Consider the following 1153433-nt stretch of genomic DNA (forward strand, 5'->3'; position numbering starts at 1 on the left):
ATATTCAATTTGCAACCTGATGGAGGTCAGTATAGATGGACTAATAGAATGATGCTATGCCCAAAAGATTTTACTTCACTAGGTGCAGTAAAAAAATTGGTATTCTATACACAGGTGGTATATCTTGCAACACAGATAGGCTACTCCACTGACTAACACACTCTGCAATAGGCCAAAAAGGATTAGCTTTGCTAGATTCAGCCAAATGCTGTGAAAAAAACTTGCACAGCACTGGCACAGACCTGCCTGGCAAAAACTGATAGGAACTGATGTAACCTAGTCCTGAAAAGGACTCCAATTACAATTAGTCTTTACTCCCACAATCTATCTATTTAAGAGCACAGACCTGCCTGATAAAAGTCGTAGGAAATGCTGTAACCTAGTCCTTAAAAGGACTGCAATCACAACTATTCCCTACTCCCAAGCTATCTGTAGATTTGTGCGAAAATTGGCTTGAAATTAACAAGGTATAGCGCACACAGCAACAGCGGTGCCGTCTAACACGCAGCTGCAGCAGTGAGAAAATGGTGGCGACGGGGAAAATGGCTTGGTCATATAGGGCAAGGACATGTGACATACACTGCCAATGACACATGCCCTTGCTTGTGTGAAAAAAAGCACTTCGCTCCGTGTGTGCGCTGCTGATAGGCTGACAGATTGCACCTCCCCACTGTAAATGCGGGAAAGAGAAAAAAAAAATGGAGATCTTCATTGTTCCTGCAGAGATCCATCCCCTGCCCCTCCCCCCACCCCGCTGTACACTCAAACTGCGTATTAACATTAATTTTCATCATTACTGAGAAAAAATCCAGTTATGATTTTGGTGCACGAACAGTTATCGAACATAACCTCGAACAGCCGAATTTTTCTCAAATTGTTCGTGTTCGCCGAACGGCTCGAACACCGCCCAAAACAGCTCGAATTTGAGATTGGCGAACAGTTCGAGTAGAACAACGCTCATCTCTATCTCTGAGCTCATTGGGCAGTTCCTTTGAGCTCATGATTCTCATTTGGTGTGACATGCACTGTGAGCTGTGAGGTCTTATATAGACAGGTGTGTGCCTTTCCAAATCAAGTCCTATCAGTTTATTTAAACACAGCTGGACTCCAATGAAGGAGTAGAACCATCTCAAGGAGGATCACAAGGAAATGGACAGCATGTGACTTAAATATGAGTGACTGAGCAAAGGGTCTGAATACTTATGACCATGTGATATTTCAGTTTTTATTTTTTAATAAATATGCAAAAATGTCTAAATTTCTGTTTGTTTTTCAGTTAAGATGGGGTGCAGAGTGTACTTTCATGAGAAAAAAATGAACTTTTTAGAATTTACCAAATGGCTGCAATGAAACAAAGAGTGAACATTTTAAAGGGGTCTAAATACTTTCTGTACCCACTGTAATTCCACATGTGTTAATTCATAGTTTTGATGCCTTCAGTGTGAATGTACAATTTTCAAAGTCATGAAAATACAGAAAGATCTTTAAATGAGAAGGTGTGTCCAAACTTTTGGTCTGTACTGTAAATGGGATTTTGAATAAGGAAGGCTATCACTCCATTTTGCAACGCCATGCCATACCCTGTGGACAGCGCTTGATTGGAGCCAATTTCATCCTACAACAGGACAATGACCCAAAGCACACCTCCAAATTATGCATGAACTATTTAGGAAAGAAGCAGGCAGCTGGTATTCTATCTGTAATGGAGTGGCCAGCGCAGTCACCAGATCTCAACCCCATTGAGCTGTAGTGGGAGCAGCTTGACCGTATGGTACGCAAAAAGTGCCCATCAAGCCAATCCAACTTGTGCGAGGGGCTTCAGGAAGCATAGGGGGAAATTTCTCAAGATTACCTCAGCAAATTAACAGCTAGAAGCCAAAGGTCTGCAATGCTGGAATTGCTGCAAAGGGAGTATTCTGTGACGAAAGCAAAGTTTGAAGGAGAAAATTATTCTTTCAAATAAAAATCATTATTATTACCTTGTCAATGTCTGGACTATATTTTCTAATCATTTTGCAACTCATTTGATGAATAAAAGTTTGGGTTTTCATGGAAAACACAAAATTGTCTGGGTGACCCCAAACTTTTGAACGGTAGTGTATATATATACATATATATGTGTGTGTGTGTAGTAATATGGACGGTTAAGATGAAAACATTTTTTAAATATGTTGCACATATAAGCTCAAATTAAACAATAAGCTATTTTCTAATGATATGTCCCCTTTAATAGTTTCATGTCTTTACCAATATGGTCAAATAAATTTGCACTTCAAATTGACTTTTTTTAATTGAGGTACAAGGTCTTGAATGTATTTAAGAGAGGAAACATTACTCATGCACAATTACTTCTTGCATGTTTGGTGTTTCTCTTTTTATCTACTTGTGTTGAATATATCATATGCAGACGTAACCCAATTCCCATTTATTTGTGCGTGACTATCTGGTGCCCTTTATTTAATAATGAAACTACAAACATATGTGGATCAGTTCTGGTAAGTATTCATATTGAACTTATGTAACATATATGACATTCCCTTGGCAGATTTACCATTACATTGCGAAATCTGAGAACTTATTGTGCAGTCCAATCATGCATTTTTTCTTGAATACATGAATATTATTTATATTAAATGCTGTGTTATTTTTCCAAAAACTCATTTAGAGACCATTCTTGATATCATTACATATAATGTTTGCTCGTAAACCAAAATGTAGATGTAAACATCTATCAAAATCTAATAAAGTTCAATAATTATAGGACCATGCAAAAATTTACATTTGTAAGTTTGCAAAGCGCCTATAAACTTGCCCAAAACTATGATGATAATGCCTAAAAATGGTGTTTATAGACTTGATGCGAGCAAGCTGAAATGTTTGGTTACATTATTAAAAGGAACCTGTCACCTGATAAAAACGCTATTAACCTGCAGATATGGGGATAATCTGCAGATTAATAGCATTGTGAACCTGCCTGGAGCCTGCACTTAGACCCACGTTACTGGGAGGAAATTAAATTTATTACTCCTGGCAGCGTTTGGTTTCAGTCACTGGGTCGGCGCCGGGCGGGTTCAGTGACTGGTCTGTGTATAGTGCCCCTGGCACTGACTGACAGCTGGCCCTTATACTGAGCTACTGTCATTCAGTGCTGGGGGCGTGGTTACAGCCTCCGGTATCTATACACAGAGAGGTGACTGAACCCGCGCCGGCACCACCCCCGTGACTTAAACTGGAATGCTGCCGGGGGGGGGAATAAAGTTCATTTCCTGCCAGCAGTGTGGGTTTAAGTGCAGGCGCCGGGTTGCCCCACAATTCTATTAACCTGCAGATTAACCCCACATCTGCAGTTTAATAGAATTTTTTCAGGTCATAGGTTCCCTTTAACTGTACGTGGATTATTTTATCATAGACTTTCATGCACCTGCGGTGATCACCATTGCTGTCCGACGCTGTTGCTTTGTTCCTCTAGGAGGCACTGACAGTTGAGGGGACGGTGTGTTGATTTGTGTTGGGCAGTGTGTTCACTGCCCATCACACTTAGTTGACAACTCCTCTGGGGATGAAGTTCACTTCTGTCCTTCTGGGCAGCATGTCCAGTGCCCAGCTAATAAGGTTACTATAGTTAAATGTGCAAATTATGAATCTGCTGCCTATCAAGTCACTGGGGCTGGTCAGCAGATCAATAGCAGGATGGGCTTAGTGGTCAATTTGGGAACATTTGCCTGGTGTTGCATTGTAATATTATCCTGGTGTACTTATTATTATTTGACCCCGGTATCTGACCTGGGTATATTTCACATTTAATCTGCTGGGCAATCCTTAGATTTCATTCTGGACGTTATCCTGAACTCTCTAACTACAGCCTTTGCCTTACTTCACTTCATGACCTCCAAGTCGTGATCCTAGCTGTCCCCTGTCTATGTACCTGGTTTTAATTTTGTCGGTAAATACCAAGGAGCTCTTGGAACTTTGTAAGTGAAATAACAAGCTCCAAGACTGTCCATTGATGACTTTATCAGTAGACGGATTCCTAACATATTGGTGGCCTATTGATAGAACACTTTTGTTAGCTAAATTGAAGAAGGAATGGTTTGAGGAAGGTACAGTTAGGTCCATATATATTTGGACAGAGACAACATTTTTCTAATTTTGGTTCTAGACATTACCACAATGAATTTTAAACAAAACAATTCAGATGCAGTTGAAGTTCAGACTTTCAGCTTTCATTTGTGGGTATCCACATTAAAATTGGATGAAGGGTTTAGGAGCTTCAGCTCCTTAACATGTGCCACCCTGTTTTTAAAGGGACCAAAAGTAATTGGACAATTGACTCCAAGACTATTTCATGGACAGGTGTGGGCAATCCCTTCGTTATGTCATTCTCAATTAAGCAGATAAAAGGCCTGGAGTTGATTTGAGATGTGGTACTTGCATTTGGAAGGTTTTGCGTTAAGTAAACATGCGGTCAAAGGAGCTCTCCATGCAGGTGAAACAAGTCATCCTTAAGCTGCAAAAACAGAAAAAACCCATCCGAGAAATTGCTACAATATTAGGAGTGGCAAAATCTACAGTTTGGTACATCCTGAGAAAGAAAGAAAGCACTGGTGAACTCATCAATGCAAAAAGACCTGGGTGCCCACGGAAGACAACAGTGGTGGATGATTGCAGAATAATCTCCATGGTGAAGAGAAACCCCTTCACAACAGCCAACCAAGTGAACAACACTCTCCAGGAGGTAGGCGTATCAATATCCAAATCTACCATAAAGAGAAGACTGCACGAAAGTAAATACAGAGGGTTCACTGCACGGTGCAAGCCACTCATAGGCATCAGGAATAAAAAGGCTAGACTGGACTTTGCTAAAAAAACATCAAAAACAGCCAGCACAGTTCTGGAAGAACAATCTTTGGACAGATGAAACCAAGATCAACCTCTACCAGAATGATGGAAAGAGAAAAGTATGGCGAAGGCGTGGTACAGCTCATGATCTAAAGCATACCACATCATCTGTAAAACACGGCGGAGGCAGTGTGATGGCTTGGGCATGCATGGCTGCCAGTGGCACTGGGTCACTAGTGTTTATTGATGATGTGACACAGGACAGAAGCAGCCGAATGAATTCTAATGTATTCAGAGCCATACTGTGTGCTCTGATCCAGCCAAATGCAGCCAAACTGATTGGTCGTCGTTTCATACTACAGATGGACAATGACCCAAAACATAAAGCCAAACCAACCCAGGAGTTTATTAAAGCAAAGAAGTGGAATATTCTTGAATGGCCAAGTCAGTCACCTGATATCAACCCAATTGAGCATGCATTTCACTTGTTAAAGACTAAACTTCATACAGAAAGGCCCACAAACAAACAGCAACTGAAAACCACCGCAGTGAAGGCCTGGCAGAGCATTAAAAAGAAGGAAACACAGTGTCTGGTGATGTCCATGAGTTCAAGACTTCAGGCAGTTATTGCCAACAAAGGGTTTTCAACCAAGTACTAGAAATGAACATTTTATTTACAATTATTTAATCTGTCCAATTACTTTTGGTCCCTTTAAAAACAGGGTGGCACATGTTAAGGAGCTGAAACTCCTAAACCCTTCATCCAATTTTAATGTGGATACCCTCAAATGAAAGCTGAAAGTCTGAACTTCAACTGCATCTGAATTGTTTTGTTTAAAATTCATTGTGGTAATGTCTAGAACCAAAATTAGAAAAATGTTTTCTCTGTCCAAATATATATGGACCTAACTGTATCTTGACAATTCTTCTGTTGGCTCTACCTGGCTTTCTCAGAAGGTTACATGGACAACTATTATAGTCATGAGCCATCCATACACCGACCTGGAGGAAACCAAGACAAAATGGAATGGCTCTAACCTAGCGTCACTGCCACTTTATTCTAGTAGTTGGCTGGGGTTACCGTGGCTGGACTCCTAATGACTGCAGATTGGTGGCATATCCTACTAATAAGTCACCAATTTCTACACTGATATAACTCCTTCAGTGATAATGGAAGCTATCTAAGCTTAATGATCTAGAATTTAGTATATTATCCTGCTCTTGAAATTAGGGATTTCAGATTTGTCAGACCATGAAAAAGTTTGAAACTGGTTCTTCCATTATTATTTAAAGTCAACTATATAGCAGAACCTTGCATTAGGTTGCTAAACACTGGTTTGGCAGGACATTGCGTGCCCTGTCATGAACAATAAGGTAGTTGACCATGGAGAATATGTGTTATATTTTGTAAGAAACACAAGCTTGAGGAATTGGTTTTCATAAAACAGACAGAATGGCCCTGTGTGCTCTTAGAATTAGATTTAATACTTGAGACTTAATCAGATTTCATATTGTAATTTCTCTACAGCATTCTATAAAATGTTATTTTGTTTACAGTTCTACTATGTTTACAGAAAATTATTTCTGATATTTTATTTATACTCAATGCAAAAATTACAAAAGAAAACAGCTGCAAAAATGAAGTAAGAAGAGACCGCACACTAATCTATGTTATGATTAGTAATCCGCTTGTTTCTATACTCTACAATTCCGCAGGAAAAGTTTAAATGTTTCTGTACTGTATAAATTCATATTGTTTACCAGTTGAAAATGTAGCATTCTTAGCAGAAGTCTCTATTTAGTTGTAAAAAATTTTGGAGGCCAGCAAACTCATTTAGTACTTATGATGGGTGGCAGGCACAGCAGCTGAATGGACATCAACAAAGTTGAAGGTACATAATAGAGAAGGAAAGGTGGTAGAAAATTGTATGCAGATCACTCCTAGTATAATGATGGAAGGATAAGGCGGAATAGACCAAAAGAAAATCATATAGCTATAACTTTACATTTCTTGAACATAGAAGATGGTGCTCAATGAGGGGTGGTTTCATGTTTTGTAGTGGCACTCAGTCACCTTACTAGGCGTTTAGACCTTGCTGCATGAAAATGCCTAGGTCATGGTCCCAATAGTTATATCCAACTGAAGTCAACTACACAAAGAGCCTGGTAAGGACACATACAACAGGCAATGGACAGGATCAGAACCAGAATATAAATTAAGAACTGTAGCACATTTAAGACTGGAATCAGAGAATGATGATGCCATTAATTTTACCAAGCGCTTGAAGCAAAATCACTTAGCCAACATCTATTCTTCCCGACCGACTCTGTGGGGAGCACCATTGACACCTCTGACACGATAATTTCTCCTATAAGAACAAATGATCCTGCTTTTTCCACTGTCATTCTATGATCCACTTTCTCCCCAATATTGTTGACACACCCACATGCACTTAAAATAGCTGTCTGTCTAGCCAAAGTCAATGGGTTTGGCTTGCTTTGCTCTAATGTGTATGGACCTTTATGAAGAAACCAGGAGGATACAACCAAGAGCCTAAATGAATAGCCAAGCCAAAGAAAACACAGGACAAGAAGACACCCCATGTACAGTATATGAGTGGAAAAATGTTAAAGGTGAAAGGAATTTTCATCATTTCATTCTTATTTTTCAATTAAAGAAGCACTCCTCCTCCCATCAAAGTTTTTATCCTCTTAATATATTGCAATCATCATATTATATAGCACTGTGCACTTACAGTTGCTCATTTTGCCTTTCTACCCAGCTAATTCTTCTATTTTCTCTGCACTATGTAGAAACAGGAAGTCTCTTGTCCCTCCATTCCCCTCTTCAACTCCTGACCCAGCTTTGCCAGGAACTTTTGCAGTGACTCATGAGTCATACAGAGAAAAATGTACATCCTGATACTACATAGAGCTTAGAAGGATTCAGCTAGTCGGTTTTAATCATGTGATGTTATAGACCTAATGGAAAAGAGAACAATTAGCTGGGTAGAAAGGCAAAATGAGCAATTGCAAGTACACAATGCAATATAATATGATGATTGCACTATACTAATAGGATAAACATTTTGATGAGAGGAGGAGTGCTTCTTTAAACTTTACAATAAAGAAATCAACTTTAAAATTTTTTTTTTTAAGAAATTCACAAATGTAATACATTCAATTTGCAAAAAATAAAGAAGATTGAATCTATACTCCCATCTGTCATTATAACATAAAGTAAGTTACACACCAGTTTGATGGCAGATTGTGTCATTTTTGGCACATTCGAATGTACAGTATGGGATGACACTCTTTTTTTTGGCGGGGAAATGTCTAATCCAAAATCTCTCAAATAGCTGGGGTATGTTGTATATGAAAAATACCCTTCTTTAAATGATCCAACATCCATGCAAGCGCAGTGGTTCTTAAGTTATAATGTGCAATAAATCCTACAGCACCTCATTTTTTGTGAGCCCTCGCGGACAGGGTCTCCTCTCCTCCTGTACCAGTCGCTGACTTGTATTGTTCAAGATTATTGTAATTGTTTTTGCTATGTATACCACCTTTTCACATGTAAAGCGGAATGGAATAAATGGCGCTATAATAGTAAATAATAATAATAATGATAATTTTTTGTGTGCTCATAACATTGAGAACTTAAAGGGAACCTGTCACCTGATTTGTGCTGCTCAAACATCAGGGAGAATGACTCAAAGCCTTACTGCTCGATTGCAGCCATGTATAAACACCTGACTGTTTAACTGAAAATATACCTTAAAGATCTGTCTGGGGACCATAGGCAAACACAAGACTAGTACGGCTTCGCCCCCAACCATATTTTCCCAGTGCTGATAGAGGTAATTAAGAGGTCTCTCCCATAGCAAAAAAACCTGTCAATCACCTGCAGCAGCACTGGAAAATGCCGACCATGGGTGGAGCCGGACTGGTCTTATCTCTGCCTATGGTCCACGGTCGGATCTTCAAAGAATATTTTCTCTGAAACGCTGGAGTATTTTAGAGAAAAATATACCTGGCTGCAATCTTGCGGCCACGCTCTGATTCATGCTGTCCGCATTTTCGGTAGCATAAATCAGGTAACAGGTTGCCTTTAAGAAACGAAAGCTATAACAAAAATATTTTTTCATGTACATGTAAAGCACCACTCCAGCGTTTTTTTTTATTGCACCACTGGACACTGCAGTGGTTGTTTAAATGTAATTCCCCTGCCCCCTGTTTCATACTAACCTGCTGCCGCCTTCATCCTCTTCCAGCATCGCTCCCGTCGGTCTCCGGCGAAAAGTGACCTGTCAACAGCTCCAGTGTTTCATCGAGGTCTCTGGAGGTCACTTTTCAATTCATCTCTATGAGAGATTCATTCTGGCTCTCATAGACTTGTACTGAGCTCTTGTGATGTAAATTCTGACTTCCAGGGAGTCAGAAGTTAAGGGTGCAAGATAGTGCCGCAGGACTGGAGTGTCATCGGTAAAAGGTGAAGCTGCCGGTAGGTGAGTATGGGAATGGGTATAAGGGGCTTACATTTAAAGCGCCACTCCAGCGCTGAGAACCCCCCCCCCCACCCGCTGGAGTGGGGCTTTAATAGCTTTTAATATAGTATTCCTGTGATTTCCCCCTGAGGAGTTGGAAAGTCTCTAGTGTCAGTCACTCTTGGGCTCACCTCTGTACACTTTAAAAAATATAGTCAAAACCTCAAAAGAATCTAATCTGCTTTCAAGATATGTAATAATCTAAAGCAATGGGATAATCTATGTGTGAGTGCAGGAATTTTTTTTTTACATTTAATGATCTACTTTCCCATGAAACCTACAACCTCATCAATAAACTAAAGTAGGAAAAGGGGTGCTTCAAAGAAATCGGAACCGATTGTGATAACCATCTGCAAACGGTAGTTTATACAATTATTCCTTTAATCAGATTTAAACCATATCCAAGTTGAAGATCAAAGAGAAGCTGTTCCTACAAAACTAAAATCTTCCTGCCGTGATATAAGTTGATATTTCTACAAGAAAAAAAAAGAACATACATACCAGGAGGTAATTATACATTACACTTCGGCACATGTAGGCAAGTGTATGAACTGATCAAATACTGGAAACCTGGGGTTTTCGTTGGTGACACAATGATTGAGAATACAAATAGAAAACATCTCAAAAATAAAATATATAGTGAAAGGATGGAACAAGCATATAACATGTATGGAGTAGAGACCCTCATTTTCCATACAACATACAATGGATTTCTAGGTTCAGAACTTGGCAGACTAAATTCTGTTCTGGTAAGAGAGTGTTTTAAAGATTAGAGACAAAGAATTGCTCCAAATAGCCAAAGTCTTAGGTGCACTCAGCCATAAATTCATGAAAATAGGCACTGGGTAAATCTCTCTCTTCTGTAGAGTGTAAGCTCTTATGGCCAGGGTTGTCCTCCCTCTCATGTAGAATATAAGCTCTTATGGTCATCAAGGTCCTCTCTTTCTCCTATACAGTGTAAGGTCTTATGGCAACATTTATTTGCCACAAATCAAATTTTTGAGGAATTAGTATTTCAAAAGATTCGTTCATATTTAATCCCAGGTAATGTCACTTGTGTTTCTAATCCTGGGTCCAGAAATATTTTGTCATCTTCTTGGAAAACAGAAGATCCAAGAAGCATCAGCGACTCTTCGGAAATTATTACTATTGAAAACACCACTCTTTATTATGGAAGTAGAAAAATGTATATGTTATGATTATGAATAAAACTTCAAGTAATGAAAATAGGAAAAGTCATAGCCTTACCGTAACTTTTTGATTCAGGTTATGCTGTAGAGCCCAGGGGGGGAATGGGGAGTACTCGGCGCCCGGGCCTTGTTACGGCCTGACCCTAGGGGATGTCGCGGTTGTCGGCTCCCGGGGCCGTACCCTGGGCCTCTCTTTTAAAAGGGTGGATGATTATATTATTAAGTTCGTGACTCCACCTGTGGTATCTGGTGAGGATCACCAGCGCTGTGGCAGCCCACTGAGGCCGGTGTTAAGGCAGCTTCCGTGGTATAGCTCCCCACAGGTGGAGCTAGGCCTCAGGGCAGGGGGATTTAAGGATGCAGGACAGATGGGACCCAGCCGGGTCAGAGCAAGAACAGGGACAGACACGATAGTCACTTCAGTACCTTTTACTGATGGAAATTCAGGCACGTCCCGGAGCACTGTAGGGTGAAGGGTGCCTATCAGGATCCTCCCCAGTGAGTCGGTGTAGGGCCTCCTGTTTCTTGTCTTTGTGTGGTAAGTTTCTGACCTGCCTGGAGCTAGGCCTAACCTGGTTTCTGTACTGCACTGGCTGACTTTGTGGTAGGGCCTTCTGTTGGAGCACGCGCTCCCAGCTTGCGGGGCCTCCGTGACACCTGGCTCTGATACTTATCAGCTCTTAGGTGATCCTGGGACTTGAAGTCTTCCAGGAATTCCTGTTATGTCCTACTGGGTCCTAGAGATCCCGGTAAGCTCGGACCCGGTGTCCGGTATATGCTTTCTGGGGTGAGCTTGTACAGCTCCTCTGCCCCCAATGCTACTCACTTTCCACTCGCCTTCGGCCATGCTCGGGCCCTCACTAGGCTATACACACTAGCGGCAGCTTGCCGCGCTTCACCGATCCTATGGCGCCGGCACACCTTGAGCTCTAACTGAGCTACAACTGCGTCTGGACTGGGCTCCACTGCAGGCTATCCTCTCTCAGACTTGACTCTCTGTAGACTCCAGACTAGACTGAGCTCGACTCTGTATTCAGGTCTGTACTTGCTGAACTCTCCAGAGGAACTGACTGCCTAGCTCCACCGTCCCTATTTATATCCCTAACGGGCTTCCTCTGATGGTCTGACGTGGAAGGTGGAGGTGTGTGTATGCTGTGGGGGGCCTCTTGTGGAGGAATCCGTTAAGGCACCCCTCTAGGATCTGTGGCTCCAAGCACAGATGGGCGCCACAATGCTACCTGAACCTAAACATATAGTGTAATGTAGCACTTGCAATGGTAGATCTGTGATTGGCTGTATATTAGTATATTGCACCAATGAGCTACTACCATTATATAAAGAAGCAGAGAAAGGGAGGCAAGTGAGGCAACAAACATTGCCTTGACAAAGGTATTTAGATACCGGCTTAAGATAGTAAAGTGAAAATCAAGTAACAATTTCCCTGGATGACGAAAAGCTTTGTTATAACTGTGCAGATAGTATAGTACATTGTAGTACATCTTCCTGCTTGGAAATTGTATTTCCACTGCCCTTGTACCAGTAAAATGCACAGTAGTAAGTGAGTGCTACTTTGAAATTATTTGTTTTTTTCATGATAATATTTTTTAATAATAATGCAGTGTCTGTACACCTTAAATGAGAGGCCAAACTCTGCATGGTTTCTTTTTTCAGGTGTTTGCTACTATATTTTAGGCCCTCTTCACTTGTCCGTGTTTCTGGTACGTGTGGCATCCATATTCATATGTACCGGAGACATATACACATGCGCACGCAGAAGGTTGTGTCCCGAATGATCAGAAACTCCGTGGCCTAGCCCAAGATGCTGTGTACTTGGTTGTCCTCACTGAGTCGGCTCATGTGAAGCCAAACAACACGTCCCAGAGTCACCAACAACAGATCGAGTCGCTTCGCTTTATCCAAACTTTTCCCAAGGATCAGCACTTCCTTTTGCCTCTGGTTTAGTCTTTGCCTCACTCCAACTGCCTTCTACTAGCCAAATCATATATTACATCACAAATCTATAACAATACAGTAAACTATGATTAACTCTTACCCTTATATTAGTAATGGAGAGATGTCTATTAGTGATCTCACTGCTCAAGATGCTCAGCGCTTGTCGAGTATTTCCGGGGTTGCTCGGCGGGAGCCCGGGTCCCCTCCCTGCATGTTTGGTGCTCTTTACAGAGCCAATGAACATGCAGGGATTGTCTTCCACTCACTGTAATTCCGCATCCATGTTGGTTGTGGCATTACAGTGATTGGCTGGCCGCACAGCGTCATCAGGTCTATATCAGACTTAGTGCCGCCGTACTCGTCACATTTACTCCGGAATCTGACAGTGTAGGGAGAGATGCTGCTGAGCTAGGGAGAGATTTGCTTGTTTCTAGTTAGTGTAGGCATACCAAACTAGATTAGAGTCACATATCCATCTCAACAAACAGTCCTTCTGAGGACTAATCCATCTGCATAGATATCAGGCAGGCAGTGTATATAGGCAGGCTGGCAGTGTATATAGCAGACTGCAGTACATATAGTACAAGAGGCTCCATTACAGTTTTGTCTGCTGCTGCTGTTAGATATTTCTAGAAATAGGCCCAGGTCTCAGGGGCCAGGAATAATTTTTTTTGGATCTTAATCCTCATTATTTGCTTAAAAAGCAATCCAGAGAACACCATTTTTCTGCGCCATTTGCTTGTTGGCACTGCAGAATACAGCCAGGTCCTTTCCATATTACAGCGCTAAAAATCCAGCTATTTAAAACTGTGGTTTGTCCGTCAAACGAATCACATATAATTGCGCTGAAAATACTGCCATTTCTGGCCTCCATTAAAAATTTGTTTCAGTGTGTCAGTGAAGCAATTGACACCAGTTTGCTGTTCAAAACAGTTACCTACAGGCCAGCTACTTAAAACTGTGTTTTCTCCGTCACACGGATCACATATACGTTTTCAGGAAATACTGCCGTTACTGACCTCGATTAAACATTTGTTTCAGTGTGTTAGTGAAACTATTGACACCAGTTTTCTGTTCAAAATAGTTACCTACAGGCCAGCTATTTAAAACTGTTTTCTCCGTCACACGGATCACATATACGTTTTCAGAAAATACTGCAATTTCTGGCCTCCATTAAAAATTTGTTTCAGTGTGTCAGTGAAGCTCTTGACACCAGTTTGCTGTTCAAAATAGTTACCTACACTCCAGCTATTTAAAACTGTGGTTTGTCCGTCATACGGATCACATATAAGTTCGCTCAAAATTCAGCCATTTGCAGTGAGCGTGGAAGATATTCTTCTCCATTTAAAATGGGCAAAGCACATGGCAAGGGATGGGGAACTGGACGTGATGGTGATGGTGATGGTGCATGCAGAGGCCGAGGCCGTGGGCAAGCTGAAATTGTGCCACAACAAATACCCACATCTTCTCGCTCGACTTTCCTGTCCCAATAATTAGGGGACCGCAGAACACCACTAATGAACACAGAGCAGTGTGAAATGGTTATTGGTTGAATAGCAGATAATGCTTCCAGTCACTTAGCCATCACCACCACCCTGTTTTCCACACGGTCAAGTCTCAGTAGCCGTGAGTCTGGACCGCATATTCCTCACCCTGAACCTCCTTCCACCCACCATGCAGAGTGCTCAGAGACAACTGATTCCACACTTGGACACTCTGAAGAGCTGTTCACTTTTCCATTTATAGATTTGGGCCTCTCTCCCGGTCCAGTTGAAGCGGGGAAAGAGGAGATTGCATGTAGCGATACCCAAATATTTGAGCAGCCATGGTCACACAAAGGCGACGGTGGGAAAGTGTCACAAGTAGTGTTGAGCATTCCGATACTGAAATATCGGGTATCCGCCGATATTCGCGGTATCGGAATTCCGATACTTAATTCCGATACTTTTACAATATCGAATACCGGAATCGGAAGTTCCCATAATGCCTGCGCTCTGCAGTGTCTCTGAAGGATGACAAGCTGGATGGCAACGCTCAGCTGCGATCCAGCCTGTCATCAGAATGCCATCCCAGCGTGAGAGAATTCTTCTGATTGTTTAAAAGCCGGCGGGCGGCAAAAAGCCGGCGGGCGGTAAAAAGCCGCCGGCTTTCAAACAATCACACAGCCCCATACTGCTTCCCCGCAGCCTCCCACCCTGATCCTCCGCTCCCCTCGCCACCTCCCATCCCGATCGTAAGTTAGGACCGGGCGGGGAGCACAGCACTAAGGAGCGGGGAGCGAAGGACCCGAGTGGGGAAACCGGCAGTGAAAAGACTTCACCGCCGGATTTCCCGTTCTGTGCTGTGCTTTCCCGCCGGTTATTTCAAATGAACAGCTGAGGTATCAGGTGATGCCGATCAGCTGTTCATTTGAAGTCGCCGCGGTGCCCTCAGAGGGTTCATGTGAGTTCATGCTTGACTGCATTGCATGAACTCACATGAACTTTCCCACAGCCGCACAGGTCAGCCTCACCTCCCAGATGATCAGACCCATCATGATTGGTGTGTGTGGGTGTCTGTGCGATGTGTGCGGGTGTGCGCGGTGTCTGTGTGATGTGTGCGGGTGTGCGCGGTGTCTGTGCGATGTGTGCGGGTGTGCGCGGTGTCTGTGCGATGTGTGCGGGTGTGTGCGGGTGTGCGCGGTGTCTGTGCGATGTCTGGGGGTGTGTGCGTGCAGGCAAACATAGGCCGATGTGACCCTACTACTCCCATCGGCCTATGTCTGTCCCCCGTCCACTCGTGCCAGCAGGATCAGCTCGATCGGAGGAGTAGTTCCCATCAGCCTGATCATGCTATTTAAATTGCCCTACTGTGTCCCCAATAAATTTTAAATACATGTCATTGGTGGCCAGTGGTTACCTACAATAAATTAGTTTATACATTACCTGTCCCTGCCGATCGCCACCTAAAATACAGTAAAAAATAAAAAACTACACCTATACTCACCTAGACACCTAATTCCCCGAAGCCATCGATCTCCTGTAATAAAATGTAAAATAATAAACCACAACCTTATCCTTACCCCTCCGTAGTAGTCCACGAGTGTCCCACGAAGATCTCCAGTTTAGAGCAGCCACATAGAATGTGACCGCTCTGAACCGCCGCCGCCGCTAGAATGCCGGGGCCGTAAAGCAGCTCCGTCATTGCATAAGCGGGTTCACCGGAGTTCAGGCAGCGCTGCTCCGGTTAGCTGCTTTACGGCCCTGCTGTACCGTGAGAAATTCCCACGGTACAGCAGTGCCATAAAGGAGGTCTCCGGAGCAGCGCTGACTGAATGCACTCCGGTGACCTCAGTCAGGGGCTCCCGCTGCCGGGAGCGGACGAGTTCCCGGCAGTGTGAGCTTACAGCAGCAATGACAGCTGTCACATCTCCAGATGTGACAGCTGTGCATGGGAGATCAGCACAGGAACATGGACAGGTAACTATTTTTTTTTTAGTAAACTAAGAATTAAATAAAATTGTGTGTTTTATTTCAAATAAATTATTTTTTTCTGGGTGTAGTGTGTTTTTTCTTTTTAACACTTTGTAGGTTAGTAATGGGGGTGTCTTATAGACGCCCATCATTACTAACCTTGGCTTCATGGCAGCTGGCACTGACATGAACCCCACCACTATTACCCCCTGCCACTGCACCAGGGCAGCGTGGAAGAGCGAGGCTAAGTGCCAGAATTGGCGCATCCTATGGATGCGCCATTTCTGGGGCGGCTGACGGCTGGTGTTTCTAGCCTGGGAGGGGGCCAATATTCATGGCACCCTTCCTGGGCTATTAATATCAGCCCCCAGCTGTCTGTCTAGCCTTTGCTAGCAATTAAAATAGGGGGGACCCCACGTCATTTTTTGGGGGGGTCTCCCATTTTAATAGCTAGTAAAGGCTAGGTATTCAGCTGGGGGCTGATATTAGTAGCCTGGGAATCTCCGTGGGTATTACCCCCTTCCCAGGCTTCAAACATCTGCCCCAGCCGTCTGCTTAACCTCCGCTAGAGACTAAAATTATGGGGGATCCCACGCCAATTTTATTTTTAATAAATCCTTTATTTTAACACTAAATGACACTTGAGGGGTTAATAAAGAAGCAGTCCCTAAATTATTATTTATTTTTTAATTAATTTTTCCCAAAAATTTTGACGTGGTCTTTGCCATATTTTTGTATGCCAGCCAGGTACAGCATCCAGGAACGGGCTGCCCCCAACCCCCAGCTGCCTATTTGTACCTGGCCGGACACAACAATATAGGGAAGCCCTTTTTTTTTAATTATTTCATGAAATAATTAAAAAAAAATTGACGTGGGGCTTCGCCCTGTTTTTGTGTCCAGCCAGGTACAACTAGGCAGCTGGGGGCTGGAATCCGCAGCGCTGGGAGGCCCAAGCTTTCTGGGCCACCCCCGCTGCAAATTGCAGTCCGCAGCCACCCCAGAAAATGGCGCGTTCATAGAAGCGCCATCTTCTGGCGCTGTACCCAACTCATCCAGGGCCCTGGTGTGGTGGCTCACTGGGTAATAAAGGGGTTATGGCTAGCTTGGCATTATCAGCTGGCCCTAAGCCCGAAATTCATGGGGTCACGCCAATATTAGACATGACCACCATGAATTTCTAGTAAAGTATTTAAAAAAAACACAACACCCAGAAAAAAGTCCTTTAATTGAAATAAACACACAATTCTTTATTGTTCTAAATTAAACCATACTTACCATCACGCCCATTCCAGCTGAAGCCAACGATCTCCTGCAATAAAAGAAAAATAATAAAGCAACATCATACTTACCTTTCCATGGTTCCCACGACAGCTTCAGCTCTGCTACATCGAGATGACAGGCTGGACCGCAGCAGAACGCTGCCATTCAGCCTGTCATCCCGCAGACTGAGAAGCGCAGGCATGCTTGCGCTCCTCAGTGTCTCTCTGTGATGGCATCCAGATGAGCCGAGGTCATGTCCAATGAACTCGGCTCACCTCATGCACGTCACTGACAGCGTGGGAAAATTCTCCTGCACTCAGCGCTTCAGCGTGAGAATTCTCCCACGCTGTCAGTGACGTGCATGAAGTTAGCTGAGTTCATTGGACATGAACTCACCTCATGCACGTCACTGACAGCGTGGGAAAATTCTCACTCTGAAGCGCTGAGTGCAGGAGAATTTTCCCACGCTGTCAGTGACGTGCATGAGGTGAGTTCATTGTCGGCTCATCTGGATGCCGTCACAGCCAGACACTGAGGAGCGCAAGCATGCCTGCGCTTCTCAGTGTCTGCGGGATGACAGGCTGGATGGCAGCGTTCTGCTGCGGTCCAGCCTGTCATCTCGATGTAGCAGAGCTGAAGCTGTCTTGGGAACCATGGAAAGGTAAGGATGATGTTGCTTTATTATTTTTCTTTTATTGCAGGAGATCGTTGGCTTCAGCTGGAATGGGCGTGATGGTAAGTATGGTTTAATTTAGAACAATAAAGAATTGTGTGTTTATTTCAATTAAAGGACTTTATTCTGGGTGTTTGTGTATTTTTTTAACTTTGACTATGGGGTTAGTAATGGGGATGTCTTATAGATGCCTCTCCATTACTAACCTGGGCTTGATGTCAGCTGGCATTATAAGCTGACATCAACCCCAGCCCTATTACCCCACTGCCACCGCTACAGGGCAGTGGGAAGAGCGAGGCTAAGTGCCAGAATTGGCACATCCTATGGATGCGCCATTTCTGGGGCAGCTGACGGCTGGTGTTTCTAGCCTGGGAGGGGGCCAATATTCATGGCACCCTTCCTGGGCTATTAATGTCAGCCCCCAGCTGTCTGCCTAGCCTTTGCTAGCTATTAAATTAGGGGGGACCCCACGTCATTTTTTTGGGGGGTCCCCCATTTTAATAGCTAGTAAATGCTAGGTATTCAGCTGGGGGCTGATATTAGTAGCCTGGGAAGCTCCGTGGGTATTACTCCCTTCCCAGGCTTCAAACATCTGCCCCAGCTGTCTGCTTAACCTCCGCTAGAGACTAAAATTAGGGGGAACCCCACGCCAATTTTTTTTTAAATAAATCCTTTATTTTAACACTAAATGACAAGTACAGTAATCAACACTGTCACTGTACTTCATATATATGTGACTGACATGTTTCTATCTATCTAATCTATGTATGATGCTCTATTCATTCTGTTATAAATTGTCGGGTACCGCTGCTGAATTGCCGGCCGGCTTTTTTAAAGAGACGGTGCATGAAAACACTATTATTTTTTTTAATAAATCCTTTACACTAAATGACAAGTACAGTAAGCAACACTGTCACTGTACTTCATATATATGTGACTGACATGTTTCTATCTATCTAATCTATGTGTGATGTTCTATTCTTTCTGTTGTAAATTGTCGGGTACCGGTGTATGCCGCTGATGAATTGCCGGCTTTTCGTGTAATACATTCTACGTTATTCTTAGTTGTTTTACTTCATGTAGAATTAACCTACAAGGAAAGAAAGGGTTTATTTTCATTCCAATATTTGTGTCCCATTGACTTGCATTGGTTTCCGGTATCGGAATCGGCGATATCCGATACTTTTTGGGTATCGGTCCGATCCAATCCGATACGATATTTCCTGATATCGGAAGGTATCGCTCAACACTAGTCACAAGAGGTGAACGATGATGAGACACAATTGCTAGAAAGTCAGGAGGAAGACCAGGGTGCGGAAGTAGAAGACCAGGTGGTGGATGATATAGTAACTGACCCAACCTGGCAGGAGAACATGCAGAGGGGGGAGGGAGGCAGAGCAACCTAACAGGCAGGAAGAAGCAGTGCGGTGGCCGCAGACAGAAGGCAGACAACCGTTCCCCGTAACACCAACATGAAGGAAGTTGCCAGTACAACTGTTAGGTCTTCCCGAGTCTGGTTGCTTTTAAAGATTCTGCTGATAACCCCAAAAATGCCATTTGCACCACCTGCCAGGCCAGCATCAGCAAGGGTGGAAAAACGACCAGCCTGACCACCAGCATGATCAGGCACATGGCAGCAAAGCACCCGACTTTGTGGGCTGAACCCCAGGGTCAAGGAACAGGGTCTGCAGGTGGCACCACTGCTTCTTCCTCTGTTGTGCCTGCAAGCCAATCCCCTGTCCATGGTGTATGCAAAGATGCCTCCTGCCTTGCACCTGTCATTGCACACTCTCAAGTAGCAGCATCAGGAAGCACATCCACGTCCTTGTCCCAGCGCAGCGTTCAGTTGTCCATACCCAAGTCCTTGGAACGCAAGCGCAAATACGCAGTCAACTCCCCACTGACCACACTACTAAATTCCCACATTTCTCGACTGCTTGACTAGAAATGTTGCCTTTTAGACCGGTGGAGACAGAAGCATTCTGCAACCTAATGACGGCGTCTTTTTCTCGGTACTCGGTCCCTAGCCGCCACTATTTCTCCCGGTGTGCCGTCCTCGCATTACACAAGCACGTGTCCCAAAACATTAGCCGTGCCTTCAACAATGGATTTACCGGGAAAGTCCACCTAACCACGGACACGTGGACAAGTGCTTGTGGGTGGGGACGGAAGAGCTTGCTGACGGCACACTGGGTTAACATAGTGGAAGCCAGGACCCAGTCGGATCTTGGGACGGAACATGTCCTCCCGACGTCAAGGATAGCAGGCCCTAGGTCAATCAGGGTTACCCCCACAGTCTACAGCTCCTGCACCTCCTCCTCCTCAGCCTCCTCCTCCTCTTCAGCCTCCGTCTCAGATATCACCACATCAGTTACAAGCTGGAAGCACTGCAGTACTGCCTCAGCCAAGCGGCAACAGGCTGTGCAGAAGCTAATATGCTTAGGTGACAAACCACACAATGCTGAAGAGTTGTGGACAGCACTGAAAGAGCAGGCAGACCTGTGGCTCACACCACTGAACCTACAGCCAGGCATGGTCGTGTGTGACAATGTTGTTAAAGTACGCCGCCTGTGTCCCCATTTTAGAAAGTCACCTACATCTTCCACCGCCCTTGCTGTGTTTCAGCAGCGTTTGCAGCTTCTGTCTCACAGACTGGTGTGTGATGTCCCCACGCGTTGGAACTCTACACTGCAGATGTTGGGAAGGATTTGTGAGCAGAAGATGGCAGTTTTTGAGTACCAGCATCAACAAGGCCGTCAGTATTCAGTTCAGACTCCACACATAAGACCTCAGAAGTGGACATGGATGTCAGACATATGTACCATCCTCCAAAACTTTGAGGACTCCACCAAGATGGTGAGCGGTGATGACACCATAATTAGCATCACCATACCACTTCTCTGTCTTCTGAAATGCTCTCTGCTCACAATCAAAGAGGATGCATTGCACGCGGAGCATGAAGAGATGGAGCAAGGAACCATACAGGGTGATTACACACAGCCCAGCCTCATCTCATCCTAACGTGGATTGAGTGAGAATGAGGAAGAGGAGGAGGAGAAGGAGGAAGAACAGGAGCTAGTTTCATGCACTATAGACGGTACTACCTGCACAACTCTCATACCGTCTGTTCAGCGTGGATGGCCTGAGGACAGAGAGGAGGAAGAGGAGAGCATGGTCACTTGTCCTCTTGGTAAGGACACAGAAATCTTGCCTGTTAGCAGTACTGCACACATGGCTGAGTTTATGTTACGCTGCCTTTCCCATGACTCTCGCGTTCTCAAAATTTTGGGTGACAGTCACTACTGGTTGGTGACACTTCTAGACCCACGTTACAAGGAGAACTTTATATCTCTTATTCCTGAGGCGGGAAGGTCTACAAAAATGGGGCAGTACCAGAAGGCCCTTGTTGCACAACTATTAAAAAAATTCCCATCGGAAAACGCTGGCGGCAGAGGTCATAGTTCGTTGGACAACTAAGGACTACAGGCGAGAGAGACACAACTCCAGTCCAGCCGAGTCAGGGGAACACTGTCAAAGTTCTGAGAATTTTCTCAGCCCCTCCCATCACACAGGCCTGAGGCGCGTTGTACTCTCATAAGGAGTGCAAAGTTTGGGAAGATGCTGAGGGAGTACCTTGCCGACTGTACGAACGTCCTCCGTGATTCCTCTGTGCCTTATAATTATTAAGTATCCAAGGTGGATACGTGGAATGAACTGGCTCTCTACACCTTGGAGGTCCTGGCCTATCCTGCTGCTAGCGTTTTATCAGAGCGGGTTTTTATTGTCACTGATGGAATTATAACTGATAAGCGCATCCGCCTGTCAACTGAAAATGCTGACAGGCTGACTCTTATAAAAATGAACAAGGGCTGGATTGGACCAGACTTTTTAACCCCACCAAATCGTAACATAAGCTCAAATCCAGTGTCTTTTTTGGGAGGTGTATTTCCATGCACTTTTTCACACCCACACATGGGTTTACGCTTCCTGATTTTGGATGTTTTCTCTTGTCCTCCTCCTGCTCCTCATCCTCCACCACCATATCTCCAGGGTGACTGTGGTCCGTGATGCAACACCCACATAATTTTTTTAAGAGGGTCTTCATGATGCCCGTAAAAAAAAATGTTTATACAGTATGTTCATGTATACCCACCAGGGGTAAATGTTTGTCAAACCATACACTTAGTGCATGGGCATTACAAGTATAGGAGACCCGCTCCTTTCTAATGGGAACATTTTTTATGATGCCCTCCCCCACGTCTCTTCCAAGAGTCATTTGAGTGCCTCCCAATTTTTGGCAGCCCTTGCAATCACTGCATAGGCCAACACTATGGGAAACCCATTTCCAAATAATATGAACATTTTTTCATGAGGCCCTCTACGTCTCTTTCATGGGGCATTGGAGTGCCTCGCAATTTTTGGCAGCTTTTGCATTCACTGCATAGGCAAACACTATGGGAGACCCACTTCCTAATAATGAGAAAATTGTTTTTAGGAGGCTCTCCGACCTCTACGTCTATTCCAAGGGGAATTGGAGTGCCTCACAATTTTTGGCAGCCGTTGCTTCACTGCATAGGCAAACAGTATGGGAGACCCTCTCTTTTCTAGTGGGAATTTGTCATTACTGTGGCCCTGCTCTATGTGTCTTTAATTTGTTAGTGGGATTTTTCCTAAATTTTGTCAGCCGTTGGACTCACTGCATACATTATAACTGTATAGCACACCCGCTCCTTTGTAATGGAATCATGTCATTACTGTGGCCCTGCTCTATGTGTCTTTAAATTGTTATTGGGCTTTTTCCCTAATTTTGGCAGCCCTTGTAGTCACGGCATGAGCATTACCACTATAGGAGACCCGCTCCTTTATAATGGGAACATTTTTTTACTGAGACCCTCCTCAATGTCTCTTCAAAGGGGTATTGGGTTGCGTTCGAATTTTTGGCAGCCCTTGCAGTCACTGCATACGCAATAACAGTATAGGAGACCCATTCGCTAATAATGGGAACAACAAAGCATAGCCAGCTGATGACTCTCTAACAATAGCGAGGGCCGATTGCTTGCCCTTCAAAAATAGTAAGGGCCTCCTGATGGCCCTATAAATATAGGCTTTGTGACTTTCAGAGTCCCTCTATCATAAATGAAACAGGATATGTCTCATGATGTGTCACACACCACATGGCCAGATAAGGTTGTAAAATGTTAAAAATACATTTCCCAGTGAATGCATTTGTCTTAAAAAATAACGTAAAAATAAAAAACAGTAGGATCTTTCTTTAGTATAAAAAACAGAGTCACCAATTTAACCTCAATGTAATCACATTGTTCAGCTCCTGCACCTCATCCTCCATCTCCGAAATGACCACATCAGTCACGAGCTGAAAGCACTGCAGCACTGCCTTGGCCAAGCGGCAACAGGCTGTGCTGAAGATAGCATGCTTAATGTTTAGGTGACAAACCACACAGCGCTGCAGAGTTGTGGAAAGCTGTAACACAGCAGTCTGATCTGTGGCTATCACCACTGAACATACAGCCAGGCATGGTCGGTTGTGACAATGGGCGGAACCTGGTGACGGAGAAATGACAGCCAGAGTAGATACGGTTTCCCTCTATGCCAGTCCTTTCACCGAGCTAAAGAATATGGCTGTGGTGAAATACAACTCCCACTGAGAAGCTGTTTCAGATTGAAAAACATTGTGCCCACCAGAGGATTTGATTCTGAGGGCTCACCTTTCTCCCCCGCTCAAGAGCCCCATAGCAGCTGCAAAGTTTGCGCTATCATGAACTCTTCTGATGTAGAAGCCAGGGCACACCAGAGGATTCTCTGTTGGGACTGTCCAACCCTGCCAAGAAGCAGTCCTGGCTAAGAAAAGTGTGTGGAAAGGTTCCCGGACACTCTATGGCTGCTTTTTCAGTGAGGTGGAAACCCACGCAAACACGGGGAGAACATACAAAATCCTTGCAGATGTTGTATTTGAACCCAGGATCCCAGCGCTTCAAGGCTTCAGTGCTAACAGCTGATCCAATGTGCTGCCGTTCACGGTCTGATATCTAACAGGCTGGAGAAACTTGCACCTATCTTCAGCTCCTTTGTGAGAAACTAATGTATTTTGGCAGCCACTCAGTCTACCAAATAAAATTCCTGAGAAGGAAATTGGGGGTGGCTTTGCTACTGGTACTGGGGGCAGTGCTCATACCATGGCGTCGTACCATAGTTTACTGGAAATATTCCAGGCTAGTGGGAGGCAAGCAGATTCCCACAGAAAAGTACCAGCAGTAATGTTCAGAGACCCAAGGTTGTAGAAGGCGAAGACAATACCAGGAGAAATAGTGGTAGCTGGAGACCGAGTATGGACTCGCTGCCATGAGGTTGTGGACAGCTTCCACCTCCACAAGCCTAAAAGGCCACATTTCAAGTGCAAGCAGCTGCCCAGAAATCTGGCAGTTTAGTATTGTGGCCGGCGGGTGGCTGCATACTTGCGCTTGCATTCCAAGTAACAGAAAACTAAGCAGATGGTGGACTCTATCATCATCATGGCCTCACCTCGACACTATGGACTCTCCTGAAGGAGAAGCCAGGGCCCACCGGAGGAGTCTCCAGTTCTCTTGTGGGCCCGTCCAACCCTGCCGAGAAGCAGCCCTGGCTAAGAAAAGTGTGTGGGAAGGTTCCCGGACACACTATGGCTGCTTTTTTAATGTGGATTGGACGTGCTTATGCATGTTATTTCTCAAACCGCATTGCAGATCAGGCCATTACCCAACTCTGTAGTCATGAAATTAAAGGTGCAAAGAAAGATGTTTGTGTGTCGAAGCACCACCGACAAGTGCAAGCTGATGTTGGACAGGCTGCCATTGCTTCTGCAACAAGCTGCATTAGAGGACTTCCTGGGAGAAATGACACCCAGAGTAAATACAGTTTCCCTCTATGCCAGTCTTTTCACCGAGCTAAAGAATATGGCTGTGGTGAAATACAACTCTCACTGAGAAGCAGTGTCAGACTGAAAAACATTAGGCCCACCAGATGATTTGATTCTGAGGGCCCACCTTTCTCCCCCGCTCAAGAGCCCCATAGCAGCTGCAAAGTTTGTGCCTATCATGAACTCTCCTGATGGAGAAGCCAGGGCCCACCCAACCCTGCTGAGAAGCAGCCTTGGTTAAGAAAAGTGTGTGGGAAGGTTCCCGGACACTCCATGGCTGCATTTCTAATGTAGACTGGCTCCGTACTGTCCCTGGCCACATTCACTTGTCCATGTGTTTGTGGTTAGGCAGTCCTTCCCAGTAAGTAAACTGGGGAGGGCACGGGTAATGTTGTAGGACCCGTGCTTGTGGAAGGTGGAGAAGACATTGGGACAAATAGTGGCGGCTGGGGGCCGAGTATGGATACCCGGTCACCGCCGCCATAAGGTTGTAGACTGCTTCCTCCTCCATGAGCCTAAAAGGCCACATTTCAAGTGCAAGCAGCTATCAAAAATTTGGCAGTACAGTATTGCAGCCTGTGGGTGGGTGGCTGGCTGGCTGGCTGCATACTTGCGCTTGCATTCCAAGGAATGGGGTAGGGACAACTGAACGCTGCACTGGGACAAGGAAGTGGACGGTGATTGTTGTAAGTTTGCAATGACAGGTGCATTGCGGTAGGCATCTTCACATGCGCCAAGGATCACTTATGATGGGCACACTTTTCGACAGTGACCTGGGAGTCAGAGATGCTTCCAGGGGTCTTCCCCATGCTGTTCCCATGTATTTACAGGACTCTATGCATGTGTCTGATGATGTGTCACACACCACATGGCCAGATAAGGTTGTAAAATGTTAAAATGACATTTCCCAGTGAATGCATTTGTCTTGGTTGAAAGCAATGCAAAAGTGCAAAAACGCATCAAAAGCGCTACGTGTGAACATAGCCCAAGGTATGGAGGAGCATTTTTGTTTTTGTATATTTATTTTGCCTTATATACAAGTCATTACCCTGGAAAGGATGTGCCTTAACATATTTCCCAGGAAAATCCATTTTGGTTTAGTTTTTGTATGTTTTATTGTGAGTCCGTAAAAGTGGTGTAATACTCTGACAATGTTGTTGACAGCAGTAACCTGGGAGTCAGAAATGCTTCCAGGGGTCTTCCCCATGCTGTTCCCATGTCATTTGAGCACTGTTCCCATCGATTTGGGGAATTTTTAGACCCTCTGCAGACCGCCGGGGGAAGCCGCCTGAAAAATGCTCGAGCTTCCCATAGACTTACATTGGGCTCGTTGCTTGGGTCGAGCACCTGAGCATTCCAATTTGCTCGACCCGAACATCGAGCACCCGAGCATTTTAGTGCTCGCCCATCACTAATCTCTATCAAACTCCCCCATTATTAACCTAGTACTAAAAAAACCCACAGAAACAAAAAAATACAGTACTTTATTTGAATAAACATTTTCCCACACTTTCCCTGGTTCACCAATTTATTAATAAAAAAAAAAAACATGCAGGTCCAACGTAGTCCTGGGTATCTGACGTAGTCTAGAGAATCCAATGTAGTCTACAAATGTAAACCTGAAAAACATAAACAGAGAGGAATAAAAACAAGACACTGTCTCTGGTTCATTAATTTATAAAAAAAAAGTTCCTACGCAGGTCCGATGTAGTCGAGTGATTCCCACAACGTTTCTTGAATCCATCCCTAGCGACTGTGAATAGCAGTAATGCTATTTACAGTCGCCAGGTCTCGCTGAGCCCAACATGAGCCAGTGACTCTGACTCTGACTGAACCGGCCTTAAAATGACTGCTGATCTGCTTTATGAAGCCAATCGGAAGTCACTTAAATAGCCTGTTTAGTCAGGATGTGACCTCACTTTCCTGTGCACAGAATGATCGTTAATATGATGATCCTGTATACATAGAAAAACATTGTTCTCAGCCACATATGTGTACACAGGACAATATGTTGCTGAGAACAATTTTCACCCCCAAAATGGCAATTAATCTGCATATGACGCGCCCCTGGGCCTGTGTCGCGCTGCGTTGCGCACGCGGGAGCTTACCCGGAGCCGGATCTGTTGAGGGTTGTAGTCTCGTGGCGGTGATCCGGTCCGTGCCCAGGGAGTCAGACTAAGTGGCGCTGTTTTAGCGGTAGATGTTGGACGACTACGCCACCCGTTGAGTGCAGCCAGGGAGCTGCTGCTGCAGGGCAGACCGCTGAGGCCGGTGGTAGGATTGTGCAGCGTGATAGTATAACCCCCAACGGGAGGGGTATGGCCTCAGGGCAGCCGACGTGGATGATGGGGGTAGCAGGAACCACTCGGAGACGGTACTGTGTAGTTCAGGGTCTTTACTGGTGACAAAGATAGACCCTCCCGGAGTACTGGCTAGCGATTGGGGCCTGGTCAGTCCTTGGGCAGATGGGATCTCCCCTGGCCAGGCGGAGTTGTAGGCCTCCCAAACTAACGATACTCTTCTGGCTACCTTGCTAGAGGCGGGTATAAGTAGCCCACGTCCCTGAGTGTACCGTGTGGTGCTCACCCGTATGGCCGGTGACTCGGGGCCTTCGGGTTTCTGGGCCAGAGGACCTGCAATCCCCTGCCGGTCGGTTTCTGCTGCTGGATAGGAGTTAGTCCCCACAGCCTCGGACTCCGGGTCCGGTGATAACTTCTCAGTCAGGGCGAGCTCTGCAGCTGCCAGCCCCTGACTCCTTGTAACACTGCTCCCACAGAGCTCCTGTTGTTTCTTCCTATATTTGCTTCTTTTCTCTGCTTCTTCTCTACTCACTCACCCTGCCTCAGCCCTAGGTTTATATAGGGGAAGTTCTTCCCCTCCCAGGACTGGGCAGGAGGTGTGGCATGCATAGGATCCCTGACCAAGAGACCTCCCACCTGCTCTCAGACATAACATTGCTGTTACTGTGGAAAACCAGACCCCTGGGGTGCCACATTCCCCCCTAGTGAAATTTAGTACTCCGGGACTAAACATATTTTAGAAAAACATAACAAGATATAACAATAACAATAAAGAAACACATAAAGGTGGTCACGGCATGTCCGTAACCGGGTGCAGTCTTTGAAGAAAGCAAGGTGTCCATTTCACCAAAACAGGGAGACGTAACCAGGTAGGGGTCTGTCCTGCCCCGAGTCCTTAACAGTCTTTAGTCCGTCCTGGGTTACGCTCCAACTATGTACAAAGGATTCCCGGTAAATCCACCAAGGACTCCTAAAAATAACTAGAAACACATAATTATACACAAGCAACAATAAACAGGTAACCACAAATAAAACAATTTATACACTTCAAATCCTCCAACGTGCGGGTAACTGGCCCCTAGTGGCCCTAGTGGACCTACGGAGCTGACTGTCTGGCCCTGAACTACAGGGTGTAGGAGCTGTTAAGGGTAAACTGGGCAGCGGTCTACGGGCCCTTTGGCTCACTAGGGATATGGCAGGCTCACTGCAAGCAGAGGGTTGATCCTCCTGGTCTGCTGGTGTGGGGTCTTCTGCCTCCTGGACCGGCTGTTCTTCCAGCTCTACCTGTTGCTCCGTAGGTGCTTGGGATGCTGGTTGGAGGAAGGTGAGTACGGGTACCACAACTGCACCATTGACTTGAGTCCAAGACTGAGGGAAGTCTCCGAGCACAGTACTAACCATATCTTCCCTTTCCTCTACGGGTCGATGGTCTTCTTGTTCCTCTTCAGGGTTCCGTAACTGTTCAGGACACTTCTTCAGGTGATCCCGGGATACAATGGCTGTGGTCTCCCCTCCGTCTTTACTGATGGTACAGACCTTCGGGTTGTCGTGGCTTGAGGGCAGTACGGTGTACGGGTCCTTCTCCCACTGGTCGTCCAACTTGTGGAGCCGTCTTTTTCTCTTCAAGACCTGCTCTCCGGGTACCAGGGGAACAGCGGGAGCATATGTAGCACCCTGAGGATCTGGCTGCTACAGGGGTATTGCACCTCAACCCAGAGGTGTGATATTCCACTCCCGGGTAAGGATGGAGTGTGGAACTGAGCTCGGTAGGCTGCATGCACTACACACATCCCATTTCCGAGGAGCAGACCAACGGTACTCCCACTTAGAAATGTGCAGGTACGACCGAGTCTGTTCCTGGCTGGAGTGGGAGGGGGGTGGTACATCCCAAGTAGTGTAGGGGCAGATAGGGGGAGCAGCCTGGGTAAAGTTAGGAGCTCATTGGGTGCTGGTCACCTGAGCTCACACATAGAGGGAGTATTTAAGGTGGGCACCATCTAAGATCAGGGTCAGTCTTTGCAGAGGAGTCAGATTGCCACGGTCAGTCAGTCAGTCAGTCAGTCTGTCAGAGTATAACCTGAAGAGCAGAGCAGAGCAGAAGAGCAGCTCCAAGCCCCAGAGAGAGTGAGAGAGGAGAGTCAGAAGGACCCAGAGAAAAAGAAAGGACTCTGAGAACCCAAATTCAATCCCCGGGTGAAGAGTCGGCAATAGGGAACCGGATCCCAAGCTGGTGGGGGCAAAAGCACACCCTAGCCAGAGACCGGAGGCCGTGGGCAGCGTCTGCCACGGCCACCCACCACATCCACCCCGAAGGCAGACCACGTGGAGGGTCAGGGAACCCAAGGCCAAGGGTCTCCCAACAGAAGGCCCGAGGGAGCTGGACCTAGGTGGATCACTAGTGGGGACGGCCAGAGGAAAGGACAGAAGGAGAGCTCAGGGTCACGCTCCGGACTTGCTTGGGGGTTGGCTGGATCCAAGACCTGGTGGACGCAGCACGGCTCGGGTGGTCACTTGAAGCTGGAGTGACCGGAACATCAGCAGTGAGTAAATACCCTAAACTGCACAACCCGACTCGGTCTTCATTTAACATCTATGCTGCACCACCACAACCCCCATCCTCTGCACCTGACCCCCTGAGGCTATACCCCACCCGTTGGGGGTTATACCATCAAAAGCTGCACCAACACCATCAGCCTCAGCGGACCCTGCTGCAGCGGCGGCCATAGTGACCGCAATACAACGGGTGGCGTAGTCGACATTAAGAACTTAATAACATCTGTAGGACTGCCACATACAACTGAGTTTGACACCCTGGGCACGGACCGGGTCACAGCCACTCGGAAGACTACAACCCCCATCTGATCCGGCTCCGGGTATTCCCCTAAAGAATATGGCCCAGGGGGCGCGTCAACTTTTGGCGTAGTCGGCAGGATTACGTGCCCGCAACACCCGGGTACTGCGTGCCTGAAGAGAAGAACGAGTTTACCTCAAAAAGAAGTCTCCTGCCGGTTCCGGAGGGTCCCCGCCATCGGACTCCATCACAGATCGATTCCCGCCGGTTGTCCGCCATTAACAGCTTTTTCCCGCCATCTGCAGAGTTTCCCGCCACTGGGAAGCGGTTCCCGCCATTTCCAAAGGTTTCCCGCCTTGGAAGAGCGGACGCCATTATGGGCGTGCCAGAGGGTGGTGAGAGGCCGCCTCCCATCGTGGGCCAGGACCGAAAATGGCGCCAAAAGTGGAAACCGCCCCCACCAACAGAGACTGTGATGCTAGAGGTGTCTGTCAGCGTGAAAGAACTGCCCCTGGAGCTGACAGTCACCAAGTGGCCCCGGGACCGCCCTCGGGGGGGGAGGAGACGAAAGGAGAGAGCAAAGATGGGTGTCGCTTGGAGGAGTCTGGAGAGAGCGCACCCGGAGGCAAGAAGCCTGGAGAAGAGTATCGGAGGAGCTTACCCGGAGATGGCGAGAAAGCAGAGCAGCACCGGCCCGTTGGCCAGGAGCCTGCTAGAAACGGAGGAGGAAGAGCAGAGCAGCACCGGCCCACTGGCCAGGAGCCTGCTGGAGACAACGGAAGGAGAGCAGAGCAGCACCGACCCGTTGGTCAGGAGCCTGCTGGAAACAACGACCCCACTAGGCCTAGTGGAGGTCCTAGCACAGCTTCCCCGAGACCGGGAGTGTGCACAGACCGCTCTGGAGGGCCTCGCAAGGAGGATGGCCCGGGTGCAGCGAGAGACGTTGGCGGAGTGGAGCCGTGAGATGGCCCAGCAGACCGAGACCTGTCAGCGGAGCACGCCACCCAAGACGAGGAGACAGACCGCCTCTGAGGATGGCGCGGGAGGATTGAAGGCCGGAGACGGCGCCGAGAAGGGAGCCGAACGAGTAGAGGCAGGTAAAGGGGACGTCTATACCCCAAACCGGGAAACCGCGTACCTGCCCCAGCTCCCCGTCGCAGAGCCCGAAGTCTATCCTGCCGTGCCCGTCGCTGCAACGTCACCGCCGCAGACTAGGCCTCAAACGGGAGCCGCGACCCCTGTGACGTCACACGCCTCGACCCCGAGCGTGACCAAGCAGGAAGTACCACCAGCCTGGTCGCAAGGCCTAGTACCCCCGGGCGCCGCAATACCAACAGCGCCCCCTACCTCCGCGGAGCCCCCGGCCTGGTCGCAGGGCCAAGTAGCCCAGGGCGCCGCCGTCCTTACGGTGCCCTTCACCTTCCAGATACCCCAGGCCTGGCCGCAAGGCCCGGGCAACCCGGGCGCTAACACCACCGCGCCCATAAGACCAAGAGTGCCGCATCTGGGAGAGGACCTGTTCACCCAACACACGTGCCCGGATGGGCAGCCTTTCATCTGGCCCCAGAAATATCATGAACTGGAACGGCAGAGGAAGGCTGGGGCCATGTGTGCACCCCTGATCCCGGCTCCAAAGCCCGTAAAGAGGATCTCGCCCCCGCTGGCAGAAGCGCAGTTTGAGTGGGACCCCACCGGAGAAGATCTCATGGGGTTCACTCAGGAGACCCGGGCAGCTGCAGCGGAGCGTGCTGAGTGCTGCCGCCAACAGCTCGAGGTCTTCGAGAGGGAGCGGAGAGAGAGGCGGGTCCGGGAACAGCAAGCTCAAATAAGGAGTGCGGAGCAGAAGAGCCGGGCCAGGAGAGACCCCCGTGCAGCGCATAGTCCCCGCACCACCGGGACTGTGATTAAGTTTAACATGCAGCATGGGTGGGGCTTCATCCGAGACCACCGCACCCCAGGTGACGTCTTTGTAACCAGGAGAGACGTTGAATCCCACCTACCGGAGGGACACAGAGGTCGTGACCTTTACATCGGGGACGAGGTCACCTTCACCCGGCACAAGTGTGCCAAAGGACCTTACGCCCTCCATGTGCATCGCCTGACGGAGGAAGAGCTGCGGTGTGAGGAGGAAGAACAAGAGGACCCGGACGGGTCTGAAACTAGAGTTAAAGGAAACCATAAAGAAAGAGCAGGAGGACGTCGTCGTTAAGTACAGCGGAGTAGAAGCTGTATATAGTTGCCCGTCGGGGCACAGTGAACTGTTGCTAATGTAGTCCCCGTTGGGACCAGAGAATTGAACTGTTTACCCGTTTAACCCTTAAATCCCACTGACCGAGGACTGAGAGCGGTCATTCCTCCCTAATACCTGGCCGAGGACTGAGAGCGGCCACCTTCCCTTTTGTATATAGTTGCGCGTCCTAAAGCGCCCCCCTACCGGTTTTATAGGAAAACCATTTTTTCAAGAAAAGACTGTCGCACTTTACCCGGTCACGCGTTGCACAGTGACCGGAGGAGGAGCAAGAAGCGAGGAAAAGTCTACAAGAATGTTTTATATAAAAAAGTTTTATTGATATATATATATATATAATGTTTTCTATGATGTTTTATTATGATGTTTATGCAAAAATTGTATGTTTTGGTGTTTTGTTCTTACAGCCCGAGGACGTGCTGTGATTTACCAGGGGGGAATGTAGCACCCTGAGGATCCGGCTGCTACAGGGGTATTGCACCTCAACCCAGAGGTGTGATATTCCACTCCCTGGTAAGGATGGAGTGTGGAACTGAGCTCGGTAGGCTGCATGCACTACACACATCCCATTTCCGAGGAGCAGACCAACGGTACTCCCACTTAGAAATGTGCAGGTACGACCGAGTCTGTTCCTGGCTGGAGTGGGAGGGGGGTGGTACATCCCAAGTAGTGTAGGGGCAGATAGGGGGAGCAGCCTGGGTAAAGTTAGGAGCTCATTGGGTGCTGGTCACCTGAGCTCACACATAGAGGGAGTATTTAAGGTGGGCACCATCTAAGATCAGGGTCAGTCTTTGCAGAGGAGTCAGATTGCCACGGTCAGTCAGTCAGTCAGTCAGTCTGTCAGAGTATAACCTGAAGAGCAGAGCAGAGCAGAAGAGCAGCTCCAAGCCCCAGAGAGAGTGAGAGAGGAGAGTCAGAAGGACCCAGAGAAAAAGAAAGGACTCTGAGAACCCAAATTCAATCCCCGGGTGAAGAGTCGGCAATAGGGAACCGGATCCCAAGCTGGTGGGGGCAAAAGCACACCCTAGCCAGAGACCGGAGGCCGTGGGCAGCGTCTGCCACGGCCACCCACCACATCCACCCCGAAGGCAGACCACGTGGAGGGTCAGGGAACCCAAGGCCAAGGGTCTCCCAACAGAAGGCCCGAGGGAGCTGGACCTAGGTGGATCACTAGTGGGGACGGCCAGAGGAAAGGACAGAAGGAGAGCTCAGGGTCACGCTCCGGACTTGCTTGGGGGTTGGCTGGATCCAGGACCTGGTGGACGCAGCACGGCTCGGGTGGTCACTTGAAGCTGGAGTGACCGGAACATCAGCAGTGAGTAAATACCCTAAACTGCACAACCCGACTCGGTCTTCATTTAACATCTATGCTGCATCACCACAACCCCCATCCTCTGCACCTGACCCCCTGAGGCTATACCCCACCCGTTGGGGGTTATACCATCAAAAGCTGCACCAACACCATCAGCCTCAGCGGACCCTGCTGCAGCGGCGGCCATAGTGACCGCAATACAACGGGTGGCGTAGTCGACATTAAGAACTTAATAACATCTGTAGGACTGCCACATACAACTGAGTTTGACACCCTGGGCACGGACCGGGTCACAGCCACTCGGAAGACTACAACCCCCATCTGATCCGGCTCCGGGTATTCCCCTAAAGAATATGGCCCAGGGGGCGCGTCACATACTGGTTGTAAGTTTTCTCTTGTCTTTCCCTAGCCTGACAGAGACTTCGCTCCACGCTCTCCTGTACTCTCCGGTACTGCTGCTGCCTCTCTGTGTCCCAGTCTGCTTCTGGTGAAGTGTCCTCGGGTGTCAGGACTCCCATTTCCAGGTCAACAGGTAACTTACCAGGTCTCGCCCTCATTAGGTAAGCCGGGGTACAGTTGGTGGAACCTACCGGGATGTGGTTGTATAGGTCCACCAGATCGGGCAGCTTCTCAGGCCACAGACTGCGTTCTTCCAGGGGCAACGTTTTCAGAAGATCCATTACCACCTGGTTCATTTTCTCACAAAGTCCATTAGTTTGCGGATGATAGGGTGTCGTCCTTATCTTCCGGCAGCCATACAGAGTGCAGAATTCTTGGAAGACCTCCGCTTCAAAGGCAGGTCCCTGGTCTGTCAACACTTGGTCCGGGTACCCGTGTGGACGGCAGAAATGCTGCTGGAAGGCTCTAGCTGCTGTTCGAGCTGTTAAGTCCTTGACGGGGACGACAACCAAGAACCGGGAGTAGTGATCCACGATGGTTAGTGCGTAGACGTAGCCACTTCTGCTTGGGGTCAGTTTTACATGATCCAAGGCTACCAGTTCCAACGGCTGCCGGGTGACGATGGACTGCAGGGGAGTCTTCTGGCTGGCACGGTCCTTCCTTCTTAGGTTGCACGGGCCACAGTCTCTGCACCACCTCTCGATGGTTCCCCTCATGCCTACCCAGTGGAACCGCTCGCGCAGCAGGAACTCCAGCTTCTTCCATCCGAAGTGTCCAGCCCCGTCGTGGTATGCCTCCATCACCATGGCTGCGTCTCTTCGTGGCACCACTACTTGCCAGATTAGTTCATGCGTCCGGGAGTTAACCATTCTGCGGCACAACTTCCCCTTGTAAAGGAACAGTCGACTCTTCTCAGCCCACAGTTGCTTGGCTTCCTCCGGAGCGTCTGGGTCAAGGCGAGCCTCTGGCCGAGTCAGCATCTCCTTCACCAGTCGGACGGCAGGGTCACTGTCTTGCGTTTCCTCCCAGTTGTAGTGAGGCAAGGGGTTAAACGTAGCGGCTTGCTTACTCCTTACCCAGTGGGAATACTGGATAGTCCCATGCCGGTGGAAAGCGGGGAGTTCGACTTCTTCCAGTCCCTCTGGATCTTCTCCTACATCCGGTAGGTTTGGCATCCTGGACAGGGCGTCCGCGTTGATATTGGAGCGTCCTGCCCGGTATTTGATGGTGAACTCGTAGTTGGACAGGCGGGCCATCCATCTCTGCTCTAGGGCACCGAGTCTTGCCGTGTCCAGGTGTGTCAACCGGTTGTTATCCGTGTACACGACGAACCGGGAAGAAGCGAGGTAGTGCTTAAAGCGTTCGGTGACTGCCCACACCACTGCCAGGAACTCTAGCTTAAATGAGCTGTAGTTCTCAGGGTTTCTCTCGGTGGGTCGCAGTTTTTGGCTGGCGTAAGCGATTACTCGTTCTTTCCCCTGCTGGATCCCCGTGCTCCTAGTCCGATGTTACTTGCGTCGGTGTAGAGGATAAAGGGCTGGCTGTAATCTGGGTACGCCAGGATTTCATCCCCCGTGAGGGCCATCTTCAGCTGGCGGAAGGACTCCTCTTCCAACTTCTCCCATCTGAAGGGCGGCTTCTGGTTCTTGGCCTTCCGGGACTGGCCTATCAGGAGGTCCTGCATAGGAGCTGCCTTTTTGGTGAAACCGGGGATGAACCTGCGGTAGTAGCCTACCAACCCGAGGAACTGCCGCACTTCCTTTACACTGGAGGGACTTGGCCATTCCTTAATTGCGGTGATCTTATCAGGGTCGGGAGCCACTCCGTCAGCGCTCACCACGTGTCCCAGGTACTGCACCTTTGGTTTCAGGAGGTGACACTTGGAGGGTTTCACCTTTAGGCCGTAGCTTGCCAGAGCTTCGAACACTTCCGCCAGGTGTTTCAGGTGGTCCTCATAAGTCTTAGAATATACGATGACATCGTCCAGGTACAACAGGACCGTCTCGAAGTTTCTATGGCCCAGACAGCACTCCATTAATCGTTGGAAGGTTCCTGGTGCGTTGCAGAGTCCGAACGGCATGCAGGTAAACTCGCTAAGTCCCATCGGGGTGGTGAATGCGGTCTTCTCCCGGTCCGCCTCTGCTACAGGAACCTGCCAGTACCCACTAGTGAGATCCAAGGTAGAGAAGAAGTTAGCAGATCTTAAAGCAGCCAAAGACTCCTCTATCCTTGGTAAGGGGTACGCATCCTTGTGTGTGATACGGTTGATTTTCCGGTAATCTACACACATCCTCATGGTGTTGTCTTTCTTTTTGACTAAGACTAGTGGAGCTGCCCAGGGGCTACAGCTATCCCTGATCACCCCAGCCTCCTTCATGTCTCTAAGCATCCCCTTGGCGTGTTGGTAGTGTGCAGGGGGTACGGGTCGATACCTCTCTTTTATGGGAGGATGGTCTCCCGTGGGGATGTGGTGTTCTACCCCCTTGACTCGCCCGAAGTCTAACGGGTGTTTACTAAACACTCTCTCGTACTCTTGAACCACCCGATAGACTCCCTGTTTCTGATGTGAGGGAGTGGAGTCAGTACCCAAATGTAGTTGCTGACACCAGTCCTCCATTGTTTTCTTAGAGCCGTTACCTTCCTCCGGGTGAGATGGAGGCAAGGGTTCCACAGATTGTATAGCATTTTGGTTAATGGTATATAATTTGGCTAGCGTGGCATACCGGGGCAGGTACACTTCCCTCTTCCCGATATTGATTATGCGAACGGGCACCCTCCCATGGCGTACATTAACCACCCCCCGTGCTGTCAAGATGGTGGGCCTACTGTCTGAGTAAACTGGTTCTACCATTGCCTGGTAATCTCTACCTCTCAGACCAATAGCTGCCCGGCACCAAATCATCATTTCACTTTTTGGGGGCATGGCAATAGGGAAAGGGTCACACATTCTCACGCTACCAATCTCACCGCCGGAGAGTTCCACCTGTTGCCGTCGCATCAGTGCCCGGATCTCTTTTTGGAGCACTCGCTGCTCGCCGGAGCTGGCGTTCTTGGCAACCTGCTGTAAAAGGAAAATCACCTCTGCAAGACAATTTTCAATTACTTTAGTTCCTAGAGTTATCTTTGGGTGACTCTCGTGTTTGTCAATGTCTACAATGATCAGTCCCTGTGCTGCCAGTTCAACTCTACCAATTTTAATGGTCACCTCTTTAAATCCGATCTGTGGCACGGGCTGACCATTGCTGGCGATGATACTCAAGTCGTCGTCAGGGTAGCGGGTAATATCCGAGTCATTCCAGTACTGCTTGAAGAGCACGTACGGGATGGTGGTGACCTGTGACCCGGTGTCCAGTAGGGCACTCATAGGAATGCCATCCAGTACCACAGGCAAGACTGGACGTCCTCCCACATATTTGTCGCGCCAGTTCGATGGGCCTGATGATCTTTTTCCTAGGGGTTGGCCCTCTACCCTAGGTTGTGCCAGTTTAAAGGACAGTACCTTGCCATATGTCCGGGTTGATTACAGCGGCGGCAGATGGGTCGTCCGTCCTCGTTGTATCGGTCGCTGGGTCTTCCTCTGGCTGGTGGGGTCCTCCTTGGTCGACGCCACGGGATGTCCTCCGGTCCGGATGCCAGCTGGATCTTCCCTGGAGTGGAAACCTGTAAAGACTGCACAGTTCGGGTTAGCGCAGCAACGCTTTTAGCTAGCTCTTGGACCTGATGGTGCAGGTCTGGAGCCGAGTCATTGTTCAAAGCCTGCGCATCAGCTCCCACAGGCCCTGCCGACAAGGGCGCCGCCTCCTGGTGGGAGGTGGTAGTGGGGCGTCTGTGGGTCACAATGCCACCTGGTGCCGGTTCTCGGAGCACCCGGATGGCTCTGTCCTTGAACTGTGCAAATCCCAGATGAGGGTCCTGTAAGGCCATTGCCCGCAACTGGGTTCGGTGGGCATTGCAATATAAACCCTCTATAAATTGTTCAGTTAACAGCCTGTCCTCATCTCCCACGCCGTCAGGGTCGGTCTGCTTAATGGCTCTCAGGGCCTCTTGTAGGTTCAGGGGATAGTCCCTTATACTCTCATGTGCCCGCTGTTTGCACCCGTAGAATCTAAGCTTGATCTCGGCTGAGGTGCGGGTATCAAAGGTGTCCCTCAGCCGGGTTAGTATCCCTGCGACAGTCCTCCCCCCAGGTGGCCAGGACTTTACCTCCCTTTTGGCTGCCCCGGTTAATTGGGCCACCAGGATGCTTACTTTTTGCTCTTCTGTGAGGGGGTACACCTGGAAGAGGCTATCCAGTTTTTCTCTAAAGTCCTGCGGGGTATGTGACTCCCCTGAGTACTGGGGTAGCCAGGCTGCCCCCGGGATATAGGGCATGGTGAAAGGCATGACCGCAACAGCGGTGGCGCTGGCGGGGGTTGGAGCGGTGAAGCTCTCCTCCGTATCCGACATCCTTCTCCCCCCTAGTGGACCGTGGCCTACCTTGCGATGATCCTCTTCCGTAGGCCGAGGCTCCGCAGTGGATCGTCAGGGTTGAGTACCTTCCGTCGCGCTCCTGTGACGTCGGCGTCTGCTGGGCTCCTTCCAGGACCTTACGCAACGTCCGGACGTGAGGCGGGGCTTCAGTTCTCGCGCATTTTCGGAGTCCACGCCCCTCTTCTTCCCGCGCGGCGTCCTCAAGATGGCGTCCAATGGCGGGAAAACTCCACGGATGGCGGGAAGAAGGCCGAAGATGGCGCCGGATGGCGGGAAAACTCCACCGATGGCGGGAAGAAAGCGGAAGATGGCGTCGGATGGCGGGAATCTTCACCACGGGTAAGTTTTAACAGTCTTTTTCAGGCACGCAGTACCCGGTGGTTGCGGGCACGAGATCCTGCCGACTACGCCAAAAGTTGACGCGCCCCTGGGCCTGTGTCGCGCTGCGTTGCACACGCGGGAGCTTACCCGGAGCCGGATCTGTTGAGGGTTGTAGTCTCGTGGCGGTGATCCGGTCCGTGCCCAGGGAGTCAGACTAAGTGGCGCTGTTTTAGCGGTAGATGTTGGACGACTACGCCACCCGTTGAGTGCAGCCAGGGAGCTGCTGCTGCAGGGCAGACCGCTGAGGCCGGTGGTAGGATTGTGCAGCGTGATAGTATAACCCCCAACGGGAGGGGTATGGCCTCAGGGCAGCCGACGTGGATGATGGGGGTAGCAGGAACCACTCGGAGACAGTACTGTGTAGTTCAGGGTCTTTACTGGTGACAAAGATAGACCCTCCCGGAGTACTGGCTAGCGATTGGGGCCTGGTCAGTCCTTGGGCAGATGGGATCTCCCCTGGCCAGGCGGAGTTGTAGGCCTCCCAAACTAACGATACTCTTCTGGCTACCTTGCTAGAGGCGGGTATAAGTAGCCCACGTCCCTGAGTGTACCGTGTGGTGCTCACCCGTATGGCCGGTGACTCGGGGCCTTCGGGTTTCTGGGCCAGAGGACCTGCAATCCCCTGCCGGTCGGTTTCTGCTGCTGGATAGGAGTTAGTCCCCACAGCCTCGGACTCCGGGTCCGGTGATAACTTCTCAGTCAGGGCGAGCTCTGCAGCTGCCAGCCCCTGACTCCTTGTAACGCTGCTCCCACAGAGCTCCTGTTGTTTCTTCCTATATTTGCTTCTTTTCTCTGCTTCTTCTCTACTCACTCACCCTGCCTCAGCCCTAGGTTTATATAGGGGAAGTTCTTCCCCTCCCAGGACTGGGCAGGAGGTGTGGCATGCATAGGATCCCTGACCAAGAGACCTCCCACCTGCTCTCAGACATAACATTGCTGTTACTGTGGAAAACCAGACCCCTGGGGTGCCACACATACACATTTATATAGGGGACGTAGCCCAGGCATATAGATTTTTAACTTAATATTTTTTTTTTATGCAAATGAGGGCACTTTTGTGCACCCTTGGTGTACCATTTCACCATCCTATTTGCATATTAAAACCAGTCTCTTGTTTTATTTGACAGAGGTCCTTTGATAAGAGTAAATGCTTTCTAAAATCACTTTGCCTTTCCGCGCTTTTGCCCTGACACTGGAGGAACATGGTCGTGCTCCAAGTGTCAGTGTGGACACGCACACAATGTGATTGCAGGCAAGTTCTGATGCCTGATTGCTGCTTGTTTTTGGAGCAGGAGTGCAGATGAACAACCTCTTCTCCATTCAGCCCTCGTCTCAAGATCGGTGGGGATCACGGTGGTCGGACCCCCAGCAATAAGAAAATTATTCCCTTTCCTGTGAATAGGGAACAACTTTCAAACTAGAGACATCAGCTTTAAAGAGTATCTAAACTTTTGGGATATTTTTATATGTTTTATGCCTAATGTGAGTAGATCGTTGGGTCACACGGTTCTGAGGCCCCCACCAGTTGCTAAGCAAAGACCACATAGAAGACCGCTGCTCAGGAGACAGGAGAGCAGTGAGTAGAAAGTTATAGTCCTGTTTCCTGAGCTGTGCACTTCTGAGAGGTCTTTAGAGCAATCGGTAGGGGTCTCAGGTCCCACCCCATGATGCCTCTTCTCCATACTGAGCCCTTTTCAGACTCACACCAATCTGCTTAGAAAAAATGGGCCTAAAACATATAAAATATCTTCCAAAATTCAAGTTACTCTTTATATTGTAAGGCAGCGCTTGTCATCATCCTGGGGGATACTCGCTGCAGCGCATCAAAAAAAGCACACCAGCCACGACTTTGCGGTGTTTCACAGTCCAACAATTTATTGTCTTATCATAAACTGCTGATCACACAGCCCATCTTAGTGCTCACTGGCATATTACACGCATAATGTCCACAAGCCCAAGTGGCACACCGGCCCACTTGGCTCTAATTACAGCCTTCCGCAAGGTAATACTAACACAATGTCCAGGTAAGTGTCCATAACACAAGAGTATTACCTTTGCTGGTTTACGGCTGCTTCAGTCCATTTGGTTCCGCCCGATAGGGGTTTCTAGCCTTCTGGCCCTCCAAGGCTTACTGGCATCTAGTTACACTCAGATCCAGGCTTCACCCTCCAGGAGTCCTCTTAGCCTCTGGCCCTCCAAGGCTTACTGGCATCTCTCTCACTCAGATCCAGGCTTCACCCTCCAGGAGTCCACCAGGCTTCACCAGGCCTCACCAGGCCTCACACGAGCGGTGTTCCCTCACACACAGGAAACAGCCTCATGTCTCTCACACGGTGTCCGCACACGGGTAACAGGAAACACGCCTGTCACACCCCTTGCACCTCTACACACTTGTCTCAAATCACCAGGGTTTTTATATCCTGTAGAAACATCCACAGGACCTGTGCTTATCTCACAGTCACGTGTCCATACCTTCTGTGAGCAAAAAGGACCTGTGTGATGTCACAGTCATGTGACCAGTCAGCTGAGGGGGAGGAAATAGCCTAAACTGACATACTAGATCATTATAGCAATGCCGCTGCACCACTTATTCCCCCCCTCTGTTCAAACCTGTGGGGTTGAACACATAATATACACAACAGTTTATAACCCACAGTTCACACAGAGACCATGCACTTGACCCTTACGTTGTCCAGCCCCTGGAACATTATTCATTGACATTAGCCCATTCCTTAGGGACCTCCCATCTGTCAATGTCACTGACTTTGTCAGGTCACCTTTCCGGGTCGTAACCTTGTCAGGTCTCCCCCGCTCCCAGCGGTCAGTCGAAACCCTGTCAGGTCTCCCCCGCTCCCAGCGGTCAGTCAAAACCCTGTCAGGTCTCCCCCGCTCCCAGCGGTCAATACGGCAGTGCGACTCACATGTCCTTGTACCTAAGGTCCGGTTCGACTCCATATTGTCCAGTCCTCTATTGGGTCGTTTGTATGGGCCACCCAAACCTGAGTTACTGGAGGTCTCACTACCTCTAAACCCACGCCCACTACGCTCAGGACATCTTGAAGGGTCCCTAACTTCAGGTGTTCTGTTATCTAGGGGCCCCCTACTCTGTCGGGTCCCACCATTTCCAGACGGCTGCCATCCTCTACTGCTCAGATGATGCTGTCCATCTACTCGCAGTCTAGCGAGATTCAATTGTTCCACCTCTCGCAGGTAGGTCACTCGGTACTCCACCAGCATGCTCATATATGCAAGACTTTCTTCCGTTCCTATAGCATAGAATGAGACCATGCCGTCTTCATCCGGTATCCAGTCCTGACGATCATGTGGACTGCTTACTTTCACCACACCAGACTTCTTGACCATCATCTGCATGGCTAGACCATTTCTCCCAACGAGCTTGCTCACCAGAACATGAGGCATCCGGATGACCTCTTCCCGCAGACTGTGAGCTTTTCTCGTCAGCTCCAGTTGTCTGGTGGCTTGTTCCGTCTTCAACCGGAGAAACCGCTTCGTGCGAACACATCGCCAATGTATGTCACTTAGGATCGCCACCAGCTGTTTAGCTTCTGAGGTCGAGTACACCTTACAGGCTCCCACTGCCTTCTTAAACTGGTCATGCACGGACTCACTGGTGCATTCTTCCGTCAAATCCTCAGGTACATCTATGAGGCATTTGTACCGAGCTGTTTCGGTCTCACCAGTGGTCTCCAAACAATCATTTGTTGACACTCTCTTAACTCTCCTCAGGTCCACCTTCTCCTGGTCTAAGGGAGTGAGTGTCCCTTGTTTGCCTTTTTCCTTCTCCCAGGAGGCCTCGTTCACTGAGTGACACTCTATCATGCGACCTTTGAGCCCGGAACCTTCTTCCTCTAGTTCCGCCACTCTCCTCTCAGCGGCCCGTCTCTGAAGCTCTTCCTGCTTCAACTGCTCCTTCAACAGTAGAGTTCCCTCAGACCTCTCTGTCTACAATGCGCCCACTCGGCTCTCTACAGCCAGTCTCTCAAGCTTCTCTTGCTTTCACTGGGCTTGTAGCAACTCCTTGAGCTCCTTGATCTCGGCTCCGACATCCACCGAATCCTCCGAGCCCACATCACTCGAGGAGGTATCTGCTTCATACCTCCCATCACCAGCGGTCAACTCCTGGCCCTGGTCTGTGGCTTTTCCGATGGACTCCTCCATCTTCTCTCGCTCAGCTTCCATCTTGCTGACTGTTTCCTTAAGGTACGTCTCCGCCTTCTGGAGAGTATCACAGGACATCTGTAGCTCCTTCACCTGAGCTTCCAGATCTAGGGTCTTTCCCCGGAGATCATCATTCTCCTCATGGATATCTTGCAGAGTGGTCTCAACCACTTGGCGCTCTTGCTCTGCATCCGCCTTATCCTCCTCTAGTTTTTCTTTAACTTTGAGGAGATCCTCATAATCTCTCTTAATCCGTTGTAGTTCCTCATTGAACTTTCCATACCTCTTTTCTGCCTCATGGTCATGAGCAGACACTTCAATTTTTATTGCCTCTTTCAGGGTGGATAGCTCCTGGTCTCGCTGGTACAGAGAGTCCTCCAGCCGCTCCTTCTCCTTGCATTAGAGGCTTTACTTGGTCCTGGAACTGCTGCAGCTCCCTCATGAGTTCATCATACTCCTTTTTAGATTTACACAGTTCCTGGTTGAACTGTTCGCGCAGTCGTTCTAGCTCCTGATCACGTCCAGAAACACCATCCTGCCGCGCCTCGCAAAACCTCTTCCTTGATTTTGCGGCGGTCCTCCTTAATTGCATGGAACATCTCCTTCCACTGGACAACTTCCTCGTTGCTTCCCTTTAGATCTTGCTCTAAGTTCTTCACAACCTGGTATACCCTCTGCCGTTCAGACTCCAGGCTCCGCTGGTCTGAGGACACGTTCTCCAGGTCTGTCACCTCCTCTTCTGCCTCTGAAGGAGGATCCACCCTTGTAACAACAGCACACAGCATTACATCTCCTTTATTTTCATTTTCAGCCAAGACTACCGGAGCAACCTTTTTGTGGCCCTTGCGCCGTCTACGAGATGAGGACTTTCTCCCCTCATCTAGCCCCTCCAGACTGACCTCTCCTTCTACTTGCGTAGTGTCACCATCAGCTATGGGGTCTGTGTCACTCCCCATAGTGTCGTGGTCCAATAAGTCACCTCCCACCTTGACGTCAACCCCCTCCACTGGAGTCACCCCGTTATTAACGGTCACATGGTCATTTTTAGGAGGTGCCAACCCACAATCATCAACAATTTCCAGTTTTCTACACTCTACGCTCTTGTGAAAATCCGCCCCTTTTTAGACTCCGCCCCCTTTTTAACAACCACACCGGCAGGGTAATTTTTACAAGAAAAATTAACAGTAGTCTTAGGACTCAGTTCACCACAGCTCTTACCACCTCCCCGGGCACTTTGGGACAACACTGGCGCCCCCGGAGAGTTCACAGAATGGTCCACTGCCGCCATTCCACATGGTGCCACCAGCTCCTGCGATTCCCGCACCATGTCCTGCAAAAGTCTCTCAAATACCTGATCCAGTCCCAACCGGTCCCTCAATCGCTCAACAGCTCCAAACACATCTGCTGCTTTGCTCACAGCCATCACGGTACACTGTTCACACTTCAACTTCACCGCTCTCCCCGAAAAATTTTCGTGGCCCCGCCGAGCCACCGCAAAACAAGTTTGAGAGCGACGCCGATCTTCGCAACCCCGCCGAGTTGCAGCCATATGCTTTAACTTTGTGAGCCCCGCCAAGCCACAGCAAACCAGGTTTGAGTGCGACGCCAATCTTCGCAACCCCGCCGAGTTGCAGCCAGATGCTTTATCCACACTCGTCGTCCTGCCCCGTTGCCTCTAGCCACCGGACTGCAGTTGCCCGCACTCTCAAACCACATGTAAGGCAGCGCTTGTCATCATCCTGGGGGATACTCGCTGCAGCGCATCAAAAAAAGCACACCAGCCACGACTTTGCGGTGTTTCACAGTCCGACAGTTTATTGTCTCATCATAAACTGCTGATCACACAGCCCATCTTAGTGCTCACTGGCATATTACACGCATAATGTCCACGAGCTCAAGTGGCAGACCGGCCCACTTGGCTCTAATTACAGCCTTCCGCAAGGTAATACTAACACAATGTCCAGGTAAGTGTCCATAACACAAGAGTATTAACTTTGCTGGCTTACGGCTGCTTCAGTCCATTTGGTTCCGCCCGATAGGGGTTTCTAGCCTTCTGGCCCTCCAAGGCTTACTGGCATCTAGTTACACTCAGATCCAGGCTTCACCCTCCAGGAGTCCTCTTAGCCTCTGGCCCTCGAAGGCTTACTGGCATCTCTCTCACTCAGATCCAGGCTTCACCCTCCAGGAGTCCACCAGGCTTCACCAGGCCTCACCAGGCCTCACACGAGCGGTGTTCCCTCACACACAGGGAACAGCCTCATGTCTCTCACACGGTGTCCGCACACGGGTAACAGGAATCACGCCTGTCATACCCCTTGCACCTCTACACACTTGTCTCAAATCACCAGGGTTTTTATATCCTGTAGAAACAGCCACAGGACCTGTGCTTATCTCACAGTCACGTGTCCATACCTTCTGTGAGCAAAAAGGACCTGTGTGATGTCACAGTCATGTGACCAGTCAGCTGAGGGGGAGGAAATAGCCTAAACAAACATACTAGATCATTATAGCAATGCCGCTGCACCACAATATGTTTAATAAAGCTACTGCCTAGTTCCAAGCAGTACTGTGGTTCCTGTATAGTCTGCAGTCTGATGATGGCTGGTAACAGCAACTTCAAGCATCTCCTTATCATTATTAAGGACATTCTGGGAGTTGTAGGTTAATGCGATACAATTATATATGGGACTGACCTGACACTACATTTGATTGCTGTACTAAGCTTGGCAATGTATTCATGTATTGATGGAGGTTCTGGTGATGTATTACTGTACTGATGGTGGTTCTGGTGATGTATTCCTGTACTGACGGTGGCTTTTGTGATGTATTACTGTACTAATGGAGGTTGTGGTGATGTTTTACTTTACTGATGGTGGTTGTGGTGATGTATTACTCTGCTGACAGTGGTTGTGGTGATTTATTACTGTACTGATGGAGGTTGTGGTGATGTATTACTGTACTGACAGGGGCTATGGTTATGTATTACTGTACTGATGGAGGTTGTAGTGTCGTATTACTGTGCTGATATTAGTTGTGGTGATGAAATACTGTACTGGTGGAAGTTGTGGTGATGTATTACTGTACTAATGATGGTTGTGGTGATGTATTACTGCACTGATGGAGGGTCTGGTGATGTATTACTGTACTGATAGTGGTTCTGTTGATCTATTACTGTACTGACGATGGTTGTGGTGATGCAGTTGTGTAGATGTTGTAATCTTTAGTTTATCAGACTTGATACTAAAACATTATAAGGTAAGTGTGCTGGACTAAAAATACAGCTGTCTGAATGTCTGTCAGCTGAACAGTTAATTGCCTAAAGCACCCATAAACTATAGACAGCTGTCTGTTCATTTGGCCAGCAGCTATCTCGTCTGGCTCTCCCATATGCAGAAGCGCTCATTCTGCTGAGCGCGCCTGTGTTTTCTAAGTGAGCTGCTGCTAGACATCTCTGGCAGCAGCTTATCACTTAGAGAAGAAAAGCACCTTCAGTCTGAAAACGGACATGCTGGATCCTTATCTCCCCCAAAAATCATCAGGCAGAGGCCTCCATACATATTAGACTTCAGCAGAACCTGTTGATATTGGCAGGTTTAGCCAAATTTAGTGTAATGTGTATGGATGGGGGTCTTAACTACCATCTGAAGGGTATGGGCACCTTCAGGGTATGTGCACGTTTGTTAGACGTCTGCGAATGCCTTGAGTTTTTCACACAGAATATGCTTTTTTCTTCTTTTTGGTCGTTTTTTCTGGCATCTTTTAGTTTTTGTAATTTTTTTCCTAGTAAGCGGCTTCCAAGTAGGAGCCACCCATATAATGGATCAGTCACTTATTTTTAAACTGCTTTTTGTAGTAGAAAACCTGAAGCCGTTAACAAAACCCTCAAAAGACTGAGCATATAAACAGCAAGTCGTTTTTACATTGTAGTGCATGAATTCATTCTTTTTAGCACTTACTTAGTGCTTTTTCAGGTGGGTTACGGAATGAATCTGTCTGAAAAAGATGCTGTGTGTTCATACCCCAGTCTGACTGATCAGTTGAGGGCATGACCACTTAAAGTGCCTAGGGCAGCATGAATGCCAAATACAGCCCTGGATATATGGTTATTACTAGCGATTAGCGAACAATGTGTTTTACATATCATTTTACTGCAATCGAGATTTTATGACTACAGCTGAATTGGATTCTGGACTGTCTGTTGCTATTGTTTTCCCTAAGTAGAAATAGAATGGGTACAAAGAAGGGTGAGAAAGGTTATTCAGGGACTGGGTGGATTGCAGTACTAAGGAAGGTTATTAAACTTCGGGTTATTCAATTTGGAAAAAACGAAGACTTTTGGGTGAACTAATCACTATGTACAAGTGTATGAAAGGACAGTACAGAGATCTGTGTAATTATCTGTTAACATTTAGGCTTGTAGTGATGACAAAGGACAATTGTCTACATCTAAAAGAAAGAAGGGTTACATCATCATCACCACCACAAATGGTGATTCTTTACTGCTAAACCAGTGAGACTAAGGAATTGTCTGCCACAGGATATTGGGATGGTTCATTCATATTTCAAGTACAGAAAGATTTTTTACCCTAATAAGAGACAGTTAGCATTCACCTCATAGTGGTTTTTGCCTTCTTTTGGATCAACACTTGAAATTAGCCAATTTTTGTGAGTGGAATTTTATTTTCCTCAAAGTATACAAAAATTCAGATTCTCAGTGTAGCATTGGCGTCTCTGCCTCCTGCCCGGCAGAGACGCTGTCCCCCTTACCGCCTCGGTCCTGCCTCGGCATCTTCCGGCCTCCCTGCAGCTGCTGCTGGTGCACGCAGCTTCTCTGGCTCTGTGCTTAGGGCGCGCGCTTTCTCCCTCTTAAAGGGACCGCGCGCGCCGTCCTAAAAAGTCCCCGGCCAATGGCCGGAGGACTTCCCCTATAAAAGGCACCTCCTCCAATATGGAGGTGCCCGTGCAAGGTTGTTGCTTTGTGATTCTTACTTTGCTTTAGCCAGGTCCTCTGCAAGTCAGTCCTGTCCACCAATCTGATCTTCTGTTCAGTCCGCTTGCCTGACTTCTCGTCTTCAGCCCTACAGTCTGTCTACAGTCCAGTCCGCCATTCTGTCTATGGGCTCTGCCCGCCTGCTTACCTGGGAGCTCCTGCCTGTTACCTGCCGTGCCTGCCAGCCCACTTACCTGAAGTACCTGCCTGTTACCTGTCGTGCCTGCCAGCCCGCTAACCTGGAAGCACCTGCCTGTTACCTGCCGTGCCTGCCAGGCCGCTTACCTGGAAGCACCTGCCTGTTACCTGCCATGCCTGTCTGCCCGCTTACCTGGAAGCACCAGCCAGCTACCTGTTGTGCCGCCAGCTTGCCTACCCGGAACACTCACCTGACTATCTGCCTAATCAGCCTGCTTGTCTACCCGGACCACCCGTCAGCCTGCCAGCCGAAGCTCATCTGCTGTACCGGTCAGTTCCTGCCTTCTGACCCGTGGGAGTCATCTGCTCTCATACAAGGTCGGTCCCAGAGTGGCACCTGGTCCCTCTGCTCGGTTCCTCCCTGGTTCACGGAGTCGATGGGCCACCATGCGACCTTGGTCGGACCGAGTTGATACTTAGTCACGCCCCTCTGGCCCCTCCTTGCACCGCAGAACAGAGGTTCCACCACCCGGATCCGTAACACTTAGAATATGGATTTTTTCACATTTTTTTCACAGAGTGAATTCAGTAACATGGCAGAAAGTCGAGGCCTTTATTTCGCTGAATCATAGACTACCAGGCAAATAGTTTAAAAAAATAATAATACTCACCATATCGTTTACCTGTCCCATCTTTTCCGCAGCCTTCTGCTCTGTCTTCTGTGCCTCTTCTTTTTCTCTTTTTTTCTCCTTCCCTATATCATGGATTCTCTTCAGCCTCTTTATTCCAGGCTAAGACTATTTGCAGGACTAGGCCTCTGATGTTCTGGCGAAGTGCACATTGTGACGACACAACATTACAACGCGTGTTGCACTAGTAATGGCATGGCGCACTGAGACGTCGGAGACCTAGTCATACTGGATGTCTTGGCCTGAAGTGAAGAGGCTGAAGAGGATCCTCGAGATGGGGAAAAATTAAAAAGAAGAGATACTACTGGATATAATACTGGTACCTATTACCTCCATAAAAAAAAAAATACGCTCAGTCCAACCATTCTTTATTTATTGGAGAGATGAGAAAATAATTGTCCTTTGCTAAACTGGTTGTAAAGGCTAAACTCACAAGTCTGTGAAATATGGACTGTGTTTGTACTACAATGCCCAGCCCGCCTGGTGGGTCAGCTGAGATCAGGATACCCCCAGCAGTCAGCCCCAGTATTATAATCTGTGTTTCATGGATGTGTGAATGTGGCATAACATTAGTTGTATCAATAATATTCAAGTAAAGATATAAGAATCATGTGTAATAATAAAGAACGAATGCTAAGGTTCCATTTAAAAAAAAAAAAATTGCTGAAAGTTATATATATATTTTTTTGTGTGAATTTTATCAAAGTAGCAAAAATGACATATAGAATAATTTTCTCATTGTAATACCTGTTCAGTAAATTACTTTCCCAAAACAAATATTATTTAGAGCAAAAATCAACAAAAATACTTGAGCTTGAAAAGTTTAAAGTTTGTTTTTTGAACATCTTAATCCATTGTTTATCTAAGCAAAGGGATGTTTCACTGCCAAATGGGAACTCACAATACTTGGCGGATGACTCCTAATATGGATTGCCAATATTTATTTACAAGTGCTGAGAAAAGCTGAGAGAAAGCAGGAGGAGGAGAAACGTTGCTTAAATATGTGGATAACTTGGATGAGGCGCTAGTTTATACAGTTCTATAGTGCAGTCTAGTGTTGAGCCACCCCCGTAGTGTTCGAGTTCGGTTCGGTTCGTCGAACACCCGTGTGTTCGCCGAACTGTTCGTCGAACTGTTCGTTGAACACCTTCGAACACCGTTAAAACCAATGGCAGGCAAACAAAAACACATAGAAACACATAGAAAACACCTTCAAAGGTGTCCAAAAGCTGACAAACTGCTCAGAAGACATAACTAACACATGGAAAAGTGACAAGTACATATAGTCATGCGAAAATAAAAGAGGTGGAGGAGTAAAAGGAGGGGGAGACACAGATATAGGCATGTCATGCCCTTCTAAAATCCAAAAAGTGAGAAGCCGACACGGCCAGTCCGCTCCTGCCCGTACCACCTCCGTGTCGCCGGGTTTGTGCCAGAGCCGCGGTGAACCCTGATGGCCAGCCCCCCTCTCCCAATACTGGTGCCTGTCCGCTGGTGGGTCGAGCGAGCCCCCCTGTGGTGGAGGCAGCTCTAAGCTTTTTAATTTAAATTGTCTCTCTAATTTGAATGAATACACTTTAAATCCATTTACAAGGATCTATTGGAGGGCAAGTCTCATGCCAGCAGCCGCGTAATTCCAGCTCCAGTAGCGTCCACTAAAGCTGCTGCAGTTAAAAAGCTTTTATAAGGATCGAGCTCGGCTGTCCACCGCAAGGCATCCTACTGCCAGTCCCAGCCCCTATGCCTTGGGGTGCCTCCTGATGCTCTTCACTGAGTATCCCATGGTCCCGAAGCATTTCCTTTGAAAAAATTAAGTGTCTAAACTACAGGTGGTGTAGCTTGCTTAACAGCCGGGATAATCCGCTGACTAGCAGACACTGCTACTAGGCACAAAGTATTTCCTGGGCTAGATGCAGTTAAAAATTTGTAATTAGATACTCTCGTTGGATGCTGAGAAAGCATTCCATAGAGTCTCCTGGCACGCCATATATGATTCTCTTAAAAAGCTTGGGGTAGGGGTCTAGGGGACCCTTTTATAGCCAAAATCACGGCCCTGTATCACAATACGTCACCTAGGCTGAAGATAAATGGAACTGTAGCACCCTGAGGGCTCGGTTGCTACAGAGGTATTGCACCTCACCCAGAGGTGTGATATCTCACTCTCAGGTAAGGATGGAGTGTGGATCAGGACCCGACACCTGCATGCATTACACCACATTGCCGTGGGGCAGGGCGACCAATATGCCTCTGAGATGGGCACGACAGTCCCTGTCCCTGGCTGGAGTGGGGGGAGGGAACACTGAGGAAGGGGAACCCTGTAGTGCAGGAGCAGGGAGGAAGCAGTTCCTGTGTGCATTGAGAAGGGAGTATAAAAGGTGGGCACCATCTTAGTTCAGTGCAGAGAAGTCTGAGCAGAAGTGGCAGGGAGCAGGGGCTCTGCATGAGCTCTGCTCCGGAGGCGGGCCTAGTAACAGAGGCCCAGGCCTGGAAGAGGGAGAAGGAAGGAAGAGGAGCGGAGAAGGCTACAGGAACGAGGAATGAAGGGATCCCAGGGGTGCGGACGGGCGAGTCGCCACCGCACGCCCGAATCCACCTGCGTGGAGGGGTCAGGCCAAAGGGGGAGACCGGTCCCCGAAACTAGTGGAGGCAGGAAACGACCCTCAGCTAGAAACCGGAGGCTGTGACATTTTATGTGGCGCAGCAACTCGCTACACCCGCTAGGAAGGCACCACATAGGGTCAGGGAAACTGGCGCCAAGTTTACCAAGAGGAGGCCCGAGGCAGCCGGACAGAAGGGTTGGTAAGAAAGGCCAGACAAAGGACACAAAAAGGGGGTCCTGTGAAGCGCTCCAAAGTTATCTGGGAGTTGTCTGAGCCCCTCACCTGGTGAGCACAGTACGACGTGGGCAGCCGTTACCTGCAGACGTGGTCTGGATAATAAGAACTGTGAGTAAAGGCCCTGGACTGCATCACTGACTCCGTGTCGTTACTGCTGCTGCCCTGCACCATCACCCCCATCCTCCGCATACACTGCCCTGAGGCTATACTCCTCCCGTGGGGAGTTATGCTACGCTCTGCTGCACCCACATCACCAGCCTCAGCGGTCTGCCCTGCAGCGGCGGTTCACTCTGACCGCAATCCACGGGTGGCGTAGTCGGACATTTAAACATCAAAACCACATAAATAGTTCCGCCACTGGTTTGACCACCCTGAGCCACGGAACCGGGTCGCCGCCACGAAGACTACAACCACCAGCATCCACCAAAAAGGGTCCGGCTCCGGGTGTCCCAAGGCCCAGGGGGTGCATCAGAACATTTTCATCAACTTTCACAATCACCAATGGGACAAGGCAGGGATGTCCTCTGTCCCCTCTCTTATACATCCTAGTGACGGAGCACCTGCTCTCATCAATTCGCCATAACCCCAATATTAGGTGGATTGAGGTGGGAGGCACCGAGTACAAGTGCTCTCTATTTGCTGATGATGTCCTAGTATATATCACTCAATCACAAATATCCATCCATGCTGTTATGGCTAAAATAGATCACTTTGTTACATGGTCAAATTTTAAAATCAATGCAGCGAAGTCTGAGGCCCTCGATGTCTCCCTCCCCAAATTCATATAGGATTCCATCCAGTCCAACTTTCCCTTTGCCTGGCCCTCACAGGGTATCAAATACTTAGGAATTCCTATTCATAGAGACCTCTCCCATCTATGTTATCTTAATTTTGGGCCCTTTATTGAACAACTCCATACAGACCACGGTTGGCAAGTTAGAACTGTAAGATTCACTACGTGAACCACTGGTGTTTTGTGGAAAAGCACATGTACACTGCGTTCCAAATTATTATGCAAAAAGTGTTTAGGAGTGATAAGGGAAGAATTTGTTTGTTTGTCAGTTAAACTCATTGATGGTGATGTGTGTCAGGGCTTTTTATATCACTGTAAGCAATTGCAGACACCTGTGCTAATTAGTTTGGCAGGTGTGTCCAATGAAAGGCAAGACTACTTAAGAAGGCTGTCTCACATTATTAAGCAGCCTACATTTTCTGCCAAAATGGGAAAGAAAAAGGATGTGTCGGCTGCTGAGAAGCAACAAATTGTGGAGTGTTTAGGTCAAGGCATGACTACAATCAACATTGTGCGATGATCAGGATGAAGTGTCTTGGCAATCAAGAAGTATGTAGCTGATTCACAGTACACACGTGTGCGTGCTGATAAGGGCAAATTGAGGACTCTTTCCTACAGGCAATTACGTCAGGTTGAAAGAGCAGCGGCAAAAAAGCCTTGTCATAGCAGCAGACAAGTTTTTGAAGCTGCTTGTGCCACCAACGTCCCCCGAACAACAAGATGCAGGTTCCTTCAGAGGTTTGCAGCTGTGCATACGCCATCCTGTCGACCTCCTCTATCCACTTCACACAAGCAGAAACGGCTCCAGTGGGCCAAACATTACATGAAGACTGATTTCAAAACTGTTTTGTTCACGGATGAGTGCCTTGCAGCGCTCGATGGTCCAGATGGATGGAGTGGAGGATGGCTGGTTGATGGACACCCCACGCAAACACGGCTACAGCGCCAACAAGGAGGAGGTGGAGTAATGTTTTGGGCTGGAATCATGGGGAGAGAGATTGTCGGCCCCTTTAGGATCCCTGAAGGCGCTAAAGATGAACTCCATAATGTATGTGGATTTTCTCAAACAGCAGTTCCTGCCATGGTTCAAGAAGAAGAACCGTGTATTTCACAGCAAGATCATTTTTCTGCATGATAATGCACCATCTCATGCTGCACATAAAACATCTGCATCTCTGGCTGATATGGGCATAAAAGGGGACAAACTTATGGTGTGACCCCCATGCTCCCCTGACCTGTACCCCATTCAGAACCTTTGGAGCATCATTAAAAGGAGTGTCTATGATGGCGGGAGGCAGTTCACATCTAAGCAACAGCTCTGGGAGGGTATTCTGTCCTCATGCAAAACAATTGAAGCAGAAACCATCCAAAACCTGACAAATTCAATGGACGAGAGAGTTCAGAAGCTCCTTTCGAACAAGGGGTCCTATGTGAAAATGTAACATCACCTAGAATAAAGTTTTGAGTTGAAAACTGTTTGATTTCAGTTTCTAACAACCTGCTAATGCTTATAATTTCAAAAATGACCATTTTTTTGGTCTTTATTAAAATGAAAAGGTTGATCGAAAAGTTTGGGGGATCTAAGAGTGTGGCAACCCAGTAGTCATGATTACTTCGAATTCTGACAATATGAGGGTCATGCTGCAGGTAGTGCAGCAAGAAGGCACTTATGTGTCTTGCGCATCTCGGAGCCCCAAAATTATTTTCCGGGCTAGATGCAGCTAAAAATTATTATTAATTTTAAATCTGGTGAAGCTTTACTATAGATGGCCTAATAGGATCAGTGCTGCACACTGCTACAAAGCCCAAATTATTTTCCAGTCAAGATACAGATAAACATGATTAGTAATTTTAAATCTGGTGGAGCTTATTATAGATGGCCTAATAGAATCAGTGCTGCACACTGCTACAAAGCCCAAATTATTTTCCAGCCAAGATACAGATAAACATGATTAGTAATTTGAAAGCTTAAAACGGTTGGTAGGGTGATTTTAACCAATCATCAAGCTTTTACTCTCCCCAGGATGACACAGGGGTAGAAAAGTCGTTTCGGATCCATGATTTGTTCATCTTTATGAACGTGAGTCTGTCTACATTATCAGTGGAGAGCCGCGTGCGCTTATCTGTCAGCACACCACCAGCAGCGCTGAACACACGTTCAGACAGAACGCTGGCTGCGGGGCATGACAAGATCTCCAAGGCGTAAGTGGCTAGCTCCGGCCATTTATCCAGATTGGAAGCCCAAAAAGAGCAAGGGTCCAGTGACACAGTCGTTGCTTCAATGTTTACTTGGAGATACTCCTGTACCATCGTCTCTAGGCGTTGACTATGTGTCAGATTTCTTGTCTCCTGTGGCCTTGCAAAGGATGGGCTAAAAAAGTGGTGAAATGATTCCGCAAAATTGATGTTACCAGCAGATACTGTGGTTCTGTTACGGTTTGAGTGCTGAACACTTGACGGTCCCACGGTTGGCAAGTTGGAACTGTGAGATTCACTACGTGCACCACTGGTATTTTGTGGAAAAGCACATGTAAGATTCTGCAACAGTCTCTGCTGATACTCCTGCATGCGTGCATCCCTTTCTATGGCAGGAATAATTTCTGCAAATTTACTTTTGTACCGGGGATCTAACAGTGTGGCAACCCAGTAGTCAGGATTATTTCTAATTCTCACAATTCGAGGGTCATGTTGCAGGTAGTGCAGCAAGAAGGCACTCATGTGTGTTGCGCATCCAGGAGCACCAAGTCCCTGTTGTGTTGGTGGCGAGGTAACAATCATGCTTCCTTCCTCTGTCCTCTCCCCCCAACCTCGCACAACAGAAATGTGATCAAGGTCTCCCTCATCTGATGAGTCTTCCATCAGTTCGTCCTCCACTTCTTCCTGGGCTCCTGCACCTTCCTCACTAGTTTGGCTGCTACCATGCGCCCTGGTAAAACCATCTCCCCCACCCTCACATGCCTGCCGCCTTGGTGCTGCCGACCGTCTGGACCTTGCAGATGTTAGCCCTTCCGCATACAACTCCTCCTCCTCTACTTCCTCCACCTCCTCTTGTGCCACCACCTGACTCCGAATTCTGTTTAACATGTGCTCCAGCATGTAAATCACCGGAATAGTCATGCTGATAATGGCATCGTCAGCACTAAACATCTTCGTCGCCATTTCAAAACTGTGCAGAAGGGTGCATAGGTCCCTGATCTGAGACCACTCCTCCAGCGTGATTTGCCCCACCTCTGAATCTCGTTGGCCCAGGCTATACGTCAGAACGTATTGCACCAGGGCTTGTCGGTGCTGCCACAGTCGCTGCAACATGTGCAGAGTTGAATTCCACCGGGTAGGCACATCGCATTTTAGCCGGTGAAGTGGCAGGCCCAACGACTTCTGTAGAGATGTAAGTCGCTGAGCTGCGGGATGCGAATGGCGGAAGTGAGCACACAGCGACCGTGCCCTCTGCAGAAGGCCATCTAGTCTGGGATAGTGGGCTAAAAATTGCTGGACAACCAGGTTCAACACTTGAGCCATACAAGGCACGTGTGTGACATTGCCCCGGCGAAGGGCCGCACCCAGGTTTGCAGCATTGTCGCACACGGCCTTCCCTGGTTTCAGGTCCAGTGGAGACAACCATTCATGAAATTGGTTCTCCAGAGCTGACCACAACTCCTCAGCTGTGTGACTCACATTTCCCAGACATTTCAATGTAAAAACCGCCTGATGACGTTGAGCCCTACTGCCAGCATAGTAAGGAGGTGTGCAGGATCCCTTCTGCGCAGTTAGAAAGCTTGTGGCATGACCAGACAGGCTTTGGGTGCAGGTGGAAGACCGAGAGGAGGTTGAGGAGGCAGAAGCAGTGGAGGAACTTTGACATAAAGAGGATTGACGCACAACTCGTGGGGATGGCAAGACTTGGACAGCAGCCCCTTGTCCTGCTGTCACCATAGTTACCCAGTGCCCAGTCAGCGACATGTAACGCCCCTGTCCATGCCTACTCGTCCAAGTGTCTGTGGTGAAATGCACCCTGTCACACACAGAGTTTCTCAAAGAAGCGGTGATGTTGTGTGCGACATGCTGGTGGAGCGCAGGCACAACTTTCTTTGAGAAGTAGTGCCGACTGGGCATCTGGTACTGGGGCACTGCGACGGACATAAGGTCTCGAAAATCCTCTGTGTCCACCAGGCGGAAAGGCAGCATTTCTGTAGCCAAGAGCTTGCAGATGGTGAAATTCAACCTCTTAGCTTTCTCATGGCTAGGAGGAAATGGTCTTTTACTTGTCCACATCTGAGGGACCGAGGGCTGGCTATTGTGCTTAGACGGGGTTGATAAGGGTGTCCCCGGCAAACTGCCGGTCTGTGAGGAAGATGCAGGCGGACATGTTAGGTTGCCTTGATCCAAAGGTGGTGCTATCGATGTCGGACAGCGCTCAACACCAGCTGGTGTTACCACCTCCAAAGAAAATGATGACCTGCCAATCACGCTGGCTGTTGCGGGTAAAGAGGTGGCAGGTCTGCGCCCCAAAACAGGTGTGACTGCTGTCCCCCCAGTCACAGAGGATGAAGAGGCCGCGGATGCACAAGATATGGCAGACGGTGGTTGGCCCGGCCGGCTAGGCCGCATTGTAGCACACTGAGCTTCCCACTGCAACTTATGCTTCATGTCCATGTGCCGGTTCATGCATGAAGTACTCAAACTATGTATTTTTTGGCCTCTACTTAGCTTTTGCTGACAAATGTTACAGATAACACAAGTTGGGTCATCTTTATCGATCTGAAAAAATGCCCAGGCTATGCAAGGCTTAGCACCCATGCGACCTGAAGAGCCACCACGACTTGTGGTGAGAGGCAGAGTTGTGTTTGAGGATGCAGTTGTTGACGTGCTTCCAGTACTACGTCTCTGTCCAGGAAGGCGCAACCTGACCTCGTCGTCACTAGCATCTTCCTCCACCTCCTCTGCTGACCTCATCTCTTGGCTGACTGTGGGTTGACAGTAAGTGGGATCTCCAACCTCATCATCATCACCCTGTGCGTTATCACACCCGTCGTCCTCAGAGCCAACCTGTTCCTGCCCTGACAAAAAACTAAAGTTGTCGCTCCAATCAGGTATTTGAGTCTTATCATCGTCTTCCTCATTGTTTCCACCAACAGGAGTTACAGTTTGGGAATGAGGGTCTACATTATGGTCAGAACCTTCTGCGTCTGGTCCTGGATCCGACTCATAAAGATTCTGGGCATCAGTCCAGATCATTTCCTCGTCTGGATTCACAGAAGCACTGGAGTCGACCTCTGATTCCCAGGCTATAGTATGAGTAAACAGCTCTGCAGACTCAACCATCTGTTCTACCTCATACTCAGACGGGCAGCTGGAGATTTGGGAGCTGTGAGGAAGCAAGTGCGATTGGGGTGACACCTTTGAGGACTGGAGTATTTGTGATGTTGAAGTTGATGTGGAGGAGAGCCCACTTAAAGGAGCACTTGATATCCGTTGAAGCACCTGCTGTTTTTGTGCCTCATCTGGAATTTGTAGCGATTGGCGTGGCCGTAAGAAAGGGATCTTATCACATTGTCCGCTAAAAGAAGTAGACATTTTAGTTTGGCTGGAAGATGGTCTTTCTTCTGCAGGTGTTACTGTTGCTTTAACACCTACCCCACGGACACAACCTTTTCTCCCCTTCCCAACATGCCTATTCCCCTTTCCACCAGCAGCAGGCCTTTTTCCACTCATTTTGGTGGTTAACTAATTCACAACTCTGGAGTTGTTTGCACAAAAAAACAATGGATGGGAACCGAGCAGAGCTGAGTGGCCAAACTGTGGTATTAGGCCAAAACTATTGGCTGGGTTAGATGCAGAAAAAAATTATATTCAATTTGCAACCTGATGGAGGTCTGTATAGATGGATTAATAGAACAATTCCCACACACAGCTAGAAGCCCAATATTTTTTCAGAGGTAGATGCAGAAAAAAATATATTCAGTTTGCAACCTGATGGAGGTCTGTATAGATGGATTAATAGAACAAGTCCCACACACAGCTAGAAGCCCAATATTTTTTCAGAGGTAGATGCAGAAAAAAATATATTCAGTTTGCAACCTGATGGAGGTCTGTATAGATGGATTAATAGAACAAGTCCCACACACAGCTAGAAGCCCAATATTTTTTCAGAGGTAGATGCAGAAAAAATTATATTCAATTTGCAACCTGATGGAGGTCTGTATAGATGGATTAATAGAACAAGTCCCACACACAGCTAGAAGCCCAATATTTTTTCAGAGGTAGATGCAGAAAAAAATATATTCAGTTTGCAACCTGATGGAGGTCTGTATAGATGGATTAATAGAACAAGTCCCACACACAGCTAGAAGCCCAATATTTTTTCAGAGGTAGATGCAGAAAAAAATATATTCAGTTTGCAACCTGATGGAGGTCTGTATAGATGGATTAATAGAACAAGTCCCACACACAGCTAGAAGCCCAATATTTTTTCAGAGGTAGATGCAGAAAAAAATATATTCAGTTTGCAACCTGATGGAGGTCTGTATAGATGGATTAATAGAACAAGTCCCACACACAGCTAGAAGCCCAATATTTTTTCAGAGGTAGATGCAGAAAAAAATATATTCAGTTTGCAACCTGATGGAGGTCTGTATAGATGGATTAATAGAACAAGTCCCACACACAGCTAGAAGCCCAATATTTTTTCAGAGGTAGATGCAGAAAAAAATATATTCAGTTTGCAACCTGATGGAGGTCTGTATAGATGGATTAATAGAACAAGTCCCACACACAGCTAGAAGCCCAATATTTTTTCAGAGGTAGATGCAGAAAAAAATATATTCAGTTTGCAACCTGATGGAGGTCTGTATAGATGGATTAATAGAACAAGTCCCACACACAGCTAGAAGCCCAATATTTTTTCAGAGGTAGATGCAGAAAAAAATATATTCAGTTTGCAACCTGATGGAGGTCAGTATAGATGGACTAATACAACAAGTCCCACACACAGCTAGAAGCCCAATATTTTTTCAGAGGTAGATGCAGAAAAAAATATATTCAGTTTGCAACCTGATGGAGGTCAGTATAGATGGACTAATGCAACAAGTCCCACACACAGCTAGAAGCCCAATATTTTTTCAGAGGTAGATGCAGAAAAAAATATATTCAGTTTGCAACCTGATGGAGGTCTGTATAGATGGATTAATAGAACAAGTCCCACACACAGCTAGAAGTCCAATATTTTTTCAGAGCTAGATGCAGAAAAAAATTATATTCAATTTGCAACCTGATGGAGGTCAGTATAGATGGACTAATAGAATGATGCTATGCCCAAAAGATTTTACTTCACTAGGTGCAGTAAAAAAATTGGTATTCTATACACAGGTGGTATATCTTGCAACACAGATAGGCTACTCCACTGACTAACACACTCTGCAATAGGCCAGAAAGGATTAGCTTTGCTAGATTCAGCCAAATGCTGTGAAAAAAACTTGCACAGCACTGGCACAGACCTGCCTGGCAAAAACTGATAGGAACTGATGTAACCTAGTCCTGAAAAGGACTCCAATTACAATTAGTCTTTACTCCCACAATCTATCTATTTAAGAGCACAGACCTGCCTGATAAAAGTCGTAGGAAATGCTGTAACCTAGTCCTTAAAAGGACTGCAATCACAACTATTCCCTACTCCCAAGCTATCTGTAGATTTGTGCGAAAATTGGCTTGAAATTAACAAGGTATAGCGCACACAGCAACAGCGGTGCCGTCTAACATGCAGCTGCAGCAGTGAGAAAATGGTGGCGACGGGGAAAATGGCTTGGTCTTATAGGGCAAGGACATGTGACATACACTGCCAATGACACATGCCCTTGCTTGTGTGAAAAAAAGCACTTCGCTCCGTGTGTGCGCTGCTGATAGGCTGACAGATTGCACCTCCCCACTGCAAATGCGGGAAAGAGAAAAAAAAATGGAGATCTTCATTGTTCCTGCAGAGATCCATCCCCTGCCCCTCCCCCCACCCCGCTGTACACTCAAACTGCGTATTAACATTAATTTTCATCATTACTGAGAAAAAATCCAGTTATGATTTTGGTGCACGAACAGTTATCGAACATAACCTCGAACAGCCGAATTTTTCTCAAATTGTTCGTGTTCGCCGAACGGCTCGAACACCGCCCAAAACAGCTCGAATTTGAGATTGGCGAACAGTTCGAGTAGAACAACGCTCATCTCTAGTGCAGTCCAATACTATCACATTTTTACTCCTTTAGATCTTTTCTTCTGAAAAAATATTTCCTAAAATATTTGACCTCAAAAACTGTTGCCACTGCTCTCTATCATCAGTACCTTGAACACTGTACTGTTTTACAGTCATTAGCACAATAGTTATTTAGGTGTAGAGGATTTTCTGTCCAGACACTGTACTATTTGATTAGTTTTGAACTCTTATTGGTGGTTGAACCTCAAAATCTGGGCAAGCACTAAAATGCTCCAATGTTCGTTACTTGTAACAAGATTTTCGTAATGCTAGAGTGCTCGACTCAAGTAAAGAGCATAATGGATGCCAATGGGAAGTGAGTATTTTTCCAGCAGACCCTACCAGGAGGTCTGAAGGGGGCCATAAAATCACTGAAATGGATTTAAACATGGCTGAAATGGAATGGGAACAGCATGGGGAAGACCCCTGGATGCATATCTGACTCCCAGGTAACTGCTGTCAACAATGTTGTCAAAGTATTACGCAACTTTTACGGACTGACAATAAACATACAAAGCCGAAGGCTTTTACAGGAAAAGATTTTAAGAAACATTCTTGCCTGTGTAATGATCTCTCACTGTATTTCCCTGTCACTTTTAGCAGTAGATAGCCATAAAGGGTACCAGAGTTCACAGGCCCCAGGTCTACCGACAGCTGTGAGGCCCAGAAACCTTAAGGTTACTGGAATTCCCAGCTGCTGCAACACCTGGAGGCTGTGAACTCTGGTAACCTTAGTTCATAACCTCCAGGTGTCCCAGCAGCTGTGAACTCCAGAAACCTTAAAGCCTCCCTGCTGTGTGCACATGTTGCGTTTTTTTTACCTGCGTTTTTGAACAGCAATGAATGCTGTTTAAATCTAGTTGAAAAAAAAGGAAAAAAGGCTTAGTTATAGAGATAGATAGATAGATAGATAGATACAGAGAGATAGGGAAATAGCTGGCAGATATTAGGCAGCTTTCTAGGAACAAATAAATATATTAAAAAAAAGGCGTGGGTTCCACCCTATTGTTAATAATCAGCTAAGGGAAAGCAGACAGCTACAGGCTTGTATTTTCAGGCTGGGGAGGCCCACAGTTTTGGGCCCTCCCCAGCCTAAAAATACACACCTGCAGTCACTCCAGAAATGGCGCATCATATTTGATGTGCCAATCATAGAGCTTAGCCTCGGCTTTTTACGATTGCCTTGGAGCGATGGCAATCGGGGTAATTCTTTTTGGGGTTGTTGTCAGCAGCTGCCACTGATACCAAGCTCAGGGGTTAGTAATGGGGAGGCATCAGTCAGACACCCCCATTCCCAGCCTCGTGAGTAAAAAGAAAGAAAACCCACACAGAGAAAAGTCCTTTATTTAAAAAAAAAAATTACACTCCAAGAAAAATCTCCTCTTTCACCAATTTATTACCCAAAAATCACTCCCCCGCAGGTCCTCTGATGTAATCCAAATCGAGGTCCCATGATGATCCTCGATTCTGCTAGATCCAGCGGCTGTGTCAGGAAGGTTACCGGTCATGCTGAGGGCAGCGTAGGAACTGACATCTGTGACCAGCGGTAACCTTCGTGACATCACCCCTTATCCCAGTGGCAGGCTCTTTCACTACCCTCAGTGTGAGAACTGGTAGCGGCTGCTTCAGCTTTATTCTGTGCACGATGCTTCATATGCTGCGGACATCGGAGTGGTGATCGTGGTGCCGTGGACTACGTCAGACCTGCGTGAGACCTTTACTTTCTAATAAATGTGTAAATAAGGGGATTTGTCAGGGATTGTTTTTTAAATAAAGGACTTTTGTGTGTCTTTATTTGTTTTTAAATAATTCATCTGCCAGTTAAGCAGATGTAAATACTTAATGAATATTTACTGCTTCACCCGCCCATCTCTTGGCGTGGAGAGATTGGCGGAGAAAAGCAGTGAATAGTAATTTTATCCTCTGATTTCAGAAGTCAGTGGACTGAGCATCGGGACCCCGGGTCTTAGATAGGCTCAATGACGCGATGTGGCCGGCCAATCACAGTAATGTCAGTAGCCAACTTGGCAACTGCATTACACTGTATGGCAGGCAATCCCCCCATGTTGATTGGCTGTCTAACAGCTGTGAAACATGTGGGACAGGGACACAAGCATTGTGTTCGAGTACCCCCGATACTCGGCCGAGTAATGAGCAAGCCCAAGCACCCTAATACATTTTCAAAATTTCAAGAATACTGCCACATGTCCAAATAAGTAGATGTTACTATTTTAATAAATTGGTGATAAACTTTTGGATAATGGATTGCTTGTTTTTTTTATAGCATAGAGTACTGTCTGTTGGTTTAGTTCATCCGCATTGTATTCATCCCAGTGGTTTTTTCATTAATGAGGGATGCACTGTGGATTCTCTTTCTGTATGTTCATGTTGACTAAAATTTAAACTATCATCACAAAATGACCTATTGATTAACCCCTTTCTGACATGTGCCGTCCTTGTACCGCACATGTTGTGTCTCTCCCTTTGGTGCAGGCTCCAGCTATGAGCCCGCACCTTTCCGGGGACATGACAGCTGATCTGCTGTCATGTGCTCCTAACAGCTGTGGATTGAATCGCAATCCACCCACGGCTGTTAACATGTTAAATGCTGCTGTCAATCTCTGACAGCGGCATTTAACATGGCCACGGCAGAAGGACGTCACAAGCACAAGTCCCGCCCATCGTCACCCGTGTCACATGACCGTGGGTCACCGATGGGTTGGCATGACAACCCGGGATCAACAGGAGACCCCTGCGGTTGTCATTGCCAGGATGCTATGAGCACCGCCCCAGCGGTCGGCGCTCATAGCAAGTGGACATTGCTGCTACACACAGGCGATCAGATGATCACAACTTCTAGTCTCCCATGGAGACTATAATAGAAGAAGATGTGCACTCAGCTGTAGATAAGGTGCTGGCTGAATGGGATACTCTCCTCAGGTAAATATATAGATAACAACCGCACTCAGGGTAATTTGCAAAAAGTGGAACAGTTTATTCAAAATATTTTACATTCACCACACCGTAGTCATGATACTATGACCCCCACATTTTGGAGCCAATTTAGGTCTGTAGCCCACACTATTTATTATACATGCCTTCATGTATTTTAGGGAATATTCCTACCTCTCCTCTGACTCTACCCTCTCCCCAATATATACTTGCTACATTAATATTCTGGTAATCATTGCCATCTCTGTAAATATGTGTATATTTAATCTCATGTAATATACTGTATAGCACACATCTGTATGATTTTTTTATGTGACTAATGTATTTATATTTTTCTTGTAATGATGTTTGAGAAAGACCATTTCTGGTCGAAACGTCACGACATATTGCTTTAAGCTCCTTTTTTTCTCTACGGTGTGGTGAATGTAAAATATTTTGAATAAACTGTTCCACTTTTTGCAAATTACCCTGAGCGTGGTTATTATCTATATATTCCCATGGAGACTATTACAGCAAGTGCAAAGTGAAAAAAAAAGGCACGGATCTTGGAAAATGGCAATTTTTTTTTTTTTACAAACTTTGGATTTTTTTTTCACCACTTAAATAAAAAAGGACCTATACACTTTTTTTGCAATTTCACTGCACTTGGAATTTTTTTCCCGTTTTCCAGTACACTATATGGTAAAGTCAATGGTGTTGTTCAAAAGTACGACTTGTCCCGCAAAAAATAAACCCTTACATGGCCATATTGACCAAAAAATAAAAAATGTCTCTGGAAAGAAGGGGAGCAAAAAATGAAAGCGCAAAAACGAAAAAAAAAATGGCACAGGGGTGATGAAGGGGTTAAATTAGGTTTTTGTGTTTTCTTTTAGGAAATAAGACATGTACATTAGCCATATTAGTTGGATCCTGACCCTATTGTTTGTTGAAGTGTCTTATGTGTATGTACAAAGGGCATTGTGAAAGGAAGTCAGTTGTGGCATCACCTATTGTGATTGGTAAATCCTGTGTTAGAGACGTTACCTGTCATTCTAATCCAGCATCTACTGATAAAAAAAATCCTATAAACTCTTCCTGAAAGGACAGGAAGTTAGGGTCTAAAAAAGCCCCAGTGGATAAAGTGAAAATTGTAAGATTAATAATTTTATCATTTTATTTTCTTTAAAAGATAGTTTTGAAAAAAAAAATTGCTGACATTTAAAAAAAAAAAAAAAAAAAATACATGCAACACAAAAACTTGATTTAAACAATAGGTAATTTTCTGATGACAGCTTCTTTTTAAATTAGTGGCTGTTAGATAGTAAAATGGAATGGCTTCTGAAATTTTGGACTTCTGGGTTTTCATTTTAAAGATACGGAGCTGAATACAATAATGGAATACATTGCAATGTGTTCAAAGGTTTAATTTTGAACTCTTTTTTTCAGCTTTCCTTGAGATCCATTAGAAAATCTTATACCATTTTTTACACAAGACCAAACCAGATATGTGTGAATGCAGCCATACTGGAAATACATGAAAGTAATAGTAATCGGTTGGATGTCGTAGCAGCAGGGCATTATAAGGAGGCCAGCATGGCAACACAAAATGACATTAGCCCAATCTCTGATGCTTCAGTAGTTTGGGCAGTGTGGGCAAGTTTTTTGTGAATTGAATCTTAAAATGTTCGAATTCAGGTGAAACTGCGAATTTCAGGAAATTAAACATGATCCTCATGGATCGATCCGCTCATTTCTATTTTATTGCTACAATTTTCCTGAATCGCTGTAAATAGACTCATTTTGATATTTACATTTTTGCATTGCAAATGCATTGTGTGAATACAGCTTTAAAATGAATTTTCTTCATTCAATAAAAAAAGTGATATTTGGTTTACACTTTTGCTGTACTGTACTAGACTAATACATATAACCAACCATGGTCTCTCATGCCTGGAAAGCCCCAAAATTATTCAAAACTTATATTTTTGTTCCTAGAATACATTTTTTCCAAATGTTTCATCATTTGCTTTACAGTTTTTAATTATTATGTTCCACGACTGCTTGGAGTTTTTTAGATTCTCAAAACTTTTGTCACATATTTACAACGTGCCGTAATATTTCGCTGCATTTTTTTTTTTAAATGGAGTGAAAGTTGATTGACCATAGAAAGCAACCTTTCATGGTTTTTCACTTAATTACCATTTTCTTGGACAAAATTTAGTGCAGAAGGAAAATATTTCCCTATGGTACGATGTGCCAGACTAAATATACTGACCCATAATTGAATCCTAGGGGAGGAAGCCACATGTTCAAAATAAATAATCACCTGTAGGAGCAAAAGCAGAACTTGTCAGGTATTCATTACCTATGTACTTATAAGTATATGACCTCCCCCTTGTCTGCTGCAACTCAGATGTGAAAATTTACGTGGTAAATGTGCTATTAATTATGAAAATGTGCTGCTTCGCTAATGTATAAATTTCAGATTTTTTTAGTAGGTGTAAAATCACCAGTGTAGTACAGTAGATGTAAAGTCAAGGAAAATGTCCCACTTGGACACTAATCTGCGATGTGGATATTGAATCTGTAGCATGTCAACTTGTCTCACTATAAGTGTGAAACGTGTAAGACACCAAAGTAAAGAAAAAAATGAAACAAACAGCAGAAATGACCAGGGCCTGACAGTGGAGACACAGCCACAGTACAAAAAATGTAAAATGCAAAAATCAAACCAAGCTATATGTGTCCATCTATCATCAAGGCTGTGATATAATATACAAGTGACAGATAATATAATTATTAAATATATATACACAGTTAATTAAATAAAAAACAACAACAAATAAATACATTGAATTAGATCCCTGTAGATATCCCCATTCCCTGGGCTACCCATCGCCCAGAGACTCAAGTTCAAGACCCTAACCCTGGCATACAAAGCCATCCACAACGTGTCTTCCCCATACATCTGTGACCTAGTCTCCCGGTACATACCTACAGGGGTGGATTAAGAGTAGCAAGGGCCCCGGGCAGTTTAGAAGGTGCGGCCCCCCACACACACACCTGATGTATCACATGTCACATGATCCCCTGTGATAGATCCTGTGATAGTTCACGTGAAATAAATTTGCCACAATATTAATTATAATAATTTCTTTTAGGCTGTGTGCCCACTATGCGTTTAAGCAATTCCGCTGCAGAAACGCTTAAAAAACTCTTGGTAGAAGGTCTGCCATGTTCCCCAATGATAATCCGCATGTGCTGTGCACATGCTGCGGAAATTTCCGCTGCGGATTATCATTGCGGAAAAATCCACAGCATTACCAATTATTTTGCGGAAGCTCGGCGTTTTCGCTGCCATTGACTTGCATTGGAACCCATGTAATCCGCATCACTGCATCTGTACATGCGGATTTCACGAGTTTCAATGTGCGGATGGTACCCGGGTCTGGAGAAGAGGAGACTCTCCTCCAGACCCAGGTACCATAGAACCTGTAAAAAAAGAATAGAATAAAAAATAAATATCATACTTACCTTCTCATGGCCCCCGGTGTCTTTATCCGATGCGTCCTGGCTTGCCGGCTGCTCACGATGGTCTGAAAAGGACCTGCCGTGATGTCAATTAGTCATGTGACGGGTCACGCGACCGCTGACGTCGGCAGACCATCAGAAGGTAATTATATATTTATTTTTTACTATTCTTTTACGGTCACACTATATAAATCCATGTTGGTTGCATGGATTTATATAGTGTGACCAAGTTGTCAAGCACTTTCCAAGTGATGCTAAAATCGCTTGGAAAACTCTTGACAACCCACATGCGGAAATGCATGTGAAGAACGCTTCACTTCCCCTTGTCCCTGGCAGGAAAACGCATGTACAATCCACATGCGTTTTTTCTGCCAGGGAGATGCAGAAATGCTCAAAAAAAATCCGGAGCATTTCTGCATCGTGGGCACATAGCCTTACATTAATTGTATGACTCAATATTGAGCACACGGCGGGAGGCCGCACGGCGCCATCTATACACAGCGGGAGGCCTCACGTAGCCATCTATACACGGAGGGAGGCCGCACGGTGCCATCTATACACAGCGGGGGGCCGCACGGCGCCATCAATACACAGCAGGAGGCCGCACATAGCCATCTATACACAGCAGGAGACCACACGTAGCCATCTATACACGGCGGGAGGCCACACGGCGCCATCTATACACAGCGGGAGGCCGCACGTAGCCATCTATACACGGAGGGAGGCCGCACGGCGCCATCTATACACAGCGGGGGGCCGCACGGCGCCATCAATACACAGCAGGAGGCCGCACATAGCCATCTATACACAGCAGGAGACCACATGTAGCCATATATACACAGCGGGAGGCCACACGTAGCCATCAATACACAGCAGGGGGCCGCACGTAGCCATCTGTACACAGCAGGAGGCCACACGGCGCCATCTATACACAGCGGGAGGCCACACGGCGCCATCTACACACAGTGGGAGGCCACACGGCGCCATCTATACACAGCAGGAGGCCGCACGGCGCCATCTATACACAGCGGGAGGCCGCACAGCCCCCCCAGAGACAGCGGGAGGCCACACACAGTCACGCACACACAAACATATACAGACATATACATACACACATTTGAAACACAAAAATACATATAAACAGACATCACACAATGATATCAGCCTGCACACACACACACACACTCACTCAATCACACATACACACACTCACTCTCACACATACACACTCTCTCACACACACACACTCTCTCACACACACACACTGACACACACAAACTCACCATCCCCCGGCTCGGCTGCAGTCCTCCTGCTCCTCTTCGGTGCAGCACTGCAGGCCGGGCGCGCACTGCGTGATGTCTCAGTTAGGAGACACGGCCACGCACAGGGCTGTGTCTCCTAGCAGTGACGCGACCGGACCAGCACAGGGAAGTTAACAGCTGCAGTGCTTGTCCGGCCAGAGAAGAAGCAGCGTCCGTGCGCCGCTGCTGGGGGAGCGGTCCGGGGGCCCCCCCACCACTGTCTGCCAGTATGTGCCATGGCGTCGCACATATAATGAGGGCAATCTGGCCCGAGGCCCCTGCGGTAGCCCATATTGCCCTCATTATAATCCGCCTATGCATATCTACATGCAACCTCCGATCCTGTAAAAAACTACTTCTTTCTGTATATTTTTTCTATCGAGGACTTCTCAAAGTATCAATATCACGATATTCTTATAAAAAATGTATTGATTTATTCTCGGGTTGTCCATTAAAAAGAATGATTGCAGAAGGTACATACAATAATTAGTTACAAAGTGATTGTCCATTTGTCCATAATTCCATAATTAGCTTAATTGTTTAGATTCACCCATCTTTTCCTGGGATTCTGGCTGGTAGATTGCATCTGTCTGTGTCCAGCACGTGTGTCAGGATGAACATCCGCAGCATGTTCATTAATTCTTGACTTGCATTAGAACGCGCCAATACCGCAAGACTGCATTTGTACTTGTGTTATTGGCGCGTTCTAATGTGCGCATGGTACCCGGGTGTGGAGGAGAGGAGAGTCTCCTCCACACCCAGGTACCATTAAAAAGCTGTAAAAACAAGAATAAAATAAAAAATAAGATATATTCACCTTCCGACGGCCCCCGGTCTCCTTCCCTCTGCTTGCGTGCAAGACTGAAGGACCTTCGGTGACGTCACAGTCATGTGACCGCAGGCCCTTCAGCGCAGTGTCTCGCGATATTCCGGCAGCCAGGAACAAGCCAGGAACAAACGCGGCAGCACACACCGGGCCATCGGAGGGTAAGTATAGCTTTATTTTTTTATTTTTAAACATTCTTTTACGGTCACACTATATAAATCCATGCCGGTTGCATGGATTTATATAGTGTGACCTAGTTGTCAAGCACTTTCCAGGTGATGCTAAAATCGCCTGGAAAGCGCTTGTCAATCCGCATGCGGAAACGCATGTGGAAACGCATGTGAATCCGCATGTATTCTGCAGGAAAAATGCATGTACAATCCGCATGCATTTTTTCTGCCAGAGAGATGCAGAAATGAGGCAGAAATTTTCTGCCTCATTTCTGCATCATGGGCACATACCCTAAAGCTACTTTAGTTATAAAGCTCAAACATTTCATGCACAGAAGAATTAATTAATAAGTGTTACACATAATATAGTTCAACTAGTTATATTGTTATTATTTTAAAATGTTATACACATAAACCATGCAATTTTTTCCAACTTCCTGTGTGAATAAAGAAATAAATCCATTTTAGAGTTGTTTGATCAAATCCTACTTTGGAATAAAAACTCTAAGGAAATATAAAAAATAAAATTAAATATCAAATTCATACAGAAACAGAATTATTTAAATATCTTATACATATATTTGTTCTAATGTAATTCAAAATGTTGCTATTTAATTTATATATGAGGTTCTAATTTAGCAATTAATTAATTTTTTAAAATTATATGACTATAAATACATATATTTATATATACACATATACATACACTGTATATATATATACAGCCATACACAATCTCAACTTAAACAAGCATAATATATGAATCTAAAGAAACTATGCAATTATACAATTTTACTGTATAAGATTATAAATAACTAATGATACACTGTATAACACTTTGATGCAACATATAATTACAATTTTTTCTTAGCCACTCCCTAAACCAAATCTTCTGTTTCTGTCAAAAATCTCCAGAAAAGCTCTATTTAGAAAAGACAGCTTTCTATCCTACAAAAGCTCAGATAACTGCCTGTTTTTCAGTCTACATTCCATGACGTCACTCTCAGCTGGTCGTCTCACCTGCCTCTGTCCGTCAATTTTGTCCATTTTCTTTTTTAGAGATTCACAGTTCTGACTGAGTGTTACCTCTTTCTGTGAAGAAATTTACTTTTGAATCATCTCATATGACTTATATGAAATCTTCTGCGCATTTCATAGATTTCATTTCAAGGATGACTCATTGGCTTTTCGTAAGATTTCTTTTCTGGTTTTACAAATTTAGCTTGATTTATTTTCTTTTCACTATTTTCATGTTTTCTAACAAACTGTGCACATTCAAATAAAGACTGTTTTTGTGACGCAATAACTCGAGATACTGGATTTAAGAATTTGAATTTTTGTACAAAAGTTGTTATCATTTGTTGTAATTTTCCATTTTTGATGAGCGCTTTGTACAACCGTTCAAATATGGGCATGAATGTATATGTACATTCTTTCCTACCCATTCTTAATTTTTGCAAATCATCTATGTTGAGGAAATCCTTTGTGGCACAATAAATCAAATATTTTAATCTGTCCGAATCATTTTTCCATTCATTAGGAGAGTCATTTTCACAGGGCATTAAATTTAAGCATCTGGAAAATGTCACAGGAATCCACATTTTAAATAATTGATTCCTCTCCTCATTGGATAGATTAAACTTATCAGAAAAGCTCTCAAATATCTCTGAATTTCTACAGACATCGATTTTGACATCATATTTTGGCATGATTTTGTATAATTTTAGCAAATTTTTCCTCACTTTAATTTGAAGTTGGGCCTCAGTAGTTTCTAAATTTTCCGCTATTTTTAGTGGCCCTTGTACGTCAACTCCTCCTACGTCACTCATGTCTCCGCCCACATCACATAATATGTCAGTTTCTCGTATGTCACTCCCATGTCAGTTTTTTGCATGTCTGTCTCTTTGTCAGACCCAAGGTCACCTTCAGTTACAGACATGTGTCTTACTTCTTGCTCAATTTCCACATTACAGTCAGAATCAGTATCACCATTTGACACTATTTCTACCCTATTGTCCTTCTTAGACCTCTCAAGCACCAGATGATGAAATACATGTATCAAATGTAGAATATTCCTCAATTTGTGTTTGTCTCTATTTACCAATTTAGAAGTTAACTGTAAATTCTGCAATTCACATTCTCTATATAAACTAAGCCACAAAATATCTAAGTCATTTCCTTCATTAACTCTGAAGTTAATCTAACTTTGTTTATCAAAAGAAGAAATTATATCCATATTTTGCTTACCTTCAGATTTCTTACCTTTTGATGATCAGCACGTCTTATCCTCAGTTTGTCTGATCTGATCCTTGTAGTACCTCTGGTGCCTGTCAGTCCATCTGTAGAATAGATCAGTCCTCAATCTGTAGATTCTTTCTGATTCTTGTGACAAAGTTAGTGGATTTCCTGACACGTGAACAACAGCTGTTCAGCTCGTCTCTTCTCTCCCCTCTTTGTTCAAGAAGGAAATTCACTTAAAAACACGAAAAATCAGGACTGGTTAAGGCTCGCCAATGTAAAAAAATACTTCTTTCTGTATATCTTTTCTATCGAGGACATCTCAAAGTATCAATATCACGATATTCTTATAAAAAATGTATCGATTTATTCTCGGGTTGTCCATTAAAAAGAATGATTGCAGAAGGTACATACAATAATTGGTTACAAAGTGATTGTCCATTTGTCCATAATTAGCTTAATTGTTGAGATTCACCCAACTTTTCCTGGGATTCTGACTGGTAGATTGCATCTGTCTGTGTCCAGCACATGTGTCAGGATGACACCATGTGTCTGTTGGGCCTACATCAGCAGCTGGTTTACACACAGCCCCTCGTCCTGTGTCCTGTGGAATGGCAAGCTTGCCCCCCCTTAATCTAACATGGGCTTTTATAGCACTTGTCAATCCGCATATGGTAGTGAACTAAAAATACACACACAAATAGCGCATGTCAGCTAAAAACCCTAACACGATGGCTGATGCAATCTGCATGGTACAGAATTCAGAATTCAGAATAAAATGAATATCCATAATTAATATTTAACAGATCCTCACAAGATCTCCTTCTCTACTCCCCTCTTATCTCCTCTTCCCACAATCACATACAAGATTTCTCCCGTGCATCTGGAACTCTCTACCCCAACATATCAGACTCTCGCCTTCCTGTGGAAACCTTTAAAAGGAACCTGAAGTTTCACCTCTTCCAACAAACCTACAACCTACAGTAACCCTCGCTCCACCATACCGCTGCATGACCAGCTCTACCCCCACCTACTGTATCCTCACCCATCCCTTGTAGATTGTAAGCCCCAAGGGCAGGGTCCTCTTCCCTCTGTACCAGTCTATCATTGTTAGTTTTTTTTACTGTAAGCAGGGCCGGCCCGAACGTATAGGCGAACTAGGCGGCCGCCTAGGGCGCTGACCCTAAGGGGGCGCCAGAGACAAAATAGAAAAAATTATAAAAAATCTTTTCAAAAGGCAAAAATTTTTAGGGATGGAAAGAAAAGTGTACATACATTTTTTTACCATAAATTTAAAAGAAAAACCGTTGAGCTTCAATTTACACACGGAAAGGAGGTGCTAAACTACAGACGTGAATCGTTTGCATCGTCTGCTGACAGGTGTTTGATCCCGCGCGTTTATTTTGCTCCTAAGTTTTCAAATGTTGGCAAAGCAAACAACCAAAAATGCACACACTACACTAAGGGGGCACCCGAGAGAAAAAAATACGTATACTTAAAAGGTAGGTGTACCATATGGCCTATTTATACGTAGTTTGGACTTTAGGTACTAGGTACTAGTTGGCGATTATATTGATAGATGTCATCAGCAGTCAATGTGGCTAGTGGGAGGAGTCTGTTTTGACGCATTGGCGTAGACTGCCTGGACTGCCAGTCAGGCCAGCTAAGGCAAGGGAGATAGTATCTACGTTTTTTGCATATCGGCGGGCGCGATTATAATATTTTCGAGGTATGTCTCTACTGTTTGCATGCTTTATCATGTGAGCCATTGCTGTTATTTTGTATGTTCATTAGATTCATTGTTCCATGAGGTTTCATGAATGCAAATAGAAAATAGGAGGTTTTTAGTAAATTTTTGGCCTAGGTTCTAAAGTGTTAGGCGCTGCGAGGTAGGTATATTGTTTTGATATTCAAAAATATTGGAAACATTGGAAATTGTTAAAGAAATTTGTGTTTTTTGTCTTAAAAGTAAAATCGTATTATATAATGTTCAGATAACAATTTTAATCGGCGCGTTAACTTTTAGGTAAATGCTGTGTGTTGTAACGAGTCATGGCTGATAAGAAGAAAAAACTTTTGGGGTTTCAGAACCGTAAAAGAAAAGCTGAGGAGGAGAAATCACTTTCAAAAATCAAAGGGTCATTTTTAAAATATCTAAGCAATAGAAATGAAGACGCGGAATTCCAAACGTTGGAACAACAGGCTTCTGTTGCCTCGGAAATATCGAATGTGGAAATAGAATTTGTTTCTCATGCTGAAAATAGTGAACTACAACCATCAATATCTGGTGGTAGATCTGATCAAAGTACCAGTACTGACATGGAGGCTGGTACATCTATAGAAATACTACGCAAAGAAAATTCGGACGATCCCGCTACGTGGACCGTAATCAATGATGACTTACGCCTAGATGTAGTAAAACTCGGCCCCACACAAGTTAAAGATTTCGATTTTCCTTTGGACACTAATCGTAGAAAATTTTCTTGTGTTCACTATAAACGTCATCTTGTCAATGGTGAAAGTCTTGAACGAATTGGCTAACGTATTCTATTCAGAAAAATTCAGTTTTTTGTTTTTGCTGCACGTTGTTTCCAGACTCATCACTTCAACTAGGAATCATCAAACGCTCAGCCTTAGGTACTGATGGTGTAAATGACTGGAAAAACATATCTGCTATTTTAACCAGCCACGAAAAAAGCAAAGATCACATGATTAGCTTTCAAAAATGGAAGGAACTCGAAAATAGACTTAAGATGAACAAGACCATTGACGAAGAACACTTACGCAAAATTGAAGAGCAAGAAAAATACTGGCATCAAATTTTAGAAAGGTTGATAGCTCTAGTGAGGGTACTAGGTACGCAAAAACTTAGCATTCCGTGGATCAAATGATGCATTGTTTGCATCTAATAATGGGAACTTTTTGAAATTTGTGGAGTATTTGGCTATGTTCGATCCCGTCATGTGTGAGCACATTCGGAAAATCCGGGACAAAGAGATTCATGCACATTATTTGGGAAAAACAATACAGAATGAGATGATTCAACTGCTAAGTAATGGTATTCAGGAAAAGATTCTTGACGATGTCAAAACTGCAAAATACTTTTCTGTAGTGCTGGATTGTACTTCTGACGTGTCTCATGTTGAACAAATGACTATCATTGTTCGGTTTGTTTCCACATCAGATGACAAAAAGTTTGAAATTAAAGAGCACTTCTTGGGATTCATTCCTGTTTCTGATACAACTGGAGGTGGTTTGACAGCCGCTGTCTTGAACAAATTTGAAGAACTGTCGCTCTCTGTGGACAACTTATGAGGGCAATGCTACGACAATGGGAGCAACATGAAGGGAAAAAACATTGGACTACAAAGACGAATTTTGGACATAAACCCACGTGCATTCTTTGTGCCTTGCAGCTCCCATTCTCTAAACTTAGTCGTCAACGATGCCGCTAAATGTTGTTTTGGAGCGACAACTTTTTTCCTGTTAGTTCAAAATCTCTACGTATTTTTCTCTTCATCAACTCAGCGTTGGGAAGTACTCGTGCGTCATTTGCCATCTCTGACTCTAAAACCTCTAAGTGAAACAAGGTGGGAAAGTAGAATTGATGCTCTGGCCCCCCTCAGTTACCAATTGAGCGAAGTCCATGATTCCCTAATGGACATAGCAGAAAATATTAGTCTCACAGGAAGCTCTGGAAATGTCTCCCGGCTAGAAGCTCAAGGTCTTTCTAAACAAGTTGGAACCTTTTCTTTTGTTACATCTGTTCTAGTATGGTTCAACATTTTGTACGAAATCAATTTGACAAGTAAGTTACTTCAATCACAAGAATTCGATTTAGCTGCAGCTTCTCAACACCTTGACAAAACAAAGAAATATCTGCAATCATTAAGAAGCGATGAAGAGTTTGAGAAGCTGTTAGTTGATGCGAGGGAAATCGCAGAAGAGCTTGGCATACCAGCTAATTTTGAGTCAAGTTCTGCGCCAAAACGTTTAACGAAAAAAAACAGACAGTTCTCTTATGAAGGGAAAGATGAGCCCATAAGAGATGAGAAACAGAGTTTCAAAATTAACCTTTATTTTGCGATCTTAGATACTACTATAAATTCAGTTGATGAGCAGTTCACTCAGCTGAAAGAAATGGAATTGAAATTTGGATTTTTGTACCACATCCGTTCACTTGAGGGAAAACCAAGCAAATTTGTTCTGTATAAGTGTAAAGCTCTGGAAAAGTCTCTTACACACAATGAAGTAAAAGACATCGATGCCATAGAGCTATGTGGTGAACTGCAGGCAATGTCAAGACGTGTTCCAGAAGATTCATCACCAAAAGACGTTCTTGAACTTTTGCTTAAATCTGACTTGAAAGAAAGTGTCCCCAACCTGGTGGTGGCTCTAAGAATTCTTTTGACTCTGCCAGTGTCCGTGGCCTCAGGAGAGAGAAGCTTCTCAAAACTAAAGCTAATTAAAACATATTTAAGGGCAAATATGATGCAAGAGAGGTTGGTTGGGTTGGCAACAATTTCGATAGAATCTGAAGTTGCTAAACAAATTAATCTCGGTGACTTAGTGTCATCCTTTTAAAAAAAAAAGGCAAGGAAACAAAAATTTTAATTACCTATGGTCGTTTTTGTTTTGTGTTATTGATTACTTTGTATATATTTGTCCTATACAACTTCTCAGAAGATTAAAGAGTTAGGAGAGAGTTAATTAATCATTGTTGTTGTGGTTTATTTTGCTCCTAAATTTATATCCCAAGTTTTCATCTACTGCCAAGAATAGTAGGGGCGCAACAAAATAGTTTCGCCCAGGGCGCCGTAATCTCTCGGGCCGGCCCTGTGGGGCCGTGGCCTAAGTGTGCAAACAGCATATGAGTGGACACACGAGGACTACTCAAACCGTTTAAGCTGTGTATGGGAAGGAGCCAAACTGAATTCTTGCCCCATATGCTGGAAAACCTAGAGCCGCCTCTGATATTTATATTTCTATACTGTCCACATAGCCTATCTGTCTACCTGTACATTAATTAATACTAAAGGCCATATTTTTTTCAACTTTATTCTTTGGTTACTTTGTGACATGAAGCTGCTTTTTTGTAGCTGCACTGCTGCAATTTCAGGATAAAAATATATACACCTGTCTGGTGCCAATGCTTCAGTAAAGGCCTGACAGCTATAAATTTATAGCATATTTTATGATTAAACTATGTATTGGTATACAGTATATAGAAACTGCAGCAAAATTCTTTCTTTTCTGCATAATTAAAATTCTATGTATGTACTGAAATGTCGCCTACAAAAAATACAATTCATTCTTTCTTTTTTTGAACAATCATTTTTATTAAAGGTTTTAACATTTGGATAAAGCATGAGTACAAACATTTCACATCAAAGCTTTACATGAATACTCAAAAATAGAAAATCCCCCCTACCCTTCTCCCCTCCCAAAATGCAGCAGTTTACAGCAATTTATGCAATTTAAGTAATGTATAACGTCCTCCATACCTGAAAACAACTCATTCTATATTGTATAATATTAATTATTTTTATGCATAAATTGCTGAATATTTATTATTTGTTGCAGTAAATTTTTTATTAGTAATTATTATACTTGGAAGTTTGGCTTATTGACTCCACGGACCTGGTTACGACAGTTACTCTTTATTTCATGAATCAATAGTACATATAAAATTAAGCAAACCTGTTATATGCCTTATCAGAGAAATTGATCTTTCACTTTCAATTCATTGGTAAAATCTAAGTGAGGACACATTACTTACACAGGAGATGACAGTTGGTGCTTTTAAAATTCTATGAAAAGGGGAGGGGACTGAAGCTAGATCTAATGCCAGTTCTCCTGAAATCACAGTTACAGTTCTCCATAGAACTTCATGAGCACCAACTGTCATCTCCTATCTCAGTAATGGGAAAGTCTGTCTTCACTGAAGACAAATTTTTACCTGTGAATTGAGAATTTTGAGAATGAATTATCAGTCCAGGTGGAGAATGAAACAGATTTCTCTGATAACATAAATAACAAAATGTTTTATTTTCTCATGTGAACTATTGATTAATGAAAAGAAAATCAAAACGACGGTTACTCTGTAAATGTCACAGAATTACTAGTCCTCTCCTCCACTTTTAGCCCAGGTTTAGATCATTTAATGGCAAACGTGAAAGCAATACTCTTCTGTATGTAACCCCACCCATCAGACATATATGATGTATAGCACTCGTATGCCATAAATGTCAATAACATTCCATTAAATGCAAAGGGATATTAATCAATTTGAATTTTTTTTAATTAAGAATTGCATGGAAGGATGAAGAGATGTTCTTAGAGAGGCCTTCTTGTTCTGCAGATGTTTCTTTCTGGTCAGAAGAAGTCCTTCCACACAGGTGCAGCTTTGATGGTGGACATGCTGCACTCTCTTCAGGGCACTACACGTGGTGTTTTTCTGCCTTTGCGATGTTTATGGTGCCCTGTTGACAGCCTGCAAATATGCAGCTTTGTCTGATGGTGCGGGCAGCCCTGGAAAATCCACGCCGGCAGGATGATATCAGACGGCGGAAGATGGAACCTATGAGAGGAGACATAACTAATGTAAATAATGGGACTCAATATTAGAGAATACTACTATAGTGTCACTGTGAGAGGACAGTAGAAGAATCTTTTCCATACAGAGCTATGGGGTCATTGTCAGTCATTATACATGTGACAATCCCACTACGGACAGAGAACATCTGCTCCATATGACTTCTTTCCATGGACTGACATCATACAACATGGAGCTTATGTTCACACTTACCTCTTCTACGTTCTCCCGCTTCTGACGTGCTGTTTTTAGCAGTGCAACATTTCTTGTCACTATCAGATTTAGAAGAAGATTCTTTCTGCCTGTTTGGTGGAAGAAAAACATAAATTACAAGTAAAAACCATACAAAAGGGAAGGACACCTGCACATTTGGATAACATGGAGGGGATGCCGTGCTCAAGAATGCATAGGTGGTAGTTGGATGTCACAGGCAAGTCTGGGTGCCTTGAAAGTTAAGGATGGAAACTGCAGACTGGAGACTTAGCTTCTAGAGGACTGGAGGTTCAAAGGTATATCCTTGGTTAGTTGGAACCCTGAGACAGCACTGGAGTTTTAAATGGACAGAGGCTGCGTGTAGGCTAGACCCAGGTACATTAGTAAAGAGATACCTGGCTTGCAAGGCTTGGGCACAACTTGTGCATGGAAGTGAGCTGAGGGCGAAAGGTAGCTAAAAATGGAGGGCCCCATTCCTACTTGCTGTATCACTGTAACGTTTCTCACAAGACATGTGCCTGCAGTCGTGAATGCAAAGTGTGTACCTCCATGTAAAGCAGAACTTCTGGAGGACAACTACCATATTACCTGCTGTATATACATTTAATCTTTTCAAGCAATTAACAGTTCATTTTTACATCCTAGTGTGCTTCATTCCATACTAAAATGCTGATTCCCGGTTTGCTGTGCCATCTAGTGACCCATTTCACTAGTGTAATCTACTTACATGTCTGAGTGTTTTGCACTGTCTCGGGAATACTCTGGAGGTGACTTGGGTTCCTCATTGTTTATCATCCTCGTATTGGTAGAACAGAACTAAAATACACAGAAAAAAAATATAAAATGTATTTAATTATAAAACAGCTTTTAATTATAGGTGTCAGAGAAAAATTAAAGTCCCTAAAGACATCTCCAAATAGAGAATGTTATCCCCCCCCAAGTTGAAGATATAGGATTAATTATAGCTGGGGAAGAGAGAAACAAATTATAATTGGGGAAGTGAGAGAGCTGACACTTCAACCTCCATTGAAGTATGGACTTCCTGCACTGACCAGGTAATTGCAATATGAGGTTTAATCTGTAAAAAAGACACAAAGATTGAGATTTGTTTACAGAGAGGTGGAGAAGTATCCTTTCCAGGCTAGAGATTCCTTTGATCAAAGCACGGTTCTGAGACATTTTGGAGAGAGTAGTCAGTGAAGAATAATGGGGTTTGCATTGATCCGGTATTTATGGGAGACATATTTTCCACATTGTATCAAAGGAACAAACTTAATGCATTCACTCACATCACCGTGATTCTATTCTAACCCCTCCAACTTAATATCAGCCTGATGGATGGTGCCATCCATGTCATGTTTCATCTGTGTAGGCACGTAAAATCGCGATAACAAGCATGACGACAATATCTACTGAATGGTACCTTCCAGGGGTGAAGATATCCAGTAAGTTAGGGATCTCATAAAATTCTGAAAGACCTAGCACATCCCACAACCAGTCCCCACATGAGTTCACCAAGGGGAGGTATATGGGCGTAACCTTGATCTAATATAAAGCAGAATTGGGGTGTCTGTCATTGTCATTCTGGAAGACATAGTTCACTGTCAGAGTGTTCCCTTTTCCCAATTGGAGTGCTTCCCTCCATAAAATTGGCCTGTATGATTGGTGGTGGCAACCAGTAGTTCCCTTTGTTATTCTGGAGTTGACAGTGACCGTACCCAGGCATATATATATATTCTATTTGTAGGAATCGGAGGTGTATATACCATATGCTTACTGTGAGTTCACCAATAACTGGCCTAGTAGAGGAAGCAATCGCGGCCTTGGCCTTCACTCGTCAGTCAATTGTGCAATTGCCCTGATGATTGGAGGCAGCGAGGTTACGTCTCCCTGACAAACTAGTGGCAGCGGTGGGATCTGTGTGATTTCTCCGGTGTCATCTGTGAAAAAACTGGTATGCGCGGTGGGATATTTGTGACCCCTCCACCTTCCCCAGCTATTATGCCTGACAAATGATCTATGGATCTGTGTGAACCCCTCTCACTCCCCCGGCTGTTATCTTTGATAATAGGTTTTATGGATCTTATCTGTCACAAACTTACTTTAGAAAACTTCTGGGAGGTTGAAACAAAGTTTTTGCCTTCTGGCCAGTCAATGTCCGTAATCATGTCCCACCTATATGAATCCGAATGTTTGTGTCTCCAAGTACGAGCTACAAAATACAAGTGTTGTCAAAGATCATTAGTATAACACAGACAGTCGCCATTTTATTCCTAATAATTATGGAAACTAATTGTCTTGTCTTTCATTTTATGTGAAAACAGCAGTATTCTGCAGATGATGTCTCATTCCACTTACTCTCAAAGTATTTGGTGTCCTCTACAGATTCAAGATCAGGAACGAACAGCGCCTTCTGACTTAGAAGATTGTCAAAGTCTAAGTCATGCAGGAATGGATGCATCTTAATCTCATTTGCTCCTCCTGGAAAAAGAAGACAATAAATAGAGTTATAGACATTGTCAGATAGCCGGCTCCATATCGGAAAAGTTTATGTTAATCTGAAATGAAGATGTTACAGAGCCAAAGTGAAGGAAACATACTGAAAGACATAGCATGAAGAATGGGGAATGAGCAAGCTGATAGAGTAGAGAACCTCAGTGCTGATCGTTATGAACTTAATGGTTTGTTTGGTCACAGGGGTGTAATAAGTCATTATTAATACTATTATATACATTACCTGTCCCAAGTCTATATGTTGGATTTTTTCTAAGCAACTCAGTGATGAGGTCCCGAGCTTCAGGTGGAGGAGCGGAATTATTAAAATCCCAAATTACATCATCTGTTATATAAAAAGCAAATATTAGAGAAAATTATAAAAAACCTTTTACCAATTTAACCAAATAACAATGACATCACATAGAATTTAGATTATTTTACTTACCACGGACAATAATGCAGTAAGTGTCATATATGGAATTCCCATTAAATGGTACATATCCTAGAAGAAATTTATATAGGGTGACTCCAACTGACCACCAGTCAGCAGGCCTTCCATATCCATTCTGTAAGATGACTTCTGGGGACATGTAATAAGGGGTGCCAGCAATCTGGAAAGCAAAAGAAGAATAAGTTGATAATCAATGAAAATAGTTGTGACAAATAACATCAGTTGGAACGTTTTCTAGATCAGAAAATAGAGGAGAAATAGATGAGATCAGTAAAGAATAAGTTCCTGGAAGTAAAGCCAACCTCTTTATTACGGAACTCCCTGGTGATGTCCCCAGTTGGGGCCTTGTAGATCTCTGATGTTGGTCTCATGAGGCCAAGTTTGGAAAGGCCAAAATCGCTAACTTTAATATGACCAGTTGCCGTTATCAGGAGGCTGTGAAAAAAAAAGATGGTGTTAGCCACTAGTAATAACCTATGGACTTTATGACAATCTCTAATTGTATTCTCCTTTTTTATACTACAAGGGTCACTTACTTGTCAGGCTTCAGGTCTCTGTGCACCACACCATAGCTATGAAGGTATTCCACCGCGAGAACTGTTTCGGCAATGTATAAACGGGCCAAGGGGACAGGTAAAGGCCCTTGTTTGTTGATAAGACTGCCACAGTCTCCTTCTACAGCAGAAAGCAAAGGGAGAGGGTTTGTTACAATGTAAATTACACTTGATGAGTGTGAATGAGAATTAGGCGGAAACTTTTGAGATATACTGTACAATGTAAAGCATACACTGTATACTGCAGAGTGACCCTATACGAGAAGACAGAGCCAGGCCTCATCTGCAAAGCCTCTTATTTATTTCTCTGTGAAAGTGCTCCAGACCAGGGCTGGATATAGATACGATGGATATGACCTACCTGGTGCATATTCCATGACCATGCACAGATGACGTTTAGTTGGAAAGGAGCAAAACATGGAGGCCACAAAGGGACAATCGGAGAATGTTAGGATGTCCCTCTCTAGAAAGGCCGCTTCCATAACTACTGGATCACTCACAGTCCGCTTGTCCAGTTTCTTCATAGCGAATGTCTGGTTTGTCTCTCTGTGACGCACTAAGTGGACGGCTCTGGAGAAGAAGAAAATCCATAACTTATAAGATTTATAAGAAAGTGTCTATAAACCTCATCAAATAGTCTTCTGTATTAGTGGTTAAAGCTAAATGTACGGCCAACACTAGGAATCCATGAAATAACACTACGTAAATGATCACCGATGGTAGAAGAACCTCCCATAGGTGATCATTTACGTAGTGTTATTTCATGGATCCATGTCACATGTCCATGTCACATCATGGATAACCGTCATATCCTAACTGACCTGAATAGCCACAATTAGATGTGGACAGTGATGCTGACTCATAATTTTTCTATGATAATATTGTACAAGTAGGGTAAAGAGATAGAGGCATTTTCATAAGGAGCCCTAGGAAAAATGTACATTATGCCAAAAAAAACTCACCCAAAAGATCCACTGCTGATCAGTTTGATTGGTGTATAGTCGAACTTACAAGGATCTCTCCCCGAGTTCAATGATCCGATCACGGCCTAGAAATAATAAAAAATTATGTTAAGACATAGAAACTGTGGGAAAATAAAAGTTTCTCCTCTGTATTATGTCCCTGCTGATCGCACTGCAGCAGATGTAGAAGACGTGATACAAGCCGGACCCTCCACAGACATTATGGATATCCTCCATAAACAGACATATACTGCAGGAGATGATAAGGGACATCACACAGAGGAGACAGGAATAATAATGTCATCACACATATAATAAGTCTGATCTACATAAGAACATTGTCATATGGGGTATAATATTACATGTGTAATTCATACCCCGTTATCTGATGATACATAGACGTCTCCTCTGATACTTACACTGGTAGATTCGTGGGTCTCTGGTGTCTCACATATTCCACCATCAGTAATTGCCGGAACAGTTGTTTCTAAAATAAAGATAAAATCATCAAGAGTCTATATCAGTACTTATTATATAACACATCCATATAATGAAGGAAATGACAAGACCTCTATAAATGATATAATACTAGGTATATGGTGTACTGCACATACATTTATGGCACATCCAAAGATAGATATACTGGTCCATGAATGTGGGATTGTTCAGGATCTGATTAAATCTTAAACAATTCCGTAACTGAACACCTATGAGACTCTTTCTACATTTTGGAGCTGAGAAGAGCCCAGAGGAGAGAAGCAGAATTACATGCACCCTCTCCATTATAGTCTATAGGGGGTTAAAGAGCCTCATGCAGAGGATGGAGAGTAAATTTGCATATTCTCTGACATTCTCAAAAATATCTCGATATTTGAATATAAAAAATCAAGATGATTGGCTTACCTCCTATCAGATTAGGGTTTAGCCCCCTCTGACTGGTATTAGGGTCAGGGATAGATAGGTCTTGCCCCTCTTTGGAGTCACCTTCTGATGTTTCCTGATGGATATAATATGCACTATTAGTATAACATTTCACAAATACTAAATTAATACATACATAAGGGGCAGGTAGGACTTGCTGGATAATTTCAGTATTGAGCGGACTATCCACAGCCGATCCCTGCAGTAAATCCACATTCATATATAAAGGACTTGTAAACACAACTGTTCTCTAATAACTTCTATTGTCAGATTTGCAGCATTTAGAAGAAGGAAGATTGTGATAATCAAGAAAGACATACTCAGAAAAAACCCTCTATCGCTGAGTACAGACTGTCATCACAGAGGATGGAGCCACAGGGACAGGCTGTCATAAAATATCCTGTGCCCGCCTGGAGCTGACAGGGAGGCCTCTGTCATCATAAATCTGAGCTTCTCCTATATGACTGGTAATCTGGAGAAGATCAGACAACAGGGACACGAGATATAGAAGATGGTGGATCCTTACCAGGCGCTCCAGTGAGTGGGCCGGAAGATCCAATACATGCAGGACTTCTTTGGCCAGTTGTTTAAAAAAGGCCAATTCTCCGCTTAAGGATTTTTCTTCAGCCTATAGAAATGGAAATAAATAGAAAAGGAAAATCATGAGGGAAAGTGCAGAACGGAGGTCGTCATTTGGGTCACCATTTTACTCCTATCTGCAGCTACAAATACTACATATCCAGGTATTTGGGTATATATTATATTGGAATCTACCTAAAAAACTATTTTAATGTAAACAAACTTTTGTTACATTATTATTATAGATTATTATTACTATTTTTATACTGTCTGTAAAGATTGCCTGCTATTTATCTACTGTACTAATATTCTGATATTCTGCTGTAAATGCTCAAGATATTCAGAAGTAATTCAGTTTATCACTAATTACATAGCTAAACAATGAAAACAATGACACCGGGGTATTACTGTGACACTAGGGGTGTAAACACTTGTATGTAAGTGGTTGTGGTGATGTCATAATAGCAGTGATTCCATGATGAAATCTTAGCGTGACATCTCACATTAAAAGGAAATTACCTAACAATAGTTAAGGTGGCAATTCCATAGGCTGATCATCAGATACTGGAACATAAGAAAGAGCTATGGATACTTTGCTCTACTGGTCAATGGGGAATTTTTATGCTCTAAGATAAATTATTAATATATATTATGCACAATAAAAATCCTAATTATGTATTTATAAGAAATCTGAATTCAGGTGCTAAAAAAGTATCTTTACTGAAGGACCAGAGCCAGACTGGGAATGAGATCCAGCCCCGACATCTGAATCACGCCAGCACATGCTACATCCCTACACCCACTTCCAAATATAGGGATCTCAATTACAAATATGACCATGCCTGACATTGGAGAAAATCTAAATTAATTATTGGTACTAAGTATTAATATCAATCATACCACTATGTTAGTGTAACCAACTAGGCATTTTAATAATAATAATAATAATAATAATAATAATACCAATAATGATATTATACTAGTAATAATAATAATAATTTGTGCAGATTGCCTGCTATTTACCTGTTGTACTAATGTCCTGATGTTCTGCTGTAAATGCTGAAGGTATTCAGAAGTAATACGACCTTGGTGATATTTGGTCAGGCAGTCCTTTACTAGTTCCCTCACCAGCCGGTAAGTGAAGCTGAGGACGCCATCGGGTAGTGGTAGCACAATGTCAGGGCTATAGGTGGTAAAAATACCCTGGAGTTGTGCCAACATCTCAAGTTTGTCTGGAGGAATTCCAGACATTGCAATCAAATGCGCAGTCAGTATATCACTAATTAAATAGCTAAACACTGAAAACAATGACACCGGGGTATCAAAGTGACTCTAGGGGTGTAAACACTAGTACAAGTAGAGGTGGGGAATTATGATGTCACAATAGCTGTGATGTCATGATGGAATATTGCGATGGAATCTTAACTGGTCATCTCACCTTAAAAGGAAGTTGCCAGCAATAGTTAAAGAGTAACCATAGTTTTAATTTTTATTTTATAAATCGATATATATATATATTATACAGTAGCCTTTTATTGTGGCCAGCCTAAGACACACCTGTGCCATAATCATGTTGTCTAATCAGCATCTTGATATGCCACACCTGTCAGGGCCGGCTCCAGATTTTCATTTTGGCAAAATAGTCTCAGTGGGCCCCTTTAACACATACCACGATTCATGATGTACAGATACAGCAGAGAATATATATATAGTACAATGCCAAAGATTTCACTTACTTCTTCCATTACATGAGTGATATCTATTGTAAATTCTACAATAGCTCAGAAACCAGCGAATCCTCACAGCTCATAGTGCAGACCAGACAGTATAGTCCTTGATACAGTATTATGGGCACCACACAGTCCTCCATACAGTATTATGGGCACCACATAGTCCTCCATACAGTATAATGAGACCCATATAATGCTCCATACAGTATAATGAGCCCCAACTACTGCTTCATACAAAATAATGAGCCCTATATACTGCTTCATACAGTATAATGAGCCCCATATATTGCTCCATACAGTATAATGAGCCCCATATAATGCTCTATGCAGAATAATGGAACCCATATAATGCTCCATAAAGAATAATGAGCCCCATATAATGCTGTATAAAGAATAATGGGCCCCATATACTGTTCTGCTTCTTCCTTTCACACACTTATTACTATGCGGCCTACTGACTCACTGTATCCAGGAACTAACTCTCTCTTACTCCCAAACACTCCCACCTAACTGTTAAAGAGGTATTCCCATCTTCCATAATAATATTAGCAAATGCCTCCAGTTACAAATGTAGTATAGTTTTTCTGATAAGCTATGTCTCTTACTCCATGTGCAGGACATTTCAGTAGTTTCAGTATTCATGGTTTTGACCACTAACAATTAACTGTCACTACATGAGAGGTCATAACAATGGATAACTCTACTGCAATGCCTTGCACATGAGGTAAGTGACATAGTGAATCAGAAGAACTTTACTACATTTCTAATTGGAGGTATTTGCTAATATTACTACTACACCTTCTACATATTGGGATAGGTTCTTAGAGAAGGGAATACTGCTTTAACTTTTCTGTGTCCTGCTTCTACACTATTAGGGTTCGCACACAGGACCGTATAACACGGCTGAGTGCTATAAAACATCTCATAGTACTGAGACCAGTGTTATTCTATTGGGCAGCTCAGATCTGCGATTATTTTGCTCCTATTTTGTGTGCATACCAACTTATACTACAGTTAATTTTTTTCGGATGTTTCAGGTTTCCTCATTTAGTGCAGGTAAGGGTTTGGCCTCCCTTTCTTCGAGCAGGAGATAACATTTATATAGCTTCCCATTTGTCGGGTAGTACGTTTTTAATACTAGAGGTTAGGACCATCCCGATTATGTTACACTTTAACGCTGGTGGGATGGCTTTAAGGCTATGTGTGCACGTTCAGTATTTGACTGCAGAAATTTCTGCAAGGTTTCTGCAGCTCTTGGCAGCAAAAACACTGTGGCAAAAACGTGTGTTTTGACGCGATTTTGGAGCGTTTTTGATGCAATCTTTTTATGCGTTTTTTAGGCATTTTTGTACAGCAATGAATGCTTTTTGGAGCTAAATAAAGATATTTGAAAAAAGAACGTGGGATATCGCTTTAACCCCTGGATTACCATCGGACCTGGGGTGAGTATATTGGTTAATTTAAATGATTAAAGAATGTGTCTGTTTTATTTCAAATAAAGTGTTTTATTCTCAGTGTTTTATTCTCGGTCAAAATCTGCAGCGGATACTATATAGTGGAGGCCACTAAGCATGCATCTGAAGCTGCAGATCACCCACGGACATTGACATGCAGCACATCTTTCAGGACCCCAGCATGTCAATTTCTCTTGCAGAGTCGCTAGTCTCCGCAACAGAAATTTGATTATTAGAATGTATTGAATGCGGTAAATCAGCATGGTTCAGTGAACACATGCGGATTTACCTGCGTTCGATAGAACGCAGTGTTTTGGATGCAGAAAAAATATGCTGTGTCCAAAGTGCTGCTACATCCGGATCGTGGGCACATACCCTTAATTTAAAAAAATGGGGTGGGCTTCCATGTCATTTTCATAACCAGCAGAGGGAAAGCCAACCACTGGGGACTGATATTACTAGCCAGAGAAGGGGCCATTAGCCAAAAATGTTCCCTGGCTATTAATCACAGCCAACAGCTGTTTGCTTAGTCTTTAAAAGCTAGAATACAGGGGGACCCCAGAAAAAAATTGAAGTAGGGTCCCCTTATAAAATCTAACCAGGAAAGGCTAGGCAGACAGCTGCAGGCTGATATTTATAGCCAGGGAAGGGGCCATGGATAACAGTGTTATATAGTCATAAGCGAGCACTAGAATGCTCGGGTACTCGTTGCTCGAGTCAAGCAAATTGGAATACTCGAGTGCTCAACCCGAGCAACGAGCCCAATGTAAGTCTATGGGAAACTCAAGCATTTTTACGGCGGCCCCCGGAGGTCTGCAGGGGGCCTAAGCATGGTGAAGACCCCTGGAAGCATCTCTGACTTCCTGGTCACTGCTGTGAACAATTTTGTCAGAGTATTACCCCACTTATACGGGCTCACAATAAAATATACATACAAAAACGAAACCAAAATGGATTTTCCTGAGAAAAATGTTAAGAAACATCCTTTCCAGGGTAATGACTTGTACTTAAGGGAAAATAAGTAACTAAAAACAAAAATGATCCTCCACACCTTGGGCTTTGTTCACACGTAGCATTTTTTATGCGTTTTTACACTTTTGCATTGCTTTCAAAGGTAAAAAATACATTTACCAGTAAATATCATTTTAACATTTTACTGCCTTATCTTCCCATGTGGTGTGTGAGACATGATCAGACACATCCTGTTTCATTTATGAAGGAAAAGTCACAAAGCCTATTTTCATAAGGTCATCAGGCGGCCCTTACTATTTTTAAAGGGCCAGCTGTCGGCCCTCACTATCGTTAGAGGGCTATCAGCCGGCTATGCTTTGTTGTTTTCATTATTAAAGAGTGGGTCTCCTATACTGTTATTGCATATGCAGTGACTGCAAGGGCTGCCAAATATTTGGACGCACCCCAATACCCCTTTGAAGAGACATAGATGAGGGCCTCAGAAAAAAAAAATTCCCATTATAAGGGAGTGGGTCTCCTATAGTGGTAATGCCCATGCAGTGACTGCAAGGGCTGCCTAAATTTGTGAAATACCCTAATACAAATTTGAAGACACATAGAGGTGGGCCTCAGTAATGACATGTTCCAATTAGAAAGGAGGGGTTCTACTATACAGTTATTGCGTATGCAGTGACTGCAACGGCTGCCTAAATGTAGGAAAAACCTCAATACCAATTTAAAGACACATAGAGGAGGGCCTCTGTAACAACATGTTCTCATTAGAAAGGAGCAGAATTTCTATACAGTTATTGTGTATGCAGTGACTGCAAGGGCTGCCAAAAACTTAGACGCACTCCAATGTCCCTTGGAAGAGAAGTAGAGGAGGGCCTCATTAAAAAAAATGTTCCCATTATAAAGGAGCGAATCTACTATACTGTTCTTACATATGCAGTGACTAAGAGCTGCCAAAAACTTGGACGCACTCCAATGCCCCTTGGAAGAGACGTAGAGGAGGGCCTCATAAAAAAATCTTCCCATTGTAAAGGAGCTGGCCTCCTATATTGTTCTTGCGTATGCAGTGACTGCAAGGTCTGCCGAAAATTTGGACGCACTCCAATGCCCCTTGGAAGAGACGTAGAGGAGGGCCTCATTAAAAAAAATTCCCATTTTAAAGGAGCCGGTCTCCCATACTTGTAATGGCCATGCACTAAGTGCATGGGCTGAAAAACATTTACCCCTGGGGGGTATACATGAACATAGTGTATAACAAACATTTCCTACGGGCATCATAAACAACCTTAAAAAAAATTATGTGGGTGTTGCATCACGGTCACCCAGGTGATATGGTGGTGGAGGATGAGGATGAGGAGAAGGAGGAAGACAACAGCAAATAGACAAAATCAGGAAGCGTATACCCATGTCTGGGTGTGAAGAGGTGCATGGGAATAGACCTCCCAAAAAAAAGACACTGGATTTGAGTTTATGTTCCTCTGCTATCATTCGGTGGTGTTGAGAAGTCTGGCCCAATCCAGCCCTTGTTCATTTTTATGAGTCAGCCTATTATCATTTTTAGTTGACAGGCGGATGCTCCTATCAGTTATAATTCCCCCAGCGGCACTAAAAACCTGCTCTGACAAAACGTTAGCGGCAGGGCAGGACCTTCAAGGCATAGAGAGCCAGTTCATGCCACATGTCCAGCTTGGATACCTAACAATTATAAGGCACAGAGGAATCACGTAGGACGTTGGCACGGTCGGCAGGGTACTCTTTCAGCATCTTCGTAAAATTATCCCTCCTTGTGAGAAAATCCCGCTCATCAGGGGCTGTGCGATGGGAGGGTCTGAGAAAACTGTCCCAGACCTTTGACAGTGTTCCCCTGCCTCTGCTGGATTGTATTTGTGTCTCACTCGCCTGTATTCCTTGGTGGTCCAAGGAACTGTGACCTCTGCCTCCAGTGTTTTCATATGAGAATTTTTTAATAATTCCGCAACAAGGGCCTTCTGGTACTGCCCCATTTTATTAGACCTGTCCGCCGCGGGAATAAGAGATAGAAAGGTCTTCATTAGCGTGAGTCTAGAAGTGTCACCAACCAGTAATGACTGTCACCCAAATTTGGAGAACACGATGGTCACGGGAAAGGCAGCGTAACATAAACTCAGCCATGTGTGCTAGACATGGCAAGACTTTCGTGTCATCACCAAGAGGATGACTGAACATGCTCTCCTCCTAATCTCCCTCTTCCCTCTCCACAGACCATCCAAGCTGAACAGACGGTATGACAGTTGTGTGGGTAGTACCGCCTATAGCGCAGAAAACTAGTTCCTATTCTTCCTCCTCCTCTTCCTCATTGTCACCCAATCCATGTTGGGAAGAGATGAGGCTGGGCCATGGGGAATCACCCTGTATGGTTCCTTGCTCCATCTCATCATGCTCCGCCTGCAATGCCTCCTCTTTAATTGTGAGCAGCGATCATTTCAGAAGGCAGAAAAGCGGGATGGTGATGCTAATTATGGCATCAACGCCGCACACCATCTTGGTGGAGTCCTCAAAGTTTTGGAGGACGGCACAGATGTCTGACATCCATGCCCACTCCTGAGGTCTTGTCTTATGTGCAGCTCACAAATCCTTCCCAACATATGCAACATTAAGTTCCAAGACATGGGGACATCGTACACCAGTCTGTGAGCTGGAAACTGCAAACGTTGCTGAAGCACGGCAAGGGTGGCAGAAGTTGTAGCTGACTTTCTAAAATGGGCACACACGTGGTGTACTTTGACAAGCAAATCCAGCAGATCCAGGTAGGTTTTGAGAAGCCGCTTAACCACGAGGTTGAGCTCATGGGCCAGGCATGGTACGTGTGTGAGCTCGCCTCGCTTCAAAGCTGCCAACAGGTTCCGGCCATTGTCACACACCACTATGCTTGGCTGTAGGTTCAGATCTGCCTGCTCTTTCAGAGCTGTCCACAACTCTTCAGCGGTGTGCGGTTTGTCACCTAAGCATATTAGCTTCAGCACAGCCTGTTGATGCTTGGCCGAGGCAGTGCTGCAGTGGTTACAGCTTCCGATTGATGTGGTCATTTCGGAGATGAAGGCTGAAGAAGAGGAGGTGCAGGAACTATAGAATGTGGGGGCAACCCCGATTGACCCAGGATCCCAAATCCTCGGCGTCGGGAGGACGTGTGCCATCCCAAGGTCCGACTGGGTCCTGGCTTCCACTATGTTAACCCAGTGTGCCGTCAGCGAGATGCACCGACCCTGACCACAAGCACTTGTCCACGTGTCCGTGGTTAGATGGACTTTCCCAGTAACTGCGTTGTTGAGGGCATGGGTAATGTTCTGTGACACGTGCTTGTGTAATGCAGGGACGGCACATCGGGAGAAATAGTGGCGGCTGGGGATCGAGTACTGAGGGATGGCTTCCGCCATCAGATTGGGGAAAGCTTCCGTCTTCACAAGCCTAAAAGGCAACATTTTGAGCCCAAGCATTCGCGAAATGTGAGTTTAATATTGTGGCCTCTGGGGCGTTCGCTGCGTATTTGTGCTTGCGCTCCAGGGACTGGAGTAGGGAGAACTGAACGCTGCGCTGGGACAAGGACGTGGACGTGGATGCTGATGGTGGTGGCTGCGAGTGTGCAATGACAGGTGCAGCTCATCTTTGCATCTTTGCATGAGCCATGAACAGGTGATTGGCGTGCACGTACAACAGCAGAGCAAGCAGTGGTGTCACCCGCAGACACTGTTTTTGGACCCTGGCGTTCGGCCCACCTAGTCGGGAGCTTTGCTATCATGTGCCTGAGCATGCTGTTGGTGGTCAGGCTGCTAGTTTTGCTACCCCTGCTGATGTTGGCCTGCCAGATGGTGCAAATGGCCTTTTTGGGGTTATCTGCAGAGTCTATAAAAAAGAACCAGACTCGGGAAGACCTAACAGGTGTAGTCGCAACTTCCATTGTGTTGGTGTTCCGGGGAACGGTTTCCCACCTGGTGTCTGTGGGCACCACACTGCTTGTTCCTTTCTGTTGTGGTGCTAGGCCTCCCTCCCCCCGTGTGACCGTGGCTGCTCAAATATTTGGGCATCGCTACATGCGATCTCCTCTTGCCCCGCTTCAAGCTGGCCAGGCGAGAGGCTCGAAGAATCTATAAATGGAAAAGTTAACAGTTCTTCGAAGTGTCCAAGTGTGGGATCAGTTGTCTCCGGGCACTCGGCATGGTGGGAGGAAGGAGGATCAGGGTGAGGAATATGCAGTCCAGATTCACAGCTACTGAGACTTGACAGTGTGGAAGGCAGGGTGGTGGCGGTGGTGGCATAGTAACTGGAAGCATTGTCTGCTATCCAACCAACAACCTTTTGACACTGCTCTGGTTTCAATAGTGGTGTGCTGCGGTCCCCTAGTAATTGGGACAGTAGGGTCAGTCGACAAGATGTGGGTGTTTGTTGTGGCACAATTTCAGCTTGCCTATTGCTTCGGCCTTGACCTCTGCATGCACCATCACCATCACATCCCTTTCCCCGTCCCTTGCCACGCGCCTTGCCTATTTTAAATGGAGGATAATACACACTGCTGCAAACTGTAACTGGAGGACAATATTTTCCACGGTTGCTACAAATGGCTGGATTTGTACCGCAGTTATATGTGATACGTCTGATGGACGCCCACAGTTTTAAATAGCGGGCTTGTAGTTTCCTATTATTCACAGCGACCACGTGTAAATAGCTTCACTGACACACTGCTACAAACTGTAAATGGAGGACAATATTTTCCACAGTCACTATAAATGGCTGGATTTGTACCGCAGTTATATTTGATACGTCTGACGGACAACCACGATTTTAAATAGCGGGCTTGTAGTTTCCTATTATTCACAGTGACCACGTGTGAATGACTTTACTGACATACTGCTACAAATTGTAAATGAAGAATAATATTTTCCACGTTCACTACAAATTTCTGAATTTTTATTGCTGTAATATGGGATCACGTCTGATGATGGAAAAGATCTGGCTATATTCTGCAGTGCTAACATGCAAATGGAGCAGTAAAATGTTGGACACTATTACTTTTTTTAGAAAATAATCAGGATTAAGACAAAAAAATTAGCCCTTGCCCCTGATATCTGGGGCTATGTCTATAGATATCTGTATCAGCAGGAGCAGACAGAACGTTCAATGGACCCTCTTGTGCTGTATACACTGTCACAATCCCTGCCTGCCTAACTCCTGCTATCACCACTGAATATATGCAGCTGAATTAGTCCTCAGAAGGCATGTTAGTTCAGATGGATATATATATATATATACAGTGCATTGTGAAAGTATTTGTCCCCCTTGAACTTTTCTACCTTTTGCCACATTTCTGGCTTCAAACATAAAGATATAAAATTCTATTTTTTTGGGAAGAATCAACAACAAGTGGGACACAATCGTGAAGTGGAACAAAATTTATTGGCTATTTTAAACTTTTATAACAAATTAAAAACTGAAAAGCAGGGCATGCAATATTATTCGGCCCCCTTGAGTTAATATTTTGTAGCGCCACCTTTTGCTATGATTACAGCTGCAAGTCGCTTGGGGTATGTCTCTATCAGTTTTGCACATCGAGAGGCTGAAATTCTTGCCCATTCTTCCTTGCAAACAGCTCGAGCTCATTGAGGTTGGATGGAGTGTGTTTGTGAACAGCAGTTTTCAGCTCTTTCCTCAGATTCTCTATTGGATTCAGGTCTGGACTTTGACTTGGCCATTCTAACACCTGGATACGTTTATTTTTGAACCATTCCATTGTAGATTTTGCTTTATGTGTGGGATCATTGTCTTGTTGGAAGATAAATGTCCGTCCCAGTCTCAGGTCTTTTGCAGACTCCAACAAATTTTCTTCCAGAATGATACTGTATTTGGCTGAATCCATCTTTCCATCAATTTTAACCATCTTCCCTGTCCCTGCTGAATAAAAACAGGCCCAAACCATGATGCTGCCACCACCATGTTTGACAGTGCGGATGGTGTTTTGAGGGTGATGAGCTGTGTTGCTTTTACGCCAAACATATCGTTTTGCATTGTGGCCAAAAAGTTCGATTTTGGTTTCATCTGACCAGAGCACCTTATTCCACATGTTTGGTGTGTCTCCCAGGTTGCTTGTGGCAAACTTCAAACCAGACTTTTTATGAATATCTTTGAGAAATGGCTTTATTCCTGCCACTCTTTCATAAAGACCAGATTTTTGCAGTGTACGACTGATTGTTGTGCTATGGACGGACTTTCCCACCTCAGCTGTAGATCTCTGCAGTTCATCCAGAGTGATCATGGGCCTTTTGGCTGCATCTCTGATCAGTCTTCTCCTTGTTCGAGATGAAAGTTTAGAGGGACGGCCGGGTCTTGGTAGATTTGCAGTGGTCTGATACTCCTTCCATTTCAATATGATCGCTTGCACAGTGCTCCTTGAGATGTTTAAAACTTGGGAAATCTTTTTGCATCCAAATCCGGCTTTAAACTTCACCACAACAGTATCTCTGACCTGCCTGGTGTGTTCTTTGGTCTTCATGATGCTCTCTGCACATGAAATAGAAACCTGAGACTATCACAGAGCAGGTGCATTTGTCGGAGACTTGATTACACACAGGTGGATTCTATTTATCATTACCAGTTATTTAGGACAACATTGGATGATTCAGAGATGCTCGCTGAATTTCTGGAGTCAGTTTGCTGCACTGAAAGTAAAGGGGCTGAATAATATTGCATGCCCCATTTTTCAGTTTTTAATTTGTTAAAAAAATTTTAAATATCCAATAAATTTCATTCCACTTCACGATTGTGTCCCACTTGTTGTTGATTCTTCCCAAAAAAATTAGAATTTTATATCTTTATGTTTGAAGCCAGAAATGTGGCAAAGGGTAGAAAAGTTCAAGGGGGCCAAATACTTTCACAATGCACTGTATACTGGAGTTCCTATATCTATATATTTTGGAGCGCTTTTCACTGTTTTCATTAACAATAAAGAACATGGAAGAGTCCAGGAGCCATTTGGTGAGCTGCATATCCTGCTACATGTTCACAGACTTGCCAGTGGAAAAGCCAAACTTCACATGCCAGAAATGCAAGCTTGTGTCCCTGTTGGAGGAAAAGTTGCGATATCTAGAAGAGAGGTTAACTACCTTGAAAATCATTAAGGAAGGTGAAGAGTTCTTAGACAGAGCAGAATTATCTCTTCATGATACAGAAAGAGAAGAAATTCGAACTGCACCTGACAAAACAGAGGAATGGAAGCATGTGACTCAGAGAAGCAGGAGGATCGAGAGGCAGTCAGCACCCATACTGCTCAGACCAGTACCAGGCTCTCACGCAGAAGAATCATGCAGAAATACAGCTAGATAAGACTTTGCCCACAATGAATAACCTTGTAAGCCCTCAGAATCCTCCTGGATGGAGAAAGCAAATTCTTATCCTCTCTTGCTGACAACTTTATCTTCCAAAAGGTAGGGGAGAAAACAAGGGGATCTGCTGCTTTGGATCTAATCCTTATAAACAGGGAGGAAATGGTTGAGGAGGTACAAGTGGCTGGGACCCTAGGAGGCAGCGATCACGCTATTATAGAATTTTGGATAACTAGAGAAGGAAGACATGTGAAGACTCAAACTTCAAGGTTAGATTTCAGAAAGGCAGATTTTAAGCGACTCAGAAAGAGAATAGGAGTGATCCAATGGCTGGATGTCCTTAAGGACAAAAATGTCCAGGAAGGATGGGAAATTTTTAAAAATGAGATTCTCAAAGCACAATCGTTAACAATCCCGAAAAGTAGGAAGAATGGGAAGCATTTAAGGAAACCAGGATGGATGAACACGGAACTTAAACACATGCTAAAAAGAAAAAAATAAATGTTTATCAAATGGATCAACTGATCTTCACTGTCCTATTAAAGGAATAGAAGAATCCAGGTTATCTGTAAACAGAAAGACTGTGAGGAAATATTTAGCTAACATAAATGAGTTCAAGTCTCCAGGTCCAGATGAATTACACCCCAGAGTACTGAAGGAGATCATAGAAGAAATTTTAGAACCACTCTCCATAATCTTTGAAAATTCTTGGAGAACAGGAGAAGTCCCTGAAGACTGGAGAAGAGCAAATGTTGTTCCTATCTTCAAAAGGGGGAAGAAGGTGGACCCAGGGCACTATAGGGCGGTGAGTCTGACTTCTATACCAGGAAAGATCTTTGAACAAATTATTAAACAACATGTATGTAAGTACCTGGATAAGAATGAAGTGATTAACCAGAGTCAGCATGGGTTTGTAACTAACAAGTCAGACTAACTTAATTTCCTACTATGACAGAATCACTGACTGGGTGGCTCAGGGAAATGCTGTAGATATAGTATATCTTGACTACAGCAAAGCATTTGACAAAGTATCTCACACCATCCTTATTGAAAAAATGACCAAGTATGGAATGGACAAGGCATCTGTTAGGTGGATTCATAACTGGCTTAGTGATCGGACTCAAAGACTGGTCGTAAATGGCTTTGTCAATGTATTTTAAAAAATACATTGACAAACTGGAGCAAGTTCAGAGAAGAGCGACCAGAATGGTGACTGGTCTGCAAACCATGTCCTATGAGGAACGGTTACAGGATTTGGGAATGTTTAGTTTGCAAAAAAGAAGACTGAGAGGAGACTTAATAGCTGTTTACAAATATCTCAAGGGCTGTCACATTGTAGAAGGATCATATTTATTCTCATTTGCACAAGGAAAGACTAGAAGCAATGGGATGAAACTGAATGGAAGGAGACACAGATTAGATATTAGAAAAAACTTTTTGACAGTTAGGGTGATCAATGAGTGTAACAGGCTGCCACGAGAGGTGGTGAGTTCTCCTTCAATGGACGTCTTCAAACAGAGGCTGGACAGACATCTGTCTGAGATGATTTAGTGAATCCTGCTTTGAGCAGGGGGTTGGACCAGATGACCCAGGAGGTCCCCTCCAACTCTACCATTCTATGATTCTATCTAACTATTACACCGCCAGTTATGTCCCTCAAACAGCAGCACCTCTCCCTACTCTGCCTGTCTGAAGGTTGACTCATTGACTTGAATTGAGTTAGTCAAATATGAAGCAAAAATCCCAGCAAATCCGCAAATATTTTTATACCTGCATTTTTGCTGCTAATTTGACTGACTCAATTGAAGTCAATGGGTGAAAAATGCTGCAAAAACGCACAAAGAATTGACATGCTGCAGATTTAAACGCAACTACAATCCAGTAGGAAAATTCCTGATTATGTGCACAGCACTTCAGGATTGTCATTGCAATAGCTGGCACAATGATTCCCTAGCGTTTTTGGCCCATTTCCGAGCGGAACAAAAAGCTGCGAAAACGCACCAAAAATGCACAGTGTGCACATAGCCTTACACTTTTTTAATCAAAAATGGTGTTTACTAAGTACCCTATGTTATTTATATGCACTGTTGCTTTTATTTATTTACTTACAGCAGGGTATATGTTTTTTTTGTTTCTGTCTTGGGTTTTTTAGGATTATAAACATGGTATAAACATGGTAAGCCCTAGTTTCTCATGTTAAGGACATAATGGAAATTGTAGGTTCATGTGATAAAATTGTATATGAGGCTGACATTACAATTGAATGCTGTAGAAACTTGGTGCTGTATTCCTGTACCGATGGTGGTTCTGGTGCTGTATTCCTGCACTGACGGTGGTTCTGGTGCTGTAGTCCTGTACTGATGAGGCTTTTGGTATGTAGTCCTGTACTGATGGGGCGTTTAGTGATTTAGTTCTGTACTGATGCGGCCTTTGGTGATGTAGTCATGTACTGATGGGGCTTTTGGTGATGTAGTCCTGTATTGATGGGGCTTTTGGTGATGTAGTCCTGTATTGATGGGGCTTTTGGTGATGTAGTCCTGTACTGATGGGGCTTCTGGTGATGTAGTCCAGTACAGTTAAGGGTTTTATTGATGTACAGTACAGACCAAAAGTTTGGACACACCTTCTCATTTAAAGATTTTTCTGTATTTTCATGACTATGAAAATTGTACATTCACACTGAAGGCATCAAAACTATGAATTAACACATGTGGAATTATATACTTAACAAAAAAGTGTGAAACAACTGAAAATATGTCTTATATTCTAGGTTCTTCAAAGTAGCCACCTTTTGCTTTGATGACTGCTTTGCACATTTTTGGCATTCTCTTGATGAGCTTCAAGAGGTAGTCACCGGAAATGGTCTTCCAACAATCATGAAGGAGTTCCCAGAGATGCTTAGCACTTGCTGGCCCTTTTCCCTTCACTCTGAGGTCCAGCTCACCCCAAACCATTTTGATTGGGTTCAGGTCTGGTGACTGTGGAGGCCAGGTCATCTGGCGTAGCACCCTATCACTCTCCTCCTTGGTCAAATAGCCCTTACACAGCCTGGAGGTGTGTTTAGGGTCATTGTCCTGTTGAAAAATAAATGATGGTCCAACTAAACGCAAACCGGATGGAATAGCATGCCGCTGCAACATGTTGTGGTAGCCATGCTGGTTCAGTATGCCTTCAATTTTGAATAAATCCCCAACAGTGTCACCAGCAAAGCACCCCCACACCATCACACCTCCTCCTCCTCCATGCTTAACGGTCGGAACCAGGCATGTAGAGTCCATCCGTTCACCTTTTCTGCATCGCATAAAGACACAATGGTTGGAACCAAAGATCTCAAATTTGGACTCATCAGACCAAAGCACAGATTTCCACTGGTCTAATGTCCATTCCTTGTGTTCTTTAGCCGAAACAAGTCTCTTCTGCTTGTTGCCTGTCCTTAGCAGTGGTTTCCTAGCAGCTATTTTACCATGAAGGCCTGCTGCACAAAGTCTCCTCTTAACAATCATTTCTTAAAGTAATGATGGCCACTTGTTTTTCTTTACTTAGCTGATTTTTTTTGCCATAATACAAATTATAACAGTCTATTCAGTAGGACTATCAGCTGTGTATCCACCCGACTTCTGCACAACACAACTGATGGTCCCAACCCCATTTATAAGGCAAGAAATCCCACTTATTAAACCTGACAGGGCACACCTGTGATGTGAAAACCATTTCTGGTGACTACCTCTTGAAGCTCATCAAGATAATGCCAAGAGTGTGCAAAGCAGTCATCAAAGCAAAAGGTGGCTACTTTGAAGAACCTAGAATATAAGACATATTTTCAGTTGTTTCACACCTTTTTGTTAAGTATATAATTCCACATGTGCTAATTCATAGTTTTGATGCCTTCAGTGTGAATGTACAATTTTCAAAGTCATGAAAATACAGAAAAATCTTTAAATGAGAAGGTGTGTCCAAACTTTTGGTCTGTATTGTATTTCTGTACTGCTGGTAGATCTGGTGATGCATTTCTGCACTGATTGTAGTTCTGGTAATGTATAAATGTGCTTGTCATCGCTACATAATGTGAGACGTTCTGAGACGTTGTGTCTGTTTCAAATTAATTTGTAAAATTCAAATATGTGCACAGAAGAACCATATCTGATACATTGAGCATCAGGGCAGATCTGTTTTTATTACATCATCGGTCAAGGTTTTATAGTTTGTTAATAGTCATACATGGTAACAATATAATTGGCTCAGCTTATCTCTACATATGTGCTGGCATTAGCATACATACATCTCATTGGCTAAGGGTAATTCTGTCTATACCCCAGTTTTGGATTTTAGGAATCTCTCACTTTCTAGTTCCGTTTCTTCCTTATATTTTCTCTGAGTCGCTAGACAAAGACATTCCAAAGACTCCTTATCTCACACACATACTGAGTCAAACTCCATTCTGGTAAGCAGAAGATACACGTGCAAAAATAAAAATGGAGTCAGGATAGATAAAGTAACTCCTGCTCTCACAATACTGTTATTTGTTCTGATCCTGTACACATATAATAATCCATAACTTGTGAGATTACAGGGCCATGTAAATAAAGTTATAAAGAGAAGTCAGCTCACCACTCATGGGTTGATTCAGGTGCATGGAACTCCATTCTGATCCCATCGTGGACGAATGGTAGAAAAAGGAAAAAATAGATCCAGCTCCCGATTTAAAAATTAGCTAAATTTTATAGAAACAAGCTAAAATAGCATGACACTTGGCTGGTTAACAAGCTGGAGATAAGAGAAAAAAAGTGACTTGTTTCGCCCGCAACCGCGGTCTCTTTCTCAAGCTCCCGAGTTGTAAAATAGACTTCCAGGAGAAGTCAGTGTTAGGAGTTCAGGTCCGGTACGTACCCCAAACTTTACAGCTCAGGTTCGCTCATCTCTAGTCACTAGCTTCTCTTCCTGCCTCTCTGAGTGAAGTAGGGGCTGCAGGTTTTCACTGAACATTGAGGGAATTATGAAGAGCAGCTCGTCGGCACATGACCATAAGACCACGACCCCCACTCCTGTGAAAAAATACTGACAGAATACTGAACAAATACTGATACTGGGGCCGCAGGGCCGGCCCGAACATATAGGCGAACTAGGTGGCCGCCTTGGGCGCCGACCCTAAGGGGGCGCCAGAGAAAAAATAGAAAAAATTATAAAAAATCTTTTCAAAAGGCAAAAAGTTTTAGGGATGGAAAGAAAAGTGTACATAAATTTTTTTACCATAAATTTAAAAGAAAAACCGTTGAGCTTCAATTTACGCACGGAAAGTAGGCGCTAAACTACGGACGTGAGTCGTTTGCATCGTCTGCTGACAGGTGTTTGATCCTGCGCGTTTATTTTGCTCCTAAGTTTTCAAATGTTGGCAAAGCAAACACCCAAAAATGCACACACTACACTAACGGGGCGCCCGAGAGAAAAAAAATACGTATACTTAAAAGGTAGGTGTACCATATGGCCTATTTATACGTAGTTTGGACTTTAGGTACTAGGTACTAGTTGGCGATTATATTGATAGATGTCATCAGCAGTCGATGTGGCTAGTGGGAGGAGTCTGTTTAGACGCATTGGCGTAGACTGTCTGGACTGCCAGTCAGGCCAGCTAAGGCAAGGGAGATAGTATCTACATTTTTTGCATATTGGCGCGCGCGATTATAATATTTTCGAGGTATGTCTCTACTGTTTGCATGCTTTATCATGTGAGCCATTGCTGTTATTTTGTATATTCATTAGATTCATTGTTCCATCAGGTTTCATGAATGCAAATAGAAAATAGGAGGTTTTTAGTAGTGTTGAGCCACCCCCGTAGTGTTCGAGTTCGGTTCGGTTCGTCGAACACCCGTGTGTTCGCCGAACTGTTCGTCGAACTGTTCGTCGAACACCTTCGAACACCGTTAAAACCAATGGCAGGCAAACAAAAACACATAGAAACACATAGAAAACACCTTCAAAGGTGTCCAAAAGCTGACAAACTGCTCAGAAGACACAACTAACACATGGAAAAGTGACAAGTACATATAGTCATGCGAAAAGAAAAGAGGTGGAGGAGTAAAAGGAGGGGGAGACACAGATATAGGCATGTCATGCCCTTCTAAAATCCAAAAAGTGAGAAGCCGAGACGGCCAGTCCGCTCCTGCCCGTGCCACCTCCGTGTCGCCGGGTTTGTGCCAGAGCCGCGGTGAACCCTGACGGCCAGCCCCCCTCTCCCAATACTGGTGCCTGTCCGCTGGTGGGTCGAGAGAGCCCCCCTGTGGTGGAGGCAGCTCTAAGCTTTTTAATTTAAATTGTCCCTCTAATTTGAATGAATACACTTTAAATCCATTTACAAGGATCTATTGGAGGGCAAGTCTCATGCCAGCAGCCGCGTAATTCCAGCTCCAGTAGCGTCCACTAAAGCTGCTGCAGTTAAAAAGCTTTTATAAGGATCGAGCTCGGCTGTCCACCGCAAGGCATCCTAGTGCCAGTCCCAGCCCCTATGCCTTGGGGTGCCTCCTGATGCTCTTCACTAAGTATCCCGTGGTCCCGAAGCATTTCCTTTGAAAAAATTAAGTGTCCAAACTACAGGTGGTGTAGCTTGCTTAACAGCCGGGATAATCCGCTGACTAGCAGACACTGCTACTAGGCACAAAGTATTTCCTGGGCTAGATGCAGTTAAAAATTTGTAAGTAGATACTCTCGTTGGATGCTGAGAAAGCATTCCATAGAGTCTCCTGGCACGCCATATATGATTCTCTTAAAAAGCTTGGGGTAGGGGTCTAGGGGACCCTTTTATAGCCAAAATCACGGCCCTGTATCACAATACGTCACCTAGGCTGAAGATAAATGGAACTGTAGCACCGAGGGCTCGGTTGCTACAGACGTATTGCACCTCACCCAGAGGTGTGATATCTCACTCTCAGATAAGGATGGAGTGTGGATCAGGACCCGACACCTGCATGCATTACACCACATTGCCGTGGGGCAGGGCGACCAATATGCCCCTGAGATGGGCACGACAGTCCCTGTCCCTGGCTGGAGTGGGGGGAGGGAACACTGAGGAAGGGGAACCCTGCAGTGCAGGAGCAGGGAGGAAGCAGTTCCTGGGTGCATTGAGAAGGGAGTATAAAAGGTGGGCACCATCTTAGTTCAGTGCAGAGAAGTCTGAGCAGAAGTGGCAGGGAGCAGGGGCTCTGCATGAGCTCTGCTCCGGAGGCGGGCCTAGTAACAGAGGCCCAGGCCTGCAAGAGGGAGAAGGAAGGAAGAGGAGCGGAGAAGGCTCCAGGAACGAGGAATGAAGGGATCCCAGGGGTGCGGACGGGCGAGTCGCCACCGCACGCCCGAATCCACCTGCGTGGAGGGGTCAGGCCAAAGGGGGAGACCGGTCCCCGAACTAGTGGAGGCAGGAAACGACCCTCAGCTAGAAACCGGAGGCTCTGACATTTTATGTGGCGCAGCCCCTTGCTCCACCCGCTAGGAAGGCACCACATAGGGTCAGGGAAACTGGCGCCAAGTTTACCAAGAGGAGGCCCGAGGCAGCCGGACAGAAGTGTTGGTAAGAAAGGCCAGACAAAGGACACACAAAGGGGGTCCTGTGAAGCGCTCCAAAGTTATCTGGGAGTTGTCTGAGCCCCTCACCTGGTGAGCACAGTACGACGTGGGCAGCCGTTACCTGCAGACGTGGTCTGGATAATAAGAACTGTGAGTAAAGGACCTGAACTGCATCACTGACTCCGTGTCGTTACTGCTGCTGCCCTGCACCATCACCCCCATCCTCCGCATACACTGCCCTGAGGCTATACTCCTCCCGTGGGGAGTTATGCTACGCTCTGCTGCACCCACAACACCAGCCTTAGCGGTCTGCCCTGTAGCGGCGGTTCACTCTGACCGCAATCCACGGGTGGCGTAGTCGGACATTTAAACATCAAAACCACATAAATAGTTCCGCCACTGGTTTGACCGCCCTGAGCCACGGAACCGGATCGCCGCCACGAAGACTACAACCACCAGCATCCACCAAAAAGGGTCCGGCTCCGGGTGTCCCAAGGCCCAGGGGGTGCGTCAGAACATTTTCATCACCTTTCACAATCACCAATGGGACAAGGCAGGGATGTCCTCTGTCCCCTCTCTTATACATCCTAGTGACGGAGCACCTGCTCTCATCAATTCGCCATAACCCCAATATTAGGTGGATTGAGGTGGGAGGCACCGAGTACAAGTGCTCTCTATTTGCTGATGATGTCCTAGTATATATCACTCAATCACATATATCCATCCCTGCTGTTATGGCTGAAATAGATCACTTTGTTACATGGTAAAATTTTAAAATCAATGCAGCGAAGTCTGAGGCCCTCGATGTCTCCCTCCCTAAATCCATATAGGATTCCATCCAGTCCAACTTTCCCTTTGCCTGGCCCTCACAGGGTATCAAATACTTAGGAATTCCTATTCATAGAGACCTCTCCCATCTATGTTATCTTAATTTTGGGTCCTTTATTGAACAATTCCATACAGACCACGGTTGGCAAGTTAGAACTGTAAGATTCACTACGTGAACCACTGGTGTTTTGTGGAAAAGCACATGTACACCGCGTTCCAAATTATTATGCAAAAAGTGTTTAGGAGTGATAAGGGAAGAATTTTTTTGTTTGTCAGTTAAACTCATTGATGGTGATGTGTGTCAGGGCTCTTTATATCACTGTAAGCAATTGCAGACACCTGTGCTAATTAGTTTGGCAGGTGTGTCCAATGAAAGGCAAGACTACTTAAGAAGGCTCTCTCACATTATTAAGCAGCCTACATTTTCTGCCAAAATGGGAAAGAAAAAGGATGTGTCGGCTGCTGAGAAGCAACAAATTGTGGAGTGTTTAGGTCAAGGCATGACTACAATCAACATTGTGCGATGATCAGGATGAAGTGTCTTGGCAATCAAGAAGTATGTAGCTGATTCACAGTACACACGTGTGCGTGCTGATAAGGGCAAATTGAGGACTCTTTCCTACAGGCAATTACGTCAGGTTGAAAGAGCAGTGGCAAAAAAGCCTTGTCATAGCAGCAGACAAGTTTTTGAAGCTGCTTGTGCCTCCAACGTCCCCCGAACAACAAGATGCAGGGTCCTTCAGAGGTTTGCAGCTGTGCATACGCCATCCTGTCGACCTCCTCTATCCACTTCACACAAGCAGAAACGGCTCCAGTGGGCCAAACATTACATGAAGACTGATTTCAAAACTGTTTTGTTCACGGATGAGTGCCGTGCAGCGCTCGATGGTCCAGATGAATGGAGTGGAGGATGGCTGGTTGATGGACACCCCACGCAAACACGGCTACAGCGCCAACAAGGAGGAGGTGGAGTAATGTTTTGGGCTGGAATCATGGGGAGAGAGATTGTCGGCCCCTTTAGGATCCCTGAAGGCGCTAAAGATGAACTCCATAATGTATGTGGATTTTCTCAAACAGCACTTCCTGCCATGGTTCAAGAAGAAGAACCGTGTATTTCACAGCAAGATCATTTTTCTGCATGATAATGCACCATCTCATGCTGCACATAAAACATCTGCATCTCTGGCTGATATGGGCATAAAAGGGGACAAACTTATGGTGTGACCCCCATGCTCCCCTGACCTCTACCCCATTCAGAACCTTTGGAGCATCATTAAAAGTAGTGTCTTTGATGGCGGGAGGCAGTTCACATCTAAGCAACAGCTCTGGGAGGGTATTCTGTCCTCATGCAAAACAATTGAAGCAGAAACCATCCAAAACCTGACAAATTCAATGGACGAGAGAGTTCAGAAGCTCCTTTCGAACAAGGGGTCCTATGTGAAAATGTAACATCACCTAGAATAAAGTTTTGAGTTGAAAACTGTTTGATTTCAGTTTCTAACAACCTGCTAATGCTTATAATTTCAAAAATGACCATTTTTTTGGTCTTTATTAAAATGAAAAGGTTGATCGAAAAGTTTGGGGGATCTAAGAGTGTGGCAACCCAGTAGTCATGATTACTTCGAATTCTGACAATATGAGGGTCATGCTGCAGGTAGTGCAGCAAGAAGGCACTTATGTGTCTTGCGCATCTCGGAGCCCCAAAATTATTTTCCGGGCTAGATGCAGCTAAAAATTATTTTTAATTTTAAATCTGGTGAAGCTTATTATCGATGGCCTAATAGGATCAGTGCTGCACACTGCTACAAAGCCCAAATTATTTTCCAGTCAAGATACAGATAAACATGATTAGTAATTTGAAAGCTTAAAACGGTTGGTAGGGTGATTTTAACCAATCATCAAGCTTTTACTCTCCCCAGGATGACACAGGGGTAGAAAAGTCGTTTCGGATCCATGATTTGTTCATCTTTATGAACGTGAGTCTGTCTACATTATCAGTGGAGAGCCGCGTGCGCTTATCTGTCAGCACACCACCAGCAGCGCTGAACACACGTTCAGACAGAACGCTGGCTGCGGGGCATGACAAGATCTCCAAGGCGTAAGTGGCTAGCTCCGGCCATTTATCCAGATTGGAAGCCCAAAAAGAGCAAGGGTCCAGTGACACAGTCGTGGCTTCAATGTTTACTTGGAGATACTCCTGTACCATCGTCTCTAGGCGTTGACTATGTGTCAGACTTCTTGTCTCCTGTGGCCTTGCAAAGGATGGGCTAAAAAAGTGGTGAAATGATTCCGCAAAATTGATGTTACCAGCAGATACTGTGGTTCTGTTACGGTTTGAGTGCTGAACACTTGACGGTCCCACGGTTGGCAAGTTGGAACTGTGAGATTCACTACGTGCACCACTGGTATTTTGTGGAAAAGCACATGTAAGATTCTGCAACAGTCTCTGCTGATACTCCTGCATGCGTGCATCCCTTTCTATGGCAGGAATAATTTCTGCAAATTTACTTTTGTACCGGGGATCTAACAGTGTGGCAACCCAGTAGTCAGGATTATTTCTAATTCTCACAATTCGAGGGTCATGTTGCAGGTAGTGCAGCAAGAAGGCACTCATGTGTGTTGCGCATCCAGGAGCACCAAGTCCCTGTTGTGTTGGTGGCGAGGTAACAATCATGCTTCCTTCCTCTGTCCTCTCCCCCCAACCTCGCACAACAGAAATGTGATCAAGGTCTCCCTCATCTGACGAGTCTTCCATCAGTTCGTCCTCCACTTCTTCCTGGGCTCCTGCACCTTCCTCACTAGTTTGGCTGCTACCATGCGCCCTGGTAAAATCATCTCCCCCACCCTCACATGCCTGCCGCCCTGGTGCTGCCGACCGTCTGGACCTTGCAGATGTTAGCCCTTCCGCATACAACTCCTCCTCCTCTACTTCCTCCACCTCCTCTTGTGCCACCACCTGACTCCGAATTCTGTTTAACATGTGCTCCAGCATGTAAATCACCGGAATAGTCATGCTGATAATGGCATCGTCAGCACTAAACATCTTCGTCGCCATTTCAAAACTGTGCAGAAGGGTGCATAGGTCCCTGATCTGAGACCACTCCTCCAGCGTGATTTGCCCCACCTCTGAATCTCGTTGGCCCAGGCTATACGTCAGAACGTATTGCACCAGGGCTTGTCGGTGCTGCCACAGTCGCTGCAACATGTGCAGAGTTGAATTCCACCGGGTAGGCACATCGCATTTTAGCCGGTGAAGTGGCAGGCCCAACGACTTCTGTAGAGATGTAAGTCGCTGAGCTGCGGGATGCGAACGGCGGAAGTGAGCACACAGCGACCGTGCCCTCTGCAGAAGGCCATCTAGTCTGGGATAGTGGGCTAAAAATTGCTGGACAACCAGGTTCAACACGTGAGCCATACAAGGCACGTGTGTGACATTGCCCCGGCGAAGGGCCGCACCCAGGTTTGCAGCATTGTCGCACACGGCCTTCCCTGGTTTCAGGTCCAGTGGAGACAACCATTCATGAAATTGGTTCTCCAGAGCTGACCACAACTCCTCAGCTGTGTGACTCACATTTCCCAGACATTTCAATGTAAAAACCGCCTGATGACGTTGAGCCCTACTGCCAGCATAGTAAGGAGGTGTGCAGGATCCCTTCTGCGCAGTTAGAAAGCTTGTGGCATGACCAGACAGGCTTTGGGTGCAGGTGGAAGACCGAGAGGAGGTTGAGGAGGCAGAAGCAGTGGAGGAAAAATGACATAAAGAGGATTGACGCACAACTCGTGGGGACGGCAAGACTTGGACAGCAGCCCCTTGTCCTGCTGTCACCATAGTTACCCAGTGCCCAGTCAGCGACATGTAACGCCCCTGTCCATGCCTACTCGTCCAAGTGTCTGTGGTGAAATGCACCCTGTCACACACAGAGTTTCTCAAAGAAGCGGTGATGTTGTGTGCGACATGCTGGTGGAGCGCAGGCACACCTTTCTTTGAGAAGTAGTGCCGACTGGGCATCTGGTACTGGGGCACTGCGACCGACATAAGGTCTCGAAAATCCTCTGTGTCCACCAGGCGGAAAGGCAGCATTTCTGTAGCCAAGAGCTTGCAGATGGTGAAATTCAACCTCTTAGCTTTCTCATGGCTAGGAGGAAATGGTCTTTTACTTGTCCACATCTGAGGGACCGAGGGCTGGCTATTGTGCTTAGACGGGGTTGATAAGGGTGTCCCCGGCAAACTGCCGGTCTGTGAGGAAGATGCAGGCGGACATGTTAGGTTGCCTTGATCCAAAGGTGGTGCTATCGATGTCGGACAGCGCTCAAGACCAGCTGGTGTTACCACCTCCAAAGAAAATGATGACCTGCCAATCACGCTGGCTGTTGCGGGTAAAGAGGTGGCAGGTCTGGGCCCCAAAACAGGTGTGACTGCTGTCCCCCCAGTCACAGAGGATGAAGAGGCCGCGGATGCACAAGATATGGCAGACGGTGGTTGGCCCGGCCGGCTAGACTGCATTGTAGCACACTGAGCTTCCCACTGCAACTTATGCTTCATGTCCATGTGCCGGTTCATGCATGAAGTACTCAAACTATGTATTTTTTGGCCTCTACTTAGCTTTTGCTGACAAATGTTACAGATAACACGAGTTGGGTCATCTTTATCGATCTGAAAAAATGCCCAGGCTATGCAAGGCTTAGCACCCATGCGACCTGAAGAGCCACCACGACTTGTGGTGAGAGGCAGAGTTGTGTTTGAGGATGCAGTTGTTGACGTGCTTCCAGTACTACGTCTCTGTCCAGGAAGGCGCAACCTGACCTCGTCGTCACTAGCATCTTCCTCCACCTCCTCTGCTGACCTCATCTCTTGGCTGACTGTGGGTTGACAGTAAGTGGGATCTCCGACCTCATCATCATCACCCTGTGCGTTATCACACCCGTCGTCCTCAGAGCCAACCTGTTCCTGCCCTGACAAAAAACTAAAGTTGTCGCTCCAATCAGGTATTTGAGTCTTATCATCGTCTTCCTCATTGTCTCCACCAACAGGAGTTACAGTTTGGGAATGAGGGTCTACATTATGGTCAGAACCTTCTGCGTCTGGTCCTGGATCCGACTCATAAAGATTCTGGGCATCAGTGCAGATCATTTCCTCGTCTGGATTCACAGAAGCGCTGGAGTCGACCTCTGATTCCCAGGCTATAGTATGAGTAAACAGCTCTGCAGACTCAACCATCTGTTCTACCTCATACTCAGACGGGCAGCTGGAGATTTGGGAGCTGTGAGGAAGCAAGTGCGATTTGGGTGACACCTTTGAGGACTGGAGTATTTGTGATGTTGAAGTTGATGTGGAGGAGAGCCCACTTAAAGGAGCACTTGATATCCGTTGAAGCACCTGCTGTTTTTGTGCCTCATCTGGAATTTGTAGCGATTGGCGTGGCCGTAAGAAAGGGATCTTATCACATTGTCCGCTAAAAGAAGTACACATTTTAGTTTGGCTGGAAGATGGTCTTTCTTCTGCACCTACCCCACGGACACAACCTTTTTTCCCCTTCCCAACACGCCTATTCCCCTTTCCACCAGCAGCAGGCCTTTTTCCACTCATTTTGGTGGTTAACTAATTCACAACTCTGGAGTTGTTTGCACAAAAAAACAATGGATGGGAACCGAGCAGAGCTGAGTGGCCAAACTGTGGTATTAGGCCAAAACTATTGGCTGGGTTAGATGCAGAAAAAAATTATTTTTAATTTGCAACCTGATGGAGGTCAGTATAGATGGACTAATAGACCAAGTCCCACACACCGCTAGAAGCACAAATATTTTTTCAGAGCTAGATGCAGAAAATTTTTTTATTCAATTTGCAACCTGATGGAGGTCAGTATAGATGGACTAATAGACCAAGTCCCACACACTGCTAGAAGCCCAAATATTTTTTCAGAGCTAGATGCAGAAAAAAATTATTTTTAATTTGCAACCGGATGGAGGTCAGTATAGATGGACTAATAGACCAAGTCCCACACACCGCTAGAAGCCCAAATATTTTTTCAGAGCTAGATGCAGAAAAAAATTATTTTTAATTTGCAACCTGATGGAGGTCAGTATAGATGGACTAATAGACCAAGTCCCACACACCGCTAGAAGCCCAAATATTTTTTCAGAGCTAGATGCAGAAAAAAATTATATTCAATTTGCAACCTGCTGGAGGTCAGTATAGAAGGACTAATAGAACAAGTCCCACACACTGCTAGAAGCCCAAATATTTTTTCAGAGCTAAATGAAGAAAAAAATTATTTTTAATTTGCAACCCGATGGAGGTCAGTATAGATGGACTAATAGAACAAGTCCCACACGCTGCTAGAAGCCCAAATATTTTTTCAGAGATAAATGAAGAAAAAAATTATTTTTAATTTGCAACCTGATGGAGGTCAGTATAGATGGACTAATAGACCAAGTCCCACACACTGCTAGAAGCCCAAATATTTTTTCAGAGCTAGATGCAGAAAAAAATTATTTTTAATTTGCAACCTGATGGAGGTCAGTATAGATGGACTAATAGACCAAGTCCCACACACCGCTAGAAGCCCAAATATTTTTTCAGAGCTAGATGCAGAAAAAAATTATATTCAATTTGCAACCTGCTGGAGGTCAGTATAGAAGGACTAATAGAACAAGTCCCACACACTGCTAGAAGCCCAAATATTTTTTCAGAGCTAAATGAAGAAAAAAATTATTTTTAATTTGCAACCCGATGGAGGTCAGTATAGATGGACTAATAGAACAAGTCCCACACGCTGCTAGAAGCCCAAATATTTTTTCAGAGATAAATGAAGAAAAAAATTATTTTTAATTTGCAACCTGATGGAGGTCAGTATAGATGGACTAATAGACCAAGTCCCACACACTGCTAGAAGCCCAAATATTTTTTCAGAGCTAGATGCAGAAAAAAATTATTTTTAATTTGCAACCTGATGGAGGTCAGTATAGATGGACTAATAGACCAAGTCCCACACACCGCTAGAAGCCCAAATATTTTTTCAGAGCTAGATGCAGAAAAAAATTATATTCAATTTGCAACCTGCTGGAGGTCAGTATAGAAGGACTAATAGAACAAGTCCCACACACTGCTAGAAGCCCAAATATTTTTTCAGAGCTAAATGAAGAAAAAAATTATTTTTAATTTGCAACCTGATGGAGGTCAGTATAGATGGACTAATAGACCAAGTCCCACACACTGCTAGAAACCCAAATATTTTTTCAGAGCTAGATGCAGAAAAAAATTATATTCAGTTTGCAACCTGATGGAGGTCAGTATAGATGGACTAATAGAATGATGCTATGCCCAAAAGATTTTACTTCACTAGGTGCAGTAAAAAAATTGGTATTCTATACACAGGTGGTATATCTTGCAACACAGATAGGCTACTCCACTGACTAACACACTCTGCAATAGGCCAAAAAGGATTAGCTTTGCTAGATTCAGCCAAATGCTGTGAAAAAAACTTGCACAGCACTGGCACAGACCTGCCTGGCAAAAACTGATAGGAACTGATGTAACCTAGTCCTGAAAAGGACTCCAATTACAATTAGTCTTTACTCCCACAATCTATCTATTTAAGAGCACAGACCTGCCTGATAAAAGTCGTAGGAAATGCTGTAACCTAGTCCTTAAAAGGACTGCAATCACAACTATTCCCTACTCCCAAGCTATCTGTATATTTGTGCGAAAATTGGCTTGAAATTAACAAGGTATAGCGCACACAGCAACAGCGGTGCCGTCTAACACGCAGCTGCAGCAGTGAGAAAATGGTGGCGACGGGGAAAATGGCTTGGTCTTATAGGGCAAGGACATGTGACATACACTGCCAATCACACATGCCCTTGCTTGTGTGAAAAAAAGCACTTCGCTCCGTGTGTGCGCTGCTGATAGGCTGACAGATTGCACCTCCCCACTGCAAATGCGGGAAAGAGAAAAAAAAATGGAGATCTTCATTGTTCCTGCAGAGATCCATCCCCTGCCCCTCCCCCCGCCCCGCTGTACATTCAAACTGTGTATTAACATTAATTTTCATCATTACTGAGAAAAAATCCAGTTATGATTTTGGTGCACGAACAGTTATCGAACATAACCTCGAACAGCCGAATTTTTCTCAAATTGTTCGTGTTCGCCGACCGGCTCGAACACCGCCCAAAACAGCTCGAATTTGAGATTGGCGAACAGTTCGAGTAGAACAACGCTCATCTCTAGTTTTTAGTAAATTTTTGGCCTAGGTTCTAAAGTGTTAGGTGCTGCGAGGTAGGTATATTGTTTTGATATTCAAAAATATTGGAAACATTGGAAATTGTTAAAGAAATTTGTGGTTTTTGTCTTAAAAGTAAAATCGTATTATATAATGTTCAGATAACAATTTTAATCGTCGCGTTAACTTTTAGGTAAATACTGTGTGTTGTAACGAGTCATGGCTGATAAGAAGAAAAAACTTTTGGGGTTTCAGAACCGTAAAAGAAAAGCTGAGGAGGAGAAATCACTTTCAAAAATCAAAGGGTCATTTTTAAAATATCTAAGCAATAGAAATGAAGACGCGGAATTCCAAACGTTGGAACAACAGGCTTCTGTTGCCTCGGAAATATCGAATGTGGAAATAGAATTTGTTTCTCATGCTGAAAATAGTGAACTACAACCATCAATATCTGGTGGTAGATCTGATCTAAGTACCAGTACTGACATGGAGGCTGGTACATCTATAGAAATACTACGCAAAGACAATTCGGACGATCCCGCTACGTGGACCGTAATCAATGATGACTTACGCCTAGATGTAGTAAAACTCGGCCCCACACAAGTTAAAGATTTCGATTTTCCTTTGGACACTAATCGTAGAAAATTTTCTTGTGTTCACTATAAACGTCGTCTTGTCAATGGTGAAAGTCTTGAACGCAATTGGCTAACGTATTCTATTTAGAAAAATTCAGTTTTTTGTTTTTGCTGCATGTTGTTTCCAGACTCATCACTTCAACTAGGAATCATCAAACGCTCAGCCTTAGGTACTGATGGTGTAAATGACTGGAAAAACATATCTTCTATTTTAGCCAGCCACAAAAAAAGCAAAGATCACATGATTAGCTTTCAAAAATGGAAGGAACTCGAAAATAGACTTAAGATGAACAAGACCATTGACGAAGAACACTTCCGCAAAATTGAAGAGCAAGAAAAATACTGGCATCAAATTTTAGAAAGGTTGATAGCTCTAGTGAGGGTACTAGGTACGCAAAAACTTAGCATTCCGTGGATCAAATGATGCATTGTTTGCATCTAATAATGGGAACTTTTTGAAATTTGTGGAGTATTTGGCTATGTTCGATCCCGTCATGTGTGAGCACATTCGGAAAATCCGGGACAAAGAGATTCATGCACATTATTTGGGAAAAACAATACAGAATGAGATGATTCAACTGCTAAGTAATGGTATTCAGGAAAAGATTCTTGACGATTTCAAAACTGCAAAATACTTTTCTGTAGTGCTGGATTGTACTTCTGACGTGTCTCATGTTGAACAAATGACTATCATTGTTCGGTTTGTTTCCACATCAGAAGACAAAAAGTTTGAAATTAAAGAGCACTTCTTGGGATTCATTCCTGTTTCTGATACAACTGGAGGTGGTTTGACAGCCGCTGTCTTGAACACATTTGAAGAACTGTCACTCTCTGTGGACAACTTATGAGGGCAAGGCTACGACAATGGGAGCAACATGAAGGGAAAAAACATTGGACTACAAAGACGAATTTTGGACATAAACCCACGTGCATTCTTTGTGCCTTGCAGCTCCCATTCTCTAAACTTAGTCGTCAACGATGCTACTAAATGTTGTTTTGGAGCGACAACTTTTTTCCTGTTAGTTCAAAATCTCTACGTATTTTTCTCTTTGTCAACTCAGCGTTGGGAAGTACTCGTGCGTCATTTGCCATCTCTGACTCTAAAACCTCTAAGCGAAACAAGGTGGGAAAGTAGAATTGATGCTCTGGCCCCCCTCCGTTACCAATTGAGCGAAGTCCATGATTCCCTAATGGACATAGCAGAAAATATTAGTCTCACAGGAAGCTCTGGAAATGTCTCCCGGCTAGAAGGTCAAGGTCTTTCTAAACAAGTTGGAACCTTTTCTTTTGTTACATCTGTTCTAGTATGGTTCAACATTTTGTACGAAATCAATTTGACAAGTAAGTTACTTCAATCACAAGAATTCGATTTAGCTGCAGCTTCTCAACACCTTGACAAAACAAAGAAATATCTGCAATCATTAAGAAGCGATGAAGAGTTTGAGAAGCTGTTAGTTGATGCGAGGGAAATCGCAGAAGAGCTTGGCATACCAGCTAATTTTGAGTCAAGTTCTGCGCCAAAACGTTTAACAAAAAAAAACAGACAGTTCTCTTATGAAGGGAAAGATGAGCCCATAAGAGATGAGAAACAGAGTTTCAAAATTAACCTTTACTTTGCGATCTTAGATACTGCTATAAATTCAGTTGATGAGCGGTTCACTCAGCTGAAAGAAATGGAATTGAAATTTGGATTTTTGTACCACATCCGTTCACTTGAGGGAAAACCAAGCAAATTTGTTCTGTATAAGTGTAAAGCTCTGGAAAAGTCTCTTACACACAATGAAGTAAAAGACATCGATGCCATAGAGCTATGTGGTGAACTGCAGGCAATGTCAAGACGTGTTCCAGAAGATTCATCACCAAAAGACGTTCTTGAACTTTTGCTTAAATCTGACTTGAAAGAAAGTGTCCCCAACCTGGTGGTGGCTCTAAGAATTCTTTTGACTCTGCCTGTGTCCGTGGCCTCAGGAGAGAGAAGCTTCTCAAAACTAAAGCTAATTAAAACATATTTAAGGGCAAATATGATGCAAGAGAGGTTGGTTGGGTTGGCAACAATTTCGATAGAATCTGAAGTTGCTAAACAAATTAATCTCGGTGACTTAGTGTCATCCTTTAAAAAAAAAAAGGCAAGGAAACAAAAATTTTAATTACCTATGGTCGTTTTTGTTTTGTGTTATTGATTACTTTGTATATATTTGTCCTATACAACTTCTCAGAAGATTAAAGAGTTAGGAGAGAGTTAATTAATCATTGTTGTTGTGGTTTATTTTGCTCCTAAATTTATATCCCAAGTTTTCATCTACTGCCAAGAATAGTAGGGGCGCAACAAAATAGTTTCGCCCAGGGCGCCGTAATCTCTCGGGCCGGCCCTGTGGGGCCGTGGCCTAAGTGTGCAAACAGCATATGAGTGGACACACGAGGACTACTCAAACCGTTTAAGCTGTGTATGGGAAGGAGCCAAACTGAATTCTTGCCCCATATGCTGGAAAACCTAGAGCCGCCTCTGATATTTATATTTCTATACTGTCCACATAGCCTATCTGTCTACCTGTACATTAATTAATACTAAAGGCCATATTTTTTTCAACTTTTTTCTTTGGTTACTTTGTGACATGAAGCTGCTTTTTTGTAGCTGCACTGCTGCAATTTCAGGATAAAAATATATACACCTGTCTGGTGCCAATGCTTCAGTAAAGGCCTGACAGCTATAAATTTATAGCATATTTTATGATTAAACTATGTATTGGTATACAGTATATAGAAACTGCAGCAAAATTCTTTCTTTTCTGCATAATTAAAATTATAATATAGACAATTCTATGTATGTACTGAAATGTCGCCTACAAAAAATACAATTCATTCTTTTTTTTTTTGAACAATCATTTTTATTAAAGGTTTTAACATTTGGATAAAGCATGAGTACAAACATTTCACATCAAAGCTTTACATGAATACACAAAAATAGAAAATCCCCCCTACCCTTCTCCCCTCCCAAAATGCAGCAGTTTACAGCAATTTATGCAATTTAAGTAATGTATAACGTCCTCCATACCTGAAAACAACTCATTCTATATTGTATAATATTAATTATTTTTATGCATAAATTGCTGAATATTTATTATTTGTTGCAGTAAATTTTTTATTAGTAATTATTATACTTGGAAGTTTGGCTTACTGACTCCACGGACCTGGTTACGACAGTTACTCTTTATTTCATGAATCAATAGTACATATAAAATTAAGCAAACCTGTTATATGCCTTATCAGAGAAATTGATCTTTCACTTTCAATTCATTGGTAAAATCTAAGTGAGGACACATTACTTACACAGGAGATGACAGTTGGTGCTTTTAAAATTCTATGAAAAGGGGAGGGGACTGAAGCTAGATCTAATGCCAGTTCTCCTGAAATCACAGTTACAGTTCTCCATAGAACTTCATGAGCACCAACTGTCATCTCCTATCTCAGTAATGGGAAAGTCTGTCTTCACTGAAGACAAATTTTTACCTGTGAATTGAGAATTTTGAGAATGAATTATCAGTCCAGGTGGAGAATGAAACAGATTTCTCTGATAACATAAATAACAAAATGTTTTATTTTCTCATGTGAACTATTGATTAATGAAAAGAAAATCAAAACGACGGTTACTCTGTAAATGTCACAGAATTACTAGTCCTCTCCTCCACTTTTAGCCCAGGTTTAGATCATTTAATGGCAAACGTGAAAGCAATACTCTTCTGTATGTAACCCCACCCATCAGACATATATGATGTATAGCACTCATATGCCATAAATGTCAATAACATTCCATTAAATGCAAAGGGATATTAATCAATTTGAATTTTTTTTAATTAAGAATTGCATGGAAGGATGAAGAGATGTTCTTAGAGAGGCCTTCTTGTTCTGCAGATGTTTCTTTCTGGTCAGAAGAAGTCCTTCCACACAGGTGCAGCTTTGATGGTGGACATGCTGCACTCTCTTCAGGGCACTACACGTGGTGTTTTTCTGCCCTTGCGATGTTTATGGTGCCCTGTTGACAGCCTGCAAATATGCAGCTTTGTCTGATGGTGCGGGCAGCCCTGGAAAATCCACGCCGGCAGGATGATATCAGACGGCGGAAGATGGAACCTATGAGAGGAGACATAACTAATGTAAATAATGGGACTCAATATTAGAGAATACTACTATAGTGTCACTGTGAGAGAACAGTAGAAGAATCTTTTCCATACAGAGCTATGGGGTCATTGTCAGTCATTATACATGTGACAATCCCACTACGGACAGAGAACATCTGCTCCATATGACTTCTTTCCATGGACTGACATCATACAACATGGAGCTTATGTTCACACTTACCTCTTCTACGTTCTCCCGCTTCTGACGTGCTGTTTTTAGCAGTGCAACATTTCTTGTCACTATCAGATTTAGAAGAAGATTCTTTCTGCCTGTTTGGTGGAAGAAAAACATAAATTACAAGTAAAAACCATACAAAAGGGAAGGACACCTGCACATTTGGATAACATGGAGGGGATGCCGTGCTCAAGAATGCATAGGTGGTAGTTGGATGTCACAGGCAAGTCTGGGTGCCTTGAAAGTTAAGGATGGAAACTGCAGACTGGAGACTTAGCTTCTAGAGGACTGGAGGTTCAAGGGTATATCCTTGGTTAGTTGGAACCCTGAGACAGCACTGGAGTTTTAAATGGACAGAGGCTGCGTGTAGGCTAGACCCAGGTACATTAGTAAAGAGATACCTGGCTTGCAAGGCTTGGGCACAACTTGTGCATGGAAGTGAGCTGAGGGCGAAAGGTAGCTAAAAATGGAGGGCCCCATTCCTACTTGCTGTATCACTGTAACGTTTCTCACAAGACATGTGCCTGCAGTCGTGAATGTAAAGTGTGTACCTCCATGTAAAGCAGAACTTCTGGAGGACAACTACCATATTACCTGCTGTATATACATTTAATCTTTTCAAGCAATTAACAGTTCATTTTTACATCCTAGTGTGCTTCATTCCATACTAAAATGCTGATTCCCGGTTTGCTGTGCCATCTAGTGACCCATTTCACTAGTGTAATCTACTTACATGTCTGAGTGTTTTGCACTGTCTCGGGAATACTCTGGAGGTGACTTGGGTTCCTCATTGTTTATCATCCTCGTATTGGTAGAACAGAACTAAAATACACAGAAAAAAATATAAAATGTATTTAATTATAAAACAGCTTTTAATTATAGGTGTCAGAGAAAAATTAAAGTCCCTAAAGACATCTCCAAATAGAGAATGTTATCCCCCCCAAGTTGAAGATATAGGATTAATTATAGCTGGGGAAGAGAGAAACAAATTATAATTGGGGAAGTGAGAGAGCTGACACTTCAACCTCCATTGAAGTATGGACCTCCTGCACTGACCAGGTAATTGCAATATGAGGTTTAATCTGTAAAAAAGACACAAAGATTGAGATTTGTTTACAGAGAGGTGGAGAAGTATCCTTTCCAGGCTAGAGATTCCTTTGATCAAAGCACGGTTCTGAGACATTTTGGAGAGAGTAGTCAGTGAAGAATAATGGGGTTTGCATTGATCCGGTATTTATGGGAGACATATTTTCCACATTGTATCAAAGGAACAAACTTAATGCATTCACTCACATCACCGTGATTCTATTCTAACCCCTCCAACTTAATATCAGCCTGATGGATGGTGCCATCCATGTCATGTTTCATCTGTGTAGGCACGTAAAATCGCGATAACAAGCATGACGACAATATCTACTGAATGGTACCTTCCAGGGGTGAAGATATCCAGTAAGTTAGGGATCTCATAAAATTCTGAAAGACCTAGCACATCCCACAACCAGTCCCCACATGAGTTCACCAAGGGGAGGTATATGGGCGTAACCTTGATCTAATATAAAGCAGAATTGGTGTGTCTGTCATTGTCATTCTGGAAGACATAGTTCACTGTCAGAGTGTTCCCTTTTCCCAATTGGAGTGCTTCCCTCCATAAAATTGGCCTGTATGATTGGTGGTGGCAACCAGTAGTTCCCTTTGTTATTCTGGAGTTGACAGTGACCGTACCCAGGCATATATATATATTCTATTTGTAGGAATCGGAGGTGTATATACCATATGCTTACTGTGAGTTCACCAATAACTGGCCTAGTAGAGGAAGCAATCGCGGCCTTGGCCTTCACTCGTCAGTCAATTGTGCAATTGCCCTGACGATTGGAGGCAGTGAGGTTACGTCTCCCTGACAAACTAGTGGCAGCGGTGGGATCTGTGTGATTTCTCCGGTGTCATCTGTGAAAAAACTGGTATGCGCGGTGGGATATTTGTGACCCCTCCACCTTCCCCAGCTATTATGCCTGACAAATGATCTATGGATCTGTGTGAACCCCTCTCACTCCCCCGGCTGTTATCTTTGATAATAGGTTTTATGGATCTTATCTGTCACAAACTTACTTTAGAAAACTTCTGGGAGGTTGAAACAAAGTTTTTGCCTTCTGGCCAGTCAATGTCCGTAATCATGTCCCACCTATATGAATCCGAATGTTTGTGTCTCCAAGTACGAGCTACAAAATACAAGTGTTGTCAAAGATCATTAGTATAACACAGACAGTCGCCATTTTATTCCTAATAATTATGGAAACTAATTGTCTTGTCTTTCATTTTATGTGAAAACAGCAGTATTCTGCAGATGATGTCTCATTCCACTTACTCTCAAAGTATTTGGTGTCCTCTACAGATTCAAGATCAGGAACGAACAGCGCCTTCTGACTTAGAAGATTGTCAAAGTCTAAGTCATGCAGGAATGGATGCATCTTAATCTCATTTGCTCCTCCTGGAAAAAGAAGACAATAAATAGAGTTATAGACATTGTCAGATAGCCGGCTCCATATCGGAAAAGTTTATGTTAATCTGAAATGAAGATGTTACAGAGCCAAAGTGAAGGAAACATACTGAAAGACATAGCATGAAGAATGGGGAATGAGCAAGCTGATAGAGTAGAGAACCTCAGTGCTGATCGTTATGAACTTAATGGTTTGTTTGGTCACAGGGGTGTAATAAGTCATTATTAATACTATTATATACATTACCTGTCCCAAGTCTATATGTTGGATTTTTTCTAAGCAACTCAGTGATGAGGTCCCGAGCTTCAGGTGGAGGAGCGGAATTATTAAAATCCCAAATTACATCATCTGTTATATAAAAAGCAAATATTAGAGAAAATTATAAAAAACCTTTTACCAATTTAACCAAATAACAATGACATCACATAGAATTTAGATTATTTTACTTACCACGGACAATAATGCAGTAAGTGTCATATATGGAATTCCCATTAAATGGTACATATCCTAGAAGAAATTTATATAGGGTGACTCCAACTGACCACCAGTCAGCAGGCCTTCCATATCCATTCTGTAAGATGACTTCTGGGGCCATGTAATAAGGGGTGCCAGCAATCTGGAAAGCAAAAGAAGAATAAGTTGATAATCAATGAAAATAGTTGTGACAAATAACATCAGTTGGAACGTTTTCTAGATCAGAAAATAGAGGAGAAATAGATGAGATCAGTAAAGAATAAGTTCCTGGAAGTAAAGCCAACCTCTTTATTACGGAACTCCCTGGTGATGTCCTCAGTTGGGGCCTTGAAGATCTCTGATGTTGGTCTCATGAGGCCAAGTTTGGAAAGGCCAAAATCGCTAACTTTAATATGACCAGTTGCCGTTATCAGGAGGCTGTGAAAAAAAAAGATGGTGTTAGCCACTAGTAATAACCTATGGACTTTATGACAATCTCTAATTGTATTCTCCTTTTTTATACTACAAGGGTCACTTACTTGTCAGGCTTCAGGTCTCTGTGCACCACACCATAGCTATGAAGGTATTCCACCGCGAGAACTGTTTCGGCAATGTATAAACGGGCCAAGGCGACAGGTAAAGGCCCTTGTTTGTTGATAAGACTGCCACAGTCTCCTCCTACAGCAGAAAGCAAAGGGAGAGGGTTTGTTACAATGTAAATTACACTTGATGAGTGTGAATGAGAATTAGGCGGAAACTTTTGAGATATACTGTACAATGTAAAGCATACACTGTATACTGCAGAGTGACCCTATACGAGAAGACAGAGCCAGGCCTCATCTGCAAAGCCTCTTATTTATTTCTCTGTGAAAGTGCTCCAGACCAGGGCTGGATATAGATACGATGGATATGACCTACCTGGTGCATATTCCATGACCATGCACAGATGACGTTTAGTTGGAAAGGAGCAAAACATGGAGGCCACAAAGGGACAATCGGAGAATGTTAGGATGTCCCTCTCTAGAAAGGCCGCTTCCATAACTACTGGATCACTCACAGTCCGCTTGTCCAGTTTCTTCATAGCGAATGTCTGGTTTGTCTCTCTGTGACGCACTAAGTGGACGGCTCTGGAGAAGAAGAAAATCCATAACTTATAAGATTTATAAGAAAGTGTCTATAAACCTCATCAAATAGTCTTCTGTATTAGTGGTTAAAGCTAAATGTACGGCCAACACTAGGAATCCATGAAATAACACTACGTAAATGATCACCGATGGTAGAAGAACCTCCCATAGGTGATCATTTACGTAGTGTTATTTCATGGATCCATGTCACATGTCCATGTCACATCATGGATAACCGTCATATCCTAACTGACCTGAATAGCCACAATTAGATGTGGACAGTGATGCTGACTCATAATTTTTCTATGATAATATTGTACAAGTAGGGTAAAGAGATAGAGGCATTTTCATAAGGAGCCCTAGGAAAAATGTACATTATGCCAAAAAAACCTCACCCAAAAGATCCACTGCTGATCAGTTTGATTGGTGTATAGTCGAACTTACAAGGATCTCTCCCCGAGTTCAATGATCCGATCACGGCCTAGAAATAATAAAAAATTATGTTAAGACATAGAAACTGTGGGAAAATAAAAGTTTCTCCTCTGTATTATGTCCCTGCTGATCGCACTGCAGCAGATGTAGAAGACGTGATACAAGCCGGACCCTCCACAGACATTATGGATATCCTCCATAAACAGACATATACTGCAGGAGATGATAAGGGACATCACACAGAGGAGACAGGAATAATAATGTCATCACACATATAATAAGTCTGATCTACATAAGAACATTGTCATATGGGGTATAATATTACATGTGTAATTCATACCCCGTTATCTGATGATACATAGACGTCTCCTCTGATACTTACACTGGTAGATTCGTGGGTCTCTGGTGTCTCACATATTCCACCATCAGTAATTGCCGGAACAGTTGTTTCTAAAATAAAGATAAAATCATCAAGAGTCTATATCAGTACTTATTATATAACACATCCATATAATGAAGGAAATGACAAGACCTCTATAAATGATATAATACTAGGTATATGGTGTACTGCACATACATTTATGGCACATCCATAGATAGATATACTGGTCCATGAATGTGGGATTGTTCAGGATCTGATTAAATCTTAAACAATTCCGTAACTGAACACCTATGAGACTCTTTCTACATTTTGGAGCTGAGAAGAGCCCAGAGGAGAGAAGCAGAATTACATGCACCCTCTCCATTATAGTCTATAGGGGGTTAAAGAGCCTCATGCAGAGGATGGAGAGTAAATTTGCATATTCTCTGACATTCTCAAAAATATCTCGATATTTGAATATAAAAAATAAAGATGATCGGCTTACCTCCTATCAGATTAGGGTTTAGCCCCCTCTGACTGGTATTAGGGTCAGGGATAGATAGGTCTTGCCCCTCTTTGGAGTCACCTTCTGATGTTTCCTGATGGATATAATATGCACTATTAGTATAACATTTCACAAATACTAAATTAATACATACATAAGGGGCAGGTAGGACTTGCTGGATAATTTCAGTATTGAGCGGACTATCCACAGCCGATCCCTGCAGTAAATCCACATTCATATATAAAGGACTTGTAAACACAACTGTTCTCTAATAACTTCTATTGTCAGATTTGCAGCATTTAGAAGAAGGAAGATTGTGATAATCAAGAAAGACATACTCAGAAAAAACCCTCTATCGCTGAGTACAGACTGTCATCACAGAGGATGGAGCCACAGGGACAGGCTGTCATAAAATATCCTGTGCCCGCCTGGAGCTGACAGGGAGGCCTCTGTCATCATAAATCTGAGCTTCTCCTATATGACTGGTAATCTGGAGAAGATCAGACAACAGGGACACGAGATATAGAAGATGGTGGATCCTTACCAGGCGCTCCAGTGAGTGGGCCGGAAGATCCAATACATGCAGGACTTCTTTGGCCAGTTGTTTAAAAAAGGCCAATTCTCCGCTTAAGGATTTTTCTTCAGCCTATAGAAATGGAAATAAATAGAAAAGGAAAATCATGAGGGAAAGTGCAGAACGGAGGTCGTCATTTGGGTCACCATTTTACTCCTATCTGCAGCTACAAATACTACATATCCAGGTATTTGGGTATATATTATATTGGAATCTACCTAAAAAACTATTTTAATGTAAACAAACTTTTGTTACATTATTATTATAGGTTATTATTACTATTTTTATACTGTCTGTAAAGATTATCGACATCCACAAATTCCCTCATCCATGCGTCCTCTGCTCATTCTGCCTCTACCATTGGTGCCGTCCCGGTGGGACAATTCCTGAGGATGAGGCGCATATGCTCGACTGACTCTCAATTTGAGATTCAGTCAGCTGATCTCACTCGACGGTTTCAAGAACGGGGATACAGTAATAGATGCATCCGCCGTGGCTATAGGAGGGCGAGGGTCACCTCTCGCAATCAATTACTGTATTCAGCTTCCCTTGGTAGGAAGAGAGACACGGGGAGGATCCGCTACATTTCCACCTTCAATCATGAGTGGGGGGAGATGCGGCGGATCCTCTCCAAACATTGGGGTGTTCTTGGTGCGGAGCCCTCCCTACGCAATCTTCTGGGGGAATATCCACTCATGACACCCAGGAAAGCCAATAACCTTGGTGACATGTTGACACGGAGTCATTACATTCCCCCACCAACTAATCCATTCGGGTCCCGTGGACCTAGACTTGGTTTTTTTCCCTGCGGCCGCTGTCTGGCCTGCGCCAATGCCGTGCGCTCTGTTTCCTTCTCCTCATCCGATGGCTCCCGTGACTACCAAATCCGTCACTTTATATCTTGTGCTTCAACTAAAGTAATCTATTACGCAACTTGTGCTTGCAATTTAATTTATATTGGACTCACTACGAGGGAGCTACGGGTGAGGATACGGGAACATGTGCGCGACATTGGTGCCACTAAGACGGTGGCCGATCTACGGGAATTAAAAACTATCCCACGTCACTTTCATCAAAAACATAATTGTGACCCTAAATCTTTGAAGGTGCGTGGAATTGATGTTCTACACCTCGGCTCTCGTGGCGGTGATTGGACTAAAATCCTTGGCCAAAAAGAAACTAAATGGATTATACGTCTGAAAACCATGTCTCCTTTAGGTCTTAACGAGACACTCAGTTTCGCTCCTTTTTTGTGATATGAATTTTCTATGGATCGTTCTCCGCCTCAGATGTTATGCTATTATACTTTATTTTATTATTATTTTTGTGGCCCTCCTTTTCTTTGTTTCTAATAATTGTTGTTTTTTGCTTTTAACATCACTTGGTGTGTGCTTTTCACCCTATTTACTTTATTTTCTTCTTATTTTTATTTTCGCCAAGATACAATCCATAAAAGAAAACAATTTGTGACCCACGTGTTGACCAAGCTGGATCTTATGGGACTGATGTTATGCATCGGAATTTGGATGCCTGCCATATATGTGACAGCACTGTTTGTTCTAATACAACTTCTACATTGGATTGAATCATTTCATGTTGTATTTTGTTGCACTATACTCGTGATGTATGATGCCTCTCCCCTTCTGCTCTGGTCCCTGTTTATTTCCCGTGGTTCGCTTTCTCTTTGCTAGTGGCAATCTCCATTTTTGTGCTCAGTTTGCGGTGCGCATGCGCCGGAGGCACGCCGTTCTCGGCCCGGGCACGGCCGTCTTGCTCCTCGCCACGTACTTCCGGGGCACATACCAGGTGCTTCCGCTATGTGCGTTGCCAGGTGACGGACGCTGCCCGAGCCGACGATGCCTGGCGTCCGGCGCATGCGCCGCTCGGCGCTGATCACTTCCGGACTTCCGGTCACGTGGCCTACGATGCGGTCACGTGACCTGTTACCAACCTTTAAAAAGGTCCTGATCTTTTACCCATCTATGCCTCTTGAGAAAGCCCTCTATCCAGGGGCGAAACGCGCGTCGAGGCTCCAATTAGGGCCACCTGGTATCTCTGTCTCTCCTGGTCCTTGGCCTGTCTCTTACTTTTATCTATTATTGCGTTTGGTAAGCGACATCTGATATTTACATTGACACTGCATACTTACCCGTACACTTGTATGGAGCGGTGCATTTGCATGGTGTGTCTTATTTCCTTTGGTGCTTGCCCCCTTTTCCTCTTTTTTCCTGAGGAAATTTTTTTCAAAGTATATATATCCTGTATTCATATGACTATGTGCTGCACTTTGTAATCTATTACTACTTCATGTCGCCACTTGTCGTGGCCCTTTTTATATTTGATATCTAATAAAGCTATACTGTTTTTATGCCCATATGTACTCTGTTTCTCCTATTATTATGTCTGTAAAGATTGCCTGCTATTTATCTACTGTACTAATATTCTGATATTCTGCTGTAAATGCTCAAGATATTCAGAAGTAATTCAGTTTATCACTAATTACATAGCTAAACAATGAAAACAATGACACCGGGGTATTACTGTGACACTAGGGGTGTAAACACTTGTATGTAAGTGGTTGTGGTGATGTCATAATAGCAGTGATTCCATGATGAAATCTTAGCGTGACATCTCGCATTAAAAGGAAATTACCTAGCAATAGTTAAGGTGGCAATTCCATAGGCTGATCATCAGATACTGGAACATAAGAAAGAGCTATGGATACTTTGCTCTACTGGTCAATGGGGAATTTTTATGCTCTAAGATAAATTATTAATATATATTATGCACAATAAAAATCCTAATTATGTATTTATAAGAAATCTGAATTCAGGTGCTAAAAAAGTATCTTTACTGAAGGACCAGAGCCAGACTGGGAATGAGATCCAGCCCCGACATCTGAATCACGCCAGCACATGCTACATCCCTACACCCACTTCCAAATATAGGGATCTCAATTACAAATATGACCATGCCTGACATTGGAGAAAATCTAAATTAATTATTGGTACTAAGTATTAATATCAATCATACCACTATGTTAGTGTAACCAACTAGGCATTTTAATAATAATAATAATAATAATAATAATAATAATACCAATAATGATATTATACTAGTAATAATAATAATAATTTGTGCAGATTGCCTGCTATTTACCTGTTGTACTAATGTCCTGATGTTCTGCTGTAAATGCTGAAGGTATTCAGAAGTAATACGACCTTGGTGATATTTGGTCAGGCAGTCCTTTACTAGTTCCCTCACCAGCCGGTAAGTGAAGCTGAGGACGCCATCGGGTAGTGGTAGCACAATGTCAGGGCTATAGGTGGTAAAAATACCCTGGAGTTGTGCCAACATCTCAAGTTTGTCTGGAGGAATTCCAGACATTGCAATCAAATGCGCAGTCAGTATATCACTAATTAAATAGCTAAACACTGAAAACAATGACACCGGGGTATCAAAGTGACTCTAGGGGTGTCAACACTAGTACAAGTAGAGGTGGGGAATTATGATGTCACAATAGCTGTGATGTCATGATGGAATATTGCGATGGAATCTTAACTGGTCACCTCACCTTAAAAGGAAGTTGCCAGCAATAGTTAAAGAGTAACCATAGTTTTAATTTTTATTTTATAAATCGATATATATATATATTATACAGTAGCCTTTTATTGTGGCCAGCCTAAGACACACCTGTGCCATAATCATGTTGTCTAATCAGCATCTTGATATGCCACACCTGTCAGGGCCGGCTCCAGATTTTCATTTTGGCAAAATAGTCTCAGTGGGCCCCTTTAACACATACCACGATTCATGATGTACAGATACAGCAGAGAATATATATATAGTACAATGCCAAAGATTTCACTTACTTCTTCCATTACATGAGTGATATCTATTGTAAATTCTACAATAGCTCAGAAACCAGCGAATCCTCACAGCTCATAGTGCAGACCAGACAGTATAGTCCTCGATACAGTATTATGGGCACCACACAGTCCTCCATACAGTATTATGGGCACCACATAGTCCTCCATACAGTATAATGAGACCCATATAATGCTCCATACAGTATAATGAGCCCCAACTACTGCTTCATACAAAATAATGAGCCCTATATACTGCTTCATACAGTATAATGAGCCCCATATATTGCTCCATACAGTATAATGAGCCCCATATAATGCTCTATGCAGAATAATGGAACCCATATAATGCTCCATAAAGAATAATGAGCCCCATATAATGCTGTATAAAGAATAATGGGCCCCATATACTGTTCTGCTTCTTCCTTTCACACACTTATTACTATGCGGCCTACTGACTCACTGTATCCAGGAACTAACTCTCTCTTACTCCCAAACACTCCCACCTAACTGTTAAAGAGGTATTCCCATCTTCCATAATAATATTAGCAAATGCCTCCAGTTACAAATGTAGTATAGTTTTTCTGATAAGCTATGTCTCTTACTCCATGTGCAGGACATTTCAGTAGTTTCAGTATTCATGGTTTTGACCACTAACAATTAACTGTCACTACATGAGAGGTCATAACAATGGATAACTCTACTGCAATGCCTTGCACATGAGGTAAGTGACATAGTGAATCAGAAGAACTTTACTACATTTCTAATTGGAGGTATTTGCTAATATTACTACTACACCTTCTACATATTGGGATAGGTTCTTAGAGAAGGGAATACTGCTTTAACTTTTCTGTGTCCTGCTTCTACACTATTAGGGTTCGCACACAGGACCGTATAACACTGCTGAGTGCTATAAAACATCTCATAGTACTGAGACCAGTGTTATTCTATTGGGCAGCTCAGATCTGCGATTATTTTGCTCCTATTTTGTGTGCATACCAACTTATACTACAGTTAATTTTTTTCGGATGTTTCAGGTTTCCTCATTTAGTGCAGGTAAGGGTTTGGCCTCCCTTTCTTCGAGCAGGAGATAACATTTATATAGCTTCCCATTTGTCGGGTAGTACGTTTTTAATACTAGAGGTTAGGACCATCCCGATTATGTTACACTTTAACGCTGGTGGGATGGCTTTAAGGCTATGTGTGCACGTTCAGTATTTGACTGCAGAAATTTCTGCAAGGTTTCTGCAGCTCTTGGCAGCAAAAACACTGTGGCAAAAACGTGCGTTTTGACGCGATTTTGGAGCGTTTTTGATGCAATCTTTTTATGCGTTTTTTAGGCATTTTTGTACAGCAATGAATGCTTTTTGGAGCTCAATAAAGATATTTGAAAAAAGAACGTGGGATATCGCTTTAACCCCTGGATTACCATCGGACCTGGGGTGAGTATATTGGTTAATTTAAATGATTAAAGAATGTGTCTGTTTTATTTCAAATAAAGTGTTTTATTCTCAGTGTTTTATTCTCGGTCAAAATCTGCAGCGGATACTAGATAGTGGAGGCCACTAAGCATGCATCTGAAGCTGCAGATCACCCACGGACATTGACATGCAGCACATCTTTCAGGACCCCAGCATGTCAATTTCTCTTGCAGAGTCGCTAGTCTCCGCAACAGAAATTTGATTATTAGAATGTATTGAATGCGGTAAATCAGCATGGTTCAGTGAACACATGCGGATTTACCTGCGTTCGATAGAACGCAGTGTTTTGGATGCAGAAAAAATATGCTGTGTCCAAAGTGCTGCTACATCCGGATCGTGGGCACATACCCTTAATTTAAAAAAATGGGGTGGGCTTCCATGTCATTTTCATAACCAGCAGAGGGAAAGCCAACCACTGGGGACTGATATTACTAGCCAGAGAAGGGGCCATTAGCCAAAAATGTTCCCTGGCTATTAATCACAGCCAACAGCTGTTTGCTTAGTCTTTAAAAGCTAGAATACAGGGGGACCCCAGAAAAAAATTGAAGTAGGGTCCCCTTATAAAATCTAACCAGCAAAGGCTAGGCAGACAGCTGCAGGCTGATATTTATAGCCAGGGAAGGGGCCATGGATAACAGTGTTATATAGTCATAAGCGAGCACTAAAATGCTCGGGTACTCGTTGCTCGAGTCAAGCAAATTGGAATACTCGAGTGCTCAACCCGAGCAACGAGCCCAATGTAAGTCTATGGGAAACTCAAGCATTTTTACGGCAGCCCCCGGAGGTCTGCAGGAGGCCTAAGCATGGTGAAGACCCCTGGAAGCATCTCTGACTTCCTGGTCACTGCTGTGAACAATTTTGTCAGAGTATTACCCCACTTATACGGGCTCACAATAAAATATACATACAAAAACGAAACCAAAATGGATTTTCCTGAGAAAAATGTTAAGAAACATCCTTTCCAGGGTAATGACTTGTACTTAAGGGAAAATAAATAACTAAAAACAAAAATGATCCTCCACACCTTGGGCTTTGTTCACACGTAGCATTTTTTATGCGTTTTTACACTTTTGCATTGCTTTCAAAGGTAAAAAATACATTTACCAGTAAATATCATTTTAACATTTTACTGCCTTATCTTCCCATGTGGTGTGTGAGACATGATCAGACACATCCTGTTTCATTTATGAAGGAAAAGTCACAAAGCCTATTTTCATAAGGTCATCAGGCGGCCCTTACTATTTTTAAAGGGCCAGCTGTCGGCCCTCACTATCGTTAGAGGGCTATCAGCCGGCTATGCTTTGTTGTTTTCATTATTAAAGAGTGGGTCTCCTATACTGTTATTGCATATGCAGTGACTGCAAGGGCTGCCAAAAATTTGGACGCACCCCAATACCCCTTTGAAGAGACATAGATGAGGGCCTCAGAAAAAAAAAATTCCCATTATAAGGGAGTGGGTCTCCTATAGTGGTAATGCCCATGCAGTGACTGCAAGGGCTGCCTAAATTTGTGAAATACCCTAATACAAATTTGAAGACACATAGAGGTGGGCCTCAGTAATGACATGTTCCAATTAGAAAGGAGGGGTTCTACTATACAGTTATTGCGTATGCAGTGACTGCAACGGCTGCCTAAATGTAGGAAAAACCTCAATACCAATTTAAAGACACATAGAGGAGGGCCTCTGTAACAACATGTTCTCATTAGAAAGGAGCAGAATTTCTATACAGTTATTGTGTATGCAGTGACTGCAAGGGCTGCCAAAAACTTAGACGCACTCCAATGTCCCTTGGAAGAGAAGTAGAGGAGGGCCTCATTAAAAAAAATGTTCCCATTATAAAGGAGCGAATCTACTATACTGTTCTTACATATGCAGTGACTAAGAGCTGCCAAAAACTTGGACGCACTCCAATGCCCCTTGGAAGAGACGTAGAGGAGGGCCTCATAAAAAAATCTTCCCATTGTAAAGGAGCTGGCCTCCTATATTGTTCTTGCGTATGCAGTGACTGCAAGGTCTGCCGAAAATTTGGACGCACTCCAATGCCCCTTGGAAGAGACGTAGAGGAGGGCCTCATTAAAAAAAATTCCCATTTTAAAGGAGCCGGTCTCCCATACTTGTAATGGCCATGCACTAAGTGCATGGGCTGAAAAACATTTACCCCTGGGGGGTATACATGAACATAGTGTATAACAAACATTTCCTACGGGCATCATAAACAACCTTAAAAAAAATTATGTGGGTGTTGCATCACGGTCACCCAGGTGATATGGTGGTGGAGGATGAGGATGAGGAGAAGGAGGAAGACAACAGCAAATAGACAAAATCAGGAAGCGTATACCCATGTCTGGGTGTGAAGAGGTGCATGGGAATAGACCTCCCAAAAAAAAGACACTGGATTTGAGTTTATGTTCCTCTGCTATCATTCGGTGGTGTTGAGAAGTCTGGCTCAATCCAGCCCTTGTTCATTTTTATGAGTCAGCCTATTATCATTTTTAGTTGACAGGCGGATGCGCCTATCAGTTATAATTCCCCCAGCGGCACTAAAAACCTGCTCTGACAAAACGTTAGCGGCAGGGCAGGACCTTCAAGGCATAGAGAGCCAGTTCATGCCACATGTCCAGCTTGGATACCTAACAATTATAAGGCACAGAGGAATCACGTAGGACGTTGGCACGGTCGGCAGGGTACTCTTTCAGCATCTTCGTAAAATTATCCCTCCTTGTGAGAAAATCCCGCTCATCAGGGGCTGTGCGATGGGAGGGTCTGAGAAAACTGTCCCAGACCTTTGACAGTGTTCCCCTGCCTCTGCTGGATTGTATTTGTGTCTCACTCACCTGTATTCCTTGGTGGTCCAAGGAACTGTGACCTCTGCCTCCAGCGTTTTCATATGAGAATTTTTTAATAATTCCGCAACAAGGGCCTTCTGGTACTGCCCAATTTTATTAGACCTGTCCGCCGCGGGAATAAGAGATAGAAAGGTCTTCATTAGCGTGAGTCTAGAAGTGTCACCAACCAGTAATGACTGTCACCCAAATTTGGAGAACACGATGGTCACGGGAAAGGCAGCATAACATAAACTCAGCCATGTGTGCTAGACATGGCAAGACTTTCGTGTCATCACCAAGAGGATGACTGAACATGCTCTCCTCCTAATCTCCCTCTTCCCTCTCCACAGACCATCCAAGCTGAACAGACGGTATGACAGTTGTGTGGGTAGTACCGCCTATAGCGCAGAAAACTAGTTCCTATTCTTCCTCCTCCTCTTCCTCATTGTCACCCAATCCATGTTGGGAAGAGATGAGGCTGGGCCATGGGGAATCACCCTGTATGGTTCCTTGCTCCATCTCATCATGCTCCGCCTGCAATGCCTCCTCTTTAATTGTGAGCAGCGATCATTTCAGAAGGCAGAAAAGCGGGATGGTGATGCTAATTATGGCATCAACGCCGCACACCATCTTGGTGGAGTCCTCAAAGTTTTGGAGGACGGCACAGATGTCTGACATCCATGCCCACTCCTGAGGTCTTGTCTTATGTGCAGCTCACAAATCCTTCCCAACATATGCAACATTAAGTTCCAAGACATGGGGACATCGTACACCAGTCTGTGAGCTGGAAACTGCAAACGTTGCTGAAGCACGGCAAGGGCGGCAGAAGTTGTAGCTGACTTTCTAAAATGGGCACACACGTGGTGTACTTTGACAAGCAAATCCAGCAGATCCAGGTAGGTTTTGAGAAGCCGCTTAACCACGAGGTTGAGCTCATGGGCCAGGCATGGTACGTGTGTGAGCTCGCCTCGCTTCAGAGCTGCCAACAGGTTCCGGCCATTGTCACACACCACTATGCTTGGCTGTAGGTTCAGATCTGCCTGCTCTTTCAGAGCTGTCCACAACTCTTCAGCGGTGTGCTGTTTGTCACCTAAGCATATTAGCTTCAGCACAGCCTGTTGATGCTTGGCCGAGGCAGTGCTGCAGTGGTTATAGCTTTCGATTGATGTGGTCATTTCGGAGATGAAGGCTGAAGAAGAGGAGGTGCAGGAACTATAGAATGTGGGGGCAACCCCGATTGACCCAGGATCCCAAATCCTCGGCGTCGGGAGGACGTGTGCCATCCCAAGGTCCGACTGGGTCCTGGCTTCCACTATGTTAACCCAGTGTGCCGTCAGCGAGATGCACCGTCCCTGACCACAAGCACTTGTCCACGTGTCCGTGGTTAGATGGACTTTCCCAGTAACTGCGTTGTTGAGGGCATGGGTAATGTTCTGGGACACGTGCTTGTGTAATGCAGGGACGGCACATCGGGAGAAATAGTGGCGGCTGGGGATCGAGTACTGAGGGACGGCTTCCGCCATCAGATTGGGGAAAGCTTCCGTCTCCACAAGCCTAAAAGGCAACATTTTGAGCCCAAGCATTCGCGAAATGTGAGTTTAATATTGTGGCCTCTGGGGCGTTCGCTGCGTATTTGTGCTTGCGCTCCAGGGACTGGAGTAGGGAGAACTGAACGCTGCGCTGGGACAAGGACGTGGACGTGGATGCTGATGGTGGTGGCTGCGAGTGTGCAATGACAGGTGCAGCTCATCTTTGCATCTTTGCATGAGCCATGAACAGGTGATTGGCGTGCACGTACAACAGCAGAGCAAGCAGTGGTGTCACCCGCAGACACTGTTTTTGGACCCTGGCGTTCGGCCCACCTAGGTCGGGAGCTTTGCTATCATGTGCCTGAGCATGCTGTTGGTGGTCAGGCTGCTAGTTTTGCTACCCCTGCTGATGTTGGCCTGCCAGATGGTGCAAATGGCCTTTTTGGGGTTATCTGCAGAGTCTATAAAAAAGAACCAGACTCGGGAAGACCTAACAGGTGTAGTCGCAACTTCCATTGTGTTGGTGTTCCGGGGAACGGTTTCCCACCTGGTGTCTGTGGGCACCACACTGCTTGTTCCTTTCTGTTGTGGTGCTAGGCCTCCCTCCCCCCGTGTGACCGTGGCTGCTCAAATATTTGGGCATCGCTACATGCGATCTCCTCTTGCCCCGCTTCAAGCTGGCCAGGCGAGAGGCTCGAAGAATCTATAAATGGAAAAGTTAACAGTTCTTCGAAGTGTCCAAGTGTGGGATCAGTTGTCTCCGGGCACTCGGCATGGTGGGAGGAAGGAGGATCAGGGTGAGGAATATGCAGTCCAGATTCACAGCTACTGAGACTTGACAGTGTGGAAGGCAGGGTGGTGGCGGTGGTGGCATAGTAACTGGAAGCATTGTCTGCTATCCAACCAACAACCTTTTGACACTGCTCTGGTTTCAATAGTGGTGTGCTGCGGTCCCCTAGTAATTGGGACAGTAGGGTCAGTCGACAAGATGTGGGTGTTTGTTGTGGCACAATTTCAGCTTGCCTATTGCTTCGGCCTTGACCTCTGCATGCACCATCACCATCACATCCCTTTCCCCGTCCCTTGCCACACGCCTTGCCTATTTTAAATGGAGGATAATACACACTGCTGCAAACTGTAACTGGAGGACAATATTTTCCACGGTTGCTACAAATGGCTGGATTTGTACCGCAGTTATATGTGATACGTCTGACGGACGCCCACAGTTTTAAATAGCGGGCTTGTAGTTTCCTATTATTCACAGCGACCACGTGTAAATAGCTTCACTGACACACTGCTACAAACTGTAAATGGAGGACAATATTTTCCACAGTCACTATAAATGGCTGGATTTGTACCGCAGTTATATTTGATACGTCTGACGGACAACCACGATTTTAAATAGCGGGCTTGTAGTTTCCTATTATTCACAGTGACCACGTGTGAATGACTTTACTGACACACTGCTACAAATTGTAAATGAAGAATAATATTTTCCACGTTCACTACAAATTTCTGAATTTTTATTGCTGTAATATGGGATGACGTCTGATGATGGAAAAGATCTGGCTATATTCTGCAGTGCTAACATGCAAATGGAGCAGTAAAATGTTGGACACTATTACTTTTTTAGAAAATAATCAGGATTAAGACAAAAAAAATTAGCCCTTGCCCCTGATATCTGGGGCTATGTCTATAGATATCTGTATCAGCAGGAGCAGACAGAACGTTCAATGGACCCTCTTGTGCTGTATACACTGTCACAATCCCTGCCTGCCTAACTCCTGCTATCACCACTGAATATATGCAGCTGAATTAGTCCTCAGAAGGCATGTTAGTTCAGATGGATATATATATATACAGTGCATTGTGAAAGTATTTGGCCCCCTTGAACTTTTCTACCTTTTGCCACATTTCTGGCTTCAAACATAAAGATATAAAATTCTATTTTTTTGGGAAGAATCAACAACAAGTGGGACACAATCGTGAAGTGGAACAAAATTTATTGGCTATTTTAAACTTTTATAACAAATTAAAAACTGAAAAGCAGGGCATGCAATATTATTCGGCCCCCTTGAGTTAATATTTTGTAGCGCCACCTTTTGCTATGATTACAGCTGCAAGTCGCTTGGGGTATGTCTCTATCAGTTTTTCACATCGAGAGGCTGAAATTCTTGCCCATTCTTCCTTGCAAAACAGCTCGAGCTCATTGAGGTTGGATGGAGTGCGTTTGTGAACAGCAGTTTTCAGCTCTTTCCTCAGATTCTCTATTGGATTCAGGTCTGGACTTTGACTTGGCCATTCTAACACCTGGATACGTTTATTTTTGAACCATTCCATTGTAGATTTTGCTTTATGTGTGGGATCATTGTCTTGTTGGAAGATAAATGTCCGTCCCAGTTTCAGGTCTTTTGCAGACTCCAACAAATTTTCTTCCAGAATGATCCTGTATTTGGCTGAATCCATCTTTCCATCAATTTTAACCATCTTCCCTGTCCCTGCTGAAGAAAAACAGGCCCAAACCATGATGCTGCCACCACCATGTTTGACAGTGCGGATGGTGTTTTGAGGGTGATGAGCTGTGTTGCTTTTACGCCAAACATATCGTTTTGCATTGTGGCCAAAAAGTTCGATTTTGGTTTCATCTGACCAGAGCACCTTATTCCACATGTTTGGTGTGTCTCCCAGGTTGCTTGTGGCAAACTTCAAACCAGACTTTTTATGGATATCTTTGAGAAATGGCTTTATTCCTGCCACTCTTTCATAAAGACCAGATTTTTGCAGTGTACGACTGATTGTTGTCCTATGGACGGACTTTCCCACCTCAGCTGTAGATCTCTGCAGTTCATCCAGAGTGATCATGGGCCTTTTGGCTGCATCTCTGATCAGTCTTCTCCTTGTTCGAGATGAAAGTTTAGAGGGACGGCCGGGTCTTGGTAGATTTGCAGTGGTCTGATACTCCTTCCATTTCAATATGATCGCTTGCACAGTGCTCCTTGAGATGTTTAAAACTTGGGAAATCTTTTTGCATCCAAATCCGGCTTTAAACTTCACCACAACAGTATCTCTGACCTGCCTGGTGTGTTCTTTGGTCTTCATGATGCTCTCTGCACATGAAATAGAAACCTGAGACTATCACAGAGCAGGTGCATTTGTCGGAGACTTGATTACACACAGGTGGATTCTATTTATCATAACCAGTCATTTAGGACAACATTGGATGATTCAGAAATGCTCGCTGAATTTCTGGAGTCAGTTTGCTGCACTGAAAGTAAAGGGGCTGAATAATATTGCATGCCCCATTTTTCAGTGGCCTGCTGATGTTGGCCTGCCAGATGGTGCAAATGGCCTTTTTGGGGTTATCTGCAGAGTCTATAAAAAAGAACCAGACTCGGGAAGACCTAACAGGTGTAGTCGCAACTTCCATTGTGTTGGTGTTCCGGGGAACGGTTTCCCACCTGGTGTCTGTGGGCACCACACTGCTTGTTCCTTTCTGTTGTGGTGCTAGGCCTCCCTCCCCCCGTGTGACCGTGGCTGCTCAAATATTTGGGCATCGCTACATGCGATCTCCTCTTGCCCCGCTTCAAGCTGGCCAGGCGAGAGGCTCGAAGAATCTATAAATGGAAAAGTTAACAGTTCTTCGAAGTGTCCAAGTGTGGGATCAGTTGTCTCCGGGCACTCGGCATGGTGGGAGGAAGGAGGATCAGGGTGAGGAATAGGCAGTCCAGATTCACAGCTACTGAGACTTGACAGTGTGGAAGGCAGGGTGGTGGCGGTGGTGGCATAGTAACTGGAAGCATTGTCTGCTATCCAACCAACAACCTTTTGACACTGCTCTGGTTTCAATAGTGGTGTGCTGCGGTCCCCTAGTAATTGGGACAGTAGGGTCAGTCGACAAGATGTGGGTGTTTGTTGTGGCACAATTTCAGCTTGCCTATTGCTTCGGCCTTGACCTCTGCATGCACCATCACCATCACATCCCTTTCCCCGTCCCTTGCCACGCGCCTTGCCTATTTTAAATGGAGGATAATACACACTGCTGCAAACTGTAACTGGAGGACAATATTTTCCACGGTTGCTACAAATGGCTGGATTTGTACCGCAGTTATATGTGATACGTCTGACGGACGCCCACAGTTTTAAATAGCGGGCTTGTAGTTTCCTATTATTCACAGCGACCACGTGTAAATAGCTTCACTGACACACTGCTACAAACTGTAAATGGAGGACAATATTTTCCACAGTCACTATAAATGGCTGGATTTGTACCGCAGTTATATTTGATACGTCTGACGGACAACCACAATTTTAAATAGCGGGCTTGTAGTTTCCTATTATTCACAGTGACCACGTGTGAATGACTTTACTGACACACTGCTACAAATTGTAAATGAAGAATAATATTTTCCACGTTCACTACAAATTTCTGAATTTTTATTGCTGTAATATGGGATCACGTCTGATGATGGAAAAGATCTGGCTATATTCTGCAGTGCTAACATGCAAATGGAGCAGTAAAATGTTGGACACTATTACTTTTTTAGAAAATAATCAGGATTAAGACAAAAAAAATTAGCCCTTGCCCCTGATATCTGGGGCTATGTCTATAGATATCTGTATCAGCAGGAGCAGACAGAACGTTCAATGGACCCTCTTGTGCTGTATACACTGTCACAATCCCTGCCTGCCTAACTCCTGCTATCACCACTGAATATATGCAGCTGAATTAGTCCTCAGAAGGCATGTTAGTTCAGATGGATATATATATATACAGTGCATTGTGAAAGTATTTGGCCCCCTTGAACTTTTCTACCTTTTGCCACATTTCTGGCTTCAAACATAAAGATATAAAATTCTATTTTTTTGGGAAGAATCAACAACAAGTGGGACACAATCGTGAAGTGGAACAAAATTTATTGGCTATTTTAAACTTTTATAACAAATTAAAAACTGAAAAGCAGGGCATGCAATATTATTCGGCCCCCTTGAGTTAATATTTTGTAGCGCCACCTTTTGCTATGATTACAGCTGCAAGTCGCTTGGGGTATGTCTCTATCAGTTTTGCACATCGAGAGGCTGAAATTCTTGCCCATTCTTCCTTGCAAAACAGCTCGAGCTCATTGAGGTTGGATGGAGTGCGTTTGTGAACAGCAGTTTTCAGCTCTTTCCTCAGATTCTCTATTGGATTCAGGTCTGGACTTTGACTTGGCCATTCTAACACCTGGATACGTTTATTTTTGAACCATTCCATTGTAGATTTTGCTTTATGTGTGGGATCATTGTCTTGTTGGAAGATAAATGTCCGTCCCAGTCTCAGGTCTTTTGCAGACTCCAACAAATTTTCTTCCAGAATGATCCTGTATTTGGCTGAATCCATCTTTCCATCAATTTTAACCATCTTCCCTGTCCCTGCTGAAGAAAAACAGGCCCAAACCATGATGCTGCCACCACCATGTTTGACAGTGCGGATGGTGTTTTGAGGGTGATGAGCTGTGTTGCTTTTACGCCAAACATATCGTTTTGCATTGTGGCCAAAAAGTTCGATTTTGGTTTCATCTGACCAGAGCACCTTATTCCACATGTTTGGTGTGTCTCCCAGGTTGCTTGTGGCAAACTTCAAACCAGACTTTTTATGGATATCTTTGAGAAATGGCTTTATTCCTGCCACTCTTTCATAAAGACCAGATTTTTGCAGTGTACGACTGATTGTTGTCCTATGGACGGACTTTCCCACCTCAGCTGTAGATCTCTGCAGTTCATCCAGAGTGATCATGGGCCTTTTGGCTGCATCTCTGATCAGTCTTCTCCTTGTTCGAGATGAAAGTTTAGAGGGACGGCCGGGTCTTGGTAGATTTGCAGTGGTCTGATACTCCTTCCATTTCAATATGATCGCTTGCACAGTGCTCCTTGAGATGTTTAAAACTTGGGAAATCTTTTTGCATCCAAATCCGGCTTTAAACTTCACCACAACAGTATCTCTGACCTGCCTGGTGTGTTCTTTGGTCTTCATGATGCTCTCTGCACATGAAATAGAAACCTGAGACTATCACAGAGCAGGTGCATTTGTCGGAGACTTGATTACACACAGGTGGATTCTATTTATCATAACCAGTCATTTAGGACAACATTGGATGATTCAGAGATGCTCGCTGAATTTCTGGAGTCAGTTTGCTGCACTGAAAGTAAAGGGGCTGAATAATATTGCATGCCCCATTTTTCAGTTTTTAATTTGTTAAAAAAATTTAAAATATCCAATAAATTTCATTCCACTTCACGATTGTGTCCCACTTGTTGTTGATTCTTCCCAAAAAAATTAGAATTTTATATCTTTATGTTTGAAGCCAGAAATGTGGCAAAGGGTAGAAAAGTTCAAGGGGGCCAAATACTTTCACAATGCACTGTATACTGGAGTTCCTATATCTATATATTTTGGAACGCTTTTCACTCTTTTCATTAACAATAAAGAACATGGAAGAGTCCAGGAGCCATTTGGTGAGCTGCATATCCTGCTACATGTTCACAGACTTGCCAGTGGAAAAGCCAAACTTCACATGCCAGAAATGCAAGCTTGTGTCCCTGTTGGAGGAAAAGTTGCGATATCTAGAAGAGAGGTTAACTACCTTGAAAATCATTAAGGAAGGTGAAGAGTTCTTAGACAGAGCAGAATTATCTCTTCATGATACAGAAAGAGAAGAAATTCGAACTGCACCTGACAAAACAGAGGAATGGAAGCATGTGACTCAGAGAAGCGGGAGGATCGAGAGGCAGTCAGCACCCATACTGCTCAGACCAGTACCAGGCTCTCACGCAGGAGAACCATGAAGAAATACAGCTAGATAAGACTTTGCCCACAATGAATAACCTTGTAAGCCCTCAGAATCCTCCTGGATGGAGAAAGCAAATTCTTATCCTCTCTTGCTGACAACTTTATCTTCCAAAAGGTAGGGGAGAAAACAAGGGGATCTGCTGCTTTGGATCTAATCCTTATAAACAGGGAGGAAATGGTTGAGGAGGTACAAGTGGCTGGGACCCTAGGAGGCAGCGATCACGCTATTATAGAATTTTGGATAACTAGAGAAGGAAGACATGTGAAGACTCAAACTTCAAGGTTAGATTTCAGAAAGGCAGATTTTAAGCGACTCAGAAAGAGAATAGGAGTGATCCAATGGCTGGATGTCCTTAAGGACAAAAATGTCCAGGAAGGATGGGAAATTTTTAAAAATGAGATTCTCAAAGCACAATCGTTAACAATCCCGAAAAGTAGGAAGAATGGGAAGCATTTAAGGAAACCAGGATGGATGAACACGGAACTTAAACACATGCTAAAAAGAAAAAAATAAATGTTTATCAAATGGATCAACTGATCTTCACTGTCCTATTAAAGGAATAGAAGAATCCAGGTTATCTGTAAACAGAAAGACTGTGAGGGAATATTTAGCTAACATAAATGAGTTCAAGTCTCCAGGTCCAGATGAATTACACCCCAGAGTACTGAAGGAGATCATAGAAGAAATTTTAGAACCACTCTCCATAATCTTTGAAAATTCTTGGAGAACATGAGAAGTCCCTGAAGACTGGAGAAGAGCAAATGTTGTTCCTATCTTCAAAAGGGGGAAGAAGGTGGACCCAGGGCACAATAGGGCGGTGAGTCTGACTTCTATACCAGGAAAGATCTTTGAACAAATTATTAAACAACATGTATGTAAGTACCTGGATAAGAATGAAGTGATTAACCAGAGTCAGCATGGGTTTGTAACTAACAAGTCAGACTAACTTAATTTCCTACTATGACAGAATCACTGACTGGGTGGCTCAGGGAAATGCTGTAGATATAGTATATCTTGACTACAGCAAAGCATTTGACAAAGTATCTCACACCATCCTTATTGAAAAAATGACCAAGTATGGAATGGACAAGGCATCTGTTAGGTGGATTCATAACTGGCTTAGTGATCGGACTCAAAGACTGGTCGTAAATGGCTTTGTCAATGTATTTTAAAAAATACATTGACAAACTGGAGCAAGTTCAGAGAAGAGCGACCAGAATGGTGACTGGTCTGCAAACCATGTCCTATGAGGAACGGTTACAGGATTTGGGAATGTTTAGCTTGCAAAAAAGAAGACTGAGAGGAGACTTAATAGCTGTTTACAAATATCTCAAGGGCTGTCACATTGTAGAAGGATCATATTTATTCTCATTTGCACAAGGAAAGACTAGAAGCAATGGGATGAAACTGAATGGGAGGAGACACAGATTAGATATTAGAAAAAACTTTTTGACAGTTAGGGTGATCAATGAGTGTAACAGGCTGCCACGAGAGGTGGTGAGTTCTCCTTCAATGGACGTCTTCAAACAGAGGCTGGACAGACATCTGTCTGAGATGATTTAGTGAATCCTGCTTTGAGCAGGGGGTTGGACCAGATGACCCAGGAGGTCCCCTCCAACTCTACCATTCTATGATTCTATCTAACTATTACACCGCCAGTTATGTCCCTCAAACAGCAGCACCTCTCCCTACTCTGCCTGTCTGAAGGTTGACTCATTGACTTGAATTGAGTTAGTCAAATATGAAGCAAAAATCCCAGCAAATCCGCAAATATTTTTATACCTGCATTTTTGCTGCTAATTTGACTGACTCAATTGAAGTCAATGGGTGAAAAATGCTGCAAAAACGCACAAAGAATTGACATGCTGCAGATTTAAACGCAACTACAATCCAGTAGGAAAATTCCTGATTATGTGCACAGCACTTCAGGATTGTCATTGCAATAGCTGGCACAATGATTCCCTAGCGTTTTTGGCCCATTTCCGAGCGGAACAAAAAGCTGCGAAAATGCACCAAAAATGCACAGTGTGCACATAGCCTTACACTTTTTTAATCAAAAATGGTGTTTACTAAGTACCCTATGTTATTTATATGCACTGTTGCTTTTATTTATTTACTTACAGCAGGGCATATGTTTTTTTTGTTTCTGTCTTGGGTTTTTTAGGATTATAAACATGGTATAAACATGGTAAGCCCTAGTTTTTCATGTTAAGGACATAATGGAAATTGTAGGTTCATGTGATAAAATTGTATATGAGGCTGACATTACAATTGAATGCTGTAGAAACTTGGTGCTGTATTCCTGTACCGATGGTGGTTCTGGTGCAGTATTCCTGCACTGACGGTGGTTCTGGTGCTGTAGTCCTGTACTGATGAGGCTTTTGGTATGTAGTCCTGTACTGATGGGGCGTTTAGTGATTTAGTTCTGTACTGATGCGGCCTTTGGTGATGTAGTCATGTACTGATGGGGCTTTTGGTGATGTAGTCCTGCACTGATGGGGCTTTTGGTGATGTAGTCCTGTATTGATGGGGCTTTTGGTGATGTAGTCCTGTATTGATGGGGCTTTTGGTGATGTAGTCCTGTACTGATGGGGCTTCTGGTGATGTAGTCCAGTACAGTTAAGGGTTTTATTGATGTACAGTACAGACCAAAAGTTTGGACACACCTTCTCATTTAAAGATTTTTCTGTATTTTCATGACTATGAAAATTGTACATTCACACTGAAGGCATCAAAACTATGAATTAACACATGTGGAATTATATACTTAACAAAAAAGTGTGAAACAACTGAAAATATGTCTTATATTCTAGGTTCTTCAAAGTAGCCACCTTTTGCTTTGATGACTGCTTTGCACATTTTTGGCATTCTCTTGATGAGCTTCAAGAGGTAGTCACCGGAAATGGTCTTCCAACAATCATGAAGGAGTTCCCAGAGATGCTTAGCACTTGCTGGCCCTTTTCCCTTCACTCTGAGGTCCAGCTCACCCCAAACCATTTTGATTGGGTTCAGGTCTGGTGACTGTGGAGGCCAGGTCATCTGGCGTAGCACCCCATCACTCTACTCCTTGGTCAAATAGCCCTTACACAGCCTGGAGGTGTGTTTAGGGTCATTGTCCTGTTGAAAAATAAATGATGGTCCAACTAAACGCAAACCGGATGGAATAGCATGCCGCTGCAACATGTTGTGGTAGCCATGCTGGTTCAGTATGCCTTCAATTTTGAATAAATCCCCAACAGTGTCACCAGCAAAGCACCCCCACACCATCACACCTCCTCCTCCTCCATGCTTAACGGTCGGAACCAGGCATGTAGAGTCCATCCGTTCACCTTTTCTGCATCGCACAAAGACACAATGGTTGGAACCAAAGATCTCAAATTTGGACTCATCAGACCAAAGCACAGATTTCCACTGGTCTAATGTCCATTCCTTGTGTTCTTTAGCCGAAACAAGTCTCTTCTGCTTGTTGCCTGTCCTTAGCAGTGGTTTCCTAGCAGCTATTTTACCATGAAGTCCTGCTGCACAAAGTCTCCTCTTAACAATCATTTCTTAAAGTAATGATGGCCACTTGTTTTTCTTTACTTAGCTGCTTTTTTTTTGCCATAATACAAATTCTAACAGTCTATTCAGTAGGACTATCAGCTGTGTATCCACCCGACTTCTGCACAACACAACTGATGGTCCCAACCCCATTTATAAGGCAAGAAATCCCACTTATTAAACCTGACAGGGCACACCTGTGATGTGAAAACCATTTCTGGTGACTACCTCTTGAAGCTCATCAAGATAATGCCAAGAGTGTGCAAAGCAGTCATCAAAGCAAAAGGTGGCTACTTTGAAGAACCTAGAATATAAGACATATTTTCAGTTGTTTCACACCTTTTTGTTAAGTATATAATTCCACATGTGCTAATTCATAGTTTTGATGCCTTCAGTGTGAATGTACAATTTTCAAAGTCATGAAAATACAGAAAAATCTTTAAATGAGAAGGTGTGTCCAAACTTTTGGTCTGTATTGTATTTCTGTACTGCTGGTAGTTCTGGTGATGCATTTCTGCACTGATTGTAGTTCTGGTAATGTATAAATGTGCTTGTCATCGCTACATAATGTGAGACGTTCTGAGACGTTGTGTCTGTTTCAAATTAATTTGTAAAATTCAAATATGTGCACAGAAGAACCATATCTGATACATTGAGCATCAGGGCAGATCTGTTTTTATTACATCATCGGTCAAGGTTTTATAGTTTGTTAATAGTCATACATGGTAACAATATAATTGGCTCAGCTTATCTCTACATATGTGCTGGCATTAGCATACATACATCTCATTGGCTAAGGGTAATTCTGTCTATACCCCAGTTTTGGATTTTAGGAATCTCTCACTTTCTAGTTCCGTTTCTTCCTTATATTTTCTCTGAGTCGCTAGACAAAGACATTCCAAAGACTCCTTATCTCACACACATACTGAGTCAAACTCCATTCTAGTAAGCAGAAGATACACGTGCAAAAATAAAAATGGAGTCAGGATAGATAAAGTAACTCCTGCTCTCACAATACTGTTATTTGTTCTGATCCTGTACACATATAATAATCCATAACTTGTGAGATTACAGGGCCATGTAAATAAAGTTATAAAGAGAAGTCAGCTCACCACTCATGGGTTGATTCAGGTGCATGGAACTCCATTCTGATCCCATCGTGGACGAATGGTAGAAAAAGGAAAAAATAGATCCAGCTCCCGATTTAAAAATTAGCTAAATTTTATAGAAACAAGCTAAAATAGCATGACACTTGGCTGGTTAACAAGCTGGAGATAAGAGAAAAAAAGTGACTTGTTTCGCCCGCAACCGCGGTCTCTTTCTCAAGCTCCCGAGTTGTAAAATAGACTTCCAGGAGAAGTCAGTGTTAGGAGTTCAGGTCCGGTACGTACCCCAAACTTTACAGCTCAGGTTCGCTCATCTCTAGTCACTAGCTTCTCTTCCTGCCTCTCTGAGTGAAGTAGGGGCTGCAGGTTTTCACTGAACATTGAGGGAATTATGAAGAGCAGCTCGTCGGCACATGACCATAAGACCACGGCCCCCACTCCTGTGAAAAAATACTGACAGAATACTGAACAAATACTGATACTGGGGCCGCAGGGCCGGCCCGAACATATAGGCGAACTAGGTGGCCGCCTTGGGCGCTGACCCTAAGGGGGCGCCAGAGAAAAAATAGAAAAAATTATAAAAAATCTTTTCAAAAGGCAAAAAGTTTTAGGGATGGAAAGAAAAGTGTACATAAATTTTTTTACCATAAATTTAAAAGAAAAACCGTTGAGCTTCAATTTACGCACGGAAAGTAGGCGCTAAACTACGGACGTGAGTCGTTTGCATCGTCTGCTGACAGGTGTTTGATCCTGCGCGTTTATTTTGCTCCTAAGTTTTCAAATGTTGGCAAAGCAAACACCCAAAAATGCACACACTACACTAAGGGGGCGCCCGAGAGAAAAAAAATACGTATACTTAAAAGGTAGGTGTACCATATGGCCTATTTATACGTAGTTTGGACTTTAGGTACTAGGTACTAGTTGGCGATTATATTGATAGATGTCATCAGCAGTCGATGTGGCTAGTGGGAGGAGTCTGTTTAGACGCATTGGCGTAGACTGTCTGGACTGCCAGTTAGGCCAGCTAAGGCAAGGGAGATAGTATCTACATTTTTTGCATATTGGCGCGCGCGATTATAATATTTTCGAGGTATGTCTCTACTGTTTGCATGCTTTATCATGTGAGCCATTGCTGTTATTTTGTATATTCATTAGATTCATTGTTCCATGAGGTTTCATGAATGCAAATAGAAAATAGGAGGTTTTTAGTAAATTTTTGGCCTAGGTTCTAAAGTGTTAGGCGCTGCGAGGTAGGTATATTGTTTTGATATTCAAAAATATTGGAAACATTGGAAATTGTTAAAGAAATTTGTGGTTTTTGTCTTAAAAGTAAAATCGTATTATATAATGTTCAGATAACAATTTTAATCGTCGCGTTAACTTTTAGGTAAATGCTGTGTGTTGTAACGAGTCATGGCTGATAAGAAGAAAAAACTTTTGGGGTTTCAGAACCGTAAAAGAAAAACTGAGGAGGAGAAATCACTTTCAAAAATCAAAGGGTCATTTTTAAAATATCTAAGCAATAGAAATGAAGACGTGGAATTTCAAACGTTGGAACAACAGGCTTCTGTTGCCTCGGAAATATCGAATGTGGAAATAGAATTTGTTTCTCATGCTGAAAATAGTGAACTACAACCATCAATATCTGGTGGTAGATCTGATCAAAGTACCAGTACTGACATGGAGGCTGGTACATCTATAGATATACTACGCAAGGACAATTCGGACGATCCCGCTACGTGGACCGTAATCAATGATGACTTACGCCTAGATGTAGTAAAACTCGGCCCCACACAAGTTAAAGATTTCGATTTTCCTTTGGACACTAATCGTAGAAAATTTTCTTGTGTTCACTATAAACGTCGTCTTGTCAATGGTGAAAGTCTTGAACGCAATTGGCTAACGTATTCTATTTAGAAAAATTCAGTTTTTTGTTTTTGCTGCATGTTGTTTCTAGACTCATCACTTCAACTAGGAATCATCAAACGCTCAGCCTTAGGTACTGATGGTGTAAATGACTGGAAAAACATATCTTCTATTTTAGCCAGCCACAAAAAAAGCAAAGATCACATGATTAGCTTTCAAAAATGGAAGGAACTCGAAAATAGACTTAAGATGAACAAGACCATTGATGAAGAACACTTCCGCAAAATTGAAGAGCAAGAAAAATACTGGCATCAAATTTTAGAAAGGTTGATAGCTCTAGTGAGGGTACTAGGTACGCAAAAACTTAGCATTCCGTGGATCAAATGATGCATTGTTTGCATCTAATAATGGGAACTTTTTGAAATTTGTGGAGTATTTGGCTATGTTCGATCCCGTCATGTGTGAGCACATTCGGAAAATCCGGGACAAAGAGATTCATGCACATTATTTGGGAAAAACAATACAGAATGAGATGATTCAACTGCTAAGTAATGGTATTCAGGAAAAGATTCTTGACGATGTCAAAACTGCAAAATACTTTTCTGTAGTGCTGGATTGTACTTCTGACGTGTCTCATGTTGAACAAATGACTATCATTGTTCGGTTTGTTTCCACATCAGATGAAAAAAGTTTGAAATTAAAGAGCACTTCTTGGGATTCATTCCTGTTTCTGATACAACTGGAGGTGGTTTGACAGCCGCTGTCTTGAACACATTTGAAGAACTGTCACTCTCTGTGGACAACTTATGAGGGCAAGGCTACGACAATGGGAGCAACATGAAGGGAAAAAACATTGGACTACAAAGACGAATTTTGGACATAAACCCACGTGCATTCTTTGTGCCTTGCAGCTCCCATACTCTAAACTTAGTCGTCAACGATGCTACTAAATGTTGTTTTGGAGCGACAACTTTTTTCCTGTTAGTTCAAAATCTCTACGTATTTTTCTCTTCGTCAACTCAGCGTTGGGAAGTACTCGTGCGTCATTTGCCATCTCTGACTCTAAAACCTCTAAGCGAAACAAGGTGGGAAAGTAGAATTGATGCTCTGGCCCCCCTCCGTTACCAATTGAGCGAAGTCCATGATTCCCTAATGGACATAGCAGAAAATATTAGTCTCACAGGAAGCTCTGGAAATGTCTCCCGGCTAGAAAGTCAAGGTCTTGCTAAACAAGTTGGAACCTTTTCTTTTGTTACATCTGTTCTAGTATGGTTCAACATTTTGTACGAAATCAATTTGACAAGTAAGTTACTTCAATCACAAGAATTCGATTTAGCTGCAGCTTCTCAACACCTTGACAAAACAAAGAAATATCTGCAATCATTAAGAAGCGATGAAGAGTTTGAGAAGCTGTTAGTTGATGCGAGGGAAATCGCAGAAGAGCTTGGCATACCAGTTAATTTTGAGTCAAGTTCTGCGCCAAAACGTTTAACGAAAAAAAACAGACAGTTCTCTTATGAAGGGAAAGATGAGCCCATAAGAGATGAGAAACAGAGTTTCAAAATTAACCTTTACTTTGCGATCTTAGATACTGCTATAAATTCAGTTGATGAGCGGTTCACTCAGCTGAAAGAAATGGAATTAAAATTTGGATTTTTGTACCACATCCGTTCACTTGAGGGAAAACCAAGCAAATTTGTTCTGCATAAGTGTAAAGCTCTGGAAAAGTCTCTTACACACAATGAAGTAAAAGACATCGATGCCATAGAGATATGTGGTGAACTGCAGGCAATGTCAAGACGTGTTCCAGAAGATTCATCACCAAAAGACGTTCTTGAACTTTTGCTTAAATCTGACTTGAAAGAAAGTGTACCCAACCTGGTGGTGGCTCTAAGAATTCTTTTGACTCTGCCTGTGTCCGTGGCCTCAGGAGAGAGAAGCTTCTCAAAACTAAAGCTAATTAAAACATATTTAAGGGCAAATATGATGCAAGAGAGGTTGGTTGGGTTGGCAACAATTTCGATAGAATCTGAAGTTGCTAAACAAATTAATCTCGGTGACTTAGTGTCATCCTTTTAAAAAAAAAAGGCAAGGAAACAAAAATTTTAATTACCTATGGTCGTTTTTGTTTTGTGTTATTGATTACTTTGTATATATTTGTCCTATACAACTTCTCAGAAGAGTAAAGAGTTAGGAGAGAGTTAATTAATCATTGTTGTTGTGGTTTATTTTGCTCCTAAATTTATATCCCAAGTTTTCATCTACTGCCAAGAATAGTAGGGGCGCAACAAAATAGTTTCGCCCAGGGCGCCGTAATCTCTCGGGCCGGCCCTGTGGGGCCGTGGCCTAAGTGTGCAAACAGCATATGAGTGGACACACGAGGACTACTCAAACCGTTTAAGCTGTGTATGGGAAGGAGCCAAACTGAATTCTTGCCCCATATGCTGGAAAACCTAGAGCCGCCTCTGATATTTATATTTCTATACTGTCCACATAGCCTATCTGTCTACCTGTACATTAATTAATACTAAAGGCCATATTTTTTTCAACTTTTTTCTTTGGTTACTTTGTGACATGAAGCTGCTTTTTTGTAGCTGCACTGCTGCAATTTCAGGATAAAAATATATACACCTGTCTGGTGCCAATGCTTCAGTAAAGGCCTGACAGCTATAAATTTATAGCATATTTTATGATTAAACTATGTATTGGTATACAGTATATAGAAACTGCAGCAAAATTCTTTCTTTTCTGCATAATTAAAATTATAATATAGACAATTCTATGTATGTACTGAAATGTCGCCTACAAAAAATACAATTCATTCTTTTTTTTTTTGAACAATCATTTTTATTAAAGGTTTTAACATTTGGATAAAGCATGAGTACAAACATTTCACATCAAAGCTTTACATGAATACTCAAAAATAGAAAATCCCCCTTACCCTTCTCCCCTCCCAAAATGCAGCAGTTTACAGCAATTTATGCAATTTAAGTAATGTATAACGTCCTCCATACCTGAAAACAACTCATTCTATATTGTATAATATTAATTATTTTTATGCATAAATTGCTGAATATTTATTATTTGTTGCAGTAAATTTTTTATTAGTAATTATTATACTTGGAAGTTTGGCTTATTGACTCCACGGACCTGGTTACGACAGTTACTCTTTATTTCATGAATCAATAGTACATATAAAATTAAGCAAACCTGTTATATGCCTTATCAGAGAAATTGATCTTTCACTTTCAATTCATTGGTAAAATCTAAGTGAGGACACATTACTTACACAGGAGATGACAGTTGGTGCTTTTAAAATTCTATGAAAAGGGGAGGGGACTGAAGCTAGATCTAATGCCAGTTCTCCTGAAATCACAGTTACAGTTCTCCATAGAACTTCATGAGCACCAACTGTCATCTCCTATCTCAGTAATGGGAAAGTCTGTCTTCACTGAAGACAAATTTTTACCTGTGAATTGAGAATTTTGAGAATGAATTATCAGTCCAGGTGGAGAATGAAACAGATTTCTCTGATAACATAAATAACAAAATGTTTTATTTTCTCATGTGAACTATTGATTAATGAAAAGAAAATCAAAACGACGGTTACTCTGTAAATGTCACAGAATTACTAGTCCTCTCCTCCACTTTTAGCCCAGGTTTAGATCATTTAATGGCAAACGTGAAAGCAATACTCTTCTGTATGTAACCCCACCCATCAGACATATATGATGTATAGCACTCGTATGCCATAAATGTCAATAACATTCCATTAAATGCAAAGGGATATTAATCAATTTGAATTTTTTTTAATTAAGAATTGCATGGAAGGATGAAGAGATGTTCTTAGAGAGGCCTTCTTGTTCTGCAGATGTTTCTTTCTGGTCAGAAGAAGTCCTTCCACACAGGTGCAGCTTTGATGGTGGACATGCTGCACTCTCTTCAGGGCACTACACGTGGTGTTTTTCTGCCCTTGCGATGTTTATGGTGCCCTGTTGACAGCCTGCAAATATGCAGCTTTGTCTGATGGTGCGGGCAGCCCTGGAAAATCCACGCCGGCAGGATGATATCAGACGGCGGAAGATGGAACCTATGAGAGGAGACATAACTAATGTAAATAATGGGACTCAATATTAGAGAATACTACTATAGTGTCACTGTGAGAGGACAGTAGAAGAATCTTTTCCATACAGAGCTATGGGGTCATTGTCAGTCATTATACATGTGACAATCCCACTACGGACAGAGAACATCTGCTCCATATGACTTCTTTCCATGGACTGACATCATACAACATGGAGCTTATGTTCACACTTACCTCTTCTACGTTCTCCCGCTTCTGACGTGCTGTTTTTAGCAGTGCAACATTTCTTGTCACTATCAGATTTAGAAGAAGATTCTTTCTGCCTGTTTGGTGGAAGAAAAACATAAATTACAAGTAAAAACCATACAAAAGGGAAGGACACCTGCACATTTGGATAACATGGAGGGGATGCCGTGCTCAAGAATGCATAGGTGGTAGTTGGATGTCACAGGCAAGTCTGGGTGCCTTGAAAGTTAAGGATGGAAACTGCAGACTGGAGACTTAGCTTCTAGAGGACTGGAGGTTCAAGGGTATATCCTTGGTTAGTTGGAACCCTGAGACAGCACTGGAGTTTTAAATGGACAGAGGCTGCGTGTAGGCTAGACCCAGGTACATTAGTAAAGAGATACCTGGCTTGCAAGGCTTGGGCACAACTTGTGCATGGAAGTGAGCTGAGGGCGAAAGGTAGCTAAAAATGGAGGGCCCCATTCCTACTTGCTGTATCACTGTAACGTTTCTCACAAGACATGTGCCTGCAGTCGTGAATGTAAAGTGTGTACCTCCATGTAAAGCAGAACTTCTGGAGGACAACTACCATATTACCTGCTGTATATACATTTAATCTTTTTCAAGCAATTAACAGTTCATTTTTACATCCTAGTGTGCTTCATTCCATACTAAAATGCTGATTCCCGGTTTGCTGTGCCATCTAGTGACCCATTTCACTAGTGTAATCTACTTACATGTCTGAGTGTTTTGCACTGTCTCGGGAATACTCTGGAGGTGACTTGGGTTCCTCATTGTTTATCATCCTCGTATTGGTAGAACAGAACTAAAATACACAGAAAAAAAATATAAAATGTATTTAATTATAAAACAGCTTTTAATTATAGGTGTCAGAGAAAAATTAAAGTCCCTAAAGACATCTCCAAATAGAGAATGTTATCCCCCCCAAGTTGAAGATATAGGATTAATTATAGCTGGGGAAGAGAGAAACAAATTATAATTGGGGAAGTGAGAGAGCTGACACTTCAACCTCCATTGAAGTATGGACCTCCTGCACTGACCAGGTAATTGCAATATGAGGTTTAATCTGTAAAAAAGACACAAAGATTGAGATTTGTTTACAGAGAGGTGGAGAAGTATCCTTTCCAGGCTAGAGATTCCTTTGATCAAAGCACGGTTCTGAGACATTTTGGAGAGAGTAGTCAGTCAAGAATAATGGGGTTTGCATTGATCCGGTATTTATGGGAGACATATTTTCCACATTGTATCAAAGGAACAAACTTAATGCATTCACTCACATCACCGTGATTCTATTCTAACCCACATCCCACAACCAGTCCCCACATGAGTTCACCAAGGGGAGGTATATGGGCGTAACCTTGATCTAATATAAAGCAGAATTGGGGTGTCTGTCATTGTCATTCTGGAAGACATAGTTCACTGTCAGAGTGTTCCCTTTTCCCAATTGGAGTGCTTCCCTCCATAAAATTGGCCTGTATGATTGGTGGTGGCAACCAGTAGTTCCCTTTGTTATTCTGGAGTTGACAGTGACCGTACCCAGGCATATATATATATTCTATTTGTAGGAATCGGAGGTGTATATACCATATGCTTACTGTGAGTTCACCAATAACTGGCCTAGTAGAGGAAGCAATCGCGACTTTGGCCTTCACTCGTCAGTCAATTGTGCAATTGCCCTGACGATTGGAGGCAGCGAGGTTACGTCTCCCTGACAAACTAGTGGCAGCGGTGGGATCTGTGTGATTTCTCCGGTGTCATCTGTGAAAAAACTGGTATGCGCGGTGGGATATTTGTGACCCCTCCACCTTCCCCAGCTATTATGCCTGACAAATGATCTATGGATCTGTGTGAACCCCTCTCACTCCCCCGGCTGTTATCTTTGATAATAGGTTTTATGGATCTTATCTGTCACAAACTTACTTTAGAAAACTTCTGGGAGGTTGAAACAAAGTTTTTGCCTTCTGGCCAGTCAATGTCCGTAATCATGTCCCACCTATATGAATCCGAATGTTTGTGTCTCCAAATACGAGCTACAAAATACAAGTGTTGTCAAAGATCATTAGTATAACACAGACAGTCGCCATTTTATTCCTAATAATTATGGAAACTAATTGTCTTGTCTTTCATTTTATGTGAAAACAGCAGTATTCTGCAGATGATGTCTCATTCCACTTACTCTCAAAGTATTTGGTGTCCTCTACAGATTCAAGATCAGGAACGAACAGCGCCTTCTGACTTAGAAGATTGTCAAAGTCTAAGTCTGCAGGAATGGATGCATCTTAATCTCATTTGCTCCTCCTGGAAAAAGAAGACAATAAATAGAGTTATAGACATTGTCAGATAGCCGGCTCCATATCGGAAAAGTTTATGTTAATCTGAAATGAAGATGTTACAGAGCCAAAGTGAAGGAAACATACTGAAAGACATAGCATGAAGAATGGGGAATGAGCAAGCTGATAGAGTAGAGAACCTCAGTGCTGATCGTTATGAACTTAATGGTTTGTTTGGTCACAGGGGTGTAATAAGTCATTATTAATACTATTATATACATTACCTGTCCCAAGTCTATATGTTGGATTTTTTCTAAGCAACTCAGTGATGAGGTCCCGAGCTTCAGGTGGAGGAGCGGAATTATTAAAATCCCAAATTACATCATCTGTTATATAAAAAGCAAATATTAGAGAAAATTATAAAAAACCTTTTACCAATTCAACCAAATAACAATGACATCACATAGAATTTAGATTATTTTACTTACCACGGACAATAATGCAGTAAGTGTCATATATGGAATTCCCATTAAATGGTACATATCCTAGAAGAAATTTATATAGGGTGACTCCAACTGACCACCAGTCAGCAGGCCTTCCATATCCATTCTGTAAGATGACTTCTGGGGCCATGTAATAAGGGGTGCCAGCAATCTGGAAAGCAAAAGAAGAATAAGTTGATAATCAATGAAAATAGTTGTGACAAATAACATCAGTTGGAACGTTTTCTAGATCAGAAAATAGAGGAGAAATAGATGAGATCAGTAAAGAATAAGTTCCTGGAAGTAAAGCCAACCTCTTTATTACGGAACTCCCTGGTGATGTCCTCAGTTGGGGCCTTGTAGATCTCTGATGTTGGTCTCATGAGGCCAAGTTTGGAAAGGCCAAAATCGCTAACTTTAATATGACCAGTTGCCGTTATCAGGAGGCTGTGAAAAAAAAAGATGGTGTTAGCCACTAGTAATAACCTATGGACTTTATGACAATCTCTAATTGTATTCTCCTTTTTTATACTACAAGGGTCACTTACTTGTCAGGCTTCAGGTCTCTGTGCACCACACCATAGCTATGAAGGTATTCCACCGCGAGAACTGTTTCGGCAATGTATAAACGGGCCAAGGGGACAGGTAAAGGCCCTTGTTTGTTGATAAGACTGCCACAGTCTCCTCCTACAGCAGAAAGCAAAGGGAGAGGGTTTGTTACAATGTAAATTACACTTGATGAGTGTGAATGAGAATTAGGCGGAAACTTTTGAGGTATACTGTACAATGTAAAGCATACACTGTATACTGCAGAGTGACCCTATACGAGAAGACAGAGCCAGGCCTCATCTGCAAAGCCTCTTATTTATTTCTCTGTGAAAGTGCTCCAGACCAGGGCTGGATATAGATACGATGGATATGACCTACCTGGTGCATATTCCATGACCATGCACAGATGACGTTTAGTTGGAAAGGAGCAAAACATGGAGGCCACAAAGGGACAATCGGAGAAAGTTAGGATGTCCCTCTCTAGAAAGGCCGCTTCCATAACTACTGGATCACTCACAGTCCGCTTGTCCAGTTTCTTCATAGCGAATGTCTGGTTTGTCTCTCTGTGACGCACTAAGTGGACGGCTCTGGAGAAGAAGAAAATCCATAACTTATAAGATTTATAAGAAAGTGTCTATAAACCTCATCAAATAGTCTTCTGTATTAGTGGTTAAAGCTAAATGTACGGCCAACACTAGGAATCCATGAAATAACACTACGTAAATGATCACCGATGGTAGAAGAACCTCCCATAGGTGATCATTTACGTAGTGTTATTTCATGGATCCATGTCACATGTCCATGTCACATCATGGATAACCGTCATATCCTAACTGACCTGAATAGCCACAATTAGATGTGGACAGTGATGCTGACTCATAATTTTTCTATGATAATATTGTACAAGTAGGGTAAAGAGATAGAGGCATTTTCATAAGGAGCCCTAGGAAAAATGTACATTATGCCAAAAAAACCTCACCCAAAAGATCCACTGCTGATCAGTTTGATTGGTGTATAGTCGAACTTACAAGGATCTCTCCCCGAGTTCAATGATCCGATCACGGCCTAGAAATAATAAAAAATTATGTTAAGACATAGAAATTGTGGGAAAATAAAAGTTTCTCCTCTGTATTATGTCCCTGCTGATCGCACTGCAGCAGATGTAGAAGACGTGATACAAGCCGGACCCTCCACAGACATTATGGATATCCTCCATAAAGAGACATATACTGCAGGAGATGATAAGGGACATCACACAGAGGAGACAGGAATAATAATGTCATCACACATATAATAAGTCTGATCTACATAAGAACATTGTCATATGGGGTATAATATTACATGTGTAATTCATACCCCGTTATCTGATGATACATAGACGTCTCCTCTGATACTTACACTGGTAGATTCGTGGGTCTCTGGTGTCTCACATATTCCACCATCAGTAATTGCCGGAACAGTTGTTTCTAAAATAAAGATAAAATCATCAAGAGTCTATATCAGTACTTATTATATAACACATCCATATAATGAAGGAAATGACAAGACCTCTATAAATGATATAATACTAGGTATATGGTGTACTGCACATACATTTATGGCACATCCATAGATAGATATACTGGTCCATGAATGTGGGATTGTTCAGGATCTGATTAAATCTTAAACAATTCCGTAACTGAACACCTATGAGACTCTTTCTACATTTTGGAGCTGAGAAGAGCCCAGAGGAGAGAAGCAGAATTACATGCACCCTCTCCATTATAGTCTATAGGGGGTTAAAGAGCCTCATGCAGAGGATGGAGAGTAAATTTGCATATTCTCTGACATTCTCAAAAATATCTCGATATTTGAATATAAAAAATAAAGATGATTGGCTTACCTCCTATCAGATTAGGGTTTAGCCCCCTCTGACTGGTATTAGGGTCAGGGATAGATAGGTCTTGCCCCTCTTTGGAGACACCTTCTGATGTTTCCTGATGGATATAATATGCACTATTAGTATAACATTTCACAAATACTAAATTAATACATACATAAGGGGCAGGTAGGACTTGCTGGATAATTTCAGTATTGAGCGGACTATCCACAGCCGATCCCTGCAGTAAATCCACATTCATATATAAAGGACTTGTAAACACAACTGTTCTCTAATAACTTCTATTGTCAGATTTGCAGCATTTAGAAGAAGGAAGATTGTGATAATCAAGAAAGACATACTCAGAAAAAACCCTCTATCGCTGAGTACAGACTGTCATCACAGAGGATGGAGCCACAGGGACAGGCTGTCATAAAATATCCTGTGCCCGCCTGGAGCTGACAGGGAGGCCTCTGTCATCATAAATCTGAGCTTCTCCTATATGACTGGTAATCTGGAGAAGATCAGACAACAGGGACACGAGATATAGAAGATGGTGGATCCTTACCAGGCGCTCCAGTGAGTGGGCCGGAAGATCCAATACATGCAGGACTTCTTTGGCCAGTTGTTTAAAAAAGGCCAATTCTCCGCTTAAGGATTTTTCTTCAGCCTATAGAAATGGAAATAAATAGAAAAGGAAAATCATGAGGGAAAGTGCAGAACGGAGGTCGTCATTTGGGTCACCATTTTACTCCTATCTGCAGCTACAAATACTACATATCCAGGTATTTGGGTATATATTATATTGGAAACTACCTAAAAAACTATTTTAATGTAAACAAACTTTTGTTACATTATTATTATAGATTATTATTACTATTTTTATACTGTCTGTAAAGATTATCGACATCCACAAATTCCCTCATCCATGCGTCCTCTGCTCATTCTGCCTCTACCATTGGTGCCGTCCCGGTGGGACAATTCCTGAGGATGAGGCGCATATGCTCGACTGACTCTCAATTTGAGATTCAGTCAGCTGATCTCACTCGACGGTTTCAAGAACGGGGATACAGTAATAGATGCATCCGCCGTGGCTATAGGAGGGCGAGGGTCACCTCTCGCAATCAATTACTGTATTCAGCTTCCCTTGGTAGGAAGAGAGACACGGGGAGGATCCGCTACATTTCCACCTTCAATCATGAGTGGGGGGAGATGCGGCGGATCCTCTCCAAACATTGGGGTGTTCTTGGTGCGGAGCCCTCCCTACGCAATCTTCTGGGGGAATATCCACTCATGACACCCAGGAAAGCCAATAACCTTGGTGACATGTTGACACGGAGTCATTACATTCCCCCACCAACTAATCCATTCGGGTCCCGTGGACCTAGACTTGTTTTTTTTCCCTGCGGCCGCTGTCTGGCCTGCGCCAATGCCGTGCGCTCTGTTTCCTTCTCCTCATCCGATGGCTCCCGTGACTACCAAATCCGTCACTTTATATCTTGTGCTTCAACTAAAGTAATCTATTACGCAACTTGTGCTTGCAATTTAATTTATATTGGACTCACTACGAGGGAGCTACGGGTGAGGATACGGGAACATGTGCGCGACATTGGTGCCGCTAAGACGGTGGCCAATCTACGGGAATTAAAAACTATCCCACGTCACTTTCATCAAAAACATAATTGTGACCCTAAATCTTTGAAGGTGCGTGGAATTGATGTTCTACACCTCGGCTCTCGTGGCGGTGATTGGACTAAAATCCTTGGCCAAAAAGAAACTAAATGGATTATACGTCTGAAAACCATGTCTCCTTTAGGTCTTAACGAGACACTCAGTTTCGCTCCTTTTTTGTGATATGAATTTTCTATGGATCGTTCTCCGCCTCAGATGTTATGCTATTATACTTTATTTTATTATTATTTTTGTGGCCCTCCTTTTCTTTGTTTCTAATAATTGTTGTTTTTTGCTTTTAACATCACTTGGTGTGTGCTTTTCACCCTATTTACTTTATTTTCTTCTTATTTTTATTTTCGCCAAGATACAATCCATAAAAGAAAAAAATTTGTGACCCACGTGTTGACCAAGCTGGATCTTATGGGACTGATGTTATGCATCGGAATTTGGATGCCTGCCATATATGTGACAGCACTGTTTGTTCTAATACAACTTCTACATTGGATTGAATCATTTCATGTTGTATTTTGTTGCACTATACTCGTGATGTATGATGCCTCTCCCCTTCTGCTCTGGTCCCTGTTTATTTCCCGTGGTTCGCTTTCTCTTTGCTAGTGGCAATCTCCATTTTTGTGCTCAGTTTGCGGTGCGCATGCGCCGGAGGCACGCCGTTCTCGGCCCGGGCACGGCCGTCTTGCTCCTCGCCACGTACTTCCGGGGCACATACCAGGTGCTTCCGCTATGTGCGTTGCCAGGTGACGGACGCTGCCCGAGCCGACGATGCCTGGCGTCCGGCGCATGCACCGCTCGGCGCTGATCACTTCCGGACTTCCGGTCACGTGGCCTACGATGCGGTCACGTGACCTGTTACCAACCTTTAAAAAGGTCCTGATCTTTTACCCATCTATGTCTCTTGAGAAAGCCCTCTATCCAGGGGCGAAACGCGCGTCGAGGCTCCAATTAGGGCCACCTGGTATCTCTGTCTCTCCTGGTCCTTGGCCTGTCTCTTACTTTTATCTATTATTGCGTTTGGTAAGCGACATCTGATATTTACATTGACACTGCATACTTACCCGTACACTTGTATGGAGCGGTGCATTTGCATGGTGTGTCTTATTTCCTTTGGTGCTTGCCCCCTTTTCCTCTTTTTTCCTGAGGAAATTTTTTTCAAAGTATATATATCCTGTATTCATATGACTATGTGCTGCACTTTGTAATCTATTACTACTTCATGTCGCCACTTGTCGTGGCCCTTTTTATATTTGATATCTAATAAAGCTATACTGTTTTTATGCCCATATGTACTCTGTTTCTCCTATTATTATGTCTGTAAAGATTGCCTGCTATTTATCTACTGTACTAATATTCTGATATTCTGCTGTAAATGCTCAAGATATTCAGAAGTAATTCAGTTTATCACTAATTACATAGCTAAACAATGAAAACAATGACACCGGGGTATTACTGTGACACTAGGGGTGTAAACACTTGTATGTAAGTGGTTGTGGTGATGTCATAATAGCAGTGATTCCATGATGAAATCTTAGCGTGACATCTCACATTAAAAGGAAATTACCTAGCAATAGTTAAGGTGGCAATTCCATAGGCTGATCATCAGATACTGGAACATAAGAAAGAGCTATGGATACTTTGCTCTACTGGTCAATGGGGAATTTTTATGCTCTAAGATAAATTATTAATATATATTATGCACAATAAAAATCCTAATTATGTATTTATAAGAAATCTGAATTCAGGTGCTAAAAAAGTATCTTTACTGAAGGACCAGAGCCAGACTGGGAATGAGATCCAGCCCCGACATCTGAATCACGCCAGCACATGCTACATCCCTACACCCACTTCCAAATATAGGGATCTCAATTACAAATATGACCATGCCTGACATTGGAGAAAATCTAAATTAATTATTGGTACTAAGTATTAATATCAATCATACCACTATGTTAGTGTAACCAACTAGGCATTTTAATAATAATAATAATAATAATAATAATAATAATAATAATAATACCAATAATGATATTATACTAGTAATAATAATAATAATTTGTGCAGATTGCCTGCTATTTACCTGTTGTACTAATGTCCTGATGTTCTGCTGTAAATGCTGAAGGTATTCAGAAGTAATACGACCTTGGTGATATTTGGTCAGGCAGTCCTTTACTAGTTCCCTCACCAGCCGGTAAGTGAAGCTGAGGACGCCATCGGGTAGTGGTAGCACAATGTCAGGGCTATAGGTGGTAAAAATACCCTGGAGTTGTGCCAACATCTCAAGTTTGTCTGGAGGAATTCCAGACATTGCAATCAAATGCGCAGTCAGTATATCACTAATTAAATAGCTAAACACTGAAAACAATGACACCGGGGTATCAAAGTGACTCTAGGGGTGTAAACACTAGTACAAGTAGAGGTGGGGAATTATGATGTCACAATAGCTGTGATGTCATGATGGAATATTGCGATGGAATCTTAACTGGTCATCTCACCTTAAAAGGAAGTTGCCAGCAATAGTTAAAGAGTAACCATAGTTTTAATTTTTATTTTATAAATCGATATATATATATATTATACAGTAGCCTTTTATTGTGGCCAGCCTAAGACACACCTGTGCCATAATCATGTTGTCTAATCAGCATCTTGATATGCCACACCTGTCAGGGCCGGCTCCAGATTTTCATTTTGGCAAAATAGTCTCAGTGGGCCCCTTTAACACATACCACGATTCATGATGTACAGATACAGCAGAGAATATATATATAGTACAATGCCAAAGATTTCACTTACTTCTTCCATTACATGAGTGATATCTATTGTAAATTCTACAATAGCTCAGAAACCAGCGAATCCTCACAGCTCATAGTGCAGACCAGACAGTATAGTCCTCGATACAGTATTATGGGCACCACACAGTCCTCCATACAGTATTATGGGCACCACATAGTCCTCCATACAGTATAATGAGACCCATATAATGCTCCATACAGTATAATGAGCCCCAACTACTGCTTCATACAAAATAATGAGCCCTATATACTGCTTCATACAGTATAATGAGCCCCATATATTGCTCCATACAGTATAATGAGCCCCATATAATGCTCTATGCAGAATAATGGAACCCATATAATGCTCCATAAAGAATAATGAGCCCCATATAATGCTGTATAAAGAATAATGGGCCCCATATACTGTTCTGCTTCTTCCTTTCACACACTTATTACTATGCGGCCTACTGACTCACTGTATCCAGGAACTAACTCTCTCTTACTCCCAAACACTCCCACCTAACTGTTAAAGAGGTATTCCCATCTTCCATAATAATATTAGCAAATGCCTCCAGTTACAAATGTAGTATAGTTTTTCTGATAAGCTATGTCTCTTACTCCATGTGCAGGACATTTCAGTAGTTTCAGTATTCATGGTTTTGACCACTAACAATTAACTGTCACTACATGAGAGGTCATAACAATGGATAACTCTACTGCAATGCCTTGCACATGAGGTAAGTGACATAGTGAATCAGAAGAACTTTACTACATTTCTAATTGGAGGTATTTGCTAATATTACTACTACACCTTCTACATATTGGGATAGGTTCTTAGAGAAGGGAATACTGCTCTAACTTTTCTGTGTCCTGCTTCTACACTATTAGGGTTCGCACACAGGACCGTATAACACTGCTGAGTGCTATAAAACATCTCATAGTACTGAGACCAGTGTTATTCTATTGGGCAGCTCAGATCTGCGATTATTTTGCTCCTATTTTGTGTGCATACCAACTTATACTACAGTTAATTTTTTTCGGATGTTTCAGGTTTCCTCATTTAGTGCAGGTAAGGGTTTGGCCTCCCTTTCTTCGAGCAGGAGATAACATTTATATAGCTTCCCATTTGTCGGGTAGTACGTTTTTAATACTAGAGGTTAGGACCATCCCGATTATGTTACACTTTAACGCTGGTGGGATGGCTTTAAGGCTATGTGTGCACGTTCAGTATTTGACTGCAGAAATTTCTGCAAGGTTTCTGCAGCTCTTGGCAGCAAAAACACTGTGGCAAAAACGTGCGTTTTGACGCGATTTTGGAGCGTTTTTGATGCAATCTTTTTATGCGTTTTTTAGGCAGTTTTGTACAGCAATGAATGCATTTTGGAGCTCAATAAAGATATTTGAAAAAAGAACGTGGGATATCGCTTTAACCCCTGGATTACCATCGGACCTTGGGTGAGTATATTGGTTAATTTAAATGATTAAAGAATGTGTCTGTTTTATTTCAAATAAAGTGTTTTATTCTCAGTGTTTTATTCTCGGTCAAAATCTGCAGCGGATACTAGATAGTGGAGGCCACTAAGCATGCATCTGAAGCTGCAGATCACCCACGGACATTGACATGCAGCACATCTTTCAGGACCCCAGCATGTCAATTTCTCTTGCAGAGTCGCTAGTCTCCGCAACAGAAATTTGATTATTAGAATGTATTGAATGCGGTAAATCAGCATGGTTCAGTGAACACATGCGGATTTACCTGCGTTCGATAGAACGCAGTGTTTTGGATGCAGGAAAAATATGCTGTGTCCAAAGTGCTGCTACATCCGGATCGTGGGCACATACCCTTAATTTAAAAAAATGGGGTGGGCTTCCATGTCATTTTCATAACCAGCAGAGGGAAAGCCAACCACTGGGGACTGATATTACTAGCCAGAGAAGGGGCCATTAGCCAAAAATGTTCCCTGGCTATTAATCACAGCCAACAGCTGTTTGCTTAGTCTTTAAAAGCTAGAATACAGGGGGACCCCAGAAAAAAATTGAAGTAGGGTCCCCTTATAAAATCTAACCAGCAAAGGCTAGGCAGACAGCTGCAGGCTGATATTTATAGCCAGGGAAGGGGCCATGGATAACAGTGTTATATAGTCATAAGCGAGCACTAAAATGCTCGGGTACTCGTTGCTCGAGTCAAGCAAATTGGAATACTCGAGTGCTCAACCCGAGCAACGAGCCCAATGTAAGTCTATGGGAAACTCAAGCATTTTTACGGCGGCCCCCGGAGGTCTGCAGGAGGCCTAAGCATGGTGAAGACCCCTGGAAGCATCTCTGACTTCCTGGTCACTGCTGTGAACAATTTTGTCAGAGTATTACCCCACTTATACGGGCTCACAATAAAATATACATACAAAAACGAAACCAAAATGGATTTTCCTGAGAAAAATGTTAAGAAACATCCTTTCCAGGGTAATGACTTGTACTTAAGGGAAAATAAATAACTAAAAACAAAAATGATCCTCCACACCTTGGGCTTTGTTCACACGTAGCATTTTTTATGCGTTTTTACACTTTTGCATTGCTTTCAAAGGTAAAAAATACATTTACCAGTAAATATCATTTTAACATTTTACTGCCTTATCTTCCCATGTGGTGTGTGAGACATGATCAGACACATCCTGTTTCATTTATGAAGGAAAAGTCACAAAGCCTATTTTCATAAGGTCATCAGGCGGCCCTTACTATTTTTAAAGGGCCAGCTGTCGGCCCTCACTATCGTTAGAGGGCTATCAGCCGGCTATGCTTTGTTGTTTTCATTATTAAAGAGTGGGTCTCCTATACTGTTATTGCATATGCAGTGACTGCAAGGGCTGCCAAAAATTTGGACGCACCCCAATACCCCTTTGAAGAGACATAGATGAGGGCCTCAGAAAAAAAAAAATTCCCATTATAAGGGAGTGGGTCTCCTATAGTGGTAATGCCCATGCAGTGACTGCAAGGGCTGCCTAAATTTGTGAAATACCCTAATACAAATTTGAAGACACATAGAGGTGGGCCTCAGTAATGACATGTTCCAATTAGAAAGGAGGGTTTCTACTATACAGTTATTGCGTATGCAGTGACTGCAACGGCTGCCTAAATGTAGGAAAAACCTCAATACCAATTTAAAGACACATAGAGGAGGGCCTCTGTAACAACATGTTCTCATTAGAAAGGAGCAGAATTTCTATACAGTTATTGTGTATGCAGTGACTGCAAGGGCTGCCAAAAACTTAGACGCACTCCAATGTCCCTTGGAAGAGAAGTAGAGGAGGGCCTCATTAAAAAAAATGTTCCCATTATAAAGGAGCGAATCTACTATACTGTTCTTACATATGCAGTGACTAAGAGCTGCCAAAAACTTGGACGCACTCCAATGCCCCTTGGAAGAGACGTAGAGGAGGGCCTCATAAAAAAATCTTCCCATTGTAAAGGAGCTGGCCTCCTATATTGTTCTTGCGTATGCAGTGACTGCAAGGTCTGCCGAAAATTTGGACGCACTCCAATGCCCCTTGGAAGAGACGTAGAGGAGGGCCTCATTAAAAAAAATTCCCATTTTAAAGGAGCCGTTCTCCCATACTTGTAATGGCCATGCACTAAGTGCATGGGCTGAAAAACATTTACCCCTGGGGGGTATACATGAACATAGTGTATAACAAACATTTCCTACGGGCATCATAAACAACCTTAAAAAAAATTATGTGGGTGTTGCATCACGGTCACCCAGGTGATATGGTGGTGGAGGATGAGGATGAGGAGAAGGAGGAAGACAACAGCAAATAGACAAAATCAGGAAGCGTATACCCATGTCTGGGTGTGAAGAGGTGCATGGGAATAGACCTCCCAAAAAAAAGACACTGGATTTGAGTTTATGTTCCTCTGCTATCATTCGGTGGTGTTGAGAAGTCTGGCCCAATCCAGCCCTTGTTCATTTTTATGAGTCAGCCTATTATCATTTTTAGTTGACAGGCGGATGCGCCTATCAGTTATAATTCCCCCAGCGGCACTAAAAACCTGCTCTGACAAAACGTTAGCGGCAGGGCAGGACCTTCAAGGCATAGAGAGCCAGTTCATGCCACATGTCCAGCTTGGATACCTAACAATTATAAGGCACAGAGGAATCACGTAGGACGTTGGCACGGTCGGCAGGGTACTCTTTCAGCATCTTCGTAAAATTATCCCTCCTTGTGAGAAAATCCCGCTCATCAGGGGCTGTGCGATGGGAGGGTCTGAGAAAACTGTCCCAGACCTTTGACAGTGTTCCCCTGCCTCTGCTGGATTGTATTTGTGTCTCACTCGCCTGTATTCCTTGGTGGTCCAAGGAACTGTGACCTCTGCCTCCAGCGTTTTCATATGAGAATTTTTTAATAATTCCGCAACAAGGGCCTTCTGGTACTGCCCCATTTTATTAGACCTGTCCGCCGCGGGAATAAGAGATAGAAAGGTCTTCATTAGCGTGAGTCTAGAAGTGTCACCAACCAGTAATGACTGTCACCCAAATTTGGAGAACACGGTGGTCACGGCAAAGGCAGCGTAACATAAACTCAGCCATGTGTGCTAGACATGGCAAGACTTTCGTGTCATCACCAAGAGGATGACTGAACATGCTCTCCTCCTAATCTCCCTCTTCCCTCTCCACAGACCATCCAAGCTGAACAGACGGTATGACAGTTGTGTGGGTAGTACCGCCTATAGCGCAGAAAACTAGTTCCTATTCTTCCTCCTCCTCTTCCTCATTGTCACCCAATCCATGTTGGGAAGAGATGAGGCTGGGCCATGGGGAATCACCCTGTATGGTTCCTTGCTCCATCTCATCATGCTCCGCCTGCAATGCCTCCTCTTTAATTGTGAGCAGCGATCATTTCAGAAGGCAGAAAAGCGGGATGGTGATGCTAATTATGGCATCAACGCCGCACACCATCTTGGTGGAGTCCTCAAAGTTTTGGAGGACGGCACAGATGTCTGACATCCATGCCCACTCCTGAGGTCTTGTCTTATGAGAAAGCTCACAAATCCTTCCCAACATATGCAACATTAAGTTCCAAGACATGGGGACATCGTACACCAGTCTGTGAGCTGGAAACTGCAAACGTTGCTGAAGCACGGCAAGGGCGGCAGAAGTTGTAGCTGACTTTCTAAAATGGGCACACACGTGGTGTACTTTGACAAGCAAATCCAGCAGATCCAGGTAGGTTTTGAGAAGCCGCTTAACCACGAGGTTGAGCTCATGGGCCAGGCATGGTACGTGTGTGAGCTCGCCTCGCTTCAGAGCTGCCAACAGGTTCCGGCCATTGTCACACACCACTATGCTTGGCTGTAGGTTCAGATCTGCCTGCTCTTTCAGAGCTGTCCACAACTCTTCAGCGGTGTGCGGTTTGTCACCTAAGCATATTAGCTTCAGCACAGCCTGTTGATGCTTGGCCGAGGCAGTGCTGCAATGGTTACAGCTTCCGATTGATGTGGTCATTTCGGAGATGAAGGCTGAAGAAGAGGAGGTGCAGGAACTATAGAATGTGGGGGCAACCCCGATTGACCCAGGATCCCAAATCCTCGGCGTCGGGAGGACGTGTGCCATCCCAAGGTCCGACTGGGTCCTGGCTTCCACTATGTTAACCCAGTGTGCCGTCAGCGAGATGCACCGTCCCTGACCACAAGCACTTGTCCACGTGTCCGTGGTTAGATGGACTTTCCCAGTAACTGCGTTGTTGAGGGCATGGGTAATGTTCTGGGACACGTGCTTGTGTAATGCAGGGACGGCACATCGGGAGAAATAGTGGCGGCTGGGGATCGAGTACTGAGGGACGGCTTCCGCCATCAGATTGGGGAAAGCTTCCGTCTCCACAAGCCTAAAAGGCAACATTTTGAGCCCAAGCATTCGCGAAATGTGAGTTTAATATTGTGGCCTCCGGGGCGTTCGCTGCGTATTTGTGCTTGCGCTCCAGGGACTGGAGTAGGGAGAACTGAACGCTGCGCTGGGACAAGGACGTGGACGTGGATGCTGATGGTGGTGGCTGCGAGTGTGCAATGACAGGTGCAGCTCATCTTTGCATCTTTGCATGAGCCATGAACAGGTGATTGGCGTGCACGTACAACAGCAGAGCAAGCAGTGGTGTCACCCGCAGACACTGTTTTTGGACCCTGGCGTTCGGCCCACCTAGTCGGGAGCTTTGCTATCATGTGCCTGAGCATGCTGTTGGTGGTCAGGCTGCTAGTTTTGCTACCCCTGCTGATGTTGGCCTGCCAGATGGTGCAAATGGCCTTTTTGGGGTTATCTGCAGAGTCTATAAAAAAGAACCAGACTCGGGAAGACCTAACAGGTGTAGTCGCAACTTCCATTGTGTTGGTGTTCCGGGGAACGGTTTCCCACCTGGTGTCTGTGGGCACCACACTGCTTGTTCCTTTCTGTTGTGGTGCTAGGCCTCCCTCCCCCCATGTGACCGTGGCTGCTCAAATATTTGGGCATCGCTACATGCGATCTCCTCTTGCCCCGCTTCAAGCTGGCCAGGCGAGAGGCTCGAAGAATCTATAAATGGAAAAGTTAACAGTTCTTCGAAGTGTCCAAGTGTGGGATCAGTTGTCTCCGGGCACTCGGCATGGTGGGAGGAAGGAGGATCAGGGTGAGGAATATGCAGTCCAGATTCACAGCTACTGAGACTTGACAGTGTGGAAGGCAGGGTGGTGGCGGTGGTGGCATAGTAACTGGAAGCATTGTCTGCTATCCAACCAACAACCTTTTGACACTGCTCTGGTTTCAATAGTGGTGTGCTGCCGTCCCCTAGTAATTGGGACAGTAGGGGCAGTCGACAAGATGTGGGTGTTTGTTGTGGCACAATTTCAGCTTGCCTATTGCTTCGGCCTTGACCTCTGCATGCACCATCACCATCACATCCCTTTCCCCGTCCCTTGCCACGCGCCTTGCCTATTTTAAATGGAGGATAATACACACTGCTGCAAACTGTAACTGGAGGACAATATTTTCCACGGTTGCTACAAATGGCTGGATTTGTACCGCAGTTATATGTGATACGTCTGATGGACGCCCACAGTTTTAAATAGCGGGCTTGTAGTTTCCTATTATTCACAGCGACCACGTGTAAATAGCTTCACTGACACACTGCTACAAACTGTAAATGGAGGACAATATTTTCCACAGTCACTATAAATGGCTGGATTTGTACCGCAGTTATATTTGATACGTCTGACGGACAACCACGATTTTAAATAGCGGGCTTGTAGTTTCCTATTATTCACAGTGACCACGTGTGAATGACTTTACTGACACACTGCTACAAATTGTAAATGAAGAATAATATTTTCCACGTTCACTACAAATTTCTGAATTTTTATTGCTGTAATATGGGATCACGTCTGATGATGGAAAAGATCTGGCTATATTCTGCAGTGCTAACATGCAAATGGAGCAGTAAAATGTTGGACACTATTACTTTTTTAGAAAATAATCAGGATTAAGACAAAAAAATTAGCCCTTGCCCCTGATATCTGGGGCTATGTCTATAGATATCTGTATCAGCAGGAGCAGACAGAACGTTCAATGGACCCTCTTGTGCTGTATACACTGTCACAATCCCTGCCTGCCTAACTCCTGCTATCACCACTGAATATATGCAGCTGAATTAGTCCTCATAAGGCATGTTAGTTCAGATGGATATATATATATACAGTGCATTGTGAAAGTATTTGGCCCCCTTGAACTTTTCTACCTTTTGCCACATTTCTGGCTTCAAACATAAAGATATAAAATTCTATTTTTTTGGGAAGAATCAACAACAAGTGGGACACAATCGTGAAGTGGAACAAAATTTATTGGCTATTTTAATCTTTTATAACAAATTAAAAACTGAAAAGCAGGGCATGCAATATTATTCGGCCCCCTTGAGTTAATATTTTGTAGCGCCACCTTTTGCTATGATTACAGCTGCAAGTCGCTTGGGGTATGTCTCTATCAGTTTTGCACATCGAGAGGCTGATATTCTTGCCCATTCTTCCTTGCAAAACAGCTCGAGCTCATTGAGGTTGGATGGAGTGCGTTTGTGAACAGCAGTTTTCAGCTCTTTCCTCAGATTTTCTATTGGATTCAGGTCTGGACTTTGACTTGGCCATTCTAACACCTGGATACGTTTATTTTTGAACCATTCCATTGTAGATTTTGCTTTATGTGTGGGATCATTGTCTTGTTGGAAGATAAATGTCCGTCCCAGTCTCAGGTCTTTTGCAGACTCCAACAAATTTTCTTCCAGAATGATCCTGTATTTGGCTGAATCCATCTTTCCATCAATTTTAACCATCTTCCCTGTCCCTGCTGAAGAAAAACAGGCCCAAACCATGATGCTGCCACCACCATGTTTGACAGTGCGGATGGTGTTTTGAGGGTGATGAGCTGTGTTGCTTTTACGCCAAACATATCGTTTTGCATTGTGGCCAAAAAGTTCGATTTTGGTTTCATCTGACCAGAGCACCTTATTCCACATGTTTGGTGTGTCTCCCAGGTTGCTTGTGGCAAACTTCAAACCAGACTTTTTATGGATATCTTTGAGAAATGGCTTTATTCCTGCCACTCTTTCATAAAGACCAGATTTTTGCAGTGTACGACTGATTGTTGTCCTATGGACGGACTTTCCCACCTCAGCTGTAGATCTCTGCAGTTCATCCAGAGTGATCATGGGCCTTTTGGCTGCATCTCTGATCAGTCTTCTCCTTGTTCGAGATGAAAGTTTAGAGGGACGGCCGGGTCTTGGTAGATTTGCAGTGGTCTGATACTCCTTCCATTTCAATATGATCGCTTGCACAGTGCTCCTTGAGATGTTTAAAACTTGGGAAATCTTTTTGCATCCAAATCCGGCTTTAAACTTCACCACAACAGTATCTCTGACCTGCCTGGTGTGTTCTTTGGTCTTCATGATGCTCTCTGCACATGAAATAGAAACCTGAGACTATCACAGAGCAGGTGCATTTGTCGGAGACTTGATTACACACAGGTGGATTCTATTTATCATAACCAGTCATTTAGGACAACATTGGATGATTCAGAGATGCTCGCTGAATTTCTGGAGTCAGTTTGCTGCACTGAAAGTAAAGGGGCTGAATAATATTGCATGCCCCATTTTTCAGTTTTTAATTTGTTAAAAAAATTTAAAATATCCAATAAATTTCATTCCACTTCACGATTGTGTCCCACTTGTTGTTGATTCTTCCCAAAAAAATTAGAATTTTATATCTTTATGTTTGAAGCCAGAAATGTGGCAAAGGGTAGAAAAGTTCAAGGGGGCCAAATACTTTCACAATGCACTGTATACTGGAGTTCCTATATCTATATATTTTGGAGCGCTTTTCACTGTTTTCATTAACAATAAAGAACATGGAAGAGTCCAGGAGCCATTTGGTGAGCTGCATATCCTGCTACATGTTCACAGACTTGCCAGTGGAAAAGCCAAACTTCACATGCCAGAAATGCAAGCTTGTGTCCCTGTTGGAGGAAAAGTTGCGATATCTAGAAGAGAGGTTAACTACCTTGAAAATCATTAAGGAAGGTGAAGAGTTCTTAGACAGAGCAGAATTATCTCTTCATGATACAGAAAGAGAAGAAATTCGAACTGCACCTGACAAAACAGAGGAATGGAAGCATGTGACTCAGAGAAGCAGGAGGATCGAGAGGCAGTCAGCACCCATACTGCTCAGACCAGTACCAGGCTCTCACGCAGGAGAACCATGAAGAAATACAGCTAGATAAGACTTTGCCCACAATGAATAACCTTGTAAGCCCTCAGAATCCTCCTGGATGGAGAAAGCAAATTCTTATCCTCTCTTGCTGACAACTTTATCTTCCAAAAGGTAGGGGAGAAAACAAGGGGATCTGCTGCTTTGGATCTAATCCTTATAAACAGGGAGGAAATGGTTGAGGAGGTACAAGTGGCTGGGACCCTAGGAGGCAGCGATCACGCTATTATAGAATTTTGGATAACTAGAGAAGGAAGACATGTGAAGACTCAAACTTCAAGGTTAGATTTCAGAAAGGCAGATTTTAAGCGACTCAGAAAGAGAATAGGAGTGATCCAATGGCTGGATGTCCTTAAGGACAAAAATGTCCAGGAAGGATGGGAAATTTTTAAAAATGAGATTCTCAAAGCACAATCGTTAACAATCCCGAAAAGTAGGAAGAATGGGAAGCATTTAAGGAAACCAGGATGGATGAACACGGAACTTAAACACATGCTAAAAAGAAAAAAACAAATGGATCAACTGATCTTCACTGTCCTATTAAAGGAATAGAAGAATCCAGGTTATCTGTAAACAGAAAGACTGTGAGGGAATATTTAGCTAACATAAATGAGTTCAAGTCTCCAGGTCCAGATGAATTACACCCCAGAGTACTGAAGGAGATCATAGAAGAAATTTTAGAACCACTCTCCATAATCTTTGAAAATTCTTGGAGAACAGGAGAAGTCCCTGAAGACTGGAGAAGAGCAAATGTTGTTCCTATCTTCAAAAGGGGGAAGAAGGTGGACCCAGGGCACTATAGGGCGGTGAGTCTGACTTCTATACCAGGAAAGATCTTTGAACAAATTATTAAACAACATGTATGTAAGTACCTGGATAAGAATGAAGTGATTAACCAGAGTCAGCATGGGTTTGTAACTAACAAGTCAGACTAACTTAATTTCCTACTATGACAGAATCACTGACTGGGTGGCTCAGGGAAATGCTGTAGATATAGTATATCTTGACTACAGCAAAGCATTTGACAAAGTATCTCACACCATCCTTATTGAAAAAATGACCAAGTATGGAATGGACAAGGCATCTGTTAGGTGGATTCATAACTGGCTTAGTGATCGGACTCAAAGACTGGTCGTAAATGGCTTTGTCAATGTATTTTAAAAAATACATTGACAAACTGGAGCAAGTTCAGAGAAGAGCGACCAGAATGGTGACTGGTCTGCAAACCATGTCCTATGAGGAACGGTTACAGGATTTGGGAATGTTTAGCTTGCAAAAAAGAAGACTGAGAGGAGACTTAATAGCTGTTTACAAATATCTCAAGGGCTGTCACATTGTAGAAGGATCATATTTATTCTCATTTGCACAAGGAAAGACTAGAAGCAATGGGATGAAACTGAATGGGAGGAGACACAGATTAGATATTAGAAAAAACTTTTTGACAGTTAGGGTGATCAATGAGTGTAACAGGCTGCCACGAGAGGTGGTGAGTTCTCCTTCAATGGACGTCTTCAAACAGAGGCTGGACAGACATCTGTCTGAGATGATTTAGTGAATCCTGCTTTGAGCAGGGGGTTGGACCAGATGACCCAGGAGGTCCCCTCCAACTCTACCATTCTATGATTCTATCTAACTATTACACCGCCAGTTATGTCCCTCAAACAGCAGCACCTCTCCCTACTCTGCCTGTCTGAAGGTTGACTCATTGACTTGAATTGAGTTAGTCAAATATGAAGCAAAAATCCCAGCAAATCCGCAAATATTTTTATACCTGCATTTTTGCTGCTAATTTGACTGACTCAATTGAAGTCAATGGGTGAAAAATGCTGCAAAAACGCACAAAGAATTGACATGCTGCAGATTTAAACGCAACTACAATCCAGTAGGAAAATTCCTGATTATGTGCACAGCACTTCAGGATTGTCATTGCAATAGCTGGCACAATGATTCCCTAGCGTTTTTGGCCCATTTCCGAGCGGAACAAAAAGCTGCGAAAATGCACCAAAAATGCACAGTGTGCACATAGCCTTACACTTTTTTAATCAAAAATGGTGTTTACTAAGTACCCTATGTTATTTATATGCACTGTTGCTTTTATTTATTTACTTACAGCAGGGTATATGTTTTTTTTGTTTCTGTCTTGGGTTTTTTAGGATTATAAACATGGTATAAACATGGTAAGCCCTAGTTTTTCATGTTAAGGACATAATGGAAATTGTAGGTTCATGTGATAAAATTGTATATGAGGCTGACATTACAATTGAATGCTGTAGAAACTTGGTGCTGTATTCCTGTACCGATGGTGGTTCTGGTGCTGTATTCCTGCACTGACGGTGGTTCTGGTGCTGTAGTCCTGTACTGATGAGGCTTTTGGTATGTAGTCCTGTACTGATGGGGCGTTTAGTGATTTAGTTCTGTACTGATGCGGCCTTTGGTGATGTAGTCATGTACTGATGGGGCTTTTGGTGATGTAGTCCTGCACTGATGGGGCTTTTGGTGATGTAGTCCTGTATTGATGGGGCTTTTGGTGATGTAGTCCTGTATTGATGGGGCTTTTGGTGATGTAGTCCTGTACTGATGGGGCTTCTGGTGATGTAGTCCAGTACAGTTAAGGGTTTTATTGATGTACAGTACAGACCAAAAGTTTGGACACACCTTCTCATTTAAAGATTTTTCTGTATTTTCATGACTATGAAAATTGTACATTCACACTGAAGGCATCAAAACTATGAATTAACACATGTGGAATTATATACTTAACAAAAAAGTGTGAAACAACTGAAAATATGTCTTATATTCTAGGTTCTTCAAAGTAGCCACCTTTTGCTTTGATGACTGCTTTGCACATTTTTGGCATTCTCTTGATGAGCTTCAAGAGGTAGTCACCGGAAATGGTCTTCCAACAATCATGAAGGAGTTCCCAGAGATGCTTAGCACTTGCTGGCCCTTTTGCCTTCACTCTGAGGTCCAGCTCACCCCAAACCATTTTGATTGGGTTCAGGTCTGGTGACTGTGGAGGCCAGGTCATCTGGCGTAGCACCCCATCACTCTACTCCTTGGTCAAATAGCCCTTACACAGCCTGGAGGTGTGTTTAGGGTCATTGTCCTGTTGAAAAATAAATGATGGTCCAGCTAAACGCAAACCGGATGGAATAGCATGCCGCTGCAACATGTTGTGGTAGCCATGCTGGTTCAGTATGCCTTCAATTTTGAATAAATCCCCAACAGTGTCACCAGCAAAGCACCCCCACACCATCACACCTCCTCCTCCTCCATGCTTAACGGTCGGAACCAGGCATGTAGAGTCCATCCGTTCACCTTTTCTGCATCGCACAAAGACACAATGGTTGGAACCAAAGATCTCAAATTTGGACTCATCAGACCAAAGCACAGATTTCCACTGGTCTAATGTCCATTCCTTGTGTTCTTTAGCCGAAACAAGTCTCTTCTGCTTGTTGCCTGTCCTTAGCAGTGGTTTCCTAGCAGCTATTTTACCATGAAGGCCTGCTGCACAAAGTCTCCTCTTAACAATCATTTCTTAAAGTAATGATGGCCACTTGTTTTTCTTTACTTAGCTGCTTTTTTTTTGCCATAATACAAATTCTAACAGTCTATTCAGTAGGACTATCAGCTGTGTATCCACCCGACTTCTGCACAACACAACTGATGGTCCCAACCCCATTTATAAGGCAAGAAATCCCACTTATTAAACCTGACAGGGCACACCTGTGATGTGAAAACCATTTCTGGTGACTACCTCTTGAAGCTCATCAAGATAATGCCAAGAGTGTGCAAAGCAGTCATCAAAGCAAAAGGTGGCTACTTTGAAGAACCTAGAATATAAGACATATTTTCAGTTGTTTCACACCTTTTTGTTAAGTATATAATTCCACATGTGCTAATTCATAGTTTTGATGCCTTCAGTGTGAATGTACAATTTTCAAAGTCATGAAAATACAGAAAAATCTTTAAATGAGAAGGTGTGTCCAAACTTTTGGTCTGTATTGTATTTCTGTACTGCTGGTAGTTCTGGTGATGCATTTCTGCACTGATTGTAGTTCTGGTAATGTATAAATGTGCTTGTCATCGCTACATAATGTGAGACGTTCTGAGACGTTGTGTCTGTTTCAAATTAATTTGTAAAATTCAAATATGTGCACAGAAGAACCATATCTGATACATTGAGCATCAGGGCAGATCTGTTTTTATTACATCATCGGTCAAGGTTTTATAGTTTGTTAATAGTCATACATGGTAACAATATAATTGGCTCAGCTTATCTCTACATATGTGCTGGCATTAGCATACATACATCTCATTGGCTAAGAGTAATTCTGTCTATACCCCAGTTTTGGATTTTAGGAGTCGCTAGACAAAGACATTCCAAAGACTCCTTATCTCACACACATACTGAGTCAAACTCCATTCTGGTAAGCAGAAGATACACGTGCAAAAATAAAAATGGAGTCAGGATAGATAAAGTAACTCCTGCTCTCACAATACTGTTATTTGTTCTGATCCTGTACACATATAATAATCCATAACTTGTGAGATTACAGGGCCATGTAAATAAAGTTATAAAGAGAAGTCAGCTCACCACTCATGGGTTGATTCAGGTGCATGGAACTCCATTCTGATCCCATCGTGGACGAATGGTAGAAAAAGGAAAAAATAGATCCAGCTCCCGATTTAAAAATTAGCTAAATTTTATAGAAACAAGCTAAAATAGCATGACACTTGGCTGGTTAACAAGCTGGAGATAAGAGAAAAAAAGTGATTTGTTTCGCCCGCAACCGCGGTCTCTTTCTCAAGCTCCCGAGTTGTAAAATAGACTTCCAGGAGAAGTCAGTGTTAGGAGTTCAGGTCCGGTACGTACCCCAAACTTTACAGCTCAGGTTCGCTCATCTCTAGTCACTAGCTTCTCTTCCTGCCTCTCTGAGTGAAGTAGGGGCTGCAGGTTTTCACTGAACATTGAGGGAATTATGAAGAGCAGCTCGTCGGCACATGACCATAAGACCACGGCCCCCACTCCTGTGAAAAAATACTGACAGAATACTGAACAAATACTGATACTGGGGCCGCAGGGCCGGCCCGAACATATAGGCGAACTAGGTGGCCGCCTTGGGCGCCGACCCTAAGGGGGCGCCAGAGAAAAAATAGAAAAAATTATAAAAAATCTTTTCAAAAGGCAAAAAGTTTTAGGGATGGAAAGAAAAGTGTACATAAATTTTTTTACCATAAATTTAAAAGAAAAACCGTTGAGCTTCAATTTACGCACGGAAAGTAGGCGCTAAACTACGGACGTGAGTCGTTTGCATCGTCTGCTGACAGGTGTTTGATCCTGCGCGTTTATTTTGCTCCTAAGTTTTCAAATGTTGGCAAAGCAAACACCCAAAAATGCACACACTACACTAAGGGGGCGCCCGAGAGAAAAAAAATACGTATACTTAAAAGGTAGGTGTACCATATGGCCTATTTATACGTAGTTTGGACTTTAGGTACTAGGTACTAGTTGGCGATTATATTGATAGATGTCATCAGCAGTCGATGTGGCTAGTGGGAGGAGTCTGTTTAGACGCATTGGCGTAGACTGTCTGGACTGCCAGTCAGGCCAGCTAAGGCAAGGGAGATAGTATCTACATTTTTTGCATATTGGCGCGCGCGATTATAATATTTTCGAGGTATGTCTCTACTGTTTGCATGCTTTATCATGTGAGCCATTGCTGTTATTTTGTATATTCATTAGATTCATTGTTCCATGAGGTTTCATGAATGCAAATAGAAAATAGGAGGTTTTTAGTAAATTTTTGGCCTAGGTTCTAAAGTGTTAGGCGCTGCGAGGTAGGTATATTGTTTTGATATTCAAAAATATTGGAAACATTGGAAATTGTTAAAGAAATTTGTGGTTTTTGTTTTAAAAGTAAAATCGTATTATATAATGTTCAGATAACAATTTTAATCGTCGCATTAACTTTTAGGTAAATGCTGTGTGTTGTAACGAGTCATGGCTGATAAGAAGAAAAAACTTTTGGGGTTTCAGAACCGTAAAAGAAAAACTGAGGAGGAGAAATCACTTTCAAAAATCAAAGGGTCATTTTTAAAATATCTAAGCAATAGAAATGAAGACGCGGAATTCCAAACGTTGGAACAACAGGCTTCTGTTGCCTCGGAAATATCGAATGTGGAAATAGAATTTGTTTCTCATGCTGAAAATAGTGAACTACAACCATCAATATCTGGTGGTAGATCTGATCAAAGTACCAGTACTGACATGGAGGCTGGTACATCTATAGAAATACTACGCAAAGACAATTCGGACGATCCCGCTACGTGGACCGTAATCAATGATGACTTACGCCTAGATGTAGTAAAACTCGGCCCCACACAAGTTAAAGATTTCGATTTTCCTTTGGACACTAATCGTAGAAAATTTTCTTGTGTTCACTATAAACGTCGTCTTGTCAATGGTGAAAGTCTTGAACGCAATTGGCTAACGTATTCTATTCAGAAAAATTCAGTTTTTTGTTTTTGCTGCATGTTGTTTCTAGACTCATCACTTCAACTAGGAATCATCAAACGCTCAGCCTTAGGTACTGATGGTGTAAATGACTGGAAAAACATATCTTCTATTTTAGCCAGCCACAAAAAAAGCAAAGATCACATGATTAGCTTTCAAAAATGGAAGGAACTCGAAAATAGACTTAAGATGAACAAGACCATTGACGAAGAACACTTCCGCAAAATTGAAGAGCAAGAAAAATACTGGCATCAAATTTTAGAAAGGTTGATAGCTCTAGTGAGGGTACTAGGTACGCAAAAACTTAGCATTCCGTGGATCAAATGATGCATTGTTTGCATCTAATAATGGGAACTTTTTGAAATTTGTGGAGTATTTGGCTATGTTCGATCCCGTCATGTGTGAGCACATTCGGAAAATCCGGGACAAAGAGATTCATGCACATTATTTGGGAAAAACAATACAGAATGAGATGATTCAACTGCTAAGTAATGGTATTCAGGAAAAGATTCTTGACGATGTCAAAACTGCAAAATACTTTTCTGTAGTGCTGGATTGTACTTCTGACGTGTCTCATGTTGAACAAATGACTATCATTGTTCGGTTTGTTTCCACATCAGATGAAAAAAGTTTGAAATTAAAGAGCACTTCTTGGGATTCATTCCTGTTTCTGATACAACTGGAGGTGGTTTGACAGCCGCTGTCTTGAACACATTTGAAGAACTGTCACTCTCTGTGGACAACTTATGAGGGCAAGGCTACGACAATGGGAGCAACATGAAGGGAAAAAACATTGGACTACAAAGACGAATTTTGGACATAAACCCACGTGCATTCTTTGTGCCTTGCAGCTCCCATTCTCTAAACTTAGTCGTCAACGATGCTACTAAATGTTGTTTTGGAGCGACAACTTTTTTCCTGTTAGTTCAAAATCTCTACGTATTTTTCTCTTCGTCAACTCAGCGTTGGGAAGTACTCGTGCGTCATTTGCCATCTCTGACTCTAAAACCTCTAAGCGAAACAAGGTGGGAAAGTAGAATTGATGCTCTGGCCCCCCTCCGTTACCAATTGAGCGAAGTCCATGATTCCCTAATGGACATAGCAGAAAATATTAGTCTCACAGGAAGCTCTGGAAATGTCTCCCGGCTAGAAAGTCAAGGTCTTGCTAAACAAGTTGGAACCTTTTCTTTTGTTACATCTGTTCTAGTATGGTTCAACATTTTGTACGAAATCAATTTGACAAGTAAGTTACTTCAATCACAAGAATTCGATTTAGCTGCAGCTTCTCAACACCTTGACAAAACAAAGAAATATCTGCAATCATTAAGAAGCGATGAAGAGTTTGAGAAGCTGTTAGTTGATGCGAGGGAAATCGCAGAAGAGCTTGGCATACCAGCTAATTTTGAGTCAAGTTCTGCGCCAAAACGTTTAACGAAAAAAAACAGACAGTTCTCTTATGAAGGGAAAGATGAGCCCATAAGAGATGAGAAACAGAGTTTCAAAATTAACCTTTACTTTGCGATCTTAGATACTGCTATAAATTCAGTTGATGAGCGGTTCACTCAGCTGAAAGAAATGGAATTGAAATTTGGATTTTTGTACCACATCCGTTCACTTGAGGGAAAACCAAGCAAATTTGTTCTGTATAAGTGTAAAGCTCTGGAAAAGTCTCTTACACACAATGAAGTAAAAGACATCGATGCCATAGAGCTATGTGGTGAACTGCAGGCAATGTCAAGACTAGAGATGAGCGGTGTTCGACTAGAACTGTTCGCCAATCTCAAATTCGAGCTGTTTTGGGCGGTGTTCGAGTTGTTCGACGAACCCGAACGATTTGCAAAAAATCCGGCTGTTCGAGGTTATGTTCGATAACTGTTCGTGCACCAAAAGCGTGTCCTGCATGTCTGGCGCTATTTAGAGCACCAATCATGCAGGGATTGTCTGCCACTCACTGTAATGCCACAGCCATGGTGGTTGTGGCATTACAGTGATTGCCCAAATCGATGGGAACAGTGCTCACAGTGAAACATGAAAAGCCGGCAATTCAGCAGCGGCATACACCGGTACCCGACAATTTAGAACAGAAAGAATAGAGAATCACACATAGATTAGATAGATAGAAACATGTCAGTCACACATATAAGAAGCACAGTGACAGTGTTGCTTACTGTACTTGTCATTTAGTGTAAAGGATTTATCAAAAAAAATAATAGTGTTTTCATGCACCGTCTCTTTAAAAAAGCCGGCCGGCAATTCAGCATCTGTACCCGACAATTTATAATAGAAAGAATAGAGCATCACACATAGATTAGATAGATAGAAACATGTCAGCCACATATATAAGAAGTACAGTGACAGTGTTGCTTACTGTACTTGTCATTTAGTGTAAAGGATTTATTAAAAAATATAATAGTGTTTTCGTGCACCGTCTCTTTAAAAAAGCCGGCCGGCAATTCAGCAGCGGTACCCGACAATTTAGAATAGAAGGAATAGAGAATCACACATAGATTAGATAGATAGAAACATGTCAGCCACATATATACGAAGTACAGTGACAGTGTTGCTTACTGTACTTGTCATTTAGTGTAAAGGATTTATTAAAAAATATAATAGTGTTTTCGTGCACCGTCTCTTTAAAAAAGCCGGCCGGCAATTCAGCAGCGGTACCCGACAATTTATAACAGACAGAATAGAGCTTCACACATAGATTAGATAGATAGAAACATGTCAGTCACATATATATGAAGTACTGTGACAGTGTTGCTTACTGTACTTGTCATTTACTGCAAAGGATTTATTAAAAAAAATAATAGTGTTTTCATGCACCGTCTCTTTAAAAAAGCCGGCCGGCAATTCAGCATCTATACCCGACAATTTATAACAGACAGAATAGAGCTTCACACATAGATTAGATAGATAGAAACATGTCAGTCACATATATAATAAGTACAGTGACAGTGTTGGTTACTGTACTTGTCATTTAGTATTAAAATAAAGGATTTATTATTAAAAAAAATTGGCGTGGGGTTCCCCGTAATTTTAGTCTCTAGCGGAGGTTAAGCAGACAGCTGGGGCAGATGTTTGAAGCCTGGGAAGGGGGTAATACCCACGGAGCTTCCCAAACTACTAATATCAGCCCCCAGCTGAATACCTAGCCTTTACTAGCTATTAAAATGGGGGACCCCCCAAAAAAATGACGTGGGGTCCCCCCTAATTTAATAGCTAGCAAAGGCTAGGCAGACAGCTGGGGGCTGATATTAATAGCCCAGGAAGGGAACCATGAATATTGGCCCCCTCCCAGGCTAGAAACACCAGCCCTCAGCCGCCCCAGAAATGGCGCATCCATAGGATGCGCCAATTCTGGCACTTAGCCTCGCTCTTCCACGCTGCCCTGGTGCGGTGGCAGGGGGTAATAGGGTTGGGGTTGATGTCAGCTTATAATGCCAGCTGACATCAAGCCCAGGTTAGTAATGGAGAGGCGTCTATAAGACACCCCCATTACTAACCCCATAGTCAAAGTTAAAAGAAAACACAAACACCCAGAATAAAGTCCTTTAATTGAAATAAAGACACATTCCTTTATTGTTCTAAATTAAACCATACTTACCGTCACGCCCATTCCAGCTGAAGCCAACGATCTCCTGCAATAAAAGAAAAATAATAAAGCAACCTCATCCTTACCTTTCCACGGTTCCCACGACAGCTTCAGCTCTGCTACATCGAGATAACAGGCTGGACCGCAGCAGAACGCTGCCATCCAGCCTGTCATCCCGCAGACACTGAGAAGCGCAGGCATGCTTGCGCTCTGCAGTGTCTGGCTGTGACGGCATAAAGATGAGACGAGTTCATGTCCAATGAACTCGGCGCACCTCATGCACGTCACTGACAGCGTGGGAGAATTCTCCTGCACTCAGCACTTCAGCGTGAGAATTCTCCCACGCTGTCAGTGACGTGCATGAGGTCAGCTGAGTTCATTGGACATGAATGAGCTCACCTCATGCACGTCACTGACAGCGTGGGAGAATTCTCACGCTGTAGCGCTGAGTGCAGGAGAATTTTCCCACGCTGTCAGTGACGTGCATGAGGTGAGCTGAGATCATTGGACATGAATGAGCTCACCTCATGCACGTCACTGACAGCGTGGGAAAATTCTCCTGCACTCAGCGCTTCAGCGTGAGAATTTTCCCACGCTGTCAGTGAAGTGCATGAGGTGAGCTCATTCATGTCCAATGAACTCAGCTGACCTCATGTACGTCACTGACAGCGTGGGAGAATTTTCACGCTGAAGTGCTGAGTGCAGGAGAATTCTCCCACGCTGCCAGTGACGTGCATGAGGTGCGCCGAGTTCATTGGACATGAGCTTGTCTCATCTTTATGCCGTCACAGCGAGACACTGAGGAGCGCAAGCATGCCTGCGCTTCTGAGTGTCCGCGGGATGACAGGCTGGATGGCAGCGTTCTGCTGCGGTCCAGCCTGTCATCTCGATGTAGCAGAGCTGAAGCTGTCGTGGGAACCATGGAAAGGTAAGGATGAGGTTGCTTTATTATTTTACTTTTATTGCAGAAGACATTGGCTTCAGCTGGAATGGGCGTGACGGTAAGTATGGTTTAATTTAGAACAATAAAGAATTGTGTGTTTATTTCAATTAAAGGACTTTATTCTGGGTGTTGTGTTTTTTTAAATACTTTACTAGAAATTCATGGTGGTCATGTCTAATATTGGCGTGACCCCATGAATTTCGGGCTTAGGGCCAGCTGATAATGCCAAGCTGGCCTTAACCCCTTTATTACCCAGTGAGCCACCGCACCAGGGCCCTGGATGAGTTGGGTACAGCGCCAGAAGATGGCGCTTCTATGAACGCGCCATTTTCCGGGGCGGCTGCGGACTGCAATATGCAGCGGGTGGGGTCCAGAAAGCTTGGGCCTCCCTGCGCTGCAGATTCCAGCCCCCAGCTGCCTAGTTGTACCTGGCTGGGCACAAAAATAGGGCGAAGCCCCACGCATTTTTTTTTAAAATTATTTCATGAAATTCATGGAATAATTAAGAAAAAAAGGGCTTCCCTATATTGTTGTGTCCAACCAGGTACAAATAGGCAGCTGGTGGTTGGGGGCAGCCCGTCCCTGCCTGCTGTACCTGGCTGGACACAAATATAGTGCGAAGCCCCACGTCAATTTTTTTTTAATTATTTCATGAAATAATTTTTAAAAAAAAGGGCTTCCCTATATTGTTGTGTCTGGCCAGGTACAAATAGGCAGCTGGTGGTTGGGGGCAGCCCGTTCCTGCCTGCTGTACCTGACTGGACACAAATATAGGGCGAAGCCCCACGTCAATTTTTTTTAAATTATTTCAGGAAATTCATGAAATAATGAAAAAAAAATTGATGTGGGGCTTCGCCCTATATTTGTGTCCAGTCAGGTACAGCAGGCAGGAACGGGCTGCTCCCAACCACCAGCTGCCTATTTGTACCTAGCCGGACACAACAATATAGGGAAGCCCTTTTTTTCTTAATTATTCCATGAATTTCATGAATTTAAAAAAAAAATACGTGGAGCTTCGCCCTATTTTTGTGTCCAGCCAGGTACAACTAGGCAGCTGGGGGCTGGAATCTGCAGCGCAGGGAGGCCCAAGCTTTCTGGGCCCCACCCGCTGCAAATTGCAGTCCGCAGCCGCCCCGGAAAATGGCGCGTTCATAGAAGCGCCATCTTCTGGCGCTGTACCCAACTCATCCAGGGCCCTGGTGCGGTGGCTCACTGGGTAATAAAGGGGTTAAGGCCAGCTTGGCATTATCAGCTGGCCCTAAGCCCGAAATTCATGGGGTCACGCCAATATTAGACATGACCACCATGAATTTCTAGTAAAGTATTTAAAAAAAACACAACACCCAGAAAAAAGTCCTTTAATTGAAATAAACACACAATTCTTTATTGTTCTAAATTAAACCATACTTACCATCACGCCCATTCCAGCTGAAGCCAACGATCTCCTGAAATAAAAGAAAAATAATAAAGCAACATCATCCTTACCTTTCCATGGCTCCCACGACAGCTTCAGCTCTGCTACATCGAGATGACAGGCTGGACCGCAGCAGAACGCTGCCATCCAGCCTGTCATCCCGCAGACACTGAGAAGCACAGGCATGCTTGCGCTACTCAGTGTCTGGCTGTGACGGCATCCAGATGAGCCGAGGTCATGTCCAATGAACTCGGCTCACCTCATGCACGTCACTGACAGCGTGGGAAAATTCTCACGCTGAAGCGCTGAGTGCAGGAGAATTTTCCCACGCTGTCAGTGACGTACATGAGGTGAGCCGAGTTCATTGTCGGCTCATCTGGATGCCGTCACAGTCAGACACTGAGGAGCGCAAGCATGCCTGCGCTTCTCAGTGTGTGCGGCATGGCAAGCTGGATGGCAGCGTTCTGCTGCGGTCCAGCCTGTCATCTCGATGTAGCAGAGCTGGAGCTGTCCTGGGAACCATGGAAAGGTAAGGATGAGGTTGCTTTATTATTTTTCTTTTATTGCAGGAGATCGTTGGCTTCAGCTGGAATGGGCGTGATGGTAAGTATGGTTTAATTTAGAACAATAAAGAATTGTGTCTTTATTTCAATTAAAGGACTTTATTCTGGGTGTTTGTGTTTTTTTTTTAACTTTGACTATGGGGTTAGTAATGGGGGTGTCTTATAGACGCCTCTCCATTACTAACCTGGGCTTGATGTCAGCTGGCATTATAAGCTGACATCAACCCCAACCCTATTACCCCCTGCCACCGCACCAGGGCAGCGTGGAAGAGCGAGGCTAAGTGCCAGAATTGGCGCATCCTATGGATGCGCCATTTCTGGGGCGGCTGAGGGCTGGTGTTTCTAGCCTGGGAGGGGGCCAATATTCATGGCTCCCTTCCTGGGCTATTAATATCAGCCCCCAGCTGTCTGCCTAGCCTTTGCTAGCTATTAAATTAGGGGGGACCCCACGTCATTTTTTTGGGGGGGTCCTCCATTTTAATAGCTAGTAAAGGCTAGGTATTCAGCTGGGGGCTGAAATTAGTAGCCTGGGAAGCTCCGTGGGTATTACCCCCTTCCCAGGCTTCAAACATCTGCCCCAGCTGTCTGCTTAACCTCCGCTAGAGACTAAAATTACGGGGAACCCCACGCCAATTTTTTTTAATAATAAATCCTTTATTTTAATACTAAATGACAAGTACAGTAACCAACACTGTCACTGTACTTATTATATATGTGACTGACATGTTTCTATCTATCTAATCTATGTGTGAAGCTCTATTCTGTCTGTTATAAATTGTCGGGTACAGATGCTGAATTGCCGGCCGGCTTTTTTAAAGAGACGGTGCATGAAAACACTATTATTTTTTTTAATAAATCCTTTGCAGTAAATGACAAGTACAGTAAGCAACACTGTCACAGTACTTCATATATATGTGACTGACATATTTCTATCTATCTAATCTATGTGTGAAGCTCTATTCTGTCTGTTATAAATTGTCGGGTACCGCTGCTGAATTGCCGGCCGGCTTTTTTAAAGAGACGGTGCACGAAAACACTATTATATTTTTTAATAAATCCTTTACACTAAATGACAAGTACAGTAAGCAACACTGTCACTGTACTTCGTATATATGTGGCTGACATGTTTCTATCTATCTAATCTATGTGTGATTCTCTATTCCTTCTATTCTAAATTGTCTGGTACAGATGCTGAATTGCCAGCCGGCTTTTTTAAAGAGACGGTGCATGAAAACACTATTATTTTTTTAAATAAATTCTTTGCAGTAAATGACAAGTACAGTAAGCAACACTGTCACAGTACTTCATATATATGTGACTGACATGTTTCTATCTATCTAATCTATGTGTGAAGCTCTATTCTGTCTGTTATAAATTGTCGGGTACCGCTGCTGAATTGCCGGCCGGCTTTTTTAAAGAGACGGTGCACGAAAACACTATTATATTTTTTAATAAATCCTTTACACTAAATGACAAGTACAGTAAGCAACACTGTCACTGTACTTCATATATATGTGACTGACATGTTTCTATCTATCTAATCTATGTGTGATGCTCTATTCCTTCATGTCTAAATTGTCGGGTACCGGTGTATGCCGCTGCTGAATTGCCGGCTGTTTTTTTTAAAGAAAGCGTCTTCTGAGCAGTTTGTCAGCTTTTGGACACCTTTGAAGGTGTTTTCTATGTGTTCCTATGTGTTTTTGTTTGCCTGCCATTGGTTTTAACGGTGTTCGACGGTGTTCTAAGGTGTTCGACGAACAGTTCGACGAACAGTTCCTCGAACATCCCGGTGTTCGACGAACCGAACCGAACCCGAACACTACGGGGGTGGCTCAACACTAGTCAAGACGTGCTCCAGAAGATTCATCACCAAAAGACGTTCTTGAACTTTTGCTTAAATCTGACTTGAAAGAAAGTGTCCCCAACCTGGTGGTGGCTCTAAGAATTCTTTTGACTCTGCCTGTGTCCGTGGCCTCAGGAGAGAGAAGCTTCTCAAAACTAAAGCTAATTAAAACATATTTAAGGGCAAATATGATGCAAGAGAGGTTGGTTGGGTTGGCAACAATTTCGATAGAATCTGAAGTTGCTAAACAAATTAATCTCGGTGACTTAGTGTCATCCTTTTAAAAAAAAAAGGCAAGGAAACAAAAATTTTAATTACCTATGGTCGTTTTTGTTTTGTGTTATTGATTACTTTGTATATATTTGTCCTATACAACTTCTCAGAAGAGTAAAGAGTTAGGAGAGAGTTAATTAATCATTGTTGTTGTGGTTTATTTTGCTCCTAAATTTATATCCCAAGTTTTCATCTACTGCCAAGAATAGTAGGGGCGCAACAAAATAGTTTCGCCCAGGGCGCCGTAATCTCTCGGGCCGGCCCTGTGGGGCCGTGGCCTAAGTGTGCAAACAGCATATGAGTGGACACACGAGGACTACTCAAACTGTTTAAGCTGTGTATGGGAAGGAGCCAAACTGAATTCTTGCCCCATATGCTGGAAAACCTAGAGCCGCCTCTGATATTTATATTTCTATACTGTCCACATAGCCTATCTGTCTACCTGTACATTAATTAATACTAAAGGCCATATTTTTTTCAACTTTTTTCTTTGGTTACTTTGTGACATGAAGCTGCTTTTTTGTAGCTGCACTGCTGCAATTTCAGGATAAAAATATATACACCTGTCTGGTGCCAATGCTTCAGTAAAGGCCTGACAGCTATAAATTTATAGCATATTTTATGATTAAACTATGTATTGGTATACAGTATATAGAAACTGCAGCAAAATTCTTTCTTTTCTGCATAATTAAAATTATAATATAGACAATTCTATGTATGTACTGAAATGTCGCCTACAAAAAATACAATTCATTCTTTTTTTTTTTGAACAATCATTTTTATTAAAGGTTTTAACATTTGGATAAAGCATGAGTACAAACATTTCACATCAAAGCTTTACATGAATACTCAAAGATAGAAAATCCCCCCTACCCTTCTCCCCTCCCAAAATGCAGCAGTTTACAGCAATTTATGCAATTTAAGTAATGTATAACGTCCTCCATACCTGAAAACAACTCATTCTATATTGTATAATATTAATTATTTTTATGCATAAATTGCTGAATATTTATTATTTGTTGCAGTAAATTTTTTATTAGTAATTATTATGCTTGGAAGTTTGGCTTATTGACTCCACGGACCTGGTTACGACAGTTACTCTTTATTTCATGAATCAAAAGTACATATAAAATTAAGCAAACCTGTTATATGCCTTATCAGAGAAATTGATCTTTCACTTTCAATTCATTGGTAAAATCTAAGTGAGGACACATTACTTACACAGGAGATGACAGTTGGTGCTTTTAAAATTCTATGAAAAGGGGAGGGGACTGAAGCTAGATCTAATGCCAGTTCTCCTGAAATCACAGTTACAGTTCTCCATAGAACTTCATGAGCACCAACTGTCATCTCCTATCTCAGTAATGGGAAAGTCTGTCTTCACTGAAGACAAATTTTTACCTGTGAATTGAGAATTTTGAGAATGAATTATCAGTCCAGGTGGAGAATGAAACAGATTTCTCTGATAACATAAATAACAAAATGTTTTATTTTCTCATGTGAACTATTGATTAATGAAAAGAAAATCAAAACGACGGTTACTCTGTAAATGTCACAGAATTACTAGTCCTCTCCTCCACTTTTAGCCCAGGTTTAGATCATTTAATGGCAAACGTGAAAGCAATACTCTTCTGTATGTAACCCCACCCATCAGACATATATGATGTATAACACTCATATGCCATAAATGTCAATAACATTCCATTAAATGCAAAGGGATATTAATCAATTTGAATTTTTTTTAATTAAGAATTGCATGTAAGGATGAAGAGATGTTCTTAGAGAGGCCTTCTTGTTCTGCAGATGTTTCTTTCTGGTCAGAAGAAGTCCTTCCACACAGGTGCAGCTTTGATGGTGGACATGCTGCACTCTCTTCAGGGCACTACACGTGGTGTTTTTCTGCCCTTGCGATGTTTATGGTGCCCTGTTGACAGCCTGCAAATATGCAGCTTTGTCTGATGGTGCGGGCAGCCCTGGAAAATCCACGCCGGCAGGATGATATCAGACGGCAGAAGATGGAACCTATGAGAGGAGACATAACTAATGTAAATAATGGGACTCAATATTAGAGAATACTTGTAACATACCTGGCGGCGTCCTTGCATAGTGGTCCATCTCCCACTGTGCAAGAGCGCGCACTTGATCTCCTGTCCAGAATGTCTCTCTGGCTTCCCTCCATGCTGTCTGTTTGTGTCTGTTTCTGCTGCTTAAGGGCGGCGCCCGATCACTTCCTGCTTTTTGTACCTGCTGTGGGTCACACCCCTTGTGCGTCCTCAGCCTATTGCTGTCTGTCACCTGGTATATAGCTCAGCTGCGCCCATCTATCCCTGCCTGAGCATAGTGTTTCTTTCAGTGTGTGCTTGCACTCTGAAGGTGCCAGGTCCCGTTCTGTGTTCTCTTTTCTGCCTATCCTGGAGGCTGTATTTCCAGGCCTGTCTGAACACGCTCCTAGCCTGTTCCTCCTGCCTTCTAAGGGCCGATTACCTAGACCTGTTCCTGTATCTTGTCTGACCTGTCTGAACACGCTCCTAGCCTGTTCCTCCTGCCTTCTAGGGGCCGATTACCTAGACCTGTTCCTGTATCTTGTCTGACCTGTCTGAACACGCTCCTAGCCTGTTCCTCCTGCCTTCTAGGGGCCGATTACCTAGACCTGTTCCTGTATCTTGTCTGACCTGTCTGAACACGCTCCTAGCCTGTTCCTCTCGCCTTCTAGGGGCTGATTTCCTAGACCCGCTTCTGTATCTTGTCTGTCCTGTCTGAACACGCTCCTTGCCTGTTCGTCCTGCCTCTCTGGGGGCCGTATTCCCAGACCCGCTCCTGTATCCCTCTGCAGTGTCGGTCTCCTCCGTACACTCAGTTCCAGTCTGAACTCTCTCCTATCCTTTACCTGTTTTGCCTCTATGTCCGTTCCCTTCCTTTTTCTGCAGAGTCTGAACTCGTACCTAACTCCTGCTTGTTGTCTCTGTACTCCCGTTTGTGAGTTTGTGGTCCACTCGCTACTTCACTGCAAGTACCCTGTGGGTGTCTGGCTCTGCCTTTCCCTTCCTGTCTGTTCCGTGTGAACAGAGCCCTGTCCCCCCTACTCAGCCTAGCCTGCTCTGACTCCTTTGCCCGCTGCTCCGGCAGTCCTGTCCTGCCCTGCTTCTGCCCGCTGCTCCGGCAGTCCTGTCCTGCCCTGCTTCTGCCCGCTGCTCCGGCAGTCCTGTCCTGCCCTGCTTCTGCCCGCTGCTCCGGCAGTCCTGTCCTGCCCTGCTTCTGCCCGCTGCTCCGGCAGTCCTGTCCTGCCCTGCTTCTGCCCGCTGCTCCGGCAGTCCTGTCCTGCCCTGCTTCTGTCCGCTGCTCCGGCAGTCCTGTCCTGCCCTGCTTCTGTCCGCTGCTCCGGCAGTCCTGTCCTGCCCTGCTTCTGTCCGCTGCTCCGGCAGTCCTGTCCTGCCCTGCTTCTGCCCGCTGCTCCGGCAGTCCTGTCCTGCCCTGCTTGTGCTCGCTGCTCCTGCAGCCCTGTCCTGCTCTGTTCTTGCCCACCGCTTCGGGCGTTCCCTCTCTGCTGTGGTTGTCTACCGCATCTGCGGTTCTGTGACCCAGTCTGTACTGGGTCTTAACCTTTCTGTGCTCCAGCCCGTCCTTTCGGCCAGTACCTCCCTGCCTGCATACTCGCCTGTATCCACCCATCTGCATACCTGCCGTGTTTGCTTATATCCACCAGTCTGTGCCAGCCTAACCTGCCTGTTCCTGAGTCCCAGTGTGTACTGGGTCCTATCCCGCCTGTGTTCCTACCTGCTAGTGCCTCCCTGTCTGCACTCTAGCTGTGCTTGCCTGTACCCCTCTACCTGTATTGTTCCTGAGTCCCAGTGTGTACTGGGTCCTATCCCGCCTGTGTTCCTACCTGCTAGTGCCTCCCTGTCTGCACTCTAGCTGCGCTTGCCTTTACCCGCCTGCCTGCATACCAGTCGTGCCTGCCTATACCCTCCAGCCTGTGCGCCAGCCTAACCAGCCTGATCCAGTAATCCCTGTGTGGGTCAACCCCCGTGTCCGGAGTTTGACCTGGAGTAGCACCTGGTCCCTCTGCCCGGTTTCTCCCTGGTGCACTGGCGTCGTATGCCGTCGTGCCATCTTGGTCGGATCGGCCAGATACTTAGTCACGCCCCTCCAGGCACTCTCCGGTTCATGGTCCAGTGGAATCACTACAATCACACGCACACGCCGCTCAGCCCGGGCGTGTGCATAACAGCATGCTCAGGCCATGGTTCCCGTTGAGCCCCACGGCCTTCGCTCTCTGAGAAGTTTTCCAGCGAATACATGCATTAAAATAAATAAATAAATATATTTTTTTTTTCCTTTAGCTGAGTTCCAGGCGAATTACGCACCCGTCCAGATGGATCTATCTGCTCTCGTTCCCGCGGATCCGCTACGTTATTATGGGGATCCTAGACAAAGTCGTGCATTTGTGGAGCAATGCATGCTACACTTCAAGTTCTACCCTCTATGTTTTCCCACCGATCGGGTTAAGGTGGCATTCATTATGTCTTACCTGGCGGGTGATGCCTTGGAATGGATCAACCCCCTATATGAAACACAGGATCCGATCCTCCTGGACCTAATGGCCTTCCTGGTGGCCTTTCTAATGGTCTTCGATGATCCTAACCCGGAGGCTCCTGCTGAAGCTTCACTTCCCTATATCCCGGAGCAGCCCCAATGGGTAATGTGTGTGGGTAGCGCAATAGTCCTCCAGCCCAATGAGACTACTGCCCACCCAGAATCCTCACAGGGTGACTACGCTTTCCGGAATACTTCTCCCAACCTCAAGAGGCAGTCCAGACGTGCTAGACGTAGAGGCAAGCCATCACGCCAGGGTCTGTCCTCCCTGAGACCTCCTGACCCCAACCTTGAAGTCCCTACTGAAGCTTCATCTCCCTGTATGCCGGAGAAGCCCCAACGGGTAATGTGCGTGGGTAGTGCACCAGTTCTCCTGCCCGAAGAGACTTCTGCCCATCCAGACTCCACACAGGAGAACTTCCTGCACCCGGCATCAGATGCTTCACCCACTTTAACCGGTGTGCATGTCCAAGGATGCTCCAAAGCTGTGGTTACCTCAGAGTCTGTGCACCTCTACTACCTGGCGGAGGACCCCCTGTTGCCTCCTGAATCCTCCGGGATACCACTCGATGACAAATGGAGAGAGAATTCTCTACACCCGGTACTCGATACTTTGTCCGCTTCGTCCTGTGAGCCTGACAATGGGTACCCCAAAGTGGTAGTTACCCCCGAGTCTCTACACCCCTCCGACCAGGCGGAGGACCTCCAGTTGTCTCCTGAACCCTTCGGGGTGCTACCTGGTAGCGAAAGGACAGAGACTCTCCTATACTCTGTACCTGATACCTCGCTCGCTTCGTCCAGTGAGTCCAACCTAGTGTACTCTGAAGCAGTGGTTACTCCCGAGTCTCTACACTCCTCTGACCAGGCGGAGGACCTCCAGTTGTCTCCAGAACCCTTCGGGGTGCCACCTGGTGGTAAATGGACAGAGACTTTCCTATATCCTGGATCTGATACCTCGCTTGCTTCGTCCAGTGAGTCCGACCTAGTGTACTCTGAAGCAGAGGTTACCCGTGAGTCTCTACACCCCTCTGACCAGGCGGAGGACCGCCAGTTGTCTCCAGAACCCTTCGGGGTGCCACCTGGTGGAGAATGGACAGAGACTTTCCTATACTCGGTACCCGATACCTCGCCTGCTTCGTCCAGTGAGTCCGACCTAGTGTACTCTGAAGCAGATGTTTTCTCTGAGCCTCTGCACTCTTCTGACCCGGCGGAGGACCTCCAGTTGTTTCCTGAATCCTCCGGGGTACCACCAGAAAACAAAGAGACAGTGACTTTTCCTCATTATGTACCTGATAACCCGTCTATTTCTTCCTGTGAGCTTGTCAAGATGTACCTCGAAGCAGAGATTACCCCCAAGTCTCTGTCCCCCTCCAACCCGGTGGAGGACTTCCAGTTGTCTCCTGTACCCTCTGGGGTGCCACCTGAAAATATGTGGAGAGAGACTTCCTTGTGTGCTGTTCCTGGTACTCCACCCGTTTCGTCTGTTGCTATGGGTGGCTGGATGGGAGGTAGCATCCTAGCTACCCAGAGGAGACCAGTTTTTCCGGTGGACAGTGGAAGTGATCTCTTCGAAGTGAAGAATTGGCCCTCGAATTCCCTGCGGAAGATTCTGGCAGGCCTGAAGAAGAGGGGGCGTAAGGGGGGGGGTACTGTAACATACCTGGCGGCGTCCTTGCATAGTGGTCCATCTCCCACTGTGCAAGAGCGCGCACTTGATCTCCTGTCCAGAATGTCTCTCTGGCTTCCCTCCATGCTGTCTGTTTGTGTCTGTTTCTGCTGCTTAAGGGCGGCGCCCGATCACTTCCTGCTTTTTGTACCTGCTGTGGGTCACACCCCTTGTGCGTCCTCAGCCTATTGCTGTCTGTCACCTGGTATATAGCTCAGCTGCGCCCATCTATCCCTGCCTGAGCATAGTGTTTCTTTCAGTGTGTGCTTGCACTCTGAAGGTGCCAGGTCCCGTTCTGTGTTCTCTTTTCTGCCTATCCTGGAGGCTGTATTTCCAGGCCTGTCTGAACACGCTCCTAGCCTGTTCCTCCTGCCTTCTAAGGGCCGATTACCTAGACCTGTTCCTGTATCTTGTCTGACCTGTCTGAACACGCTCCTAGCCTGTTCCTCCTGCCTTCTAGGGGCCGATTACCTAGACCTGTTCCTGTATCTTGTCTGACCTGTCTGAACACGCTCCTAGCCTGTTCCTCCTGCCTTCTAGGGGCCGATTACCTAGACCTGTTCCTGTATCTTGTCTGACCTGTCTGAACACGCTCCTAGCCTGTTCCTCTCGCCTTCTAGGGGCTGATTTCCTAGACCCGCTTCTGTATCTTGTCTGTCCTGTCTGAACACGCTCCTTGCCTGTTCGTCCTGCCTCTCTGGGGGCCATATTCCCAGACCCGCTCCTGTATCCCTCTGCAGTGTCGGTCTCCTCCGTACACTCAGTTCCAGTCTGAACTCTCTCCTATCCTTTACCTGTTTTGCCTCTATGTCCGTTCCCTTCCTTTTTCTGCAGAGTCTGAACTCGTACCTAACTCCTGCTTGTTGTCTCTGTACTCCCGTTTGTGAGTTTGTGGTCCACTCGCTACTTCACTGCAAGTACCCTGTGGGTGTCTGGCTCTGCCTTTCCCTTCCTGTCTGTTCCGTGTGAACAGAGCCCTGTCCCCCCTACTCAGCCTAGCCTGCTCTGACTCCTTTGCCCGCTGCTCCGGCAGTCCTGTCCTGCCCTGCTTCTGCCCGCTGCTCCGGCAGTCCTGTCCTGCCCTGCTTCTGCCCGCTGCTCCGGCAGTCCTGTCCTGCCCTGCTTCTGCCCGCTGCTCCGGCAGTCCTGTCCTGCCCTGCTTCTGCCCGCTGCTCCGGCAGTCCTGTCCTGCCCTGCTTCTGCCCGCTGCTCCGGCAGTCCTGTCCTGCCCTGCTTCTGTCCGCTGCTCCGGCAGTCCTGTCCTGCCCTGCTTCTGTCCGCTGCTCCGGCAGTCCTGTCCTGCCCTGCTTCTGTCCGCTGCTCCGGCAGTCCTGTCCTGCCCTGCTTCTGCCCGCTGCTCCGGCAGTCCTGTCCTGCCCTGCTTGTGCTCGCTGCTCCTGCAGCCCTGTCCTGCTCTGTTCTTGCCCACCGCTTCGGGCGTTCCCTCTCTGCTGTGGTTGTCTACCGCATCTGCGGTTCTGTGACCCAGTCTGTACTGGGTCTTAACCTTTCTGTGCTCCAGCCCGTCCTTTCGGCCAGTACCTCCCTGCCTGCATACTCGCCTGTATCCACCCATCTGCATACCTGCCGTGTTTGCTTATATCCACCAGTCTGTGCCAGCCTAACCTGCCTGTTCCTGAGTCCCAGTGTGTACTGGGTCCTATCCCGCCTGTGTTCCTACCTGCTAGTGCCTCCCTGTCTGCACTCTAGCTGTGCTTGCCTGTACCCCTCTACCTGTATTGTTCCTGAGTCCCAGTGTGTACTGGGTCCTATCCCGCCTGTGTTCCTACCTGCTAGTGCCTCCCTGTCTGCACTCTAGCTGCGCTTGCCTTTACCCGCCTGCCTGCATACCAGTCGTGCCTGCCTATACCCTCCAGCCTGTGCGCCAGCCTAACCAGCCTGATCCAGTAATCCCTGTGTGGGTCAACCCCCGTGTCCGGAGTTTGACCTGGAGTAGCACCTGGTCCCTCTGCCCGGTTTCTCCCTGGTGCACTGGCGTCGTATGCCGTCGTGCCATCTTGGTCGGATCGGCCAGATACTTAGTCACGCCCCTCCAGGCACTCTCCGGTTCATGGTCCAGTGGAATCACTACAATCACACGCACACGCCGCTCAGCCCGGGCGTGTGCATAACAATACTACTATAGTGTCACTGTGAGAGGACAGTAGAAGAATCTTTTCCATACAGAGCTATGGGGTCATTGTCAGTCATTATACATGTGACAATCCCACTACGGACAGAGAACTTCTGCTCCATATGACTTCTTTCCATGGACTGACATCATACAACATGGAGCTTATGTTCACACTTACCTCTTCTACGTTCTCCCGCTTCTGACGTGCTGTTTTTAGCAGTGCAACATTTCTTGTCACTATCAGATTTAGAAGAAGATTCTTTCTGCCTGTTTGGAGGAAGAAAAACATAAATTACAAGTAAAAACCATACAAAAGGGAAGGACACCTGCACATTTGGATAACATGGAGGGGATGCCGTGCTCAAGAATGCATAGGTGGTAGTTGGATGTCACAGGCAAGTCTGGGTGCCTTGAAAGTTAAGGATGGAAACTGCAGACTGGAGACTTAGCTTCTAGAGGACTGGAGGTTCAAAGGTATATCCTTGGTTAGTTGGAACCCTGAGACAGCACTGGAGTTTTAAATGGACAGAGGCTGCGTGTAGGCTAGACCCAGGTACATTAGTAAAGAGATACCTGGCTTGCAAGGCTTGGGCACAACTTGTGCATGGAAGTGAGCTGAGGGCGAAAGGTAGCTAAAAATGGAGGGCCCCATTCCTACTTGCTGTATCACTGTAACGTTTCTCACAAGACATGTGCCTGCAGTCGTGAATGTAAAGTGTGTACCTCCATGTAAAGCAGAACTTCTGGAGGACAACTACCATATTACCTGCTGTATATACATTTAATCTTTTCAAGCAATTAACAGTTCATTTTTACATCCTAGTGTGCTTCATTCCATACTAAAATGCTGATTCCCGGTTTGCTGTGCCATCTAGTGACCCATTTCACTAGTGTAATCTACTTACATGTCTGAGTGTTTTGCACTGTCTCGGGAATACTCTGGAGGTGACTTGGGTTCCTCATTGTTTATCATCCTCGTATTGGTAGAACAGAACTAAAATACACAGAAAAAAAATATAAAATGTATTTAATTATAAAACAGCTTTTAATTATAGGTGTCAGAGAAAAATTAAAGTCCCTAAAGACATCTCCAAATAGAGAATGTTATCCCCCCCAAGTTGAAGATATAGGATTAATTATAGCTGGGGAAGAGAGAAACAAATTATAATTGGGGAAGTGAGAGAGCTGACACTTCAACTCCATTGAAGTATGGACCTCCTGCACTGACCAGGTAATTGCAATATGAGGTTTAATCTGTAAAAAAGACACAAAGATTGAGATTTGTTTACAGAGAGGTGGAGAAGTATCCTTTCCAGGCTAGAGATTCCTTTGATCAAAGCACGGTTCTGAGACATTTTGGAGAGAGTAGTCAGTGAAGAATAATGGGGTTTGCATTGATCCGGTATTTATGGGAGACATATTTTCCACATTGTATCAAAGGAACAAACTTAATGCATTCACTCACATCACCGTGATTCTATTCTAACCCCTCCAACTTAATATCAGCCTGATGGATGGTGCCATCCATGTCATGTTTCATCTGTGTAGGCATGTAAAATCGCGATAACAAGCATGACGACAATATCTACTGAATGGTACCTTCCAGGGGTGAAGATATCCAGTAAGTTAGGGATCTCATAAAATTCTGAAAGACCTAGCACATCCCACAACCAGTCCCCACATGAGTTCACCAAGGGGAGGTATATGGGCGTAACCTTGATCTAATATAAAGCAGAATTGGGGTGTCTGTCATTGTCATTCTGGAAGACATAGTTCACTGTCAGAGTGTTCCCTTTTCCCAATTGGAGTGCTTCCCTTCATAAATTGGCCTGTATGATTGGTGGTGGCAACCAGTAGTTCCCTTTGTTATTCTGGAGTTGACAGTGACCGTACCCAGGCATATATATATTCTATTTGTAGGAATCGGAGGTGTATATACCATATGCTTACTGTGAGTTCACCAATAACTGGCCTAGTAGAGGAAGCAATCGCGGCCTTGGCCTTCACTCGTCAGTCAATTGTGCAATTGCCCTGACGATTGGAGGCAGCGAGGTTACGTCTCCCTGACAAACTAGTGGCAGCGGTGGGATCTGTGTGATTTCTCCGGTGTCATCTGTGAAAAAACTGGTATGCGCGGTGGGATATTTGTGACCCCTCCACCTTCCCCAGCTATTATGCCTGACAAACGACCTATGGATCTGTGTGAACCCCTCTCACTCCCCCGGCTGTTATCTTTGATAATAGGTTTTATGGATCTTATCTGTCACAAACTTACTTTAGAAAACTTCTGGGAGGTTGAAACAAAGTTTTTGCCTTCTGGCCAGTCAATGTCCGTAATCATGTCCCACCTATATGAATCCGAATGTTTGTGTCTCCAAGTACGAGCTACAAAATACAAGTGTTGTCAAAGATCATTAGTATAACACAGACAGTCGCCATTTTATTCCTAATAATTATGGAAACTAATTGTCTTGTCTTTCATTTTACGTGAAAACAGCAGTATTCTGCAGATGATGTCTCATTCCACTTACTCTCAAAGTATTTGGTGTCCTCTACAGATTCAAGATCAGGAACGAACAGCGCCTTCTGACTTAGAAGATTGTCAAAGTCTAAGTCATGCAGGAATGGATGCATCTTAATCTCATTTGCTCCTCCTGGAAAAAGAAGACAATAAATAGAGTTATAGACATTGTCAGATAGCCGGCTCCATATCGGAAAAGTTTATGTTAATCTGAAATGAAGATGTTACAGAGCCAAAGTGAAGGAAACATACTGAAAGACATAGCATGAAGAATGGGGAATGAGCAAGCTGATAGAGTAGAGAACCTCAGTGCTGATCGTTATGAACTTAATGGTTTGTTTGGTCACAGGGGTGTAATAAGTCATTATTAATACTATTATATACATTACCTGTCCCAAGTCTATATGTTGGATTTTTTCTAAGCAACTCAGTGATGAGGTCCCGAGCTTCAGGTGGAGGAGCGGAATTATTAAAATCCCAAATTACATCATCTGTTATATAAAAAGCAAATATTAGAGAAAATTATAAAAAACCTTTTACCAATTCAACCAAATAACAATGACATCACATAGAATTTAGATTATTTTACTTACCACGGACAATAATGCAGTAAGTGTCATATATGGAATTCCCATTAAATGGTACATATCCTAGAAGAAATTTATATAGGGTGACTCCAACTGACCACCAGTCAGCAGGTCTTCCATATCCATTCTGTAAGATGACTTCTGGGGCCATGTAATAAGGGGTGCCAGCAATCTGGAAAGCAAAAGAAGAATAAGTTGATAATCAATGAAAATAGTTGTGACAAATAACATCAGTTGGAACGTTTTCTAGATCAGAAAATAGAGGAGAAATAGATGAGATCAGTAAAGAATAAGTTCCTGGAAGTAAAGCCAACCTCTTTATTACGGAACTCCCTGGTGATGTCCTCAGTTGGGGCCTTGTAGATCTCTGATGTTGGTCTCATGAGGCCAAGTTTGGAAAGGCCAAAATCGCTAACTTTAATATGACCAGTTGCCGTTATCAGGAGGCTGTGAAAAAAAAAGATGGTGTTAGCCACTAGTAATAACCTATGGACTTTATGACAATCTCTAATTGTATTCTCCTTTTTTATACTACAAGGGTCACTTACTTGTCAGGCTTCAGGTCTCTGTGCACCACACCATAGCTATGAAGGTATTCCACCGCGAGAACTGTTTCGGCAATGTATAAACGGGCCAAGGCGACAGGTAAAGGCCCTTGTTTGTTGATAAGACTGCCACAGTCTCCTCCTACAGCAGAAAGCAAAGGGAGAGGGTTTGTTACAATGTAAATTACACTTGATGAGTGTGAATGAGAATTAGGCGGAAACTTTTGAGATATACTGTACAATGTAAAGCATACACTGTATACTGCAGAGTGACCCTATACGAGAAGACAGAGCCAGGCCTCATCTGCAAAGCCTCTTATTTATTTCTCTGTGAAAGTGCTCCAGACCAGGGCTGGATATAGATACGATGGATATGACCTACCTGGTGCATATTCCATGACCATGCACAGATGACGTTTAGTTGGAAAGGAGCAAAACATGGAGGCCACAAAGGGACAATCGGAGAATGTTAGGATGTCCCTCTCTAGAAAGGCCGCTTCCATAACTACTGGATCACTCACAGTCCGCTTGTCCAGTTTCTTCATAGCGAATGTCTGGTTTGTCTCTCTGTGACGCACTAAGTGGACGGCTCTGGAGAAGAAGAAAATCCATAACTTATAAGATTTATAAGAAAGTGTCTATAAACCTCATCAAATAGTCTTCTGTATTAGTGGTTAAAGCTAAATGTACGGCCAACACTAGGAATCCATGAAATAACACTACGTAAATGATCACCGATGGTAGAAGAACCTCCCATAGGTGATCATTTACGTAGTGTTATTTCATGGATCCATGTCACATGTCCATGTCACATCATGGATAACCGTCATATCCTAACTGACCTGAATAGCCACAATTAGATGTGGACAGTGATGCTGACTCATAATTTTTCTATGATAATATTGTACAAGTAGGGTAAAGAGATAGAGGCATTTTCATAAGGAGCCCTAGGAAAAATGTACATTATGCCAAAAAAAACTCACCCAAAAGATCCACTGCTGATCAGTTTGATTGGTGTATAGTCAAACTTACAAGGATCTCTCCCCGAGTTCAATGATCCGATCACGGCCTAGAAATAATAAAAAATTATGTTAAGACATAGAAACTGTGGGAAAATAAAAGTTTCTCCTCTGTATTATGTCCCTGCTGATCGCACTGCAGCAGATGTAGAAGACGTGATACAAGCCGGACCCTTCACAGACATTATGGATATCCTCCATAAACAGACATATACTGCAGGAGATGATAAGGGACATCACACAGAGGAGACAGGAATAATAATGTCATCACACATATAATAAGTCTGATCTACATAAGAACATTGTCATATGGGGTATAATATTACATGTGTAATTCATACCCCGTTATCTGATGATACATAGACGTCTCCTCTGATACTTACACTGGTAGATTCGTGGGTCTCTGGTGTCTCACATATTCCACCATCAGTAATTGCCGGAACAGTTGTTTCTAAAATAAAGATAAAATCATCAAGAGTCTATATCAGTACTTATTATATAACACATCCATATAATGAAGGAAATGACAAGACCTCTATAAATGATATAATACTAGGTATATGGTGTACTGCACATACATTTATGGCACATCCATAGATAGATATACTGGTCCATGAATGTGGGATTGTTCAGGATCTGATTAAATCTTAAACAATTCCGTAACTGAACACCTATGAGACTCTTTCTACATTTTGGAGCTGAGAAGAGCCCAGAGGAGAGAAGCAGAATTACATGCACCCTCTCCATTATAGTCTATAGGGGGTTAAAGAGCCTCATGCAGAGGATGGAGAGTAAATTTGCATATTCTCTGACATTCTCAAAAATATCTCGATATTTGAATATAAAAAATAAAGATGATTGGCTTACCTCCTATCAGATTAGGGTTTAGCCCCCTCTGACTGGTATTAGGGTCAGGGATAGATAGGTCTTGCCCCTCTTTGGAGTCACCTTCTGATGTTTCCTGATGGATATAATATGCACTATTAGTATAACATTTCACAAATACTAAATTAATACATACATAAGGGGCAGGTAGGACTTGCTGGATAATTTCAGTATTGAGCGGACTATCCACAGCCGATCCCTGCAGTAAATCCACATTCATATATAAAGGACTTGTAAACACAACTGTTCTCTAATAACTTCTATTGTCAGATTTGCAGCATTTAGAAGAAGGAAGATTGTGATAATCAAGAAAGACATACTCAGAAAAAACCCTCTATCGCTGAGTACAGACTGTCATCACAGAGGATGGAGCCACAGGGACAGGCTGTCATAAAATATCCTGTGCCCGCCTGGAGCTGACAGGGAGGCCTCTGTCATCATAAATCTGAGCTTCTCCTATATGACTGGTAATCTGGAGAAGATCAGACAACAGGGACACGAGATATAGAAGATGGTGGATCCTTACCAGGCGCTCCAGTGAGTGGGCCGGAAGATCCAATACATGCAGGACTTCTTTGGCCAGTTGTTTAAAAAAGGCCAATTCTCCGCTTAAGGATTTTTCTTCAGCCTATAGAAATGGAAATAAATAGAAAAGGAAAATCATGAGGGAAAGTGCAGAACGGAGGTCGTCATTTGGGTCACCATTTTACTCCTATCTGCAGCTACAAATACTACATATCCAGGTATTTGGGTATATATTATATTGGAATCTACCTAAAAAACTATTTTAATGTAAACAAACTTTTGTTACATTATTATTATAGATTATTATTACTATTTTTATACTGTCTGTAAAGATTGCCTGCTATTTATCTACTGTACTAATATTCTGATATTCTGCTGTAAATGCTCAAGATATTCAGAAGTAATTCAGTTTATCACTAATTACATAGCTAAACAATGAAAACAATGACACCGGGGTATTACTGTGACACTAGGGGTGTAAACACTTGTATGTAAGTGGTTGTGGTGATGTCATAATAGCAGTGATTCCATGATGAAATCTTAGCGTGACATCTCACATTAAAAGGAAATTACCTAGCAATAGTTAAGGTGGCAATTCCATAGGCTGATCATCAGATACTGGAACATAAGAAAGAGCTATGGATACTTTGCTCTACTGGTCAATGGGGAATTTTTATGCTCTAAGATAAATTATTAATATATATTATGCACAATAAAAATCCTAATTATGTATTTATAAGAAATCTGAATTCAGGTGCTAAAAAAGTATCTTTACTGAAGGACCAGAGCCAGACTGGGAATGAGATCCAGCCCCGACATCTGAATCACGCCAGCACATGCTACATCCCTACACCCACTTCCAAATATAGGGATCTCAATTACAAATATGACCATGCCTGACATTGGAGAAAATCTAAATTAATTATTGGTACTAAGTATTAATATCAATCATACCACTATGTTAGTGTAACCAACTAGGCATTTTAATAATAATAATAATAATAATAATAATACCAATAATGATATTATACTAGTAATAATAATAATAATTTGTGCAGATTGCCTGCTATTTACCTGTTGTACTAATGTCCTGATGTTCTGCTGTAAATGCTGAAGGTATTCAGAAGTAATACGACCTTGGTGATATTTGGTCAGGCAGTCCTTTACTAGTTCCCTCACCAGCCGGTAAGTGAAGCTGAGGACGCCATCGGGTAGTGGTAGCACAATGTCAGGGCTATAGGTGGTAAAAATACCCTGGAGTTGTGCCAACATCTCAAGTTTGTCTGGAGGAATTCCAGACATTGCAATCAAATGCGCAGTCAGTATATCACTAATTAAATAGCTAAACACTGAAAACAATGACACCGGGGTATCAAAGTGACTCTAGGGGTGTAAACACTAGTACAAGTAGAGGTGGGGAATTATGATGTCACAATAGCTGTGATGTCATGATGGAATATTGCGATGGAATCTTAACTGGTCATCTCACCTTAAAAGGAAGTTGCCAGCAATAGTTAAAGAGTAACCATAGTTTTAATTTTTATTTTATAAATCGATATATATATATATTATACAGTAGCCTTTTATTGTGGCCAGCCTAAGACACACCTGTGCCATAATCATGTTGTCTAATCAGCATCTTGATATGCCACACCTGTCAGGGCCGGCTCCAGATTTTCATTTTGGCAAAATAGTCTCAGTGGGCCCCTTTAACACATACCACGATTCATGATGTACAGATACAGCAGAGAATATATATATAGTACAATGCCAAAGATTTCACTTACTTCTTCCATTACATGAGTGATATCTATTGTAAATTCTACAATAGCTCAGAAACCAGCGAATCCTCACAGCTCATAGTGCAGACCAGACAGTATAGTCCTCGATACAGTATTATGGGCACCACACAGTCCTCCATACAGTATTATGGGCACCACATAGTCCTCCATACAGTATAATGAGACCCATATAATGCTCCATACAGTATAATGAGCCCCAACTACTGCTTCATACAAAATAATGAGCCCTATATACTGCTTCATACAGTATAATGAGCCCCATATATTGCTCCATACAGTATAATGAGCCCCATATAATGCTCTATGCAGAATAATGGAACCCATATAATGCTCCATAAAGAATAATGAGCCCCATATAATGCTGTATAAAGAATAATGGGCCCCATATACTGTTCTGCTTCTTCCTTTCACACACTTATTACTATGCGGCCTACTGACTCACTGTATCCAGGAACTAACTCTCTCTTACTCCCAAACACTCCCACCTAACTGTTAAAGAGGTATTCCCATCTTCCATAATAATATTAGCAAATGCCTCCAGTTACAAATGTAGTATAGTTTTTCTGATAAGCTATGTCTCTTACTCGATGTGCAGGACATTTCAGTAGTTTCAGTATTCATGGTTTTGACCACTAACAATTAACTGTCACTACATGAGAGGTCATAACAATGGATAACTCTACTGCAATGCCTTGCACATGAGGTAAGTGACATAGTGAATCAGAAGAACTTTACTACATTTCTAATTGGAGGTATTTGCTAATATTACTACTACACCTTCTACATATTGGGATAGGTTCTTAGAGAAGGGAATACTGCTTTAACTTTTCTGTGTCCTGCTTCTACACTATTAGGGTTCGCACACAGGACCGTATAACACGGCTGAGTGCTATAAAACATCTCATAGTACTGAGACCAGTGTTATTCTATTGGGCAGCTCAGATCTGCGATTATTTTGCTCCTATTTTGTGTGCATACCAACTTATACTACAGTTAATTTTTTTCGGATGTTTCAGGTTTCCTCATTTAGTGCAGGTAAGGGTTTGGCCTCCCTTTCTTTGAGCAGGAGATAACATTTATATAGCTTCCCATTTGTCGGGTAGTACGTTTTTAATACTAGAGGTTAGGACCATCCCGATTATGTTACACTTTAACGCTGGTGGGATGGCTTTAAGGCTATGTGTGCACGTTCAGTATTTGACTGCAGAAATTTCTGCAAGGTTTCTGCAGCTCTTGGCAGCAAAAACACTGTGGCAAAAACGTGCGTTTTGACGCGATTTTGGAGCGTTTTTGATGCAATCTTTTTATGCGTTTTTTAGGCATTTTTGTACAGCAATGAATGCTTTTTGGAGCTAAATAAAGATATTTGAAAAAAGAACGTGGGATATCGCTTTAACCCCTGGATTACCATCGGACCTGGGGTGAGTATATTGGTTAATTTAAATGATTAAAGAATGTGTCTGTTTTATTTCAAATAAAGTGTTTTATTCTCAGTGTTTTATTCTCGGTCAAAATCTGCAGCGGATACTAGATAGTGGAGGCCACTAAGCATGCATCTGAAGCTGCAGATCACCCACGGACATTGACATGCAGCACATCTTTCAGGACCCCAGCATGTCAATTTCTCTTGCAGAGTCGCTAGTCTCCGCAACAGAAATTTGATTATTAGAATGTATTGAATGCGGTAAATCAGCATGGTTCAGTGAACACATGCGGATTTACCTGCGTTCGATAGAACGCAGTGTTTTGGATGCAGAAAAATTATGCTGTGTCCAAAGTGCTGCTACATCCGGATCGTGGGCACATACCCTTAATTTAAAAAAATGGGGTGGGCTTCCATGTCATTTTCATAACCAGCAGAGGGAAAGCCAACCACTGGGGACTGATATTACTAGCCAGAGAAGGGGCCATTAGCCAAAAATGTTCCCTGGCTATTAATCACAGCCAACAGCTGTTTGCTTAGTCTTTAAAAGCTAGAATACAGGGGGACCCCAGAAAAAAATTGACGTAGGGTCCCCTTATAAAATCTAACCAGCAAAGGCTAGGCAGACAGCTGCAGGCTGATATTTATAGCCAGGGAAGGGGGCATGGATAACAGTGTTATATAGTCATAAACGAGCACTAAAATGCTCGGGTACTCGTTGCTCGAGTCAAGCAAATTGGAATACTCGAGTGCTCAACCCGAGCAACGAGCCCAATGTAAGTCTATGGGAAACTCAAGCATTTTTACGGCGGCCCCCGGAGGTCTGCAGGGGGCCTAAGCATGGTGAAGACCCCTGGAAGCATCTCTGACTTCCTGGTCACTGCTGTGAACAATTTTGTCAGAGTATTACCCCACTTATACGGGCTCACAATAAAATATACATACAAAAACGAAACCAAAATGGATTTTCCTGAGAAAAATGTCAAGAAACATCCTTTCCAGGGTAATGACTTGTACTTAAGGGAAAATAAATAACTAAAAACAAAAATGATCCTCCACACCTTGGGCTTTGTTCACACGTAGCATTTTTTATGCGTTTTTACACTTTTGCATTGCTTTCAAAGGTAAAAATACATTTACCAGTAAATATCATTTTAACATTTTACTGCCTTATCTTCCCATGTGGTGTGTGAGACATGATCAGACACATCCTGTTTCATTTATGAAGGAAAAGTCACAAAGCCTATTTTCATAAGGTCATCAGGCGGCCCTTACTATTTTTAAAGGGCCAGCTGTCGGCCCTCACTATCGTTAGAGGGCTATCAGCCGGCTATGCTTTGTTGTTTTCATTATTAAAGAGTGGGTCTCCTATACTGTTATTGCATATGCAGTGACTGCAAGGGCTGCCAAAAATTTGGACGCACCCCAATACCCCTTTGAAGAGACATAGATGAGGGCCTCAGAAAAAAAAAAATTCCCATTATAAGGGAGTGGGTCTCCTATAGTGGTAATGCCCATGCAGTGACTGCAAGGGCTGCCTAAATTTGTGAAATACCCTAATACAAATTTGAAGGCACATAGAGGTGGGCCTCAGTAATGACATGTTCCAATTAGAAAGGAGGGGTTCTACTATACAGTTATTGCGTATGCAGTGACTGCAACGGCTGCCTAAATGTAGGAAAAACCTCAATACCAATTTAAAGACACATAGAGGAGGGCCTCTGTAACAACATGTTCTCATTAGAAAGGAGCAGAATTTCTATACAGTTATTGTGTATGCAGTGACTGCAAGGGCTGCCAAAAACTTAGACGCACTCCAATGTCCCTTGGAAGAGAAGTAGAGGAGGGCCTCATTAAAAAAAATGTTCCCATTATAAAGGAGCGAATCTACTATACTGTTCTTACATATGCAGTGACTAAGAGCTGCCAAAAACTTGGACGCACTCCAATGCCCCTTGGAAGAGACGTAGAGGAGGGCCTCATAAAAAAATCTTCCCATTGTAAAGGAGCTGGCCTCCTATATTGTTCTTGCGTATGCAGTGACTGCAAGGTCTGCCGAAAATTTGGACGCACTCCAATGCCCCTTGGAAGAGACGTAGAGGAGGGCCTCATTAAAAAAAATTCCCATTTTAAAGGAGCCGGTCTCCCATACTTGTAATGGCCATGCACTAAGTGCATGGGCTGAAAAACATTTACCCCTGGGGGGTATACATGAACATAGTGTATAACAAACATTTCCTACGGGCATCATAAACAACCTTAAAAAAAATTATGTGGGTGTTGCATCACGGTCACCCAGGTGATATGGTGGTGGAGGATGAGGATGAGGATAAGGAGGAAGACAACAGCAAATAGACAAAATCAGGAAGCGTATACCCATGTCTGGGTGTGAAGAGGTGCATGGGAATAGACCTCCCAAAAAAAAGACACTGGATTTGAGTTTATGTTCCTCTGCTATCATTCGGTGGTGTTGAGAAGTCTGGCCCAATCCAGCCCTTGTTCATTTTTATGAGTCAGCCTATTATCATTTTTAGTTGACAGGCGGATGCGCCTATCAGTTATAATTCCCCCAGCGGCACTAAAAACCTGCTCTGACAAAACGTTAGCGGCATAGCAGGACCTTCAAGGCATAGAGAGCCAGTTCATGCCACATGTCCAGCTTGGATACCTAACAATTATAAGGCACAGAGGAATCACGTAGGACGTTGGCACGGTCGGCAGGGTACTCTTTCAGCATCTTCGTAAAATTATCCCTCCTTGTGAGAAAATCCCGCTCATCAGGGGCTGTGCGATGGGAGGGTCTGAGAAAACTGTCCCAGACCTTTGACAGTGTTCCCCTGCCTCTGCTGGATTGTATTTGTGTCTCACTCGCCTGTATTCCTTGGTGGTCCAAGGAACTGTGACCTCTGCCTCCAGCGTTTTTATATGAGAATTTTTTAATAATTCCGCAACAAGGGCCTTCTGGTACTGCCCCATTTTATTAGACCTGTCCGCCGCGGGAATAAGAGATAGAAAGGTCTTCATTAGCGTGAGTCTAGAAGTGTCACCAACCAGTAATGACTGTCACCCAAATTTGGAGACCACGATGGTCACGGGAAAGGCAGCGTAACATAAACTCAGCCATGTGTGCTAGACATGGCAAGACTTTCGTGTCATCACCAAGAGGATGACTGAACATGCTCTCCTCCTAATCTACCTCTTCCCTCTCCACAGACCATCCAAGCTGAACAGACGGTATGACAGTTGTGTGGGTAGTACCGCCTATAGCGCAGAAAACTAGTTCCTATTCTTCCTCCTCCTCTTCCTCATTGTCACCCAATCCATGTTGGGAAGAGATGAGGCTGGGCCATGGGGAATCACCCTGTATGGTTCCTTGCTCCATCTCATCATGCTCCGCCTGCAATGCCTCCTCTTTAATTGTGAGCAGCGATCATTTCAGAAGGCAGAGAAGCGGGATGGTGATGCTAATTATGGCATCAACGCCGCACACCATCTTGGTGGAGTCCTCAAAGTTTTGGAGGACGGCACAGATGTCTGACATCCATGCCCACTCCTGAGGTCTTGTCTTATGTGCAGCTCACAAATCCTTCCCAACATATGCAACATTAAGTTCCAAGACATGGGGACATCGTACACCAGTCTGTGAGCTGGAAACTGCAAACGTTGCTGAAGCACGGCAAGGGCGGCAGAAGTTGTAGCTGACTTTCTAAAATGGGCACACACGTGGTGTACTTTGACAAGCAAATCCAGCAGATCCAGGTAGGTTTTGAGAAGCCGCTTAACCACGAGGTTGAGCTCATGGGCCAGGCATGGTACGTGTGTGAGCTCGCCTCGCTTCAGAGCTGCCAACAGGTTCCGGCCATTGTCACACACCACTATGCTTGGCTGTAGGTTCAGATCTGCCTGCTCTTTCAGAGCTGTCCACAACTCTTCAGCGGTGTGCGGTTTGTCACCTAAGCATATTAGCTTCAGCACAGCCTGTTGATGCTTGGCCGAGGCAGTGCTGCAGTGGTTACAGCTTCCGATTGATGTGGTCATTTCGGAGATGAAGGCTGAAGAAGAGGAGGTGCAGGAACTATAGAATGTGGGGGCAACCCCGATTGACCCAGGATCCCAAATCCTCGGCGTCGGGAGGACGTGTGCCATCCCAAGGTCCGACTGGGTCCTGGCTTCCACTATGTTAACCCAGTGTGCCGTCTTCGAGATGCACCGTCCCTGACCACAAGCACTTGTCCACGTGTCCGTGGTTAGATGGACTTTCCCAGTAACTGCGTTGTTGAGGGCATGGGTAATGTTCTGGGACACGTGCTTGTGTAATGCAGGGACGGCACATCGGGAGAAATAGTGGCGGCTGGGGATCGAGTACTGAGGGACGGCTTCCGCCATCAGATTGGGGAAAGCTTCCGTCTCCACAAGCCTAAAAGGCAACATTTTGAGCCTAAGCATTCGCGAAATGTGAGTTTAATATTGTGGCCTCTGGGGCGTTCGCTGCGTATTTGTGCTTGCGCTCCAGGGACTGGAGTAGGGAGAACTGAACGCTGCGCTGGGACAAGGACGTGGACGTGGATGCTGATGGTGGTGGCTGCGAGTGTGCAATGACAGGTGCAGCTCATCTTTGCATCTTTGCATGAGCCATGAACAGGTGATTGGCGTGCACGTACAACAGCAGAGCAAGCAGTGGTGTCACCCGCAGACACTGTTTTTGGACCCTGGCGTTCGGCCCACCTAGTCGGGAGCTTTGCTATCATGTGCCTGAGCATGCTGTTGGTGGTCAGGCTGCTAGTTTTGCTACCCCTGCTGATGTTGGCCTGCCAGATGGTGCAAATGGCCTTTTTGGGGTTATCTGCAGGGTCTATAAAAAAGAACCAGACTCGGGAAGACCTAACAGGTGTAGTCGCAACTTCCATTGTGTTGGTGTTCCGGGGAACGGTTTCCCACCTGGTGTCTGTGGGCACCACACTGCTTGTTCCTTTCTGTTGTGGTGCTAGGCCTCCCTCCCCCCGTTTGACCGTGGCTGCTCAAATATTTGGGCATCGCTACATGCGATCTCCTCTTGCCCCGCTTCAAGCTGGCCAGGCGAGAGGCTCGAAGAATCTATAAATGGAAAAGTTAACAGTTCTTCGAAGTGTCCAAGTGTGGGATCAGTTGTCTCCGGGCACTCGGCATGGTGGGAGGAAGGAGGATCAGGGTGAGGAATATGCAGTCCAGATTCACAGCTACTGAGACTTGACAGTGTGGAAGGCAGGGTGGTGGCGGTGGTGGCATAGTAACTGGAAGCATTGTCTGCTATCCAACCAACAACCTTTTGACACTGCTCTGGTTTCAATAGTGGTGTGCTGCGGTCCCCTAGTAATTGGGACAGTAGGGTCAGTCGACAAGATGTGGGTGTTTGTTGTGGCACAATTTCAGCTTGCCTATTGCTTCGGCCTTGACCTCTGCATGCACCATCACCATCACATCCCTTTCCCCGTCCCTTGCCACGCGCCTTGCCTATTTTAAATGGAGGATAATACACACTGCTGCAAACTGTAACTGGAGGACAATATTTTCCACGGTTGCTACAAATGGCTGGATTTGTATCGCAGTTATATGTGATACGTCTGACGGACGCCCACAGTTTTAAATAGCGGGCTTGTAGTTTCCTATTATTCACAGCGACCACGTGTAAATAGCTTCACTGACACACTGCTACAAACTGTAAATGGAGGACAATATTTTCCACAGTCACTATAAATGGCTGGATTTGTACCGCAGTTATATTTGATACGTCTGACGGACAACCACGATTTTAAATAGCGGGCTTGTAGTTTCCTATTATTCACAGTGACCACGTGTGAAAGACTTTACTGACACACTGCTACAAATTGTAAATGAAGAATAATATTTTCCACGTTCACTACAAATTTCTGAATTTTTATTGCTGTAATATGGGATCACGTCTGATGATGGAAAAGATCTGGCTATATTCTGCAGTGCTAACATGCAAATGGAGCAGTAAAATGTTGGACACTATTACTTTTTTAGAAAATAATCAGGATTAAGACAAAAAAAATTAGCCCTTGCCCCTGATATCTGGGGCTATGTCTATAGATATCTGTATCAGCAGGAGCAGACAGAATGTTCAATGGACCCTCTTGTGCTGTATACACTGTCACAATCCCTGCCTGCCTAACTCCTGCTATCACCACTGAATATATGCAGCTGAATTAGTCCTCAGAACGCATGTTAGTTCAGATGGATATATATATATACAGTGCATTGTGAAAGTATTTGGCCCCCTTGAACTTTTCTACCTTTTGCCACATTTCTGGCTTCAAACATAAAGATATAAAATTCTATTTTTTTGGGAAGAATCAACAACAAGTGGGACACAATCGTGAAGTGGAACGAAATTTATTGGCTATTTTAAACTTTTATAACAAATTAAAAACTGAAAAGCAGGGCATGCAATATTATTCGGCCCCCTTGAGTTAATATTTTGTAGCGCCACCTTTTGCTATGATTACAGCTGCAAGTCGCTTGGGGTATGTCTCTATCAGTTTTGCACATCGAGAGGCTGAAATTCTTGCCCATTCTTCCTTGCAAAACAGCTCGAGCTCATTGTGGTTGGATGGAGTGCGTTTGTGAACAGCAGTTTTCAGCTCTTTCCTCAGATTCTCTATTGGATTCAGGTCTGGACTGTGACTTGGCCATTCTAACACCTGGATACGTTTATTTTTGAACCATTCCATTGTAGATTTTGCTTTATGTGTGGGATCATTGTCTTGTTGGAAGATAAATGTCCGTCCCAGTCTCAGGTCTTTTGCAGACTCCAACAAATTTTCTTCCAGAATGATCCTGTATTTGGCTGAATCCATCTTTCCATCAATTTTAACCATCTTCCCTGTCCCTGCTGAAGAAAAACAGGCCCAAACCATGATGCTGCCACCACCATGTTTGACAGTGCGGATGGTGTTTTGAGGGTGATGAGCTGTGTTGCTTTTACGCCAAACATATCGTTTTGCATTGTGGCCAAAAAGTTCGATTTTGGTTTCATCTGACCAGAGCACCTTATTCCACATGTTTGGTGTGTCTCCCAGGTTGCTTGTGGCAAACTTCAAACCAGACTTTTTATGGATATCTTTGAGAAATGGCTTTTTTCCTGCCACTCTTTCATAAAGACCAGATTTTTGCAGTGTACGACTGATTGTTGTCCTATGGACGGACTTTCCCACCTCAGCTGTAGATCTCTGCAGTTCATCCAGAGTGATCATGGGCCTTTTGGCTGCATCTCTGATCAGTCTTCTCCTTGTTCGAGATGAAAGTTTAGAGGGACGGCCGGGTCTTGGTAGATTTGCAGTGGTCTGATACTCCTTCCATTTCAATATGATCGCTTGCACAGTGCTCCTTGAGATGTTTAAAACTTGGGAAATCTTTTTGCATCCAAATCCGGCTTTAAACTTCACCACAACAGTATCTCTGACCTGCCTGGTGTGTTCTTTGGTCTTCATGATGCTCTCTGCACATGAAATAGAAACCTGAGACTATCACAGAGCAGGTGCATTTGTCGGAGACTTGATTACACACAGGTGGATTCTATTTATCATTACCAGTCATTTAGGACAACATTGGATGATTCAGAGATGCTCGCTGAATTTCTGGAGTCAGTTTGCTGCACTGAAAGTAAAGGGGCTGAATAATATTGCATGCCCCATTTTTCAGTTTTTAATTTGTTAAAAAAATGTAAAATATCCAATAAATTTCATTCCACTTCACGATTGTGTCCCACTTGTTGTTGATTCTTCCCCAAAAAATTAGAATTTTATATCTTTATGTTTGAAGCCAGAAATGTGGCAAAGGGTAGAAAAGTTCAAGGGGGCCAAATACTTTCACAATGCACTGTATACTGGAGTTCCTATATCTATATATTTTGGAGCGCTTTTCACTGTTTTCATTAACAATAAAGAACATGGAAGAGTCCAGGAGCCATTTGGTGAGCTGCATATCCTGCTACATGTTCACAGACTTGCCAGTGGAAAAGCCAAACTTCACATGCCAGAAATGCAAGTGTGGCACCCCAGGGGTCTGGTTTTCCACAGTAATGTAATGTTATGTCTGAGAGCAGGTGGGAGGTCCTTTGGTCAGGGATCCTGTGCATGCCACACCTCCTGCCCAGTCTTGGGAGGGGAAGAACTTCCCCTGTATAAACCCAGGGCTGAGGCAGGGTGAGGAGACAAGGAGAGTGGAGACAAGAAGCAGCATAGGAAACAGCAGAGTTACAAGGAGTCAGGGGCTGGCAGCTGCAGAGCTCGCCCTGACTAAGAAGATTCTTTACCGGACCCGGAGTCCGAGGCTGTGGGGACTAACTCCTACCCAGCAGCAGAATCCGTCAGGCAGGGGATTTCAGGTCCTCTGGCCCAGAAGCCCGAAGGCACGGTCACACGCGTGGGACCAGCACCGCCATCGTGGAGCGGAAGCCATTAGAAGGCCCCGAGTCACCGGCCATACGGGTGAGCACCACACGGTACACTCAGGGACGTGGGCTACTTACATCAGCTTCTAGCAAGGTAGCCAGAAGAGTACAGTCAGTTTGGGAGGCCTACAACTACGCCTGGCCAGGGGAGATCCCATCTGCTCAAAGACTGACCAGGCCCCGTTTGCTAGCAAGTACTCCGGGAGGGTCTGTCGTTGTTACCAGTAAAGACCCTGAACTACACCGTACCGTCTCTGAGTGGTTCCTGCTACCCCCATCATCCACGTCGGCTGCCCTGAGGCCATACCCCTCCCGTTGGGGGTTATACTATCACGCTGCACAATCCTACCACCGGTCTCAGCGGTCTGCCCTGCAGCAGCAGCTTCCTGGCTGCACTCAACGGGTGGCGTAGTCATCAACTATTTACTACTAATAGACTGCCGTCTAGTTTGACTCCCTGGGCACGGACCGGGTCACCGCCACGAGACTACAACCCTCCACTGATCCGGCTCCGGGTAGGCTCCCGCGTGCGCAACGCAGCGCGACACAGGCCCAGGGGCGCGTCACAAGCTTGTGACCATTTGGTGAGCTGCATATCCTGCTACATGTTCACAGACTTGCCAGTGGAAAAGCCAAACTTCACATGCCAGAAATGCAAGCTTGTGTCCCTGTTGGAGGAAAAGTTGCGATATCTAGAAGAGAGGTTAACTACCTTGAAAATCATTAAGGAAGGTGAAGAGTTCTTAGACAGAGCAGAATTATCTCTTCATGATACAGAAAGAGAAGAAATTCGAGCTGCACCTGACAAAACAGAGGAATGGAAGCATGTGACTCAGAGAAGCAGGAGGATCGAGAGGCAGTCAGCACCCATACTGCTCAGACCAGTACCAGGCTCTCACGCAGGAGAACCATGAAGAAATACAGCTAAATAAGACTTTGCCCACAATGAATAACCTTGTAAGCCCTCAGAATCCTCCTGGATGGAGAAAGCAAATTCTTATCCTCTCTTGCTGACAACTTTATCTTCCAAAAGGTAGGGGAGAAAACAAGTGGATCTGCTGCTTTGGATCTAATCCTTATAAACAGGGAGGAAATGGTTGAGGAGGTACAAGTGGCTGGGACACTAGGAGGCAGCGATCACGCTATTATAGAATTTTGGATAACTAGAGAAGGAAGACATGTGAAGACTCAAACTTCAAGGTTAGATTTCAGAAAGGCAGATTTTAAGCGACTCAGAAAGAGAATAGGAGTGATCCAATGGCTGGATGTCCTTAAGGACAAAAATGTCCAGGAAGGATGGGAAATTTTTAAAAATGAGATTCTCAAAGCACAATCGTTAACAATCCCGAAAAGTAGGAAGAATGGGAAGCATTTAAGGAAACCAGGATGGATGAACACGGAACTTAAACACATGCTAAAAAGAAAAAAATAAATGTTTATCAAATGGATCAACTGATCTTCACTGTCCTATTAAAGGAATAGAAGAATCCAGGTTATCTGTAAACAGAAAGACTGTGAGGGAATATTTAGCTAACATAAATGAGTTCAAGTCTCCAGGTCCAGATGAATTACACCCCAGAGTACTGAAGGAGATCATAGAAGAAATTTTAGAACCACTCTCCATAATCTTTGAAAATTCTTGGAGAACAGAAGTCCCTGAAGACTGGAGAAGAGCAAATGTTGTTCCTATCTTCAAAAGGGGGAAGAAGGTGGACCCAGGGCACTATAGGGCGGTGAGTCTGACTTCTATACCAGGAAAGATCTTTGAACAAATTATTAAATAGCATGTATGTAAGTACCTGGATAAGAATGAAGTGATTAACCAGAGTCAGCATGGGTTTGTAACTAACAAGTCAGACTAACTTAATTTCCTACTATGACAGAATCACTGACTGGGTGGCTCAGGGAAATGCTGTAGATATAGTATATCTTGACTACAGCAAAGCATTTGACAAAGTATCTCACACCATCCTTATTGAAAAAATGACCAAGTATGGAATGGACAAGGCATCTGTTAGGTGGATTCATAACTGGCTTAGTGATCGGACTCAAAGACTGGTCGTAAATGGCTTTGTCAATGTATTTTAAAAAATACATTGACAAACTGGAGCAAGTTCAGAGAAGAGCGACCAGAATGGTGACTGGTCTGCAAACCATGTCCTATGAGGAACGGTTACAGGATTTGGGAATGTTTAGCTTGCAAAAAAGAAGACTGAGAGGAGACTTAATAGCTGTTTACAAATATCTCAAGGGCTGTCACATTGTAGAAGGATCATATTTATTCTCATTTGCACAAGGAAAGACTAGAAGCAATGGGATGAAACTGAATGGGAGGAGACACAGATTAGATATTAGAAAAAACTTTTTGACAGTTAGGGTGATCAATGAGTGTAACAGGCTGCCACGAGAGGTGGTGAGTTCTCCTTCAATGGACGTCTTCAAACAGAGGCTGGACAGACATCTGTCTGAGATGATTTAGTGAATCCTGCTTTGAGCAGGGGGTTGGACCAGATGACCCAGGAGGTCCCCTCCAACTCTACCATTCTATGATTCTATCTAACTATTACACCGCCAGTTATGTCCCTCAAACAGCAGCACCTCTCCCTACTCTGCCTGTCTGAAGGTTGACTCATTGACTTGAATTGAGTTAGTCAAATATGAAGCAAAAATCCCAGCAAATCCGCAAATATTTTTATACCTGCATTTTTGCTGCTAATTTGACTGACTCAATTGAAGTCAATGGGTGAAAAATGCTGCAAAAACGCACAAAGAATTGACATGCTGCAGATTTAAACGCAACTACAATCCAGTAGGAAAATTCCTGATTATGTGCACAGCACTTCAGGATTGTCATTGCAATAGCTGGCACAATGATTCCCTAGCGTTTTTGGCCCATTTCCGAGCGGAACAAAAAGCTGCGAAAATGCACCAAAAATGCACAGTGTGCACATAGCCTTACACTTTTTTAATCAAAAATGGTGTTTACTAAGTACCCTATGTTATTTATATGCACTGTTGCTTTTATTTATTTACTTACAGCAGGGTATATGTTTTTTTTGTTTCTGTCTTGGGTTTTTTAGGATTATAAACATGGTATAAACATGGTAAGCCCTAGTTTTTCATGTTAAGGACATAATGGAAATTGTAGGTTCATGTGATAAAATTGTATATGAGGCTGACATTACAATTGAATGCTGTAGAAACTTGGTGCTGTATTCCTGTACCGATGGTGGTTCTGGTGCTGTATTCCTGCACTGACGGTGGTTCTGGTGCTGTAGTCCTGTACTGATGAGGCTTTTGGTATGTAGTCCTGTACTGATGGGGCGTTTAGTGATTTAGTTCTGTACTGATGCGGCCTTTGGTGATGTAGTCATGTACTGATGGGGCTTTTGGTGATGTAGTCCTGCACTGATGGGGCTTTTGGTGATGTAGTCCTGTATTGATGGGGCTTTTGGTGATGTAGTCCTGTATTGATGGGGCTTTTGGTGATGTAGTCCTGTACTGATGGGGCTTCTGGTGATGTAGTCCAGTACAGTTAAGGGTTTTATTGATGTACAGTACAGACCAAAAGTTTGGACACACCTTCTCATTTAAAGATTTTTCTGTATTTTCATGACTATGAAAATTGTACATTCACACTGAAGGCATCAAAACTATGAATTAACACATGTGGAATTATATACTTAACAAAAAAGTGTGAAACAACTGAAAATATGTCTTATATTCTAGGTTCTTCAAAGTAGCCACCTTTTGCTTTGATGACTGCTTTGCACATTTTTGGCATTCTCTTGATGAGCTTCAAGAGGTAGTCACCGGAAATGGTCTTCCAACAATCATGAAGGAGTTCCCAGAGATGCTTAGCACTTGCTGGCCCTTTTGCCTTCACTCTGAGGTCCAGCTCACCCCAAACCATTTTGATTGGGTTCAGGTCTGGTGACTGTGGAGGCCAGGTCATCTGGCGTAGCACCCCATCACTCTCCTCCTTGGTCAAATAGCCCTTACACAGCCTGGAGGTGTGTTTAGGGTCATTGTCCTGTTGAAAAATAAATGATGGTCCAACTAAACGCAAACCGGATGGAATAGCATGCCGCTGCAACATGTTGTGGTAGCCATGCTGGTTCAGTATGCCTTCAATTTTGAATAAATCCCCAACAGTGTCACCAGCAAAGCACCCCCACACCATCACACCTCCTCCTCCTCCATGCTTAACGGTCGGAACCAGGCATGTAGAGTCCATCCGTTCACCTTTTCTGCATCGCACAAAGACACAATGGTTGGAACCAAAGATCTCAAATTTGGACTCATCAGACCAAAGCACAGATTTCCACTGGTCTAATGTCCATTCCTTGTGTTCTTTAGCCGAAACAAGTCTCTTCTGCTTGTTGCCTGTCCTTAGCAGGGGTTTCCTAGCAGCTATTTTACCATGAAGGCCTGCTGCACAAAGTCTCCTCTTAACAATCATTTCTTAAAGTAATGATGGCCACTTGTTTTTCTTTACTTAGCTGCTTTTTTTTTGCCATAATACAAATTCTAACAGTCTATTCAGTAGGACTATCAGCTGTGTATCCACCCGACTTCTGCACAACACAACTGATGGTCCCAACCCCATTTATAAGGCAAGAAATCCCACTTATTAAACCTGACAGGGCACACCTGTGATGTGAAAACCATTTCTGGTGACTACCTCTTGAAGCTCATCAAGATAATGCCAAGAGTGTGCAAAGCAGTCATCAAAGCAAAAGGTGGCTACTTTGAATAACCTAGAATATAAGACATATTTTCAGTTGTTTCACACCTTTTTGTTAAGTATATAATTCCACATGTGCTAATTCATAGTTTTGATGCCTTCAGTGTGAATGTACAATTTTCAAAGTCATGAAAATACAGAAAAATCTTTAAATGAGAAGGTGTGTCCAAACTTTTGGTCTGTATTGTATTTCTGTACTGCTGGTAGTTCTGGTGATGCATTTCTGCACTGATTGTAGTTCTGGTAATGTATAAATGTGCTTGTCATCGCTACATAATGTGAGAGGTTCTGAGACGTTGTGTCTGTTTCAAATTAATTTGTAAAATTCAAATATGTGCACAGAAGAACCATATCTGATACATTGAGCATCAGGGCAGATCTGTTTTTATTACATCATCGGTCAAGGTTTTATAGTTTGTTAATAGTCATACATGGTAACAATATAATTGGCTCAGCTTATCTCTACATATGTGCTGGCATTAGCATACATACATCTCATTGGCTAAGGGTAATTCTGTCTATACCCCAGTTTTGGATTTTAGGAATCTCTCACTTTCTAGTTCCGTTTCTTCCTTATATTTTCTCTGAGTCGCTAGACAAAGACATTCCAAAGACTCCTTATCTCACACACATACTGAGTCAAACTCCATTCTGGTAAGCAGAAGATACACGTGCAAAAATAAAAATGGAGTCAGGATAGATAAAGTAACTCCTGCTCTCACAATACTGTTATTTGTTCTGATCCTGTACACATATAATAATCCATAACTTGTGAGATTACAGGGCCATGTAAATAAAGTTATAAAGAGAAGTCAGCTCACCACTCATGGGTTGATTCAGGTGCATGGAACTCCATTCTGATCCCATCGTGGACGAATGGTAGAAAAAGGAAAAAATAGATCCAGCTCCCGATTTAAAAATTAGCTAAATTTTATAGAAACAAGCTAAAATAGCATGACACTTGGCTGGTTAACAAGCTGGAGATAAGAGAAAAAAAGTGACTTGTTTCGCCCGCAACCGCGGTCTCTTTCTCAAGCTCCCGAGTTGTAAAATAGACTTCCAGGAGAAGTCAGTGTTAGGAGTTCAGGTCCGGTACGTACCCCAAACTTTACAGCTCAGGTTCGCTCATCTCTAGTCACTAGCTTCTCTTCCTGCCTCTCTGAGTGAAGTAGGGGCTGCAGGTTTTCACTGAACATTGAGGGAATTATGAAGAGCAGCTCGTCGGCACATGACCATAAGACCACGGCCCCCACTCCTGTGAAAAATACTGACAGAATACTGAACAAATACTGATACTGGGGCCGCAGGGCCGGCCCGAACATATAGGCGAACTAGGTGGCCGCCTTGGGCGCCGACCCTAAGGGGGCGCCAGAGAAAAAATAGAAAAAATTATAAAAAATCTTTTCAAAAGGCAAAAAGTTTTAGGGATGGAAAGAAAAGTGTACATAAATTTTTTTACCATAAATTTAAAAGAAAAACCATTGAGCTTCAATTTACGCACGGAAAGTAGGCGCTAAACTACGGACGTGAGTCGTTTGCATCGTCTGCTGACAGGTGTTTGATCCTGCGCGTTTATTTTGCTCCTAAGTTTTCAAATGTTGGCAAAGCAAACACCCAAAAATGCACACACTACACTAAGGGGGCGCCCGAGAGAAAAAAAATACGTATACTTAAAAGGTAGGTGTACCATATGGCCTATTTATACGTAGTTTGGACTTTAGGTACTAGGTACTAGTTGGCGATTATATTGATAGATGTCATCAGCAGTCGATGTGGCTAGTGGGAGGAGTCTGTTTAGACGCATTGGCGTAGACTGCCTGGACTGCCAGTCAGGCCAGCTAAGGCAAGGGAGATAGTATCTACATTTTTTGCATATTGGCGCGCGCAATTATAATATTTTCGAGGTATGTCTCTACTGTTTGCATGCTTTATCATTTGAGCCATTGCTGTTATTTTGTATATTCATTAGATTCATTGTTCCATGAGGTTTCATGAATGCAAATAGAAAATAGGAGGTTTTTAGTAAATTTTTGGCCTAGGTTCTAAAGTGTTAGGCGCTGCGAGGTAGGTATATTGTTTTGATATTCAAAAATATTGGAAACATTGGAAATTGTTAAAGAAATTTGTGGTTTTTGTCTTAAAAGTAAAATCGTATTATATAATGTTCAGATAACAATTTTAATCGTCGCGTTAACTTTTAGGTAAATGCTGTGTGTTGTAACGAGTCATGGCTGATAAGAAGAAAAAACTTTTGGGGTTTCAGAACCGTAAAAGAAAAGCTGAGGAGGAGAAATCACTTTCAAAAATCAAAGGGTCATTTTTAAAATATCTAAGCAATAGAAATGAAGACGCGGAATTCCAAACGTTGGAACAACAGGCGTCTGTTGCCTCGGAAATATCGAATGTGGAAATAGAATTTGTTTCTCATGCTGAAAATAGTGAACTACAACCATCAATATCTGGTGGTAGATTTGATCAAAGTACCAGTACTGACATGGAGGCTGGTACATCTATAGAAATACTACGCAAAGACAATTCGGACGATCCCGCTACGTGGACCGTAATCAATGATGACTTACGCCTAGATGTAGTAAAACTCGGCCCCACACAAGTTAAAGATTTCGATTTTCCTTTGGACACTAATCGTAGAAAATTTTCTTGTGTTCACTATAAACGTCGTCTTGTCAATGGTGAAAGTCTTGAACGCAATTGGCTAACGTATTCTATTCGGAAAAATTCAGTTTTTTGTTTTTGCTGCACGTTGTTTCCAGACTCATCACTTCAACTAGGAATCATCAAACGCTCAGCCTTAGGTACTGATGGTGTAAATGACTGGAAAAACATATCTTCTATTTTAGCCAGCCACAAAAAAAGCAAAGATCACATGATTAGCTTTCAAAAATGGAAGGAACTCGAAAATAGACTTAAGATGAACAAGACCATTGACGAAGAACACTTCCGCAAAATTGAAAAGCAAGAAAAATACTGGCATCAAATTTTAGAAAGGTTGATAGCTCTAGTGAGGGTACTAGGTACGCAAAAACTTAGCATTCCGTGGATCAAATGATGCATTGTTTGCATCTAATAATGGGAACTTTTTGAAATTTGTGGAGTATTTGGCTATGTTCGATCCCGTCATGTGTGAGCACATTCGGAAAATCCGGGACAAAGAGATTCATGCACATTATTTGGGAAAAACAATACAGAATGAGATGATTCAACTGCTAAGTAATGGTATTCAGGAAAAGATTCTTGACGATGTCAAAACTGCAAAATACTTTTCTGTAGTGCTGGATTGTACTTCTGACGTGTCTCATGTTGAACAAATGACTATCATTGTTCGGTTTGTTTCCACATCAGATGAAAAAAGTTTGAAATTAAAGAGCACTTCTTGGGATTCATTCCTGTTTCTGATACAACTGGAGGAGGTTTGACAGCCGCTGTCTTGAACACATTTGAAGAACTGTCGCTCTCTGTGGACAACTTATGAGGGCAAGGCTACGACAATGGGAGCAACATGAAGGGAAAAAACATTGGACTACAAAGACGAATTTTGGACATAAACCCACGTGCATTCTTTGTGCCTTGCAGCTCCCATTCTCTAAACTTAGTCGTCAACGATGCTACTAAATGTTGTTTTGGAGCGACAACTTTTTTCCTGTTAGTTCAAAATCTCTACGTATTTTTCTCTTCGTCAACTCAGCGTTGGGAAGTACTCGTGCGTCATTTGCCATCTCTGACTCTAAAACCTCTAAGCGAAACAAGGTGGGAAAGTAGAATTGATGCTCTGGCCCCCCTCCGTTACCAATTGAGCGAAGTCCATGATTCCCTAATGGACATAGCAGAAAATATTAGTCTCACAGGAAGCTCTGGAAATGTCTCCCGGCTAGAAGGTCAAGGTCTTGCTAAACAAGTTGGAACCTTTTCTTTTGTTACATCTGTTCTAGTATGGTTCAACATTTTGTACGAAATCAATTTGACAAGTAAGTTACTTCAATCACAAGAATTCGATTTAGCTGCAGCTTCTCAACACCTTGACAAAACAAAGAAATATCTGCAATCATTAAGAAGCGATGAAGAGTTTGAGAAGCTGTTAGTTGATGCGAGGGAAATCGCAGAAGAGCTTGGCATACCAGCTAATTTTGAGTCAAGTTCTGCGCCAAAACGTTTAACGAAAAAAAACAGACAGTTCTCTTATGAAGGGAAAGATGAGCCCATAAGAGATGAGAAACAGAGTTTCAAAATTAACCTTTACTTTGCGATCTTAGATACTGCTATAAATTCAGTTGATGAGCGGTTCACTCAGCTGAAAGAAATGGAATTGAAATTTGGATTTTTGTACCACATCCGTTCACTTGAGGGAAAACCAAGCAAATTTGTTCTGTATAAGTGTAAAGCTCTGGAAAAGTCTCTTACACACAATGAAGTAAAAGACATCGATGCCATAGAGCTATGTGGTGAACTGCAGGCAATGTCAAGACGTGTTCCAGAAGATTCATCACCAAAAGACGTTCTTGAACTTTTGCTTAAATCTGACTTGAAAGAAAGTGTCCCCAACCTGGTGGTGGCTCTAAGAATTCTTTTGACTCTGCCTGTGTCCGTGGCCTCAGGAGAGAGAAGCTTCTCAAAACCAAAGCTAATTAAAACATATTTAAGGGCAAATATGATGCAAGAGAGGTTGGTTGGGTTGGCAACAATTTCGATAGAATCTGAAGTTGCTAAACAAATTAATCTTGGTGACTTAGTGTCATCCTTTTAAAAAAAAAGGCAAGGAAACAAAAATTTTAATTACCTATGGTCGTTTTTGTTTTGTGTTATTGATTACTTTGTATATATTTGTCCTATACAACTTCTCAGAAGATTAAAGATTTAGGAGAGAGTTAATTAATCATTGTTGTTGTGGTTTATTTTGCTCCTAAATTTATATCCCAAGTTTTCATCTACTGCCAAGAATAGTAGGGGCGCAACAAAATAGTTTCGCCCAGGGCGCCGTAATCTCTCGGGCCGGCCCTGTGGGGCCGTGGCCTAAGTGTGCAAACAGCATATGAGTGGACACACGAGGACTACTCAAACCGTTTAAGCTGTGTATGGGAAGGAGCCAAACTGAATTCTTGCCCCATATGCTGGAAAACCTAGAGCCGCCTCTGATATTTATATTTCTATACTGTCCACATAGCCTATCTGTCTACCTGTACATTAATTAATACTAAAGGCCATATTTTTTTCAACTTTTTTCTTTGGTTACTTTGTGACATGAAGCTGCTTTTTTGTAGCTGCACTGCTGCAATTTCAGGATAAAAATATATACACCTGTCTGATGCCAATGCTTCAGTAAAGGCCTGACAGCTATAAATTTATAGCATATTTTATGATTAAACTATGTATTGGTATACAGTATATAGAAACTGCAGCAAAATTCTTTCTTTTCTGCATAATTAAAATTATAATATAGACAATTCTATGTATGTACTGAAATGTCGCCTACAAAAAATACAATTCATTCTTTTTTTTTTTGAACAATCATTTTTATTAAAGGTTTTAACATTTGGATAAAGCATGAGTACAAACATTTCACATCAAAGCTTTACATGAATACTCAAAAATAGAAAATCCCCCCTACCCTTCTCCCCTCCCAAAATGCAGCAGTTTACAGCAATTTATGCAATTTAAGTAATGTATAACGTCCTCCATACCTGAAAACAACTCATTCTATATTGTATAATATTAATTATTTTTATGCATAAATTGCTGAATATTTATTATTTGTTGCAGTAAATTTTTTATTAGTAATTATTATACTTGGAAGTTTGGCTTATTGACTCCACGGACCTGGTTACGACAGTTACTCTTTATTTCATGAATCAATAGTACATATAAAATTAAGCAAACCTGTTATATGCCTTATCAGAGAAATTGATCTTTCACTTTCAATTCATTGGTAAAATCTAAGTGAGGACACATTACTTACACAGGAGATGACAGTTGGTGCTTTTAAAATTCTATGAAAAGGGGAGGGGACTGAAGCTAGATCTAATGCCAGTTCTCCTGAAATCACAGTTACAGTTCTCCATAGAACTTCATGAGCACCAACTGTCATCTCCTATCTCAGTAATGGGAAAGTCTGTCTTCACTGAAGACAAATTTTTACCTGTGAATTGAGAATTTTGAGAATGAATTATCAGTCCAGGTGGAGAATGAAACAGATTTCTCTGATAACATAAATAACAAAATGTTTTATTTTCTCATGTGAACTATTGATTAATGAAAAGAAAATCAAAACGACGGTTACTCTGTAAATGTCACAGAATTACTAGTCCTCTCCTCCACTTTTAGCCCAGGTTTAGATCATTTAATGGCAAACGTGAAAGCAATACTCTTCTGTATGTAACCCCACCCATCAGACATATATGATGTATAGCACTCGTATGCCATAAATGTCAATAACATTCCATTAAATGCAAAGGGATATTAATCAATTTGAATTTTTTTTAATTAAGAATTGCATGGAAGGATGAAGAGATGTTCTTAGAGAGGCCTTCTTGTTCTGCAGATGTTTCTTCCTGGTCAGAAGAAGTCCTTCCACACAGGTGCAGCTTTGATGGTGGACATGCTGCACTCTCTTCAGGGCACTACACGTGGTGTTTTTCTGCCTTTGCGATGTTTATGGTGCCCTGTTGACAGCCTGCAAATATGCAGCTTTGTCTGATGGTGCGGGCAGCCCTGGAAAATCCACGCCGGCAGGATGATATCAGACGGCGTAAGATGGAACCTATGAGAGGAGACATAACTAATGTAAATAATGGGACTCAATATTAGAGAATACTACTATAGTGTCACTGTGAGAGGACAGTAGAAGAATCTTTTCCATACAGAGCTATGGGGTCATTGTCAGTCATTATACATGTGACAATCCCACTACGGACAGAGAACATCTGCTCCATATGACTTCTTTCCATGGACTGACATCATACAACATGGAGCTTATGTTCACACTTACCTCTTCTACGTTCTCCCGCTTCTGACGTGCTGTTTTTAGCAGTGCAACATTTCTTGTCACTATCAGATTTAGAAGAAGATTCTTTCTGCCTGTTTGGTGGAAGAAAAACATAAATTACAAGTAAAAACCATACAAAAGGGAAGGACACCTGCACATTTGGATAACATGGAGGGGATGCCGTGCTCAAGAATGCATAGGTGGTAGTTGGATGTCACAGGCAAGTCTGGGTGCCTTGAAAGTTAAGGATGGAAACTGCAGACTGGAGACTTAGCTTCTAGAGGACTGGAGGTTCAAAGGTATATCCTTGGTTAGTTGGAACCCTGAGACAGCACTGGAGTTTTAAATGGACAGAGGCTGCGTGTAGGCTAGACCCAGGTACATTAGTAAAGAGATACCTGGCTTGCAAGGCTTGGGCACAACTTGTGCATGGAAGTGAGCTGAGGGCGAAAGGTAGTTAAAATGGAGGGCCCCATTCCTACTTGCTGTATCACTGTAACGTTTCTCACAAGACATGTGCCTGCAGTCGTGAATGTAAAGTGTGTACCTCCATGTAAAGCAGAACTTCTGGAGGACAACTACCATATTACCTGCTGTATATACATTTAATCTTTTCAAGCAATTAACAGTTCATTTTTACATCCTAGTGTGCTTCATTCCATACTAAAATGCTGATTCCCGGTTTGCTGTGCCATCTAGTGACCCATTTCACTAGTGTAATCTACTTACATGTCTGAGTGTTTTGCACTGTCTCGGGAATACTCTGGAGGTGACTTGGGTTCCTCATTGTTTATCATCCTTGTATTGGTAGAACAGAACTAAAATACACAGAAAAAAAATATAAAATGTATTTAATTATAAAACAGCTTTTAATTATAGGTGTCAGAGAAAAATTAAAGTCCCTAAAGACATCTCCAAATAGAGAATGTTATCCCCCCCAAGTTGAAGATATAGGATTAATTATAGCTGGGGAAGAGAGAAACAAATTATAATTGGGGAAGTGAGAGAGCTGACACTTCAACCTCCATTGAAGTATGGACTTCCTGCACTGACCAGGTAATTGCAATATGAGGTTTAATCTGTAAAAAAGACACAAAGATTGAGATTTGTTTACAGAGAGGTGGAGAAGTATCCTTTCCAGGCTAGAGATTCCTTTGATCAAAGCACGGTTCTGAGACATTTTGGAGAGAGTAGTCAGTGAAGAATAATGGGGTTTGCATTGATCCGGTATTTATGGGAGACATATTTTCCACATTGTATCAAAGGAACAAACTTAATGCATTCACTCACATCACCGTGATTCTATTCTAACCCCTCCAACTTAATATCAGCCTGATGGATGGTGCCATCCATGTCATGTTTCATCTGTGTAGGCACGTAAAATCGCGATAACAAGCATGACGACAATATCTACTGAATGGTACCTTCCAGGGGTGAAGATATCCAGTAAGTTAGGGATCTCATAAAATTCTGAAAGACCTAGCACATCCCACAACCAGTCCCCACATGAGTTCACCAAGGGGAGGTATATGGGCGTAACCTTGATCTAATATAAAGCAGAATTGGGGTGTCTGTCATTGTCATTCTGGAAGACATAGTTCACTGTCAGAGTGTTCCCTTTTCCCAATTGGAGTGCTTCCCTCCATAAAATTGGCCTGTATGATTGGTTGTGGCAACCAGTAGTTCCCTTTGTAATTCTGGAGTTGACAGTGACCGTACCCAGGCATATATATATATTCTATTTGTAGGAATCGGAGGTGTATATACCATATGCTTACTGTGAGTTCACCAATAACTGGCCTAGTAGAGGAAGCAATCGCGGCCTTGGCCTTCACTCGTCAGTCAATTGTGCAATTGCCCTGACGATTGGAGGCAGCGAGGTTACGTCTCCCTGACAAACTAGTGGCAGCGGTGGGATCTGTGTGATTTCTCCGGTGTCATCTGTGAAAAAACTGGTATGCGCGGTGGGATATTTGTGACCCCTCCACCTTCCCCAGCTATTATGCCTGACAAATGATCTATGGATCTGTGTGAACCCCTCTCACTCCCCCGGCTGTTATCTTTGATAATAGGTTTTATGGATCTTATCTGTCACAAACTTACTTTAGAAAACTTCTGGGAGGTTGAAACAAAGTTTTTGCCTTCTGGCCAGTCAATGTCCGTAATCATGTCCCACCTATATGAATCCGAATGTTTGTGTCTCCAAGTACGAGCTACAAAATACAAGTGTTGTCAAAGATCATTAGTATAACACAGACAGTCGCCATTTTATTCCTAATAATTATGGAAACTAATTGTCTTGTCTTTCATTTTACGTGAAAACAGCAGTATTCTGCAGATGATGTCTCATTCCACTTACTCTCAAAGTATTTGGTGTCCTCTACAGATTCAAGATCAGGAACGAACAGCGCCTTCTGACTTAGAAGATTGTCAAAGTCTAAGTCATGCAGGAATGGATGCATCTTAATCTCATTTGCTCCTCCTGGAAAAAGAAGACAATAAATAGAGTTATAGACATTGTCAGATAGCCGGCTCCATATCGGAAAAGTTTATGTTAATCTGAAATGAAGATGTTACAGAGCCAAAGTGAAGGAAACATACTGAAAGACATAGCATGAAGAATGGGGAATGAGCAAGCTGATAGAGTAGAGAACCTCAGTGCTGATCGTTATGAACTTAATGGTTTGTTTGGTCACAGGGGTGTAATAAGTCATTATTAATACTATTATATACATTACCTGTCCCAAGTCTATATGTTGGATTTTTTCTAAGCAACTCAGTGATGAGGTCCCGAGCTTCAGGTGGAGGAGCGGAATTATTAAAATCCCAAATTACATCATCTGTTATATAAAAAGCAAATATTAGAGAAAATTATAAAAAACCTTTTACCAATTTAACCAAATAACAATGACATCACATAGAATTTAGATTATTTTACTTACCACGGACAATAATGCAGTAAGTGTCATATATGGAATTCCCATTAAATGGTACATATCCTAGAAGAAATTTATATAGGGTGACTCCAACTGACCACCAGTCAGCAGGCCTTCCATATCCATTCTCTAAGATGACTTCTGGGGCCATGTAATAAGGGGTGCCAGCAATCTGGAAAGCAAAAGAAGAATAAGTTGATAATCAATGAAAATAGTTGTGACAAATAACATCAGTTGGAACGTTTTCTAGATCAGAAAATAGAGGAGAAATAGATGAGATCAGTAAAGAATAAGTTCCTGGAAGTAAAGCCAACCTCTTTATTACGGAACTCCCTGGTGATGTCCTCAGTTGGGGCCTTGTAGATCTCTGATGTTGGTCTCATGAGGCCAAGTTTGGAAAGGCCAAAATCGCTAACTTTAATATGACCAGTTGCCGTTATCAGGAGGCTGTGAAAAAAAAAGATGGTGTTAGCCACTAGTAATAACCTATGGACTTTATGACAATCTCTAATTGTATTCTCCTTTTTTATACTACAAGGGTCACTTACTTGTCAGGCTTCAGGTCTCTGTGCACCACACCATAGCTATGAAGGTATTCCACCGCGAGAACTGTTTCGGCAATGTATAAACGGGCCAAGGGGACAGGTAAAGGCCCTTGTTTGTTGATAAGACTGCCACAGTCTCCTCCTACAGCAGAAAGCAAAGGGAGAGGGTTTGTTACAATGTAAATTACACTTGATGAGTGTGAATGAGAATTAGGCGGAAACTTTTGAGATATACTGTACAATGTAAAGCATACACTGTATACTGCAGAGTGACCCTATACGAGAAGACAGAGCCAGGCCTCATCTGCAAAGCCTCTTATTTATTTCTCTGTGAAAGTGCTCCAGACCAGGGCTGGATATAGATACGATGGATATGACCTACCTGGTGCATATTCCATGACCATGCACAGATGACGTTTAGTTGGAAAGGAGCAAAACATGGAGGCCACAAAGGGACAATCGGAGAATGTTAGGATGTCCCTCTCTAGAAAGGCCGCTTCCATAACTACTGGATCACTCACAGTCCGCTTGTCCAGTTTCTTCATAGCGAATGTCTGGTTTGTCTCTCTGTGACGCACTAAGTGGACGGCTCTGGAGAAGAAGAAAATCCATAACTTATAAGATTTATAAGAAAGTGTCTATAAACCTCATCAAATAGTCTTCTGTATTAGTGGTTAAAGCTAAATGTACGGCCAACACTAGGAATCCATGAAATAACACTACGTAAATGATCACCGATGGTAGAAGAACCTCCCATAGGTGATCATTTACGTAGTGTTATTTCATGGATCCATGTCACATGTCCATGTCACATCATGGATAACCGTCATATCCTAACTGACCTGAATAGCCACAATTAGATGTGGACAGTGATGCTGACTCATAATTTTTCTATGATAATATTGTACAAGTAGGGTAAAGAGATAGAGGCATTTTCATAAGGAGCCCTAGGAAAAATGTACATTATGCCAAAAAAAACTCACCCAAAAGATCCACTGCTGATCAGTTTGATTGGTGTATAGTCGAACTTACAAGGATCTCTCCCCGAGTTCAATGATCCGATCACGGCCTAGAAATAATAAAAAATTATGTTAAGACATAGAAACTGTGGGAAAATAAAAGTTTCTCCTCTGTATTATGTCCCTGCTGATCGCACTGCAGCAGATGTAGAAGACGTGATACAAGCCGGACCCTCCACAGACATTATGGATATCCTCCATAAACAGACATATACTGCAGGAGATGATAAGGGACATCACACAGAGGAGACAGGAATAATAATGTCATCACACATATAATAAGTCTGATCTACATAAGAACATTGTCATATGGGGTATAATATTACATGTGTAATTCATACCCCGTTATCTGATGATACATAGACGTCTCCTCTGATACTTACACTGGTAGATTCGTGGGTCTCTGGTGTCTCACATATTCCACCATCAGTAATTGCCGGAACAGTTGTTTCTAAAATAAAGATAAAATCATCAAGAGTCTATATCAGTACTTATTATATAACACATCCATATAATGAAGGAAATGACAAGACCTCTATAAATGATATAATACTAGGTATATGGTGTTCTGCACATACATTTATGGCACATCCATAGATAGATATACTGGTCCATGAATGTGGGATTGTTCAGGATCTGATTAAATCTTAAACAATTCCGTAACTGAACACCTATGAGACTCTTTCTACATTTTGGAGCTGAGAAGAGCCCAGAGGAGAGAAGCAGAATTACATGCACCCTCTCCATTATAGTCTATAGGGGGTTAAAGAGCCTCATGCAGAGGATGGAGAGTAAATTTGCATATTCTCTGACATTCTCAAAAATATCTCGATATTTGAATATAAAAAATAAAGATGATCGGCTTACCTCCTATCAGATTAGGGTTTAGCCCCCTCTGACTGGTATTAGGGTCAGGGATAGATAGGTCTTGCCCCTCTTTGGAGTCACCTTCTGATGTTTCCTGATGGATATAATATGCACTATTAGTATAACATTTCACAAATACTAAATTAATACATACATAAGGGGCAGGTAGGACTTGCTGGATAATTTCAGTATTGAGCGGACTATCCACAGCCGATCCCTGCAGTAAATCCACATTCATATATAAAGGACTTGTAAACACAACTGTTCTCTAATAACTTCTATTGTCAGATTTGCAGCATTTAGAAGAAGGAAGATTGTGATAATCAAGAAAGACATACTCAGAAAAAACCCTCTATCGCTGAGTACAGACTGTCATCACAGAGGATGGAGCCACAGGGACAGGCTGTCATAAAATATCCTGTGCCCGCCTGGAGCTGACAGGGAGGCCTCTGTCATCATAAATCTGAGCTTCTCCTATATGACTGGTAATCTGGAGAAGATCAGACAACAGGGACACGAGATATAGAAGATGGTGGATCCTTACCAGGCGCTCCAGTGAGTGGGCCGGAAGATCCAATACATGCAGGACTTCTTTGGCCAGTTGTTTAAAAAAGGCCAATTCTCCGCTTAAGGATTTTTCTTCAGCCTATAGAAATGGAAATAAATAGAAAAGGAAAATCATGAGGGAAAGTGCAGAACGGAGGTCATCATTTGGGTCACCATTTTACTCCTATCTGCAGCTACAAATACTACATATCCAGGTATTTGGGTATATATTATATTGGAATCTACCTAAAAAACTATTTTAATGTAAACAAACTTTTGTTACATTATTATTATAGATTATTATTACTATTTTTATACTGTCTGTAAAGATTGCCTGCTATTTATCTACTGTACTAATATTCTGATATTCTGCTGTAAATGCTCAAGATATTCAGAAGTAATTCAGTTTATCACTAATTACATAGCTAAACAATGAAAACAATGACACCGGGGTATTACTGTGACACTAGGGGTGTAAACACTTGTATGTAAGTGGTTGTGGTGATGTCATAATAGCAGTGATTCCATGATGAAATCTTAGCGTGACATCTCACATTAAAAGGAAATTACCTAGCAATAGTTAAGGTGGCAATTCCATAGGCTGATCATCAGATACTGGAACATAAGAAAGAGCTATGGATACTTTGCTCTACTGGTCAATGGGGAATTTTTATGCTCTAAGATAAATTATTAATATATATTATGCACAATAAAAATCCTAATTATGTATTTATAAGAAATCTGAATTCAGGTGCTAAAAAAGTATCTTTACTGAAGGACCAGAGCCAGACTGGGAATGAGATCCAGCCCCGACATCTGAATCACGCCAGCACATGCTACATCCCTACACCCACTTCCAAATATAGGGATCTCAATTACAAATATGACCATGCCTGACATTGGAGAAAATCTAAATTAATTATTGGTACTAAGTATTAATATCAATCATACCACTATGTTAGTGTAACCAACTAGGCATTTTAATAATAATAATAATAATAATAATAATAATAATAATAATAATAATAATACCAATAATGATATTATACTAGTAATAATAATAATAATTTGTGCAGATTGCCTGCTATTTACCTGTTGTACTAATGTCCTGATGTTCTGCTGTAAATGCTGAAGGTATTCAGAAGTAATACGACCTTGGTGATATTTGGTCAGGCAGTCCTTTACTAGTTCCCTCACCAGCCGGTAAGTGAAGCTGAGGACGCCATCGGGTAGTGGTAGCACAATGTCAGGGCTATAGGTGGTAAAAATACCCTGGAGTTGTGCCAACATCTCAAGTTTGTCTGGAGGAATTCCAGACATTGCAATCAAATGCGCAGTCAGTATATCACTAATTAAATAGCTAAACACTGAAAACAATGACACCGGGGTATCAAAGTGACTCTAGGGGTGTAAACACTAGTACAAGTAGAGGTGGGGAATTATGATGTCACAATAGCTGTGATGTCATGATGGAATATTGCGATGGAATCTTAACTGGTCATCTCACCTTAAAAGGAAGTTGCCAGCAATAGTTAAAGAGTAACCATAGTTTTAATTTTTATTTTATAAATCGATATATATATATATTATACAGTAGCCTTTTATTGTGGCCAGCCTAAGACACACCTGTGCCATAATCATGTTGTCTAATCACCATCTTGATATGCCACACCTGTCAGGGCCGGCTCCAGATTTTCATTTTGGCAAAATAGTCTCAGTGGGCCCCTTTAACACATACCACGATTCATGATGTACAGATACAGCAGAGAATATATATATAGTACAATGCCAAAGATTTCACTTACTTCTTCCATTACATGAGTGATATCTATTGTAAATTCTACAATAGCTCAGAAACCAGCGAATCCTCACAGCTCATAGTGCAGACCAGACAGTATAGTCCTCGATACAGTATTATGGGCACCACACAGTCCTCCATACAGTATTATGGGCACCACATAGTCCTCCATACAGTATAATGAGACCCATATAATGCTCCATACAGTATAATGAGCCCCAACTACTGCTTCATACAAAATAATGAGCCCTATATACTGCTTCATACAGTATAATGAGCCCCAGATATTGCTCCATACAGTATAATGAGCCCCATATAATGCTCTATGCAGAATAATGGAACCCATATAATGCTCCATAAAGAATAATGAGCCCCATATAATGCTGTATAAAGAATAATGGGCCCCATATACTGTTCTGCTTCTTCCTTTCACACACTTATTACTATGCGGCCTACTGACTCACTGTATCCAGGAACTAACTCTCTCTTACTCCCACACACTCCCACCTAACTGTTAAAGAGGTATTCCCATCTTCCATAATAATATTAGCAAATGCCTCCAGTTACAAATGTAGTATAGTTTTTCTGATAAGCTATGTCTCTTACTCCATGTGCAGGACATTTCAGTAGTTTCAGTATTCATGGTTTTGACCACTAACAATTAACTGTCACTACATGAGAGGTCATAACAATGGATAACTCTACTGCAATGCCTTGCACATGAGGTAAGTGACATAGTGAATCAGAAGAACTTTACTACATTTCTAATTGGAGGTATTTGCTAATAATACTACTACACCTTCTACATATTGGGATAGGTTCTTAGAGAAGGGAATACTGCTTTAACTTTTCTGTGTCCTGCTTCTACACTATTAGGGTTCGCACACAGGACCGTATAACACGGCTGAGTGCTATAAAACATCTCATAGTACTGAGACCAGTGTTATTCTATTGGGCAGCTCAGATCTGCAATTATTTTGCTCCTATTTTGTGTGCATACCAACTTATACTACAGTTAATTTTTTTCGGATGTTTCAGGTTTCCTCATTTAGTGCAGGTAAGGGTTTGGCCTCCCTTTCTTCGAGCAGGAGATAACATTTATATAGCTTCCCATTTGTCGGGTAGTACGTTTTTAATACTAGAGGTTAGGACCATCCCGATTATGTTACACTTTAACGCTGGTGGGATGGCTTTAAGGCTATGTGTGCACGTTCAGTATTTGACTGCAGAAATTTCTGCAAGGTTTCTGCAGCTCTTGGCAGCAAAAACACTGTGACAAAAACGTGCGTTTTGACGCGATTTTGGAGCGTTTTTGATGCAATCTTTTTATGCGTTTTTTAGGCATTTTTGTACAGCAATGAATGCTTTTTGGAGCTAAATAAAGATATTTGAAAAAAGAACGTGGGATATCGCTTTAACCCCTGGATTACCATCGGACCTGGGGTGAGTATATTGGTTAATTTAAATGATTAAAGAATGTGTCTGTTTTATTTCAAATAAAGTGTTTTATTCTCAGTGTTTTATTCTCGGTCAAAATCTGCAGCGGATACTAGATAGTGGAGGCCACTAAGCATGCATCTGAAGCTGCAGATCACCCACGGACATTGACATGCAGCACATCTTTCAGGACCCCAGCATGTCAATTTCTCTTGCAGAGTCGCTAGTCTCCGCAACAGAAATTTGATTATTAGAATGTATTGAATGCGGTAAATCAGCATGGTTCAGTGAACACATGCGGATTTACCTGCGTTCGATAGAACGCAGTGTTTTGGATGCAGAAAAAATATGCTGTGTCCAAAGTGCTGCTACATCCGGATCGTGGGCACATACCCTTAATTTAAAAAAATGGGGTGGGCTTCCATGTCATTTTCATAACCAGCAGAGGGAAAGCCAACCACTGGGGACTGATATTAATAGCCAGAGAAGGGGCCATTAGCCAAAAATGTTCCCTGGCTATTAATCACAGCCAACAGCTGTTTGCTTAGTCTTTAAAAGCTAGAATACAGGGGGACCCCAGAAAAAAATTGAAGTAGGGTCCCCTTATAAAATCTAACCAGCAAAGGCTAGGCAGACAGCTGCAGGCTGATATTTATAGCCAGGGAAGGGGCCATGGATAACAGTGTTATATAGTCATAAACGAGCACTAAAATGCTCGGGTACTCGTTGCTCGAGTCAAGCAAATTGGAATACTCGAGTGCTCAACCCGAGCAACGAGCCCAATGTAAGTCTATGGGAAACTCAAGCATTTTTACGGCGGCCCCCGGAGGTCTGCAGGGGGCCTAAGCATGGTGAAGACCCCTGGAAGCATCTCTGACTTCCTGGTCACTGCTGTGAACAATTTTGTCAGAGTATTACCCCACTTATACGGGCTCACAATAAAATATACATACAAAAACGAAACCAAAATGGATTTTCCTGAGAAAAATGTTAAGAAACATCCTTTCCAGGGTAATGACTTGTACTTAAGGGAAAATAAATAACTAAAAACAAAAATGATCCTCCACACCTTGGGCTTTGTTCACACGTAGCATTTTTTATGCGTTTTTACACTTTTGCATTGCTTTCAAAGGTAAAAAATACATTTACCAGTAAATATCATTTTAACATTTTACTGTCTTATCTTCCCATGTGGTGTGTGAGACATGATCAGACACATCCTGTTTCATTTATGAAGGAAAAGTCACAAAGCCTATTTTCATAAGGTCATCAGGCGGCCCTTACTATTTTTAAAGGGCCAGCTGTCGGCCCTCACTATCGTTAGAGGGCTATCAGCCGGCTATGCTTTGTTGTTTTCATTATTAAAGAGTGGGTCTCCTATACTGTTATTGCATATGCAGTGACTGCAAGGGCTGCCAAAAATTTGGACGCACCCCAATACCCCTTTGAAGAGACATAGATGAGGGCCTCAGAAAAAAAAAAATTCCCATTATAAGGGAGTGGGTCTCCTATAGTGGTAATGCCCATGCAGTGACTGCAAGGGCTGCCTAAATTTGTGAAATACCGTAAATACAAATTTGAAGACACATAGAGGTGGGCCTCAGTAATGACATGTTCCAATTAGAAAGGAGGGGTTCTACTATACAGTTATTGCGTATGCAGTGACTGCAACGGCTGCCTAAATGTAGGAAAAACCTCAATACCAATTTAAAGACACATAGAGGAGGGCCTCTGTAACAACATGTTCTCATTAGAAAGGAGCAGAATTTCTATACAGTTATTGTGTATGCAGTGACTGCAAGGGCTGCCAAAAACTTAGACGCACTCCAATGTCCCTTGGAAGAGAAGTAGAGGAGGGCCTCATTAAAAAAAATGTTCCCATTATAAAGGAGCGAATCTACTATACTGTTCTTACATATGCAGTGACTAAGAGCTGCCAAAAACTTGGACGCACTCCAATGCCCCTTGGAAGAGACGTAGAGGAGGGCCTCATAAAAAAATCTTCCCATTGTAAAGGAGCTGGCCTCCTATATTGTTCTTGCGTATGCAGTGACTGCAAGGTCTGCCGAAAATTTGGACGCACTCCAATGCCCCTTGGAAGAGACGTAGAGGAGGGCCTCATTAAAAAAAATTCCCATTTTAAAGGAGCCGGTCTCCCATACTTGTAATGGCCATGCACTAAGTGCATGGGCTGAAAAACATTTACCCCTGGGGGGTATACATGAACATAGTGTATAACAAACATTTCCTACGGGCATCATAAACAACCTTAAAAAAAATTATGTGGGTGTTGCATCACGGTCACCCAGGTGATATGGTGGTGGAGGATGAGGATGAGGAGAAGGAGGAAGACAACAGCAAATAGACAAAATCAGGAAGCGTATACCCATGTCTGGGTGTGAAGAGGTGCATGGGAATAGACCTCCAAAAAAAAAGACACTGGATTTGAGTTTATGTTCCTCTGCTATCATTCGGTGGTGTTGAGAAGTCTGGCCCAATCCAGCCCTTGTTCATTTTTATGAGTCAGCCTATTATCATTTTTAGTTGACAGGCGGATGCGCCTATCAGTTATAATTCCCCCAGCGGCACTAAAAACCTGCTCTGACAAAACGTTAGCGGCAGGGCAGGACCTTCAAGGCATAGAGAGCCAGTTCATGCCACATGTCCAGCTTGGATACCTAACAATTATAAGGCACAGAGGAATCACGTAGGACGTTGGCACGGTCGGCAGGGTACTCTTTCAGCATCTTCGTAAAATTATCCCTCCTTGTGAGAAAATCCCGCTCATCAGGGGCTGTGCGATGGGAGGGTCTGAGAAAACTGTCCCAGACCTTTGACAGTGTTCCCCTGCCTCTGCTGGATTGTATTTGTGTCTCACTCGCCTGTATTCCTTGGTGGTCCAAGGAACTGTGACCTCTGCCTCCAGCGTTTTCATATGAGAATTTTTTAATAATTCCGCAACAAGGGCCTTCTGGTACTGCCCCATTTTATTAGACCTGTCCGCCGCGGGAATAAGAGATAGAAAGGTCTTCATTAGCGTGAGTCTAGAAGTGTCACCAACCAGTAATGACTGTCACCCAAATTTGGAGAACACGATGGTCACGGGAAAGGCAGCGTAACATAAACTCAGCCATGTGTGCTAGACATGGCAAGACTTTCGTGTCATCACCAAGAGGATGACTGAACATGCTCTCCTCCTAATCTCCCTCTTCCCTCTCCACAGACCATCCAAGCTGAACAGACGGTATGACAGTTGTGTGGGTAGTACTGCCTATAGCGCAGAAAACTAGTTCCTATTCTTCCTCCTCCTCTTCCTCATTGTCACCCAATCCATGTTGGGAAGAGATGAGGCTGGGCCATGGGGAATCACCCTGTATGGTTCCTTGCTCCATCTCATCATGCTCCGCCTGCAATGCCTCCTCTTTAATTCTGAGCAGCGATCATTTCAGAAGGCAGAAAAGCGGGATGGTGATGCTAATTATGGCATCAACGCCGCACACCATCTTGGTGGAGTCCTCAAAGTTTTGGAGGACGGCACAGATGTCTGACATCCATGCCCACTCCTGAGGTCTTGTCTTATGTGCAGCTCACAAATCCTTCCCAACATATGCAACATTAAGTTCCAAGACATGGGGACATCGTACACCAGTCTGTGAGCTGGAAACTGCAAACGTTGCTGAAGCACGGCAAGGGTGGCAGAAGTTGTAGCTGACTTTCTAAAATGGGCACACACGTGGTGTACTTTGACAAGCAAATCCAGCAGATCCAGGTAGGTTTTGAGAAGCCGCTTAACCACGAGGTTGAGCTCATGGGCCAGGCATGGTACGTGTGTGAGCTCGCCTCGCTTCAGAGCTGCCAACAGGTTCTGGCCATTGTCACACACCACTATGCTTGGCTGTAGGTTCAGATCTGCCTGCTCTTTCAGAGCTGTCCACAACTCTTCAGCGGTGTGCGGTTTGTCACCTAAGCATATTAGCTTCAGCACAGCCTGTTGATGCTTGGCCGAGGCAGCGCTGCAGTGGTTACAGCTTCCGATTGATGTGGTCATTTCGGAGATGAAGGCTGAAGAAGAGGAGGTGCAGGAACTATAGAATGTGGGGGCAACCCCGATTGACCCAGGATCCCAAATCCTCGGCGTCGGGAGGACGTGTGCCATCCCAAGGTCCGACTGGGTCCTGGCTTCCACTATGTTAACCCAGTGTGCCGTCAGCGAGATGCACCATCCCTGACCACAAGCACTTGTCCACGTGTCCGTGGTTAGATGGACTTTCCCAGTAACTGCGTTGTTGAGGGCATGGGTAATGTTCTGGGACACGTGCTTGTGTAATGCAGGGACGGCACATCGGGAGAAATAGTGGCGGCTGGGGATCGAGTACTGAGGGACGGCTTCCGCCATCAGATTGGGGAAAGCTTCCGTCTCCACAAGCCTAAAAGGCAACATTTTGAGCCCAAGCATTCGCGAAATGTGAGTTTAATATTGTGGCCTCTGGGGCGTTCGCTGCGTATTTGTGCTTGCGCTCCAGGGACTGGAGTAGGGAGAACTGAACGCTGCGCTGGGACAAGGACGTGGACGTGGATGCTGATGGTGGTGGCTGCGAGTGTGCAATGACAGGTGCAGCTCATCTTTGCATCTTTGCATGAGCCATGAACAGGTGATTGGCGTGCACGTACAACAGCAGAGCAAGCAGTGGTGTCACCCGCAGACACTGTTTTTGGACCCTGGCGTTCGGCCCACCTAGTCGGGAGCTTTGCTATCATGTGCCTGAGCATGCTGTTGGTGGTCAGGCTGCTAGTTTTGCTACCCCTGCTGATGTTGGCCTGCCAGATGGTGCAAATGGCCTTTTTGGGGTTATCTGCAGAGTCTATAAAAAAGAACCAGACTCGGGAAGACCTAACAGGTGTAGTCGCAACTTCCATTGTGTTGGTGTTCCGGTGAACGGTTTCCCACCTGGTGTCTGTGGGCACCACACTGCTTGTTCCTTTCTGTTGTGGTGCTAGGCCTCCCTCCCCCCGTGTGACCGTGGCTGCTCAAATATTTGGGCATCGCTACATGCGATCTCCTCTTGCCCCGCTTCAAGCTGGCCAGGCGAGAGGCTCGAAGAATCTATAAATGGAAAAGTTAACAGTTCTTCGAAGTGTCCAAGTGTGGGATCAGTTGTCTCCGGGCACTCGGCATGGTGGGAGGAAGGAGGATCAGTGTGAGGAATATGCAGTCCAGATTCACAGCTACTGAGACTTGACAGTGTGGAAGGCAGGGTGGTGGCGGTGGTGGCATAGTAACTGGAAGCATTGTCTGCTATCCAACCAACAACCTTTTGACACTGCTCTGGTTTCAATAGTGGTGTGCTGCGGTCCCCTAGTAATTGGGACAGTAGGGTCAGTCGACAAGATGTGGGTGTTTGTTGTGGCACAATTTCAGCTTGCCTATTGCTTCGGCCTTGACCTCTGCATGCACCATCACCATCACATCCCTTTCCCCGTCCCTTGCCACGCGCCTTGCCTATTTTAAATGGAGGATAATACACACTGCTGCAAACTGTAACTGGAGGACAATATTTTCCACGGTTGCTACAAATGGCTGGATTTGTATCGCAGTTATATGTGATACGTCTGACGGACGCCCACAGTTTTAAATAGCGGGCTTGTAGTTTCCTATTATTCACAGCGACCACGTGTAAATAGCTTCACTGACACACTGCTACAAACTGTAAATGGAGGACAATATTTTCCACAGTCACTATAAATGGCTGGATTTGTACCGCAGTTATATTTGATACGTCTGACGGACAACCACGATTTTAAATAGCGGGCTTGTAGTTTCCTATTATTCACAGTGACCACGTGTGAATGACTTTACTGACACACTGCTACAAATTGTAAATGAAGAATAATATTTTCCACGTTCACTACAAATTTCTGAATTTTTATTGCTGTAATATGGGATCACGTCTGATGATGGAAAAGATCTGGCTATATTCTGCAGTGCTAACATGCAAATGGAGCAGTAAAATGTTGGACACTATTACTTTTTTTAGAAAATAATCAGGATTAAGACAAAAAAAATTAGCCCTTGCCCCTGATATCTGGGGCTATGTCTATAGATATCTGTATCAGCACGAGCAGACAGAACGTTCAATGGACCCTCTTGTGCTGTATACACTGTCACAATCCCTGCCTGCCTAACTCCTGCTATCACCACTGAATATATGCAGCTGAATTAGTCCTCAGAAGGCATGTTAGTTCAGATGGATATATATATATATATACAGTGCATTGTGAAAGTATTTGTCCCCCTTGAACTTTTCTACCTTTTGCCACATTTCTGGCTTCAAACATAAAGATATAAAATTCTATTTTTTTGGGAAGAATCAACAACAAGTGGGACACAATCGTGAAGTGGAACAAAATTTATTGGCTATTTTAAACTTTTATAACAAATTAAAAACTGAAAAGCAGGGCATGCAATATTATTCGGCCCCCTTGAGTTAATATTTTGTAGCGCCACCTTTTGCTATGATTACAGCTGCAAGTCGCTTGGGGTATGTCTCTGTCAGTTTTGCACATCGAGAGGCTGAAATTCTTGCCCATTCTTCCTTGCAAACAGCTCGAGCTCATTGAGGTTGGATGGAGTGCGTTTGTGAACAGCAGTTTTCAGCTCTTTCCTCAGATTCTCTATTGGATTCAGGTCTGGACTTTGACTTGGCCATTCTAACACCTGGATACGTTTATTTTTGAACCATTCCATTGTAGATTTTGCTTTATGTGTGGGATCATTGTCTTGTTGGAAGATAAATGTCCGTCCCAGTCTCAGGTCTTTTGCAGACTCCAACAAATTTTCTTCCAGAATGATACTGTATTTGGCTGAATCCATCTTTCCATCAATTTTAACCATCTTCCCTGTCCCTGCTGAAGAAAAACAGGCCCAAACCATGATGCTGCCACCACCATGTTTGACAGTGCGGATGGTGTTTTGAGGGTGATGAGCTGTGTTGCTTTTACGCCAAACATATCGTTTTGCATTGTGGCCAAAAAGTTCGATTTTGGTTTCATCTGACCAGAGCACCTTATTCCACATGTTTGGTGTGTCTCCCAGGTTGCTTGTGGCAAACTTCAAACCAGACTTTTTATGGATATCTTTGAGAAATGGCTTTATTCCTGCCACTCTTTCATAAAGACCAGATTTTTGCAGTGTACGACTGATTGTTGTCCTATGGACGGACTTTCCCACCTCAGCTGTAGATCTCTGCAGTTCATCCAGAGTGATCATGGGCCTTTTGGCTGCATCTCTGATCAGTCTTCTCCTTGTTCGAGATGAAAGTTTAGAGGGACGGCCGGGTCTTGGTAGATTTGCAGTGGTCTGATACTCCTTCCATTTCAATATGATCGCTTGCACAGTGCTCCTTGAGATGTTTAAAACTTGGGAAATCTTTTTGCATCCGAATCCGGCTTTAAACTTCACCACAACAGTATCTCTGACCTGCCTGGTGTGTTCTTTGGTCTTCATGATGCTCTCTGCACATGAAATAGAAACCTGAGACTATCACAGAGCAGGTGCATTTGTCGGAGACTTGATTACACACAGGTGGATTCTATTTATCATAACCAGTCATTTAGGACAACATTGGATGATTCAGAGATGCTCGCTGAATTTCTGGAGTCAGTTTGCTGCACTGAAAGTAAAGGGGCTGAATAATATTGCATGCCCCATTTTTCAGTTTTTAATTTGTTAAAAAAATTTAAAATATCCAATAAATTTCATTCCACTTCACGATTGTGTCCCACTTGTTGTTGATTCTTCCCAAAAAAATTAGAATTTTATATCTTTATGTTTGAAGCCAGAAATGTGGCAAAGGGTAGAAAAGTTCAAGGGGGCCAAATACTTTCACAATGCACTGTATACTGGAGTTCCTATATCTATATATTTTGGAGCGCTTTTCACTGTTTTCATTAACAATAAAGAACATGGAAGAGTCCAGGAGCCATTTGGTGAGCTGCATATCCTGCTACATGTTCACAGACTTGCCAGTGGAAAAGCCAAACTTCACATGCCAGAAATGCAAGCTTGTGTCCCTGTTGGAGGAAAAGTTGCGATATCTAGAAGAGAGGTTAACTACCTTGAAAATCATTAAGGAAGGTGAAGAGTTCTTAGACAGAGCAGAATTATCTCTTCATGATACAGAAAGAGAAGAAATTCGAACTGCACCTGACAAAACAGAGGAATGGAAGCATGTGACTCAGAGAAGCAGGAGGATCGAGAGGCAGTCAGCACCCATACTGCTCAGACCAGTACCAGGCTCTCACGCAGGAGAACCATGAAGAAATACAGCTAGATAAGACTTTGCCCACAATGAATAACCTTGTAAGCCCTCAGAATCCTCCTGGATGGAGAAAGCAAATTCTTATCCTCTCTTGCTGACAACTTTATCTTCCAAAAGGTAGGGGAGAAAACAAGGGGATCTGCTGCTTTGGATCTAATCTTTATAAACAGGGAGGAAATGGTTGAGGAGGTACAAGTGGCTGGGACCCTAGGAGGCAGCGATCACGCTATTATAGAATTTTGGATAACTAGAGAAGGAAGACATGTGAAGACTCAAACTTCAAGGTTAGATTTCAGAAAGGCAGATTTTAAGCGACTCAGAAAGAGAATAGGAGTGATCCAATGGCTGGATGTCCTTAAGGACAAAAATGTCCAGGAAGGATGGGAAATTTTTAAAAATGAGATTCTCAAAGCACAATCGTTAACAATCCCGAAAAGTAGGAAGAATGGGAAGCATTTAAGGAAACCAGGATGGATGAACACGGAACTTAAACACATGCTAAAAAGAAAAAAATAAATGTTTATCAAATGGATCAACTGATCTTCACTGTCCTATTAAAGGAATAGAAGAATCCAGGTTATCTGTAAACAGAAAGACTGTGAGGGAATATTTAGCTAACATAAATGAGTTCAAGTCTCCAGGTCCAGATGAATTACACCCCAGAGTACTGAAGGAGATCATAGAAGAAATTTTAGAACCACTCTCCATAATCTTTGAAAATTCTTGGAGAACAGGAGAAGTCCCTGAAGACTGGAGAAGAGCAAATGTTGTTCCTATCTTCAAAAGGGGGAAGAAGGTGGACCCAGGGCACTATAGGGCGGTGAGTCTGACTTCTATACCAGGAAAGATCTTTGAACAAATTATTAAACAACATGTATGTAAGTACCTGGATAAGAATGAAGTGATTAACCAGAGTCAGCATGGGTTTGTAACTAACAAGTCAGACTAACTTAATTTCCTACTATGACAGAATCACTGACTGGGTGGCTCAGGGAAATGCTGTAGATATAGTATATCTTGACTACAGCAAAGCATTTGACAAAGTATCTCACACCATCCTTATTGAAAAAATGACCAAGTATGGAATGGACAAGGCATCTGTTAGGTGGATTCATAACTGGCTTAGTGATCGGACTCAAAGACTGGTCGTAAATGGCTTTGTCAATGTATTTTAAAAAATACATTGACAAACTGGAGCAAGTTCAGAGAAGAGCGACCAGAATGGTGACTGGTCTGCAAACCATGTCCTATGAGGAACGGTTACAGGATTTGGGAATGTTTAGCTTGCAAAAAAGAAGACTGAGAGGAGACTTAATAGCTGTTTACAAATATCTCAAGGGCTGTCACATTGTAGAAGGATCATATTTATTCTCATTTGCACAAGAAAAGACTAGAAGCAATGGGATGAAACTGAATGGGAGGAGACACAGATTAGATATTAGAAAAAACTTTTTGACAGTTAGGGTGATCAATGAGTGTAACAGGCTGCCACGAGAGGTGGTGAGTTCTCCTTCAATGGACGTCTTCAAACAGAGGCTGGACAGACATCTGTCTGAGATGATTTAGTGAATCCTGCTTTGAGCAGGGGGTTGGACCAGATGACCCAGGAGGTCCCCTCCAACTCTACCATTCTATGATTCTATCTAACTATTACACCGCCAGTTATGTCCCTCAAACAGCAGCACCTCTCCCTACTCTGCCTGTCTGAAGGTTGACTCATTGACTTGAATTGAGTTAGTCAAATATGAAGCAAAAATCCCAGCAAATCCGCAAATATTTTTATACCTGCATTTTTGCTGCTAATTTGACTGACTCAATTGAAGTCAATGGGTGAAAAATGCTGCAAAAACGCACAAAGAATTGACATGCTGCAGATTTAAACGCAACTACAATCCAGTAGGAAAATTCCTGATTATGTGCACAGCACTTCAGGATTGTCATTGCAATAGCTGGCACAATGATTCCCTAGCGTTTTTGGCCCATTTCCGAGCGGAACAAAAAGCTGCGAAAACGCACCAAAAATGCACAGTGTGCACATAGCCTTACACTTTTTTAATCAAAAATGGTGTTTACTAAGTACCCTATGTTATTTATATGCACTGTTGCTTTTATTTATTTACTTACAGCAGGGCATATGTTTTTTTTGTTTCTGTCTTGGGTTTTTTAGGATTATAAACATGGTATAAACCTGGTAAGCCCTAGTTTTTCATGTTAAGGACATAATGGAAATTGTAGGTTCATGTGATAAAATTGTATATGAGGCTGACATTACAATTGAATGCTGTAGAAACTTGGTGCTGTATTCCTGTACCGATGGTGGTTCTGGTGCTGTATTCCTGCATTGATGGTGGTTCTGGTGCTGTAGTCCTGTACTGATGAGGCTTTTGGTATGTAGTCCTGTACTGATGGGGCGTTTAGTGATTTAGTTCTGTACTGATGCGGCCTTTGGTGATGTAGTCATGTACTGATGGGGCTTTTGGTGATGTAGTCCTGCACTGATGGGGCTTTTGGTGATGTAGTCCTGTATTGATGGGGCTTTTGGTGATGTAGTCCTGTATTGATGGGGCTTTTGGTGATGTAGTCCTGTACTGATGGGGCTTCTGGTGATGTAGTCCAGTACAGTTAAGGGTTTTATTGATGTACAGTACAGACCAAAAGTTTGGACACACCTTCTCATTTAAAGATTTTTCTGTATTTTCATGACTATGAAAATTGTACATTCACACTGAAGGCATCAAAACTATGAATTAACACATGTGGAATTATATACTTAACAAAAAAGTGTGAAACAACTGAAAATATGTCTTATATTCTAGGTTCTTCAAAGTAGCCACCTTTTGCTTTGATGACTGCTTTGCACATTTTTGGCATTCTCTTGATGAGCTTTAAGAGGTAGTCACCGGAAATGGTCTTCCAACAATCATGAAGGAGTTCCCAGAGATGCTTAGCACTTGCTGGCCCTTTTGCCTTCACTCTGAGGTCCAGCTCACCCCAAACCATTTTGATTGGGTTCAGGTCTGGTGACTGTGGAGGCCAGGTCATCTGGCGTAGCACCCCATCACTCTCCTCCTTGGTCAAATAGCCCTTACACAGCCTGGAGGTGTGTTTAGGGTCATTGTCCTGTTGAAAAATAAATGATGGTCCAACTAAGCGCAAACCGGATGGAATAGCACGCCGCTGCAACATGTTGTGGTAGCCATGCTGGTTCAGTATGCCTTCAATTTTGAATAAATCCCCAACAGTGTCACCAGCAAAGCACCCCCACACCATCACACCTCCTCCTCCTCCATGCTTAACGGTCGGAACCAGGCATGTAGAGTCCATCCGTTCACCTTTTCTGCATCGCACAAAGACACAATGGTTGGAACCAAAGATCTCAAATTTGGACTCATCAGACCAAAGCACAGATTTCCACTGGTCTAATGTCCATTCCTTGTGTTCTTTAGCCGAAACAAGTCTCTTCTGCTTGTTGCCTGTCCTTAGCAGTGGTTTCCTAGCAGCTATTTTACCATGAAGGCCTGCTGCACAAAGTCTCCTCTTAACAATCATTTCTTAAAGTAATGATGGCCACTTGTTTTTCTTTACTTAGCTGCTTTTTTTTTGCCATAATACAAATTCTAACAGTCTATTCAGTAGGACTATCAGCTGTGTATCCACCCGACTTCTGCACAACACAACTGATGGTCCCAACCCCATTTATAAGGCAAGAAATCCCACTTATTAAACCTGACAGGGCACACCTGTGATGTGAAAACCATTTCTGGTGACTACCTCTTGAAGCTCATCAAGATAATGCCAAGAGTGTGCAAAGAAGTCATCAAAGCAAAAGGTGGCTACTTTGAAGAACCTAGAATATAAGACATATTTTCAGTTGTTTCACACCTTTTTGTTAAGTATATAATTCCACATGTGCTAATTCATAGTTTTGATGCCTTCAGTGTGAATGTACAATTTTCAAAGTCATGAAAATACAGAAAAATCTTTAAATGAGAAGGTGTGTCCAAACTTTTGGTCTGTATTGTATTTCTGTACTGCTGGTAGTTCTGGTGATGCATTTCTGCACTGATTGTAGTTCTGGTAATGTATAAATGTGCTTGTCATCGCTACATAATGTGAGACGTTCTGAGACGTTGTGTCTGTTTCAAATTAATTTGTAAAATTCAAATATGTGCACAGAAGAACCATATCTGATACATTGAGCATCAGGGCAGATCATTTTTTATTACATCATCGGTCAAGGTTTTATAGTTTGTTAATAGTCATACATGGTAACAATATAATTGGCTCAGCTTATCTCTACATATGTGCTGGCATTAGCATACATACATCTCATTGGCTAAGGGTAATTCTGTCTATACCCCAGTTTTGGATTTTAGGAATCTCTCACTTTCTAGTTCCGTTTCTTCCTTATATTTTCTCTGAGTCGCTAGACAAAGACATTCCAAAGACTCCTTATCTCACACACATACTGAGTCAAACTCCATTCTGGTAAGCAGAAGATACACGTGCAAAAATAAAAATGGAGTCAGGATAGATAAAGTAACTCCTGCTCTCACAATACTGTTATTTGTTCTGATCCTGTACACATATAATAATCCATAACTTGTGAGATTACAGGGCCATGTAAATAAAGTTATAAAGAGAAGTCAGCTCACCACTCATGGGTTGATTCAGGTGCATGGAACTCCATTCTGATCCCATCGTGGACGAATGGTAGAAAAAGGAAAAAATAGATCCAGCTCCCGATTTAAAAATTAGCTAAATTTTATAGAAACAAGCTAAAATAGCATGACACTTGGCTGGTTAACAAGCTGGAGATAAGAGAAAAAAAGTGACTTGTTTCGCCCGCAACCGCGGTCTCTTTCTCAAGCTCCCGAGTTGTAAAATAGACTTCCAGGAGAAGTCAGTGTTAGGAGTTCAGGTCCGGTACGTACCCCAAACTTTACAGCTCAGGTTCGCTAATCTCTAGTCACTAGCTTCTCTTCCTGCCTCTCTGAGTGAAGTAGGGGCTGCAGGTTTTCACTGAACATTGAGGGAATTATGAAGAGCAGCTCGTCGGCACATGACCATAAGACCACGGCCCCCACTCCTGTGAAAAAATACTGACAGAATACTGAACAAATACTGATACTGGGGCCGCAGGGCCGGCCCGAACATATAGGCGAACTAGGTGGCCGCCTTGGGCGCCGACCCTAAGGGGGCGCCAGAGAAAAAATAGAAAAAATTATAAAAAATCTTTTCAAAAGGCAAAAAGTTTTAGGGATGGAAAGAAAAGTGTACATAAATTTTTTTACCATAAATTTAAAAGAAAAACCGTTGAGCTTCAATTTACGCACGGAAAGTAGGCGCTAAACTACGGACGTGAGTCGTTTGCATCGTCTGCTGACAGGTGTTTGATCCTGCGCGTTTATTTTGCTCCTAAGTTTTCAAATGTTGGCAAAGCAAACACCCAAAAATGCACACACTACACTAAGGGGGCGCCCGAGAGAAAAAAAATACGTATACTTAAAAGGTAGGTGTACCATATGGCCTATTTATACGTAGTTTGGACTTTAGGTACTAGGTACTAGTTGGCGATTATATTGATAGATGTCATCAGCAGTCGATGTGGCTAGTGGGAGGAGTCTGTTTAGACGCATTGGCGTAGACTGTCTGGACTGCCAGTCAGGCCAGCTAAGGCAAGGGAGATAGTATCTACATTTGTTGCATATTGGCGCGCGCGATTATAATATTTTCGAGGTATGTCTCTACTGTTTGCATGCTTTATCATGTGAGCCATTGCTGTTATTTTGTATATTCATTAGATTCATTGTTCCATGAGGTTTCATGAATGCAAATAGAAAATAGGAGGTTTTTAGTAAATTTTTGGCCTAGGTTCTAAAGTGTTAGGCGCTGCGAGGTAGGTATATTGTTTTGATATTCAAAAATATTGGAAACATTGGAAATTGTTAAAGAAATTTGTGGTTTTTGTCTTAAAAGTAAAATCGTATTATATAATGTTCAGATAACAATTTTAATCGTCGCGTTAACTTTTAGGTAAATGCTGTGTGTTGTAACGAGTCATGGCTGATAAGAAGAAAAAACTTTTGGGGTTTCAGAACCGTAAAAGAAAAACTGAGGAGGAGAAATCACTTTCAAAAATCAAAGGGTCATTTTTAAAATATCTAAGCAATAGAAATGAAGACGCGGAATTCCAAACGTTGGAACAACAGGCTTCTGTTGCCTCGGAAATATCGAATGTGGAAATAGAATTTGTTTCTCATGCTGAAAATAGTGAACTACAAACATCAATATCTGGTGGTAGATCTGATCAAAGTACCAGTACTGACATGGAGGCTGGTACATCTATAGATATACTACGCAAAGACAATTCGGACGATCCCGCTACGTGGACCGTAATCAATGATGACTTACGCCTAGATGTAGTAAAACTCGGCCCCACACAAGTTAAAGATTTCGATTTTCCTTTGGACACTAATCGTAGAAAATTTTCTTGTGTTCACTATAAACGTCGTCTTGTCAATGGTGAAAGTCTTGAACGCAATTGGCTAACGTATTCTATTCAGAAAAATTCAGTTTTTTGTTTTTGCTGCATGTTGTTTCTAGACTCATCACTTCAACTAGGAATCATAAAACGCTCAGCCTTAGGTACTGATGGTGTAAATGACTGGAAAAACATATCTTCTATTTTAGCCAGCCACAAAAAAAGCAAAGATCACATGATTAGCTTTCAAAAATGGAAGGAACTCGAAAATAGACTTAAGATGAACAAGACCATTGACGAAGAACACTTCCGCAAAATTGAAGAGCAAGAAAAATACTGGCATCAAATTTTAGAAAGGTTGATAGCTCTAGTGAGGGTACTAGGTACGCAAAAACTTAGCATTCCGTGGATCAAATGATGCATTGTTTGCATCTAATAATGGGAACTTTTTGAAATTTGTGGAGTATTTGGCTATGTTCGATCCCGTCATGTGTGAGCACATTCGGAAAATCCGGGACAAAGAGATTCATGCACATTATTTGGGAAAAACAATACAGAATGAGATGATTCAACTGCTAAGTAATGGTATTCAGGAAAAGATTCTTGACGATGTCAAAACTGCAAAATACTTTTCTGTAGTGCTGGATTGTACTTCTGACGTGTCTCATGTTGAACAAATGACTATCATTGTTCGGTTTGTTTCCACATCAGATGACAAAAAGTTTGAAATTAAAGAGCACTTCTTGGGATTCATTCCTGTTTCTGATACAACTGGAGGTGGCTTGACAGCCGCTGTCTTGACACATTTGAAGAACTGTCACTCTCTGTGGACAACTTATGAGGGCAAGGCTACGACAATGGGAGCAACATGAAGGGAAAAAACATTGGACTACAAAGACGAATTTTGGACATAAACCCACGTGCATTCTTTGTGCCTTGCAGCTCCCATTCTCTAAACTTAGTCGTCAACGATGCTACTAAATGTTGTTTTGGAGTGACAACTTTTTTCCTGTTAGTTCAAAATCTCTACGTATTTTTCTCTTCGTCAACTCAGCGTTGGGAAGTACTCGTGCGTCATTTGCCATCTCTGACTCTAAAACCTCTAAGCGAAACAAGGTGGGAAAGTAGAATTGATGCTCTGGCCCCCCTACGTTACCAATTGAGCGAAGTCCATGATTCCCTAATGGACATAGCAGAAAATATTAGTCTCACAGGAAGCTCTGGAAATGTCTCCCGGCTAGAAAGTCAAGGTCTTGCTAAACAAGTTGGAACCTTTTCTTTTGTTACATCTGTTCTAGTATGGTTCAACATTTTGTACGAAATCAATTTGACAAGTAAGTTACTTCAATCACAAGAATTCGATTTAGCTGCAGCTTCTCAACACCTTGACAAAACAAAGAAATATCTGCAATCATTAAGAAGCGATGAAGAGTTTGAGAAGCTGTTAGTTGATGCGAGGGAAATCGCAGAAGAGCTTGGCATACCAGCTAATTTTGAGTCAAGTTCTGCGCCAAAACGTTTAACGAAAAAAAACAGACAGTTCTCTTATGAAGGGAAAGATGAGCCCATAAGAGATGAGAAACAGAGTTTCAAAATTAACCTTTACTTTGCGATCTTAGATACTGCTATAAATTCAGTTGATGAGCGGTTCACTCAGCTGAAAGAAATGGAATTGAAATTTGGATTTTTGTACCACATCCGTTCACTTGAGGGAAAACCAAGCAAATTTGTTCTGTATAAGTGTAAAGCTCTGGAAAAGTCTCTTACACACAATGAAGTAAAAGACATCGATGCCATAGAGCTATGTGGTGAACTGCAGGCAATGTCAAGACGTGTTCCAGAAGATTCATCACCAAAAGACGTTCTTGAACTTTTGCTTAAATCTGACTTGAAAGAAAGTGTCCCCAACCTGGTGGTGGCTCTAAGAATTCTTTTGACTCTGCCTGTGTCTGTGGCCTCAGGAGAGAGAAGCTTCTCAAAACTAAAGCTAATTAAAACATATTTAAGGGCAAATATGATGCAAGAGAGGTTGGTTGGGTTGGCAACAATTTCGATAGAATCTGAAGTTGCTAAACAAATTAATCTCGGTGACTTAGTGTCATCCTTTAAAAAAAAAAAGGCAAGGAAACAAAAATTTTAATTACCTATGGTCGTTTTTGTTTTGTGTTATTGATTACTTTGTATATATTTGTCCTATACAACTTCTCAGAAGATTAAAGAGTTAGGAGAGAGTTAATTAATCATTTTTGTTGTGGTTTATTTTGCTCCTAAATTTATATCCCAAGTTTTCATCTACTGCCAAGAATAGTAGGGGCGCAACAAAATAGTTTCGCCCAGGGCGCCGTAATCTCTCGGGCCGGCCCTGTGGGGCCGTGGCCTAAGTGTGCAAACAGCATATGAGTGGACACACGAGGACTACTCAAACCGTTTAAGCTGTGTATGGGAAGGAGCCAAACTGAATTCTTGCCCCATATGCTGGAAAACCTAGAGCCGCCTCTGATATTTATATTTCTATACTGTCCACATAGCCTATCTGTCTACCTGTACATTAATTAATACTAAAGGCCATATTTTTTTCAACTTTTTTCTTTGGTTACTTTGTGACATGAAGCTGCTTTTTTGTAGCTGCACTGCTGCAATTTCAGGATAAAAATATATACACCTGTCTGATGCCAATGCTTCAGTAAAGGCCTGACAGCTATAAATTTATAGCATATTTTATGATTAAACTATGTATTGGTATACAGTATATAGAAACTGCAGCAAAATTCTTTCTTTTCTGCATAATTAAAATTATAATATAGACAATTCTATGTATGTACTGAAATGTCGCCTACAAAAAATACAATTCATTCTTTTTTTTTTTGAACAATCATTTTTATTAAAGGTTTTAACATTTGGATAAAGCATGAGTACAAACATTTCACATCAAAGCTTTACATGAATACTCAAAGATAGAAAATCCCCCCTACCCTTCTCCCCTCCCAAAATGCAGCAGTTTACAGCAATTTATGCAATTTAAGTAATGTATAACGTCCTCCATACCTGAAAACAACTCATTCCATATTGTATAATATTAATTATTTTTATGCATAAATTGCTGAATATTTATTATTTGTTGCAGTAAATTTTTTATTAGTAATTATTATACTTGGAAGTTTGGCTTATTGACTCCACGGACCTGGTTACGACAGTTACTCTTTATTTCATGAATCAAAAGTACATATAAAATTAAGCAAACCTGTTATATGCCTTATCAGAGAAATTGATCTTTCACTTTCAATTCATTGGTAAAATCTAAGTGAGGACACATTACTTACACAGGAGATGACAGTTGGTGCTTTTAAAATTCTATGAAAAGGGGAGGGGACTGAAGCTAGATCTAATGCCAGTTCTCCTGAAATCACAGTTACAGTTCTCCATAGAACTTCATGAGCTCCAACTGTCATCTCCTATCTCAGTAATGGGAAAGTCTGTCTTCACTGAAGACAAATTTTTACCTGTGAATTGAGAATTTTGAGAATGAATTATCAGTCCAGGTGGAGAATGAAACAGATTTCTCTGATAACATAAATAACAAAATGTTTTATTTTCTCATGTGAACTATTGATTAATGAAAAGAAAATCAAAACGACGGTTACTCTGTAAATGTCACAGAATTACTAGTCCTCTCCTCCACTTTTAGCCCAGGTTTAGATCATTTAATGGCAAACGTGAAAGCAATACTCTTCTGTATGTAACCCCACCCATCAGACATATATGATGTATAGCACTCGTATGCCACAAATGTCAATAACATTCCATTAAATGCAAAGGGATATTAATCAATTTGAATTTTTTTTAATTAAGAATTGCATGGAAGGATGAAGAGATGTTCTTAGAGAGGCCTTCTTGTTCTGCAGATGTTTCTTTCTGGTCAGAAGAAGTCCTTCCACACAGGTGCAGCTTTGATGGTGGACATGCTGCACTCTCTTCAGGGCACTACACGTGGTGTTTTTCTGCCCTTGCGATGTTTATGGTGCCCTGTTGACAGCCTGCAAATATGCAGCTTTGTCTGATGGTGCGGGCAGCCCTGGAAAATCCACGCCGGCAGGATGATATCAGACGGCGGAAGATGGAACCTATGAGAGGAGACATAACTAATGTAAATAATGGGACTCAATATTAGAGAATACTACTATAGTGTCACTGTGAGAGGACAGTAGAAGAATCTTTTCCATACAGAGCTATGGGGTCATTGTCAGTCATTATACATGTGACAATCCCACTACGGACAGAGAACATCTGCTCCATATGACTTCTTTCCATGGACTGACATCATACAACATGGAGCTTATGTTCACACTTACCTCTTCTACGTTCTCCCGCTTCTGACGTGCTGTTTTTAGCAGTGCAACATTTCTTGTCACTATCAGATTTAGAAGAAGATTCTTTCTGCCTGTTTGGTGGAAGAAAAACATAAATTACAAGTAAAAACCATACAAAAGGGAAGGACACCTGCACATTTGGATAGCATGGAGGGGATGCCGTGCTCAAGAATGCATAGGTGGTAGTTGGATGTCACAGGCAAGTCTGGGTGCCTTGAAAGTTAAGGATGGAAACTGCAGACTGGAGACTTAGCTTCTAGAGGACTGGAGGTTCAAAGGTATATCCTTGGTTAGTTGGAACCCTGAGACAGCACTGGAGTTTTAAATGGACAGAGGCTGCGTGTAGGCTAGACCCAGGTACATTAGTAAAGAGATACCTGGCTTGCAAGGCTTGGGCACAACTTGTGCATGGAAGTGAGCTGAGGGCGAAAGGTAGCTAAAAATGGAGGGCCCCATTCCTACTTGCTGTATCACTGTAACGTTTCTCACAAGACATGTGCCTGCAGTCGTGAATGTAAAGTGTGTACCTCCATGTAAAGCAGAACTTCTGGAGGACAACTACCATATTACCTGCTGTATATACATTTAATCTTTTCAAGCAATTAACAGTTCATTTTTACATCCTAGTGTGCTTCATTCCATACTAAAATGCTGATTCCCGGTTTGCTGTGCCATCTAGTGACCCATTTCACTAGTGTAATCTACTTACATGTCTGAGTGTTTTGCACTGTCTCGGGAATACTCTGGAGGTGACTTGGGTTCCTCATTGTTTATCATCCTCGTATTGGTAGAACAGAACTAAAATACACAGAAAAAAAATATAAAATGTATTTAATTATAAAACAGCTTTTAATTATAGGTGTCAGAGAAAAATTAAAGTCCCTAAAGACATCTCCAAATAGAGAATGTTATCCCCCCCCAAGTTGAAGATATAGGATTAATTATAGCTGGGGAAGAGAGAAACAAATTATAATTGGGGAAGTGAGAGAGCTGACACTTCAACTCCATTGAAGTATGGACCTCCTGCACTGACCAGGTAATTGCAATATGAGGTTTAATCTGTAAAAAAGACACAAAGATTGAGATTTGTTTACAGAGAGGTGGAGAAGTATCCTTTCCAGGCTAGAGATTCCTTTGATCAAAGCACGGTTCTGAGACATTTTGGAGAGAGTAGTCAGTGAAGAATAATGGGGTTTGCATTGATCCGGTATTTATGGGAGACATATTTTCCACATTGTATCAAAGGAACAAACTTAATGCATTCACTCACATCACCGTGATTCTATTCTAACCCCTCCAACTTAATATCAGCCTGATGGATGGTGCCATCCATGTCATGTTTCATCTGTGTAGGCACGTAAAATCGCGATAACAAGCATGACGACAATATCTACTGAATGGTACCTTCCAGGGGTGAAGATATCCAGTAAGTTAGGGATCTCATAAAATTCTGAAAGACCTAGCACATCCCACAACCAGTCCCCACATGAGTTCACCAAGGGGAGGTATATGGGCGTAACCTTGATCTAATATAAAGCAGAATTGGGGTGTCTGTCATTGTCATTCTGGAAGACATAGTTCACTGTCAGAGTGTTCCCTTTTCCCAATTGGAGTGCTTCCCTTCATAAATTGGCCTGTATGATTGGTGGTGGCAACCAGTAGTTCCCTTTGTTATTCTGGAGTTGACAGTGACCGTACCCAGGCATATATATATTCTATTTGTAGGAATCGGAGGTGTATATACCATATGCTTACTGTGAGTTCACCAATAACTGGCCTAGTAGAGGAAGCAATCGCGGCCTTGGCCTTCACTCGTCAGTCAATTGTGCAATTGCCCTGACGATTGGAGGCAGCGAGGTTACGTCTCCCTGACAAACTAGTGGCAGCGGTGGGATCTGTGTGATTTCTCCGGTGTCATCTGTGAAAAAACTGGTATGCGCGGTGGGATATTTGTGACCCCTCCACCTTCCCCAGCTATTATGCCTGACAAACGATCTATGGATCTGTGTGAACCCCTCTCACTCCCCCGGCTGTTATCTTTGATAATAGGTTTTATGGATCTTATCTGTCACAAACTTACTTTAGAAAACTTCTGGGAGGTTGAAACAAAGTTTTTGCCTTCTGGCCAGTCAATGTCCGTAATCATGTCCCACCTATATGAATCCGAATGTTTGTGTCTCCAAGTACGAGCTACAAAATACAAGTGTTGTCAAAGATCATTAGTATAACACAGACAGTCGCCATTTTATTCCTAATAATTATGGAAACTAATTGTCTTGTCTTTCATTTTACGTGAAAACAGCAGTATTCTGCAGATGATGTCTCATTCCACTTACTCTCAAAGTATTTGGTGTCCTCTACAGATTCAAGATCAGGAACGAACAGCGCCTTCTGACTTAGAAGATTGTCAAAGTCTAAGTCATGCAGGAATGGATGCATCTTAATCTCATTTGCTCCTCCTGGAAAAAGAAGACAATAAATAGAGTTATAGACATTGTCAGATAGCCGGCTCCATATCGGAAAAGTTTATGTTAATCTGAAATGAAGATGTTACAGAGCCAAAGTGAAGGAAACATACTGAAAGACATAGCATGAAGAATGGGGAATGAGCAAGCTGATAGAGTAGAGAACCTCAGTGCTGATCGTTATGAACTTAATGGTTTGTTTGGTCACAGGGGTGTAATAAGTCATTATTAATACTATTATATACATTACCTGTCCCAAGTCTATATGTTGGATTTTTTCTAAGCAACTCAGTGATGAGGTCCCGAGCTTCAGGAGGAGGAGCGGAATTATTAAAATCCCAAATTACATCATCTGTTATATAAAAAGCAAATATTAGAGAAAATTATAAAAAACCTTTCACCAATTCAACCAAATAACAATGACATCACATAGAATTTAGATTATTTTACTTACCACGGACAATAATGCAGTAAGTGTCATATATGGAATTCCCATTAAATGGTACATATCCTAGAAGAAATTTATATAGGGTGACTCCAACTGACCACCAGTCAGCAGGCCTTCCATATCCATTCTGTAAGATGACTTCTGGGGCCATGTAATAAGGGGTGCCAGCAATCTGGAAAGCAAAAGAAGAATAAGTTGATAATCAATGAAAATAGTTGTGACAAATAACATCAGTTGGAACGTTTTCTAGATCAGAAAATAGAGGAGAAATAGATGAGATCAGTAAAGAATAAGTTCCTGGAAGTAAAGCCAACCTCTTTATTACGGAACTCCCTGGTGATGTCCTCAGTTGGGGCCTTGTAGATCTCTGATGTTGGTCTCATGAGGCCAAGTTTGGAAAGGCCAAAATCGCTAACTTTAATATGACCAGTTGCCGTTATCAGGAGGCTGTGAAAAAAAAAGATGGTGTTAGCCACTAGTAATAACCTATGGACTTTATGACAATCTCTAATTGTATTCTCCTTTTTTATACTACAAGGGTCACTTACTTGTCAGGCTTCAGGTCTCTGTGCACCACACCATAGCTATGAAGGTATTCCACCGCGAGAACTGTTTCGGCAATGTATAAACGGGCCAAGGGGACAGGTAAAGGCCCTTGTTTGTTGATAAGACTGCCACAGTCTCCTCCTACAGCAGAAAGCAAAGGGAGAGGGTTTGTTACAATGTAAATTACACTTGATGAGTGTGAATGAGAATTAGGCGGAAACTTTTGAGATATACTGTACAATGTAAAGCATACACTGTATACTGCAGAGTGACCCTATATGAGAAGACAGAGCCAGGCCTCATCTGCAAAGCCTCTTATTTATTTCTCTGTGAAAGTGCTCCAGACCAGGGCTGGATATAGATACCATGGATATGACCTACCTGGTGCATATTCCATGACCATGCACAGATGACGTTTAGTTGGAAAGGAGCAAAACATGGAGGCCACAAAGGGACAATCGGAGAATGTTAGGATGTCCCTCTCTAGAAAGGCCGCTTCCATAACTACTGGATCACTCACAGTCCACTTGTCCAGTTTCTTCATAGCGAATGTCTGGTTTGTCTCTCTGTGACGCACTAAGTGGACGGCTCTGGAGAAGAAGAAAATCCATAACTTATAAGATTTATAAGAAAGTGTCTATAAACCTCATCAAATAGTCTTCTGTATTAGTGGTTAAAGCTAAATGTACGGCCAACACTAGGAATCCATGAAATAACACTACGTAAATGATCACCGATGGTAGAAGAACCTCCCATAGGTGATCATTTACGTAGTGTTATTTCATGGATCCATGTCACATGTCCATGTCACATCATGGATAACCGTCATATCCTAACTGACCTGAATAGCCACAATTAGATGTGGACAGTGATGCTGACTCATAATTTTTCTATGATAATATTGTACAAGTAGGGTAAAGAGATAGAGGCATTTTCATAAGGAGCCCTAGGAAAAATGTACATTATGCCAAAAAAAACTCACCCAAAAGATCCACTGCTGATCAGTTTGATTGGTGTATAGTCGAACTTACAAGGATCTCTCCCCGAGTTCAATGATCCGATCACGGCCTAGAAATAATAAAAAATTATGTTAAGACATAGAAACTGTGGGAAAATAAAAGTTTCTCCTCTGTATTATGTCCCTGCTGATCGCACTGCAGCAGATGTAGAAGACGTGATACAAGCCGGACCCTCCACAGACATTATGGATATCCTCCATAAACAGACATATACTGCAGGAGATGATAAGGGACATCACACAGAGGAGACAGGAATAATAATGTCATCACACATATAATAAGTCTGATCTACATAAGAACATTGTCATATGGGGTATAATATTACATGTGTAATTCATACCCCGTTATCTGATGATACATAGACGTCTCCTCTGATACTTACACTGGTAGATTCGTGGGTCTCTGGTGTCTCACATATTCCACCATCAGTAATTGCCGGAACAGTTGTTTCTAAAATAAAGATAAAATCATCAAGAGTCTATATCAGTACTTATTATATAACACATCCCTATAATGAAGGAAATGACAAGACCTCTATAAATGATATAATACTAGGTATATGGTGTACTGCACATACATTTATGGCACATCCATAGATAGATATACTGGTCCATGAATGTGGGATTGTTCAGGATCTGATTAAACCTTAAACAATTCCGTAACTGAACACCTATGAGACTCTTTCTACATTTTGGAGCTGAGAAGAGCCCAGAGGAGAGAAGCAGAATTACATGCACCCTCTCCATTATAGTCTATAGGGGGTTAAAGAGCCTCATGCAGAGGATGGAGAGTAAATTTGCATATTCTCTGACATTCTCAAAAATATCTCGATATTTGAATATAAAAAATAAAGATGATTGGCTTACCTCCTATCAGATTAGGGTTTAGCCCCCTCTGACTGGTATTAGGGTCAGGGATAGATAGGTCTTGCCCCTCTTTGGAGTCACCTTCTGATGTTTCCTGATGGATATAATATGCACTATTAGTATAACATTTCACAAATACTAAATTAATACATACATAAGGGGCAGGTAGGACTTGCTGGATAATTTCAGTATTGAGCGGACTATCCACAGCCGATCCCTGCAGTAAATCCACATTCATATATAAAGGACTTGTAAACACAACTGTTCTCTAATAACTTCTATTGTCAGATTTGCAGCATTTAGAAGAAGGAAGATTGTGATAATCAAGAAAGACATACTCAGAAAAAACCCTCTATCGCTGAGTACAGACTGTCATCACAGAGGATGGAGCCACAGGGACAGGCTGTCATAAAATATCCTGTGCCCGCCTGGAGCTGACAGGGAGGCCTCTGTCATCATAAATCTGAGCTTCTCCTATATGACTGGTAATCTGGAGAAGATCAGACAACAGGGACACGAGATATAGAAGATGGTGGATCCTTACCAGGCGCTCCAGTGAGTGGGCCGGAAGATCCAATACATGCAGGACTTCTTTGGCCAGTTGTTTAAAAAAGGCCAATTCTCCGCTTAAGGATTTTTCTTCAGCCTATAGAAATGGAAATAAATAGAAAAGGAAAATCATGAGGGAAAGTGCAGAACGGAGGTCGTCATTTGGGTCACCATTTTACTCCTATCTGCAGCTACAAATACTACATATCCAGGTATTTGGGTATATATTATATTGGAATCTACCTAAAAAACTATTATAATGTAAACAAACTTTTGTTACATTATTATTATAGATTATTATTACTATTTTTATACTGTCTGTAAAGATTGCCTGCTATTTATCTACTGTACTAATATTCTGATATTCTGCTGTAAATGCTCAAGATATTCAGAAGTAATTCAGTTTATCACTAATTACATAGTTAAACAATGAAAACAATGACACCGGGGTATTACTGTGACACTAGGGGTGTAAACACTTGTATGTAAGTGGTTGTGGTGATGTCATAATAGCAGTGATTCCATGATGAAATCTTAGCGTGACATCTCACATTAAAAGGAAATTACCTAGCAATAGTTAAGGTGGCAATTCCATAGGCTGATCATCAGATACTGGAACATAAGAAAGAGCTATGGATACTTTGCTCTACTGGTCAATGGGGAATTTTTATGCTCTAAGATAAATTATTAATATATATTATGCACAATAAAAATCCTAATTATGTATTTATAAGAAATCTGAATTCAGGTGCTAAAAAAGTATCTTTACTGAAGGACCAGAGCCAGACTGGGAATGAGATCCAGCCCCGACATCTGAATCACGCCAGCACATGCTACATCCCTACACCCACTTCCAAATATAGGGATCTCAATTACAAATATGACCATGCCTGACATTGGAGAAAATCTAAATTAATTATTGGTACTAAGTATTAATATCAATCATACCACTATGTTAGTGTAACCAACTAGGCATTTTAATAATAATAATAATAATAATAATAATAATAATAATAATAATACCAATAATGATATTATACTAGTAATAATAATAATAATTTGTGCAGATTGCATGCTATTTACCTGTTGTACTAATGTCCTGATGTTCTGCTGTAAGTGCTGAAGGTATTCAGAAGTAATACGACCTTGGTGATATTTGGTCAGGCAGTCCTTTACTAGTTCCCTCACCAGCCGGTAAGTGAAGCTGAGGACGCCATCGGGTAGTGGTAGCACAATGTCAGGGCTATAGGTGGTAAAAATACCCTGGAGTTGTGCCAACATCTCAAGTTTGTCTGGAGGAATTCCAGACATTGCAATCAAATGCGCAGTCAGTATATCACTAATTAAATAGCTAAACACTGAAAACAATGACACCGGGGTATCAAAGTGACTCTAGGGGTGTAAACACTAGTACAAGTAGAGGTGGGGAATTATGATGTCACAATAGCTGTGATGTCATGATGGAATATTGCGATGGAATCTTAACTGGTCATCTCACCTTAAAAGGAAGTTGCCAGCAATAGTTAAAGAGTAACCATAGTTTTAATTTTTATTTTATAAATCGATATATATATATATTATACAGTAGCCTTTTATTGTGGCCAGCCTAAGACACACCTGTGCCATAATCATGTTGTCTAATCAGCATCTTGATATGCCACACCTGTCAGGGCCGGCTCCAGATTTTCATTTTGGCAAAATAGTCTCAGTGGGCCCCTTTAACACATACCACGATTCATGATGTACAGATACAGCAGAGAATATATATATAGTACAATGCCAAAGATTTCACTTACTTCTTCCATTACATGAGTGATATCTATTGTAAATTCTACAATAGCTCAGAAACCAGCGAATCCTCACAGCTCATAGTGCAGACCAGACAGTATAGTCCTCGATACAGTATTATGGGCACCACACAGTCCTCCATACAGTATTATGGGCACCACATAGTCCTCCATACAGTATAATGAGACCCATATAATGCTTCATACAGTATAATGAGCCCCAACTACTGCTTCATACAAAATAATGAGCCCTATATACTGCTTCATACAGTATAATGAGCCCCATATATTGCTCCATACAGTATAATGAGCCCCATATAATGCTCTATGCAGAATAATGGAACCCATATAATGCTCCATAAAGAATAATGAGCCCCATATAATGCTGTATAAAGAATAATGGGCCCCATATACTGTTCTGCTTCTTCCTTTCACACACTTATTACTATGCGGCCTACTGACTCACTGTATCCAGGAACTAACTCTCTCTTACTCCCAAACACTCCCACCTAACTGTTAAAGAGGTATTCCCATCTTCCATAATAATATTAGCAAATGCCTCCAGTTACAAATGTAGTATAGTTTTTCTGATAAGCTATGTCTCTTACTCCATGTGCAGGACATTTCAGTAGTTTCAGTATTCATGGTTTTGACCACTAACAATTAACTGTCACTACATGAGAGGTCATAACAATGGATAACTCTACTGCAATGCCTTGCACATGAGGTAAGTGACATAGTGAATCAGAAGAACTTTACTACATTTCTAATTGGAGGTATTTGCTAATATTACTACTACACCTTCTACATATTGGGATAGGTTCTTAGAGAAGGGAATACTGCTTTAACTTTTCTGTGTCCTGCTTCTACACTATTAGGGTTCGCACACAGGACCGTATAACACGGCTGAGTGCTATAAAACATCTCATAGTACTGAGACCAGTGTTATTCTATTGGGCAGCTCAGATCTGCGATTATTTTGCTCCTATTTTGTGTGCATACCAACTTATACTACAGTTAATTTTTTTCGGATGTTTCAGGTTTCCTCATTTAGTGCAGGTTAGGGTTTGGCCTCCCTTTCTTTGAGCAGGAGATAACATTTATATAGCTTCCCATTTGTCGGGTAGTACGTTTTTAATACTAGAGGTTAGGACCATCCCGATTATGTTACACTTTAACGCTGGTGGGATGGCTTTAAGGCTATGTGTGCATGTTCAGTATTTGACTGCAGAAATTTCTGCAAGGTTTCTGCAGCTCTTGGCAGCAAAAACACTGTGGCAAAAACGTGCGTTTTGACGCGATTTTGGAGCGTTTTGATGAAATCTTTTTATGCGTTTTTTAGGCATTTTTGTACAGCAATGAATGCTTTTTGGAGCTAAATAAAGATATTTGAAAAAAGAATGTGGGATATCGCTTTAACCCCTGGATTACCATCGGACCTGGGGTGAGTATATTGGTTAATTTAAATGATTAAAGAATGTGTCTGTTTTATTTCAAATAAAGTGTTTTATTCTCAGTGTTTTATTCTCGGTCAAAATCTGCAGCAGATACTAGATAGTGGAGGCCACTAAGCATGCATCTGAAGCTGCAGATCACCCACGGACATTGACATGCAGCACATCTTTCAGGACCCCAGCATGTCAATTTCTCTTGCAGAGTCGCTAGTTTCCGCAACAGAAATTTGATTATTAGAATGTATTGAATGCGGTAAATCAGCATGGTTCAGTGAACACATGCGGATTTACCTGCGTTCGATAGAACGCAGTGTTTTGGATGCAGAAAAAATATGCTGTGTCCAAAGTGCTGCTACATCCGGATCGTGGGCACATACCCTTAATTTAAAAAAATGGGGTGGGCTTCCATGTCATTTTCATAACCAGCAGAGGGAAAGCCAACCACTGGGGACTGATATTACTAGCCAGAGAAGGGGCCATTAGCCAAAAATGTTCCCTGGCTATTAATCACAGCCAACAGCTGTTTGCTTAGTCTTTAAAAGCTAGAATACAGGGGGACCCCAGAAAAAAATTGACGTAGGGTCCCCTTATAAAATCTAACCAGCAAAGGCTAGGCAGACAGCTGCAGGCTGATATTTATAGCCAGGGAAGGGGCCATGGATAACAGTGTTATATAGTCATAAGCGAGCACTAAAATGCTCGGGTACTCGTTGCTCGAGTCAAGCAAATTGGAATACTCGAGTGCTCAACCCGAGCAACGAGCCCAATGTAAGTCTATGGGAAACTCAAGCATTTTTACGGCGGCCCCCGGAGGTCTGCAGGGGGCCTAAGCATGGTGAAGACCCCTGGAAGCATCTCTGACTTCCTGGTCACTGCTGTGAACAATTTTGTCAGAGTATTACCCCACTTATACGGGCTCACAATAAAATATACATACAAAAACGAAACCAAAATGGATTTTCCTGAGAAAAATGTTAAGAAACATCCTTTCCAGGGTAATGACTTGTACTTAAGGGAAAATAAATAACTAAAAACAAAAATGATCCTCCACACCTTGGGCTTTGTTCACACGTAGCATTTTTTATGCGTTTTTACACTTTTGCATTGCTTTCAAAGGTAAAAAATACATTTACCAGTAAATATCATTTTAACATTTTACTGCCTTATCTTCCCATGTGGTGTGTGAGACATGATCAGACACATCCTGTTTCATTTATGAAGGAAAAGTCACAAAGCCTATTTTCATAAGGTCATCAGGCGGCCCTTACTATTTTTAAAGGGCCAGCTGTCGGCCCTCACTATCGTTAGAGGGCTATCAGCCGGCTATGCTTTGTTGTTTTCATTATTAAAGAGTGGGTCTCCTATACTGTTATTGCATATGCAGTGACTGCAAGGGCTGCCAAAAATTTGGACGCACCCCAATACCCCTTTGAAGAGACATAGATGAGGGCCTCAGAAAAAAAAAAATTCCCATTATAAGGGAGTGGGTCTCCTATAGTGGTAATGCCCATGCAGTGACTGCAAGGGCTGCCTAAATTTGTGAAATACCCTAATACAAATTTGAAGACACATAGAGGTGGGCCTCAGTAATGACATGTTCCAATTAGAAAGGAGGGGTTCTACTATACAGTTATTGCGTATGCAGTGACTGCAACGGCTGCCTAAATGTAGGAAAAACCTCAATACCAATTTAAAGACACATAGAGGAGGGCCTCTGTAACAACATGTTCTCATTAGAAAGGAGCAGAATTTCTATACAGTTATTGTGTATGCAGTGACTGCAAGGGCTGCCAAAAACTTAGACGCACTCCAATGTCCCTTGGAAGAGAAGTAGAGGAGGGCCTCATTAAAAAAAATGTTCCCATTATAAAGGAGCGAATCTACTATACTGTTCTTACATATTCAATACCAATTTAAAGACACATAGAGGAGGGCCTCTGTAACAACATGTTCTCATTAGAAAGGAGCAGAATTTCTATACAGTTATTGTGTATGCAGTGACTGCAAGAGCTGCCAAAAACTTGGACGCACTCCAATGCCCCTTGGAAGAGACGTAGAGGAGGGCCTCATAAAAAAATCTTCCCATTGTAAAGGAGCTGGCCTCCTATATTGTTCTTGCGTATGCAGTGACTGCAAGGTCTGCCGAAAATTTGGACGCACTCCAATGCCCCTTGGAAGAGACGTAGAGGAGGGCCTCATTAAAAAAATTCCCATTTTAAAGGAGCCGGTCTCCCATACTTGTAATGGCCATGCACTAAGTGCATGGGCTGAAAAACATTTACCCCTGGGGGGTATACATGAACATAGTGTATAACAAACATTTCCTACGGGCATCATAAACAACCTTAAAAAAAATTATGTGGGTGTTGCATCACGGTCACCCAGGTGATATGGTGGTGGAGGATGAGGATGAGGAGAAGGAGGAAGACAACAGCAAATAGACAAAATCAGGAAGCGTATACCCATGTCTGGGTGTGAAGAGGTGCATGGGAATAGACCTCCCAAAAAAAAGACACTGGATTTGAGTTTATGTTCCTCTGCTATCATTCGGTGGTGTTGAGAAGTCTGGCCCAATCCAGCCCTTGTTCATTTTTATGAGTCAGCCTATTATCATTTTTAGTTGACAGGCGGATGCGCCTATCAGTTATAATTCCCCCAGCGGCACTAAAAACCTGCTCTGACAAAATGTTAGCGGCAGGGCAGGACCTTCAAGGCATAGAGAGCCAGTTCATGCCACATGTCCAGCTTGGATACCTAACAATTATAAGGCACAGAGGAATCACGTAGGACGTTGGCACAGTCGGCAGGGTACTCTTTCAGCATCTTCGTAAAATTATCCCTCCTTGTGAGAAAATCCCGCTCATCAGGGGCTGTGTGATGGGAGGGTCTGAGAAAACTGTCCCAGACCTTTGACAGTGTTCCCCTGCCTCTGCTGGATTGTATTTGTGTCTCACTCGCCTGTATTCCTTGGTGGTCCAAGGAACTGTGACCTCTGCCTCCAGCGTTTTCATATGAGAATTTTTTAATAATTCCGCAACAAGGGCCTTCTGGTACTGCCCCATTTTATTAGACCTGTCCGCCGCGGGAATAAGAGATAGAAAGGTCTTCATTAGCGTGAGTCTAGAAGTGTCACCAACCAGTAATGACTGTCACCCAAAATTTGGAGAACACGATGGTCACGGGAAAGGCAGCGTAACATAAACTCAGCCATGTGTGCTAGACATGGCAAGACTTTCGTGTCATCACCAAGAGGATGACTGAACATGCTCTCCTCCTAATCTCCCTCTTCCCTCTCCACAGACCATCTAAGCTGAACAGATGGTATGACAGTTGTGTGGGTAGTACCGCCTATAGCGCAGAAAACTAGTTCCTATTCTTCCTCCTCCTCCTCCTCATTGTCACCCAATCCATGTTGGGAAGAGATGAGGCTGGGCCATGGGGAATCACCCTGTATGGTTCCTTGCTCCATCTCATCATGCTCCGCCTGCAATGCCTCCTCTTTAATTGTGAGCAGCGATAATTTCAGAAGGCAGAGAAGCGGAATGGTGATGCTAATTATGGCATCAACGCCGCACACCATCTTGGTGGAGTCCTCAAAGTTTTGGAGGACGGCACAGATGTCTGACATCCATGCCCACTCCTGAGGTCTTGTCTTATGTGCAGCTCACAAATCCTTCCCAACATATGCAACATTAAGTTCCAAGACATGGGGACATCGTACACCAGTCTGTGAGCTGGAAACTGCAAACGTTGCTGAAGCACGGCAAGGGCGGCAGAAGTTGTAGCTGACTTTCTAAAATGGGCACACACGTGGTGTACTTTGACAAGCAAATCCAGCAGATCCAGGTAGGTTTTGAGAAGCCGCTTAACCACGAGGTTGAGCTCATGGGCCAGGCATGGTACGTGTGTGAGCTCGCCTCGCTTCAGAGCTGCCAACAGGTTCCGGCCATTGTCACACACCACTATGCTTGGCTGTAGGTTCAGATCTGCCTGCTCTTTCAGAGCTGTCCACAACTCTTCAGCGGTGTGCGGTTTGTCACCTAAGCATATTAGCTTCAGCACAGCCTGTTGATGCTTGGCCGAGGCAGTGCTGCAGTGGTTACAGCTTCCGATTGATGTGGTCATTTCGGAGATGAAGGCTGAAGAAGAGGAGGTGCAGGAACTATAGAATGTGGGGGCAACCCCGATTGACCCAGGATCCCAAATCCTCGGCGTCGGGAGGACGTGTGCCATCCCAAGGTCCGACTTGGTCCTGGCTTCCACTATGTTAACCCAGTGTGCCGTCAGCGAGATGCACCGTCCCTGACCACAAGCACTTGTCCACGTGTCCGTGGTTAGATGGACTTTCCCAGTAACTGCGTTGTTGAGGGCATGGGTAATGTTCTGGGACACGTGCTTGTGTAATGCAGGGACGGCACATCGGGAGAAATAGTGGCGGCTGGGGATCGAGTACTGAGGGACGGCTTCCGCCATCAGATTGGGGAAAGCTTCCGTCTCCACAAGCCTAAAAGGCAACATTTTGAGCCTAAGCATTCGCGAAATGTGAGTTTAATATTGTGGCCTCTGGGGCGTTCGCTGCGTATTTGTGCTTGCGTTCCAGGGACTGGAGTAGGGAGAACTGAACGCTGCGCTGGGACAAGGACGTGGACGTGGATGCTGATGGTGGTGGCTGCGAGTGTGCAATGACAGGTGCAGCTCATCTTTGCATCTTTGCATGAGCCATGAACAGGTGATTGGCGTGCACGTACAACAGCAGAGCAAGCAGTGGTGTCACCCGCAGACACTGTTTTTGGACCCTGGCGTTCGGCCCACCTAGTCGGGAGCTTTGCTATCATGTGCCTGAGCATGCTGTTGGTGGTCAGGCTGCTAGTTTTGCTACCCCTGCTGATGTTGGCCTGCCAGATGGTGCAAATGGCCTTTTTGGGGTTATCTGCAGGGTCTATAAAAAAGAACCAGACTCGGGAAGACCTAACAGGTGTAGTCGCAACTTCCATTGTGTTGGTATTCCGGGGAACGGTTTCCCACCTGGTGTCTGTGGGCACCACACTGCTTGTTCCTTTCTGTTGTGGTGCTAGGCCTCCCTCCCCCCGTTTGACTGTGGCTGCTCAAATATTTGGGCATCGCTACATGCGATCTCCTCTTGCCCCGCTTCAAGCTGGCCAGGCGAGAGGCTCGAAGAATCTATAAATGGAAAAGTTAACAGTTCTTCGAAGTGTCCAAGTGTGGGATCAGTTGTCTCCGGGCACTCGGCATGGTGGGAGGAAGGAGGATCAGGGTGAGGAATATGCAGTCCAGATTCACAGCTACTGAGACTTGACAGTGTGGAAGGCAGGGTGGTGGCGGTGGTGGCATAGTAACTGGAAGCATTGTCTGCTATCCAACCAACAACCTTTTGACACTGCTCTGGTTTCAATAGTGGTGTGCTGCGGTCCCCTAGTAATTGGGACAGTAGGGTCAGTCGACAAGATGTGGGTGTTTGTTGTGGCACAATTTCAGCTTGCCTATTGCTTCGGCCTTGACCTCTGCATGCACCATCACCATCACATCCCTTTCCCCGTCCCTTGCCACGCGCCTTGCCTATTTTAAATGGAGGATAATACACACTGCTGCATACTGTAACTGGAGGACAATATTTTCCACGGTTGCTACAAATGGCTGGATTTGTATCGCAGTTATATGTGATACGTCTGACGGACGCCCACAATTTTAAATAGCGGGCTTGTAGTTTCCTATTATTCACAGCGACCACGTGTAAATAGCTTCACTGACACACTGCTACAAACTGTAAATGGAGGACAATATTTTCCACAGTCACTATAAATGGCTGGATTTGTACCGCAGTTATATTTGATACGTCTGACGGACAACCACGATTTTAAATAGCGGGCTTGTAGTTTCCTATTATTCACAGTGACCACGTGTGAAAGACTTTACTGACACACTGCTACAAATTGTAAATGAAGAATAATATTTTCCACGTTCACTACAAATTTCTGAATTTTTATTGCTGTATTATGGGATCACGTCTGATGATGGAAAAGATCTGGCTATATTCTGCAGTGCTAACATGCAAATGGAGCAGTAAAATGTTGGACACTATTACTTTTTTAGAAAATAATCAGGATTAAGACAAAAAAAATTAGCCCTTGCCCCTGATATCTGGGGCTATGTCTATAGATATCTGTATCAGCAGGAGCAGACAGAATGTTCAATGGACCCTCTTGTGCTGTATACACTGTCACAATCCCTGCCTGCCTAACTCCTGCTATCACCACTGAATATATGCAGCTGAATTAGTCCTCAGAACGCATGTTAGTTCAGATGGATATATATATATACAGTGCATTGTGAAAGTATTTGGCCCCCTTGAACTTTTCTACCTTTTGCCACATTTCTGGCTTCAAACATAAAGATATAAAATTCTATTTTTTTGGGAAGAATCAACAACAAGTGGGACACAATCGTGAAGTGGAACGAAATTTATTGGCTATTTTAAACTTTTATAACAAATTAAAAACTGAAAAGCAGGGCATGCAATATTATTCGGCCCCCTTGAGTTAATATTTTGTAGCGCCACCTTTTGCTATGATTACAGCTGCAAGTCGCTTGGGGTATGTCTCTATCAGTTTTGCACATCGAGAGGCTGAAATTCTTGCCCATTCTTCCTTGCAAAACAGCTCGAGCTCATTGTGGTTGGATGGAGTGCGTTTGTGAACAGCAGTTTTCAGCTCTTTCCTCAGATTCTCTATTGGATTCAGGTCTGGACTTTGACTTGGCCATTCTAACACCTGGATACGTTTATTTTTGAACCATTCCATTGTAGATTTTGCTTTATGTGTGGGATCATTGTCTTGTTGGAAGATAAATGTCCGTCCCAGTCTCAGGTCTTTTGCAGACTCCAACAAATTTTCTTCCAGAATGATCCTGTATTTGGCTGAATCCATCTTTCCATCAATTTTAACCATCTTCCCTGTCCCTGCTGAAGAAAAACAGGCCCAAACCATGATGCTGCCACCACCATGTTTGACAGTGCGGATGGTGTTTTGAGGGTGATGAGCTGTGTTGCTTTTACGCCAAACATATCGTTTTGCATTGTGGCCAAAAAGTTCGATTTTGGTTTCATCTGACCAGAGCACCTTATTCTACATGTTTGGTGTGTCTCCCAGGTTGCTTGTGGCAAACTTCAAACCAGACTTTTTATGGATATCTTTGAGAAGTGGCTTTTTTCCTGCCACTCTTTCATAAAGACCAGATTTTTGCAGTGTACGACTGATTGTTGTCCTATGGACGGACTTTCCCACCTCAGCTGTAGATCTCTGCAGTTCATCCAGAGTGATCATGGGCCTTTTGGCTGCATCTCTGATCAGTCTTCTCCTTGTTCGAGATGAAAGTTTAGAGGGACGGCCGGGTCTTGGTAGATTTGCAGTGGTCTGATACTCCTTCCATTTCAATATGATCGCTTGCACAGTGCTCCTTGAGATGTTTAAAACTTGGGAAATCTTTTTGCATCCAAATCCGGCTTTAAACTTCACCACAACAGTATCTCTGACCTGCCTGGTGTGTTCTTTGGTCTTCATGATGCTCTCTGCACATGAAATAGAAACCTGAGACTATCACAGAGCAGGTGCATTTGTCGGAGACTTGATTACACACAGGTGGATTCTATTTATCATTACCAGTCATTTAGGACAACATTGGATGATTCAGAGATGCTCGCTGAATTTCTGGAGTCAGTTTGCTGCACTGAAAGTAAAGGGGCTGAATAATATTGCATGCCCCATTTTTCAGTTTTTAATTTGTTAAAAAAATGTAAAATATCCAATAAATTTCATTCCACTTCACGATTGTGTCCCACTTGTTGTTGATTCTTCCCCAAAATATTAGAATTTTATATCTTTATGTTTGAAGCCAGAAATGTGGCAAAGGGTAGAAAAGTTCAAGGGGGCCAAATACTTTCACAATGCACTGTATACTGGAGTTCCTATATCTATATATTTTGGAGCGCTTTTCACTGTTTTCATTAACAATAAAGAACATGGAAGAGTCCAGGAGCCATTTGGTGAGCTGCATATCCTGCTACATGTTCACAGACTTGCCAGTGGAAAAGCCAAACTTCACATGCCAGAAATGCAAGCTTGTGTCCCTGTTGGAGGAAAAGTTGCGATATCTAGAAGAGAGGTTAACTACCTTGAAAATCATTAAGGAAGGTGAAGAGTTCTTAGACAGAGCAGAATTATCTCTTCATGATACAGAAAGAGAAGAAATTCGAGCTGCACCTGACAAAACAGAGGAATGGAAGCATGTGACTCAGAGAAGCAGGAGGATCGAGAGGCAGTCAGCACCCATACTGCTCAGACCAGTACCAGGCTCTCACGCAGGAGAACCATGAAGAAATACAGCTAAATAAGACTTTGCCCACAATGAATAACCTTGTAAGCCCTCAGAATCCTCCTGGATGGAGAAAGCAAATTCTTATCCTCTCTTGCTGACAACTTTATCTTCCAAAAGGTAGGGGAGAAAACAAGGGGATCTGCTGCTTTGGATCTAATCCTTATAAACAGGGAGGAAATGGTTGAGGAGGTACAAGTGGCTGGGACACTAGGAGGCAGCGATCACGCTATTATAGAATTTTGGATAACTAGAGAAGGAAGACATGTGAAGACTCAAACTTCAAGGTTAGATTTCAGAAAGGCAGATTTTAAGCGACTCAGAAAGAGAATAGGAGTGATCCAATGGCTGGATGTCCTTAAGGACAAAAATGTCCAGGAAGGATGGGAAATTTTTAAAAATGAGATTCTCAAAGCACAATCGTTAACAATCCCGAAAAGTAGGAAGAATGGGAAGCATTTAAGGAAACCAGGATGGATGAACACGGAACTTAAACACATGCTAAAAAGAAAAAAATAAATGTTTATCAAATGGATCAACTGATCTTCACTGTCCTATTAAAGGAATAGAAGAATCCAGGTTATCTGTAAACAGAAAGACTGTGAGGGAATATTTAGCTAACATAAATGAGTTCAAGTCTCCAGGTCCAGATGAATTACACCCCAGAGTACTGAAGGAGATCATAGAAGAAATTTTAGAACCACTCTCCATAATCTTTGAAAATTCTTGGAGAACAGAAGTCCCTGAAGACTGGAGAAGAGCAAATGTTGTTCCTATCTTCAAAAGGGGGAAGAAGGTGGACCCAGGGCACTATAGGGCGGTGAGTCTGACTTCTATACCAGGAAAGATCTTTGAACAAATTATTAAACAACATGTATGTAAGTACCTGGATAAGAATGAAGTGATTAACCAGAGTCAGCATGGGTTTGTAACTAACAAGTCAGACTAACTTAATTTCCTACTATGACAGAATCACTGACTGGGTGGCTCAGGGAAATGCTGTAGATATAGTATATCTTGACTACAGCAAAGCATTTGACAAAGTATCTCACACCATCCTTATTGAAAAAATGACCAAGTATGGAATGGACAAGGCATCTGTTAGGTGGATTCATAACTGGCTTAGTGATCGGACTCAAAGACTGGTCGTAAATGGCTTTGTCAATGTATTTTAAAAAATACATTGACAAACTGGAGCAAGTTCAGAGAAGAGCGACCAGAATGGTGACTGGTCTGCAAACCATGTCCTATGAGGAACGGTTACAGGATTTGGGAATGTTTAGCTTGCAAAAAAGAAGACTGAGAGGAGACTTAATAGCTGTTTACAAATATCTCAAGGGCTGTCACATTGTAGAAGGATCATATTTATTCTCATTTGCACAAGGAAAGACTAGAAGCAATGGGATGAAACTGAATGGGAGGAGACACAGATTAGATATTAGAAAAAACTTTTTGACAGTTAGGGTGATCAATGAGTGTAACAGGCTGCCACGAGAGGTGGTGAGTTCCCCTTCAATGGACGTCTTCAAACAGAGGCTGGACAGACATCTGTCTGAGATGATTTAGTGAATCCTGCTTTGAGCAGGGGGTTGGACCAGATGACCCAGGAGGTCCCCTCCAACTCTACCATTCTATGATTCTATCTAACTATTACACCGCCAGTTATGTCCCTCAAACAGCAGCACCTCTCCCTACTCTGCCTGTCTGAAGGTTGACTCATTGACTTGAATTGAGTTAGTCAAATATGAAGCAAAAATCCCAGCAAATCCGCAAATATTTTTATACCTGCATTTTTGCTGCTAATTTGACTGACTCAATTGAAGTCAATGGGTGAAAAATGCTGCAAAAACGCACAAAGAATTGACATGCTGCAGATTTAAACGCAACTACAATCCAGTAGGAAAATTCCTGATTATGTGCACAGCACTTCAGGATTGTCATTGCAATAGCTGGCACAATGATTCCCTAGCGTTTTTGGCCCATTTCCGAGCGGAACAAAAAGCTGCGAAAACGCACCAAAAATGCACAGTGTGCACATAGCCTTACACTTTTTTAATCAAAAATGGTGTTTACTAAGTACCCTATGTTATTTATATGCACTGTTGCTTTTATTTATTTACTTACAGCAGGGTATATGTTTTTTTTGTTTCTGTCTTGGGTTTTTTAGGATTATAAACATGGTATAAACATGGTAAGCCCTAGTTTTTCATGTTAAGGACATAATGGAAATTGTAGGTTCATGTGATAAAATTGTATATGAGGCTGACATTACAATTGAATGCTGTAGAAACTTGGTGCTGTATTCCTGTACCGATGGTGGTTCTGGTGCTGTATTCCTGCACTGACGGTGGTTCTGGTGCTGTAGTCCTGTACTGATGAGGCTTTTGGTATGTAGTCCTGTACTGATGGGGCATTTAGTGATTTAGTTCTGTACTGATGCGGCCTTTGGTGATGTAGTCATGTACTGATGGGGCTTTTGGTGATGTAGTCCTGCACTGATGGGGCTTTTGGTGATGTAGTCCTGTATTGATGGGGCTTTTGGTGATGTAGTCCTGTATTGATGGGGCTTTTGGTGATGTAGTCCTGTACTGATGGGGCTTCTGGTGATGTAGTCCAGTACAGTTAAGGGTTTTATTGATGTACAGTACAGACCAAAAGTTTGGACACACCTTCTCATTTAAAGATTTTTCTGTATTTTCATGACTATGAAAATTGTACATTCACACTGAAGGCATCAAAACTATGAATTAACACATGTGGAATTATATACTTAACAAAAAAGTGTGAAACAACTGAAAATATGTCTTATATTCTAGGTTCTTCAAAGTAGCCACCTTTTGCTTTGATGACTGCTTTGCACATTTTTGGCATTCTCTTGATGAGCTTCAAGAGGTAGTCACCGGAAATGGTCTTCCAACAATCATGAAGGAGTTCCCAGAGATGCTTAGCACTTGCTGGCCCTTTTGCCTTCACTCTGAGGTCCAGCTCACCCCAAACCATTTTGATTGGGTTCAGGTCTGGTGACTGTGGAGGCCAGGTCATCTGGCGTAGCACCCCATCACTCTCCTCCTTGGTCAAATAGCCCTTACACAGCCTGGAGGTGTGTTTAGGGTCATTGTCCTGTTGAAAAATAAATGATGGTCCAACTAAACGCAAACCGGATGGAATGGCATGCCGCTGCAACATGTTGTGGTAGCCATGCTGGTTCAGTATGCCTTCAATTTTGAATAAATCCCCAACAGTGTCACCAGCAAAGCACCCCCACACCATCACACCTCCTCCTCCTCCATGCTTAACGGTCGGAACCAGGCATGTAGAGTCCATCCGTTCACCTTTTCTGCATCGCACAAAGACACAATGGTTGGAACCAAAGATCTCAAATTTGGACTCATCAGACCAAAGCACTGATTTCCACTGGTCTAATGTCCATTTCTTGTGTTCTTTAGCCGAAACAAGTCTCTTCTGCTTGTTGCCTGTCCTTAGCAGGGGTTTCCTAGCAGCTATTTTACCATGAAGGCCTGCTGCACAAAGTCTCCTCTTAACAATCATTTCTTAAAGTAATGATGGCCACTTGTTTTTCTTTACTTAGCTGCTTTTTTTTGCCATAATACAAATTCTAACAGTCTATTCAGTAGGACTATCAGCTGTGTATCCACCCGACTTCTGCACAACACAACTGATGGTCCCAACCCCATTTATAAGGCAAGAAATCCCACTTATTAAACCTGACAGGGCACACCTGTGATGTGAAAACCATTTCTGGTGACTACCTCTTGAAGCTCATCAAGATAATGCCAAGAGTGTGCAAAGCAGTCATCAAAGCAAAAGGTGGCTACTTTGAATAACCTAGAATATAAGACATATTTTCAGTTGTTTCACACCTTTTTGTTAAGTATATAATTCCACATGTGTTAATTCATAGTTTTGATGCCTTCAGTGTGAATGTACAATTTTCAAAGTCATGAAAATACAGAAAAATCTTTAAATGAGAAGGTGTGTCCAAACTTTTGGTCTGTATTGTATTTCTGTACTGCTGGTAGTTCTGGTGATGCATTTCTGCACTGATTGTAGTTCTGGTAATGTATAAATGTGCTTGTCATCGCTACATAATGTGAGACGTTCTGAGACGTTGTGTCTGTTTCAAATTAATTTGTAAAATTCAAATATGTGCACAGAAGAACCATATCTGATACATTGAGCATCAGGGCAGATCTGTTTTTATTACATCATCGGTCAAGGTTTTATAGTTTGTTAATAGTCATACATGGTAACAATATAATTGGCTCAGCTTATCTCTACATATGTGCTGGCATTAGCATACATACATCTCATTGGCTAAGGGTAATTCTGTCTATACCCCAGTTTTGGATTTTAGGAATCTCTCACTTTCTAGTTCCGTTTCTTCCTTATATTTTCTCTGAGTCGCTAGACAAAGACATTCCAAAGACTCCTTATCTCACACACATACTGAGTCAAACTCCATTCTGGTAAGCAGAAGATACACGTGCAAAAATAAAAATGGAGTCAGGATAGATAAAGTAACTCCTGCTCTCACAATACTGTTATTTGTTCTGATCCTGTACACATATAATAATCCATAACTTGTGAGATTACAGGGCCATGTAAATAAAGTTATAAAGAGAAGTCAGCTCACCACTCATGGGTTGATTCAGGTGCATGGAACTCCATTCTGATCCTATCGTGGACGAATGGTAGAAAAAGGAAAAAATAGATCCAGCTCCCGATTTAAAAATTAGCTAAATTTTATAGAAACAAGCTAAAATAGCATGACACTTGGCTGGTTAACAAGCTGGAGATAAGAGAAAAAAAGTGACTTGTTTCGCCCGCAACCGCGGTGTCTTTCTCAAGCTCCCGAGTTGTAAAATAGACTTCCAGGAGAAGTCAGTGTTAGGAGTTCAGGTCCGGTACGTACCCCAAACTTTACAGCTCAGGTTCGCTCATCTCTAGTCACTAGCTTCTCTTCCTGCCTCTCTGAGTGAAGTAGGGGCTGCAGGTTTTCACTGAACATTGAGGGAATTATGAAGAGCAGCTCGTCGGCACATGACCATAAGACCACGGCACCCACTCCTGTGAAAAAATACTGACAGAATACTGAACAAATACTGATACTGGGGCCGCAGGGCCGGCCCGAACATATAGGCGAACTAGGTGGCCGCCTTGGGCGCCGACCCTAAGGGGGCGCCAGAGAAAAAATAGAAAAAATTATAAAAAATCTTTTTAAAAGGCAAAAAGTTTTAGGGATGGAAAGAAAAGTGTACATAAATTTTTTTACCATAAATTTAAAAGAAAAACCATTGAGCTTCAATTTACGCACGGAAAGTAGGCGCTAAACTACGGACGTGAGTCGTTTGCATCGTCTGCTGACAGGTGTTTGATCCTGCGCGTTTATTTTGCTCCTAAGTTTTCAAATGTTGGCAAAGCAAACACCCAAAAATGCACACACTACACTAAGGGGGCGCCCGAGAGAAAAAAAATACGTATACTTAAAAGGTAGGTGTACCATATGGGCTATTTATACGTAGTTTGGACTTTAGGTACTAGGTACTAGTTGGAGATTATATTGATAGATGTCATCAGCAGTCGATGTGGCTAGTGGGAGGAGTCTGTTTAGACGCATTGGCGTAGACTACCTGGACTGCCAGTCAGGCCAGCTAAGGCAAGGGAGATAGTATCTACATTTTTTGCATATTGGCGCGCGCAATTATAATATTTTCGAGGTATGTCTCTACTGTTTGCATGCTTTATCATGTGAGCCATTGCTGTTATTTTGTATATTCATTAGATTCATTGTTCCATGAGGTTTCATGAATGCAAATAGAAAATAGGAGGTTTTTAGTAAATTTTTGGCCTAGGTTCTAAAGTGTTAGGCGCTGCGAGGTAGGTATATTGTTTTGATATTCAAAAATATTGGAAACATTGGAAATTGTTAAAGAAATTTGTGGTTTTTGTCTTAAAAGTAAAATCGTATTATATAATGTTCAGATAACAATTTTAATCGTCGCGTTAACTTTTAGGTAAATGCTGTGTGTTGTAACGAGTCATGGCTGATAAGAAGAAAAAACTTTTGGGGTTTCAGAACCGTAAAAGAAAAGCTGAGGAGGAGAAATCACTTTCAAAAATCAAAGGGTCATTTTTAAAATATCTAAGCAATAGAAATGAAGACGCGGAATTCCAAACGTTGGAACAACAGGCGTCTGTTGCCTCGGAAATATCGAATGTGGAAATAGAATTTGTTTCTCATGCTGAAAATAGTGAACTACAACCATCAATATCTGGTGGTAGATTTGATCAAAGTACCAGTACTGACATGGAGGCTGGTACATCTATAGAAATACTACGCAAAGACAATTCGGACGATCCCGCTACGTGGACCGTAATCAATGATGACTTACGCCTAGATGTAGTAAAACTCGGCCCCACACAAGTTAAAGATTTCGATTTTCCTTTGGACACTAATCGTAGAAAATTTTCTTGTGTTCACTATAAACGTCGTCTTGTCAATGGTGAAAGTCTTGAACGCAATTGGCTAACGTATTCTATTCGGAAAAATTCAGTTTTTTGTTTTTGCTGCACGTTGTTTCCAGACTCATCACTTCAACTAGGAATCATCAAACGCTCAGCCTTAGGTACTGATGGTGTAAATGAGTGGAAAAACATATCTTCTATTTTAGCCAGCCACAAAAAAAGCAAAGATCACATGATTAGCTTTCAAAAATGGAAGGAACTCGAAAATAGACTTAAGATGAACAAGACCATTGACGAAGAACACTTCCGCAAAATTGAAGAGCAAGAAAAATACTGGCATCAAATTTTAGAAAGGTTGATAGCTCTAGTGAGGGTACTAGGTACGCAAAAACCTAGCATTCCGTGAATCAAATGATGCATTGTTTGCATCTAATAATGGGAACTTTTTGAAATTTGTGGAGTATTTGGCTATGTTCGATCCCGTCATGTGTGAGCACATTCGGAAAATCCGGGACAAAGAGATTCATGCACATTATTTGGGAAAAACAATACAGAATGAGATGATTCAACTGCTAAGTAATGGTATTCAGGAAAAGATTCTTGACGATGTCAAAACTGCAAAATACTTTTCTGTAGTGCTGGATTGTACTTCTGACGTGTCTCATGTTGAACAAATGACTATCATTGTTCGGTTTGTTTCCACATCAGATGACAAAAAGTTTGAAATTAAAGAGCACTTCTTGGGATTCATTCCTGTTTCTGATACAACTGGAGGAGGTTTGACAGCCGCTGTCTTGAACACATTTGAAGAACTGTCACTCTCTGTGGACAACTTATGAGGGCAAGGCTACGACAATGGGAGCAACATGAAGGGAAAAAACATTGGACTACAAAGACGAATTTTGGACATAAACCCACGTGCATTCTTTGTGCCTTGCAGCTCCCATTCTCTAAACTTAGTCGTCAACGATGCTACTAAATGTTGTTTTGGAGCGACAACTTTTTTCCTGTTAGTTCAAAATCTCTACGTATTTTTCTCTTCGTCAACTCAGCGTTGGGAAGTACTCGTGCGTCATTTGCCATCTCTGACTCTAAAACCTCTAAGCGAAACAAGGTGGGAAAGTAGAATTGATGCTCTGGCCCCCCTCCGTTACCAATTGAGCGAAGTCCATGATTCCCTAATGGACATAGCAGAAAATATTAGTCTCACAGGAAGCTCTGGAAATGTCTCCCGGCTAGAAGGTCAAGGTCTTGCTAAACAAGTTGGAACCTTTTCTTTTGTTACATCTGTTCTAGTATGGTTCAACATTTTGTACGAAATCAATTTGACAAGTAAGTTACTTCAATCACAAGAATTCGATTTAGCTGCAGCTTCTCAACACCTTGACAAAACAAAGAAATATCTGCAATCATTAAGAAGCGATGAAGAGTTTGAGAAGCTGTTAGTTGATGCGAGGGAAATCGCAGAAGAGCTTGGCATACCAGCTAATTTTGAGTCAAGTTCTGCGCCAAAACGTTTAACGAAAAAAAACAGACAGTTCTCTTATGAAGGGAAAGATGAGCCCATAAGAGATGAGAAACAGAGTTTCAAAATTAACCTTTACTTTGCGATCTTAGATACTGCTATAAATTCAGTAGATGAGCGGTTCACTCAGCTGAAAGAAATGGAATTGAAATTTGGATTTTTGTACCACATCCGTTCACTTGAGGGAAAACCAAGCAAATTTGTTCTGTATAAGTGTAAAGCTCTGGAAAAGTCTCTTACACACAATGAAGTAAAAGACATCGATGCCATAGAGCTATGTGGTGAACTGCAGGCAATGTCAAGACGTGTTCCAGAAGATTCATCACCAAAAGACGTTCTTGAACTTTTGCTTAAATCTGACTTGAAAGAAAGTGTCCCCAACCTGGTGGTGGCTCTAAGAATTCTTTTGACTCTGCCTGTGTCCGTGGCCTCAGGAGAGAGAAGCTTCTCAAAACTAAAGCTAATTAAAACATATTTAAGGGCAAATATGATGCAAGAGAGGTTGGTTGGGTTGGCAACAATTTCGATAGAATCTGAAGTTGCTAAACAAATTAATCTTGGTGACTTAGTGTCATCCTTTTAAAAAAAAAAGGCAAGGAAACAAAAATTTTAATTACCTATGGTCGTTTTTGTTTTGTGTTATTGATTACTTTGTATATATTTGTCCTATACAACTTCTCAGAAGATTAAAGAGTTAGGAGAGAGTTAATTAATCATTGTTGTTGTGGTTTATTTTGCTCCTAAATTTATATCCCAAGTTTTCATCTACTGCCAAGAATAGTAGGGGCGCAACAAAATAGTTTCGCCCAGGGCGCCGTAATCTCTCGGGCCGGCCCTGTGGGGCCGTGGCCTAAGTGTGCAAACAGCATATGAGTGGACACACGAGGACTACTCAAACCGTTTAAGCTGTGTATGGGAAGGAGCCAAACTGAATTCTTGCCCCATATGCTGGAAAACCTAGAGCCGCCTCTGATATTTATATTTCTATACTGTCCACATAGCCTATCTGTCTACCTGTACATTAATTAATACTAAAGGCCATATTTTTTTCAACTTTTTTCTTTGGTTACTTTGTGACATGAAGCTGCTTTTTTGTAGCTGCACTGCTGCAATTTCAGGATAAAAATATATACACCTGTCTGGTGCCAATGCTTCAGTAAAGGCCTGACAGCTATAAATTTATAGCATATTTTATGATTAAACTATGTATTGGTATACAGTATATAGAAACTGCAGCAAAATTCTTTCTTTTCTGCATAATTAAAATTATAATATAGACAATTCTATGTATGTACTGAAATGTCGCCTACAAAAAATACAATTCATTCTTTTTTTTTTTGAACAATCATTTTTATTAAAGGTTTTAACATTTGGATAAAGCATGAGTACAAACATTTCACATCAAAGCTTTACATGAATACTCAAAAATAGAAAATCCCCCCTACCCTTCTCCCCTCCCAAAATGCAGCAGTTTACAGCAATTTATGCAATTTAAGTAATGTATAACGTCCTCCATACCTGAAAACAAAAGTACATATAAAATTAAGCAAACCTGTTATATGCCTTATCAGAGAAATTGATCTTTCACTTTCAATTCATTGGTAAAATCTAAGTGAGGACACATTACTTACACAGGAGATGACAGTTGGTGCTTTTAAAATTCTATGAAAAGGGGAGGGGACTGAAGCTAGATCTAATGCCAGTTCTCCTGAAATCACAGTTACAGTTCTCCATAGAACTTCATGAGCACCAACTGTCATCTCCTATCTCAGTAATGGGAAAGTCTGTCTTCACTGAAGACAAATTTTTACCTGTGAATTGAGAATTTTGAGAATGAATTATCAGTCCAGTTGGAGAATGAAACAGATTTCTCTGATAACATAAATAACAAAATGTTTTATTTTTTCATGTGAACTATTGATTAATGAAAAGAAAATCAAAACGACGGTTACTCTGTAAATGTCACAGAATTACTTGTCCTCTCCTCCACTTTTAGCCCAGGTTTAGATCATTTAATGGCAAACGTGAAAGCAATACTCTTCTGTATGTAACCGCACCCATCAGACATATATGATGTATAGCACTCGTATGCCATAAATGTCAATAACATTCCATTAAATGCAAAGGGATATTAATCAATTTGAATTTTTTTTAATTAAGAATTGCATGGAAGGATGAAGAGATGTTCTTAGAGAGGCCTTCTTGTTCTGCAGATGTTTCTTCCTGGTCAGAAGAAGTCCTTCCACACAGGTGCAGCTTTGATGGTGGACATGCTGCACTCTCTTCAGGGCACTACACGTGGTGTTTTTCTGCCCTTGCGATGTTTATGGTGCCCTGTTGACAGCCTGCAAATATGCAGCTTTGTCTGATGGTGCGGGCAGCCCTGGAAAATCCACGCCGGCAGGATGATATCAGACGGCGGAAGATGGAACCTATGAGAGGAGACATAACTAATGTAAATAATGGGACTCAATATTAGAGAATACTACTATAGTGTCACTGTGAGAGGACAGTAGAAGAATCTTTTCCATACAGAGCTATGGGGTCATTGTCAGTCATTATACATGTGACAATCCCACTACGGACAGAGAACATCTGCTCCATATGACTTCTTTCCATGGACTGACATCATACAACATGGAGCTTATGTTCACACTTACCTCTTCTACGTTCTCCCGCTTCTGACGTGCTGTTTTTAGCAGTGCAACATTTCTTGTCACTATCAGATTTAGAAGAAGATTCTTTCTGCCTGTTTGGTGGAAGAAAAACATAAATTACAAGTAAAAACCATACAAAAGGGAAGGACACCTGCACATTTGGATAACATGGAGGGGATGCCGTGCTCAAGAATGCATAGGTGGTAGTTGGATGTCACAGGCAAGTCTGGGTGCCTTGAAAGTTAAGGATGGAAACTGCAGACTGGAGACTTAGCTTCTAGAGGACTGGAGGTTCAAGGGTATATCCTTGGTTAGTTGGAACCCTGAGACAGCACTGGAGTTTTAAATGGACAGAGGCTGCGTGTAGGCTAGACCCAGGTACATTAGTAAAGAGATACCTGGCTTGCAAGGCTTGGGCACAACTTGTGCATGGAAGTGAGCTGAGGGCGAAAGGTAGTTAAAATGGAGGGCCCCATTCCTACTTGCTGTATCACTGTAACGTTTCTCACAAGACATGTGCCTGCAGTCGTGAATGTAAAGTGTGTACCTCCATGAAAAGCAGAACTTCTGGAGGACAACTACCATATTACCTGCTGTATATACATTTAATCTTTTCAAGCAATTAACAGTTCATTTTTACATCCTAGTGTGCTTCATTCCATACTAAAATGCTGATTCCCGGTTTGCTGTGCCATCTAGTGACCCATTTCACTAGTGTAATCTACTTACATGTCTGAGTGTTTTGCACTGTCTCGGGAATACTCTGGAGGTGACTTGGGTTCCTCATTGTTTATCATCCTCGTATTGGTAGAACAGAACTAAAATACACAGAAAAAAAATATAAAATGTATTTAATTATAAAACAGCTTTTAATTATAGGTGTCAGAGAAAAATTAAAGTCCCTAAAGACATCTCCAAATAGAGAATGTTATCCCCCCCAAGTTGAAGATATAGGATTAATTATAGCTGGGGAAGAGAGAAACAAATTCTAATTCGGGAAGTGAGAGAGCTGACACTTCAACCTCCATTGAAGTATGGACTTCCTGCACTGACCAGGTAATTGCAATATGAGGTTTAATCTGTAAAAAAGACACAAAGATTGAGATTTGTTTACAGAGAGGTGGAGAAGTATCCTTTCCAGGCTAGAGATTCCTTTGATCAAAGCACGGTTCTGAGACATTTTGGAGAGAGTAGTCAGTGAAGAATAATGGGGTTTGCATTGATCCGGTATTTATGGGAGACATATTTTCCACATTGTATCAAAGGAACAAACTTAATTTATTCACTCACATCACCGTGATTCTATTCTAACCCCTCCAACTTAATATCAGCCTGATGGATGGTGCCATCCATGTCATGTTTCATCTGTGTAGCCACTTAAAATCGCGATAACAAGCATGACGACAATATCTACTGAATGGTACCTTCCAGGGGTGAAGATATCCAGTAAGTTAGGGATCTCATAAAATTCTGAAAGACCTAGCATATCCCACAACCAGTCCCCACATGAGTTCACCAAGGGGAGGTATATGGGCGTAACCTTGATCTAATATAAAGCAGAATTGGGGTGTCTGTCATTGTCATTCTGGAAGACATAGTTCACTGTCAGAGTGTTCCCTTTTCCCAATTGGAGTGCTTCCCTCCATAAAATTGGCCTGTATGATTGGTGGTGGCAACCAGTAGTTCCCTTTGTAATTCTGGAGTTGACAGTGACCGTACCCAGGCATATATATATATTCTATTTGTAGGAATCGGAGGTGTATATACCATATGCTTACTGTGAGTTCACCAATAACTGGCCTAGTAGAGGAAGCAATCGCGGCCTTGGCCTTCACTCGTCAGTCAATTGTGCAATTGCCCTGACGATTGGAGGCAGCGAGGTTACGTCTCCCTGACAAACTAGTGGCAGCGGTGGGATCTGTGTGATTTCTCCGGTGTCATCTGTGAAAAAACTGGTATGCGCGGTGGGATATTTGTGACCCCTCCACCTTCCCCAGCTATTATGCCTGACAAATGATCTATGGATCTGTGTGAACCCCTCTCACTCCCCCGGCTGTTATCTTTGATAATAGGTTTTATGGATCTTATCTGTCACAAACTTACTTTAGAAAACTTCTGGGAGGTTGAAACAAAGTTTTTGCCTTCTGGCCAGTCAATGTCCGTAATCATGTCCCACCTATATGAATCCGAATGTTTGTGTCTCCAAGTACGAGCTACAAAATACAAGTGTTGTCAAAGATCATTAGTATAACACAGACAGTCGCCATTTTATTCCTAATAATTATGGAAACTAATTGTCTTGTCTTTCATTTTACGTGAAAACAGCAGTATTCTGCAGATGATGTCTCATTCCACTTACTCTCAAAGTATTTGGTGTCCTCTACAGATTCAAGATCAGGAACGAACAGCGCCTTCTGACTTAGAAGATTGTCAAAGTCTAAGTCATGCAGGAATGGATGCATCTTAATCTCATTTGCTCCTCCTGGAAAAAGAAGACAATAAATAGAGTTATAGACATTGTCAGATAGCCGGCTCCATATCGGAAAAGTTTATGTTAATCTGAAATGAAGATGTTACAGAGCCAAAGTGAAGGAAACATACTGAAAGACATAGCATGAAGAATGGGGAATGAGCAAGCTGATAGAGTAGAGAACCTCAGTGCTGATCGTTATGAACTTAATGGTTTGTTTGGTCACAGGGGTGTAATAAGTCATTATTAATACTATTATATACATTACCTGTCCCAAGTCTATATGTTGGATTTTTTCTAAGCAACTCAGTGATGAGGTCCCGAGCTTCAGGTGGAGGAGCGGAATTATTAAAATCCCAAATTACATCATCTGTTATATAAAAAGCAAATATTAGAGAAAATTATAAAAAACCTTTTACCAATTTAACCAAATAACAATGACATCACATAGAATTTAGATTATTTTACTTACCACGGACAATAATGCAGTAAGTGTCATATATGGAATTCCCATTAAATGGTACATATCCTAGAAGAAATTTATATAGGGTGACTCCAACTGACCACCAGTCAGCAGGCCTTCCATATCCATTCTGTAAGATGACTTCTGGGGCCATGTAATAAGGGGTGCCAGCAATCTGGAAAGCAAAAGAAGAATAAGTTGATAATCAATGAAAATAGTTGTGACAAATAACATCAGTTGGAACGTTTTCTAGATCAGAAAATAGAGGAGAAATAGATGAGATCAGTAAAGAATAAGTTCCTGGAAGTAAAGCCAACCTCTTTATTACGGAACTCCCTGGTGATGTCCTCAGTTGGGGCCTTGTAGATCTCTGATGTTGGTCTCATGAGGCCAAGTTTGGAAAGGCCAAAATCGCTAACTTTAATATGACCAGTTGCCGTTATCAGGAGGCTGTGAAAAAAAAAGATGGTGTTAGCCACTAGTAATAACCTATGGACTTTATGACAATCTCTAATTGTATTCTCCTTTTTTATACTACAAGGGTCACTTACTTGTCAGGCTTCAGGTCTCTGTGCACCACACCATAGCTATGAAGGTATTCCACCGCGAGAACTGTTTCGGCAATGTATAAACGGGCCAAGGGGACAGGTAAAGGCCCTTGTTTGTTGATAAGACTGCCACAGTCTCCTCCTACAGCAGAAAGCAAAGGGAGAGGGTTTGTTACAATGTAAATTACACTTGATGAGTGTGAATGAGAATTAGGCGGAAACTTTTGAGATATACTGTACAATGTAAAGCATACACTGTATACTGCAGAGTGACCCTATACGAGAAGACAGAGCCAGGCCTCATCTGCAAAGCCTCTTATTTATTTCTCTGTGAAAGTGCTCCAGACCAGGGCTGGATATAGATACGATGGATATGACCTACCTGGTGCATATTCCATGACCATGCACAGATGACGTTTAGTTGGAAAGGAGCAAAACATGGAGGCCACAAAGGGACAATCGGAGAATGTTAGGATGTCCCTCTCTAGAAAGGCCGCTTCCATAACTACTGGATCACTCACAGTCCGCTTGTCCAGTTTCTTCATAGCGAATGTCTGGTTTGTCTCTCTGTGACGCACTAAGTGGACGGCTCTGGAGAAGAAGAAAATCCATAACTTATAAGATTTATAAGAAAGTGTCTATAAACCTCATCAAATAGTCTTCTGTATTAGTGGTTAAAGCTAAATGTACGGCCAACACTAGGAATCCATGAAATAACACTACGTAAATGATCACCGATGGTAGAAGAACCTCCCATAGGTGATCATTTACGTAGTGTTATTTCATGGATCCATGTCACATGTCCATGTCACATCATGGATAACCGTCATATCCTAACTGACCTGAATAGCCACAATTAGATGTGGACAGTGATGCTGACTCATAATTTTTCTATGATAATATTGTACAAGTAGGGTAAAGAGATAGAGGCATTTTCATAAGGAGCCCTAGGAAAAATGTACATTATGCCAAAAAAACCTCACCCAAAAGATCCACTGCTGATCAGTTTGATTGGTGTATAGTCGAACTTACAAGGATCTCTCCCCGAGTTCAATGATCCGATCACGGCCTAGAAATAATAAAAAATTATGTTAAGACATAGAAACTGTGGGAAAATAAAAGTTTCTCCTCTGTATTATGTCCCTGCTGATCGCACTGCAGCAGATGTAGAAGACGTGATACAAGCCGGACCCTCCACAGACATTATGGATATCCTCCATAAACAGACATATACTGCAGGAGATGATAAGGGACATCACACAGAGGAGACAGGAATAATAATGTCATCACACATATAATAAGTCTGATCTACATAAGAACATTGTCATATGGGGTATAATATTACATGTGTAATTCATACCCCGTTATCTGATGATACATAGACGTCTCCTCTGATACTTACACTGGTAGATTCGTGGGTCTCTGGTGTCTCACATATTCCACCATCAGTAATTGCCGGAACAGTTGTTTCTAAAATAAAGATAAAATCATCAAGAGTCTATATCAGTACTTATTATATAACACATCCATATAATGAAGGAAATGACAAGACCTCTATAAATGATATAATACTAGGTATATGGTGTTCTGCACATACATTTATGGCACATCCATAATACTGGTCCATGAATGTGGGATTGTTCAGGATCTGATTAAATCTTAAACAATTCCGTAACTGAACACCTATGAGACTCTTTCTACATTTTGGAGCTGAGAAGAGCCCAGAGGAGAGAAGCAGAATTACATGCACCCTCTCCATTATAGTCTATAGGGGGTTAAAGAGCCTCATGCAGAGGATGGAGAGTAAATTTGCATATTCTCTGACATTCTCAAAAATATCTCGATATTTGAATATAAAAAATAAAGATGATTGGCTTACCTCCTATCAGATTAGGGTTTAGCCCCCTCTGACTGGTATTAGGGTCAGGGATAGATAGGTCTTGCCCCTCTTTGGAGTCACCTTCTGATGTTTCCTGATGGATATAATATGCACTATTAGTATAACATTTCACAAATACTAAATTAATACATACATAAGGGGCAGGTAGGACTTGCTGGATAATTTCAGTATTGAGCGGACTATCCACAGCCGATCCCTGCAGTAAATCCACATTCATATATAAAGGACTTGTAAACACAACTGTTCTCTAATAACTTCTATTGTCAGATTTGCAGCATTTAGAAGAAGGAAGATTGTGATAATCAAGAAAGACATACTCAGAAAAAACCCTCTATCGCTGAGTACAGACTGTCATCACAGAGGATGGAGCCACAGGGACAGGCTGTCATAAAATATCCTGTGCCCGCCTGGAGCTGACAGGGAGGCCTCTGTCATCATAAATCTGAGCTTCTCCTATATGACTGGTAATCTGGAGAAGATCAGACAACAGGGACACGAGATATAGAAGATGGTGGATCCTTACCAGGCGCTCCAGTGAGTGGGCCGGAAGATCCAATACATGCAGGACTTCTTTGGCCAGTTGTTTAAAAAAGGCCAATTCTCCGCTTAAGGATTTTTCTTCAGCCTATAGAAATGGAAATAAATAGAAAAGGAAAATCATGAGGGAAAGTGCAGAACGGAGGTCGTCATTTGGGTCACCATTTTACTCCTATCTGCAGCTACAAATACTACATATCCAGGTATTTGGGTATATATTATATTGGAATCTACCTAAAAAACTATTTTAATGTAAACAAACTTTTGTTACATTATTATTATAGATTATTATTACTATTTTTATACTGTCTGTAAAGATTGCCTGCTATTTATCTACTGTACTAATATTCTGATATTCTGCTGTAAATGCTCAAGATATTCAGAAGTAATTCAGTTTATCACTAATTACATAGCTAAACAATGAAAACAATGACACCGGGGTATTACTGTGACACTAGGGGTGTAAACACTTGTATGTAAGTGGTTGTGGTGATGTCATAATAGCAGTGATTCCATGATGAAATCTTAGCGTGACATCTCACATTAAAAGGAAATTACCTAGCAATAGTTAAGGTGGCAATTCCATAGGCTGATCATCAGATACTGGAACATAAGAAAGAGCTATGGATACTTTGCTCTACTGGTCAATGGGGAATTTTTATGCTCTAAGATAAATTATTAATATATATTATGCACAATAAAAATCCTAATTATGTATTTATAAGAAATCTGAATTCAGGTGCTAAAAAAGTATCTTTACTGAAGGACCAGAGCCAGACTGGGAATGAGATCCAGCCCCGACATCTGAATCACGCCAGCACATGCTACATCCCTACACCCACTTCCAAATATAGGGATCTCAATTACAAATATGACCATGCCTGACATTGGAGAAAATCTAAATTAATTATTGGTACTAAGTATTAATATCAATCATACCACTATGTTAGTGTAACCAACTAGGCATTTTAATAATAATAATAATAATAATAATAATACCAATAATGATATTATACTAGTAATAATAATAATAATTTGTGCAGATTGCCTGCTATTTACCTGTTGTACTAATGTCCTGATGTTCTGCTGTAAGTGCTGAAGGTATTCAGAAGTAATACGACCTTGGTGATATTTGGTCAGGCAGTCCTTTACTAGTTCCCTCACCAGCCGGTAAGTGAAGCTGAGGACGCCATCGGGTAGTGGTAGCACAATGTCAGGGCTATAGGTGGTAAAAATACCCTGGAGTTGTGCCAACATCTCAAGTTTGTCTGGAGGAATTCCAGACATTGCAATCAAATGCGCAGTCAGTATATCACTAATTAAATAGCTAAACACTGAAAACAATGACACCGGGGTATCAAAGTGACTCTAGGGGTGTAAACACTAGTACAAGTAGAGGTGGGGAATTATGATGTCACAATAGCTGTGATGTCATGATGGAATATTGCGATGGAATCTTAACTGGTCATCTCACCTTAAAAGGAAGTTGCCAGCAATAGTTAAAGAGTAACCATAGTTTTAATTTTTATTTTATAAATCGATATATATATATATTATACAGTAGCCTTTTATTGTGGCCAGCCTAAGACACACCTGTGCCATAATCATGTTGTCTAATCAGCATCTTGATATGCCACACCTGTCAGGGCCGGCTCCAGATTTTCATTTTGGCAAAATAGTCTCAGTGGGCCCCTTTAACACATACCACGATTCATGATGTACAGATACAGCAGAGAATATATATATAGTACAATGCCAAAGATTTCACTTACTTCTTCCATTACATGAGTGATATCTATTGTAAATTCTACAATAGCTCAGAAACCAGCGAATCCTCACAGCTCATAGTGCAGACCAGACAGTATAGTCCTCGATACAGTATTATGGGCACCACACAGTCCTCCATACAGTATTATGGGCACCACATAGTCCTCCATACAGTATAATGAGACCCATATAATGCTCCATACAGTATAATGAGCCCCAACTACTGCTTCATACAAAATAATGAGCCCTATATACTGCTTCATACAGTATAATGAGCCCCATATATTGCTCCATACAGTATAATGAGCCCCATATAATGCTCTATGCAGAATAATGGAACCCATATAATGCTCCATAAAGAATAATGAGCCCCATATAATGATGTATAAAGAATAATGGGCCCCATATACTGTTCTGCTTCTTCCTTTCACACACTTATTACTATGCGGCCTACTGACTCACTGTATCCAGGAACTAACTCTCTCTTACTCCCAAACACTCCCACCTAACTGTTAAAGAGGTATTCCCATCTTCCATAATAATATTAGCAAATGCCTCCAGTTACAAATGTAGTATAGTTTTTCTGATAAGCTATGTCTCTTACTCCATGTGCAGGACATTTCAGTAGTTTCAGTATTCATGGTTTTGACCACTAACAATTAACTGTCACTACATGAGAGGTCATAACAATGGATAACTCTACTGCAATGCCTTGCACATGAGGTAAGTGACATAGTGAATCAGAAGAACTTTACTACATTTCTAATTGGAGGTATTTGCTAATATTACTACTACACCTTCTACATATTGGGATAGGTTCTTAGAGAAGGGAATACTGCTTTAACTTTTCTGTGTCCTGCTTCTACACTATTAGGGTTCGCACACAGGACCGTATAACACGGCTGAGTGCTATAAAACATCTCATAGTACTGAGACCAGTGTTATTCTATTGGGCAGCTCAGATCTGCGATTATTTTGCTCCTATTTTGTGTGCATACCAACTTATACTACAGTTAATTTTTTTCGGATGTTTCAGGTTTCCTCATTTAGTGCAGGTAAGGGTTTGGCCTCCCTTTCTTCGAGCAGGAGATAACATTTATATAGCTTCCCATTTGTCGGGTAGTACGTTTTTAATACTAGAGGTTAGGACCATCCCGATTATGTTACACTTTAACGCTGGTGGGATGGCTTTAAGGCTATGTGTGCACGTTCAGTATTTGACTGCAGAAATTTCTGCAAGGTTTCTGCAGCTCTTGGCAGCAAAAACACTGTGACAAAAACGTGCGTTTTGACGCGATTTTGGAGCGTTTTTGATGCAATCTTTTTATGCGTTTTTTAGGCATTTTTGTACAGCAATGAATGCTTTTTGGAGCTAAATAAAGATATTTGAAAAAAGAACGTGGGATATCGCTTTAACCCCTGGATTACCATCGGACCTGGGGTGAGTATATTGGTTAATTTAAATGATTAAAGAATGTGTCTGTTTTATTTCAAATAAAGTGTTTTATTCTCAGTGTTTTATTCTCGGTCAAAATCTGCAGCGGATACTAGATAGTGGAGGTCACTAAGCATGCATCTGAAGCTGCAGATCACCCACGGACATTGACATGCAGCACATCTTTCAGGACCCCAGCATGTCAATTTCTCTTGCAGAGTCGCTAGTCTCCGCAACAGAAATTTGATTATTAGAATGTATTGAATGCGGTAAATCAGCATGGTTCAGTGAACACATGCGGATTTACCTGCGTTCAATAGAACGCAGTGTTTTGGATGCAGAAAAAATATGCTGTGTCCAAAGTGCTGCTACATCCGGATCGTGGGCACATACCCTTAATTTAAAAAAATGGGGTGGGCTTCCATGTCATTTTCATAACCAGCAGAGGGAAAGCCAACCACTGGGGACTGATATTACTAGCCAGAGAAGGGGCCTTTAGCCAGAAATGTTCCCTGGCTATTAATCACAGCCAACAGCTGTTTGCTTAGTCTTTAAAAGCTAGAATACAGGGGGACCCCAGAAAAAAATTGAAGTAGGGTCCCCTTATAAAATCTAACCAGCAAAGGCTAGGCAGACAGCTGCAGGCTGATATTTATAGCCAGGGAAGGGGCCATGGATAACAGTGTTATATAGTCATAAGCGAGCACTAAAATGCTCGGGTACTCGTTGCTCGAGTCAAGCAAATTGGAATACTCGAGTGCTCAACCCGAGCAACGAGCCCAATGTAAGTCTATGGGAAACTCAAGCATTTTTACGGCGGCCCCCGGAGGTCTGCAGGGGGCCTAAGCATGGTGAAGACCCCTGGAAGCATCTCTGACTTCCTGGTCACTGCTGTGAACAATTTTGTCAGAGTATTACCCCACTTATACGGGCTCACAATAAAATATACATACAAAAACGAAACCAAAATGGATTTTCCTGAGAAAAATGTTAAGAAACATCCTTTCCAGGGTAATGACTTGTACTTAAGGGAAAATAAATAACTAAAAACAAAAATGATCCTCCACACCTTGGGCTTTGTTCACACGTAGCATTTTTTATGCGTTTTTACACTTTTGCATTGCTTTCAAAGGTAAAAAATACATTTACCAGTAAATATCATTTTAACATTTTACTGCCTTATCTTCCCATGTGGTGTGTGAGACATGATCAGACACATCCTGTTTCATTTATGAAGGAAAAGTCACAAAGCCTATTTTCATAAGGTCATCAGGCGGCCCTTACTATTTTTAAAGGGCCAGCTGTCGGCCCTCACTATCGTTAGAGGGCTATCAGCCGGCTATGCTTTGTTGTTTTCATTATTAAAGAGTGGGTCTCCTATACTGTTATTGCATATGCAGTGACTGCAAGGGCTGCAAAAAATTTGGACGCACCCCAATACCCCTTTGAAGAGACATAGATGAGGGCCTCAGAAAAAAAAAAATTCCCATTATAAGGGAGTGGGTCTCCTATAGTGGTAATGCCCATGCAGTGACTGCAAGGGCTGCCTAAATTTGTGAAATACCCTAATACAAATTTGAAGACACATAGAGGTGGGCCTCAGTAATGACATGTTCCAATTAGAAAGGAGGGGTTCTACTATACAGTTATTGCGTATGCAGTGACTGCAACGGCTGCCTAAATGTAGGAAAAACCTCAATACCAATTTAAAGACACATAGAGGAGGGCCTCTGTAACAACATGTTCTCATTAGAAAGGAGCAGAATTTCTATACAGTTATTGTGTATGCAGTGACTGCAAGGGCTGCCAAAAACTTAGACGCACTCCAATGTCCCTTGGAAGAGAAGTAGAGGAGGGCCTCATTAAAAAAAATGTTCCCATTATAAAGGAGCGAATCTACTATACTGTTCTTACATATGCAGTGACTAAGAGCTGCCAAAAACTTGGACGCACTCCAATGCCCCTTGGAAGAGACGTAGAGGAGGGCCTCATAAAAAAATCTTCCCATTGTAAAGGAGCTGGCCTCCTATATTGTTCTTGCGTATGCAGTGACTGCAAGGTCTGCCGAAAATTTGGACGCACTCCAATGCCCCTTGGAAGAGACGTAGAGGAGGGCCTCATTAAAAAAAATTCCCATTTTAAAGGAGCCGGTCTCCCATACTTGTAATGGCCATGCACTAAGTGCATGGGCTGAAAAACATTTACCCCTGGGGGGTATACATGAACATAGTGTATAACAAACATTTCCTACGGGCATCATAAACAACCTTAAAAAAAATTATGTGGGTGTTGCATCACGGTCACCCAGGTGATATGGTGGTGGAGGATGAGGATGAGGATAAGGAGGAAGACAACAGCAAATAGACAAAATCAGGAAGCGTATACCCATGTCTGGGTGTGAAGAGGTGCATGGGAATAGACCTCCCAAAAAAAAGACACTGGATTTGAGTTTATGTTCCTCTGCTATCATTCGGTGGTGTTGAGAAGTCTGGCCCAATCCAGCCCTTGTTCATTTTTATGAGTCAGCCTATTATCATTTTTAGTTGACAGGCGGATGCGCCTATCAGTTATAATTCCCCGAGCGGCACTAAAAACCTGCTCTGACAAAACGTTAGCGGCAGGGCAGGACCTTCAAGGCATAGAGAGCCAGTTCATGCCACATGTCCAGCTTGGATACCTAACAATTATAAGGCACAGAGGAATCACGTAGGACGTTGGCACGGTCGGCAGGGTACTCTTTCAGCATCTTCGTAAAATTATCCCTCCTTGTGAGAAAATCCCGCTCATCAGGGGCTGTGCGATGGGAGGGTCTGAGAAAACTGTCCCAGACCTTTGACAGTGTTCCCCTGCCTCTGCTGGATTGTATTTGTGTCTCACTCGCCTGTATTCCTTGGTGGTCCAAGGAACTGTGACCTCTGCCTCCAGCGTTTTCATATGAGAATTTTTTAATAATTCCGCAACAAGGGCCTTCTGGTACTGCCCCATTTTATTAGACCTGTCCGCCGCGGGAATAAGAGATAGAAAGGTCTTCATTAGCGTGAGTCTAGAAGTGTCACCAACCAGTAATGACTGTCACCCAAATTTGGAGAACACGATGGTCACGGGAAAGGCAGCGTAACATAAACTCAGCCATGTGTGCTAGACATGGCAAGACTTTCGTGTCATCACCAAGAGGATGACTGAACATGCTCTCCTCCTAATCTCCCTCTTCCCTCTCCACAGACCATCCAAGCTGAACAGACGGTATGACAGTTGTGTGGGTAGTACCGCCTATAGCGCAGAAAACTAGTTCCTATTCTTCCTCCTCCTCTTCCTCATTGTCACCCAATCCATGTTGGGAAGAGATGAGGCTGGGCCATGGGGAATCACCCTGTATGGTTCCTTGCTCCATCTCATCATGCTCCGCCTGCAATGCCTCCTCTTTAATTGTGAGCAGCGATCATTTCAGAAGGCAGAAAAGCGGGATGGTGATGCTAATTATGGCATCAACGCCGCACACCATCTTGGTGGAGTCCTCAAAGTTTTGGAGGACGGCACAGATGTCTGACATCCATGCCCACTCCTGAGGTCTTGTCTTATGTGCAGCTCACAAATCCTTCCCAACATATGCAACATTAAGTTCCAAGACATGGGGACATCGTACACCAGTCTGTGAGCTGGAAACTGCAAACGTTGCTGAAGCACGGCAAGGGCGGCAGAAGTTGTAGCTGACTTTCTAAAATGGGCACACACGTGGTGTACTTTGACAAGCAAATCCAGCAGATCCAGGTAGGTTTTGAGAAGCCGCTTAACCACGAGGTTGAGCTCATGGGCCAGGCATGGTACGTGTGTGAGCTCGCCTCGCTTCAGAGCTGCCAACAGGTTCTGGCCATTGTCACACACCACTATGCTTGGCTGTAGGTTCAGATCTGCCTGCTCTTTCAGAGCTGTCCACAACTCTTCAGCGGTGTGCGGTTTGTCACCTAAGCATATTAGCTTCAGCACAGCCTGTTGATGCTTGGCCGAGGCAGTGCTGCAGTGGTTACAGCTTCCGATTGATGTGGTCATTTCGGAGATGAAGGCTGAAGAAGAGGAGGTGCAGGAACTATAGAATGTGGGGGCAACCCCGATTGACCCAGGATCCCAAATCCTCGGCGTCGGGAGGACGTGTGCCATCCCAAGGTCCGACTGGGTCCTGGCTTCCACTATGTTAACCCAGTGTGCCGTCAGCGAGATGCACCGTCCCTGACCACAAGCACTTGTCCACGTGTCCGTGGTTAGATGGACTTTCCCAGTAACTGCGTTGTTGAGGGCATGGGTAATGTTCTGGGACACGTGCTTGTGTAATGCAGGGACGGCACATCGGGAGAAATAGTGGCGGCTGGGGATCGAGTACTGAGGGACGGCTTCCGCCATCAGATTGGGGAAAGCTTCCGTCTCCACAAGCCTAAAAGGCAACATTTTGAGCCCAAGCATTCGCGAAATGTGAGTTTAATATTGTGGCCTCTGGGGCGTTCGCTGCGTATTTGTGCTTGCGCTCCAGGGACTGGAGTAGGGAGAACTGAACGCTGCGCTGGGACAAGGACGTGGACGTGGATGCTGATGGTGGTGGCTGCGAGTGTGCAATGACAGGTGCAGCTCATCTTTGCATCTTTGCATGAGCCATGAACAGGTGATTGGCGTGCACGTACAACAGCAGAGCAAGCAGTGGTGTCACCCGCAGACACTGTTTTTGGACCCTGGCGTTCGGCCCACCTAGTCGGGAGCTTTGCTATCATGTGCCTGAGCATGCTGTTGGTGGTCAGGCTGCTAGTTTTGCTACCCCTGCTGATGTTGGCCTGCCAGATGGTGCAAATGGCCTTTTTGGGGTTATCTGCAGAGTCTATAAAAAAGAACCAGACTCGGGAAGACCTAACAGGTGTAGTCGCAACTTCCATTGTGTTGGTGTTCCGGGGAACGGTTTCCCACCTGGTGTCTGTGGGCACCACACTGCTTGTTCCTTTCTGTTGTGGTGCTAGGCCTCCCTCCCCCCGTGTGACCGTGGCTGCTCAAATATTTGGGCATCGCTACATGCGATCTCCTCTTGCCCCGCTTCAAGCTGGCCAGGCGAGAGGCTCGAAGAATCTATAAATGGAAAAGTTAACAGTTCTTCGAAGTGTCCAAGTGTGGGATCAGTTGTCTCCGGGCACTCGGCATGGTGGGAGGAAGGAGGATCAGGGTGAGGAATATGCAGTCCAGATTCACAGCTACTGAGACTTGACAGTGTGGAAGGCAGGGTGGTGGCGGTGGTGGCATAGTAACTGGAAGCATTGTCTGCTATCCAACCAACAACCTTTTGACACTGCTCTGGTTTCAATAGTGGTGTGCTGCGGTCCCCTAGTAATTGGGACAGTAGGGTCAGTCGACAAGATGTGGGTGTTTGTTGTGGCACAATTTCAGCTTGCCTATTGCTTCGGCCTTGACCTCTGCATGCACCATCACCATCACATCCCTTTCCCCGTCCCTTGCCACGCGCCTTGCCTATTTTAAATGGAGGATAATACACACTGCTGCAAACTGTAACTGGAGGACAATATTTTCCACGGTTGCTACAAATGGCTGGATTTGTATCGCAGTTATATGTGATACGTCTGACGGACGCCCACAGTTTTAAATAGCGGGCTTGTAGTTTCCTATTATTCACAGCGACCACGTGTAAATAGCTTCACTGACACACTGCTACAAACTGTAAATGGAGGACAATATTTTCCACAGTCACTATAAATGGCTGGATTTGTACCGCAGTTATATTTGATACGTCTGACGGACAACCACGATTTTAAATAGCGGGCTTGTAGTTTCCTATTATTCACAGTGACCACGTGTGAATGACTTTACTGACACACTGCTACAAATTGTAAATGAAGAATAATATTTTCCACGTTCACTACAAATTTCTGAATTTTTATTGCTGTAATATGGGATCACGTCTGATGATGGAAAAGATCTGGCTATATTCTGCAGTGCTAACATGCAAATGGAGCAGTAAAATGTTGGACACTACTACTTTTTTTAGAAAATAATCAGGATTAAGACAAAAAAAATTAGCCCTTGCCCCTGATATCTGGGGCTATGTCTATAGATATCTGTATCAGCAGGAGCAGACAGAACGTTCAATGGACCCTCTTGTGCTGTATACACTGTCACAATCCCTGCCTGCCTAACTCCTGCTATCACCACTGAATATATGCAGCTGAATTAGTCCTCAGAAGGCATGTTAGTTCAGATGGATATATATATATATACAGTGCACTGTGAAAGTATTTGTCCCCCTTGAACTTTTCTACCTTTTGCCACATTTCTGGCTTCAAACATAAAGATATAAAATTCTATTTTTTTGGGAAGAATCAACAACAAGTGGGACACAATCGTGAAGTGGAACAAAATTTATTGGCTATTTTAAACTTTTATAACAAATTAAAAACTGAAAAGCAGGGCATGCAATATTATTCGGCCCCCTTGAGTTAATATTTTGTAGCGCCACCTTTTGCTATGATTACAGCTGCAAGTCGCTTGGGGTATGTCTCTATCAGTTTTGCACATCGAGAGGCTGAAATTCTTGCCCATTCTTCCTTGCAAACAGCTCGAGCTCATTGAGGTTGGATGGAGTGCGTTTGTGAACAGCAGTTTTCAGCTCTTTCCTCAGATTCTCTATTGGATTCAGGTCTGGACTTTGACTTGGCCATTCTAACACCTGGATACGTTTATTTTTGAACCATTCCATTGTAGATTTTGCTTTATGTGTGGGATCATTGTCTTGTTGGAAGATAAATGTCCGTCCCAGTCTCAGGTCTTTTGCAGACTCCAACAAATTTTCTTCCAGAATGATACTGTATTTGGCTGAATCCATCTTTCCATCAATTTTAACCATCTTCCCTGTCCCTGCTGAAGAAAAACAGGCCCAAACCATGATGCTGCCACCACCATGTTTGACAGTGCGGATGGTGTTTTGAGGGTGATGAGCTGTGTTGCTTTTACGCCAAACATATCGTTTTGCATTGTGGCCAAAAAGTTCGATTTTGGTTTCATCTGACCAGAGCACCTTATTCCACATGTTTGGTGTGTCTCCCAGGTTGCTTGTGGCAAACTTCAAACCAGACTTTTTATGGATATCTTTGAGAAATGGCTTTATTCCTGCCACTCTTTCATAAAGACCAGATTTTTGCAGTGTACGACTGATTGTTGTCCTATGGACGGACTTTCCCACCTCAGCTGTAGATCTCTGCAGTTCATCCAGAGTGATCATGGGCCTTTTGGCTGCATCTCTGATCAGTCTTCTCCTTGTTCGAGATGAAAGTTTAGAGGGACGGCCGGGTCTTGGTAGATTTGCAGTGGTCTGATACTCCTTCCATTTCAATATGATCGCTTGCACAGTGCTCCTTGAGATGTTTAAAACTTGGGAAATCTTTTTGCATCCGAATCCGGCTTTAAACTTCACCACAACAGTATCTCTGACCTGCCTGGTGTGTTCTTTGGTCTTCATGATGCTCTCTGCACATGAAATAGAAACCTGAGACTATCACAGAGCAGGTGCATTTGTCGGAGACTTGATTACACACAGGTGGATTCTATTTATCATAACCAGTCATTTAGGACAACATTGAATGATTCAGAGATGCTCGCTGAATTTCTGGAGTCAGTTTGCTGCACTGAAAGTAAAGGGGCTGAATAATATTGCATGCCCCATTTTTCAGTTTTTAATTTGTTAAAAAAAAATTAAAATATCCAATAAATTTCATTCCACTTCACGATTGTGTCCCACTTGTTGTTGATTCTTCCCAAAAAAATTAGAATTTTATATCTTTATGTTTGAAGCCAGAAATGTGGCAAAGGGTAGAAAAGTTCAAGGGGGCCAAATACTTTCACAATGCACTGTATACTGGAGTTCCTATATCTATATATTTTGGAGCGCTTTTCACTGTTTTCATTAACAATAAAGAACATGGAAGAGTCCAGGAGCCATTTGGTGAGCTGCATATCCTGCTACATGTTCACAGACTTGCCAGTGGAAAAGCCAAACTTCACATGCCAGAAATGCAAGCTTGTGTCCCTGTTGGAGGAAAAGTTGCGATATCTAGAAGAGAGGTTAACTACCTTGAAAATCATTAAGGAAGGTGAAGAGTTCTTAGACAGAGCAGAATTATCTCTTCATGATACAGAAAGAGAAGAAATTCGAACTGCACCTGACAAAACAGAGGAATGGAAGCATGTGACTCAGAGAAGCAGGAGGATCGAGAGGCAGTCAGCACCCATACTGCTCAGACCAGTACCAGGCTCTCACGCAGGAGAACCATGAAGAAATACAGCTAGATAAGACTTTGCCCACAATGAATAACCTTGTAAGCCCTTAGAATCCTCCTGGATGGAGAAAGCAAATTCTTATCCTCTCTTGCTGACAACTTTATCTTCCAAAAGGTAGGGGAGAAAACAAGGGGATCTGCTGCTTTGGATCTAATCCTTATAAACAGGGAGGAAATGGTTGAGGAGGTACAAGTGGCTGGGACCCTAGGAGGCAGCGATCACGCTATTATAGAATTTTGGATAACTAGAGAAGGAAGACATGTGAAGACTCAAACTTCAAGGTTAGATTTCAGAAAGGCAGATTTTAAGCGACTCAGAAAGAGAATAGGAGTGATCCAATGGCTGGATGTCCTTAAGGACAAAAATGTCCAGGAAGGATGGGAAATTTTTAAAAATGAGATTCTCAAAGCACAATCGTTAACAATCCCGAAAAGTAGGAAGAATGGGAAGCATTTAAGGAAACCAGGATGGATGAACACGGAACTTAAACACATGCTAAAAAGAAAAAAATAAATGTTTATCAAATGGATCAACTGATCTTCACTGTCCTATTAAAGGAATAGAAGAATCCAGGTTATCTGTAAACAGAAAGACTGTGAGGGAATATTTAGCTAACATAAATGAGTTCAAGTCTCCAGTACTGAAGGAGATCATAGAAGAAATTTTAGAACCACTCTCCATAATCTTTGAAAATTCTTGGAGAACAGGAGAAGTCCCTGAAGACTGGAGAAGAGCAAATGTTGTTCCTATCTTCAAAAGGGGGAAGAAGGTGGACCCAGGGCACTATAGGGCGGTGAGTCTGACTTCTATACCAGGAAAGATCTTTGAACAAATTATTAAACAACATGTATGTAAGTACCTGGATAAGAATGAAGTGATTAACCAGAGTCAGCATGGGTTTGTAACTAACAAGTCAGACTAACTTAATTTCCTACTATGACAGAATCACTGACTGGGTGGCTCAGGGAAATGCTGTAGATATAGTATATCTTGACTACAGCAAAGCATTTGACAAAGTATCTCACACCATCCTTATTGAAAAAATGACCAAGTATGGAATGGACAAGGCATCTGTTAGGTGGATTCATAACTGGCTTAGTGATCGGACTCAAAGACTGGTCGTAAATGGCTTTGTCAATGTATTTTAAAAAATACATTGACAAACTGGAGCAAGTTCAGAGAAGAGCGACCAGAATGGTGACTGGTCTGCAAACCATGTCCTATGAGGAACGGTTACAGGATTTGGGAATGTTTAGCTTGCAAAAAAGAAGACTGAGAGGAGACTTAATAGCTGTTTACAAATATCTCAAGGGCTGTCACATTGTAGAAGGATCATATTTATTCTCATTTGCACAAGGAAAGACTAGAAGCAATGGGATGAAACTGAATGGGAGGAGACACAGATTAGATATTAGAAAAAACTTTTTGACAGTTAGGGTGATCAATGAGTGTAACAGGCTGCCACGAGAGGTGGTGAGTTCTCCTTCAATGGACGTCTTCAAACAGAGGCTGGACAGACATCTGTCTGAGATGATTTAGTGAATCCTGCTTTGAGCAGGGGGTTGGACCAGATGACCCAGGAGGTCCCCTCCAACTCTACCATTCTATGATTCTATCTAACTATTACACCGCCAGTTATGTCCCTCAAACAGCAGCACCTCTCCCTACTCTGCCTGTCTGAAGGTTGACTCATTGACTTGAATTGAGTTAGTCAAATATGAAGCAAAAATCCCAGCAAATCCGCAAATATTTTTATACCTGCATTTTTGCTGCTAATTTGACTGACTCAATTGAAGTCAATGGGTGAAAAATGCTGCAAAAACGCACAAAGAATTGACATGCTGCAGATTTAAACGCAACTACAATCCAGTAGGAAAATTCCTGATTATGTGCACAGCACTTCAGGATTGTCATTGCAATAGCTGGCACAATGATTCCCTAGCGTTTTTGGCCCATTTCCGAGCGGAACAAAAAGCTGCGAAAACGCACCAAAAATGCACAGTGTGCACATAGCCTTACACTTTTTTAATCAAAAATGGTGTTTACTAAGTACCCTATGTTATTTATATGCACTGTTGCTTTTATTTATTTACTTACAGCAGGGCATATGTTTTTTTTGTTTCTGTCTTGGGTTTTTTAGGATTATAAACATGGTATAAACCTGGTAAGCCCTAGTTTTTCATGTTAAGGACATAATGGAAATTGTAGGTTCATGTGATAAAATTGTATATGAGGCTGACATTACAATTGAATGCTGTAGAAACTTGGTGCTGTATTCCTGTACCGATGGTGGTTCTGGTGCTGTATTCCTGCACTGATGGTGGTTCTGGTGCTGTAGTCCTGTACTGATGAGGCTTTTGGTATGTAGTCCTGTACTGATGGGGCGTTTAGTGATTTAGTTCTGTACTGATGCGGCCTTTGGTGATGTAGTCATGTACTGATGGGGCTTTTGGTGATGTAGTCCTGCACTGATGGGGCTTTTGGTGATGTAGTCCTGTATTGATGGGGCTTTTGGTGATGTAGTCCTGTATTGATGGGGCTTTTGGTGATGTAGTCCTGTACTGATGGGGCTTCTGGTGATGTAGTCCAGTACAGTTAAGGGTTTTATTGATGTACAGTACAGACCAAAAGTTTGGACACACCTTCTCATTTAAAGATTTTTCTGTATTTTCATGACTATGAAAATTGTACATTCACACTGAAGGCATCAAAACTATGAATTAACACATGTGGAATTATATACTTAACAAAAAAGTGTGAAACAACTGAAAATATGTCTTATATTCTAGGTTCTTCAAAGTAGCCACCTTTTGCTTTGATGACTGCTTTGCACATTTTTGGCATTCTCTTGATGAGCTTCAAGAGGTAGTCACCGGAAATGGTCTTCCAACAATCATGAAGGAGTTCCCAGAGATGCTTAGCACTTGCTGGCCCTTTTGCCTTCACTCTGAGGTCCAGCTCACCCCAAACCATTTTGATTGGGTTCAGGTCTGGTGACTGTGGAGGCCAGGTCATCTGGCGTAGCACCCCATCACTCTCCTCCTTGGTCAAATAGCCCTTACACAGCCTGGAGGTGTGTTTAGGGTCATTGTCCTGTTGAAAAATAAATTATGGTCCAACTAAGCGCAAACCGGATGGAATAGCACGCCGCTGCAACATGTTGTGGTAGCCATGCTGGTTCAGTATGCCTTCAATTTTGAATAAATCCCCAACAGTGTCACCAGCAAAGCACCCCCACACCATCACACCTCCTCCTCCTCCATGCTTAACGGTCGGAACCAGGCATGTAGAGTCCATCCGTTCACCTTTTCTGCATCGCACAAAGACACAATGGTTGGAACCAAAGATCTCAAATTTGGACTCATCAGACCAAAGCACAGATTTCCACTGGTCTAATGTCCATTCCTTGTGTTCTTTAGCCGAAACAAGTCTCTTCTGCTTGTTGCCTGTCCTTAGCAGTGGTTTCCTAGCAGCTATTTTACCATGAAGGCCTGCTGCACAAAGTCTCCTCTTAACAATCATTTCTTAAAGTAATGATGGCCACTTGTTTTTCTTTACTTAGCTGCTTTTTTTTTGCCATAATACAAATTCTAACAGTCTATTCAGTAGGACTATCAGCTGTGTATCCACCCGACTTCTGCACAACACAACTGATGGTCCCAACCCCATTTATAAGGCAAGAAATCCCACTTATTAAACCTGACAGGGCACACCTGTGATGTGAAAACCATTTCTGGTGACTACCTCTTGAAGCTCATCAAGATAATGCCAAGAGTGTGCAAAGAAGTCATCAAAGCAAAAGGTGGCTACTTTGAAGAACCTAGAATATAAGACATATTTTCAGTTGTTTCACACCTTTTTGTTAAGTATATAATTCCACATGTGCTAATTCATAGTTTTGATGCCTTCAGTGTGAATGTACAATTTTCAAAGTCATGAAAATACAGAAAAATCTTTAAATGAGAAGGTGTGTCCAAACTTTTGGTCTGTATTGTATTTCTGTACTGCTGGTAGTTCTGGTGATGCATTTCTGCACTGATTGTAGTTCTGGTAATGTATAAATGTGCTTGTCATCGCTACATAATGTGAGACGTTCTGAGACGTTGTGTCTGTTTCAAATTAATTTGTAAAATTCAAATATGTGCACAGAAGAACCATATCTGATACATTGAGCATCAGGGCAGATCATTTTTTATTACATCATCGGTCAAGGTTTTATAGTTTGTTAATAGTCATACATGGTAACAATATAATTGGCTCAGCTTATCTCTACATATGTGCTGGCATTAGCATACATACATCTCATTGGCTAAGGGTAATTCTGTCTATACCCCAGTTTTGGATTTTAGGAATCTCTCACTTTCTAGTTCCGTTTCTTCCTTATATTTTCTCTGAGTCGCTAGACAAAGACATTCCAAAGACTCCTTATCTCACACACATACTGAGTCAAACTCCATTCTGGTAAGCAGAAGATACACGTGCAAAAATAAAAATGGAGTCAGGATAGATAAAGTAACTCCTGCTCTCACAATACTGTTATTTGTTCTGATCCTGTACACATATAATAATCCATAACTTGTGAGATTACAGGGCCATGTAAATAAAGTTATAAAGAGAAGTCAGCTCACCACTCATGGGTTGATTCAGGTGCATGGAACTCCATTCTGATCCCATCGTGGACGAATGGTAGAAAAAGGAAAAAATAGATCCAGCTCCCGATTTAAAAATTAGCTAAATTTTATAGAAACAAGCTAAAATAGCATGACACTTGGCTGGTTAACAAGCTGGAGATAAGAGAAAAAAAGTGACTTGTTTCGCCCGCAACCGCGGTCTCTTTCTCAAGCTCCCGAGTTGTAAAATAGACTTCCAGGAGAAGTCAGTGTTAGGAGTTCAGGTCCGGTACGTACCCCAAACTTTACAGCTCAGGTTCGCTCATCTCTAGTCACTAGCTTCTCTTCCTGCCTCTCTGAGTGAAGTAGGGGCTGCAGGTTTTCACTGAACATTGAGGGAATTATGAAGAGCAGCTCGTCGGCACATGACCATAACACCACGGCCCCCACTCCTGTGAAAAAATACTGACAGAATACTGAACAAATACTGATACTGGGGCCGCAGGGCCGGCCCGAACATATAGGCGAACTAGGTGGCCGCCTTGGGCGCCGACCCTAAGGGGGCGCCAGAGAAAAAATAGAAAAAATTATAAAAAATCTTTTCAAAAGGCAAAAAGTTTTAGGGATGGAAAGAAAAGTGTACATAAATTTTTTTACCATAAATTTAAAAGAAAAACCGTTGAGCTTCAATTTACGCACGGAAAGTAGGCGCTAAACTACGGACGTGAGTCGTTTGCATCGTCTGCTGACAGGTGTTTGATCCTGCGCGTTTATTTTGCTCCTAAGTTTTCAAATGTTGGCAAAGCAAACACCCAAAAATGCACACACTACACTAAGGGGGCGCCCGAGAGAAAAAAAATACGTATACTTAAAAGGTAGGTGTACCATATGGCCTATTTATACGTAGTTTGGACTTTAGGTACTAGGTACTAGTTGGCGATTATATTTATAGATGTCATCAGCAGTCGATGTGGCTAGTGGGAGGAGTCTGTTTAGACGCATTGGCGTAGACTGTCTGGACTGCCAGTCAGGCCAGCTAAGGCAAGGGAGATAGTATCTACATTTGTTGCATATTGGCGCGCGCGATTATAATATTTTCGAGGTATGTCTCTACTGTTTGCATGGTTTATCATGTGAGCCATTGCTGTTATTTTGTATATTCATTAGATTCATTGTTCCATGAGGTTTCATGAATGCAAATAGAAAATAGGAGGTTTTTAGTAAATTTTTGGCCTAGGTTCTAAAGTGTTAGGCGCTGCGAGGTAGGTATATTGTTTTGATATTCAAAAATATTGGAAACATTGGAAATTGTTAAAGAAATTTGTGGTTTTTGTCTTAAAAGTAAAATCGTATTATATAATGTTCAGATAACAATTTTAATCGTCGCGTTAACTTTTAGGTAAATGCTGTGTGTTGTAACGAGTCATGGCTGATAAGAAGAAAAAACTTTTGGGGTTTCAGAACCGTAAAAGAAAAACTGAGGAGGAGAAATCACTTTCAAAAATCAAAGGGTCATTTTTAAAATATCTAAGCAATAGAAATGAAGACGCGGAATTCCAAACGTTGGAACAACAGGCTTCTGTTGCCTCGGAAATATCGAATGTGGAAATAGAATTTGTTTCTCATGCTGAAAATAGTGAACTACAAACATCAATATCTGGTGGTAGATCTGATCAAAGTACCAGTACTGACATGGAGGCTGGTACATCTATAGAAATACTACGCAAAGACAATTCGGACGATCCCGCTACGTGGACCGTAATCAATGATGACTTACGCCTAGATGTAGTAAAACTCGGCCCCACACAAGTTAAAGATTTCGATTTTCCTTTGGACACTAATCGTAGAAAATTTTCTTGTGTTCACTATAAACGTCGTCTTGTCAATGGTGAAAGTCTTGAACGCAATTGGCTAACGTATTCTATTCAGAAAAATTCAGTTTTTTGTTTTTGCTGCATGTTGTTTCTAGACTCATCACTTCAACTAGGAATCATAAAACGCTCAGCCTTAGGTACTGATGGTGTAAATGACTGGAAAAACATATCTTCTATTTTAGCCAGCCACAAAAAAGCAAAGATCACATGATTAGCTTTCAAAAATGGAAGGAACTCGAAAATAGACTTAAGATGAACAAGACCATTGACGAAGAACACTTCCGCAAAATTGAAGAGCAAGAAAAATACTGGCATCAAATTTTAGAAAGGTTGATAGCTCTAGTGAGGGTACTAGGAACGCAAAAACTTAGCATTCCGTGGATCAAATGATGCATTGTTTGCATCTAATAATGGGAACTTTTTGAAATTTGTGGAGTATTTGGCTATGTTCGATCCCGTCATGTGTGAGCACATTCGGAAAATCCGGGACAAAGAGATTCATGCACATTATTTGGGAAAAACAATACAGAATGAGATGATTCAACTGCTAAGTAATGGTATTCAGGAAAAGATTCTTGACGATGTCAAAACTGCAAAATACTTTTCTGTAGTGCTGGATTGTACTTCTGACGTGTCTCATGTTGAACAAATGACTATCATTGTTCGGTTTGTTTCCACATCAGATGACAAAAAGTTTGAAATTAAAGAGCACTTCTTGGGATTCATTCCTGTTTCTGATACAACTGGAGGTGGTTTGACAGCCGCTGTCTTGACACATTTGAAGAACTGTCACTCTCTGTGGACAACTTATGAGGGCAAGGCTACAACAATGGGAGCAACATGAAGGGAAAAAACATTGGACTACAAAGACGAATTTTGGACATAAACCCACGTGCATTCTTTGTGCCTTGCAGCTCCCATTCTCTAAACTTAGTCGTCAACGATGCTACTAAATGTTGTTTTGGAGCGACAACTTTTTTCCTGTTAGTTCAAAATCTCTACGTATTTTTCTCTTCGTCAACTCAGCGTTGGGAAGTACTCGTGCGTCATTTGCCATCTCTGACTCTAAAACCTCTAAGTGAAACAAGGTGGGAAAGTAGAATTGATGCTCTGGCCCCCCTCAGTTACCAATTGAGCGAAGTCCATGATTCCCTAATGGACATAGCAGAAAATATTAGTCTCACAGGAAGCTCTGGAAATGTCTCCCGGCTAGAAGCTCAAGGTCTTGCTAAACAAGTTGGAACCTTTTCTTTTGTTACATCTGTTCTAGTATGGTTCAACATTTTGTACGAAATCAATTTGACAAGTAAGTTACTTCAATCACAAGAATTCGATTTAGCTGCAGCTTCTCAACACCTTGACAAAACAAAGAAATATCTGCAATCATTAAGAAGCGATGAAGAGTTTGAGAAGCTGTTAGTTGATGCGAGGGAAATCGCAGAAGAGCTTGGCATACCAGCTAATTTTGAGTCAAGTTCTGCGCCAAAACGTTTAACGAAAAAAAACAGACAGTTCTCTTATGAAGGGAAAGATGAGCCCATAAGAGATGAGAAACAGAGTTTCAAAATTAACCTTTATTTTGCGATCTTAGATACTACTATAAATTCAGTTGATGAGCAGTTCACTCAGCTGAAAGAAATGGAATTGAAATTTGGATTTTTGTACCACATCCGTTCACTTGAGGGAAAACCAAGCAAATTTGTTCTGTATAAGTGTAAAGCTCTGGAAAAGTCTCTTACACACAATGAAGTAAAAGACATCGATGCCATAGAGCTATGTGGTGAACTGCAGGCAATGTCAAGACGTGTTCCAGAAGATTCATCACCAAAAGACGTTCTTGAACTTTTGCTTAAATCTGACTTGAAAGAAAGTGTCCCCAACCTGGTGGTGGCTCTAAGAATTCTTTTGACTCTGCCAGTGTCCGTGGCCTCAGGAGAGAGAAGCTTCTCAAAACTAAAGCTAATTAAAACATATTTAAGGGCAAATATGATGCAAGAGAGGTTGGTTGGGTTGGCAACAATTTCGATAGAATCTGAAGTTGCTAAACAAATTAATCTCGGTGACTTAGTGTCATCCTTTTAAAAAAAAAAGGCAAGGAAACAAAAATTTTAATTACCTATGGTCGTTTTTGTTTTGTGTTATTGATTACTTTGTATATATTTGTCCTATACAACTTCTCAGAAGATTAAAGAGTTAGGAGAGAGTTAATTAATCATTGTTGTTGTGGTTTATTTTGCTCCTAAATTTATATCCCAAGTTTTCATCTACTGCCAAGAATAGTAGGGGCGCAACAAAATAGTTTCGCCCAGGGCGCCGTAATCTCTCGGGCCGGCCCTGTGGGGCCGTGGCCTAAGTGTGCAAACAGCATATGAGTGGACACACGAGGACTACTCAAACCGTTTAAGCTGTGTATGGGAAGGAGCCAAACTGAATTCTTGCCCCATATGCTGGAAAACCTAGAGCCGCCTCTGATATTTATATTTCTATACTGTCCACATAGCCTATCTGTCTACCTGTACATTAATTAATACTAAAGGCCATATTTTTTTCAACTTTATTCTTTGGTTACTTTGTGACATGAAGCTGCTTTTTTGTAGCTGCACTGCTGCAATTTCAGGATAAAAATATATACACCTGTCTGATGCCAATGCTTCAGTAAAGGCCTGACAGCTATAAATTTATAGCATATTTTATGATTAAACTATGTATTGGTATACAGTATATAGAAACTGCAGCAAAATTCTTTCTTTTCTGCATAATTAAAATTCTATGTATGTACTGAAATGTCGCCTACAAAAAATACAATTCATTCTTTCTTTTTTTGAACAATCATTTTTATTAAAGGTTTTAACATTTGGATAAAGCATGAGTACAAACATTTCACATCAAAGCTTTACATGAATACTCAAAAATAGAAAATCCCCCCTACCCTTCTCCCCTCCCAAAATGCAGCAGTTTACAGCAATTTATGCAATTTAAGTAATGTATAACGTCCTCCATACCTGAAAACAACTCATTCTATATTGTATAATATTAATTATTTTTATGCATAAATTGCTGAATATTTATTATTTGTTGCAGTAAATTTTTTATTAGTAATTATTATACTTGGAAGTTTGGCTTATTGACTCCACGGACCTGGTTACGACAGTTACTCTTTATTTCATGAATCAATAGTACATATAAAATTAAGCAAACCTGTTATATGCCTTATCAGAGAAATTGATCTTTCACTTTCAATTCATTGGTAAAATCTAAGTGAGGACACATTACTTACACAGGAGATGACAGTTGGTGCTTTTAAAATTCTATGAAAAGGGGAGGGGACTGAAGCTAGATCTAATGCCAGTTCTCCTGAAATCACAGTTACAGTTCTCCATAGAACTTCATGAGCACCAACTGTCATCTCCTATCTCAGTAATGGGAAAGTCTGTCTTCACTGAAGACAAATTTTTACCTGTGAATTGAGAATTTTGAGAATGAATTATCAGTCCAGGTGGAGAATGAAACAGATTTCTCTGATAACATAAATAACAAAATGTTTTATTTTCTCATGTGAACTATTGATTAATGAAAAGAAAATCAAAACGACGGTTACTCTGTAAATGTCACAGAATTACTAGTCCTCTCCTCCACTTTTAGCCCAGGTTTAGATCATTTAATGGCAAACGTGAAAGCAATACTCTTCTGTATGTAACCCCACCCATCAGACATATATGATGTATAGCACTCGTATGCCATAAATGTCAATAACATTCCATTAAATGCAAAGGGATATTAATCAATTTGAATTTTTTTTAATTAAGAATTGCATGGAAGGATGAAGAGATGTTCTTAGAGAGGCCTTCTTGTTCTGCAGATGTTTCTTTCTGGTCAGAAGAAGTCCTTCCACACAGGTGCAGCTTTGATGGTGGACATGCTGCACTCTCTTCAGGGCACTACACGTGGTGTTTTTCTGCCCTTGCGATGTTTATGGTGCCCTGTTGACAGCCTGCAAATATGCAGCTTTGTCTGATGGTGCGGGCAGCCCTGGAAAATCCACGCCGGCAGGATGATATCAGACGGCGGAAGATGGAACCTATGAGAGGAGACATAACTAATGTAAATAATGGGACTCAATATTAGAGAATACTACTATAGTGTCACTGTGAGAGGACAGTAGAAGAATCTTTTCCATACAGAGCTATGGGGTCATTGTCAGTCATTATACATGTGACAATCCCACTACGGACAGAGAACATCTGCTCCATATGACTTCTTTCCATGGACTGACATCATACAACATGGAGCTTATGTTCACACTTACCTCTTCTACGTTCTCCCGCTTCTGACGTGCTGTTTTTAGCAGTGCAACATTTCTTGTCACTATCAGATTTAGAAGAAGATTCTTTCTGCCTGTTTGGTGGAAGAAAAACATAAATTACAAGTAAAAACCATACAAAAGGGAAGGACACCTGCACATTTGGATAACATGGAGGGGATGCCGTGCTCAAGAATGCATAGGTGGTAGTTGGATGTCACAGGCAAGTCTGGGTGCCTTGAAAGTTAAGGATGGAAACTGCAGACTGGAGACTTAGCTTCTAGAGGACTGGAGGTTCAAAGGTATATCCTTGGTTAGTTGGAACCCTGAGACAGCACTGGAGTTTTAAATGGACAGAGGCTGCGTGTAGGCTAGACCCAGGTACATTAGTAAAGAGATACCTGGCTTGCAAGGCTTGGGCACAACTTGTGCATGGAAGTGAGCTGAGGGCGAAAGGTAGCTAAAAATGGAGGGCCCCATTCCTACTTGCTGTATCACTGTAACGTTTCTCACAAGACATGTGCCTGCAGTCGTGAATGCAAAGTGTGTACCTCCATGTAAAGCAGAACTTCTGGAGGACAACTACCATATTACCTGCTGTATATACATTTAATCTTTTCAAGCAATTAACAGTTCATTTTTACATCCTAGTGTGCTTCATTCCATACTAAAATGCTGATTCCCGGTTTGCTGTGCCATCTAGTGACCCATTTCACTAGTGTAATCTACTTACATGTCTGAGTGTTTTGCACTGTCTCGGGAATACTCTGGAGGTGACTTGGGTTCCTCATTGTTTATCATCCTCGTATTGGTAGAACAGAACTAAAATACACAGAAAAAAAATATAAAATGTATTTAATTATAAAACAGCTTTTAATTATAGGTGTCAGAGAAAAATTAAAGTCCCTAAAGACATCTCCAAATAGAGAATGTTATCCCCCCCCAAGTTGAAGATATAGGATTAATTATAGCTGGGGAAGAGAGAAACAAATTATAATTGGGGAAGTGAGAGAGCTGACACTTCAACCTCCATTGAAGTATGGACTTCCTGCACTGACCAGGTAATTGCAATATGAGGTTTAATCTGTAAAAAAGACACAAAGATTGAGATTTGTTTACAGAGAGGTGGAGAAGTATCCTTTCCAGGCTAGAGATTCCTTTGATCAAAGCACGGTTCTGAGATATTTTGGAGAGAGTAGTCAGTGAAGAATAATGGGGTTTGCATTGATCCGGTATTTATGGGAGACATATTTTCCACATTGTATCAAAGGAACAAACTTAATGCATTCACTCACATCACCGTGATTCTATTCTAACCCCTCCAACTTAATATCAGCCTGATGGATGGTGCCATCCATGTCATGTTTCATCTGTGTAGGCACGTAAAATCGCGATAACAAGCATGACGACAATATCTACTGAATGGTACCTTCCAGGGGTGAAGATATCCAGTAAGTTAGGGATCTCATAAAATTCTGAAAGACCTAGCACATCCCACAACCAGTCCCCACATGAGTTCACCAAGGGGAGGTATATGGGCGTAACCTTGATCTAATATAAAGCAGAATTGGGGTGTCTGTCATTGTCATTCTGGAAGACATAGTTCACTGTCAGAGTGTTCCCTTTTCCCAATTGGAGTGCTTCCCTCCATAAAATTGGCCTGTATGATTGGTGGTGGCAACCAGTAGTTCCCTTTGTTATTCTGGAGTTGACAGTGACCGTACCCAGGCATATATATATATTCTATTTGTAGGAATCGGAGGTGTATATACCATATGCTTACTGTGAGTTCACCAATAACTGGCCTAGTAGAGGAAGCAATCGCGGCCTTGGCCTTCACTCGTCAGTCAATTGTGCAATTGCCCTGACGATTGGAGGCAGCGAGGTTACGTCTCCCTGACAAACTAGTGGCAGCGGTGGGATCTGTGTGATTTCTCCGGTGTCATCTGTGAAAAAACTGGTATGCGCGGTGGGATATTTGTGACCCCTCCACCTTCCCCAGCTATTATGCCTGACAAATGATCTATGGATCTGTGTGAACCCCTCTCACTCCCCCGGCTGTTATCTTTGATAATAGGTTTTATGGATCTTATCTGTCACAAACTTACTTTAGAAAACTTCTGGGAGGTTGAAACAAAGTTTTTGCCTTCTGGCCAGTCAATGTCCGTAATCATGTCCCACCTATATGAATCCGAATGTTTGTGTCTCCAAGTACGAGCTACAAAATACAAGTGTTGTCAAAGATCATTAGTATAACACAGACAGTCGCCATTTTATTCCTAATAATTATGGAAACTAATTGTCTTGTCTTTCATTTTATGTGAAAACAGCAGTATTCTGCAGATGATGTCTCATTCCACTTACTCTCAAAGTATTTGGTGTCCTCTACAGATTCAAGATCAGGAACGAACAGCGCCTTCTGACTTAGAAGATTGTCAAAGTCTAAGTCATGCAGGAATGGATGCATCTTAATCTCATTTGCTCCTCCTGGAAAAAGAAGACAATAAATAGAGTTATAGACATTGTCAGATAGCCGGCTCCATATCGGAAAAGTTTATGTTAATCTGAAATGAAGATGTTACAGAGCCAAAGTGAAGGAAACATACTGAAAGACATAGCATGAAGAATGGGGAATGAGCAAGCTGATAGAGTAGAGAACCTCAGTGCTGATCGTTATGAACTTAATGGTTTGTTTGGTCACAGGGGTGTAATAAGTCATTATTAATACTATTATATACATTACCTGTCCCAAGTCTATATGTTGGATTTTTTCTAAGCAACTCAGTGATGAGGTCCCGAGCTTCAGGTGGAGGAGCGGAATTATTAAAATCCCAAATTACATCATCTGTTATATAAAAAGCAAATATTAGAGAAAATTATAAAAAACCTTTTACCAATTTAACCAAATAACAATGACATCACATAGAATTTAGATTATTTTACTTACCACGGACAATAATGCAGTAAGTGTCATATATGGAATTCCCATTAAATGGTACATATCCTAGAAGAAATTTATATAGGGTGACTCCAACTGACCACCAGTCAGCAGGCCTTCCATATCCATTCTGTAAGATGACTTCTGGGGCCATGTAATAAGGGGTGCCAGCAATCTGGAAAGCAAAAGAAGAATAAGTTGATAATCAATGAAAATAGTTGTGACAAATAACATCAGTTGGAACGTTTTCTAGATCAGAAAATAGAGGAGAAATAGATGAGATCAGTAAAGAATAAGTTCCTGGAAGTAAAGCCAACCTCTTTATTACGGAACTCCCTGGTGATGTCCCCAGTTGGGGCCTTGTAGATCTCTGATGTTGGTCTCATGAGGCCAAGTTTGGAAAGGCCAAAATCGCTAACTTTAATATGACCAGTTGCCGTTATCAGGAGGCTGTGAAAAAAAAAGATGGTGTTAGCCACTAGTAATAACCTATGGACTTTATGACAATCTCTAATTGTATTCTCCTTTTTTATACTACAAGGGTCACTTACTTGTCAGGCTTCAGGTCTCTGTGCACCACACCATAGCTATGAAGGTATTCCACCGCGAGAACTGTTTCGGCAATGTATAAACGGGCCAAGGGGACAGGTAAAGGCCCTTGTTTGTTGATAAGACTGCCACAGTCTCCTTCTACAGCAGAAAGCAAAGGGAGAGGGTTTGTTACAATGTAAATTACACTTGATGAGTGTGAATGAGAATTAGGCGGAAACTTTTGAGATATACTGTACAATGTAAAGCATACACTGTATACTGCAGAGTGACCCTATACGAGAAGACAGAGCCAGGCCTCATCTGCAAAGCCTCTTATTTATTTCTCTGTGAAAGTGCTCCAGACCAGGGCTGGATATAGATACGATGGATATGACCTACCTGGTGCATATTCCATGACCATGCACAGATGACGTTTAGTTGGAAAGGAGCAAAACATGGAGGCCACAAAGGGACAATCGGAGAATGTTAGGATGTCCCTCTCTAGAAAGGCCGCTTCCATAACTACTGGATCACTCACAGTCCGCTTGTCCAGTTTCTTCATAGCGAATGTCTGGTTTGTCTCTCTGTGACGCACTAAGTGGACGGCTCTGGAGAAGAAGAAAATCCATAACTTATAAGATTTATAAGAAAGTGTCTATAAACCTCATCAAATAGTCTTCTGTATTAGTGGTTAAAGCTAAATGTACGGCCAACACTAGGAATCCATGAAATAACACTACGTAAATGATCACCGATGGTAGAAGAACCTCCCATAGGTGATCATTTACGTAGTGTTATTTCATGGATCCATGTCACATGTCCATGTCACATCATGGATAACCGTCATATCCTAACTGACCTGAATAGCCACAATTAGATGTGGACAGTGATGCTGACTCATAATTTTTCTATGATAATATTGTACAAGTAGGGTAAAGAGATAGAGGCATTTTCATAAGGAGCCCTAGGAAAAATGTACATTATGCCAAAAAAAACTCACCCAAAAGATCCACTGCTGATCAGTTTGATTGGTGTATAGTCGAACTTACAAGGATCTCTCCCCGAGTTCAATGATCCGATCACGGCCTAGAAATAATAAAAAATTATGTTAAGACATAGAAACTGTGGGAAAATAAAAGTTTCTCCTCTGTATTATGTCCCTGCTGATCGCACTGCAGCAGATGTAGAAGACGTGATACAAGCCGGACCCTCCACAGACATTATGGATATCCTCCATAAACAGACATATACTGCAGGAGATGATAAGGGACATCACACAGAGGAGACAGGAATAATAATGTCATCACACATATAATAAGTCTGATCTACATAAGAACATTGTCATATGGGGTATAATATTACATGTGTAATTCATACCCCGTTATCTGATGATACATAGACGTCTCCTCTGATACTTACACTGGTAGATTCGTGGGTCTCTGGTGTCTCACATATTCCACCATCAGTAATTGCCGGAACAGTTGTTTCTAAAATAAAGATAAAATCATCAAGAGTCTATATCAGTACTTATTATATAACACATCCATATAATGAAGGAAATGACAAGACCTCTATAAATGATATAATACTAGGTATATGGTGTACTGCACATACATTTATGGCACATCCATAGATAGATATACTGGTCCATGAATGTGGGATTGTTCAGGATCTGATTAAATCTTAAACAATTCCGTAACTGAACACCTATGAGACTCTTTCTACATTTTGGAGCTGAGAAGAGCCCAGAGGAGAGAAGCAGAATTACATGCACCCTCTCCATTATAGTCTATAGGGGGTTAAAGAGCCTCATGCAGAGGATGGAGAGTAAATTTGCATATTCTCTGACATTCTCAAAAATATCTCGATATTTGAATATAAAAAATAAAGATGATTGGCTTACCTCCTATCAGATTAGGGTTTAGCCCCCTCTGACTGGTATTAGGGTCAGGGATAGATAGGTCTTGCCCCTCTTTGGAGTCACCTTCTGATGTTTCCTGATGGATATAATATGCACTATTAGTATAACATTTCACAAATACTAAATTAATACATACATAAGGGGCAGGTAGGACTTGCTGGATAATTTCAGTATTGAGCGGACTATCCACAGCCGATCCCTGCAGTAAATCCACATTCATATATAAAGGACTTGTAAACACAACTGTTCTCTAATAACTTCTATTGTCAGATTTGCAGCATTTAGAAGAAGGAAGATTGTGATAATCAAGAAAGACATACTCAGAAAAAACCCTCTATCGCTGAGTACAGACTGTCATCACAGAGGATGGAGCCACAGGGACAGGCTGTCATAAAATATCCTGTGCCCGCCTGGAGCTGACAGGGAGGCCTCTGTCATCATAAATCTGAGCTTCTCCTATATGACTGGTAATCTGGAGAAGATCAGACAACAGGGACACGAGATATAGAAGATGGTGGATCCTTACCAGGCGCTCCAGTGAGTGGGCCGGAAGATCCAATACATGCAGGACTTCTTTGGCCAGTTGTTTAAAAAAGGCCAATTCTCCGCTTAAGGATTTTTCTTCAGCCTATAGAAATGGAAATAAATAGAAAAGGAAAATCATGAGGGAAAGTGCAGAACGGAGGTCGTCATTTGGGTCACCATTTTACTCCTATCTGCAGCTACAAATACTACATATCCAGGTATTTGGGTATATATTATATTGGAATCTACCTAAAAAACTATTTTAATGTAAACAAACTTTTGTTACATTATTATTATAGATTATTATTACTATTTTTATACTGTCTGTAAAGATTGCCTGCTATTTATCTACTGTACTAATATTCTGATATTCTGCTGTAAATGCTCAAGATATTCAGAAGTAATTCAGTTTATCACTAATTACATAGCTAAACAATGAAAACAATGACACCGGGGTATTACTGTGACACTAGGGGTGTAAACACTTGTATGTAAGTGGTTGTGGTGATGTCATAATAGCAGTGATTCCATGATGAAATCTTAGCGTGACATCTCACATTAAAAGGAAATTACCTAACAATAGTTAAGGTGGCAATTCCATAGGCTGATCATCAGATACTGGAACATAAGAAAGAGCTATGGATACTTTGCTCTACTGGTCAATGGGGAATTTTTATGCTCTAAGATAAATTATTAATATATATTATGCACAATAAAAATCCTAATTATGTATTTATAAGAAATCTGAATTCAGGTGCTAAAAAAGTATCTTTACTGAAGGACCAGAGCCAGACTGGGAATGAGATCCAGCCCCGACATCTGAATCACGCCAGCACATGCTACATCCCTACACCCACTTCCAAATATAGGGATCTCAATTACAAATATGACCATGCCTGACATTGGAGAAAATCTAAATTAATTATTGGTACTAAGTATTAATATCAATCATACCACTATGTTAGTGTAACCAACTAGGCATTTTAATAATAATAATAATAATAATAATAATAATACCAATAATGATATTATACTAGTAATAATAATAATAATTTGTGCAGATTGCCTGCTATTTACCTGTTGTACTAATGTCCTGATGTTCTGCTGTAAATGCTGAAGGTATTCAGAAGTAATACGACCTTGGTGATATTTGGTCAGGCAGTCCTTTACTAGTTCCCTCACCAGCCGGTAAGTGAAGCTGAGGACGCCATCGGGTAGTGGTAGCACAATGTCAGGGCTATAGGTGGTAAAAATACCCTGGAGTTGTGCCAACATCTCAAGTTTGTCTGGAGGAATTCCAGACATTGCAATCAAATGCGCAGTCAGTATATCACTAATTAAATAGCTAAACACTGAAAACAATGACACCGGGGTATCAAAGTGACTCTAGGGGTGTAAACACTAGTACAAGTAGAGGTGGGGAATTATGATGTCACAATAGCTGTGATGTCATGATGGAATATTGCGATGGAATCTTAACTGGTCATCTCACCTTAAAAGGAAGTTGCCAGCAATAGTTAAAGAGTAACCATAGTTTTAATTTTTATTTTATAAATCGATATATATATATATTATACAGTAGCCTTTTATTGTGGCCAGCCTAAGACACACCTGTGCCATAATCATGTTGTCTAATCAGCATCTTGATATGCCACACCTGTCAGGGCCGGCTCCAGATTTTCATTTTGGCAAAATAGTCTCAGTGGGCCCCTTTAACACATACCACGATTCATGATGTACAGATACAGCAGAGAATATATATATAGTACAATGCCAAAGATTTCACTTACTTCTTCCATTACATGAGTGATATCTATTGTAAATTCTACAATAGCTCAGAAACCAGCGAATCCTCACAGCTCATAGTGCAGACCAGACAGTATAGTCCTCGATACAGTATTATGGGCACCACACAGTCCTCCATACAGTATTATGGGCACCACATAGTCCTCCATACAGTATAATGAGACCCATATAATGCTCCATACAGTATAATGAGCCCCAACTACTGCTTCATACAAAATAATGAGCCCTATATACTGCTTCATACAGTATAATGAGCCCCATATATTGCTCCATACAGTATAATGAGCCCCATATAATGCTCTATGCAGAATAATGGAACCCATATAATGCTCCATAAAGAATAATGAGCCCCATATAATGCTGTATAAAGAATAATGGGCCCCATATACTGTTCTGCTTCTTCCTTTCACACACTTATTACTATGCGGCCTACTGACTCACTGTATCCAGGAACTAACTCTCTCTTACTCCCAAACACTCCCACCTAACTGTTAAAGAGGTATTCCCATCTTCCATAATAATATTAGCAAATGCCTCCAGTTACAAATGTAGTATAGTTTTTCTGATAAGCTATGTCTCTTACTCCATGTGCAGGACATTTCAGTAGTTTCAGTATTCATGGTTTTGACCACTAACAATTAACTGTCACTACATGAGAGGTCATAACAATGGATAACTCTACTGCAATGCCTTGCACATGAGGTAAGTGACATAGTGAATCAGAAGAACTTTACTACATTTCTAATTGGAGGTATTTGCTAATATTACTACTACACCTTCTACATATTGGGATAGGTTCTTAGAGAAGGGAATACTGCTTTAACTTTTCTGTGTCCTGCTTCTACACTATTAGGGTTCGCACACAGGACCGTATAACACGGCTGAGTGCTATAAAACATCTCATAGTACTGAGACCAGTGTTATTCTATTGGGCAGCTCAGATCTGCGATTATTTTGCTCCTATTTTGTGTGCATACCAACTTATACTACAGTTAATTTTTTTCGGATGTTTCAGGTTTCCTCATTTAGTGCAGGTAAGGGTTTGGCCTCCCTTTCTTCGAGCAGGAGATAACATTTATATAGCTTCCCATTTGTCGGGTAGTACGTTTTTAATACTAGAGGTTAGGACCATCCCGATTATGTTACACTTTAACGCTGGTGGGATGGCTTTAAGGCTATGTGTGCACGTTCAGTATTTGACTGCAGAAATTTCTGCAAGGTTTCTGCAGCTCTTGGCAGCAAAAACACTGTGGCAAAAACGTGCGTTTTGACGCGATTTTGGAGCGTTTTTGATGCAATCTTTTTATGCGTTTTTTAGGCATTTTTGTACAGCAATGAATGCTTTTTGGAGCTAAATAAAGATATTTGAAAAAAGAACGTGGGATATCGCTTTAACCCCTGGATTACCATCGGACCTGGGGTGAGTATATTGGTTAATTTAAATGATTAAAGAATGTGTCTGTTTTATTTCAAATAAAGTGTTTTATTCTCAGTGTTTTATTCTCGGTCAAAATCTGCAGCGGATACTATATAGTGGAGGCCACTAAGCATGCATCTGAAGCTGCAGATCACCCACGGACATTGACATGCAGCACATCTTTCAGGACCCCAGCATGTCAATTTCTCTTGCAGAGTCGCTAGTCTCCGCAACAGAAATTTGATTATTAGAATGTATTGAATGCGGTAAATCAGCATGGTTCAGTGAACACATGCGGATTTACCTGCGTTCGATAGAACGCAGTGTTTTGGATGCAGAAAAAATATGCTGTGTCCAAAGTGCTGCTACATCCGGATCGTGGGCACATACCCTTAATTTAAAAAAATGGGGTGGGCTTCCATGTCATTTTCATAACCAGCAGAGGGAAAGCCAACCACTGGGGACTGATATTACTAGCCAGAGAAGGGGCCATTAGCCAAAAATGTTCCCTGGCTATTAATCACAGCCAACAGCTGTTTGCTTAGTCTTTAAAAGCTAGAATACAGGGGGACCCCAGAAAAAAATTGAAGTAGGGTCCCCTTATAAAATCTAACCAGGAAAGGCTAGGCAGACAGCTGCAGGCTGATATTTATAGCCAGGGAAGGGGCCATGGATAACAGTGTTATATAGTCATAAGCGAGCACTAGAATGCTCGGGTACTCGTTGCTCGAGTCAAGCAAATTGGAATACTCGAGTGCTCAACCCGAGCAACGAGCCCAATGTAAGTCTATGGGAAACTCAAGCATTTTTACGGCGGCCCCCGGAGGTCTGCAGGGGGCCTAAGCATGGTGAAGACCCCTGGAAGCATCTCTGACTTCCTGGTCACTGCTGTGAACAATTTTGTCAGAGTATTACCCCACTTATACGGGCTCACAATAAAATATACATACAAAAACGAAACCAAAATGGATTTTCCTGAGAAAAATGTTAAGAAACATCCTTTCCAGGGTAATGACTTGTACTTAAGGGAAAATAAGTAACTAAAAACAAAAATGATCCTCCACACCTTGGGCTTTGTTCACACGTAGCATTTTTTATGCGTTTTTACACTTTTGCATTGCTTTCAAAGGTAAAAAATACATTTACCAGTAAATATCATTTTAACATTTTACTGCCTTATCTTCCCATGTGGTGTGTGAGACATGATCAGACACATCCTGTTTCATTTATGAAGGAAAAGTCACAAAGCCTATTTTCATAAGGTCATCAGGCGGCCCTTACTATTTTTAAAGGGCCAGCTGTCGGCCCTCACTATCGTTAGAGGGCTATCAGCCGGCTATGCTTTGTTGTTTTCATTATTAAAGAGTGGGTCTCCTATACTGTTATTGCATATGCAGTGACTGCAAGGGCTGCCAAATATTTGGATGCACCCCAATACCCCTTTGAAGAGACATAGATGAGGGCCTCAGAAAAAAAAAATTCCCATTATAAGGGAGTGGGTCTCCTATAGTGGTAATGCCCATGCAGTGACTGCAAGGGCTGCCTAAATTTGTGAAATACCCTAATACAAATTTGAAGACACATAGAGGTGGGCCTCAGTAATGACATGTTCCAATTAGAAAGGAGGGGTTCTACTATACAGTTATTGCGTATGCAGTGACTGCAACGGCTGCCTAAATGTAGGAAAAACCTCAATACCAATTTAAAGACACATAGAGGAGGGCCTCTGTAACAACATGTTCTCATTAGAAAGGAGCAGAATTTCTATACAGTTATTGTGTATGCAGTGACTGCAAGGGCTGCCAAAAACTTAGACGCACTCCAATGTCCCTTGGAAGAGAAGTAGAGGAGGGCCTCATTAAAAAAAATGTTCCCATTATAAAGGAGCGAATCTACTATACTGTTCTTACATATGCAGTGACTAAGAGCTGCCAAAAACTTGGACGCACTCCAATGCCCCTTGGAAGAGACGTAGAGGAGGGCCTCATAAAAAAATCTTCCCATTGTAAAGGAGCTGGCCTCCTATATTGTTCTTGCGTATGCAGTGACTGCAAGGTCTGCCGAAAATTTGGACGCACTCCAATGCCCCTTGGAAGAGACGTAGAGGAGGGCCTCATTAAAAAAAATTCCCATTTTAAAGGAGCCGGTCTCCCATACTTGTAATGGCCATGCACTAAGTGCATGGGCTGAAAAACATTTACCCCTGGGGGGTATACATGAACATAGTGTATAACAAACATTTCCTACGGGCATCATAAACAACCTTAAAAAAAATTATGTGGGTGTTGCATCACGGTCACCCAGGTGATATGGTGGTGGAGGATGAGGATGAGGAGAAGGAGGAAGACAACAGCAAATAGACAAAATCAGGAAGCGTATACCCATGTCTGGGTGTGAAGAGGTGCATGGGAATAGACCTCCCAAAAAAAAGACACTGGATTTGAGTTTATGTTCCTCTGCTATCATTCGGTGGTGTTGAGAAGTCTGGCCCAATCCAGCCCTTGTTCATTTTTATGAGTCAGCCTATTATCATTTTTAGTTGACAGGCGGATGCTCCTATCAGTTATAATTCCCCCAGCGGCACTAAAAACCTGCTCTGACAAAACGTTAGCGGCAGGGCAGGACCTTCAAGGCATAGAGAGCCAGTTCATGCCACATGTCCAGCTTGGATACCTAACAATTATAAGGCACAGAGGAATCACGTAGGACGTTGGCACGGTCGGCAGGGTACTCTTTCAGCATCTTCGTAAAATTATCCCTCCTTGTGAGAAAATCCCGCTCATCAGGGGCTGTGCGATGGGAGGGTCTGAGAAAACTGTCCCAGACCTTTGACAGTGTTCCCCTGCCTCTGCTGGATTGTATTTGTGTCTCACTCGCCTGTATTCCTTGGTGGTCCAAGGAACTGTGACCTCTGCCTCCAGTGTTTTCATATGAGAATTTTTTAATAATTCCGCAACAAGGGCCTTCTGGTACTGCCCCATTTTATTAGACCTGTCCGCCGCGGGAATAAGAGATAGAAAGGTCTTCATTAGCGTGAGTCTAGAAGTGTCACCAACCAGTAATGACTGTCACCCAAATTTGGAGAACACGATGGTCACGGGAAAGGCAGCGTAACATAAACTCAGCCATGTGTGCTAGACATGGCAAGACTTTCGTGTCATCACCAAGAGGATGACTGAACATGCTCTCCTCCTAATCTCCCTCTTCCCTCTCCACAGACCATCCAAGCTGAACAGACGGTATGACAGTTGTGTGGGTAGTACCGCCTATAGCGCAGAAAACTAGTTCCTATTCTTCCTCCTCCTCTTCCTCATTGTCACCCAATCCATGTTGGGAAGAGATGAGGCTGGGCCATGGGGAATCACCCTGTATGGTTCCTTGCTCCATCTCATCATGCTCCGCCTGCAATGCCTCCTCTTTAATTGTGAGCAGCGATCATTTCAGAAGGCAGAAAAGCGGGATGGTGATGCTAATTATGGCATCAACGCCGCACACCATCTTGGTGGAGTCCTCAAAGTTTTGGAGGACGGCACAGATGTCTGACATCCATGCCCACTCCTGAGGTCTTGTCTTATGTGCAGCTCACAAATCCTTCCCAACATATGCAACATTAAGTTCCAAGACATGGGGACATCGTACACCAGTCTGTGAGCTGGAAACTGCAAACGTTGCTGAAGCACGGCAAGGGTGGCAGAAGTTGTAGCTGACTTTCTAAAATGGGCACACACGTGGTGTACTTTGACAAGCAAATCCAGCAGATCCAGGTAGGTTTTGAGAAGCCGCTTAACCACGAGGTTGAGCTCATGGGCCAGGCATGGTACGTGTGTGAGCTCGCCTCGCTTCAGAGCTGCCAACAGGTTCCGGCCATTGTCACACACCACTATGCTTGGCTGTAGGTTCAGATCTGCCTGCTCTTTCAGAGCTGTCCACAACTCTTCAGCGGTGTGCGGTTTGTCACCTAAGCATATTAGCTTCAGCACAGCCTGTTGATGCTTGGCCGAGGCAGTGCTGCAGTGGTTACAGCTTCCGATTGATGTGGTCATTTCGGAGATGAAGGCTGAAGAAGAGGAGGTGCAGGAACTATAGAATGTGGGGGCAACCCCGATTGACCCAGGATCCCAAATCCTCGGCGTCGGGAGGACGTGTGCCATCCCAAGGTCCGACTGGGTCCTGGCTTCCACTATGTTAACCCAGTGTGCCGTCAGCGAGATGCACCGACCCTGACCACAAGCACTTGTCCACGTGTCCGTGGTTAGATGGACTTTCCCAGTAACTGCGTTGTTGAGGGCATGGGTAATGTTCTGGGACACGTGCTTGTGTAATGCAGGGACGGCACATCGGGAGAAATAGTGGCGGCTGGGGATCGAGTACTGAGGGATGGCTTCCGCCATCAGATTGGGGAAAGCTTCCGTCTTCACAAGCCTAAAAGGCAACATTTTGAGCCCAAGCATTCGCGAAATGTGAGTTTAATATTGTGGCCTCTGGGGCGTTCGCTGCGTATTTGTGCTTGCGCTCCAGGGACTGGAGTAGGGAGAACTGAACGCTGCGCTGGGACAAGGACGTGGACGTGGATGCTGATGGTGGTGGCTGCGAGTGTGCAATGACAGGTGCAGCTCATCTTTGCATCTTTGCATGAGCCATGAACAGGTGATTGGCGTGCACGTACAACAGCAGAGCAAGCAGTGGTGTCACCCGCAGACACTGTTTTTGGACCCTGGCGTTCGGCCCACCTAGTCGGGAGCTTTGCTATCATGTGCCTGAGCATGCTGTTGGTGGTCAGGCTGCTAGTTTTGCTACCCCTGCTGATGTTGGCCTGCCAGATGGTGCAAATGGCCTTTTTGGGGTTATCTGCAGAGTCTATAAAAAAGAACCAGACTCGGGAAGACCTAACAGGTGTAGTCGCAACTTCCATTGTGTTGGTGTTCCGGGGAACGGTTTCCCACCTGGTGTCTGTGGGCACCACACTGCTTGTTCCTTTCTGTTGTGGTGCTAGGCCTCCCTCCCCCCGTGTGACCGTGGCTGCTCAAATATTTGGGCATCGCTACATGCGATCTCCTCTTGCCCCGCTTCAAGCTGGCCAGGCGAGAGGCTCGAAGAATCTATAAATGGAAAAGTTAACAGTTCTTCGAAGTGTCCAAGTGTGGGATCAGTTGTCTCCGGGCACTCGGCATGGTGGGAGGAAGGAGGATCAGGGTGAGGAATATGCAGTCCAGATTCACAGCTACTGAGACTTGACAGTGTGGAAGGCAGGGTGGTGGCGGTGGTGGCATAGTAACTGGAAGCATTGTCTGCTATCCAACCAACAACCTTTTGACACTGCTCTGGTTTCAATAGTGGTGTGCTGCGGTCCCCTAGTAATTGGGACAGTAGGGTCAGTCGACAAGATGTGGGTGTTTGTTGTGGCACAATTTCAGCTTGCCTATTGCTTCAGCCTTGACCTCTGCATGCACCATCACCATCACATCCCTTTCCCCGTCCCTTGCCACGCGCCTTGCCTATTTTAAATGGAGGATAATACACACTGCTGCAAACTGTAACTGGAGGACAATATTTTCCACGGTTGCTACAAATGGCTGGATTTGTACCGCAGTTATATGTGATACGTCTGATGGACGCCCACAGTTTTAAATAGCGGGCTTGTAGTTTCCTATTATTCACAGCGACCACGTGTAAATAGCTTCACTGACACACTGCTACAAACTGTAAATGGAGGACAATATTTTCCACAGTCACTATAAATGGCTGGATTTGTACCGCAGTTATATTTGATACGTCTGACGGACAACCACGATTTTAAATAGCGGGCTTGTAGTTTCCTATTATTCACAGTGACCACGTGTGAATGACTTTACTGACATACTGCTACAAATTGTAAATGAAGAATAATATTTTCCACGTTCACTACAAATTTCTGAATTTTTATTGCTGTAATATGGGATCACGTCTGATGATGGAAAAGATCTGGCTATATTCTGCAGTGCTAACATGCAAATGGAGCAGTAAAATGTTGGACACTATTACTTTTTTTAGAAAATAATCAGGATTAAGACAAAAAAATTAGCCCTTGCCCCTGATATCTGGGGCTATGTCTATAGATATCTGTATCAGCAGGAGCAGACAGAACGTTCAATGGACCCTCTTGTGCTGTATACACTGTCACAATCCCTGCCTGCCTAACTCCTGCTATCACCACTGAATATATGCAGCTGAATTAGTCCTCAGAAGGCATGTTAGTTCAGATGGATATATATATATATATACAGTGCATTGTGAAAGTATTTGTCCCCCTTGAACTTTTCTACCTTTTGCCACATTTCTGGCTTCAAACATAAAGATATAAAATTCTATTTTTTTGGGAAGAATCAACAACAAGTGGGACACAATCGTGAAGTGGAACAAAATTTATTGGCTATTTTAAACTTTTATAACAAATTAAAAACTGAAAAGCAGGGCATGCAATATTATTCGGCCCCCTTGAGTTAATATTTTGTAGCGCCACCTTTTGCTATGATTACAGCTGCAAGTCGCTTGGGGTATGTCTCTATCAGTTTTGCACATCGAGAGGCTGAAATTCTTGCCCATTCTTCCTTGCAAACAGCTCGAGCTCATTGAGGTTGGATGGAGTGTGTTTGTGAACAGCAGTTTTCAGCTCTTTCCTCAGATTCTCTATTGGATTCAGGTCTGGACTTTGACTTGGCCATTCTAACACCTGGATACGTTTATTTTTGAACCATTCCATTGTAGATTTTGCTTTATGTGTGGGATCATTGTCTTGTTGGAAGATAAATGTCCGTCCCAGTCTCAGGTCTTTTGCAGACTCCAACAAATTTTCTTCCAGAATGATACTGTATTTGGCTGAATCCATCTTTCCATCAATTTTAACCATCTTCCCTGTCCCTGCTGAATAAAAACAGGCCCAAACCATGATGCTGCCACCACCATGTTTGACAGTGCGGATGGTGTTTTGAGGGTGATGAGCTGTGTTGCTTTTACGCCAAACATATCGTTTTGCATTGTGGCCAAAAAGTTCGATTTTGGTTTCATCTGACCAGAGCACCTTATTCCACATGTTTGGTGTGTCTCCCAGGTTGCTTGTGGCAAACTTCAAACCAGACTTTTTATGAATATCTTTGAGAAATGGCTTTATTCCTGCCACTCTTTCATAAAGACCAGATTTTTGCAGTGTACGACTGATTGTTGTGCTATGGACGGACTTTCCCACCTCAGCTGTAGATCTCTGCAGTTCATCCAGAGTGATCATGGGCCTTTTGGCTGCATCTCTGATCAGTCTTCTCCTTGTTCGAGATGAAAGTTTAGAGGGACGGCCGGGTCTTGGTAGATTTGCAGTGGTCTGATACTCCTTCCATTTCAATATGATCGCTTGCACAGTGCTCCTTGAGATGTTTAAAACTTGGGAAATCTTTTTGCATCCAAATCCGGCTTTAAACTTCACCACAACAGTATCTCTGACCTGCCTGGTGTGTTCTTTGGTCTTCATGATGCTCTCTGCACATGAAATAGAAACCTGAGACTATCACAGAGCAGGTGCATTTGTCGGAGACTTGATTACACACAGGTGGATTCTATTTATCATTACCAGTTATTTAGGACAACATTGGATGATTCAGAGATGCTCGCTGAATTTCTGGAGTCAGTTTGCTGCACTGAAAGTAAAGGGGCTGAATAATATTGCATGCCCCATTTTTCAGTTTTTAATTTGTTAAAAAATTTTTAAATATCCAATAAATTTCATTCCACTTCACGATTGTGTCCCACTTGTTGTTGATTCTTCCCAAAAAAATTAGAATTTTATATCTTTATGTTTGAAGCCAGAAATGTGGCAAAGGGTAGAAAAGTTCAAGGGGGCCAAATACTTTCACAATGCACTGTATACTGGAGTTCCTATATCTATATATTTTGGAGCGCTTTTCACTGTTTTCATTAACAATAAAGAACATGGAAGAGTCCAGGAGCCATTTGGTGAGCTGCATATCCTGCTACATGTTCACAGACTTGCCAGTGGAAAAGCCAAACTTCACATGCCAGAAATGCAAGCTTGTGTCCCTGTTGGAGGAAAAGTTGCGATATCTAGAAGAGAGGTTAACTACCTTGAAAATCATTAAGGAAGGTGAAGAGTTCTTAGACAGAGCAGAATTATCTCTTCATGATACAGAAAGAGAAGAAATTCGAACTGCACCTGACAAAACAGAGGAATGGAAGCATGTGACTCAGAGAAGCAGGAGGATCGAGAGGCAGTCAGCACCCATACTGCTCAGACCAGTACCAGGCTCTCACGCAGAAGAATCATGCAGAAATACAGCTAGATAAGACTTTGCCCACAATGAATAACCTTGTAAGCCCTCAGAATCCTCCTGGATGGAGAAAGCAAATTCTTATCCTCTCTTGCTGACAACTTTATCTTCCAAAAGGTAGGGGAGAAAACAAGGGGATCTGCTGCTTTGGATCTAATCCTTATAAACAGGGAGGAAATGGTTGAGGAGGTACAAGTGGCTGGGACCCTAGGAGGCAGCGATCACGCTATTATAGAATTTTGGATAACTAGAGAAGGAAGACATGTGAAGACTCAAACTTCAAGGTTAGATTTCAGAAAGGCAGATTTTAAGCGACTCAGAAAGAGAATAGGAGTGATCCAATGGCTGGATGTCCTTAAGGACAAAAATGTCCAGGAAGGATGGGAAATTTTTAAAAATGAGATTCTCAAAGCACAATCGTTAACAATCCCGAAAAGTAGGAAGAATGGGAAGCATTTAAGGAAACCAGGATGGATGAACACGGAACTTAAACACATGCTAAAAAGAAAAAAATAAATGTTTATCAAATGGATCAACTGATCTTCACTGTCCTATTAAAGGAATAGAAGAATCCAGGTTATCTGTAAACAGAAAGACTGTGAGGAAATATTTAGCTAACATAAATGAGTTCAAGTCTCCAGGTCCAGATGAATTACACCCCAGAGTACTGAAGGAGATCATAGAAGAAATTTTAGAACCACTCTCCATAATCTTTGAAAATTCTTGGAGAACAGGAGAAGTCCCTGAAGACTGGAGAAGAGCAAATGTTGTTCCTATCTTCAAAAGGGGGAAGAAGGTGGACCCAGGGCACTATAGGGCGGTGAGTCTGACTTCTATACCAGGAAAGATCTTTGAACAAATTATTAAACAACATGTATGTAAGTACCTGGATAAGAATGAAGTGATTAACCAGAGTCAGCATGGGTTTGTAACTAACAAGTCAGACTAACTTAATTTCCTACTATGACAGAATCACTGACTGGGTGGCTCAGGGAAATGCTGTAGATATAGTATATCTTGACTACAGCAAAGCATTTGACAAAGTATCTCACACCATCCTTATTGAAAAAATGACCAAGTATGGAATGGACAAGGCATCTGTTAGGTGGATTCATAACTGGCTTAGTGATCGGACTCAAAGACTGGTCGTAAATGGCTTTGTCAATGTATTTTAAAAAATACATTGACAAACTGGAGCAAGTTCAGAGAAGAGCGACCAGAATGGTGACTGGTCTGCAAACCATGTCCTATGAGGAACGGTTACAGGATTTGGGAATGTTTAGTTTGCAAAAAAGAAGACTGAGAGGAGACTTAATAGCTGTTTACAAATATCTCAAGGGCTGTCACATTGTAGAAGGATCATATTTATTCTCATTTGCACAAGGAAAGACTAGAAGCAATGGGATGAAACTGAATGGAAGGAGACACAGATTAGATATTAGAAAAAACTTTTTGACAGTTAGGGTGATCAATGAGTGTAACAGGCTGCCACGAGAGGTGGTGAGTTCTCCTTCAATGGACGTCTTCAAACAGAGGCTGGACAGACATCTGTCTGAGATGATTTAGTGAATCCTGCTTTGAGCAGGGGGTTGGACCAGATGACCCAGGAGGTCCCCTCCAACTCTACCATTCTATGATTCTATCTAACTATTACACCGCCAGTTATGTCCCTCAAACAGCAGCACCTCTCCCTACTCTGCCTGTCTGAAGGTTGACTCATTGACTTGAATTGAGTTAGTCAAATATGAAGCAAAAATCCCAGCAAATCCGCAAATATTTTTATACCTGCATTTTTGCTGCTAATTTGACTGACTCAATTGAAGTCAATGGGTGAAAAATGCTGCAAAAACGCACAAAGAATTGACATGCTGCAGATTTAAACGCAACTACAATCCAGTAGGAAAATTCCTGATTATGTGCACAGCACTTCAGGATTGTCATTGCAATAGCTGGCACAATGATTCCCTAGCGTTTTTGGCCCATTTCCGAGCGGAACAAAAAGCTGCGAAAACGCACCAAAAATGCACAGTGTGCACATAGCCTTACACTTTTTTAATCAAAAATGGTGTTTACTAAGTACCCTATGTTATTTATATGCACTGTTGCTTTTATTTATTTACTTACAGCAGGGTATATGTTTTTTTTGTTTCTGTCTTGGGTTTTTTAGGATTATAAACATGGTATAAACATGGTAAGCCCTAGTTTCTCATGTTAAGGACATAATGGAAATTGTAGGTTCATGTGATAAAATTGTATATGAGGCTGACATTACAATTGAATGCTGTAGAAACTTGGTGCTGTATTCCTGTACCGATGGTGGTTCTGGTGCTGTATTCCTGCACTGACGGTGGTTCTGGTGCTGTAGTCCTGTACTGATGAGGCTTTTGGTATGTAGTCCTGTACTGATGGGGCGTTTAGTGATTTAGTTCTGTACTGATGCGGCCTTTGGTGATGTAGTCATGTACTGATGGGGCTTTTGGTGATGTAGTCCTGTATTGATGGGGCTTTTGGTGATGTAGTCCTGTATTGATGGGGCTTTTGGTGATGTAGTCCTGTACTGATGGGGCTTCTGGTGATGTAGTCCAGTACAGTTAAGGGTTTTATTGATGTACAGTACAGACCAAAAGTTTGGACACACCTTCTCATTTAAAGATTTTTCTGTATTTTCATGACTATGAAAATTGTACATTCACACTGAAGGCATCAAAACTATGAATTAACACATGTGGAATTATATACTTAACAAAAAAGTGTGAAACAACTGAAAATATGTCTTATATTCTAGGTTCTTCAAAGTAGCCACCTTTTGCTTTGATGACTGCTTTGCACATTTTTGGCATTCTCTTGATGAGCTTCAAGAGGTAGTCACCGGAAATGGTCTTCCAACAATCATGAAGGAGTTCCCAGAGATGCTTAGCACTTGCTGGCCCTTTTCCCTTCACTCTGAGGTCCAGCTCACCCCAAACCATTTTGATTGGGTTCAGGTCTGGTGACTGTGGAGGCCAGGTCATCTGGCGTAGCACCCTATCACTCTCCTCCTTGGTCAAATAGCCCTTACACAGCCTGGAGGTGTGTTTAGGGTCATTGTCCTGTTGAAAAATAAATGATGGTCCAACTAAACGCAAACCGGATGGAATAGCATGCCGCTGCAACATGTTGTGGTAGCCATGCTGGTTCAGTATGCCTTCAATTTTGAATAAATCCCCAACAGTGTCACCAGCAAAGCACCCCCACACCATCACACCTCCTCCTCCTCCATGCTTAACGGTCGGAACCAGGCATGTAGAGTCCATCCGTTCACCTTTTCTGCATCGCACAAAGACACAATGGTTGGAACCAAAGATCTCAAATTTGGACTCATCAGACCAAAGCACAGATTTCCACTGGTCTAATGTCCATTCCTTGTGTTCTTTAGCCGAAACAAGTCTCTTCTGCTTGTTGCCTGTCCTTAGCAGTGGTTTCCTAGCAGCTATTTTACCATGAAGGCCTGCTGCACAAAGTCTCCTCTTAACAATCATTTCTTAAAGTAATGATGGCCACTTGTTTTTCTTTACTTAGCTGATTTTTTTTGCCATAATACAAATTATAACAGTCTATTCAGTAGGACTATCAGCTGTGTATCCACCCGACTTCTGCACAACACAACTGATGGTCCCAACCCCATTTATAAGGCAAGAAATCCCACTTATTAAACCTGACAGGGCACACCTGTGATGTGAAAACCATTTCTGGTGACTACCTCTTGAAGCTCATCAAGATAATGCCAAGAGTGTGCAAAGCAGTCATCAAAGCAAAAGGTGGCTACTTTGAAGAACCTAGAATATAAGACATATTTTCAGTTGTTTCACACCTTTTTGTTAAGTATATAATTCCACATGTGCTAATTCATAGTTTTGATGCCTTCAGTGTGAATGTACAATTTTCAAAGTCATGAAAATACAGAAAAATCTTTAAATGAGAAGGTGTGTCCAAACTTTTGGTCTGTATTGTATTTCTGTACTGCTGGTAGATCTGGTGATGCATTTCTGCACTGATTGTAGTTCTGGTAATGTATAAATGTGCTTGTCATCGCTACATAATGTGAGACGTTCTGAGACGTTGTGTCTGTTTCAAATTAATTTGTAAAATTCAAATATGTGCACAGAAGAACCATATCTGATACATTGAGCATCAGGGCAGATCTGTTTTTATTACATCATCGGTCAAGGTTTTATAGTTTGTTAATAGTCATACATGGTAACAATATAATTGGCTCAGCTTATCTCTACATATGTGCTGGCATTAGCATACATACATCTCATTGGCTAAGGGTAATTCTGTCTATACCCCAGTTTTGGATTTTAGGAATCTCTCACTTTCTAGTTCCGTTTCTTCCTTATATTTTCTCTGAGTCGCTAGACAAAGACATTCCAAAGACTCCTTATCTCACACACATACTGAGTCAAACTCCATTCTGGTAAGCAGAAGATACACGTGCAAAAATAAAAATGGAGTCAGGATAGATAAAGTAACTCCTGCTCTCACAATACTGTTATTTGTTCTGATCCTGTACACATATAATAATCCATAACTTGTGAGATTACAGGGCCATGTAAATAAAGTTATAAAGAGAAGTCAGCTCACCACTCATGGGTTGATTCAGGTGCATGGAACTCCATTCTGATCCCATCGTGGACGAATGGTAGAAAAAGGAAAAAATAGATCCAGCTCCCGATTTAAAAATTAGCTAAATTTTATAGAAACAAGCTAAAATAGCATGACACTTGGCTGGTTAACAAGCTGGAGATAAGAGAAAAAAAGTGACTTGTTTCGCCCGCAACCGCGGTCTCTTTCTCAAGCTCCCGAGTTGTAAAATAGACTTCCAGGAGAAGTCAGTGTTAGGAGTTCAGGTCCGGTACGTACCCCAAACTTTACAGCTCAGGTTCGCTCATCTCTAGTCACTAGCTTCTCTTCCTGCCTCTCTGAGTGAAGTAGGGGCTGCAGGTTTTCACTGAACATTGAGGGAATTATGAAGAGCAGCTCGTCGGCACATGACCATAAGACCACGACCCCCACTCCTGTGAAAAAATACTGACAGAATACTGAACAAATACTGATACTGGGGCCGCAGGGCCGGCCCGAACATATAGGCGAACTAGGTGGCCGCCTTGGGCGCCGACCCTAAGGGGGCGCCAGAGAAAAAATAGAAAAAATTATAAAAAATCTTTTCAAAAGGCAAAAAGTTTTAGGGATGGAAAGAAAAGTGTACATAAATTTTTTTACCATAAATTTAAAAGAAAAACCGTTGAGCTTCAATTTACGCACGGAAAGTAGGCGCTAAACTACGGACGTGAGTCGTTTGCATCGTCTGCTGACAGGTGTTTGATCCTGCGCGTTTATTTTGCTCCTAAGTTTTCAAATGTTGGCAAAGCAAACACCCAAAAATGCACACACTACACTAACGGGGCGCCCGAGAGAAAAAAAATACGTATACTTAAAAGGTAGGTGTACCATATGGCCTATTTATACGTAGTTTGGACTTTAGGTACTAGGTACTAGTTGGCGATTATATTGATAGATGTCATCAGCAGTCGATGTGGCTAGTGGGAGGAGTCTGTTTAGACGCATTGGCGTAGACTGTCTGGACTGCCAGTCAGGCCAGCTAAGGCAAGGGAGATAGTATCTACATTTTTTGCATATTGGCGCGCGCGATTATAATATTTTCGAGGTATGTCTCTACTGTTTGCATGCTTTATCATGTGAGCCATTGCTGTTATTTTGTATATTCATTAGATTCATTGTTCCATCAGGTTTCATGAATGCAAATAGAAAATAGGAGGTTTTTAGTAGTGTTGAGCCACCCCCGTAGTGTTCGAGTTCGGTTCGGTTCGTCGAACACCCGTGTGTTCGCCGAACTGTTCGTCGAACTGTTCGTCGAACACCTTCGAACACCGTTAAAACCAATGGCAGGCAAACAAAAACACATAGAAACACATAGAAAACACCTTCAAAGGTGTCCAAAAGCTGACAAACTGCTCAGAAGACACAACTAACACATGGAAAAGTGACAAGTACATATAGTCATGCGAAAAGAAAAGAGGTGGAGGAGTAAAAGGAGGGGGAGACACAGATATAGGCATGTCATGCCCTTCTAAAATCCAAAAAGTGAGAAGCCGAGACGGCCAGTCCGCTCCTGCCCGTGCCACCTCCGTGTCGCCGGGTTTGTGCCAGAGCCGCGGTGAACCCTGACGGCCAGCCCCCCTCTCCCAATACTGGTGCCTGTCCGCTGGTGGGTCGAGAGAGCCCCCCTGTGGTGGAGGCAGCTCTAAGCTTTTTAATTTAAATTGTCCCTCTAATTTGAATGAATACACTTTAAATCCATTTACAAGGATCTATTGGAGGGCAAGTCTCATGCCAGCAGCCGCGTAATTCCAGCTCCAGTAGCGTCCACTAAAGCTGCTGCAGTTAAAAAGCTTTTATAAGGATCGAGCTCGGCTGTCCACCGCAAGGCATCCTAGTGCCAGTCCCAGCCCCTATGCCTTGGGGTGCCTCCTGATGCTCTTCACTAAGTATCCCGTGGTCCCGAAGCATTTCCTTTGAAAAAATTAAGTGTCCAAACTACAGGTGGTGTAGCTTGCTTAACAGCCGGGATAATCCGCTGACTAGCAGACACTGCTACTAGGCACAAAGTATTTCCTGGGCTAGATGCAGTTAAAAATTTGTAAGTAGATACTCTCGTTGGATGCTGAGAAAGCATTCCATAGAGTCTCCTGGCACGCCATATATGATTCTCTTAAAAAGCTTGGGGTAGGGGTCTAGGGGACCCTTTTATAGCCAAAATCACGGCCCTGTATCACAATACGTCACCTAGGCTGAAGATAAATGGAACTGTAGCACCGAGGGCTCGGTTGCTACAGACGTATTGCACCTCACCCAGAGGTGTGATATCTCACTCTCAGATAAGGATGGAGTGTGGATCAGGACCCGACACCTGCATGCATTACACCACATTGCCGTGGGGCAGGGCGACCAATATGCCCCTGAGATGGGCACGACAGTCCCTGTCCCTGGCTGGAGTGGGGGGAGGGAACACTGAGGAAGGGGAACCCTGCAGTGCAGGAGCAGGGAGGAAGCAGTTCCTGGGTGCATTGAGAAGGGAGTATAAAAGGTGGGCACCATCTTAGTTCAGTGCAGAGAAGTCTGAGCAGAAGTGGCAGGGAGCAGGGGCTCTGCATGAGCTCTGCTCCGGAGGCGGGCCTAGTAACAGAGGCCCAGGCCTGCAAGAGGGAGAAGGAAGGAAGAGGAGCGGAGAAGGCTCCAGGAACGAGGAATGAAGGGATCCCAGGGGTGCGGACGGGCGAGTCGCCACCGCACGCCCGAATCCACCTGCGTGGAGGGGTCAGGCCAAAGGGGGAGACCGGTCCCCGAACTAGTGGAGGCAGGAAACGACCCTCAGCTAGAAACCGGAGGCTCTGACATTTTATGTGGCGCAGCCCCTTGCTCCACCCGCTAGGAAGGCACCACATAGGGTCAGGGAAACTGGCGCCAAGTTTACCAAGAGGAGGCCCGAGGCAGCCGGACAGAAGTGTTGGTAAGAAAGGCCAGACAAAGGACACACAAAGGGGGTCCTGTGAAGCGCTCCAAAGTTATCTGGGAGTTGTCTGAGCCCCTCACCTGGTGAGCACAGTACGACGTGGGCAGCCGTTACCTGCAGACGTGGTCTGGATAATAAGAACTGTGAGTAAAGGACCTGAACTGCATCACTGACTCCGTGTCGTTACTGCTGCTGCCCTGCACCATCACCCCCATCCTCCGCATACACTGCCCTGAGGCTATACTCCTCCCGTGGGGAGTTATGCTACGCTCTGCTGCACCCACAACACCAGCCTTAGCGGTCTGCCCTGTAGCGGCGGTTCACTCTGACCGCAATCCACGGGTGGCGTAGTCGGACATTTAAACATCAAAACCACATAAATAGTTCCGCCACTGGTTTGACCGCCCTGAGCCACGGAACCGGATCGCCGCCACGAAGACTACAACCACCAGCATCCACCAAAAAGGGTCCGGCTCCGGGTGTCCCAAGGCCCAGGGGGTGCGTCAGAACATTTTCATCACCTTTCACAATCACCAATGGGACAAGGCAGGGATGTCCTCTGTCCCCTCTCTTATACATCCTAGTGACGGAGCACCTGCTCTCATCAATTCGCCATAACCCCAATATTAGGTGGATTGAGGTGGGAGGCACCGAGTACAAGTGCTCTCTATTTGCTGATGATGTCCTAGTATATATCACTCAATCACATATATCCATCCCTGCTGTTATGGCTGAAATAGATCACTTTGTTACATGGTAAAATTTTAAAATCAATGCAGCGAAGTCTGAGGCCCTCGATGTCTCCCTCCCTAAATCCATATAGGATTCCATCCAGTCCAACTTTCCCTTTGCCTGGCCCTCACAGGGTATCAAATACTTAGGAATTCCTATTCATAGAGACCTCTCCCATCTATGTTATCTTAATTTTGGGTCCTTTATTGAACAATTCCATACAGACCACGGTTGGCAAGTTAGAACTGTAAGATTCACTACGTGAACCACTGGTGTTTTGTGGAAAAGCACATGTACACCGCGTTCCAAATTATTATGCAAAAAGTGTTTAGGAGTGATAAGGGAAGAATTTTTTTGTTTGTCAGTTAAACTCATTGATGGTGATGTGTGTCAGGGCTCTTTATATCACTGTAAGCAATTGCAGACACCTGTGCTAATTAGTTTGGCAGGTGTGTCCAATGAAAGGCAAGACTACTTAAGAAGGCTCTCTCACATTATTAAGCAGCCTACATTTTCTGCCAAAATGGGAAAGAAAAAGGATGTGTCGGCTGCTGAGAAGCAACAAATTGTGGAGTGTTTAGGTCAAGGCATGACTACAATCAACATTGTGCGATGATCAGGATGAAGTGTCTTGGCAATCAAGAAGTATGTAGCTGATTCACAGTACACACGTGTGCGTGCTGATAAGGGCAAATTGAGGACTCTTTCCTACAGGCAATTACGTCAGGTTGAAAGAGCAGTGGCAAAAAAGCCTTGTCATAGCAGCAGACAAGTTTTTGAAGCTGCTTGTGCCTCCAACGTCCCCCGAACAACAAGATGCAGGGTCCTTCAGAGGTTTGCAGCTGTGCATACGCCATCCTGTCGACCTCCTCTATCCACTTCACACAAGCAGAAACGGCTCCAGTGGGCCAAACATTACATGAAGACTGATTTCAAAACTGTTTTGTTCACGGATGAGTGCCGTGCAGCGCTCGATGGTCCAGATGAATGGAGTGGAGGATGGCTGGTTGATGGACACCCCACGCAAACACGGCTACAGCGCCAACAAGGAGGAGGTGGAGTAATGTTTTGGGCTGGAATCATGGGGAGAGAGATTGTCGGCCCCTTTAGGATCCCTGAAGGCGCTAAAGATGAACTCCATAATGTATGTGGATTTTCTCAAACAGCACTTCCTGCCATGGTTCAAGAAGAAGAACCGTGTATTTCACAGCAAGATCATTTTTCTGCATGATAATGCACCATCTCATGCTGCACATAAAACATCTGCATCTCTGGCTGATATGGGCATAAAAGGGGACAAACTTATGGTGTGACCCCCATGCTCCCCTGACCTCTACCCCATTCAGAACCTTTGGAGCATCATTAAAAGGAGTGTCTATGATGGCGGGAGGCAGTTCACATCTAAGCAACAGCTCTGGGAGGGTATTCTGTCCTCATGCAAAACAATTGAAGCAGAAACCATCCAAAACCTGACAAATTCAATGGACGAGAGAGTTCAGAAGCTCCTTTCGAACAAGGGGTCCTATGTGAAAATGTAACATCACCTAGAATAAAGTTTTGAGTTGAAAACTGTTTGATTTCAGTTTCTAACAACCTGCTAATGCTTATAATTTCAAAAATGACCATTTTTTTGGTCTTTATTAAAATGAAAAGGTTGATCGAAAAGTTTGGGGGATCTAAGAGTGTGGCAACCCAGTAGTCATGATTACTTCGAATTCTGACAATATGAGGGTCATGCTGCAGGTAGTGCAGCAAGAAGGCACTTATGTGTCTTGCGCATCTCGGAGCCCCAAAATTATTTTCCGGGCTAGATGCAGCTAAAAATTATTTTTAATTTTAAATCTGGTGAAGCTTATTATAGATGGCCTAATAGGATCAGTGCTGCACACTGCTACAAAGCCCAAATTATTTTCCAGTCAAGATACAGATAAACATGATTAGTAATTTGAAAGCTTAAAACGGTTGGTAGGGTGATTTTAACCAATCATCAAGCTTTTACTCTCCCCAGGATGACACAGGGGTAGAAAAGTCGTTTCGGATCCATGATTTGTTCATCTTTATGAACGTGAGTCTGTCTACATTATCAGTGGAGAGCCGCGTGCGCTTATCTGTCAGCACACCACCAGCAGCGCTGAACACACGTTCAGACAGAACGCTGGCTGCGGGGCATGACAAGATCTCCAAGGCGTAAGTGGCTAGCTCCGGCCATTTATCCAGATTGGAAGCCCAAAAAGAGCAAGGGTCCAGTGACACAGTCGTGGCTTCAATGTTTACTTGGAGATACTCCTGTACCATCGTCTCTAGGCGTTGACTATGTGTCAGACTTCTTGTCTCCTGTGGCCTTGCAAAGGATGGGCTAAAAAAGTGGTGAAATGATTCCGCAAAATTGATGTTACCAGCAGATACTGTGGTTCTGTTACGGTTTGAGTGCTGAACACTTGACGGTCCCACGGTTGGCAAGTTGGAACTGTGAGATTCACTACGTGCACCACTGGTATTTTGTGGAAAAGCACATGTAAGATTCTGCAACAGTCTCTGCTGATACTCCTGCATGCGTGCATCCCTTTCTATGGCAGGAATAATTTCTGCAAATTTACTTTTGTACCGGGGATCTAACAGTGTGGCAACCCAGTAGTCAGGATTATTTCTAATTCTCACAATTCGAGGGTCATGTTGCAGGTAGTGCAGCAAGAAGGCACTCATGTGTGTTGCGCATCCAGGAGCACCAAGTCCCTGTTGTGTTGGTGGCGAGGTAACAATCATGCTTCCTTCCTCTGTCCTCTCCCCCCAACCTCGCACAACAGAAATGTGATCAAGGTCTCCCTCATCTGATGAGTCTTCCATCAGTTCGTCCTCCACTTCTTCCTGGGCTCCTGCACCTTCCTCACTAGTTTGGCTGCTACCATGCGCCCTGGTAAAATCATCTCCCCCACCCTCACATGCCTGCCGCCCTGGTGCTGCCGACCGTCTGGACCTTGCAGATGTTAGCCCTTCCGCATACAACTCCTCCTCCTCTACTTCCTCCACCTCCTCTTGTGCCACCACCTGACTCCGAATTCTGTTTAACATGTGCTCCAGCATGTAAATCACCGGAATAGTCATGCTGATAATGGCATCGTCAGCACTAAACATCTTCGTCGCCATTTCAAAACTGTGCAGAAGGGTGCATAGGTCCCTGATCTGAGACCACTCCTCCAGCGTGATTTGCCCCACCTCTGAATCTCGTTGGCCCAGGCTATACGTCAGAACGTATTGCACCAGGGCTTGTCGGTGCTGCCACAGTCGCTGCAACATGTGCAGAGTTGAATTCCACCGGGTAGGCACATCGCATTTTAGCCGGTGAAGTGGCAGGCCCAACGACTTCTGTAGAGATGTAAGTCGCTGAGCTGCGGGATGCGAACGGCGGAAGTGAGCACACAGCGACCGTGCCCTCTGCAGAAGGCCATCTAGTCTGGGATAGTGGGCTAAAAATTGCTGGACAACCAGGTTCAACACGTGAGCCATACAAGGCACGTGTGTGACATTGCCCCGGCGAAGGGCCGCACCCAGGTTTGCAGCATTGTCGCACACGGCCTTCCCTGGTTTCAGGTCCAGTGGAGACAACCATTCATGAAATTGGTTCTCCAGAGCTGACCACAACTCCTCAGCTGTGTGACTCACATTTCCCAGACATTTCAATGTAAAAACCGCCTGATGACGTTGAGCCCTACTGCCAGCATAGTAAGGAGGTGTGCAGGATCCCTTCTGCGCAGTTAGAAAGCTTGTGGCATGACCAGACAGGCTTTGGGTGCAGGTGGAAGACCGAGAGGAGGTTGAGGAGGCAGAAGCAGTGGAGGAAAAATGACATAAAGAGGATTGACGCACAACTCGTGGGGACGGCAAGACTTGGACAGCAGCCCCTTGTCCTGCTGTCACCATAGTTACCCAGTGCCCAGTCAGCGACATGTAACGCCCCTGTCCATGCCTACTCGTCCAAGTGTCTGTGGTGAAATGCACCCTGTCACACACAGAGTTTCTCAAAGAAGCGGTGATGTTGTGTGCGACATGCTGGTGGAGCGCAGGCACACCTTTCTTTGAGAAGTAGTGCCGACTGGGCATCTGGTACTGGGGCACTGCGACCGACATAAGGTCTCGAAAATCCTCTGTGTCCACCAGGCGGAAAGGCAGCATTTCTGTAGCCAAGAGCTTGCAGATGGTGAAATTCAACCTCTTAGCTTTCTCATGGCTAGGAGGAAATGGTCTTTTACTTGTCCACATCTGAGGGACCGAGGGCTGGCTATTGTGCTTAGACGGGGTTGATAAGGGTGTCCCCGGCAAACTGCCGGTCTGTGAGGAAGATGCAGGCGGACATGTTAGGTTGCCTTGATCCAAAGGTGGTGCTATCGATGTCGGACAGCGCTCAAGACCAGCTGGTGTTACCACCTCCAAAGAAAATGATGACCTGCCAATCACGCTGGCTGTTGCGGGTAAAGAGGTGGCAGGTCTGGGCCCCAAAACAGGTGTGACTGCTGTCCCCCCAGTCACAGAGGATGAAGAGGCCGCGGATGCACAAGATATGGCAGACGGTGGTTGGCCCGGCCGGCTAGACTGCATTGTAGCACACTGAGCTTCCCACTGCAACTTATGCTTCATGTCCATGTGCCGGTTCATGCATGAAGTACTCAAACTATGTATTTTTTGGCCTCTACTTAGCTTTTGCTGACAAATGTTACAGATAACACGAGTTGGGTCATCTTTATCGATCTGAAAAAATGCCCAGGCTATGCAAGGCTTAGCACCCATGCGACCTGAAGAGCCACCACGACTTGTGGTGAGAGGCAGAGTTGTGTTTGAGGATGCAGTTGTTGACGTGCTTCCAGTACTACGTCTCTGTCCAGGAAGGCGCAACCTGACCTCGTCGTCACTAGCATCTTCCTCCACCTCCTCTGCTGACCTCATCTCTTGGCTGACTGTGGGTTGACAGTAAGTGGGATCTCCGACCTCATCATCATCACCCTGTGCGTTATCACACCCGTCGTCCTCAGAGCCAACCTGTTCCTGCCCTGACAAAAAACTAAAGTTGTCGCTCCAATCAGGTATTTGAGTCTTATCATCGTCTTCCTCATTGTCTCCACCAACAGGAGTTACAGTTTGGGAATGAGGGTCTACATTATGGTCAGAACCTTCTGCGTCTGGTCCTGGATCCGACTCATAAAGATTCTGGGCATCAGTGCAGATCATTTCCTCGTCTGGATTCACAGAAGCGCTGGAGTCGACCTCTGATTCCCAGGCTATAGTATGAGTAAACAGCTCTGCAGACTCAACCATCTGTTCTACCTCATACTCAGACGGGCAGCTGGAGATTTGGGAGCTGTGAGGAAGCAAGTGCGATTTGGGTGACACCTTTGAGGACTGGAGTATTTGTGATGTTGAAGTTGATGTGGAGGAGAGCCCACTTAAAGGAGCACTTGATATCCGTTGAAGCACCTGCTGTTTTTGTGCCTCATCTGGAATTTGTAGCGATTGGCGTGGCCGTAAGAAAGGGATCTTATCACATTGTCCGCTAAAAGAAGTACACATTTTAGTTTGGCTGGAAGATGGTCTTTCTTCTGCACCTACCCCACGGACACAACCTTTTTTCCCCTTCCCAACACGCCTATTCCCCTTTCCACCAGCAGCAGGCCTTTTTCCACTCATTTTGGTGGTTAACTAATTCACAACTCTGGAGTTGTTTGCACAAAAAAACAATGGATGGGAACCGAGCAGAGCTGAGTGGCCAAACTGTGGTATTAGGCCAAAACTATTGGCTGGGTTAGATGCAGAAAAAAATTATTTTTAATTTGCAACCTGATGGAGGTCAGTATAGATGGACTAATAGACCAAGTCCCACACACCGCTAGAAGCACAAATATTTTTTCAGAGCTAGATGCAGAAAATTTTTTTATTCAATTTGCAACCTGATGGAGGTCAGTATAGATGGACTAATAGACCAAGTCCCACACACTGCTAGAAGCCCAAATATTTTTTCAGAGCTAGATGCAGAAAAAAATTATTTTTAATTTGCAACCGGATGGAGGTCAGTATAGATGGACTAATAGACCAAGTCCCACACACCGCTAGAAGCCCAAATATTTTTTCAGAGCTAGATGCAGAAAAAAATTATTTTTAATTTGCAACCTGATGGAGGTCAGTATAGATGGACTAATAGACCAAGTCCCACACACCGCTAGAAGCCCAAATATTTTTTCAGAGCTAGATGCAGAAAAAAATTATATTCAATTTGCAACCTGCTGGAGGTCAGTATAGAAGGACTAATAGAACAAGTCCCACACACTGCTAGAAGCCCAAATATTTTTTCAGAGCTAAATGAAGAAAAAAATTATTTTTAATTTGCAACCCGATGGAGGTCAGTATAGATGGACTAATAGAACAAGTCCCACACGCTGCTAGAAGCCCAAATATTTTTTCAGAGATAAATGAAGAAAAAAATTATTTTTAATTTGCAACCTGATGGAGGTCAGTATAGATGGACTAATAGACCAAGTCCCACACACTGCTAGAAGCCCAAATATTTTTTCAGAGCTAGATGCAGAAAAAAATTATTTTTAATTTGCAACCTGATGGAGGTCAGTATAGATGGACTAATAGACCAAGTCCCACACACCGCTAGAAGCCCAAATATTTTTTCAGAGCTAGATGCAGAAAAAAATTATATTCAATTTGCAACCTGCTGGAGGTCAGTATAGAAGGACTAATAGAACAAGTCCCACACACTGCTAGAAGCCCAAATATTTTTTCAGAGCTAAATGAAGAAAAAAATTATTTTTAATTTGCAACCTGATGGAGGTCAGTATAGATGGACTAATAGACCAAGTCCCACACACTGCTAGAAACCCAAATATTTTTTCAGAGCTAGATGCAGAAAAAAATTATATTCAGTTTGCAACCTGATGGAGGTCAGTATAGATGGACTAATAGAATGATGCTATGCCCAAAAGATTTTACTTCACTAGGTGCAGTAAAAAAATTGGTATTCTATACACAGGTGGTATATCTTGCAACACAGATAGGCTACTCCACTGACTAACACACTCTGCAATAGGCCAAAAAGGATTAGCTTTGCTAGATTCAGCCAAATGCTGTGAAAAAAACTTGCACAGCACTGGCACAGACCTGCCTGGCAAAAACTGATAGGAACTGATGTAACCTAGTCCTGAAAAGGACTCCAATTACAATTAGTCTTTACTCCCACAATCTATCTATTTAAGAGCACAGACCTGCCTGATAAAAGTCGTAGGAAATGCTGTAACCTAGTCCTTAAAAGGACTGCAATCACAACTATTCCCTACTCCCAAGCTATCTGTATATTTGTGCGAAAATTGGCTTGAAATTAACAAGGTATAGCGCACACAGCAACAGCGGTGCCGTCTAACACGCAGCTGCAGCAGTGAGAAAATGGTGGCGACGGGGAAAATGGCTTGGTCTTATAGGGCAAGGACATGTGACATACACTGCCAATCACACATGCCCTTGCTTGTGTGAAAAAAAGCACTTCGCTCCGTGTGTGCGCTGCTGATAGGCTGACAGATTGCACCTCCCCACTGCAAATGCGGGAAAGAGAAAAAAAAATGGAGATCTTCATTGTTCCTGCAGAGATCCATCCCCTGCCCCTCCCCCCGCCCCGCTGTACATTCAAACTGTGTATTAACATTAATTTTCATCATTACTGAGAAAAAATCCAGTTATGATTTTGGTGCACGAACAGTTATCGAACATAACCTCGAACAGCCGAATTTTTCTCAAATTGTTCGTGTTCGCCGACCGGCTCGAACACCGCCCAAAACAGCTCGAATTTGAGATTGGCGAACAGTTCGAGTAGAACAACGCTCATCTCTAGTTTTTAGTAAATTTTTGGCCTAGGTTCTAAAGTGTTAGGTGCTGCGAGGTAGGTATATTGTTTTGATATTCAAAAATATTGGAAACATTGGAAATTGTTAAAGAAATTTGTGGTTTTTGTCTTAAAAGTAAAATCGTATTATATAATGTTCAGATAACAATTTTAATCGTCGCGTTAACTTTTAGGTAAATACTGTGTGTTGTAACGAGTCATGGCTGATAAGAAGAAAAAACTTTTGGGGTTTCAGAACCGTAAAAGAAAAGCTGAGGAGGAGAAATCACTTTCAAAAATCAAAGGGTCATTTTTAAAATATCTAAGCAATAGAAATGAAGACGCGGAATTCCAAACGTTGGAACAACAGGCTTCTGTTGCCTCGGAAATATCGAATGTGGAAATAGAATTTGTTTCTCATGCTGAAAATAGTGAACTACAACCATCAATATCTGGTGGTAGATCTGATCTAAGTACCAGTACTGACATGGAGGCTGGTACATCTATAGAAATACTACGCAAAGACAATTCGGACGATCCCGCTACGTGGACCGTAATCAATGATGACTTACGCCTAGATGTAGTAAAACTCGGCCCCACACAAGTTAAAGATTTCGATTTTCCTTTGGACACTAATCGTAGAAAATTTTCTTGTGTTCACTATAAACGTCGTCTTGTCAATGGTGAAAGTCTTGAACGCAATTGGCTAACGTATTCTATTTAGAAAAATTCAGTTTTTTGTTTTTGCTGCATGTTGTTTCCAGACTCATCACTTCAACTAGGAATCATCAAACGCTCAGCCTTAGGTACTGATGGTGTAAATGACTGGAAAAACATATCTTCTATTTTAGCCAGCCACAAAAAAAGCAAAGATCACATGATTAGCTTTCAAAAATGGAAGGAACTCGAAAATAGACTTAAGATGAACAAGACCATTGACGAAGAACACTTCCGCAAAATTGAAGAGCAAGAAAAATACTGGCATCAAATTTTAGAAAGGTTGATAGCTCTAGTGAGGGTACTAGGTACGCAAAAACTTAGCATTCCGTGGATCAAATGATGCATTGTTTGCATCTAATAATGGGAACTTTTTGAAATTTGTGGAGTATTTGGCTATGTTCGATCCCGTCATGTGTGAGCACATTCGGAAAATCCGGGACAAAGAGATTCATGCACATTATTTGGGAAAAACAATACAGAATGAGATGATTCAACTGCTAAGTAATGGTATTCAGGAAAAGATTCTTGACGATTTCAAAACTGCAAAATACTTTTCTGTAGTGCTGGATTGTACTTCTGACGTGTCTCATGTTGAACAAATGACTATCATTGTTCGGTTTGTTTCCACATCAGAAGACAAAAAGTTTGAAATTAAAGAGCACTTCTTGGGATTCATTCCTGTTTCTGATACAACTGGAGGTGGTTTGACAGCCGCTGTCTTGAACACATTTGAAGAACTGTCACTCTCTGTGGACAACTTATGAGGGCAAGGCTACGACAATGGGAGCAACATGAAGGGAAAAAACATTGGACTACAAAGACGAATTTTGGACATAAACCCACGTGCATTCTTTGTGCCTTGCAGCTCCCATTCTCTAAACTTAGTCGTCAACGATGCTACTAAATGTTGTTTTGGAGCGACAACTTTTTTCCTGTTAGTTCAAAATCTCTACGTATTTTTCTCTTTGTCAACTCAGCGTTGGGAAGTACTCGTGCGTCATTTGCCATCTCTGACTCTAAAACCTCTAAGCGAAACAAGGTGGGAAAGTAGAATTGATGCTCTGGCCCCCCTCCGTTACCAATTGAGCGAAGTCCATGATTCCCTAATGGACATAGCAGAAAATATTAGTCTCACAGGAAGCTCTGGAAATGTCTCCCGGCTAGAAGGTCAAGGTCTTTCTAAACAAGTTGGAACCTTTTCTTTTGTTACATCTGTTCTAGTATGGTTCAACATTTTGTACGAAATCAATTTGACAAGTAAGTTACTTCAATCACAAGAATTCGATTTAGCTGCAGCTTCTCAACACCTTGACAAAACAAAGAAATATCTGCAATCATTAAGAAGCGATGAAGAGTTTGAGAAGCTGTTAGTTGATGCGAGGGAAATCGCAGAAGAGCTTGGCATACCAGCTAATTTTGAGTCAAGTTCTGCGCCAAAACGTTTAACAAAAAAAAACAGACAGTTCTCTTATGAAGGGAAAGATGAGCCCATAAGAGATGAGAAACAGAGTTTCAAAATTAACCTTTACTTTGCGATCTTAGATACTGCTATAAATTCAGTTGATGAGCGGTTCACTCAGCTGAAAGAAATGGAATTGAAATTTGGATTTTTGTACCACATCCGTTCACTTGAGGGAAAACCAAGCAAATTTGTTCTGTATAAGTGTAAAGCTCTGGAAAAGTCTCTTACACACAATGAAGTAAAAGACATCGATGCCATAGAGCTATGTGGTGAACTGCAGGCAATGTCAAGACGTGTTCCAGAAGATTCATCACCAAAAGACGTTCTTGAACTTTTGCTTAAATCTGACTTGAAAGAAAGTGTCCCCAACCTGGTGGTGGCTCTAAGAATTCTTTTGACTCTGCCTGTGTCCGTGGCCTCAGGAGAGAGAAGCTTCTCAAAACTAAAGCTAATTAAAACATATTTAAGGGCAAATATGATGCAAGAGAGGTTGGTTGGGTTGGCAACAATTTCGATAGAATCTGAAGTTGCTAAACAAATTAATCTCGGTGACTTAGTGTCATCCTTTAAAAAAAAAAAGGCAAGGAAACAAAAATTTTAATTACCTATGGTCGTTTTTGTTTTGTGTTATTGATTACTTTGTATATATTTGTCCTATACAACTTCTCAGAAGATTAAAGAGTTAGGAGAGAGTTAATTAATCATTGTTGTTGTGGTTTATTTTGCTCCTAAATTTATATCCCAAGTTTTCATCTACTGCCAAGAATAGTAGGGGCGCAACAAAATAGTTTCGCCCAGGGCGCCGTAATCTCTCGGGCCGGCCCTGTGGGGCCGTGGCCTAAGTGTGCAAACAGCATATGAGTGGACACACGAGGACTACTCAAACCGTTTAAGCTGTGTATGGGAAGGAGCCAAACTGAATTCTTGCCCCATATGCTGGAAAACCTAGAGCCGCCTCTGATATTTATATTTCTATACTGTCCACATAGCCTATCTGTCTACCTGTACATTAATTAATACTAAAGGCCATATTTTTTTCAACTTTTTTCTTTGGTTACTTTGTGACATGAAGCTGCTTTTTTGTAGCTGCACTGCTGCAATTTCAGGATAAAAATATATACACCTGTCTGGTGCCAATGCTTCAGTAAAGGCCTGACAGCTATAAATTTATAGCATATTTTATGATTAAACTATGTATTGGTATACAGTATATAGAAACTGCAGCAAAATTCTTTCTTTTCTGCATAATTAAAATTATAATATAGACAATTCTATGTATGTACTGAAATGTCGCCTACAAAAAATACAACTCATTCTTTTTTTTTTTGAACAATCATTTTTATTAAAGGTTTTAACATTTGGATAAAGCATGAGTACAAACATTTCACATCAAAGCTTTACATGAATACACAAAAATAGAAAATCCCCCCTACCCTTCTCCCCTCCCAAAATGCAGCAGTTTACAGCAATTTATGCAATTTAAGTAATGTATAACGTCCTCCATACCTGAAAACAACTCATTCTATATTGTATAATATTAATTATTTTTATGCATAAATTGCTGAATATTTATTATTTGTTGCAGTAAATTTTTTATTAGTAATTATTATACTTGGAAGTTTGGCTTACTGACTCCACGGACCTGGTTACGACAGTTACTCTTTATTTCATGAATCAATAGTACATATAAAATTAAGCAAACCTGTTATATGCCTTATCAGAGAAATTGATCTTTCACTTTCAATTCATTGGTAAAATCTAAGTGAGGACACATTACTTACACAGGAGATGACAGTTGGTGCTTTTAAAATTCTATGAAAAGGGGAGGGGACTGAAGCTAGATCTAATGCCAGTTCTCCTGAAATCACAGTTACAGTTCTCCATAGAACTTCTTGAGCACCAACTGTCATCTCCTATCTCAGTAATGGGAAAGTCTGTCTTCACTGAAGACAAATTTTTACCTGTGAATTGAGAATTTTGAGAATGAATTATCAGTCCAGGTGGAGAATGAAACAGATTTCTCTGATAACATAAATAACAAAATGTTTTATTTTCTCATGTGAACTATTGATTAATGAAAAGAAAATCAAAACGACGGTTACTCTGTAAATGTCACAGAATTACTAGTCCTCTCCTCCACTTTTAGCCCAGGTTTAGATCATTTAATGGCAAACGTGAAAGCAATACTCTTCTGTATGTAACCCCACCCATCAGACATACATGATGTATAGCACTCATATGCCATAAATGTCAATAACATTCCATTAAATGCAAAGGGATATTAATCAATTTGAATTTTTTTTAATTAAGAATTGCATGGAAGGATGAAGAGATGTTCTTAGAGAGGCCTTCTTGTTCTGCAGATGTTTCTTTCTGGTCAGAAGAAGTCCTTCCACACAGGTGCAGCTTTGATGGTGGACATGCTGCACTCTCTTCAGGGCACTACACGTGGTGTTTTTCTGCCCTTGCGATGTTTATGGTGCCCTGTTGACAGCCTGCAAATATGCAGCTTTGTCTGATGGTGCGGGCAGCCCTGGAAAATCCACGCCGGCAGGATGATATCAGACGGCGTAAGATGGAACCTATGAGAGGAGACATAACTAATGTAAATAATGGGACTCAATATTAGAGAATACTACTATAGTGTCACTGTGAGAGGACAGTAGAAGAATCTTTTCCATACAGAGCTATGGGGTCATTGTCAGTGACAATCCCACTACGGACAGAGAACATCTGCTCCATATGACTTCTTTCCATGGACTGACATCATACAACATGGAGCTTATGTTCACACTTACCTCTTCTACGTTCTCCCGCTTCTGTCGTGCTGTTTTTAGCAGTGCAACATTTCTTGTCACTATCAGATTTAGAAGAAGATTCTTTCTGCCTGTTTGGTGGAAGAAAAACATAAATTACAAGTAAAAACCATACAAAAGGGAAGGACACCTGCACATTTGGATAACATGGAGGGGATGCCGTGCTCAAGAATGCATAGGTGGTAGTTGGATGTCACAGGCAAGTCTGGGTGCCTTGAAAGTTAAGGATGGAAACTGCAGACTGGAGACTTAGCTTCTAGAGGACTGGAGGTTCAAGGGTATATCCTTGGTTAGTTGGAACCCTGAGACAGCACTGGAGTTTTAAATGGACAGAGGCTGCGTGTAGGCTAGACCCAGGTACATTAGTAAAGAGATACCTGGCTTGCAAGGCTTGGGCACAACTTGTGCATGGAAGTGAGCTGAGGGCGAAAGGTAGCTAAAAATGGAGGGCCCCATTCCTACTTGCTGTATCACTGTAACGTTTCTCACAAGACATGTGCCTGCAGTCGTGAATGTAAAGTGTGTACCTCCATGTAAAGCAGAACTTCTGGAGGACAACTACCATATTACCTGCTGTATATACATTTAATCTTTTCAAGCAATTAACAGTTCATTTTTACATCCTAGTGTGCTTCATTCCATACTAAAATGCTGATTCCCGGTTTGCTGTGCCATCTAGTGACCCATTTCACTAGTGTAATCTACTTACATGTCTGAGTGTTTTGCACTGTCTCGGGAATACTCTGGAGGTGACTTGGGTTCCTCATTGTTTATCATCCTCGTATTGGTAGAACAGAACTAAAATACACAGAAAAAAATATAAAATGTATTTAATTATAAAACAGCTTTTAATTATAGGTGTCAGAGAAAAATTAAAGTCCCTAAAGACATCTCCAAATAGAGAATGTTATCCCCCCCAAGTTGAAGATATAGGATTAATTATAGCTGGGGAAGAGAGAAACAAATTATAATTGGGGAAGTGAGAGAGCTGACACTTCAACCTCCATTGAAGTATGGACCTCCTGCACTGACCAGGTAATTGCAATATGAGGTTTAATCTGTAAAAAAGACACAAAGATTGAGATTTGTTTACAGAGAGGTGGAGAAGTATCCTTTCCAGGCTAGAGATTCCTTTGATCAAAGCACGGTTCTGAGACATTTTGGAGAGAGTAGTCAGTGAAGAATAATGGGGTTTGCATTGATCCGGTATTTATGGGAGACATATTTTCCACATTGTATCAAAGGAACAAACTTAATGCATTCACTCACATCACCGTGATTCTATTCTAACCCCTCCAACTTAATATCAGCCTGATGGATGGTGCCATCCATGTCATGTTTCATCTGTGTAGGCACGTAAAATCGCGATAACAAGCATGACGACAATATCTACTGAATGGTACCTTCCAGGGGTGAAGATATCCAGTAAGTTAGGGATCTCATAAAATTCTGAAAGACCTAGCACATCCCACAACCAGTCCCCACATGAGTTCACCAAGGGGAGGTATATGGGCGTAACCTTGATCTAATATAAAGCAGAATTGGTGTGTCTGTCATTGTCATTCTGGAAGACATAGTTCACTGTCAGAGTGTTCCCTTTTCCCAATTGGAGTGCTTCCCTCCATAAAATTGGCCTGTATGATTGGTGGTGGCAACCAGTAGTTCCCTTTGTTATTCTGGAGTTGACAGTGACCGTACCCAGGCATATATATATATTCTATTTGTAGGAATCGGAGGTGTATATACCATATGCTTACTGTGAGTTCACCAATAACTTGCCTAGTAGAGGAAGCAATCGCGGCCTTGGCCTTCACTCGTCAGTCAATTGTGCAATTGCCCTGACGATTGGAGGCAGTGAGGTTACGTCTCCCTGACAAACTAGTGGCAGCGGTGGGATCTGTGTGATTTCTCCGGTGTCATCTGTGAAAAAACTGGTATGCGCGGTGGGATATTTGTGACCCCTCCACCTTCCCCAGCTATTATGCCTGACAAATGATCTATGGATCTGTGTGAACCCCTCTCACTCCCCCGGCTGTTATCTTTGATAATAGGTTTTATGGATCTTATCTGTCACAAACTTACTTTAGAAAACTTCTGGGAGGTTGAAACAAAGTTTTTGCCTTCTGGCCAGTCAATGTCCGTAATCATGTCCCACCTATATGAATCCGAATGTTTGTGTCTCCAAGTACGAGCTACAAAATACAAGTGTTGTCAAAGATCATTAGTATAACACAGACAGTCGCCATTTTATTCCTAATAATTATGGAAACTAATTGTCTTGTCTTTCATTTTATGTGAAAACAGCAGTATTCTGCAGATGATGTCTCATTCCACTTACTCTCAAAGTATTTGGTGTCCTCTACAGATTCAAGATCAGGAACGAACAGCGCCTTCTGACTTAGAAGATTGTCAAAGTCTAAGTCATGCAGGAATGGATGCATCTTAATCTCATTTGCTCCTCCTGGAAAAAGAAGACAATAAATAGAGTTATAGACATTGTCAGATAGCCGGCTCCATATCGGAAAAGTTTATGTTAATCTGAAATGAAGATGTTACAGAGCCAAAGTGAAGGAAACATACTGAAAGACATAGCATGAAGAATGGGGAATGAGCAAGCTGATAGAGTAGAGAACCTCAGTGCTGATCGTTATGAACTTAATGGTTTGTTTGGTCACAGGGGTGTAATAAGTCATTATTAATACTATTATATACATTACCTGTCCCAAGTCTATATGTTGGATTTTTTCTAAGCAACTCAGTGATGAGGTCCCGAGCTTCAGGTGGAGGAGCGGAATTATTAAAATCCCAAATTACATCATCTGTTATATAAAAAGCAAATATTAGAGAAAATTATAAAAAACCTTTTACCAATTTAACCAAATAACAATGACATCACATAGAATTTAGATTATTTTACTTACCACGGACAATAATGCAGTAAGTGTCATATATGGAATTCCCATTAAATGGTACATATCCTAGAAGAAATTTATATAGGGTGACTCCAACTGACCACCAGTCAGCAGGCCTTCCATATCCATTCTGTAAGATGACTTCTGGGGCCATGTAATAAGGGGTGCCAGCAATCTGGAAAGCAAAAGAAGAATAAGTTGATAATCAATGAAAATAGTTGTGACAAATAACATCAGTTGGAACGTTTTCTAGATCAGAAAATAGAGGAGAAATAGATGAGATCAGTAAAGAATAAGTTCCTGGAAGTAAAGCCAACCTCTTTATTACGGAACTCCCTGGTGATGTCCTCAGTTGGGGCCTTGTAGATCTCTGATGTTGGTCTCATGAGGCCAAGTTTGGAAAGGCCAAAATCGCTAACTTTAATATGACCAGTTGCCGTTATCAGGAGGCTGTGAAAAAAAAAGATGGTGTTAGCCACTAGTAATAACCTATGGACTTTATGACAATCTCTAATTGTATTCTCCTTTTTTATACTACAAGGGTCACTTACTTGTCAGGCTTCAGGTCTCTGTGCACCACACCATAGCTATGAAGGTATTCCACCGCGAGAACTGTTTCGGCAATGTATAAACGGGCCAAGGGGACAGGTAAAGGCCCTTGTTTGTTGATAAGACTGCCACAGTCTCCTCCTACAGCAGAAAGCAAAGGGAGAGGGTTTGTTACAATGTAAATTACACTTGATGAGTGTGAATGAGAATTAGGCGGAAACTTTTGAGATATACTGTACAATGTAAAGCATACACTGTATACTGCAGAGTGACCCTATACGAGAAGACAGAGCCAGGCCTCATCTGCAAAGCCTCTTATTTATTTCTCTGTGAAAGTGCTCCAGACCAGGGCTGGATATAGATACGATGGATATGACCTACCTGGTGCATATTCCATGACCATGCACAGATGACGTTTAGTTGGAAAGGAGCAAAACATGGAGGCCACAAAGGGACAATCGGAGAATGTTAGGATGTCCCTCTCTAGAAAGGCCGCTTCCATAACTACTGGATCACTCACAGTCCGCTTGTCCAGTTTCTTCATAGCGAATGTCTGGTTTGTCTCTCTGTGACGCACTAAGTGGACGGCTCTGGAGAAGAAGAAAATCCATAACTTATAAGATTTATAAGAAAGTGTCTATAAACCTCATCAAATAGTCTTCTGTATTAGTGGTTAAAGCTAAATGTACGGCCAACACTAGGAATCCATGAAATAACACTACGTAAATGATCACCGATGGTAGAAGAACCTCCCATAGGTGATCATTTACGTAGTGTTATTTCATGGATCCATGTCACATGTCCATGTCACATCATGGATAACCGTCATATCCTAACTGACCTGAATAGCCACAATTAGATGTGGACAGTGATGCTGACTCATAATTTTTCTATGATAATATTGTACAAGTAGGGTAAAGAGATAGAGGCATTTTCATAAGGAGCCCTAGGAAAAATGTACATTATGCCAAAAAAACCTCACCCAAAAGATCCACTGCTGATCAGTTTGATTGGTGTATAGTCGAACTTACAAGGATCTCTCCCCGAGTTCAATGATCCGATCACGGCCTAGAAATAATAAAAAATTATGTTAAGACATAGAAACTGTGGGAAAATAAAAGTTTCTCCTCTGTATTATGTCCCTGCTGATCGCACTGCAGCAGATGTAGAAGACGTGATACAAGCCGGACCCTCCACAGACATTATGGATATCCTCCATAAACAGACATATACTGCAGGAGATGATAAGGGACATCACACAGAGGAGACAGGAATAATAATGTCATCACACATATAATAAGTCTGATCTACATAAGAACATTGTCATATGGGGTATAATATTACATGTGTAATTCATACCCCGTTATCTGATGATACATAGACGTCTCCTCTGATACTTACACTGGTAGATTCGTGGGTCTCTGGTGTCTCACATATTCCACCATCAGTAATTGCCGGAACAGTTGTTTCTAAAATAAAGATAAAATCATCAAGAGTCTATATCAGTACTTATTATATAACACATCCATATAATGAAGGAAATGACAAGACCTCTATAAATGATATAATACTAGGTATATGGTGTACTGCACATACATTTATGGCACATCCATAGATAGATATACTGGTCCATGAATGTGGGATTGTTCAGGATCTGATTAAATCTTAAACAATTCCGTAACTGAACACCTATGAGACTCTTTCTACATTTTGGAGCTGAGAAGAGCCCAGAGGAGAGAAGCAGAATTACATGCACCCTCTCCATTATAGTCTATAGGGGGTTAAAGAGCCTCATGCAGAGGATGGAGAGTAAATTTGCATATTCTCTGACATTCTCAAAAATATCTCGATATTTGAATATAAAAAATAAAGATGATCGGCTTACCTCCTATCAGATTAGGGTTTAGCCCCCTCTGACTGGTATTAGGGTCAGGGATAGATAGGTCTTGCCCCTCTTTGGAGTCACCTTCTGATGTTTCCTGATGGATATAATATGCACTATTAGTATAACATTTCACAAATACTAAATTAATACATACATAAGGGGCAGGTAGGACTTGCTGGATAATTTCAGTATTGAGCGGACTATCCACAGCCGATCCCTGCAGTAAATCCACATTCATATATAAAGGACTTGTAAACACAACTGTTCTCTAATAACTTCTATTGTCAGATTTGCAGCATTTAGAAGAAGGAAGATTGTGATAATCAAGAAAGACATACTCAGAAAAAACCCTCTATCGCTGAGTACAGACTGTCATCACAGAGGATGGAGCCACAGGGACAGGCTGTCATAAAATATCCTGTGCCCGCCTGGAGCTGACAGGGAGGCCTCTGTCATCATAAATCTGAGCTTCTCCTATATGACTGGTAATCTGGAGAAGATCAGACAACAGGGACACGAGATATAGAAGATGGTGGATCCTTACCAGGCGCTCCAGTGAGTGGGCCGGAAGATCCAATACATGCAGGACTTCTTTGGCCAGTTGTTTAAAAAAGGCCAATTCTCCGCTTAAGGATTTTTCTTCAGCCTATAGAAATGGAAATAAATAGAAAAGGAAAATCATGAGGGAAAGTGCAGAACGGAGGTCGTCATTTGGGTCACCATTTTACTCCTATCTGCAGCTACAAATACTACATATCCAGGTATTTGGGTATATATTATATTGGAATCTACCTAAAAAACTATTTTAATGTAAACAAACTTTTGTTACATTATTATTATAGATTATTATTACTATTTTTATACTGTCTGTAAAGATTATCGACATCCACAAATTCCCTCATCCATGCGTCCTCTGCTCATTCTGCCTCTACCATTGGTGCCGTCCCGGTGGGACAATTCCTGAGGATGAGGCGCATATGCTCGACTGACTCTCAATTTGAGATTCAGTCAGCTGATCTCACTCGACGGTTTCAAGAACGGGGATACAGTAATAGATGCATCCGCCGTGGCTATAGGAGGGCGAGGGTCACCTCTCGCAATCAATTACTGTATTCAGCTTCCCTTGGTAGGAAGAGAGACACGGGGAGGATCCGCTACATTTCCACCTTCAATCATGAGTGGGGGGAGATGCGGCGGATCCTCTCCAAACATTGGGGTGTTCTTGGTGCGGAGCCCTCCCTACGCAATCTTCTGGGGGAATATCCACTCATGACACCCAGGAAAGCCAATAACCTTGGTGACATGTTGACACGGAGTCATTACATTCCCCCACCAACTAATCCATTCGGGTCCCGTGGACCTAGACTTGGTTTTTTTCCCTGCGGCCGCTGTCTGGCCTGCGCCAATGCCGTGCGCTCTGTTTCCTTCTCCTCATCCGATGGCTCCCGTGACTACCAAATCCGTCACTTTATATCTTGTGCTTCAACTAAAGTAATCTATTACGCAACTTGTGCTTGCAATTTAATTTATATTGGACTCACTACGAGGGAGCTACGGGTGAGGATACGGGAACATGTGCGCGACATTGGTGCCACTAAGACGGTGGCCGATCTACGGGAATTAAAAACTATCCCACGTCACTTTCATCAAAAACATAATTGTGACCCTAAATCTTTGAAGGTGCGTGGAATTGATGTTCTACACCTCGGCTCTCGTGGCGGTGATTGGACTAAAATCCTTGGCCAAAAAGAAACTAAATGGATTATACGTCTGAAAACCATGTCTCCTTTAGGTCTTAACGAGACACTCAGTTTCGCTCCTTTTTTGTGATATGAATTTTCTATGGATCGTTCTCCGCCTCAGATGTTATGCTATTATACTTTATTTTATTATTATTTTTGTGGCCCTCCTTTTCTTTGTTTCTAATAATTGTTGTTTTTTGCTTTTAACATCACTTGGTGTGTGCTTTTCACCCTATTTACTTTATTTTCTTCTTATTTTTATTTTCGCCAAGATACAATCCATAAAAGAAAACAATTTGTGACCCACGTGTTGACCAAGCTGGATCTTATGGGACTGATGTTATGCATCGGAATTTGGATGCCTGCCATATATGTGACAGCACTGTTTGTTCTAATACAACTTCTACATTGGATTGAATCATTTCATGTTGTATTTTGTTGCACTATACTCGTGATGTATGATGCCTCTCCCCTTCTGCTCTGGTCCCTGTTTATTTCCCGTGGTTCGCTTTCTCTTTGCTAGTGGCAATCTCCATTTTTGTGCTCAGTTTGCGGTGCGCATGCGCCGGAGGCACGACGTTCTCGGCCCGGGCACGGCCGTCTTGCTCCTCGCCACGTACTTCCGGGGCACATACCAGGTGCTTCCGCTATGTGCGTTGCCAGGTGACGGACGCTGCCCGAGCCGACGATGCCTGGCGTCCGGCGCATGCGCCGCTCGGCGCTGATCACTTCCGGACTTCCGGTCACGTGGCCTACGATGCGGTCACGTGACCTGTTACCAACCTTTAAAAAGGTCCTGATCTTTTACCCATCTATGCCTCTTGAGAAAGCCCTCTATCCAGGGGCGAAACGCGCGTCGAGGCTCCAATTAGGGCCACCTGGTATCTCTGTCTCTCCTGGTCCTTGGCCTGTCTCTTACTTTTATCTATTATTGCGTTTGGTAAGCGACATCTGATATTTACATTGACACTGCATACTTACCCGTACACTTGTATGGAGCGGTGCATTTGCATGGTGTGTCTTATTTCCTTTGGTGCTTGCCCCCTTTTCCTCTTTTTTCCTGAGGAAATTTTTTTCAAAGTATATATATCCTGTATTCATATGACTATGTGCTGCACTTTGTAATCTATTACTACTTCATGTCGCCACTTGTCGTGGCCCTTTTTATATTTGATATCTAATAAAGCTATACTGTTTTTATGCCCATATGTACTCTGTTTCTCCTATTATTATGTCTGTAAAGATTGCCTGCTATTTATCTACTGTACTAATATTCTGATATTCTGCTGTAAATGCTCAAGATATTCAGAAGTAATTCAGTTTATCACTAATTACATAGCTAAACAATGAAAACAATGACACCGGGGTATTACTGTGACACTAGGGGTGTAAACACTTGTATGTAAGTGGTTGTGGTGATGTCATAATAGCAGTGATTCCATGATGAAATCTTAGCGTGACATCTCGCATTAAAAGGAAATTACCTAGCAATAGTTAAGGTGGCAATTCCATAGGCTGATCATCAGATACTGGAACATAAGAAAGAGCTATGGATACTTTGCTCTACTGGTCAATGGGGAATTTTTATGCTCTAAGATAAATTATTAATATATATTATGCACAATAAAAATCCTAATTATGTATTTATAAGAAATCTGAATTCAGGTGCTAAAAAAGTATCTTTACTGAAGGACCAGAGCCAGACTGGGAATGAGATCCAGCCCCGACATCTGAATCACGCCAGCACATGCTACATCCCTACACCCACTTCCAAATATAGGGATCTCAATTACAAATATGACCATGCCTGACATTGGAGAAAATCTAAATTAATTATTGGTACTAAGTATTAATATCAATCATACCACTATGTTAGTGTAACCAACTAGGCATTTTAATAATAATAATAATAATAATAATAATAATAATACCAATAATGATATTATACTAGTAATAATAATAATAATTTGTTCAGATTGCCTGCTATTTACCTGTTGTACTAATGTCCTGATGTTCTGCTGTAAATGCTGAAGGTATTCAGAAGTAATACGACCTTGGTGATATTTGGTCAGGCAGTCCTTTACTAGTTCCCTCACCAGCCGGTAAGTGAAGCTGAGGACGCCATCGGGTAGTGGTAGCACAATGTCAGGGCTATAGGTGGTAAAAATACCCTGGAGTTGTGCCAACATCTCAAGTTTGTCTGGAGGAATTCCAGACATTGCAATCAAATGCACAGTCAGTATATCACTAATTAAATAGCTAAACACTGAAAACAATGACACCGGGGTATCAAAGTGACTCTAGGGGTGTCAACACTAGTACAAGTAGAGGTGGGGAATTATGATGTCACAATAGCTGTGATGTCATGATGGAATATTGCGATGGAATCTTAACTGGTCACCTCACCTTAAAAGGAAGTTGCCAGCAATAGTTAAAGAGTAACCATAGTTTTAATTTTTATTTTATAAATCGATATATATATATATTATACAGTAGCCTTTTATTGTGGCCAGCCTAAGACACACCTGTGCCATAATCATGTTGTCTAATCAGCATCTTGATATGCCACACCTGTCAGGGCCGGCTCCAGATTTTCATTTTGGCAAAATAGTCTCAGTGGGCCCCTTTAACACATACCACGATTCATGATGTACAGATACAGCAGAGAATATATATATAGTACAATGCCAAAGATTTCACTTACTTCTTCCATTACATGAGTGATATCTATTGTAAATTCTACAATAGCTCAGAAACCAGCGAATCCTCACAGCTCATAGTGCAGACCAGACAGTATAGTCCTCGATACAGTATTATGGGCACCACACAGTCCTCCATACAGTATTATGGGCACCACATAGTCCTCCATACAGTATAATGAGACCCATATAATGCTCCATACAGTATAATGAGCCCCAACTACTGCTTCATACAAAATAATGAGCCCTATATACTGCTTCATACAGTATAATGAGCCCCATATATTGCTCCATACAGTATAATGAGCCCCATATAATGCTCTATGCAGAATAATGGAACCCATATAATGCTCCATAAAGAATAATGAGCCCCATATAATGCTGTATAAAGAATAATGGGCCCCATATACTGTTCTGCTTCTTCCTTTCACACACTTATTACTATGCGGCCTACTGACTCACTGTATCCAGGAACTAACTCTCTCTTACTCCCAAACACTCCCACCTAACTGTTAAAGAGGTATTCCCATCTTCCATAATAATATTAGCAAATGCCTCCAGTTACAAATGTAGTATAGTTTTTCTGATAAGCTATGTCTCTTACTCCATGTGCAGGACATTTCAGTAGTTTCAGTATTCATGGTTTTGACCACTAACAATTAACTGTCACTACATGAGAGGTCATAACAATGGATAACTCTACTGCAATGCCTTGCACATGAGGTAAGTGACATAGTGAATCAGAAGAACTTTACTACATTTCTAATTGGAGGTATTTGCTAATATTACTACTACACCTTCTACATATTGGGATAGGTTCTTAGAGAAGGGAATACTGCTTTAACTTTTCTGTGTCCTGCTTCTACACTATTAGGGTTCGCACACAGGACCGTATAACACTGCTGAGTGCTATAAAACATCTCATAGTACTGAGACCAGTGTTATTCTATTGGGCAGCTCAGATCTGCGATTATTTTGCTCCTATTTTGTGTGCATACCAACTTATACTACAGTTAATTTTTTTCGGATGTTTCAGGTTTCCTCATTTAGTGCAGGTAAGGGTTTGGCCTCCCTTTCTTCGAGCAGGAGATAACATTTATATAGCTTCCCATTTGTCGGGTAGTACGTTTTTAATACTAGAGGTTAGGACCATCCCGATTATGTTACACTTTAACGCTGGTGGGATGGCTTTAAGGCTATGTGTGCACGTTCAGTATTTGACTGCAGAAATTTCTGCAAGGTTTCTGCAGCTCTTGGCAGCAAAAACACTGTGGCAAAAACGTGCGTTTTGACGCGATTTTGGAGCGTTTTTGATGCAATCTTTTTATGCGTTTTTTAGGCATTTTTGTACAGCAATGAATGCTTTTTGGAGCTCAATAAAGATATTTGAAAAAAGAACGTGGGATATCGCTTTAACCCCTGGATTACCATCGGACCTGGGGTGAGTATATTGGTTAATTTAAATGATTAAAGAATGTGTCTGTTTTATTTCAAATAAAGTGTTTTATTCTCAGTGTTTTATTCTCGGTCAAAATCTGCAGCGGATACTAGATAGTGGAGGCCACTAAGCATGCATCTGAAGCTGCAGATCACCCACGGACATTGACATGCAGCACATCTTTCAGGACCCCAGCATGTCAATTTCTCTTGCAGAGTCGCTAGTCTCCGCAACAGAAATTTGATTATTAGAATGTATTGAATGCGGTAAATCAGCATGGTTCAGTGAACACATGCGGATTTACCTGCGTTCGATAGAACGCAGTGTTTTGGATGCAGAAAAAATATGCTGTGTCCAAAGTGCTGCTACATCCGGATCGTGGGCACATACCCTTAATTTAAAAAAATGGGGTGGGCTTCCATGTCATTTTCATAACCAGCAGAGGGAAAGCCAACCACTGGGGACTGATATTACTAGCCAGAGAAGGGGCCATTAGCCAAAAATGTTCCCTGGCTATTAATCACAGCCAACAGCTGTTTGCTTAGTCTTTAAAAGCTAGAATACAGGGGGACCCCAGAAAAAAATTGAAGTAGGGTCCCCTTATAAAATCTAACCAGCAAAGGCTAGGCAGACAGCTGCAGGCTGATATTTATAGCCAGGGAAGGGGCCATGGATAACAGTGTTATATAGTCATAAGCGAGCACTAAAATGCTCGGGTACTCGTTGCTCGAGTCAAGCAAATTGGAATACTCGAGTGCTCAACCCGAGCAACGAGCCCAATGTAAGTCTATGGGAAACTCAAGCATTTTTACGGCAGCCCCCGGAGGTCTGCAGGAGGCCTAAGCATGGTGAAGACCCCTGGAAGCATCTCTGACTTCCTGGTCACTGCTGTGAACAATTTTGTCAGAGTATTACCCCACTTATACGGGCTCACAATAAAATATACATACAAAAACGAAACCAAAATGGATTTTCCTGAGAAAAATGTTAAGAAACATCCTTTCCAGGGTAATGACTTGTACTTAAGGGAAAATAAATAACTAAAAACAAAAATGATCCTCCACACCTTGGGCTTTGTTCACACGTAGCATTTTTTATGCGTTTTTACACTTTTGCATTGCTTTCAAAGGTAAAAAATACATTTACCAGTAAATATCATTTTAACATTTTACTGCCTTATCTTCCCATGTGGTGTGTGAGACATGATCAGACACATCCTGTTTCATTTATGAAGGAAAAGTCACAAAGCCTATTTTCATAAGGTCATCAGGCGGCCCTTACTATTTTTAAAGGGCCAGCTGTCGGCCCTCACTATCGTTAGAGGGCTATCAGCCGGCTATGCTTTGTTGTTTTCATTATTAAAGAGTGGGTCTCCTATACTGTTATTGCATATGCAGTGACTGCAAGGGCTGCCAAAAATTTGGACGCACCCCAATACCCCTTTGAAGAGACATAGATGAGGGCCTCAGAAAAAAAAAATTCCCATTATAAGGGAGTGGGTCTCCTATAGTGGTAATGCCCATGCAGTGACTGCAAGGGCTGCCTAAATTTGTGAAATACCCTAATACAAATTTGAAGACACATAGAGGTGGGCCTCAGTAATGACATGTTCCAATTAGAAAGGAGGGGTTCTACTATACAGTTATTGCGTATGCAGTGACTGCAACGGCTGCCTAAATGTAGGAAAAACCTCAATACCAATTTAAAGACACATAGAGGAGGGCCTCTGTAACAACATGTTCTCATTAGAAAGGAGCAGAATTTCTATACAGTTATTGTGTATGCAGTGACTGCAAGGGCTGCCAAAAACTTAGACGCACTCCAATGTCCCTTGGAAGAGAAGTAGAGGAGGGCCTCATTAAAAAAAATGTTCCCATTATAAAGGAGCGAATCTACTATACTGTTCTTACATATGCAGTGACTAAGAGCTGCCAAAAACTTGGACGCACTCCAATGCCCCTTGGAAGAGACGTAGAGGAGGGCCTCATAAAAAAATCTTCCCATTGTAAAGGAGCTGGCCTCCTATATTGTTCTTGCGTATGCAGTGACTGCAAGGTCTGCCGAAAATTTGGACGCACTCCAATGCCCCTTGGAAGAGACGTAGAGGAGGGCCTCATTAAAAAAAATTCCCATTTTAAAGGAGCCGGTCTCCCATACTTGTAATGGCCATGCACTAAGTGCATGGGCTGAAAAACATTTACCCCTGGGGGGTATACATGAACATAGTGTATAACAAACATTTCCTACGGGCATCATAAACAACCTTAAAAAAAATTATGTGGGTGTTGCATCACGGTCACCCAGGTGATATGGTGGTGGAGGATGAGGATGAGGAGAAGGAGGAAGACAACAGCAAATAGACAAAATCAGGAAGCGTATACCCATGTCTGGGTGTGAAGAGGTGCATGGGAATAGACCTCCCAAAAAAAAGACACTGGATTTGAGTTTATGTTCCTCTGCTATCATTCGGTGGTGTTGAGAAGTCTGGCTCAATCCAGCCCTTGTTCATTTTTATGAGTCAGCCTATTATCATTTTTAGTTGACAGGCGGATGCGCCTATCAGTTATAATTCCCCCAGCGGCACTAAAAACCTGCTCTGACAAAACGTTAGCGGCAGGGCAGGACCTTCAAGGCATAGAGAGCCAGTTCATGCCACATGTCCAGCTTGGATACCTAACAATTATAAGGCACAGAGGAATCACGTAGGACGTTGGCACGGTCGGCAGGGTACTCTTTCAGCATCTTCGTAAAATTATCCCTCCTTGTGAGAAAATCCCGCTCATCAGGGGCTGTGCGATGGGAGGGTCTGAGAAAACTGTCCCAGACCTTTGACAGTGTTCCCCTGCCTCTGCTGGATTGTATTTGTGTCTCACTCACCTGTATTCCTTGGTGGTCCAAGGAACTGTGACCTCTGCCTCCAGCGTTTTCATATGAGAATTTTTTAATAATTCCGCAACAAGGGCCTTCTGGTACTGCCCAATTTTATTAGACCTGTCCGCCGCGGGAATAAGAGATAGAAAGGTCTTCATTAGCGTGAGTCTAGAAGTGTCACCAACCAGTAATGACTGTCACCCAAATTTGGAGAACACGATGGTCACGGGAAAGGCAGCATAACATAAACTCAGCCATGTGTGCTAGACATGGCAAGACTTTCGTGTCATCACCAAGAGGATGACTGAACATGCTCTCCTCCTAATCTCCCTCTTCCCTCTCCACAGACCATCCAAGCTGAACAGACGGTATGACAGTTGTGTGGGTAGTACCGCCTATAGCGCAGAAAACTAGTTCCTATTCTTCCTCCTCCTCTTCCTCATTGTCACCCAATCCATGTTGGGAAGAGATGAGGCTGGGCCATGGGGAATCACCCTGTATGGTTCCTTGCTCCATCTCATCATGCTCCGCCTGCAATGCCTCCTCTTTAATTGTGAGCAGCGATCATTTCAGAAGGCAGAAAAGCGGGATGGTGATGCTAATTATGGCATCAACGCCGCACACCATCTTGGTGGAGTCCTCAAAGTTTTGGAGGACGGCACAGATGTCTGACATCCATGCCCACTCCTGAGGTCTTGTCTTATGTGCAGCTCACAAATCCTTCCCAACATATGCAACATTAAGTTCCAAGACATGGGGACATCGTACACCAGTCTGTGAGCTGGAAACTGCAAACGTTGCTGAAGCACGGCAAGGGCGGCAGAAGTTGTAGCTGACTTTCTAAAATGGGCACACACGTGGTGTACTTTGACAAGCAAATCCAGCAGATCCAGGTAGGTTTTGAGAAGCCGCTTAACCACGAGGTTGAGCTCATGGGCCAGGCATGGTACGTGTGTGAGCTCGCCTCGCTTCAGAGCTGCCAACAGGTTCCGGCCATTGTCACACACCACTATGCTTGGCTGTAGGTTCAGATCTGCCTGCTCTTTCAGAGCTGTCCACAACTCTTCAGCGGTGTGCGGTTTGTCACCTAAGCATATTAGCTTCAGCACAGCCTGTTGATGCTTGGCCGAGGCAGTGCTGCAGTGGTTATAGCTTCCGATTGATGTGGTCATTTCGGAGATGAAGGCTGAAGAAGAGGAGGTGCAGGAACTATAGAATGTGGGGGCAACCCCGATTGACCCAGGATCCCAAATCCTCGGCGTCGGGAGGACGTGTGCCATCCCAAGGTCCGACTGGGTCCTGGCTTCCACTATGTTAACCCAGTGTGCCGTCAGCGAGATGCACCGTCCCTGACCACAAGCACTTGTCCACGTGTCCGTGGTTAGATGGACTTTCCCAGTAACTGCGTTGTTGAGGGCATGGGTAATGTTCTGGGACACGTGCTTGTGTAATGCAGGGACGGCACATCGGGAGAAATAGTGGCGGCTGGGGATCGAGTACTGAGGGACGGCTTCCGCCATCAGATTGGGGAAAGCTTCCGTCTCCACAAGCCTAAAAGGCAACATTTTGAGCCCAAGCATTCGCGAAATGTGAGTTTAATATTGTGGCCTCTGGGGCGTTCGCTGCGTATTTGTGCTTGCGCTCCAGGGACTGGAGTAGGGAGAACTGAACGCTGCGCTGGGACAAGGACGTGGACGTGGATGCTGATGGTGGTGGCTGCGAGTGTGCAATGACAGGTGCAGCTCATCTTTGCATCTTTGCATGAGCCATGAACAGGTGATTGGCGTGCACGTACAACAGCAGAGCAAGCAGTGGTGTCACCCGCAGACACTGTTTTTGGACCCTGGCGTTCGGCCCACCTAGGTCGGGAGCTTTGCTATCATGTGCCTGAGCATGCTGTTGGTGGTCAGGCTGCTAGTTTTGCTACCCCTGCTGATGTTGGCCTGCCAGATGGTGCAAATGGCCTTTTTGGGGTTATCTGCAGAGTCTATAAAAAAGAACCAGACTCGGGAAGACCTAACAGGTGTAGTCGCAACTTCCATTGTGTTGGTGTTCCGGGGAACGGTTTCCCACCTGGTGTCTGTGGGCACCACACTGCTTGTTCCTTTCTGTTGTGGTGCTAGGCCTCCCTCCCCCCGTGTGACCGTGGCTGCTCAAATATTTGGGCATCGCTACATGCGATCTCCTCTTGCCCCGCTTCAAGCTGGCCAGGCGAGAGGCTCGAAGAATCTATAAATGGAAAAGTTAACAGTTCTTCGAAGTGTCCAAGTGTGGGATCAGTTGTCTCCGGGCACTCGGCATGGTGGGAGGAAGGAGGATCAGGGTGAGGAATAGGCAGTCCAGATTCACAGCTACTGAGACTTGACAGTGTGGAAGGCAGGGTGGTGGCGGTGGTGGCATAGTAACTGGAAGCATTGTCTGCTATCCAACCAACAACCTTTTGACACTGCTCTGGTTTCAATAGTGGTGTGCTGCGGTCCCCTAGTAATTGGGACAGTAGGGTCAGTCGACAAGATGTGGGTGTTTGTTGTGGCACAATTTCAGCTTGCCTATTGCTTCGGCCTTGACCTCTGCATGCACCATCACCATCACATCCCTTTCCCCGTCCCTTGCCACGCGCCTTGCCTATTTTAAATGGAGGATAATACACACTGCTGCAAACTGTAACTGGAGGACAATATTTTCCACGGTTGCTACAAATGGCTGGATTTGTACCGCAGTTATATGTGATACGTCTGACGGACGCCCACAGTTTTAAATAGCGGGCTTGTAGTTTCCTATTATTCACAGCGACCACGTGTAAATAGCTTCACTGACACACTGCTACAAACTGTAAATGGAGGACAATATTTTCCACAGTCACTATAAATGGCTGGATTTGTACCGCAGTTTTATTTGATACGTCTGACGGACAACCACAATTTTAAATAGCGGGCTTGTAGTTTCCTATTATTCACAGTGACCACGTGTGAATGACTTTACTGACACACTGCTACAAATTGTAAATGAAGAATAATATTTTCCACGTTCACTACAAATTTCTGAATTTTTATTGCTGTAATATGGGATCACGTCTGATGATGGAAAAGATCTGGCTATATTCTGCAGTGCTAACATGCAAATGGAGCAGTAAAATGTTGGACACTATTACTTTTTTAGAAAATAATCAGGATTAAGACAAAAAAAATTAGCCCTTGCCCCTGATATCTGGGGCTATGTCTATAGATATCTGTATCAGCAGGAGCAGACAGAACGTTCAATGGACCCTCTTGTGCTGTATACACTGTCACAATCCCTGCCTGCCTAACTCCTGCTATCACCACTGAATATATGCAGCTGAATTAGTCCTCAGAAGGCATGTTAGTTCAGATGGATATATATATATACAGTGCATTGTGAAAGTATTTGGCCCCCTTGAACTTTTCTACCTTTTGCCACATTTCTGGCTTCAAACATAAAGATATAAAATTCTATTTTTTTGGGAAGAATCAACAACAAGTGGGACACAATCGTGAAGTGGAACAAAATTTATTGGCTATTTTAAACTTTTATAAAAAATTAAAAACTGAAAAGCAGGGCATGCAATATTATTCGGCCCCCTTGAGTTAATATTTTGTAGCGCCACCTTTTGCTATGATTACAGCTGCAAGTCGCTTGGGGTATGTCTCTATCAGTTTTGCACATCGAGAGGCTGAAATTCTTGCCCATTCTTCCTTGCAAAACAGCTCGAGCTCATTGAGGTTGGATGGAGTGCGTTTGTGAACAGCAGTTTTCAGCTCTTTCCTCAGATTCTCTATTGGATTCAGGTCTGGACTTTGACTTGGCCATTCTAACACCTGGATACGTTTATTTTTGAACCATTCCATTGTAGATTTTGCTTTATGTGTGGGATCATTGTCTTGTTGGAAGATAAATGTCCGTCCCAGTCTCAGGTCTTTTGCAGACTCCAACAAATTTTCTTCCAGAATGATCCTGTATTTGGCTGAATCCATCTTTCCATCAATTTTAACCATCTTCCCTGTCCCTGCTGAAGAAAAACAGGCCCAAACCATGATGCTGCCACCACCATGTTTGACAGTGCGGATGGTGTTTTGAGGGTGATGAGCTGTGTTGCTTTTACGCCAAACATATCGTTTTGCATTGTGGCCAAAAAGTTCGATTTTGGTTTCATCTGACCAGAGCACCTTATTCCACATGTTTGGTGTGTCTCCCAGGTTGCTTGTGGCAAACTTCAAACCAGACTTTTTATGGATATCTTTGAGAAATGGCTTTATTCCTGCCACTCTTTCATAAAGACCAGATTTTTGCAGTGTACGACTGATTGTTGTCCTATGGACGGACTTTCCCACCTCAGCTGTAGATCTCTGCAGTTCATCCAGAGTGATCATGGGCCTTTTGGCTGCATCTCTGATCAGTCTTCTCCTTGTTCGAGATGAAAGTTTAGAGGGACGGCCGGGTCTTGGTAGATTTGCAGTGGTCTGATACTCCTTCCATTTCAATATGATCGCTTGCACAGTGCTCCTTGAGATTTTTAAAACTTGGGAAATCTTTTTGCATCCAAATCCGGCTTTAAACTTCACCACAACAGTATCTCTGACCTGCCTGGTGTGTTCTTTGGTCTTCATGATGCTCTCTGCACATGAAATAGAAACCTGAGACTATCACAGAGCAGGTGCATTTGTCGGAGACTTGATTACACACAGGTGGATTCTATTTATCATAACCAGTCATTTAGGACAACATTGGATGATTCAGAGATGCTCGCTGAATTTCTGGAGTCAGTTTGCTGCACTGAAAGTAAAGGGGCTGAATAATATTGCCTGCCCCATTTTTCAGTTTTTAATTTGTTAAAAAAATTTAAAATATCCAATAAATTTCATTCCACTTCACGATTGTGTCCCACTTGTTGTTGATTCTTCCCAAAAAAATTAGAATTTTATATCTTTATGTTTGAAGCCAGAAATGTGGCAAAGGGTAGAAAAGTTCAAGGGGGCCAAATACTTTCACAATGCACTGTATACTGGAGTTCCTATATCTATATATTTTGGAACGCTTTTCACTCTTTTCATTAACAATAAAGAACATGGAAGAGTCCAGGAGCCATTTGGTGAGCTGCATATCCTGCTACATGTTCACAGACTTGCCAGTGGAAAAGCCAAACTTCACATGCCAGAAATGCAAGCTTGTGTCCCTGTTGGAGGAAAAGTTGCGATATCTAGAAGAGAGGTTAACTACCTTGAAAATCATTAAGGAAGGTGAAGAGTTCTTAGACAGAGCAGAATTATCTCTTCATGATACAGAAAGAGAAGAAATTCGAACTGCACCTGACAAAACAGAGGAATGGAAGCATGTGACTCAGAGAAGCGGGAGGATCGAGAGGCAGTCAGCACCCATACTGCTCAGACCAGTACCAGGCTCTCACGCAGGAGAACCATGAAGAAATACAGCTAGATAAGACTTTGCCCACAATGAATAACCTTGTAAGCCCTCAGAATCCTCCTGGATGGAGAAAGCAAATTCTTATCCTCTCTTGCTGACAACTTTATCTTCCAAAAGGTAGGGGAGAAAACAAGGGGATCTGCTGCTTTGGATCTAATCCTTATAAACAGGGAGGAAATGGTTGAGGAGGTACAAGTGGCTGGGACCCTAGGAGGCAGCGATCACGCTATTATAGAATTTTGGATAACTAGAGAAGGAAGACATGTGAAGACTCAAACTTCAAGGTTAGATTTCAGAAAGGCAGATTTTAAGCGACTCAGAAAGAGAATAGGAGTGATCCAATGGCTGGATGTCCTTAAGGACAAAAATGTCCAGGAAGGATGGGAAATTTTTAAAAATGAGATTCTCAAAGCACAATCGTTAACAATCCCGAAAAGTAGGAAGAATGGGAAGCATTTAAGGAAACCAGGATGGATGAACACGGAACTTAAACACATGCTAAAAAGAAAAAAATAAATGTTTATCAAATGGATCAACTGATCTTCACTGTCCTATTAAAGGAATAGAAGAATCCAGGTTATCTGTAAACAGAAAGACTGTGAGGGAATATTTAGCTAACATAAATGAGTTCAAGTCTCCAGGTCCAGATGAATTACACCCCAGAGTACTGAAGGAGATCATAGAAGAAATTTTAGAACCACTCTCCATAATCTTTGAAAATTCTTGGAGAACATGAGAAGTCCCTGAAGACTGGAGAAGAGCAAATGTTGTTCCTATCTTCAAAAGGGGGAAGAAGGTGGACCCAGGGCACTATAGGGCGGTGAGTCTGACTTCTATACCAGGAAAGATCTTTGAACAAATTATTAAACAACATGTATGTAAGTACCTGGATAAGAATGAAGTGATTAACCAGAGTCAGCATTTGTTTGTAACTAACAAGTCAGACTAACTTAATTTCCTACTATGACAGAATCACTGACTGGGTGGCTCAGGGAAATGCTGTAGATATAGTATATCTTGACTACAGCAAAGCATTTGACAAAGTATCTCACACCATCCTTATTGAAAAAATGACCAAGTATGGAATGGACAAGGCATCTGTTAGGTGGATTCATAACTGGCTTAGTGATCGGACTCAAAGACTGGTCGTAAATGGCTTTGTCAATGTATTTTAAAAAATACATTGACAAACTGGAGCAAGTTCAGAGAAGAGCGACCAGAATGGTGACTGGTCTGCAAACCATGTCCTATGAGGAACGGTTACAGGATTTGGGAATGTTTAGCTTGCAAAAAAGAAGACTGAGAGGAGACTTAATAGCTGTTTACAAATATCTCAAGGGCTGTCACATTGTAGAAGGATCATATTTATTCTCATTTGCACAAGGAAAGACTAGAAGCAATGGGATGAAACTGAATGGGAGGAGACACAGATTAGATATTAGAAAAAACTTTTTGACAGTTAGGGTGATCAATGAGTGTAACAGGCTGCCACGAGAGGTGGTGAGTTCTCCTTCAATGGACGTCTTCAAACAGAGGCTGGACAGACATCTGTCTGAGATGATTTAGTGAATCCTGCTTTGAGCAGGGGGTTGGACCAGATGACCCAGGAGGTCCCCTCCAACTCTACCATTCTATGATTCTATCTAACTATTACACCGCCAGTTATGTCCCTCAAACAGCAGCACCTCTCCCTACTCTGCCTGTCTGAAGGTTGACTCATTGACTTGAATTGAGTTAGTCAAATATGAAGCAAAAATCCCAGCAAATCCGCAAATATTTTTATACCTGCATTTTTGCTGCTAATTTGACTGACTCAATTGAAGTCAATGGGTGAAAAATGCTGCAAAAACGCACAAAGAATTGACATGCTGCAGATTTAAACGCAACTACAATCCAGTAGGAAAATTCCTGATTATGTGCACAGCACTTCAGGATTGTCATTGCAATAGCTGGCACAATGATTCCCTAGCGTTTTTGGCCCATTTCCGAGCGGAACAAAAAGCTGCGAAAATGCACCAAAAATGCACAGTGTGCACATAGCCTTACACTTTTTTAATCAAAAATGGTGTTTACTAAGTACCCTATGTTATTTATATGCACTGTTGCTTTTATTTATTTACTTACAGCAGGGCATATGTTTTTTTTGTTTCTGTCTTGGGTTTTTTAGGATTATAAACATGGTATAAACATGGTAAGCCCTAGTTTTTCATGTTAAGGACATAATGGAAATTGTAGGTTCATGTGATAAAATTGTATATGAGGCTGACATTACAATTGAATGCTGTAGAAACTTGGTGCTGTATTCCTGTACCGATGGTGGTTCTGGTGCTGTATTCCTGCACTGACGGTGGTTCTGGTGCTGTAGTCCTGTACTGATGAGGCTTTTGGTATGTAGTCCTGTACTGATGGGGCGTTTAGTGATTTAGTTCTGTACTGATGCGGCCTTTGGTGATGTAGTCATGTACTGATGGGGCTTTTGGTGATGTAGTCCTGCACTGATGGGGCTTTTGGTGATGTAGTCCTGTATTGATGGGGCTTTTGGTGATGTAGTCCTGTATTGATGGGGCTTTTGGTGATGTAGTCCTGTACTGATGGGGCTTCTGGTGATGTAGTCCAGTACAGTTAAGGGTTTTATTGATGTACAGTACAGACCAAAAGTTTGGACACACCTTCTCATTTAAAGATTTTTCTGTATTTTCATGACTATGAAAATTGTACATTCACACTGAAGGCATCAAAACTATGAATTAACACATGTGGAATTATATACTTAACAAAAAAGTGTGAAACAACTGAAAATATGTCTTATATTCTAGGTTCTTCAAAGTAGCCACCTTTTGCTTTGATGACTGCTTTGCACATTTTTGGCATTCTCTTGATGAGCTTCAAGAGGTAGTCACCTGAAATGGTCTTCCAACAATCATGAAGGAGTTCCCAGAGATGCTTAGCACTTGCTGGCCCTTTTCCCTTCACTCTGAGGTCCAGCTCACCCCAAACCATTTTGATTGGGTTCAGGTCTGGTGACTGTGGAGGCCAGGTCATCTGGCGTAGCACCCCATCACTCTACTCCTTGGTCAAATAGCCCTTACACAGCCTGGAGGTGTGTTTAGGGTCATTGTCCTGTTGAAAAATAAATGATGGTCCAACTAAACGCAAACCGGATGGAATAGCATGCCGCTGCAACATGTTGTGGTAGCCATGCTGGTTCAGTATGCCTTCAATTTTGAATAAATCCCCAACAGTGTCACCAGCAAAGCACCCCCACACCATCACACCTCCTCCTCCTCCATGCTTAACGGTCGGAACCAGGCATGTAGAGTCCATCCGTTCACCTTTTCTGCATCGCACAAAGACACAATGGTTGGAACCAAAGATCTCAAATTTGGACTCATCAGACCAAAGCACAGATTTCCACTGGTCTAATGTCCATTCCTTGTGTTCTTTAGCCGAAACAAGTCTCTTCTGCTTGTTGCCTGTCCTTAGCAGTGGTTTCCTAGCAGCTATTTTACCATGAAGTCCTGCTGCACAAAGTCTCCTCTTAACAATCATTTCTTAAAGTAATGATGGCCACTTGTTTTTCTTTACTTAGCTGCTTTTTTTTTGCCATAATACAAATTCTAACAGTCTATTCAGTAGGACTATCAGCTGTGTATCCACCCGACTTCTGCACAACACAACTCATGGTCCCAACCCCATTTATAAGGCAAGAAATCCCACTTATTAAACCTGACAGGGCACACCTGTGATGTGAAAACCATTTCTGGTGACTACCTCTTGAAGCTCATCAAGATAATGCCAAGAGTGTGCAAAGCAGTCATCAAAGCAAAAGGTGGCTACTTTGAAGAACCTAGAATATAAGACATATTTTCAGTTGTTTCACACCTTTTTGTTAAGTATATAATTCCACATGTGCTAATTCATAGTTTTGATGCCTTCAGTGTGAATGTACAATTTTCAAAGTCATGAAAATACAGAAAAATCTTTAAATGAGAAGGTGTGTCCAAACTTTTGGTCTGTATTGTATTTCTGTACTGCTGGTAGTTCTGGTGATGCATTTCTGCACTGATTGTAGTTCTGGTAATGTATAAATGTGCTTGTCATCGCTACATAATGTGAGACGTTCTGAGACGTTGTGTCTGTTTCAAATTAATTTGTAAAATTCAAATATGTGCACAGAAGAACCATATCTGATACATTGAGCATCAGGGCAGATCTGTTTTTATTACATCATCGGTCAAGGTTTTATAGTTTGTTAATAGTCATACATTGTAACAATATAATTGGCTCAGCTTATCTCTACATATGTGCTGGCATTAGCATACATACATCTCATTGGCTAAGGGTAATTCTGTCTATACCCCAGTTTTGGATTTTAGGAATCTCTCACTTTCTAGTTCCGTTTCTTCCTTATATTTTCTCTGAGTCGCTAGACAAAGACATTCCAAAGACTCCTTATCTCACACACATACTGAGTCAAACTCCATTCTAGTAAGCAGAAGATACACGTGCAAAAATAAAAATGGAGTCAGGATAGATAAAGTAACTCCTGCTCTCACAATACTGTTATTTGTTCTGATCCTGTACACATATAATAATCCATAACTTGTGAGATTACAGGGCCATGTAAATAAAGTTATAAAGAGAAGTCAGCTCACCACTCATGGGTTGATTCAGGTGCATGGAACTCCATTCTGATCCCATCGTGGACGAATGGTAGAAAAAGGAAAAAATAGATCCAGCTCCCGATTTAAAAATTAGCTAAATTTTATAGAAACAAGCTAAAATAGCATGACACTTGGCTGGTTAACAAGCTGGAGATAAGAGAAAAAAAGTGACTTGTTTCGCCCGCAACCGCGGTCTCTTTCTCAAGCTCCCGAGTTGTAAAATAGACTTCCAGGAGAAGTCAGTGTTAGGAGTTCAGGTCCGGTACGTACCCCAAACTTTACAGCTCAGGTTCGCTCATCTCTAGTCACTAGCTTCTCTTCCTGCCTCTCTGAGTGAAGTAGGGGCTGCAGGTTTTCACTGAACATTGAGGGAATTATGAAGAGCAGCTCGTCGGCACATGACCATAAGACCACGGCCCCCACTCCTGTGAAAAAATACTGACAGAATACTGAACAAATACTGATACTGGGGCCGCAGGGCCGGCCCGAACATATAGGCGAACTAGGTGGCCGCCTTGGGCGCTGACCCTAAGGGGGCGCCAGAGAAAAAATAGAAAAAATTATAAAAAATCTTTTCAAAAGGCAAAAAGTTTTAGGGATGGAAAGAAAAGTGTACATAAATTTTTTTACCATAAATTTAAAAGAAAAACCGTTGAGCTTCAATTTACGCACGGAAAGTAGGCGCTAAACTACGGACGTGAGTCGTTTGCATCGTCTGCTGACAGGTGTTTGATCCTGCGCGTTTATTTTGCTCCTAAGTTTTCAAATGTTGGCAAAGCAAACACCCAAAAATGCACACACTACACTAAGGGGGCGCCCGAGAGAAAAAAAATACGTATACTTAAAAGGTAGGTGTACCATATGGCCTATTTATACGTAGTTTGGACTTTAGGTACTAGGTACTAGTTGGCGATTATATTGATAGATGTCATCAGCAGTCGATGTGGCTAGTGGGAGGAGTCTGTTTAGACGCATTGGCGTAGACTGTCTGGACTGCCAGTTAGGCCAGCTAAGGCAAGGGAGATAGTATCTACATTTTTTGCATATTGGCGCGCGCGATTATAATATTTTCGAGGTATGTCTCTACTGTTTGCATGCTTTATCATGTGAGCCATTGCTGTTATTTTGTATATTCATTAGATTCATTGTTCCATGAGGTTTCATGAATGCAAATAGAAAATAGGAGGTTTTTAGTAAATTTTTGGCCTAGGTTCTAAAGTGTTAGGCGCTGCGAGGTAGGTATATTGTTTTGATATTCAAAAATATTGGAAACATTGGAAATTGTTAAAGAAATTTGTGGTTTTTGTCTTAAAAGTAAAATCGTATTATATAATGTTCAGATAACAATTTTAATCGTCGCGTTAACTTTTAGGTAAATGCTGTGTGTTGTAACGAGTCATGGCTGATAAGAAGAAAAAACTTTTGGGGTTTCAGAACCGTAAAAGAAAAACTGAGGAGGAGAAATCACTTTCAAAAATCAAAGGGTCATTTTTAAAATATCTAAGCAATAGAAATGAAGACGTGGAATTTCAAACGTTGGAACAACAGGCTTCTGTTGCCTCGGAAATATCGAATGTGGAAATAGAATTTGTTTCTCATGCTGAAAATAGTGAACTACAACCATCAATATCTGGTGGTAGATCTGATCAAAGTACCAGTACTGACATGGAGGCTGGTACATCTATAGATATACTACGCAAGGACAATTCGGACGATCCCGCTACGTGGACCGTAATCAATGATGACTTACGCCTAGATGTAGTAAAACTCGGCCCCACACAAGTTAAAGATTTCGATTTTCCTTTGGACACTAATCGTAGAAAATTTTCTTGTGTTCACTATAAACGTCGTCTTGTCAATGGTGAAAGTCTTGAACGCAATTGGCTAACGTATTCTATTTAGAAAAATTCAGTTTTTTGTTTTTGCTGCATGTTGTTTCTAGACTCATCACTTCAACTAGGAATCATCAAACGCTCAGCCTTAGGTACTGATGGTGTAAATGACTGGAAAAACATATCTTCTATTTTAGCCAGCCACAAAAAAAGCAAAGATCACATGATTAGCTTTCAAAAATGGAAGGAACTCGAAAATAGACTTAAGATGAACAAGACCATTGATGAAGAACACTTCCGCAAAATTGAAGAGCAAGAAAAATACTGGCATCAAATTTTAGAAAGGTTGATAGCTCTAGTGAGGGTACTAGGTACGCAAAAACTTAGCATTCCGTGGATCAAATGATGCATTGTTTGCATCTAATAATGGGAACTTTTTGAAATTTGTGGAGTATTTGGCTATGTTCGATCCCGTCATGTGTGAGCACATTCGGAAAATCCGGGACAAAGAGATTCATGCACATTATTTGGGAAAAACAATACAGAATGAGATGATTCAACTGCTAAGTAATGGTATTCAGGAAAAGATTCTTGACGATGTCAAAACTGCAAAATACTTTTCTGTAGTGCTGGATTGTACTTCTGACGTGTCTCATGTTGAACAAATGACTATCATTGTTCGGTTTGTTTCCACATCAGAAGACAAAAAGTTTGAAATTAAAGAGCACTTCTTGGGATTCATTCTTGTTTCTGATACAACTGGAGGTGGTTTGACAGCCGCTGTCTTGAACACATTTGAAGAACTGTCACTCTCTGTGGACAACTTATGAGGGCAAGGCTACGACAATGGGAGCAACATGAAGGGAAAAAACATTGGACTACAAAGACGAATTTTGGACATAAACCCACGTGCATTCTTTGTGCCTTGCAGCTCCCATACTCTAAACTTAGTCGTCAACGATGCTACTAAATGTTGTTTTGGAGCGACAACTTTTTTCCTGTTAGTTCAAAATCTCTACGTATTTTTCTCTTCGTCAACTCAGCGTTGGGAAGTACTCGTGCGTCATTTGCCATCTCTGACTCTAAAACCTCTAAGCGAAACAAGGTGGGAAAGTAGAATTGATGCTCTGGCCCCCCTCCGTTACCAATTGAGCGAAGTCCATGATTCCCTAATGGACATAGCAGAAAATATTAGTCTCACAGGAAGCTCTGGAAATGTCTCCCGGCTAGAAAGTCAAGGTCTTGCTAAACAAGTTGGAACCTTTTCTTTTGTTACATCTGTTCTAGTATGGTTCAACATTTTGTACGAAATCAATTTGACAAGTAAGTTACTTCAATCACAAGAATTCGATTTAGCTGCAGCTTCTCAACACCTTGACAAAACAAAGAAATATCTGCAATCATTAAGAAGCGATGAAGAGTTTGAGAAGCTGTTAGTTGATGCGAGGGAAATCGCAGAAGAGCTTGGCATACCAGTTAATTTTGAGTCAAGTTCTGCGCCAAAACGTTTAACGAAAAAAAACAGACAGTTCTCTTATGAAGGGAAAGATGAGCCCATAAGAGATGAGAAACAGAGTTTCAAAATTAACCTTTACTTTGCGATCTTAGATACTGCTATAAATTTAGTTGATGAGCGGTTCACTCAGCTGAAAGAAATGGAATTGAAATTTGGATTTTTGTACCACATCCGTTCACTTGAGGGAAAACCAAGCAAATTTGTTCTGCATAAGTGTAAAGCTCTGGAAAAGTCTCTTACACACAATGAAGTAAAAGACATCGATGCCATAGAGATATGTGGTGAACTGCAGGCAATGTCAAGACGTGTTCCAGAAGATTCATCACCAAAAGACGTTCTTGAACTTTTGCTTAAATCTGACTTGAAAGAAAGTGTACCCAACCTGGTGGTGGCTCTAAGAATTCTTTTGACTCTGCCTGTGTCCGTGGCCTCAGGAGAGAGAAGCTTCTCAAAACTAAAGCTAATTAAAACATATTTAAGGGCAAATATGATGCAAGAGAGGTTGGTTGGGTTGGCAACAATTTCGATAGAATCTGAAGTTGCTAAACAAATTAATCTCGGTGACTTAGTGTCATCCTTTTAAAAAAAAAAGGCAAGGAAACAAAAATTTTAATTACCTATGGTCGTTTTTGTTTTGTGTTATTGATTACTTTGTATATATTTGTCCTATACAACTTCTCAGAAGAGTAAAGAGTTAGGAGAGAGTTAATTAATCATTGTTGTTGTGGTTTATTTTGCTCCTAAATTTATATCCCAAGTTTTCATCTACTGCCAAGAATAGTAGGGGCGCAACAAAATAGTTTCGCCCAGGGCGCCGTAATCTCTCGGGCCGGCCCTGTGGGGCCGTGGCCTAAGTGTGCAAACAGCATATGAGTGGACACACGAGGACTACTCAAACCGTTTAAGCTGTGTATGGGAAGGAGCCAAACTGAATTCTTGCCCCATATGCTGGAAAACCTAGAGCCGCCTCTGATATTTATATTTCTATACTGTCCACATAGCCTATCTGTCTACCTGTACATTAATTAATACTAAAGGCCATATTTTTTTCAACTTTTTTCTTTGGTTACTTTGTGACATGAAGCTGCTTTTTTGTAGCTGCACTGCTGCAATTTCAGGATAAAAATATATACACCTGTCTGGTGCCAATGCTTCAGTAAAGGCCTGACAGCTATAAATTTATAGCATATTTTATGATTAAACTATGTATTGGTATACAGTATATAGAAACTGCAGCAAAATTCTTTCTTTTCTGCATAATTAAAATTATAATATAGACAATTCTATGTATGTACTGAAATGTCGCCTACAAAAAATACAATTCATTCTTTTTTTTTTTGAACAATCATTTTTATTAAAGGTTTTAACATTTGGATAAAGCATGAGTACAAACATTTCACATCAAAGCTTTACATGAATACTCAAAAATAGAAAATCCCCCTTACCCTTCTCCCCTCCCAAAATGCAGCAGTTTACAGCAATTTATGCAATTTAAGTAATGTATAACGTCCTCCATACCTGAAAACAACTCATTCTATATTGTATAATATTAATTATTTTTATGCATAAATTGCTGAATATTTATTATTTGTTGCAGTAAATTTTTTATTAGTAATTATTATACTTGGAAGTTTGGCTTATTGACTCCACGGACCTGGTTACGACAGTTACTCTTTATTTCATGAATCAATAGTACATATAAAATTAAGCAAACCTGTTATATGCCTTATCAGAGAAATTGATCTTTCACTTTCAATTCATTGGTAAAATCTAAGTGAGGACACATTACTTACACAGGAGATGACAGTTGGTGCTTTTAAAATTCTATGAAAAGGGGAGGGGACTGAAGCTAGATCTAATGCCAGTTCTCCTGAAATCACAGTTACAGTTCTCCATAGAACTTCATGAGCACCAACTGTCATCTCCTATCTCAGTAATGGGAAAGTCTGTCTTCACTGAAGACAAATTTTTACCTGTGAATTGAGAATTTTGAGAATGAATTATCAGTCCAGGTGGAGAATGAAACAGATTTCTCTGATAACATAAATAACAAAATGTTTTATTTTCTCATGTGAACTATTGATTAATGAAAAGAAAATCAAAACGACGGTTACTCTGTAAATGTCACAGAATTACTAGTCCTCTCCTCCACTTTTAGCCCAGGTTTAGATCATTTAATGGCAAACGTGAAAGCAATACTCTTCTGTATGTAACCCCACCCATCAGACATATATGATGTATAGCACTCGTATGCCATAAATGTCAATAACATTCCATTAAATGCAAAGGGATATTAATCAATTTGAATTTTTTTTAATTAAGAATTGCATGGAAGGATGAAGAGATGTTCTTAGAGAGGCCTTCTTGTTCTGCAGATGTTTCTTTCTGGTCAGAAGAAGTCCTTCCACACAGGTGCAGCTTTGATGGTGGACATGCTGCACTCTCTTCAGGGCACTACACGTGGTGTTTTTCTGCCCTTGCGATGTTTATGGTGCCCTGTTGACAGCCTGCAAATATGCAGCTTTGTCTGATGGTGCGGGCAGCCCTGGAAAATCCACGCCGGCAGGATGATATCAGACGGCGGAAGATGGAACCTATGAGAGGAGACATAACTAATGTAAATAATGGGACTCAATATTAGAGAATACTACTATAGTGTCACTGTGAGAGGACAGTAGAAGAATCTTTTCCATACAGAGCTATGGGGTCATTGTCAGTCATTATACATGTGACAATCCCACTACGGACAGAGAACATCTGCTCCATATGACTTCTTTCCATGGACTGACATCATACAACATGGAGCTTATGTTCACACTTACCTCTTCTACGTTCTCCCGCTTCTGACGTGCTGTTTTTAGCAGTGCAACATTTCTTGTCACTATCAGATTTAGAAGAAGATTCTTTCTGCCTGTTTGGTGGAAGAAAAACATAAATTACAAGTAAAAACCATACAAAAGGGAAGGACACCTGCACATTTGGATAACATGGAGGGGATGCCGTGCTCAAGAATGCATAGGTGGTAGTTGGATGTCACAGGCAAGTCTGGGTGCCTTGAAAGTTAAGGATGGAAACTGCAGACTGGAGACTTAGCTTCTAGAGGACTGGAGGTTCAAGGGTATATCCTTGGTTAGTTGGAACCCTGAGACAGCACTGGAGTTTTAAATGGACAGAGGCTGCGTGTAGGCTAGACCCAGGTACATTAGTAAAGAGATACCTGGCTTGCAAGGCTTGGGCACAACTTGTGCATGGAAGTGAGCTGAGGGCGAAAGGTAGCTAAAAATGGAGGGCCCCATTCCTACTTGCTGTATCACTGTAACGTTTCTCACAAGACATGTGCCTGCAGTCGTGAATGTAAAGTGTGTACCTCCATGTAAAGCAGAACTTCTGGAGGACAACTACCATATTACCTGCTGTATATACATTTAATCTTTTTCAAGCAATTAACAGTTCATTTTTACATCCTAGTGTGCTTCATTCCATACTAAAATGCTGATTCCCGGTTTGCTGTGCCATCTAGTGACCCATTTCACTAGTGTAATCTACTTACATGTCTGAGTGTTTTGCACTGTCTCGGGAATACTCTGGAGGTGACTTGGGTTCCTCATTGTTTATCATCCTCGTATTGGTAGAACAGAACTAAAATACACAGAAAAAAAATATAAAATGTATTTAATTATAAAACAGCTTTTAATTATAGGTGTCAGAGAAAAATTAAAGTCCCTAAAGACATCTCCAAATAGAGAATGTTATCCCCCCCAAGTTGAAGATATAGGATTAATTATAGCTGGGGAAGAGAGAAACAAATTATAATTGGGGAAGTGAGAGAGCTGACACTTCAACCTCCATTGAAGTATGGACCTCCTGCACTGACCAGGTAATTGCAATATGAGGTTTAATCTGTAAAAAAGACACAAAGATTGAGATTTGTTTACAGAGAGGTGGAGAAGTATCCTTTCCAGGCTAGAGATTCCTTTGATCAAAGCACGGTTCTGAGACATTTTGGAGAGAGTAGTCAGTCAAGAATAATGGGGTTTGCATTGATCCGGTATTTATGGGAGACATATTTTCCACATTGTATCAAAGGAACAAACTTAATGCATTCACTCACATCACCGTGATTCTATTCTAACCCACATCCCACAACCAGTCCCCACATGAGTTCACCAAGGGGAGGTATATGGGCGTAACCTTGATCTAATATAAAGCAGAATTGGGGTGTCTGTCATTGTCATTCTGGAAGACATAGTTCACTGTCAGAGTGTTCCCTTTTCCCAATTGGAGTGCTTCCCTCCATAAAATTGGCCTGTATGATTGGTGGTGGCAACCAGTAGTTCCCTTTGTTATTCTGGAGTTGACAGTGACCGTACCCAGGCATATATATATATTCTATTTGTAGGAATCGGAGGTGTATATACCATATGCTTACTGTGAGTTCACCAATAACTGGCCTAGTAGAGGAAGCAATCGCGACTTTGGCCTTCACTCGTCAGTCAATTGTGCAATTGCCCTGACGATTGGAGGCAGCGAGGTTACGTCTCCCTGACAAACTAGTGGCAGCGGTGGGATCTGTGTGATTTCTCCGGTGTCATCTGTGAAAAAACTGGTATGCGCGGTGGGATATTTGTGACCCCTCCACCTTCCCCAGCTATTATGCCTGACAAATGATCTATGGATCTGTGTGAACCCCTCTCACTCCCCCGGCTGTTATCTTTGATAATAGGTTTTATGGATCTTATCTGTCACAAACTTACTTTAGAAAACTTCTGGGAGGTTGAAACAAAGTTTTTGCCTTCTGGCCAGTCAATGTCCGTAATCATGTCCCACCTATATGAATCCGAATGTTTGTGTCTCCAAATACGAGCTACAAAATACAAGTGTTGTCAAAGATCATTAGTATAACACAGACAGTCGCCATTTTATTCCTAATAATTATGGAAACTAATTGTCTTGTCTTTCATTTTATGTGAAAACAGCAGTATTCTGCAGATGATGTCTCATTCCACTTACTCTCAAAGTATTTGGTGTCCTCTACAGATTCAAGATCAGGAACGAACAGCGCCTTCTGACTTAGAAGATTGTCAAAGTCTAAGTCTGCAGGAATGGATGCATCTTAATCTCATTTGCTCCTCCTGGAAAAAGAAGACAATAAATAGAGTTATAGACATTGTCAGATAGCCGGCTCCATATCGGAAAAGTTTATGTTAATCTGAAATGAAGATGTTACAGAGCCAAAGTGAAGGAAACATACTGAAAGACATAGCATGAAGAATGGGGAATGAGCAAGCTGATAGAGTAGAGAACCTCAGTGCTGATCGTTATGAACTTAATGGTTTGTTTGGTCACAGGGGTGTAATAAGTCATTATTAATACTATTATATACATTACCTGTCCCAAGTCTATATGTTGGATTTTTTCTAAGCAACTCAGTGATGAGGTCCCGAGCTTCAGGTGGAGGAGCGGAATTATTAAAATCCCAAATTACATCATCTGTTATATAAAAAGCAAATATTAGAGAAAATTATAAAAAACCTTTTACCAATTCAACCAAATAACAATGACATCACATAGAATTTAGATTATTTTACTTACCACGGACAATAATGCAGTAAGTGTCATATATGGAATTCCCATTAAATGGTACATATCCTAGAAGAAATTTATATAGGGTGACTCCAACTGACCACCAGTCAGCAGGCCTTCCATATCCATTCTGTAAGATGACTTCTGGGGCCATGTAATAAGGGGTGCCAGCAATCTGGAAAGCAAAAGAAGAATAAGTTGATAATCAATGAAAATAGTTGTGACAAATAACATCAGTTGGAACGTTTTCTAGATCAGAAAATAGAGGAGAAATAGATGAGATCAGTAAAGAATAAGTTCCTGGAAGTAAAGCCAACCTCTTTATTACGGAACTCCCTGGTGATGTCCTCAGTTGGGGCCTTGTAGATCTCTGATGTTGGTCTCATGAGGCCAAGTTTGGAAAGGCCAAAATCGCTAACTTTAATATGACCAGTTGCCGTTATCAGGAGGCTGTGAAAAAAAAAGATGGTGTTAGCCACTAGTAATAACCTATGGACTTTATGACAATCTCTAATTGTATTCTCCTTTTTTATACTACAAGGGTCACTTACTTGTCAGGCTTCAGGTCTCTGTGCACCACACCATAGCTATGAAGGTATTCCACCGCGAGAACTGTTTCGGCAATGTATAAACGGGCCAAGGGGACAGGTAAAGGCCCTTGTTTGTTGATAAGACTGCCACAGTCTCCTCCTACAGCAGAAAGCAAAGGGAGAGGGTTTGTTACAATGTAAATTACACTTGATGAGTGTGAATGAGAATTAGGCGGAAACTTTTGAGGTATACTGTACAATGTAAAGCATACACTGTATACTGCAGAGTGACCCTATACGAGAAGACAGAGCCAGGCCTCATCTGCAAAGCCTCTTATTTATTTCTCTGTGAAAGTGCTCCAGACCAGGGCTGGATATAGATACGATGGATATGACCTACCTGGTGCATATTCCATGACCATGCACAGATGACGTTTAGTTGGAAAGGAGCAAAACATGGAGGCCACAAAGGGACAATCGGAGAAAGTTAGGATGTCCCTCTCTAGAAAGGCCGCTTCCATAACTACTGGATCACTCACAGTCCGCTTGTCCAGTTTCTTCATAGCGAATGTCTGGTTTGTCTCTCTGTGACGCACTAAGTGGACGGCTCTGGAGAAGAAGAAAATCCATAACTTATAAGATTTATAAGAAAGTGTCTATAAACCTCATCAAATAGTCTTCTGTATTAGTGGTTAAAGCTAAATGTACGGCCAACACTAGGAATCCATGAAATAACACTACGTAAATGATCACCGATGGTAGAAGAACCTCCCATAGGTGATCATTTACGTAGTGTTATTTCATGGATCCATGTCACATGTCCATGTCACATCATGGATAACCGTCATATCCTAACTGACCTGAATAGCCACAATTAGATGTGGACAGTGATGCTGACTCATAATTTTTCTATGATAATATTGTACAAGTAGGGTAAAGAGATAGAGGCATTTTCATAAGGAGCCCTAGGAAAAATGTACATTATGCCAAAAAAACCTCACCCAAAAGATCCACTGCTGATCAGTTTGATTGGTGTATAGTCGAACTTACAAGGATCTCTCCCCGAGTTCAATGATCCGATCACGGCCTAGAAATAATAAAAAATTATGTTAAGACATAGAAATTGTGGGAAAATAAAAGTTTCTCCTCTGTATTATGTCCCTGCTGATCGCACTGCAGCAGATGTAGAAGACGTGATACAAGCCGGACCCTCCACAGACATTATGGATATCCTCCATAAAGAGACATATACTGCAGGAGATGATAAGGGACATCACACAGAGGAGACAGGAATAATAATGTCATCACACATATAATAAGTCTGATCTACATAAGAACATTGTCATATGGGGTATAATATTACATGTGTAATTCATACCCCGTTATCTGATGATACATAGACGTCTCCTCTGATACTTACACTGGTAGATTCGTGGGTCTCTGGTGTCTCACATATTCCACCATCAGTAATTGCCGGAACAGTTGTTTCTAAAATAAAGATAAAATCATCAAGAGTCTATATCAGTACTTATTATATAACACATCCATATAATGAAGGAAATGACAAGACCTCTATAAATGATATAATACTAGGTATATGGTGTACTGCACATACATTTATGGCACATCCATAGATAGATATACTGGTCCATGAATGTGGGATTGTTCAGGATCTGATTAAATCTTAAACAATTCCGTAACTGAACACCTATGAGACTCTTTCTACATTTTGGAGCTGAGAAGAGCCCAGAGGAGAGAAGCAGAATTACATGCACCCTCTCCATTATAGTCTATAGGGGGTTAAAGAGCCTCATGCAGAGGATGGAGAGTAAATTTGCATATTCTCTGACATTCTCAAAAATATCTCGATATTTGAATATAAAAAATAAAGATGATTGGCTTACCTCCTATCAGATTAGGGTTTAGCCCCCTCTGACTGGTATTAGGGTCAGGGATAGATAGGTCTTGCCCCTCTTTGGAGACACCTTCTGATGTTTCCTGATGGATATAATATGCACTATTAGTATAACATTTCACAAATACTAAATTAATACATACATAAGGGGCAGGTAGGACTTGCTGGATAATTTCAGTATTGAGCGGACTATCCACAGCCGATCCCTGCAGTAAATCCACATTCATATATAAAGGACTTGTAAACACAACTGTTCTCTAATAACTTCTATTGTCAGATTTGCAGCATTTAGAAGAAGGAAGATTGTGATAATCAAGAAAGACATACTCAGAAAAAACCCTCTATCGCTGAGTACAGACTGTCATCACAGAGGATGGAGCCACAGGGACAGGCTGTCATAAAATATCCTGTGCCCGCCTGGAGCTGACAGGGAGGCCTCTGTCATCATAAATCTGAGCTTCTCCTATATGACTGGTAATCTGGAGAAGATCAGACAACAGGGACACGAGATATAGAAGATGGTGGATCCTTACCAGGCGCTCCAGTGAGTGGGCCGGAAGATCCAATACATGCAGGACTTCTTTGGCCAGTTGTTTAAAAAAGGCCAATTCTCCGCTTAAGGATTTTTCTTCAGCCTATAGAAATGGAAATAAATAGAAAAGGAAAATCATGAGGGAAAGTGCAGAACGGAGGTCGTCATTTGGGTCACCATTTTACTCCTATCTGCAGCTACAAATACTACATATCCAGGTATTTGGGTATATATTATATTGGAATCTACCTAAAAAACTATTTTAATGTAAACAAACTTTTGTTACATTATTATTATAGATTATTATTACTATTTTTATACTGTCTGTAAAGATTATCGACATCCACAAATTCCCTCATCCATGCGTCCTCTGCTCATTCTGCCTCTACCATTGGTGCCGTCCCGGTGGGACAATTCCTGAGGATGAGGCGCATATGCTCGACTGACTCTCAATTTGAGATTCAGTCAGCTGATCTCACTCGACGGTTTCAAGAACGGGGATACAGTAATAGATGCATCCGCCGTGGCTATAGGAGGGCGAGGGTCACCTCTCGCAATCAATTACTGTATTCAGCTTCCCTTGGTAGGAAGAGAGACACGGGGAGGATCCGCTACATTTCCACCTTCAATCATGAGTGGGGGGAGATGCGGCGGATCCTCTCCAAACATTGGGGTGTTCTTGGTGCGGAGCCCTCCCTACGCAATCTTCTGGGGGAATATCCACTCATGACACCCAGGAAAGCCAATAACCTTGGTGACATGTTGACACGGAGTCATTACATTCCCCCACCAACTAATCCATTCGGGTCCCGTGGACCTAGACTTGTTTTTTTTCCCTGCGGCCGCTGTCTGGCCTGCGCCAATGCCGTGCGCTCTGTTTCCTTCTCCTCATCCGATGGCTCCCGTGACTACCAAATCCGTCACTTTATATCTTGTGCTTCAACTAAAGTAATCTATTACGCAACTTGTGCTTGCAATTTAATTTATATTGGACTCACTACGAGGGAGCTACGGGTGAGGATACGGGAACATGTGCGCGACATTGGTGCCGCTAAGACGGTGGCCAATCTACGGGAATTAAAAACTATCCCACGTCACTTTCATCAAAAACATAATTGTGACCCTAAATCTTTGAAGGTGCGTGGAATTGATGTTCTACACCTCGGCTCTCGTGGCGGTGATTGGACTAAAATCCTTGGCCAAAAAGAAACTAAATGGATTATACGTCTGAAAACCATGTCTCCTTTAGGTCTTAACGAGACACTCAGTTTCGCTCCTTTTTTGTGATATGAATTTTCTATGGATCGTTCTCCGCCTCAGATGTTATGCTATTATACTTTATTTTATTATTATTTTTGTGGCCCTCCTTTTCTTTGTTTCTAATAATTGTTGTTTTTTGCTTTTAACATCACTTGGTGTGTGCTTTTCACCCTATTTACTTTATTTTCTTCTTATTTTTATTTTCGCCAAGATACAATCCATAAAAGAAAAAAATTTGTGACCCACGTGTTGACCAAGCTGGATCTTATGGGACTGATGTTATGCATCGGAATTTGGATGCCTGCCATATATGTGACAGCACTGTTTGTTCTAATACAACTTCTACATTGGATTGAATCATTTCATGTTGTATTTTGTTGCACTATACTCGTGATGTATGATGCCTCTCCCCTTCTGCTCTGGTCCCTGTTTATTTCCCGTGGTTCGCTTTCTCTTTGCTAGTGGCAATCTCCATTTTTGTGCTCAGTTTGCGGTGCGCATGCGCCGGAGGCACGCCGTTCTCGGCCCGGGCACGGCCGTCTTGCTCCTCGCCACGTACTTCCGGGGCACATACCAGGTGCTTCCGCTATGTGCGTTGCCAGGTGACGGACGCTGCCCGAGCCGACGATGCCTGGCGTCCGGCGCATGCACCGCTCGGCGCTGATCACTTCCGGACTTCCGGTCACGTGGCCTACGATGCGGTCACGTGACCTGTTACCAACCTTTAAAAAGGTCCTGATCTTTTACCCATCTATGTCTCTTGAGAAAGCCCTCTATCCAGGGGCGAAACGCGCGTCGAGGCTCCAATTAGGGCCACCTGGTATCTCTGTCTCTCCTGGTCCTTGGCTTGTCTCTTACTTTTATCTATTATTGCGTTTGGTAAGCGACATCTGATATTTACATTGACACTGCATACTTACCCGTACACTTGTATGGAGCGGTGCATTTGCATGGTGTGTCTTATTTCCTTTGGTGCTTGCCCCCTTTTCCTCTTTTTTCCTGAGGAAATTTTTTTCAAAGTATATATATCCTGTATTCATATGACTATGTGCTGCACTTTGTAATCTATTACTACTTCATGTCGCCACTTGTCGTGGCCCTTTTTATATTTGATATCTAATAAAGCTATACTGTTTTTATGCCCATATGTACTCTGTTTCTCCTATTATTATGTCTGTAAAGATTGCCTGCTATTTATCTACTGTACTAATATTCTGATATTCTGCTGTAAATGCTCAAGATATTCAGAAGTAATTCAGTTTATCACTAATTACATAGCTAAACAATGAAAACAATGACACCGGGGTATTACTGTGACACTAGGGGTGTAAACACTTGTATGTAAGTGGTTGTGGTGATGTCATAATAGCAGTGATTCCATGATGAAATCTTAGCGTGACATCTCACATTAAAAGGAAATTACCTAGCAATAGTTAAGGTGGCAATTCCATAGGCTGATCATCAGATACTGGAACATAAGAAAGAGCTATGGATACTTTGCTCTACTGGTCAATGGGGAATTTTTATGCTCTAAGATAAATTATTAATATATATTATGCACAATAAAAATCCTAATTATGTATTTATAAGAAATCTGAATTCAGGTGCTAAAAAAGTATCTTTACTGAAGGACCAGAGCCAGACTGGGAATGAGATCCAGCCCCGACATCTGAATCACGCCAGCACATGCTACATCCCTACACCCACTTCCAAATATAGGGATCTCAATTACAAATATGACCATGCCTGACATTGGAGAAAATCTAAATTAATTATTGGTACTAAGTATTAATATCAATCATACCACTATGTTAGTGTAACCAACTAGGCATTTTAATAATAATAATAATAATAATAATAATAATAATAATACCAATAATGATATTATACTAGTAATAATAATAATAATTTGTGCAGATTGCCTGCTATTTACCTGTTGTACTAATGTCCTGATGTTCTGCTGTAAATGCTGAAGGTATTCAGAAGTAATACGACCTTGGTGATATTTGGTCAGGCAGTCCTTTACTAGTTCCCTCACCAGCCGGTAAGTGAAGCTGAGGACGCCATCGGGTAGTGGTAGCACAATGTCAGGGCTATAGGTGGTAAAAATACCCTGGAGTTGTGCCAACATCTCAAGTTTGTCTGGAGGAATTCCAGACATTGCAATCAAATGCGCAGTCAGTATATCACTAATTAAATAGCTAAACACTGAAAACAATGACACCGGGGTATCAAAGTGACTCTAGGGGTGTAAACACTAGTACAAGTAGAGGTGGGGAATTATGATGTCACAATAGCTGTGATGTCATGATGGAATATTGCGATGGAATCTTAACTGGTCATCTCACCTTAAAAGGAAGTTGCCAGCAATAGTTAAAGAGTAACCATAGTTTTAATTTTTATTTTATAAATCGATATATATATATATTATACAGTAGCCTTTTATTGTGGCCAGCCTAAGACACACCTGTGCCATAATCATGTTGTCTAATCAGCATCTTGATATGCCACACCTGTCAGGGCCGGCTCCAGATTTTCATTTTGGCAAAATAGTCTCAGTGGGCCCCTTTAACACATACCACGATTCATGATGTACAGATACAGCAGAGAATATATATATAGTACAATGCCAAAGATTTCACTTACTTCTTCCATTACATGAGTGATATCTATTGTAAATTCTACAATAGCTCAGAAACCAGCGAATCCTCACAGCTCATAGTGCAGACCAGACAGTATAGTCCTCGATACAGTATTATGGGCACCACACAGTCCTCCATACAGTATTATGGGCACCACATAGTCCTCCATACAGTATAATGAGACCCATATAATGCTCCATACAGTATAATGAGCCCCAACTACTGCTTCATACAAAATAATGAGCCCTATATACTGCTTCATACAGTATAATGAGCCCCATATATTGCTCCATACAGTATAATGAGCCCCATATAATGCTCTATGCAGAATAATGGAACCCATATAATGCTCCATAAAGAATAATGAGCCCCATATAATGCTGTATAAAGAATAATGGGCCCCATATACTGTTCTGCTTCTTCCTTTCACACACTTATTACTATGCGGCCTACTGACTCACTGTATCCAGGAACTAACTCTCTCTTACTCCCTAACACTCCCACCTAACTGTTAAAGAGGTATTCCCATCTTCCATAATAATATTAGCAAATGCCTCCAGTTACAAATGTAGTATAGTTTTTCTGATAAGCTATGTCTCTTACTCCATGTGCAGGACATTTCAGTAGTTTCAGTATTCATGGTTTTGACCACTAACAATTAACTGTCACTACATGAGAGGTCATAACAATGGATAACTCTACTGCAATGCCTTGCACATGAGGTAAGTGACATAGTGAATCAGAAGAACTTTACTACATTTCTAATTGGAGGTATTTGCTAATATTACTACTACACCTTCTACATATTGGGATAGGTTCTTAGAGAAGGGAATACTGCTCTAACTTTTCTGTGTCCTGCTTCTACACTATTAGGGTTCGCACACAGGACCGTATAACACTGCTGAGTGCTATAAAACATCTCATAGTACTGAGACCAGTGTTATTCTATTGGGCAGCTCAGATCTGCGATTATTTTGCTCCTATTTTGTGTGCATACCAACTTATACTACAGTTAATTTTTTTCGGATGTTTCAGGTTTCCTCATTTAGTGCAGGTAAGGGTTTGGCCTCCCTTTCTTCGAGCAGGAGATAACATTTATATAGCTTCCCATTTGTCGGGTAGTACGTTTTTAATACTAGAGGTTAGGACCATCCCGATTATGTTACACTTTAACGCTGGTGGGATGGCTTTAAGGCTATGTGTGCACGTTCAGTATTTGACTGCAGAAATTTCTGCAAGGTTTCTGCAGCTCTTGGCAGCAAAAACACTGTGGCAAAAACGTGCGTTTTGACGCGATTTTGGAGCGTTTTTGATGCAATCTTTTTATGCGTTTTTTAGGCAGTTTTGTACAGCAATGAATGCATTTTGGAGCTCAATAAAGATATTTGAAAAAAGAACGTGGGATATCGCTTTAACCCCTGGATTACCATCGGACCTTGGGTGAGTATATTGGTTAATTTAAATGATTAAAGAATGTGTCTGTTTTATTTCAAATAAAGTGTTTTATTCTCAGTGTTTTATTCTCGGTCAAAATCTGCAGCGGATACTAGATAGTGGAGGCCACTAAGCATGCATCTGAAGCTGCAGATCACCCACGGACATTGACATGCAGCACATCTTTCAGGACCCCAGCATGTCAATTTCTCTTGCAGAGTCGCTAGTCTCCGCAACAGAAATTTGATTATTAGAATGTATTGAATGCGGTAAATCAGCATGGTTCAGTGAACACATGCGGATTTACCTGCGTTCGATAGAACGCAGTGTTTTGGATGCAGGAAAAATATGCTGTGTCCAAAGTGCTGCTACATCCGGATCGTGGGCACATACCCTTAATTTAAAAAAATGGGGTGGGCTTCCATGTCATTTTCATAACCAGCAGAGGGAAAGCCAACCACTGGGGACTGATATTACTAGCCAGAGAAGGGGCCATTAGCCAAAAATGTTCCCTGGCTATTAATCACAGCCAACAGCTGTTTGCTTAGTCTTTAAAAGCTAGAATACAGGGGGACCCCAGAAAAAAATTGAAGTAGGGTCCCCTTATAAAATCTAACTAGCAAAGGCTAGGCAGACAGCTGCAGGCTGATATTTATAGCCAGGGAAGGGGCCATGGATAACAGTGTTATATAGTCATAAGCGAGCACTAAAATGCTCGGGTACTCGTTGCTCGAGTCAAGCAAATTGGAATACTCGAGTGCTCAACCCGAGCAACGAGCCCAATGTAAGTCTATGGGAAACTCAAGCATTTTTACGGCGGCCCCCGGAGGTCTGCAGGAGGCCTAAGCATGGTGAAGACCCCTGGAAGCATCTCTGACTTCCTGGTCACTGCTGTGAACAATTTTGTCAGAGTATTACCCCACTTATACGGGCTCACAATAAAATATACATACAAAAACGAAACCAAAATGGATTTTCCTGAGAAAAATGTTAAGAAACATCCTTTCCAGGGTAATGACTTGTACTTAAGGGAAAATAAATAACTAAAAACAAAAATGATCCTCCACACCTTGGGCTTTGTTCACACGTAGCATTTTTTATGCGTTTTTACACTTTTGCATTGCTTTCAAAGGTAAAAAATACATTTACCAGTAAATATCATTTTAACATTTTACTGCCTTATCTTCCCATGTGGTGTGTGAGACATGATCAGACACATCCTGTTTCATTTATGAAGGAAAAGTCACAAAGCCTATTTTCATAAGGTCATCAGGCGGCCCTTACTATTTTTAAAGGGCCAGCTGTCGGCCCTCACTATCGTTAGAGGGCTATCAGCCGGCTATGCTTTGTTGTTTTCATTATTAAAGAGTGGGTCTCCTATACTGTTATTGCATATGCAGTGACTGCAAGGGCTGCCAAAAATTTGGACGCACCCCAATACCCCTTTGAAGAGACATAGATGAGGGCCTCAGAAAAAAAAAAATTCCCATTATAAGGGAGTGGGTCTCCTATAGTGGTAATGCCCATGCAGTGACTGCAAGGGCTGCCTAAATTTGTGAAATACCCTAATACAAATTTGAAGACACATAGAGGTGGGCCTCAGTAATGACATGTTCCAATTAGAAAGGAGGGTTTCTACTATACAGTTATTGCGTATGCAGTGACTGCAACGGCTGCCTAAATGTAGGAAAAACCTCAATACCAATTTAAAGACACATAGAGGAGGGCCTCTGTAACAACATGTTCTCATTAGAAAGGAGCAGAATTTCTATACAGTTATTGTGTATGCAGTGACTGCAAGGGCTGCCAAAAACTTAGACGCACTCCAATGTCCCTTGGAAGAGAAGTAGAGGAGGGCCTCATTAAAAAAAATGTTCCCATTATAAAGGAGCGAATCTACTATACTGTTCTTACATATGCAGTGACTAAGAGCTGCCAAAAACTTGGACGCACTCCAATGCCCCTTGGAAGAGACGTAGAGGAGGGCCTCATAAAAAAATCTTCCCATTGTAAAGGAGCTGGCCTCCTATATTGTTCTTGCGTATGCAGTGACTGCAAGGTCTGCCGAAAATTTGGACGCACTCCAATGCCCCTTGGAAGAGACGTAGAGGAGGGCCTCATTAAAAAAAATTCCCATTTTAAAGGAGCCGTTCTCCCATACTTGTAATGGCCATGCACTAAGTGCATGGGCTGAAAAACATTTACCCCTGGGGGGTATACATGAACATAGTGTATAACAAACATTTCCTACGGGCATCATAAACAACCTTAAAAAAAATTATGTGGGTGTTGCATCACGGTCACCCAGGTGATATGGTGGTGGAGGATGAGGATGAGGAGAAGGAGGAAGACAACAGCAAATAGACAAAATCAGGAAGCGTATACCCATGTCTGGGTGTGAAGAGGTGCATGGGAATAGACCTCCCAAAAAAAAGACACTGGATTTGAGTTTATGTTCCTCTGCTATCATTCGGTGGTGTTGAGAAGTCTGGCCCAATCCAGCCCTTGTTCATTTTTATGAGTCAGCCTATTATCATTTTTAGTTGACAGGCGGATGCGCCTATCAGTTATAATTCCCCCAGCGGCACTAAAAACCTGCTCTGACAAAACGTTAGCGGCATAGCAGGACCTTCAAGGCATAGAGAGCCAGTTCATGCCACATGTCCAGCTTGGATACCTAACAATTATAAGGCACAGAGGAATCACGTAGGACGTTGGCACGGTCGGCAGGGTACTCTTTCAGCATCTTCGTAAAATTATCCCTCCTTGTGAGAAAATCCCGCTCATCAGGGGCTGTGCGATGGGAGGGTCTGAGAAAACTGTCCCAGACCTTTGACAGTGTTCCCCTGCCTCTGCTGGATTGTATTTGTGTCTCACTCGCCTGTATTCCTTGGTGGTCCAAGGAACTGTGACCTCTGCCTCCAGCGTTTTCATATGAGAATTTTTTAATAATTCCGCAACAAGGGCCTTCTGGTACTGCCCCATTTTATTAGACCTGTCCGCCGCGGGAATAAGAGATAGAAAGGTCTTCATTAGCGTGAGTCTAGAAGTGTCACCAACCAGTAATGACTGTCACCCAAATTTGGAGAACACGGTGGTCACGGCAAAGGCAGCGTAACATAAACTCAGCCATGTGTGCTAGACATGGCAAGACTTTCGTGTCATCACCAAGAGGATGACTGAACATGCTCTCCTCCTAATCTCCCTCTTCCCTCTCCACAGACCATCCAAGCTGAACAGACGGTATGACAGTTGTGTGGGTAGTACCGCCTATAGCGCAGAAAACTAGTTCCTATTCTTCCTCCTCCTCTTCCTCATTGTCACCCAATCCATGTTGGGAAGAGATGAGGCTGGGCCATGGGGAATCACCCTGTATGGTTCCTTGCTCCATCTCATCATGCTCCGCCTGCAATGCCTCCTCTTTAATTGTGAGCAGCGATCATTTCAGAAGGCAGAAAAGCGGGATGGTGATGCTAATTATGGCATCAACGCCGCACACCATCTTGGTGGAGTCCTCAAAGTTTTGGAGGACGGCACAGATGTCTGACATCCATGCCCACTCCTGAGGTCTTGTCTTATGAGAAAGCTCACAAATCCTTCCCAACATATGCAACATTAAGTTCCAAGACATGGGGACATCGTACACCAGTCTGTGAGCTGGAAACTGCAAACGTTGCTGAAGCACGGCAAGGGCGGCAGAAGTTGTAGCTGACTTTCTAAAATGGGCACACACGTGGTGTACTTTGACAAGCAAATCCAGCAGATCCAGGTAGGTTTTGAGAAGCCGCTTAACCACGAGGTTGAGCTCATGGGCCAGGCATGGTACGTGTGTGAGCTCGCCTCGCTTCAGAGCTGCCAACAGGTTCCGGCCATTGTCACACACCACTATGCTTGGCTGTAGGTTCAGATCTGCCTGCTCTTTCAGAGCTGTCCACAACTCTTCAGCGGTGTGCGGTTTGTCACCTAAGCATATTAGCTTCAGCACAGCCTGTTGATGCTTGGCCGAGGCAGTGCTGCAATGGTTACAGCTTCCGATTGATGTGGTCATTTCGGAGATGAAGGCTGAAGAAGAGGAGGTGCAGGAACTATAGAATGTGGGGGCAACCCCGATTGACCCAGGATCCCAAATCCTCGGCGTCGGGAGGACGTGTGCCATCCCAAGGTCCGACTGGGTCCTGGCTTCCACTATGTTAACCCAGTGTGCCGTCAGCGAGATGCACCGTCCCTGACCACAAGCACTTGTCCACGTGTCCGTGGTTAGATGGACTTTCCCAGTAACTGCGTTGTTGAGGGCATGGGTAATGTTCTGGGACACGTGCTTGTGTAATGCAGGGACGGCACATCGGGAGAAATAGTGGCGGCTGGGGATCGAGTACTGAGGGACGGCTTCCGCCATCAGATTGGGGAAAGCTTCCGTCTCCACAAGCCTAAAAGGCAACATTTTGAGCCCAAGCATTCGCGAAATGTGAGTTTAATATTGTGGCCTCCGGGGCGTTCGCTGCGTATTTGTGCTTGCGCTCCAGGGACTGGAGTAGGGAGAACTGAACGCTGCGCTGGGACAAGGACGTGGACGTGGATGCTGATGGTGGTGGCTGCGAGTGTGCAATGACAGGTGCAGCTCATCTTTGCATCTTTGCATGAGCCATGAACAGGTGATTGGCGTGCACGTACAACAGCAGAGCAAGCAGTGGTGTCACCCGCAGACACTGTTTTTGGACCCTGGCGTTCGGCCCACCTAGTCGGGAGCTTTGCTATCATGTGCCTGAGCATGCTGTTGGTGGTCAGGCTGCTAGTTTTGCTACCCCTGCTGATGTTGGCCTGCCAGATGGTGCAAATGGCCTTTTTGGGGTTATCTGCAGAGTCTATAAAAAAGAACCAGACTCGGGAAGACCTAACAGGTGTAGTCGCAACTTCCATTGTGTTGGTGTTCCGGGGAACGGTTTCCCACCTGGTGTCTGTGGGCACCACACTGCTTGTTCCTTTCTGTTGTGGTGCTAGGCCTCCCTCCCCCCATGTGACCGTGGCTGCTCAAATATTTGGGCATCGCTACATGCGATCTCCTCTTGCCCCGCTTCAAGCTGGCCAGGCGAGAGGCTCGAAGAATCTATAAATGGAAAAGTTAACAGTTCTTCGAAGTGTCCAAGTGTGGGATCAGTTGTCTCCGGGCACTCGGCATGGTGGGAGGAAGGAGGATCAGGGTGAGGAATATGCAGTCCAGATTCACAGCTACTGAGACTTGACAGTGTGGAAGGCAGGGTGGTGGCGGTGGTGGCATAGTAACTGGAAGCATTGTCTGCTATCCAACCAACAACCTTTTGACACTGCTCTGGTTTCAATAGTGGTGTGCTGCCGTCCCCTAGTAATTGGGACAGTAGGGGCAGTCGACAAGATGTGGGTGTTTGTTGTGGCACAATTTCAGCTTGCCTATTGCTTCGGCCTTGACCTCTGCATGCACCATCACCATCACATCCCTTTCCCCGTCCCTTGCCACGCGCCTTGCCTATTTTAAATGGAGGATAATACACACTGCTGCAAACTGTAACTGGAGGACAATATTTTCCACGGTTGCTACAAATGGCTGGATTTGTACCGCAGTTATATGTGATACGTCTGATGGACGCCCACAGTTTTAAATAGCGGGCTTGTAGTTTCCTATTATTCACAGCGACCACGTGTAAATAGCTTCACTGACACACTGCTACAAACTGTAAATGGAGGACAATATTTTCCACAGTCACTATAAATGGCTGGATTTGTACCGCAGTTATATTTGATACGTCTGACGGACAACCACGATTTTAAATAGCGGGCTTGTAGTTTCCTATTATTCACAGTGACCACGTGTGAATGACTTTACTGACACACTGCTACAAATTGTAAATGAAGAATAATATTTTCCACGTTCACTACAAATTTCTGAATTTTTATTGCTGTAATATGGGATCACGTCTGATGATGGAAAAGATCTGGCTATATTCTGCAGTGCTAACATGCAAATGGAGCAGTAAAATGTTGGACACTATTACTTTTTTAGAAAATAATCAGGATTAAGACAAAAAAATTAGCCCTTGCCCCTGATATCTGGGGCTATGTCTATAGATATCTGTATCAGCAGGAGCAGACAGAACGTTCAATGGACCCTCTTGTGCTGTATACACTGTCACAATCCCTGCCTGCCTAACTCCTGCTATCACCACTGAATATATGCAGCTGAATTAGTCCTCATAAGGCATGTTAGTTCAGATGGATATATATATATACAGTGCATTGTGAAAGTATTTGGCCCCCTTGAACTTTTCTACCTTTTGCCACATTTCTGGCTTCAAACATAAAGATATAAAATTCTATTTTTTTGGGAAGAATCAACAACAAGTGGGACACAATCGTGAAGTGGAACAAAATTTATTGGCTATTTTAATCTTTTATAACAAATTAAAAACTGAAAAGCAGGGCATGCAATATTATTCGGCCCCCTTGAGTTAATATTTTGTAGCGCCACCTTTTGCTATGATTACAGCTGCAAGTCGCTTGGGGTATGTCTCTATCAGTTTTGCACATCGAGAGGCTGATATTCTTGCCCATTCTTCCTTGCAAAACAGCTCGAGCTCATTGAGGTTGGATGGAGTGCGTTTGTGAACAGCAGTTTTCAGCTCTTTCCTCAGATTCTCTATTGGATTCAGGTCTGGACTTTGACTTGGCCATTCTAACACCTGGATACGTTTATTTTTGAACCATTCCATTGTAGATTTTGCTTTATGTGTGGGATCATTGTCTTGTTGGAAGATAAATGTCCGTCCCAGTCTCAGGTCTTTTGCAGACTCCAACAAATTTTCTTCCAGAATGATCCTGTATTTGGCTGAATCCATCTTTCCATCAATTTTAACCATCTTCCCTGTCCCTGCTGAAGAAAAACAGGCCCAAACCATGATGCTGCCACCACCATGTTTGACAGTGCGGATGGTGTTTTGAGGGTGATGAGCTGTGTTGCTTTTACGCCAAACATATCGTTTTGCATTGTGGCCAAAAAGTTCGATTTTGGTTTCATCTGACCAGAGCACCTTATTCCACATGTTTGGTGTGTCTCCCAGGTTGCTTGTGGCAAACTTCAAACCAGACTTTTTATGGATATCTTTGAGAAATGGCTTTATTCCTGCCACTCTTTCATAAAGACCAGATTTTTGCAGTGTACGACTGATTGTTGTCCTATGGACGGACTTTCCCACCTCAGCTGTAGATCTCTGCAGTTCATCCAGAGTGATCATGGGCCTTTTGGCTGCATCTCTGATCAGTCTTCTCCTTGTTCGAGATGAAAGTTTAGAGGGACGGCCGGGTCTTGGTAGATTTGCAGTGGTCTGATACTCCTTCCATTTCAATATGATCGCTTGCACAGTGCTCCTTGAGATGTTTAAAACTTGGGAAATCTTTTTGCATCCAAATCCGGCTTTAAACTTCACCACAACAGTATCTCTGACCTGCCTGGTGTGTTCTTTGGTCTTCATGATGCTCTCTGCACATGAAATAGAAACCTGAGACTATCACAGAGCAGGTGCATTTGTCGGAGACTTGATTACACACAGGTGGATTCTATTTATCATAACCAGTCATTTAGGACAACATTGGATGATTCAGAGATGCTCGCTGAATTTCTGGAGTCAGTTTGCTGCACTGAAAGTAAAGGGGCTGAATAATATTGCATGCCCCATTTTTCAGTTTTTAATTTGTTAAAAAAATTTAAAATATCCAATAAATTTCATTCCACTTCACGATTGTGTCCCACTTGTTGTTGATTCTTCCCAAAAAAATTAGAATTTTATATCTTTATGTTTGAAGCCAGAAATGTGGCAAAGGGTAGAAAAGTTCAAGGGGGCCAAATACTTTCACAATGCACTGTATACTGGAGTTCCTATATCTATATATTTTGGAGCGCTTTTCACTGTTTTCATTAACAATAAAGAACATGGAAGAGTCCAGGAGCCATTTGGTGAGCTGCATATCCTGCTACATGTTCACAGACTTGCCAGTGGAAAAGCCAAACTTCACATGCCAGAAATGCAAGCTTGTGTCCCTGTTGGAGGAAAAGTTGCGATATCTAGAAGAGAGGTTAACTACCTTGAAAATCATTAAGGAAGGTGAAGAGTTCTTAGACAGAGCAGAATTATCTCTTCATGATACAGAAAGAGAAGAAATTCGAACTGCACCTGACAAAACAGAGGAATGGAAGCATGTGACTCAGAGAAGCAGGAGGATCGAGAGGCAGTCAGCACCCATACTGCTCAGACCAGTACCAGGCTCTCACGCAGGAGAACCATGAAGAAATACAGCTAGATAAGACTTTGCCCACAATGAATAACCTTGTAAGCCCTCAGAATCCTCCTGGATGGAGAAAGCAAATTCTTATCCTCTCTTGCTGACAACTTTATCTTCCAAAAGGTAGGGGAGAAAACAAGGGGATCTGCTGCTTTGGATCTAATCCTTATAAACAGGGAGGAAATGGTTGAGGAGGTACAAGTGGCTGGGACCCTAGGAGGCAGCGATCACGCTATTATAGAATTTTGGATAACTAGAGAAGGAAGACATGTGAAGACTCAAACTTCAAGGTTAGATTTCAGAAAGGCAGATTTTAAGCGACTCAGAAAGAGAATAGGAGTGATCCAATGGCTGGATGTCCTTAAGGACAAAAATGTCCAGGAAGGATGGGAAATTTTTAAAAATGAGATTCTCAAAGCACAATCGTTAACAATCCCGAAAAGTAGGAAGAATGGGAAGCATTTAAGGAAACCAGGATGGATGAACACGGAACTTAAACACATGCTAAAAAGAAAAAAACAAATGGATCAACTGATCTTCACTGTCCTATTAAAGGAATAGAAGAATCCAGGTTATCTGTAAACAGAAAGACTGTGAGGGAATATTTAGCTAACATAAATGAGTTCAAGTCTCCAGGTCCAGATGAATTACACCCCAGAGTACTGAAGGAGATCATAGAAGAAATTTTAGAACCACTCTCCATAATCTTTGAAAATTCTTGGAGAACAGGAGAAGTCCCTGAAGACTGGAGAAGAGCAAATGTTGTTCCTATCTTCAAAAGGGGGAAGAAGGTGGACCCAGGGCACTATAGGGCGGTGAGTCTGACTTCTATACCAGGAAAGATCTTTGAACAAATTATTAAACAACATGTATGTAAGTACCTGGATAAGAATGAAGTGATTAACCAGAGTCAGCATGGGTTTGTAACTAACAAGTCAGACTAACTTAATTTCCTACTATGACAGAATCACTGACTGGGTGGCTCAGGGAAATGCTGTAGATATAGTATATCTTGACTACAGCAAAGCATTTGACAAAGTATCTCACACCATCCTTATTGAAAAAATGACCAAGTATGGAATGGACAAGGCATCTGTTAGGTGGATTCATAACTGGCTTAGTGATCGGACTCAAAGACTGGTCGTAAATGGCTTTGTCAATGTATTTTAAAAAATACATTGACAAACTGGAGCAAGTTCAGAGAAGAGCGACCAGAATGGTGACTGGTCTGCAAACCATGTCCTATGAGGAACGGTTACAGGATTTGGGAATGTTTAGCTTGCAAAAAAGAAGACTGAGAGGAGACTTAATAGCTGTTTACAAATATCTCAAGGGCTGTCACATTGTAGAAGGATCATATTTATTCTCATTTGCACAAGGAAAGACTAGAAGCAATGGGATGAAACTGAATGGGAGGAGACACAGATTAGATATTAGAAAAAACTTTTTGACAGTTAGGGTGATCAATGAGTGTAACAGGCTGCCACGAGAGGTGGTGAGTTCTCCTTCAATGGACGTCTTCAAACAGAGGCTGGACAGACATCTGTCTGAGATGATTTAGTGAATCCTGCTTTGAGCAGGGGGTTGGACCAGATGACCCAGGAGGTCCCCTCCAACTCTACCATTCTATGATTCTATCTAACTATTACACCGCCAGTTATGTCCCTCAAACAGCAGCACCTCTCCCTACTCTGCCTGTCTGAAGGTTGACTCATTGACTTGAATTGAGTTAGTCAAATATGAAGCAAAAATCCCAGCAAATCCGCAAATATTTTTATACCTGCATTTTTGCTGCTAATTTGACTGACTCAATTGAAGTCAATGGGTGAAAAATGCTGCAAAAACGCACAAAGAATTGACATGCTGCAGATTTAAACGCAACTACAATCCAGTAGGAAAATTCCTGATTATGTGCACAGCACTTCAGGATTGTCATTGCAATAGCTGGCACAATGATTCCCTAGCGTTTTTGGCCCATTTCCGAGCGGAACAAAAAGCTGCGAAAATGCACCAAAAATGCACAGTGTGCACATAGCCTTACACTTTTTTAATCAAAAATGGTGTTTACTAAGTACCCTATGTTATTTATATGCACTGTTGCTTTTATTTATTTACTTACAGCAGGGTATATGTTTTTTTTGTTTCTGTCTTGGGTTTTTTAGGATTATAAACATGGTATAAACATGGTAAGCCCTAGTTTTTCATGTTAAGGACATAATGGAAATTGTAGGTTCATGTGATAAAATTGTATATGAGGCTGACATTACAATTTGAATGCTGTAGAAACTTGGTGCTGTATTCCTGTACCGATGGTGGTTCTGGTGCTGTATTCCTGCACTGACGGTGGTTCTGGTGCTGTAGTCCTGTACTGATGAGGCTTTTGGTATGTAGTCCTGTACTGATGGGGCGTTTAGTGATTTAGTTCTGTACTGATGCGGCCTTTGGTGATGTAGTCATGTACTGATGGGGCTTTTGGTGATGTAGTCCTGCACTGATGGGGCTTTTGGTGATGTAGTCCTGTATTGATGGGGCTTTTGGTGATGTAGTCCTGTATTGATGGGGCTTTTGGTGATGTAGTCCTGTACTGATGGGGCTTCTGGTGATGTAGTCCAGTACAGTTAAGGGTTTTATTGATGTACAGTACAGACCAAAAGTTTGGACACACCTTCTCATTTAAAGATTTTTCTGTATTTTCATGACTATGAAAATTGTACATTCACACTGAAGGCATCAAAACTATGAATTAACACATGTGGAATTATATACTTAACAAAAAAGTGTGAAACAACTGAAAATATGTCTTATATTCTAGGTTCTTCAAAGTAGCCACCTTTTGCTTTGATGACTGCTTTGCACATTTTTGGCATTCTCTTGATGAGCTTCAAGAGGTAGTCACCGGAAATGGTCTTCCAACAATCATGAAGGAGTTCCCAGAGATGCTTAGCACTTGCTGGCCCTTTTGCCTTCACTCTGAGGTCCAGCTCACCCCAAACCATTTTGATTGGGTTCAGGTCTGGTGACTGTGGAGGCCAGGTCATCTGGCGTAGCACCCCATCACTCTACTCCTTGGTCAAATAGCCCTTACACAGCCTGGAGGTGTGTTTAGGGTCATTGTCCTGTTGAAAAATAAATGATGGTCCAGCTAAACGCAAACCGGATGGAATAGCATGCCGCTGCAACATGTTGTGGTAGCCATGCTGGTTCAGTATGCCTTCAATTTTGAATAAATCCCCAACAGTGTCACCAGCAAAGCACCCCCACACCATCACACCTCCTCCTCCTCCATGCTTAACGGTCGGAACCAGGCATGTAGAGTCCATCCGTTCACCTTTTCTGCATCGCACAAAGACACAATGGTTGGAACCAAAGATCTCAAATTTGGACTCATCAGACCAAAGCACAGATTTCCACTGGTCTAATGTCCATTCCTTGTGTTCTTTAGCCGAAACAAGTCTCTTCTGCTTGTTGCCTGTCCTTAGCAGTGGTTTCCTAGCAGCTATTTTACCATGAAGGCCTGCTGCACAAAGTCTCCTCTTAACAATCATTTCTTAAAGTAATGATGGCCACTTGTTTTTCTTTACTTAGCTGCTTTTTTTTTGCCATAATACAAATTCTAACAGTCTATTCAGTAGGACTATCAGCTGTGTATCCACCCGACTTCTGCACAACACAACTGATGGTCCCAACCCCATTTATAAGGCAAGAAATCCCACTTATTAAACCTGACAGGGCACACCTGTGATGTGAAAACCATTTCTGGTGACTACCTCTTGAAGCTCATCAAGATAATGCCAAGAGTGTGCAAAGCAGTCATCAAAGCAAAAGGTGGCTACTTTGAAGAACCTAGAATATAAGACATATTTTCAGTTGTTTCACACCTTTTTGTTAAGTATATAATTCCACATGTGCTAATTCATAGTTTTGATGCCTTCAGTGTGAATGTACAATTTTCAAAGTCATGAAAATACAGAAAAATCTTTAAATGAGAAGGTGTGTCCAAACTTTTGGTCTGTATTGTATTTCTGTACTGCTGGTAGTTCTGGTGATGCATTTCTGCACTGATTGTAGTTCTGGTAATGTATAAATGTGCTTGTCATCGCTACATAATGTGAGACGTTCTGAGACGTTGTGTCTGTTTCAAATTAATTTGTAAAATTCAAATATGTGCACAGAAGAACCATATCTGATACATTGAGCATCAGGGCAGATCTGTTTTTATTACATCATCGGTCAAGGTTTTATAGTTTGTTAATAGTCATACATGGTAACAATATAATTGGCTCAGCTTATCTCTACATATGTGCTGGCATTAGCATACATACATCTCATTGGCTAAGAGTAATTCTGTCTATACCCCAGTTTTGGATTTTAGGAGTCGCTAGACAAAGACATTCCAAAGACTCCTTATCTCACACACATACTGAGTCAAACTCCATTCTGGTAAGCAGAAGATACACGTGCAAAAATAAAAATGGAGTCAGGATAGATAAAGTAACTCCTGCTCTCACAATACTGTTATTTGTTCTGATCCTGTACACATATAATAATCCATAACTTGTGAGATTACAGGGCCATGTAAATAAAGTTATAAAGAGAAGTCAGCTCACCACTCATGGGTTGATTCAGGTGCATGGAACTCCATTCTGATCCCATCGTGGACGAATGGTAGAAAAAGGAAAAAATAGATCCAGCTCCCGATTTAAAAATTAGCTAAATTTTATAGAAACAAGCTAAAATAGCATGACACTTGGCTGGTTAACAAGCTGGAGATAAGAGAAAAAAAGTGACTTGTTTCGCCCGCAACCGCGGTCTCTTTCTCAAGCTCCCGAGTTGTAAAATAGACTTCCAGGAGAAGTCAGTGTTAGGAGTTCAGGTCCGGTACGTACCCCAAACTTTACAGCTCAGGTTCGCTCATCTCTAGTCACTAGCTTCTCTTCCTGCCTCTCTGAGTGAAGTAGGGGCTGCAGGTTTTCACTGAACATTGAGGGAATTATGAAGAGCAGCTCGTCGGCACATGACCATAAGACCACGGCCCCCACTCCTGTGAAAAAATACTGACAGAATACTGAACAAATACTGATACTGGGGCCGCAGGGCCGGCCCGAACATATAGGCGAACTAGGTGGCCGCCTTGGGCGCCGACCCTAAGGGGGCGCCAGAGAAAAAATAGAAAAAATTATAAAAAATCTTTTCAAAAGGCAAAAAGTTTTAGGGATGGAAAGAAAAGTGTACATAAATTTTTTTACCATAAATTTAAAAGAAAAACCGTTGAGCTTCAATTTACGCACGGAAAGTAGGCGCTAAACTACGGACGTGAGTCGTTTGCATCGTCTGCTGACAGGTGTTTGATCCTGCGCGTTTATTTTGCTCCTAAGTTTTCAAATGTTGGCAAAGCAAACACCCAAAAATGCACACACTACACTAAGGGGGCGCCCGAGAGAAAAAAAATACGTATACTTAAAAGGTAGGTGTACCATATGGCCTATTTATACGTAGTTTGGACTTTAGGTACTAGGTACTAGTTGGCGATTATATTGATAGATGTCATCAGCAGTCGATGTGGCTAGTGGGAGGAGTCTGTTTAGACGCATTGGCGTAGACTGTCTGGACTGCCAGTCAGGCCAGCTAAGGCAAGGGAGATAGTATCTACATTTTTTGCATATTGGCGCGCGCGATTATAATATTTTCGAGGTATGTCTCTACTGTTTGCATGCTTTATCATGTGAGCCATTGCTGTTATTTTGTATATTCATTAGATTCATTGTTCCATGAGGTTTCATGAATGCAAATAGAAAATAGGAGGTTTTTAGTAAATTTTTGGCCTAGGTTCTAAAGTGTTAGGCGCTGCGAGGTAGGTATATTGTTTTGATATTCAAAAATATTGGAAACATTGGAAATTGTTAAAGAAATTTGTGGTTTTTGTCTTAAAAGTAAAATCGTATTATATAATGTTCAGATAACAATTTTAATCGTCGCATTAACTTTTAGGTAAATGCTGTGTGTTGTAACGAGTCATGGCTGATAAGAAGAAAAAACTTTTGGGGTTTCAGAACCGTAAAAGAAAAACTGAGGAGGAGAAATCACTTTCAAAAATCAAAGGGTCATTTTTAAAATATCTAAGCAATAGAAATGAAGACGCGGAATTCCAAACGTTGGAACAACAGGCTTCTGTTGCCTCGGAAATATCGAATGTGGAAATAGAATTTGTTTCTCATGCTGAAAATAGTGAACTACAACCATCAATATCTGGTGGTAGATCTGATCAAAGTACCAGTACTGACATGGAGGCTGGTACATCTATAGAAATACTACGCAAAGACAATTCGGACGATCCCGCTACGTGGACCGTAATCAATGATGACTTACGCCTAGATGTAGTAAAACTCGGCCCCACACAAGTTAAAGATTTCGATTTTCCTTTGGACACTAATCGTAGAAAATTTTCTTGTGTTCACTATAAACGTCGTCTTGTCAATGGTGAAAGTCTTGAACGCAATTGGCTAACGTATTCTATTCAGAAAAATTCAGTTTTTTGTTTTTGCTGCATGTTGTTTCTAGACTCATCACTTCAACTAGGAATCATCAAACGCTCAGCCTTAGGTACTGATGGTGTAAATGACTGGAAAAACATATCTTCTATTTTAGCCAGCCACAAAAAAAGCAAAGATCACATGATTAGCTTTCAAAAATGGAAGGAACTCGAAAATAGACTTAAGATGAACAAGACCATTGACGAAGAACACTTCCGCAAAATTGAAGAGCAAGAAAAATACTGGCATCAAATTTTAGAAAGGTTGATAGCTCTAGTGAGGGTACTAGGTACGCAAAAACTTAGCATTCCGTGGATCAAATGATGCATTGTTTGCATCTAATAATGGGAACTTTTTGAAATTTGTGGAGTATTTGGCTATGTTCGATCCCGTCATGTGTGAGCACATTCGGAAAATCCGGGACAAAGAGATTCATGCACATTATTTGGGAAAAACAATACAGAATGAGATGATTCAACTGCTAAGTAATGGTATTCAGGAAAAGATTCTTGACGATGTCAAAACTGCAAAATACTTTTCTGTAGTGCTGGATTGTACTTCTGACGTGTCTCATGTTGAACAAATGACTATCATTGTTCGGTTTGTTTCCACATCAGATGAAAAAAGTTTGAAATTAAAGAGCACTTCTTGGGATTCATTCCTGTTTCTGATACAACTGGAGGTGGTTTGACAGCCGCTGTCTTGAACACATTTGAAGAACTGTCACTCTCTGTGGACAACTTATGAGGGCAAGGCTACGACAATGGGAGCAACATGAAGGGAAAAAACATTGGACTACAAAGACGAATTTTGGACATAAACCCACGTGCATTCTTTGTGCCTTGCAGCTCCCATTCTCTAAACTTAGTCGTCAACGATGCTACTAAATGTTGTTTTGGAGCGACAACTTTTTTCCTGTTAGTTCAAAATCTCTACGTATTTTTCTCTTCGTCAACTCAGCGTTGGGAAGTACTCGTGCGTCATTTGCCATCTCTGACTCTAAAACCTCTAAGCGAAACAAGGTGGGAAAGTAGAATTGATGCTCTGGCCCCCCTCCGTTACCAATTGAGCGAAGTCCATGATTCCCTAATGGACATAGCAGAAAATATTAGTCTCACAGGAAGCTCTGGAAATGTCTCCCGGCTAGAAAGTCAAGGTCTTGCTAAACAAGTTGGAACCTTTTGTTACATCTGTTCTAGTATGGTTCAACATTTTGTACGAAATCAATTTGACAAGTAAGTTACTTCAATCACAAGAATTCGATTTAGCTGCAGCTTCTCAACACCTTGACAAAACAAAGAAATATCTGCAATCATTAAGAAGCGATGAAGAGTTTGAGAAGCTGTTAGTTGATGCGAGGGAAATCGCAGAAGAGCTTGGCATACCAGCTAATTTTGAGTCAAGTTCTGCGCCAAAACGTTTAACGAAAAAAAACAGACAGTTCTCTTATGAAGGGAAAGATGAGCCCATAAGAGATGAGAAACAGAGTTTCAAAATTAACCTTTACTTTGCGATCTTAGATACTGCTATAAATTCAGTTGATGAGCGGTTCACTCAGCTGAAAGAAATGGAATTGAAATTTGGATTTTTGTACCACATCCGTTCACTTGAGGGAAAACCAAGCAAATTTGTTCTGTATAAGTGTAAAGCTCTGGAAAAGTCTCTTACACACAATGAAGTAAAAGACATCGATGCCATAGAGCTATGTGGTGAACTGCAGGCAATGTCAAGACTAGAGATGAGCGGTGTTCGACTAGAACTGTTCGCCAATCTCAAATTCGAGCTGTTTTGGGCGGTGTTCGAGTTGTTCGACGAACCCGAACGATTTGCAAAAAATCCGGCTGTTCGAGGTTATGTTCGATAACTGTTCGTGCACCAAAAGCGTGTCCTGCATGTCTGGCGCTATTTAGAGCACCAATCATGCAGGGATTGTCTGCCACTCACTGTAATGCCACAGCCATGGTGGTTGTGGCATTACAGTGATTGCCCAAATCGATGGGAACAGTGCTCACAGTGAAACATGAAAAGCCGGCAATTCAGCAGCGGCATACACCGGTACCCGACAATTTAGAACAGAAAGAATAGAGAATCACACATAGATTAGATAGATAGAAACATGTCAGTCACACATATAAGAAGCACAGTGACAGTGTTGCTTACTGTACTTGTCATTTAGTGTAAAGGATTTATCAAAAAAAATAATAGTGTTTTCATGCACCGTCTCTTTAAAAAAGCCGGCCAGCAATTCAGCATCTGTACCCGACAATTTATAATAGAAAGAATAGAGCATCACACATAGATTAGATAGATAGAAACATGTCAGCCACATATATAAGAAGTACAGTGACAGTGTTGCTTACTGTACTTGTCATTTAGTGTAAAGGATTTATTAAAAAATATAATAGTGTTTTCGTGCACCGTCTCTTTAAAAAAGCCGGCCGGCAATTCAGCAGCGGTACCCGACAATTTAGAATAGAAGGAATAGAGAATCACACATAGATTAGATAGATAGAAACATGTCAGCCACATATATACGAAGTACAGTGACAGTGTTGCTTACTGTACTTGTCATTTAGTGTAAAGGATTTATTAAAAAATATAATAGTGTTTTCGTGCACCGTCTCTTTAAAAAAGCCGGCCGGCAATTCAGCAGCGGTACCCGACAATTTATAACAGACAGAATAGAGCTTCACACATAGATTAGATAGATAGAAACATGTCAGTCACATATATATGAAGTACTGTGACAGTGTTGCTTACTGTACTTGTCATTTACTGCAAAGGATTTATTAAAAAAAATAATAGTGTTTTCATGCACCGTCTCTTTAAAAAAGCCGGCCGGCAATTCAGCATCTATACCCGACAATTTATAACAGACAGAATAGAGCTTCACACATAGATTAGATAGATAGAAACATGTCAGTCACATATATAATAAGTACAGTGACAGTGTTGGTTACTGTACTTGTCATTTAGTATTAAAATAAAGGATTTATTATTAAAAAAAATTGGCGTGGGGTTCCCCGTAATTTTAGTCTCTAGCGGAGGTTAAGCAGACAGCTGGGGCAGATGTTTGAAGCCTGGGAAGGGGGTAATACCCACGGAGCTTCCCAAACTACTAATATCAGCCCCCAGCTGAATACCTAGCCTTTACTAGCTATTAAAATGGGGGACCCCCCAAAAAAATGACGTGGGGTCCCCCCTAATTTAATAGCTAGCAAAGGCTAGGCAGACAGCTGGGGGCTGATATTAATAGCCCAGGAAGGGAACCATGAATATTGGCCCCCTCCCAGGCTAGAAACACCAGCCGTCAGCCGCCCCAGAAATGGCGCATCCATAGGATGCGCCAATTCTGGCACTTAGCCTCGCTCTTCCACGCTGCCCTGGTGCGGTGGCAGGGGGTAATAGGGTTGGGGTTGATGTCAGCTTATAATGCCAGCTGACATCAAGCCCAGGTTAGTAATGGAGAGGCGTCTATAAGACACCCCCATTACTAACCCCATAGTCAAAGTTAAAAGAAAACACAAACACCCAGAATAAAGTCCTTTAATTGAAATAAAGACACATTCCTTTATTGTTCTAAATTAAACCATACTTACCGTCACGCCCATTCCAGCTGAAGCCAACGATCTCCTGCAATAAAAGAAAAATAATAAAGCAACCTCATCCTTACCTTTCCACGGTTCCCACGACAGCTTCAGCTCTGCTACATCGAGATAACAGGCTGGACCGCAGCAGAACGCTGCCATCCAGCCTGTCATCCCGCAGACACTGAGAAGCGCAGGCATGCTTGCGCTCTGCAGTGTCTGGCTGTGACGGCATAAAGATGAGACGAGTTCATGTCCAATGAACTCGGCGCACCTCATGCACGTCACTGACAGCGTGGGAGAATTCTCCTGCACTCAGCACTTCAGCGTGAGAATTCTCCCACGCTGTCAGTGACGTGCATGAGGTCAGCTGAGTTCATTGGACATGAATGAGCTCACCTCATGCACGTCACTGACAGCGTGGGAGAATTCTCACGCTGTAGCGCTGAGTGCAGGAGAATTTTCCCACGCTGTCAGTGACGTGCATGAGGTGAGCTGAGATCATTGGACATGAATGAGCTCACCTCATGCACGTCACTGACAGCGTGGGAAAATTCTCCTGCACTCAGCGCTTCAGCGTGAGAATTTTCCCACGCTGTCAGTGAAGTGCATGAGGTGAGCTCATTCATGTCCAATGAACTCAGCTGACCTCATGTACGTCACTGACAGCGTGGGAGAATTTTCACGCTGAAGTGCTGAGTGCAGGAGAATTCTCCCACGCTGCCAGTGACGTGCATGAGGTGCGCCGAGTTCATTGGACATGAGCTTGTCTCATCTTTATGCCGTCACAGCGAGACACTGAGGAGCGCAAGCATGCCTGCGCTTCTGAGTGTCCGCGGGATGACAGGCTGGATGGCAGCGTTCTGCTGCGGTCCAGCCTGTCATCTCGATGTAGCAGAGCTGAAGCTGTCGTGGGAACCATGGAAAGGTAAGGATGAGGTTGCTTTATTATTTTACTTTTATTGCAGAAGACATTGGCTTCAGCTGGAATGGGCGTGACGGTAAGTATGGTTTAATTTAGAACAATAAAGAATTGTGTGTTTATTTCAATTAAAGGACTTTATTCTGGGTGTTGTGTTTTTTTAAATACTTTACTAGAAATTCATGGTGGTCATGTCTAATATTGGCGTGACCCCATGAATTTCGGGCTTAGGGCCAGCTGATAATGCCAAGCTGGCCTTAACCCCTTTATTACCCAGTGAGCCACCGCACCAGGGCCCTGGATGAGTTGGGTACAGCGCCAGAAGATGGCGCTTCTATGAACGCGCCATTTTCCGGGGCGGCTGCGGACTGCAATATGCAGCGGGTGGGGTCCAGAAAGCTTGGGCCTCCCTGCGCTGCAGATTCCAGCCCCCAGCTGCCTAGTTGTACCTGGCTGGGCACAAAAATAGGGCGAAGCCCCACGCATTTTTTTTTAAAATTATTTCATGAAATTCATGGAATAATTAAGAAAAAAAGGGCTTCCCTATATTGTTGTGTCCAACCAGGTACAAATAGGCAGCTGGTGGTTGGGGGCAGCCCGTCCCTGCCTGCTGTACCTGGCTGGACACAAATATAGTGCGAAGCCCCACGTCAATTTTTTTTTAATTATTTCATGAAATAATTTTTAAAAAAAAGGGCTTCCCTATATTGTTGTGTCTGGCCAGGTACAAATAGGCAGCTGGTGGTTGGGGGCAGCCCGTTCCTGCCTGCTGTACCTGACTGGACACAAATATAGGGCGAAGCCCCACGTCAATTTTTTTTAAATTATTTCAGGAAATTCATGAAATAATGAAAAAAAAATTGATGTGGGGCTTCGCCCTATATTTGTGTCCAGTCAGGTACAGCAGGCAGGAACGGGCTGCTCCCAACCACCAGCTGCCTATTTGTACCTAGCCGGACACAACAATATAGGGAAGCCCTTTTTTTCTTAATTATTCCATGAATTTCATGAATTTAAAAAAAAAATACGTGGAGCTTCGCCCTATTTTTGTGTCCAGCCAGGTACAACTAGGCAGCTGGGGGCTGGAATCTGCAGCGCAGGGAGGCCCAAGCTTTCTGGGCCCCACCCGCTGCAAATTGCAGTCCGCAGCCGCCCCGGAAAATGGCGCGTTCATAGAAGCGCCATCTTCTGGCGCTGTACCCAACTCATCCAGGGCCCTGGTGCGGTGGCTCACTGGGTAATAAAGGGGTTAAGGCCAGCTTGGCATTATCAGCTGGCCCTAAGCCCGAAATTCATGGGGTCACGCCAATATTAGACATGACCACCATGAATTTCTAGTAAAGTATTTAAAAAAAACACAACACCCAGAAAAAAGTCCTTTAATTGAAATAAACACACAATTCTTTATTGTTCTAAATTAAACCATACTTACCATCACGCCCATTCCAGCTGAAGCCAACGATCTCCTGAAATAAAAGAAAAATAATAAAGCAACATCATCCTTACCTTTCCATGGCTCCCACGACAGCTTCAGCTCTGCTACATCGAGATGACAGGCTGGACCGCAGCAGAACGCTGCCATCCAGCCTGTCATCCCGCAGACACTGAGAAGCGCAGGCATGCTTGCGCTACTCAGTGTCTGGCTGTGACGGCATCCAGATGAGCCGAGGTCATGTCCAATGAACTCGGCTCACCTCATGCACGTCACTGACAGCGTGGGAAAATTCTCACGCTGAAGCGCTGAGTGCAGGAGAATTTTCCCACGCTGTCAGTGACGTACATGAGGTGAGCCGAGTTCATTGTCGGCTCATCTGGATGCCGTCACAGTCAGACACTGAGGAGCGCAAGCATGCCTGCGCTTCTCAGTGTGTGCGGCATGGCAAGCTGGATGGCAGCGTTCTGCTGCGGTCCAGCCTGTCATCTCGATGTAGCAGAGCTGGAGCTGTCCTGGGAACCATGGAAAGGTAAGGATGAGGTTGCTTTATTATTTTTCTTTTATTGCAGGAGATCGTTGGCTTCAGCTGGAATGGGCGTGATGGTAAGTATGGTTTAATTTAGAACAATAAAGAATTGTGTCTTTATTTCAATTAAAGGACTTTATTCTGGGTGTTTGTGTTTTTTTTTTAACTTTGACTATGGGGTTAGTAATGGGGGTGTCTTATAGACGCCTCTCCATTACTAACCTGGGCTTGATGTCAGCTGGCATTATAAGCTGACATCAACCCCAACCCTATTACCCCCTGCCACCGCACCAGGGCAGCGTGGAAGAGCGAGGCTAAGTGCCAGAATTGGCGCATCCTATGGATGCGCCATTTCTGGGGCGGCTGAGGGCTGGTGTTTCTAGCCTGGGAGGGGGCCAATATTCATGGCTCCCTTCCTGGGCTATTAATATCAGCCCCCAGCTGTCTGCCTAGCCTTTGCTAGCTATTAAATTAGGGGGGACCCCACGTCATTTTTTTGGGGGGGTCCTCCATTTTAATAGCTAGTAAAGGCTAGGTATTCAGCTGGGGGCTGAAATTAGTAGCCTGGGAAGCTCCGTGGGTATTACCCCCTTCCCAGGCTTCAAACATCTGCCCCAGCTGTCTGCTTAACCTCCGCTAGAGACTAAAATTACGGGGAACCCCACGCCAATTTTTTTTAATAATAAATCCTTTATTTTAATACTAAATGACAAGTACAGTAACCAACACTGTCACTGTACTTATTATATATGTGACTGACATGTTTCTATCTATCTAATCTATGTGTGAAGCTCTATTCTGTCTGTTATAAATTGTCGGGTACAGATGCTGAATTGCCGGCCGGCTTTTTTAAAGAGACGGTGCATGAAAACACTATTATTTTTTTTAATAAATCCTTTGCAGTAAATGACAAGTACAGTAAGCAACACTGTCACAGTACTTCATATATATGTGACTGACATATTTCTATCTATCTAATCTATGTGTGAAGCTCTATTCTGTCTGTTATAAATTGTCGGGTACCGCTGCTGAATTGCCGGCCGGCTTTTTTAAAGAGACGGTGCACGAAAACACTATTATATTTTTTAATAAATCCTTTACACTAAATGACAAGTACAGTAAGCAACACTGTCACTGTACTTCGTATATATGTGGCTGACATGTTTCTATCTATCTAATCTATGTGTGATTCTCTATTCCTTCTATTCTAAATTGTCTGGTACAGATGCTGAATTGCCAGCCGGCTTTTTTAAAGAGACGGTGCATGAAAACACTATTATTTTTTTAAATAAATTCTTTGCAGTAAATGACAAGTACAGTAAGCAACACTGTCACAGTACTTCATATATATGTGACTGACATGTTTCTATCTATCTAATCTATGTGTGAAGCTCTATTCTGTCTGTTATAAATTGTCGGGTACCGCTGCTGAATTGCCGGCCGGCTTTTTTAAAGAGACGGTGCACGAAAACACTATTATATTTTTTAATAAATCCTTTACACTAAATGACAAGTACAGTAAGCAACACTGTCACTGTACTTCATATATATGTGACTGACATGTTTCTATCTATCTAATCTATGTGTGATGCTCTATTCCTTCATGTCTAAATTGTCGGGTACCGGTGTATGCCGCTGCTGAATTGCCGGCTGTTTTTTTTAAAGAAAGCGTCTTCTGAGCAGTTTGTCAGCTTTTGGACACCTTTGAAGGTGTTTTCTATGTGTTCCTATGTGTTTTTGTTTGCCTGCCATTGGTTTTAACGGTGTTCGACGGTGTTCTAAGGTGTTCGACGAACAGTTCGACGAACAGTTCCTCGAACATCCCGGTGTTCGACGAACCGAACCGAACCCGAACACTACGGGGGTGGCTCAACACTAGTCAAGACGTGCTCCAGAAGATTCATCACCAAAAGACGTTCTTGAACTTTTGCTTAAATCTGACTTGAAAGAAAGTGTCCCCAACCTGGTGGTGGCTCTAAGAATTCTTTTGACTCTGCCTGTGTCCGTGGCCTCAGGAGAGAGAAGCTTCTCAAAACTAAAGCTAATTAAAACATATTTAAGGGCAAATATGATGCAAGAGAGGTTGGTTGGGTTGGCAACAATTTCGATAGAATCTGAAGTTGCTAAACAAATTAATCTCGGTGACTTAGTGTCATCCTTTTAAAAAAAAAAGGCAAGGAAACAAAAATTTTAATTACCTATGGTCGTTTTTGTTTTGTGTTATTGATTACTTTGTATATATTTGTCCTATACAACTTCTCAGAAGAGTAAAGAGTTAGGAGAGAGTTAATTAATCATTGTTGTTGTGGTTTATTTTGCTCCTAAATTTATATCCCAAGTTTTCATCTACTGCCAAGAATAGTAGGGGCGCAACAAAATAGTTTCGCCCAGGGCGCCGTAATCTCTCGGGCCGGCCCTGTGGGGCCGTGGCCTAAGTGTGCAAACAGCATATGAGTGGACACACGAGGACTACTCAAACTGTTTAAGCTGTGTATGGGAAGGAGCCAAACTGAATTCTTGCCCCATATGCTGGAAAACCTAGAGCCGCCTCTGATATTTATATTTCTATACTGTCCACATAGCCTATCTGTCTACCTGTACATTAATTAATACTAAAGGCCATATTTTTTTCAACTTTTTTCTTTGGTTACTTTGTGACATGAAGCTGCTTTTTTGTAGCTGCACTGCTGCAATTTCAGGATAAAAATATATACACCTGTCTGGTGCCAATGCTTCAGTAAAGGCCTGACAGCTATAAATTTATAGCATATTTTATGATTAAACTATGTATTGGTATACAGTATATAGAAACTGCAGCAAAATTCTTTCTTTTCTGCATAATTAAAATTATAATATAGACAATTCTATGTATGTACTGAAATGTCGCCTACAAAAAATACAATTCATTCTTTTTTTTTTTGAACAATCATTTTTATTAAAGGTTTTAACATTTGGATAAAGCATGAGTACAAACATTTCACATCAAAGCTTTACATGAATACTCAAAGATAGAAAATCCCCCCTACCCTTCTCCCCTCCCAAAATGCAGCAGTTTACAGCAATTTATGCAATTTAAGTAATGTATAACGTCCTCCATACCTGAAAACAACTCATTCTATATTGTATAATATTAATTATTTTTATGCATAAATTGCTGAATATTTATTATTTGTTGCAGTAAATTTTTTATTAGTAATTATTATGCTTGGAAGTTTGGCTTATTGACTCCACGGACCTGGTTACGACAGTTACTCTTTATTTCATGAATCAAAAGTACATATAAAATTAAGCAAACCTGTTATATGCCTTATCAGAGAAATTGATCTTTCACTTTCAATTCATTGGTAAAATCTAAGTGAGGACACATTACTTACACAGGAGATGACAGTTGGTGCTTTTAAAATTCTATGAAAAGGGGAGGGGACTGAAGCTAGATCTAATGCCAGTTCTCCTGAAATCACAGTTACAGTTCTCCATAGAACTTCATGAGCACCAACTGTCATCTCCTATCTCAGTAATGGGAAAGTCTGTCTTCACTGAAGACAAATTTTTACCTGTGAATTGAGAATTTTGAGAATGAATTATCAGTCCAGGTGGAGAATGAAACAGATTTCTCTGATAACATAAATAACAAAATGTTTTATTTTCTCATGTGAACTATTGATTAATGAAAAGAAAATCAAAACGACGGTTACTCTGTAAATGTCACAGAATTACTAGTCCTCTCCTCCACTTTTAGCCCAGGTTTAGATCATTTAATGGCAAACGTGAAAGCAATACTCTTCTGTATGTAACCCCACCCATCAGACATATATGATGTATAGCACTCATATGCCATAAATGTCAATAACATTCCATTAAATGCAAAGGGATATTAATCAATTTGAATTTTTTTTAATTAAGAATTGCATGTAAGGATGAAGAGATGTTCTTAGAGAGGCCTTCTTGTTCTGCAGATGTTTCTTTCTGGTCAGAAGAAGTCCTTCCACACAGGTGCAGCTTTGATGGTGGACATGCTGCACTCTCTTCAGGGCACTACACGTGGTGTTTTTCTGCCCTTGCGATGTTTATGGTGCCCTGTTGACAGCCTGCAAATATGCAGCTTTGTCTGATGGTGCGGGCAGCCCTGGAAAATCCACGCCGGCAGGATGATATCAGACGGCAGAAGATGAAACCTATGAGAGGAGACATAACTAATGTAAATAATGGGACTCAATATTAGAGAATACTTGTAACATACCTGGCGGCGTCCTTGCATAGTGGTCCATCTCCCACTGTGCAAGAGCGCGCACTTGATCTCCTGTCCAGAATGTCTCTCTGGCTTCCCTCCATGCTGTCTGTTTGTGTCTGTTTCTGCTGCTTAAGGGCGGCGCCCGATCACTTCCTGCTTTTTGTACCTGCTGTGGGTCACACCCCTTGTGCGTCCTCAGCCTATTGCTGTCTGTCACCTGGTATATAGCTCAGCTGCGCCCATCTATCCCTGCCTGAGCATAGTGTTTCTTTCAGTGTGTGCTTGCACTCTGAAGGTGCCAGGTCCCGTTCTGTGTTCTCTTTTCTGCCTATCCTGGAGGCTGTATTTCCAGGCCTGTCTGAACACGCTCCTAGCCTGTTCCTCCTGCCTTCTAAGGGCCGATTACCTAGACCTGTTCCTGTATCTTGTCTGACCTGTCTGAACACGCTCCTAGCCTGTTCCTCCTGCCTTCTAGGGGCCGATTACCTAGACCTGTTCCTGTATCTTGTCTGACCTGTCTGAACACGCTCCTAGCCTGTTCCTCCTGCCTTCTAGGGGCCGATTACCTAGACCTGTTCCTGTATCTTGTCTGACCTGTCTGAACACGCTCCTAGCCTGTTCCTCTCGCCTTCTAGGGGCTGATTTCCTAGACCCGCTTCTGTATCTTGTCTGTCCTGTCTGAACACGCTCCTTGCCTGTTCGTCCTGCCTCTCTGGGGGCCGTATTCCCAGACCCGCTCCTGTATCCCTCTGCAGTGTCGGTCTCCTCCGTACACTCAGTTCCAGTCTGAACTCTCTCCTATCCTTTACCTGTTTTGCCTCTATGTCCGTTCCCTTCCTTTTTCTGCAGAGTCTGAACTCGTACCTAACTCCTGCTTGTTGTCTCTGTACTCCCGTTTGTGAGTTTGTGGTCCACTCGCTACTTCACTGCAAGTACCCTGTGGGTGTCTGGCTCTGCCTTTCCCTTCCTGTCTGTTCCGTGTGAACAGAGCCCTGTCCCCCCTACTCAGCCTAGCCTGCTCTGACTCCTTTGCCCGCTGCTCCGGCAGTCCTGTCCTGCCCTGCTTCTGCCCGCTGCTCCGGCAGTCCTGTCCTGCCCTGCTTCTGCCCGCTGCTCCGGCAGTCCTGTCCTGCCCTGCTTCTGCCCGCTGCTCCGGCAGTCCTGTCCTGCCCTGCTTCTGCCCGCTGCTCCGGCAGTCCTGTCCTGCCCTGCTTCTGCCCGCTGCTCCGGCAGTCCTGTCCTGCCCTGCTTCTGTCCGCTGCTCCGGCAGTCCTGTCCTGCCCTGCTTCTGTCCGCTGCTCCGGCAGTCCTGTCCTGCCCTGCTTCTGTCCGCTGCTCCGGCAGTCCTGTCCTGCCCTGCTTCTGCCCGCTGCTCCGGCAGTCCTGTCCTGCCCTGCTTGTGCTCGCTGCTCCTGCAGCCCTGTCCTGCTCTGTTCTTGCCCACCGCTTCGGGCGTTCCCTCTCTGCTGTGGTTGTCTACCGCATCTGCGGTTCTGTGACCCAGTCTGTACTGGGTCTTAACCTTTCTGTGCTCCAGCCCGTCCTTTCGGCCAGTACCTCCCTGCCTGCATACTCGCCTGTATCCACCCATCTGCATACCTGCCGTGTTTGCTTATATCCACCAGTCTGTGCCAGCCTAACCTGCCTGTTCCTGAGTCCCAGTGTGTACTGGGTCCTATCCCGCCTGTGTTCCTACCTGCTAGTGCCTCCCTGTCTGCACTCTAGCTGTGCTTGCCTGTACCCCTCTACCTGTATTGTTCCTGAGTCCCAGTGTGTACTGGGTCCTATCCCGCCTGTGTTCCTACCTGCTAGTGCCTCCCTGTCTGCACTCTAGCTGCGCTTGCCTTTACCCGCCTGCCTGCATACCAGTCGTGCCTGCCTATACCCTCCAGCCTGTGCGCCAGCCTAACCAGCCTGATCCAGTAATCCCTGTGTGGGTCAACCCCCGTGTCCGGAGTTTGACCTGGAGTAGCACCTGGTCCCTCTGCCCGGTTTCTCCCTGGTGCACTGGCGTCGTATGCCGTCGTGCCATCTTGGTCGGATCGGCCAGATACTTAGTCACGCCCCTCCAGGCACTCTCCGGTTCATGGTCCAGTGGAATCACTACAATCACACGCACACGCCGCTCAGCCCGGGCGTGTGCATAACAGCATGCTCAGGCCATGGTTCCCGTTGAGCCCCACGGCCTTCGCTCTCTGAGAAGTTTTCCAGCGAATACATGCATTAAAATAAATAAATAAATATTTTTTTTTTTTTCCTTTAGCTGAGTTCCAGGCGAATTACGCACCCGTCCAGATGGATCTATCTGCTCTTGTTCCCGCGGATCCGCTACGTTATTATGGGGATCCTAGACAAAGTCGTGCATTTGTGGAGCAATGCATGCTACACTTCAAGTTCTACCCTCTATGTTTTCCCACCGATCGGGTTAAGGTGGCATTCATTATGTCTTACCTGGCGGGTGATGCCTTGGAATGGATCAACCCCCTATATGAAACACAGGATCCGATCCTCCTGGACCTAATGGCCTTCCTGGTGGCCTTTCTAATGGTCTTCGATGATCCTAACCCGGAGGCTCCTGCTGAAGCTTCACTTCCCTATATCCCGGAGCAGCCCCAATGGGTAATGTGTGTGGGTAGCGCAATAGTCCTCCAGCCCAATGAGACTACTGCCCACCCAGAATCCTCACAGGGTGACTACGCTTTCCGGAATACTTCTCCCAACCTCAAGAGGCAGTCCAGACGTGCTAGACGTAGAGGCAAGCCATCACGCCAGGGTCTGTCCTCCCTGAGACCTCCTGACCCCAACCTTGAAGTCCCTACTGAAGCTTCATCTCCCTGTATGCCGGAGAAGCCCCAACGGGTAATGTGCGTGGGTAGTGCACCAGTTCTCCTGCCCGAAGAGACTTCTGCCCATCCAGACTCCACACAGGAGAACTTCCTGCACCCGGCATCAGATGCTTCACCCACTTTAACCGGTGTGCATGTCCAAGGATGCTCCAAAGCTGTGGTTACCTCAGAGTCTGTGCACCTCTACTACCTGGCGGAGGACCCCCTGTTGCCTCCTGAATCCTCCGGGATACCACTCGATGACAAATGGAGAGAGAATTCTCTACACCCGGTACTCGATACTTTGTCCGCTTCGTCCTGTGAGCCTGACAATGGGTACCCCAAAGTGGTAGTTACCCCCGAGTCTCTACACCCCTCCGACCAGGCGGAGGACCTCCAGTTGTCTCCTGAACCCTTCGGGGTGCTACCTGGTAGCGAAAGGACAGAGACTCTCCTATACTCTGTACCTGATACCTCGCTCGCTTCGTCCAGTGAGTCCAACCTAGTGTACTCTGAAGCAGTGGTTACTCCCGAGTCTCTACACTCCTCTGACCAGGCGGAGGACCTCCAGTTGTCTCCAGAACCCTTCGGGGTGCCACCTGGTGGTAAATGGACAGAGACTTTCCTATATCCTGGATCTGATACCTCGCTTGCTTCGTCCAGTGAGTCCGACCTAGTGTACTCTGAAGCAGAGGTTACCCGTGAGTCTCTACACCCCTCTGACCAGGCGGAGGACCGCCAGTTGTCTCCAGAACCCTTCGGGGTGCCACCTGGTGGAGAATGGACAGAGACTTTCCTATACTCGGTACCCGATACCTCGCCTGCTTCGTCCAGTGAGTCCGACCTAGTGTACTCTGAAGCAGATGTTTTCTCTGAGCCTCTGCACTCTTCTGACCCGGCGGAGGACCTCCAGTTGTTTCCTGAATCCTCCGGGGTACCACCAGAAAACAAAGAGACAGTGACTTTTCCTCATTATGTACCTGATAACCCGTCTATTTCTTCCTGTGAGCTTGTCAAGATGTACCTCGAAGCAGAGATTACCCCCAAGTCTCTGTCCCCCTCCAACCCGGTGGAGGACTTCCAGTTGTCTCCTGTACCCTCTGGGGTGCCACCTGAAAATATGTGGAGAGAGACTTCCTTGTGTGCTGTTCCTGGTACTCCACCCGTTTCGTCTGTTGCTATGGGTGGCTGGATGGGAGGTAGCATCCTAGCTACCCAGAGGAGACCAGTTTTTCCGGTGGACAGTGGAAGTGATCTCTTCGAAGTGAAGAATTGGCCCTCGAATTCCCTGCGGAAGATTCTGGCAGGCCTGAAGAAGAGGGGGCGTAAGGGGGGGGGTACTGTAACATACCTGGCGGCGTCCTTGCATAGTGGTCCATCTCCCACTGTGCAAGAGCGCGCACTTGATCTCCTGTCCAGAATGTCTCTCTGGCTTCCCTCCATGCTGTCTGTTTGTGTCTGTTTCTGCTGCTTAAGGGCGGCGCCCGATCACTTCCTGCTTTTTGTACCTGCTGTGGGTCACACCCCTTGTGCGTCCTCAGCCTATTGCTGTCTGTCACCTGGTATATAGCTCAGCTGCGCCCATCTATCCCTGCCTGAGCATAGTGTTTCTTTCAGTGTGTGCTTGCACTCTGAAGGTGCCAGGTCCCGTTCTGTGTTCTCTTTTCTGCCTATCCTGGAGGCTGTATTTCCAGGCCTGTCTGAACACGCTCCTAGCCTGTTCCTCCTGCCTTCTAAGGGCCGATTACCTAGACCTGTTCCTGTATCTTGTCTGACCTGTCTGAACACGCTCCTAGCCTGTTCCTCCTGCCTTCTAGGGGCCGATTACCTAGACCTGTTCCTGTATCTTGTCTGACCTGTCTGAACACGCTCCTAGCCTGTTCCTCCTGCCTTCTAGGGGCCGATTACCTAGACCTGTTCCTGTATCTTGTCTGACCTGTCTGAACACGCTCCTAGCCTGTTCCTCTCGCCTTCTAGGGGCTGATTTCCTAGACCCGCTTCTGTATCTTGTCTGTCCTGTCTGAACACGCTCCTTGCCTGTTCGTCCTGCCTCTCTGGGGGCCATATTCCCAGACCCGCTCCTGTATCCCTCTGCAGTGTCGGTCTCCTCCGTACACTCAGTTCCAGTCTGAACTCTCTCCTATCCTTTACCTGTTTTGCCTCTATGTCCGTTCCCTTCCTTTTTCTGCAGAGTCTGAACTCGTACCTAACTCCTGCTTGTTGTCTCTGTACTCCCGTTTGTGAGTTTGTGGTCCACTCGCTACTTCACTGCAAGTACCCTGTGGGTGTCTGGCTCTGCCTTTCCCTTCCTGTCTGTTCCGTGTGAACAGAGCCCTGTCCTCCCTACTCAGCCTAGCCTGCTCTGACTCCTTTGCCCGCTGCTCCGGCAGTCCTGTCCTGCCCTGCTTCTGCCCGCTGCTCCGGCAGTCCTGTCCTGCCCTGCTTCTGCCCGCTGCTCCGGCAGTCCTGTCCTGCCCTGCTTCTGCCCGCTGCTCCGGCAGTCCTGTCCTGCCCTGCTTCTGCCCGCTGCTCCGGCAGTCCTGTCCTGCCCTGCTTCTGCCCGCTGCTCCGGTAGTCCTGTCCTGCCCTGCTTCTGTCCGCTGCTCCGGCAGTCCTGTCCTGCCCTGCTTCTGTCCGCTGCTCCGGCAGTCCTGTCCTGCCCTGCTTCTGTCCGCTGCTCCGGCAGTCCTGTCCTGCCCTGCTTCTGCCCGCTGCTCCGGCAGTCCTGTCCTGCCCTGCTTGTGCTCGCTGCTCCTGCAGCCCTGTCCTGCTCTGTTCTTGCCCACCGCTTCGGGCGTTCCCTCTCTGCTGTGGTTGTCTACCGCATCTGCGGTTCTGTGACCCAGTCTGTACTGGGTCTTAACCTTTCTGTGCTCCAGCCCGTCCTTTCGGCCAGTACCTCCCTGCCTGCATACTCGCCTGTATCCACCCATCTGCATACCTGCCGTGTTTGCTTATATCCACCAGTCTGTGCCAGCCTAACCTGCCTGTTCCTGAGTCCCAGTGTGTACTGGGTCCTATCCCGCCTGTGTTCCTACCTGCTAGTGCCTCCCTGTCTGCACTCTAGCTGTGCTTGCCTGTACCCCTCTACCTGTATTGTTCCTGAGTCCCAGTGTGTACTGGGTCCTATCCCGCCTGTGTTCCTACCTGCTAGTGCCTCCCTGTCTGCACTCTAGCTGCGCTTGCCTTTACCCGCCTGCCTGCATACCAGTCGTGCCTGCCTATACCCTCCAGCCTGTGCGCCAGCCTAACCAGCCTGATCCAGTAATCCCTGTGTGGGTCAACCCCCGTGTCCGGAGTTTGACCTGGAGTAGCACCTGGTCCCTCTGCCCGGTTTCTCCCTGGTGCACTGGCGTCGTATGCCGTCGTGCCATCTTGGTCGGATCGGCCAGATACTTAGTCACGCCCCTCCAGGCACTCTCCGGTTCATGGTCCAGTGGAATCACTACAATCACACGCACACGCCGCTCAGCCCGGGCGTGTGCATAACAATACTACTATAGTGTCACTGTGAGAGGACAGTAGAAGAATCTTTTCCATACAGAGCTATGGGGTCATTGTCAGTCATTATACATGTGACAATCCCACTACGGACAGAGAACATCTGCTCCATATGACTTCTTTCCATGGACTGACATCATACAACATGGAGCTTATGTTCACACTTACCTCTTCTACGTTCTCCCGCTTCTGACGTGCTGTTTTTAGCAGTGCAACATTTCTTGTCACTATCAGATTTAGAAGAAGATTCTTTCTGCCTGTTTGGAGGAAGAAAAACATAAATTACAAGTAAAAACCATACAAAAGGGAAGGACACCTGCACATTTGGATAACATGGAGGGGATGCCGTGCTCAAGAATGCATAGGTGGTAGTTGGATGTCACAGGCAAGTCTGGGTGCCTTGAAAGTTAAGGATGGAAACTGCAGACTGGAGACTTAGCTTCTAGAGGACTGGAGGTTCAAAGGTATATCCTTGGTTAGTTGGAACCCTGAGACAGCACTGGAGTTTTAAATGGACAGAGGCTGCGTGTAGGCTAGACCCAGGTACATTAGTAAAGAGATACCTGGCTTGCAAGGCTTGGGCACAACTTGTGCATGGAAGTGAGCTGAGGGCGAAAGGTAGCTAAAAATGGAGGGCCCCATTCCTACTTGCTGTATCACTGTAACGTTTCTCACAAGACATGTGCCTGCAGTCGTGAATGTAAAGTGTGTACCTCCATGTAAAGCAGAACTTCTGGAGGACAACTACCATATTACCTGCTGTATATACATTTAATCTTTTCAAGCAATTAACAGTTCATTTTTACATCCTAGTGTGCTTCATTCCATACTAAAATGCTGATTCCCGGTTTGCTGTGCCATCTAGTGACCCATTTCACTAGTGTAATCTACTTACATGTCTGAGTGTTTTGCACTGTCTCGGGAATACTCTGGAGGTGACTTGGGTTCCTCATTGTTTATCATCCTCGTATTGGTAGAACAGAACTAAAATACACAGAAAAAAAATATAAAATGTATTTAATTATAAAACAGCTTTTAATTATAGGTGTCAGAGAAAAATTAAAGTCCCTAAAGACATCTCCAAATAGAGAATGTTATCCCCCCCAAGTTGAAGATATAGGATTAATTATAGCTGGGGAAGAGAGAAACAAATTATAATTGGGGAAGTGAGAGAGCTGACACTTCAACTCCATTGAAGTATGGACCTCCTGCACTGACCAGGTAATTGCAATATGAGGTTTAATCTGTAAAAAAGACACAAAGATTGAGATTTGTTTACAGAGAGGTGGAGAAGTATCCTTTCCAGGCTAGAGATTCCTTTGATCAAAGCACGGTTCTGAGACATTTTGGAGAGAGTAGTCAGTGAAGAATAATGGGGTTTGCATTGATCCGGTATTTATGGGAGACATATTTTCCACATTGTATCAAAGGAACAAACTTAATGCATTCACTCACATCACCGTGATTCTATTCTAACCCCTCCAACTTAATATCAGCCTGATGGATGGTGCCATCCATGTCATGTTTCATCTGTGTAGGCATGTAAAATCGCGATAACAAGCATGACGACAATATCTACTGAATGGTACCTTCCAGGGGTGAAGATATCCAGTAAGTTAGGGATCTCATAAAATTCTGAAAGACCTAGCACATCCCACAACCAGTCCCCACATGAGTTCACCAAGGGGAGGTATATGGGCGTAACCTTGATCTAATATAAAGCAGAATTGGGGTGTCTGTCATTGTCATTCTGGAAGACATAGTTCACTGTCAGAGTGTTCCCTTTTCCCAATTGGAGTGCTTCCCTTCATAAATTGGCCTGTATGATTGGTGGTGGCAACCAGTAGTTCCCTTTGTTATTCTGGAGTTGACAGTGACCGTACCCAGGCATATATATATTCTATTTGTAGGAATCGGAGGTGTATATACCATATGCTTACTGTGAGTTCACCAATAACTGGCCTAGTAGAGGAAGCAATCGCGGCCTTGGCCTTCACTCGTCAGTCAATTGTGCAATTGCCCTGACGATTGGAGGCAGCGAGGTTACGTCTCCCTGACAAACTAGTGGCAGCGGTGGGATCTGTGTGATTTCTCCGGTGTCATCTGTGAAAAAACTGGTATGCGCGGTGGGATATTTGTGACCCCTCCACCTTCCCCAGCTATTATGCCTGACAAACGACCTATGGATCTGTGTGAACCCCTCTCACTCCCCCGGCTGTTATCTTTGATAATAGGTTTTATGGATCTTATCTGTCACAAACTTACTTTAGAAAACTTCTGGGAGGTTGAAACAAAGTTTTTGCCTTCTGGCCAGTCAATGTCCGTAATCATGTCCCACCTATATGAATCCGAATGTTTGTGTCTCCAAGTACGAGCTACAAAATACAAGTGTTGTCAAAGATCATTAGTATAACACAGACAGTCGCCATTTTATTCCTAATAATTATGGAAACTAATTGTCTTGTCTTTCATTTTACGTGAAAACAGCAGTATTCTGCAGATGATGTCTCATTCCACTTACTCTCAAAGTATTTGGTGTCCTCTACAGATTCAAGATCAGGAACGAACAGCGCCTTCTGACTTAGAAGATTGTCAAAGTCTAAGTCATGCAGGAATGGATGCATCTTAATCTCATTTGCTCCTCCTGGAAAAAGAAGACAATAAATAGAGTTATAGACATTGTCAGATAGCCGGCTCCATATCGGAAAAGTTTATGTTAATCTGAAATGAAGATGTTACAGAGCCAAAGTGAAGGAAACATACTGAAAGACATAGCATGAAGAATGGGGAATGAGCAAGCTGATAGAGTAGAGAACCTCAGTGCTGATCGTTATGAACTTAATGGTTTGTTTGGTCACAGGGGTGTAATAAGTCATTATTAATACTATTATATACATTACCTGTCCCAAGTCTATATGTTGGATTTTTTCTAAGCAACTCAGTGATGAGGTCCCGAGCTTCAGGTGGAGGAGCGGAATTATTAAAATCCCAAATTACATCATCTGTTATATAAAAAGCAAATATTAGAGAAAATTATAAAAAACCTTTTACCAATTCAACCAAATAACAATGACATCACATAGAATTTAGATTATTTTACTTACCACGGACAATAATGCAGTAAGTGTCATATATGGAATTCCCATTAAATGGTACATATCCTAGAAGAAATTTATATAGGGTGACTCCAACTGACCACCAGTCAGCAGGTCTTCCATATCCATTCTGTAAGATGACTTCTGGGGCCATGTAATAAGGGGTGCCAGCAATCTGGAAAGCAAAAGAAGAATAAGTTGATAATCAATGAAAATAGTTGTGACAAATAACATCAGTTGGAACGTTTTCTAGATCAGAAAATAGAGGAGAAATAGATGAGATCAGTAAAGAATAAGTTCCTGGAAGTAAAGCCAACCTCTTTATTACGGAACTCCCTGGTGATGTCCTCAGTTGGGGCCTTGTAGATCTCTGATGTTGGTCTCATGAGGCCAAGTTTGGAAAGGCCAAAATCGCTAACTTTAATATGACCAGTTGCCGTTATCAGGAGGCTGTGAAAAAAAAAGATGGTGTTAGCCACTAGTAATAACCTATGGACTTTATGACAATCTCTAATTGTATTCTCCTTTTTTATACTACAAGGGTCACTTACTTGTCAGGCTTCAGGTCTCTGTGCACCACACCATAGCTATGAAGGTATTCCACCGCGAGAACTGTTTCGGCAATGTATAAACGGGCCAAGGCGACAGGTAAAGGCCCTTGTTTGTTGATAAGACTGCCACAGTCTCCTCCTACAGCAGAAAGCAAAGGGAGAGGGTTTGTTACAATGTAAATTACACTTGATGAGTGTGAATGAGAATTAGGCGGAAACTTTTGAGATATACTGTACAATGTAAAGCATACACTGTATACTGCAGAGTGACCCTATACGAGAAGACAGAGCCAGGCCTCATCTGCAAAGCCTCTTATTTATTTCTCTGTGAAAGTGCTCCAGACCAGGGCTGGATATAGATACGATGGATATGACCTACCTGGTGCATATTCCATGACCATGCACAGATGACGTTTAGTTGGAAAGGAGCAAAACATGGAGGCCACAAAGGGACAATCGGAGAATGTTAGGATGTCCCTCTCTAGAAAGGCCGCTTCCATAACTACTGGATCACTCACAGTCCGCTTGTCCAGTTTCTTCATAGCGAATGTCTGGTTTGTCTCTCTGTGACGCACTAAGTGGACGGCTCTGGAGAAGAAGAAAATCCATAACTTATAAGATTTATAAGAAAGTGTCTATAAACCTCATCAAATAGTCTTCTGTATTAGTGGTTAAAGCTAAATGTACGGCCAACACTAGGAATCCATGAAATAACACTACGTAAATGATCACCGATGGTAGAAGAACCTCCCATAGGTGATCATTTACGTAGTGTTATTTCATGGATCCATGTCACATGTCCATGTCACATCATGGATAACCGTCATATCCTAACTGACCTGAATAGCCACAATTAGATGTGGACAGTGATGCTGACTCATAATTTTTCTATGATAATATTGTACAAGTAGGGTAAAGAGATAGAGGCATTTTCATAAGGAGCCCTAGGAAAAATGTACATTATGCCAAAAAAAACTCACCCAAAAGATCCACTGCTGATCAGTTTGATTGGTGTATAGTCGAACTTACAAGGATCTCTCCCCGAGTTCAATGATCCGATCACGGCCTAGAAATAATAAAAAATTATGTTAAGACATAGAAACTGTGGGAAAATAAAAGTTTCTCCTCTGTATTATGTCCCTGCTGATCGCACTGCAGCAGATGTAGAAGACGTGATACAAGCCGGACCCTTCACAGACATTATGGATATCCTCCATAAACAGACATATACTGCAGGAGATGATAAGGGACATCACACAGAGGAGACAGGAATAATAATGTCATCACACATATAATAAGTCTGATCTACATAAGAACATTGTCATATGGGGTATAATATTACATGTGTAATTCATACCCCGTTATCTGATGATACATAGACGTCTCCTCTGATACTTACACTGGTAGATTCGTGGGTCTCTGGTGTCTCACATATTCCACCATCAGTAATTGCCGGAACAGTTGTTTCTAAAATAAAGATAAAATCATCAAGAGTCTATATCAGTACTTATTATATAACACATCCATATAATGAAGGAAATGACAAGACCTCTATAAATGATATAATACTAGGTATATGGTGTACTGCACATACATTTATGGCACATCCATAGATAGATATACTGGTCCATGAATGTGGGATTGTTCAGGATCTGATTAAATCTTAAACAATTCCGTAACTGAACACCTATGAGACTCTTTCTACATTTTGGAGCTGAGAAGAGCCCAGAGGAGAGAAGCAGAATTACATGCACCCTCTCCATTATAGTCTATAGGGGGTTAAAGAGCCTCATGCAGAGGATGGAGAGTAAATTTGCATATTCTCTGACATTCTCAAAAATATCTCGATATTTGAATATAAAAAATAAAGATGATTGGCTTACCTCCTATCAGATTAGGGTTTAGCCCCCTCTGACTGGTATTAGGGTCAGGGATAGATAGGTCTTGCCCCTCTTTGGAGTCACCTTCTGATGTTTCCTGATGGATATAATATGCACTATTAGTATAACATTTCACAAATACTAAATTAATACATACATAAGGGGCAGGTAGGACTTGCTGGATAATTTCAGTATTGAGCGGACTATCCACAGCCGATCCCTGCAGTAAATCCACATTCATATATAAAGGACTTGTAAACACAACTGTTCTCTAATAACTTCTATTGTCAGATTTGCAGCATTTAGAAGAAGGAAGATTGTGATAATCAAGAAAGACATACTCAGAAAAAACCCTCTATCGCTGAGTACAGACTGTCATCACAGAGGATGGAGCCACAGGGACAGGCTGTCATAAAATATCCTGTGCCCGCCTGGAGCTGACAGGGAGGCCTCTGTCATCATAAATCTGAGCTTCTCCTATATGACTGGTAATCTGGAGAAGATCAGACAACAGGGACACGAGATATAGAAGATGGTGGATCCTTACCAGGCGCTCCAGTGAGTGGGCCGGAAGATCCAATACATGCAGGACTTCTTTGGCCAGTTGTTTAAAAAAGGCCAATTCTCCGCTTAAGGATTTTTCTTCAGCCTATAGAAATGGAAATAAATAGAAAAGGAAAATCATGAGGGAAAGTGCAGAACGGAGGTCGTCATTTGGGTCACCATTTTACTCCTATCTGCAGCTACAAATACTACATATCCAGGTATTTGGGTATATATTATATTGGAATCTACCTAAAAAACTATTTTAATGTAAACAAACTTTTGTTACATTATTATTATAGATTATTATTACTATTTTTATACTGTCTGTAAAGATTGCCTGCTATTTATCTACTGTACTAATATTCTGATATTCTGCTGTAAATGCTCAAGATATTCAGAAGTAATTCAGTTTATCACTAATTACATAGCTAAACAATGAAAACAATGACACCGGGGTATTACTGTGACACTAGGGGTGTAAACACTTGTATGTAAGTGATTGTGGTGATGTCATAATAGCAGTGATTCCATGATGAAATCTTAGCGTGACATCTCACATTAAAAGGAAATTACCTAGCAATAGTTAAGGTGGCAATTCCATAGGCTGATCATCAGATACTGGAACATAAGAAAGAGCTATGGATACTTTGCTCTACTGGTCAATGGGGAATTTTTATGCTCTAAGATAAATTATTAATATATATTATGCACAATAAAAATCCTAATTATGTATTTATAAGAAATCTGAATTCAGGTGCTAAAAAAGTATCTTTACTGAAGGACCAGAGCCAGACTGGGAATGAGATCCAGCCCCGACATCTGAATCACGCCAGCACATGCTACATCCCTACACCCACTTCCAAATATAGGGATCTCAATTACAAATATGACCATGCCTGACATTGGAGAAAATCTAAATTAATTATTGGTACTAAGTATTAATATCAATCATACCACTATGTTAGTGTAACCAACTAGGCATTTTAATAATAATAATAATAATAATAATAATAATAATAATACCAATAATGATATTATACTAGTAATAATAATAATAATTTGTGCAGATTGCCTGCTATTTACCTGTTGTACTAATGTCCTGATGTTCTGCTGTAAATGCTGAAGGTATTCAGAAGTAATACGACCTTGGTGATATTTGGTCAGGCAGTCCTTTACTAGTTCCCTCACCAGCCGGTAAGTGAAGCTGAGGACGCCATCGGGTAGTGGTAGCACAATGTCAGGGCTATAGGTGGTAAAAATACCCTGGAGTTGTGCCAACATCTCAAGTTTGTCTGGAGGAATTCCAGACATTGCAATCAAATGCGCAGTCAGTATATCACTAATTAAATAGCTAAACACTGAAAACAATGACACCGGGGTATCAAAGTGACTCTAGGGGTGTAAACACTAGTACAAGTAGAGGTGGGGAATTATGATGTCACAATAGCTGTGATGTCATGATGGAATATTGCGATGGAATCTTAACTGGTCATCTCACCTTAAAAGGAAGTTGCCAGCAATAGTTAAAGAGTAACCATAGTTTTAATTTTTATTTTATAAATCGATATATATATATATTATACAGTAGCCTTTTATTGTGGCCAGCCTAAGACACACCTGTGCCATAATCATGTTGTCTAATCAGCATCTTGATATGCCACACCTGTCAGGGCCGGCTCCAGATTTTCATTTTGGCAAAATAGTCTCAGTGGGCCCCTTTAACACATACCACGATTCATGATGTACAGATACAGCAGAGAATATATATATAGTACAATGCCAAAGATTTCACTTACTTCTTCCATTACATGAGTGATATCTATTGTAAATTCTACAATAGCTCAGAAACCAGCGAATCCTCACAGCTCATAGTGCAGACCAGACAGTATAGTCCTCGATACAGTATTATGGGCACCACACAGTCCTCCATACAGTATTATGGGCACCACATAGTCCTCCATACAGTATAATGAGACCCATATAATGCTCCATACAGTATAATGAGCCCCAACTACTGCTTCATACAAAATAATGAGCCCTATATACTGCTTCATACAGTATAATGAGCCCCATATATTGCTCCATACAGTATAATGAGCCCCATATAATGCTCTATGCAGAATAATGGAACCCATATAATGCTCCATAAAGAATAATGAGCCCCATATAATGCTGTATAAAGAATAATGGGCCCCATATACTGTTCTGCTTCTTCCTTTCACACACTTATTACTATGCGGCCTACTGACTCACTGTATCCAGGAACTAACTCTCTCTTACTCCCAAACACTCCCACCTAACTGTTAAAGAGGTATTCCCATCTTCCATAATAATATTAGCAAATGCCTCCAGTTACAAATGTAGTATAGTTTTTCTGATAAGCTATGTCTCTTACTCGATGTGCAGGACATTTCAGTAGTTTCAGTATTCATGGTTTTGACCACTAACAATTAACTGTCACTACATGAGAGGTCATAACAATGGATAACTCTACTGCAATGCCTTGCACATGAGGTAAGTGACATAGTGAATCAGAAGAACTTTACTACATTTCTAATTGGAGGTATTTGCTAATATTACTACTACACCTTCTACATATTGGGATAGGTTCTTAGAGAAGGGAATACTGCTTTAACTTTTCTGTGTCCTGCTTCTACACTATTAGGGTTCGCACACAGGACCGTATAACACGGCTGAGTGCTATAAAACATCTCATAGTACTGAGACCAGTGTTATTCTATTGGGCAGCTCAGATCTGCGATTATTTTGCTCCTATTTTGTGTGCATACCAACTTATACTACAGTTAATTTTTTTCGGATGTTTCAGGTTTCCTCATTTAGTGCAGGTAAGGGTTTGGCCTCCCTTTCTTTGAGCAGGAGATAACATTTATATAGCTTCCCATTTGTCGGGTAGTACGTTTTTAATACTAGAGGTTAGGACCATCCCGATTATGTTACACTTTAACGCTGGTGGGATGGCTTTAAGGCTATGTGTGCACGTTCAGTATTTGACTGCAGAAATTTCTGCAAGGTTTCTGCAGCTCTTGGCAGCAAAAACACTGTGGCAAAAACGTGCGTTTTGACGCGATTTTGGAGCGTTTTTGATGCAATCTTTTTATGCGTTTTTTAGGCATTTTTGTACAGCAATGAATGCTTTTTGGAGCTAAATAAAGATATTTGAAAAAAGAACGTGGGATATCGCTTTAACCCCTGGATTACCATCGGACCTGGGGTGAGTATATTGGTTAATTTAAATGATTAAAGAATGTGTCTGTTTTATTTCAAATAAAGTGTTTTATTCTCAGTGTTTTATTCTCGGTCAAAATCTGCAGCGGATACTAGATAGTGGAGGCCACTAAGCATGCATCTGAAGCTGCAGATCACCCACGGACATTGACATGCAGCACATCTTTCAGGACCCCAGCATGTCAATTTCTCTTGCAGAGTCGCTAGTCTCCGCAACAGAAATTTGATTATTAGAATGTATTGAATGCGGTAAATCAGCATGGTTCAGTGAACACATGCGGATTTACCTGCGTTCGATAGAACGCAGTGTTTTGGATGCAGAAAAATTATGCTGTGTCCAAAGTGCTGCTACATCCGGATCGTGGGCACATACCCTTAATTTAAAAAAATGGGGTGGGCTTCCATGTCATTTTCATAACCAGCAGAGGGAAAGCCAACCACTGGGGACTGATATTACTAGCCAGAGAAGGGGCCATTAGCCAAAAATGTTCCCTGGCTATTAATCACAGCCAACAGCTGTTTGCTTAGTCTTTAAAAGCTAGAATACAGGGGGACCCCAGAAAAAAATTGACGTAGGGTCCCCTTATAAAATCTAACCAGCAAAGGCTAGGCAGACAGCTGCAGGCTGATATTTATAGCCAGGGAAGGGGCCATGGATAACAGTGTTATATAGTCATAAACGAGCACTAAAATGCTCGGGTACTCGTTGCTCGAGTCAAGCAAATTGGAATACTCGAGTGCTCAACCCGAGCAACGAGCCCAATGTAAGTCTATGGGAAACTCAAGCATTTTTACGGCGGCCCCCGGAGGTCTGCAGGGGGCCTAAGCATGGTGAAGACCCCTGGAAGCATCTCTGACTTCCTGGTCACTGCTGTGAACAATTTTGTCAGAGTATTACCCCACTTATACGGGCTCACAATAAAATATACATACAAAAACGAAACCAAAATGGATTTTCCTGAGAAAAATGTCAAGAAACATCCTTTCCAGGGTAATGACTTGTACTTAAGGGAAAATAAATAACTAAAAACAAAAATGATCCTCCACACCTTGGGCTTTGTTCACACGTAGCATTTTTTATGCGTTTTTACACTTTTGCATTGCTTTCAAAGGTAAAAATACATTTACCAGTAAATATCATTTTAACATTTTACTGCCTTATCTTCCCATGTGGTGTGTGAGACATGATCAGACACATCCTGTTTCATTTATGAAGGAAAAGTCACAAAGCCTATTTTCATAAGGTCATCAGGCGGCCCTTACTATTTTTAAAGGGCCAGCTGTCGGCCCTCACTATCGTTAGAGGGCTATCAGCCGGCTATGCTTTGTTGTTTTCATTATTAAAGAGTGGGTCTCCTATACTGTTATTGCATATGCAGTGACTGCAAGGGCTGCCAAAAATTTGGACGCACCCCAATACCCCTTTGAAGAGACATAGATGAGGGCCTCAGAAAAAAAAAAATTCCCATTATAAGGGAGTGGGTCTCCTATAGTGGTAATGCCCATGCAGTGACTGCAAGGGCTGCCTAAATTTGTGAAATACCCTAATACAAATTTGAAGGCACATAGAGGTGGGCCTCAGTAATGACATGTTCCAATTAGAAAGGAGGGGTTCTACTATACAGTTATTGCGTATGCAGTGACTGCAACGGCTGCCTAAATGTAGGAAAAACCTCAATACCAATTTAAAGACACATAGAGGAGGGCCTCTGTAACAACATGTTCTCATTAGAAAGGAGCAGAATTTCTATACAGTTATTGTGTATGCAGTGACTGCAAGGGCTGCCAAAAACTTAGACGCACTCCAATGTCCCTTGGAAGAGAAGTAGAGGAGGGCCTCATTAAAAAAAATGTTCCCATTATAAAGGAGCGAATCTACTATACTGTTCTTACATATGCAGTGACTAAGAGCTGCCAAAAACTTGGACGCACTCCAATGCCCCTTGGAAGAGACGTAGAGGAGGGCCTCATAAAAAAATCTTCCCATTGTAAAGGAGCTGGCCTCCTATATTGTTCTTGCGTATGCAGTGACTGCAAGGTCTGCCGAAAATTTGGACGCACTCCAATGCCCCTTGGAAGAGACGTAGAGGAGGGCCTCATTAAAAAAAATTCCCATTTTAAAGGAGCCGGTCTCCCATACTTGTAATGGCCATGCACTAAGTGCATGGGCTGAAAAACATTTACCCCTGGGGGGTATACATGAACATAGTGTATAACAAACATTTCCTACGGGCATCATAAACAACCTTAAAAAAAATTATGTGGGTGTTGCATCACGGTCACCCAGGTGATATGGTGGTGGAGGATGAGGATGAGGATAAGGAGGAAGACAACAGCAAATAGACAAAATCAGGAAGCGTATACCCATGTCTGGGTGTGAAGAGGTGCATGGGAATAGACCTCCCAAAAAAAAGACACTGGATTTGAGTTTATGTTCCTCTGCTATCATTCGGTGGTGTTGAGAAGTCTGGCCCAATCCAGCCCTTGTTCATTTTTATGAGTCAGCCTATTATCATTTTTAGTTGACAGGCGGATGCGCCTATCAGTTATAATTCCCCCAGCGGCACTAAAAACCTGCTCTGACAAAACGTTAGCGGCATAGCAGGACCTTCAAGGCATAGAGAGCCAGTTCATGCCACATGTCCAGCTTGGATACCTAACAATTATAAGGCACAGAGGAATCACGTAGGACGTTGGCACGGTCGGCAGGGTACTCTTTCAGCATCTTCGTAAAATTATCCCTCCTTGTGAGAAAATCCCGCTCATCAGGGGCTGTGCGATGGGAGGGTCTGAGAAAACTGTCCCAGACCTTTGACAGTGTTCCCCTGCCTCTGCTGGATTGTATTTGTGTCTCACTCGCCTGTATTCCTTGGTGGTCCAAGGAACTGTGACCTCTGCCTCCAGCGTTTTTATATGAGAATTTTTTAATAATTCCGCAACAAGGGCCTTCTGGTACTGCCCCATTTTATTAGACCTGTCCGCCGCGGGAATAAGAGATAGAAAGGTCTTCATTAGCGTGAGTCTAGAAGTGTCACCAACCAGTAATGACTGTCACCCAAATTTGGAGACCACGATGGTCACGGGAAAGGCAGCGTAACATAAACTCAGCCATGTGTGCTAGACATGGCAAGACTTTCGTGTCATCACCAAGAGGATGACTGAACATGCTCTCCTCCTAATCTACCTCTTCCCTCTCCACAGACCATCCAAGCTGAACAGACGGTATGACAGTTGTGTGGGTAGTACCGCCTATAGCGCAGAAAACTAGTTCCTATTCTTCCTCCTCCTCTTCCTCATTGTCACCCAATCCATGTTGGGAAGAGATGAGGCTGGGCCATGGGGAATCACCCTGTATGGTTCCTTGCTCCATCTCATCATGCTCCGCCTGCAATGCCTCCTCTTTAATTGTGAGCAGCGATCATTTCAGAAGGCAGAGAAGCGGGATGGTGATGCTAATTATGGCATCAACGCCGCACACCATCTTGGTGGAGTCCTCAAAGTTTTGGAGGACGGCACAGATGTCTGACATCCATGCCCACTCCTGAGGTCTTGTCTTATGTGCAGCTCACAAATCCTTCCCAACATATGCAACATTAAGTTCCAAGACATGGGGACATCGTACACCAGTCTGTGAGCTGGAAACTGCAAACGTTGCTGAAGCACGGCAAGGGCGGCAGAAGTTGTAGCTGACTTTCTAAAATGGGCACACACGTGGTGTACTTTGACAAGCAAATCCAGCAGATCCAGGTAGGTTTTGAGAAGCCGCTTAACCACGAGGTTGAGCTCATGGGCCAGGCATGGTACGTGTGTGAGCTCGCCTCGCTTCAGAGCTGCCAACAGGTTCCGGCCATTGTCACACACCACTATGCTTGGCTGTAGGTTCAGATCTGCCTGCTCTTTCAGAGCTGTCCACAACTCTTCAGCGGTGTGCGGTTTGTCACCTAAGCATATTAGCTTCAGCACAGCCTGTTGATGCTTGGCCGAGGCAGTGCTGCAGTGGTTACAGCTTCCGATTGATGTGGTCATTTCGGAGATGAAGGCTGAAGAAGAGGAGGTGCAGGAACTATAGAATGTGGGGGCAACCCCGATTGACCCAGGATCCCAAATCCTCGGCGTCGGGAGGACGTGTGCCATCCCAAGGTCCGACTGGGTCCTGGCTTCCACTATGTTAACCCAGTGTGCCGTCTTCGAGATGCACCGTCCCTGACCACAAGCACTTGTCCACGTGTCCGTGGTTAGATGGACTTTCCCAGTAACTGCGTTGTTGAGGGCATGGGTAATGTTCTGGGACACGTGCTTGTGTAATGCAGGGACGGCACATCGGGAGAAATAGTGGCGGCTGGGGATCGAGTACTGAGGGACGGCTTCCGCCATCAGATTGGGGAAAGCTTCCGTCTCCACAAGCCTAAAAGGCAACATTTTGAGCCTAAGCATTCGCGAAATGTGAGTTTAATATTGTGGCCTCTGGGGCGTTCGCTGCGTATTTGTGCTTGCGCTCCAGGGACTGGAGTAGGGAGAACTGAACGCTGCGCTGGGACAAGGACGTGGACGTGGATGCTGATGGCGGTGGCTGCGAGTGTGCAATGACAGGTGCAGCTCATCTTTGCATCTTTGCATGAGCCATGAACAGGTGATTGGCGTGCACGTACAACAGCAGAGCAAGCAGTGGTGTCACCCGCAGACACTGTTTTTGGACCCTGGCGTTCGGCCCACCTAGTCGGGAGCTTTGCTATCATGTGCCTGAGCATGCTGTTGGTGGTCAGGCTGCTAGTTTTGCTACCCCTGCTGATGTTGGCCTGCCAGATGGTGCAAATGGCCTTTTTGGGGTTATCTGCAGGGTCTATAAAAAAGAACCAGACTCGGGAAGACCTAACAGGTGTAGTCGCAACTTCCATTGTGTTGGTGTTCCGGGGAACGGTTTCCCACCTGGTGTCTGTGGGCACCACACTGCTTGTTCCTTTCTGTTGTGGTGCTAGGCCTCCCTCCCCCCGTTTGACCGTGGCTGCTCAAATATTTGGGCATCGCTACATGCGATCTCCTCTTGCCCCGCTTCAAGCTGGCCAGGCGAGAGGCTCGAAGAATCTATAAATGGAAAAGTTAACAGTTCTTCGAAGTGTCCAAGTGTGGGATCAGTTGTCTCCGGGCACTCGGCATGGTGGGAGGAAGGAGGATCAGGGTGAGGAATATGCAGTCCAGATTCACAGCTACTGAGACTTGACAGTGTGGAAGGCAGGGTGGTGGCGGTGGTGGCATAGTAACTGGAAGCATTGTCTGCTATCCAACCAACAACCTTTTGACACTGCTCTGGTTTCAATAGTGGTGTGCTGCGGTCCCCTAGTAATTGGGACAGTAGGGTCAGTCGACAAGATGTGGGTGTTTGTTGTGGCACAATTTCAGCTTGCCTATTGCTTCGGCCTTGACCTCTGCATGCACCATCACCATCACATCCCTTTCCCCGTCCCTTGCCACGCGCCTTGCCTATTTTAAATGGAGGATAATACACACTGCTGCAAACTGTAACTGGAGGACAATATTTTCCACGGTTGCTACAAATGGCTGGATTTGTATCGCAGTTATATGTGATACGTCTGACGGACGCCCACAGTTTTAAATAGCGGGCTTGTAGTTTCCTATTATTCACAGCGACCACGTGTAAATAGCTTCACTGACACACTGCTACAAACTGTAAATGGAGGACAATATTTTCCACAGTCACTATAAATGGCTGGATTTGTACCGCAGTTATATTTGATACGTCTGACGGACAACCACGATTTTAAATAGCGGGCTTGTAGTTTCCTATTATTCACAGTGACCACGTGTGAAAGACTTTACTGACACACTGCTACAAATTGTAAATGAAGAATAATATTTTCCACGTTCACTACAAATTTCTGAATTTTTATTGCTGTAATATGGGATCACGTCTGATGATGGAAAAGATCTGGCTATATTCTGCAGTGCTAACATGCAAATGGAGCAGTAAAATGTTGGACACTATTACTTTTTTAGAAAATAATCAGGATTAAGACAAAAAAAATTAGCCCTTGCCCCTGATATCTGGGGCTATGTCTATAGATATCTGTATCAGCAGGAGCAGACAGAATGTTCAATGGACCCTCTTGTGCTGTATACACTGTCACAATCCCTGCCTGCCTAACTCCTGCTATCACCACTGAATATATGCAGCTGAATTAGTCCTCAGAACGCATGTTAGTTCAGATGGATATATATATATACAGTGCATTGTGAAAGTATTTGGCCCCCTTGAACTTTTCTACCTTTTGCCACATTTCTGGCTTCAAACATAAAGATATAAAATTCTATTTTTTTGGGAAGAATCAACAACAAGTGGGACACAATCGTGAAGTGGAACGAAATTTATTGGCTATTTTAAACTTTTATAACAAATTAAAAACTGAAAAGCAGGGCATGCAATATTATTCGGCCCCCTTGAGTTAATATTTTGTAGCGCCACCTTTTGCTATGATTACAGCTGCAAGTCGCTTGGGGTATGTCTCTATCAGTTTTGCACATCGAGAGGCTGAAATTCTTGCCCATTCTTCCTTGCAAAACAGCTCGAGCTCATTGTGGTTGGATGGAGTGCGTTTGTGAACAGCAGTTTTCAGCTCTTTCCTCAGATTCTCTATTGGATTCAGGTCTGGACTGTGACTTGGCCATTCTAACACCTGGATACGTTTATTTTTGAACCATTCCATTGTAGATTTTGCTTTATGTGTGGGATCATTGTCTTGTTGGAAGATAAATGTCCGTCCCAGTCTCAGGTCTTTTGCAGACTCCAACAAATTTTCTTCCAGAATGATCCTGTATTTGGCTGAATCCATCTTTCCATCAATTTTAACCATCTTCCCTGTCCCTGCTGAAGAAAAACAGGCCCAAACCATGATGCTGCCACCACCATGTTTGACAGTGCGGATGGTGTTTTGAGGGTGATGAGCTGTGTTGCTTTTACGCCAAACATATCGTTTTGCATTGTGGCCAAAAAGTTCGATTTTGGTTTCATCTGACCAGAGCACCTTATTCCACATGTTTGGTGTGTCTCCCAGGTTGCTTGTGGCAAACTTCAAACCAGACTTTTTATGGATATCTTTGAGAAATGGCTTTTTTCCTGCCACTCTTTCATAAAGACCAGATTTTTGCAGTGTACGACTGATTGTTGTCCTATGGACGGACTTTCCCACCTCAGCTGTAGATCTCTGCAGTTCATCCAGAGTGATCATGGGCCTTTTGGCTGCATCTCTGATCAGTCTTCTCCTTGTTCGAGATGAAAGTTTAGAGGGACGGCCGGGTCTTGGTAGATTTGCAGTGGTCTGATACTCCTTCCATTTCAATATGATCGCTTGCACAGTGCTCCTTGAGATGTTTAAAACTTGGGAAATCTTTTTGCATCCAAATCCGGCTTTAAACTTCACCACAACAGTATCTCTGACCTGCCTGGTGTGTTCTTTGGTCTTCATGATGCTCTCTGCACATGAAATAGAAACCTGAGACTATCACAGAGCAGGTGCATTTGTCGGAGACTTGATTACACACAGGTGGATTCTATTTATCATTACCAGTCATTTAGGACAACATTGGATGATTCAGAGATGCTCGCTGAATTTCTGGAGTCAGTTTGCTGCACTGAAAGTAAAGGGGCTGAATAATATTGCATGCCCCATTTTTCAGTTTTTAATTTGTTAAAAAAATGTAAAATATCCAATAAATTTCATTCCACTTCACGATTGTGTCCCACTTGTTGTTGATTCTTCCCCAAAAAATTAGAATTTTATATCTTTATGTTTGAAGCCAGAAATGTGGCAAAGGGTAGAAAAGTTCAAGGGGGCCAAATACTTTCACAATGCACTGTATACTGGAGTTCCTATATCTATATATTTTGGAGCGCTTTTCACTGTTTTCATTAACAATAAAGAACATGGAAGAGTCCAGGAGCCATTTGGTGAGCTGCATATCCTGCTACATGTTCACAGACTTGCCAGTGGAAAAGCCAAACTTCACATGCCAGAAATGCAAGTGTGGCACCCCAGGGGTCTGGTTTTCCACAGTAATGTAATGTTATGTCTGAGAGCAGGTGGGAGGTCCTTTGGTCAGGGATCCTGTGCATGCCACACCTCCTGCCCAGTCTTGGGAGGGGAAGAACTTCCCCTGTATAAACCCAGGGCTGAGGCAGGGTGAGGAGACAAGGAGAGTGGAGACAAGAAGCAGCATAGGAAACAGCAGAGTTACAAGGAGTCAGGGGCTGGCAGCTGCAGAGCTCGCCCTGACTAAGAAGATTCTTTACCGGACCCGGAGTCCGAGGCTGTGGGGACTAACTCCTACCCAGCAGCAGAATCCGTCAGGCAGGGGATTTCAGGTCCTCTGGCCCAGAAGCCCGAAGGCACGGTCACACGCGTGGGACCAGCACCGCCATCGTGGAGCGGAAGCCATTAGAAGGCCCCGAGTCACCGGCCATACGGGTGAGCACCACACGGTACACTCAGGGACGTGGGCTACTTACATCAGCTTCTAGCAAGGTAGCCAGAAGAGTACAGTCAGTTTGGGAGGCCTACAACTACGCCTGGCCAGGGGAGATCCCATCTGCTCAAAGACTGACCAGGCCCCGTTTGCTAGCAAGTACTCCGGGAGGGTCTGTCGTTGTTACCAGTAAAGACCCTGAACTACACCGTACCGTCTCTGAGTGGTTCCTGCTACCCCCATCATCCACGTCGGCTGCCCTGAGGCCATACCCCTCCCGTTGGGGGTTATACTATCACGCTGCACAATCCTACCACCGGCCTCAGCGGTCTGCCCTGCAGCAGCAGCTTCCTGGCTGCACTCAACGGGTGGCGTAGTCATCAACTATTTACTACTAATAGACTGCCGTCTAGTTTGACTCCCTGGGCACGGACCGGGTCACCGCCACGAGACTACAACCCTCCACTGATCCGGCTCCGGGTAGGCTCCCGCATGCGCAACGCAGCGCGACACAGGCCCAGGGGCGCGTCAACTTTGGCGTAGTCGGCAGGATCTCGTGCCCGCAACCACCGGGTACTGCGTGCCTGAAAAGCAAAGACTGTTCAAACTTACCAGTGGTGAAGATTCCCGCTATCCGTGGAGGTTTCCCGCCATCCGGCGCCATCTTCTACCTTCTTCCCGCCATCCGCGAAGTTTTCCCGCCATCCGGCGCCATCTTCGACCTTCTTCCCGCCATCCGTGGAGTTTTCCCGCCATTGGACGCCATCTTGAGGACGCCGCGCGGGAAGAAGAGGGGCGTGGACTCCGAAAGCGCGCGAGAACTGAAGCCCCGCCTCACGTCCGGACGTTGCGTAAGGTCCTGGAAGGAGCCCAGCAGACGCCGACGTCACCGGAGCGCGACGGAAGGTCCTCAACCCTGACGATCCACTGCGGAGCCGCGGCCTACGGAACACGATCATCGCAAGGTAGGCCACGGTCCACTAGGGGGGAGGAAGATGTCGGATACTGAGGAGAGCTTCACTGCCTCAACCCCCGCCAGCGCCACCGCTGCTGCAGTTATGCCCTTCACCATGCCCTATATCCCGGGAGCAGCTTGGCTACCCCAGTACTCAGGGGAGTCACATACCCTGCATGACTTTAGAGAAAAGCTGGATAGCCTCTTCCAGGTGTACCCCCTCACAGAAGAGCAAAAAGTGAGCATCCTGGTGGCCCAACTAACCGGGGCAGCCAAAAGGGAAGTAAAATCCTGGCCACCTGGGAGGAAGACTGTCGCAGGGATACTAACCCGGCTGAAGGACACCTTTGATACCCGCACCTCAGCCGAGATTAAGCTTAGATTCTACGGGTGCAAGCAGCGAGCGCATGAGAGTATAAGGGACTATGCACTAAACCTACAAGAGGCCCTGAGGGCCATAAAGCAGACCGACCCTGATGGGGTGGGAAACGAGGACAGGCTATTGACTGAACAATTTATAGAGGGTTTATATTGCAATGCCCACCGAACCCAGTTGCGGGCAATGGCCTTACAGGATCCCCATCTGGACTTTGCACAGTTCAAGGATAGAGCTATCCGGGTGCTCCGAGAACCAGCACCGGGTGGCGTTGTTACCCACAGGCGCCCAGCTATCACTTACCACCAGGAGGCGGCGCCCATGTCGGCAGGGCCTGTGGGAGCTGATGCGCAGGCTTTGGACAATGACCCGGCTCCAGACCTACACCATCAGGTCCAAGAGATAGCTAAGAGCGTTGCTGCGCTAACCCGAACTGTGCAGTCTTTACAGGTTTCCACCCCAGGGAAGATCCAGCTGGCATCCGGACCGGAGGATATCCCGTGGCGTCGACCAAGGAGGACCCCACCGGCCAGAGGAAGACCCAGTGACCGATACAGCGAGGACGGACGACCCATCTGCCGCCGCTGCAATCAACCCGGACATATGGCAAGGTACTGTTCTTTAAACGGGCACAACCTGGGGTAGAGGGCCAACCCCCAGGAAAAAGATCACCAGGCCCATCGAACTGGCACGACAGATATGTGGGAGGACGTCCAGTCTTGCCTGTGGTACTGGATGGCATTCCCATGAGTGCCCTACTGGATACCGGGTCACAGGTCACCACCATCCCGTACGTGCTCTTCAAGCAGTACTGGAATGACTCGGATATTACCCGCTACCCTGACGACGACTTGAGTATCATCGCCAGCAATGGCCAGCCCGTGCCACAGATCGGATTTAAAGAGGTGACCCTCAAAATCGGTAGAGTCGAACGGGCCGCACAGGGACTGATCATTGTAGATATTGATAAACATGAGAGTCACCCAAAAATAACTCTAGGAACTAACGTAATTGAAAATTGTCTTGCAGAGGTGATTTTCCTTTTACAGCAGGTTGCCAAGAACGCCAGCTCCGGCGAGCAGCGGGTGCTCCAGAAAGAGATCCGGGCACTGATGCAACGGCAACAAGTGGAACTCTCCGGCGGTGAGATTGGTAGCGTAAGAATGTGTGACCCTTTTCCTATTGCCATGCCCCCAAAAAGTGAAATGATGATTTGGTGCCGGGCAGCTATTGGTCTGAGAGGTAGAGATTACCAGGCAATGGTAGAACCAGTTTACTCAGACAGTAGGCCCACCATTTTGACAGCACGGGGGGTGGTCAATGTACGCCATGGGAGGGTGCCCATTCGCATAATAAATATCGGGGAGAGGGAAGTGTACCTGCCCCGGTATGCCACGCTAGCCAAATTATATACCACTAATCAAAATTCTATACAATCTGTGGAACCCTTGCCTCCATCTCACCCGGAGGAAGGTAACGGCTCTAAGAAAGACATGGAGGACTGGTGTCAGCAACTACATTTGGGTACTGATTCCACTCCCTCACATCAGAAACAAGGAGTCTATCGGGTGGTTCAAGAGTATGAGAGAGTGTTTAGTAAACACCCGTTAGACTTCGGGCGAGTCAAGGGGGTAGAACACCGCATCCCCACGGGAGATCATCCTCCCATAAAAGAGAGGTATCGACCCGTACCCCCTGCACATTACCAACACGCCAAGGGGATGCTTAGAGACATGAAGGAGGCTGGGGTAATCCGGGATAGCTGTAGCCCCTGGGCAGCCCCACTAGTTTTAGTCAAAAAGAAAGACAACACCATGAGGATGTGTGTAGATTACCGGAAAATCAACCGTATCACACACAAGGATGCGTACCCCTTACCAAGGATAGAGGAGTCATTGGCTGCTTTAAGATCTGCTAACTTCTTCTCTACCTTGGATCTCACTAGCGGGTACTGGCAGGTTCCTGTAGCAGAGGCGGACCGGGAGAAGACCGCATTCACCACCCCGATGGGACTTAGCGAGTTCACCTGCATGCCGTTCGGACTCTGCAACGCCCCAGGAACCTTCCAACGATTAATGGAGTGCTGTCTGGGCCACAGAAACTTCGAGACGGTCCTGTTGTACCTGGACGATGTCATCGTATACTCCAAAACTTATGAGGACCACCTGAAACACCTGGCGGAGGTGTTCGAAGCTCTGGCGAGTTACGGCCTAAAGGTGAAACCCTCCAAGTGTCACCTCCTGAAACCAAAGGTGCAATACCTGGGACACGTGGTGAGCGCTGACGGAGTGGCTCCCGACCCCGATAAGATCACCGCAATTAAGGGATGGCCAAGCCCCTCCAGCGTAAAAGAAGTGCGGCAGTTCCTAGGGTTGGTAGGCTACTACCGAAGGTTTATTCCCGGTTTCACCAAAAAGGCAGCGCCTATGCAGGACCTCCTGATAGGCCAGTCCCGAAAGGCCAAGAACCAGAAGCCGCCCTTCAAATGGGAAGAGCTAGAAGAAGAGTCCTTCCGCCAGCTGAAGATGGCCCTCACGGGGGATGAAATCTTGGCGTACCCGGACTATAGCCAGCCCTTCATCCTCTGCACCGACGCCAGTAACATCGGGCTAGGAGCCGTACTGTCCCAGATTCAGCAGGGGAGAGAACGAGTAATCTCCTATGCCAGCCGAAAACTGCGACCCACCGAAAGGAACCCCGAGAATTACAGCTCATTTAAGCTAGAGTTCCTGGCCGTGGTATGGGCAGTCACCGAGCGCTTTAGGCATTACCTCGCTTCTTCCCGGTTCACCGTATACACGGATAACAACCCGTTGACACACCTGGACACGGCAAGACTCGGTGCCCTGGAGCAGAGGTGGATGGCCCGTCTGTCCAACTACGAGTTCACAATCAAATACCGGGCAGGACGCTCCAACACTAACGCGGATGCCCTGTCCAGGATGCCCAACCTGCCGGACGAAGGAGAAGATCCGGAGGGACTGGAAGAAGTTGAACTCCCTGCGTTCCACCGTCATGGGACTATCCAGTATTCCCACCGGGTAAGGGGTAAGAAGGCTGCTACGTTGAACCCCTTACCCCACTACAACTGGGCGGAAACGCAAGACAGCGACCCTGCCGTCCGACTGGTGAAGGAGATGCTGACTCGGCCGGAGGCTCGCCTTGAACCAGACGCTCCGGAGGAAGCCAAACAACTATGGGCGGAGAAGAGTCGACTATTCCTTTACAAGGGGAAGTTGTGCCGCAGAATGGTCAACTCCCGGACGCATGAACTACTCTGGCAAGTAGTGGTGCCACGAAGAGACGCAGCCATGGTGATGGAGGCATACCACGACGGAGCTGGACACTTCGGGTGGAAAAAGCTGGAGTTCCTGCTGCGCGAGCGGTTCCACTGGGTAGGCATGAGGGGAACCATCGAGAAGTGGTGCAGAGACTGTGGCCCGTGCAATCTGAGAAGGAAGGACCGGGCCAGCCAGAAGACTCCCCTGCAGTCCATCGTCACCCGGCAACCGTTGGAACTGGTAGCCTTGGATCATGTAAAACTGACCCCAAGCAGAAGTGGCTACGTCTACGCGTTAACCATCGTGGATCATTACTCCCGGTTCTTGGTTGTCGTCCCCGTCAAGGACTTAACGGCTCAAACAGCAGCTAGAGCCTTCCAGCAGCACTTCTGCCGTCCACACGGGTACCCGGACCAAGTGCTGACGGACCAGGGACCTGCCTTTGAAGCGGAGGTCTTCCAGGAATTCTGCAATCTGTATGGCTGCCGGAAGATAAGGACGACACCCTACCATCCGCAAACTAATGGACTTTGTGAAAAAATGAACCAGGTGGTAATGGATCTCCTAAAAACATTGCCCCTGGAAGAACGCAGTCTGTGGCCTGAGAAGTTGCCCGATCTGGTGGACCTATACAACCACATCCCGGTAGGTTCCACCAACTGTACCCCGGCTTACCTAATGAGGGCGAGACCTGGTAAGTTACCTGTTGACCTGGAAATGGGAGTCCTGACACCTGAGGACACTTCACCAGAAACAGACTGGGACACAGAGAGGCAGCAGCAGTACCGGAGAGTACAAGAGAGCGTGGAGCGAAGTCTCTGTCAGGCTAGGGAAAGACAAGAGAAGACTTACAACCAGTATGCTCCCGCTGTTCCCCTGGTACCCGGAGAGCAGGTCTTGAAGAGGAAAAGACGGCTCCACAAGTTGGATGACCAGTGGGAGAAGGACCCGTACACCGTACTGCCCTCAAGCCACGAGAACCCGAAGGTCTGTACCATCAGTAAAGACGGAGGGGAAACCACAGCCATTGTATCCCGGGACCACCTGAAGAAGTGTCCCGAACAACTGAGGAACCCTGAAGAGGAACAAGAAGACCATCGACCCGTGGGAGAAAGGGAAGATATGGTTAGTACCGTGCTCGGGGACTTCCCTCGGTCTTGGACTCAAGTCAATGGTGCAGTTGTGGTACCCGTACTCACCTTCCTCCAACCATCATCCCAAGAACCTACGGAGCAACGGGTAGAGCTGGAAGAACAGCCGGTCCAGGAGGCAGAAGACTCCACACGAGTAGAACAGGAGAATCAACCCTCTGCTTATAGTGAGCCTGCCGTACCCCTAGTGAGACAAAGAGCCGGTAGACAGCTGCCCAGTTTACCCTTGACAGCTCCTACACCCTGTAGTTCAGGGCCAGACAGTCAGCTCCGTAGGTCCACTAGGGCCACTAGAGGCCAGTTACCCGCACGCTGGAGAATTTGAAGTGTAAAAATAGTTTTATTTATGTTTATCTGTGTATTGTTGCTTGTGTATAATTTTGTGTTTCCAGTTGTTTTTAGGAAACCTTGGTGGATTTACCGGGAATCCTTGTATATAGTTGGAGCGTAACCCAGGATGGACTAGAGACTGTTAAGGACTCGGGGTAGGACAGACCCCTACCTGGTTACGTCTCCCTGTGTTGGTGAAATGGACACCTTTGCTTTTCTTCAAAGACTGCATCCGGTTGCGGACACGCCGTAACCATCTTATGTGTTTTTCTTATAGTATTGTTATTGTTATACTTTGTTATGTTTTTCTAAATGTGTTTAGTCCCGGAGTACTAAATTTCACTAGGGGGGAATGTGGCACCCCAGGGGTCTGGTTTTCCACAGTAATGTAATGTTATGTCTGAGAGCAGGTGGGAGGTCCTTTGGTCAGGGATCCTGTGCATGCCACACCTCCTGCCCAGTCTTGGGAGGGGAAGAACTTCCCCTGTATAAACCCGGGGCTGAGGCAGGGTGAGGAGACAAGGAGAGTGGAGACAAGAAGCAGCATAGGAAACAGCAGAGTTACAAGGAGTCAGGGGCTGGCAGCTGCAGAGCTCGCCCTGACTAAGAAGATTCTTTACCGGACCCGGAGTCCGAGGCTGTGGGGACTAACTCCTACCCAGCAGCAGAATCCGTCAGGCAGGGGATTTCAGGTCCTCTGGCCCAGAAGCCCGAAGGCACGGTCACACGCGTGGGACCAGCACCGCCATCGTGGAGCGGAAGCCATTAGAAGGCCCCGAGTCACCGGCCATACGGGTGAGCACCACACGGTACACTCAGGGACGTGGGCTACTTACATCAGCTTCTAGCAAGGTAGCCAGAAGAGTACAGTCAGTTTGGGAGGCCTACAACTACGCCTGGCCAGGGGAGATCCCATCTGCTCAAAGACTGACCAGGCCCCGTTTGCTAGCAAGTACTCCGGGAGGGTCTGTCGTTGTTACCAGTAAAGACCCTGAACTACACCGTACCGTCTCTGAGTGGTTCCTGCTACCCCCATCATCCACGTCGGCTGCCCTGAGGCCATACCCCTCCCGTTGGGGGTTATACTATCACGCTGCACAATCCTACCACCGGTCTCAGCGGTCTGCCCTGCAGCAGCAGCTTCCTGGCTGCACTCAACGGGTGGCGTAGTCATCAACTATTTACTACTAATAGACTGCCGTCTAGTTTGACTCCCTGGGCACGGACCGGGTCACCGCCACGAGACTACAACCCTCCACTGATCCGGCTCCGGGTAGGCTCCCGCGTGCGCAAAGCAGCGCGACACAGGCCCAGGGGCGCGTCACAAGCTTGTGACCATTTGGTGAGCTGCATATCCTGCTACATGTTCACAGACTTGCCAGTGGAAAAGCCAAACTTCACATGCCAGAAATGCAAGCTTGTGTCCCTGTTGGAGGAAAAGTTGCGATATCTAGAAGAGAGGTTAACTACCTTGAAAATCATTAAGGAAGGTGAAGAGTTCTTAGACAGAGCAGAATTATCTCTTCATGATACAGAAAGAGAAGAAATTCGAGCTGCACCTGACAAAACAGAGGAATGGAAGCATGTGACTCAGAGAAGCAGGAGGATCGAGAGGCAGTCAGCACCCATACTGCTCAGACCAGTACCAGGCTCTCACGCAGGAGAACCATGAAGAAATACAGCTAAATAAGACTTTGCCCACAATGAATAACCTTGTAAGCCCTCAGAATCCTCCTGGATGGAGAAAGCAAATTCTTATCCTCTCTTGCTGACAACTTTATCTTCCAAAAGGTAGGGGAGAAAACAAGTGGATCTGCTGCTTTGGATCTAATCCTTATAAACAGGGAGGAAATGGTTGAGGAGGTACAAGTGGCTGGGACACTAGGAGGCAGCGATCACGCTATTATAGAATTTTGGATAACTAGAGAAGGAAGACATGTGAAGACTCAAACTTCAAGGTTAGATTTCAGAAAGGCAGATTTTAAGCGACTCAGAAAGAGAATAGGAGTGATCCAATGGCTGGATGTCCTTAAGGACAAAAATGTCCAGGAAGGATGGGAAATTTTTAAAAATGAGATTCTCAAAGCACAATCGTTAACAATCCCGAAAAGTAGGAAGAATGGGAAGCATTTAAGGAAACCAGGATGGATGAACACGGAACTTAAACACATGCTAAAAAGAAAAAAATAAATGTTTATCAAATGGATCAACTGATCTTCACTGTCCTATTAAAGGAATAGAAGAATCCAGGTTATCTGTAAACAGAAAGACTGTGAGGGAATATTTAGCTAACATAAATGAGTTCAAGTCTCCAGGTCCAGATGAATTACACCCCAGAGTACTGAAGGAGATCATAGAAGAAATTTTAGAACCACTCTCCATAATCTTTGAAAATTCTTGGAGAACAGAAGTCCCTGAAGACTGGAGAAGAGCAAATGTTGTTCCTATCTTCAAAAGGGGGAAGAAGGTGGACCCAGGGCACTATAGGGCGGTGAGTCTGACTTCTATACCAGGAAAGATCTTTGAACAAATTATTAAATAGCATGTATGTAAGTACCTGGATAAGAATGAAGTGATTAACCAGAGTCAGCATGGGTTTGTAACTAACAAGTCAGACTAACTTAATTTCCTACTATGACAGAATCACTGACTGGGTGGCTCAGGGAAATGCTGTAGATATAGTATATCTTGACTACAGCAAAGCATATGACAAAGTATCTCACACCATCCTTATTGAAAAAATGACCAAGTATGGAATGGACAAGGCATCTGTTAGGTGGATTCATAACTGGCTTAGTGATCGGACTCAAAGACTGGTCGTAAATGGCTTTGTCAATGTATTTTAAAAAATACATTGACAAACTGGAGCAAGTTCAGAGAAGAGCGACCAGAATGGTGACTGGTCTGCAAACCATGTCCTATGAGGAACGGTTACAGGATTTGGGAATGTTTAGCTTGCAAAAAAGAAGACTGAGAGGAGACTTAATAGCTGTTTACAAATATCTCAAGGGCTGTCACATTGTAGAAGGATCATATTTATTCTCATTTGCACAAGGAAAGACTAGAAGCAATGGGATGAAACTGAATGGGAGGAGACACAGATTAGATATTAGAAAAAACTTTTTGACAGTTAGGGTGATCAATGAGTGTAACAGGCTGCCACGAGAGGTGGTGAGTTCTCCTTCAATGGACGTCTTCAAACAGAGGCTGGACAGACATCTGTCTGAGATGATTTAGTGAATCCTGCTTTGAGCAGGGGGTTGGACCAGATGACCCAGGAGGTCCCCTCCAACTCTACCATTCTATGATTCTATCTAACTATTACACCGCCAGTTATGTCCCTCAAACAGCAGCACCTCTCCCTACTCTGCCTGTCTGAAGGTTGACTCATTGACTTGAATTGAGTTAGTCAAATATGAAGCAAAAATCCCAGCAAATCCGCAAATATTTTTATACCTGCATTTTTGCTGCTAATTTGACTGACTCAATTGAAGTCAATGGGTGAAAAATGCTGCAAAAACGCACAAAGAATTGACATGCTGCAGATTTAAACGCAACTACAATCCAGTAGGAAAATTCCTGATTATGTGCACAGCACTTCAGGATTGTCATTGCAATAGCTGGCACAATGATTCCCTAGCGTTTTTGGCCCATTTCCGAGCGGAACAAAAAGCTGCGAAAACGCACCAAAAATGCACAGTGTGCACATAGCCTTACACTTTTTTAATCAAAAATGGTGTTTACTAAGTACCCTATGTTATTTATATGCACTGTTGCTTTTATTTATTTACTTACAGCAGGGTATATGTTTTTTTTGTTTCTGTCTTGGGTTTTTTAGGATTATAAACATGGTATAAACATGGTAAGCCCTAGTTTTTCATGTTAAGGACATAATGGAAATTGTAGGTTCATGTGATAAAATTGTATATGAGGCTGACATTACAATTGAATGCTGTAGAAACTTGGTGCTGTATTCCTGTACCGATGGTGGTTCTGGTGCTGTATTCCTGCACTGACGGTGGTTCTGGTGCTGTAGTCCTGTACTGATGAGGCTTTTGGTATGTAGTCCTGTACTGATGGGGCGTTTAGTGATTTAGTTCTGTACTGATGCGGCCTTTGGTGATGTAGTCATGTACTGATGGGGCTTTTGGTGATGTAGTCCTGCACTGATGGGGCTTTTGGTGATGTAGTCCTGTATTGATGGGGCTTTTGGTGATGTAGTCCTGTATTGATGGGGCTTTTGGTGATGTAGTCCTGTACTGATGGGGCTTCTGGTGATGTAGTCCAGTACAGTTAAGGGTTTTATTGATGTACAGTACAGACCAAAAGTTTGGACACACCTTCTCATTTAAAGATTTTTCTGTATTTTCATGACTATGAAAATTGTACATTCACACTGAAGGCATCAAAACTATGAATTAACACATGTGGAATTATATACTTAACAAAAAAGTGTGAAACAACTGAAAATATGTCTTATATTCTAGGTTCTTCAAAGTAGCCACCTTTTGCTTTGATGACTGCTTTGCACATTTTTGGCATTCTCTTGATGAGCTTCAAGAGGTAGTCACCGGAAATGGTCTTCCAACAATCATGAAGGAGTTCCCAGAGATGCTTAGCACTTGCTGGCCCTTTTGCCTTCACTCTGAGGTCCAGCTCACCCCAAACCATTTTGATTGGGTTCAGGTCTGGTGACTGTGGAGGCCAGGTCATCTGGCGTAGCACCCCATCACTCTCCTCCTTGGTCAAATAGCCCTTACACAGCCTGGAGGTGTGTTTAGGGTCATTGTCCTGTTGAAAAATAAATGATGGTCCAACTAAACGCAAACCGGATGGAATAGCACGCCGCTGCAACATGTTGTGGTAGCCATGCTGGTTCAGTATGCCTTCAATTTTGAATAAATCCCCAACAGTGTCACCAGCAAAGCACCCCCACACCATCACACCTCCTCCTCCTCCATGCTTAACGGTCGGAACCAGGCATGTAGAGTCCATCCGTTCACCTTTTCTGCATCGCACAAAGACACAATGGTTGGAACCAAAGATCTCAAATTTGGACTCATCAGACCAAAGCACAGATTTCCACTGGTCTAATGTCCATTCCTTGTGTTCTTTAGCCGAAACAAGTCTCTTCTGCTTGTTGCCTGTCCTTAGCAGGGGTTTCCTAGCAGCTATTTTACCATGAAGGCCTGCTGCACAAAGTCTCCTCTTAACAATCATTTCTTAAAGTAATGATGGCCACTTGTTTTTCTTTACTTAGCTGCTTTTTTTTTGCCATAATACAAATTCTAACAGTCTATTCAGTAGGACTATCAGCTGTGTATCCACCCGACTTCTGCACAACACAACTGATGGTCCCAACCCCATTTATAAGGCAAGAAATCCCACTTATTAAACCTGACAGGGCACACCTGTGATGTGAAAACCATTTCTGGTGACTACCTCTTGAAGCTCATCAAGATAATGCCAAGAGTGTGCAAAGCAGTCATCAAAGCAAAAGGTGGCTACTTTGAATAACCTAGAATATAAGACATATTTTCAGTTGTTTCACACCTTTTTGTTAAGTATATAATTCCACATGTGCTAATTCATAGTTTTGATGCCTTCAGTGTGAATGTACAATTTTCAAAGTCATGAAAATACAGAAAAATCTTTAAATGAGAAGGTGTGTCCAAACTTTTGGTCTGTATTGTATTTCTGTACTGCTGGTAGTTCTGGTGATGCATTTCTGCACTGATTGTAGTTCTGGTAATGTATAAATGTGCTTGTCATCGCTACATAATGTGAGAGGTTCTGAGACGTTGTGTCTGTTTCAAATTAATTTGTAAAATTCAAATATGTGCACAGAAGAACCATATCTGATACATTGAGCATCAGGGCAGATCTGTTTTTATTACATCATCGGTCAAGGTTTTATAGTTTGTTAATAGTCATACATGGTAACAATATAATTGGCTCAGCTTATCTCTACATATGTGCTGGCATTAGCATACATACATCTCATTGGCTAAGGGTAATTCTGTCTATACCCCAGTTTTGGATTTTAGGAATCTCTCACTTTCTAGTTCCGTTTCTTCCTTATATTTTCTCTGAGTCGCTAGACAAAGACATTCCAAAGACTCCTTATCTCACACACATACTGAGTCAAACTCCATTCTGGTAAGCAGAAGATACACGTGCAAAAATAAAAATGGAGTCAGGATAGATAAAGTAACTCCTGCTCTCACAATACTGTTATTTGTTCTGATCCTGTACACATATAATAATCCATAACTTGTGAGATTACAGGGCCATGTAAATAAAGTTATAAAGAGAAGTCAGCTCACCACTCATGGGTTGATTCAGGTGCATGGAACTCCATTCTGATCCCATCGTGGACGAATGGTAGAAAAAGGAAAAAATAGATCCAGCTCCCGATTTAAAAATTAGCTAAATTTTATAGAAACAAGCTAAAATAGCATGACACTTGGCTGGTTAACAAGCTGGAGATAAGAGAAAAAAAGTGACTTGTTTCGCCCGCAACCGCGGTCTCTTTCTCAAGCTCCCGAGTTGTAAAATAGACTTCCAGGAGAAGTCAGTGTTAGGAGTTCAGGTCCGGTACGTACCCCAAACTTTACAGCTCAGGTTCGCTCATCTCTAGTCACTAGCTTCTCTTCCTGCCTCTCTGAGTGAAGTAGGGGCTGCAGGTTTTCACTGAACATTGAGGGAATTATGAAGAGCAGCTCGTCGGCACATGACCATAAGACCACGGCCCCCACTCCTGTGAAAAAATACTGACAGAATACTGAACAAATACTGATACTGGGGCCGCAGGGCCGGCCCGAACATATAGGCGAACTAGGTGGCCGCCTTGGGCGCCGACCCTAAGGGGGCGCCAGAGAAAAAATAGAAAAAATTATAAAAAATCTTTTCAAAAGGCAAAAAGTTTTAGGGATGGAAAGAAAAGTGTACATAAATTTTTTTACCATAAATTTAAAAGAAAAACCATTGAGCTTCAATTTACGCACGGAAAGTAGGCGCTAAACTACGGACGTGAGTCGTTTGCATCGTCTGCTGACAGGTGTTTGATCCTGCGCGTTTATTTTGCTCCTAAGTTTTCAAATGTTGGCAAAGCAAACACCCAAAAATGCACACACTACACTAAGGGGGCGCCCGAGAGAAAAAAAATACGTATACTTAAAAGGTAGGTGTACCATATGGCCTATTTATACGTAGTTTGGACTTTAGGTACTAGGTACTAGTTGGCGATTATATTGATAGATGTCATCAGCAGTCGATGTGGCTAGTGGGAGGAGTCTGTTTAGACGCATTGGCGTAGACTGCCTGGACTGCCAGTCAGGCCAGCTAAGGCAAGGGAGATAGTATCTACATTTTTTGCATATTGGCGCGCGCAATTATAATATTTTCGAGGTATGTCTCTACTGTTTGCATGCTTTATCATGTGAGCCATTGCTGTTATTTTGTATATTCATTAGATTCATTGTTCCATGAGGTTTCATGAATGCAAATAGAAAATAGGAGGTTTTTAGTAAATTTTTGGCCTAGGTTCTAAAGTGTTAGGCGCTGCGAGGTAGGTATATTGTTTTGATATTCAAAAATATTGGAAACATTGGAAATTGTTAAAGAAATTTGTGGTTTTTGTCTTAAAAGTAAAATCGTATTATATAATGTTCAGATAACAATTTTAATCGTCGCGTTAACTTTTAGGTAAATGCTGTGTGTTGTAACGAGTCATGGCTGATAAGAAGAAAAAACTTTTGGGGTTTCAGAACCGTAAAAGAAAAGCTGAGGAGGAGAAATCACTTTCAAAAATCAAAGGGTCATTTTTAAAATATCTAAGCAATAGAAATGAAGACGCGGAATTCCAAACGTTGGAACAACAGGCGTCTGTTGCCTCGGAAATATCGAATGTGGAAATAGAATTTGTTTCTCATGCTGAAAATAGTGAACTACAACCATCAATATCTGGTGGTAGATTTGATCAAAGTACCAGTACTAACATGGAGGCTGGTACATCTATAGAAATACTACGCAAAGACAATTCGGACGATCCCGCTACGTGGACCGTAATCAATGATGACTTACGCCTAGATGTAGTAAAACTCGGCCCCACACAAGTTAAAGATTTCGATTTTCCTTTGGACACTAATCGTAGAAAATTTTCTTGTGTTCACTATAAACGTCGTCTTGTCAATGGTGAAAGTCTTGAACGCAATTGGCTAACGTATTCTATTCGGAAAAATTCAGTTTTTTGTTTTTGCTGCACGTTGTTTCCAGACTCATCACTTCAACTAGGAATCATCAAACGCTCAGCCTTAGGTACTGATGGTGTAAATGACTGGAAAAACATATCTTCTATTTTAGCCAGCCACAAAAAAAGCAAAGATCACATGATTAGCTTTCAAAAATGGAAGGAACTCGAAAATAGACTTAAGATGAACAAGACCATTGACGAAGAACACTTCCGCAAAATTGAAAAGCAAGAAAAATACTGGCATCAAATTTTAGAAAGGTTGATAGCTCTAGTGAGGGTACTAGGTACGCAAAAACTTAGCATTCCGTGGATCAAATGATGCATTGTTTGCATCTAATAATGGGAACTTTTTGAAATTTGTGGAGTATTTGGCTATGTTCGATCCCGTCATGTGTGAGCACATTCGGAAAATCCGGGACAAAGAGATTCATGCACATTATTTGGGAAAAACAATACAGAATGAGATGATTCAACTGCTAAGTAATGGTATTCAGGAAAAGATTCTTGACGATGTCAAAACTGCAAAATACTTTTCTGTAGTGCTGGATTGTACTTCTGACGTGTCTCATGTTGAACAAATGACTATCATTGTTCGGTTTGTTTCCACATCAGATGACAAAAAGTTTGAAATTAAAGAGCACTTCTTGGGATTCATTCCTGTTTCTGATACAACTGGAGGAGGTTTGACAGCCGCTGTCTTGAACACATTTGAAGAACTGTCGCTCTCTGTGGACAACTTATGAGGGCAAGGCTACGACAATGGGAGCAACATGAAGGGAAAAAACATTGGACTACAAAGACGAATTTTGGACATAAACCCACGTGCATTCTTTGTGCCTTGCAGCTCCCATTCTCTAAACTTAGTCGTCAACGATGCTACTAAATGTTGTTTTGGAGCGACAACTTTTTTCCTGTTAGTTCAAAATCTCTACGTATTTTTCTCTTCGTCAACTCAGCGTTGGGAAGTACTCGTGCGTCATTTGCCATCTCTGACTCTAAAACCTCTAAGCGAAACAAGGTGGGAAAGTAGAATTGATGCTCTGGCCCCCCTCCGTTACCAATTGAGCGAAGTCCATGATTCCCTAATGGACATAGCAGAAAATATTAGTCTCACAGGAAGCTCTGGAAATGTCTCCCGGCTAGAAGGTCAAGGTCTTGCTAAACAAGTTGGAACCTTTTCTTTTGTTACATCTGTTCTAGTATGGTTCAACATTTTGTACGAAATCAATTTGACAAGTAAGTTACTTCAATCACAAGAATTCGATTTAGCTGCAGCTTCTCAACACCTTGACAAAACAAAGAAATATCTGCAATCATTAAGAAGCGATGAAGAGTTTGAGAAGCTGTTAGTTGATGCGAGGGAAATCGCAGAAGAGCTTGGCATACCAGCTAATTTTGAGTCAAGTTCTGCGCCAAAACGTTTAACGAAAAAAAACAGACAGTTCTCTTATGAAGGGAAAGATGAGCCCATAAGAGATGAGAAACAGAGTTTCAAAATTAACCTTTACTTTGCGATCTTAGATACTGCTATAAATTCAGTTGATGAGCGGTTCACTCAGCTGAAAGAAATGGAATTGAAATTTGGATTTTTGTACCACATCCGTTCACTTGAGGGAAAACCAAGCAAATTTGTTCTGTATAAGTGTAAAGCTCTGGAAAAGTCTCTTACACACAATGAAGTAAAAGACATCGATGCCATAGAGCTATGTGGTGAACTGCAGGCAATGTCAAGACGTGTTCCAGAAGATTCATCACCAAAAGACGTTCTTGAACTTTTGCTTAAATCTGACTTGAAAGAAAGTGTCCCCAACCTGGTGGTGGCTCTAAGAATTCTTTTGACTCTGCCTGTGTCCGTGGCCTCAGGAGAGAGAAGCTTCTCAAAACCAAAGCTAATTAAAACATATTTAAGGGCAAATATGATGCAAGAGAGGTTGGTTGGGTTGGCAACAATTTCGATAGAATCTGAAGTTGCTAAACAAATTAATCTTGGTGACTTAGTGTCATCCTTTTAAAAAAAAAGGCAAGGAAACAAAAATTTTAATTACCTATGGTCGTTTTTGTTTTGTGTTATTGATTACTTTGTATATATTTGTCCTATACAACTTCTCAGAAGATTAAAGATTTAGGAGAGAGTTAATTAATCATTGTTGTTGTGGTTTATTTTGCTCCTAAATTTATATCCCAAGTTTTCATCTACTGCCAAGAATAGTAGGGGCGCAACAAAATAGTTTCGCCCAGGGCGCCGTAATCTCTCGGGCCGGCCCTGTGGGGCCGTGGCCTAAGTGTGCAAACAGCATATGAGTGGACACACGAGGACTACTCAAACCGTTTAAGCTGTGTATGGGAAGGAGCCAAACTGAATTCTTGCCCCATATGCTGGAAAACCTAGAGCCGCCTCTGATATTTATATTTCTATACTGTCCACATAGCCTATCTGTCTACCTGTACATTAATTAATACTAAAGGCCATATTTTTTTCAACTTTTTTCTTTGGTTACTTTGTGACATGAAGCTGCTTTTTTGTAGCTGCACTGCTGCAATTTCAGGATAAAAATATATACACCTGTCTGATGCCAATGCTTCAGTAAAGGCCTGACAGCTATAAATTTATAGCATATTTTATGATTAAACTATGTATTGGTATACAGTATATAGAAACTGCAGCAAAATTCTTTCTTTTCTGCATAATTAAAATTATAATATAGACAATTCTATGTATGTACTGAAATGTCGCCTACAAAAAATACAATTCATTCTTTTTTTTTTTGAACAATCATTTTTATTAAAGGTTTTAACATTTGGATAAAGCATGAGTACAAACATTTCACATCAAAGCTTTACATGAATACTCAAAAATAGAAAATCCCCCCTACCCTTCTCCCCTCCCAAAATGCAGCAGTTTACAGCAATTTATGCAATTTAAGTAATGTATAACGTCCTCCATACCTGAAAACAACTCATTCTATATTGTATAATATTAATTATTTTTATGCATAAATTGCTGAATATTTATTATTTGTTGCAGTAAATTTTTTATTAGTAATTATTATACTTGGAAGTTTGGCTTATTGACTCCACGGACCTGGTTACGACAGTTACTCTTTATTTCATGAATCAATAGTACATATAAAATTAAGCAAACCTGTTATATGCCTTATCAGAGAAATTGATCTTTCACTTTCAATTCATTGGTAAAATCTAAGTGAGGACACATTACTTACACAGGAGATGACAGTTGGTGCTTTTAAAATTCTATGAAAAGGGGAGGGGACTGAAGCTAGATCTAATGCCAGTTCTCCTGAAATCACAGTTACAGTTCTCCATAGAACTTCATGAGCACCAACTGTCATCTCCTATCTCAGTAATGGGAAAGTCTGTCTTCACTGAAGACAAATTTTTACCTGTGAATTGAGAATTTTGAGAATGAATTATCAGTCCAGGTGGAGAATGAAACAGATTTCTCTGATAACATAAATAACAAAATGTTTTATTTTCTCATGTGAACTATTGATTAATGAAAAGAAAATCAAAACGACGGTTACTCTGTAAATGTCACAGAATTACTAGTCCTCTCCTCCACTTTTAGCCCAGGTTTAGATCATTTAATGGCAAACGTGAAAGCAATACTCTTCTGTATGTAACCCCACCCATCAGACATATATGATGTATAGCACTCGTATGCCATAAATGTCAATAACATTCCATTAAATGCAAAGGGATATTAATCAATTTGAATTTTTTTTAATTAAGAATTGCATGGAAGGATGAAGAGATGTTCTTAGAGAGGCCTTCTTGTTCTGCAGATGTTTCTTCCTGGTCAGAAGAAGTCCTTCCACACAGGTGCAGCTTTGATGGTGGACATGCTGCACTCTCTTCAGGGCACTACACGTGGTGTTTTTCTGCCTTTGCGATGTTTATGGTGCCCTGTTGACAGCCTGCAAATATGCAGCTTTGTCTGATGGTGCGGGCAGCCCTGGAAAATCCACGCCGGCAGGATGATATCAGACGGCGGAAGATGGAACCTATGAGAGGAGACATAACTAATGTAAATAATGGGACTCAATATTAGAGAATACTACTATAGTGTCACTGTGAGAGGACAGTAGAAGAATCTTTTCCATACAGAGCTATGGGGTCATTGTCAGTCATTATACATGTGACAATCCCACTATGGACAGAGAACATCTGCTCCATATGACTTCTTTCCATGGACTGACATCATACAACATGGAGCTTATGTTCACACTTACCTCTTCTACGTTCTCCCGCTTCTGACGTGCTGTTTTTAGCAGTGCAACATTTCTTGTCACTATCAGATTTAGAAGAAGATTCTTTCTGCCTGTTTGGTGGAAGAAAAACATAAATTACAAGTAAAAACCATACAAAAGGGAAGGACACCTGCACATTTGGATAACATGGAGGGGATGCCGTGCTCAAGAATGCATAGGTGGTAGTTGGATGTCACAGGCAAGTCTGGGTGCCTTGAAAGTTAAGGATGGAAACTGCAGACTGGAGACTTAGCTTCTAGAGGACTGGAGGTTCAAAGGTATATCCTTGGTTAGTTGGAACCCTGAGACAGCACTGGAGTTTTAAATGGACAGAGGCTGCGTGTAGGCTAGACCCAGGTACATTAGTAAAGAGATACCTGGCTTGCAAGGCTTGGGCACAACTTGTGCATGGAAGTGAGCTGAGGGCGAAAGGTAGTTAAAATGGAGGGCCCCATTCCTACTTGCTGTATCACTGTAACGTTTCTCACAAGACATGTGCCTGCAGTCGTGAATGTAAAGTGTGTACCTCCATGTAAAGCAGAACTTCTGGAGGACAACTACCATATTACCTGCTGTATATACATTTAATCTTTTCAAGCAATTAACAGTTCATTTTTACATCCTAGTGTGCTTCATTCCATACTAAAATGCTGATTCCCGGTTTGCTGTGCCATCTAGTGACCCATTTCACTAGTGTAATCTACTTACATGTCTGAGTGTTTTGCACTGTCTCGGGAATACTCTGGAGGTGACTTGGGTTCCTCATTGTTTATCATCCTTGTATTGGTAGAACAGAACTAAAATACACAGAAAAAAAATATAAAATGTATTTAATTATAAAACAGCTTTTAATTATAGGTGTCAGAGAAAAATTAAAGTCCCTAAAGACATCTCCAAATAGAGAATGTTATCCCCCCCAAGTTGAAGATATAGGATTAATTATAGCTGGGGAAGAGAGAAACAAATTATAATTGGGGAAGTGAGAGAGCTGACACTTCAACCTCCATTGAAGTATGGACTTCCTGCACTGACCAGGTAATTGCAATATGAGGTTTAATCTGTAAAAAAGACACAAAGATTGAGATTTGTTTACAGAGAGGTGGAGAAGTATCCTTTCCAGGCTAGAGATTCCTTTGATCAAAGCACGGTTCTGAGACATTTTGGAGAGAGTAGTCAGTGAAGAATAATGGGGTTTGCATTGATCCGGTATTTATGGGAGACATATTTTCCACATTGTATCAAAGGAACAAACTTAATGCATTCACTCACATCACCGTGATTCTATTCTAACCCCTCCAACTTAATATCAGCCTGATGGATGGTGCCATCCATGTCATGTTTCATCTGTGTAGGCACGTAAAATCGCGATAACAAGCATGACGACAATATCTACTGAATGGTACCTTCCAGGGGTGAAGATATCCAGTAAGTTAGGGATCTCATAAAATTCTGAAAGACCTAGCACATCCCACAACCAGTCCCCACATGAGTTCACCAAGGGGAGGTATATGGGCGTAACCTTGATCTAATATAAAGCAGAATTGGGGTGTCTGTCATTGTCATTCTGGAAGACATAGTTCACTGTCAGAGTGTTCCCTTTTCCCAATTGGAGTGCTTCCCTCCATAAAATTGGCCTGTATGATTGGTTGTGGCAACCAGTAGTTCCCTTTGTAATTCTGGAGTTGACAGTGACCGTACCCAGGCATATATATATATTCTATTTGTAGGAATCGGAGGTGTATATACCATATGCTTACTGTGAGTTCACCAATAACTGGCCTAGTAGAGGAAGCAATCGCGGCCTTGGCCTTCACTCGTCAGTCAATTGTGCAATTGCCCTGACGATTGGAGGCAGCGAGGTTACGTCTCCCTGACAAACTAGTGGCAGCGGTGGGATCTGTGTGATTTCTCCGGTGTCATCTGTGAAAAAACTGGTATGCGCGGTGGGATATTTGTGACCCCTCCACCTTCCCCAGCTATTATGCCTGACAAATGATCTATGGATCTGTGTGAACCCCTCTCACTCCCCCGGCTGTTATCTTTGATAATAGGTTTTATGGATCTTATCTGTCACAAACTTACTTTAGAAAACTTCTGGGAGGTTGAAACAAAGTTTTTGCCTTCTGGCCAGTCAATGTCCGTAATCATGTCCCACCTATATGAATCCGAATGTTTGTGTCTCCAAGTACGAGCTACAAAATACAAGTGTTGTCAAAGATCATTAGTATAACACAGACAGTCGCCATTTTATTCCTAATAATTATGGAAACTAATTGTCTTGTCTTTCATTTTACGTGAAAACAGCAGTATTCTGCAGATGATGTCTCATTCCACTTACTCTCAAAGTATTTGGTGTCCTCTACAGATTCAAGATCAGGAACGAACAGCGCCTTCTGACTTAGAAGATTGTCAAAGTCTAAGTCATGCAGGAATGGATGCATCTTAATCTCATTTGCTCCTCCTGGAAAAAGAAGACAATAAATAGAGTTATAGACATTGTCAGATAGCCGGCTCCATATCGGAAAAGTTTATGTTAATCTGAAATGAAGATGTTACAGAGCCAAAGTGAAGGAAACATACTGAAAGACATAGCATGAAGAATGGGGAATGAGCAAGCTGATAGAGTAGAGAACCTCAGTGCTGATCGTTATGAACTTAATGGTTTGTTTGGTCACAGGGGTGTAATAAGTCATTATTAATACTATTATATACATTACCTGTCCCAAGTCTATATGTTGGATTTTTTCTAAGCAACTCAGTGATGAGGTCCCGAGCTTCAGGTGGAGGAGCGGAATTATTAAAATCCCAAATTACATCATCTGTTATATAAAAAGCAAATATTAGAGAAAATTATAAAAAACCTTTTACCAATTTAACCAAATAACAATGACATCACATAGAATTTAGATTATTTTACTTACCACGGACAATAATGCAGTAAGTGTCATATATGGAATTCCCATTAAATGGTACATATCCTAGAAGAAATTTATATAGGGTGACTCCAACTGACCACCAGTCAGCAGGCCTTCCATATCCATTCTCTAAGATGACTTCTGGGGCCATGTAATAAGGGGTGCCAGCAATCTGGAAAGCAAAAGAAGAATAAGTTGATAATCAATGAAAATAGTTGTGACAAATAACATCAGTTGGAACGTTTTCTAGATCAGAAAATAGAGGAGAAATAGATGAGATCAGTAAAGAATAAGTTCCTGGAAGTAAAGCCAACCTCTTTATTACGGAACTCCCTGGTGATGTCCTCAGTTGGGGCCTTGTAGATCTCTGATGTTGGTCTCATGAGGCCAAGTTTGGAAAGGCCAAAATCGCTAACTTTAATATGACCAGTTGCCGTTATCAGGAGGCTGTGAAAAAAAAAGATGGTGTTAGCCACTAGTAATAACCTATGGACTTTATGACAATCTCTAATTGTATTCTCCTTTTTTATACTACAAGGGTCACTTACTTGTCAGGCTTCAGGTCTCTGTGCACCACACCATAGCTATGAAGGTATTCCACCGCGAGAACTGTTTCGGCAATGTATAAACGGGCCAAGGGGACAGGTAAAGGCCCTTGTTTGTTGATAAGACTGCCACAGTCTCCTCCTACAGCAGAAAGCAAAGGGAGAGGGTTTGTTACAATGTAAATTACACTTGATGAGTGTGAATGAGAATTAGGCGGAAACTTTTGAGATATACTGTACAATGTAAAGCATACACTGTATACTGCAGAGTGACCCTATACGAGAAGACAGAGCCAGGCCTCATCTGCAAAGCCTCTTATTTATTTCTCTGTGAAAGTGCTCCAGACCAGGGCTGGATATAGATACGATGGATATGACCTACCTGGTGCATATTCCATGACCATGCACAGATGACGTTTAGTTGGAAAGGAGCAAAACATGGAGGCCACAAAGGGACAATCGGAGAATGTTAGGATGTCCCTCTCTAGAAAGGCCGCTTCCATAACTACTGGATCACTCACAGTCCGCTTGTCCAGTTTCTTCATAGCGAATGTCTGGTTTGTCTCTCTGTGACGCACTAAGTGGACGGCTCTGGAGAAGAAGAAAATCCATAACTTATAAGATTTATAAGAAAGTGTCTATAAACCTCATCAAATAGTCTTCTGTATTAGTGGTTAAAGCTAAATGTACGGCCAACACTAGGAATCCATGAAATAACACTACGTAAATGATCACCGATGGTAGAAGAACCTCCCATAGGTGATCATTTACGTAGTGTTATTTCATGGATCCATGTCACATGTCCATGTCACATCATGGATAACCGTCATATCCTAACTGACCTGAATAGCCACAATTAGATGTGGACAGTGATGCTGACTCATAATTTTTCTATGATAATATTGTACAAGTAGGGTAAAGAGATAGAGGCATTTTCATAAGGAGCCCTAGGAAAAATGTACATTATGCCAAAAAAAACTCACCCAAAAGATCCACTGCTGATCAGTTTGATTGGTGTATAGTCGAACTTACAAGGATCTCTCCCCGAGTTCAATGATCCGATCACGGCCTAGAAATAATAAAAAATTATGTTAAGACATAGAAACTGTGGGAAAATAAAAGTTTCTCCTCTGTATTATGTCCCTGCTGATCGCACTGCAGCAGATGTAGAAGACGTGATACAAGCCGGACCCTCCACAGACATTATGGATATCCTCCATAAACAGACATATACTGCAGGAGATGATAAGGGACATCACACAGAGGAGACAGGAATAATAATGTCATCACACATATAATAAGTCTGATCTACATAAGAACATTGTCATATGGGGTATAATATTACATGTGTAATTCATACCCCGTTATCTGATGATACATAGACGTCTCCTCTGATACTTACACTGGTAGATTCGTGGGTCTCTGGTGTCTCACATATTCCACCATCAGTAATTGCCGGAACAGTTGTTTCTAAAATAAAGATAAAATCATCAAGAGTCTATATCAGTACTTATTATATAACACATCCATATAATGAAGGAAATGACAAGACCTCTATAAATGATATAATACTAGGTATATGGTGTTCTGCACATACATTTATGGCACATCCATAGATAGATATACTGGTCCATGAATGTGGGATTGTTCAGGATCTGATTAAATCTTAAACAATTCCGTAACTGAACACCTATGAGACTCTTTCTACATTTTGGAGCTGAGAAGAGCCCAGAGGAGAGAAGCAGAATTACATGCACCCTCTCCATTATAGTCTATAGGGGGTTAAAGAGCCTCATGCAGAGGATGGAGAGTAAATTTGCATATTCTCTGACATTCTCAAAAATATCTCGATATTTGAATATAAAAAATAAAGATGATCGGCTTACCTCCTATCAGATTAGGGTTTAGCCCCCTCTGACTGGTATTAGGGTCAGGGATAGATAGGTCTTGCCCCTCTTTGGAGTCACCTTCTGATGTTTCCTGATGGATATAATATGCACTATTAGTATAACATTTCACAAATACTAAATTAATACATACATAAGGGGCAGGTAGGACTTGCTGGATAATTTCAGTATTGAGCGGACTATCCACAGCCGATCCCTGCAGTAAATCCACATTCATATATAAAGGACTTGTAAACACAACTGTTCTCTAATAACTTCTATTGTCAGATTTGCAGCATTTAGAAGAAGGAAGATTGTGATAATCAAGAAAGACATACTCAGAAAAAACCCTCTATCGCTGAGTACAGACTGTCATCACAGAGGATGGAGCCACAGGGACAGGCTGTCATAAAATATCCTGTGCCCGCCTGGAGCTGACAGGGAGGCCTCTGTCATCATAAATCTGAGCTTCTCCTATATGACTGGTAATCTGGAGAAGATCAGACAACAGGGACACGAGATATAGAAGATGGTGGATCCTTACCAGGCGCTCCAGTGAGTGGGCCGGAAGATCCAATACATGCAGGACTTCTTTAGCCAGTTGTTTAAAAAAGGCCAATTCTCCGCTTAAGGATTTTTCTTCAGCCTATAGAAATGGAAATAAATAGAAAAGGAAAATCATGAGGGAAAGTGCAGAACGGAGGTCATCATTTGGGTCACCATTTTACTCCTATCTGCAGCTACAAATACTACATATCCAGGTATTTGGGTATATATTATATTGGAATCTACCTAAAAAACTATTTTAATGTAAACAAACTTTTGTTACATTATTATTATAGATTATTATTACTATTTTTATACTGTCTGTAAAGATTGCCTGCTATTTATCTACTGTACTAATATTCTGATATTCTGCTGTAAATGCTCAAGATATTCAGAAGTAATTCAGTTTATCACTAATTACATAGTTAAACAATGAAAACAATGACACCGGGGTATTACTGTGACACTAGGGGTGTAAACACTTGTATGTAAGTGGTTGTGGTGATGTCATAATAGCAGTGATTCCATGATGAAATCTTAGCGTGACATCTCACATTAAAAGGAAATTACCTAGCAATAGTTAAGGTGGCAATTCCATAGGCTGATCATCAGATACTGGAACATAAGAAAGAGCTATGGATACTTTGCTCTACTGGTCAATGGGGAATTTTTATGCTCTAAGATAAATTATTAATATATATTATGCACAATAAAAATCCTAATTATGTATTTATAAGAAATCTGAATTCAGGTGCTAAAAAAGTATCTTTACTGAAGGACCAGAGCCAGACTGGGAATGAGATCCAGCCCCGACATCTGAATCACGCCAGCACATGCTACATCCCTACACCCACTTCCAAATATAGGGATCTCAATTACAAATATGACCATGCCTGACATTGGAGAAAATCTAAATTAATTATTGGTACTAAGTATTAATATCAATCATACCACTATGTTAGTGTAACCAACTAGGCATTTTAATAATAATAATAATAATAATAATAATAATAATAATAATAATAATACCAATAATGATATTATACTAGTAATAATAATAATAATTTGTGCAGATTGCCTGCTATTTACCTGTTGTACTAATGTCCTGATGTTCTGCTGTAAATGCTGAAGGTATTCAGAAGTAATACGACCTTGGTGATATTTGGTCAGGCAGTCCTTTACTAGTTCCCTCACCAGCCGGTAAGTGAAGCTGAGGACGCCATCGGGTAGTGGTAGCACAATGTCAGGGCTATAGGTGGTAAAAATACCCTGGAGTTGTGCCAACATCTCAAGTTTGTCTGGAGGAATTCCAGACATTGCAATCAAATGCGCAGTCAGTATATCACTAATTAAATAGCTAAACACTGAAAACAATGACACCGGGGTATCAAAGTGACTCTAGGGGTGTAAACACTAGTACAAGTAGAGGTGGGGAATTATGATGTCACAATAGCTGTGATGTCATGATGGAATATTGCGATGGAATCTTAACTGGTCATCTCACCTTAAAAGGAAGTTGCCAGCAATAGTTAAAGAGTAACCATAGTTTTAATTTTTATTTTATAAATCGATATATATATATATTATACAGTAGCCTTTTATTGTGGCCAGCCTAAGACACACCTGTGCCATAATCATGTTGTCTAATCACCATCTTGATATGCCACACCTGTCAGGGCCGGCTCCAGATTTTCATTTTGGCAAAATAGTCTCAGTGGGCCCCTTTAACACATACCACGATTCATGATGTACAGATACAGCAGAGAATATATATATAGTACAATGCCAAAGATTTCACTTACTTCTTCCATTACATGAGTGATATCTATTGTAAATTCTACAATAGCTCAGAAACCAGCGAATCCTCACAGCTCATAGTGCAGACCAGACAGTATAGTCCTCGATACAGTATTATGGGCACCACACAGTCCTCCATACAGTATTATGGGCACCACATAGTCCTCCATACAGTATAATGAGACCCATATAATGCTCCATACAGTATAATGAGCCCCAACTACTGCTTCATACAAAATAATGAGCCCTATATACTGCTTCATACAGTATAATGAGCCCCATATATTGCTCCATACAGTATAATGAGCCCCATATAATGCTCTATGCAGAATAATGGAACCCATATAATGCTCCATAAAGAATAATGAGCCCCATATAATGCTGTATAAAGAATAATGGGCCCCATATACTGTTCTGCTTCTTCCTTTCACACACTTATTACTATGCGGCCTACTGACTCACTGTATCCAGGAACTAACTCTCTCTTACTCCCACACACTCCCACCTAACTGTTAAAGAGGTATTCCCATCTTCCATAATAATATTAGCAAATGCCTCCAGTTACAAATGTAGTATAGTTTTTCTGATAAGCTATGTCTCTTACTCCATGTGCAGGACATTTCAGTAGTTTCAGTATTCATGGTTTTGACCACTAACAATTAACTGTCACTACATGAGAGGTCATAACAATGGATAACTCTACTGCAATGCCTTGCACATGAGGTAAGTGACATAGTGAATCAGAAGAACTTTACTACATTTCTAATTGGAGGTATTTGCTAATAATACTACTACACCTTCTACATATTGGGATAGGTTCTTAGAGAAGGGAATACTGCTTTAACTTTTCTGTGTCCTGCTTCTACACTATTAGGGTTCGCACACAGGACCGTATAACACGGCTGAGTGCTATAAAACATCTCATAGTACTGAGACCAGTGTTATTCTATTGGGCAGCTCAGATCTGCAATTATTTTGCTCCTATTTTGTGTGCATACCAACTTATACTACAGTTAATTTTTTTCGGATGTTTCAGGTTTCCTCATTTAGTGCAGGTAAGGGTTTGGCCTCCCTTTCTTCGAGCAGGAGATAACATTTATATAGCTTCCCATTTGTCGGGTAGTACGTTTTTAATACTAGAGGTTAGGACCATCCCGATTATGTTACACTTTAACGCTGGTGGGATGGCTTTAAGGCTATGTGTGCACGTTCAGTATTTGACTGCAGAAATTTCTGCAAGGTTTCTGCAGCTCTTGGCAGCAAAAACACTGTGACAAAAACGTGCGTTTTGACGCGATTTTGGAGCGTTTTTGATGCAATCTTTTTATGCGTTTTTTAGGCATTTTTGTACAGCAATGAATGCTTTTTGGAGCTAAATAAAGATATTTGAAAAAAGAACGTGGGATATCGCTTTAACCCCTGGATTACCATCGGACCTGGGGTGAGTATATTGGTTAATTTAAATGATTAAAGAATGTGTCTGTTTTATTTCAAATAAAGTGTTTTATTCTCAGTGTTTTATTCTCGGTCAAAATCTGCAGCGGATACTAGATAGTGGAGGCCACTAAGCATGCATCTGAAGCTGCAGATCACCCACGGACATTGACATGCAGCACATCTTTCAGGACCCCAGCATGTCAATTTCTCTTGCAGAGTCGCTAGTCTCCGCAACAGAAATTTGATTATTAGAATGTATTGAATGCGGTAAATCAGCATGGTTCAGTGAACACATGCGGATTTACCTGCGTTCGATAGAACGCAGTGTTTTGGATGCAGAAAAAATATGCTGTGTCCAAAGTGCTGCTACATCCGGATCGTGGGCACATACCCTTAATTTAAAAAAATGGGGTGGGCTTCCATGTCATTTTCATAACCAGCAGAGGGAAAGCCAACCACTGGGGACTGATATTAATAGCCAGAGAAGGGGCCATTAGCCAAAAATGTTCCCTGGCTATTAATCACAGCCAACAGCTGTTTGCTTAGTCTTTAAAAGCTAGAATACAGGGGGACCCCAGAAAAAAATTGAAGTAGGGTCCCCTTATAAAATCTAACCAGCAAAGGCTAGGCAGACAGCTGCAGGCTGATATTTATAGCCAGGGAAGGGGCCATGGATAACAGTGTTATATAGTCATAAACGAGCACTAAAATGCTCGGGTACTCGTTGCTCGAGTCAAGCAAATTGGAATACTCGAGTGCTCAACCCGAGCAACGAGCCCAATGTAAGTCTATGGGAAACTCAAGCATTTTTACGGCGGCCCCCGGAGGTCTGCAGGGGGCCTAAGCATGGTGAAGACCCCTGGAAGCATCTCTGACTTCCTGGTCACTGCTGTGAACAATTTTGTCAGAGTATTACCCCACTTATACGGGCTCACAATAAAATATACATACAAAAACGAAACCAAAATGGATTTTCCTGAGAAAAATGTTAAGAAACATCCTTTCCAGGGTAATGACTTGTACTTAAGGGAAAATAAATAACTAAAAACAAAAATGATCCTCCACACCTTAGGCTTTGTTCACACGTAGCATTTTTTATGCGTTTTTACACTTTTGCATTGCTTTCAAAGGTAAAAAATACATTTACCAGTAAATATCATTTTAACATTTTACTGCCTTATCTTCCCATGTGGTGTGTGAGACATGATCAGACACATCCTGTTTCATTTATGAAGGAAAAGTCACAAAGCCTATTTTCATAAGGTCATCAGGCGGCCCTTACTATTTTTAAAGGGCCAGCTGTCGGCCCTCACTATCGTTAGAGGGCTATCAGCCGGCTATGCTTTGTTGTTTTCATTATTAAAGAGTGGGTCTCCTATACTGTTATTGCATATGCAGTGACTGCAAGGGCTGCCAAAAATTTGGACGCACCCCAATACCCCTTTGAAGAGACATAGATGAGGGCCTCAGAAAAAAAAAAATTCCCATTATAAGGGAGTGGGTCTCCTATAGTGGTAATGCCCATGCAGTGACTGCAAGGGCTGCCTAAATTTGTGAAATACCGTAAATACAAATTTGAAGACACATAGAGGTGGGCCTCAGTAATGACATGTTCCAATTAGAAAGGAGGGGTTCTACTATACAGTTATTGCGTATGCAGTGACTGCAACGGCTGCCTAAATGTAGGAAAAACCTCAATACCAATTTAAAGACACATAGAGGAGGGCCTCTGTAACAACATGTTCTCATTAGAAAGGAGCAGAATTTCTATACAGTTATTGTGTATGCAGTGACTGCAAGGGCTGCCAAAAACTTAGACGCACTCCAATGTCCCTTGGAAGAGAAGTAGAGGAGGGCCTCATTAAAAAAAATGTTCCCATTATAAAGGAGCGAATCTACTATACTGTTCTTACATATGCAGTGACTAAGAGCTGCCAAAAACTTGGACGCACTCCAATGCCCCTTGGAAGAGACGTAGAGGAGGGCCTCATAAAAAAATCTTCCCATTGTAAAGGAGCTGGCCTCCTATATTGTTCTTGCGTATGCAGTGACTGCAAGGTCTGCCGAAAATTTGGACGCACTCCAATGCCCCTTGGAAGAGACGTAGAGGAGGGCCTCATTAAAAAAAATTCCCATTTTAAAGGAGCCGGTCTCCCATACTTGTAATGGCCATGCACTAAGTGCATGGGCTGAAAAACATTTACCCCTGGGGGGTATACATGAACATAGTGTATAACAAACATTTCCTACGGGCATCATAAACAACCTTAAAAAAAATTATGTGGGTGTTGCATCACGGTCACCCAGGTGATATGGTGGTGGAGGATGAGGATGAGGAGAAGGAGGAAGACAACAGCAAATAGACAAAATCAGGAAGCGTATACCCATGTCTGGGTGTGAAGAGGTGCATGGGAATAGACCTCCAAAAAAAAAGACACTGGATTTGAGTTTATGTTCCTCTGCTATCATTCGGTGGTGTTGAGAAGTCTGGCCCAATCCAGCCCTTGTTCATTTTTATGAGTCAGCCTATTATCATTTTTAGTTGACAGGCGGATGCGCCTATCAGTTATAATTCCCCCAGCGGCACTAAAAACCTGCTCTGACAAAACGTTAGCGGCAGGGCAGGACCTTCAAGGCATAGAGAGCCAGTTCATGCCACATGTCCAGCTTGGATACCTAACAATTATAAGGCACAGAGGAATCACGTAGGACGTTGGCACGGTCGGCAGGGTACTCTTTCAGCATCTTCGTAAAATTATCCCTCCTTGTGAGAAAATCCCGCTCATCAGGGGCTGTGCGATGGGAGGGTCTGAGAAAACTGTCCCAGACCTTTGACAGTGTTCCCCTGCCTCTGCTGGATTGTATTTGTGTCTCACTCGCCTGTATTCCTTGGTGGTCCAAGGAACTGTGACCTCTGCCTCCAGCGTTTTCATATGAGAATTTTTTAATAATTCCGCAACAAGGGCCTTCTGGTACTGCCCCATTTTATTAGACCTGTCCGCCGCGGGAATAAGAGATAGAAAGGTCTTCATTAGCGTGAGTCTAGAAGTGTCACCAACCAGTAATGACTGTCACCCAAATTTGGAGAACACGATGGTCACGGGAAAGGCAGCGTAACATAAACTCAGCCATGTGTGCTAGACATGGCAAGACTTTCGTGTCATCACCAAGAGGATGACTGAACATGCTCTCCTCCTAATCTCCCTCTTCCCTCTCCACAGACCATCCAAGCTGAACAGACGGTATGACAGTTGTGTGGGTAGTACCGCCTATAGCGCAGAAAACTAGTTCCTATTCTTCCTCCTCCTCTTCCTCATTGTCACCCAATCCATGTTGGGAAGAGATGAGGCTGGGCCATGGGGAATCACCCTGTATGGTTCCTTGCTCCATCTCATCATGCTCCGCCTGCAATGCCTCCTCTTTAATTCTGAGCAGCGATCATTTCAGAAGGCAGAAAAGCGGGATGGTGATGCTAATTATGGCATCAACGCCGCACACCATCTTGGTGGAGTCCTCAAAGTTTTGGAGGACGGCACAGATGTCTGACATCCATGCCCACTCCTGAGGTCTTGTCTTATGTGCAGCTCACAAATCCTTCCCAACATATGCAACATTAAGTTCCAAGACATGGGGACATCGTACACCAGTCTGTGAGCTGGAAACTGCAAACGTTGCTGAAGCACGGCAAGGGTGGCAGAAGTTGTAGCTGACTTTCTAAAATGGGCACACACGTGGTGTACTTTGACAAGCAAATCCAGCAGATCCAGGTAGGTTTTGAGAAGCCGCTTAACCACGAGGTTGAGCTCATGGGCCAGGCATGGTACGTGTGTGAGCTCGCCTCGCTTCAGAGCTGCCAACAGGTTCTGGCCATTGTCACACACCACTATGCTTGGCTGTAGGTTCAGATCTGCCTGCTCTTTCAGAGCTGTCCACAACTCTTCAGCGGTGTGCGGTTTGTCACCTAAGCATATTAGCTTCAGCACAGCCTGTTGATGCTTGGCCGAGGCAGTGCTGCAGTGGTTACAGCTTCCGATTGATGTGGTCATTTCGGAGATGAAGGCTGAAGAAGAGGAGGTGCAGGAACTATAGAATGTGGGGGCAACCCCGATTGACCCAGGATCCCAAATCCTCGGCGTCGGGAGGACGTGTGCCATCCCAAGGTCCGACTGGGTCCTGGCTTCCACTATGTTAACCCAGTGTGCCGTCAGCGAGATGCACCATCCCTGACCACAAGCACTTGTCCACGTGTCCGTGGTTAGATGGACTTTCCCAGTAACTGCGTTGTTGAGGGCATGGGTAATGTTCTGGGACACGTGCTTGTGTAATGCAGGGACGGCACATCGGGAGAAATAGTGGCGGCTGGGGATCGAGTACTGAGGGACGGCTTCCGCCATCAGATTGGGGAAAGCTTCCGTCTCCACAAGCCTAAAAGGCAACATTTTGAGCCCAAGCATTCGCGAAATGTGAGTTTAATATTGTGGCCTCTGGGGCGTTCGCTGCGTATTTGTGCTTGCGCTCCAGGGACTGGAGTAGGGAGAACTGAACGCTGCGCTGGGACAAGGACGTGGACGTGGATGCTGATGGTGGTGGCTGCGAGTGTGCAATGACAGGTGCAGCTCATCTTTGCATCTTTGCATGAGCCATGAACAGGTGATTGGCGTGCACGTACAACAGCAGAGCAAGCAGTGGTGTCACCCGCAGACACTGTTTTTGGACCCTGGCGTTCGGCCCACCTAGTCGGGAGCTTTGCTATCATGTGCCTGAGCATGCTGTTGGTGGTCAGGCTGCTAGTTTTGCTACCCCTGCTGATGTTGGCCTGCCAGATGGTGCAAATGGCCTTTTTGGGGTTATCTGCAGAGTCTATAAAAAAGAACCAGACTCGGGAAGACCTAACAGGTGTAGTCGCAACTTCCATTGTGTTGGTGTTCCGGTGAACGGTTTCCCACCTGGTGTCTGTGGGCACCACACTGCTTGTTCCTTTCTGTTGTGGTGCTAGGCCTCCCTCCCCCCGTGTGACCGTGGCTGCTCAAATATTTGGGCATCGCTACATGCGATCTCCTCTTGCCCCGCTTCAAGCTGGCCAGGCGAGAGGCTCGAAGAATCTATAAATGGAAAAGTTAACAGTTCTTCGAAGTGTCCAAGTGTGGGATCAGTTGTCTCCGGGCACTCGGCATGGTGGGAGGAAGGAGGATCAGTGTGAGGAATATGCAGTCCAGATTCACAGCTACTGAGACTTGACAGTGTGGAAGGCAGGGTGGTGGCGGTGGTGGCATAGTAACTGGAAGCATTGTCTGCTATCCAACCAACAACCTTTTGACACTGCTCTGGTTTCAATAGTGGTGTGCTGCGGTCCCCTAGTAATTGGGACAGTAGGGTCAGTCGACAAGATGTGGGTGTTTGTTGTGGCACAATTTCAGCTTGCCTATTGCTTCGGCCTTGACCTCTGCATGCACCATCACCATCACATCCCTTTCCCCGTCCCTTGCCACGCGCCTTGCCTATTTTAAATGGAGGATAATACACACTGCTGCAAACTGTAACTGGAGGACAATATTTTCCACGGTTGCTACAAATGGCTGGATTTGTATCGCAGTTATATGTGATACGTCTGACGGACGCCCACAGTTTTAAATAGCGGGCTTGTAGTTTCCTATTATTCACAGCGACCACGTGTAAATAGCTTCACTGACACACTGCTACAAACTGTAAATGGAGGACAATATTTTCCACAGTCACTATAAATGGCTGGATTTGTACCGCAGTTATATTTGATACGTCTGACGGACAACCACGATTTTAAATAGCGGGCTTGTAGTTTCCTATTATTCACAGTGACCACGTGTGAATGACTTTACTGACACACTGTTACAAATTGTAAATGAAGAATAATATTTTCCACGTTCACTACAAATTTCTGAATTTTTATTGCTGTAATATGGGATCACGTCTGATGATGGAAAAGATCTGGCTATATTCTGCAGTGCTAACATGCAAATGGAGCAGTAAAATGTTGGACACTATTACTTTTTTTAGAAAATAATCAGGATTAAGACAAAAAAAATTAGCCCTTGCCCCTGATATCTGGGGCTATGTCTATAGATATCTGTATCAGCACGAGCAGACAGAACGTTCAATGGACCCTCTTGTGCTGTATACACTGTCACAATCCCTGCCTGCCTAACTCCTGCTATCACCACTGAATATATGCAGCTGAATTAGTCCTCAGAAGGCATGTTAGTTCAGATGGATATATATATATATATACAGTGCATTGTGAAAGTATTTGTCCCCCTTGAACTTTTCTACCTTTTGCCACATTTCTGGCTTCAAACATAAAGATATAAAATTCTATTTTTTTGGGAAGAATCAACAACAAGTGGGACACAATCGTGAAGTGGAACAAAATTTATTGGCTATTTTAAACTTTTATAACAAATTAAAAACTGAAAAGCAGGGCATGCAATATTATTCGGCCCCCTTGAGTTAATATTTTGTAGCGCCACCTTTTGCTATGATTACAGCTGCAAGTCGCTTGGGGTATGTCTCTATCAGTTTTGCACATCGAGAGGCTGAAATTCTTGCCCATTCTTCCTTGCAAACAGCTCGAGCTCATTGAGGTTGGATGGAGTGCGTTTGTGAACAGCAGTTTTCAGCTCTTTCCTCAGATTCTCTATTGGATTCAGGTCTGGACTTTGACTTGGCCATTCTAACACCTGGATACGTTTATTTTTGAACCATTCCATTGTAGATTTTGCTTTATGTGTGGGATCATTGTCTTGTTGGAAGATAAATGTCCGTCCCAGTCTCAGGTCTTTTGCAGACTCCAACAAATTTTCTTCCAGAATGATACTGTATTTGGCTGAATCCATCTTTCCATCAATTTTAACCATCTTCCCTGTCCCTGCTGAAGAAAAACAGGCCCAAACCATGATGCTGCCACCACCATGTTTGACAGTGCGGATGGTGTTTTGAGGGTGATGAGCTGTGTTGCTTTTACGCCAAACATATCGTTTTGCATTGTGGCCAAAAAGTTCGATTTTGGTTTCATCTGACCAGAGCACCTTATTCCACATGTTTGGTGTGTCTCCCAGGTTGCTTGTGGCAAACTTCAAACCAGACTTTTTATGGATATCTTTGAGAAATGGCTTTATTCCTGCCACTCTTTCATAAAGACCAGATTTTTGCAGTGTACGACTGATTGTTGTCCTATGGACGGACTTTCCCACCTCAGCTGTAGATCTCTGCAGTTCATCCAGAGTGATCATGGGCCTTTTGGCTGCATCTCTGATCAGTCTTCTCCTTGTTCGAGATGAAAGTTTAGAGGGACGGCCGGGTCTTGGTAGATTTGCAGTGGTCTGATACTCCTTCCATTTCAATATGATCGCTTGCACAGTGCTCCTTGAGATGTTTAAAACTTGGGAAATCTTTTTGCATCCAAATCCGGCTTTAAACTTCACCACAACAGTATCTCTGACCTGCCTGGTGTGTTCTTTGGTCTTCATGATGCTCTCTGCACATGAAATAGAAACCTGAGACTATCACAGAGCAGGTGCATTTGTCGGAGACTTGATTACACACAGGTGGATTCTATTTATCATAACCAGTCATTTAGGACAACATTGAATGATTCAGAGATGCTCGCTGAATTTCTGGAGTCAGTTTGCTGCACTGAAAGTAAAGGGGCTGAATAATATTGCATGCCCCATTTTTCAGTTTTTAATTTGTTAAAAAAATTTAAAATATCCAATAAATTTCATTCCACTTCACGATTGTGTCCCACTTGTTGTTGATTCTTCCCAAAAAAATTAGAATTTTATATCTTTATGTTTGAAGCCAGAAATGTGGCAAAGGGTAGAAAAGTTCAAGGGGGCCAAATACTTTCACAATGCACTGTATACTGGAGTTCCTATATCTATATATTTTGGAGCGCTTTTCACTGTTTTCATTAACAATAAAGAACATGGAAGAGTCCAGGAGCCATTTGGTGAGCTGCATATCCTGCTACATGTTCACAGACTTGCCAGTGGAAAAGCCAAACTTCACATGCCAGAAATGCAAGCTTGTGTCCCTGTTGGAGGAAAAGTTGCGATATCTAGAAGAGAGGTTAACTACCTTGAAAATCATTAAGGAAGGTGAAGAGTTCTTAGACAGAGCAGAATTATCTCTTCATGATACAGAAAGAGAAGAAATTCGAACTGCACCTGACAAAACAGAGGAATGGAAGCATGTGACTCAGAGAAGCAGGAGGATCGAGAGGCAGTCAGCACCCATACTGCTCAGACCAGTACCAGGCTCTCACGCAGGAGAACCATGAAGAAATACAGCTAGATAAGACTTTGCCCACAATGAATAACCTTGTAAGCCCTCAGAATCCTCCTGGATGGAGAAAGCAAATTCTTATCCTCTCTTGCTGACAACTTTATCTTCCAAAAGGTAGGGGAGAAAACAAGGGGATCTGCTGCTTTGGATCTAATCTTTATAAACAGGGAGGAAATGGTTGAGGAGGTACAAGTGGCTGGGACCCTAGGAGGCAGCGATCACGCTATTATAGAATTTTGGATAACTAGAGAAGGAAGACATGTGAAGACTCAAACTTCAAGGTTAGATTTCAGAAAGGCAGATTTTAAGCGACTCAGAAAGAGAATAGGAGTGATCCAATGGCTGGATGTCCTTAAGGACAAAAATGTCCAGGAAGGATGGGAAATTTTTAAAAATGAGATTCTCAAAGCACAATCGTTAACAATCCCGAAAAGTAGGAAGAATGGGAAGCATTTAAGGAAACCAGGATGGATGAACACGGAACTTAAACACATGCTAAAAAGAAAAAAATAAATGTTTATCAAATGGATCAACTGATCTTCACTGTCCTATTAAAGGAATAGAAGAATCCAGGTTATCTGTAAACAGAAAGACTGTGAGGGAATATTTAGCTAACATAAATGAGTTCAAGTCTCCAGGTCCAGATGAATTACACCCCAGAGTACTGAAGGAGATCATAGAAGAAATTTTAGAACCACTCTCCATAATCTTTGAAAATTCTTGGAGAACAGGAGAAGTCCCTGAAGACTGGAGAAGAGCAAATGTTGTTCCTATCTTCAAAAGGGGGAAGAAGGTGGACCCAGGGCACTATAGGGCGGTGAGTCTGACTTCTATACCAGGAAAGATCTTTGAACAAATTATTAAACAACATGTATGTAAGTACCTGGATAAGAATGAAGTGATTAACCAGAGTCAGCATGGGTTTGTAACTAACAAGTCAGACTAACTTAATTTCCTACTATGACAGAATCACTGACTGGGTGGCTCAGGGAAATGCTGTAGATATAGTATATCTTGACTACAGCAAAGCATTTGACAAAGTATCTCACACCATCCTTATTGAAAAAATGACCAAGTATGGAATGGACAAGGCATCTGTTAGGTGGATTCATAACTGGCTTAGTGATCGGACTCAAAGACTGGTCGTAAATGGCTTTGTCAATGTATTTTAAAAAATACATTGACAAACTGGAGCAAGTTCAGAGAAGAGCGACCAGAATGGTGACTGGTCTGCAAACCATGTCCTATGAGGAACGGTTACAGGATTTGGGAATGTTTAGCTTGCAAAAAAGAAGACTGAGAGGAGACTTAATAGCTGTTTACAAATATCTCAAGGGCTGTCACATTGTAGAAGGATCATATTTATTCTCATTTGCACAAGAAAAGACTAGAAGCAATGGGATGAAACTGAATGGGAGGAGACACAGATTAGATATTAGAAAAAACTTTTTGACAGTTAGGGTGATCAATGAGTGTAACAGGCTGCCACGAGAGGTGGTGAGTTCTCCTTCAATGGACGTCTTCAAACAGAGGCTGGACAGACATCTGTCTGAGATGATTTAGTGAATCCTGCTTTGAGCAGGGGGTTGGACCAGATGACCCAGGAGGTCCCCTCCAACTCTACCATTCTATGATTCTATCTAACTATTACACCGCCAGTTATGTCCCTCAAACAGCAGCACCTCTCCCTACTCTGCCTGTCTGAAGGTTGACTCATTGACTTGAATTGAGTTAGTCAAATATGAAGCAAAAATCCCAGCAAATCCGCAAATATTTTTATACCTGCATTTTTGCTGCTAATTTGACTGACTCAATTGAAGTCAATGGGTGAAAAATGCTGCAAAAACGCACAAAGAATTGACATGCTGCAGATTTAAACGCAACTACAATCCAGTAGGAAAATTCCTGATTATGTGCACAGCACTTCAGGATTGTCATTGCAATAGCTGGCACAATGATTCCCTAGCGTTTTTGGCCCATTTCCGAGCGGAACAAAAAGCTGCGAAAACGCACCAAAAATGCACAGTGTGCACATAGCCTTACACTTTTTTAATCAAAAATGGTGTTTACTAAGTACCCTATGTTATTTATATGCACTGTTGCTTTTATTTATTTACTTACAGCAGGGCATATGTTTTTTTTGTTTCTGTCTTGGGTTTTTTAGGATTATAAACATGGTATAAACCTGGTAAGCCCTAGTTTTTCATGTTAAGGACATAATGGAAATTGTAGGTTCATGTGATAAAATTGTATATGAGGCTGACATTACAATTGAATGCTGTAGAAACTTGGTGCTGTATTCCTGTACCGATGGTGGTTCTGGTGCTGTATTCCTGCACTGATGGTGGTTCTGGTGCTGTAGTCCTGTACTGATGAGGCTTTTGGTATGTAGTCCTGTACTGATGGGGCGTTTAGTGATTTAGTTCTGTACTGATGCGGCCTTTGGTGATGTAGTCATGTACTGATGGGGCTTTTGGTGATGTAGTCCTGCACTGATGGGGCTTTTGGTGATGTAGTCCTGTATTGATGGGGCTTTTGGTGATGTAGTCCTGTATTGATGGGGCTTTTGGTGATGTAGTCCTGTACTGATGGGGCTTCTGGTGATGTAGTCCAGTACAGTTAAGGGTTTTATTGATGTACAGTACAGACCAAAAGTTTGGACACACCTTCTCATTTAAAGATTTTTCTGTATTTTCATGACTATGAAAATTGTACATTCACACTGAAGGCATCAAAACTATGAATTAACACATGTGGAATTATATACTTAACAAAAAAAGTGTGAAACAACTGAAAATATGTCTTATATTCTAGGTTCTTCAAAGTAGCCACCTTTTGCTTTGATGACTGCTTTGCACATTTTTGGCATTCTCTTGATGAGCTTCAAGAGGTAGTCACCGGAAATGGTCTTCCAACAATCATGAAGGAGTTCCCAGAGATGCTTAGCACTTGCTGGCCCTTTTGCCTTCACTCTGAGGTCCAGCTCACCCCAAACCATTTTGATTGGGTTCAGGTCTGGTGACTGTGGAGGCCAGGTCATCTGGCGTAGCACCCCATCACTCTCCTCCTTGGTCAAATAGCCCTTACACAGCCTGGAGGTGTGTTTAGGGTCATTGTCCTGTTGAAAAATAAATGATGGTCCAACTAAACGCAAACCGGATGGAATAGCACGCCGCTGCAACATGTTGTGGTAGCCATGCTGGTTCAGTATGCCTTCAATTTTGAATAAATCCCCAACAGTGTCACCAGCAAAGCACCCCCACACCATCACACCTCCTCCTCCTCCATGCTTAACGGTCGGAACCAGGCATGTAGAGTCCATCCGTTCACCTTTTCTGCATCGCACAAAGACACAATGGTTGGAACCAAAGATCTCAAATTTGGACTCATCAGACCAAAGCACAGATTTCCACTGGTCTAATGTCCATTCCTTGTGTTCTTTAGCCGAAACAAGTCTCTTCTGCTTGTTGCCTGTCCTTAGCAGTGGTTTCCTAGCAGCTATTTTACCATGAAGGCCTGCTGCACAAAGTCTCCTCTTAACAATCATTTCTTAAAGTAATGATGGCCACTTGTTTTTCTTTACTTAGCTGCTTTTTTTTTGCCATAATACAAATTCTAACAGTCTATTCAGTAGGACTATCAGCTGTGTATCCACCCGACTTCTGCACAACACAACTGATGGTCCCAACCCCATTTATAAGGCAAGAAATCCCACTTATTAAACCTGACAGGGCACACCTGTGATGTGAAAACCATTTCTGGTGACTACCTCTTGAAGCTCATCAAGATAATGCCAAGAGTGTGCAAAGAAGTCATCAAAGCAAAAGGTGGCTACTTTGAAGAACCTAGAATATAAGACATATTTTCAGTTGTTTCACACCTTTTTGTTAAGTATATAATTCCACATGTGCTAATTCATAGTTTTGATGCCTTCAGTGTGAATGTACAATTTTCAAAGTCATGAAAATACAGAAAAATCTTTAAATGAGAAGGTGTGTCCAAACTTTTGGTCTGTATTGTATTTCTGTACTGCTGGTAGTTCTGGTGATGCATTTCTGCACTGATTGTAGTTCTGGTAATGTATAAATGTGCTTGTCATCGCTACATAATGTGAGACGTTCTGAGACGTTGTGTCTGTTTCAAATTAATTTGTAAAATTCAAATATGTGCACAGAAGAACCATATCTGATACATTGAGCATCAGGGCAGATCATTTTTTATTACATCATCGGTCAAGGTTTTATAGTTTGTTAATAGTCATACATGGTAACAATATAATTGGCTCAGCTTATCTCTACATATGTGCTGGCATTAGCATACATACATCTCATTGGCTAAGGGTAATTCTGTCTATACCCCAGTTTTGGATTTTAGGAATCTCTCACTTTCTAGTTCCGTTTCTTCCTTATATTTTCTCTGAGTCGCTAGACAAAGACATTCCAAAGACTCCTTATCTCACACACATACTGAGTCAAACTCCATTCTGGTAAGCAGAAGATACACGTGCAAAAATAAAAATGGAGTCAGGATAGATAAAGTAACTCCTGCTCTCACAATACTGTTATTTGTTCTGATCCTGTACACATATAATAATCCATAACTTGTGAGATTACAGGGCCATGTAAATAAAGTTATAAAGAGAAGTCAGCTCACCACTCATGGGTTGATTCAGGTGCATGGAACTCCATTCTGATCCCATCGTGGACGAATGGTAGAAAAAGGAAAAAATAGATCCAGCTCCCGATTTAAAAATTAGCTAAATTTTATAGAAACAAGCTAAAATAGCATGACACTTGGCTGGTTAACAAGCTGGAGATAAGAGAAAAAAAGTGACTTGTTTCGCCCGCAACCGCGGTCTCTTTCTCAAGCTCCCGAGTTGTAAAATAGACTTCCAGGAGAAGTCAGTGTTAGGAGTTCAGGTCCGGTACGTACCCCAAACTTTACAGCTCAGGTTCGCTCATCTCTAGTCACTAGCTTCTCTTCCTGCCTCTCTGAGTGAAGTAGGGGCTGCAGGTTTTCACTGAACATTGAGGGAATTATGAAGAGCAGCTCGTCGGCACATGACCATAAGACCACGGCCCCCACTCCTGTGAAAAAATACTGACAGAATACTGAACAAATACTGATACTGGGGCCGCAGGGCCGGCCCGAACATATAGGCGAACTAGGTGGCCGCCTTGGGCGCCGACCCTAAGGGGGCGCCAGAGAAAAAATAGAAAAAATTATAAAAAATCTTTTCAAAAGGCAAAAAGTTTTAGGGATGGAAAGAAAAGTGTACATAAATTTTTTTACCATAAATTTAAAAGAAAAACCGTTGAGCTTCAATTTACGCACGGAAAGTAGGCGCTAAACTACGGACGTGAGTCGTTTGCATCGTCTGCTGACAGGTGTTTGATCCTGCGCGTTTATTTTGCTCCTAAGTTTTCAAATGTTGGCAAAGCAAACACCCAAAAATGCACACACTACACTAAGGGGGCGCCCGAGAGAAAAAAAATACGTATACTTAAAAGGTAGGTGTACCATATGGCCTATTTATACGTAGTTTGGACTTTAGGTACTAGGTACTAGTTGGCGATTATATTGATAGATGTCATCAGCAGTCGATGTGGCTAGTGGGAGGAGTCTGTTTAGACGCATTGGCGTAGACTGTCTGGACTGCCAGTCAGGCCAGCTAAGGCAAGGGAGATAGTATCTACATTTGTTGCATATTGGCGCGCGCGATTATAATATTTTCGAGGTATGTCTCTACTGTTTGCATGCTTTATCATGTGAGCCATTGCTGTTATTTTGTATATTCATTAGATTCATTGTTCCATGAGGTTTCATGAATGCAAATAGAAAATAGGAGGTTTTTAGTAAATTTTTGGCCTAGGTTCTAAAGTGTTAGGCGCTGCGAGGTAGGTATATTGTTTTGATATTCAAAAATATTGGAAACATTGGAAATTGTTAAAGAAATTTGTGGTTTTTGTCTTAAAAGTAAAATCGTATTATATAATGTTCAGATAACAATTTTAATCGTCGCGTTAACTTTTAGGTAAATGCTGTGTGTTGTAACGAGTCATGGCTGATAAGAAGAAAAAACTTTTGGGGTTTCAGAACCGTAAAAGAAAAACTGAGGAGGAGAAATCACTTTCAAAAATCAAAGGGTCATTTTTAAAATATCTAAGCAATAGAAATGAAGACGCGGAATTCCAAACGTTGGAACAACAGGCTTCTGTTGCCTCGGAAATATCGAATGTGGAAATAGAATTTGTTTCTCATGCTGAAAATAGTGAACTACAAACATCAATATCTGGTGGTAGATCTGATCAAAGTACCAGTACTGACATGGAGGCTGGTACATCTATAGATATACTACGCAAAGACAATTCGGACGATCCCGCTACGTGGACCGTAATCAATGATGACTTACGCCTAGATGTAGTAAAACTCGGCCCCACACAAGTTAAAGATTTCGATTTTCCTTTGGACACTAATCGTAGAAAATTTTCTTGTGTTCACTATAAACGTCGTCTTGTCAATGGTGAAAGTCTTGAACGCAATTGGCTAACGTATTCTATTCAGAAAAATTCAGTTTTTTGTTTTTGCTGCATGTTGTTTCTAGACTCATCACTTCAACTAGGAATCATAAAACGCTCAGCCTTAGGTACTGATGGTGTAAATGACTGGAAAAACATATCTTCTATTTTAGCCAGCCACAAAAAAAGCAAAGATCACATGATTAGCTTTCAAAAATGGAAGGAACTCGAAAATAGACTTAAGATGAACAAGACCATTGACGAAGAACACTTCCGCAAAATTGAAGAGCAAGAAAAATACTGGCATCAAATTTTAGAAAGGTTGATAGCTCTAGTGAGGGTACTAGGTACGCAAAAACTTAGCATTCCGTGGATCAAATGATGCATTGTTTGCATCTAATAATGGGAACTTTTTGAAATTTGTGGAGTATTTGGCTATGTTCGATCCCGTCATGTGTGAGCACATTCGGAAAATCCGGGACAAAGAGATTCATGCACATTATTTGGGAAAAACAATACAGAATGAGATGATTCAACTGCTAAGTAATGGTATTCAGGAAAAGATTCTTGACGATGTCAAAACTGCAAAATACTTTTCTGTAGTGCTGGATTGTACTTCTGACGTGTCTCATGTTGAACAAATGACTATCATTGTTCGGTTTGTTTCCACATCAGATGACAAAAAGTTTGAAATTAAAGAGCACTTCTTGGGATTCATTCCTGTTTCTGATACAACTGGAGGTGGCTTGACAGCCGCTGTCTTGACACATTTGAAGAACTGTCACTCTCTGTGGACAACTTATGAGGGCAAGGCTACGACAATGGGAGCAACATGAAGGGAAAAAACATTGGACTACAAAGACGAATTTTGGACATAAACCCACGTGCATTCTTTGTGCCTTGCAGCTCCCATTCTCTAAACTTAGTCGTCAACGATGCTACTAAATGTTGTTTTGGAGTGACAACTTTTTTCCTGTTAGTTCAAAATCTCTACGTATTTTTCTCTTCGTCAACTCAGCGTTGGGAAGTACTCGTGCGTCATTTGCCATCTCTGACTCTAAAACCTCTAAGCGAAACAAGGTGGGAAAGTAGAATTGATGCTCTGGCCCCCCTACGTTACCAATTGAGCGAAGTCCATGATTCCCTAATGGACATAGCAGAAGATATTAGTCTCACAGGAAGCTCTGGAAATGTCTCCCGGCTAGAAAGTCAAGGTCTTGCTAAACAAGTTGGAACCTTTTCTTTTGTTACATCTGTTCTAGTATGGTTCAACATTTTGTACGAAATCAATTTGACAAGTAAGTTACTTCAATCACAAGAATTCGATTTAGCTGCAGCTTCTCAACACCTTGACAAAACAAAGAAATATCTGCAATCATTAAGAAGCGATGAAGAGTTTGAGAAGCTGTTAGTTGATGCGAGGGAAATCGCAGAAGAGCTTGGCATACCAGCTAATTTTGAGTCAAGTTCTGCGCCAAAACGTTTAACGAAAAAAAACAGACAGTTCTCTTATGAAGGGAAAGATGAGCCCATAAGAGATGAGAAACAGAGTTTCAAAATTAACCTTTACTTTGCGATCTTAGATACTGCTATAAATTCAGTTGATGAGCGGTTCACTCAGCTGAAAGAAATGGAATTGAAATTTGGATTTTTGTACCACATCCGTTCACTTGAGGGAAAACCAAGCAAATTTGTTCTGTATAAGTGTAAAGCTCTGGAAAAGTCTCTTACACACAATGAAGTAAAAGACATCGATGCCATAGAGCTATGTGGTGAACTGCAGGCAATGTCAAGACGTGTTCCAGAAGATTCATCACCAAAAGACGTTCTTGAACTTTTGCTTAAATCTGACTTGAAAGAAAGTGTCCCCAACCTGGTGGTGGCTCTAAGAATTCTTTTGACTCTGCCTGTGTCTGTGGCCTCAGGAGAGAGAAGCTTCTCAAAACTAAAGCTAATTAAAACATATTTAAGGGCAAATATGATGCAAGAGAGGTTGGTTGGGTTGGCAACAATTTCGATAGAATCTGAAGTTGCTAAACAAATTAATCTCGGTGACTTAGTGTCATCCTTTAAAAAAAAAAAGGCAAGGAAACAAAAATTTTAATTACCTATGGTCGTTTTTGTTTTGTGTTATTGATTACTTTGTATATATTTGTCCTATACAACTTCTCAGAAGATTAAAGAGTTAGGAGAGAGTTAATTAATCATTTTTGTTGTGGTTTATTTTGCTCCTAAATTTATATCCCAAGTTTTCATCTACTGCCAAGAATAGTAGGGGCGCAACAAAATAGTTTCGCCCAGGGCGCCGTAATCTCTCGGGCCGGCCCTGTGGGGCCGTGGCCTAAGTGTGCAAAAAGCATATGAGTGGACACACGAGGACTACTCAAACCGTTTAAGCTGTGTATGGGAAGGAGCCAAACTGAATTCTTGCCCCATATGCTGGAAAACCTAGAGCCGCCTCTGATATTTATATTTCTATACTGTCCACATAGCCTATCTGTCTACCTGTACATTAATTAATACTAAAGGCCATATTTTTTTCAACTTTTTTCTTTGGTTACTTTGTGACATGAAGCTGCTTTTTTGTAGCTGCACTGCTGCAATTTCAGGATAAAAATATATACACCTGTCTGATGCCAATGCTTCAGTAAAGGCCTGACAGCTATAAATTTATAGCATATTTTATGATTAAACTATGTATTGGTATACAGTATATAGAAACTGCAGCAAAATTCTTTCTTTTCTGCATAATTAAAATTATAATATAGACAATTCTATGTATGTACTGAAATGTCGCCTACAAAAAATACAATTCATTCTTTTTTTTTTTGAACAATCATTTTTATTAAAGGTTTTAACATTTGGATAAAGCATGAGTACAAACATTTCACATCAAAGCTTTACATGAATACTCAAAAATAGAAAATCCCCCCTACCCTTCTCCCCTCCCAAAATGCAGCAGTTTACAGCAATTTATGCAATTTAAGTAATGTATAACGTCCTCCATACCTGAAAACAACTCATTCTATATTGTATAATATTAATTATTTTTATGCATAAATTGCTGAATATTTATTATTTGTTGCAGTAAATTTTTTATTAGTAATTATTATACTTGGAAGTTTGGCTTATTGACTCCACGGACCTGGTTACGACAGTTACTCTTTATTTCATGAATCAATAGTACATATAAAATTAAGCAAACCTGTTATATGCCTTATCAGAGAAATTGATCTTTCACTTTCAATTCATTGGTAAAATCTAAGTGAGGACACATTACTTACACAGGAGATGACAGTTGGTGCTTTTAAAATTCTATGAAAAGGGGAGGGGACTGAAGCTAGATCTAATGCCAGTTCTCCTGAAATCACAGTTACAGTTCTCCATAGAACTTCATGAGCACCAACTGTCATCTCCTATCTCAGTAATGGGAAAGTCTGTCTTCACTGAAGACAAATTTTTACCTGTGAATTGAGAATTTTGAGAATGAATTATCAGTCCAGGTGGAGAATGAAACAGATTTCTCTGATAACATAAATAACAAAATGTTTTATTTTCTCATGTGAACTATTGATTAATGAAAAGAAAATCAAAACGACGGTTACTCTGTAAATGTCACAGAATTACTAGTCCTCTCCTCCACTTTTAGCCCAGGTTTAGATCATTTAATGGCAAACGTGAAAGCAATACTCTTCTGTATGTAACCCCACCCATCAGACATATATGATGTATAGCACTCGTATGCCATAAATGTCAATAACATTCCATTAAATGCAAAGGGATATTAATCAATTTGAATTTTTTTTAATTAAGAATTGCATGGAAGGATGAAGAGATGTTCTTAGAGAGGCCTTCTTGTTCTGCAGATGTTTCTTTCTGGTCAGAAGAAGTCCTTCCACACAGGTGCAGCTTTGATGGTGGACATGCTGCACTCTCTTCAGGGCACTACACGTGGTGTTTTTCTGCCCTTGCGATGTTTATGGTGCCCTGTTGACAGCCTGCAAATATGCAGCTTTGTCTGATGGTGCGGGCAGCCCTGGAAAATCCACGCTGGCAGGATGATATCAGACGGCGGAAGATGGAACCTATGAGAGGAGACATAACTAATGTAAATAATGGGACTCAATATTAGAGAATACTACTATAGTGTCACTGTGAGAGGACAGTAGAAGAATCTTTTCCATACAGAGCTATGGGGTCATTGTCAGTCATTATACATGTGACAATCCCACTACGGACAGAGAACATCTGCTCCATATGACTTCTTTCCATGGACTGACATCATACAACATGGAGCTTATGTTCACACTTACCTCTTCTACGTTCTCCCGCTTCTGTCGTGCTGTTTTTAGCAGTGCAACATTTCTTGTCACTATCAGATTTAGAAGAAGATTCTTTCTGCCTGTTTGGTGGAAGAAAAACATAAATTACAAGTAAAAACCATACAAAAGGGAAGGACACCTGCACATTTGGATAACATGGAGGGGATGCCGTGCTCAAGAATGCATAGGTGGTAGTTGGATGTCACAGGCAAGTCTGGGTGCCTTGAAAGTTAAGGATGGAAACTGCAGACTGGAGACTTAGCTTCTAGAGGACTGGAGGTTCAAAGGTATATCCTTGGTTAGTTGGAACCCTGAGACAGCACTGGAGTTTTAAATGGACAGAGGCTGCGTGTAGGCTAGACCCAGGTACATTAGTAAAGAGATACCTGGCTTGCAAGGCTTGGGCACAACTTGTGCATGGAAGTGAGCTGAGGGCAAAAGGTAGCTAAAAATGGAGGGCCCCATTCCTACTTGCTGTATCACTGTAACGTTTCTCACAAGACATGTGCCTGCAGTCGTGAATGTAAAGTGTGTACCTCCATGTAAAGCAGAACTTCTGGAGGACAACTACCATATTACCTGCTGTATATACATTTAATCTTTTCAAGCAATTAACAGTTCATTTTTACATCCTAGTGTGCTTCATTCCATACTAAAATGCTGATTCCCGGTTTGCTGTGCCATCTAGTGACCCATTTCACTAGTGTAATCTACTTACATGTCTGAGTGTTTTGCACTGTCTCGGGAATACTCTGGAGGTGACTTGGGTTCCTCATTGTTTATCATCCTCGTATTGGTAGAACAGAACTAAAATACACAGAAAAAAAATATAAAATGTATTTAATTATAAAACAGCTTTTAATTATAGGTGTCAGAGAAAAATTAAAGTCCCTAAAGACATCTCCAAATAGAGAATGTTATCCCCCCCAAGTTGAAGATATAGGATTAATTATAGCTGGGGAAGAGAGAAACAAATTATAATTGGGGAAGTGAGAGAGCTGACACTTCAACTCCATTGAAGTATGGACCTCCTGCACTGACCAGGTAATTGCAATATGAGGTTTAATCTGTAAAAAAGACACAAAGATTGAGATTTGTTTACAGAGAGGTGGAGAAGTATCCTTTCCAGGCTAGAGATTCCTTTGATCAAAGCACGGTTCTGAGACATTTTGGAGAGAGTAGTCAGTGAAGAATAATGGGGTTTGCATTGATCCGGTATTTATGGGAGACATATTTTCCACATTGTATCAAAGGAACAAACTTAATGCATTCACTCACATCACCGTGATTCTATTCTAACCCCTCCAACTTAATATCAGCCTGATGGATGGTGCCATCCATGTCATGTTTCATCTGTGTAGGCACGTAAAATCGCGATAACAAGCATGACGACAATATCTACTGAATGGTACCTTCCAGGGGTGAAGATATCCAGTAAGTTAGGGATCTCATAAAATTCTGAAAGACCTAGCACATCCCACAACCAGTCCCCACATGAGTTCACCAAGGGGAGGTATATGGGCGTAACCTTGATCTAATATAAAGCAGAATTGGGGTGTCTGTCATTGTCATTCTGGAAGACATAGTTCACTGTCAGAGTGTTCCCTTTTCCCAATTGGAGTGCTTCCCTCCATAAAATTGGCCTGTATGATTGGTGGTGGCAACCAGTAGTTCCCTTTGTTATTCTGGAGTTGACAGTGACCGTACCCAGGCATATATATATATTCTATTTGTAGGAATCGGAGGTGTATATACCATATGCTTACTGTGAGTTCACCAATAACTGGCCTAGTAGAGGAAGCAATCGCGGCCTTGGCCTTCACTCGTCAGTCAATTGTGCAATTGCCCTGACGATTGGAGGCAGCGAGGTTACGTCTCCCTGACAAACTAGTGGCAGCGGTGGGATCTGTGTGATTTCTCCGGTGTCATCTGTGAAAAAACTGGTATGCGCGGTGGGATATTTGTGACCCCTCCACCTTCCCCAGCTATTATGCCTGACAAACGATCTATGGATCTGTGTGAACCCCTCTCACTCCCCCGGCTGTTATCTTTGATAATAGGTTTTATGGATCTTATCTGTCACAAACTTACTTTAGAAAACTTCTGGGAGGTTGAAACAAAGTTTTTGCCTTCTGGCCAGTCAATGTCCGTAATCATGTCCCACCTATATGAATCCGAATGTTTGTGTCTCCAAGTACGAGCTACAAAATACAAGTGTTGTCAAAGATCATTAGTATAACACAGACAGTCGCCATTTTTTTCCTAATAATTATGGAAACTAATTGTCTTGTCTTTCATTTTACGTGAAAACAGCAGTATTCTGCAGATGATGTCTCATTCCACTTACTCTCAAAGTATTTGGTGTCCTCTACAGATTCAAGATCAGGAACGAACAGCGCCTTCTGACTTAGAAGATTGTCAAAGTCTAAGTCATGCAGGAATGGATGCATCTTAATCTCATTTGCTCCTCCTGGAAAAAGAAGACAATAAATAGAGTTATAGACATTGTCAGATAGCCGGCTCCATATCGGAAAAGTTTATGTTAATCTGAAATGAAGATGTTACAGAGCCAAAGTGAAGGAAACATACTGAAAGACATAGCATGAAGAATGGGGAATGAGCAAGCTGATAGAGTAGAGAACCTCAGTGCTGATCGTTATGAACTTAATGGTTTGTTTGGTCACAGGGGTGTAATAAGTCATTATTAATACTATTATATACATTACCTGTCCCAAGTCTATATGTTGGATTTTTTCTAAGCAACTCAGTGATGAGGTCCCGAGCTTCAGGTGGAGGAGCGGAATTATTAAAATCCCAAATTACATCATCTGTTATATAAAAAGCAAATATTAGAGAAAATTATAAAAAACCTTTTACCAATTTAACCAAATAACAATGACATCACATAGAATTTAGATTATTTTACTTACCACGGACAATAATGCAGTAAGTGTCATATATGGAATTCCCATTAAATGGTACATATCCTAGAAGAAATTTATATAGGGTGACTCCAACTGACCACCAGTCAGCAGGCCTTCCATATCCATTTTGTAAGATGACTTCTGGGGCCATGTAATAAGGGGTGCCAGCAATCTGGAAAGCAAAAGAAGAATAAGTTGATAATCAATGAAAATAGTTGTGACAAATGACATCAGTTGGAACGTTTTCTAGATCAGAAAATAGAGGAGAAATAGATGAGATCAGTAAAGAATAAGTTCCTGGAAGTAAAGCCAACCTCTTTATTACGGAACTCCCTGGTGATGTCCTCAGTTGGGGCCTTGTAGATCTCTGATGTTGGTCTCATGAGGCCAAGTTTGGAAAGGCCAAAATCGCTAACTTTAATATGACCAGTTGCCGTTATCAGGAGGCTGTGAAAAAAAAAGATGGTGTTAGCCACTAGTAATAACCTATGGACTTTATGACAATCTCTAATTGTATTCTCCTTTTTTATACTACAAGGGTCACTTACTTGTCAGGCTTCAGGTCTCTGTGCACCACACCATAGCTATGAAGGTATTCCACCGCGAGAACTGTTTCGGCAATGTATAAACGGGCCAAGGGGACAGGTAAAGGCCCTTGTTTGTTGATAAGACTGCCACAGTCTCCTCCTGCAGCAGAAAGCAAAGGGAGAGGGTTTGTTACAATGTAAATTACACTTGATGAGTGTGAATGAGAATTAGGCGGAAACTTTTGAGGTATACTGTACAATGTAAAGCATACACTGTATACTGCAGAGTGACCCTATACGAGAAGACAGAGCCAGGCCTCATCTGCAAAGCCTCTTATTTATTTCTCTGTGAAAGTGCTCCAGACCAGGGCTGGATATAGATACGATGGATATGACCTACCTGGTGCATATTCCATGACCATGCACAGATGACGTTTAGTTGGAAAGGAGCAAAACATGGAGGCCACAAAGGGACAATCGGAGAATGTTAGGATGTCCCTCTCTAGAAAGGCCGCTTCCATAACTACTGGATCACTCACAGTCCGCTTGTCCAGTTTCTTCATAGCGAATGTCTGGTTTGTCTCTCTGTGACGCACTAAGTGGACGGCTCTGGAGAAGAAGAAAATCCATAACTTATAAGATTTATAAGAAAGTGTCTATAAACCTCATCAAATAGTCTTCTGTATTAGTGGTTAAAGCTAAATGTACGGCCAACACTAGGAATCCATGAAATAACACTACGTAAATGATCACCGATGGTAGAAGAACCTCCCATAGGTGATCATTTACGTAGTGTTATTTCATGGATCCATGTCACATGTCCATGTCACATCATGGATAACCGTCATATCCTAACTGACCTGAATAGCCACAATTAGATGTGGACAGTGATGCTGACTCATAATTTTTCTATGATAATATTGTACAAGTAGGGTAAAGAGATAGAGGCATTTTCATAAGGAGCCCTAGGAAAAATGTACATTATGCCAAAAAAACCTCACCCAAAAGATCCACTGCTGATCAGTTTGATTGGTGTATAGTCGAACTTACAAGGATCTCTCCCCGAGTTCAATGATCCGATCACGGCCTAGAAATAATAAAAAATTATGTTAAGACATAGAAACTGTGGGAAAATAAAAGTTTCTCCTCTGTATTATGTCCCTGCTGATCGCACTGCAGCAGATGTAGAAGACGTGATACAAGCCGGACCCTCCACAGACATTATGGATATCCTCCATAAACAGACATATACTGCAGGAGATGATAAGGGACATCACACAGAGGAGACAGGAATAATAATGTCATCACACATATAATAAGTCTGATCTACATAAGAACATTGTCATATGGGGTATAATATTACATGTGTAATTCATACCCCGTTATCTGATGATACATAGACGTCTCCTCTGATACTTACACTGGTAGATTCGTGGGTCTCTGGTGTCTCACATATTCCACCATCAGTAATTGCCGGAACAGTTGTTTCTAAAATAAAGATAAAATCATCAAGAGTCTATATCAGTACTTATTATATAACACATCCATATAATGAAGGAAATGACAAGACCTCTATAAATGATATAATACTAGGTATATGGTGTTCTGCACATACATTTATGGCACATCCATAGATAGATATACTGGTCCATGAATGTGGGATTGTTCAGGATCTGATTAAATCTTAAACAATTCCGTAACTGAACACCTATGAGACTCTTTCTACATTTTGGAGCTGAGAAGAGCCCAGAGGAGAGAAGCAGAATTACATGCACCCTCTCCATTATAGTCTATAGGGGGTTAAAGAGCCTCATGCAGAGGATGGAGAGTAAATTTGCATATTCTCTGACATTCTCAAAAATATCTCGATATTTGAATATAAAAAATAAAGATGATTGGCTTACCTCCTATCAGATTAGGGTTTAGCCCCCTCTGACTGGTATTAGGGTCAGGGATAGATAGGTCTTGCCCCTCTTTGGAGTCACCTTCTGATGTTTCCTGATGGATATAATATGCACTATTAGTATAACATTTCACAAATACTAAATTAATACATACATAAGGGGCAGGTAGGACTTGCTGGATAATTTCAGTATTGAGCGGACTATCCACAGCCGATCCCTGCAGTAAATCCACATTCATATATAAAGGACTTGTAAACACAACTGTTCTCTAATAACTTCTATTGTCAGATTTGCAGCATTTAGAAGAAGGAAGATTGTGATAATCAAGAAAGACATACTCAGAAAAAACCCTCTATCGCTGAGTACAGACTGTCATCACAGAGGATGGAGCCACAGGGACAGGCTGTCATAAAATATCCTGTGCCCGCCTGGAGCTGACAGGGAGGCCTCTGTCATCATAAATCTGAGCTTCTCCTATATGACTGGTAATCTGGAGAAGATCAGACAACAGGGACACGAGATATAGAAGATGGTGGATCCTTACCAGGCGCTCCAGTGAGTGGGCCGGAAGATCCAATACATGCAGGACTTCTTTGGCCAGTTGTTTAAAAAAGGCCAATTCTCCGCTTAAGGATTTTTCTTCAGCCTATAGAAATGGAAATAAATAGAAAAGGAAAATCATGAGGGAAAGTGCAGAACGGAGGTCGTCATTTGGGTCACCATTTTACTCCTATCTGCAGCTACAAATACTACATATCCAGGTATTTGGGTATATATTATATTGGAATCTACCTAAAAAACTATTTTAATGTAAACAAACTTTTGTTACATTATTATTATAGATTATTATTACTATTTTTATACTGTCTGTAAAGATTGCCTGCTATTTATCTACTGTACTAATATTCTGATATTCTGCTGTAAATGCTCAAGATATTCAGAAGTAATTCAGTTTATCACTAATTACATAGCTAAACAATGAAAACAATGACACCGGGGTATTACTGTGACACTAGGGGTGTAAACACTTGTATGTAAGTGGTTGTGGTGATGTCATAATAGCAGTGATTCCATGATGAAATCTTAGCGTGACATCTCACATTAAAAGGAAATTACCTAGCAATAGTTAAGGTGGCAATTCCATAGGCTGATCATCAGATACTGGAACATAAGAAAGAGTTATGGATACTTTGCTCTACTGGTCAATGGGGAATTTTTATGCTCTAAGATAAATTATTAATATATATTATGCACAATAAAAATCCTAATTATGTATTTATAAGAAATCTGAATTCAGGTGCTAAAAAAGTATCTTTACTGAAGGACCAGAGCCAGACTGGGAATGAGATCCAGCCCCGACATCTGAATCACGCCAGCACATGCTACATCCCTACACCCACTTCCAAATATAGGGATCTCAATTACAAATATGACCATGCCTGACATTGGAGAAAATCTAAATTAATTATTGGTACTAAGTATTAATATCAATCATACCACTATTTTAGTGTAACCAACTAGGCATTTTAATAATAATAATAATAATAATAATAATAATAATAATACCAATAATGATATTATACTAGTAATAATAATAATAATTTGTGCAGATTGCCTGCTATTTACCTGTTGTACTAATGTCCTGATGTTCTGCTGTAAGTGCTGAAGGTATTCAGAAGTAATACGACGTTGGTGATATTTGGTCAGGCAGTCCTTTACTAGTTCCCTCACCAGCCGGTAAGTGAAGCTGAGGACGCCATCGGGTAGTGGTAGCACAATGTCAGGGCTATAGGTGGTAAAAATACCCTGGAGTTGTGCCAACATCTCAAGTTTGTCTGGAGGAATTCCAGACATTGCAATCAAATGCGCAGTCAGTATATCACTAATTAAATAGCTAAACACTGAAAACAATGACACCGGGGTATCAAAGTGACTCTAGGGGTGTAAACACTAGTACAAGTAGAGGTGGGGAATTATGATGTCACAATAGCTGTGATGTCATGATGGAATATTGCGATGGAATCTTAACTGGTCATCTCACCTTAAAAGGAAGTTGCCAGCAATAGTTAAAGAGTAACCATAGTTTTAATTTTTATTTTATAAATCGATATATATATATATTATACAGTAGCCTTTTATTGTGGCCAGCCTAAGACACACCTGTGCCATAATCATGTTGTCTAATCAGCATCTTGATATGCCACACCTGTCAGGGCCGGCTCCAGATTTTCATTTTGGCAAAATAGTCTCAGTGGGCCCCTTTAACACATACCACGATTCATGATGTACAGATACAGCAGAGAATATATATATAGTACAATGCCAAAGATTTCACTTACTTCTTCCATTACATGAGTGATATCTATTGTAAATTCTACAATAGCTCAGAAACCAGCGAATCCTCACAGCTCATAGTGCAGACCAGACAGTATAGTCCTCGATACAGTATTATGGGCACCACACAGTCCTCCATACAGTATTATGGGCACCACATAGTCCTCCATACAGTATAATGAGACCCATATAATGCTTCATACAGTATAATGAGCCCCAACTACTGCTTCATACAAAATAATGAGCCCTATATACTGCTTCATACAGTATAATGAGCCCCATATATTGCTCCATACAGTATAATGAGCCCCATATAATGCTCTATGCAGAATAATGGAACCCATATAATGCTCCATAAAGAATAATGAGCCCCATATAATGCTGTATAAAGAATAATGGGCCCCATATACTGTTCTGCTTCTTCCTTTCACACACTTATTACTATGCGGCCTACTGACTCACTGTATCCAGGAACTAACTCTCTCTTACTCCCAAACACTCCCACCTAACTGTTAAAGAGGTATTCCCATCTTCCATAATAATATTAGCAAATGCCTCCAGTTACAAATGTAGTATAGTTTTTCTGATAAGCTATGTCTCTTACTCGATGTGCAGGACATTTCAGTAGTTTCAGTATTCATGGTTTTGACCACTAACAATTAACTGTCACTACATGAGAGGTCATAACAATGGATAACTCTACTGCAATGCCTTGCACATGAGGTAAGTGACATAGTGAATCAGAAGAACTTTACTACATTTCTAATTGGAGGTATTTGCTAATATTACTACTACACCTTCTACATATTGGGATAGGTTCTTAGAGAAGGGAATACTGCTTTAACTTTTCTGTGTCCTGCTTCTACACTATTAGGGTTCGCACACAGGACCGTATAACACGGCTGAGTGCTTTAAAACATCTCATAGTACTGAGACCAGTGTTATTCTATTGGGCAGCTCAGATCTGCGATTATTTTGCTCCTATTTTGTGTGCATACCAACTTATACTACAGTTAATTTTTTTCGGATGTTTCAGGTTTCCTCATTTAGTGCAGGTTAGGGTTTGGCCTCCCTTTCTTTGAGCAGGAGATAACATTTATATAGCTTCCCATTTGTCGGGTAGTACGTTTTTAATACTAGAGGTTAGGACCATCCCGATTATGTTACACTTTAACGCTGGTGGGATGGCTTTAAGGCTATGTGTGCACGTTCAGTATTTGACTGCAGAAATTTCTGCAAGGTTTCTGCAGCTCTTGGCAGCAAAAACACTGTGGCAAAAACGTGCGTTTTGACGCGATTTTGGAGCGTTTTTGATGCAATCTTTTTATGCGTTTTTTAGGCATTTTTGTACAGCAATGAATGCTTTTTGGAGCTAAATAAAGATATTTGAAAAAAGAACGTGGGATATCGCTTTAACCCCTGGATTACCATCGGACCTGGGGTGAGTATATTGGTTAATTTAAATGATTAAAGAATGTGTCTGTTTTATTTCAAATAAAGTGTTTTATTCTCAGTGTTTTATTCTCGGTCAAAATCTGCAGCAGATACTAGATAGTGGAGGCCACTAAGCATGCATCTGAAGCTGCAGATCACCCACGGACATTGACATGCAGCACATCTTTCAGGACCCCAGCATGTCAATTTCTCTTGCAGAGTCGCTAGTTTCCGCAACAGAAATTTGATTATTAGAATGTATTGAATGCGGTAAATCAGCATGGTTCAGTGAACACATGCGGATTTACCTGCGTTCGATAGAACGCAGTGTTTTGGATGCAGAAAAAATATGCTGTGTCCAAAGTGCTGCTACATCCGGATCGTGGGCACATACCCTTAATTTAAAAAAATGGGGTGGGCTTCCATGTCATTTTCATAACCAGCAGAGGGAAAGCCAACCACTGGGGACTGATATTACTAGCCAGAGAAGGGGCCATTAGCCAAAAATGTTCCCTGGCTATTAATCACAGCCAACAGCTGTTTGCTTAGTCTTTAAAAGCTAGAATACAGGGGGACCCCAGAAAAAAATTGACGTAGGGTCCCCTTATAAAATCTAACCAGCAAAGGCTAGGCAGACAGCTGCAGGCTGATATTTATAGCCAGGGAAGGGGCCATGGATAACAGTGTTATATAGTCATAAGCGAGCACTAAAATGCTCGGGTACTCGTTGCTCGAGTCAAGCAAATTGGAATACTCGAGTGCTCAACCCGAGCAACGAGCCCAATGTAAGTCTATGGGAAACTCAAGCATTTTTACGGCGGCCCCCGGAGGTCTGCAGGGGGCCTAAGCATGGTGAAGACCCCTGGAAGCATCTCTGACTTCCTGGTCACTGCTGTGAACAATTTTGTCAGAGTATTACCCCACTTATACGGGCTCACAATAAAATATACATACAAAAACGAAACCAAAATGGATTTTCCTGAGAAAAATGTTAAGAAACATCCTTTCCAGGGTAATGACTTGTACTTAAGGGAAAATAAATAACTAAAAACAAAAATGATCCTCCACACCTTGGGCTTTGTTCACACGTAGCATTTTTTATGCGTTTTTACACTTTTGCATTGCTTTCAAAGGTAAAAAATACATTTACCAGTAAATATCATTTTAACATTTTACTGCCTTATCTTCCCATGTGGTGTGTGAGACATGATCAGACACATCCTGTTTCATTTATGAAGGAAAAGTCACAAAGCCTATTTTCATAAGGTCATCAGGCGGCCCTTACTATTTTTAAAGGGCCAGCTGTCGGCCCTCACTATCGTTAGAGGGCTATCAGCCGGCTATGCTTTGTTGTTTTCATTATTAAAGAGTGGGTCTCCTATACTGTTATTGCATATGCAGTGACTGCAAGGGCTGCCAAAAATTTGGACGCACCCCAATACCCCTTTGAAGAGACATAGATGAGGGCCTCAGAAAAAAAAAAATTCCCATTATAAGGGAGTGGGTCTCCTATAGTGGTAATGCCCATGCAGTGACTGCAAGGGCTGCCTAAATTTGTGAAATACCCTAATACAAATTTGAAGACACATAGAGGTGGGCCTCAGTAATGACATGTTCCAATTAGAAAGGAGGGGTTCTACTATACAGTTATTGCGTATGCAGTGACTGCAACGGCTGCCTAAATGTAGGAAAAACCTCAATACCAATTTAAAGACACATAGAGGAGGGCCTCTGTAACAACATGTTCTCATTAGAAAGGAGCAGAATTTCTATACAGTTATTGTGTATGCAGTGACTGCAAGGGCTGCCAAAAACTTAGACGCACTCCAATGTCCCTTGGAAGAGAAGTAGAGGAGGGCCTCATTAAAAAAAATGTTCCCATTATAAAGGAGCGAATCTACTATACTGTTCTTACATATTCAATACCAATTTAAAGACACATAGAGGAGGGCCTCTGTAACAACATGTTCTCATTAGAAAGGAGCAGAATTTCTATACAGTTATTGTGTATGCAGTGACTGCAAGAGCTGCCAAAAACTTGGACGCACTCCAATGCCCCTTGGAAGAGACGTAGAGGAGGGCCTCATAAAAAAATCTTCCCATTGTAAAGGAGCTGGCCTCCTATATTGTTCTTGCGTATGCAGTGACTGCAAGGTCTGCCGAAAATTTGGACGCACTCCAATGCCCCTTGGAAGAGACGTAGAGGAGGGCCTCATTAAAAAAATTCCCATTTTAAAGGAGCCGGTCTCCCATACTTGTAATGGCCATGCACTAAGTGCATGGGCTGAAAAACATTTACCCCTGGGGGGTATACATGAACATAGTGTATAACAAACATTTCCTACGGGCATCATAAACAACCTTAAAAAAAATTATGTGGGTGTTGCATCACGGTCACCCAGGTGATATGGTGGTGGAGGATGAGGATGAGGAGAAGGAGGAAGACAACAGCAAATAGACAAAATCAGGAAGCGTATACCCATGTCTGGGTGTGAAGAGGTGCATGGGAATAGACCTCCCAAAAAAAAGACACTGGATTTGAGTTTATGTTCCTCTGCTATCATTCGGTGGTGTTGAGAAGTCTGGCCCAATCCAGCCCTTGTTCATTTTTATGAGTCAGCCTATTATCATTTTTAGTTGACAGGCGGATGCGCCTATCAGTTATAATTCCCCCAGTGGCACTAAAAACCTGCTCTGACAAAATGTTAGCGGCAGGGCAGGACCTTCAAGGCATAGAGAGCCAGTTCATGCCACATGTCCAGCTTGGATACCTAACAATTATAAGGCACAGAGGAATCACGTAGGACGTTGGCACGGTCGGCAGGGTACTCTTTCAGCATCTTCGTAAAATTATCCCTCCTTGTGAGAAAATCCCGCTCATCAGGGGCTGTGTGATGGGAGGGTCTGAGAAAACTGTCCCAGACCTTTGACAGTGTTCCCCTGCCTCTGCTGGATTGTATTTGTGTCTCACTCGCCTGTATTCCTTGGTGGTCCAAGGAACTGTGACCTCTGCCTCCAGCGTTTTCATATGAGAATTTTTTAATAATTCCGCAACAAGGGCCTTCTGGTACTGCCCCATTTTATTAGACCTGTCCGCCGCGGGAATAAGAGATAGAAAGGTCTTCATTAGCGTGAGTCTAGAAGTGTCACCAACCAGTAATGACTGTCACCCAAAATTTGGAGAACACGATGGTCACGGGAAAGGCAGCGTAACATAAACTCAGCCATGTGTGCTAGACATGGCAAGACTTTCGTGTCATCACCAAGAGGATGACTGAACATGCTCTCCTCCTAATCTCCCTCTTCCCTCTCCACAGACCATCTAAGCTGAACAGACGGTATGACAGTTGTGTGGGTAGTACCTCCTATAGCGCAGAAAACTAGTTCCTATTCTTCCTCCTCCTCCTCCTCATTGTCACCCAATCCATGTTGGGAAGAGATGAGGCTGGGCCATGGGGAATCACCCTGTATGGTTCCTTGCTCCATCTCATCATGCTCCGCCTGCAATGCCTCCTCTTTAATTGTGAGCAGCGATAATTTCAGAAGGCAGAGAAGCGGAATGGTGATGCTAATTATGGTATCAACGCCGCACACCATCTTGGTGGAGTCCTCAAAGTTTTGGAGGACGGCACAGATGTCTGACATCCATGCCCACTCCTGAGGTCTTGTCTTATGTGCAGCTCACAAATCCTTCCCAACATATGCAACATTAAGTTCCAAGACATGGGGACATCGTACACCAGTCTGTGAGCTGGAAACTGCAAACGTTGCTGAAGCACGGCAAGGGCGGCAGAAGTTGTAGCTGACTTTCTAAAATGGGCACACACGTGGTGTACTTTGACAAGCAAATCCAGCAGATCCAGGTAGGTTTTGAGAAGCCGCTTAACCACGAGGTTGAGCTCATGGGCCAGGCATGGTACGTGTGTGAGCTCGCCTCGCTTCAGAGCTGCCAACAGGTTCCGGCCATTGTCACACACCACTATGCTTGGCTGTAGGTTCAGATCTGCCTGCTCTTTCAGAGCTGTCCACAACTCTTCAGCGGTGTGCGGTTTGTCACCTAAGCATATTAGCTTCAGCACAGCCTGTTGATGCTTGGCCGAGGCAGTGCTGCAGTGGTTACAGCTTCCGATTGATGTGGTCATTTCGGAGATGAAGGCTGAAGAAGAGGAGGTGCAGGAACTATAGAATGTGGGGGCAACCCCGATTGACCCAGGATCCCAAATCCTCGGCGTCGGGAGGACGTGTGCCATCCCAAGGTCCGACTTGGTCCTGGCTTCCACTATGTTAACCCAGTGTGCCGTCAGCGAGATGCACCGTCCCTGACCACAAGCACTTGTCCACGTGTCCGTGGTTAGATGGACTTTCCCAGTAACTGCGTTGTTGAGGGCATGGGTAATGTTCTGGGACACGTGCTTGTGTAATGCAGGGACGGCACATCGGGAGAAATAGTGGCGGCTGGGGATCGAGTACTGAGGGACGGCTTCCGCCATCAGATTGGGGAAAGCTTCCGTCTCCACAAGCCTAAAAGGCAACATTTTGAGCCCAAGCATTCGCGAAATGTGAGTTTAATATTGTGGCCTCTGGGGCGTTCGCTGCGTATTTGTGCTTGCGCTCCAGGGACTGGAGTAGGGAGAACTGAACGCTGCGCTGGGACAAGGACGTGGACGTGGATGCTGATGGTGGTGGCTGCGAGTGTGCAATGACAGGTGCAGCTCATCTTTGCATCTTTGCATGAGCCATGAACAGGTGATTGGCGTGCACGTACAACAGCAGAGCAAGCAGTGGTGTCACCCGCAGACACTGTTTTTGGACCCTGGCATTCGGCCCACCTAGTCGGGAGCTTTGCTATCATGTGCCTGAGCATGCTGTTGGTGGTCAGGCTGCTAGTTTTGCTACCCCTGCTGATGTTGGCCTGCCAGATGGTGCAAATGACCTTTTTGGGGTTATCTGCAGAGTCTATAAAAAAGAACCAGACTCAGGAAGACCTAACAGGTGTAGTCGCAACTTCCAATGTGTTGGTGTTCCGGGGAACGGTTTCCCACCTGGTGTTTGTGGGCACCACACTGCTTGTTCCTTTCTGTTGTGGTGCTAGGCCTCCCTCCCCCCGTGTGACCGTGGCTGCTCAAATATTTGGGCATCGCTACATGCGATCTCCTCTTGCCCCGCTTCAAGCTGGCCAGGCGAGAGGCTCGAAGGATCTATAAATGGATAAGTTAACAGTTCTTCGAAGTGTCCAAGTGTGGGATCAGTTGTCTCCGGGCACTCGGCATGGTGGGAGGAAGGAGGATCAGGGTGAGGAATATGCAGTCCAGATTCACAGCTACTGAGACTTGACAGTGTGGAAGGCAGGGTGGTGGCGGTGGTGGCATAGTAACTGGAAGCATTGTCTGCTATCCAACCAACAACCTTTTGACACTGCTCTGGTTTCAATAGTGGTGTGCTGCGGTCCCCTAGTAATTGGGACAGTAGGGTCAGTCGACAAGATGTGGGTGTTTGTTGTGGCACAATTTCAGCTTGCCTATTGCTTCGGCCTTGACCTCTGCATGCACCATCACCATCACATCCCTTTCCCCGTCCCTTGCCACGCGCCTTGCCTATTTTAAATGGAGGATAATACACACTGCTGCAAACTGTAACTGGAGGACAATATTTTCCACGGTCGCTACAAATGGCTGGATTTGTACCGCAGTTATATGTGATACGTCTGACGGACGCCCACAGTTTTAAATAGCGGGCTTGTAGTTTCCTATTATTCACAGCGACCACGTGTAAATAGCTTCACTGACACACTGCTACAAACTGTAAATGGAGGACAATATTTTCCACAGTCACTATAAATGGCTGGATTTGTACCGCAGTTATATTTGATACGTCTGACGGACAACCATGATTTTAAATAGCGGGCTTGTAGTTTCCTATTATTCACAGTGACCACGTGTGAATGACTTTACTGACACACTGCTACAAATTGTAAATGAAGAATAATATTTTCCACGTTCACTACAAATTTCTGAATTTTTATTGCTGTAATATGGGATCACGTCTGATGATGGAAAAGATCTGGCTATATTCTGCAGTGCTAACATGCAAATGGAGCAGTAAAATGTTGGACACTATTACTTTTTTAGAAAATAATCAGGATTAAGACAAAAAATATTAGCCCTTGCCCCTGATATCTGGGGCTATGTCTATAGATATCTGTATCAGCAGGAGCAGACAGAACGTTCAATGGACCCTCTTGTGCTGTATACACTGTCACAATCCCTGCCTGCCTAACTCCTGCTATCACCACTGAATATATGCAGCTGAATTAGTCCTCAGAAGGCATGTTAGTTCAGATGGATATATATATATACAGTGCATTGTGAAAGTATTTGGCCCCCTTGAACTTTTCTACCTTTTGCCACATTTCTGGCTTCAAACATAAAGATATAAAATTCTATTTTTTTGGGAAGAATCAACAACAAGTGGGACACAATCGTGAAGTGGAACGAAATTTATTGGCTATTTTAAACTTTTATAACAAATTAAAAACTGAAAAGCAGGGCATGCAATATTATTCGGCCCCCTTGAGTTAATATTTTGTAGCGCCACCTTTTGCTGTGATTACAGCTGCAAGTCGCTTGGGGTATGTCTCTATCAGTTTTGCACATCGAGAGGCTGAAATTCTTGCCCATTCTTCCTTGCAAAACAGCTCGAGCTCATTGAGGTTGGATGGAGTGCGTTTGTGAACAGCAGTTTTCAGCTCTTTCCTCAGATTCTCTATTGGATTCAGGTCTGGACTTTGACTTGGCCATTCTAACACCTGGATACGTTTATTTTTGAACCATTCCATTGTAGATTTTGCTTTATGTGTGGGATCATTGTCTTGTTGGAAGATAAATGTCCGTCCCAGTCTCAGGTCTTTTGCAGACTCCAACAAATTTTCTTCCAGAATGATCCTGTATTTGGCTGAATCCATCTTTCCATCAATTTTAACCATCTTCCCTGTCCCTGCTGAAGAAAAACAGGCCCAAACCATGATGCTGCCACCACCATGTTTGACAGTGCGGATGGTGTTTTGAGGGTGATGAGCTGTGTTGCTTTTACGCCAAACATATCGTTTTGCATTGTGGCCAAAAAGTTCGATTTTGGTTTCATCTGACCAGAGCACCTTATTCCACATGTTTGGTGTGTCTCCCAGGTTGCTTGTGGCAAACTTCAAACCAGACTTTTTATGGATATCTTTGAGAAATGGCTTTCTTCCTGCCACTCTTTCATAAAGACCAGATTTTTGCAGTGTACGACTGATTGTTGTCCTATGGACGGACTTTCCCACCTCAGCTGTAGATCTCTGCAGTTCATCCAGAGTGATCATGGGCCTTTTGGCTGCATCTCTGATCAGTCTTCTCCTTGTTCGAGATGAAAGTTTAGAGGGACGGCCGGTCTTGGAAGATTTGCAGTGGTCTGATACTCCTTCCATTTCAATATGATCGCTTGCACAGTGCTCCTTGAGATGTTTAAAACTTGGGAAATCTTTTTGCATCCGAATCCGGCTTTAAACTTCACCACAACAGTATCTCTGACCTGCCTGGTGTGTTCTTTGGTCTTCATGATGCTCTCTGCACATGAAATAGAAACCTGAGACTATCACAGAGCAGGTGCATTTGTCGGAGACTTGATTACACACAGGTGGATTCTATTTATCATTACCAGTCATTTAGGACAACATTGGATGATTCAGAGATGCTCGCTGAATTTCTGGAGTCAGTTTGCTGCACTGAAAGTAAAGGGGCTGAATAATATTGCATGCCCCATTTTTCAGTTTTTAATTTGTTAAAAAAATTTTAAATATCCAATAAATTTCATTCCACTTCACGATTGTGTCCCACTTGTTGTTGATTCTTCCCAAAAAAATTAGAATTTTATATCTTTATGTTTGAAGCCAGAAATGTGGCAAAGGGTAGAAAAGTTCAAGGGGGCCAAATACTTTCACAATGCACTGTATACTGGAGTTCCTATATCTATATATTTTGGAGCGCTTTTCACTGTTTTCATTAACAATAAAGAACATGGAAGAGTCCAGGAGCCATTTGGTGAGCTGCATATCCAGCTACATGTTCACAGACTTGCCAGTGGAAAAGCCAAACTTCACATGCCAGAAATGCAAGCTTGTGTCCCTGTTGGAGGAAAAGATGCGATATCTAGAAGAGAGGTTAACTACCTTGAAAATCATTAAGGAAGGTGAAGAGTTCTTAGACAGAGCAGAATTATCTCTTCATGATACAGAAAGAGAAGAAATTCGAACTGCACCTGACAAAACAGAGGAATGGAAGCATGTGACTCAGAGAAGCAGGAGGATCGAGAGGCAGTCAGCACCCATACTGCTCAGGAACCAGTACCAGGCTCTCACGCAGGAGAACCATGAAGAAATACAGCTAGATAAGACTTTGCCCACAATGAATAACCTTGTAAGCCCTCAGAATCCTCCTGGATGGAGAAAGCAAATTCTTATCTTCTCTTGCTGACAACTTTATCTTCCAAAAGGTAGGGGAGAAAACAAGGGGATCTGCTGCTTTGGATCTAATCCTTATAAACAGGGAGGAAATGGTTGAGGAAGTACAAGTGGCTGGGACCCTAGGAGGCAGCGATCACGCTATTATAGAATTTTGGATAACTAGAGAAGGAAGACATGTGAAGACTCAAACTTCAAGGTTAGATTTCAGAAAGGCAGATTTTAAGCGACTCAGAAAGAGAATAGGAGTGATCCAATGGCTGGATGTCCTTAAGGACAAAAATGTCCAGGAAGGATGGGAAATTTTTAAAAATGAGATTCTCAAAGCACAATCGTTAACAATCCCGAAAAGTAGGAAGAATGGGAAGCATTTAAGGAAACCAGGATGGATGAACACGGAACTTAAACACATGCTAAAAAGAAAAAAATAAATGTTTATCAAATGGATCAACTGATCTTCACTGTCCTATTAAAGGAATAGAAGAATCCAGGTTATCTGTAAACAGAAAGACTGTGAGGGAATATTTAGCTAACATAAATGAGTTCAAGTCTCCAGGTCCAGATGAATTACACCCCAGAGTACTGAAGGAGATCATAGAAGAAATTTTAGAACCACTCTCCATAATCTTTGAAAATTCTTGGAGAACAGGAGAAGTCCCTGAAGACTGGAGAAGAGCAAATGTTGTTCCTATCTTCAAAAGGTGGAAGAAGGTGGACCCAGGGCACTATAGGGCGGTGAGTCTGACTTCTATACCAGGAAAGATCTTTGAACAAATTATTAAACAACATGTATGTAAGTACCTGGATAAGAATGAAGTGATTAACCAGAGTCAGCATGGGTTTGTAACTAACAAGTCAGACTAACTTAATTTCCTACTATGACAGAATCACTGACTGGGTGGCTCAGGGAAATGCTGTAGATATAGTATATCTTGACTACAGCAAAGCATTTGACAAAGTATCTCACACCATCCTTATTGAAAAAATGACCAAGTATGGAATGGACAAGGCATCTGTTAGGTGGATTCATAACTGGCTTAGTGATCGGACTCAAAGAGTGGTCGTAAATGGCTTTGTCAATGTATTTTAAAAAATACATTGACAAACTGGAGCAAGTTCAGAGAAGAGCGACCAGAATGGTGACTGGTCTGCAAACCATGTCCTATGAGGAACGGTTACAGGATTTGGGAATGTTTAGCTTGCAAAAAAGAAGACTGAGAGGAGACTTAATAGCTGTTTACAAATATCTCAAGGGCTGTCACATTGTAGAAGGATCATATTTATTCTCATTTGCACAAGGAAAGACTAGAAGCAATGGGATGAAACTGAATGGGAGGAGACACAAATTAGATATTAGAAAAAACTTTTTGACAGTTAGGGTGATCAATGAGTGTAACAGGCTGCCACGAGAGGTGGTGAGTTCTCCTTCAATGGACGTCTTCAAACAGAGGCTGGACAGACATCTGTCTGAGATGATTTAGTGAATCCTGCTTTGAGCAGGGGGTTGGACCAGATGACCCAGGAGGTCCCCTCCAACTCTACCATTCTATGATTCTATCTAACTATTACACCGCCAGTTATGTCCCTCAAACAGCAGCACCTCTCCCTACTCTGCCTGTCTGAAGGTTGACTCATTGACTTGAATTGAGTTAGTCAAATATGAAGCAAAAATCCCAGCAAATCCGCAAATATTTTTATACCTGCATTTTTGCTGCTAATTTGACTGACTCAATTGAAGTCAATGGGTGAAAAATGCTGCAAAAACGCACAAAGAATTGACATGCTGCAGATTTAAACGCAACTACAATCCAGTAGGAAAATTCCTGATTATGTGCACAGCACTTCAGGATTGTCATTGCAATAGCTGGCACAATGATTCCCTAGCGTTTTTGGCCCATTTCCGAGCGGAACAAAAAGCTGCGAAAACGCACCAAAAATGCACAGTGTGCACATAGCCTTACACTTTTTTAATCAAAAATGGTGTTTACTAAGTACCCTATGTTATTTATATGCACTGTTGCTTTTATTTATTTACTTACAGCAGGGTATATGTTTTTTTTGTTTCTGTCTTGGGTTTTTTAGGATTATAAACATGGTATAAATATGGTAAGCCCTAGTTTTTCATGTTAAGGACATAATGGAAATTGTAGGTTCATGTGATAAAATTGTATATGAGGCTGACATTACAATTGAATGCTGTAGAAACTTGGTGCTGTATTCCTGTACCGATGGTGGTTCTGGTGCTGTATTCCTGCACTGACGGTGGTTCTGGTGCTGTAGTCCTGTACTGATGAGGCTTTTGGTATGTAGTCCTGTACTGATGGGGCGTTTAGTGATTTAGTTCTGTACTGATGCGGCCTTTGGTGATGTAGTCATGTACTGATGGGGCTTTTGGTGATGTAGTCCTGCACTGATGGGGCTTTTGGTGATGTAGTCCTGTATTGATGGGGCTTTTGGTGATGTAGTCCTGTATTGATGGGGCTTTTGGTGATGTAGTCCTGTACTGATGGGGCTTCTGGTGATGTAGTCCAGTACAGTTAAGGGTTTTATTGATGTACAGTACAGACCAAAAGTTTGGACACACCTTCTCATTTAAAGATTTTTCTGTATTTTCATGACTATGAAAATTGTACATTCACACTGAAGGCATCAAAACTATGAATTAACACATGTGGAATTATATACTTAACAAAAAAGTGTGAAACAACTGAAAATATGTCTTATATTCTAGGTTCTTCAAAGTAGCCACCTTTTGCTTTGATGACTGCTTTGCACATTTTTGGCATTCTCTTGATGAGCTTCAAGAGGTAGTCACCGGAAATGGTCTTCCAACAATCATGAAGGAGTTCCCAGAGATGCTTAGCACTTGCTGGCCCTTTTGCCTTCACTCTGAGGTCCAGCTCACCCCAAACCATTTTGATTGGGTTCAGGTCTGGTGACTGTGGAGGCCAGGTCATCTGGCGTAGCACCCCATCACTCTCCTCCTTGGTCAAATAGCCCTTACACAGCCTGGAGGTGTGTTAAGGGTCATTGTCCTGTTGAAAAATAAATGATGGTCCAACTAAACGCAAACCGGATGGAATAGCATGCCGCTGCAACATGTTGTGGTAGCCATGCTGGTTCAGTATGCCTTCAATTTTGAATAAATCCCCAACAGTGTCACCAGCAAAGCACCCCCACACCATCACACCTCCTCCTCCTCCATGCTTAACGGTGGGAACCAGGCATGTAGAGTCCATCCGTTCACCTTTTCTGCATCGCACAAAGACACGATGGTTGGAACCAAAGATCTCAAATTTGGACTCATCAGACCAAAGCACAGATTTCCACTGGTCTAATGTCCATTCCTTGTGTTCTTTAGCCGAAACAAGTCTCTTCTGCTTGTTGCCTGTCCTTAGCAGTGGTTTCCTAGCAGCTATTTTACCATGAAGGCCTGCTGCACAAAGTCTCCTCTTAACAATCATTTCTTAAAGTAATGATGGCCACTTGTTTTTCTTTACTTAGCTGCTTTTTTTTGCCATAATACAAATTCTAACAGTCTATTCAGTAGGACTATCAGCTGTGTATCCACCCGACTTCTGCACAACACAACTGATGGTCCCAACCCCATTTATAAGGCAAGAAATCCCACTTATTAAACCTGACAGGGCACACCTGTGATGTGAAAACCATTTCTGGTGACTACCTCTTGAAGCTCATCAAGATAATGCCAAGAGTGTGCAAAGCAGTCATCAAAGCAAAAGGTGGCTACTTTGAAGAACCTAGAATATAAGACATATTTTCAGTTGTTTCACACCTTTTTGTTAAGTATATAATTCCACATGTGCTAATTCATAGTTTTGATGCCTTCAGTGTGAATGTACAATTTTCAAAGTCATGAAAATACAGAAAAATCTTTAAATGAGAAGGTGTGTCCAAACTTTTGGTCTGTATTGTATTTCTGTACTGCTGGTAGTTCTGGTGATGCATTTCTGCACTGATTGTAGTTCTGGTAATGTATAAATGTGCTTGTCATCGCTACATAATGTGAGACGTTCTGAGACGTTGTGTCTGTTTCAAATTAATTTGTAAAATTCAAATATGTGCACAGAAGAACCATATCTGATACATTGAGCATCAGGGCAGATCTGTTTTTATTACATCATCGGTCAAGGTTTTATAGTTTGTTAATAGTCATACATGGTAACAATATAATTGTCTCAGCTTATCTCTACATATGTGCTGGCATTAGCATACATACATCTCATTGGCTAAGGTTAATTCTGTCTATACCCCAGTTTTGGATTTTAGGAATCTCTCACTTTCTAGTTCCGTTTCTTCCTTATATTTTCTCTGAGTCGCTAGACAAAGACATTCCAAAGACTCCTTATCTCACACACATACTGAGTCAAACTCCATTCTGGTAAGCAGAAGATACACGTGCAAAAATAAAAATGGAGTCAGGATAGATAAAGTAACTCCTGCTCTCACAATACTGTTATTTGTTCTGATCCTGTACACATATAATAATCCATAACTTGTGAGATTACAGGGCCATGTAAATAAAGTTATAAAGAGAAGTCAGCTCACCACTCATGGGTTGATTCAGGTGCATGGAACTCCATTCTGATCCCATCGTGGACGAATGGTAGAAAAAGGAAAAAATAGATCCAGCTCCCGATTTAAAAATTAGCTAAATTTTATAGAAACAAGCTAAAATAGCATGACACTTGGCTGGTTAACAAGCTGGAGATAAGAGAAAAAAAGTGACTTGTTTCGCCCGCAACCGCGGTCTCTTTCTCAAGCTCCCGAGTTGTAAAATAGACTTCCAGGAGAAGTCAGTGTTAGGAGTTCAGGTCCGGTACGTACCCCAACTTTACAGCTCAGGTTCGCTCATGTCTAGTCACTAGCTTCTCTTCCTGCCTCTCTGAGTGAAGTAGGGGCTGCAGGTTTTCACTGAACATTGAGGGAATTATGAAGAGCAGCTCGTCGGCACATGACCATAAGACCACGGCCCCCACTCCTGTGAAAAAATACTGACAGAATACTGAACAAATACTGATACTGGGGCCGCAGGGCCGGCCCGAACATATAGGCGAACTAGGTGGCCGCCTTGGGCGCCGACCCTAAGGGGGCGCCAGAGAAAAAATAGAAAAATTATAAAAAATCTTTTCAAAAGGCAAAAAGTTTTAGGGATGGAAAGAAAAGTGTACATAAATTTTTTTACCATAAATTTAAAAGAAAAACCATTGAGCTTCAATTTACGCACGGAAAGTAGGCGCTAAACTACGGACGTGAGTCGTTTGCATCGTCTGCTGACAGGTGTTTGATCCTGCGCGTTTATTTTGCTCCTAAGTTTTCAAATGTTGGCAAAGCAAACACCCAAAAATGCACACACTACACTAAGGGGGCGCCCGAGAGAAAAAAAATACGTATACTTAAAAGGTAGGTGTACCATATGGCCTATTTATACGTAGTTTGGACTTTAGGTACTAGGTACTAGTTGGCGATTATATTGATAGATGTCATCAGCAGTCGATGTGGCTAGTGGGAGGAGTCTGTTTAGACGCATTGGCGTAGACTGCCTGGACTGCCAGTCAGGCCAGCTAAGGCAAGGGAGATAGTATCTACATTTTTTGCATATTGGCGCGCGCAATTATAATATTTTCGAGGTATGTCTCTACTGTTTGCATGCTTTATCATGTGAGCCATTGCTGTTATTTTGTATATTCATTAGATTCATTGTTCCATGAGGTTTCATGAATGCAAATAGAAAATAGGAGGTTTTTAGTAAATTTTTGGCCTAGGTTCTAAAGTGTTAGGCGCTGCGAGGTAGGTATATTGTTTTGATATTCAAAAATATTGGAAACATTGGAAATTGTTAAAGAAATTTGTGGTTTTTGTCTTAAAAGTAAAATCGTATTATATAATGTTCAGATAACAATTTTAATCGTCGCGTTAACTTTTAGGTAAATGCTGTGTGTTGTAACGAGTCATGGCTGATAAGAAGAAAAAACTTTTGGGGTTTCAGAACCGTAAAAGAAAAGCTGAGGAGGAGAAATCACTTTCAAAAATCAAAGGGTCATTTTTAAAATATCTAAGCAATAGAAATGAAGACGCGGAATTCCAAACGTTGGAACAACAGGCTTCTGTTGCCTCGGAAATATCGAATGTGGAAATAGAATTTGTTTCTCATGCTGAAAATAGTGAACTACAACCATCAATATCTGGTGGTAGATCTGATCAAAGTACCAGTACTGACATGGAGGCTGGTACATCTATAGAAATACTACGCAAAGACAATTCGGACGATCCCGCTACGTGGACCGTAATCAATGATGACTTACGCCTAGATGTAGTAAAACTCGGCCCCACACAAGTTAAAGATTTCGATTTTCCTTTGGACACTAATCGTAGAAAATTTTCTTGTGTTCACTATAAACGTCGTCTTGTCAATGGTGAAAGTCTTGAACGCAATTGGCTAACGTATTCTATTCGGAAAAATTCAGTTTTTTGTTTTTGCTGCACGTTGTTTCCAGACTCATCACTTCAACTAGGAATCATCAAACGCTCAGCCTTAGGTACTGATGGTGTAAATGACTGGAAAAACATATCTTCTATTTTAGCCAGCCACAAAAAAAGCAAAGATCACATGATTAGCTTTCAAAAATGGAAGGAACTCGAAAATAGACTTAAGATGAACAAGACCATTGACGAAGAACACTTCCGCAAAATTGAAGAGCAAGAAAAATACTGGCATCAAATTTTAGAAAGGTTGATAGCTCTAGTGAGGGTACTAGGTACGCAAAAACTTAGCATTCCGTGGATCAAATGATGCATTGTTTGCATCTAATAATGGGAACTTTTTGAAATTTGTGGAGTATTTGGCTATGTTCGATCCCGTCATGTGTGAGCACATTCGGAAAATCCGGGACAAAGAGATTCATGCACATTATTTGGGAAAAACAATACAGAATGAGATGATTCAACTGCTAAGTAATGGTATTCAGGAAAAGATTCTTGACGATGTCAAAACTGCAAAATACTTTTCTGTAGAGCTGGATTGTACTTCTGACGTGTCTCATGTTGAACAAATGACTATCATTGTTCGGTTTGTTTCCACATCAGATGACAAAAAGTTTGAAATTAAAGAGCACTTCTTGGGATTCATTCCTGTTTCTGATACAACTGGAGGAGGTTTGACAGCCGCTGTCTTGAACACATTTGAAGAACTGTCACTCTCTGTGGACAACTTATGAGGGCAAGGCTACGACAATGGGAGCAACATGAAGGGAAAAAACATTGGACTACAAAGACGAATTTTGGACATAAACCCACGTGCATTCTTTGTGCCTTGCAGCTCCCATTCTCTAAACTTAGTCGTCAACGATGCTACTAAATGTTGTTTTGGAGCGACAACTTTTTTCCTGTTAGTTCAAAATCTCTACGTATTTTTCTCTTCGTCAACTCAGCGTTGGGAAGTACTCGTGCGTCATTTGCCATCTCTGACTCTAAAACCTCTAAGCGAAACAAGGTGGGAAAGTAGAATTGATGCTCTGGCCCCCCTCCGTTACCAATTGAGCGAAGTCCATGATTCCCTAATGGACATAGCAGAAAATATTAGTCTCACAGGAAGCTCTGGAAATGTCTCCCGGCTAGAAGGTCAAGGTCTTGCTAAACAAGTTGGAACCTTTTCTTTTGTTACATCTGTTCTAGTATGGTTCAACATTTTGTACGAAATCAATTTGACAAGTAAGTTACTTCAATCACAAGAATTCGATTTAGCTGCAGCTTCTCAACACCTTGACAAAACAAAGAAATATCTGCAATCATTAAGAAGCGATGAAGAGTTTGAGAAGCTGTTAGTTGATGCGAGGGAAATCGCAGAAGAGCTTGGCATACCAGCTAATTTTGAGTCAAGTTCTGCGCCAAAACGTTTAACGAAAAAAAACAGACAGTTCTCTTATGAAGGGAAAGATGAGCCCATAAGAGATGAGAAACAGAGTTTCAAAATTAACCTTTACTTTGCGATCTTAGATACTGCTATAAATTCAGTAGATGAGCGGTTCACTCAGCTGAAAGAAATGGAATTGAAATTTGGATTTTTGTACCACATCCGTTCACTTGAGGGAAAACCAAGCAAATTTGTTCTGTATAAGTGTAAAGCTCTGGAAAAGTCTCTTACACACAATGAAGTAAAAGACATCGATGCCATAGAGCTATGTGGTGAACTGCAGGCAATGTCAAGACGTGTTCCAGAAGATTCATCACCAAAAGACGTTCTTGAACTTTTGCTTAAATCTGACTTGAAAGAAAGTGTCCCCAACCTGGTGGTGGCTCTAAGAATTCTTTTGACTCTGCCTGTGTCCGTGGCCTCAGGAGAGAGAAGCTTCTCAAAACTAAAGCTAATTAAAACATATTTAAGGGCAAATATGATGCAAGAGAGGTTGGTTGGGTTGGCAACAATTTCGATAGAATCTGAAGTTGCTAAACAAATTAATCTCGGTGACTTAGTGTCATCCTTTTAAAAAAAAAAGGCAAGGAAACAAAAATTTTAATTACCTATGGTCGTTTTTGTTTTGTGTTATTGATTACTTTGTATATATTTGTCCTATACAACTTCTCAGAAGATTAAAGAGTTAGGAGAGAGTTAATTAATCATTGTTGTTGTGGTTTATTTTGCTCCTAAATTTATATCCCAAGTTTTCATCTACTGCCAAGAATAGTAGGGGCGCAACAAAATAGTTTCGCCCAGGGCGCCGTAATCTCTCGGGCCGGCCCTGTGGGGCCGTGGCCTAAGTGTGCAAACAGCATATGAGTGGACACACGAGGACTACTCAAACCGTTTAAGCTGTGTATGGGAAGGAGCCAAACTGAATTCTTGCCCCATATGCTGGAAAACCTAGAGCCGCCTCTGATATTTATATTTCTATACTGTCCACATAGCCTATCTGTCTACCTGTACATTAATTAATACTAAAGGCCATATTTTTTTCAACTTTTTTCTTTGGTTACTTTGTGACATGAAGCTGCTTTTTTGTAGCTGCACTGCTGCAATTTCAGGATAAAAATATATACACCTGTCTGGTGCCAATGCTTCAGTAAAGGCCTGACAGCTATAAATTTATAGCATATTTTATGATTAAACTATGTATTGGTATACAGTATATAGAAACTGCAGCAAAATTCTTTCTTTTCTGCATAATTAAAATTATAATATAGACAATTCTATGTATGTACTGAAATGTCGCCTACAAAAAATACAATTCATTCTTTTTTTTTTTGAACAATCATTTTTATTAAAGGTTTTAACATTTGGATAAAGCATGAGTACAAACATTTCACATCAAAGCTTTACATGAATACTCAAAAATAGAAAATCCCCCCTACCCTTCTCCCCTCCCAAAATGCAGCAGTTTACAGCAATTTATGCAATTTAAGTAATGTATAACGTCCTCCATACCTGAAAACAACTCATTCTATATTGTATAATATTAATTATTTTTATGCATAAATTGCTGAATATTTATTATTTGTTGCAGTAAATTTTTTATTAGTAATTATTATACTTGGAAGTTTGGCTTATTGACTCCACGGACCTGGTTACGACAGTTACTCTTTATTTCATGAATCAAAAGTACATATAAAATTAAGCAAACCTGTTATATGCCTTATCAGAGAAATTGATCTTTCACTTTCAATTCATTGGTAAAATCTAAGTGAGGACACATTACTTACACAGGAGATGACAGTTGGTGCTTTTAAAATTCTATGAAAAGGGGAGGGGACTGAAGCTAGATCTAATGCCAGTTCTCCTGAAATCACAGTTACAGTTCTCCATAGAACTTCATGAGCACCAACTGTCATCTCCTATCTCAGTAATGGGAAAGTCTGTCTTCACTGAAGACAAATTTTTACCTGTGAATTGAGAATTTTGAGAATGAATTATCAGTCCAGGTGGAGAATGAAACAGATTTCTCTGATAACATAAATAACAAAATGTTTTATTTTTTCATGTGAACTATTGATTAATGAAAAGAAAATCAAAACGACGGTTACTCTGTAAATGTCACAGAATTACTAGTCCTCTCCTCCACTTTTAGCCCAGGTTTAGATCAATTAATGGCAAACGTGAAAGCAATACTCTTCTGTATGTAACCGCACCCATCAGACATATATGATGTATAGCACTCGTATGCCATAAATGTCAATAACATTCCATTAAATGCAAAGGGATATTAATCAATTTGAATTTTTTTTAATTAAGAATTGCATGGAAGGATGAAGAGATGTTCTTAGAGAGGCCTTCTTGTTCTGCAGATGTTTCTTCCTGGTCAGAAGAAGTCCTTCCACACAGGTGCAGCTTTGATGGTGGACATGCTGCACTCTCTTCAGGGCACTACACGTGGTGTTTTTCTGCCCTTGCGATGTTTATGGTGCCCTGTTGACAGCCTGCAAATATGCAGCTTTGTCTGATGGTGCGGGCAGCCCTGGAAAATCCACGCCGGCAGGATGATATCAGACGGCGGAAGATGGAACCTATGAGAGGAGACATAACTAATGTAAATAATGGGACTCAATATTAGAGAATACTACTATAGTGTCACTGTGAGAGGACAGTAGAAGAATCTTTTCCATACAGAGCTATGGGGTCATTGTCAGTCATTATACATGTGACAATCCCACTACGGACAGAGAACATCTGCTCCATATGACTTCTTTCCATGGACTGACATCATACAACATGGAGCTTATGTTCACACTTACCTCTTCTACGTTCTCCCGCTTCTGACGTGCTGTTTTTAGCAGTGCAACATTTCTTGTCACTATCAGATTTAGAAGAAGATTCTTTCTGCCTGTTTGGTGGAAGAAAAACATAAATTACAAGTAAAAACCATACAAAAGGGAAGGACACCTGCACATTTGGATAACATGGAGGGGATGCCGTGCTCAAGAATGCATAGGTGGTAGTTGGATGTCACAGGCAAGTCTGGGTGCCTTGAAAGTTAAGGATGGAAACTGCAGACTGGAGACTTAGCTTCTAGAGGACTGGAGGTTCAAAGGTATATCCTTGGTTAGTTGGAACCCTGAGACAGCACTGGAGTTTTAAATGGACAGAGGCTGCGTGTAGGCTAGACCCAGGTACATTAGTAAAGAGATACCTGGCTTGCAAGGCTTGGGCACAACTTGTGCATGGAAGTGAGCTGAGGGCGAAAGGTAGTTAAAATGGAGGGCCCCATTCCTACTTGCTGTATCACTGTAACGTTTCTCACAAGACATGTGCCTGCAGTCGTGAATGTAAAGTGTGTACCTCCATGAAAAGCAGAACTTCTGGAGGACAACTACCATATTACCTGCTGTATATACATTTAATCTTTTCAAGCAATTAACAGTTCATTTTTACATCCTAGTGTGCTTCATTCCATACTAAAATGCTGATTCCCGGTTTGCTGTGCCATCTAGTGACCCATTTCACTAGTGTAATCTACTTACATGTCTGAGTGTTTTGCACTGTCTCGGGAATACTCTGGAGGTGACTTGGGTTCCTCATTGTTTATCATCCTTGTATTGGTAGAACAGAACTAAAATACACAGAAAAAAAATATAAAATGTATTTAATTATAAAACAGCTTTTAATTATAGGTGTCAGAGAAAAATTAAAGTCCCTAAAGACATCTCCAAATAGAGAATGTTATCCCCCCCAAGTTGAAGATATAGGATTAATTATAGCTCTGGAAGAGAGAAACAAATTATAATTGGGGAAGTGAGAGAGCTGACACTTCAACCTCCATTGAAGTATGGACTTCCTGCACTGACCAGGTAATTGCAATATGAGGTTTAATCTGTAAAAAAGACACAAAGATTGAGATTTGTTTACAGAGAGGTGGAGAAGTATCCTTTCCAGGCTAGAGATTCCTTTGATCAAAGCACGGTTCTGAGACATTTTGGAGAGAGTAGTCAGTGAAGAATAATGGGGTTTGCATTGATCCGGTATTTATGGGAGACATATTTTCCACATTGTATCAAAGGAACAAACTTAATGCATTCACTCACATCACCGTGATTCTATTCTAACCCCTCCAACTTAATATCAGCCTGATGGATGGTGCCATCCATGTCATGTTTCATCTGTGTAGGCACGTAAAATCGCGATAACAAGCATGACGACAATATCTACTGAATGGTACCTTCCAGGGGTGAAGATATCCAGTAAGTTAGGGATCTCATAAAATTCTGAAAGACCTAGCACATCCCACAACCAGTCCCCACATGAGTTCACCAAGGGGAGGTATATGGGCGTAACCTTGATCTAATATAAAGCAGAATTGGGGTGTCTGTCATTGTCATTCTGGAAGACATAGTTCACTGTCAGAGTGTTCCCTTTTCCCAATTGGAGTGCTTCCCTCCATAAAATTGGCCTGTATGATTGGTGGTGGCAACCAGTAGTTCCCTTTGTTATTCTGGAGTTGACAGTGACCGTACCCAGGCATATATATATATTCTATTTGTAGGAATCGGAGGTGTATATACCATATGCTTACTGTGAGTTCACCAATAACTGGCCTAGTAGAGGAAGCAATCGCGGCCTTGGCCTTCACTCGTCAGTCAATTGTGCAATTGCCCTGACGATTGGAGGCAGCGAGGTTACGTCTCCCTGACAAACTAGTGGCAGCGGTGGGATCTGTGTGATTTCTCCGGTGTCATCTGTGAAAAAACTGGTATGCGCGGTGGGATATTTGTGACCCCTCCACCTTCCCCAGCTATTATGCCTGACAAACGATCTATGGATCTGTGTGAACCCCTCTCACTCCCCCGGCTGTTATCTTTGATAATAGGTTTTATGGATCTTATCTGTCACAAACTTACTTTAGAAAACTTCTGGGAGGTTGAAACAAAGTTTTTGCCTTCTGGCCAGTCAATGTCCGTAATCATGTCCCACCTATATGAATCCGAATGTTTGTGTCTCCAAGTACGAGCTACAAAATACAAGTGTTGTCAAAGATCATTAGTATAACACAGACAGTCGCCATTTTATTCCTAATAATTATGGAAACTAATTGTCTTGTCTTTCATTTTACGTGAAAACAGCAGTATTCTGCAGATGATGTCTCATTCCACTTACTCTCAAAGTATTTGGTGTCCTCTACAGATTCAAGATCAGGAACGAACAGCGCCTTCTGACTTAGAAGATTGTCAAAGTCTAAGTCATGCAGGAATGGATGCATCTTAATCTCATTTGCTCCTCCTGGAAAAAGAAGACAATAAATAGAGTTATAGACATTGTCAGATAGCCGGCTCCATATCGGAAAAGTTTATGTTAATCTGAAATGAAGATGTTACAGAGCCAAAGTGAAGGAAACATACTGAAAGACATAGCATGAAGAATGGGGAATGAGCAAGCTGATAGAGTAGAGAACCTCAGTGCTGATTGTTATGAACTTAATGGTTTGTTTGGTCACAGGGGTGTAATAAGTCATTATTAATACTATTATATACATTACCTGTCCCAAGTCTATATGTTGGATTTTTTCTAAGCAACTCAGTGATGAGGTCCCGAGCTTCAGGTGGAGGAGCGGAATTATTAAAATCCCAAATTACATCATCTGTTATATAAAAAGCAAATATTAGAGAAAATTATAAAAAACCTTTTACCAATTTAACCAAATAACAATGACATCACATAGAATTTAGATTATTTTACTTACCACGGACAATAATGCAGTAAGTGTCATATATGGAATTCCCATTAAATGGTACATATCCTAGAAGGAATTTATATAGGGTGACTCCAACTGACCACCAGTCAGCAGGCCTTCCATATCCATTCTGTAAGATGACTTCTGGGGCCATGTAATAAGGGGTGCCAGCAATCTGGAAAGCAAAAGAAGAATAAGTTGATAATCAATGAAAATAGTTGTGACAAATAACATCAGTTGGAACGTTTTCTAGATCAGAAAATAGAGGAGAAATAGATGAGATCAGTAAAGAATAAGTTCCTGGAAGTAAAGCCAACCTCTTTATTACGAAACTCCCTGGTGATGTCCTCAGTTGGGGCCTTGTAGATCTCTGATGTTGGTCTCATGAGGCCAAGTTTGGAAAGGCCAAAATCGCTAACTTTAATATGACCAGTTGCCGTTATCAGGAGGCTGTGAAAAAAAAAGATGGTGTTAGCCACTAGTAATAACCTATGGACTTTATGACAATCTCTAATTGTATTCTCCTTTTTTATACTACAAGGGTCACTTACTTGTCAGGCTTCAGGTCTCTGTGCACCACACCATAGCTATGAAGGTATTCCACCGCGAGAACTGTTTCGGCAATGTATAAACGGGCCAAGGGGACAGGTAAAGGCCCTTGTTTGTTGATAAGACTGCCACAGTCTCCTCCTACAGCAGAAAGCAAAGGGAGAGGGTTTGTTACAATGTAAATTACACTTGATGAGTGTGAATGAGAATTAGGCGGAAACTTTTGAGATATACTGTACAATGTAAAGCATACACTGTATACTGCAGAGTGACCCTATACGAGAAGACAGAGCCAGGCCTCATCTGCAAAGCCTCTTATTTATTTCTCTGTGAAAGTGCTCCAGACCAGGGCTGGATATAGATACGATGGATATGACCTACCTGGTGCATATTCCATGACCATGCACAGATGACGTTTAGTTGGAAAGGAGCAAAACATGGAGGCCACAAAGGGACAATCGGAGAATGTTAGGATGTCCCTCTCTAGAAAGGCCGCTTCCATAACTACTGGATCACTCACAGTCCGCTTGTCCAGTTTCTTCATAGCGAATGTCTGGTTTGTCTCTCTGTGACGCACTAAGTGGACGGCTCTGGAGAAGAAGAAAATCCATAACTTATAAGATTTATAAGAAAGTGTCTATAAACCTCATCAAATAGTCTTCTGTATTAGTGGTTAAAGCTAAATGTACGGCCAACACTAGGAATCCATGAAATAACACTACGTAAATGATCACCGATGGTAGAAGAACCTCCCATAGGTGATCATTTACGTAGTGTTATTTCATGGATCCATGTCACATGTCCATGTCACATCATGGATAACCGTCATATCCTAACTGACCTGAATAGCCACAATTAGATGTGGACAGTGATGCTGACTCATAATTTTTCTATGATAATATTGTACAAGTAGGGTAAAGAGATAGAGGCATTTTCATAAGGAGCCCTAGGAAAAATGTACATTATGCCAAAAAAAACCTCACCCAAAAGATCCACTGCTGATCAGTTTGATTGGTGTATAGTCGAACTTACAAGGATCTCTCCCCGAGTTCAATGATCCGATCACGGCCTAGAAATAATAAAAAATTATGTTAAGACATAGAAACTGTGGGAAAATAAAAGTTTCTCCTCTGTATTATGTCCCTGCTGATCGCACTGCAGCAGATGTAGAAGACGTGATACAAGCCGGACCCTCCACAGACATTATGGATATCCTCCATAAACAGACATATACTGCAGGAGATGATAAGGGACATCACACAGAGGAGACAGGAATAATAATGTCATCAAACATATAATAAGTCTGATCTACATAAGAACATTGTCATATGGGGTATAATATTACATGTGTAATTCATACCCCGTTATCTGATGATACATAGACGTCTCCTCTGATACTTACACTGGTAGATTCGTGGGTCTCTGGTGTCTCACATATTCCACCATCAGTAATTGCCGGAACAGTTGTTTCTAAAATAAAGATAAAATCATCAAGAGTCTATATCAGTACTTATTATATAACACATCCATATAATGAAGGAAATGACAAGACCTCTATAAATGATATAATACTAGGTATATGGTGTTCTGCACATACATTTATGGCACATCCATAGATAGATATACTGGTCCATGAATGTGGGATTATTCAGGATCTGATTAAATCTTAAACAATTCCGTAACTGAACACCTATGAGACTCTTTCTACATTTTGGAGCTGAGAAGAGCCCAGAGGAGAGAAGCAGAATTACATGCACCCTCTCCATTATAGTCTATAGGGGGTTAAAGAGCCTCATGCAGAGGATGGAGAGTAAATTTGCATATTCTCTGACATTCTCAAAAATATCTCGATATTTGAATATAAAAAATAAAGATGATCGGCTTACCTCCTATCAGATTAGGGTTTAGCCCCCTCTGACTGGTATTAGGGTCAGGGATAGATAGGTCTTGCCCCTCTTTGGAGTCACCTTCTGATGTTTCCTGATGGATATAATATGCACTATTAGTGTAACATTTCACAAATACTAAATTAATACATACATAAGGGGCAGGTAGGACTTGCTGGATAATTTCAGTATTGAGCGGACTATCCACAGCCGATCCCTGCAGTAAATCCACATTCATATATAAAGGACTTGTAAACACAACTGTTCTCTAATAACTTCTATTGTCAGATTTGCAGCATTTAGAAGAAGGAAGATTGTGATAATCAAGAAAGACATACTCAGAAAAAACCCTCTATCGCTGAGTACAGACTGTCATCACAGAGGATGGAGCCACAGGGACAGGCTGTCATAAAATATCCTGTGCCCGCCTGGAGCTGACAGGGAGGCCTCTGTCATCATAAATCTGAGCTTCTCCTATATGACTGGTAATCTGGAGAAGATCAGACAACAGGGACACGAGATATAGAAGATGGTGGATCCTTACCAGGCGCTCCAGTGAGTGGGCCGGAAGATCCAATACATGCAGGACTTCTTTGGCCAGTTGTTTAAAAAAGGCCAATTCTCCGCTTAAGGATTTTTCTTCAGCCTATAGAAATGGAAATAAATAGAAAAGGAAAATCATGAGGGAAAGTGCAGAACGGAGGTCGTCATTTGGGTCACCATTTTACTCCTATCTGCAGCTACAAATACTACATATCCAGGTATTTGGGTATATATTATATTGGAATCTACCTAAAAAACTATTTTAATGTAAACAAACTTTTGTTACATTATTATTATAGATTATTATTACTATTTTTATACTGTCTGTAAAGATTGCCTGCTATTTATCTACTGTACTAATATTCTGATATTCTGCTGTAAATGCTCAAGATATTCAGAAGTAATTCAGTTTATCACTAATTACATAGCTAAACAATGAAAACAATGACACCGGGGTATTACTGTGACACTAGGGGTGTAAACACTTGTATGTAAGTGGTTGTGGTGATGTCATAATAGCAGTGATTCCATGATGAAATCTTAGCGTGACATCTCACATTAAAAGGAAATTACCTAGCAATAGTTAAGGTGGCAATTCCATAGGCTGATCATCAGATACTGGAACATAAAAAAGAGCTATGGATACTTTGCTCTACTGGTCAATGGGGAATTTTTATGCTCTAAGATAAATTATTAATATATATTATGCACAATAAAAATCCTAATTATGTATTTATAAGAAATCTGAATTCAGGTGCTAAAAAAGTATCTTTACTGAAGGACCAGAGCCAGACTGGGAATGAGATCCAGCCCCGACATCTGAATCACGCCAGCACATGCTACATCCCTACACCCACTTCCAAATATAGGGATCTCAATTACAAATATGACCATGCCTGACATTGGAGAAAATCTAAATTAATTATTGGTACTAAGTATTAATATCAATCATACCACTATGTTAGTGTAACCAACTAGGCATTTTAATAATAATAATAATAATAATAATAATAATAATAATACCAATAATGATATTATACTAGTAATAATAATAATAATTTGTGCAGATTGCCTGCTATTTACCTGTTGTACTAATGTCCTGATGTTCTGCTGTAAATGCTGAAGGTATTCAGAAGTAATACGACCTTGGTGATATTTGGTCAGGCAGTCCTTTACTAGTTCCCTCACCAGCCGGTAAGTGAAGCTGAGGACGCCATCGGGTAGTGGTAGCACAATGTCAGGGCTATAGGTGGTAAAAATACCCTGGAGTTGTGCCAACATCTCAAGTTTGTCTGGAGGAATTCCAGACATTGCAATCAAATGCGCAGTCAGTATATCACTAATTAAATAGCTAAACACTGAAAACAATGACACCGGGGTATCAAAGTGACTCTAGGGGTGTAAACACTAGTACAAGTAGAGGTGGGGAATTATGATGTCACAATAGCTGTGATGTCATGATGGAATATTGCGATGGAATCTTAACTGGTCTTCTCACCTTAAAAGGAAGTTGCCAGCAATAGTTAAAGAGTAACCATAGTTTTAATTTTTATTTTATAAATCGATATATATATATATTATACAGTAGCCTTTTATTGTGGCCAGCCTAAGACACACCTGTGCCATAATCATGTTGTCTAATCAGCATCTTGATATGCCACACCTGTCAGGGCCGGCTCCAGATTTTCATTTTGGCAAAATAGTCTCAGTGGGCCCCTTTAACACATACCACGATTCATGATGTACAGATACAGCAGAGAATATATATATAGTACAATGCCAAAGATTTCACTTACTTCTTCCATTACATGAGTGATATCTATTGTAAATTCTACAATAGCTCAGAAACCAGCGAATCCTCACAGCTCATAGTGCAGACCAGACAGTATAGTCCTCGATACAGTATTATGGGCACCACACAGTCCTCCATACAGTATTATGGGCACCACATAGTCCTCCATACAGTATAATGAGACCCATATAATGCTCCATACAGTATAATGAGCCCCAACTACTGCTTCATACAAAATAATGAGCCCTATATACTGCTTCATACAGTATAATGAGCCCCATATATTGCTCCATACAGTATAATGAGCCCCATATAATGCTCTATGCAGAATAATGGAACCCATATAATGCTCCATAAAGAATAATGAGCCCCATATAATGCTGTATAAAGAATAATGGGCCCCATATACTGTTCTGCTTCTTCCTTTCACACACTTATTACTATGCGGCCTACTGACTCACTGTATCCAGGAACTAACTCTCTCTTACTCCCAAACACTCCCACCTAACTGTTAAAGAGGTATTCCCATCTTCCATAATAATATTAGCAAATGCCTCCAGTTACAAATGTAGTATAGTTTTTCTGATAAGCTATGTCTCTTACTCCATGTGCAGGACATTTCAGTAGTTTCAGTATTCATGGTTTTGACCACTAACAATTAACTGTCACTACATGAGAGGTCATAACAATGGATAACTCTACTGCAATGCCTTGCACATGAGGTAAGTGACATAGTGAATCAGAAGAACTTTACTACATTTCTAATTGGAGGTATTTGCTAATATTACTACTACACCTTCTACATATTGGGATAGGTTCTTAGAGAAGGGAATACTGCTTTAACTTTTCTGTGTCCTGCTTCTACACTATTAGGGTTCGCACACAGGACCGTATAACACGGCTGAGTGCTATAAAACATCTCATAGTACTGAGACCAGTGTTATTCTATTGGGCAGCTCAGATCTGCGATTATTTTGCTCCTATTTTGTGTGCATACCAACTTATACTACAGTTAATTTTTTTCGGATGTTTCAGGTTTCCTCATTTAGTGCAGGTAAGGGTTTGGCCTCCCTTTCTTTGAGCAGGAGATAACATTTATATAGCTTCCCATTTGTCGGGTAGTACGTTTTTAATACTAGAGGTTAGGACCATCCCGATTATGTTACACTTTAACGCTGGTGGGATGGCTTTAAGGCTATGTGTGCACGTTCAGTATTTGACTGCAGAAATTTCTGCAAGGTTTCTGCAGCTCTTGGCAGCAAAAACACTGTGGCAAAAACGTGCGTTTTGACGCGATTTTGGAGCGTTTTTGATGCAATCTTTTTATGCGTTTTTTAGGCATTTTTGTACAGCAATGAATGCTTTTTGGAGCTAAATAAAGATATTTGAAAAAAGAACGTGGGATATCGCTTTAACCCCTGGATTACCATCGGACCTGGGGTGAGTATATTGGTTAATTTAAATGATTAAAGAATGTGTCTGTTTTATTTCAAATAAAGTGTTTTATTCTCAGTGTTTTATTCTCGGTCAAAATCTGCAGCGGATACTAGATAGTGGAGGCCACTAAGCATGCATCTGAAGCTGCAGATCACCCACGGACATTGACATGCAGCACATCTTTCAGGACCCCAGCATGTCAATTTCTCTTGCAGAGTCGCTAGTCTCCGCAACAGAAATTTGATTATTAGAATGTATTGAATGCGGTAAATCAGCATGGTTCAGTGAACACATGCGGATTTACCTGCGTTCGATAGAACGCAGTGTTTTGGATGCAGAAAAAATATGCTGTGTCCAAAGTGCTGCTACATCCGGATCGTGGGCACATACCCTTAATTTAAAAAAATGGGGTGGGCTTCCATGTCATTTTCATAACCAGCAGAGGGAAAGCCAACCACTGGGGACTGATATTACTAGCCAGAGAAGGGGCCATTAGCCAAAAATGTTCCCTGGCTATTAATCACAGCCAAGAGCTGTTTGCTTAGTCTTTAAAAGCTAGAATACAGGGGGACCCCAGAAAAAAATTGAAGTAGGGTCCCCTTATAAAATCTAACCAGCAAAGGCTAGGCAGACAGCTGCAGGCTGATATTTATAGCCAGGGAAGGGGCCATGGATAACAGTGTTATATAGTCATAAGCGAGCACTAAAATGCTCGGGTACTCGTTGCTCGAGTCAAGCAAATTGGAATACTCGAGTGCTCAACCCGAGCAACGAGCCCAATGTAAGTCTATGGGAAACTCAAGCATTTTTACGGCGGCCCCCGGAGGTCTGCAGGGGGCCTAAGCATGGTGAAGACCCCTGGAAGCATCTCTGACTTCCTGGTCACTGCTGTGAACAATTTTGTCAGAGTATTACCCCACTTATACGGGCTCACAATAAAATATACATACAAAAACGAAACCAAAATGGATTTTCCTGAGAAAAATGTTAAGAAACATCCTTTCCAGGGTAATGACTTGTACTTAAGGGAAAATAAATAACTAAAAACAAAAATGATCCTCCACACCTTGGGCTTTGTTCACACGTAGCATTTTTTATGCGTTTTTACACTTTTGCATTGCTTTCAAAGGTAAAAAATACATTTACCAGTAAATATCATTTTAACATTTTACTGCCTTATCTTCCCATGTGGTGTGTGAGACATGATCAGACACATCCTGTTTCATTTATGAAGGAAAAGTCACAAAGCCTATTTTCATAAGGTCATCAGGCGGCCCTTACTATTTTTAAAGGGCCAGCTGTCGGCCCTCACTATCGTTAGAGGGCTATCAGCCGGCTATGCTTTGTTGTTTTCATTATTAAAGAGTGGGTCTCCTATACTGTTATTGCATATGTAGTGACTGCAAGGGCTGCCAAAAATTTGGACGCACCCCAATACCCCTTTGAAGAGACATAGATGAGGGCCTCAGAAAAAAAAAAATTCCCATTATAAGGGAGTGGGTCTCCTATAGTGGTAATGCCCATGCAGTGACTGCAAGGGCTGCCTAAATTTGTGAAATACCCTAATACAAATTTGAAGACACATAGAGGTGGGCCTCAGTAATGACATGTTCCAATTAGAAAGGAGGGGTTCTACTATACAGTTATTGCGTATGCAGTGACTGCAACGGCTGCCTAAATGTAGGAAAAACCTCAATACCAATTTAAAGACACATAGAGGAGGGCCTCTGTAACAACATGTTCTCATTAGAAAGGAGCAGAATTTCTATACAGTTATTGTGTATGCAGTGACTGCAAGGGCTGCCAAAAACTTAGACGCACTCCAATGTCCCTTGGAAGAGAAGTAGAGGAGGGCCTCATTAAAAAAAATGTTCCCATTATAAAGGAGCGAATCTACTATACTGTTCTTACATATGCAGTGACTAAGAGCTGCCAAAAACTTGGACGCACTCCAATGCCCCTTGGAAGAGACGTAGAGGAGGGCCTCATAAAAAAATCTTCCCATTGTAAAGGAGCTGGCCTCCTATATTGTTCTTGCATATGTAGTGACTGCAAGGTCTGCCGAAAATTTGGACGCACTCCAATGCCCCTTGGAAGAGACGTAGAGGAGGGCCTCATTAAAAAAAATTCCCATTTTAAAGGAGCCGGTCTCCCATACTTGTAATGGCCATGCACTAAGTGCATGGGCTGAAAAACATTTACCCCTGGGGGGTATACATGAACATAGTGTATAACAAACATTTCCTACGGGCATCATAAACAACCTTAAAAAAAATTATGTGGGTGTTGCATCACGGTCACCCAGGTGATATGGTGGTGGAGGATGAGGATGAGGAGAAGGAGGAAGACAACAGCAAATAGACAAAATCAGGAAGCGTATACCCATGTCTGGGTGTGAAGAGGTGCATGGGAATAGACCTCCCAAAAAAAAGACACTGGATTTGAGTTTATGTTCCTCTGCTATCATTCGGTGGTGTTGAGAAGTCTGGCCCAATCCAGCCCTTGTTCATTTTTATGAGTCAGCCTATTATCATTTTTAGTTGACAGGCGGATGCGCCTATCAGTTATAATTCCCCCAGCGGCACTAAAAACCTGCTCTGACAAAACGTTAGCGGCAGGGCAGGACCTTCAAGGCATAGAGAGCCAGTTCATGCCACATGTCCAGCTTGGATACCTAACAATTATAAGGCACAGAGGAATCACGTAGGACGTTGGCACGGTCGGCAGGGTACTCTTTCAGCATCTTCGTAAAATTATCCCTCCTTGTGAGAAAATCCCGCTCATCAGGGGCTGTGCGATGGGAGGGTCTGAGAAAACTGTCCCAGACCTTTGACAGTGTTCCCCTGCCTCTGCTGGATTGTATTTGTGTCTCACTCGCCTGTATTCCTTGGTGGTCCAAGGAACTGTGACCTCTGCCTCCAGCGTTTTCATATGAGAATTTTTTAATAATTCCGCAACAAGGGCCTTCTGGTACTGCCCCATTTTATTAGACCTGTCCGCCGCGGGAATAAGAGATAGAAAGGTCTTCATTAGCGTGAGTCTAGAAGTGTCACCAACCAGTAATGACTGTCACCCAAATTTGGAGAACACGATGGTCACGGGAAAGGCAGCGTAACATAAACTCAGCCATGTGTGCTAGACATGGCAAGACTTTCGTGTCATCACCAAGAGGATGACTGAACATGCTCTCCTCCTAATCTCCCTCTTCCCTCTCCACAGACCATCCAAGCTGAACAGACGGTATGACAGTTGTGTGGGTAGTACCGCCTATAGCGCAGAAAACTAGTTCCTATTCTTCCTCCTCCTCTTCCTCATTGTCACCCAATCCATGTTGGGAAGAGATGAGGCTGGGCCATGGGGAATCACCCTGTATGGTTCCTTGCTCCATCTCATCATGCTCCGCCTGCAATGCCTCCTCTTTAATTGTGAGCAGCGATCATTTCAGAAGGCAGAAAAGCGGGATGGTGATGCTAATTATGGCATCAACGCCGCACACCATCTTGGTGGAGTCCTCAAAGTTTTGGAGGACGGCACAGATGTCTGACATCCATGCCCACTCCTGAGGTCTTGTCTTATGTGCAGCTCACAAATCCTTCCCAACATATGCAACATTAAGTTCCAAGACATGGGGACATCGTACACCAGTCTGTGAGCTGGAAACTGCAAACGTTGCTGAAGCACGGCAAGGGTGGCAGAAGTTGTAGCTGACTTTCTAAAATGGGCACACACGTGGTGTACTTTGACAAGCAAATCCAGCAGATCCAGGTAGGTTTTGAGAAGCCGCTTAACCACGAGTTTGAGCTCATGGGCCAGGCATGGTACGTGTGTGAGCTCGCCTCGCTTCAGAGCTGCCAACAGGTTCCGGCCATTGTCACACACCACTATGCTTGGCTGTAGGTTCAGATCTGCCTGCTCTTTCAGAGCTGTCCACAACTCTTCAGCGGTGTGCGGTTTGTCACCTAAGCATATTAGCTTCAGCACAGCCTGTTGATGCTTGGCCGAGGCAGTGCTGCAGTGGTTACAGCTTCCGATTGATGTGGTCATTTCGGAGATGAAGGCTGAAGAAGAGGAGGTGCAGGAACTATAGAATGTGGGGGCAACCCCGATTGACCCAGGATCCCAAATCCTCGGCGTCGGGAGGACGTGTGCCATCCCAAGGTCCGACTGGGTCCTGGCTTCCACTATGTTAACCCAGTGTGCCGTCAGCGAGATGCACCGTCCCTGACCACAAGCACTTGTCCACGTGTCCGTGGTTAGATGGACTTTCCCAGTAACTGCGTTGTTGAGGGCATGGGTAATGTTCTGGGACACGTGCTTGTGTAATGCAGGGACGGCACATCGGGAGAAATAGTGGTGGCTGGGGATCGAGTACTGAGGGACGGCTTCCGCCATCAGATTGGGGAAAGCTTCCTTCTCCACAAGCCTAAAAGGCAACATTTTGAGCCCAAGCATTCGCGAAATGTGAGTTTAATATTGTGGCCTCTGGGGCGTTCGCTGCGTATTTGTGCTTGCGCTCCAGGGACTGGAGTAGGGAGAACTGAACGCTGCGCTGGGACAAGGACGTGGACGTGGATGCTGATGGTGGTGGCTGCGAGTGTGCAATGACAGGTGCAGCTCATCTTTGCATCTTTGCATGAGCCATGAACAGGTGATTGGCGTGCACGTACAACAGCAGAGCAAGCAGTGGTGTCACCCGCAGACACTGTTTTTGGACCCTGGCGTTCTGCCCACCTAGTCGGGAGCTTTGCTATCATGTGCCTGAGCATGCTGTTGGTGGTCAGGCTGCTAGTTTTGCTACCCCTGCTGATGTTGGCCTGCCAGATGGTGCAAATGGCCTTTTTGGGGTTATCTGCAGAGTCTATAAAAAAGAACCAGACTCGGGAAGACCTAACAGGTGTAGTCGCAACTTCCATTGTGTTGGTGTTCCGGGGAACGGTTTCCCACCTGGTGTCTGTGGGCACCACACTGCTTGTTCCTTTCTGTTGTGGTGCTAGGCCTCCCTCCCCCCGTGTGACCGTGGCTGCTCAAATATTTGGGCATCGCTACATGCGATCTCCTCTTGCCCCGCTTCAAGCTGGCCAGGCGAGAGGCTCGAAGAATCTATAAATGGAAAAGTTAACAGTTCTTCGAAGTGTCCAAGTGTGGGATCAGTTGTCTCCGGGCACTCGGCATGGTGGGAGGAAGGAGGATCAGGGTGAGGAATATGCAGTCCAGATTCACAGCTACTGAGACTTGACAGTGTGGAAGGCAGGGTGGTGGCGGTGGTGGCATAGTAACTGGAAGCATTGTCTGCTATCCAACCAACAACCTTTTGACACTGCTCTGGTTTCAATAGTGGTGTGCTGCGCTCCCCTAGTAATTGGGACAGTAGGGTCAGTCGACAAGATGTGGGTGTTTGTTGTGGCACAATTTCAGCTTGCCTATTGCTTCGGCCTTGACCTCTGCATGCACCATCACCATCACATCCCTTTCCCCGTCCCTTGCCACGCGCCTTGCCTATTTTAAATGGAGGATAATACACACTGCTGCAAACTGTAACTGGAGGACAATATTTTCCACGGTTGCTACAAATGGCTGGATTTGTATCGCAGTTATATGTGATACGTCTGATGGACGCCCACAGTTTTAAATAGCGGGCTTGTAGTTTCCTATTATTCACAGCGACCACGTGTAAATAGCTTCACTGACACACTGCTACAAACTGTAAATGGAGGACAATATTTTCCACAGTCACTATAAATGGCTGGATTTGTACCGCAGTTATATTTGATACATCTGACGGACAACCACGATTTTAAATAGCGGGCTTGTAGTTTCCTATTATTCACAGTGACCACGTGTGAATGACTTTACTGACACACTGCTACAAATTGTAAATGAAGAATAATATTTTCCACGTTCACTACAAATTTCTGAATTTTTATTGCTGTAATATGGGATCACGTCTGATGATGGAAAAGATCTGGCTATATTCTGCAGTGCTAACATGCAAATGGAGCAGTAAAATGTTGGACACTATTACTTTTTTTAGAAAATAATCAGGATTAAGACAAAAAAAATTAGCCCTTGCCCCTGATATCTGGGGCTATGTCTATAGATATCTGTATCAGCAGGAGCAGACAGAACGTTCAATGGACCCTCTTGTGCTGTATACACTGTCACAATCCCTGCCTGCCTAACTCCTGCTATCACCACTGAATATATGCAGCTGAATTAGTCCTCAGAAGGCATGTTAGTTCAGATGGATATATATATATATACAGTGCATTGTGAAAGTATTTGTCCCCCTTGAACTTTTCTACCTTTTGCCACATTTCTGGCTTCAAACATAAAGATATAAAATTCTATTTTTTTGGGAAGAATCAACAACAAGTGGGACACAATCGTGAAGTGGAACAAAATTTATTGGCTATTTTAAACTTTTATAACAAATTAAAAACTGAAAAGCAGGGCATGCAATATTATTCGGCCCCCTTGAGTTAATATTTTGTAGCGCCACCTTTTGCTATGATTACAGCTGCAAGTCGCTTGGGGTATGTCTCTATCAGTTTTGCACATCGAGAGGCTGAAATTCTTGCCCATTCTTCCTTGCAAACAGCTCGAGCTCATTGAGGTTGGATGGAGTGCGTTTGTGAACAGCAGTTTTCAGCTCTTTCCTCAGATTCTCTATTGGATTCAGGTCTGGACTTTGACTTGGCCATTCTAACACCTGGATACGTTTATTTTTGAACCATTCCATTGTAGATTTTGCTTTATGTGTGGGATCATTGTCTTGTTGGAAGATAAATGTCCGTCCCAGTCTCAGGTCTTTTGCAGACTCCAACAAATTTTCTTCCAGAATGATACTGTATTTGGCTGAATCCATCTTTCCATCAATTTTAACCATCTTCCCTGTCCCTGCTGAAGAAAAACAGGCCCAAACCATGATGCTGCCACCACCATGTTTGACAGTGCGGATGGTGTTTTGAGGGTGATGAGCTGTGTTGCTTTTACGCCAAACATATCGTTTTGCATTGTGGCCAAAAAGTTCGATTTTGGTTTCATCTGACCAGAGCACCTTATTCCACATGTTTGGTGTGTCTCCCAGGTTGCTTGTGGCAAACTTCAAACCAGACTTTTTATGGATATCTTTGAGAAATGGCTTTATTCCTGCCACTCTTTCATAAAGACCAGATTTTTGCAGTGTACGACTGATTGTTGTCCTATGGACGGACTTTCCCACCTCAGCTGTAGATCTCTGCAGTTCATCCAGAGTGATCATGGGCCTTTTGGCTGCATCTCTGATCAGTCTTCTCCTTGTTCGAGATGAAAGTTTAGAGGGACGGCCGGGTCTTGGTAGATTTGCAGTGGTCTGATACTCCTTCCATTTCAATATGATCGCTTGCACAGTGCTCCTTGAGATGTTTAAAACTTGGGAAATCTTTTTGTATCCAAATCCGGCTTTAAACTTCACCACAACAGTATCTCTGACCTGCCTGGTGTGTTCTTTGGTCTTCATGATGCTCTCTGCACATGAAATAGAAACCTGAGACTATCACAGAGCAGGTGCATTTGTCGGAGACTTGATTACACACAGGTGGATTCTATTTATCATTACCAGTCATTTAGGACAACATTGGATGATTCAGAGATGCTCGCTGAATTTCTGGAGTCAGTTTGCTGCACTGAAAGTAAAGGGGCTGAATAATATTGCATGCCCCATTTTTCAGTTTTTAATTTGTTAAAAAAATGTAAAATATCCAATAAATTTCATTCCACTTCACGATTGTGTCCCACTTGTTGTTGATTCTTCCCCAAAAAATTAGAATTTTATATCTTTATGTTTGAAGCCAGAAATGTGGCAAAGGGTAGAAAAGTTCAAGGGGGCCAAATACTTTCACAATGCACTGTATACTGGAGTTCCTATATCTATATATTTTGGAGCGCTTTTCACTGTTTTCATTAACAATAAAGAACATGGAAGAGTCCAGGAGCCATTTGGTGAGCTGCATATCCTGCTACATGTTCACAGACTTGCCAGTGGAAAAGCCAAACTTCACATGCCAGAAATGCAAGCTTGTGTCCCTGTTGGAGGAAAAGTTGCGATATCTAGAAGAGAGGTTAACTACCTTGAAAATCATTAAGGAAGGTGAAGAGTTCTTAGACAGAGCAGAATTATCTCTTCATGATACAGAAAGAGAAGAAATTCGAGCTGCACCTGACAAAACAGAGGAATGGAAGCATGTGACCCACAGAAGCAGGAGGATCGAGAGGCAGTCAGCACCCATACTGCTCAGACCAGTACCAGGCTCTCACGCAGGAGAACCATGAAGAAATACAGCTAGATAAGACTTTGCCCACAATGAATAACCTTGTAAGCCCTCAGAATCCTCCTGGATGGAGAAAGCAAATTCTTATCCTCTCTTGCTGAAAACTTTATCTTCCAAAAGGTAGGGGAGAAAACAAGGGGATCTGCTGCTTTGGATCTAATCCTTATAAACAGGGAGGAAATGGTTGAGGAGGTACAAGTGTCTGGGACACTAGGAGGCAGCGATCACGCTATTATAGAATTTTGGATAACTAGAGAAGGAAGACATGTGAAGACTCAAACTTCAAGGTTAGATTTCAGAAAGGCAGATTTTAAGCGACTCAGAAAGAGAATAGGAGTGATCCAATGGCTGGATGTCCTTAAGGACAAAAATGTCCAGGAAGGATGGGAAATTTTTAAAAATGAGATTCTCAAAGCACAATCGTTAACAATCCCGAAAAGTAGGAAGAATGGGAAGCATTTAAGGAAACCAGGATGGATGAACACGGAACTTAAACACATGCTAAAAAGAAAAAAATAAATGTTTATCAAATGGATCAACTGATCTTCACTGTCCTATTAAAGGAATAGAAGAATCCAGGTTATCTGTAAACAGAAAGACTGTGAGGGAATATTTAGCTAACATAAATGAGTTCAAGTCTCCAGGTCCAGATGAATTACACCCCAGAGTACTGAAGGAGATCATAGAAGAAATTTTAGAACCACTCTCCATAATCTTTGAAAATTCTTGGAGAACAGGAGAAGTCCCTGAAGACTGGAGAAGAGCAAATGTTGTTCCTATCTTCAAAAGGGGGAAGAAGGTGGACCCAGGGCACTATAGGGCGGTGAGTCTGACTTCTATACCAGGAAAGATCTTTGAACAAATTATTAAACAACATGTATGTAAGTACCTGGATAAGAATGAAGTGATTAACCAGAGTCAGCATGGGTTTGTAACTAACAAGTCAGACTAACTTAATTTCCTACTATGACAGAATCACTGACTGGGTGGCTCAGGGAAATGCTGTAGATATAGTATATCTTGACTACAGCAAAGCATTTGACAAAGTATCTCACACCATCCTTATTGAAAAAATGACCAAGTATGGAATGGACAAGGCATCTGTTAGGTGGATTCATAACTGGCTTAGTGATCGGACTCAAAGATTGGTCGTAAATGGCTTTGTCCATGTATTTTAAAAAATACATTGACAAACTGGAGCAAGTTCAGAGAAGAGCGACCAGAATGGTGACTGGTCTGCAAACCATGTCCTATGAGGAACGGTTACAGGATTTGGGAATGTTTAGCTTGCAAAAAAGAAGACTGAGAGGAGACTTAATAGCTGTTTACAAATATCTCAAGGGCTGTCACATTGTAGAAGGATCATATTTATTCTCATTTGCACAAGGAAAGACTAGAAGCAATGGGATGAAACTGAATGGGAGGAGACACAGATTAGATATTAGAAAAAACTTTTTGACAGTTAGGGTGATCAATGAGTGTAACAGGCTGCCACGAGAGGTGGTGAGTTCTCCTTCAATGGACGTCTTCAAACAGAGGCTGGACAGACATCTGTCTGAGATGATTTAGTGAATCCTGCTTTGAGCAGGGGGTTGGACCAGATGACCCAGGAGGTCCCCTCCAACTCTACCATTCTATGATTCTATCTAACTATTACACCGCCAGTTATGTCCCTCAAACAGCAGCACCTCTCCCTACTCTGCCTGTCTGAAGGTTGATTCATTGACTTGAATTGAGTTAGTCAACTATGAAGCAAAAATCCCAGCAAATCCGCAAATATTTTTATACCTGCATTTTTGCTGCTAAATGACTCAATTGAAGTCAATGGGTGAAAAATGCTGCAAAAACGCACAAAGAATTGACATGCTGCAGATTTAAACGCAACTACAATCCAGTAGGAAAATTCCTGATTATGTGCACAGCACTTCAGGATTGTCATTGCAATAGCTGGCACAATGATTCCCTAGCGTTTTTGGCCCATTTCCGAGCGGAACAAAAAGCTGCGAAAATGCACCAAAAATGCACAGTGTGCACATAGCCTTACACTTTTTTAATCAAAAATGGTGTTTACTAAGTACCCTATGTTATTTATATGCACTGTTGCTTTTATTTATTTACTTACAGCAGGGTATATGTTTTTTTTGTTTCTGTCTTGGGTTTTTTAGGATTATAAACATGGTATAAACATGGTAAACCCTAGTTTTTCATGTTAAGGACATAATGGAAATTGTAGGTTCATGTGATAAAATTGTATATGAGGCTGACATTACAATTGAATGCTGTAGAAACTTGGTGCTGTATTCCTGTACCGATGGTGGTTCTGGTGCTGTATTCCTGCACTGACGGTGGTTCTGGTGCTGTAGTCCTGTACTGATGAGGCTTTTGGTATGTAGTCCTGTACTGATGGGGCGTTTAGTGATTTAGTTCTGTACTGATGCGGCCTTTGGTGATGTAGTCATGTACTGATGGGGCTTTTGGTGATGTAGTCCTGCACTGATGGGGCTTTTGGTGATGTAGTCCTGTATTGATGGGGCTTTTGGTGATGTAGTCCTGTATTGATGGGGCTTTTGGTGATGTAGTCCTGTACTGATGGGGCTTCTGGTGATGTAGTCCAGTACAGTTAAGGGTTTTATTGATGTACAGTACAGACCAAAAGTTTGGACACACCTTCTCATTTAAAGATTTTTCTGTATTTTCATGACTATGAAAATTGTACATTCACACTGAAGGCATCAAAACTATGAATTAACACATGTGGAATTATATACTTAACAAAAAAGTGTGAAACAACTGAAAATATGTCTTATATTCTAGGTTCTTCAAAGTAGCCACCTTTTGCTTTGATGACTGCTTTGCACATTTTTGGCATTCTCTTGATGAGCTTCAAGAGGTAGTCACCGGAAATGGTCTTCCAACAATCATGAAGGAGGTCCCAGAGATGCTTAGCACTTGCTGGCCCTTTTGCCTTCACTCTGAGGTCCAGTTCACCCCAAACCATTTTGATTGGGTTCAGGTCTGGTGACTGTGGAGGCCAGGTCATCTGGCGTAGCACCCCATCACTCTCCTCCTTGGTCAAATAGCCCTTACACAGCCTGGAGGTGTGTTTAGGGTCATTGTCCTGTTGAAAAATAAATGATGGTCCAACTAAACGCAAACCGGATGGAATAGCATGCCGCTGCAACATGTTGTGGTAGCCATGCTGGTTCAGTATGCCTTCAATTTTGAATAAATCCCCAACAGTGTCACCAGCAAAGCACCCCCACACCATCACACCTCCTCCTCCTCCATGCTTAACGGTCGGAACCAGGCATGTAGAGTCCATCCGTTCACCTTTTCTGCATCGCACAAAGACACAATGGTTGGAACCAAAGATCTCAAATTTGGACTCATCAGACCAAAGCACAGATTTCCACTGGTCTAATGTCCATTCCTTGTGTTCTTTAGCCGAAACAAGTCTCTTCTGCTTGTTGCCTGTCCTTAGCAGTGGTTTCCTAGCAGCTATTTTACCATGAAGGCCTGCTGCACAAAGTCTCCTCTTAACAATCATTTCTTAAAGTAATGATGGCCACTTGTTTTTCTTTACTTAGCTGCTTTTTTTTTGCCATAATACAAATTCTAACAGTCTATTCAGTAGGACTATCAGCTGTGTATCCACCCGACTTCTGCACAACACAACTGATGGTCCCAACCCCATTTATAAGGCAAGAAATCCCACTTATTAAACCTGACAGGGCACACCTGTGATGTGAAAACCATTTCTGGTGACTACCTCTTGAAGCTCATCAAGATAATGCCAAGAGTGTGCAAAGCAGTCATCAAAGCAAAAGGTGGCTACTTTGAAGAACCTAGAATATAAGACATATTTTCAGTTGTTTCACACCTTTTTGTTAAGTATATAATTCCACATGTGCTAATTCATAGTTTTGATGCCTTCAGTGTGAATGTACAATTTTCAAAGTCATGAAAATACAGAAAAATCTTTAAATGAGAAGGTGTGTCCAAACTTTTGGTCTGTATTGTATTTCTGTACTGCTGGTAGTTCTGGTGATGCATTTCTGCACTGATTGTAGTTCTGGTAATGTATAAATGTGCTTGTCATCGCTACATAATGTGAGACGTTCTGAGACGTTGTGTCTGTTTCAAATTAATTTGTAAAATTCAAATATGTGCACAGAAGAACCATATCTGATACATTGAGCATCAGGGCAGATCTGTTTTTATTACATCATCGGTCAAGGTTTTATAGTTTGTTAATAGTCATACATGGTAACAATATAATTGGCTCAGCTTATCTCTACATATGTGCTGGCATTAGCATACATACATCTCATTGGCTAAGGGTAATTCTGTCTATACCCCAGTTTTGGATTTTAGGAATCTCTCACTTTCTAGTTCCGTTTCTTCCTTATATTTTCTCTGAGTCGCTAGACAAAGACATTCCAAAGACTCCTTATCTCACACACATACTGAGTCAAACTCCATTCTGGTAAGCAGAAGATACACGTGCAAAAATAAAAATGGAGTCAGGATAGATAAAGTAACTCCTGCTCTCACAATACTGTTATTTGTTCTGATCCTGTACACATATAATAATCCATAACTTGTGAGATTACAGGGCCATGTAAATAAAGTTATAAAGAGAAGTCAGCTCACCACTCATGGGTTGATTCAGGTGCATGGAACTCCATTCTGATCCCATCGTGGACGAATGGTAGAAAAAGGAAAAAATAGATCCAGCTCCCGATTTAAAAATTAGCTAAATTTTATAGAAACAAGCTAAAATAGCATGACACTTGGCTGGTTAACAAGCTGGAGATAAGAGAAAAAAAGTGACTTGTTTCGCCCGCAACCGCGGTCTCTTTCTCAAGCTCCCGAGTTGTAAAATAGACTTCCAGGAGAAGTCAGTGTTAGGAGTTCAGGTCCGGTACGTACCCCAAACTTTACAGCTCAGGTTCGCTCATCTCTAGTCACTAGCTTCTCTTCCTGCCTCTCTGAGTGAAGTAGGGGCTGCAGGTTTTCACTGAACATTGAGGGAATTATGAAGAGCAGCTCGTCGGCACATGACCATAAGACCACGGTCCCCACTCCTGTGAAAAAATACTGACAGAATACTGAACAAATACTGATACTGGGGCCGCAGGGCCGGACCGAACATATAGGCGAACTAGGTGGCCGCCCTGGGCGCCGACCCTAAGGGGGCGCCAGAGAAAAAATAGAAAAAATTATAAAAAATCTTTTCAAAAGGCAAAAAGTTTTAGGGATGGAAAGAAAAGTGTACATAAATTTTTTTACCATAAATTTAAAAGAAAAACCATTGAGCTTCAATTTACGCACGGAAAGTAGGCGCTAAACTACGGACGTGAGTCGTTTGCATCGTCTGCTGACAGGTGTTTGATCCTGCGCGTTTATTTTGCTCCTAAGTTTTCAAATGTTGGCAAAGCAAACACCCAAAAATGCACACACTACACTAAGGGGGCGCCCGAGAGAAAAAAAATACGTATACTTAAAAGGTAGGTGTACCATATGGCCTATTTATACGTAGTTTGGACTTTAGGTACTAGGTACTAGTTGGCGATTATATTGATAGATGTCATCAGCAGTCGATGTGGCTAGTGGGAGGAGTCTGTTTAGACGCATTGGCGTAGACTGCCTGGACTGCCAGTCAGGCCAGCTAAGGCAAGGGAGATAGTATCTACATTTTTTGCATATTGGCGCGCGCAATTATAATATTTTCGAGGTATGTCTCTACTGTTTGCATGCTTTATCATGTGAGCCATTGCTGTTATTTTGTATATTCATTAGATTCATTGTTCCATGAGGTTTCATGAATGCAAATAGAAAATAGGAGGTTTTTAGTAAATTTTTGGCCTAGGTTCTAAAGTGTTAGGCGCTGCGAGGTAGGTATATTGTTTTGATATTCAAAAATATTGGAAACATTGGAAATTGTTAAAGAAATTTGTGGTTTTTGTCTTAAAAGTAAAATCGTATTATATAATGTTCAGATAACAATTTTAATCGTCGCGTTAACTTTTAGGTAAATGCTGTGTGTTGTAACGAGTCATGGCTGATAAGAAGAAAAAACTTTTGGGGTTTCAGAACCGTAAAAGAAAAGCTGAGGAGGAGAAATCACTTTCAAAAATCAAAGGGTCATTTTTAAAATATCTAAGCAATAGAAATGAAGACGCGGAATTCCAAACGTTGGAACAACAGGCTTCTGTTGCCTCGGAAATATCGAATGTGGAAATAGAATTTGTTTCTCATGCTGAAAATAGTGAACTACAACCATCAATATCTGGTGGTAGATCTGATCAAAGTACCAGTACTGACATGGAGGCTGGTACATCTATAGAAATACTACGCAAAGACAATTCGGACGATCCCGCTACGTGGACCGTAATCAATGATGACTTACGCCTAGATGTAGTAAAAGTCGGCCCCACACAAGTTAAAGATTTCGATTTTCCTTTGGACACTAATCGTAGAAAATTTTCTTGTGTTCACTATAAACGTCGTCTTGTCAATGGTGAAAGTCTTGAACGCAATTGGCTAACGTATTCTATTCGGAAAAATTCAGTTTTTTGTTTTTGCTGCACGTTGTTTCCAGACTCATCACTTCAACTAGGAATCATCAAACGCTCAGCCTTAGGTACTGATGGTGTAAATGACTGGAAAAACATATCTTCTATTTTAGCCAGCCACAAAAAAAGCAAAGATCACATGATTAGCTTTCAAAAATGGAAGGAACTCGAAAATAGACTTAAGATGAACAAGACCATTGACGAAGAACACTTCCGCAAAATTGAAGAGCAAGAAAAATACTGGCATCAAATTTTAGAAAGGTTGATAGCTCTAGTGAGGGTACTAGGTACGCAAAAACTTAGCATTCCGTGGATCAAATGATGCATTGTTTGCATCTAATAATGGGAACTTTTTGAAATTTGTGGAGTATTTGGCTATGTTCGATCCCGTCATGTGTGAGCACATTCGGAAAATCCGGGACAAAGAGATTCATGCACATTATTTGGGAAAAACAATACAGAATGAGATGATTCAACTGCTAAGTAATGGTATTCAGGAAAAGATTCTTGACGATGTCAAAACTGCAAAATACTTTTCTGTAGTGCTGGATTGTACTTCTGACGTGTCTCATGTTGAACAAATGACTATCATTGTTCGGTTTGTTTCCACATCAGATGACAAAAAGTTTGAAATTAAAGAGCACTTCTTGGGATTCATTCCTGTTTCTGATACAACTGGAGGTGGTTTGACAGCCGCTGTCTTGAACACATTTGAAGAACTGTCACTCTCTGTGGACAACTTATGAGGGCAAGGCTACGACAATGGGAGCAACATGAAGGGAAAAAACATTGGACTACAAAGACGAATTTTGGACATAAACCCACGTGCATTCTTTGTGCCTTGCAGCTCCCATTCTCTAAACTTAGTCGTCAACGATGCTACTAAATGTTGTTTTGGAGCGACAACTTTTTTCCTGTTAGTTCAAAATCTCTACGTATTTTTCTCTTCGTCAACTCAGCGTTGGGAAGTACTCGTGCGTCATTTGCCATCTCTGACTCTAAAACCTCTAAGCGAAACAAGGTGGGAAAGTAGAATTGATGCTCTGGCCCCCCTCCGTTACCAATTGAGCGAAGTCCATGATTCCCTAATGGACATAGCAGAAAATATTAGTCTCACAGGAAGCTCTGGAAATGTCTCCCGGCTAGAAGGTCAAGGTCTTGCTAAACAAGTTGGAACCTTTTCTTTTGTTACATCTGTTCTAGTATGGTTCAACATTTTGTACGAAATCAATTTGACAAGTAAGTTACTTCAATCACAAGAATTCGATTTAGCTGCAGCTTCTCAACACCTTGACAAAACAAAGAAATATCTGCAATCATTAAGAAGCGATGAAGAGTTTGAGAAGCTGTTAGTTGATGCGAGGGAAATCGCAGAAGAGCTTGGCATACCAGCTAATTTTGAGTCAAGTTCTGCGCCAAAACGTTTAACGAAAAAAAACAGACAGTTCTCTTATGAAGGGAAAGATGAGCCCATAAGAGATGAGAAACAGAGTTTCAAAATTAACCTTTACTTTGCGATCTTAGATACTGCTATAAATTCAGTTGATGAGCGGTTCACTCAGCTGAAAGAAATGGAATTGAAATTTGGATTTTTGTACCACATCCGTTCACTTGAGGGAAAACCAAGCAAATTTGTTCTGTATAAGTGTAAAGCTCTGGAAAAGTCTCTTACACACAATGAAGTAAAAGACATCGATGCCATAGAGCTATGTGGTGAACTGCAGGCAATGTCAAGACGTGTTCCAGAAGATTCATCACCAAAAGACGTTCTTGAACTTTTGCTTAAATCTGACTTGAAAGAAAGTGTCCCCAACCTGGTGGTGGCTCTAAGAATTCTTTTGACTCTGCCTGTGTCCGTGGCCTCAGGAGAGAGAAGCTTCTCAAAACTAAAGCTAATTAAAACATATTTAAGGGCAAATATGATGCAAGAGAGGTTGGTTGGGTTGGCAACAATTTCGATGGAATCTGAAGTTGCTAAACAAATTAATCTCGGTGACTTAGTGTCATCCTTTTAAAAAAAAAAAGGCAAGGAAACAAAAATTTTAATTACCTATGGTCGTTTTGTTTTGTGTTATTGATTACTTTGTATATATTTGTCCTATACAACTTCTCAGAAGATTAAAGAGTTAGGAGAGAGTTAATTAATCATTGTTGTTGTGGTTTATTTTGCTCCTAAATTTATATCCCAAGTTTTCATCTACTGCCAAGAATAGTAGGGGCGCAACAAAATAGTTTCGCCCAGGGCGCCGTAATCTCTCGGGCCGGCCCTGTGGGGCCGTGGCCTAAGTGTGCAAACAGCATATGAGTGGACACACGAGGACTACTCAAACCGTTTAAGCTGTGTATGGGAAGGAGCCAAACTGAATTCTTGCCCCATATGCTGGAAAACCTAGAGCCGCCTCTGATATTTATATTTCTATACTGTCCACATAGCCTATCTGTCTACCTGTACATTAATTAATACTAAAGGCCATATTTTTTTCAACTTTTTTCTTTGGTTACTTTGTGACATGAAGCTGCTTTTTTGTAGCTGCACTGCTGCAATTTCAGGATAAAAATATATACACCTGTCTGGTGCCAATGCTTCAGTAAAGGCCTGACAGCTATAAATTTATAGCATATTTTATGATTAAACTATGTATTGGTATACAGTATATAGAAACTGCAGCAAAATTCTTTCTTTTCTGCATAATTAAAATTATAATATAGACAATTCTATGTATGTACTGAAATGTCGCCTACAAAAAATACAATTCATTCTTTTTTTTTTTGAACAATCATTTTTATTAAAGGTTTTAACATTTGGATAAAGCATGAGTACAAACATTTCACATCAAAGCTTTACATGAATACTCAAAAATAGAAAATCCCCCCTACCCTTCTCCCCTCCCTAAATGCAGCAGTTTACAGCAATTTATGCAATTTAAGTAATGTATAGCGTCCTCCATACCTGAAAACAACTCATTCTATATTGTATAATATTAATTATTTTTATGCATAAATTGCTGAATATTTATTATTTGTTGCAGTAAATTTTTTATTAGTAATTATTATACTTGGAAGTTTGGCTTATTGACTCCACGGACCTGGTTACGACAGTTACTCTTTATTTCATGAATCAATAGTACATATAAAATTAAGCAAACCTGTTATATGCCTTATCAGAGAAATTGATCTTTCACTTTCAATTCATTGGTAAAATCTAAGTGAGGACACATTACTTACACAGGAGATGACAGTTGGTGCTTTTAAAATTCTATGAAAAGGGGAGGGGACTGAAGCTAGATCTAATGCCAGTTCTCCTGAAATCACAGTTACAGTTCTCCATAGAACTTCATGAGCACCAACTGTCATCTCCTATCTCAGTAATGGGAAAGTCTGTCTTCACTGAAGACAAATTTTTACCTGTCAATTGAGAATTTTGAGAATGAATTATCAGTCCAGGTGGAGAATGAAACAGATTTCTCTGATAACATAAATAACAAAATGTTTTATTTTCTCATGTGAACTATTGATTAATGAAAAGAAAATCAAAACGACGGTTACTCTGTAAATGTCACAGAATTACTAGTCCTCTCCTCCACTTTTAGCCCAGGTTTAGATCATTTAATGGCAAACGTGAAAGCAATACTCTTCTGTATGTAACCCCACCCATCAGACATATATGATGTATAGCACTCGTATGCCATAAATGTCAATAACATTCCATTAAATGCAAAGGGATATTAATCAATTTGAATTTTTTTTAATTAAGAATTGCATGGAAGGATGAAGAGATGTTCTTAGAGAGGCCTTCTTGTTCTGCAGATGTTTCTTTCTGGTCAGAAGTCCTTCCACACAGGTGCAGCTTTGATGGTGGACATGCTGCACTCTCTTCAGGGCACTACACGTGGTGTTTTTCTGCCCTTGCGATGTTTATGGTGCCCTGTTGACAGCCTGCAAATATGCAGCTTTGTCTGATGGTGCGGGCAGCCCTGGAAAATCCACGCCGGCAGGATGATATCAGACGGCGGAAGATGGAACCTATGAGAGGAGACATAACTAATGTAAATAATGGGACTCAATATTAGAGAATACTACTATAGTGTCACTGTGAGAGGACAGTAGAAGAATCTTTTCCATACAGAGCTATGGGGTCATTGTCAGTCATTATACATGTGACAATCCCACTACGGACAGAGAACATCTGCTCCATATGACTTCTTTCCATGGACTGACATCATACAACATGGAGCTTATGTTCACACTTACCTCTTCTACGTTCTCCCGCTTCTGACGTGCTGTTTTTAGCAGTGCAACATTTCTTGTCACTATCAGATTTAGAAGAAGATTCTTTCTGCCTGTTTGGTGGAAGAAAAACATAAATTACAAGTAAAAACCATACAAAAGGGAAGGACACCTGCACATTTGGATAACATGGAGGGGATGCCGTGCTCAAGAATGCATAGGTGGTAGTTGGATGTCACAGGCAAGTCTGGGTGCCTTGAAAGTTAAGGATGGAAACTGCAGACTGGAGACTTAGCTTCTAGAGGACTGGAGGTTCAAAGGTATATCCTTGGTTAGTTGGAACCCTGAGACAGCACTGGAGTTTTAAATGGACAGAGGCTGCGTGTAGGCTAGACCCAGGTACATTAGTAAAGAGATACCTGGCTTGCAAGGCTTGGGCACAACTTGTGCATGGAAGTGAGCTGAGGGCGAAAGGTAGCTAAAAATGGAGGGCCCCATTCCTACTTGCTGTATCACTGTAACGTTTCTCACAAGACATGTGCCTGCAGTCGTGAATGTAAAGTGTGTACCTCCATGTAAAGCAGAACTTCTGGAGGACAACTACCATATTACCTGCTGTATATACATTTAATCTTTTCAAGCAATTAACAGTTCATTTTTACATCCTAGTGTGCTTCATTCCATACTAAAATGCTGATTCCCGGTTTGCTGTGCCATCTAGTGACCCATTTCACTAGTGTAATCTACTTACATGTCTGAGTGTTTTGCACTGTCTCGGGAATACTCTGGAGGTGACTTGGGTTCCTCATTGTTTATCATCCTCGTATTGGTAGAACAGAACTAAAATACACAGAAAAAAACTATAAAATGTATTTAATTATAAAACAGCTTTTAATTATAGGTGTCAGAGAAAAATTAAAGTCCCTAAAGACATCTCCAAATAGAGAATGTTATCCCCCCCAAGTTGAAGATATAGGATTAATTATAGCTGGGGAAGAGAGAAACAAATTATAATTGGGGAAGTGAGAGAGCTGACACTTCAACCTCCATTGAAGTATGGACCTCCTGCACTGACCAGGTAATTGCAATATGAGGTTTAATCTGTAAAAAAGACACAAAGATTGAGATTTGTTTACAGAGAGGTGGAGAAGTATCCTTTCCAGGCTAGAGATTCCTTTGATCAAAGCACGGTTCTGAGACATTTTGGAGAGAGTAGTCAGTGAAGAATAATGGGGTTTGCATTGATCCGGTATTTATGGGAGACATATTTTCCACATTGTATCAAAGGAACAAACTTAATGCATTCACTCACATCACCGTGATTCTATTCTAACCCCTCCAACTTAATATCAGCCTGATGGATGGTGCCATCCATGTCATGTTTCATCTGTGTAGGCACGTAAAATCGCGATAACAAGCATGACGACAATATCTACTGAATGGTACCTTCCAGGGGTGAAGATATCCAGTAAGTTAGGGATCTCATAAAATTCTGAAAGACCTAGCACATCCCACAACCAGTCCCCACATGAGTTCACCAAGGGGAGGTATATGGGCGTAACCTTGATCTAATATAAAGCAGAATTGGGGTGTCTGTCATTGTCATTCTGGAAGACATAGTTCACTGTCAGAGTGTTCCCTTTTCCCAATTGGAGTGCTTCCCTCCATAAAATTGGCCTGTATGATTGGTGGTGGCAACCAGTAGTTCCCTTTGTTATTCTGGAGTTGACAGTGACCGTACCCAGGCATATATATATATTCTATTTGTAGGAATCGGAGGTGTATATACCATATGCTTACTGTGAGTTCACCAATAACTGGCCTAGTAGAGGAAGCAATCGCGGCCTTGGCCTTCACTCGTCAGTCAATTGTGCAATTGCCCTGACGATTGGAGGCAGCGAGGTTACGTCTCCCTGACAAACTAGTGGCAGCGGTGGGATCTGTGTGATTTCTCCGGTGTCATCTGTGAAAAAACTGGTATGCGCGGTGGGATATTTGTGACCCCTCCACCTTCCCCAGCTATTATGCCTGACAAACGATCTATGGATCTGTGTGAACCCCTCTCACTCCCCCGGCTGTTATCTTTGATAATAGGTTTTATGGATCTTATCTGTCACAAACTTACTTTAGAAAACTTCTGGGAGGTTGAAACAAAGTTTTTGCCTTCTGGCCAGTCAATGTCCGTAATCATGTCCCACCTATATGAATCCGAATGTTTGTGTCTCCAAGTACGAGCTACAAAATACAAGTGTTGTCAAAGATCATTAGTATAACACAGACAGTCGCCATTTTATTCCTAATAATTATGGAAACTAATTGTCTTGTCTTTCATTTTACGTGAAAACAGCAGTATTCTGCAGATGATGTCTCATTCCACTTACTCTCAAAGTATTTGGTGTCCTCTACAGATTCAAGATCAGGAACGAACAGCGCCTTCTGACTTAGAAGATTGTCAAAGTCTAAGTCATGCAGGAATGGATGCATCTTAATCTCATTTGCTCCTCCTGGAAAAAGAAGACAATAAATAGAGTTATAGACATTGTCAGATAGCCGGCTCCATATCGGAAAAGTTTATGTTAATCTGAAATGAAGATGTTACAGAGCCAAAGTGAAGGAAACATACTGAAAGACATAGCATGAAGAATGGGGAATGAGCAAGCTGATAGAGTAGAGAACCTCAGTGCTGATCGTTATGAACTTAATGGTTTGTTTGGTCACAGGGGTGTAATAAGTCATTATTAATACTATTATATACATTACCTGTCCCAAGTCTATATGTTGGATTTTTTCTAAGCAACTCAGTGATGAGGTCCCGAGCTTCAGGTGGAGGAGCGGAATTATTAAAATCCCAAATTACATCATCTGTTATATAAAAAGCAAATATTAGAGAAAATTATAAAAAACCTTTTACCAATTTAACCAAATAACAATGACATCACATAGAATTTAGATTATTTTACTTACCACGGACAATAATGCAGTAAGTGTCATATATGGAATTCCCATTAAATGGTACATATCCTAGAAGAAATTTATATAGGGTGACTCCAACTGACCACCAGTCAGCAGGCCTTCCATATCCATTCTGTAAGATGACTTCTGGGGCCATGTAATAAGGGGTGCCAGCAATCTGGAAAGCAAAAGAAGAATAAGTTGATAATCAATGAAAATAGTTGTGACAAATAACATCAGTTGGAACGTTTTCTAGATCAGAAAATAGAGGAGAAATAGATGAGATCAGTAAAGAATAAGTTCCTGGAAGTAAAGCCAACCTCTTTATTACGGAACTCCCTGGTGATGTCCTCAGTTGGGGCCTTGTAGATCTCTGATGTTGGTCTCATGAGGCCAAGTTTGGAAAGGCCAAAATCGCTAACTTTAATATGACCAGTTGCCGTTATCAGGAGGCTGTGAAAAAAAAAGATGGTGTTAGCCACTAGTAATAACCTATGGACTTTATGACAATCTCTAATTGTATTCTCCTTTTTTATACTACAAGGGTCACTTACTTGTCAGGCTTCAGGTCTCTGTGCACCACACCATAGCTATGAAGGTATTCCACCGCGAGAACTGTTTCGGCAATGTATAAACGGGCCAAGGCGACAGGTAAAGGCCCTTGTTTGTTGATAAGACTGCCACAGTCTCCTCCTACAGCAGAAAGCAAAGGGAGAGGGTTTGTTACAATGTAAATTACACTTGATGAGTGTGAATGAGAATTAGGCGGAAACTTTTGAGATATACTGTACAATGTAAAGCATACACTGTATACTGCAGAGTGACCCTATACGAGAAGACAGAGCCAGGCCTCATCTGCAAAGCCTCTTATTTATTTCTCTGTGAAAGTGCTCCAGACCAGGGCTGGATATAGATACGATGGATATGACCTACCTGGTGCATATTCCATGACCATGCACAGATGACGTTTAGTTGGAAAGGAGCAAAACATGGAGGCCACAAAGGGACAATCGGAGAATGTTAGGATGTCCCTCTCTAGAAAGGCCGCTTCCATAACTACTGGATCACTCACAGTCCGCTTGTCCAGTTTCTTCATAGCGAATGTCTGGTTTGTCTCTCTGTGACGCACTAAGTGGACGGCTCTGGAGAAGAAGAAAATCTATAACTTACAAGATTTATAAGAAAGTGTCTATAAACCTCATCAAATAGTCTTCTGTATTAGTGGTTAAAGCTAAATGTATGGCCAACACTAGGAATCCATGAAATAACACTACGTAAATGATCACCGATGGTAGAAGAACCTCCCATAGGTGATCATTTACGTAGTGTTATTTCATGGATCCATGTCACATGTCCATGTCACATCATGGATAACCGTCATATCCTAACTGACCTGAATAGCCACAATTAGATGTGGACAGTGATGCTGACTCATAATTTTTCTATGATAATATTGTACAAGTAGGGTAAAGAGATAGAGGCATTTTCATAAGGAGCCCTAGGAAAAATGTACATTATGCCAAAAAAACCTCACCCAAAAGATCCACTGCTGATCAGTTTGATTAGTGTATAGTCGAACTTACAAGGATCTCTCCCCGAGTTCAATGATCCGATCACGGCCTAGAAATAATAAAAAATTATGTTAAGACATAGAAACTGTGGGAAAATAAAAGTTTCTCCTCTGTATTATGTCCCTGCTGATCGCACTGCAGCAGATGTAGAAGACGTGATACAAGCCGGACCCTCCACAGACATTATGGATATCCTCCATAAACAGACATATACTGCAGGAGATGATAAGGGACATCACGCAGAGGAGACAGGAATAATAATGTCATCACACATATAATAAGTCTGATCTACATAAGAACATTGTCATATGGGGTATAATATTACATGTGTAATTCATACCCTGTTATCTGATGATACATAGACGTCTCCTCTGATACTTACACTGGTAGATTCGTGGGTCTCTGGTGTCTCACATATTCCACCATCAGTAATTGCCGGAACAGTTGTTTCTAAAATAAAGATAAAATCATCAAGAGTCTATATCAGTACTTATTATATAACACATCCATATAATGAAGGAAATGACAAGACCTCTATAAATGATATAATACTAGGTATATGGTGTTCTGCACATACATTTATGGCACATCCATAGATAGATATACTGGTCCATGAATGTGGGATTGTTCAGGATCTGATTAAATCTTAAACAATTCCGTAACTGAACACCTATGAGACTCTTTCTACATTTTGGAGCTGAGAAGAGCCCAGAGGAGAGAAGCAGAATTACATGCACCCTCTCCATTATAGTCTATAGGGGGTTAAAGAGCCTCATGCAGAGGATGGAGAGTAAATTTGCATATTCTCTGACATTCTCAAAAATATCTCGATATTTGAATATAAAAAATAAAGATGATCGGCTTACCTCCTATCAGATTAGGGTTTAGCCCCCTCTGACTGGTATTAGGGTCAGGGATAGATAGGTCTTGCCCCTCTTTGGAGTCACCTTCTGATGTTTCCTGATGGATATAATATGCACTATTAGTATAACATTTCACAAATACTAAATTAATACATACATAAGGGGCAGGTAGGACTTGCTGGATAATTTCAGTATTGAGCGGACTATCCACAGCCGATCCCTGCAGTAAATCCACATTCATATATAAAGGACTTGTAAACACAACTGTTCTCTAATAACTTCTATTGTCAGATTTGCAGCATTTAGAAGAAGGAAGATTGTGATAATCAAGAAAGACATACTCAGAAAAAACCCTCTATCGCTGAGTACAGACTGTCATCACAGAGGATGGAGCCACAGGGACAGGCTGTCATAAAATATCCTGTGCCCGCCTGGAGCTGACAGGGAGGCCTCTGTCATCATAAATCTGAGCTTCTCCTATATGACTGGTAATCTGGAGAAGATCAGACAACAGGGACACGAGATATAGAAGATGGTGGATCCTTACCAGGCGCTCCAGTGAGTGGGCCGGAAGATCCAATACATGCAGGACTTCTTTGGCCAGTTGTTTAAAAAAGGCCAATTCTCCGCTTAAGGATTTTTCTTCAGCCTATAGAAATGGAAATAAATAGAAAAGGAAAATCATGAGGGAAAGTGCAGAACGGAGGTCGTCATTTGGGTCACCATTTTACTCCTATCTGCAGCTACAAATACTACATATCCAGGTATTTGGGTATATATTATATTGGAATCTACCTAAAAAACTATTTTAATGTAAACAAACTTTTGTTACATTATTATTATAGATTATTATTACTATTTTTATACTGTCTGTAAAGATTGCCTGCTATTTATCTACTGTACTAATATTCTGATATTCTGCTGTAAATGCTCAAGATATTCAGAAGTAATTCAGTTTATCACTAATTACATAGTTAAACAATGAAAACAATGACACCGGGGTATTACTGTGACACTAGGGGTGTAAACACTTGTATGTAAGTGGTTGTGGTGATGTCATAATAGCAGTGATTCCATGATGAAATCTTAGCGTGACATCTCACATTAAAAGGAAATTACCTAACAATAGTTAAGGTGGCAATTCCATAGGCTGATCATCAGATACTGGAACATAAGAAAGAGCTATGGATACTTTGCTCTACTGGTCAATGGGGAATTTTTATGCTCTAAGATAAATTATTAATATATATTATGCACAATAAAAATCCTAATTATGTATTTATAAGAAATCTGAATTCAGGTGCTAAAAAAGTATCTTTACTGAAGGACCAGAGCCAGACTGGGAATGAGATCCAGCCCCGACATCTGAATCACGCCAGCACATGCTACATCCCTACACCGACTTCCAAATATAGGGATCTCAATTACAAATATGACCATGCCTGACATTGGAGAAAATCTAAATTAATTATTGGTACTAAGTATTAATATCAATCATACCACTATGTTAGTGTAACCAACTAGGCATTTTAATAATAATAATAATAATAATAATAATAATAATAATAATAATACCAATAATGATATTATACTAGTAATAATAATAATAATTTGTGCAGATTGCCTGCTATTTACCTGTTGTACTAATGTCCTGATGTTCTGCTGTAAATGCTGAAGGTATTCAGAAGTAATACGACCTTGGTGATATTTGGTCAGGCAGTCCTTTACTAGTTCCCTCACCAGCCGGTAAGTGAAGCTGAGGACGCCATCGGGTAGTGGTAGCACAATGTCAGGGCTATAGGTGGTAAAAATACCCTGGAGTTGTGCCAACATCTCAAGTTTGTCTGGAGGAATTCCAGACATTGCAATCAAATGCGCAGTCAGTATATCACTAATTAAATAGCTAAACACTGAAAACAATGACACCGGGGTATCAAAGTGACTCTAGGGGTGTAAACACTAGTACAAGTAGAGGTGGGGAATTATGATGTCACAATAGCTGTGATGTCATGATGGAATATTGCGATGGAATCTTAACTGGTCATCTCACCTTAAAAGGAAGTTGCCAGCAATAGTTAAAGAGTAACCATAGTTTTAATTTTTATTTTATAAATCGATAAATATATATATTATACAGTAGCCTTTTATTGTGGCCAGCCTAAGACACACCTGTGCCATAATCATGTTGTCTAATCAGCATCTTGATATGCCACACCTGTCAGGGCCGGCTCCAGATTTTCATTTTGGCAAAATAGTCTCAGTGGGCCCCTTTAATACATACCACGATTCATGATGTACAGATACAGCAGAGAATATATATATAGTACAATGCCAAAGATTTCACTTACTTCTTCCATTACATGAGTGATATCTATTGTAAATTCTACAATAGCTCAGAAACCAGCGAATCCTCACAGCTCATAGTGCAGACCAGACAGTATAGTCCTCGATACAGTATTATGGGCACCACACAGTCCTCCATACAGTATTATGGGCACCACATAGTCCTCCATACAGTATAATGAGACCCATATAATGCTCCATACAGTATAATGAGCCCCAACTACTGCTTCATACAAAATAATGAGCCCTATATACTGCTTCATACAGTATAATGAGCCCCATATATTGCTCCATACAGTATAATGAGCCCCATATAATGCTCTATGCAGAATAATGGAACCCATATAATGCTCCATAAAGAATAATGAGCCCCATATAATGCTGTATAAAGAATAATGGGCCCCATATACTGTTCTGCTTCTTCCTTTCACACACTTATTACTATGCGGCCTACTGACTCACTGTATCCAGGAACTAACTCTCTCTTACTCCCAAACACTCCCACCTAACTGTTAAAGAGGTATTCCCATCTTCCATAATAATATTAGCAAATGCCTCCAGTTACAAATGTAGTATAGTTTTTCTGATAAGCTATGTCTCTTACTCCATGTGCAGGACATTTCAGTAGTTTCAGTATTCATGGTTTTGACCACTAACAATTAACTGTCACTACATGAGAGGTCATAACAATGGATAACTCTACTGCAATGCCTTGCACATGAGGTAAGTGACATAGTGAATCAGAAGAACTTTACTACATTTCTAATTGGAGGTATTTGCTAATATTACTACTACACCTTCTACATATTGGGATAGGTTCTTAGAGAAGGGAATACTGCTTTAACTTTTCTGTGTCCTGCTTCTACACTATTAGGGTTCGCACACAGGACCGTATAACACGGCTGAGTGCTATAAAACATCTCATAGTACTGAGACCAGTGTTATTCTATTGGGCAGCTCAGATCTGCGATTATTTTGCTCCTATTTTGTGTGCATACCAACTTATACTACAGTTAATTTTTTTCGGATGTTTCAGGTTTCCTCATTTAGTGCAGGTAAGGGTTTGGCCTCCCTTTCTTTGAGCAGGAGATAACATTTATATAGCTTCCCATTTGTCGGGTAGTACGTTTTTAATACTAGAGGTTAGGACCATCCCGATTATGTTACACTTTAACGCTGGTGGGATGGCTTTAAGGCTATGTGTGCACGTTCAGTATTTGACTGCAGAAATTTCTGCAAGGTTTCTGCAGCTCTTGGCAGCAAAAACACTGTGGCAAAAACGTGCGTTTTGACGCGATTTTGGAGCGTTTTTGATGCAATCTTTTTATGCGTTTTTTAGGCATTTTTGTACAGCAATGAATGCTTTTTGGAGCTAAATAAAGATATTTGAAAAAAGAACGTGGGATATCGCTTTAACCCCTGGATTACCATCTGACCTGGGGTGAGCATATTGGTTAATTTAAATGATTAAAGAATGTGTCTGTTTTATTTCAAATAAAGTGTTTTATTCTCAGTGTTTTATTCTCGGTCAAAATCTGCAGCGGATACTAGATAGTGGAGGCCACTAAGCATGCATCTGAAGCTGCAGATCACCCACGGACATTGACATGCAGCACATCTTTCAGGACCCCAGCATGTCAATTTCTCTTGCAGAGTCGCTAGTCTCCGCAACAGAAATTTGATTATTAGAATGTATTGAATGCGGTAAATCAGCATGGTTCAGTGAACACATGCGGATTTACCTGCGTTCGATAGAACGCAGTGTTTTGGATGCAGAAAAAATATGCTGTGTCCAAAGTGCTGCTACATCCGGATCGTGGGCACATACCCTTAATTTAAAAAAATGGGGTGGGCTTCCATGTCATTTTCATAACCAGCAGAGGGAAAGCCAACCACTGGGGACTGATATTACTAGCCAGAGAAGGGGCCATTAGCCAAAAATGTTCCCTGGCTATTAATCACAGCCAACAGCTGTTTGCTTAGTCTTTAAAAGCTAGAATACAGTGGGACCCCAGAAAAAAATTGACGTAGGGTCCCCTTATAAAATCTAACCAGCAAAGGCTAGGCAGACAGCTGCAGGCTGATATTTATAGCCAGGGAAGGGGCCATGGATAACAGTGTTATATAGTCATAAGCGAGCACTAAAATGCTCGGGTACTCGTTGCTCGAGTCAAGCAAATTGGAATACTCGAGTGCTCAACCCGAGCAACGAGCCCAATGTAAGTCTATGGGAAACTCAAGCATTTTTACGGCGGCCCCCGGAGGTCTGCAGGGGGCCTAAGCATGGTGAAGACCCCTGGAAGCATCTCTGACTTCCTGGTCACTGCTGTGAACAATTTTGTCAGAGTATTACCCCACTTATACGGGCTCACAATAAAATATACATACAAAAACGAAACCAAAATGGATTTTCCTGAGAAAAATGTTAAGAAACATCCTTTCCAGGGTAATGACTTGTACTTAAGGGAAAATAAATAACTAAAAACAAAAATGATCCTCCACACCTTGGGCTTTGTTCACACGTAGCATTTTTTATGCGTTTTTACACTTTTGCATTGCTTTCAAAGGTAAAAAATACATTTACCAGTAAATATCATTTTAACATTTTACTGCCTTATCTTCCCATGTGGTGTGTGAGACATGATCAGACACATCCTGTTTCATTTATGAAGGAAAAGTCACAAAGCCTATTTTCATAAGGTCATCAGGCGGCCCTTACTATTTTTAAAGGGCCAGCTGTCGGCCCTCACTATCGTTAGAGGGCTATCAGCCGGCTATGCTTTGTTGTTTTCATTATTAAAGAGTGGGTCTCCTATACTGTTATTGCATATGCAGTGACTGCAAGGGCTGCCAAAAATTTGGACGCACCCCAATACCCCTTTGAAGAGACATAGATGAGGGCCTCAGAAAAAAAAAAATTCCCATTATAAGGGAGTGGGTCTCCTATAGTGGTAATGCCCATGCAGTGACTGCAAGGGCTGCCTAAATTTGTGAAATACCCTAATACAAATTTGAAGACACATAGAGGTGGGCCTCAGTAATGACATGTTCCAATTAGAAAGGAGGGGTTCTACTATACAGTTATTGCGTATGCAGTGACTGCAACGGCTGCCTAAATGTAGGAAAAACCTCAATACCAATTTAAAGACACATAGAGGAGGGCCTCTGTAACAACATGTTCTCATTAGAAAGGAGCAGAATTTCTATACAGTTATTGTGTATGCAGTGACTGCAAGGGCTGCCAAAAACTTAGACGCACTCCAATGTCCCTTGGAAGAGAAGTAGAGGAGGGCCTCATTAAAAAAAATGTTCCCATTATAAAGGAGCGAATCTACTATACTGTTCTTACATATGCAGTGACTAAGAGCTGACAAAAACTTGGACGCACTCCAATGCCCCTTGGAAGAGACGTAGAGGAGGGCCTCATAAAAAAATCTTCCCATTGTAAAGGAGGTGGCCTCCTATATTGTTCTTGCGTATGCAGTGACTGCAAGGTCTGCCGAAAATTTGGACGCACTCCAATGCCCCTTGGAAGAGACGTAGAGGAGGGCCTCATTAAAAAAAATTCCCATTTTAAAGGAGCCGGTCTCCCATACTTGTAATGGCCATGCACTAAGTGCATGGGCTGAAAAACATTTACCCCTGGGGGGTATACATGAACATAGTGTATAACAAACATTTCCTACGGGCATCATAAACAACCTTAAAAAAAATTATGTGGGTGTTGCATCACGGTCACCCAGGTGATATGGTGGTGGAGGATGAGGATGAGGAGAAGGAGGAAGACAACAGCAAATAGACAAAATCAGGAAGCGTATACCCATGTCTGGGTGTGAAGAGGTGCATGGGAATAGACCTCCCAAAAAAAAGACACTGGATTTGAGTTTATGTTCCTCTGCTATCATTCGGTGGTGTTGAGAAGTCTGGCCCAATCCAGCCCTTGTTCATTTTTATGAGTCAGCCTATTATCATTTTTAGTTGACAGGCGGATGCGCCTATCAGTTATAATTCCCCCAGCGGCACTAAAAACCTGCTCTGACAAAACGTTAGCGGCAGGGCAGGACCTTCAAGGCATAGAGAGCCAGTTCATGCCACATGTCCAGCTTGGATACCTAACAATTATAAGGCACAGAGGAATCACGTAGGACGTTGGCACGGTCGGCAGGGTACTCTTTCAGCATCTTCGTAAAATTATCCCTCCTTGTGAGAAAATCCCGCTCATCAGGGGCTGTGCGATGGGAGGGTCTGAGAAAACTGTCCCAGACCTTTGACAGTGTTCCCCTGCCTCTGCTGGATTGTATTTGTGTCTCACTCGCCTGTATTCCTTGGTGGTCCAAGGAACTGTGACCTCTGCCTCCAGCGTTTTCATATGAGAATTTTTTAATAATTCCGCAACAAGGGCCTTCTGTTACTGCCCCATTTTATTAGACCTGTCCGCCACGGGAATAAGAGATAGAAAGGTCTTCATTAGCGTGAGTCTAGAAGTGTCACCAACCAGTAATGACTGTCACCCAAAATTTGGAGAACACGATGGTCACGGGAAAGGCAGCGTAACATAAACTCAGCCATGTGTGCTAGACATGGCAAGACTTTCGTGTCATCACCAAGAGGATGACTGAACATGCTCTCCTCCTAATCTCCCTCTTCCCTCTCCACAGACCATCCAAGCTGAACAGACGGTATGACAGTTGTGTGGGTAGTACCGCCTATAGCGCAGAAAACTAGTTCCTATTCTTCCTCCTCCTCCTCCTCATTGTCACCCAATCCATGTTGGGAAGAGATGAGGCTGGGCCATGGGGAATCACCCTGTATGGTTCCTTGCTCCATCTCATCATGCTCCGCCTGCAATGCCTCCTCTTTAATTGTGAGCAGCGATCATTTCAGAAGGCAGAGAAGCGGGATGGTGATGCTAATTATGGCATCAACGCCGCACACCATCTTGGTGGAGTCCTCAAAGTTTTGGAGGACGGCACAGATGTCCGACATCCATGCCCACTCCTGAGGTCTTGTCTTATGTGCAGCTCACAAATCCTTCCCAACATATGCAACATTAAGTTCCAAGACATGGGGACATCGTACACCAGTCTGTGAGCTGGAAACTGCAAACGTTGCTGAAGCACGGCAAGGGCGGCAGAAGTTGTAGCTGACTTTCTAAAATGGGCACACACGTGGTGTACTTTGACAAGCAAATCCAGCAGATCCAGGTAGGTTTTGAGAAGCCGCTTAACCACGAGGTTGAGCTCATGGGCCAGGCATGGTACGTGTGTGAGCTCGCCTCGCTTCAGAGCTGCCAACAGGTTCCGGCCATTGTCACACACCACTATGCTTGGCTGTAGGTTCAGATCTGCCTGCTCTTTCAGAGCAGTCCACAACTCTTCAGCGGTGTGCGGTTTGTCACCTAAGCATATTAGCTTCAGCACAGCCTGTTGATGCTTGGCCGAGGCAGTGCTGCAGTGGTTACAGCTTCCGATTGATGTGGTCATTTCGGAGATGAAGGCTGAAGAAGAGGAGGTGCAGGAACTATAGAATGTGGGGGCAACCCCGATTGACCCAGGATCCCAAATGCTCAGCGTCGGGAGGACGTGTGCCATCCCAAGGTCCGACTGGGTCCTGGCCTCCACTATGTTAACCCAGTGTGCCGTCAGCGAGATGCACCGTTCCTGACCACAAGCACTTGTCCACGTGTCCGTGGTTAGATGGACTTTCCCAGTAACTGCGTTGTTGAGGGCATGGGTAATGTTCTGGCACACGTGCTTGTGTAATGCAGGGACGGCACATCGGGAGAAATAGTGGCGGCTGGGGATCGAGTACTGAGGGACGGCTTCCGCCATCAGATTGGGGAAAGCTTCCGTCTCCACAAGCCTAAAAGGCAACATTTTGAGCCCAAGCATTCGCGAAATGTGAGTTTAATATTGTGGCCTCTGGGGCGTTTGCTGCGTATTTGTGCTTGCGCTCCAGGGACTGGAGTAGGGAGAACTGAACGCTGCGCTGGGACAAGGACGTGGACGTGGATGCTGATGGTGGTGGCTGCGAGTGTGCAATGACAGGTGCAGCTCATCTTTGCATCTTTGCATGAGCCATGAACAGGTGATTGGCGTGCACGTACAACAGCAGAGCAAGCAGTGGTGTCACCCACAGACACTGTTTTTGGACCCTGGCGTTCGGCCCACCTAGTCGGGAGCTTTGCTATTATGTGCCTGAGCATGCTGGTGGTGGTCAGGCTGCTAGTTTTGCTACCCCTGCTGATGCTGGCCTGCCAGATGGTGCAAATGGCCTTTTTGGGGTTATCTGCAGAGTCTATAAAAAAGAACCAGACTCGGGAAGACCTAACAGGTGTAGTCGCAACTTCCATTGTGTTGGTGTTCCGGGGAACGGTTTCCCACCTGGTGTCTGTGGGCACCACACTGCTTGTTCCTTTCTGTTGTGGTGCTAGGCCTCCCTCCCCCCGTGTGACCGTGGCTGCTCAAATATTTGGGCATCGCTACATGCGATCTCCTCTTGCCCCGCTTCAAGCTGGCCAGGCGAGAGGCTCGAAGAATCTATAAATGGAAAAGTTAACAGTTCTTCGAAGTGTCCAAGTGTGGGATCAGTTGTCTCCGGGCACTCGGCATGGTGGGAGGAAGGAGGATCAGGGTGAGGAATATGCAGTCCAGATTAACAGCTACTGAGACTTGACAGTGTGGAAGGCAGGGTGGTGGCGGTGGTGGCATAGTAACTGGAAGCATTGTCTGCTATCCAACCAACAACCTTTTGACACTGCTCTGGTTTCAATAGTGGTGTGCTGCGGTCCCCTAGTAATTGGGACAGTAGGGTCAGTCGACAAGATGTGGGTGTTTGTTGTGGCACAATTTCAGCTTGCCTATTGCTTCGGCCTTGACCTCTGCATGCACCATCACCATCACATCCCTTTCCCCGTCCCTTGCCACGCGCCTTGCCTATTTTAAATGGAGGATAATACACACTGCTGCAAACTGTAACTGGAGGACAATATTTTCCACGGTCGCTACAAATGGCTGGATTTGTACCGCAGTTATATGTGATACGTCTGACGGACGCCCACAGTTTTAAATAGCGGGCTTGTAGTTTCCTATTATTCACAGCGACCACGTGTAAATAGCTTCACTGACACACTGCTACAAACTGTAAATGGAGGACAATATTTTCCACAGTCACTATAAATGGCTGGATTTGTACCGCAGTTATATTTGATACGTCTGACGGACAACCACGATTTTAAATAGCGGGCTTGTAGTTTCCTATTATTCACAGTGACCACGTGTGAATGACTTTACTGACACACTGCTACAAATTGTAAATGAAGAATAATATTTTCCACGTTCACTACAAATTTCTGAATTTTTATTGCTGTAATATGGGATCACGTCTGATGATGGAAAAGATCTGGCTATATTCTGCAGTGCTAACATGCAAATGGAGCAGTAAAATGTTGGACACTATTACTTTTTTAGAAAATAATCAGGATTAAGACAAAAAAAATTAGCCCTTGCCCCTGATATCTGGGGCTATGTCTATAGATATCTGTATCAGCAGGAGCAGACAGAACGTTCAATGGACCCTCTTGTGCTGTATACACTGTCACAATCCCTGCCTGCCTAACTCCTGCTATCACCACTGAATATATGCAGCTGAATTAGTCCTCAGAAGGCATGTTAGTTCAGATGGATATATATATATACAGTGCATTGTGAAAGTATTTGGCCCCCTTGAACTTTTCTACCTTTTGCCACATTTCTGGCTTCAAACATAAAGATATAAAATTCTATTTTTTTGGGAAGAATCAACAACAAGTGGGACACAATCGTGAAGTGGAACGAAATTTATTGGCTATTTTAAACTTTTATAACAAATTAAAAACTGAAAAGCAGGGCATGCAATATTATTCGGCCCCCTTGAGTTAATATTTTGTAGCGCCACCTTTTGCTGTGATTACAGCTGCAAGTCGCTTGGGGTATGTCTGTCACGGGTGTGTCGCCACGAAGATCGTCACGATTACACAGCCTGACTTCTCGCAGCATTTCATTCAGACTTACAGAGCGGATCGTGGTATTTGGAGTTTCTGAGATAAGTGTATTTGGAGTGTTTTTTCCCTTCCTCGCTTTATCATTTATCTCCTTTCCCGTTGGTGTTCCCTCTGTCGTAGTTGTGTAGTTTTTGTATGCAAGGTGGTTTTGGTTTTTCCCTTGTACTGTCTCGTTCGTCTAAGTACTGTGTGTGGGCATATTATTACTAGTCCTCTTTTGTTGTGATCGGGGTCCTTCTCAGGACTAGATTACTTAGGTGCAGGGATCCTCAGGAGGTAGGGGTTACGCTGGCGGCCTGGACCTCTGTACCTTTAACAGTACCTCCAGGTTGAGGGATTAGTCAGGGCCCCAGCTTAGGGTCAGCTTAGGCCCCCTACCTCCAGTATACAGAGACAGCGTGACATTTTCACCGACCCACTTAGTTTTTCTCCAACTACCATGGATCCAGTAGCCGGTCTAGCTCGGCAGTTGCAGAGTTTGTCCATGGAGCTGGCGGACGTTAGGTCCAGGGTTTTGCATCCTCAGGAGCAAGCCGGACCAGAACCTAAAGTAGCTCTCCCAGACAGGTTCACTGGGGGGCGGGACAAGTTTTTTGTTTTCCGGGAGGCATGCAAATTGTACTTTCGGCTGCGGCCTCGGTCATCGGGGAGTGAAGAACAAAGGGTGGGAATTGTCATCTCGCTCCTACAAGGGGACCCACAATCTTGGGCGTTCTCTCTTCCCCCGGGCTCCCCGGCTCTCCAGTCAGTGGATCGGTTTTTCGCTGCTCTGGGACTCGTATATGATGACCCAGATCGGATCTCCCTTGCTGAGTCTAAGTTACGTAGGATCCAGCAGGGAGATCGTCCGGCGGAGGAATTCTGTTCGGAGTTCCGTAGGTGGGCCACGGACACCCAGTGGAATGACCCGGCTCTTAGGAGCCAGTTTTGTCAAGGTTTATCCGACAAATTACAGGATGTGTTGGCACAGTATGACTCTCCCGCGTCACTGGAAGCCGCTATGGCCCTGGCTATTCGCGTTGACAGACGGCTTCGGGAGAGGTGCGGGATAACTCGACCCCCTGTGATGACTCCACCTCCTACAAGGTCCCCTCATATGGTGGTTCCCCTGGTCAGTCCAGAGGAGCCTATGCAATTAGGAGGGACATCATTTCGGGGGAGGGGACCGGTGGTGCGCCATAAGACAGGAAGGTGTTTCTTCTGCGGGAGAAAGGGACATTTTATTGGGGGGTGTCCATCCCGTCCCTTGCAGAGTGAAGAGTCGTCGGAAAACTGTTGATCCCAGGTTGTGTGGTGGACGGCAATCTGGGAGTAGGTATTTCGTCCCTAGGTTCGTCTCAGTTTCTCGTACCGGCGGAGGTGGTGGTGGGTACGAGAACTGAGAGGATATCTGTTCTTCTGGATAGTGGGGCCGGGGCTAATCTGGTTGATGCTCGGTTTGCCCGGGTTCAAGGTATGCGATTGAGTGAGTTGGCTAAACCCATCCCCATATTCTCGATCGATGCCAGGCCTCTCGGTCAGGGAAGTTTTTTGCAAGCTGTGCATGACGTAAAACTTCAAGTGGGGGCGATACATAAAGAACTGTTGTCTTGCTACGTGTTGGAGGGTCTTCCCACTCCTATAGTGTTGGGCCTTCCTTGGTTAACTAAGCATAACCCGGTTATTAATTGGCAAACCAGAGAGATAAGCCAATGGAGTAAATTCTGTAATAAAAACTGCATGAACACGGTCATCGGTGCGGTTACTCCTTGGGTCTTACCTCCATTTCTGGCGGACTTTGAGGATGTATTCTCGGAGAAAGGGTGTCAGGAACTACCTCCTCATCGCGAGTATGACTGTTCTGTAAAACTGCTCCCTGAGGCCAAGTTACCTAAAGCTAGGTTGTATAACCTTTCTGGTCCTGAGAGGCAGGCCATGAAGGATTATATTTCAGAAAGTCTGGCTAAGAGGCATATTAGACCTTCATCTTCACCGGTGGCTGCGGGGTTCTTCTTTGTTAAGAAGAAAGATGGAGGCCTACGCCCTTGCCTGGATTTGCGTGAACTTAATCGGATTACGGTCCGAGATCCGTATCCACTCCCACTTATTCCCGATCTCTTTAATCAGATCGTGGGCGCCAAATGGTTCTCTAAGTTGGATCTCAGGGGGGCGTACAATCTGATTAGGATGAAGGAGGGGGATGAGTGGAAGACGGCGTTTAACACTCCGGAGGGGCATTATGAGAACCTTGTCATGCCATTCGGTCTGACTAATGCCCCGGCGGTGTTCCAACACTTTGTTAATGACATTTTTCGCCGCCTGGTGGGACAGTTTGTTGTCATATATCTGGATGATATCTTAATTTACTCGCCGGATCTGGTGTCTCATCAGGAGCACGTTAGGCAGGTGTTACAGATCTTGCGGGATAATAAACTGTATGCCAAATGGGAAAAGTGTGTGTTCGCCGTACAGGAACTCCAGTTTTTAGGCTTCCTGGTTTCAGCGTCCGGTTTTCGTATGGACCCTGGGAAAGTGCGGGCAGTTCTTGAGTGGGATCGGCCAGAGAATCTTAAGGCACTACAACGTTTCCTGGGGTTTGCTAATTATTACCGGAAGTTCATTCGTAATTTCTCGTCCATGGTTAAGCCTCTCACAGACATGACTAAAAAGGGGACGGATTTTTCTAGGTGGTCTGACAAGGCTTGTCAAGCATTCTCCTCCTTGAAAAAATGTTTTGCCTCGGCACCCATACTCATTCAACCTGATGCGTCACAGCCATTCATTGTAGAGGTAGAAGCTTCCGAGGTAGGGGTGGGAGCAGTATTGTCACAGGGTTCGTCCCCTGGTAAGTGGCATCCGTGCGCCTTTTTCTCTAAAAAATTGTCGTCCGCTGAGAGGAATTACGATGTCGGCAATAGGGAACTCTTGGCCATTAAGTTAGCTTTTGAGGAGTGGCGCCATTTTTTGGAGGGGGCAGTCCATCCGGTCACCGTCATCACCGATCACAAGAACCTGCTATATCTGGAGTCCGCGAAACGTCTGAATCCCAGACAAGCTAGGTGGTCATTGTTTTTTACCAGGTTTAATTTTGTCGTTACATATCGTCCTGGGTCAAAAAATGTAAAGGCGGATGCCTTATCTCGTAGTTTCCCTGGGGCCGGGAATACGGACGACCCGATTCCTATCCTTCAGGAGGGGGTGGTGGTTTCGGCAGTATGCTCTGAGCTGGAGGAGGAGGTATTGGAGGCTCAGGGGGACGCCCCTGTTGGACCTCCGGGGAGACTGTTTGTTCCAGATCAGTTGCGACAAAAGGTGATCGAGGCACACCATAACTCAGTTTTGGCAGGACACCCGGGGAGTAAAGCAACTGTGGATCTCCTCTCGCGTCGGTTTTGGTGGCCTAACTTACATAAGGAGGTGGTAACTTTTGTCGCGTCCTGTGGGGTTTGTGCGCGCTCTAAGACCTCACATACCCGTCCGTCTGGGGCCCTCTTACCTTTGAAGATCCCGGAGCGTCCTTGGACTCATCTGTCTATGGACTTTATTACGGACCTCCTTCCGTCTTCGGGTAAAACGGTCATACTCGTTGTAGTGGACAGGTTCAGCAAGATGGCACATTTTATCGCTCTTCCGGCTCTCCCTAATGCTAAAACTCTTGCGCAGGTGTTCATTGGGGAGATTGTGAGGCTTCACGGGGTACCCTCCGATGTGGTGTCTGATCGGGGGTCTCAGTTTGTGTCCAAGTTCTGGAAGGCGTTTTGTGCACAGCGGGGGATGCATTTGTCATTCTCATCGGCTTTTCACCCTCAGACCAATGGTCAGACGGAACGTATGAACCAGAGCTTGGAGACATATCTCCGGTGTTTTGTGTCAGAGAACCAGGAGGACTGGGCTTCTTTCTTACCTCTGGCAGAGTTTGCTCTTAATAATAGGCGGAGCGAGTCCACTGGTAAGTCCCCGTTTTTTGGGGCATATGGTTTTCACCCCCAGTTTTGTGCTTTCAGTAGGGGGGGCTCTTCGGGGGTTCCTGAGGAGGAACGATTTTCCTCATCACTCGCTTCAGTATGGAGAGGGGTGCTGAAGAATCTGAATACTATGGGGAACCGATACAAACGTATGGCTGATAGGGGGAGAGTGTCTGGTCCGGACCTAAGTGTGAACGATCGGGTATGGTTGTCTACCAGGAATATTAAACTTAAGGTTCCCTCCTGGAAACTGGGTCCCAGGTTCATCGGGCCGTACAGAATCAGTTCTATTATTAATCCGGTGGCATTCCGTCTTGACCTCCCCCCTACGTTTAAAATTCACAACGTGTTCCACAGATCGTTGCTTAAGAGGTATGTGGCGCCGGTGGTACCATCACCTTTACCTCCCCCTCCAGTGGTGGTCAATGGTAACTTGGAGTTCCAGGTATCAAGGGTCATCGATTCACGTTTTAATCGCCGGTCCCTTCAGTACCTGGTTCATTGGAAAGGGTATGGTCCTGAGGAGAGGATGTGGGTTCCTGCGTCGGATATTAACGCAGACCGATTAGTTCGGGCCTTCCACACGACTCACCCGGATAAACCTGGCCCTGAGGGTCCGGAGGCCCCTCGTAGAAGGGGGGGTACTGTCACGGGTGTGTCGCCACGAAGATCGTCACGATTACACAGCCTGACTTCTCGCAGCATTTCATTCAGACTTACAGAGCGGATCGTGGTATTTGGAGTTTCTGAGATAAGTGTATTTGGAGTGTTTTTTCCCTTCCTCGCTTTATCATTTATCTCCTTTCCCGTTGGTGTTCCCTCTGTTGTAGTTGTGTAGTTTTTGTATGCAAGGTGGTTTTGGTTTTTCCCTTGTACTGTCTCGTTCGTCTAAGTACTGTGTGTGGGCATATTATTACTAGTCCTCTTTTGTTGTGATCGGGGTCCTTCTCAGGACTAGATTACTTAGGTGCAGGGATCCTCAGGAGGTAGGGGTTACGCTGGCGGCCTGGACCTCTGTACCTTTAACAGTACCTCCAGGTTGAGGGATTAGTCAGGGCCCCAGCTTAGGGTCAGCTTAGGCCCCCTACCTCCAGTATACAGAGACAGCGTGACAATGTCTCTATCAGTTTTGCACATCGAGAGGCTGAAATTCTTGCCCATTCTTCCTTGCAAAACAGCTCGAGCTCATTGAGGTTGGATGGAGTGCGTTTGTGAACAGCAGTTTTCAGCTCTTTCCTCAGATTCTCTATTGGATTCAGGTCTGGACTTTGACTTGGCCATTCTAACACCTGGATACGTTTATTTTTGAACCATTCCATTGTAGATTTTGCTTTATGTGTGGGATCATTGTCTTGTTGGAAGATAAATGTCCGTCCCAGTCTCAGGTCTTTTGCAGACTCCAACAAATTTTCTTCCAGAATGATCCTGTATTTGGCTGAATCCATCTTTCCATCAATTTTAACCATCTTCCCTGTCCCTGCTGAAGAAAAACAGGCCCAAACCATGATGCTGCCACCACCATGTTTGACAGTGCGGATGGTGTTTTGAGGGTGATGAGCTGTGTTGCTTTTACGCCAAACATATCGTTTTGCATTGTGGCCAAAAAGTTCGATTTTGGTTTCATCTGACCAGAGCACCTTAGTCCACATGTTTGGTGTGTCTCCCAGGTTGCTTGTGGCAAACTTCAAACCAGACTTTTTATGGATATCTTTGAGAAATGGCTTTCTTCCTGCCACTCTTTCATAAAGACCAGATTTTTGCAGTGTACGACTGATTGTTGTCCTATGGACGGACTTTCCCACCTCAGCTGTAGATCTCTGCAGTTCATCCAGAGTGATCATGGGCCTTTTGGCTGCATCTCTGATCAGTCTTCTCCTTGTTCGAGATGAAAGTTTAGAGGGACGGCCGGGTCTTGGTAGATTTGCAGTGGTCTGATACTCCTTCGATTTCAATATGATCGCTTGCACAGTGCTCCTTGAGATGTTTAAAACTTGGGAAATCTTTTTGCATCCAAATCCGGCTTTAAATTTCACCACAACAGTATCTCTGACCTGCCTGGTGTGTTCTTTGGTCTTCATGATGCTCTCTGCACATGAAATAGAAACCTGAGACTATCACAGAGCAGGTGCATTTGTCGGAGACTTGATTACACACAGGTGGAATCTATTTATCATTACCAGTCATTTAGGACAACATTGGATGATTCAGAGATGCTCGCTGAATTTCTGGAGTCAGTTTGCTGCACTGAAAGTAAAGGGGCTGAATAATATTGCATGCCCCATTTTTCAGTTTTTAATTTGTTAAAAAAAAAAGTAAAATATCCAATAAATTTCATTCCACTTCACGATTGTGTCCCACTTGTTGTTGATTCTTCCCAAAAAAATTAGAATTTTATATCTTTATGTTTGAATCCAGAAATGTGGCAAAGGGTAGAAAAGTTCAAGGGGGCCAAATACTTTCACAATGCACTGTATACTGGAGTTCCTATATCTATATATTTTGGAGCGCTTTTCACTGTTTTCATTAACAATAAAGAACATGGAAGAGTCCAAGAGCCATTTGGTGAGCTGCATATCCTGCTACATGTTCACAGACTTGCCAGTGGAAAAGCCAAACTTCACATGCCAGAAATGCAAGCTTGTGTCCCTGTTGGAGGAAAAGTTGCGATATCTAGAAGAGAGGTTGACTACCTTGAAAATCATTAAGGAAGGTGAAGAGTTCTTAGACAGAGCAGAATTATCTCTTCATGATACAGAAAAAGAAGAAATTAGAACTGCACCTGACAAAACAGAGGAATGGAAGCATGTGACTCAGAGAAGCAGGAGGATCGAGAGGCAGTCAGCACCCATACTGCTCAGACCAGTACCAGGCTCTCACGCAGGAGAACCATGAAGAAATACAGCTAGATAAGACTTTGCCCACAATGAATAACCTTGTAAGCCCTCAGAATCCTCCTGGATGGAGAAAGCAAATTCTTATCCTCTCTTGCTGACAACTTTATCTTCCAAAAGGTAGGGGAGAAAACAAGGGGATCTGCTGCTTTGGATCTAATCCTTATAAACAGGGAGGAAATGGTTGAGGAGGTACAAGTGACTGGGACCCTAGGAGGCAGCGATCACGCTATTATAGAATTTTGGATAACTAGAGAAGGAAGACATGTGAAGACTCAAACTTCAAGGTTAGATTTCAGAAAGGCAGATTTTAAGCGACTCAGAAAGAGAATAGGAGTGATCCAATGGCTGGATGTCCTTAAGGACAAAAATGTCCAGGAAGGATGGGAAATTTTTAAAAATGAGATTCTCAAAGCACAATCGTTAACAATCCCGAAAAGTAGGAAGAATGGGAAGCATTTAAGGAAACCAGGATGGATGAACACGGAACTTAAACACATGCTAAAAAGAAAAAAATAAATGTTTATCAAATGGATCAACTGATCTTCACTGTCCTATTAAAGGAATAGAAGAATCCAGGTTATCTGTAAACAGAAAGACTGTGAGGGAATATTTAGCTAACATAAATGAGTTCAAGTCTCCAGGTCCAGATGAATTACACCCCAGAGTACTGAAGGAGATCATAGAAGAAATTTTAGAACCACTCTCCATAATCTTTGAAAATTCTTGGAGAACAGGAGAAGTCCCTGAAGACTGGAGAAGAGCAAATGTTGTTCCTATCTTCAAAAGGGGGAAGAAGGTGGACCCAGGGCACTATAGGGCGGTGAGTCTGACTTCTATACCAGGAAAGATCTTTGAACAAATTATTAAACAACATGTATGTAAGTACCTGGATAAGAATGAAGTGATTAACCAGAGTCAGCATGGGTTTGTAACTAACAAGTCAGACTAACTTAATTTCCTACTATGACAGAATCACTGACTGGGTGGCTCAGGGAAATGCTGTAGATATAGTATATCTTGACTACAGCAAAGCATTTGACAAAGTATCTCACACCATCCTTATTGAAAAAATGACCAAGTATGGAATGGACAAGGCATCTGTTAGGTGGATTCATAACTGGCTTAGTGATCGGACTCAAAGAGTGGTCGTAAATGGCTTTGTCAATGTATTTTAAAAAATACATTGACAAACTGGAGCAAGTTCAGAGAAGAGCGACCAGAATGGTGACTGGTCTGCAAACCATGTCCTATGAGGAACGGTTACAGGATTTGGGAATGTTTAGCTTGCAAAAAAGAAGACTGAGAGGAGACTTAATAGCTGTTTACAAATATCTCAAGGGCTGTCACATTGTAGAAGGATCATATTTATTCTCATTTGCACAAGGAAAGACTAGAAGCAATGGGATGAAACTGAATGGAAGGAGACACAGATTAGATATTAGAAAAAACTTTTTGACATTTAGGGTGATCAATGAGTGTAATAGGCTGCCACGAGAGGTGGCGAGTTCTCCTTCAATGGACGTCTTCAAACAGAGGCTGGACAGACATCTGTCTGAGATGATTTAGTGAATCCTGCTTTGAGCAGGGGGTTGGACCAGATGACCCAGGAGGTCCCCTCCAACTCTACCATTCTATGATTCTATCTAACTATTACACCGCCAGTTATGTCCCTCAAACAGCAGCACCTCTCCCTACTCTGCCTGTCTGAAGGTTGACTCATTGACTTGAATTGAGTTAGTCAAATATGAAGCAAAAATCCCAGCAAAACCGCAAATATTTTTATACCTGCATTTTTGCTGCTAATTTGACTGACTCAATTGAAGTCAATGGGTGAAAAATGCTGCAAAAACGCACAAAGAATTGACATGCTGCAGATTTAAACGCAACTACAATCCAGTAGGAAAATTCCTGATTATGTGCACAGGACTTCAGGATTGTCATTGCAATAGCTGGCACAATGATTCCCTAGCGTTTTTGGCCCATTTCCGAGCGGAACAAAAAGCTGCGAAAACGCACCAAAAATGCACAGTGTGCACATAGCCTTACACTTTTTTAATCAAAAATGGTGTTTACTAAGTACTCTATGTTATTTATATGCACTGTTGCTTTTATTTATTTACTTACAGCAGGGTGTATGTTTTTTTTGTTTCTGTCTTGGGTTTTTTAGGATTATAAACATGGTATAAACATGGTAAGCCCTAGTTTTTCATGTTAAGGACATAATGGAAATTGTAGGTTCATGTGATAAAATTGTATATGAGGCTGACATTACAATTGAATGCTGTAGAAACTTGGTGCTGTATTCCTGTACCGATGGTGGTTCTGGTGCTGTATTCCTGCACTGACGGTGGTTCTGGTGCTGTAGTCCTGTACTGATGAGGCTTTTGGTATGTAGTCCTGTACTGATGGGGCGTTTAGTGATTTAGTTCTGTACTGATGCGGCCTTTGGTGATGTAGTCATGTACTGATGGGGCTTTTGGTGATGTAGTCCTGCACTGATGGGGCTTTTGGTGATGTAGTCCTGTATTGATGGGGCTTTTGGTGATGTAGTCCTGTATTGATGGGGCTTTTGGTGATGTAGTCCTGTACTGATGGGGCTTCTGGTGATGTAGTCCAGTACAGTTAAGGGTTTTATTGATGTACAGTACAGACCAAAAGTTTGGACACACCTTCTCATTTAAAGATTTTTCTGTATTTTCATGACTATGAAAATTGTACATTCACACTGAAGGCATCAAAACTATGAATTAACACATGTGGAATTATATACTTAACAAAAAAGTGTGAAACAAATGAAAATATGTCTTATATTCTAGGTTCTTCATAGTAGCCACCTTTTGCTTTGATGACTGCTTTGCACATTTTTGGCATTCTCTTGATGAGCTTCAAGAGGTAGTCACCGGAAATGGTCTTCCAACAATCATGAAGGAGTTCCCAGAGATGCTTAGCACTTGCTGGCCCTTTTGCCTTCACTCTGAGGTCCAGCTCACCCCAAACCATTTTGATTGGGTTCAGGTCTGGTGACTGTGGAGGCCAGGTCATCTGGCGTAGCACCCCATCACTCTCCTACTTGGTCAAATAGCCCTTACACAGCCTGGAGGTGTGTTTAGGGTCATTGTCCTGTTGAAAAATAAATGATGGTCCAACTAAATGCAAACCGGATGGAATAGCATGCCGCTGCAACATGTTGTGGTAGCCATGCTGGTTCAGTATGCCTTCAATTTTGAATAAATCCCCAACAGTGTCACCAGCAAAGCACCGCCACACCATCACACCTGCTCCTCCTCCATGCTTAACGGTGGGAACCAGGCATGTAGAGTCCATCCGTTCACCTTTTCTGCATCGCACAAAGACACGATGGTTGGAACCAAAGATCTCAAATTTGGACTCATCAGACCAAAGCACAGATTTCCACTGGTCTAATGTCCATTCCTTGTGTTCTTTAGCCGAAACAAGTCTCTTCTGCTTGTTGCCTGTCCTTAGCAGTGGTTTCCTAGCAGCTATTTTACCATGAAGGCCTGCTGCACAAAGTCTCCTCTTAACAATCATTTCTTAAAGTAATGATGGCCACTTGTTTTTCTTTACTTAGCTGCTTTTTTTTGCCATAATACAAATTCTAACAGTCTATTCAGTAGGACTATCAGCTGTGTATCCACCCGACTTCTGCACAACACAACTGATGGTCCCAACCCCATTTATAAGGCAAGAAATCCCACTTATTAAACCTGACAGGGCACACCTGTGATGTGAAAACCATTTCTGGTGACTACCTCTTGAAGCTCATCAAGATAATGCCAAGAGTGTGCAAAGCAGTCATCAAAGCAAAAGGTGGCTACTTTGAAGAACCTAGAATATAAGACATATTTTCAGTTGTTTCACACCTTTTTGTTAAGTATATAATTCCACATGTGCTAATTCATAGTTTTGATGCCTTCAGTGTGAATGTACAATTTTCAAAGTCATGAAAATACAGAAAAATCTTTAAATGAGAAGGTGTGTCCAAACTTTTGGTCTGTATTGTATTTCTGTACTGCTGGTAGTTCTGGTGATGCATTTCTGCACTGATTGTAGTTCTGGTAATGTATAAATGTGCTTGTCATCGCTACATAATGTGAGACGTTCTGAGACGTTGTGTCTGTTTCAAATTAATTTGTAAAATTCAAATATGTGCACAGAAGAACCATATCTGATACATTGAGCATCAGGGCAGATCTGTTTTTATTACATCATCGGTCAAGGTTTTATAGTTTGTTATACATGGTAACAATATAATTGGCTCAGCTTATCTCTACATATGTGCTGGCATTAGCATACATACATCTCATTGGCTAAGGGTAATTCTGTCTATACCCCAGTTTTGGATTTTAGGAATCTCTCACTTTCTAGTTCCGTTTCTTCCTTATATTTTCTCTGAGTCGCTAGACAAAGACATTCCAAAGACTCCTTATCTCACACACATACTGAGTCAAACTCCATTCTGGTAAGCAGAAGATACACGTGCAAAAATAAAAATGGAGTCAGGATAGATAAAGTAACTCCTGCTCTCACAATACTGTTATTTGTTCTGATCCTGTACACATATAATAATCCATAACTTGTGAGATTACAGGGCCATGTAAATAAAGTTATAAAGAGAAGTCAGCTCACCACTCATGGGTTGATTCAGGTGCATGGAACTCCATTCTGATCCCATCGTGGACGAATGGTAGAAAAAGGAAAAAATAGATCCAGCTCCCGATTTAAAAATTAGCTAAATTTTATAGAAACAAGCTAAAATAGCATGACACTTGGCTGGTTAACAAGCTGGAGATAAGAGAAAAAAAGTGACTTGTTTCGCCCGCAACCGCGGTCTCTTTCTCAAGCTCCCGAGTTGTAAAATAGACTTCCAGGAGAAGTCAGTGTTAGGAGTTCAGGTCCGGTACGTACCCCAAACTTTACAGCTCAGGTTCGCTCATCTCTAGTCACTAGCTTCTCTTCCTGCCTCTCTGAGTGAAGTAGGGGCTGCAGGTTTTCACTGAACATTGAGGGAATTATGAAGAGCAGCTCGTCGGCACATGACCATAAGACCACGGCCCCCACTCCTGTGAAAAAATACTGACAGAATACTGAACAAATACTGATACTGGGGCCGCAGGGCCGGCCCGAACATATAGGCGAACTAGGTGGCCGCCTTGGGCGCCGACCCTAAGGGGGCGCCAGAGAAAAAATAGAAAAAATTATAAAAAATCTTTTCAAAAGGCAAAAAGTTTTAGGGATGGAAAGAAAAGTGTACATAAATTTTTTTACCATAAATTTAAAAGAAAAACCGTTGAGCTTCAATTTACGCACGGAAAGTAGGCGCTAAACTACGGACGTGAGTCGTTTGCATCGTCTGCTGACAGGTGCTTGATCCTGCGCGTTTATTTTGCTCCTAAGTTTTCAAATGTTGGCAAAGCAAACACCCAAAAATGCACACACTACACTAAGGGGGCGCCCGAGAGAAAAAAAATACGTATACTTAAAAGGTAGGTGTACCATATGGCCTATTTATACGTAGTTTGGACTTTAGGTACTAGGTACTAGTTGGCGATTATATTGATAGATGTCATCAGCAGTCGATGTGCCTAGTGGGAGGAGTCTGTTTAGACGCATTGGCGTAGACTGCCTGGACTGCCAGTCAGGCCAGCTAAGGCAAGGGAGATAGTATCTACATTTTTTGCATATTGGCGCGCGCAATTATAATATTTTCGAGGTATGTCTCTACTGTTTGCATGCTTTATCATGTGAGCCATTGCTGTTATTTTGTATATTCATTAGATTCATTGTTCCATGAGGTTTCATGAATGCAAATAGAAAATAGGAGGTTTTTAGTAAATTTTTGGCCTAGGTTCTAAAGTGTTAGGCGCTGCGAGGTAGGTATATTGTTTTGATATTCAAAAATATTGGAAACATTGGAAATTGTTAAAGAAATTTGTGTTTTTTGTCTTAAAAGTAAAATCGTATTATATAATGTTCAGATAACAATTTTAATTGTCGCATTAACTTTTAGGTAAATGCTGTGTGTTGTAACGAGTCATGGCTGATAAGAAGAAAAAACTTTTGGGGTTTCAGAACCGTAAAAGAAAAGCTGAGGAGGAGAAATCACTTTCAAAAATCAAAGGGTCATTTTTAAAATATCTAAGCAATAGAAATGAAGACGCGGAATTCCAAACGTTGGAACAACAGGCTTCTGTTGCCTCGGAAATATCGAATGTGGAAATAGAATTTGTTTCTCATGCTGAAAATAGTGAACTACAACCATCAATATCTGGTGGTAGATCTGATCAAAGTACCAGTACTGACATGGAGGCTGGTACATCTATAGAAATACTACGCAAAGACAATTCGGACGATCCCGCTACGTGGACCGTAATCAATGATGACTTACGCCTAGATGTAGTAAAACTCGGCCCCACACAAGTTAAAGATTTCGATTTTCCTTTGGACACTAATCGTAGAAAATTTTCTTGTGTTCACTATAAACGTCGTCTTGTCAATGGTGAAAGTCTTGAACGCAATTGGCTAACGTATTCTATTCAGAAAAATTCAGTTTTTTGTTTTTGCTGCACGTTGTTTCCAGACTCATCACTTCAACTAGGAATCATCAAACGCTCAGCCTTAGGTACTGATGGTGTAAATGACTGGAAAAACATATCTTCTATTTTAGCCAGCCACAAAAAAAGCAAAGATCACATGATTAGCTTTCAAAAATGAAAGGAACTCGAAAATAGACTTAAGATGAACAAGACCATTGACGAAGAACACTTCCGCAAAATTGAAGAGCAAGAAAAATACTGGCATCAAATTTTAGAAAGGTTGATAGCTCTAGTGAGGGTACTAGTATGCAAAAACTTAGCATTCCGTGGATCAAATGATGCATTGTTTGCATCTAATAATGGGAACTTTTTGAAATTTGTGGAGTATTTGGCTATGTTCGATCCCGTCATGTGTGAGCACATTCGGAAAATCCGGGACAAAGAGATTCATGCACATTATTTGGGAAAAACAATACAGAATGAGATGATTCAACTGCTAAGTAATGGTATTCAGGAAAAGATTCTTGACGATGTCAAAACTTCAAAATACTTTTCTGTAGTGCTGGATTGTACTTCTGACGTGTCTCATGTTGAACAAATGACTATCATTGTTCGGTTTGTTTCCACATCAGAAGACAAAAAGTTTGAAATTAAAGAGCACTTCTTGGGATTCATTCCTGTTTCTGATACAACTGGAGGTGGTTTGACAGCCGCTGTCTTGAACACATTTGAAGAACTGTCACTCTCTGTGGACAACTTATGAGGGCAAGGCTACGACAATGGGAGCAACATGAAGGGAAAAAACATTGGACTACAAAGACGAATTTTGGACATAAACCCACGTGCATTCTTTGTGCCTTGCAGCTCCCATTCTCTAAACTTAGTCATCAATGATGCTACTAAATGTTGTTTTGGAGCGACAACTTTTTTCCTGTTAGTTCAAAATCTCTACGTATTTTTCTCTTCGTCAACTCAGCGTTGGGAAGTACTCGTGCGTCATTTGCCATCTCTGACTCTAAAACCTCTAAGCGAAACAAGGTGGGAAAGTAGAATTGATGCTCTGGCCCCCCTCCATTACCAATTGAGCGAAGTCCATGATTCCCTAATGGACATAGCAGAAAATATTAGTCTCACAGGAAGCTCTGGAAATGTCTCCCGGCTAGAAGGTCAAGGTCTTGCTAAACAAGTTGGAACCTTTTCTTTTGTTACATCTGTTCTAGTATGGTTCAACATTTTGTATGAAATCAATTTGACAAGTAAGTTACTTCAGTCACAAGAATTCGATTTAGCTGCTGCTTCTCAACACCTTGACAAAACAAAGAAATATCTGCAATCATTAAGAAGCGATGAAGAGTTTGAGAAGCTGTTAGTTGATGCGAGGGAAATCGCAGAAGAGCTTGGCATACCAGCTAATTTTGAGTCAAGTTCTGCTCCAAAACGTTTAAAGAAAAAAACCAGACAGTTCTCTTATGAAGGGAAAGATGAGCCCATAAGAGATGAGAAACAGAGTTTCAAAATTAACCTTTACTTTGCGATCTTAGATACTGCTATAAATTCAGTTGATGAGCGGCTCACTCAGCTGAAAGAAATGGAATTGAAATTTGGATTTTTGCACCACATCCGTTCACTTGAGGGAAAACCAAGCCAATTTGTTCTGTATAAGTGTAAAGCTCTAGAAAAGTCTCTTACACACAACGAAGTAAAAGACATCGATGCCATAGAGCTATGTGGTGAACTGCAGGCAATGTGAAGACGTGTTCCAGAAGATTCATCACCAAAAGACGTTCTTGAACTTTTGCTTAAATCTGACTTGAAAGAAAGTGTCCCCAACCTGGTGGTGGCTCTAAGAATTCTTTTGACTCTGCCAGTGTCCGTGGCCTCAGGAGAGAGAAGCTTCTCAAAACTAAAGCTAATTAAAACATATTTAAGGGCAAATATGACGCAAGAGAGGTTGGTTGGGTTGGCAACAATTTCGATAGAATCTGAAGTTGCTAAACAAATTAATCTCGGTGACTTAGTGTCATCCTTTTAAAAAAAAAAGGCAAGGAAACAAAAATTTTAATTACCTATGGTCGTTTTTGTTTTGTGTTATTGATTACTTTGTATATATTTGTCCTATACAACTTCTCAGAAGATTAAAGAGTTAGGAGAGAGTTAATTAATCATTGTTGTTGTGGTTTATTTTGCTCCTAAATTTATATCCCAAGTTTTCATCTACTGCCAAGAATAGTAGGGGCGCAACAAAATAGTTTCGCCTAGGGCGCCGTAATCTCTCGGGCCGGCCCTGACTGTAAGTGATATCTGTATTTTGTATGTAACCCCTTCTAATGTACAGCACCAAGCAATCATTGGCGCTATATAAATTAATAATAATAATATAGATATGTATGTAACATATATCCAAACAGGAATAGGAGACAATTGGAAGTCCAGCAGCCAAATCATCCATGGTTCATTTATGGCATAAACTATGAATATTTATGGGTGATTAGGCTGTTGGACATCCAATTTTCTACTATTCCTGACATACTGCAGTGTCCGTGCAGTGGAATTTTCTTATGTGAGCTGACTTCAGAGGTTTCCTCTATTTTTCCTCTCATTTACAATATATCCCAACACTTACAGGTAAGATGCAAATCCTGAAGCTTAATTTAGGCACCTAAAGAAACATTACATCCAGAGATATTATCCACTTAGTTTCTCATTTCATACCAACATGGATGCAATATCCTATACCCTTTACTCTTCAGTCAATCCCCTGAATGTAAGTCTCATACAGTAAGAGTCTTGCGAAACATTTCCCCTGCAAAGTCTGTGAAGTGGGTTCCACTAACCTAAAGGTACCCTGTATGTCACAGATGAGTTCTAATATACTTACCTTTCATTTTCATAAAATCATTCTTATGTAAATCTTCATGCAAAGGCAATATGCAATGTAATAGATCACAATAGTAGTTGTAAAATTTATGGTGTGAACACTTTTATATTCCGCAACATCAGTAATATCAGTCACTCTATCAGATCCCACAATTAGCTAGCAGTCGCTGCATCTAACACATAGTGTGCAAACCTTGGAGTACAAAAAAATTTGCCTAGTAGATGGTGGTGCATAATGGCTCCTTCTGATCATATCCCTTATATTGAGGCTATTCTGACTGGTGATAATAGGATAAATGAGATTGTTTTTCAAAATATTTGTTGGTCCTCAAAATGGGTCAATGTTTCCAAAAGATATCCAGCATAGCAGGCCACTGCTTGTTATATTGACAGAGCATCCAAAGTCAATTTTAGTTTTCAATGATGGTCTATGGAGTATTGTCCTTTCCTTTAGCATTAGTATACTCCCCTGCAATGACAGATTCACCATATTCCTATTGTCTAAACCTAGAACAAAGTTCCTTAGACTGCTTCTTAAAAATATCATTTGAGCATGTTCTCCAGGCCCTCAAAAACTGGCCACGGGGGCTAGCCCCAATGACATGTGGACGGTTGATGAGTCTACTGACAAACATGAATTTATCAAAGTTACTTAAAGTAAGAAACCAAAAGTAATCAAACGAGACTTATCGACTGAATTCCACAAATCTGAAAAATGAATATCAGACCGATAATATTTACTTGTGAGTCTCATATTATACTCATTATCACTAAGGTAATCCAGAAATTTTGACAGATCAGTTATGGGTTCCTGTCAAATAAATAATTTGTCATCTATAAACCGACACCAGGATATTATAATTGATTCATTCATGTTGGACTCAGATTTATGCAAGAGCGGGCACATGTGGCCCCCATTGCAGTTCCTCCATGTTGTAAATAGAAATCTGTCCTTGTTCTATTTACTACATAGAGGAACTATGATGGAGGCCATGTGTGCCCTCTCTTATGCAAATCCAACAAATCAAAAAAATATGAATCATCCATAATATCATGGTATCAGTTTAGAAATATTATTTATTTGACAGGGTTATGAGCTGTCCAGATTGTTGAATTATCTTAATGATAAGTAGTATATTGTGAGACACACATAAATACAGTCTGTCAGATATAAATCTTTTGGATTTCTGTATTTTGGTTGATGATTTTATAATTTCTTTACTTTTCATATTTGAGGTCATAAACTAAGTTTGCTTTTCCATTTGATTAATAGTTATGTCATGCTACTGTTTATTGTTATTAGTTTCATACTCTAATTTTGCATGTGGAGTATAGCGCACATGTACAGTAGTAATCCAGGCTGGACCAGATGCTGTCACAATGAGGGCAGATGTTTGAATCGTGGGATTCCATCTCCTCTGATGTTAGTTTGCCTCGCAACGTAGATGGAGGAAGGGAGTTAGATTTCCAATTCTGCAATTTATTGGCACACCTAGTTATCAATGTATCAATGGACTTTTTAGGAATTCTGGCTCTTCTGTTATGTCACTTCATTAACGATGTAGCAAAACGTGTGTTGTGGTGTTTGTACAGCTTGTTCCATAGCTGCGTTGACATGTGTACAGTAATTGTTGGTATCTACTTTTGTGTTGAGGATTAATGTCTTGTATATATGGATAGTGCACTAGACATTTCTATAGCTCAATAGTTCCGTTATACGAATAATCGGTCTAGTGGGTTGAACTAGGGGCATCTGTATTTTTTTAGGGGTTTACTGTATTTCTTTTTGGAGTTTGTCCATGTACCATTGATTACTGTCAAAGGTTCACTAGGTGACCAGGATCCTCTAAGCCCAAGGTCCAGGTGGGCACACAAGCCATGGGTGTCGGTGCAGCAGACGGGTCAGGCATGAAGGACCAAGACAGCAGACAGGAAACTATTAGCAGAGGTAATGAAATCCACAGGTGTTATGTTCTGCAATTTAGAACTAAGGAATAGGAGGGAAAAGCTGTCCCTGCACTGAGACTCAGCTTAAACCTACGTGGTGGGGTGGGTGACCCATTCCTTATGAACAGCCCCACCGAAACTCCTGCACTGAACTCAAACGAAGACCTGTAGGAAGGGGAAAGGGGTCCCTAAAAGATCTAAGGACTGGGAGCAAAAGCAGGAGACCTCCCAACAGAAAAGTTAGTTGCAGAAACGAAGATTAAAGGAAACAAAACTGGTGGAACAAGAAGTCCCAGGATAACAATTGTCCAAAGCACAAAGAACTAAACAAGGCTACTTAGCCAGAGCACAAGCGTAATAACACTGATGTCCAGCGGGGAATGGGTGCCTGGTGCTGTGTAATAAAGAGTGCAGAGATCACATAACCAAGAAACCCAGCACCAGAGGAAAAGACTAGAAGCCTGCAAATCACAACAAGATGGCCGATAGTCAAACAAAATAGATTCTAACAGCAGGCAGATAGGTAACTGTGGAACTGTAAGCTGCAGGCAGCCAGGAGATGTCCAGGAGACCACAGGCAGGTTACAGAGACACTGAAGATCGCAGGCAGACAGGTAACTGAGGAACTGGAAGCTGCAAGTATACAGGAGATGTCCTGAAGACTGTAGACAGTTTGCAGAGATACTGAATGCTGCCACAGTCAGACAGGTAACTGGGGAACTGGAAGATGCTGACAGCCAGAAGATGTCCTGGAGACCACAGACAGGGAACTGTGCACAGACAAAATAAAAGTCTTAAAACCAAGACACAGGTGTGTATCTTGGTAGGCCTTATATAGGCCTAGGAAGCTCAACACATGGTAGCACGATGGGTTACATGAAAAGCTCGATGTGGAGCACAAGAAAGTTTAGCGGACAGGGATGTAGGGAGCAGAGCCCAGACTCAGGACAGATGTGTAACAATTACCTTATGAGTTATTGTTCTCTTATGCATTGATTTATTTTTAATTTGTGTGTTAGATCTTTTGAAGACTGATTTTATCATTGATTCTATGTTGATATACCTGCCCTAGATATAGCAGTGTTGACAGTGTTGACAGAGTGCCCCAGTCAAGGATTGTGCAGTGTCACACACAGACACAGCGAGCGTTTACCTAAGTTTAAGCATCTACCAGATCACTGTGCCACTCACTGACTGACTAATGTCTGTCCATAAGGCATTGTCGGTGTCTCCCTTTATAATATAGCCTCCACGGTCTGTGCATAGCTGCACTTACATTTTGCACATGTGCCCTTGATTCAGCCAACCTTCATGTCAACAGTAGACATATGCTGCAAGCCACTAACTTGCTGAATGGTTTATTAAAGGGCCATTATAAAATAAACAAATTTCTGTTATTCTTTATTTATCGTGAATGTAGTTTTATGCAAAATATACAATAGCTTAACTTGGTATAATAACTAGTGTTGAGCCACCCCCGTAGTGTTCGAGTTCGGTTCGGTTCGTCGAACACCCGTGTGTTCGCCGAACTGTTCGTCGAACTGTTCGTCGAACACCTTCGAACACCGTTAAAACCAATGGCAGGCAAACAAAAACACATAGAAACACATAGAAAACACCTTCAAAGGTGTCCAAAAGCTGACAAACTGCTCAGAAGACACAACTAACACATGGAAAAGTGACAAGTACATATAGTCATGCGAAAAGAAAAGAGGTGGAGGAGTAAAAGGAGGGGGAGACACAGATATAGGCATGTCATGCCCTTTTAAAATCCAAAAAGTGAGAAGCCGACACGTTCAGTCCGCTCCTGCCCGTGCCACCTCCGTGTCGCCGGGTTTGTGCCAGAGCCGCGGTGAACCCTGACGGCCAGCCCCCCTCTCCCAATACTGGTGCCTGTCCGCTGGTGGGTCGAGCGAGCCCCCCTGTGGTGGAGGCAGCTCTAAGCTTTTTAATTTAAATTGTCTCTCTAATTTGAATAAATACACTTTAAATCCATTTACAAAGATCTATTGGAGGGCAAGTCTCATGCCAGCAGCCGCGTAATTCCAGCTCCAGTAGCGTCCACTAAAGCTGCTGCAGTTAAAAAGCTTTTATAAGGATCGAGCTCGGCTGTCCACCGCAAGGCATCCTACTGCCAGTCCGAGCCCCTATGCCTTGGGGTGCCTCCTGATGCTCTTCACTGAGTATCCCGTGGTCCCGGAGCATTTCCTTTGAAAAAATGAAGTGTCCAAACTACAGGTGGTGTAGCTTGCTTAACAGCCGGGATAATCCGCTGACTAGCAGACACTGCTACTAGGCACAAAGTATTTCCTGGGCTAGATGCAGTTAAAAATTTGTAATTAGATACTCTCGTTGGATGCTGAGAAAGCATTCCATAGAGTCTCCTGGCACGCCATATATGATTCTCTTAAAAAGCTTGGGGTAGGGGTCTAGGGGACCCTTTTATAGCCAAAATCACGGCCCTGTATCGCAATACGTCACCTAGGCTGAAGATAAATGGAACTGTAGCACCCTGAGGGCTCGGTTGCTACAGAGGTATTGCACCTCACCCAGAGGTGTGATATCTCACTCTCAGGTAAGGATGTAGTGTGGATCAGGACCCGACACCTGCATGCATTACACCACATTGCCGTGGGGCAGGGCGACCAATATGCCCCTGAGATGGGCACGACAGTCCCTGTCCCTGGCTGGAGTGGGGGGAGGGAACACTGAGGAAGGGGAACCCTGTAGTGCAGGAGCAGGGAGGAAGCAGTTCCTGGGTGCATTGAGAAGGGAGTATAAAAGGTGGGAACCATCTTAGTTCAGTGCAGAGAAGTCTGAGCAGAAGTGGCAGGGAGCAGGGGCTCTGCATGAGCTCTGCTCCGGAGGCGGGCCTAGTAACAGAGGCCCAGGCCTGGAAGAGGGAGAAGGAAGGAAGAGGAGCGGAGAAGGCTCCAGGAACGAGGAACGAAGGGATCTCAGGGGTGCGGACGGGCGAGTCGCCACCGCACGCCCGAATCCACCTGCGTGGAGGGGTCAGGCCAAAGGGGGAGACCGGTCCCCGAACTAGTGGAGGCAGGAAACGACCCTCAGCTAGAAACAGGAGGCTGTGACATTTTATGTGGCGCAGCCCCTCGCTACACCCGCTAGGAAGGCACCACATAGGGTCAGGGAAACTGGCGCCAAGTTTACCAAGAGGAGGCCCGAGGCAGCCGGACAGAAGGGTTGGTAAGAAAGGCCAGACAAAGGACACACCAAGGGGGTCCTGTGAAGCACTCCAAAGTTATCTGGGAGTTGTCTGAGCCCCTCACCTGGTGAGCACAGTACGACGTGGGCAGCCGTTACCTGCAGACGTGGTCTGGATAATAAGAACTGTGAGTAAAGGCCCTGGACTGCATCACTGACTGCTTGTCATTACTGCTGCTGCCCTGCACCATCACCCCCATCCTCCGCATACACTGCCCTGAGGCTATACTCCTCCCGTGGGGAGTTATGCTACGCTCTGCTGCACCCACAACACCAGCCTCAGCGGTCTGCCCTGGAGCGGCGGTTCACTCTGACCACAATCCATGGGTAGCGTAGTCGGACATTTAAACATCAAAACCACATAAATAGTTCCGCCACTGGTTTGACCGCCCTGAGCCACGGAACCGGGTTGCCGCCACGGAGACTACAACCACCAGCATCCACCAAAAAGGGTCCGGCTCCGGGTGTCCCAAGGCCCAGGGGGCGCGTCAGAACATTTTCATCACCTTTCACAATCACCAATGGGACAAGGCAGGGATGTTCTCTGTCCCCTCTCTTATACATCCTAGTGACGGAGCACCTGCTCTCATCAATTCGCCATAACCCCAATATTAGGTGGATTGAGGTGGGAGGCACCGAGTACAAGTGCTCTCTATTTGCTGATGATGTCCTAGTATATATCACTCTATCACATATATCCATCCATGCTGTTATGGCTGAAATAGATCACTTTGTTACATGGTCAAATTTTAAAATCAATGCAGCGAAGTCTGAGGCCCTCGATGTCTCCCTCCCCAAATCCATATAGGATTCCATCCAGTCCAACTTTCCCTTTGCCTGGCCCTCACAGGGTATCAAATACTTAGGAATTCCTATTCATAGAGACCTCTCCCATCTATGTTATCTTAATTTTGGTCCCTTTATTGAACAACTCCATACAGACCACGGTTGGCAAGTTAGAACTGTAAGATTCACTACGTGAACCACTGGTGTTTTGTGGAAAAGCACATGTACACTGTGTTACAAATTATTATGCAAAAAGTGTTTAGGAGTGATAAGGGAAGAATTTGTTTGTTTGTCAGTTAAACTCATTGATGGTGATGTGTGTCAGGGCTCTTTATATCACTGTAATCAATTGCAGACACCTGTGCTAATTAGTTTGGCAGGTGTGTCCAATGAAAGGCAAGACTACTTAAGAAGGCTGTCTCACATTATTAAGCAGCCTACATTTTCTGCCAAAATGGGAAAGAAAAAGGATGTGTCGGCTGCTGAGAAGCAACAAATTGTGGAGTGTTTAGGTCAAGGCATGACTACAATCAACATTATGCGATGATCAGGATGAAGTGTCTTGGCAATCAAGAAGTATGTAGCTGATTCACAGTACACACGTGTGCGTGCTGATAAGGGCAAATTGAGGACTCTTTCCTACAGGCAATTACGTCAGGTTGAAAGAGCAGCGGCAAAAAAGCCTTGTCATAGCAGCAGACAAGTTTTTGAAGCTGCTTGTGCCTCCAACGTCCCCCGAACAACAAGATGCAGGGTCCTTCAGAGGTTTGCAGCTGTGCATACGCCATCCTGTCGACCTCCTCTATCCACTTCACACAAGCAGAAACGGCTCCAGTGGGCCAAACATTACATGAAGACTGATTTCAAAACTGTTTTGTTCACGGATGAGTGCCGTGCAGCGCTCGATGGTCCAGATGGATGGAGTGGAGGATGGCTGGTTGATGGACACCCCACGCAAACACGGCTACAGCGCCAACAAGGAGGAGGTGGAGTAATGTTTTGGGCTGGAATCATGGGGAGAGAGATTGTCGGCCCCTTTAGGATCCCTGAAGGCGCTAAAGATGAACTCCATAATGTATGTGGATTTTCTCAAACAGCACTTCCTGCCATGGTTCAAGAAGAAGAACCGTGTATTTCACAGCAAGATCATTTTTCTGCATGATAATGCACCATCTCATGCTGCACATAAAACATCTGCATCTCTGGCTGATATGGGCATAAAAGGGGACAAACTTATGGTGTGACCCCCATGCTCCCCTGACCTCTACCCCATTCAGAACCTTTGGAGCATCATTAAAAGGAGTGTCTATGATGGCGGGAGGCAGTTCACATCTAAGCAACAGCTCTGGGAGGGTATTCTGTCCTCATGCAAAACAATTGAAGCAGAAACCATCCAAAACCTGACAAATTCAATGGACGAGAGAGTTCAGAAGCTCCTTTCGAACAAGGGGTCCTATGTGAAAATGTAACATCACCTAGAATAAAGTTTTGAGTTGAAAACTGTTTGATTTCAGTTTCTAACAACCTGCTAATGCTTATAATTTCAAAAATGACCATTTTTTTGGTATTTATTAAAATGAAAAGGTTGATCGAAAAGTTTGGGGGATCTAAGAGTGTGGCAACCCAGTAGTCATGATTACTTCGAATTCTGACAATATGAGGGTCATGCTGCAGGTAGTGCAGCAAGAAGGCACTTATGTGTCTTGCGCATCTCGGAGCCCCAAAATTATTTTCCGGGCTAGATGCAGCTAAAAATTATTATTAATTTTAAATCTGGTGAAGCTTTAGTATAGATGGCCTAATAGGATCAGTGCTGCACACTGCTACAAAGCCCAAATTATTTTCCAGTCAAGATACAGATAAACATGATTAGTAATTTTAAATCTGGTGGAGCTTATTATAGATGGCCTAATAGAATCAGTGCTGCACACTGCTACAAAGCCCAAATTATTTTCCAGCCAAGATACAGATAAACATGATTAGTAATTTGAAAGCTTAAAACGGTTGGTAGGATGATTTTAACCAATCATCAAGCTTTTACTCTCCCCAGGATGACACAGGGGTAGAAAAGTCGTTTCGGATCCATGATTTGTTCATCTTTATGAACGTGAGTCTGTCTACATTATCAGTGGAGAGCTGCGTGCGCTTATCTGTCAGCACACCACCAGCAGCGCTGAACACACGTTCAGACAGAACGCTGGCTGCGGGGCATGACAAGATCTCCAAGGCGTAAGTGGCTAGCTCCGGCCATTTATCCAGATTGGAAGCCCAAAAAGAGCAAGGGTCCAGTGACACAGTCGTGGCTTCAATGTTTACTTGGAGATACTCCTGTACCATTGTCTCTAGGCGTTGACTATGTGTCAGACTTCTTGTCTCCTGTGGCCTTGCAAAGGATGGGCTAAAAAAGTGGTGAAATGATTCCGCAAAATTGATGTTACCAGCAGATACTGTGGTTCTGTTACGGTTTGAGTGCTGAACACTTGACGGTCCCACGGTTGGCAAGTTGGAACTGTGAGATTCACTACGTGCACCACTGGTATTTTGTGGAAAAGCACATGTAAGATTCTGCAACAGTCTCTGCTGATACTCCTGCATGCGTGCATCCCTTTCTATGGCAGGAATAATTTCTGCAAATTAACTTTTGTACCGGGGATCTAACAGTGTGGCAACCCAGTAGTCAGGATTATTTCTAATTCTCACAATTCGAGGGTCATGTTGCAGGTAGTGCAGCAAGAAGGCACTCATGTGTGTTGCGCATCCAGGAGCACCAAGTCCCTGTTGTGTTGGTGGCGAGGTAACAATCATGCTTCCTTCCTCTGTCCTCTCCCCCCAACCTCGCACAACAGAAATGTGATCAAGGTCTCCCTCATCTGATGAGTCTTCCATCAGTTCGTCCTCCACTTCTTCCTGGGCTCCTGCACCTTCCTCACTAGTTTGGCTGCTACCATGCACCCTGGTAAAACCATCTCCCCCACCCTCACATGCCTGCCGCCTTGGTGCTGCCGACCGTCTGGACCTTGCAGATGTTAGCCCTTCCGCATACAACTCCTCCTCCTCTACTTCCTCCACCTCCTCTTGTGCCACCACCTGACTCCGAATTCTGTTTAACATGTGCTCCAGCATGTAAATCACTGGAATAGTCATGCTGATAATGGCATCGTCAGCACTAAACATCTTCGTCGCCATTTCAAAACTGTGCAGAAGGGTGCATAGGTCCCTGATCTGAGACCACTCCTCCAGCGTGATTTGCCCCACCTCTGGATCTCGTTGGCCCAGGCTATACGTCAGAACGTATTGCACCAGGGCTTGTCGGTGCTGCCACAGTCGCTGCAACATGTGCAGAGTTGAATTCCACCGGGTAGGCACATCGCATTTTAGCCGGTGAAGTGGCAGGCCCAACGACTTCTGTAGAGATGTAAGTTGCTGAGCTGCGGGATGCGAACTGCGAAAGTGAGCACACAGCGACCGTGCCCTCTGCAGAAGGCCATCTAGTCTGGGATAGTGGGCTAAAAATTGCTGGACAACCAGGTTCAACACGTGAGCCATACAAGGCACGTGTGTGACATTGCCCCGGCGAAGGGCCGCACCCAGGTTTGCAGCATTGTCGCACACGGCCTTCCCTGGTTTCAGGTCCAGTGGAGACAACCATTCATGAAATTGGTTCTCCAGAGCTGACCACAACTCCTCAGCTGTGTGACTCACATTTCCCAGACATTTCAATGTAAAAACCGCCTGATGACGTTGAGCCCTTCTGCCAGCATAGTAAGGAGGTGTGCAGGATCCCTTCTGCGCAGTTAGAAAGCTTGTGGCATGACCAGACAGGCTTTGGGTGCAGGTGGAAGACCGAGAGGAGGTTGAGGAGGCAGAAGCAGTGGAGGAACTTTGACATAAAGAGGATTGACGCACAACTCGTGGGGACGGCAAGACTTGGACAGCAGCCCCTTGTCCTGCTGTCACCATAGTTACCCAGTGCCCAGTCAGCGACATGTAACGCCCCTGTCCATGCCTACTCGTCCAAGTGTCTGTGGTGAAATGCACCCTGTCACACACAGAGTTTCTCAAAGAAGCGGTGATGTTGTGTGCGACATGCTGGTGGAGCGCAGGCACACCTTTCTTTGAGAAGTAGTGCCGACTGGGCATCTGGTACTGGGGCACTGTGACGGACATAAGGTCTCGAAAATCCTCTGTGTCCGCCAGGCGGAAAGGCAGCATTTCTGTAGCCAAGAACTTGCAGATGGTGAAATTCAACCTCTTAGCTTTCTCATGGCTAGGAGGAAATGGTCTTTTACTTGTCCACATCTTAGGGACCGAGGGCTGGCTATTGTGCTTAGACGGGGTTGATAAGGGTGTCCCCGGCAAACTGCCGGTCTGTGAGGAAGATGCAGGCGGACATGTTAGGTTGCCTTGATCCAAAGGTGGTGCTATCGATGTCGGACAGCGCTCAACACCAGCTGGTGTTACCACCTCCAAAGAAAATGATGACCTGCCAATCACGCTGGCTGTTGCGGGTAAAGAGGTGGCAGGTCTGCGCCCCAAAACAGGTGTGACTGCTGTCCCCCCAGTCACAGAGGATGAAGAGGCCGCGGATGCACAAGATATGGCAGACGGTGATTGGCCCGGCCGGCTAGGCCGCATTGTAGCACACTGAGCTTCCCACTGCAACTTATGCTTCATGTCCATGTGCCTGTTCATGCATGAAGTACTCAAACTATGTATTTTTTGGCCACTACTTAGCTTTTGCTGACAAATGTTACAGATAACACGAGTTGGGTCATCTTTATCGATCTGAAAAAATGCCCAGGCTATGCAAGGCTTAGCACCCATGCGACCTGAAGAGCCACCACGACTTGTGGTGAGAGGCAGAGTTGTGTTTGAGGATGCAGTTGTTGACGTGCTTCCAGTACTACGTCTCTGTCCAGGAAGGCGCAACCTGACCTCGTCGTCACTAGCATCTTCCTCCACCTCCTCTGCTGACCTCATCTCTTGGCTGACTGTGGGTTGACAGTAAGTGGGATCTCCAACCTCATCATCATCACCCTGTGCGTTATCACACCCGTCGTCCTCAGAGCCAACCTGTTCCTGCCCTGACAAAAAACTAAAGTTGTCGCTCCAATCAGGTATTTGAGTCTTATCATCGTCTTCCTCATTGTCTCCACCAACAGGAGTTACAGTTTGGGAATGAGGGTCTACATTATGGTCAGAACCTTCTGCGTCTGGTCCTGGATCCGACTCATAAAGATTCTGGGCATCAGTGCAGATCATTTCCTCGTCTGGATTCACAGAAGCGCTGGAGTCGACCTCTGATTCCCAGGCTATAGTATGAGTAAACAGCTCTGCAGACTCAACCATCTGTTCTACCTCATACTCAGACGGGCAGCTGGAGATTTGGGAGCTGTGAGGAAGCAAGTGCGATTGGGGTGACACCTTTGAGGACTGGAGTATTTGTGATGTTGAAGTTGATGTGGAGGAGAGCCCACTTAAAGGAGCACTTGATATCCGTTGAAGCACCTGCTGTTTTTGTGCCTCATCTGGAATTTGTAGCGATTGGCGTGGCCGTAAGAAAGGGATCTTATCACATTGTCCGCTAAAAGAAGTAGACATTTTAGTTTGGCTGGAAGATGGTCTTTCTTCTGCAGCTGTTACTGTTGCTTTAACACCTACCCCACGGACACAACCTTTTTTCCCCTTCCCAACACGCCTATTCCCCTTTCCACCAGCAGCAGGCCTTTTTCCACTCATTTTGGTGGTTAACTAATTAACAACTCTGGAGTTGTTTGCACAAAAAAACAATGGATGGGAACCGAGCAGAGCTGAGTGGCCAAACTGTGGTATTAGGCCAAAACTATTGGCTGGGTTAGATGCAGAAAAAAATTATATTCAATTTGCAACCTGATGGAGGTCAGTATAGATGGACTAATAGAGAAAGTCCCACACACTGCTAGAAGGCCAAATATTTTTTCAGAGCTAGATGCAGAAAAAAATATATTCAGTTTGCAACCTGATGGAGGTCTGTATAGATGGATTAATAGAACAAGTCCCACACACAGCTATAAGCCCAATATTTTTTCAAAGGTAGATGAAGAAAAAAATATATGCAGTTTGCAACCTGATGGAGGTCAGTATAGATGGACTAATACAACAAGTCCCACACACAGCTAGAAGCCCAATATTTTTTCAGAGCTAGATGCAGAAAAAAATTATATTCAATTTGCAACCTGATGGAGGTCAGTATAGATGGACTAATAGAATGATGGTATGCCCAAAAGATTTTACTTCACTAGGTGCAGTAAAAAAATTGGTATTCTATACACAGGTGGTATATCTTGCAACACAGATAGGCTACTCCACTGACTAACACACTCTGCAATAGGCCAAAAAGGATTAGCTTTGCTAGATTCAGCCAAATGCTGTGAAAAAAACTTGCACAGCACTGGCACAGACCTGCCTGGCAAAAACTGATAGGAACTGATGTAACCTAGTCCTGAAAAGTACTCCAATTACAATTAGTCTTTACTCCCACAATCTATCTATTTAAGAGCACACACCTGCCTGATAAAAGTCGTAGGAAATGCTGTAACCTAGTCCTTAAAAGGACTGCAATCACAACTATTCCCTACTCCCAAGCTATCTGTAGATTTGTGCGAAAATTGGCTTGAAATTAACAAGGTATAGCGCACACAGCAACAGCGGTGCCGTCTAACACGCAGCTGCAGCAGTGAGAAAATGGTGGCGACGGGGAAAATGGCTTGGTCTTATAGGGCAAGGACATGTAACATACACTGCCAATGACACATGCCCTTGCTTGTGTGAAAAAAAAGCACTTCGCTCCGTGTGTGCGCTGCTGATAGGCTGACAGATTGCACCTCCCCACTGTAAACGCGAGAAAGAGAAAAAAAAATGGAGATCTTCATTGTTCCTGCAGAGATCCATCCCCTGCCCCTCCCCCCACCCCGCTGTACACTCAAACTGCGTATTAACATTAATTTTCATCATTACTGAGAAAAAATCCAGTTATGATTTTGGTGCACGAACAGTTATCGAACATAACCTCGAACAGCCGAATTTTTCTCAAATTGTTGGTGTTCGCCGAACGGCTCGAACACCGCCCAAAACAGCTCGAATTTGAGATTGGCGAACAGTTCGAGTAGAACAACGCTCATCTCTAATAATAACTTGGGGCTAACAACAGTGATTTGGATTGACGGTGGAATTTTTGTTTGCTTATTTTTGCTTATAGTAGTTTTCTGTCTGACCATTAGTCTTCCCCTCCTTTACCCCTTCTTTGCATGTTTATTTCTGGCACCCCTGAGGGTTCGGTCACCACAGAGGTATTGCAATCTCACCCAGATGTGTGGTATCTCACTCTCAGGTAAGGAAGGAGTACAGCTCAGGACCCTAACACCTGCATTCATTACACCACATTTCCGGGGGACAGAGCGAGATTGCTCCTACAGGGAGAGCACAGTCCCTGATCCCTGGCTGGAGTGGGGGGAAACACCTAGAGAGGGGGAACTATGTAGTGGATTGGGTGGAGGACGTAGATCCTGGGAGCACATGTGTAGGAGCTATGAAAACAAGACACCATCTTAGTTCAGTCAATCAGTGAGAGGTAGAGTTCCAGTCATACAGACTGAGGAGAAGTCAGGGAGCAGAGGCTCTGTATGAGCTCTGCTCCACAGGTGGGCCAAGTCAGGAGGCCTGAGCCTGAGAGAGAGGAGAGGGAGCAGGAATGCTCCAGGAATGAGGAGTGAAGGGACCCTAGGGGTACGGGCCATGCAGAAGGCCACCCGTACGCCCGTTGCTACCAGGAGGTAGAGGGGTCAGGCCAGAACAGGGAACCGGGTCCCTCAACTAGTATAGAAACCGCAAATGCTTAACTAGGAACCGGAGGCTGCAGTGTTTCAAGTGCTGTAACCACAAGTCCACACCAGCCGCACTAAGAAGGTAGCCACATAGGACCCAGGGGACGGAATATACATCGCCCGCCAAGGCCCGAGGGTACCGGATAGAAGTGGCGCTGGGTGTGAGGTGCAGGAAGAGGCCAGAGAAAGGTATCCAGAACGGGGTCCTGATAAGTGCTCTGGAAATACCTGAGGGTGGACTGAACCCCTCACTGAGTACGCACAGCACGACGGGGGAAGATTGCTTGGTAACTGTACTCTGAACTACAACAACAGTGAGTAAAGACCCTGGGACTGCACTATCTTGACTCTGTGTTCCTTGCGGCGCCAGCACTCGCAGCACTAGAACGCCCTGCACAATCACCACCATCATCCAGTCACGATGCCCTGAAGCTACACTCCTCCTGTGGGGAGTCACATCACCTTGCTGCACATACCACCAATAACCGCATTCCACAGGTGGCGTAGTCGGACATTAACATTTGTACACATAGACTACCCCCTTGGTTTGACCGCCCTGGGTCATGGACCGGGTCTCCGCCACGGTGACTACAACCCCCAGCATCTACAAGGACCGGCTCCGGGTATCCCCACGGCCCAGGGGGCGCGTCATATTCACTTTGGTTCCTTCTACAAGTGGAACAACATGCTCAAGTTACATGACATAATGCCTAAATTGATGGCACACTGACTTCTTCTGACTGGATGGCACTGCATTCCAGCCATGCATGTCATCCTGGCTGGAAGCTGTCAGAATGCCACATCTCTATTGTAATAGTCTGCCTTGCATTCTCCATTCATCACACACATAGTCAAATGGTGTATTTTTTCATTCGGCAGACACGTGATTTGCTGTCACATGTTCTTTTATATGGGAGGAGTCCAATACATTAAAGGTAATTGGCTCTCACTATATAAACCATGGTTACACTTACTTCCAGTATCCATCCCTTAGAAGAAGCAACAGTGAAACGCGCGTCAGAGGTGGAGCAGTTAGAGCTCAGGGTTGATATTTTTTTGTACCTCTAAATGATTATGACTGAACATTATGAATGAAAGCTGGTGGCTTCAAGATTAAAGAAGTTGATTTTCTCCCAAGAGCCACACTTTCAGTAAGGCGGCCAGGCAGCATTGTAATGCCATTTACCTGCAGATTAATACTTTATGTCCAGTTAAATAGTGATTCCCGAGGACCATCCAATAGAATATACTAAAAAAAAAATCATGCTGCTGCTGATTTCTAAAAAAAGACATTAACAATAAGGACACTTTTTGAACTGTAAATTTTATTGAAGATTTAAGAACACTTAAAGTGAATATAAAATTTGTTGAAGCAATACAAACAGTTGAATAAAAACATAAAGCAGGAACAATGGGGGGAGGGTGATGGGGTAAGGTAAGATGAGGGTGGGAAAGAGAGGGAGGTGGATGCCTGAGGGGGAGATCAGATTTAATTTTTGAATTAAAGTTTATTACGAGAAATCAGAATTCGTGGAAGCCTGTAGTCATAGTGGTGGTGAGGCAAAGGAGGTGTGGTTAGTGTATTCTGACAAAGGTGACCAGATTTGCTTGAATTTGTGTACCTTGTCGGTAAGAATAGCTAATAGTTTTTCGTAAGTCATATACCAAGAAATTCGTCTTTTGACTTCAGAGACATCTTGTGCTGTTTTTTCCATGCAAGGCTATCGTTTGATTGGTTGCTAAGAATATGAATGCAATAAGGGTGCGTTAATGTTTGGAAATATTATAGATATGTTTGTTGATCAAATCTTCCCAGAGAACTTTCTTAAGATTATGGTCTGTGACAGGATGAAAAAGTAAACCCTGATCCAGAGTATACGTACTTTGCGGCAGAGCCACCATATGTGGTATATGTCACCAATGGATTGGCAGCCACTGAATCACTGGGCTGAGTAGTTGGGGACTGCTTTGGCAACTCTGGCTGAGGTCAGTAACCTTCGCATTATGACTTTATAGTATGTTTCTAACATCGAGGTATTGAGAATAACACTCGTGGTGGAGGACCAGATTTGAGTCCAATCTGAGTCAGTTAAGGTGGTACCAATGTCTGATTCCCAGGTGTAGGTTAGGTTGTGTTTATGTGAGTAAAGAAGTGACATAGTACCTTAGCCATGAGGACTTTGTTCAAATGGAGTAAATGAGGAAGGTGGATTGAAGTTTTTTTTACAGCGAATTGATGACATGTTTGAGCTGTAAGTAGTGGAATATCTCTCCAGAAGGAAATTTGTATTTTTCCTGGAGAAATGGAGACAGAATACCACCATCTACATTAAACAGGTGATGAAGTCTGGTGATTCCCGCTGTGATCCATGTATGGAAAGCTAAAAGGGACTCAGTACCTGGGAGAAATTGAGTGCTGCCTTCATGGGGGCTAAAGGTAGAAAGGGAGAGACAAGGGGACAATATGTACACTTTAACTAGAATAAATCTCAGTCAGTACAGCAGCTGCATTTAAAACAGGAGAAAATGGAAAGATACAAAAACTATCCTTGATTTATATTGCTCTTGACATGTCAATTACATTACCATGGAGTATCTGAAACATTTGTTTAATTTCTCTAAACTCTTGGGATCATTGATCCTTTTTCTACAGTTGTTCAGTCCTTATGTGTCTTTGAATTCCAAATGCTTGTTTCCTATGAGAAGTTCAGCCACTAAAGAATATTTTCCAATAAAGTATAAAAAAAATCACTTGGATGGTGGACTGTGCACACGTTCCATGATATTGGAATGTAGGTCTAGTGTTTGCCAAGTTAACATTAACATATATACAGTCCAGCATCTTTCTTTATCAAGGGGATAACAGAGGCTTGGGGTAATCTGCAGCATTACTACTAATGCCAAGCACCAACTCCCATTATGGACATTAGTTCCAGTAAATCACCGTAAAGGAGGTTAGCGAAAGTTTATATGTTTTTTATTCGATCTGGGATAAGAGGAAAATGGTTTCCTTCCTTCTTACCCCATTTGCTTCTCCCCATCAATAATCAGTGAGAACAGATTATATTCCCAACCTGTTTCCCCTCTAGAGAAGTTTTTAAGGCCTTACTCAAACGTCCTTATTTTTCTTGTAATGGAAATAAACAGGCTATTTTCATCAGTGTGGTGGATATAATTTTCATCATTGCTTAGTCAGTTTGTCCATTTTTATTATTAGTGATTTTCTTGTATGCCAGAAAAGTAAATACGAATTGCAAAACTTCTCCTACCCATTGCAATGTTAAAAAAACAGATATCACATGTATTGCACACAGATGGCATCCATGTGCTGCCCATAATTTTCATGAAACCATAGACTTTTGTGGAAGATTTTGATCCATGACTCAAATACAAATATGCCTCCAATTTTTTTTTTGTGGACACATGGCTCCCCAAAAAACACAGACATGTGAACAGATCCATAGAGTATGATGGGTACGTGTTCTATTCATGAAAAGCATTTATAGACTGGGAATAATGGATGTCAGTTTGAGGCCTAAATGGGATTCTAAAAATATATTCCAATAAGGCGTTGCAATACTTAAAAGGGTTATCCAGAACTTTTCTTATTATTCCCTATGGGCTAAGAATTTACTGACAGGTAGTTGCTAACTACCTGCCTGTTCTGACTGGTGACAATCTCTACTACCTCAGAGTGGTCACATACCGCTCCTGCCATAAATTCTGTGACTTCAGGTGACATCATGTTGACAGAACAGCTTCTTCTCTTCCGCTCTGCACTGTGGATGGAAGTGACTGCCGATGCCATGCTGATTGACAGCTGGCTCCATGCTACCTAAATGCTGTGCATATTTCTAAATTAATTTTTCTAAATACATGATGCCAACAGTGAAGCATGGCCATGACCTTATGTGGGGCTACAAGAGCGCTTCTGGTGTCCGTGAGCTACATTTCATTGATGGTACCATGAATTCCTTGATGCTTTGGTAGATGTCCACTTTTCCAACATGACAATGATCTAAAACACACACATATGTTGAATTTCTAAAGAAGAACAGGGTGAAAGTGATTCACAGGCCAAGTGTCTCCTGATCTGAACCCAAACAAACATTTATGGGGAATTCTGAAGAAACAAGTTGTCATCACTCTCCAACCAGGATCCAGGCTCTAAAAGAGGTCATTCTTGAAGAATGGAAAAAGATAAATGTTACAATATGTCGACAGTTCATCCCATGCCTAGTAGACTTGGTGCTGCTCTTAAAATCATGGTGGTCATACAAAATGCTAGATGTGGTAGTTTTTGATGTGGAGTAGAATAATTTTTGCATCAACTAATTTTAGTAAAAATTAAGATTTTGTATTGAAAGTTATATTATTTGCTTTACTTTCATGTTACGGGTTGGAAAAATGTTCTATGAAACTCAGTTTTGTCCAAATTTTGGAAATTGTTCTTGCGTTCAGCGAGATATTGATTAAAATTTACTTTTCAAACGGGGTGTACTCGATTATGCTGAACACTGTATATACAGTATACTGTATATAATGAACCAAATATATGTATATACTGGATATTGAACTAAAACATATGATACATAGGTCATTCAGGGCCTTTTTTCCTCAAACTATACAGGACCAGTCAAAAGTTTGGACACCACTGTTCATGCAGTGGTTTTCCTTGTTCTTATTGAAATGTGCGCATTGCAGATTCAGACTGAAAGCAGCAAAGCCACCATATGGAAATAAGGAGTAAAGGAACACGTAGAAAACAAACCAGAGTATATATTAAACCGTAGATTTTTCTAAATTTTACGCTAATGACAGTTTTACATACTCTGTTAACTAAATGGCCATAAATGGAATCTTTTATCCGGTTTTTACTACCCAACAGCATGATATATGGACAGAGACCCTGATTCCAGTGACGTGTCACTTGCTTTATTGCAGTTATGATTAAATCACTGCTTTATCTGCTGCAGATCTACCATTTCTCTGGATGCTGATCTCTGTATAGCCCCACCCACACCACTGATTGACAGCTTTCTGTTTACCCAGTGCATAGGCAGAAAACTGCCAATCCATGTTGGTGGGGTTTATACAGGGCGCATAAATATGGAGGACTTCATGACAGCAGGTTTACTAGTCCTGTAATGATAAAAATCATTGTTATCTTCATGAGATTATCAAAACTATAGCAAGCAGTTCAGTAAGTGACACAACCCTCGAATCACAATTCTTCATCATGCTGCTCTCAGATTTGGTGGCAAAAACCTGTTGACAGATTCCCTTTAACCTATATGTGATGTATAGTCACAGGTTCAATTTGATATTAGTATTAAATATTCTAATAACACAAGTAAATTCATTCTGATTTATTTTTAGATGTTAAGTTGGACATCCGGTTGCTATTTGGCGGGCGGCCTAGTAATAAGCATCTGTAATAATGATAAATAAGCGGTTAGCCTCAGTGGTTATTTCAGCTGCCAAATCTTACACATCAGGGAAATTAATTGTAAGAACCATTAAGTATTAAAATTCTGGCTATTGTGGCCATTTTCATAGGTATGTTTATTGCACCTTTCTAAAATGACAGTTTGATTAACTCTCTGTAATCGCTCAAATGTTTGCTTTCTAATATCGAATGGATTAACGGTTTTGTGGGAAATTTTCTTTTCACCTAATGTTTTTATTCATTAATATATCACATTCACCTGTACAATAAGCTGCAGCAATGGCAGCCAAGAATCCAGAAGTGAAGAAGGCTGCCAGAGCAATGAGAATGTGAATTCCTTGGAATTTCTGGAATGACCAAGGCCAAACAATTTTTGTATCAGTCAGTTTATTTTTTTTTATGACCAACAGGATATTTTTTTTTCTCAGTGTCCAGTTTTATGAATGCCACAAACGTATTCAGGAACAGAACAAGTTTTATCTTTCACATTTTTCTCTCTCTTTAACTTCTTATATTAAACATTGTAAAAATAAAAATACTAAAACATGTCTGGACATTTGTAAGTTAAAGGGGTTTTCCCACAAACAGAGTTAATTTTAAAGTTGATTTCAATCAATAGATCTTGGAATAATAACAACTTTCACAATTGAATGTGTTTAAATAAAATGTTCCTGTGCTGAGATAATCTTATAAATGTTTCCCTGCTGTGTACTGTGTAATGGCTGTGTCTGACTGTGTACGGAACATGGTCTGATCATACCACATCTCCTGGGGAGGGGAGGAAGTAAAAGAGTATACAGATATTACACATTTATAAGATTATCTTGGCACGGGGACATTTTATTTAGACACATACAATTGTGGAAATTATTATTATTCAAAGATCTGTTAATTCTTTCTTTTACATTCCCATAGATTCCCATTCCAATTAGGACTCCTGCACATGGTGATGTTCTTTTTCAGCATTTTAAAATGTATGAGAAAAACCCATGCTGGTCAGCTTTATGTCATTTTAACATAATTTTTTTAGTTGGCTTTACATTTTGTATAAGTCTCTATGTAGAAAAAAAAGGATACCAAAAAAAACCACCATACTTTGAGCACAACTGTCGCCGAATAAAAATGCCGTATATTTACATTTATTTATTTTACTCACTTATATGGTGCCACTAATTCCATAGCGCTTTACAGACATCACCGTCACTATGCCCACTGGGGCTCACAATCGAAATTCCCTACCAGTATATCATTGGCGTGTGGGAGGAAACTGGAGAACCCGGAGGAAACCCACAGCACACGAAAAAAACAAGGGAAGGACATATAGAGCCTTGCAGATGTTGTACTTGGAGGGATTTGACTCAGGACCTCAGCACTAGAAAACAACAGTGCTAACCACCAAGCCATCAACCACCACGCGGAACATATAGTCTTCAGACTACTTCAGACAACTAGGTTAAAGTTATTGTCTCTGATTAAGTCCCCTTGAGTCTGGGTCATCTGGAAGAATGATTGTCCTGAGAAGAAAAGGTGAGTGCTACCATGAATCCTATGTCATGCCAACAGTAAAGCATTCTGGGGCCATTCATGTGTTGTGTTGATTTTTTATCCAGGCAGTGGGCACTCACAATTTTGCCGAAGAACACTGCCATAAATAAAGAATTGGATCCAATCATTCCCCAAGGGCACCTTCTCCTAATCATCCAGGACTCATTTGGTGATGAATATTGCTTTTTCTAGAACGATGGAGCACCATGTCACAAGGCAAAACTGATAGCTAAGTGACTCGGTGACCAAAAAGTTCAAATTTTGGCTCCATGCCCAGGAAACTCCCCAGATCTCAGTCCATTTGAGATCCACTGGTCAATCCTAAAAGAGTGGGTAGACAAACAAAAACACAGAAATTCTAATAAAGTCCAAGCAATGATTAGGCGAGAATGGGTTGTCATTAGTGATGAGCGAACGTGCTCGCCACTACTCGGTACTCGCCTGAGCATCACGGTTGTCGACAAGTTTGGCGGGTATTTCTGGGTTGCTCGGGCGGGAGCTCGGATCCCCACCCTGCATGTTTGACACTCTTTAGAGAGCCAACGAACATGCAAGGATTGCTTGCCACTCACTGTAATGCCGTAGCCATGTTGGTTGCATGCATTACAGTGATTGGCTGGCCTCACAGCATCATCAGGTCTATATAAGACCTGGTGCCGCTATGCTCATCACAGTCTTCCACGGAAACAGGCAGAGTAGGGAGAGCTGCTGCTGTGTCAGGGAGAGATTTGCTTGCTTATAGTTAGCATAGGTATTCCACAATATATTTTATATATCCATCTGAACTAACAGTCCTTCTGAGGATTAATCCAGCTGCATATATTCAATGGTGATAGCAGGAGTTAGCCAGGCAGGCAGGGTATGTGACAGACTGGAGTGCATGATACAGCTCAAGAGGGTCCATTGCACGTTCTGACTGATTCTGCTATTATAGATATTTGTAGACATAGTCCCAGGTATCAGGGAGCAGGGCTAATTTTTTTTTATCTTAATCCTGATTATTTGCTTAAAAACAAATACAGAGTACACCATTTTTCTGCTCCATTGGCTTGTTAGCACTGCAGAATACAGCCAGATATTTTCCATATTACAGCGATAAAAATCCAGAAATTTGAACTGAACGTGGAAAATATTGGCTTCCATTTTTATTTTGCTGCAGTGTGTCGGTGAAGCTATTCATATGAGGTCGATGTGAAGAATAGTATTAGTAAACTACAAGCCTGTTATTTAAAACCATGGTTCTTTGTCAGATATATCACATATAACTGCATTCCAAAATCAGCTATTTCTGGCTTCCATTTCAATTTTGTGGCAGTATGTAGATCAGGCTATTCACACAAGGTTGCTCTAAAGAATAGTATTAGTAAACTACAGGCCTGCCATTTAAAACCGTGGTTCTCTATCAGACGTATCACATATAACTGGGTTTCAAAATCAGTCAATTCTGGCTTCCATTTCCATTTTGTTGCAGTGTGTCGGTCAAGCTATTCACACAAGGTCGCTGTGAAGAATGGTATTAGTAAACTACAGGCCCACTATTTAAAACCGTGTTTCTCTAACAGACGTATCACATATAACTGCATTCCAAAATCAGCCATCTCTGGCTTCCATTTCAATTTTGTTGCAGTGTGTCAGTCAAACTATTCACACGAGGTCACTGTAAAGAATAGTATTAGCAAAATACAGACCTGCTATTTAAAACTATGGTTCTCTGTCAGATGTATAACATATAACTGCGTTCCAAAATCAGCCATTTCTGGCTTCCATTTCCATTTTATTGCAGTGTGTCGGTCAAGCTATTCATACGAGGTCGCTGTTAGGAATAGTATTAGTAAACTACAGGCCTGCTATTTAAAACCGTGGTTCTCTGTCAGACATATCACATATAACTGCGTTCCAAAATCAGCCATTTCTGGCTTCCACTTCCATTTTGTTGCAGTGTGTCGGTCAAGCTATTCACACGAGGTCACTGTGAAGAATAGTATTAGTAAACTACAGGCCCGTTATTTAAAACCGTGGTTCTCCGTCAGACGTATCACATATAACTGCGGTTCAAATCCAACCATTTGTAGTGAACGTGGAAAATATTGTCCTCCATTTAAAATGGGTAAGGTGCGTGGCAAGGGACGGGAAAGTTGATGTGATGGTGATGGTGGATGCAGCGGCCAAGGCCGTGGTCATGGGCAAGCTGAAATTGTGCCACAACAAACACCCACATCTTGTCGCTTGACCTTCCTGTCCCAATTACTAGGGGACCGCAGAACACCACTATCTAACACAGAGCAGTGTCCAAAGGTTGTTGGTTGGATAGCAGATAATGCTTCCAGTCACTTTGCGAAAACCACCACTATCTTGTCTCAGTAGCTGTGAGTCTGGACCGCATATTCCTCACCCTGATCCTCCTTCCTCCCACCATGCCGAGTGCCCGGAGACAACTGATACCACATTTGGACACTCAGAAGAGCTGTTCACTTTTCCATTTATAGATTCGGGCCTCTCGCCCGGCCAGCTTCAAACGGGTAAAGAGGAGAACGCGTGTAGCGATGCCCAAATATTTAAGCAGCCACAATCACATGAAGGCAACGGTGGGAAAGTGCAATTACTGTCGCAAAAGGTGGATGATGATGAGACACAATTGCCAGAAAGTAAGGAAGAGGACCAGGGTGCGGAAGTGGAAGACAAAGTGGTAGATGATAAAGTATGTCTTCCCTCTGTCTAAAACTGAATCTGTCAAAAACTGAACTACTCGTATTTCCTCCCTCCACTAACCTACCTGTGCCCGATATTGCCATTTCCGTTTGTGGCTCAACGATTACTCCCCAGCAACAAGCCCGCTGTCTTGGGGTAATTTTTGACTCAGATCTTTCCTTCACTCCTCACATCATATCACTCGCTCATTCATGTCATCTACACCTCAAAAACAACTCAAGAATCAGGACTTTTCTCACCTTTGACTCGGCAAAAACTCTTACTGTCGCTCTTATTCATTCTCGTCTGGACTACTGCAACTCTCTACTTATCGGGCTCCCTCTTACTAAACTCTCCCCTCTCCAATCTGTCCTTAATGCAGCAGCCAGGATCATATTCCTCGCCAACCGCTACTCTTCCCTGTGCCAGAAATTGCATTGGTTACCCCTCCAATATAGAGTTCAATTTAAACTTATCACGCTTACCCACAAAGCGCTTCATGCTTCAGTACCCCCCTACATCTCCTCCCTTGTCTCAGTCTACCACCCTACACGTGCCCTCCATTCTGCCAGTGACTTAAAACTTAAATCCTCCATAATCCGAACTTCCCACTCCCGTCTCCAAGATTTCTCACGTGCTGCGCCAATTCTTTGGAATGCATTACCCAGGACAGTTCGATTAATTCCCAATACCCACAGTTTCAAGCGGACCCTAAAAACCCATTTCTTTAGACTGGCGTATCGCCTCCACACACTGTCTGTCCATCCCAGTTGTCCGTCCCAGTTTTCCCTCATATTAAAATCTTCTTCAATTTCAGGTTCATACCAACCATGCACATAATAGCCTCGGTCAGGACTGCACACATACTGGCAGGCGACCAGTCCATGTATTATTTATCCTATTTAGTATATCAAGGCTTCATTTTTACAATATATGTACATTCTACCTTTTGTGTCTCCCCCATTTCCTCATAGACTGTAAGATTGCGAGCAGGGCCCTCACTCCTTTCGATATGAGTTATGTTTATAATGAATTGTTTGTACAAGTCCCCCCTAAAATTTGTAAAGTGCTGCGGAATATGTTGACACTATAAAAATAAAAATTATTATTATTATTATTATAACTGACCCAACCTGGCAGAAAGACATGAAGAGCGAAGACAGCAGCACACAGGGGGAGGGAGCGGTAGCACCGCTACAGGCAGGAAGAAGCAGTTTGGTGGCCGCAGACACAAGGCGGGAAAGTGTTCCCCATAATGCCAACATGATGAAAGTAGCTAGTACAACTGTTAGGTCTTCCCGAGTCTGGCTGTTTGTTAAAGACTCTGCAGATAACCCCAAAAAAGGCCATTTGCACCACCTGCCAGGCCAGCATCAGCAGGGGTAGCAAAACTAGCAGCCTGACCACCACCAGCATGATCAGGCACATGACAGCAAAGCACTCGACTAAGTGAGCCGCACTCCAGAAACAGTGTCTGCGGGTGACACCACTGCTTCTTCCGCTGTTGTGCGTGCATGCCAATCCCCTGTCCATGGTGCATGCGAAGATGCCTCCCGCCCTGCATCTGTCATTGCACACTCTCAACTAGCACCATCAGCAAGCATGCCAATGTCCTATTCCCAGCATCACGTTCAGTTGTTCCTACCCCAGTGCTTGGAACGCAAGTGCAAATACGCAGCCAACGCCCCACAGGTCACACTACTAAAGTCACACATTTCGCAAATGTTTTCACTCGAAATGTTGCTTTTAGGCTCGTGGAGGCTGAAGCTTTCTGCAACCTGATGGCGGCTGTCCCCTGGGACTCGGTCCCCAGCTGCCACTATTTTTCCCGGTGTGCCATCCCCTCATTACACGAGCACGTGTCCCACAACATTAGCTGTGCTCTCAACAACGCTGTTACTGGGAAAGTCCACCAAACCACGGACATGTGGACAAGTGCTTGTGAGCAGGAACGGTACATCTCGCTGATGGCACACTGGATTAATATAGTGGAAGCAGGGACCCAGTCGGACCTTGGGACAGAACACTTCCTCCCGACGCCGAGGATGGCGGCCCTGGGTCAATCAGAGTTGCCCGCACATTCTACAGCTCCTGCACCTCCTCCTCTTTAGCCTCCATCTCCGAAATGAACACATCTGTCACAAGCTGAAAGCACTGCATCACTGCTTCGGCCAAGCGGCAGGAGGCTGTGCTGAAGCTAATATGCTTAGGTGACAAACCGCACAATACTGAAGAGTTGTGGACAGCTCTGAATGAGCAGGCAGATATGTGGCTTACACCGCTGAACCTACAGCCAGGCATGGTCGTGTGTGACAATGGGCGGAACCTGGTGGCGGCTCTGAAGAGGGGCGAGCTCACACATGTACTATGCCTGGCCCATGTGCTTAACCTCGTGGTTCAGCAATAAGCCCCTGCACTTTGTGTCACCCCCAACTCATTGTAGATTGTAAGCTCTTACGAGCAGGGTAGTCATTATTTTTGCTTTAATTATTGTATTATCTTTAGCTATGTTACTGACGCGCCCCCTGGGCCTTGTGTGCACGTGCGTGGGTTACCCGGAGCCGGGTCTCTTGTAGGATGCTGGGGGTTGTAGTCTCCGTGGCGGCAACCCGGTCCCGTGGCTCAGGGTGATCAAACCAGTGGCAGTCTTTTATATGTTTTAGGTTAATGTCCGACTACGCCACCTGTGGATTGCGGCTATTATGAACCGCCGCTGCAAGGCAGTCCACTGAGGCTGATGGTGTGTGCAGCTGAGATAGTATAACTCCCCACGGGAAGAGTGTAGCCCCAGGGCAGTGTAGTAGGATGCTGGGGGTGATGGTGCAGGCGCAGCATAAATCACACAGAGTCAGTGATGCAGTCCAGGGTCTTTTACTCACAGATGTTATCCGAGTCACTTCTGCCAGCAATGACTGCCCAAGCCGTGCTGCGTCCACCAGGTGAGGAGCTCGGTCAGCCCCCAGGCAATTCATTCAGGAGTATGGCACAGGACCACCTTCTATCCTTTCTCTGGCCTCTCGTGCCCCACCAGTGACTACACTTCTGTCCAGCTGCCTCGGGCCTTCTCTTGGTGAAACCTGTCATCAGTTTCCCTGACCCTACATGGTGCCTTCCTAGTGGATGTAGCAGGGCGTCGCACCAATAGATGATCACGACCTCCGGTCTTTGGCTGAGGGATAATTTACCTCCACCAACTTGGGAATCCGGTACCCTTATTCTGCCTGACCCTTCACCCGATATCTCGTGGGTTCTTAGGGTCCCTTCTGCCTTCTTGCTTCTGGAGCCCTTCTACTCCTCTTTCTCTCCACCTTTCTTCCTTCCTTCTCCTCTTCTCCTTTCTGGCTCCGGCCTTCACCCTAGGCCTGTCTCGTGGAGCTGAGCTCAGACTGAGCCTCAGCTCCCTGTCAGCCCTCTCTGGCTGAACTTCTTCTCTGAACGACTGACTCCTCACTCAAGATGGCTCCCACCTTTTATCTACTTTACTGTGTCTGAGCTCAGGTGACCTGCAACCAAAGAGCTCCTTCCTATGCTCCAGAAACCATCCCCTTCTGCTCCTACATCACTGAGTTCTCTCCCCCCCTCCCCACTCCAGCGAGGGACATGGTCAGTTGTGCCTGCATATATATAAATGGGAGCACCGACGAGCTGTCCCCCAGAAATGAGGAGTGTGTGTATGTATGTGTGCAGCTAACTGAGCCCTGGTCCACGCTCCATCCTTACCTGGGAGTGGAATATCACACCTCTGGTTAAGGTGCAATACCCCTGTGGCAACCCAACCCTCGGGGTGCCACATTACTTATGACTGTTGTATATGACCCTCTGAATTGTAAAGCGCTGGAGAATATGTTGGCGCTATATAAATAGAGATCATTATTATCTGCTTGTCAATGTACGCCGCGTGTGTGCCCATTTTAGAAAGTCAGCTACAGCTTCCGTCGCCCTTGCCGTGCTTTAGCAGCATTTGCAGCTTCCAGCTCACCGACTGGTGTGTGATGTCCCCATACGTTGGAACTCTACATTGCAGATGTTGAGAAGGATTTGTGAGCAGAAGAGGGCAGTTATTGACTAGCAGCATCAACAAGGCTGTCGGTATTCAGGTCAGACTCCACACATAAGACCTCAGGAGTGGACATGGATGTCAGACATCTGTACCATCTTCCAAAACTTTGAGGACTCCACCAAAATGGTGAGCGGTGATAATGCCATAATTATAATCACCATCCTGCTTCTCTGTCTTCTGAAACGCTCTGTGCTCACAATTAAAGAGGATGCATTGCAGGCGGAGCACGAAGAGATGGAGCAAGGAATCATACAGGGTGATTACACGAAGCCCAGTCTCATCTCATCCCAATGTGGATTTGGTGACAATGAGGAAGAGGAGGAGGAGCAGGAAGAACAGGAGCTAGTTTCCTGCACTATAGATGGTACAACCTGTACAACTGTCATACCGTCTGTTCAGCGTGGGTGGCCTGAGGACAGGGAGGGAAGGAGAAGGAGGATGAGGAGGAGAGCATGGTCAGTTGTCATCTTGGTGAGGACACGGAAGTCTTGCCTGTTAGCAGTCTGACACACATGACTGAGATTATGCTACGCTGCCTTTCCCTTGACCCTCGCGTTGTCCAAATTTGGGTGACAGTCATTACTGCTTGGTGACACTTCTAGACCCACGTTACAAGGAGAACTTTCTGTCTCTTCTTCCCTTGCAGGACAAGCCTAATAAAATGGGGCAGTACCAGGATGCCCTTGTTGCGGAATTATTTAAAAATTCCCATCTGAAAATGTTGGCGGCAGAGGTCACAGTTTGTTGGACAGCCAAGGAGTACAGGCGATAGAGTTCCCCAGCAGAGGCAGGGGAACACTGTCAAAGTTCTGGGACAGTTTTCTCAGGCCCTTCCATCGCACAAGCCCTGTGCCTTATAATTATAGGGTATCCAAGCTGGACACGTGGCATGAACTGGCTCTCTATGCCTTGGAGGTCCTGGCCTGCCCTGCCGCTAGCGTTTTGTCAGAGTGGGCTTTTAGTGCCGCTGGTGGAATTATAACCGATAGGCTGACTCTTATAAAAATGAACAAGGACTGGATTGGGCCAGACTTCTCAACACCACCGAATGATAGCAGTGTAACATAAACTCAAATACAGTGTCTTTTTTTTGGGAGGTCTAACTCTATTCCCATGCACCTCTGTCTTCACTCCCAGACATGGGTATACGCTTCCTGATTTTGTCTATTTGATCTTTTCCTCCTCCTTCTCCTCATCCTCATCGTTCACCACCATATCTACCATATCACCATATCTATGTCTCTTGCAAGGGGCATTGGAGTTCCTCCAAATTTTTTGCAGCGGTTGCATTCACTGCATAGGCAAACAGTATGGGAGACCCGTTCCTTTCTAATGGGAACATGTCATTACTGAGCCCCTCCTCTATGTGTCTTCAAATTGTTATTGGGGTTTTTCCTAAATTTTGACAGCCGTTGTACTCACTGCATACCCTATAAATGTATAGCAGACCCACTCCTTTCTAATAGGAACATGTTGTTACTGTGGCCCACCTCTATGTGTCTTTAAATTGTTATTGGGGTTTTTCCCAAATTTTGGCAGCTGTTGTACTCACTGCATGGGCATTACCACTATAGGAGACCCACTCCTTTATAATGGGAATATTTTTTTTTACTGAGGCCCTCCTCTATGTCTCTTCAAAGGGGTATTGGGGTGCATTAAAATTTATGGCAGCCCTTGCAGTCACTGCATAAGCAATAACAGTATAGGAGATCTACTCTTTAATAATGGGAACAACAAATCATAGCAAACTGCTGGCCCTTTAAGAATTGTCTGATGGCCCTACAAAAATAGTCTTTGTGATTTTCAGAGTCCCTCCTGCATACATGAAACAGGACGTGTCTGATCATGTCTCACACACCACATGGCAAGATAAGGTAGTAAAATGTTAAAATTACATTTACCGGTGAATGTATTTTTCACTGTTGAAAGCAATGCAAAAGTACAAAAATGCATCAAAACACTACGTGTGAACATAGCCCAAGGTGTGGAGGAGCATTTTTGTTTTTGGCTATTTTTTTTGCCTTATATATACAAGTCATTACTAGTGATGAGCGAGCATGCTTGCTACTGCTCGGTGCTCGCCCGAGCATCTCACTGCTCGAGATGCTCGGAGCTCGCCGAGTATTTCCGGGTTGCTCGGGTGGGAACTCGGGTCCCCTCCCTGCATGTTTGACGCTCTTTAGAGAGCCAATGAACATGCAGGGATTGCCTGCCATGCACTGTAATGCCGTAGCCATGTTGGTTGTGGGCATTACAGTGATTGGCTGGCCGCACAGCATCATCAGGTCTATATCAGACCTGGCGCCGCCATGATCGTCACAGTCACTCCGGATCAGACAGTGTAGGGAGAGCTGCTGCTGCGTCAGGGACAGATTTGATTGTGTATTAGGTAGAGTAGGGAGAAAAACTGTACATTACACATATCCATCTTAAGAAACAGTCCTTCTGAGGACTAATCCATCTGCAGAAATATCAGGCAGGCAGGCTTGGTGTATAGGCAGGCAGTGTATATAGCAGACTGCAGTGCATATAGCACAAGAGGCTCCATTACAATTCTGCCTTCTGCTGCTGTTAAATATTTCTATACAAAGGCCCAGGTCTCAGGGGCCAGGAATACTTTTCTTTGGATCATAATCCTCATTATTTGCTTAAAAAACAATCCAAAGAACACAGTTTTTCTGCGCCATTTGCTTGTGTAGGGAGAGGTGCTACTGTGTCAGAGACAGATTTGCTTGTGCATTAGGTAGTGTAGGGAGAAAAAACGTACATTACACATATCCATCTTAACAAACAGTCCTTCTGAGGACTAATCCATCTGCAGAGATATCAGGCAGGCAGGGTGTATAGGCGAACAGTGTGTATAGTAGACTGCAGTGCATATAGCACAAGAGGCTCCATTCCAATTCTGCCTTCTGCTGCTGTTAGATATTTCTATACAAAGGCCCAGGTCTCAGGGGCCAGGAATACTTTTCTTTGGATCTTAATCCTCATTATTTGCTTAAAAACCAATCCAGAGAACACCATTTTTTCTGCGCCATTTGCTTGTTGGCACTGCAGAATACAGCCAGGTCCTTTCCATATTAGAGCGCTAGAAATCCAGCTATTTAAAACTGTGTTTTCTCCGTCAAAAGGATCACATATACGTTGTCAGAAAATACTGCCATTTCTGGCCTCCATTAAAAATTTCCTTTAGTGTGTCATTGTAGCAATTCACTGCAGTTTGCTGTTCAAACTATTTACATACAGGCCAGGTATTTAAAACTCTGTTTTCTCCATCAAACGGATCACATATACGTTGTCAGAAAATACTGCCATTTCTGGCCTCCATTAAAAATTTCCTTTAGTGTGTCATTGAAACAATTCACCGCAGTTTGCTGTTCAAACTACTTACCTACAGGCCAGGTATGTAAAACTCTGTTTTCTCCATCAAATGGATCACATACACATTGTCATAAAATACTGCCATTTCTGGCCTACATTAAAAATTTCCTTAAGTGTGTCATGGAAGCTATTCACTGCAGTTTGCTGTTCAAACTACTTACCTACAGGCCAGGTATTTAAACTCTGTTTTCTCCATCAAATGGATCACATATAAGTTCGCTCCAAACTCAGTCATTTGTAGTGAGCGTGGAAGATACTGTCATCCATTTAAAATGGGCAAGGCATGTGGCAAGGGACGGGGAACTGGACGTGATGGTAATGGTGCATGCAGAGGCCGAGGACAAGGCTGTGGGCAAGCCGAAATTGTGCCACAACAAACACCCACATCTTCTCGCCTGACCTTCCTGTCCCAATTTCTAGGGGACCGCAGCACACCACTATTGAACCCAGAGCAGTGTCAAAAGGTTGTGGGTTGGATAGTGGATAATACTTCCAGTCATTTAGCCACCACCACCACCCTGTCTTCCACACGTTCAAGTCTCAGTAGCCGTGAGTCTGAACCGCATATTCCTCACCCTGATCCTCCTTTCTCCCACCATCCCGAGTACTCAGAGACAACTGATCCCACACTTGGACACTGTGAAGAGCTGTTCACTTTCCCATTTATAGATTCGGGCCTTTCGCCCGGTCCACTTGAAGCGGGGCAAGAGGAGATCGCGTGTAGCGATGCCCAAATATTTGAGCAGCCACGGTCACACGAAGGTGACAGTGGGAAAGTGTCACAAGAGGTGGACGATGATGAGACACAATTGCCCGAAAGTCAGGAGGAGGACCAGGGTGCGGAAGTGGAAGACGAGGTAGTGGATCATATAGTAACTGACCCAACCTGGCAGGAGGACATGCAGAGCAAGGACAGCAGCACACAGGGGGAGGAAGGCAGAGCACCCCAACAGGCAGGAAGAAGCAGTGTGATGGCCGCAGACAGAAGGCAGGCAACCGTTCCTCGTAACACCAACACGAAGGAAGTTGCCGGTACAACTGTTAGGTCTTCCCGAGTCTGGTTGTTTTTTAAAGACTCTGCCAATAACCCAAAAAAGAACATTTGCACCACCAGCCAGGCCAGCATCAGTAGGGGTGGCAAAACGACCAGCCTGACCACCACCAGCATGATCAGGCAACCGACTTTGTGGGCCAAACCCCAGGATCCAGAAACAGTGTCTGTGGATGGCACCATTGCATCTTCGGCTGTTGTGCATACAAGCCAATCCCCTGTCCATGGTGCATGCGAAGACGCCTTCTGCCCTGCACTTGTCATTGCACACTCTCAAGCAGCAGCATCAGGAAGCACGTCCACATCCTTGTCCCAGCGCAGCGTTCAGTTGTCCATACCCAAGTCGTTTTGAACGCAAGCGCAAATATGCAGCCAACACCCCACAGGCCACACAACTAAATTCTCACATTTCGCGGCTGCTTGTGCTCGAAATGTTGCCTCTTAGGCTCGTGGAGACGGAAGCATTCCGCAACCTGATGGCGGCGGGAGTCCCTCGGTCCCCAGCCGCTACTATTTCTCCCGGTATGCCGTCCTCGCATTACACAAGCACGTGTCCCAAAACATTAGCCGTGCTCTCTACAGTGCAGTTACCGGTAAAGTCCACCTAACCATGGACACACGGACACATGGACAAGTGCTTGTGGGCAGGGACGGTACATCTCGCTGACAGCACACTGGGTTAACATAGTCAAAGCCGAGACCCAGTCGGACCTTGGGATGGAACACGTCCTCCCGATGCCAAGGATTGCGGACCCTAGGTCAATCAGGGCTGCCCCCACGGTCAACAGCTCCTGCACCTCATCCTCCTCAGCCTCCTCCTCTTCAGCCTCCATCTCCAAAATGACCACATCAGTCACAAGCTGGAAGCACTGCAGCACTGCCTCGGCCAAGCGGCAACAGCTGTGCTGAAGCTAATATGCTTAGCTGAAAAACCGCACAATGCTGAATAGTTGTGGAGAGCTCTGAAAGAGCAGGCAGATATGTTGCTCACACCGCTGAACTTACAGCCAAACATGGTCCTGTGTGACAATGGCCGGAACCTGGTGGCGGCTCTGAGGCGAGGCGAGCTCACACATGTACCATGCCTGGCCCATGTGCTTAACCTCGTGGTTCAGCGGTTTTTCAAATCCTACCCGGAGCTGCCGGATCTGCTTGTTAAAGTACGTCACCTGTGTGCCCATTTTAGAAAGTCAGCTACAGCTTCTGCCGCCCTTGCCGTGCTTCAGCAGCATTTGCAGCTTCCGGCTCACAGACTGGTGTGTGATGTCCCCACGCGTTGGATCTCTACACTGCAGATGTTGGGAAGGATTTGTGAGCAGAAGAGGGCAGTTGTTGAGTACCAGCATCAACAAGGCTGTCGGTATTCAATTCAGACTCCACACATAAGACCTCAGGAGTGGACATGGATGTCAGACATATGTACCATCCTCCAAAACTTTGAGGACTCCACCAAGATGGTGAGCGGCGATGACGCCATAATTAGCGTCACCATCCCGCTTCTCTGTCTTCTGAAACGCTCTCTGCTTACAATCAAAGAGGATGCATTGCAGGTGGAGCACGATGAAATGAAGCAAGGAACCATACAGGGTGATTACACACAGCAAAGGCTCATCTCATTCCAACGTGGATTGGGTGACAATGAGGAAAAGGAGGAGGAGGAAGGACAGGAGCTAGTTTCCTGCACTACACTTCCTGACAGAAGTTATGTCGCTTATCCATGTTATGTAAATAAAAGCTTATAACCTGATGTTAAATTCATTATTTGGTTTTATAAATTACTCTTTTGAAAGCTGAAACCTTCCCAAATTTGGTTTAGGTTAATAAAATAAATTGGCATCAATGCTGAAATATTGTTCATTTAATGAACAGAGAATGGTCAGATTTTGGCAAGACAAAAGTTTTGTCGCCCACAGAAAGTAATGTGATATTCAAACAAATAATTATCTTAAAATACAAATATATGTTGCATAACATTGGTGAATGAAGTTGTGGTGCTATTAGAGTCATATTTAATATTTTGTATGACTTCCATGAGCTTGAAGGACCGCATCCATGCGGTTCAACAATGATTCTCACAATTTATTAATGAAGTCATCAGAAATAGCAAACAATGCAGTCTTACATGCCTCCCAGAGTTCATTTAGATTCTTTGGTTTTGTCTTCCAAGTTTCCTCTTTCATCCTACCCCAAACATGCTCAATGATGTTCATGTCTGGTGACTGTGCTGGCCAGTCCTTGAGCACCTTCATCTTTTTTGCCTGGAGGAACTTTGTTGTAGAGATGGATGGATGAGATGGAGCACCATCCTGCTGCAGAATTTGACTCATTTTATGATTTGGAATGTAAGAGGTAGCTAATACTTCTTGATATTTTAGGCTATTGATATTGCCTTCCACCTTGCAAATGTTTCACACACCACCATACTGAATGTAACCCAGACCATTATCTTTCCACCACCAAATGTAACTGTTTTCTGGGTGAATTCTGGTTCCATACGGGCTCCAGTTAGGTCTCCTGTAGTATTTGCGGTGGCTGTGGTGTAATTCTACTGATGATTCATCAGAGAAATCCACCTTCTGCCACTTTTCCAGCATCCATCTGTTTAGCAGGCTGTGGGACTTTGCAAATGCCACACGGTTTTTTATTTGCCTTTTGTTTAGTGCTGGCTTCTGGGCACTGATTCGACCATGGAGGCCATTTTGAGACAGAATCCTACAAACTGTTCTAGTTGACACAGGGACTTGAGGTGACCGGGCCTGTTGGAGCTCTACTGCAGTGGAAGAGGGGCTTTCTTTGAATTTTCTAACCAACAAACGTTCCTCCTGAGCAGTTGTCTTGCGGGGTCTGCCAGACCTGGACTTGTCAAACACATCTCCAGTCTCTTCAAATCTTTTTTTAATTCTTTGTACTCAACGCTGAGACACATTAAAGGTACCAGCCACCTCTGCAGTGGATCTGGTCTTCAGCCTCTTGATAATCAAGGCTTTGGTCGCAGGGTGGATTTTTGGCATGTTGTCAGAGCTCAAGTTGCACTTCAAGCGAAGGTCTGGGATGCTGGGTTTCTTTCTATACACACCCACTAATTAATCGATCATTTACTGAGCACTGGTGAGGATGTAAACTAGGATTGTGTGCATTATATGACCAGGCGACAAAACTTTTGTCTTGCCAAAATCTGACCATTCTGTGTTCATTAAATGATCAATATTTCAGCATTGATGCCAATTTATTTTCGTAACTTAAACCAAATTTGGGAGCGTTTCAGCTTTCAAAATAGTAATTTATAAAACCAATGGATGAATTTAACGTCAGGTTATAAGCTTTTATTTACATAACATGGATAAGAGACATAACTTCTGTCAGGGACTGTAGAATGCAATTCCACTGGAATACAATTGCTCATCTCTACATAGAAACATCCGACTAAAAGATCCAAAAACTCAGTAACAGCAAACTGCGAAAACCAAAATATGCATCAGTCTCACAACTTCTGAACGTGACTGTAGAACCAATTTATTTATCCTTTATCCTTCAGTCAGGCTATTTGTGTATACTAATAGATTTAACTTTAACCAGATGAATCTAGTGTTGCTTGTTTTGATATTCACATTTCCAACTATTTGAGCTATGGGCAAGGCAGGTAGCCGCATGCAGGCAAGCCTATTATTAATAATCTATATTTATATATAGTCAGCTTATTCCACAGTTTACATTTCATATGGTACATGTAAAGACAAAATCAGACATGAGAGTTACAACCTACCATATTTTTTTAACCAAATAATGGACCAAGTTTAGACATTAGAAAATAAGGAAAAATTATTTACTACTAAATAAAACTTCCCTGGTGGTTTTTGAAAATGGAGATGACTATGTCACTTACTTTGTTTGTTTAGAGTAGAAGAAGGGGCTACTACCTTAAGAGTTTGTCCATTACTCAAAACAGAACCCCCTGTAAACTGAAATGGCATATACTGATACAGCCTGCAGCGTTCCAGCTTTGTCAGTGCTATCTCTGCTGGCAATCGTATGACATTGACTCTAACATTCATGTCACATAACAATCAGTGGCCACTGATGGGCTGCAGCACTTACATTTCCCTTGTATGAAAGTTTCTGACATAACTCTGCCCATAGATGCTACTCCGACATAGCTGTAAAGATGCATGTCCTGGAGGTAAGTATATTCTATTTTTAACTGTTTCATTTAAGAAGGATTTTCCAAGTAGTGGACCTTTTTATTTATTTACTAGCTGCACCCGGCCACGCGTTGCTGTGGCTCAATCTAGTTAAATGGAAAAGAAAGAAAAGAGAAAGCACACGTTTCTAAAATATTTAATTTCACAATGCTTGTGGGTATGCAATATTTTTTGTTGTTCCATTGTCGGTGTAGATATAGAGATTGTCTGGTTTGCCAACTCTAAAACACACTGCATATAATTGTCCATATGAGAAGCAATCCGTGTCTAGATTTAAACCACACAATTCTAAAGACTGGCCCTGAGCTTTGTTGATCATGATGATTGCAAATGCCAATCGAATTGGGAATTGCAATCTCTTAAATTGAAATGGCACATCCATTGGAATCATAGGAATTCAAGGAATGAGGACATCTTCACCTTTGAAAGGTCCTGTCAAGATTGTTGCTTCAACGAAGTTGCTCATTAATTGGTTTACTGCAAGCCACATGCCGTTGCAAAGCTTTGGCTGGTTGACATTTCGCAACTTGTATGAAAATTAAATTTAACAATGCAATCGGAAACATTGAAATGGAATCGTAAAATTGGAAATTTATAAATCGTAAATGGATCGTAAATTGGAAACATTGAAATTCTATTGTAAAATATTTAGTATAGCGTGTGTTGCTTTTAGGTCCAACAGATGTGTATAGCGTGTGTTGCTTTTACGTCCAACAGATGGGTATAGCATGTGTTGCTTTTATGTCCAACAGATGGTATATAAAAACATAGTAGGTATATAAAAACATGAGTGTATTTGAATGCAATGTTCATTCTTATTTATATAGATCATCTATATAAATAAAAATGTAAAAGTTTGTTTGTTGAAATTATTCAATTCCCATGTACAGAGGGAATGTGACATGAGGAGAGATGAAGGCAGGCGGCAGAGGAGGAGGGAATAATTTGCTTGACATGTCCTGGGCCGGTACCGGCCAGATCACAGCACCACCAGTGGCACAGTGGAATTTGCACTCGCTAGCTTTCCGCCCAGTGCTGCAATGCTGGGGCCCAGCTCGGCGCCCAGAGTGGAGGCTGTGGCCTGTGCCTCTCCGTGCAGCTTCCCACTCTCCTTCTCTCCCTCTCCCGCTTGTTGTTGTGCAGTTGGAAATAAGACTCACCTGCCGGAGAAGAAGAAGCCATAGCAGCGGTGCCTGAGAACAGAGGTGGCCACCTCTCAGGTGGTGGTTGTGATGAGCATCAGCGTCTTTCGGCCTCGAACAGACGGTCTTGTCATTCCCCTTCCCCAGAACCTCCATGGGGGACACAAAAGGAGCAGAGCACAGGCAGTGGCTGGGGCAAATGAAGGAGAGGGAGAAGGGTTTATGTATGAGATGTCACTAAGGTTTGGGGTGGAGAAGGCCGGGGAGAGTCAGCCTGGGACTGAGCTAGTAACACCCCTCTCTCGCTGTTGCTTTTACGTACAACAGCTGGTATATAAAAACATAGTAGGTATATAAAAACATGCATGTATTTGAATGTGTCAAAATTTCAAAGCAATCGGTGAAGAACTTTCGGAGATTTAAGATTTTGAACAAACGAACATTTACATTTTTATTTATATAGTTTTATTTATTTTACTCTTATATAGCTCCATTAATTCCACAGCGCTTCACAGACAATATTGGCACTGTCCCCATTAGGGCTCACAATCTAAATTCCCTATCAGTATGTCTATTGGAGTGTGGGAGGAAACCGGAGAACCCAGAGGAAACCCACATAAACACGGGGAGAACATACAAACTCCTTTCAGATGTTGTTCTTTTTGACAGTAAACTACTGATATACTTATTGTGTAGTCATCTTATGACTATTGATAGGAACTGTAAAAATACATGTAGATATTTCATTATATCTATAGAAGTAAATGTCTCCAGCCATGTAATTCTCTTATATTACAATTTGCAATGCTTGTCCTTCTTTATCCTCTTTGTGTTCTGTTTTTTTCATTTTGAGTATATTTAGAATGACCTCATGATATATATCTCACAGTTTCCCCTTAATGAATACAGTTATCACATCACATTGTGTAGCACAGCCAACAAGGCGGCGCTATCATAGCATGTATAAAAGCAGACGCAACAGACATTTTGTGATGAATCTGGATAGTGAGATTACGTCACAGCCAGTGGCATAACTAGAGTCCAATGGACCCTGGAGCAAAATTTGGACCTCTCCCCCCATATTGGTCAGATGTATGGGCCTATGGGCCTTTGTAACTATCTAAATCTTCTAAGGACATAGTTGCACCCTCTCCCCATTATGTAGTAATGTCTACCATCTTGGGCTCATTCCTGGTATATATGTCCCCTATCCTGGGCCCATCTTAGTATATATGTCCACCATCCAGGTATATATGTCCCTAATCCTGGCCCCATCCTGGTATATATGTTCCCATCCTTTCCTCATCTTGGTATATATATCCCCCATCCTGGTATATGTGTCCCTTATCCTGGTATATAACCCTTATCCTGGGCCCCATTCTGGTATGTATATCCCCATACTGGTATATATGTCCCTTATCCTGGTATATATATCCCCCATCCTGGTAGGTATGTTCCCCATCCTGACATATATATCCCCCATCCTTGTATATGCCCCTTATTCTGCAACTGTTTTTTAATATATAGAAAAAAATAAATGATTTTACTTGCCTGCCCTCTACTCCCCCACTGCGTGGTGTCCTCCTCTGAAGCCGGCAGTTGACTTCAGCGTGCAAGCGACGGGATCGAATGACATTACTGCCATGCACCCTCAGTCACATGCACGCCAAAGTCAGTTGCTGGCCTCTGATTGACCAGCAGCATGTATTGCAGTGCAGTGACCCGGCGAGTCTCTACACCGCAATACACTTCAGCTAACTTTGTGTCTGAGGACACACATCCAGTTGAAGTTTGCGATCATTATGCCCCTGGTCACAGCTCACAGCTGTGTTCACATCTTAATTATATAAACCACTTGTTTATTAAGATGCCAAAAAAACACGCTAAGGTGAATGGAATTTAAATTAGAAAATCTGCTTTATTGTTATTAGCCCCACAAATCATGTATTATTACTTTCAGATTCCTATCAGCTTTATCTCTAATTTGTGTGAATTCATTTTCTCTATTTCTCCAACACTTTTGCAAAAATGGAAAATGAAAGATACAAAGACAATGAAAGTCAAGCTAAGAATGTTGAACATAAACTGGAATTCATTATGATGAAAACAATACTAGGGGGATAGGAAAAAATGGATATGGAAGAGATCCAACATAAAAAAGAAAAAAATGGAAACAGAGGCAATAGCGTCTAGAACTGGAAAGGCTGGAAAAATTCTTTTGAAAAGTGTGATTTTCTTTGGAAGCAATCATAAATTGGTTAAAAGTGTGCAGTAAGTTCAAAATGTGGTATTGATAATACCAAACATAAACTATATTAGTGGATGCAATCCATTCGATAAACTAATGGAAAATGTGACGACAGAGGAAGAAATGGAATATATTACATGAAGTCGGCATTAAAAGGCACAATGAGTACAACAGTCACCTTGTGTTCACGAGATGTTGGACAGTCTGAAGAATGTGAGATTGTCAACTAATTACGTCATTGTAAGCTTGTAGTAAATGCAATAATGGAGGCAAAAAATGTTTTTAAAAAATATTAGAATGTTTTACAAAACTCAATGCAATCCCTGGCTGCTCTTGATCCAGTGCTGCATGACAACCAAACACAGGGGCTTTTTTTTGTATATAATTTTGAGCTGTTTGGAAAATATTTTTTCTTAGACAGCTCCTTTAAAAGAGAAGAACAAGTGTGCTCACCCATGTGTCCACTTGTACTAAGGCATTCAAAACTCAGGAGAATTGTGTCAAAAGTTAGTTTTTTTTTTCAGAATACACTGTTGTGTTCATATCAATATTTCTGGCTCTTATATAATTTATATCCTGCATTTTTACCAGTTTTTTTAATCTATAGGTTCTATATCTTAATTTGCAAATGACTCTGAGCTCATGGCAGGGTACTAGCTGCTATAATGTCTCCCATACAGAACAAAGAACACCCAGACAAATTCATGCTCTTCACTCCTAATAGACACAGAGAAGCAGCAGCAGCATAGAGACAATTATACAGCAGTGTAGATGTGAATCCAGCTCTGGGTCGAGGCCTTTGTTAGAAAGCAGCACAATATTTCTGTTCTGCCCTGTTTTCTCACTCTGCTCCTCAATCTTCCCTCTCCTGACACATCACTGTGCTGGCAGTCCATCTTGTCTTGAGCATAAGTGGAGAACGAAGCATATTTCTCTAAAAAGATATATTGCAAAGTTTCTTATATTTGCTTGTGATATTGATTTAGCCTAAGTTTGTTGAAAGTGCAATAACTATATAAATATGTACTCACATTGCTGTGGGAATGGGAGGACCCACATTAAGGGATAAGGAGAAGGCTGCTAGATAATGTTTTGTAAAATTAGGGAGACACTGAAAAGGGATTGTGCAATTAGAAAATTACTAGTGTTGAGCGAGTATGTTCTATTAACCCTTTCGCCGAGTATGCTCGGGCCGAGCTCCGAGTATTTACAGCTGCTCGGTGATATGGTTAAATCGCTCCGTGTGCATTATTTGCAACTGTTTGACAGTTTTATTACATGTGAGGAATGTCTATTTCTTACACATTCCTCACATGTAATAAAACTGTCAAACAGTTGCAAATCATGCACACAGGAGCGATTTAACCTTATCACCGAGCAGCTGTAAATACTCGAAGCTCGGCCCGAGCATACTCGGACAGAACATACTCGCTCAACCCTAAAAATTACCTGTTTAAAGCAAAGCTCCAGTTTGCAATACAAATTTCATGATTGCTTAATTCAGTTTAGCATACCTGGTGCCCTTCTTTTTGATCTTTCGGACATGGCCCATCTGATTCTCAGTTCCTTCTTCATTTTTGTAAAATGGCTGCAATTTATGAGACTTTTCTATGCACAGTGCGCGTTGGTAGTCTTAGACAATTTTCTTAGATGGACCAGCTGCGGTGTCTCAGACTACCAGAGCATATTGTATAAATTAGCCTAAGAGGCCGACAGTCATCTTACAGAAATAATAAGGGGATTGAGAATCAGAGAGGCCATGCCCAAAAGTAAAAAAGTGTTTTCTTAACTAGTTGTGTTTGTCACAAACACATACCTCCCAACTTTTACAGGAAAGAAGAGGGACTAATTAGGCAGTTTGTGCAGTGTGGGGGTGACAGTTTTTAGCCACACCGCTAGCCTCATCCCATAGTCACACCTATTTACCATTTCTCTCTACAAGGCACAAGGCGATGTCAGATGGGGCATGGTGGCACATTCTGCAGACCGGCCCGGATAACAGGGCATAAACCTAAATCCAGGACTGTCCCACTGTGTTTGGGACAGAAGGGACCTATGGATTTATTTTTTGTTCATTCACTCACAGTTGTAACAGCCATAACTTTGTTTGGACAGTTAAACACAGGGTAAAAAAAAACAGTAAAAAAAAAAGCAGCATTTACGCTACAGGTAAACATAGCCTAACTATCTAAGCAAAGATTGATGTGTTTTTATAAAAACTCCTGCCTACTGTACATCTAAATATGTTGTTAAACTGTGCAGTTTTGGTGCATTTTTTTTGTTATTGTGTATTGTCGTGCCGAAACTTGCAGATAAAAAGCAGTAGAAAAAATGCAGCATTTACGCTACATGTTAATACTTCCTTAGAGTTACATTTTTATTAAATTTATTATAGATTTAATGGAGAGAAAAATCAATCATGGAATTTTGTATGTCATTTACCGATCACTGTAAATAATCTGTTTACTGTATTGTACAGGTTCTTACGATTTACCAAATTTATATGGGTTTATTTATGTTTTCTTAAATTTGCTCAATAAAACAACGTTTTAAAAAACAAATTTATTTTTGTCTTACCGTATTCTGAGATGCATAACCTGTTTATTTTTCTGTTAATGGAGCTGTATGAGAACTTATTATTTGAAGGATGAAATGTAGTTTTTATTGGTAGCATTTTGGGATATATATGACTTTTTGATGATTTTTAATTCCATCTTTTGTTGAACACTGTGACATAACAACATAGATTCTGACCTTTTTTATATATTGTTCATTAGATGGGATAAATAGTGTGATCATTTCAGAGTTTGGGTCATTACAAAAAAGTTGGTATCACATATGTAGAATTTGTGAGAAGGTACAAAAACAATTGTTTTCGGGAGTGATGAATCATGTTTCTAATCTGGCATCTGATGGAAGAGTCTCAGTTTGTCGAATACCATGAAGCATTACCTGCCTGACTGCATTGTGCTAATTGTAAAGTTAGTTCCAACAAGAACTACTATCTCATCTGGGTTTGATCCCACTGCTGCACTGGTTCGATTACCATGCAGCCTATAGACGCACAATAATATTCTGCTGCACAATGCGCCATTTGATGGCACATACAATGACTACTAGTTGTGCATCTTGTGCATTAAAGCAATTACTAGCTACATATAGTTACAGTATTATACGTTTTATGACCCATTGTGCTGAGTGTGGCTCTCTCAATGCATTACAGAGCTGGAGAATAAAGCAGAAATTCTGAAGCCTGGGCTCGATAGCTCCCCAACCTGTAGCTCGAGAACTATATGTGGCTCGTGGGCCCTTGTTGTGTGGCTCGTGGCTGTCTGCCAGCTTGGTGCATTAGCCCTGCACAGAAGAGCATCTGAATGGGGGTAAGGTAGGAAACCCTGGAGCTTAGCATACTGTCTTGGTGTGATTTCAGTGGAAAAGCTTTGACTGTCATCATAATAGGGGGCTCTGGGTGTCACTACTGTGAGTGGGGCAGGAGATGGATGTGGCTCGCAACTCTCTCTCCAAGCTGAATGTGGCTTGTGACCCTCTCTAATAACTGAATGTGGCTCTCAGAAAAGTTGGGAACCTCTGCACTGCACTATAGCTTTGTGATATTATTGCACACCTTACAGCTTTCTGCACATGCCTCTGACATATCAGAAATCAGCTATGCATCCTGCACTTTTACAATTTCCATGTACCCAAATTTTTCCATTAAAACAGAGAAATTATTAAGAAGTGGGTCAAATTTGCACTCCATGGAAGTCATTCAGACTTCACTTTTTCATGTACGAGTACTATCTATATTTATCATGGATAGCAATCATACCTATGATGGTCTATAGGGCTGTTCACATCTAAAAAAAAATTTGTCAGACCAAGTGGTCCATGCAAAATCATGGAGAAGTATCCGATATTGATCTGAGTGTCTGATCAAAATTGCACATGAAAGATGATGGGTCCGTGAAAAAATTGAACTGCACCCAGATGCCATCCATATGTTGTCCTTTTTCACAGACTGTTTTATAGGAGAAGCTTGAGTGACATTTTTTACTTTTCACATCTGAGAAAACCAGATGAAAATTGGACCATATTCTGAAGACACTACTGATACTCCGATGAAGATCAAAACCACTGATGCCACTGATGAAGACACTTTGGCAAAGTTCAGGTTTGAGTTTGAATGATACTATATTTCAAGGAATTTAGTTTATTTTAATTTACAATTTGCTTTTAACCTTATTTTGTGAAATACAATATTACCGTAAGTTGTTTAAATTTAATGAATGTAATGTCATGTCTGTTAAAATCACTTAACAATTTTATGAATTTTTCCAGTTCTGAATAATCACTTCAAGCTCAAGTGCCTTCTGGGCCACACAAGGTCAACTGGATTGAAGCCTTGAAATTTCTAGCTACTTAAATGATTGCATAATAAAATATTCTTTTCCAGATCTGACACGCACATGAGGAGTAATTTTATCATAGAATGGAAACATCTCAGCTGTGAAACACTGGAATCGCTGTACAATTTCTATCACTGACTCCTTATATAATAAATAGCCTGTTGTTAAAAATAATACAAAATAATAAGAACAATAAAAATATTAAAAATAGTGGAAAAATAATGCAACTTGTATTAAAGTACTATGCAAAAAATATTGCAAAGTAAGAATGCTTTAAAAAATAGAAATGTTTATAGTTAATTTTTATCAATTAACAAAATGCAAACTGAAGTAAAAAAGAGAAATCTAAATCAAATTAATATTTAGTGTGACTGCCCTATGCCTTTAAAACAGTATCAGTTCTTCTAGGTACACTTGAACACAATCAGGGGTTCTGTAGAAATATAGTCAGGAGGAACTGAGTGGGAAATAGAGTCGGAGTGACAGAGGTTTTAAATCTACAGGCTCACTTGCATATCAATTTCAAATGCTGATTTCTCTGTAATGGAGGAATCAAATGGCCATGTAAAAATATTGCTGGACTTGTCTTTGAAAGATCTACAGTACATGTTCATATAAATAATTTGGGAGATGAATTCCTGCTGACAGATTTCCTTTAAAGAGAACCTGTCATTACTATTCAACCTGTTAAAGTAAAAGGTATGTTCATAGTTGCCCTGTTATACTGATTTAATTGATACCTGTAGTGAAAAAATCTGTAGCCTGGTTCTTGTTTAATTCACCTTAGAAGTTTTGGTGTAATAGCCTTTTCATGCTTGGGGAGGGCACTGTGGGGCGGGACCGTGGATAGGGTCTTCGGCTCTGCCGTGGCCCCTGTGCATTTGTATGAGCCTCCCTTGTCATGGGCAAGTGCTTGCGCACATTCATATCCCAGAGTTCTCCAGCAAAATGGCGCCAGAGGCGGCGCATGTTCTAATTAACCTCCAGTGATCCCCAACAAAGTGGCGCCGGAGGCAGCGCATGCTTAGATTAACCTTGTTGTCATCAGCAAAATAGCACCAGTATGGTGGCCATTGAGCCGAGATGCCAATCAGCGCATGCGCAGCCACCGGCGCCATTTTTCTGGAGACCGCTGGCAGTTAATCTGCTAGTGAGTAGGTTGGGTCACTGGAAGTCTCAAAAAGTATGAGCTATGTAGTAAATAGAAGGATAAACAGTAGTGCTGAATGGACTTGGTGATCAGATGATCATTAGGCATTGCTATGGCACAGCCAACCCAGATCTGCTCAGCTATTGACTTTTGATGGCTGGGGACTGTTTTCCCTGTAAATGGAGATCATGTGGATATCTCAGCTACAGTTAAAAACTAGATTATATAAAAAAAAAAGATGCAAAAAATTCACATTCAAACATACCTAAAAACAAAAAATGATAGTTAACAGGTATCCACGTGACTTTTATAACATTAAGAAATAGCTTGACGTGATATTTAATGTGAAACAATATGACAGTGTAAAAAATATCAAAAAGTAATTTTCTATTTTTGTGCCCAAAAGTTATTTAAATTATATAGTATTTTATATGTGTTACACAACTGTCTCAGCTCTATAGCCAGGCTGTGCTTCCTCCCCTTATTGCTGCTGCCTTTACCTGTGTTCTTTATTGGGTTTCAAAAGTTGCCTGACAAACTTCTTTGACATCAATCAAGGCCTTTTAAGTCTGACTTAGACACTCATGTATGTCTGAGTATTGATTAAGTTTTGTGTTCATTTACCATTTGCTTTGAAGTTTGCCACCATCCAGTTCTCTCAGCTGCAATCATCTCCGCAAACTCCTGTGGTTTCTACAACAGACATCTACTTTTTGGCTTGGACCTACCAATTAAGCCTTCTTCTGCTGTAAGCATAATGAATAGGGATGAGTGGACATGTGGAAGTTTTGGTTCTGGTACCCCACTCAAACTTTATTCCAAAGTTCGGTTCGGGTACCAGAACTGTACCCAAACTTGAATCAGAACCCGAACCCCATTGAAAACAATGGGGACCCAAACTTTTTAACAGGAAAATTCTCTCTCTCTCTCTATAACATTGCAACAGACTTCTGGGGAAAGTCTGTGTTCGGTGTTTAGAACTTTTAAGTTCTGGTCCGCTCATCCCTAATGATGAACTGTTATCTGGATTTGTTCACACTTCAAATGCAACTACATCACAATGTATCTATTTTATTAATAAATGTACAGTACAGACCAAAGGTTTGGACACACCTTCTCATTTAAAGATTTTTCTGTATTTTCATGACTATGAAAATTGTACATTCACACTGAAGGCATCAAAACTATGAATTAACACATGTAGAATTATATACTTAACAAAAAAGTGTGAAACAACTGAAAATATGTCTTATATTCTAGGCTCTTCAAAGTAGCCACCTTTTGCTTTGATGACTGCTTTGCACACTCTTGGCATTCTCTTGATGAGCTTCAAGAGGTAGTCACCGGAAATGGTTTTCACTTCACAGGTGTGCCCTGTCAGGTTTAATAAGTGGGATTTCTTGCCTTATAAATGGGGTTTGGACCATCAGTTGTGTTGTGCAGAAGTCTGGTGGATACACAGCTGATAGTCCTACTGAATAGACTGTTAGAATTTGTATCATGGCAAGAAAAAAGCAGCTAAGTAAAGAAAAACGAGAGGCCATCATTACTTTAAGAAATGAAGGTCAGTCAGTCCGAAAAATTGGGAAAACTTTGAAAGTGTTCCCAAGTGCAATTGCAAAAACCATCAAGCGCTACAAAGAAACTGGCTCACATGAGGACCGCCCCAGGAAAGGAAGACCAAGAGTCACCTCTGCTTCTGAGGATAAGTTTATCCGAGTCACCAGCCTCAGAAATCGCAGGTTAACAGCAGCTCAGATTAGAGACTAGGTCAATGCAACACAGAGTTCTAGCAGCAGACACATCTCTTCAACAACTGTTAAGAGGAGACTTTGTGCAGCAGGCCTTCATGGTAAAATAGCTGCTAGGAAACCACTGCTAAGGACAGGCAACAAGCAGAAGAGACTTGTTTGGGCTAAAGAACACAAGGAATGGACATTAGACCAGTGGAAATCTGTGCTTTGGTCTATGAGTCCAAATTTGAGATCTTTGGTTCCAACCAGCATGTCTTTATGCGACGCAGAAAAGGTGAACGGATGGACTCTACATGCCTGGTTCCCAACGTGAAGCATGGAGGAGGAGGTGTGATGGTATGGGGGTGCTTTGCTGGTGACACTGTTGGGGATTCATTTGTTTTCTGATTAACCCTTCATCTTTTGTAAGCACAACTAAACTCTAAACTCTGTGTCTTTTAGTGTGTCCTCACCTGCTTGTCCAGCTTACGTTGTGGTCCTGATCCTCGCTGTTCCATAGGCAATCTGGCAAGTCCTGCCCAATGCATCACCTTTAGCTCGTGTGTTCACCTGACAGCACAAAGAAATATTAAAATGCTGCCCTGCACATGTAAAGCAAAACCTCATATGGTCTTGTCAGTTTAACAGTGAAAAAAGATATTGCTGGTAAAATACACAGATGCAAAACAAAATGCAGAGTCATAACAACTAGTGTTGAGCGAATTTGTTTGGCATTTCAAATTCGGGTTCGTGTTCGGGGTTCCAGCTTGTTCGTGCCAAAAAATCGGCACCGCCCACGAACATCCTTGATTTGCCACGCTGTCACGCAGGTAACATCCCGAACCCCGAATATGAACCCGAATTTGAAATGCCAAACAAATTCGCTCAACACTAATAACCCATTAAGTTTAAAGGGTACTTTATTTTATTCCTAATCATGTCATCCATCATTGGATTTAACTGTGTAAATACAGTAGTAAAGAAATTTAACAGATTGGGCTTTTTTCATCCTCTTCTGCTGCTATACTAAAAAAATTTCTGAGAGGGCCATAACTTTCTGTTTTCAATTTCTTATTTATGTAGTCAAACAAACATATTTTTGGATTATTTTATTTTACTTGTCAAAACTCCTCTGTATTTTAATATTTTCAGCTTTTATTTGTATTTTAGACAATGCATTCTGTTTTTCCTTTTTAATGCTTTGTCACTGCCTTCCTGCTTTAGTATTTTAAGCATTTTCATTTTATAATTTACCGGCTCTTCTGAGTTTTATTTAACCAAATTGGTTTTCTTGCTGTTATGTACTCTTTTTCTCCAAAAAGTAAATATTTTTCCCAGAATCTATTTAAGATTCTTTAAAAAATGTCCCATTTAACAAGTGTACTTCTATTTTTATGGACTTTGTCCCAATTTATGATATTTATCTCTTAGTCAATAAAAATGAGTCTTCCTGAAGTTTAGTATTTTTTACATAGTAGCTAACAGAACATTCATAAAATAGTTGACTGAGTGACTTATTTAGAATTGGAAGCTTCCACCCGAGAACCCTGCATTGCCTCTTCTTATATGGCTACCCTTTATGATAGGAAGACGTTTGTGGATGTCATTAATTCCGCATTCTGCATAATATCTTGCAGTAGTAAGGTCAAACTTCCCTGAGAAGTATTTTTCGCATGATCCTGAGAGCAAAAGTTTAAGCTAACGACCGCCTGATCATTGTAATTAGGAAACTTACTTGGCAAATGAACATTAGTAACTACTGCAAATGAAAATAATCCCTTCCTGTTAAAATTCCTCTTTTATTTTTCATACACATACAATATTTTCATACACATACAGTATATCTATTTTTTTTTAGTTACCTAATTTATCTCAACTCTCACGCCACCCTTGGAGAAACCTAATACCCCATTATAATGTAATTCAGTTCAGACCTCTTAGATCTGTATTCCCATAAAAAGTCCGCTACATACCAGCCATAGAGTGTATGTTTTTTCACCATTTGAGTCTTTTTGAACATGGAAAAAGTCAGAAGTAAATTAGACCTTGTGTTCTTTGAAAGATAAACTTTGTAAGTTTATCTCTTTTTAATTCTATCATTGATCTCTAAGGTTTATGGCTCGTGCAGGCGACTGTATTATCGGTCCAAGTGTGATCCGATGAAACATCGGATTGTACTAGAATCAATGTTATTCTATAGGGCCGTGCACATGTTCGATTTTTTCCTCTGATAAAGTCTTTCAAGAAGCAAAATCGCTGCATACCCGAGTTTGATCCAATATTCGAATCACACTCGGCCATTCAAGTCAATGAGTGCGTGGGAAACATCGGACTGCACTTGGATGATATCTGAGTGCAGTCCGATTTCCTCAGACTGACACAATGGAGAAGATGGAGAGTGACAAAAAGAAAGCATTTAGAGAACTAAAGCAAGTAGGTAGTGATGAGGCATTAAATAAATATAGAAAATTAAATAAACTATGTAAAAAACAAATCAAGGCAGCAAAGATTGAGGCAGAGAGAATCATTGCCAGAGAAAGTAAAAATAACCCCAAATTATTCTTTAACTACATAAATAGTAAAAAACTAAAAAATGATAGTGTTGGCCTCCTCAAAAATAGTCTGGGTGAAATGGTGGATGAGGATGAGGAAAAAGCCAATATGCTAAATGATTTTTTTTCAACCGTATTTACACAAGAAAATCGCATGACAGAAAACATGATTAGTGATAACAAAAATTCTCCAGTAAATGTCACTTACTTAACCCAGCAGGAAGTACGGCGGCGTCTAAAAATCACTAAAGTTGACTAGTGTTGAGCGAACATGCTCGACACTGCTCGGTACTCGCCCGAGCATCACGCTACTCGGGATGTTCGGCGAGCACCGAGCATTTCCGGGTTACTCGGGCGGGAGCTCGGGTCTCCGCCCTGCATGTTTGGCGCTCTTTACAGAGCCAATGAACATGCAGGGATTGCCAGCCAGTCACTGTAATGCCGCAGCCATGTTGTTTGTGGGCATTACAGTGATTGGCTGGCCGCACAGCGTCACCTCGAGTATTTAAAACCGGGCGCCGCCATCTTGGACACAGTCGCTCCGGATCAGACAGTGTAGGGACAGCGCTGCTGATTTAGGGAGAGATATATCCTGCAAAATAGTTAGTGTAAGGTCTGTAAAGGCTGCCAGATCAAACAAACAGTCCTTCTCAGGACTAATATCCATCCCAGGTATATCAGGCAGGCAGGCAGGCAGGCTGTATAGGAGACGCAGTGGTTATACCAGCAAACGCTGCATTACAGTCCTGTGTGCTGCTCCTGTTGCTGAAATTGCTGGACTTAGCTCCAGGTCCCGGGGGCCAGGAAAAATCCTTTTTTTAATCTAAATCCTCTTTTTTTTTCCTCCTTCACAATGTACAAATACCCATCTTATTAACCTTTTGGTGCCCCCCCCCCCCCCCAAAAAAAAAGTGTGCCTCTGATTTTTCAGACACAAATATATCTGTTGAAAATAGTCTGGTGTAGGCCAGAGAAATAGAAGTGTGGTTTTGCAGTTCTATGGGCCATTTGTATCTAAAAAAAACAGTTTGAGTGTGTCACTCACTGTTCAGCCGCAAATATATATATATTTTAAAAAGCCTGGTATACACCAGTAAATTATTACTGTGGTTTTGATGTTCCACGGTAAAACATCTCTATTATCCTGTTTTTGACATTTTTTGCTATATAAAAATAATAAGTGTCTCCCTGATTTTTCAGACACAAATATATCTGTTGAAAATAGTCTGGTGTAGGCCAGAGACACAGAAGTGTGCTTTTGCTGTTCCACGGTAAAAAATCTCTATTATCCTGCTTTTTGCATTTTTTGCTGTAAAAAAAAAAATAGTGTCTCCCTGATTTTTCAGACACAAATATATCTGTTGAAAATAGTCTGGTGTAGGCCCGAGAAATACAAGTGTGGTTTTGCAGTTCCACGGTACAAACCTCTGTATTATCCACTTTTGGGCCATTTGTATCTAAAAAAAACAGTTTGAGTGTGTCGCTCACTGTTCAGCCGCAAATATATATATATTTTAAAAAGCCTGGTATACACCAGTAAATTATAACTGTGGTTTTGCTGTTCCACGGTAAAAAATCTCTATTATTCAGGTTTTGGTAGTTTTTTCCGTAAAGAAAAACAGTAGTGTCTCCTGACTGTTGTGACACAAAAATATATCTGTTGAAAATAGTGTTGTGTAGGCCCGACATCCCAGTGTGGTTTCGCAGTTCCACGGGTCAAATCGCTGTACTATCCAGTTTTGGGCTTTTGGTATCTAAAAAAAAAGCAGTTTGAGTGTGTATCTCACTGTTCAGCCGCAAATATCTCTATTTAAAAAAGTGTGGCATACCCCAGTAAACAATAACTGTGGTTTTCCTCTTCCACGGTTCTAATCTACTCTTTATTACCCTTTTTCCATTGATAGTGCAAGTGTAAGCTATTTTACTTCATTTACAATGGGCAAGGCGCGTGGCAAGGGACGTGGAAGTGGACGTTCTGGTGATGGTTCGTGCAGAGGACGGGGCCGTGGCCAAGGTGAAAATGTGCCACAACCAACAGCCACATCTTCTCGCTCACACTTCTTGACCGAATTACTAGGGAAGCACAGAACAACACCAGTATTGAGAACTGATCAGTGTGAACAGGTTATTAATTGGATAGCAGACAATACTTCCAGTTACCTGGGCACCACCACCTCCGGTCTGTCTTCCACACGGTCAACTCTTAGTAGCCGTGAGTCTCGACCGCATACTCCTCCTCACCCTGATGCTCCTTCCTCCCACCATGCCGAGTGTCGTCAGACAGCAAGTGATCCCACACTTGGACACTCTGAAGAGCTGTTCACTGGTCCATTTCCATATTTGGGCCCCTCGCCTGATACGCTTGAAGTGGTGGAAGAGGAGATCCCATGTTGCGATGCCCAAATATTTGAACAGCCACGGCCACAGGAAGTCGACGTTGGCAATCTGTCACAAGAGGTGGACGATGACGAGACACAATTGCCAGGAAGTGAGGAGGAGGATCGTGGTGCGCAAGTGGAAGAGGAGGAGGTGGTGGATGATCTAGTAACTGACCCAACGTGGAAGGAGAACATGCAGAGTGAGGCCAGCAGCACACAGGGGGAGGGAGGCAGAGTACCCCAACAGGCAGGAAGAAGCAGTGTGGTGGCCGCAGACAGAAGGCAGGCAACCGTTCCCCGTAACACCAACACGAGGGACGTTGCCAGTACAAGCGGTAGGTCTTCCAGAGTCTGGAATTTTTTTAAAGACTCTGCTGATAACCCCAAAAAGGCCATATGTTCCACCTGCCATGCCAGCATCAGCAGGGGTGACACAACTACCAGCCTGACCACCACCAGCATGATCAGGCACATGGCAGCAAAGCACCCGACTTTGTGGGGCGGAACCCAGGGTCCACGACCAGTGTCAGCGGGTGTCACCACTGCTTCTTCCACTGTTGTGCGTGCAATAGAACCCCCTGTTGTGTGTGCAAGGCAATCCCCTGTCCATACTGCATGTAAAGATGCCCCCTCCTCTCAGTCTTCACTTGTTATGGCAGTTTCTCAAGAAACAGCATCAACGTCCATATCCACGTCCCACCGCAGCGTTCAATTGTCCATATCCCAGACCTTTGAACGAAAGCGGAAATTCGCAGCTAACGCCCCACAGGCCACAGTCCTAAATTCGCACATTTCACGACTGCTTGCATTGGAAATGCTGCCTTTTAGGCTGGTGGAGACGGAATCCTTCCGCAATCTTATGGCGGTGGCCATCCCTCGGTACTCGATCCCCAGCCGACACTATTTTGCCCGGTGTGCCATCCCCGCACTACACAAGCACAAGTCCCAAAGCATCTGCCGTGCCCTCAACAACGCAGTTACTGGGAGAGTCCACCTGACAACGGACACGTGGACAAGTGCTTATGGCCAGGGACGGTACATCTCTCTGACGGCACACTGGGTAAACATAGTGGAAGCCGGGACCCAGTCGGACCTTGGGACGGAACACATCCTCCCCACACCGAGGATTGCGGGCCCTATGTCAGTCAGAGTTGCCCCCACAGTATACAGCTCCTGCGCATCCTCCTCCTCCTCCTCATGTTCAGCCTCCATTTCAGATATCACCACATCAGTTACAAGCTGGAAGCATTGCAGTACTGCCTCCGACAAGCGGCAACAGGCTGTGCTGAAACTCATAAGCTTAGGTGATAAACCTCACACTGCTTGTGAGTTGTGGACAGCTGTGAAAGAGCAGGCAGATCTGTGGCTGAGACCGCTGAACCTACATCCCGGCATGGTCGTGTGTGACAATGGCCGTAACCTGGTGGCGGCTCTGAGGCGAGGTGAGATCACACACGTACCATGCCTGGCTCATGTGCTTAACCTCGTGGTTCAGCGGTTTCTTAAATCGTACCCCGAGTTGCCAGATATGCTCGTGAAAGTACGCCGCCTGTCAGCTCATTTTCGCAAGTCGGCTACAGCTTCCGCCGCCCTTGCTGTGTTGCAGCAGCGTTTGCAGCTTCCGGCACACCGACTGGTGTGTGATGTCCCCACACGTTGGAACTCTACCCTCGACATGTTGCAAAGGATTTGTGAGCAGAAGAGAGCAGTTGTGGAGTACCAGCTGCAACAAGGCCGTCGATATTCAGGTCAGACTCCACACATAAGACCTCAGGAGTGGACCTGGATGTCTGACATATGTACCATCCTGACAAACTTTGAGGAGGCCACCAAGATGGTGAGTGGCGATGACGCCATCATTAGTGTCAGCATCCCACTTGTCTGTCTTTTGCAATGCTCTCTGCAGAGAATTAAAGAGGAGGCATTGCAGCCAGAGTATGATGAGATGGATCAAGAAGCCGTAGCGGGCGATTACACACAGCCCAGCCTCATCTCATCTTAACGTGCCTTGTGGGACAATGAGGGAGAGGAGGAGGTGGAGGAGGAGGAGGAAGAACAGGAGCTGCTATCATACATTGTAGACGGAAGTACCTGTACAAGTGTCACACCGTCGGTTCAGCGTGGGTGGCCTGAGGACAGGGGGGAGGAGGAAGAGGAGGAGGAGGAGGAGGAGAGCATGGTCAGTCGTCATCTTGGTGAGGACACGGAAATCTTGCCCGTTACCAGTCTGGCACGCATGGCTGACTTTATGTTACGCTGCCTTAACCGTGACCCTCGCGTTGTCAAAATGTTGGGTGACAGTCATTACTGGTTGGTGACACTTGTAGACCCCCGCTACAAGGAGAACTTTCACTCTCTTATTCCTGAGGTGGAGAGGTCTACAAAAATGGGGCAATACCAGAAGGCCCTTGCTGCAGAACTCTTAAAAAAATTCCCATCTGCACACGCTAGCGGCAGAGGTCACAGTTTGTTGCCCAACCAAGGCGTACAGGCGAGAGAGATGCAACTCCAATCCAGCAGAGGCAGGGGAACACTGTCAACATTCTGGGACAGTTTCTGACACCCGCCCAGCTTACAGGCCCTGAGGCGCGGGGTACTCTCACAAGGAGTGGAAAGTTTCAAAAGATGGTGAGGGAGTACCTTGCCGATCGTACCAGCGTCCTCCGTGATTCCTCTGTGCCTTTTAGTTATTGGGTATCCAAGCTGGACACTTGGAATGAACTCGCTCTGTACGCCTTGGAGGTCCTGGCCTGCCCTGCCGCTAGCGTGTTATCGGAGCGTGTTTTTAGTGCCGCTGGGGGAATTCTAACTGATAAGCGCACTCGCCTGTCAACTGACAATGCTGACAAGCTGACCCTTATCAAAATGAACAAGGGCTGGATTGGGCCAGACTTCTCATCACCACCAAATGACAACAGAGTAACATAAAGTCAAATCCACTGTGTTATTTCGGGGGGTGTATTCACATGCACCGCTTCACACCCACACATGGGTATACGCTTCCTCGTTTCGGCTGTTTAATCTTCTTCTCCTTATCCTCAGCCTCCACCACCACTATACCACCAGGGTGCCAGCATTGCTAGTTCCTCCGTCCTAATTTTTGGCAGCTTTTGCTGGGAAAGCATAAGCAAATACCATGGGACACCCACTCCCCAATAATGGGACTTATGTTTGTAATATGCTGTACTGCATGGCTCTTGTAAGGGGCATTGCAAGTTGCTCCGTCCTAATTTTTGGCAGCTTTTGCTGGGAAAGCATAAGCAAATACTATGGGAAACCCACTCCCCAATAATGGGACTTATGTTTGTAATATGCTGTACTGCATGGCTCTTGTAAGGGGCATTGCAAGTTGCTCCGTCCTAATTTTTGGCAGCTGTTGCTGGGAAAGCATAAGCAAATACCATGGGACACCCACTCCCCAATAATGGGACTTATGTTTGTAATATGCTGTACTGCATGGCTCTTGTAAGGGGCATTGCAAGTTGCTCCGTCCTAATTTTTGGCAGCTTTTGCTGGGAAAGCATAAGCAAATACTATGGGAAACCCACTCCCCAATAATGGGACTTATGTTTGTAATATGCTGTACTGCATGGCTCTTGTAAGGGGCATTGCAAGTTGCTCCGTCCTAATTTTTGGCAGCTTTTGCTGGGAAAGCATAAGCAAATACCATGGGACACCCACTCCCCAATAATGGGACTTATGTTTGTAATATGCTGTACTGCATGGCTCTTGTAAGGGGCATTGCAAGTTGCTCTGTCCTAATTTTTGGCAGCTTTTGCTGGGAAAGCATAAGTAAATATTATGGGAGACCCACTCCCCAATAATAGGACTTATGTTTGTAATATTCTGTACTGCATGGCTCTTGTAAGGGGCATTGCAAGTTGCTCCGTCCTAATTTTTGGCAGCTTTTGCTGGGAAAGCATAAGCAAATACTATGGGAGACCCACTCCCCAATAATGGGACTTATGTTTGTAATATGCTGTACTGCATGGCTCTTGTAAGGGGCATTGCAAGTTGCTCCATCCTAATTTTTGGCAGCTTTTGCTGGGAAAGCATAAGCAAATACCATGGGACACCCACTCCCCAATAATGGGACTTATGTTTGTAATATGCTGTACTGCATGGCTCTTGTAAGGTGCTTTGCAAGTTGCTCCGTCCTAATTTTTGGCAGCTTTTGCTGGGAAAGCATAAGCAAATACTATGGGAGACCCACTCCCCAATAATGGGACTTATGTTTGTAATATGCTGTACTGCATGGCTCTTGTAAGGGACATTGCATGTTGCTCCGTCCTAATTTTTGGCAGCTTTTGCTTGCAAGGCATAAGCAAATACTATGGGACACCCACTCCCCAATAATGGGACTTATGTTTGTAATATGCTGTACTGCATGGCTCTTGTAAGGGGCATTGCAAGTTGCTCCGTCCTAATTTTTGGCAGCTTTTGCTTGCAAGGCATAAGCAAATACTATGGGACACTCACTCCACAATAATGGGACTTATGTTTGTAATATGCTGTACTGCATGTGACGCGCCCCCTGGGCCGTGTGTACATGTGTGTGGGATACCCGGTGCCGGGTCTCTGGGGTCTGTAGTCTCCGTGGCGGTGACCCAGTCCCGTGGCTCAGGCTGGTCAAACCAGTGGCAGTATTTCTTAGGTTTTGAGGTTAATTGTCCGACTGCGCCACCCGTGGATTGCGGTCAGGGAGTACCACCGCTGCGAGGCAGACCGCTGAGGCTGGTGTTGTGCGCGCAGCATAGAATGGGATAACTCCCCTCGGGAGGAGTATAGCCTCAGGGCAGTGAGTGTGGATGATGGGGGTGATGGTGCACGAGCGCAGCAGGAACGACTCAGAGTCTTTGCAGTGCAGTTCAGGGTCTTTACTGATGATTATAAGGTAGACACTCCCGGGAGTACTGGCTAGCATAAGAGGCCTGGTCAGTCTGTGAGCAAGCAGGAGTTCCCCTGGCCAGGTGGAGTTGTAGGCCTCCCCGTCTGTCTGCACTCTTCCTGGCTACCTTGCTGTAAGCGGGTAGAAGTAGCCCACGTCCCTGAGTGTACCGTGTAGTGCTCACCCGTATGGCTGGTGACTTGGGGCCTTCTGTTAGCCTCCGCTCCACGACGGCGGTGCTGGTCCCTTGCTTGTGACTGAGCCTCCGGGCTTCTATGGCCAGAGGACCTGAAATCCCCTGCCGGCTGGTTTCTGCTGCTGGATATATAAGTCCTCACAGCTTCGGACTCCTGTGTCCGGTTCCTATTGTCTTCTGCCAGGGCGAGCTCTGCTCAGCTTCCAGACCCTGGTCTTTAGCTCCTAGCTCCTACAGAGCTCCTTGCTGTTACTTTCCCTTGCTCTCACTCTGACTCTGACTGTTCTCTGACTCACTCAACCCCGCCCCAGATCCAGTTTATAAGGGCAGAATTCTCCCCTCCCAGGATTGGCGCAGGAGGATGTTGCATGTTTAAGGGATCCTGACCAGGAAACCTCCCACTTGCTCTCCGACATAATATCTCTATTACTGTGGTGACCAGACCCCTGGGGTGCCACACATGGCTCTTGTAAGGGGCATTGCAGTTCCTCATAATTTTTGGAAAGCCTTCCATTCACTGCTTAGGCCAACAGTGCACGGGAGACCCAGTTGCTATAAATCGAAATAAAGGTTTAGTTAACGCCCTCTGACCACCATGTCATTTCCATGGGGCATTGGAGTGGCTCGAAATTTTTGGTAGGCATTGCACTCACTGTATGCCCTATAACTGTGTAGCCGAACCACTCCTTTTGTTACAGAAACATATCCTACAAGACATATCTGGTTGACTGGCCTGATATTGATGTGAATGGTCCCTGTTCCTCCTGCTCTTTCTCCTTTGCCACCACCTCATCCATCATTTATCACCTGAAGCTTTGTTTTAACGGGAGTCATAGAACTGGGATAGTAGCAGGAAAGCATCCAGCAATCCTCGGAGGAGGTAGGATATGCGCCAAAACGAGGACCACCTCAGGCCTAGCCGCTACTACATACATGCGCTTGCATTCCAAGAAAACAAAGCAGATGCTAACTTCTATCATCATCATCATGCTCCTCACCTAGGCACTCTCAACTCCCCTGATGGAGAAGCCAGGGCCCACCGGAGGAGTCTGGTTCTCTGGTGGGCTCGTCCAATGCTGCCCTAAAGCAGGCCCGGCTAAGAAAAGTGTGGGGGAAGGTGACAGGAGAAATCAGGGCGGCTGGGGACCGAGTATGGACACCTGGCCGCCACCTGGCGGCTGGGGACCGAGCGTGGACACCCGGCCGCCGGGCGGCTGGGGACAGAGTATGGATACCTCGCTGCCGAAGCGGCCATGAGGTAGTGGCCAGCTTCGGCCTCCTCCAAACTAAAAGGCTCCATTTTAAGTGAAAGCTAGCAGTATGGTATTGCAGCCTGCGGGTGGGTGGGTGGTTGGCTGCATATTTTCGCTTGCATTGCAAGGAATGGGGGAGGTACAATTGAACACTGCCCTGGGACAAGGACTTGCACGGGGATAGTTGCAAGTCTGCATCTTCTGATGCGGCAAGGATCACTTCTGATGGGCACACTTTTAGACAGTGATCTGGGGGTCAGAGATGCTTCCAGGGGTCTTCCCCATGCTGATCCCTTGTCTTTTCAGCACTGTATGCATGTGTCACACAGCACATGGCCAGATAAGGTTGTAAAATGTTAAAAAACCATTTCCCAGTGAACGCATTTGTCACGGTTGAAAGCAATACAAAAGTGCAAAAACGCATGAAAAATGCTACTTGTGAACATAGCCCAAGGTGTGGAGGAGTATTTTTGTTTTTACCTTATACACAAGTTTTTACCCTGGAAAGGAAATTCCTTAACATATTTCACAGGAAAACCGTTTCAGTTTCGTTTTTGAACGTTTTATTGTGAGCCCGCAAAAGTGGCTTAATACCTCTGACCACGTTGTTGACAGCAGTGACCTGGGGGTCAGAAATGCTTCCAGGGGCGATCCCCATGCTGCCCCCATGTCTTTTGAGCACTGTCACTATCGTTTTGGGCACTTTTTAGGCTTTCTACAGACTGCCGGGGGTGCTGCCGCAAAAATGCTCGGGTCTCTCATAGACTAACATTGGGCTCGTTGCTCGGGTCGAGCACCCGAGTATCACGGTAAGCTCGGCCCGAGCTTCGAGCACCCGAGCATTTTAGTGATCGCTCAACACTATCAGTCGTCATCTTGGTGAGGACACGGAAGTCTTGCCCGTTACCAGTCTGGCACCCATGTCTGACTTTATGTTACGCTGCCTTAACCGTGACCCTCGCATTGTCAAAATGTTGGGTGACAGTCATTACTGGTTGATGACACTTTTAGACCCCCTCTACAAGGAGAACTTTCACTCTCTTATTCCTGAGTTGGAGAGGTCTACAAAAATGGGGCAGTACCAGAAGGCCCTTGCTGCAGAACTATTAAAAAAATTCCCATCTGAACACGGTAGTGGCAGAGGTCACAGTTCGCTGCCCAACAAAGGCATACAGGCGAGAGAGACGCAACTCCAATCCAGCAGAGGCAGGGGAACACTGTCAATGTTCTAGGACAGTTTTCTGAGACCTGCCCAGCTTACAGGCCCTGAGGCGCAGGGTACTCTCACAAGGAGTGGAAAGTTTCAAAAGATGGCGAGGGAGTACCAGCGTCCTCCGTGATTCCTCTGTGCCTTTTAATTATTGGGTATCCAAGCTGGACACTTGGAATGAACTCACTCTGTATGCCTTGGAGGTCCTGGCCTGCCCTGCCGCTAGCGTGTTATCGGAGCGTGTTTTTAGTGCCGCTGGGGGAATTATAACTGATAAGCGCACTCGCCTGTCAACTGACAATGCTGACAAGCTGACCCTTATCAAATTGAACAAGGGCTGGATTGAGCCAGACTTCTCATCACCACCAAATGACAGCAGAGTAACATAAAGTCAAATCCACTGTGTTATTTCGGGAGGTGCATTCTCATGCATCGCTTCACACCCACACATGGGTATACGCTTCCTCATTTCGGCTGTTTTTTGCACTTCTCCTTATCCTCAGCCTCCACGACCACTATACCACCAGGGTGACCGTGGTCCATGTTGCCAGCATTGCAAGTTCCTCTGTCCTAATTTTTGGCAGCTTTTGCTTGGAAGGCATAGGCAAAGACTATGGGAGACCCACTCCCCAATAATGGGAATAATGTTTTTAATATGCTGTACTGCATGGGTCTTGTAAGGGACATTGCAAGTTCCCCCTTCCTAATTTTTGGCAGCTTTTGCTGGGAAGGCATAGGCAAAGACTATGGGAGACCCACTCCCCAATAATGGGAATAATGTTTTTAATATGCTGTACTGCATGGCTCTTGTAAGGGGCATTAAAATCGTCTTGTTAAGCTACTGTGACCTCCACGTCTCTTCCAAGGGTCGTTAATATTGTCTTTTTATTCCACTGTGACCTCCACCACTCTTCCAAGGGGCATTAAAAGCATCTTGTTAAGCTACTGTGACCTCCACGTCTCTTCCACAGGGCGTTGATATTGTCTTTTTATTCCACTGTAACCTCCACCACTCTTCCAAGGGGCATTGATATTGTCTTTTTATTCCACTGCGACCTCCACCACTCTTCCAAGGGGCATTAAAACCGTCTTGTTAAGCTACTGTGACCTCCACGTCTCTTCCACGGGGCATTGATATTGTCTTTTTATTCCACTGTAACCTCCACCACTCTTCCAAGGGGCATTAAAACCATCTTGTTAAGCTACTGTCACCTCCACATCTCTTCCAAGGGGCATTAAAACTGTCTTGTTAAACCACTCTGAACTCCACGTCTCTTCTAAGGGGCATTAAAACCGTCTTGTTAAACCACTCTGAACTCCACAGCTCTTCCAAGGGGCATTGACATGTTGTTTTTAATTACCTCTAACCTCCATGACTCTTGCAACGGGCATTGCATTTCCTCCTAATTTTTGTCAGCTTTTGCTTTTCAATGCATAGGCGAACACTAAGGGAGACCCACTCCCCAATAATGGGTAGAAGGTTTTTAATACGCTGTAATCCACGTCTGTTTCCAGGGGCATTGCAGTGCCTAATAATTTTTGGAAAGCCTTCCATTCCCTGCTTAGGCCAACAGTGTACAGGAGACCCAGTTGCTATAAATGGAAAAAACGGTTTAGTTAAGGCCCTCTGACCTCCATGTCACTTCCAAGGGGCATTGGAGTGCCTCGAAATTTTTGGTAGGCATTGCATTCACTGTATGCCTTATAACTGTGTAGCTGAACAGCTCCTTTTGGTACAGAAACATATCCTACAAGACATGTGTGGTTGGCTGGCCTGATATTGATGTGAATGGTCCCTGTTCCTCCTGCTCTTTCTCCTTTGCCACCACCTCATCCATCATTCATCACCTGAAGCTTTGTTTTAACGGGAGTCATAGAACTGGGATAGTAGCAGGAAAACATCCAGCAATCCTCGAAGGAGGTAGAATATGCGCCAAAACACTGACCACCTCAGGCCTAGCTGCTACTACATACATGCGCTTGCATTCCAAGGAACAGAAAGCTAAGAGGTGGATGGCCTCATGATCATGAATAATTTACTCGTTGTGTAGGAGGCCGACCACTGCTGCTGTCTACCTTCTGAACTTTGTGTTGAAGCCTGATTGACCCAGGACCCGCAATCCTCTATGTCTGGAGGACGTGTTGCATCCCAGTGTCCAACTGTGTCCCGGCTTCCACAATATTAACCCAGTGTGAAGGCGTCAGTGAGATGGACCATTCCTGGCCACATTCACTTGTCCACGTGTTTGTGGTTAGGCTGTCCTTCCCACTAAATGCACTGGGGAGGGCACAGGTAATGTTTTGGTATGCACGCTTGTGTATAAGGCGCACCGGGACAAATAGGGGCTGCTGGGGACCGTTTATGGACACCCGGCCACCCCCACGCGGCTGGGGACTGTGTGTGGGCACCCGGCCGTGGGGCGGCTGGGGACTGAGTATGGACACCCGACCGCCCCCTGGCGGCTGGGGACCAAGCGTGGACACCCGGCCGCCGGGCGGCTGGGGACTGAGTATCAATACCAGGCTACCGACGCAGCCATGACGTGGTGGCCAGATTCCACCTCCACATGCCTAAAAGGCCCAATTTCAAGTGCAAGCAAGCTAGCAGTATGGTATTGCAGCCTGCGGGTGGGTGGGTGGCAGGCTGCATACTTGCGCTTGTATTGCAAGTTATGGGGGAGGTACAATTGAACACTGCCCTGGGACAAGGACTTGCACGGGGATAGTTGCAAGTCTGCATCTTCTGATGCGGCAAGGATCACTTCTGATGGGCACACTTTTAGTCAGTGACCTGGGTGTCAGAGATGCTTCCAGGGGTCTTCCCCATGCTGTTCCCATGTCTTTTTAGCACTGTATGCATGTGTCACACAGCACATGGCCAGATAAGGTTGTAAAATGTTAAAATGACATTTCCAGGTGAATGCATTTGTCACGGTTGAAAGCAATACAAACGTGCAAAAACGCATAAAAAATGCTACTTGTGAACATAGCCCAAGGTGTGGAGGAGTATTTTTGTTTTTGGTTATTTATTTTACCTTATACACAAGTCTTTACCCTGGAAAAGATGTTCCTTAACCCCTTTCCGACCTGGTCAGTAATAGTACGCACCAGGTCGGGAAGGCCGGTTCAGCGGGGGCTACGGCGGTGAGCCCGCCCTGAAGCGAGCACATCCACCCGCGGCTGTTAACATGTTAAATCTCTGACAGTGGCATTTAACTCGCGCTTCCGGGAGTCCTAAGCCCCGCCCATCAGTGACCCCGTCACGTGATCGCGGGTCACCAATGGGTGGGCATGACAACTCAGGGTCTGCAGCAGACGCCTGTGGTTGTCATGTCTCAATTGCTATGAGCGCCACCTAGTGGTCAGCGCTCATAGCAAGTGAGCATTTCTCCTGCATACAAGCGATCTGCTCATCGCTTGTATGCAGTAGAAGCAATCAGACAACTGCTGCTTCTAGTCTCCTCTGGAGACTATAGAAGCAAGCAGAAAGTGTAAAAAAAAAGTTTTTAAAAAAATAAAAAAAATAAAAAATATATAAAAGTTTAAGTCACCCCCCTTTCGCCCCATTCAAAATAAAATATATATATATATAAAAAAAAAACACATACACATATTTGGTATCGCCGCGTTCAGAATCGCCCGATCTATCAATATAAAAGAAGAATTAATACAATCAGTAAACGGCGTAACGAGAAAAAAATTTTAAACGCCAGAATTAAGTTTTTTTGGTCGCTACAACTTTGCAATAAAATGCAATAACGGGCGATCAAAACATCGGATCTACCCAAAATGGTATCAATAAAAACGTCAGCCCGGCACGCAAAAAATAAGCCCTCACCTGGCCCCAGATCCCGAAAAATGGAGAAGCTAACGGTCTCGGAAAATGGCGTAATTTTTTTTTTTTTTTTTTGCAAGCTTTGGATTTTTTTTCACCACTTAAATAAAAAAGAACCTATACATGTTTGGTGTCTATGAACTCGTAACGACCTGGAAAATAATTATGGCAGGTCAGTTTTAGCAATCTGTGAACGTGGTAAGAAAAGGACCCAAAAAACAACTGTGGAATTGCATTTTTTTTGCAGTTTCACTGCACTTGGAATTTTTTTCCCATTTTCCAGCACACGATATGGTAAAACCAGTGATGGTCTTTAAAAGTACAACTCGTCCCGCAAAAAATAAGCCCTCACATGGCCATATTGAACGAAAATTAAAAAAGTTCTGGCTCTGGGAAGAAGGGGAGCAAAAAAGGAAAACACAAAAACAGAAAGACCCATGGTCGTTAAGGGGTTAACATATTTCACAGGAAAGCACTTTCACTTTCATTTTTGAACATTTTATTGTGAGCCTGTAAAAGTGGCTTAATACCTCTGACCACGTTGTTGACAGCAGTGACCTGGGGTCAGAAATGCTTCCAGGGGCGATCCCCATGCTGTCCCCATGTCATTTGAGCACTGTCACTATCGTTTTGGGCACTTTTTAGGCTTTCTACAGATTGCCGGGGGAGCCGCCGCAAAAATGTTCGGGTCTCCCATAGACTAACATTGGGCTCATTGCTCGGGTCGAGCACCCGAGTATCACAGTGAGCTGGGCCTGAGCTTCGAGCACCCGAGCATTTTAGTGCTCGCTCAACACTAAAGTTGACAAATCCCCGGGCCCGGATGGGATACACCCACGAGTACTGCAGGAATTAAGTAATGTCATAGATAGACCATTAATAACAGGGTCTGTGCCACAGGACTGGCGTATAGCAATTGTGGTGCCAATATTCAAAAAGGGGACAAAAACTGAACTTGGAAATTATAGGCCAGTAAGCTTAACCTCTACTGTGGGTAAAATCCTGGAGGGTTTCCTAAGAGATGCTATACTAGAGTATCTGAAGAAGAATAACCTCATAACCCAATATCAACATGGGTTTACGAGGGACCGTTCCTGTCAAACTAATCTGATCAGTTTTTATGAGGAGGCAAGTTCTGGACTGGACCAAGGAAATGCAGTGGATGTTGTGTATATGGACTTTTCAAAAGCTTTTGATACGGTTCCACACAAAAGGTTGATACATAAAATGAGAACCTTGGGGATAGGGGAAAATATATGTATGTGGGTTAAGAATTGGCTCAGTGATAGGAAACAAAGGCTGGTTATTAATGGAAAACACTCAGACTGGGTCTCAATTAACAGTGGGGTACCACAGGGGTCAGTATTGGGCCCCCTTCTTTTTAACATAATTATTAATGACCTTGTAGGGGGCATACAGAGTAATATTTCAATATTTGCAGATGACACTAAACTCTGCAGGGTAATCAATACAGAGGAGGACAATTTTATATTACAGGAGGATCTATGTAAACTAGAAGCTTGGGCTGATAAATGGCAAATGAGCTTTAATGGGGATAAATGTAAGGTAATGCACTTGGGCAGAGGAAACAAAATGTATAATTATATACTTAATTGTAAAATACTGGGCAAAACTGTAACTGAAAAAGACCTGGGTGTATTGGTGGACAACAAGCTCACGTTTAGTGGCCAGTGTCAGGCAGCTGCTGCAAAGGCAAATAAAATAATGGGATGCATTAAAAGAGGCATAGATGCTCATGAGGAGAACATAATTTTACCTCTATACCAGTCATTAGTGCGACCACACTTAGAATACTCTGTACAGTTCTGGTCTCCGGTGTATAAGAAAGACATAGCTGAACTAGAGCAGGTGCAGAGAAGAGCGACCAAGGTTATTTGAGGACTGGGGGGTCTGCAATACCAAGACAGGCTATTACACTTGTGGTTATTTACTTTGGAAAAACTAAGGCTTAGGGGTGATCTTATTACTATGTACAAGTATATGAGGGGACAGTACAAAGAACTTTCTACTGATCTTTTTATTCTGAGGCCTGAGACGGGGACAAGGGGGCATCTTCTACGTCTGTAGGAAAGAAGGTTTAATCATAATCACAGACGGGGATTCTGTACTGTAAGAGCAGTGAGACTATGGAACTCTCTGCCGCATGATGTTGTAATGAATGATTCACTGTTAAAATTTAAGAAGGGCATGGATGCCTTTCTTGAAAAGTATAATATTGCAGGTTATAAATACTAGATTCCTTGATAGGGCGTTGATCCAGGGAACTAGTCTGATTGTCGTATGGAGTCGGGAAGGAATTTTTTTCCCCAATGTGGAGCTTAGTGTTTGCCACATGTTTTTTTTTTGCCTTCCTCTGGATCAACAAGTTAGGCTATGGGTTGAACTAGATGGACTTAGTCTTCCTTCAACCTTAAAAAAACTATGTTACTATCTTCTCCTCATTTGAGAGACTCGGTGCACACTATGATCACACTCTGATCAAACTCAATGGTGCTGCTCTGCTCCATTCTCCTGCAGTCACTCTCTGTCTCTGGCGCTGCTCCAGTTGCTATTGTTTTACTGGATTGCTGACATTCACTTTATAGTGCTGCAGTCAATCACTGAGCTCAGTAGCTCTGCCGATCCAGATTGTATGATCTGGATCTCAGTGACTGACTGCTGTTGACTAGTGATGAGCGAACGTGCTCGCAACTGCTCGGTACTCACCTAAGCATCACGGTGCTCGACAAGCTCGGCGAGTATTTCCGGCTTGCTCGGGCGGGAACTCGAGTCCCCGCCCTGCATGTTTAGAGAGCCAATGAAAATGCAGGGATTGCCTGCCACACACTGGCCATAGCCATGTTGATTGGCTGGCCACACAGCATCATCAGGTCTATATAAGAACTGGTGCCGCTATGCTCATCACAGTCTACCCCGGAAACAGGCAGAGTAGGGAGAGGTACTGCTGAGTCAGGGAGAGATTTGCTTGTTTATAGTTAGTATAGGAATTCCACAACATATATATATATATATATATATATGTATATATATATATATAAATAACCATCTGAACTAACAGTCCTTCTGAGGACTAATCCAGCTGCGTATATTCAGTGGTGATAGCAGGAGTTAGGCAGGCAGGCAGGGCATGTGGCAGACTGCAGGGCATATAATGCAAGCGGGTCCATTGAACGTCCTGTCTGCTGCTGCTGTAATTACAGATATTTGTAGACATGGCCCCATATATCAGGGGCCAGGGCAATCTTTCTTTTATCTTAATCCTGGTTATTTGCTTAAAAAGCAATCCAGAGTACACCATTTTTCTGCCCATTTGCTTGTTAGCACTGCAGAATACAGCCATATCTGTTCCATATTTCAGCTATAAAAATCCAGAAATTTGAACTGAATCTGAAAAATATTTGCCTCCTTTTCCATTCTGTTGCAGTGTGTCGGTCAAGCTATTCACACTAGGTCTCTATGTAAAATAATATTAGTAAATTACAGGTCTACTATTTAAAATCGTGGTTCTCTGTCAGACATATCACCTAGAACAGTGTTCCAAAATCAGCCTTTTTTGCCTCCATTTCGTTGCAGTGTGTTGGTCAAGCTATTCACACTAGGTCTCTGTGTAGAATAATAATAGTAAATTACATGTCTGCTATTTAAAACCGTGGTTCTTTGTCAGATGTATCACATATAACTGCGTTCCAAAATCAGCTATTTCTCATGAACGTGGAAAATATTGTCCTCCATTTAAAATGGGCAAGGTGCATGGCAAGGGATGGGGAAGTGGACGTGATGGTGATGGTGCATGCAGAGGCCGAGGCCGAGGAGGTGGCGTGGGCAAGCTGAAATTGTGCCACAACAAACACCCACATCTTGTAGCTCGACCTTCTTGTCCCAATTACTAGGGGACTGCAGTACACCACTATTGAACCCAGAGCAGTGTCAAAAGGTTGTTGGTTGGATAGCAGATAATGCTTCCAGTTACTTTGCCACCACCACCAACACCCTGTCTTCCACATAGTCAAGTCTCAGTAGCCGTGAGTCTGGACAGCATATTCCTCACCCTGATCCTCCTTCCTCCCACTATGCCAAATGCCCGAAGACAACTGATCCCACACTTGGACACTCAGAAGAGCTGTTCACTTTTCCATTTGTAGAATGGAAGAGGGACATGCAGAGCGAGGGTAGCAGCATACAGAGGGAGTGTGGCGTAGCACCACAACAGGCAGAAAGAAGCTGTTTGGTGGCCGCAGACGCAAATCGTTCCCCATAAGGGTATGTGCCCACGATGTGTATTTCATGCGTATTTTGTGCGGAAATTTCCGCAGCGTAAACGCATGATAAAAGCATGTTAAGCCCTCTACCATGGTCCTCTATGTAATTCCGCAATTGTAATGCCCATTCTGTGGAATTTTCCGCATTGTTTTTGATGTGCGGAAAATTCCGCAGCATGTCAATTCTTTGTGTGTTTACGCATGCGGAATTGCCATCTACAATGCAGTATAAAACGCAAGGCAATTCCACATGTGCAAAACGCGCGAATTACGCGCGAAAAATGCATACCAAATTCCGCATGCGTTTTTCCGGGAAAATGACATGCAGAAATGAAGCGCAAATTTCTGCTTCATTTGCGCATTGTGGGCACATACCCAAACACTAACACAACGGAAGTTGCCAGTACAATTGTTAGGTCTTCCTGAGTCTGGTTGTTTTTTAAAGACTCTGCAGATAACCCCAAAAAGGCCATTTGCACCACCTGCAAGGCCAGCATCAGCACGGGTAGCAAAACTAGCAGCCTGACCACCACCAGCATGATCAGGCACATGGCAGAAAAGTACCCTACTAAGTGGGCCAAACCCCAGGGTCCAGAAACAGTGTCTGCGGGTGACACCACTGCTTCTTCCGCTGTTGTGCGTGCACGCCAATCCCCTGTCCATGGCTGTCAGGGTTCCACAGTGACGACACCAGGCAGATCACACAATATCTCACTATTGCCATCAGTCTGTCTGAATTTCATCAGGGATACGCAAGCACGCGATCCCAACTACTCACTACGTAGCTATCGGCAAGCGACCAGTGAGCATATGGCTTCACACCTCCGGATTCCAATGCATGGAATAAGTGTGTGCGCCCGCCGTACGGTCACTGTCAGCTTCACGATAACCCAATTATTACTATTTGCTGCCACCACCGACCGCGTTTGAACTATAATACAGTCCTGGCCGGACGCCTGCTTTCTGGTAGTGTATATGGTTTCGGGAGAGGGAGCGATTACAGAATAAAAGAAACAGGACTATTACATTTTAGTTTTAATCCAAAAGGGGGGCAGTGTTTAAGAAAAATATACAAGATTTTACAAAGGAGACATTTACAATACATATGCAGTTACATAAATTAATAAGGATTAAAGCAGAAACTTACTATATGATCGCTGGGACGATTCAATATAGTTGGAGGGGAGCTCTCCTCTGATTTGACTGTTATCAAACAGGATCTGTTGCATATAATAAATATAAACAGAGATGGGGTATCTGCGCTGGTCTAGGTGATTTAAAATCGCTAAGAAAATTTGACTGTGAACAGATAATTAAAATGTGGATATTTATTAATTCATAGTTAAAAAGGTATAAGTACAAGGCATAAAAACTGATATTGATTTAGATAGAACTGTGGGGGTGGCTGGCCCCCTAAAAACAATATAAGAACACAGTAAAAGATGATGCTTAGGAATAGTTTACTGTGTTCTTATATTGTTTTTAGGGGGCCAGCCACCCCCACAGTTCTATCTAAATCAATATCAGTTTTTATGCCTTGTACTTATACCTTTTTAACTATGAATTAATAAATATCCACATTTTAATTATCTGTTCACAGTCAAATTTCCTTAGCGATTTTAAATCACCTAGACCAGTGCAGATACCCCATCTCTGTTTTTATTTACCTAGGCAGCCTTTTTGGTTCACTGTGAGTATCAGCTGCAGGTCAAGGTCGAGAGTCCAATAGCGCCCCCTATCAGTGCTTTATCTATATAATAAATATAACTCCCGCAAAGAATGCTCTTCTATCCTCTGTGGATTCTCTTTTACCTAAGGGGAGACCTGCCCACACACATCCTGTGCTGACATCACTTGGGATGAACTCTAGCCTGCACATTTTTATTAAGAGATCTGCTTTTTTGGATAGCTTATCGCTTGTTGAACCCAGAAGCCCAAAAGTGATACCATATTTTCTGCTATGATTTTACCTTCATTTAGAGACCACACATGGTGTAGTTGTGATCTGCTATTTTGTTACTTTTGCATCACATTCCCCCGAAGGAGCTCACGGCTATGAAAAAATAAGCATCTTGTTACTTGGCTGACCCTGCTACTAAAAGTATGGGTCCCATCATTATCAGAATTATGGAATTTCCAATATTCTATATTTCGTATCAGAGCCCAAAAGTCTGGGGACTTTGATTAAATTCCCTTTGAAGTCCTGGGAATGAAACTTCCTCAGCCACATGTAAATTGTTGCAAGCCTGCATCTAATCATCCACTGCCTCTATCAGTGAAAACACACTCGCATTTTAAGTAGGTTGGTGGCACCTCTTGTGTGCCAGCGTTTGTTTAAGCTACGTCAGCTGTGGGTGATAATTTGCAGAGAGACAGATGCTGGGCTGTCAGCTCTCTTCTTGTGACAAATGGGGGATAAAGGAGGGGTGAAGAAGGGGTGGGAGAAATGGTTAATATTTTCAATATTTCTCAAGATTTCCCTGACAATGGCCCATGCGAAGATGCCTCCCACCCTGCTTGTGTAGTTGCACACTCTCAACTAGCACCATCAGCAAGCACGTCCACGTCCCAGCGCAGCATTCAGTTGTCCCTACCCCAGTCCTGGACACGGACTATTTGGACATGTATTTGGAACGCATGAGCAAATACGCTGCCAACATCCCACAGGCCACAATACTAAATTCACACATTTCGCGAATGCTTGCGCTCAAAATGTTGCCTTTTAGACTCGTGTAGATGGAAGCTTTCCGCAACCTGATGGTGGCAGCCGTCCCTCTGTACTCGGTCCCCAGCAACCACTATTTCTCCCTGTGTGCTGTCCCCGAGCATGTGTCCCACAACATTAGCCATGCCCTCAACAACGCGGTTACTGGGAAAGTTGGGTAATTTTAGGGCAGCAAACTTATACAGCGTCAAAAACTCACCAAATACTCATTGTGGGAACCTTAAGGTTTTTCATGCAGTTTTTACAGCATTATAAAGGAAGAGAAAGTAATAATGGTAAAAAGACATATGCTACTTCTTATTTTTTTTTAATCCACTTCTATTTTTGGCTTCAAAAACTGCATCAAAAGTGTGCTAAATGGTTCATACAAGCAACGCAATACAAAGATCATATTAAATGTATGGAAAAATAAATATATTTATTGGAGAGCTAGTAGGTTCCTGCCTTAAAAGAAAACTCAATAAGGAGCAATACTGATATTAGAATAAAAAAGCTACACTAACCCAGAGAACCAATTCCCAGTTCCAGTCACCTGACAGCTGTGGTCACTGATTGGCTGCAGGATCAGGAGTCTAGTGGTCAAGGCTTCATCACTTCACTTCTAGCAGAGACTGTCAGAGCCGCAATGTTATCCCAGGGAATGGATTCCCTGGGTAATTTTAGCTTTTATTCTTCTTTTATGAAACCAATTTTTATTAAGTGTTAAAAACCCTTTAAATTAGTCAAAATATTACCCTCAATGACCTCCCCAGTCTAAGACAGACCCTTTAATACCTTGTTCTTGTATGTTTACCAGCAACAATTATAATTAAATGATTTTGATAAACAGGGAACAGTTATTCCCATGACTGTGGAGGAATTTTGGCCACATTGAAAAAATATATATTTAATTCAGCCAAAATAAAGATATATAAAGTATCCATTAAAGAGGACCTGTCAGTATGATTTTAGAATGTAAAGAGATGGCAATAATGGCACTTTGACTCAGATTAAAATGATGCCTTTATAAAGAATTCCGTGTAGTCTTTGTTCAGCAACCACCTGTTGAAGTTATAAGTTAATGAAATGCAGGGGAACTAGGGATGGACGTTATACTTGGTCTTCTCCTGCGAGTCTGACTATTCCTCAGCCCCTCTGCCTGCCTTTTGCCTTTGTATAATAGGTTAATACTTTTTTTAGTGACCTGCCTCCTCTATCTGAAACCTATAAATTACTTTAATGAACCAACGACTCAGTCTGCGCATGCGCAAGATTTCATTAGTAATCAGTTAACTGTAGTTGTCGTTGGTGAACATGGTTGTCCGACTTGAAAAACCTATTTTTAGATGTGTTTAAAATATTAAAATATAAAAGTAAGTAATATCTTCAATAACAAAGTTAACAAACAGTCAGCGAAGGTGCCCTAATCTTGAGAAATAAGAAAAACAGGAATGCTCCAGTGATGAAAAGGTGAAATAAAACTTCACTTTTATTAGTCATTCAAAAAATTGTGATTGACATATCACAGAGGTTAGGGCAGACCACAACTTTTAATTTCGGTATATTAGCAAGATGTATATATTATTACATTTTATTTTGTTATATATCTATATCTACATATACACATACATATGTATATATTTTCTTTTTTTTGCATACATTACATTATTACAAATTGTATTTTACATTCTTCTATTCAATAAAAGGGAGGTTATGTTCACAGGTGACAGAAAAAAAGTACAATGCAAGTTCTATTGTGGATTTTGTTGTGGATCTCCAGCAAAATCTGTAGGTGTTACTTGTTTATTTAGGTGCAGAATTACCATCTTTTGCTATACAGTTTCCTACTGTACATGATGCACAGGGTTCAAAGTGATCTAAAATAAATAACTGTTCCGTCTTTATGTACTGTATCCAAGGTACAGTGAGTAATCTTTTTTTGTTGTTATTAAATTGCTATGTGCGTGCTAATCCACAAAATATTAAACTTTGGAATGCAATGTTTCTATTGTGACGTTTTGCAGTGTAGTGAAATGTCCCAGTGTCTTCATACATAGTTTTAATATAATGACGCAGAATTCCTCCCACTTCAGCTCCCAAGAACAAATCTGTATCATTTCCTTTATCTACATTACATTCAAGGCTGTAACTGCTGAATAACTTATGTCCTTTGTAGAAAATCCCCCACTTCTGCCAAGAACAAGAGTTTGAACATAGTATTCCAGACTTGTATGCTTAATTGTCACTGTGAAGAAGAGCTTGATGTCTTTGAACAGAACACGCAGAGAAAGTATCAATGTCATATCTTGTCCTCTTCCTCCAGATTTTATAAATGTACGTACGTTTATGATTCTATTACAAGCAATAAAACATTTCTTACGCAGCTCTGTTGCTGTTACTAAAATCTATAATTTATTCTTGTCTTTTAACATTTCCTTAAACACTACATTTTCCAAATCTGCCAAGAGATTATGTTATGAAATATTTGTGAGAGTCGACTCTTTATCGGTTTAAAGGGGAATTCTCAAGTTTGAAATAATCCCTGTAGTGCCAAGATGTTAATGGCCATCAGGAATCCATATTGGTAGACTGCATTTAAAGAATCCTTTAAGATATTTCACAGTAACAGTTCAGCTCATGTTAGCCTTGTACTTTTTGTAATTTTCCCAAAACCTGGACTGCATAGCTTTTTTATCAATGTTTAGTGAGAACGATGCATGTTTATATTCGTTAGCGATATTTGGTGAGAATATGCTGTGTTTATAGAATGGTAAAACATCTGGTACCAGTAGCCTTTGGCATGTTTCATCTCCGGTGATATATTTGATATATTTGTTGGTGTTAATTGACATCTGATTTGCTGGCCACTCAGAAGAAAGATACTATATTGAACAAATAGAACCTGTCAGAATTTGTGTAACATTTGGTTACGCAAGCATTAGTTTTTAAACAAGATATAAGCTAGTGAAGTTTTCAGCTAAGACAGAAGCCTGTTGACCTGTGGACTAAAAGGGGATGCCCTGACGTCACAGTGTGGATTCATCCCAGGACTTTTCTCTGTCTTCACTGTTTTGCTTCTCACGGCTGATGTTTCTCGGACAGATGATGTATGTTGCTCTTGGTGAAGTTTTTCCTGTATAGTGTGCGCTGTAAGTACTTTACCATTGTGATTTATATTATGCAAAAGTGTACGCACTTTTTCCTATTTTCTCTAATCATTTTATTATAATAAAAATGAATCGCTTTCTTTAAAGCCGTATCCGAGCCCTTCAAATACATGGCAAAACAATCCCCTATTTATTATTATTATTATTATTTATTTATATAGCGCCATTGATGCCATGGTGCTGTACATGATTAGAGTTTACATACAAAGTACAGATATCACTTACAGTAAATCAACTAACAATGATAGACTGGTACAGAGGGAAGAGGACCCTGCTCTTGGGGGCTTACATTCTGCAGGATGGTGGGGAAGGAGACAGTAGGTTGGGGGGGTTGCAGTAGCTCTGGTGGTGTTGAGGTTGCAGCGAGGTCATGGCAGGTTGTATGCTTTTTTGAAGAGATGGGTTTTCAGACGCCGTCTGAAGGATCTGAATGTGGTGGCTAATCGGACGTGTTGAGGCACAGAATTCCAGAGGATGGGGGATATTCGGGAGAAGTCTTGGAGGTGATTGGGTTAGGAACAAATAAGTGTGAAGGAGAGAAAGAGGTCTTGGGATGACCGGAGATTACGTAAGGGAATATATTGGGAGATAAATTCAGAGATGCATGGAGGAGAAATGTTATGGATGGCTTTGTAGGTCAGTGTTAGTAGTTTAAACTGGATACGCTGGGCAATTGGGAGCCAGTGACGGGATTTGCAAAGAGGGGTAGCAGAGGAATAGCGAGGAGAGAGGTGAATTAGTCGTGCAGCAGAGTTAAGGATGGACTGGAGAGGTGCAAGAGTGTTAGCAGGTAGACCACAGAGGAGGAGGTTGCAGTAGTCGAGGCGGGAGATGATGAGGGCATGCACAAGCAGTTTAGTATTCATGCGATAGGGGAAAACTTCCAAATTGCTGAAGATCTGACTGCTGGAAACCCCACCAATCTCGATAACTGGGGCTCTGAGTGAAATTGCAGTCGATCCATTCATTCTAATGGGAGTTCCGAAGATCATTTCTGCAGTCAGACCTCCAGCAATTAGGAAGTCATCCCCACAGATAGGGGATAATTTATCATTTTTAAATTTGAGAATACCCTTATTTTACCATCTTTTTTTCTTTCGGGTAATTTAAATATTTTTTTCTTATTTTATGGATTTTTTATATTCTTATATTTTATTTATTGTTAATATTGTGGAAAAATATGAAAAAAAAGAAATACTTGTATATTTTTTACATTTTATTTAATGAACACAAATACATTAATTTTTATAAATTGGAGATTTTTTATATGTATTATATGCATATATTGCATGTATTGTAGGGAATGCTACTCAGTTGAGTGCGTCGGGAGGCAAAAGAGGAAGTGCTTCCATTTAAACGTCTATGTTGGCTTATTGATGCTTCATAAACTTCATAAACCATCCATAAATAAAATAAAAATATATACAGTGGGTACAGAAAGTATTCAGACCCCTTTAAAGAGATGTGCAGCATGTGAAACAACGGATACTGGAAGCCTGTGTTAACATTTCTTCTGCGGTGTTGCTATCAGTGTGTCAAGAGTGGGAGAAGAGGGTTGCATTGACAATCCAGCACAATGGGCAGCACTTTGAACACATTTTATAAGTGGTCATAAACTTGTAAAAAACTCGTGGAAGAATAAAGTTACGTTAAAACCAAGCACACCATTGTTTCTCTTATGAAATTTTCAATAAGTTTGATGTGTCACATGACCCTCTTCCCATTGAAAAATATAAAGTTGGATCCAAAATGTTCAACTTCAAAATGGCCACCACCCATCTGGAAAAGTTTTCCCCCTCCCATATACTAATGTGCCACAAACAGGAAGTTGATATCACCAACCATTCCCATTTAATTTAGGTGTATCCATATAAATGGCCCACCCTGTATATATCTCGCTGTACTTAGTTCGTTAAAAAAACAATTTTCATATTCTGTATTTTGTGGATTATAAGGCGCACCGGATTATAAGACACAGCCAAGTGTCAGTCAGTGCCGGGAGCGCGGTTACAGCTGCCGCTCTGTATACTCAAAGCGGTGACTGAACCAGCATCGCCCCCGCCCATGTGACTGAAACCGAATGCTGCCGGGGAGAATAAAGTTAATTTTCTCCCCTGCAGTGTTTTGCTGAGTGCAGGTGTCGTGCCGGTTAGCAATGCTATTAACCTACAGATTAAGCCCATATCTGCAGGTTAATAACATTTTTGCTGGTCACTGGTTCCCTTTAAATAAGACCATTCACTGGTCTACTGATTATGGAACAACTTTAATTTTTATGAGCCCCTCCATTCCAAAGTTATGGCCCAGTAATAACGATTCAAATATTTTACGAGCTCAGCGTATTCCACAGACCTTCTCTGTGGGCATTAGCTTTTTCTACTCTGCAGACCAGTCAAAACAGGGCTGCGCTCACAGAGAAGTTCTGTGGTATACAACTAGTTGTCTGAAAAGAAAATTTGGTATATCTTTGGCACGGAGAGACACAGAAGAAAAATAAAAACTGTTCCAGAATCAGTGGAACAGCAGCAAGTATAGGAGGTACTCAGTTTAAAGTGAACCTGTCACCAGAAATAACACTGTTAATCTGCAGGTTAACAGCGTTTTATGCTGCCCGGTGCCTGCACGCAGCCAAATGCAGTAGGGAGAAAATGCTAGGGGCGCGGTTACAGCCGCCGCTCTGTATACTCTGTAAACCTATACTCTGTAAACCTAAAGTGGAACTAAACCGGCGCCTCACCCGCCCTCATGGCTGAATGCCGAATGCTTGTGGGAAGAATAAAGTTAATTTTCTCGCCGCTGCATTCGACTGCGCGCAGGCGCCGGGTAGTATAATAACACTGTTAACCCACAGATTAACTGCATATCTGCAAGTTAACAGCATTATTTCTGGTGACAGGTTCCCTTTAAAGTAAAAAAAGCAGTAAAAGTTTGTCTTTAAAAGCTAACAGGTGGTTGAGGGTTAGAGGGGCTGTTACCTTAATAAAACTAAAATAAACCTATTAGAGAACTCTGAATTAATGGAAGGTATCCTCACAGGATCCTCACTTAGTAGTCATATGGATATAATGATTGATTATAGAAAACCCTGCAGATCTTTCAAATATACAGACCATAAATTGTGTAATACTTAATTTAACCTTCAGTGGTGCTGCAGAGAAATTGTGCACATACTGCTGTCTTCTGCTTTGTATTACTGTACATCTGGTCTCTTGTAATAGTCTGTGATAGTGTTATGATCTGCAACAAGTACTAAGGAAAGATAGGGGAAAGCTGTCCCTACAGTAAGACTAAGCTGAATCCCTATGATGTAGCGGGCTGCCTGTTCCTAGTGAACAGACCCGCCTTTGTCCTCAGCTAGTCTGAACGAAGACCTATAGCATAAGGGGAGGGGTCCCTAAAAGAACTAAGGACTGGGACAAAAAGGGACACCTCCTAAACAGAGAAGTTGTTGCAGAATACAAAAAGACAAACTGACAAAAGGTACTAGAGGTCCAGAAGGACCAAGCGAACTGACAGAGAAAGGCACCGAAGCACCTGGCTAGAGAAACAGTCAAACACTGAAGTCCAGCGCAGCCAAAAGGGCAGAGCTGGAGTATAAAAGCAGATGGTCACGTGACCGCAAAACACAAGATGGAAAAAAAACAAACAAGAGGGTTCTAACAGTACCCCCTCTTTTATGAGGATCCTCTGCATCCTCCAGGCCCAGGCCTATCCGGAAACCTCTTGTGGAAAGCTTTAACAAGCCTAGGAGACATCATCCATCCTTACCCAGGAGTTGTCTTTGGGACCAAAACCCTTCCAAGAGACAAGATACTGTAATCTCCCTCTATGTCATCAAGAATTCAAGATACGAGAAATTTCATATTCGCCGTCTTCCACCACAGGAGGAACTGTGACAGTGGCGTCCCTATCTGACACATCAGCCTTTTTCAAAAAGGAAACATGAAACACAGGATTAATCTTCCAGGAAGTAGGGACATCCAACCTAACATCAGATGGGTTAACAACCTGAAGCACTTTAAATGGACCCACAAACTTAAGACCCAGATTTTTAGAGGGAATCCTCAACCGCAGATTCTTCGAGGACAACCAAACCATGTCACTCACAGTAAACAAAACCTCCTTATGTTTTCTGTCAAAATACTTCTTCGACTTCTTGTTAGCCTCTTGAAGGTTGCAACGTACATTAGTCCAAACTCTCTCCAAATCACCGGAAAAATTCTCCTCCTCCGGCACCGCCGACCCTAATTTGGAGAACGAACCAAAAGACGGATGTCTCCCAGTACAACAAAAAAAAGGAGAACACCCGGCAAAGGAGAATGTATGATTGTTAAGAGCAAATTCCACGAGAGGCAGAAACTCAGACCACACCTCTTGATTGTCCGCCACAAAACAACGCAAAAACTGTTCTACATCCTGGTTCTTTCTTTCAGTCTGTCCATTAGACTCAGGATGATACCCAGACGAAAATGACAAATGGACTCCCAACCTGTCACAAAAAGCAAGCCAAAAGCGAGCCACAAACTGAGGTCCTCTATCAGAAACAATATCCGTGGGAACGCCATGAAGCTTGACAATCTCATCAAATGCCTTAGCGAGTGTCTTCGCGCAGGGCAACTTAATGAATGTAACCAAATGACACATCTTACTAAACGGTCCACGACCACCCAGATGACTGTAAAACTCTCGGACACAGGAAGATCAGTAATAAAATCCATTGTGAGATGCGTCCAAGGCGCACTAGGAACCTCCAGAGTGCAAAGGAACCCCGCAACAGGAGTATGTGAAGCGTTTGTCCTATGCCACACAGTACATTGACGCACCCACTTGATGACTTATTTCTGCCATCCAGGCCACCAAAAACTGCCACTGATAAATCTCTTAGCCTCAGAAATTCCTGGATGACCTGCCAACTGAGACTCATGACTCTCCACAAACAAATCTCTCCTAAAAGTTCTAGGTACGAACAACCTCCCATGGGGAGTGTTAGATGGGGCATCATCTTAAGCTTTCAGAATCCCATCCTCCAAAATGGAGTCCAATGCCGCCACCACAACTCCTTTCTGTAAAATGCTCTCCTCCTTGGCACCGACAGTAGGAGAGAAGCTGCAAGATAAAGCATCGGCTTTAACATTCTTAGTACCAGGGATATAGGTAACAGAAAAATGAAACCGAGAAAAAAAAATTGCCCACCTAGCTTGACGGGCATTCAAGCGCTTGGCAGCATCCAAATAGATCAAATTCTTATTATCTGTGAAAACCTGAATAGGAAATCTAGCGCCTTCCAAAAAATTACGCCAATGTTCAAACGCGAGTTTAATAGCCAGCAACTCCCGATTTCCAACATCATAATTCAGTTCGGTTTCCGAATTTTTTTTCGAAAAGAAGGCACAAGGATGTACTCCATCTCTGTTCTTCTGAGACAAAACTGCTCCGACCCCCACCGATGAAGCATCGACCTCAACCAAAAAAGGCTTGGTCTCATCAGGCTGCATAAGGATAGGGGCAGAACTGAACCTCTCTTTGAGATACTTAAACGCTTCAATGGCCTCAGTAGTCCACTGGACCGTATTCGCACCTTTCCTGGTGAAATCGGTTAGAGGTTTAACAATTACAGAAAAATTGTTAATGAATTTCCTGTAATAATTGGCAAAACCCAAAAAATTCTGTATAGATTTCAAACCAATAGGCCTAGGCCATTCCTGCACAGCCTGAACCTTCACAGGGTCCATCTCAAAGCCCTCGCTGGAAACAATGTAGCCCAAAAACTAAATTTCTGCACAGCGAACTCACATTTCTCCAGCTCAGCAAAGAGTGTATTATCACTCAATAACTGCAAAACTTCACGTACACTCTGCCAATGGGATTCTAGATCTGGTGAATAAATCAAAATGTCATCCAAATACACAACCACATTCTTACCAATCAAAGGTCTCAGGATGTCATTAATAAGGTTCTGAAAAAATGCAGGTGCATTGCTAAGACCAAAAGGCATCACCAGATTCTCAAAATGACCTACTGGAGAGTTAAAAGCAGTTTTCCATTCATTACCCTCCTTCACTCGTAACAAATTGTATGCCCCCCGAAGATCAATTTTAGAGGACCACTTGGCCCCCACTAACTGGTTAAATTAGTCAAGAATTAACATCAATGGGTAGGAATTGCGTACGGTAATCTTATTAATTTCACGAAAATCCAGACATGGACGTAAACCCCCGTCCTTTTTTTGAACAAAGAAAAATCCAACTGCCACAGGCGACTTAGAAGGTCTAATGTGACCAGCAGCCAGGCTAGACTGTATGTATTCCTCCGAGGCATTTCTTTCAGGGATAGTCATATTAAACAAGCGACTCTTGGGAAGAGTAGCTCCCGGAACAAACTCAATGGCGCAATCATAATCCCTATGAGGAAGTAAAATTTGCGACTCCTCCTCTGAAAAAACCCTCCAAAAATCTTGACTAGGTACCGGTAATTCCCCTTTTTCCACAGCCGCAATGCGACCATTACAATATTTATCATTGCACTTCGGACTCCAAGACTTAATCACATTAGTAGACCAGTCCAGTAAAGGATTGTGCAGTTTTAACCAAGGCGATCCTAGAATGACCGGAGAGGGTAAATTATCTAATACAACCAAGTCCAAAATTTCTTGGTGAACTCCATTGATAGTGAGGGGAAATGCAGCAACCTTGTGAGTAATACATTTCAAGGGAGTGTTATCAATTGCAATCACAGAAATAGGTGATGATAAAGGTTTGGATTTCAAGTTAAGTTTTTACAAAAACCTTTTATCAATCACATTAAGTGTTGAACCACAATCCACAAATACCTGAAATTCAATCAAATCTCCCTGCAATGTAGTACTCCCAGAAAGAAATACTCCTGCAGAGCGTAAACAAGCAATACGGGCGTACGTGACCTTTTTTTTTCTTTACTTAAATGAAGCTCACAATACTTAATCAAATGGTCAGTTTTACCACAATAAAGACACAATACCTCAGCGAACCTCCGGTCTCTTTCCTGAGAGCGCAGTGACATCGCCCCAATCTCCATCAGTTCTCTGCCATCTGAGCAGATTTTCTGGGGACTAGGACCTGACATTACAGGAGTCTTTACCTCATTCAGCCTGAACCTCAGCCTCCTGTCCACATGAACAGCTAATTGCATGGCATCCTGCAGAGTCTCAGGTGCAGGGAATGCAATTACTAGATCCTTAACCCTTTCACTCAGACCAGCAAGAAATAAACATTTCAGAGCAGGATCATTCCATAAGACTTCTGAAGCCAATCTTCTGAAGTGTGTGCAATAATTTTCAACATCACCTGACCCCTGATTCAAACGCCTGAGTTCTGCCTCAGCAGATGAGATTCTATCAGGATCGTCATATAATAGACCCATAGCAGAAAAAAATTCTTCTACAGACTTTAAGCATGGATCATTAGGTTGGAGAGAAAAGGCCCACCCCTGTGGTTCATTGCGCAAAAGTGACATAATAAAACCAATGCGCTGTGATTCATTCCCAGAGGACCTTGGTCTGAAACAAAAATATAACAAACAAGCATTTTTAAAGGAAAAAAAATCTTGCTGTTTACCATAAAAAACATCAGGCAGTCGTACCTTGGGTTCCACAAAATGCGCTTCAGAACAGCTACTCACGTGTTGCTGTAGCTCGGCCACCTCCAGAGACAATCCCTGCAAGCATTGAGCCAAATCCTGGACGGAAACCATACTGATCCCTGAATTTCTTTCCTTTTAGTTTTTTGGGCTGGACTTACTGTTATAATCTACAACAATTACTAAGGAAAGATAGGGGAAAGCTGTTCCTACAGTAAGACTAAGCTGAATCCCTACGATGTAGCAGGCTGCCTGTTCCTAGCGAACAGACCCGCCTTTGTCCTCGTCTATTCTGAACGAAGACCTATATCATAAGGGGAGGGGTCCCTAAAAGAACTAAGGACTGGGACAAAAAAGAGACACCTCCTAAAAAGAGAAGTTGTTGCAGAACACAAAAAGACAAACTGACAAAATGTACTAGAGGTCCAGAAGGACCAAGCGAACTGACAGAGAAAGGCACCGGAGCACCTGGCTAGAGAAACAGTCAAACACTGAAGTCCAGCACAGCCAAAAGGGCAGAGCTGGAATATAAAGGAAGATGGTCACGTGACCGCAAAAGACAAGATGGAAGAAAAACAAACAGGAGGGTTCAAACAGATAGCCTTATTGTTGGAGGACCAGATAATAATGAACTAACCCTTAAAGCTCAACTTAAAAATTGAAATGATCAAAACACACAGATTCTAACACATGATATTTCTACTTTTTTGGCATGCAGTTTACTTAGTGTAACTAACCAGTAAGTCATAGTATAACTTTCCCATCTATGAACCATTTGTGGACATGTCAATCTTTCTAAAAATTTTAAATTCAACACTGATTTTTTACTTTTATTAACAGCTGGATGCTCACTTCTTGGTGGCCGCTATTACTTAGTAATATATTCTCCAGAGCATTGCAATTCAACCAGCTGAGCTTACACCAGATGATGTGATTATTACTTAAAAATCTTCTGTGAAATTTGACTCAATCCACAGTAGGTTCATACTATGTATGTTATATAATGACTACATAGCTGTGGTTTTAGAGGAAGCTGTGGGCTGAAATGACTACTGTTTTTTGGGACTAGTTGTGCTGACTGGTTCATTCTCATGGGTATAACTCAATGAGATAAATGTTAAGATGATTACTAAAACAGTGCTTGTAAAATGTAAGGACATATCCTATCTATGACCTTAATTATATTGGAATTTACCAAACCATTTCTATAGTGGCTGCAATTGAGAACTACAGATGCACACCCTATTCAACTGAACTATAGTCACTATAGTTTTGACAGAGCTGCTGTGTTCTGGCAGCATCTGTGAACTTGCCGATAACAGCTGATCGGTGAGGGTGTCCGGTGTTGCATCTCCAAACTTCATATATAGATGGCCTATCCTAAGGATAGACCATCAATAAAAAAGTAGTGGCCAGCCTCTGTATGGCTTGGGCTACACAGTGATTTTGATTGCAACATGTTGGCCAAACTCAGAATATGCTGCTCTCAAATCGCAGCATAATGTAAGTACATGAGGTTACATTGTGACCCTCAAATTTTTGATACTGCACTAAAAACATTGTACAATGTTACATTTTTGGGGATTTTTACTGTTGCTTCAACTTATAGGTCACAAGGACTTCTCTTGTGCTGCACTTGTTCTGCAGAACTCGCTGCCTTGGAGCATTAGACATGTTCCAAACATTCTCAGTTTTAATCATGCCTTGAAAATTCACTTAATTAAGGCGGTCCAAATCACAGCACAGTAGCAATAAACAGCCTGACCTGGACACTAGCAATTCCATGTCACACTTTCCTCAACTAGCTCCCCTCTTGCATATCACTCTGCCCTTTATATCAATGTTGACTCAGATTCGGGCTGGATGAGTGGTTCATGCTTCTTTATTTATAGTCTCAGTGCCAACAGCAGAACTAGAGCGGGTGCAGAGAAGAGTGACCAAGATTATTAAGAGAATGGGTGAACTGCTGTACCAAGACGGATAATCAAACTTGGGGTTATTCAGTTAGGAAAAATGAAGACTTAAGGGCGATCTTACTACAATATACAAATATATGAGGGAATAGTATAAAGATCTGCATAATGATCTTTTTACTTCTAGGCCTGTAACCAAAACAAGGAGGGTTCATCTATGATGGATCTACAGATGGCTATTCTTTACTGTAAGCGTATTGAGATTATAGAATGCTCAGCCACATTATGTTGTAATTGTTGAGTCACTAAAAAAATTCAAGGCTTTGAATGCCTTTCTTGAAAAAGGTAATATTACAGGCTATGAGTATTAAATTCCAGAGATGGGACTTTGAACCCAAGGAATCAGTCAGGAAGGAATGTTCCCCCTAATATGGGGCAATCAGTATCAGCCTCAGCAGGGTTTTGACTTTCTCTAGATTAACAAGTTATGTTATAGGTTGAACTTGATGAACTTGTATCTTCTTCTCATGAATGAGACCCTGATCTACAGACAATTCAAGAGCCTGCTAAATATGAAACATTAAGGAGAAGTTTAGTTTCTCTTTGAGATATTAATCATTTTTACATTTAAATTAGGCAGATTCTGCAATTTTCCCAAAAATGTGAATTGTGGCGAATAAGTTTGTCAAGAATCAAAGGTACTCCAATTGCCCTTGCCCTGAAAAGTTGTATATAACACTTTGAGGTCTCCTAGGACTGTACCCAATCCCTTTCAATCTCCTTAATGCAAACACAGCCTTAGTAATGTCAATGTGATATGACCTCACCGTGGAAAAAATAGTAAACCATAGCCTGTTTAATAACACAGAGCACTGACAGGCTTTTCATGCTTTTTAGAATAAGAAAAAAGTACAACAATTATCCCTTTTAGTCATTTGTGATCAGAAGGATCATTCTGTGCAGAATACTGACTTTCTGCCCACTAATTTGTGTTATGCACACGCCCGGGCTAAGCGGCGTGTGCGTGTGATTGGTAGTGATTCCACTGGACCGTGCCGGAGAGTGAATGCCTGGAGGGGCGTAACTAGGTATTCACCCGATCCGACCAGGGTCGCACGACGGCATACGACGCCAGTGCACCAAGGAGGAACCGAGCAGAGGGACCAGGTGCTACTCCAGGACAGACCCCGGACACGGCTGTTGACCCACACAGGGGAATACAGGAACAGACTGGTAGGCTGGCACACAGACTGGTGGGTATAGGCAGGCACGACTGGTATGCAGGCAGGCGGGTAAGCAGGCAGGGGGGGTACAGGCAAGCACAGCTAGAGTGCAGACAGGGAGGCACTAGCAGGTAGGAACACAGGCGGGATAGGGCCCAGTACACACTGGGACTCAGGAACATTACAGGCAGAGGGGTACAGGCAGGGCAGGACAGGACTGCCGGAGCAGCGGGCAGAACAGGACTGCCGGAGCAGCGGGCAGAAGCAGGGCAGGACAGGACTGCCGGAGCAGCGGGCAGAAGCAGGGCAGGACAGGACTGCCGGAGCAGCGGGCAGAAGCAGGGCAGGACAGGACTCTGTTCACACGGAACAGACAGGAAGGGAAAGACAGAGCCAGACACCCACAGGGTACTTGCAGTGAAGTAGCGAGTGGACCACAAACTCACAAACGGGAGTACAGAGACAACAGGCAGGAGTTAGGTACGAGTTCAGACTCTGCAGAAAAAGGAAGGGAACGGACATAGAGGCAAAACAGGTAAAGGATAGGAGAGAGTTCAGACTGGAACTGAGTGTACGGAGGAGACCGACACTGCAGCGGGATACAGGAGCGGGTCTGGGAATACTGCCCCCAGAGAGGCGGGACGAACAGGCAAGGAGCGTGTTCAGACAGGACAGACAAGATACAGGAGCGGGTCTAGGTAATCGGCCCCTAGAAGGCGGGAGGAACAGGCTAGGAGCGTGTTCAGACAGGACAGACAAGATACACAGAAAGGACTCAGTTCAGACACGGGAACTAATACCGCAAAGCAGGAGACATACAGGACTCAGTTCAGACATGGGAGCTGATACCGCAAAGCAGGAGACATACAGGACACAGTTCAGACACGGGAGCTGATACCGCAAAGCAGGAGACATACAGGACACAGTTCAGACACGGGAGCTGATACCGCAAAGCAGGAGACATACAGGACTAAGTTCAGACAGGCCTGGAAATACAGCCTCCAGGAAAGGCAGACAAGGAAACAAAGACGGGACCTGGCACCTTCAGAGTGCAAGCACACACTGAAGGAAACACTATGCTCAGGCAGGGATAGAAGGGAGCTGCTGAGCTATATACCAAGTGTCAGACAGCAATAGGCTGAGGACGCACAAGGGGTGTGACCCACAGCAGGTACAAAGAGCAGGAAGTGATCGGGCGCCGCCCTTAGGCAGCAGAGACAGACACAAACAGACAGCATGGAGGGAAGCCAGAGAGACATTCTGGACAGGAGATCAAGTGCGCGCTCCTGCACAGTGGGAAATGGACCACCATGCAAGGACGCCGCCAGGTATGTTACAGTACCTCCCCCCTTACGCCCCCTCTTCTTCAGGCCTGCCAGAATCTTCCGCAGGGAATTCGAGGACCAGTCGTTCACTGGGTTGGAGGGGGACAGAGACTTGAGGGTAATCTCTGCTTCGAGGTACATCTTGTCAAGCTCACAGGAAAAAATAGACGGGTTATCAGGTACATAATGAGGAAAAGTCACTGTCTCTTTGTTATCTGGTGGTATCCCGGAGGATTCAGGAAACAACTGGAGGTCCTCCGCCGGGTCAGAAGAGTGCAGAGGCTCAGAGAAAACAACTGCTTCAGAGTACACTAGGTCGGACTCACTGGAGGAAGCAGGCGAGGTATCAGATCCAGGATATAGGAAAGTCTCTGTCCATTCACCACCAGGTGGCACCCCGAAGGATTCTGAACACAACTGGAGGTCCTCCGCCTGGTCGGAGGGGTGTAGAGACTCAGGAGTAACCTCTGCTTCGGAGTACACTAGGTTGGACTCACTGGACGAAGCGAGCGAGGTATCAGGTACAGAGTATAGGAAAGTCTCTGTCCATTCACCACCAGGTGGCACCCCGAAGGGTTCTGAACACAACTGGAGGTCCTCCGCCTGGTCGGAGGGGTGTAGAGACTCAGGAGTAACCTCTGCTTCGGAGTACACTAGGTTGGGCTCACTGGACGAAGCGAGCGAGGTATCAGGTACAGAGTATAGGAGAGTCTCTGTCCTTTCGCTACCAGGTAGCACCCCGAAGGGTTCTGAACACAACTGGAGGTCCTCCGCCTGGTCGGAGGGGTGTAGAGACTCGGGAGTAACCTCTGCTTCGGAGTACACTAGGTTGGACTCACTGGAGGAAGCAGGCGAGGTATCGGGTACCGAGAATAGGAAAGTCTCTGTCCATTCACCACCAGGTGGCACCCCGAAGGGTTCTGAACACAACTGGAGGTCCTCCGCCTGGTCGGAGGGGTGTAGAGACTCGGGAGTAACTACCACTTTGGGGTACCCATTGTCAGGCTCACAGGACGAAGCGGACAAAGTATTGAGTACCGGGTGTAGAGAAGTCTCTCTCCATTTGTCATCGAGTGGTATCCCGGAGGATTCAGGAGGCAACAGGGGATCCTCCGCCAGGTAGTAGAGGTGCACAGACTCAGAGGTAACCACAGCTTTGGAGCATCCTTGGACATGCACACCGGTTAAAGAGAGAGAAGCATCTGATGCCGGGTGCAGGAAGTTCTCCTGTGTGGAGTCTGGATGGGCAGAAGTCTCTTCGGGCAGGAGAACTGGTGCACTACCCACGCACATTACCCATTGGGGTTTCTCCGGGATACAGGGAGATGAAGCTTCAGTAGGGACTTCAAGGTTGGGGTCAGGAGGTCTCAGGGAGGACAGACCCTGGCGTGACGGCTTGCCTCTAAGTCTAGCACGTCTGGACTGCCTCTTGAGGTTGAGAGAAGTATTCCGGAAAGCGTAGTCACCCTGTGAGGATTCTGGGTGGGCAGTAGTCTCATTGGGCTGGAGGACTATTGCGCTACCCACACACATTACCCATCGGGGCTGCTCCGGGATATTGGGAGGTGAAGCTTCAGCAGGAGCCTCCGGGTTAGGATCATCGAAGACCATTAGAAAGGCCACCAGGAAGGCCATTAGGTCCCGGAGGATCGGATCCTGTGTTTCATATAGGGGGTTGATCCATTCCAAGGCATCACCCGCCAGGTAAGACATAATAAAGGCCACTTTAGCCCAATCGGAAGGAAAATAGAGAGGGTAGGCCTTAAAGTGTAGCATGCATTGCTCCACAAATGCACGACACTGTCTTGGATCCCCATAGTAACGTGGCGGATCCGCAGGAACGAGAGCTGATAGATCCATCTGGACGGTGCGTAATTTCGCCTGGAACTCAGCTAAAGGGGGAAAAAAATTTATTTATTTTATTTTAATGCATGTATTCGCTGGAAAAACTTCTCAAAGAGCGAAGGCCGTGGGGCTCAACGGGAACCATGGCCTGAGCATGCTGTTATGCACACGCCCGGGCTAAGCGGCGTGTGCGTGTGATTGGTAGTGATTCCACTGGACCGTGCCGGAGAGTGAATGCCTGGAGGGGCGTAACTAGGTATTCACCCGATCCGACCAGGGTCGCACGACGGCATACGACGCCAGTGCACCAAGGAGGAACCGAGCAGAGGGACCAGGTGCTACTCCAGGACAGACCCCGGACACGGCTGTTGACCCACACAGGGGAATACAGGAACAGACTGGTAGGCTGGCACACAGACTGGTGGGTATAGGCAGGCACGACTGGTATGCAGGCAGGCGGGTAAGCAGGCAGGGGGGGTACAGGCAAGCACAGCTAGAGTGCAGACAGGGAGGCACTAGCAGGTAGGAACACAGGCGGGATAGGGCCCAGTACACACTGGGACTCAGGAACATTACAGGCAGAGGGGTACAGGCAGGGCAGGACAGGACTGCCGGAGCAGCGGGCAGAACAGGACTGCCGGAGCAGCGGGCAGAAGCAGGGCAGGACAGGACTGCCGGAGCAGCGGGCAGAAGCAGGGCAGGACAGGACTGCCGGAGCAGCGGGCAGAAGCAGGGCAGGACAGGACTCTGTTCACACGGAACAGACAGGAAGGGAAAGACAGAGCCAGACACCCACAGGGTACTTGCAGTGAAGTAGCGAGTGGACCACAAACTCACAAACGGGAGTACAGAGACAACAGGCAGGAGTTAGGTACGAGTTCAGACTCTGCAGAAAAAGGAAGGGAACGGACATAGAGGCAAAACAGGTAAAGGATAGGAGAGAGTTCAGACTGGAACTGAGTGTACGGAGGAGACCGACACTGCAGCGGGATACAGGAGCGGGTCTGGGAATACTGCCCCCAGAGAGGCGGGACGAACAGGCAAGGAGCGTGTTCAGACAGGACAGACAAGATACAGGAGCGGGTCTAGGTAATCGGCCCCTAGAAGGCGGGAGGAACAGGCTAGGAGCGTGTTCAGACAGGACAGACAAGATACACAGAAAGGACTCAGTTCAGACACGGGAACTAATACCGCAAAGCAGGAGACATACAGGACTCAGTTCAGACACGGGAGCTGATACCGCAAAGCAGGAGACATACAGGACACAGTTCAGACACGGGAGCTGATACCGCAAAGCAGGAGACATACAGGACACAGTTCAGACACGGGAGCTGATACCGCAAAGCAGGAGACATACAGGACTAAGTTCAGACAGGCCTGGAAATACAGCCTCCAGGAAAGGCAGACAAGGAAACAAAGACGGGACCTGGCACCTTCAGAGTGCAAGCACACACTGAAGGAAACACTATGCTCAGGCAGGGATAGAAGGGAGCTGCTGAGCTATATACCAAGTGTCAGACAGCAATAGGCTGAGGACGCACAAGGGGTGTGACCCACAGCAGGTACAAAAAGCAGGAAGTGATCGGGCGCCGCCCTTAGGCAGCAGAGACAGACACAAACAGACAGCATGGAGGGAAGCCAGAGAGACATTCTGGACAGGAGATCAAGTGCGCGCTCCTGCACAGTGGGAAATGGACCACCATGCAAGGACGCCGCCAGGTATGTTACAATTTGCTTGTCATATGCAAAGGAGGCACATTCTGGCCTCTGTTTGATAGTACTTCTGTCGAGATGGCTAGTGCCAGTGATTGTGCTTCTGTTGCTGCTAGCAGCTTTCACCTTCTTACCTGTGGTATGAGTTGTTTTTTTTTTATACTATCCCAATCATTTCCATTGTCACTTTTTCATTTACCATACATTTGGTAAAATACTACAATTAATTTTTAACAATCTTTTTATCCCCAATTAATCAACCCTTGCCTAAAATAATTTAATAAATAATTCTATGTAGGTAGGTACATGTACAAAAAGCAAAAAGTGGTAGCATGCTAAAGTATTGGTGTGGCTAGTACAGGTATCAAATTAGACTAGTTAAACAGGTGTGCAAAAACAGACATGCACAGTAAAATATATATTTATTGCCAGGGGCTGACAGTGGAACTGATGATTAATTTTTGACAGCAAAGATTAGAGTCAAGCTGCACGAATGGACTAGACAACAGACCGCCTCCACTTCGATTTGACCAACATATCAGTTTTTTGGAATGGTCTGCACAACCGAATTACATCATTGGACATGGAGGAAAAAAAGCCTGAGGAATTATGGACACATATAAAGACTATTATTACTGAAGAAGCCAGTAAGACAATAAACAAGAGGCAGAAGAGCCCACCCCAGCCATGGTTAACAGAAAAGACCTTAAATAACAAAGAAATATGAATGGCAAAAGCAAAAGGTATCAAGCAGGAAGCAGACAACATCAGTAAAAGACTAAAGAGAACCATTCAAGCAGACAAAGAACTTTATTACCAAAAGATACAGTATGAACAGAGATATAAAGTAGAAAGCGAACATCTGCGGGGCAAGACCAGAGTGGTCATGATTGAAGAGTGGGCATGTTGAAAGTCATCAATGGGAACAAACTAACAGCCAAAACAGATCAATTAGAGATGGAAAGAGTAGACAAAGCACCTCTACAAGAAAGACTCAGTGATATGAGAAGAAACTGAGACTGGAAATTATAGAGAGCCGAACATCCTGAAAGACGAAGTAGTTGCTGCGAGAAACCTACTGTCAAACAACAATGCACCTGGATGTGATAATATGTGATAATATTCCAGTAGCGTTAATAACGTTTTCTGAAGCAGCAGCTGATGTCATCACACTCCTGTGTCAACAAGATCACACCGATTAATCCTATTCAGTAAAATGTTTACATTTTTTTCATTATTATTATTTGTTTATCAACAAAATTCAACCACCTTCTCAAATATGACATAATAACAATCAGACATGCTAGGTAGGTACATGTCCAAAAAGCCAGCACCTGTGAACTGCGTTATTTAGTGTGGCTTGTATGGATGTAAAATTTCACTGGTAAAACAGATGTGCCAAAAAACAAACAATTGCACAAAAATTACAAAAGCTCAGTAAATACAAGCAAATGCACCACCTGACACCATCTTTTTTTCAGTAAAAACTATTGTGCTGCATTGCTTCTGCTTTTTAGTGCGTGAAGTATAAAGGAAACAAAATGTGTAATTGTATTTCAAATGCAACAGGACAGATGCCAGCTACACCATATGGCTGGATTCACACAAAATCGATGATTTTTCATTCGTATTGTCATCCATATGCCATTCATGTGTCTGTATTTTTATGTCTATAAGCATTCCGTATGTTCATTTTGTTCCACCGTATAGCAACTATTTTTTACATGAACAATTTAATAAATAATAAAGGTCAAATACAGATTCCTATGTTTATAATTGCAATATATCCATGAAAAATGAATGACCTACAGTGGCATGTAAAAGTTTGGGCACCACTGGTGAAAATGACTGTCATTCTGAACAGTTAAGCAAGTTGAAGATTAAATGATCTCTAAAAGGCCTAAAGGTATTCACCCCTTTTGCTATGAAGCCCCTAAAATTTTGGTGCAAGCACCTACCTTCATAAGTCACCTGTGTGCAAGCTAAGTGTCACATGGTCTGTCAGTATATACACTTTACCTTTTCAGAAAGGCCACAGAGGCTGCAAGACTATTAAGCAAGAGGCACCACTAACCAAACAACACCATGAAGACCAAAGAGATCTTCAAACAAGTCAGGGCCAAAGTTGTTGAGAAGTCAGGGTTGAGTTATTAAAAAATATCCCAATCTCTGATGATCCCACGGAGCACCATCAAATTCATTATCATCAAATGAAAAGAACATGGTAACACAACAAACCTGCCAAGAGAGGGCTGCCCACTAAAACTCTCAGCCGGGACAAGGAAGGCTTTAATTAGAGTGGCAGCACAGAGATCAAAAATAACCCTGAAGTTCCCAAGCAGAGACTGGAGTATCTATCCATATGACCACAAGGCTAAGTGCCCACGATGCAGAAATGCTGCATATTTTTTCCGCTTCTCACTGGCAGGAAAAACGCATGCGGATTTTACATGCGTTTTCCTGCCAGGTAGAAGCGTTTGTTAAGCGTTTTTGCATGCATTTCTGCATGCGGGTTATCAAGCGCTTTTCCAAGCGATTTTAGCATCACTTGGAAAACTGCTTGACAACTTGGTCACACTATATAAATCTATGTAAAAAGACTTTACTTAAACACAAAAATTGTAAGTCTCATTTTGAGTTTGCTAAAAGACATATGATAAACTCCCCAAATGTATGGAGGAAGGTGCTGTGGTCAGATGAGACCAAAATTGAACATTTTGGCTACCAAGTTAAACGCTTTGTCTAGCGCCAAACCAACACGGCTCATAACCCCAAGAACAGTGAAACATGGTGGTGGCAGCATCATGCTATGGGGATGTTTTTCGGCAGCAGGGATGGGAAAAATGGTCCGAGTTAGCAAAACCTGTTTCATTCTGTCAGTGATTTGAGACTGAGACATGAACATGAACTGATGCAAAACCCTCAAAAAAACTGTGAAATTCCTGGTTGTAAGGTAGCAAAACACCAAAAATGCCACGGGGTAAATACTTTCGCAAGCCACTGTATATATATATACGATGCATCAGCACACTGCGATGAATGTTTACATGAACTTTAACATTGCTGTAAACGTTAAAAACGTATGGTGCTTAGTTAGCGTGTTTTGATCATAGAGCGCAAAAGCCATCCAACCACGTAAAAGTGTACCTTTTAAAATGAACGGTCCCTAGCCACACTATGCCTCATCTGAATGTGGTTTGCCACATGGAGAGGTAGGACATTTAGTGGTTAGGGACCATCCATATTAAAAAGTACACTTTGACATGGTTGGATGACTTTTGCGCTCTGTGATCAAAAAATGCTAGTTAGCTTCCAGGACTTTAAAAAAAAGGCATGTACACACGTGGTCAAAATTGTTGGTACCCCTCGTTTAATGAAAGAAAAACCCACAATGGTCACAGAAATAACTTGAATCTGACAAAAGTAATAATAAATTAAAAATCTATGAAAATAAACAAATGAAAGTCAGACATTGCTTTTCAACCCTGCTTCCACAGAATTTTTAAATAAATTAAAATCATGAAATAGGCCTGGACAGAAATGATGGTACTCTTAACTTAATATTTTGTTGAACAACCTTTTGAAGCAGTCACTGCAATCAAACGATTCCTGTAACTGTCAATGAGACTTCTGCACCTCTCGACAGGTAATTTGGCCCACTCCTCATGAGCAAACTGCTCCAGTTGTCTCGTGTTTGAAGGTTGCCTTTTCCAGACGACATGTTTCAGCTCTTTCCAAAGATGTTCAAAAGGATTTAGGTCAGGGCTCAGAAGGCCACTTCAGAATAGTCCAATGTTTTCCTCTTAGCTATTCTTTGGTGTTTTTAGCTGTGTGTTTTGGGTCATTATCCTTTTGCAAGACCCATGACATGCGACTAAGACCAAGCTTTCTGACACGGGGCAGCACATTTCTCTCTAGAATCCCTTGATAGTCTTGAGATTTCATTGTACCCTGCACAGATTCAAGACACCCTGTGCAAGATGGAGCCCCAGAACATAACAGAGCCTCCTCCATGTTTCATAGTGGGGTCAGTGTTCTTTTCTTGATATGCTTCATTTTCCCATCTGTGAACATAAAGCTGAATGTGCCTTGCCAAAAACTTTCATTTTTGTCTCATCTGTCCATAGAACATTCTCCCAGAAGCTTTGTGGCTTGTCAACATGTAGTTTGGCAAATTCCAGTCTGGCTTTTTTATGATTTTTTTTCAACAATGGTGTTCTCCTTGGTCATCTCCCATGAAGTCCACTTTGGATCAAACAACGATGAATGGTGCGATCTGACACTGATGTTCCTTGAGCTTGAAGTTCACCTTTAATATCTTTAGAAGTTATCCTGGGCTCTTTTGTTACCATTCGTATTATCTGTCTCTTTGATTTGTTATCAATTTTCCTCCTGCGGCCACGTCCAAGGAGGTTGGCTACAGTCTCATGGATCTTAAATTTCTGAATAATATGTGCAACTGTAGTCACAGGAACATCAAGCTCCTTGGAGATGGTCTTATAACCTTTACCTTTAACATGCTTGTCTATAATTTTCTTTCTAATCTCCTGAGACAACTCTTTCCTTTGCTTCCTTTGGTCCATGTTGAGTATGGTACACACCATGTCAGCAAACAGCACAGTGAGTATCTGTAGCCCTATATACAGGCTCACTGACTGATTATAAGATTGTAGACCCCTGTGATGCTAATTAGTGGACACAACTTGATTAAACATGTCCCTTTTGTCACATTATTTTCAGGGGTACCAACATTTCTGTCCAGGCCTATTTCATGAGTTAATTTTTTTTTAAATTCTGTGGAAACAGGGTTGAAAAGCAATGTCTGACTTTCATTGGTTCATTTTCATAGATTTTTATGTTATTATTACTTTTGTCAGATTCAAGTTATTTCTGTGACCATTGTGGGTTTTTCTGTCATTAAACGAGGGGTACCAACAATTTTGACCACGTGTGTAGTTGCTAACAGAGGCAAACACCTGCCTATTGTACCCAGCGCTGGTCACTGACCGCTTGTGTCAGAGATTCAGCTATTCCTTGTCAATACAGCAGCAGTTTCTCTTCCTGTTGACAGGGCGGGACTACTGGCATCATGCTGATTGAAAGCCAGCTTCCCACAATTAGGAAGCAGAGAGATATCTGTCAATCAGCATCACATGACACCAGCAGTTCCGTCCTGTCAACAGGAAGAGAATCTGCTGTTCTGTTGGCAGGGAGTAGCTGAATCTCTGGCAGGAATGGTCAATGAACAGCACCGGGTACAACAGACAGGTATTTGCCTCTGTTAGCAATTACATGCCTTTTTTTAAGTCCCGGATATCCCTTTTAATTGCAGTATAACTGAATGTTTGTTTATACTTATAGAATATGAGGCATCTTTTAGAATACTTGGATGGACTACACTCCAGGGCATTAGCGTACATAGAAATCACAATGCCCCAGACCAAAATTTATAATTTGGAAACCCCAAAAATAAAATTCCAATTTGATGGAGTCATATCTCCTAATTTTTTTAAACTAGGAGAAAAGCATGTATTGTAGCACTCATGTACAAGGACTAAGAACGCTACAGCATTCGAAAAGCATTGTTTTTTTATGAAGGGTATTCACTTCAAAAGTATGTATATTTTTTCACTTTTTTAATGGATTAAATAAAATTAGATGTTTTATATATACTGGAAGCTGGATTCTTTACCTTTCTTGGACATATCTACCTAAAACACTATGCAGTGGTGTGCTTTCCAGGATTCCACCACTAACATTTTGGAAAGGGTGAGCTGGATCATTTTATTTGAATTGTGACACGCATACAGTTATTATGTCCCTGTTGAGGACTTTTTTCGTGTTCTCACCATCAATACTCCTTTTATAGCCATTTTTGAATATGATGCTCCCAAAAATGCCTCCACCCACACACACACTGAGTATGGTATCACCACTGTGAATCCCCCCCACAGTTTTATTCCATAACCAACACATATAATTTAGTACAGGATGACTCCACAGTGCCACCAACACAGTATAATATCCCCACAGCATGATGCCCCTGAAGTGCCCCACTATTGTATGATATATTTATAGTCCCCCCACACAGTATATTGGCCTGTCAGTATGATGCCCCCACTCAGCCTCCTACTCAGTAAGAGGGCCTCCACAGAACCCTACTCAGCATAAGGGCCCCCTAAATCCTTACAGTATGAGGATCCCCACAACCCTCCACACAGAATAAGGGCCCCTGCAGCCCCCCACTCAGTATGGAAGCCACCACTAAGTATGGGAGTCCTTCACTCAGTATAATGACCCCCCCACAGCCCTTCACACAGTATAATTTCCCCCAAACTACTCATTCAGTATGATGGCCCCTACAGCCCCTCACACGGTATTAGGGCCACCATTGCCCTTACACAGATTTAGAACCCCCACAGCCACCATGCAAAATGAGATCTCCCACAGCCCCCACACAGAATTTAGTCCTCATCTTAGTATGGGGGCTCTCACAGTCCCCAACTCAGTAAGGGGGTTCTCACAGTCCCCAACTCAATATCGTGGTCATCACAGTCCCCCATAGCCCCCCCACAGAGTATTATGGCTCCTAAAATTCGTCCACTCAGTACAATGGCGCACTTGGTGTGATTGGCCACTACCAGCCCACCATTCAGGATTATAGCCCCCACAATTACTGACATGAAAGAAAACAACTAAAAGCACTACCCACCTCACCCCGTTCCACCGTCGCTCTGCTCTGTGCAGTGTGATTATGGAGGCTTCATCACACAGGGACGATATAGTGACATCATCTCACCTGCAATTCATGGACTCTCAGACTCACAGGAGTAGGCTGTTCGACTCCCTGATCCACCATTCTATTCAACTGTGCCCACGTCCTGAGAATGAGAATACCAGTGAAATTGTGATGACAGTGTCCACTTGGGATGCCGCTATAGCTGGTACACTCCTACCCCAGGAAAATTTGAGTCACTGATGCAAATTATGGTGAACAGAATTCCTTTTCAAAGCTATGAAGTAGCAAACAGAATATTCTTTTTATTCTAGTCATTCTACTAACTAGATGGAGGTCTGATGTTATCGCATCGGGAGGGTGGTAATGTCACGATGGGGGCAGGCTTTGCAGCGTTGAGAATCTCTCCCCCCATGTGCTCACCCACCTATCCACTCTCTCTTTCCCCCATGTGCTGACTTCTCCCGTCTCTGCTCTCTTCTTTGATCTGTCTACTCCATGTGCCATCCCCCTTGTCTGCTGTCTCTCTCCTTCCTGTGCTGTGTTCTCACCTCATGTGCTGTCCCGTTTGAGCTGTCTCCCCCCTGTGCTCTGTCTCTCTCCCCCCTGTGCTCTGTCTCTCTCCCCCATCTGCTGTCTTCTCCTCTCATGTGATCTCTTCTTTGACCTGTGTATCCCATGTGCTCTCCCCCTTGTCTGCTCTCTCTCTCCTTCCTGTGCTGTCTTCTTCCCTCATGTGTTCTCTCGTTTGAGCTGTCTCCCCCTGTGCTCTGTCTCTCTCCCCTCTGTGCACTTTCTCTCTTCCCCCATCTGCTATCTTCTCCTCTCATGTGATCTCTTCTTTGACCTGTGTACCCCATGTGCTCTCCCCCTTGTCTGCTCTCTCTCTCCTTCCTGTGCTGTCTTCTTCCCTCATGTGTTCTCTCGCTTGAGCTGTCTCCCCCCTGTGCTCTGTCTCTCTCCCCCCTGTGCGCTTTCTCTCTCCCCATCTGCTGTCTTCTTCTCTCATGTGATCTCTTCTTTGACCTGTGTACCCCATGTGCTCTCCCCCTTGTCTGCTCTCTCTCCACACCTGTGCTGTCTTCTTCCCTCATGTGTTCTCTCGTTTGAGCTGTCTCACCGTGCGGTAAATCAGACCGCCGCCATCTTTGTGCAGGCAGATAGCGGCGGTCACATTAAAACTGCGCATGCACTCCTCCTGTACAAAGATGGCGGCGGTCAGTGAATCATTCGGCTGATCCCAGTGGCGGCGTGTACGTTCACGACAGTGTTCTCCTGATGGTACCGGGCAAGAGGCTGATACCACCAGCTGTTTCCATATTGAGACACCCATCACTTGGGTGTCCCAATATGGCGGTCAACAAACTTCCGCTGCTTGGAATTCTGGGATACGGACACATCTGGATGGAACAGGATGTGAGGACATTGCAAGGTAAGTTTATTATAGACTACAGCATTTATTTTACAAACTAAAGATAGAATATACTATGATATCATACATATTTTCATTTAACAAAGGCAATTGCAATTCATCGACTGTGTATAGCTCCACATTTAGACAAGAAAAAATTGCCAGTAGTATGTCTTTTTACTGTATAATGATACAAGTTTTAGTGTGAAAAATGATATTTTTCAGAAACCAGTTCAAGAGAATTACAACATTAGGAGGTTTAGCAATGTTTTCCACTATGATGTCTGTCTACAATGTGCAATCATAAAAAAGTGTGAAATTCCTAATAATTTTCTCACATACTGTACGCTGTTTCCAATTTTAAAATTTCAATTTAATTCAATGAATACATGTGGTAAAAAGCATTTTATCCAAAAAATGTGCTTATTGTACTTTGTTATTTTGTGTTTTCATTACAAGTTTATTGGAACCTTCAATGGTTTTTAAACACCTGATATAAGAAAGCAGAATTGATTTTTTTTCTGTGTACTCCTCCTTTGCAGATGAACTACAAACAAATCCTGTGTAGTCTGATCCAGCAGTAATAATGCCTTCTATCTATTTCTTCTTCGTGCTAACCTGTAGATAGTAAAAACTATATGACAGAGAGTTTTACTGCAGGGTCTGACTACATGGCTTTCTTTGTAGTCTGTAACCATGGTGACATATAGATTCGTATCAAAGCTGTACACCAACAATTTTTTTTTTAGTTACCATTTTCAACATGGTATAAATGGTATAAAAATGGCTGCAAATCTGTAGATATCCTTGGTAGCTGGAGTGTGTATAATAGCAGGGAGGGTGTGAGGGGGAGGGGATTGTGGTTGTATGGGGGTCACATAGCAAAGTCCAAGCAGACATCAGCATTACGGTGCTCTTACTGCTACCCAGGATAAAACTGGTGTTTGTTCCTTAGCAGGGAAGAGACCAACCAAGGATTGCTGTTCACTCTTGAATGGTCCTTTAGCTCACTTGTACACTCATTGTTAATACATTATCCTTAAGGAGCCCATACACTTGATTGAACTGGCCAAATTCAAGATGACCATTGGTCCCTCTAGTGTGTAAGGGGGCCTCACAATTCTCCCCTGACAATCTTTTGGGGATAAGTTGTGATCTTCCCATACATGTTAAAAGGATTGGACTTGTTAAGTGTCAACACTCAATCTTTTTGTCTCTCCTGGAAGATGAGCTGCTATCAGAGGTGCCTCCTTCTTCTCATTGAAAATTCTGAACGCTCAACCGATGGCCATCTAAGGTGTATGGTCATTTTTAGTTATCCAAAAGTCAGGTTCACGGAAGTGGAAAAATTTATATACTCCTCTTACGAGCCTCAAATTGGCACAAATCTAAAACTAAGGAATAAAATACATGCAAATTCTGAATTTTGCCTAAACTACTGTAGCTTCAAAGTTTGGTTTTCTATTGTGCAAAAACTGACATTTCCATGCGATGTGCGGCATCAGGATGAGGAGCATGGCAACCACAAGAGGATACTGCTACCTTTTTATGTTCTTTCTTATTTTGTGGTTTGTTGAATTACGAATTTTGCTGCATTTTATTACTTTTCTAACTATTCATATTAAATTGGAGCTTTTCATTTTATTCACTTTCTGGGAGAGTTGATGTAATATAATGGCATTTTTTCTTACTATGACCTATACTGGAAAACCAATGAAACCATAAAAAGGAATATGTAACAATGTACCAGCATACAGTGTATTATTATAGGTTTGAATTCTAACCAAGAACCTTCAGACTTTGAAATAATTAATGCTATATTAGTATGTAGTACATCTGTACACATTTTTTTATAGAAAGTGCACCTCTGTATTAAATGTAGAGTAGCCAAAAATATTGTGTTTCATCTGAATTTTTTCCATTTATCTTTTGGTTTATGTGAATGCAATTTTATTTCTCCATGCTTGCAGAATGGGCAGATTTGTCCCGATGTGATGAAGAACTGTGCTCTGTGGTCAGAGACGAAGTCAGATGTATTTTTCCTCTTGCTTCCCCTAAAACTATTTTACCTATATATTGAGAAACTGTAGCTGCACACTCATTTATATTCACTGTTGTGCACTTGGGATAGAGTGATAATTTTCTAAATTAGATAATTATTTATTAAAGGGAATATGTTTTTTTCCAGGTTTTTCTTCCTCATTTGAGAGCAGCATAATGTAGAGAAAGAGACCCTAATTCCAGCAATGTATCACTTAGTTTACTGAGTGCAGCAGTTGTGATACAAGCAAAGTGTTAAGATGTAGCATGTAGTAGAGCTCAGACAGCTAACCCCACCAACACCCCTGATTAGCAGTTTTCTGTGCACATTGTTTATTGACAGCTGCTAATCAGTACCAGGATGCACGTGAGCTGTAGTCCTGGCAGTGTTAATCTCCTGCTGATAAAACACTTATTGTATTGAAACAGTAGAACACAGCCTAATATGTGACACATCGCTGAAATCAGCGTCTCAGCCCCTATCTCGGGCAGCATGGTGGTTCAGTGGTTAGCACTCACCATTCCATGAAATAGTCATTTATTCCATATCACGGGACATAAAGTGGTAAGCAAGGGGGAAGGAGGGAGCATGGAGGATGATGGCCATTTTGCGTTGCACCAACCCTTCTACGAGTCCAGGTATCTTTTAGATCAGTGGTTAGCAGCACTGTTGCTTTGCAGCACTGGGGTCCTGGGTTCAAATCCCACCAAGGACAACATCTGCAAGGAGTTTGTATGTTCTCACTGGGTTCTCCGGTTTTCTCCTACACTCCTAAAGACATACTGATAAGGAATCTTGATTGTGAGCCCCAAAGGGGACAGTGCCAATAATGTATGGTAAACGCTGTGGAATTATTGGCGCTAATAAATAAGAAAAAAAAATACCTTATACTACCTTCAAATGACATAACATAAACCTGCTTGCAGATTCCCCTGACATGTACGTAATATTTAGAAAATATAATCTTTTTATTTTCAAGCATATGTCCTGCACAGTCAAAGGCTTGTCATACTGATAAGCAGGGGCGTACATAGGAATCATTGGGCCCCATAGCAGAAGTTCTAATTGTACCCCCTCCCCCCCAAAAAAATGTAAATAATTGTAAGGGTCACAGAAGAGCAGATCTCACAACTTTCCAGCCTTTACATAGTAATTTTCCTCCTGCTGAAGTCCTAGAATCCTCTTTCATTGCTCCATAAAGTATGATGCTAATAAAAAAAAATGTCCCCCAAACACAGTATGATCCCCCCATGGTGAATTCCTCCACATGCCCAGTATAATGACCCTACTGTACCACACCTTAACTGCCAGTGCAAAGTATGCTGACCCCAACACAGTATGATCCCCCAACTGTGAGCCCTAGAGCTGGAGAGGATGGAACGTAAAGGAGGGTGTTATACATAATAAAAGATGAAACTATATAACTAAGGACAGTGCTATACATAATAAGTGAGCACACTATATACTAAGAGACTGTGCTATACATAATAAGGCTACATTCCTGTATCTGTGTGCAGTGTCGATGTGCTGCCCTGTTTTACAGGCGCATTGAGCATGTCCTATTCTAATCCTCAAAATCGGATCAGAACAGGACATTCTCTGACCCTCACAGATCTCATTCTCAGATCCATTATTTTGATGGATGTGTGAATGGATCTATAAAACTTTACGAGGCCGTGGACCTTACGATAAAAAAATCTGACAGCACCCGGACATTTCACACAAATGTGAGAATACAGCCTAAGGGATTTTACAGACAACATTATCACTCCAAGTTACACAGTGCAGATACAGAAAAATATTTACATCCAGGCACTTACTGGTCTCTTCTGATCAGAGTCGGTTTCTGCTGCTTCTTCTCCATCGGTCATACCTACATGTCAACATCTTCTAGCCACGACTTGTCACAATGATCTCCAGCCTAGAAAATAACAAGGTCACATATATTGTATAAATACACATGTGTCTCCCCCACACTGCGCCTCTGAATACAGATATGTACCTCCACCATTAATATACTATTAGCCACTTAGTAATCAAAATATAAAGTGATAAGTGTGTCACCCCAGAGGTCCGGTTGCCTCAGTGGCATTGCCTCCCTCACAAGGGGTGATGTCATGCCTGGAAGCAAAGAGTGGTCCCCTAATCAGGTTTACCAGCATACAACACTTTCCTGGCTCCAGACCAGAAAGGGGAGCTCCTCCCCTTCACACTGGAATCTGGAGGCGGGGTTAGTAAGATTGAGTGAGTTGAGAGGAGAGGAGAGGAGTTGGAGACAGGAGGACGACGAGGAAGGACCTGGGTAAGGGAGCTGTGGATAAGCTCACCCCAGAGGGAAGAGCAAAGGAACCGGACACCGAAGTCTGTGGTTGTGGGGCACTGAAGGCCCAGCAGCTGAATCCGCAGGGCAGGAGACTGCAGGTCTCCTGGCCCCACCAGACGCCCAGCGGCACAGCAGCACCATGGGGCCCAGCACCGCCACGTGGGAGCGACACTTAAGGAAGGCCTGAGCTGCCTGCCATACGGGTGAGGAAAAATACGTTTTACTCAGGGACGAGGGCCGCAGCATAGCCTCAAGCAGCAGGGCCAAAGATATTAGTGCAGAGGGAAGGCTTACAACTTCACCTGGCGAGGTGGATCCCCAACTTGCTTTCAGGCCGCCCGGACCTCTACTACCAGCTAGTACCCATGCCCCGGTCTGCTTAACAAACCGCAAGTAAAGATAAGAGGAAACCGCCATTAAGCTGTGGACTGGTCATTATCTGCGCCATCACCTGCATTACACCGCACCAACAACATCTACCTCCACCATTCTACATATACTGCCCTGGAGCTTAGCTCTGCCTGTGGAGAGCTGAACCAACTATGCTGCGTCACCATCAGCTCCAGAGGATCTGCACCACAGCGGCTGCCCCATATAGCCGCATACCACAGATGGCGTCACGAACATTGTCTCTAAAAACTTTATTCCCCTTTTACTTTCCCTTTAATTGACCGCCCTGGGTCACGGACCGGGTCTCCACCACCGTAACATCCCCCAGCATCGTTCGGCCCAGCCCAGGGGGCGCGTCGTAATTGGCGTTTCAAACAGGATAAAAAGACCCATTAACCGGGTCTTGTGTGCCACAAAGACTGTGTATAACTATATAAACCGCAGCCATTACTGTAGCACATACGGAGTTAATAATATGTGGGGTGTCCCATCGTGGGCGGAGCCTCGGAAACGGCACCATCTCGTACTTGCATAGACTGTACCAGAGTTGTCTGTCACTCAGGCTGAAAGGTGCCAGCCTTCCCCTTTGCATAGGACTGAGGGGGGAGATTGTTGCCTCCCCTGCAGAGGGCAGAGTGATCCCATCCATCCCATCCATCCCAGCTGCTGCAGCTCTGTGCTGTGTGATCCCAGCCATCCAGCTTCTGCAGCTCTGTGAATACAACACAAGTGTGAGAAGCTGTGCTGCAAGAGTGCAGCTGTACAGTGACAAGCAGAGCAGTCTCGGTTACTGGCTGTGTAAGGAGCGACAACATAAGCATCCGGAGCGGTGAGTCCTACCCCGGCAAGGGTGAGCTAAGGGGGAAGAAAGATGCCCAACTTAGGTGAAGCTCCAACAGCAGGGGCTGCCGCAGCCCCCATAATTCCACTGTCTATGCCATACATCCCAGGAGCAGCCTGGTTACCACAATACTCAGGAGAGAGCACTTGATGTGCGGAAGGTGAGCGCGGAGGACATGCCCCTGACTTCTGGTGTCGCTGACCCTGGCCGTCCACAAGCAGCTTCTGCTCCGGCTGCAGCTAAGAACCCCGGAGACAGAGTTACTTATACCCATCACCGCGGAGAACGTGGGTGGTACGCCCTCCATGTTCATAGAGTGGTGGAGGAGGAGAGCATGCCCCTGCCATCAAGAGCTGATGACCCGGCTGGGCCATCTAGTGGTGAATCACTCCCCCGGAGGGGGCACCACTATTAAAACTGAACTGCTTAGTTAAAAATTAAGAACTGTATATAGTTTCCTGGAAGGGTATTAATAATCATATAATCTGAGTTTGAAAAGTTTGTTTATTTAGTGTACCGGGTTAAGGTACAAAGACTTATAGGTTGTGGACGCTGAACAGCCAAAAACTTTAAATTGTACATAGTTAGTGCTTCTTAATGTGCTTCTTGTTAGTTTTATAAAGACCACTGAACAAAAACCCGTTTGGCGTGGCCGAAGACAAGGTCCAACAAATGGATCAGCTATGCCCTGCAGTCACGCCCAGGGCCTACGTTGGGGGTTTGTTGTGGATGGGTCCCCCCACTTTGCATCCTCACCAGTGAAATGGACACCCGGTTAAGGATCTCACTGCAGCCTGCTGAAGAATGTTTTACGTTTAATAAAAAGTCATTTAAAGTGATTTTATATTGATTAAAATATTAAGTAGTTCTCTGAAACGTTCAAGAAAAGTGCCTCCCATAAAGGGAAGAAAAGTTCTGGTTGTTCTTCTATGTAAATGCATTCTAAAAATTATTGTATGTCTTAAATACCTGTGTTTTTACTCTGTTCCAGCCCGCGGACATGCTGTGTTTAACAGGGGGGGATTGTGGCGCCCCTGCGGGTCCAGTTGCCACAGAGGTACTGCATCTCACCCAGAGGTGTGGTACCTGTTATGATCTGCAACATGTACTAAGGAAATATAGGGGAAAGCTGTACCTACAGTAAGACTAAGCTGAATCCCTACGATGTAGCGGGCTGCCTGTTCCTAGCGAACAGACCCGCCTTAGTCCTCGGCTAGTCTAAACGAAGACCTATAGCATTAAGGGAGACGTCCCTAAAAGAACTAAGGACTGGGACAAAAATGGGACACCTCCTAAACAGAGAAGTTGTTGCAGAACACAAAAAGACAAACTGACAGAAAGGTACAAGAGGTCCAGAAGGACCAAACGAACTGACAGAGAAAGGCACCGAAGCACCAGGCTAGAGCAACAGTCAAACACTGAAGTCCAGCACAGCCAGAAGGGCAGAGCTGGAATATAAAGGCAGATGGTCACGTGACCGCAAAACACAAGATGGAAAAAACAAACAGGAGGGTTCTAACAGTACCCCACTTTCAGGTAAGGAGCGAGTACTACCCGGGACCCACACACCCACATCCACTACACTCCACTTCAGTAGGGAAGCGTGAGATTGCTCTTAAGGGAGAGCACAGTCCCTGGTCCATAGCTGGAGGGTGGAACTAGGTAGGGGAGGTGGGTGGAGGAAGAAGTTCAGTGGAGCACAGAGGGTAGGAGTATAAAAGAGAGGGTGGAAGGTTCTGGAAGTGTTCAGAGTTCAGAGTCAAGTTAGGAGCAGGAGCTCAGGAGGAGCTCTGCTCAGAGGAGTGGAGAGAAGATTCGGGCCTAGTGAGAGAGGCTCAGGAGGAGAGTGGAGAGAGGAGCAGTGAGGAGGGTTCCAGAGGAAGACAGAGAGGATCCCAGGGGCACGGCGAGTGCAGAGGCCACCCGGGCGCCCGAATTCACGCTGACATGGAGGGATCAGGCCGCAGAAGGAGACCGGCCCCAAAACTAGTGGAGAACAACCAGGCTCAGCTAGCCAACCAGAGGTTGCAGCCAAAACCCACAATTACATCGCTGAAAAGGTGGCCACATAGGGTCCAAGGGACTGCACGTCGCCCGACATGGCCGAAGGCCACTGGCTTAGGACACTGATTGTGAGGCGCAGGGCAGGAGGGTGAGAGCCAGCGCAGTGAGACAACCGGGAAAGGTACAAGTGCTCCTGAGATACCGGAGAGATTCCTGGATCTCTACCCCGGAGGACACAGGACGACGTGGGCGGTTACACACCGGTAACTGTAACCTGGAGTCTTGAACAACTGTGAGTAAAACCTGAAGACTGCACCCCACTGTGTCCTTGAATAATTGCTGCGCCATCACCAGCCCTGCACTACACCGCACCAACAACATCTACCTCATAAAATCTCTATATCCTGCCCTGGAGCTAAGCTCTGCCGGTGGAGAGCTGAATCAACTCTGCTGCGTCACCATCAGCTCCAGTGGATCTGCACCGCAGCGGCAGCCCCATATAGCAGCATACCACAGGTGGCATCACGAACATTATCTCTAAAAACTTTATTCCCCTTTTCTTTAATCTTTAATTGACTGCCCTGGGTCACGGACCGGGTCAATGCTACCGTGACATCCCCTGCACCAACTGGCCCGGCTACCGAGTTCCCCACGGCCCAGGGGGCGCGTCAATAAGAAGCACTGTGCCCCACATTACCAATAATCTCCACCGGCCAATAATATAAATTATTCAGTCTCTGTTACTCTCCCCAATTAACTGAAAGGCTGTTTGCACACGGAAAATATACAAGGCTTTACAGTACAAGCAAAGTGATATCCCCATCATTGCGCTCTCCCAGCACCCCCATCATTGCTCTCTCCCAGCACCCCCATCATTGCTCTGTCTCAGCACCTCCGTCATTGCTCTCTCTTAGCACCCCCTTCATTGCTCTCTCCCAGCACCCCCGCCATTGCTCTCTCCCAGCACTCCCATCATTGCTTTCTCCCTGCACCCCCATCATTGCTCTCACCCAGCAACCCCGTCATTGCTCTCCCAGCACCCCCATCATTTCTCTCTCCCATCACCCCCATCATTGCTCTCTCCCATCACCCCATCATTGCTCTCTCCCAGCACCCCCATCATTGCTCTCTCCCAGCACTCCCATCATTGCTCTCTCTGAGCAACCAATTGTTGCTCTCCCCAGCCTCACCATCCCCATCATTGCTTTCCCCAGCCCCACCATCCTCATCATTGCTCTCCCCATCCCCACCATTCCCATCATTGCTCTCTCTAGCCCTACCATCCTCATCATTGCTCTCCCCAGCCCCACCATCATCATCATTGCTCTCCTCATCCCCATCATTGCTCTCCCCAGCCCCACCATTCTCATCATTGCTCTCCCCATCCCCACCATCCTCATCATTGCTCTCCCCATCCCCATCATTGCTCTCCCATCCCCACCATCCCCATCATGACTCTCCCCAGCCCCATCACTGCTCTCCTCAGCCCCACCATCCCCATAATTGCTCTCCCCAGCCCCACCATCCCCATCATTGCTCTCTCCAGCCCCACCATCCCCATCATTGCTCTCCCCAGCCCCATCATTGCTCTCCCCATCCCAACATCCCCATAATTGCTCTCCCCAGCCCCATCACTACTCTCCCCAGCCCCATCATCCCCATAATTGCTCTCCCCAGCCCCACCATCCCCATCATTGCTCTCCTCAGCACCATTAGCCCCATCATTCCTCTCTTCAGCCCCATAATTGCTCTCCCCATCGCCACCATCCACATCATTGCTCTCCCCATCATTGCTCTCCCCATCCCCATCATTGCTCTCCCCAGTCCCATCATTGCTTTCCCCATCCCCACCATCCCAATCATTGCTCTCCCCAGCCCCATCATTGCTCTCCCCAGCTCCATCATCCCCATCAATGCTCTCCCCAGCCCCATCATCTCCATCATTGGTCTCCCCAGCCCCATCATTGCTCTCCCAAGCCCCATCTGCCCCATGATTGCTCTCCCCAGCTCCATCATCCCCATCATTGCTCTCCCCAGCCCCATCATCTTCATCATTGCTCTCCGAAGCCCCATAATTGCTCTCCCCAGCACCACCATCCCCATCATTGCTCTCTTCAGCCCCATCATTGCTCTTCCCAGCCCCACCATCCCTATCATTTTTCTCCCCAGCCCCACCATTGCTCTCCCCAGTCCCATTAGCCCCATCATTGCTCTCCCCAGACCCACCATTGCTTTCCCGAGCCCCATCATTGCTCTCTGCAGCCCCATCAGCCCCATTATTGCTCTCCCCAGCCCCATCAGCCCCATCTTTGCTCTCCCCAGTCCCATCAGCCCCATTACTGCTCTCCCCAGCCTCATCATTGCTCTCCCCAGCCCAATCATAGCTCTCCCCCACCTCCCCTCCCCAGTGTTTCAGTAAAATTAAAAAAAACAACACTTACCTTTCTGACCGTTCCCCCACAGGCCGCAGCATCCTTGTTGTCTGCAACTTCCTCCCTCACACAGGCCTGCGCTGCATGATGATGTCATCAAGCAGAGCATGCCTGTTTGAGGGAGGAAGAGGTGGGCAGGAAGCAGAGGACAGATTCCTCCAGCTCTGCTGCCATTCTCTACTGTCAGCAGCGGAGCTGCAGGTATCGCTCCCTGCCCGCTGCCAGCAGGGAGAAGCTGCACTGGCGGTGGTATGTCCGCCCCTGGACTGCTATGGGGCCCCCCCCAGCTCACGGTCACCATAGCAGTCACATGGTCTGCCGCCATTGGAACACCACTGCTGATAAGCATTCATTTATTCTATAGTGAGTAAAGAAAAATGATACAAAGGCACCAGACACCCTAATATCAAAAAAATAACTGAAATAGAGACAAAAAATAATGTAATACAAAATAGTTTTTATTCATTGAAAAAGCACACGTATTAAAAACTATTAAAAAAAACATGTGGAAAAAATTCCCCTTACAGCATGATGTAATAATAATGACAGATTTATGATATAAATAACTATAAATGGGGAACCCCTCCAGAAGTCCTGTTAGTATGGAGACAGACAGAAGTTATAGGTAACGGCGTGTGGCGGCTACTGAGTCTACATAATATAGAAACCCTATGCACAATAATTCCTAGTAAATAAATATACAATTAATACAAAGCAAGGGGAGTTGGTTAAATACAGAGATATATAGCCACTCAAAACCTTGTCTCCAATCTTAAAATAGAGTCTGGAAGGGACACCAGACCCTGACCCAGACACTGCTGTTGCTTCCTCAGGGGTAAGATAGTAACAGACATTGTGCTAACTTATATGTGGAAGGCTACCCCAAAAATATTCTTGGTAATGCCCTTGAACTTGCGAGGCAAGAGGATCGCGCAGGCCTCTTACGACCCAGATTGAAAATTGATGATCCCATTATCCGAGTGATCTCTGATTACAACAATCGATGGGGGGATGTTCATTATCTTTTATGCACAGTTTGCCCCTTAATCTAATTCTCTTTATGGTCCATGTACTGGTTTAGTTGTTTTGTCCCTCCCCTCATCTATTTAACATCTGAGTGGCCAGTTATAAAGCCTATCCATTGGCTTATTTGTCATGCCCCGCTTACTGTTTAGTTACCGTTTAGAGGCTGGCAACGTAGCGATATTCATCGCTTAGTGTCACATCCGGCGGTGCACTCCATGATGAGACGGACGCCGGGGTTACTGATCTTCTTCCACCTACATCACTTCCGGTCGGGTGGGGCATTTGCACGCGTCACTTCCTGCGGTGCTTTCCAGGCTGGAGTGCACGCCGCTAGTGTCAGGTGCACTTATGAACCCTTAATACAGGGAACACATGGGTGCACTATATGGGCCATACGGCTGAGCTCTTTTGTCCCACTTCATGATTAATTGCACCTGAACTATTCCTATATATACAGCTCTGGCAAAAATTAAGAGACCACTGAACAGTTTTCTATTGGAAAGCATGGAAAGACTGGTGGAAAGCATGACAAGAAGCATGAAAGCTGTGATTAAACATCATGGTTAGTCACCAAATATTGATTTCTGAACTGTTCCTGAGTTAAAATATGAGTAATTTGAGGTCTGAAAGTGCTGTTTCTTTTTTACTATTTTGACACTTTTCATTTGCTGCAAATAAATACAAAATTTTTTAGCTTTGAATTTCGGAGACATGTTGTCAGTAGTTTAGTTTGAGGTGTGTATGAATTCATATTCTAAGTGGCTATATATCTCTGTATTTAACCAACTCCCCTTGCTTTGTATTAATTGTATATTTATTTACTAGGAATTATTGTGCATAGGGTTTCTATATTATATAGACTCAGTAGCCACATCATAAATCTGTCATTATTATTACATCATGCTGTAAGGGGAATTTTTTCCATATTTTTTTTAATGGTTTTTAATACGTGTGTTTTTTCAATGAATAAAAACTATTTTGTATTACATTATTTTTTGTCTCTATTTCAGTTATTTTTTTGATATTAGGGTGTCTGGTGCCTTTACATCATTTTTCTTTCCTCGCTATATGATATTTAGGATGTATGGCACAGTATCCTTTTGTATTTAATGTAGTGCTGGTGTTTCTCGGTGTCCCATTCATTTATTCTGCTAGATCATGCAAATATATCCAATTTTTAATGTTCCAGTGCCTACATATTGCTGTTTCGTCACAGGTATGGCTAAAAGAACAGGACATAGTATGTTGCACTATTTTTTTTAGGTAAAATGCCAGGCCCCATAACAGAAACAAGACAGACCCCAATTATAGTCATCGGATTCTATTGGGCACTGCCTATGCAGGTGTCAAGCATATAATGTCATTCCATCTCTCCTGTTTATTGGAATAAAAATGTCAATGAGAACAGAGACTAATTTACTGTCCATTGATTGTTATCAAGTGTAATCCAGCAGGTGTGCCAAGACAAATTACCGGAAATGGTGGGTGGTCTTTGTCACTCTGTCAGACAGGCATAAGAGAGAAACTTTCAGTTTGGAGAAGGCAGGCCACTGGACAATGACACATAAACGAAAAAGACTAACCGTCACTTCCAATACAGAAAACTGGTGTGTACAGGTGCTTACTAAGAGTATTTATCTCCATATATAACTAATAAATAAAGTAGCACTCTGTAGAGCTAAATATGCAAACATGAAATATATGAAATTTGAATAGCATTAATGCTCAAGAAAATAGAAATAATTGAGAAATCTTAGCACATAAATTGGCCAATTCATGTATACCTGGCAGCCACGGTAAGGCGTTTCTCGTTGCCAGGAACATGCCAATGTGAATCCTTTCTTAGAGACTAAAGTCTGCATGTGCATGGGAAGGTAAGAACCTGCTGTAATTAAAACAGCCTGTGACTTAGAGGTGGAGTGCTCAGTCAGAAGGTACAGTTCAGTGAGGGAGACCGCCACTTATCTTTTGCTGATCCATAATGTGGGGAGGAGTATGTACAGTGATTAGCGAGTGCAAATCTTAATGGGCCATTTCTCTTAACACACGGAGCATTTTTATACACTTTCTTTACTTCCTAAATTCACACAATTCTGCCTCAGTTAGTTACTCTACCTGCACCACAACCTAGCACAGTACTTCAGGAGTTTCTCTTGTCCCCAATAACGACACTACAGTTCAGTAAGCGAGAGTCCTAATTCTCAACCCGCGGTTCCATGTCCCTTTTCCCTTAGGAGAGCTACTTTTGCCTGTACTATGGCCTATACTTACTTTCTCTTCTTGCCGACTCCTCGGAACTACCACATAGGGTACTCTCTCCATCTCACATTCTCTGCTCCGATTCGTCCCATTACCTCTTTGGCTTGCGAACTTGGGACCGTCCCGCTAGGCCTCCTGCCCCAGATTGCGTCTCTGGAGAATCACTCACTCCTATCTGTTTTCCTCTTCACTACACTGGATCACGCTATCTGTTGCGTCGGTCTTCTCTCACTTCAGGGACACCAACTTCATGCGACTCTGCTCGCTGTTCAGACCATAGGTCTGCTTCTACTGCACACTGGGCCTTGTCTCCGTTTCTGATAGGAAACTGTCTCTGTCCCTTCACTTTAGACCCTCTCAATCTGAGCTAGTTCCAACTATTAACGCTAACTGTCCCTATCAACTCCCAGCTGCTGGGCAGAACACAACCTATCACTAGAGATGAGCGGTGTTCGACTCGAACTGTTCGCCAATCTCAAATTCGAGCTGTTTTGGGTGGTGTTCGAGCCGTTCTGCGAACACGAACGATTTGAAAAAAATTTGACTGTTCGAGGTTATGTTCGATAACTGTTCGTGCACCAAAATCATAACTGGATTTTTTCTCAGTAATGCTGAAAATTAATGTTAATACGCAGTTTGAGTGTACAGAGGGGTGGGGGGAGGGGCAGGGGATGGATCTCTGCAGAAATAATGAAGATCTCCATTTTTTTTTCTCTTTCCCGCATTTACAGTGGGGAGGTGCAATCTGTCAGCCTATCAGCAGCGCACACACGGAGCGAACTGCTTTTTTTCGCACAAGCAAGGGCATGTGTCATTGGCAGTGTATGTCACATGTCCTTGCCCTATAGGACCCAGCAATTTTCCCCGTCGCCACCATTTTCTCACTGCTGCAGCTGCATGTTAGACGGCACCGCTGTTGCTGTGTGCGCTATACTTTGTTAATTTCAAGCCAATTTTTGCACAAATCTACAGATAGCTTGGGAGTAGGGAAGAGTTGTGATTGCAATCCTTTTAAGGACTAGGTTACATCATTTCCTATGACTTTTATCAGGCAGGTCTGTGCTCTTAAATAGATAGGTTGGGAGTAAAGACTAATTGTAATTGCAGTCCTTTTCAGGGCTAGGTTACATCAGTTCCTATCACTTTTTGCCAGGCAGGTTTGTGCCAGTGCTGTGCAAGTTTTTTTCACAGCATTTGGCTAAATCTAGCAAAGCAAATCCTATTTGGCCTATTGCCGAGTGTGTTAGTCAGTGGAGTAGCCTATCTGTGTTGCAAGCTTCACCACCTGTGTATAGAATACAAATTTTTTTACTGCACCTAGTGAAGTAAAACCTTTTGGGCATAGCATCATTCTATTAGTCTATCTATACTAACCTCTACCAGGTTGCAAATTCAATATAATTTTTTCCTGCATCGAGCTCTGAAAAAATATTTAGGCTTTGAGCAATGTGTGGGACTTGTTCTATTAGTCCATCTATACTAACCTCCATCAGGTTGCAAATTCAATATAATTTTTTTCTGCATCTAGCTCTGAAAAAATATTTAGGCTTCTAGCAGTGTGTGGGACTTGTTCTATTAGTCCATCTATACTAACCTCCATCAGGTTGCAAATTCAATATAATTTTTTTCTGCATCTAGCTCTGAAAAAATATTTGGGCTTCTAGCAGTGTGTGGGACTTGGTCTATTAGTCCATCTATACTGACCTCCATCAGGTTGCAAATTCAATATAATTTTTTTCTGCATCTAGCTCTGAAAAAATATTTAGGCTTCTAGCAGTGTGTGGGACTTGTTCTATTAGTCCATCTATACTGACCTCCATCAGGTTGCAAATTCAATATAATTTTTTTCTGCATCTAGCTCTGAAAAAATATTTCAGCTTGTAGCAGTGTGTGGGACTTGTTCTATTAGTCCATCTATACTGACCTCCATCAGGTTGCAAATTCAATATAATTTTTTTCTGCATCTAGCTCTGAAAAAATATTTCGGATTCTAGCAATGTGTGGGACTTGTTCTATTAGTCCATCTATACTGACCTCCATCAGGTTGCAAATTCAATATAATTTTTATCTGCATCTAACCCAGCCAATACTTTTGGGCTAATACCACAGTTTGGCCACTCAGCTCTGCTCGGTTCCCATCCATTGTTTTTTGTGCAAACAACTCCAGAGTTGTGAATTAGTTAACCACCAAAATGAGTGGAAAAAGGCCTGCCGCTGGTGGAAAGGGGAATAGACATGTTGGGAAGGGAAAAAAAGGTTGTGTCTGTAGGGTAGGTGTTAAAGCAACAGTAACATCTGCAGAAAAAAGACCATCTTCCAGCCAAACTAAGATGTCTACTTCTTTTAGCGGACAATGTGATAAGATCCCTTTCTTACGGCCACGCCAATTGCTACAAATTCCAGATGAGGCACAAAAACAGCAGGTGCTTCAACGGATATCAAGTGCTCCTTTAAGTGGGCTCTCCTCCACCTCAACTTCAACATCACAAATACTCCAGTACTCAGAGGTGTCACCCCAACCGCACTTGCTTCCTCACAGCTCCCAAGTCTCCAGCTGCCCGTCTGAGTATGGGGTAGAACAGATGGTTGAGTCTGCAGAGCTGTTTACTCATACTATAGCCTGGGAATCAAAGGTCGGCTCCAGAGCTTCTGTGAATCCAGACGAGGAAGTGATCTGCACTGATGCCCAGAATCTTTATGAGTCGGATCCAGGACCAGATGCAGAAGGTTCTGACCATAATGTAGACCCTCGTTCCCAAACTGTAACTCCTGTTGGTGGAGACAATGAGGAAGACGATGATGAGACTCAAATACCTGATTGGAGCGACAACTTTAGTCTTTTGTCAGGGCAGGAACAGGTTGGCTCTGAAGACGACGGGTGTGATAACACACAGGGTGATGATGATGAGGTTGGAGATCCCACTTACTGTCAACCCACAGTCAGCCAAGAGATGAGGTCAGCAGAGGAGGTGGAGGAGGATGCTAGTGACAACGAGGTCAGGTTGCGCCTTCCTGGACAGAGACGTAGTACTGGAGGCACGTCAACAACTGCATCCTCAAACACAACTCTGCCTCTGACCACAAGTCGTGGTGGCTCTTCAGGTCGCATGGGTGCTAAGCCTTGCATAGCTTGGGCATTTTTTCAGATCGATAAAGATGACCCAACTCGTGTTATCTGTAACATTTGTCAGCAAAAACTAAGTAGAGGCCAAAAAATACATAGTTTGAGTACTTCATGCATGAACTGGCACATGGATATGAAGCATAAGTTGCAGTGGGAAGCTCACTGTGCTACAATGCGGCCTAGCCGGCCGGGCCAACCACCGTCTACCACATCTTGTGCATCCACGGCCTCTTCATCCTCTTTGACTGGGGGGACAGCAGTCACACCTGCCACCTATTTACCCGCAACAGCCAGCGTGATTGGCACGTCATCATTTTCTTTGGAGGTGGATACACCAGCTGGTGTTCAGCGCTGTCCGACATCGATAGCACCACCTTTGGATCAAGGCAACCTAACAGGTCTGCCTGCATCTTCCTCACAGACGAGCAGCTTGCCGGGCACACCCTTCTCAACCCCGTCTAAGCACAACAGCCAGCCCCCGGTCCCTCAGATGTGGACAAGTAAAAGACCATTTCCTCCTAGCCATGAGAAAGCTAAGAGGTTGAATTTCACCATCTGCAAGCTCTTGGCTACAGAAATGCTGCCTTTCCGCCTGGTGGACACAGAGGATTTTCGAGACCTTATGTCCGTCGCAGTGCCCCAGTACCAGATGCCCAGTCGGCACTACTTCTCAAAGAAAGGTGTGCCTGCGCTCCACCAGCATGTCGCACACAACATCACCGCTTCTTTGAGAAACTCTGTGTGTGACAGGGTGCATTTCACCACAGACACTTGGACGAGTAGGCATGGACAGGGGCGTTACATGTCGCTGACTGGGCACTGGGTAACTATGGTGACAGCAGGACAAGGGGCTGCTGTCCAAGTCTTGCCGTCCCCACGAGTTGTGCGTCAATCCTCTTTATGTCAAAGTTCCTCCACTGCTTCTGCCTCCTCAACCTCCTCTCGGTCCTCCACCAGGACCCAAAGCCTGTCTGGTCATGCCACAAGCTTTCTAACTGTGCAGAAGGGATCCTGCATACCTCCTTACTATGCTGGCAGCAGGGCTCTACGTCATCAGGCGGTTTTTACTTTGAAATGTCTGGGAAATGTGAGTTACACAGCTGAGGAGTTGTGGTCAGCTCTGGAGAACCAGTTTCATGAATGGTTGTCTCCACTGGACCTGAAACCAGGGAAGGCCGTGTGCGACAATGCTGCAAACCTGGGTGCGGCCCTTCGCCGGGGCAATGTCACACACGTGCCTTGTATGGCTCACGTGTTGAACCTGGTTGTCCAGCAATTTTTAGCCCACTATCCCGGACTAGATGGCCTTCTGCAGAGGGCACAGTCGCTGTGTGCTCACTTCCGCTGTTCGCATCCCGCAGCTCAGCGACTTACATCTCTACAGAACTCGTTGGGCCTGCCACTTCACCGGCTAAAATGCGATGTGCCTACCCGGTGGAATTCAACTCTGCACATGTTACAGTGACTGTGGCAGCACCGACAAGCGCTGGTGCAATACGTTCTGATGTATAGCCTGGGCCAACGAGATCCAGAGGTGGGACAAATCACGCTGGAGGAGTGGTCTCAGTTCAGGGACCTATGCACCCTTCTGCACAGTTTTGAAATGGCGACGAAGATGTTTAGTGCTGACGATGCCATTATCAGCATGACTATTCCGGTGATTTACATGCTGGAGCACATGTTAAACAGAATTCGGAGTCAGGTGGTGGCACAAGAGGAGGTGGAGGAAGTAGAGGAGGAGGAGTTGTATGCGGAAGGGCTAACATCTGCAAGGTCCAGACAGTCGGCAGCACCAAGGCGGCAGGCATGTGAGAGTGGGGGAGATGGTTTTACCAGGGCGCATGGTAGCAGCCAAAATAGTGAGGAAGGTGCAGGAGCCCAGGAAGAAGTGGAGGACGAACTGATGGAAGACTCATCAGATGAGGGAGACCTTGATCACATTTCTGTTGTGCGTGGTTGCGGGGAGAGGACAGAGGAAGGAAGCATGATTGTTACCTCGCCACCAACACAACAGGGACTTGGTGCTCCTGGATGCGCAAGACACATGAGTGCCTTCTTTCTGCACTACCTGCAACATGACCCTCGAATTGTGAGAATTAGAAATAATCCTGACTACTGGGTTGCCACACTGTTAGATCCCCGGTACAAAAGTAATTTTGCAGAAATTATTCCTGCCATAGAAAGGGATGCACGCATGCAGGAGTATCAGCAGAGACTGTTGCAGAATCTTACATGTGCTTTTCCTCAAAACACCAGTGGTGCATCTCACAGTTCCAACTTGCCAACCATGGGACCGTCGAGTGTTCAGCACTCAAACCGTAACAGAAACACAGTATCTGCTGGTAACATCAATTTTGCGGAATCATTTCACCACTTTTTTAGCCCATCCTTTGCAAGGCCACAGGAGACAAGAAGTCTGACACATAGTCAACGCCTAGAGACGATGCTACAGGAGTATCTCCAAGTAAACATTGAAGCCATGACTGAGTCACTGGACCCTTGCTCTTTTTGGGCTTCCAATCTGGATAAATGGCCGGAGCTCGCCACTTACGCCTTGGAGATCTTGTCATGCCCTGCAGCCAGCGTTCTGTCTGAACGTGTGTTCAGCGCTGCTGGTGGTGTGCTGACAGATAAGCGCACGCGGCTCTCCACTGATAATGTAGACAGACTCACGTTCATAAAGATGAACAAATCATGGATTCGAAACGACTTTTCTACACCTGTGTCATCCTGGGGAGAGTAAAAGCTTGATGATTTGTTAAAATCACCTTACCAACCGTTTTAAGCTTTAAAATTACTAATCATGTTTATCTGTATCTTGGCTGGAAAATAATTTGGGCTTTGTAGCAGTGTGCAGTACTGATTCTATTAGGCCATCTATACTAAGCTCCACCAGATTTAAAATTACGAATCATGTTTATCTGTATCTTGGCTGGAAAATAATTTGGGCTTTGTAGCAGTTTGCAGTACTGATTCTATTAGGCCATCTATACTAAGCTCCACCAGCTTTCAAATTAATAATAATTTTTAGCTGCATCTAGCCCGGAAAATAATTTTGGGTCACCTAGATGCGCAAGAGACATGAGTGCCTTCTTGCTGCACTACCTGCAACATGACCCTCAGATTGTCAGAATTCGAAGTAATCCTGACTACTGGGTTGCCACACTCTTAGATCCCCCACACTCTTCAATCAACCTTTTCATTTTAATAAAGAACAAAAAAATGGTCATTTTTGAAATTATAAGCATTAGCAGGTTATTAGAAACTGAAATCAAACAGTTTTCAACTCAAAACTTTATTCTAGGTGATGTTACATTTGCACATAGGACCCCTTGTTCGAAAGGAGCTTCTGAACTCTCTCGTCCATTGAATTTGTCAGGTTTTGGATGGTTTCTGCTTCAATTGTTTTGCATGAGGACAGAATACCCTCCCAGAGCTGTTGCTTAGATGTGAACTGCCTCCCGCCATCATAGACACTCCTTTTGATGATGGTCCAGAGGTTCTGAATGGGGTTGAGGTCAGGGGAGCATGGGGGTCACACCATAAGTTTGTCCCCTTTTATGACCATATCAGCCAGAGATGCAGATGTGTTATGTGCAGCATGAGACGGTGCATTATCATGCATGAAAATGATCTTGCTGCGGAATACACGGTTCTTCTTCCTGAATCATGGCAGGAAGTGCTGTTTGAGAAACTCCACATACATTATGGAGTTCATCTTTACCCCTTCAGGGACCCTAAAGGGGCCGACAATCTCTCTCCCCATGATTCCAGCCCAAAACATTACTCCACCTCCTCCTTGGTGGCGCTGTAGCAGTGTTTGCGTGGGGTGTCCATCAACCAGCCATCCTCCACTCCATCCATCTGGACCATCGAGCATTGCACGGCACTCATCGGTGAACAAAACAGTTTTGAAGTCAGTCTTCATGTATTGTTTGGCCCACTGGAGCCGTTTCTGCTTGTGTGCAGTGGATAGAGGAGGTCGACAGGATGGCTTACGCACAGCTGCAAACCTCTGAAGTACTCTGCATCTTGTTGTTTAGGGGACGTTGGAGGCACCAGCAGCTTCAAAAACTTGTCTGCTGCTATGACAAGGCTTTTTTGCCGCTGCTCTTTTAACCTGACGTAATTGCCTGGAGGAAAGAGTCCTCAATTTTCCCTTATCAGCACACACACGTGTGTACTGTGAATCAGCTACATACTTCTTGATTGTGTGATGATCAGGATGAAGTGTCTTGGCAATGTTGATTGTAGTCATGCCTTGACCTAAACACTCCACAATTTGTTGCTTCTCAGCAGCCGACACATCCTTTTTCTTTCCCATTTTGGCAGAAAATGTAGGCTGCTTAATAATGTGGGACAACCTTCTTAAGTAGTCTTGCCTTTCATTGGACACACCTGCCAAACTAATTAGCACAGGTGTCTGCAATTGCTTACAGTGATATAAAGAGCACTGACACACATCACCATGAATGAGTTTAACTGACAAACAAACAAATTCTTCCCTTATCACTCCTAAACACTTTTTGCATAATAATTTGGAACACAGTGTACATGTGCTTTTCCACAAAACACCAGTGGTTCACGTAGTGAATCTTACAGTTCTAACTTGCCAACCGTGGTCTGTATGGAGTTGTTCAATAAAGGGCCCAAAATTAAGATAACATAGACGGGAGAGGTCTCTATGAATAGGAATTCCAAAGTATTTGATACCCTGTGAGGGCCAGGCAAAGGGAAAGTTGGACTGGATGGAATCCTGTATGAATTTGGGGAGGGAGACATCGAGGGCCTCAGACTTCGCTGCATTGATTTTAAAATTTGACCATGTAACAAAGTGATCTATTTCAGCCATAACAGCAGGGATGGATATATGTGATTGAGTGATATATACTAGGACATCATCCGCAAAAGCAGAGCCCTTGTACTCGGTGCCTCCCACCTCAATCCACCTAATATTGGGGTTATGGCGAATTGATGAGAGCAGGTGCTCCGACACTAGGATGTATAAGAGAGGGGACAAAGGACATCCCTGCCTTGTCCCATTGGTGATTATGAAAGGTGATGAAAATGTTCCATTTATCTTCAGCCTTGGTGACGTGTTGCGATACAGGGCCGTGATTTTGCCTATAAAAGGGTCCCCTAGACCCCTACCCCAAGATTTCTAAGGGAATAATATATAGCGTGCCAGGAGACTCTATGGAATGCTTTCTCAGCATCCAACGAGAGTATCTAATTACAAATTTTTAACTGCATCTAGCCCTGGAAATACTTTGTGCCTAGTAGCAGTGTCTGCTAGTCAGCGGATTATCCCAGCTGTTAAGCAAGCTACACCACCTGTAGTTTGGACACTTAATTTTTTCAAAGGAAATGGTTCGGGCCCCTGGGACACTCAGTGAAGAGCATCGGGGAGACACTCCAAGGCATACGGGCTGGGACTGGCGGTAGGACGCCTTGTGGTGGACCGCCGAGCTCGATCCTTATAAAAGCTTTTTAACTGCAGCAGCTTTAGTGGACGCTACTGGAGCTGGAATTACGCGGCTGCTGGCATGAGACTTGCCCTCCAATAGATCCTTGTAAAAGGATTTAAAGTGTATTCATTCAAATTAGAGAGACAATTTAAATTAAAAAGATTAGACCTGCCTGCACCACAGGGGGGCTCGCTCGACCCACCAGCGGACAGGCACCAGTATTGGGAGATGGGGGCTGGCCGTCAGGGTCCACCGCAGCTCTGGCACAAACCCGGCGACACGGAGGTCTCACGGGCAGGAACGGACTGGCCGTGTCGGCTTCGCACTTTTTTGGTTTTAGAAGGGCATGACATGCCTATATCTGTGTCTCCCCCTCCTTTTACTCCTCCACCTCTTTTCTTTTCGCATGACTATATGTACTTGTCACTTTTCCATGTGTTAGTTGTGTCTTCTGACCAGTTTGTCAGCTTTTGGACACCTTTGAAGGTGTTTTCTATTTATTTCTATTTGTTTTTGTTTGCCTGCCATTGGTTTTAACGTTGTTCGAAGGTGTTCGACGAACAGTTCGACGAACAGTTCGACGAACATACAGGTGTTCGACGAACCGAACCGAACTCAAACACTACGGGGGTGGCTCAACACTACCTATCACTAATAACACACATTATTAAACATGTCGCACATAAAATACATTGCAACAATACATGTGTCTTTCAGAGGAAATGTGGGCAAAACTTCCATCTTCTTACATCAGTATAACAAATTCTCTTTTATAAAAAGTTCTGGATTCAACAACTGTTTATATTTTGAAGGATGTGTCACTTATTTTTGCTTTTGATAAACTGATGCATCAGAGCTGAGATTGACATTATTAATTATTAGGTACAACACAAGTCTTTTAGTAAGTAAACCAGTTTCATTGTAATCAAAACTCATTGACCTGTCATGTGATACAAAATTAAGTTACTTGATGAATTTAACACTGGTACATCTGTATTTGTATTTCCTAGACTGCACTGAAATGTACTGCATTCAATTAAATGTACTTAGTCTTAAAGCCATACTTTTGGTGGTCTTTGAAGATGAAAGGGGATGCAGCCTTTTAATGTGACAAGAATTTGTTCTTAGAAGTTTATTTTTGTTCAGCAGATTTTAAATAGTATTTTGCTTGCTCTAAGAGAAAATGAACCACATGGAACTGAGTTTCAAATAATGGGCCTTTCTTTACCCCCTTCACGACCTTGGATGTATCCATAGGTCCAGGTCGGTAGGTACTTACCGACCTTGGACGTACGGATACGTCCAGGCTATTTTGCGCTCACAGAGGCTGTGTGCACTTGATCGCCGTGGGTTGTCAGCTGACATGAAGACATCCGAGTCACCAGAGCTAGCAAGTTTGGTAGATCATGCTCAGTGCATGATCTAACAAGTCTTGTCTGTCAGTGTAGCGCTGACAGTTTGTATAGCATAGGAATGCTCCTGCATTCCTATACTATACAAGCGTTCAGGCTGCAAAAAGTGAAAGTTCCATAGTAGGACAAAGTAAAAAAGTAAAAAAAGTGATTTTTTTTGTAAAAAAATAAAAATATATTGTACTGCAATTTTATGAAAAAAATATAAACAAAAAAAGTACACATATTTGCTATATTGGTAATAAATAGAATACACATATTTGGTAATAAATAGAAATGAGGCAAAAAACGATGCTTTATCATCATACTGCCAAACTGTCACGGGTGTGTCAGAGGTGACAGACAGTCGCCCTGCATTTGATTGCAGGAGATCTCTACATTTAGCATTACAGACATCTTCTTAGAGGCTGGCTGTCTCTAGGACCGAGAGACTACCTCCCTCTGGCTAATTAGCTCCCTGGCCTGGGTATATAAATACCTGGTGTATCTGAGAGGGAGGTGCCAGCGATATTCATTACTACTTGTGAGGCTTTAGCAAGAGCAGTACTTCGTCCTCTCTGGAGCTTGAGGCCGTGTGCGCATTTGTCTGGGGTCATCTAAAGCTAAGCAATTCCCCCCTGTTTGTCTACCCTTGTTGTCTGTAGAGTTTAGTGTAGATCGACTAGTGCTCTTTCTCTCCTGTTCCTAGACTTAGTCATGTGCTAGGGAAAGTCAGGGCGAGGCATGTGTGCGGCGATTGGTGAAGAACCAATATAGGGATGGTAGTTGAGACAGGGTGACACTAGACCAGACTAGGAGGTCTTCCCTTCCCTCTTTCCCTAATGTCTGGGCTCCCTTTCCCTTTTCCCTTTGTGTTGCACTAAGTCTTTCCCACACCTGGCGTAACATAAACAAAAAGTGGAATAAAATGCGATTAAAAAGACTATTGTGAAGAAAATGGTACCACTGAAAATGTCATCTATTCCCGCAAAAAAAAACCCACCATGCAGCTCCATCAGTGGAAAAATAAAAAGGTTATATCTCTCAGAATAAAGCGATGCAAAAATAATTATTTTTTCTATAAAATAGTTTTTATTGTGTAAAAGCGACAAAACGCGATATAAATGTGGTTTCTCTGTAAATGTATTGACCCAAAGAATAAAGCTGTCTTATCAATTTTACCACACGCGAAATGACATAAAAAAACAACAATTACTGAATTGCTGTTTTTTTGTTCATTCTGCCTGCAAAAAATCGGAATAGAAAGCAATCAAAAAAAGTCATCTGCCAATAAAAATATAAAAAAAACAGCCCTCACATGACTCTGTCAGCTGAAATATAGAAAAATATAGCGATGCCTAGTTTTTGCAAACAAAAACGTCTTTTAGTGTGTGACAGCAGCCAAACATAAAAACACAATATAAATCTGGTATCGCTGCAATCGCATCGACCAGAAGAATAAAGTTGTCTAATCACTTATACCGCACGAGGAATGGCATAAAAAATAATAATAAAAAATTCTTCACCTGCTGTTGATTTGTTCATTCTACCTCCCAAAGATCACAGTAAGGCTCGATGCACATTTATCTTGCGCTCTACGCTAAGCGCTTACACCGGGGTTTCAATGTAAATCTCTGAAATACGTGATTCAGACAGAACCTACAGCGGAAGATTTCCTATAATGAGGCAGATGGAGGCTCGGTGGATGCTGTCTGACCTGTGATCTGGCGATGTCTGTCTTTTTAGACGGGCATAAAAGTGCTGTCGGCTACAGTTTTGTGCACCTCTGAAAAAAAGGACACCACTGAACAGAGGCCAGACAGAGTCCAGAGTGACTCTGCTGACTCATTATAGTGAATGAATCCCTTGAGGGTTTCATCTGAATCTTGTCATTCGGAGATTTAGATGGAAATCCCAATGTAAGTACTCAGTGTAGAGAGCAGGATAAATGTGATCCAAAATGTTATATAAAATGTTCCCAACAAAAGCTTCAAATCAATCCACAAAAAAAGCCCCTACTCAGGCCCGTCATCTGTTATCAGAAATATAAGGGGGTTAACTGGTAGTACAAAGGCTTTGTAAAAGCGAAATGGCTCCTTGTCCCCCAAAAGAAATCCAGCAAATTATGCGCTCCCAAATCCACAGTGTGCCTAAACTGCAGCTAGCATCCACATGTTTAGCATTTCTGTAGCAATGAGAGCTCACGTAATTTACCAGTGCATGTCTCCAGAAGCATGAGTTGGGCACAATGTACAGGCACTACAACGTATTGGTCACTACAACATACTGGTCACTACAACGGCAGTTTGCAATTTTCACTCAGCAACATCCAATGCTGCTTGTTTCTGGAAAACACCCATGGAGTCAAAATCATCACTACACCAGTAGATAAATTCCCAAAGGGGTATAATTTCCAGAATGGGGTCACTTGAGGGGGAATTCTGCCCTTCTAGCACTTAGGGGCTCTGTATATGGAGTCTGCAAACTATTCTAGAAAAATCTGCGCTCCAGGAGGCAAATAGCGCTCTGTCCCTCCCAAGTCTCGCCGCGTGGCTAAGCAGTACTCTACAGCCATAGATGGTATATTTCTACAATCAGCGGAAATTGTGGGACTATTTTGGTGCATACTTTATTAAATACAATATCTACCTCTACCTAAAGCCAATGATCCAGAAGAAGGCAAAAAAAATGGACACTTTCAGCCAACGTTTGTTACAGGGAAAAAATTCCTTCTTGACCCCAAGAAAAGGCAATCAGTTCAAGAACCATTTTTACCCATTTCCCAGTATGAAAATGAAAAATCTGGGGCTAAAACTAAATTTTGGTGGTAAAAATGTAATTATTTTTTCTTCTCTGCCCAATGGTATAAAATTCTGTGACCCACCTGTAGTGTCAATATGATCACTGCACCCCTAGATGAATTCATTGAGAGGTTTAGTTTGTAAAATGGAGTCTCTTATGGTGGGTTCTGCAGTTCTGGCACCTCAGGGGCTCGGCCAATGTGACATGGCAACCTCAAACCAGTTCAGCAGAATCTGAACTCCAATATGGCGCTCCTTCTCTTCTGAACTTTGCACTGTGCCTCAAAAGTAGTTTTCGACCACATGTGGGGTATCAGCGTACTCAGGAGAAATTGAAAAACAACTTTTGGGGTCCATTTTCTCCAGCTATCCTCATGAAAATTTAAAAAAATGGGGCTAAAACAACATTTTTGTTGGAAAAATATATTTTTTTCATTTTCATTGATCAACGTTGTAAAATTCTGTGAAGCACCTGTGGGTTCAAGGTGCTCACCACATGTCTAGATAAATTCCTTGAGGGGTCTAGTTTCCAAAATGGGGTCACTTGTGGGGGTTTTCCACTGTTTAGGTACAACAGGGGCTCTCCAAACATGACATCACACCCGCAGACCATTCCATCAAAGTCTGCATTCCAAAACGTCATTTCTTACTTTATGAGCCCTGCAGTGCGCCCAAACAGTAGTTTTCCCCTAGATATGGGGTATCCACATGCTCAGGAGAAATTGCACAACAAATTTTGGGGTCCATTTTCTCCTGTTACCCATGTGAAAATAAAAAAATTGGGGATAAAAACATTTTTGTGGAAAAAATTTGATTTTTTTTTATTTTCACAGCTCAATGTTACAAGCTTCTGTGAAGCACCTGGGGGTTCAAGGTGCTCACCATACATCTAGATAAGTTCCCTGAGGGTTCTAGTTTCCAAAATGTTGTCACTAGTGGGGATTTTTGCTGTTTAGGCATATCAGGGGCTCTTCAAATGCGACACGGTGTCCGCTAATTATTCCAGCAAATTAAGCATTAAAAAGATCAAATGGCACACCTTCCCTTCCAAACCCTGCTGTGCACCCAAACAGTAGTTTTTCTCCACATGTTGGGTATCTGCGTACTCAGGAGAAATTGCACAACAAATTGTATGGTGCAATTTTTCTTGATACCATAGTGAAAATGCAAAATTTTGGGATAAAAAAACATTTTTGTGGAAAAATGTAATTTCTTTATTTTCATGAGCCAACGTTATAAACTTCTATGAAGCAACTGGGGGTTCAAGATGCTCACTTTACATCTAGATAAGTTCCATGAGGGTCTAGATTCTAGAATGGTGTCACTTGTGGGGGTTTCCACTGTTTAACCACATTAGGGGATCTTCAAACGCGACATGGCGTCTGCTAATTATTTCAGCAAATTTTACATTCAAAAGGTCAAATGGAGCTCCTTCCTTTCTGAGCCATGCCTTGTGGCCAAACAACAGTTTTCCCCCACATATGGGGTATCGGCATACTCAGGAGAAATTGCACAACAAATTGTATGGTACAATTTCTCCGGTTACCCTGGTAAAATTGCAAAATTTGGGGTTAAAAAACATTTTTTTGAAAAATTTGATTTTTTTTATTTTCATTTACTCCTGTTACCCTTGAAAGTAAAAAGCATTGAGTCTAAAGTAACATTTTTGTGAAAAAAAGTTAAATGTTTATTTTTTCCTTCCACATTCCATTAATTCCTCTGAAGCACCTGAAGGGTTAATAAACTTCTTGAATGTAGATTTGAGAACCTTGAGGGATGCAGTTTTTAGAATGGCATCACTTTTGGGTATTTTCTGTCATATAGATCCCTCAAAGTAACTTCAAATGTGATGTGGTCCCTAAAAAAATGGTTTTGTAAATTTTGTTGGAAAAATAAGAAATCGCTGGTCAACTTCTACCCTTATAACTTCCTAACAAAAACAATTATGTTTCAAAAATTGTGCTGATGTAAAGTAGAGATGTGGTAAATATTATTTATTATGAACTATTTTGTGTGACATATTTAAGGGCATGAAAATTAAATTTTGAAAATTGCTTACATTTTCAATATTTTTGTCAAATTTCCATTTTTTCTCACAAATAAGTGCAATTCATATTGAACAATATTTATCACTATCATGAAGTACAATATGTCGCAAAAAAACAGTCTCAGAATCAGTGGGATCCTTTGAAATGTTCCAGAGTTATTACCTCATAAAGCAACAGCAATTTGGCCTGGTCATGAAGGTGAAAACAGGTTTGGGGCGAGTCACTGCTCTAAAGATAAGAGGAAATCACTGATTTGGACATCAAATCCAAAAATCAGCAAAAAAAGCAGCCTTTCTTACCAGTATTTGGTCACAATACTAATGCACTGCACGGTGCTGCCACCCCATGATAAAAGCACAGGTGCAAAATACTGATAAAACATCACTCACACCTACTATTCATAGGGGAGGTGGTTACCAAGTATTCTAAATTCACACTGATCAGTGATGTTTTTTGGATTTGTTGTCCTTTCCAGTGAAGAGCTCAGCATAGTAGTTGCATGCACAGAATAGCGGTTTAAGGATATCATTTTTGTCTCTTTTTGATATGTCATGTTTTAAGCAAAGCACATTTTTTTATGCTGCCTGCCTTTAACAAAACATTTATTGATACAGTCATGTGTGGATAACATGCGCTTTTAGGGAATGTACATACAACATCTGTTAGATGCCGATGCAGTGGCTGAGTTTTCTCAAGTGAATCCGCTTCAGGAAAATAGCTTTTCCTTTGCAATGTTAAATATAGACAGCACATGGATGGCACATGGATGCCATCCATGAACTGTACGTATATTTTTCATGGACCCATAGACTTGCATTGGCACTTTTTATCCATGCTGGGTGTACATGAATTTGCCAAGTATTCTAATTTTTTCTATTTTCTAGAGCAGTAACGCACTTCAATTTCATACATTTCATGTTTGCATGCTATAGCGCTACAGAGTGCAACTTTGTTTGTTAGTTATTAGTGTTGAGCGAACATGCTCGACACTGCTCGGTACTCGCCCGAGCATCACGCTACTCGGGATTTTCGGCGAGCACCTTGATTGTGTCGCTCACTGTTCAGCCGCAAATATCTCTATTTAAAAAAGTGTGGTATACCCCAGTAAACAAAAACTGTGGTTTTGCCATCCCACGGTAAAAAATCTCTATTAATCAGCTTTTGGTAGTTTTTTCCGTAAAGAAAAACAGTAGTGTCTCCTGACTGTTGTGACACAAAAATATATCTGTTGAAAATAGTCTTGTGTAGGCCCGACATCCCAGTGTGGTTTCGCAGTTCCACGGGTCAAATCGCTGTACTATCCAGTTTTGGGCCTTTGGTATCTAAAAAAAAAGCAGTTTGAGTGTGTCGCTCACTGTTCAGCCGCAAATAACTCTATTTAAAAAAGTGTGGTATACCCCAGTAAACAATAACTGTGGTTTGGCCATCCCACGGTAAAAAATATCTATTATTCAGCTTTTGGTAGTTTTTTCCGTAAAGAAAAACAGTAGTGTCTCCTGACTGTTGTGACACAAAAATATATCTCTTGAAAATAGTCTTGTGTAGGCCCGACATCCCAGTGTGGTTTCGCAGTTCCACGGGTCAAATCGCTGTACTATCCAGTTTTGGGCCTTTTTATCTAAAAAAAAAAGCAGTTTGAGTGTGTCGCTCACTGTTCAGCCGCAAATATCTCTATTTAAAAAAGTGTGGTATACCCCAGTAAACAATAACTGTGGTTTTGCCATCCCACGGTAAAAAATCTCTATTATTCAGCTTTTGGTAGTTTTTTCCGTAAAGAAAAACAGTAGTGTCTCCTGACTGTTGTGACACAAAAATATTTCTGTTGAAAATAGTCTTGTGTAGGCCCGACATCCCAGTGTGGTTTCGCAGTTCCACGGGTCAAATCGCTGTACTATCCAGTTTTGGGCCTTTGGTATCTTAAAAAAAAGCAGTTTGAGTGTGTCGCTCACTGTTCAGCCGCAAATATCTCTATTTAAAAAAGTGTGGTATACCCCAGTAAACAATAACTGTGGTTTGGCCATCCCACGGTAAAAAATCTCTATTATTCAGCTTTTGGTAGTTTTTTCCGTAAAGAAAAACAGTAGTGTCTCCTGACTGTTGTGACACAAAAATATATCTGTTGAAAATAGTCTTGTGTAGGCCCGACATCCCAGTGTGGTTTCGCAGTTCCACGGGTCAAATCGCTGTACTATCCAGTTTTGGGCCTTTGGTATCTAAAAAAAAAGCAGTTTGAGTGTGTCGCTCACTGTTCAGCCACAAATATCTCTATTTAAAAAAGTGTGGTATACCCCAGTAAACAATAACTGTGGTTTTGCCATCCCACGGTAAAAAATCTCTATTATTCAGCTTTTGGTAGTTTTTTCCGTAAAGAAAAACAGTAGTGTCTCCTGACTGTTGTGACACAAAAATATATCTGTTGAAAATAGTCTTGTGTAGGCCCGACATCCCAGTGTGGTTTCACAGTTCCACGGGTCAAATCGCTGTACTATCCAGTTTTGGGCCTTTGGTATCTAAAAAAAAAGCAGTTTGAGTGTGTCGCTCACTGTTCAGCCGCAAATATCTCTATTTAAAAAAGTGTGGTATACCCCAGTAAACAATAACTGTGGTTTTGCCATCCCACGGTAAAAAATCTCTATTATTCAGCTTTTGGTAGTTTTTTCCGTAAAGAAAAACAGTAGTGTCTCCTGACTGTTGTGACACAAAAATATATCTCTTGAAAATAGTCTTGTGTAGGCCCGACATCCCAGTGTGGTTTCGCAGTTCCACTGGTCAAATCGCTGTACTATCCAGTTTTGGGCCTTTGGTATCTAAAAAAAAAGCAGTTTGAGTGTGTCGCTCACTGTTCAGCCGCAAATATCTCTATTTAAAAAAGTGTGGTATACCCCAGTAAACAATAACTGTGGTTTTGCCATCCCACGGTAAAAAATCTCTATTATTCAGCTTTTGGTAGTTTTTTCCGTAAAGAAAAACAGTAGTGTCTCCTGACTGTTGTGACACAAAAATATTTCTGTTGAAAATAGTCTTGTGTAGGCCCGACATCCCAGTGTGGTTTCGCAGTTCCACGGGTCAAATCGCTGTACTATCCAGTTTTGGGCCTTTGGTATCTGAAAAAAAAGCAGTTTGAGTGTGTCGCTCACTGTTCAGCCGCAAATATCTCTATTTAAAAAAGTGTGGTATACCCCAGTAAACAATAACTGTGGTTTGGCCATCCCACGGTAAAAAATCTCTATTATTCAGCTTTTGGTAGTTTTTTCCGTAAAGAAAAACAGTAGTGTCTCCTGACTGTTGTGACACAAAAATATATCTGTTGAAAATAGTCTTGTGTAGGCCCGACATCCCAGTGTGGTTTCGCAGTTCCACGGGTCAAATCGCTGTACTATCCAGTTTTGGGCCTTTTTATCTAAAAAAAAAAGCAGTTTGAGTGTGTCGCTCACTGTTCAGCCACAAATATCTCTATTTAAAAAAGTGTGGTATACCCCAGTAAACAATAACTGTGGTTTTGCCATCCCACGGTAAAAAATCTCTATTATTCAGCTTTTGGTAGTTTTTTCCGTAAAGAAAAACAGTAGTGTCTCCTGACTGTTGTGACACAAAAATATTTCTGTTGAAAATAGTCTTGTGTAGGCCCGACATCCCAGTGTGGTTTCGCAGTTCCACGGGTCAAATCGCTGTACTATCCAGTTTTGGGCCTTTGGTATCTAAAAAAAAAGCAGTTTGAGTGTGTCGCTCACTGTTCAGCCGCAAATATCTCTATTTAAAAAAGTGTGGTATACCCCAGTAAACAATAACTGTGGTTTGGCCATCCCACGGTAAAAAATCTCTATTATTCAGCTTTTGGTAGTTTTTTCCGTAAAGAAAAACAGTAGTGTCTCCTGACTGTTGTGACACAAAAATATATCTGTTGAAAATAGTCTTGTGTAGGCCCGACATCCCAGTGTGGTTTCGCAGTTCCACTGGTCAAATCGCTGTACTATCCAGTTTTGGGCCTTTGGTATCTAAAAAAAAAGCAGTTTGAGTGTGTCGCTCACTGTTCAGCCACAAATATCTCTATTTAAAAAAGTGTGGTATACCCCAGTAAACAATAACTGTGGTTTTGCCATCCCACGGTAAAAAATCTCTATTATTCAGCTTTTGGTAGTTTTTTCCGTAAAGAAAAACAGTAGTGTCTCCTGACTGTTGTGACACAAAAATATATCTCTTGAAAATAGTCTTGTGTAGGCCCGACATCCCAGTGTGGTTTCGCAGTTCCACTGGTCAAATCGCTGTACTATCCAGTTTTGGGCCTTTGGTATCTAAAAAAAAAGCAGTTTGAGTGTGTCGCTCACTGTTCAGCCGCAAATATCTCTATTTAAAAAAGTGTGGTATACCCCAGTAAACAATAACTGTGGTTTTGCCATCCCACGGTAAAAAATCTCTATTATTCAGCTTTTGGTAGTTTTTTCCGTAAAGAAAAACAGTAGTGTCTCCTGACTGTTGTGACACAAAAATATTTCTGTTGAAAATAGTCTTGTGTAGGCCCGACATCCCAGTGTGGTTTCGCAGTTCCACGGGTCAAATCGCTGTACTATCCAGTTTTGGGCCTTTGGTATCTGAAAAAAAAGCAGTTTGAGTGTGTCGCTCACTGTTCAGCCGCAAATATCTCTATTTAAAAAAGTGTGGTATACCCCAGTAAACAATAACTGTGGTTTGGCCATCCCACGGTAAAAAATCTCTATTATTCAGCTTTTGGTAGTTTTTTCCGTAAAGAAAAACAGTAGTGTCTCCTGACTGTTGTGACACAAAAATATATCTGTTGAAAATAGTCTTGTGTAGGCCCGACATCCCAGTGTGGTTTCGCAGTTCCACGGGTCAAATCGCTGTACTATCCAGTTTTGGGCCTTTTTATCTAAAAAAAAAAGCAGTTTGAGTGTGTCGCTCACTGTTCAGCCACAAATATCTCTATTTAAAAAAGTGTGGTATACCCCAGTAAACAATAACTGTGGTTTTGCCATCCCACGGTAAAAAATCTCTATTATTCAGCTTTTGGTAGTTTTTTCCGTAAAGAAAAACAGTAGTGTCTCCTGACTGTTGTGACACAAAAATATTTCTGTTGAAAATAGTCTTGTGTAGGCCCGACATCCCAGTGTGGTTTCGCAGTTCCACGGGTCAAATCGCTGTACTATCCAGTTTTGGGCCTTTGGTATCTAAAAAAAAAGCAGTTTGAGTGTGTCGCTCACTGTTCAGCCGCAAATATCTCTATTTAAAAAAGTGTGGTATACCCCAGTAAACAATAACTGTGGTTTGGCCATCCCACGGTAAAAAATCTCTATTATTCAGCTTTTGGTAGTTTTTTCCGTAAAGAAAAACAGTAGTGTCTCCTGACTGTTGTGACACAAAAATATATCTGTTGAAAATAGTCTTGTGTAGGCCCGACATCCCAGTGTGGTTTCGCAGTTCCACGGGTCAAATCGCTGTACTATCCAGTTTTGGGCCTTTGGTATCTAAAAAAAAAGCAGTTTGAGTGTGTCGCTCACTGTTCAGCCACAAATATCTCTATTTAAAAAAGTGTGGTATACCCCAGTAAACAATAACTGTGGTTTTGCCATCCCACGGTAAAAAATCTCTATTATTCAGCTTTTGGTAGTTTTTTCCGTAAAGAAAAACAGTAGTGTCTCCTGACTGTTGTGACACAAAAATATATCTGTTGAAAATAGTCTTGTGTAGGCCCGACATCCTAGTGTGGTTTCACAGTTCCACGGGTCAAATCGCTGTACTATCCAGTTTTGGGCCTTTGGTATCTAAAAAAAAAGCAGTTTGAGTGTGTCGCTCACTGTTCAGCCGCAAATATCTCTATTTAAAAAAGTGTGGTATACCCCAGTAAACAATAACTGTGGTTTTGCCATCCCACGGTAAAAAATCTCTATTATTCAGCTTTTGGTAGTTTTTTCCGTAAAGAAAAACAGTAGTGTCTCCTGACTGTTGTGACACAAAAATATATCTCTTGAAAATAGTCTTGTGTAGGCCCGACATCCCAGTGTGGTTTCGCAGTTCCACTGGTCAAATCGCTGTACTATCCAGTTTTGGGCCTTTGGTATCTAAAAAAAAAGCAGTTTGAGTGTGTCGCTCACTGTTCAGCCGCAAATATCTCTATTTAAAAAAGTGTGGTATACCCCAGTAAACAATAACTGTGGTTTTGCCATCCCACGGTAAAAAATCTCTATTATTCAGCTTTTGGTAGTTTTTTCCGTAAAGAAAAACAGTAGTGTCTCCTGACTGTTGTGACACAAAAATATTTCTGTTGAAAATAGTCTTGTGTAGGCCCGACATCCCAGTGTGGTTTCGCAGTTCCATGGGTCAAATCGCTGTACTATCCAGTTTTGGGCCTTTGGTATCTAAAAAAAAAGCAGTTTGAGTGTGTCGCTCACTGTTCAGCCGCAAATATCTCTATTTAAAAAAGTGTGGTATACCCCAGTAAACAATAACTGTGGTTTGGCCATCCCACGGTAAAAAAATCTCTATTATTCAGCTTTTGGTAGTTTTTTCCGTAAAGAAAAACAGTAGTGTCTCCTGACTGTTGTGACACAAAAATATATCTGTTGAAAATAGTCTTGTGTAGGCCCGACATCCCAGTGTGGTTTCGCAGCTCCACGGGTCAAATCGCTGTACTATCCAGTTTTGGGCCTTTTTATCTAAAAAAAAAAGCAGTTTGAGTGTGTCGCTCACTGTTCAGCCGCAAATATCTCTATTTAAAAAAGTGTGGTATACCCCAGTAAACAATAACTGTGGTTTTGCCATCCCACGGTAAAAAATCTCTATTATTCAGCTTTTGGTAGTTTTTTCCGTAAAGAAAAACAGTAGTGTCTCCTGACTGTTGTGACACAAAAATATATCTGTTGAAAATAGTCTTGTGTAGGCCCGACATCCCAGTGTGGTTTCACAGTTCCACGGGTCAAATCGCTGTACTATCCAGTTTTGGGCCTTTGGTATCTAAAAAAAAAGCAGTTTGAGTGTGTCGCTCACTGTTCAGCCGCAAATATCTCTATTTAAAAAAGTGTGGTATACCCCAGTAAACAATAACTGTGGTTTTGCCATCCCACGGTAAAAAATCTCTATTATTCAGCTTTTGGTAGTTTTTTCCGTAAAGAAAAACAGTAGTGTCTCCTGACTGTTGTGACACAAAAATATATCTCTTGAAAATAGTCTTGTGTAGGCCCGACATCCCAGTGTGGTTTCGCAGTTCCACTGGTCAAATCGCTGTACTATCCAGTTTTGGGCCTTTGGTATCTAAAAAAAAAGCAGTTTGAGTGTGTCGCTCACTGTTCAGCCGCAAATATCTCTATTTAAAAAAGTGTGGTATACCCCAGTAAACAATAACTGTGGTTTTGCCATCCCACGGTAAAAAATCTCTATTATTTAGCTTTTGGTAGTTTTTTCCGTAAAGAAAAACAGTAGTGTCTCCTGACTGTTGTGACACAAAAATATTTCTGTTGAAAATAGTCTTGTGTAGGCCCGACATCCCAGTGTGGTTTCGCAGTTCCACGGGTCAAATCGCTGTACTATCCAGTTTTGGGCCTTTGGTATCTAAAAAAAAAGCAGTTTGAGTGTGTCGCTCACTGTTCAGCCGCAAATATCTCTATTTAATAAAGTGTGGTATACCCCAGTAAACAATAACTGTGGTTTGGCCATCCCATGGTAAAAAAATCTCTATTATTCAGCTTTTGGTAGTTTTTTCCGTAAAGAAAAACAGTAGTGTCTCCTGACTGTTGTGACACAAAAATATATCTGTTGAAAATAGTCTTGTGTAGGCCCGACATCCCAGTGTGGTTTCGCAGTTCCACAGGTCAAATCGCTGTACTATCCAGTTTTGGGCCTTTGGTATCTAAAAAAGCAGTTTGAGTGTGTCGCTCACTGTTCAGCCACAAATATCTCTATTTAAAAAAGTGTGGTATACCCCAGTAAACAATAACTGTGGTTTTGCCATCCCACGGTAAAAAATCTCTATTATTCAGCTTTTGGTAGTTTTTTCCGTAAAGAAAAACAGTAGTGTCTCCTGACTGTTGTGACACAAAAATATATCTGTTGAAAATAGTCTTGTGTAGGCCCGACATCCCAGTGTGGTTTCACAGTTCCACGGGTCAAATCGCTGTACTATCCAGTTTTGGGCCTTTGGTATCTAAAAAAAAAGCAGTTTGAGTGTGTCGCTCACTGTTCAGCCGCAAATATCTCTATTTTAAAAAGTGTGGTATACCCCAGTAAACAATAACTGTGGTTTTGCCATCCCACGGTAAAAAATCTCTATTATTCAGCTTTTGGTAGTTTTTTCCGTAAAGAAAAACAGTAGTGTCTCCTGACTGTTGTGACACAAAAATATATCTCTTGAAAATAGTCTTGTGTAGGCCCGACATCCCAGTGTGGTTTCGCAGTTCCACTGGTCAAATCGCTGTACTATCCAGTTTTGGGCCTTTGGTATCTAAAAAAAAAGCAGTTTGAGTGTGTCGCTCACTGTTCAGCTGCAAATATCTCTATTTAAAAAAGTGTGGTATACCCCAGTAAAGAATAACTGTGGTTTGGCCATCCCACGGTAAAAAATCTCTATTATTCAGGTTTTGGTAGTTTTTTCCATAAAGAAAAACAGTAGTGTCTCCTGACTGTTGTGACACAAAAATATATCTGTTGAAAATAGTCTTGTGTAGGCCTGACATGCCAGTGTGGTTTCGCAGTCCCACCGGTCAAATCGCTGTAATATCCAGTTTTGGGCCTTTGGTATCTTAAAAAAAAACAGTTTGAGTGTGTCGCTCACTGTTCAGCCGCAAATATCTCTATTTAAAAAAGTGTGGTATACCCCAGTAAACAGTAGCTGTGGTTTTGCCATCCCACGGTAAAAAATCTCTATTATTCAGCTTTTGGTAGTTTTTTCCGTAAAGAAAAATAGTAGTGTCTCCTGACTGTTGTGACACAAAAATATATCTGTTGAAAATAGTCTTGTGTAGGCCCGACATCCCAGTGTGGTTTCGCAGTTCCACGGGTCAAATCGCTGTACTATCCAGTTTTGGGCCTTTGGTATCTAAAAAAAAAGCAGTTTGAGTGTGTCGCTCACTGTTCAGCCGCAAATATCTCTAATTAAAAAAGTGTGGTATACCCCAGTAAACAATAACTGTGGTTTTCCTCTTCCACGGTTCTAATCTACTCTTTATTACCCTTTTCCATTGATAGTGCAAGTGTAAGCTATTTTACTTAATTTACAATGGGCAAGGCGCGTGGCAAGGGACGTGGAAGTGGACGTTCTGGTGATGGTTCGTGCAGAGGACGGGGCCGTGGCCAAGGTGAAAATGTGCCACAACCAACAGCCACATATTCTCGCTCCCACTTCTTGACCGAATTACTAGGGAAGCACAGAACAACACCAGTATTGAGAACTGATCAGTGTGAACAGGTTATTAATTGGATAGCAGATAATACTTCCAGTTACCTGGGCACCACCACCTCCGGTCTGTCTTCCACACGGTCAACTCTTAGTAGCCGTGAGTCTCGACCGCATACTCCTCCTCACCCTGATGCTCCTTCCTCCCACCATGCCGAGTGTCGTCAGACAGCAAGTGATCCCACACTTGGACACTCTGAAGAGCTGTTCACTGGTCCATTTCCATATTTGGGCCCCTCGCCTGATACGCTTGAAGTGGTGGAAGAGGAGATCCCATGTTGCGATGCCCAAATATTTGAACAGCCACGGCCACAGGAAGTCGACGTTGGCAATCTGTCACAAAAGTGGACGATGACGAGACATAATTGCCAGGAAGTGAGGAGGAGGAACGTGGCGCGCAAGTGGAAGAGGAGGAGGTGGTGGATGATCTAGTAACTGACCCAACGTGGAAGGAGGACATGCAGAGTGAGGCCAGCAGCACACAGGGGAGGGAGACACGTGGACAAGTGCTTGTGGCCAGGGACGGTACATCTCTCTGACGGCACACCGGGTAAACATAGTGGAAGCCGGGACCCACTCGGACCTTGGGACGGAACACATCCTCCCCACACCGAGGATTGCGGGCCCTATGTCAGTCAGAGTTGCCCCCACAGTGTACAGCTCCTGCGCATCCTCCTCCTCCTCCTCATGTTCAGCCTCCATCTCAGATATCACCAGATCAGTTACAAGCTGGAAGCATTGCAGTACTGCCTTCGCCAAGCGGCAACAGGCTGTGCTGAAACTCATAAGCTTAGGTGATAAACCTCACACTGCTTGTGAGTTGTGGACAGCTGTGAAAGAGCAGGCAGATCTGTGGCTGAGACCGCTGAACCTACATCCCGGCATGGTCGTGTGTGACAATGGCCGTAACCTGGTGGCGGCTCTGAGGCGAGGTGAGATCACACACGTACCATGCCTGGCTCATGTGCTTAACCTCGTGGTTCAGCGGTTTCTTAAATCGTACCCCGAATTGCCAGATCTGCTCGTGAAAGTACGCCGCCTGTCAGCTCATATTCGCAAGTCGGCTACAGCTTCCACCGCCCTTGCTTTGTTGCAGCAGCGTTTGCAGCTTCCGGCACACCGACTGGTGTGTGATGTCCCCACACGTTGGAACTCTACCCTCCACATGTTGCAAAGGATTTGTGAGCAGAAGAGAGCAGTTGTGGAGTACCAGCTGCAACAAGGCCGTCGATATTCAGGTCAGACTCCACACATAAGACCTCAGGAGTGGACCTGGATGTCTGACATATGTACCATCCTGACAAACTTTGAGGAGGCCACCAAGATGGTGAGTAGCGATGACGCCATCATTAGTGTCAGCATCTCACTTGTCTGTCTTTTGCAACGCTCTCTGCAGAGAATTAAAGAGGAGGCATTGCAGCCAGAGTATGATGAGATGAATCAAGAAGCCATAGCGGGCGATTATACACAGCCCAGCCTCATCTCATCCCAATGTGCATTGGGGGACAATGAGGGAGAGGAGGAGGAGGAGGAAGAACAAGAGCTGCTATCATGTGTTGTAGACGGTAGTACCTGTACAAGTGTCATACCGTCGGTTCAGCGTGGGTGGCCTGAGGGCAGGGGGGAGGAGGAAGTGGAGGAGGAGGAGGAGGGAATGGTCAGTCATCATCTTGGTGAGGACACGGAAATCTTGCCCGTTACCAGTCTGGCACGCATGGCTGACTTTATGTTACGCTGCCTTAACCGTGACCCTCGCGTTGTCAAAATGTTGGGTGACAGTCATTACTGGTTGGTGACACTTGTAGACCCCCACTACAAGGAGAACTTTCACTCTCTTATTACTGAGGTGGAGAGTTCTACAAAAATGGGGCAATACCAGAGGGCCCTTGCTGCAGAACTCTTAAAAAATTCCCATCTGAACACGCTAGCGGCAGAGGTCACAGTTCGCTGCCCAACCAAGGCGTACAGGCGAGAGAGATGCAACTCCAATCCAGCAGAGGCAGGGGAACACTGTCAACATTCTGGGACAGTTTTCTGACACCCGCCCAGCTTACAGGCCCTGAGGCGCGGGGTACTCTCACAAGGAGTGGAAAGTTTCAAAAGATGGTGAGGGAGTACCTTGCCGATCGTACCAGCGTCCTCCGTGATTCCTCTGTGACTTTTAATTATTGGGTATCCAAGCTGGACACTTGGAATGAACTCGCTCTGTACACCTTGGAGGTCCTGGCCTGCCCTGCCGCTAGCTTGTTATCGGAGCGTGTTTTTAGTGCCACTGGGGGAATTATAACTGATAAGCGCACTCGACTGTCAACTGACAATGCTGACAAGCTGACCCTTATCAAAATGAACAAGGGCTGGATTGGGCCAGACTTCTCATCATCACCAAATGACAGCAGAGTAACATAAAGTCAAATCCACTGTGTTATTTCGGGAGGTGTATTCACATGCACCGCTTCACACCCACACATGGGTATACGCTTCCTCGTTTCGGCTGTTTAATCTTCTTCTCCGTATCCTCAGCCTCCACCACCATTATACCACCAGGGTGCCAGCATTGCAAGTTCCTCCGTCCTTATTTTTGGCAGCTTTTGCTTGCAAGGCATAAGCAAATACCATGGGACACCCACTCCCCAATAATGGGACTTATGTTTGTAATATGCTGTACTGCATGGCTCTTGTAAGGGGCATTGCAAGTTGCTCCGTCCTAATTTTTGGCAGCTTTTGCTGGGAAAGCATAAGCAAATACCATGGGACACCCACTCCCCAATAATGGGACTTATGTTTGTAATATGCTGTACTGCATGGCTCTTGTAAGGGGCATTGCAAGGTGCTCCGTCCTAATTTTTGGCAGCTTTTGCTGCGAAAGCATAAGCAAATACTATGGGACACCCACTCCCCAATAATGGGACTTATATTTGTAATATGCTGTACTGCATGGCTCTTGTAAGGGGCATTGCAAGTTGCTCCGTCCTAATTTTTGGCAGCTTTTGCTGGGAAAGCATAAGCAAATACTATGGGACACCCACTCCCCAATAATGGGACTTATGTTTGTAATATGCTGTACTGCATGGCTCTTGTAAGGGGCATTGCAAGTTGCTCCGTCCTAATTTTTGGCAGCTTTTGCTGGGAAAGCATAAGCAAATACTATGGGACACCCACTCCCCAATAATGGGACTTATGTTTGTAATATGCTGTACTGCATGGCTCTTGTAAGGGGCATTGCAAGGTGCTCCATCCTAATTTTTGGCAGCTTTTGCTGGGAAAGCATAAGCAAATACTATGGGACACCCACTCCCCAATAATGGGACTTATGTTTGTAATATGCTGTACTGCATGGCTCTTGTAAGGGGCATTGCAAGTTGCTTCGTCCTAATTTTTGTCAGCTTTTGCTTGGAAAGCATAAGCAAATACCATGGGACACCCACTCCCCAATAATGGGACTTATGTTTGTAATATGCTGTACTGCATGTGATGGGCCCCCTGGGCCGTGTGTACACGTGTGTGGGATACCCGGTGCCGGGTCTCTGGGGTCTGTAGTCTCCGTGGCGGTGACCCGGTCCCGTGGCTCAGGCTGGTCAAACCAGTGGCAGTCTTTCTTAGCTTTTGAGGTTAATTGTCCGACTGCGCCACCCGTGGATTGCGGTCAGGGAGTACCACCGCTGCGAGGCAGACCGCTGAGGCTGGTGTTGTGTGCGCAGCATAGAATGGGATAACTCCCCTCGGGAGGAGTATAGCCTCAGGGCAGTGAGTGTGGATGATGGGGGTGATGGTGCACGAGTGCAGCAGGAATGACTCAGAGTCTTTGCAGTGCAGTTCAGGGTCTTTACTGATGATTATAAGGTAGACCCTCCCGGGAGTACTGGCTAGCATAAGAGGCCTGGTCAGTCTGTGAGCAAGCAGGAGTTCCCCTGGCCAGGTGGAGTTGTAGGCCTCCCCGTCTGTCTGCACTCTTCCTGGCTACCTTGCTGTAAGCGGGTAGAAGTAGCCCACGTCCCTGAGTGTACCGTGTAGTGCTCACCGGTATGGCTGGTGACTTGGGGCCTTCTGTTAGCCTCCGCTCCACGACGGCGGTGCTGGTCCCTTGCTTGTGACTGAGCCTCCGGGCTTCTATGGCCAGAGGACCTGAAATCCCCTGCCGGCTGGTTTCTGCTGCTGGATATATAAGTCCTCACAGCTTCGGACTCCTGTGTCCAGTTCCTATTGTCTTCTGCCAGGGCAAGCTCTGCTCAGCTTCCAGCCCCTGGTCTTTAGCTCCTAGCTCCTACAGAGCTCCTTGCTGTTACTTTCCCTTGCTCTCACTCTGACTCTGACTGTTCTCTGACTCACTCAACCCCGCCCCAGATCCAGTTTATAAGGGCAGAATTCTCCCCTCCCAGGATTGGCGCAGGAGGATGTTGCATGTTTAAGGGATCCAGACCAGGAAACCTCCCACTTGCTCTCCGACGTAATATCTCTATTACTGTGGTGACCAGACCCCTGGTGTGCCACACATGGCTCTTGTAAGGGGCATTGCAGTTTCTCATAATTTTTGGAAAGCCTTCCATTCACTGCTTAGGCCAACAGTGCACGGGAGACCCAGTTGCTATAAATGGAAAAAAAGGTTTAGTTAACGCCCTCTGACCTCCATGTCATTTCCAAGGGGCATTGGAGTGGCTCGAAATTTTTGGTAGGCATTGCACTCACTGTATGCCCTATAACTGTGTAGCCGAACCACTCCTTTTGTTACAGAAACATATCCTACAAGACATATCTGGTTGACTGGCCTGATATTGATGTGAATGGTCCCTGTTCCTCCTGCTCTTTCTCCTTTGGCACTACCTCATCCATCATTTATCACCTGAAGCTTTGTTTTAACGGCAGTCATAGAACTTGGATAGTAGCAAGAAAACATCCAGCAATCCTCGGAGGACCACCTCAGGCCTAGCCGCTACTACATACATGCGCTTGCATTACAACAAAACAAAGCAGATGCTAACTTCTATCATCCTCATCATGCTCCTCACCTTGGCACTCTCAACTCCCCTGATGGAGAAGCCAGGGCCGACCGGAGGAGTCTGATAGTCCGGTGGGCTTGGCCAATGCTGCTCTAAAGCAGGCCAGGCTAAGAAAAGTGTGGGAAAGGTTACCGGGACAAATAGGGGTGGCTGGGGACTGAGTATGGACACCCGGCCACCCCCTGGAGGCTGGGGAGCAAGCGGGGACACCCGGCCACCAGGCGGCTGGGGACTGAGTATGGATACCAGGCCGCCGACACAGCCTTGGCGTGGTGGCCAGATTCCGCCTCCACATGCCTAAAAGGCCCAATTTAAAGTGCAAGCAAACAGTATGGTATTGCAGCCTGGGGGTGGGTGGGTGGCAGGCTGCATACTTGTGCTTGCATTGCAAGGAATGGGAGAGGTACAATTGAACACTGCCCTGGGACAAGGACTTGAATGGGGATAGTTGCAAGTCTGCAACGACAGGTGCAAGGTGGGAGGCATCTTCGCATGTACCATGAACAGGGGTTTGGCATGCACACACTACAGCGGAATAGGCTCTCCTTCCCACTAAATGCACTGGGGAGGGCACAGGTAATGTTTTGGTATACGCGCTTAATCTTATGCATAAGGCACACCAGGACAAATATGGGCGGCTGGGGACAGAGTATGGATACCTCGCTGCCGAAGCAGCCATGAGGTAGTGGCCAGCTTCGGCCTCCTCCAAACTAAAAGGTCCCATTTCAAGTGCAAGCTTGCAGTATGGAATTGCAGTCTGGGGGTGGGTGGGTGGCAGGCTGCACACTTACACTTGCATTAAAGAAAACATAGCAGATGCTAACTTCTGTCATCATCATCATGCTCCTCACCTTGGCACTCTCAACTCCACCGATGGAGAAGTCAGGGCCCACCGGAGGAGTCTGGTTCTCTGGTGGGCTCGTCCAATGCTGCCTAAAGCAGGCCGGGCTAAGAAAAGTGTGTGGGGGGATGTTCCAAGGAGAAATAGGGGCGGCTGAGGACCGTTTATGGACACCCGGCTGCCCCCAGGCGGCTGGGGACCGTGTGTGGACACCCGGCCGCGGGGCTGGGGACCGAGTATGGACACCCGGCCGCCGGGCGGCTGGGGACTGAGTATGGATTCCAGGCTGCCAACACAGCCATGACGTGGTGGCCAGATTCCGCCTCCACATGCCTAAAAGGCCCAATTTCAAGTTCAAGCAAGCAAGCAGTATGGTATTGCAGCCTGGGGGTGGGTGGGTGGCAGGCTGCATACTTGAGCTTGCATTGCAAGGAATGGGGGAGGTACAATTGAACACTGCCCTGGGACTAGAACTTGCATGGGGATAGTTGCAAGTCTGCATCTTCTGATGCGGTAAGGATCACTTATGATGGGCACACTTTTAGACAGTGACCTGGGAGTCACAGATGCTTCCAGGGGTCTTCCCCATGCTGTTCCCTTGTCTTTTCAGCACTTTATGCATGTGTCACACAGCACATGGCCAGATAAGGTTGTAAAATGTTAAAATGACATTTCACGGTGAATGCATTTGTCATAGTTGAAAGCAATACAAAAGTGCAAAAACGCATAAAAAATGCTACTTGTGAACATAGCCGAAGGTGTGGAGGAGTATTTTTGTTTTTGGTCATTTATTTTAACTTATACACAAGTCTTTACCCTGGAAAGGATGTTCCTTAACATATTTCACAGGAAAAAAGTTTCACTTTCGTTTTTGAACGTTTTATTGTGAGCCTGTAAAAGTGGCTTAATACCTCTGACCACGTTGTTGACAGCAGTGACGTGGGGGTCAGAAATGCTTCCTGGGGCGATCCCCATGCTGTCCCCATGTCATTTGAGCACTGTCACTATCGTTTTGGGCACTTGTTAGGCTTTTAAAAGACTGCCGGAGGTGCCACCGCAAAAATGCTCGAGTCTCCCATAGACTAACATTGGGCTCGTTGCTCGGGTCGAGCACCCGAGTATCACGGCGAGCTCGGCCCGAGCTTCAAGCACCCGAGCATTTTAGTGCTCGCTCAACACTATTAGTTATACATGGAGATGGCTACTCTTAGTTTGCACCTGTACACACAAGTTTTCTGTCAGGAACTGACGGTCAGTCTTTTGTTAGTTGTATACATAGGATCTCTAACTGAGCAGTCCGCCCATAATAATAATATAATATTATTTTTATTTATATAGCGCCAACATATTCCTCAGCGCTTTACAATTCAGACAATTTACAGACATTATCGGCAATGTCCCCATTGGGGCTCACAATCTATATTCCCTATCAGCTTCTAGCGGTTTTAATCACAGCAGGATCCTACCTATCCATTTAAAGGGAATATGTCAACCCCTTGGGACCTATCAGACCTCTAAAAAGGGCATACTGGTGATAGAAATGTGAATCTATACTTACCTGTATGTAGAGATGAGCGGTGTTCGACTCGAACTGTTCGCTAATCTCAAATTCGAGCTGTTTTGGGCGGTGTTCGAGTCATTCGATGAACTCGAACGATTTACAAAAAATTTGGCTGTTCGAGGTTATGTTCGATAACTGTTCGTGCACCAAAAGCGTAACTGGATTTTTTCACAGTAATACTGTTAATCAATGTCAATAGACAGTTTCAGTGTAGAGTGGGCGGGGGGAGGGGCAGGGGATGGATCTCTGCAGAAATAATGCCGATCTCCATTTTTTTTCTTTCCCGCATTTACAGTGGGGCGGTGCAGTCTGTCAGCCTATCAGCAGCGCACACACGCAGCGAAGTGCTTTTTTTTCACACATGCAAGGGCATGTGTCATTGGTTGTGTATGTCACATGTCCTTGCCCTATAAGACCCAGCCATTTTCCCCGTCGCCACCACACCATTTTCTCACTGCTGCAGCTGAGTGTTAGACAGCACCGCTGCTGCTGTGGGCGCTATACAGTATAACTGTGGGAATTGTGAGCGAATTTCCAGTTACATAGAGAGATAGGTTTAGGGAGTAGGGACTAGTTCTAATTGCAGCCCTTTTGAGGGCTAGGTTACAGCAGTTCATAGCACTTTTTGCCAGGCAGGTCTGTGTCAGTGCTGTGCAAGTGTTTTTCACAGCAATTGGCGAAATGTAGCTCAGCCAACCCTTTTGGGCCTGTAGCCCTGTCTGTTAGTCATTGGAGTAGCCTATCTGTTTTGCAAGCTACACCACCTGTGTATCTAATACCAATTTTTTACTGCATCTAAGCCAGCCAATCCTTTTGGGCCTGTAGCAGTGTCTGGTAGTCAGTGGAGTAGCCCATCTGAAGCAAGCTACACCACCTGTGTATCTAATAACAATTTTTTACTGCATCTAACCCAGTAAATCATTTTCGGCAGAGTAGCAGTGTCTCATAGTCAGCGGAGTAGCCCACCTGTGAAGGAAGCTACACCACCTGTGTATCTAATTCTAATTTTTTACTGCATCTAACCCAGGAAATCCTTTTGGGCCTAGTAGCAGTGTCTCGTAGTCATTGGAGTAGCCCACCTGAGAAGGAAGCTAAACCGCCTGTGTATCTAATTCAAATTTTTTACGGCATCTAACCCAAGAAATCCTTTTGGGCCTGGTAGCAGTGTGTGGTAGTCAGCGGAGTAGCCCACCTGTGAAGGAAGCTACACCGCCTGTGTATCTAATTCTAATTTTTTACTGCATCTAACCCAGGAAATCCTTTTGGGCCTAGTAGCAGTGTCTGGTAGTTAGTGGAGTAGCTCATCTGAAGCAAGCTACACCACCTGTGTATGTAATAACAATTTTTTACTGCATCTAACCCAGTAAATCCTTTTGGGCCTAGTAGCAGTGTCTCGTAGTCAGCGAAGTAGCCCACCTGTGAAGGAAGCTACACCGCCTGTGTATCTAATTCTAAATTTTTATTGCATCTAGCCCAGAAAATCCTTTTGGGCCTAGTAGCATTGTCTCATAGTCATTGGAGTAGCCCAGCTGTGAAGCAAGCTACACCGCCTGTGTATCTAATAAAATTGTTTTACTGCATCTAACCCAGCCAATCCTTTTGGGCTAGTAACACAGTTTGGCCACTCAGCTCTTCTCGGTTTCCATCCATAGTTTTTTGTGCAAACAACTACAGAGTTGCCAATTAGCTAACCACCAAAATGAGTGGCAAAAGGCCTGTTGCTGGTGGAAAGGGGAATAGGCATGTTAGAAAGGGAAAAAAAGGTTGTGTCCGTGGGGTAGGTGGTAAAGCAACAGTAACATCTGCAGAAGAAAGACCATCTTCCAGCCAAACAAAGATGTCTACTTCTTTTCGTGGACAATGTGATATGACACGCCCATCGTTACAAATTCCATATGAGGCACAAAAACAGCAGGTGCTTCAACGGATATCAAGTGCTCCTTCAAGTGGGCTCTCCTCCACCTCAACTTCAACATCACAAATACTCCAGTCCTCAGAGGTGTCACCCCAATCACACTTGCTTCCTCACAGCTCCCAAGTCTCCAGCTGCCCGTCTGAGTATGGGGTAACACAGATGGTTGAGTCTGCAGAGCTGTTTACTCATACTATAGCCTGGGAATTAGAGGTCTGCTCCAGAGCTTCTGTGAATCCAGACGAGGAAATGATCTGCACTGATGCCCAGAATGTTAATGAGTCAGATCCAGAAACAGATGAAGAAGGTCCTGAGCATAATGTAGACCCTCATTCCCAAATTGTAACTCCTGTTGGTGGAGACAGTGAGGAAGACGATGATGAGACTCAGATACATGATTGGAGCGACAACTTGACTTTTCGGTCAGGGCAGGAAGAGGTTGGCTCTGAGGACGATGGGTGTGAGAACACACAGGGTGATGATGACAAGGTTGGAGATCCCACTTACTGTCAACCCACAGTCAGCCAGTCGATGAGGTCAGCAGAGGAGGTGGAGGAGTGACGACAAGGTTAGGTTGCGCCTTCATGGACAGAGACGGAGTACTGGAAGCACGTCAACAACTGCATCCTCAACCACAACTCTGCCTCTGACCACAAGTCGCGTTGGCTCTTCAGGTCGCATGGGCTCTAAGCCTTGCATAGCCTGGGCATTTTTTGAGATCGCAAAGGATGACCCAACTCATGTTATCTGTAACATTTTTCACCAAAAGCTAAGTAGAGGCCAAAAAATCCATAGTTTGAGTACTTCATGCATGAACCGTCACATGGATATGAAGCATAAGTTGCAGTGGGAAGCTCACTGTGCTACAATGCGGCCTAGCGGGCCGAGCCAACCACCGTCTGCCCCATCTTGTGCATCCGCGGCCTCTTCATCCTCTGTGACTGGGGGGACAGCAGTCACACATGTTTTTGGACGCAGACCTGCCACCTCTTTACCCGCAACAGCCAGTGTGATTGGCAGGTCGTCAGTTCATTTGGAAGTGGAAACACCTGCTGGTGTTGATCGCTCTCCGACATCGAGAGCACCACCTTTGGATCAACATGTCTGCCTGCATCTTCCTCACAGACCGGCAGTTTGCCGGGGACACCCTACTCAACCCTGTCTAAGCACAACAGCCAGCCCTCTGTCCATCAGATATGGACAAGTAAAAGACCATTTCCTCCTAGCCATGACAAAGCTAAGAGGTTGAATTTCACCATCTGCAAGCTGTTGGCTACAGAAATGCTGCCTTTCCACCTCGTGGACACAGAGGATTTTTGAGACCTTATGTCCGTCGCAGTGCCCCAGTTCCAAATGCCCAGTCGGCACTACTTCTCAAAGAAAGCTGTGCGTGCGCTACACCAGCATGTCGCACACAACATCACCGCTTCCTTGAGAAACTCTGTGTTTGACAGGGTGCATTTCACCACAGACACTTGAACGAGTAGGCATGGACAGGGGCGTTACATGTTGCTGACTGGGCACTGGGTAACTATGGTGACAGCAGGACAAAGGGCTGCTGTCCAAGTCTTGCCGTCCCCACGAGTTGTGCATCAATCCTCTTTATCTAGAAGTTCCTCCACTGCTTCTGCCTCCTCAACCTCCTCTCGGTCCTCCACCTGCACCCAAAGCCTGTCTTGTAATGCCACCCGCGTTCTAACTGCGCAGAAGGAGTCCTGTACACCTCCTTACTATGCTGGCAGAGGGGCTCAACGGCATCAGGCGGTGTTTACTTTGAAATGTCTGGGAAATGTGAGTCACACAGCTGAGGAGTTGTGGTCAGCTCTGGAGACCGAGTTTCATGAATGGTTGTCTCCACTGAACCTGCAGCCAGGGAAGGCTGTGTGCGACAAAGCTGCAAACCTGGGTGCGGCCCTCAGCCGGGGCAATGTCACACACGTGCCTTGTATGGCTCACGTGTTGAACCTGGTTGTCCAGCAATTTTTAGCCCACTATTCCGGTCTTGATGGCCTTCTGCAGAGGGCATGGTGGCTGTGTGCTCACTTCCGCCATTCGCATTCCGCGGCTCAACGACTTACATGTCTACAGAAGTCGTTGGGCCTGCCAGTTCACCGGCTGAAATGCGATGTGCCGACACGATGGAATTCAACTCTGCACATGTTGCAGCGACTGTGGCAGCACCGACGAGCCCTGGTGCAATACGTTATGATGTATAGCCTGGGCCAACGAGATCCAGAGGTGGGGCAAATCACGCTGCAGGAGTGGTCTCAGATCAGGGACCTATGCACCCTTCTGCACAGTTTTGAAATGGCGAAGAAGATATTTAGTACTGACGATGCCATTATCAGCATGACTATTCCGGTCATTTACATGCTGGAGCACACTTTAAACAGTATTCGGAGTCAGGTGGTGGGACAAGAGGAGGGGGAGGAAGTACAGGAGGAGTCATATGCGGAAGGCATAACATCTCCAAGGTCCAGACGGTCGGCAGCACCAAGGCGGCAGGCATGGGAGGGTGGGGGAGAGTGATTAACGAGGGCACATGGTAGCAGCCAAACTGTTGAGGAAGGTGCAGGAGCTGAGGAAGAAGTGAAGGACGAACTGGCGATGGGCATGGAAGACTCATCTGATGAGGGAGACCTTGATCACATTTCTGTTGTGCAAGGTTGGGGGGAGAGGGCAGAGGAAGGAAGCTTGATTCTTACCTCGCCACCAACACAACAAGGACTTGGTCCTCCTGGATGCGCAAGACACATGAGTGCCTTCTTGCTGCACTACCTGCAACATGACCCTCGGATTGTCAGAATTCAAAGTAATCCCGACTACTGGGTTGCCACACTCTTAGATCCCCGGTACAAAAGTAAATTTGCCGAAATAATTCCTGCCATAGAAAGGGATTCACACATGCAGGAGTATCAGCAGAGGCTGTTACAGAATCTTACATCTGCTTTTCCACAAAACACCAGTGGTGCACATAGTGAATCTCACAGTTCTAACTTGCCAACCGTGGGACTGTCGAGTTTTCATCACTCAAACCGCAACAGTAACACCGTCTCTGCTGGTAACAACAATTTTGTGGAATCGTTTCACCAATTTTTTAGACCATCCTTTGCAAGGCCACAGGAGACAAGAAGTCTGACTCATAGTCAACGCCTAGAGAGGATGGTACAGGAGTATCTCCAAGTGAACATCGAAGCCATGACTGTGTCACTGGACCCTAGCTCATTTTGGGCTTGCAATCTGGGAAAATGGCCTGAGCTCGTCACTCACGCCTTGGAGATCTTGTTGTGCCCTGCAGCCAGCGTTCTCTCTGAACGTGTGTTCAGGGCTGCTGGTGGTGTGCTGACAGATAAGTGCACGCGGCTGTCCACTAAGAATGTAGACAGACTCACGTTCATAAAGGTGAACAAATCATGGATCCGCAAGGACTTTTCTACCCCTGGGTCATCCTGGGGACACTAAAAGCTTGAGGATTTTGGAAAATCACCTCACCAACCATTTTATGCAACTCTGAGGCAATTGATGCTGTGCCACAAAAAAAATGGAGACTCTTTTTGGAGTCCCCTTGCTGTGTTTTACATGACGTTGGCATCGTCAATTACAGGTGGGTCGGGTCACCCCCCCCCTTTTAACAGTAAGAAACTACATACACTATGGCTTGTGGTAACACAGATGGTTGAGTCTGCAGAGCTGTTTACTCATACTATTGCCTGGGAATCAGAGTTATGCTCCAAAGCTTCAGTGTCTGCTAGTCAGCGTAGTAGCCCAGCTGCGAAGAAAGCTACACTGCCTGTGTATCTAATAACAATTTTTTACTGCATCTAACCTAGCCAATCATTTTGGGCTAGTAGCAGTGTCTCGTAGTCAGCGGAGTAGCCCATCTGAAGCAAGCTACACCATCTGTGTATCTAATAACAATTTTTTACTGCATCTAACCCAGGAAATCCTTTTGGGCTAGTAGCAGTGTCTCGTAGTCAGCGGAGTAGCCCATCTGAAGCAAACTACACCGCCTTTGTATCTTATAACAATTTTTAACTGCATCTAGCCCAGGCAATACTTTGGGCCTAGTAGCAGTGTCTGCTAGTCAGCGGAGTAGCTCAGCTGTTAAGCAAGCTACACCGCCTGTAGATCTAATTGCAAATTTTTAACTGCATCTAGCCCAGGCAAAACTTTGGGCCTAGTAGCAGTGTCTGCTAGTCAGCGGAGTATCCCAGCTGTTAAGCAAGCTACTCCGCCTGTAGAAGTAATTGCAAATTTTTAACTGCATCTAGCCCAGGCAATACTTTGGGCCTAGTAGCACTGTCTGTTAGTCAGCGGAGTAGCCCAGTTGTTAAGCAAGCTATACCACCTGTGCTTTGGACACTTAATTTTTTCAAAGGAAATGGTTCGGGCCCCCGGGACACTCAGTCAAGAGCATCGGGGAAGCGCCCCAAGGCAAAGGGGCTGGGACTGGCGGTAGCACGCCTTGCGGCGGACCACCAAGCTCGATCCTTATAAAAGCTTTTTAACTGCAGCAGCTTTAGTGGACGCTACTGGAGCTGGAATTACTGCGGCTGCTGGCACCAGACTTGCCCTCCAATAGATCCATGTAAAAGGATTTAAAGTGTACTCATTCAAATTACAGAGCTTAGACATGCCTCAACCGCGGGGGGTCTCGACCCACCAGCGGACAGGCACCAGTATTGGGAGAGGGGGACTGGCCGTCGGGGTCCACCGCGGCTCTGGCACAAACCCGGCGACACGGAGGTCGCACGGGCAGGAACGGCCTGGCCGTGTCGGCTTCGCACTCCAGCGTAGTCCCTCTGCCCGCTCTCGCCCGTAACCTCAAAGGGATGCGCAAGCGGCTTTTCTTCCCAGGGCTGTTCCCCACCCAGCAGGAACGTGGGGAAGCTCAGGTCGGCCTTCCACCATACTTCCTTACCTCCCTCGTCCTCTTTCCTTCTTCCGTTCTCCATCTAACCCCTCGGCTGTGTGGTGTCCGCTCTCCCTCCAGCTCTCTCCTTCTCACAGGTGGACTACCACGTGTATTCACACTGTGGCGAATCTTTTGGGCCCAGGCATAAGAAGTCATCGAGGTAATGGAAAATATGTGACCCCTTAGAAACGTCCATGATGACCCATTCAAGGAAGCAACTAAACGCCTCAAATAGTGAGCAGGATATGGACCACTCCATTGGCAAACAGCAATCTATTTAGTATGCTCCTTCCCAGAAGCAGCCCAATAGGCGGACACTATTCGGAGGCACAGGTAGTAAGTAACCGGAAAGCCCCCTCAATGTCTGTTTTGGCCATTAGGGTGCCCCTTCCCAACTTCTTGACCCGCCTGATTGCCTTGTCAAAGGAGGTACAGTATATACTACTGTACTTGGTTCCGCGTCGATGTTGTCGTTTACTGACCTGCCCCTTGGATATGACAAATGGTGGATTAGTCCGAATGTATTGGGTTCCGTTTTTGGCACGACTCCCAACGGGGATACCACTACGTCTTGTAAGGAAAGTGTTCTGAATGGAACCGCCATTCTACCTAAAGATATTTCTTTTTTTAATTTTCTTGTCATGACGTCTGGGTGTTGGTAGGCTGATTTTAGATTTTTACTCCAGCCTTTCTTGATTTTAGAAGGGCATGACATGCCTATATCTGTGTCTCCTCCTCCTTTTACTCCGCCACCTCTTTTCTTTTCGCATGTCTATATGTACTTGTCACTTTTCCATGTGTTAGTTGTGTCTTCTGAGCAGTTTGTCAGCTTTTGGACACCTTTGAAGGTGTTTTCTATGTGTTTTCTATGTGTTTCTATGTGTTTTTGTTTGCCTGCCATTGGTTTTAACGGTGTTTGACGAACCGTTCGGTGAACATGCCGTTGTTCGACGAACAGAACCCGAACACTACGGGGGTGGCTCAACACTACCTGTATGTCCCATATTAGAAGTCTGCTCGCTTTGTAATAGCTTTTTATTAAATTTGCTTTGGCAAGCTTTGCATCCGGGGGACACAAAGAAATCCTCGCTAGCTAGCTTCATTTCCATATACCTCCCCTCCCCTGCACGTCACAGTGCTTTGTGACGTGCAGTTCCCAGCCGGATCCCTGCTGGGAACAGTTTACCCTGTACAGAAGGCGCTCTTTTTCCTACTGTCTGTGTAGCCTTGTGGAGCAGCGATCGAGAAGGCAGAGTGACTCACTGGCACCTGCGCACAAGTTTCCTGTTCCACAAGGATAAATGTAGGCTATCAGCCCAGGAGAGGAATCTCATTAGGTTAGGTCCCAGCAAAGAGAATCGCCTTATCGTGTCCGCTGGGTATGCATGAATTGGCCAATTTATGCGCTAAGTATTCTAGTTTTTTTTCTATTTTTTTTAGAGTAGTAATGCAATTCAATTCAAATTTCATATATTTCATGTTTGCATACTACAGAGTGCAACTTTATTTGTTAGGTATACCAGAAAAAAAAGGACAGGTCTCCTTGAGTTCTGCACAGACACATGTTCTGTGGACACAGTCTGTGAAAACACGGACATGTAAATAACACTATAGATTATAAGGGGTGCATGTTTTATCAATGAATGTGAAAAAAAGATACACATACGTCCAATACGCATGTGTGAATGAGGCCTAAAACTCAATGTACCTGCAATAGAAATTGTCATGTTGTGCATCTCAAACATGCACCACAGGTTAGTTTAGGTAGCGTGAGTTTACGTTCACACGATGAGCTTCTCATGAGTTTTCGGTGTTGCAGATTTTCTGTACAATTTCTTCACCCATTAAGTAAAATAGGTTACTGGCATTTTTTTGAAAATATGCAGCGTAAAAAAATCACCAAAAGCTCATCGTGGAAATGCACCTTAAAAAAAGCACAGTGGGTATGAGATTTCTATAAATCCTATTCACTTTGCTGCCACTGTAAAATGCTGCAGTTTTTGCTCAGCGTCAAAAACTTACCAAAAACTAATTTTGCAAACTTAACCTAATGTAAAAGGTTAATTTATTTTATTTATTAGGTGCATTGAAAAAAAAATAGTTGCAAAAATTGACTTTCCCTTTAAAATTGTAAAGTATGAATGTTAGAGATTGAAAGTCTTCAGAATACTTCAGCACTACTTCATATGGCTTCTTACCAATAATGTGAACATACTCTTCACTCAATCTTCTTGATGGTCAGCCAAAAATTAAAACTAAATACGGTAAATCAATTCGGAATTAAATGTTTGACTTTGTTTCAAGGTATTTACAGATGCCAGACCATCTGTATCAGACATGTCATGCAATCTACATTATATAATTGTTGAGGCTTCGTTTATCCTAACATTTATAATACCGTATTCCTTATAGAATAGAAAATATGTTGGTCAAGAATAATCAAAATTCTTGTAGAAAGATGTCGACAAGACCATATCCATACTTCACAATAATGTACGCTTATTATCATTAAAACCTAAACTGTTCTATCTCTTGTATTACTGTTAACAGAACATAGATAGAATTTCAAAATATCATGACTCACAAGTAGGAGCAGCTGCAAATATTTATGACCCCCAGATTCACGCTCATCTAGGAGGTTTGAAAACATTTCGCAATTTGAATTTCCTCCAGCAAAAAAATAAATGTGTGTCTCTTCTGCACAATCCCAAGACATCTCCTAGGCATGGTTTCAATATAACGGAGAAAACCTTTATAAGGACGCAAAGCTGTTACCCTATTGAATACCAAATGTTTGATGTAAGTGGTGCTTCTGTTCAATTACACATTCTTTGAGCTACTCCCAGGAGAAAAAAAATATGTAGAAAAACTGACAAATTAATTTTTCTAAGAAAAGTTATTCTTTTGTATTTGTATGGCAATGAGAACTACTAAATCTAATTTAAAGACTTTCCTACAGTATTAGTTGCACCCAATTTTTTTCTTTTTCTTACACGAGTATTATAGGTTACATCCACATGTGGTGTCCATTTTTGTAGGCAAAAAAAATGGCATCTGCCTACCATCATTTTTTTAATGGAGCTTAGTACAATGAATGGCTGTGTTTGATCCGCAAATTGATCAAAATAGGGCATGCTCACAGTGTAAAGGAAAGGACACAACAATCCATAAAAAAATAAATATGAATGCTAAAATCTGATGAGTGAATGCTCCCTTAATGCTGCTCTTACCGGTTTACCGGTTTTCTAAAATAACCATTAGGCCCCCTTCACACGTGCGCATCAAAACACGTCGGTGTGGGGCGTTCCTTTTTGACCATCCGCACGATTTTTTATCAGCATCCTTGTGTATGTTTTTTTAAATTCGTGTGTACATGTGAGGCATCTGTGTAACATGTACCGCAATATAATGCTTTCAAGAACTTACTAATTTTTAAGTGTTAAAGATGTGCAAAGATAATAGATAAATAGATAATAGATAGATAGTTAGATTGCTTGTAGAGCTATCTATTAAGCCAAATAAATAAATAATTAAATAAAAAAAAATGATGCTGGGGTCCCCCCTATTTTTTTAAACCAACGAAGGTTAAGCAGACAGCTGTGGGCTTACATTCTCAGACTGGGAATGTCCATGGTTATTGGGTCCTTCCCATCCTAAAAATACCAGCCCGCAGCCACCCCAGAAGTGGAGCATCATATGAGATGCTCCAAGTCTTGCGTGCTACCTCATCTTTTCCAGATTGACCTGGTGCTTTGGCAATCGGGGTAATGGTAGTTGGGGTTTATTTCAGCTGTGTAGTGTCCAAAAACACAGCTGGCATCAAGCTCTGGTGTTAATAATGGAGAGATGTCTATCAAACATCCCTATTACTAAACCAGTAATAACAAAAAACATCAACATACAAAAAAATACTTTAATGAAATAAACACTACCCCACACTTTCCATTGTACAACACTATTAAAAAATGATAAAAATTCCACGCAGGTCCGCCGTAGTCCACCAAATCCGACCTAGTCTAGCAATTCTGATAAACAAAGGCTATGGAGGCTCGTTTTGAAGCTCCACAGCCTTTGCCTACAGCCACTTTCGGGTCCCACTGCGCAGCGCGAGACACGGCGACTCTGAACAGCGGTGACATCAGTCACTGAACAGAGCCGAGATGTCGATCTGCGCATGCCCCGCCATTTTATTCAAGTCCTGCATATAGCACAGCTCCCATTGAGCACGTGCCGCCCACACAATGATGGCGGTGGCTCTGAATTATAAATAGGAGGCAGGTCACTGAATAATCGGTGACCTGAACAAGAAACAGAGGAGGTTGGTGGGGGGAGGGGCAGAGAACCAGAAGAAGACCCTGCCCCCACGTCCCGCCCAGAAGCACACAAGATGTAAATTTCTGAAAACTTCATAAGGCTATGTGACCACGATGCAGGAATGCTCCGGATTTTTCCTGAGCGTTTCTGTATCTCCCCTGGCAGAAAAAACGCATGCGGATTGTACATTCGGATTGTACATGCGTTTTTCCTGCCAGCGACATGCGGATGTGAAGCGTTCTTCACTTGCATTTCCACATGCGGGTTGTCAAGCACTTTCCAAGCGATTTTAGCATCACTTCGAAAGTGCTTGACAACTTGGTCACACTATATAAATCCATGCAACTGGCATGGATTTATATAGTGTGACCCGAGAGAATGTCAAAAAATAAAAAATAAATATATACTTACCTTCCGATGGCCCCGGCGTCTTGCTTCACCGCCCAGGCTGCCGGCAGATCGCGTTACACTGAAGGACCTGCCGACATCAGCGTCGCGTGACCCGTCACATGACTATGATGTCAGCGCAGGTCCTTCAGTCCATCGCGAACTGCCGACATTAGAGGAGGAGCGCATCGGGGGCCGCCAGAAGGTAAGTATATATTTATTTTTTATTTTATTCTTTTTTTTTTTACAGTTTTCTATGGTACCCGAGTCCGGAGGAGAGTCTCCTCTTTTCTAGACCTGGGTACCATCCGCACATTAAAACGCATGGAATGCGCATCTACATATACAGTGATGCATAATCCATGCGCTCTAATGCAAGTCAATGGCGGCGAAAATGCAGCACTTCCACAAAATAATTGGTAGTGCTGTGTTTTTTTCCGCAATGATAATCCGCAGCGGAAATTTCTGCAGCATGTGCACAGCACATGCGGATTATCATTGGGGAACATGGCAGGCCTTCTACCATGCGTTTTTTAAGCATTTCTGCAGCGTTTTTACATCGTGGGCACACAGCCTAAGTTGAGTATTCAGCAGCTACTGAGCGGATCCCTTCACAACAAGTATATTAATCAGCATCACAGCGTCATTATAGCCAAGCCTTTACTTTATAGGACTAAATCCTGCTGACAGGTTCGCTTTAAAGAAATTGTACAGTACTTTATAATACCCCACCAAAGTATCCCCCCGGGGCCTCTAAGACTTTTTGTAATTACCTTACGTTGCTGATAATGCCTGTGAGCGACGCTATCGGTGGCCGCTCACAGGCATCACATGACCCCGCGCTGATGTCACGACAAGTGAGGCATGACTCAGCGCTGAGGAACCCACGGTGGCTACTGGGTTGTGTTGGCGGGGTTAGCCCCCACATCACATCCAGCATCCACCGGCGCTTTCCCAATGAATGGGGAGAGGCAGAGCGCGCGGTGGATGCCAGGTGTGACACGGGGTGGAAACCCCGTCCACAGCCTGGCATCGACCTGGAACGCGGAAGACAAAGACCCCTGGCAGCTGCCAGCACTTGTCGTAAGATCAGTGGATGTCAGAGACGGCTGCAGCTGGGAGTCACATGATGCCTGTGAGCGGCCAGTGATAGCGCCGCTCACAGGCAGTATCTGCAACATAAGGTAATTACAAAAATCTTTAAGGGTCCCGGGGGATTCATTGGGGGTGTAATATAAAGTACTGGACAACCCCTTTAAGTAGATATAGGCTACATTCCCACAATGAGCTTTTGGTGACTTCTTGATGTTGCAGATTTTCTGCACCATTTCTGCACCCATTAAGTAAAATAGGTTACTTGCATTTTTTTGAAAGTAAGCAGCATAAAAAACTCACCAAAAGGTCATTGTGGAAATGTAGCCTTGCTCTATTAATAATTGAATTTTTTTGGTGGGCACGTTGTTATTTCAAATGACACCATTCACTTTACCATAAAATGTACTGAGAAACTGTAAAACCAATTACTATTGGAGTGGTGATGTGGCGCCCCTGCGGGTCCAGTTGCCACAGAGATACTACATCTCACCCAGAGGTGTGGTACCCCACTCTCAGGTAAGGATGGAGTACTACCCGGGAACCACACACCAACATCCAATACACTCCACTTCAGTAGGGAAGGGCAAGATTGCTCCTAAGGGAGAGCACAGTCCCTGGTCCCTAGCTGGAGGGTGGAACTAGGTAGAGGAGGTGGGTGGAGGAAGTAGGTCATGGGGGCACCGACAGAAAGAGTATAAGAAGAAGGGGAACCATCCAGAAGGAGTGCAGTCCAGTACAGAGAGGAGACAGTTGGGAGTGGGAGCTCAGAAGGAGCTCTGCTCAGGAGAGAGAAGAGCCAGGCCTAGTGCGAGAGGCCCAGGAGGAGAGTGAGAGAATACGGGAGCAGAAGGAAAGGCTCCAGAGACAGAGGGGATCCCAGGGGCACGGTGAGTGCAGGAAGCCACCTATGCGCCCGAATTCACACGGACGTGGAGGGATCAGGCCGCAGAAGGGGACCGGGCCCAAAACAAGTGGAGAACAACCAGGCTCAGCTAGCCAACCGGAGGCTGCTGCATTTTCAAGGTGCTGCAGCCAACATCCATAATTACATCGCCGAAAAGGTGGCCGCATATGGTCCAGGGGACTGCAGGTCGCCCGACAAGACCCGAGGCCACTGGCTTGGGACACTGATTATGAGGCGCAGAGCAGGAGGGTGAGAGCCAGCGCAGCGAAAGGTACATAGAACGGGGTCCCGTTTAAGTGCTCCTGAGGTACCTGAGAGATTGCTGGATCCCTACCCCGGAGGACACAGGACGACGTGGGCGGTCATTCCTGCCTGCCTTCCTGGAACTGCTTTGAACTGTGAGTAAAGCCTGAAGACTGCACCCCACTGTGTCCTTGACTCATTATCTGCGCCATTACCTGCATTACACCGCACCAACAACATCTACCTCATAAAATCACCATCTACTGCCCTGGAGCTAAGCTCTTCCTGTGGAGAGCTGAATCAACTCTGCTGCGTCACTATCAGCTCCAGAGGATCTGCACCGCAGTGGCGGCCCCATATAGCCGCATACCACAGGTGGCGTCACGAACATTATCTCTAAGAACTTTATTCCCCTTTTACCCTTCCCTTTAATTGACCGCCCTGGGTCACGGACCGGGCCACTGCCACCGTGACATCCCCCAGCATCGACCGGCCCGGCTACTGAGTACCCCACAGCGCAGGGGGCGCGTCAGTGAGTGGTAAGTTAATTCTCATGGTCAGTATGGAGTTGTAGAAAACTTTTTGGTAGCTTTTAATTATATTTTTTGATTGGGGAGGCATGATGAAGAAAAAAATACAAGCAACACATTTCTGACATTTTTTCTCTATACATTCTTTACTGTATGGGTCTAATAATTTTATATTTTGATCAGACTTTTATGGGCACAACATTCCCAAATATGCTTTTTTTTTTTTTACTTATTGTATTTATTTCTTTTACAACTTTTTAACACTAGAACCTGTGATTGTTTGTACAATACACTGCAATACTTTAGTATTGCAGTATATTTTCAAATTACTGATGTCTTACCAAGCCCTGCCAGAAATTAAGCAAATCCTAACATCTGTATATAATCTTTATAGATGCAAGTTTTTTTGTTTTACAGCTAACTCCATGATAAGCTTTCATTGTGTTTCACAAGTAAAACTAAGGGTTTTAAGAATGTATTTCTCAACTAGTAGTTTACAATGGAAAGACATGTTGGAAGCACATGTGTGTTCATTTCTCCATTTGTTTTCTAACAAATTTATAATAAACTGGCTGAATTCTTGGCAATAAAACTTATATGTTTTATGTTCATTTGGAAGCAAATATGACTATTACAGAAGCCAACGCTGATCTCATTGACCCCCAAGACTCAACATCAGCCAGGAGACACTTCTAAACCTGGCGACAGTACATGAAAGTGAATGTGTCAATTATATCATTTTAACTCATGGCTCTTAGACGTAAACACATATTTCGATTTTATTTCTCTTAGTATTTACCTAAAATTTATATACTTAGATGTTCCCTTTAGACAAATCTTTTTTAGTTGTGTTTCTGATTATTTTGCATCATTATGCCACCTGTATTGCATTATATAATTGTAATAGATTAGCAGTAAAGTGCAGATACACTAATTGCAGGAACCAGACTGGACAGAGGGCCGCCATATTGCTTTCTAATTTGTATAAGGAAACATATTGATGTTTTTTTTAATGCAAAACAGACCATGAAATGTTTTTAATGAAAAGCAAACAATTGTAGCTATTTATTTTGATGTTACATTATGGAACAGACTTATGCAATAAAGGCAAAATAAAAATTGCTGCAGCGTTTACCCCTTATTGTTTGTTCACACATCCAATTTTCATGAATAGCATCTTACCTATTATATTCTATAGGGCCATGCACATGTCCGATTTTTTTTCCTCTTGCCGAGTGGTCCACGGAAAATATTGGAGACATGTCGGATTTGGTCCAAGGGTGGGATCAAAATCGGCAATGCAAGTCTATGACATCTGAGTGCAGTCTCCACGTGCGAGAAAACCTGATGACATTCGCACCACACTCTGATCAATGTCTGATCAGAATAATCGGCCTGTTTTTCTCATACTAGGAAAATACTGAGATAAAAATGAAACTTTAAGGTATATGCACACAATGATTTTTTTCAGACTGATTCTGCCTAAAATCTGCCTGAAAAAGAACTTAAAATATGTTAAAAAAAGTGAAAATAAAGAAGTGACTAAAAAAAAGGCTAAAAGAAGTGACCTGACCATTCTTCTAATCAATAATTTTTATGGAAATGTCCCAAAAGAGAAAAAAAGGAAAAAGCTAACAAAATGACACAAGAAAAATATGCGTCTGGACTAAAATAAGACAGAAGCGTTTTTTCTTCCTCTGGCATAACTTAGCGGATACACTAGGGGACTTAAGGACACAGGGGGTTGTTTTTCTTTTAATATTTTCGTTATGATTATCGTATTGTAAAAGTCATAAAGGTTTAATATCTCCACTGATTTTAATTTTCACGCCACTATTTTGGAATACACATTATTGATTTACCTTTATTCTACCTTTTTTTGGGGAAATAAAAAGTAGAAATTGTTTATTATCTTTAATCTATGAGACTGTATGATTATGGCAATAGCAAAATTGTTTTTTTTTTATTTTTACATTTCACTACTTTCGTACAATACAAAATTGTTTTCAGAAAAAAAAAATTTGTGTTGCCATATTTTGAGAAACATTACTTTTTTTTAGAGCGAGCTATACTTTTATTGGTCACATTTTGAGGTACATTCAAAGTTTTTTTATTTGTTCTTTCTGGAGACGAGGTGATCAAAAAATAGCAATTCAGATATTATGATTATGTTATTTTTATGTCATTCATCTTGTGGAATACATAATGCATTCATATTACAGTATGGATGATTATGGATGCAGCAGTATGAATTAGGTGTACTTTGGATTTTTTGTGAATAACCCTTTAAGTAAGAACAAAAATTTAATTATCCCCCATCTATGCAATAAAGGGATAACTTTCTCATCCAGCCGTTGGGACTCTCAGCATTCTTGAGATTGGAGCTCTGGGACCCCGAGACCAGGGCTCTACAGACTTTTCTTGAATGGAGCCAAGGTGCATATACTCTGCCTTGGCTCTGTTCATTGTCTATGGGATTGCCTGAAATAACTGAGCACTGCACTTGGCTATAACTTTTGGTATTTTGGAGATTTCCAGGGATCCTGGCGGTGAGATCAACAGGAATCAGTAAATTATCTCCCATACTATGGGTAAGGGACAACTTGATATTTTGGGAAAAATCCTTTCCTAGGTTCTTTTTTCAGAAGTGCACTGATTTGCAGGACCTAGACCAACGGTCATGAGAATAATCTGTGGCTGCTGGACAGGAGCCCTAAAGACCTTCTCCTACCTGATGGTATCTACGGTTCTTCTTTTGATTAGCTGGCCTGGTGTACCATCACATTTGCATCACGCCATAACAATGACATTGTGCCAGGCCAGCTAATTTAAAACAGGACAGTGGATTCCGTCAGTCAGGGGCAGTTCTCATGGCTCCAGCAGCCAAAGATTACTGTTGTGGTCTATAGACTGGGTTGTGCAAATTGATTCTCACCAACTCTACTACTCACCCATACTGTACACTCCCTAAGCTATTAAATGTGGCAACTTTGCCTCTGCAACATCAGAGGCATAGTTAAACTAAAGCTGGCCTGGGCCAGGAGTTAACATCGTGCTTCAGTGAACTCAACCAGCCTCAGTGACGGAGGATGGTCCCCTCGGTAAGTAGAACGGGGACAAATTTTAATACTAAGTAAACTGCAATATTGCTTGTTTTTGCAAGCACTATGCAAATATACTAAACTTAGAAGATGATATAACCCTTTAATAAGCCACTTTTAATTGACCATTTCTCAGCCCAAGCCTAAAGCTTACATAAATCCCTCTGTAATATTAAATTATCTACTTTTGTGTTGATTACTTTGCAGAGTTTAGTATCATCTGCAAAAAATCATAATCTACTCTGTATGCCCTCTACAAGGTCATTAATAAATGTTAAATAGAATACTGACCTCTGTGGTACCCCACTGTTAACTGTGACCCAATCCGAGAGTGTTCCATTAATAACCACCCTCTGTTTCCTACCACTGAGCCAGTTGTTAACCCAGTTACACATATTTTCCCCTAGTTTAATTGCCCTCATTTTATGTGTCAACACTTTATGTGCCATCATATCAAGCCCCTTTGAAAAGTCCAGATAGAGGACATCCACAACCTTACCCTGGACCAGTCTGGAACTTATCTCCTCATATAAGCTTATTAGATTAGATTGACAAGACCGATTCTTCATATGCCCACAATGATACTTGGTCATGAGGTTATTCTTATTGAACTACTCCAGGATAGCATATCTTAGTAAACACTCAAAGATTTTGCCTACAGTAGAGGTTAAATTTTTATATCCTTCTTTAACCTCTTTATATGTACAGCATATGTCGGGTCTCTCCCTTTTTTTGCAGGCTCCGGTGATGAGCCAGCACCTTTCCAGTGATGTGATCAGCTGTCATGTGCCCCTAACAACCGTGGGTGGAATTACAATCCACCCGTGGCTGTTAACATGTTAAGTGCCGCTGTCAATCTCTATCAAATGCATTTAATATGGCCACATCGGAAGGACGTCATTAGTTCTGCCCATCGGCACCTGTGTCACCTGACTGTGGGTCGATGATGGGTTGGCATGACAACCTGGAGTCTGCAGGAGACCCCTGCGGTTGTCAATGCCAGTGAGCATTTCTGCTACATATAGGTGATGTGATGATCGCCTGTGTGTCGCACAGGCAATCAGATGATCGCAGCTTCTAGTCTCCCATGGAGACTATTGAAGCTAGTGTAAGGCTGTGTGCCCACTATGCATTTTTTAAGCGTTTCCACAGCGGCAATTCCGCTGCAGAAACACTTCAAAAACGCTTGGTAGAAGGTCTGCCATGTTCCCCAATGATAATCCGCATGTGCTGTGCACATGCTGCGGAAATTTCCGCTGCGGATTATCATTGCGGAAAAATCCACAGCACTACCAATTATTTTGCAGAAGCGCTGCGTTTTCGCCACCATTGACTTGCATTGGACCGCATGACATCCGCATCACTGGATCTGTACATGCGGATTCCATGCGTTTGTGCGGATGGTACCCGGGTTTGGAGAAGAGGAGACTCTCCTCCGGACCCGGGTACCATAGTACCTGTTTAAAAAAAGAATAAAATAAAAAATAAATATTATACTTACCTTCTGATGGCCCCCGGAGTCCTTGTCTCGGTTTGCCAGCAGCTCGCAGTAGACTGAAAGGACCTGCGGTGACGTCATTTAGTCATGTGACGGGCCATGCGATCGCTGACGTTGGCAGGTCCTTTAATCTACCGCGAGCTGCTGGCAAGCCAAGATAAGGGCACCGGGGGCCATCAGAAGGTAAGTATAATATTTATTTTTTATTTTTTACCATTCTTTCGGTCACACTATATAAATCTATGCCGTTTGCATGGATTTACAGTACAGACAAAAAGTTTGGACACGCCTTCTCATTGAAAGATTTTTCTGTATTTTCATGACTATGAAAATTGTACATTCACACTAAAGGCTATTTGACCAAGAAGGAGAGTGATGGGGTGCTAAGCCAGATGACCTGGCCTCCACAGTCACCAGACCTGAACCCAATCGAGATGGTTTGGAGTGAGCTGGACCGCAGAGTGAAGGCAAAATGGCCAAGTGCTAAGCATCTCTGGGAACTCCTTTGAGATTGTTGGAAGACCATTTCCGGTGACTACTTCTTGAAGCTCATCAAGAGAATGCCGAGAGTGTGCAAAGCAGTCATCAAAGCAAAAGGTGGCTACTTTGAGGAACCTAGAATATAAGACATATTTTCAGTTGTTTCACACTTTGGTTAAGTATATAATTCCACATGTGTTAATTCATAGTTTTGATGCCTTCAGTGTGAATGTACAATTTTCATAGTCATGAAAATACAGAAAAATCTTTAAATGAAAAGGTGTGTCCAAACTTTTGGTCTGTACTGTATATAGTGTGACCAAGTTGTCAAGCACTTTCCAAGTGATGCTAAAATCGCTTGGAAAGCGCTTGTCAACCCGCATGTGGAAATGCATGTGAAGAACGCTTCACATCCGCTTGTCCTTGGCAGGATTGATCCAAAACTAAAAAAATGATGGCTCTGGAAAGAAGGGGAGCAAAAAACAAAAGGGAAAAATGGCCCGGGGGTGAAGGGGTTACTCATTTGATGTCAGAACTGACAATGTTCTGACTGCAGCAAGTATGAGCTTTCCTCTTTTGTATTTACTGTTTTAAATTCAGGAGTATTTTTGGGTGACTGAGAAGGTTTCTGAATAATAAAAGATTTTAGAGAACTAGAATATTGATAGACAGGTCATTAATATCAGGTTAGTAGCAGTCTGAATCCTGGCATCCCAAAAACCAGTTGATTAGCAGGAGTGTCAAAAATTAGACCCACACCAACCTGAAAATAGTAGATTATTCTAAAGTCAGAACATGGGAGTATAGAATCAAAAAGTCAGAACATGAATATTGTTGTCTGGAAAAAACAGTTTAAGGCCTCATCTAGATATGTTGGACTTTTTGTTTTGTTTGTATATGGATTCAAGATGAAAGCTGCAAAAACAAAATCCATTATGTCTGGACTTGGGGGGACCGACCCCGTGGAAGTTTGGGCTCTGGTACCCGATCTGAACTTTGATTCAAAGTTCAGATCGGGAACCAGAAGCATAAACCCTTTGTAAACAATGGGGACCCGAACTTTATAAAAAAATGTTTTTATTGGAAACTGAAACACAGCAATTTTACGTACATTTCCACAAGACTTTCGCATATGCTTAAAATCTGTATTCATGTATATACAGCATTCCTCAAGTAGGTACAGATAAATGATCTTCCTTCATACACAAAACACAGTGTAGCTATATTACTATAAAATACCCTGCTCAAAAAAATAAAGGGAACACTTAAACAACAGAATATAACTCCAAGTAAATCAAACTTTTGTGAAATCAAACTGTCCACTTAGGAAGCAACACTGATTGACAATCAATTTCCCATGCTGTTGTGCAAATGGAATAGACAATAAATGGAAATTATTGCCAATTATCAAGACACCCTCAATAAAGGAGTGTTTCTGCAGGTGGGGACCACAGACAACATCTCAGTACCAATGCTTTCTGGCTGATGTTTTGGTCACTTTTGAATGTTGGTTGTGCTTTCACACTCGTGTTAGCTTGAGACGGAGTCTACAACCCACAGAAGTTGCTCAGGTAGTGCAGCTCACCCAGGATGGAACATCAATGCGAGCTGTGGCAAGAAGGTTTGCTGTGTCTGTCAGCGTAGTGTCCAGAGGCTGGAGGCGCTACCAGGAGACAGGCCACTACATCAGTAGACGTGGAGGGGGCCGTAGGAGGGCAACAACCCAGCAGCAGGAACGCTGCCTCCGCCTTTGTGCAAGGAGGAACAAGAGGAGCACTGCCAGAGCCCTGCAAAATGACCTACAGCAGGCCACAAATGTGCATGTGTCTGCACAAACGGTTAGAAACTGACTCCATGAGGGTGGTATGAGGGCCCGACGTCCACAGATGGGGGTTGTGCTCACAGCCCAACACCGTGCAGGATTCTTGGCATTTGCCACAGAACACCAGGATTGGCAAAGTCGCCACTGGTGCTCTGTGCTCTTCACAGATGAAAGCAGGTTCACACTGAGCACATGTGACAGACGAGACAGAGTCTGGAGACGCGGTGGGGAGCAATCTGCTGCCTGCAACATCCTTCAGCATGACCGGTTTGGCAGTGGGTCAGTAATGGTGTGGGGTTGTATTTCTTTGGAGGGTCGCACAGCCCTCCATGTGCTCACCAGAGGTAGCCTGACTGCCATTAGGTACTGAGATGAGATCCTCTGACCCCTTGTGAGACCATATGCTTGTGCAGTTGGCCCTGGGTTCCTCCTAATGCTGCACAATGCCAGACCTCATGTGGCTGGAGTGTGTCAGCAGTTCCTGCAAGATGAAAGCATTGAAGTTATGGACTGGCCCACCCGTTCCCCAGACCTGAATCCGATTGAGCACATCAGGGACATCATGTCTTGCTCCATCTACCAATGTCACGTTGCACCACAGACTTCCAGGAGTTGACGGATGCTTTTGTCCAGGTCTGGGAGGAGATCCCACAGGAGACCATCCGCAACCTCATCAGGAGCATGCCCAGGCATTGTAGGGAGGTCCTACAGGCACGTGGAAGCCACACACAACACTGAGCCTAATTTTGACTTGTTTTAAGAACATTACATCAAAGTTGGATCAGCCTGTAGTGTCTTTTTCCACTTTAATCTTGGGGTGACTCGAAATTCAGGCCTCCATTGGTTAATAAATTTTATTTCCATTGATGATTTTTGTGTGATTTTGTTGTCAGCACATTCAACTTTGTACAGAACAAAGTATTCAATGAGAATATTTCACTCATTCAGATATAGGATGTGTTATTTGAGTGTTCCCTTTATTTTTTTGAGCAGTGTATATGAAATTATATCTGCAGTGAGGTAACATGAATGCATTTTTTCTGCTCCACTACCAGTAGTATTTCCAAAATACAAGTTCAGAAGTTGAAAAACATATAAACCTGCAATAACAAAAAAAAAACTTTTTTGCTGCCATCTATAAAGTACTCATCTGTTCGATCTGTTCATGACTGTTGCAAATAATTCATATAATGTACCTCAATTGTAAAAGATCGTAGCCTCCGAAGAGCTCCAAATATCCCATACCGTGCCGAACTTCTGAGGGCAACCCCTATGATGACACACTGTTGTCTCATATGTGATCATTGTGTTTACTGACTCAATCCATGATCTTAGTGTTGGAAGAGAATTCCCCATCCATCTCCTGGCTATCAATTTGCTGGCAAGAACTAAAGTTTCCCTAAGAAAAATTTTAATGTGGTTGTTCCACTCTTCTTCCTCGAGTAACCCAAATAAACACATCATCGTCGAATCTAGGGGAATCGGAATAAATATGAAAGAAGGCAGGAATGTGACTATGCTTTACCAAAAGGAGGTAATAATTGGACATGACCATATCATGTGCCAAAAATCCGCATATAAAACATGACATCTTAAACATTCCGAAGAAGGCCATACGGTGGGGGACCCAAACTTTTGAGCTGGAAAATTCTCTCTCTCTCCTCCAGGACTTTTCCTAGAACTTCAAACATTGCAACGGACTACAGGGAGAAATCCGTGTTCGGCGTTTAGCACCGGACACTAACTGTATGGTGCGAACCGTGAACTTTTAAGTCCAGGTTCGCTAATCTCTACAGTAGTCTGGACATATTCTTACAGCAGACCAACACTTGTTAAAGGGATTTTCACATAATAAGAAGTGATGGCACATCACTAGGATATAATATTGTGTAGTGATTAATGGGGGTCTTAATATGGTATTTGTCTTCAATAGAGGGGTGCCTTATTCTGGACCTCCAACAATTACATGGAGTAGAGAGCGGGTACAAAGAAGCTCTCTCTCTAAAGAAACAGACAAGTCATTGCCCAACACAAACAACCCATCAGCCTATTCATCTCCAAAGGGAAAATGTAACGCTTGTAGGGGATTTCTTCAGGGGACACTTGTACCAAAAAAGGATTGTCAAAGATTGAGGAATTAAATTAGAATTCACTCATTAAAGTTCTTTTTTTCACTATGGTGTAGTTGCAAACTAATTTGGAGGATGGTATTTGGAGCAATCAGCAGCACTTGTTGTGAGTCACAGAAATAATCTCAGATTACCAATATTTTACAGTAAATGTCAGAAACATCCAAATAAAAACCGATAGCTGCTCTGTCAATTTATGGGATTTAAAACGTCTGCCAAGGCCTTTAAAAGATGATTGACTGTATAGCTGAAGATGGCACACATATGAGATAAAGATTTAAATTATTAATTGTTCCATAAATTTTGGTTGTTCATGACATGTTGATAGAGATGTGCTCCATAAAATGCCAATAACGTGCCCAGCAACCTTCACTTGATTATAACCCAGTGCAATTAATCATCTAGTTGGATGCATCCAAAGAAACTGTGAACTTTGCAGCAAAAATGTAAACAAGTAAAGAATGGCAGTACACCAATGTAGAAAGAAAGTGAACCTTTATTCCCATTATTAAGAAGTTTCAACTTTCTCAAGACTAGAGATGAGCGTTGTTCTACTCGAACTGTTCGCCAATCTCAAATTCGAGCTGTTTTGGGCGGTGTTCGAGCCGGTCGGCGAACACGAACAATTTGAGAAAAATTCGGCTGTTCGAGGTTATGTTCGATAACTGTTCGTGCACCAAAATCATAACTGGATTTTTTCTCAGCAATGATGAAAATTAATGTTAATACGCAGTTTGAGTGTACAGCGGGGCGGGGGGAGGGGCAGGGGATGGATCTCTGCAGGAACAATGAAGATCTCCATTTTTTTTTCTCTTTCCCGCATTTGCAGTGGGGAGGTGCAATCTGTCAGCCTATCAGCAGCGCACACACGGAGCGAAGTGCTTTTTTTCACACAAGCAAGGGCATGTGTGATTGGCAGTGTATGTCACATGTCCTTGCCCTATAAGACCAAGCCATTTTCCCCGTCGCCACCATTTTCTCACTGCTGCAGCTGCGTGTTAGACGGCACCGCTGTTGCTGTGTGCGCTATACCTTGTTAATTTCAAGCCAATTTTCGCACAAATATACAGATAGCTTGGGAGTAGGGAATAGTTGTGATTGCAGTCCTTTTAAGGACTAGGTTACAGCATTTCCTACGACTTTTATCAGGCAGGTCTGTGCTCTTAAATAGATAGATTGTGGGAGTAAAGACTAATTGTAATTGGAGTCCTTTTCAGGACTAGGTTACATCAGTTCCTATCAGTTTTTGCCAGGCAGGTCTGTGCCAGTGCTGTGCAAGTTTTTTTCACAGCATTTGGCTGAATCTAGCAAAGCTAATCCTTTTTGGCCTATTGCAGAGTGTGTTAGTCAGTGGAGTAGCCTATCTGTGTTGCAAGATATACCACCTGTGTATAGAATACCAATTTTTTTACTGCACCTAGTGAAGTAAAATCTTTTGGGCATAGCATCATTCTATTAGTCCATCTATACTGACCTCCATCAGGTTGAAAACTGAATATAATTTTTTTCTGCATCTAGCTCTGAAAAAATATTTGGGCTTCTAGCAGTGTGTGGGACTTGGTCTATTAGTCCATCTATACTGACCTCCATCAGGTTGCAAATTAAAAATAATTTTTTCTTCATTTAGCTCTGAAAAAATATTTGGGCTTCTAGCAGTGTGTGGGACTTGTTCTATTAGTCCTTCTATACTGACCTCCAGCAGGTTGCAAATTGAATATAATTTTTTTCTGCATCTAGCTCTGAAAAAATATTTGGGCTTCTAGCAGTGTGTGGGACTTGGTCTATTAGTCCATCTATACTGACCTCCATCAGGTTGCAAATTAAAAATAATTTTTTTCTGCATCTAGCTCTGAAAAAATATTTGGGCTTCTAGCAGTGTGTGGGACTTGGTCTATTAGTCCATCTATACTGACCTCCATCAGGTTGCAAATTAAAAATAATTTTTTTCTTCATTTATCTCTGAAAAAATATTTGGGCTTCTAGCAGCGTGTGGGACTTGTTCTATTAGTCCATCTATACTGACCTCCATCAGGTTGCAAATTAAAAATAATTTTTTTCTGCATCTAGCTCTGAAAAAATATTTGGGCTTCTAGCAGTGTGTGGGACTTGGTCTATTAGTCCATCTATACTGACCTCCATCAGGTTGCAAATTTAAAATAATTTTTTTCTGCATCTAGCTCTGAAAAAATATTTGGGCTTCTAGCAGTGTGTGGGACTTGGTCTATTAGTCCATCTATACTGACCTCCATCAGGTTGCAAATTGAATAAAAAAATTTTCTGCATCTAGCTCTGAAAAAATATTTGGGCTTCTAGCGGTGTGTGGGACTTGGTCTATTAGTCCATCTATACTGACCTCCATCAGGTTGCAAATTAAAAATATTTTTTTTCTGCATCTAGCTCTGAAAAAATATTTGGGCTTCTAGCAGTGTGTGGGACTTGGTCTATTAGTCCATCTATACTGACCTCCATCAGGTTGCAAATTAAAAATATTTTTTTTCTTCATTTAGCTCTGAAAAAATATTTGGGCTTCTAGCAGTGTGTGGGACTTGTTCTATTAGTCCTTCTATACTGACGTCCAGCAGGTTGCAAATTGAATATAATTTTTTTCTGCATCTAGCTCTGAAAAAATATTTGGGCTTCTAGCGGTGTGTGGGACTTGGTCTATTAGTCCATCTATACTGACCTCCATCAGGTTGCAAATTAAAAATAATTTTTTTCTGCATCTAGCTCTGAAAAAATATTTGGGCTTCTAGCAGTGTGTGGGACTTGGTCTATTAGTCCATCTATACTGACCTCCATCAGGTTGCAAATTAAAAATAATTTTTTTCTGCATCTAGCTCTGAAAAAATATTTGGGCTTCTAGCAGTGTGTGGGACTTGGTCTATTAGTCCATCTATACTGACCTCCATCAGGTTGCAAATTAAAAATAATTTTTTTCTTCATTTAGCTCTGAAAAAATATTTGGGCTTCTAGCAGTGTGTGGGACTTGTTCTATTAGTCCTTCTATACTGACCTCCAGCAGGTTGCAAATTGAATAAATTTTTTTTCTGCATCTAGCTCTGAAAAAATATTTGGGCTTCTAGCGGTGTGTGGGACTTGGTCTATTAGTCCATCTATACTTACCTCCATCAGGTTGCAAATTAAAAATAATTTTTTTCTGCATCTAGCTCTGAAAAAATATTTGGGCTTCTAGCGGTGTGTGGCACTTGGTCTATTAGTCCATCTATACTGACCTCCATCAGGTTGCAAATTAAAAATAATTTTTTTCTGCATCTAGCTCTGAAAAAATATTTGGGCTTCTAGCAGTGTGTGGGACTTGGTCTATTAGTCCATCTATACTGACCTCCATCAGGTTGCAAATTGAATAAAAAAATTTTCTGCATCTAGCTCTGAAAAAATATTTGGGCTTCTAGCGGTGTGTGGGACTTGGTCTATTAGTCCATCTATACTGACCTCCATCAGGTTGCAAATTAAAAATAGTTTTTTTCTGCATCTAACCCAGCCAATAGTTTTGGCCTAATACCACAGTTTGGCCACTCAGCTCTGCTCGATTACCATCCATTGTTTTTTTGTGCAAACAACTCCAGAGTTGTGAATTAGTTAACCACCAAAATGAGTGGAAAAAGGCCTGCTGCTGGTGGAAAGGGGAATAGGCGTGTTGGGAAGGGGAAAAAAGGTTGTGTCCGTGGGGTAGGTGCAGAAGAAAGACCATCTTCCAGCCAAACTAAAATGTCTACTTCTTTTAGCGGACAATGTGATAAGATCCCTTTCTTACGGCCACGCCAATCGCTACAAATTCCAGATGAGGCACAAAAACAGCAGGTGCTTCAACGGATATCAAGTGCTCCTTTAAGTGGGCTCTCCTCCACATCAACTTCAACATCACAAATACTCCAGTCCTCAAAGGTGTCACCCAAATCGCACTTGCTTCCTCACAGCTCCCAAATCTCCAGCTGCCCGTCTGAGTATGAGGTAGAACAGATGGTTGAGTCTGCAGAGCTGTTTACTCATACTATAGCCTGGGAATCAGAGGTCGACTCCAGCGCTTCTGTGAATCCAGACGAGGAAATGATCTGCACTGATGCCCAGAATCTTTATGAGTCGGATCCAGGACCAGACGCAGAAGGTTCTGACCATAATGTAGACCCTCATTCCCAAACTGTAACTCCTGTTGGTGGAGACAATGAGGAAGACGATGATAAGACTTAAATACCTGATTGGAGCGACAACTTTAGTTTTTTGTCAGGGCAGGAACAGGTTGGCTCTGAGGACGACGGGTGTGATAACGCACAGGGTGATGATGATGAGGTCGGAGATCCCACTTACTGTCAACCCACAGTCAGCCAAGAGATGAGGTCAGCAGAGGAGGTGGAGGAAGATGCTAGTGACGACGAGGTCAGGTTGCGCCTTCCTGGACAGAGACGTAGTACTGGAAGCACGTCAACAACTGCATCCTCAAACACAACTCTGCCTCTCACCACAAGTCGTGGGGGCTCTTCAGGTCGCATGGGTGCTAAGCCTTGCATAGCCTGGGCATTTTTTCAGATCGATAAAGATGACCCAACTCGTGTTATCTGTAACATTTGTCAGCAAAAGCTAAGTAGAGGCCAAAAAATACATAGTTTGAGTACTTCATGCATGAACCGGCACATGGACATGAAGCATAAGTTGCAGTGGGAAGCTCAGTGTGCTACAATGCGGTCTAGCCGGCCGGGCCAACCACCGTCTGCCATATCTTGTGCATCCGCGGCCTCTTCATCCTCTGTGACTGGGGGGACAGCAGTCACACCTGTTTTGGGGCGCAGACCTGCCACCTCTTTACCCGCAACAGCCAGCGTGATTGGCAGGTCATCGTTTTCTTTGGAGGTGGTAACACCAGCTGGTGTTGAGCGCTGTCCGACATCGATAGCACCACCTTTGGATCAAGGCAACCTAACATGTCCGCCTGCATCTTCCTCACAGACCGGCAGTTTGCCGGGGACACCCTTATCAACCCCGTCTAAGCACAATAGCCAGCCCTCGGTCCCTCAGATGTGGACAAGTAAAAGACCATTTCCTCCTAGCCATGAGAAAGCTAAGAGGTTGAATTTCACCATCTGCAAGCTCTTGGCTACAGAAATGCTGCCTTTCCGCCTGGTGGACACAGAGGATTTTCGAGACCTTATGTCCGTCGCAGTGCCCCAGTACCAGATGCCCAGTCGGCACTACTTCTCAAAGAAAGGTGTGCCTGCGCTCCACCAGCATGTCGCACACAACATCACCGCTTCTTTGAGAAACTCTGTGTGTGACAGGGTGCATTTCACCACAGACACTTGGACGAGTAGGCATGGACAGGGGCGTTACATGTCGCTGACTGGGCACTGGGTAACTATGGTGACAGCAGGACAAGGGGCTGCTGTCCAAGTCTTGCCGTCCCCACGAGTTGTGCGTCAATCCTCTTTATGTCATTTTTCCTCCACTGCTTCTGCCTCCTCAACCTCCTCTCGGTCTTCCACCTGCACCCAAAGCCTGTCTGGTCATGCCACAAGCTTTCTAACTGCGCAGAAGGGATCCTGCACACCTCCTTACTATGCTGGCAGTAGGGCTCAACGTCATCAGGCGGTTTTTACATTGAAATGTCTGGGAAATGTGAGTCACACAGCTGAGGAGTTGTGGTCAGCTCTGGAGAACCAATTTCATGAATGGTTGTCTCCACTGGACCTGAAACCAGGGAAGGCCGTGTGCGACAATGCTGCAAACCTGGGTGCGGCCCTTCGCCGGGGCAATGTCACACACGTGCCTTGTATGGCTCACGTGTTGAACCTGGTTGTCCAGCAATTTTTAGCCCACTATCCCAGACTAGATGGCCTTCTGCAGAGGGCACGGTCGCTGTGTGCTCACTTCCGCCGTTCGCATCCCGCAGCTCAGCGACTTACATCTCTACAGAAGTCGTTGGGCCTGCCACTTCACCGGCTAAAATGCGATGTGCCTACCCGGTGGAATTCAACTCTGCACATGTTGCAGCGACTGTGGCAGCACCGACAAGCCCTGGTGCAATACGTTCTGACGTATAGCTTGGGCCAACGAGATTCAGAGGTGGGGCAAATCACGCTGGAGGAGTGGTCTCAGATCAGGGACCTATGCACCCTTCTGCACAGTTTTGAAATGGCGACGAAGATGTTTAGTGCTGACGATGCCATTATCAGCATGACTATTCCGGTGATTTACATGCTGGAGCACATGTTAAACAGAATTCGGAGTCAGGTGGTGGCACAAGAGGAGGTGGAGGAAGTAGAGGAGGAGGAGTTGTATGCGGAAGGGCTAACATCTGCAAGGTCCAGACGGTCGGCAGCACCAGGGCGGCAGGCATGTGAGGGTGGGGGAGATGATTTTACCAGGGCGCATGGTAGCAGCCAAACTAGTGAGGAAGGTGCAGGAGCCCAGGAAGAAGTGGAGGACGAACTGATGGAAGACTCATCAGATGAGGGAGACCTTGATCACATTTCTGTTGTGCGAGGTTGGGGGGAGAGGACAGAGGAAGGAAGCATGATTGTTACCTCGCCACCAACACAACAGGGACTTGGTGCTCCTGGATGCGCAACACACATGAGTGCCTTCTTGCTGCACTACCTGCAACATGACCCTCGAATTGTGAGAATTAGAAATAATCCTGACTACTGGGTTGCCACACTGTTAGATCCCCGGTACAAAAGTAAATTTGCAGAAATTATTCCTGCCATAGAAAGGGATGCACGCATGCAGGAGTATCAGCAGAGACTGTTGCAGAATCTTACATGTGCTTTTCCACAAAATACCAGTGGTGCACGTAGTGAATCTCACAGTTACAACTTGCCAACCGTGGGACCGTCAAGTGTTCAGCACTCAAACCGTAACAGAACCACAGTATCTGCTGGTAACATCAATTTTGCGGAATCATTTCACCACTTTTTTAGCCCATCCTTTGCAAGGCCACAGGAGACAAGAAGTCTGACACATAGTCAACGCCTAGAGACGATGGTACAGGAGTATCTCCAAGTAAACATTGAAGCCACGACTGTGTCACTGGACCCTTGCTCTTTTTGGGCTTCCAATCTGGATAAATGGCCGGAGCTAGCCACTTACGCCTTGGAGATCTTGTCATGCCCTGCAGCCAACGTTCTGTCTGAACGTGTGTTCAGCGCTGCTGGTGGTGTGCTGACAGATAAGCGCACGCGGCTCTCCACTGATAATGTAGACAGACTCACGTTCATAAAGATGAACAAATCATGGATCCGAAACGACTTTTCTACCCCTGTGTCATCCTGGGGAGAGTAAAAGCTTGATGATTGGTTAAAATCACCCTACCAACCGTTTTAAGCTTTCAAATTACTAATCATGTTTATCTGTATCTTGACTGGAAAATAATTTGGGCTTTGTAGCAGTGTGCAGCACTGATCCTATTAGGCCATCTATAATAAGCTTCACCAGATTTAAAATTAAAAATAATTTTTAGCTGCATCTAGCCCGGAAAATAATTTTGGGGCTCCGAGATGCGCAAGACACATAAGTGCCTTCTTGCTGCACTACCTGCAGCATGACCCTCATATTGTCAGAATTCGAAGTAATCATGACTACTGGGTTGCCACACTCTTAGATCCCCCAAACTTTTCGATCAACCTTTTCATTTTAATAAAGACCAAAAAAATGGTCATTTTTGAAATTATAAGCATTAGCAGGTTGTTAGAAACTGAAATCAAACAGTTTTCAACTCAAAACTTTATTCTAGGTGATGTTACATTTTCACATAGGACCCCTTGTTCGAAAGGAGCTTCTGAACTCTCTCGTCCATTGAATTTGTCAGGTTTTGGATGGTTTCTGCTTCAATTGTTTTGCATGAGGACAGAATACCCTCCCAGAGCTGTTGCTTAGATGTGAACTGCCTCCCGCCATCATAGACACTCCTTTTAATGATGCTCCAAAGGTTCTGAATGGGGTAGAGGTCAGGGGAGCATGGGGGTCACACCATAAGTTTGTCCCCTTTTATGCCCATATCAGCCAGAGATGCAGATGTTTTATGTGCAGCATGAGATGGTGCATTATCATGCAGAAAAATGATCTTGCTGTGAAATACACGGTTCTTCTTCTTGAACCATGGCAGGAAGTGCTGTTTGAGAAAATCCACATACATTATGGAGTTCATCTTTAGCGCCTTCAGGGATCCTAAAGGGGCCGACAATCTCTCTCCCCATGATTCCAGCCCAAAACATTACTCCACCTCCTCCTTGTTGGCGCTGTAGCCGTGTTTGCGTGGGGTGTCCATCAACCAGCCATCCTCCACTCCATTCATCTGGACCATCGAGCGCTGCACGGCACTCATCCGTGAACAAAACAGTTTTGAAATCAGTCTTCATGTAATGTTTGGCCCACTGGAGCCGTTTCTGCTTGTGTGAAGTGGATAGAGGAGGTCGACAGGATGGCGTATGCACAGCTGCAAACCTCTGAAGGACCCTGCATCTTGTTGTTCGGGGGACGTTGGAGGCACAAGCAGCTTCAAAAACTTGTCTGCTGCTATGACAAGGCTTTTTTGCCGCTGCTCTTTCAACCTGACGTAATTGCCTGTAGGAAAGAGTCCTCAATTTGCCCTTATCAGCACGCACACGTGTGTACTGTGAATCAGCTACATACTTCTTGATTGCCAAGACACTTCATCCTGATCATCGCACAATGTTGATTGTAGTCATGCCTTGACCTAAACACTCCACAATTTGTTGCTTCTCAGCAGCCGACACATCCTTTTTCTTTCCCATTTTGGCAGAAAATGTAGGCTGCTTAATAATGTGAGAGCGCCTTCTTAAGTAGTCTTGCCTTTCATTGGACACACCTGCCAAACTAATTAGCACAGGTGTCTGCAATTGCTTACAGTGATATAAAGAGCCCTGACACACATCACCATCAATGAGTTTAACTGACAAACAAACAAATTCTTCCCTTATCACTCCTAAACACTTTTTGCATAATAATTTGGAACGCGGTGTACATGTGCTTTTCCACAAAACACCAGTGGTTCACGTAGTGAATCTTACAGTTCTAACTTGCCAACCGTGGTCTGTATGGAATTGTTCAATAAAGGGCCCAAAATTAAGATAACATAGATGGGAGAGGTCTCTATGAATAGGAATTCCTAAGTATTTGATACCCTGTGAGGGCCAGGCAAAGGGAAAGTTGGACTGGATGGAATCCTATATGGATTTAGGGAGGGAGACATCGAGGGCCTCAGACTTCGCTGCATTGATTTTAAAATTTTACCATGTAACAAAGTGATCTATTTCAGCCATAACAGCAGGGATGGATATATGTGATTGAGTGATATATACTAGGACATCATCAGCAAATAGAGAGCACTTGTACTCGGTGCCTCCCACCTCAATCCACCTAATATTGGGGTTATGGCGAATTGATGAGAGCAGGTGCTCCGTCACTAGGATGTATAAGAGAGGGGACAGAGGACATCCCTGCCTTGTCCCATTGGTGATTGTGAAAGGTGATGAAAATGTTCTGACGCACCCCCTGGGCCTTGGGACACCCGGAGCCGGACCCTTTTTGGTGGATGCTGGTGGTTGTAGTCTTCGTGGCGGCGATCCGGTTCCGTGGCTCAGGGCGGTTAAACCAGTGGCGGAACTATTTATGTGGTTTTGATGTTTAAATGTCCGACTACGCCACCCGTGGATTGCGGTCAGAGTGAACCGCCGCTACAGGGCAGACCGCTAAGGCTGGTGTTGTGGGTGCAGCAGAGCGTAGCATAACTCCCCACGGGAGGAGTATAGCCTCAGGGCAGTGTATGCGGAGGATGGGGGTGATGGTGCAGGGCAGCAGCAGTAACGACACGGAGTCAGTGATGCAGTTCAGGGCCTTTACTCACAGTTCTTATTATCCAGACCACGTCTGCAGGTAACGGCTGCCCACGTCGTACTGTGCTCACCAGGTGAGGGGCTCAGACAACTCCCAGATAACTTTGGAGCGCTTCACAGGACCCCCTTTGTGTGTCCTTTGTCTGGCCTTTCTTACCAACACTTCTGTCCGGCTGCCTCGGGCCTCCTCTTGGTAAACTTGGCGCCAGTTTCTCTGACCCTATGTGGTGCCTTCCTAGCGGGTGGAGCAAGGGTCTGCGCCACATAAAATGTCAGAGCCTCCGGTTTCTAGCTGAGGGTCGTTTCCTGCCTCCACTAGTTCGGGGACCGGTCTCCCCCTTTGGCCTGACCCCTCCACGCAGGTGGATTCGGGCGTGCGGTGGCGACTCGCCCGTCCGCACCCCTGGGATCCCTTCATTCCTCGTTCCTGGAGCCTTCTCCGCTCCTCTTCCTTCCTTCTCCCTCTTGCAGGCCTGGGCCTCTGTTACTAGGCCCGCCTCCGGAGCAGAGCTCATGCAGAGCCCCTGCTCCCTGCCACTTCTGCTCAGACTTCTCTGCACTGAACTAAGATGGTGCCCACCTTTTATACTCCCTTCTCAATGCACCCAGGAACTGCTTCCTCCCTGCTCCTGCACTGCAGGGTTCCCCTTCCTCAGTGTTCCCTCCCCCCACTCCAGCCAGGGACAGGGACTGTCGTGCCCATCTCAGGGGCATATTGGTCGCCCTGCCCCACGGCAATGTGGTGTAATGCATGCAGGTGTCGGGTCCTGATCCACACTCCATCCTTATCTGAGAGTGAGATATCACACCTCTGGGTGAGGTGCAATACGTCTGTAGCAACCGAGCCCTCGGTGCTACAGTTCCATTTATCTTCAGCCTAGGTGACGTATTGTGATACAGGGCCGTGATTTTGGCTATAAAAGGGTCCCCTAGACCCCTACCCCAAGCTTTTTAAGAGAATCATATATGGCGTGCCAGGAGACTCTATGGAATGCTTTCTCAGCATCCAACGAGAGTATCTACTTACAAATTTTTAACTGCATCTAGCCCAGGAAATACTTTGTGCCTAGTAGCAGTGTCTGCTAGTCAGCGGATTATCCCGGCTGTTAAGCAAGCTACACCACCTGTAGTTTGGACACTTAATTTTTTCAATGCTTCGGGACCACGGGATACTTAGTGAAGAGCATCAGGAGGCACCCCAAGGCATAGGGGCTGGGACTGGCACTAGGATTCCTTGCGGTGGACAGCCGAGCTCGATCCTTATAAAAGCTTTTTAACTGCAGCAGCTTTAGTGGACGCTACTGGAGCTGGAATTACGCGGCTGCTGGCATGAGACTTGCCCTCCAATAGATCCTTGTAAATGGATTTAAAGTGTATTCATTCAAATTAGAGGGACAATTTAAATTAAAAAGCTTAGAGCTGCCTCCACCACAGGGGGGCTCTCTCGACCCACCAGCGGACAGGCACCAGTATTGGGAGAGGGGGGCTGGCCGTCAGGGTTCACCGCGGCTCTGGCACAAACCCGGCGACACGGAGGTGGCACGGGCAGGAGCAGACTGGCCGTCTCGGCTTCTCACTTTTTGGATTTTAGAAGGGCATGACATGCCTATATCTGTGTCTCCCCCTCCTTTTACTCCTCCACCTCTTTTCTTTTCGCATGACTATATGTACTTGTCACTTTTCCATGTGTTAGTTGTGTCTTCTGAGCAGTTTGTCAGCTTTTGGACACCTTTGAAGGTGTTTCGTATGTGTTTCTATGTGTTTTTGTTTGCCTGCCATTGGTTTTAACGGTGTTCGAAGGTGTTCGACGAACAGTTCGACGAACAGTTCGGCGAACACACGGGTGTTCGACGAACCGAACCGAACTCGAACACTACGGGGGTGGCTCAACACTACTCAAGACTCCAGTTGGAGGCAAAATGTCACAATAATGGGAATAAAAGAACACGTTTTTTCATTGTAGAATGTCGCCATTCTTCTTTTTTTGTTGTTTAGTGGGACTGTGCGGTTGAGGTCCTGGTGGCACATTCCCCTTCTTCCTTTAAATTTATAAAATGCTAATTTTTCTTGTTTTTAGGTGAACTTTACTGTAAACTAGGCATTTCCGAAGTTTTTGAGATTTTTATTTGTCATTACCTTTTGAAGTGTTGTTTGTACATCAAATTTATTTTCTTACTCATTAAAAATGTATCTTATTAGATGAATCCATTTGTTACATGTGAAAATAATTGTTTAATTGTGTTAATTATGGGCATGAATGAGTGCCAAAAATGATTAGAAAAAGTATTATAGTGAAGGGGTTAATAATAAAGTCCTTGGTGGTTTATAAAAGTGAAAAGAGGTAATGTGAAAGTCCCTGTAATTCCAAACAGATACATGCTCTAACCTTAGGTTACTTCTAGGGGTCACATTTTTGGGACTTTGGGCAGGATGTGCAAGTCAAGGCCGCAATATATTTTTGTGACCCCCGGCTATTTGGGAATGCTAATCAGTTTCTGCAGTTGTGATATCCTACATTAAACATAGCTACGTACATGCATGTTCTCTGTCTCCTCCTCTCTCGACTGGCATCTGCAAAAAAATGGGACCACATTTTCTTCATATTTGAGGATTTCACTGACTCTCACCTATCAGATATTTATGGAATATACTTTTGATATCTTGATATAACATCTGTAAGGAGCTTGTATGTTCTCCCTGTGGGTTTCCTCCAGGTTCTACAGTTTCCTTGCACACTCCAAAGACATACTGATAGGGAATTTAGATTGTGAGCCCCAATGTGGACAGTGATGATAATGTCTGTAAAGCGCTGCGGAATATGATGGTGCTATATATGTCAGCATAATAAATAAAAAATAAATTTTTTAAATGTTAATATCCCTTTTTTTTGCTCCCCCCCTATGGGAGTGGTTAAGTTTGATAATGTGGTCCTTGGACCACAAAAGTTTGTTCATTCCTGATCAAACTAATGAGGGCTGGGGAACTGCCCAATTTGCCAAATATGTAAAGTCACCATTGCGAATAGTAATTTCTGTAATGTGCATTCTATATATTAGGTGCTTTTCTCGGCATGTATGTTAATAGGATGGCAGATGCAATTTACATTAGTTAAGAATATGCCAGTGCAGTGGCAAACATTTGAATGATATATGTTGGTGAACACATTAGTGCAAACTTAGTTGAAAGAAAAAGCTGCAAACACTTTTTTATAGGCAATAAGGTTATGCGCAGATGTATGGAACTGAATAGGTATGTAGTTAGAAAGTGAAGGGCGAGCACTAAAATGCTTGGGTGCTTGATCCTCGGGTTGAGCAAATTGGAATGCTCGGGTGCTTGACCCGAGCAATGAGCCCAATGCAAGTCTATGGGAAACTTGAGCATTTTTCAGGCGGCTCTCCCCGGCGGTCTGCAGAGGGCCTAAAAATTGCCCAAATCGATGGGAACAGTGCTCAAATGACATGGGAACAGCATGGGGAAGACCCCTGGAAGCATTTCTGACTCCCAGGTTACTGCTGTCAACAATGTTGTCAGAGGTATTACGCCACTTTTACGGACTCACAATAAAACATACAAAAAGGAATCCAAAATGGATTTTCCTGGGAAATATGTTAAGGAACATCCTTTCCAGGTTAATGACTTGTATATAAGGCAAAATAAATAACCAAAACCAAAAATAGTCCTCCACACCTTGGGCTATGTTCATACGTAGCGTTTTTGATGCATTTTTGCACTTTTGCATTGCTTTCAACCAGGACAAATACATTCACTGGGAAATGTAATTTTAACATTTTACAACCTTATCTGGCCAAGTGGTGTGTGACACATCATCAGACACATGCATATAGTGCTGAAAATACATGGGAATAGCATGGGGAAGACCCCTGGAAGCATCTCTGACTCCCAGGTCAATGCCTAAAAGTGTGCCCATCATAAGTGATCGTTGGTGCATGCGAAGATGCCTCCCGCCATGCACCTGTCGTTGCAGACTTGCAACAATCACCGTCCACGTCCTTGTCCCAGTGCAGCGTTCAGTTGTCCCTACCCCATTCCTTGCAATGCAAGCGCAAGTATGCAGCTAGCCACCCACCCACCCACCCACAGGCTGCAATACTATGCTGCCAAATTTTTGACAAGCTGCTTGCACTTGAAATGTGGCCTTTTAGGCTCGTGGAGGCAGAAGCTGTCCACAATCTTATTGCGGCAGTGACCGGGTATCCATACTCAGTCCCCAGCCGCCACTAATTGTCCCGGTGTCGTTTCCGCCTTCCACAAGCACGGGTTCTACAACATTACCCGTGCCCTCCCCAGAGAACTTACTGGGAAGGATCGCCTATCCACAAACACATGGACAGGTGAATGTGGCTACGGATGGTATGGAGCCAGTCCGCAGCTTTTTTTGCTGAGAGTTGTATTTCACCACAGCCATATTCTTTAGCTTGGTGAAAGGACTTGGGAAACCATATCTACTTCAGCTCTCATTTCTCTCAGGAAGTCCTCTAAAGCTGCTTTCACTTGAAATGCGGCCTTTTAGGCTCGTGGTAGCGGAAGCTTTTCAGAACCTCATGCCAGTGGCGGCTGGGTGTCCATACGCGGTCCCCAGCCTCCACTATTTCTCCTGGTATCATCTTCGGCTTCCACAAGCATGGGGCCCACAACATTATCCGTGTCCTCCCCAGTGCACTTACTGGGAAGGGCCGCCTAACCGCAAACACGTGGACATGTGAATGTGGCCAGGGACGGTATGGAGCCAGTCCACAGCTTTTTTTGCTGAGAGTTGTATTTCACCACAGCCATATTCTTTAGCTTGGTGAAAGTACTTGGGAAACCATATCTACTCTAGATGTCATTTCTCCCAGGAAGTCCTCTAAACCTGCTTTTACTTGAAATGTGGCCTTTTACGCTCGTGGAGGCGGAAGATTTTCACAACCTCATGGTGGCAGCTGCCGGGTTCCATACTCGGTCCCCACCCGCCACTATTTCTCCAGGTATTGTCTCCGCCTTCCACAAGCACGGGTCCCAGAACATTACCCGTGCCCTCCCCAGTGCACTTACTGGGAAGGACCGCCTAACCACAAACACATGGACAGGTGAATGTGGCCAGGGACGGTACAGAACCAGTCCACAGCTTTTTTTGCTGAGAGTTGTATTTCACCACAGCCATATTCTTTAGCTCAGTAAAAGGACTGGCATAGAAGGAAACCGCATCTACTCCACCTGTCATTTCTCCCAGGAAGTCCTCTAAAGCTGCTTGCACTTGAAATGTGGCCTTTTAGGCTTGTGGAGGTGGAATCTTTTCACAACGTCATGCCAGTGGCGGCCGGGTGTTCATACTCGGTCCCCAGCTCCCACTCTTTCTCCCGGTATCGTCTCCGCCTTCTACAAGCGCGGGTCCCTGAATATTACTGCTGGTACTTTTCTGTGGGAATCTGCTTGCCTCCCAACAGCCTGGAATATTTCCAGTAAACTATGGTACAAAGCCATGGTATTAGCACTGCCGGCAGTACGATGTAGCAAAGCCATCCCCAATTTCCTTCTCAGGAATTTTATTTGGTAGACTGAGTGGCTGCCCAAATACATTAGTTTCTCACAAAGGAGCTGAAGAAAGAGCGGCAGTAGGTGCAAGTTTCTCCAGCCTGTTAGATATCAGAGGGTGAACGGCAGCACATTGGATCAGTGGTTAGCACTGAAGCCTTGCAGCGCTGGGATCCTGGGTTCAAATCCCAGCAAAGACAACATCTGCAAGGATTTTGTATGTTCTCCCCGTGTTTGCATGGGTTTCCACCTCAGTAAAAAAGCAGCCATAGAGTGTCCGGGAACCTTTCCACACACTTTCTTAGCCAGGACTGCTTCTTGGCAGAGTTGGACGGTCCCATCAGAGAATCCTCTGGTGTGCCCTGACTTCTACATTAGGAGAGCTCACGACAGCTCTAATTTTGAAGCTGCTATGGGGCTCTTGAGTGGGGGAGAAAGGTGAACCCTCAGAATCAAATCCTCTGGTGAGCACAATGTTTTTCAATCTGAAACAGCTTCTCAGTGGGAGTTATATTTCACCACAGTCATATTACTTTGCTCGGTGAAAGGACTGGCATAGAGGGAAACCGTATCTACTCTGGCATTTCTCCATCACCAGGTTCCCCCATTGTCACACATGACCATGCCTGGCTTTATGTTCAGCGGTGATAGCCACAGATCAGGTTGCTGTGTTACAGCTTTCAACAACTCTTATATAAAAGTTTCCCCAAATCATATTAAGCTAGGGCACATCAACATGCATAAGTAAGAGTGTGCCCATGCAACTCCAAAAGTATGAAAAAAAACAGAGGAACTAGGAGTTTCTTATGTAAAAATATGACAAAATCTTTATTAAATACACATGTATACATATTAGTAAAAAGACAATATAGATAAGGGTGTGCATAAGGGCCAGTGTCAGAACCCCCCCGCCCCAGGGGAAAGCCAGTCAGAGATAGTATGTAACTCTATGCAAGGTATAGGCCAGGAAAAATTGAGTGTTTTTAGGCTAGTGGTAACTGGTTGACCCAGGTAATCTACAGTATATAGGGCAAGTAGTAAGAGTATAGACACACAATGTGCCACTAAAGTACGAACTCCCAGGGCCACCATCAGCAAATGTATAAGTATCAGAATACTGGATCAAAAAGCTTATGACCCCTTATCCTAAACTGTAGTATCCCAAGGACCCTCAGACTGGTGACTAGGGTGGATTAGCGTCTTCACAACATGCGTTTCGCGTTGCCTGTGCGTTGCTTTCTCAAGGGAAGTATAAGCTTTCAACAACTCTGCAGCGCTGGGCGGTTTGTCACCTAAGCATTAAGCATGTTATCTTTAGCACAGCCTGTTGCCGCTTGGCCAAGGCAGTGCTGCAGTGCTTTCAGCTTGTGACTGGTGTGGTCATTTCGGAGATGGAGGAGGAGGTGCAGGAGCTGAACAATATGATTACATTGAGGTTACATTGGCGACTCTGTTTTTTATACTAAAGAAAGATCCTACTGTTATTTTTTCTTAAGTTATTTTTTAAGACAAATGCATTCACTGGGAAATGTCATTTTAACATTTTACAACCTTACCTGGCAATGTGGTGTGTGACACATCATCAGACACATCCTGTTTCATTTATAATGGAGGGATTCTGAAAGTCACAAAGCCTATTTTTATAGGGCCATCAGGCGGCCCTTACTATTCTTAAAAGGCCAGCATTTGGCCCTTGCTATTGTTAGAGAGCAATCAGCCGGTTATGCTTTGTTGTTCCCATTATTAACGAGTGGGTCTCCTATACTGTTATTGCGTATGCAGTGACTTCAAGGGCTGCCAAAAATTCTGACGCAACCCAATATCCCTTTGAAGAGACATAGAGGAGGGTCTCAGCAAAAAAATGTTCCCATTATAAAGGAGCGGGTCTCCTATAGTGGTAATGCCCATGCTGTGACTACAAGGGCTGCCAAAATTTGGAAAAACCCCACTAACAATTTAAAGACACATAGAGCAGGGCCACAGTAACGAGTGCGACATGTTTCCATTAGAAAGGAGAGGGTCTGCTATACAGTTATAGGGTATGCAGTGATTCCAATGGTTGACCAAATTTAGTAAAAACCCCACTAAGAGTTTAAAGACACATAGAGCAGGGCCACAGTAAAGAGTAAGACATGTTCTCATTAGAAAGGAGAGGGTCTGCTATACAGTTATAGGGTATGCAGTGAGTCCAACGGCTGACCAAATTTAGGAAAACCCCCCTAAGAATTTAAAGACACATAGAGCAGGGCCACAGTAAAGAGTAAGACATATTCTCATTAGAAAGGAGAGGGTCTGCTATACAGTTATAGGGTATGCAATGAGTCCATCGGCTGATCAAATTTAGGAAAAACCCCACTAACAATTTAAAGACACATAGAGTAGGGCCACAGTAATGACAAATTCCCATTTGAAAGGAGAGGGACTCCCATAGTGTTGGCCTATGCAGTGAATGCAAGGGCTGCCAAAAATTGGGAGGCACTCCGATGCCCCTTGGAAGAGACATAGAGGGCCTCATGAAAAAATGTTTCCATTATTAGGAAGTGGGTCTCCCATAGTATTGGTGTATGCAGTGAATGCAAGGGCTGAAAAAAAAATTGAGAGGCACTCCAATGCCCCTTGGAAGAGATTTAGAGGGCCTCATAAAAAAATGTTCCCATTAGAAAGGAGCTGGTCTCCTATACTTGTAATGCCCATGCACTAAGTGTATGGGCTGACAAACATTTACCCCTGGGGGGTATACATGAACATACTGTATAAAAAAAATTTTTTGCAGGCATCATAAACACCCTTTAAAAAAATTCTGTGGGTGTTGCATCACGGACCATGGTCACCCTGGTGATATGGTGGTGGAGGATGAGGATGAGGAGAAGGAGGAGGACAGGAGCAATAGCCAAAATAAGGAAGCATATACCCATGTGTGGGTGTGAAAAGGTGCATGGGAATACACCTCCCAAAAGAGACACTGGATTTGAGTTTATGTTATGCTGTTATCATTCGGTGGTGTTGAGAAGTCTGGCCCAATCCAGCCCTTGATCATTTTTATAAGAGTCAGCTTGTCAGCACTTTCAGTTGACAGGTGGATGCGCTTATCAGTTATAAATTCACCAGCGGCACTAAAAACCCGCTCTGATAAAATGCTAGCAGCAGGGCAGGCCAGGACTTCCAAGGCATAGAGAGCCAAATCATTCCATGTATCCACCTTGGATACCCAATAAATATAAGGCACAGAGGAATCACGGAGGACATTGGTATGGTCGGCAAGGTACTCCCTCAGCATTTTCCCAAACTTTGCATTCCTTGTGAGAGTACCCTGCGCCTCAAGGCTTGTGTGATGGGAGGGGCTGAGAAAATTCTCCCAGAACTTTGACAGTGTTCCCCTGCCTCTGCTGGATTGGAGATGTGTCTCTCTCACCTGTAGTCCTGGGTTGTCCAACGAACTATGACCTCTGCCTCCAGCGTTTTCAGATGGGAATTTTTTTAATAGTTCTGCAACACAGGCCTTCTGGTACTGCCCCATTTTTGCAGACCTACCCGCAGCAGGAAAAAGAGATATAAAGTTCTCCTTGTAGCGTGGGTCTAGAAGTGTCACCAACCAGTAATGGCTATCATCCAAAATTTTGAGAACGCGAGGGTCAAGGGAAAGGCAGTGTAACATAAACTCAGCCATGCGTGCCAGACTGCTAACAGGCAAGACTTCTGTGTCCTCACCAAGAGGACGAGTGACCATGCTCTCCTCCTCCTCTCTGTCCTCAGGCCATCCATGCAGAAAAGACGGTACAACAGTTGTGCAGGTAGTACCGTCTATAGACCATGAAGCTAGCTCCTGTTCTTCCTCCTCCTCTTCCTCATTGTCACCTAATCCACGTTGGGATGAGATGAGGCTGGGCTGTGTGGAATCACCCTGTATGGTTCCTTGCTCCATCTCATCATCCTCTTTGATTGTGAGCAGAGAGCATTTCGCCGTCAGCGTCCACAATCACTTGTCCATGTGTCCGTGTATTCTGTCCTCACACGAAAGCACGGTGAGCAGTGAGACATATAGCTAAACCCCTTGTCTTCTTTAAGAAAAAGAGAGGCTGTGAACTTGTAACCTTCTTTTATTGATTGTAGATTTGACAGGAAAGGGTGAAACTATAGGATGTAATAACAATGTATTCAGAACATATACTGTACAATACACAGATACAGGAAATCTGCAATACAGTGTAATACAAACTGATGACACCTATTTAATACATCAACATACTTCTAATGTGCATTGTACGTCTTGCACTGCATACTAACACATAGATAGTAACTTACCAACTATGCTTAGGACAGGCTGTTTGAGGAGCATAAGACAGGAGATGAGTGGTCTGATACCTCTTCAAGAGAATGCAGGAAATGGCTGCTGGTGTTTCTGCAGTGTCATAATATCAAGTCCACAATGCATTGCAATATTCCCAGAATGCCTCAGAAGCTCCCAAAATACATTGCAAACTGAAACTAAAACGTTTTCATTAAATGGTCAGCAGATGGTGCTGTTACCAAACAAACAAAGTTCAATACATGAGAATGTGTAATGAACATAAACATGTATTTTAATAGCCTGGCTTTATTGTCAGGACAGGACACTCCCCGTTTGACGTCAACCGACGTCACTATTGAGTTTATCAGATGAGAACAAGAGGATGAGTTCCCCTACTGGCCTGAGGAACAATTTTGCCTCGCCTTGTTTCCCTGTTTTAACTTCAACTTTACGTACAAGTCCGTCTTTACTTGGGTAATGAGACCTAACGGCCATTCGTTTCTTCGAGACTGACAGTCCTTCATTAGTACTACATCGCCGGGCTGGAGGTTAGGATTGCTGGTTTGCCACTTTCTCCTCGGTTGCAGAGTAGGAAGGTCCTGTTTCCTCCACTTTATCCAAAAGGCGTTGGAGAGATTCTGTACTTGTCTCCATTGACTCTTGTAACAGTCTTTAACATTAAATTCTCCGGGTGGAGAGCAATTAGGTTCGGTCTTTTGGGTAAGCAACATGGCTGGGGTGAGAACAGTTGGGTCATCAGGATCATTGGACATCAGAGTTAATGGTCTGGCATTTATGATGGCCGACACTTCTGCCATGAAAGTTGTCAAGCTTTCGTGCGTCAGTCTTGTAGATCCCTCTTGCAAGAAGATCGAGTCAAGGATTCTCCTTGCGACACCTATCATTCTCTCCCACATACCTCCCATGTGTGAAGAATGCGGTGGGTTGAAAGTCCAAGTACACCCTTGTACACTTAGGTATCTTTCCACGTCATTCACATCCAAGTTGGAAGAGAGTTGCAGTTCTCTTACTGCTCCGACAAAGTTTGTGCCTCGGTCAGAACGAATATGTTTGACAGGTCCTCTGATGGCAATGAAATGCCGGAGAGCGTTTATGAAGCATGAAGTATCCATAGATTCGATTACCTCTAAGTGGACGGCTCTAATGGATAGACAAGTGAACATAATCGCCCATCGTTTCCCGCTGGCGTGGATTCCTCTGGTTTGTCTGACAACCACAGACCAAGGACCAAACACATCTAGGCCGACGTTGGTGAAAGGCGGATCCATACTAAGTTGGTCGCACAGAAGATCTGCCATCTTTGGAACTTGTGCCATTCCACGAAGTTTCTTGCAAGTAACACAGTTAAAGATGAATCTGCACACACATCTCTTGGCTCCAACTATCCACAATCCAGCTACTCGTATGGCTCCCTCTGTGAACGTACGACCTTGGTGCTTCGTCCGCTCATGGTAATGTTGAACAAGCAGAGTAGCTATGTGGTGTTGTCCAGGAACAATCACGGGATGTTTCTCCGCAGAATCTATTTTTGCCTCTTTAAGCCGTCCTCCTATTCTCAAGAGACCATTGCAGTCAACGACTGGGTTGAGTTTCCTCAGAGAGCTATCGTTTGGCATTGGTCTTTGGTGGTTTACACAGTCAATTTCTTTGGTGTGGTTTTCATGTTGTACAGCTCGGATAATTACATTTTTTGACTGCTCTAGATCAAGAGCTGTGTGAACGAGTTTACAATGGTGCCAACCTGAGCAGTTTCTCCTTTTTGCTGATGAGGTTTTCTTGTATGACTGAGCTATGTGGGTCAGGCAGGCGATGGCACGAATGAGTGAACTCCAGGTAGAGAACCTACTGAATCGCTGGGATTCCAGGCAGTGGTTCAAAGTCTCTGTATGCAAGGCAGACACTTGAGGGCGTATTTCTATATCAGCATGTGGGTCTACTAGTTCAAACAAGGTTGTTTCTGAAATGCTGGCCAATGGTCTATACAAAAGGTCGGGGCCTGTAAACCAAATTATGTCTTGAGGCGATTAGCAGCAACGAATCTGGTTGCCTGGTCCGCAGGGTTGAGATGTGTAGGTACATATTTCCATTGTTCGGATGAAGTAGACCTTCTGATTCTGAGCACTCGGTTGTTGACATAGACATAGAAGCGTCTCACTTCATTATGGATGTACCCTAACATTATCTTGCTATCAGTGTAGAACTCGACATTTTTAATCTCCAAGTTAATTTCCATGGTGACGAGTTAAGCCAACTCGACTGCTAACACTGCAGCACAAAGTTCTAGGCGTGGTACGGTGTGTTCACGGAGCGGTGTTAGTTTTGCTTTGCTCATGACGAGCCCTACAAAGCATTGCCCACTGGTGTCTATCGTCTTTAAATAAGCTATCGCAGCAATTGCTTTGATCGAAGCATCGGAGTACACACAAAGTGTTTGTGTCTTTATCTTGGTAGTAGGTACAGATACATATGAGCGTGCTATGCGAAGACTTGATAAGGCTGTGAGGGAGTTCCTCCAAGCTATCCACTTGGTTTTCTCTTTCGTGGGAAGAGGAGTATCCCAGTTTGACACCTCTTTGGTGAGGTCTCTTAACATGGCCTTGCCCTCGATGGTTACAGGAGCCGCAAACCCCAGTGGGTCATATAAACTGCTTATGGTCGATAGCACTCCTCTGCTAGTAAAGGGTTTATCTTCTCTGCTAACCTGGAAAGTGAAAGTATCCACTTTTATGTCCCATAATAGGCCGATGCTCCGTTGCATTGGTGGGGAGTCTATGCCTAGATCTAAATTTTTCAAGTCATTTGAGCGATCTTCAGGAGGAAAGGCTTCCATCAATTCTTTGCTGTTAGAAGCGATCTTGTGTAACCTCAGGTTAGACAGCGAGCATGTCCTGAGCTCTTTTAAGAAGACTAATCACGGTCTCATTTGTGGGCATCGATTTCAAGCAATCATCCATGTAGAAATCCTTCTCTACAAAGAGTCTGGCATCTGTCCCGTACTTTGCTTCTACCTCTTGAGCGGCGCGTCTCAAACCGTAGACGGCCACTGCAGGAGAAGGACTGTTACCAAAAATATGTACTTTCATACGATATTCTGTAACCTCTTTGGAAGGATCATTATCTTTGAACCACAGGAACCTCAAGAAATTTCTGTGCTCTTCTTTTACAAAGAAGCAATGGAACATCTGTTGAATGTCTGCTGTGAATGCGATAGAGTCTCTACGGAAACAGAGAAGCACTCCCAGGAGATTGTTGTTTAGGTCCGGGCCTGATAGCAAGACATCATTCAATGAGACACCTTCATGCTTGGCACTCGAATCAAATACTACCCGGATCTGACCTGGCTTCTTCGGGTGAAACACTCCAAACAAATGCAGGTACCAGCGCTCTTCGGAGTCTTGAAGTGTAGGTGCTAATTCAGCATGACAGTTCTTAAATATCTTCTCCATGAAGGTAAAAAAATGGTCCGTCATCTCTGGTTTATTACGGAAGCTGTGCCTAAGGGCGATAAATCATTTATAAACTTGTTCTCTGTTGTTAGGCATGCGTTGTCTTCGAGGCTTGAAGGGTAGGGGTGCAATCCAGCACTTATTTTCGTCCTGCACCATTCCTTGCTCCATCATCCCTAGGAACAGTCTATCTTCAAATGACATTGCTGTACGATTGTCTTCTTTCGTTTTGCGGAAGACTGTACACCCAAGGTGATCTTGGTCGCCATCCCAAATGCAATCATTATAGGCACGACTTGCTAGGATACTAGGTGCTGAAGTGCCTTGCGGTAGTTCTTTTATGAAGAAGCGATTTTCACACGGTTGAAGGAGAGATGGATGTCCATTCTCAAGCGTACTGGTAAGCATGCTGTTGATCATTGTTGGTTTGTGTGCACCTCCTAAACAGACTTCTCCTACGATGACCCATCCTAGGTCAAGTCTCTGGGCATATGGAGCGTTGTGAGGGTCATTGATCTGTTGTCTAACCTTGTGGATTTGTAGGATATCTCTCCCAAGGAGTAAGACTATCTGAGCCTCTGAATTAAGGTTGGGGATCAGGCGTTCTATACGCTTCAGATGAGGATGATGCGATGCTACTTGAGGCGTAGGTATTTCAGACCTGTTGTCGGGAATCTGATTACATTCCAGTATGGTTGGCAAGGTCAGACACATTTTGCCATCTAAAGACTCGACTACGTAACCTGTTGCTCTTCTACCAGCTGTCTCTACAATACCGGCACAAGTCTTCAGAGAGTAGGGGGCACTGGGTCCTCTAACGTTAAAGCTATCAAAGAAGGCAGACTTTGCTAACGACTTGTTACTCTGATCGTCTAAAATCGTGTATACTTTGACGGCTTTGTCTTTTCTGTTTTCTGGGTAAACTCTCACTAAGGAAATTTTAGAGCAGGACTTGCCTCCTTTAAGGTTTCCGCAAACTTCTGTACACTTAGAAGTAATTGCTGGAGCATCGGTATTCGTTTCCTTTTGCTCCCCGCTATGCTCTTGGACTTGGGGCAGAGTCCCCGTTGGTGGTCCAGGGTGTAGAGCTGTGTTATGTCTAGCGCCGTCACATTCGACACACTTTGCACTAACCTCACAGTCCCTGGCGAAGTGGGATGTTGAAGAACAGCATTTGTAGCAGATGTGGTTCTCCTTCAGGAAGGCCTTCCGTTCTTCCAATGGCTTTTCTCTGAAAGTTCTGCACTTAAGTAAGGAATGTGGCTTCTTGTGTAGGGGACACTGTCTGCTTGGGTCCATGGATTTATCTTCTCCTTGACGGGAACTGAACTCTTTGTGAACAGAACCTGTGGAGGAATCATTAGTTTTGTGGACCTCTATAGTTGCTCTACGAGGTTTACTTACAGAGGTACCGGTACATGACAGCATGAAATCAAAGCTAGGATCATTCCTAATTCTTGCTTGTTCAGAGACAAAATCTACAAACACATCGAATGGAGGAAATGGTACATTGTTAATTTGTTTATACCTAGAACCATGCATAAGTCACTTGTCTTGCAAGTTGTCTGGGAGCTTTCGAACTATGGGGTTCACACCTCTAGCAGTGTCAAGAAATGTCAACCCCATAAGATCCCCTTGTGTTTTTGCTACATACAACTCCATTAGCAAGTCAGTTAACTCTCTAAGCTTTGAATAGTCCTTGCTAGCTATTTTAGGAAAGTCTTCTACTCTCTTAAACAAGGCACTTTCTATAACCTCTACGGAGCCGTAGCATTCATCAAGTCTATTCCAAATTCTTTTGAGTCCGACATCTGGACAATTTACATCAATGTCTCTGATTCTCTTTGCGTGCTCGGCAGACTCACTTCCTAGCCATTTTACCAGGAGATCCATTTCTTCGCTACTTGATAGACTTATGTCTCTGATGGCGTTTTGGAAGGAGGCTCGCCACGCTCTGTAATTTTCAGCGCGATCACTGAACTTTACAAGTCCCTTAAATCACGTCGAGCAAGGAACTTGGCAAAGTCTATTGTAGATCGGTTGGCGTTGATACCAGTTGATGGTGTGTTGTCAGAGTGCATGTGTGCTGTGCGGTCATACCTGTTAGACGTCTCTGGTTTAGTCCAACTGGTATAGTACCTTTCTGAGGCAAAGGGAGTCTCTCTAAGTTGCGGCCGATTCTGGATCCTCTGCTCTGGAGAAAGATTATTGTATTCAGTCTTACCCCTATATGTACTCTCTTATCCATGGCAGGGCAACTGATAGCTGGCTTTCTGGCGGTCCGGATAATCGGGCTGGCTTGTCTTGTTGACAAAATGTACTCCCTCCGGCTTTAGGTCTGGGTGGCCGTCTGCTTTGGAATGTTGCTGGACGTACTCTGAAGTGCGCTGCAATGAATCGTGAGGGTCTTGCTGTGGACCTAATACACTGCTGCATCCGCTGTGCTCGCTGTCAAAAGATATGGCATTCTCTAACGCTTCAGCTTCTGCTATAGCTTCTGCTGTTTCTTTCTCGATGGCAAACCTCTCTAACGTTGCTTCTAAGCGTGCCTTTTCTGCATCCAGGGATACTCGCTGTAGTTTCAGTTGGATCTCTTCCTCAGCAAAGGCGGCTTGTGCTTTCGTTGCTTCTGCTTTTGCGCGGGCGATGGCGGCGGCATTGCTGACGGATGATGCCTTTGAGGAACCAACTCATGATCTCATCTTGGTAGAGGATGCTCGTCCTTCAGACATGATGTGACCGTTAGTAGACAGCTGCGATATCCGTTGCGGGCTCCACGTGGATAACGGCGGGCTTCATATAGTCAGATCATCCGAGCTTATTCTTAGCAGTTGTTTCACTTTTCTGTCCTCACACGATAGCACGGTGTGCAGTGAGACATTTAGCTAAACCCCTTGTCTTCTTTAAGAAAAAGAGAGGCTGTGAACTTGTAACCTTCTTTTATTGATTGTAGATTTGACAGGAAAGGGTGAAACTATAGGATGTAATAACAATGTATTCAGAACATATACTGTACAATACACAGATACAGGAAATCTGCAATACAGTGTAATACAAACTGATGACACCTATTTAATACATCAACATACTTCTAATGTGCATTGTACGTCTTGCACTGCATACTAACACATAGATAGTAACTTACCAACTATGCTTAGGACAGGCTGTTTGAGGAGCATAAGACAGGAGATGAGTGGTCTGATACCTCTTCAAGAGAATGCAGGAAATGGCTGCTGGTGTTTCTGCAGTGTCATAATATCAAGTCCACAATGCATTGCAATATTCCCAGAATGCCTCAGAAGCTCCCAAAATACATTGCAAACTGAAACTAAAATGTTTTCATTAAATGGTCAGCAGATGGTGCTGTTACCAAACAAACAAAGTTCAATACATAAGAATGTGTAATGAACATAAACATGTATTTTAATAGCCTGGCTTTATTGTCAGGACAGGACACTCCCCCTTTGACGTCAACCGACGTCACTATTGAGTTTATCAGATGAGAACAAGAGGATGAGTTCCCCTACTGGCCTGAGGAACAATTTTGCCTCGCCTTGTTTCCCTGTTTTAACTTCAACTTTACGTACAAGTCCGTCTTTACTTGGGTAATGAGACCTAACGGCCATTCGTTTCTTCGAGACTGACAGTCCTTCATTAGTACTACATCGCCGGGCTGGAGGTTAGGCTTGCTGGTTTGCCACTTTCTCCTCGGTTGCAGAGTAGGAAGGTACTGTTTCCTCCACTTTTTCCAAAAGGTGTTGGAGAGATTCTGTACTTGTCTCCATTGACTCTTGTAACGGTCTTTAACATTAAATTCTCCGGGTGGAGAGCAATTAGGTTCGGTCTTTTGGGTAAGCAACATGGCTGGGGTGAGAACAGTGGGGTCATCAGGATCATTGGACATCAGAGTTAATGGTCTGGCATTTATGATGGCCGACACTTCTGCCATGAAAGTTGTCAAGCTTTCGTGCGTCAGTCTTGTAGATCCCTCTTGCAAGAAGATCGAGTCGAGGATTCTCCTTGCGACAACTATCATTCTCTCCCACATACCTCCCATGTGTGAAGAATGCGGTGGGTTGAAAGTCCAAGTACACCCTTGTACACTTAGGTATCTTTCCACGTCATTCACATCCAAGTTGGAAGAGAGTTGCAGTTCTCTTACTGCTCCGACAAAGTTTGTGCCTCGGTCAGAACGAATATGTTTGACAGGTCCTCTGATGGCAATGAAACGCCGGAGAGCGTTTATGAAGCATGAAGTATCCATAGATTCGATTACCTCTATGTGGACGGCTCTAATGGATAGACAAGTGAACATAATCGCCCATCGTTTCCCGCTGGCGTGGATTCCTCTGGTTTGTCTGACAACCACAGACCAAGGACCAAACACATCTAGGCCGACGATGGTGAAAGGCGAATCCATACTAAGTCGGTCGCACAGAAGATCTGCCATCTTTGGAACTTGTGCCATTCCACGAAGTTTCTTGCAAGTAACACAGTTAAAGATGAATCTGCACACACATCTCTTGGCTCCAACTATCCACAATCCAGCTACTCGTATGGCTCCCTCTGTGAACGTACGACCTTGGTGCTTCGTCCGCTCATGGTAATGTTGAACAAGCAGAGTAGCTATGTGGTGTTGTCCAGGAACAATCACGGGATGTTTCTCCGCGGAATCTATTTTTGCCTCTTTAAGCCGTCCTCCTATTCTCAAGAGACCATTGCAGTCAAGAACTGGGTTGAGTTTCCTCAGAGAGCTATCGTTTGGCATTGGTCTTTGGCGGTTTACACAGTCAATTTCTTTGGTGTAGTTTTCATGTTGTACAGCTCGGATAATTACATTTTTTGACTGCTCTAGATCAAGAGCTGTGTGAACGAGTTTACAATGGTGCCAACCTGAGCAGTTTCTCCTTTTTGCTGATGAGGTTTTCCTGTATGACTGAGCTATGTGGGTCAGGCAGGCGATGGCACGAATGAGTGAACTCCAGGTAGAGAACCTACTGAATCGCTGGGATTCCAGGCAGTGGTTCAAAGTCTCTGTATGCAAGGCAGACACTTGAGGGCGTATTTCTATATCAGCATGTGGATCTACTCAGGGGCGGACACAGACTGTAGTGGGCCCCTGTGCAAGAAATTTTTTGGGGCCCCCCCCTGCCTTTCATAAGGCAACATAACCCCCCCATGTGCATCTCTCACCCCCCCATGTGCAGCTCTCATCCCCCCATGTGCAGCTCACCCCCCCGTGCATCTCTCACCCCCCCGTGCACCTCTCATCCCCCCCATGTGCACCTCTCATCCCCCCCATGTGCACCTCTCATCCCCCCCATGTGCATCTCTCATCCCCCCCATGTGCATCGCTCATCCCCCCCATGTGCATCTCTCATCCCCCCCATGTGCATCTCTCATCCCCCCATGTGCATCTCTCATCCCCCCATGTGCATCTCTCAAACCCCCCATGTGCATCTCTCATCCCCCCCATGTGCATCTCTCATCCCCCCCATGTGCATCTCTCATCCCCCCATGTGCATCTCTCATCCCCCCCATGTGCATCTCTCATCCCCCCCATGTGCATATCTCACCCCCCCATGTGCATCTCTCATCCCCCCCATGTGCATCTCTCATCCCACCCATGTGCATCTCTCATCCCCCCATGTGCATCTCTCATCCCCCCCATGTGCGTCTCTCATCTCCCCCATGTGCATCTCTCATCCCCCCCATGTGCATCTCTCATCCCCCCCATGTGCATCTCTCACCCCCCCATGTGCATCTCTCACCCCCCCATGTGCATCTCTCATCCCCCCATGTGCATCTCTCACCCCCCCATGTGCATCTCTCACCCCCCCATGTGCATCTCTCACCCCCCCATGTGCATCTCTCACCCCCCATGTGCATCTCTCACCCCCCCATGTGCATCTCTCATCCCCCCATGTGCATCTCTCATCCCCCCATGTGCATCTCTCACCCCCCATGTGCATCTCTCATCCCCCCATGTGCATCTCTCATCCCCCCCTGTGCATCTCTCATCCCCCCTGTGCATCTCTCACCCCCCCCCTGTGCATCTCTCATCCCCCCCCTGTGCATCTCTCATCCCCCCCTGTGCATCTCTGATTCCCCACACTCCTAGTTAATTAATTGTATTTAAAAAAAATAAAACTTGTTATACTTACCCCCATGCGATCCCTGCAGAATCCTGGCGCTCGTCCACGTCGCTGCCACCAGGTTCTCCTGACGTTCGGCCATGTGACGGCGCCACATGCATAGCCAGCAGCTTTTGTTTTGGCCAAAAGATTTTTAAAGCCGCCACCACGATAAGGTAGACTCTTCTGGCCGGGCCCTACTCTAACCTATTAAAATTTTCTTAAAATATCCAATACTCTTTTTAGATATATTTTTATTTAGTTTTCTTTGAGGGAATGTGTCATATACATTTTTTTTTTAAAATGACCAATAATACCACATACAGGGAATACCGCCACACCATGACCAGACCACATATTACCACAATATAGTGACCGAATAATGCCACACAGAAGGGAGAAAAACTGCCACACCATGACCAGACCACATATTACCACCACATTACTAATATTACCACATTACTAATATTACCATAAGTGTCATTATACACGGGAGCTCTATACATGGTATGTATAATGTAAGTGTCCAGGTAATCTAGTGATCACCAGTGGCATTATACACAGGAGCTCTGTATATAGTGTACAGGTAATACAGTGATCACCAGTGACATTATACACAGGAGCTCTGTATATAGTGTACAGGTAATACAGTGATCACCAGTGACATTATACACAGGAGCCCGGTACATAGTATATAGTGTAAGTGTACATGTAATACACTGACTCACTGGTGACGTCTCTAGGTGAAGTCCTTCAGCTACGCTTTTCTCCTTCATCCAGCACAGACCGCCATCACGTCTTCCAGCCAGGACTCGTCTCTGCATAAAATAACACAGTTATCTAGAGCACATTCCCCAACTTCTACATTACGCAGCTGAATACAGACGTGCATCCACCATCAATATATGGTTAGTTATTATACTACCTACCATTCCAAATATAAATTGTAATCCACCACGGTGCCCCCATTAACTGTAATTAGGCACTTAATATATAATTTAATTAGAACCTCTACTCTTTCCGCCAATTTGTTACCAGTTACACTCCTGCATCCGCAACGCCCCTTACTCTATACTTCCTGCTCCCCGCATTCATTATTTACATGCACCCCCTGCCCCAATTCATTATATCATGTCCGTGCTCTCCCCACCCCATCATCATTTACTCTCCCCCACCCCACATTCATTATGTGCAGCTCATTATCCCCCTACTCCCAATTCCCCCATGTGCAGCTCTCATCCCCCCATGTGCAGCTCTCACCCCCCCCATGTACAGCTCTCATCCCCCCCATGTGCAGCTCTCATCCCCCCCATGTGCAGCTCTCACCCCCCCATGTGCAGCTCTCATCCCCCCCATGTGCAGCTCTCATCCCCCCATGTGCAGCTCTCAACCCCCCCCATGTGCAGCTCTCAACCCCCCCATGTGCAGCTCTCAACCCCCCCCATGTGCAGCTCTCAACCCCCCCATGTGCAGCTCTCAAACCCCCCCATGTGCAGCTCTCAAACCCCCCCATGTGCAGCTCTCAAACCCCCCCATGTGCAGCTCTCAAACCCCCCCCATGTGCAGCTCTCAAACCCCCCCCATGTGCAGCTCTCAAACCCCCCCATGTGCAGCTCTCAAACCCCCCCATGTGCAGCTCTCAAACCCCCCCATGTGCAGCTCTCAAACCCCCCCATGTGCAGTTCTCACATCCCCCATGTGCAGCTCTCAAACCCCTCCATGTGCAGCTCTCAAACCCCCCCATGTGCAGCTCTCAAACCCCCCATGTGCCGCTCTCAAACCCCCCCCATGTGCCGCTCTCAAACCCCCCCCCATGTGCGGCTCTCAAACCCCCCCATGTGCACATCTCTCATCCCCCCATGTGCACATCTCTCATCCCCCCATGTGCACATCTCTCATCCCCCCATGTGCACATCTCTCATCCCCCCATGTGCATATCTCTCATCCCCCCGTGTGCACATCACTCATCCCCCTCCCCCACATGTGCACCTCTCTCATCCCCCCATGTGCACATCTCTCATCCCCCCATGTGCACATCTCTCATCCCCCCATGTGCACATCTCTCATCCCCCCATGTGCACATCTCTCATCCCCCCATGTGCACATCTCTCATCCCCCCATGTGCACATCTCTCATCCCCCCATGTGCATATCTCTCATCCCCCATGTGCACATCACTCATCCCCCTCCCCCACATGTGCACCTCTCTCATCCCCCCATGTGCACATCTCTCATCCCCCCCATGTGCACATCTCTCATCCCCCCATGTGCACATCTCTCATCCCCCCCCATGTGCACATCTCTCATCCCCCCCATGTGCACACATCTCTCATCCCCCTCCCCCACATGTGCACATCTCTCATCCCCCTCCCCCACATGTGCACATCTCTCATCCCCCTCCCCCACGTGTGCACCTCTCTCATCCCCCTCCCCCACATGTGCACCTCTCTCATCCCCCTCCCCCACGTGTGCACCTCTCTCATCCCCCTCCCCCACATGTGCACCTCTCTCATGCCCCTCCACCACATGTGCACCTCTCTCATCCCCCCCACATGTGCACCTCTCTCATCCCCCCCTACCACATGTGCATCTCTCATCCCCCCATCACATGTGCATCTCTCATCCCCCCCATCACATGTGCATCTCTCACCCCCCCACATGTGCATCTCTCATCCCCCCCACATGTGCATCTCTCACCCCCCCCCACATGTGCATCTCTCATCCCCCCCACATGTGCATCTCTCACCCCCCCCCACATGTGCATCTCTCACCCCCCCCCACATGTGCATCTCTCACCCCCCCACATGTGCATCTCTCATCTCCCCCACATGTGCATCTCTCACCCCCCACATGTGCATCTCTCATCTCCCCCCCCACACATGTGCATCTCTCATCTCCCCCCCCACACATGTGCATCTCTCATCTCCCCCCCCACACATGTGCATCTCTCATCTCCCCCCCCACACATGTGCATCTCTCATCTCCCCCCCCACACATGTGCATCTCTCATCTCCCCCCCCACACATGTGCATCTCTCATCTCCCCCCCCACACATGTGCATCTCTCACCCCCCCACATGTGCATCTCTCATCCCCCCCCCACACATGTGCATCTCTCATTTCCCCCCCACACATGTGCATCTCTCATCTCCCCCCCCACATGTGCATCTCTCATCTCCCCCCCCACATGTGCATCTCTCATCTCCCCCCCCACATGTGCATCTCTCATCTCCCCCCCCACATGTGCATCTCTCATCTCCCCCCCCCACATGTGCATCTCTCATCCCCCCCCCCACATGTGCATCTCTCATCTCCCCCCACTCCTAGTTAATTGTATTTAAAAAAAAATAAAACTTGTTATACTTACCCCCATGCGATCCCTGCAGAATCCTGGCGCTCGTCCAAATCGCTGACACCAGGTTCTCCTGACTTCCGGCCATGTGACGGCGCCGTCACATGACCGGAAGTCAGGGGAATCATGAAGGCGCTGCCGCAGCAGCGCAGCGCAGCGCTGAGATGTCCCGGACCCGGCGCTTAGCATGGGGCAGGGGGCCCCATGAGGAGAGAGACGCACAAGAGGGCATACTGACTCCATACTGGAGTCAGGGCAGTCATGCCCTGATGGCGGCCCTGCTGGAACGGGCTGCACGGGCAGTAGTTCCGCCCCTGGATCTACTAGTTCAAACAAGGTTGTTTCTGACATGCTGGCCAATGGTCTATACAAAAGGTCGGGGCCTGTAAACCAAATTATGTCTTGAGGCGATTAGCAGCAACGAATCTGGTTGCCTGGTCCGCAGGGTTGAGATGTGTAGGTACATATTTCCATTGTTCGGGTGAAGTAGACCTTCTGATTCTGAGCACTCGGTTGTTGACATAGACATAGAAGCGTCTCACTTCATTATGGATGTACCCTAACATTATCTTGCTATCAGTGTAGAACTCGACATTTTTAATCTCCAAGTTAATTTCCATGGTGACGAGTTAAGCCAACTCGACTGCTAACACTGCAGCACAAAGTTCTAGGCATGGTACGGTGTGTTCACGGAGCGGTGTTAGTTTTGCTTTGCTCATGACGAACCCTACAAAGCATTGCCCACTGGTGTCTATCGTCTTTAAATAAGCTATCGCAGCAATTGCTTTGATCAAAGCATCGGAGTACACACAAAGTGTTTGTGTCTTTATCTTGGTAGTAGGTACAGATACATATGAGCGTGCTATGCGAAGACTTGATAAGGCTGTGAGGGAGTTCCTCCAAGCTATCCACTTGGTTTTCTCTTTCGTGGGAAGAGGAGTATCCCAGTTTGACACCTCTTTGGTGAGGTCTCTTAACATAGCCTTGCCCTCGATGGTTACAGGAGCCGCAAACCCCAGTGGGTCATATAAACTAATTATGGTCGATAGCACTCCTCTGCTAGTAAAGGGTTTATCTTCTCTGCTAACCTGGAAAGTGAAAGTATCCACTTTTATGTCCCATAATAGGCCGATGCTCCGTTGCATTGGTGGGGAGTCTATGCCTAGATCTAAATTTTTCAAGTCATTTGAGCGATCTTCAGGAGGAAAGGCTTCCATCAATTCTTTGCTGTTAGAAGCGATCTTGTGTAACCTCAGGTTAGATAGAGCGAGCATGTCCTGAGCTCTTTTAAGAAGACTAATCGCGGTCTCATTTGTGGGCATCGATTTCAAGCAATCATCCATGTAGAAATCCTTCTCTACAAAGAGTCTGGCATCTGTCCCGTACTTTGCTTCTACCTCTTGAGCGGCGCGTCTCAAACCGTAGACGGCCACTGCAGGAGAAGGACTGTTACCAAAAATATGTACTTTCATACGATATTCTGTAACCTCTTTGGAAGGATCATTATCTTTGAACCACAGGAACCTCAAGAAATTTCTGTGTTCTTCTTTTACAAAGAAGCAATGGAACATCTGTTGAATGTCTGCTGTGAATGCGATAGAGTCTCTACGGAAACAGAGAAGCACTCCCAGGAGCTTGTTGTTTAGGTCCGGGCCTGATAGCAAGACATCATTCAATGAGACACCTTCATGCTTGGCACTCGAATCAAATACTATCCGGATCTGACCTGGCTTCTTCGGGTGAAACACTCCAAACAAATGCAGGTACCAGCGCTCTTCGGAGTCTTGAAGTGTAGGTGCTAATTCAGCATGACAGTTCTTAAATATCTTCTCCATGAAGGTAAAAAAATGGTCCGTCATTTCTGGTTTATTACAGAAGCTGTGCCTGAGGGAGATAAATAATTTATAAACTTGTTCTCTGTTGTTAGGCATGCGTTGTCTTCGAGGCTTGAAGGGTAGGGGTGCAATCCAGCACTTATTTTCGTCCTGCACCATTCCTTGCTCCATCATCTCTAGGAACAGTCTATCTTCAAATGACATTGCTGTACGATTGTCTTCTTTCGTTTTGCGGAAGACTGTACACCCAAGGTGATCTTGGTCGCCATCCCAAATGCAATCATTATAGGCACGACTTGCTAGGATACTAGGTGCTGAAGTGCCTTGCGGTAGTTCTTTTATGAAGAAGCGATTTTCACACGGTTGAAGGAGAGATGGATGTCCATTCTCAAGCGTACTGGTAAGCATGCTGTTGATCGTTGTTGGTTTGTGTGCACCTCCTAAACAGACTTCTCCTACGATGACCCATCCTAGGTCAAGTCTCTGGGCATATGGAGCGTTGTGAGGGCCATTGATCTGTTGTCTAACCTTGTGGATTTGTAGGATATCTCTCCCAAGGAGTAAGACTATCTTAGCCTCTGAATCAAGGTTGGGGATCAGGCGTTCTATACGCTTCAGATGAGGATGATGCGATGCTACTTGAGGCGTAGGTATTTCAGACCTGTTTTCGGGAATCTGATTACATTCCAGTATAGTTGGCAAGGTCAGACACATTTTGCCATCTAAAGACTCGACTACGTAACCTGTTGCTCTTCTACCAGCTGTCTCTACAATACCGGCACAAGTCTTCAGAGAGTAGGGGGCACTGGGTCCTCTGACGTTAAAGCTATCAAAGAAGGCAGACTTTGCTAACGACTTGTTACTCTGATCGTCTAAAATCGTGTATACTTTGATGGCTTTGTCTTTTCTGTTTGCTGGGTAAACTCTCACTAAGGAAATTTTAGAGCAGGACTTGCCTCCTTTAAGGTTTCCGCAAACTTCTGTACACTTAGAAGTAATTGCTGGAGCATCGGTATTCGTTTCCTTTTGCTGCCCGCTATGCTCTTGGACTTGGGGCAGAGTCCCCGTTGGTGGTCCAGGGTGTAGAGCTGTGTTATGTCCAGCGCCGTCACATTCGACACACTTTGCACTAACCTCACAGTCCCTGGCGAAGTGGGATGTTGAAGAACAGCATTTGTAGCAGATGTGGTTCTCCTTCAGGAAGGCCTTCCGTTCTTCCAATGGCTTTTCTCTGAAAGTTCTGCACTTAAGTAAGGAATGTGGCTTCTTGTGTAGGGGACACTGTCTGCTTGGGTCCATGGATTTATCTTCTCCTTGACGGGAACTGAACTCTTTGTGAACAGAACCTGTGGAGGAATCGTTAGTTTTGTGGACCTCTATAGTTGCTCTACGAGGTTTACTTACAGAGGTACCGGTACATGACAGCATGAAATCAAAGCTAGGATCATTCCTAATTCTTGCTTGTTCAGAGACAAAATCTAAGACACATCGAATGGAGGAAATGGTACATTGTTAATTTGTTTATACCTAGAACCATGCATAAGCCACTTGTCTTGCAAGTTGTCTGGGAGCTTTCGAACTATGGGGTTCACACCTCTAGCAGTGTCAAGAAATGTCAACCCCATAAGATCCCCTTGTGTTTTGGCTACATACAACTCCATTAGCAAGTCAGTTAACTCTCTAAGCTTTGAATAGTCCTTGCTAGCTATTTTAGGAAAGTCTTCTACTCTCTTAAACAAGGCACTTTCTATAACCTCTACGGAGCCATAGCATTCATCAAGTCTATTCCAAATTCTTTTGAGTCCGACATCTGGACAATTTACATCAATGTCTCTGATTCTCTTTGCGTGCTCGGCAGACTCACTTCCTAGCCATTTTACCAGGAGATCCATTTCTTCGCTACTTGATAGACCTATGTCTCTGATGGCGTTTTGGAAGGAGGCTCGCCATGCTCTGTAATTTTCAGCGTGATCACTGAACTTTACAAGCCCCTTAAATCACGTCAAGCAAGGAACTTGGCACAGTCTATTGTAGATCGGTTGGCGTTGATACCAGTTGATGGTGTGTTGTAAGAGTGCATGTGTGCTGTGCGGTCATACCTGTTAGACATCTCTGGTTTAGTCCAACTGGTATAGTACCTTTCTGAGGCAAAGGGAGTCTCTCTAAGTTGGGGCCGATTCTGGATCCTCTGCTCTGGAGAAAGATTATTGTATTCAGTCTTACCCCTATATGTACTCTCTTATCCATGGCAGGGCAACTGATAGCTGGCTTTCTGGCGGTCCGGATAATCGGGTTGGCTTGTCTTGTTGACAAAATGTACTCCCTCCGGCTTTAGGTTTGGGTGGCCGTCTGCTTTGGAATGTTGCTGGAAGTACTCTGAAGTGCGCTGCAATGAATCGTGAGGGTCTTGCTGTGGACCTAATACACTGCTGCATCCGCTGTGCTCGCTGTCAAAAGATATGGCATCCTCTAACGCTACAGCTTCTGCTATAGCTTCTGCTGTTTCTTTCTCGATGGCATGCCTCTCTAACGTTGCTTCTAAGCGTGCCTTTTCTGCATCCAGGGATACTCGCTGTAGTTTCAGTTGGATCTCTTCCTCAGCAAAGGCGGCTTGTGCTTTCGTTGCTACTGCTTTTGCGCGGGCGATGGTGGCGGCATTGCTGACGGATGATGCCTTTGAGGAACCAACTCATGATCTCATCTTGGTAGAGGATGCTCGTCCTTCAGACATGATGTGACCGTTAGTAGACAGCTGCGATATCCGTTGCGGGCTCCACGTGGATAATGGCGGGCTTCATATAGTCAGATCATCCGAGCTTATTCTTAGCAGTTGTTTCTTTATTCTGTCCTCACACGATAGCACGGTGTGCAGTGAGACATATAGCTAAACCCGCTGTCTTCTTTAAGAAAAAGAGAGGCTGTGAACAGGTAATCTTCTTTTATTGATTGTAGATTTGACAGGAAAGGGTGAAACTATAGGATGAAATAACAAGGTATTCAGAACATATACTGTACAATACACAGATACAGGTAATCTGCAATACAGTGTAACATGAGGTAATACAAACTGATGACACCTATTTAATACATCAACATACTTCTAATGTGCATTGTACCTCTTGCACTGCATACTAACACTTAGATAGTAACTTACCAACTATGCTTAGGACAGGCTGTTTGAGGAGCATAAGACAGGAGATGAGTGGTCTGATACCTCTTCAAGAGAATGCAGGAAATGGCTGCTGGTGTTTCTGCAGTGTTATAATATCAAGTCCACAATGCATTGCAATATTCCCAGAATGCCTCAGAAACTCCCAAAATACATTGCAAACTGAAACTAAAACGTTTACATTAAATGGTCAGCAGATGGTGCTGTTACCAAACAAACAAAGTTCAATACATAAGAATGTGTAATGAACATAAACATGTATTTTAATAGCCTGGCTTTATTGTCAGGACAGGACACTGTGGTTAGGTGGACTTTTCTGGTAACTGCGTTGTTGAGGGCACGGCTAATGTTTTGGGACACGTACTTCTGTAATGCGGGGACGGCACTCAGGGAGAAATAGTGGCGGCTGGGGAGTACCGAGAATCGGCAGCTGCCATTAGGCTGCGGAATGCTTAAGTCTCCACGAGGCTAAAAGGCAACACTTCTAGCACAAGCAGTAGTGTGGCCTGTGAGGCATTGGCTGCGTATTTGCACTTGCATTCCAAGGACTGGAGTATGGACAACTGAACGCTGCGCTGGGACAAGGATGTGGACATGCTTCCTGATGCTGCTACTTGAGAGTGTGTAGTGACAGGTGCAGGGCAGGAACCATCTTTGCATGCGATATGGACAGGGGATTGGCTTGCATGCACAACAGCAGAAGAACCAGTGGTTCCACCCGCAGACACTGTTCCTGGACCCTGGGGTTCAGCACACAAAGTTGGGTGCTTTGCTGCTATGTGCCTGATCATAATGGTGGTGGTCAGGCTGGTCGCTTTGCCATCCCTGCTGATGCTGGCCTGGCAGGTGGTACAAATGGCCTTTTTGGGGTTATCGGCAGAATCTTTAAAAAACAACCAGACTCGGGAAGACCTAACAGTTGCACTGGCAACTTCCTTCGTGTTGGTGTTACGGGGAACGGTTGCCTGCCTTCTTTCTCCAGCCACCATACTGCTTCTTCCTGCCTGTTGGGATGCTCTGCCTCCCTCCCCCTGTGTGCTGCTCTCCTCGCTCTGCATGTCCTCCTGCCAGGTTGGGTCAGTTACTATATCATCCACCACCTCGTCTTCCATTTCCGCACTCTGGTCCTCCTCCTAATTTTCTAGCAATTGTGTCTCATCATCGTCCACATTTTGTGACACTTTCCCACTGTCGCCTTCATGTGACCATGGTTGCTCAAATATTTGGGCATCGCTACATGCAATCTCCTCTTGCCCCGCTTCAAGTGGCCTGGGTAAGAGGCCCGAATCTATAAATGGAAAAGTGAACAGCTTTTCGGAGTGTCCAAGTGTGGGATCAGTTTTCTCTGGGCACTCGGCATGGTGGGAGGAAGAAGGTTCAGGCTGAGAAATATGCGGTCCTGACTCACAGCTACTGAGACTTGACTGTGTGGAAGACAAGGTGGTGGTGGCTAAGTGACTGGAAGCATTATTTGCTGTCCAACCAATGACCTTTTCACACTGCTCTGTGTTCAATAGTGGTGTTCTGCGGTCCCCTATTAATTGGGACAGGAAGGTCGAGCGAGAAGATGTGGGTGTTTGTTGTGGCACAATTTCAGCTTGCCCACGGCCTAGGCCTCTGCATACACCATCACCATCACGTCCAGTTCCCTGTCCCATGCCACTTGCCTTGCCCATTTTAAATGGAGGACAATATCTTCCATGCTCACTACAAATGACTGAATTTGGAGCGAACTTATATGTGATCCGTGTGACGTAGAAACCACAATGTTAAATACCTGGCCTGTAGGTAACTATTTTGAATAGCTACCTGGTGTCAATAGCTTCACTGACACACTGAATTTTTTTTTTTGTGGAGGCCAGAAATGGCAGCATTTTCTGAAACGAGGACAATATCTTCCATGCTCACTACAAATGACTGAATTTGGAGCGAACTTATATGTGATCCATGTGATGGAGAAAACACAGTTTTAAATAGCTGGCCTGTAGGTAACTATTTTGAACAGCAAACTGGTGTCAATAGCTTCACTGACACGCTGAAACAAATTTTTAATGGAGGTCAGAAATGGCAGTATTTTCTGAAAACGTATATGTGATCCGTATGATGGACAAACCACAGTTTTAAATACTTGGCCTGTAGGTAACTATTTTGAACAGCAAATTGATGTCAATTGCTTCACTGACTCACTGAAACAAATTTTTAATGGAAGCCAGAAATGGCAGTATTTTCAGTGCAATTATATGTGGTCCGTGTGATGGACAAACCACACTTTTAAATAGCTGTATTTTTAGCGCTGTAATATGGAAAGGACCTTGCTGTATTCTGCAGTGCCATCAAGCAAATGGCACAGAAAAACGGTGTTCTCTGGATTGCTTTTTAAGAAAATAATGAGGATTAAGATCCAAAAAAAAATTATTCCTGGCCCCTGAGACCTGGGCCTATTTCTAGAAATATCTAACAGCAGCAGACAAAACTGGAATGGAGCCTCTTGTGCTACAACCCCTGGCAAAAATTATGGAATCATCGGACTCGGAGAATGTTCATTCAGTTGTTTAATGTTGAAAAAAAGCAGATCACAGACATGGCACAAAACTAGTAATTTCAAATGGCAACTTTAGGGCTTTAAGAAACACTAAAAGAAACCAAGATAAAAAATGTGGTACTCAGTAAGGGTAATTTTTTTCAGACCAAGCAGAAGGAAAAAATTATGGAGTCACTCAATTCTGAGGAAAAAATTATGGAATCATGAAAAACGAACACACAAAAAAACTCTCCAATACATCACTAGTATTTTGTAGCACCACCTCTGGCTTTAATAACAGTTTGCAGTCTCTGAGGCATGGACTTAATGAGTAACAAACAGTACTCTTCATCAATATGGCTCCAACTTTCTCTGATTGCTGTTGCCAGATCAGCTTTGCAGGTTGGAGGCTTGTCATGGACCATTTTCTTCAACTTCCACCAAAGATTTTCAATTGGATTGAGATCCGGACTATTTGCAGGCCATGACATTGACCTTATGTGCCTTCTTTCAAGGAATGTTTTCACAGTTTTTTCTCTATGGCAGGATGCATTATCATCTTGAAAAATGATGTCATCATCCCCAAACATCCTTTCAATTGATGGGATAAGAAAACTGTCCAAAATATCAATGTAAACTTGGGCATTTATTGAAGATGTAATGACAGCCATCTCCCCAGTGTCTTTACCTGACATGGAGCCCCATATCATCAATGACTGTGGAAATTTGCATGTTCTCTTCATGCAGTCATCTTTATAAATCTCATTGGAACTGCACAAAACAAAAGTTCCAGCATTATTACCTTGCCCAATGCAGATTCGCGATTCATCACTGAATATGACTTTCATCTAGTCATCCACAGTCCACGATTGCTTTTCCTTAGCCCATTGTAACCTTGTTTTTTTCTGTTTAGGTGTTAATGATGGCTTATGTTTAGCTTTTCTGTATGTAAATCCCATTTCTTTTAGGCGGTTTCTTACAGTTCGGTCAGACATTGACTCCAGTTTCCTCCTATTCGTTCCTCATTTGTTTTGTTGTGCATTTCCTGTTTTGGAGACATATTGCTTTAAGTTTCCGGTCTTGACGCTTTGATGTCTTCCTTGGTCTACCAGTATGTTTGCCTCTAGCAACCTTCCCATGTTGTTTGTATTTGGTCCGGATTTTAGACACAGCTGACTGTGAACAACCAACATCTTTTGCAACAATGTGTGATGATTTACCTTCTTTTAAGAGTTTGATAATCCTCTCCTTTGTTTCAATTGACATCTCTCGTGTTGGAGCCATGATTCATGTCAGTCCACATGGTGCAACAGCTCTCCAAGGTGTGATCACTCCTTTTTAGATGCAGACTAACGAGCAGATCAAATTTGATGCAGGTGTTAGTTTTGGAAATGAAAATTTACAGGGTCATTCCATAATTTTTTCCTCAGAATTGAGTGATTCCATAATTTTTTCCCTTTGCTTGGTCTGAAAAAAATTACCCTTACTGAGTACCACATTTTTAATCTTGATTTCTTTTAGTGTTTCTTAAAGCCCTAAAGTTGCCATTTCAAATGACTTTAGTTTTGTGCCATGTCTGTGATCTGCTTTTTCTCAACAACATTAAACAACTGAATGAACATCCTCCAAGCCCGGTGATTCCATAATTTTTGCCAGGGGTTGTATGTGCACTGCAGTCTGCTATATACACTGCTTGCCTGCCTATATACACTGCCTGCCTGATATCTCTACAGATGGATTAGTCCTCAGAAGGACTGTTTGTTGAGATGGATATGTGTCTCTAATATAGTTTGGTACACCTACACTAACTAGAAACAAGCAAATCTCTCCCTAGCTCAGCAGCACCTCTCCCTACTCTGTCTGATTCCGGAGTGACTGTGACGAGCATGGCGGCGCCAGGTCTGATATAGACCTGATGACGCTGTGCGGCCAGCCAATCACTGTAATGCCACAACCAACAAGGTAAGTACATGGAGAAGAATGAAGTGATTAACCAGAGTCAGCATTGGTTTGTAACTAACAAGTCATGTCAGACTAACTTAATTTCCTTCTATGACAGAATCACTGACTGGGTGGATCAGGGAAATGCTGTAGATATAGTATATCTTGACTTCAGCAAAGCATTTAACAAAGTATCTCACACCATCCTTATTGAAAAAATGACCAAGTATGCAATGGACCAGGCAACTGTTAGGTGGATTCATAACTGGCTTAGTGATCGGACTCAAAGGGTGGTTGTAAATGGCTTCACATCCAGCTGGATGAATGTCTCAAGTGGGGTACCACAGGGCTCCGTCCTGGGACCTGTATTGTTCAACATCTTTATCAATGATTTAGATGAAGGAATTGAGGGTAAACTGATTAAATTTGCTGATGACACAAAGCTAGGAGGGATAGCTAATACTAGAGAAGAGAGAGAGAGGATTCAAAAAGACCTAAATAAACTGGAGCAGTGGGCAGCAAACAACAGAATGATTTTTAACAGGGAAAAATGCAAAGTACTATATCTGGGCAATAAAAATGAAAAAAGCATATACAGAATGGGAGGAATAGAGCTAAGCAACAGTACATGTGAAAAAGACTTAGGTATACTAATAGATCATAGACTGAACATGAGTCAACAGTGTGATGCAGCAGCAAAAAAGGCAAATACAATTCTGGGATGTATTAACAGTAGTGTTGAGCCACCCCCGTAGTGTTCGAGTTCGGTTCGGTTCGTCGAACACCCGTGTGTTCGCCGAACTGTTCGTCGAACTGTTCGTCGAACACCTTCGAACACCGTTAAAACCAATGGCAGGCAAACAAAAACACATAGAAACACATAGAAAACACCTTCAAAGGTGTCCAAAAGCTGACAAACTGCTCAGAAGACACAACTAACACATGGAAAAGTGACAAGTACATATAGTCATGCGAAAAGAAAAGAGGTGGAGGAGTAAAAGGAGGGGGAGACACAGATATAGGCATGTCATGCCCTTCTAAAATCCAAAAAGTGAGAAGCCGAGACGGCCAGTCCGCTCCTGCCCGTGCCACCTCCGTGTCGCCGGGTTTGTGCCAGAGCCGCGGTGAACCCTGACGGCCAGCCCCCCTCTCCCAATACTGGTGCCTGTCCGCTGGTGGGTCGAGAGAGCCCCCCTGTGGTGGAGGCAGCTCTAAGCTTTTTAATTTAAATTGTCCCTCTAATTTGAATGAATACACTTTAAATCCATTTACAAGGATCTATTGGAGGGCAAGTCTCATGCCAGCAGCCGCGTAATTCCAGCTCCAGTAGCGTCCACTAAAGCTGCTGCAGTTAAAAAGCTTTTATAAGGATCGAGCTCGGCTGTCCACCGCAAGGCATCCTAGTGCCAGTCCCAGCCCCTATGCCTTGGGGTGCCTCCTGATGCTCTTCACTAAGTATCCCGTGGTCCCGAAGCATTTCCTTTGAAAAAATTAAGTGTCCAAACTACAGGTGGTGTAGCTTGCTTAACAGCCGGGATAATCCGCTGACTAGCAGACACTGCTACTAGGCACAAAGTATTTCCTGGGCTAGATGCAGTTAAAAATTTGTAAGTAGATACTCTCGTTGGATGCTGAGAAAGCATTCCATAGAGTCCCCTGGCACGCCATATATGATTCTCTTAAAAAGCTTGGGGTAGGGGTCTAGGGGACCCTTTTATAGCCAAAATCACGGCCCTGTATCACAATACGTCACCTAGGCTGAAGATAAATGGAACTGTAGCACCGAGGGCTCGGTTGCTACAGACGTATTGCACCTCACCCAGAGGTGTGATATCTCACTCTCAGATAAGGATGGAGTGTGGATCAGGACCCGACACCTGCATGCATTACACCACATTGCCGTGGGGCAGGGTGACCAATATGCCCCTGAGATGGGCACGACAGTCCCTGTCCCTGGCTGGAGTGGGGGCAGGGAACACTGAGGAAGGGGAACCCTGCAGTGCAGGAGCAGGGAGGAAGCAGTTCCTGGGTGCATTGAGAAGGGAGTATAAAAGGTGGGCACCATCTTAGTTCAGTGCAGAGAAGTCTGAGCAGAAGTGGCAGGGAGCAGGGGCTCTGCATGAGCTCTGCTCCGGAGGCGGGCCTAGTAACAGAGGCCCAGGCCTGCAAGAGGGAGAAGGAAGGAAGAGGAGCGGAGAAGGCTCCAGGAACGAGGAATGAAGGGATCCCAGGGGTGCGGACGGGCGAGTCGCCACCGCACGCCCGAATCCACCTGCGTGGAGGGGTCAGGCCAAAGGGGGAGACCGGTCCCCGAACTAGTGGAGGCAGGAAACGACCCTCAGCTGGAAACCGGAGGCTCTGACATTTTATGTGGCGCAGCCCCTTGCTCCACCCGCTAGGAAGGCACCACATAGGGTCAGGGAAACTGGCGCCAAGTTTACCAAGAGGAGGCCTGAGGCAGCCGGACAGAAGTGTTGGTAAGAAAGGCCAGACAAAGGACACACAAAGGGGGTCCTGTGAAGCACTCCAAAGTTATCTGGGAGTTGTCTGAGCCCCTCACCTGGTGAGCACAGTACGACGTGGGCAGCCATTACCTGCAGACGTGGTCTGGATAATAAGAACTGTGAGTAAAGGCCCTGAACTGCATCACTGACTCCGTGTCATTACTGCTGCTGCCCTGCACCATCACCCCCATCCTCCGCATACACTGCCCTGAGGCTATACTCCTCCCGTGGGGAGTTATGCTACGCTCTGCTGCACCCACAACACCAGCCTTAGCGGTCTGCCCTGTAGCGGCGGTTCACTCTGACCGCAATCCACGGGTGGCGTAGTCGGACATTTAAACATCAAAACCACATAAATAGTTCCGCCACTGGTTTGACCGCCCTGAGCCACGGAACCGGATCGCCGCCACGAAGACTACAACCACCAGCATCCACCAAAAAGGGTCCGGCTCCGGGTGTCCCAAGGCCCAGGGGGTGCGTCAGAACATTTTCATCACCTTTCACAATCACCAATGGGACAAGGCAGGGATGTCCTCTGTCCCCTCTCTTATACATCCTAGTGACGGAGCACCTGCTCTCATCAATTCGCCATAACCCCAATATTAGGTGGATTGAGGTGGGAGGCACCGAGTACAAGTGCTCTCTATTTGCTGATGATGTCCTAGTATATATCACTCAATCACATATATCCATCCCTGCTGTTATGGCTGAAATAGATCACTTTGTTACATGGTAAAATTTTAAAATCAATGCAGCGAAGTCTGAGGCCCTCGATGTCTCCCTCCCTAAATCCATATAGGATTCCATCCAGTCCAACTTTCCCTTTGCCTGGCCCTCACAGGGTATCAAATACTTAGGAATTCCTATTCATAGAGACCTCTCCCATCTATGTTATCTTAATTTTGGGCCCTTTATTGAACAATTCCATACAGACCACGGTTGGCAAGTTAGAACTGTAAGATTCACTACGTGAACCACTGGTGTTTTGTGGAAAAGCACATGTACACCGCGTTCCAAATTATTATGCAAAAAGTGTTTAGGAGTGATAAGGGAAGAATTTGTTTGTTTGTCAGTTAAACTCATTGATGGTGATGTGTGTCAGGGCTCTTTATATCACTGTAAGCAATTGCAGACACCTGTGCTAATTAGTTTGGCAGGTGTGTCCAATGAAAGGCAAGACTACTTAAGAAGGCTCTCTCACATTATTAAGCAGCCTACATTTTCTGCCAAAATGGGAAAGAAAAAGGATGTGTCGGCTGCTGAGAAGCAACAAATTGTGGAGTGTTTAGGTCAAGGCATGACTACAATCAACATTGTGCGATGATCAGGATGAAGTGTCTTGGCAATCAAGAAGTATGTAGCTGATTCACAGTACACACGTGTGCGTGCTGATAAGGGCAAATTGAGGACTCTTTCCTACAGGCAATTACGTCAGGTTGAAACAGCAGCGGCAAAAAAGCCTTGTCATAGCAGCAGACAAGTTTTTGAAGCTGCTTGTGCCTCCAACGTCCCCCGAACAACAAGATGCAGGGTCCTTCAGAGGTTTGCAGCTGTGCATATGCCATCCTGTCGACCTCCTCTATCCACTTCACACAAGCAGAAACGGCTCCAGTGGGCCAAACATTACATGAAGACTGATTTCAAAACTGTTTTGTTCACGGATGAGTGCCGTGCAGCGCTCGATGGTCCAGATGAATGGAGTGGAGGATGGCTGGTTGATGGACACCCCACGCAAACACGGCTACAGCGCCAACAAGGAGGAGGTGGAGTAATGTTTTGGGCTGGAATCATGGGGAGAGAGATTGTCGGCCCCTTTAGGATCCCTGAAGGCGCTAAAGATGAACTCCATAATGTATGTGGATTTTCTCAAACAGCACTTCCTGCCATGGTTCAAGAAGAAGAACCGTGTATTTCACAGCAAGATCATTTTTCTGCATGATAATGCACCATCTCATGCTGCACATAAAACATCTGCATCTCTGGCTGATATGGGCATAAAAGGGGACAAACTTATGGTGTGACCCCCATGCTCCCCTGACCTCTACCCCATTCAGAACCTTTGGAGCATCATTAAAAGGAGTGTCTATGATGGCGGGAGGCAGTTCACATCTAAGCAACAGCTCTGGGAGGGCATTCTGTCCTCATGCAAAACAATTGAAGCAGAAACCATCCAAAACCTGACAAATTCAATGGACGAGAGAGTTCAGAAGCTCCTTTCGAACAAGGGGTCCTATGTGAAAATGTAACATCACCTAGAATAAAGTTTTGAGTTGAAAACTGTTTGATTTCAGTTTCTAACAACCTGCTAATGCTTATAATTTCAAAAATGACCATTTTTTTGGTCTTTATTAAAATGAAAAGGTTGATCGAAAAGTTTGGGGGATCTAAGAGTGTGGCAACCCAGTAGTCATGATTACTTCGAATTCTGACAATATGAGGGTCATGCTGCAGGTAGTGCAGCAAGAAGGCACTTATGTGTCTTGCGCATCTCGGAGCCCCAAAATTATTTTCCGGGCTAGATGCAGCTAAAAATTATTTTTAATTTTAAATCTGGTGAAGCTTATTATAGATGGCCTAATAGGATCAGTGCTGCACACTGCTACAAAGCCCAAATTATTTTCCAGTCAAGATACAGATAAACATGATTAGTAATTTGAAAGCTTAAAACGGTTGGTAGGGTGATTTTAACCAATCATCAAGCTTTTACTCTCCCCAGGATGACACAGGGGTAGAAAAGTCGTTTCGGATCCATGATTTGTTCATCTTTATGAACGTGAGTCTGTCTACATTATCAGTGGAGAGCCGCGTGCGCTTATCTGTCAGCACACCACCAGCAGCGCTGAACACACGTTCAGACAGAACGCTGGCTGCGGGGCATGACAAGATCTCCAAGGCGTAAGTGGCTAGCTCCGGCCATTTATCCAGATTGGAAGCCCAAAAAGAGCAAGGGTCCAGTGACACAGTCGTGGCTTCAATGTTTACTTGGAGATACTCCTGTACCATCGTCTCTAGGCGTTGACTATGTGTCAGACTTCTTGTCTCCTGTGGCCTTGCAAAGGATGGGCTAAAAAAGTGGTGAAATGATTCCGCAAAATTGATGTTACCAGCAGATACTGTGGTTCTGTTACGGTTTGAGTGCTGAACACTTGACGGTCCCACGGTTGGCAAGTTGGAACTGTGAGATTCACTACGTGCACCACTGGTATTTTGTGGAAAAGCACATGTAAGATTCTGCAACAGTCTCTGCTGATACTCCTGCATGCGTGCATCCCTTTCTATGGCAGGAATAATTTCTGCAAATTTACTTTTGTACCGGGGATCTAACAGTGTGGCAACCCAGTAGTCAGGATTATTTCTAATTCTCACAATTCGAGGGTCATGTTGCAGGTAGTGAAGCAAGAAGGCACTCATGTGTGTTGCGCATCCAGGAGCACCAAGTCCCTGTTGTGTTGGTGGCGAGGTAACAATCATGCTTCCTTCCTCTGTCCTCTCCCCCCAACCTCGCACAACAGAAATGTGATCAAGGTCTCCCTCATCTGATGAGTCTTCCATCAGTTCGTCCTCCACTTCTTCCTGGGCTCCTGCACCTTCCTCACTAGTTTGGATGCTACCATGCGCCCTGGTAAAACCATCTCCCCCACCCTCACATGCCTGCCGCCTTGGTGCTGCCGACCGTCTGGACCTTGCAGATGTTAGCCCTTCCGCATACAACTCCTCCTCCTCTACTTCCTCCACCTCCTCTTGTGCCACCACCTGACTCCGAATTCTGTTTAACATGTGCTCCAGCATGTAAATCACCGGAATAGTCATGCTGATAATGGCATCGTCAGCACTAAACATCTTCGTCGCCATTTCAAAACTGTGCAGAAGGGTGCATAGGTTCCTGATCTGAGACCACTCCTCCAGCGTGATTTGCCCCACCTCTGAATCTCGTTGGCCCAGGCTATACGTCAGAACGTATTGCACCAGGGCTTGTCGGTGCTGCCACAGTCGCTGCAACATGTGCAGAGTTGAATTCCACCGGGTAGGCACATCGCATTTTAGCCGGTGAAGTGGCAGGCCCAACGACTTCTGTAGAGATGTAAGTCGCTGAGCTGCGGGATGCGAACGGCGGAAGTGAGCACACAGCGACCGTGCCCTCTGCAGAAGGCCATCTAATCTGGGATAGTGGGCTAAAAATTCCTGGACAACCAGGTTCAACACGTGAGCCATACAAGGCACGTGTGTGACATTGCCCCGGCGAAGGGCCGCACCCAGGTTTGCAGCATTGTCGCACACGGCCTTCCCTGGTTTCAGGTCCAGTGGAGACAACCATTCATGAAATTGGTTCTCCAGAGCTGACCACAACTCCTCAGCTGTGTGACTCACATTTCCCAGACATTTCAATGTAAAAACCGCCTGATGACGTTGAGCCCTACTGCCAGCATAGTAAGGAGGTGTGCAGGATCCCTTCTGCGCAGTTAGAAAGCTTGTGGCATGACCAGACAGGCTTTGGGTGCAGGTGGAAGACCGAGAGGAGGTTGAGGAGGCAGAAGCAGTGGAGGAACTTTGACATAAAGAGGATTGACGCACAACTCGTGGGGACGGCAAGACTTGGAGAGCAGCCCCTTGTACTGCTGTCACCATAGTTACCCAGTGCCCAGTCAGCGACATGTAACGCCCCTGTCCATGCCTACTCGTCCAAGTGTCTGTGGTGAAATGCACCCTGTCACACACAGAGTTTCTCAAAGAAGCGGTGATGTTGTGTGCGACATGCTGGTGGAGCGCAGGCACACCTTTCTTTGAGAAGTAGTGCCGACTGGGCATCTGGTACTGGGGCACTGCGACGGACATAAGGTCTCAAAAATCCTCTGTGTCCACCAGGCGGAAAGGCAGCATTTCTGTAGCCAAGAGCTTGCAGATGGTGAAATTCAACCTCTTAGCTTTCTCATGGCTAGGAGGAAATGGTCTTTTACTTGTCCACATCTGAGGGACCGAGGGCTGGCTATTGTGCTTAGACGGGGTTGATAAGGGTGTCCCCGGCAAACTGCCGGTCTGTGAGGAAGATGCAGGCGGACATGTTAGGTTGCCTTGATCCAAAGGTGGTGCTATCGATGTCGGACAGCGCTCAACACCAGCTGGTGTTACCACCTCCAAAGAAAATGATGACCTGCCAATCACGCTGGCTGTTGCGGGTAAAGAGGTGGCAGGTCTGCGCCCCAAAACAGGTGTGACTGCTGTCCCCCAGTCACAGAGGATGAAGAGGCCGCGGATGCACAAGATAAGGCAGACGGTGATTGGCCCGGCCGGCTAGGCCACATTGTAGCACACTGAGCTTTCCACTGCAACTTATGCTTCATGTCCATGTGCCGGTTCATGCATGAAGTACTCAAACTATGTATTTTTTGGCCTCTACTTAGCTTTTGCTGACAAATGTTACAGATAACACGAGTTGGGTCATCTTTATCGATCTGAAAAAATGCCCAGGCTATTCAAGGCTTAGCACCCATGCGACCTGAAGAGCCACCACGACTTGTGGTGAGAGGCAGAGTTGTGTTTGAGGATGCAGTTGTTGACGTGCTTCCAGTACTACGTCTCTGTCCAGGAAGGCGCAACCTGACCTCGTCACTAGCATCTTCCTCCACCTCCTCTGCTGACCTCATCTCTTGGCTGACTGTGGGTTGACAGTAAGTGGGATCTCCGACCTCATCATCATCACCCTGTGCGTTATCACATCCGTCGTCCTCAGAGCCAACCTGTTCCTGCCCTGACAAAAAACTAAAGTTGTCGCTCCAATCAGGTATTTGAGTCTTATCATCGTCTTCCTCATTGTCTCCACCAACAGGAGTTACAGTTTGGGAATGAGGGTCTACATTATGGTCAGAACCTTCTGCGTCTGGTCCTGGATCCGACTCATAAAGATTCTGGGCATCAGTGCAGATCATTTCCTCGTCTGGATTCACAGAAGCGCTGGAGTCGACCTCTGATTCCCAGGCTATAGTATGAGTAAACAGCTCTGCAGACTCAACCATCTGTTCTACCTCATACTCAGACGGGCAGCTGGAGATTTGGGAGCTGTGAGGAAGCAAGTGCGATTTGGGTGACACCTTTGAGGACTGGAGTATTTGTGATGTTGAAGTTGATGTGGAGGAGAGCCCACTTAAAGGAGCACTTGATATCCGTTGAAGCACCTGCTGTTTTTGTGCCTCATCTGGAATTTGTAGCGATTGGCGTGGCCGTAAGAAAGGGATCTTATCACATTGTCCGCTAAAAGAAGTAGACATTTTAGTTTGGCTGGAAGATGGTCTTTCTTCTGCACCTACCCCACGGACACAACCTTTTTTCCCCTTCCCAACACGCCTATTCCCCTTTCCACCAGCAGCAGGCCTTTTTCCACTCATTTTGGTGGTTAACTAATTCACAACTCTGGAGTTGTTTGCACAAAAAAACAATGGATGGTAACCGAGCAGAGCTGAGTGGCCAAACTGTGGTATTAGGCCAAAACTATTGGCTGGGCTAGATGCAGAAAAAAATTATTTTTAATTTGCAACCTGATGGAGGTCAGTATAGATGGACTAATAGAACAAGTCCCACACGCTGCTAGAAGCCCAAATATTTTTTCAGAGATAAATGAAGAAAAAAATTATTTTTAATTTGCAACCTGATGGAGGTCAGTATAGATGGACTAATAGACCAAGTCCCACACACTGCTAGAAGCCCAAATATTTTTTCAGAGCTAGATGCAGAAAAAAATTATTTTTAATTTGCAACCTGATGGAGGTCAGTATAGATGGACTAATAGACCAAGTCCCACACACTGCTAGAAGCCCAAATATTTTTTCAGAGCTAGATGCAGAAAAAAATTATTTTTAATTTGCAACCTGATGGAGGTCAGTATAGATGGACTAATAGACCAAGTCCCACACACCGCTAGAAGCCCAAATATTTTTTCAGAGCTAGATGCAGAAAAAAATTATTTTTAATTTGCAACCTGATGGAGGTCAGTATAGATGGACTAATAGACCAAGTCCCACACACTGCTAGAAGCCCAAATATTTTTTCAGAGCTAGATGCAGAAAAAAATTATTTTTAATTTGCAACCTGATGGAGGTCAGTATAGATGGACTAATAGAACAAGTCCCACACGCTGCTAGAAGCCCAAATATTTTTTCAGAGATAAATGAAGAAAAAAATTATTTTTAATTTGCAACCTGATGGAGGTCAGTATAGATGGACTAATAGACCAAGTCCCACACACTGCTAGAAGCCCAAATATTTTTTCAGAGCTAGATGCAGAAAAAAATTATTTTTAATTTGCAACCTGATGGAGGTCAGTATAGATCGACTAATAGACCAAGTCCCACACACTGCTAGAAGCCCAAATATTTTTTCAGAGCTACATGCAGAAAAAAATTATTTTTAATTTGCAACCTGATGGAGGTCAGTATAGATGGACTAATAGAACAAGTCCCACACGCTGCTAGAAGCCCAAATATTTTTTCAGAGATAAATGAAGAAAAAAATTATTTTTAATTTGCAACCTGATTGAGGTCAGTATAGATGGACTAATAGACCAAGTCCCACACACTGCTAGAAGGCCAAATATTTTTTCAGAGCTAGATGCAGAAAAAAATTATTTTTAATTTGCAACCTGATGGAGGTCAGTATAGATGGACTAATAGACCAAGTCCCACACACTGCTAGAAGCCCAAATAATTTTTCAGAGCTAGATGCAGAAAAAAATTATTTTTAATTTGCAACCTGATGGAGGTCAGTATAGATGGACTAATAGAACAAGTCCCACACGCTGCTAGAAGCCCAAATATTTTTTCAGAGATAAATGAAGAAAAAAATTATTTTTAATTTGCAACCTGATGGAGGTCAGTATAGATGGACTAATAGACCAAGTCCCACACACTGCTAGAAGCCCAAATATTTTTTCAGAGCTAGATGCAGAAAAAAATTATTTTTAATTTGCAATCTGATGGAGGTCAGTATAGATGGACTAATAGACCAAGTCCCACACACTGCTAGAAGCCCAAATATTTTTTCAGAGCTAGATGCAGAAAAAAATTATTTTTAATTTGCAACCTGATGGAGGTCAGTATAGATGGACTAATAGACCAAGTCCCACACACCGCTAGAAGCCCAAATATTTTTTCAGAGCTAGATGCAGAAATTTTTTTTATTCAATTTGCAACCTGATGGAGGTCAGTATAGATGGACTAATAGACCAAGTCCCACACACTGCTAGAAGCCCAAATATTTTTTCAGAGCTAGATGCAGAATTTTTTTTTATTCAATTTGCAACCTGATGGAGGTCAGTATAGATGGACTAATAGACCAAGTCCCACACACTGCTAGAAACCCAAATATTTTTTCAGAGCTAGATGCAGAAAAAAATTATTTTTAATTTGCAACCTGATGGAGGTCAGTATAGATGGACTAATAGACCAAGTCCCACACACTGCTAGAAGCCCAAATATTTTTTCAGAGCTACATGCAGAAAAAAATTATTTTTAATTTGCAACCTGATGGAGGTCAGTATAGATGGACTAATAGAACAAGTCCCACACGCTGCTAGAAGCCCAAATATTTTTTCAGAGATAAATGAAGAAAAAAATTATTTTTAATTTGCAACCTGATGGAGGTCAGTATAGATGGACTAATAGACCAAGTCCCACACACTGCTAGAAGCCCAAATATTTTTTCAGAGCTAGATGCAGAAAAAAATTATTTTTAATTTGCAATCTGATGGAGGTCAGTATAGATGGACTAATAGACCAAGTCCCACACACTGCTAGAAGCCCAAATATTTTTTCAGAGCTAGATGCAGAAAAAAATTATTTTTAATTTGCAACCTGATGGAGGTCAGTATAGATGGACTAATAGACCAAGTCCCACACACCGCTAGAAGCCCAAATATTTTTTCAGAGCTAGATGCAGAAATTTTTTTTATTCAATTTGCAACCTGATGGAGGTCAGTATAGATGGACTAATAGACCAAGTCCCACACACTGCTAGAAGCCCAAATATTTTTTCAGAGCTAGATGCAGAAATTTTTTTTATTCAATTTGCAACCTGATGGAGGTCAGTATAGATGGACTAATAGACCAAGTCCCACACACTGCTAGAAGCCCAAATATTTTTTCAGAGCTAGATGCAGAAAAAAATTATTTTTAATTTGCAACCTGATGGAGGTCAGTATAGATGGACTAATAGACCAAGTCCCACACACTGCTAGAAGCCCAAATATTTTTTCAAAGCTACATGCAGAAAAAAATTATTTTTAATTTGCAACCTGATGGAGGTCAGTATAGATGGACTAATAGAACAAGTCCCACACGCTGCTAGAAGCCCAAATATTTTTTCAGAGATAAATGAAGAAAAAAATTATTTTTAATTTGCAACCTGATGGAGGTCAGTATAGATGGACTAATAGACCAAGTCCCACACACTGCTAGAAGCCCAAATATTTTTTCAGAGCTAGATGTAGAAAAAAATTATTTTTAATTTGCAACCTGATGGAGGTCAGTATAGATGGACTAATAGACCAAGTCCCACACACTGCTAGAAGCCCAAATATTTTTTCAGAGCTAGATGCAGAAAAAAATTATTTTTAATTTGCAACCTGATGGAGGTCAGTATAGATGGACTAATAGAACAAGTCCCACACGCTGCTAGAAGCCCAAATATTTTTTCAGAGATAAATGAAGAAAAAAATTATTTTTAATTTGCAACCTGATGGAGGTCAGTATAGATGGACTAATAGAACAAGTCCCACACGCTGCTAGAAGCCCAAATATTTTTTCAGAGATAAATGAAGAAAAAAATTATTTTTAATTTGCAACCTGATGGAGGTCAGTATAGATGGACTAATAGACCAAGTCCCACACACCGCTAGAAGCCCAAATATTTTTTCAGAGCTAGATGCAGAAAAAAATTATATTCAGTTTGCAACCTGATGGAGGTCAGTATAGATGGACTAATAGAATGATGCTATGCCCAAAAGATTTTACTTCACTAGGTGCAGTAAAAAAATTGGTATTCTATACACAGGTGGTATATCTTGCAACACAGATAGGCTACTCCACTGACTAACACACTCTGCAATAGGCCAAAAAGGATTAGCTTTGCTAGATTCAGCCAAATGCTGTGAAAAAAACTTGCACAGCACTGGCACAGACCTGCCTGGCAAAAACTGATAGGAACTGATGTAACCTAGTCCTGAAAAGGACTCCAATTACAATTAGTCTTTACTCCCACAATCTATCTATTTAAGAGCACAGACCTGCCTGATAAAAGTCGTAGGAAATGCTGTAACCTAGTCCTTAAAAGGACTGCAATCACAACTATTCCCTACTCCCAAGCTATCTGTATATTTGTGCGAAAATTGGCTTGAAATTAACAAGGTATAGCGCACACAGCAACAGCGGTGCCGTCTAACACGCAGCTGCAGCAGTGAGAAAATGGTGGCGACGGGGAAAATGGCTTGGTCTTATACGGCAAGGACATGTGACATACACTGCCAATCACACATGCCCTTGCTTGTGTGAAAAAAAGCACTTCGCTCCGTGTGTGCGCTGCTGATAGGCTGACAGATTGCACCTCCCCACTGCAAATGCGGGAAAGAGAAAAAAAAATGGAGATCTTCATTGTTCCTGCAGAGATCCATCCCCTGCCCCTCCCCCCACCCCGCTGTACACTCAAACTGCGTATTAACATTAATTTTCATCATTACTGAGAAAAAATCCAGTTATGATTTTGGTGCACGAACAGTTATCGAACATAACCTCGAACAGCCGAATTTTTCTCAAATTGTTCGTGTTCGCCGACCGGCTCGAACACCGCCCAAAACAGCTCGAATTTGAGATTGGCGAACAGTTCGAGTAGAACAACGCTCATCTCTAATTAACAGAAGCATACAGTCTAGATCATGTGAAGTCATTATCGGTCTTTACTCCTCTTTGGTCAGACCTCATCTGGAATACTGTGTACAGTTTTGGGCACCACATTTTAAAAAAGACATAGACAAACTGGAGCAAGTTCAGAGAAGAGCGACCAGAATGGTGATTGGTCTGCAAACTATGTCCTATGAGGAACGGTTGCAGGATTTGGGAATGTTTAGCTTGCAAAAAAGAAGACTGAGAGGAGACTTAATAGCTGTCTACAAATATGTCAAGGGCTGTCACATTGTAGAAGGATCATCTTTATTCTCATTTGCACAAGGAAAGACTAGAAGCAATGGGATGAAACTAAATGGGAGGAGACACAGATTAGATATTAGAAAAAACTTTTTGACAGTTAGGGTGATTAATGAGTGGAACAGGCTGCCACGAGAGGTGGTGAGTTCCCCTTCACTGGACGTCTTCAAACAGAGGCTGGACAGACATCTGTCTGAGATGATTTAGTGAATCCTGCTTTGAGCAGGGGGTTGGACCAGATGACCCAGGAGGTCCCTTCCAACTCTACCATTCTATGATTCTATGATTCTATGATTCTATAAGGCTGCGGCATTACAATGAGTGGCAGACAATTCCTGCATGTTCATTGGCTCTGTAAAAAGCACCAAACATGCAGGGAGGGGACCCGAGCTCCCGCCGAGCAACCCCGGAAATACTCGGCGAGCGCTGAGCATCTCGAGCAGTGAGATGCTTGAGCGAGCACTGAGCAGTAGCGAGCATGCTCGCTCATCACTAGTAGTTATATACGTCTGGGTAAGGTTTGGACTGGCCCACAGAAGTACAGGAGAATCCTTCTGTGTGCCCCCGTGCAAGAGTTGGCCACCCCACTCTTATATGAGCAGCTCTTGGCACAATATACTTGAATCACTATGTACAAAGGCAGCATCTTATTCATTTACCAATCTACCCAGTTCATTGTTATACAAATTTGTGATTGAGGATAATGTCACATTTGTATGTAGCTGAAAAAGTGGGGCCCTGGTGTTGGTTACTGGTGGGCCCCTGGCACCCCAGTCCAACATTAGTCTGGGTTATATATTTGCTGGACATTTGTATTAGATTCTGGCAGCTGTACTATTCTTAGAAGGCTCATCAACTAATCAATGTGCAACTTATACCACCCCATTTCATCCGCCCAGTCCTTAGAGCTAAAACAACTCACAAGGCATACTTCCCAACACATAAAGTCAGCTACTGTATTTGTCCCAACTGCACCATAAACCCTCTCCTCAGCTGAGTTTAGATGTACTTTCTATAGGAAGACGGGAATAAGCCATTGTCAGACTGGGTTGAGTTGAGAATAACTCTTTTACTGCATTCCTTTTTAATGGGTGAGGAGAATATAAAAAAGATTCCCTGTCCACACGCAATAACATAGAGTTGCTTATTTCTGGGGCATATGGTTGAAGGATTTTTTCGAACGATACCCCCCAACCCAAGGTGGTTAAGAGTCTGATAGTGTTAAGGGGTCATCCAACCATTTTTTAATTCTATAATAGCTGTAAAGTAACTATACTCACCTCTTCTTCATCAGAGCCAACTCCCTTCATACTAGTAGTTCTCATGGTCTTTACTTACAAGTAGTGTTGAGCGATACCTTCCGATATCGAGAAATATCAGATCGGATTGTATCGGACCGATACCCAAAAAATATCGGATATCGCCGATTCCGATACCGGAAACCAATGCAAGTCAATGGGACACAAATATCGGAATGAAAATAAACCCTTTCTTTCCTTGTAGGTTAATTCTACATGAAGGAAAACAACTAAGAATAATGTAGAATGTATTGGGGGAGGTGGGGGAGACAATAAAGGCATAGAGGTTTAGCCCAATCAAATGGAATAGCAGGAATTAATATTTTTTTTAAGACGTTCTGAGTTACGGAAATATTGACTATGTTAAGTTTTTTTATATTTTGTCAGATATTTATGTTTCACTACTTCCATGCTCTTCACCTTCTTTTTTACTTCTCCCACACTTTCTCCTTCATCATCCTCAGCATCAGCATCTTTTTCATCAACATCTTCTTCACCTTCTTCATCTTCTTCTTCTTCACCTTCTTCGTATTATTCTTTTTTTTTACATTCTTCATATTCTTCAACTATTATTCTTCTTCATATTCTACTTCTTCATCTTCTTCATATTCTTCTTCTCCATCATATTCTTATTTGTGACAGGCATTCCTGTAGTTGTCATCTATAAAAGGTTTCGTTCTGCCCATCACAAAAGATTTACAACAGGATTTGTCCGCGTTCAGTTTGGCCTGCAGCAGCAGGTCTTTTCCAGGGGCACCACGAGGAGGAACGGACTCACCCCCATACACTGCTTAGTCTTTTCTGCTTATAATTTAGATAATATCTTTTGCTCTGATTTTTAGTCTTATGCTTAATGTTCTTCCGCTTTTTGTTCTGCAGCTTCTTGTACTTCTGCTTCTTGGTTTTCTGTCTCTTGTTCTTCTGTATCTTGGTGGTTGTCTTCTTGTTCTTTGTCCTCTTGGTCATCTTCTTCTGGGTCATCATCTTGGTCTTCTTCGGGGAGGTCTTCAGGGTCATCTTCAGGGTCATCATCTTCGGGGTCCTCGTCTTCTTCGGGGTGGTCTTCAGGGTCCTCATCTTCAGGGTTGTCGTCTTCGCGGTCCTCTTCTTCGGGGTGGTCTTCAGGGTCCTCGTCTTCAGGGTCGTCATCTTCGGGGTCCTCGTCTTCTTCGGGGTGGTCTTCAGGGTCCTCATCTTCAGGGTCGTCTTCGGGGTCCTCTTCTTCGGGGTGGTCTTCAGGGTCCTCGTCTTCAGGGTCGTCGTCTTCGGGGTCCTCGTCTTCTTCGGGGTGGTCTTCAGGGTCGTCGTCTTCAGGGTCGTCTTCGGGGTCCTCTTCTTCGGGGTGGTCTTCAGGGTACTCGTCTTCAGGGTCATGGTCTTCGGGGTCCTCGTCTTCTTCGGGGTGGTCTTCAGGGTCCTCGTCTTCAGGGTCCTCATCTTCGGGGCCCTCGTCTTCTTCAGGGTGGTCTTCAGGGTCCTCATCTTCAGGGTCCTCGTCTTCGGGGTCCTCTTCTTCAGGGTGGTCTTCAGGGTCCTCGTCTTCAGGGTCCTCATCAGGGAGATCCAGACTGATTACCAAGAACCATTTCAAAAAGCTTGAACTTGGAAATGTAGCAGAAGGTACAAGAAGGCTGAGGAACTGCCGAGAACCAGCTGATGATACTGGAACCCGGATGGGTAGCAGAAGGTACAAGAACCAATGGAACTACCGAGGACCATCTGACGGTACTGGAACCCGATTACTAAGCAGGAGGTACTTGTGCCAGAAAGCACTACCAAGGACCAGCAGATGTTGGTGGAACTTGGATACTGAGAAGGAGGCACCTAAGCCAAAGGCACTGCTGAGAGCCAGCTGATGGTACTGGAACTCGGATGGGTAACAGAAGGTACCCATGAAAAAAAAAGTTTCCAGGCCGCGGGCCGGCCACAGTTACCAAAACCCACAGTCCTACAGGGGGTGCTTGTCTTATTGGCACTATGGAACCAGCCTTCATTGCCAGATCCCGCAGCCCACATAGGAGTCACCTAAACTGCAGGCACCATAGAGTCGGCTAACCCGACCGCAACACGACAGGACAACACATTGGAGGCAAAGTGTCGTTGACACTACCCGGAAACAGCTGGCGTGCTGGAACCAGGCTGGGCAGGAGGGAGTACCTGTGCCAAAGACACTGCCGAGAAACAGCTGACGGTACTGGAACTCGGATGGGTAGCAGAAGGTACAAGAGCCAATGGAACTACCGAGGACCAGCTGATGGTACTGGAACTCGGTTACTAAGCAAGAGGTACCTGTGCCAGTAAGCACTACCAAGGACCAGCAGACGTTGGTGGAACTTGGATACCAAGAAGGAGGCACCTAAGCCAAAGGCACTGCCGAGAACCAGCTGACGGTACTGGAACCCGGATGGATAGCAGAAAGTACAAGAGCCAATGGAACAACCGAGGACCAGCTGACGGTACTGGAACCCGGTTACTAAGCAGGAGGTACCTGTGCCAGAATGCACTACCAAGGACCAGCAGACGTTTGTGGAACTTGGATACCGAGAAGGAGGCACCTAAGCCAAAGGCACTGGTGAGAACCAGCTGACGGTACTGGAACTCGGATGGGTAACAGAGGTACCCATGAAAAAAAAAGTTTCCAGGCCGCGAGCTGGCCGCAGTTACCGAAACCCACAGTCCTACAGGGGGTGCTTGTCCTATTGGCACTATGGAACCAGCCTTCATTGCCAGATCCCGCAGCCCACATAGGAGTCACCTAAACTGCAGGCACCATAGAGTCGGCTAACCCGACCGCAACATGACAGGACAATGCATTGGAGGCAAAGTGACGTTGACACTACCCGGAAATAGCTGGCGTGCTGGAACCAGGCTGGGTAGGAGGGAGTACCCGTGCCAAAGACACTGCTGGGAAACAGCTGGCAGTGCTGGAACCCAGGGTAAATACTAAAAACAGAGTGGAGTCAGAGGCCTAATTGGAGCAACTTTAAAATCAGTAGTAGACTAGTAGTGTGAATGTGGACAGAGCAGGAGAAATTGCCCTACACACAGCAGGGGAACAGCTGACGTTACTGAACCCCAATAACACGGCAGCAAGTGTTGACTGTGCAGACGGCACTTCTGAGCGCCAACTGGTGGTGTTGGAGCTCAGGGATAATACTGAAAACAGAGGAGCCAGAGGCATAATTGGAGCAACTTTAAAATCTGTAGTAGTGTGAATGTGGACAGAGCAGGAGAAATTGCCGTACGCACAGCAGGGGAACAGCTGACGTTACTGAACCCCAAAAACACAGCAGCAAGTGTTGACTGTGCAGACAGCACTTCTGAGCGCCAACTGGCGGTGTAGGAGCTCAGGGATAATACTGAAAACAGAGGAGCCAGAGGCGTAATTGGAGCAACTTTAAAATCTGTAGTAGTGTGAATGTGGACAGAGCAGGAGAAATTGCCGTACGCACAGCAGGGGAACAGCTGACGTTACTGAACCCCAATAACACTGGAGCAAGTGTTGACTGTGCAGACGGCACTTCTGAGCGCCAACTGGCGGTGTTGGAGCTCAGGGATAATACTGAAAACAGAGGAGCCAGAGGCGTAATTGGAGCAACTTTAAAATCTGTAGTAGTGTGAATGTGGACAGAGCAGGAGAAATTGCCGTACGCACAGCAGGGGAACAGCTGACGTTACTGAACCCCAATAACACTGGAGCAAGTGTTGACTGTGCAGACGGCACTTCTGAGCGCCAACTGGGGGTGTTGGAGCTCAGGGATAATACTGAAAACAGAGGAGCCAGAGGCGTAATTTGAGTAACTTTAAAATCTGTAGTAGTGTGAATGTGGACAGAGCAGGAGAAATTGCCGTACACACAGCTGGGGAACAGCTGACGTTACTGAACCACAATAACACGGCAGCAAGTGTTGAATGTGCAGACGGCACTTCTGAGCGCCAACTGGTGGTGTTGGAGCTCAGGGATAATACTAAAAACAGAGGAGCCAGAGGCGTAATTGGAGCAACTTTAAAATCTGTAGTAGTGTGAATGTGGACAGAGCAGGAGAAATTGCCGTACGCACAGCAGGGGAACAGCTGACGTTACTGAACCCCAATAACACTGGAGCAAGTGTTGACTGTGCAGACGGCACTTCTGAGTGCCAACTGGCGGTGTTGGAGCTCAGGGATAATACTGAAAACAGAGGAGCCAGAGGCGTAATTGGAGCAACTTTAAAATCTGTAGTAGTGTGAATGTGGACAGAGCAGGAGAAATTGCCGTACACACAGCTGGGGAACAGCTGACGTTACTGAACCACAATAACACGGCAGCAAGTGTTGAATGTGCAGACGGCACTTCTGAGCGCCAACTGGTGGTGTTGGAGCTCAGGGATAATACTAAAAACAGAGGAGCCAGAGGCGTAATTGGAGCAACTTTAAAATCTGTAGTAGTGTGAATGTGGACAGAGCAGGAGAAATTGCCGTACGCACAGCAGGGGAACAGCTGACATTACTGAACCCCAATAACACAGCAAGTGTTGACTGTGCAGACGGCACTTCTGAGTGCCAACTGGCGGTGTTGGAGCTCAGGGATAATACTGAAAACAGAGGAGCCAGAGGCGTAATTGGAGCAACTTTAAAATCTGTAGTAGTGTGAATGTGGACAGAGCAGGAGAAATTGCCATACGCACAGCAGGGGAACAGCTGACGTTACTGAACCACAATAACACGGCAGCAAGTGTTGACTATGCAGATGGCACTTCTGAGCAGCAACTAGCGGTGTTGGAGCCCAGGATAAATACTAAAAACAGAGGAGCCAGAGGTGTAATTGGAGCAAGTTTTAAATTAGTAGTACAGTGGATGTGGATAGAGCAGGAGAATTTGCCGGACACACGGCTGGGGATTAGCTGACGTTACTGAACCCCAATAACACTGGAGCAAGCGTTGACTGTGCAGATGGCACTTCTGAGCAGCAACGAGCGGTGTTGGAGCCCAGGGTAAATACTAAAAACAGAGGAGCCAGAGGCGTAATTGGAGCAAGTTTTAAATTAGTAGTACAGTGGATGTGGATAGAGCAGGAGAATTTGCCGGACACACAGGTGGGGATCAGCTGACGTTACTGAACCCCAATAACACTGGAGGAAGCGTTGACTGTGCAGACGGCACTTCTGAGCAGCAACTGGTGGTGTTGGAGCTCAGGGATTACAGTTCAGGTGGTAGAAACATGAACACAACAGGAGACCTGGATACTGTTGCCAACCAATTATTTATTCTGAAAGAGGACTGGCAAATTCATGCGAGATCCAGGCCTTGTTCATTTTCAGCAAAGTAAGCCGGACAATGTTATCGGAGGATAGACGCATGCGACAGTCTGGTAGTACACCACCTGCGGCACTAAAGACGCATTCCGATAATACACTAGCAGCAGGGCAAGCCAGCACCTCCAATGCATACTGGCTAAGCTCTGGCCATGTATCCTGCTTAGAGACCCAAAACTTGAAGGGGGAAGAGCCGTCTGGGAGTACAGTGAGAGGGCAAGATATGTAGTCTGTCACCATCTGACGGAAACGTTGCCTCCTGCTGACTGGAGCCGTCTGTGATGGTGTAGACATTTGTGGCGGCGGGGACACAAAACTTTGCCACATTTGAGCCATACTGGTCTTGCCTTGTGCTGAGGCGCTGCTTCTGCTCCCTCTTTGTGCAGAGCTTCCTCCACTGCCTCGACGCACTGAGCTGCTTTGTAAAGCACTATCAGCACTGCTCTCGGTTGGAATGGAGAACATGATGGAATGCACCAGTGCGTCTTGGTACTCCCGCATTTTACGCTCCCGGTTCAACGGTGTTATGAGGCTTTGTAAGTTGTCCCGGTAGCGAGTCTCTAGGAGGGTGGACACCCAATAATCAACGGTGTTGAGAATGTGGGCGATGCGGCGGTCGTTTCTCAGGCACTGCAGCATGAAATCAACCATGTGCTGCAGACTGCCAACTGGCCAAGAAACGCTGTCCCCTGCTTGAGGCGTGATCTCTGCCTGCTCTGCATCACCCCACCCTCGCTCTAGATTCTGACTACTAGAGCATCGTGTACCTCCCTCCTCTGGACAGATGTCTTCCTCCTCCATTGACTCCTCCTCATCCTCCTCACAAAGTGTCCCCTGCCTTGGCCTTTGTGAGGAACCACGTTGCGCAGACTGTACAGAAGCAGATGGCATTTGTGACTCCTCATCCTCCACCTCTTCCAAAACCTCCTCCCTTAGTGCTTGCAGTGTTTTTTCAAGCAGGCAGATAAGGGGGATAGTCATGCTGACTAGTGCATCATCTGCACTCGCCATCCGCGTGTAATAATCGAAGGCACGCAAAATGTGGCAAATGTCCTTCATAGAGGCCCACTCAGTGGTGGTGAAGTGTGAACGGCGCGCACTGCGACTTGTTTGTGCCTGCTGCAGCTGGTACTCCATTACTGCTGCCTGCTGCTCACACAACCTCTCCAACATATGTAACGTTGAATTACACCTGGTGGGTAGGTCACATATGATGCGATGTTCCGGAAGATGTAATCGGCGCTGCAGAGCTGCAATGCGCACCTTGTGAAGCAGTGCATCAAGATCCGGATAGTCCCTCAAAAAACTCTGCACGACCAAGTTGAGCACATGTGCCAGACATGGGATGTGAGTGAGGTTGCCTAGGCCCAGAGCTGCCACCAGATTTCGGCCATTGTCACACACTACCATGCCTGGCTGGAGATTCGCTGGCACAAACCACACGTTGCTCTGCTGCTTGATGGCATTCCAGAGCTCCTGCGCTGTGTGGCTTCGATTCCCCTCAAAAATTAATTTTAATACGGCCTGTTGACATTTTGCCATGGCTGTGCTCATATCGGTCATCATAACAGGTAACCGTTCATGGGTCGATGTCGAGGTAGACTGTGACGGCTCCTGCAGCGCTGATTCAGAGGAACTGGAGTATGAGGAGGAGTCAATGTGTACAGACTGGATTCCTGCAATCCTTGGAGTTGGCAGAACACGTACAGCGCCACTCTCAAGATCTGTACCCAGCTCCACAACATTTACCCAATGGGCAGTGAGGGAAAGGTATCGTCCCTGTCCGTGCTTATTGGTCAATGCATCGGTGGTCAGGTGGACCTTGCTATTGATGTCGTTTTGTAGCGCATGTTTAATTTTTCCCTCCACATGCTGTTGCAGGGCAGGGACGGCTTGCCTGCTGAAATAAAAGCGGCTGGGCACGTTGTATTGTGGGACTGCCAATGCCATAAAGTTACGGAAGGTGTCAGTCTCCACCAGCCTGAATGATAGCATTTCAAGGGCCAGTAGTTTTGCAATGCCAGCATTCAGAGCCTGTGCTCGGGGGTGGTTTGCCGAGTATGGGCGCCTTTTCTCCCATGCCTGTGCTAACGATGGCTGTAGACTGGCCTGGGAGTGTGAGGATGACAGGGAAAGTGGTGCTGTGGGTGGAATTACACTGTGTCTCTGTACAACAGTGCCAGAGGTTCTTCCATGGCAATCCTGTGAGGAAGCCGAACCAGCTGTGTGTGAGCTGGAGGAAGAGGCTACAACATGAGCTGAAGAGGTGGTAGGTGGCGCTGTAGGTTGGCCTAGGTCTTCAGTGTGTCTTTTTAACTCCACCAAGTGCTTGGTCCGCACATGTTTCCACATATTTGTGGTATTGAGGCTGCTGACACTTTTCCCTCTTTTCACCTTCTGATTACATAGCTTGCATTTGACAAAGCAAATGTCATCTGCAACTGTGTCAAAAAAGGACCAGGCACTGCAAGTCTTGGGAGCGCCCGCTTTGGATTTTGGAAGAGCCATGCTCCTAATGGGTGCCGAAGTGGAGGCTACAGGCAGCCAAGTCTGCCCCCTCCCTCTCCCTCCTTTTTGGGCCGTTCGGGGAATCTCTTCCTCAGAGCTGCTCCCACCACCTTCCTGTCCCTCACGCCATGATGGGTCAAGGACCTCATCATCTACACCACCCTCTTCAAGCAACTGCTTCTCCTGGGTAGTCTCGACAGCACAGTACGCACCAGAAAGTGGCACCTGAGTCTCATCATCAGATGCGTACTGAGGTGTGCTGCTGACCATAGGCACTGGCCCACCCGACTCTTCAGATTCAGAGAGACAAAACGGTTGCGCATCCTTGCATACTACCTCTTCTTCAAATTCTCAAATTATGCTTGGCTGGCCCCCTCTTTCCAAGGCAAGAGATTCAGAGAACAGAAGTAGAGATGGCTCCTGTCCAGGGCTCTCTGACTGCCTGGGCAATTTGGCAGGTGGTGAAGAGACAGATGGGTGCTCTTCAGTGCTCAGGACCTGAGAGGATCTGGAACTAATTGAAGTCAATGCGTTAGCTGCCATCCATCCGACAACGGCTTCAATTTGGTCCTCACGCAGCAGTGGGGTACGGCTAGCTCCTACAAAGCTGCGCATAAAGGACTGTTCCCTGGTAAAACTGGGGGATGCTGAGTCACTGGTGCCCGCAGCAGGCACAGAATCCCCACGTTCTCTCCCTGCAGGCACAGAATCCTCACGTCCTCTCCCTGCAGAAACTCCACGCCCACGCCCACGACCATGACCACATGCCTTACTCCCAGCCTTCTTCATCTTGGTAGTCTGATAAAGATAGGCAGAAAAGTACTAAGGGCTTAGTGTGCTTATTCCTGAACAGCTGCTAACAGGTATAAGAAACACTAATCTTAAAAAGTGTGGACTCGACTTTAATATGAGCTAATGTGGCCTACACAACTGTAAAGTGGAGTGTTTGGTGAACTTTATTTAGTTTTTTTTTGTCACAAAAAGACACTGGATGTGCCCAAAGATGTAATACCGATAGTATCACAAACTTTTTGTAGCTATTGCAATGAAGGAAGGTAACCTACAATGCAATAGTTGAGGCTACAAAAAATAGGCTAATACTAATCTGGCTGGGGCTGCAGGGCACAATGCTGTAGAAAGGCTCCTCTATCTACTCCTATATAGTGTGTTTGGAACCAATGTAGCTGAATACGGATGGAACCACCACACTAATAGGAGAAATCAGGAAAAATTATCAATTAGCAAAAAAGGACAATGTATGAGGAAGTGACGCGCGCTGAGCGCACTACAACCAGACGTGGCTGAAGCACACACTACAGCGTGAGCTGAACTCACACACAGAGACCTTGCAGACAGGCGTGAACAGTGCAGATGCATAGCACTGTGCACTAGCGCTGCAAGACAAAAAAAAATTCTCTATCTACTCCTATATAGTGTGTTTGGAACCAATTTAGCTGAATACGGATGGAACCACCACACTAATAGGAGAAATCAGGAAAAATTATCAATTAGCAAAAAAGGACAATGTATGAGGCAGTGACGCACGCAGAGTGCACTACAACCAGACGTGGCTAAAGCACACACTATAGCATGAGCTGCACTCACACACAGAGACCTTGCAGACAGGCGTGAACAGTGCAGATGCAGAGCACTGTGCACTAGCGCTGCAAGACAAAAAAAAAAATTCTCTATCTACTCCTATATAGTGTGTTTGGAACCAATTTAGCTGAATAGGGATGGAACCACCACACTAATAGGAGAAATCAGGAAAAATTATCAATTAGCAAAATAGGGCAATGTATGAGGCAGTGACGCACGCTGAGTGCACTACAACCAGACGTGGCTGAAGCACACACTACATTGTGAGCTGCACTCACACACAGAGACCTTGCAGACAGGCGTGAGCAGTGCAGATGCAGAGCACTGTGCACTAGCGCTGCAAGACAAAAAAAAAATTCTCTTTCTACTCCTATATAGTGTGTTTGGAACCAATTTAGCTGAATACGGATGGAACAACCACACTAATAGGAGAAATCAGGAAAAATTATCAATTAGCAAAAAAGGACAATGTATGAGGAAGTGACGCGCGCTGAGCGCACTACAACCAGACGTGGCTGAAGCACACACTACAGCGTGAGCTGAACTCACACACAGAGACCTTGCAGACAGGCGTGAACAGTGCAGATGCATAGCACTGTGCACTAGCGCTGCAAGACAAAAAAAAATTCTCTATCTACTCCTATATAGTGTGTTTGGAACCAATTTAGCTGAATACGGATGGAACCACCACACTAATAGGAGAAATCAGGAAAAATTATCAATTAGCAAAAAAGGACAATGTATGAGGCAGTGACGCACGCAGAGTGCACTACAACCAGACGTGGCTAAAGCACACACTATAGCATGAGCTGCACTCACACACAGAGACCTTGCAGACAGGCGTGAACAGTGCAGATGCAGAGCACTGTGCACTAGCGCTGCAAGACAAAAAAAAAAATTCTCTATCTACTCCTATATAGTGTGTTTGGAACCAATTTAGCTGAATAGGGATGGAACCACCACACTAATAGGAGAAATCAGGAAAAATTATCAATTAGCAAAATAGGGCAATGTATGAGGCAGTGACGCACGCTGAGTGCACTACAACCAGACGTGGCTGAAGCACACACTACATTGTGAGCTGCACTCACACACAGAGACCTTGCAGACAGGCGTGAGCAGTGCAGATGCAGAGCACTGTGCACTAGCGCTGCAAGACAAAAAAAAAATTCTCTTTCTACTCCTATATAGTGTGTTTGGAACCAATTTAGCTGAATACGGATGGAACAACCACACTAATAGGAGAAATCAGGAAAAATTATCAATTAGCAAAAAAGGACAATGTATGAGGCAGTGACGCACGCTGAGCGCACTACAACCAGACTTGGCTGAAGCAGACACTACAGAGTGAGCTGCACTCACACACAGAGACCTTGTAGACAGCGGTGAACAGCACAGAGAACTGTGCACTAGCGCTGCAAGGCACAGCGATTTATAAAGTAGCTTGGGTAAAGCAGAATAGAGCAAATAGGTAGCTAAAACTGTCCCTCAGAAAAACAGCGTCCTATCCCTAACTGAATTCACAGCAGAGTGAGCTCAAAATGGCGGCGGAGGCTTTTATAGTGCATCATGACATCATTTCAGCAGCCAATCACAGCCATGCCATTAGTTAAGATGCCTACATGCCTAACAGGATGTGCCCACACTTCTTAGGATCCTCATTGGCTGAATAAATTGAAACTGGCTCATTGCATTATGGGAACTTCCGATTCCGGTATATGATATTCTAAAAGTATCGGAATTAAGTATCGGAATTCCGATACCGCGATTATCGGCCTATACCCGATATTTCAATATCGGAATGCTCAACACTACTTACAAGTGATCAGCAAGTAACCTCATCCCACTCTGGTGGTCCTCATGGTCTTTGTTTACAAGTGGCTTGCTTGTAACCACTGCAGCCAATCAGTGACCACAGCGATCATGTGGAGATCTGTTGGTATCTTGACTCCCACCACTGAACACTGATTCCAGTAGTGTGGCATGTGACTTTTATGGCCACTAATTAGAGCATGCCTGCCTCTAGTAAACTAAAACCGATGAGACAACTGGAGCACTAACATTAGATGTGTGAGGCAAAGAAGAAATGAATATGGATTATTTCATTTTGTTCTAACATTTGCTGCTGTTTTATAAAATAACTGTAAAAGTTGGATAACCCATTTAACCAGTACTAGAAGGGGGCTTCATTTAAAGTTTTGCACTCTCACCTCCTGACAGACTGCCTAGTCTCAGTGACAGATCTCACAACTTATCAAAATATATCCAATATATTTTATTTATTCTGAAAACATGAATACTTTTTTATATAAAATCTAAAAGGCTAAAAATTACATTGTATGTAATATGCAATACTTTATAATGAATCTACTTGCCAGAAAACTTTTGCAAAACTTTTTTTTCTCTTTTTATTGCATTCTAAACATTCCTGAACAATTAGCTCCCTAATGAAACCCACTTCAAGGCAAAAGGGCTGCTATCGCAGAACAGCGAATGTCTCCAAATACGATCACCACCTGCTCCCTTGGGACCGACAGGAAAGACGGAAGATGAACAGCGCTGAAAACATGTATACTGGGTAAGTCACGTGACGTACGTTTCACAAATAAATAATAATTACTGACACATCAATGCTGCGTACAGTAGTTATAGATTAGTTCTTGTCTTGGTAAGATATGGAAGATGTGATATATCGCATGTCATAGTAGAAAATGTATGAGGTATCCATTATTGGAGTAAGAAGTAACAACATCACAACATTAATTTTTCTTACTGTCATCTCCGTGTCTCTGTATCACATCACTGATATTACTGGTAGTACTTGAACAGACATGATAATGACCTGATTTCCGATAACACTGTATATGAACATAATGTGTTCTTGTCTACCTGCCTGGAGCTCGTCTTCAGGCTTCATAATAAGAATAGCTCAAGATCACAGATTCTTAACATGGAAATTACTGGCGCTCTGTTCTGCATCTTGTTTAGACGTGTCTTTGGGATATTTAAAGATGAGTGCTAGAATTATGACATTTTGTTACTGGGAATCTGTTGCTCCTTCTCTATAAATAGCAGAGGTCAGGGCATATCAAATTCAAATCAAAGCTAAAGTCCTGATTCAGTCTTAGATGACCCCTTTCCCCCCATAACCCAATCAACAGATAAAAATCTGACTCAGGCTTAGAATTATGGTCATAGTCTTTATTTTATATCTGTGATAAAAAGGAGCACGTAGCCTATGATGAAAGCTAAGATTACAGTCTCATGAGTGCATGCAAAGTATCGATGTACGTATCAAGTTTACAACATGCCTGCGGGGAACACTTCCAGATTATGCTTCAAATATTTTATTGCCTTTATTTTGGCAACTATTTTTTGAGTGATACATTCTCTCTCTTTTAAAAGTCAGTCTTTAGGGTAGACTAATATTATGTCTTGTAAGGTGGCTAAAGGTCGCATAGTCGATGGGAGGTATGTGTCACAGAGATGGCTGGTCTCTGTGATGTAACCCGGAGTGTTTCTCTAGTGCACATAAGAACTAAGAGAATCGTTTGGTGCACCTGGGACCAGGTTACGGGTAGTTTAGAGAGTTGGGCGGGTCTAGCTATCCACATACCTCACCTCTGTGTGGTTAACAGCCTATATAATGGAGGCTGTTGTTTGGCACATGGTTTGTGTGTCTAGAGGGAGAAGGCCTCCTGTGTGTGGTTGTCTCCAGACTGGGCCGAGTACTGGATGCCTACCAGCCTATGTGACCACAGCGCTGGCTAACCAGAGACTTTGCTAAAAGGACTGTTTTTTTTGTTTTTGCCTGCACTAAAGGCTGTTTGTTTGTATTTTGCTTTTGACCTGTTTATGAAGCCAATAAACCGTTATGGACATTTAAAGGAACATGCCTCCTGTTTGCCTCTCTTCGCACCCAAGTGAGTATGATCCCTACAGTCTATACTATTGATATCACATAGATTGGAGGTGAACAACTTTTTTAGAGCTGAGGGCCACATAGTCAGATCAAAACACCTTTATGGACCACAATATTACCAAAGTATTAACTTCTGAGACATTTACAGCACATTGAAATAATGGGCTATAAATATAGAATAGGTGCTGGTCCCATTTATAGTGCTCCCACCTATCAGGAAGGTAATGAACCCTTTTCAGCCCAGAAAGGAAGAGACAATGCATTCAGCTCTCTACATTGTAGAATATGTTAGATGCTGACACAGTCAAGTGTTTCCTTTTTCCCATAAAGAACAATGAATATAGCGGCACTCATGTACTGCCACTCTTCATCTCATCTACTCCTTTTTGTGCTATAGGAGTCAGGACTCACCAATTCTGTCAAAATATGTCTCCCCCAGAAATAACCACACAGCACACTATTCATAATTACCAGTGACATGACATGAAAATATATGTGACCGGACACTATACAGATGGGTGAGGGATGCACAAAAGGGTGCCACTGGCTATATGTGGCCCCTGGCTGTGCTCCAGATACATATATTACATAGAATGTTAGAGTTGGAAGGAACCTCCAAGGTCATCATGTCCAACTCCCTGCTCAATGCAGGATTCACTAAACCATCTCAGACAGATGTCTCTCCAGCCTCTGTTTGAAGACTTCCATTGAAGGAGAACTCATCACCTTTCATGGAAGCCTGTTCAACTCATTGATCACCCTCACTGTCAAAAAGTTTTTTCTAATATCTAATCTGTATCTTCTCGGATTCAGTTTCATCCCATTGCTTCTAAGCTGATCCCTCTACAGTGTGACATCCCTTCAGATATTTGTAGACAGCTATTAAGTCTCCTCTCAGTCTTCTCTTTTGCAAGCTAAACATTCCCAAATCCTCCAACTGTTCCTCATAGGATATTGTTTGCAGAGCGGTCACCATCCTGGTAGCTCTTCTCTGAACTTGCTCCATTTTTTCGATGTCTTTTTTAAAATGTGGTGCCCAGAACTAGACACAGTATTCCAGAATGCGGTCTGACCAAAGAAGAGTAGAGGGGGATAATTACTTCACGTGATCTAGACTCTATGCTTCTGTTAATGCAACCCAGAATTGTGTTTGCCTTTTTTGCTGCTGCATCACACTGTTGACTCATGTTGAGTATGTGATCTATTAGTATACCCAAGTCTTTTTCACATGTGCTGTTGCTTATCCCTATTACTCCCATTCTGTATATGCTTTTTTAATTTTTCTTGAACAGATGTAGGACTTTGCATTTTTCACTGTTAAAAACAATTCTGTAAGTTTCTGCCCACAGTTCCAGTTTGTTTTGACCTTTATGAATCCTCTCTCTCTTTTCTAGTATTAGTAGTGCTGTTGCAGAGTGTGACATGCAGAAGTAGTGCTGTTGCTTTAAAAGCATCCAGCAACTATTAGCAGTAACACAAGCACATGAGACAGGAACTGTTGTGCTCCAGAAGCATCCAGCAAATAGAGGGGTTAACACAGACACAGGAGAAGGGGAGTGTTTTAGCAGCGCCCCAGGGTGATTGTGGGGAAGTTGTTTACTGTCTGGCTGGAGCCAAAGAGAAAGGTGGTGTGTGTGATCTGCATCTGACAGAAGCGCCCCTGAAAGTGAAAAGGATTCAAGTCAGGAGTGAAGCTAAGCACAGGTCAGGTAGAGTTCCGGAACTAGCAGTGCAGTGTATTGTCAGGCAAAAAGATAAAGACTGTAAGAAATGGTCTCACAGGGATCATCTCCCTCAGCAAACCCTCCCCCCTCCTCCGTCTCACTGTGCTGTAAAGAATGCTGTGTTCATTAATGTGCCTTTGCATTAGAACTGAGCTGTAATGTACTACTGGGAAGACTGTGAACTGCTGTTCTGTTAAGGAATCTGTACTGTTTGTCACTGGATCCTGTTGCTCATAAGAAGTAACTTTGCGGCTTCTTATTAAATGCAAGTGTTCTACCGTTTATGAGGACTCTTGTCAAGTGTGTCTGGTCAGCAAGTGAAACAACCTACGTGTCTGTGCCTGAGGGTCAATACCCCTGTGTGCCTGAGAGAAGCTGCAGCTCATGGTTTATGGTCGCTTTGAGTAACGGTTTCCCCAGGATTCCAAAGAATTCATGTAACCTGTCTCGCCCCTATATGAACCTAGCGGCGTACGAGTAACATTGGTTGCCCTTACGGGGAGTCCTGAGCAGGAAGTAGCGGCATAGAGGGAGAAGAGAAAAAGTGTGTGGAAAAACACAGCAGCACAGCACCTCAACTAAACTCGGCTACAGCAGTTAAATGGGACCAGCCCTAAAGAATACTCACTAGCAGCAATGGATGTGGAAATGCAAATGGACAGAATTAGTGAGCTGCTTTTTCAGTTAACCTGTGAAGAATTGAGAACAGTTGCAGAACATATAAAGATGTCAGAAGAACAGATTTCTAAAGCACACAACCGGAGGCAACTGTTAGCTGCCATTATTGCAAAAATGGATGAGCTGGGGGAGAAAGAAGCTGAAGACGTCATGGTGACGTTCCTCCAGGAACTAACACAGTTTCTAACCAGGTTGGAGTTGGAGGATGGAGGGGCGGCACCAATTACCAAAAGCGGGAATCTCCATCAACAGATTGAACTACAGGAATTTAAAGAACAATTCAAAGCCCTAACAACAGCCCTGCAGGAATCGACCAAAACCTCTGAACGGGTGATAGACTCAGACGGGACTTTTAACCTGTTCGGGTTAGATAAATCAGGGAGACAGTCCAATCTAACACCACAAATCACCATGAGGAATGAATTCAAGATCCTGGGACAGATTGGAGAGTGTGAATCAGCCCAGGACTGAACATCCGTAGTATGCTAGAAATGAAGAGTCAACTGACCTTGCCACAGCTGAAGATGATTTTAAAAGGGCACTATAAAGAAGAGAGTACTTCAGAATTGTTCCACCGACTCATTAACCTCTCACAGAAAAATAATGAATCACCCCAAAGTTTCTTGTTCAGAGCAATTGAACTGAAGGATAGACTGTTGTTTGCGTCCAGATATGTAGAAGCGGAAGAGAAGTTTGATGCTGGACTAGTCCAGAAGAAGTTCTTGAGATCAATAGGAATGGGTTTAATCAGCAAAGATATCAAGTTGCAGCTGAAACACTACCTAGAGGATCCTGGCATTTTGGACGAAGCCCTAATTGAAAAAATGAATGAGGCCGCTAGTTTGGAGTCGGAGAGCAAACAGAAGTTAAAGAAAGGCTCTGCTCCTAAAATCACCAAAATGAGTCAGCTGAAGTTGGAGATCCCCGGTGGCTAGTCCGGAGATCATCATAGAGACCCTCCAGTCCCACTTCCGAGTGGGAACCTTAAATCACCGACAAAAGAGAGGCCTGACAGTGTTGAATGGGAGGAAGTAATAGGAGAACTGCAAGCCGAGTTGATTGAGGTGAAAAAGTTGATTCATTCCAGGCCAGAACCTGTATCCCTCAGACCCAGGAGTGGGTTCTAAAACAGAAGATACCCAGCTTGTGAAGCGTGCCGTTCATCAAATTAGAGTACGGTATGTGTCCACTGTCTAAGATGTGGTGAGGAAGGACATTATGCCAAGGAGTGAAAATGGTCACGGTCGTTTGGGTTAAAAGACAGGAGGTTGCCAGTGTGGGGCAACTGGTAACCGCGACCCAGAGGATGCCCCAGAAGCAAATCCAAATCTCATCAAACCCCAGAACAGCGCAAGAGGTAAAACACCTGCGTCAGTACTATCCCCAAGTGTGTTCCCGTCTACAACAGCTGCAAGGGAGACAGGGGCATCAGGTACTTAATGCCCAGTGCGGAGGTGAAACGATGTACTCCTGGGAGGAGAGTTCCTCAGTCAGTAAAGATATCCTCATCAGCCTAATTGGTGAAAGGTGCTTTATACAATGCCAGCTAGATGGACTCCTAGTAAAAGCACTATGGGACACAGGAGCCCAAGCAAGCCTTTTAAATGAAGAATGGAGAAGGCGCTACCTGCCATACGCTTGCCTTCGGTCACTAAAAGAACTCTTGGGACCAGTGGAACTCCACGGCAAAGCCATCAACCAGACTGACATCCCTTTCATAGGCTGGGTGGAAGTGACTTTCCAACTCAGGGCCACGAAGAACAGTAACACCATTGAGCTCTTGGTACCTTTTCTAGTGACCAGTGAACCTGACAGAGGATCCTATTCTGGGTTATAATGTAATCAGTGAGGTCATCAGGAAACACAAGTCAGGGACACTGGTGGTGGATGCAATTGCCACATCGCTTGCCATACCCAACGCCATGGCAGAAAACCTGATTCATAGAGTAAAGAAAGCACAGAATACAATGGACCTAAAAGAAGTCAAGGTAGGCTGGCGCCCAACCATCATCCCTGCAAACCAAATGGCGGGGATGAGGTGTGGAGTCCGGGTAGAACCAGGAAGAAAAGTCCAGAAAAGACTGTTCATGCCAAAAGACTCCTCAGAACTTCCGGAAGGCCTAGTTCATGGTGAGACTGTGATTATGATTCCTTCTGGGGGGTTTGCCCAAATGACAATACCGGTGATGAATACTAAGAGATACGAAATTAGACTGAATCCAAAGACTGTGTTAGGTTACATTGAAACAATTAAAATGGTATATCCAGCCAGTGTGAAACCCGCCCAGGGGTCTACAGTGAATTCAGTCTCCCCACCAAGGAACAGGAGTTTCCCAGGGGAAGAAATAGTACTACCAACCTGGGATCCCCCTGTACCACTGGAACACTTGTGTGCTGAAGATCGAGCGGGAGCAAAACAGAAGCTGAGAGAAGAGTGTCATGCATTCTCCAAAGATGACTCTAATATAGGCTGTATCCCATTGTTGCAGTTGAAAATCAATTTGAAAGACATGACCCCAGTAACCAGAAGTTACATGTCTGTGCCAAAACCATTACACTGTGAAGTGAAAGAGTATTTACAAGACCTAATTCAACAGAGGTTGAGTCCAAAAGTCGAAGTCGTCTTATTCCTCTCCTATTGTTTGTGTTAGGAAGAAGGACGGTACGTAGAGACTCTGCTGTGATTACCGGGAACTAACCCCTGATCGGCACCCAATACCAAAGATCCAAGATATGCTGGATAGCCTATCAGGAAGTACCTGGTTCTCTGTCCTCGATCAGTGTAAGGCATACCACCAAGGGTTTGTCGAAGAGTCCAGTAGACCCTTGACAGCATTCATCACACCATGGGGATTATATGAGTGGATCTGGATACCGTTTGGGCTCAGTTCAGCTACAGCAGAATTCCAGAGGAGCATGGACACATGTTTAGAAGGATTGAGGGACGATATTTGCCCGCCGTACTTGGATGACAATATGGGACACAGCAAAACCTTCCGGGAGCATGTTGAACACGTGAGGACCGTATTACACCGGTAACAACAACACGTAGTTAAGTTGACCCCAAAGAAGTGTGAACTGTTCAAAAGGCAAGTCTGATTTCTAGGGAAAATTGTGTCCAGAGAAGGATATACCATGGACCCAGCAGAAATCACTCCGGTACGGCCTTAAAAGACAAGCGTCTCTCTACCGTCGGAGAGTTGAGGCAGATCTTAGGATTCCTCTCCTACTATCGTACTTACATTCGGAACTTCTCCAGGATTGCCACCCCACTATACCTCCTCTTGGGAGGGACGACTGAGTCAACAACACCCATGGAGAAAAAGAAGAATGCTGGTAGGACCGGGCTTAAAAGAAACAACGCCGTTTCTTCCCAACAGCCCATTTTCTGGACAGCAGACCACAAGGAGGTATTGGAAGAACTAGTAGACTACCTGGTAAAACCACCCATCTTGGGATATCCTGATTTCAATTTAACATTTGTTCTTCATTGTGATGCTTCTCAAGTTGGACTGGGAGCTGCCCTGTATCAGCATCGAGATGGAAAATTGAGAGTCATCAGTTACAGTTCTAGAAGATTGACAGATGCCGAGAAGAATTACCATCTACATTCTGGAAAATTGGAGTTCCTGGCACTGAAATGATCGATTTAGAGATTATCTCTACTACAGCAAAGAGTTTGAGGTGTACACTGACAACAACCCTTTGACCTATGTCCTTACTACAGCCAAACTTACTACAGCGGCCTTCAATTTCAGCATCAAGTACAGGCCAGGAAAATGCAATGCGGATGCTGACGGATTGTCAAGAATGCCACTAGAGCCAGAGGAGTTCATACAAGAATTCTTGGAGGAAGTCAGTCTGGAAACAATTGAGAGCACTACCCAAACAGTACAAGCTTATCAGGAGGAAGACACATCATTGTGGTGTCCGTTGACGGTGGAAACCACCATAAAAGCGAGGGAACAAGACCACCCCCAGTCTATTCAACAACTACCAAAAGGGAAAATCCGAAGAGCACAACGGAAAGATCAGCAAATTGGTAGAATACTACTTTACTGTAACATACCTGGCGGCGTCCTTGCATAGTGGTCCATCTCCCACTGTGCAAGAGCGCGCACTTGATCTCCAATCCAGAATGTCTCTCTGGCTTCCCTCCATTCTGTCTGTTTGCCTCTGTGTCTGCTGCTTAAGGGCGGCGCCCGATCACTTACTGCTGTTTGTACCTGCTGCAGGCACACCCCTTGTGCGTCCTCAGCCTATTGCTGTCTGTCACCTGGTATTTAAACCAGCTGCTCCAATTAACCCATGCCTGAGCATTGTGTTTCATTCAGTGTGGTCTTTCACTCTGAATGTGCCAGGTCCCCTTCTGTGTTCTCTTGTCTGCCTATCCTGGAGGCTGTATTTCCAGGCCTGTCTGAACACGCTCCTTGCCTGTTCGTCTCGCCTTCTAGGGGCCGCATACCTAGACCCGCTCCTGTATCTTGTCTGTCCTGTCTGAACACGCTCCTAGCCTGTTCCTCCCGCCTTCTAGGGGCTGCATTCCTAGACCCGCTCCTGTATCTAGTCTGTCCTGTCTGAACACGCTCCTGGCCTGTTCCTCCCGCCTTCTAGTGGCTGCATTCCTAGACCCGCTCCTGTATCTTGCTACTATGTCTGTTCTTGTCTGTTTACTCGTCTAGCCTGTATTCCCGTGTTTCTCTATGTCCGTACCTTTCCTTTTACTGCAGAGTCTGAACTCGTACCTAACTCATGCTCGTTGTCACTGTACTCCCGTTTGTGAGTTTGTGGTCCACTCGCTACTTCACTGCAAGTACCCTGTGGGTATCTGGTTCTGCCTTTCCCTTCCTGTCTGTTCCGTGTGAACAGAGCCCTGTCCCCCCTGCTCTGCTTTGCTCACCGCTCCAGCGGTTCTAGCCTGCTCTGCTTTGCTCACCGCTCCGGCGGTTCTAGCCTGCTCTGCCTTTGCTCACAGCTCCGGCGGTTCTAGCCTGCTCTGCCATTGCTCACCGCTCCGGCGGTTCTAGCCTGCTCTGCCTTTGCTCACTGCTCCGGCGGTTCTAGCCTGCTCTGCCTTTGCTCACCGCTCCAGGCGGCCTTGTCCTGCTCTACTCTTGCTCGCCTCTCCGGGCGGCCTTGTCCTGCTCTGCTCTTGCTCGCCGCTCCGGGTGGCCTCGTCCTGCTCTGCTCTTGCTCCCCGCTCCGGGCGGCATCGTCCTGCTCTGCTCTCGCTCGCCGCTCTAGGCGGTCTCGTCCTGCCCTGCTCTCGCCCGCCTCTCTGGGCGGCCTCACTCTGCTGTGTTTGTCCGCCACATCTGTGGTTCTGTTCCTGAGTCCCAGTGTGTACTGGGTCCTATCCCGCCTGTGTTCCTTCCTGCTAGCGCCTCCCTGTCTGCACTCTAGCCGTGCTTGCCTGTACCCCCCTGCCTGCATACCTGCCTGCTTGCATACCAGTCGTGCCTGCCTATACCCACCAGTCTGTGTGCCAGCCTAACCTGTCTGTTCCTGTATTCCCCTGTCTGGGTCAACAGCCGTGTCCGGGGTCTGTCCTGGAGTAGCACCTGGTCCCTCTGCTCGGTTCCTCCTTGGTGCACTGGCGTCGTATGCCGTCGTGCGACCCTGGTCGGATCGGGTGAATACCTAGTTACGCCCCTCCAGGCATTCACTCTCCAGCACGGTCCAGTGGAATCACACGCACACGCCGCTCAGCCCGGGCGTGTGCATTACAGCATGCTCAGGCCATGGTTCCCGTTGAGCCCCACGGCCTTCGCTCTCTGAGACGTTTTTCCAGCGAATACGTGCATTAAAAATAAATTTAAAAAAAAAAAATATATATATATATATATATATATATATATATATATATTTTTTTTTTTTTCTTCAGCTGAGTTCCAGGCAAATTACGCACCCGTCCAGATGGATCTTTCTGCACTCGTTCCTGCGGATCCGCCACGGTACTATGGGGATCCAAGACAGAGTCGTGCATTTGTGGAGCAATGCTTGCTACACTTCAAGTTCTACCCTCTTTGTTTTCCCACCGATCGGGTTAAGGTGGGATTCATGATGTCTTACCTAATGGGTGATGCCTTGGAATGGATCAACCCCCTATGGGAAGCACAGGATCCTATCCTCCTGGACCTTCAGGCCTTCCTGGTGGCCTTTCTAATGGTCTTCGATGATCCTAACCCGGAGGCTCCTGCTGAAGCTTCACTTCCCAATATCCCGGAGCAGCCCCGATGGGTAATGTGTGTGGGTAGCGCAGTAGTTCTCCAGCCCAATGACACTACTGCCCACCCAGAATCCTCACAGGGTGACTACGCTCTCCTGAATACTTCTCCCAACCTCAAGAGGCAGTCCAGACGTGCTAGACGTAGAGGCAAGCCGTCACGCCAGGGTCTGTCCTCCCTGAGACCTCCTGACCCCAACCTTGAAGTCCCTACTGAAACTTCATCTCCCTGTATCCCGGAGAAGCCCCAACGGGTAATGTGCGTGGGTAGTGTACCAGTTCTCCAGCCCGAAGAGAATACTGTCCATCCAGACTCCACACAGGAGAACTTCCTGCACCCGGCATCAGATACTTCACCCACTTTAACCAGTGTGCATGTCCAAGGATGCTCCGAAGCTGTGATTACCTCCGAGTCTGTGCACCTCTACTACCTGGCGGAGGGCCCCCTGTGGCCTCCTGAATCCTCCAGGATACCACTCGATGACAAATGGAGAGAGACTTCTCTACACCCGGTACTCGATACTTTGTCTGCTCCGTCCTGTGAGCCTGACAATGGGTACCCCAAAGTGGTAGTTACTCCCGAGTCTCTACACGCCTCCGACCAGGCGGAGGACCTCCAGTTGTCTCCAGAACCCTTCAGGGTGCTACCTGGTAGCGAAAGGACAGAGACTCTCCTATACTCTGTACCTGATACCTCGCTCACTTCGTCCAGTGAGTTCAACCTAGTGTACTCCGAAGCAGAGGTTACTCCCGAGTCTCTACACCCCTCCGACCAGGCGGAGGACCTCCAGTTGTCTACTGAACCCTTCAGGGTGCCACCTGGTGGTGAATGGACAGAGACTTTCCTATATCCTGGATCTGATACCTCGCTTGCTTCGTCCAGTGAGTCCGATCTAGTGTACTCTGAAGCAGAGGTTACCTATGAGTCTCTACACCCCTCTGACCAGGCGGAGGACCTCCAGTTGTCTCCAGAACCCTTCGGTCTGCCACCTGGTGGTGAATGGACAGAGACTTTCCTATACTCGGCACCCGATACCTCGCCTGCTTCGTCCAGTGAGTCCGACCTAGTGTACTCTGAAGCAGATGTTTTCCCCGAGCCTCTGCACTCTTCTGACCCGGTGGAGGACCTCCATTTGTTTCCTGAATCCTCCGGGGTACCATCAGATAACAAAGAGACAGTGACTTTTTCTCACCCTGTACCTGATAATCCGTCTATTTCTTCCTGTGAGTTTGACAAGATGTACCTCGAAGCAGAGATTACCACCAAGTCTCTGCACCCCTCCAACCCGGTGGAGGACTTCCAGTTGTCTCCTGTACCCTCTGGGGTGCCACCTGAAAATATATGGAGAGAGACTTCCTTGTGTGCTGTTCCTGGTACTCCACCCATTTCGTCTGTTGCTGAGGATGGCTGGATAGGAGGTAGCATCCTAGCTACCCAGAGGATACCAGTTTTTCCGGTGGACAATGGAAGTGATCTCCTTGTAGTGAAGGATTGGCCTTCGAATTCCCTGCGGAACATTCTGGCAGGCCTGAAGAAGAGGGGGCGTAAGGGGGGGTACTGTAACATACCTGGCGGCGTCCTTGCATAGTGGTCCATCTCCCACTGTGCAAGAGCGCGCACTTGATCTCCAATCCAGAATGTCTCTCTTGCTTCCCTTCATGCTGTCTGTTTGCCTCTGTGTCTGCTGCTTAACGGCGGCGCCCGATCACTTCCTGCTGTTTGTACCTGCTGCAGGCACACCCCTTGTGCGTCCTCAGCCTATTGCTGTATGTCACCTGGTATTTAAACCAGCTGCTCCAATTAACCCATGCCTGAGCATTGTGTTTCATTCAGTGTGGTCTTTCACTCTGAATGTGCCAGGTCCCCTTCTGTGTTCTCTTGTCTGCCTATCCTGGAGGCTGTATTTCCATGCCTGTCTGAACACGCTCCTTGCCTGTTCGTCTCGCCTTCTAGGGGCCGCATACCTAGACCCGCTCCTGTATCTTGTCTGTCCTGTCTGAACACGCTCCTAGCCTGTTCCTCCCGCCTTCTAGGGGCTGCATTCCTAGACCCGCTCCTGTATCTAGTCTGTCCTGTCTGAACACGCTCCTGGCCTGTTCCTCCCACCTTCTAGGGGCTGCATTCCTAGACCCGCTCCTGTATCTTGCTACTGTGTCTGTTCTTGTCTGTATACTCTTCTAGCCTGTTTTCCCGTGTTTCTCTATGTCTGTACCTTTCCTTTTTCTGCAGAGTCTGAACTCTTACCTAACTCCTGCTCGTTGTCACTGTACTCCCGTTTGTGAGTTTGTGGTCCACTCGCTACTTCACTGCAAGTACCCTGTGGGTATCTGGTTCTGCCTTTCCCTTCCGGTCTGTTCCGTGTGAACAGAGCCCTGTCCCCCCTGCTCTGCTTTGCTCACCGCTCCGGCGGTTCTAGCCTGCTCTGCCTTTGCTCACCGCTCCGGCGGTTCTAGCCTGCTCTGCCTTTGCTCACCGCTCCGGCGGTTCTAGCCTGCTCTGCCTTTGCTCACCGCTCCGGCGGTTCTAGCCTGCTCTGCCTTTGCTCACCGCTCCGGCGGTTCTAACCTGCTCTACCTTTGCTCACCTCTCCGGCGGTTCTAGCCTGCTCTGCCTTTGCTCGCCGCTCCGGCGGTTCTAGCCTGCTCTGCCTTTGCTCACCGCTCCGGCGGTTCTAGCCTGCTCTGCTTTTGCTCACCGCTCCGGCGGTTCTAGCCTGCTCTGCCTTTGCTCACCGCTCCGGCGGTTTTAGCCTGCTCTGCCTTTGCTCACCGCTCTGGCGGTTTTAGCCTGCTCTGCCTTTGCTCACCACTCCGGGCAGCCTTGTCCTGCTCTGCTCTTGCTCGCCGCTCCGGGTGGCCTCGTCCTGCTCTGCTCTTGCTCGCCGCTCCGGGCGGCATCGTCCTGCTCTGCTCTCGCTCGCCGCTCTAGGCGGTCTTGTCCTGCCCTGCTCTCGCCCGCCTCTCTGGGTGGCCTCACTCTGCTGTATTTGTCCGCCACATCTGTGGTTCTGTTCCTGAGTCCCAGTGTGTACTGGGTCTTATCCCGCCTGTGTTCCTTCCTGCTAGCGCCTCCCTGTCTGCACTCTAGCCGTGCTTGCCTGTACCCCCTTGCCTGCTTACCAGTCGTGCCTGCCTATACCCACCAGTCTGTGTGCCAGCCTAACCTGTCTGTTCCTGTATTCCCCTGTGTGGGTCAACAGCCGTGTCCGGGGTCTGTCCTGGAGTAGCACCTGGTCCCTCTGCTCGGTTCCTCCTTGGTGCACTGGCGTCGTATGCCGTCGTGCGACCCTGGTCGGATCGGGTGAATACCTAGTTACGCCCCTCCAGGCATTCACTCTCCGGCACGGTCCAGTGGAATCACACGCACACGCTGCTCATCCCGGGCGTGTGCATTACATTTATGTGGGTCAAAATCGGTTTCCAAGTAAACGAGAGAGAGACAATGAGTCACCAGCAATATCTGTTTTAATTAAAGAATTGACGAAGCTCTACCTCAGTGAAGACGATATCCTGTATCGTAAAGGAGGACAAAACCGGCAGCTGGTACTACCCAGAGTATTCTGTAGGTTGGTCTTCAAAGAACTCCATGAAAACATGGGACACCTGGGAGTGGAATGGACAACCAATTTGATCCGTGTACCTTTCTTCTGGCCATACATGCATAGAGATATTGAGAGGTACGTGGCCAGGGAATGTGGGTGTCTGAAAGATAAACGTCCCAATACATCAACCCAGGCACCTATGGGCAACATCCAAACTACGTATCCATTTGAGATGGTCTCAATAGACTTTCTGCATCTCGAGACGTGCAAGGGTGGTTGCGAATACATCTTGGTGGTGATGGACCATTTCACTCGATTTGCTCAAGCATATGCCACCGCCAATAAATCAGGTCGAACCATTGCAGAGAAGATCTTCAATGATTTTGCTTTGAGGTTTGGGTTCCCTACGAGGTTATACCATGACTAAGGAAGAGAATTTGAGAACCAGCTCTTTGCCAAGCTAGGAAAGTACTGTAGAATTCAGAGATCCCACACAATGCCCTATCACCCAGATGGTAATGGACAAGTGGAACATTTTAATCGGACATTATTGTCGATGTTGCGCACTTTAACAGCTGATGAGAAGAAAGACTGGAAAAGTTCTCTGTCAAAAGTGGTACTTGCCTATAACTGTACAAAGAGCGATAAGTAAGGAGTACTATGATCGAAAATGTTATGGAGCAGAATTGGCACCGGGAAGCCGAGTGCTAGTCAAGAACGTACGTGAGAAAAGCGGTCCAAGAAAACTTTGTTCGTATTGCGAAGATAAGGTGTATGTGGTCATAACAGATGAAGTCCAATTCAGATCTGATGATGGAACACCGGCCCCTAAAGAGACCGATCGACACTCAGGAGGAGCAGAATTGCCAGACCATGCGGAAACAAGCGACTCAGGAGAAGTACAGGAACTTACAGAGGCAGCTTCAAGAGCATCTGAGGAAGCACGGGAAATGAGTGCGGCGGAAGAAACTCCTGCGACCAAAGATCCCGTGGTATCTGAGGAACAACCCACCAGGAGGATGTCGACTTGAGAAGTGAGGAGGCCCGTGATGCTGATGTATGAGACACTTAGTGAACCGAGTCAAGTGCCAAGGGCTATCAACTAGAAACAGTTATCTCTGCCTGCGGACCAGGTAAGCCCACTTGAGTGGCATTCACCACCGAGAGGCAGTATGGAAGATGTTGCCTACTGGAAAGACTTGTTTTCATGCTTTGATTTTTCTTAAAAGACTTTATAGAAACAAAGAACTGTTAAAGCATAGATAGAGAAAGCTGGGTGCAGACGTACGAAAAGCTCCAGCTGAAAAGATGCTGATTGTTTTAATTGTGTTAATTGTTTATTTCTTACAGGGGTCCTACAAGAAAAAGGTCATAAGAATAGGTTGTTATCAATGTTTATGAACGTTATAGCAGTTTGTCAATGCCAATTTGCATATAAAGCCATCCAACTTTCACCACTGTCTCAGAATTGGTCAGATTGACCAATTAAGACGAATGTCGAGGACAACATTCAAAAAGGAAGGTAGAGTGTGACATGCAGAAGTAGTGCTGTTGCAGAGTATGAAATGCAGAAGTAGCACTGTTGCTTTAAAAGCATGCATCAACTATTTGCAGTAAGACAAGCACATGAGACAGGAAGTGTTGTGCTCCAGAAGCATCCAGCAACTAGAGGGGTTAACACAGACACAGGAAAAGGGGAGTGTTTTAGCAGGGCCCCAGGGGAATTGTGGGGAAGTTGTTTACTATCTAGCTGGAGCCGAAGAGAAAGGTGGTGTGTGTGATCTGCATCTGACAGAAGAGCCCCTGCAAGTGAAAAGGATTCAAATCAGGAGTGAAGCTAAGCACAGGTCAGGTAGAGTTCCTGAACTAGCAGTGCAGAGTATTTTCAGGCATAAAGATAATGACTAGTGATTAGCGAGCACTAAAATGCTCGGGTGTCGATGCTCGGGTCGAGCACATTGGAATACTCGGGTGCTCGACCCAAGCAACGAGCCCAATGTAAGTCTATGGGAAACTAGAGCATTTTTCAGGCAGATCCCCCCCGGAGGTCTGCAGAGGGCCTAAAAATTGCCCAAATCGATGGGAACAGTGCTCAAATGACTTGGGGACAGCATGGGGAAGACCCCTGGAAACATTTCTGACTCCCAGGTCACTTCTGTCAACAACGTTGTCAGAGGTATTACGCCACTTTTACGGACTCACAATAAAACATACCAAAACGAAACCAAAATGGATTTTCCTGGGAAATATGTTAAGGAACATCCTTTCCAGGGTAATGACTTGTATATAAAGCAAAATAAATAACCAAAAACAAAAATGCTCCGCCACACCTTGGGCTATGTTCACATGTAGCTTTTTTGATGCGTTTTTTCACTTTTGCATTGCTTTCAACCCTGACAAATGCATTTACCAGCAAATGTCATTTTAACATTTTACAACCTTATCTGGCCATGTGGTGCGTGAGATATCATAAGACACATTGTGTTTCATTTATGAAGGAGGAACTCTGAAAGTCACAAAGCCTATTTTTATAGGGCCATCAGGCCCCCTTTGAAGAGACTTAGAGGAGGGCCTCCTGAAAACAATGTTCCCATTATTAGGAAGTGGGTCTCCCATTGTGATTGGCTATGCCGTGAGTGCAAGGGCTGCCAAAAATTGGGAGGCACTCCAATGCCTATTGGAAGAGATGTGGAGGAAGGCCTCATAATAAAATGTTCCCATTATTAGGAAGTGGGTCTCCCATTGTGTTTGCCTATGCAGTGAATGCAAGGGTTGACGAAAATTGGGAGGCACTCCAATGCCCCTTGGAAGAGACGTGGAGGAGGGCCTCGTAATAAAATGTTCCCATTATTAGGAAGTGGGTCTCCCATCGTGTTGACCTATGCAGTGAATGCAAGGGTTGCCAAAAATTTGGAGGCACTCCAATGCCCCTTGAAAGAGACATAGAGGGCCTCATGAAAAAATGTTCCTATTATTAGGAAGTGGATCTCCCATAGTGTTGACCTATGCAGTGAATGCAAGGGTTGCCAAAAATTTGGAGGCACTTCAATGCCCCTTGGAAGAGAAATGGAGGTCAGAAGGCCTCCTCAAACAATGTTCCCATTTTTAGGAAGTGGGTCTCCCATAGTGCTGGCCTATGCAGTGAATGCAAGGGTTGCCAAAAATTTGGAGGCACTCCAATGCCCCTTGGAAGAGACATGGAGGTCAGAGGGCCTCCTGAAAACAATGTTCCCATTATTAGGAAGTGGGTCTCCCATTGTGTTTGCCTATGCAGTGAATGCAAGGGTTGCCAAAAATTTGGAGGCACTCCAATGCCCCTTGAAAGAGACATAGAGGGCCTCATGAAAAAATGTTCCTATTATTAGGAAGTGGATCTCCCATAGTGTTGACCTATGCAGTGAATGCAAGGGTTGCCAAAAATTTGGAGGCACTTCAATGCCCCTTGGAAGAGAAATGGAGGTCAGAAGGCCTCCTCAAACAATGTTCCCATTTTTAGGAAGTGGGTCTCCCATAGTGCTGGCCTATGCAGTGAATGCAAGGGTTGCCAAAAATTTGGAGGCACTCCAATGCCCCTTGGAATAGACATGGAGGTCAGAGGGCCTCCTGAAAACAATGTTCCCATTATTAGGAAGTGGGTCTCCCATTGTGTGTGCCTATGCAGTGAATGCAAGGGTTGCCAAAAATTTGGAGGCACTCCAATGCCCCTTGGAAGAGACGTAGAGGGCCTCATGAAAAAATGTTCCCATTATTAGGAAGTGGGTCTCCCATAGTGTTGACCTATGCAGTGAATGCAAAGGTTGCCAAATATTTGGAGGCACTTCAATGCCCCTTGGAAGAGACATGGAGGTCAGAGGGCCTCTTCAAAACAATGTTCCCATTATTAAGAAGTGGGTCTCCCATTGTGTTTGCCTATGCAGTGAATGCAAGGGTTGCCAAAAATTGTGAGGCAATCCAATGCCCCTTGGAAGAGACGTGGAGGAGGGCCTCATAAAAAAATGTTCCCATTAGAAAGGAGTGGGCCTCCTATACTTGTAATGCCCATGCACTAAGTGTATGTGCTGACAAACATTTACACCTGGGGAGTATACATGAACATACTGTATGAAAATTTCTTTTTACTGGCATCATAAACACCCTTTAAAAAAATATGTGGGTGTTGCATCACAGACCATGGTCACCCTGGTGACATGGTGGTGGAGGATGAGGAGAAGGAGGAGGACAAAAGCAAATAGCCAAAATCAGGAAGCATATACCCATGTCTGGGTGTGAAAAGGTGCATGGGAATACACCTCCCAAGAAAAGACACTGGATTTGAGTTTATGTTACGCTGCTATCATTCGGTTGTGTTGAGAAGTCTGGCCCAATCCAGCCCTTGTTCATTTTTAGAAGAGTCAAACTGTCAGCATTTTCAGTTGACAGGCAGATGCGCTTATCAGTTATAATTCCACCAGCGGCACTAAAAACCCGCTCTGATAATATGCTGGCGGCAGGGCAGGCCAGGACCTCGAAGGCGTAGAAAGCCAGTTCATTCCACGTATCCAGCTTGGATACTCAATAATTATAAGGCACAGAGGAATCATGGAGGACCTTGGTACAGTCGGCAAGGTACTCCCTCAGAATCTTCCCAAACTGCACTCCTTGTGAGAGTACCCCGTGCCTCACGGCTTGTGCGATGGGAAGGTCTGAGAAAATTGTCCCAGAACTTTGATAGTGTTCCCCTGCCTCTGCTGGATTAAAGTTGTGTCTCTCTCACCTGTACTCCTTGGTTGTCCAACGAAGTGTGCCCTCTGCCGCCAGCGTTTTCAGATGGGAATTTTTTTAATACTTCCGCAACAAGGGCCTTCTGGTACAGCCCCATTTTTGTAGACCTGTCCGCCTCAGGAATAAGAGATATAAAGTTCTTCTTGTAGCGTGGGTCTAGAAGTGTCACCAACAAGTTTGACCAAAGTTTTGAGAATGCGAGGGTCATGGGAAAGGCAGCGTAACATAAACTCAGCCATGCGTGCTAGACTACTAACAGGCAAGACTTCCGTGTCCTCACTAGAGATGAGCGGTGTTCGACTAGAACTGTTCGCCAATCTCAAATTCGAGCTGTTTTGGGCTGTGTTCGAGTTGTTCGACGAACCCGAACGATTTGCAAAAAATTCGGCTGTTCGAGGTTATGTTCGATAACTGTTCGTGCACCAAAAGCGTGTCCTGCATGTCTGGCGCTATTTAGAGCACCAATCATGCAGGGATTGTCTGCCACTCACTGTAATGCCACAGCCATGGTGGTTGTGGCATTACAGTGATTGCCCAAATCGATGGGAACAGTGCCAACAGTGAAACATGAAAAGCCGGCAATTCAGCAGCGGCATACACCTGTACCCGACAATTTAGAACCGAAAGAATAGAGCTTCACACATAGATTAGATAGATATAAACATGTCAGCCACATATATACGAAGTACAGTGAAAGTGCTGCTTACTGTACTTGTCATTTAGCGTAAAAGATTTATCAAAAAAAATAATAGTGTTTTCATGCACCGTCTCTTTAAAAAAGCCGGCCGGCAATTCAGCAGCGGTACCCGACAATTTATAACAGACAGAATAGAGCTTCACACATAGATTAGATAGATAGAAACATGTCAGTCACATATATATGAAGTACAGTGATAGTGTTGGTTACTGTACTTGTCATTTAGTATTAAAATAAAGGATTTATTATTAAAAAAATTGGCGTGGGGTTCCCCTTAATTTTAGGCTCTAGCGGAGGTTAAGCAGACGGCTGGGGCAGATGTTTGAAGCCTGGGAAGGGGGTAATACCCACGGAGCTTCCCAGGCTACTAATATCAGCCCCCAGCTGAATACATAGCCTTTACTAGCTATTAAAATGGGGGACCCCCCCAAAAAAATGACATGGGGTCCCCCCTAATTTAATAGCTAGCAAAGGCTAGGCAGACAGCTGGGGGCTGATATTAATAGCCCAGGAAGGGAGCCATGAATATTGGCCCCCTCCCAGGCTAGAAACACCAGCCGTCAGCCGCCCCAGAAATGGCGCATTCATAGGATGCGCCAATTCTGGCACTTAGCCTCGCTCTTCCACGCTGCCCTGGTGCGGTGGCAGGGGGTAATAGGGTTGGGGTTGATGTCAGCTTATAATGCCAGCTGACATCAAGCCCAGGTTAGTAATGGAGAGGCGTCTATAAGACACCCCCATTACTAACCCCATAGTCAAAGTTAAAAAAAACACAAACACCCAGAATAAAGTCCTTTAATTGAAATAAAGACACAATCCTTTATTGTTCTAAATTAAACCATACTTACCGTCACGCCCATTCCAGCTGAAGCCAACGATCTCCTGCAATAAAAGAAAAATAATAAAGCAACCTCATCCTTACCTTTCCATGGTTCCCACGACAGCTTCAGCTCTGCTACATCGAGATGACAGGCTGGACCGCAGCAGAACGCTGCCATCCAGCCTCTCATCCCGCAGACACTGAGAAGCGCAGGCTTGCTTGCGCTGCTCAGCGTCTCTCTGTGACGACATCCAGATGAGCCGAGTTCATGTCCAATGAACTCGGCTCACCTCATGCACGTCACTGACAGCGTGGGAAAATTCTCACGCTGAAGCGGTGAGTGCAGGAGAATTCTCCCACGCTGTCAGTGACGTGCATAAGGTGAGCTCATGTCCAATGAACTCAGCTCACCTCCTGCACGTCACTGACAGCGTGGGAGAATTCTCCTGCACTCAGCGCTTCAGCGTGAGAATTCTCCCACGCTGAAGCGCTGAGTGCAGGAGAATTTTCCCACGCTGTCAGTGACGTGCAGGAGGTGAGCTGAGTTCATTGGACATGAGCTCACCTCATGCACATCACTGACAGCGTGGGAGAATTCTCCTGCACTCAGCACTTCAGCGTGAGAATTTTCCCACGCTGTCAGTGACGTGCATGAGGTGAGCCGAGTTCATTGGACATGAACTCGGCTCATCTGGATGTCGTCACAGAGAGACGCTGAGCAGCGCAAGCAAGCCTGCGCTTCTCAGTGTCTGCGGGATGAGAGGCTGGATGGCAGCGTTCTGCTGCGGTCCAGCCTGTCATCTCGATGTAGCATTGCTGAAGCTGTCGTGGGAACCATGGAAAGGTAAGGATGATGTTGCTTTATTATTTTTCTTTTATTGCAGGAGATCGTTGGCTTCAGCTGGAATGGGCGTGATGGTAAGTATGGTTTAATTTAGAACAATAAAGGATTGTGTCTTTATTTCAATTAAAGGACTTTATTCTGGGTGTTTGTGTTTTTTTTAACTTTGACTATGGGGTTAGTAATGGGGGTGTCTTAGAGACGCCTCTCCATTACTAACCTGGGCTTGATGTCAGCTGGCATTATAAGCTGACATCAACCCCAACCCTATTACCCCCTGCCACCGCACCAGGGCAGCGTGGAAGAGCGAGGCTAAGTGCCAGAATTGGCGCATCCTATGAATGCGCCATTTCTGGGGCGGCTGACGGCTGGTGTTTCTAGCCTGGGAGGGGGCCAATATTCATGGCTCCCTTCCTGGGCTATTAATATCAGCCCCCAGCTGTCTGCCTAGCCTTTGCTAGCTATTAAATTAGGGGGGACCCCACGTCATTTTTTTTGGGGGGTCCCCCATTTTAATAGCTAGTAAAGGCTATGTATTCAGCTGGGGGCTGATATTAGTAGCCTGGGAAGCTCCGTGGGTATTACCCCCTTCCCAGGCTTCAAACATCTGCCCCAGCCGTCTGCTTAACCTCCGCTAGAGCCTAAAATTAAGGGGAACCCCACGCCAATTTTTTTAATAATAAATCCTTTATTTTAATACTAAATGACAAGTACAGTAACCAACACTATCACTGTACTTCATATATATGTGACTGACATGTTTCTATCTATCTAATCTATGTGTGATGCTCTATCTTTCTGTTCTAAATTGTCGGGTACCGCTGCTGAATTGCCGGCCGGCTTTTTTAAAGAGACAGTGCATGAAAACACTATTATTTTTTTAAATAAATCCTTTACACTAAATGACAAGTACAGTAAGCAACACTATCACTGTACTTATTATATATGTGACTGACATGTTTCTATCTATCTAATCTATGTGTGAAGCTCTATTCTTTCTGTTCTAAATTGTCGGGTACAGATGCTGAATTGGCGGCCGGCTTTTTTAAAGAGACGGTGCATGAAAACACTAATATTTTTTTTAATAAATCCTTTACACTAAATGACAAGTGCAGTAACCAACACTGTCACTGTGCTTCTTATATGTGTGACTGACATGTTTCTATCTATCTAATCTATGTGTGATGCTCTATTCCTTCTTGTCTAAATTGTCGGGTACCGGTGTATGCCGCTGCTGAATTTGCCGGCCGGCTTTTTTAAAGAGAGTGTCTTCTGAGCAGTTTGTCAGCTTTTGGACACCTTTGCAGGTGTTTTCTATGTGTTTCTATGTGTTTTTGTTTGCCTGCCATTGGTTTTAACGGTGTTCGACGGTGTTCTAAGGTGTTCGACGAACAGTACGACGAACAGTTCCTCGAACATCCCGGTGTTCGACGAACCGAACCGAACCCGAACACTACGGGGGTGGCTCAACACTAGTCCTCACCAAGAGGATGACTGACCATGCTCTCCTCCTCCTCTCTGTCCTCTGGCCATCCACGCTGAACAGATGGTATGACAGTTGTGCAGGTAGTACAATCTATAGCGCATGAAACTAGCTCCTGTTCTTCCTCCTCCTCCTCTTCCTCATTGTCACCCAATCCACGTTGGGATGAGATGAGGCTGGGCTGTGTGTAATCACCCTGTATGGTTCCTTGCTCCATCTCATCGTGCTCCGCCTGCAATGCATCCTCTTTGAGTGTGAACAGAGAACGTTTCAGAAGACAGAGAAGAGTGATGGTGACGCTAATTATGGCGTCATCGCCGCTCACCATCTTGGTGGAGTCCTCAAAGTTTTGGAGGATGGTACATATGTCTGACATCCATGTCCACTCCTGAGGTCTAATGTGTGGAGTCTGAACTGAATACCGATGGCCTTGTTATTGCTGCTGCTCAACAACTGCCCTCTTCTGCTCACAAATCCTCAGTGTAGAGTTCTAACGCGTTGGGACATCACACACCAGTCTTTGAGCTGGAAACTGCAAACGCTGCTGAAACACGTCAAGGACAGCGGAAGCTGTAGGTGACTTTCTAAAATGGGCACACAGGCGGCGTACTTTAACAAGCAGATCTGGTAGCTCCGGGTAGGATTTGGGCCAGGCATAGTACATGTGTGAGCTCTCCTCGCCTCAGAGCCGCCTCCAGGTTCCAGCCATTGTCACACATGACCATGCCTGGCTGTAGGTTCAGCGGTGTGAGCCACAGATCTGCCTGCTCTTTCAGAGCTGTCCACAACTCTTCAGCATTGAGCGGTTTGTCACCTAAGCATATTAGCTTCAGCACAGCCTGTTGCCGCTTGGCCGAGGCAGTGCTGCAGTGCTTCCAGCTTGTGACTGATGTTGTCATTTCGGAGATGGAGGCTGAAGAGGTGAAGGAGGCTGAGGAGGATGAGGTGTAGGAGCTGTAGACCGTGGGGGCAACCCTGATTGACCGAGGGCCCGCAATTCTTAGCTTTGGGAGGATGTGTTCCATCCCAAGGTCCGACTGAGTCCCAGCTTCCACTATGTTAACCCAGTATGCCGTCAGTGAGATGTGCCGTCCCTGCCCACAAGCACTTGTCCACGTGTCCATGGTTAGGTGGACTTTCCCAGTAACTGCATTGTTGAGGGCATGGCTAATGTTTTGGGACACGTGCTTGTGTAATGAAGGGACGGCACACCGGGAGAAATAGTGGCGGCCTGGGGACCGAGTACCGAGGGACGGCCACCGCCATCAGGTTGTGGAATGCTTCTGTCTCCACGAGCCTAAAAGGCAACATTTCGAGCGCAAGCAGTTGTGAAATGTGAGAATTTAGAAGTGTGGCCTGTGGGGCGTTGGCTGTGTATTTGCACTTGCTTTCCAAGGACTGGGGTATGGACATCTGAACGCTGAGCTGGGACAAGGACGTGGACGTGCTTCCTGATGCTGCTACTTGAGAGTGTGCAATGACAGGTGCAGGGCAGGAGGCATCTTCGCATGCGCCATGGACAGGGAATTGGCTTGCATGCACAACAGCGGAAGAAGCAATGGTGCCACCCGCAGACACTGTTCCTGGACCCTGGGGTTTCGGCCCACAAAGTCAGGTGCTTTGCTGCCATGTGCCTGATCATGCTGGTGGTGGTCAGGCTGCTAGTTTTGCCACCCCTGCTGATGCTGGCCTGGCAGGTGGTACAAATGGCCTTTTTGGGGTTATCGGCAGAGTCTTTAGAAAACAACCAGACTTGGGAAGACCTAACAGTTTTACTGGCAACTTCTTTCATGTTGGTGTTACGGGGAACGGCTGCCTGCCTTCTGTCTTCGGCCACCACACTGCTTCTTCTGGCCTGTTGAGGTGCTCTGCTTCCCTCCCTCTGTGTGCTGCTGTCCTCGCTCTGCATGTCCTCCTGCCAGGTTGGGTCAGTTACTATATCATCCACCTCCTCATCTTCCACTTCCACCCCCTGGTCCTCCTCCTGACTTTCTGGCAATTGCGTCTCATCATCGTCCACCTCCTGTGACACTTTCCCACCATGGCTGCTCAAATATTTGGGCATCGCTACATGCAATCTCCTCTTGCCCCGCTTCAAGTGGACCGGGAGAGAGGCCTGAATCTATAAATGGAAAAGTGAACAGCTCTTCAGAGTGTCCAAGTGTGGGATCAGTTGTCTCCGGGCACTCGGCATGGAGGGAGGAAGGAGGGTCAGGGTGAGGAATATGTGGTCCAGACTTACGGCTACTGAGACTTGACCGTGTGGAGGACAGGGTGGTGGTGGTGGTTAAGTGACTGGAAGCATTATCCGCTATCCAGCCAACAATCTTTTCACACTGCTCTGGGTTCAATAGTGGTGTGCTGCGGTCCCCTATGAATTGGGACAGGAAGGTCGGGCGAGAAGATGTCGGTGTTTGTTGTGGCACAATTTCAGCTTGCCCACGGCCTTGTCCTCGGCCTCTGCATGCACCATCACCATCACGTCCAGTTCCCCGTCCCTTGCCACGTGCCTTGCCCATTTTAAATAGAGGACAGTGTCTTCCACGCTCACTACAAATGACTGAATTTGGAGCGAACTTATATGTGATCCGTGTGACGGAGAAACCACAGTTTTAATTACCTGGCCTGTAGGTAACTGTTTTGAACAGCAAACTGCTGTCAATTGCTTCACTGACACTCTGAAACAAATTTTTAATGGATGCCAGAAATGGCAGTATTTTCTGAAAACATATATGTGATCCATGTGATGGAGAAAACAGTTTTAAATAGCTGGATTTTTAGCGCTGTAATATGGAAAGTACCTGGCTGTATTCTGCAGTGCCAACAAGCAAATGGCGCAGAAAAACGGTGTTCTCTGGATTGCTTTTCAAGCAAATAATGGGGATCAAGATAAAAAAAAAGTATTCCTGGCCCCTGAGACCTGGACATTTATCTAGAAATATCTAACAGCAGCAGAAGGCAGAATTGGAATGAAGCCTCTTGTGCTATATGCACTGCAGTCTGCTATATACACTGCCTGTTTATATATACACTGCCTGCCTGATATCTCTGCAGATGGATTAGTCCTCTGAAGGACTGCTTGTTAAGATGGATATGTGTAATGTACGGTTTTTCTCCCTACACTACCTAATACACAAGCAAATCTCTCCCTAGCTCAGCAGCACCTCTCCCTACTCTGCCTGATTCCAGAGTGACTGTGACGAGCATGGCGGGGCCAGGTCTGATATAGACCTGATGACGTTGTGCGGCCAGCCAATCACTGGAATGCCACAACCACCATGGCTGCTGCACTACAATGAGTGGCAGGCAATCCCTGCATGTTGATCGGTGCTCTAAAGAGCGCCAAACATGCAGGGAGGGGACCCGAGCATCAGCCAGAGCATCTCACAAGTACTCGGCGAGCTCCGAGTACTGAGATACTCAGGCGAGTACCGAGTACTTGCGAGTATGCTCGCTCATCACTACACTGTGTTCCAAATTATTATGCAAATAATATTTTCTCAGATTTTCCCAAATTACCTATATGAATTGCAGTCATTGTAATTTTCCAGTCAAATAACTATTAGAGTACAATTGAAAGGTTTTTGCACAAATTGCCTATGATAACAGTATATTTTTAAAAAAATAAAAATCTCAAACTGCACTCAAAATGCATGTTCCAAATTATTATGCACAGCAGAGTTTTCAACCTTTTCATTGTAATAAAGAACAAAAAATGGTCATTTTTGAAATTATAATCATTAGCAGGTTATTACAAACTGAAAACAAACAGTTTTCAACTTAAAACTTTATTCTAGGTGATGTTACACTTGCACATAGGACCGCTTGTTCGAAAGGAGCTTCTGAACTCTCTCATCCATTGAATTTGTCAGGTTTTGGATGGTTTCTGCTTCCAATTGTTTTGCATGAGGACAGAATACCCTCCCAGAGCTGTTGCTTAGATGTGAACTGCCTCCCGCCATCATAGACACTCCTTTTGATGATGCTCCAGAGGTTCTCAATGGGGTTGAGGTCAGGGGAGCATGGGTGCCACACCATAAGTTTGTCCCCTTTTATGCCCATAGCAGCCAGAGAAGCAGATGTGTTATGTGCAGCATGAGACGGGGCATTATCATGCATGAAAATGATCTTGCTGCGGAATGCACTGTTCTTCTTCTTGAACCATGGAAGGAAGTGCCGTTTGAGAAACTCAACATACATTATGGAGTTCATCTTTACCCCTTCAGGGATCCTAAAAGGGCCGACAATCTCTCTCCCCATGATTCCAGCCCAAAACATTACTCCACCTCCTCCTTGTTAGTGCCGTAGCCGTGTTTGCATGGGGTGTCCTTCAACCAGCCATCCTCCACTCCATCCATCTGGACCATCGAGATCATTTCATGCATGATAATGCCCCGTCTCATGCTGCACATAACACATCTGCATCTCTGGCTGCTATGGGCATAAAAGGGGACAAACTTATGGTGTGGCACCCATGCTCCCCTGACCTCAACCCTATTGAGAAGCTCTGGAGCATCATCAAAAGGAGTGTCTATGATGGCGGGAGGCAGTTCACATCTAAGCAACAGCTATGGGAGGGTATTCTGTCCTCATGTAAAACAATTGGAAGCAGAAACCATCCAAAACCTGACAAATTCAATGGACGAGAGTGTTCAGAAGCTCCTTTCGAACAAGCGGTCCTATGTGCAAATGTAACATCACCTAGAATAAAGTTTTGAGTTGAAAACTGTTTGATTTCAGTTTGTAATAACCTGCTAATGCTTATAATTTCAAAAATGACCATTTTTTTGTTCTTTATTAAAATGAAAAGGTTGAAAACTCTGCTGTGCATAATAATTTGGAACATGCATTTTGAGTGCAGTTTAAGTTTTTTATTTTTTTAAAAATATACTGTTATCATAGGCAGTTTGTACAAAAACCTTTCAATTGTACTCTAATAGTTATTTGACTGGAAAATTACAATGACTGCAATTCATATAGGTAATTTGGGAAAATCTGAGAAAATATTATTTGCATAATAATTTGGAACACAGTGTAATAAGGACTGTAAGAAATGGTGTCACAGGGATCATCTCCCTCAGCAAACCCTCCCCCACTCCTCCATCTCACTGTGCTGTAAAGAATGCTGTGTTCATTAATGTGCCTTTGCATTAGAACTGTGCTTTCCTGTACTACTGGGAAGACTGTGAACTGCTATGCTGCTAAGGAAACCATACTGTTTGTCACTGGAGCCTGTTGCTCATAAGACTTAACTTGCACTGGCTGTGCGGCTACTTATTAAATGCTACTGTTCTACTGTTTATGAGGACTCTTGTCAAGGGTGTCTGGTCAGCAAGTGAAACAACCTACGTGTCTGTGCCTGAGGGTCAAAACCCCTGTGTGCCTGAGAGAAGCTGCATCACTTGGCTTATGGTCGCCCCGAGTAACGGTTCCCTCAGGATTCCAAAGAATTCATGTAACCTGTCTCGCCCCTATCTGAACCTAGCGGCATACGAGGAACATTAGCTATCCCTCCTAGCTTCGTGTCATCATCAAATTTAATCAGTTTACCTTCAATTCCTTCATCTAAATCATGTATTGTCGCTTGCTTTCGTCTACAGAATTTGGATAAATATTTTTTATTGAGATTAAATACCAATAAAATGTGAAGCATTTACTATTAAGAGCCTTTAAAGAAGCACTCCTCCCATCAAAGTTTTTATCCTCTTAATATATTGTAGCTATCATATTATATAGCATTGTGTACTTACAGCTGCTCATTTTGCCATTCTACCCAGTTAATTCTTCTTTTTTCCATTAGGTCCATGACATCACGATTAAAAATGGACTAGCTGAATCCTTCTAAGCTCTATGTGGAAACATGAAGTCTATTTTCACTGCATGACTCATGAGTCACTGCACAATTCCCTGAAAGGGGGGAAGAGGGAGCAGCTTGTTAAGGAATTGAAGAGGGGAATGATAAATGAAGAGAAAAAAGACTTCCTGTTTCTACATATCGCAGAGAATATAGAAGAATTTACTGGGTAGAAAGGAAAAACAAGCAATTGTCAGTACACAGTTGTAACGGGTCTGGGAGGTGGAACCTCTGAGCAACGATACAAAGGGGCAGTCCTTGTAAGGAAGCGGGTGGCTCCCAGGGTAGGCGGGCAGGTAGTCACGGCAAGTGACGGGGACAGTCTCTGGGTAGAAAGGGCAGGAGGTCACGGCAAGTGACGGGGACAGTCTCTGGGTAGAAGGGCAGGAGGTCACGGCAAGTGACGGGGACAGTCTCAGGGTAGAAGGGCAGGAGGTCACGGCAAGTGACGGGGACAGTCTCTGGGTAGAAGGGCAGGAGGTCACGGCAAGTGACGGGAACAGTCTCTTGACAGGCGGGTGGTCACGGCAAGTGACGGCTAAGCCTCCAGATAGGCTAGCAGGCGGGTAGCAGGTGGACGCTCCCAGGTGAGCGGGCAAGAGTCTCTGGACAGGCAGGTGGTCACAGCAAGTGATGGCTAAGCCTCCAGGTAGACTAGCAGGCAGGTAGCAGGTGGACGCTCCCAGGTGAGCGGGCAAGAGTCTCTGGACAGGCAGGTGGTCAAAGCAGGTGACGGCAGAGCCTCCAGGTAGGCTAGCAGGCAGGTAGCAGACAGATGCTCCCAGGTGAGCGGGTAAGAGTCTCTGGACAGGAAGGTGGTCACAGCAGGTGACGGCAGAGCCTCCAGGTAGGCTAGCAGGCAGGTAGCAGGCGGACGCTCCCAGGTGAGCGGGTAAGAGTCTCTGGACAGGCAGGTGGTCACAGCATGTGACGGCAGAGCCTCCAGGTAGGCTAGCAGGCAGGTAGCAGATGAGCGCTCCCAGGTGAGCGGGCAATCAGATCCATAGACAGACTGGCAGAGCTGGTAGGCAGACTGTCGGACCACAGGAATGCAAGCAGATAGACAAGTATCAGGCAGGTATCAAGCAGGAATCTGGCAGGTAACTGGCAGGTATCTGGTAACGGGACCTGAGGGCTGAAGCAGAGTGATAGGCTATGCAACAACATTGCTCGGGCACCTCCATTTTGGAGGAGGTGCCTTATATATGGTGAGGTCCTCCGGCCATTGGCGGGGGACTCCTTAGGACGGCGCGCGCGGCCCCTTCAAGAGAGGGGGAGCGCGCGCGTGCGCGCCCTAAGCACAGTGGCCGGGAAGCAGCGCTCGCTGCCAGCAGAGCGGGAGGAAGACGCCGGGCACAGAGCGGAGAGGTGAGGGGAACAGCGTCCCTGCCTAGCAGGAGGCAGGGACGCCGACGCTACAACAGTGCTGTATAATATGATGATTGCAGTATAATAAGAAGATAAAAACTTTGATGGGAGTGCTTCTTTAAAGGGTTTTCCACTTGTACACTGAAATTTAAAATTGTCATTGTTTGCAAGATCACGGCTTCCTCTCAATGAATGGAATCATGGTTAACAGAGGCTTGTGGAAGAATTCACCCCCATGGCTTTTTACCTATTTTGTTGCATTACAACTTGTGTGTAAATAATTTTGTAATCCGATTTGTGTGTGATGTGTTATTGTGAACAGTTAGGCAAGTTGAAGATGAAATTATCTTTAAAAGGCCTAACGTTAAGGATGACACATTTCCTTTGTATGTTAGGCAAAAAAAAAATATAGTCATTTTTTTTCATTTTAAAAATTACAAAAAGGAAAATGCAAAAGTTTGGGCACCCTTGGAGATTAGTTTTATGATCTGCTACAAGCACTAAGGAAAGAAAGGAGATCTGTCCCTACAATAGAACTAAGCTAGATCCCTACGATGTAACGGGGAACCTGATCCTGCGATCAGACCCGCTAAAGTCCTCGGCTAGTCTGTACGAAGACCTATAGATGCAAGGGAGGGATCCCTACAAGAACTAGGGACTGGGATAAAATTGGACACCTCCTAGCAGAAATTGTAGCAGTAAAAGACAAACACACAACATAGAACATAAAGGTCCGAAGACCTAGCTAAACTGACTGAGAAAGGTAACTAAGCACCAGGCTAACTTAAGAGTAGAAATTACAATGAAGTCCAGCAAGGCCAGGAGGGCGGAGCAGGATTAAATAGGCAAAAAAGGTCATGTGACCAGCAAGATAGAAAAAACCTAACAGGAGAGATCTAACAATTAGTGTGCTTAGATAACTTTGACCAATGTTTCAGACCATAATTAGCTTGTTAGGGTTATGGCTTGTACACTAGGCCAGGTGATACAAATTTCCCAGTTTTATAAAACCCAGTCTCCTCTAACCTTGTGCCAAAAAGCAGCATGAAAAGCATGGAGACCGACAAAGCAGGAGAATCAAAAAGAAAATAGCAAAGCGTTTTCAAGTTGCCCTTTCTTCTGTTTGAAATGTAATTAAGAAATGGCAGTTAACAGGGACAGTGGAGGTCAAGATAAGGTCTGGAAGGCCAAGCAAATTTCAGTGACAGTTGCTCGTAGGATTGCTAGAAGGGCAACAGACCTTTAGAAAGGTCTTCAAAAGACCTCCAGAAAGATTTAACAGACTATGGAGTTATTGTACATTGTTCTACTGTTCAAAGACACATGCACAAATATGGCCTTCATGGAAGGGTAATCAGAAGAAAACCTCTCCTGCGTCCTAACCATAAAATTCAACATCAGTATTGCAAAAGAACATCTAAACAAGTCTGATGCATTTTCAAAACAAGTCCTGTTGGCCAATGAGATTAAAATAGAACTCTTTTATGATCAATGATCAAAGCTATGTGTGGAGAAAAAAGGCACAGAATTTCAGGAAAAGAACATCTCACAAACCATTAAGCATGGGGGGGGTCAATCATGCTTTGGGGTTGTATTGCAGCCAATGGCACAGGGAACTTCTAATGGATAGAGGGAAGAATGGATTCAATGAAATGTCAGCAAATTCTTGATGTAAACATAACACCATCTGTAAAAAAGTTGAAGTTGAAAAGAGGATGGCTTCTACAAATGGATAATGTTTTGGAGTGGCCTAGTCAAAGCCCAGACTTTAATCCAATTAAAAATTTGTGGTTAGACTTGAAGATTGCTATTCACACCAGAGGAAACCATCTAACTAGAAGAAGCTGGAGCAGTTTTACTTTGAGGAATGAGCAAAAATTCCAGTGGCAAAATGTGAAAAGCTCATAGAGACTTGTCCAAAGTGACTTGCAGCTGTAATTGCCACAAAAGAAGGCTCTACAAAGTACTGATTTTTTGGGGGGTGAATAGTTATGCACACTGAAGTTTTCAGTAATTTTGTCCTATTTCTTGTTTTTGGGTGAATACTTTCGCATGCCACTGTACATCTTGACCTTATCCTGCTCATTCAGGTGCAGGGTCCATAGCAAGAGTGAGCTTTGTTACCTATAAAACCTGTAGTACAGAATGTGTAAAGGATCAAAGACAGAGAGGAACTCAAAGAAAAACATTGAAACGTGCAGGACACAAGTCCTCTAACAGTCAGAAAAAGTGGAATTCCTCATGTACACACATAAGTGTTTATCCTGCAAAGATCAGACCACACAATCTTTAGGTAGATTTGTTGTGGATTTGCAGATTCGACCCTGTTTATCTGCAGCAATATGCAGTAAAATACATGAACGCATGGGGATAGATATTGCAAATCCTCCACCAAACATAGTGGAAAAATATGAGCTCCCTGCAGATTTTTAATTCACATCGTGCTTATGTTGTGAAAAAAACAAAGATTTTCTCAGCTCATTTTACTACTTGAATGTATACAATAAACTTTTCAGAAGGAGGAGAGCATAAATTATATTTTTGAATATAATTCCTGAGGGGCAGGTGATGATCCTGGTCATTTTAATGCAAAGTTTGAGTCATACATGACCCAAATCAGTTTTCTTTCATTATGTCCCCCATATCTTTTTCATCTTTTGACCCTTCTTACCGGTATCCCTATTCTTACCGTCACTAATTGTAATAGTCGTTTTTATTAAGGAAAAGCCTTCTGCTAGTTTTTGCAATGTCCTGAAAAATTTCTTTAGTTCTTTGAAGCTCTTGTTATGCGAGTACCTTCCAATTGTTATTTTATGAGGTTAATAAATTATTTCCAAAAATAGAGATATCAGGAGAGATGTACTATACATACATGTAAGGACTAGTGTTGAGCCACCGCCGTAGTGTTCGAGTTCGGTTCGGTTCGTCGAACACCCGTGTGTTCGCCGAACTGTTCGTCGAACTGTTCGTCGAACACCTTCGAACACCGTTAAAACCAATGGCAGGCAAACAAAAACACATAGAAACACATAGAAAACACCTTCAAAGGTGTCCAAAAGCTGACAAACTGCTCAGAAGACACAACTAACACATGGAAAAGTGACAAGTACATATAGTCATGCGAAAAGAAAAGAGGTGGAGGAGTAAAAGGAGGGGGAGACACAGATATAGGCATGTCATGCCCTTCTAAAATCCAAAAAGTGAGAAGCCGAGACGGCCAGTCCGCTCCTGCCCGTGCCACCTCCGTGTCGCCGGGTTTGTGCCAGAGCCGCGGTGAACCCTGACGGCCAGCCCCCCTCTCCCAATACTGGTGCCTGTCCGCTGGTGGGTCGAGAGAGCCCCCCTGTGGTGGAGGCAGCTCTAAGCTTTTTAATTTAAATTGTCCCTCTAATTTGAATGAATACACTTTAAATCCATTTACATGGATCTATTGGAGGGCAAGTCTCATGCCAGCAGCCGCGTAATTCCAGCTCCAGTAGCGTCCACTAAAGCTGCTGCAGTTAAAAAGCTTTTATAAGGATCGAGCTCGGCCGTCCACCGCAAGGCATCCTAGTGCCAGTCCCAGCCCCTATGCCTTGGGGTGCCTCCTGATGCTCTTCACTGAGTATCCCGTGGTCCCGAAGCATTTACTTTGAAAAAATTAAGTGTCCAAACTACAGGTGGTGTAGCTTGCTTAACAGCCGGGATAATCCGCTGACTAGCAGACACTGCTACTAGGCACAAAGTATTTCCTGGGCTAGATGCAGTTAAAAATTTGTAAGTAGATACTCTCGTTGGATGCTGAGAAAGCATTCCATAGAGTCTCCTGGCACGCCATATATGATTCTCTTAAAAAGCTTGGGGTAGGGGTCTAGGGGACCCTTTTATAGCCAAAATCACGGCCCTGTATCACAATACGTCACCTAGGCTGAAGATAAATGGAACTGTAGCACCGAGGGCTCGGTTGCTACAGACGTATTGCACCTCACCCAGAGGTGTGATATCTCACTCTCAGATAAGGATGGAGTGTGGATCAGGACCCGACACCTGCATGCATTACACCACATTGCCGTGGGGCAGGGCGACCAATATGCCCCTGAGATGGGCACGACAGTCCCTGTCCCTGGCTGGAGTGGGGGGAGGGAACACTGAGGAAGGGGAACCCTGCAGTGCAGGAGCAGGGAGGAAGCAGTTCCTGGGTGCATTGAGAAGGGAGTATAAAAGGTGGGCACCATCTTAGTTCAGTGCAGAGAAGTCTGAGCAGAAGTGGCAGGGAGCAGGGGCTCTGCATGAGCTCTGCTCCGGAGGCGGGCCTAGTAACAGAGGCCCAGGCCTGCAAGAGGGAGAAGGAAGGAAGAGGAGCTGAGAAGGCTCCAGGAACGAGGAATGAAGGGATCCCAGGGGTGCGGACGGGCGAGTCGCCACCGCACGCCCGAATCCACTTGCGTGGAGGGGTCAGGCCAAAGGGGGAGACCGGTCCCCGAACTAGTGGAGGCAGGAAACGACCCTCAGCTAGAAACCGGAGGCTCTGACATTTTATGTGGCGCAGCCCCTTGCTCCACCCGCTAGGAAGGCACCACATAGTGTCAGGGAAACTGGCGCCAAGTTTACCAAGAGGAGGCCCGAGGCAGCCGGACAGAAGTGTTGGTAAGAAAGGCCAGACAAAGGACACACAAAGGGGGTCCTGTGAAGCGCTCCAAAGTTATCTGGGAGTTGTCTGAGCCCCTCACCTGGTGAGCACAGTACGACGTGGGCAGCCGTTACCTGCAGACGTGGTCTGGATAATAAGAACTGTGAGTAAAGGCCCTGAACTGCATCACTGACTCCGTGTCGTTACTGCTGCTGCCCTGCACCATCACCCCCATCCTCCGCATACACTGCCCTGAGGCTATACTCCTCCCGTGGGGAGTTATGCTACGCTCTGCTGCACCCACAACACCAGCCTTAGCGGTCTGCCCTGTAGCGGCGGTTCACTCTGACCGCAATCCACGGGTGGCGTAGTCGGACATTTAAACATCAAAACCACATAAATAGTTCCGCCACTGGTTTGACCGCCCTGAGCCACGGAACTGGATCGCCGCCACGAAGACTACAACCACAAGCATCCACCAAAAAGGGTCCGGCTCCGGGTGTCCCAAGGCCCAGGGGGTGCGTCAGAACATTTTCATCACCTTTCACAATCACCAATGGGACAAGGCAGGGATGTCCTCTGTCCCCTCTCTTATACATCCTAGTGACGGAGCACCTGCTCTCATCAATTCGCCATAACCCCAATATTAGGTGGATTGAGGTGGGAGGCACCGAGTACAAGTGCTCTCTATTTGCTGATGATGTCCTAGTATATATCACTCAATCACATATATCCATCCCTGCTGTTATGGCTGAAATAGATCACTTTGTTACATGGTAAAATTTTAAAATCAATGCAGCGAAGTCTGAGGCCCTCGATGTCTCCCTCCCTAAATCCATATAGGATTCCATCCAGTCCAACTTTCCCTTTGCCTGGCCCTCACAGGGTATCAAATACTTAGGAATTCCTATTCATAGAGACCTCTCCCATCTATGTTATCTTAATTTTGGGCCCTTTATTGAACAATTCCATACAGACCACGGTTGGCAAGTTAGAACTGTAAGATTCACTACGTGAACCACTGGTGTTTTGTGGAAAAGCACATGTACACCGCGTTCCAAATTATTATGCAAAAAGTGTTTAGGAGTGATAAGGGAAGAATTTGTTTGTTTGTCAGTTAAACTCATTGATGGTGATGTGTGTCAGGGCTCTTTATATCACTGTAAGCAATTGCAGACACCTGTGCTAATTAGTTTGGCAGGTGTGTCCAATGAAAGGCAAGACTACTTAAGAAGGCTCTCTCACATTATTAAGCAGCCTACATTTTCTGCCAAAATGGGAAAGAAAAAGGATGTGTCGGCTGCTGAGAAGCAACAAATTGTGGAGTGTTTAGGTCAAGGCATGACTACAATCAACATTGTGCGATGATCAGGATGAAGTGTCTTGGCAATCAAGAAGTATGTAGCTGATTCACAGTACACACGTGTGCGTGCTGATAAGGGCAAATTGAGGACTCTTTCCTACAGGCAATTACGTCAGGTTGAAAGAGCAGCGGCAAAAAAGCCTTGTCATAGCAGCAGACAAGTTTTTGAAGCTGCTTGTGCCTCCAACGTCCCCCGAACAACAAGATGCAGGGTCCTTCAGAGGTTTGCAGCTGTGCATACGCCATCCTGTCGACCTCCTCTATCCACTTCACACAAGCAGAAACGGCTCCAGTGGGCCAAACATTACATGAAGACTGATTTCAAAACTGTTTTGTTCACGGATGAGTGCCGTGCAGCGCTCGATGGTCCAGATGAATGGAGTGGAGGATGGCTGGTTGATGGACACCCCACGCAAACACGGCTACAGCGCCAACAAGGAGGAGGTGGAGTAATGTTTTGGGCTGGAATCATGGGGAGAGAGATTGTCGGCCCCTTTAGGATCCCTGAAGGCGCTAAAGATGAACTCCATAATGTATGTGGATTTTCTCAAACAGCACTTCCTGCCATGGTTCAAGAAGAAGAACCGTGTATTTCACAGCAAGATCATTTTTCTGCATGATAATGCACCATCTCATGCTGCACATAAAACATCTGCATCTCTGGCTGATATGGGCATAAAAGGGGACAAACTTATGGTGTGACCCCCATGCTCCCCTGACCTCTACCCCATTCAGAACCTTTGGAGCATCATTAAAAGGAGTGTCTATGATGGCGGGAGGCAGTTCACATCTAAGCAACAGCTCTGGGAGGGTATTCTGTCCTCATGCAAAACAATTGAAGCAGAAACCATCCAAAACCTGACAAATTCAATGGACGAGAGAGTTCAGAAGCTCCTTTCGAACAAGGGGTCCTATGTGAAAATGTAACATCACCTAGAATAAAGTTTTGAGTTGAAAACTGTTTGATTTCAGTTTCTAACAACCTGCTAATGCTTATAATTTCAAAAATGACCATTTTTTTGGTCTTTATTAAAATGAAAAGGTTGATCGAAAAGTTTGGGGGATCTAAGAGTGTGGCAACCCAGTAGTCATGATTACTTCGAATTCTGACAATATGAGGGTCATGCTGCAGGTAGTGCAGCAAGAAGGCACTTATGTGTCTTGCGCATCTCGGAGCCCCAAAATTATTTTCCGGGCTAGATGCAGCTAAAAATTATTTTTAATTTTAAATCTGGTGAAGCTTATTATAGATGGCCTAATAGGATCAGTGCTGCACACTGCTACAAAGCCCAAATTATTTTCCAGTCAAGATACAGATAAACATGATTAGTAATTTGAAAGCTTAAAACGGTTGGTAGGGTGATTTTAACCAATCATCAAGCTTTTACTCTCCCCAGGATGACACAGGGGTAGAAAAGTCGTTTCGGATCCATGATTTGTTCATCTTTATGAATGTGAGTCTGTCTACATTATCAGTGGAGAGCCGCGTGCGCTTATCTGTCAGCACACCACCAGCAGCGCTGAACACACGTTCAGACAGAACGCTGGCTGCGGGGCATGACAAGATCTCCAAGGCGTAAGTGGCTAGCTCCGGCCATTTATCCAGATTGGAAGCCCAAAAAGAGCAAGGGTCCAGTGACACAGTCGTGGCTTCAATGTTTACTTGGAGATACTCCTGTACCATCGTCTCTAGGCGTTGACTATGTGTCAGACTTCTTGTCTCCTGTGGCCTTGCAAAGGATGGGCTAAAAAAGTGGTGAAATGATTCCGCAAAATTGATGTTACCAGCAGATACTGTGGTTCTGTTACGGTTTGAGTGCTGAACACTTGACGGTCCCACGGTTGGCACGTTGGAACTGTGAGATTCACTACGTGCACCACTGGTATTTTGTGGAAAAGCACATGTAAGATTCTGCAACAGTCTCTGCTGATACTCCTGCATGCGTGCATCCCTTTCTATGGCAGGAATAATTTCTGCAAATTTACTTTTGTACCGGGGATCTAACAGTGTGGCAACCCAGTAGTCAGGATTATTTCTAATTCTCACAATTCGAGGGTCATGTTGCAGGTAGTGCAGCAAGAAGGCACTCATGTGTGTTGCGCATCCAGGAGCACCAAGTCCCTGTTGTGTTGGTGGCGAGGTAACAATCATGCTTCCTTCCTCTGTCCTCTCCCCCCAACCTCGCACAACAGAAATGTGATCAAGGTCTCCCTCATCTGATGAGTCTTCCATCAGTTCATCCTCCACTTCTTCCTGGGCTCCTGCACCTTCCTCACTAGTTTGGCTGCTACCATGCGCCCTGGTAAAATCATCTCCCCCACCCTCACATGCCTGCCTCCTTGGTGCTGCCGACCGTCTGGACCTTGCAGATGTTAGCCCTTCCGCATACAACTCCTCCTCCTCTACTTCCTCCACCTCCTCTTGTGCCACCACCTGACTCCGAATTCTGTTTAACATGTGCTCCAGCATGTAAATCACCGGAATAGTCATGCTGATAATGGCATCGTCAGCACTAAACATCTTCGTCGCCATTTCAAAACTGTGCAGAAGGGTGCATAGGTCCCTGATCTGAGACCACTCCTCCAGCGTGATTTGCCCCACCTCTGAATCTCGTTGGCCCAGGCTATACGTCAGAACGTATTGCACCAGGGCTTGTCGGTGCTGCCACAGTCGCTGCAACATGTGCATAGTTGAATTCCACCGGGTAGGCACATCGCATTTTAGCCGGTGAAGTGGCAGGCTCAACGACTTCTGTAGAGATGTAAGTCGCTGAGCTGCGGGATGCGAACGGCGGAAGTGAGCACACAGCGACCGTGCCCTCTGCAGAAGGCCATCTAGTCTGGGATAGTGGGCTAAAAATTGCTGGACAACCAGGTTCAACACGTGAGCCATACAAGGCACGTGTGTGACATTGCCCCGGCGAAGGGCCGCACCCAGGTTTGCAGCATTGTCGCACACGGCCTTCCCTGGTTTCAGGTCCAGTGGAGACAACCATTCATGAAATTGGTTCTCCATAGCTGACCACAACTCCTCAGCTGTGTGACTCACATTTCCCAGACATTTCAATGTAAAAACCGCCTGATGACGTTGAGCCCTACTGCCAGCATAGTAAGGAGGTGTGCAGGATCCCTTCTGCGCAGTTAGAAAGCTTGTGGCATGACCAGACAGGCTTTGGGTGCAGGTGGAAGACCGAGAGGAGGTTGAGGAGGCAGAAGCAGTGGAGGAACTTTGACATAAAGAGGATTGACGCACAACTCGTGGGGACGGCAAGACTTGGACAGCAGCCCCTTGTCCTGCTGTCACCATAGTTACCCAGTGCCCAGTCAGCGACATGTAACGCCCCTGTCCATGCCTACTCGTCCAAGTGTCTGTGGTGAAATGCACCCTGTCACACACAGAGTTTCTCAAAGAAGCGGTGATGTTGTGTGCGACATGCTGGTGGAGTGCAGGCACACCTTTCTTTGAGAAGTAGTGCCGACTGGGCATCTGGTACTGGGGCACTGCGACTGACATAAGGTCTCGAAAATCCTCTGTGTCCACCAGGCGGAAAGGCAGCATTTCTGTAGCCAAGAGCTTGCAGATGGTGAAATTCAACCTCTTAGCTTTCTCATGGCTAGGAGGAAATGGTCTTTTACTTGTCCACATCTGAGGGACCGAGGGCTGGCTATTGTGCTTAGACGGGGTTGATAAGGGTGTCCCCGGCAAACTTCCGGTCTGTGAGGAAGATGCAGGCGGACATGTTAGGTTGCCTTGATCCAAAGGTGGTGCTATCGATGTCGGACAGCGCTCAAGACCAGCTGGTGTTACCACCTCCAAAGAAAATGATGACCTGCCAATCACGCTGGCTGTTGCGGGTAAAGAGGTGGCAGGTCTGCGTCCCAAAACAGGTGTGACTGCTGTCCCCCCAGTCACAGAGGATGAAGAGGCCGCGGATGCACAAGATATGGCAGACGGTGGTTGGCCCGGCCGGCTAGGCCGCATTGTAGCACACTGAGCTTCCCACTGCAACTTATGCTTCATGTCCATGTGCCGGTTCATGCATGAAGTACTCAAACTATGTACTTTTTGGCCTCTACTTAGCTTTTGCTGACAAATGTTACAGATAACACGAGTTGGGTCATCTTTATCGATCTGAAAAAATGCCCAGGCTATGCAAGGCTTAGCACCCATGCGACCTGAAGAGCCACCACGACTTGTGGTGAGAGGCAGAGTTGTGTTTGAGGATGCAGTTGTTGACGTGCTTCCAGTACTACGTCTCTGTCCAGGAAGGCGCAACCTGACCTCGTCGTCACTAGCATCTTCCTCCACCTCCTCTGCTGACCTCATCTCTTGGCTGACTGTGGGTTGACAGTAAGTGGGATCTCCGACCTCATCATCATCACCCTGTGCGTTATCACACCCGTCGTCCTCAGAGCCAACCTGTTCCTGCCCTGACAAAAAACTAAAGTTGTCGCTCCAATCAGGTATTTGAGTCTTATCATCGTCTTCCTCATTGTCTCCACCAACAGGAGTTACAGTTTGGGAATGAGGGTCTACATTATGGTCAGAACCTTCTGCGTCTGGTCCTGGATCCGACTCATAAAGATTCTGGGCATCAGTGCAGATCATTTCCTCGTCTGGATTCACAGAAGCGCTGGAGTCGACCTCTGATTCCCAGGCTATAGTATGAGTAAACAGCTCTGCAGACTCAACCATCTGTTCTACCTCATACTCAGACGGGCAGCTGGAGATTTGGGAGCTGTGAGGAAGCAAGTGCGATTTGGGTGACACCTTTGAGGACTGGAGTATTTGTGATGTTGAAGTTGATGTGGAGGAGAGCCCACTTAAAGGAGCACTTGATATCCGTTGAAGCACCTGCTGTTTTTGTGCCTCATCTGGAATTTGTAGCGATTGGCGTGGCCGTAAGAAAGGGATCTTATCACATTGTCCGCTAAAAGAAGTAGACATTTTAGTTTGGCTGGAAGATGGTCTTTCTTCTGCACCTACCCCACGGACACAACCTTTTTTCCCCTTCCCAACACGCCTATTCCCCTTTCCACCAGCAGCAGGCCTTTTTCCACTCATTTTGGTGGTTAACTAATTCACAACTCTGGAGTTGTTTGCACAAAAAAACAATGGATGGTAACCGAGCAGAGCTGAGTGGCCAAACTGTGGTATTAGGCCAAAACTATTGGCTGGGTTAGATGCAGAAAAAAATTATTTTTAATTTGCAACCTGATGGAGGTCAGTATAGATGGACTAATAGACCAAGTCCCACACACCGCTAGAAGCCCAAATATTTTTTCAGAGCTAGATGCAGAAATTTTTTTTATTCAATTTGCAACCTGATGGAGGTCAGTATAGATGGACTAATAGACCAAGTCCCACACACTGCTAGAAGCCCAAATATTTTTTCAGAGCTAGATGCAGAAAAAAATTATTTTTAATTTGCAACCTGATGGAGGTCAGTATAGATGGACTAATAGACCAAGTCCCACACACCGCTAGAAGCCCAAATATTTTTTCAGAGCTAGATGCAGAAAAAAATTATATTCAATTTGCAACCTGCTGGAGGTCAGTATAGAAAGACTAATAGAACAAGTCCCACACACTGCTAGAAGCCCAAATATTTTTTCAGAGCTAAATGAAGAAAAAAATTATTTTTAATTTGCAACCTGATGGAGGTCAGTATAGATGGACTAATAGACCAAGTCCCACACACTGCTAGAAGCCCAAATATTTTTTCAGAGCTAGATGCAGAAAAAAATTATTTTTAATTTGCAACCTGATGGAGGTCAGTATAGATGGACTAATAGAACAAGTCCCACACGCTGCTAGAAGCCCAAATATTTTTTCAGAGATAAATGAAGAAAAAAATTATTTTTAATTTGCAACCTGATGGAGGTCAGTATAGATGGACTAATAGACCAAGTCCCACACACTGCTAGAAGCCCAAATATTTTTTCAGAGCTAGATGCAGAAAAAAATTATTTTTAATTTGCAACCTGATGGAGGTCAGTATAGATGGACTAATAGACCAAGTCCCACACACCGCTAGAAGCCCAAATATTTTTTCAGAGCTAGATGCAGAAAAAAATTATATTCAATTTGCAACCTGCTGGAGGTCAGTATAGAAGGACTAATAGAACAAGTCCCACACACTGCTAGAAGCCCAAATATTTTTTCAGAGCTAAATGAAGAAAAAAATTATTTTTAATTTGCAACCTGATGGAGGTCAGTATAGATGGACTAATAGACCAAGTCCCACACACTGCTAGAAGCCCAAATATTTTTTCAGAGCTAGATGCAGAAAAAAATTATTTTTAATTTGCAACCTGATGGAGGTCAGTATAGATGGACTAATAGACCAAGTCCCACACACCGCTAGAAGCCCAAATATTTTTTCAGAGCTAAATGCAGAAATTTTTTTTATTCAATTTGCAACCTGATGGAGGTCAGTATAGATGGACTAATAGACCAAGTCCCACACACTGCTAGAAGCCCAAATATTTTTTCAGAGCTAGATGCAGAAAAAAATTATTTTTAATTTGCAACCTGATGGAGGTCAGTATAGATCGACTAATAGACAAAGTCCCACACACTGCTAGAAGCCCAAATATTTTTTCAGAGCTAGATGCAGAAAAAAATTATTTTTAATTTGCAACCTGATGGAGGTCAGTATAGATGGACTAATAGAACAAGTCCCACACGCTGCTAGAAGCCCAAATATTTTTTCAGAGAAAAATGAAGAAAAAAATTATTTTTAATTTGCAACCTGATGGAGGTCAGTATATATGGACTAATAGACCAAGTCCCACACACTGCTAGAAGCCCAAATATTTTTTCAGAGCTAGATGCAGAAAAAAATTATTTTTAATTTGCAACCTGATGGAGGTCAGTATAGATGGACTAATAGACCAAGTCCCACACACCGCTAGAAGCCCAAATATTTTTTCAGAGCTAGATGCAGAAAAAAATTATATTCAATTTGCAACCTGCTGGAGGTCAGTATAGAAGGACTAATAGAACAAGTCCCACACACTGCTAGAAGCCCAAATATTTTTTCAGAGCTAAATGAAGAAAAAAATTATTTTTAATTTGCAACCTGATGGAGGTCAGTATAGATGGACTAATAGACCAAGTCCCACACACTGCTAGAAGCCCAAATATTTTTTCAGAGCTAGATGCAGAAAAAAATTATTTTTAATTTGCAACCTGATGGAGGTCAGTATAGATGGACTAATAGACCAAGTCCCACACACCGCTAGAAGCCCAAATATTTTTTCAGAGCTAGATGCAGAAATTTTTTTTATTCAATTTGCAACCTGATGGAGGTCAGTATAGATGGACTAATAGACCAAGTCCCACACACTGCTAGAAGCCCAAATATTTTTTCAGAGCTAGATGCAGAAAAAAATTATTTTTAATTTGCAACCTGATGGAGGTCAGTATAGATGGACTAATAGACCAAGTCCCACACACTGCTAGAAGCCCAAATATTTTTTCAGAGCTAGATGCAGAAAAAAATTATTTTTAATTTGCCACCTGATGGAGGTCAGTATAGATGGACTAATAGAACAAGTCCCACACGCTGCTAGAAGCCCAAATATTTTTTCAGAGATAAATGAAGAAAAAAATTATTTTTAATTTGCAACCTGATGGAGGTCAGTATATATGGACTAATAGACCAAGTCCCACACACTGCTAGAAGCCCAAATATTTTTTCAGAGCTAGATGCAGAAAAAAATTATTTTTAATTTGCAACCTGATGGAGGTCAGTATAGATGGACTAATAGAATGATGCTATGCCCAAAAGATTTTACATCACTAGGTGCAGTAAAAAAATTGGTATTCTATACACAGGTGGTATATCTTGCAACACAGATAGGCTACTCCACTGACTAACACACTCTGCAATAGGCCAAAAAGGATTAGCTTTGCTAGATTCAGCCAAATGCTGTGAAAAAAACTTGCACAGCACTGGCACAGACCTGCCTGGCAAAAACTGATAGGAACTGATGTAACCTAGTCCTGAAAAGGACTCCAATTACAATTAGTCTTTACTCCCACAATCTATCTATTTAAGAGCACAGACCTGCTTGATAAAAGTCGTAGGAAATGCTGTAACCTAGTCCTTAAAAGGACTGCAATCACAACTATTCCCTACTCCCAAGCTATCTGTATATTTGTGCGAAAATTGGCTTGAAATTAACAAGGTATAGCGCACACAGCAACAGCGGTGCCGTCTAACACGCAGCTGCAGCAGTGAGAAAATGGTGGCGACGGGGAAAATGGCTTGGTCTTATAGGGCAAGGACATGTGACATACACTGCCAATCACACATGCCCTTGCTTGTGTGAAAAAAAGCACTTTGCTCCGTGTGTGCGCTGCTGATAGGCTGACAGATTGCACCTCCCCACTGCAAATGCGGGAAAGAGAAAAAAAAATGGAGATCTTCATTGTTCCTGCAGAGATCCATCCCCTGCCCCTCCCCCCGCCCCGCTGTACACTCAAACTGCGTATTAACATTAATTTTCATCATTACTGAGAAAAAATCCAGTTATGATTTTGGTGCACGAACAGTTATCGAACATAACCTCGAACAGCCAAATTTTTCTCAAATTGTTCGTGTTCGCCGACCGGCTCGAACACCGCCCAAAACAGCTCGAATTTGAGATTGGCGAACAGTTCGAGTAGAACAACGCTCATCTCTAGTAAGGACACAAAAAATACTATACTGACCAGAGATAGTTTAGATCCCCATTTTCAGATTTTGCGTAGAATCTCTTGGGTCCCAAAGTACAACACTGAAAGTTATTTTTTAATGTCCAGTAGTCTACAAATTTCCAGTTTGGCAGTACAGAACATGCCACATTATAATACATTTACAGCACATTGATTTCTCTTATTCAGATTAGTGTGCACCTCGACGGAAAACCAAAATGATTGAAAACCATTTCTCATGAATGTGATTCAGCATTACTCTTATTCGCCTGTTGTGGTTGGTGTCCAGTAACCGCTGCCAAAAGTGATCTTGCATTTATGTCTACAGAAGCCATCTGTATTTTCATTCAGAAATTTTTATTCAACGTTCTTCAGAAATTTATGAATAATGTTTTCTCTGGTAATGCTTAACAAAGAGGGAAAAATAATAATAATAATTATAATAATAATCATTAATAAATATATTTTTTCCAACAAACAGCGACTGTGAGCCTCATTTATCAAAAACTCACCTTATCGCCCATCTCAAACAACTGCTCTGGAGAAAATGAAAGCTACACTGTGATTGGTTACTACATGAAAGAAGACCAGTTTTAATAATAGACAAATGAGACCTCTATAAGGCATAATGATGTACAAGCATGTCATGGAATGCCTTTAAGAGCCTGTATCAAATAAACTTCTGATTTTGGCTATTTAACCCCTTAGATGGAATAGCATTAGCAACCAAGGCATGTAAGCGGTTAGGCTATCCCTGTAACCCCATAGGCCACCTGCAAAATTAAAAATAAAGAGTAATTCTAGAAATTCCAACAAATCCTAGATCTGAAAGAATGAAATATTCTCATTGATACTTTGTTCTGTACAAAGTTGAATGTGCTGACAACAAAATCACTCAAAAATAAATCATCAATGGAAATCAAATTTATCAGCCAATGGAGGCCAGGATTTGGAGTCACCCCCAAAATTAAAGTGGAAAAACACACTACAGGCTGATCCAACTTTAATGTAATGTCCTTAAAAAAAGTCAAAATGAGGCTCAGTATTGTGTGTGGCCTTCACATGCCTGTATGACCTCCCTACAACGCCTGGGCATGCTCCTGATGAGGTTGCGTATGGTCTCCTGAGGGATCTCCTCCCAGACCTGGACTAAAGCATCCGCCAACTACTGGACAGTCTGTGGTGCAACGAGATGTTGGTGGATGGAGCGAGACATAATGTCCCAAATGTGCTCAATCGAATTCAGGTCTGGGGAACGGGCGGGCCAGTCTATAGCTTCAATGCCTTCATCTTGCAGGAACTGCTGACACACTCCAGCCACATGAGGTCTGACATTGTCCTGCATTAGGAGTAGAGATGAGTGGTTTTCGAATTGAACTGTTTGCCAATCTCAAATTTGAGCTGTTTTGGGCGGTGTCCGAGTCGTTCAACGAACGCGAACGATTTGCAAAAAATTCGGCTGTTCGAGGTTATGTTCGATAACTGTTCGTGCACCAAAAGCGTAACTGGATTTTTTCACATCATGCACGGAATGTCTGCCACTCATTGTAATGCCACAGCCATGGTGGTTGTGGCATTACAGTGGTTGCCCAATCGATGGGAACAGTGCTCACAGTGAAACAAGAAAAGCCGGCAATTCAGCAGCGGTATACACCGGTACCCGACAATTTAGAACAGAAAGAATAGAGCATTACACATAGATTAGATAGATAGAAACATGTCAGTCACATATATAAGAATTACAGTGACAGTGTTGGTTACTGTACTTATCATTTAGTGTTCAAGGATTTATTAGAAAAAAATAATAGTGTTTTCATGCACCTGTCTCTTTAAAAAAGCCGGCCGGTAATTCAGCATCGGTACCCGACAATTTAGAACAGAAAGAATAGAGCATCACACATAGATTAGATAGATAGAAACATGTCAGTCACATTTATAATAAGTACAGTAACAGTGTTGGTTACTGTACTTGTCATTTAGTGTTAAAATAAAGGATTTATTAAAAAAAAATTGGCGTGGGGTTCCCCGTAATTTGAGTCTCTAGCGGAGGTTAAGCAGACGGCTGGGGCAGATGTTTGAAGCCTGGGAAGGGGGTAATACCCACGGAACTTCCCAGGCTACTAATATCAGCCCCCAGCTGAATACCTAGCCTTTACTAGCTATTAAAATGGGGGACCCCCAAAAATATGATGTGGGGTCCCCCCTATTTTAATAGCTAGCAAAGGCTAGGCAGACAGCTGGGGGCTGATATGAATAACCCAGGAAGGGTGCCATGAATATTGGCCCCCTCCCAGGCTAGAAACACCAGCCGTCAGCCGCCCCAGAAATGGCGCATCCATAGGATTCACCAATTCTGGCACTTAGCCTCGCTCTTCCCACTGCCCTGTAGTGGTGGCAGTGGGGTAATAGGGCTGGGGTTGATGTCAGCTTATATGCCAGCTGACATCAAGCCCAGGTTAGTAATGGAGAGGCGTCTATAAGACACCCCCATTACTAACCCCATAGTCTAAGTTAAAAAAAACACCCAGAATAAAGTCCTTTAATTGAAATAAACACACAATTCTTTAATGTTCTAAATTAAACCATACTTACCGTCATGCCCATTCCAGCTGAAGCCAATGTCTTCTGCAATAAAAGTAAAATAATAAACCAACCTCATCCTTACCTTTCCATGGTTCCCATGACGGCTTCAGTTCTGCTACATTCACATGACAGGCTGGATTGCAGCCGAAAGCTGCCATCCAGCTTGCCATGCCGCAGACACTGAGAAGCGCAGGCATGCTTGCGCTCTGCAGTGTCTCTGAAGGATGACAAGTTGGATGGCAGTGCTCAGCTGCGATCCAGCCTGTCATCTCAATGCCATCCCAGCGTGGGAGAATTCTCCTGCTCAAGCGCTGAGCGCAGGAGAATTCTCCCACGCTGTCAGTGACGTGTATGAGGTGAGCTGAGTTCATTGGACATGAACTCGGCTCATCTGGATGCCGTCACAGCGAGACAGTGAGGAGCGCAAGCATGCCTGCGCTTATCAGTGTCTGCGGCATGGCAAGCTGGATGCTGCGCTCCAGCTTGTCATGTCAATGTAGCAGAGCTGAAGCTGTCCTGGGAACCATGGAAAAGTAAGGATGAGGTTGGTTTATTATTTTACTTTTATTGCAGAAGACATGGGCTTCAGCTGGAATGGGCGTGACGGTAAGTATGGTTTAATTTAGAACATTAAAGGAATGTGTGTTTATTTCAATTAAAGGACTTTATTCTGGGTGTTGTGTTTTTTTTAAATACTTTACTAGAAATTCAAGGCGGTCATGTCTAATATTGGCGTGACCCCATGAATTTCGGGCTTAGGGCCAGCTGATAATACCAAGCTGGCCCTAACCCCTTTATTACCCAGTGAGCCACCACACCAGGGCCCTGGATGAGTTGGGTACAGCGCCAGAAGATGGCGCTTCTATGAACGCGCCATTTTCTGGGGTGGCTGCGGACTGCAATTTGCATCGGGGGGGCAGAAAGCTTGGGCCTCCCTGTGCTGCGGATTCCAGCCCCCAGCTGCTTAGTTGTACCTGGCTGGACACAAAAATAAGGCGAAGCCCCACGTCAATTTTTTTTAAATTATTTCATGAAATTCATGAAATAATTAAAAAAAGGGCTTCCCTGTATTTTTGTTTCCAGCCAGGTACAAATAGGCATCTGGGGGTTGGAGGCAGCCCGTTCCTGCCTGCTGTACCTGGCTGGGCACAAAAATATGGCGAAGGCCACATCAAATTTTTGGTGAAAAATTCATTAAATTTTTTAAAAAAAAAACACATTTAGAGACTGCATCTTTATTAACCCCTCCATTTGAGGGGTTAATAAAGATGCAGTCCCTAAAATATTAATATTTTTTATTATTTTTTAATTAATTTTTCCCAAAAATTTTCATGTGGGCTTTGCCATATTTTTGTATGCCAACCAGGTACAGCATCCAGGAACGGGCTGCCCCCAAACACCAGCTGCCTATTTGTACCTGGCCGGACACAACAATATAGGGAAGCCCTTTTTTTTATGATTTCATGAATTTCATGAAATAATTTAAAAATAAAATACGTGGGGCTTTGCCCTATTTTTGCGTCCAGCCAGGTACAAGGCAGCTGGGGGCTGGAATCCGCAGCGCTGGGAGACCCAAGCTTTCTGGGCCCCCCTCGATGCAAATTGCAGTCCGCAGCCACCCCAGAGAATGGCGCGTTCATTGAAGCGCCTTCTTCTGGCGCTGTACCCAACTCATCCAGGGCCCTGGTGCGGTGGCTCACTGGGTAATAAAGGGGTTAGGGCCAGCTTGGTATTATCAGCTGCCCTAAGCCCGAAATTCATGGGGTCACGCCAATATTAGACATGACCGCCATGAATTTCTAGTAAAGTATTTAAGAAAACACAACACCCAGAATAAAGTCCTTTAATTGAAATAAACACACATTCCTTTAATGTTCTAAATTAAACCATACTTACTGTCACGCCCATTCCAGCTGAAGCCAATGTCTTCTGCAATAAAAGTAAAATAATAAACCAATCTCATCCTTACCTTTCCATGGTTTCCAGGACAGCTTCAGCTCTGCTACATTGACATGACAGGCTGGATCGCAGCAGAAAGCTGCCATCCAGCTTGCCATGCCACAGACACTGAGAAGGGCAGGCATGCTTGCGCTCCTCAGTGTCTCGCTGTGACGGCATCCAGATGAGCCGAGTTCATGTCCAATGATCTCAGCTCACCTCATGCATGTCATTGACAGCGTGGGAGAACTCTCCTGCGCTCAGCGCTTAAGCAGGAGAATTCTCCCATGCTGGGATGGCATTGAGATGACAGGCTGGATCGCAGCTGAGCGCTGTCATCCAGCTTGTCATCCTTCAGAGACACTGCAGAGCGCAAGCATGCCAGCGCTTCTCAGTGTCTGCGGCATGGCAAGCTGGATGGCAGCTTTCGGCTGCGATCCAGCCTGTCATGTGAATGTAGCAGAGCTGAAGCCGTCATGGGAACCATGGAAAGGTAAGGATGAGGTTGGTTTATTATTTTACTTTTATTGCAGAAGACATTGGCTTCAGCTGGAATGGGCATGACGGTAAGTATGGTTTAATTTAGAACATTAAAGAATTGTGTGTTTATTTCAATTAAAGGACTTTATTCTGGGTGTTTGTGTTTTTTTTAACTTAGACTATGGGGTTAGTAATGGGGGTGTCTTATAGACGCCTCTCCATTACTAACCTGGGCTTGATGTCAGCTGGCATTATAAGCTGACATCAACCCCAGCCCTATTACCCCACTGCCACCGCTACAGGGCAGTGGGAAGAGCGAGGCTAAGTGCCGGAATTGGCGCATCCTATGGATGCGCCATTTCTGGGGCGGCTGACGGCTGGTGTTTCTAGCCTGGGAGGGGGCCAATATTCATGGCACCTTTCCTGGGCTATTAATATCAGCCCCCAGCTGTCTGCCTAGCCTTTGCTAGCTATTAAAATAGGGGGGACCCCACGTCATTTTTTTTTTGGGTCCCCCATTTTAATAGCTAGTAAATGCTAGGTATTCAGCTGGGGGCTGATATTAGTAGCCTAGGAAGCTCCGTGGGTATTACCCCCTTCCCAGGCTTCAAAAATCTGCCCCAGCCATCTGCTTAACCTCCGCTAGAGACTAAAATTACGGGGAACCCCACACCAATTTTTTTTTAAATAAATCCTTTATTTTAACACTAAATGACAAGTAAAGTAATCATCACTATCACTGTACTACTTATATATGTGACTGACATGTTTCTATCTATCTAATCTATGTGTGATGCTCTATTCTTTCTGTTCTAAATTGTCGGGTACCGATGCTGAATTGACGGCCGGCTTTTTTAAAGAGTGTGTCTTCTGAGCAGTTTGTCAGCTTTTGGACACCTTTGAAGGTGTTTTCTATGTGTTTTTGTTTGCCTGCCATTGGTTTTAACGGTGTTCGACGGTGTTCTAAGGTGTTCGACAAACCGAACCGAACCCGAACACTACGGAGGTGGCTCAACACTATTTAGGAGGAACCCAGGGCCAACTGCACCAGCATATGGTCTGACTGCCATTAGGTACCGATATGAGATCCTCAGACCCCTTGAGAGACCATATGCTGGTGCAGTTGACCCTGGGTTCCACCTAATGCAGGATAATGCCAGACCTCATGTGGCTGGAGTGTGTCAGCATTTTCTGCAAGATGAAGGCATTGAATCTATGGACTCGACAGCCAATTCCCCAGACCTGAATACGATTGAGCACATTTGGGACATCATGTCTCGCTCCATCCACCAACATCACGTTGCACCACAGACTGTCCAGGAGTTGGTGGATGCTTCAGTCCAGGTCTGGGAGGAAATCCCACAGGAGACCTCATCCGCAACCTCATCAGGAGCATGCTCAGGTGTTGTAGGGAGGTCATACAGGCACGTGGAGGCCACACACAATACTGAGCCTCATTTTGACTTGTTTTAAGGACATCACATCAAAGTTGGATCAGCCTGTATTGTGTTTTTCCACTTTAATTTTGGGGGTGACTCCAAATCCAGGCCTCCATTGGTTAATAAATTTGATTTTCATTGATGATTTTTGTGTGATTTTGTTGTCAGCACATTCAACTTTGTACAGAACAAAGTATTCAATGAGAATATTTCATTCATTCAGATCTAGGATGTGTTATTTGAGTGTTCCCTTTATTTTTTTGAGCAGTGTATATATATATATATATATATATATATATATATATATATATATATATATATATATATCAATCAGGATGGGGGGGCCTGGTCCAAATTTTGCACTTGGGCCCATTGGACTCTGGTTATGCCAACTGGCTTTAATCATACATTAATAGTGTTATCAAGCATTAACACATAAAAAATACATGAATTCAGTGTATCACATCAATAAACCATCTTCAGGCAGTGTTTCTTCTTCTGCCATACTCAATCACTGCCAGGGACCTCTAACATGTAATCCTCCCTTTGCTGTATTGGAATCCTGGGAACATTCGGCAGACAATCCTAGTGTTTGTTTGTATGAGAGAGAGGAGAGAGATGGCTGTCTGCAATGAAACTAAACATGTTTTGTTTTTATTTACAAGCAGAAAACTTGTCTTGACCATATGCTGTTCATGTGTTAGAATCTTGTGAGAGTGTATCAGAGCCCTCTGTTATAATGAACTCTCAAATGTGTGAGCAGCCCAAAGATCAGAAGTAGTTCGCTATCAGGACAAGTTTTCACCATCTCAATATGAACAATACTAGGCTCCATTCACTAACATCAACATTGTCTTCATGGCAGTGGTTTTCCAATAGGTTAGTTAAGTTGCCCCACATTTGCAACATAACATTAATAGCTAACAAAAAATTTGGAATTATAAAGTTTGGAAACCCCTTGACTATACCAATTGTGCATTTTTTAATTTATTAAATATCCTTGTACATCTGCTTACTCCAGAAAATTAGTTATGGAAGTGTCTTTCTAACTGGTTTTCCTAGCACAGAACTTCCTCAGACATCTGGCTTTGCTGCAAGGAGCATCTGGTAACTTCATGGACTGATAATTCTGTCCAGAAATGTGGTGAACACTCTTCTGGAGTCTACACCTAACACTTGGAAGAAGCACCTGAACAATCATTGCATAGAGACTAGTGTTGAGCGAGCATGCTCGACACTGCTCATTACTCACCCGAGCATCACGCTACTCGGGATGTTCGGCGAGCACCGAGCATTTCCGGGTTACTCGGGTGGGAGCTCGGGTCTCCGCCCTCCACGTTTGGCTCTCTTTACAGAGCCAATGAACATGCAGGGATTACCAGCCAGTCACTGTATTGCCGCAGCCATGTTGTTTGTGGGCATTACAGTGATTGGCTGGCCGCACAGCGTCACCTCGAGTATTTAAAACCAGGCACCGCCATCTTGGACACAGTCGCTCTGGATCAGCCAGTGTAGGGTCAGTGCTGCTGAGTTAGGGAGAGATATATAGTGCGAAATAGGTAGTGTAGGGTCTCTAAAGCCTGCCAAATCAAACAAACAGTCCTTCTCAGGACTAATATCCATCCCAGATATCAGGCAGGTAGGCAGGCTGTATTGGAGACCCAGTGGTTATACCAGCAAACGCTGCATTACAGTCCTGTGTGCTTCTGTTGGTCAAATTGCTAGACTTATCACCCCGGTCTCAGGGGCCAGGAAAAAATTTTTTTTTTCATCTAAATCCTGTATTTTTTTTTTCCTCAGTCAGACTGTCCAAATACGCATCTTATTAACCTTTTGGTATTCCACCACCACCCCCGCAAAAAAAAATTGAGTGTGTCTGTGACTGTCCTGTTTAAAAAAGTCTGGTGTAGGCCGGAAAAATAAAACTGTGGTTTTGCAGTTCTACGGGTCAAATCTCTGTATTATCCTGCTTTTGGAATTTTTTCCCATAAAAAAACTGTAATAGTGTCTCCCTGACGGGTCAGACACCAATATATCTGTTTAAAAGAGTCTGGTGTACGCCACATAACTATAACTGTGGTTTTGCAGTTCCACGGGACAAATCTCTGTATTATCCTGTTTTTGGCATTTTTGCCGTAAAAAAAAAAACTGTATTAGTGTCTCCCTGACTGTTCAGACACCAATATATCTGTTTAAAAGAGTCTGGTGTAGGCCAGAAAAATAGAACTGTGGTTTTGCAGTTCCACGGGTCAAATCTCTGTATTATCCTGTTTTTGGCATTTTTGCCGTAAAAAAAAAAACTGTAATAGTGTCTCCCTGACTGTTCAGACACCAATATATCTATTTAAAAGAGTCTGGTTTAGGCCAGAAAAATAGAACTGTGGTTTTGCAGTTCCACGGGTCAAATCTCTGTATTATTCTGCTTTTGGCATTTTTTGCCATAAAAAAAACTGTAATAGTGTCTCCCTGACTGTTCAGACACAAATATATCTGTTTGAAAGATTCTGGTTTAGGCCAGACAAATAGAATTGTGGTTTTCCTCTTCCACGGTTCTAATCTACTTTTTGTTACCCTTTTTTCATTGATAGTGCGAGTGTTAACTATTTTACTTCATTTACAATGGGCAAGGCGCGTGGCAAGGGACGTGGAACTGGACGTTCTGGTGATTGTGCGTGTAGAGGACGGGGGCGTGGCCAAGGTGAAAATGTGCCACAACCAACAGCCACATCTTCTCGCTCCCACTTCTTGACTGAATTACTAGGGAAGCACACTACAACACCAGTATTGCGAACTGATCAGTGTGAACAGGTTATTAATTGGATAGCAGATAATACTTCCAGTTACCTGGGCACCACCACCTCCGGTCTGTCTTCCACACGGTCAAGTTTTAGTAGTCGTGAGTCTCGACCGCATACTCCTCCTCACCCTGATGCTCCTTCCTCCCACCATGCCGAGTGTCGTCAGACAGCAACTGATCCCACACTTGGACACTCTGAAGAGCTGTTCACTGGTCCATTTCCAGATTTGTGCCCCTCACCTGCACCGCTTGAAGTGGTGAAAGAGGAGATCCCATGTAGCGATGCCCAAATATTTGAACAGCCACGGCCACAGGAAGTCGACGCTGGCAATTTGTCACAAGAGGTGGACGATGACAAAACACAATTGCCACGAAGTGAGGAGGAGGATCGTGGTGCGCAAGTGGAAGAGGAGGAGGTGGTGGATGATCTAGTAACTGACCCAACGTGGCAGGAGGACACACAGAGCAAGGCCAGCAGCACACAGGGGGAGGGAGGCAGAGTACCCCAACAGGCAGGAAGAAGCAGTGTGGTGGCTGCACACAGAAGGCGGGCAACAGTTTCCCGTAACACCAACACGAGGGACGTTGCCAGTACAACCGGTAGGTTTTCCAGAGTCTGGAATTTTTTTAAAGACTCTGCTGATAACACCAAAAAGGCCATTTGTACCACCTGCCATGCCAGCATCAGCAGGGGTGACAAAACTACCAGCCTGACCACCACCAGCATGATCAGGCACATGGCAGCAAAGCACCCGACTTTGTGGGGTGAATCCCAGGGTCCACGACCAGTGTCAGCGGGTGTCACCACTGCTTCTTCCGCTGTTGTGCGTGTGATAGAACGCCCTGTTGTGCGTGCAAGGCAATACCCTGTCCATAATGCATGCAAAGATGCCCCCTCATCTCAGTCTTCACTTGTTATGGCAGTTTCTCAAGAAACAGCATCAACGTCCACGTCCACGTCCCACCGCAGCATTCAATTGTCCATATCCCAGAGCTTTGAACGAAAGCACAAATTCGCAGCCAACGCCCCACAGGCCACAGTCCTAAATTCGCACATTTCACGACTGCTTGCTTTGGAAATGCTGCCTCTTAGGCTGGTGGAGATGGTATCCTCCCGCAACCTTATGGCGGTGGCCGTCCCTCGGTACTCGGTCCCCAGCCGACACTATTTTGCCCGGTGTGCCATCCCCGCACTACACAAGCACGTGTCCCTAAACATCTGCCGTGCCCTCAACAATGCAGTTACTGGGAGAGTCTACCTGATAACGGACACGTGGACAAGTGCTTGTGGCCACGGACTGTACATCTCCCTGATGCCACACTGGGTAAACATAGTGGAAGCCGGGACCCAGTCGGACCTTGGGAAGGAACACATCCTCCCCACACCGAGGATTGCGGGCCCTATGTCAGTCAGAGTTGCCCCCACAGTGTACAGCTCCAGCGCATCATCCTCCTCCTCATGTTCATCCTCCATCTCAGATATCACTAATGTTGAGCCACCCCCGTAGTGTTCGAGTTCGGTTCGGTTCGTCGAACACCCGTATGTTCGCCGAACTGTTCGTCGAACACCTTCGAACACCGTTAAAACCAATGGCAGGCAAACAAAAAACACATAGAAACACATAGAAAACACCTTCAAAGGTGTCCAAAAGCAGACAAACTGCTCAGAAGGCACAACTAACACATGGTAAAGTGACAAGTACATATAGTCATGCGAAAAGAAAAGAGGTGGAGGAGTAAAAGGAGGGGGAGACACAGATTTAGGCATGTCATGCCCTTCTAAAACCAAAAAAGTGAGAAGCCGACGCGGCCAGTCCGTTCCTGCCCGTGCGACCTCCGTGTTGCCGGGTTTGTGCCAGAGCTGCGGTGGACCCTGATGGCCAGCCCCCCTCTCCCAATACTGGTGCCTTTCCGCTGGTGGGTCGAGCGAGCCCCCCTGCAGTGGAGGCAGGTCTTATCTTTTTAATTTAAATTGTCTCTTTAATTTGAATGAGTACACTTAAAATCCTTTTACAAGGATCTATTGGAGGGCAAAACTCATGCCAGCAGCCGCGGTAATTCAAGCTCCAGTAGCGTCCACTAAAGCTGCTGCAGTTAAAAAGCTTTTATAAGGATCGAGCTTGGCGGTCCACCGCAAGGCGTCCTACCACCAGTCGCAGCCCCTTGGGGTGCCTCCCTGATGCTCTTCACAGAGTGTCACGGGGGCCCGAACCATTTCCTTTGAAAAAATTAAGTGTCCAAACTACAGGTGGTGTAGCTTGCATAACAGCTGGGATAATCCGCTGACTAGCAGACATTGCTACTAGGCACAAAGTATTTCCTGGGCTAGATGCAGTTAAAAATTTGTAATTAGATACTCTCGTTGGATGCTGAGAAAGCATTCCATAGAGTCTCCTGGCACGCCATATATTATTCTCTTGAAAAGCTTGGGGTAGGGGTCTAGGGGACCCTTTTATAGGCAAAATCACGGCCCTGTATCGCAATACATCACCTAGGCTGAAGATAAATGGAACATTTTCATCAACTTTCATAATCACCAATGGGACAAGGCAGGGATGTCCTCTGTCCCCTCTCTTATACATCCTAGTGATGGAGCACCTGCTCTCATCAATTTTCCATAACCCCAATATTAGGTGGATTGAGGTGGGAGGCACCGAGTACAAGTGCTCTGCATTTGCTGATGATGTCCTAGTATATATCACTCAATCACATATATCCATCCCTGCTGTTATGGCTGAAATAGATCACTTTGTTACATGGTCAAATTTTAAAATCTATGCAGCGAAGTCTGAGGCCCTCGATGTCTCCCTCCCCAAATCCATACAGGATTCCATCCAGTCCAACTTTCCCTTTGCCTGGCCCTCACAGGGTATCAAATACTTAGGAATTCGTATTTATAGAGACCTCTCCCGTCTATGTTGTCTTAATTTTGGGCCCTTTATTGAACAACTCCATACAGACCACGGTAGGCAAGTTAGAACTGTAAGATTCACTACGTGAACCACTGGTGTTTTGTGGAAAAGCACATGTACACTGTGTTCCAAATTATTATGCAAAAAGTGTTTAGGAGTGATAAGGTAAGAATTTTTTTGTTTGTCAGTTAAACTCATTGATGGTGATGTGTGTCAGGGCTCTTTATATCACTGTAAGCAATTGCAGACACTTGTGCTAATTAGTTTGGCAGGTGTGTCCAATGAAAGTCAAGACTACTTAAGAAGGCTGTCCCACATTATTAAGCAGCCTACATTTTCTGCCAAAATGGGAAAGAAAAAGGATGTGCCGGCTGCTTTGAAGCAACAAATTGTGGAGTGTTTAGGTTAAGGCATGACTACAATCAACATTGCCAAGACACTTCATCCTGATCATCGCACAATCAAGAAGTATGTAGCTGATTCACAGTACACACGTGTGCGTGCTGATAAGGGAAAATTGAGGACTCTTTCCTACAGGCAATTACGTCAGGTTAAAAGAGCAGCGGCAAAAAAGCCTTGTCATAGCAGCAGACAAGTTTTTGAAGCTGCTGGTGCCTCCAACGTCCCCTGAACAGCAAGATACAGGGTCCTTCAGAGGTTTGTAGCTGTGCGTAAGCCATCCTGTCGACCTCCTCTATCCACTGTACACAAGCAGAAATGGCTCCAGTAGGCCACACAATACATGAAGACTGACTTCAAAACTGTTTTGTTCACCGATGAGTGCCGTGCAACGCTCAATGGTCCAGATGGATGAAGTGGAGGTTGGCTGGTTGATGGACACCCCATGCAAACACAGCTACGGTGCCAACAAGGAGGAGGTGGAGTAATGTTTTGGGCTGGAATCATGGGGAGAGAGATTGTCGGCCCCTTTAGGATCCCTGAAGGGGTAAAGATGAACTCCATAATGTATGTGGAGTTAGTCAAACAGCACTTCCTGCCATGGTTCAAGAAGAAGAACCGTGTATTCCGCAGCAAGATCATTTTCATGCATGAAAATGCACCATCTCATGCTGCACATAACACAACTGCATCTCTGGCTGATATGGGTATAAAAGGGGACAAACTTATGGTGTGATCCCCATGCTCCCCTGACCTCAACCCCATTGAGAACCTCTGGAGCATCATCAAAAGGAGTGTCTATGATGGCGGGAGGCAGTTCACATCTAAGCAACAGCTCTGGGAGGGTATTCTGTCCTCATGCAAAACAATTGAAGCAGAAACCATCCAAAACCTGACAAATTCAATGGACGAGAGAGTTCAGAAGCTCCTTTCGAACAAGGGGTCCTATGTGCAAATGTAACATCACCTAGAATAAAGTTTTGAGTTGAAAACTGTTTGATTTCAGTTTCTAATAACCTGCTAATGCTTATAATTTAAAAAATGACCATTTTTTTGTTCTTTATTAAACTGAAAAGGTTGATCGAAGAGTGTGGGATATCTAAGAGTGTGGCAACCCAGTAGTCAGGATTATTTCGAATTCTGACAATCTGAGGGTCATGTTGCAAGTAGTGCAGCAAGAAGGCACTCATGTGTCTTGAGCATCTAGGAGCCACAAAATTATTTTCCGGGTTAGATGCAGCTAAAAATTATTATTAATTTGAAAGCTGGTGGAGCTTAGTATAGATTGCCTAATAGAATCAGTACTGCAAACTGCTACAAGGCCCAAATTATTTTCCAGCCAGGAAACAGATAAACATGATTAATAATTTTAAATTTGGTGGAGTTTAGTATAGATGGCCTAATAGAATCAATACTGCACACTGCTACAAGGCCCAAATTATTTTCCAGCCAAGATACAGATAAACATTATTAGTAATTTTAAATCTGGTGGAGTTTAGTATAGATGGCCTAATAGAATCAGTACTGCAAACTGCTACAAGGCCCAAATTATTTTCCAGGCAAGATACAGATAAACATGATTAGTAATTTTAAATCTGGTGGAGTTTAGTATAAATGGCCTAATAGAATCAGTACTGCACACTGCTACAAGGCCCAAATTATTTTCCAGCCAAGATACAGATAAACATGATTAGTAATTTGAAAGCTTAAAATGGTTGGTGAGGTGATTTTAACAAATCATCAAGCTTTTACTCTCCCCAGGATGACACAGGGGTAGAAAAGTCGTTTCGAATCCATGATTTGTTCATCTTTATGAACGTGAGTCTATCTACATTATCAGTGGAGAGCCGCGTGCTCTTATCCGTCAGCACACCACCAGCAGCGATGAACACACGTTCAGACAGAATGCTAGCTGCGGGGCAAGACAAGATCTCCAAGGCGTAAGTGGCGAGCTCCGGCCATTCATACAGATTTGAAGCCCAAAAAGAGCAAGGGTCCAGTGACACAGTCATGGCATCAATGTTTACTTGTAGATACTACTGTACCATCGTCTCTAGGCGTTGACTATGTGTCAGACTTCTTGTCTCCTGTGGCATTGCAAAGGATGGGCTAAAAAAGTGGTGAAATGATTCCGCAAAATTGATGTTACCAGCAGATACTGTGTTTCTGTTACGTTTTGAGTGCTGAACACTCGACGGTCCCACGGTTGGCAAGTTGGAACTATGAGATTCACTACGTGCACCACTAGTGTTTTGTGGAAAAGCACATGTAAGATTCTGCAACACTCTCTGCTGATACTCCTGCATGCGTGCATCTCTTTCTATGGCAGGAATAATTTCTGAAAATTTACTTTTGTACCGGGGATCTAACAGTGTGGCAACCCAGTAGTCAGGATTATTTCTAATTCTCACAATTCGAGGGTCATGTTGCAGGTAGTGCAGCAAGAAAGCACTCATGTGTCTTGCGCATCCAGGAGCACCAAGTCCCTGTTGTGTTGGTGGCGAGGTAACAATCATGCTTCCTTCCTCTGCCCTCTCCCCCCAACCTCGCACAACAGAAATGTGATCAAGGTCTCCTTCATCTGATGAGTCTTCCATCAGTTCGTCCTCCACTTCTTCCTGGGCTCCTGCACCTTCCTCACTAGTTTGGCTGCTACCATGCGCCCTGGTAAAATCATCTCCCCCACCCTCACATGCCTGCCGCCTTGGTGCTGCCAACCGTCTGGACCTTGCAGATGTTAGCCCTTCCGCATACAACTCCTTCTCCTCTACTTCCTCCACCTCCTCTTGTGCCACCACCTGACTCGGAATTCTGTTTAACATGTACTCCAGCATGTAAATCACTAGAATAGTCATGCTGATAATGGCATCGTCAGCACTAAACATCTTCATCGCCATTTCAAAACTGTGCAGAAGGGTGCATAGGTCCCTGATCTGAGACCACTCCTCCAGCGTGATTTGCCCCACCTCTGGATCTCGTTGGCCCAGGCTATACGTCAGAACGTATTGCACCAGGGCTTGTCGATGCTGCCACAGTCGCTGCAACATGTGCAGAGTTGAATTCCACCGGGTAGGCACATCACATTTTAGCCGGTGAAGTGGCAGGCCCAACGACTTCTGTAGAGATGTAAGTCGCTGAGTTGCGGGATGCGAATGGCGGAAGTGAGCACACAGCGACCGTGCCCTCTGCAGAAGGCCATCTAGTCCGGGATAGTGGGCTAAAAATTGCTGGACAACCAGGTTCAACACGTGAGCCATACAAGGCACGTGTGTGACATTGCCCAGGCGAAGGGCCGCACCCAGGTTTTCAGCATTGTCGCACACGGCCTTCCCTGGTTGCAGGTCCAGTGGAGACAACCATTCATGAAACTGGTTCTCCAGAGCTGACCACAACTCCTCAGCTGTGTGACTCACATTTCCCAGACATTTCAAAGTAAAAACTGCCTGATGACGTTGAGACCTGCAGCCAGCATAGTAAGGAGGTGTTCAGGATCCCTTCTGCGCAGTTAGAAAGCTTGTGGCATGACCAGACAGGCTTTGGGTGCAGGTGGAGGACCGAGAGGAGGTTGAGGAGGCAGAAGCAGTGGAGGAACTTCGAGATAAAGAGGATTGACGCACAACTCATGGGGACGGCAAGTCTTGGACAGCAGCCCCTTGTCCTGCTGTCACCATAGTTACCCAGTGCCCAGTCAGCGACATGTAACGCCCCTGTCCATGCCTACTCGTCCAAGTGTCTGTGGTGAAATGCACCCTGTCACACACAGAGTTTCTCAAAGAAGCGGTGATGTTGTCTGCGACATGATGGTGCAGCGCAGGCACACCTTTCTTTGAGAAGTAGTGCCGACTGGGCATCTGTTACTGGGGCACTGCGACGAACATAAGGTCTCGAAAATTCTCTGTGTCCACCAGGCGGAAAGGCAGCATTTCTGTAGCCAAGAGCTTGCAGATGGTGAAATTCAACCTCTTAGCTTTCTCATGGCTAGGTGGAAATGGTCTTTTACTTGTCCACATCTGAGGGACCGAGGGCTGGCTGTTGTGCTTAGACGGGGTTGAGAAGGGTGTCCCCGGCAAACTGCCGGTCTGTGAGGAAGATGCAGGCGGACATGTTAGGTTGCCTTGATCCAAAGGTGGCGCTATCGATGTCGGACAGCGCTGAACACAAGCTGGTGTTTCCACCTCCAAAGAAAATGATGACCTGCCAATCACGCTGGCTGTTGCGGGTAAAGAGGTGTCAGGTCTGCGTCCCAAAACAGGTGTGACTGCTGTCCCCCCAGTCACAGAGGATGAGGAGGCCGCGGATGCACAAGATGTGGCAGACGGTGGTTGGCCCGGCCGGCTAGGCCGCATTGTAGCACAGTGAGCTTCCCACTGCAACTTATGCTTCATATCCATGTGCCGGTTCAGGCATGAAGTACTCAAACTATATACTTTTTGGCCTCTACTTAGCTTTTGCTGACAAATGTTACAGATAACTCGAGTTGGGTCATCCTTATCGATCTGAAAAAATGCCCAGGCTATGCAAGGCTTAGCACCCATGCGACCCGAAGAGCCACCACGACTTGTGGTCAGAGGCAGAGTTGTGTTTGAGGATGCAGTTGTTGACGTGCTTCCAGTACTACGTCTCTGTCCAGGAAGGTGCAACCTGACCTCGTAGTCACTAGCATCCTCCTCCACTGCCGCTGCTGACCTCATAGACTGGCTGATTGTGGGTTGACAGTAAGTGGGATCTACAACCTCGTCATCATCACCCTGTGTGTTATCACACCCGTCGTCCTCAGAGCCAAACTCTTCCTGCCCTGACAAAAATCTCAAGTTGTCGCTCCAATCAGGTATTTGAGTCTCATCATCGTCTTCCTCATTGTCTCCACCAACAGGAGTTACAGTTTGGGAACGAGGGTCTACATTATGGTCAGAACCTTCTGCGTCTGGTCCTGGATCCGACTCAAAAAGATTCTGGGCATCAGTGCAGATCATTTCCTCGTCTGGATTCACAGAAGCTCTGGAGCCGATCTCTGATTCCCAGGCTATAGTATGAGTAAACAGCTCTGCAGACTCAACCATCTGTTCTACCCCATACTCAGACGGGCAGCTGGAGACTTGGGAGCTGTGAGGAAGCAAGTGCGATTGGGGTGACACCTCTGAGGACTGGAGTATTTGTGATGTTGAAGTTGAGGTGGAGGAGAGCCCACTTAAAGGAGCACTTGATATCCGTTGTAGCACCTGCTGTTTTTGTGCCTCATCTGGAATTTGTAGCGATTGGCGTGGCCGTAAGAAAGGGATATTATCACATTGTCCACTAAAAGAAGTAGATATCTTAGTTTGGCTGGAAGATGGTCTTTCATCTGCAGATGTTACTGTTGCTTTAACACCTTGGGCATTAGCCCAAAAGTATTGGCTGGGTCACATGCAGATAAAATTATTCTGAATTTGCAACCTGGTGGAGGTTAGTATAGATGGACTAATAGAACAAGTCCCACACACTGCTACAAGCCATTGGCAGTGTATGTCACATGTCTTTGCCCTATAAGACCCAGCCATTTTCCCCGTCGCCACCATTTTCTCACTGCTGCAGCTGCATGTTAGACGGCACCCCTGTTGCTGTGTGCGCTATACTTTCAGTGTTAATTTCAAGCCAATTTTCGCAAAAATCTACAGATAGCTTGGGAGTAGGGAATAGTTGTGATTGCAGTCCTTTTGAGGACTAGGTTACATAATTTCCTATGACTTTTATCAGGCAGGTCTGTGCTCTTAAATAGATAGGTTGGGAGTAAAGACTAATTGTAGTTGCAGTCCTTTTGAGGGCTAGGTTACATCAGTTCCTATCACTTTTATCAGGCAGGTCTGTGCTCTTAAATAGATAGGTTGGGAGTAAAAACTAATTGCAATTGCAGTCCTTTTGAGGGCTAGGTTACATCAGTTCCTATCACTTTTTGCCAGGCAGGTCTGTGCCAGTGCTGTGCAAGTTTTTTTCACAGCATTTGGCTAAATCTAGCAAAGCAAATCCCTTTTGGCCTCTTGCAGTGTGTGTTAGTCAGTGGAGTAGCCTACCTGTGTTGCAAGCTACACCACCTGTGTACAGAATACAAATTTTTTTACTGCACTTAGTGAAGTAAAACCTTTTGGGCATAGCATCATTATATTAGTCCAACTATACTAACCTCCACCAGGTTGCAAATTCAATATAATTTTTATCTGCATCTAGCTCTGAAAAAATCTTTCGGCTTGTAGCAGTGTGTGGGACTTGTTCTATTAGTCCATCTATACTAACCTCCACCAGGTTGCAAATTCAATATAATTTCTATATGCATCTAGCTCTGAAAAAATATTTTGGCTTGTAGCAGTGTGTGGGACTTGTTCTATTAGTCCATCTATAGTAACCTCCACCAGGTTGCAAATTCAACATAATTTTTATCTGCATCTAGCTCTGAAAAAATATTTGGGCTTCGGCTTGTAGCAGTGTGTGGGACTTGTTCTATTAGTCCATCTATGCTAACCTCCACCAGATTGCAAATTCAATATAATTTTTATCTGCATCTAGCTCTGAAAAAATATTTCAGCTTGTAGCAGTGTGTGGGACTTGTTCTATTAGTCCATCTCTATTAACCTTCACTAGGTTGCAAATTCAAAATAATTTTATCTGCATCAAGCTCTGAAAAAATATTTCAGCTTGTAGCAGTGTGTGGGACTTGTTCTATTAGTCCATCTATACTAACCTCCACCATGTTGCAAATTCAATATAATTTTTATCTGCATCTAGCTCTGAAAAAATATTTCGGCTTCGGCTTGTAGCAGTTTGTGGGACTTTTTCTATTAGTCCATCTAAACTAACCTCCTCCAGGTTTCAAATTCAAAATAATTTTTATCTGCATCTAGCTCTGAAAAAATATTTTGGCTTGTAGCAGTGTGTGGGACATGTTCTATTAGTCCACCTATACTAACCTCCACCAGGTTGCAAATTCAATATAATTTTTATCTGCATCTAGATCTGAAAAAATATTTGGTCTTCGGCTTATAGCAGTGTGTGGGACTAGTTCTATTAGTCCATCTATACTAACCTCCACCAGGTTGCAAATTCAATATAATTTTTATCTGCATCTAGTTCTGAAAAAATATTTCGGCTTGTAGCAGTGTGTGGGACATGTTCTATTAGTCCATCTACACTAACCTCCACCAGGTTTCAAATTCAAAATAATTTTTATCTGCATCTAACCCAGCCAATACTTTTGGGCTAATACCACAGTTTGACCACTCAGCTCTGCTCGGTTCCCATCCATTGTTTTTTGTGCAAACAACTCCAGAGTTGTCAATTAGTTAACCACCAAAATGAGTGGAAAAAGGCTTGCTGCTGGTGGAAAGGGGAATAGGCATGTTGGGAAGGGAAAAAAAGGTTGTGTCCGTGGGGTAGGTGTTAAAGCAACAGTAACATCGGCAGAAGAAAGACCATCTTCCAGCCAAACTAAGATGTCTACTTCTTTTAGCGGACAATGTGATAAGATCCCTTTCTTACGGCTACGCCAATTGCTACAAATTCCAGATGAGGCACCGAAACAGCAGGTGCTTCAACGGATATCAAGTGCTCCTTTAAGTGGGCTCTCCTCCACCTCAACTTCAACATCACAAATACTCCAGTTCTCAGAGGTGTCACCCCAATCGCACTTGCTTCCTCACTGCTCCCAAGTCTCCAGCTGCCAGTCTGAGTATGTGGAAGAACAGATGGTTGAGTCTGCAGAGCTGTTTACTCATACTATAGCCTGGGAATCAGAGGTCGGCTCCAGAGCTTCTGTGAATCCAGACGAGGAAATGATCTGCACTGATGCCCAGAATCTTTATGAGTCGGATCCAGGACCAGACGCAGAAGGTTCTGACCATAATGTAGACCCTCGTTCCCATACTGTAACTCCTGTTGGTGGAGACAATGACGAAGACGATGATGGGACTCAAATATCTGATTGGAGCGACAACTAGAGTTTTTTGTCAGGGCAGGAAGAGGTTTGCTCTGAGGACGACGGGTGTGATAACACACAGGGTGATGATGACGAGGTTGGAGATCCCACTTACTGTCAACCCACAGTCAGCCAGTCGATGAGGTCAGCAGAGGAGGTAGAGGAGGATGCTAGTGACGACGAGGTCAGGTTGCGCCTTCCTGGACAGAGACGTAGTACTGGAAGCACATCAACAACTGCATCCTCAAACACAACTCTGAATCTGACCACAAGTCGTGGTGGCTCTTCAGGTCGCATGGGTGCTAAGCCTTGCATAGACTGGGCTTTTTTCAGATCGATAAGGATGACCCAACTTGTGTTATCTGTAACATTTGTCAGCAAAAGATAAGTAGAGGCCCAAAAATATGTAGTTTGAGTACTTCATGCATGAACCGGCACATGGATATGAAGCATAAGTTGCAGTGGGAAGCTCACTGTGCTACAATGCGGCCTAGCCGGCTGGGCCAACCACCGTCTGCCACATCTTGTGCATCCGCGGCCTCTTCATCCTCTGTGACTGGGGGGACAGCAGTCACACCTGTTTTGGGACGCAGACCTGCCACCTCTTTACCCGCAACAGCCAGCGTGATTGGCAGGTCATCATTTTCTTTGGAGGTGGAAACACCAGCTGGTGTTCAGCGTTGTCCGACATCAATAGCACCACCTATGGATCAAGGCAACCTAACATGTCGGCCTGCATCTTCCTCACAGACCGGCAGTTTGCCGGGGACACCCTTCTCAACCCCGTCTAAGCACAACAGCCAGCCCTCGGTCCCTCAGATGTGGACAAGTAAAAGACCATTTCCTCCTAGCCATGAGAAAGCTAAGAGGTTGAATTTCACCATCTGCAAGCTCTTGGCTATAGAAATGCTGCTTTTCCGCCTGGTGGACACAGAGGATTTTTGAGACCTTATGTCCGTCGCAGTGCCCCAGTACCAGATGCCCAGTCGGCACTACTTCTCAAAGAAAGGTGTGCCTGCACTCCACCAGCATGTCGTACACAACATCACCGCTTCTTTGAGAAACTCTGTGTGTGACAGGGTGAATTTCACCACAGACACTTGGACGAGTAGGCATGGACAGTGGCGTTACATGTCGCTAACTGGGCACTGGGTAACTATGGTGACAGCAGGACAAGGGGCTGCTGTCCAAGTCTTGTCGTCCCCATGAGTTGTGCGTCAGTCCTCTTTATCTCGAAGTTCCTCCACTGCTTCTGCCTCCTCAACCTCCTCTCGGTCCTCCACCTGCACCCAAAGCCTGTCTGGTCATGCCACAAGCTTTCTAACTGCGCAGAAGGGATCCTGCACACCTCCTTACTATGCTAGTAGCAGGGCTCAACGTCATCAGGCAGTTTTTACATTGAAATGTCTGGGAAATGTGAGTCACACAGCTGAGGAGTTGTGGTCAGCTCTGGAGAACCAATTTCATGAATGGTTGTCTCCACTGGACCTGAAACCAGGGAAGGCCGTGTGCGACAATGCTGCAAACCTGGGTGCGGCCCTTCGCCGGGGCAATGTCACACACGTGCCTTGTATGGCTCACGTGTTGAACCTGGTTGTCCAGCATTTTTTAGCCCACTATCCCGGACTAGATGGCCTTCTGCAGAGGACACGGTCACTGTGTGCTCACTTCCTCCGTTTGCATCCCGCAGCTCAGCGACTTACATCTCTACAGAAGTCGTTGGGCCTGCCACTTCACCGGCTAAAATGCAATGTGCCTACCCGGTGGAATTCAACTCTGCACATGTTGCAGCGACTGTGGCAACAACGACAAGCCCTGGTGCAATACATTCTGATGTATAGCCTGGGCCAACTAGTTCCAGAGGTGGGGCAAATCACGCTGGAGGAGTGGTCTCAGATCAGGGACCTATGCACCCTTCTGCACAGTTTTGAAATGGCGACGAAGATGTTTAGTGCTGACGATGCCATTATCAGCATGACTATTCCGGTGATTTACATGCTGGAGCACATGTTAAACAGAATTCGGAGTCAGGTGGTGGCACAAGAGGAGGTGGAGGAAGTAGAGGAGGAGGAGTTGTGTGCGGAAGGGCTAATATCTGCAAGGTCCAGACGGTCGGCAGCACCAAGGCGGCAGGCATGTGAGGGTGGGGGAGATGGTTTTATCAGGGTGCATGGTAGCAGCCAAACTAGTGAGGAAGGTGCAGGAGCCCAGGAAGACGTGGAGGACGAACTGATGGAAGACTCATCAGATAAGGGAGACCTTAATCACATTTCTGTTGTGCGAGGTTGGAGGGAGAGGGCAGAGGAAGGAAGCATGATTGTTACCTCGCCACCAACACAACAGGGACTTGGTGCTCCTGGATGCGCAAGACACATGAGTGCTTTCTTGCTGCACTACCTGCAACATGACCCTCGAATTGTGAGAATTAGAAATAATCCTGACTACTGGGATGCCACACTGTTAGATCCCCGGTACAAAAGTAAATTTGCAGAATTTATTCCTGCCATAGAAAGAGATGCACGCATGCAGGAGTATCAGCAGAGACTGTTGCAGAATCTTACATGTGCTTTTCCACAAAACACTAGTGGTGCACGTAGTGAATCTCACAGTTCCAACTTGCCAACCGTGGGACCGTCGAGTGTTCAGCACTCAAAACGTAACAGAAACACAGTATCTGCTGGTAACATCAATTTTGCGGAATCATTTCACCACTTTTTTAGCCCATCCTTTGCAATGCCACAGGAGACAAGAAGTCTGACACATAGTCAACGCCTAGAGACGATGCTACAGGAGTATCTCCAAGTAAACATTGAAGCCATGACTGTGTCACTGGACCCTTGCTCTTTTTGGGCTTCCAATCTGGATAAATGGCCAGAGCTCGCCACTTACGCCTTGGAGATCTTGTCATGCCCCGCAGCCAGCGTTCTGTCTGAACGTGTGTTTAGCGCTGCTGGTGGTGTGCTGACAGATAAGCGCTCGCGGCTCTCCACTGATAATGTAGACAGACTCACGTTCATAAAGATGAACAAATCATTGATCCGAAATGACTTTTCTACCCCTGTGTCATCCTGGGGAGAGTAAAATCTTGATGATTTGTTAAAATCACCTCACCAACCGTTTTAAGCTTTCAAATTACTAATCATGTTTATCTGTATCTTGGCTGGAAAATAATTTGGGCCTTGTAGCAGTGTGCAGTATTGATTCTATTAGGCCATCTATACTAAACTCCACCAGATTTAAAACTACTAATCATGTTTATCTGTATCTTGGCTTGAAAATAATTTGGGCCTTGTAGCAGTTTGCAGCACTGATTTTATTAGGCCATCTATACTAAACTCCACCAGCTTTCAAATTAATAATAACTTTTAGCTGCATCTAGCCCGGAAAATAATTTTGGGGCTCATACATGCGCAAGACACATGAGTGCCTTCTTGCTGCACTACCTGCAACATGACCTTCAGATTGTCAGAATTCGAAATAATCCTGACTACTGGGTTGCCACACTCTTAGGTACCCAACACTCTTCGATCAACCTTTTCATTTTAATAAAGAACAAAAAAATGGTCATTTTTGAAATTATAAGCATTAGCAGGTTATTAGAAACTGAAATCAAACAGTTTTCAACTCAAAACTTTATTCTAGGTGATGTTACCTTTGCACATAGGACCCCTTGTTCGAAAGGAGCTTCTGAACTCTCTCGTCCATTGAATTTGTCAGGTTTTGGATGGTTTCTGCTTCAATTGTTTTGCATGAGGACAGAATACCCTCCCAGAGCTGTTGCTTAGATGTGAACTGCCTCCCGCCATCATAGACATTCCTTTTGATGATGCTCCAGAGGTTCTCAATGGGGTTGAGGTCAGGGGAGCATGGGGGTCACACCATAAGTTTGTCCAGCAAGGCCAGAAGGGCGGAGCTGGATATATAGGCAGAAAGTCATGTGACCAACAAAATAGAAAAGGAACTAACAGGAGGGTTCTAACCGTACCCCCTCTTCTATGAGGATCCTTCGGATCCTCCAGGCCCAGGTCTATCAGGTAACCTTCTGTGAAACGCTCCAACAAGTCTAGGAGCAGAGACATCACCCGCCTTTACCCAAGAGTTATCCTCGGGACCGAAACCTTTCCAAGCGACGAGATACTGCAATCTCCCTCTATGCCATCTAGAATTAAGAATGCGAGAAATTTCATATTCACCGTCTTCCACTACCGGAGGAACAGAGACAGTGGCGTCCCTATCCAAAACCTCAGCTTTTTTCAATAAGGAAACATGAAACACCGGATTAATCTTCCAGGAGGTGGGAACCTCCAACCTAACAGCAGATTGGTTAACTACCTGAAGTACCTTAAACGGTCCTACAAATTTCGGGCCCAATTTCTTAGAAGGAATCCTCAACCGCAGATTCTTAGAGGACAACCAAACCATGTCACCAACCGTAAACAAAACCTCTTGACGTTTCCTGTCAAAGTACCTCTTAGATTTTTCGTTAGCCTCTTGAAGGTTACAACGTACATCAGTCCAAACTCTCTCCAAATCACCGGAAAAATTCTCCTCCTCTGGCACAGCCGATACCAATTTGGAGAATGACCCAAACGACGGATGTCTCCCAGTACAACAAAAAAAAGGAGAACACCCAGCAGAAGAGGATGTAAGGTTATTAAGAGTAAATTCAGCAAGTGGCAGAAACTCAGACCACCCCTCTTGATTGTCAGCCACAAAACAACGCAAAAACTGTTCAACATCCTGGTTCTTTCTTTCTGTCTGTCCATTAGACTCAGGATGATATCCAGATGAAAATGACAAATGAACTCCCAACCTGTCACAAAAGGCACACCAAAAACGAGCCACGAACTGAGGTCCCCTATCGGAAACAATGTCGGTAGGAACGCCATGGAGTCTGACAATTTCCTTAACAAAAGCCTTAGCGAGTGTCTTAGCGCAGGGCAGTGTGATGAAAGGAACCAAGTGACACATCTTGCTAAAACGGTCCACGACCACCCAGATGACGGTGAAACCCTCAGAGGCAGGAAGGTCAGTAATAAAATCCATAGCAAGATGCGTCCAAGGTGCACTAGGAACCTCCAGAGGGCAAAGCAACCCTGCAGCAGGAGCATGTGCAGACTTAGATCTAGCACACACAGTACATTGACGCACTCACTTAATGACTTCCTTTTGCCACCCAGGCCACCAAAAACTGCGACCTACAAGTCTCTTAGTCTCAGAAATTCCTGGATGACCTGCCAACCGAGACTCATGACACTCCACAAACAAATCTCTCCTAAAGTTCCTAGGCACAAACAGCCTCCCATGGGGAGTGTTAGATGGGGCATCCTCCTGGGCTTTCAGAATCCAATCTTCCAAAACGGAGTCCAATGCTGCTATCACAACACCTTCCTGTAAAATGCTTTCCTCCTCCTCGGTACCAACCATGGGAGAAAAGCTGCGAGATAAAGCATCAGCTTTTACATTCTTGGTACCCGGGATGTAAGTAACAGAAAAATTAAACCATGAAAAAAAAAGTGCCCACCTAGCCTGACGGGCATTCAAGCGCTTGTCAACATCAAGATAGATCAGATTCTTATGATCAGTGAAAACCTGAATGGGAAATTTAGCACCTTCCAAGAGATGACGCCAATGTTCACATGCGAGTTTAATAGCCAGCAATTCCTGATTACCAACATCGTAATTAAGTTCGTTCTCAGAAATTTTTTGGGAAAAAAAAGCACAGGGATGTACTCCATCCTTGTTTTCCTGAGACAAAACAGCCCCGACCCCCACCGAAGAAGCATCAACCTCGACCAAAAAAGGCTTGGTCTCATCAGGCTGCATAAGGATGGGGGCAGACTGAACCTCTCCTTGAGATACACAAAAGCTTCAATGGCCTCCGTAGTCCACTGAACCGTATTCGCACCTTTCCTGGTGAGATCGGTCAGTGGCTTAACAATTATAGAAAAATTCTTAATGAATTTTCTGTAATAATTGGCGAAACCCAAAAATCTCTGTATCGATTTCAAACCAATAGGCCTAGGCCATTCCTGCACCGCCTGAACCCGGGTCCATCTCAAAGCCCTCGCTGGAGATAATGTAGCCCAAAAAACTAATTCTCTGCACAGCGAACTCACATTTCTCCAGCTTAGCAAAAAGCGAATTGTCACTTAACAACTGCAATACCTCACGTATGCTCTGCCAATGAGACTCCAGATCCAGTGAATAAATCAAAATGTCATCCAAATATGACTCGCCCAGGGGAATGGGGATAACTCGGTACCCGGGCCTTTAGCCTGGCCTTCAGGGATGTCACGGTGGTCGGCTCCCGGGCCCGTACCCTGGGGTCGCTCCTTAAAAAGGGTGGCTAATTGGTATTTTATAAAAGAAAGAGTTTGTGACGCCACCTGTGGCTTCTGGTGAGAATCACCAGCGCTGCGCAGTCCACTGAGGCCGATGATAAGGCAGCTAGATGATATAGCTCCCCACAGGTGGAGCTAGGCCTCAGGGCAGTGTATGACGGGAGATGCAGGACAGACGCGACCCAGCCGGATCAGGACAAGAACAGGGACAGACACGATAGTCACTTCAGTACCTTTTACTGATGGAAATTCAGGCACTCCCCGGAGCACTGTAGGGTGAAGTGTGTATGTCCGGATCCTCCCCAATGAGCGGGTTTTGGGCCTCCTGTTTCTTGCCTCTGCGTAGTAAGTTTCTGACCTGCCTGGAGCTAGGCCTAACTTTGTCTCTGTCCTGCGCTGGCTGACCTTGTGGTAGGGCCTTTTCTTGGATTACACGCTCCCGACTTACGGGGCCTATGTGTCTCCTGGCTCTGTTACGTTTCAGCACTTTAGCGATCCTGGGACTTGTAGTTCCCCAGGGATTCCGGTTATATCTTACTGGGTCGTGGAGATCCTGGTAAGCTTCGGACCCGGTGTCCGGTAACTGCTTTGGGGTGAGCCAATTAAGCTCCTCTGCCCCCTATGTACTAACTCTCCTTTCGCCTTCGGCCTACTCGGGCCCTCAATAGGCTACTCACACTAATGGCAGCTTGCCGTGCTTCACCGATCTTATGGCGCCGGCAGACCTAAAGCTCACCTCTCTGAGCTACAACTGAGTCTAGAACGTGCTCCACTGCAGACTGACCTCTCCCAGGCTTTTGCTCTGCAGGAATGCTCTCAACAGGTTTGCTTTCTGTCAACTCTAGTCTAGACTAATGACTGCCTGGCTCCACCTTCCCTTTTATATCCCCAACGGGCTCCCTCTGGTGGTCTGAGATGGAAGGTGGAGACGTGTGAATGGTTATGGGGGCCTCTTGTGGAGGAATCCATCAATACACCCTTCTAGGATTTGTGATACCAAGCACAGCTGAGCGTCACAAATACACCACCACATTCTTACCAATCAACGGTCTTAGGATGTCATTAATAAGGTTCTGAAAAAACGCTGGTGCACTGGTAAGACCAAAAGGCATAACCAGATTCTCAAAATGACCCACCGGAGTGTTAAAAGCACTTTTCCATTCATCACCTTCCATCATTCGTAACAAATTGTATGCCCCCCGGAGATCAATTTTAGAGAACCACTTGGCCCCCACTAACTGGTTGAACAAGTCAGGAATTAATGGCAGTGGGTAGGAATTGCGTACGGTAATTTTATTATTCTCACGAAAGTCCAGACATGGACGTAAACCGCCGTCCTTTTTTGTTACAAAAAAAAATCCAACAGCCACAGGAGACTTAGAAGGTCTAATGTGGCCGGCGGCCAAGCTTATCTGTATGTATTCCTCCAAGGCCTTTCTCTCAGGGATAGTCAGATTAAATATGCGACTCTTGGGAAGAGTAGCTCCAGGGACAAACTCAATGGTGCAATCATAGTCCCTATGAGGAGGCAAAACTTGCGACTCCTCCTCAGAAAAAACCTTCCAAAAATCCTGAATAGGTACAGTTAATTACCCTCTTTCCACAGCAGCAATGCGACCGTTACAACATTTATCATGACACTTAGGACTCCAAGACTTAATTTCATGGGTAGACCTGTCCAGTACAGGATTGTGCAATTTTAACCAAGGTAACCCCAAAACCACTGGAGAAGGCAAATTATTTAATACCGCCAAATCCAGATTCTCTTGGTGAATACCATTAATGGTGAGGGGAAACTCAAAAACCTTGTGAGTAATACATTTCAAAGAAGAGCCATCAACAGCAACCACAGAAATAGGAGATGACAAAAGTTTGGATTCTAATTTAAATTTTTCCAAAAATCCCTTATCAATCACATTGAGTGTAGAACCACAATCCACAAATAACCCAAATTCAATCAGCTCCTCCTGAAATGAGTTGCTCCCATAAAGAAATACTCCCTTAGTGTTTAAACAAGCTATACGGGCGTAACTGACCTTTTTTTTCTTTTTTTGTTCAAACGAAGCACACAGTTCTTAATAAAGTGGTCAGATTTACGGCAATAAAAACATAATCCCTTAGCAAACCTGCGGTCTTTTTCCTGAGAATGTGGTGACATCGCCCCAATCTCCATCGGTTCTCCACCTTCCGAGCAGACCCTCTGAAAACTAGGAGCTGTCATAGCAGTAGATTTCTCTTCATTAATCCTAGCACGCAGTCTCCTGTCCACACGTATAGCTAATTGCATTGCCTCCTGCAAGGTTCCAGGTGTTGGGAAGGCAATCAGCAGATCCTTAACCCTTTCACGTAGACCAGCAAGAAACAGACATTTTAATGCCGAGTCATTCCATTCCACTTCGGCCGACCACCTTCTGAAGTATGTACAATAATTTTCCACATCACCTGATCCCTGCTTCAAACGTCTTAATTCAGTTTCAGCAGATGAGACTCGATCAGGATCGTCATACAACAACACCATAGCAGAAAAAAAATCTTCCACTGATCTAAAACACGGATCATTAGGTTGGAGAGAAAAGGCCCATCCCTGTGGTTCTTTGCGCAAAAGTGACATTATAAACCCAATGCGCTATGATTCATTCCCAGAGGATCTGGGTCTTAAACAAAAATATAATAAACAAGCGTTTTTAAAGGGAAAAAAATCTTGCTGTTTACCATAAAAAAAATCTGGCAGTCCTACCTTCGGTTCCACAAAATGCGCTCCAGGACAGGTACTCACGTGTTGCTGGAGCTCGGCCACCTCCATAGACAGTCCCTCTAGGCGATGAGCCAACTCCTGAACCGACACCATGGTGATATCTGGATTTCTTTCAGTGTTTTATTTTTGTTTTGGGCTGGACTTACTGTTATAAACTGCTGCAAGCACTAAGGTAAGATAGGCAAACTGTCCCTACAACAGGACTAAGCTGATTCCCTATGATGCAGCGGGGGACCTGTTCCTTGTGAACAGACCCGCCTAAGTCCTCGGCTAGTCTGACCGCAGACTTATAGATATAAGGGAGGGGTCCCTACAAGAACTAAGGACGGGGATATAGATGGACACCTCCTAGCAGAAATTGTAGCAGAGAAAAGACAAACAAACAAAAAGTACTAGTGGTCCAAAGACCAAGCAAACTACAGAGTTAGGTACAAGGCACCTGGCTAGCTTAAGAGTAAAATAATACTGAAGTCCAGCAAGGCCAGAAGGGCGGAGCTGGATATATAGGCAGAAAGTCATGTGACCAACAAAATAGAAAAAGAACTAACAGGAGGGTTCTAACAGTTGGCGCCGTAGCCGTGTTTGCATGGGGTGTCCATCAACCAGCCATCCTCCACTCCATCCATCTGGACCATCGAGCGTTGCACGGCACTCATCGGTGAACAAAACAGTTTTGAAGTCATTCAGAAAATGTAGGCTGCTTAATAATGTGGGACAGCCTTCTTAAGTAGTTTTGCCTTTCATTGGACACACCTGCCAAACTAATTAGCACAGGTGTCTGCAATTGCTTACAGTGATATAAAGACCCCTGACACACTTCACCATCAATGAGTTTAACTAACAAACAAAAAAATTCTTACCTTATCACTCCTAAACACTTTTTGCATAATAATTTGGAACACAGTGTACATGTGCTTTTCCACAAAACACCAGTGGTTCACGTAGTGAATCTTACAGTTCTAACTTGCCAACCGTGGTCTGTATGGAGTTGTTCAATAAAGGGCCTAAAATTAAGATAACGTAGATGGGAGAGGTCTCTATGAATATGAATTCCTAAGTATTTGATACCCTGTGAGGGCCAGGCAAAGGGAAAGTTGGACTGGATGGAATCCTGTATGGATTTGGGGAGGGAGACATCGAGGGCCTCAGACTTCGCTGCATTGATTTTAAAATTTGAACATGTAACAAAGTGATCTATTTCAGCCATAACAGCAGGGATGGATATATGTGATTGAGTGATATATACTAGGACATCATCAGCAAATGCAGAGCACTTGTACTCGGTGACTCCCACCTCAATCCACCTAATATTGGGGTTATGGCGAATTGATGAGAGCAGGTGCTCCGTCACTAGGATGTATAAGAGAGGGGACAGAGGACATCCCTGCCTTGTCCCATTGGTGATTATGAAAGGTGATGAAAATGTTCCATTTATCTTCAGCCTAGGTGACGTATTGCGATACAGGGCCGTGATTTTGCCTATAAAAGGGTCCCCTAGACCCCTACCCCAAGCTTTTTAAGTGAATAATATATGGCGTGCCAGGAGACTCTCTGGAGTGCTTTCTCAGCATCCAACGAGAGTATCTAATTACAAATTTTTAACTGCATCTAGTCCAGGAAATACTTTGTGAGTAGTAGCAGTGTCTGCTAGTCAGTGGATTATCCCAGCTGTTAAGCAAGCTACACCACCTGTAGTTTGGACACTTAATTTTTTCAAAGGAAATGGTTCGGGCCCCCGGGACACTCAGTGAAGAGCATCGGGGAGGCACCCCAAGGCACAGGGACTGGGACTGGCGGTAGGATGCCTTGTGGTGGACCGCCAAGCTCGATCCTTATAAAAGCTTTTTAACTGCAGCAGCTTTAGTGGACGCTACTAGAGCTGGAATTACACGGCTGCTGGCATGAGACTTGCCCTCCAATAGATCCTTGTAAAAGGATTTAAAGTGTACTCATTCAAATTAGAGAGACAATTTAAATTAAAAAGATTAGACCTGCCTCCACCGCAGGGGGGCTCGCTCGACCCACCAGCGGACAGGCACCAGTATTGGGAGAGGGGGGCTGGCCGTCAGGGTCCACCGCGGCTCTGGCACAAACCCGGCGACGCGGACAGGAATGGACTTGCCGTGTCAGCTTCGCACTTCTTTGGTTTTAGAAGGGCATGACATGCCTATATCTGTGTCTCCCCCTCCTTTTACTCCTCCACCTCTTTTCTTTTCGCATAACTATATGTACTTGTCACTTTTCCATGTGTTAGTTGTGTCTTCTGAGCAGTTTGCCAGCTTTTGGACACCTTTGAAGGTGTTTTCTATGTGTTTCTATGTGGTTTTGTTTGCCTGCTATTGGTTTTAACAGTGTTTGAAGGTGTTCGACGAACATACGGGTGTTTGACGAACCGAACCGAACTCGAACACTACGGGGGTGGCTCAACACTAATCAGGATCCCACTTTTCTGTCTTTTGCAACGCTCTCTGCAGAGAATTAAAGAGGAGGCATTGCAGCCAGAGTATGATGAGATGGATCAAGAAGCCGAAGCGGGCGATTACACACAGCCCAGCCTCATCTAATCCCAACGTGCATTGGGGGACAATGAGGGAGAGGTGGAGGAGGAGGAAGAACAGGAGCTGGTATCATGCGCTGTAGACGGTAGTACCTGTACAACTGTCATACCGTCGGTTCAGCGTGGGTGGCCTGAGGACAGGGGGGAGTGGGAGGAAGAGAGCATGGTCAGTCGTCATCTTGGTGAGAACACGGAAGTCTTGCCCGTTACCAGTCTGACACGCATGGCTGACTTTATGTTGCGCTGCCTTAACCGTGACCCTCGCGTTGTCAAAATGTTGGGTGACAGTCATTACTGGTTGGTGACACTTTTAGACCCCCGCTACAAGGAGAACTTTCACTCTCTTATTCCTGAGGTGGAGAGATCTACAAAAATGGGGCAGTACCAGAAGGCCCTTGCTGCAGAACTGTTAAAAAAATTCCCATCTGAACACGCTAGCAGCAGAGGTCACAGTTCGTTGCCCAACCAAGGCGTACAGGCGAAAGAGACGCAACTCCAATCCAGCAGAGGCAGGGGAACACGGTCAACATTCTGGGACAGTTTTTTGAGACCCGCCCAGCTTACAGGCCCTGAGGCGCGGGGTACTTTCACAAGGAGTGGAAAATTTCAAAAGATGGTGAGGGAGTACCAGCGTCATCTGTGATTCCTCTGTGCCTTTTAATTATTGGGTATCCAAGCTGGACACTTGGAATGAACTCGCTCTGTATGCCTTGGAGGTCCTGGCCTGCCCTGACGCTAGCGTGCTATCGGAGCGTGTTTTTAGTGCCGCTGGGGGAATAATAACAGAAAAGCGCACTCGCCTGTCAACTGACAATGCTGACAAGCTGACCCTTATCAAAATGAACAAGGGCTGGATTGGGCCAGACTTCTCATCACCACCAAATGACAGCAGAGTAACATAAAGTCAAATCCACTGTGTTATTTCGGGAGGTGTATTCACATGCACCTCTTCACACCCACACATGGGTATACGCTTCCTCATTTCAGCTGTATTTTGCTCTTCTCCTTATCCTCAGCCTCCACCACCACTATATCACCAGGGTGACCTTGGTCCGTGTTGCCAGCATTGCACGTTCTTCCTTCCTAATTTTTGGCAGCTTTTGCTTGGAAGGCATAGTCAAAGACTATGGGAGACCCACTCCCCAATAATGGGAATAATGTTTTTACGATGCTGTACTGCATGGCTCTTGTTTGCCAGCATTGCAAGTTCCTCCGTCCTAATTTTTGGCAGCTTTTGCTTGGAAGGCATAGGCAAAGACTTTGGGAGACCACTCCCCAAGAATGGGAATAATGTTTTTAAGATGCTGTACTGCATGGCTCTTCCAAGGGGCATTTAAACCGTCTTGTTAAGCTACTGCAACCTCCACGTCTCTTCCAAGGGGCATTAAAACCGTCTTGTTAAGCTACTGCGACCTCTACCACTTTTCCCAGGGGCACTGATATTGTCTTTTTATTCCACTGCGACCTACACCATTCTTCCAAGGGGCATTAAAACTGTCTTGTTAAGCTACTGCAACCTCCACGTCTCTTCCAAGGGGCATTAAAACCGTCTTGTTAAGCTACTGCAACCTCCATCACTTTTCCTAAGGGCCTTGATATTGTCTTTTTATTCCACTGCGACCTCCACGTCTCTTCCAAGGGGCATTAAAACCGTCTTGTTAAGCTACTGCAACCTCCATGTCTCTTCCAAGGGGCATTAAAACCGTCTTGTTAAGCTACCGCAACCTCCACGTCTCTTCCAAGGGGCATTAAAACCGTCTTGTTAAGCTACTGCAACCTCCACGTCTCTTCCAAGGGGCATTAAAACCGTCTTGTTAAGCTACTGCGACCTCCACCACTTTTCCCAGGGGCATTGATATTATCTTTTTATTCCACTGCGACCTCCACGACTCTTCCAAAGGGCATTAAAACCGTCTTATTAAGCTACAGCGACCTCCTCGTCTCTTCCAACGGGCATAAAAACCGTCTTGTTAAGCTACTGCGACCTCCATCACTTTTCCCAGGGGCATTGATATTGTCTTTTTATTCCACTGCGACCTCCACCATTCTTCCAAGGGGCATTAAAACCGTCTTGTTAAGCTACTGCGACCTCCACCACTTTTCCCAGGGGCACTGATATTGTCTTTTTATTCCACTGCGACCTACACCATTCTTCCAAGGGGCATTAAAACCGTCTTGTTAAGCTACTGCAACCTCCATCACTTTTCCTAAGGGCCTTGATATTGTCTTTTTATTCCACTGCGACCTCCACGTCTCTTCCAAGGGGCATTAAAACCGTCTTGTTAAGCTACTGCAACCTCCATGTCTCTTCCAAGGGGTATTAAAACCGTCTTGTTAAGCTACCGCAACCTCCACCACTTTTCCCAGGGGCATTGATGTTGTCTGTTTATTCCACTGCGACCTGCACGTTTCTTCCAAGGGGCATTAAAACTGTCTTGTTAAGCTACTGCGACCTCCACATCTCTTCCAAGGGGCAAAAAAAAAAGTCTTGTTAAGCTACTGCAACCTCCACATCTCTTCAAAGGGGCATTAAAACCATCTTGTTAAGCTACTGCGACCTCCACCACCTTCCCCTGGGGCATTAAAACCATCTTGTTAAGCTACTGCGACCTCCACCATTCTTCCAAGGGGCATTAAAACCGTCTAGTTAAGCTACTGCGACCTCCACCACTTTTCCAATGGGCATTGATATTGTCTTTTTATTAGAGATGAGCGTTGTTCTACTCGAACTGTTCGCCAATCTCAAATTCGAGCTGTTTTGGGCGGTGTTCGAGCCGGTCGGCGAACACGAACAATTTGAGAAAAATTCGGCTGTTCGAGGTTATGTTCGATAACTGTTCGTGCACCAAAATCATAACTGGATTTTTTCTCAGTAATGATGAAAATTAATGTTAATACGCAGTTTGAGTGTACAGCGGGGCGGGGGGAGGGGCAGGGGATGGATCTCTGCAGGAACAATGAAGATCTCCATTTTTTTTTCTCTTTCCCGCATTTGCAGTGGGGAGGTGCAATCTGTCAGCCTATCAGCAGCGCACACACGGAGCGAAGTGCTTTTTTTCACACAAGCAAGGGCATGTGTGATTGGCAGTGTATGTCACATGTCCTTGCCCTATAAGACCAAGCCATTTTCCCCGTCGCCACCATTTTCTCACTGCTGCAGCTGCGTGTTAGACGGCACCGCTGTTGCTGTGTGCGCTATACCTTGTTAATTTCAAGCCAATTTTCGCACAAATATACAGATAGCTTGGGAGTAGGGAATAGTTGTGATTGCAGTCCTTTTAAGGACTAGGTTACAGCATTTCCTACGACTTTTATCAGGCAGGTCTGTGCTCTTAAATAGATAGATTGTGGGAGTAAAGACTAATTGTAATTGGAGTCCTTTTCAGGACTAGGTTACATCAGTTCCTATCAGTTTTTGCCAGGCAGGTCTGTGCCAGTGCTGTGCAAGTTTTTTTCACAGCATTTGGCTGAATCTAGCAAAGCTAATCCTTTTTGGCCTATTGCAGAGTGTGTTAGTCAGTGGAGTAGCCTATCTGTGTTGCAAGATATACCACCTGTGTATAGAATACCAATTTTTTTACTGCACCTAGTGAAGTAAAATCTTTTGGGCATAGCATCATTCTATTAGTCCATCTATACTGACCTCCATCAGGTTGCAAACTGAATATAATTTTTTTCTGCATCTAGCTCTGAAAAAATATTTGGGCTTCTAGCAGTGTGTGGGACTTGGTCTATTAGTCCATCTATACTGACCTCCATCAGGTTGCAAATTAAAAATAATTTTTTTCTTCATTTAGCTCTGAAAAAATATTTGGGCTTCTAGCAGTGTGTGGGACTTGTTCTATTAGTCCTTCTATACTGACCTCCAGCAGGTTGCAAATTGAATATAATTTTTTTCTGCATCTAGCTCTGAAAAAATATTTGGGCTTCTAGCGGTGTGTGGGACTTGGTCTATTAGTCCATCTATACTGACCTCCATCAGGTTGCAAATTAAAAATAATTTTTTTCTGCATCTAGCTCTGAAAAAATATTTGGGCTTCTAGCAGTGTGTGGGACTTGGTCTATTAGTCCATCTATACTGACCTCCATCAGGTTGCAAATTAAAAATAATTTTTTTCTTCATTTATCTCTGAAAAAATATTTGGGCTTCTAGCAGCGTGTGGGACTTGTTCTATTAGTCCATCTATACTGACCTCCATCAGGTTGCAAATTAAAAATAATTTTTTTCTGCATCTAGCTCTGAAAAAATATTTGGGCTTCTAGCAGTGTGTGGGACTTGGTCTATTAGTCCATCTATACTGACCTCCATCAGGTTGCAAATTAAAAATAATTTTTTTCTGCATCTAGCTCTGAAAAAATATTTGGGCTTCTAGCAGTGTGTGGGACTTGGTCTATTAGTCCATCTATACTGACCTCCATCAGGTTGCAAATTGAATAAAAAAATTTTCTGCATCTAGCTCTGAAAAAATATTTGGGCTTCTAGCGGTGTGTGGGACTTGGTCTATTAGTCCATCTATACTGACCTCCATCAGGTTGCAAATTAAAAATAATTTTTTTCTGCATCTAACCCAGCCAATAGTTTTGGCCTAATACCACAGTTTGGCCACTCAGCTCTGCTCGGTTACCATCCATTGTTTTTTTGTGCAAACAACTCCAGAGTTGTGAATTAGTTAACCACCAAAATGAGTGGAAAAAGGACTGCTGCTGGTGGAAAGGGGAATAGGCGTGTTGGGAAGGGGAAAAAAGGTTGTGTCCGTGGGGTAGGTGCAGAAGAAAGACCATCTTCCAGCCAAACTAAAATGTCTACTTCTTTTAGCAGACAATGTGATAAGATCCCTTTCTTACGGCCACGCCAATCGCTACAAATTCCAGATGAGGCACAAAAACAGCAGGTGCTTCAACGGATATCAAGTGCTCCTTTAAGTGGGCTCTCCTCCACATCAACTTCAACATCACAAATACTCCAGTCCTCAAAGGTGTCACCCAAATCGCACTTGCTTCCTCACAGCTCCCAAATCTCCAGCTGCCCGTCTGAGTATGAGGTAGAACAGATGGTTGAGTCTGCAGAGCTGTTTACTCATACTATAGCCTGGGAATCAGAGGTCGACTCCAGCGCTTCTGTGAATCCAGACGAGGAAATGATCTGCACTGATGCCCAGAATCTTTATGAGTCGGATCCAGGACCAGACGCAGAAGGTTCTGACCATAATGTAGACCCTCATTCCCAAACTGTAACTCCTGTTGGTGGAGACAATGAGGAAGACGATGATAAGACTCAAATACCTGATTGGAGCGACAACTTTAGTTTTTTGTCAGGGCAGGAACAGGTTGGCTCTGAGGACGACGGGTGTGATAACGCACAGGGTGATGATGATGAGGTCGGAGATCCCACTTACTGTCAACCCACAGTCAGCCAAGAGATGAGGTCAGCAGAGGAGGTGGAGGAAGATGCTAGTGACGACGAGGTCAGGTTGCGCCTTCCTGGACAGAGACGTAGTACTGGAAGCACGTCAACAACTGCATCCTCAAACACAACTCTGCCTCTCACCACAAGTCGTGGTGGCTCTTCAGGTCGCATGGGTGCTAAGCCTTGCATAGCCTGGGCATTTTTTCAGATCGATAAAGATGACCCAACTCGTGTTATCTGTAACATTTGTCAGCAAAAGCTAAGTAGAGGCCAAAAAATACATAGTTTGAGTACTTCATGCATGAACCGGCACATGGACATGAAGCATAAGTTGCAGTGGGAAGCTCAGTGTGCTACAATGCGGTCAAGCCGGCCGGGCCAACCACCGTCTGCCATATCTTGTGCATCCGCGGCCTCTTCATCCTCTGTGACTGGGGGGACAGCAGTCACACCTGTTTTGGGGCGCAGACCTGCCACCTCTTTACCCGCAACAGCCAGCGTGATTGGCAGGTCATCATTTTCTTTGGAGGTGGTAACACCAGCTGGTCTTGAGCGCTGTCCGACATCGATAGCACCACCTTTGGATCAAGGCAACCTAACATGTCCGCCTGCATCTTCCTCACAGACCGGCAGTTTGCCGGGGACACCCTTATCAACCCCGTCTAAGCACAATAGCCAGCCCTCGGTCCCTCAGATGTGGACAAGTAAAAGACCATTTCCTCCTAGCCATGAGAAAGCTAAGAGGTTGAATTTCACCATCTGCAAGCTCTTGGCTACAGAAATGCTGCCTTTCCGCCTGGTGGACACAGAGGATTTTCGAGACCTTATGTCCGTCGCAGTGCCCCAGTACCAGATGCCCAGTCGGCACTACTTCTCAAAGAAAGGTGTGCCTGCGCTCCACCAGCATGTCGCACACAACATCACCGCTTCTTTGAGAAACTCTGTGTGTGACAGGGTGCATTTCACCACAGACACTTGGACGAGTAGGCATGGACAGGGGCGTTACATGTCGCTGACTGGGCACTGGGTAACTATGGTGACAGCAGGACAAGGGGCTGCTGTCCAAGTCTTGCCGTCCCCACGAGTTGTGCGTCAATCCTCTTTATGTCATTTTTCCTCCACTGCTTCTGCCTCCTCAACCTCCAACCTCCTCTCGGTCTTCCACCTGCACCCAAAGCCTGTCTGGTCATGCCACAAGTTTTCTAACTGCGCAGAAGGGATCCTGCACACCTCCTTACTATGCTGGCAGTAGGGCTCAACGTCATCAGGCGATTTTTACATTGAAATGTCTGGGAAATGTGAGTCACACAGCTGAGGAGTTGTGGTCAGCTCTGGAGAACCAATTTCATGAATGGTTGTCTCCACTGGACCTGAAACCAGGGAAGGCCGTGTGCGACAATGCTGCAAACCTGGGTGCGGCCCTTCGCCGGGGCAATGTCACACACGTGCCTTGTATGGCTCACGTGTTGAACCTGGTTGTCCAGCAATTTTTAGCCCACTATCCCAGACTAGATGGCCTTCTGCAGAGGGCACGGTCGCTGTGTGCTCACTTCCGCCGTTCGCATCCCGCAGCTCAGCGACTTACATCTCTACAGAAGTCGTTGGGCCTGCCACTTCACCGGCTAAAATGCGATGTGCCTACCCGGTGGAATTCAACTCTGCACATGTTGCAGCGACTGTGGCAGCACCGACAAGCCCTGGTGCAATACGTTCTGACGTATAGCCTGGGCCAACGAGATTCAGAGGTGGGGCAAATCACGCTGGAGGAGTGGTCTCAGATCAGGGACCTATGCACCCTTCTGCACAGTTTTGAAATGGCGACGAAGATGTTTAGTGCTGACGATGCCATTATCAGCATGACTATTCCGGTGATTTACATGCTGGAGCACATGTTAAACAGAATTCGGAGTCAGGTGGTGGCACAAGAGGAGGTGGAGGAAGTAGAGGAGGAGGAGTTGTATGCGGAAGGGCTAACATCTGCAAGGTCCAGACGGTCGGCAGCACCAGGGCGGCAGGCATGTGAGGGTGGGGGAGATGATTTTACCAGGGCGCATGGTAGCAGCCAAACTAGTGAGGAAGGTGCAGGAGCCCAGGAAGAAGTGGAGGACGAACTGATGGAAGACTCATCAGATGAGGGAGACCTTGATCACATTTCTGTTGTGCGAGGTTGGGGGGAGAGGACAGAGGAAGGAAGCATGATTGTTACCTCGCCACCAACACAACAGGGACTTGGTGCTCCTGGATGCGCAACACACATGAGTGCCTTCTTGCTGCACTACCTGCAACATGACCCTCGAATTGTGAGAATTAGAAATAATCCTGACTACTGGGTTGCCACACTGTTAGATCCCTGGTACAAAAGTAAATTTGCAGAAATTATTCCTGCCATAGAAAGGGATGCACGCATGCAGGAGTATCAGCAGAGACTGTTGCAGAATCTTACATGTGCTTTTCCACAAAATACCAGTGGTGCACGTAGTGAATCTCACAGTTCCAACTTGCCAACCGTGGTCTGTATGGAATTGTTCAATAAAGGGCCCAAAATTAAGATAACATAGATGGGAGAGGTCTCTATGAATAGGAATTCCTAAGTATTTGATACCCTGTGAGGGCCAGGCAAAGGGAAAGTTGGACTGGATGGAATCCTATATGGATTTAGGGAGGGAGACATCGAGGGCCTCAGACTTCGCTGCATTGATTTTAAAATTTTACCATGTAACAAAGTGATCTATTTCAGCCATAACAGCAGGGATGGATATATGTGATTGAGTGATATATACTAGGACATCATCAGCAAATAGAGAGCACTTGTACTCGGTGCCTCCCACCTCAATCCACCTAATATTGGGGTTATGGCGAATTGTTGAGAGCAGGTGCTCCGTCACTAGGATGTATAAGAGAGGGGACAGAGGACATCCCTGCCTTGTCCCATTGGTGATTGTGAAAGGTGATGAAAATGTTCTGACGCACCCCCTGGGCCTTGGGACACCCGGAGCCGGACCCTTTTTGGTGGATGCTGGTGGTTGTAGTCTTCGTGGCGGCGATCCGGTTCCGTGGCTCAGGGCGGTCAAACCAGTGGCGGAACTATTTATGTGGTTTTGATGTTTAAATGTCCGACTACGCCACCCGTGGATTGCGGTCAGAGTGAACCGCCGCTACAGGGCAGACCGCTAAGGCTGGTGTTGTGGGTGCAGCAGAGCGTAGCATAACTCCCCACGGGAGGAGTATAGCCTCAGGGCAGTGTATGCGGAGGATGGGGGTGATGGTGCAGGGCAGCAGCAGTAACGACACGGAGTCAGTGATGCAGTTCAGGGCCTTTACTCACAGTTCTTATTATCCAGACCACGTCTGCAGGTAACGGCTGCCCACGTCGTACTGTGCTCACCAGGTGAGGGGCTCAGACAACTCCCAGATAACTTTGGAGCGCTTCACAGGACCCCCTTTGTGTGTCCTTTGTCTGGCCTTTCTTACCAACACTTCTGTCCGGCTGCCTCGGGCCTCCTCTTGGTAAACTTGGCGCCAGTTTCCCTGACCCTATGTGGTGCCTTCCTAGCGGGTGGAGCAAGGGGCTGCGCCACATAAAATGTCAGAGCCTCCGGTTTCTAGCTGAGGGTCGTTTCCTGCCTCCACTAGTTCGGGGACCGGTCTCCCCCTTTGGCCTGACCCCTCCACGCAGGTGGATTCGGGCGTGCGGTGGCGACTCGCCCGTCCGCACCCCTGGGATCCCTTCATTCCTCGTTCCTGGAGCCTTCTCCGCTCCTCTTCCTTCCTTCTCCCTCTTGCAGGCCTGGGCCTCTGTTACTAGGCCCGCCTCCGGAGCAGAGCTCATGCAGAGCCCCTGCTCCCTGCCACTTCTGCTCAGACTTCTCTGCACTGAACTAAGATGGTGCCCACCTTTTATACTCCCTTCTCAATGCACCCAGGAACTGCTTCCTCCCTGCTCCTGCACTGCAGGGTTCCCCTTCCTCAGTGTTCCCTCCCCCCACTCCAGCCAGGGACAGGGACTGTCGTGCCCATCTCAGGGGCATATTGGTCGCCCTGCCCCACGGCAATGTGGTGTAATGCATGCAGGTGTCGGGTCCTGATCCACACTCCATCCTTATCTGAGAGTGAGATATCACACCTCTGGGTGAGGTGCAATACGTCTGTAGCAACCGAGCCCTCGGTGCTACAGTTCCATTTATCTTCAGCCTAGGTGACGTATTGTGATACAGGGCCGTGATTTTGGCTATAAAAGGGTCCCCTAGACCCCTACCCCAAGCTTTTTAAGAGAATCATATATGGCGTGCCAGGAGACTCTATGGAATGCTTTCTCAGCATCCAACGAGAGTATCTACTTACAAATTTTTAACTGCATCTAGCCCAGGAAATACTTTGTGCCTAGTAGCAGTGTCTGCTAGTCAGCGGATTATCCCGGCTGTTAAGCAAGCTACACCACCTGTAGTTTGGACACTTAATTTTTTCAAAGGAAATGCTTCGGGACCACGGGATACTTAGTGAAGAGCATCAGGAGGCACCCCAAGGCATAGGGGCTGGGACTGGCACTAGGATGCCTTGCGGTGGACAGCCGAGCTCGATCCTTATAAAAGCTTTTTAACTGCAGCAGCTTTAGTGGACGCTACTGGAGCTGGAATTACGCGGCTGCTGGCATGAGACTTGCCCTCCAATAGATCCTTGTAAATGGATTTAAAGTGTATTCATTCAAATTAAAGGGACAATTTAAATTAAAAAGCTTAGAGCTGCCTCCACCACAGGGGGGCTCTCTCGACCCACCAGCGGACAGGCACCAGTATTGGGAGAGGGGGGCTGGCCGTCAGGGTTTACCGCGGCTCTGGCACAAACCCGGCGACACGGAGGTGGCACGGGCAGGAGCGGACTGGCCGTCTCGGCTTCTCACTTTTTGGATTTTAGAAGGGCATGACATGCCTATATCTGTGTCTCCCCCTCCTTTTACTCCTCCACCTCTTTTCTTTTCGCATGACTATATGTACTTGTCACTTTTCCATGTGTTAGTTGTGTCTTCTGAGCAGTTTGTCAGCTTTTGGACACCTTTGAAGGTGTTTTCTATGTGTTTCTATGTGTTTTTGTTTGCCTGCCATTGGTTTTAACGGTGTTCGAAGGTGTTCGACGAACAGTTCGACGAACAGTTCGGCGAACACACGGGTGTTCGACGAACCGAACCGAACTCGAACACTACGGGGGTGGCTCAACACTACTTTTTATTCCACTGCGACCTCCACCATTCTTCCAACGGGCATTGCATTTCCTCCTAATTTTAGTCAGCTTTTGCTTTTCAATGCATAGGTGAACAATAAGGGAGACCCACTCCCCAATAATGGGTAGAAGGTTTTTAGTATGCTTTAATCCACATCTGTTTCAAGGGGCATTGCAGTTCCTCATAATTTTTAGAAAGCCTTCCATTCACTGCTTAGGCCAACAGTGTACAGGAGACCCAGTTGCTATAATTGGAAAAAACGGTTTAGTTAAGGCCCTCTGACCTCCATATCATTTCCAAGGGGCATTGGAGTGCCTCAAATTTTTTGTTAGGCATTGCACTCACTGCATGCCCTTTAACTGTGTAGCAGAACCGCTCCTTTTGGTACAGAAACATATCCTACAAGACATGTGTGGTTGAATGGCCTGATATTGATGTGAATGGTCCCTGTTCCTTCTGCTCTTTTCCCTTTGTCACCACCTCATCCATCATTCATCACCTGAAGCTTTGTTTTAACGGGAGTCATAGAACTGGGATAGTAGCAGGAAAACATCCAGCAATCCTCGGAGGAGGTAGGATATGCGCCAAAACGCTGACCACCTCAGGCCTAGCCGCTACTACATACATGCGCTTGCATTCCAAGAAAACAAAGCAGACGCTAACTTCTATCATCATCATCACGCTCCTCATCTTGGCATTCTCAACTCCCCTGAGAGAGAAGCCAGGGCCCACCGGAGGAGTCTGGTTCTCTGGTGGGCTCGTCCAATGCTGCCCTAAAGCAGGCCAGGCTAAGAAAAGTGTGGGGGAAGTTTCAAGGAGAAATAGGGGTGGCTGGGGACCGTTTATGGACACCTGGCCGCCCCCAGGTGGCTGGGGACCGTGTGTGGACACCCGGCCGCGGGGCAGCTGGGGACCAAGCGCGGACACCCGGCCGCCGGGCGGCTGGGGACTGAGTATGGATACCTCACTGCCGAAGCAGTCATGAGGTAGTGGCCAGCTTCGGCCTCCTCCAAACTAAGAGGCCCCATTTCAAGTGCAAGCAAGCTAGCAGTATGGTATTGCAGCCTGGGGGTGGGTGGGTGGCAGGCTGCATACTTGCACTTGCATTGCAAGGAATGGGGTAGGTACAATTGAACACTGCTCTGGGACAAGGACTTGCACGGGGATAGTTGCAAGTCTGCATCTTCTGATGCGGAAAGGATCACTTCTGATGGGCACACTTTTAGGCAGTGACCTGGGGTCTTCCCCATGCTGTTCCCATGTCTTTTCAGCACTTTATGCATGTGTCACACAGCACATGGCCAGATAAGATTGTAAAATGTTAAAATAACATTTCCCGGTGAATGCATTTGTCACGGTTGAAAGCAATACAAAAGTGCAAAAATGCATAAAAGATGCTACTTGTGAACATAGCCCAAGGTGTGGAGGAGTATTTTTGTTTTTGGTTATTTATTTTACCTTATACACAAGTCTTTACCCTGGAAAGGAAGTTCCTTAACATATTTCACAGGAAAACCGTTTCAGTTTCATTTTTGAACGTTTTATTGTGAGCAAGCTAAAGTGGCTTAATACCTCTGACCACGTTGTTGACAGCAGTGACCTGGGGGTCAGAAATGCTTCCTGGGGCGATGCCCATGCTGTCCCCATGTCTTTTGAGCACTGTCACTATCGTTTTGGGCACTTTTTAGGCTTTCTACAGACTGCCGGGGGTGCTGCAGCAAAAATGCTCGGGTCTCCCATAGACTAACATTGGGCTCGTTGCTCGGGTCGAGCACCCGAGTGTCACGGAGAGCTCGGTCCGAGCTTCGAGCCCCCGAGCTTTTTAATGCTCGCTCAACACTAATAGAGACCTATGTGGCCATGTAATTCACTAGAAACCTAGGAATTCTCTGTAACAGAAAAAAGTAAATTTCAGTATCTCGATAATTCTTACATTCACCTTAACAAAGAATATAGCATCCACATCTATTATAATGGTATTTTTTTATATTATACCCATTTAATTTATGTTGAGCATTTGAAAGAGATCCATTTTCCTTCTTTTACCATTTACAAGTGTGGCCAATTTTGTTTTTTGCATTTTTTTTTCTTCTCCGTCCTAGAAAGGCCATACTTTTTATTTCATTGTTATAGCTGTATGAAGACTTTTTTTGCATGACAATTTTTAGTTTTGAATTACATTGTTCTCTTTACCATATTATGTACTGAAAAACAAGAAAAAATTATGAAAAAATACAATTCCGGTTTAATTTTTAGAGGTGTCCATTGTGTGGCAAAAATTACCTGGTAACTTGATTTGGCAGGTCAGTTTCATTGTAATTTAATCTCTAATACTACTGAGTGTTAGTCACGATGGATTGGATCAAAAGTGTTACGCACACGCCCGGACTGAGTGGCGTGAGCTTGATTAGTGATCCCACTGGACCATGAACCGAGGAGTGCCTGGAGGGGCGTAACTAAGTATCAACTCGGTCCGACCAAGGTCACACGGTGGCTCAGTCAACTCCGTGAACCAGGGAGGAACCGAGCAGATGGACCAGGTGCTACTCCAGGTCAGACCCCGGTCACAGCTGTTGACCCCTACCGAGGAATGCAGGAACAGGCAGGTTAGGCTGGCGTACAGACAGGTGGGTACTGGCAGGCACGACTGGTATGAAGACAGGTGGGTATTGGTAGTCATGGCTGGAATGCAGACAGGTGGACACTGGCAGGCACGGTTGGCATGCAGACAGGCGGGTACTGGCAGGTAGGAACGCAGGCAGGATAGGGTCCAGTACAGACTGGGACACAGGAACGGAGCCGCAGGTGCGGTGGACAGCAGAGCAGAGCGAAACCGCACATGCGGTGAACAAGCAGAGCAGAACCGCCGGAGAGGTGAACAAGCAGAGCAGAGCAAAACCACAGGTGCGGTGAACAAGCAGAGCTGAGCAATACCGCAGGTGCGGTGAACAAGCAGAGTGGAGCAAAACCGCAGGTGCGGTGAACAAGCAGAGCGGAGCGGAACCGCAGGTGCGGTGAACAAGCAGAGCAGAGTGGAACCGCAGGTGCGGTGAACAAGCAGAGCAGAGTGGAACCGCAGGTGCGGAGAACAAGCAGAGCAGAGGGGAACCGCAGGTGCGGTGAACAAGCAGAGCAGAGCGGAACCGCAGGTGCGGTGAATAAGCAGAGCAGAGCAAAACCGCAGGTGCGGTGAACTAGCAGAGCGGAGCGGAACCACAGGTGCGATGAACAAGTAGAGCAGAGCTGAACCGCAGGTGCGGTGAACAAGCAGAGCAGAGCAGAACCGCAGGTGCGGTGAACAAGCAGAGCAGAACTGAGCAGAAGGTGCAGGCAGGCAGGACAGGGGTCTGTTCACATGGAACAGACTGGAAAATACAGGAAGATGGTTAGAACACAGGAGGTAGATACAGAGGCAGGGAAAGGGGTCAAGCAGAACCAGATACACACAAGGTACTTACAATGAAGTAGCGAATGGACACAAAACTCACAAACAGAAGTACAGAGACAACAAGTTGGAGTGAGGTGCAGGTTCAGACACTGCAGGAAAAGGGAAGGTTCGGACATAGAGACAAACAGGTAACGGGCTAGGACACTGTTCAGACAGGAACTGAACTGGGAACAAGAAACAGGAATGAGCCTGGGAACTCAGCCCCCAGGGTGGCGGAAACAGACTAGAAGTCAGAGATACAGGTAACGGGCCTGGGTATACAGCCCCCAAGGTGGCAGAACAGACTAGAAGTCACAGATACAGGTAACAGGCCTGAGTATACAGCCCCCAGGGTGGCGGAAACAGACTAGATTCAGGACAGGACCTGGCAACTCACAGTTGCACAGAACACACTGTAAGAAAGTGTTGCCCATGCACCTCCTACTGGGTGGAGGGGGTTTAAGTATCCAGTGACTCACAGCAATAGGCTGGGGACGCATTAGGACTGCGCACACTGTAGCTTTAAGAATCAGGAAGCAACAGTGCCGCCACTCTAAGCCAGCAGACAAGAGACATACAAACAGCAGGTACTGGAGCAAAGTGTGCAGCCTGGCCTGATAGGTAAGATTGCGGTCTTGCATGGTGGGAGATGGTAATCCATGCAAGCACGCCGCCAGGGATGTTACAAAAAGTAAGAAAAATAAGTTTATATACTTCGAACACAAAATGAACAGTGCTAGGAGGAACTCTAGAGTCTCACAAAGGTATCATCAACAATCACTGCAAATATAGTACACTTACAACCGCAGCATGTAAGGTGTTTGACAGAGAGAGACAGATCCCTCTGTCACTCCATCGACTTCTTGCAATGCAGTAGTGGGGAGCCGATGGTGGTTATGGCACAATACAGTAAAAGTCTAATACTGTTTAAACTGACAGTTTGGATATTGTATTGCTATACATATATGTTCAAGTATACTTGTGGAACTAATATATGCTTTTAAGTTTTTAAAAAAAATTAAAATAAATCCTATATTTTGAGTAAAAGTAATTTACTCTTATAAAAAACAACTATCCAAATAGACACATATTTGGTATCTGCAATGACCAATGCTATAAAACTTTATTTATTATTTATCCCGCATGGTGAACGCAACAAGAAAAAAAGGTAGGAAAATATATGCCAGAATTGCCATTTTTGCTCATTTCATCTCACATAAGATGAAAAATAAAAATGATCAAATACTCATACTAATGCCAAAAGGGAATAAATAAAAGTGACAGCTTGTTATACAAAAAACTCTCAAACATTCACATAACTTGTAGAAAAAAAAAGTTGTCGTGCTTAGAACATAATTTAAAATTTAATGAGAAAGTGATTTTCTTGTGCAAAAGTAGTATAACATAAAAACATTATAAATTGGGCATCACTATAATCATATTGGCCCATACTATAAAACTGTATCTTTATTTATCCCACACACTGAACATCAACTAAAAAATACTAGAAAACACTCCTTCTACTAAGAAATCAGATTAAAAAGTGATCAAAATAATTTTAACTCCAAAATGGAATATTGAAAATAACATTTTGTCACGCAACAAATAAGCCTTCATGTGTCAAACTTATTGGTTTCAGACTATTTCGACACAAGAACATAATGTAGAAAAGTAAAAAATATGATTAAAACAACATAAATTTGGTATCACCATAAATGTGCTGACCCACATAATAAAGTTAACACTTCATTTGTGCAGCAAATCAAAAGTGTAAAATGTTAAAAAACAATAGTGAAATTGCTGTTTTTTACATTTCTTCTAATAAAAGTTAGATATTATATTGCATGTATCCTAAAATGTTGCAATAGGCAAATATAATTGATCCTCCATAAGCAATTACTCATACAGCTATAGTGGGAAGGGGTGTTGCTAGTGAAAAGCTGGCACTTCCTGGTAGTGACTCAGACAGGAAAGTACAGTCACAAGTGCAAGTTTAAGTGCAGCGGGCTGCTAGGGCCAACATGTACTTATCGTTCAAAGTAGTGGGAGGCTATATTAGAATCCCTTGAGGACATTCCAGAAACGTCAGGAGCTCAATGCCTGGCATGGGGGCTAAAGGGTCCATCGTGTCCTCTGGTGCACAGGGGAAGATGGATGCTGAACCACGTGAAGGGAAGGTAGCAGATCCTGGGTGCACTGCGGAACTGGACAGGAAATCCTTGGGGCTGGTGGAGCCAGTGGGCATAGGGATAGTCCAGGAGAAATGAATGGTAGGGCTGAAGATGTGTTGTGCCCTATCCCACATGTTACCATCTGATGAATTTGAACTGTCCAGTAAATGTTTCTTGAAATGAACTTGGTGACCCTTGAGTTGTGTGCAATTGCTCCCGAAGATGGAGGCCTGGAGACAGCGGAGGACTACAAGTGGGTGTGATGCTCCCCACACCTGACAGCACACTTGGACTGGGACATGGTTTTCCTGTAAAGTGCCAGAGCGTAACGGGACAGCAGCTAGGTCATGATTACCGCTCTTGGCCACTTTAAAAAAATGTCAGGTTTTTTCATGTAAAAAAAAATTATATAAAGAATCATTTCAGAACTTTTTTCACCTTTAATGTCTCCCATATTCTGTACAAACCCATTGAGAAACAGAAATCATTTTGAGGAGGGAAATACAAATATTAAAACTAAACTAACGTGGTTGCATCCCTCTTATAGTTGGGGATGTTCTTTAGTTCAGGATTAGCCAATCACATTTAAACTCATGCTGCCATCATTTAAAGGGATTCTGATTAACCTCATATAAAGTTTAGCTGTTCTAGTAGGATTTTCCAGACATTTTCTTTGTTGCATTGTCCAAAAGGGTACATTTTTCCCCCCCAAGGCATAAGATATACCATAGAACACTGTGAAGATTGTCATCAAGAAGTGGCTTAAATTTGGCACAACACTGATGTTACCTAGAACTGGACAAAAATTGATGAAAGACATGAAGAAAATTGGTCATGAATGCTGCTAAGAGGCCTACAACAATATTAAAAGAACTGCAGGAATTTCTGGTGAGTATTGGTTGTGTACTCTTTGTTATATGGACATTAACCCTTTAAGAACTAGTAAAGTTTTCTTTTTTGCGCTTTCATTTTTTCCTTGCTATTTTTCAAGAGCCATAACTTTTTTTATCTTTCCATTGATTTTCCAGTAAGAAGGCCTGTTTTTTTGTAGGATGAGTTGTAGTTTTGAGTGGCACCATTCTTTATGTAACATTCATGGCGGTGTGCTGGCATGGCTTACCACCTCCCACCATGCAAGATCGCCATCTTACCTATCAGTCCAGGCTGCACACTTTGCTCCAGTACCTGCTGTGTGCATATCTCTTGTCTGATTGCTTAGGGCGGCGGCGCGGTTACTGCCTGTTTCTTATAGTTACTGTGTGCACAGTCCTAATGCGTTCCCAGCCTATTGCTGTGAGTCACTGGATACTTAAACCCCCTCCACCCAATAGGAGATGCCTGAGCAACACTTTCTTTCAGTGTGTTCTGTGCAACTGAGTTGCCAGGTCCTCTCCTGTACCTTGTCTGTTTCCGCCACCCTGGGGGCTGTATACTCAGGCCTGTTACCTGTATCTGTGACTTCTAGTCTGTTCCGCCACCCTGGGGGCTGTATACCCAGGCCCGTTACCTGTATCTGTGACTTCTAGTCTGTTTCCACCACCCTGGGGGCTGAGTTCCCAGGCTCATTCCTGTATCTTGTTCCTGGTTCAGTTCCTGTCTGAACAGTGTCCTAGCCCGTTTCTTGTTTGTCTCTATGTCCATATCTTCCCTTTTCCTGCAGTGTCTGAACCTGCACCTAACTCCAACTCGTTGTCTCTGTACTTCTGTTTGTGAGTTTAGTGTCCACTCGCTACTTCATTGTAAGTACCTTATGTGTATTTGCTCCGCTCTGCCTGTCTACCGCACTTGCGGGTTTTTCTCTGCTCTGCTTGTCTACCGCACCTGCGGGTTTTGCTCTGCTCTGCTTGTCTACCGCACCTGCGGGTTTTGCTCTGCTCTGCTTGTCTACCGCACCTATGGGTTTTTCTCTGCTCTTCTTGTCTACCACACTTGCGGGTTTTGCTCTGCTCTGCTTGTCTACCACACCTGCGGGTTTTGCTCTGCTCTTCTTGTCTACCGCACCTGCGGGTTTTGCTCTGCTCTGTTTGTCTACCGCACCTGCGGCTCTGTTCCTGTACCCAGTCTGTAGTGGTCCCTATCCTGCCTGCGTTCCTACCTGCAAGTACCCACCTGTTTGCACACCAGCCATGCCTGCCAGTACCCACCTGTCTGCATACCAGCTGTGCCTGCCAGTACCCACCTGTCTGTATGCCAGCATAACCGGCCTGTTCCTGCATTCCCCGGTGTGGGTCAACAGCTGTGACTGGGGTCTGACCTGGAGTAGCACCTGGTCCCTCTGCTCGGTTCCTCTCTGGTTCACGGAGTTGACTGAGCCGCCGTGCGACCTTGTTTGGACCGAGTTGATACTTAGTTACGCCCCTCCAGGCACTCCTCGGTTCATGGTCCAGTGGGATCACTAACCACGCTCGCGCCAGTCAGTCCGGGTGTGTGCGTAACACTTTATACCATACAATGTACTGAAAAATGGCAAAAAATGGTGAAAAAAAGTGCAATTACAACATTGCTTTTTTTGGGAGGGGGGGTTACAGCTTTTATTGTGTGGTAACAATGAATTGGAAATGTGGTTTTTTTCTAAATAATTTTTCTTCCTTTCTCTGTACCTTATCATCCTTTTCCTCTTTGACACTTTTCCTAACTTCACTAATTCGTATATACTAACTTGCAATCTACTAACAACCAGTGCTACCTTGTGGATGCCGGAATAATGATCTCCTGCACACTAACTTACACTGCGCATGCGCCGGTTCCATGACGTTGGCCATACATGCTGCTCAATAGACGTCACTACATTCACCCCCCCTTATAGCTCACAAGTCGATTCCAGGACAACATCCAAACATACTCGCCCTCCCCTCACATGCTAGATTTTCGTTGCTTGCTGTATATGACAGCCTAAATACTTCACTCTTCCACATGTTATACATCACCACGCAACGCTTGCTTTTCCATAGCGCTGTTTTTCATAAAATTCTGTGATCCGATCAGAAATCCAGTGAGCATTTAACTCTGTTTATTCTATTACAGAAATCCAGTACCATTTGTTTCTTACCTCTGTACATTCCTGTGGATGATAAATACCAATGGGCTTGATTCACATTGTCTCATCATAGATTATTCTGGACAAGAATGCCCATCCCTCTTTTCTTGCTTCTATTTGATTTTTGCCTTTCCATTTGTCCTTTTATTTTACAAAGAACAGTCATTTATGTTATTTATCTATATGTGAATCCCTATGGGTGACCCTCACTGTCAGGCTTCAGCCTTCACCTACTATAAGATATCTGCTTTAATAACATGGTTGTTTAATTATATGACTATACTGTGACGCTAGTCATTACTCACAGACAGACCGTGAGGCAGGGAAGTCAGAAAGTCCGGGGTCAGTACCAAGAGAGCAGGTAGAAAACCAAGGGAAAAGACAAAGGTGTAAGTCAGGTCACGGTCCGGGGTCAAAATAGTAGGAGATAATGGATCAAAGCAAAAGGACAAGCTGAAAGGATAGTCAGAACACAGTTTGAAGGGTCAGGCAGTGGAAGATCAGAACTCAGCACAAAAGAATACGGCAAACATTCGCCAGATAGCACAAACTATGTTTAGCAGGGATCAGAGGCAGACAGCTCAGTTAAGTAACAGGGCAATCTCCAGAACAGAGAACACCTGGAGAAAAGCCCAGCACCTCCCAGTCACAGATTGGATGGTCTATCTTTCAATCAAAATACTAACATCTCAACACATCCATCACAAGATTGGAAGGCTAAGTTGTCAATCAAAACACCGACAACTCAGCATGACCCAGTTTCGATAGGGCAGCAAAACAGTCACTAACTGAGGGGAGGAATCGTGACATATACATTTCAGAAAACATAAAATTTGTATTTATTTTTGATTAACTAGTCAATAGACTACATATATGTTTTATATACCAGGCTGCAATTACAGTGTGATAGAAATATAATTTTGGGAATCATGTTCCATCATCCTCTATAACCCATAGACGGATCAGTATATGCTTTATTTCCCTTTTTCCTGGCAAAAGTTATAATTGATTGAGAGTAATTCTGGAATAAATTTTATCTTTTTTGCTTACATACAAAAGATTATGTCATGATTGGCATCTCTATGGTTCTTTGTGTTTGATTATGTTTTTTTATGTTTTTTGACACAGTGTTTGATTAAGGCCCATGTTTGGAGTATCTATTACAGAAATATTTCTAAACTAGTGAAGGTTAATGTGAGCGCTGTTAGGGCCATATTCTGGAAATGGAAAGTACATAATTTCCCCATAAACCGGCCATGACCAGGTGCCCCCCGCAAGATTTCAGACAAGAGGAGTGAAAAGAATTATCAGAAGAGTTGTCCAAGAGCCAAGGACCACCGGTGGAGAGGTACAGAAAGACCTGGAATCAGCAGGTACAATTGTTTCAAAGAAAACTAGAAGTAATGCACTCAACATCCATGATCTGTATGCATGCTCATTATGCAAGACTCCATTGCTGAACAAAAAGCATGTTTAATCTCAACAACATTTGGATGTTTGAAGGCCAAAAGGCACTTCACACAACCCCAAAAACACCATACAAACAGTGAAGTTTGGCGGTGGGAACATCATAGTGTGTGGCTGTTTTTCAGCATATGACATTCTTGAAAAAATCTACTGCCATCTAACAGAATAATAAAGATGAAATGAGGATGGACATTTCAGCAAGGCAATGGTCCCAAACACACAGCCAAGGAAACTCTCAATTGGTTTCAGAGAAAGAAAATATAGTTGCTAGAATGGCTGAGCCAATCACCTGACCTGAATCCAATAGAAAAGTTCTGAAAGGAACTAAAGATCAAAGTTCATAGAAGGAGCCCACGGAAGCTTCAGGGTTTGAAGAGTGTTTGTGTGGAAGAATGGGCCAAAATCACATCTGAGCAAGGCATGTGACTAGTTTCTCCATACAGGAGGCGTCTTGAAACTGTCATCACCAACAAAGGCTTTTGTACGAAGTATTAAATACATTTCAGTAAGCATGTTCAATACTTTTTCCCTGTATAGTTTCTCATTATTACACATAACTTAATTTATGGACATCTATGGTTTGATTTCTTTGCCTGTGTGGGTTAGATGGGTTGTTACTGACATCGGGTGAGAATTTCATGTGAATTCCTCCTTTAAAAATATATTTATTTAGAAAATTGGTGACGTGCTCAATAATTATTTCACCCGCTGTATCTCTGTGTGATACACTAATTGTAAGAAAAAAAACACATCACATTTGCATCAACTTGTGAGAGTACAGTGCATTTGAATACTTAAATTGAGGCGACCAGCTGTTACATTCCTCTCCCAGGTATCCCGGGCACTGCTACCGTTACCTCGGTTCGCTGCCCTTTGTTGTCTACCACATCAAGTTTTGCAGCCTGCCTGGCGTATCTCAGTGACTTCATCTCTCTAATACTACTTAAGACCCATTAGGACACACAGCTGAGTTTTAGGATTGAGACTCAAGACTTTTGTTTGGTGTCCCTCACCTGGGTTTCACTTCAGCTGTCCTGTTGCTCCCAAAATTACTAGTGTGCCAAGTCCTCACTTCCTATGTAACTTAATTCTTGCTGCACCAATGCCCAGGGTCTGTGTGCTCACCCTACCTGAGGTTTAGAGGATCCACCTTATCAGGTGAGCATAAACAGCCACTTCTGTCTACTTGAACCCCCATCCTCAAACTATGAGGGCACTTTAAATTATTCTGAATTTGATGTTGAGAAGGATATGTCTTCTACTTAATGTCTGTCATTTATAAGGGCTTTTATCTGAAGTGCTGTATAGTGATGAGTGAACGTGCTCGCCACTGCTCTATACTCGATTGAGCATTGGGGTACTCGGGTACACTGGTTACTCAACCGAGTATCGCGGGTGCTTGATCACTATGCTCGATTCCCTGCCCCGCATGTTTCGTGGCTGTTAGGGTACATTCCCACGATCAGTGTTTGTTCAGGCATTCACACAGCTGAATTTCCTCATTAAGCTTGCACCTCAGCTCACTTGCGTTTATCCTTGCTTTTTTTAATGCGTTTTTGCCACATTTTTGCTATGGTATTAGATGTGCAAATATATAGATAGATAGATAGATAGATAGATATGAGCTAGGAAGATATCTAGATAGATATCCGTTAGATATATAATTAGTGCCGTGCATGTGTAGCATGTCCAGCGAGACCCCGCGGCTCTGATGACCATCATAGTCACTGCCTGGCGCCTGTGAATAGCATTAACAGATGCCGGAAACAGATTCGAGGAACGTAGACTATGGCGGAGCTTCAATTCGAGCCCGAGCATTTAGGCATTTTAATGCTCGATCATCACTAGTGCTATCGACTTGCATTTTCTGAGACTGATAACACTGATGAACTTGTCTTCTGCAACAGTGGTAATTCATGGTCCTCATTTACTGAGGCTTTTCTCATGAGAGTCAATTTCATGATGGTTTTTATATCTGCGCTTGAGGGTATCTTGAAGGTTCCAGCAATATTCTGAATTCACTGATTTTTACATTTGAAAATAAATATAGACTGTTGTTTCTCTCTACTTAGTTGTGGTTCTGACAAAGAATATATAATTGGTGAAGAAAGGTTGAACTTGATGGACCTGAGTCTCTTTTCAACCTATGTAACTATATACAGTTAGGTCCATATATATTTGGACGGAGACAACATTTTTCTAATTTTGGTTCTAGACATTACCACAATGAATTTTAAACAACACAAATCAGATGCAGTTGAAGTTCAGACTTTCAGCTTTCATTTGAGGGTATCCACATTAAAATTGGATGAAGGGTTTAGGAGTTTCAGCTCCTTAACATGTGCCACCCTGTTTTTAAAGGGACCAAAAGTAATTGGACAGATTAAATAATTGTAAATAAAATGTTCTTTTCTAGTACTTAGTTGAAAACCCTTTGTTGGCAATGACTGCCTGAAGTCTTGAACTCATGGACATCACCAGACGCTGTGTTTCCTCCTTTTTGATGCTCTGCCAGGCCTTCACTGCGGTGGTTTTCAGTTGCTGTTTGTTTGTGGGCCTTTCTGTCTGAAGTTTAGTCTTTAACCAGTGAAATGCATGCTCAATTGGGTTGAGATCAGGTGACTGACTTGGCCATTCAAGAATAATCCACTTCTTTGCTTTAATAAACTCCTGGGTTGCTTTGGCTTTATGTTTTGGGTCATTTTCCATCTGTAGTATGAAACGACGACCAATCAGTTTGGCTGTATTTGGCTGGATCTGAGCACATAGTATGGCTCTGAATACATCAGAATTCATTCGGCTGCTTCTGTCCTGTGTCAATACAATAAACAGCAAATACATACAAATCTCAAAAAAAGGCCATCTGGCCACAAAAAATCCGCCAACAAGAATCGGACATATACAGCAAAAAATGGCAGAATTAAAATATAACTTTTAATGGGATAATTAAAATCTAAAATAGTATCTAGATACACACAAACAAACATAAATAGGGATATTATTCACCCAGTGGGGTGGACTAGTTCAGAAAATATAACAGGAGATATATGTTCCTTAATTTACTACAATAATGTTTACTCCTTAATAGTAGAGAGAGACTATCATATGCAAACAGTGGAAATTTATAAGTAGAAAGAAAAGGAACAATCTCACCAGTCCTGCAGCACGAATTTCTCCACAGAATAGCACAGAGTTAATCCAGCGGTCATCCACCTCTGACCCTATAATGCCCTGTTCTCATATGCTGTCCCTAGGACCCCAAAGCTCCCGCCCTGACAAGGGCAGTCCACAGCTGACCCTAAAGATCTGATCAGCCCTACATAGACCCTACAGAAGTTTCCCAACGCGTTTCCTCACCATCAAGTGATTCATCAGGGGAGTAACAGAAAAATTATTATCAATGGTCTAGGGTATGGTAACCCTCCATACGGGTATATAGAAAAGGCAGTGGCAAAATGGCCACAGGTTGATTGCCTTAAGTATGTTCAGGTACAATTAATCCAAATAATTCCCATGTGTGTACCTTGAGACACATCTGGTCTCATTGGATAACACCATAAATAGCAGCGAACTTTAGCCAATTAAAGCTCGTATATGCAAATGCCCCCTGCAGGAGCTAAACCCACCCACACATACATGCCCCAGCGATCCACAAATGCCCCATAAAGGGCAGACAGGAATCCCCTACCCCCCAAGGCAGGATCCCCCCGAGGAGACACATCTAAGACCCCCACAAAGAAAAATCCATTATAAGACCCCCTGAAAACGAGACAATCTAACACTTCCCATGCAGTATGCTCCATTCCCACGCCGTGGAACGCTGTTTGCGCTCCACCGATGTCACTTCTGGTCATGTGATCCACACCGCGGCGTCACTTCCAGTTTCTTGGAACGCAAGCCTGCGCTCCACCGCCGTCATTTCCGGTTTCGTGGAACGCAAGTCTGCGCTCCACCGCCCCATAGCCATCTCACAGACCGAAAATCAGTGGTCTCAGCAAGCATAGCACAATGACCGACCACAAAGAGCATCCCCACTATGTCATAAAGCCTGCACAATGCCCCTAAAGAGGGAATGTGCAAATGACAAAAAAGGGGGGGGGGGAAACGCCTCGTATACATAAGATCTATAAGACACAACCCCTATATATATATATATATATATATACCTCATAAGCTTAAAGCCACACAACCTCCAGTGGGAGGATAAAAATGCAAAGAGTGAGGATATGTACAGGGGTTTATAAACGATCTTAGATAGCATGGGATAAGAGGGCATAATCAGTACATTAGAAACGAATAAGTGGTGAAAAGGGGGGTGAAGATGGAGAGGAGGGGGGGACAAAAAAGCTCAACTCACAGGGAGAATATATAAGTAGATTTGCATATAGGGATTCAGAGCCATATCCCTGTTCACTCTATCTCATACACATATGAAAGAGAAAAGGTGTATTTATACATTGATGTCCAAGCAGGTTCAAAAGAAGGTTATGTAATATCTAGTTCCAAAGAGTAAAAGAAAGTCCAAGGCTAAGGAAGCCAGCAGTATCGGGAGAAAAATACAAGAGTTTACTCATCTATAAAGCAGTTGAATGTAAGTTGTTCATTCAGCCCCATAGGGGCCATAGTTTTAAGTCGGAAAATCCACCTTGTTTCCTTCTGTAGGATTACACGATCCCAGTTACCTCCCCTATGGGGTTTAGGGACCTTTTCTATCCCCATGAACAAAATGGCCTTCTTGTCCCCTCCATGAAACTCATTAACGTGTCTCGCAATGGGTGTTTCCCTATGATGTTCAATGTCCCCCAGATGCTCGCCTATCCTCCGTCTCATTTCACGTTTTGTTTTACCAACGTACTCAAGGCCGCATTTACAGGTACCTTTATAAACCACCCCTTGTGTATGGCAGTTAATAAAGTCCAGCACCCGAAATTCCCTGTCAATGTTATTGCCTCGGAATGTTTTACCACACTGTATCGATGAGCAGACCACACATTTTCCACATTTATAGCATCCCTTAGTCAAAGAGCCAAGCCAATTATCCTGTCTAGGTGCAGAGTAGTGACTATGTACCAAACGGTCCCAGAGAGAGCGGCCTTTTTTATATGTAACATGGGGGAACCCCCCAAGGTATGGAGATATATCTCCATCCATTTCCAAGATAGGCCAATACTTGTTAAGGATCTCCTTCGCCTCCCTAGCTCCGTTTCTAAAGGTTGTAATAAACCTAATCACTTCTCCATCATCACCCTTAGGTTAAGAAGTCAACAGTCTGGACCTTCTTCTGGACCTACTCTTGAGGTATGCTTGATGTACCACATCTCTAGGGTAACCCCTTTCATGGAATCTATTGTGGAGGTCGGCAGCCTGCTCCTCAAAAGGAAGATTGGTGGTACAATTTCTGCGAACTCGCAGATATTGGCCTGTAGGGATACCTTTCTTCAGGGGAACAGGATGATGACTTTCCCATCGAAGCAACGAGTTGGTCGCTGTAGGTTTTCGAAACGTACTCGTTTCCACAAGACCACCTCTACCCTTGCGAATCAAAACGTCAAGAAAAGGAAGACAAGTAGAGTCTGCTTCACACGTAAATCTCAGGCCAATCGGATTTTTATTAAGCCCCTCAACGAAGAGCTGAAATTCCTGAACGGAGCCCCTATATATGACAAATACGTCATCTAAATACCGTGCCCACATTTCAATCCTCTCTACGCCTGAGCAGACTCCCTCCCCAAAGACCATTGTTTCCTCCCACCAGCCCAGGAGCAGATTAGCATAGGTAGGCGCACAAGGGCTACCCATCGCAGTGCCCCTGAGCTGGTGGAAGTACTTATGGTCAAAAGTAAAGAAATTTTTAGTCAAACAAAATTCAAGCGCTTTCAGCAGAAACCCATTATGGGCCCGACACTGCATACTCCTTGTGGATAGGTAGTACTGTACTGCCTTCAGACCCATATCATGTGGTATGGAGGAATACAGTGCCTCTACATCCACACTTGCCAAAATGACCTCGGGTCCCAGTGTCACCCCATCAAACTTACGAAGCAAATCTGCTGTATCTCTGGTGTAAGATGGTAATGCAAGAACAAAAGGGCGTAGCACCTGATCGAGGTATATGCCTAGGTTCTGACAAAGACCACCCACCCCCGATACTATCGGCCTACCTCTAAGGGGATTAATTCCTTTGTGTATTTTAGGTAGGCAATAGAATGTCGCCATCACCGAATGTTGAGGCAGCATAAAATCAAATTCATTTTTGTCAATCAGTTTATCTCTCAGGCCTTTTTTCAATAACTCTGTTAATTCACCCAGAAAGGCCGACATTGGGTTTTCAGAAAGGATCGCATACCCCTGCCTGTCCTTTAACAAATCCAAACACATCCTACAGTATTTTTCGACGTCCATGACCACCACATTACCCCCTTTATCTGAAGGTTTGATAACAATGTGGTGGTCCTGTTCAATATGTCTAATAGCCATTATTTCATCTCTACTACAGTTATACTTATAGAATGTGTTTGTTCTATCAAGTGCCAACAGTTCTCTAGTAACCATATTCAGAAACGTGTCAATTGAAGACACGTCTCTCTGTACAGGTGGCATCCTAGTACTCTTCTTCTTAAGGGTAGAGAAAGGTCCCAGTCCCCTAGAATTAGGTTCGGGGATTTCTAGGTTACTGAGGAGGCGCACATCAGGCAAGATATCAAGAGGAATATCAAACTCCTCACACGATTTTTGATCCTGTCTTGCGAAGAATTTTCGCCACCTCAATTTCCTCGCAAAGAGATGCAGGTCCTTTATATATTCAAAGTTATCAAAATCAGAGGTGGGCACAAATGAGAGACCCTTATTAAGTACTGCTAATTCCACGGATCTCAATGTTCTCGATGAGAGATTTATAACTCCTGTATCAGATTGGCCTATCTTGGAAATGGATGGAGATATATCTCCATACCTTGGGGGGTTCCCCAATGTTACATATAAAAAAGGCCGCTCTCTCCGGGACCGTTTGGTACATAGTCACTACTCTGCACCTAGACAGGATAATTGGCTTGGCTCTTTGACTAAGGGATGCTATAAATATGGAAAATGTGTGGTCTGCTCATCGATACAGTGTGGTAAAACATTCCGAGGCAATAACATTGACAGGGAATTTCGGGTGCTGGACTTTAATAATTGCCGTACACAAGGGGTGGTTTATAAAGGTACCTGTAAATGCGGCCTTGAGTACGTTGGTAAAACAAAACGTGAATTGAGACGGAGGATAGGCGAGCATCTGGGGGACATTGAACATCATAGGGAAACACCCATTGCGAGACACGTTAATGAGTTTCATGGAGGGGACAAGAAGGCCATTTTGTTCATGGGGATAGAAAAGGTCCCTAAACCCCATAGGGGAGGTAACTGGGATCGTGTAATCCTACAGAAGGAAACAAGGTGGATTTTCCGACTTAAAACTATGGCCCCTATGGGGCTGAATGAACAACTTACATTCAACTGCTTTATAGATGAGTAAACTCTTGTATTTTTCTCCCGATACTGCTGGCTTCCTTAGCCTTGGACTTTCTTTTACTCTTTGGAACTAGATATTACATAACCTTCTTTTGAACCTGCTTGGACATCAATGTATAAATACACCTTTTCTCTTTCATATGTGTATGAGATAGAGTGAACAGGGATATGGCTCTGAATCCCTATATGCAAATCTACTTATATATTCTCCCTGTGAGTTGAGCTTTTTTGTCCCCCCCTCCTCTCCATCTTCACCCCCCTTTTCACCACTTATTCGTTTCTAATGTACTGATTATGCCCTCTTATCCCATGCTATCTAAGATCGTTTATAAACCCCTGTACATATCCTCACTCTTTGTATACCCTAGACCATTGATAATAATTTTTCTGTTACTCCCCTGATGAATCACTTGATGGTGAGGAAACGCGTTGGGAAACTTCTGTAGGGTCTATGTAGGGCTGATCAGATCTTTAGGGTCAGCTGTGGACTGCCCTTGTCAGGGCGGGAGCTTTGGGGTCCTAGGGACAGCATATGAGAACAGGGCATTATAGGGTCAGAGGTGGATGACCGCTGGATTAACTCTGTGCTATTCTGTGGAGAAATTCGTGCTGCAGGACCGGTGAGATTGTTCCTTTTCTTTCTACTTATGAATTTCCACTGTTTGCATATGATAGTCTCTCTCTACTATTAAGGAGTAAACATTATTGTAGTAAATTAAGGAACATATATCTCCTGTTATATTTTCTGAACTAGTCCACCCCACTAGGTGAATAATATCCCTATTTATGTTTGTTTGTGTGTATCTAGATACTATTTTAGATTCTGTCCTGTGTCACATCATCAATAAACACTAGTGACCCAGTGCCTCTGGCAGCCATGCATGCCCAAGCCATCACACTGCCTCCGCTGTGTTTTACAGATGATGTGGTATGCTTTGGATCATGAGCTGTACCATGCCTTCGCCATACTTTTCTCTTTCCATCATTCTGGTAGAGGTTGATCTTGGTTTCATCTGTCCAAAGAATGTTCTTCCAGAACTGTGCTGGCTTTTTTAGATGTTTTTCAGCAAAGTCCAGTCTAGCCTTTTTATTCTTGATGCTTATGAGTGGCTTCACCATGCAGTGAACCCTCTGTATTTACTTTCATGCAGTCTTCTCTTTATGGTAGATTTGGATATTGATACGTCTACCTCCTGGAGAGTGTTGTTCACTTGGTTGGCTGTTGTGAAGGGGTTTCTCTTCACCATCGAGATTATTCTGCTATCATCCACCACTGTTGTCTTCCGTGGGCGCCCAGGTCTTTTTGCATTGATGAGTTCACCAGTGCTTTCTTTCTTTCTCAGGATGTACCAAACTGTAGATTTTTGCCACTCCTAATATTGTAGCAATTTCTAAGATGGGTTTTTTCTGTTTTTGCAGCATAAGGATGGCTTGTTTCACCTGCATGGAGAGCTCCTTTGACCGCATGTTTACTTCACAGCAAAACCTTCCAAATGCAAGCACCACACCTCAAATCAACTCCAGGCCTTTTATCTGCTTAATTGAGAATGACATAACGAAGGGATTGCCCACATCTGTCCATGAAATAGTCTTGGAGTCAATTGTTCAATTACTTTTGGTCCCTTTAAAAACAGGGTGGCACATGTTAAGGAGTTGAAATTCCTAAACCCTTCATCCATTTTTAATGTGGATACCCTCAAATGAAAGCTGAAAGTCTGAACTTCAACTGCATCTGAATTCTTTTGTTTAAAATTCATTGTGGTAATGTCTAGAACCAAAATTAGAAAAATGTTGTCTCTGTCCAAATATATATGGACCTAACTGTATGTTCTTGTCATATTCTGGTTTAGAACAGTTGTGGCATATGCCTCATCCCTGTATGTGTATTACCACTGCCTCTAAAAACATACCTAATAGTTGCAAACACTTTCTGAACGCTGGTTCTTCCACAAACGAACTCTTTTTAACAGGTGTGACAAGGCACACCTGGTCATTGGAAGCCATTCTGCATAACTGCCTGATGAAGCTGCTTGAGAGAATATCATGGGGATGGTGGTGGGGGTGGGGTATTAAACTGTCATCAAAGTAAAAGGGGTGTACTTTACTCATTATTTACATATGTCTACATTCATGGTTTTGCTGCCTTCAACCTGAATCTACAATATGCACATTCCAATAAGAACAAGGAAACCCACTGCAGGAATAGGTGTGTCCAAACTTTTACTGTACATATATCAAGTATGTAATCTTACAATTCCCACCATACAGTTGCCAGATTCAGCCATTGGATGTTGTATTTTAATAATATACATATTAGTTAGAGAATTTCTAGCGTTGGGTCATTTGAGTTTTACTTGCTTGTGCATTGCATACAGTAAAAATTTTATTTTCTTTATGAACCAAGTTTAGCACTCAATAAAAGAAGTTTCCGATATGATTTGCATGTTTGTATACAAGAGTGCCAGGAGGGGTTCATTCACTAAGCCTTTACTCCTCATGACTCCAGCCTGTCTGACATAAAGTAGCACTTTATATATCACTGGAGTTTTTGTCATGATTTTGAACTTGCAAAGAATAAAGCCCTTCCATTTCACTCCAGCAAAGTATACCTCATTCACTACGGTAAAAGACTGTAAAACTGCAAATCTGGCCGCAGTTCTAAAATAATATCTCAGTGGCCACGTGATACTTTCCATAATAGCAGCTACAAAGGATATCATATTTATGACAAATCTATTACACTGCATTCTCATAAAAGTTGTAAAATTTCCCATACAGTTTTAACAACTTTTAAAGTGCATCTGTCAGTAGGATCTAACCTTCTAAGCAGTCTTCATGGGCATGCAGGTCATAGAAAGACGAATAAAGTGATACCTAGGTATCTGCAATCCAATGATTTATTCCAGAGAAATCAATTTTTTAAAATATGTAAATTAGCTGTTAAGATCTATGGGCCGAACATAGATCTACTTGAGAATCTGCCTCTAGAGCTTAACACACTTGTGGTGTGTAATGGCTGACACTTTACTCTCATAATTACACACAGTGAGATCAGCATTAACACAGTACAGTACAAATGAACTTTGCATCATTCCAAACACATTTTCATCTACAGTTGTCCTCTCATAGTGCTGTTACTGTAAGCTTTGCTGCAGAGTTGTGCCTGATTATAACAAACACAGTACAGCAGAGTTGAACTTTGTCTCATTACAAATATAACAAACACATTTGAAGTTGTCCTCTCACAGTGCTTCAGATTTTATCTCACAGGCAGCCTGTGTGTGTGTGTGTCTGTGGGGGGTGGTTAGGGGCAGGTAAAGCAGAGCGGACAGCACTGTTAGAGGAAAACTTCAAATTTGTTTGTAATGAGAAAAAGTTCACTTCTGTTGTACTGTGTTGGCTCTGTTGACGAGGCGGACATTTCATTGGTGCAAACTATGCAGCCAAACAAGAGGCAAGGAGGCCAATTTCCACCTCCAAAGCAGGTTTAATTGTGCAGAATGATGAGCCATTGAATGGCAAAGGGCCCATATACTGTTCTTGCACAGGTGCCCTCTTCTGTCTGTATCTGCCAATGTTTTGCTTTACTGTGTTAGTTCTGATCTCACCGCAGAGATGAACACTTAAAGACAGAGAAGACCAAGTCCACTGTGGTTGCTAATTGTCTTCAAAATAGTCCGTAATGTTCTGCTTTGTTTTTCTCAGCAATTCTCCAAAAATAAGCTAATAACAAGATGTCCCACCACTTTGACATCCAGTGATTATTTACAATCACCAGGGGAATTCTACAGCAGCTCCAGGGTAACTGAAGCATTACATAGTGCATATTGAAGTCAACAAAGTTCCCAAAGTGAGATGCTTTTTATAGCTGCTTCTTCCCCTCCCACAATCAAAACAAAAGAGCCTATCTGACATGATATCCTTTAGGAAAGATTGCTGCTACACATGATCAAATCTTTTCAATTTCAAAATTCGCCAGGTTTAGTCACTTAAAAAAAAAACGAGATTTGCTAATAAATTTGCTGCAAACCTCAGGTACTCCAATTATCCCATAAAAGATGTGTTTAACAGTCTGAGGTCTCTTATTCAACTCTATCCAACCCCTTTCAATCTTTTTAATGCAGTTACAGTCTTAGTAATGTCAAAGTGATATCACCATGGAAGCAGAGGGTAACCTGGCAGTAACCAGCACTGACTAATTCTGACGGTGTCACTGTCAGAGGTAACATCGTCCTGTTGTGGCTGAGAAGAGCAATGTGCCATATATTCCAGAACTAGACTTCTATGTTCACAGCAAAAATAGATAAATGACACGTTTATGCTTTGTTAATTTTATTTTTACTTTGGCAAGGTTAATCAGATTATGTTCTCAACGTCCAGCCTTTGTTTTCGTAGGTAAACCTGTTTAGAGCTGGTCAAGGAGAGAAGGGGAGCTGCGAATCTATCCTGGCGTAAAAATAAAATCACCAAAGCATGAATGTTCAGTGATGAGCAAAAGAGTAACAATGTTTTGAACTTCTGATTTTCAGCCTCCATATTTCACCATCCACTACTGCTTTGAACTTGAGACTACCATTATTTTATAGACAATCATCTTGGCTATCTCATACATAAATTTGACTTGTAACTATTTTGCACATGATTAGTTATGCAGATTCTTGTCATGTCACTGCATTGTTACCGTTTTGCTCCTGAAAATCTAAATTTAAATCTTTATTATTTTGTTAGTATTTTGTAAATCCACCTTTGGCTTTCAACAATGCTTGAATTCTTCTGGGCATGCTATTGATCAGATTCAAGCATGTCCCAACAGAAATCTGATCCCAAGTCTCTTCTACACATTCGTAAAGTTAGTGTATACTGGTTGATTCACTTAGGTATGTATATAGTTTTTTCTTCAACTCTACCCACAAGTGTTCGATTGGGTTAAGGTCTGGGGACTGTAGGGACCAATTCAGCACCTCTACTTTATTGTCATTTAACTATTTCTTCACCAATCTTGATGTATCCTTAGGGTCGTTGGGGTCGCTGGAAAAATATGTCATTCTTTTCATACCCATTGTTCTTGAGTGTATGAAGTAACTTGTCTTGTAGGATACTCACATATAGCTCAGCATTGAGAGCACCATTGATCCTGGTCAAGTATCCCACGCCTTTGGCTGCGAAGCAACCCAATATCATCAGGCTTCCTCCACAGAACTTGACAGTTCCTTCAATTTCTCTATCCATTAGCCCCTTTTCCCCTTGTTTCTTCCAGACCTATTTGCACCCATCAGAGTCTCGTTCATTGACTTTCGTCTCATCACTCCAAATCACCCATTTCCAATCTTCTACTGTCCATTTTTCGTACATTTTCGCAAACTCGAGCCAACGTTTCTTATGACGATATTGAAATCGAGGCTTCTTCACCTTTTTTCGGGCCACCATTCTGGACTTGTGTAACGTGCATCGCGTGGTGCTTGAATGGACATCTGTGATTTCGCTATTGCAAAGCATACGAGTCACCTCCACTGCCATGTTTATCAAGCCAGAAATGATAGACCTTGAGATGAGCAGATTTATTGATTCTGATATTTTGCATGGACGTCAACCTCTTGGCTTTTGAATGGATGGATGGACTTTATTTCATATTCTTCCAACTGTCATTGTACTCACATGATGCAGTTTGGCAATTTTCTTGGCCGAGAAACCACTATCGATGAGCTAGATGATGCTGATCCTCTTTTATTGGAAAATCTTCTTCATGGCTCCTCCTCGATTTGAACCAGTGACCTTTCACTTGGGAATCAACTTAATAATACACTGAACTATTGTGAATGTGAGTATAAGTTATATTTTGTAGTATACAGGAAGTAAGAGATTTTTCCACCACCAGGAGCAAAACAGTAACTATGCAGTAACATGACAAGAATCTGCATAACTAATCATATCCTAAATAGTTGCAAGCCAAATTTATTTATGTTTTGAACTTTTGACTTTCAGGCTGCATATCTCACCATCCACTACTGCTTTGAACGTGAGACTACCATCATTTTATAAAAAATCATCTTGGCTATCTCATACATAAATTTGACTTGCAACTATTTAGCATATGATTCGTTATACAGATTCTTGTCATGTCACTGCATTGTTACCGTTTTGCTCCTGGCAGTGGAAAAATCATTTTCTTCCAGTATACTACAAAATATAACCTATTCTCACATTCACAATAGATCAGTGTATTATTAGGCAAAAGGTCACTGGTTCAAATCGAGGAACAGCCATGAAGAGGAAAAGAGCATCATTCAGCACATCCATAGTGGTCTCTCGGCCAAGAAAATTGCCAAACTGCATCATATGAGTGCCATGACAGTTGGAAGAATATGAAATGAAGTCCGTCCATCCATTCAAAAGCCTACAGACAATGACCCCAAATACACCTCCAGGCTGTGTAAGGGCTATTTGACCAAGAAGGAAAGTGATGGGGTGCTACGCCAGATGACCTGGCCTCCACAGTCACCAGACCTGAACCCAATCGAGATAGTTTGTGGTGAGCTGGACCGCAGAGTTAAGGCAAAAGGGCCAACAAGTGCTAAGCATCTCTGGGAACTCCTTCAAGATTGTTGGAAGACCATTTCCGGTGACTACCTCTTGAAGCTCATCAAGAGAATGCCAAGAGTGTGCAAAGCAGTCATCAAAGCGAAAGGTGGCTACTTTAAAGAACCTAGAATATAAGGCATATTTTCAGTTGTTTCACACTTTTTTGTTAAGTATATAATTCCACATATGTTATTTCATAGTTTTGATGCCTTCAGTGTGAATGTACAATTTTCATAGTCATGAAAATACAGAAAAATCTTTAAATGAGAAGGTGTGTCCAAACTTCTGGTCTGTACTGTACCTAAGTGAGTCGACCAGTATGCACTAACTTTGAGAACGTGTAGAAGAGACCTGGAATCAGATTTCTGTCCGGACATGCTTGAATCTGATCAAGAGCATGCCCAGAAGGATTCAGGCAGTGTTGAAAGCCAAAGGTGAATTTACAAAATAATAAAAACTTTAAATTTAGATTTTTACTAACAAAACAGTAACAATGCAGTGACATGACAAGAATCTGCATAACTAATCATATGCTAAATAGTTGCAAGTTAAATTTATATATTTATTAATTCAAAACATTATTACCCCTTTGTTCATCACTGTATGTTGTTTCCTGAAACAATAGAAAGTTAAAGTCTAAAAAAACAGTAGTTTTTAAAAGAGATTGTGACCTAAAAAAAGTTGATAAAAAACATTAAAGCACAAAAATCCCATTTAAACAATACATTTTTTTCAAATGACAGCTTCCTTTTATACAGACCAGTAGGTCATTTTGCTCATTACAGGGTCCTACATTGACTTATGGGAAAGCTACCTCTTTGAGAGATGCATAGTAGTTTGCATACTTTTCTCCCATGGAGCATTACCTGTAAGACTTCATACTCAGATAGTCTCTTTAAGGAGATCAAGCACTTCCCCCATGACTCCCCATCCAAATAATTGATAGTCTATTACTTGCCTCAATACAGTATATCAAATTTTATTTTCTAAACCAGATTATTCCTTTTAAGAATAAGTTATGATTAAAGGTCAAGTTTTGGTATAAAAATACACAAGGAAAAAAAACACTTTAAAATATGCTGCATGGCTGGAAGAATGTCTCTTGCTGCAAAAATAATAGATGAAGTTTTTTTTTATTTTACAATAAAATTTTCTTTTGAGGTCATACAGGTTATAAAAAGAAGCTAGTATGGCATAGAAAGGCATTATCCAATAAAAGAACCTTTATCTATCATTTTTGCAGCAAGAGACGTTCTTACAGCCGCGTAGCCTTTTTTAAAGTGTTTTTTTTTCCTTTTGTGAATTTTACCTGGGGTGGTGGGGTGTCTCTCCAGCCACGAGGCAGCAGCAGTTGGACCTTTGAATTCAGGGGCTATCATGCTATCCCCTATGTGAGTCCTACCATAATTTTTTCTATTTATTCTCCTCTAATAGGGTCACCCTATTTTGTGTGCTCTTTCCCCCACAGCTTTTATCACATTTTTCCTTTGTTATAGCATTTAAAAAGCTTTATATCTAGGCCAGTTACACTATGATCTTTTCTGAGATGCCTTATAAATTTCTGTTTTGGGCAATCCTAACTTCTCAATTCTTGATTATCCCAATGGTTTGAAATAGTGAACAAATACTTAAAAAATGTTCATTTGACAACTTTGTTGGATTTGACGACTGACTTCATGCTTTATTTAGCGCCAATGCATAAAACATTTTAGTTATTATAAGTAGAAAAGTAGATTACAACATAAATCATATGACAAGGGTGGTAAACTGAAGAATTCTTTCTTACCTTTCCAATGTGCTTCAAGTTACATTTTAACATTTATAACCTACAATGCTGAGAGATACAATGTTTCAATTATATATAATTTCCTTATGATTATATATATTTAAAGTATCAAGACATATTAAGAGTGCTCAGAATGACATAATGTTCAACAGAAAAACAATGAGTAATGAATTTTCTTTCCATAGATACTTACTGCAATTGGATTATCATGCAAACATTACTATGAAGATCCAGCTCATTTTTTTGCTATGATATCATGTATAATTTCTAAGGAAATCCATATTCTTTCCCACAACCACAAGCTTTAGTAATTAGGAAGTCTTTATTCTAAGAGAAGATAGGAGAGGCCAAATAAACAAAACTGTTTCACAGAAAACTCCATCTAATTTCTGTATAATTGATACAATGTACTTTAAAATGTGTTCTTATGATCTTGCATAGAACTAAAAATTTATATAACATGACCTATGTTCCTTAGATAAAAACTGTATCATACCTTATTAGTTCCCACATATACTTCACAGTACAAAAAAATTAGCTGACACCACATGGTGACAATCAGTGTTATAGAATAGGTAAAATAGACTTGTAATGAAGCCTGACCACATGGATTACTTCTATAATGGGTGGTTGGGTGGTGGTGAGCCCCTTATGAAATGTAGGATATAGTGGCTCTAGGTGGTAGAGCGGGTCTCCACTCATGAATGGCAGAAGTAAGGGAGAGGCACACAGGAAACAGCTCAGAAACATCTTTACTCACAAGTAGGCAACAAACTTGATGGTTACAAACAATCTCATAAAAGGCCAAGGCTTGAACATTGCTATTGTAGATAGTAGGTACATAAAACAACAGTGGGCATGCACATGCTACACTTTATACAGCCTGTTGGCAATCTAATTTATCTAATAGGAGCAGAAAATCTGCAACATCAAAAACTCACTAAATACTCTTCATGGGAACGTAGACTTAGGCTGAGTTCACACGATGCGTTTTTCATGCGTTTCCGTGGCGTTTTTGCAGTTGCGTAAACGCCGTGGAAACGCATGAAAAACGCATGGTAGAAGGGCAGCAATGTTCCCCAATTGAAATCCGCATGTGCTGTGCCCATGATGCTGATTTTTCCGCAGTTTAAATGCTGCGCTCAAAAATCCGCAGCATGTCAATTAATTTTGCGGAAACGCTACTTCGTTGGCGCCATTGACTTGCATTAGACCGCATGGAATCCGCATCACTGTATATGTTGATGCGCTTTTCATGCGGTCTAATGTGCGGATGGTACCCGGGTATGGATGAGAGGACTCTCATCCAGACCCAGGTACCATTAAAAAAAAAAGAATAAAATAAAAAATATATACATACTCACCTTCTGACGGCAGGCGCAGCGCTCCTGCTTGGTTCCCCGCACTTCGCGGTTGAATGAAGAAGGACCTTCGCTGACATCAGAGTCATGTGACGGGTCACGTGACGCTGACGTCGGCAGGTCCTTCAGTCTTCACTGCCGGTAGCCGGGACCGAGCGAAGCAAGACACCGGGGGCCATCAGAGGGTAAAGTATATATTTATTTTTTATTTTTTGACATTCACACACTATATAAATCCATGCCGGCTGCATGGATTTATATAGTGTGAAGTTGACAAGCACTTTCCAAGTGATGCTAAAATCGCTTGGGAAGCGCTTGTCAACCCGCATGCGGAAATGAAAGTGAAGACCGCTTCATTTCCGCATGTCCCTGACAGGAAACCGCATGTACAATCCCCATGCGTTTTTTCCTGCCAGGGAGATGCAGAAATGCTCAGGAAAAAATCCTGAGCATTTCTGCATCGTGTGCACATAGCCTTAGCGTTTGTATCAGCCCCTATCTTGGCCAATCCTTGAGAGCAATGTGCTTCTGTAGATTGCTGCACTCTGCAAACTCCTGTGTATTACTCTCACAGTTACAGTACAAAAAGCAATATAAATCCCTTTCGTACCCAAAGCCCATTTTAACAGTCTGAAAATCATATGATGAATGAGGAAAACACTCTTTCTTTGGGGGGAATGATTTTTAAGTAGTTAGTAGCAGCGCTTCGTCCTTTGTAGATTGGATATGCTGACGATAAAATTATGTTCTATGCACACAGAACGGTCATATTAATATGTGCGTATGTACTAGTGTTGAGCGAGCACTAAATGCTCGGGTGCTCGAAGCTAGGGCCGAGCTCACCGTGATACTCGGGTGCTCGAACTGAGCAACGAGCCCAATGTTAGTCTATGGGAGACCTGAGCATTTTTGCGGCGGCACCCCCGGCAGTCTGTAGAAAGCCTAAAAAGTGCCCAAAACGATAGTGACAGTGCTCAAAATACATGGGGACAGCATGGGCATCGCCCCAGGAAGCATTTCTGACCCCCAGGTCACTGTTGTCAACAACGTGGTCAGAGGTATTAAGCCACTTTCAAGGGCTCACAATAAAACGTTCAAAACCTAAACTGAAGCGGTTTTCCTGTGAAATATGTTAAGGAACTTCCTTTCCAGGGTAAAGACTTGTGTATAAGGTAAAATAAATAACCAAAAACAAAAATACTCCTCCACACCTTGGGCTTTGTTCACAAGTAGCATTTTTTTTATGCGTTTTTGCACTTTTATATTGCTTTCAACCGTGAAAAATGCATTCACCGGGAAATGTCATTTTAACATTTTACAACCTTATCTGGCCATGTGCTGTGTGACACATGCATACAGTGCTGAAAAGACATGGGAACAGCATGGGGAAGACCCCTGGAAGCATCTCTGACACCCAGGTCACTGCCTAAAAGTGTGCCCATCAGAAGTGATCCTTGCCGCATCAGAAGATGCAGACTTGCAACTATCCCCGTGCAAGTCCTTGTCCCAAGGCAGTGTTCAATTGTACCTCCCCCATTCCTTGCAATGCAAGCGTAACTGTGCAACCTGCCACTCACCCACCCCCAGGCTGTAATACCATACTGCTAGCTTGCTTGCACTTGAAATTGGGCCTTTTAGGCATGTGGAGGCAGACGCCGGCCGCCATGTCATGGCTGCGTCAGCGGCGAGGTATCCATACTCAGTCCCCAGATGCCCGGCGGCCGGGTGTCCATTCTCGGTCCCCAGCCGCCCCGCGGCTGGGTGTCCACACAAGGTCCCCAGCCGCCAGGGGGCGGCCAGGTGTCCATAAACGGTCCCCAGCCGCCCCTATTTCTCCTGTCAACTTCCCCCACACTTTTCTTAGCCTGGCCTGCTTTAGGGCAGCATTGGACGAGCCCACCAGAGAACCAGACTCCTCAGGTGGGCCCTGGCTTCTCCATCAGGGGAGTTGAGAGTGCCAAGGTGAGGAGCATGATGATGATAGAAGTTAGCATCTGCTTTGTTTTCTTGGAATGCAAGCGTAAGTGTGCAACCTGCCACCCACCCACCCCCAGGCTGCAATACCATACTGCTAGCTTGCACTTGAAATGGGGCCTTTTAGTTTGGAGGAGGCCGAAGCTGGCCACTACCTCATGGCTGCTTCGGCAGCGAGGTATCCATACTCAGTCCCCAGCCGCCCGGCGGCCGGGTGTCTACACTCGGTCCCCAGCCGACAGGGGGCGGCCGGGTGTCCATATTTGGTCCCCAGCCGCCCCGCAGCCAGGTGTCCGCACATGGTCCTAGCCGCTTGGGGGCGGCCAGGTGTCCATAAATGGTCCCCAGCCGCCCCTATTTCACCTGTCAACTTCCCCCACACTTTTATTAGCCTGGCCTGCTTTAGGACAGCATTGGACGAGCCCACCAGAGAACCAGACTCCTCCGTTGGGCCCTAGCTTCTCCATCAGGGGAGTTGAGAGTGCCAAGGTGAGGAGCATGATGATGATGATAGAAGTTAGCATCTGCTTTGTTTCCTCGGAATGCAAGCGTAAGTGTGCAACCTGCCACCCACCCACCCCCAGGCTGCAATATCATACTGCTAGCTTGCACTTGAAATGGGACCTTTTAGTTTGGAGGAGGCTGAAGAAGGCCACTACCTCATGGCTGCTTCGGCAGCCGGGTGTCCATACTCGGTCCCCAGCCGCCCCGCGGCCAGGTGTCCACACATGGTCCCCAGCTGCCCCTATTTCTCCTGTCAACTTCCCCCACACTTTTCTTAGCCTGGCCTGCTTTAGGGCAGCATTGGATGAGCCCACCAGAGAACAAGACTCCTCCAGTGGGCCCAGACTTCTCCATCAGGGGATTTGAGAGCATGATGATGATGATAGAAGTTAGCATCTGCTTTGTTTTGTTGGAATGCAAGCGCATGTATGTAGTAGCGGCTAGGCCTGAGGTTGTCAGCGTTTTGGCGCATATCCTACCTCCTCCGAGGATTGCTGGATGTTTTCCTGCTACTATCCCAGTTCTATGATTCCCGTTAAAACAAAGCTTCAGGTGATGAATGATGGATGAGGTGGTGGCAAAGGAGAAAGAGCAGGAGGTACAGGGACCATTCACATCAATATCAGGCCAGTCAACCACACATGTCTTGTAGGATATGTTTCTGTACCAAAAGGAGCAGTTCAGCTACACAGTTAAAGGGCATGCAGTGAGTGCAATGCCTACCAAAAATTTCAAGGCACTCCAATGCCCCTTGGAAGTGACATGGGGGTCAGAGGGCCTTAACTAAACCGTTTTTTCCATTTATAGCAACTGGGTCTCCTGTGCACTTTTGGCCTAAGCAGTGAATGGAAGGCTTTCAAAAAATGATGAGGAACTGCAATGCCCCTTGAAACAGACGTGGATTACAGCATACTAAAAACCTTCTACCCATTATTGGGGAGTGGGTCTCTCTTAATGTTTGCCTATGCATTGAAAGGCAAAAGCTGACTAAAATTAGGAGGAAATGCAATGCCCATTGGAAGAATGGTGGAGGTCACAGGAGCTTAACAAGACGGTTTTAATGCCCCTTGGAAGAATGGTGGAGGTCGCAGTGGAACAAAAGGACAATATCAATGCCCCTTGGAAAAGTGGTGGAGGTCGCAGTAGCTTAACAAGACGGTTTTAATGCCCCTTGGAAGAATGGTAGAGGTCGCAGTAGCTTAACAAGACGGTTTTAATACCCCTTGGAAGAATGTTGGAGGTCGCAGTGGAACAAAAGGACAATATCAATGCCCCTTGGAAAAGTGGTCGAGGTCGCAGTAGCTTAACAAGATGGTTTTCATGCCCCTTACAAGAGCCATGCAGTACAGCATATTAAAAACATTATTCCCATTATTGGGGAGTGGGTCTCCCATAGTCTTTGCCTATGCCTTCAAAGCAAAAGCTGTCAATGACCCCTGGGAAAAGTGGTGGAGGTAGCAGTAGCTTAACAATACGGTTTTAATGCCCCTTGGAAGAGACGTGGAGGTCGCAGTAGCTTAACAAGACGGTTTTAATGCCCCTTAGAAGAGACGTGGAGGTCGCAGTAGCTTAACAAGACGTTTTTAATGCCCTTTGGAAGAATGGTGGAGGTCGCAGTAGCTTAACAAGATGGTTTTCATGCCCCTTACAAGAGCCATGCAGTACAGTATATTAAAAACATTATTCCCATTTTTGGGGAGTGGGTCTCCCATAGTCTTTGCCTATGCCTTCAAAGCAAAAGCTGTCAATGACCCCTGGTAAAAGTAGTGGAGGTCGCAGTAGCTTAACAAGACGTTTTTAATGCCCCTTGGAAGAGACGTGGAGGTCGCAGTAGCTTAACAAGACGGTTTTAATGCCCCTTGGAAGAGACGTGGAGGTCGCAGTAGCTCAACAAGACGTTTTTAATGCCCCTTGGAAGAATGGTGGAGGTCGCAGTAGCTTAACTAGATGTTTTTAATGCCCCTTGGAAGAATGGTGGAGGTCGCAGTAGCTTAACAAGACTGTTTTAATTCCCCTTGGAAGAATGGTGGAGTTTGCGGTGGAATAAAAATACAATATCAATGCCCCTTGGAAAAGTGGTGGAGGTAGCAGTAGCTTAACAAGACGGTTTTAATGCACCTTGGAAGAGATGTGGAGGTCGCAGTAGCTTAACAAGATGGTTTTAATGCCCCTTGGAAGAGACATGCAGGTTGCAGTAGCTTAACAAGATGGTTTTAATGCCCCTTGGAAGAGACGTGGAGGTTGCAGTAGCTTAACAAGATGGTTTTAATGCCCCTTGGAAGAATGGTGGAGGTCGCAGTAGCTTAACAAGACGGTTTTAATGCCCCTTGGAAGAATGGTGGAGGTCGCAGTGGAACAAAAGGACAATATCAATGCCCCTTGGAAAAGTGGTGGAGGTCGCAGTAGCTTATCAAGATGGTTTTCATGCCCCTTACAAGAGCCATGCAGTACAACATATTAAAAACATTATTCCCATTATTGGGGAGTGGGTCTCCCATAGTCTTAGCTTATACCTTCAAAGCAAAAGCTGCCAAAAATTAGGACGGAGGAACGTGCAATGCTGGCAACACGGACCACGGTCACCCTGGTGGTATAGTGGTGGTGGAGGCTGAGGATAAGGAGAAGAGCAAAATACAGCCGAAATGAAGAAGCGTATACCCATGTGTGGGTGTGAAGCAGTGCATGGGAATACACCTCCCGAAATAACACAGTGGATTTGACTTTATGTTACTCTGCTGTCATTTGGTGGTGATGAGACGTCTGGGCCAATCCAGCCCTTGTTCATTTTGATAATGGTCAGCTTATCAGCATTGTCAGTTGACAGGCGAGTGCGCTTATCAGTTATAATTCCACCAGCGGCACTAAAAACACACTCCGATAACACGCTAGCGGCAGGGCAGGCCAGGACCTCCAAGGTGTACAGAGCAAGTTCATTCCAAGTGCTCAGAAAACTGTCCCAGAATGTTGACAGTGTTCCCCTGCCTCTGCTGGATTGGAGTTGTGTCTCTCTCGCCTGTACGCCTTGGTTGGTCAACGAACTGTGACCTCTGCCGCTAGCGTGTTCAGATGGGTTTTTTTTTAACAGTTCTGCAGCAAGGGCCTTCTGGTACTGCCAAATTTTTGTAGACCTCTCCACCTCAGGAATAAGAGAGTGAAAGTTCTCCTTGTAGCGGGGGTCTAAAAGTGTCACCAACCAGTAATGACTGTCACCCAACATTTTGACAAAGCGAGGGTCACGGTTAAGGCAGCGTAACAAAGTCAGCCATGTGTGCCAGACTGGTAACGGGCAAGACTTCCGTGTTCTCACCAAGATGATGACTGACCATGCTCTCCTCCTCCTCCGCCTCCCCCCTGTCCTCAGGCCACCCACGCTGAAGCGACTGTATGACGGTTGTACAGGTACTACCGTCTACAGCGCATGATACCAGCTCCTGTTCTTCCTCCTCCTCCTCCTCTCCCTCATTGTCCCCCAATGCACAATGGGATGAGATGAGGCTGGGCTGTGTGTAATCTCCTATTAAGGCTTCTTGATCCATCTCATCATACTCTGGCTGCAATGCCTCCGCTTTAATTCTCTGCAGAGAGCGTTGCAAAAGACAGACAAGTGGGATGCTGACGCTAATGATGGCATATTGGTGGACTCCTCAAAGTTTGTCAGGATGGTACATATGTCAGACATCCAGGTCCACTCCTGAGCTCTTATGTGTGGAGTCTGACCTGAATATCGACAGCCTTGTTGCAGCTGGTACTCCACAACTGCTTTCTTCTGCTCACAAATCGTTTGCAACATGTGGAGGGTAGAGTTCCAATGTGTGGGGACATCACACACCAGTCGGTGTGGCGAAAGCTGCAAACGCTGCTGCAACACAGCAAGGGCGGCGGAAGCTGTAGCCAACTTCCAAAAATGAGCTGACAGGCGGCGTGTTATGTTCTGCTACCAGAGCTAAGAAAGAGAGGAGATCTGTCCCTACGATAGAACTCAGCTTTATCCCTACGATGTAACAGGGAACCTGATCCTGCGATCAGACCTGCTAAAGTCCTAAGCTAGTCTGTACGGAGACCTATAGATGTGGGGAAGGAATCCCTACAAGTACTAAGGACTGGGAGGAAAATGGGACACCTCCTAACAGAAATAGTAGCAGACAGACGAACAAACAAAATATATAGAACATAGAGGTCAGTAGACCAAGCAAACTAACAGAGTTAGATACAGAGCACAGGCTAGCTAGAAAGTAGTTATACAATGAAGTCCAGCAAAGCCAGAAGGGCGGAGCAGGATTAAATAGGCCAACAAGGTCATGTGACCAGCAAAGGAAAAAACCTAAGAGCAAGGTTCTAACAGTACACCCCCTTCTAAGAGGATCCTCCGGATCCCCTAGGACCAGGCTTATCAGGAAATCTCCTGTGAAACGCTCTGATAAGTCTGGACGCGGAAACATCATCTGACCTCACCCAAGAGTTATCCTCGGGTCCGAAACCTTTCCAGGCCACAAGATACTGCAAACTACCTCTATACCGTCTAGAGTTAAGGATGCGAGAAATTTCATATTCCCCGTCCTCCACCACCGGAGGAACAGAGGCAGAGGCGTCACCATCCGACACAACAGCTTTTTTTAACAGAGAGACATGAAATACCGGATTAATTCTCCAGGAGGTAGGAACCTCCAACCTAACAGCAGATTGGTTGACAACCTGGAGCACCTTAAAGGGCCCTACAAACTTGGGACCCAATTTCTTAGAAGGAATCCTCAACCGCAGATTCCTAGAGGACAACCAATCCATGTCACCAACAGCGAACAAAACCTCCTGTCGTTTCCTATCAAAGTAGTCTTTAGATTTTCTGTTGGCCTCCTGAAGATTACCACGCACATCCGTCCAAACTCTCTCCAAATCACCGGAAAAATTCTCCTCCTCCGGCACGGCAGATCCCAACTTGGAGAACGACCCAAACGACGGATGTCTCCCAGAACAACAAAAAAAAGGCGAACAACCAGCAGAAGAAGATGTATGATTGTTCAGAGCAAATTCAGCAAGTGGCAGAAACTCAGACCACCCCTCTTGATTGTCTGCCACAAAACAACGCAAGAACTTCTCAACATCCTGGTTTTTCCTTTCTGTCTGGCCATTAGATTCAGGATGATATCCGGACGAGAACGACAAATGAACTCCAAACCTGTCACAAAAGGCACGCCAAAAACGAGCCACGAACTGAGGACCCCTATCAGAAACAATGTCAGTAGGAACGCCATGAAGTCTGACAATTTCCTTGACAAAGGCCTTAGCGAGAGTTTTAGCGCAGGGCAGTTTGACGAAGGGAACCAAGTGACACATCTTGCTAAAACGGTCCACGACCACCCAGATGACAGTAAAACCCTCAGAGGGGGGAAGGTCAGTTATAAAGTCCATAGCCAAATGTGTCCAAGGAGCACTGGGAACCTCCAAAGGACAAAGCAACCCCGCAGCAGGAGTATGTGAGGACTTAGATCTAGCACATATAGTACATTGACGCACCCACTTAATGACTTCCTTCTGCCATCCAGGCCACCAAAAACTGCGACCCACCAGTCTCTTGGTCTCAGAGATTCCGGGATGACCTGCCAACCGAGATTCGTGACACTCAACAAACAAATCTCTCCTAAAGGTCCCAGGCACAAACAACCTCCCATGAGGAGTGTTAGATGGGGCATTCTCCTGTGCTTTAAGAATCTCATCTTCCAAAACGGAGTCCAAAGCAGCTATCACAACACCTTCTTGTAAAATGTTCTCCTCTTTCTCAGCACCGACTATGGGAGAAAAACTGCGAGACAAGGCATCCGCCTTAACATTCTTAGTACCAGGGATGTAAGTAACGGAGAAATTAAACCGCGAGAAAAACAGTGCCCACCTAGCCTGACGGGCATTCAGGCGCTTGGCAGCATCAAGATATATCAGATTTTTATGATCCGTAAGAACCTGAACGGGAAATTCCGCACCTTCCAAGAAGTGGCGCCAGTGTTCAAATGCGAGTTTAATAGCCAATAATTCCCGATTACCAATATCGTAATTCAGTTCAGTCTCCGAAATTTTTTTTGAAAAAAAGGCACAGGGATGTAATCCATCCCCGTTATCCTGAGACAATACTGCGCCAACCCCCACAGAGGAAGCATCAACCTCAACCAAAAACGGCTTAGTCACATCAGGCTGCATAAGGATGGGAGCAGAGGTGAACCTCTCCTTGAGATACACAAAAGCTTCAATGGCCTCAGAAGACCACTGAACCGCATCAGCACCTTTCCTGGTGAGATCGGTCAGAGGTTTGACAATACTAGAAAATTTTTTTATGAATTTTCTGTAATAATTGGCGAAACCCAAAAACCTCTGTATCGATTTCAAACCAATAGGCCTAGGCCATTCCTGTACAGCTTGAACTTTAACCGGGTCCATCTCAAAACCTTCGCTGGAGATAATGTAACCCAAAAAACTAATTCTCTGTACAGCGAACTCACATTTCTCCAGCTTAGCAAAAAGCGAATTGTCCATTAATAACTGTAATAACTCACGTACGCTCCGCCAATGAGACTCCAGATCCGGCGAATAAATCAAAATGTCATCCAAATACACAACCACATTTTTGCCGATCAAAGGTCAAAGGATGTCATTAATAAGATTCTGAAAAAATGCAGGAGCATTAGTAAGACCAAAAGGCATAACCAGATTCTCAAAATGACCCACAGGAGTGTTAAAAGCAGTCTTCCATTCATCACCCTCCTTCATGCGCAACAGATTGTATGCCCCCTTAAGGTCAATTTTAGAGAACCACTCGGCCCCCATTAACTGGTTAAACAGATCAGGAATCAATGGCAGTGGGTAAGGATTGCGTACAGTAATTTTGTTAATCTCACGAAAATCCAGACAAGGACGTAAACCGCCGTCCTTTTTTTTTACAAAAAAAAATCCAACCGCCACAGGAGACTTAGAGGGCCTAATGTGACCGGCGGCCAAACTTGTCTGTATGTATTCCTCCAAAGCCTTCCTCTCAGGAATAGTAAGGTTAAATAAACGACTTTTAGGAAGAGTCGCTCCAGGGACAAATTCAATAGAACAATCATAGTCTCTATGGGGAGGCAAAACCTGCGATTCCTTCTCAGAAAAAACTCTCCAAAAATCCTGAATAGGAACAGGCAATTCTCCCCTATCCAAAGCTGCAATACGCCCGTTACAACACTTGTCATAACATTTATGGCTCCAGGATTTAATTTCACTGGTAGACCAATCCAGTACAGGATTGTGAAATTTTAACCAGGGCAATCCCAATATTACTGGAGAAGGCAAGTTATTCAAAACTACCAAATCCAATTTCTCATGGTGAACACCATTAATAGTGAGAGGAAATTCACAGACCTTGAGAGTAATATTCTTCAAAGGGGAACCATCCACAGAAACCACAGCAATGGGGGATGATAAAGGTTCGGGTTTTAAATTGAGTGTTTCCAAGAATCCCCCATCAATTACATTCAGAGTAGACCCACAATCAACAAACACCCGAAATTCCATTAATTTTTCCTGAGCAATCGTGGAAGCAGCTAAAAATACACCCTTGGAATTTAAACAGGCAATACGGGCATGACTGACCATTTTTTTTTCTTTCTTCATACGAAGCTCACAGCCTTTAATCAAATGACCAGATTTTCCGCAATAGAAACACAAGCCTTCAGAAAATCGACCGTCTTTTTCTTGAGAGCGAGGTGCCACCGATCCAATCTCCATCGATTCACCACTGTTAGTACACACATTTTCATAACCAGAAACTGACATAGCAGAGGATTTGCTCTCATTAACCCTTGCACGCAGTCTCCTATCCACCCGTATAGCTAATTGCATAGCCTGTTGCAAATCTTCAGGTGTAGGATAAGCAATTAACAGGTCTTTAACCCTTTCATTGAGCCCAGCAAGAAATAGACTTTTCAGAGCAGAATCGTTCCACCCTGTTTGAGTAGACCATCGACGGAAATGAGTACAATATTTTTCCACATTACCTGATCCCTGTTTCAAACGTCTCAACTCAGTCTCAGCTGATGCGACACGGTCAGGATCATCATATAATAGTCCCAAAGCAGAAAAAAAACTATCCACTGATCTGAAGCATGTATCACTAGGTTGCAAAGAAAAGGCCCACTCCTGAGGCTCTTTGCGCAAAGGTGACATTATGAACCCTATGCGCTGGGATTCATCCCCAGAGGACTTGGGTCTCAAACGAAAATACAATAAGCAAGCATTTTTAAATGAAAAAAATTCTCGGTGTTCACCAAAAAATAAATCCGGCAAACATACCTTAGGCTCCAAGAAATGTGCTCCAGGACAGTTACTCACGTGCTGACGGAGCTCGGCCACCTCCAGAGAGAGTCCCTGCAGGTGTTTAGCCAAATCCTGAACCGACACCATGATGGAACAGAAAAATCTTTCCTTAGAGAATTTGCAGGCTGGACTTACTGTTATGTTCTGCTACCAGAGCTAAGGAAAGAGAGGAGATCTGTCCCTATGATAGAACTCAGCTTTATCCCTACGATGTAACAGGGAACCTGATCCTGCGATCAGACCTGCTAAAGTCCTAAGCTAGTCTGTACGGAGACCTATAGATGTGGGGAAGGAATCCCTACAAGTACTAAGGACTGGGAGGAAAATGGGACACCTCCTAACACAAATAGTAGCAGACAGACGAACAAACAAAATATATAGAACATAGAGGTCAGTAGACCAAGCAAACTAACAGAGTTAGATACAGAGCACAGGCTAGCTAGAAAGTAGTTATACAATGAAGTCCAGCAAAGCCAGAAGGGCGGAGCAGGATTAAATAGGCCAACAAGGTCATGTGACCAGCAAAGGAAAAAACCTAAGAGCAAGGTTCTAACACGGCGTACTTTGACGAGCAGATCAGGCAATTCGGGGTACGATTTAAAAAACTGCTGAACCACGAGGTAAAGCACATGAGCCAGGCATGGTTCGTGTGTGATCTCGCCTCGCCTCAGAGCCGCCACCAGGTTACGGCCATTGTCACACATTACCATGCCTGGATGTAGGTTCAGCGGTCTCAGCTACAGATCTGCCTGCTCTTTCACAGCTGTCCACAACTCACAAGCAGTGTGAGGTTTATCACCTAAGCTTATGAGTTTCAGCACAGCCTGTTGCCGCTTGGCTGAGGCAGTACTGCAGTGATTCCAGCTTGTAACTGATGTGGTGATATCTGAGATGGAGGCTGAACATGGGGAGGAGGAGGAGGATGATGCGCAGGAGCTGTACACTGTGGGGGCAACTCTGACTGACATAGGGCCCACAATCCTTGGTGTGGAGAGGACATGTTCCGTCCCAAGGTCCGACAGGGTCCCGGCTTCCACTATGTTTATCCAGTGTGCCCTTCAGGGAGATGTATTGTCCCTGGCCACAAGCACTTGTCCACGTGTCCGTTGTCAGGTGGATTCTCCCAGTAACTGCGTTGTTGAGGGCACGGCAGATGTTTTGGGACATGTGCTTGTGTAGTGCGGGGATGGCACACCGGGCAAAATAGTATGGGCTGGGGAGAGAGTACCGAGGGACGGCCACCGCCATAAGGTTGCGGAAGGATTCGGTCTCCACCAACCTAAAAGGCAGCATTTCCAAAGCAAGCAGTCGTGAAATGTGCAAATTTAGGACTGTGGCCTGTGGGGCGTTGGCTGCAAATTTGCTCTTTCGTTCAAAGCTCTGGGATATGGACAATTGAACACTGCGGTGGGACGTGGACGTGGACGTTGATGCTGTTTCTTGAGAAATTGCCATAACAAGTGAAGACTGAGAGGAGGGGGCATCTTTGCATGCAGTATGGACAGGGGATTGCCTTGCACGCACAACAGGGGATTCTCTTACATGCACAACAGCGGAAGAAGCAGTGGTGACACCCGCTGACACTGGTCGTGGACCCTGGGGTTCGCTCAACAAAGTCGGGTTCTTTGCTGACATGTGCCTGATCATGCTGGTGGTGGTCAGGCTGGTAGTTTTGTCACCCCTGCTGATGCTGGCATGACAGGTGGTACAAATGGCCTTTTTGGGGTTATCAGCAGAGTCTTTAAAAAAAATTCCAGACTCTGGAAGACCTACCAGTTGTACTGGCAACGTCCCTCGTGTTGGTGTTACGGGGAACTGTTGCCTGCCTCCTGTGTGCGGCCACCACACTGCTTCTTCTTGCCTGTTGGGGTACTTTGCCTCCCTCCCTCTGTGTGCTGCTGGCCTCGCTCTGCGTGTCCTCCTGCCATGTTGGGTCAGTTACTAGATCATCCACAACCTCCTCCTCTTCCACTTGCGCACCACGATCCTCCTGTTCACTTCGTGGCAATTGTGTTTCGTGATCGTCCACCTCTTGTGACAAATTGCCAGTGTCGACTTCCTGTGGCCATGGCTGTTCAAATATTTTGGCATCGCTACATGGGATCTCTTCTTCCACCACTTCAAGCGGAGCAGGCGAGGGGCACAAATATGAAAATGGACCAGTGAACAGCTCTTCAGAGTGTCCAAAGGTGGGATCTGTTGCTGTCTGACGACACTCGGCATGGTGGGAGGAAGGAGCATCAGGGTGAGGAGGAGTATGCGGTCAAGACTCACGGCTGCTAAAACTTGACCGTGTGGAAGACAGACCAGAGGTGGTGGTGCCCATGTAACTGGAAGTATTATCTGTTATCCAATTAATAACCTGTTCACACTAATCAGTTCGCAATACTGGTGTTGTAATGTGCTTCCCTAGTAATTCGGTCAAGAAGTGGGAGCGAGAAGATGTGGCTGTTGGTTGTGGCACATTTTCACTTTGGCCACGGCCCCGTCCTCTACACGCACCATCAACAGAATGTCCAGTTCCACATCCCCTGCCACGTGCCTTGCCCATTGTAAATGAAGTAAAATAGATTACACTCACACTATCAATAAAAAAAGGGTTTAACAAAAAGGAGATTAGAACCGTGGAAGAGGAAAACCACAGTTCTATTTCTCTGGCCTACACCAGAATCTTTTAAACAGATACAATGGTGTCTGACCAGTCAGGGAGACACTATTACAGTTTTTTTTTACGGCAAAAAATGCCAAAAGCAGGATAATATAGAGATTTGACCCGTGGAACTGCAAAACTACAGTTCTATTTCTCTGGCCTTCACCAGACTCTTTTAAACAGATATATTGTGTAGCATACCTGGCGGCGTTCTTGCATGGTGTTCCATCTCTCATCATGCAAGATCGCAAACTTCATCTCCCGCCCAGCTTCCTGGTCTGGCTTCTTTCCTTGTGCTCTGCTCTGCTCCACTTTGGCTGCATAGGGCGACGCCCGCTGAACTTCCTGTTTCTTGTACCTGCTGCGGACACGCCCCTGTTGCACCTTCAGCCTATTGCTGTCCATCTTTGGGTATTTATACCACCTTCTTCCTCAAGATGGCGCCTGAGCATTGTTTCTTGTCAGTTGGCTTTTTTGTCTCTGACATGCCAGGTCCTATCCTGTTTTCCTGCCTGTTTTCCAGTTCTGTGTCTGAACTGTGGTCTGTTCTTGTGAACACGCCTCTTGCCTGTTCTTTCGCCTTCTAGGGGCCGTATTCCTAGATCTGCCTGTCTGTGCCTTGCGGTATCTGTTCCCGTCTGAACAGAGTCCTGTTTGTGTCCCTGCCTTGCTGTCTCTGTTCCCGTTCCTCTGTTCCCTGTTGTCTGTGCCTCGTTTCTACTTTAACCTTGTCTCCCTTTTCCCTCTATGTCTGTTTTCTGCGTCTTTCTGCAGAGTCTGAACCCGCTCCTAAATTCCTTCTCGTCGTCTCTGTACCTCTGTTGTGAATTTAGTGTACGCTCGCTACTTCTATGTAAGTACTGTGCGTGCTTCTGGTTCTGCCTTTCCTTCTCCGTCTGTTCTTTGTGAACAGAGTCCTATCCCCTTGCCTTGTTTACCGCTCTGCGGTGTCCGCTCTGCTCCTGCTTAGCTTGCCGCTCTTGCGGTTTCTGCTCTGCTCCTGCCTTGTTTACCGCTCTGCGGTGTCCGCTCTGCTCCTGCTTAGCTTGCCGCTCTTGCGGTTTCTGCTCTGCTCCTGCCTTGTTTACCGCTCTGCGGTGTCCGCTCTGCTCCTGCTTAGCTTGCCGCTCTTGTGGTTTCTGCTCTGCTCCTGCCTTGTTTACCGCTCTGCAGTGTCCGCTCTGCTCCTGCTTAGCTTGCCGCTCTTGCGGTTTCTGCTCTGCTCCTGCCTTGTTTACCGCTCTGCGGTGTCCGCTCTGCTCCTGCTTAGCTTGCCGCTCTTGCGGTTTCTGCTCTGCTCCTGCCTTGTTTACCGCTCTGCGGTGTCCGCTCTGCTCCTGCTTAGCTTGCCGCTCTTGCGGTTTCTACTCTGCTCCTGCCTTGTTTACCGCTCTGCGGTGTCCGCTCTGCTCCTGCTTAGCTTGCCGCTCTTGCGGTTTCTGCTCTGCTCCTGCCTTGTTTACCGATCTGCAGTGTCCGCTCTGCTCCTGCTTAGCTTGCCGCTCCTGCGGTTTTCACTCTGCTCTTGCCTTGCTTGCCGCTCCTGCGGTTTCTGCTCTGCTCTTATCTTGCTTACTGCTTCTGCGGTTTCCGCCCTGCCCTGCTTCTGCCCGCTGCTCCGGCAGTCCTGTCCTGCCCTGCTTGTGCTCGCTGCTCCTGCAGCCCCGTCCTGCTCTGTTCTTGCCCACCGCTTCGGGCGTTCCCTCTCTGCTGTGGTTGTCTACCGCATCTGCGGTTCTGTGACCCAGTCTGTACTGGGTCTTAACCTCTCTGTGCTCCAGCCCGTCCTTTCGGCCAGTACCTCTCTGCCTGCATACTCGCCTGTATCCACCCATCTGCATACCTGCCGTGTTTGCTTACATCCACCAGTCTGTGCCAGCCAAACCTGCCTGTTCCAGTAATCCTAGTGTGGGTCAACCCCCGTGTCCGGAGTTTGACCTGGAGTAGCACCTGGTCCCTCTGCCCGGTTTCTCCCTGGTGCACTGGCGTCGTATGCCGTCGTGCCACCTTGGTCGGATCGGCCAGATACTTAGTCACGCCCCTCCAGGCACTCTCCGGTCCATGGTCCAGTGGAACCACAACACCCGCACACGCCAGTCAGTCCGGGCGTGTGCATAACATATTGGTGTCTGACCAGTCAGGGAGACACTATTACAGTTTTTTTTTTACGGCAAAAAATGCCAAAAGCAGGATAATACAGAGATTTGACCAGTGGAACTGCAAAACCACAGTTCTATTTCTCTGGCCTACACCAGACTCTTTTAAACAGATATATTGGTGTCTGACCAGTCAGGGAGACACTATTACAGTTTTTTTTTACGGCAAAAAATGCCAAAAGCAGGATAATACAGAGATTTGACCCGTGGAACTGCAAAACCACAGTTCTATTTCTCTGGTCTACACCAGACTCTTTTAAACATATATATTGGTGTCTGACCAGTCAGGGAGACACTATTACAGTTTTTTTTTACGGCAAAAAATGCCAAAAGCAGGATAATACAGAGATTTGACCTGTGGAACTGCAAAACCACAGTTCTATTTCTCTGGCCTACACCAGACTCTTTTAAATAGATATATTGGTGTCTGAACAGTCACAGACACACTCATTTTTTTTTTTTTTTGGGGGGGGGGGATACCAAAAAGGTTAATAAGACGTGTATTTCTACAGTCTGACTGAGGGGAAAAAATACAGGATTTAGATGAAAAAAAAAAAGAATTTATCCTGGCCACTGAGACCGGGGGATAAGTCTAGCAATTTGACAAACAGGAGCACACAGGACTGTAATGCAGTGTTTGCTGGTACAACCACTGCGTCTCCTATACAGCCTGCCTGCCTGCCTGATATCTGGGATGGATATTAGTCCTGAGAAGGACTTTTTGTTTGATTTGGCAGGCTTTAGAGACCCTACACTACCTATTTCGCACTATATATCTCTCCCTAACTCAGCAGCACTCTCCCTACACTGTCTGATCCGGAGCGACTATCTCCAAGATGGCGGCGCCCGGTTTTAAATACTCGAGGTGATGCTGTGCGGCCAGCCAATCACTGTAATGCCCACAAACAACATGGCTGCGGCATTCCAGTGACTGTCTGGAAATCCCTACATGTTCATTGGCTCTGTAAAGAGCGCCAAACGTGCAGGGCGGAGACCCGAGCTCCCGCCCTAGTAACCCGGAAATGCTCGGTGCTCGCCGAACATCCCGAGTACTGAGATGCTCGAGCGAGTACCGAGCAGTGTCGAGCATGCTCGCTCAACACTAATATGTACTGTATATAATGTAGCACTTATCTATTTTTCAAGGCAGTAATGTATTTCCAATTGTCTAAATTTACCATTCTAGCAACCTAGAGTATCCCTATATATTTTTTAGAACTGTTTTCTTAGTTGGCACTTGTTCACACTAGCTAGGAGGTACTGGTCAGTTTTTGTATTCCTGGTCATATTAATAAAGGTGCTCTGTTCTTGAACGTTTGTTGGACGGTGTAAACAGGTCTTTAATAGTGTTGATCGAGCACTAAAATGCTCGGGTGCTCGAAGCTTGGGCCGAGCTCGCCGTGATACTCGGGTGCTCGACCTGAGCAACGAGCCCAATGTTAGTCTATGGGAGACCCGAGCATTTTTGCGGTGGCACCCCCGGCAGTCTTTTAAAAGCCTAACAAGTGCCCAAAACGATAGTGACAGTGCTCAAATGACATGGGGACAGCATGGGGATCACCCCAGGAAGCATTTCTGACCCCCAGGTCACTGCTGTCAACAACGTGGTCAGAGGTATTAAGCCACTTTTACGGGCTCACAATAAAACATTCAAAAACGAAACTGAAACTGAAAAAAGTTTTCCTGTGAAATATGTTAAGGAATTACTTTTCCAGGGTAAAGACTTGTGTATAAGGTAAAATAAATAACCAAAAACAAAAATACTCCTCCACACGTTGGGCTATGTTCACAAGTAGCATTTTTTATGCGTTTTTGCACATTTGTATTGCTTTCAACTGTGACAAATGCATTCACAGGGAAATGTCATTTTAACATTTTACAACCTTATCTGGCCATGTGCTGTGTGACACATGCATAAAGTGCTGAAAAGACATGGGAACAGCATGGGGAAGACCCCTGGAAGCATCTCTGACACCCAGGTCACTGTCTAAAAGTGTGCCCATCATAAGGGATCCTTGCCGCATCAGAAGATGCAGACTTGCAACTATCCCCGTGCAAGTTCTAGTCCCAGGGCCGTGTTCAATTGTACCTCCCCCATTCCTTGCAATACAAGCGCAAGTATGCAGCCTGCTACCCACCCACCCCCAGGCTGCAATACTATACTGCTTGATTGCACTTGAAATTGGGCCTTTTAGGCATGTGGAGGCGGAATCTGGCCACCACGTCATGGCTGCGTTGGCGGCCTGGAATCCATACTCAGTCCCCAGCCGCCTGGCGGCCGGGTGTCCATGCTCGGTCCCCAGTCGCCCCGCGGCCGGGTGTCCACATACGGTTCCCAGCCGCCTGGGGGCAGCCGGGTGTCCATAAACGGTCCCCAGCCGCCCCTATTTCTCCTTGGATCATCCCCCCACACACTTTTCTTAGCCCAGCCTGCTTTAGGGCAGCATTGGACGAGCCCACCAGAGAACCAGACTCCTCAGGTGGGCCCTGGCTTCTCCATCAGGGGAGTTGAGAGTGCCAAGGTGAGGAGCATGATGATGATGACAGAAGTTAGCATCTGCTTTGTTTTCTTTTAATGCAAGTGTAAGTGTGCAGCCTGCCACCCACCCACCCCCAGACTGCAATGCCATACTGCTAGCTTGCACTTGAAATGGGGCCTTTTAGTTTGGAGGAGGCCGAAGCTGGCCACTACCTCATGGCTGCTTCGGCAGCGAGGTATCCATGCTCAGTCCCCAGCCGCCCCTATTTGTCCTGGTGTGCCTTATACATAAGATTAAGCGCGTATACCAAAACATTACCTGTGCCCTCCCCAGTGCATTTAGTGGGAAGGAGAGCCTATTCCGCTGTAGTGTGTGCATGCCAAACCCCTGTTCATGGAACATGCGAAGATGCCTCCCACCCTGCACCTGTCGTTGCAGACTTGCAACTATCCCCGTTCAAGTCCTTGTCCCAGGGCAGTGTTCAATTGTACCTCTCCCATTCCTTTCAATGCAAGCACAAGTATGCAGCCTGCCACCCACCCACCCCCAGGCTGCAATACCATACTGCTTGCTTGCTTGCTCTTTAAATTGGGCCTTTAAGGCATGTGGAGGTGGAATCTGGCCACCACGCCATGGCAGCGTCGGCGGCCTGGTATCCATACTCAGTCCCCAGCCGCCCGGTGGCCGGATGTCCCCGCTTGCTCCCCAGCCTCCAGGGGGCGACCGGGTGTCCATACTCGGTCCCCAGCCACCCCTATTTGTCCCGGTAACCTTTCCCACACTTTTCTTAGCCTGGCCTGCTTTAGGGCAGCATTGGCCGAGCCCACCAGACAACCAGACTCCTCCGGTGGGCCCTGGCTTCTCCATCAGGGGAGTTGAGAGTGCCAAGGTGAGTAGCATGATGAGGATGATAGAAGTTAGCATCTGCTTTGTTTTGTTGAAATGCAAGCGCATGTATGTAGTAGCGGCTAGGCCTGAGGTGTTCAGCGTTTTGGCGCATATCCTACCTCCTCCAAGGATTGCTGGATGTTTTCCTGATACTATCCAAGTTCTATGACTCCCGTTAAAACAAAGCTTCAGGTGATAAATGATGGATGAGGTAGTGGCAAAGGAGAAAGAGCAGGAGGAGCAGGGACCATTCACATCAATATCAGGCCAGTCAACCAGATATGTCTTGTAGGATATGTTTCTGTAACAAAATGAGCGGTTCGGCTACACAGTTATAGGGCATACAGTGAGTGCAATGCCTGCCAAAAATTTCGAGGCACTCCAATGCCCCTTGGAAATGACATGGAGGTCAGAGGGCCTTAACTAAACCTTTTTTTCCATTTATAGCAACTGGGTCTCCTATGCACTGTTGGCCTAAGCAGTGAATGGAAGGCTTTCCAAAAATTATGAGGAACTGCAATGCTCCTTACAAGAGCCATGCAGTACAGCATATTACAAACATAAGTCCCATTTTTGGGGAGTGGGTCTCCCATAGGATTTGCTTATGCCTTCCAAGCACAATCTTCCAAAAATTAGGACGGAGCAACTTGCAATGCCCCTTACAAGAGCCATGCAGTACAGCATATTACAAACATAAGTCCCATTATTGGGGAGTGGGTCTCCCATAGTATTTGCTTATGCCTTCCAAGCAAAAGCTTCCAAAAATTAGGACGGAGCAACTTGCAATGCCCCTTACAAGAACCATGCAGTACAGCATATTACAAACATAAGTCCCATTATTGGGGAGTGGGTCTCCCATAGGATTTGCTTATGCCTTCCAAGTAAAAGCTTCCAAAAATTAGGACGGAGCAACTTGCAATGCCCCTTACAAGAACCATGCAGTACAGCATATTACAAACATAAGTCCCATTATTGGGGAGTGGGTCTACCCTTAGGATTTGCTTATGCCTTCCAAGCTGAAGCTTTCAAAAATTAGGACGGAGCAACTTGCAATGCCCCTTACAAGAACCATGCAGTACAGCATATTACAAACATAAGTCCCATTATTGGGGAGTGGGTCTCCCATAGGATTTGCTTATGCCTTCCAAGTAAAAGCTTCCAAAAATTAGGACGGAGCAACTTGCAATGCCCCTTACAAGAACCATGCAGTACAGCATATTACAAACATAAGTCCCATTATTGGGGAGTGGGTCTCCCATAGGATTTGCTTATGCCTTCCAAGCAAAAGCTTCCGAAAATTAGGACGGAGCAACTTGCAATGCCCCTTACAAGAGCCATGCAGTACAGCATATTACAAACATAAGTCCCATTATTGGGGAGTGGGTCTCCCATAGGATTTGCTTATGCCTTCCAAGCAAAAGCTTCCAAAAATACGGACGGAGGAACTTGCAATGCTGGCACCCTGGTGGTATAGTGGTGGTAGAGGCTGAGGATAAGGAGAAGAACATAAAACAGCCGAAATGAGGAAGTGCATACCCATGTGTGGGTGTGAAGCGGTGCATGTGAATACACCTCCCGAAATAACACAGTGGATTTGACTTTATGTTACTCTGCTGTCATTTGGTGGTGATGAGAAGTCTGGCCCAATCCAGCCCTTGTTCATTTTGATAAGGGTCAGCTTGTCAGCATTGTCAGTTGACAGGCGAGTGCGCTTATCAGTTATAATTCCCCCAGCGGCACTAAAAACACGCTCCAATAACATGGTAGCGGCAGAGCAGGCCAGGACCTCCAAGGCGTATAGAGCGAGTTCATTCCAAGTGTCCAGCTTGGTACCCAATAATTAAAAGGCACAGAGGAATCACGGAGGACGCTGGTACAGTCGGCAAGGTACTCCCTCACCATCTTTTGAAACTTTCCACTCCTTGTGAGAGTACCCCACGCCTCAGGGCCTGTAAGCTGGGCGGGTGTCAGAAATCTGTCCCAGAATGTTGACAGTGTTCCCCTGCCTCTGCTGGATTGGAGTTGCATCTCTCTTGCCTGTACGCCTTGGTTGGGCAACGAACTGTGACCTCTGCCGCTAGCGTGTTCAGATGGGAATTTTTTTAAGCGTTCTGCAGCAAGGGCCTTCTGGTACTGCCCCATTTTTGTAGACCTCTCCACCTCAGGAATAAGAGAGTGAAAGTTCTCCTTGTAGCGGGGGTCTAAAAGTGTCACCAACCAGTAATGACTGTCACCCAACATTTTGACAACGCGAGGGTCACGGTTAAGGCAGCGTAACATAAAGTCAGCCATGCGTGCCAGACTGGTAATGGGCAAGATTTCCGTGTCCTCACCAAGATGACGACTGACCATGCTCTCCTCCTCCTCCTCCTCCTCCTCCCCCGTGTACTCAGGCCACCCACGCTGAACCGACGGTATGACACTTGTACAGGTACTACCGTCTACAGCGCATGATAGCAGCTCCTGTTCTTCCTCCTCCTCCTCCTCCTCTCCCTCATTGTCCCCCAATGCATGTTGGGATGAGATGAGGCTGGGCTGTGTGTAATCGCCCACTACGGCTTCTTGATCCATCTCATCATACTCTGGCTGCAATGCCTCCTCTTTAATTCTCTGCAGAGAGCGTTGCAAAAGACAGACAAGTGGGATGCTGACACTAATGATGGCGTCATCGCCACTCACCATCTTGGTGGCCTCCTCAAAGTTTGTCAGGATGGTACATATGTCAGACATCCAGGTCCACTCCTGAGGTCTTATGTGTGGAATCTGACCTGAATATCGATGGCCTTGTTGCATCTGGTACTCCACAACTGCTCTCTTCTGCTCACAAATCCTTTGCAACATGTGGAGGGTAGAGTTCCAATGTGTGGGGACATCACACACCAGTCGGTGTGCCGGAAGCTGCAAACACTGCTGCAACACAGCAAGGGAGGCGGAAGCTGTAGCCGACTTGCGAAAATGAGCTGACAGGCGGAGTACTTTCACGAGCAGATCTGGCAACTCGGGGTGCAATTTAAGAAACCGCTGAACCACGAGGTTAAGCACATGAGCCAGGCATGGTACGTGTGTGATCTCACCTCGCCTCAGAGCCGCCACCAGGTTACGGCCATTGTCACACACGACCATGCCGGGATGTAGGTTCAGCGGTCTCAGACACAGATCTGCCTGCTCTTTCACAGCTGTCCACAACTCACAAGCAGTGTGAGGTTTATCACCTAAGCTTATGAGTTTCAGCACAGCCTGTTGCCGCTTGGCGGAGGCAGTACTGCAGTGCTTCCAGCTTGTAACTGATGTGGTGATATCTGAGATGGAGGCTGAACATGAGGAGGAGGAGGAGGATGATGCGCAGGAGCTATACACTGTGGGGGAAACTATGACTGACATAGGGCCCGCAATCCTCGGTGTGGGGAGGACGTGTTCCGTCCCAAGGTCCGACTGGGTCCCGGTTTCCACTATGTTTACCCAGTGTGCCGTCAGAGAGATGTACCGTCCCTGGCCACAAGCACTTGTCCACCTGTCCGTTGTAAGGTGGACTCTCCCAGTAACTGCGTTGTTGAGGGCACGGCAGATGCTTTGGGACACATGCTTGTGTAGTGCGGGGATGGCACACCGGGCAAAATAGTGTTGGCTGGGGACCGAGTACCGAGGGACGGCCACCGCCATAAGATTGCGGAAGGATTCCGTCTCCACCAGCCTAAAAGGCAGCATTTCCAACGCAAGCAGTCGTTAAATGTGCGAATTTAGGACTGTGGCCTGTAGGGCGTTAGCTGCGAATTTCCGCTTTCGTTCAAAGGTCTGGGATATGGACAATTGAACGCTGCGGTGGGATGTGGACGTGGACGTTGATGCTGTTTCTTGAGAAACTGCCATAATAAGTGAAAACTGAGAGGAGGGGGCATCTTTACATGCAGTATGGACAGGGGATTGCATTGCACACACAACAGGGGGTTCTATTGCACGCACAACAGTGGAAGAAGCAGTGGTGACACCCGCTGACATTGGTCTTGGACCCGGGGTTTCGCCCCACAAAGTCGGGTGCTTTGCTGCCATGTGCCTCATCATGCTGGTGGTGGTCAGGCTGGTAGTTTTGTCACCCCTGCTGATGCTGGCATGGCAGGTGGAACATATGGCCTTTTTGGGGTTATCAGCAGAGTCTTTAAAAAAATTCCAGACTCTGGATGACCTACCGCTTGTACTGGCAACGTCCCTCGCGTTGGTGTTACGGGGAATGGTTGCCCGCCTTCTGTCTGCGGCCACCACACTGCTTCTTCCTGCCTGTTGGGGTACTGTGCCTCCCTCCCCCTGTGTGCTGCTGGCCTCACTCTGCATGTCCTCCTGCCACGTTGGGTCAGTTACTAGATCATCCACCACCTCCTCCTCTTCCACTTGTGCACCACGATGCTACTCCTCACTTCCTGGAAATTGAGTCTCGTCATCGTCCACCTCTTGTGACAAATTGCTATCGTCGACTTCCTGTGGCCGTGGCTGTTCAAATATTTGGGCATCGCTACATGGGATCTCCTCTTCCACCACTTCAAGCGTATCAGGCGAGGGGCACAAATATGGAAATGGACCAGTGAACAGCTCTTCAGAGTGTCCAAGTGTGGGATCATTTGCTGTCTGACGACACTCGGCATGGTGGGAGGAAGGAGCATCAGGGTGAAGAGGAGTATGCGGTCGAGACTCACGGCTACTAAGAGTTGACCGTGTGGAAGACAGACCAGAGGTGGTGGTGCCCAGGTAACTGGAAGTATTATCTGCTATCCAATTAATAACCTGTTCACACTGATCAGTTTTCAATACTGGTGTTGTTCTGTGCTTCCCTAGTAATTCGGTCAAGAAGTGGGAGCGAGAAGATGTGGCTGTTGGTTGTGGCACATTTTCACCTTGGCCACGGCCCCGTCCTCTGCACGAACCATCACCAGAATGTCCACTTCCACGTCCCTTGCCACGCGCCTTGACCATTGTAAAGGAAGTAAAATAGCTTACACTTGCACTATCAATGGAAAAAGGGTAATAAAAAGTAGATTAGAACCGTGGAAGAGGAAAACCACAGTTCTATTTCTCTGGCCTACACCCGACTCTTTTAAACAATCTGAACAATCAGGGAGAAACTATTACTGTTTTTCTTTACGTAAAAAATACCAAAACCTGAATAATCGAGATTTTTTACCGTGGGATGGCAAAAACCACAGTTATTGTTTACTGGGGTATACCAGACTTTTTTAAATAGATATAATTGCGGCTGAACAGTGAGCGACACACACAAATTGTGTTTGTTTAGATACCAAAGGCACAAAACTGGATAGTACAGAGATTTGACCCCGTGGAACTGCAAAACCACACTGCGATTTGTCGGGCCTACACCAGACTATTTTCAACAGATATATTTTTGTGTCACAACAGTCAGGAGACTCTACTGTTTTTCTTTACGGAAAATATACCAAAACCTGAAGAATAGAGATTTTTTACCGTGGGATGGCAAAACCACAGTTATTGTTTACTGGGGAATACCAGACTTTTTTAAATAGATATAATTGCAGCTGAACAGTGAGCGACACACTCAAACTGTGTTTTTTAGATACCAAAGGCCCAAAACAGGATAGTACAGAGATTTGACCCGTGGAACTGCAAAACCACACTGGGATTTGTCGGGCCTACACCAGACTATTTTCAACAGATATATTTTTGTGTCACAACAGTCAGGAGACACTACTGTTTTTCTTTACGGAAAATATACCAAAACCTGAAGAATAGAGATTTTTTACCGTGGGTTGGCAAAAACCACAGTTACTGTTTACTGGTGTATACCAGACTTTTTTAAATAGATATAATTGTGGCTGAACATTGAGCGACACACTCAAACTGTGTTTTTTTAGATACCAAAGGCCCAAAACTGGATAGTTCAGAGATTTGACCCATGGAACTGCAACACCACACTGGGATTTGTCGGGCCTACACCAGACTATTTTCAACAGATATATTTTTGTGTCACAACAGTCAGGAGACACTACTGTTTTTCTTTACGTAAAAAATACCAAAACCTGAATAATAGAGATTTTTTACCGTGGGGTGGCAAAACCACAGTTATTGTTTACTGGGGTATACCAGACTTTTTAAAATAGATATAATTGCGGCTGAACAGTCAGCGACACACTTAAACTGTTTTTTTAGATACCAAAGGCCCAAAACTGGAAAGTACAGAGATTTGACCCATGGAACTGCAAAACCACACTGGGATTTGTCGGGCCTACACCAGACTATTTTCAACAGATATATTTTTGTGTCACAACAGTCAGGAGACACTACTGTTTTTCTTTACGGAAAATATACCAAAACCTGAATAATAGAGATTTTTTACCGTGGGATGGCAAAAACCACAGTTATTGTTTACTGGGGTATACCAGACTTTTTTAAATAGATATAATTGCGGCTGAACAGTGAGCGACACACTCAAACTGTGTTTTTTTAGATACCAAAGGCGCAAAACTGGATAGTACAGAGATTTGACCCGTGGAACTGCAAACCCACACTGGGATTTGTCGGGCCTACACCAGACTATTTTCAACAGATATATTTTTGTGTCACAACAGCCAGGAGACACTACTGTTTTTCTTTACGCAAAAAATACCAAAACCTGAATAATAGAGATTTTTTACCGTGGGATGGCAAAACCACAGTTATTGTTTACTGGGCTATACCAGACTTTTTAAATAGATATAATTGCAGCTGAACAGTGAGCGACACACTCAAACTGTGTTTTTTTTTAGATACCAAAGGCCCAAAACTGGATAGTACAGAGATTTGACCCGTGGAACTGCAAAACTCCACTGGGATTTGTCGGGCCTACACCAGACTATTTTCAACAGATATATTTTTGTGTCACAACAGTCGGGAGATACTACTGTTTTTCTTTACGGAAAATATACCAAAACCAGAATAATAGAGATTTTTTACCGTGGGATGGCAAAAACCACAGTTATTGTTTACTGGGGTATACCAGACTTTTTGAAATAGATATAATTGCGGCTGAACAGTGAGCGACACACTCAAACTGTGTTTTTTTAGATACCAAAGGCCCAAAACTGGATAGTACAGAGATTTGACCCGTGGAACTGCAAAACCACACTTGAATTTGTCAGGCCTACACCAGACTATTTTCAACAGATATATTTTTGTGTCACAACAGTCAGGAGACACTACTGTTTTTCTTTACGGAAAATATACCAAAACCTGAAGAATAGAGATTTTTTACCGTGGGTTGGCAAAAACCACAGTTACTGTTTACTGGTGTATACCAGACTTTTTTAAATAGATATAATTGTGGCTGAACATTGAGCGACACACTCAAACTGTGTTTTTTTAGATACCAAAGGCCCAAAACTGGATAGTACAGAGATTTGACCCGTGGAACTGCAACACCACACTGGGATTTGTCGGGCCTACACCAGACTATTTTCAACAGATATATTTTTGTGTCACAACAGTCAGGAGACACTACTGTTTTTCTTTACGTAAAAAATACCAAAACCTGAATAATAGAGATTTTTTACCGTGGGGTGGCAAAACCACAGTTATTGTTTACTGGGGTATACCAGACTTTTTAAAATAGATATAATTGCGGCTGAACAGTCAGCGACACACTTAAACTGTTTTTTTAGATACCAAAGGCCCAAAACTGGAAAGTACAGAGATTTGACCCATGGAACTGCAAAACCACACTGGGATTTGTCGGGCCTACACCAGACTATTTTCAACAGATATATTTTTGTGTCACAACAGTCAGGAGACACTACTGTTTTTCTTTACGGAAAATATACCAAAACCTGAATAATAGAGATTTTTTACTGTGGGATGGCAAAAACCACAGTTATTGTTTACTGGGGTATACCAGACTTTTTTAAATAGATATAATTGCGGCTGAACAGTGAGCGACACACTCAAACTGTGTTTTTTTAGATACCAAAGGCCCAAAACTGGATAGTACAGAGATTTGACCCGTGGAACTGCAAAACCACACTGGGATTTGTCGGGCCTACACCAGACTATTTTCAACAGATATATTTTTGTGTCACAACAGTCAGGAGACACTACTGTTTTTCTTTACGCAAAAAATACCAAAACCTGAATAATAGAGATTTTTTACCGTGGGATGGCAAAACCACAGTTATTGTTTACTGGGCTATACCAGACTTTTTAAATAGATATAATTGCGGCTGAACAGTGAGCGACACACTCAAACTGTGTTTTTTTTTAGATACCAAAGGCCCAAAACTGGATAGTACAGAGATTTGACCCGTGGAACTGCAAAACTCCACTGGGATTTGTCGGGCCTACACCAGACTATTTTCAACAGATATATTTTTGTGTCACAACAGTCGGGAGATACTACTGTTTTTCTTTACGGAAAATATACCAAAACCAGAATAATAGAGATTTTTTACCGTGGGATGGCAAAAACCACAGTTATTGTTTACTGGGGTATACCAGACTTTTTTAAATAGATATAATTGCGGCTGAACAGTGAGCGACACACTCAAACTGTGTTTTTTTAGATACCAAAGGCCCAAAACTGGATAGTACAGAGATTTGACCCGTGGAACTGCAAAACCACACTTGAATTTGTCAGGCCTACACCAGACTATTTTCAACAGATATATTTTTGTGTCACAACAGTCAGGAGACACTACTGTTTTTCTTTACGGAAAATATACCAAAACCTGAATAATAGAGATTTTTTACCGTGGGATGGCAAAACCACAGTTATTGTTTACTGGGGTATACCAGACTTTTTTAAATAGATATAATTGCGGCTGAACAGTGAGCGACACACTCAAACTGTGTTTTTTTAGATACCAAAGGCCCAAAACTGGATAGTACAGAGATTTGACCCGTGGAACTGCAAAACCACATTGGGATTTGTCGGGCCTACACCAGACTATTTTCAACAGATATATTTTTGTGTCACAACAGTCAGGAGACACTACTGTTTTTCTTTACGGAAAATATACCAAAACCTGAATAATAGAGATTTTTTACCGTGGGATGACAAAACCACAGTTATTGTTTACTGGGGTATACCAGATTTTTTTAAATAGATATAATTGCGGCTGAACATTGAGCGACACACTCAAACTGTGTTTTTTTAGATACCAAAGGCCCAAAACTGGATAGTACAGAGATTTGACCCGTGGAACTGCAACACCACACTGGGATTTGTCGGGCCTACACCAGACTATTTTCAACAGATATATTTTTGTGTCACAACAGTCAGGAGACACTACTGTTTTTCTTTACGGAAAATATACCAAAACCTGAATAATAGAGATTTTTTTACCGTGGGATGGCAAAACCTCAGTTATTGTTTACTGGGGTATACCAGACTTTTTTAAATAGATATAATTGCGGCTGAACAGTGAACGACACACTCAAACTGTGTTATTTTAGATACAAATGGCCCAAAAGTGGATAATACAGAGGTTTGAACCGTGGAAGTGCAAAACAACACTTCTGTTTCTCTAGCCTACACCTGACTATTTTCAACAGATATATTTGTGTCTGAAAAATCAGAGACACGCTTTTTTTTGGGGGGGGGGGGACACCAAAAGGTTAATAAGAGTGGTATTTGTACAGTGTGAAGGAGGAAAAAAAAAGAGGATTTAGATGAAAAAAAAAGGATTTTTCCTGTCCCCTGAGACCTGGAGCTAAGTCCAGCAATTTCAGCAACAGGAGCAGCACACAGGACTGTAATGCAGCGTTTGCTGGTTTAACCACTGCGTCTCCTATACAGCCTGCCTGCCTGCCTGATATCTGGGATGGATATTAGTCCTGAGAAGGACTGTTTGTTTGATCTGGCAGCCTTTACAGACCCTACACTAACTATTTCGAGGTTTATATCTCTCCCTAAATCAGCAGCCCTGTCAATACACTGTCTGATCCGGAGTGACTGTGTCCAAGATGGCGGCGCCCGGTTTTAAATACTCGAGGTGACGCTGTGCGGCCAGCCAATCGCTGTAATGCCCACAACCCACATGGCTGCGGCATTACAGTGACTGGCTGGCAATCCCTGCATGTTCATTGGCTCTGTAAAGAGCGCCAAACATGCAGGGCAGAGACCCGAGCTCCCGCCCGAGTAACCCGGAAATGCTCGGTGCTCGCCGAACATCCCGAGTAGCGTGATGCTTGGGCGAGTACCGAGCAGTGTCGAGCATGTTCGCTCAACACTAGTCTTTAAGAACCACCAAAGGGGCTTGCATGTAGCTGTTCGGTGGACTTTACCGGCTGCAGTTTCCATGTGAAAATGTTCCCTTAGACCAGGCAGGGATACTGTCTCTCTGGTTGCAAACTTTGTTTATCAGGTTGGGTACACCCTAAAATTCCTCAACATCTAAACATTAAAGGGAACCTGTCACCTTCAAAAGTGATGTTTCCCTGCGACATAGTGGAAATGTGCAGGAAATTAGGGTTATAATCTTACTTTTTGGTGCAATTGGGAAACCAGCTACATGGAGAAAGGGAAGTTAGTGTCTCCTTGCAGCTGTTCATTTCCAGTAATTGAGGTAATTGAGCTTTAATAACTCCACCTGCTATTTGACTGACATCCTGCTCTGCTGACCTCAGTCACAGAGCCAGGGGGTGGTTACAGCACACTCACTGTATAGTGAGTGGTGAGAATAAGATGTCCCTGTGTAACACAGGTACTTTAGATGCTGTGACACAGAAACACAGAGCAGCCAGTACAAGGTTAATGAACGGGGGGATTTATTATAACAGGGTCAATCTCCACGCAGGGAGTAACAGGGGAAATATGGGGACAACAAGGGAAGTAGGAGGTAACTTTATTTCTCTGGAACCATTCTTTCCATTTGTTGATTTCCTCACTGCTTTCTTCCAGTTCTCGCTGCAAGTTCCTTACAACCTGGTTTATTTTCTGTCGTTCAGACTCCAGGCTCAGCTGGTCTGAGGACACATTCTCCAGGTTTTCCCTTCGTTGGTGCACGTCACTCTGATACTGCTGCCTGATAGGCTTCAGCTCTTGGTCATGACTGGCCGCCTCCTCTTTCAGGGCTGTCAGATCCTGATCCTTCTGTCTCAGTACTGTATCGGAGGTTGCTACTGGCAACATCACCTCCTCTTCTTCTAAAAAAGGAGCAACTTTTTTGGGGCCCTTGCGCCGTTGACGACGAGAGGGGGACTCTCTCCCCTTGTCTAGCCCCTCCTGACTGAACTCTCTTTCTACTTTCATGGTGTCGTGGACCAACAAGTCACCTCCCACCTTGAAGCCAACCCCTTCTACTGGAGCTACCCCGTTATCAAGGGTCAAATTGTCATTTTTAGGTGGTACCAAACCACAACCAGTAACAAATTTTGGTTTTCTATACTCCATGCTCTTTTGAAAATCCGCCCCCTTTTGAGACTCCGCCCCCTTTTGGACACCCACACCTGTAGGGGGATTTTTGCAAAAAAAATCAGCAATAGTCTTAGGACCCAGTTCACAACATCTCTTACCACCTCCCCGGGCACTCTGGGACAATACTGACGTCCCAGGAGAACTCACATAATGGTCCGCTGTCGCCTTTCTGTAAAGGGCCAACAGCTCCTGCCCTTCCTGCACCATGACCTGTTGTCATTTCTCAAATGCCTGCTGCTGCGATTTTAACAGGCACTTTAATCGCTCAATAGCTTCAGTCTCATTTGCTGCTCCCTTCACAGCCATCTTTATCTGTTCCTGCATTTCTTCAGGACACTCCATTTCCCTGCAGACCATTTGCAGCCGGTCATCAAACCCCTTCTCCATTCCATCTGGAGATGCTGCACCATTCATGGCCATCGCGATACACTGTTCACACTAGACACTTCACACCGCTCTCCCTGGAAAAATTTTCGTGGCCCCACCGAGCCACAGCAAACCAGGTTTGAGTGCGACGACAATTTTCGTAACCCCGCCGAGTTACAGCAAGATGCTTTAATTTTCATGACCCCGCAGAGCCACAGCAAACCAGGTTTGAGTGCAACGACAATTTTCGTAACCCTGCCGAGTTACAGCAAGATGCTTTAATCTTCGTGACCCCGCCGAGTCACAGCAAGATGCTTGCATCCACAATCATCGTCCTGTGCCGTTACCCCTAGCAACCAGGCTGCAGTTGCCCCTAGCAACCAGGCTGCAGTTGCCCCTAGCAACGAGGCTGCAGTTGCCCACATTCTCCAACCAGATGTAAGGCAGCGCTAGTCATCATGCTGGGGGACACTCGCTTCACCGGGTCAATTAAAGCACACATGCAACGTCTTTCCGGTATTTCAAAATCCAGCAGTTTATTACACTTCATAACTGCTTATCACACAGTCCATCTCAGTGGCTCACCGGCATGTTTACACACATAACATCCAAGAGCCTTTCAAGTGGCAGACAGGCCCACTTGGCTTCAGTTACAGCCTTCAGCAAAGTAACTATATCAATGTTCATATAACGCACCGCTTTTACCTGTTGCCGGGTCTAGCGGTTTCCATCAGATTTTTTCTGCCACAGCTGTGGCTTTACGGCTTCCCAGATGGGGGTCTCTAGCCCTCGTACCTTCCAAGGCTACTGGCATCTCTTACACACACAGGGATCCAGCCTCTGCCTTTCAGGACTCTTGTCTTCCAAGCCTCTTGCCCTCCAAGGCTACTGGCATCTCTTACACACAAGGATCCAGCCTCTGCCTTTCAGACTTCACCAGGCCTCTCTAGGCCTCACTAAGTCTCTTCAGGCTAACGGTGTCCCACACACATGGAACAGGCCTCATGCCTTTCACACCCTGTTTCAAAAGCACCAGGATTTATATCCTTCAGTGCACACAGGACCTGAAATGATGTCACAGTCATGTACTCAGTCCTTCTGAGGGAGAGGTACATGGTCAGCCAGAACACACCCTGGACCATTACAGCAATGCCGCAAGCCGCTGCATTACACTAGACACGACACCAGCTCCCCAGTCACCTGACTCCTCAGCTATCCCCCTGGACACGCCCCCACCTTCCAGGTCACCTGACTCCTGTGCTCGCAATCTGTCTTCCCCTCGCAACAAGAGGAACGGCCCTTGTTCTGAAATTACTTACACCCCGGTCTTCCCCCTTATACCTGCATCTCCCCGTCAGGGTCGGCATTAGGGGTAGGCAGACTAGGCATCTGCCTAGGGCCCCCATTCGCCCAAAGATCCCCAGCCAGTGGCATTGCCCGTAAGTCAGGGGTGCCCAATGCCAGCGCCGGCCTCCCACCCTTCTGAATTGCGCATTCAATTATATTGGTATCTATGATGCCAATAGAGTTGAAAGCAATAATGGAGGAGAGAGCATAATGTGATGCTCCCTCTCCCATCATTCCCCCTCTGCCTCCAATGCAGCAGGTGCGATGACGTGATTTCATCTTGCGCCAAGTTGTGCAGGGCAGTGGAGCTACTGGACGCGCTTTGGACACCGGGGCAGTGGGGGAACGAGGAGAGGTAAGTATTGTATTCATTTTTTTTTGTAACTGAGTGAGCATGTGGTCACCATAATACTGCCGGACTGTATTATACTATATGGGGGTCTGCTTTATACTATTTGGGGGGCTGCATTATACTCTTTGGGGAAGCTGCATTATACTCTATGGGGGTGCTGTATTATACTTTGGGTGGCCTGAATTATACTCTATAGGGGGCCTACATTATACTCTATGGGGGGTCTGCATTGTATTCTGGGGGGCTGCATTATCCTATGGGGTGGCTACCTTATACTCTATTGGGGGGCTGCATTATACTCAATGGGGTGGCTGCATTATACTCTATGAGGTAGTTGCATTATACTCTGGGGGGGCTGCATTATACTCTGGGGGGGCTGCATTATACTCTGAGGGGCTGTATTACACTCTGTAGAGGACTATGAGGTGGATTATACTATATGGGGGCTGCATTATACTTTATCAATGACTATGGGGAGTAAATTATACTATATAAAGGACTATGGGAAGTGCATTATACTATATGAAGGACTATGGCGTGTGCATTATACTATTGGGAGGACTATGGGGTGTGCATTATACTATTGGGAGGACAATGGGGTGTGCATTATACTATGTGGAGGACCATGGGGTGCATTATACTATGTGGACAACCATAGGGTGCATTATACTAAACAAGTATTTTACTATATGGAGGACTATGGGGAACATTATACTATATGGAGGACAATATGGTATACATTATACAATATGGAGGACTATGAGGTGTAATATACTAAACAAGCAAAATGCTGCCTATTCAACTGATTGGATTGTTTATGCTGGAATAAAAATCATTGTTCTCAGCAGCACATCGCCCGGAGTACACTGCAGATGTGTTGCTGATAACATGATACTGTATGGGGACAGATTGATCTACTAGTGATCGTTCTGTCCCCATCATTCTTCCTCTGTCGGTGTAGAAGCCGGGAAACAAGCGCCGAATGACTTCAATATGATCGATCACGCTCGTTTAACTGCCTGAACTCAGCGCATGTAAATACAACCAAAATGTTCCTGTGTGATAGGGCAATATGTCAGCATCTGGGGCCCCACTTTAAACTTCTGCCTAGGGCCCTACTTTATCTAAAACCAGCGCTGCTCCCCGATTACTGAATATGAGTGGCCACATGGAGAGTACAACTTCATTTTTTCCCTGTAGTCTCTGTTCCAGTTACAGTGATAAACAAGATTGAAATGCTATTTACCTGCAGATTAGCCCTATATTTATAGGTAAAGAGTGTTTTTGTAGGTGATGTGTGTGTTATATTTTCTGCTGCAAGAGCGTATACCTAGTAGTATGCTTGGGCATTTATGCATATAGCATTTATGCATACTTTATCGAAGTGCCATAATTTATCAAAGTGCCCTGGCAGTTAGAAAATGGCATTGCTAATATTCATCTTTCTTCTCTTCTTACAGGTATATATTTTTCACTGCTTGTGTGACCTCTCCTAAATTGTATCTCCATGCAATGCTCTGCAGCCTATCAATCTCTGGTATATATTTTTCACTGCTTGTGTGACCTCTCCTGAATTGTATCTCCATGCAATGCTCTGCAGCCTATCAATCTCTGGTATATATTTTTCACTCCTCTACGTTTTGCAATCCATGATACTTAAAGGTCATCACACTTACTTTAAGAGTTTATGATCCATGCCGAGTTTGCTAGTCTGCTTTTTTTTTTTTTCCCTGCACTTTATGGTCTCCTGTTGTCTTTTAAGCTAGTGATTGATTGTTAATGAGTTAAATCTGTGTAGATCTAAGCAGATACGTCCCTATATATTGAGACTTAGTTAAGGGGCAGCATTTATGCGGGGGCATTTATGCATATAGCATTTATGCATACTTTATCGAAGTGCCATAATTTATCAAAGTGCCCTGGCAGTTAGAAAATGGCAGTTGGACAGGGCAGGAGACAGGTAAAACATGCAAGACAATTAAACAAACTTGCTTCCAGGTCATCTTTTTGGCAAACAGTATTAACCATTTGTATCTGTGCCCTTTATACTCTGGTTGCTACAATCATCCACATTCACCGTTCTCCCACAAATGCGGCACACTTCATCCATATTAATCCCTCACTCCTCTCTTCTCCTATGTACAGTTGTCATGCTCTGTTCACAATGTTATACCACGCAGATCCATTCATTCCCACCGTACAACACAGGAAACGCTCTCACAAATCACTCAATCATCTGCTCACTCTCTGTATCTTCCTTCTATTAGTCGCAGGTGATATTTCTCCCAACCAAGGACCCTACAGTAATAATAACACTAACTCTTTCCCTGTTGCATTCAGAAACCCTGCTAATCTCATTAATATTCCCTGCATATCTTCTGTCTCATTCAACTGTGCCCTTTGGAATGCACGCTCAGCATGTAATAAACTCTCTTACATCCATGACTTTTTCCTCTCTAATTCCCTCAACCTTCTGGCTCTCACTGAAACCTGGATCCAGCAGTCGGACACCACCGCCGCTGCAGCTCTCTCCTATGGTGGCCTACATTTCTCTCATACTCCGCGACCTGACAACAGATCAGGTGGAGGTGTTGGTCTGCTTCTTTCAGCAAAATGTACTTTTCAGGTTATCCCCCCAGTACCCTCCCTTATCTTCCCTTCTTTTGAGGCCCACACAGTCAGACTCTACCGGCCCTTCTCCCTGCGAGTGGCGGTTGTCTATCGCCCTGCAGGTCCCCCCGTCAATTCCTGGATCACTTTGCTGCCTGGCTTCCAAATTTTCTATCCTGCGACATCCCCACGATAATCATGGGAGACTTTAACATCCCAATTGGCGATCCTCTTTCCCCATCTGCCACGCATCTTTTATCACTAACCTCCTCCTTCGGCCTTTCACAGCTTGTTAATTCTCCTACACATGAGGACGGGAACACATTGGACCTGATCTTCTCCCGGCTTTGCTCAGTACATGACTTTACTAACTCTCCCCTTCCACTCTCTGACCATAATCTTCTTTCATTCTCTGTCAAGAACTGTGACTCTACTCAAGACACTCCCACCGTCAACACTTATAGAAATTTACGCACCATTAACACCCAGAAATTTATAAAAAGGTTGCAATCATCATTGGCCCCAATCTCCTCCCTCTCATGTCCCGACTCTGCATTGAAGCATTATAACAAAATAATGCTATGCGCCCTGGATGAAGCCGCACCTCCTACACAAAGAAAAATTCGGCATAGACGGCGACAACCCTGGCACACGCCTCAAACACGTCTTCTCCAGAGGTACTCCAGGTGCGCTGAACGGCTGTGGAGAAAATCAAATCTGCCCGAAGATTTCCTCCACTATAAATTTATGCTGAAAACATATAACTCTGCCCTTCACCTCTCCAAACAAACCTACTTTAACAACCTCATAATCTCACTTTCCAATAATCCTAAACGACTCTTTGACACGTTTCATTCTCTCCTCAATCAAACAACACAGGCCCCGACCACCGACCTCAGCGCTGACGATCTGGCCAATTATTTCAAAGAAAAAATTTACCATATCCGACAGGAAATTTTCTCCCAATCCCCAAATGTTATGCATGCTCTCCCCCACCACATTGTATCTTGCTCGTTTTCTGACTTCGAACCAGTCACGGAAGATGAAGTGATCAGGCTCCTTGCATCTGCTCGCCCTACCACCTGCACCAGTGACCCTATTCCCTCACATCTCCTTCAGTCCCTTGCTCCAGCTGTCACCACTCACCTAACTAAAATTTTCAACCTTTCCCTCTCATCTGGTATCTTTCCCTCTTCTTTTAAACGCGCCAGCATACAACCATTACTTAAAAAAACATCCCTCGACCAGAACTGCACGGCCAACTACAGACCTGTTTCCAATCTTCCCTTTATCTCTAAACTCCTGGAACGCTTGGTTCATTCCTGTCTAATCCGCTATCTCTCAGACAACTCTCTTCTTGACCCTTTACAATCTGGTTTCCGCTCTTTACATTCTACTGAAACTGCCCTCACTAAAGTCTCTAATGATTTACTAAAAGCTAAATCTAATGGTCACTGCTCCCTGCTGATTCTCCTGGATCTCTCTGCAGCATTCGACACTGTTGATCACCAGCTCCTCCTCACTATGCTCTGCACTATTGGCCTCAAGGACACTGTTCTCTCCTGGTTCTCCTCTTATCTCTCTGACCGCTCCTTCTCTGTGTCTTTTGCTGGCTCCTCCTCCTCCCTACTTCCTCTTACTGTTGGGGTTCCTCAAGGATCAGTCCTAGGCCCCCTTCTTTTCTCCTTATACACCGCTCCTATTAGACAAACAATCAGTAGATTCGGTTTTCAGTACCATCTCTATGCTGATGACACCCAATTATACACCTCTGCTCTGGACATCACCCCTGCATTACTACAAAAGACCAGTGATTGTCTTTCTGCTGTGTCTAACATCATGTCCTCCCTCTGCCTAAAACTGAATCTGTCAAAAACTGAACTACTCGTCTTTCCTCCCTCCACTAACCTACCTGTGCCCGATATTGCCATTTCCGTTTGTGGCTCAACCATTACTCCCCAGCAACAAGCCCGCTGTCTTGGGGTCATTTTTGATTCAGATCTTTCTTTCACTCCTCACATCAAATCACTCGCTCGTTCATGTCATTTACACCTCAAAAACATCTCAAGAATCAGGACTTTTCTCACCTTTGACTCAGCAAAAACTCTTACTGTAGCTCTTATTCATTCTCGTCTTGACTATTGCAACGCTCTTCTAATCGGTCTCCCTCTTACTAAACTCTCCCCTCTCCAATCCGTCCTGAACGCAGCAGCCAGGATCATATTCCTCGCCAACCGCTACTCCGATGCCTCTTCCCTGTGCCAGTCATTGCATTGGTTACCCATCCAATACAGAATTCAATTTAAACTTATCACGCTTACCCACAAAGCGATCCATGCTTCAGTACCTCCCTACATCTCCTCCCTTGTCTCAGTCTACCACCCTACACGTGCCCTCCGCTCTGCAAATGACTTAAAACTAAAATCCTCCATAATCCGAACTTCCCACTCCCGTCTCCAAGATTTCTCGCGTGCTGCGCCAATTCTTTGGAATGCACTACCCAGGACAGTTCGATTAATTCTCAATACCCACAGTTTCAAGCGAACCCTAAAAACACATTTCTTTAGACTGGCGTATCACCTAAACACACTCTGTCCGTCCCAGTTTTCCCCCATATTAAAATCTAATTCAACTTCGGGTTCATACCAACCATGCACATAATAGCCTCTGTCAGGACTGCACACATACTGGCTGGCGACCAGTCCATGTATTATTATTTATCCTATTCAGTATATCAAGGCTGCATTATACAATATATGTATTTTTTACCTTTTGTGTCTCCCCCACTTCCTCATAGACTGTAAGCTCGCGAGCAGGGCCCTCACTCCTTTCGAAATGAGATATGCTTATTCTGTATTGTCTGTATATGTCCCCCCTAAAATTTGTAAAGTGCTGCGGAATATGTGGGCGCTATAAAAATAAAAACTATTACTATATTATTATTAGTAGTAGTAGATAGTCCATCAGCACAGTGTTCAATTTTTATAACAAATTGTGGAACACTCCTAATACTAAGCTAAAAATCATGAATGAAGACTCTTCCACACTCGGCAATATCATGACCAGTAAGCGAGGTTTGCATAAAGATATTGCTTCCAAATATATTTCACAAAAAATGTGCTTCTTATAGAAATATCCTCTCCACTATAAACATCTCTTAAAATTCCTTGTTTGTTCTAAACAGTATTTTTGAAAGAGAAAGCGTATCAAAGGCGCTTTTCAAAGTAATCTTTTTTTATTTTGCTGAGGGTTCCTATATTAAAAAATTAGCATATTATAGACTAAAGCAGCATTATTGCTGTCAAAAATGCTAGACACGTGACAGACACCTGACATATCCCATTACAGGTCAACAGGATCTAGGATCAGAGTAATGTGAACAAAGACTCATGCAATTAGGCTTTTGGTGCAATTGCTTTGATTATGAATTTTTGACTGAAATCACAAGAATGTGACTTTCTTCACCAAAGTCAATGAAAAGTGCAGCATGCCCCACAAAAAAGTGCTTAATAATGTAGCCTATTGCAAGTCCTCTCTGGTAAGAAAACGGGTTTTAACAGATCTTCTCCAACTTTCCAGACCAGAAAGCCACAGCAAGAGTCAGGGATTAGTAGCCTTCCTTCATCGAAGCATAAGGGCAACATATTTTAATTCCAGCTTCCACCTGGGCTACCAGACCAGTGTCCACCAAGAGATAATTCATCTTGATCTTGATCTCTAAAGGGGGAACCAAGGAGAAACAGGACTGCATGTGAGTGAGAAATCTATGGCTATACAACCCCCCAGACCTCCAGGAGGAACATCCCAGAAAAAATGTGAACACACAGTCATGTATTAAATACATAAATACGTTTGTAAACCAGGATGTTTACCTGCAATTATACATATTAGCCAATGCAAGAAGGCAAATATAAGTGTTCTCAAAAGAGCTATCGGGTTTTCAAACCCAATGAATTAGTACATCAAAGGGTCATTCACTTCTATACCTCAGAATAATAAATACTAATAAAACCTAGATCATGGTTTCGGTCTAGAAGGCCTTGTCACATCTATGTCTGAACATGCTGCTGTAACCCCTGCCTAACACTCAGGGGTGGATTAAAAGTAGCAAGGGCCCCGGGCAGTTTAGAAGGAGAAGGCCACCCCACACACACACACACCTGATGTATCACGTCACATGATCCCCTTTGATAGATCATGTGATAGTTCACGTGAAATTAATTTGGCACAATATTAATATATTACAATTAATGTAAAAAAACAATTATATGACTTAATATTGAGCACAATTAAGAATGCTGACATCCCCTATATACAGTATGAGACCCTACATAAAATATGAGCTGCCACATAATCCTGCTATACACAGCAGGAGGCCGCACGTAGCCATCTATACACAGCAGGAGGCCGCATGTAGCCATCTATACACAGCGGGAGGCCGCACGTAACCATCTATACCCAGAGGGAGGCCGCACATAGCCATCTATACACAGCAGGATTCCGCAAGTAGCCATGTATACACAGCAGGAGGTCGCACGTAGCCATATATACACAGCAGGGGGCCGCACATAGCCATCTATACACAGCGGAAGGCCGCATGTAGCCATCTATACACAGTGGGAGGCCGCACAGTGCCCCCCAGATACAGCAGGAGGAGGCCACACGGCGCCCCCCAGATACAGCGGGAGGAGGCCGCACAGCGCCCCCCAGATACAGTGGGAGAAGGCCGCACGGTGCCCCCCAGATACATCGGGAGGAGGCCACATGGCGCCCCCCAGATACAGCGGGAGGAGGCCGCACGGCTCCCCCCAGATACAGTGGGAGGAGGCCGCATGGCGCCCCCCAGATACAGCGGGAGGAGGCCGCACGGTGCCCCACAGATACAGTGGGAAGAGGCCGCACGGTGCCCTCCAGATACAGCGGGAGGAGGCCACATGGCGCCGCCCAGATACAGCGGGAGGTGGCCGCACGGCGCCCCCCAGATACAGTGGGAGGAGGCCGCATGGCGCCCTCCAGATGCAGCGGGAGGAGGCCGCATGGCGCCCCCCCAGATACAGCAGGAGGAGGCTGCACGGTGCCCACCCAGATAAAGCGGGAGGAGGCTGCACACAGTCACACACACACAAACATATACAGACATATTGTAACATACCTGGCGGCGTCCTTTCATAGTGGTCCATCTCCCACTGTGCAAGAGCGCGCACTTGATCTCCAGTCCAGAATGTCTCTTTGGCTTCCCTCCATGCTGTCTGTTTGCCTCTGTATCTGCTGCTTTTAGGGCGGCGCCCAATCACTTCCTGCTTTTTGTACCTGCTGCAGGCACACCCCTTGTGCGTCCTCAGCCTATTGCTGTCTGTCACCTGGTATTTAAACCAGCTGCTCCAATTAACCCATGCCTGTGCATCTTGCCCTGTCAGTTGGCTTTTGTCTCTGACATGCCAGGTCCTGTCTATGTTACCTGTCTTGCAGCATCTGTTCCCATGTCTGTACTGTGTCCTATCTGTGTACCTTAACCTGCAGTCTGTACTCGTTCCTTGCCTGTTCGTTCTGCCTTCCTGGAGGCTGTATTTCCAGGCCAGTCTGAACACGCTCCTTGCCTGTTCGTCCCGCCTCTCTGGGGGCCGTATTCCCAGACCTGCTCCTGTATCCCGCTGCAGTGTCGGTCTCTCCGTACACTCAGTTCCAGTCTGAACTCTCTCCTATCTTTTACCTGTTTTTTCTCTTTGTCCGTTCCTTTCCTTTTTCTGCAGAGTCTGAACTCGTATCTAACTCCTGCTCGTTGTCACTGTACTTCCGTTTGTGAGTTTGTGGTCCACTCGCTACTTCTCTGCAAGTACCCTGTGGGTATCTGGTTCTGCCTTTCCCTTCTAGTCTGTTCCGTGTGAACAGAGCCCTGTCCGCCGCGTCTGCGGTTTTCGCTTTGCTCAGCTCTGTCCACCGCGTCTGCGGTTTTCGCTTTGCTCAGCTCTGTCCACCGCGTCTGCGGTCTTCGCTTTGCTCAGCTCTGTCCACCGCGTCTGCGGTTTTCGCTTTGCTCAGCTTTGTCCGCCGCGTCTGCGGTTTTCGCTTTGCTCAGCTCTGTCCGCCGCGTCTGCGGTTTTCGCTTTGCTCAGCTCTGTCCGCCGCGTCTGCGGTTTTTCGCTTTGCTCAGCTCTGTCCGCCGCGTCTGCGGTTTTCGCTTTGCTCAGCTGTGTCCGCCGCGTCTGCGGTTTTCGCTTTGCTCAGCTCTGTCCGCCGCGTCTGCGGTTTTCGCTTTGCTCAGCTCTGTCCGCCGCGTCTGCGGTTTTTCACTTTGCTCAGCTCTGTCCGCCGCGTCTGCGGTTTTTCGATTTGCTCAGCTCTGTCCACCGCGTCTGCGGTTTTCGCCTTGCTCAGCTCTGTCCGCCGCGTCTGCGGTTTTCGCTTTGCTCAGCTCTGTCCGCCGCGTCTGCGGTTTTCGCTTTGCTCAGCTCTGTCCGCCGCATCTGCGGTTTTCGCTTTGCTCAGCTCTGTCCGCCGCGTCTGCGGTTTTTCGCTTTGCTCAGCTCTGTCTGCCGTGTCTGCGGTTTTTCGGTTTGCTCAGCTCTGTCCGCTGCGTCTGCGGTTTTCGCTTTGCTCAGCTCTGTCCGCCGCGTCTGCGGTTTTCGCTTTGCTCAGCTCTGTCCGCCGCATCTGCGGTTTTCGCTTTGCTCAGCTCTGTCCGCCGCGTCTGCGGTTTTTCGCTTTGCTCAGCTCTGTCTGCCGCGTCTGCGGTTTTTCGGTTTGCTCAGCTCTGTCCGCCGCGTCTGCGGTTTTCGCTTTGCTCAGCTCTGTCCGCCGCGTCTGCGGTTTTCGCTTTGCTCAGCTCTGTCCGTCGCGTCTGCGGTTTTCGCTTTGCTCAGCTCTGTCCGCCGCGTCTGCGGTTTTCGCTTTGCTCAGCTCTGTCCGCCGCATCTGCGGTTTTCGCTTTGCTCAGCTCTGTCCGCCGCGTCTGCGGTTTCGCTTTGCTCGGCCCTGTCCACCGCATCTGCGGTTTTGATTTTGTCTCCCAGTCTGTACTGGACCCTACCCAGCCTGCGCTCTAGTCTGCCTGTTCCTGTTTTCCCCGGTGTGGGTCAACAGCCGTGTCCGGAGTCTGACCTGGAGTAGACCCTGGTTCCTCTGCTCGGTTCCTCCCTGGTGCACTGGCGTCGTATGCCGTCGTGCGACCTTGGTCAGATCGAGCAGATACTTAGTTACGCCCCTCCAGGCACTCTCCGGTTCATGGCACAGTGGAATCACTACATAAACACGCACACGCCAGTCAGTTCGGGCGTGTGCATAACACATATACATACATGCATAAACAAATTTCAAACACAAAAATACATATAAACAGACATCACACAATGATATCTGCACACACAGACGCACTGTGACACACACACGTCACTCACCATCCCCCGGCTCGGCTCTAGTCGTCCAGCTCTCCGGTGGTAAGTAGCAGTGCAGGGCGCACACTGCATGATGTCATACTAGCAGACACGGCCGTGGACAGGGCCGTGTCTCCTAGCTGTGACGTGGCTGGGCCAGCACAAGCACACGGGGAAGTTAACAGGTGCAGTGCTGGCCCGGCCGAAGAAAAAGCAGGGGCACTGCGCAGCTGCTGGGGGAGCGGTCTTGGGCCACCCTGCCTCTGCCTGCCGGTGTGTGCCGCATTGGCGCCGCACATATTATAATGAGGGCAATCTGGCCATGGGTCCCCCGGAGCCCCGGGCCCTGTGCGGTAGCCCAGATTGCCCTCATTATAATCCGCCTATGCTAACACTGTTGTTACTGCTGGACGCTCGCAGCAAGTTAGTGTTAAAGTGTTTGATTGCTGAGATCATTTACTCTTTGTTTTTAACTTGTGTTTTGTTGCAGTGAGCTGGTAGGTAGCTCATGGCTGAGGGCCATTGATGTGATTTGCTTCTATATAAACCATAGCAGACTAATTCAAGCTGACAGTTATTAGATTGCGTTCAGCTCTGACATTGTTCTGACTTGGCTTTGGTTATGTAACGGGGCCGGGAGGTGGAACCTCTGAGCTGCAATACAAAGGGGAAGTCCTTGTAAGGAAGCGGGTGACTCCCAGGGAAGGCAAGCAGGTAGCCACAGCAAGTGATGGGGACAGTCTCTGGGTAGGCAGGCAGGTGGTCATGGCAAGTGACGGGGACAGTCTCTGGGTAGACAGGCAGGTGGTCACAGCAAGTGACGGGGAATGTCTCCGGGTAGACAGGCAGGTGGTCACGGCAAGTGACGGGGACAGTATCTGGGTAGACAGGCAGGTGGTCATGGCAAGTGATGGGGACAGTCTCTGGGTAGACAGGCAGGTGGTCACGGCAAGTGACGGGGACAGTCTCTGGGTAGACAGGCAGGAGGTCACGGCAAGTGACGGCAGGGTCTCCAGGCAGGCTGGCAGAAAGCAAGCAGGTGCTCACAGGAGAGCGGGCAGACAGACGAGGCGGATACCTGACAGGTAACTGGCGGGCGCTCCCAGGTGAGCGGGCTGACGGAGACAGCAGGTAACAGGCAGGTAACTGGTGGACGCTCCCAGGTGAGCGGTCTGACAGACGAGGCAGGTGACAGGTAGGTAACTGGTGGACGCTCCCAGGTGAGCGGTCTGACAGACAAGGCAAGTAACAGGCAGGTAACTGGCGGATAACAGGCTGGCAGGCAGGACGAGAAGTCAGGCTAGCAGCGGGACCTGAGGACTGAAGCACAGGAAGACAGTGCAAACAACTTTGCTCGGGCACCTCCATTTTGGAGGAGGTGCCTTATATATGGGAGATCCTCCGGCAATTGGCCGGGGACTCCTTAGGACAGCGCGCGTGGCCCCTTTAAGAGAGAGGGAGCGCGCGCGCCCTAAGCACAGTGCCTGGGAAGCAGCGCGCGTTGCCAGCAGCGCGGGAGGAGGACGCCGAGCGCGGAGCAGAGAGGTGAGGGGAACGGCGTCTCTGCCTAGCAGGGGGCAGAGACGCCGATGCTACAGTACCCCCCCCCTTTAGGCCCCCCCTTTCTTAGGCCAGAGAGAAATTTGTCAAGGATGAGCGGGGCATGGATGTTCTCCCGGGGCTCCCATGTTCTCTCCTCAGGACCAAACCCCTTCCAATCCACTAGAAAAAAGGTCTTTCCTCTTACCCTCTTGATGGCCAGAAAGCTCTCTACCTCAAACTCGTCTTCAGCGGAGACCGGAGCAGGAGGCGTAACTGTAGACTTCGAAAAAGAGTTAAGTACCACGGGTTTGAGGAGAGATACATGGAAGGAGTTGGGGATCCGCAAGTTGGCCAGGAGTTTCAATTTATAGGCCACCGGGTTGATTTGCTTGATAACTTCCAGTGGGCCGATGAACCGGGGCCCTAACTTGTAGGAAGGAATCTTGAGCCGGACATATTTGGACGAGAGCCAGACTTTATCTCCAGGACGGAATTGGGGCGGATCCAGACGTCTTTTGTCAGCCTGTTTCTTCATCCGCTCGGAGGACTGAATAAGTGCGGATCTGGTACTCTCCCAAATGGAGGAGAATTTGCTAACAAGAGACTCCGCGGCCGGGTTGTCCACGGAGGTGGAGACGGGAAACGGGATCCGGGGATTTTGACCGTAGACTGTAAAAAACGGGGATTTGGAAGAAGATTCACTCTCGTGATTATTATAGGAGAATTCGGCCCACGGTAAAAGATCCACCCAGTCGGAATGGTGGGCATTAACAAAGTGCCGGAGGTAACTGGTTAAAATTTGGTGGATCCGCTCTACTTGACCATTGGACTGTGGGTGATAAGCAGAAGAGAAGTCCAAGGTGACCCCCAGCAGTTTACACGTGGCTCTCCAGAACCGAGAGGTGAACTGGACCCCTCGATCGGACACGATGTGGAGAGGAAGACCATGGAGACGGAAAATATGATGAATAAAGTCCTTAGCCAACTCAGATGCAGACGGAAGACCCGGCAGGGGAATGAAGTGAGCCATCTTAGAGAAGCGGTCAGCGACCACCCAAATGACCGTACAACCAGCAGAGACAGGGAGATCCATTATAAAGTCCATGGCTATATGCTGCCATGGGGCAGCAGGTACGGGAAGAGGGAGAAGGCGGCCGGCTGGCAGATGTCTAGGAGCCTTGTTGCGAGCGCAGGACGCACAGGCCGAGACAAAGTCTGTTACCTCCTTGCGCAGGGTAGGCCACCAGTAATGCCGGGTAATAAGCTGGAGGGTCTTCTTTTGGCCAGCATGGCCGGCTAGCTTAGACGAATGTCCCCAGTGCAGAACCTTCTCACGATCAGGTACTGTCACGAATGTCTTACCGGGTGGAAGACGATTCAGATCCACGGGGGCCACCGGCATTACCTTGGCGGGGTCGATGATGTGCTTTGGCTCATCCTCAAGATCGGAGGACAGAAAGGATCGGGACAAGGTATCGGCTTTGATATTTTTGTCTGCCGGGCGGAAATGAAGAATGAAATCAAAGCGGGCGAAGAACAAGGACCACCGGGCCTGGCGCGGGTTAAGTCTTTGGGCACTCTGGAGGTAAGCCAAGTTTTTGTGGTCCGTATAAATTATTACCGGATGAAGAGCCCCCTCGAGCAAGTAACGCCACTCCTCCAGTGCTAACTTAACAGCTAACAATTCTCGGTCTCCTATAGAATAATTGGGCTCAGACGAGGAGAAGAGTTTGGAGAAGAAGCCGCAGGTTACCATTCTCCCGGATGACGACTTTTGGGTGAGTACCGCTCCGGCTCCGGAGGAGGAAGCATCTACTTCTAAGAAGAATTGTTTGTTGCAGTCCGGACGGTGCAGCACAGAAGCGGAGGAGAAAGCTTGTTTCAAAGAAAGGAAGGCCTCCTCTGCCTCGGGCGGCCATTCTTTGGGACTAGCGCCCTTACGGCTGAGCGCGGAGATAGGGGCAGTCCGGGAAGAGAAGTGCGGAATGAAGAGGCGGTAGTAGTTGGCGAAGCCCAGGAACTGCTGAATAGCCTTCAACCCCTCCGGTCGGGGCCACTTCAGGATGGCAGAAAGTTTCTCAGGATCCATTCATAGGCCAGTCTGGGAGATGACGTAGCCCAGAAATGGAAGCGAGGTCTGCTCAAAGAGGCACTTCTCAAATTTTGCGCAGAGGTGGTTTTGCCTGAGCCTGAGCAGGACTTGACGAACATCCCTCCGGTGTGTGGGAAGATCCAGAGAGAAGATCAAGATGTCGTCCAGGTACACCACCACGCAGGAGTAGAGAAGGTCACAGAAGATGTAATTGACCAACTCTTGAAAGACGGCGGCAGCATTACAGAGGCCGAAGGGCATTACGAGGTATTCATAGTGGCCGTCCCGGGTGTTGAATGCCGTCTTCCATTCATCCCCCCGACGGATACGGACCAGGTTATACGCCCCATGGAGATCCAGCTTGGTGAAGATTCTGGCACCCCTCAGACGGTCAAATAATTCAGGAATGAGCGGAAGGGGGTATTTATTCTTCACCGTGAGCTGGTTAAGACCTCTATAGTCAATACAGGGACGGAGTGAACCATCCTTTTTTTTAAAGAAGATGAAGCCTGCTCCCGCCAGGGATGTAGATTTCCGGATAAATCCCCGGGCCAGATTTTCCTCGATATATTCAGACATGGCCCGGGTCTCGGCAGCGGACAACGGGTAAATACGCCCACGGGGTGGAGTAGCGCCGGGTACCAGGTCGATTGGGCAATTGTATGGTCTATGAGGGGGTAATGTCTCTGCTTCTTTCTTATTGAAAACATCAGCATAAGACCAATAAGGGACCGGTAGGCCGGGTAGATTGGCTGGAGAAGGAAAAGGACGAGCAGGACGAAGAGGAACTAAACAAGTCTTATGGCAGTCCTGCCCCCGGAATAGGACTTCTCCGGTCTGCCAATTCAACACGGGTGCATGTCTCTGGAGCCAAGGTAGGCCTAACAAAAGGGCGTGAGAGAGTCCAGGTAGAACATGGAAGAAGATGCTCTCAGAGTGCAGCATTCCCACCTGCAGAGTTATGGGTTCGGTGATGAGTTGGATGGTTTGCGGTAAGAGGCCCCCATCCACGGAGGCGACAGATAAGGGTTCAGCCAAAGGTTTAGTGGGAATGCGGTATTTCTCTACCAGGGACTGAGAAATGAGATTTCTGGCAGCTCCAGAATCAAGTTGAGCTAGTTCAAAGTAACTGTTCTCCCCGCAGATGATAGAGACCGACAGCATCAGAGATGGAGAGGGTTTACTCTTGTCTAGGACGACCTCTCTGAGCGATCCTAGACACAGGCGTTTCCCGGCCCCTCTGGGCAGGAACGGATCCGGTGCTCCTTGCTGCCACAGTAGAAACAGCTCCCCTCGGCATGGCATGACTCTTGATGGGTTTTGACCATCTTGGTCTGGTCGACCTGCATGGGCTCTGGCGAGTGCGCCCGGGGAGTTACAGATGAAGAGACGGGTCTCTGGAAAGTAGGAGCAAGGCGGGGAAACTTCCTCTCACGGGTGACCTCTTTGGTACGCTCCTGGAACTGGATGTCAATCCGGGTGGCAAGTGTCACCAAGTCATCCAGGGTGGTTGGAATGTCCCGACCGGCAAGTTCATCTTTAATCCGGCCGGATAGGCCCTCCCAGAAGACGGACACCAGGGCCTCGTTATCCCAGGCGAGCTCGGAAGCAAGGGTACGGAACCGTATGGCATATTGGCCCACTGTGAGACTCCATTGGCGGAGGCATAGCAGAGAGGAGGCAGAAGAGGTCTTTCGTCCGGGTTCGTCGAAGACTTTCCGGAAAGCCGTGAGAAAGGCTGGCAAGTTGGACACCAGGGGGTCTCCTCTCTCCCATAGAGGATTTAGCCAGGCCAGTGCCTCCCCAGTGAGATGGGACATGATGAAGGCCACCTTGGCCCGGTCGGTGGTGAACTGGTGTGCCAAAAGTTCGAAGTGCAGGGTGCACTGGTTAATGAAGCCCCATGCCAGGCCGGGGTCTCCACCAAAACGAGGCGGGGCGGAATGGCGGGGATCGGGAAGGGATGCCATGGTATTGATGGGCAGCGACGCTGTCGGGGTAGTAGTTGTGCGAGTGGAAGCAGCTCCCGATGAGGCAGTCAGTGTGTCCAGGCGGGAGTTAACACTACGCAGGTGACTCAGGATGGACTCATGTTGGGACCTCTGACGGGATAGTTCATGGCATAGGTCCGAGAGTGAGGGAGCTTGGGTGCCACCGGGTTCCATGGCCCGAGCAAACTGTAACGGGGCCGGTAGGTGGAACCTCTGAGCTGCAATACAAAGGGGAAGTCCTTGTAAGGAAGCGGGTGACTCCCAGGGAAGGCAAGCAGGTAGCCACAGCAAGTGACGGGGACAGTCTCTGGGTAAGGAGGCAGGTGGTCACGGCAAGTGACGGGGACAGTCTCTGGGTAGACAGGCAGGTGGTCACGGCAAGTGACGGGGACGGTCTCTGGGTAGACAGGCAGGTGGTCACGGCAAGTGACGGGGACAGTCTCTGGGTAGACAGGCAGGTGGTCACGGCAAGTGACGGGGACAGTCTCTGGGTAGACAGGCAGGTGGTCAAGGCAAGTGACGGGGACAGTCTCTGGGTAGACAGGCAGTAGGTCACGGCAAGTGACGGCAGGGTCTCCAGGCAGGCTGGCAGAAAGCAAGCAGGTGCTCCCAGGAGAGCGGACAGACAGACGAGGCGGATACCTGACAGGTAACTGGCGGGCGCTCCCAGGTGAGCGGGCTGACGGAGACAGCAGGTAAGAGGCAGGTAACTGGTAGACGCTCCCAGGTGATCGGTCTGACAGACGAGGCAGGTGACAGGTAGGTAACTGGTGGACGCTCCCAGGTGAGCGGTCTGACAGGCAAGGCAAGTAACAGGCAGGTAACTGGCGGATAACAGGCTGGCAGGCAGGATGAGAAGTCAGGCTAGCAGCGGGACCTTTAAGAGAGAGGGAGCGCGCGTGTGCGCCCTAAGTACAGTGCCTGGGAAGCAGCGCGTGCTGCCAGCAGCGCGGGAGGAGGACGCCGAGCACGGAGCAGAGAGGTGAGGGGAACGGCGTCTCTGCCTAGGAGGGGGCAGAGACGCCGATGCTACAGGTTATCTGTGTTCTGACTAGAGATGAGCGTTGTTCTACTCGAACTGTTCGCCAATCTCAAATTCGAGCTGTTTTGGGCGGTGTTCGAGCCGGTCGGCGAACACGAACAATTTGAGAAAAATTCGGCTGTTCGAGGTTATGTTCGATAACTGTTCGTGCACCAAAATCATAACTGGATTTTTTCTCAGTAATGATGAAAATTAATGTTAATACGCAGTTTGAGTGTACAGCGGGGCGGGGGGAGGGGCAGGGGATGGATCTCTGCAGGAACAATGAAGATCTCCATTTTTTTTTCTCTTTCCCGCATTTGCAGTAGGGAGGTGCAATCTGTCAGCCTATCAGCAGCGCACACACGGAGCGAAGTGCTTTTTTTCACACAAGCAAGGGCATGTGTGATTGGCAGTGTATGTCACATGTCCTTGCCCTATAAGACCAAGCCATTTTCCCCGTCGCCACCATTTTCTCACTGCTGCAGCTGCGTGTTAGACGGCACCGCTGTTGCTGTGTGCGCTATACCTTGTTAATTTCAAGCCAATTTTCGCACAAATATACAGATAGCTTGGGAGTAGGGAATAGTTGTGATTGCAGTCCTTTTAAGGACTAGGTTACAGCATTTCCTACGACTTTTATCAGGCAGGTCTGTGCTCTTAAATAGATAGATTGTGGGAGTAAAGACTAATTGTAATTGGAGTCCTTTTCAGGACTAGGTTACATCAGTTCCTATCAGTTTTTGCCAGGCAGGTCTGTGCCAGTGCTGTGCAAGTTTTTTTCACAGCATTTGGCTGAATCTAGCAAAGCTAATCCTTTTTGGCCTATTGCAGAGTGTGTTAGTCAGTGGAGTAGCCTATCTGTGTTGCAAGATATACCACCTGTGTATAGAATACCAATTTTTTTACTGCACCTAGTGAAGTAAAATCTTTTGGGCATAGCATCATTCTATTAGTCCATCTATACTGACCTCCATCAGGTTGCAAACTGAATATAATTTTTTTCTGCATCTAGCTCTGAAAAAATATTTGGGCTTCTAGCAGTGTGTGGGACTTGGTCTATTAGTCCATCTATACTGACCTCCATCAGGTTGCAAATTAAAAATAATTTTTTTCTTCATTTAGCTCTGAAAAAATATTTGGGCTTCTAGCAGTGTGTGGGACTTGTTCTATTAGTCCTTCTATACTGACCTCCAGCAGGTTGCAAATTGAATATAATTTTTTTCTGCATCTAGCTCTGAAAAAATATTTGGGCTTCTAGCGGTGTGTGGGACTTGGTCTATTAGTCCATCTATACTGACCTCCATCAGGTTGCAAATTAAAAATAATTTTTTTCTTCATTTAGCTCTGAAAAAATATTTGGGCTTCTAGCAGTGTGTGGGACTTGTTCTATTAGTCCTTCTATACTGACGTCCAGCAGGTTGCAAATTGAATATAATTTTTTTCTGCATCTAGCTCTGAAAAAATATTTGGGCTTCTAGCGGTGTGTGGGACTTGGTCTATTAGTCCATCTATACTGACCTCCATCAGGTTGCAAATTAAAAATAATTTTTTTCTGCATCTAGCTCTGAAAAAATATTTGGGCTTCTAGCAGTGTGTGGGACTTGGTCTATTAGTCCATCTATACTGACCTCCATCAGGTTGCAAATTAAAAATAATTTTTTTCTGCATCTAGCTCTGAAAAAATATTTGGGCTTCTAGCAGTGTGTGGGACTTGGTCTATTAGTCCATCTATACTGACCTCCATCAGGTTGCAAATTAAAAATAATTTTTTTCTTCATTTAGCTCTGAAAAAATATTTGGGCTTCTAGCAGTGTGTGGGACTTGTTCTATTAGTCCTTCTATACTGACCTCCAGCAGGTTGCAAATTGAATATAATTTTTTTCTGCATCTAGCTCTGAAAAAATATTTGGGCTTCTAGCGGTGTGTGGGACTTGGTCTATTAGTCCATCTATACTGACCTCCATCAGGTTGCAAATTAAAAATAATTTTTTTCTGCATCTAGCTCTGAAAAAATATTTGGGCTTCTAGCGGTGTGTGGGACTTGGTCTATTAGTCCATCTATACTGACCTCCATCAGGTTGCAAATTAAAAATAATTTTTTTCTGCATCTAAACCAGCCAATAGTTTTGGCCTAATACCACAGTTTGGCCACTCAGCTCTGCTCGGTTACCATCCATTGTTTTTTTGTGCAAACAACTCCAGAGTTGTGAATTAGTTAACCACCAAAATGAGTGGAAAAAGGCCTGCTGCTGGTGGAAAGGGGAATAGGCGTGTTGGGAAGGGGAAAAAAGGTTGTGTCCGTGGGGTAGGTGCAGAAGAAAGACCATCTTCCAGCCAAACTAAAATGTCTACTTCTTTTAGCGGACAATGTGATAAGATCCCTTTCTTACGGCCACGCCAATCGCTACAAATTCCAGATGAGGCACAAAAACAGCAGGTGCTTCAACGGATATCAAGTGCTCCTTTAAGTGGGCTCTCCTCCACATCAACTTCAACATCACAAATACTCCAGTCCTCAAAGGTGTCACCCAAATCGCACTTACTTCCTCACAGCTCCCAAATCTCCAGCTGCCCGTCTGAGTATGAGGTAGAACAGATGGTTGAGTCTGCAGAGCTGTTTACTCATACTATAGCCTGGGAATCAGAGGTCGACTCCAGCGCTTCTGTGAATCCAGACGAGGAAATGATCTGCACTGATGCCCAGAATCTTTATGAGTCGGATCCAGGACCAGACGCAGAAGGTTCTGACCATAATGTAGACCCTCATTCCCAAACTGTAACTCCTGTTGGTGGAGACAATGAGGAAGACGATGATAAGACTCAAATACCTGATTGGAGCGACAACTTTAGTTTTTTGTCAGGGCAGGAACAGGTTGGCTCTGAGGACGACAGGTGTGATAACGCACAGGGTGATGATGATGAGGTCGGAGATCCCACTTACTGTCAACCCACAGTCAGCCAAGAGATGAGGTCAGCAGAGGAGGTGGAGGAAGATGCTAGTGACGACGAGGTCAGGTTGCGCCTTCCTGGACAGAGACGTAGTACTGGAAGCACGTCAACAACTGCATCCTCAAACACAACTCTGCCTCTCACCACAAGTCGTGGTGGCTCTTCAGGTCGCATGGGTGCTAAGCCTTGCATAGCCTGGGCATTTTTTCAGATCGATAAAGATGACCCAACTCGTGTTATCTGTAACATTTGTCAGCAAAAGTTAAGTAGAGGCCAAAAAATACATAGTTTGAGTACTTCATGCATGAACCGGCACATGGACATGAAGCATAAGTTGCAGTGGGAAGCTCAGTGTGCTACAATGCGGTCTAGCCGGCCGGGCCAACCACCGTCTGCCATATCTTGTCCATCTGCGGCCTCTTCATCCTCTGTGACTGGGGGGACAGCAGTCACACCTGTTTTGGGGCGCAGACCTGCCACCTCTTTACCCGCAACAGCCAGCGTGATTGGCAGGTCATCATTTTCTTTGGAGGTGGTAACACCAGCTGGTCTTGAGCGCTGTCCGTCATCGATAGCACCACCTTTGGATCAAGGCAACCTAACATGTCCGCCTGCATCTTCCTCACAGACCGGCAGTTTGCCGGGGACACCCTTATCAACCCCGTCTAAGCACAATAGCCAGCCCTCGGTCCCTCAGATGTGGACAAGTAAAAGACCATTTCCTCCTAGCCATGAGAAAGCTAAGAGGTTGAATTTCACCATCTGCAAGCTCTTGGCTACAGAAATGCTGCCTTTCCGTCTGGTGGACACAGAGGATTTTCGAGACCTTATGTCCGTCACAGTGCCCCAGTACCAGACGCCCAGTCGGCACTACTTCTCAAAGAAAGGTGTGCCTGCGCTCCACCAGCATGTCGCACACAACATCACCGCTTCTTTGAGAAACTCTGTGTGTGACAGGGTGCATTTCACCACAGACACTTGGACGAGTAGGCATGGACAGGGGCATTACATGTCGCTGACTGGGCACTGGGTAACTATGGTGACAGCAGGACAAGGGGCTGCTGTCCAAGTCTTGCCGTCCCCACGAGTTGTGCGTCAATCCTCTTTATGTCATTTTTCCTCCACTGCTTCTGCCTCCTCAACCTCCTCTCGGTCTTCCACCTGCACCCAAAGCCTGTCTGGTCATGCCACAAGCTTTCTAACTGCGCAGAAGGGATCCTGCACACCTCCTTACTATGCTGGCAGTAGGGCTCAACGTCATCAGGCGGTTTTTACATTGAAATGTCTGGGAAATGTGAGTCACACAGCTGAGGAGTTGTGGTCAGCTCTGGAGAACCAATTTCATGAATGGTTGTCTCCACTGGACCTGAAACCAGGGAAGGCCGTGTGCGACAATGCTGCAAACCTGGGTGCGGCCCTTCGCCGGGGCAATGTCACACACGTGCCTTGTATGGCTCACGTGTTGAACCTGGTTGTCCAGCAATTTTTAGCCCACTATCCCAGACTAGATGGCCTTCTGCAGAGGGCACGGTCGCTGTGTGCTCACTTCCGCCGTTCGCATCCCGCAGCTCAGCGACTTACATCTCTACAGAAGTCGTTGGGCCTGCCACTTCACCGGCTAAAATGCGATGTGCCTACCCGGTGGAATTCAACTCTGCACATGTTGCAGCGACTGTGGCAGCACCGACAAGCCCTGGTGCAATACGTTCTGACGTATAGCCTGGGCCAACGAGATTCAGAGGTGGGGCAAATCACGCTGGAGGAGTGGTCTCAGATCAGGGACCTATGCACCCTTCTGCACAGTTTTGAAATGGCGACGAAGATGTTTAGTGCTGACGATGCCATTATCAGCATGACTATTCCGGTGATTTACATGCTGGAGCACATGTTAAACAGAATTCGGAGTCAGGTGGTGGCACAAGAGGAGGTGGAGGAAGTAGAGGAGGAGGAGTTGTATGCGGAAGGGCTAACATCTGCAAGGTCCAGACGGTCGGCAGCACCAAGGCGGCAGGCATGTGAGGGTGGGGGAGATGATTTTACCAGGGCGCATGGTAGCAGCCAAACTAGTGAGGAAGGTGCAGGAGCCCAGGAAGAAGTGGAGGACGAACTGATGGAAGACTCATCAGATGAGGGAGACCTTGATCACATTTCTGTTGTGCGAGGTTGGGGGGAGAGGACAGAGGAAGGAAGCATGATTGCTACCTCGCCACCAACACAACAGGGACTTGGTGCTCCTGGATGCGCAACACACATGAGTGCCTTCTTGCTGCACTACCTGCAACATGACCCTCGAATTGTGAGAATTAGAAATCATCCTGACTACTGGGTTGCCACACTGTTAGATCCCCGGTACAAAAGTAAATTTGCAGAAATTATTCTTGCCATAGAAAGGGATGCACGCATGCAGGAGTATCAGCAGAGACTGTTGCAGAATCTTACATGTGCTTTTCCACAAAATACCAGTGGTGCACGTAGTGAATCTCACAGTTCCAACTTGCCAACCGTGGGACCGTCAAGTGTTCAGCACTCAAACCGTAACAGAACCACAGTATCTGCTGGTAACATCAATTTTGCGGAATCATTTCACCACTTTTTTAGCCCATCCTTTGCAAGGCCACAGGAGACAAGAAGTCTGACACATAGTCAACGCCTAGAGACGATGGTACAGGAGTATCTCCAAGTAAACATTGAAGCCACGACTGTGTCACTGGACCCTTGCTCTTTTTGGGCTTCCAATCTGGATAAATGGCCGGAGCTAGCCACTTACGCCTTGGAGATCTTGTCATGCCCCGCAGCCAGCGTTCTGTCTGAACATGTGTTCAGCGCTGCTGGTGGTGTGCTGACAGATAAGCGCACGCGGCTCTCCACTGATAATGTAGACAGACTCACGTTCATAAAGATGAACAAATCATGGATCCGAAACGACTTTTCTACCCCTGTGTCATCCTGGGGAGAGTAAAAGCTTGATGATTGGTTAAAATCACCCTACCAAACGTTTTAAGCTTTCAAATTACTAATCATGTTTATCTGTATCTTGACTGGAAAATAATTTGGGCTTTGTAGCAGTGTGCAGCACTGATCCTATTAGGCCATCTATAATAAGCTCCACCAGATTTAAAATTAAAAATAATTTTTAGCTGCATCTAGCCCGGAAAATAATTTTGGGGCTCCGAGATGCGCAAGACACATAAGTGCCTTCTTGCTGCACTACCTGCAGCATGACCCTCATATTGTCAGAATTCGAAGTAATCATGACTACTGGGTTGCCACACTCTTAGATCCCCCAAACTTTTCGATCAACCTTTTCATTTTAATAAAGACCAAAAAAATGGTCATTTTTGAAATTATAAGCATTAGCAGGTTGTTAGAAACTGAAATCAAACAGTTTTCAACTCAAAACTTTATTCTAGGTGATGTTACATTTTCACATAGGACCCCTTGTTCGAAAGGAGCTTCTGAACTCTCTCGTCCATTGAATTTGTCAGGTTTTGGATGGTTTCTGCTTCAATTGTTTTGCATGAGGACAGAATACCCTCCCAGAGCTGTTGCTTAGATGTGAACTGCCTCCCGCCATCATAGACACTCCTTTTAATGATGCTCCAAAGGTTCTGAATGGGGTAGAGGTCAGGGGAGCATGGGGGTCACACCATAAGTTTGTCCCCTTTTATGCCCATATCAGCCAGAGATGCAGATGTTTTATGTGCAGCATGAGATGGTGCATTATCATGCAGAAAAATGATCTTGCTGTGAAATACACGGTTCTTCTTCTTGAACCATGGCAGGAAGTGCTGTTTGAGAAAATCCACATACATTATGGAGTTCATCTTTAGCGCCTTCAGGGATCCTAAAGGGGCCGACAATCTCTCTCCCCATGATTCCAGCCCAAAACATTACTCCACCTCCTCCTTGTTGGCGCTGTAGCCGTGTTTGCGTGGGGTGTCCATCAACCAGCCATCCTCCACTCCATTCATCTGGACCATCGAGCACTGCACGGCACTCATCCGTGAACAAAACAGTTTTGAAATCAGTCTTCATGTAATGTTTGGCCCACTGGAGCCGTTTCTGCTTGTGTGAAGTGGATAGAGGAGGTCGACAGGATGGCATATGCACAGCTGCAAACCTCTGAAGGACCCTGCATCTTGTTGTTCGGGGGACGTTGGAGGCACAAGCAGCTTCAAAAACTTGTCTGCTGCTATGACAAGGCTTTTTTGCCGCTGCTGTTTCAACCTGACGTAATTGCCTGTAGGAAAGAGTCCTCAATTTGCCCTTATCAGCACGCACACGTGTGTACTGTGAATCAGCTACATACTTCTTGATTGCCAAGACACTTCATCCTGATCATCGCACAATGTTGATTGTAGTCATGCCTTGACCTAAACACTCCACAATTTGTTGCTTCTCAGCAGCCGACACATCCTTTTTCTTTCCCATTTTGGCAGAAAATGTAGGCTGCTTAATAATGTGAGAGAGCCTTCTTAAGTAGTCTTGCCTTTCATTGGACACACCTGCCAAACTAATTAGCACAGGTGTCTGCAATTGCTTACAGTGATATAAAGAGCCCTGACACACATCACCATCAATGAGTTTAACTGACAAACAAACAAATTCTTCCCTTATCACTCCTAAACACTTTTTGCATAATAATTTGGAACGCGGTGTACATGTGCTTTTCCACAAAACACCAGTGGTTCACTTAGTGAATCTCACAGTTCTAACTTGCCAACCGTGGTCTGTATGGAATTGTTCAATAAAGGGCCCAAAATTAAGATAACATAGATGGGAGAGGTCTCTATGAATAGGAATTCCTAAGTATTTGATACCCTGTGAGGGCCAGGCAAAGGGAAAGTTGGACTGGATGGAATCCTATATGGATTTAGGGAGGGAGACATCGAGGGCCTCAGACTTCGCTGCATTGATTTTAAAATTTTACCATGTAACAAAGTGATCTATTTCAGCCATAACAGCAGGGATGGATATATGTGATTGAGTGATATATACTAGGACATCATCAGCAAATAGAGAGCACTTGTACTCGGTGCCTCCCACCTCAATCCACCTAATATTGGGGTTATGGCGAATTGATGAGAGCAGGTGCTCCGTCACTAGGATGTATAAGAGAGGGGACAGAGGACATCCCTGCCTTGTCCCATTGGTGATTGTGAAAGGTGATGAAAATGTTCTGACGCACCCCCTGGGCCTTGGGACACCCGGAGCCGGACCCTTTTTGGTGGATGCTGGTGGTTGTAGTCTTCGTGGCGGCGATCCGGTTCCGTGGCTCAGGGCGGTCAAACCAGTGGCGGAACTATTTATGTGGTTTTGATGTTTAAATGTCCGACTACGCCACTCGTGGATTGCGGTCAGAGTGAACCGCCGCTACAGGGCAGACCGCTAAGGCTGGTGTTGTGGGTGCAGCAGAGCGTAGCATAACTCCCCACGGGAGGAGTATAGCCTCAGGGCAGTGTATGCGGAGGATGGGGGTGATGGTGCAGGGCAGCAGCAGTAACGACACGGAGTCAGTGATGCAGTTCAGGGCCTTTACTCACAGTTCTTATTATCCAGACCACGTCTGCAGGTAACGGCTGCCCACGTCGTACTGTGCTCACCAGGTGAGGGGCTCAGACAACTCCCAGATAACTTTGGAGCGCTTCACAGGACCCCCTTTGTGTGTCCTTTGTCTGGCCTTTCTTACCAACACTTCTGTCCGGCTGCCTCGGGCCTCCTCTTGGTAAACTTGGCGCCAGTTTCCCTGACCCTATGTGGTGCCTTCCTAGCGGGTGGAGCAAGGGGCTGCGCCACATAAAATGTCAGAGCCTCCGGTTTCTAGCTGAGGGTCGTTTCCTGCCTCCACTAGTTCGGGGACCGGTCTCCCCCTTTGGCCTGACCCCTCCACGCAGGTGGATTCGGGCGTGCGGTGGCGACTCGCCCGTCCGCACCCCTGGGATCCCTTCATTCCTCGTTCCTGGAGCCTTCTCCGCTCCTCTTCCTTCCTTCTCCCTCTTGCAGACCTGGGCCTCTGTTACTAGGCCCGCCTCCGGAGCAGAGCTCATGCAGAGCCCCTGCTCCCTGCCACTTCTGCTCAGACTTCTCTGCACTGAACTAAGATGGTGCCCACCTTTTATACTCCCTTCTCAATGCACCCAGGAACTGCTTCCTCCCTGCTCCTGCACTGCAGGGTTCCCCTTCCTCAGTGTTCCCTCCCCCCACTCCAGCCAGGGACAGGGACTGTCGTGCCCATCTCAGGGGCATATTAGTCGCCCTGCCCCACGGCAATGTGGTGTAATGCATGCAGGTGTCGGGTCCTGATCCACACTCCATCCTTATCTGAGAGTGAGATATCACACCTCTGGGTGAGGTGCAATACGTCTGTAGCAACCGAGCCCTCGGTGCTACAGTTCCATTTATCTTCAGCCTAGGTGACGTATTGTGATACAGGGCCGTGATTTTGGCTATAAAAGGGTCCCCTAGACCCCTACCCCAAGCTTTTTAAGAGAATCATATATGGCGTGCCAGGAGACTCTATGGAATGCTTTCTCAGCATCCAACGAGAGTATCTACTTACAAATTTTTAACTGCATCTAGCCCAGGAAATACTTTGTGCCTAGTAGCAGTGTCTGCTAGTCAGCGGATTATCCCGGCTGTTAAGCAAGCTACACCACCTGTAGTTTGGACACTTAATTTTTTCAAAGGAAATGCTTCGGGACCACGGGATACTTAGTGAAGAGCATCAGGAGGCACCCCAAGGCATAGGGGCTGGGACTGGCACTAGGATGCCTTGCGGTGGACAGCCGAGCTCGATCCTTATAAAAGCTTTTTAACTGCAGCAGCTTTAGTGGACGCTACTGGAGCTGGAATTACGCGGCTGCTGGCATGAGACTTGCCCTCCAATAGATCCTTGTAAATGGATTTAAAGTGTATTCATTCAAATTAGAGGGACAATTTAAATTAAAAAGCTTAGAGCTGCCTCCACCACAGGGGGGCTCTCTCGACCCACCAGCGGACAGGCACCAGTATTGGGAGAGGGGGGCTGGCCGTCAGGGTTCACCGCGGCTCTGGCACAAACCCGGCGACACGGAGGTGGCACGGGCAGGAGCGGACTGGCCGTCTCGGCTTCTCACTTTTTGGATTTTAGAAGGGCATGACATGCCTATATCTGTGTCTCCCCCTCCTTTTACTCCTCCACCTCTTTTCTTTTCGCATGACTATATGTACTTGTCACTTTTCCATGTGTTAGTTGTGTCTTCTGAGCAGTTTGTCAGCTTTTGGACACCTTTGAAGGTGTTTTCTATGTGTTTCTATGTGTTTTTGTTTGCCTGCCATTGGTTTTAACGGTGTTCGAAGGTGTTCGACGAACAGTTCGACGAACAGTTCGGCGAACACACGGGTGTTCGACGAACCGAACCGAACTCGAACACTACGGGGGTGGCTCAACACTAGTTCTGACTCTGGCTTGTATTTTGACTACCCACATGCCTCCTGATTTTGTCCTTGATGCAACATCTTGGCTTAACCCTGCTTGGTGACCATTCCTGCCTCTTGACGGCAGCTCTTTAGTGGTAGCAATCCACTGGATTATGTTGTAAAACTAGATCCCTGTATGGGGGTAAAGGGGGTCGGGTTTCTCTGGATTCTTCCAGACTGGATGGTTTGTGCCAAGTCTGTTAGAGGTAGCATTTTGAGAGTGTGGCCTCTGACAGACGTAACAGTCTGGGTCAATCTATAGGTAAATACAGGCCAACCTGCATACGCCGAGAAGTTTCCACTGCCTGTACATTATTGAAAATGCTCTATATCAGCAGCCAATGAAACCAGACAATGCACTTGCTCTTAGCCAAAAAGAATAAAGAATTTACAGATCTAAAAGTAAACATTTCTCAATTGTGTTGGTGAAAGGGAATATGGCTTTCCAGAAGCATCAAATGCCGTGTGAGCTGATAAATTGTGGTGAAATTGGACAACATGTCAGAGTTTTTTTTTCAAGAGGACATAAGCTGATAATCAACTTATTACCTTCTCTCTTCTGAAATAAGCATGTGTGCTTGGCCAAGTCAGGAAAAGTAGCTCTGGTCTGACAGCTATGATATATCAAGTACATGAGAAACACTGAGTATATTTGTTGTTAGGGAAAGGAAGAATAATGTAAATGGAAAAGTGTGAAAAAGAAAGAGTAATAGCCATAGACAGGATGGATTACACTTTTAGCTGATACCGATAGGTGATGGCATTAGGTAAATTTTCAAAAACCTGAGAATTAAATAGGGACTTACCATAGGATGTAATATCTGCCACTAGAAGATCACACTATGTAAATCAGCTTCGTAATACTGTCTTAAAAAATCCAAAATAGTATAGAGGTCTTAGGGGTAACGTTTCTCCTTGTGGAGAGTGACATACTGTACCGGCTCTGGCATGCCAGGGCCGGGGTGTCACTCTCCACAAGGAGAAACGTTACTCCTTAGACCTCAGTTCAGAGCCTCTCACCTAGCCAAATCAGTTCTCATACTTTGCACTGACGAGGGCCAAGAGCCCGAAACACCATGTCTGCAAATTGAGATTCTGATTTGGCTTTTATCCTAAGTGATATTGCACGACTCGTTAAATGATTGATTGTGACTTGTAGGATTGCTGCTTCCAATAGGTGGCACTATAGAGTTCAAGTCCTCTTTTTCTCTGAAGAGGCAATTTGCATATTAAATTTCCCAGAGGAGCATTGCACAACGAATAAGCCTCCTTACTTTTATATTTTTGGCACGTTCTTGTTTATTGACTATATAAATAACCAGTAACGGCTTAATAATAGAAATTAGCTTTGGCCAAAAATTAACAGTTAAAATATAAAATTCATTAAAGGCTCGAGAAAATAAAATTCCCAGCTGCACATTGACACTTAAAGTAAGGACACATACAGCCCTTACTTGTATTTATGATGTATGGGATATTCATTTTTACATAATCTACCTATAGAGAACAGTATGAACTGATGGAGACCACCCATTGTGTATGCATTGACATTGGAAAATATATTCAGACATTTATACAGTATGTATAGCATATGCACACAGATGTTTTTTGGAAGCCAACAAGATACATACGTACATCACACTAACATCTGCCTCTATGATTTCCAAGCTAGCAGAAAAAGACGTCTAATCTGTATGGAATGACTGACCACGACTAGCACCACAATTTACACAGAAAGTCGTCATAGCTTTAATCCCTTCACTACCCAGCGATATTCCGTTTTTTTCCTCCCTTTCTTCTAAGAGGCATAACTTTTTTTTATATTTCCATCAATAAGAGTATGAGTGTATGAGGGCTTGTTTTTTTTGCAGGACAAGTTGTACTTTTGAATGACACCATTCATTCTACCACATAGTGCACTAGTAAACTGGAAAAAAATGTTGCTGAAATTGCAAAAAAGGTGCAATTCCGCAATTATTTTTTGGGTTTTTATATTTACCATGTTCATTGGAAGTGCAGAAGACTTCAGATCAAGTGCAGTGTGCCTCTCTGAAGCCAGCATGCATACACTCGGCTTCAGAGGCTCAATGTAGTGAGGGAAAGAAGCCGCATGCATGCACAAGGTTTGTATAGCGCTGGTGATGATGCCAGCGCTTGTAAGTTATGGCATCACTCCACAGAGGCGTGATAACATGCTAAGTGGGCTGACTAGTCTGGGGACACTAATGCCCCCTCGACTAGTCAAGGCTTCATTTACATATGATAAACGGACTATAGAAATACTTTTTCTAAAGATCTCTTTTTGTGAGTAATGTAATACAGGGACTACTAGGCAGGGTATTTAGATATGTAGCCACAACTGCCGGTGGTTCTGGGGGCACGGGGGACCTGACAGGTTCCCTTAAAGACTTTTAGTTTTTCTGTGGACAGCTACCTGTCTGCCTGAGGCTTCCAGTTCCTCAACTACCTGTCTGCAGCTTCCAGTACCTCACTACCTGCATGATGCTTCCAGTACCTCAGCTACCTGTCTGTGGCTTCCAGTACCTCACTACCTGCCTGCAGCTTCCAGTACCACAGCTACGTGTCTGTGGCTTCCAGTACCTCAGTTACCTGTGGTTTCAATACTTCACTACCTGCCTGTGGCTTCCAGTACCTCAGCTACCTGCCTGCGGCTTCCAGTTCCTCAGCTGTCTGTCTGCCTGTGGCTTCCAGTACCTCAGTATCTGTCTGCAGATTCCAGTACCTCTGCTATCTGTCTGTGGCTTCCAGTACCTCTGCTATCTGTGAAATGCATGTCTCACCCATCAGCTGTACCGATTCCCGTGGCCCATGTGCTCAGCTGGACTTTTGGCTTGAAGGATCCACCTCACCAGGTGATCCTAACAGACCTCTAGTCATAGGCTGTGGTTGCAACAATTTAAGTGCTTGTAGTAAGCTTTAAAGTGCCCCCTAGTGGTGGCTGTAGGCAGTCAAAATGTTTTTAATGTAACTGTATGCCCATGCTGGAAAAATAGAGCTCTGCATCCAATCATTAGAAAAAAAAAATGAGAATTTTGCATCAGTTTTAAATATTGCTAGTCTCTTTTATCTCCTTTGTGGACATGCTTGATATATGAAAGCCTTCAAGTGTCATTAATAAGTGTGCAGTAGTCAGGAATGCAGATTCCTACTGCCCATGTGTCTCACAGTAAAATCAGGTTCCATATTTTACATATGTCGCTTCGTTGAACGCTACAGTATTTCTTTTTCACCATATGGCATACAGGATTGCATTGATTTATAGACAGGAAAGAAATAAATCTGCAAATACATTTTAACTGCTTCTACACATTCTAAATGAATTTATCACTAATTCAAACACAAAGACATACTGCATAACCGAGACAGTGCAGATTATTCCCCGCAATGTGTCTGACATCTCCTCTTTTTGGTAACATCAGCGTTTGATCACGGCTTGCAATGCTCACAAGGCTTCTTTATAATATATAGTATAACATATGTAATGTGTATCATAAATACAATGAGTCAACTACAAAACTGTTTTATTAGTATACCAGTGCGTAAAATGCAGTTCTTTTGTCATAGTTCCCTTAAATCATTATGATATAGAGCCTCGTTTATACCTTAGTCTTACCTTATGCTGTGCATTCTGGAGTGCAGAACAGTCTAGGCAAGTTTAAAGGGATTGTCTGGTTTGGAAAAATAATTTTGAAATATCTTATTAGGGTATTCTAATAAGAGCGACCCCCCCATTCAAGACCCTCATCTACTGAGCCAGATATAAAGAGTGCCGCTTTCATAAAATTACATGTCAAAATGACTGAATGACCTGTATTTGTTAGTGTCACTATTTTGGATTACATATAACTTGTAAACAAACTTTTATTATTTTTTTTAGGGGAGAAATTGCCCTGCAGAGGTGTTGATGGGATGACAGAGTGAGAGGTCTTCCTCTGTCAAACTCTTCGCATGCCGTTGTCACTATTGACAGCGGCATGCAAGGAGGTTAAAGTGCTGTGATAGGAGATAGCTCAGAGCTAGCAACTCTTTTGCCTGTCCCATTCCCGAGACATACAGTACAGACCAAAAATTTGGACACACCTCATTTAAAGATTTTTCTGTATTTTCATGACTAGGAAAATTGTACATTCACACTGAAGGCATCAAAACTATGAATTAACACATGTGGAATTATATACTTAACAAAAAATGTGAAACAACTGAAAAAATGTCTTATATTCTAGGTTCTTCAAAGTAGCCACCTTTTGCTTTGATGACTGCTTTGCACACTCTTGGCATTCTCTTGATGAGCTTCAAGAGGTAGTCACCGGAAATGGTCTTCCAACAATCTTGAAGGAGTTCCCAGAGATGCTTAGCACTTGTTGGCCCTTTTGCCTTCACTCTGCGGTCCAGCTCACCCCAAACCATCTCGATTGGGTTCAGGTCTGGTGACTGTGGAGGCCAGGTCATCTAGCGTAGCACCCCATCACTCTCCTTCTTGGTCAAATAGCCCTTACACAGCCTGGAGGTGTGTTTGGGGTCATTGTCCTATTGAAAAATAAATGATGGTCCAACTAAACGCAAACGGGATGTAATAGCATGCCGCTGCAAGATGCTGTGGTAGCCATGCTGGTTCAGTATGTCTTCAATTTTGAATAAATCCCCAACAGTGTCACCAACAAAGCACCCCCACACCATCACACCTCCTCCTCCATGCTCCACGGTGGGAATCAGGCATGTAGAGTCCATCCGTTCACCTTTTCTGCGTCGCACAAAGACACGGTGGTTGGAACCAAAGATCTCAAATTTGGACTCATCAGACCAAAGCACAGATTTCCACTGGTCTAATGTCCATTCCTTGTGTTCCTTAGCTCAAACGAGTCTCTTCTGCTTTTTGCCTGTCCTTAGCAGTGGTTTCCTAGCAGCTATTTTACCATGAAGGCCTGCTGCACAAAGTCTCCTCTTAACAGTTGTTGTAGAGATGTGTCTGCTGCTAGAACTCTGTGTGGCATTGACCTGGTCTCTAATCTGAGCTGCTGTTAACCTGCGATTTCTGAGGCTGGTGACCTGGATAAACTTATCCTCAGAAGCAGAGGTGACTCTTGATCTTCTTTTCCTGGGGCGGTCCTCATGTGAGCCAGTTTCTTTGTAGCGCTTGATGGTTTTTGCAACTGCACTTGGGGACACTTTCAAAGTTTTCCCAATTTTTCGGACTGACTGACCTTCATTTCTTAAAGTAATGATGGCCATTCGTTTTTCTTTACTTAGCTGCTTTTTTCTTGCCATAATACAAATTCTAACAGTCTATTCAGTAGGACTATCAGCTGTGTATCCACCTGACTTCTGCACAATACAACTGATGGTCCCAACCCCATTTATAAGGCAAGAAATCCCACTTATTAAACCTGACAGGGCACACCGGTGAAGTGAAAACCATTTCCGGTGGCTATCTCTTGAAGCTCATCAAGAGAATGCCAAGAGTGTGCAAAGCAGTCATCAAAGGAAAAGGTGGTACTTTGAAGAACCTAGAATATAAGACATATTTTCAGTTGTTTCACACTTTTTTGATAAGTATATAATTCCACATGTGTTAATTCATAGTTTTGATGCCTTCAGTATGAATGTACAATTTTCAAAGTAATGAAAATACAGAAAAATCTTTAAATGAGAAGGTGTGTCCAAACTTTTGGTCTGTATTGTAACTGTGTGGCGGATTGAAGTAAACTACCTGCCATACAGATGTACAGATACGTCCATTGAGTGGAAACGATTAAAGGATTTTAGATATTGGATTTGATTCTGAATCGTCTCATCTCCACTTGCTGCTTGAGTTAAACACTAGAAAGAACTTCTTGAGCTACCACATGACCTGTGCGGTTTCTAAACAGGACTGGCGGACCATTTATTTCAATAGCTAAATCAGTCCCTTATCTATCACGATTGATGCATAAACGTGAAAAAAAAGGAGACTCTCTCATGTGTTGCGCTCAAGTAGGAAATGGAATTTCCAGAACTAACTTTGATCGCTGTAATATTACCCTGTGAGCTACACCCACTTGGTGGAGACAATAAAAATTAGCACTGAATAAAAAGACCAACATCTCTGGAACCATGTAGTGGATTTAAAAAGCAAGAAACAAACAAAAAAATGTAATAATCAGGTGAGCAGTGGGAATAAAGTAACAGCAAAAACTGGTCATTTTTTGACCTGGACCTTTTGACAGGTCCCCTTCAACTAATACAGAAAATGCAGTAAAAATAAAAAATAAAACAGAATTGCAGTATTTTGTCACCTTATCTCCCTCTAAAAATAGAGCCATAAAACTCTATTTGCATACACATGTTCGAGAAGTTTCCTCCTCATCAGTGCAAAGCAAAATAACTAATTTGACTAGGTGAGATGCCTCTAATGGTGAGTCTAAGGGGTTAAGTTTCTCATTGCAGAGAGTACCAATTTAGCTTAAAGAGTAAATATCAAAAATCGCTCATTTTTTATAATTCTAACATATTACAAATTAAGATAAAAACTTTTTCTAAATATAAGTAATTATAAATTTGCTAGGTAGAGTCATTTGCATACCCTACCAGGAGGGTGCCACTTCATTCACACTTCTATCAAAACAGAGACCAGTGTGATAATGATAGATAAGGAAGCTGCAGACAGTCTGGAAAAAACTTTTATGATAAAGTAACACTATGTCTCTCTTCCTATCTTCCTACACATGCATGTGTGGTGCAGATGGATCAATGAGAAGCTGTGTCATCCTCCATTGAGAACGAGGTAAATAAATAAAAGGTTTTAGACAGACACTAACTGCTGTGAAAATCAGTATCTATCTAAAACAAGTAAACACACACACGTGTATATCAAATTACATTTTTTTTTAAATAAAAGTGGATTTTGGTCCTGTATCAGAGAGGAAGGGGACAGGAACTCTACCTCACCATCTATTGGATGCAGCTATCCTAAAAGTCAATTTCAGCCTCGCCCCATGACTTAGGAAAGATGAGAAACTCTATTTGCATACACTCTTTGGGGAATTTTCCCCTCATCAGTACAAAGCAAGAGAACTGAACTGCCTGAGTGAGAGGCCTCTGGCAGGAGTCTAAGGGGTATAGTTTTAGCAAGTCAGCATAAGGAGACTTATAGGTTATGCAATGATTCTCTCGAAATTTATACATGCAAACAACCCCTGAGAGACTAAAATATGTCAGAATCCATGGTGCATGCTGTATAATGATGTCACTGCATTGCTCCACCTTTGTCAGCCCACTCTGTGTGCAGATTTAAAAAGGATTTGGTCACTCTGAACAACTGTGTATAAACTTTTTATGTTGTGGAGGGTGACATTATTACTTTTGTAAGGGGTACTTAACCCCTTCAAGCCGCAGTCCTTTTCCATTTTTGTGCTTTTATTTTTTGTTCCCCTTCTTCCCAGAGCCATAACTTTTCTATTTTTCTGTCAATATGGCCACTTGAGGGCTTGTTTTTTGCAGGACGAGTTGTACTTTTGAACAAAACCATTGGTTTTACCATATTATGTACTGTAAAATGGGGGAAAAAAATCCAAATACGGTGAAATTGCAAAAAAAGTGCAATTCCACAATTTTTTTTTTTACCATATTCACTAAATGCTAAAGCTGACCTTCTATTATGATTTCCCAGGTTATTACGAGTTCGTATATTCCAAACATATACGTATATGTTCTTTTTTATTTGAGTGGTGAAAAAAAAAATCCCCCCCAAAAATGGCACCATTTTCCGAGACCCGTAGCGTCTGCATTTTTTGGGATCTGGGGCCAGGTGAGGGCCTACTTTTTGTGCACCAAGCTGACGTTTTTATTAATACCATTTTGGTGTAGATACTATCTTTTGATTTCCTGTTATTGCATCTTATCGCAATGTTGAGGAAACCAAAAAAAGCGTAATTCTGATGTTTAGATTTTTTTCTCGTTACGCCGTTTACTGATTGGATTAATTCTTTTTTATATTGATAGATCGGGAGATTCTGAAAGCGGCGGTACCAAATATGTGTATATTTGATTTTTTTTTATTGTTTTATTTTGAATGGGGCAAAAGGGGGGTGATTTGAACTTTTATATATATTTTTAAAAACATTTTTTTTCTACTTTTACTAGAAGCTGCGATCTGCTGATCGCCTGTGTTACACATAGCATGGCTTCAGCCCTGCTATGTGTAACAAAAGTGCTTATCTGCTATGAGCGCAGACCGCTAGACTTCGCTTATAGCAGATCAACTAGGACAACTACAGGGGTCTCCTGCAGACCCCGGGTTGTCATGCCAACCTATCGGCGACCCGCGATCATGTGACAGGGTGGCCGATGGGCAGAGCTAATGACTCGCTTCTGGTGCGATTATGTTAAATGCCGCTGTCAGAGGTGGATCGCGATTCCACCCGCGGCTGTTGCGGGCACATGTCAGGTGTACAGATTATCTGTCATGTGCCTGGAAAGGTGTGGGCTCCGGCGCTGAGGAGACACGACATATGGGGGAGACACAACATAGGCATTACCTGTACGTCGCATGTCGTGAAGGGGTTAAAGGTCATTATTACTTTTTTAAGGGTGCTTTAATACCTTCTAAAGGCTGCACTAATGGGGCATTATTTATTTTAAAAGGGCTGTCCCACAAACAAAGTTCATTTTAATAATTCGATCTTGGAATAATAATTGGATGTGTTAAAAAAATGTTCCTGTGCTGAGATAATCTTATAAATGTGCCTCTGCTGTGTACTGTGTAATGGTTGATCATACACAGGACTTAGCAGGGGCACATTTATAAAATTTTCTCAGCACAGGAACAATATTTTAGCATACCCAATTGTGGAACTTATTTTTATTCCAAGATCTATTGCTTAAAAGGTACTTTGTTAGTTGGAAAACCCCTTTAAGGGCACACTCAAGGGTATTATTTCTTTTTAGGTGGCACCATGGAGCATTACTACTGGGTTAGGGAGTGAAATACCTGCCTTGCCCTAGACACTGGCAGCCCACACTGGATCACTGTCAAAGCGAGCTCCGTAGTAAAACCTGAAATTGCTGTTTTCATTCCTTGGCCTTTTCATGACCATTGGGCAACAGGTTCTTGCCACCTAGCAGCAAAGTGGATACTCAGATCCCTCTCTCCAAGGGTCCCATAGCAGCTACATGGTCTGCCTCAGGGAACTATATATACCCTTCATCTGTTTATTTATTTTTCAAAATAATGAAAGCTGTTTTTCCCAAAACTCTTTTCCCAGAAGTGAGTGTATCGGAAAATTCATGTACGGCACAGTATACAGTAATTGCATAGCTTTCACAGTAATTTTACACAATTCTTTGTTCGTGGCCAGTAGTTCTGTCTCATTCCACCGTATGGAATGTTCGGTTAGTATCCATAACCTGAAGATAAATGAGTTTTATTACATATTCATAAATGGAACCATGTGGTCACCGATGGGAATGAAACATCTGCTCCTACTGCTTCTCTCGTTTTTGATAGCCTTATGTTATACTTTAATATTATTGTCTGTCTGCAATATTCTACCAAATGGCGGAAGAAACTACGTTATTATTGTTAGGAAAAGCTCTATGGGAAAATTATGGACGCACAGCTGTTCCATGAATTAACACTTCAAAGACATTATGCAATGAAAACTAATATTCTGTACATAAACAAAGCTGACAGAGAAATGAATGCACTGGATATACAGTATGTGGTAAAGGATTATGGTTTCTAGAAAAAAAAAGTTATTTCTTCATGTTACATCATATTATGTATATAACATTGCTATCCTACAGACTCAGTAAATAGACTCTCTTGGCCTTGGAGGTCCTAGTGTTACATTGTGTGGGGTACCAATAGAGCTTGGACGAAAAAGCTGATGTGGATATAGATATCTGAAATATTAATATTTAGACCATGAGAATAAATATTAACAAGTAAAATCTTTACACCTTATTTCAGGGACGGACTAAAAGTGATCTGTGACCAAAGGCAATAATAGTGATTGTTACACTAGGTTCAGATAGGAGAGAGACAGGTTACATGAATTCTTTGGAATCCTGGGGGAACCGTTACTCAGGGCGACCATAGACCATGTGCTGCAGCTTCTCTCAGGCACACAGGGCTATTGACCCTCAGGCACAGACACGTAGGTTGTTTCACTTGCTGACCAGACACACTTGACAAGAGTCCTCATAAACAGTAGAACAGTAGCATTTAATAAGAAACCGCACAGCCAGTGCAAGTTAAGTCTTATGAGCAACAGGCTCCAGTGACAAACAGTACAGTTTCCTTAGCAGCACAGCAGTTCACAGTCTTCCCAGTAGTACAGGACAGCACAGTTCTAATGCAAAGGCACATTAATGAACACAGCATTCGTTACAGCACAGTGAGATGGAGGAGGGGGGAAGGTTTGCTGAGGGAGATGATCCCTTCGACACCATTTCTTCCAGTCCTTATCTTTCTGTCTGACAATACACTGCACTGTTAGTTCAGGAACTCTACCTGACCTGTGCTTAGCTTCACTCCTGATTTGAATCCTTTTCACTTGCAGGGATGCTTCTGTGAGATACAGAACACACACACCACATTTCTTTTAGGCTCCAGCCAGACAGTAAACAACTTCCCCACAATCACCCTGGGGCTCTGCTAAAACACTCCCCTTTTCCTGTGACTGTGTTAACCCCTCTAGTTGCTGGATGCTTCTGGAGCACAACACTTCCTGTCTCCTGTGATTGTGTTACTTCTAATAGTTGCTGAATGCTTTTAAAGCAACAGCACTACGTCTGCATGTCACATCATCATTCCTTGTACTAGAAAGCATAATTATGATATATTTAATGGGGTTGTTCGGACATATGATATTGGTGGTCTATCCTTAGAATAGGTCATCAGTATTGAATTGATGGGGGTCCAACATCAATCAGCTGTTATTAGCTGCTGCGGTGGCTGGATGTGAGTAATAATGAACTTACCTGCACTGTACAGCTCCTTTCAACATGTAGTGGCCACTGCTGAGTACTCAAGACCAACTTCTATTCAAGACAATCTGTAATGCTTAGCAGAGGTCGCTACACATTTAAAGGAACTGGTTAGTCCCGCACCATTTGATCTTTACATCTGGCCTCTACTAAAGCAATTAACAGATGATCGGTGGCAGTTGCGAGTATTGGACCCCTATTGATCCTATATTGACAACCTTTCCTAAGCATAGATAATCAATACATTAAACCAGGAGAACCTCTTTAAATCCAGTTATCAAAAAAAGCTATTAGCACTTATCTCACTTAATGCGTCTGTGCGACTCTTGGGCAGTGGACCTCTTCTGGCCATAAACCCAAGGGCATTGTGCTGTTGTATGAGTGGTCAATTCTAGTGTGGAGCCACCCCCGTAGTGTTCGAGTTCGGTTCGGTTCGTCGAACACCCGTGTGTTCGCCGAACTGTTCGTCGAACTGTTCGTCGAACACCTTCGAACACCGTTAAAACCAATGGCAGGCAAACAAAAACACATAGAAACACATAGAAAACACCTTCAAAGGTGTCCAAAAGCTGACAAACTGCTCAGAAGACACAACTAACACATGGAAAAGTGACAAGTACATATAGTCATGCGAAAAGAAAAGAGGTGGAGGAGTAAAAGGAGAGGGAGACACAGATATAGGCATGTCATGCCCTTCTAAAATCCAAAAAGTGAGAAGCCGACACGGCCAGTCCGCTCCTGCCCGTGCCACCTCCGTGTCGCCGGGTTTGTGCCAGAGCCGCGGTGAACCCTGATGGCCAGCCCCCCTCTCCCAATACTGGTGCCTGTCCGCTGGTGGGTCGAGCGAGCCCCCCTGTGGTGGAGGCAGCTCTAAGCTTTTTAATTTAAATTGTCTCTCTAATTTGAATGAATACACTTTAAATCCATTTACAAGGATCTATTGGAGGGCAAGTCTCATGCCAGCAGCCGCGTAATTCCAGCTCCAGTAGCGTCCACTAAAGCTGCTGCAGTTAAAAAGCTTTTATAAGGATCGAGCTCGGCTGTCCACCGCAAGGCATCCTACTGCCAGTCCCAGCCCCTATGCCTTGGGGTGCCTCCTGATGCTCTTCACTGAGTATCCCATGGTCCCGAAGCATTTCCTTTGAAAAAATTAAGTGTCCAAACTACAGGTGGTGTAGCTTGCTTAACAGCCGGGATAATCCGCTGACTAGCAGACACTGCTACTAGGCACAAAGTATTTCCTGGGCTAGATGCAGTTAAAAATTTGTAATTAGATACTCTCGTTGGATGCTGAGAAAGCATTCCATAGAGTCTCCTGGCACGCCATATATGATCCTCTTAAAAAGCTTGGGGTAGGGGTCTAGGGGACCCTTTTATAGCCAAAATCACGGCCCTGTATCGCAATACGTCACCTAGGCTGAAGATAAATGGAACTGTAGCACCCTGAGGGCTCGGTTGCTACAGACGTATTGCACCTCACCCAGAGGTGTGATATCTCACTCTCAGGTAAGGATGGAGTGTGGATCAGGACCCGACACCTGCATGCATTACACCACATTGCCGTGGGGCAGGGCGACCAATATGCCCCTGAGATGGGCACGACAGTCCCTGTCCCTGGCTGGAGTGGGGGGAGGGAACACTGAGGAAGGGGAACCCTGTAGTGCAGGAGCAGGGAGGAAGCAGTTCCTGGGTGCATTGAGAAGGGAGTATAAAAGGTGGGCACCATCTTAGTTCAGTGCAGAGAAGTCTGAGCAGAAGTGGCAGGGAGCAGGGGCTCTGCATGAGCTCTGCTCCGGAGGCGGGCCTAGTAACAGAGGCCCAGGCCTGGAAGAGGGAGAAGGAAGGAAGAGGAGCGGAGAAGGCTCCAGGAACGAGGAATGAAGGGATCCCAGGGGTGCGGACGGGCGAGTTGCCACCGCACGCCCGAATCCACCTGCGTGGAGGGGTCAGGCCAAAGGGGGAGACCGGTCCCCGAAATAGTGGAGGCAGGAAACGACCCTCAGCTAGAAACCGGAGGCTCTGACATTTTATGTGGCGCAGCCCCTCGCTACACCCGCTAGGAAGGCACCACATAGGGTCAGGGAAACTGGCGCCAAGTTTACCAAGAGGAGGCCCGAGGCAGCCGGACAGAAGTGTTGGTAAGAAAGGCCAGACAAAGGACACACAAAGGGGGTCCTGTGAAGTGCTCCAAAGTTATCTTGGAGTTGTCTGAGCCCCTCACCTGGTGAGCACAGTACGACGTGGGCAGCCGTTACCTGCAGACGTGGTCTGGATAATAAGAACTGTGAGTAAAGGCCCTGGACTGCATCACTGACTCCGTGTCGTTACTGCTGCTGCCCTGCACCATCACCCCCATCCTCCGCATACACTGCCCTGAGGCTATACTCCTCCCGTGGGGAGTTATGCTACGCTCTGCTGCACCCACAACACCAGCCTCAGCGGTCTGCCCTGTAGCGGCGGTTCACTCTGACCGCAATCCACGGGTGGCGTAGTCGGACATTTAAACATCAAAACCACATAAATAGTTCCGCCACTGGTTTGACCGCCCTGAGCCACGGAACCGGGTCGCCGCCACGAAGACTACAACCACCAGCATCCACCAAAAAGGGTCCGGCTCCGGGTGTCCCAAGGCCCAGGGGGTGCGTCAGAACATTTTCATCACCTTTCACAATCACCAATGGGACAAGGCAGGGATGTCCTCTGTCCCCTCTCTTATACATCCTAGTGACGGAGCACCTGCTCTCATCAATTCGCCATAACCCCAATATTAGGTGGATTGAGGTGGGAGGCACCGAGTACAAGTGCTCTCTATTTGCTGATGATGTCCTAGTATATATCACTCAATCACATATATCCATCCATGCTGTTATGGCTGAAATAGATCACTTTGTTACATGGTAAAATTTTAAAATCAATGCAGCGAAGTCTGAGGCCCTCGATGTCTCCCTCCCCAAATCCATATAGGATTCCATCCAGTCCAACTTTCCCTTTGCCTGGCCCTCACAGGGTATCAAATACTTAGGAATTCCTATTCATAGAGATCTCTCCCATCTATGTTATCTTAATTTTGGGCCCTTTATTGAACAATTCCATACAGACCACGGTTGGCAAGTTAGAACTGTAAGATTCACTACGTGAACCGCTGGTGTTTTGTGGAAAAGCACATGTACACCGCGTTCCAAATTATTATGCAAAAAGTGTTTAGGAGTGATAAGGGAAGAATTTGTTTGTTTGTCAGTTAAACTCATTGATGGTGATGTGTGTCAGGGCTCTTTATATCACTGTAAGCAATTGCAGACACCTGTGCTAATTAGTTTGGCAGGTGTGTCCAATGAAAGGCAAGACTACTTAAGAAGGCTCTCTCACATTATTAAGCAGCCTACATTTTCTGCCAAAATGGGAAAGAAAAAGGATGTGTCGGCTGCTGAGAAGCAACAAATTGTGGAGTGTTTAGGTCAAGGCATGACTACAATCAACATTGTGCGATGATCAGGATGAAGTGTCTTGGCAATCAAGAAGTATGTAGCTGATTCACAGTACACACGTGTGCGTGCTGATAAGGGCAAATTGAGGACTCTTTCCTACAGGCAATTACGTCAGGCTGAAAGAGCAGCGGCAAAAAAGCCTTGTCATAGCAGCAGACAAGTTTTTGAAGCTGCTTGTGCCTCCAACGTCCCCCGAACAACAAGATGCAGGGTCCTTCAGAGGTTTGCAGCTGTGCATACGCCATCCTGTCGACCTCCTCTATCCACTTCACACAAGCAGAAACGGCTCCAGTGGGCCAAACATTACATGAAGACTGATTTCAAAACTGTTTTGTTCACGGATGAGTGCCGTGCAGCGCTCGATGGTTCAGATGGATGGAGTGGAGGATGGCTGGTTGATGGACACCCCACGCAAACACAGCTACAGCGCCAACAAGGAGGAGGTGGAGTAATGTTTTGGGCTGGAATCATGGGGAGAGAGATTGTCGGCCCCTTTAGGATCCCTGAAGGCGCTAAAGATGAACTCCATAATGTATGTTGATTTTCTCAAACAGCACTTCTTGCCATGGTTCAAGAAGAAGAACCGTGTATTTCACAGCAAGATCATTTTTCTGCATGATAATGCACCATCTCATGCTGCACATAAAACATCTGCATCTCTGGCTGATATGGGCATAAAAGGGGACAAACTTATGGTGTGACCCCCATGCTCCCCTGACCTCTACCCCATTCAGAACCTTTGGAGCATCATTAAAAGGAGTGTCTATGATGGCGGGAGGCAGTTCACATCTAAGCAACAGCTCTGGGAGGGTATTCTGTCCTCATGCAAAACAATTGAAGCAGAAACCATCCAAAACCTGACAAATTCAATGGACGAGAGAGTTCAGAAGCTCCTTTCGAACAAGGGGTCCTATGTGAAAATGTAACATCACCTAGAATAAAGTTTTGAGTTGAAAACTGTTTGATTTCAGTTTCTAACAACCTGCTAATGCTTATAATTTCAAAAATGACCATTTTTTTGGTCTTTATTAAAATGAAAAGGTTGATCGAAAAGTTTGGGGGATCTAAGAGTGTGGCAACCCAGTAGTCATGATTACTTCGAATTCTGACAATATGAGGGTCATGCTGCAGGTAGTGCAGCAAGAAGGCACTTATGTGTCTTGCGCATCTCGGAGCCCCAAAATTATTTTCCGGGCTAGATGCAGCTAAAAATTATTTTTAATTTTAAATCTGGTGGAGCTTATTATAGATGGCCTAATAGGATCAGTGCTGCACACTGCTACAAAGCCCAAATTATTTTCCAGTCAAGATACAGATAAACATGATTAGTAATTTGAAAGCTTAAAACGTTTGGTAGGGTGATTTTAACCAATCATCAAGCTTTTACTCTCCCCAGGATGACACAGGGGTAGAAAAGTCGTTTCGGATCCATGATTTGTTCATCTTTATGAACGTGAGTCTGTCTACATTATCAGTGGAGAGCCGCGTGCGCTTATCTGTCAGCACACCACCAGCAGCGCTGAACACACGTTCAGACAGAACGCTGGCTGCAGGGCATGACAAGATCTCCAAGGCGTAAGTGGCTAGCTCCGGCCATTTATCCAGATTGGAAGCCCAAAAAGAGCAAGGGTCCAGTGACACAGTCGTGGCTTCAATGTTTACTTGGAGATACTCCTGTACCATCGTCTCTAGGCGTTGACTATGTGTCAGACTTCTTGTCTCCTGTGGCCTTGCAAAGGATGGGCTAAAAAAGTGGTGAAATGATTCCGCAAAATTGATGTTACCAGCAGATACTGTGGTTCTGTTACGGTTTGAGTGCTGAACACTTGACGGTCCCACGGTTGGCAAGTTGGAACTGTGAGATTCACTACGTGCACCACTGGTATTTTGTGGAAAAGCACATGTAAGATTCTGCAACAGTCTCTGCTGATACTCCTGCATGCGTGCATCCCTTTCTATGGCAGGAATAATTTCTGCAAATTTACTTTTGTACCGGGGATCTAACAGTGTGGCAACCCAGTAGTCAGGATTATTTCTAATTCTCACAATTCGAGGGTCATGTTGCAGGTAGTGCAGCAAGAAGGCACTCATGTGTATTGCGCATCCAGGAGCACCAAGTCCCTGTTGTGTTGGTGGCGAGGTAACAATCATGCTTCCTTCCTCTGTCCTCTCCCCCCAACCTCGCACAACAGAAATGTGATCAAGGTCTCCCTCATCTGATGAGTCTTCCATCAGTTCGTCCTCCACTTCTTCCTGGGCTCCTGCACCTTCCTCACTAGTTTGGCTGCTACCATGCGCCCTGGTAAAACCATCTCCCCCACCCTCACATGCCTGCCGCCTTGGTGCTGCCGACCTTCTGGACCTTGCAGATGTTAGCCCTTCCGCATACAACTCCTCCTCCTCTACTTCCTCCACCTCCTCTTGTGCCACCACCAGACTCCGAATTCTGTTTAACATGTGCTCCAGCATATAAATCACCGGAATAGTCATGCTGATAATGGCATCGTCAGCACTAAACATCTTCGTCGCCATTTCAAAACTGTGCAGAAGGGTGCATAGGTCCCTGATCTGAGACCACTCCTCCAGCGTGATTTGCCCCACCTCTGAATCTCGTTGGCCCAGGCTATACGTCAGAACGTATTACACCAGGGCTTGTCGGTGCTGCCACAGTCGCTGCAACATGTGCAGAGTTGAATTCCACCGGGTAGGCACATCGCATTTTAGCCGGTGAAGTGGCAGGCCCAACGACTTCTGTAGAGATGTAAGTCGCTGAGCTGCGGGATGCGAACGGCGGAAGTGAGCACACAGCGACCGTGCCCTCTGCAGAAGGCCATCTAGTCTGGGATAGTGGGCTAAAAATTGCTGGACAACCAGGTTCAACACGTGAGCCATACAAGGCACGTGTGTGACATTGCCCCGGCGAAGGGCCGCACCCAGGTTTGCAGCATTGTCGCACACGGCCTTCCCTGGTTTCAGGTCCAGTGGAGACAACCATTCATGAAATTGGTTCTCCAGAGCTGACCACAACTCCTCAGCTGTGTGACTCACATTTCCCAGACATTTCAATGTAAAAACCGCCTGATGACGTTGAGCCCTACTGCCAGCATAGTAAGGAGGTGTGCAGGATCCCTTCTGCGCAGTTAGAAAGCTTGTGGCATGACCAGACAGGCTTTGGGTGCAGGTGGAAGACCGAGAGGAGGTTGAGGAGGCAGAAGCAGTGGAGGAACTTTGACATAAAGAGGATTGACGCACAACTCGTGGGGACGGCAAGACTTGGACAGCAGCCCCTTGTCCTGCTGTCACCATAGTTACCCAGTGCCCAGTCAGCGACATGTAACGCCCCTGTCCATGCCTACTCGTCCAAGTGTCTGTGGTGAAATGCACCCTGTCACACACAGAGTTTCTCAAAGAAGCGGTGATGTTGTGTGCGACATGCTGGTGGAGCGCAGGCACACCTTTCTTTGAGAAGTAGTGCCGACTGGGCATCTGGTACTGGGGCACTGCGACGGACATAAGGTCTCGAAAATCCTCTGTGTCCACCAGGCGGAAAGGCAGCATTTCTGTAGCCAAGAGCTTGCAGATGGTGAAATTCAACCTCTTAGCTTTCTCATGGCTAGGAGGAAATGGTCTTTTACTTGTCCACATCTGAGGGACCGAGGGCTGGCTATTGTGCTTAGACGGGGTTGATAAGGGTGTCCCCGGCAAACTGCCGGTCTGTGAGGAAGATGCAGGCGGACATGTTAGGTTGCCTTCATCCAAAGGTGGTGCTATCGATGTCGGACAGCGCTCAACACCAGCTGGTGTTACCACCTCCAAAGAAAATGATGACCTGCCAATCACGCTGGCTGTTGCGGGTAAAGAGGTGGCAGGTCTGCGCCCCAAAACAGTTGTGACGGCTGTCCCCCCAGTCACAGAGGATGAAGAGGCCGCGGATGCACAAGATATGGCAGACGGCGGTTGGCCCGGCCGGCTAGGCCGCATTGTAGCACACTGAGCTTCCCACTGCAACTTATGCTTCATGTCCATGTGCCGGTTCATGCATGAAGTACTCAAACTATGTATTTTTTGGCCTCTACTTAGCTTTTGCTGACAAATGTTACAGATAACACGAGTTGGGTCATCTTTATCGATCTGAAAAAATGCCCAGGCTATGCAAGGCTTAGCACCCATGCGACCTGAAGAGCCACCACGACTTGTGGTCAGAGGCAGAGTTGTGTTTGAGGATGCAGTTGTTGACGTGCTTCCAGTACTACGTCTCTGTCCAGGAAGGCGCAACCTGACCTAGTCGTCACTAGCATCTTCCTCCACCTCCTCTGCTGACCTCATCTCTTGGCTGACTGTGGGTTGACAGTAAGTGGGATCTCCAACCTCATCATCATCACCCTGTGCGTTATCACACCCGTCGTCCTCAGAGCCAACCTGTTCCTGCCCTGACAAAAAACTAAAGTTGTCGCTCCAATCAGGTATTTGAGTCTTATCATCGTCTTCCTCATTGTCTCCACCAACAGGAGTTACAGTTTGGGAATGAGGGTCTACATTATGGTCAGAACCTTCTGCGTCTGGTCCTGGATCCGACTCATAAAGATTCTGGGCATCAGTGCAGATCATTTCCTCGTCTGGATTCACAGAAGCGCTGGAGTCGACCTCTGATTCCCAGGCTATAGTATGAGTAAACAGCTCTGCAGACTCAACCATCTGTTCTACCTCATACTCAGACGGGCAGCTGGAGATTTGGGAGCTGTGAGGAAGCAAGTGCGATTTGGGTGACACCTTTGAGGACTGGAGTATTTGTGATGTTGAAGTTGATGTGGAGGAGAGCCCACTTAAAGGAGCACTTGATATCCGTTGAAGCACCTGCTGTTTTTGTGCCTCATCTGGAATTTGTAGCGATTGGCGTGGCCGTAAGAAAGGGATCTTATCACATTGTCCGCTAAAAGAAGTAGTCATTTTAGTTTGGCTGGAAGATGGTCTTTCTTCTGCAGATGTTACTGTTGCTTTAACACCTACCCCACGGACACAACCTTTTTTCCCCTTCCCAAAACGCCTATTCCCCTTTCCACCAGCAGCAGGCCTTTTTCCACTCATTTTGGTGGTTAACTAATTCACAACTCTGGAGTTGTTTGCACAAAAAAACAATGGATGGTAACCGAGCAGAGCTGAGTGGCCAAACTGTGGTATTAGGCCAAAACTATTGGCTGGGTTAGATGCAGAAAAAAATTATTTTGAATTTGCAACCTGATGGAGGTCAGTATAGATGGACTAATAGAGAAAGTCCGACACACTACTAGAAGGCCAAATATTTTTTCAGAGGTAGATGCAGAAAAAAATATATTCAGTTTGCAACCTGATGGAGGTCAGTATAGATGGATTAATAGAACAAGACCCACACACAGCTAGAAGCCCAATATTTTTTCAGAGGTAGATGCAGAAAAAAATATATTCAGTTCGCAACCTGATGGAGGTCAGTATAGATGGACTAATAGAACAAGTCCCACACACTGCTAGAAGCCCAAATATTTTTTCAGAGGTACTGTAGATGCAGATAAAAATTAGTTTTAATTTGCAACCTGATGGAGGTCAGTATAGATGGACTAATAGAGAAAGTCCGACACACTACTAGAAGGCCAAATATTTTTTCAGAGGTAGATGCAGAAAAAAATATATTCAGTTTGCAACCTGATGGAGGTCAGTATAGATGGACTAATACAACAAGTCCCGCACACAGCTAGAAGCCCAAATATTTTTTCAGAGGTACTGTAGATGCAGATAAAAATTATTTTTAATTTGCAACCTGATGGAGGTCAGTATAGATGGACTAATAGAGAAAGTCCGACACACTACTAGAAGGCCAAATATTTTTTCAGAGGTAGATGCAGAAAAAAATATATTCAGTTTGCAACCTGATGGAGGTCAGTATAGATGGATTAATAGAACAAGACCCACACACAGCTAGAAGCCCAATATTTTTTCAGAGGTAGATGCAGAAAAAAATATATTCAGTTTGCAACCTGATGGAGGTCAGTATAGATGGACTAATAGAACAAGTCCCACACACTGCTAGAAGCCCAAATATTTTTTCAGAGGTACTGTAGATGCAGATAAAAATTAGTTTTAATTTGCAACCTGATGGAGGTCAGTATAGATGGACTAATAGAGAAAGTCCGACACACTACTAGAAGGCCAAATATTTTTTCAGAGGTAGATGCAGAAAAAAATATATTCAGTTTGCAACCTGATGGAGGTCAGTATAGATGGACTAATACAACAAGTCCCGCACACAGCTAGAAGCCCAAATATTTTTTCAGAGGTACTGTAGATGCAGATAAAAATTATTTTTAATTTGCAACCTGATGGAGGTCAGTATAGATGGACTAATAGAGAAAGTCCGACACACTACTAGAAGGCCAAATATTTTTTCAGAGGTAGATGCAGAAAAAAATATATTCAGTTTGCAACCTGATGGAGGTCAGTATAGATGGATTAATAGAACAAGACCCACACACAGCTAGAAGCCCAATATTTTTTCAGAGGTAGATGCAGAAAAAAATATATTCAGTTTGCAACCTGATGGAGGTCAGTATAGATGGACTAATAGAACAAGTCCCACACACTGCTAGAAGCCCAAATATTTTTTCAGAGGTACTGTAGATGCAGATAAAAATTAGTTTTAATTTGCAACCTGATGGAGGTCAGTATAGATGGACTAATAGAGAAAGTCCGACACACTACTAGAAGGCCAAATATTTTTTCAGAGGTAGATGCAGAAAAAAATATATTCAGTTTGCAACCTGATGGAGGTCAGTATAGATGGACTAATACAACAAGTCCCACACACAGCTAGAAGCCCAAATATTTTTTCAGAGGTACTGTAGATGCAGATAAAAATTAGTTTTAATTTGCAACCTGATGGAGGTCAGTATAGATGGACTAATAGAGAAAGTCCGACACACTACTAGAAGGCCAAATATTTTTTCAGAGCTAGATGCAGAAAAAAATTATATTCAGTTTGCAACCTGATGGAGGTCAGTATAGATGGATTAATAGAACAAGACCCACACACAGCTAGAAGCCCAATATTTTTTCAGAGGTAGATGCAGAAAAAAATATATTCAGTTTGCAACCTGATGGAGGTCAGTATAGATGGACTAATAGAACAAGTCCCACACACTGCTAGAAGCCCAAATATTTTTTCAGAGGTACTGTAGATGCAGATAAAAATTAGTTTTAATTTGCAACCTGATGGAGGTCAGTATAGATGGACTAATAGAGAAAGTCCGACACACTACTAGAAGGCCAAATATTTTTTCAGAGCTAGATGCAGAAAAAAATTATATTCAGTTTGCAACCTGATGGAGGTCAGTATAGATGGACTAATAGAGAAAGTCCGACGCACTACTAGAAGGCCAAATATTTTTTCAGAGGTAGATGCAGAAAAAAATATATTCAGTTTGCAACCTGATGGAGGTCAGTATAGATGGATTAATAGAACAAGACCCACACACAGCTAGAAGCCCAATATTTTTTCAGAGGTAGATGCAGAAAAAACTATATTCAGTTTGCAACCTGATGGAGGTCAGTATAGATGGACTAATAGAACAAGTCCCACACACTGCTAGAAGCCCAAATATTTTTTCAGAGGTACTGTAGATGCAGATAAAAATTAGTTTTAATTTGCAACCTGATGGAGGTCAGTATAGATGGACTAATAGAGAAAGTCCGACACACTACTAGAAGGCCAAATATTTTTTCAGAGGTAGATGCAGAAAAAAATATATTCAGTTTGCAACCTGATGGAGGTCAGTATAGATGGATTAATAGAACAAGACCCACACACAGCTAGAAGCCCAATATTTTTTCAGAGGTAGATGCAGAAAAAAATATATTCAGTTTGCAACCTGATGGAGGTCAGTATAGATGGACTAATAGAACAAGTCCCACACACTGCTAGAAGCCCAAATATTTTTTCAGAGGTACTGTAGATGCAGATAAAAATTAGTTTTAATTTGCAACCTGATGGAGGTCAGTATAGATGGACTAATAGAGAAAGTCCGACACACTACTAGAAGGCCAAATATTTTTTCAGAGGTAGATGCAGAAAAAAATATATTCAGTTTGCAACCTGATGGAGGTCAGTATAGATGGATTAATAGAACAAGACCCACACACAGCTAGAAGCCCAATATTTTTTCAGAGGTAGATGCAGAAAAAAATATATTCAGTTTGCAACCTGATGGAGGTCAGTATAGATGGACTAATAGAACAAGTCCCACACACTGCTAGAAGCCCAAATATTTTTTCAGAGGTACTGTAGATGCAGATAAAAATTAGTTTTAATTTGCAACCTGATGGAGGTCAGTATAGATGGATTAATAGAATGATGCTATGCCCAAAAGATTTTACTTCACTAGGTGCAGTAAAAAAATTGGTATTCTATACACAGGTGGTATATCTTGCAACACAGATAGGCTACTCCACTGACTAACACACTCTGCAATAGGCCAAAAAGGATTAGCTTTGCTAGATTCAGCCAAATGCTGTGAAAAAAACTTGCACAGCACTGGCACAGACCTGCCTGGCAAAAACTGATAGGAACTCATGTAACCTAGTCCTGAAAAGGACTGCAATTACAATTAGTCTTTACTCCCACAACCAATCTATTTAAGAGCACAGACCTCCCTGATAAAAGTCGTAGGAAATGCTGTAACCTAGTCCTTAAAAGGACTGCAATCACAACTATTCCCTACTCCCAAGCTATCTGTATATTTGTGCGAAAATTGGCTTGAAATTAACAAGGTATAGCGCACACAGCAACAGCGGTGCCGTCTAACACGCAGCTGCAGCAGTGAGAAAATGGTGGCGACGGGGAAAATGGCTTGGTCTTATAGGGCAAGGACATGTGACATACACTGCCAATGACACATGCCCTTGCTTGTGTGAAAAAAAGCACTTCGCTCCGTGTGTGCGCTGCTGATAGGCTGACAGATTGCACCTCCCCACTGTAAATGCGGGAAAGAGAAAAAAAAATGGAGATCTTCATTGTTCCTGCAGAGATCCATCCCCTGCCCCTCCCCCCACCCCGCTGTACACTCAAACTGCGTATTAACATTAATTTTCACCATTACTGAGAAAAAATCCAGTTATGATTTTGGTGCACGAACAGTTATCGAACATAACCTCGAACAGCCGAATTTTTCTCAAATTGTTCGTGTTCGCCGAACGGCTCGAACACCGCCCAAAACAGCTCGAATTTGAGATTGGCGAACAGTTCGAGTAGAACAACGCTCATCTCTAGTCAATTCACTCCTACCTACATTCTATTGCTGCTAGAAGCCAAGTTTGACCCAAAATAATGACGAATAATCATTGATCATTTGTAGTTAGATTGGTGGTTTGGGATGTTAATTTTTTCCCTCGAAAGCTGGAAAAGGCTTAAAGCCATAATTACCAATTTACTGCTGCTCACTTTCTGACACTACCTGGGTTTTGCAGTGGCCCTTGGTGTAGAAAAGAACAGTCTGCCTTGATTTCCTTTACAGCTGCAAAAAAATTATGCTGATGCATATTGGCCTGGCAGAAGATGAAAAGCTAAAAGAGTGTCCTCATGAATGGAGCCTTACTGGTGCATTTGGCATATACAACAGGACATTCTGTAATGTACATCAAACATGCAACCCAAAGACAATGTGCAGAGCCTACCATGCAGCAAAATTGGAAATAAATAACAAGCTCTGTTATTTTAACTTCTTGTTATTGAGAATGAGTGTTAGCTATGCTAAGGGAAATTCTAAGCCTACTGAAGACAACGTAAGGGTTGTGCACGCAACGTCTTTTTGAGACAGATTTCACTTGAAACCCACCTGAAAAAGCACGGGAAAACCAGCGCAAAAATAAAAATAATGCATAGTCAAAGGCCGAATAATGTTGCGGTACACATGTTCAGCCTTTTTTTTACTTCTTCTTCACCGCTTAGCTTTCAGAAAAGCAGTTATAAGACGTAACACGTTTATTCTACATTAAAATGTACAGAGAAAAACTCGGCACTTAGGGGCTGAGCAATAAAATTCTACTGCTCAACCTTTAAGTGCTCAGTTTTTCCTCTGTATATTTTACACACTAGATCCCTACTCGGGCACCGATACCCTGACGGAGTGACGTGTAGTACTATATAATATGTTTATTTTACAGGTAGCTTAGTTTGCAAGTCACCTACTCTTTACACAGTAGTTGAAAATATAGTGAAAAGATGCTGACGGCGGATCCACCAGCGACACCGCTTCAGGGAAAAATCACCGGCTTTTTATTGACGCAGCTTTGCCTAGGAAAATCGAAGAAAACCTCGGATTAGAGGCGTTATCTACACATAACCTAGGATTATAACGTTGTAGTTAGAAGTACGTTTGTCCATTGTACATCTTTGTGGAGTAAGGTCTGAAGACATGTTTTTATTTCATTTGCAGATAAATAGAAAAAAGATAAATATTTGAACACTATGGGTCATAGAAAAATCTATGGGTTAACTTAACATCACATAGTAATGGGACACGTGATTACATAATTCACAGTTTTTAATGAGGCAGAAATACAATACACAATAAGAATATGCCCTCTCTGAGTATTTGCTGCATGGCTTACAATGTTTGACTTGCCTTCCATCAAGCCCCTTGCAGCCCGGCAGCCCTCGTTTGTCATGTATTTCTCAAGCCTGTTAAGCAACAGCTGTACAGTGTTACTAAACTATAATAACAGCTGCAGTTGTTTCACCTATAGCAGAGCAAGGCATGTTAAATAGCACAAACTATATATCACGACTAAGCAGCATGCCAAACCAATAAAAGCATTTAACTCACTGCAACCTACAAGAGGTTAAAAACATTGTCTCGTCAGTACTGTTATGGATGGAGGAAAAATGGTGTAATTTTAATCCTTGGTGATTTAGTGTAATGTCAAAGTCTTTCAGCATAATGTAGACAGTAGATTAATATTAAGAAATATATTGCTAAAAACAAAGATTTATCAAAAGCCAAGAAAAAATGGAGTAGTTTGCTAGCAAGCAATGAGAATATATCTCTCTTTTTTTGTCCGAAAGACCTTAGGACAGTGTGACACCCCAGGGGTCTGGTTTCCACAGTAATGTAATGTTATGTCTGAGAGCAGGTGGGAGGTCCTTTGGTCAGGGATCCTGTGCATGCCACACCTCCTGCCCAGTCTTGGGAGGGGAAGAACTTCCCCTATAAAAACCCGGGGCTGAAGCAGGGTTAGTCAGTCAAGGAGAGTAGAGACAAGAAACAGTCATAGGAAGAAACAGCAGAAGCTCAGTGGGAGCAATACTACTACGAGTCAGGGGCTGGCAGCTGCAGAGCTCGCCCTGACTGAGAAGCTTTCTTACCGGACCCGGCGTCCGAGGCTGTGGGGACTAACTCTTACCCAGCAGCAGAAGCCGACCGGCAGGGGATTTCAGGTCCTCAGGCCCAGAAACCCGAAGGCACGGTCACACGCGTGGGACCAGCACCGCCATCGTGGAGCGGAAGCCATTAGAAGGCCCCGAGTCACCGGCCATACGGGTGAGCACCACGCGGTACACTCAGTGACGTGGGCTACTTAAATCCGCTTCTAGCAAGGTAGCCAGAAGAGTACAGTCAGTTTGGGAGGCCTACAACTCCGCCTGGCCAGGGGAGATCCCATCTGCTCAAGGACTGACCAGGCCCCGTTCGCTAGCAAGTACTCCGGGAGGGTCTATCGTTGTTACCAGTAAAGACCCTGAATTACACCGCACCGTCTCTGAGTGGTTCCTGCTACCCCCATCTTCCACGTCGGCTGCCCTGAGGCCATACCCCTCCCGTTGGGGGTTATACTATCACGCTGCACAATTCTACACCGGCCTCAGCGGTCTGCCCTGCAGCGGCAGCTCCATAGCTGCAAATCAACGGGTGGCGTAGTCGACACTCAAATAACATCTATCAAGACTGCCACACACTGAGTTTGACTCCCTGGGCACGGACCGGGTCCCCGCCACTCGGAGACTACAACCCTCACCTGATCCGGTTCCGGGTAAGCCCCGTGCGCGAGACGCTGCGCGACACAGCAAGCCCAGGGGCGCGTCAACTTTGGCGTAGTCGGCAGGATTTCGTGCCCGCAACCACCGGGTACTGCGTGCCTGAAAAAGAGACTTTTAAAACTCACCATCCGTGAAGTTTTCCCGCCATCGGTGAAGATTCCCGCCATCCGGCGCCATCTTCAGCCTTCTTCCCGCCATCCGTGGAGTTTTCCCGCCGTTGGACGCCATCTTGAGGACGCCGCGCGGGAAGAAGAGGGGCGTGGACTCCGAAAAGCCCGCGAGAACTGAAGCCCCGCCTCACGTCCGGACGTTGCGTAAGGTCCTGGAAGGAGCCCAGCAGACGCCGACGTCACCGGAGCGCGACGGAAGGTCCTCAACCCTGACGATCCACTGCGGAGCCGCGGCCTACGGAAGAGGATCATCGCAAGGTAGGCCACGGTCCACTAGGGGGGAGAAGGATGTCGGATACGGAGGAGAGCTTCACCGCTTCAACCCCCGCCAGCGCCACCGCTGTCGCGGTCATGCCTTTCACCATGCCCTATATCCCGGGGGCAGCCTGGCTACCCCAGTACTCAGGGGAGTCACATACCCTGCAGGACTTTAGAGAAAGGCTGGATAGCCTCTTCCAGGTGTACCCCCTCACAGAGGAGCAAAAAGTGAGCATCCTGGTGGCCCAATTAACCGGAGCAGCCCGAAGGGAGGTAAAGTCCTGGCCACCTGGGGGGAGGACTGTCGCAGGGATACTAACCCGGCTGAGGGACACCTTTGATACCCGCACCTCAGCCGAGATCAAGCTTAGATTCTACGGGTGTAAACAGCGGGCCCATGAGAGTATAAGGGACTATGCCCTGAACCTACAAGAGGCCCTGAGAGCCGTTAAGCAGACCGACCCTGATGGCGTGGGAGACGAGGACAGGCTGTTGACTGAACAATTTATAGAGGGTTTATATTGCAATGTCCACCGAACCCAGTTGCGGGCAATGGCCCTACAGGACCCTCATCTGGGATTTGCACAGTTCAAGGACAGAGCCATCCGGGTGCTCCGAGAACCGGCACCGGATGGCGTTGTGACCCACAGGCGCCCAGCTATCACTTACCACCAGGAGGCGGCGCCCTTGTCGGCAGGGCCTGTAGGGGCTGATGCGCAGGCTTTGAACAGTGACCCGGCTCCAGACCTGCACCATCAGGTCCAAGAGCTAGCTAAAAGCATTGCTGCGTTAACCCGAACTGTGCAGTCTTTACAGGCTTCCACTCCAGGGAAGATCCAGCTGGCATCCGGACCGGAGAACATCCCGTGGCGTCGACCAAGGAGGACCCCACCGGCCAGAGGAAGACCCAGTGACCGGTACAACGAGGACGGACGACCCATCTGCCGCCGCTGTAATCAACCCGGACATATGGCAAGGTACTGTCCTTTAAACTGGCACAACCTGGGGGTAGAGGGCCAACCCCCAGGAAAAAGATCACCAGGCCCATCGAACTGGCGCGACAAATATGTCGGAGGACGTCCAGTCTTGCCTGTGGTACTGGATGGCATCCCTATGAGTGCCCTACTGGACACCGGGTCACAGGTCACCACCATCCCGTACGTGCTCTTCAAGCAGTACTGGAATGACTCGGATATTACCCGCTACCCTGACGACGACTTGAGTATCATCGCCAGCAATGGTCAGCCCGTGCCACAGATCGGATTTAAAGAGGCGACCATTAAAATTGGTAGAGTCGAACTAGCAGCACAGGGACTGATTATTGTAGACATTGACAAACACGACAGTCACCCAAAGATAACGCTAGGAACTAATGTAATTGAAAATTGTCTTGCAGAGGTGATTTTCCTTTTACAGCAGGTTGCCAAGAACGCCAGCTCCGGCGAGCAGCGGGTGCTCCAGAAAGAGATCCGGGCACTGATGCGACGGCAACAGGTGGAACTCTCCGGCGGTGAGATTGGTAGCGTAAGAATGTGTGACCCTTTTCCTATTGCCATGCCCCCAAAAAGTGAAATGATGATTTGGTGCCGGGCAGCTATTGGTCTGAGAGGTAGAGATTACCAGGCAATGGTAGAACCAGTTTACTCAGACAGTAGGCCCACCATCTTGACAGCACGGGGGGTGGTTAATGTACGCCATGGGAGGGTGCCCGTTCGCATAATCAATATCGGGAAGAGGGAAGTGTACCTGCCCCGGTATGCCACGCTAGCCAAATTATATACCATTAACCAAAATGCTATACAATCTGTGGAACCCTTGCCTCCATCTCACCCGGAGGAAGGTAACGGCTCTAAGAAAACAATGGAGGACTGGTGTCAGCAACTACATTTGGGTACTGACTCCACTCCCTCACATCAGAAACAGGGAGTCTATCGGGTGGTTCAAGAGTACGAGAGAGTGTTTAGTAAACACCCGTTAGACTTCAGGCGAGTCAAGGGGGTAGAACACCACATCCCCACGGGAGACCATCCTCCCATAAAAGAGAGGTATCGACCCGTACCCCCTGCACACTACCAACACGCCAAGGGGATGCTTAGAGACATGAAGGAGGCTGGGGTGATCAGGGATAGCTGTAGCCCCTGGGCAGCTCCACTAGTCTTAGTCAGAAAAAAAGAAGCAAGACAAAAATATATCTCATACCCTACCATAATTTTAATATAGGCAGTATAGGTACCGTCCCAATTTAGGGTCACCTTGCCGCTGGTGGGACGGCTTGTATACTTTTTTTGATCAAAAATAGTTCACTAAGTACCCTATATTTATTATGCAATTTTGCTTTACATTTATATATAATTATGGTAGGGTATGAGATATATTTTTGTCTTGCTTCTTTTTTGCTAGTGTGAACATGCCTCTGTTTCTTGTATGTCTGCCATCTTAGACCTCAGTTCACATTGTCTGGTTTTTTGACTTGTTTGCATTCTGTGCAATTTAAGGGTGTGGCATGCCCTTTGTTGAGCTGATTGGTATATATGTAGCTTACCACGGGCCTAGGTGGTCTGGAGTTGGGACCCGGTCCTATTTGTCTACCCTTTTATATGCATTACTTCAACTTTGATATACAGTAAGGTTTTTAATATAGGCAGTATAGGTACCGTCCCAATTTAGGGTCACCTTGCCGCTGGTGGGACGGCTTGTATACTTTTTTTGATCAAAAATAGTTCACTAAGTACCCTATATTTATTATGCAATTTTGCTTTACATTTATATATAATTATGGTAGGGTATGAGATATATTTTTGTCTTGCTTCTTTTTTGCTAGTGTGAACATGCCTCTGTTTCTTGTATGTCTGCCATCTTAGACCTCAGTTCACATTGTCTGGTTTTTTGACTTGTTTGCATTCTGTGCAATTTAAGGGTGTGGCATGCCCTTTGTTGAGCTGATTGGTATATATGTAGCTTACCACGGGCCTAGGTGGTCTGGAGTTGGGACCCGGTCCTATTTGTCTACCCTTTTATATGCATTACTTCAACTTTGATATACAGTAAGGTTTTTAATATAGGCAGTATAGGTACCGTCCCAATTTAGGGTCACCTTGCCGCTGGTGGGACGGCTTGTATACTTTTTTTGATCAAAAATAGTTCACTAAGTACCCTATATTTATTATGCAATTTTGCTTTACATTTATATATAATTATGGTAGGGTATGAGATATATTTTTGTCTTGCTTCTTTTTTGCTAGTGTGAACATGCCTCTGTTTCTTGTATGTCTGCCATCTTAGACCTCAGTTCACATTGTCTGGTTTTTTTAGTCAGAAAAAAAGACAACACCATGAGGATGTGTGTAGATTACCGGAAAATCAACCGTATCACACACAAGGATGCGTACCCCTTACCAAGGATAGAGGAGTCATTGGCTGCTTTAAGATCTGCTAACTTCTTCTCTACCTTGGATCTCACTAGCGGGTACTGGCAGGTTCCTGTAGCAGAGGCGGACCGGGAGAAGACCGCATTCACCACCCCGATGGGACTTAGCGAGTTCACCTGCATGCCGTTCGGACTCTGCAACGCACCAGGAACCTTCCAACGACTAATGGAGTGTTGTCTGGGCCACAGAAACTTCGAGACGGTCCTGTTGTACCTGGACGATGTCATCGTATATTCCAAGACGTATGAGGACCACCTGAAACACCTGGCGGAAGTGTTCGAAGCTCTGGCGAGTTACGGCCTAAAGGTGAAACCCTCCAAGTGTCACCTCCTGAAACCAAAGGTGCAGTACCTGGGACACGTGGTGAGCGCTGACGGAGTGGCTCCCGACCCTGATAAGATCACCGCAATTAAGGAATGGCCAAGCCCCTCCAGCGTAAAAGAAGTGCGGCAGTTCCTCGGGTTGGTAGGCTACTACCGAAGGTTTATTCCCGGTTTCACCAAAAAGGCAGCACCTATGCAGGACCTCCTGATAGGCCAGTCCCGGAAGGCCAAGAACCAGAAGCCGCCCTTCAAATGGGAGGAGCTGGAAGAAGAGTCCTTCCGCCAGCTGAAGATGGCCCTCACGGGGGACGAAATCCTGGCGTACCCGGATTATAGCCAGCCCTTTATCCTCTACACCGACGCCAGTAACATCGGGCTAGGAGCCATACTGTCCCAGATCCAGCAGGGGAAGGAACGAGTAATCGCCTACGCCAGCCGAAAGCTGCGACCCACCGAAAGGAACCCCGAGAATTACAGCTCATTTAAGCTAGAGTTCCTGGCCGTAGTATGGGCAGTCACCGAGCGCTTTAAGCATTACCTCGCTTCTTCCCGGTTCACCGTGTACACGGATAACAACCCGTTGACACACCTGGACACGGCAAGAATCGGTGCCCTGGAGCAGAGGTGGATGGCCCGTCTGTCCAACTACGAGTTCACAATCAAATACCGGGCCGGACGCTCCAATACCAACGCGGACGCCCTGTCCAGGATGCCCAACCTGCCGGACGAAGGAGAAGATCCGGAGGGACTGGAAGAAGTTGAACTCCCTGCGTTCCACCGTCATGGGACTATCCAGTATTCCCACCGGGTAAGGAGTAAGCAGGCTGCTACGTTGAACCCCTTACCTCACTACAACTGGGCGGAAACGCAAGACAGCGACCCTGCCGTCCGACTGGTGAAGGAGATGCTGACTCGCCCGGAGGCTTGCCTTGAACCAGACGCTCCGGAGGAAGCCAAACAACTATGGGCAGAGAGGAGTCGACTGTTCCTTTACAAGGGGAAGTTGTGCCGCAGAATGGTTAACTCCCGGACGCATGAACTACTCTGGCAAGTAGTGGTGCCACGAAGAGACGCAGCCATGGTGATGGAGGCATACCACGACGGAGCTGGACACTTCGGGTGGAAGAAGCTGGAGTTCCTGCTGCGCGAGCGATTCCACTGGGTAGGCATGAGGGGAACCATTGAGAAGTGGTGCAGAGACTGTGGCCCGTGCAACCTAAGAAGGAAGGACCGTGCCAGCCAGAAGACTCCCCTGCAGTCCATCGTCACCCGGCAGCCGTTGGAACTGGTAGCCTTGGATCATGTAAAACTGACCCCAAGCAGAAGTGGCTACGTCTACGCACTAACCATCGTGGATCACTACTCCCGGTTCTTGGTTGTCGTCCCCATCAAGGACTTAACAGCTCGAACAGCAGCGAGAGCCTTCCAGCAGCATTTCTGCCATCCACACGGGTACCCGGACCAAGTGTTAACAGACCAGGGACCTGCCTTTGAAGCAGAGGTCTTCCAAGAATTCTGCACTCTGTATGGCTGCCGGAAGATAAGGACGACACCCTATCATCCGCAAACTAATGGACTTTGTGAGAAAATGAACCAGGTGGTAATGGATCTCCTGAAAACGTTGCCCCTGGAAGAACGCAGTCTGTGGCCTGAGAAGCTGCCCGATCTTGTGGACCTATACAACCACATCCCGGTAGGTTCCACCAACTGTACCCCGGCTTACCTAATGAGGGCAAGACCTGGTAAGTTACCTGTTGACCTGGAAATGGGAGTCCTGACACCCGAGGACACTTCAACAGAAGCAGACTGGGACACAGAGAGGCAGCAGCAGTACCGGAGAGTACAGGAGAGCGTGGAGCGAAGTCTCTGTCAGGCTAGGGAAAGACAAGAGAAAACTTACAACCAGTATGCTCCCGCTGTTCCCCTGGTACCCGGAGAGCAGGTCTTGAAGAGGAAGAGACGGCTCCACAAGTTGGACGACCAGTGGGAGAAGGACCCGTACACCGTACTGCCCTCAAGCCACGAGAACCCGAAGGTTTGTACCATCAGTAATGACGGAGGGGAAACCACAGCCATTGTATCCCGGGACCACCTGAAAAAGTGTCCCGAACAACTGAGGAACCCTGAAGAGGAACAAGAAGACCATCGACCCGTAGAGGAAAGGGAAGATATGGTTAGTACTGTGCTCGGGGACTTCCCTCGGTCTTGGACTCAAGTCAATGGTGCAGTTGTGGTACCCGTACTCACCTTCCTCCAACCAGCATCCCAAGCACCTACGGAGCAACAGGTAGAGCTGGAAGAACAGCCGGTCCAGGAGGCAGAAGACCCCACACCAGCAGACCAGGAGGATCAACCCTCTGCTTGCAGTGAGCCTGCCATATCCCTAGTGAGCCAAAGAGCCGGTAGACAGCTGCCCAGTTTACCCTTGACAGCTCCTACACCCTGTAGTTCAGGGCTAGACAGTCAGCTCCGTAGGTCCACTAGGGCCACTAGAGGCCAGTTACCCGCACATTGGAGGATTTGAAGTGTATAAATTGTTTTATTTATGTTTACCTGTGTATTGTTGCTTGTGTATAATTTTGTGTTTCTAGTTATTTGTAGGAGTCCTTGGTGGATTTACCGGGAATCCCTTGTACATAGTTGGAGCGTAACCCAGGATGGACTAGAGACTGTTAAGGACTCGGGGTAGGACAGACCCCTACCTGGTTACGTCTCCCTGTTTTGGTGAAATGGACACCTTGCTTTCCCTCAAAGACTGCACCCGGTTGCGGACACGCCGTGACCATTGTTATGTGTCTCTTTATTATAATGTTTTGGTTGTACTCTGTTATGTTTACAAAAATGTGTTTAGTCCCGGAGTACTAAATTTTACTAGGGGGGAATGTGGCACCCCAGGGGTCTGGTTTCCACAGTAATGTAATGTTATGTCTGAGAGCAGGTGGGAGGTCCTTTGGTCAGGGATCCTGTGCATGCCACACCTCCTGCCCAGTCTTGGGAGGGGAAGAACTTCCCCTATAAAAACCCGGGGCTGAAGCAGGGTTAGTCAGTCAAGGAGAGTAGAGACAAGAAACAGTCATAGGAAGAAACAGCAGAAGCTCAGTGGGAGCAATACTACTACGAGTCAGGGGCTGGCAGCTGCAGAGCTCGCCCTGACTGAGAAGCTTTCTTACCGGACCCGGCGTCCGAGGCTGTGGGGACTAACTCTTACCCAGCAGCAGAAGCCGACCGGCAGGGGATTTCAGGTCCTCAGGCCCAGAAACCCGAAGGCACGGTCACACGCGTGGGACCAGCACCGCCATCGTGGAGCGGAAGCCATTAGAAGGCTCCGAGTCACCGGCCATACGGGTGAGCACCACACGGTACACTCAGGGACGTGGGCTACTTATATCCGCTTCTAGCAAGGTAGCCAGAAGAGTACAGTCAGTTTGGGAGGCCTACAACTCCGCCTGGCCAGGGGAGATCCCATCTGCTCAAGGACTGACCAGGCCCCGTTCGCTAGCAAGTACTCCGGGAGGGTCTATCGTTGTTACCAGTAAAGACCCTGAATTACACCGCACCGTCTCTGAGTGGTTCCTGCTACCCCCATCTTCCACGTCGGCTGCCCTGAGGCCATACCCCTCCCGTTGGGGGTTATACTATCACGCTGCACAATTCTACACCGGCCTCAGCGGTCTGCCCTGCAGCGGCAGCTCCATAGCTGCAAATCAACGGGTGGCGTAGTCGACACTCAAATAACATCTATCAAGACTGCCACACACTGAGTTTGACTCCCTGGGCACGGACCGGGTCCCCGCCACTCGGAGACTACAACCCTCACCTGATCCGGTTCCGGGTAAGCCCCGTGCGCGAGACGCTGCGCGACACAGCAGGCCCAGGGGCGCGTTAACAGTAAAAGGAGCAACCTGATTGGCTGCAATGTGCAACCGCTCCACTTTTCCTTTGCTCCAGTTTTGATAAATGTAACCCATACAATGTCACAATTCAACAAAGCAATTTTGCCAGACTTCTAGCATGAATTGTTTTGAAAAGTTGAAAAATTTTGGCGCAAGTGGGAGATACGCCAGAATATTGTGACTTTTGGCATTTTCACGCCAGTTTCTCCTAGCTTTGCCAAAATGAGCGGAGCTGGGATGGGACAGGGGCATGACGGAAAATGGTGGGGGGCTAATGCCACAGCCCTTCTGATTCATGATTAGATGTGGCACTCCCTACACCTGAAATCTTATTACAGTCAAAGCCTGCAGTAAGATTTTCTAGTATGGTGCATCGAGGCACAAGCCACTCTCCTGATTTATTAGGAGGCGTGTGACTCTTAAAGAAGCACTCTCATCCAAATTTTTAGCCTCTTAATATATTGCAATCAGCATATTATATAGCACTGTGTACTTACAATTGCTCATTTTGCCCTTCTACTAAGTTACTGCTTTTCTTTTAGGTCTATGACATCACGTGATTAAACACAGACTAGGTGAATTCTTCTACGCTCTACATAGTAACAGGAGGTCTCTTTTCGCTGTATGAGTCATCACTATAAAAGTCCCTGGCAGGGGCCAGCTGGGTCAGGAGTTGAAGAGGAAGATGACTCATGAAAGGAAAAGAGACTTCCTGTTACTATTGTACATAGAGCTTAGAAGGATTCACCTAGTCAGTGTTTAATCACGTGATTTCATAGACCTAAAAGAAAAGAAGTAACTGGGTAGAAGGGCAAAATGAGCAATTGTAAGTACATAGTGCTATATAATATGATGATTGCAATATATTAAGAGAATAAACACTTAAAATCTTGGATGGAAGTGCTTCTTTAATGAATCAGGAGAGTTTGACTCCTACATGCCGAGCTTGGCGAATCAGGGCCATCTTGTGTTTGTGTAATTATATGAGTATATTTCACTTTAATATTGTTATGTTCATTTAAATACATAGAAATGTAAATTATGTCCTTATTTATTAAAGGGTTTTTCTCTTATGGCATACAGTAAGGATGTTATAAAGTATGGAAAGGAAAACTGCTCTCCACGGGAGTATCCAACTCTGGCAGCCTTGAGATGGAAAATGTTTTGACAGATAGGGCTTCCCCTAAAAAGTTAGGTGTTTGATTCGGGATCATGATAACCCCTTTATGGGTGTCTTAAGGGCAATATATTAACCTGCTTTCCTAGACAAATAAGGAGAACTGCAACCTTTGCATTTGAATCCATCTGAGGTGAATAAACTCCAGTTTTCTTATATAGTGTCAGTATCTGGAAGTCTTTCTTTAGGCACTTTAATAGTTTGTTAATGGGTAGCAAAGCTACAGAGAATTTAAGATATGATATGTATATGTACATACCCCAGGCTCATAAGATGACACAGTTCAATTAATTCTTTTTTTTTCCAAAAAAGACTTTTTGTGTTTCTTTCACATTTTGCACTTAACACTATTTACTCCATATTGACAGGTTCTTTTAGCAGCATAGGATTGATCTCTCAAGAGCCTGTAGGAAGTCTCCAGTATTATGAATCATTCACATTGTTTTTTTTCCTTCCAAGCATTTCTAAATCCTTGTAGAAAAAAAAAAAGTGAAAATACATTTTTTTGTGATACTTTTGGATTCCTATAAACATTCCTTTGGGATAAAATCCATAAAAAAAGCTTTATCAGAGCATGTTGCATTTAAAAAAAAAAACATTACTGATCCTAAAGATGGCAAAAAATCAAAATCCTACAAAGAAATTTATTAAGCCAGTATTTGATAAAATAATCTTAATAAAAAGCTTGCTGGAGTCCGGTGCGCTCAATTTTTTTAAGAGGCACATAGCTCCTAATAAATTAGGTGCATCTCTGGACAGATAACATTGCTAGCCTGTTTTGCATAACTCAAGCTTTCCATGGAGGTGGCAGAGTGCAAGACAACTAAGTATTCTCTTATTAGTGCTTGCTAATATTATATTTTATATATATAAATACTAAACATAGACCACTGCACCAACTCCCACTATAATCTAGAATTGACCCTTACCTTTAGGAACATGTGCTAATTTTTCTGCAGGTTTCCAATAGGTACAGACTTTTGATAAATGACAAATCTAGCTCTGTCCTGATGTAAAGATCTTTTTTTGCTATTAAACTGCCTACTTAGTGATGCATTTGCACATTGCATCACTAACACATTTTTCTCAAGCAAAACGTCCCAGTATTTATTGCAAAAAACACTTTTTATACTTTGATGATTCCTGTAGTTCTTGACCAAGTTTGCACACACTGCAGCAGGGATTTTGGCCCACTCCTCCATACAGGCAAGCACGCCTTCTTCTATTGTGCTGTCTTGCTTCTGCTTTCTATTACATTAAAAGTTAAAAAAATATGTGTAATTATATAACTTGTTACTGTCTGGATTGTCCAGTCAGATATACTGTATATCACCTATCCTGTGTGTAGATGATAAATGACTTTCATTACGAAAAAAAAATCCTTTTAACTTTGGATTATCGCGTTTGTTTCAGTACCTGTTCCGGCCAGATGTTTGCTGTTAGTCTATAGGAATGTGTACGGCTGTCTACAAACATCTATGATTTTGTTATTTGACGTTTCTTCCATAAACTTCAATTCATTTTTTTTGTATGCTTTTAAAAAAAATATTACAAATGTCAGGAAAAAAAAGCTGTGTGAACACAGCCTAATGGCTCATATTTTTGGTCACACCCATCCGCATGTTATTCTATTGCACTATGCACATGTCTGATTTTTTCCTCGGACCCTGTCTGTCCATGGAATAAATCGCAGCATGCACCATTTGTATCTGTAAATTGGATCGCACTCAGCCATGCAAGTCAATGGATCCATAAAAAAATTGTACCGCACTCGGATAACATCCGAGTGCAATCTGATTTTCACGGACAGACAGTATGGAGATGATGGAGACTTTTTTTTTTCTTTCTTCTCCACAACGGAGAAAATCGGAGCACACTGTGATCATACTCTGGTCAAACTCTGATTTTCTCGAAAGAGAGAAATTATGGTCTCATGACCCTAGCCTAAAAGGACTTCTCTCTAACGCTGAAGCAATCCCTTCGCAAAAGGAGGAATGAAAGTATGTATTAATAAAAAAGTTAACAGCTGGCTTATTATGAGGCTATAAAGACATGTTTGCTGAATAACCTATCTGATTTGTGAGCTGGATTAGAAAACACGTGAGCTGTAGAATAAATGCAGACAGGTGCCATGTTCCCATGACTGATTTCTGAAGTAGCCAATAATAAAAAATCTGACATCTCCAGCTTGTATGATGCTCAAACTGTTAAATGAGACACATAATCACCAGGCTCTCACTTTATAGCCCATGGCTGTGTACAGGACTTAGAGGTCACATAAAGTTCTCATGAGGTAACACATAGCAACATGGCTTTAAAACAGTTTATTCCGTACCAACCGCTGTCGAAGACATAGTTTACGGAGGAAAGAATAACATGAAAAACATACATGTTCCAGTTAAGGATGTCAAGAGATAGATGCTTATTTACAGTACATCATGGATTGCTGAGAAAGGTCAGGCAGAGTGTACAGAAAAAATATTTCCCTATTTCCTAGTTTTGTACAAATTACAGAGTGACACAGGTCCAGCAAGTTCAACCTTTCTCCACCAGTTGTACATTCTCTACTGCTAGATTATTTATAACCCAGAATACCATTTATTATTTTCCTAACATCAATATGTTATACATTCTCCTCTTGAGGAGATGTTATACATTATGCACATATTCTAGAGATAAGCGAATTTATTCAAGTGGAATTGAACTCTACTTGAATTTTATAAAAATCCATATTCTCCGGAATATGGATTTTTTGGGAATTTTCACCATGCAAACTCAGCAAAATGGAGATCAGCTGTGGTCACCATTTTGTTGAAATATAGAGGGCCGGAAAAAAGGGCAAAATAAACAAACATACATAATACTCACCTGTCACAGCACCACCACTCCCTCCGGTGCCCACTGATTGAGATCCAGTTTCTCCATGTTTGGAGAAATAAGGGATGGGCTATAGGAATATAAAAGGACTTTGATTAGGGAATGTGATAGGCCACCCTAAACAGGTGTGTTTTTAGGGAGCGCCTAAAACTGTGTAAGTTGTGAATCGTCCTAATTTCTTGGGGTAGAGCATTCTAAAGAATAGGTGCAGCTCGGGAGAAGTCTTGAAGTGAGTGGGAGGTACAGATTATTGCGGATGTTAGTCGAAAGTCGCTTGCGGACCATAGAGTGCGGGTAGGCCGATAAACAGAAATGAGGGAAGAGATGTAGGGGGGTGCCACACTGTGGAGAGCTTTGTGGGTGAAAACAAGCAATTTAAATTGGATCCTATAATTCATGGGCGGCCAGTGCAATAACTAGCACAGAGCGGAGGAGTCTGAGTAACGGTTAGCCAAATAGATGACCCTAGCTGCAGCATTAAGGATGGACTGGAGAGGGGAATGTCAAGTGAGGGGGAGGCCAATTAATAGAGAGTTACAGTAGTCAGGGCGGGAGTAGATCAGGGCAACAGTGAAGGTTTTTGTTGTTTCCAAGGTGAGAAGGGGTGAATTCTAGAGATGTTCTTCAGGTACAAGTGACAAGAGCGTACAAAATATTGTATATGGTAGGTGAAGGAAAGATTGGTGTCAAACACAACACCCAGACAGAGCGCCTGCTGTCTAGGTGTTATTGTGGTGCCACATACAGAGAGATAGATGTCAGATTTAGGGAGGTGAGTAAACGGTGGGAGCAGAAGAAGTTCAGTTTTGGAAAGGTTGAGTTTAAGATAGAGAGCGGACTTGATGTTAGAAACTGCGGACAGACAGTCACTGGTGTTCTGTAGTACAGTGGGGGTAAGGTCAGGGGATGAGGTGTATAGTTGTGTGTCATCAGCATAAAGATAGTACTGAAAACCAAATTTGCTGATGGTCTGTGGTGATGGGTGAGCACTAAAATGCTCGGGTGCTCGATGCTTGGGTCGAGCACATTAGAATACTCGGGTGCTCGACCCGAGCAACGAGCCCAATGTAAGTCTATGGGAAACTAGAGCATTTTTCAGACGGCTCCCCCCGGCGGTCTGCAGAGGGCCTAAAAATTGCCCAAATAGATGGGAACAGTGTTCAAATGACATGGGAACAGCATGTAGAAGACCCCTTGAAGCATTTCTGACTCCCAGGTCATTTCTGTCAATAACGTTGTCAGAGGTATTACACTACTTTTACGGACTCACAATAAAACATACAAAAACTAAACAAAAAATGGATTTTCCTGGGAAATATGTTTAGGAACATCCTTTCCAGGGTAATGACTTGTATATAAAGCAAAATAAATAACCAAAACCAAAAATGCTCCTCCACACCTTGGGCTATGTAAACACTTAGGCTGTGTGCCCACGTAGCATTTTTCAAGCGTATATGCTGCGGAATTTCCGCAGCGTAAACGCTTGAAAAACGCATGTAGATCCGCACCCCATGGTCCCCAATGGCATTCCGCAATGTCAATGCCCATGCTGCGGATTTTTCCGCAGCGTATATGCTGCAGTCAAAAATCCGCAGCATGTTCATTAATTTTGCGGAAGCGCTGCGGAATCAATGTGCGGATGGTACCCAAGTCTGGAGGAGAGGAGACTCTCATCCAGACCTGGGTACCAAAGAACCTGTAAAAAAAAGAATAAAATAAAGTTTATACTTATCTTCTGATGTTTTCCCTCCGTCGCGCTGTTGTCTGAAGGACCTGCCACGTCATTGAGTCATGTGACCCACCACATGACTCAATGACGTCACCGCAGGTCCTGCACACAACAGCGTGAGCCGCTCAAGACTCCGGACGGGGCAGAGAATGCATCGGAAGGTGAGTATAAAGTTTATTTTTTTATTTTTTACCATTCTGAACAAGTTGTCAAGCACTTTTCCAAGTGATGCTTGGAGAAGTGCTTGATAACCCGCATGCGGAAATGCATGCAAAGGCGCCTCACAAACGCTTCTACCTGGCGGGAAAACCGCATGTAATATCCGCATGCGATTTTCCCGCCAGGTAGAAGCGTAAAAAATATGCTTCAGGTCCGCAACGTGGGCACATAGCCTTAGCGTTTTTGATGCGTTTTTGCACTGCTTTAAACCCTGACAAATGCATTCACTAGGAAATGTCATTTTAACATTTTACAACCTTATCTGGCCATGTGGTGTCTAAGACATCATCAGACACATCGTGTTTCATTTATGAAGGAGGAACTCTGAAAGTCACAAAGCCTATTTTTATAGGGTCATAAGGTGGCCTTTACTATTCTTAAAGGGCCAGAAGTCGGCCCTCACTATTTAATAGAGAGCCATCAGCCGGCTATGTTTTATTGTTCCCATACTAAAGAGTGGGTCTCCAATACTGTTATTGCGTATGCAGGGAGTGGCTGCCCAAAATATGGACGCACCCCAATACCCCTTTGAAAATTTGGATTCACCCCAATACCCCTTTGAAGAGGCTTAGAGGAGGGCCTCCTGAAAACAATGTTCCCATTATTAGGAAGTAGGTCTCCCATTGTGTTTGCCTATACAGTGAATGCAAGGGTTGCCAAAAATTTGGAGGCACTCCAATGCCCCTTGGAAGAAACGTGGAGGTCAGAGGGCCTCCTGAGAACAATGTTCACATTATTAGGAAGTGAGTCTCCCATTGTGTTTGCCTATGCAGTGAATGCAAGGGTTGCCAAAAATTTGGAGGCACTCCAATGCCCCTTGGAAGAGACATAGAGGAGGGCCTCCTGAAAAAAAATGTTCACATTATTAGGAAGTGGGTCTACCATTGTGTTTACCTATGCAGTGAATGCAAGGGCTGCCAAAAAGTGGGGGCACTACAATTCCCCTTGGAAGAGACGTGGAGGAGGGCCTCATAAAAAATGTTCCCATTAGAAAGGAGCGGGTCTCCTATACTTGTAATGCCCATGCATTAAGTGTATGGGCTGAAAAACATTTACCCCTGGGAGGTATACATAAACATACAGTATAAAATTTTTTTTTATGTGCATCATAAACACCCTTTAAAAAAATTATGTGGGTGTTGCATCACGGACCACGATCACCCTGGTGATATGGTGGTGGAGGATGAGGATGAGGAGAAGGAGGAGGACAAGAGCAAATAGCCAAAATCAGGAAGCGTATACCCATGTGTGGGTGTGAAGAGGTGCATGGGAATACACCTCCCAAAAAAAGACACTGGATTTGAGTTTATGTTACGCTGCTATCATTCGGTGGTGTTGAGAAGTCTGGCCCAATCCAGCCCTTGTTCATTTTTATAAGAGTCAGCCTGTCAGCATTTTCAGTTGACAGGCGGATGCACTTATCAGTTATAATTCCACCAAGGCAGGCCAGGACCTCCAAGGTGTAGAGAGCCGGTTCATTCCACGTATCCAGCTTGGATACCCACTAATTATAAGGCACAGAGGAATCACGGAGGATGTTGGTACGGTCGGCAAGGTACCCCCTCAGCATCTTCCCAAACTCTTCACTCCTTGCACCTCAGGGCCTGTGCAATGGGAGGTGCTGAGAACATTCTCCCAGAACTTTGACAGTGTTCCCCTGCCTCTGCTCGATTGAAGTTGTGTCTCTCTCGCCTGTACTCCTTGGTTGTCCAACAAACTGTGCCCTCTGCCGCCAGCGTTTTCAGATGGGAATTTTTTTAATAGTTCTGCAACAAGGGCCTTCTGGTACTGCCCCATTTTTGTAGACCTGTCCACCTCAGTAATAAGAGATATAAAGTTCTCCTTGTAGCATGGGTCTAGAAGTGTCACCAACCAGTAATGACTGACACCCAAAATTTTGAGAACGCGAGGGTCATGGGAAAGGCAGCGTAACATAAACTCAGCCATACGTACCAGACTGCTAACAGGCAAGACTTCCGTGTCCTCACCAAGATGATGACTGACCATGCTCTCCTCCTCCTCTTCCTCCTCTCTGTCCTCTGGCCATCCACACTGAACAGACGGTATGACAGTTGTGCCGGTAGTACCGTCTGTAGGGCATGAAACAGCTCCTGTTCTTCCTCTTCCTCCTTTTCCTCATTGTCACCCAATCCACATTGAGATGAGATGAGACTGTGTGTAATCACCCTGTATGGTTCCTTGCTCCATCTCATCGTGCTCCGCCTGCAATGCATCCTCTTTGATTGTGAGCAGAGGGCATTTCAAAAGACAGAGAAGCAGGATGGTGACGCTAATAATGGCGTCATCGCCGCTCATCATCTTGGTGGAGTCCTCAAAGTTTTGGAAGATGGTACATATGTCTGACATCCATGTCCACTCCTGAGGTCTTATGTTTGGAGTCTGAACTGAATACCGACAGCCTTGTTTATGCTGGTACTCAACAACTGCCCTCTTCAGCTCACAAATCGTTCCCAACATCTGCAGTGTATAGTTCCAATGCGTGGAGACATCACACACCAGTCTGTGAGCCAGAACCTGCAAACGCTGCTGAAACACGGCAAGGGCGGCGGAAGCTGTAGGTGACTTTCTAAAATAGGCACACAGGCGGCGTACTTTAACAAGCAGATCTGGCAGCTCCGGGCAGGATTTGAGAAACCGCTGAACTATGAGGTTAAGCACATGGGCGAGGCATGGTACGTGTGTGAGCTTGCCTCGCCTCAAAGCCGCCACCAGGTTCCAGCCATTGTCACACATGACCATGCCTGGCTCTAGGTTCAGCGGTGTGAGCCACAGATCTGCCTGCTCTTTCAGAGCTGTCCACAACTCTTCAGCCTTGTGCGGTTAGTCACCTAAGCATATTAGCTTCAGCACAGCCTGTTGCCGCTTGGCCGAGGCAGTGCTGCAGTGCTTCCAGCTTGTGACTGGTGTTGTCATTTTGGAGATGGAGGCTGAAGAGGAGGAGGAGGCTGAGGAGGATGAGGTGCAGGAGCTGTAGACTGTGGGGGCAACCCTGATTGACCTAGGGCCCGCAAGCCTTGGCGTCGGGAGGACGGGTTCCATCCCAAGGTCCGACCGGGTCCTGGCTTCCACTATGTTAAACCAGTGTGCCGTCAGTGAGATGTACCGTCCCTGCCCACAAGCACTTGTCCATGTGTCCTTGGTTAGGTGGACTTTCCCGGTAACTGCGTTGTTGAGAACACGGCTAATGTTTTGTGACATGTGCTTGTGTAATGCGGGAATGGCACATCGGGAGAAATAATGGCGGCTGGGGACTGAGTACCGAGGGACGGCCGCCGCCATCAGGTTGTGGAATGCTTCCGTCTTCACGAGCCTAAAAGGCAACATTTCGAGCGCAAGCAGTCGTGAAATGTGGAAATTTAGTAGTGTGACCTGTGGAGCATTGGCTGCGTATTTGCGCTTGTGTTCCAAGGACTGGGGTTTGGACAACTGAACGCTGTACTGGGACAAGGATGTGGATGTGCTTCTTGATGCTGCTACTTGAGAACGTGCAAGGAAAGATGCAGGGCAGGAGACATCATCGCATGCACCATGGACAGGGGATTGGCTTGCATGCACAACAGCGGAAGAAGCAGTGGTGCCACCCGCGGACACTGTTCCTGGACCCTGGGGTTCAGCCCACAAAGTCCGGTGCTTTGCTGCCATGTGCCTGATCATGCTGGCGGTGGTCAGGCTGGTCGTTTTGCCACCCCTGCTGATGCTGGCCTGGCAGGTGGTGCAAATGGCCTTTTGGGGGTTATAGGCAGAGTCTTTAAAAAACAACCAGACTCGGGAAGACCTAACAGTTGTACTGGCAACTTCCTTCATGTTGGTGTTACGGTGAACGGTTGCCTGCTTTCGGTCTGCGGCCACCACACTGCTTCTTCCTGCCTGTTGGGGTGCTCTGCCTCCCTCCCCTTGTGTGCTTCTGTCCTCGCTCTGCATTTCCTTCTGTCAGGTTGGGTCAGTTACTATATCATCCACCACCTCGTCTTCCACTTCCGCACCCAGGTCCTCCTCCTGACTTTCCGGCAATTGTGTCTCATCATCGTCAACCTCTTGTGACACTTTCCCACCGTCGCCTTCATGTGACCGTGGCTGCTTAAATATTTGGGCATCGCTGCATGCATTCTCCTCTTGCCCCGCTTCAAGTGGACCGGTCAAGAGGCCCGAATCTATAAATGGAAAGGTGAACAGATCTTCGGAGTGTCCAAGTGTGGGTGTCAGTTGTCTCCAGGCACTCGGCATGGTGGGAGGAAGGAGAATCCGGGTGAGGAATATGCAGTCCAGACTCACAGGTACTGAGACTTGACCGTGTGGAAGACAGGGTGGTGGTGGTGGTGGCTAAGTGACTGGAAGCATTATTCGCTATCCAACCAACAACCTTTTGACAGTGCTCTGGGTTCAATAGTGGTGTGCTGCGGTCCCCTAGGAAATGGGACAGGAAGGTCAGGCGAGAAGATGTGGGTGTTTGTTGTGGCACAATTTCAGCTTGCCCACGGCCTCGGCCTCTGCATGCACCATCACCATCACATCCAGTTCCCTGTCCTTTGCCACGCACTTTGCCCATTTTAAATGGAGGACAATATCTTCCACGCTCACTACAAATGGCTGAATTTGGAGCGAAGTTATATGTAATCTGTGTGACGGAGAAACCACAGCTTTAAATACCTGGCCTGTAGGTAACTATTTTAAACAGCAATCTGGTGTCAAAAACATTGCTGACACATTGAAAAAAAAATTAATGGAGGCCAGAAATGGCAGTATTTTCTGAAAACTTATATGTGATCCGTGTGACGGAGAAGACACAGTTTTGAAAACCTGGCCTGTAGTTAACTATTTTGAGCACCAAACTGGTGTCAATTGCTTCACTGACACACTGAAACAAATTTTTAATGGAGGCCAAAAATGGCAGTATTTTCTGAAAACGTATATGTGATCCGTGTGACGGAGAAAGCACAGTTTTAAATACCTCGCCTGTAGGTAACTATTTTGAACAGCAAACTAGTGTCAATTGCTTCACTGACACACTGAAACTAATTTTTAAGGTAGGTCAGAAATGGCAGTATTTTCTGAAAACGTATATGTGATCCGTGTGACGGAGAAAATACAGTTTTAAATACCTGGCCGTAGGTAACTATTTTGAACAGCAAACTGTTGTCAATTGCTTCACTGACACACTGAAATTTTTTTTTAATGGAGGCCAGAAATGGCAGTATTTTCTGAAAACGTATATGTAATCCGTGTGACGGAGAAAGCACAGTTTTAAATACCTGGCCTGTAGGTAACTGTTTTGAACAGCAAACCAATGTCAAAAACTTTGCTGACACACTGAAATTTTTTTTTAATGGAGGCCAGAAATGGCAGTATTTTCTGAAAACTTATATGTGATCCGTGTGACGGAGAAAACACAGTTTTAAATAGCTGGATTTTGAGTGCTGTAATATGGAAAGGACCTGGCTGTATTCTGCAGTGCCAACAAGCAAATGACGCAGAACAACGGTGTTCACTGGATTGCTTTTTAAGCAAATAGTGAGGATTAAGATCCAAAAAAAATTATTCCTGGCCCCTGAGACCTGGGCCTATTTCTAGCAGACAAAACTGGAATGGAGCCTCTTGTGCTATGTGCACTGCAGTCTGCTATATACACTGACTGCCTGCCTATATACACTGCCTGCCTGATATCTCTGCAGATGGATTAGTCCTCAGAAGGACTGTTTGTTGAGATGGATATGTGTCTCTAATATAGTTTGGTGCACCTACACTAACTAGAAACAAGCAAATCTCTCCCTAGCTCAGCAGCACCTCTCCCTATACTGTCTGATTCCGGAGTGACTGTGATGAGCATGGCGGCACCAGGTCTGGTATAGACCTGATGATGCTGTGCGGCCATCCAATCACTGTAATGCAACAACCAACATGGCTATGGCATTACAGTGAGTCTCAGGCAATCCCTGCATGTTCATTGGCTCTGTAAAGAGTGCCAAACATGCAGGGAGGAGACCCAAGCTCCCGCCGAGCAACCCCTGAAATATTCGGTGAGCGCCGAGCATCTTGAGCAGTGAGATGCTTGGGCGAGCACCGAGCAGTAGCGAGTATGCTTTTCATCACTAATGGTCTGTCCAATTGGGGCTGTGTAGAGAGAGAAGAGAAGAAGCCAAGGAATGAACCCCGAGGAACCCCAATAGTGAGAAGAAAAGGGGAAGAAGTGTAGACAGTGAACGATACACTGAAAGAGTGGTCAGATAGGTAGGAGAAGAACCAGGAGAGAGCAGTGTCCTTTATGCCGACAGAGTGGACCATGGAGAGTAGGAGGTGGTGGTCAATGGTGTCAAAAGCTGCAGAGATGTCAAGAAGAATGAGCAGAGAGTAGTCACCATTACGTTTTGCTGTCAGAAGGTCATTGGTTACTTTGATGAGTGCAGTTTCTGTAGAATGTAGGGGGTGGAAGCTGGACTGTGATGGGTCTAGAAGAGAGTGAGTGGAGAGGTAACTGGTAAGGCGGGAGTAGACCAGGCGCTCCAAGAGTTTAGAGATGAAGGGAAGATTGGAAACTGGTCTGTAGTTGTTGTGCAAGAAGGGTCAAAGAAGGTTTTTTTTAATAATGGAGTAATGATGGAGTGTTTGAAGGAGGAGGGGAAGATAACAGAAGAGAGAGAGAGGTTGAAGATTTTAGTTAGGTGAGTAGTGACGACGGATGAAAGAGATTGGAGTAGATGTGAGGGGATGGGGTCACTGGTGCATGTGGTGAGATGAGAAGAAGAGAGGAGCCTGGAGACTTCTTCTTCTGTGACTGGGTCAAATGTGGAGAATGATCCAGATGGGATGTGGGGAGGGATGGGAGTCATGGCACTTGGTGGCTGGGAGCTGATTTCCTGATGGATGGTGTCTATTTTCTCTGTGAAGTAGGAGGCCAAGTCCTCAGCACAAATGTCCGTGATGGGGGCCTGGGCTTTAGGACTGAGGAGGGAGTGAAAGGTGTCGAAGAGTTTTTGGGGTTGTTGGATAGTGAGGAGATCAGGGTGGTTAAGTAGGTCTGTTCGGTGAGGTGAAGGGCAGAGTTATATGTTTTTAACAGAAATTTATAGTGGATAAAGTTTTCTAGTGTGCGAGTTTTCCTCCATGTGCGTTCAGCACTTCTAGAGCATCGCTGGAAAAATCGGGTTTGCGGTGTGAGCCAGGGCTGTTTTACTCTGTGTTTAGAGGTTCTGTGGGTGAGGGGCGCTACTTGGTCCAACGTGCTTCTGAGAGTGTCATTGTAATGGTTTACAGCCAGATCAGGACATGACAGAGAGGAGATTGGAGACAGTGATGAGTGAAGGGAGTCTGTAAGTGTATGAGGGTTAATGGCTTGTAGGTTTCTGAATGTGTGATAGGTAGGAGTGTGCTTTGGTGGGCGGGGATTTGTGAGCATGAAGGAGAGAATGTTATGATCAGAGATGGGAAGAGGGGAGTTATCTAGGTGGGGGATTGAACAAAGCCGGACAAAGACCAGATCAAGGGTGCTTCCGTCTTTGTGTGTCTCAGATGTTGAAAGCAGTAATAAAGAGATTTAAAGGTGTCGGTAGTTCCGTGCTCCTCCGTTTGTAAATATGATACAGAATCCAGTTCTTGCATTGTGGATTTATTCTTAACAAAGCTTAAATCAGACGCGTTTGGTGGACGTCCCATCCACTTTATCAAGTGTATAGCTTATCCTTATCCTTCAAATTATTAATGTTGAAAGCTGTGAGAGGCCAAGAGAAGTGGTTAAAGATAGAAGCTGGGATGCGGATGAGGAGGTGGGCTGTTTATGGGTATGTTGAAGTCTCCCAGGATAAGGGTTAGTAAATCTGAGGACATGAAGTGCGGCAACTAGGCAGAAGAATGGTCAAGGAACTGGGTGGGTGAGCCTGGGGGATGGTATATGACCGCTACTCTGAGGGAGAGGGGATGGAAGAGCCTGATGGTGTGGACCTCGAAAGAAGGGAATGAGAGTGATGGAACTGGGGGGATGACCTGGAAGGTGCATTGTGGGGACAGGAGTATGCCGACTCCACCACCAAGTCTGTTCGCAGGTCTTGGTGAATGGAAAAAATGCAAGCCGCCATGAGAAATAGTGGCAGGGGAGACAGTGTCAGAATCCTGGATTAAAGCTTCAGTGAGGGCCAGCAGATTGAGAGAGTTGGTCAGAAAGTAATTGTACAGGAAAGGAAGCTTGTTGCGTACAGACCGTGGATTCCTCAATGCACAATTGAAGGAGGGAGATGAAGGAGTACAGCTGATGTTAATAAGGTTAGCAGAGTTTCGATGTGAGGTGGGGGAGAGGTTGAGGTTGGCGGAGGGTGGACCAGGGTTAGGAAAGATATCCCCTGAGATGAGTAGTAGCAGTAAAAAGAGAATGAGCAGATAGTTTTTGGATTTGTGACATGGTTTCTTGTGCAATACCTTTGTGCAATACCTTTGGATAAGATAGAGTGAGATTTTTCAGGAAGTTCAGAAGAGCATGGGAGCTGTATATGAGAGAGGGAAGGAGAGAGGGGCAGATATGGATGACAAGTGATGGAGGGGGGATGGGGCTGTGAATGTGGATGAAATAAGCACACAGGAATATGGATGCAGGAATAAAGTACATAGTTAGAAGAGAGTACAAAGTGTGGGGTACCTGACTCCTGCCCTGAATGACTGCTATTGAAATGACTGTCAGACACTTGTCAAATAGGACACTTTGCTGAAGAGGACACGTGCGTCCATGCACTCCACACTATATGTTTTCTTATTGTATCATTCTATTCACATGGACAGCTCCTTTTCCATTATTTATTATGTGCAGAAATTACTATTCCTTCTTAGTAAAAAATGCTCATGATTAAACCAGCAGTCACCATATTCTAGCCAACACAGATATTTTTCTTGTATATTAATTATTATGTGTCTCTTTTCATACACAGTGCATTCAAACATTTCAGAGACCAGCATTTTAACCATAGCCGATGATGACTCACACACTGACCTTGGTCAAATAAAAATAGTATTTAAAATAGAATGGGTATAGACATTGGGGTGATGGGATTTTTCTCATTGGAGAGTCTAGAGGGGGTCCCAGGACCCTCTTCACTGTGCTTAAAGTGGATTCTTGGCCTGTGCACATATAAATCAGCTAAATGCATACATAGTTTACATGGCTGTTTACTAGTTACTGAGCTGTTCTCATTGGCACTTTTTGGACCTTCCATATCATAGAAAGCATTGACATTTGCTTCTTATAGGAAAAAGGAAGGTAAGAGGTTGGTTTTAGATACCTTGTAGAGGAATCCCTACTACAACAAAAATACAAATGTCCCTCCTTATACAAATATGTCAGTCAGCGCATTGTACATACAAATGTGCCAGCCACTGCGCCCCTATGATGCCACACTTCTCTCATTATGTCCTACACGGCTTTCTATTCCTTTAACAGGAGTTGGCATGCGAGTAGGCATTACTCTATGGAATCAAAGGCCAGCAGTGAAAAAGAAAAGCCAAATTAAATTATAGTGGAGGTGCAGCCTAGGGCTATGCCAGGAATCAGTTAATCCTAAAATCTTTTATGGCAGCCTGAAGACGAAAAAAATGAATCATAGGCCACAATATGACCACCTGGACACTATAGACTTACCTTCTAATAATACGTTAACTAGTATTGACATTGTGTTCATTCTTCTTTTACAGTATATAATTGTAGGTTACTTTATTATAAATTTGAATTCTGTGATATAGTTTTATTGCGATTTGGTAATTTTCTACTAATTCTTACACAAATTGAGTCACAAACTTCTTAGAAATGTTTTTGTGATATTATATTGTTGACACGTATTCATTGTTATTAGGGTTTTTTTCAATATGCATGAGCTCATATAATTATGAATGATCAGCAATGTTTTATCACTTAAGTATCCCTTCTCATATACTTACATATGTATGAAACTAATAATATCCAACAGAAAATTATCTCCCCATACCCTAATAGCAACAATCCCCATCCCCAGGGATAGGACGTGCAAGGAAAAATCGTGTGCAATTCATTCAGGAAGGGGCACATCATTTGCCAAGGGTACTAAAATACCTTGTCCTGCCTGCGCCCCTCCACCAGCACTTCATGTAGTTTACTTTTTCACCTTTGACCTTGACTTTCACTGATGAAGTCTCCCGGCTCCATTCTTCTTCATGCCCTACAGCCTGCACCATACAGCCCCTCCAATCCCTTTTGCCAGTTGTCACATTTCTGATATTTTCCCTTCCTCTTTCAAATGTGCCATTATAACCCAATTAAGAAAAATATCTCTTGATATGTCCTGTTATGCTAATAACAGATCTGTCCTAAACAATTAACTTCTGAAATACCTGATCAACTCTCGCAGCTCACATCATTCACTATTTACATCCGACCCATACCAATCTGATATTGATGACCACTTTTTAGACTAGGGTCAATCGAGCGTATATTCTCTCATCTGAAAGAATCAGGTCAATTATATGCAAATAATGCTCTAATCAAACTCTGATCAGAGTTTGATCAGAGTGTGATCATATTGTGCTCCGATTCTCTCGGATGAGGAGATAGGAAAAAATGTCTCCAACTTCTCCACTCTGTCAGTCCGTGGAAATTAAACTGCTCTCAGATGTCACCCAAGTGCAGGCTGATGTATTTCATGGATTCATTGACTTGCACGGCCAAAAGGGATCCGATAATCTGATCCAACTCTGGCAATGCTGCCATTTTTTTCACTCAGGCTAGCTCAATGCGAGGAAGAAAATCGCATATGTGCACATGAAAGAGTGGTGGACTGTACTGCCACTGTACTGTCAGTGGGAGACTGTACTGTATTTCCCTACCCCTGAAGCCACCAAGGGTGTTATAACAGTGTGACTAATGTTATGCTTCTTTTATATATTGTGATATATGTAATGTGTGATAAACATTTAAAGTGTAATATGCATAGTTTATAGTATAGGATGTGATAAAGTAGGGTATAGTACAAGTACTGTTAGTATAGTGTTTTGATAGAGATGTTCTGTCCAGCTACAGACAGCAGGGTAAGTGAGAGTTAAGAGTTGGGACTAACCCACTGTGGGAGGGGAAAGCCCCAGAGAAAGAAGACTACTTCCTGATAGTTGGTCAGATAGGGAAGCACAGTAACCAAGGTCAAGTTCAAGTTGCAATGGGTAGTCAGCTATCATTCAAGGCAGTGGGAAAACTTACTAGAATCTCTTGCAGACATTCCTGCAACATCCGGAGCCTAGGGCTCGGGTCAGGTACTTAGGAGAGTGCCTTATCCTATAGTGTACATGTGGCACCCCTGAGGGTTCGACCGCCACAGGGATGCTGCACTTCTCTAATGGAGTGTAGTGTTCCTCCTCTAAGGTAAGAACAGTGTGATGATCAGGACCCAACCTTTACATCCAACACCACATTTCTCCACCAGAGGGGGCTAGAATGCACTAGGTGCTGCCCTCCTGGTTACAGGGAAACTGGGGAACCAAGAGCTAGGGGAACCAGTTAGTGGGTGAGGGTGGAGGACTCACATTTTAGTGACACTTTAAATTTCATATTTAATAAAAAGCCATCTTGGTTCTTGGTTCTTTTTGACTGTTCTACTGTGATCTCCCATCCTGAACGTGGATCCTGTGTGGACCTGCAGTGGATGGAGACACGGCCCTCGTACCTCAGCCTTGGGTTGAGGGGCAGGTTGCAGATAATGGATATCTCAACCCGGTCCAGGACCATGGCCAAGAAGGCCCGGAGCTTAAGAGTGTAGCTCCACATCAAATGGATCCCAGGGAGGATCCAGACGGAGCGGTGTGCGCCACCTGTCCTCGCCAACCTGATATATTCAGAGGGAGTCCGGCTGCAAGAGGGGTACCGGCCCCCGACACCCAACCTTGCTACTCCATGTCCTGGTCGGGAAAGCCCAGTAGGCCCTGAGGATCCCACCGGGTATCGGAAGGAGCAGAGCTGCCACCTGTGCCCTTTTTCTGAGAGGAGTTCAGAGGGAGACCCGGCCTATCTACACACACAGACAGGAAAGGATACGGTCTGTAGTTCAGGAACACTCTGGTGCGGGGTCCTGATCTAATGCTGGACTTACTCGGAGGTTGTCGGACCCCCGTTCTCGGTGACCGCAGAGCCCCGCAGGGAGCAGGGAGTCGCCTTCCTTCTGCCATATGTGAGTAAAGCCTTGGAAGTTCACCCCTATGGCCTCCGGACTCTTTATTCTGCGCTACACCGCACGACGCAGCAACCGGTCTCCTCTACTACTGCCCCCTCCATCCTGACTCTCTGCCCTGAGGCCTTGCTCCGCCTGTGGGGAGAAGTAACATCGTAGGCTGCCATAACACCAGGCCTCAGCGGACTGCGGCAGCGCTGGTGGCCTTCCCCAGGTGCCACAGGTGGCGTAGTCGTAATTCAGCCACTCAACCCGGATAAGCCCACACCATCCGTTTTAATGTGACGGCCCTGGGCACGGAGCGTGTCCGGGCCACGGCTGCACCCCATCTCTCCATCTTAGGACCCGACTCCGAGTCCCCCATCTCCCAGGGTAAAGAAAAGGGCTTCCGAGAAGAGGCGTCACATACAGAGGAAGTTGGACGTGAAACCACATTAAGGGAAGTTAACAGATCACGGGTGCATGGCCGGACTGGGCAGGAAATCCCTGGGGCTGACAGGAACAGTTACTATAGGGATAGTCCAGGAGGAAAGGATAGTAATGCTAAAAACTAACTGTGCTAAGGAAACAAGGAATAAGAAGTGTTGAGCCCGAAACTGGGAACTTCACTGCGCACGCGCGAGGAGCTGCTTGTCACAGCGCATGCGGCTACCAGCTCTGCAAGCTTTACTGCCTGGCCATCTCATATTGCGCAAGTGCCCCACACTGACTTCAGCACTTGAAAGGAGCAAAATTCAAATACGTGGGTGGTGTCAGCCCTGACTGAATGCAAGGATCACACCCCTATGACTAAATGAACATGTATGATATCAGTCTAGAAAATGTTATATACTCATTATATTTGCGCCAATTTTAATGAAAAAAAAGTATGTTAGTGATGCACATTGTAGATAAGACATGACAGGTTCCCTTTAATAAATTGTGGCTGGCATCAACAGGTCCAAATATAAAGTTGTTTGAGAGATTTTCGGCTGCCTGAAATCAACTGGATAAAACCAAGTTTTCATCTGTAATGGGAGGTAATATAATTTCAACTGAGCTAGGTCCACTTAAGGAGTGTCTAGTTGAATTTTGCACCAACCAGCTTGCAAAATGCCATCCAAGAGATGATTACAAGGAATTGTTAACACTGCCACTCCTGCTCTTTTGTTCCCCGGCAAACCCAGACATACAAATCAACACTTCAGGCATCTACCTATCATCAGGCCCGATGGATGGCCAAATTGATATACGCTCAGAAGATCTTAATGTTTCATTAACAATTTCATTTAACTTTGACAGAGTTTTAAAATCTCCATCAATTTTGCACTTTTGCAGTACACTTATATTTGAAGGCTTGGTTCCTCTGTCAGATCTCAGCAACATCACTGCAAAATGACTGCAAGAACTTGTAGCATACAAAGAAATCAACACGCCTGTTGCTGAGGCAGCAATAAAAACTTTCAACAGACACCTGTGGTACCTCAGCGAGATTATGGTGGGTCTTTCTTTTTTTGACAGTGAGGGTCCAAACGCAGAAAAGGTTGAGATGGTACTGGCACTGCAGAAGGAAGGCAACGATGTCTGCTCAACTTGCAAGCAGCTTGCTGAAGACCTTGTGTCACACAGGAATCTTTATCACTTCATGTAGTCCAGCACAAAAAAAACTGTTTGTTACACTGGCAATAAACCAAGATTTTCTTCATCAAGATCCTAGTCTGTGGCACACTAATTCAAGTTACATTGATGCATCCTCAAAAGTCGTCGGATTGAAAATTGTGAGTGATGCCGCCAAATGCTCCATTGCACTCATGAGTACATTCAATTTGTCATTGAGTACTCAAGAAGACAGGAAACTGTTTATTCTTCAGTATGTGGAGAAGCATCACCATGACTATTGTGGGGTTTTTACTCACTTGGGTGTGTTGAGAGGCAAACAGGAAGCATGTTCCTTTAAATGTCCATGTCTGATTATTATGTCATAAACCAGGGACAAGCAAAAGTAATATAAACAGCCTTTAGTTCAGGTAAAAACAAAGTAAAGAGTCCTTAAGGCAAAGTTTCTGGTTAGCCAGTCCTGAGGGCACACAGGCTGGATAGCATCCAGTTCACATAGAGACCTTCTCCCTCCAAACACACAGCCCATGTGCCAAACAACGGCCTCCATTTTAAACCTTAACTACACCCATAGGTGAGGTATGTGGGTAGCTAGACCCGCCCATCTCTCCAACTACCCGCAACCCGGCCCCAGGTGCACCAAACAGTCCTCTTAGTGCTTACGTACACTAGAGCAGCAATCCAGGTCACATCACAGAGGACAGCCATCTCCGTGATACATACCTCCCTCAACTATGTGTCCGTTAGCAACCTTACACTATCCTGAGCCAAATAAAGAGAGCTTCATTAAAAAAAGTGATACTATTATAAAATTGTACAGTTACTTTGTGTAGCATCGGCGTCTCTGCCCCCTAATAGGCAGAGACGCCATTCCCCTTACCGCCGCGCTCCGGGCCCGGTGTCCTCCGGGCCTCCTGCTGCTGCTGCCGGCGCGCGCAGCTTCCTGAGCACTGTGCTTAGGGCGTGCGCGCGCGCGCTCCCTCCCTCTTAAAGGGGCCGTGCGCGCCGTCCTAAGGAGTCCCCGGCCAATGGCCGGAAGACCTCTCATATAAAAAGGGAAACTGGACGTGTTGGGAGGGAGAGGCACTAGTCCTTCTTACCACCTGGTGGGGCACATTTTTATACTTTGAGGTAATGATTTTGTTGATATACATGGATGTTTATGGGGTACTTAGGGGGATTGGTTATGATAAGGCACAGCTACATCATTGAGCTGTAGGCTCTAGGAGACGAGCATCACTGCCTACATGATTGCACTATATCATGCAGGAGATAGAGCACTAAGCTTTACCATATTGTTTATATATTTATCTCTTGTGATATACTACTGTTCCTCTCCTTTTATCCCTATCTAGTCCCATTCATTCTGATAAGCGCAAGATTGATTGATTCTCTACCTCTATGTGTCCTTGCTGCTTTTCTGTACTGCCATTCTTTTATACACACATCCCTTGGACTTGCAGACTTTTAAATGTGTATTTTCTGTATCAATAAAGTTGTTATATTTTTGTACCAACCGTTAACACTTCATTTCCCTTTTTTCTATTTTATTAGGATGCTATGCAGTTAGCTGTTCGTATAGACAGGAGACTGAGGTAAAAACTCCTGTAATGCTCGGTCCTAGTCCCCAGAAAATCTGCTCAGACGGCGGAAAACCAATGGAGGTTGGGGCGATGTCACTCTGCTGTCAGGAAAGAGACCGGAGGTTTACCAAGGGATTGTGTCTTTATTGTGGTAAAGCTGACCATTTGATTAAGTATTGTGAGCGTCATTTAAGTAAAGAAAAAAAAAAGTCATTTACGCCCGTATAGCTTGTTTACGCTCTGCGGGAGTATTTCTTTCTGGGAGTACTACTCTGCAGGGAGATTTGATTGAATTTCAGGTATTTGTGGATTGTGGTTAAACACTTAATGTGATTGATAAAGGGTTTTTGGAAAATCTTAAATTGAAATCCAAACCTTTGTCACCACCTATTGCTGTGATTGCAATTGACAACACTCCTTTGAAATATATTACTCACAATACTGCTGCATTTTCCCTCACTATCAATGGAGTTCACCAAGAAATTGTGGACTTGATTGTTTTAGATAATTTATCCTCTCCAGTTGTTCTAGGATTGCCTTGGTTAAAACTGCACAATCCTTTATTGGACTGGTCTACTAATGTGATTAAGTCTTGGAGTCCGAAGTGCTATGATAAATGTTGTAATGGTCGCATTGCGGCTGTGGAAAAAGGGGAATTACCAATACCTATTAAAGATTTTTGGAGGGTTTTTTCGGAGGAGGAGTTGCAAGTTTTACCTCCACATAGGGATTATGATTGCGCCATTGAGTTTGTTCCAGGAGCTACTCTTCCCAAGAGTCGCTTGTTTAATCTGACTATCCCTGAAAGAAAGGCCTTGGAGGAGTACATACAGACTAGCCTGGCTGCTGGTCACATTAGACCTTCTAAGTCGCCTGTGGCAGTTGGATTTTTCTTTGTTAAAAAAAAGGACGGCGGTTTGCGTCCATGTCTGGATTTTCGTGAAATTAATAAGATTACCGTACGCAATTCCTACCCATTGCCGTTAATTCCTGACTTGTTTAACCAGTTAGTGGGGCAAGTGGTTCTCTAAGATTGATCTCCGGGGGCCATACAATTTGTTACGAGTGAAGGAGGGTGATATTTGGAAAACTGCTTTTAACACTCCGGTAGGTTATTTTGAGAATCTGGTGATGCCTTTTGGTCTTACCAATGCACCTGCATTTTTTCAGAACCTTATTAATGACATCCTGAGACCTTTGATTGGTAAGAATGTGGTTGTGTATTTGGATGACATTTTGATTTACTCACCAGATCTAGAGTCCCATTGGCAGAGTGTATGTGAAGTTTTGCAGTTATTGATTGATAATTCACTCTTTGCTAAGCTGGAGAAATGTGAGTTCACTGTGCAGAAAATTAGTTTTTTGGGCTACATTGTCTCCAGCGAGGGCTTTGAGATGGACTCTGTGAAGGTTCAGGCTGTGCAGGAATGACCTAGGCCTATTGGTTTGAAATCTATACAGAGATTTTTGGGTTTTGCCAATTATTACAGGAAATTCATTAAGAATTTTTCTGTAATTGTTAAACCTCTAACCAATCTCACCAGGAAAGGTGTGAATATGGCCTAGTGGACTACTGAGGCCATTGAAGCGTTTGAGTATCTCAAAGAGAGGTTCAGTTCTGCCCCTATCCTTATGCAGCCTGATGAGACCAAGCCTTTTTTGGTCGAGGTCGATGCTTCATTGGTGGGGGTCAGAGCAGTTTTGTCTCAGGAGAACAAGGGTTGAGTACATCCTTGTGCCTTCTTTTCGAAAAAAAATTCTGAAACCGAACTGAATTATGATGTTGGAAATCGGGAGTTGCTGGCTATTAAACTTGCGTTTGAACATTGGTTTCATTTTTTGGAAGGCGCTAGATTTCCGATTCAGATTTTCACAGATCATAAGAATTTAATCTATCTGGATGCTGCCAAGCGCTTGAATGCCCGTCAAACTAGGTGGGCAATTTTTTTTTCTCGGTTTCATTTTTCCTTTTTTTTTTCATTTTTTATCCCTGATACTAAGAATGTTAAAGCCAATGCTTTATCTCGCAGCTTCTCTCCTACGGTCGGTGCCGAGGAGGAGGAGAGCATTTTACAGAAAGGAGTTGTGGTGGCGGCATTGGACTCCGTTTTGGAGAATGGGATTCTGAAAGCTCAAGATGATGCTCCATCTAACACTCCCCATGGGAGGTTGTTCGTGCCTAGAGCCTTTAGGAGAGATTTGTTTGTGGAGTGTCATGAGTCTCAGTTGGCAGGTTATCCCGGAATTTCGGAGACTAAGAGACTTATCAGTCGCAGTTTTTGGTGGCCTGGATGGCAGAAGGAAGTCATCTAGTGGGTGCGTCAGTGTACTGTGTGTGCTAGGTCAAAGGCTTCACATACTCCTGCTGCGGGGTTGCTTTGCCCTCTGGAGGTTCCTAGTGCACCTTGGACGCATCTCACAATGGATTTTATTACTGATCTTCCTGTGTCCGAGAGTTTTACTGTCATCTGGGTGGTCGTGAACCGTTTTAGTAAGATGTGTCATTTGGTTCCATTCATTAAGTTGCCCTGCGCCAAGACACTCGCTAAGGCGTTTGTTAAGGAGATTGTCAAGCTCCATGGCGTTCCCTCGGATATTGTTTCTGATAGAGGACCTCAGTTTGTGGCTCGCTTTTGGTGCGCTTTTTGTGACAGGTTGGGAGTCCATTTGTCATTTTCGTCTGGTTATCATCCTGAGTCTAATGGACAGACTGAAAGAAATAACCAGGATGTTGAACAGTTTTTGCGTTGTTTTGTGGCGGACAATCAAGAGGTATGGTCTGAGTTTCTGCCTCTCGCAGAATTTGCTCTTAACAATCATGCATCCTCCTCTGCTGGGTGTTCTCTTTTTTGTTCTACTGGGAGACATCCATCTTTTGGTTCGTTCACCAAATTGGGGTCGGCGGTGCAGGAGGAGGAGAATTTTTCCGGTGATTTGGAGAGAGTTTGGACTAATGTACGTTGCAACCTTCAAGAGGCTAACAAGAAGTCCAAGAAGTATTTTGACAGGAAACGTAAGGAGGTTTTGTTTACTGTGGGTGACATGGTTTGCTTGTCCTCGAAGAACCTGCGGTTGAGGATTCCCTCTAAAAACTGGGTCCTTAGTTTGTGGGTCCATTTAAAGTGCTTCAGGTTGTTAGCCCGTCTGCTGTTAGGTTAGATGTCCCTACTTCCTGGAAGATTAATCCTGTGTTTCATGTTTCCTTGTTGAAAAAGGCTGATGTATCTGATAGGGACGCCACTGTCACAGTTCATCCTGTTGTGGAAGACGGAGAATATGAAATTTCTCGTATCTTGAATTCTAGATGGCATAGAGGGACATTACAGTATCTTGTCTCCTGGAAGGGTTTCGGTCCCGAAGACAACTCCTGGGTAAGGACGGATGATGTCTCTGCTCCTAGGCTTGTTAAAGCGTTCCACAGGATGTTTCCGGATAGGCCTGGGCCTGGAGGATCCGGAGGATCCTCATAAAAGAGGGGGTACTGTTAGAACCCTCCTGTTAGTTTTTTCCATCTTGTGTTTTGCGGTCACGTGACCATCTGCCTTTACATTCCAGCTCCGCCCTTGTGGCTGTGCTGGACTTCAGTGTTTGACTGTTTCTCTAGCCTTGGGCTTCGGTGCCTTTCTCTGTCAAGTTCTCTTCGTCCTCTGGGACCTCTAGTACATTTTTGTCAGTTTGTCTTTTTGTGTTCTGCAACAACTTCTCTGTTTAGGAGGTGTCCCATTTTTGTCCCAGTCCTTAGTTCTTTTAGGGACCCCTCCCTTAATTCTATAGGTCTTCATTCAGACTAGCCGAGGACTAAGGCGGGTCTGTTCACTAGGAACAGGCAGCCCACTACATCGTAGGGATTCAGCTTAGTCTTACTGTAGGGACAGCTTTCCCCTATCTTTCCTTAGTACATTTTGCAGATCATAACAGCTACCAGTCCAGTCCACCAGCCTGACTACCTGTGTCTGCCAGCCAAGTACACTCTCCAGCCCGACGGTTTGCATACATTCCTAACTCGCCAGTCTGTCTATGGGCCAGGCTTGCCTGCCTACCCGGAGAATGTACCAGTTACCTACCATGCCCACCAGCCAGCCTACCTGCAGGCTCCTGCCGTGGTGTCTGCTTGTCCGTCTTCCCGGATCACCCATCAGCCTGCCTGCCGTGCTCATCTGCTATACCGGTCAGTCCCTGCCTTCTGACCCGTGGGAGTCACCTGCTGTCATACAAGGACTGGTTCAGAGTACCACCTGGTCCCTCTGCTCGGTCCTTCCCTAGTTCACGGAGTCGATTGAGCCGCCGTGCGACCTTAATCAGTCCGAGTTAATACTTAGTTAGGCCCCTCTGGTCCCCCCTTGCACCGCAGCCTAGAGGTTCCACCACCCGGATCCGTAACAGTTTGCACGGGCCAAGGAAGCCGGTGGCCCCCAGGCTCCTTCGCTTGCTAACCTGTACCAGGAGGTTTCTCGTCAGAGATCCCAACAGAAAACCATCCTGACCTACCTGCGGTCTGTCAACTCTCACCTGGACATGCTGTCCGTCCCACCAGTGTCCGCCTCGAACCGTGCGACACCAGCTCCGGTGGCACCTCTGCCTACCACTGCCACCCCAGCTCTCTGTGCCTCCTCATTTTGGGGGTGACCCCATCTTATGTCGGGGTTTTCTGAACCAGTGCATGCTGCACTTTGAACTACTGGCACATCAGTTTCCCTCTGACCGGGCCAAGGTGGCGTTCATTATGTCTCACCTCACCGGGGAAGCATTGGCATGGCTAAACCCTCTATTGGAGAGAGGGGATCCCCTGGTGTCCGATCTTCCGGCTTTCCTCACTGCCTTCCGGAAGGTCTTCGATGAGCCCGGACGAAGGACTTCTACTGCCTCCTCATTACTCCGACTCTGCCAAGGAAGTCTCACCGTGGGCCAGTATGCCATACAGTTCCGTACCCTCGCTTCTGAGCTTGCCTGGAACAACGAGGCCCTGGTGTCCACCTTCTGGGAGGGTCTTTCCAGATGGATCAAGGACGAGCTAGCCGGCCGAGACATTCCTACCACCCTGGATGACCTGGTGTCACTAGCTACCCGGATTGACATCCGTTTCCTGGAACGAGCTAAGGAGACTACCCGGGAGAGAAGATTTCCTCATCTTGCTCCTGTTTTCCAGAAACCTGCCTCCCAACCTGCAACTCCCCGGGCATGCTCGCCCGAACCCATGCAGATCGACCAGACCAAGATGGTCAAGTCTCGCCAAGAAACACGCCGTGCCGAGTGAAGCTGTTTCTACTGTGGTAGTAAGGAGCATCTGATCCGTTCCTGCCCAGAGAAGCCGGGAAACTCCAGTGTGTAGGACCACTCGGAGAGGTCATCCTAGGCAAGAGTAAATCCTCTCCTTTCTTGACTCTATCCGTTTCTATTTCCTGTGGAGAGAACCGCTTCTTCGAAACCGCCCACCTGAATTCCGGAGCCCCCGGGAGTCTCATTTCTCAGTCCCTTGTAGAGAAGTATCAGATTCCCACCAAACCTCTGGCTGAACCATTGGCAGTCATTTCTGTGGATAGAAGACTCCTTCCGGTGACCATCTTGCTCGTCACAGAGCCTGTAACCCTTCAGGTGGGAATGCTGCACTCAGAGAGGATCTCCTTCCATGTGCTATCCGGACTCTCTCACTCCCTTTTGCTAGGTCTACCCTGGCTACAGAGACATGAACCCGTTCTGAATTGACGATCCTCTGAGGTGTTCCGTTGGGGGCAGGATTGCCATGAGACCTGCCTGGTTCCGGTTCGCCCGGTTCGACCTACGTCTACCGGCACCTTACTGGTCCTATGCAGATGTCTTCGACAAGAAGTAGGCAGAGACACTGCCACCTCATAGGCCATATGATTGCCCTATCGACCTGGTACCCGCTGCCACTCCACCCCGTGGATGTATCTACCCCTTGTCGCTGGCCAAAACCCGGGCCATGTCGGAGTACATTGAAGAAAATCTGGCTAGGGGATTCATCCAGAAATCTACCTCCTCGGCTGCAGCTGGATTCTTCTTTGCAAAAAAGAAAGACGGCTCACTACGCCCCTGTATCGATTATAGGGGACTTAACCAGATTGCTAACAAAAATAAATACCCCCTGCCAATCATCCAGAGCTGTTCGACCGCCTTAAAGGTGCGAAGATCTTCTCCAAGCTCAATCTTTGTGGGGCGTATAACTTGGTCCGGATTCGCCAAGGAGACGAGTGAAAGACGGCATTCAATACCCGGGACGGCCACTATGAATACCGTGTGATGCCCTTCGGCCTCTGTAATGCTCCAGCCATCTTCCAAGAACTAGTTAACGACATCTTCCGTGACCTCTTACATTCATGCGTGGTGGTGTACCTGGACGTCATCTTGGTCTTCTCTCCGGATCTACCCACACACCGGAGGGATGTTCATCATGTCCTGCTTAGGCTCAGGAAGAATCACCTATATGCAAAATTTGAGAAATGCCTCTTCGAGCAGTCCTCTCTTCCGTTCCTGGGCTATATTATCTCTAAGACTGGTCTACGGTTGGACCCTGAGAAGGTCTCTTCCGGCTTAAAGTGGCTCCGACTGGAGGGGTTGAAGGCAATTCAGAGATTCCTGGGCTTCACTAACTATTACCCCCTCTTCATCCCGCATTTCTGTTCCCGGACTGCACCCATCTCTGCGCTCACCCATAAGGGTGCTAATCTTAAGGAATGGACGTCCGAAGCAGAGGAGGCCTTCCTCTCCTTAAAACAAGCCTTATCTTCTACCCCCGTGCTGCACCATCCAGATTGCAACAAACTGTTCTTTCTGGAGGTTGATGCTTCCTCTTATGGAGCCGGAGCGGTGCTCACCCAGAAATCTCCGTCCGGGAGAATGGTAACCTGCGGCTTCTTCTCCAAGCTCTTTTACTCGTCCGAGCGCAACTATTCCATAGGAGACCGAGAACTGCTAGCCATCAAATTGGTGCTGGAGGAGTGGCGTTACCTGCTAGAGGGGGCTCTGCACCCAGTGGTCATCTATACTGACCACAAAACCTGGCATATCTACAAAATACCTAAAGACTCAATCCGCATCAGGCCCGGTGGTCTTTGTTCTTCGCCCGTTTTAACTTTACCCTACATTACCGCCTGCGGACAAGAAAGTTAAAGCCGACGCTTTGTCTCGATCTTTCCTGTCTTCCGATCAAAAGGAGGAGCCTATGCATGTCTTCAATCCCTCCAAAGTGATGAATGGGGCTTCCTTGGACCTGTCTCATCTCCCACCCGGTAAGACGTTTGTAGCGGTTCCGGATCGTAAGAAGGTTCTTCACTGGGGTCATTCATCTAAACTAGCCGGCCATGCTGGCCAGCGGAGGACCTTCCTGCTCCTTACCCGGCATTACTGGTGGCCTTCCCTGCGCAAGGATGTTGTAGACTCCATCACGGCTTGTTCATCCTGTGCCCACAACAAGGTTCCCAGACGTCTTCCAGGCGGCCGTCTCCTGCCTCTTCTCGTACCTGCTGCCCCATGGCAACACATTGCTATGGACTTTATTACTGATCTCCCTGTTTCTCCCGGTTGTACTGTCATTTAGGTGGTCGCTGACCGCTTTTCTAAAATGGACCACTTTATCCCTCTGCCTAGTCTCCCATCTGCATCTGTGCTGGCTAAGGACTTCATCCATCACATCTTTCGTCTCCACGGCCTACCTCTCCACATTGTGTCTGATCGAGGGGTCCAGTTCACTCTGCGCTTCTGGAAAGCTACGTGTAAGCTGCTGGATGTCTCTCTGGATTTCTCCTCTGCTTATCATCCTCAGTCCAATGGCCAAGTGGAACATATCAACCAGATCCTTACCAGCTTCCTCCAGCATTTTATCAATGCTCACCATACAGATTGGGTAGAGCTCCTACCATGGGCCGATTTCTCCTATAATAACCATGAGAGCGAATCTTCTTATAAGTCCCCGTTCTTTGTGGTCTATGGTCAACACCTCCGGATTCCGTTTCCCGTCTCCGCTTCAGTGGACAATCCTGCCACGGAGTCTCTGGTCAGCGAGTTTTCCACCATTTGGGAGGACACTAGATCCACACTTCTTCAATCCTCTGAGCGGATGAAGGGACATACTGATAAGAGACGTCTGGATCCGCCTCAATTCCGTCCTGGAGAGAAGGTTTGGCTCTCCTCCAAACATGTTCGTCTCAAAATACCTTCCTATAAGTTGGGTCCACGGTTCATCGGTCCATTTGAAAGTCCTCAAGCAAATCAATCCTGTGGCCTACAAGTTAATACTCCCGGCCACCTTACGGATTCCCTACTCCTTCCACGTATGTCTCCTCAAACCGGTTGTTCTTAATTCTTTTTCCGACGATCCAGGTACCTCCCCAGCTCTGGTCTCCGCTGAGGACGTCTATGAGGTAGAGAACATTCTGGCCACCAAGAGGGTAAGAGGAAAAACCTTTTTTTCTGATGGATTGGAAGGGGTTTGGCCCAGAGGAGAGAACTTGGGAACCCAGGGAGAACATCCACACCCCACTTCTTCTTAAAAAATTTTTTTCGTACCTAAAGAAGAGGGGGCATAAAGTGGGGGTACTGTAGCATCGGCGTCTCTGCCCCCTAACAGGCAGAGACACCGTCCCCCTTACCGCCGCACTCCGGGCCCGGCATCCTCCGGCCCTTCTGCTGCTGCTGCAGGCACGCGCAGCTTCCAAAGCACTGTGCTTAGGGCGCGCACTCCCTCCCTCTTAAAGGGGCTGCTCGCGCTGTCCTAAGGAGTCCCCGGCCAATGGTCGGAGGACCTCTCATATAAAAAACACCTCCTCCAAAATGAAGGTGTCCGTGCAAGGTTGTAGCTCTGTGTTCTAAACTCTGCTTCAGCCCTCAGGTCCCGCTGCTAGTGTGTCACCCCAGGCCTGGAGGCCACAAACTTGTAAGGCTGTGTCTGAGAGCAGGAGGGAGGTTCTCTGGTCATGGACCATTTGCATGCCGCACCTCCTGTCCCAGGCCAGTAGGAGCAGGCTGCCCCTATAAAACTGGTACTGAGGGCAGGGTTAGAGAGACCAGGACCCGCTTCTGAAGTATTCAGAAGGGTTCCCAGAAGCAGAGGGACAGGTCAGCCGCAGCTGAGGAGTCCAGGAGGCATAGGAGGAACACTAAGCCAGGGACAGAGGCGACTAGAGCCGGTCCTGGCAGAGAGGAAACCGCATACCGGACACTGGGGTCCGAGGCTGTCAGGATTGCAAGTTCTGCAGCAGATCATCTACCTGCGAGGGATTTTTGGTCCCTTGGCCAAGAAGCCTGGAGGTTCCGCCACACAGAGGGACCGGTACAGCACGGAGAAGCGTAGTACACGGCAAGCTCAGGGACATGGGCTATCATACCACTAAAGGGGGAGATAGTCAGCAAGGGCTGAAAGAGAACAGTAGGCCTACCCATTCACCCTGACCAGCGGAGCTTGCCCGAATGCCCTCAGACACCCAGGTCTATTCCTACCCTGTACTCCTGTTGGGTCTATGATAAGATCAGTAAAAGACCCTGGACTACATTATTGGACTCTGTGTGGTTACTGCTGCGCCTGCACCATCACCCCCAGCATCCTATCACACTGCCCTGAGGCTACACTCCTCCCGTGGGGAGTTGTACTATTCCTTGCTGCATCCCCAACACCAGCCTCAGAGGTCTGCCTTGCAGCGGCGGTCCTCCGTGACCGCAACCCACTGGTGGCGTAGTCGGACATTACCTAAAACACATCATAGACTACCACTGGTCAGACCACCCTGAGCCACGGGCTGGGTCGCCACTACTACTCCCAGCATTGCCCTGAAGTCCGGTCTCGAGTGCCCCACGGCCCAGGGGGCGAGTCAGCTTTGGCTTAGTCGGCAGGATAGTAACCAACCCGCCACAAACGGGTATTGCGTGCCTGAAAAAGACTGTACATGTACCTGAAGAAGAGGTTTCCCGCCATCCGGAGCCGTTTCCCGCCATTTTCAGCCGTCTCCCGCCATCTCCCGTCTGTTCCCGCCATCTTCAGCCGTTTTCCCGCCATCGGACGCCATCTTCGGGACGCCGCGCGAGAAGAAGGGGGGCGTGGACGTCCAAACCGCGCGAGACCCGAAGCTCCGCCCCACGCACTGACGCTGTGCAAGGTCCTGGAAGAGAGAGAGAGCGACGCTGACGTCACCAGGACGCGAGGCAAGGTCCTCGTCCGGAGCAGCACCAGGGGAGCCGCGGCCTACAGAAGAGGATCGTCGGAAGGTAGGCCACGCTTAACTAGGGGGGAGGAAGATGACGGACACGGAGGGGCCTTCTACAACCAGCGGGGCTGCAGCAGCGGTGATGCCGTTCTCTATGCCCTACATCCCTGGAGCGGCCTAGCTGCCCCAATACTCAGGGGACCCCCATACCTTAACTGACTTTAGGGAAAGACTGCACAGTTTGTTCAAAGTTTATCCCCTGATGGAAGAACAGAAAGTGAGCATTCTAACTGGGCAGCTCACCGGTGCAGCCCAGCGGGAAGTGAAATCATGGTCAGATGAAGAGAAAAAGACAGTAAAGGACATTCTGAACCGGCTGTGGAGTACCTTTGATACCCGTACTTCAGCATAAATAAAAATGCGGTTCTATGGCTGTAAGCAGCGGGCCCAGGATAGTATCAGAGACTATGCCTTGAACCTGCAAGAAGCCCTGAGAGCTATCAAACAAGCTGACCCTGGTAGCGTGCAGGACTCTGATAAACTGTTGACTGACCAGTTCATAGAAGTTCTGCTGTCCAGCTCCCACAGAACCCAGCTGCGCCTCATGGCCCTACAGAACCCCGATTTGACTTTTGCGCAGTTCAAGGATCGGGCCATCCAAGTGATCAGAGAACCCGCAGCAGGTGGCGCTGTAGCTTCCCGGCGCCCTGCCATCACTTACCACCAGCGGGCAGCGCCCTACCCTGCAGACCTTGTGGGGGCTGATGCACAGGCCCTAAATCCATCCCAGCCTGCAGACCTGCACCATCAGGTCCAGGAGCTGACAAAGAGTGTGGCTGCATTAACCAGGACCGTACAGTCATTGCAGGTGGAACCGTCAAGACCAATCGAGCTGGCTTCCAGTCCGGAGGATGTCCCGTGGCGTCGACAGAGGAGGATTCCGCCGTTCCGAGGGAGGCCCGCCAACCGCTACGCTGAGGATGGACAGCCGATTTGCCGCCGTTGCAGTCAGCCAGGACACATAGCAAGGTACTGTACTTTAAATGGGTCCGACCTGGGGCAGAGGACCAACCCCCAGGCATAAGGTCATCAGGCCCGTCTAACTGGCGTGATAAGTACGTGGGAGGACGCCCGGTCTTACCCGTAGTGCTGGACGGTATCCCCATGAGTGCACTGCTAGACACTGGGTCTCAAGTGACTACCATCCCCTACGTACTTTTCAAGCGGTACTGGAGTGACGCTGACATAACCCGCTACCCGGACGATGACTTAAGCATCATTGCCAGCAATGGCCAACCCGTGCCGCAGGTGGGGTTCAGAGAGATGACCATCACGATTGGTAAGGTGGAACTGCCGGCACAGGGAGTGATCATTGTGGACATTGATGGTCGTGAAAGTCACCCTAAAATAACTGTGGGTACTAACGTAATTGAAAACTGTCTCTCAGAAGTAATTGTGATTTTACAGCAGGTGGCGTTGAATGCGAGCTCCAGCCAAAAGAGGGTCATTCCAGAAAGAGATAAGAGCCCTGATGAGACGGCAGCAGGTAGAACTGTCTGGTGGTGAGATCGGTAGCGTAAGAATGAGTGACCTATTCCCCATTTCCATGCCTCCCAAAAGTGAAATGATGATCTGGTGTCGGATTGCAATCGGGTTGAGAGGCAGAGACTACCAAGCCATGGTAGAACCCGTGTACTCAGACAGCAGGCCCACCATTTTGACAGCCCGGGAGGTGGTTGATGTCCGTCATGGGAGGGTGCCCGTTCGCATTCTCAACATTGGGGAGAGGGAGGTACACTTACCCAGGTACGCTACACTTGCCAAATTGTTTGCCGTCCAACACAATGCTATCAGGGCCGTGGAACCGTTGCCTCCATCTCCACAGGCGGAGGGTAATGGCTCCCAGAAACAAAAGGAGGACTGGTGCCAGAAACTCCATGTGGGTGCTGATTCCACTCCCCTGCACCAAAAACAAGGAGTCTACCGGGTGGTTCTGGAGTACGAAAGGATCTTTAGTAAGCACCCGCTAGACTTCGGCAGAGTAAAAGGGATAGAACACCATATTCCCACGGGGAGCCACCCACCAATAAAAGAGAGACACAGGCCAGTACCCCCAGCACATTATCAGAACGCCAAGGGTATGCTGAAAGAAATGAAAGAAGCTGGGGTCATTAGAGATAGCTGTAGCCCCTGGGCAGCTCCCTTAGTTTTGGTAAAAAAGAAAGAAGGTACCATGAGAATGTGCGTGGACTATAGACAAATCAATCATATCACCCATAAAGATGCGTATCCGTTACCTAGGATAGAGGAGTCTTTAGCAGCTCTAAAATCAGCTAATTTCTTCTCTACTTTGGACCTTACTAGCGGGTACTGGCAGGCTCCTGTGGCAGAGGCTGACAAGGAGAAGACCGCCTTCACCACCCCGATGGGACTGAGCGAGTTCAACTGTATGCCCTTCGGGCTCTGCAATGCACCAGGGACCTTCCAGAGGCTGATGGAATGCTGTCTAGGGCACCGAAACTTCGAGACGGTCCTCCTTTACCTGGACGACGTGATCGTCTATTCAAAGACTTACGAGGATCATCTAAAGCACCTGGCCGAGGTGTTCGAAGCCCTGGCAGGCTACGGCCTGAAAGTGAAGCCTTCAAAGTGCCACCTGTTAAAACCGAAGGTCCAATACCTAGGACACGTGGTGAGTGCAGAGGGAGTAGCCCCCGACAAAGTTACAACCATCAAGAGCTGGCCAAGCTCCTCTAACATCAAGCAAGTGAGGCAATTCCTCTGGTTGGTAGGCTACTACCGAAGGTTCATCCCTGGGTTCACTAAGATGGCAGCCCCTATGCAGGACCTCCTGATAGGGCAATCTAAATCCAGAAGTCACAAGCCACCCTTCAAGTGGGACAAGCCGGAAGAGGAGTCCTTCCGCCAGTTGAAGATGGCCCTCACGGGGGATGAGATCCTGGCCTACCCCGATTATGTTCAGCCTTTTATCCTCCACACAGATGCCAGTAATGTGGGGCTGGGAGCCGTACTGTCACAGAACCAACAGGGCAGAGAAAGGGTGATCGCGTATGCCAGCCGGAAGCTGAGGCCCACTGAAAGAAACCCGGAGAACTACAGCTCCTTCAAGCTAGATTTCTTGGCAGTGGTGTGGGCCGTCACCGAACGGTTTAAGCATTACCTGGCCTCTGCAAAGTTCACCGTGTACACGGACAACAACCCGTTGACACATCTGGACAATGCAAGATTAGGTGCCCTAGAACAGCGGTGGATGGCCCGGCTATCCAATTATGACTTCACAATCAAATACTGGTCAGGCAGAACCAACGCCAACGCAGATGCCCTATCAAGAATGCCCCACCTACCTGAAGGAGAAGACGACTCGGAAGAGCTGGAGGAAATAGAGCTCCCTGCTTTCCACCGGTATGGGGCCACTCAGCTTTCTCACAGGGTAAGAAACAAAGACTTAACCACCGTCATGTTCAACCCCTTACCCCACCACGACTGGGCTGAAACGCAAGATAGCGACCCTGCAATACGCCTGGTGAAAGACATGTTAACCCAGGAAGACGCTAGCCCTGGCCCGGACGCTCCAGAGGAAGCCAAGCAGATATGGAAGGAGAAAAGCAGGCTATTCCTCTACGAGGGTAAGCTGTGCAGAAGGCTTGTCAATCACCGGACGCACGAGCTAACCTGGCTGATAGTGGTCCCAAGGCGAGATGCAGCAATGGTCCTGGAGGCCTACCATGACAGAGCGGGACAATTTGGGTGGAAGAAACTGGAGTTCCTACTGAGGGAGCGGTTCTACTGGGTCGGCATGAGAAGGGCCATCGAGAAGTGGAGCAGGGACTGCGGCCCATGTCACCTCAGAAGGAAGGACCGTACCAGCCAGCAGACACCCTTGAGGCCCATCGTCACCAGGCAGCCTCTTGAGCTGGTAGCTCTGGACCATGTGAAATTGGCTCCAAGCCGGTCGGGCTACGTCTATGCCCTGACAATTGTGGACCATTACTCCCGGTTCCTGGTAGTGGTTCCTGTTAAAGACCTGACAGCCCAAACTGCGGCCAGAGCCTTCCAGCAACACTTCTGTCGTCCACATGGGTATCCAGAACAGGTCTTGACAGATCAAGGTCCAGCGCTTGAGGCTGAAGTATTCCAGGAGTTCTGCAACCTCTACGGCTGTAGGAAAATTCGGACAACGCCTTACCACCCGCAAACCAACGGGCTGTGTGAGAAAATGAACAATATCGTCATCGATCTCAAGACGTTACCCCTGGAAGAACGCAGCCTGTGGCCAGGAGAAGCTGCCAGATCTGATTGACTTGTACAACCACATCCCGGTGAATGCTACAAATTGCACCCCGGCTTACCTGATGCGAGCAAGACCAGGTAAGCTGCCAGTTGACCTGGAGATGGGAGTCCTGACACCTGAGGACACCTCCCCAGATGCGGACTGGGATACGGAACGGCGGCTACAGTACAAGAAGGTACAGGAGAGTGTGGAGAGGAGTCTGGCTCAAGCGAGAGAAAAGCAAGAGAGGCTCTTCAACCAACACGCCCCTGCTGGTCCCCTGGAACCTGGTGAGCAGGTCCTGAAGCGGAAGAGAAGGCTTCACAAGCTTGACGACCAGTGGGAGAGAGACCCGTACACAGTACTGCAGTCCGACCACGACAACCCGAAGGTATGTGTGATTACCAAGGATGGAGGAGAAACCACTAGCACCGTCTCCAGAGACCACCTAAAACGGTGCCCCGAGCAACTACAGAGTCCAAGTGAAGATCAAGATGACCTTGAACCCGCAGAGGACATGGAAGAGATGATCAGCACAGTTCTTGGAGAGCTCCCCTGGACCTAGACTCAGATAAATGGCACAATAGTGGTATCCGTCCTACACTTCCTTCAGCCTACCCAGCAGGAGCCTACAGGAGGACAGGAAGAACAAGAAGAGCAAGCGGCCCCAGAAGCGGAAGAACCCACGCCAGCAGCCCAGGAGAGTCAACCCTCTGCTGACAGTGAGCTTGCCATGCCTGCGGTAAGCCAAAGGACCCGCAGACAGCTACCTGCCCTACCTGTACACCCAGCTAGTAGCTGTACCCTCAATAATAGTGAGGAAAGCCAGGTTGGTCCACCATCAGACAGTGGGTTAAGGAGGTGAACCAGGAGCACTAGGGGTCAAATGCCAGCTCGCTGGAAGATCTAAATGCATAATGTATATATCTAATGTGTTATGTTTGATCCCTGGTTATTAATACTGTTTTCCAGTTTTTCCTAGTGACAAATGGACTAAAAGGTTATGAACTTTGAGTAACCGGGACTTCCTTGTAAATATGTTTGGAGCCTAACCAAAGGAAAGAATAAAGACTGTCAAGGACTCGGGGCAAGGACAGACCCCCACCTGGTTAAGGCTCCCGTTGTGTGGGTGAAATGGACACCCGGTCACAGGACATACTGTGACCTAAAGAACTCAATATGTGGTGTTGTTTGTTGTTTTCTTCTCAGTTATGTTTTTGTTATAATTTCTACCCTGTATCGTGTTTCTTGTTTAGTCCCGGAGTACTAAGCTTTCCTAGGGGGGAATGTGTCACCCCAGGCCTGGAGGCCACAAACTTGCAAGGCTGTGTCTGAGAGCAGGAGGGAGGTTCTCTGGTCATGGACCATTTGCATGCCGCACCTCCTGTCCCAGGCCAGTAGGGGAAGCAGGCTGCCCCTATAAAAACTGGTACTGAGGGCAGGGTTAGAGAGACCAGGACCCGCTTCTGAAGTATCCAGAAGGGTTCCCAGAAGCAGAGGGACAGGTCAGCCACAGCTGAGGAGTCCAGGAGGCATAGGAGGAACACCAAGCCAGGGACAGAGGCGACGAGAGCCGGTCCTGGCAGAGAGGAAACCGCATACCGGACACTGGGGTCCGAGGCTGTCAGGATTGCAAGTTCTGCAGCAGATCATCTACCTGCAAGGGATTTTAGGTCCCTTGGCCAAGAAGCCTGGAGGTTCCGCCACACAGAGGGACCGGTACAGCACGGAGAAGCTACAGGTACCAAAGGCCCGAGTCGCAAGCCATACAGGCGCAGTACACGGCAAGCTCAGGGACGTGGGCTATCATACCACTAATGGGGGAGATAGTCAGCAAGGGCAGAAAGAGAACAGTAGGCCTACCCACTCACCCTGACCAGCGGAGCTTGCCCGAATGCCCTCAGACACCCAGGTCTATTCCTACCCTGTACTCCTGTTGGGTCTATGATAAGATCAGTAAAAGACCCTGGACTGCATTATTGGACTCTGTGCGGTTACTGCTGCGCCTGCACCATCACCCCCAGCATCCTATCACACTGCCCTGAGGCTACACTCCTCCCGTGGGGAGTTGTACTATTCCCTGCTGCATCCCCAACACCAGCCTCAGCGGTCTGCCTTGCAGCGGCGGTCCTCCGTGACCGCAACCCACGGGTGGCATAGTCGGACATTACCTAAAACACATCATAGACTACCACTGGTCTGACCACCCTGAGCCATGGGACCGGGTCGCCACTACTACTCCCAGCATTGCCCTGAAGTCCGGTCTCGAGTGCCCCACGGCCCAGGGGTCGAGTCACTAGCCTGACTACCAGTCCAGTCCGCCAGCCTGACTACCAGTCGAGTCCGCCAGCCTGACTACCAGTCCAGTCCGCCAGCCTGACTACCAGTCCAGTCCGCTCAGACTGACTACCAGTCCAGTCCGCCAGCCTGTCTACCTGTGTCCGCCTGCAAAGTACACTCTCCAGCCCGACGGTCTGCCTATGGCCCTAAACCGCCAGTCTGTCTATGGGCCAGGCTTGCCTGCCTACCCGGAGAATGTACCAGTTACCTGCCGTTCCTACCAACCAGCCTACCTGGAAGCTCCTGCCAGTTACCCGTGGTGTCTGCTAGTCCGTCTCCCCGGATCACCCGTCAGCCTGCCTGCCATGCTCATCTGCTATACCGGTCTTACCCATGGGAGTCACCTGCTCTCATACAAGGACTGGTCCAGAGTACCACCTGGTCCCTCTGCTCGGTCCTTCCCTGGTTCACGTGCGACCTTGGTCAGTCCGAGTTGATACTTAGTGACGCCCCTCTGGTCCCTCCTTGCACCGCAGCACAGAGGTTCCACCACCCGAATCTGTAACACTTTGCTGCAAATAATTGTTAGTTTTGTGAATATTGAGCCACCAATAAACAATGTTGCAATGTTAAGAAACTTTGTGTATGTTACAATCACACCAAAGGGAATTATTCCCATGGGTGACACCTAAAAATGTACTCAAAAAGTGTCACCCTAATGTACCGTACCTGTCCATAATTGCTGCTCCACATATTGATAGTGGATAGTTGATTTTTGAGTTCAATGACAATTCTAGAGAGAGGCTCATGTTCTCCTGTGCATGAAAACACAGAGTGGGCACCCTTTTCTGTGGAAAATAATTCCAGCTGGGCTGAGCACACACCATCATTTCTCAAAAAGTTAGTGAAATCCACTAAATGGTATTCCACTACCAACAATTTGACCAGGTGGGAGTTGGTTTGGCACAAAAGCAAATATTTTTTTTCCTGGCTATACATTCAGGTATCTGACAGTGCAACGGAGGAGGAGTTGGAGACGATGATAATAATGACACCAGCCTGAGGATGCGGCTTGGCTAACAAAGACAAACTTGAGATAAATGGATTGGAGGATAGATTGAACCTTGCTCAGATTTCTTGGCAGCTTTGTTTTCCACATAAGTAAATGATGACACTTCATCTGCTAGTGAAGAGCCATAGTTACTACTTTATTTGCACCGTTACGCCCTCAACTTAATTGCCTCCTACAGAGACTGCATACTACAAAAGTTTCAGAGCCTGCACAATGCAACAATGCAAACCATTTAGACACTAAGACCCTGATTCATCAAGCCCAGCATTATTCACGCTGATTCATTAAGAGGCCTCAACACATAGAGTATCTTCTTCCAGTCATGGGCTGAAGTAAGATTTCTGGAGTAAGGTATGCCATAGCTCTTCATGAATTAGATGAACTGTGGCATCAGGGGCGTGCTCCACTCCGTGTATTTTGGCGAACAAAACTTGTGCAAAAATTCCAAAATTCTCAAAATGTTTGTGCCACCCTGTATGGCACAAACATTTTTTCAACTTTTTAAAACAATTTATGCCAGAAACCTGGTGAAATGATGAATCGGGGACTAAAGGTATGATTTTTATCAGGGTTATGTCCCCAAAAATGTGCTGTGATTGGTTTAAGCAGTCATTTTATGCTGACAAACTCCCTTAAAAGAGCTGTCCCTTTTCAGAAAATGCTTTCCTATAATCTCCATTAGTAGTAAAAAAACCAATAAACTGCACTTTACTCACCCTACCTGGGTCCGGTGCTGCTCCGGATGTCCAATATGACTCACAGCAGTTTATTTTTTTTTAAAGCTAATGGATCTTATAGGAAAAACCCTTCTGAAAGGAGACAACCCCTTTAATCTTTCTTTCCATCCTAGAGACTTGTCTGCAGACATTTTTTCCATACTCAAACTACAAATTTTCTAAACTAAAAAGCTCTTTTTTCTCATTTCCAGCTGAAGTGTACAGTGCTTAGATAAATGTTATGCATGTTCCATGGGTCAACCACAAACCTGGAACGAAATCCTTTGCCTGTCTGCAATACCCTACAACGTGTTAATGGAATATGAGCTACGTCCATTATTTAAGCTACAATTTAGAGCATAGTGTCATTTAATATGTCACTCTCTAGGATTGTGAGTCTAAAGAAACTTGGCAGGCAGCTGTACTAAGTGAAATTACTGTAAATGTGCTTAGTGTTATGACCTGAGTTCAGTACCCTGAGACTTTTCCTCGAGAATATACTGAATATTACTATAAGGGTACTGCCGCCTACTTTACTCTGTATGTACAGACCTGTATAGGGATTTTGTTGGCAGTATAAGCATATTTCTCCTTCAGATAATTTTCTTAGCAGATTTCGCTGTAGGGTTTTGGGACTTCCCTGCTCCTTTGGAAAATATTGCCTTACATTTTCTCCCTTTTATTGTTTGCCAGGAAACTCCAGGGTCGTGAGTTAAAAAGACAACATTACTGCTGCCAATTTTCCAGACTGTGAGCAAAACTGACACTTCCCCCTCTACCTGAACATCTCTTATTTCCATCCACTCGGTGTACTGTACAAGATGTTAGTTTTGGATTACTGTGGATCTTGCATTACTAGAACATGAGTTAGGCTTTTTTATATGGTGGGAGTAAACTGCAATTCTTCCCACAGATTTAAATTAATAAGAATAGTTCAGTTTCATTGGGAAAATAAAAAAATTTACTAATCTACGTTACTTACATGGAACAAATATATATAGAGGAGTATCTAGAAGCTCCTGGGTCACAATGCAAAATTGTAACAAAGTCATACGTACCATATGTAATCTACAACATCTTGAACATTTCTGCACCTATCTTTTTACATGTATTTTTATTATGTTTTGAACAAAGCTGCTTTATTGATACACTCATGTGTGGTTTACATGCGTTTATTAGCATGTTTCCACAGCAGAAACGTACTAAAAACTTACATTAGTGATGAGCGAGCGTGTTCAGACATCATGTTATCTGAGCATGCTGGGGTGTTATCTGAGTATCTCAGGCGTGCTCGAGTAATATGTTCGAGTCCCCGCGGCTGCATATTTCGCGGCTTTTAGAAAGCCGTATCACATGCGGGGATTGCCTAACAAACAGACAATCCAAGCATGTATAGCGACTGTCTAACAGCCACGAATCATGCAGTTGCAGACTCAAACATATTTCTCAAGCACGCCCGAGATACTCGGATAACACCCGAGCATGCTTGGATAACATGATGTCTGAATACGCTCACTCATCAGTAATGTACATGAATTTTGTACCTGTGCATTGACCACATCAATTGGAAGTCTATGGGGGAAATATGCACAGAAAATTCAGTGTACCTGCAAAAAAAATTGTTGTAGATTTGAAACACACACTGCTGGTCAATTTACGCTGCATAAAAAAGAAGCACAAATGGGCATGAGATTTCTATAAATCCCATCTACTTTGCTGGAACTGTAAGACATTGCATTTTTGACGCAGGAAAAATACACAGAGTCAAAAAGTCACCAAAAACTCATCGTCAAAACTTGACCTCATTCAGACATGGATTTTTCTTGTAAGTTCTACGGGGTTTTCAAGGCTAAAACATCTACCTATTATAGTAAATGGTTCTGTTTAAATTTCTGTGTTTTTTTGCAGACCATGGCTCTGACTAATCAAGGCTGCAAGAAGTGTGATGCACCAGCCTTCTACAAACCTGGGCTGCTTTATATAACTTACATCTTACCAGCAATGAAACACTGAGACTTATGTGGGTTAAGTGGGCTGGCCACAGCTTTATTAAAATTAGACTACTCCAACAAATTTCATCCATGCCCATTTCCTTTCTTTTCAGTGATCTCCTCTTTTAACCCCCAAAGGCCAAACGCTGTCATTCAGCAGACCTTGCTGAATAAACATAATTGGGTATCGATGAGAAAAAAGGCCTTGCAGGATAACAACGTACCCCTACGTTGTATTACGACCAATCCCACCCGAAAGAATCAAAGCTTTCTTCAGCCCATCTTGTAACCCAGAAAAGAAAAATGTATGTCCCAATTTCGTTTAAATGCACACCATCTCTTAAAAGTGAATTGGTGTTGTCTCCTTCCAATTCTCTTTGCCGTACAACTATAACACCCAAGGCCTGAACATTAGAGATGAGCGGTGTTCGACTCGAACTGTTCGCCAATCTCAAATTCGAGCTGTTTTGAGCGGTGTTCGAGCCGTTCGGCGAACACGAACGATTTGAAAAAAAATCCGACTGTTCGAGGTTATGTTCGATAACTGTTCGTGCACCAAAATCATAACTGGATATTTTCTCAGTAATGCTGAAAATTAATGTTAATAAGCAGTTTGACTGTACAGCGGGGCGGGGGGAGGGGCAGGGGATGGATCTCTGCATAAATAATGAAGATCTCCATTTTTTTTTCTCTTTCCCGCATTTACAGTGGGGAGGTGCAATCTGTCAGCCTATCAGCAGCGCACACATGGAGCGAACTGCTTTTTTTCACACAAGCAAGGGCATGTGTCTTTGGCAGTGTATGTCACATGTCCTTGCCCTATAAGACCAAGCCATTTTCCCCGTCGCCACCATTTTCTCACTGCTGCAGCTGTGTGTTAGACGTGTGTGTGCTATACTTTGAGCATTCATTTCAAGCCAATTTTTGCACAAATCTACAGATACTTTCGAGTAGGGAATAGTTGTGATTGCAGTCCTTTTGAGGACTAGGTTACATAATTTCCTATGACTTTTATCAGGCATGTCTGTGCTCTTAAATAGATAGGTTGGGAGTAGGGTCTACTTGTAATTGCAGTCTTTTTCAGGACTAGGTTACAGCATTTCCTAGGACTTTTTTGCCAGGAAGGTCTGTGCCAGTGCTGTGCAAGTTTTTTTCACAGCATTTGGCTAAATCTAGCTAAGCAAATCCTTTTTGGCCTCTTGCAGTGTGTGTTAGTCAGTGGAGTAGCCTATCTGTGTTGCAAGCTACACCATCTGTGTATAGAATACAATTTTTTTTACTGCACTTAGCCAAGTAAAACCTTTTGGGCATAGCATCATTCTATTAGTCCATCTATACTAACCTCCACCAGGTTGCAAATTAAAAACAATTTTTATCTGCATCTAGCTCTGAAAAAAAATTTGGACTTGTAGCAGTGTGTGGGACTTTTTCTATTAGTCCATCTATACTAACCTCCACCAGGTTGCAAATTAAATATAATTTTTATCTGCATCTAGCTCTGAAAATTTTTTTGGGCTTGTAGCAGTGTGTGGGACTTGTTCTATTAGTCCATCTATACTAACCTCCACCAGGTTGCAAATTAAAAATATTTTTTTTATGCATCTAGCTCTGAAAAAAAAATTGGGCTTGTAGCAGTGTGTGGGACTTGTTCTATTAGTCCATCTATACTAACCTCCACCAGGTTGCAAATTCAAAATAATTTTTATCTGCATCTAGCTCTGAAAAAAAATTTGGGCTTGTAGCAGTGCGTGGGACTTGTTCTATTAGTCCAGCTATACTAAGCTCCACCACCTGTGTACAGTCATGGCCAAAAGTTTTGAGAATGACACCAAAATTATATTTTCACATGATCTGCTGGCCTCTGGTTTTTATTAGTGTTTGTCTGATGTTTATATCACATACAGAAATATAATTGCAATCATATTATGAGTACCAATAGGTTATATTGACAGTTAGAATGAGTTAATGCAGCAAGTCAATATTTGCAGTGTTGCCCCTTCTTCTTCAAGACCTCTGTAATTCTCCCTGGCATGCTCTCAATCAACTTTTGGACCAAATCTTGACTGATAGCAGTCCATTCTTGCATAATCAATGCTTGCATTTTGCCAGAATTTGTTGGTTTTTGTTTGTCCACCCGTCTCTTGATGATTGACCACAAGTTCTCAATGGGATTAAGATCTGGGGAGTTTCCAGGCCAAGGACCCAAAATCTCTATGTTTTGTTCCATGAGCCATTTAGTTATCACCTTTGCTTTATGGCAAGGTGCTCCATCATGCTGGAAAAGGCATTGTTGGGCGCCAAACTGCTCTTGGACGGTTGGGAGAAGTTGCTCTTGGAGGACATTCTGGTACCATTCTTTATTCATGGCTGTGTTTTTAGGCAAGACTGTGAGTGAGCCGATTCCCTTGGCTGAGAAGCAACCCCACACATGAATGGTTTCAGGATGCTTTACAGTTGGCATGAGACAAGACTGGTGGTAGCGCTCACTTCTTCTTCCCGAATAAGCTGTTTTCCAGATGTCCCAAACAATCGAAAAGGGGATTCATCAGAGAAAATGACTTTGCCCCAGTCCTCAGCAGTCCACTCCCTGTACCTTTTGCAGAATATCAGTCGGTCCCTGATGTTTTTTCTGGAGAGAAGTGGCTTCTTTGCTGCCCTCCTTGAAACCAGCCCTTGCTCAAAGAGTCTCCGCCTCACAGTGCATGCAGAAGCACTCACACCAGCCTGCTGCCATTCCTGAGCAAGCTCGGCACTGCTGGTAGTCCGATCCCGCAGCTGAAACAGTTTTAAGATACGGTCCTGGCGCTTGCTGGTCTTTCTTGGGCGCCCTGGAGCCTTTTTGACAACAATGGAAGCTCTCTCCTTGAAGTTCTTGATGATGCGATAGATTGTTGACTGAGGTGCAATCTTTGTAGCTGCGATACTCTTCCCTGTTAGGCCATTTTTGTGCAGTGCAATGATGGCTGCACGTATTTCTTTAGAGATAACCATGGTTAACTGAAGAGAAACAATGATACCAAGAACCAGCCTCCTTTTAAAGTGTCCAGTGATGTCATTCTTACTTAATCATGACTGATTGATCGCCAGCCCTGTCCTCATCAACACCCACACCTGTGTTAATGGATCAATCACTAAAACGATGTTAGCTGCTCCTTTTAAGGCAGGACTGCAATTATGTTGAAATGTGTTTTGGGGGTTAAAGTTCATTTTCTTGGCAAATATTGACTTTGCAAGTACAGTAATTGCTGAAAAGCTGATCACTCTTTGACATTCAGGAGTATATGCAAATTGCCATTACAAAAAATGAACCAGTAAACTTTGGAAAAATTACTATTTGTCTCATTCTCAATACTTTTGGCCATGACTGTATGTAATAAAATTGTTTTACTGCATCTAACCCAGCCAATGCTTTTGGGCTACTACCACAGTTTGGCCACTCAGCTCTGCTCGGTTCCCATCCATTGTTTTTTGTGCAAACAACTCCAGAGTTGTCAATTAGTTAACCACCAAAATGAGTGGAAAAAGGCCTGCTGCTGGTGGAAAGGGGAATAGGCGCGTTGGGAAGGGAAAAATGTTTGTGTCCGAGGGGTAGGTGTTAAAGCAACAGTAACATCTGCAGAAGAAAGACCATCTTCCAGCCAAACTAAGATGTCTACTTCTTTTAGCGGACAATGTGATAAGATCCCTTTCTTACGGCCACGCCAATCGCTACAGATTCCAGATGAGGCACAAAAACAGCAGGTGCTTCAACGGATATCAAGTGCTCCTTTAAGTTGGCTCTCCTCCACCTCAACTTCAACATCACAAATACTCCAGTCCTCAGAGGTGTCACCCCAATCGCACTTGCTTCCTCACAGCTCCCAAGTCTCCAGCTGCCCGTCTGAGTATGGGGTAGAACAGATGGTTGAGTCTGCAGAGCTGTTTACTCTTACTATAGCCTGGGAATCAGAGGTCGGCTCCAGAGCTTCTGTGAATCCAGACGAGGAAATGATCTGCACTGATGCCCAGAATCTTTATGAGTCAGATCCAGGAACAGACGCAGAAGGTTCTGACCATAATGTAGACCCTCGTTCCCAAACTGTAACTCCTGTTGGTGGAGACAATGAAGAAGACGATGATGAGACTCAAATACCTGATTGGAGCGACAACTTGAGTTTTTTGTCAGGGCAGGAAGAGGTTGGCTCTGAGGACGACGGGGGTGATAACACACAGGGTGATGATGACGAGGTTGGAGATCCCACTTACTGTCAACCCACAGTCAGCCAGTCGATGAGGTCAGCAGAACAGGTGGAGGGTGATGCTAGTGACGACGAGGTCAGGTTGCGCCTTCCTGGACAGAGACGTAGTACTGGAAGCACATCAACAACTGCATCCTCAAACATAACTCTGCCTCTGACCACAAGTCGTGGTGGCTCTTCAGGTTGCATGTGTGCTAAGCCTTGCATAGCCTGGGCATTTTTTCAGATCGATAAGGATGACCCAACTCATGTTATCTGTAACATTTGTCAGCAAAAGCTAAGTAGAGGCCAAAAAATACATAGTTTGAGTACTTCATGCATGAACCAGCACATGGATATGAAGCATAAGTTGCAGTGGGAAGCTCACTGTGCTACAATGCGGCCTAGCCGGCCGGGCCGACCACCGTTTGCACATCTTGGGCATCCACGGCCTCTTCATCCTCTGTGACTGGGAGGACAGCAGTCAAACCTGTTTTGGGATGCAGACCTGCCACCTCTTTAACGGCAACAGCCAGCATGATTACCAGGTCATCATTTTCTTTGGAGGTGGAAACACCAGCTTTTGTTGAGCGCTCTCAGACATCGATAGCACCACGTTTGGATCAAGGCAACCTAACAAGTCCGCCTGCATCTTCCTCACAGACCGGCAGTTTGCCAGGGACACCCTTCTCAACCCCGTCTAAGCACAACAGCCAGCCCTCGGTCCCTCAGATGTGGACAAGTAAAAGACCATTTCCTCCTAGCCATGAGAAAGCTAAGAGGTTGAATTTCACCATCTGCAACCTCTTGGCTACAGAAATGCTGCCTTTCCGCCTGGTGGACACAGAGGATTTTCGAGACCTTATGTCCATCGCAGTGCCCCAGTACCAGATGCCCAGTCGGCACTACTTCTCAAAGAAAGGTGTGCCTGCGCTCCACCAGCATGTCGCACACAACATCACCGCTTCTTTGACAAACTCTGTGTGTGACAGGGTGCATTTCACCACAGACACTTGGATGAGTAGGCATGGACAGGGGCGTTATATGTCGCTGACTGGGCACTGGGTAACTATGGTGACAGCAGGATAAGGGGCTGCAGTCCAAGTCTTGCCGTCCCCACGAGTTGTGCGTCAATCCTCTTTATCTCGAAGTTCCTCCACTGCTTCTGCCTCCTCAACCTCATCTCGGTCCTCCACCTGCACCCAAAGCCTGTTTGGTCATGCCACAATCTTTCTAACTGCGCAGAAGGGATCCTGCACACCTCCTTACTATGCTGGCAGCAGGGCTCAACGTCATCAGGCGGTTTTTACTTTGAAATGTCTGGGAAATGTGAGTCACACAGCTGAGGAGTTGTGGTCAGCTCTGGAGAACCAGTTTCATGAATCGTAGTCTCCACTGGACCTGAAACCAGGGAAGGCCGTGTGCGACAATGCTGCAAACCTCGGTGCGGCCCTTCTCCGGGGCAATGTCACACACGTGCCTTGTATGGCTCACGTGTTGAACCTGGTTGTCCAGCAATTTTTAGGCCACTATCCCGTACTAGATGGCCTTCTGCAGAGGGCACAGTCGCTGTGTGCTCACTTCTGCCGTTCGCATCCCGCAGCTCAGTGACTTACATCTCTACAGAAGTCGTTGGGCCTGCCACTTCACCGGCTAAAATGCGATGATCCTACCCGGTGGAATTCAACTCTGCACATATTGCAGCGACTGTGGCAGCACCGACAAGCCCTGGTGCAATATGTTCTGACGTATAGCCTGAGCCAACGAGATCCAGAGGTGGGGCAAATCACACTGGAGGAGTGGTCTCAGATCAGGGACCTATGCACCCTTCTGCACAGTTTTGAAATGGTGACGAAGATGTTTAGTGCTGACGATGCCATTATCAGCATGACTATTCCGGTGATTTACATGCAGGAGCACATGTTAAACAGAATTCGGAGTCAGGTGGTGGCACAAGAGGAGGTGGAGGAAGTAGAGGAGGAGGAGTTGTATGTGGAAGGGATAACATCTGCAAGGTCCAGACGGTCGGCAACACCAAGGCGGCAGGCATGTGAGGATAGGGGAGATGGTTTTACCAGGGCTCATGGTAGCCGCCAAATTAGTGAGGAAGGTGCAGGAGCCCAGGAAGAAGTGGAGGACGAACTGATGGAAGACTCATCAGATGAGGGAGACCTTGATCACATTTCTGTTGTGCGAGGTTGGGGGGAGAGGGCAGAGGAAGGAAACATGATTGTTACCTCGCCACCAACACAACAGGGACTTGGTGCTCCTGGATGCGCACGACACATGAGTGCCTTCTTGCTGCACTACCTGCAACATGACCCTTGAATTGTGAGATTTAGAAATAATCCTGACAACTGGGTTGCCACACTGTTAGATCCCCGGTACAAAAGTAAATTTGCAGAAATTATTCCAGCCATAGAAAGGGATGCACGCATGCAGGAGTATCAGCAGAGACTGTTGCAGAATCTTAAATGTGCTTTTCCACAAAACACCAGTGGTGCATGTAGTGAATCTCACAGTTCCAACTTGCCAACCATGGGACAGTCGAGTGTTCAGCACTCAAAACGTAACAGAAACACAGTATCTGCTAGTAACATCAATTTTGCGGAATCATTTCACCACTTTTTTAGCCCATCCTTTGCAAGGCCACAGGAGACAAGAAGTCTGACACATAGTCAACGCCTAGAGACGATGGTACAGGAGTATCTCCAAGTAAACATGAAGCCATGACTGTGTCACTGGACCCTTGCTCTTTTTGGGCTTCCAATCTGGATAAATGGCCGGAGCTCACCACTTACGCCTTGGAGATCTTGTCATGCCCCGCAGCCAGCGTTCTGTCTGAACGTGTGTTCAGCGCTGCTGGTGGTGTGCTGACAGATAAGCGCACGCGGCTCTCCACTGATAATGTAGACAGACTCACGTTCATAAAGATGAACAACTCATGGATCCGAAAGGACTTTGCTACCCCTGTGTCATCCGGGGGAGAGTAAAAGCTTGATAATTTGTTAAAATCACCTCACCAACCATTTTAAGCTTTCAAATTACTAATCATGTTTATCTGTATCTTGCCTGTATAATAATTTTGGCCTTGCAGCACTGTGCAGTACTGATTCTATTAGGCCATCTATACTAAACTCCACCAGATTTAAAATTACTAATCATGTTTATCTGTATCTTGGCTGGAAAATAATTTGGGCCTTGTAGCAGTGTGCAGTACTGATTCTATTAGGCCATCTATACTAAACTCCACCAGATTTAAAATTACTAATCATGTTTATCTGTATCTTGGCTGGAAAATAATTTGGGCCTTGTAGCAGTTTGCAGTACTGATTCTATTAGGCCATCTATACTAAACTCCACCAGATTTAAAATTACTTATCATGTTTATCTGTATCTTGGCTGGAAAATAATTATGGCCTTGTAGCAGTTTGCAGTACTCATTCTATTAGGCCATCTATACTAAGCTCCACCAGATTTAAAATTACACTGGTCAACGCAATTTTTCTGTCAAAAGGTTTTAAAACATATTTTAAGTTAATTTTGGCTGCTGATTGCTAATACGAACTCCGTTTTTGGCTATCACATCAGGATTTTGAGATATTTTTGATGGAAATTACTCCTATCGAATGTTTTTTGATAAAAACCTCATGATTTTCTTTATTACATTTTGTATATTTTTAATCAAGGAATAACGAAAATTACAAAGTCTGTGTACAGCAAATCAAATATACTTACAAAATTAAACTACAAAATATAAAAACACATATATATGGCACACAGATGAATGGCAAATGGCAGTTATTTGAACTTTCTTTTCTTGGCTGATCTGTGATGTACAGCTTCTGGGTTGTCTCTCATCAAGCTCCAGCAATAGTCAGCCATCATATGTGAGTCCCACCGGCCTTGATTCCGTTATTCCATTGTTTTAATGTCCTGATGAAAACGCTCCCCTTGTTCCTCGCTCACATCCCCAAGGTTCTCTGGAAAAAAGTCCAAATGGCTGTGTAAATAGTGAATTTTGATACTCATTCCACATCCAAGATTTTACAGACTCATTAGTAGCTCTTCCACAATCTCTTCATAGTTGTCTCGTTTCTTATTCCCTAGAAAATTCTGCAAATGCAAAATGCATTCCAAGCTCTTTCTTTTGTCTCATTCATTGATGTGATAAATTTTGGGTCTCTCATAAGTGTTCTTATTTGAGGTACATCAAATATTCCAGCCTTTTTCTTCTCTTCACTAAGACCAGGAAAAGTTGAACATATATAAAGCATTCTCCACTCTGATTGAGAGCTTTGACGAACTGCTTCATCAATCCAAGTTTTATGTGCAAGGGAGGAAAGACAATGTTCTTCCTATCCACTAGAGCAGGGTTCCCCAACTCCAGTCCTCAAGGCCCACCAACAGGTCATGTTTTCAGGATTTCCTTAGTATTGCACAGGTGATGTAACTATTGCCTGTGCTGATGATGGAATTATCACCTGTGCAATACTAAGGAAATCCTGAAAACATGACCTGTTGGTGGGCCTTGAGGACTGGAGTTGGGGAACCCTGCACTAGAGGATCATGGATGACATTCTTATCGCCAGATGCCAAACTCTGTTGCTGAGGCCATTCAGTTTTCACCCAATGCTCTGTGTAGCTCTACTGTCCCAGTAGCACAGAAAACAAGGGTGTTTGAAAACTGTGTTTTTACTTTCTTATCATAACAAATGGGAATTATGCATGTTCAAAGAAAAGAAAGATATTCTCACATTTATTGGGAGACTAAATGAAAACTAAATTTACCTTAGTGAACCGTATAAACCGGCACTTTTCATACACTACTTATATTTTTCTTGGAATTATTGAAAATGGGCTATATACCTATAGCGCAAAAATGTGATGTGATAGAGAAATTATAAGATCAGATTTGAATTCAGCACCCTCAAATTAGTCTAAAACTGTTCTTAAAGTCCATGCCAGAAATTTTTTTTTTTTGTACACCAGTGTTATTAATAATCATGTTTATCTGTACGTTGGAGGCACCAGCAGCTTCAAAAACTTGTCTGCTGCTATGACAAGGTTTTTTTTCCCGCTGCTCTCTTAACCTGACGTAATTGCCTGTAGGAAAGAGTCCTCAATTTTCCCTTATCAGCACGCACACGTGTGTACTGTGAATCAGCTACATACTTCTTGATTGTGTGATGATCACGATGAAGTGTCTTGGCAATGTTGATTGTAGTCATGCCTTAATCTAAACACTCCACAATTTGTTGCTTCTCAGCAGCCGACACATCCTTTTTCTTTCCCATTTTGGCACATGTAATAATGTGGGACAGCCTTCTTAAGTAGTCTTGCCGTTCATTGGACACACCTGCCAAACTATCTAGCACAGGTGTCTGCAATTGCTTACAGTGATATGAAGAGCCCTGACACACATCACCATCAATGAGTTTAACTGACAAACAAAAAAATTCTTACCTTATCACTCCTAAACACTTTTTGCATAATAATTTGGAACACAGTGTATATATGCACTATTAACTCTGGGCCCTTCTCTGGTTGCCCACAACAAATCTCGTGAGCTAACATTAAGAAGGGCTACAGCCAATTTCCAAATGTCTTTGCTACTTTTGTTTTTTTATCCCCTCTCTCAAAAGAATGCTCCTTGTCGATGCTCACCTAGTCAGTGGAAACGAGGGACCAGATGTCGATGTAATCACCGTGCTTAATCCTGTTCCTTGTCTCCATGTCGCAGTGAGTACCTAGAGGAGCTACCCCACAAAAGACCAAGCCTCTTTAAACCAAACCCTGTGATACCGGAATAGCCACTAGGTGAGAAGATGTCCCCCTGCCTGGTATTAACTGTGAATTATTATACCCACTTTTGGTTTCCAAACTGTTTAAAACATTTTTAAGGACCGAAACAAAATCCCTGTTCGTGTTGTGTGTGGGAAGTGGTGTGGACACTCACCCACCGGATGACTCCGACCTCTATCCTAGCTGTTGCTCCGGCTGGTGCTGCAGGTTCTACTTGTTCGGATAAATGATTGGGAACCCAGCATGCCAGCCTTGCAGAACTCCTGGCTCCCGATGAGGCCGAGCGATCTCGACCCTGATGATGGAAGAGCCTGTGCCGCTTGTGACTCATCCTTGCCTTCGAGAAAGCTGAAGTGACCGTATCAGTTGACGAGCCACTGCAAGCTTTTGAAGAACTTCTCCTTAACCACTGCACCCTGCTAGACCTGTGATCATCATGCTGGTCACTCCCCTTCTGAGCCTTCCTTCTCTTGTCCATAAAAGGTTTTATAAGAACCTGGGAAAGAAAGTTCTGAAGACGAATCTGCTCTCCGACATTCATCCATGATGTTGTGAGTGCGGCCAACCCAGCAATCACCAAAACACTGTTGAAGTCCCCTTCCATCCACCATACTTTCTTCACCAATCACTGGCATGCTATACCCCAAGTCTGTTTCAGGAACATTCCTTTCTAAGTTCAGTTCCGGCACACTACTGTCAAAGCTAAATAAAGGTTGGCTGTTCCATCCCTGGTGCGACTGAGCTCCTTTGAATCCATCTATCCACATCTGTCAGCACCTCTAGCCCCTCCCACCTTAATACTTCTGTGCTATCTTCTTCCCCACCATCACTAAACCTTTCTCTATGCTGAGACATAATATGTGTTGCTGTTCCTTTAAAACTCCAGGTTCTTCTCTCCTCCATACCTGCCACCCCAGGCCTTGCGCTGACCTGATGTTCTTTTGTGCTGTCTGTCTCCATTTATGCAGCATCGCCCACCGGAGTTTGATTTGGATGCCACTCCTGCCAGGCACTGTGTCTAATAGCGTGCACCTCCTGCTGCCTCCTGTCGTCATCGGCCTGCGCGCTCATCCTCTGGTGACGGAAGACAGGGCTGGGACTTAAACACTCTGGGGCTCTTTCATGATGGTGGAGGATGCCACGAGAGAGGAGGATACCTTCATCTTGTGCTGGGCCCTCCATCCTCTGTGTCCTGGAAAAAAGGTACAGTTTGCGCTGTTCCCAGGTGTCGGGTGCTGGAGGCAAGTCTCACCATTGTCCCCTGCTTGTGTTGAGATCAGAGCGAGCCTGGGACAATGTTGAGAGTTGTATTAAGCCCCCTCTGAATATATCAAGTGTAAAATTAAGAATATAATAAAAATCAACACTATACCTCACTCACTGAGGTCACCGCAGTTCAGGGGCCAGCTCTCGCTGCATCGAGTCATTCTCCTTTGTTCTTCAGCATGAGCCGTCGCCTCAAGCCTCCGCTCATGGTGATGAACAAATGTTACACAGATGGATTACAATGTGGGACACTATGGATTCTTTCAACTTCGGACTGGTGAGGTATATTGTTGTTTTTTATTTTATTCTTAATTTTACACTTGGAGACAGTGGGGGCTAAATACCACTCTCAACATTGTCCCCTGCTTGCGCTGATCTCAATACAAGCAGGGGAAAATGATAAGACTTGTCTCCAGCACCCGACACCTGGGGACAGCGTGAAGTGTACCGCTGTGAAGGTTTCACCAATTTAAGATACACTAGGTAACTGCTCTCCTCCAAATTAAAGATGTCCGAGTCCATGCAGAGAAGCTAATTAACCAAATCTGCTAATCTGGTTGAAAAACTTCACTCAGAAACTGAACCACGCAAATGGCATACTTTATTACGTAGACATGGGGTTAAATAGTATTCTCTTTCTAGGTGGGATTAGTAAAACGTATTGCTCTTTTCTGATAACTGTGCACACTGTAATTTGTTCATCTATGTATCTCTTGTTCTGAGTAACGCCTTAGGAATTCCGATGGAAGGGGGTGAGTTCGTCTCTCAGCGCCATCTTTGCCAACTCGACATGAATCTCTCTGTTATCAGCCATGCACATGCATACGTCATTCCCAGGAAATCATGTTCATGTCTATAACTTAGAACAGAAGCTGTTAGTTATATATTCATTAACTATTAACAAAATCCATGTGCATATACCCATTTGCATATGACGCGCCCCCTGGGCCGCGCATGTGTGGGGAACTCGGAACCGGGCCTTTTGTGGGATGCTGAGGGTTGCAGTCTCCGCGTGGCAGTGACCCGGTCCATGGCTCAGGGTGGTCAAACTAAATGGCAGTCTATATACTAATGTCCGACTACGCCACCCGTGGATTGCAGTCAGGATGAACCGCCGCTGCAGCGCAGACCGCTGAGGCTGGTGTTGTGGGTGCAGCAGAGTGTAGTACAACTCCCCACGGGAGGAGTGTAGCCTCAGGGCAGTGTATGCAGAGGATGGGGGTGATGGTGCGCAGGAGCAGCAGTAACCACACGGAGTCTGTCATGCAAGTCAGGGTTTTTACTGTTGGTGGTATTAAAGGACCCATCCGGAATACAGGTTAACAACGGAGGCCTGGTCAGTCTGAGAGCAACTGGGAAATCCTGCTGGTCAGGGGGAGTTTGTAGGCCTACCGTGCTGACTTCACTCTTTTTTGGCTATCCTGCTGTAGTGTAGTGGTAGCCCACATCCCTGAGTGTACCGTGTTGTTCTCACCCGTATGACTGGCGACTCGGGCCTTCTGTGCTTCTCACCCCTCCAGGGCAGTAGTGGTCCCTCTAGTGTGGCTGAGCCTCCAAGCTTCCTTGGGCCAGAGGACTTGAAGTCCCCTGCTTGGTGGTTTTCTGCTGCTGGGCTTATAACCCTCACAGCCTCGGACTCCAGTGTCCGGCTAGTAAGTCTCTGGCCAGGACGAACTCTGCTAGTTCCCCTCCTGGCCTCATGTTCCTCCTCTGCTTACAGGGACTCCTCAGCCTGCTGCTGACCTGTCCCTATCTCCGACTTGTCTGGAACTTGTCTCTGGCTGGTCTCTCTAACCCCGCCCCAGACCCAGTTTATAAAGGGCAGGCTTCTCCCCTCCCTGGACTGAGGCAGGAGGTGCTGCATGCTAATTGTCCCCAACCAGGGAACCTCCCACCTGCTCTCAGACATGACATGACTGCCACTGTGGCAACCAGACCCCGGGGTACCACACATACATACATACACATAGATTATTCCATCATCTCTATATTGATTCACACTGATTAGGTAATCTATTAAAAGAAACTAATTGATTTTCTATAATATATATATTTTACCTTGACAAACCCCCCTAAAATCAATTACTTTTAATATCCATATGCTAAAAATCAGAGGGGGAGAAGAATTGACCCTATGTTAAGGCTATTCTGGAACCTTACGATGTGACAGGCGCCCCGTCCCTTTTATACGGACCCACCGACGTTCCTAAATCTAACTCATACGAAGACCTACAGGAAAGGGATGGAGACCCTAAAAGATCTAGTGACTGGGTAATCGAGGGCCACCCCTAACACAGAAATATGGATATTAACTTTACAAACTTATTTACTTCCGGTAATCTCTCTGGTACAACACTTTTGTTCTAAGGGGAACTGTTTGTTCATAGATTTTGAGAGCCTTAGTAACTTTCCCTGTGGGGCCGGTATTTTCTGGGATATACGTACAACAATGCTCACCTATCATTTTGCATACCCCTCCTTCTCTGCAAGTAACATATCCAGAGCTATTCTGTTATGGAAGGCCATGGTAGATGAGGGTGCTAGTTGGTCAGCTATCCTTTGTAAAGCACCTTTGGTGTAATTGATAAATCTTTGTTGGTTATAATATATGTAATTTATCCAATCTACATTCTTGTTAATGGTTATTATGTATTATTATGTACTCAAATCCCGCCTTCACTTGGTCTCAGACCTTGAATTCGTCTGGCACCCCCCTAAGCACTCCGAGAACATTAATATACATGACGCACCGTCTGGGCCGTGTGTGGGGGAATACCTGGAGCTGGGTCTCTGTGTAATGTCAGGGGTTGTAGTCTCCGTGGCGGCGACCCGGTCCCGTGGCTCAGGGTGGTCAAACCAGTGGCGGATCTGTTTACTTGGTTTTTAATGTTGAAATATCCGACTACGCCACCCGTGGATTGCGGTCACTGAGAACCGCCGCTGCGGGGCAGACCACTGAGGCTGATGTTGTGTGCGCAGCAGAGGGTAGTATAACTCCCCACGGGAGGAGTATAGCCTCAGGGCAGCGTGTGTAGATGGTGAGGGTTGTGGTGCATGGCTAGCAGCAGAAATGACTCAGTGTCCGTGCAGTGCAGTTCAGGGTCTTTACTGTTGGTAATGAAGAAGGCCTTGCCGGGAGTACTGGCAAACATTAGAGGCCTGGTCAGTCTGTGAGCGGACAAGAGTCCCTCTGGCCAGGTGGAGGTGTAGGCCTTCCTGTCTGACTGCACTCTTCCTGGCTACCCTGCTGTAGTCGTGTAGTAGCCCACGTCCCTGAGTGTACCATGTGGTGCTCACCCGTATGGCTGGTGACTTGGGGCCTTTGGTACGTTCCGCTCCTCGATGGCGGTGCCGGTCCCTTGCGTGTGACTGAGCTTCCGGGCTTTCTATGGCCAGAGGACCTGAAATCCCCTGCCAGATTGTTTCTGCTGATGGATGTGGATATCCACACAGCCTCGGACTCCGGTGTTCGGCTCTCTGCGTCTTCGGCCAGGTCGAGCTCTGCTAGCTCCAGTCCCTGGCCTTCAGCTCCTGTCTCCTACAGAGCTCCTTGCTGCTCCTCTGTTGCTTCCTCCGGACTAGAACTCGACTCTGCTCTACTCTACTCTACTCTGCTGACCCAGCTCCAGATCCAGTTTATAAAGGGCAGGTTCCTCCCCTCCCTGGATTGGGGCAGGAGTCGTTGCATGCAATAGTACTCCTGACCAGGAAAACCCATGCTCGCTCTCAGACATGGTATTTCTACCACTGTGGCAACCAGACCCCCTGGGGTGCCATATTCCCCCCTGGTAAATTTTAGTACTCCGGTACTAAACACATTTAGTAACAGAGTATAAGCAATAACACATCAGCATATGTACAAGGAGTTCAGTCTTTATAGGTCACGGCACTTCCGTAACCAGGTGTCCATATCATCCAAGATGTATTTTGAGGGACCCATCCCAAACCCTCCATGTAGGCCCTGGGGTGGCTACAGGGCATCGATGATCCGGCGTTGGACCACGTCTTCAGCCACCTCCACGGGTTTTTGTTCTGTGGTCTGACACAAAAGGGGCACTTAACAGGTGCAACTATTTACAAGGTACAGTTCCCGTTATTCATTGTCCATAACCTGTCAGTCCATAAACACTGTCAGGTAACTTGAGAAACATAATTATTATTCATGCAACAAACATAAAACATTTCAACATTTGCAATATACAGGTATATATCTTTTTTTTTTTTTTAGATTCTCCAGTGAGCAGGCTTCTGACCTCTAGTGCTCCTGGTGGACCTACGTAATACACTATCTGGTGGTGTTCTTTCTGGGTCCCCTGTTTCCACCCCTTGTGTAGTGGGCTCGCTAGTGTCTGCACTTCAGGTGTTTTGAGATGTTACGGGTATGTTAGGCAGATTTCTGCGTACTCTCTTGCTTACCACGGGCACAGCAGGCTCACTACTAGCAGAGGGTTGATTCTCCTGGGCTGCTGGTATGGAATCTTCTGCCTCCGGGGCTGGTTGCTTTCCCAACACTACTTGCTCTTCTGTAGGCCCTTGAGGGGCTGGCTGGAGAAAGGTAAGGACGGGTACCACAATAGCATTGTTAATTTGTATCCAGGACCGGGGAAATTCTCTGAGTACTGTACTGACCATTTCTTCCCTTTCCTCTGCGGGTTGAGGGCTATCTTGGTCTCCATCAGTGCTTTGCAGCTTCTCGGGACACTTCTTCAGGTGGTCTCTGGAGACATTGGCTGTGGTCTCTCCTCCATCCTTACTGATAATGCATATTTTCGGATTTTCATGACTTGAGGGCAATACACTCAATTCTCCCACTGGTCATCCAACTTATGGAGCCGCCTCTTCCTCTTCAAGACCTGCTCTCCAGGGGCCAGGGGAACAGCGGGAGCATGTTGGTTGTAAGTCCTCTCTTGCCTTTCTCTTGCTTGAGACAGACTTCTCTCAACACTCTCCTGCACTTTCCGGTACTGCTGCTGCCGTTCTGTATCCCAGTCTGCCTCTGGAGAGGTGTCCTCGGGTGTCAGGACTCCCATATCCAGGTCAATAGGCAGCTTACCAGGTCTTGCTCTCATTAGATAAGCCGGGGTGCAGTTGGTGGAATTTACTGGGATGTGGTTATACAAGTCCACCAGATCAGGCAGTTTTTCAGGCCACAGACTGCATTCTTCCAGGGGCAATGTTTTCAGCAAGTCTTTCACCACCTGGTTCATCTTCTCGCACAATACATTGGTTTGGGGGTGATAGGGCGTTGTCCTTATCTTCTTGAAGCCATACAGGTTGCAGAACTCCTGGAAGACCTCCGCTTCGAAGGCTGGACCTTGGTCAGTCAACACTTGCTCCGGATACCCATGTGGATGGCAGAAGTGCTGCAGGAAGGCTCTACTGCTGTCTGAGCTGTTAAGTCCTTGACAGGGACCACCACCAGGAACCGGGAGTAGTGGTCTATGATGGTGAGGGCGTAGACGTACCCGGACCTACTTGGAGCCAGCTTCACATGGTCCAGGGCTACCAGTTCTAGTGGCTGCTTAGTGATGATGGGCTGCAGGGGAGTCTTCTGGCTGGCACGGTCCTTTCTTCGCAGGCTGCACAGGCCGCAGTCTCTGCACCATCTCTCAATAGCCCCTCTCCATGCTTACCCAGAAGAACCGTTCACGCAGCAGGAACTCCAACTTCTTCCATCCAAAGTGCCCTGCTCCATCATGGTATGCCTCCAGGACCATAGCCGCGTCTCGTCTCGGGACCACTACCTGCCAGGTCAGCTCATGTGTCCGGGAGTTGACAATTCTCCGGCACAGCTTCCCCTTGTAGAGAAACAGTTTACTCTTCTCCTTCCACAGCTGTTTGGTCTCTTCCGAAGCGTCTGGGTCAAGGCGGGCATCAGCCTGTGTCAGCATCTCTTTTACCAGGCGGATGGCTGGGTCACTGTCTTGCGTCTCCGCCCAGCTGTAGTGGGGTAAGGGATTGAACATGGCAGAGTGCTTGTCCCTTACACAGTAGGAACACTGGGTAATCCCACGACGGTGGAACGCAGGGAGTTCAATCTCTTCCTGTTCTTCTGGATCTTCCCCTCCTTCCGGCAAGTTTGGCATCCTGGACAGGGCGGCTGCGTTGGCATTTGTGCGTCCTGCCCGGTATTTGATGGTGAACTCATAGTTGGACAGCCGGGCCATCCATCTTTGCTCCAGGGCACCAAGTCTTGCAGTGTCCAGGTGTGTCAACAGGTTGTTGTCCGTGTACACAGTGAACTTGGCAGAGGCAAGGTAATGTTTGAAACGTTCCGTTACTGCCCACATCACTGCCAGGAACTCTAGCTTGAAGGAGCTATAATTCTCAGGGTTTCTCTCTGTGGGCCGTAGTTTTCGGCTGGCGTCAGCAATTACCCGCTCTCTGCCCTGCTGAATCTGGGATAGTACGGCTCCCAGCCCCACGTTACTGGCGTCTGTGTGGAGGATGAAAGGCTGGCCGTAATCAGGGTAAGCCAGGATCTCACCCCCCGTGAGGGCCATAAGCTGGCGGAAAGACTCCTCTTCCAGCTTGTCCCAACTGAAGGGTGGCTTCTGATTCTTGGTCTTTGACTGACCTAACAGGAGGTCTTGCATAGGGGCTGCCATTTTGTTGAACCCGGGGATGAATCTTCGGTAGTAGCCTACCAACCCGAGGAACTGCCACACTTCCTTTATGCTGGAGGGTCTTGGCCAGTCCTTAATCACTGTGATCTTATCAGGGTCTGGAGCTACTCCGTCAGCACTCACCACGTGTCCCAGGTACTGTACCTTTGGTTTCAGTAGATGACACTTGGAGGGTTTCACCTTTAGGCCGTAGTCTGCCAGGGCATCAAACACCTCTGCCAGGTGTTTCAGATCGTCCTCATATGTTTTGGAATACACAATGACATCGTCCAGGTATAGCAGGACCGTCTTGAAATTCCTGTGCCCCAGGCAGCACTCCATCAACCGCTGGAAGGTTCCTGGTGCGTTGCAGAGCCCGAACGGCATACAGTTGAATTCGCTGAGACCTATCGGGGTGGTGAACGCGGTCTTCTCCTTGTCTGCCTCTGCTACAGGAACCTGCCAGTACCTGCTAGTGAGATCCCAAGAAGAAGTTAGCAGACTTTAATGCAGCTAAAGATTCCTCTATCCTAGGTAACGGGTACGCATCTTTGTGTGTGATACGGTTGACCTTTCTGTAATCTACACACATTCTCATGGTGCCATCTTTCTTTTTCACAAGAACTAGTGGAGCTGCACAGGGGCTACAGCTCTCCCTGATTACCCCAGCCTCCTTCATTTCTCGCAACATTCCCTTGGTATTCTGATAGTGTGCAGGGGGTACAGGTCGGTATCTTTCCTTTATGGGTGGATGATCTCCTGTGGGGATGTGGTGTTCTACCCCCTTTACTTGCCCAAAGTCTAGCGGGTGTTTGCTAAAGTCTCTTTCGTACTCCTGCACCACCCGGTAGACTCCCTGTTTTTGGTGTGAGGGAGTGGAGTCGGTGCCCACATGCAGCTTCTGACACCAGTCCTCCATTTGTTTCTTGGAGCCGTTACCCTCCTCTGGTTGAGATGGAGGCAAGGGTTCCACGGCCTTTACAGAGTTTTGGTTAACGGTGAACAATTTGGCTAGAATGGCATACCGGGGCAAGTATACTTCTCTTTCCCCAATGTTTAGGATGCGGATGGGTACCCTCCCATGGCGTACATCGACCACCCCCCGTGCTGTCAAAATGGTGGGCCTACTGTCTGAGTAGACAGGTTCTACCATGGCTTGGTAGTCCCTTTCTCTTAACCCGATTGCGGTCCGGCACCAGATCATCATCTCACTTTTTGGGGGCATGGCGATAGGGAACGGGTCACTCATCCTAACACTACCAATCTCACCACCAGACAGTTCTACCTGTTGCCTTTTCATCAGGGCTCTGATCTCTTTTTGTAGGACACACTGCTGGCTGGAGCTGGCATTCACCGCAACCTGCTGTAATATGACAATTATCTCTGCAAGACAATTTTCAATAATATTAGTACCCAAGGTTATCTTAGGGTGGCTTTCATGACGGTCAATGTCCACAATAATCAGTCCTTGCGCGGGCAGTTCAACTTTACCAATTTTGATGGTCACGTCCTTGAATCCCACCTGCGGTACGGGCTGACCATTGCTGGCGATGATGCTCAAATCGTTATCTGGGTAGCGGGTAATATCTGAGTCATTCCAGTACCGCTTAAAAAGTACATAGGGGATGGTGGTTACCTGTGACCCGGTGTCCAGTAGTGCACTCATAGGAATGCCATCCAGCACCACAGGCAAGAACGGTCGTCTCCCTACGTACTTATCACGCCAGCTCGATGGGCCTGATGGTCTTATGCCTGGGGGTCGGCCCTCTGCCCCAGGTTGGGCCCGTTTAAATAACAGTACCTTGCCATATGTCCTGGTTGGTTGCAGCGGCGGCAGATGGGCTGTCCGTCTAGGTCGTAGCGGTCGCTGGGCCTTCCTCTGGATGATGGGATCCTCCTCTGTCGGTGCCAAGGGACGTCCTCCGGACTGGAAGCCAGCTGGATATTTCCTGGGGGGGACACCTGTAAAGACTGCACAGTTCTGGATAGTGCGGCAATGCTTTTGGTCAGCTCTTTGACCTGATGGTGCAGGTCTGCAGCCGGGGCTTTGTCCAAAGCCTGTACATCAGCTTCCACAGGCTCTGCAGACAAGGGCGCCGCCTCCCGGTGATAGGTGATAGCATGGCACCTGTGGGTTACAGCGCCACCTGGTGCCGATTCTCGGAGCACCCTGATGGCCCTGTTTTTAAACTGCGCAAAGTCCAAATCAGGGTTCTGCAAGGCCATTACACGCAACTGGGTTCGGTGGACGCTGGACTGTAGACCCTCAATGAACTGTTCAGTCAACAGCTTATCCTCATTCCGCACGCTGTCAGAGTCTGCCTGCTTAATGGCTCTCAGGGCCTCCTGCAAATTCAAAGCATAGTCCCGTATACTGTCTTGTGCCCGCTGTTTGCATCCATAAAATTTTAGCTTGATCTCTGCTGAGGTGTGGGTATCAAAAGTGTCCTTTAGACGGGCCAGTATTTCCTTTACAGTCCCCTTTTCCCTTGCTGACCAGGACTTCACTTCTCTTTGGGCTGCTCCGATTAACTGACCTATCAGGATGCTCACTTTTTGTTCCTCGGACAGGGGGTATACTTTGAATAGGCTATTCAGTCTTTCTTTAAAGTCGCTCAGAGTATGCGACTCCCCTGAGTACTGGGGTAACCATGCCGCTCCGGGGATATACAGCATCATGAACAGCATCACTGCGGCAGCAGCCGTGCTGGCGGTGGGAGCTCCATCCATTCCTGGTGTCTTCCTCTCCCCTAGTTAACCGTGGCCTACCTTCCGTTGCTTCTTCTCCGTAGGCCGCGGCTCTGCAGGCGATCGTCGGGGTCGAAGACCTTGCGTCGCGCCCTGGTGACGTCGGCGTCCGCTGGGCTCCTTCCAGGACCTTGCGCAGCGTCATTGCGTAAGGCGGGGCTTCAGCTCTCGCGCGCTTTTGGCGTCCACGCCCCTCTTCTTCCCGCGCGGCATCCCAAATATGGCACCCAATGGCGGGAAACTAGCTGTGGATGGTGGGAAAACGGCTGTGGATGGCAGGAAACGTCACCACGGTAAGTATCACAGTCTTTCTTCAGGCACACAGTACCCGGTGGTTGCGGGCACAAAATCCTGCCGACTACGCCAAAGTTGACGCACCCCCTGGACCGTGTGTGGGGGAATACCCGGAGCCGGGTCTCTGTGTAATATCAGGGGTTGTAGTCTCCGTGGCGGCGACCCGGTCCTGTGGCTCAGGGTGGTCAAACCAGTGGCGGCTCTGTTTACTTGGTTTTTAATGTTGAAATGTCCGACTACGCCACCCGTGGATTGCAGTCACTGAGAACCGCCGCTGCGGGGCAGACCGCTGAGGCTGATGTTGTGTGCGCAGCAGAGGGTAGTATAACTCCCCATGGGAGGAGTATAGCCTCAGGGCAGCGTGTGTAGATGGTGAGGGTTGTGGTGCATGGGCGCAGCAGAAATGACTCAGAGTTCGTGCAGTGCAGTTCATGGTCTTTACTGTTGGTAATGAAGAAGGCCCTGCCGGGAGTACTGGCTAACATTAGAGGCCTGGTCAGTCTGTGAGCGGACAAGAGTCTCCCTGGCCAGGTGGAGGTGTAGGCCTTCCTGTCTGACTGCACTCTTCCTGGCTACCCTGCTGTAGTCGTGTAGTAGCCCACGTTCCTGAGTGTACCGTGTGGTGCTCACCCGTATGGCTGGTGACTTGGGGCCTTTGGTACCTTCCGCTCCTCGATGGCGGTGCCAGTCCCTTGCGTGTGACTGAGCCTCTGGGCTTTCTATGGCCAGAGGACCTGAAATCCCCTGCCAGATGGTTTCTGCTGATGGATGTGGATATCCTCACAGCCTCGGACTCCGGTGTCCGGTTCTCTGCGTCTTCGGCCAGGACGAGCTCTGCTAGCTCCAGTCCCTGGCATTCAGCTCCTGTCTCCTACAGAGCTCCTTGCTGCTCCTCTGTCCCTTCCTACGGACTAGAACTCGACTCTGCTCTACTCTACTCTACTCTGCTAAACCCGCCCCAGATCCAGTTTATAAAGTGCAGGTTACTCCCCTCCCTGGACTGGGGCAGGAGGCTTTGCATGCAATAGTACTCCTGACCAGGAAAACCCATGCTCGCTCTCAGACATGGTATTTCTACCACTGTGGCAACCAGACCCCCTGGGGTGCCACATATATATGTGGGTCAAAATTGCCTTTGGGGTTAACTTCTCTCTTGACCCTGTATGTACCTGCAAACGCAGCCTTTATTTCCTTTTTGAATTCCTGGGACTCAGATATAAGGTAAAAAGACATTATTGCTTTAGTTAAGGCACATTCCCCAGTCCATTTGCCCTACAATCTAATCCTAATGTTCATGTCACCACATTAAGATAGTGTTGCACCAGAAAACTGGAATATCATTCTCTTTAGTAATAATTGCTTGGATTGCACGTGTTACTGTAACAAAGGCTTCCCCCCCACCTACTGTCATCAGACCAAGGAACATCAGGGTTGTGGGTCTGAGACCACCTTCTTGCAATGGGATGTGTGGACCCATGATCTTTGGCCTTCCACCTTCACAGCCGTAGGTGATGTAAGCAACAATTGGTAGGGCCCTTCAAATCTGGCATTCAGTGTGTCTCGCACGTGATTCTTTATCTAGACAAAATCTCCAGGCTGGATGCTGTGAGTACCTGGTTCAAGATCTGAGTCTGGAATAGAAGAGTACACTGTAGCATGTGTTAGTTTTAACTCTTTTGCAAGTCCGACAACAAAATTCACAAGCTTATCATTCCCTGAACTAAGCTGCTCTAGGTAATATCGACCCTATCTAGGTGGCCCCCCAAATAAGATCTCATATGGTGTGAGCCCTATGGGTTGTCTCAAGGTATTTCGGACTGAATATAGGGAAATAGGTAGCACCTCCAGCCATGGAAGTGACAATTCTTTACTGCCTTTAGAATTTCATTTTTTAAAGTGCCATTCATCCTTTCAACTTTGCCACTACTTTGAGGATGATAAGGAGTATGCAGGTCCAAATCCACCCCAATCATCTCCCAGATTGATTTGGTAACTTCTGCAGTGAAGGCGGGTCCTTGATCACTTTCAATCACTTCTGGAATCCTGAATCTGCAGATAAGTTCTGCCAGAAGCCTTTTCACTGTAGTTCTAGCAGTCATGTTGGCTACTAGGTATGCTTCTGTTCAGCCGGAAAACATATCCACCACCATCAGAACATATTCATATCTTCCACTCTTGGGTAATTGCATATGATCAATTTGGATTCTCTGGAAAGGATAATGTGACTTTGCCAGTTTCTTCTTTGGCACATGTTCTGTTCTTCCGGGATTACAAGTGTTACAAATCTCACAGCTCCTAGTATAGTTTGTAGCAAGAGCTGAGATCTCGGGTGCAATATAGAGTTTATTGACAGCTGAAATCATCTGATTCTTCCCTCTATGTACCTTTCCATGAGCCCACTGAACCACTGCAGGATACAGTGCTCTTGGCAGACATATTCTTCTTCCCACTCTCCAGATTCCGTCCTTACAAAACATTCCTCCCCGTCCGATCCATCCTTGTTTTTCTTCTTCTGTTACCGCATTCTGCCGGTCCACTAAAGTCCTGTGTGCCGGATTCTCTTCCAGTCTTTGCTCCTCTTCATCTTCCTTCTCTTCTTCTTCCAACTCCAAATTTCTCACTCCCCTTTCTTCCTCATCCCCTCGTTGTCTCAGACTTCTGGTGAGCACAAACACCTCCGTACCCCCTGACACCTCTGCTTCCTCTGGAAATATTGGTTCCATAGCTGCTGCTTTTGCTGTAATGTCAGCCCTTGGCTTCCTCTGAATTCAGTTTTCCATGAGCCTTAATTTTGATCACAGCCACTTGCCTAGGTAACTTTAGAGCTTATAGCAGACTTCTCACTGCCGCTGCATTCCAGATTGGAGCTCCACTGGCTATCTTGCAGCCCCTCAGGGCCCATATCAGGCCAAAGTAGTAGGCAATCCCGAATCCGTACCTCGAGTCCATGTAGATATTGGCCACTCGACTCTCAGCGCACTTGCAGACTTCAGTCAGAGCATACAGCTCGGCCTCTTGAGCTAATATATAAGATGGCAGTGGTCCAGCAGAAACAACCGTTGGTGGGAACACCACCGCATATCCGGTATGGTAAGTTCCATATTCATCTGCGTATCTGGACCTGTCAGTATACAGTATCAGATCCGCTTCAGGCAATGGTTGCTCAGAGACAGTAGGTAGGTGAGAGGGTTCTGCCTTCATGACCTCAAGGCAATCATGGTCACTCGAATCAGGGAATTCATGGTCTTCTGAGGACCCCCCTATATCTTCAGAGCAGTCCCCCCTTGACAGAGGAAGCAGAGTGGAGGGGTTCAAGACAGTACATCGCCGAAGAGCTATATTTTCTGGTAAAAGGAGCTTACATTGGATTCTGACACGACGTTGCATAGACAGATGGTTGTGCTGGGTTTGTGCAAGGATAGCTTTCAAATCATGAGGGGCCAGTATAGTTGCAGGATGGTCAAGTACAACATTTGCTGCTCTGTGGAGGAGTTCTCTAGCTGCCTGCACTGCTTTGAGACATGTTGGAGCCGTTTGCGCCACTGGATCCAATTTACTGGAATAATATCCGATGGGTCTCATGTGGCCTTCATGTTTTTGTGCCAGAACTCCTGAGGCATGGCCACACGCTTCAGAGACAAACAGAAAGAATGGAAATTCATAGTTGGGAATCCCCAGTGCAGGGGCTGAAATGATGAATTCTTTCAACTGGTCCATTGCATCTTCAGCTTCTTGGTCAAAATGCAGGTCAAACTCAGAAGAGTGGACCCGTCATATAGAGGTTGCATGAGAGATGACGCGTTAGGGATCCACTGCCTGCAGTATGAGACCATTGCCAGGAAAGCTTGGAGTTGTTTGACAGTTCTCGGGTACGGGATGTCACGGATGGCAATTTTCCGCTCTTCAGTGAGATGCTTGGTACCTTGAGATATGCAATGACCCAAAAACACAACTTTGGTACAACACCATTGTAGCTTTCGCAGAGTAACTTTGCATCCAATGGTGGCCAGAAATTGGAGCAAAGAATAGCTGAACCTGTGGCAAGTTTGGTCGTCGGGACAACAGAGGAGTAGATCATCGATGTATTGTATCAATGTGACTTGAGGGTTCTCACTCTTCCAGGGATGGAGACAGGTAGTTAAGGCCAGTGTGAAGTGATGAAGAGAGTTCTGAGCTCCTTGAGGCATAACGGTCCAGGTGTACTGTACTCCTCTGTGTGAAAAAGCAAAAAGATACTCCTCGTCTGGATGCAGAGGCACACTGAAGAAGGCGTTTGCCAAGTCGATTGCTGTAAAATGCGTTGCCTCGGGGGGGATTTCACTGAGTAATGTACAGTACAGACCAAAAGTTTGGACACACCTTTTCATTTAAACATTTTTCTGTATTTTCATCACTATGAAAATTGTACATTCACACTGAAGGCATCAAAACTATGAATTAACACATGTGGAATTATATACTTAACAAAAAAGCGTGAAACAACTGAAAATATGTCTTATATTCTAGGTTCTTCAAAGGAGCCACCTTTTGCTTTGATGACTGTTTTACACACTCTTGGCATTCTCTTGATGAGCTTCAAGTGGTAGTCACCGGAAATGGTTTTCACTTCACAGGTGTGCCCTGTCAGGTTTAATAAGTGGGATTTCTTGCCTTATAAATGGGGTTGGGACCATCAGTTGTGTTGTGCAGAAGTCTGGTGAATACACAGCTGATAGTCCTACTGAATAGACTGTTAGAATTTGTATTATGGCAAGAAAAAAGCAGATAAATAAAGAAAAACGAGTGGCCATCATTACTTTAAGAAATGAAGGTCAGTCAGTGCGAAAAATTGGGAAAACTTTGAAAGTGTCCCCAAGTGCAGTTGCAAAAACCATCAAGTGCTACAAAGAAACTGGCTCACATGAGGACCACCCCAGGAAAGGAAGACCAAGACTCACCTCTGCTTCTGAGGATAAGTTTATCCGAGTCACCAGCCTCAGAAATCGCAGGTTAACAGCGGCTCAGATTAGAGACCAGGTCAATGCCACACAGAGTTCTAGCAGCAGACACATCTCTTCAACAACTGTTAAGAGGAGACTTTGTGCCGCAGGCCTTCATGGTAAAATAGCTGCTAGGAAACCACTGCTAAGGACAGGCAACAAGCAGAAGAGACGTGTTTGGGCTAAAGAACACAAGGAATGGACATTAGACCAGTGGAAATCTGTGCTTTGGTCTGATGAGTCCAAATTTGAGATCTTTGGTTCCAACCACCGTGTCTTTGTGCGACGCAGAAAAGGTGAACGGATGGACTCTACATGCCTGGTTCCCACTGTGAAGCATGGAGGAGGAGGTGTGATGGTGTGGGGGTGCTTTGCTGGTGACACTGTTGGGGATTTATTCAAAATTGAAGGCATACTGAACCAGCATGGCTACCACAGCATCTTGCAGCGGCATGCTATTCCATCCGGTTTGCGTTTAGTTGGACCATCATTTATTTTTCAACAGGACAATGACCCCAAACACAGCTCCAGGCTGTGTAAACGCTATTTGACCAAGAAGGAGAGTGATGGGGTGCTACGCCAGATGACCTGGCCTCCACAGTCACCAGACCTGAACCCAATCGACATGGTTTTGGCTGAGCTGGACCGCAGAGTGAAGGAAAAAGGGCCAACAAGTGCCAAGCATCTCTGGGAACTCCTTCAAGATTGTTGGAAGACCATTTCCGGTGACTACCACTTGAAGTTCATCAAGAGAATGCCAAGAGTGTGCAAAGCAGTCATCAAAGCAAAAGGTGGCTACTTTGAAGAACCGAGAATATAAGACATATTTTCAGGTGTTTCACACTTTTTTGTTAAGTATATAATTCCACATGTGTTAATTCATAGTTTTGATGCCTTCAGTGTGAATGTACAATTTTCATAGTCATGAAAATACAGAAAAATCTTTAAATGAGAAGGTGTGTTCAAACTTTTGGTCTGTACTGTATGTGGATTTGACACCACTGGGGTCTCCAGGATTGTAACTGCATTCACAGCTCTCAGATCTTGCATCATCCTGAATGTATCCGGTTCTCCTCTTGCAGTTTTCTTCTTCACTGGAAACAATGGAGTATTAGCAGGAGACCCACAGGGAATTAGTGCTCCTTTCTTGAGTAATTCTTGGATCTGGGCATCTAATGACACTTCTTGGGCTGCTTTCAGTGGGTACTGTGGGAGTCTGGGAATCTGTGCACCTTCTTTCAGGAAAACTTGGACTGGCGGAACAGGCAGTCGGCCTATATCATCAGGACCTTGAGACTAGAGTTCAGGTGGTATGACGTCAAGATAATGCTGTAGTATGGCGGTTGTCGCAAATTGGATGACACACAATGGGAGGGCATTTACCTTTGTTTGTTCCTCTAATGATAATGGAGTAGAGACATCTAGATGCATTCCATTCTCATCATATGATATCTGAGCATTTAACTTCTGGAGTAGATCTGCTCCCAAAAAATTAAGCGGGCAGGTGTCTGAAACGAGCAATCTGGCCAGCAGCTTCTGTTCTTTCCCAATAGGCAATGGAAATGTTAGTCGGGATGAGTGTGGTTTTCCATCCACTCCCACACATGAAAGGAAATCATCAGATATAAGCAATTCATAGGGAAAATCTCTTGACCGTATTACTGATCTGGCTGCACCCGTGTCTACTAGGAAAGGTAAAGTTCTGTCCGCTATATCAATTTTGACAGTAGAAATCAGTCCAGATTTAGTGGGGGAGTTTTCAACTGAGGTCAAGGTGAGCACCGGTTTGCCACTGCCCTATGCGGGGTAATTCTGGTCTTCCCCCGGAAACCGGCGTGGTGGGTCCCTGTCATTTTGGTACATCTGTTGCAGTGGCTGGTTTCTGTAATTGTGCACAGGTTCTCTTGGCATTGTCTCATACTCTCTCTGTGGTGGCTGCCGTGATGGCTGTCTATACTCTTGGCAGGAGTACCGTGGATTCCCTTAGTAGCGTGGAGAATCTCTTCTTTCAAACTGCAGGTTGTAAGAGAGTGGCATTGAGCCATAGAAAGGATCCCCTCTATTCTCCGGACATCCTCTTCTGAAATGCCCTGGTTGATTACAACGGTGACAGATTGGTTCCCATAGTCTTAAACTCGGTCCTGTACATTTGTGGAGGACCTGTCCATTGTGCGGTTGAGCGGTATAGTTGTTGTGGGTAGAGATGAGCGGTGTTCGACTAGAACTGTTCACCAATCGCAAATTCGAGCTGTTTTGGGCGGTGTTCGAGTTGTTCGACGAACCCGAACGATTTGCAAAAAATTCGGCTGTTCGAGGTTATGTTCGATAACTGTTCGTGCACCAAAAGCGTAACTGGATTTTTTCACATCATGCAGGGATTGCCTGCCACTCACTGCAATGTCACAGCTATGGTGGTTGTGGCATTACAGTGATTGCCCAAATCGATGGGAACTGTGCTCACAGTGAAACACGAAAAGCCGGCAATTCAGCAGCGGCATACACCGGTACCCGACAATTTAGAACCGAAAGAATAGAGCTTCACACATAGATTAGATAGATATAAACATGTCAGCCACATATATACGAAGTACAGTGAAAGTGCTGCTTACTGTACTTGTCATTTAGCGTAAAGGATTTATCAAAAAAAATAATAGTGTTTTCATGCACCGTCTCTTTAAAAAAGCCGGCCGGCAATTCAGCATCGGTACCCGACAATTTAGAATAGAAGGAATAGAGAATCACACATAGATTAGATAGATAGAAACATGTCAGTCACATATATATGAAGTACAGTGACAGTGTTGCTTACTGTACTTGTCATTTAGTGTAAAGGATTTATCAAAAAAAATAATAGTGTTTTCATGCACCGTCTCTTTAAAAAAGCCGGCCGGCAATTCAGCATCTGTACCCAACAATTTAGAATAGAAGGAATAGAGAATCACACATAGATTAGATAGATAGAAACATGTCAGTCACATATATATGAAGTACAGTGACAGTGTTGCTTACTGTACTTGTCATTTAGTGTAAAGGATTTATTAAAAAAAATAATAGTGTTTTCATGCACCGTCTCTTTAAGAAAGCCGGCCGGCAATTCAGCAGCGGTACCCGACAATTTATAACAGACAGAATAGAGCTTCACACATAGATTAGATAGATAGAAACATGTCAGTCACATATATATGAAGTACAGTGATAGTGTTGGTTACTGTACTTGTCATTTAGTATTAAAATAAAGGATTTATTATTAAAAAAATTGGCGTGGGGTTCCCCTTAATTTTAGGCTCTAGCGGAGGTTAAGCAGACAGCTGGGGCAGATGTTTGAAGCCTGGGAAGGGGGTAATACCCACGGAGCTTCCCAGGCTACTAATATCAGCCCCCAGCTGAATACATAGCCTTTACTAGCTATTAAAATGGGGAACCCCCCCCAAAAAATGACGTGGGGTCCCCCCTAATTTAATAGCTAGCTAAGGCTAGGCAGACAGCTGGGGGCTGATATTAATAGCCCAGGAAGGGAGCCATGAATATTGGCCCCCTCCCAGGCTAGAAACACCAGCCGTCAGCCGCCCCAGAAATGGCGCATTCATAGGATGCGCCAATTCTGGCACTTAGCCTCGCTCTTCCACGCTGCCCTGGTGCGGTGGCAGGGGGTAATAGGGCTGGGGTTGATGTCAGCTTATAATGCCAGCTGACATCAAGCCCAGGTTAGTAATGGAGAGGCGTCTATAAGACACCCCCATTACTAACCCCATAGTCAAAGTTAAAAAAAACACAAGCACCCAGAATAAAGTCCTTTAATTGAAATAAAGACACAATTCTTTATTGTTCTAAATTAAACCATACTTACCATCACGCCCATTCCAGCTGAAGCCAACGATCTCCTGCAATAAAATAAAAATAATAAAGCAACCTCATCCTTACCTTTCCATGGTTCCCACGACAGCTTCAGCTCTGCTACATCGAGATGACAGGCTGGACCGCAGCAGAACGCTGCCATCCAGCCTGTCATCCCGCAGACACTGAGAAGCGCAGGCATGCTTGCGCTCCACATTTTCTCTCTGTGACGGCATCCAGATGAGCCGAGGTCATGTCCAATGAACTCGGCTCACCTCATGCACGTCACTTACAGCGTGGGAGAATTCTCACGCTGAAGCGCTGAGTGCAGGAGAATTTTCCCACGCTGTCAGTGAGGTGCATGAGGTGAGCTGAGTTCATTGGACATGAGCTCACCTCATGCACGTCACTGACAGCGTGGGAGAATTCTCCTGCACTCAGCACTTCAGCGTGAGAATTTTCCCACGCTGTCAGTGACGTGCATGAGGTGAGCCGAGTTCATTGGACATGACCTCGGCTCATCTGGATGCCGTCACAGCGAGACACTGAGGAGCGCAAGCATGCCTGCTCTTCTCAGTGTCTGCGGCATGGCAAGCTGGATGGCAGCGTTCTGCTGCGGTCCAGCCTGTCATCTCGATGTAGCAGAGCTGAAGCTGTCGTGGGAACCATGGAAAGGTAAGGATGAGGTTGGTTTATTATTTTTCTTTTATTGCAGGAGATCGTTGGCTTCAGCTGGAATGGGCGTGATGGTAAGTATAGTTTAATTTAGAACAATAAAGAATTGTGTGTTTATTTCAATTAAAGGACTTTATTCTGGGTGTTGTGTTTTTTTTAAATACTTTACTAGAAATTCATGGCGGTCATGTCTAATACTGGCGTGACCCCATGAATTTTGGGCTTGGGGCCAGCTGATAATACCAAGCTGGCCTTAACCCCTTTATTACCCAGTGAGCCACCGCACCAGGGCCCTGGATGAGTTGGGTACAGCGCCAGAAGATGGCGCTTCTATGAACGCGCCATTTTCCAGGGTGGCTGCGGACTGCAATTTGCAGCGGGGGGGGGGGGCCCAGAAAGCTTGGGCCTCCCTGCGCTGCAGATTCCAGCCCCCAGCTGCCTAGTTGTACCTGGCTGGACACAAAAATAGGGCGAAGCCCCACGTATTTTTTTTTTAATTATTTCATGAAATAATTTAAAAAAAATTGACGTGGGGCTTCGCACTATATTTGTGTCCAGTCAGGTGCAGCAGGCAGGAACGGGCTGCCCCCAACCACCAGCTGCCTATTTGTACCTGGCCGGACACAACAATATAGGGAAGCCCTTTTTTTCTTAATTACTTCATGAAATAATTTAAAGAAAATTGACGTGGGGCTTCGCCCTGTTTTTGTGTCCAGCCAGGTACAACTATGCAGCTGGGGGCTGGAATCCGCAGAGCAGGGAGGCCCAAGCTTTCTGGGCCACCCCCGCTGCAAATTGCAGTCCGCAGCCACCCCGGAAAATGGCGCGTTCATAGAAGCGCCATCTTCTGGCGCTGTACCCAACTCATCCAGGGCCCTGATGCGGTGGCTCACTGGGTAATAAAGGGGTTAGGGCCAGCTTGGCATTATCAGCTGGCCCTAAGCCCAAAATTCATGGGGTCACGCCAATATTAGACATGACCACCATGAATTTCTAGTAAAGTATTTAAAAAAAACACAACAACAGGAAAAAAGTCCTTTAATTGAAATAAACACACAATTCTTTATTGTTCTAAATTAAACAATACTTACCGTCACGCCCATTCCAGCTGAAGCCAACGATCTCCTGAAATAAAAGAAAAATAATAAAGCAACATCATCCTTACCTTTCCATGGTTCCCATGACAGCTTCAGCTCTGCTACATCGAGATGACAGGCTGGACCGCAGCAGAACGCTGCCATCCAGCCTGTCATCCCGCAGACACTGAGAAGCGCAGGCTTGCTTGCGCTCCACAGTGTCTCTCTGTGAGGGCATCCAGATGAGCCGAGTTCATGTCCAATGAACTCGGCTCACCTCATGCACGTCACTGACAGCGTGGGAAAATTCTCCTGCACTCAGCGCTTCAGCGTGGGAGAATTCTCACACTGAAGCGCTGAGTGCAGGAGAATTCTCCCACGCTGTCAGTGACGTGCAGGAGGTGAGCTGAGTTCATTGGACATGAGCTCACCTTATGCACGTCACTGACAGTGTGGGAAAATTCTCCTGCACTCAGCGCTTCAGCGTGGGAGAATTCTCACGCTGAAGCGCTGAGTGCAGGAGAATTCTCCCACGCTGTCAGTGACGTGCAGGAGGTGAGCTGAGTTCATTGGACATGAGCTCACCTTATGCACGTCACTGACAGCGTGGGAGAATTCTCCTGCACTAAGCGCTTCAGCGTGAGAATTTTCCCACGCTGTCAGTGACGTGCATGAGGTGCGCCGAGTTCATTGGACATGAACTCGTCTCATCTTTATGCCGTCACAGCCAGACACTGCAGAGCGCAAGCATGCCTGCGCTTCTCAGTGTCTGCGGGATGACAGGCTGGATGGCAGCGTTCTGCTGCGGTCCAGCCTGTCATCTCGATGTAGCAGAGCTGAAGCTGTCGTGGGAACCATGGAAAGGTAAGGATGATGTTGCTTTATTATTTTTCTTTTATTGCAGGAGATCGTTGGCTTCAGCTGGAATGGGCGTGATGGTAAGAATGGTTTAATTTAGAACAATAAAGGATTGTGTCTTTATTTCAATTAAAGGACTTTATTCTGGGTGTTTGTGTTTTCTTTTAACTTTGACTATGGGGTTAGTAATGGGGGTGTCTTATAGACGCCTCTCCATTACTAACCTGGGCTTGATGTCAGCTGGCATTATAAGCTGACATCAACCCCAGCCCTATTACCCCCTGCCACCGCTACAGGGCAGCGTGGAAGAGCGAGGCTAAGTGCCAGAATTGGCGCATCCTATGAATGCGCCATTTCTGGGGCGGCTGACGGCTGGTGTTTCTAGCCTGGGAGGGGGCCAATATTCATGGCTCCCTTCCTGGGCTATTAATATCAGCCCCCAGCTGTCTGCCTAGCCTTTGCTAGCTATTAAATTAGGGGGGACCCCACGTCATTTTTTTTGGGGGGTCCCCCATTTTAATAGCTAGTAAAGGCTATGTATTCAGCTGGGGGCTCATATTAGTAGCCTGGGAAGCTCCGTGGGTATTACCCCCTTCCCAGGCTTCAAACATCTGCCCCAGCTGTCTGCTTAACCTCCGCTAGAGACTAAAATTAAGGGGAACCCCACGCCAATTTTTTTTAATAATAAATCCTTTATTTTAATACTAAATGACAAGTACAGTAACCAACACTGTCACTGTACTTCATATATATGTGACTGACATGTTTCTATCTATCTAATCTATGTGTGAAGCTCTATTCTGTCTGTTATAAATTGTCGGGTACAGATGCTGAATTGCCGGCCGGCTTTTTTAAAGAGACAGTGCATGAAAACACTATTATATTTTTTAATAAATCCTTTACACTAAATGACAAGTACAGTAAGCAACACTGTCACTGTACTTCATATATATGTGGCTGACATGTTTATATCTATCTAATCTATGTGTGAAGCTCTATTCCTTCTTGTCTAAATTGTCGGGTACCGGTGTATGCCGCTGCTGAATTGCCGGCCGGCTTTTTTAAAGAAAGCGTCTTCTGAGCAGTTTGTCAGCTTTTGGACACCTTTGAAGGTGTTTTCTATGTGTTTCTATGTGTTTTTATTTGCCTGCCATTGGTTTTAACGGTGTTCGACGGTGTTCTAAGGTGTTCGACGAACAGTTCGACGAACAGTTCCTCGAACATCCCGGTGTTCGACGAACCGAACCGAACCCGAACACTACGGGGGTGGCTCAACACTATTTGTGGGTATCCTGGGGGATATGGCAACTGTTCTTGTTGATTATCTGCAGGTTGATAGACTGCTAGAGCAGCTGGAGTAGGAGCAGGAACAGTAGTCGGTCTCGGTGCTGGTGTAGGCTCTGGAGCAGGCCTTGATACAGCATTCAATTGTTTCTCCATAGCTTTAGCAATGAGGAGTGCCTTTCTCGGGGACATGTCCACGTATTCTGGCCTGGAGTCTGTAAGTTTCACTGAGATTTCCTCTCTAAGTCCCCTAACAAATTAAGTGACTAGCAGATTCTGTTGGATCCTCTGACCTTCATCAAACCCTTGATCCTTGAACAAAGTATAGATCCTGGTGTAAATTTTTTTGACATTCTCCCCTGATTCTTATGTACAGTCCGATACACTGGTAGATGAGTCTGTGAGCTGCATCTATGATGGTAATCTGGCACTGGAGATTCTGACTGAGAAGATGTTGAGGGAGATACTGGCAACATAGCAACAGGAGGTGGGCTTGTTTGTCTAGGAAATAGTTCATTTGGGTTATCTTCTGAGGTCATCTGGCGGCTGAGTGGGTCTGATCTAGCTGTGACACTTTCCACAGCTCTGTGAGAATTTGAGATTTATGATAGTCATTGCTGATTAGTCTTATCTCCTCCAATGTAGTTAGTCATCTATACTCCCGTATAGCTTGGACTATCGCTTGGGCACAGGCTTGCATAGGAAATCCATACATTCCAGAATTTAAAGCAGGAAGTGCAATAGAAGTTAGGTTCCTTGTTCCAGAATATTTCATAATATTGTTGATTGTAGCTCTAAGTTGTGACACACACTGATCATGATGATCTTCATCATACACATTCTGGGTGTAGTGTGTATTGCGACCTGTATTCCGGGTGTGCCAAGATGGCCGCCACTGGAAGGAAGCACACTACAGGAAGGGTGCGCCAAGATGGCCTCCACCGAAAGGGACATCTGGTCAGAGGCCGGAGGTGATGCAATGGGTGTAGCAACATGGCCGCTGCAGGAAGGGTTGGAACTTTGGGCGGACATAGGTATAACAGATGAGTATGGGGCACTAGAAGTGGCTTGGATAGAAGCAAGGGGTGGGCCTCCTGGACGGGGCATGTGACATGCAACACAATAACCTGCTGACAATGGATTCTGCTGGCCACAATTAGAACACCCCCAACAATTCATTGCGCCGCCATTATAGGGCAGTGGCGGAGGCATAGTGGGGAGGGGAGGAACAGTGTGAGGTCTGGGACGTGGTGCCCCGCATGCAAGACAAGTATCTCTATTATCAGGATTCTGCTGACTGCAATTTGTACAGGTCCATCCCCCCAGTCCGCCATTATCAGGCGGTGGCTGGAGAGCAGTATCTTTGTAATTCACATAACATAGCATCTTTCCTTTATTGTCTGTATTTTCTTCCTCCACCCACCCTTCTTTTGACAAATTCTCTGCTGTTCTATGCCAAACCAAGGCTGTTTGTAACAATCCTTTATCTTTTAGGTTGCCCTTTTTCTTCTGCCATTCTAGCGGCTGTAAACGGCCCTTATCTGGTAGCTCGCATATTTTAGTTAACTGTTTAAGTTTCTGCACATACTTTTTACCTTCTTTCGATAAACTCAGCGCAGCCTTTTTCCACATGTATTCACTTTGCAATGACCCATTATCTTCCAGTTTTCCCGTTTTCGCAAATTGCTGCATTCAACATCTCATACTGTAATCTACCCACCCCGGGTACAACCCACACAATGACATTACTTTTTTGGTTTTCTCTATATATTTCCTTCCTTCTCTTCTAGCAACTATATCTTTGGGGTCCTGTCGTTCCTGATCGAGCGACCCCTGCGACACAAGCAATGTCTATAGTTTTTTCGTGATTTTGGCTCCAAGCGTTCCATCCTCTTAGACTTATGATCAGACCAGGCAGCTGATATGCAAGTAGAATTGTAACAAGTCCCTACACTCCCTAACAAGCACTGAATTGATTCTTTTACGACTTAATGAAGCACTGTACACCCCGCGCACCCACGTCCTAGTGAAGTCTTAATATACAACTTAACGATGCAGTTGTCTCCCCGCGTATTCCACGTCTTAATAGAGGATTGGTTAACCCCGCGTGCCTGCATCCTAATGACGTCTTAATACACGACTTATCAGTAACTTCACTCCCCGCGTGTCCCACAACTTAATACACAACTTAATAGAGGATTGGTCTGTCCCGCATGCCCGTGTCGTAATGACGACTTAATACACGACTTATCAGCAACAACGTCACTCCCCGCGTGCCCGCGTTATAAACAAAGAAATTTTCCTAAATTCTCAAGTGTATACGTGTACGCCTCTGCGTACAAAGATCGTTCTAATGGGACGGGACCCCTGATATACCACAGAGCAGCAGATAGCCAGGAGTGACTACATACCAGAGTTCTTGGAATCACACAGCGGGGACCCGCCCAGTCGCACGGGGTTGTCCCTAAGGGCCAATCTAGACAACACAAACTCACCAGAGACCACTCAAAATATGAGTAAGTACTACGGATTCATGAAATCTGCAGACTTACCGTATTCAGTGATGAGAGTTGATCAGGCTCTCATTTTGAGCAGTCCCGGCTCGTCCATAGGTGGTCCGGTGATGGGCACCCCGAGACCTAGAGTTCCCCTCGAGTGTGATCCGAGTTACGGTACCATTTGTGAAGGTTTCACCAATTTAAGATACACTAGGTAACTGCTCTCCTCCAAATTAAAGATGTCAGAGTGCATGCAGAGAAGCTAATTAACCAAATCTGCTAATCTGGTTGAAAAACTTCACTCAGAAACTGAACCACGCAAATGGCATACTTTATTACATAGACATGGGGTTAAATAGTATTCTCTTTCTAGGTGGGATTAGTAAAATGTATTGCTCTTTTCTGATAACTGTGCACACTGTAATTTGTTCATCTATGTATCTCTTGTTCTGAGTAACGCCTTAGGAATTCCGATGGAAGGGGGTGAGTTCGTCTCTCAGTGCCATCTTTGCCAACTCGACATGAATCTCTCTATCAGCCATGCACATGCATACGTCATTCCCAGGAAATCACTTAGTTGTTCATGTCTACAAATTAGAACAGAAGCTGTTAGTTATATATTCATTAACTATTAACATAATTCATGTGCATATACACATTTGCATACATACATACACATAGATTATTCCATCATCTCTATATTGATTCACACTGATTAGGTAATCTATTAAAAGAAACTAATTGATTTTCTATAATATATATATTTTACCTTGACACCGCTGTTTCCCAGGTGCTGGTACATGTCACACTGATGACATATGGATGTTATCTGTGTGTCATCAGTGTGCACGTGTGTGAGATGTTTTGCGGTCCATGTTGCAGGTAAAAAAACGCACATTTCAGCGTGTTTTGCCCAATGTCACACGGTCCGTGGAAACATATTGACAAGTGCGTAGACCCATTCATTTGAATCGGTCTATGCGGGTAAGTGTCTGCAGTAAGTGTGAAAACTGTCACCACGCATACTGGAGACACTGAATGAGGCCTTACTGTGTTTTCTATATCTGCTGTAATGGTGGTGTCTCTGTTGATCAAGATGATCTGGTGAATACCAGCTTTTATGTGACAGAGTTGTTTTTTCTTATTAGATCAGTATAAAGATTCTTAATCGATTAAGAAGAAAACAATACCAAAGTGTTCTTCTGGTGAGGTGGCTCCAGTCAGATAACATTGGTGCATCAGAGAGATCAAGATGATGCAATGAAAGCTGTTGTGGCAGAAGAGCCACAGGAGGAGAAAAAGGGAAAGACTGATGAAACACAGTTAGGATTACCAGGCATAATAGATTTGTGATGCACAAGTGTAATAGTGGGGAAGGACGTAGCCTTCCTTTGGCACTTAAGTAGCTAAAGAAAGTGTTTCCGTAGTTAAACCTCTCTGGACTGTCGGAAGGCCAAGCTAAGGGCCTAGCTTCAGTGGTCCAGGCAGTAGAGTAGAGGGGGAACTTAGTGCCCTGATCAAGCCTTGAGTGTTTATAGAGCTTGTTCTTGGCATAATTCCTTGTGGGCTGCAGTACCTGTAATCAGCCACAAGATGCCACTGTCCTGGGTGCAGATGTTAGGTTGGGTCTGCTAGCAGCGTTACAGACAGTGATGGGGTTAATGCTGCGTGATGACAGTCCACAGAGGGTGGGCACAATAGGAAAATCTCTGCTTAGTTTCCAGAAGCAGGAAGTGATGAGTAGTAAGAGATAGGACAGTGAACTGTACGGGCAGCCTGACTATATGGTGGCTGCTAGGGTAGGCGGGAGCTCCATACCCTCAGACAGTGGGATCACCAGTGTAAAAGTCTCCCTACGCAAGAGTCCTGTTAGCCGGCCGGAGAAACTCAACAGAGGTATTGAGGACCCGGGGCACTTCTAGTCTGCAGGAAGCAGAGGAAGATAAATAGGACTCCAGGCTAAGACGTGGGGGAGATATTGGATCTTGAACACTGTTGGTATTGCAGAAGAGTCTCTTGGCCTAGAGATTAGAGTCACAGAGATGCTTCACTTAAATAGGGAACCAGGGCTGAAGATGTTGCCAGCGCCTGTGAGGGAGATAATAAGCCTTATCCATTATATCTGCCTGTAAATACTGTACATATTCCTCTTCCCCGAGTAAAGTCCAAGTTATGGTTAAGAACCTCCTGTCCTCTGAATTTATTGCTGCCCTGGTCCCAGAAGAGAAATGCCTGGAGACAGCCGCAATCGGATGGTTTGAAATAAGTGGAGAGCCCCACATACACAGCCACACATCAGAGGGAGGACACAAATTGTCTGCAGGGTGCCAGAGCAAGAGGGGGCTACAGCTCGCCCATGACTACCTCGCTGGGGCACCTTACATTTCGGGTAGTCGGCAGGATGCAAGCTCCTCGCATGAAGAAAACGGGGAAGAGTCGACGCAGAACACTGAGGAGAAAGTGTTGGAAGACATGCGGCCCAAGATGGCGGCCCGAAGCATGGATTCCAAGATGGTGACAGTGGCGGTAAAGTCTAGGAGAAGAACCGCCTATCGAGGGAGTGGACGGCGCCGGAGAGCGCGAAAAGATGTCCAGCCCCTACGAGTTCCATCCCAGAGGAGGATGGGCCCAGCGGTGAAGATTCGTCCCAGGATGGGAGGTACGGTGAAGAAGAGGGCGCGGCACAGAGTGATGTCCAGTCCAGTGAGTATCAGTGCACCAAGGAAGGAGGCGCGGCTGAAGGCGGAGCCACTGAGAGTGCTGCGTGACGCGGCGGTCGTGTCAGAAACTCGGCCTAGGAAGAGGCAGAGCCAGACATGCAGGAAGCACGTAGTCAAAGAGCGACCAGCGCCATTTTCGTCCCAGCACATGAGAGGTAAGGAGCTGGGGAAGATATCAGTTGTGATGACACACCGTGATCACGAGGCAAGAGCCCAGCCTGTATTGAGAATGAACATTGGCGGTGATGATGAAGAGATGGAAGACATGAGCGGTGAGAGTCAATATGGGGACCCGTATGCAGTGGACGAGTACTGGCGGGGACTTGGAGTCTTTTGTCTGCCCTGGGGACCTGATCACCGCGATCAAGTAGTTCCAGAGATACTACCATCCCCAGTTATTGTGGCTCAGCCTGAAGGGAGGTACTCAGTGTACACCGCTCCGGGGACTGGAGAGTCCGTGACCGCTCTAGACTACCAAGAAGAGGTGGAGCCCACTGCAGAAGTTATGCAAGCCTCAGCTCCATCCCGTTCAGTAAGGCCGGACGCAGGCCAGCAACTATTGCATGCTGCTCAGTTGCCAACCCAAAGAAGCTGCAGTGAATTCCTCAGAAGCATAGAGCTGTGGTATGCCGAGGGGAGGAAGATGGTAGAGGAGCTTCAGGAAGGACTTTGGGCCTTGACTTCACTCTGGGAGCCTGATGCAGATGTGGAGGTAGTTCCAGTGATAACTTCAGCTGGAAGTGGCTTGGTTCTGACTGAGAGGAGTCTGGAAGCAGATGGAGAAATTCCAGGAGACACCTGAGCAGTGACCAAGGTGCCCTCTGGGCAATTGCAGTTACTCGATTCGTCCAGTAGGCTATTTTGAGGGGTCGAGTTCCAAGGAACCCCTATTAAAAGGCTGAATACCAGTCGAGTTTCAGGAAACAAAGTTTAAGGCTCCTCGTCTTTGTTATTCTAGGAAGGACTGTTGATACCTTCATGGCCAGAAGGCCTGTGTGTTTTTCTCTTCCTGAAAAGGAATCAAAGGGACTGTTTGAGATATCCTCGAGGCCAGGTGGGCCTGTAGTAGCTGCAGACAGCTGAAGGTTGGTTTGCAACTTTTACTGCTGGAATTTGCAGCGCTGAGGCACACCTTGAGGATGGATATCCTACAAACCTAAGAGACTTGCGGCCTAGCGGGAACAACCGGTGACCCCCACTAGGGCCAAGAAGAAAGAGACTCATGGGGTGTTCCCTGTAACCGTGTGCCTCAGAATGTAGCCTTCAAAGGAGATTGAGGGCTATTGGTGTGTGACCTGTCATAAAAATATGGACATGGACACTGTGTTTCCAGGGTCCTTACCAAGAAGGACCGGTATTGTTGAGCAGAGTCAAATGTTTTGGCAATGGACTGTCCTGAATTGCAGTTCCGGGGCCCTTAACCGAAAAGGGCCGGTCTATTACCCAAGAAGAAGACTTCAGGACCAGTCTTGTACTAAAATGTTTTAGTGATGTAGTAATGTGATATGATGTCATAAATGCTGATCTGTATTGATTGTTTAGTGTGGTCGGGGACGACCAACATTAAAGTTTGGGGGAATGTAATAGTGGGGAAGGACGTAGCCTTCCTTTGGCACTTAAGTAGTTAAAGATAGTGTTCCCATAGTTAAATCTCTCTGGACTGTCGGAAGGCCAAGCTAAGGGGTTAGCTTCAGTGTTCCAGGCAGTAGAGTAGAGGGGGAACTTAGTGCCCTGATCAAGCCTTGAGTGTTTATAGAGCTTGTTTTTGGCATAATTCCTTGTGGCCTGCAGTACCTGTAATCAGCCACAAGATGCCACTGTCCTGGGTGCAGATGTTAGGTTGGGTCTGCTAGCAGCGTTACAGACAGTGATGGGGTTAATGCTGTGTGATGACAGTCCACAGAGGGTTGGCACAATAGGAAAATCTCTGCTTAGTTTCCAGAAGCAGGAAGTGATGAGTAGTAAGAGATATGACAGTGAACTGTACGGGCAGCCTGACTATATGGTGGCTGCTAGGGTAGGCGGGAGCTCCATACCCTCAGACAGTGGGACCACCAGTGTAAAAGTCTCCCTACGCAAGAGTCCTGTTAGCCGGCCGGAGAAACTCAACAGAGGTATTGAGGACCCGGGGCACTTCTAGTCTGCCGGAAGCAGAGGAAGATAAATAGGACTCCAGGCTAAGACATGGGGGAGATATTGGATCCGGAACACTGTTGGTATTGCAGAAGAGTCTCTTGGCCTAGAGATTAGAGTCACAGAGATGCTTCACTTAAAGAGGGAACCAGGGCTGAAGATGTTGCCAGCGCCTGTGAGGGAGATAATAACCTGTCGGGCCTTATCCATTATATCTGCCTGTAAATACTGCACATATTCCTCTTCCCAAAGTAAAGTCCAAGTTATGGTTAAGAACCTCGTGTCCTCTGAATTTATTGCTGCCCTGGTCCTAGAAGAGAAATGCCTGGAGACAGCCGCGATCAGATGGTTTGAAGTAAGTGGAGAGTCCCACATACACAGCCACACATCAGAGGGAGGAAACAAATTGTCTGTAGGGTGCCAGAGCGAGAGGGGGCTACAGCTCGCCCACGACTACCTCGCTGGGGCACTTTACACAAGTAAGCAGAGGAGCCTCATTGTTGAGGAACTTGAGGGGCAGAGATGAATTGCACAACAATACAGGAGAGCAGAATTTGTCAAAAAGTCCAATGCGGAGCTAGCAGCGGTATGGCAGAGCTGAGTTTTTCACAGAATTCAATGCAAACTGGCCAGTGCAGTATAGCAAAGTAATCCTGTGAGGAAGCAGAGATGAATAAGTCACAATGTCCAGGGACAAACTGACCAACTGTACAGCGGAGTTAGCCAACCATGTAGCAGAGCTGGTGTGGCGCCCCTGAGGGTTCAGTCACCACAGAGGTACTGCACCTCACCCAGAGGTGTGGTGTCTCCTTCTCTCAGGTAAGGAGGGAGTGCTGCCCGGAACCCCAACTCCCACATTCAACACTACACTGCTCCAGGCCGGCTGAAAGGGTAAGATGCACTGTGTTTCTGCTGAGCCCTGTCCCTGGCTGGAGTGGGGGGAACCAAAGGTAGGGAGAACCAGTAGTGGGTGTGGGTGGAGGAAGTAGAGTAGGGGAGCACCATCATAGGAGGTATATAAAGGGAAACCATCTTAGGGTGGCAGAGCAGTCAGTGAAGAAGTGAGTGAGAACAGTCAGGGAGCAGAGTCTCTTTAGCAGCTCTGCTCCACAAGTGGGTCTAGTGATAGAGGCCCAGGAGGGGAGCAGACGAGGAAGGCTCCGTTCTATAGAAGGGATCCCAGGGGGTACGGCGAGTGCAGGGCGGCACCCATACGCCCTGAATCTGCCAGGTGTCAGAGGGATCAGGCCGCAAGAAGGGGACCGGCCCCTGGACCAGCCATGTTACTCCAGGTCTCGGCTAGAAAAAACGGAGGCTTCTGACTTTTATAGTGCAGTTGCCACAGCCTTATCTTAGTCACCGTGAGGGTCAAGTAGGTCCGGGAACTCCAGGTTGCCCAGAGGGACTTCAGAGCATCCGATCGGGACTGTGAGTGGGGAAGCGCAGGGCAGGAAGGAGAAGACCAAGCGTGAGAAGTCGATCTAGCAAGAAACATAAGGAAAGCGGGGTTCCGTCAAGCACGCCTGACACATCTGAGGAAGAGTTGAACGCAGCGCGACATGGGAGGCTGACACCCATACAGTGTACCTGTGGAACTTAATAATAATGATAATAATCTTTATTTATATAGCGCCAACATATTCCGCAGCGCTTAACAATTCAAAGGTTCATGTACAACAGTCATAAGTAACATAGCTAAAGATAATACAATAATTACAGCAAAAATAACGACGACCCTGCTCCTAAGAGCTTACAATCTAAAATGAGGTGGGGGTGACACAAAGTACAATGGCTTATTTACAAGGATGGTCCAGCCATCTTGAGGGGATGAGGGATAGATAAAGGCTGCATGAGCTTATCACCAGCCAGTATCTGTAGTGTATTGTTCTGCTACCAGAGCTAAGGAAAGAGAGGAGATCTGTCCCTACGATAGAACTCAGCTTAATCCCTACGATGTAACAGGGGACCTGATCCTGCGATCAGACCTGCTAAAGTCCTAAGCTAGTCTGTACGGAGACCTATAGATGTGGGGAAGGAATCCCTACAAGTACTAAGGACTGGGAGGAAAATGGGACACCTCCTAACAGAAATAGTAGCAGACAGACAAACAAACAAAATATATAGAACACTGAGGTCCGTAGACCAAGCAAACTAACAGAGTTAGATACAGAGCACAGGCTAGCTAGAAAGTAGTTATACAATGAAGTCCAGCAAAGCCAGAAGGGCGGAGCAGGATTAAATAGGCCAACAAGGTCATGTGACCAGCAAAGGAAAAAAAAAACCTAAGAGCAAGGTTCTAACAGTACCCCCCCTTCTAAGAGGATCCTCCGGATCCCCTAGGACCAGGCTTATCAGGAAATCTCCTGTGAAACGCTCTGATAAGTCTGGACGCGGAAACATCATCTGACCTCACCCAAGAGTTATCCTTGGGTCCGAAACCTTTCCAGGCCACAAGATACTGCAAACTACCTCTATACCGTCTAGAGTTAAGGATGCGAGAAATTTCATATTCCCCGTCCTCCACCACCGGAGGAACAGAGGCAGATGCGTCACCATCCGACACAACAGCTTTTTTTAACAGAGAGACATGAAATACCGGATTAATTCTCCAGGAGGTAGGAACCTCCAACCTAACAGCAGATTGGTTGACAACCTGAAGCACCTTAAAGGGCCCTACAAACTTGGGACCCAATTTCTTAGAAGGAATCCTCAACCGCAGATTCCTAGAGGACAACCAAACCATGTCACCAACAGCGAACAAAACCTCCTGTCGTTTCCTATCAAAGTAGTCTTTAGATTTTCTGTTGGCCTCCTGAAGATTACCACGCACATCCGTCCAAACTCTCTCCAAATCACCGGAAAAATTCTCCTCCTCAGGCACGGCAGATCCCAACTTGGAGAACGACCCAAACGACGGATGTCTCCCAGAACAACAAAAAAAAGGCGAACAACCAGCAGAAGAAGATGTATGATTGTTCAGAGCAAATTCAGCAAGTGGCAGAAACTCAGACCACCCCTCTTGATTGTCTGCCACAAAACAACGCAAGAACTGCTCAACATCCTGGTTTTTCCTTTCTGTCTGGCCATTAGATTCAGGATGATATCCGGACGAGAACGACAAATGAACTCCCAACCTGTCACAAAAGGCACGCCAAAAACGAGCCACGAACTGAGGACCCCTATCAGAAACAATGTCAGTAGGAACGCCATGAAGTCTGACAATTTCCTTGACCAAGGCCTTAGCGAGAGTTTTAGCGCAGGGCAGTTTGACGAAGGGAACCAAGTGACACATCTTGCTAAAACGGTCCACGACCACCCAGATGACAGTAAAACCCTCAGAGGGGGGAAGGTCAGTTATAAAGTCCATAGCCAAATGTGTCCAAGGAGCACTGGGAACCTCCAAAGGACAAAGCAACCCCGCAGCAGGAGTATGTGAGGACTTAGATCTAGCACATATAGTACATTGACGCACCCACTTAATGACTTCCTTCTGCCATCCAGGCCACCAAAAACTGCGACCCACCAGTCTCTTGGTCTCAGAGATTCCGGGATGACCTGCCAACCGAGATTCGTGACACTCAAGAAACAAATCTCTCCTAAAGGTCCCAGGCACAAACAACCTCCCATGAGGAGTGTTAGATGGGGCATTCTCCTGTGCTTTAAGAATCTCATCTTCCAAAACGGAGTCCAAAGCAGCTATCACAACACCTTCTTGTAAAATGTTCTCCTCTTTCTCAGCACCGACTATGGGAGAAAAACTGCGAGACAAGGCATCCGCCTTAACATTCTTAGTACCAGGGATGTCAGTAACGGAGAAATTAAACCGCGAGAAAAACAGTGCCCACCTAGCCTGATGGGCATTCAGGCGCTTGGCAGCATCAAGATAAATCAGATTTTTATGATCCGTAAGAACCTGAACGGGAAATTCCGCACCTTCCAAGAAGTGGAGCCAGTGTTCAAATGCGAGTTTAATAGCCAATAATTCCCGATTACCAATATCGTAATTCAGTTCAGTCTCCGAAAATTTTTTTGAAAAAAAGGCACAGGGATGTAATCCATCCCCGTTATCCTGAGACAATACTGCGCCAACCCCCACAGAGGAAGCATCAACCTCAACCAAAAACGGCTTAGTCACATCAGGCTGCATAAGGATGGGAGCAGAGGTGAACCTCTCCTTGAGATACACAAAAGCTTCAATGGCCTCAGAAGACCACTGAACCGCATCAGCACCTTTCCTGGTGAGATCGGTCAGAGGTTTGACAATACTAGAAAATTTTTTTATGAATTTTCTGTAATAATTGGCGAAACCTAAAAACCTTTGTATCGATTTCAAACCAATAGGCCTAGGCCATTCCTGTACAGCTTGAACTTTAACCGGGTCCATCTCAAAACCTTCGCTGGAGATAATGTAACCCAAAAAACTAATTCTCTGTACAGCGAACTCACATTTCTCCAGCTTAGCAAAAAGCGAATTGTCCATTAACAACTGTAATACCTCACGTACGCTCCGCCAATGAGACTCCAGATCCGGCGAATAAATCAAAATGTCATCCAAATACACAACCACATTTTTGCCGATCAAAGGTCTAAGGATGTCATTAATAAGATTCTGAAAAAATGCAGGAGCATTAGTAAGACCAAAAGGCATGACCAGATTCTCAAAATGACCCACAGGAGTGTTAAAAGCAGTCTTCCATTCGTCACCCTCCTTCATGCGCAACAGATTGTATGCCCCCTTAAGGTCAATATTAGAGAACCACTTGGCCCCCATTAACTGGTTAAACAGATCAGGAATCAATGGCAGTGGGTAAGGATTGCGTACAGTAATTTTGTTAATCTCACGAAAATCCTGACAAGGACGTAAACCGCCGTCCTTTTTTTTTACAAAAAAAAATCCAACCGCCACAGGAGACTTAGAGGGCCTAATGTGACCGGCGGCCAAACTTGTCTGTGTGTATTCATCCAAAGCTTTCCTCTCAGGAATAGTAAGGTTAAATAAACGACTTTTAGGAAGAGTCGCTCCAGGGACAAATTCAATAGAACAATCATAGTCTCTATGGGGAGGCAAAACCTGCGATTCCTTCTCAGAAAAAACTCTCCAAAAATCCTGAATAGGAACAGGCAATTCTCCCCTATCCAAAGCTGCAATACGCCCGTTACAACACTTGTCATAACATTTATGGCTCCAGGATTTAACTTCACTGGTAGACCAATCCAGTACAGGATTGTGAAATTTTAACCAGGGCAATCCCAATATTACTGGAGAAGGCAAGTTATTCAAAATTACCAAATCCAATTTCTCATGGTGAACACCATTAATAGTGAGAGGAAATTCACAGACCTTGAGAGTAATATTCTTCAAAGGGGAACCATCCACAGAAACCACAGCAATGGGGGATGATAAAGGTTCGGGTTTTAAACTGAGTCTTTCCAAGAATCCCCCATCAATTACATTCAGAGTAGACCCACAATCAACAAACACCCGAAATTCCAATAATTTTTCCTGAGCAATCGTGGAAGCAGCTAAAAATACACCCTTGGAATTTAAACAGGCAATACGGGCATGACTGACCATTTTTTTTTTTTTCTTCATACGAAGCTCACAGCCTTTAATCAAATGACCAGATTTTCCGCAATAGAAACACAAGCCTTCAGAGAATCTGCGATCTTTTTCTTGAGAGCGAGGTGCCACCGATCCAATCTCCATCGGTTCACCACTGTTAGTACACACATTCTCATAACCAGAAACTGACATAGCAGAGGATTTGCTCTCATTAACCCTTGCACGCAGTCTCCTATCCACCCGTATAGCTAATTGCATAGCCTGTTGCAAATCTTCAGGTGTAGGATAAGCAATTAGCAGGTCTTTAACCCTTTCATTGAGCCCAGCAAGAAATAGACTTTTCAGAGCAGAATCGTTCCACCCTGTTTGAGTAGACCAACGACGGAAATGAGTACAATATTTTTCCACATTACCTGATCCCTGTTTCAAACGTCTCAACTCAGTCTCAGCTGATGCGACACGGTCAGGATCATCATATAATAGCCCCAAAGCAGAAAAAAAACTATCCACTGATCTGAAGCATGTATCACTAGGTTGCAAAGAAAAGGCCCACTCCTGAGGCTCTTTGCGCAAAAGTGACATTATGAACCCTATGCGCTGGGATTCATCCCCAGAGGACTTGGGTCTCAAATGAAAATACAATAAGCAAGCATTTTTAAATGAAAAAAATTCTCGGTGTTCACCAAAAAATAAATCCGGCAAACATACCTTAGGCTCCAAGAAATGTGCTCCAGGACAGTTACTCACGTGCTGACGGAGCTCGGCCACCTCCAGAGAGAGTCCCTGCAGGCGATGAGCCAAATCCTGAACCGACACCATGATGGAACAGAAAAATCTTTCCTTAGAGAATTTGCAGGCTGGACTTACTGTTATGTTCTGCTACCAGAGCTAAGGAAAGAGAGGAGATCTGTCCCTACGATAGAACTCAGCTTAATCCCTACGATGTAACAGGGGACCTGATCCTGCGATCAGACCTGCTAAAGTCCTAAGCTAGTCTGTACGGAGACCTATAGATGTGGGGAAGGAATCCCTACAAGTACTAAGGACTGGGAGGAAAATGGGACACCTCCTAACAGAAATAGTAGCAGACAGACAAACAAACAAAATATATAGAACACTGAGGTCCGTAGACCAAGCAAACTAACAGAGTTAGATACAGAGCACAGGCTAGCTAGAAAGTAGTTATACAATGAAGTCCAGCAAAGCCAGAAGGGCGGAGCAGGATTAAATAGGCCAACAAGGTCATGTGACCAGCAAAGGAAAAAAAACCTAAGAGCAAGGTTCTAACATGTAGTGCTTTTTGGTTCAGTGGAGACTTATGTTTGGAGAAATAAGGAATGGGCTATAAGAATATAAAAGGACTTTGATTAGGGAACGTGATAGGCCGCCCTAAACAGATGTGTTTTTAGCGAGCGCCTAAAACTGTGTAAGTTGTGGTTCATCCTAATTTCTTGGGGTAGAGCATTCCAAAGAATAGGTGCAGCTCGGGAGAAGTCTTGAAGCCGGGAGTGGGAGGTACGGATTACTGCGGATGTTAGTCGAAAGTCGCTTGCAGAGCGTAGAAAACAGGTAGGCCGATAAACAGAGATGAGGGAAGAGATGTAGGGGGGTGCCACACTGTGGAGAGCTTTGTGGGTGAGAACAAGCAATTTAAATCGGATCCTATAATTCATGGGCAGCCAGTGAAATGACTGGCACAGAGCGGAAGCGTCTGAATATTGATTAGCCAGATAGATGACCCTGGCTGCAGCATTAAGGATGGACTGGAGGGGGGAAAGTCGAGTGAGGGGGAGGCCAATTAAGAGAGAGTTACAGTAGTCAAGGCGGGAGTGGATCAGGGCAACAGTGAGGGTTTTTGTTGTTTCCAAGGTGAGAAAGGGGCGGATTCTAGAGATGTTCTTCAGGTGCAAGCGACAAGAGCGGGCAAGAGATTGTATGTGAAAGGTAAAGGAGAGATTGGTGTCAAACACAACGCCCAGGCAACGCGCCTGCTTGCTCGGCATTATTGTGGTGCCACACACGGAGAGAGAGATGTCAGATTTGGAGAGGTGAGTAGACGACGGGAACAGAAGAAGTTCAGTTTTTGAGAGGTTGAGTTTCAGATAGAGAGTGGACATGATTTTAGAAATTGCGGCCAGACAGTAACTGGTGTTCTGTAGTACAGCGGGGGTAAGGTCAGGGGATGAGGTGTATAGTTGTGTGTCATCAGCATAAAGATAATACTGCAAACCAAATTTGCTGATTGTCTGTCCAATTGGGGCTGTGTAGAGAGAGAAGAGAAGAGGGCCAAGGACTGAACCCTGAGGAACCCCAATAGTGAGAGGAAGAGGGGAAGAAGTGGAGCCAGCGAACGATACACTGAAAGAGCGGTCAGATAGGTAGGAGGAGAACCAGGAGAGAGCAGTGTCCTTTATGCCGATTGAGTGGAGCATAGAGAGCAGGAGGTGGTGGTCAATGGTGTCAAAGGCTGCAGAGAGGTCAAGAAGAATGAGCAAAGAGTGGTCACCATTACGTTTTGCTGTCAGAAGGTCATTGGTTACTTTGATGAGTGCAGTTTCTGTAGAATGTAGAGGGCGGAAGCCGGACTGTGATGGGTCTAGAAGAGAGTGAGTGGAGAGGTAGCTGGTAAGGCAGGAGTAGACCAGGCGCTCCAAGAGTTTAGAGATGAAGGGAAGATTGGAGACTGGTCTGTAGTTGTTTGTGCAGGAAGGGTCAAGAGAGGGCTTTTTTAATAATGGAGTGATTATGGAGTGTTTGAAGGAGGAGGGGAAGATACCAGAAGAGAGGGAGAGGTTGAAGATTTTAGTTAGGTGAGTAGTGACGACTGAAGAAAGAGACTGGAGTAGATGTGAGGGGATGGGGTCAGTGGTGCATGTGGTGTGATGAGAAGAAGAGAGGAGCCTGGAGACTTTGTCTTCTGTGACTGGGTCAAATGTGGAGAGGGATCCAGAGGGGATGTGGGGGGGATAGGAGTCACGGCACTTTGTGGCTGGGAGCTTATTTTCTGACGGATGGTGTCTATTTTCTCTGTGAAGTAGGAGGCCAGGTCCTCAGCACAAATGTCCGTGGTGGGGGCCTGCGCTTTAGGACTGAGGAGGGAGTGAAAGGTATCGAAGAGTTTTTGGGGGTTGTTGGATAGTGAGGAGATCAGGGTGGTGAAGTAGGTCTGTTTGGCGAGGTGAAGGGCAGAGAAATCGGGTTTGCGGTGTGAGCCAGGGCTGTTTTACTCTGTGTTTAGAGGTTCTGAGGGTGAGGGGCGCTAATTGGTCCAGCATGCTTCTGAGAGTGTCATTGTAGTGGTTTACAGTCAGATCAGGACAGGAAAAGGAGGAGATTGGGGACAGTGATGAGTGAAGGGAGTTTGTAAGTGTATGAGGGTTAATGGCTTGTAGATTTCTGAATGTGTGATAGGTAGGAGTGTGCTGGGGCGGGCGAGGATTTGTGAGTGTGAAGGAGAGAATGTTATGATCAGAGAGGGGAAGAGGGGAGTTATTTAGGTGGGGGATTGAACTAAGCCGGACAAAGACCAGATCAAGGGTGTTTCCATCTTTGTGTGTCTCAGAGGTTGAAAGCTGTGAGAGGCCGAGAGAAGTGGTTAAAGATAGAAGCTGGGATGTGGATGAGGAGGTGGGGCTGTTTATGGGCATGTTGAAGTCTCCCAGGATAAGGGTTAGTAAATCTGAGGACATGAAGTGCGGCAGCCAGGTAGAAAAATAGTCAAGGAACTGGGTGGGTGAGCCTGGAGGACGGTATACGACCGCTACTCTGAGGGAGAGGGGATGGAAGAGCCTGATGGTATGTACCTCAAAAGAAGGGAATGAGAGTGAGGGTACTGGGGGGATGACCTGGAAGGTGCATTGTGGAGACAGGAGTAAGCCGACTCCACCACCAAGTCTGTTCACAGGTCTTGGGGAATGGGAAAAATGCAAGACGCCATGAGAAATAGCGGCAGGGGAGACTGTGTCAGAGTCCTGGATCCAGGTTTCTGTGAGGGCCAGCAGATTGAGAGAGTTGGACAGAAAGTAATTGTGCAGTAAAGGAAGCTTGTTGCATACAGACCGTGGATTCCACAGTGCGCAGTTGAAGGAGGGAGATGAAGGAGTACAGCTGATGTTAATTAGGTTAGCTGGGTTTCGATGTGAGGTGGGGGAGAGGTTGAGGTTGGTGGAGGGTGGTCCGGGGTTAGGAGAGATATCCCCTGAAATGAGTAGTAGCAGTAAAAAGAGAAAGAGCAGATAGTTTTTGGATTTGTGATATGGTTTCTTGTGCAATACCTTAGGATGGGACAGAGTGAGATTTTCCCGGAAGCTCAAAAGAGCATGGGAGCTGTACATAGGAGAGGGAAGGAGAGAGGGGCAGATGTGGATGAGTGGTGATGGAGGGGGGATAGGGCGGTGAATGTGGATGAAAAAAGCACATAGAAATAAGGACGCAGGAATAAAATACATAGATAGCAAAGAGTAAAAAGTGTGGGGTACCTGACTCCTGCCCTGAATGACTGCCATTGAAATGACTGTCAGAGACACTTGTCGAATAGGACACTTTGCTGAATAAGGACATGTGCATGCACCCCACACCACGTGCACCCCTTACAATGCATCTAGATTTATAGGAAGGACTATAGCATCAGGTGAGAGGGATTGTGGGAGCTGCTTGTGACTAAATTGCCAGCTGCCCAGCTCACCAGGGGAGTGGAGGCCTGATCAAAGACCCAGGCCTAACACTACTATGCCTGACACAGTATAACACCTTTCACCATCAGATAAAGCCTACAATGATGGCAGGACAGACAGTGAATACTGAATACAATGCATCAAATGACAGACACATTATACCATAGAAATTGTTTCAAGATGAGGGTTCAGCAGATGACAGATACAGCAAGCAGAGATTGTATACCTGTAACTTACATAAGAACTGTGAGTAAAAACTCGGATGACTGCACTGCACTGCCTCCGTCAATTATTTCAGCTGCGCCATCTCTCCCTCTACACTACAAGTCTCAGCATCACCACCCACCATCAAACTCCACACTGCCCCGGGGGCCCGCTCCACCTGTGGGGAGCAGAAACACCTCAGCTGCCATCCCATCACCCCCCAGAGGTCTGCAGCAGCGCTGGTAAACCTTACCAGGTACCACAGGTGGCGTCACAAACTATTTATTTTTATCTCTATCCAAGTTACAATCCCCTTTTTCAAGAGTGTCCCCAGGGTACGGGCCCGGGAGCCAACCATCGCGACATCCCCAAACCAGGCAAAGGCCCGGGCACCGAGTCGTCCCCATTCTCTGGGCGCGTCACTGGGTTAGTCATAAATTCCTGGAACTTTACTGCCTCTGTTGCTCAGGTAAAGGAGCTAAGTATTGGATAAAGTATTTTTATTTTTATGTCTTCCTACTGGCTTTTCTGTGCTTGGTATTTCTTTGTGGTGCTGCTGCTTGGTCATGGTACATTTCAGGTTTTATAAGCCCTCTGTGCACTTATGCAGAGGATGTCTCTTCTACCCAATTAAGCATTTGTCTTTGGCTATGTGCCCACGATGCAGAAATGCTCAATGACGTCATGTCAGGTCCTCACACCACCGCGAGCCACCCCACACATCGAACGCATCGCTGAGGAGGCTGGGAGACATCGGAAGGTAAGTATAATCTTTTTTTCACAGTTTCTATGGTACCCAGGTCTGGATGAGAGTCTCCTCTCCTCCAGACCTGGGTACAATCCGCACATTGAACCGTGTGATATCCGCTTGTGCAGATGCAGTGATGCGGATGTCACGCGGTCCAATGCAAGTCAATGGCGGGGATTACGCTGCGTGTCCGCAAAATTAATGGCCATGCTGCATATTTTTACGCAATGATAATCCGCAGCGGAAATTTCCGCAGCATGTGCACAGCACATGCAGATTATCATTGGGGACCATGGGGCACGTATTACCAAGCATTTTTTAAGCATTTTCGCTGCGGAAATTCCGCGGCAGAAACGCTTGAAAAGCGCATAGTGGGCACGCAGCCTTATGCATGTGACATGTTACTCTTTTTTTGTAGGGTTTTGAGATATCTGCAAATCTGCAAGAATTCCATAGTCTTTGGGAGATAAGAGTGCTGCTGGAGGGCGGTGGGGACATGTCTATGATTTATCCTTGACACCAGGTTCCTAAGCCTGCCTGTTTAGAGAAGAAGAGACTACGTCAAAATCTGAAGTAAAACAATTTCTGCTATTGGTTCAATATCAATACTTAATTGACTCAAATATGTCGGGAACTGTCGTTGTCTTCTAGGAAGACAAGGAAGATAGAAAAACTAGAATACAGATGTGACTTCTGTTACGTATTGTTCTCTTAGGGCTCACTCACATGAGCGCATACATCAGACAAGTGCTATCTGATGTTTTATAGAATAGCACTCGGTCCAATGTTATTCTATCGTGCAGTGCAGATCTGCGTTTTTCTTCTCGTACCGATTTGGCAGGAGAAAAAAAATCACAGTATGCTGTGATTTCAAGCTCAAATCGTATGCCACTCACCTATCCATGTCTACGGGTAAGTGGAAAACATTGGACAGCACTGAAATGACATCTGAGTGTAGTCTGATTTCCGCAGACTCACAGAATGGAGAAGATGGAGACATCGTTGCTGGTCTTGGTTCAGCGCTTCCCTTCTTACGATGCCCTCCTTCTTGCTTCTAGTTCTTCATCTTCTCCACACCTGTCCTATGATTCTCTTCTCCGAGTGAATCAGATTACATTAAGCTGACACTCTGATAAACTTGGGTCAGAGTTTGATTGCAGTGTCATTACCATAATTGATCCAATTCTCTCGTAGGAGATAATATACACTCATGTGAAGCCAGTCTTAGGCTGTGTGCCCACGATGCGGTTTTTAAGCGTTCCCACAGCGGCAAAAACACTGCAGAAATGCTTAAAAAACACATGGTAGAAGGCCTGCCATGTTCCCCAATTATAATCCACATGTGCTGTGCACATGCTGCGGAAATTTCCGCTGCGGGTTATCATTGCGGAAAAAAACGCAGCACTACCAATTATTATGTGGAAGCGCGGCGTTTTCGCCGCCATTGACTTTCATTGGAATGCATGGATTACGCATCACTGGATCTGTACATGTGGAATCCAAGCGTTCAATGTGCGGATGGTACCCGGGTCTGGGGGAGAGGAGACTCTCCTCCGGACCCGGGTACCATAGAATCTGTAAAAAAAAGAATAAAATAAATATTATACTTACCTTCTGATGGCCCGCAGTGCGCTTGTCTTTTCTTGCCGGCAGCTCACGGTGGACTGAAGGACCTGCGCTGACGTCATAGTCATGTGACGGCAGGTCCTTCAGTGTACCGCGAGCTGCCGGCAAGCCAGAACAGAGCAAAGCAAGACACCCGGGGCCATCAGAAGGTAAGTATAGATTTATTTTTTTATTTTTTACTATTCTTTACGGTCACACTATATAAATCCATGCCGTTTTCTGCCAGGGAGATGCAGAAACGCTCAGGAAAATTCCTGAGCATTTCTGCATCGTCGGCACATTTCACATGTTGGGAGGGGAAATTTTGTCAAAAAATCTAGCGCTAATTCTGAGCATTGTTATCCTTTAATCATGAATACATCAGCGCCATCTGTCCAAATTTTGTTTTATTTTTTTTTCTAGAATGAAAAGCTCTTGTTGATCTTATCTGAACTCTTAAAGATTTGATTAAATGGGAACTATACTTTCAAAAAACCTTGCATAACTCAATAGTACAGTTGAATATAAGAAACTTTCTAATATATCTAATCAGGGAAATTGACTTCTTTCCCAACTTAGGCTATGTTTACATGTCCAGTAGTGATCAGTTAAAAGAACGGATCCAGCAGCAATCAGTTGGCAAAAATTTGTGCAGACACAACTTTTTAGTCCGTTTTTAAATAACTGATCTCTGCTGGATCCATTTTTTTTTTTACCATTGAAGCCAATGGAAAATAGATCCGTTAAAAAGCCATTCATTTTTCTTTCATTTGTAACAGATCCGGTTTTTGCTTACTGGATCCTTTAAGTCTGCACAACTTTTTTGCTAATGGATTGCTGCTGGATATGTTCTAACTGATCACTACTAGATGTGTCAACATAGCCTTACCAGCAACGTCTTTTCCCTCTTGCCTCCTGAACTTATCATTTACTCTGAAACCCAGACAAGATGGACTGCTGGCTAACATTGGTATCATGCTACACAGACCATTATACTCCAGATATATTATCTATGGAGATAACCGAGGGGGAAAAGATAGATCAGAGCTTGAGTCACATCCAGACAACTCAAGACTGAAATACACTGCTCAAAAAAATAAAGGGAACACTTAAACAACAGAATATAACTCCAAGTAAATCAAACTTCTGTGAAATCAAACTGTCCACTTAGGAAGCAACACTGATTGACAATCAATTTCACATGCTGTTGTGCAAATGGAATAGACAATAGATGGAAACTACCAGGAGACAGGCCAGTACACCAGGAGATATGGAGGGGGCCATAGGAGGGCAAAAACCCAGCAGCAGGACCGCTACCTCCTCCTTTGTGCAAGGAAGAACAAGAGGAGCACTGCCAGAGCCCTGCAAAATGACCTCCAGCAGGCCACAAATGTGCATATATCTGCACAAGCTGTTAGAAACCGACTCCATGAGGGTGATATGAGGGCCCGATGTCCACATATGGGGGTTGTGCTCACAGCCCAACACCATGCAGGACGCTTGGCATTTGCCACAGAACACCAGGATTGGCAAAGTCGCCACTGGCGCCCTGTGCTCTTCACGGATGAAAGCAGGTTCACACTGAGGACATGTGACAGACGTGACAGAGTCTGGAGACGCCATGGAGAGCAATCTGCTGCCTGCAACATCCTTCAGCATGACCGGTTTGGCAGTGGGTCAGTAATGGTGTGGGGTGGCATTTCTTTGGGGGGCCGCAGAGCCCTCCATGTGCTCGCCAGAGGTAGCCTGACTGCCATTAGGTACCGAGATGAGATCCTCAGACCCCTTGTGAGACCTTATGCTGGTGCGGTTGGCCCTGGGTTCCTCCTAATGCAGGACAATGCCAGACCTCATGTGGCTGGAGTGTGTCAGCAGTTCCTGCAAGATGAAGGCATTGAAGCTATGGACTGGCCCGCCCATTCCCCAGACCTGAATCGGAATTAGCACATCTGGGACATCATGTCTCGCTCCATCCACCAACGTCACGTTGCACCACAGACTGTCCAGGAGTTGGCGGATGCTTTAGTCCAGATCTGGGAGGAGATCCCACAGGAGACCATCCGCAACCTCATCAGGAGCATGCCCAGGTGTTGTAGGGAGGTCATACAGGCATGTGGAGGCCACACACAATACTGAGCCTCATGACTTGTTTTAAGGACATTACATCAAAGTTGGATCAGCCTGTAGTTTGTTTTTCCACTTTAATTTTGGGGGTGACTCCAAATCCAGGCCTCCATTGGTTAATAAATTTTATTTCCATTGATGATTTTTGTGTGATTTTTTTGTCAGCACATTCAACTTTGTACAGAACAAAGTATTCAGTGAGAATATTTCATTCATTCAGGTCTAGGATGTGTTATTTGAGTGCTCCCTTTATTTTTTTGAGCAGTGTACATTTCTCAATGTTTCTCTCTCTGTGTTAAAAAGAAGAGCAGGAATACATCTCTTTGTGCTGTACTGTATATCCTATCCTATCAGCTAGTCTCCTTCCTCTAGTTCAAAGTCAATTGCTAGTTAATATAGTCTGCAGAGAGAAAAGCTGGTAAAAATGCAGTATACAAGTCATATAATGACCAGCTATAGTCTTATTTCTCATGCACATACACAGGACAGTATATGCTGAAAATACACTTGCAAATTAAGAGATAGACCCTGCAGAGAGGAAAGCTGGTAAATAAAAATGCAGGAAACCAGTCATATAATGGCCAGAAATTGTGTTATTGCTCATGTATACAAACTTATTTTGAAAAGTTTCTTGAAATGGTTACTCTGTAAGTGAGATAAAAAAATAAATGAAAACAGGTTCAACCCTGAGGAAGTTGCTAATCAGGCTTCACCTCCTGAAGTGTATCTATCTACCTGTTGCTTAGCTCTCCATGAAACCAATCTTTTTTAGCAATGAAAGACTCCAGAAATCACACAGATAACTCCTTGTTAAAGAAAAGTTATGTAACTTAAGCCAAAGTGAGCAAGGTTTTCCTGTCTTCTTTTTCTGCAGCAAGGGTATTAAAATTTGGCTAAGGCAGTTTATTTAAGACATTAATGCTATGCCAAAAGAAACTACTGAAGAAAAAGCATATATATACTTTGACACTAGCTGTTGATTTTTTGGGTAATGCCCTTCCTGACTCTTCATTTTTCTTTGCAAGCGAACCTGTCACCAGGTTTGTCCCATATGAGATACGGCCACCACCTTTCATACTAATATGCTGTGAATATGCCCCCGATTCGCAACAAAAGAAAAACACCTTTTACTATGCTCACCTATGGGGCAGTTGGGTTCGAGGGGCATCGCTAGTCTTGGTCCAGCGCTTCCCTTCTTCTTGCGATGCCGTCCTCCTTCTTGCTTCGTGTGGATCACGCTTCTCTAAGTCATCCACACAGCGTTCCCCGGTATGGCGCTCATGTACAGGCGTACTTCTCGTCCCTGTTGAGGGCAGAGATAAGTATTGCAGTGCGCAAGCACCGGGAAAGGTCAAAGAGTCCCAGCGCCTGTGCACTGCAGTACTTTATTCTGCCCTGGTCAGAGCAGAGAAGTGCGCCTGCGCAGGATCGCGATGCCGGGGAGACTGTGACTTAGAGATGCATCATCCACACAAAGCAAGAAAGAGGATGGCATCGAAAGAAGAAGGGAGGCGCCGGACCAAGACCAGCTACGGCCCATGGACCGGACCGCCCCCCAGGTGAGCATAATAAAATGTGTTTTCTTTTGTTGCTGGCTGGATCTGGGGTTTATATACAGCATTATTGAATGGTGGTGGCTGTATCCTGCTGGCAGGTTCCCTTTTTAAATTCTGACAATTACCCACTTGGAGTAAGCATTTGTCCAGGGATACGCCATTAAAAAAAATATAAATGTATGTTATTTTTGCTCCTTGCCCTTTTAACTAGACATTCTCTGGGCTATGGCTGGGTAAGATTTTGAAGTCTCTAGATGAAGACAAATGTGTGGCTTTTCCTAAAAACCATCAAGTCTCAGACTTCTACAATTTTCAAAGGTATATAAAACAAAGAAGATATTTCAGATCTTATCTGTAACAAAATTTCAAGCTTAAGTTGGACACACAGGCAAAACCTGCTCTCTTGGAAGTAAAGAAGAAGTGTCAAAAACGAAGGTTTTGCTGAGTTTTTGCTGTTTTTTTTTGCTGCGTTTTTGTCAGGGTACATTTGTCTCTTCTGCATGCTGATAAAGTTTACTGCATAAAAAAAGAACATGATTCAACTTCCTTTTGCACCAAAAACGCAGAGAAACTTGATACCTGCATTTTTTGCTGCGATTTTGCACTACCCATTGCTTTTTATGGATGAAAAACGCTGCAAAAACGCTGAAAGAAGTGATATGCTGCATTTTGCAAAAGAAGAGCAGCTTGCCAAATCAGTCAGAAAAAAACAAGGTGTGTGCATGAGATTTATGAAATCTCATGGACTTTGCTGCTACTGTAAAATGCAACTTAAAATTTGCATAAATAAAAGCAGCAAAAAAACGCTGCAAAAATGCAACATGTAAACATAGGCTAACCTGGTTATGAATAAGAAGTATCACTTCGAAACTCGTCAACCAGGACTTTGAAATATTTCCCTTGGCACATTCTCCTCGGATGATACATTCATCTATTCTAAAGATGTGGATTTTCCTTTGAATTATGTTTTTATTGATGGAATGCTAATGGAATAAAGTTTGCATTTTCCTGAAGTGCTGGATCAAGTCCCTTCTTTTTGTAGACTGCCTTTCCTTGAATTTGGGATCCTGTGCACTCGTGGATGGGTGAGCTGATCACATCTCTTTTTTTTTATTATAGCCTAACAGGAAGTTGTATCAAGCAAAAACTAATCATGACTTCAGATGTTTTGGACTAAAAAAAAGAACAGCACAAGGCTAAGCAGTTTCTGAAGCACAACCTATGCAAATTCCTTTATGAATCTACATAGCTGCTGTTAAAAAGATTCATGGTCGCAATACACTTGTAAGATGCTTAGCTGCACTTCTATCAAGTGCCACAGAAGATTTCTTAAAATGAGTGAGTGGGATCACAAGTTCTTCTTTACCAGTTCACTTGTCTACCAGTTTGGGACCACCAGAAGTCTTCCTAGACCTGGCCGCCCAGCCAAACTGAGCAATTGTGGGAGAGGAGCCTTGGTGGAGAGGTAAAGAAGAACCCCAAGATCACTGTGGCTGAGCTCCAGAGATGCAGTAGGAAATGGGAGAAAGTTACACAAAGTCAACTATCGCTGCAGCCCTTCACTGGCAGAGTTGCCCGACGGAAGCTTCTCCTCAGTACAAGATATATGAAAGCCCGCATAGAGTTTGCTCAAAAACACATGAAGGACACCCAGACTATGAGAAATAAGATTCTCTGTTCTGATGAGATAAAAATAGAACTTTTTGGTGATAATTCTAAGCGGTATGGGTGGAGAAAACCAGGCACTGCTCATCACCTGACCAATACAATCCAAATAGTGAAACATGATGGTTGCAGCATCATGCTATGGGGGTGTTTTTCAGCTGCAGGGACAGGATGACTGGTTGCAATTGAAGGAAACATGAATGCGGCCAAGTACAGAGATATCCCGGATGAAAACCTCTTCAAGAGTGCTCTGGACCTCAGACTTGGCCGAAGGTTTACCTTCCAACAAGACAATGACCCTAAGCACACAGCTAAAGTAACAAAGGAGTGGCTTCAGAACAACTCTGTGACAATTCTTGACTGGCCCAGCCAGAGCCCTGACCTAAATCCAATTGAGCATCTCTGGAGAGACCTGAAAATGGCTGTCCACCAACATTCACCATCCAACCTGACGGAACTGGAGACGATCTGCAAGGAAGAATGGCAGAGGATCCCCAAATTCAAGTTTGATAAACTTGTTGCATCAATCCCAAGAAGACTCATGGCTGTACTAGCTCAAAAGGGTGCTTCTACTCAATACTGAGCAAAGGGTCTGAATACTTATGACCATGTGATATTTCAGTTTTTCTTTTTTAATAAATTTGCGAAAATTTCTACATTTCTGTTTTTCTCAGTCAAAATGGGGTGCAGAGTGTACTTTAATGAGAAAAAAAATTAACTTTTTAGAATTTACCAAATGGCTGCAATGAAACAAAGAGTGAAAAATTTAAAAGGGTCTGAATACTTTCCGTACCCACTGTAATCTGTAAAATGTTATAGTTGCAGGGCATTATGTAGAGGCCCAAACAACAATGCAAAACAATGTTAGCCCGCTATCTGATGCATCAGTACTGTGGGAAATGGTGCCAGGCAGGTTTTTTTTTGCAAATCGTTAATCGAATCTTACATGTTCGAATTTGCATGAAACCACAAATTTCAGGAAAGTCTACTCTATCTTGATCCTCCTTAGATAGATCTGCTCATCTCTAGGGAAATACCATTTATTTTTAGCTAAGAATTCCCCAACAGATGTTTTAAAATGGTTTTATATTGCACATACACACTGTTTAGTACATTCATCCAACCTATATAATACCAATTCTATGTTGTGCACTTAATGACTTCAGTAGAGTTGCGTTAAACTTCAAATATTGTCTATAGATGAGTTTCCATAATTCGTTTTAAATGAGATGATTAAAATATATTACCAAAATATTAGCATGTGCTTATGCTACAAGAAAATATTTGAAGAGAAATTTCTGCTTTTTGTTAGTTAAAAACATTTTAGAACTGTAGAAAATATATCATCAGCAAAAAATTGCAAAATTGGAAAAGCATGTCAGTGAATGTACTTAATTTTAATTGAATGTTTTGGATTATTTTATACGGAGGAACTGACCACAAGATTTGAACAAAGTATGTTTTCCCTTTCCAAAAACATAAGACTTTTTATGACTTATCCTTACTTGACTTCTGCATGAGAACACCTCATCATTACTTCCGTGTGTACTATATGTACTTCTTCATTTTCAATCAGTTGTATGTCTGGGTGTATGAGACATCCTCTGAGTAATATCCTATGAGGTAAACCATTGTACTTACAGTTCTCATTGTTTGGAAGGTTTGTATTTAGTCCAATAGTAGACCTTAATTTACTTTATTTAAAAAGTTTCAAAGACACACTGTGAACATAAAACATAAAACGTCAGTTCACATTGTACATCCAAGATAAAGTATTATACTAGCACTAGGAAAAAATGTATATATCTAAGTGGCTGGTCTTAAGATGTTTGAAAAATGGCCACAAACCAGATGATGCCTTGGAATAAAATAGTTTACACTCAACTGGTAATTCCCGCTAACAGTTAAGCACCACCTTCGCGGTTGTCACATTGGTCTTCTGCAGCTATCCTGAAGCGATAATGTTCCAACTACCCTTACTTAAATTCTGCAGTCAATGACTAACCTGTTGGCAATTTTATTTCATATCACAATATTTATTAAAAAACAAAAATTAGTAATGTTGCAATTTTCACACTGGCCACTAGGCCTTTTTTAGAGTCAATATTCCTGTCCTTCCCAGAAGACTTTTCAGTAGGCTCCTTATCCTTAGAGGCAGGTTGACAATGACACCTCTATACACAGCTGATAACAGGATTCACCTTGCACAATAGGGGATGTCACAGCTGACCCTTTGCACATGCTCATTACCTGCTCCAGCACAAAAGAGAGGGTCAGAATCTGTTCATTGCTGCTAATGTACAGATGGTTTTCCTAAAATATTAAAAAAGTAGAGTCCAAAAAAAAACCAGAGTCCAGTGTGAAAATTATAAGATTTCTAATTTTAATAATGATTGTGATATTGAAACATTGCTCATTTTTTTTAAATACATTCAACCCAAAAACTTGTTTTAAACAATTGGTAATTTTCTAATGATAACTTTTCCTTAAAGAAGTTGTCCATTACTTTAAAGTACCCCCCAATGTATGCCCCCGGGACCCCTAAGACTTTTTGTAAATACCTTCTGCTGTTGATAATGCCTGTGAGAGGCGCTATTGGTGGCCGCTCACACGCATCACGTGGCCCCAGCGCCGACGTCACGACAAGTGAGGCGTGACTCAGCGCTGGGGTCCCCACGGTGGCTGCTGCGTTGTGGACGGGGTTACCCCCCACGTCACACCCAGCATCCACCGCGCGCTTTCCCAATGAATGGGGAGAGACAGAGTGCACTGTGGATGCCGGGTGTGAACCGGGGGTAACCCCACCCACAGCATGGCATCCACCTGGAACGCGGAAGACAAAGACCCCCGGCTGTTGCCAGCACTGTCGTGACATCAGCGGATGTTAGAACCGGCTGCAGCCGGGGGTCACGTGATTCCTGTGAGTGGCCAGTGATAGCGCCACTCACAGGCATTATCTGCAACATAAGGTATTTACAAAAAGTCTTATGGGCTCCGGGGGGATACATTGGGGGGGTAATATAAAGTAGTGTAGTGTAATATGAAAAGTTGCTTTACTTTGTATCCAAAAGTCGCTGGAGCAGTAAATATTGACTGGAGGTATACATGTAGCTTTTAATATTCAAATTCCAAATGATTCACTTGTTAGCCTCTCAGGAGGGTGTTTTTTGACATCTACCAAAAAAAAGCATGCAGAGAATATGAGTCTTTCTTGTTTCGGACTGCTAACCCTGTAACATGAATGATTCCAAAACTATGCAAACCATAAATGTTTGGATAATAATAGAGCACTATAGTCATTACAGAATTTACTGCTAAATAAAGTTCCTGCAATAAAAATGCACATGACAGATATGAAGTGAACAGAACTTTAAAGGGAGACTGTCAGTACAAAAGGACTGTTCAAACCCAAGCACAGGCAGCCCTTCCATCTTCCCTTTTATTTGTTCCCCATTCAACTCCACCCTCCTCTTCCTTGATTGACAGTACTAGTTTTACAGAAGAGTGGAAATCTATGCAAAAGAGGTAGGTGGCTCAACTGTTTGGCCATGGATAGGGTGCACAGAGTAGATCTTCTTGGTTTTAGCAATCATTTTGTGCTATCAGACTCCATTTAACTTTTTTTTATTATTTGGTAATCTTTAAATATTAATACTTTTTGGTCTTCTCGGATTCAGGAAATGTGCAATTTTGCATTAAAAACCCATATTCTAAGTACGTGAACATTACAAGTAGTAAATACTATCACTCAGTCTAAGGCATGTTTGGAAATTAATGGAAATGCTCATCTCATATCCTTTTAGTAGTTCAATAGTTAAATATAAAATCAGATTATGCAAAAAAACACAATAAGGCAGTTGTTGTCTAGACAGTATAATAACTTCTCTGATGCGTGAAACTCAGGAAGAAAGTGTAGGCTATTCTTGGGCATTTGCCACTCGGTCTTGAAGTCTATGCCCTTCCTATAGTACAAAGTTCAAAGACATATTACTAATCTGCTACAGACCTAAATTCAGTAATAATTCTGATTTCCTGTTCTCCATGTAACATAAAGCATGACTTCAACAATAATTTCCCAGCCGGGTTTTTTGCTTTTTGTGTCCTTCTCTTTTGTATACAATGACTGGTATAATTATTACTTCTACACTAAGTTCACTACGTGATTTATATGACTTGTAGATGACTTCTTTGTGCTTTTTCTGCTTTTATTTATTTATTGATTTAAGTTGAAGCTGGTGGGTTCATGTGTCCATGCCTATTTTTTTTCTCTCCAATGTAGTGAAAAGTAGCTATTCAACATAGAAAATCACTTCTTTTATAACACTGCTCTACTGAGAAACTAACTGCTGCTGGTCCAGGTCTGGCTGCTGCTGATTTTATAATATTGCCAGGAAATCTTTTAGCAGCCACAGATTGTACTTGCCCTATGGGGTATGGGGTATGGGGCAACACAATAGAGCATAGTAAGAAGATAAGGTTACCTGAAAGTAATCAAATAGCTTCCAATGGGGCATCAACTCTTGTACGGATATATTCTGAAATTAATCATATTTTAATACTGTTATGCACCTGTCCCGAATCCGTGTTTTTCTTCCCTCACTTTGGTCCGCTAAACTTTGTGGTCCTCCACTTCGGGCTTTGCAGATGGTATGGCATGCTCCCATGTGAACACCAACCCGGGCCTATATAAGGCTCACTGAGACACACCCTTGTGTATTGATATCGCATTAAGACTTCTGTGTTGCTGGACCTTTGTTTTCTGCAATCTGCCTGCCTGTGGTTTCCTGATGTCCTCTTCCTGCCTGTGGTTTCCTACACTCTGTCTGCCAAGGGTCTTCTGACGTCCTCCGCCTGCCTGTGGTCTTCTGACATCCTCCGCCTGCCTGAGGTTTCCTGACATCTCCCTATTGCTTGTATGTGGTCTCCTGGACCCTCTGTCTGCCTATGATTTCTTACATCCTGCCTACCTGTCTGGTCTCTTGTCCCTCGGCTGTACGTGTACCGCGTGCCCCACCTAGCGGCTGCACTGATGCCTGTGCCCATTCAGACCTTGTGCTTGGTGGATCCACCTCACCTAGTGAGCCTAACAAATACCTAATTAGTTGAACATATTCAACAATGGGGTTACCTTTCCTTGTTTACCTCTGTCTCCACCTATCTCTCCTATGTGGCATCTGGTACAGGTTGTATTTAAAAGGACCAATCTCTAAACTAGTGCAATAGCAATGAAACATTATTTCTATAGTAGTTAATTGTCTAGAAAATGGAGACAACACCTCTGTACACTGTATTGGTTGTCATTAATTGTTCTCACCCAGCAACTTTACCTGTGCAAGACTCATGGGTATCTAATGAAACTATCTGAATAGAATATTTAAGAACTTCTACAGAAAAGAACATTATGCCAGAGGAAAATTATCCATAATAGTCAGGTTAGTCCATGCTGAGAACTTTGGCCACAAGATTCAGTCTCGGAATGAATAGCTTCACATTGAATCTGCTGATATACAGTATTTATGTGGAACCATGCTCTGCTTGTGGTTTGTAGACAATCCTCTACCTGGCTATGGGAGCTGTCTGCCCTGGAAGTAACAAGAAGCCTTTTATAGACAGGGATTAGTTACCTCTGAATGTGCTTCTTACTGCAGTTATACATAAAGGGAATCTGTCAGCAGGTTTTCATCCCCCAAACTATTTTTTTTGCAAATGTAGTCCTTTTAAAGACAAGTTCAGCAATACATTTATATGCCTGATGGTTAGACCATTCCTCCATTACACAGAAATTTGTGTTTGAATTGATATGCAAATGAAGCTAAAGAGCTATTGTACTGTACATATATCTGAAACCTCAGTTACTCCATCTTTATTCCTCGCCCAGTGATGTGGCCAGTGACCACAGAGGCTTGGTCGCGAGTGAACAGATCAAAGATACAAGAGCGGAAAGAAGAAAACTAAACTTCTGGAAGTTCTGCTTGCCATCTGCTTTCTAGTCCTTGGGGTAGCTGCTTTGCTGTGCAAACCAGGCCTCAAGGGTCACTGCGTGTCATATGTCCATGATGTGATAACATGTGAAACACAGTGATCAGCGAAGCCCAATAGCAGCTGGAAACCATGACCTAGAGTGAACAGACTGGGAGATGCGGTTTGCGACCAGGAAAAGAAGAGGCGAGTCTGAGGATTGGACAGTGGGAAGCAGAGGGGCTAAACAGGTGAGTGGTGAATACTAATATTTTTTTTTTACATTGTACATTTATTGTGCTCTGGGATCTGGAGAGACATTCAATTTAGAGATAATAACTTTGTCGCAAACAAATTTCCTGTCAGATTACGTGCGATTGGGTGAATTCACTGTTTGACAAATCCGTTCATCTCTATTACTGTATGATATTGCACGATGAATAAGCACAGTGGATATAAAAAGTCTACAAACCCCCTGTTAAAATGCCAGATTTCTGACATGCAAAAAAAAGTCATACCAAGAAGAATCATTTCAGAACTTTTACAAATTTAATGTCACCCATAATCTGTACAAATTCATTAAAAAATAAAGTGAAATAATTGTGTGGGGGTAAATAAAAATAACAAAACTAAAATAACGTGGTTGCATAAGTCTGAACATTCTCTTATAATTGGCGATGTGGTTGTGTCCGGAAATTGAAACTTATATTAAATAGTAGTCAAGTACACAGCTGACATTTAAAGTGATTCTAATTAACCCCATAAAAAGTGTAGTTGTTCTAGTAGGATTTTCCTGACATTATATAGTAAAAGCCATGGTTCTTAAACAGCTTACAACACAGCAAAGGGATCTCATTGTTGAAAGTTATTAGTCAGGAGAAGAGTACAAAACAATTTCCAAGGCATTAAATATACCAAGGAACACTATGAGGATAGTCATCAGGTAGTTTCCTGAATTTGGTATAACAGTGACATTACCTAGAACTGAATGCCCTTCAAAAATTTATGAAAAGACAAGAAGACAATTGGTCCAGGAGGTTTCCAAGAGGCATACAGCAATATGAAAGGAACTGCAGAAATTTATGGCAAGTGCTGGTTGTGTACTGCATGTGACAACAATCTTCAAGTCTGGCCTGTAGGGTAGGTTGACAAGATGGAAGCTTTTTCTTACAAAGAAAAACTTGTGTTCTCGGCTATGTTTTGCCAAACCTTACATAAAGTCTTCCAACATCATGTAGTAAAATGTGTTATGATCTGATGAGACCAACACTGAACTTTTTGGACATAACTCCAAAAGGTATAATTGGTGCAAACCTAATACTTTTGTTTTCCACATTGTTTTGGAGCTGTTTACCGGCAGCTGAAACTGGGGAACTTTAGTCAATTGTGCCTTATGAATAGAGATGAGTGAACGTGTTTGCCACTGCTCGGTACTCGCCCGAGCATCACTATACTCGACAAACTCGGCCCTCAGCAAGCATTTCCAGGTTGATCGGGCAGGAACTAGGATCCCCTCCCTGCATGTTTGGCATTCTTTAGAGAGCCAATGAACATGCAGGGATTGCCTGCCATGCACTGTAATGCCGTAGCCATGTTTCTTGAGGCATTACAGTGATTGGCTGGACACAATGCATCATCCGGTGTATATAAGACCGAATATCCATTGCAAGAAGGTGGGCACTGCTATAGAATTGTGAATGTAACGGGGTGCTACAGTACCCTGATATAATTGTATAATATAGTTTAGAAGAAAAAAAGACTCAGGATATACAACCGTGCACACCCAATATTAGAAAAGTGAAAAAATCTTAATTACATGATTACACACTGACAACACAAGAAAAAATAAAAGCATTTAAAAACAGATAAGGCATTACAATGTTCATGGGGGAAGAACAATAACAATATTCCAAAGCTTTAAATCCCCCTTAAGCCACAGGTATAGTTTGTGTCATCGATTTTGACCAAGCTATGTCACCCTGGTTAAGAATAGCACAGCACAACTAGACCAAACATGGGTGATGAACCAGGCACTCCCAAGTGGTCAGACCATAAATCATAATAGATCAAGGAATGAGTGGGAGTAGTAACCTGCTAGCACTGGAGGACCGTACAATGTCAGTATTTACCAAAGCGTGTCACCCGACGTCGTATGCGACATGGAATTACAAGTTCAATCATGTGTGGCAGAACGGGCACTCCTAAGTGGTCAAGGGATAAATCAAAACAAATAAAATGGCATAATTACCTGCTGGCACCAGAGACCCTACGAGTTACGCTGCTGGACCGCAGCTTCGTCAGGGGTATGTTGTCAGTGGACACATGTATACGTTAAATAATCTATCCAATTTAGTATGACTCCCTTCAGGTGAGGATCCATGCTCTCACTAAGTCTCTCCAGCGTCATGGCAAGTCAAATGGCCACTTCCTGTCTCTAATGCGTTCCACCCAGACGCTATGGTGGAACGCAACCGGAACTAGATGAAACATCATATCCGGTTGGAGAGCCGCCCCCCTTCCTGTCTCTGATGCGTTCCACCCAGACGCTATGGTGGAACGCAGCCGGAACTAGATAAAGGGTCATATCTGGTTTGAGAACCGCCCCCTCAGAAGTCATGAGGGATATAGTCCCTTGGCGCGGCCACAGTAGTGAAGAAGCTTGCGTTCCAGGGGAGGATGGAATGCAAAATACCCCTGGAAGTAGCTCGTCCGCTAAAAAAATTACCGGTTTAAAAGGAAAAAGAAAGAGCTAGCATTGATTAAAGTAAATACCTGGCCAGGCTAAGAGCAAGATGTGATTGGAGTCAAAAAGTCACCAAATGTGCATAAGAATGTAACCAGTGGCACAATACAAACATAAAAGACTTAGGCTGCGTGCACACGATGCGTTTTTCATGTGTTTATGCTGCGGAATTTCCGCATCGGAAACGCATCAAAAACGCATGGTAATTCCGCGTTTTTCCGCAGCGTTTCTGCAGCGCTCATAAAGCCGCAGCATGTTCATTAATTTTGCGGAAGCGCAGCGGAAGCGCCGCCATTGACTTGCATTGATACGCATAGAATGCGCGTCTGTACATTTGTACAAGCGGATTCTATGCGTCTCTATGTGCGGATGGTACCCAGTTCTGGAGGAGAGAAGACTCTCATCCAGACCTGGGTACCATTGTACCTGTAAAAAAAAAGAATAAAATAAAAAATAAAGTTTATACTCACCTGTCCAACGGCTTGTCTCGGCATGCCGGCAGCGCTGAAGGACCTTCGGTGATGTCACAGTCATGTGACCGCAGGCCCTTCACCGCTGTGTCTCGCGATATGCCGGCAGCCGGGAACCAGACAGGAACGAGCACTGCAGCACACGCCGGGGCATCGGGGGTGAGTATAGCTTTATTTTAAGCATTGTTTTACGGTCACACTATATAAATCCATGCTGTTTGCATGGATTTATATAGTGTGACCTAGTTGTCAAGCACTTTCCAAGTGATGCTAATCGCCTGGAAAGCACTTGTCAATCTGCATGCGGAAAAGCATGTGAATCCGCATGTATTCCGCATGTATTCTGCAGGAAAAACGCATGCACAATCTGCATGCGTTTTTTCTGCCAGGGAGATGCAGAAATGCTGCAGAAATTTTCTGCTTCATTTCTGCATCGTGGGGACATAGCCTTACTGGACAAACCACCCACAAACAAACATAAAACAAACAACAAACATGTAAAATTTAAAAGCCACTACAAAGGTGGCTAATAGAGCCTAATGGCAATGTATATGGGTGCAAATACAGATATGAACACAAAACTTGCCACTTAAAGTAATTCAAATGCTGGAAATTGACTTATTATGAGATACCAGAAATGCATCAGCCAGCCACACGAGAAAAGATGAAAAGGAGGAGGAAGAAGTGGGGAGAAAAAATAAACCAGGGAGCCCTCAATCTAAGACAGGGTTCCAATTGCAAGGACACCATGGGAGTTTAGGCCAAGTAACCAGTGAATGAGAAATCCTCATTTATGCCCCTAGGGGCCACTGTGTCAAGAACGAAGATCCACCTAGATCCAGATCTCAATAGATCCTTGGTGTGATCCGAACTGCGTGGATTGGCCCTCATTTTCTGGAGGCCCATAACTCGTAATTTATTAGGGCTACCAGAATGTCATTGGAGGAAGTGCAGGGCCACCGAGGAGATGGCCCTGCCCTTCTTCATGTCCTGTTCAGCAAGATGAATGTTGGAAACATGTTGCTGTACCCGTCTGCGGAGTTCCTGCGATGTTTGACCAACATAAACCTTCGGGCAGGGAGAAGTCAATGCATATACAACGTTAGTGGACCTACAGTTGATAAAATCCCTCAGAGGGTATTGATGGTTGTCAGTCGGATTGGTGAAAGTTTTTCCAGATGAGAAAAACGGACAAGCAGAACAATCACCACAAGGGAATGAGCCCTTAAATTTACTACCGCCCGAGGTATTATACCTAGGGCGTGTGTAATGACTATGCATAAGTTTGTCCCTTAGATTTGGGGCGCGTCTGGCCGTCAACAACGGTCTCTCTGGTAATATGCTAGAAAGACAGCTGTCCGTCTTTAGTATACTCCAATGTTTCTGAAATAGACTACCCACTTCATTCCATTGATTATTAAACCTGGTGATAAATCTAATCTGTGTATCCTCAATATTAACACGTGATTGTAGCAAAATCTCCCGTGGTTTAACCAAAACCTTCTGTTGAGCCTTGGAGATTATTGATTTCGGATATCCACGTTCCCGAAAGTGTGAGGTTAAATTGCTGGCCTCGGTTTTGTAGTCCTCCTGTATTGTACAGTTCCTTTTGGCCCTTGAGAATTGTCCCACCGGTATACTGTCTCTCAAGTTTCTGGGATGTTTGTGGTAGTCGATTTCCTGTGTAATTTGGATATGAGTGAACCACCCACTTTCCTGATCTCCAGATCCAGGAAATTAACTGCAGAGGAAGATATACAGTGGGTAAGATGAATGTTAAAGTCATTAACGTTCAACCTATCAACAAAGGCAAGTGCCTCCGCTTCCATGCCCGTCCAGATAATCAAAATATTATCTATGAAGCGAAGCCACTTGAAAACCCCCCGATTGTATTCCTGTGAGGGGTACACGTGTGTGTCCTCCCACCAACCCAGAAAGAGGTTGGCAAAGGAGGGCCCACACCGTGCACCCATGGCGGTCCCAGAAACTTGCCGATAGAAGATATGATCAAACACAAAATAATTGTGGGTAAGAATGAAGTTCAAAAGATCCACAATAAAAGAGTCATGTAGGCGATTACCTCCACTTGTAGCATTCAAAAAATATAGGACCGCTGCTATACCATCTTTGTGGGCTATATTTGAATATAACGATTCAACATCAACAGTGATGAGTAGGAACTGGTCAGGCAAACAAAGAGAGTTGAGAATCCATATCAGATGAGATGAATCTCTGAGATAAGAGGATAAACTGGTAACAAGGGGCTGCAAGAAAAAATCTATGTAAATACATGCCTTTTCACAAATACTTCCTATGCCTGACACGATAGGTCGACCCTGTGGACAGTCCAAATTTTTATGGACTTTAGGCAAGACATAGAACATAGGTATTGTAGGTTTCCTCACTATCATGAATTCCCTCTCTTGTTTGTTAATGGTCGCCATAGAGAGAGCCTTCAAAAGTAGCCGTTCAAGCTTGGCCGAAAAGACCTGTGTGGGGTCTGAAGGAAGCCTCAAGTAAAATCTGGTGTTATTAAGCTGTCTGTGTACTTCAGCAGTATACATGCCACGAGGCCATAGAACGATGTTACCCCCTTTGTCTACTTCCTTAATCAAGAATTCCTGTTTTTTCTGCAGACAAAGGAGGGCACACCTTTCCATAATGGTTAAATTTTGATGAGATATGTTATTAACAGGTAATCTCCTGATCTCATCTTTCATAACCTCGAAAAATATAGAAACTGCTGGGACCATAGACAGGGACGGTAAAATATTAGAGTGTAGTCGATGCGGAAACTTTTTCCTACCTTGGTATGCCTGGTTGTCCTCTAGGAGTTCAAGTAGGTCACAGAAGACCTGTTTATCAGTTGGGGAAGAGAGATCTGGTAGTAAGTCAGATTTAGTGTAGATGACCTTAAGAATGATTCTCCTACAAAAAAGATACAAATCTTTTAGCAAGATAAATTTATCAACCGGCACCATGGGAGAAAAAGAAAGACCCTTCTGTAATACAGACCTTTCAACATCATTTAATGTATATGTAGAAAGGTTGATGATCTGAAGTTGGTCAGAACTCTGACTCAAAATCTGTTCCTCTTCTTGTATGTCCTGGTGGCCATGGTCCTCACGGAATTTGGTCCTGTTTTTTTGCTGCCGTGGCTTGCGTTTACCCCGTCTCGTCCGCCGTCGATATCGCTAGTTTGTGAGCTTAAAAAATGGTCACTGTGGCCTATACTTGACAAGGATCCCCCTTCTGTATGTTTTACAGATGAAAGTTTATGCAGGTTGCCCCTATGCTTCCATTTGTAGGCTTGGCTCCTGTCATAATCAGCCTTATCCCGGTTCAACTTGGCTCTTTTCCTCTCCATGGTGTCCTTGTCAAGACGATCAATGGTGTCCCTCAGATCAGTTTGAAAGGGCACTATAAATTTATTGTAATCATATTTGGACATCTGTGTTTCCAATGATTTGATACGAATTTTCAATGTCTGAAAAAGATCCCTGTCATGTTGAATTAGCATATTGACTAGGATATTGGAACACTGTGATAAACCTGATTCCCATGTAGCCTTAAATTCTGAGGTTGGTTCCCAGGCTGGAAATATCTGGACTCTCAGTCAACGTGGATAGATAGAGAGTCTCTGATATTCCTCAAGGCTAGATATATTCCAACAGACTCGTGTGACCGACTTGTGCAGATCTGTCAAATCCCGTGCAAGACGGTTAAAATCATTGTCCTCCGCCAATGTAGGGGAAGGAAAAGCAGTCAAACTCTGTTTGCTCCAAGCAGCTTCCCTGGCCTCAAAATCAAACGCCATTATCCTTAGAAAAGGAGTCACAACCAATTAGACAATTTAGAAAGCAAAATGTAAGAAAAAATATATGTAGTTAATGGCAATCATATAATGAAGAAGATTTTATAATAATATTATATTTACGTGCATTTTTTTTACCACCCTAGAACGTCAGAAAACTGACAAAAACTGAATATATATAGTGTATATAAGACCGGGCGCCACCATGCTCGTCACAGTCTACTCCGGAACCAGGCAGAGTAGGGAGAGCTGCTGCTGCATCAGGGAAAGATTTGCTTGTTAGTATAGGTATTCCACAACATATATATATATATATATATATATATATATATATATATATATATATCCATCTGAACTAACAGTCCTTCTGAGGACTAATCCAGCTGCATATATTCAGTGGTGATAGCAGGAGTTAGGCAGGCAGGGTATGTGACAGTGCATGATACACCACAAGTGGGTCCATTGAACGTCCTGTTAGTATAGGTATTCCACAACATATATATATAAATATATCCATCTGAACTAACAGTCCTTCTGAGTACTAATCCAGCTGCATATAATCAGTCCTAGGCAGGGAGTTTATGTGGCAGGCTGCAGTGTATGATACAGCACAAGAGGGTCCATTGAACGTCCTGTCTGCTGCTGCTGTGAAAATTACAGATATTTCTAGACATAACCCCAGATATCAGGGAAAATTTTTTTTTCATCTTAATTCTGGTTATTTGTTTAAAATCAATCCAGAGTACACCATTTTTCTGCTCCATTTGCTTGTTCTCATTGCAGAATAAAGCTAGATCTGTTGCATATTTCAGCGAAAAAAATCCAGAAATTTGAACTGAATGTGGAAAATATTGGCCTCCTTTTCGATTCTGTTGCAGTGTGTTGGTGAAACTATTCACACTAGGTCTCCATGTAATAATAATAGTATTAGTAAATTACAGGCCTACTATTTAAAACTGTGGTTCTCTGTCAGACATATCACCTGTAAGACTGTTCAAAAATCATATATTTCTTCCATTTTCATTCCGTTGCAGTGTGTCGGTAAAGCTATTCACACTAGGTCTCCGTGTAGAATAATATTAGTAGATTACAGGCCTACTATTTAAAACTGGGGTTCTCTGTCAGACATATCACCTATAAGAATGTTCAAAAATCAGACATTTTTTCCATTTCCATTCCGTTGCAGTGTGTTGGTGAAGCAATTCACACTAGGTCTCTGTGTAGAATAATATTAGTAAATTACAAGTCTACTATTTAAAACCATGGTTCTCTGTCAGACATATCACCTATAAGACTGTTCAAAAATCATACATTTGTTCCATTTTCATTCCGTTGCAGCGTGTCGGTGAAACTATTCACACTAGGTCTCCGTATAGAATAATATTAGTAAATTACATGCCTGCTATTTAAAACCGTGGTTCTCTGTCAGACATATCACCTATAAGACTGTTCAAAAATCATACATTTCTTCCATTTTCATTCTGTTGCAGTGTGTTGGTGAAGCTATTCACACTATGTCCCTGTGTAGAATAATATTAGTAAACTACAGGCCTGCTATTTAAAACCGTGGTTCTCTGTCAGACATATCACCTATAAGACAGTTCCAAAATCAGACATTTGTTCCATTTTCATTCCGTTGCAGTGTGTCGGTTAAGCTATTCACACTAGGCTTCTGTGTAGAATAATATTAGTAACTTATAGGCCTTCTATTTAAAATTGAGGTTCTCTTTCAGACGTATCACACATAACTGCGTTCCAAAATCAGCCATTTCTCATGAACGTGGAAAATATTGTCCTCCATTTAAAATGGGCAAGGTGAGTGGCAAGGGACGGGGAAGTGGACGTGATGGTGCATGCATAGGCCGAGGATGTGGCCGTGGGCAAGGTGAAATTGTGCCACAACAAACACCCACATCTTGGTGCTCGACCTTCCTGTCCCAATTACTAGGGGACCGCAAAACACCACTATTGAACATAGAGCAGTGTCAAAAGGTTGTTGGTTGGATAGCAGTAGCAGATAATGCTTCCAATCACTTTGCCACCACCACCTCCACCCTGTCTTCCACAAGATCAAGTCTCAGCAGCCATAAATATGGACCGCATATTCCTCATCCTGATCCTCCTTCCACCCACCATGCTGAGTGCCCGGAAACAACTGATCCCACACTTGGACATTCAGAAGAGCTGTTCACTTTTCCATTTGTAGATTCGGGCCTCTCGCCCGGCCAGCTTCAAGTGAGTCAAGAGGAGAACGCGTGTATCGATGCCCAAATATTGGAGCAGCCAAGGTCACAAGTAGGCAATGGTGGGAAAGTGCAATTACTGTTGCAAGAGGTGGATGATGATGATGAGACACAATTGCCAGAAAGTCAAAAGGAGGACCAGGGTGCGGAAGTGGAAGACGAGGTGGTGGATGATATAGTAACTGATCCAACCTGGCAGGGGGACATACAGAGTGAAGACAGCAGCACACAAGGGGAGGGAGGCATAGCACCACAACAGGCAGGAAGAAGCAGTGTGGTGGTCACAGACACAAGGTGGGAAAGTGTTCCTCATAACGTCAACAAGACGGAAGTTGCCAGTACAACTGTTAGGTCTTCCAGAGTCTGGTTATTTTTTAAAGACTCGGCAGTTAACCCCAAAAAGGCCATTTGCACAACCTGCCAGGCCAGCATCAGCAGGGGTAGCAAAACAAGCAGCCTGACCACCACCAGCATAATCAGGCACATTGCAGCAAAGAACTCGACAAAGTGGGCCGAACCCCAGGGTCCAGCAACAGTGTTTGCGGGTGACACCACTACTTCTTCTGCTGTTGTGCATGCATGCCAATCCCCTGTCCATGGCGCATGTGAAGATGACTGCCACCCTGCACCTGTAGTTGCACACTCTCAAGTAGCACCATCAGCAAGCAGGTCCACGTCCTTTTCCCAGCGCAGCTGTCCTACCCCAGTCCTTGGGACCCAAGCGAAAATACGCAGCCAACGCACCACAGGCTTCACTACTAAATTCACACATTTCGCGAATGCTTGCGCTCGAAATGCTGTCTTTTAAGCTCGTGGACACGGAAGCTTTCTGCAACCTGATAGCGGCGGCCGTCCCTTGGTACTCGGTCCCCAGCCGCCACTACTTCTCCTGGTGTGCTGCCCCCACAATACATGAGCACATGTCCTACAATATTAGATGTCCGTTCAACAACGCAGTTACTGGGAAAGTCCACCCAACCATGGACACGTGGACAAGTGCTTGTGGGAGGGATGGACCATCTCGCTGACCGCACACTTGGTTAATATAGTGGAAGCCGGAACCCAGTCGGACCTTGGGATGGAACACGTCCTCCCGATGCCGATGATTGCGGGCCCTGGGTCAATCAGGGTTGCCCACACATTCTACAGCTCCTTCACCTTCTCTTCCTCATCCTCCTCTTCAGCATCCATCTCCAAAATGACGACATCAGTCACAAGCTAGAAGCACTGCAGCACTGTCTCCGTCAAGCGACAACAGGCTGTGCTGAAGATATTATGCTTAGGTGGCAAACCACACATGCTGAAGAGTTGTGGACAGCTCTGAAAGAGCAGGCAGATCTGTGGCTGACACCGCTGACCCTACAGCCAGGCATGGTCATGTGTGACAATGGGCGGAACCTGGTGGCGGAGAAATGACAGCCGGAGTAGATACGGTTTCCCTCTATGCCAGTCCTTTCACCAAGCTAAAGAATATGGCTGTGGTTAAATACAACTCCCGCTGAGAAGCAGTTTCAGACTGAAAAACATTGGGCCCACCAGAGGATTTGATTCTGTGGGCTCACCATTCTCTCCCCTCAAGAGCTCCATACCAGCTGCAAAGTTTGCGCTATCATGAGCTCTCCTGATGGGGAAGCCAGGGCCCACCCGAGGATTCTCTCGAAGGACCGTCCAACCCTGCCGAGAAGCAGTCCTGGCTAAGAAAATAGTGTGGGAAGGTTCCCGGATACTCTATGGCTGCTTTTTTACTGAGGTGGAAACTCATGCAAACACAGGGAGAACATACAAAATCGTTGCAGATGTTGTCCTCTCTGTTCTTCCTCTGATATCTAACATGCTGGAGAAACTTGCAACTACTGTCACTCAGTATCTTCAACTACTTTGTGAGAAACTAATGTATTTGTGCAGCCACTCAGTCTACCAAATAAAATTCCAGAGAAGGAAATTGTGGAGGGCTTTGCTATTGGCACAGGGGGCACTGCTAATACCATGGCGTCGTGCCATATTTCACTGGAAATATTCGAGGCTGGTTGGAGCCAAGCTGATTCCCATAGAAAAGTACCTGCAGCAACATAAGGAGATGGTGGCCTCTATCATCACCATGACCTCTATCATCACCACGACCTCTGCATTATGAACTCTCCTGAAGGAGAAGCCAGGGCCCACCGGAGGAGTCTCCGGTTCTCTGGTTGGCCCGTCCAACCCTGCTGAGAAGCAGCAACTGGCTAAAAAAAAGTGTGGGGGAAGGTTCCCGGACACTCTATGGCTGCTTTTTTAATGTGAATTGGACGAGCTTATGCATGTTATTTCTCAAACCGCATTGCAGATCAGGCCATGGCCCAACTCTGTAGTCATGGAATTAAAGGCGCAAAGAAAGATGTTTGTGTGTCGAAGCACCACCGACAAGTGCGAGCTGATGTTGGACGGGCTGCCATTGCTTATGCAACAAGCTGCATTAGAGGACTTTCTGGGAGAAATGACACCTGGAGTAGATACAGTTTCCCTGTATGCCAGTCCTTTCACCGAGCTAAAGAATATGGCTGTGGTGAAATACAACTCTCACTGAGAAGCAATGTCCGACTGAAAAACATTGGACCCACCAGAGGATTTGATTGTGAGGGCCCACCTTTCTCCCTCGCTCAAGAGCCCCATAGCAGCTGCAAAGTTTGCGCCTATCATGAACTCTCCTGATGGAGAAGCCAGGGCCAACCTGAGGATTCTCTGGTGGGCCCGTCCAAACTTGCCTAGAAGCAGCCCTGGCTAAGAAAAGTGTGTGGGAAGGTTCCTGGACACTCTATGGATGCATTTTTGCTGTGGACTAGCTCCATACCATCCCTGGCCACATTCACCTGTCCACATGTTTGTGGTTAGGTGGTCCTTCCCACTTAAGTCCACTGGGGAGGGCACCGGTAATGTTGTGGAGCCCGTGCTTGTGGATGGCGGAGACGACACCGGGAGAAATAGTGGCGGCTGGGAGCGAGTATGGACACCCAGCCGCCGCCATGAGGTTGTGGACAGCTTCCGCCTCCACGAGCCTAAAAGGCCACATTTCAAGTGCAAGCAGCTGCCCAGAAATCTGGCAGTTTAGTATTGCGGCCTGTCAGTTGGTGGGTGGATGGCTGGCTGCATACTTGCGCTTGCATTCCAAGTAACAGAAAACTAAGCAGATGGTGGCCTCTATCATTATCATGGCCTCACCTCGGCACTATGAACTCTCCTGAAGGAGAAGACAGGGCCCACCGGAGGAGTCTCCGTTTCTCTGGTGGGCCCGTCCAACCCTGCCAAGAAGCAGCCCTGGCTAAGAAAAGTGTGGGGGAAGGTTCCCGGACACTCTATAGCTGCTTTTTTAATGTGGATTGGACTTGCTTATGCATGTTATTTCTCAAACCGCATTGCAGATCAGGCCATTGCCCAACTCTGTAGACATGAAATTAAAGGCACAAAGGAAGATGTTTGTGTGTCGAAGCACCACCAAGTGCGAGCTGATGTTGGACGGGCTGCCATTGTTTCTGCAACAAGCTGCATTAGAGAACTTCCTGTTTGTTATGATCTGCTACAGGGACTAAGGAAAGACAGGAGAACTGTCCCTACAATAGAACTAAACTAGATCCCTACGATGTAACGGGGAACCTGATCCTGCGATCAGACCCGCTAAAGTCCTCGGCTAGTCTGAACGAAGACCTATAGATGTGAGGGAGGGATCCCTACAAGAACTAGGGACTGGGATAAGTTGGACACCTCCTAGCAGAAATAGTAGCAGTCAAAGACAAACACACAACAAAAAGCATAGAGGTCAGAAGACCTAGCAAAACTATCAGAGAACGGCAACAGAGCCCCAGCTAGCTCAAGAGTAGTAAATACAATGAAGTCCAGCAAGACCAGGAGGGCGGAGCCGGATTAAATAGGCAAAAATGGTCATGTGACCAGCAAACTAAAAAAAACCTAACAGGAGAGTTCTAACAGTACCCCCTCTTCTAAGAGGATCCTCCGGATCCCCTAGGCCCAGGCCTACCAGGAAACCTCCTGTGAAACGCTCTGACAAGTCTGGAAGCAGAAACATCATCCGCCCTCACCCATGAGTTATCCTCAGGTCCGAAACCCTTCCAAGCGACGAGATACTGCAAACTCCCTCTATACCGTCTAGAATTTAGGATGCGGGAAATTTCATATTCCCCGTCCTACACCACAGGAGGAACAGTGGCAGAGGCGTCACCATCAGACACTTCAGCTTTTTTCAACGGAGAAACATGAAACACCGGGTTAATCTTCCAGGACGTAGGAACCTCCAACCTAACAGCAGATTGGTTAACTATCTGAAGCACCTTAAAGGGTCCTAAGAACTTGGGACCCAATTTTTTAGAAGGAATCCTCAATCGCAGATTCTTAGAGGACAACCAAACCATGTCACCAACAGCAAACAAAACCTCTTGCCGTTTCCTATCAAAGTACCTCTTAGATTTTTTGTTAGCCTCCTGAAGATTACCACGCACATCCGTCCAAACTCTCTCCAAATCACCCGAAAAACTCTCCTCCTCAGGCACAGCCGAAACCAATTTGGACAATGACCCAAAAGACGGATGTCTCCCAGAACAACAAAAAAAAGGCGAACACCCAGCAGAAGAGGATGTATGGTTGTTAAGAGCAAATTCAGCAAGTGGCAGAAACTCAGACCACCCCTCTTGATTGTCTGCCACAAAACAACGCAAGAACTGCTCAACATCCTGGTTCTTCCTTTCTGTCTGGCCATTAGACTCAGGATGATATCCAGATGAAAACGACAAATGAACTCCCAACCTGTCACAAAAGGCATGCCAAAAACAAGCCACGAACTGAGGTCCCCTATCAGAAACAATGTCAGTAGGAACACCATGTAGTCTGACAATTTCCTTGACAAACGCCTTAGCGAGTGTTTTAGCGCAAGGCAGTTTGATGAAGGGAACCAAGTGACACATCTTGCTAAAACGGTCCACGACCACCCAGATGACCGTGAAACCTTCAGAGGGGGGAAGGTCAGTAATAAAGTCCATAGCCAGATGTGTCCAAGGTGCACTAGGAACCTCCAGAGGGCAAAGCAACCCCGCAGCAGGAGCATGCGAAGACTTGGATCTAGCACACACAGTACATTGGCGCACCCACTTAATGACTTCCTTCTGCCATCCAGGCCACCAAAAACTGCGACCCACAAGTCTCTTGGTCTCAGAAATTCCTGGATGACCTGCCAACTGAGACTCATGACACTCAACAAACAAATCTCTCCTAAAGGTCCTAGGCACAAACAACCTCCCATGGGGAGTGTTAGATGGGGCATTCTCCTGAGCTTTAAGAATCTCATCCTCCAAAACGGAGTCCAAAGCAGCAATCACAACACCTTCTTGTAAAATGCTCTCCTCTTCCTCCTCAACACCGACCATGGGAGAAAAGCTGCGAGACAAAGCATCCGCTTTAACATTCTTGGTACCCGGGATGTAAGTAACGGAAAAATTAAACCGCGGCAAAAAAAGTGCCCACCTAGCCTGACGGGCATTCAAGCGCTTGGCAGCATCAAGATAGATCAGATTTTTATGATCAGTGAAAACCTGAATGGGAAATTCAGCACCTTCCAAGAGGTGACGCCAGTGTTCAAATGCGAGTTTAATCGCCAGCAATTCCCGATTACCAATATCGTAATTAAGTTCAGTCTCAGAAAATTTTTTTGAAAAAAAGGCACAGGGATGTACTCCATCCTTGTTTTCCTGAGACAACACCGCACCGACCCCCACCGAAGAAGCATCAACCTCAACCAAAAACGGCTTAGTCACATCAGGCTGCATAAGGATGGGAGCAGAGGTGAACATCTCCTTTAGAAACACAAAAGCTTCAATGGCCTCAGAAGTCCACTGAACAGCATTAGCACCTTTCCTGGTGAGATCGGTCAGCGGTTTGACAATAATAGAAAAATTTTTTATGAATTTTCTGTAATAATTGGCGAAACCCAAAAACCTCTGTATCGATTTCAAACCAATAGGCCTAGGCCATTTCTGCACAGCTTGAACTTTAACCGGGTCCATCTCAAAACCTTCACTGGAGATAATGTAGCCCAAAAAACTAATTCTCTGTACAGCGAACTCACATTTCTCCAGCTTAGCAAAAAGCGAATTGTCCATTAATAACTGTAATACCTCACATACGCTCCGCCAATGAGACTCCAGATCAGGCGAATAAATCAGAATGTCATCCAAATACACAACCACATTTTTGCCGATTAAAGGTCTAAGGATGTCATTAATAAGATTCTGAAAAAATGCTGGAGCATTGGTAAGACCAAAAGGCATAACCAGATTCTCAAAATGACCCACAGGAGTGTTAAAAGCAGTCTTCCATTCATCACCCTCCTTCATGCGCAACAAATTGTATGCCCCCCGGAGATCAATTTTAGAGAACCACTTGGCCCCCACTAACTGGTTAAATAAATCAGGAATCAATGGCAGTGGGTAAGGATTGCGTACAGTAATTTTATTAATCTCACGAAAGTCCAGACAAGGACGTAAACTGCCATCTTTTTTTTTTACAAAAAAAAATCCAACAGCCACAGGAGACTTGGAAGGCCTAATGTGACCGGCGGCCAAGCTTGTCTGTATGTATTCCTCCAAAGCCTTTCTCTCAGGAATAGTAAGATTAAATAAACGACTTTTAGGAAGAGTCGCTCCAGGGACAAATTCAATGGTACAATCATAGTCTCTATGGGGAGGCAAAATTTGTGACTCCTCCTCAGAAAAAACTCTCCAAAAATCCTGAATAGGTACAGGCAATCCCCCTTTATCCACAGCAGCAATACGTCCGTTACAACACTTGTCATAACACTTAGGGCTCCAGTACTTAATTTCATTGGTAGACCAATCCAGTACAGGATTGTGCAATTTTAACCAGGGTAACCCCAATATTACTGGAGAAGGCAAATTATCCAATACCACCAAATCCAAATTTTCTTGGTGAATACCATTAATAGTGAGGGGAAATTCACAGACCTTATGAGTAACTCTTCAAGGGAGAGCCATCAACAGAAACCACAGCAATAGGGGATGACAAAGTTTTAGGTTCTAATCTAAGTTTTTCCAAGAATCCCCCATCAATCACATTCAGAGTAGAACCACAATCCACAAATACCCGAAATTCAATTAATTCATCCTGAGCAGCAGTAGTGGCAGATAGGAATACTCCCTTAGAATTTAAACAGGCAATACGGGCATAACTGACCATTTTTTTTTCTTTCTTCAAACGAAGCACACAGTTCTTAATAAAATGACCAGAATTTCCGCAATAGAAGCACAAGCCTTCAGAAAGCCTGTGATCTTTTTCCTGAGAGCGGGGTGTCATCGCCCCAATCTCCATCGGCTCTCCATTGTCAGCACAGACCCTCTCAAGACTCGGAGCTGACATTGCAGAGGATTTGCTCTCATTAACCCTTGCACGCAGTCTCCTGTCCACCCGTATAGCTAATTGCATTGCCTCCTGCAAGTTTCCAGATGTGGAATAAGCAATCAGTAAATCCTTAACCCTTTCACCTAGCCCTGCAAGAAACAAGCTTTTCAAAGCTGAATCGTTCCACCCCACCTGGGCAGACCACCGACGGAAGTGAGAACAATATTTTTCCACATTACCTGATCCCTGCCTCAAACGTCTCAATTCAGACTCAGCAGATGAGACACGATCAGGATCATCATACAACAAACCCAAAGCAGAAAAAAAACTATCCACTGATCTAAAGCACGGATCACTAGGTTGGAGAGAGATGGCCCATCCCTGAGGATCTTTGCGCAAAAGTGACATTATGAACCCTATGCGCTGTGATTCATCACCAGAGGATCCGGGTCTCAAACGAAAATACAATAAACAAGCATTTTTAAAAGAAAAAAAATCTTGTTGTTCGCCAAAAAATAAATCAGGCAGACGTACCTTTGGTTCCACAAAATGTGCTCCAGAACAGCTACTCACGTGTTGTTGGAGCTTGGCCACCTCCAGAGAGAGTCCCTGCAAGCGTTGAGCCAAATCTTGAACCGAGACCATGATGGAAAACTGGAGGTCTTTCCTTAGAGAATTTTTTTTTTTTTTCTTTTAGGGCTGGACTTACTGTTATGATATGCTACAGGGACTAAGGAAAGACAGGAGAACTGTCCCTACAATAGAACTAAACTAGATCCCTACGATGTAACGGGGAACCTGATCCTGCGATCAGACCCGCTAAAGTCCTCGGCTAGTCTGAACGAAGACCTATAGATGTGAGGGAGGGATCCCTACAAGAACTAGGGACTGGGATAAGTTGGACACCTCCTAGCAGAAATAGTAGCAGTCAAAGACAAACACACAACAAAAAGCATAGAGGACAGAAGACCTAGCAAAACTAACAGAGAACGGCAACAGAGCCCCAGCTAGCTCAAGAGTAGTAAATACAATGAAGTCCAGCAAGACCAGGAGGGCGGAGCCGGATTAAATAGGCAAAAATGGTCATGTGACCAGCAAACTAAAAAAAACCTAACAGGAGAGTTCTAACACTGTTAGAAGTGACACCCAGAGTAGATACGGTTTCCCTCTATGCCAGTCCATTCACCGAGCTTAAAAATATGGCTGTGGTGAAATACAACTCTCAGCAGCAAAAAAAGCTGTAGACTGGCTCCGTATCGTCCCTGGCCACATTCACCTGTCCACGTGTTTGTGGTTAGGCGGTCCATCCCAGTAAGTGCACTGGGGAGGGCACGGGTAATATTGTGGGACCCGTGCTTGTGGAAGGCGGAGACGATACAGGGAGAAATAGTGGCGGCTGGGGACCGAGTATGGACACCCGGCCACCGGCATGAGGTTGTGAAAAGCTTCTGTCTCCACGAGCCTAAAAGGCCACATTTCAAGTGAAAGCAGCTTAGGAGGACTTCCTAGAAGAAAAGACAGCTGGGTAGATATGGTTTCCCAAGTCCTTTCACTAAGCTCAAGAATATGGCTGTGGTGAAATACAACTCTCAGCAAAAAAAGCTATGGACTGGCTCCGTACTGTGCCTGGCCACATTCACTTGGCCACTTGTTTGTGGGTAAGTGGTCCTTCCACGTAAGTTCATTGGGGAGGGCACGGGTAATGTTGTAGGACCCATGCTTGTGGAAGGCAAAGACGACATCGGGACAAATAGTGGCCGCTAGGAACCGATTATGGATACCCGGTCGCCGCGGCCATAAAATTGTGGACAGCTTCCGCCTAAAAGGCCACATTTCAAGTGCAAGCAGCTGTCAAAAATTTGGCAGTATAGTATTGCAGCCTGTGGGTGGCTGGCTGCATACTTGCGCTTGCATTCCAAGGAATGGTGTGTGTAGGGACTGAACGCTGCACTGGGACAAGGACGTGGACGGTGATGGTTGCAAGTCTGCAATGACAGGTGCATGGCGGGAGCCATCTTCGTATGCGCCAAGGATCACTTATGATGGGCACACTTTTAGGCAGTGACCTGGGAGTCAGAGATGCTTCCAGGGGTCTTCCCCATGCTGTTCCCATGTCTTTTCAGCACTATATGCATGTGTCTGATGATGTGTCACACACCACATGGCCAGATAGAAAGCAATGCAAAAGTGCAAAAACGCATCAAAAACGCTAGTTATAAGAAGTTTCGCCCCCAGCAGTTTGCCCCCAGCAATTTGTCCCCAGCAGTTCGCCCCCAGGTACATTTCGCCTCCGCACATTTCGCCCCAATCATTTCGCCCCCAGGAAGATTAGCCCCCTCACATTTCGCCCCCGCCCGTTTTGCCCCCGGACCGGGGAGAACTGGGGGCGATATGTGCGGGGGCAAAACATCCTGGGGGCCAAATGCTGGGGACGAAATGTGCGGGGGCGAAATGTACCCGGGGGCGAATTGCTCGGGGTGAAACATCCAATTCCCAAAAAACATTACGTGTGAACATAGCCCAAGATGTGGAGGAGTATTTTTGTTTTTGGTTATTTATTTTGCTTTATATACAAGTCATTACCCTGGAAAGGATGTTCCTTAACATATTTCCCAGGAAAATCCATTTTGGATTAGTTTTTGTATGTTTTATTGTGAGTCCGTAAAAGTGGCGTAATACACTGACAACGTTGTTGACAGTAGTGACCTGGGAGTCAGAAATGCTTCCATGGGTCTTCCCCATGCTGTTCCCATGTCATTTGAGCACTGTTTCCATCGATTTGGGCAATTTTTAGGCCCTCTGCAGACTGCCAGGGGGAGCCGCCTGAAAAATGCTAGAGTTTCCCACAGACTTACATTGGGAGCGTTGCTCGGGTCGAGCACCCGAGTATTCCAATTTGCTCAACCCGAGCATCGAGCACCCGAGCATTTTAGTGCTCACCCATCACTAGTCTTTATGGATTTTAATTTTTCTCTACGACACTGACTAACACTTTGGACCATAAAGTGTCTGCTGATGGAGAAGCATGTGATTAGAGGATGCTCTAATTTGAGGAGGCTGATGGACTGGTCTGGTCACATGGTTCTCCATCTGCAGCCATTGTATGGACAGAAGTATTGGTCAGTTTGTGAGGAAATCTGCACTAACCAGAGAATGTGGCAAACCCCTTTAAATCATTTATTCCAAAATGTCATCAAGCTACCTAGTCTAAATGAGTGTGAAAGTTTGGAAACCGAACACAGACAATAACTCACTGTAGCTCAGCATGTTTCTCCTATTCCGTAAAGGATTTTCCTCCTTTGGAGCCATTGTTTCACTTCAGCCCTAAGTGACCACTAATAAGTTTTTTTTTCTGATCTGAGATATAAGAGAATAGCATACCCTTGACGGAAAAAAATGTAGCAGCTGTCAGCTGTACACTATAGCTGACACTCTGCTGCATCAGTCACAATTGGTGTTGGCACCTACCATGAGCATTTAACCCCTTAGATGCTGTTGTCAATAGTGACTGTGGAATCTAGATTTTTAACAGTGTGATGGCTCCCTCATTAACCCCATAGGCACACTGTGATCATGATTGTGTGGTCCTGATGGTTGCCTTGGCATTTCACAGCTAATTAAAAGCCTTAGAGTCTGCCAGCTATAGTGACCTTTTCAGAAGTTAGCAACATTTCAGTGGTGAAAGATGGCCACCGGACAGGTCCTTGAGGGGAGATATGTATCATCGAGGTTGGTAGCCTCAGAGATGTAAGCCAGTGAAAGCAGGCTTCAACATATATAATACTGAAAGTGTTAACAGGGCCAGGTTTACGAGCAGTCAAAACAATGGGTGGGACTGGCTGCTCACATATCCTCACCCCAGGGGCGTGGTGTGGCAGATAAAAAGGAGACCAGTTGCCTCATTCAGTGTCTATGTCTGGAGGTGTGTAGACCTCCAGTATTGCTTGTGTTTGCTAAAGGACTTGAGCTGGACACAAACCTAAGCGGGCAAACCCACACTACTGTATGGACTATTTACGTTATGTTTTCACTCTGTGCCGAAAAAGGCTGTCTTTTTGTTTGGTTATGCTGAGCGGTTTATGAAGTTTTAATAAACCAGCCTGTACATTTTACTGAAACCGCTTCCTGTGCCTACCGCTACCACAGCTGAGTGAGTAGAAACCCTACAGTGGTAAAAATAAAATTTTTCATTCCTGTCTTGCCACTTCATATTAATTCCTAAAAGCACCTGAAGGGTTAATAAACTACCTGACAGTAGTTTTGGAACATGTTGAGGCGTGCTGTTTTTAAAATAGTATAACTTCTGGGGGTTTTCAAATATGAAGTTCCCCCTAAGTCAATTAAAAACTGAATAGGTCCCAAAAAAATTGTTTGTAAATTTCCCTGAAAAAAAGGAAAAATTGCGGCTACATTTTTAAACCCCCAATTCTCTTATTTGTCCTGGCGATAAGCCTCTTCAAGAAGAGAAGCGACTTACTATTGTGTCGTGAGAGATAGCTATTGGCTGGACAAGCTCTGTAAATTGAATGGATGCCTTAACTTCTGGAACTATCAGAATAGGAATAGTAGTAATGAAGAGGTATCCATGAATGAAACTCCTAATTAAATTGTATATAACGCTAGGTTTATTGCATATGTGAATAGTATTGTATTGTAGAGAATCTAACAACCTTGACCTTGTACGTCTACTATCTTGTGCTTATTGATTGTGGCATCCTATTTTAGAAATTAAAAGCTACTACAAATAAGCTGTTGCTTTTATGGACTACTTTGATGATACAACTCCGGCCTTCCATATTACCAGGAGTATCATTTTTTGGAATAAGAACAATCCCATATATTCCAGTCAAGCAATTTAACTCTAAGCCAAACCTAATATCAACACAATGGATCCACTCTGTGCACTCTAGTGTCCGTTTCACCATCTTATCTTGTTTTCAACAGGGCTGTGAAGTATTAAGCATCATCCAAGTATTGAAACACATGCTTAGAAAACTGTATTGTGAAATAAACTTTTATAAAACTTTTTTTTTTTTTTTGCTGAATTCTTTTTTTATTGCCATGTTCATAACCAAATTGAAACCAGTAACATCTTGTTATAATGAGAAAGTTCTTTAGAACATTTCTGAGATGTTTTATACTAATGGCCAAAACACAAAACATTCATGTGCTGTACTGGCACACCGCCGACTGAAAGTCTTCAGCTTCCGACTTCTACTGCAACCAAAATTTTCATTGTCTTATTTAGACCCTTGAACCTAGCTGTCTTCTTGCACACTTATTTTAGGACAACTGCATGTATTTTAAAAGGATTTTTCTTGCACTATACTTGTACACTAAGTTATGTGCTCTTTTTTGGCAAATGATGGATTAGTGTGTGTTAACAAATCTTTTTTTATTATATGGTCTTAGGGATTTTTTTCCAACTGAGTCTACATTTTTTTTAAGTGTGATTCCATGGCTGATGTTTGCCACCAAATATTTTTGACGAAAGGCAAAAAGGAAATGTGAACAGAGGGTCTGAACATTCACCCTGAGTAGGGGGTGCGGTGTGGAGGCTCCATTGCTCAGGACCCCATTTGTGAGTCAGATCATAGAGCCACTATCAAGAACTGGCAAAGCCCATAATGAATTGCATAGTAGCCACTGCAATTTCTAAGGCAAGGTTCAGCTGTAAAATGTTTGTATTTAATAGATAACCCCTGTAACAAAAGTCATTCGTTTTCCCATCTATTTTACCCTTAAAATACCAGCCAATGTTAAAAAGGGGTATGGTTTTGGGAACAGCTTAAATGATTATTCCCATCTTCATAGATGGATATAGTTGGATAGTGATTGTAAAGCTGTTTTGCAATTTACTTATTCAAATTTGCAGACATTTTTGAGATATTATTACTTTTCTTTTGTTTAACACTCGTTGGCTAGGAGACCAACCACTGCTGCTATGTACTTTGTAGGTACTACGCTGAAGCTAATCGGGATTAGGAGGTGACAGCAAGCTCCAGTTATCCAACTTCAAAACAGTGCTTACAAGCTCAATAAAAAACCTTGTGAGCACTGCGCACGTTCTGCTGTCTGGCAGTGGTGATCAATTTCCAAGGCAATGAGCTGTAAACAAAAGAAGAGTGTTAATAAGAAGTAAATTGCAAATGTACTTGTATTTACAAGCATTATCCTGCAATACCCATTTTGAAGATGGAAATAACCCCTGAAAGGAGTTCTTGAAGAAATGTAATTAAATTAAAAAAGAGAGATTGATAAATGTATATGAGTGTGTATGTATATGTACTGTATACATATATACACAGCATGTATATATATATATTTATATATATATATATATATATATATATATATATATATATATATATATAATACTGACTACTAAACAGAAATATTTACACTTTTATATACACTGAACAACTTCTGAACAGAAATTCCCAGCCAGCTGAAGACAGTTTGTATTGTTTGCTCAGTCTGCACCATACCATCCTCCGTTTCCTTTGTGCCTTGTACTAAAACTATCAGGCTGACTGAGATGAATGTTTATTTTCTCCTTTAGTCTGCTCCTTGTCCTGTCAGGATGACTACTGAATACAGGTATGTGTGTTCACGATTCATAACAGGAGCCTACTATGATGTGATGTCTGTATCAAGCAGATGTTCTTCACGCAACTACTGCGAGTTCTGGGACCAGTTGCACACAAAAATAGGTGGCGGCGGCCATCTTTAAAGTCCCGACATAGAGTGTGCTAGATAAAGCATACTTTTTTGTTAAATAAAGTTTAGAAAGTGTTCAATATTTAAATGCATGCTATTTACTTACTTAATTACATTTCTCTGAAAACCCCTTTAACACGGAGCATGTTTTTACACTTCGATTTGGGAATTATTTATTGTTAAGGCAATTTAGTTACTTTATATATTGTGTTGTCAATGGTTCCACTGTGTAAGTATTGCCTATGTTCTGAGTGATTTACATATCCTTGTTTTGAGTTTGAGGTTTTTTTTTCTGTGACTTTGAGCAAATTGTTCGAGCCCTCGCCCACTCAAACCCAAACATTGCAAACCTGTCATGCGCCATTGAGTGTTAAAGGATTTTTCTTTGGTTACATCTTTATAGAACACGGCAGATGTATGCTGTTCGCTCTACTCCATAGAAGAGTTAAATACCAATGTATACTGGCATGATAGACGCTATAAGAATGTAGAACACATACACAATGAAAACCACAGTATGGAACAAACATAAGCTCGTCTACTCCTTTCACAGAGCTACAGCAAGCAGTATGCTATCCCTGGCTCTATGCTGCCTTGCTCGTTACAATTCTCTGCTGGTGCCAATCCTACACTTAACTTAAACCTTTAAAAAGTTGCAAAATATGTTGCGCAGTATGAGGCAGTGCAAAAAGTATTGTGAGTTTTGACGCAAAAAAAAATCACCCAGCTCTGACAAAATGAGGCGGGGGCGTGACGGGGCATAGCTAATTGTGAAATTCATGATGAGCGGTGGCGTTCCTTATGCCACAAACCTACTGAAGTAAGCATTCGTGGCAAGGTGCACAGGGAAGTGCTCTTAATGAATCAGGTGTCTCGCACTCCACTCTGCCCCCAATGAATCCGTGCCTAAGTCTAAATAAGTAGAAGCATAGCTTCCAACTGTCCCGATTTGTGGGCTCAGTCCCATGATCCCAACATGTCAGGGCTTTTGTCCCGGTTTTTAATATTCATCCAATGTTTTCATCACTCTTTAGTTCCTTCTCCATGGGGGGGGGGGGCTGCATCTCTCTTCTCAGTGCATAAATTAAATTATATATTCATCCTTTTTCTTCTCCTGTGATCAGGTCTTCCTACGACTTAAACTTGTGTCTTAAATGTTCTTTGGTAGCAGCTATACAGTGGGGGAAATAAGTATTTTATCCCTTGCTGTTTTTGTAAGTTTGCCCACTGACAAAGACATGAACAGTCTATAATTTTAAGGGTAGGTTAATTTTAACACTGAGAGATAGGATATCCCCCCAAAAAATCAAGAAAATCACATTGTATAAATTAGATACATTTTTTTGCATTTTTCAGTGAGAAATAAGTATTTGATCTCCTACAAACCATTATGAGTTCTGGCTCCTGCCAGTTAGATGCTCCTAATCAACTTGTTACCTTCATTAAAGACAGCTGTCTTACATAGTCACCTGTATAACAGACTCCTGTCCACAGACTCAATTAATCAGTTAGACTCTAACCTCTACAATATGGGCAAGACCAAATAGCTTTCTAAGGATGTCAAGATCATAGACCCGCACAAAGCTGGAATAGGCTACAAAACCAAAAGTAAGGTGCTGGGTGAGAAGGAGACAACTGTTTGTGCAATAGTAAGAAAATGGAACAAATACAAAATGACTCTCAATCGACATCAATCTGGGGCACCATGCAAAATCTCACCTTGTGGGGTATCCTTGATCATGAGAAAGTTGAGAGATCAGCCTAAAACTACACTGGGGGAACTTCTTAATGATCTCCAGGTAGCTGAGACCACAGTCACTAAGAAAACCATTGGTAACACATTACTCCTTTAAAGGTTTAAAATACTGCAGTGCCTGCAGTGCCTGCAAGGTCCCCCTTCTCAAGAAGGCACATGTGCAGGCCCGTCTGAAGTTTTCCAATGAACACCTGGATGATTCTGTGAGTTATTGGGAGAAGGTGCTGCGGTCAGATGAGACAAAAATTGAGCTCTTTGGCATTAACTCAACTCGCCGTGTTTGGAGGAAGAAGAAGGATGAGTACAACCCTAAGAACATCGTCCCAACAGTGAAGCATGGTGGGGGAAACATTATACTTTGGGAGTGCTTTTCTGCAGAGGGGACATGACGACTGCACCGTACTGAAGGGAAGATGGATGGGGTCATGTATTGCGAGATTTTGGCCAACAACCTCCTTCCCTCAGTAAGAGCATTGAAGATGGGTCGTGGCTGGGTCTTCCAGCAAGACAATGACCCAAAACATACGGCCATGGCAACAAAGGAGTGGCTCAAAAAGAAGCACAGTAAGGTCATGGAGTGGCCAAGCCAGTCTCCAGACCTTAATCCCATAGAAAACTTATGGAGGGAGTTGAAGCTCCGAGTTGCCAAGCGACAGCCTCAAAACCTTAATGATTTAATGATGATCTGCAAAGAGGAGTGGACCAAAATTCCTCCCGACATGTGCACAAACCTCATCATCAACTACAAAAAATTTCTGACTGCTGTGCATGCCAACAAGGGTTTTGCACCAAGTATTAAGTGTTTGCCAGAGGGATCAAATACTTATTTCCCCCACTGTAGCTAGGAGCCACAGCCCGCAATGATAAATATAGAAAAATTTGATAGTCTTGAGATGCATTGCAGGCAGTCAGGCCAGAAGCAGATTGCACATGTATATTGTATAGAGCAGTGTATTTCTTTGTACTTGTATACTGAGGTGAAGAAAAAGTCAATCTTTTTCTGCTATAAAACTTCTAAATAAAATAAAAAGCAATTACAAAATTGTAATTTACCCTTTTTTTGTGAGTCTACCCAGGTCAATGAACTCACATCTTTACATTACAGGCAGGAGCTAAACATACTGAGCTACAGTATTCTCAGTGAGAATTTTGTATACTTGATCTGTATTGCAGGCTCCTACTCCACAGGAACATTGTACATAGCAGTGTATTTCTACATAGCAGTAAAAGATTTTTTTTCTTCCTATAAAATTACTAAGATATAATGAAAAACAACTAAAACAATGTCAGTTTTAATTAGCTTTATTATAAAATAATAAACACTTAAAATCAGCAAATAACAAACATATTTTTCATCCTGTAATCATAACGACCCGCACAACACAGCGATCACATTATTTGCGAGAATCGGGAAATGGCGTAAAAAAATGGCTTGATTGATATTTTTTCTTTATTAAACCTATAAAAAATGTTATAAAAATGTAACGCTGAGGCCGTGTTCACATGTAGCGTAAATGCTGCTTTTTTCTACTGCTTTTTTTATGCAGGTGTCCGTACAACACAACGCAATAAAAATCTTCTCTGATTATTGCATGTTTGCTGTGTTTCTTTTATGCGTTTCCCCCCATATTTTTCCTTGTGTTTTTTTCAGGCTCCACATAGAAGCGTATAAAGAAAAAATTGCAACAAAACTGCAGAGTTCAGCAGCATCTTTAGACACGCAGAGGACGGAGATTTCATGAAATAACATGATTCAGACATTTAAACCGTGTTCACATGTAGCGTAAATGCTGGTTAATTCTGTTTTTTTTGCACAGAAATTCTGCTGTTTAACTGTCCAAGCAAAGTGGATGTGATTTCATGAGAACTGCGCCCCCTGTGGTCTAAACACACAACTGAGCAGTGCGGTTTTGGTGCTTTTTTTCTCTAGAGGCTTCTATGTGGAGCCTAGAAAAATACATGTAAAAAACTGCAGATACTTTATTAAGTGCAGAGTCAAAACTTTTCTGTATTATAAAAAGTACTTAAAAACACATCTTCACATATACACAAAAAATGCAACAAATAAGGGGGAAAAGGTCTAAAAAATGCAGCAATAATCAGAAAAGATTGTTATTGTGCAGTTTGGTGCGGACATTTTCCGAATTGAAAATGTAAGATCTGAGGCTAAGATAAATTTTTTGTGGTAAAAACTAGTGTTGAGCGAGCACTAAAATGCTCGTGTGCTCGAAGCTCTGGCCGAGCTCGCCGTGATACTCGGGTGCATGACCCGAGCAACGAGCCCAATGTTAGTCTATGGGAGACCCGAGCATTTTTGCGGCGGCACCCCCGGCAGTCTTTTAAAAGCCTAACAAGTGCCCAAAACGATAGTGACAGTGCTCAAATGACATGGGGACAGCATGGGGATCGCCCCAGGAAGCATTTCTGACCCCCAGGTCACTGCTGTCAACAACGTGGTCAGAGGTATTAAGCCACTTTTAAGGGCTCACAAAAAAACGTTCAAAAACGAAGCTGAAACTGCTTTTCTGTGAAATATGTTAAGGAAGTTCCTTTCCAGGGTAAAGACTTGTATATAAGGTAAAATCAATAACCCAAAAAAAAATACTTCTCCACACCTTGGGCTATGTTCACAAGTAGCCTTTTTTATGCGTTTTTGCACTTTTGTATTGCTTTCAACCGTGACAAATGCATTCACCGGGAAATGTCATTTTAACATTTTACAACCTTATCTGGCCATGTGCTGTGTGACACATGCATACAGTGCTGAAAAGACATAGGAACAGTATGGGGAAGACGCCTGGAAGTATCTCTGACACCCAGGTCACTGCCTAAAAGTGTGCCCTTCAGAAGTCATCCTTGACGCATCAGAAGATGCAGACTTGCAACTATCCCCCTGCAAGTTCTTGTCCCAGGGCACTGTTCAATTGTACCTCCCCCATTCCTTGCAATGCAAGCGCAAATATGCAGCCAACCACCCACCCACCCCCAGGCTGCAATACCATACTGCTTGCTGGCACTTGAAATTGGGCCTTTCAGGCATGTGGAGGTGGAATCTGGCCACCACGTCATGGCTGCGTTGGCGGCCTGTAATCCATACTCAGTCCCCAGCCGCCCGGCGGCCGGGTGTCCACACTCGGTCCCCAGCCGCCTGGGGGCGGCTGGGTGTCCATACTTGGTCCCCAGCCGCCCAGCGGCCGGGTGTTTCTCCTGTCAACTTCCCCTCACACACTTTTCTTAGCCCGGCCTGCTTTAGGGCAGCATTGGACGAGCCCACCAGAGAACCAGACTCTTCCGGTGGGCCCTAGCTTCTCCATCAGGGGAGTTGAGAGTGCAAAAGTGAAGACCATGATGATGATGATAGAAGTTAGCATCTGCTTTGTTTTCTTGGAATGCAAGCGTAAGTGTGCAGCCTGCCACCCACCCACCCCCAGGCTGCAATACCATACTGCTTGCATGCTTGCACTTGAAATTGGGCCTTTTAGGCATGTGAAGGCAGAATCGGGCCACCACGTCATGGCTGCATTGGCGGCCTGGAATCCATACTCAGTCCCCAGCCGCCCCTATTTGTCCCGGTGTGCCTTATACTTAAGATTAAGCGCGCATACCAAAACATTACCTGTGCCCTCCCCAGTGCATTTAGTGGGAAGGACAGCCTATTCCGCTGTAGTGTGTGCATGCCAAACCCCTGTTCATGGTACATGCGAAGATGCCTCCCAACCTGCACCTGTCGTTGCAGACTTGCAACTATCCCAGTTCAAGTCCTTGTCCCAGGGCAGTGTTCAATTGTACCTCTCCCATTCCTTGCAATGCAAGTGCAAGTATACAGCCTGCCAAAAGGTTGCAATTCCATACTGCTTGCTTGCTTGCACTTGAAATTGGGCCTTTTAGGCATGTGGAGGCGGAATCTGGCCACCACGTCTTTGCTGAGTTGGCGGCCTGGTATCCATACTCAGCCCCAGCCACCCGGCGGCCGGGTGTCCACACTCGGTCGCAAGTCGCCAGGGGGCGGCCGGGTGTCCATACTCGGTCCCCAGCCGCCCTGCGGCCTGGTGTCCACACACGGTCCCCAGCCGCCTGGGGGCTGCCGGGTGTCCATAAACAGTCCCCAGCCGCCCCTATTTCTCCTGTCAACATCCCCCCACACACTTTTCTTAGCCTGGCCTGCTTTAGGGCAGCATTGGACGAGCCCACCAGAGAACCAGACTCCTCCGGTGGGCCCTGGCTTCTCCATCAGGGGAGTTGAGAGTGGCAAGGTGAGGACCATGATGATGATGATAGAAGTTAGCGTCTGCTTTGTTTTCTTGGAATGCAATGCATGTATGTAGTAGCGGCCAGGCCTGAGGTGGTCAGCGTTTTGGCGCATATCCTACCTCCTCCGAGGATTGCTGGATGTTTTCCTGCTACTATGACTCCCGTTAAAACAAAGCTTCAGGTGATAAATGATGGATGAGGTAGTGATAAATGATGGATGAGGTACTGGCAAAGGAGAAAAGCAGGAGGAACAGGGACCATTCACATCAATATCAGGCCCGTCAACCACATATGTCTTGTAGGATATGTTTCTGTAACAAAAGGAGCGGTTCGGCTACACAGTTTTAGGGCATACAGTGAGTGCAATGCCTACCAAAAATTTTGAGGCACTCCAATGCCCTTTGGAAATGACATGGAGGTCAGAGGGCCTTAACTAAACCGTTTTTTCCATTTATAGCAACTGGGTCCCCTGTACACTGTTGGCCTAAGCAGTGAATGGAAGGCTTTCCAAAAATTATGAGGAACTGCAATGCCCCTTGAAACAGATGTGGATTACAGCATACTAAAAACCTTCTACCCATTATTGGGGAGTGGGTCTCCCTTAGTTTTCGCCTTTGCATTGAAAAGCAAAAGCTGACTAAAATTAGGAGGAAATGCAATGCCCGTTGGAAGAGTCGTGGAGGTTAGAGGTAATTAAAAACAACATTTCAATGCCCCTTGGAAGAGCTGTGGAGTTCAGAGTGGCTTAAGAAGACGCTTTTAATGCCCCTTTGAAGAGACGTGGAGGTCACAGTAGCTTAACAAGACGGTTTTAATGCCCCTTGGAAAAGACGTGGAGGTCCCAGTAGCTTAACAAGACGGATTTAATGCCCCTTACAAGAGCCATGCAGTACAGCATATTACAAACATTATTCCCATTATTGAGGAGTGGGTCTCCCATAGTATTTGCTTATGCCTTCCAAGCAAAAGCTGCCAAAAATTAGGACGGAGGAACTTGCAATGCCCCTTACAAGAGCCATGCAGTACAGCATATTACAAACATTATTCCCATTATTGGGGAGTGTGTCTCCCATAGTCTTTGCTTATGCCTTCCAAGCAAAAGCTGCCAAAAATTAGGACGGAGGAACTTGCAATGAACCTTACAAGAGCCATGCAGTACAGCATATTGCAAACATTATTCCCATTATTGGGGAGTGTGTCTCCCATAGTCTTTGCTTATGCCTTCCAAGCAAAAAC

Source organism: Phyllobates terribilis, unplaced genomic scaffold (assembly GCF_046119375.1).
Source record: "Phyllobates terribilis strain yellow unplaced genomic scaffold, ASM4611937v1 Scaffold_2__4_contigs__length_985480577, whole genome shotgun sequence".
Classification (NCBI taxonomy): domain Eukaryota; kingdom Metazoa; phylum Chordata; class Amphibia; order Anura; family Dendrobatidae; genus Phyllobates; species Phyllobates terribilis.